This window comes from Natrix helvetica (assembly GCF_964273705.1).
Source record: "Natrix helvetica genome assembly, chromosome: 3".
In the NCBI taxonomy this organism is placed as follows: Eukaryota; Metazoa; Chordata; class Lepidosauria; order Squamata; family Natricidae; genus Natrix; species Natrix helvetica.
Window position 1 is genome coordinate 118,074,135 of NC_138549.1, and position 1,120,016 is coordinate 119,194,150.

General features: G+C 39.7%; 4 protein-coding genes and 2 long non-coding RNA genes across 19 annotated transcripts; 2 read left to right on the top strand and 4 right to left on the bottom strand.

The window, feature by feature from the left end:
* Positions 1 to 2,049: 2,049 nt before the first annotated feature.
* On the bottom strand, positions 2,050 to 5,794 carry ARTN (artemin). Its single transcript, XM_081945973.1, has 3 exons — positions 5,668 to 5,794; positions 4,213 to 4,357; positions 2,050 to 3,977 (listed from the first exon to the last, which is right to left on the bottom strand). The coding sequence occupies exons 1-3, from the start codon at positions 5,755 to 5,757 to the stop codon at positions 3,577 to 3,579; spliced, it is 636 nt and encodes a 211-aa protein (XP_081802099.1). The 5' UTR covers positions 5,758 to 5,794; the 3' UTR covers positions 2,050 to 3,576.
* Positions 5,795 to 37,584: 31,790 nt separating this feature from the next.
* On the bottom strand, positions 37,585 to 272,415 carry ST3GAL3 (ST3 beta-galactoside alpha-2,3-sialyltransferase 3). 4 transcript variants are annotated; one of them, XM_081946124.1, is made up of 12 exons: positions 272,310 to 272,415; positions 263,993 to 264,136; positions 218,895 to 218,942; positions 193,201 to 193,243; positions 183,639 to 183,731; positions 134,489 to 134,583; positions 121,024 to 121,087; positions 109,812 to 109,907; positions 100,748 to 100,934; positions 83,936 to 84,082; positions 68,519 to 68,665; positions 37,585 to 45,986 (listed from the first exon to the last, which is right to left on the bottom strand). In XM_081946124.1, the coding sequence occupies exons 2-12, from the start codon at positions 264,111 to 264,113 to the stop codon at positions 45,897 to 45,899; spliced, it is 1,131 nt and encodes a 376-aa protein (XP_081802250.1). In that variant the 5' UTR covers positions 264,114 to 264,136; positions 272,310 to 272,415; the 3' UTR covers positions 37,585 to 45,896. The 4 variants fall into 4 exon arrangements, with proteins under 4 accessions (XP_081802250.1, XP_081802251.1, XP_081802252.1 ...); XM_081946125.1 differs by lacking the exon at positions 272,310 to 272,415 and adding an exon at positions 271,896 to 272,000; XM_081946126.1 differs by lacking the exon at positions 218,895 to 218,942.
* A 22,185-nt stretch (positions 272,416 to 294,600) lies between these two features.
* On the bottom strand, positions 294,601 to 323,318 carry KDM4A (lysine demethylase 4A). Of its 5 annotated transcripts, none has more exons than XM_081948016.1 (22): positions 323,163 to 323,318; positions 321,315 to 321,505; positions 320,141 to 320,316; positions 319,343 to 319,457; positions 318,856 to 319,049; positions 318,581 to 318,630; positions 317,594 to 317,697; positions 316,771 to 316,908; positions 315,396 to 315,643; positions 313,867 to 314,057; positions 308,960 to 309,339; positions 308,034 to 308,154; positions 306,907 to 307,085; positions 305,721 to 305,919; positions 304,321 to 304,397; positions 303,193 to 303,248; positions 302,551 to 302,659; positions 300,597 to 300,785; positions 300,065 to 300,235; positions 299,378 to 299,497; positions 298,365 to 298,457; positions 294,601 to 297,909 (listed from the first exon to the last, which is right to left on the bottom strand). In XM_081948016.1, exons 2-22 carry the CDS (start codon positions 321,450 to 321,452, stop codon positions 297,769 to 297,771), a joined length of 3,189 nt encoding a protein of 1,062 aa, XP_081804142.1. In that variant the 5' UTR covers positions 321,453 to 321,505; positions 323,163 to 323,318; the 3' UTR covers positions 294,601 to 297,768. The 5 variants fall into 5 exon arrangements, with proteins under 5 accessions (XP_081804142.1, XP_081804139.1, XP_081804140.1 ...); XM_081948013.1 differs by having other exon boundaries at positions 323,142 to 323,290; XM_081948014.1 differs by lacking the exon at positions 323,163 to 323,318 and adding an exon at positions 323,002 to 323,143.
* Positions 323,319 to 352,991: 29,673 nt separating this feature from the next.
* PTPRF (protein tyrosine phosphatase receptor type F) lies at positions 352,992 to 902,541 on the bottom strand. 7 transcript variants are annotated; one of them, XM_081946120.1, is made up of 34 exons: positions 902,524 to 902,541; positions 800,115 to 800,198; positions 675,309 to 675,446; positions 608,437 to 608,582; positions 606,785 to 606,926; positions 477,123 to 477,311; positions 463,159 to 463,269; positions 439,177 to 439,446; positions 437,716 to 438,297; positions 437,019 to 437,152; positions 435,333 to 435,477; positions 426,599 to 426,904; positions 424,352 to 424,545; positions 417,788 to 417,814; positions 412,637 to 412,754; positions 409,336 to 409,914; positions 408,534 to 408,631; positions 404,612 to 404,865; positions 403,791 to 403,881; positions 400,768 to 400,980; positions 396,728 to 396,879; positions 393,712 to 393,827; positions 389,194 to 389,291; positions 376,183 to 376,306; positions 374,604 to 374,779; positions 368,607 to 368,726; positions 367,070 to 367,224; positions 365,568 to 365,853; positions 363,215 to 363,393; positions 361,465 to 361,591; positions 358,380 to 358,505; positions 357,975 to 358,129; positions 357,175 to 357,310; positions 352,992 to 354,575 (listed from the first exon to the last, which is right to left on the bottom strand). In XM_081946120.1, the coding sequence occupies exons 3-34, from the start codon at positions 675,388 to 675,390 to the stop codon at positions 354,507 to 354,509; spliced, it is 5,700 nt and encodes a 1,899-aa protein (XP_081802246.1). In that variant the 5' UTR covers positions 675,391 to 675,446; positions 800,115 to 800,198; positions 902,524 to 902,541; the 3' UTR covers positions 352,992 to 354,506. The 7 variants fall into 7 exon arrangements, with proteins under 7 accessions (XP_081802246.1, XP_081802244.1, XP_081802245.1 ...); XM_081946118.1 differs by lacking the exon at positions 902,524 to 902,541 and adding an exon at positions 902,236 to 902,419; XM_081946119.1 differs by lacking the exon at positions 902,524 to 902,541 and adding an exon at positions 901,544 to 901,574.
* LOC309389447 lies at positions 543,847 to 565,850 on the top strand. The gene is made up of 5 exons (XR_014174946.1): positions 543,847 to 543,885; positions 544,411 to 544,489; positions 555,269 to 555,479; positions 557,642 to 557,773; positions 564,486 to 565,850. It is a non-coding gene; the product is annotated as an uncharacterized lncRNA (long non-coding RNA).
* Positions 902,542 to 902,645: 104 nt separating the features above from the next.
* LOC309388644 lies at positions 902,646 to 924,792 on the top strand. The gene is made up of 3 exons (XR_014174825.1): positions 902,646 to 902,669; positions 923,376 to 923,503; positions 924,644 to 924,792. It is a non-coding gene; the product is annotated as an uncharacterized lncRNA (long non-coding RNA).
* The last annotated feature ends 195,224 nt before the right edge of the window (positions 924,793 to 1,120,016 follow it).

Below are 1,120,016 nucleotides of genomic sequence, written 5' to 3' on the forward strand. Positions count from 1 at the left end.
ATTTAAACTTTCTAAATAGGTTTAGAAAATATCACTTCTAAGGCAGGTGGGTTTCCACTCTGCTGGTACTAAATAATGGTTGAACCAGAACTGAAAACCATTGCTGCTTCCATTGCCAGTCTGGTAAGTGCAGTAGTCAAACTCCAAACCATTGCTAGTGTGTCTGTGCATGTTGCACACCAATATGCCACTGCCAACACTGATTTTATACCAAGCCCCATTTCTACTTGCAGAGGCCTTGACTGCTTCCACATCCGACTTGCAAAAATCCTGATAACTACTTGATGGTATTAACCTTCCTTAACCCAGATCTGGTAGCTCTGAGAAACACATCAAATTTGGCCTTTTGTACATCCATTACCCTGTTCTGCTAAGATAGGCTCTCACCTGAAAAACTTTTGGATGAGGCTGATGGTTGTAATCATCAAACTTCTCCCAAGCAAACCACAATGTTATTCAATCCTCAGATAATGCACTGATTATTCTAGCACAGGTCACAAGGTTGGAGCGACTACTGAATGTTCAGGGCACTAAATAGGCTTGCAAAATTGTCCTTCATGCTTATTCACAATTGCTCTTACCTAGATGCAGTCAGAACATGTTTCTAAAAAAAAGGCAGATGGTGGGCCCAAATAAAAACTGGGGAGAGAATTGCAGAAGATGACATGACCTAGTGAACAGCCTTCTTTCAACTACCTGGAAAAAGATCAGTTGTATTACAAGTATCTCGAGCTAAATGCCACACCCCTATCTCTTGAATAAGGTGTGAGAATTTCCAATGCTTTTTCTTCAGTGGGACAAAAGGCTTGATAGGTAAGAAGATTCACAACACTGTCGACAGACCAATCTTTAAAGGAGAAATGTCCATTCTGGATTCATGCAAAAAAGAAAATACACCCTATATTGTTATTACATATAAGGACATAGTAAAAATCATCTGATCCTTAGAAAGTAGGTAAACACAACCTTAGATGAACAACAATACATGACATATTATATACCATGTCATCATGTATTTTAGAAAATGGAGAATCCATGTGCTCTTACTGCTTCAAGAGGTATGAAGAGGCTAAATAGCAGCCAGGTGCTGCTAATCAAGTGCCCTTGATCAATTGGCCATCAGCAAGTGTGGCTACTTCTATAAAAGGCAAAGGTTTAGGAATTTGCTGGTCTCCAGTACTGAGGTTTGTGTTAATAGAATGCCAAAAAGGAAAGACATCAGCAATGAGCTTAGAGAAGCAACTGTTGCTCTCCATCAACCTGGGAAGAGTTATAAGGCCATTTCTAGACAATTTAAAATCCACCATTCTATAATGAGGGTGATTATTCCCAAGCGGAAAATATTCCAAGACAATTGCCAATCTTCTCAGAAGTGGCTGTCCCAGCAAATTCACCCTAAGGTCAGACTGTGCAATGCCCAGAGAAATTGCAAAAAATCTTAAGAGTTACATCTCAGACTTTACAAGCCTCAGTTAGCATGTTAAAAGTTAAATTCCATGACAATTAGAAAAAGCCTAAGCAAGTATGGTTTGTCTGAAAGGGTTGCCAGGATAAAGACTCTTGTCTCTAAAAAGAACATGGCAGCATGGCTTAGGTTTGCAAAGTTGCATCTGAACAAATCAGTGACGTGCAGTCAGGGGAGGCAGGGGAGGCAGAGCCTCACTGCTCTCATCATGAAAATGAAATAAAAATTACTCCGGGAAGCCGCGAAAGTGGTTGGGAGAGGCGCGCGGCTTGGTTTAGCCTCCCTGGACATTGCAGCAGCAGCCCCAGGTGCTCCGATCTTGCCATTTTTTGCATTGGGTGAGCCCGGGATCGTTGCAAGGGGAATGGAACCACGTGTGCAGGAGGCTCCTCAGCACCAGCCTCAGATCAGCGCAGCCGCGGTCCCCTTCATGTTGGCTCAGGAAGGAGGGGAATGGGACCACGTGTGCAGGGGAAGGGGACCGTGGCTCGCGCTGATCTGAGGCTAGTGCTGAGGAGCCTCCTGCACACATCCCATTCCCCTTGCAAGGATCCCGGGCTCGCCCGATGCAAAAAATGCCTAGGTAACATCATCAGTGCTAAAAGGGAGTGGGTGGGGGAAGGAGGAGAAAGAAGTTTCTCTTCTCAGAAATGTCTTCTCAGTGGAGCTGTGGCAGCCTGCCTGTCCCTTTTTGCTACATTTCTGAGAAGAGAAACGTCTCCGGTGGGGCTGCGCCGTGCGATCAGAGCAACCACGCGGTTTGATGACGTCACCAGCCTCACCAGCCATAAACCTCACTGCACATCACTGGAACAAATCACAAAACATCTGGAACACTATCCTTTGGATATATGAGACCAATCTGGAGATGTTTGGCCGTAATGCACAGTGCCACATTTGGTGAAAACCAAACAGTATATCAGCACAAACCTCTAATACTAACCATCAAGCATGAGGTGATGATTTGGGCTTGTTTTGCAACCACAGGACTGGGTACCTTGTAATTATTGAATCAACTATGAACTCCTCTGTCTACCAAAGTATTCTAGAATCAAATGTGAGGCCATCTGTCCAACAGTTAAAACTTGGCCGACCTTGGGCCACGTAACTGGACAACGATCCCAAACACACCAACAAATCTGCAATAGAATGACTAAAAAAAAGGAATCAAGGTGTTGCAATGGCCCAATCAAAGGACAGACATCAACCCAATTAAATGCTGTGTCAGGATCTCAAGAGAGCTGTGCGTAAAGAAATGCTCACAAACCTCAATGAACTCAAACAATGTTGTAAAGAAGAGCAGGCCAAACTTCCTCCATAACAATATGAGAGGCTGATAAAATCATACAGAAAATGATTAATGAACAAGTTATTGCTGCTAAGATATTGAATCATAAGGTGTGCTTAGTTTTTTACACATGGCTTCTCCATTTTGGCTTTTTGTAAAAAGAAATGATGACATGGTATAATATGTCATGTGTTGTTCATCTGAAGTTGTATTTACCTCTCTTTAAAAATTGCTAAAGACCAGATTATTTTTACTATGTCCCCATACGTAAAATCATAGAACTCAAAGAGGGTGTGCTTTCTTTTTCACATGACTGTATAACTAACATCACTGATGAGAGGTGAATGCTCTTTAAAGAAGGCCAAGATATAGTTAAGCCAACAATACTATGCTTCACTCCTGTTAATTGTCCATTCATTCCTCACATCTGGACTGGAAAGCACTAGTGTGAAGTTTATTTTTCCTCCTGCTGCCACTTACCGGCTGCAGAGCAGGCTTATTTTTATTTTATTTATTTGTATCCCGCCTTTATCATTTTTACAAATAGGCAGTGAACACACTTTCCTTCTATTTTCCCCACAACAACAACCCTGTAAGGTGAGTTGGGCTAAGAGAGAGTGACTGGCCCCAAAGTCACCCAGCTGGCTTTCATGGTTAAGGTGGGATGTGAATTCACCATTCCCCACTTTCTAGCCTGATGCCTTAATCACTAGGCCAAATTGGCTGTCTATGATCTCTTATATCTATCTTTTATGATCTCTCTGTAGCATGAACAAGGATCTGTCAATTCATAAACCCCGGGAGTTCTGAACAGATAGTATATTTAGCCCACACAATCACATTCAGCTGCTGAACCTTCATACACACTTTGCCAGACATTGTACACATCCAAGAAAGAGAAGTTCTCAAACTTGATAGGTCGGCAGCAAACTTGAGAAACAGAATTCTTATACTTGGCCCCAATAACACCTTGCCGCATGATATAATTCATGACTTCGTCATAGTTAGTGCGGTCACATGTCCCACTGCAATACTTGAACAAAACAAACTCATCCGTTTCATAGCCAAGCCCCAGATCCTGCACTTTGATTGGAAGGCTATGTAAGCGACAACGACCATTTGCAGGCATTCTGGAGTTTCTCCTGGCAAATCTTGAACGTGGTCGGGAACGCTCAGACCTGAGAAATCCTGATAAGTTCAGGTCATGAATGCTTATGTTTTTCACTGGAAGAAAAAGGGAGAGGGGTCTTAATTCTTCCTCCCAAGGAGAAAAGAATAATACAGCATGAGTGTTCCTAAGATGAAAAAGGGCATAAATCTTGAAGAAAATACATTCCTCAACCCAAATGACCATCTGGGAGAAAGGAAATCTCAAAAATCCAATTGACTTGGATCAAGAATTCAAATGAAGCACCCTCCTCCCCAAGCCACTTTCCCTGGAAAAATACCAGGTCCCTACCACTCTGCGGGTTCCATGCAGTCAGAGATGGTGGTTCAATGCGGCTTCGTTGTGTAGAGGCAGAGCTGACCAGGCTTCCCGAACTTGCCATGAGTGTCCCAGCAATCAGTGATAGTATAGTTAAGGTACTCCACAAACCCGGCTCCTAAGATAAGACAGGCGGATATATAACAGTAAATATGCTAATTAGGATACAAATAAAGTGGAAGATAAGAAAGCAAGATTTGCTAAATGCAGGGCTATTTTACAAATGATGATCCTGCCACATGACATCACATGGCAGCTGTGGTCAGCACGGCCTTTGCCCAACTCCACTGGTGCATCAGTAATGGCCCTACATGAATTGGGAAGGTCTTGCAACAATAATTCATACTGTGATCACTGCCCAGCTGGACTACTGCAAGTGCACTCTACAAAGGGTTACCTTTAAAGACCACTTTAAATGCAGTTGGTACAAAATGCTGCAGCTTGTTTCTTATTTGGCACTAGTTGTCAGGAAGATATAGTATCTTGGGTGCAAGCCCTTGCATTGGCTCACAAAAGGTTTTCAGGTGCAATCTGAAATCCTGGTTTTGATCAATAAACTATAGATGGCTTGGAACTAAGATACCTTTGAACCATCTCCTCCAGCTAAAATAAAACCATGACATGCACACCCCAGGAGAAATTGCTTGTGATCTCCTACTTAAGTGAAGTTGGGTGATGGCCTTAGTAATCCATCATAGCCCCCATGCTATGGAACAAACTTTCCTTTTAAGTTTGACTTGCTCTAATATTGATGGCATTACAGAATCAAGTTAAGACAAAACTCTTCTGGAGCTTTTTTTTTTTTTAACTTAGTTAAGATAACATATTTTGAATGTGCTTTTTGTGTGTTGTTCCGTTTATAGCCTGCCTTGTTGGTTGTCTTTGAATTTTAATCTTTTGCACCATGAATATTTTATTTCTTACCATGGATGCTTTATGTTTGTTACATTGTTGAGAATCTTATGATTATGGAAGTATAGAACTGAAATGCAGTAAATACAGTCCTTCCATGGTATAACATATGTGTCAAATGATCATAGGTAAATATCAGAATGAAAAGGAATCTTTTTCACTTCAAGCATATCGTGAGAAATCACGCAAATTCATCACACAAATGTAGAGGTCCATCTGAATTCATCACACAAATCAATATGTGACAGACCGTATATTTTGGACTGTATGGAAATGATATTCATATTAAAAACGACCACTTCAAGTGTGAAATTCAGAGCTTTGCCTGCCAGAAATGGACCAAAGAAACCAAAACAGCCAGCCCCATATATTGAAAACAAAAGTAAAAGAAGGTAGAAACTCTTCCCTCTCATAAATTGAATTGACATCTTTCATAAACAAAGCCTCTGTAACTTTCCACTGTTTCTGGAACTAATGCCCTGATGTCAAGAAATTCCTTGGCATTGACTAACTCACCCTGAGTCGTGCTTGTTGGACAGGCAAATTCTTGCGGGATGAAGGAGTTCTGTCTAATCTGTGCCTTGACTGGTCAACTCTCCACTCCATCCTACCTAAAATACAAAGACACAGCTCAGGAACCCAATTCCATTTCTCTGAATGGGAAGACCAGTTTTCATTCTTGCAAGCTTTTGGTCCAGTTATGGCCCCTGCTTGTTGTACCTCTATGAGAAGTCCTTCCTGGACTACAAATTTCTTTCAATAAGTGTCAAATTCAATCAAATAAAAGTGCTGAAGAAGCTCCTAATTAGATACCTTGTTTCTTTGTAACTGGCCTGGCAAAGGTATAGATTGCATTTTTAAAAATTTAATCTTCTTGCAATCAGTCTGCTACATTAATAGAATGTTACATGGATATTTCCATGGTTCTATCCCAATGTATCTGTAACTGCCAGTAAATTTTTAAAAAGCAAATCTAACATTAACTAAGAATAGCAACACCCAAAGAATACAAACATTATCGTTCATTGTATTATGTTATTCCCAACTGCATCCAATAATATTTCATGAAATAATCGTAGAACTTCCCTGTATTGGAGAACAGTAACCTCTTAAGTATCTGTCAGGTTTACACTCACGACAGAATACCCATTAATATTTATATATTTAAAAGTGCTTCACCTAGACTTGGTGCTGAATATGCTCATAGAAAAGTCTTAGATTAAAATTTTCCACATGGGGAACTATTGTGGTGTGGATGATCTCAGCAGTCCACTTTCCTTAAAAAACAATTCTATCTACCTTTCATCTGCAAGAATTTTGGATTGTAAACTAAGGGTGCAAAGAATGGGTTTCTTGGAGCAACATCACCAGTGGTTCCTTTTATCACCCTCAGAATGCCCAAAGTAGGTGACCTTTTTCATTTTGGGATTTTTTTAGGGCAAAATGGGGGGCCCAAGACCTGCAAATATTTAAATAATTCATTTCATTCATTAAAACTCCTGATACTCCACCAAAGTAGGCCTTGGATCACCTATTTTTCAAAAGCCAAGTCTGGTGCGAACCTTGAACTCATAGGAATATCTTTAAGCAATTTAATTGTTTTAAGCTCTTCAGAGCAGAGATCTATTTTTTTATCCCACAATGGGCATACAGAAATGGGATAAATATGATTACATACAAAAATGTGCCAATCAAAGAAATACATCTGATTCATCACCATTCAACACACTTTTGTGTATAACTGTATTGTAATCTAATCTTTTAGTTTTTACTGTCAGCTATTTTTACCCACTCAATACTCATGGATATTTTTCTATGTTTGCACTGTTTCTTTCAGACCCTTTCCAGCTGCCTATTAAAAATGAATCACGCTACTGGCACTGCCATGTTGAATGAAGCACCAGAAACCTAGGTGGAATCCTCCTGCCCTCACACCATCTTCTGACCTGCAATTACAAAGAGCAACTCTTTGGACAACTGAATGGAGAGATGGAGAGTTCACAAAGAGTCTTGAGTAGTAGCTGGAACTAACGAAAAAAATGCTAAACCTTTGTGCCACATCCTGGTTTAATTTTAGACATCTTGGGCAAGCAGAGATGTGCCCCATCTCTGGACAAGATTTCTTTCTTTTCTTTTTACAATGTAGGGCTAGGAAGCCTCCTGAACAATCACTCCCAAGATTCCTCACCAATGGTATTCTGGCTGAGACTTTTGGGAGTATGGGATCAGATATTTGGGATCCTATTTTGAGTTTGTAGAAGGTTTGTATTTTTCTCCCACAAGGTGGCAACACATAACCAGTTTTTCCCCCCTACCGCTTTCTTTGCCCACACAGGAAGAGTTCCTTCTCACTATTTCCCAAGGATTGACAGAGTTCCTGGACCTGACTTTTCAGAAAAGAATATAGAGGATTCCAAATTCCTTCAGAGAGCATCAAGAACCCAACAGTTCAACCCTGAACTACATATATTCTCTTTTATTGCAGAGACACATTAACGGCTTGGAATGTCTTTATATATATATATATATTTTGAGGAGACCTACAGATAAAGCTGGAATATGATCACTGAAGTAAAAACAAGGATAAAGAAAGCTCGAACAACGTTCTTCAAAATGAAAAAGGTCTCCTGCAGTCACGACACAAGCCGAAGGTTGAAAATCAGGCTTGTCAGATGTTATATCTTTTCTATCCTGCTCTACAGAGTAGAGAGTTGGTCTCTGACAGAAAGTCACTTGAAGAGACTAGAGGCATTTGAAATGTGAATTTACAGGCAGCTATAAGTTGGCTTGACAAAATCAGAAATGAGGAGGTGATAAGCCACCTGGGAAAGCCAAGGGAAATAATCAAAACCATAAAAAAGCGGCAGTTAAAATTTTAGACATGTGATGCAACACCCGGAAAAATATGGCATACTTCACTTAATCCTCCAAGGAAAGATTGAAGGCAAATGAAGTCCAGGCAGAAGAAGAATATCATGGCTTCAAAATCTAAGGGACTGATTTGGACAAAACTCAATAGTACTTTTCAGGCTGTTGATAAAAATAGGATCGCCAACATGATCGCCAACATCCGATGACGGATATGGCACAAGAAGAAGACAGATAAGGCCACTTTCTGAAGAACAACACTTCTACCCTTTCTAAATTGTTTTGGTCTTTCTTGGAATCTGCCAGGGACTATGCAAGGAAAGTAACATATTTTCAGAAACACCCAGTAAATAGGGTCCATTTAATTTTTCCTCTTTCAGCTTTCATGTAGGGCCACAATCAGATGTCTTTTATCTGCCATTCAGAAATGATAAAAAAAAGTTTTGTTCTTTTCAATCCCAGCCACACAAAAATGAATACTTTGCTGACATCTGCTTCCACATCTTGCAAATCGATACAGAAGTCATCAGCTTCCAGCAATAAGTTCAGATGTTTTGGATAATGACACTTTTCCTTTTCTTTGAGTGGGAAAGCTGTACCTTCTTCTAGTGTTATGGCAAAGCTGCTAGGCCTTAATTTCACTTATCTGCATTATGGCAAGTATCCAAGATCTGAAACTGAATTGACAAAAAAAAGTTGGAACCAGAGGAGATATGAGAGAAAAGCAACATGCAGAAATAGCTGGGCCTATTCATTGAAGAGTTTGCTGCAAACCTGACTGGAAAAACCTAAATAATCCCTTAGGTTCATTCCTAAAAGTTGACACTTAACATGCTAACACATGCAGAGTCAATGTCAGAGCGCTCCTGTTCCGTCACTGTAATTTGTGTCATTAACTGGTTATTTCACTGTATTCATAAATGAGAAATGTTTAGAGCGGGTTTTGTAAAAATCAAACAGTGCACGCACCCAAAACCTTTTTTCCCCCACAGGCAATTCAACAAACAGGTCAAACAATGGATAATAAAGAACATACTTGTCAACTGCAGTCTGAATGGCTATTTCTGAGTGACTTCAAAGCAGTTTACCAATAGGATGCCTCAAGTTCCACTTGGATTTTGATGTACTAGAGCAAAAGAAAAATATTATCCTGTTGTATGCCTAGAAATACCAGAACAAGTGTTCACATTAAGGCGGCCTGTTGCCAAATTGTTGAAGGAAGCTCATTTGATGTTTACTTTCCAAAACAAAAGGATGTTGGCAACAAATATTTTTTTTAATCTGGTAGATTGCCAATGTATTCACCATCTAGCACAACCTGCTCACCTTTAGAAAGCATCAGTGATATATAATATACCGTATGCAATATCTCTAGTGGCTAGAAACACAAGACAATGTCATAAAATTAGAGACACCAATCTAGAGACAAGTGTAGATGGAGCAGCCCAACCTTTTATAAATCCCGCCACAGTTGCAGCAAACGTGAGTAACTTAGACAGGCAGGAACTGCATCAAAAATTGCAACCTTATGTTGCAATTCCCACATTCCCCTCAACTGCAAATAATCAGCAGAGAGGTGCCTCTAAAATAAGTATTAGGAAAGGAAAAGTGAGCCAGCTTACTCCAGTGATGGTGGGAATTGGATAAAGGGATTGCACAGATACAGTGCAATCCCTGGCACATTTACTCAGAAGTAAACGTTTCAGAAGAAGTATTTATGAATTGCACTCTTGGTTCTTAAAGAACACCAGCATCAATAAAATGTGTGGAACTTCCAGACTCTCTTTTGGATCTTAGTAGAGCCCAAAGGACAAATGAGATATCGTCCAGCTTGATTGATCTGGGCTGAAAGCCTCAACCAAAGAAGTCCTAGTAATAGAGAGGACTGTTGAGCAGATTCCTGGGCATCAGGAAAGGAAAAGGCCAACCATCAGTTGGGATCAAGGAAAACGATCGCGAACCTTTTTTCACACAGATTGCACCTCTTTCCACCCACCCACCAGACCTCCCCACTCCCCACCGTTGATTCCCTGCTTCCCTGCCTGGACAACTAGGACTTTTGGAAGCCACGAGGCAGACCGGATCGGAGCAAGAAGGCTGGGATCGAGGCAACCGGGAGAGTGAGCAGGGGTTCTGAGCCACTCTCTGGAGAATAAATGCGCTTTTAAGCCCAGATCTGTGGGAGGCAACAACGTTGCTCCTCCCTACCCCCTAAGATCTTCCAAAGTAGATTTGCTTACACAAATACATTCGCCCGCCACCCTCATTTGCCCCGATCTCTCCTCCCCCAACACCCCCTCCCTCCCTCCCTCCGGTTTGCAAGGCGCTCACACGCTTTCCCAAGCCCGCCCCACTCACCGTGCGCTCCGTCTCGACAGATCGGGCGCCTTCTGCTGCGCGCGGCTCTCCGGGGACCATGCTCCGAGAATCCGGGCCGTGAAGCGCCTCCTTCTGGGTACCGGCCCTTCCAGGGCATCGAATTCGCTCCCTGTACCGGAGAGATACAGTCGCCGCGGGGCCAGGTTAGAGAGATGCCCTCGCCAGAAAAAGCTACGGAGGGGGGGGGGGGACCCGTAACTCTTTCAAGCGGACAGAGATTTCTCGTCTCCCCGATTTGGGACGGAGCCCAGAATAGGGGCAGACGCGCAGCCCCCCCCCCTCTCCCCGCAACATGTTTTCCCACGAGGGACTCACCGCTGGCCCGCTCTTTCCCTTACCTCCCGGCGACGGCAGCTCCCCGGCAGTTCAGCCGGCCCCGGGGGCCATGGGATCGTTCCACTAAATACCCGACCTTCACGTCGCCAGCATGGCCAGGAGGTGCCCGGCGCGCTCAGCGCCCTCCTGTGGGGAAAGTTCGGGTTATAGAGGCTGAGGTCCCGGACAGAAGCGGCAGGGCAGGCCCCGATCCACAGACTCCCATCCACGCCGGCCCGCGCAGCTCAACCCGCGCAGCCAGGGGGGCGCCCAGCCTGCGGGACTCGGACTCGTGACCGGCAGAACTCCAGTCCAGGCGGCCTCTGGGAGGGAGAAAAGGACCGGCTCCATCTCAGCGCCGAGCTGAGTCCGGTGTCAAATTCCAGGCTCAGCTGTCACCTGATCCCCAGAGCGGGGCGGAGCGGGTTAGTCCCAGCGAAGAGAGAGAGAGAAAGAGATCCACGGAAAGGATGAGGAAGGAGCCCCCCCGCCGCCCGCCATCCCCTTCCTCCTGGGGCCAAGGGAATTTAGAGCAGACGTCGCCGATTGACGCCACCTGTGCACCGAGGGCTTGGGCATCTTGTATCGGCGACCACTTTTACACTGGAAACGAGGGGGAGCCCCCTGAAAGCCGGCAGGAAACAATGAATGCTGAACTAAAGAACTAAAAACCCAGCGCAAATTTGGCTCAAGTAAATTAAGGACTGGCTCCGCGTTAAATGACAGGGATAGTCAATTGCAGACTCGGAGAGATGGGAAAGAAGGACTTTTGTTTTCTCATAGTCTTTCTGGTCCTTATACTCACCTCACTGAGCCCTGCTGCACCAGACGAAGAACACATGTGCAAGTAAGCAGAAGTTGCACACTTGCTGGGTGATCACAGTAGCAGGAAATATGTTTGTCTATTCATTGCCTTGGGCAACCCTAAAGGCACCAGTCTTGACAGTCTTTTTGTCCAAAGAGGAGAGAGTGATTAGGAAGATCTTCACAAGAAGAGAGAGGAAAAAAAACCCAGTAAATGAATACAAACAGTGGTCCTCGTTTCTATTGCAATCACTACTTTTAGGGGAGATATAAAGTAACACAGCCAGGATGAACATGAGACAAATATGGAAAGGCAAGGACATCAACCTGGCAATCAAAAGTTGGTTAGTTCATTGGGTTCCCCATAACTTCCTATGGTTGTGAAATTTGCACCTTAAAAAAAGCAACAGGATGACTATTGATTTGTTTGAGTTATGGTGATGGAGAAGGCTCTTGCGTATTCCTTGGACAGCAAAGGCGATTAACAAGCAAGTACTGCAACACGAGGCATGTCATGTCACACAAAGGCAAAGATCACAAAGCTGTGATTTTGGCTCACTTGTTTTGGCCATGTCATGCGAGGAAATTCACTGGAGAAAGCAATTACACTTGGAAGAATTAGTGGTAAAAGGAAAAAGAACACAGAAAGACCAAAGAAGACAGCTGGACACCATTAAAGCCAGAGCATAGAAAAACTCAAGGAATCGTCAAGATTGGAAGAAGTGGAGAGACCTGGCCCACAGACTCACCAAGAGTCTGACTCAACTGAACAGATAACATCGTTATCAGAGTATCACAGGTTCACTGACAAACTCTTAGCACCAGTTCTCAGACACTAGCTTGGTAGTCTTGAAAAAAAATCACAGTTCTGAGCTTGGTTGAAGGCTCTTGGATATGCAATATGGTCTAGAACATGGGGGACTAACCTTTAGCCCCGTGGGCCAGATCTGGCCCACGAGATACTTAGATCTGGCCTGCGGGACCACCCTGGAAACGGCAAAGGACCGGCCCGCGGTGCTTCTGCCAACGAAAACAGGCTCCCGAGCTCCATTTTCGGCTGCCACAGCCTCCTGCAACCCTCTGCCAGTGAAAACGCCTGCAGCCCTCCCGAGCTCTGTTTTCACTGGCAGAGGGTTGCAGGAAGCTGGCAGCCAAAAATGGAGCTCAGGAGCTTTTTTTCACTGACAGAGTGCTCCGGCCACCACCAGTGCCCTCAACAGGAGTGATGTCAAGCTGGCCACGGCCACCCTGGACATGCCCATCCCGGGCTCCTGGGGTCAAACACAACCCTTATGCAGCCCTCAATGAAATTGAGTTTGACACCCCTAATCTAGCACAGTGTTTTTCAAACTTGGCAACTTTCAGATGTCTGGGTTTCAACTCCTAGAATTCTCCAAGGTACCTGGAGAATTCTGGTAATTGAAACCCACAAATCTTAAAGTTGCCAAGTTTGAGAAACATTGATAGCACAAATAAATTGGAAATTTTATTGCATTCTTGAAGTTACTTAAATACTTTATTGGCTTTTTTCAGTCCATTCTGAAAATGCAGTCCATTCTTAACTCACAGTAGATTACCGTAATCCCATTGGTGTTTTCCCTGCCGCCCTTCCCACAGTTCTACCTTGCACTTTTTGGTCTTGAAACTGAGGTTTTGTTCATTGTTGATATAATTGACATTTCTGGACAGAGACTCTGGCTGCCATGCTGACTCCCAGACTGTTGCTCAGAGTTCACAGCAATTGTTGCTCCTCTGAAAGTTCTGGTAACTTAACAGCTGAAATGGACTAATTTCTTGCAGTGCTCTAGGTCCATATGATTATGGATGTGTTTGTCTCTAACAAGGTGTCATGCGTTGCATTAATGATGCTACTCTTTCATCTTCTACATTTCCTTGGCAGAACCTCTGCAGTTCTTATTTTCAGGTTCTCAGGTGTAGGGTACATAAACATCTAATACAAACTAAATAAAAAATAGGAAATTGTGCATTACCATGCCACAGTGCAATCCTAGCCTTTTGTATTTGCATCCTGGTGTTGGACATGATATATTTCAACATCTTGACACACATTTGGTCATTTATTCCTCCTTGTAAATGCCTATTGTTTAGTACATTCTGTGTTTAGGAAATTCTTACAAATAACTGAGACCAAGTGGAGATCATCCTGGTCCATTTCCATCTATTCCTATCCATTCAAAGTTCCCTCATTTAGCTGACTTTTTTCTAGAGTAAGATGAATATAAAGTAATTATTTCACTTTAATTTTAAAATGACTTAGAAAACTTGTCTTTTACCAGTGACATGTATAAAAAGATATATCCAGGATGTATCTTGTATATATGGAAACATATGACTCTTTCCCCCCACTAACTACTTGTATAAGGATTATTCTTTATATTATTCACGTTGTCTTGTATTCTTGTATGGACTGCACCAGTAGAGGCTAAACCAAGTTCGTTGTATACATGATGTACAATGACAATAAAGGCTTTGATTGATCGATTGATTGATGTCCGTATCATGTTCAATCATACACTTCACATCTCCCTGCTACCACTCCAAGTCTGTACTGTTGGAATTTGACAGCATAATCTCAGAATATTTTTCAGTCTTGGGGGAATTTACAGGTAGGAATGGTAGCAAATTGTGTTCCAGAGGCTACCTACTCCATTCTCACTTTGAACCACATCCATAAATACCCTCTCTCCCCCCAAAGCCCATACAATTCAGCTGTACACCTGCTGGGAATTTACTACATCACTAATGGTCTCCTGCAGCTTTCAGGAGGACAGAAACTGACCAGATCAGAAATATCCATCATGCTCCACTTTAATATTCAAAATTGAGTGGCAATAGCTTTCCATTAATTTGGTCAGATCCTTCTCTGTCCATTTCTGGAAAGAGCAGGAACAGAACGTGAGACTTAATGCCTACAGTGCTTACCATTCCAGCCTTCTTGGCTATAATTCCTGGCTCAGAACTGCAGTGGCAAAGGTGACTCTTTGCTAGACGTCACCAGCGGAATTTCCCAGATGACTCACAACTTCCCTCCCTACACCAGGTACCTGATAGATCAAGTCCCACATAGTGGCAAAGATATTATATCAATCAGCTTATGGACAAGTTGTTACTTCAAAACATCAGTTTTATTTTTCTACTGTAGTTAAATAACTCAGCTGGCACAGCAGAAATTTTCTTGGACTTCAAATAGCTTTTTCCTGGGAAGCCTTGGAAAGGGATTGTGTCCCTTTATTTTTCCAGGTTCCCTGATTTCAGACAGCTTTGGAGCATGAATTGATGTCTCATATCTCCTGCCTCCCCTTCCCTATTTGCTGTCGCATGTAAGCCCCTCCCCCATTGCATTTCTGACTTGCTACATTTGCTCTCAGTTGCTCTCTCTCTTCCCTCTACTTACTTTTTCCAAATGGGGCGCTGTCTTGTCACAGGATCAAAACCAGTATAGCTTGATCAATTGCCAATCCAAATTGGAGGGGCTGGGGGCTTATTTAATAACTTTGCTTTGGAGATCTGTTGGATGCTCATGAGTGCTTTCCGCTGGATGGCAAATGAGTCTATGCTATACTTCTGCATCTAGCCCTCCCCCTTCAGCCTACCCAGCTCTATATATAGGTAAAGCATTATTTACTCTTAGCCACAGAGGAACTTATCCCTGAGCACATTTGCTTAAATCTATTAGGATTATCCTATATGACAGCTCTGTTTTATTAAAGTGTAGCCACTCCTCTTTAGCTCACACTTGTATGAAATGAATTTAGTATTATCGATTCAGGTGGGATGACTTGTTTAGAGAACCAGCATCAGATTGAGTGCTATCAAAAATATCATGCTAAATGGATTTCTGGTCTCATCCAGCGATGAGAAATAAACACTTTGATAGAGTGTGGCATCAGGATAAAACATTTTTTCCTATGATAATGGCAATGTTAAGCACAGGAATTGTGGCATTTTTACTAATGCTATTTTAAGCAACTATAACTTGTACCCGAATTTCCTTATTTGCTTTTTTCCTTCTCCATCCCTTCTTCCTTTTGGGTAATGTTTGCACTGTCTTGCATTTTAATGAACATATTGTTTTTTCAATGGTTTTGGAATTTTACTGATTAATCCTCCCCTAAATAATATAACGAGTAGAATAAAGAAGATTGCCCAGGATGGAGCCCACATGTGAATTAAAATATCTTATTTTTCTAGATTTTAAAGTGAACTTTTACAATATATCATTATCATTTTATATACTTTTGTATTCTTAACAGATTTGAGTACTCTTTTATGTCAAGGGTTTTGATCTTTATAGAGTTGCCACTGTATAATCTGTTTTGAATTAATTGCTGTAAATCATAAATATGAATGGAGAGGAAGTAAATAAACTGTTCTCCCTGTCACACATGTTGTGTGTGTCCTTTTCTTAATTCTCCAAAATTCAGAGGAACTCCATTAACTATGGGAGTCACTTAAAGGGTTTATTTGTCTTTCTGCCATTATCCAACTCTTTTCTTTTTTTTCTTTTTTTTTCTTTTCAAAACAAACACAACAAAGAATCCTCCTTTTTTACATACTGTAGAAAGTGTATCAGTTGGTTATAAAAAGCATTTGTGCATCTCTTCCACAGTCATCAATCATAATTCATATTAACTATGGTTGTGGGCTGCAGAGCGTACAACCATAGAGCATACTCTCAGAGCGGTATCCGTCCTCAGTTGCGGCTTCCAAAGCATGGAGGTAGGATACCATTCTGGGAGTATGATCTATGGTTGTACGCTACCATAGAGCATACTTCCAGAGTGGCATCCGTCCTCTGTGCTTTGAAAGCTGCAAAAAAAAAAAAAAACCCCAAGTGGCGGGCGGCGCCAGCAGCAGAGATGCCCTGGCTCTGCAGGTACTGTAGCCACGCAGAGCCCCATTCACTCACCTAGGGGCATTCCGAAGGTGCTGAGCCACGGGAGACGGAGGGCAGCAAACAGGCGCTCGCATTGCTTGGTGCCTTCTAGGTACCGCTAGGTCAGTCAGCGGCACTGTGCCTGGCTGGAAAGGGGGGTTGCCAGATGACTGCTCATGAGCGTTGTCACCTCATGGCTGCTGTGTTGCTGTTGCGACAGTGCAACACAGCCATTCGATCCTGAGGCTGTGCCCGGCTCTTCGAGAGCCTGGTTGCAAGGGAGCAACTGCCTGGCAACACAAAACAATAAGCCCTCCCCTTTAATAAGCCCCAGGCAATATTTCGTGGGTCAAAAAATATAAGACCCTGTTGTATTTTTGGGGAAACACGGTAGCATTTAAAAAGTAAGATAACCCACTGTCCAAAACCATTCAAAGCTTAATTCCGCTGCTTATTTCTTCTGCTCTCAAATTTAAATTAACTTTTAAGTTTTTTATACGCAGTCTCTTTTAAAATGGCAAAAATTCCTCATCAGCTGGAAACACTTTCTTTTTCCATATCCTTCCGTTTTGGAGCCGCCCCCGACTTCATCAGCCTAATGGCTGGATTTTTTGTCGCCGGCTTGAAGAACTTCTCTTGGATCCATCAGGGACTTTGCAATGTCCCTGAGATCAGCAAGACGTAGTCTTCCTGTTCACCATCTCTGCGGGACAGTTTAAGTCCGATTGGACCACCCAGTGGCAAAAGTATCGGCTGCGGTCTCAGAGCATCGAGACCACACGTCCATATCATCGTGACATTGGCTCCTCCTCCACTATCCAACTCTTTTCTGATTTAAAAATTAGCTTGCGCTTTTCTTTTCTTTATATCTCAAAGGTGACATAATGGCACAGACATTCTTAACATTTAAACCAAGAAGAAAGTTATCTTTGAATAAATAACTTAAAATATATTTAGAAACAGGTTAACTTAATATCAACATGTCTATAGTTGTAAATTGTTGTCTTCCCTAGTACTAATAGCAGGTAGTCCTTGAATTACAACAACTTGGGACTGGAATTTCCATACATAAGCAATGCAATCATAAAATGTGATGTCACATGATCCTTAGCAATAGCAATTCTGCAGTCTTGGTTGCTGTTCTAACCCCAGGGCTGCATAGGTCATAAAGCAAAAAAATCCAGGACAGCATGGGAGTCCTAGTCAAGAAGGCAGGCAGATGCACAGGTAGCATGTGGGGTACTGCAGGTAGGTAATGCAGAGGACAGGTGGGTGTATAGGAGGTTTAAGAATGCTGTGACCAGGTGCTACAGTGTAGTGAATGGGTGTGCAGGTGCTGAAGAAGGTGGGAATGCCATGGGCAGGTGCTACATAGAGCAGGCAAGCAGAAAAACAATGAGAGTGGGAACAACCTCTGACTTCCTGCTGGCTTCCCCATTGACTTTGCTTATGTGAAATTGAGGAACCTCAGAAATCACAATCAAATGACCATGGCTGCTAGAAAATTTAACTGCAAGCCATGTGCTAAGGAGGGATGCTGTGATTGTCACAACTCTGCAGACTGATCATAAGTCTCTCCATAACTTTGAAGTGTCATTGAATTAATAGTCATAACCTGGAATATAAACTGGAGTGCTACCTTGCACTGCCATTCTTTGCAGTACTACACCAAATCATCACACTCTCCAAGTTGAGATTGTAGCCTCAAAGATGCACAGAATTTTTTTCTTCTCTTTCAGAGATGGAGCCTGGCTATGTATACTTTGCATGGCTTGTACTAAAACTTGGATAATCTAATACAGATTGCCTAGAAATATAAATATATATATATATATATATATATATATATATATATATATATATATATATATATATATATATATATATATATATATATATATATATATATATATATATATATATATATATATATATATATATATATATATATATATATATATATATATATATATATATATATATATATATATATATATATATATATATATATATATATATATATATATATATATATATATATATATATATATATGAAACAGTGGTGGGTTCCAGATCCCATTGCAACCGGTAAGGTTGCAACGGGGCCCGGCATCCTCCACATGAATGCACGCAGTGCGTGCATGCGTCTTACCTGCCAGTGACGCCTCCGCAAGACTCTGTGATGCTCCAGCTGCTTGGCGGAGCATCGCGCAAGCACTGTATGAGCCATGCACGTCCGCAGAAGCGCCAAAGCTTTAAACAACAGGTAAGGAGCGAGGGCAGGCGGGCAGGCCCTCCAGAGCACTGTACCGGAACGGTACCCAGTGCTCCGGGCAGGCTCCATTATGCCCGTACCGGGGCGTACTGCCTGCAACCCACCACCGATATGAAAGCAACAGCAACATCCTTCATTATACTTGTAGTGCCAATTTAAATAATTTTTCACATAACAAGAAAAATACCAAAACATGTATATCAGCCTTTCACAATTTGGTACCCATTGTGTGATGTAGGTAATAATAATAATAATAATAATAATAATAATAATAATAATAATAATAATAATAATAATAATAATAATAATAATAATAATAATAATAATACTTTAATTTATAGACCGCGCCCTTTCCTAAACAGGACTCGGGGCAGTGTACAGTCATATTAAAAACAATGTGGATACAAAAATATAGATATACATAGATACATAGATAGACGGAGGAGGTAGGATATGCACTGTACAATAATACATCAAAATTCGAATAAAAATTAAAAATTACCCTTAAAAACTACCCAAAATAAGATGTTTGCCAGGAGGTTGAAAGTGGGACTATAAATCAGCCAGGCCAGCTAATTGGAACAGGTGGGTCTTAAGTTTCTGTCGGAAGGAGTGGAGGTCGGTAGTAGTTCTGATATCGGGGGGGAGGTCATTCCAGAGGGTTGGGCCCATCACAGAGAAGGCTCTACTCCTGGGCGCCGCCCGTTGACACTGCTTAGTGGACGGTACCCGGAGGAGTCCCTCCCTGTGGGAGCGGATTGGTCGCAGGGATGTATGAGGTGAGATGCGATCCCGCAGGTAACTAGGTCCCGTGCCATGGAGCGCTTTGAAGATAGTAACCAACACCTTGAAACGCACCCGAAAAACCACAGGCAGCCAGTGCAGCTCGCGCAGGAGTGGTGTTATATGGGAGTATCTGGTCCTCCCCATGATAGTCCGCGCGGCCGCATTCTGAACTAGCTGTAGTCTTCGGGTGCATCTCAAGGGGAGCCCCATGTAGAGAGCGTTGCAGTAGTCCAGGCGAGACGTCACAAGCGCATGAGTGACTGTGCGTAAGGCATCCCGGTCCAATAGGGGGCGCAATTGGCGCACCAGGCGAACCTGGTGGAACACCCCCCTCGCCACGGCTGCCACATGGTCATCCATCAACAGCCGGGCATCTAGGAGGACGCCCAAATTGCGCGCCCGCTCCATGGGGGGCAGTTGTTCGCCCCCTATGGCCAGCGATGGAGTCCACTGGTTGAACCGGGGCGCCGGTAGCCACAGCCACTCTGTCTTGGAAGGGTTGAGTCTGAGTCTGTTGTCCCCCATTCAGACCCGAACGGCTTCCAAGCACCGGGACATCATTTCGACGGCCTCGTTGGGGTGGTTTGAGGTGGAGATGTACAGCTGTGTGTCATCAGCGTACAGATGGTATCCAACCCCAAAACCATGGATGATCTCACCCAGCGGCTTCACGTATGTGTTGAACAGGAGGGGCGAGAGGACCGACCCCTGCGGCACCCCACAAGTGAGCGGCCTCAGGGTCGACCTCTGCTCCCCTGCCAACACACATTGCCTCCGGTTGGAGAGGTAGGAGCGGAACCACCGCAAAACGGTGCCCCCTACTCCCACCCCCTCCAGCCGGCGCAATAAGATACCATGGTCGATGGTATCGAAGGCCGCTGATAGGTCTAATAGGACCAGGATAGAGGAACAACCCCTATCTCTGGCCCTCCAGAGATCATCCACCAATGCGACCAAGGCCGTCTCCATGCTGTGACCGGGCCGGAAGCCGGACTGGCGCGGGTCTAGATAGTCGGTTTCCTCCAGGTGACGTGGGAGCTGTTGTGCCACCACACTCTCTACAACCTTCGCTAAAAAGGGAAGGTTGGAGACGGGACGATAATTAGCTAGTTCCGCCGGGTCCAGGGAAGGCTTCTTGAGTAGGGGCCTCACTACCGCCTCTTTCAAGGCGGCCGGTAAGGACCCCTCATCCAATGAAGCGTTCACAAGACCCAGGAGCCAGCCTCGTGTAACCTCCCAGGATGCCAGTACAAGCCAGGAGGGACACGGGTCCAATAAACATGTAGTGGCTCGCAGTCGCCCACGTAACCTGTCCAAATCCTCGGGGGCAACAGAGTCAAACCCCTCCCAGCGTGGTGCCTCAAGATTTGCCTCCGACGTCTCCCCTGGTCCACTGAAGGGGGCCCATCCACTCCGGATCTGAGCGATTTTGTCCTGCAGATATTCCCCAAACTCCTCTGCTCTACCCTGCAAGGGGGCTTCCCGCGGCCTCTGTGATAAGAGGGAGCGGGTCACCCGAAACAGGGTCGCAGGGCGGTTATCTGCGGACGCAATAAGAGCGGCACAGTGTCTACGTTTGGCCGCTCTCAGTGCCACAAGGTAGGTCCGTAAATAGGCTCTTACCTGTGTTCGGTCAGATTCGGAGCATGAGGACCTCCACCTGCTCTCTAGGCGTCTCTTGTGGCGTTTCATCACCCTCAGCTCCTCGGTAAACCAAGGAGCCAGGGTGGTTCGTTGCCGCAGGAGAGGCCGCAAAGGCGCTACCCGGTCCAAGGCCCCAGCAGCTGCCCTATTCCATGTGGCTACTAGGTCCTCCGTCCGGGAGCAGGTCAGGGCTACAGGAAGTGGCCCAAGCTCCGTCTGGAACCTATCTGGTTCCATCAGTCACCTGGGGCGGAACCATCTGGGACAGTCTGGTTCCGCCTCCCCGCGGTGGGGGGTAGTGCCGTGGAAGTCGAGCCAGAGAGATGAGTGATCTGACCATGACAGGGGTGTAATAACCAGATCCCCTATTCCCAGATCACTTGTCCACTGTCCAGAGACGAAAACAAGGTCCAGTGTGTGCCCACCTTCGTGTGTGGGGCCCTGAATTAATTGGGTCAGGTCCATGGCTGTCATGGAAGCCATGAACTCCCGAGCCGCCTCAGATGCTTCACCCATCGACGGCAGGTTGAAATCCCCCATAACCATGAGTTTGGGGGTATCAACCGCCGTCTCCGCAATCAGCTCGAGGAGCTCAGGCAGGGCCGCTGATGCATAGCGAGGAGCCAAGTATACAATCAGCAAGCCCAGGTAATTCCCATAGGCCATTCTGGGAGGGGTGTATGAGACCTGAAGTCAATGTACTGGATGACACAAAGCTGGAGGACATATATATGGACTCAAGCGCTGCTGTTTAATTTTCAGGAAAGACAAAAAGAATTCTAAATGTCATAGTTGTCTTTTGGAAGGTTCTTTCCAAGCTCTTCCAGCTTAATGAACAGAACTTTGGTAGTATATCTTTGTGTATGGAAAAATGAAAGCAAACAAATGTAGATAGATGAGATTCAGTCTCTTTTTTTACATCCCTTCATTGTACTAGAACTATTTTTCCCAGCTTAATTCTCTCTGGGAATTCTAGCCAAGAATCTTGGGATTTCTTACACCAAAAAATATCATAGAAGCTGGTACCAGTTAAAATTACTGTTCTTTTCTGCATTCCATTTGTTTCACAGTTGGAAGCCATTTGCATTAATTTCTCAAATCTCATTCAAGGATGAGAAGTATCATTGTATTAGATTCCAGGAAAAAAAAGATTGTTGCCTACCATGAAGTCATTAAATAATTAAATCAAGCAAATTGTTTGCAAATCCACTATTTGGGGCTTCTGTGACAATTCTTTCATAAGTTACTCTTCAGTTGGGTGGATTATTGCAGTCTGGAGGGGAGGGGAGACAATAGAAGTGAAGTATTGAAATTAAAGTGAAAACCATCTAGTTTACTTATTCGTCCTTGTTATGAATCAGTGTCCTCAACCTAACCTAAAAAAAGACAGCTCACATTTCTAGTTAAGATAGGACTCAAGCAAAACCATTTCTTTCTCTACCATTTGCTGCTGCAGAATATATTCCAGGATAGCCTTCTCCAAGACATTTCCCTCTGGATGTATTATGACTGATATCAGGAGTGGGTTCTGGCTGAGATTATTGCCATTTGCTTGTGTGTGCACACTGGATGCATGTTGCGTGCACGTACGCAGTTCAATGGAAATTGTTCTGTGCATGTGCAGAACTCAAAAACCAGATGGAGGCGGCAGTGGCGGCAACCATGGTACTGGTTTGGAGGCGTGTCCAGCCTGGGTCACTACCAGTTCTGTGACCCAGGCTGTCATACCACTACCGGTTTGGCCGAACCGGGCCGAACCAGTAGGAACCCACCTCTGGACTGATTCTTACAATTCTCCGCTTTTGTTAGATATATTAGCTAAAAATAATCAGAACTCTATATTCTGCATAACTGGTTAGCACCAGATTCAATAACGCTGTTCTAGGGCCTTTTTTAGATGACTTTTTCCCTCCTATATCAAGAGTTCACAAAACTTATTCAATTGCTTAAGCTGACATTCTGAACATCACTCAAATTATCACTTACACTGTAGGGAAATTATATTTTCTCAGGAATAAATAGCTTTTTATTTTATTTTATTGCTGCTAAAAATGTTTTCCCCCCCTCCCAGACAGCAAGCATATCAACTGCAGCAGTAGGGAAGGTGTGGAATGCACTTCCCACATGCCAGAGGCACTTTTGGGTGAGTGCTGGTGATTTCATTTGTGACAAGCACCACTCGCCCCTTCCCTTCCCTCTTCTTTTTAAAAAGCATGTTTCTTTTTTTAAATCTTGAAGGGAGTTGAGCAAATTGCAGCCTCATTAAATGTAGTAACCACAAATATGATTAGTTCAGTTAAGACAACTACACTCCTCTTTCTCCTAATAGTAGTAATCCATTCACATTAGATTGCACTGCAGGTATGCTTTTAAATAAGCAAAAGTCAATCAATAAAACCAATCAATATATCTAAGAAAGGACTTTGAAGTTCCTAATTCACCATTCCCTTATGATACAATAACTACATCTTGTATAGAATTAAACTCTAGAAGTAATATCTATAGATTTTAGAGAACAGGCATTTACAGGCATTACTTCTTGTCAGTACATGACATGCAATTTGTACAATAGCCTTGCCTGCTTTTTCATAAAATGTGTTTATACAATACTGGAAAACTCTTACAAGATCATCTGTCAATGGTACCTAACCACCTATTATTTAAGGTGTGTGCATCCAGCAAATGATGGAATTGAATGGCACAATCCAAACCTTTTTTTTTAAATTCTGTGTGATATAATTGGTTAGAATTTTAATTCTCTGAGATAAACATTCATGTGTGAATATTTTTATGTAAACTCCTAACCCTCTATGAATAGTCCTGGTGTGTTTGTTTTAATGAAACAGGCTAGCAAGAGCATTGTTAACTGTAAGTGTACAGTTCTGCTGCTTCTAAACACATTGATTTTGAAAGAGGGTTTCAAATCGACTCTTTGATTAATGAAAATATAATTCGGAGACTAGAAAAATGTTAAAAATTCACAAGAGAATAGATCTGAATGAACCTATTTTGAATTTATGAAAAACATGCTATTGGAAAATAGGCATTTATTTATTTGTATGTGAGAGTCTGTATATATATATATATATATATATATATATATATATATATATATATATATATATATATATATATATATATATATATATATATATATATATATATGCTGGTTTTGTTGTATTCGGGTCTTTTCCCGTGTAAGGTTGAGATTGTCTTTGCAACGTTTCGGCAGGATCACACCTGCCATCTTCAAGCTGTGGGCTTAAAATGGGCCACAGCTTGAAGATGGCAGGTGTGATCCTGCCGAAACGTTGCAAAGACAATCTCAACCTTACACGGGAAAAGACCCGAATACAACAAAACCAGCATACCTACACCCGTGAAAATCTACGAAAACACACACACACACACACACACACACACACACACACACACACATACACACACACACACATATATATATATATATATATATATATATATATATATATATATATATATATATATATATATATATATGTAAGATTCCATTATTATTTAATAGTTTTTGTTCCATATTTTTAATTATATTTTAATAGGCTGGTTAGATTGGCATTACTATCATACACATCATGATTTAAGCTTCCATATAAGCTCATTCTTTGATCTTTCAATATATGACAAATATATTTTATTGTCATAGAGCACATGAATAAAAAATAAAATACATATTAACAATAGTAGATGAACATTGTAAATAAATATAGATTGCTGCTTAATTAAACTATTAAACATCCAGAAAAATAGCAAATCCATCAAGCTGTTTGTGAGCATTATCAAGCCATTTCAATTCTCGGCAAACCAGAAACAATTGTATTGATGGAGTTTGTAGTATTGTTGTAAGGATTATGACTAGCGCGTGGCTATCATTTTAAACCAGTTTAAGAGACAAGAGTTTTTCATACTTTCCCTATTTTATGTTGCTCTGGTTGTTAAAAAAATATTGCCATATTATGTACAGTCAGATAATAATCCATCAGTCACTGTCATTCTGTACCTGTATAGCCCTTTCAATATATCCTTTCTGCTCAACCTGGCACCCCAAATAAATTGTAAGGCACCTGTGCAGAAAGGATACAATAATTCAGATGGATTGCTGCAGTGGTGAAATTCAAAATTTGTTTACTACTGGTTCTGTGGGCGTGGCTTGGTGGGCATGGCAGGGAAAGGATACTGCAAAATCTCCATTCCCACCCCACTCTGGGTCCAACCAGAGGTGGCATTTGCCGGTTCTCTGAACTATTCAAAATTTCTGCTACCAGTTCTCTAGAACCTGTCAGAACCTGCTGGATTTCACCCCTGGATTGCTGGTCAGAACTTGGCACAACAACAACGGCAAGAAGAAACAGGCCTGTTAAAGTGAGATACCAAAGTCATAAAGAGGTAAATGAGTTGTTAAGTAAGGCATAATCTGTCTCACATTGAAAAACATCTACCTGCTTATCCCGTGAGCTAATAATGCATATAAAATAAGAAAAGGGTTGGGTCTATCTAACAGCATGGAATAAATCTCTGGGAAATTAGTCCGCCTTCCAAATTCTTCTTTTTAAAAAAAAAATGAATTTCTGATAGTGAACTAGAACTTTGTTTAGGGTGTTTCATCTTTTTGAAGAGATGGAGATGGTACCAACACTCAAAGTCTTCTGGGATATTATTATTCCTTCTGTCTGGAAAAAGATACCTGGAAAACAGTCTGTAAGGGAGGAAGTCAATCTCAAACTCTGCTTTCGATTTTTGAAACATCGGTCCCAAGGCAAAATTGGAAAAGTCACCCTACATAACAAGGGGATGTGTAGGATCTGGATTAAATTCAGAAGTGGATGCCTCTTTGGTTAGCGTTATAGATGTACCTGTCTGGCAGACCTTCAAAATAATGACTGCCACTGGCCAATAAAGAATATACATTTATATTAAAGACACTTTTTTCTTCCTAGCATTTTCACATAAATACAAGAGGATCCACTTTTCTTTCCAGATCAACTGAGTATTAATCCTGGTCCACCCTCACCCAGATGGCTTTCATGACTAAAACTGACAGTCTCTTGGTTTTTAGCCTGGTGCTCTAACCATGGACCAAATTGAATCTCAATTTCCACTAAGAAGATATGCCCTCACCCCAAACCAGATCCTCCTCTGGTGGAGACTGAAAAAGTGAGTTATTTTAATCCAAAAAATAGACCTCTGGGAAAAGCAATGGACCAAGGCGGGGGTGCAGGGGTATGTGAGGAAAAAGGTTTTTCCAGCTCCACAGCAGCCTCAGGTTAAGGTTTAGAATCTCAAAAAAAAAAAAAAAAAAAAAGAAAGTCTGGAAGATTTTAAAGAGCATGTATTTCAAGGATCAGCTATTAGAGAAAAAATAGATTAAAACATTAGCAATGTGTGCAAATTAATGTTCTCATTTCTATATAAAGAGGGGCACCCCTAGGGCAAGTTGGATAATAAAAAAAATCAAGATGGTACTTGCAATGTGTTTCAAATCCCGTCCCTTTATATATACACATTACTATATATTAATGTAGGTATAATTTTATTTATTTGTCAACAATAAGAGTAGAGCTTCAACTGTACAGTCTTGCATAGTCTTTAGTTTTTTTCAAATTCCCAATGCCCCTGTGCAAATGATTGAATTTGTCCATCTGTTAAGTTATACATAAAAGTATCAAATTTTCTCTTGGATTCTCTTATAATCTATTATATGATTTTGAAGCATCTAACCGGTCCCTTTTTAATGGGGTGTTTGTTCCATATTTTGGTCTGCCAGAAGCACTTCTTAATATTTTCTACAGTATGTTTCTTTTACTCCGTTATTTCAATGAGCTGTACAGCTCTGGAAATTATCATTTTTATCTCTGAATATTTGCATTATAATAAAGTCTTTTATATTTCATACTTCAAAAGAAAAAAGTTTTGATTTCATCTGTGCTGAGATTGTTCTAGCATCCAAGGAGATGAGGAAGGATGAAACATCTAGTCACAAGCCTTTAGAAGAAACTTTGTCCCTTCGGGGAGAGGGGGCGGTCTATAAATCCTGAAAATAAAATAAATAAAATAAATCTTCTAGCATTTGTCCGGCAAGTCTGTTTTTTTTAGATCAATCAAGTATTGATCCATTGGTTGCAGTAGCAATTGACTAATCAGCCTGTCTCCAAAGCCTGACATGGGCTGAGAGCAGTTGTGAAATTCAATTTTTTTTACTACCAGTTCTGTGGGTGTGGCTTGGTGGGTGTGGCAGGGAAAGGATACTGCAAAATCCACTCCAACCCCACTCCATGGGAAGGATACTACAAAAATCTCTTCCAACCCCACTCTGGGGCCAGCCAGAAGTGGTATGTTCTCCAAACTACTCAAAATTTCCGCTACCGGTTCTCCAGAACCTGTCAGAACCTGCTGAATTTCACTCCTGGTAGAGAGAGAGAGACAGAGAGAAAGTACAGTAACTGGCCCACAGTCACCCAGCTGGCTTGCATGCCTAAGGCAGGACTAGAACTCACTGACAATTAGTTCCCAGGCCAGCATCTTCACCACTTTATCAAAGTGGCTCTCATCCAAGCTATGCACTATTGTGTGTGTGGGTGTTGTTGTTGTTGCTCTTTGACCTTTTAATCACTAGCAAGACCTATCTCTGCTTAGGAGGTGGCTACCAGCTGAGGCTCTGCTTATAAGATAGATGGTGAGTGTGGAAACTACTAAACCACTGTCCCAGTAAGAGGCAAACTAAGTTGTATAGACCTAGGGAATTTCTGGGAGAGAAGATCTGAGACTTCCGCTTCTATTATATGAGTTTATCCATTCTGCTATAAGAAAAATAAAAGCTTTTGGGAAGTCATACTTGGATTTAAAGAGAACCATCTTCTTGGTAAGATGAATTAATAGTTAATAGAGCAAAACAAATAGAAGCTACTAAAGGGTTGTTGTTGAAACTTATTTGATATAGACAGGAAGGTCCTCAGAATAAATAAGCAAGTAACCCAAATAACGAGACAAAAATCACCCATAAGGTCATGAAATGGGAGTACAACATGAGAATCATTAAAAAAGCAACTATTTTTCTTCCGATACTTGGTTTAATTAATTCTTACATACATGTAAGATATACCACAGCTTCCTACTTAATTAATGAGACCTGTTTGGGGGGGGGGGGGGGTCAGTGCAGTCATTGATCTTAATTCCATGGGATGTGACTGAATTTGTGCATGTGTCAACATTACAAGAATATGCATAAAGGTGGGCTTTGTCTACCTCTTGCTTATTTGACACGCTCTCCCTCTCACAGATCCCATTGGATGAAATTTTTAATATCCTTTTCATTTTCACCTAATTGTTTATTGCACAGGTACAGAACCCATTATGTTTGAATCAGGAAGACCAACACTGAAGAGTCTGAAGAGCCACCAATAACCCAAAACTATATATTGACATGGTAGCTTTGAAAGTATCATTAGCAAAACATCTAAATGTTCAATACAATACAATACAATACAATAGCAGAGTTGGAAGGGACCTTGGAGGTCTTCTAGTCCAACTCCCTGCCTAGGCAGGAAACCCTATACTGTTTCAGACAAATGGCTATCCAACATCTTAAAGACTTCCAGTGTTGGGGCATTCACAACTTCTGGAAGCAAGCTGTTCCACTGATTAATTGTTCTAACTGTCAGGAAGTTTCTCCTCAGTTCTAAGTTGCTTCTCTCCTTGATTAGTTTCCACCCATTGCTTCTTGTTCTACCCTCAGGTGCTTTGGAGAATAGTTTGACTCCCTCTTCTTTGTGGCAACCCCTGAGATATTGTTATCATGTCTCCCCTAGTCCTTCTTTCTATTAAACTAGACATACCCAGTTCCTGCAACCGTTCTTCATGTTTTAGTCTCCAGTCCCCTAATCATCTTTGTTGCTCTTCTCTGCACTCTTTCTAGAGTCTCCACATCTTTTCTACATCGTGGCGACCAAAACTGAATGCAGTATTCCAAGTGTGGCCTTACCAAGGCATTATAAAGTGGTATTAACACTTCACGTGATCTTGATTCTATCCCTGTTTATGCAGCCTAGAACTGTGTTGGCTTTTTTGGCAGCTGCTGCACACTGCTGGCTCATATTTAAATGGTTGTCCACTAGGACTCCAACATCCCTTTCACAGTTACTACTGTTGAGCAAGGTACCACCTATACTGTACCTGTGCATTTCGTTTTTGTTGCCTAAATGTAGAACCTTACTCTTTTCACCATTGAATTTCATTTTATTAGATAGTGCCCAATGTTCAAGTTTGTCAAGATCCTTCTGTATCTTAAGCCTATCTTCAAATTAATTCTCATTATAATAATTGAAGTCCAACAAGTTTTATATTGCCTTAAAATTAAGCTTCAAGTTCTTCCAATGCTACAGGGTTAATGCAGCTCACAATTAGGAGGAGGCTAGACAATCCATGCCTCATTGAGTCATCATTTCACAGATACTTCCCGACTAGATTTCTCAATGCCTTCAACAATGCCTGAGCTTCTAAAGGAATGGTTTCCTTGGAAAAGTTGAGATGAAAACAGTTCTTGTTGAACAATAGCACTGACAAGCATCAGCACAGAAATGTTTTATGACATTTTGTATTATGTAATAAGCATCTTAGGATAATATTTTTCTCATGTTTTATAAAATTTGCCAAACTTCCATTCCACAAGAGTCATGGATCCTGAATTTTGGACACATTCTTTAAATTCACTCATCTGAAGTACCTTGATTAAAAAAAAAATTCACTGTGGTACACCATATTGTGCAGTGAAAAGTTACAGGAGTAAGAGTTTTAGTAGTGTACTAGAGAACCTGTGACTTTGGGTCATCCTTTCAGAGATATTTCCTTACTAGATTCCTTAATCTCTTCAATGAAAAGCTTATAAAGTAATGCCTTCACTGGAAAAGTTGGGGTAAATTCAGAGATTTATCAGCCTTGAAACTAGCCCATGTTGAACTCCATAGTGCATTCCAACAGCAGCACAGGAAATGTTTTATCACATTTTGTATTATGTCATGAAGTATTTAATAATAATTTTTATGTCATAAAGTATTTTTTTAAATTTGCCAAATTTCAATTTCAGAGGGATCATGGATCCTTGTGGATTTTGGATATAGTCTTTAAATCAGCCTATTTCAGATACCTTTCTTAGATAGATAGATAGATAGATAGATAGATAGATAGATAGATAGATAGATAGATAGAACGAGAATGAATGAACATGATAAGCTTGGAGTTGGTGGCATTGTATAAGCTTTGTTGATCCCATCATATAATTTTTGAAGGTTATATCAGCTTTCACCAACTTAGTGTTCTGGCCAAGCTAGTTAAGAATTATGGGTTTTGAAGTCCAGAACATTCAGAGAGGATTTGGTTGGAGAAGGTAGATAAATGGTATATAGATCATGTAGGAAATGTTTTAGAATATGAGTGGAATTTACTCTTAATCAAGTTAAACAGGAGGCTCCTCCTCATCTGCTATACAGACATTTTCTACAGTAATATGCGTGGGGGGTGGGGATTTAGAATTAATAGTTCATGTATGTCTTAGATGGCCCTCTAAGTGGTTTTTTTTTAAGGCACAGAAAAACGAGATAGTTATGCACAATTCCTTTAAAGTACAGTAACACCACGTACAGCTTTTTAAAAACCATGTATTCAGATCAGCTAGTGGGTAATTTGACAAAGACGTTATGTAACAGAAGACTTCCAATTTTATTAATTTATCTTTACCCTAAGAAAATAACCAAGGAAGAGTTATCCTAATTTCCTGTTCTCACAAGAACATTTCCATATAACTTAAAGTTGCTTATTTACATAAGGTACTAAGAACAACTGTTTGCTGAGATAGCAGTTTACTCCGCCGGTTCGTGGAAGCACAAAAGAATAGAGGAACCAAATTCTTCACTTTTTTTTATTGCTTCCATGGTATCAATATAACACAATGACTTTGAAGATCACAAATGCCACTTTGCCATTGTTTTTTTTTAATAATGGAGAAAGTTCATAAAAAGGTAATAAACATTTGTCTAAACTTTTGTAAGAGTGAGCCTTTTTGTCATCCACTTCAGTCCAATTCAATTTCTTTGCGAAAAATGTCAGCAGAAACTCTGCTCCCTCAAATATGTTCAGTCACTACAGTATATAGAAATCTATGTTGAAACAAAGGGATTGCAGACAATGGTAATGGAGCACAGGGTGAACATAGCAACCAAACATATTATTCTGCAAGTCAGCAAATTTGAAAAGCATCTTCTCAACCTGTTCAAGGGCTCCTCCCCCCACCCCCCAAGCTAAAGAAGAAAGATTTACTACATTCCCCCAACAACCTCAAGGAGTCACCAAACATCATAACAGGGGGAGTGTCCTTTCTCCTTTAAACAAGGAATAGAGATCCTCCACATGTTGCTGAACCAGAAATTCCTAGTATCGTTCATCACTGGTCATGCTAACTAGATTAAATGTAGAACTGTGTTTCAGCAATAACTGGAGGATCACACATTCTCACACTTGCCAAACAGCTCAAAGTAACTCTATGAAAGATGGTTGTTGCTGTGACACATATTCCCACCACTTCAAACAAAAAATATGTTTTTCCTGGAGAGCTGTTTTTATTCGTATGCTAATCTGATTAAAGGTGGCTCAGTGGCTAAGATGCTGAGCTTGTCGATCAGAAAGGTTGGCAGTTTAGAAAAAGGAGGAGCCAATGTCACGATGGAACGGACGTGCGGTCTCAATGCTTCGAGACTGCCGCTGATACTTTTGCCGCTGGGTGGTCCAATCGGACCTAAACTGTCCCGAAGAGACAGTGATCAGGAAGACTACGTCTTGCTGATCTCAGGGGCCTCGCAAAGTCCATGATCGATCCAAGAGAAGGTTTTCAAGCTGGCGACAAAAGGCAGCCTAGGCTGATTAAGTTGGGATGGCTCCGGAACAGAAGGAAAGTGGAAAGAGAAAGTGTGTCCATTTGGTGAGGAATCCTTTCTGTTTTGAAAAAGACTGCCCCCCCAAATTTCTCTTTTTAAGCTAAATTAAATCCTTAAGCAGAAGAAGTATGCGGCGAAATTAACCTGCATTGGATTGTTTTGGATAGTATTTTTTTTCTTTTTCTTTTTGATAATTATACTTTGCGGATTGAAGTGCTCGCAACTTTTTTCTCTCTCCTCTTTTTAAAATGAACGGACAGGTTTTCTTCTTCTATTTTTTGTTGATTTACTTTTTAATTTAAGGATTAAAATCTCCTTCTCTATTTTAACAAAAGTTTCTACTATTTGCTATTAAATTCCATTTAAGAACTTTGTTTCCCTTAAGCCTGAGACAACATTAGAGAGTGAAAGGAAGCAATACTGCTGCTCGGAGGCTAGAAGCTAGAGTTTCTGAAACTGCACACTTTCTCCTGTTTCTCCTTTGATCTTACTGTTTCTGTACTTCAAAGTTCCATAATTAAAAGTAGTAAGAGCCAAGGGCACGAAGTGTTTACACAGGTGTCCTTTGACAGCTTTATCGGCACTGGGAGGGGAAAAAAACGGAACCCCTTTCTTGTGAAGATTACAAATGATCTTGCATTTAAGTTAAATATTAAAAAAAAGTCTGGAAAGCTAGAGTGGCAGCAATTTACAATTTGGAAATATGGATCAATTTTCAGAAGAGGAAACTTTAATTTTTGCAAAATATTTGGGATGGAATTCAAAATTTACTGTAGGTAACTGGAAGAATTGAGAAGAAGATAGAGTTTTTACTAGAAAAAAATGATGGAGATGGAGCACCAAAAATTGAAGAGAAAAATGAATTCAAAGGTAAGAAAACTGACGATTTGATTTGTGGAATGAATGTGGTTGAAAGCAAAAAAATGGGAGTATGGAAAAGGGAATTTGATGGACTGGAGCTCTACCCCAAATTTCAAGGCACAGAAGAAGAAAAAAGGGAAAAATGATGATTTTAAGGAGAGAAACCTTACCAGAAGCATGATTGACAACCAAAGATAAATTAATTAAAGTAGCAAATGGAGGGTGCTGAGACTACCCAAGAGATGGAACAAGTAACAAGGTGCGGAGAGATGTCCACAAAAACTTTACTAAGGAAATAAACAGAAGATTAATTTCACAAGTAGCAAAATAAATAAGACTATATGGCTATTGGAAGGACACAGGTTGATATATGAAAGTTGATAATAAAAAAGTAGCTAAGTCTGGTGATTAGTAAATAGTAATTTAGTAATTTTTAGATTGCTATGTTAAATAAATAATTGATAATGGCAACAAGGTACATTTTTGTGTTGGCTGGATTTGAGGAAGTTGGATGTAAATAGTAAATGATTTTGTTAACAAATATTAATAACAATAATAATGAAATGATAAGAGATATAGTTAATGATATACATATGTACTGGTTTAACATAAGGAATTTGGATATAAATTGCAAACAGTGACTATGAAAAAAAAGGCTTAGAAATTTTGTTAATTAATCCTTATTTTGAATGTGTTATAATGGTGTAATGTTACTGGATATATGAAAGTTGATAATAAAAAATTAACTGTTTTATAATTAGTAAGTAATAATTTAGTAACTTTTAGATTGTTATGTTAAATAAATAATTGATAATGGCAATAAGGTACACATATCCGTTGGCTTGATGAGAAGAAATTGGATATAAACAGTAAAGGATTTTCTTTTTTCTTTTTTTTTCAAAAAGTTTTATTGGTTTTTTTAAAACATTTATAAGGAAAAGGGTAAGTGGAATGGTTACAAATTTTGGCAGTTGCAAGTGTGGCAGACGCCTGCTCCCTCCAAACTCATAGGTTACATCTAAATATCAAACATTAATACATAATGATAAAGAATCAGCATATTAATTCTAGAAAAAATAATTTTCAATCAATTTATATAGTTATGATATATAGTCTAGATATAATTTCATTATTACTTTCAGTCTGTTTATAACATTGTGGTTTTCTTATTCATTTTTGTGATCTGAGCTTTCTTAGTGTTTCCCCTTCACCCCCCGCTGGCAGAGCTCCGGCCCCTCCCGTGTCCTGTGTGACCGTTGTGGTATCTTCTGTTTTTTCTAGGTTCGCTTTATTTTTTTCCATAAAGGCCTGTGCCTCTATGGGTGTGTTGATTCTGATTCTTGTCTCCTCCCAGAATATCAGCATACCTTCAGGCATCAACCATCTAAACCACACCCCCTTCTGGTATAGTTTATTCGCCAATTGCGAATAGCTTTTCCTTTTTTCCCTAATTTTTTTGGGAATCTGCTTCAGAATGGTTATCTCCCTGTCGTGGTATGTCAGTGTTTGCCCCCTTTGTACACCCAGAATTTCATCTCTTGTGGTTTTCCTAAGGAATTTAATATGAACCTCCCTGGGTACATTGTGTGTTCTGGCATATGCTGAATTCACTCTATAGACCAGATCTATTTCCCATTCCATCTGCTGTTTATCTTTGTGTATGTATTCAGCTAGAATATTAGTCATAATGTCCCTTATGTTTTCCCCATCTGCTTCTATTACATTTTGAAATCTAAGATAAAAGGACATTCTCTCAAACTCTGTTTTCATTTGTTGGATATCAAGTTCTTTGTTCCCCTTCTGTAAAGCCTCTACCCCCCCTTTCGCCTCCGCCACCCCACCCTCCACAAGGTCCAGTCTCTCTGAGTTCTTATAAATGTGAACTTGATTCTCTTTAATTTCATCTTTTATTTCCCTTAGCTGTTTCTTAATTTCCTCCTGGCCTTGTAAAATTTGTTGAAGCATTTGTTGAAGGTCTATCTCTGTAGTCTTAGGTTGCATCAGTTCTGTTATCTTTGACTGTGTGGCTGGGCTGGATGTTGCAGATGTTGGAGCAGAAGTGGCAAAGCCAGGTTTTCCAGGTGGTCTTTTTGGAGACATGGTTTATAAAACAAAGAGATCAGTCAGTGTAGGAACTGGGCAGCTGGAGAAGTAGAGCGGGCAGGCGAGTCCAGAAGGCAGAGGATCCAAACAGGTGGGAGTTTCTTTAATCACTCTAGCAATAGATGAAAGTTTTTTCTCCAAAGAGTTCAGAAAATAACAATCCACAAGAGATTCCTCTGGGTGACTCGGAGACAAAGACCGGAAGCCTGAATTTTAAAAGTGGAGTCAGGTTTCACAGTTCATGAAGACAACGGAAGTGTGCCATCTTGCCCTGCCAGCTTTGGGCTCAGAGGCATAGAAAATTTTAAAAGTTCAAAAAGTTCTCAGGTCATCAATAAGTTCTGGATCTAAGTCCCATGAAACGCACTTTTACTGGGGTGAGGCATCGTTAGTTGGCTCTCCCCCCCTCCTCCTTCCCCAGGGGGCGAGAGCAGAATTTTAACAAGCCGCTTGTCCAAGGGGGGGGAATCCCCCTCCCCTCTAGCCGCTCCTCAAAGAGTAACTCCGAAAGGTTAACTTTTAACAGTACTGAAAAGCCTTTCAATTCAAAAGTAAGGGGATGAAGAGAGGAAGCATCTCACCGCACCGCCGTTGCTTCCTTCAGTTTTGCATTCTCCGATCAGCATGGGGCGAGACGCAGGCGCGTCCTCCAAAACTGCTCCCCGGTGCCTGGAGCAAAGCGGAAAAGCCCCCACCAGCCGCCGCCGGTGCCAGAGCCTTCCGCGAGCCGCTCCTTTGGCAGGGCGCCTCTTCGGGGCGTCCTGTGCCCCCCCGAAGACGGGGGAAGCCCACCGAAGAGCGGGAGCGGGCAAAGTCCTTGCCCGTCGCCGTAGCCGCCGGAACCGGAAGTCTAGTAAAGGATTTTCTGTTAACCAACATTAACTATAACAATAAATAGTGGAATGATAATGATAAGGAGTATAGTTAATGATATATATATATATGTGCTACCATAACAAAAGGAATTTGGACATAAATTGTAAACAGTGACTTGAAAAAAAAAAAGGCTTAGAAACTTTGTCAACTAATCTTTATTTAGAATGTGTTATAAAGGCTTAAGGCTATTGGATGATTTTTGTAATAACTAATGAAATGCCATCAGGTGGTTGTGTTTTTAACTATGGATTATTTTAGGCAAAAGGACATTAAAACAACTTTAGTCAAATGAGAATTATGCTATGTTGACAGTAAGATTCATAAAGAATTTTTGATATCTGATATGAATATATAAGCAATGACTGTGGAAGAGATGCACGAAAGTTATTTGTAATCAATTGACACACTTTCTACAAGATGTAATGTAAAATGATTCTTTTTTTGTGTTGTTTGTTCAATGAAAATAAATTTTTTTTGCAAAAAAAAAGAGTTGGCAGTTTGGTGGTTTGAATCCCTAGCGCCACGTAACAAAGTGAGCTCCCGTTACTTGTCCCAGCTTCTGCCAACCTGGCAGTTGGAAAGCATGTAAAAATGCAAGTAGAAAAATAGGAACCACCTTTGGTGGGAAGGTAACAGCATTCCGTATGCCTTTGGCATTTAGTCATGTCGGCTACATGACCATGGAGACATCTTCGGACAGCGCTGGCTCTTCAACTTTGAAACTGAGATGAGCACCACCCCCTAGAGCCAGAAACGACTAGCACATATGTGCGAAAGGAACCTGAACCTTTACCTTTAATCTGATTAATCAGGTAAGATTTCTTAAATTGGCAGCTAGTCCAAAAAATAATTATGTTCAGTTTCATGTAATTATGAAACATAATGAAGAATTATAAAGAACATTATTTCCTTGTTGTGCAGCTGTAGCTAAAATTACATTTACAAAATCGTTTCTCTTCATGGAAGTCACAGTAACTTTAGGCCAGAAGGAAAAGTGGCCTGAGAAGGGCTGAGAACAGCATCCTTCCTTAACCAATGTTGATTTCAGCAATTGCGCTAGGAAGTGTACCTGATGAATGGAATGGAGAGAAAGGCAACTGAATCTCAAAAGACCTAATGGCTTTTCTGGCATTGGTCTGCAAACCTTTGTGGGCTTCATCCTTAGTTATCTATGCTTCCTCTAGAAATAAAAGGCAGGGTTACCCAACTTCTTAAAGTGGAAGAATGTAGATTCTTGAGCTCCTGGTTGGAACATCAAGCGGTAGGCGATACTAGCAAAATTGGATGAAGTCACCTATTATCGGAATAGATGAATACAAAATAGAATTTTAAAAATGCCTGTGATCCCAACTAAGCTTGCTGATCCCACAAAGCAATACGTTGATTCCTATGCCTCAGTGAATTCTAAAGAAAAAAAGATCAGACAAGAAATTTCCACTGAGGGATATTAATTTAATACTGGGAGGAAAGTAAAAGCCATATGAAAGGCCAACTTTGGAATTGTCTTAAAGTATAAAATCTACGTAGAAGGTTGTGCTCAAAGTAAAGAAATCTTGCTGAACAATGGTTGTCCAGAGAAGCCAGTGTGGTGGAGATATAATTTGCTTTAATCCTTTAATGGCGGTCAATTGATGAGCAGCTCAAGATGTCAATTAGCTTGAGAAGTATTCAAATTCTCTTTTATTTATAAAATGTATTCTTATTGAACCAATATAACAGAAAATATGCATACATATAGCAATGGTAAAATAATGTAGCATTAAACATTTATAAAATGTGGCAAGAAAAACATTTGGAAATTATAAGCAAAAGAATTTAATAATTTAACAAGATTGATTCAAAAGTTCTCTTCCTTACCCCTTTGTCATAAAAGACCACAGAGTTAAACTTTTAGAAGAGGCCATTTAGGTCAAGGAGTCCAACTCCCTATCCAGTATAAAAATTTAAATTAATACATCACTTGTCTTACTTCCACTTGTATCTCCTCCAAATATCTGTTTCTACTCTCAAACTGAACCGTTTAGGGTTTCCCCCCTAACATTTCATTAAGAGTCTGTCTTCCTTGAATATTCCATCCAGCGTTCTGTAATGCAACGTGTACACAACATGTCAGAGGAAGCTTTGCTTAGCCTAAATAAAAACATACAATGTCCATAGCATTCTCACAATATGTCAAGGAAGTCAATAAAAATGTAAACTTTGTGTATCAAGACATTATTGATAAAATGACTACACTTTTCAAGTGTTTACGGATGGATCCATTTATAACCTCCTCTAGAATCTTCCCAGATCAGTCTGATTGATCTCTACTTTGCTGGTCTTCCTTTCCCCAATTTCTGAAGTTCATGATATTTATTCTCACCTAATTATATAACATTTTAAAACTCTCTGGATTTTTCAAGACTAAAAGATAAAAATTCAGTCAAACAATTTTCTGATTCTTTCAGAACTCCAGGATGCAATTCATCTGGCCTTTGAGATTTAACCTGGAGGTAAACAGATAGCCCTTTATTATTTTTTATCAATTTCAGGATTCAATCCTGTAATTCCTCCTGTTTTTCAGCACTTCCTGATATAAACATACATTTTTGTTGAGGTACACTGAATAATATAGTGGTATCTCGGTAGTCAGTTCTGGGAGGCATGATGCGTGCCAAAATGATGAGTACTGAACAAATTTTTCTGATAAGGAAAAATGTTGTTGAGTCACAAGGCAGTCAACACTGGGAAGTTCTAGCTTGTGTGTTGATAACCAAATTTGATGAGTTTCAAAACAGTTGAGTATCAAGGTACCATTGTAGTTAGGTTACTCTCTTTTTTTCCCCGTTAAGATTTTGCTGGAATACTTATTCTGAGAAGCTAATCAGCACTGATCAGTTAATTGCTTGCTGGTCATAAAGAAAGATTACAACTTAGACATTCAGACTTTATTTTTTGTATTTGGTCTCCAGAGTTGGGTTTCCAATATCACAATCAATACCAAGGCCTCATTCAAGGTTATGCTAGCTTCCTTCATTTTCCATATAGCATCTTAAGAATATTAGAAAAGTCTTGCTTTTGTTTTTCAGTGTGGCCCATCAGATGCCTCTGAGATGTATTTAATCTCCTTGGAAACCCATCCAGATTTGTAACTATCACAACATATTGTGGTAATGAATTGCACACGTTAATCATGCAGTATTAAGAACATTCCCTTTTCCAGAACCAATGCCAGGTATTTCTTTTGACATGAGTATTAACCACTACTGTCTTGATATTGAAACTGAATGTGCTTTTCCATTGCCATAAAACCTAGACCAGAAACAATGGATATAAGTTGCAGAACTTTAGCTTTCATTTAAATATAAGGAAAAGCTTCCTGATATTAAGAACTGTACAACAGTTGAAAGGTTGTGTTCTCGATCTTTGGAGATTTTTAGGAAGAAACTGGACAGCCAACATTCAAACCTTGGTTAATTGGATTTCTTGTACATTGTGGAGGGTTTAAAAGATGCTTCCTTCCAACTCCACATTTCTATAATTCAATGCATGGCATCCAAATGAAGACTGCTGTCATAAAGCAGTCTTCTTTCATTCATATCTGTAGGAATTAGGGTTGGACTTCTTACCATTACTTCTGCCTTTGAATTAACGTATGGTTTCATAGGATTGCAGAGCTCCAACTGTTTACATAGAGGATTTGGGTAAATCTTTGGGCTAGTTTTGTTATCTTTGGGGATGATCGTTAGCAATGAAATTGGAGATTTTCTTCTATTTTGATTCTGGGAGGAAATAAATCGTTAGCTAACTTATGAAGGGATTTATTGGGATGGGGCTTCCCATTCTGCCATTCTCTTTTCTAGTGTTTTTGAATGGTAAAAGAATTTTGAATTTTGCCCTTTATACAAGTTGTGTTGTTTTTAAATTTAGCTTATCCTACCTGTGGATGAAATATGGATTGTCTTTGCCTAAAGAAAAGAAAATAGGTAGAAAGGGATATGAAGATGTTGGATAGCCATTTGTCTGAAACGGTATATGGTTTCCTGCCTAGGCAGGGGGTTGGACTAGAAGACCTCCAAGGTCCCTTCCAACTCTGCTATTGTATTGTATTGACCAGCTGCCTGCAAGTAATATAAATCCTTCCCTTATCCACCATCCAGTCAGAGTTGAAGAAGCTTCTCAAATGAGAAGTGAAATGCCTTCAAAGAAAAACCAGAAAGTCCAGTGGCCTCCTGAAAAAGCACCTTTGGGACAACCAGGACCTGGATGACTGAGAATCCCCAAAGACCTGTATTTAAGATGAAAAGAGTAAGGTTCTACATTTAGGCAAGAAAAACGAAATGCACAGGTACAGTATAGGTGGTAACTTGCTCAACAGTAGTAACTGTGAGAGGGATCTTGGAGTCCTAGTGGACAACCATTTAAATATGAGCCAGCAGTGTGCAGCAGCTGCCAAAAAAGGCCAACACAGTTCTAGACTATATAAACAGAGGGATAGACTCAAGATCACGTGAAGTGTTAATACCACTTTATAATGCCTTGGTAAGGCCACACTGCTGCATTCAGTTTTGGTCGCCACGATGTAGAAAAGATGTGGAGACTCTAGAAAGAGTGCAGAGAAGAGCAACAAAGAGGATTAGGGGACTGGAGGCTAAAACATATGATGAACGGTTTCAGGAACTGGGTATGTCTAGTTTAGTGAAAAGGACTAGGAGAGACATGATAGCAGTGTTCCAATATCTCAGGGGTTGCCACAAAGAAGAGGGAGTCAAACTATTCTCCAAGGCACCTGTGGGTAGAACAAGAAGCAATGGGTGGAGACTAATCAAGGAGAGAGGCAACTTAAAACTGAGGAGAAATTTCCTGACAGTTAGAACAATTAATCAGTGGAACAGCTTGCCTCCAGAAGTTGTGAATGCCCCAACACTGGAAGTCTTTAAGAAGATGTTGGATAGCCATTTGTCTGAAATGGCATAGGGTTTCCTGCCTAGGCAGGGGGTTGGACTAGAAGACGTCCAAGGTCCCTTCCAACTCTGTTATTGTATTGTATTGTATTTTGGTTAGAAGGCTCTTCAGTTTCTTCCTGTGATAGTTTCCCTTCCTCTTAATCAAAATATTGAGAATTTAGACTTATTTGAAGATGACTTGCATGCTTAAAATTATTCTCCTGTTGACTGCTTGAGCTATGGAGGCAGAGTTTTTCTCTCTTGTTCATCTTACTTCAAGTTGAAAGTCTCTGATAGAGATGAGGAGACTTGGAATTACAAGACTAAGTATACTTTATGGAACGAGTAGCAATATGAATAGAAGCCACATCTTCTACCCCTTTCTTTCTTATGTCTTGTCCTGCTTCCATGATCCATATCCATGTGAGAAGTACCAATTACATACAAGTTTGATGACTACAACTATGTTCAGTGATGTCCCTTTGGATTTATTAACTCACAAACTCCATCTAATATAATGCCTCTTCTGAAAGAAAAAGGCAAATGGTGCATTAATTAGCATTTTCCTCTAATGGGTAGCTCTGCATCTGATGGAAGGTCCTGAGTTTCTCACTGCTAAATGCCATTGGACCTGAATGCTGCAAAGACCTAGCAGATGTGAGAAGTTTCCAGAGAAAAAGTATTTCCATTTTTACCTCCAGAAAATGTCCAAAATGGGCTAAAATTTCTCTACCAACATACCAGATTTCAATGCTGCAATTTAAGGATGCTGGGGCACTACATGTAGTTGCAAACTCGTATAAGAGGCAAATTGCAATGACATGTTATTTTGACATCAAATAAAAACCAAGGAGGAAATCCTACCACATTTATGTTTTTCCCCATTAGCTTTTGTTTTCCTGGGTTATACTTCTAGGAGTTTAGTTGAATCAGCAAGGTTTAGTTAGGAAACAGCCTCACCTTCCTCTACTGCAACTTTTCATTCCTAGTTGAATGCATCTATAGTACAGGAAGAAATTAAGGGATACATTTGAGCAAGATAAGCCTAACTAAGAGTTTGAGTTGAGTTGTTTTCTCTTTAGATCTGCAAGAAGACAAGCACTTTATAGCCACTTTGTCTGCAATAAGAATTAATGTTTTTTTTTTCCAGAAACTTCCATTAAACCTTCTTGGAAATTTGAATGAAATGTGAATGAAATGCTTTGTCATTTCTGCCTACTTTCAATTTTTCTGGAGGACTACAAAGCCAGTTTGAGGAAGTGATTCAAGTAAAATGTCAGATGAGGTCAGAGTATTGGATTGTGAAATACTTCTTGTATTTGGTCTTACTATTTTCACTCTAGTAAACCAACTTCAAAAAATAGAAGTAGCCATATAGGTTAAAAAAATTGCACAGATGTTTTTCATGTTTTGGACAGACCTTGGCAATAACTAGAGTTGGAAATCTTACAATGGGAGTGCATTAAGTGAGATAAATTCAAAATAGTAAAAAGGCTTGGAAGAATCATCCAGAACAGATATGCTTAAAATGTAGTATACTGACCTAGTTGATAAATGAATGCCACAGAGAAACAGAAAACAAACTAAGGTCTAGCCTTAAATTATATATAATGAAATTCATATGTGCTGTTGATTGTCTTAGGAAGAATCTCGCCTGGTTCTGGTTCTTTAAGTTAAAAATTAAAGCCCAAATCTTTAAAAAATTCAAATCAAATAAATAATGGGGATGGCAGTTCTATATACATTTGTTACTGTAGAAATATACTTTTATTAACAACCCAAAAAATCTGACTGCTTTAAAAGTAATAATGTATACAAGCAGCTCCCCACTTCCACCCACCAAAAGCGAGCCATACTATGCATGGGTACTTGATGCAATGGCCAAATGTAAAAGAGAATAGGTTTCTAAATCCTTATGTAAAGACCGAGTTCCAGCAGGTGAAGACTGGATGACAGGTTACCCAATTGGAAGGTGCTCAAGACCTATGTCTTGTTTTTCCATTTAGTGAGGATGATCTGGGATAGCACATTAAATTTGAGACTGAGGTGTATGCTTTTTGTACCATAAACCCCTTGGTGGAGATGGCCCTTGAGCCTTCTTTCAGCAATTGGTTTGTGTTACTTTGCTTCCATCTAGAGGTTAGGCGATCATCTATCTGAGGGGTCCTTTGTGCTCTCTGAGCTTGCTTGTTTTCTTGCAGATGTTTCATTACCCAAACTGGGTAACATCATCAGTGCTAGCATCTGATGAGGTTACCTGGTTTGTGTACTGAAATGTCTGCAAGAAAGCAAGAAAGCTCAGAGAGCACCAAGGACCCCTCATGTCAACCTCAAACTACAAATAATCTTCTTTATTAGTATCATCTATCTATCCATCATCCATCTATCTATCCATCCGTCCATCCATCCATCTATCTAATCATCTTTTTTGGCTTTCCTTGTGTATAAGTATTTCCTTTCTTCTACATTTCTTCAACATATCCTCCCTAACAGTTAACCTTCCAACCAAAATGGAGCTTGCTGTAGGACCATGGTTTTTCTATAGTACAAAAACCATCCTAACCATTTGGAACATGTATGTTTAGCTGCCAACAAGTGTGGAATCCTGGACTCACAACATCCAATGAGAAAAAGACATACAAAAACATGTAACCCAAGAAACAGATGCACTGATATAAGTTCTGCAACTGGCTCCATCCAAACACTCCATGACTCAAGTCAAGTAACTATATTTATACAAAAGAAAAACAGTCCTCAATTTAAGCTGATCCCTTCCCTCCAAAAGGGAGATTGAAAAACAAAATAGGAATGTATCTCCATTGCCATTTAAGTGATTATCCAATTATAAAAGCAATTATTTAGGGAAAAAACTAATCCTTTAGATGTATACTATGTTCTGCAGGCTGTGGAACCATTCCCAGTTTTGCTGGTATGGTCAAACAGTTGACATTTCTATGCTTATCTTCCTTCAGAAGAACATGTGCATGGCACATAAATAGAGAACAGAGAAGTTTAAAGATATTCACCTGCATTCATAAGATTGAGGAGATAAAAAAAGCTCTATCAAATTAGATCAAAAGCACAACTAGACCAGCACGATGTGTCCCTCAATAATCAGCCAGTTGTTCTAAGAGACCTGCATGCATGGCATAACAATAGTAACAAATAATGCCATTGCTTTTCAGCTTTTGATATTTTTAAGTATCTCCTCTCTGAATCAGGAAGTTCCATATAATCAAAATAACTTGCCTTATCCTTCCTGAATTTAATTTTATTTAATTTTAAAGCCATCTAAATCAGTTACTTGGGACAGCAAATTGCATACATTGTTTAGAAAGGCCAATTCCAAGGCAATACCTAGCCAACTAAAATACTCTTGGTTAGGAAGAGCCTGTCAAGATTATGAAGGCCAATAAATAAAGCAGTCATCCATCCTCCACCATTCAAGTGGGCATAGTTCAGTATGTACACAATGAAAACTACACATTTTGGTGAAATATTTGCCAGGCTACTCAGACAGGCTAATATTGTAGTCTTTGGAAAAGACTTATTACTAAAGTGATTGTGCAGGATCTTTTACATCACTCTTTGCATTATTATAGAGTTGCACTTTTTCAGTTTCTGACCATTCCTAAAAATAATTATGGGAATAGTTGAGCTACTGCCTCAACTTTGCTTATTTGGCAAAATACCCAGTGCCCTGTTAAGAACCTCCTATTTTAGGGCACTGAGCAAGCAAAATGCATATTCACACTACTGAATGCAAGCTGTGCCCTTGACCTACACAGGATGAGAATTCTTCATGAGAAGATTTGCCAGATTCTTACATCCTCTCCATATAAGGAAAGGTATGTTAATTAATTTAAATTCACCGCTGGATCTCATACACATATTTTGAATCTTACCAATACAGATTAATACATACTTGTGCAAATACTGCATCTGAAAAGATAGAGCAGAGATGTAACAAAGGGTCCCTGCTATAATTTTAAAAGAATACAGAGGGAAGTAGAAACCATCGGGGGGGGGGGGAATAAAACAAGACAAAACCGGATATATGCAAGCTGAAAAACAAGGGAGATGTCATCTCTTATCACAGCATACAGAAAAATCTACACACAAGCAAGGCATTGGTCTCATAAACTAAGTATAGTAGAATGAATGAAAAATCTCTGGCACCATAAACGCTGATAAATCTTCATATTTTAGGACGGTTTGGCCCTTATCCAAAAATAAATTATTCCTTCTCCAAAGAAACAAGAACAGAAAAAGTGTCACGCTGCTCAGAAGCATGGTATGGATGCTAGTGAAAACAAATACTGGGTTATCTGCCAGCAGAATCTGTGACGAACCTGCAAAGCAGGTTAAGTTCGTCCAACATCAGGAGATGAGCTTCATGGCTAGTCTAAAAATGCAGCCAGATGAACGGTGGTAGCAGTGGAGGCCCCCTGAGGAGCAGGGAGTCTGAAGATCTAACAGAACTTTAATTTGCTCCATCTAGAGCAAAGAGAGATCACAATACTTTGACGTTGTAGCAGCACCAACAATAGACAAACCTTGGATGAACTGAGACCCTGCAGAGGGGCCGTAGCTGGCCCAAGGACAGGCTAAATGCAGTACTAATGAAAGCATCCCACCAGGCTTGTTCAAAGGCTAGGCTCCACTGTGCCCATTGATATATTTATTGTAATTTTCGTTTCTTGATATTAAAAAAAAATAATGCCTTATACATTCAAATACTGTGGCCTCTGGCCTGGCTCCTGTTCCCACTTGGCACACATTTATTTTGTTTCACAAGCCGATTTTTCTTCTCTCCTCTGATGTTTTAGCGCCAGCAAAACATCTTCCGGCAGTTCCAAATGAGGGCCCAGCCCTCTTAAACCAAGAGCTGCTGTTCCCCTGCTGGCCCTGGCTTAGGCAGACAAAGCAAGCCAGGGAGAGGATCCAAGGGCATCTTTTAGAAGCTGGGATTCTTGCTAAGCACCTCTTGCTGCCCTTGTCCTTAGCTGGATAGACCTGGCTATGCTCTCCGGCACAGTTGCTGAGCTTTTTCTTCAGATTCCACTGGTGAGGTCTGTGATTACTCGAGCTTTTACCAGTTTCCGTAGGAATTCCTTCTCTCGCTGGATGTTGTGTGTCCAGGACTACATAAAGGGGAGAAGGGAGAGGGGTAAAGGAAGAGAGAAAAAAACACTCACTCTTCAAGTAGTATACATAACACTGAGAGTATACAGTCCAAGTCAAGAGGTTGCCCTAGACAAGTCTTCCATCAAATAGACAAAAACATGATTATATTTCTGATCACAATACAAATTTCTCCCTCTGTATATACATACATGGTACATATAGTTGCAAGAGGAATTAATTATCTTAATACTGTACATCTAAGACAGCTTTTACCAACCTGATGTGCTAGACCCGTGATGGCAAACCTATGGCACACATACCACAGGTGGCACACGGAGCCCTCTCTGCAGGCATGTGAGCCATTGCCCCAGCTCAGCTCCACTGCACACATGTGCGCCGTCTCCTGCCAGCTAACTGATTTTTGGGGCTCTGCCGTGCATACACTGGGGCGGGACAAATGTGGGACACATGTGTGCATATGCAGGGGGAGTGCAGCATTCTCCCCTGCAACCCATTTCTGGTCCCAGGAGGCTTCAGGGAGGCCCAAAACAGGTTGCGACGGGTGTGCGGCACACCTTCCCCGTGGCCTGCATTTGGTCCCAGGAGCCTGCAGGGAAGGCTGCTAGGGCCAAAACAAGGCGCGGGGGGTCACATGCGCATGCGGTGTGTCATGTGAGGGTGGGGTGTCGTGTGCACATTGCATTATGGGGGTGGGCCTCCCCACGCACGCTGTCTCGCGCACACGCACACTTTCAGCACGCAACGACAAAAAGGTTAGCCATCTCTGTGCTAGACTATAGTTCTCATCATTTTTACTCAAAATATCCGTTCCTTGGTGGCTGGGAGTGATGAGAAGTTAATTTACTATATCTGAAAAGTAAAAGATCGGGGAAGGCAAGTCTAGGAACAGCTTGATAAAATATTTTAGCTAATGAGGTCATATAGAATACACTATATAATATCTGAAATACTAGTTACCTTGTTTCTACAGGAGAGCATTAAAATGAAAAACAATGAAAAATTCCCCTTCAGCAAGTGAGTGGGAAGAAGTGCCGTATTTTGTTCTGTACTTTATATAGTGTAGAAAGGAATGACCTGACCTGAAAGAACTCAAATAATTTAAGTGTAGATATTTAATGTGAGAATAAGAAATTGTGGTTCATTTTCAGAGCTATCAACAGCTACTTTTGTTTATAGAAATTAATTGCAGAACTTGGGCTTTTATAAGAAAATATCCATATAAAGAAAATATCCATCCACATTTTCTTGGATTTTTCCTGTATAAAAACATTGAGGCATTTCATAAAGAACTTTCCAGTGTACACTCTGTTTCCCATCTCATTTACTACAAGGAGTGCTGCACTCCTTTCTTCATCCATTTCTGGTACAGATTCATGTTGTAGGAAAAGAAATCGCATCAAAATCTTCAGCTATGGAACTTCCCCGAACAACTGCTTAGTCAAGACAGGATACAGTGCCTGCCCACTGATATGTCAGGTTTTGTCACTGATGGACAAGCTGAGGAAGATGCAGAGCACAGAAACAGCTCCGGATAGGAGGAGGAGGAGAAGAAGAGGGAATAAATAGCAGGGGAAAGAGAAAGGAGAAAAAAAGCATGTCTGCTGGGTGCACATTAAAAAAGAAATCGGAGAGATGGTGAGTACTGTACATTCAGAGTTGGGGAGAGAAGTTTTAAAATTACATTTGCAGCCTCTAAAAAATTTTAAGCTATTGTAGTGAAGTTTTTCTAGGGCTACTAGATTTGGACTGCAAAAGTTCAGCTGACTACTAAACAGCAGTTGCCATCTGATGCAGTTGTTCTCATTTTTCATTATTTTGTTAGATTTCTCGACAAATCTAATTTTCTCTATGAATTAGGAGCTCCAAAAGCTGCTAATATAAAAATGGGATTCAAAAGAACTCAATTTCAGAGAGTATGGTACCTGTTGGAAGAAATATAAAGATCTTTCCTAGAATTTAATGCTTTAAACTTGCTTTAGTTGGTTATTTATGCAGGGTAGCCTAGACGCTTGTCATTTCCTAGAAGCTTGATCCAGAGATGTTTGGATTGATTAGTGCAACATCTTAGACTTCTCCATAGCTATGTCTTTAAATAGATGAAACAGAAATCTTCATCCATTTTATTTATAAAGTATACAAAATATGTAAATGTGGCTAATAGTCCCTGATCCCGAGACCTTCTTTCCTGATCTTGAGCTTCTTCTCATGCCCTTAATAGTCTTCTTTATTCCACATATGTTTCCAACTACTGTAAATTTTCATTTATAGAAACAATTAATGCATAATTATATATTTCCTTAGATGAAAGACCGAAAGGAAACTATCCCCAAGCTAAGCAAATAATTTCCTTTTCCCCAAATGGCTTGAATTTTTACAATTTTAAAGTCCCTCTGCCCACTTCCAATTTCTGCATTTGCACCCCTGAATCTTGCATTAGCTAATGACTCTATCTCTGTAAGTAATATCATTAACTTCTTTTGGGGTACTAGAAAGCAAACAGAAACTGACCATGAGAATGGTAGAAGCATTGCATCTAATAGGTTTAATCATGCAGAATATTTCAGACATGGTTAATATGGGGCCATAAAGACAAGTTAATCACTATCTCGTGCCAGGGCTGGCAGAGAGTAGCAATAGAGGCAGAGTTTGATCACCAGGTTAAATGCTGAATTCTCTGGAAGATTAAAAAAAATCACCTAAATTCATTGAGGGTGGGGGAAATAAACCTGCCTGAGATACTTATACTAATCATAACACTCTGAAAGTGTTAAAATCTGGGTGAGTTTCTGAGATAAGCTTTTTAGACAGGCTTCAATTTTTTTCAGTCACTATATAGAGTCAAATGTTGTAGAAAGAGATATTTTGCCTTAAATTTGCCTTTTTTTTAAAAAAATACTGTTCTTTCAAATGCAACATGCAGGATTATAGCATCTCATTATATCTTCTGTGCCCCGACAGCTTGGTATCATTATATTTGTATGAATATATAGTTAAAAACTATATATTGAATGCCACTGTGCAATTGTAGCAAAGCTATTAATTTTGAGGCCAAATGCCTGCTGCTCCATATATAATTAAATGGTACTATCGCAAAGGGTGAAGAAATTCCCAAAGGGCAACTAAAGTAGACAGGCATCTTGTTCAATTGATAAGAGACGGACAGCCGGAAAGTGAATGCCGAGCTATTTCTAATAGACACTGGGACCAAGTTTAGAAAAGTTGCATACAACTATTGTTATCCATGAGTCCTTTAGCTTCCACATCACATCCATTTGTGATAGCTGCAGAAATGTTTTCTTTCTGCCATTGTAAACTATAAGCAGCCATCTCTTCTCTACATTATGCATCAGTGGCACATTGCCTAACTAGCTTTTAGGTCCATGTTAAAGACAGAAGACTAGACCGCTGTCACACCTGTATTACCTTGAAGGGCTATGTGGTTTGCCAAGCTATTAAAAGCAAACCAAATCAAGTACATGCCATTCATTAATGAGCATGACTTTGGAGTAAATTCTCACCATTACAAATAAATGCAACTGATACTTTAGTTCCTGAAAATGTTCTCAGCTTTTGTAAAGCCATAGCAATCCAGATGGAAAAGAGCAAGACAGTCTGCAACATAAACTGAAGATTTCCATTCCTAGTAAAAACAATAGTTTATTGAAAACAAAAACGATGCACCAAAGACAAATTCCTTGTGTGTCCAATCAACACTTGGCCAATAAAGAGTTCTATTCTATTCTGTTCTGTTCTGTCCTGTCCTATTCTATTCTATATAGGACTAATGAACCAAATGAAATTGCCCTTTGGAGAAACCAAACATGATGTAGGAAAAATGTACAAAAGAGACATTTTTCAAACATTTCTTGTTTTTTTGTTATCATATGTGCATTTGGTAATCTGTTATTGAATTCAAGAAACTGAATTTACATAATACTCCACCCTCTCCTATTTTCCCCACAAGCACCATCCTTTGAGATGAGTTAAATTAAGAGAGAGTGATTGACCCAGTCACCCAGCCAGCTTTCATGCCTAAGGCAGGACCAGAACTCAGTCTCTTTGTTTCTAGGCCATCACCTTTAACATTACAACAAACTGGCTCATACCCATGAATAATTCCCCCGTGTTCCCTTAACTCAATGTCGTCATGCTCAATATCACTGTTCTCCATTATGCTCTTACTACACCTGATGGACTCTAGACAGGACAAAAGTTATTATGATGACAATGTCCCAACTACCCTTTTCTTTATCCAAAGAACACAAATTCAAAACTCCTGTGGAACAACCAGAGCTATTCTGTTGCAAATATAATATCCTCAGAAAACCCCTGATTATTAGTAGTATTGTCCCTGGGCCTTGAAGCAACACACTTTTAGCCTCTCCTTGTTTTTCTCTCTCTTCCAGTCTCTCATTTTCTGAGGAACTCTGAACAGCTTTCAGTTGCGCAACGAACTTTCTGAGAAATCTGAAGAGAGGGTGGAAAGAACCCTGGTTTCTTCCAGCAAAAATGTTCCATGTGTGGCAAAAGTTTTATTTTTTGTCTCCAGGGATCAAGACATAATTTCCGCAGAATTACAGTGTTGGTTGGGCAGTCTGATATCATGCTCCAACAGGAGTAACAGGAGCAACAGAAAAGGTAGAAAGAAACTCCACAAAACCAAAGTGAAGCATATTCTGCTGAATACTAGGTGAATCTAGAAGAAAGACAAAAGTAGCATATATGTGATGTTAATCACTTTGTTTTAGTATTTTTATTTGTGTATTCAACCTAGGAAAATATGGGAATCAATAAGATTTTCTTGATAACCCTTATATAAGATAGATAGATAGATAGATAGATAGATAGATAGATAGATAGATACTAGATAGATACTAGATAGATAGATAGATAGATAGATAGATAGATAGATAGATAGATAGATAGATAGATAGATAATCTTGATGTATTCTTTGATTAAAAAGAAAACACATACAATATTCAAAGATATCTCCGCTAGCCAACAAAAAAGAAATACAAGGAAATCCCTGTCTTATCTTTATCTAGTTAACTCAGATGTCACAAAAATGTGCAAGCTTTTATATCTTTAAACCTTTTAAGAGATGAGGGAGAGGGAATAAAACAACCTAAATTGATCTTGAAGTCATGAAAATTGTATAACTCTATGATAAGATATGGTGAAAAACTCAGAAATTCAAATGATGCTATATAGGTGCTGAAATAGTTTTATCCAGGACATCCCTAGGGCTGCTGAGAGGAAGGGAAAAAAACAACCCACGATTGATACCCACATTTTGAAAATGTAAAATTCAGACATTATTTTCACTCTTAGACACACTATGCAATTCCTCAACTAGTAGAAAACAACATTACAGAAAAATTAATCATTTCTTAGACAATGTTAAATCAATAAATACTTCTGATAGCTTTATTCATCATTGGGATTCATTGTCGAATCCCATTTTTAAGCAATAGAAATGAAAGGGTAGGGGAATGCCTCGTGATAACAATTTCAGCTATTTTAATGTTGTTGGAAAAAGACAATGTTTTTCCACATTATATCTCACTTCATGCACTTCTTTCTGTCCCATTATTTTCTCTTTTAAAAGATAAAATCCCCAATAATTTCTCTTTATAGAAAAGTTATTCCAGTTGCTAATGTTTTTTTTTTTCAGATTGCCCATTCCCACTGGCTGTTGTATCTGCTTATTTCTCACATCAGTCATATTCCCTTACCCACATTTTTTGGACTCTAATCACCCTGCATGATGAATACTTGAAATGTTTAAATGATTTCTAAAACTTCTGGGTAGCCTAATAAAGGTATCGCCTCTAAGGAATTTTTCTTTCATGAAAAAGACAATGCTGTTATTTTTTAAAGGAGTGTTTGGAAGACACTGAAACTTATTAAGTAACAAGATCCTATTCAGAAGAAGCATGATCCTGCACAAAGTACATTGGCTTTATATTATTTGAAAGACAATTCTCTCCCACAACCAGGTAATCTTACCTAATTTGACCTTGAATGACTTTTGTTATACAGTAGAGTTGAATTGAGCTTGACTCCTAGTGTCTTTATTCATGCAAAGTTTCTTGGGAGTATTAAATAAATGATTTGCTATTGAATTTTCCCAGCAAGCTATTTTGACATCCCAATTTAATCCCAACCCTGGAATTCCCCATTGGTTCTGTATCCAAGGATTAGCCAGGGCTAAACTTGTGCTTCTGAGGTCAGTTAACTATTTGGGCATCTTTGTGCAGCACAATAGTTTAACTTATTACCCTTGATAATATATAGATTGTGTATTTATTTTATTTAAAACATATTAATAGATTCACGCTTTGACTTTTTATTATAGAATTACTAAAGGTAGCTTTCAGCAATAAAACAAATAGATAACGTAATGTTAAAAGCAATGAAGTCAAAACAAAAATTAGTTAATATAGTTCTGTCATTTTTCTACCTACACAGCTATCTGTGCTTTCGCAAATTAAGTAAATAGTGATACTTTCATTTCCCAAATAATCATTTTCTTGCTCTTCCTCCCAGTAAAGCTTTGGGGGATCCCCAGTCCAAATTCAACATCACTTCTCTACTCATCAAGACCCAGGTTTTATACCTGGAGGTTTTTTTTTTTCCTAACTTTGCCTAAGAATATGATGCATACATTGTTTGAATAAGTCATATTTTTCTCTCTTTTTCTGAATGCTAACTAATATGTGTGAAAAAAGAGTTTTTGGAAACAACACCAAAAAAAGCTTACAAGTGATTTTTTTAATGATTCAGTTGGTCAAATACAAACATTTAAGTTTTCTGTGGCTGTTGTATGTTATTACACTGTATACAACTATTGTTTTGTACGCTCAAATTCACTCCAGGTAAAATTCCTGAATTCAATGCATGAGTGACTTGATTGGCAGGGAATGAAAGTTGTTGTTGTTTTCACAAAGCATTTTTCCACTCCTTAAGTGAAACATAGATGTGGCAGCTTTAGCCTATTCATTCATCGTATGATGATCTGAAAGGTATACTTTGCTGTTTTAATATGCATAAACAAGGATGGCAGGTTTGCTCACATTGCTTAATTATCATCCTGCTCTTTCATGCTGCCGAGGAATGAAAGGACAACTATTCTAGCAGCCATGCCCTGTTGTTACTAGGGTGCCACGTCACTCAACAGAAATAATAATGTTAGGATGGTCTGAGGCTTTGAACAAATCTTTAGCTGCAACATCTGCCATCTCAATCCTCCACAACTTTAGTTCCTTGTGTCTTCCTTCTGTTGGCATTGATTAAAAAGGAGGAAGCCGGCAGGGGTCTAAAATTCCGTTTGACATTGTTCTTAGGTTCTTTTTCATTTCATTTTGGCATGAAAATTTAAGCAATTCAAATAATCAAGAGTCTTGTGGTATCTTACAAATAAGACAACAAGTTATTATGGAATAAGCTTTCATTGAGTAGGGTCCACTTCATCTAGGCGTAAGCAGCTTAGAAATCTTTTAATCTCTTAGCTGCTGTTCTGCCTCTTCCTTCCAGGGAATGTTTATCTAATTGCTCAAATTCTTTCATTATCTAGTCTAAATGCTGCAGTATAAATGGATCACAATTCTTTGCATCTTCCACTCCAGTTATAATGAATCCTTTGCTGTTCACTTCTGCTATTTCAGTTACATTCTGGCTATAAAAGTAAATACAATTAAATTTATCCTAATTCTTACAGTCAGTAAAATCAGTATCCTTTCAGAAACCCAAACCTCTGTAGGAAAATATTGTCAACATTAATTTTGAAAACTCTTATCAATTTCAGTTGCTGTTTTAGGGAGTGCTGACCATGCCCATAAACTTTGTATTATTAAAGTGCATAGAAAATGAGGCTGAACTAGTAATGCATAAGGAAATATATTAGAAAGCAATATGTTAGTATTGAGACTCCGGAGAAGGAAATCAAAATTATTTAGTTTTTACAGTTAATAGTTGCAGAGTTGGGATGTAATTTATTTGAATTCTCTAATACTGTGCAAGGCATTATTTATCTTTTTTTTCAGAGACAACAGAATTGTTATCAGATATTGAGAGGCAATTTTAGGAATTAGAAAGACATCATGAAGATAGTAGGTAGAACCAGTACTGAAAAGACTTGACTTTAATTATTAGAATGCCTATGGAGAAAATCCTGGTTTTTTTAAAGATTATCAGATCTTGCTCATGCTTTTTAGTCTATTGCTTTCTCTGAAGGAAACAAAAGCACGTTATTATTTCTTCAAAAAACAGTTCAAGCTCAACAGTTGAGCTACTGTGGGATGTTGATGATGACAATATACATCAAGTTAGTGCTCTTAATAATTACATAGATTTTCTCTAAAATGATTTGTCTATAACTGGTCCTTTAGGCCTTCTAATGTATGCCTGATGATGCTGTAATTGAGTCCATCCACCTAGCTGCTGGTTGTCCTCTTTTTCTCTTTCCTTCCACCTTCCCAGCCTTCTAGACTTCTCAAGAATTGATTTATTTCTTTTTTTTTAACAGAATTTTATTGGTTTTTAAACATTTTTGGGAAAAGGTAAGAGGGTACATAGAAAATGCTGGCAGCTTCCACGCTAGTGGTAGAAATCCCTCCAAATCTCACAATTTTTACAATATTAAAAACAACGTGTAAAAGATAAACAAAAAACAGAATCTTATTCTACATTGCATCAAATCATGTGTTCAATCATCTTTTCCTTTGTCACTTTCTAGTATATCAACAATTACAAATATTTCAAATACATTTATTTTTGTGACCTGAGCCTTTACGATATTGCTCCTTCCTCCCTGTCCCCAGGTGGGGTCACAGCCCCCCCTCCTTTGTATCTTGTACCTTGCTACCCTTTTCACTACCTTCCCTATGTTCGTCCTCTAGGAGAAAAGTGTTTTTTAATGAAGGCTTCAGTCTCCTGCACTATATTAATTCTAATTCTATTTCCCTCCCAAAAAAATCAACATTCCCTCTGGCAATAGCCATCTAAACCAAACTCCTTCATTGTATAATTTCTTTGATAAAAAGGAATACTTCCTCCTTCTTTCTCTTATCTTTTTCAGAATTTGCTTAAGAATGGTGATTTCTTCATCTTTATATTTTAGTGGTCCCTCCCTTTGGGCCCCTAGCACCTCATCCCTTGTGGTCCTCCTGAGAAATTTGACATGTACCTCCCTTGGAACATTATGGCTTCTAGCATATGCTGAATTAATCCTGTAAACCAGATCCATGTCCCACCACAACTGCTCTTTATTTCTCTTAATGTATTCTGCTAAAATTGCACTCATAATATCCTTAAGGTCTTCATTTTCTGTCTCTGGTAGGTTCTGGAATCTGAGAAAAAAGGACATTCTTTCAAATTCTATTTTTGCCATAAAGTTTTCCAGGTCTACATTTCCCTTCCGGATTGCCTTAACCTCCTCTCCCAGCCCAGCCGCTGCATCCTCCAACACCACAATTCTCTGTTTGTTTTCTGAAATATGATATTTAACATCTCTGAGTTCATCTTTGAGATCTGTCACCTCTTTTTTCAACTCATTTTGACCCCTCATTATTTCTTGAAACATTTGGGTAACAGATAGTTCTTTTGAGCTCTCTTCAGACCCTTCTTGTTGTAGCAATGAAGTAATTTTCATTTGCTGCAGGCTTGGAATGGAGGTGGCAAACACAGGAGCCGAAAATGACTTGCCCGTTGATGGTTTCTTAGGCCCCATTTGTCTGAGTTTAGAGATGGTATAAGTCTTTTACAAAGAAAATGGTGTCAGCGGAGTACGCAGCTGCGCCGATCCAAGGAGACAGGCAAATCCAAACAGGAAAGGTTAATTCTCCTTCACAGTTCCAAGGCACCGAGGCACAGCAGAAAGGGGAAAGTCAAATAATCAAAGTCCAGGAAGACCATGTAGTAGGAGAGGTCCAGGTTTCCCTCAGAGAGGGTAATAAAACAGTACCAGAGGGATTTTTTTTCCGAAGGTAGTTCAAAAGGCAGACTTCATTTGTAAGTGCAAAAACAAAGATGGAAGGGAGTCATCTTGGCTCCTCCTTTCACAGGGAGAAAAACAGAGATCTCCATAAAGTTTTTTAAAAAAAGAACAGCTCAGCAATCATCTCTTGCAATTGTGATAGCAATCTTTCTCACATAGTTAGTTGAAGTGACAAGTCAGCCTTTATTCTCTCTCCATTCCAATATAGAGAGAGCTAGTTCAAATGCCGCTTAATCTGAGGGGGGGGTAAAGAGAAGAAACACCCCCCTCTAATCTTCAGTTTCAAATAAGTTGAACACGAACTTACAATAGTCTGCAGTTTATCCTTTAATGAGAGTTAAGGAGATCATGATGGCTCCCCCACCACCAGCATTCAGCTGCTCTTCCTTGTATTAATTCCTTCCTCCCGGAGCCCATTCGGTGAAAGGGCGGACAGCCCGAAGCTGTACCATGCCCCCCCCGCTCCCCTGCTCCTGGGGCGAGGCTGAAAAAACACCTCCGCCGGCTTCCGCTGAGTCCGGGGGGTTTCAGCGAGCCGCCCTGCAGCAGGAGACCCCTCCAAGGCCCCCTGTGCTCCTTACAGAGCCCACCGAAGAGACGAGCAGTGGACAGCGCGTCCGTCGCCTGCAGGAAGAGGAAGTGATCGCCAAGAATTGATTTATTTCTATGACCCATTTGTTTGTTTTCTTGTCTATCCATGGCCTTTTCAGGAGTCTTCACATAGAAGTCAAAAGCAGCAATGTTTTTTCTATCTTTCTTCAAACTCAAATATAACAGGAAAACAGTTCCAAACAAATCTGAAACATTTTTTTCAAGTCCTTCATGGATACTCTACTAAGTGTTTGTTTATGACATATTTCTGAAATTCTGACAATTCATTCAGTGACTGTTCAGAATTACTGCAGTGCTGAATGAACGGTACTTTCACCCAATCCAAAGTCTTAGCTGTATAGTGCCCCAAGAGTCATCTGTTCCAAATTTGGATGCTTGGCATCCCATCTGCATTTACAACTGCCGGGAACTTCATTTTTCCCATCAGGCTTTCTGCCCCCAATTCTGTTTTTATGGCACACTGTGCTCCAAGGCCCTACTTCCTGTGCTATAGTACCCCCAGCTTGAGCTTCACTGTCTTCTTGCTCCAAGTATGCCTGGCCTGGCCCTTCAAGAGGCCATCATTTCAAGTAGCAAGTGGCACTTTCCTCACAAGATTTCAAGAAGAAGGTCTTGTATGGCAACAGCTGCCTCAAGAAGACCCATGTCAGGGAGGCCTCAAGAAGACAGCATAGATCATCTGGGTTGGTGGACTACAGAGTAGCAGAGGCTTCAAAGTGCAGGTCAGCAAGGGTGATTGGGACTGCTGCTTTGCACCGTGGGACTATGTTTGGATCAGTGGTGGGCTTCTAATTTTTTACTACCGGTTTGCTTGTTCATGCACGCACAAACAATGCTTCTATGCATGTGGAATGACCTCCCTCCGGATATTAGGAATACCTCTAACCTCCGCTCCTTTCGTATTAAGCTTAAGACCCACCTATTCCAAGCAGCTGGCCTGGCTCAACTTTGATCTAACCATATCGCTCCTGACGGGTTTTTACTGGGTATTTTAATTATATTTAATTATCTAGGGGTTTTTAAATACTGTATTTTAATTGTTTTATTTATCAGCCGACCTCCTCCTTGTGTATGTCTCGGTATATGTGTCTGCTATATGTTTGTTTTGTCCACATATTTATTTCATATGTTTCATTGTACGCCGCCCCGAGTCCTTCGGGAGAGGGTGCGGCTAAGAAATAAATATTTATTATTATTATTATTATTATTATTATTATTATTATTATTATTATTATTATTATTATTATTATGTGCAGAACGGGCGGTTGGGTGGAGCCTCCCACCGCCGCTACTAGCGTTTCATCTGACCTGGACTGAACTGGGAGCAACCCATCTCTGGTTTGGGTGGCTGCGGCTTCATACTACAGTGCTGGGCTACAGTGGCTGTAGTTTTCTGGGGTGCCCCGAGTTTGTGCCATGGTGCTGGGATAAGGTGGCTGGCTTTGCACTGCAGCTCAGGTGTTTCTTGCAGTCCTACAGCCACAATACATCAGGATCTAGACACTTAGCAACCAGCTTGTACTAATGAGAGTTAGAGCATCCCAAGGTCACCTGGCTCCTCGCTATACATCAGCGGCCCTGCCTGAACTCCTTGAGCTGATCTCATCGGTGGCGATTGAGACCCCCAACCTTATAGTGATGGGGGATTTCAATCTGCCGTCGATGGGAGAAGCGTCTGAGGGGGTTCGGGAGTTCATGGCTTCCATGACAGCCATGGACCTGACCCAGTTAATTCAGGGCCCTACTCACGAGGGAGGCCACACGCTGGACCTTGTTTTTGTCTCAGGCCGGTGGATGAGTGATCAGGGAATAGGGGACCTAGCCATTACTCCCCTGTCATGGTCGGATCACTATCTTCTCCGGCTGGACTTCCCTGGTGCTACCCCACACCGCGAGGAGGCGGAACCGGAAGGTATTAGATGGTTCCGCCCCAAGCGCCTGTTGGAACCAGATAGGTTCCAGACGGAGCTTGGGCCACCTCCTGTGGATTTGACCCGCCCCCGAGTGGAGGACCTGGTAGACGCATGGAATAGTGCGACTACCGGGGCCCTGGACCGGGTGGCGCCTTTGCGGCCTCTCCTGCGGCGACGAACCACCCTGGCTCCCTGGTTTACCGAGGAGCTAAGGGTGATGAAACGCCAAAGGAGACGCCTAGAGAGTCGTTGGAGATCCTCTCGTTCCGAATTTGACCGAGCACAGGCACGAGCCTACTTGAGGACGTACCTTGTGGCATTAAGAGCGGCCAAACGTCAACATTGCGCCGCCCTTATTGCGTCTGCAGATAACCGCCCTGCCGCCTTGTTTCGGGTGACTCGTTCCCTCTTGTTTGAGAGGCCGCGGGAAGCCCCTTTACAGGGTAGAGCAGAGGAGTTTGGGAAATATCTACATGACAAAGTCGCTCAAATCCGGATGGGATGGACCCCCTTCAGTGGTTCAGTAGAGACGCCCGTGGCGAGTCTTGAGGGTCCGCTTTGGGAGGAGTTTGATTCGGTTGCCATCGAGGATTTGGACAGGTTGCGTGGACGTCTGCGACCCACCACATGTTTATTGGACCCGTGTCCCTCCTGGCTTGTACTGGCATCCTGGGAGGTTACACGTGACTGGCTCCTGGTCCTAGTGAACACTTCGTTGGGTGAGGGGTCTCTACCAGCCGCCTTGAAAGAGGCGGTGGTGAGACCCCTGCTCAAGAAGTCTTCCCTGGACCCGACGGACCTAGTCAATTACCGTCCAGTCTCCAACCTTCCTTTTTTAGCGAAGGTTGTAGAGAGTGTGGTGGCACAGCAGTTCCCACGCCACCTGGAGGAAAATGATTATCTAGACCCGCGCCAGTCCGGCTTCCGACCCGGGCACAGCACGGAGACGGCCTTGGTCGCATTGGTGGATGATCTCTGGCGGGCCAGAGATAGGGGTTGTTCCTCTATCCTGGTCCTATTAGACCTCTCGGCGGCTTTCGATACCATCGACCATGGTATCCTGTTGCACCGGCTGGAGGGGTTGGGAGTCAGGGGCACCGTGTTACGGTGGTTTGGCTCCTACCTCACTGACCGGACGCAACGTGTGTTGGCAGGGGAGCAGAGATCGACCCGGAGGCCTCTCACATGTGGAGTGCCACAGGGTTCGGTACTCTCGCCTCTCCTGTTCAACACATATATGAAACCGCTGGGCGAGATCATCCGTGGTTTTGGGGTGGGATATCATCTGTATGCTGATGACACTCAGCTGTACATCTCCACCCCAAACCACCCCAATGAGGCCATCGAAGTGATGTCCCGGTGTTTGGAGGCCGTACGGATCTGGATGGATGGCAACCGACTGAAACTCAACCCTTCCAAGACGGAGTGGCTGTGGCTTCCGGCGCCCCGGTTCAACCAGGTGTTTCCATCTCTGGCCATTGGGGGCGTGCAACTAGCCCCTATGGAACAGGTGCGCAATTTGGGCGTCCTCCTGGATGCCCGGCTGTCCATGGATGACCATGTAACAGCCGTGGCAAGGGGGGCGTTCCATCAGGTTCGCCTGATGCGCCAATTGCGCCCCTTATTGGACCGGGATGCCCTACGCACAGTCACCCATGCGCTGGTGACGTCTCGCCTGGACTACTGCAATGCTCTCTACATGGGGCTTCCTTTGAGATGCACTCGGAGACTACAGTTGGTCCAGAACGCGGCCGCGCGGGTGATCATGGGGAGGACTAGATTCTCCCCTGTAACACCTCTCCTGCGCGAGCTGCACTGGCTTCCTGTGGTCTTCCGAGTGCGTTTCAAGGTCTTGATTATGATCTTTAAAGCGCTCCATGGCACAGGGCCTAGTTACATGCAGGATCGCATCCTGCCCCACACATCCCTACGACCAATCCGCTCTCACAGAGAGGGACTTCTCCGGGTGCCGACCGCCAAACAGTGTCGGGGGGCGACACCCAGGAGCAGAGCCTTCTCTGTGATGGGCCCAGCCCTGTGGAATGACCTCCCCCGGGACATCAGGATTACTTCCGATCTCCGCTCCTTCCGTGTACAACTGAAAACCCACCTCTTCCAACTATCTGGCCTGGCTCAACCGTAATCTTCCCGTACTCCTCCTGACTGTCTGTTTTTTAACATTTTGAATTTGGATTGTACATGGGGTTTTGTAATTAGGGTATTTTAATGGTTTTTAATTGTCTATGTATTGTATCTGTTAACCTCCTCCGAACATGTGTGTCTTTGTACTTATGTATGTCATGGATTTATGTAAATGTTATATGTTTTTTACTCCATTGTACGCCGCCCCGAGTCCTTTTCGGAAAGGGAGCGGCTAATAAATTTAAATTATTATTATTATTATTATTATATGATTGCCATTTGTAACCTTCATGAAGGGCCAATTCAGTGGTGGGACTTGAATAACTAAACAACTGGTTTGCTGGCTGAATAGGTGTGGCTGGCTGGTCATATGACTGGGTGGGAGATGTCACTCATCACACCCAGCCCTGCCTCCCATCCATTCCCCTCAAAGGCAGAAGTAGGATTCAGGCAGTTGGGGCTAATCCCATCACTGGCTGTCCTCATCCCCACCTGTTTTTAGGCCATTATCTGAGGATAATGGGGCATTTTCAGGCTATTTTCTGGGCTCTTCTCCAGCCTCTTTTGGGGCCATTTTCATTTTGGCCTAAAAATGGGCCAAAAAACAGTTAGAAAAATCCCGGAAAACAAATGGGCAGGGCCAGCCAGTGGTGGGATTTTCCAGTTCGCTGAACTGCGCAGAATATTAACTACTGGTTCACCTGAACCAGTGCTAACCAGCAGCAGGCCACTTCTGGGCCAATCTAAACGTGACAGTGACAACTTAATCAATCAAGTGTCAATTACAAGGAAAGGGACACGGGGATACGCTTTTAAAAGCAAAAGGAACTTGTGCATGCAGAAAGTTGTTACAATGTATACATTCAAAAATAATTAAAAAAATTGTATCAGTGAATAAAAAATAACTACTTTCATCACATATATCTTAAAATCTCTTTCTCTAGAAACATTTATGTAATCCAGATGTCTGTTTTCAGAGCTCAGTTGAGAGGAAAAGGTTCTAAGAGAAAGTTTTCAAAGCAGGAAGTCACTGAGTTGAGAAGAATTCTACAATTCTTAGTCACCTCACTAGATACTCAACTCCCTTTTGACATAATAGTGGCAGAACAAGCAAATGCGGACATAAATTTCATTGGGAGGAGATTAAGTCTCTCCATTTAAGCTATTGAAAATGAAAACTTGAAAAGGATATTTTAGCAAACAGTGTAACATGTTTAATGCTCATTGTTCATAAATTATGTGCTAACTTTCTGGAAGCTAGGAAAGGAAATCAGTCACATACCAGATGTTCTTGGACTAGAATTGCTATCGCTCCTCTTAGTTTTGTAGGCTGGAACTGATGAGCTGAAGCTCAACATCTGGATCACATGGTCTCCTTCTCTCCCTCTTCCCCTTCAAACTCAGAAAGCTGAAATTATTAACTCTCAGTTGATTCTGCAATAATGAAATACTGTGAAATGCTATCAAATAAAGCACTGGAGATACTATTCCCATGTTACAGCCATTATTATTTTACAGAAGATTCCTGTGTTCATCTAGTTAGAAGAAAGTCCTTTTGGATATTCTTCAGTATAGTATACATTTATTACTACTGACATTGTTGCTCTTTTTCTTAGTGTTTGTTCTGGGTAGTTGCAGAATCTTCTTGCTTTGTACTACAATATCTAGTTCTTTCATGATGGTATCAGTGACTAATGCAAGAAGGAGTTTCATTTATTGGGCATCTTGTTGAAGAACCTGATACTGAACGTGATACTGTCATTATCATTTCAACTTTTTTTGTATTTTATATAATGATAATCAATATAAATATATTTATGTATCTGTACATCTGTCTTTGTTCATTATGCTTGAAAATGAAAGGACTTACAAATAAATATTTTCCCTTTTTTCATAGAAGAAAATTATTCAGTGACTCTTCTAGATATTCGTAAGAACTGATATAATGTACAATTATTTAGGTCTTTAGAAGATATTACAAAACTACAGTATACTTCTATACTATGTATAGTATACTACTCTATGTAATAAACATAGATTATGTTGAGAGGGATCTTAGAGTCCTAGTGGATAACCACTTAAATATGAGCCAGCAGTGTGCAGCAGCTGCCAAAAAAGCCAACACAGTTCTAGGCTGCATAAACAGAGGGATAGAATCAAGATCATATGAAGAGTTAATACCACTTTATAATGCCTTGGTAAGGCCACACTTGGAATACTGCATTCGGTTTTGGTTGTCACGATGTAGAAAAGATGTGGAGACTCTACAAAGAGTGCAGAGAAGAGCAACAAAGATGATTAGGGGACTGGAGACTAAAACATATAAAGAACGGTTGCAGGAACTGGGTATGTCTAGTTTAATAGAAAGAAGGACTAGGGAAGACATGATAGCAGTGTTCCAATATCTCAGGGGTTGCCAGAAAGAAGAGGGAGTCAAACTATTCTCCAAGGCACCTGAGGGTAGAACAAGAAGCAATGGGTGGAAATTAATCAAGGAGAGAAGCAAATTTCCTGACAGTTAGAACAATTAATCAGTGCAACAGCTTGCCTTCAGAAGTTGTGAATGCCCCAACACTGGAAGTCTTTAAGAAGATGTTGGATAGCCATTTGTCTGGAATGGTATAGGGTTTCCTGCCTAGGCAGGGGGTTGGACTAGAAGACCTCCAAGGTCCCTTCCAACTCTGCTATTGTATTGTATTGTATTGTAAATATTTGAATAAATGATATCAGAAATGCAAGTTAGTCTTCTTTTATGTAAGCAATCTACAATAGCAAATAATGAAGTATAATATAGTCTTTTGTCTATTACTAACTTATTACAAATAAAAGATTTCATGCTGTCCTTCAGCAATATTAACATAATAACAACAATAGTAACAAAGTATCAATAGTAATTAGGTGCTTTGGGTGCAATCCCAAAACAACTGGAGCACCACTTGAACACCATTGGCATTGATAAATTTACCATCAGCAAATTGCAAAAGGTAGTTCACTCAGAACAGCTTACATCCTATGACAATATCTCTAACACCATCAAGCATCAACATTTGCCTATTCCAGGTCCTTGAAAAGGACTTGATAGATGAATAAAAATGCCAAATCCAGTCTGAACATCTGGCTGACTATGTGATGAAACACAGTAATACATCTTGACAATTTTATCCAAAGGTAAAGAATAAAAGCAATAATGTATGTTGCTTTTGAATGTAAAGAATGTGAACTAAGTGAGGAAAATCTACATTAACTGAATCCACCTAAAAACACATTTTTGTTTCTCACCAGATTTTTATAAAGCTAGATTGGATTAAATGATAGTATACAAAATTCATCTAGAATAAAAGACAGTGTATGAATCAGTGTATGGATATAGTAGAAGTAGAGATGGGTGGCAACACAGAAAATTATGAAGGTGTTTAGTGAGTGGTGTTGGTGTAAACTAGACTCAGTGTTTACATTTTGCCTTTCATTTTTTACATACTGTTCTTACTCTTTTTCTGGCTTTATTAAGTGTTACTTATTATGAAACGGAATAGTATGATTGCTAAGTATATCTCTATGTATAAATAAAAACAAATGATTACCTCTGAAGAGAATATTCACAATGTCACTATATTACATTCATGAAAAAGGACTAGGAGGTTGATGGATAAGATAGGATAGGATACTTTTATTTGGCCAAGTGTGATTAGACACACAAGGAATCTGTCTCTGATGCAGATGCTCTCAATATACATGCAAAGCAATAGAGTTATAATAATCATGATAATACCAATAAAGGTGGGTAATAAAGAAAATACGAATAATATTCCTTACAACATGGGTAAATATACACAGACGTTAGACCGTACTGTGAGAGTTAGATGCTCAACGAAGGGAAAAAAACCTGTCCCTGTGACTAGTTGTTTTGGCATGCAATACTCTATAGCAGTGTCCTGAGAAGAGGAGTTGAAACAGTTTATATCCAGGATGTGAGGGGTCTGTAGATATTTTCTTAGCCCTTCTTCTGACCTGCACGATATACAGGAAGGCTGGTTGGTTGCAATTGTTCTTTCCTCAGTCCTAACTGTCTGTTGGAGTCTGTACCTGTTCTGTTTGGTGGCTGTTTGGTACCAAACCAGAGAGTTATAGAAGTAGAAATAACAGACTCTGTATTTCCTCTGTAAAACTGTATCACCAGCTCCTGGGTCAGTCTGAACATCCTGAGTTGATGTAGGAAACACATACTTTGGTGTTTCTTTTTAATGATGGTTCTAATGTTGGGTGTCCATTTCAAATCCTGGAAGATTATAGAATGTAAAAACTTGAAAGGACATTATGTAAATTTATTCATGAGTAATCTTAATAAATTTTCCTTCTCCATCTGCAGTCTGTAAGATACTGTGTCCACATAATACAAACTTCAAATAATAGAACCCAGTAGCAGGAAAAGGCATTTATTTCTATTCTGTACTAAGATTATACAGTATCACCCACATCTTCGTACAGGAGGGGCAATCCCCACCCAGCTGCAAACAAATGCAGTTAATTAGCTTTATGTGTATTCAGAAGAAATTCCCCAGAAATGAGTCATTGGGTTTTTAAAGGGTGTCCAGAGATGTGTCAAGCAGACATTGCGTGTAAATCAATGACACACCTTGTGTTAGGGAACACACGCTGTAGCCTGCAGGTCTGTTCCTTCTAAGACACAGCACAATAGAATGGCTGGTTGATGGACATTCCCAAAGAGTCTCCTATGAATAAATACACATACACTTGGAACAACATCAGGAAGAGAGTTTCTATTTATTTTTTCTGTGTAAAACAAAGAGAATTCAGGGAGGGGCTGTTTCACCTTCTTGAAACAAGGACTTGGGCTTAACAGGGGTTGGGAAGACACTGTTCTACCTGTTCTATGTAGGCAAACTATCCCTTTCTTTGATTTGGTTATTCCATTGATTTATTAAATTACAAAGGCATTTGACCTATTTTTTGCTTTTTTTTGTACCAAAAAAAAAAATCCAAGTAATATGTTTTCTTATATCACTATGTGCAAAACATATCTCAGCTGCCTTTCCTACATAAAGAGGTTCAGTCCTGTTTAGAGGCAGGGGAGACTTTAGCAAAGTTTACTTCTATTTTTAAAACAATTTAGACTTGGTATTATCAGGAATCTCAACTTAAAACACACTCTAGAGTGTAAACCAATGTCTTCACCACTAGTTTAAAGCTGGCTAGTTTCACAGCTAAAGCTAAAAGATTATGCTGATCATAACCTAACAGTTATTTTCTTCTACTTACCTAGGAAGACATGAATAGACTTTTTTTTTGTTGCTTTCGGTGCAATCAGGTCTGTGATACCTGGGCTGCAAAACTCCAGATGACAGCAAAAAGATTTTTAACCCCCTTAATGCTTGGCTGTCATCAAGGAATTCACTGAAGATTGGACACCCAGGTAGCTTTATGTGTGCTGGGCTTTGCTAGACTCCAACCTTCTGACAAAGTAATTCAGAACAGTCAGTTCATCCAACAGTTCTTTTAGGTTTCACACTGTCTTCCTAGTGAATCCCAAAGACTAATTGCTAAAAGTAGAATATTTAACTCCAATTAAATTGCTTAAGGTTTTAATACACATGTAACTATTAACCATGAATAGAAATAATAGAAGAAACCAATACACCTTCCTGAGAATTCCCTCATAATTAGGTGTCCCAAAGCTATGGTTAATTTTCTGCTCTCTGTCTTGATGCCATTATACTTCTAAATTTTGCACATATCTGGTCAAATATTACTATCCAAAAAAATTAGCACAAACAAAAATAGTTGTTTATAACAAATAGTGGAATGAGACATCTTGTCAGTAGGTACTGTGTAACTTACGTATTTTCTTCATGTAAAGAAAAGTAGAATTATGGTTATCAGTTTGTTCATATCAAAGGATTCAAATATTTTCCAAAGTGCAGGGCAATTGGAAAAATGTGCGCCTCTTTTTTGTGGGTCATGAATGATGAAATTTGTTTTACCTCTTTTCTTATCATTTGTGTAAGCTATTGGTTTTGGAGCATCTCATTTTACTTTCCTGGGAGAAGCAGAAAATGATAAAGGCAGGTTACTATCCTTTTTACCTTTCAACTTAGATCTCAGATGACTACCAATTATTAAGAATCATTAATATTAAAAAGAAGCAACAGAAATGCAATTCTCTCATTTAGTTAGTTCAACACGGAAAAGGTTGAAAAATAAATTATGGACATGTGCAAGCAGATGGTTCTCCTAACATTAGAAGTGAAACGTAAGGGAACTTGTGTCTCAGAAGTAAAGATGAATCTTATCCCCAAAGAGCAGGTAACATAAAAAGGAAATCTATGTGGAATGGGTGGTGAAGAATTCATACTTCATGCTAAAATGCTAGCATAATAAAAAAAATTACCTCAGGAGGAGAAAATAAAAGATACATGGAAAAGACTGACCTTAATTTCTTTTCATAATGCTTTTCATATTATAGTGAACTGCTCCTCCATTAATAGACACTGCAGGTTCAGTAAACTTTAGAGTTGAAGCCTCTTGATGTCTTTATCCTTAAGAGTTTTATTTCTCCAAGAACTCTGTCCACTTCCTCAGAATCCAGGTTAAACTTTTCCCAGATATCACCTCATGACTCAGCACCTCTCACTAATGTTATCTATAAAGTGCCCTGCTAATAGCTCACACAATTCTTCTGACTCATTTTTCTCTAAAAGAATAAAAGTAATTGTAAAAAGGATAGCTGGAAGACACTTGCCTCCAGGTGTCGTGAATGCCCCAACACCGGAAGTCTTTAAGAAGATGTTGGATAGCCATTTGTCTGAACTGGTATAGGGTTTCCTGCCTAGGCAGGGGGTTGGACTAGAAGACCTCCAAGGTCCCTTCCAACTTTGCTATTGTATTGTATTACTTTTCAGCTGCAATAAGGCTAAAAATGTAATTCTATTTTGCTGCTATTATCATGAAAGTGTCGATCCAAGCTTGAGGTGGTCCCCATGTCAAGATGGATTTTCTTCTCATCTTTTGCCAGTACTGGCCTAGGCAACTCTTCTTGGACAGCTCCTTAAATAATCAAGGAGGCCCCAACATTGGCACAGAAGGAGAGCTGTTGTAAGTTTTTTTTATCAGATGCAAGACTGGTTATTATTTTATGCAAAACATTGATTTTTCAGATTGTTAAATCATGTACATATATGCATATTGATTAATACATATGTGTAGTCATATCTTTTCCCCAAAGGACTTGAAAAAGTGTAGCTTTGTTTAGGATCTCCAATAAAAATTATTCACATCCCCGCAAAACTATAGTCTTCAGTTTTGTTCTTGGAAAGTCTGTTAAAAATTATTTAAAAGCAATTTGAGTCTATTCAACATATAACTGAATTAGTAATAGTCAAGTGAAGGGAATGCAACATAGCCAACTTCATTAAATATCTTACTTAATTCTTTAAGCTGTTTTTCTTACTTTTTTGTCACAGCTATTCAGGAAACGTAACCTGCAGGCAGTTATGTGAAATAAACTATGTTATTTGCATGAATCCTTAGAAGTACAATGAAGTACAATGAAGTACAATGAATCAGGAACTGCTGAACCTGCTTGTGTACTTTGTAAAGAAAACAATAATTTTATAATATATTTTGTTTCATAATAAGAAGCCTGCAGGATCAAGCCAAGGACAATCCACCAACCTATTTCCAAAAATAAGCAGTTGATGCCTGGTGGGCCCAAATGAAGAATAGGAAGATATGATATCCTTTGGTCTCCTAGAATTCAAAGGGTGTTTAAAATATTTGAATATAGATTAAGCTATGAAGCTTAATGTGGTTATAAAGGCAATAAATTCTAAATCCCAAATTCCTTACCTCTTTGATGGCAGACATCTTGATGTTCTCATAGTAATGTAGTGGTGCATTGGGAGAGTTCATGTCATAACCAAATCCAGCCACAGCTACTTCATCACAATTGTGGAGCACCATGGTAATTGCTACACTTCCCAGAGTAGGAATATTCTGTGGAGGAAAGAGGAATGAAACAAAACACAAACAATTAAGATTTTGTCTTCTTAAGTGCCAATCTGTGAACAGATCCCAAGTGGGAAATGCGGTGAGACTACTACATCTAGAGATAATATTTTGAGGAACCAGTCTAAAGCTCTATTCCAACACAGTGCTAAAGTGAATTACGTACCAGAATATGAAGTTAAGATTTCATGGTGATCGACAATGGGATAGGAATGCAATGCAGAATGCAGAGAAAGAAAGAGGAAAAGGAAAGACATCAACTGCAATGGCTATAGAAAAAAAAGTGATAATACATAATTTATGTATATGTTTGTTTTGTTTTTCCCTTTTATGCACATTTTTGTGTAGTCTTGTATAGTTCTGTTCTGCTTTCGTATTGCTTTTTCTTTTTCTTTTCTTTTTCTTTCTTTTGGAGTTTGTTTTTTAACATTTTGAATAGTATAAAATTTGAAAATGAAGAAACAAAAGTGAGGTATCAGTGAATAGTTCCATAATTATCTAAGTCAAAGTTCAAAAATCACATTTCTGATGAGTGATGACTGGTTTACAACAATTTTGGAGCAACTGAGAACAGTCAGACTAGAAAAGCAGGATTTCTAAATTAGGCATTCTGTAGTAAATGATCATTTTATGTATTTTCAAGAAGAATGAATTATACATATTCAAGGATGTGAACATATGTAATTCAAAGCTTAACTAACTGTGGTACTATAATGTGAAATGACAATTTACTGGTATAGGTAGTCCTTGACTTAGGACCACAATTGAGCCCAAAATTTATGTTGTTAAGTGAGTGAGTTTTGTCCCATTTTACAACCTTTCTAGACACAGTTATTAAGTGAATCATTGCACTTGTTAAGATAGTAACACAGTTGTTAAGTGAATCTGACTTTCCCATTGACTTTGCTTGTCAGAAGGCTGCAAAAGCTATTCATGTGACCCTAGGACATCCCAACCGTCATAAATATGAAGTAGTTGCTAAGTAGCTAAATTTTGATCACATGACCATGGGGATGCTGCAATGGTTGTAAGTGTGAAAACGGTCATAAGTCATTTTTATCAGTTCCGTTGTAACTGTCAGTGGTTACTAAATGAAGTGTTATAAATTGAGGACTACCTGCACTTCTTTCTGACTAGTAACACAACCTTAACCAACCTAGGAATCTGCCAAATCAATGGAGGTCAATTCTAAAATTTCTTGACAATGGACATGGTGGCTGGAACGTTCTGAGACTGGAATTTGTATGTGTGAAAGGCACTATAGGTATTAAGAGCATTATAAGATTTAGGATAATTTTTCTTCTCAACAGAAGTAGAAAAGCTCTATCTTTTGCTTGACTCCTTTCCTACTGCCTAACTGGCTGAGACTGTAGTGCTACCAGCTGCATTAGGGAGTTATTCCTTGCAGGATCACCTTATAATGCTGCTGTTCACAAATCACAAAAAAACTTTAGCAGAGAGGTATACATAAGCTAGCCAAGCTACATGGCAGCATCTAGTTGACTTTAGCTAATCACAAAACCTAAGGAATGCATAACCTGGTTACTACTAGGATGAGGAACTAACAGGAAACATTAGAGATGTAGGTTAATCTGGGAAGTACAAGCAACATAACAGAAGGAGATTATGACATACAATTTTTGCCGTTCAGAAAAATACACAGATGTTTTCATTCCATGAAGTCACATGGAGTCAAGCTTAACTTCAAGAAGATTTTATGCATGCATGCACCCATACTTACTTTTAACCCCCGTTCCTCATGTTACCTATTAGGAGTTAATCTTGTCTAAGATGAAGCAGATAGGGTTCATTAAGGAAAAGATCAGTTGTTTCAGAACAGTGAAAATTCCAGGCACTGGATCCTAACACTGGGTGGACAATTCTAGACTTCAGTTAAACAAATTTATCTTCTTGTGTCTTCAGAAGGCACAGGATTGCTGCTCCTTCATTGCCTTGCCAGTTTTATAAGTTATTGAGTTCATTTCTATGTCATTATCTTTGACTGGCAGGAGATATCAGTATAATTAAAATACATTTCTGAAGAGACATTTCTCATGTATCTACTTTGTTTATAAATTTTAGTTGTTTTTATTTCACATGGGAGATAGGATAATACTAGTTCAAGAAAATATTAATGGCAAGCAATTTCTTCAATGGAGTACTTCTTTTGAGCTTTCAAGTAAACTCATTGCAATTTGCCTTGTTAAAATTAACCAACTAAATCTGGCTAACAGCAAAAGGTTATCATAAACACTTTCCTGAAAATTAATTTCAGTCCCTATCTCATATCTCAAACACTTTATGGTTACTATAAATATAATCATGGAACAGAATGTAAACTATCAGCCTCACCACCCCCACAGACATATACTGGTAGATACACTACTTATATAATAAAACAGGTTTTATAAGTGGCCCTTGTCACTTATGATGTTCAATCTCCTTCCGGAGATATCTTTCTCAGTAATCACCCATTTAAAAATAAATAGCAAATTTATAACACACTATCCAGCAATCATGTTTCTTTTTCAAATAACTTTGCAGATATTAATTCAGGGATCTGATCTGTAACATTTGTCACTAAAATACTTTAAAGACAGTATAGCAAATATTTTCAATGCCGACTTTCTGTTGGTAAAATTTGAAACACTATTAAAGTGCCATTAAAATAAATTAAGGTATTATACCATACTTATACTATTTTTGGCACTGCTATGGAGAGGCAGTACTGTATTTGAATGTTTCCGCTGGGTAGATCTTTCCTGCAAGGACTAGTGTATTAAAATTAGTCTCAGCCCATCAATATACCATTAGCACAGTTCCTTTAATATATTTGAAAGAAAACCAAAGATGTTTCCTCTTATTCCTCAGATGTTTAGCAATCAGTAATTCTAATAGGGTAGCAGAGTTTTTCAACTATCATACTAGGTTAAGGAGGAATTATTTGATTTTTAGTCTGAATAGCTAAGTTGAGTATCACAATCAAATTGTTTCTTTAAGGGTACAGAATAGAGGAAGGATTGCCTAGTACCCTACTTTCTATTTTACCCTATTATGTAAATAAGAGGGCTAAAACTGAAATAGCCAAAGTCCACTTCTCTTCAGGCTAGCCATGCTAATTATTCATAGTATTGTTTCCACTGACTCAGGAAATTATGTCTCTTTGGACATATAACTAATGAAATAGAGTATATAAATTATTGTCTCTTGTTCATACCTGCTTTTGCCCCATTTTGCCAGTTAACTGTTTTTAGTATTTCATAATGTTTAAAAATTTAACTTAAATTGTTTTTTAAATGTATTTTTTGATATCTGAACCTGTGTCTATGCTTGCTTTGATCTCGATGTAGGAAATGACTGGGACTATATTGGATACAAATTAAAATAGAATTATCCATAGTAATTTTCCAATGTGTCCTAGCGCTACCAGAGACTGACAGCTCCTCTGCGTTCCTTGCCCTTCCGTCCAGGGAAGCCCCTTGTAAAAAAACCTCACAAGTTGAACTCATGAGGTATTTTGTACTAGGGGCTTCCCTGGACACAATAGCAAGGAACGCAATGGAGCTGTCAGTCTCTGGTAGCGCTAAGACACCCGTCTCGCTTCTCCCCTCTCTGCTACCCCTTGCTAAAGGGACGTCGTGGAAGGGAGGTGGAGGTGCCCTGGCTCTGCAGGGAGAGCTGGGCCAGGGCATTGTGAGGCTGGGAGGCGCGCGATCGGGGAGCAGAACAGCCGCCCGGCAAACCCCCTCTCCAGCTGGGCACAATGCCGCTCACTGACCTAGCGGTATCCCGAAGGCACCAAGCAACACAAGCGCCTTTGCCCCCCCAGTTCCCGTGGCTTGGCGCCTTCGGGATACCGCTAGGTTGGTGAGCGGCGCTCTTTCTGGCCGGAGGGGGGGGGTTGTCCAGGGGGCTTATTTTCAGGGGGGGTCTTATATTTTTGTCCATCTGAAAAATGTGACATGGCCTTAGTTTCAGGACATGTCGTATTTTTGGGGAAACACATAGTCTGTGCACAGAGAAGGGTTATAAACTCAATTGCTCATGAAAACCAGACCATATAATGATCACAACTTTGTACAAACAGAAGCAAATTGTACATTTGCTATTGTACTTAATGCTAGTTGGATTCAACGGTTAATTGATTTATAGATAAAATTGGATTAGATTAAATATTGAAACCAGATCATCAAACAGCAGTTGTAAAGTTATAACTACTGTGCCATGGAGAGATCATGATTGAAGCAAAATAGTCCATTAATTCTGTGGCAAGCACAATTCCTGCTGATGTTCCAAAGTACTTTGGTCCTTCTTTGGTTATTCTGAAGGTTACTACACAAATTAAAATAGCTTTATAATAATCTTTTCAAATAGTTGGCACATTGTGTAAAAATTGCAGTAATATTTATTAACAAATGTATGGCTTGAAAATCCCATCTTGAATACAACTGGGTGTGGACATCACTTGCTAAACACTTTTAAAATCAGAGTTGTATATATCCCCGGGCCACCTGCACCTTGTAATCTTCTTCCCTCCCCTTTTTTTGGACCTCAAGTGCTCCAGATGTTGTTTTAGCAATGTTTGACAGCAACTGCCAAGAAGCAGCATTGTAATTCTTGCTATTTTTCTATACAATACTAAAAACTCATTAACTCATTGGTTTAATTCAGTCATTAAACCAAAACCAAAGAAAATAATAATATATCCCTCCAGTGGATAATCCCAGAAAGTTTAGTTTGACATTTAGATGGCAATCCCTGTCCATCTAAATGAAAAAAGGTAGTTTCTTGATGCCAAAACATTTCCATCCTGATCTAAATTACTGCATTATACTGTGCATAAAGGAACAAATCATATTTTTATTTTAGAAAAATATTATTTCATCTTTTACTCTCCCAAAGAATTTCAAAAGCAGACGCTTACTTAAAATAATACATTCTCATAATGTAGTATAAATGCATTGAGATAAAGTGGCAATATTTAAATGACAAATGTTTCATTAGCAATGTTATTTATGATCTTATATAGGCATAAATGTAAATGGAGAACTTCCATTCATATATACGAAATCTACAAAAACAAATATATACATGTGTGTGTGTACGCGCACATGCGTGTATGCGCGTGCTCGCACACTGGTCTTGTTGTATTCGGGTCTTTTCCCGTGTAAGATTGAGACAATCTCAATCTTACACGGGAAAAGATACGAATACAATAAGACCAACATACCTACACCCGTGAAAATCTATGAAAACATTATATGTATGTATGTATGTATGTATGTATGTATGTATGTATGTATGTATTTGTGTTACAACCCCTGGTATGCCTAAATATGGGAGGAAGGTCACACAAATACATACCTATTTCCCTGGCTCAACTGATAAGGAAGTGAGCCCGTGGCTTAGTGGCTAAGACTCCTGCCTAAGATATATACAGCCCGGGTTCAAATCCCAGTAAGGGTATGGCTAGCTGATGAGAGCTAATTCACTCGAAATAGATCTATACTAGTCTCCCTTTATTTATTTATCAGTACAAATACAACATATACATATACATATACATATACATATACATATACATATACATATACATATACATATACATATACATATACATATACATATACATATACATATATATATATATATATATATATATATAAAATCAGTCAGTCGTCTGTCTGTCTATCTATCTATCGATCTATCTATCTATCTATCTATCTATCTATCTATCATCTATCTATCTATCTATCATCTATCTATCTATCTATCTATCTATTTATCTATCTATCATGAGACACAGTATTTTCCTATTTCCTAAATGATTCCAGTATTTCTACAGTATTCTTGCCTGTGTGATTGCAAAGATTCCTGCAGTTGGAATTCAATGCCTGTTAATCATTCTGCATAATTAAATGATGGAGAATTTTACTGGCTAGGGATTGGTGGGGTGCCTTTGAAGGATGCTATAACAGAATGGACTCTACATGATGAGTTGCACTGTTCACAAAATTAATAGTTCAGGATAAAGTTAAGTTGAGACGCTCAGGATAAGAACATAAGATTATAAGAAGAATCCTAGATGGAGGAGCTAGGGAAGACTGGTTTTTCCAATCAAAATACAAGCAGGAAGAAGAAGAAACCTTTGGCAGAGATAGCTTTTCCTAACTCTCTTCCCACTATTTATAGTCCGTTAATCTACTCTGGCAAACAAACTAACAAACAAACCAATCCTTCATAACTGAGAACAAGTTCTCTGTGAAAGAATCTAATACAGACTAGTCCAGGGGTAGTCAACCTTTTTATACCTACTGCCCACTTTTGTATCTCTGTTAGTAGTAAAATTTTCTAACCGCCCCCCCCCCCGGTTCCACAGTAATGGTGATTTATAAAGTAGGGAAGTAACTTTACTTTAAAAAATTTATAAAGCAGAGTTACAGCAAACCCCTACCGCCCACCATGAAAGCTGGAACGCCCACTAGTGGGCGGTAGGGACCAAGTTGACTACCACTGGACTAGTCTGCAAGAAACAAGTTTTCCTAACTCATAGCAGAAACATGTTTAATTATTTAAACCAGAAGTTAAAAGATCTACAGTTCTCAGAAAACAGATCAGCCACTGCCCACCGAAAGCACTCTGAGAGACTGAATGTCAAGTCCTTAACATGTGGGCAAAACACCCTTAGGACTAAACTACAAAACAACCAGGAAGGTGACAGTCCTATGAATCACTGAGACTTCCTGATCTCAGGTTAATCCCCAAGGGAATGGAAGCTGCCAGAACATGATAAAAGTATAAATCCATGACTTGAAATGTAATGCTAATGCAATAAATTTGTTAACAAACTTGAAGTAGCTTGAGGGACAGAAAGTCATTAATGCTTTTAAAAGCCCAACCTACAATTCCCAATTATGGACAAAAATACAATGAACCAAACAATTTGAAAGTAATTTTAAAAGCTGAAAGGATCACTCACATCAGGTTTTCTAATTTTATTAAAATAAATGTTTACGTTTACTTTTGGACTTTTAGGTTACTGTTTTAGTCAATTTTATTCTGTGAGACTTATTTTTTATTCTATTTATTGTGTTATTTTATGCTTTGAGACTTATTTTTTTATTCTATTCATTTTGTTTTTATTGTGTAGATTTTCTATGCTGCCCAGACCGATTGGTTTCAGTAAGAAATACATCAGGAAATGTAAATAAAAACAACTACAAACAATGAGAACCCAGATAATTTCAATAGAGTCTCATGAATTTTTGATCAGTCTAGTGAGATATATTATTGGATACCTTAATAATCACCCATTTTAAATTTGATTTAAGCAGCCTGTGAAAACTGTTCATGTCCATGTGAAATTAAATGCTTATCTATATTAGTATTTGTTGATGGGATGATTGAACACTAGGAATAAGAAAAAAAGGGCAATAATATCCATGAATAATTGGTTTAAACAAATAACTTAGGCAACAGGATATTGTTATCTCATAACTCACTAAAACTGGGTCTTAAACCAAATTATGTAAGGAAAAATCATGTTGTTTCCCTCTACAGTAGAGAAAGCATTCCTTCAAGTATCTTTTGATACAAATCTGCAATTTTAAAAGCTACTTTGTTCTGCTTCCTAAATATGTAATATTTGTGTAAATGTTGCATACAATAATTACAAGGTTTGTACAGGCAGTCCTGGAGTTACAATGACAATTGGGACCAATGTGCAATGTAATCATAAAGGGTGATGTCTTTTCTGTATAACTAGCCCCAGTATCAAATTGTTCTTGCTTAATTAGCCAGAATATTATTGGTAGGAAACCACACCACATTTTCTAGTCAAGGCAGTAAAAATATCCTCAGCTGTCCTCCTCACGCCAACAGCAAAGGCAAAGCAGTTGGCCAAATTTTTAAACCAAGAAAAGAAAAATCTTGTTCAAAAACCAGTAAGATTTCCAACAGAGAGAACTTACAAGATGGGTTTGAACATAGCTGAGAATGTTTGTTCCATTTCACAGAATGCCATCCTTCCCTCAAAAAGTCCTTAAATTAACATCTGCTTCCGAACTGTTTAAAAAAAAGTATTGCCTTGCACCATGAGATGAGTGGCCTATAAATTTAACAAATAAACAAATCACCAGTATCTAAGTCAGTTCTACCAAATATAGTTGGTAGCAGTTAATATATATACTTGTTGTAACTGATTACATTTTTATTGGTTTGGGTAAACATATTGAGATCATTTAACTGCTGATTGTCAACAAAATTTCCAAAACTATTTCCAAGTAGATTTTAACAGTTTTGGACAGCTCCGGTTTCTCATGCTGGAAGTGATTGATTTTACCCTAATTCTATGGATAGCATTTCTCACCAGGACAACAAACTTACTAAAATGATAGCACAAGCTTAGCTCATGAATTACCAAGACCACACAATGAGTCTATTATCACTCCTAAAAAATAGATTCCAGACTGTACATCTGACACTGTAGTGCAAAGAACAAAAAAAAAGATAAACTTGGCACATATAAGACAGAAACAAGAAGGATTAATTAGAATAAATTGTGGAAGTTAATCAGCACAAGTGAGATCGTACAGTCACAAAAATAGTCTTACGGTAACCATAAGGATATGCTAGTTGTAAACCATATAAAGCTTTGAAGTTTATAGCTAGCATGTTCCTTTTATTCCCCTAAACAGGTAGGAAACTGGAATTGTTATTTGAACGGAGCAGAAGCATGGCCCCAAACTGCTCATGGATATTACCGAAATCATATAGCCCAAATCTTATTTATGTCCCAATCCTGATAGCATTAGGAAAGAGGAATTTCCAGTTAAGAAGGCAACTTCACTAAATCTTCAGTAAAGCCAAATCTTCAATTAATGTCCTCATTTCCAAATCCAAAGACAGTTCTGCTTCAAAATCAAGTGTCCCAATCTGGAATGGATCTTTCATCCATTGTCATTGCATAAGCACAATTGTACTTTGCAGTATTACTCAGTTTCATCTGGAAAAAATTATAGGTACAAAGTAGATATAAATGTTCCTACACATACTTGTTAATAAATCCTGAATGAAATGCTATGGGATCAGCCTTGAACCATTACACTCTGCCTTCTCAGCCCTGTTGAAAAACCCTAAAATTACAATGCTAATTGGCAGCACATTCTTACCATATGTGGCATGGTTATAGCACCCTGAAGTTTATTTAAGCTTGGAAAGAGGAATGGAATATTTCTATTGTATTCTTTCCTCCCCGACTTACGACCGGGGAATTCCCCCTGTTGTCAGCCAGCAACAGCCATGCTGCGCCTTAGCCAATCAGGCGCGGCATGGCTGAAGGCGGGCTGACTTGCGCTCCTGATTGGTTCCTTGGCCTGACAGCTCTTCGTATAAATAGCTGTCAGGCTAAGGAAAGGGAATTCTCTCCTGTATTACTTGACATTGCTTCTTGTTAATAAAACAGAGTTGGACGTTCCTCTTTGTGTCAAGCCTCGTCTTTCCCCACACTTCTTCAATTTCAATCCTTTATAAGGAATTCAATTTGGCCCCAGTTATTAAGGACATCATCTACTTCAAGCTGTGTGTTCCTATGACACCTCTTGGTATATCTCTGAACGTATTCATGACAGGCACTGTGAGAGAAGTCCGATTACATAAGCTTTAATAATTCTTTAAGACTTTTTGATCTAGTTCTGTATGCAAGAGAAAATTTCATAAATACAAGTTAACAAGGTCCTACTAAGTTGGTGCTAGGAGTGAATCTTCACAGTAAAGGCACTGCCGGGTTTTTTTGGCTCACACAAGCAGCCTTAATTTCACTCCTAGTACCAATTTAGTAGGACTGTGCTGTGTGTGTCACTCTCTCTGGTAGTGAACTTAATTAACAGCTGCCAGCCAGATTGAAACTATGATTGTATAAGCCTTCTGAACATCAAGATAGGAAGTATCAGTGAGCTATTTGGGATTACAAGGTTTGCATAAGTATAAAAAAATAAGTACAAGCGAACAGAAGTGTTCAATGAAGACTGAGTAAGCTCAATAGTCTTTGAATGGGGCTAGCAATCTGAAAGGGAAAACAAACAAACAAATAAACATGGGAGAATGGAATGGATTATCCTAAAGGAAATATTAGCTAGCCAGAGCTGTGATTGGTGCTGTTATGAATAGGATTGCAATACATATCAAACTAGACCTTTGTTCATGATCCTTATGAACGTAGCTCCGAGATAGAAAAAACAGAGCCCAGCAGAATGTCTCTTCAGCCCTCTGAATAAAATTTTGAAAACCCACATAGCTTCATGTCCTGAAGAAAATAACATGGCGGGCTAAAGGATTCTGGGAGTTGAAATCCACACATCTTAAAGTTGTCAAGCTGAGAAATGGTCATCTACACAGAAAGGAGGATGCAGTGGCTCTGCCAGATCTATTATAAAACCTCTGCCAAGTTCCTTCATGCTTTTCCTTACGGTTACATTGCATATTGTCCTTATATAAGAAAGCACAGCCCACGAATGCATGAAGTTCCTCTTGAATGGAAACATAAGGTCTTGGCTAGGATCATTATTGTCACTATACAAGGAACATTGCCCTGATTTTCCAAATCTCTACACCTACATCGTTATTTCATATTGTTTTTATATAAATTCCCAGAACACTTAGTTTATTGTTTGTTTTGTGTGGCAGAGACCTTTGGCAAAATCTGTTTTCTTAAAGTCCCACAAACTGTTTAAAAAAATGTACAGGCTTTTGTGAAATGAAACATCAGGTTTTAATTAAAAACCAACCAATCATATATTTGATTTTTCCAAATATATCTACATCTACATCTAACAATTTATCCAATCCTCACAAAGTTAGATTCACAACACACTCTTCCACAGTATCTCATTTCAACTCCAAACAAAATGTAATTGCTTGAATGTTTAAGAAAATACATTTCGAAATACAAAAAATAAATCAATGAAGAAAAAGTGGTTGGCAAAGATTTATAAGTGTTTTTTTCTCTCCAAAAGACTAAAAACATTCCCCTTAAAAGTGATGCTGTGTAAGGCTGCGTGTGCATGCGCAAATGGCCCAGTTGGGTCAAATACAGCTAAGAAACGTGGGCGGGCGGGCCCTTCGAAACACCGTACCAGAACGGTGCCTGCTGTTCATAGCAGGCACCGGTACGCAGTACCGGGGCGTACTTCCTGGAACCCACCACTGTTTCATAGCAAAAGACCTCTTACCATGAGAGGGAAGGATGGGAGTGAGGAATAGTACAACTTTTATTTATTCCTAATATAGGAGATTACATTCTTATAATGTATAAATATGCTAACAGGAAGAGAACATATAACTTTAGCTCCTTTACTGCATCCTTTTACTAACCATTAGTATGTACATGCTTAGGCTTATGAAGCCACTGAATAAGGAAAAAAGTAAAATAAAAAAATAAAATGAAAATAAATACTTAAAGAACCTAGCTATGTGTTCTGAGATTACTCCTACTTAGCAAGTATTGAAAGTTGACTTACTACTGTATGAGACTAGGCCTGTTGAGACAACCCTGTTGAGACAGCCAAAAAACAAAAACAGTGTAGCTTTTTGATATCTAGTTGTAACTCTTCTCCCCCCCCTCTCTTTCTTTCCATTTTTAGTGAGAAGTATCACCTGCTCATTTTATCTATTAAGAATGTCAGAATGAAACAGTCAGTTATTAACAAATTCATCTCTCTGAAACAAACAAGCAATATATGTTGAATAAGTAGTTAAAATACATCTATAATGAAATACATCTATACAATTTATCCTTGCCATTCCTTCGAATAAAAAAAAATGCTAATGCTGGGAACAAGACCATGGAATCCATCTGATATGACAACTCTTCCCTGTAAAATGCTAAATTCAGGAACTGAATAGGCACAAGAGAACGGTCTTTGAGAATTACTGTTTTTTTTAATGGAACGGAAAAAGAAAAAGACAAATATATAGGTGACAGAGATGCATGAAGTCATGTTCCTATTCTGTCAGTTTCACTATAATGGGTAAACAGCAGTATATGAGATATTTACAAGGCAATCTATACTGGGTCCCTCACTCAGCAACTTTATTCTGTTTTTATTACCGTTATATCCTACTGCAATCTGTTGATTCTTGAAATGTAAACTTTGACACAGTCTATTTAACATACTAGAGAAATTCAGTATTACATTCTCTCAAGTCTAGGGCATTTAAATGTATTTGCAAGTATGATGGGCAAAGAATGAAAAAAGAAGAGCACAGTGAAAATGAATGTATCCTTATTATTTCTTTCTTACTACGATACTAGTTTAGTTTTATTTAGTCATGGATCAGCTGCCAGAGGAAACACAATACAGAGAATAGGGACAAAAAATGGAAGTTTTTTTAAAAAAATGCTATATAATAGTAACATGTAAAATTTATAAAGGATCAAAAAAGCTTATTAATCACAAAGATAGTGTGAAAGTAATTGGACTGTGTAGATTATTAATATTTAAAAACTGCAAGGCCTAAAATTGTTCCCTTTAAACTTCCCAATAGCAATTGATTAATTATTTTCTACCTCTATGGAAAGCCTACTAGAGATATTTTTTCTAGATTGTCTTCTGCAGATAGACATTACCTTTCTAGTCTATTTGCCTCAGTACTATTATACAGGGAGTCCTTTAATTATGTCTTTAATTATAAAACCTGCCCATTATGGTCACAAGGAGTGATGGCTATTAAACAAGACAGCCTCACTTAATGGCCCTTAAAGTCTCCCCTCGCCCCCAACTGAAGCTTTTCTCAGCACTGCTTAGACCATTTCAGAGAACAGAAGAGAGCAGTCCATCCCTGAGCCATGTGGCAGCTTCCTAAAAGAGGCCCCTGCAAGGATGGGTTGAAGGTTGCAGCATCCCTGCAATCAGTCTTAAAAGCAGAGGCCACGATTTAAACATTGGTTTGTATGTAACTTCGAATGGCCGCTAAGTGAGGACTACCTATACATAACTAGTCCATGTGATCATTTGTTTCATATGGCATAACAAAATATAGCATATGGCATAACAAAATATAGCATTAACTGTTGTTTTTATTAGAGGTGGTGTTTTCCTGTGATAGCCTCACTCTATAAAACAGCTTCACCCCTCTGAAGTTGGACTGGTGACAACTATTGGCAACTTTATGAAAAATGGTCAAAATAAAGGTATTTTTCCTTTGAAATCTGATGTTCCCTGATCCTGGATGGTATTGTTGATTGTTTAATGGTGATTACAAGTATTTTATTATCTAGTGTAGCTTTATCTTATTCTTGTTTTGTTTCTATATTATTTCTATTGCTATAAACTTCCAGGAGTTTTTTTATTTTTATTTTGGTAGTTGACAAATGAAATAACTGTTTTGTTGAAAGGTGATGATAGATGATGGGTTTTCTACACATCAGATAGCCTGGACAGTTTAGGTCAGGGGTGTCCAAACTTGGGAACTTTAAGACTTGTGGACTTCAACTCCCAGAATTCCCCAGCCAGCATGGCTGGCTGGGGAATTCTGGGAGTTGAAGTCCACAAGTCTTAAAGTTTCCAAGTTTGGACACCCCTGGTTTAGGTTATTGTATTAACTTTGAGCACTAAGCATTGAACAGGGGGCATTGAAATAAGATAGACAAGACAGATTTTCCACATTCCCATACTAGTAAGGACACAACCTCTCGGTTTAGAACGCTGTTGCATTTTCTTTCTTATGTAACTTATATAAATCAGGGGTGAATTGCTGCTGGCATTGCTGCCAGTTCGTTTCGTGCCTGCGTGCACAGTTGACTATAAATTGTTCTGAGCATGCGCAGAACATAAAAAAAATACTAAAAAACACAGGGGAACCAGTTCGGGGGAGTGGCCAGCTGGGTCGCTCCCGGTTCTGCGACCCAGCCCAAAATATCACTACCGGTTCGCCCGAACCGGTGCGAACCAGAAGCAACTCACCTCTGATATAAATGGTATTGGTAAGGTATTAAATCTTTTCAGGGAATAGGTTTTTGGTACAGCACTCAGAGATGCTAATTAAAAAATTAGCTCAATTAAATACTCTTCCTATCAGACCATACTCATAATAGCAGGAGATTTCTCTTCAATCTTTATGGGGATCAATGTTGAAGACACATTACTTAAATTAAAAGTAGGTTTGCCTAAGCCCTAAATATTAGTTTAAAAGACCATAATATAGAAGATCAAGTTTGATTCATTTTTTTCAGGTTACCCAGAAGTTATCCAAAAAAGTCAAGGAGACTGAAGATCAACTTTATCCTAAATTTAACGCAATGAAATCACATGATAACCTTTACAGAAGCAAGCACTGATTCCTGGCGTAACTAGAAATTGTATATATTATAAGAGACTCATAGCACAGAAATTGAAATTGTTGTTTGGACTGCATTAGTCTTGGTCTTGACTCTTTATAAAAGCAATTCTGGGAATCATGAAAAAAAAACAATCTCTTTAGCATCAAGGAGAACTAAAATGGATCTGTTAGTCAAATTTAGCAAGATGGAATTTATTATTTTCCAGAATATAAAAATCAAAAAAGAATTTAGTCAATGCACAATCTTGTTTAACTTCTTTCTAGATGGGAAATGACAAGCAGGGGCACTTATAATTTCTTTGAAGGTTTTTTGCGGGGGAGGGGGAGGGGGTTCACGGTCAAAATAAACAGCAGAAATTGTCAGCGTCATCCAAAAGTTCCATAAGGTCTGATATCACTAGATTTTATATTGTTGTCCTCTGAGCTACTTGAAAATGAATGTTGATGTGATTAAGCAAATTAATGTAATATTAAATGTAATGTAATATTCCTAGCCTGAAAACAAACAAGATACTTGGCTATTCCCACCTGCTAGGAAAGCTGCAAGTACAGTCATAATTGGTTATACTTAAACATAATGGACACCATGTAGTGTATTCCATATATATTATCTCGATCATTCTATGGATTTTCATACTCTAACATTAAAATTTGCATACATATTTCATTTTGTGATTATTATTTTTTAATTATTTCTTAAGCTTCTTCTTTTTAACCATTATCAACCTAACATTTACTATCAGCATATTGGACACGACACAAGATCAAAAGGTGATACAGTTGTCATCCACTCCCTAATATATGTGGATGAAGATTTAGAGAAGGGAAGAATGTGTTATGAGATTATTAGGCTTGATTTTCCATTTTCCATGCAAAAGAGCACAAGGGTCATATTAGGGATAGGCTCTAGTGTACACTTACCCCTCTGCCCATCAGGCCATTGTTGAAAGGAAGGCCAATAAAGCTGAAGGCTGCCTCCTGTATAAAATATGGATTCAGGATTCGGATCTCATGGGGCTCTCTTGGAACATGGGTTGCCACAGACTTCCAGAAGCCATCAGAAGCACTCTGTAAAAAGGCAAAGGGCCATTGCAAATAGTTAGAGAACCTTAGTCCTGGTTTCCTTTTGAATTCACCAGCACTGTAGAAAGGAAATACAAATTAGGAACTGCATCCAGAATCTAACGGTTAATTGTGAGGAAAAATTGGGAAACAATGTAAGAAATTAAAATAATGGGCCTGTTTCAACTTATTCTTATTTGGATCTTTAAGACAGGTTCTCTCCACAGATTCAATTATCTTTGGAAATTACATCTGATTTATAATCTAGGCCTTGTTAATGAACACAACTGTTTAGAAAAAAAGAGGGGGCAATGCATATTAAGAGGAAAAAATCACTAGTAGTGTACCTTGCCTGATCTCACACAGTAAGCACATTTGGTTAGAGCAGTGTTTCTCAACTTTGGCGACTTTAAGTCCTGTGGACTTCAACTCCCAGAATCCCCCAGCCAGCTAGCTGGGGGATTCTGGGAGTTGAAGTCCACAGGACTTAAAGTCGCCAAGGTTGAGAAACACTGGGTTAGAGGATTCTCTGGGAATTCAAGGACTAGACATGAATTAAGAAAGATTCACTTTCAGAACACTAACAAAGAAACTGCAATAACAAGAAATCAAATTCAGATTAAGGGCATTTTAATTTTGATTGAAATACTGTACACAATAGCTACAATAAATAATTTATACGGGGAGCTTTCATACTTCAAGGATTTTATTTCAAATTCATATTTCAAAAATTTTACACAAGGCATGCTCCTCTAATGGAATACAACTCCTTATGGAGAAGAACAGTGGAAAGAAGAGATGCATTCAAGAATTGCATGGATATGAACATATATCCCTATCCATGCAAACTTTTTTGCTTTTCTGGAATAATGAGAAAGATGAAACTTCACTCAAGTTGTGCTTAGAATAAAAAAATATGACCCCGCTGCGCTGTTCCCTAGACTGACCAACAAGATTGGTGGTATATCTTTTTGTTTTCACAGTGGGCTACATAGACAGTGTGCTCTTTTCACTTGTGGGCTGTAGGGAAAAAAGAATGTCTAGAGAAAAAAAACACCTCATAAATCCAGGCCAGGGAGAACTCTGACATATTAGGAAACTCTCAGCTCATGTCTAAAATGGATAACACATCTTTATTTGCTATAGTTTGGTCTCTGTTTCTTATGGTGCCCATGGGAAAAAGAACTATTTGAAAATCTACAACTGAGGAAAGATTAGTTGAGGCATATTAAGTAGTTACAGAGTATCTACCGCAGCATTGATTTCACCCAAAACAATCCATTAAAAAAAAAGTTAAAAAAACATTAGTCCCAGAACTTAATGAGGCATGTAAGATTGAGATCACACTTCCAATAAACTCCACCAACACAATTCTCAGTGGATCTAGAACATACCAATTTCACAACCCAGTAAAATGAGAAATTGCTCGAGGCTGTATCTGTTTCAAATTAAAACATGCAACTGTACAATTAACAAACTGTTTTTAATAATTCCCATGAGTCATTTATTATCACCTGCTTCCAAAAAGTGTTGCAAAATCTATTGGAATTTAATGATCCAGTGGGCACTGTACTGTTTCCTATTCTCCCTTTCCTTTTTTCTCTCCCCCCCCCCCCAATTATCCACTGAGACTCTTTATGGTTATCTAGCAATGGTTAAAATGTACAATATATGGGAAACATTTTCCTGATAGATGCATTGAACCAGGAGAATACAATATGTAGTCCTTGATTTACAACCACAATTGAATTTCTGTTGCTAAGCAAGAGTGTTGTTTGCGCTGTTGGAGAAGACTGCTATAACTTCCCATATACATTCAAATACTTACATTAAAAACTTCTGCATAAGGCCAATCTCTATTTGGTGACATAGGAGAAGATCATGGGATATAAAGCAAATGATTAATATAAATAGTAATATTTGCATAAGCTATATTGTAATAACACTTGAATATTGTATATGACCTAGGTCAGCAATATTCATATGGCAAATGTGTGTGTGTGTGTGTGTGTGTGTGTGTGTGTGTTCATGAAAAAATGTTATTACTGATGTACACGACTTATTACTTTAAAGATGAAACACTTGCCTCTCCAGCCCAAAAGAAATCATTTTGGGGAATCAAAGTTCAAAGAGATATATCATACAGATCAGCAAGTATTTGAGTATATTGATATGGAAATAAATGTAAATGAAAACTGGATGGGAGAAATGTTGCAGTCTCCTGGCAGGGGGGGACACCCTCATTTGTTTTTACACTTAAAATTTAATTAATGCATTTTATTTAATAAATGTAATCACACTAGCTCTATTCCCCTAACTAGTATGCATTCTCTGATTGGGTAACATAATTTATGTGGCTAGTTGAGAAAGCAGGAAGCAATAGGCTGTGTTCTTAGAAGCGTAGATTCCAGTTGAAGACTACGTTGGGTGAGTTTTGTCTTAATTTGGGCTTTGTCAGGTCAAAAAAATATAGTAAATTTGATTTAAAACTATTGAAGACTGCTTAATAATGAGTTTGCAAAATTGATGGCCATCAGCCACATGAAGTCTCCCAAAGCCTTGAGCATGATTACTCTGTGGTCTCAATGATCAAACATGGAGGTGATAATATCAAGATTTGGTGGTTCTTTGCTCTCTCTCAGATCCGGACAACTTCCCAGCATTGAAGGACACATGAATTCTGCTTTACATCAGAGAATTCTTTATCAGAATATCAGGCTATGTGCCCATCAGGTGAACACTAAAACAATAATCCAAAATACACAAGTAAATTTAAAAGAGAATGAATTAAGAAGAGCAATTACAATGTTTTGGAATGCCAAAGTCAAAGTCCATGTCTAAATGCCACAATCCTCAAATATTACTGAGCTGAAGCAGTTCACCATGGAGAAATGAATCAAAAGTCCTATACAGTGACATAAAAGACTGACTACTAGTTATAGGAACCAAATTGCATTTGGCAACTAGAGATGATCCAGCCAATTACTAAACCTAAGAAGATAATTAGTTTTTCACACTGGCATGTTGGGTGCTTTTGTGTATGAAAATAAATAATTGTTTTTTTTTTAATTCTCTCTCTCTCTTACACACACACACACACAAAAATTCTGTAACATTCAGTAGCAAAGATTGCAAAAATTCAAAAAAATCCAAAAGAAAGCAAATACTTTTCTATGCATGAAATATTTAGAATTATAAATTTCTTTCTTTTTGGGATGAGGACTCTCTTCAGGATAGGGAGCTGTAATCACCCCAACTGTTGTGCAGTTAATCTGACTCCCAAGAAGCAGAACTTAAGAAGACTAAAGAGTAGATCTGCAAGGACTCATAGATTTATCTTTAATTTTATCCTAAAGTCGAAATGATACAGTATTTTTATTCTCAATGCATTTTGAAGATACAATAAATATTTTTTTTAGCCAGGAGGCATATTTTGAATTCTAATAATAAATTGTAGCACTCATGTAAAATAGCCATCAGGACAGAGGCTCATCTTTTCAGTGACATGGAAAATGTGACCAGTCTTAAAATATCCATTTCCTTAAAAGTAAACTGATAAGGGTGCTCCCTGCTCTCTCTGTGTGTGTGTGTGTGTGTGTGTGTGTGTGTGTCTGTCTCTCTCTCTCTCTGTCTCTCTTTCTCTCTCTCTCCAAAATGCTCTTTATTCTTCAACTTAGCTTCACTGCTTTTTTTTCCCAAGAAAGGCTAACATGACCTTGGGCCAGTCGTTCTTTCTCAGCTCAACTCATCTTACAGAGTTGTGGTGGGGAAAATAGGAGGAGAAAGGAGAAAGTTGGTCATGTTCTCTGCCTTGAGTTATTTGTAAAAATAAAAAAGTTGGGAAATCTGTCAAATAAACAATGTTTGGAAAGTAACAGTTTCAATGAACTGAAGAGGAAAGCTTCCGCTCTGCCTAGAACAGTGATGGCAAACCTATGGCATGCGTGCCACAAGTGACTTCTGGGTTGCTCGGAGGGTGGTTTTAGGCGCTCCGAAGGCATCAGGGAAGCCTCCGGACGGTCCCTGAAGCCTTCGGAACGCTTAAAACGACCCTCCGAGCAACCCAGAAGTGACTTCCGGTTTGCTCAGAGGGTGGTTTTAAGCGTTCTGAAGGCTTCAGGGAAGCCTCCGGACGGTCCCTGAAGCCTCCGGAGGGCCTCCGGGGGGGCGGGGAGGCTCGTTTCGCCCTCCCCAGGCTCCTATAAAGCCTCTGGAGCCTGGGGAGGGCGAAAAAAGCATGTAAAATGGGGGGCGCACGTTGTGCGCGCATGTGCACTGGGGGATCGCGCATTGTATTATGGGTGTGGCATGCCCGCATACGATCCCCCCCGCTCCCCCAACTTGTGGCACACGAGCCAAAAAAGGTTCGCCATCGCTGGCCTAGAACTTAGCTAAATTGGGCAAAAGACTGGAATCGGGAAAACACTATGCCTCCTCCCACAAGTGAAGTCATATGTGTATCAGAGTTTTGTTTACAGAAAAATACAAGTCAAACTTCTAAAAAGTACTTGAATCAAGAAAGAGCCAGAGATGTGTTAGTTATGAGCTAAAGCTTGTAAAATAGATTTGGGGAAATGGAATCATTTTATCTAAGGAAGTAGGCATCAAAGCACATACAAACTGAGTTTACTTATGCCTTCTCCAGAATCTCTCTATGTCCAGCCCAGAGTGGAATGTATTCTGTCACTTCAGCAAAGACATGATGCATGGAAGAGTATGTACAATATAAACAGAAGAGCAATTAGAAGATGGAATACCTGGTTAGTATCTTAGCTTGCAAGTGAATGGATGTATTTCCCTCTCCTTTGAACTTGTCAACATTCAGCCTTCTCTTTCTACAGGATACTACAATTGTTTTCATTATCAGATGGGGAGTTGCATTCTTAGAGCTATTTGATTTTCTGGCAAATGCATATGCCAACAGTAGTTGAACAAGATAGGATTAATTTGAGAAATTTTAGGGAACCCTTCTTGATGTTAGCCAAACGCCTGAACCTGACAGAATTAAGGAAAAGCTCTACTGAGGGTGTTTAAAGAAAGAAAGGTATCTTAAGAATTTGTGGAGGATGATATTAGCACTGCTAGTTTTTCTAATCCTTTGTATTAATGTGTTGGATATGCTCGGAAAGAAAATGCTCGTCTATTTTTCATCACAGAAAGCCAAAGAAACAAGCATAAAGAAGTCCTGTTGCTAAACACTTTCCATGCACTTTGTTTACCGATATCCCATTAAGTCACTTCCCAGAAAACTGACTAAGTTTTATATAATTATTTGCAGAAGGAACTATTTCCTTCAGTGAACAGTGAACTCTCACAACAAAGAATATTTGCAATCAAAGAGAGTTACATTATGAAAATAGAACCTGAACAAAACAAAAACGATGGAAATTTCCTTGAACCCTCCCCACCGTTGATTGCAAAAAGATCAGAACACATTGGATAGCACCATTCCAACTAGTTGGTTGTATTAAAAGGTATCAGCAGCAGCTCACTTCATCATAAGAGAAAAATATCCAAAAGAAAGGAAAGAGAGCGATAAAATAATCCCCAAATACATAAAAAAGCCAATGAAAGTCAAAAAGTGAAACAAAATTACAAAAGCCACTTGCTCACAAAGCACATTTGCAATCAGAGCACTCCCTCTTCCTCTGCTGGACAGAACCGAGGGCTGGCTCTTGACAGTCTTCCTAAAGCCCGGGAAGGATGGAACCTTATGATGAGATTGCTAGCTGCCTAGAGCAAGAAACCTAGAGCTTAAAAAAGAAAATTCCCAGAATCTCTGATCAAGAGGCACATCTCAACCCTTTTCCTCTCTTGCACACAAAACTCAATAAGCAGTGTGAAAAACTGCTCTAATTTCCGCCTTCCCCCTATACTAATAGCAGGGGAGTATGGGAGCTGTAGTCTAAAATATCTGGAAAGGTCCAAATTCTAGTTATAAGAAATCAGACCTTTTTATTATAAGGAATGAATATGGAAATAGTAAAGCTAGTGTTGCAATCAGAGGCGTTTTTTCTTTCTCTGGTGGACAGAACACAGAAATCTGGACAGTTTTCTTAAAGCCCAAGAAGGATGGAACCGTTAAAACCATATCTCCCAGCTTGCAACAGGTTGAGAAATGGAAAACAGAGCTAAAAGACTCGCTGCCTTTTATTTTCCTATATTCTATCCATACCAGCTAGTCATTAGAAATAATTTTGTAATACTGGGCACTAATATCTAAATTGTTATTCTTCCCACTTCATCACTATTTCATGTCATGTCTTTTTACCGTGTTTTCCCCAAATAAGACAGGGTCTTATATTAATTTTTGCTCCAAAAGACGCATTATGGCTTATTTTCTGGTTAGGTCTTACTTTGGGGGAAACCCAGTACTAAACGCCTCTGTCTGCTGATGATATTAACTGGGGCTTATTTTGGGGATAGGGCTTATATTACAAGCCCTATCATGAAAAAATCATGATAGGGCTTATTTTCTGGTTGGGTCTATTTTCGGGGAAGAATATTGGCAATGATTATGACAACTGTGGTGATTTTTTTTTTAGCTGAGGAGGCGAGTAAAGATATTTTAGAAATATTTTTGTCAATAAATAAATGAAAGTTGGACCAAAGAATGAAAGAATAGGGCATTGCTCTTGGGTAATGTTTAGCCTAGTGTGCAATAATATCTAGCACGAATCAATTTGTTAACGTGAATACAAATTCACTAGGATTTTGCTTTATTAATAAGTTTTAAGCAGAAAATACTGTATGTGGAAACAGAGAAAAAAGTTCTAAACCAAGTGCCAAGGAGAAAGAAAACGTTATGTAACAAAGTAAAAAAAATGGGCAGAAGATCAACAATGTGTTTCTTTCTGTCACAGATAAGTGCCAAATGAAAATCGTCACCTGTTGTATCTATTGCAGTCACAAAGTGATTATGAGCAAAAGAATCCTGCTAAGGAGGACAAAAATACAAAACGTCTAGGTGAGATTAACAGAGTAAACAATCTTTATAGGATTAGAGTTTGTAGGTGTCATTGTCATGTTAAAACCAAGAAGCAGGTGATTGACAGTATGAAAGAGGGAAACAGCAGAGAACTAGGGTTGCAAATTGATCAGCTAAGCAGTGCAATCTTGTTTCTATATTAATGCCCACCATTTTCATTGGGATGACTACATCCTAGGTATGCACAGGATGCCACCCTGATGAATAAGCAGACCCCTTGGAACATGCGCCTGCATACACACAAATATACTCCACAATTTGAAAGGTCAAGAAGGAGTGAAGGACTCACCACAAGCATTCATGTGTAAAGCAAGTTAGGAATGTCCATCAGAATTTGAGGGTAGCAATTTGACTTTGTACATGAGGTGAAGGGAACACCAACAGTCACCTCCTGTGTGGAACACCTGCAAATACTAATGACAAGCAATATTGGTTGTGCACAGCAGACAAGAACAGCACTGAGGCAGGGGCAGGAGCAGATGACTGTGTGCCTGAGACCAACATGACTGGGGTTCTGTTCCCCACCCAGTTCTTCAGGGAGAAGAGTTTTTTTCTCCTTAGTTCTTCATGGAATCTACTCAAGCCTTCACAGAAACCTAGAGTTCCATGAAACCTAGTTTGAATGATCCTGACCTAGAACTTTTGGGTAGAGAAGCATACAAATGAAATCAATCAATCAATCAATTCTAACCAGTAGTCAGAAAGCCACTAAGGAGTGCAGAGCCTATCCTGTGCATTGTGTTGAGTTTCTTATATATGATTGTCTTTCTGCTGGGCAGAAGATATGAGTGTACAATTGTTTCAATGAGTATCTAGCTTCCAGGGAGCAGGTCTGTTCCTTAAGCCATTATGATAATGGAACTGGATAAACTGGCTGATTATCCATACATATCCCGTCAACAAGAAGAAAACTACAAAAATAGGGGAAATACATCTATACGAGAATATTTGGGGGGGATGTTGTGTCTGTGTAAGTCAAACTCATCTATAACGTCTTGGCTATATTTGTTCTTCAAAAGTTATATTGTCCCCAATTTAGTGCTCCCCAGATGTAGGTGTAGGATGTGGGAATAGATCTGCAAATTAAAGGTCAACATATCAGAAAGACACTAAGTTGAAGAAGGCATGCTTATGATGCTCCTTCAGATATGCTTTATTTATTTGAACTGCATTTTTCCCCTTGAGGTGCATTGATGAAGTTATCAGTTACTTCCCTGGATAAAAATGTATTTAGTGGGAAAAACTCAAAAAAAGGAATTCCTGAAGCTATGCAAAAATGCCATTAACCCACAAGGAAATACGCAAAGAAGGATCTTCTAGGCTTATTCATAATTACAGAAATTAAGGAGATGTCTATGAATATTTTGTTCCTCTGTATATTAAAGGATAATAGTACATTACACACAAATATATATATATATTAAAATCCCATTGGTGTGTTTTTTAATGTTGCATTTTATTATTTATTGTATTTTAAAACAACTTTTCAGATAGTTATTGCTTCTAACACCAACTCAATTTTTCAAGTTTCAAAGCACTTCATAATCTGCACTATAGAATAAGTCAGCTTTGCAGGAGGGAGGATTATGGATGAGACAGTAGCTTGGTTAAGGCCTCCTAGTGAGTGCCTGGACAGAAGCTTCATCCAGACCAGGGGCTTATTTACAGCTCAATCTCTTATCTACAACACTAATCTTATATGGAGAGAGAATTCTCAGGTTACCACTTCGGTGCTCTAAATCACTTCTCTCAACCCCTGCCCCCATATGTTCCAATTATGCCTCTGCAAGGACAAACATGCACACAGAGATTCCCCCCAGGCTATGGAGACCCTAAGCAAAGAAGTGCAAGATAGATAAAGTGTTAAGCATTCTTGCAAACACCTTACTCAAATGGAAAAATTAAGCAGTTGTCAAGTTCTAGAAATAACAATGTAGGGTTTCTATTACAACTGCTTATGTGTAATATTCTGGGTGGTAAAGCACGGAAATTTCTTCAACTAAGTTTTAGAAGTTTTAACTCAGAACTCTATTGTGCATTATGATAAACTGTACTTACAAACTAATTTGTTATGTTTTATTACTTTTTATACCGTAGATCAATACTCGCATACAGTATTATATACCCTGGATGCACAGTCAAAAACCAGAATGGTTAGATCAACAAGAAGAGAACAAACTTTGAATATAAAAGCTGCTGTAAGAGGAGATTTCTGCACTCTATGCTCCAGGAACAAGTATGTGAAAATTACAAAGAACAACAAGAATTTGAATGGAGACCTGCCCAGAAGCTTGGAGTGTATTGGTGCAAGTAATTTGCGTTTTTCTTCTTTGTAAGACCCCCCAACCCTCCAGAAGTACATGTGCTTGTTTTTCCCCACCCAACGAGGAATGCAGTTATTCAATCCATCTCAGCAATGCACAAGGATAGGTAGAATTAACATAATGACAACTGGGATGTTTTCTGCCAAAACGTAGCTTGGTAAAATCTGAGGTAAGTACTTCCACTGGGCAACTTGAGACTCATCAGGTTACATATGTTCCCAAGGAGTACAGACAAGGAAGTATGACAAAAAATAAAATAAAAATAAAATAAAGAGATTCTCAATACACTGGCAAAATGTTGTGACTATGTATTCTGCATAATTTTCAAGTGCATGCAATAAGTGGCTCCCAAACTTTCAATTTCACCTATCTTAAAGTCCCTCAAACAAATGTAAGGTCTGAGAATTAGCGTGCAGAATTTATTTTTGGGCCTGAAAGAAAATAGAAAAGTTTTAAAGGTTAGGAACTTATAGGTAATCTTGAGGTTACAATGTCAGTTGTGACTAGGATTACCTTTTCTAAGTGATGCTGCCATAAAGCGTGACATCACATGACACATCACTTAGTAACAACAATTATGGTAGCTGTCCTAACCCCAGGAGCATGTGCATCATTAAGCAGGAAGCGACGGGAGTCCCAAGCAAGAAGTGTGTTGTGGGGAGTGGGATTTGCTGCCGAAAGACTCAGTGAAATACAGGCTGACTAGCAAAGGCTTCATGCTGGTTGAGGGAGGCCTGGAGGGGAAGTGCTATGAAGTAAGAGAATCCTATGATTTTGTAGGCTCCTTGGGAGAAAAAGTGATAAGAGCACTTACTCTAGTGACTTGCAATCTTCCTTGCCAGCTTCCCCATTGACCTTGTTTGTGAGAAGCTAGCATGGAAGGACATTTCTCCCAAGGAGCCTACAATGGAGTACAAGATCCCAGGATTTTCTTACTTCAGAGCACTTCCCCATCCAGGCCTCCTTCAACCAGCATGAACCCTCTGCTAATCAGCCTGCGTTCCAATGGGTCTTTCTGCAGCAAATTCCACTCCCCACAGCACCTATAAACTTCCCTATTGATTTTGTTTGTGGGAAGCTAGCAGGGAAGGACTCAAATGATGCTCACACAACATCAGCTTGCCTGACGATGTAATCACAAACTGGGCACAGCTGGAACTTTGAGGACTAGTCACAAATCAATTTTTTCAGCACTATTAACTAGTAACTTTGAATGGTTGCTGAACAAATGGATATAATCTGGAGATTGAAAGTACTCCATTAACCAAGTATATTATACGGAATTTCTGTTTGTGAAATCTTATTTACTTTGCTATTTTACAGTACATATATTTCTTGCATGTTTGCCATGACCTAGATTTTTATCTGAAAGGGAACTTTGCATATACCTTCTCCAAAACCAAGATTCACTCCCCATCTGTGCTAGCAGCCAGTAGATTTTATACATCTTTTCCTACAATGTCTTGACAAAGAAAATATTTCAAAAATTATTCTAACCACAATACTGGTTTCAAAAATAGGGAAAACAAAACGAGTTACAAGCAAAAAAAGTATAGTTTCAATAAGCATGAGTTTGAATATTTGTAGGGTACTGTGTCAACATATATCATCCACAACTACTGATAATTCCTATGACTGATATATGAAATATTTTATATTTACATAAATATGATATACACTATATTGCCAAAAGTATTCGCTCATCCATCATAATCAGACTTATTTGTGAGCGAATAATTTTGGCAATATAGTGTAGATTTATGAAATAAAATATGTTTAAAATTGTCAATGATGAGCACGGATATGCAGCATATTTTTATTGTGGTAAACAATAAATAAAATGACATTTCTGCATGAAGCTATTGCACAATTTATGCCCTTGACATTTTTAGATAATATTTACGTATCAATCAAAACAAACCATGAATTTAGCTTTTAAGCATGGTATTTTTTAATGTGCAATAACTAATTCTTTGAGTTTCAGAGAAGTCTCCATAATTCCAGCACAGTAACATAAAAAGCTTTGGATCACTTCTGCACTTGTCATGGCTGCAATCTTGACTTTTTTTGAGCACATACTGCAGACATCCTTGTTTGGAGATTAAGTGCAACACAGACTAGAAACTAAAGCTGCATACATATCTTAAGATAAGAAAACCAGAGGTGGGTTGCTTCCGGTTCGGCCCGGTTCTACTCTCTTAATGACTCAGAAGATTGTTTAATGACCAGAACTGGGAGTGCCAGGATTGTGGTTGTTGTATTGTGATGTATTGCTAACGACCCTTGTTGCTTTCAAAGATTGAGATTCCGATCCCAATTGTAGTCACCTATAACCTGATTCAAGCATTTACCTGTATGGGAAATTCCCCAGAAACATATGTGGATTGCCTGCAGTTTCATTATAGAAGATATAATTTTCAATTACATATATAGTGAAAAGTGGTAGGTGTAATTTGAATTTTTCACAACATCCCCATTTGCTATTCCGGTGTTCTCCAAGGGCTTTCTCCCTCCAGGGAAGAAGACCATTCATCTGTTGCCAGAAGAACCAGTCATCCCTGCCTCTCCAGCATCCCAGTTCATCTTCTTCCACATGCAATAAAGGCTTATGCTGTTTGACTTCCTCTTAAGAGAGCCCTGATAAAGCCTCCTCCTTTTCCTCAGCTGACCTGTGGAACTGCCTGCCACTTTGCTGTAGGGAAGGGGAATCAAGGGAGATACAGACCACAAGGAAAATTGCATCCTCCACCACTCTGCCACATCCCCAAGGGACTCCTCCTTCCAGGGAGGAAGGTGGCTCATCTGATGCCTGTGCTCCCAGCCAGCCCCACTTTGCCAGCAGGATCGAAGTGATTCCTTCATTCTCCCCTCACTAGTCACCATCATTAAAAGACTGCAAGCTTCATCTTTGGTTCCAGAGCAGCCAATGGCTACTCACTTGGTCAAAGCTTTGTTGCCAACTGAGTAGGTGCAGGAGCAGAGGAGGTGGAAAAGAGGACAGGGATATACCCAATCCGCCTACTCTGACATCATATCAACTACATCCAAGGGTAGTTGGATGCTGAAACATCCACAAATTTGCCAAATTTCGATCCTATGTAAGTCACGGGTCCTGAATTTTGGATGCATTCAGTAAGTTACCCATTTGAGATGAATTGACTTCAAAACTGTTGCTCTGTGATGTATTGCCTCACCCAATTGACAATTACAAAATATCAAAGATACATGAAAATTTTAGTAGTATACTTAACAACCCATGAGTTGTTGGCTCATCCTTTCAGAAATAGAGTAATGAATAAGAGTAAATAGAGTAAGACAATGATCATAGGTAGGCAAAAAAAAAAAGCAGTGAGATGGGAACAACTTCTGACTTCCTGGTAGCTTCTCCATTGACGTTGCTTGTGGGAAGCTGGCAGGGGGCATCAGAAATCCTGGGGAACTACTTGTCACTTTTCTGAGGAGAGGAGGAACAAAGGGAGGTGGTGATTATGAAGAAAACTGCACACTTACTTACCATCCCAGTGTGTGTCCAAGGGCCCTTTCCTTCAGGGAAAAAGAGGACTTACCCTCCATTCAGTCCCATTTCACCAGCAGGCATTCAAATTGTTCCCTTCTTTCCATCCCTTATTGCCCACTGCCATTGAGATACAGTTAGTCCTTGATTTACAAATATTCGTTTAGTGACAATTCAAAAAATTGGCACTGGAAAAAGTAACTCATGACCTCTTTTCACACTTATGACTGTTGTAGCATCCCCATGGTCATGTGATAAAAATGTGGATGCTTGGCAACTACTTCATATTTATGACAGTTTCCATGTCCTGAGGTCATGTGATCAACTTTTGCGACCTTCTGACAAGCAAAGTCAATGGGGAAGCCAGATTCACTTAACAGCTGTGTTATTAATTTAACAACTGCAAAGATTCACTTAACAAGTGTGGCAAGAAAGGTCATAAAATGGGGGCAAACTCACTTAACAAATGTCTCACTTAACAACATAGATTTGGGGCTCAATTGTGGTTTAAGTTGAGCACTACCTGTATTTCAAATTTCAGCCTCGATTCCGAAGCAGACAACCCCTGCTCACCTGTTAGATCTTGCTACCAGCGGAGGAGGTACAGGGGCCAGAAGGAGGTGGGTAAGAGGGTAGGGATACACCCCTCCTCTTTTCCCTTGCATCACAGGACCTATGGCAGGGGTGTCCAAACTTGAGAACTTTAAGACTTGTGGACTTCAATTCCCAGAATTCCCCAGTCAGCATGGCTGGCTGGGGAATTCTGGGAGTTGAAGTCCACAAGTCTTAAAGTTCTCAAGTTTGGACACCCCTGACCTATGGGTTTTGGGGAAGTGTAATTGAATGGAGTAATGGAGCTGAAGAAGCCACAACTTCGCCAAATTTCTCTCCTGTAGGAGTCATAGTTGCCAGATTTTGGATGGATTATTTAAGTTAACCATTTGAAGTTTGCTGATTCAAAAACGGTTACCCTATAACACACCATTACACCTAATGGTAGATTACACTTGAAGGTTTCAAAATATCAAACAGATACACAGTTTTAGTAGTATATAAAGAGGCAGATTGCAGCAGGACGAAAAAGCCTTTTTTTTTTTTGATCCTCCAAGAATGTTTCTTGACGTATATTGTAATGCCTCTAGATGTATCTGGCAAAATTAGCTCACAAAAACAAGAAAAGGGAGGTGAAGTAAAGGGAAATTTATGTTCTAGTCCCTGTGTGTATTAATACCTTCTGGAAATAGTCGGCTTGACAGATCTGCTTTCTGCCTCTCCCTCTGCTTTTCCCTCGTGACTGTGACTCATTCTTAAGCATCTAGAAAGCCCATTTCCTCTTGGTGCAAGATGGATTAGTTTTAACCTATTTGGACTGTGCATAAGCTTTCAAGGTGAAAGTGCATGTTTTTGTGTAGCTTTTGTCTAATGGTAGTAGGGAATTCAGATGTGTGATGACAAACAATAGTTAATGAGGAAGTACCAGAGGTCATAGTAAGCTTTTCAACAAGGAAAGATTAGTTACTACTTCACACTGCATTATACTCTAGTCTACCTCTTTACAAAACTTACTGTCACGATACTGAAAGTCTCAATGTCTCTAAAGTGAACTCAGTCAATAATCCCTCTGAAAATTATATAAGTGGAAATAAGAAATATGGAGACAGCAATATTTTCCTCCAATATATATGTGATTTGTGTTCACACAACCACTTCGTATCTCATATTTCAAATACAAATCATGACTACATAATCCTATACTATATAAAATGGGAAATTTCTCTCATATCCTCTTCCATTAAAGGATATCTAGAATAGCGGTCACCAACTGGTGGTCCGTGGACAACTGGTGGTCCATGAGAAAATTTTGGTGGTCTGCAGAAATTTTTTTGCATTTTTTATATTGCACTAAATAAGGGGTCCTGAAACTAAGGCCCCTGGGCCGGATACGTGCAATGAACATTTGCATTGCTGCAGAGAAAAAGACCTTTGGGGTCTTTTTGTGCAGGGCAGAGGGGGGCAGAAATTCCAATTTGGGCTCTGCTTCTGCCTCCTGATGTGGGGCTTTGGCGAAGGCTGGAGAGAACCGCCGCTGGTGGTGAAGAATTGGAGGGTCTTTCTCATGGTGGTTGCTTAACTCCAACAACTGCTTTCTGTTGGGGCCCTAAGGAGCCTGGGTGGGGAGGCGAGGAGTGGCTGTCAGGGGTGGGGTGAATAGAGGCTGGTGAGGCACCCCTCGACATGAGTGATATTGAGTTGGCCATGCCCACCCAGTCACATGACTACCTAGCCACGCTCACCCAGCTAGTCATTAGGCAGGTCATATTAGTGGTCCGTGGGATTTAAAATTATGAATTTAGTGGTCCCTGTGGTCTGAAAGATTGTTGACTCCTGGTGTACAAAGAGTATTTTGACTAACATTAGGTCTTTCCGAAGCTATGCAACTTTGGACAATGATTACTCATATCCCCCAAATACATTGGTCACCAAACTGATTCACATATAGATTGAGATGGCAAGGAAGCACACTTATTCTCATTCCCTTGATGAAATACAACTGAACCCTACTTGATCCTCAATGCCTTCCCTGCACCATGTGACTCACAGATGCCTGTGCAACAAGCAGGTTTTTAACATGGCTGCACTCGGAGACTTCCACTAATGAAGACTATACCTTGATGCCACTGGCACTTCCTCTATAAATTCCTCAATAGTCTGTTTGGGCAGATTACTGGTGAAATTGGGTATATTCAAGTAAGAGGAAAAAACCTGGAAATGACCAATATGCAAACAAACATTTGCCCTTGCTTGACTTCTTGGTCAACATAAAGCAGATGTTGAAGAAGAATCTGCAGATGAAATCTTTTTTCTGAAGCAAGGAATTATATTTGAATCAACCAACTACATAGCTTGTTTGCATAAACCGAGCTAATCTTGGCAGGATCTATATTTCTGAAATATATTTCTGCTGGATACTTCCTAATAAAACAGATGTAAAAAGGACAATAATCCCCAACTAAAAGCACAGTTGTTCCCTGCATTTGCTATTAAGCTAACACAATATGCTCTACTAACGCAGCATAATATATGTTTCAAATAATTGACAAAGAACAGAATGTAACTTGCAAGAACAAAAATAACCTACAAAGGTTGAGAACATAAATAAAAATAGTTTCATCATTTTATATTCAAGTACAAATGAAAAACCTCTATAAAAATCTATTTACATATGGTTTCTAAAAACTATATTTCTTAGGATGGAAGACACAACTTGATGTAGTTAGTCTCCAAAAATATTGTCAGTCTTTGGTCTGAATTTATTACTCATGGCTATTGTATTCATTTATCAATCTTATTATTGACTTTTTTCAGCAGGTAGTTTGCAGAAATATGCTCTTTTCAATTTTCAATTATTTGTTAATGTGTTGCCACCCCAGCTTTCCTATTTTTATAAAGTTTTATAAACTTATAAAGTTGTCTTTATAATCAACTTCAATTGAATTTAATGAACTCTGATGGCCAGGTTCTTTGAGGAAGAACTCAAGACCTATTGTTAAAACAGATGTAATTCCATAGAAATACAAGAAGCATAAATACTGAGCCGATAACTAAGTTCTATTTCAGAAGCTTCTGCGGAAAACTGAGGTTATATCAAAATAACAGCACATGTGAGGTTATATTATAATAAAAATTCTGTCCTTACGTGTAAGCAACTTCTGATGCAAGTTACAGCTTTTGTGGTTACTGTAATCACATATATTTTATCATTTCATTTCTTTGGAACTCAATGTTGTAATTACAAGTGAATAACCTTGAAAAATCTGAGGGGGAAAAAAAACACCTTATCTTACCACTTTTTCCTTATAAACAATGTACTTCAGCCACTTGAAATCCTGCCACTTGAATCCTGCCAGTACAAACAGGGAATCCTTCTCATACTGCTCCGGTTTCTGGATAGCCCCTTCCGGATATGTTATCCGCATTGTTGTCTTGCCACCAACATCTTTTTCAAAGCCTTTCACTGGAGCAGAATTCAGCCTTCCGGGAGATAAGAGAAAAATTATGAACTGTATTTATACTAGAGTCAGTGGTGGGTTTGTACCAGTTTTACTACCGGTTTGCTCTTGCGGGCTCTTGCGCTCTCTCTCTCGCGTGACACATTTGCACATGCACAGAAGCATCTGGGTGGGTGGGCGGAGCCTCCCGCAGCCACCACCACTGGTTCAGCTAAACTGGGCCAAACCAGGCCGAACCGGGAGCAACCCACTTCTGACTAGAGTTCTAATTTCTGTGTAGCAAAAATCAATGTCAGGAACTCCACTACAGTAAAAATTGCAAAGGCATCACATTCAAATTATTGAGAAGTGTTACTGCCAATAAAGCAGTAAGTAAAACAAAAAACAGAACTGCCTGATACTGCCATTAGTTTGCACTATAAATAGTCTATTCTTTGGAGGCAAGATATGTGATATATGTTGTATGGAGAAAGAATTACCGGTAATATTGAAAAAATAAGTTTATTTTATATTTATTTATATTTCACATTTTTGAACTGCCATCTCACTCAAAGAGGGAATCTGGGCAGTGTATAATAAAACCTCAAAAGAATTAAAACGTTAGAATTAAAAATTTAAAGCAGTATAAAAATTTTAAGGAGTCAAGAATAATTAAACCCTGTTAAAATCATGTTATTTCATGAGTTTTCAATTAAATCAGGGAAGAAGCAACAAATTTCTTTAGCAACTTGATACTTCCCATACTTCCCAGCTATTACTATTAACAAAACCTGAGAAAAATACTCGTTTAAAGATATCAGGCACACTATTTTTAATTATGTTATACAAAGGAATTCCTAGAGTTATTCTCATTCCTTCAAACTTTTTTATAACGTAGAAGTTGCTGCTAAGTTGCTGTCTGTACTAAGTTTGCACAGTTACAATTTAATCAAAGTTTTTCACAGAATTGCAAATGTGTTAATTAGAAGTACAGTGTTCAAGTAAATATTGTAACAAATGAGGATTTAAAATGAGAGATAAAGTACTTCAGAGTTATTCTTTCAAAAATACATTTCTTATGATCCAGGGGTGGGCTGCTGGGAGTTTGCAGGGGTTCAGGAGAACTTCCAGCTAAGATTCTATGCAGTTCGGAGAACCCCCAAATCCCACTTCTGGCTGGCCCCGCCCACCTTGCCCCTCTCCACCCAGCAATCCCGTGGCCCATTTTGGATGCAGGTATGTGCAGGGTACACACAGAGGCTCAGAGAGGGCAAAAAAAGGGGATACCGGAAGTTCGGGAAGGCCAGAAATGGACCCATTTCCAGCCTCCAGAGGGCCTGCAGAACATGGGGAGACCATTTTCGCTCTCCCAGAGGCTCAGGGAAAGCCTCTGGAGCCTGGAGAAGGCAGAAATGCCCACCCTACCTTGCCGTAGTGCAAGAGGCCGACTATGGCCATGCCCACACAGCAACTGGGCCGAGAACCCCTTGCTAAAATTTTTGAAGCCCACACCTGTTCTTATCAATATTCCATAATGAGATCAAAATCATGGTTATATCAACTGAAACATTCCTCAGAGAATTCAAAAATCTATCTAATTCATGAAGACTTAAGTCTCCTATAATAAGAGGCAATTTGCGTGTTTTTACTTTAGCATGAAAGCTGGCTTTCATTAGACTAGTGTCTCTCTCTCTTAACCCAACTCATCTCACAGGATTATTGTGGGGGAAATAGGAGGAGGAACGAATATTAAGTATGTTCACCTCCTTGAGTTATTGAAAATAATAAAGGTGGGATAACAATAAATACATACAGTTGAAATAATCTATTTGGGCAGTTCTATAATTGTCATGTCAAATATTATATTCTCAGCACAGTGATTTAAAATGTCTTTTGTGTGAATTTTGAAATTATGAAAACAAAGTTCCTGGAGTTCTCTAAGCCACTACTGAGACCATCTTACAGGAGACCAATAGGCTGCCAAACGGTAGTATACTATACTGGCTGACTGTTGGCTCTGCTTTAAGAACAAATACTTAAATATAACACTTAAACAAACAACTCTTATGGACTTTAAAAAGGAAATCAGTTCTCTTTATGCATTTGATGTAGAATATTTATTAAATTATACAAGAATAAAATGGCAGGAATGACTGTATTATTTGACAGATTATAAATTTCTTACAATGAAACAACTGCAATCAAGTGGTATTATTTCTACTGACAGAGACAACAAACATTCAACTTGTAATAATCCATATTCCATAAATAGGGAAAAGGGCAGTTAATAAATAGGAGAAACACACAAACAAACAAATAAAATGCTTCCCATTTTATTCTAGATTCCAGAGTAAAATGTAATCATGGATCGGTTTTTCCTAAAATAATGAATTATCGGTCTGTCTAATCACTCAACTGCATCTTTCTCTTTCTAAGAAATAAAGGCATATTATTAAATCCATGAAACAGGAAGCATTCTTGGTCCAGATGGCTATTCCATAGACTGGTACAAGAAACATATTGATTTGTATGAGTGAGTGGATATTGTTCCAGTGCTACTGGAAATTTATAATTAAGCTTCTCTAAATAATCTCCTTCTTAGAAGCCTATGCTATTGGGTCCTTTCTTCAAGTTAGCATCCAATTTCTTTGTTACCCTTGAATTAATTATTGCATTAGTTCATAAACTATAAAAAATATTACCACAAATTATTCAACCCATACAATGTAGATTTCTAAAAAGTCATCAAGGATCTGGTAATATTATATTGTTAAATAAAATAATTAAAAGTTTAGTTAAATAGTAAGAAATTCTACCACCAGTAGCAAAGAGATACTGATGTACTACATTGGAAAGTTCTGAAAGAAGTTTGTCTATATACGAATTTGTTAAAGTTTTTATTAACTGCATTAATGTGAGGTATTCTACACCTCCTACTAGGTTACTACAAATTGACATTTTTCTTAATCTATTTTGTGGTGCTTGTTGGGAATATCTCCTCTCTAAATTGACACTAGAATTACTGGCTTGTCTCATTGTATAAACTAATGGCATTTTAAATTTAGCTATGGCTGGAACTGAACATAAACTGCTGTTAACCTATGATATATATATTATGTTTTATTGTTAATTATGCATTTTATATACAAAAACTTACTGAGGCTGTCCAACAGTTCAAGAAAGTGAAGAGGTTATTGGATTTATTGCTGTACATTCATCTGTTCCACACAGGTTCTAATGCTGCAATGAAAATGTGTACTGTAGCTGAGTTTTACCTGTCTGAATAATTTTAAGTATTTGAGAACAGTTATTCCAAATATTATTACCTTCCCTTGTGGCTTTAAATTTGACTTTTTTTTAAAAAAAAACCATAAATTACACGTAAACCGATTATTAAAAATTATATGGAAAGTTATTACTGCCTCAGTATGAATATATTTACTTAAAGGCATTTCTATAAGTATCTCTACATTACTCTAAACAGGTTGGTTAAATATTATTTAAATATTTTTTATGACAAAGACATATTTACTGATGTAAACAATTCAATTAAAATGTCTATTGAACTTGCAACTAGCAAGGAACTCCCGTTCCTTGACCCAGCTCCTGCCTACCTAGCAGTTTGAAGCATGCAAATGTAAGTAGATAAATAGATACCACTTTGGTAGGAAGGTAACAGCATTCCATGCACCTTTGGTGCATAGCCATGCTGGCCATATGACCATGGAAATATCTTCAGACAACACTGGCTCCCTCAGCCAAGAAACAAAGATGAGCACCATGCCCTAGAATTGGACACAACTAGACAGGGAAACCTATACCCTTTTTCCTTAATATTCATATAATTGTTAATCTATTATTAAACAGCTGTTGTAAAGGTGTGAATGTGCTTTTGAAGAATATATTTTAAAAACTGGAATTTATCACCATATGAATTACAGAGTTATCATGCATAAGAGGTAGTAAAAGGCCATAATTATTGAATCCTGACAAGGCACTCCAGAACAATTTTGGATGACTGATACATGTTCACTTTTTGTTTATGTACTGGTGTTCTATTGTGTTAGGGATGTAACCCTAGGCTTGGCTTGGCAATGTATGTAAGCTATGTTTACTTTACTGTTACTTTAAATGTTAGAGAGATGTAATTGGCTTGTTACCTCAAGCAGCTATAAGAGGCAGCCAGATGGCTGTTAGCTCTCTGTTTTGTTAGACGCTGGTTGGTGTATTTTGAGGTGTTGTGGTTTGCTACTTTTTAGCTATACTTTGTGTGTTAAACTGAGAATATTGATAACTGAATTACTGAACTGTGTATGACTTGGACTGTTAACCGGACTCTGAATACTTCTATATTTCTACATAGTAAACTACTATATTTTTATACTATTCGTGTCTCTGAATGCTGGTTTGTGCGTGTTATTCCATATCACTCTCATTACGCTTCTCTGCATACTCGCTCTCCTAACGGGGAGCTTAATTACTTAACACTGGTTATGGGCCCAGTGTACCCAGAGTGTGCCAGATGTAGTTGAAGAGAGAGTTGGTGTTGATACGCAATACCGTATACAGATAGCTGTTTAGTTTATAAGTGTTTACTATTATGGAGAAGATGGCACACGCATCATCAGCAAATTTATTACTGATAACCCGGTTGGACGGAACAAACTATGTTTCCTGGTCAATGAAGTGCAGCTTACTTCTGCGTACTGAAGGATTGTGGGATGCTGTGCAGAATCCACCGGACGTGACTTCTTGGAATCCAGATGACAAGGATGATGCCAAGAAGATAGCAGAGTTTCAAAGATGCAACGAACGAGCATTGTGTATAATTAGTCTAACGTTGACTGACCAACAGTTAGTTCATATTCGTGGGGAGAATTCTGCAGCAAGATGTTGGGAGAATTTGAAGAAGATATATGTACGAGATACTGTAGGTGCACATATACATCTTACCCGCAAACTGTTTAGGGCACGTCTTCTGAACAGTGGAGATATGTTAGCTCATTTAAACTTTATGAAATGAGTTTTCCAAGAGCTACATGAAAAAGAACTTATTTTCTCAGAGTTACATCAAATTTACATCATTCTGTCATCACTGGATGAGAGTTATGATGATTTTGTATCGTCCCTCGAGGTCCTAACCCGAAATGAACTAACATTGACTGACATAACTGCACGCCTGTTGGAAGAGTCCAGAAGAAGGTTGGAAAGAGAGCAACTGAGAGTGCAACCACCACAACATGAAGAGTCACCTTCAACTGCCTATACTGTTAGAAAATGTTTTTCTTGTGGGGCAAAGGGGCATATAGCTAGATTCTAGAAAGGCTAAGAAACATGCTAATGTCAATTTAGGTATGTCTACTTTAACTATCTCTAGAAATGCAATAATAAGCCATGATTCATGGGTTGTTGATAGTGGAGCATCACAGTGCATTAGTAGAAATAAGAATCATTTTATAAAAATGTCTGCCAGCAAGCAACATGTATCTTTGGCAAGTGGTTGGAGGGTGAAAGCATCTGGTGAAGGTATGGCAAGGTGTTCATTCATAAATGAGCATTTATCCATGTTGTATATAACTAAACTGAAATTTAATTTATTATCAGTAACAGCTCTAGTTAAGATTGGCTATATAGTAACCTTTAGGGGAGATAAATGTCTCATAGAGAAAGCAGGTAAAAAGGTTACTGCTAATTTAAAGAATGGTTTGTATGTAATGTCTGATGAAAGTGTAGTTAATTCTGTGTATACAAATGCTAAACAGCATGATGAATGCACACATTTGTTACAAGGCGCCTGGGGCATATTAACTTTAAAACATTACAACAAATGGCTAAACTAGTGGAAGGTATTAAGTTGAAGCCATGTACTAAGTATTTGAACTGTAACATTTGCAGTAAGGAAAAGAGTAAGGCTAATCCTGCAAACAGGCTAGACGGCTTTAAGACTGAGAAACCTCTAGAAGTAGTATTTGCAGGTTTGATAGGTCCCATGAAACCAAGTATCGGGGGTGCACATTATGTGTTGAGTATTGTGGACCACTATTCCAGGTATGGGCTTTGTTACTTAATGAAAGACAAGACAGAAACATTTCAACAATTTTTTAATTGGCTGAGATTTGCGGAAAGAAAGATAAAAGCCAAGGTTATTACTGTAGTTACTGATAATGGGACGGAGTTTACAAATTATAAGTTCCAAACTATGTTAAAAACAGCTGGTATTGAGATAAACGTTCTGCTCCTTATAGATCTCAACATAATTCGTTTGTAGAATGAAGGGGGCAAACGTTACAAGCCATGACTAGAACCATGTTAGCCGATTCAGGATTGCCTGAAACATTATGGGGTGAAGCCATGATGTGTGCTAATCATTTACTGAACAATGTTGTAAATGCTTCTACTGGAGAGGTACCATTTACTCATTGGCATGGTAGGAAACCTGATTTGAGCTATTTGCACACATTTGGAGTTCCTGCATGGGTGCATATTCCAGCACAGATCAGATTAAAAAGACAAACTCGTGCAAGGCAGTTAATATCTGTTGGTTATGACTCAAACCATAGATCTTATAGGTTCTGGAAATGTAGGACAATTAAGATGCATCACAGTGCAAATGCTAAGTTTTTAGAGCATGTTGATTGGGATAAACTGGAAATAAGCAATGATGAGGTAGTAATTGAAGCTCGAGTAGATCAAAAGAATGTATCAGGAATACCAGAAACGTGTGATGAAGGGAAGGAGTCTACTCAGGAGGAGGAAGTGAAAAGTCAGGTGAAGTGTTAAAGCAGGAGGATGTTCAGGATAATCCACCAATAAGACCTGAGTTACCCAGAAGGTCAACCCATGTAACGCGGCCACCTGATAGGTATCAGACATCTGTTGCATGTAAGGTGGATAAGATACCTGCTACATACAATGAACTGACGACGTATCGCAATGAATAGAGAGTGATTTACCTTCAAGTAAATATGCAAGGGGACACAAACGGGTATATAAGCGTAAAACTGGAGTGAATGGGAATTATGTAAACCATTATGGATGGGAATTATGTAAACCATTATGGATGGAAAATATGTAAACCCCGATGAGTTAGATGATGTTGATATAAAAGGTTCTATGTGTGATGCATTATGAATTGTATCTTGAACCTACATTATATACTGTATTGTGTGTTAAAGAAAAAACATAAATCATTACTGTGATGTTTATGGATTGAGAATATGAATTTGTGTGTAAATACATTGACAACCCAAGAGGGGAGTAAACTATAGTAAACCACTATATTTTTATACTATTCAGTGTCTCTGTATCACAGTAATGATTTATCTTTTTTCTTTAACACACAATACAGTATATAATGTAGGTTCAAGATACAATTCATAATGCATCTCTTATCACACATATAACCTTTTATATCAACATCATCTAACTCATCGGGGTTTACATATTTTCCATCCATAATGGTTTGTGCGTGTTATTCCATATCACTCACATTACGCTTCTCTGCATACTCGCTCTCCTAACAGGGAGCTTAATTACTTAACATATTGTCATAAGGAAAAAAACAATACAAGTTTGAGAGCCCAAGATTTAATTTATTTAAAAGTTACATTGAGTATTTCTATAAATGGAACTCTGGAATATAACCTCTGCAAATAATAAGATTCACTTGTATCATTACTACCTGTATTAAAACAAACAAACTGCAGGTCATGTATAAAAACATTAAATGCAAGATCACATCAAATGCAAAGTGTTGTGACATAAGCGCCAGAAGATAGCTATTTCTGTCTTCCTTGCCAAGAATCCCATTTTGAAATAATTTTGCAAGAGTTTCTTTCATTTGAGTGCATTGGAAAAGCCTTGAAGCCTTTCCTTTTATTACCTTCTAAGCTGTTCCTAATCCTCAGCAGTTGTGGTGCAGTAAACAAATTTGGTGTAGGAGGGCTGGGCCTTTTAACCCTTTAATTATCCCTTCTGCCTTGCAGCAACTGCTCCTTAGAATTAACAACTGCATGTATATTACAATATCTTCAAGAGCATGTTGGCTATCAATTATGCCTAATTGATAAAATTGATACATCCTGGTTGGGAATTTGGGAAGCTTCAAATTGATCACATCTGGCAGGGCACCAGAGTAGGAAGAATTACTAATATGAGAATCATGTCATTAGGATTGTTTCAATGAAGATAAAATAATGGTTTCTAATCAAAGGATCATTTCAAATGCTGAAAAAATAACCAAGTATTCAAACGATGAAGAATGGATGGGTGTTATTTTTGTTTATTTCACTCTTTCTGCTATTTATAGCCATATGGATGAAAGCTACACTTTGGTCATCTAGGTGTTGATTTCATATGTATAAAATCTAGATTTTTTAATATATAAACATCTAGATGACCAATGTGCAGCTGTCGTTCGTATTACTATAAATAGCAAAAAGAGTGATATCTATCTATCATCTATCTATCTATCTATCTATCTATCTATCTATCTATCTATCTATCTATCATCTATCTATCTATCTATCATCTATCTATCTATCTATCATCTATCTATCTATCTATCATCTATCTATCTATCTATCTATCTATCATCTATCTATCTATCTATCTATCTATCATCTATCTATCTATCTATCTATCTATCTATCTATCTATCATCTATCTATCTGTTTATCTATCTGTTTATCTATCTATCATCTATCTATCTATCTATCTATCTATCTATCTATCTATCTATCTATCTATCATCTATCTATCATCTGTCTATCTATCTGTCTATCTATCTGTTTATCTATCTATCATCTATCTATCTATCTATCTATCTATCTATCTATCTATCTATCTATCTATCCATCTATCTATCTATCTGAAAATGGCTCCTATAATATTTTCTCTTCGTTCTGCTGAAACAACTCACCTGATAACAATGTCATAGTCATCAATTTTCAAGCCCAGAGATTTGTTTGCTAGAATGCCACCATTTCCCACAATAATACATCGTCTGCAGCTAAGACTGGAAAGGAAACAAAAGAGCAGCTGGTTAAACATCAAAATGCATAGGCACAGATATATTTCTGGTCCAGATCTGAGCCAGTCTAAAAGAATCAGAAAGTAGTTAATTCATAATTAAGAGAAAGACCTTTGATAGTAATACAATGAAAGAACTGGTATTAGAAGATGATAGACATAAGGTTATGTCTATCACAGCGATGGCGAACCTTTTTTGGCTCGCGTGCCATAAGTGGGGGGAGCGCAGGGGGGTCATGTGTGTGGGTGCCGCACCCATAATGCAATGCGTGACCCCCAGTGCACATGCACGGACTACAGGCGCTCCCCCCCATTTTTACATGCTTTTTTCGCCCTCCCCAGGCTCTAGAGGCTTTATAGGAGCCTAAGGAAGGTGAAAACAGCCTCCCCCACCCCCACGGATGCCCTCCGGAGGTGTCAGGGAAGCCTCCGGACAGTCCCTGAAGCCTTCGGAGCGCTCAAAACGATCCTCTGAGCAAACTGGAAGTGACTTACGGTTTGCTCAGAGGGTCGTTTTGAGCACTCTGAAGGCTTCAGGGACCATCCGGAGGCTTCCCTGACACCTTTGGAGCGCTCAAAACGATCCTCCGAGCAAACCGGAAGTCACTTCCGGTTTGCTCAGAGGGTTGTTTTGAGCGCTCCAAAGGCTTCAGGGACTGTCCGGAGGCTTCCCTGATGCCTCCGGAGGGAGTCTGGGGGGGAGGGGGAGGCTGTTTTCACCCTCCCCAGGCTCCTATAAAGCCTCTGGAGCCTGGGGAGGGCGAAAAATGGCTTTAAAAAAGGGTGAACTCAGTTGGCCAGCGCGCACATGCGCGCTGGCCAGCTGACAGAGCAGCGCCTCGCGTGCCCTGACAAATGGCTCCGCGTGCCACCTGTGGCACGCGTGCCATAGGTTCGCCATCACTGGTCTATCATGTAGAAATTGGTTTGCCCCATTTTTCTGTTTTAGTGTAACTCAGAACTTGCAGATGAACAGTTTATGACCTTTTCCACAATTAACCCTTGGCCAATGGCCAGGTCTTGATTTATAACTGAGCCCTTCCATCTCCTTGTGACAATACAAGTAGTCCTTGACTTACAACTGTTCATTTAGTGACCGTTCAATGTTACAATGGGGCTGAAAAAAGTGACATCACCATTTCTCACACTACGACTGTTACAGCAGCCCATAGTCACATGATCAAACGTTGGACACTTGGCAAATGATTTGTATTTATGACAGTTGCAGTATCCCAGGGTCATATGATCACCTTTTGCAACCTTGGTGGCAAGCAAAGTCAATAAGGAAGCCAGATTCACTTAACAACCGTGTTACTAACTTAAGAACTGCAGTGATTCACTTAACAACTCTGGCAAGCAGGATTGTAAAATGGGGCAAACCCACTTAACAAATGTCTCTCTTAGCAACATAAATTTTGGGCTCAATTGTGACTGTAAATTGAGGACTACCTGTAATAGGATCAGTTTGGTTTCTGTGTATTCCATGGATGTCTTTTGGCAACATTTTGCAAAATTTACAGGACTGTCGAAGTTACTTTCAAATGATTGTAGCTTGTCAAGGATACCAATAAAGGAGAATATTTGTAGGTCAGGGTTGAAATGAGGGGTCCTTGGTGTTTTCTGAGCTTGGTTGATTTCTTATGGACATTTTATCACTCAAATTACCGGTAGGTAACACCATCAGTGCTAACGATTATATTACCTACAGTGGATAATGAAACCACTGCAAGAAAATAACCAAGCTCAGTGAGCACCAAGGATCCCTCATTTCAAAGATACATATATCAAAGATCAAATTTAAAAAGATGCTGTAAATCACTGTAAATAATAATCTACATTTGATTTTTAGCAACGGATTGCTGTACATTTGAATTTTTCTTTTTTTACAGGTTTGGACAAATGTTTTGATTTCCCCTCCCTCAATTTGTATATAAATGACAGACTCTCTCAACATAGAGACACATATTTTATCAAAACATAAATAAAGTAAGAAAGGAGGAATTGAAATACTGTAGGAGGATCTAAATTAGACAGTTCATATGCCATATATATACCTTTAGCACAGTGGTGGGTTCTGGATCCCATTGCAACCATACCAGTTGCAATGAGGCCTGGCGTCCTCCACATGAACGTGTGCACCGCATGCATGCGTCTTACCTTCCAGCGACGCCTCCGCGATGCTCCAGCTGCTCAGCAGAGCATCGCGCAAGCGCTGTACGCGCCATGTGTGTGCATGGAAGTGCCGAAGGCTTTTTTTTAATTAAAAATTTTAATAAATTTTATAATTATCACCCCCCTTACCCTTCCCTCTTCCCCCCCCTCTCCCCCCAACCTCCCAGAGCAAAATACAGGGTATAAACATTTAACAACCATATGCTAACATAAGCTAACAAATTTTAACATGTTACTATTCTTGTGCTTTAACTCCCCCTTTATTAAACTTTGAATAAATTGTAACGTTCTTTATGCCTTCATTCATAAGCTAACTGAAATTTTTTAGTCCAGTATTTGTTTTGAATATAGTCAATCCATCTTCTCCAGTCCAGCTTGTACTTCTCATCCAAATGATCCTTCAAATATGCTGAAATTTTGGCCATCTCTGCTAAGTTTACTACTTTTAACATCCATTCTTGGACAGTAGGCAACTCTTCCTTCTTCCAGTATTGCGCCACCAACAATCTTGCTGCCGTCATTAGGTTCAAGATCAGATTAGTCTCTATGACAGTACAGTCTAAAACTATGCCTAACAAAAACAACTAGGGTGTGAACTTTATCCTCTTTTTCAAAATATTTTGAATAACCCACCATATTTTTATCCAAAATGCTTTAACTTTTTTACAAGTCCACCAAATATGGTAGTACGTGGCACCAGCACAATCACATCTCCAACATTTAGATTGTAGGTTCGGATACATACAGGCTAGCCTTTTTGGATCTAAATGCCATCTGTACAACATCTTGTAGAAATTCTCTCTCAAGTTCTGAGCTTGTGTAAATTTTACATTTCTTACCCAAATCTCTTCCCATGTTTCCATCATTATTGGTTCTTCAAACTTTTGGGCCCATTTTATCATACAATCTTTAACTAATTCTGTTTCTAAGTCTATTTCTATCAATACATTATACAACCTTTTTATATGCATTTGACCCTGGTCCCTGATTTGTTTGATCAAGTTGTCCTCATTTTGAATAATACCGGATTTCTGGTCTTTTTTCCATCTAGCCTGTAACTGACCATACTGGAGCCAGGTTTGAATGACCCTTTCATCTCTTAATGTATTCAAAGATTTCAACTGCAGTGCACCTCTATCCATACTAAGGAGTTCTGCATATGTAGTTCGATCTTGTTTTTGTTCTATACTTATATTCTCTATAGCATGTCTAGGCATCCCCCACATAGGTATTTTGTCGTTTAACCTATATTGATATTTTTTCCAAACACGCAGTAAGGCATTCCTTAAAATATGACTTTTAAAGATCTTGTCGGCCTTCTTGTCGTACATTAAATAAGCATGCCAGCCATATACCAAATCATAACCCTCAATATTCAATATTCTATCCTTTGTTAGGTTAATCCAATTGCTAATTGTTGCTAAAACTGCTGCTTCATAGTATAATTTTAAGTTAGGCATTTTTAAGCCTCCTCTTTCACGTATATCTTGCATTAATTTAAGTTTTATTCTCGGCTTCTTTCCTGCCCAAACAAAGTTGTTAATACCTTTCTGCCATTCTTCCAAATTTGCGTCCTTTTTAAGTATTGGTATCATTTGAAAGAGGAATAGAAACTTAGGCAAAACATTCATTTTAACTGCTGCTATCCTTCCCAGCAAAGACAATTGTAGTTTTTTCCAATTATTCATTTCTCTCTGTATTTTATGCCATGATGGTTCATAATTGTGCTTGTATAATTTCCCATTTGAGGTTGGAATATAAATTCCTAAATATTTAATCTTTTTTACTGTCTCACATCCTGTTACTCTTTCTAATTCTTTTTTTTTTTTGTGGTCATATTTTTAGCTATCATCTTTGTCTTCCCTAGATTTACTTTGAACCCAGACACTTGACCATATTGGTTAATTATATTCATTAGACCTATAACTGATTCCCCGGCTGAGTTAAAGTTACAACCAAGTCATCCGCAAATGCCCTCACTCTATATTCATAGTGCCTAATCTTAATTCCTTGTAGTTCGTCAGACCCACGTATTCTGTTCAATAACAATTCCAGGGTTAAGATAAACAATAATGGAGACAAGGGACACCCCTGTCTTGTTCCTTTTTCAATTTTAAAAGATTCTGTTAAGCCTCCATTAACTATAATTTGTGCTGTCTGTTTCTGGTATATTGCTTTGATAGATTGCATGAAATGCTCTCCGAACTGCATCTTTTGTAGTATTTTTATTAAAAATTGCCAATTGACTTGGTCGAATGCTTTCTCCGCATCTAAGAATAGAAGCACTGCCGGGACTTGGTTATACTTTCCTAAGTATTCCATTATATTAATGATTTGTCTTACATTACTTTTCATTTGTCTTCCCTGTATAAAACCAAACTGATCATTGTGAATTGTTTGTTGCACAATTGGCATTAACCTATTTACCAATATTTTAGCAAAAATTTTGTAGTCTATATTAAGTAATGAAATAGGCCTGTAGTTTTTTGGCTGGGTAAGATCCTGTTCCTCTTTTGGAATCAATGAAATAAAAGCTGTTTTCCAAGATGGTGGGGCCCTGCCTTCCATTTGAATTTTATTAAATAGTTCCCTAAGAGGTTCCATCATTTCTAGTTGTAACTTTTTATAATAAACTGCTGTCAGGCCATCTGTACCAGGCGCTTTGCCAATTTTTAGCTGCTTAATTGCCAGGAGGATTTCCTCCGCAGTTACAAGTTGATTCAATCTTCCCCTTTGCTCATCTGTAAGTATAGGAATTTTCTCTTTCTCCAAATATCAGTCTATATCTGACCCTTGTATTTTGTCACCAGCATACAGTCTGGTGTAAAATTCTAAAAAAGTCTTTTTAATCATATCCTGTTGAAAAACTTTCCCTTTATATTCTACTTTCTCTATATTATGGAATATTTGTTTTTTCCTTAACATATATGCTAACAATCTACCTGATTTATTGGCATTGCAAAATGTGCTATGTTTAGCATATAGAAGATTAGTGGCTATCTGGTCCAACATTAACATATTAAACTGCCCTCGCAATAAAGTAATTACCTCTTTTGTCTTCTTATCATCTGGTTTAGACATTAACTCCTGCTCTTTTTTAAAAATCTCTTTCTCTAGTTCCTTTTGTTTCTCCCCTTGTCTGCGCCTATAAACATTATTCAAATTTATTAGAACACCTCTCATGTATGCTTTACTTGCGTCCCAAACCATTTCCATAGATATCCCCTTATGCATATTAAAAGCAAAATATTCTTTCAATAGTTTTTTACATTCCGTAACATTTTTCTCATATCTAAATAGATTTTCATTTAATCTCCAAGACCTCCTAGATCGGTCTCCATATTCAAGTTCCATCCAGACCGGGTTGTGATCTTTTAAAGTTCTAGGGCATATCTTAGTCTTCTTTACCCTTGAAAAAAAATCATTTGTAATTAATATAAAATCAATTCTGGAAAGGGATTGGTGCCTATCAGAAAAAAAGTAAAATCCCGTTCTTTAACATTCCATTCTCTCCAGATATCCCTCAATTCATCCATCATATCAAAAAAAGATTTAGGTAATCTTGTTCGTGTTTGGGTATTCTGCAAAAGCCTCTTCTTGTCTTGAACAGGATCCAGTACTCCATTCCAATTGCCCAGTAAAACGCAGGATCTGTAATCCCATTGTGTTAGTTTGGTGTGAAGCAACTTATAAATTTTTTCTTGTTGTTGATTGGGAGCATATATTCCTGTTAAGAGTACTTTCTTTCCTTCTATTAATAGTTCAATTGCAATATATCTACCTTGAGGATCTGCTTCAATTAATTCAGCCTTTAAGTCTTTTCTTAAATATATAACTATACCGTTTTTCTTCTCCGGAACAGATGCTACAAAATGCGATCCCAGGCTTGCGTTCATCAAATATTTCTGATCCTGTGTTCTAATGTGTGTTTCTTGTAAGCAAATTACATCATTTTTAAATTGTTTCAAGTAGTGAAATATTTTTTTCCTTTTTTGTGGTGAATTTAAGCCATTGACATTCCATGTTAGAAATTTAGTTGTCATCTTTAGCACACTGAAGCTTTTTAAGAGCTGCCTGGAAATCTTGCTGGGATTTCACCTTCGGTCTAGCTCCTCCCACTGCTTCTGTGCTCATGTTTATATTATCTGAATTGCCATCTGGGCTTGTAGAGACATTAATTCTTGTTCTTTACGTTTGGTAGCCGCGCGGGTTTGTCTCTGTTCCATAATTTCTTCTGTTTCCTGCAGCAAACTCACAACCCCAATTTGTGCCTGGTTATCTTGCTGCCTGGGGTCCTCTGTCTCTTTTCTTTCTTTGGGACCTGGAGATGGAGAGCGTCCTGCCTTTAGTACTATGCTATAGAAATCTTTTGCCTTCCAGACAGAGTTGAGGCGATGTCTTTCACCACCAATCCAGCTGGGGTCTCCCATCTGTATTGAATCTGGCGCTTTCTAAGTTCGTCCACTAGAAATGCATAATCCTTTCTAGATCTCAACATTTTGGGGGGGATTTCCTTCAGTACTATCACATCTTGACCTGCCACTTGCAGTTTGTTTTTATAGGTTGTTTGCAATATTTCATTCCTAATTTTCCTGGTGACAAAATAGATTATGATATCTCTTGGCAGTTGTCTTTGTCTGGCAATCCATGAATTAACGCGGTAAATTTTGTCAATTTGCCAGAGGCATTCGGCCTTTGGCTCCCCAGTTAATTGGACAAAAGTGTCTGCAAAAATCTCTCTTAAGTCTTCTTGAGTATGTTCCTTCAACGCTCTTATCCTCAAGGCAAATTCCATTGTTCTATATTGCATCATCGTTAGGTCCGCCTCTGCCTTATCAATTTTAATTTGTGCCTCCGCAAATTTGTTGTCCAACTTTGTATTAGCCTCATTAATTTCTTCCACCTTCTCATCGAGAGATGCCACGTAGCCAAATAATCCTTTAAATGCCTCAACTAAATCCTCCCTTACCTCTTGGTTACGTGTTTGGATTAAATCCTTAATTCCAGATATTTCATCAGAGACATCTTTAAAGGCATTTGTAATTTTCCTCTCCAAGACAACTGCCTGTTCTTTTAATGCACTTCGTAAGTTATTTTGCAGAGCCTCCAGTGTCAGGGTTTGTGGTTGTGTTTCTACCAGAGGTAATAAAGATTGCAATTTTGAAGATTTTGCTGGCGAACTCCCTGCACTTTTCGAAGCATTGAATTTTGCCTGCTTAGAGGCCATTTCAAAATATTCAAATCAAGCTTTTAAACAGCCAATTTATTCAGTCCAAAAAGTCCAGCTATTCTTTGAAGTCTTCCGGCAACACTAACAGGCACTTAACAAGTGCTAATCAGTTTTCCACTTCACTTTCGTTTTCAACACACCCTTTATTACTCCGGCGCCATTTTTTTAAAAAAAGTTCCTTTTAAGTTTACAGAAAGATATATAATCTACGGAGTTAAGGTTTGTACTTGCAATTTGTTGACCTCCTGGTTTGCTCTGCTTGCTTCTTATTCAGATGTAAAATAAACTTGAAATTGCAGATGTGGACGCTGCCTTTTTTTCTGCAAAGGCAGAAGCATCCCATGATGAGGAGATTGTCAGGCTTCCTGGGGAGTTCGCACCTTTCACGCCATAGAATTGCTTCTGGGGCCGCTGGGCAGCTCTACCCTCTGCCAGACTGCTCACCTCCCCATCTTTTCCCAAGGGGGAGGTTTTCAAACTGCTGGACAGCTGATTTATGCTATCCTAACAGCTTGTTACTCAAACACGGGCTGGCGTTCCCGAGGGAGCGTCTTCCAAGGACAGCGGAGCCACCGGAAGTCGAAGTGCCAAAGGCTTTAAAGGACAGGTATGGAGTGCAGGCATGTGAGTAGGCCCTCCAGAGCACCATACCGGAACAGTACCTGGTGCTCCGGGCAGGCTCCGGTATGCCTCTACCTGGGTGTACCGTCTGCAACCCACCACTGCTTTAGCACAAAAGGATTATTCCACATCAAAATTTGGCAGCAAAATGTTTGAAATACAGTGATGATTTTTTGTTCTGTAATGCCAATTCTGCCACAATCCCTGACAAAAGATTGTATATTTTCCAAAATTGAGATTTCAGACTATTTCTTGGGTTTGAAAAGAGCTGGAAATTAAGTGGCTTTCTTTTTTGAAGATCTTCTACTCCCGTTCTCATTCTTAAAATCTGCTTCTCTGCCTACAAAATAACTTGCCTTCTGTAACTTTACTGAAGATTAGATGGCTGGATTGCAGTCCCTGATCTCTCAAATATTGACTGTACCTGCCATAAATAAAACGGTGTGTGGAAAAACTTTGTAATTAGTCTTAAAAGAGCATGACCATAAAGCAAAAAGTACAAAATAAGAGTAGACTGCCAGTTATCAAGATATAGTTACATAAAACCATTAGAAATATTTGCGAACTAACATAGTGCCTAAATTTTCCTCTTGTACTTTACTAAATCTCAATATGTATTGTAATTTCTTTTTATTGATTACATCATTAATTTATTTAAGTGTATGCTGCCTCATGAATGATCCTAACCAACTTAAACTCATGAAAACAATAAGGCATAGAATTAAAATCACCTTTAAAAAAACCATAATCACTACCCTCTCTTTTATTGAAATGGAACCCTCTTCTGAAAAGCACCACCTTAATGGATTTCTTGAATACAACAGAGAGAAAGGCAGTGTGTGACCATGAGGGCACAATCTGTTTCTAGTCTCCTGGCCCCTTAATATGATTTATATCATCCCTATTCTCAGTCAGAAATTTTGGTCAATTTTAGGATAAGAATGTAGCTTTACTTCAATCCCACAACTGGAAAAAGTTGAAAAAAAGCATTTCATTAAAATTATCTGAGCTTAGCAACCTACAGTCCGTGGGCTGGATGTGACCCATTACTCAAAGTCTTCCAACACACAATCCCAATAAAAAATATGAACCATGAAGGAGGAGGAGAGAGCAACTACCTGTTCAACTGCTCATGTGAGCACTCTCCACCTCCTTGGGTATGAAGTCATTTTGGTGATGATTTCACTAGTCACCCTTAGTTCAGATGAAGCCACAACTCCTCTGCCTGGTACCAGTGAGAGTGAATTGTGAAGCGGAGAAGGAAGAGGAAATGGCGAAGATGGCATGGCCTCTGATCCTAACCAAGAGAATATTGCCAATTCCTGTCCTGTAGTAATACCCTCTCAATGTAATGAATTAATGGGAAGAATATTCATATATCTATTACATGTGAATCAGATTTGTTTTGCATGTGTGAAATAACCTAATGCATAAGTGGTGATGGGATTTAACATATCCAAAGAATTGTGGAAGGGGTTTTGTCCAATCAATAAAATGATTGTTTATTGAGCTTGTGAGAAAGCTAGTTTCATAAATTTCACTATTGTTGTTGATAAGTCACTTATTGCTATTTGTACAAACTTCATTCCTCACCTGTATATACACTTCCTGAATCTCTTCTATTCCTTTCTCTCTCAATCTCATTGCAAATATGCCCCAGCTGCAGTAAATTAATCCCAGCGCTTTGTTATGCAGGGGACTGTTCACATTTTTTTCACAAATCAGAATGTTGATTTTTCAGTGTCTTTTGCTATGCAAGATAAGTCATGGACTTTTGCTTTAGAAAATGAGGAACATCTGATGAAGGGAAAATCTGACAGAACAATGATTAATGGAAAATACAGAAAAGTGTAAAAACTTGGCACAAAATTAATTTCAGAGAACACTAGAAGGTAGTGTTCTGTTTAACCATATGGAAGTAGGACTTACTACAACTATGAAATTGCAACATATTTGATATTAAATATAAAACAGCATTCTTCAATTTGTCAGATGTATCACATTGTAACTTCCACAACATCTAACAGCAGGACCATAATGGAGTTGAGATCCCAATGTAATTGAAGGCTGCAAAAAAATCTGGGCATATAGCATTCGGAAAAATATTTAATGCACATAATCTAAATACACATCACCCACTCAGCCCTAGGGGTCTGTAGTAAGAAATCCAACAATTAGCCCTTGTTGCGATCCACAAATTATAAAAACCAGATTGTTAGTTTGTTAGAGGTTTGGTTAATGAGAACGGGATAAACTTTCTATCAAATAAAATATTGTAAAATATTACAAATTCATAGTTGGGGAATTGTGGCAAGTTAATATATTTAAAAGAATACATTGAAAGAAAGTGCTTTAAAGAACATGGGCTTTTATTAATCTCATTGTTTCTACTACCCATCTCCTCCCACTTATGACTGTAACTTTGTTGCTTGTATCCTTATGATTTATATTGATTGTTTCCTAGTATGATTTGATTGCTTATTTGTACCCTATGACTATTATTAAGTGTTGTACCTTATGGTTTGTGATGAATGTATCTTTTATTTTATGTACACTGAGAGCATATGCACCAAAGACAGATTCCTTGTATGTCCAATCACACTTGGCCATGAAGAATTCTATTATATTCTATTTTGAAAGGAATGCAATCAAGCACATTGAATTGCCATTAGAAAAAACAAACTCTAAAGCTGTCAGCCATAGTAGGTCAGGAAATCCATCCAGAATAGTTAATTTTACTTTATTGTAAGGCAACATTTACAAAACCTTGTAATTCTGAAAGTGCAATGCCCCGTCCATCTCCTTTACACCCCAAGAAATTATGAAGGGCCTCTTCTGAGCTTCTTGCCCACCTACTATCCAGCTGTGGACTATGTTGTCTCTTATCTGACCATTCCCTAGACAGTTTCTCTGGGCACATTCTCCCAATGTCATTCCCAAATGCCATTACAACAGCTGTAGAAAAATATCTATTTTATCAAAACCAAGAGCTGTAATAGGAACTCTTCTTTAATCCTTATTAATTCAGAATCAATAAATACTGTATATCTCACAGGCCAGAACTAGCAAATCTACTCACCTGTCAAGAGTTGGAGTAATGTGGTAATTCTTCGTTACTGACAAGATAGCTTTGATTAGATTATCTGTAGAGAAAGAAAGAATACTTTAAAGTGAACCCATTTCAAGGATTTTGCAAAATTCATAAGTGGGGTGGATAAAAACTTCAAGATCAAAGTGAACACTGAATAAATCTGCACCTTGGGTTTAATTTATAATCCATCAACAAGAAATCAGAAAGCGAATAGCCAATATAAAATACAGGTAGTCCTCAACTTACAACTACAATTGAGCCCAAAATTTCTGTTGCTAAATGAGTCATTTGTTAAATGAGGTTTGCCCTATTTCATGACCTTTCTTGCTACAGTTGTTAAGTGAATCACAATAATTGTTAAATTAGTAATATAGTTGTTAAGTGAATTTGGCTGCCCTACTGACTTTGCTTGTTAGAAGGAAACAAAAGGTGATCAAATGACCCCAGGACATTGCAACTGTCATAAAATGAGTCAGTTGCCAAGCATCCGAATTTTGATCACATGACCATGGGGATGCTATTATGGTTGTAAGTGTGGAAAATGATCATAAGTCACTTTTTCCAGTGTTGTTGTAACTTTACATGGTCACTAAATTAACTCTTGTAAGGACTACCTGTATTTTGTGAAGTATTACTTCACATTTTTCTCAGACATGCACCAGCTGGAATTAATTGAACAATAAACTATAGTTCTCTGTGTACTGAGAGCTGAAACACAATACAAAAGGAGATATTTAATCTGTATGCCTATTTAGCTTGGAGAGCAATACAAATGAAATTATTTGTATTATAATCATGGTCAGCCATCATGGTCAGCCATTAGCACACCGTATTCAATGTCACCATAGTATGAATTTCTACTAATCCCACAGGTATATTTAGCCTCTAGTGTGTTGGTGCGGCTTATATCTACCAAGCAAAAGAGCAAGCAACAACATATATCTGGAGATGTATTGATACTACAGGTGGATATTTCTGGACAAAAGCGTTTTTCAAAAAAAGTGTTTTTAAAAGAACTACACAATTTTAGATAATGCATATTATCTCTATAAATGATAAGCATGATCTACCCAAGCTTCATGACAAGGAAGAACAGATGCTATGCTTCCTCCTCAATCACAATACCAACACCGAAGGTAAGCCAAGTTATTACTAGCATCTGAGCAGAAAATCCCATAAATATTCCCCCTCTGTCTTGTCAGCTAAATATACAGAAATAATACATTGAGTAGCCAGTAATTCTGCCTTGTTTTGGACCCAAATTCAGTGGTAAAGCCAGTTCAGTTAAGAACAATCATATATTAACTTCTTTTTTTATATAATAATTTTTTTTATTTTTTATTTTCAAAACAAACACAATGCATCCTTCTTTACATACTGTAGAAAGTTTATCAGTTGGTTACAAAAGGGCTTTCGTGCATCTCTTCCACAGTCAACAAACATAATTCATATTAACTCAAGTATTTTAACTCAAATATTTATACATGTTACCATCATCATACCTCCATTTTCATTTGACCATAATTGTTTAAACGTCCTTCATCATAAAATATACCAAGATTTAATACATAACCACATACTGGCATTTCATTTACTATTTCTAAAATCCTCCAATAACACTGAATCCTTATGTCCTATTCTAGCTAAACATCCATAATATTTAATAACAAAATTTTCTAATCCTCCTTTCCAAATCACTGTTTACAATTTACATCCAGTTTCCTTATGTTGTACCCATACATGTGTATATGTTGTTATCATTATCCCTCCTTTATTTGACTATATCCTGTATCATAACATTTTCCCTCTAATAATCAAGACTTAACTGTATCTAACTTAGTTCTTTTTTATTAACCTTTATATATAATCCAAAAAGATTTCTAATCTTCCTTTCATGGGTACCATTCAATATTCATATCCAATCATTACTCATCATACACTACACATTGTATACATTATTATCATTATCAATTATTTATTTAATATATCTATTGTCACTAGATTTCACTAAGTTTAACTAGTTTTAAATTATACTCTGCCATCTGTCAACCTGTATCTTTCCAGTAGCAAAACAGTCTCATATCTTCTGCCATTTGTGGTGTCAATCCTCTAATCATCTCCTTAATCAACTTTGTATGGACTCCTCTTAGCAACTCCTTGCTTATAAAATCTCTCATGTAATTTCGATGCCCTTCTTCTGTTTCCTTAATCAGCTTATCTTTGATTGTGAGTAGTGTTATCAATGATATTGCTAATAAAATTTCTCTCTTTAAATCCATGAATTCTTTTGTTTTCCTTTTTCTGTATCTTGCCATCTGGGGTAGATTTCCTCTCCATTTAATTCCACTTTCAGTATTCCGCTCTTTCCATTTTCAGAGACAAACTAATCACCACAAATATCAGCAAATGTAATTTCTTTATATTCATTTTCCTCTTCGATTTTTAGGATTTTAACCACCACTTTTTCCACTTGATAAACATCTCCAACTTCTTCATCATATTTTGCTGTTAGATGCTCTAAGTCTTCCACCTTCTTCTCTAGCCTCTCGTATGTGATTGATAATTTCTGCTGTTGAAATTGTGCCATTATCTCCAGCTAACAAACACTGCTGCTCTAGTTTGGAAGGTTAACAAGATTAAGCATAGATTCACAATAACGTTTTATTTTCACTTTTCTCTGGTTAAAGATATACTTCAAAGGGACATTTGTATGCTTTTCTTCTTATCACTCTCTATAAACAAGCAGTGAGACTTTGGAGTGCCAAGCCAGGATAATCAGTGGGAAAAATAAGAGTGTTTCGTTTCCAATACACAAACCTTCATCCTCCAAGTAGCAGTGTTATTGTTGCAATTTTCTTTGTTTCTTTTTGTATCTTTTTTGTATTTCTTGTATACGTCTATATTATATGTATGTTTTGTCCATATTTGTATTTTTATGTGTTTTATTGTACGCCGCCCCGAGTCCTTCGGGAGAGGGTGCGGCTAAGAAATAAATATTATTATTATTATTATTATTATTATTATTATTATTATTATTATTATTATTATTATTATTATTATTATTATTATTATTAAAGTTTTTTAAAAAGTCCAATTCTTGAATGAGTTAGAAGAACACCCACAGTAATGAAAGAGGAGAATTTTAGTCCATAGGTTACAAAGAATAATAAAAGGAAAAAAATAGAAGAAGAAAATTTAATCCATTCGTTTTAAAAGGCTTGCATAAATTCCATCCATGAAGATAACATTTAAAAAGTAAGATAACCCACTGTCCAAAACCATTCCAAACTTAATTCTGCCGCTTATTTCTTCTGTTTTCCAATTTAAATTAATTTTAAGTTTTTTATAGGCAGTCTCTTGTAAAACGGTAAAAATCCCTCACCAGCTGGAAACACTTTCTCTTTCCGTATCCTTCTCTTTTGGAGCTGCCCCGACTTCATCAGCCTAATGGCTGGATTTTTTTGTCGCCGGCTTGAAGAACTTCTCTTGGATCGATCAGGGACTTTGCGATGTCTCTGAGATCAGCAAGACATATTCTTCCTGTTCACCGTCTCTGCGGGACGGTTTAGGTCCGTTTGGACCATCCAGTGGCAAAAGTATCGACAGCGATCTCAGAGCATTGAGATCGCACGTTGTCTCGTCACGACATTGGCTCCTCCTCCAGCCCATATATTAACTTCTTGTGACATTATTTTTTATTTTAAGTCTCAAAATAATTTTAATATAAAATTAAGTCTCCTTAACAGAATAATATTTTAAAGTCATATTTGGAGAACGTCGTCTACAACAATAAGTTCATTGTTCATACAATATCATCTTAAATATTTTGTATTTACTGTAGAGGAATATTGAATAGTTCAATGTAAAATTCAAGAATAGAGACATATTTAAATGTCTACATGAGGTTGTGCATGATGCTCATTTGCAAAGAACATATTTTGTATGTCTAATCCCAATCCTTAGGCCCTTAAGAACCAGAACTTGAAAAGTACCTATGCCTGAGACTAGGGAATTATTGCTGGTCTATCATAAATCAACAGCACATTTTATAGGTACATATTCATACCTATTTCCTTTGCTCTCATTGCAAATACCATGGTCATTTTCACTTATTAACAGCTGTAATTAAGGAACAAAATTGAAGGCGTCAAGTTTCTTAGCAAGTAAAAGAATGCACTGTTTTTTCTAAGTAATTGCCTAGCAGGAGGGAAATATCGTTTTCTCTTAAATGCTAAAACTTCAAAAATTCAAGAGTAGGAATATATTTAGAAAGCTCTATACAAATACAATGGGACCTAGCAAATAGATTTTAGAAGTCTTTATAGAAAATGACATGCCGTATCAGACTTTTAATGGAGAGGTCGGTGCCAAGAAAAAAAGAGGCCACTTAAGTTCATCATCCATTTTGGGACATCAAAAGCAAATAAATAAACCCTAGTACATTTCTAAAATTTAATATTATATACAGCAGCCTAATGTGTGCATATGTGTGAAACGGACAGTCAAGGAGAAAAAGAGAAACAGAGAAAAGACAAGAAAGAAGTACAAGTTCTACTCTTCTCCATATTTAGTTTTGTTTCACTTTAACAATGATGACAAATATATCCAATCCTTGCATCCCAAATGATTTCCTCAAAGCAAATAAAGTCATCATTATAAACATTGCTCCTAATTTGTGACCCAGATATTTTCAATAGCTATATCATCTACTCAAACTTTCTCAAATTTAGTAACCCCAGTTTTTATAATGTATGAATTAGGGTTTATGGGGACATCTTGGCAACAAAAATGTTATAAATAGTTGTGGTATATTTAAGAATACTCACAGTGGTATTCAGGAAGTAAGTAAATAATGCAAAGACAATAATGGAGCATATTTATGTCTCAGATGACCCAACTCACACAGATGCTACTTAGTTTGAATCATTCCTAAGTATGTGATGAATGATAACTCATGGGATCTTAGTTCAGCCTTCAACCTATAAAGACCCATATGAAATTCTGTAGCATATGAAGTAACAGACACTAGGAAGATCCTGGTAAAGCTGTTTTATCATCTTGCTGCAGTAATTTAAGCCAATCATTCCTGAGACAGTACAAAGATTCTTTCAGAAACCCAACTTACTTTCTCTAATATACTGCAGTTGCTCTGCTTTTGTATGAAGATTGGATAAACACCTACTAGGCTTAATGATTCAGCGCTCACTTCTAGGGATCAACAATATGGAGTTCCAAGCCTGGTCTGCAAGAAGAATGAGTCAGCTGCCCCTAAGTTTACAAAGAGTGTCTTTTATATAAAACATTCTACAACAAAATACAATAAAAATAGCAAATTTCAGCCTTGTAACGTCCAACAGGCTCCATTTGAAGAATTAGCTTAGCTTAGTAGGGTAAATAAACTCACTTTTTATCTGCTATGGATTCATTCAAAGAGATCAAATACATATCCTTACATGGAGGGCTTCAGGAATAAGCCTTACGAGATGGTAGGAAAATTAATCACATTTGGAGCAGGAAAAATCAAGAAAAACTATTCCTCCTACACTTAAAATTTTTTAGAATTTTATGTGCTTCTACTTTAGATTTGAAATGCTTATTTATTACATTTGTATACTGCTGTATCTTTCAGAGTCTCCCATTAGTTTACAAGACCACAACAAACAATAAAACATCCATATCCATGGTAATAAATTATGCTATAATACCAAAACATAATAAATGATTCCACAGAGCTGAACAGAATTATCATTCAACTAAAGTAATAATAAACAACAGTAGTAAATAATGAACTTATGGCAAACAAATTAACTACTAACAACCTTATGGAAGACTTCTGTTTTCACTACTTTCTACAATGCAATTAAAGAATATGTTAGTCTGACTTTGTGGGGGGGGGGCATTCTAGGAGATCAAGTACCAAAAAGCAGTGCTTTCTACACACCTGACAAAGTTGCAGAGATTCCTTCCCAATTGGAGTCCACACAGAGTGCAGTACATGTGAGATGTTGGGGGAAAGGTCTTACCTGGTTATCTGGGAACAGTTTAGGTTTAGGTTTAGGTTTATTTGGATTTATATGCCGCCCTTCTCCAAAGGACTCAGGGCGGCGTACAACATTAAAAACACACATCACAAAAGTTAAAAAAAAGATTAAACCCAATTCCAAAAAGTCCAAACCGTTTTTTTTAAAAAAAAGAAACAGTACATTTAAAATAAATTAAAATTAACATTAATATTAACAGGCCAGGGCGGCTTGCTGGAAAAGCCAACTATTTAGGGCGCGTCGGAAGGACCGGAGGTCAGGGATTATGCAGAGTTCCGGGGGCAGCTCATTCCAGAGGGAAGGCGCTCCCACAGAGAAGGCTCTCCCCCTGGGGGTCACCAGCCGACACTGCTTGGCTGATGGCACCCTGAGGAGGCCAACTCTGTGGGATCGTACTGGATGGTGGGAGGCTACTGGTGGCAGTAGGTGGTCTTGCAGGTACCCTGGGCCTAAGCCATGGAGCGCTTTAAAGGTCATAATTAATACCTTGAATCGCACCCGGAAAACAACCGGCAACCAGTGCAGGCCGCCTAAAAGGGGTGTGACATGGGAGCACCTAGGTACCCCCATGACAACCCGCGCGGCCGCATTCTGGACCAGCTGAAGCCTTCGGGTGCTCTTCAAGGGCAGCCCCATGTAGAGAGCATTGCAGTAGTCCAGGCGAGAAAGGACGAGGGCATGAGTGACTGTGCACAGAGCATCCCGATCCAAGAAGGGGCGCAACTGGCGCACCAGGCGAACCTGGTAAAAGCCCCCCCTGGTCACGGCCGTTTGATCCTGTTAGAGTTGATGAAGTGGGCAGGGTCCTCAATGCTGTCAGTGCAACCACCTGTCAATTACATCCCTGTCCCTCCTGGTTGATAAAAGCTTCCAGGATGGTGACAGCCAGGTGGGTTTGGGCAGTGGAAAATAATACCTCACTGCAGGAGAGGACATTTCTGGGACCCTTGAGAAGGCCCTTGTTTGCCCCTTCCTTAAAATAACTATCTCTTGATCCCACCTCTCAGGAGAATCTCCATCCAGTCTCCTACGTTCCCTTTGACTTCCCTTCCCTGTATGACTGCAATTTTGTTGTTTGTATCCTTACGATTTATATCGATTATTTCCTAGTATGATTTGATTGCTTAATTGTACCCTATGACTATCGTTAAGTGTTGAACCTTATGATTCTTGATGAATGTATCTTGTCTTTTTAGGTACGCTGAGAGCATATGCACCAAAGACAAATTCCTTGTGTGCCCAATCACACTTGGCCAATAAAGAATTCTATTCTATTCCATTCCATTCCATTGTAAGGAGGAGAATAGAGTAAGTGGTTGCTTGGCAGCTTCAGAGGGTCCGGGATGAAACGTATTATGTAGGCCCCCTTCCAGTCAGGTTTTAACTCAGTTATGGGACAGAAACAGCATTGGTCATACTTGTGGATAATTTCTGGCAAGATTACATAGATTTCTGGACTTGAGAATTAAGAAACTGAAGAGATAGCCAAGATGAACTACTTGGCTCTAATGATAACAATGGATCTAAACAGGGACGTGCGGTCAGGGGAGGCAGGGGAGGCAGAGCCTCACCTCTCTTCATGAAATAATAGTATACAATATTATATACTATTATATAATATTATATACATCCGTCCGGCCGCACCCGGGAGCTGCGGAGGGCGGAGGCAGAAATGTTGTCGGCGCTGCCGGATGACGAAGGCACAAAAGCGACAGTTGCTTTGTTGCCTTCGTCATCCGGCAGCGCCAACATTTCTGCTTCCGCCCTCTGCAGCTCCTGGGCGCGGCCGGACGGATGTAGCCACAGCGACGCCGAGGCGGTCTGGGCAGATGAAAGAGTGAGCGAGGCAGCCTGATCCTCGGTCGCTCGCCCGCCGGACTGCCTCGGCGCCATTCTGGCTACCTCCGTCCGGGCGTGCCTGGGAGCTGCGGAGGGCGGAGGCAGAAATGTTGTCGGCGCTCCTGGATGACGAAGGCACGAAAGCGACTGGGGAACAACGAGAACCTTCCTGCCTCTGCTGGATTTCGCGTGCTCCTCGTGACTGCAATATGCAGTCGCGAGGAGCGCACAAAGTCCAGCAGAGGCAGGAAGGTTCTCGTCGTTCCCCAGTCACTTTCGAGGACTGCGGAGCGCGAGCCGGCAGAGCACGCTCAGGAAGGCGGGGAATAGGATCACGTGTGCTGGAGGCTGAGGCAGCCTGAGCCTCCAGCACACATGGTCCCATTCCCCGCCTTCCTGATGACGTCACCAGCCTCACCAGCCATAAACCTCACCGCACGTCACTGGATCTAAAATACCCTTTCAATCATTAAATAAGTTTGTAAACTAAATCTTTAGAGGGATTTCAGTGCTATCTAGAACAGAATAAAATCATTTTTCCAAACAGGTAATCAAGCACAATCCCTATATTTCTTTAAGAGAGCCTTATTCTTTTGCCCTAGTTCAGTCCATTATCTTGCCCAAGTTCAAGCTCTAAATGCAATTAATGTACAACTTTTTACAATTTTGAAGCATGGAAGCTGTTTATGAAAATGTCGGCATTAAGAAACTATCAAAAGAATTTCCAAAGAAATATGAAATCCATCTGTGAATATTTATGGCCAATGATGACTTCATCTATTTTTTTTAATTAAATTAAAATAAGATATATTCTTGCATAAGAAGATGTATTTATTTTCCTTCAACTCCTTGACTGACATTGTTGGAACACTCTCTTTTCTCTAGGGAAGTTCCAATCAGTATTCCTGAGATTTCAAGTCACAATAAAACTAATCTTTAATACATCCTAGGTTATTGGGCTACTTGACTTAGTCCAAGAGCTCCTTAACCTTGTACATTAACTGTATGTGAGCTTACTCTCATTATATGATGTGGATGCAAATACCTCACAGAATGATCTTAGCTGCACAATTCTTCCTTGAAAAATAGGAGGGGGGATATCATATAATAAAGGAAATGAGAAATGAACAAAAATCATATTTGTTAGCTCTGTATTCAGGCTGTGAATGCAGCGAAACTTATTGCTTTGGAAAGACTGAAAACAAATGACAATGCCAGTATCATTTCCATCCCCATAGCAGTTTTATTTCTTTTTGCATATATCAACTTATATTACCAACGAGATTCCGGATGGCAAAAAATAATTAAAATGCATGCATATTGAAAATAAATAAAAAAACATCCTTCCAACACTTTAATACAAAGGGATTTCCAAGCATACAATTCACCAATAGTGTAGGCTCAATTACTCAAATCCCCATGCCTGTGTCGACAGCCATATGCTTTTTGGGATTCTGAAAACAGAGCCAGAAAAGGATGGGAAGAAATAATGTGAAAAGCCAAGAAGAATACAAATTTGTCAGAAACATCACAGTGACTTGTGAAGGCTGAAGGGTAAATAAGGATATTTCCTTCAAACATAGAAGAGAATGTTGGAACATAACGAACAGAAACAAATGTTTACATATCATGGAGAAAACTCTCTACACTTACACTTCAGAGACAGAGAAAGACTTAGCTTTCTGTGTGGTCATTGCTTGCTTTTTCTCTAATGTTTACCCCTTTCCCAGAACATCACAAAGTCAAGATCTAAATATAAAAATTCATAGAAAAGAAGCAATGAAAAATGCCTCTTGATTTTCCCAGTTCTGGAACGTGCAAAGCTAAATATATCCCCATAACAAGATACTTAGAATGTACTATAACACAAGCGCAGACCACACTTTTTGTTGGCATATAGGCCAATCTTACTACACCTGGAGACTTGAGAACTCCCACTCCTGAAATTGTTATTGTAACATTTCTGGAGGATACTCAATTGGACAAGTCTGCTTATTAATATTACTACCGTAGCAAAATTACACCACTTCCTTAGTGATCCCTTTTCTTTACACATGTAGTCCTCAACTCACAATCATTCATTTAGTGACCATTTGAAGTTACAATGGCACTGAAAAAAGTGATTTACAACTGGTCCTTATAGTTACAACTTACACAGCATCGAGAGGTGGTATTCAGCAGGTTCTGACCAGTTCTGGAGAACCGGTTGTGGAAATTTTGAGTAATTCAGAGAACCAGTTAATACCACCTCTGACTAGCCCCGCCCCCATCTATTCTCTGCCACCCGAGTCGGGAGGAAATGGGGATTTTGCCATAATCTTCCCCTGGAGTGGGGAAGGAATGGAGATTTTATAGTATCCTTCCCCTGCCACGCCCACCAAACCATACCACGCCCACCAAACCACGCCCACAGAACCGGTAGTAAATTTTTTTGAATCCAACTACTGACAGCATCTTCTTGATCACATGAGTGTTCGGCAACTGGAATATATTTCCGCTGTTGTGTCCAGGATTGTGTAATTTGCCATTGCAATCTTCCCAGCTTTCAACAAGCAAAGTCAATGGGAGAAGCTGAATTCACTTAATGACTGCCTGATTCACTAAACAACTGCAGTGATTCTCTTTTTTTAGAGAAAAAAACCTTTATTGAAAATTTAAAACATTAAAATACAAATACCTTTAAAAATATTTTTGTATAAGTTACAGTCCTTTTTGACAGTACTAACATAACCATTTGTTATTTATACATTCCTAATTATTCCTATATCTATACATCTATGTTTCTAAGCTGTACATTTCATGTTCCTATTATTTATCCCTTGCAACTCAGAATATTATACAGTTTGGGAAAACTGGTATCAATGCAGTGATTCTCTTAACCATGGCAAAAAAGATCATTACATTGGGTTTGACTCACTTAATAACCGCCTTGCTTAGCAACAGAAATTCTGGTCCCAACTGTCGTTATAAGTAGACGACTACCTTTACTTATCTTAAGGAGAAAATTCCTACAGTATCAAAATTATTAAAAGGAAACCTCATGGCTAACATTTGAAGACTGTTTCCTAGGTACTAATTAAGATTCAGGTTTGATATTATTAACATCAAGTTCAGTAATTTCTTATTGGTTGTTGAACTATAGCTGCTGTCCATATTTTTGACCAAGCCATCTTAATGCAAGAAAATCTACACAATAAAGATTTCCAGTATGATATTTTTCATATGTAAGTTTAATAAACACAATTGGCAATGTCTAATTAGCAAACATCCCCATTTTCTGGAACAATCTGGAGCATGGAAAGCAATTAAATACACTTCAATGATGTACATAGCAAAGTACACTGATATATCACAGAGGGCATCATCTCTAGAGAAGGCATCGTGAGTCCATTTTAGAAAATCAGATGAATGGGAGAAACTAAACCAGGAACATAATTTAGGAGAAAACAATAAACACACAATTATCACTAAATAGTCAGAGGTTGAGAAACAACAAATCAAGCATGGGAAATCTCTGTCCTATGAGGGTTTGCATCCAAACCATAAATACTACAGTTGAATGCTCTTCCCATGCCATTCTGGAACACAAGATCAAGGGGCGGAAAAGAAGCTTACACATGAAAAATTACTACATATGTATATGTATTTAAGACTTAGGCTGCTGTATATAATATTAAATTTTAGAAATGTACTAGGGTTTATTTATTTGCTTTTGATGTCCCAAAATGGATGATGAACTTAAGTGGCCTCTTTTTTTCTTGGCACCGACCTCTCCATTAAAAGTCTGATACGGCATGTCATTTTCTATAAAGACTTCTAAAATCTATTTGCAGAAAAAAATATCTAAAATTATTCTGATATAGTAGTTTGAAAATTTTGAAATGTAAAGCTAGCTGACCTACAAGTTGACAGAATTATGCCAATCAATTTTCATCTGAATTTCAAGCAAACACTTGAGGACTCAAAGTCCCAAACATCTGCACAAAATATTTCCCAAGGTATATTCTATATTGTGAATCTCCCTTGATAACAGCCAGATTTTACACTCAGATCACACCTCAGATTTCTGATCTGAATATCTTAACTGAATATCATTCTCTAGAAAGTTGCTCAATCTCCCAGGTGCTCTGATTCTGGCAGCCATCATCACCACCTTTCTCCTGCCCTCCTGTTTCAACCAGTATGAGACTAGTCTTGACTGAAAGCCTTAATGAGGTTTTGATCCCATCAACAAGTCACAATAATTCATCCCCAGTGCCTCCCCTGGGATAAGGAAAAAAGCTGACACAAGAATTTCAAGTGATGTGTGCTCGAGAGTGTGATGCAAGAAGGGTTGCCATTTGCTTCACTCACGCTCTGGTCTGTCAGCACTGTCATTAGACCTACTAGTTTGCTGAGAACAATAATTCTTTCCTCCCACAAGTACAAACTGCTTTAGACTGAATCCTGGCACAAAATTTGGTCCCAAGAGGGCACTATACAAGCCATTCATTTGATTTGCTCCCACTGCTTCAGCTCCCAGCCTTTTCAAGAATAACAGTTTCTGGTTTTCACTGAAGAAAATCCAACATAAAAACCTAGATTAACATAGCTCTACAGTGGTGACACAAACTGACAGCAGCATTTAGAAATACAAAACAAAGACTGCCCAAAGACATCTAGTCATCCTGTACTACAATTCTCCATGCTGGTATTTCTTGGCTAAAATACTCAGCCTGTGAAAATAAAATAACCCACATAGAGATCCATAATCTACACTCTGCAGAAAAGTGATCTTGTAAACCTACTATTAGTGAGTAATCCTGCTTCCATTTGTACTTCCAATCACTTCCACAGTCAATATTTCTTTAAAAAATGTATAGAGGCTATTTGTTAACTTTCTAGGAAGGATGCCTCTCCAATAGAAAGGCAAATGTGCATAAAAAGTGAGGTACCTGCATATCTTGAACACGGTTACAGAATGTGGGCTCATTATATGCAAGGATTTGGGAATAGCAAGCTCATGCCTCAGTGAGTCTCCTTTCAATGCAACAATTAAATATTGTACTATATCAATAATAAAATATTTAACCTCTTATTGAACTTTTACATTTAATAACATTCTACTCTGCTCCCTATTGTGGTATGAAGGCAGATAGAGCTGTGACTGCATTTATCTACTAAACACTGTTTTAAATATCGTGTTTAACAAGGCAGACTTCATGGAGAACCATTCCAGCATTTTTTGTGGAATACTAAAACAAAGGATACTATCACCTGAATTGGTATACTTTGTGTTGAATAATTTCCTATCTTCAAGTTCCTTCCATAAATTACAACTTTTATGGGAGGCAAATTTGTTTCCAATTATGTTATTGTCAACTTCCTTTTTACTCACCTTTCTTAAGTGGCTACAGAACGTTAAAAATATAAAATAGTGCTCTGTTTAGGACAATTTTGTACTACTCTACTCAAAAGAAAGAAATTTAAAATATGCCCAAAAAGGAAAATTCAAATTTGTTTAATATACAAGTCCATACATTCTAAAGGTAATATGTAGAACATAACCATAGTGGATTAACATGTTGTCCTACCTTGTCCTTTAATCCCAAAAGGTGGAAGAAAATCCCGAATCCTTGCCCATTTTCTGAAGGAATCATCCAAAAACATTGGTGCTAGCTTGGAGAATCTATAAATATGAAAAAGAATGCTTTTATAAAAGAAAAGAAAGTGAAAACCAAAGCTTCAAGGAAAAGAAAGAGTTTTACCATCTAAGTGTGGTATCAAGTAAAAAATTCATGCTCTATTCAACATTATCCTGGAAATGAGTACAAGTAAGCATTTTAATATTATTTAGAGCGAATAGGCAATTCAAAGTCTATAATGGTGGTACTCACCTAATCAGGAGCAATACAGAGAATGTATTCACATCATTATATTATAACATAAGTTATTTTAACTGCAATTTGTTGAGCAAGCTATAGTGATCTGGTTCACAGATAATGCTCACAATTGTTCTAAGCTAAGATAAAATTCTATTATCATTTATTATATTTTGTTAGCTGAAATTAAAAGTGCCTAAGAAAGTCTACTGCTTAGAATACAAAGCATTCTTATGTATTAAGCGTATTTACAAGTTTGAATACAAACAAAAGAATGGAGCATATAAAGGTACCCAGCTGTATCAGGACACATTGCAAGGTCAACACCCATCCCTCATCATGCTTCCAAATCTATGTCTATGAGAAGTCCCTGCTTCAACTTTTACTTCTACTATGAAATCCATTGTGTAATCATAAACAAACAACTACCACATTCAACCTCCCATCTGTAGGAATGCTATTTCAAGATTCTGGTTAGGTTTATAACAAGATAATAAATCACATACTTTCAACATAGCAAAATACTATACACATGGAAAATATTAGTATTTTAAAATTTCTGCCAACAGTAGCTGTTTTGGTGTTTACTGAATTTAGAAGGAAAAACACCAACAGTTTCTACTAGAAACTGCACATCAACTGCACTAGCACATCACCACAAAATGACTAAAACAAAACCATACTTTATATAATGTGCCTGGGAAATATTTTCCTCAGGATATAATTGTACAGGGTAAACTTGTTAGCAGTGGTGTGTTCTTCTTCATTCTCTCTTACTCCCACACATGCTCTCTACAGTATCCTGTTGTTGTTGCTCACATCCTTTCATTTCTTCTTTTTATATAAATAAAAATGTGTCAGACTAATTGAAGCTTTTTAAAACAAACTTCAGGGCATGTGCTCCAATCATACTATAGAATACGAATACATGACATTTCCATTGCGCAGACTTTTTAATTTCAGAATTGAGATGTTCTCAACATTTTAGATATTACAGGGATTTCGGTGCTGTGTGACTGCAATGTTTGCTGAAACCCAACAGCTAATATGTAACCGCTCAATTGATGCTCAATGATTGGTCATGGAACCAGTATATTATTCTGCCTACTCACTTACTCCAGTTTCCCTTCCAACCCATGAAAACTAAATGAAGTAACTTAAAAATATTTTACTTGCCACCAAGTTGGTAGAGCATGTCACGATGTTAAAAAGTTTGCTAGGCCTGAACTGCCTAAACTGACACTCAAGAGTTAAACTAAGAAAGCTTTATTGCGCAGGTCATAAAAACAAAAAAAAGGTTCTTATCTGAAAGTGATTTATTGCGCACGCGTTACACATTCCAAAATTCCTCTCTTTCTTTGTTCGGCAGCCAACTTTGGCAAACGTAGTTTTCATTATCAAAATGTAACCAATTAGTTATTTTCTGTTTTATTTTATTATTAAAGTTTGTTTATTAATTAGAATACTTTTAAAGACTTATTTTTCTCAATATCTCAAAAGATATGCAGAAGGGAATCAGCCACGGTCCATCGGTCTCTAACAGGGTGTTTTTTCCCTTGACAACTTGGTAGCAGAGGTTTGGTTGACACCTTGGTAGCAGAGTTTTGGCTTTTTGATGATACCAGCTGAGATGGTTACAATTTATGGCTGTATTTTCCCTTCATGCTATCTAAAGATAACCGACTAAGCCTAATTAGCAATGTCGGAGAAAAAGAAAAAAAAGAAAAAGAAAGATGGGGCGAGCACAGATGAATCAGCTTCCTCTGACAAAGAGGCTCCCTCGGACACAGAGAAGCAAGATCAAAACGTGCTTCAGGAACAGCAAGATTCTTCAGGTGCCGAGCCAGAAATGGGGGAAAGAGTTACAGAAGGCAAGATCTACGGACTGAGGTCAGTAAATGTCCCTCATTATCAAGATACAATTAATGAACGGCAAAAGTCTAAACGGCAACTGCCGGCAGAGTTAAAATCCTCCCACGCAGAAAGCAAATTTTATAACATCTCCCCAGATGAGCAAGAAATGCAAAGCTATCTTGATCAAATAGAACGTTTGGAAAGATATGCTAGGGAGGCGAGAGTGTGTTTTGAAGAGATAAGGCGAAGTAGAAGAAGCTCCCCCACTCCCAAAATGTCTGAGGACGCCATCTTGTCTTCTTCAAAACAACAGCCTAAGACACACCCCACAGAGTTCATTGGTCAATTAGAACAAAGAGACATGTACACGTCACCGAGGTCACGTGGTCCCTTTGAGTCAACCGAGCTTCCGCATACGTATAAAAAGGAGAGGCAGCCAAAAAGTGAAGCTGCACTGCCATCTGCTGGCGGAGAAAAATTATTACAGCAAAAGATTAAGAAATTGGACCAGATTTTCAGAGATATGTCTATGAGTCCTTTAGAAGCCAAAACTTTGTCTCCAAAGGTTAAGTCTTCAACACCCCCTGGCGGCGTTGAATTCTCCCTAGATGGAATAAGGCAAAGCCAGAGGCAAATTCAAGGAAGCCGATTTGATGTTGCCACGCAAAGGCCAATGATGCAACCCCAGCATCCCCTGGTTCAACAACCAGATTTGCAACCAGAGCAACAAATTGTTCCTCAGCAGGTATTCACAGTTACCCCCTTGACTGGTGAGTCCAAATTAAAGGAGTCAGGAGAGAATTATAAAGCCTGGGTCAGTGAAATTGCGCTCTTGCTTCGAAGAGAAGGCACACATTCCATGGTTTTTGATCCTCCCCGTCAACCCTGGACACCTGCAATAAGAAACCTCGAAAACAGAGCTATCACGACTTTACTCATGTCAATGGAAATTGAGATCCAAGGTATCTTTCCACCTGATGCAACTGCCCAAGAAATATGGGCTATTTTGGAAGATTGCTACAGGCCCGTTTCAATTGAATCCTCATGTTTGCTCATGTCTGAGTTCCATGGTTCGAAGTTGAAACCTGGTGAACGAATTGGTGGACATTTGACCAAACTGAAAAGAATGAGAAGTGAATTGAGACAAAATGGCCATGTAATCGATGATATCCAAATGATTAGCATCATCATTAACTCATTGAATTATGAATGGAAAGATGCTGTTGCAAAGATTAACTACGTGCCTATTGCTCAACGCACAGTTAACCACGTTTGCAGATTTTTAGTGGAAGACGAAGCTATCAGGTTAGCTACCCCACATCTGCAACGGCCTCCAGCACCAAAGGCTCCAGCCAGACGTCCCTTCCGAGGAAGAGGCTACGCTCCAAGGATGCCAAAATGCTACACCTGCAACCGTGTGGGACATGACACCCGGGATTGTCCCCAACGAGTTCCAGCTCCCGCCACGTACCAGCCCAGAGGAACAGATTCCAGAGGCAGAGGTAGAGGCGGAAGACAAGGTCGTCGTGGTCCAAGGCGTGATCCACAAGCTCCGCTTGCAACACTGGCCATAACCAACGTTCCACAACCTGATCCAAAGTTCGACAGACGTCTTTTGTGGACTTTAGATAGTGGAGCAGCTGTGCACGTTACCCATAGAAGGGAACTTTTCACAGAGATGGGCGAACCAGAGCCCGAGTATCGAGAACTGTATTCCTTCACCAACCACACTTGCAAGGTTATGGGAAAAGGAACTGTTTACATTGAAGAGCTCGATACACACATCCCTGATGTTTATTACATACCTTCAGCAACCAGTAATTTGCTTAGTCAAAGTCACTTGTCTAGAGAGTTAAAGTTCCAGGTTCACCACCTCGAAAAAGCAAGTTACTTAGTTAAAGATGGTGATATTGTTGCTGAAACCATGCTGATTGGTGGTGTTTATTACTTAAAGCCAAAGCCTAAAGGGCAAGCACAGGCAAGTATGCAAACTCCAAAAAGGCACAACGCAGACCCAGAGAGAGTTGTCCCAGAGAGAGAAAGCGTTACTGTGCCAAAGGCTCCTAAAGCCAACAAACAAAGAAAACAGAAACAGATTGTTCAGGGCAAGCCCGAGGGTCCTCATGAAACTGTTAATGTTGAGAATTCACTAACTGGTAAACCTTTGCATTCCAGGTGTATTCACAAGTGGCACAGAAGATTGGGGCATGCCAGTTTCCGTGTTCTTAGAAAGATGCCGGAGTTCGCAAAAGGTTTGGATCTAAAGGGGTGTAAGGTGTTTTTGGATTGTGCCGTTTGCAAAAAGGCTAAATCCAAGGCGGCTCCAGTTCCAAAACACGCTACACGCCGGTCAACACGCATTTTTGATTTGGTACACACTGACATAGTGGGTCCTTTCCCACCAACCCTTGGTGGCAGAAAGTATTTTTTAACAATTGTAGATAATCATTCTAGATATGGATTTGTATATCCTATGAGAGAGAAATCTGAGACCTTTCAGATCTTTAAAGACTTTGCAGCATTTGTTTCTACACAATACCAAGTTCGCATCGCCAGAATCCAGAGTGACCGTGGTGCAGAATTCATGTCTCAGCGTTTCCAGGACTGGATGCGTAAGAATGGAATTCTTCATCAGACATCTGCTCCATATACACCGGCTCATAACGGAGTCGTAGAAAGAAGACAAGGGGTTCTACAAACCATGATGCGTTGTCTTCTAGAAGATGCCAATCTCAGTATCGCATACTGGGGTGAAGCAATCAAATATGCAAATTACATTGTCAACCGTACTTGGAGCAGTGTAATCAATCAAACTCCTTTCTACATGCTGTATGGCTACAAGCCTAATCTCAAGAACCTCCACATTTTTGGTTCATATGCTATGGTGAACACTCCTATAACTCAAGGACCAAAGAGACTGAGATTTATGGGTATTGATGATAATTCAAAATGGTACAAATTCATTGATACTAAACATGTGATTGTCATTTCACAATCTGCTAATTTTGAGGAAGACATTGACTGGTCCAGGATTCATTCCAATGATCCTGAAGTTTATTTTCCTAGAGATGGTGTTCCAGATGCCACGCAGCCTGATGACAATTCGCAGGCAGATGTTCCTTCTACCAGTTCTTCACAACCTGATGTTCCGTCTTCGCAACCCGCGGATGCTGATGCTAGCGATGAACATGAGGACGAGGATGATGATGAAGAAGAAGAAGAAGACTGGTCTGTTGTTCCTAGACGCTCCAAGAGGGCCACAAAAGGAATCCCTCCACAACGTTATTCATGGCAACTGACAAAATCACCAGTACCTTTGATTTGCAACGTTACTCTTCCTCCAGAGACATTCACACAAATCAAACAGCTTCCTGATTCAGAACAAGACAAATGGTATGATGCAATGCAGGATGAAATGGACAGTTTGAAGAAACTTAATGTATTCACACCTGCAAAACCTCCAGCAAACAAGAAAGTCATTGGCACCCGATGGGTCTACAGAATCAAGAAGAAACCGAATGGTGAGTCCTTATACAAAGCCAGACTGGTAGCTCAGGGTTTCGCTCAACGTTATCCTGAGGACTACACAAACACTTACTCACCAACAGTCAGAACTGAAAGTGTAAAAATTGCCTTAACCACTGCAACTATTCTTGGTTTAGAAGTTTTCCAATTTGATGTGGACACAGCTTATCTACATGCAGACCTAGATGAAGAGATCTACGTGAGAAGCCCTCCAGGATTCCGAAAGCAAGAAGGGGATACCTGGTTCCTGAACAAAAGTCTTTATGGTCTGAAACAGTCAGGTTTAATGTGGTATTTATGTCTTACTGACAAACTAAATTCAATGGGCTTTATTAAGTCCGAAACTGATGAATGCGTGTTCACAAAAAGATCTAACAATGCATATGAGATAATTCTTGTTTATGTTGATGATATTGTTTATATTGGTCCAAATAAGAAAATGAGTGAGATTTTTGCTAAAAGTTTGCAGAGATACTTCACACTAAAATCTTTAGGACACATTAGCACTTATTTAGGTGTTCAAATTGAAAAGACACAGAAGGGGTTTAGTCTTTCACAAGAGGAGAAAATTGACCACATTCTACATCATTGCAACATGAAAGATGCTAGCACAACAAAGACACCCATGCAAACAGATTTTCACAACTTAACACATGAACTAAGTCCTGAGTTCGAGGATCAAACACTTTATCGTTCAGTCATTGGTTCACTATTATACATTAGTAGTTGGACCAGACCTGACATCGCACTTAGTGTTAATCTTTTATCACGACACGTAGGTAAGGCAACACAATTTCATTGGTCATGCATTAAGAAGTTGTTGAAATACCTGAAACACACTAAACATATGAAGTTATTGCTAGAACCAACACACACTGATCAACCAAAGTTGATTTGTTTTGCCGACGCCGACTGGGCGAGCGACAAGAAGTCACGCAAAAGCACTTCTGGTTACATGATGTTCCTAAATGGTTGTCCTGTTTACTGGCAAGTGAGAAAACAGAGTTTTGTTTCATGTTCATCTACTGAAGCTGAATATGCTTGTGTTTCAGATGCTTGTAATTCTCTAACGTGGTTTGATGCTTTGATCACAGATATCTGGACACGTCCGATTCGACCAATCACCGTGATGGAAGATAATGTATCTGTTGTTTATATTTCTGAGTCACATTTCACAGGTTCTAGGTCCAGACACATTGACATTCGTTATCAAAACACAAAGCAATTAGTTAAGCAAGGTTTTGTTAAATTGCAATATGTTTCTACACATGATCAGATTGCAGACATGCTTAACAAACCACTTGCCGCAAATCAACACGAGTATCTGCGAAAGAAGATGTGCCTTAATTGATGATTTGATGACGTCAGCCCAGACTAGCAAAAGAAGGGGTGTCACGATGTTAAAAAGTTTGCTAGGCCTGAACTGCCTAAACTGACACTCAAGAGTTAAACTAAGAAAGCTTTATTGCGCAGGTCATAAAAACAAAAAAAAGGTTCTTATCTGAAAGTGATTTATTGCGCACGCGTTACACATTCCAAAATTCCTCTCTTTCTTTGTTCGGCAGCCAACTTTGGCAAACGTAGTTTTCATTATCAAAATGTAACCAATTAGTTATTTTCTGTTTTATTTTATTATTAAAGTTTGTTTATTAATTAGAATACTTTTAAAGACTTATTTTTCTCAATATCTCAAAAGATATGCAGAAGGGAATCAGCCACGGTCCATCGGTCTCTAACAGGGTGTTTTTTCCCCTGACAGAGCAAACCTGTATTTTGGCCCCATTTACCCAGAAGTGCTGCTCTGTGATTAGATCAGGACTGCAACATGCAAACTTCTAGAGGAAAATACAGCCCATGCAATTATACTGCTTACTGTTAATAATTTGAATTTAATAATTTGAATTTATTAGCCGCTCCCTTTCCAAGTAGGACTCGGGGCGGCGTACAATGGAGCATATAAAACATAGAAGATGTATCAAAACACATAAACGTACATACATACAAAACACACATACACGGAGGAGGTAACAGGTAGTTCAGGAAAAAAAAAACTTTGAAACAACAGAACAAAGAGGGTGTGGCAAAGCCCAATGGCAAGGCTAGGAAGTTCCAGGTCTAGGGATGTCCTAAGAAAGAAACCTGGTCAGAAGTGTCTAATTTTCCACAATGTTAAATACCCATTTCAAAGTAATATGTAATGCTAAATCATTAATAGAACAGCAGGATAACTAACTCTGTGCAAAGTTCAAATTGTTGGAAATCCCAAGCATTCTTCTGGAAAAGTTAGTTCCGATGCAGATGACAACAGCACTGGTGAAGACGATATATCTATTCTTGCTCATATATGTTAATATTTAAAATAGCATTTTCTGATTGACAGAAAATAATAATTAATGATCAGTATGCCTGCATGAGAAAAAGGATTCCCCTCACTATTTGCCTCCCGACAGCTGTCTCAAGCTTTCCCATCTTAAATCTTACATCAATAATATTAAAGAACCTGAATAGAAAGTTATATTATGCCAGTATGCACCTCTCCCCACTCTTTTTTTACACTAGGCATATATTTACAGCATCTTCTCCAAGAGTCACATTTTTCTATTACATTATTTATCTGTATTAATCAAATCTATATGACTGCCCATTTATCCAACAAGAGTGAACATAAATTATAAAACATCAATAACTGTAAAACACACACAATAACCCTTAGAAATGTATAATAATCTTATTGACAAAATATAGTATATCTACAGTAATAAGTAAGTTCTCACTGGAACTACAGCAATGTTTATTATTATGGGAACAAATTTTCCCTATGTTCAAATCAAGAAATAGACCATGAATAGTATGTGAGGACTTCAGGCCACACCTTGAGAAGCATTGATCTAAAAGACAGAATGATCAGAAGGGAAAAAATTATTTTTGAATTCCTAAAATAATATATGGACACAGTAAACGTGCTCCCATTGTTTAAGTTAATCAGCAACAGATAAAACAGTGGGAAATTAGGGAATTTAAAAATATAACATAAAAAGAGCTTTAAAAATCAATAACATTTATTGTATCTGAATGGTTGCCTAAAGCTGTTTTATCTAAAATGTTAAACTGAGTTATAAAAAAGGAAAAACAGAAGGGAGAAGATAAAAATACAATGCGTGAGACTGGCAAACATATGTACAGAACAAATCTGAATCTTTAATATAATCTCCAAAGTTAAGCAACAAAATGAATCCATCTCAAAACATATTCAGGATGAGATTGATTTTTATCAAAACAATCACAACAGCAAGAGAGTTATCAGTAAAATGGCTGTTGAGGAATAGATAAACATAGCGAGCAGTTATTGACAGCACACTCAGGAAATATTATGTGGAATGTGAAAGAAAAAGATTAATTATGAAAGGGGCTAATATTATGTTATACTTTTCAAGGAGAAAAATAGATCCTTAATGTTTTGTTAAATCTATTTATTCAATAGAAATATCTTTCATTTCACTAAAAAGCTTTTTAATCAGTTTTTATTAAACAAATCTCATTATTATTGTTACTAATGCATTTTGTCTGTGAGTCAGGTGAGTTGTTTTTCTTTTTTTCCATGTTCTACTCTAATCCATTTCTTTTTCTATGCTGGTCTATTCCTCAAGGATAATGATGTAGGCTGCCTTAATTCTAAAATTGCTAATATCTAGAAGCAGTTTGTCTAGCAACTCTAATATTAGGCCCACAATCAACAGAGGATGGATTATTATAAGCAAATCTTTAATAGCCCTAATTGCCTACTAGTCCTTTCAAAGTGAAAAGCTATTTACTGTTTTGAACAGAACACTGGATTTTTTTCTTTTGCAATGTAGGTTTGTGGCCTGACATCAGTGATAATATCTGAGCAAACCATCAACGTTTAGCCAAATAATGAGAATCATTCATGTTCTTTATTTCTCTGACGATTAAGAAGGAAAAAATGTTCCACAAATGCCTGGCTTGAAAGACCTGAAAGCATATTGAAATTTTAGAATAATAATAATAATAATAATAATAATAATAATAATAATAATAAGAAGAAGAAGAAGAAGAAGAAGAAGAAGAAGAAGAAGAAGAAGAAGAAGAAGAAGAAGAAGAAGAAGAAGAAGAAGAAGAAGAAGAAGAAGAAGAAGAAGAAGAAGAAACACAGCACAATGTTTTTTTCTTTCTACTACAGAAATGAGCCTCTATTTGCAGGGGCTTTTTCTTTGTAAATGGCTCCTGAAAGCTGCTAAGAAACAACACTTTAAAATTATTTATGAGAAGAAAAAACAGTTGTTTGGTCTGATCAGATCCAAATAACATATTGTACATTTTATCGTGTGAGTGTGAGTAGCACTGGATAATGTCAGCTGGGTTAATTACAACGCTTGTTTTTCAGAGATTTATGGTTACAAAGGAGAAATATCCTTTGGACCTCAGTTTGACCCAAAAGCTATTTCTGTTTAGACTTTAATGTGGGAGTCAGTTCTCTCTGCCAAGTGCCAAAGTAATTGAGTGTTTAACCACATCCTTGCCCTGGATTTATCCACAACAAGGGAGAAGCACACCATTTCACTGTTTAATTTGCAGCCACAAAGTAGCTAAATATCCTTACGTACAAGCATGCATATTCAGCAAGCTACTTCCTTCAGAGGTAAGCAAAGTTAGACAAAACACAAAAAAGGGATAAGAAATAGTAAACCAAAGAAATTAGGGCCTGAAAAAATAAAATGAAAAATAAAGCTAAATCTGCAATATTTCAACTTCATTTACTATATCACTTATTTTTACCATATCCATTCATTGTGATTTTCTTTTTAAGCTTCTCACTCTCTTTTGAGGCTATCATCATCTTCACCCAGCCATGACTTTCTTGATCCTCCCCTTCCCTTCAACCAATTCACATTGCCTTCCTATATTTGTTTTGCAATTCTCTTTATATGAATGAATCATGAATACTTCATTTTCACTCATCATCCACTGTTGTATTCAATCTACATTGATTTCAACACCCATACATTTCTTCTTGTTTTACCACACACAATTAAGCACCCCATTTCCACTGCATCCAATTTAATTTGTTTCTCCTGGATATCCAACCCTCACTATCATAAAGCAAGCAGAAGCATGCTCTTATACACAACCATTTTTGTTTGTTACAACAAATATTCATTTTTCACAATAGACCAAATGCTACATTCTACCTCTTTCCATTGTTCTTGTTGCATCCATAGAATGGATCTAACATACCCTGCAAATCATTTAAATCTTCACCTAACATGGCGCCAACTGTAAACCAATCATATATATATAATCACATCCCCAAACAACATACCTTCAAACATTTCTCAATAAACACTTTATTGAGTGTTTTTTGATACATTGATCAATGAACACTTCAAACTATTAAGGGAATATTATATAACCGTGTCTTCTTCCCTGCTACATTTGAATCTGTGGTGGGTTTCCATTTTTTTTACTATTGGTTCACTCGTGCGTGCACAGAAGCGTCCGGGCAGGTGGGCGGAGCCTCCCACCACCACCACTATCATTTTGCCTGATCCAGGCCAAACTGGCAGAAACCCACCTCTGATTTGAATCATTCTGTTACATACCATTCTTACTGCATTCAACAAACAATTCCATATTTGCACCCAACATTCCATACTTCGAGCTATTCAATTTATCATACAACTTTTTAGCATCAATACATGTATGCTGCTTCTTTCTCTCATTGTTTTGAAAAGTAAAAATCTGATCTGTACATATATATTTGTATAACTGGATCTATGTTTATTTCAAATCAAATCTTGACATCATCATTTCTTTCAGTGTTATCTTTGATGTGTAATATATTTTTTGAAAAGGGGATGAACTGGAAACTGCTGTAAAAGGTTGTACCAAAAGCCACTTGGAGCAAAAGAATGCACAGAAATGCAGGCAATCTTTCCAGTTGTTAACTATCAAAGGAAAGATTTTTTTCTCAAAATATCCTGGTATCAAAAGCCTATCCTTCTGGCAGGCAGGAGAAGTCCTTCACTGGTACTGTTTACACTCTCTTGGAGTTGTGCTTGGCTCTTACTCTTACACTCTTAGAAAATTCAAGGTACCTTCAAGGGGAACCCTATATAGAACATGCTACAACAATATAATATCAAGTTATTAGAATGTGGATCATTATAGGCAGTTCATTCTGGTACTGGAGTCGCTCTATCAGTAAGATGTAAAAAAGATGTGGAGACTCTAGAAAGAGCACAGAGAAGAGCAACAAAGATGATTAGGGGATTGGAGGATAAAACATGACGAATGGTTGCAGGAACTGGGTATGTTTAGATTAATGAAAAGAAGGACTAGGAGAGACATGATAGCAGTGTTCCAATTTCTCAGGGGTTACCAAAGAGAAGAGGGAGTCAAACTATTCTCCAAAGCACCTGAGGGTAGAACAAGAAGCAATGAGTGGAAACTAATCAAGAAGAAAAACAACCTAAAACTGAACAACTTGCCTCTAGAAGTTGTGAATGCTCCAACACTGAAAATTTTTAAGAAGATGTTGGATAACCATTTGTCTGAAATACCTAGGGATTAGAAGACCTCCCAGGTCCCTTCCAACTCTGTTTTTCTATTCTATTCTAAGATGGGTGGCATAAAAAATTAATTTAAACAAAAAAATCTGTTGTTTTATGTGAAGTTGAAATTTGAAAAAGTCTTGAAGGGTAAAACACAACAACAATCAGAGGAAACCTTTCTTTTGCATATCACTCTAATTCCAGATGGCATGAAACAATATTGAGAGTCATAATAGAATTTTACTTCTGGTCAACGGGCTATGTTTGTTCCTTTGTGAACTAGATAAAGTGTAATTAAAGAAGGGGCTCGTTCTGCTCAGCTTTATTATTTCAAATATAGCCATGTAGCCCTTGTTTATAGCTTGTACACTATGTACTTGAATTCTTCCCCAAAACAACAGAAACCAAGTCATTATTGGAAAATAGCTATACTAATGACCCCTGTCGCCATTAGGCAGGAAACTATTGCAGATAACACTCTTCTGTTACACTTAACAGGGATTCCATTTGCATTGCGTGAACCAAAGTCTACTGATGTTAATTTTATGACATGCCTTTTCCACTTTAAACTCAACCTATAAAAATGGACATCAAGCAAAAAAGAAATACTGATTCTTTTCTGAATATACTGAATCCATACCAACAGTTTTCTGCATTTTAGTGATAACTTATGAACAAGGAACCGCACCAGGCTACCCATGTATAGCAGTCCAAAACTCCAAAATTATCAACAAATCAACGTGTTTTATAACCATGCTGATTTACATTAGTAAATTCTGTTGACTGCTGACACAACAGGACCTCATTCACAAGAACCTGCAGTAGAACTCACCCTTCCCAGTACAAAAAAATCTCCATAAATGAACCAAGCACCAAGCTGAATATCTTCTGTACAGGGTGGGCTTCAAAAATTTCAGCAACGGGTTCTCTGTCCAGTTGCTGAGTGGGCATGGCCATGGTGGGCGTGGCCTAGTTAGCCTCCTGCACCATGGCGGGGGGGGCTTTTTGCCTTCCCCAGGCTCCAGAGGCTTTCCTCGACCCTCGGGAAGGGTGAAAACTCCCTCCCCCGGGCTCTGGAGACCCTCCGAAGGCCAGAAACTTCCAGGAGGCCTGTTTTTTCCATTCCCTGAGCCTCCACATGGGTCCTGCACTTACCTCGCATCCGAAACGGGCTGCATGGAGACTCCTGGGAGGAGAGGGGCGAGAAGGGAGGGGAAGGATGGGTGGGGCCAGCCAGGGGTGGGATTTGGATGTTCTCCGAACCGGCCATAATGTTAGCTATGAGTTCTCCCAAACCCGGGCGAACCCATAGTAGCCCACCCTTGCTTCTGTAGTGCTGCAGTAGATTCTATATCTTTTATATATATTTTTCTGAACTGACTCCATTTTAGGGACAGCCAGGAAAGTGATTGTGTATGCTAGCTGAGAAAACAATCCACAATTCCTTGCAATATTGTGGAAGTTGCTAGAACACATGCTAGCTTATGGATTTTGATCATATCATAACAATGTGAATTACTGTATTTTCTGTTAGTGAATAGGAATCAAGTGCGAAAAAAGTCAGAAGCTTAAACAAAAATATGCAAGCACATGCAAGTACACACAGACAGACAAATAGACACACAAACACAGGCAAAAACATTCATATGCATGCTTTTGGAGATATGTGCTTCATTAGAAACTAAAAGATATTCCTTGCAGAAAAATAACTTCAGTTACAAATGTTTTTAATATAACATCAGCCCCTTGCAAGAAGAAAAGTGAGTATGTCAGAAGCACATAATTTTTGTCAGATTCAGAACCAGTATTCAGGAACCAGTATGGAATGGAAGAATTGGAGTACTGCATTCATCTTTGCTGTACCTAACCTTCCTGTGGCTTTTGATACCATCAACCATGATATATTTCTGGCTCAATCCAGAGGTTTGGGGTGAGAAGCACAGAGTTATGCTGTTTCATCTCCTTCTTTCAGGATAGATTCCAGTTGGTGGAAGGGAGTTCTCACCATTGCCTTCTACAGTACAGGGTGCCACAGGATTCAGAGGGGGAAGGCTGCAGTCAAATGTAAATTTCCTTATCATCAGCACTATTTGAAAATTGAGGAAAATTTAAAGAATACTCCAAGAGTAAATATATTTTTCAGGAAAAAAATCTCATTCCAGAACAAGCTATGTTTGTTTGTCTGATTTATTAACACATCTTGCTTAATTTATATTGCAACTTGTTAGTTTTTATCTGGTTTCTTCTTTAATTCAGGCAGCTTTCAGAAACATTGCTACTTACTTGATAAAATATAATAAAAATAATACATCCGATTAACATCTGTGTATTGGTGCCAGATGTTAGGCACAAAGAATCAGGACCATTCATTAGATTGCAGCATAGATTTATTCAAGCCTATAGATAAGAATCTACTCAACTAAGTTCAGTATTAAATTGGCGCTACGTAAGGGCCAATGGAATTCAGGAGGGGTTGGATTTGGACTGTCTGTAATGACTCTAAGCTAATGAAGTGCTTAACTCTGCACCCCAGCTTTACCTGCTCTTCTACACAGATCAAAATTACTAAAATATTCTAAATCAGGTTCATATCTCATTTATACATGTAGTAAAATACCCCATGCTGCCTATGGAAAAGCTTGAAAAAACCAAATCTATCTTCTACATTTCAAAATTCAAAATATTTTTCCTTACTTTGATTGTTCTTCTAACTTTCTCTGTTGAATATAGCCTAATAGTAATCACTATCGCATTAAAACTAGGGCTGCATTAAAAATTCCAATGAACTTGAATGCATTGAAATTAATGAGATTCCAATAGAAAAAAATATTAAACCAGGAGGGAAGAAATACTTACAACCTAAATGTATGTATCAGAGGTGGGTTACTACCGGTTAAGACCAGTTCGACTGAACCGGTAGTAACTTGGCGGCCTGGGTTGCTGGAACCGGCAGTGACCCACACTTGCCACGCCCCCGATTCTCTTGTTTTTTGATTCAGTGCATGCACACAAGCATTTTTAGTACTGAGCAAGTGTGTGCTTGTGCTACGCAACCACGAGCGAACCGGCAGTGGCGGCTGCTGGAACCCACACCTGGTATGTATGTATGTATGTAGGCAGGTAGGTAGTTAGGTAGATAAGTAGGTAGATATCAAATTTATATAGATGCACATCTCATGGAAACTAACTAACTAACAGTAAAAATAGAAAACAGTCATTAAACTTTATATAATAATTATTAAAAATATTTTTAAAACTATGAAAACAAAACTAAAACAAAAAGGAAAATAGGAGAAGGAATATTAATCATAAGGAAGCCACCTCGTTACCCATTTGCTGATGTTCTTTGGCCTACTGGCATAACCAGGTCTTGAGGGAGTTCAGGAATGATGAGGCCGATTGGGAAAAAAGATTCTATAATGCAGGTGCCATGGCAGAAAAAGTCCACTCAGTCTAGGGCATGTCAAATGAAGCTCACTATAGTGAGTTTTTGAACCCTAGAATTTACAACTGAACTGTAGGTTTAACTGATTAGTTCAAAAAGCATTGCAACAAGCAACCCATTTTCTTCTATTATTAGACATGAAAACATACTAATTTATCTTTTCAATGAAATATGGCACAATGATCTGTTTGAAACTTTTCATTTAAATAATTCTTCCGGGGGTGGGGGGAATTGCTCTACAGCATTTTGGAAAAACAAGTGAGATTTCAAGAAGTTTGTTCCTAAGAAATGCCTAATCAACAAATCAAAATTTGATGGCAGAGGGTAATTTTTAAAATAACAATAGCACTTAGACTTATAAATCATTTCATAGTGCTGTACAGCCCTTTCTAAACCATTTACAGTGTCAGCATATTGCCCCCAACAATCTGGGTCCTCATTTTATCAACCTCAGAAGGATAGAAGGCTAAGTCAACCTTGAGCCGGACAGGATCGAATTTCTGGCAGTCAGCAGAATTAGTCTTCAATTCTGCATTCTAGCTACTGCACCACCATGGCCAAATAACCGTATACAGATAGTCCTCAATTTATTATCACAATTCAGACTGGAACATTGGTTGCTAAACAATGCAGTTGTTAAGTGAGTTGTGTGCCTGATTTTATTATGTTTAACATGGTCATTAAATGAATCACTACAGTTAAGTAATGCTTATAGTCGCTAAGTGAATCTGGCTTCCTCCATTGACTCTACTTGTTGTGAGCTGGTGGAGAAGGTTGCAGATGGTGAACACATGATCCTGGGATAATGCAACAATCATAAATCCAAGCCAGTTGTCAAGGACCCAAATTTTGATCATGTGAATGGCAAGGATGCTGCAACAGCTATACATGCAAAGACCAATCATAAGTCACTGTTTTCAGTGGTGTTCTCACTTTGAATGATTGCTAAACAAATGGTTGTAATTTGAGGACTATCTGTAAGAGACTAGATGTGTCCTTCCCACTCAGGGGAAGGTTGAAAAACTGAGTCATGTCCTATTTTAATGATGCATTTGTGCTTTTGAAACAAAGTAGACCTGCTATATTTTATATTTCTATTCTACATGAAGATTCTTAATATGGACAAATTCTGCAGGGAGGCTTATTGTACCGAAAAATGAGCAGGTGAGGGATTAATTACTTAGGTTGTGAGCTTATCTAGATCTTACTAACATGTTTTTCATACTGATCTTTTGTTTGCTTTGCTATTATCTGGATTGGTCTGTGACCATAATAAAGAACATGACTGATTGTTTTAGTTGTTGATAGCAGTGCCATAATGTTTTTAAAAGATCCTTTATTTTGCATTGGAATGGAGGAAAAAGTGGTTCATAGATTTGACTGCACCTAAAGCAAATATTTAAAAGACCTGCATCAAAAGTTGTAATAATTCATTTGCAGTAGATAACTTTTTGAAACATTCCAGAATTCTTATTTGATTAAAAAGGGGGGAAAAAGAAATGGCAAATAGTGGTACTTTAAAGGAATAATTGTAAATCCTCTTCAATAAACAAACATTCTTACATTTTCAAAACAAACCTTGAATAGCGAAAGCGTCGACCATTTCTCTTATTGCAAATAAAAGGTAGTATTTCTCTGGACCTTTCAATGAATTATCAGAAATTTAAAGTACATTCTAAGGCTTTATTATTGATCACTAGTAAACAAATACTTGCCCAATAAATCAAGAAATGCCTTGGTATGTTTATAGTTTTGACTATCATCATAGCAAAGTACTATTAAGCCTTTTTATACCATTCCAAATGTGGCATCTCTTAAACTATGTTAAACTATATTAAATAGTTTAACATGTTTGGTTATTTCCATTGACAATATATATTTCATTAATAACTGCTATGAAATGAATTAAGTAATATGAAAAAATAAGTAAAAAGAGCAATATTCTAGATTTTATGTGTTAAAATTTGTAAAAATTTGAAACCAGATAAAATCAAAATTATTTTAGAATCTAATGTGCATACAAATCTTAACTGGCCACCTGAATTTAATGCCACTTATTCTTAAAGCTTCTGAACATCATAAAATGTTCTTGTGGTCAAGAATTCTTTGGAATACAGGTAGTCCTCATTTAATGATTGTAACCAGAGTCAGAATTTCCATGGCTAAGTGATGCAGTTGTAAAATGCACAAGTGGAAGCCTTCCTTCTCTTCTCACCAATCCATTCCCACCCAAGTTAGATATAGAAAAATGCGTACTGACTGTAACGGCAATCACATGACTTTGCAAAGGCCATAAAGTTGCAAAGTTATTTTTTCAGTATTGTCGGAACTTCAAACAGTGGCTAAACGAGTTGCTAAATAAGTAATTAGTAAGAAAAGACTACCTATCAGAAAGTGGTAAGAGAAACTGCAGTATAAAACATAAAGACTAAACTAGCTTGGTATAATATGATTTGGTATAAAAACTATTATAAGTCCTAAAACTATTGGTAAAAAATCTGCACTACTGATGACAGTGTTGTATCATATACACCAAAGTGTAGAGTTGAGGTCAACATTTGACTTGAGACAGAATCAATAAAGCATTAAGATTTGCTCCCATGTGAATACACACTTAACAAAAAAATAATAAAATAACTAACATTCTACTTGTCACTGGAAATTCCATTTACTATGGTATTCTTTTTCATAATTTCTCAGCTTGATGTGCAAAAGAATTAACTAACCTAACTTTTAAGAAACTACATAAAATAGAAACACAAAAATCAAGAAATCGATAAAGAAAAAATAATATAACAATAAAGAAAAGGAATATTTTAGTTTTGTTGTTAATTTGAGAAAATTATATAACTTTCTTGAGGACAGACCCAATTTGAGCAGATACTTTTCAAGGATATAAAATATATTCTTGGGGATACATTTATACTACAGGTAATCCTTGACATATGACCATTCATTTAGTGACCATTCAAAGTTACAATGACACTGAAAAAAGTTACTTACAACTGGTTCTCACTCTTACAACCGACACAACATCAAAATTCAGGTGCTTGGTAATTGGCATATATTTACGATGGTTGCAGGGTGATCGCCATTTGCGACCTTCCAATCCAGCTTCTGGAATGCAAAGTCAATGGGAGCAGCGGGATTTGTGCATGATTCAATTAACAACTGAAGTTATTCACTTAACAATGATGACATAAAGATCATAAAAGCAGGCAGGACTCACTTAACAACCGCCTTGCTTAACAACAGAAATTCTGGTCTCAATTATGGTCGTATGTCGAGCACTGTCTGTCAGAGGTGGGTTGCTACCACTGGTTCGGGTGAAATCGGGTCACTGAACCGGTAGGGACGGCAGGCTCGCCATGCCCCCAAATTGGTTCTCTGGTCACTGCAACATGTTTTTTTGAATTTGTTAATGTTCTGTGCATGCACAGTCCCATTTAAAGACAACTGCACATGCATACAAATTGTGCGCGCACCAAACTGGCAGTAACATCGGCAGAAACCCGCCCCTGTGGTCTGTATGCATGAACAAAATGTTCTGTGGTCAATGGTTCCATTCAAGGAACTGCCAATTTCAGGTAATCCATATGAGGACAAGAGCAAGCATATTCCAAGCAGATACTTTGGGTGTAGGAAAAAGACAAGAGCACTACAGTGGTGATGGATAAGGAGAGGTAGGAAAGGAAGACACAAGAGGGAGCACACATTAATTGGACAGAACCACACTTGAAGCTTAAGACCCCCAACAACAGCTAATAAGTAGGGAGAAAAAAAGTGCTGGGATAATAGGTGAGTGTGTTAGCCTACAACCTGTGGAAAGAAGGAAAGAGAGGGCCAAAGCAGATTACTCATGTTTCCCTGTCTTTTAACCTCTTCTGGATTTTGTTTCAGCAAGTAAAAGCCAAATATTCTAGGATCCAGAACAAAACGCATGTTGTCTGTCATGCATATTCTCAAATTTTCATTAATTTTTTGAGAAATGTTATCTTGACTTTCAGAATCTGGAAAAGAATCTTAATTAAACAAAGTTTGTTAACAAATAATCCATCTAAGGCAGGGGTGTCAAACTAGCGGCCTGTGGGCCAGATGAGTCACACATAGGTCACGCCCACCCCAGCTCCGCAAAGGAAAAAAGTCACAAAATGTCACGTGACGGCAATGTGACACTGCAAGTTTGACACCCATGATCTAAGACCATTTCCAGTTAAATTTACTGATACACATATTCTAAATTATGATGCATTATGACTCCTATCTTTCTTCTAAAATTTCATATCTACCTAATCATTTATTATCACTTCTAAGTATTTGTTTTCAGCTCCCACTATTTCTTTGTGGTTCACATTTCTATAGCTTACCTCTTTCCAAGTGACTTTCAGAACTATTCATTTTCTACATCTCATTAAAATTGAACTTGTTTATACATATACTTGGTCTACCAAGCTTTTTTCTTAAGACATGCATAGGAATGTAATGTTGTGGCCTGCCAGCGGTCAGCAGAGCTGACAGCAGATTTGGACAGTGAGGAGGCTGGGGAGGAACATGGGCCAGTCCTGGAGACTGGGGAAGGCTCTGATGAAGGCTCTGTGTCGGAGGCAGAGAGGGGGCAGAGCCATATGCCAGTTATCAGCTGCCTTCAGAGTCAGACATCAGTGAGGCAGACGAACAGCTGGAGCCTGTTCACAGGGTGTTCATGCACAGAGTTGCCAGACGAAGGAAACAGCTAAAGAACAGGGGTCGACTTAGGAGCAAAGCCACAGGTGGATGATGAATGGTCCCTCCCAGAGGAAATAAAAGAAGAGCAAAAGGGGAGTGGATTTGCAGGAGACAATTAGTTCGGTTAATTGGTTCGTGACCCTCCAAGACTCCTTGCCAAGTTTTGCAGATATCGACCTGTCAGCTCTCCAAGCCAGATAAGGTCTGTGACTGTAAAGCCGCCCTTGAAAGACTTTGCTGGATGTGAATGAGCAGAATTCACAGTAAATTAATAAAAGCGTTTTTTGTTGGGACAAGGAGTTTGCTTCATGCTGTTGGAAAGCCTAGGCCAGAACACATAATTCCCCCACGCAATTTATTTCCTCTAAGTCTAAACTCTTCAATTTCCAGCCATGTTCCAGACTTCTCTCAATACTTCAGCACCACAACAGCTTTCAGTATTATATTAATACCAACATTCCCCCAACAGACAGGAGTGGCATGCCAGCAGTTCCATCTGCTAACTATGTTGCATTCCAGGAGTTAAAAATAAGCCTAATAGTGGGAATTGCTTAAATCACATTTCCCACTGTGATAACTTTAATATTCTATTTCAGGCATTTGGAGCCAGTTTAAGGCAGTTTGTCAACCAGAAGGAATACTAAAATGGTTATGCCATCATAAGATCTTTTTACTTTCCAAGCCTGGCTATCACTATTACGTCATGGCTGCCGCCAATATAAATATTCAATGATACACCTATAGATCTAAATTTTTCTTTCTTATAACAGAATTACTAGTTTCTCCGTACTTTGATATAAGTAAATCTGGTCTGAATACATCCATTGCGTTCTTGCATAAAAGTGTAGTTTCAGTGCACTGAATAGAAAGAGCTATTTTCCAGGTCCTCGTACAAAGTTGGACAAAGTTTCCTTGGATAAGGAACAAAAATATATCTGGAGCAACATAGGCACTATTTTAATTGGGTTGAAATGAGATGCTACAACTGATGTTCAATGCGGGCAAATAATAGAATAATGCATAATTTGATTTAATCTTGTACTCTAGGTTTTTATGCAACAAGGCAATTGAACTACTACTTGTTGATATACGGCTTCAAATAAATATTTTGATACAGTTCCAAATGGACTGGGTCAAGGGCTACAGAAAAGATAAATAATATGAAAGGGGAAAAAATCTTACTTCTTGATCTGATAGAAGAACACATCCTTTCACAGCTCCAAAGGCCAAAAGATTTCCAAGAAAACATGGAAAACCAAAGGAAAAAAAAACCCAGCCTTTGTTCTTGTTGTTGGGAAGAAGAAATTGGTGCTTTAATACACTCTGAAGTTTGCAGGAATAAATGAAAATTATACTACAACTGCCATAACGAAATACAATGCTTCTTACTTGCTGAGACTAGTTTTTAAAATGAAAAGCAAAGATGTGATGTTTGCAGATCTTAGCAAATTAATAGAGTGATTAAAAAAACAATATTTCACTGGGTTAATTTAAAAAAAAATAACTTCTCCAAATGAGGCGTCTGTGCAACAAAAAGGTAAATGTAATTATAAAATGAAACATACTGGAGCAAAACACATATATGAATCCAAGATAATATTGATTGATTAGTAATTAATTAAAACTGAAATCTTAGTCTCACATGGGTAGTTCAGTGAAAATACTGGTGATAATGATTATTATGATTTATAACGATTATTATGAAAGAGTTTGAAAATAAAATACAAATACAATAAAATGTATCCTATCATTATATTTGAAATATTGTCTAGAATTCTGGTTTGACTGCCTGAAAAGTGATATTAAAGACGAAGTATACAAAAGAAGAACTAAAATAATTAAATGCTGGTGCCAGTACTATACGGGAAGATAATTATATCTGGGAAATATTAGTTTTGATGAAAAGCTTGAAAGGAGAAGTGTACCCATTAAGAAAAGGATCACTTTTTATCATAATTTTGGGATGTATAGTCACCAAATCAAACTGAATGGAGAAAGAGTCATTGTTTCTTTAAAAGATTTTTACTTTTGTGTAGATAGCCTCTTCAGTAATTCTGTTCTAAGGTAATCAATTGCGCTTTCATCATTCTGAGTATATTTTGCCACTTCTCTGAAACTACTAAAAAAACTTCCTCATTTTAAGAAAGGCAACTACTGACCTTCAGGCTTGATTGCCCAGATTGACTAAACAAACAGGTTTCTATTGGTCATATCACAGTTACTAATGTGAATCCATTTTTGAATGTGTTAGGCCTGGCTTTGATTTGATTTGATTTCTATAACAATCCATCTGAATAAGTGACATAATTTTATTTTTACTCTTAACGAGTATTTTAATTTAAAAGTAATATCTTAATAATAATCTCAAGCTTCCTTCCCTCCAGATACATCAGGTTATTTTATCCAACAAAATCAGAATGTCTACAATCACCCTAAGAAATCTACTGGAGTATTTATGTTCTCGCAGGTAGAAATTCTGCCAAGTATTTTATTATCTTGCATACTATGCACCAAAACCTCAGTTCCCAGAATGTTAAATCTGACAAACATTAAACTCTCTCTTTCAATCATTCTGGGAAGACTTCTCCCAACATTTCAGAAGTTTCTAAGAAAGATCCAAGAATTTTTCAAAAGCAAACTAGATTTCATTATGAAGTGGTCATATTTTTAAAGATCAAACATTTCACATGGAAATATGGAATTCATTTCCATGTGAAAAGGACAGTTGGTTATGTGGCTGCATCCTCTTTTTCCTCAGTCAGTGTGGGAACCAACGTTGGTAAGGAAACTGCAGATGATAATGTCCAGCAACTGTCAACAAGCTGGCACACATGCAAATCTTGAACATGGGAAAGAGAATAAAACATGGCAGAACTGGGACTTTGTTACATCTAGTAACAAAGAGATGACTTAATGGAGTAATATGTAAACTTTGTTTAATTGTTTCACTTGGGTCCTGTTGATATATTCTAGTACAGAAAATACTGTAAATTAACTGGGAAGCAGGAGAAAAGCTTACAAAACATATCCCAAAACTCTGATGCTAATTTGATATTAGAATAACTTCCATGTGAATAAATACATTAAAACTGGATGTACAATGTTAAGGACCCGAAGCTCTATCAGCCCTTATCCAGGGTTTTCTTCCAAAAGAGTTTCACCATCATCTCCTCTCCTGAAATGACCTACTCTTGGGTTGAGTCACTATTCAGCAGTACAGGTCTACACAAGCTGGTAGGGGAGTAGAAAGCCTTAGAACAAAATTTAGCCTGTGGCCTTGATACTGTTTATCTTTCACAGATAATAAATGAACAAATGCATACACCCAACAGGCAAACCTGAGATCCATTGGAATAAAAACTTCTTGTTTTAATCTGTCCAAAAATGGCCTTTCTATACAGAAAAATCTAAAACTGTTTCTGCTTAACTGGCCTCCTAACTGCCAGATACTTATTGCCACAGATGCTGAAACTTTTAGTCCATTCAAATCAGTTGAAACAATACTAAATGTGCTTTTGTGATTTCCATTCAAATCAGATGAAACAATAGTAAATGTGCTTTTGTGATTCCATTTATATGTTTTATAACTCCCAGATAGCATCCAAGATTCACCTTTAAATACCTCAATGCTTTTCAATTTTAACAAAAGCTACTTTTGAGGAGTACAAACAAAGTTATACCATAATTTCATTCCACAGTGAGGAACTGTTTTTGCTAAGGAGAAATCAATCTAAATTAATCATATTGAAATTGAACATGTGAAAAAAAAAGAGAGAGGATCTCATATTTAAGATGTTGAAATGAAAACATCTAGCTACTAGAGTGCTCTGGTGTTGTTTTTTTTACTTCTATACTCTTAGATTGATCTTTTTTTAATTATTGGTCTCTGGGTGCACTTGTATATAACTATTTTCCAAGCAAGAAGTGGAAAAGATAACAAAGGAATAAAGAATGTATTCTGGCAGGCAGACATTGTTTGAACAATTCAAGCAACAAAAAAATAGATGATCTCATAGATTTTACAAAGAAGTTGGCTGAAACAGATAATGTAAGTAATGACAGCATCAGCATTATTAACAAACCAAGCTCCAGGTACAGTCCAAATAGACATGATGGTTTGAATTGGGATTCAAAAGTTGAAAGTGTAGCAGACCACCCCACTTACAACAACTGGGAGCCAAATTCTCTGGGGACATTACCGTAAGTATAAGGGTTTCCTTTTTTGAAGCAGCTGCAGCATGCTGGTTTATAGCATTTACTATGAAAGCTGTCAGGAAGAAATTTCTAAAAATGAGATTACTGATTTTGTGCCTAGGCAAAACTTATTGACTGTGTGGACTGGTTTTTGAAATTTATTATTTAACAAAAAATAAAAGTGAAAATGAATTCATTGAAAGAGTCCATTGATATACTCACTCCATTCTTTTATATTAAATTAACTCAGATTGCTGAAGCAGAAAGCTAAATCCCAAAATGACTAAGCTGTTGTAATCCAGAATCTATAGCGGAATCTATTGAGAAAAGGAAATAAACCCACCCAAACCCCTCCCCTTCAACTTTTGTGACACAGAAGAGTTGAAAAATGAAAACAACAGTATTTTGCAAAGTAATAATTTACAAATCACCTAAAGATTACCTAAAATCACCCTTAATAAACTCAAGAGTCAACGATGGAGTTCAGTGAAAAGACTTCCCTAAGTCAGTTATTTTAATGTCATTACTATGCAATTACTACACAATTGACTTACATTCCGTGGAGTGGATTCCTAGTAAGATGGGCAGAAAGTGAATCCTACTGACATTCAAGCAGTCTATAATCCCAAGAATGCTTCTTAAAATGAAGCCTATGCTGGCCCAATTCCCTGACATTTCCAAGACATGTATTTTGAGACCCAGAGCTTCCTGCTTTTTGAGTCAAGATGCTGCCAGAACTGTAAATGGGAACCAAGGAGTGGATGCTGCTGCTTCTGCCACTTGCAAAGATAAAAAAGCAGCCCTGCACTTGAGAGAAGCATATTCAGATAAGCAATTTCAGGCAGAGACACAGACAGATTGCAGCTGAGCGGCTGGAGGCAGAATTAACTGACACCTTTGGAGCCTCGCCAAACTGTGAGCAGGAAGATTTATTGAAGAAGCTAGATTATTTTATGCAAACTTTAACCACAATGCCCACGAAGGCTGCCCCACTAATTGATTTGGTTTCTGCGCCCTATACAGAAGCTGCAAAAGCAGTATTAATATGAGTTTACCCCGGAAACTAGGCAACTAGACAACCAGCTTATATCATCACTAAAGATTCAAATCCACTGCCAGGAGATGCAAATTCAATCCCACAAAATGCAAAGATTGAAGATCAGTACTTACACTGGACTCTAGCTTAATTTTATAAAAAGGCAGTTGGATGCCTGTCATAGGCTGTTTCAGTGCAGCGGCTGGCAGCACAGAAGCCCCACCCTTGCATATAACCCACCCACCCCCGGCCAGGGTTTCCCAGGAAGTGTCTATAACAATAATCTGACATTCAACTAATATTACTTCCCTAGCCTTCATTTCCTTAAGTGATTCTTTTCCCAGGGCTTACCCATCTTCTTTTCTTAAATTATCATATTGCCTTATGAGTAAAATGATCCCGTTATCTTGCTCTTTAAAAAAAAAAAGATAACATCTTGCCAAGTATTTACAATACAATACAATACAATACAATACAATACAATACAATACAATGCAATGCAATGCAATGCAATGCAATACAATACAATACAATACAATAGTAGAGTTGGAAGGGACCTTGGAGGCCTTCTAGCCCAACCCCCTGCCTAGGCAGGAAACCCTATACCATTTCAGACAGATGGCTATCCAACATCTTCTTAAAGTCTTCCAGTGTTGGGGCATTCACAACTTCTGGAGGCAAGCTGTTCCACTGATTAATTGTTCTAACTGTCAGGAAGTTTCTCCTCAGTTCTAAGTTGCTTCTCTCCTTGATTAGTTTCCACCCATTGCTTCTTGTTCTACCCTCAGGTGCCTTGGAGAATAGTTTGACTCCCTCTTCTTTGTGGCAACCCCTGAGATATTGGAACACTGCTATCATGTCTCCCCTAGTCCTTCTTTCTCTTAAGCTAGACATACCTAGTTCCTGCAACCGTTCTTCATATGTTTGCAACCGTTCTTCATATGTTTGCAACCGTTCTTCATATGTTTTTGTTTATTTGTTGAATAAAAATCTGGCTCCTATATATGTTACAGAATAGGTTTATTTCTCTCACGTTTGGTGTTTCACACCTAAATTTGCTATGAAGCTGGGTTTTGTGACTAATAGCTGTAACAGTTTTATTATCATTTACCATGTTTTATCCACTGAACTGCATGTGGTCCTGCAGTAATTTAATAATAATTGACCCACAATTTAATTTTTGCAAGAACCTGCTGTGCTGGAACCTCTTTTTGGATATAACATAATGTAATTGTTTCAAACAACAATCTTCTTATGCTCTTGATCAGCCTGAGGTTTTTAATGCATTTTTGAGTCATAATCAAAATGATCGTTTCCCCAATCTCTTTCAATATCTCTCTGCTATAATAATTATAATGTTTGTCCATATGTTGGAAGATAGATATAGCTGTCAATCTGTTTGACTATAAATATATGAGATTTCTTGAGGAATTGCAGAGTTTGGAATCTGAAATTAGAAGAAGCAAAATAAAAGGCGAGAGCATATAAGACAAAGGCTTGTCAAAATATCTGTCAGAATAAAGCAAAAAATATGAAGAATGGAGCAAATTTAAAGTGCTTGTAAAATTACTGGATGAGAATAGAATCCAAATTCTGGTAAAGAAAGGGCAAAACCTCAAAATAGCTGAGTTTTAAAATGTATTTATTTAAAACATTTATATGACCACCCAACGTATAACAAACTCTGGATAGTTCCCAATCAAATTATTAGGCTTAACTCTATAAAGGGTGTATAAAGAATCTATAATTTCTTGTCCTGTAAATCTTCTGCAGTTTCAAAAACTTTGATGTCGCTGTCTCCTAACATTCCATTACTGACAAAATATAGTCTATTTGCATAAAAGTATGTTACTCCAAAAATCCAAGTGTGGGTAACTGAAAAACTCTTAAGAAGTAAAAATTTTAATTTATAATGTTATTAATTATCATTAGGCCACTGTCATTTAGCCCATTCTCATTTCTGCTGATGAAGAAAAAAAACAATATCTCCCTCCCAACCGGCATGTGAGAAGGCTTACTTATGTGTAACAGGTTAAAAAAAATTAGATCCTTGCAAGTAGATCTCATCAGAATGCAAAAAACCACACAACTTCCAACATCTAATGGGAGTATAAGATACATGTTCAGCAAGAACATATTCTCATAATAATGCTCAATATTATTACTGCTAACTATATTAGTAGATGTAGCAACTGTCCCTTACCATGACAAATTTAATGCAGTATTCATTTTTAATTTAGAAAGAAACATAAAAGGATCTCTCTTCTTTTGATGTGGAGCCCAAGAATATGCAGAAAACAAAGCTCTGATCTTTATAAGATCACTGTTATCCTCTATTATTCTTTTTCTGCACAGAAAGACATAGCATGAGCTGAATGCTGTGTTCCTTCAGGGCAAGATAAACCTTCCTTCAACAAATTGAGATGGTAACCAAGATAGGACTTTAGGCTATGATCAAACATAAGAACATTTTCAGTGTTCCACAATTATTTTTATTTCCTGAAGACACTCTCCAAAATATCTCTTTAATGAGTTTCATTCAAACTTCAAAGCATTGTTCAATATAAATATAGAAAATTAATAAGTGAAATCCAGAAATAAAGTACTTTTCTCCATGGCCATCTTTGCACTGTCAAGAAAAACAATATGTACTGACATGTTTTAAAAGTGAGAAAAATTACATCATAGTATTCAAAAACTCATGGATGAACATTAAAACTTTTAGTCAACATTGGAAATAAACCTCTTCCAAACTCCTCTATTACATCTCCTATTCCACAACTGGAATTATCACTGTCCCAATAGACATATGTAAGAATGAGTACTGTACCATTTTTTATAATATTACTGTATTTTGTTATTTCACAAGTTCTTTGGACAGCAGTGGGAAGTAAGCTTAAATAAGGGTATGGTTGAACAGTGGATTTCAGAAATGGGAAGGTACATCATATAGCTTTAAGGCTAAGGCATTCCAATACTAGAGAAGTCATTACCTCTCATTATTTTCCCTTCCTGCTCACCTTCCAGGTAATCCTCAACTTATGAACACAATTGAGCCAAATTTATGTTAGCTGTGAGACAGTTGCTCCATTTTACGACCTTCTTGACACAATTATTAAGTGAATCACTGCAGTTGTTCAGTTAATAACATAGTTGTTAAATGAACCTGGCTTCCCCATTGATTTTGCTTGTCAGAAGGTCACAAAAGATGATCAGATGAACCTCAGGATTCTGCAACTGTCATAAACATGAGTCAGTTGCCAATCATCTGAATTTTGATCAAATAACCAGGGGGATGCTGCAACAGTCTAAGTGTGAAAAATGGTCATGTCACTTTCTTCAGTGCTGTTGTAACTTCGAATGTAAATGAAATGTTGTTAAGTCGAGGACTTTTCTGAAACAATGATCTGAGCCTATGGTCATCTTTCACTCTACTTTGCTTTATATCAAGATTCTGCTAAGGAAGAGCCTACTTTCGTTAAGAGCCACTGCATGCTTTTATCTTTAGCCTTTCATTTAGTGTCATCTGTTTTAACTCCCTTGGCTAGTTCCCCTGCACTGTGGCCTATCTTTCTCGTTATTAGTTTGATGTTGGTCCACATTCCATGCCATGGATGATATACTGCGATGCTTGTTTGCAGCAAGGCTAATGGCATGTGTAGAAACTCTTCTTGTAGAAAAAAAATGAATTAATTGGAATTAACAAAGAACTATTCATAAATTGCCTTTAACCATTCCAAAAGTTTTAGCTAATGGAAGTGGGCAATTTTCCTCCTCTTAATTGGGCCCATGCAGCCCATTGCAAAAAAAAGTACTTTGTAGAGTATGGGGTGTTCCCACAGGAATTCTCAGTAAAGTAACTACAACTTTTCCTTCAATTGCATAGGTGCCCTCTACAGCTGCAGAGCAATTCTGGGGAAAGATGAATTTGATTTCAGGAGTTGCCAAAAGCTGTTCTATGCATGCCCAGAAGCACCTTTTTCATTTTCAGTCCAAAGAGCTGTATATGCCTATTTTTACTTGTACATATTACTTTTTTCTAAATTCAGATCTTTGAGTGAGCATTTGCTTAGTATTATACACAATTTCAACTTCAGATCTACCAGGTAAATTACAGTATGTGCAAATACACAAGATTTTCTTTCATAGAAGAACACATATGAAAAGCATTAAGCCAGAATGCCAAGCGCATGAATCCTTTGCATTCCAGCATAATTCCCTTCATATGTATTTCTCCATGAATGAGAAAATATCGGAATCAGATCTAAAATACCTGTCTCATTTTAAAGCTGTGCCAACATATCCCCTGCAAAGCAAATCTGAAGAATCAGACTCTTTTTTCATTACTAAATTCCTTTGAAAATTTTGAACACGGGTTCAATTTTCTTCATAACACTTGTTATTTATTGACTGTTTGATTACATGATGCAGGCATAGTGAAGCTAAGGGCTATTTCTGGCATTTCCAAGGGACATGCCTAAGCAATGGAAGGAAGGGGAAAGAAAGATGATGAAATGTTTGTTAACTAGAATAAGTCCAAAGTGTAAAGTAGCAAGTTTGCATGCTTTTCAAGTTGAAGTGATTTCCACCATGTAAATGAATTTCAACCATAATGGGGGATAGTATTAATGATTCACGGGGCTTTCTGATTAAGCTAAAGACAGTAATAGAAAAAAACAACAACAAATCATCATTAGCAGGGACCTTGTTACACAGTGAACCAGTATCATTCCACATGATCTTGGTTACCATCCAAAGCGGGAGGGGTATGGGAGAAAAGAGGAAGAATAATTTGTCCCACCAGACAAAAAGAAAGACATCTGTCAGAAAATTTCTGCTCTAGGCTACCTCTTTTCAATGACATAGTAACTTTTGGACAGCCATTTAAATATGAGTCAGCAGTGTGCAGCAGCTGCCAAAAAAGCCAACACAGTTCTAGGCTGCATCAACAGAGGGATAGAATCAAGATTACGTGAAGTGTTAATACCACTTTATAATGCCTTGATAAGGCCACACTTGGAATACTGCATTCAGTTCTGGTCGCCACGCTGTAAAAAAGATGTGGAGACTCTAGAAAGAGTGCAGAGAAGAGCAACAAAGATGATTAGGGGACTGGAGACTAAAACATATGAAGAACGGTTGCAGGAACTAGGTATGTCTAGCTTAAGAGAAAGAAGGACTAGGGGAGACATGATAGCAGTGTTCCAATATCTCAGGGGTTGCCACAAAGAAGAGGGAGTCAAACTATTCTCCAAGGCACCTGAGGGTAGAACAAGAAGTAATGGGTGGAAACTAATCAAGGACAGAAGCAACTTAGAACTGAGGAGAAACTTCCTGACAGTTAGAACAATTAATCAGTGGAACAGCTTGCCTCCAGAAGTTGTGAATGCCCCAACACTGGAAGTCTTTAAGAAGATGTTGGAAAGCCATTTGTCTGGAACGGTATAGGGTTTCCTGCCTAGGCAGGGAGTTGGACCAGAAGACCTCCAAGGTCCCTTCCAACTCTACTATTGTATTGTATTGTATTTTGCATTGATGACTGGAGTACAAGGCACTGTAGGACGTTTGTATTGATTGTCAATGTGTAAGAAAGCTAATTGGTTGAATTATCATTTATGGATGACCACGAGCAAGTAAGTGAGGGCATCTACCAGTGTAGGGTCATTGTCAGGAGGTCAATGACTGTGAAGGATATGCTGTGCAGGAAGTACCAGTCCCAAATCAAGGTTGAAGAATAAGTTAGATGTCATTACAACATTGGGTGACTTTATAAAACGAATAAAAGAAAAGAAATAAAAAGAATCCCCACCTTCTTTGTTTACATATGTAATAAAATGCTGATCATTAGGTGAACAGCTATGTTGCTAAGCACTGGGTGATGAATAGCTGGGAAGCATTGTCTGAGATGAAGCTTGCTAGTTCTTGTAGTTCCAATAATTAAGTAGAGTGATAATCAGAATTCAATCGTAATATCTTCCAAGAAGAAGCAGTAAGTCTGCTAATAGGGGTATAGTCCGACTTCTTCAGCTATAATTTTAAAGTTTTGAACTCTGCCCACTAGATTATCTGTTTTTGTATATATTAAAGTGGACTTTGCCCTGAAAAGCTAGGTCTTTAATCCTCTTTTGCTTCTTGGTTTAAGCTGGAAGAGCAGACTCGAGTTTCAGAAGGGGCGTAGCAACCACTAGAGTTCCCCCACCCCACCCCACATTCATCATTGTGTCTAGCAGTGCTGATCTGTTGCTTGGCCATCTGGTGGCTTTGCCAAGCAACGTAAGAACAACTTTCTTTTTATGCTCCGCAAGAACAGTGACAACCGGGACTAATGTTTCCCTTATGAATTCCTGATATTTGGCAAGGTCATAAAGGGTAACGGTTTCTATCCATGCTACCTCCCTTCTCTATCAATTAGAACTATATGATGGACCTGGGTGATGAAGTTTCCACTACTGGAGGATTTGAAAGATGACAAACAAATAAATTCCATGTACAGGTGAAACTCGAAAAATTAGAATATCGTGCAAAAGTTCATTTATTTCAGTAATGCAACTTAAAAGGTGAAACTAATATATGAGATAAGACTCATTACATGCAAAGCAAGATAGTTCAAGCTGTGATTTGTCATAATTGTGTTGATTATGGCGTACCGCTCATAAAAAACCCAAATCCACCACTCAGAAAATTAGAATATTACATGCAATCAATAAAACAAGGATTGTACATAGAACAATATCAGACCTCTGAAAAGTATAAGCATGAATATGTACTCAGTACCCCTTTTATTAACACGGTCCATTTGCCCGGAGACTGAGGTAATTTTGAGGTCACTTCCTCTACTTCCTCCTCATGACTCCCCAGATTAACCGACGGTCCAGTCCAAGAAGAGCCTGGGAAGGAAGGGAACAGGAAAGGAACAAACAGCACTCCCTTCCCCAGGCCTGACTGACCTAACACTGATCCCCTCAGGCCCACATGCGCAGGAGCACAACAAACAGGCAGGTTGTGACTGCTCCCATGCCGCTTCTAGACATGCAGTTCAGGTAAGACCAACTGACAGTCTCAGAGGGGACATACCAAAGCTAGATGTCCATGGGAGGGTATCATTGGGCTGAGGCCCCCGAGTGTCTAGCACTCTCTGGAGAACCCTCCTACCAAATGACGCCTCAGCCAAAGCATAGGTATCCAGCCGGTAAGGTTGAATGAAGGGAGAGGGCGATGCCCAAGTGGCTGCCCTGCAGATGTCCTCAATAGGAGCCTGGGTAGCCCAGGCCGCAGAGGTTGCTGCACTCCTGGTGGAGTGAGCAGTAATGCCCTCTGGAATCGGAATCCCCCGTGTTTTATAGGCCTTAGTAATAGCGAGTCTAATCAACCTGCTGATAGTGGCAGGAGATACCTTAGCTCCTCTGGAAGAAGCCTGGAAGGAGACGAAAAGTGCCTCCGACCTCCTGAATACCGCAGTAAGTCTGAGGAAGATACGCAGATCCAGGCAATGCCAGGATCATTCCCTCTCCCTGGAAGATGCCAGATAGAAGACCCTATGGAATGGGGTGTTGACCTTGGGCAGAATGGCTGGGTCTAACCTGAGGACAACTCTGTTGTCGTGGAAGGTGCACAAATCCGCCCTGGCAGATAAGGCATTGATCTCCGACACCCTTCTAGCTGAAGTAATAGCCACCAGGCAGACCACCTTGAGCGTCAGGAGATGTAAAGTTACTTCCCTTAGAGGCTCGAAGGGAACCTCTGTAAAGGCCTGGAGCACTATGGGAAGGTCCCAGGTGGAAAAACGATGGATTGCCAGGGGCCAAAGATTAGCCACCCCTCTGAGGAACCTCTTTATTACTGGGTGGTGAGATAGAGATCCAGAGCCCGCTCCCCAATGACCATGGCCAAGGCTGAGACCTGCCTCCTGACCGAACCTCTGGCAGATCCTCTCGAAGATGCTGGGGTGTAACTGCCATTCCCCATGATCTATTGTCTCCCTGCTGAGCCAATCTGCTTGTCGGTTGTCCACCCGGATTGACAAGAGGTTCCGTTCTGCCCAGTTGCCCAGCCGGACCACCTCGTTGCAAAGTGCCAAGGCATGCGTGTCCCTCTGTTTGTTCACATGAGCCTTGGTCACCACGTTGTCCGCTAGGACCAGGAGATGTTGTCCGACCACTGCCTCCTTGAAGTGCCGGAGAGCCAGGTGAATCGCCCTGAGCTCCAGCCAATTGATGTTGTTCCGAAGATCCATGGGTGTCCACCTGCCCTGCACTATCTGTGATTGCAGGTGTGCCCCCCAGTCGAACAGACTTGCGTCCATAGTCAGAGTCAGCCTGTCTGGCTCCCTGAAGAGGGAAGCCTTGGCAAGAGCCGGGGACATCCACCAATGGAGGGAGAGAAACACCTGGGGCAGTACCAGGACTCTGAAGAGGGTGTCACTCATCCCGTTCCTCTGGTACAGCAGCAGGAACCACTGGAGTTCTCTGGTGAGAAGGCGAGCCCAAGGCACAATCCCGATGCAGGAAATGAACTTGCCCAGGAGCCTGGAGAGAAGGACTATGGGAACAGAAAGCGACTTGTGGATCTCCTGGATCAAATCTAAAATACTGTCCCTACACTCCTGTGACAAAAATACCTCGCCGGCCACCGAATCAATGATGGTCCCCAAATGTTGTAGCATAGTGGCAGGGGTGAGATTACTCTTCTCGAGATTGATCGAGAACCCCAGGGTCTGCAGGGTGTGAATAGTGAGGTCCAAGTCCCTTCCCGCTTTGTCTGATGAAGAGGCCAACACGAGGATGTCATCTAAATAACAATGCAACTGGACTGGGAAGGACCGGAGATGACCTGCGGCTACAGCTAACACCTTGGTGAAGGTTCTAGAGGCGGATGCTAGCCCAAAGGGAAGGGCCCTGTATTGGTAATGCACCCTCCCATATGCAAACCTAAGGAACTGTCGATGGTCCAGGGTAATCATGATGTGAAGATATGCCTCCATGATGTCAATGGACGCTAGGAAATCACCCTGCCTGACATCTTCTAAGGTGGACTTGAGGGAGGTCATCTTAAATTTCCTGTAGACCAATTTGGAATTCAATAACTTGAGGTCCAGAATAGCTCTCCACCCCCTTGAACTTTTAAGAACTACAAACAAATTGGAATAAAAATCTAAATCCCTCTCCTCTTCCGGAATTAACTCCACAGCCCTAATATCTAATAAGTGCCCAATTGCCTTGCGCATAAGGGAACATTTGGCCGGATTTCTAAAGGAAGGGAAAAGATGAAACCTAGTCGGGGGGTAGGAACGAAACTCCAACATCAACCCAAACTCAACTGTCTGAAGAACCCAAGCATCAGTGGTGATACTCTTCCAGCAATCCGCATATAAGGTAAGGCGACCGCCGATCGGAAGATCTGATCCCGCATCACTTGTTCCTGCGGTAGGGATGGCCACCTCCCCCTCGAAAGGGGTGCCTATTGGGCTGTTGGTACCTGTCCCTGTCCCTGGAGTAATGCCTGTCCTCCTGTCTGGGGTATCTGGGAGCAGAATAACTTGGCTGTTGGAAGTCCTGCTCGGGAGTTTGATAGGTGGACCTCCTAGGGTAAGGCGCAGGGCGTTGGTCAGAGCACTTGGTCATGGAAGGGAAGACCTTGCACTTGTTCTTATCTTCTATAAGGGTAGGGTCAAGGGAGGCTCCGAAAAGCTTGTCTCCCATGGATTCTGCCCCCACCAAATGCCACTTTGCCCGGTACTCTGCTTGCCAGTTGCGTAGCCAGAGAAGGCGTCTGGAAGCCACTGACGAGGACAGAGCCCTGGAAGAATACTTGACCACATCCAGCGTAGGATCAGCTGAGAACTGGCTGGCCGTCATCAACTTCTTGATGTATTGCCGAAGACGCTTGTCTGAAGCGGGTGTTCGGTCGCGGAGCTGTTCCATCCACAGCAAGGTGGACCTATTGAACAATGAAGCAGCGGCCGCTGCTCTGATTGCCCACATTACTGCCTGAAAGGTCTTGTGCATAACCAGCTCTGCCTCCTTATCCTCCCCCTTCAAGCAGTTGGAGATATCAGCAGTCACCACTACCGACGCAGAAGCCAGTCCAGCCACCAGCACATCTATAGATGGAACCTGTAGAGCCTGGGCAAAGGTTGCGTTAAGGTTGTAAAATCTGCGATCATTGCTGACTGGAGTGGGAAACGTGCCAGGCTTAGCCCATTGTGACTTAAGCACCTCCATGAATAAATCAGGAGTGGGAATTTCCTCCTTTTCAATCTGCGGCTTATGAAAGGGCCCCTTCTTGGTCCCCCCCACTAGAGGTGGAGGGAGTAGCAGCTGGAGCTGGGGCTGAGGTGCTGTCCAGATCTACAATTGCCTTTGCTTTGCGAAACAGGGAACCAAATAAGGCAGGAGGGAACAGGCCAGTAATGGTGGGAGCCTTTGTAGTCTGGGAATCTTCATCCTCCGAAAAGGCCACATCCTTCTGCCCTTCTTCTTCCAACCCAGACCCTTCACTAGCTGTGGAAAGAGATTCCGATCTGTGCTCTCTAGCTGCAGAGGATTGGGGCTGGTCTGGATGACTTCGTGGGGTATCATGAGACGATCTACGTCTAGAAGCTTGAAATTGATGTTGCATGCCCGATGAGATGCCCTGAGCAATGGAACGGGCAATCACATTCTGAAAACTTTCAGAAAGCTCTGGATCGGCTGGGGAAAGGCTGGGAGGCTCTGCAGATAGAGGAGCTAAGCATGGTCTTGAGGAACCAGCAGCCATGTGACCAAAGGGATCTCCCTGATGTCCAGAAGACTGGGCAGGAGATAACGGAGGGGATAGAGGGCTAGCTTCCCTCGCAGTGGGAACCTGGGCAACCCATATGGGCCTCTGGTACAGGTAAAGGCCCTATAGGAGAACGTGATCTGGATGGGGAAGGGCTTATTTCCTCCCTAATCCTTCTGCCAGTCGCTCTGATAATGCGGGGCTCTCTGCTAGTAGATCTTCTCCTAACTGATTTTGAGGTGGCCTTCTTAGAGGTAGGCCTCCCCCTCGCAATGGAAGTTGCTCCCCGGGAGATCCCCTCATCCGAATCTGCATCCCCTGGCGATCCCCAGCTGCCCCCTGGTCCTCGCAGCTCCGCCATTGCCTCTATGCACGATCACTGCCTTCCCACCTCCACACTCTGCTGGCCGGCCTGGGCTTCTACGCACAGTCTGGAGCTCCTTCGGACAGGCGCTGTTGCAGCTGCACCGCCGATCCGCGGCTCGAAAGGCCGACCCACCACCTGTTCAAAAGGGGCCCTCCCCGGATTAGCGGTGGAGCACAGGCCCTAAAAACGTTGTCCTTCTTGGCGGTTACTGTGGGCGTCTGTGGCAGCTGAAGACGAGACCGCCGATCTCCACACCCTCCACGTGCGTCCAAAATAGCCACCGAACAAAATGGCGACCGCCGACCACGTGGTCCGATGCCGAAGCGGCTCCGACCAAGCCGCTCCTTCGGGAACTTCCTGATTGCTCCGTGACCCCCTCCGATGGATCAGGGGGTCGCTCGGACAGCACCCAACAGCGCACGGCCTGGGATCTCCCTCTCAACCGGCCAGTAGCCTGGAGGCTCTTATAATGGAGCAAGCCAAGCTTGTGAAGAGAAAAAAAATTTAAACTAACACGGAGATGCAAGGAGAGAGGTGGAAGGAACCCAAGTGGGAAAATAACACTAACAGACCAAACTAGAAACCAAGAAATCTTAAACCACTGGAGAGTCAGAATTTCACTCCTTCTGGGCCGAAGACTGAGGTTAATCTGGGGAGTCATGAGGAGGAAGTAGAGGAAGTGACCCCAAAGTACCTCAGTTTCTGGGCAAATGGGCCGTGTTAATACCACATGTGACTCTTCCCACACCTCGCTTCTGAGACTTTTATTATTTTACCTTATTTATAGGTAGTGACAGTTGTTTATGAAATGTGTATATCATGTGAATCGCTGCCAATTTGAAAAAAGAAATAACCTCAATAAATGCATAATGATATACATACATACCTATATACATGTACAGGTGTACATAAATTATCTTAAGTAATAACTGATGATAGAATTGCTGTAAGTTGTTTTGGCTGATCCTTTTTAAAATTATGTACTTTAGTTGCCAAAACCACACTTGGCAACAGTGAATTCAGTGATAAGAAAGCATTGCATGAAGTTATATGTAGACTATTACTTTCTGAATGAATTTTTTAATGCTATGAACAAAGAAACATGAGGATGATTGAAGCAATCCAATTCTGTTTCCAAAGAGAGCCAGGTAAATATTTATAGGAATTTTCTAAGGTGAAGATGAAAGCAACAAGATTTCCACACCTCTTTATCCCCTGGAGCTCACAAGATGCAAGCTAATATACACTTGCATCAAACTTAATTTTTAGAAATGCTATCCACCTCTTGCTTATAACTTTAAAAAATCTTACAACTTATGTAATTTCCTTTGCTGTGAAGACTTCACCTTCACTATGGGTTTATTATACAGTTTTAGCATGATTTTGAAAAAAAATCCATAAAGACATGTATCGCAATCTGGATTAATAAAATAACATTCCAATTAAAGAAGATACTCACGTTAGGGAAATGTGCCAGAAATTACCTATGTACATACTAAAAGTCTGAGTCACTGTGGAATGAAAAATATAGAACTATAGGAATTGGGACAATCTTATGCTATTTTTAAAAATAGCAGATTACCTTATCTCTCTCTTGACCTTTTCTTCCTTCCATGTATACTCAATTTTCAACCTCTCTTATGTTCTGATACCTTGGAATGGGTAAAAAATGATTTACAAAGACATAAGCCTTGTACATGGCTTACATATGGCCCACCACAGAGGACAAAAAAAAATAGCAGGGTGGGAGGCTAAAAAGAAAAAAAATGGGAAATAATGTTTTCTTTAAGAAATAAAAGCAAGATGCTGTAATTATGGATCACAGTTATCCCTTGTTCTCACTGATTCTTTATTGGAGACAGCAAGTAGATAAAAATGATTGTCTGAAATTGTGAAGTTTATCAAAACCTGTGATTTTTATTTATTTATGTGTCAGTTGATCAAGCAAACATGCAGAAATTATCTAAACTATACAAACAGGCAGAAAAATTGAAATAGGAATAGATTTTATTCTCCTCGGCTCAGAAATTGAGAGGGAAGGTAATTGTGGCCATGAAAGAGAGACAGGCCACTAAGGTAAGAGATTGTGATTGATCTAGACAAAATATTACTGTCAAGCCTGACTTTGATTAGGGTGTGGGAGTACACTGCCGTGGCATCATATTGACAGGAAAGATTTATGTCGTTGAACTGTAACATATGGCTGTAAAACGTGGACCATGAATCAAAAAAAATATCTTTGAATTGTGGTGCTTCACAAAATTGTTTGAGAATAACCTGGACTGCAATAAGAATAAATTATTCAATACCAGATCATATAAAACCCAGATTGTTGATTGCAAGTACTAATAATGATTTTTTTTCATTAAAAAGCTTGAGCATAAATATTTTAAAGGCAAGGAACATTGTAGAAGACACTTGACTAAATGACTAAAGGCAATCAAAAAAGGCCAATGAAGACAACATGGAACTAATGACATTATTATGCATTTATAAGAACTCAAAGACACAGTTATTGACAGACAATTCTGGCAAAATAATGTTTATGGGTCATAAAGATTGGAAGTGACTGAACAGCTGAACAACAAGGGAGGTCATCAAAACAACAAAACAACTAATAAAATGTACAGGGTGGAAATCCTGCTTAGGCTTATTAATGTTCGTGAAGATTTAGCAGTTAAGATGTCTACAATGATAAACATGAAAATGTAACAGAGAAACAACGAGTAAAGATGTCAAAAATGACTTCAAAGGGATTGACTGAGTCACCTACCAAGTCAAAAGTTCAGTCAGTGACCTCTGAAAAGAGGCAAAATATTCAGCCCAACCATCTAATGGACTTTGGGGGGATCATTTGGAACTATTTCTAATGTTGGGGCTCTTTAAACATTTCTGAACCATGGTGGCCTTGCAAAATAAAATTTGAAAAAACTGCCAACACATATTAACATATCCTAAAACACCATGTCAGGAACAAACTGTACTCAGAAAAAGGAGGAAAAACTCTAGGTCAAGAAAATAATTATTTTTGCTGATTAAAACTGGCTAATTCAATTTAGAGGATCAAGAGGGTTAACAAGAAAAGGGATAATTTAGTACATGGTGGCAATGACTTAGGAGCATGTATGATCTAGGAATGAAATAAGTTACCAGAACAGAGATTATATGCTCATACTTTTGCTGATAACCGGGTGCTAGCATTTTTCATAAAGATAGATAAATCCACAATCCAAAACACATGTGTTACAATTATGGCAGAACTGAAACATAAATAGTACATATCTATATGCTTACAAGTTTCAAGGAAGATAGAATCTATCCTATTATTCCAAAGAGATTATTATGAATTGCAGAGACACAAGTAGGTAGTTTAATAGAAATCTTTAATAGAATCTTTCCTTAGACCATGCTTTCATACCAACACAATTTTATTTTCCAAAAATATAGCAATGTACCCACTTGAATCATCTGACTATTTATGGCAACCACCGTAAGTGTGCTTCTTAAGTCTTATTTATAGCTTCAATTTTCTTGTAGTTTCTTACAATGGCATAAAGAAAACAAGGCTCTGATTTTTCTAAGCAATATTTATTTTTGTTAAGAAAGATGCAAGTTATTTCTAAAAAAGGCAAAAAAAGGAAGAGGAGAGGTGTCTACCTTTTTCCCTTAGTCCAGTATCTGCCAATGTGTATATTTTCTAGGAGTTTCTGATAACTTGCCTGACAGCTAGAAAAAACAGAGTAAACAAAACATCCATGATAACCAAGAGGCAAAATCAGGTTCTGCTTGGAAAAGGAAACACCCACATATGCCTTCAGTCCTGTTTTCACTCTGTGAGAAAAGACACCCAATTACAAAATCACAATCCAAAGGTAATTTTCTATCTTCCTTTCCCCACCCGACAGTTTTGCGAGACTTTAAGTTGCTGTCCAAAGTACTTGAGCTGCAATGAAGAAAACAGACAGACGAGATCTGCATCGAATCTGGAACAGCTGCAATATTTATACAATGAGAAACATTTTCTTCTCACTCAAAATATATATTTCATGATTTAATAAATATTTGATTAAAGCAAATGCATATATGACACATTATTAACTGATTGTATTTTTATTGACAAACCAGGTGCTCAAATTTGTTTGTTTATTAGATTTTTATCCCTTTTTTATAACTTTATAAGTAACCCAAGGTAACAAGCATGCATAATATTCTTTCCTCCTCCTATTTTGCTCCTAACAACAGTCTGTGAAATTTGTTGGGCTGAGATAAAGAGTAACTGGCCCAAAGTTCCAGCTGGCTTTCAGGCTAAAGTGAGATTGGAACTAATAGTCTGCTGGTTTCTAAGCCATCACCTTAAATCACTACACTGGCTTTCTTAAGAACCAAGCCTACACACATACAATACATTCATGTATAACTTAAAGTCATCACAGAGCAACAGCTTTCCCTAATTCTCCAGGACAAAAATAATAAGAATAGGGGTTTTGGAGCAATTCAGCATGGTAGAAATAAAGTTCCTTTAACTATTAAATATTCCTGCTTCCATTTTTTCATTCATATGAGATCCCTTTTCCTCACTATATAAATCCTCCAGACTCTAAATAATTTTTTGGGGGGGATATAATCATTATTGATTATATAGTTTGTCATATCTATGTTATATTCATCCCGAAATGATTATCTTCCCTATATCTCTGACATAAGAGCATATATCACAGTAACTGATTGTACTGTTAGAACTAGAACATAACAGCTAGAAATTAGGTGGAAAATGTTAGCTAGTGAAATAAAGGTACAAATCTTGAAACTCTGGAGTGTTATGAATTTCCCCTTCCCCTTCTACAACTATGTAGATGCAGACATGGCTGTGGGAGAGGAAAATAAACATGGATTCCCTCTGCCACATCTAACATTTTCCAAGGTCTTGAAATATCAATTTTTAATATTGTGTATAGCTGGAACTGGGTGAAACAAACTCAGGGCCTAAAGGAGATTATCTCCCCTCTAGAGAATCTTTTAAGTGCCCAGTTAGGGACTTACAGCAGGCATTTCACTGATCTAACTAATCTTTTCTCCTGTTGAAACATCAGAGAAAATTATACTTGAAAAATCATCTAGAAAGTAGATGTATGGGCACAAATATCCTTTAAACTTCATTCCCACCCCGCTAGGCTGTAGCTAATGGAATATTTAGTTTGAGTACTGTTCTATTAGATTACTCCATACTGGATGGGATTTGGGGGCTTCTATTCATACTTATTTTGAATATGAATTTCGCAATGCCCAGAAGCTTTGAAACAGATCCTACTTAACTGAAGTTCACCCAAACGAAAAATATGAAGTTTTTTTTTTCTAACACTCAGAAATACATATAAATGGAGACCAAAATCTGCTCTACTGCCCACCGTTTGTATTTCTGATTATGCATCCACAGCTTCCATCCAGAATATACAGGACATACAGGATGACCTGAGCCTGTACAGTGTTATGCATGCAGTGAGCAATGAAATGTTATATTACTGTTCCTTACAAAAAACACATTCATCTGGTTATATCTTTTTAGTTCATTTTAATCTATTGGACTCTTTCCCCAATAAAACACCTTATAAAGAAAAACTTGAGACAAATCAATTCCTTGTAAGTTTTTCCATGAATAAATAAGTCAAAATGATAATTGCATAAAAATCATAATAAGAAATATTCAAATATGAAAAAACAGAAGACGCAATTCGCCACATTTTGAGCTATAGCCACATGTTAACATCCCTGCAGTTTTCTTGGCAAGTTTTTTCAGAAATGGTTTGCCACTGCCTTCTTCTTAGGGCTAGGAGAAAGTGATTGGCCCAAGTTCACCCAGCTGGCTTTATGCCCAAGAATGCACAACTTCCTGATTTCTAGCCTGATGACTTAACCATTACCACTAGTCTCATTTAATCGTTTAGGTAAAGAAATATCTCAGAATCAATGACCCAATGGATCAGGGGTTGTCTAGTCAATACTAAAAGCCATGTGTTTATCATCTTAGCAATAACACAGTATTTCATCTTTTATATATGCACAATTGATGTTGGATGAACATAATTGATGAATGTATTGTACTTTGATTTCATAGTGTTTTAGAAAACAATTCCTGATATACTGAATTGCATACCCAGTCTTGATAGTTTCTTAAAAGGGGAGGAATGCATCTGAATGCAAACACATTACACATTACTTTGGTATTTGGTATTCATTTATTTCTACCTGCAATTAAAAATGCTTTATTTTGAATTTATTTATTTATTAATTTTAAATGTGATGCTGGCTAATAGTTTTGCGGGCTTCAAAACAGTCTTCTCAACTCATAAAAGTCATGTATTGGATTTAATTGTACAGTGACTGCTTCTGAAAGCCATTGGTTCGGAGACTGGTTGACTAGCTTGTGCAGTTGGCTACCACTGTGAGAAAAGACTGCTGGTCTAGGTGGGCCAGGGATCTGATCCAGCAAGGTACTATTTATGTGTTTATGTTGTTATGTACCATGAACATTTTATTATTATGATTATAACCCAATGAGAGTCTGTCTTGTGAAGCAGGCAAAGTATTATTTAGTTACTTTAGATATTATTCTAGGGGGCACTTCAATGTTCCATTTAGAAATTTCAAGTATATTTCAAAGCCTTTTATATCCATAGTCAGGACATCTAAACTTCTCTATTTTTATATGGAGAAGGGAAAACTGAAATCTAAGAGAAATATCTAGATCCTGCAGAGTATACAAGAAAGAACATATGTGTTCTGAGGACAGGGTGCTATAGACCAAATTGTAAATTATTATCAAACTGTCAAAATTGATGAGAGGCCTATTTTTCCATGAAACTACTCAACGTCACGCAAAGCAAGATAAAGTTAGAATTTAGGAGTAGGTGGTAGGTGAGATGAAATGCTTATACACAGTTTATAACATCTCACAGCAACAACGTGGAGTTTTGAGAACATGAACTTCCATTTGTCATAACAAAGCAGAGTGTATTTTAAATACGTCAAACCATGATTGGTATCTTTTGTCTGAGAATGTCATTTAATCAGCTTGACTGGATATATAGAACAATACAGGAAGCTTCTGGCCATAAAAGCCATAAAATGAAGAAAATATGTCTGGATTAAATTTCACTTTTAGGAGATAATGATGAGAATCTCTTCCAAGTTAAAATTTTAGTTCAAGTGAGGCATGTTTTTCTACTTGTTAGGTGTGCATTTCTCATTTACAATCACAACCATCAATGAAAAACACAATAATATCACAGAGTTTCTTTTTATGCCTTCCAGACTAAACAAACCCTGACCGGTATTTCATAGAACATCCACATAGTCTAATATTTGCTGTAGAGAAATACTTCATAAGTCTCTTACAAAAGACCAGTAGGAAACCTCTACATTGCAACTAACACATAACACATAAACACATAAATGTAGGCCTCAAATGCCTGTGTTTGCTTGAATACTATGTAATATATATATTCCAATCTTGAAATATGGCATAGACACACCAATCAATTTATAAACAAGCATTTATTCCTATGTACTTAAAATCACTTAGCAGGTTCTAAATGCTCTGAATATTATGAGGATAAATTATATTTTGTTGCTCTTTTTTTCCTAAACCTATAATATTTTCAATTCCCTTCCTAATGGCTCTAAGTAGGAATTTGCCTACATTATAGCAGTTGAGCACTAAACTTCATTTTCATTTTTTCATAAAGCCGTACACCATGATTCCAATTGCTACCAGCTTATATTCTTTATTGTATAATTGTACCAATGTTCACCAACTTGCTTTTCCTAACACTGAATTGCATTGACTATTTGGAACCCCAGGTTCTCAGTCAAGTTGGATCCTTTTGATGCATTTGGCAATTTCTTTTAAATATTACTACCCTTATATAGATAGTCTTCGTCTTATAACCAACACTGAGCCCAGAATTTCTGTTGCTAAGCGAGACAGTTGTTAAGTGAGTTTTGACCCATTTTACAACTTTTCTTGACATTGTTATTAAATGAATCGCTGTAGTTGTTAAGTGAAACTGGCTGCCCCACTGATTTTGTTCGTCAGAAGTTCACAAAAGGGGATCAGATGACCCTGGGACACTGCAACTGTCATAAAGATGAGTCAGTTGCTAGGATCTGAATTTTAATCATGCGATCATGGGGATGCTGCAATGGTCATAAGTGTGAATAATGGTCATAAGTCACTTTTTGATGCCGTTGCTTCAAACGGTCATTAAATGAACTGTTGTAAGTCAAGGACTGCCTGTATTTGGCATCATATACAAATATGGCCACCTCATTGCTCATTAATAACTTTATTTATAATCATATTAAATGGTTCTTGGGATACTTTACCTTGCATTTCCTCTAATCTTTCATAGTATAAATCTACACTATATTCCAATTAAACTGGGAATGAGGAAGAGTTCCCACAAACATTATAAAATGGATGTACCACACCCGGATTCAGTTAATTAAGTAATGTTCTTTTAATATTAATATGTAACTTTCCGATGATATACCATTGTCTAGATCTTACAATCTTTGCTTTTGAGGATTTTGAGAAAACCATTTAATGTGGGAGATAGAAAGCTTATTTCTATACTCTGCTCTTATATAATTTCTAGATAAGACTGATGTAGCAAGTTTAAATAAACAGAGTTGTAAAACATCACCATCAAAATATTAATTGATTATCCCAAGAGATCTTTTACTAGCATTTAAAAAAGTAGTTAAGATTCTTCAAGTCAACTCTATTTATTCATTTTGTGAATCTGGTAAATCTTCAACTTTGTAATAATTTATCTGCCAGTAAAAGATAATATTTTATACTTCCTACTTTTCCTTCTGCCATAGTCATCAAATAAGAACATAATTCACTTATGGCTAAGGGGTCATCACCATTAATTCAATCTTCCTCCAAATTACTATGTAGGAAATGGGAGAACAGAAAGCAAGAAAAGCTTATGAATGGTTGCACTTCTTTTAAAGATATTTAAGACTTTGACAAGGGTAACAAAATAACAAGCTGGCACTTTCATCTTAACCAAAATAATGAATAGCTGTAACAAATTCTGCTAGTTCAGTGAGGAGGTGTTGAGTTAATCTGTGTGGACAACAAGAGTCTTTGAACTTAAAGAGCGTTTATAGCAACACAGCTGTCATCTCATGCTTATGAAGAATATTTGCTGAAGTTGAACTAAAGAAAAAAAAATCAGATTCATGAAGTTGCAAAAAGCTCATGACAAGGAATATAAGAATAAATAAATATAATTTAGGATAGATTCTGCATATCTTAACATGGTACATCAAATTGCAACTCTAATATAATTGCAACTCTAGTATAATGTTCTATTATGATCTTGTGCATCATTTGTCTTGTCCACTATATATCCCTCTATAAAAGGAACAGCTATTACAGTCAGATCAGAGAAGGCTTGTAGGGCATATAATAGAATCTTTTATGATTGAGAAATTGTAGTCTACAAAGTGGTACTCAGGGTTTTCAGTAACAACTGTTATTGTGGTCCTCAGTAATATTGTTGTTATCAACTTTAATCTCTCCACTTTAGGCCTCTTTATTAAAGTATAGGGATGATGGTCTCGCACACTGTTCGACTTTGGACTGATAGCTAGATGTTTTCAACTTCTCAGTTTAGAGACAAAAGACAGGGACTAATCCTAAATCACCCCGACTGCTTTTGTGTACTGTACAAGGAGAATTACAACCTGGATCTCCCTTATCCTAACCAGCACCTTAATCACTACACCACACTGGCTCTCAATTGTGTTATATGAATGTGCAGACAAAACCAAGCAACAAGGAAGGCACAGTAAAAATCTCTAGATATCACTAAATAGATTTATTTAGATTCCAGAGAACCAAAAGGGCTTTTGTTGACAACAGATCCAAATGTTTCTGTGTTCACTAGGAAAACCAGGAAGCTTGGGGGTGGGAACCAAAACAAATAAAACTATAAAATATAATGTGCTCCTATCATAGATCAGAAATGCTACATCCAAAAATGGTTGTAGTGCAAGTATTACCCTAAGGAAATTGTATGTTGGAAAAACATCACCAGCTGAGAATTGTACACTGGTATGTAATGCTTTCAGGCTCTTTCTTCAAGTTTGGAGAAGGGCAAAAGACCCTTATCATGCTTGGTCCCTTACACTGCAGATTAACCACATAGGCCTGGAGGTTCTCATAAAGCACAGAAAGCCAGACTTATTTTCAGACAAAGCTGTTCAAAAGCTGTTATTTTCACAGCTGTACTCAATCACCAAAAACTACCAATTAAAAAAAAAAGTTCAATTCAACAAATGGAAACATAGCAACTCCATTAAAGCATCACTAATTTCTGACACAACCTATTCAATGAATGAAAAACCTTTTTCTGCCTTATCAGTTCCAATTTCTTTCACATAATACCTGGTATCATACAAAAAAAAATCATTGAAAAAAACATTGAATGTGATTATATAGCAGCGATGGCTAACCTTTTCCAGACCGAGTGTCCAAAGCACGTGTGTGTGAATCTGCGCACGCGCACCCAATCCCCCACCCAAATGCAATTTGTTTGTGCGCACCATGCATGTGTCTGCGAACCTGAAAGATACATTTCCCTATGATATTAAATTTTAGCACTCTTTACCAATCTTTACCAATTCTTGCCTCTTAAACAGACAATGGTAGATAGACAGACCTTGTGCAGAAATTGAATAGAATGTGCTGCCACAAGGTGCAGAAATGGTAGTTAAATTGGCTTACCTTAGCACTGGAATAGTCAAATTAATGAATACTAAACCTGTAATGGTTACCTCCATATCAGAAACAGACCTATCCATATCATTCAGGTGTAGATATGGATGTAGCAATAACAATAGCGCTTAGATTTATATACCGCTTTACAGTGCTTTACAGCCCTCTCTAAGCGTTTACAAAGTCAGTATATCGCTCCCAACGATTTGGGTCCTCATGTTACCCACTTTGGAAGGATGGAAGGCTAAATCAATGATCAGTAGATATGAAATATGATGCATTATGGTGTACACGAGCTGAAGGGTGTCACTACCTCCTGACCGATATTAACTTTTTCAAAGGTATCTTGATGGCAACAATGAAATACAATATTAGACTAGCTAGAACAGGGATGTCAAACTCGTGGCCCATGGGCTGGATGCATCACATGCTCTCCACACCCACTCCATCTTAGCAAAGGGGGGGGGGAATCGCAATACTTCATGTGACGACAACGTGACAATGCGAGTTTGACACCCCTGAGCTAGAAGACCATCCTTTTGATTCCATCCTTTTGTACGAGCCTATCAGTGGCGTAGCGTGGGGGGTGCAGGGGGGGCCGGCCGCACCAGGCGCAACATCTGGGGGGGGCGCGCTTGCACTCGCAGCTCTCTGCTGTTGACTTGCATGTATTTCAAGGCTGAATTTGAATTGAATGAAGCCGAGGAACGCTTCCCACGTTTAATACAAAAGAGACGCGAGCAGGTCTTCCCCGGGGTCGAGAGCACGAAAGAGGGCCAAAGTTTTCTTCTGCAGATCTGGGTCTCTTGAAGACTGCTGGGCAGGGTGAGGGACGTTAATAACGCGATACGTTTAAATTAGAGCAAGTGAAGACCTCGGGGGCTTTCCTTTTCCTATTTTCCCAGAACCGAGGGAAGAAAATGATTCTGCTTCGGGCCTATAGAGGGCGCTGCGAGCTTTGCTAAGGAGGACGGCTGCTTCAGAGCTCCCTTCATGTCCCAGGTCCAGTGGCGTAGCGTGGGTTGCCACGGGTTAGGGGGTGCAAATTACTTGCCTTGCCCCGGGTGCTGACAACCCACGCTACGCCACTGGAGCCTATATAGCATTGTTGAATTAAATGGACACTTTAGAAGCATTTAAAATGGTCCGTGAAAATGTCAATCTTTACTCCTAGTGACCCCACAGATCCAGCCATTTTCTTGCAAAAATATGAAATGTTTTGCCATTGCCTTTTATCATAATTTTTTGTTTAAAATATTCCCAGTCAAGTCCACAAACATGATCCAACTCTAGCTAACATTTTCAAAATCAGCAGAGGATGCTGTAACCTGCTGTGGTTAATCATGGTATCATACAATAAAATCTAAAAACCCCAACTAACATGATAAGAAAATATGGGAATGTAAGTATACAATGAAAAAAATATCTCATTTAGTTGTGGTCATTATGTACATATACTGTTCCCTATTTATTGTTGCATCATTAAAACAGCATTGCATAGGTCTGAAATTCATTTTAATTAAGGTAAATATTTCATCACATATTTAGGACATTATAATAAGAGAACAGAATTAGGTATTACAAAGGAAAAGTCACTTACTTTGGAAAGATGGCAGTCATCAAAGCAGAAGCATACCCAGGTTTGCAAACACCCTCTGAGATATTACCGTATTTTGATACCAGCTCTGGAGGCCTGTGAAAAATAATAAGTGTTATGATCATCCTAAGAAAAAAATAAAAGGGGGATTGATTAAATCCTTTTATCATTAGTATTTCTGAACAGCAGCAACAGGAACAAAAAAAGTCTTATGAAATTAAAATAGGATGTCATCAAATTGTACCATGTGGCTTCAGGTATGTAGCATATTTCTTTGCTATTATATGAGTTTGGACTCCAAAAAGATAAAGAAAAATACTATCTAACTTTTGTTCTGGTATTATATATAATACTATATTACTATGTAATTGTATTACTAGGTAAACCAGTAAAGTATTACTCTGTTACATTTACTACTATATAAATGTTATAATGTAATACTAGTACCGTATAGTAAATCTAACAAAATTACTATAAGTTTCTTCTACCTACTGTGAAAATCGAGAGGTTGTATACCATAACTTCAACAAGATTTCCTTTTATTATTTTCTAAGAGCTCAGGCTCTTGCACAATCAGTGGATATACAGATAGTCCTCAACCTACGACCACAATGGAGTCAAAATGTTTGTTCTTAAATGAGACATTTGTTAAGTGAATTTTGCCCCATTTTCTGACCTTTCTTTCCAGTTGTTAAGTGAACTACTGCAATTGTTAAGTTTGCAATGTAACTGTTAAATGAATCTGACTTCCCCATTGTCAGAAGGTTGCAAAAGGTGATCACATGACACCAGGACACAGCAACCGTTATAAATATGAGTCAATTGCTAACTGTCCAAATTTTGATCACGTGACCATGGGGATGCTGCAATGGTCATAAGTGTGAAAAATTGGTCATAAGTCATTTTTTTTCAGTGTTGTAACTTTGAATGGTCACTAAATGAAGTGTTGCGAGTCAAGGCTACTTGTATAAAAGACTGAATTTATATTCCAAATGAGAACAGTTACTATGGTGAAAATACAGCTATTTCTGTCGGCTTCTTTTTCTACCTGTAGTCTTCACTTAGTCAAAGAGTATGAACAATGAATGCATAACTGTCCCCAAATTTCAGTGCCAAATTTGAGTATATTGTTTCCAAATAAATAAAAATAAAAATAAACAAAATCGTTTAATGAGATAGATTTCTATGTTATTATATCATGGGATTTTAATTTGATTATTTATGAAAGAGTTTTGACAGGAAAAATGCCCACAGTAACATGTGAACTCATTCAGGGGACTCCATCACGAACTATGAATGCTTTTGATGTGCTTCAGAACTCTCATGAGTGCAGCAGCTCCATTCAACTACTTATTGAAACAAATATATCTTTTTTTCAGGTTTTTGCCTGAAAAAAGACATAACTGCTTTAAGAGCTATGCTAACCTGTAACTAATTCTCATTGATCTAACTATTTACTCATAAAACTTTGAATAAATTCTAACCGTACCTTGTTATATAATTGTAGGAAAGTTCATGTTTCCTTATTATTTACAATTGTTATAGTAGGATATTTTTACCACCCAACAAAAATAAAAGCAGTATCTTGTTCCTGACTTTCTGCCCTGCCCTTTGAAAGTTAATCTGCCATGGTGGGAATCTACCATAGCAATTGTATTAACATGTTGTGTAAACAAATCATCTTTTAAACCCAAATAATTTGGCTGACTGGATATAAATATGTTAACTGAACATAGCAATTGCATTCTATTAATTCAGATTTATGATTTAGCGTGTAATATGAACTCAGCCAATATTTACTTGCATCAATGGGAATATCATAGTAGAAGAATGTGCAATTATGTATAAAGGTATCCAAATATTTCTATTGTTCATTAACTTTTCATTCATATAACTTTGGTTCTACTGTCAATTTATGGTCTCTATATATTTTCTTCCTTTTTAAAAACTAGTTATCTACTAGCTCCCTAAAGCAGATAAAACACATGATATGTCACATGCCATTTTGAATATCACTGTATCTCAGACAAGGTATTTCTCCACTGGGATGATATTACCTTTGCGTAATTTAGGAATTCCAAAGAATGTTGCCTAATAGGCCATCTCCAGTTACCCAAGGTTTTATATGTCTAATCTCCATTCTTCGCTGGTTTCCAGAGAACAAACCTATTCTAAGTCTAGATTAGAATTATCACATCCAAACATTTTGGGGAATAGAATTTTGGGCAGTAGCTTCAAAGACATTTCATTATTCCAGCACATTTTTGAATTCTAGCTCATTTAGGTGACACCATATTGAAAGAAATCTGCCCTACCACAACTGTACTTCAACAATGAAACAAGACTTAACAAAGACACAAGCCATCACTGATACTAATTCACATTAATTGTTGTTCTCAATTCAATCGACTTTTAAAATGCCCCATCAGCAATAATCATATTGCCATGCTGGTACAAAAGTCAGCCAACAGTATGTTTTATTAATCTTTTCCACTTTCTGTCAAACATAAGTCTACAATCCATAAACTTCATCTCACAATTAAAATGATGTATATTCAGCCTATTTAAAGTAGTTAAGATTTCCATTGTTATCACAACCTACATTTTTATTACATCTTTATCCTCTATGTCTGTCATGCCATGCTTCCAATTTAAGCCACTGTGAAAATAATATAGCCATATTTATATACAAACCCATAATCTAGAGAGAAGTCAGACACTGATTTAAGCTACTTTGGCATACATAAAAGGATGAAAAGAAGTATTTTGGTTGTTGGGTTTATTTTTTCCAAAAATGTTATTGGTTTTTATACATTTATGGGGAAAGGTAAGGGGATATACAAAAAAATTTCCCACACTAGTGATAGAAATCCATCCAAAATTCACAATTTTACAACCTTAAAAACAAAATATAAAAGATAAGCAGAAAACAAAGTCTTGTTCTATATTGTCAACCATGTGTTCATTCATTTTCCTTTGTCACTTTTTAGAATATCACCAATTGCTATTGTTTCAAATACTTTTATTTTTGTGACCTGAGCCTTTTCGATATTGCTCCTTCCTCCCTGTCTCCAGAGGGAGCCTCAGCCCCCCTCCCTCTTATCTTGCACCTTACTGTCTTTTCCACTACCTTCGCTGTGTTCATCCTCTAGGAGAGAGAGAGAGGTGTTTTTTAATGAAGGCTTCTGCCTCCTGCTCTGTATTAATTTTAATCCTGTTTCTGGTAATAACCATCTAAACCAAATTCCTCTATTGTATAATTTCTTTGATAAGGAGGAATACTTCCTCCTTCTCTCTCTTATCTTTTTTGGAATCTGCTTAAGGATGGTAATTTCTTCATCTTTATATTTCAATGGTCTCTCCCTTTGGGTCCCAAGCACCTCATCTCTTGTGGTCTTCCTGAGGAATTTAACACGCACTTCCCTTGGAACATTATGACTTCTAGCATATGCTGAATTTATCCTATAGACTAGATCCATATCCCACCACAGCTGTTTTTTATCTCTCTTAATATAATCTGCTAAAATTGTACTCATAATATCCTTAAGGTCTTCATTTTCTGTCTCTGGTAGGTTCTGGAATCTAAGAAAAAAGGACATTCTTTCAAATTCTATTTTTGCCAAAAAGTTTTCCAAGTCTACATTTCCCTTCCAGATTGCTTTAATCTCCTCCCCTATCCCAGCAGCACCCTCCTCCAACACCACAATTCTCTGTTTATTTTCTGCAATATTATGTTTAACATCTCTGAGTTCCTCTTTGAGTTAAGAAGTATTTTGGTTGTTTATGTCTACCATGAGTTTACCCTAAATTTAGATACTCATGAAACCCAAAGACATATGGTAGACAAAACAGAAATTAAAATTTTCAGCATTAATTAATAAGTAAATAAGTAAATGCATCCAGAATAGAATAATGAAGCATATTTTAATAGCAGCTTGACCTGTTTAAACCCAAAATTTCTTTTCAAATGAAGAGGAATAAAGTCATGGGATGTGACAAAATTGTTTAACTGCGCATTTGTGAACAATTAAAACAATTGCATATTTGCATATTCTAACTATTAAAAAAACTATTTAAAAAAATCAAAAGATTTAATTCTTCCAACGCAGATTCTTCATCTTTAGTTTGAGATTGTCCCATAAAGAACATGCTGTGCAAATTTGTTAGATCTGCAAATATAAAGATATCTGAAGTGAATCATTCTACATATACTTTGATCTAAAAAGAATATTTGACTCTGGGTGCTCTAGAGTTTCATGGGGATGTCAAGATATCATCTTTCACTGGTAACCTTCTATATTTTTCTACTACTACTTTTTTCTTACCACGATAACATCAGGAATTGCAAAATACCAGTCCCATGAGTGGTCTATCTGAAATACACTTATGCAACTTGGTATTTCCAGTCCAAATGTTCTTTAATGGCAAAGTGTTGTGGGAAGATGTCAGGCTTCACACCAGAGCTTGGCAGTAAATCACAGCTCTCTCAATGTGTAACTCTGATTTCTATTCCCAGACAGATTTGGAAGCTGATTCCAAGCCACGACTCAACTAGATATTTTAGATGGGAAGATAGAATGTCAATCAACAACAAACAAATAAAGAGAACACAATAATCTGTCAGCAACATAAAAGCAGTCATATTCAAAGTTGGCATTGGCTACATGTCAAGTTGTTCATAATGTTCCACTTAATTTCCTATTTCTGTCACAAAAGAATTCAGATGTAAATATATGTACTATTCCAATAATTCTTCTCCTCCCAAGAAAGCTACTCCTCCCTATTCTGAAGTTCTTCCGTATTTTAACCTGAGATACCTTATTTTGGCACCCAAACAATCAATACATTGAGCTGAAATGAACTCTTTAAGTACACACTGTGTGTGTGTGTGTGTATGTATATGTGTGTATGTGTATATACACACACATATACATGCACATATAGTACATATACATAACTCTACTTATATATAACATATGACTAACAACCACAACTGAGCCCAACATTTTTGTTGCTAAGTGAAACATTTGTTAAGTGACTTTTACCCCATTTTACGAACTTGTGTGCCACAGTTATTAAGTGAATCATTGCAATTGTTAAATTAATAACGCAGTTGTTAAGTGAATCTGGCTTCCACATTGATTTTGCTTGTAAGAAAGTCACAAAAGATGTTCACATGACTCTGGGACACTGCAACGTTCAAAAATATGAGCCAATTGTCAACCATCCAAATTTCGATCATGCGACTGTGGGGACACTGCAACCGTTGTCAGTGTGAAAAATGGTCGTAAGTCACTTTTTTTAGTGCTGCTGCAACTTTGAGCGGTCACTAAATGAACTGTTATAAGCCAAGGACTCTGTGTGTGTGTGTGTGTGTGTGTGTGTGTGTCTTCATACATACACACACACATACATATAAAGAAGCCAAATGATTGATAACATATTCTAACCCCAATAGATACTTCTTCATAAGAGACTATATGTACAGGTAGCACCTGAATGCAGATTGCAGTTTAATAATGCAATGGTTTATTTTCTTTCCCCCTCCCCCCCAAAGGAGTGTTTTACTCGCTCCTTCTTAAACATTTTTGTGCTTTAGAGCGCATGCTACAGTAATTCTGCCATCTGCAATTATTTATGGGTTTGATTAATCCCAGACTGCTGATAGGACACTACTCTTCCAGCAACAGCTTGAAGTAAAGGAATTATTGCCAAGTATTTTTATATGGGTCAAGACATAGATCTACAGTCTATAGCTTGCCATAATTTACACACAGTACCTAAAACATCCAGAGAAGTTCAGGGAAGTTGAGTTTACAATCCGCCTGTCAACATGCAAAGTAGCCCCTGAGTTCATTAAAGCTTTATATTCAAGATGCCACCTACATTTTGAAACCCTCCAACTGACCCCTTTTTTCGCATTCTAACTATTTATTTCATGTAGGAATGCAACTTATTTGGCAGCACTTCAGTAATTTCAGAGTGTTCACTTTTAATTTTTTTCTTTTGCACAGTCTTGACCTCCTCTTCTCTTTTCTCATCTCCTTCCAATTTTCATGAATCCTTGAAAATAAGACCAAGCATTCCTTACTAGTTTGACTACATAGCCAGCGTGTGACTGTTATTTCCACAAAACATGGGCATCAACAATGTAGCCAGAAATCACAAGATCATAAGCAGCCAAATGTCAAATTCTTAAAACCAGTAGAGTACTTTTTCAAACATATTCACCTCTCAGCCATGAGCCAAGGAATATGAAGTAGTCAAAGTCTGGTTTAAACAGTATAGTTTATGATTTTATTTTCTCTTTTATTGATAAAATAATAGTTTCCTATCAGTTTATTAAAATATATGGTCATAGGCCAAACACACTATTATATATAAATTCACTTAGGATGCACGTTGTTCTGTCACCAATAAATAGAAAACGAAATAAAATCTGCATCTCATTCCAAGCAAATATAAAATCCTATTATCTATATATTATAGTTCCTTGACCTCTAATTATTCAATTCATTGAATGAATCTGAACAATTTAACTAGAGAACTCTAAGTAAATTAATAATTTAATTAAAGTTCAACTGTATAAGCAATGGTTTTTTGATGGCTAAATGTCCAAGCATTTAGAAATGTGGATATCAAGCTGGAATATTATCAATAACAAGCTTCAAATTAAGAAAAGATAAAATGAAACCAGTCCTCAAGACAAGCTTAAACAGCATCAATATAATTAATATTCCAGCTTGTTTTATTAAGACACTTATATGCAACTTTCCAAACTATCTATTTTTATAAATATTTCTTTTTTGTTGTTAATAATGTTTAAAACAATATAATTTTTTTAATGAGATGATGAAACTTTATACAGATCATGCTGCACAAAATTAACTAGGGTTGGGGTTTACCGCCTCCTTACTAATGTTTAGGAAGGGGTTCAGAACATGTCCTTTTATCTACACTTGTTACAATGTGTTTGTTTGCCAATTTTGCAGAATAAACATGAGTAATATAAGTAGACCAACATAAACTACATCAACATCAACAGAAACTATTGTTTCTGTAAACTACCCAATCCATTTGATAGGATAGTCATTTATAAAATAAGTAAATAAATAAATGATCTACAATCAACACTATCTCCTGAAGTCAAAAATTTAAATTTCAATTCCTGACATCTGTACTATAATTTCAGTTAAATCTTTCATATGTTTCAGATGTTCAGTTGTTACACAGTCAGGCAAGTTACTGGCGGCATCTAGTTTTATTTCAGTATAAAACGTATGTGGAGATAACACTTTGAACCATAGTTAGAAGGATTAATGACTTTAAAAGCGAAGACACTTCTATGACCTCCAGCAAAGTTTCTCTGGAGGCGGCTTTTTAAAGTTTGCACTGCAAATTACAGGAGCACCAAACATGCCAGCAGCCTTCTTACAAGCAGTTGCATACCTAACATATTTGGAACTTGCAGGGAATACTTATTTAACACCCTCTTCTCTATTACCAAGCGCAGGTTTAGGGTAGTGATTAAGGCACCAGATAGAAATGGGGGGGGGGGGGGCTGTGAGTTTTAGTCCTTCACAGGCACAAAATCAGCCAAGTGATTTTGGACCAGCCATTCTCTCTCAGCAGTAGAAAGGATGCATGGGCCAACCACTTCTGAAAAAAATCTTGCCAACAAATCTTCAGAGGGCAGTTACCTCAATTGCTACTGTGCTATGTTGATCAACACAACTGATTCTTGCAGCCATCTTTGGCAGCAATCCCCCTTATTGTTTGCTCTCAGAGTACATTATACTCACCACCCAAGTATGTCATTGCTTAAAAAGGTTACTCAAGGCTCTCCACTTCCGAATCAGAAGACAAAAATGTTTGACTTATGGGATTTACTTTTTCCCTCCTTCAGAGCCTTGAGATGCATTTTCCAGATTGAAGCACAGTAAGCTTCAATAAGCTAATAGGGAGAGAAAAACTGGGAGTTTGGTTGCACGCAGCCTATGCATTTTGCCTTCTATGTCCCATTCTTTTTTGCATATGCCTTCTCAAAACATTTCACAAGCCCAAAAAAGCAAAAAGATTATGTCACAATACCGTGTATGACTACAGAAGGTAGCAAGACATAACTGGCTCTGAGTCATCTTGAAAAAAACTAAACAGAGTTTGGATGAAAAATCTCCAGGTTGCAGTCAAAGTGGAAGCTGAGAAGAAATCCCTCCAAATCCACTTCCAAGTTGTTGCCAACAAACAAGAATGATCCAGAGCCAAGCTCAAGTTGAATCTATATATATAAAAGCCAAATACCACTCACTCATCACGAAATCTCCAGAACTGTAAAGCCTACAAACTTGAAATTTGGCACGTATGTTTCTCTTGGCTTCTAGGTGCTCTCTAAGAAAGGATTTTTCAAAATGACCATCAGATCATTGGTATTTCTTATACAGTAATTAACACTCTCTGATGCTAAGGAGTTAGACGTTCTACTCCCCCTCCCCACATGAAAAGAACTCTGTTCCAACTGCCAGTTGCCTCACATCCTGTTACCTTAGCTCAAACTGGCAGACGTTGCGCTCCTTGACTCAGGAGCGGTCTGCGACCAAGGCCGAATCACCACTATCGGTTCAGCCAAACAGGGAGCAACCCACCTCTGAAGTACAATCACCTTTATTTCAACGTCTCTGAAATGATTCTTCAAATAACTCTATCCTGCATTTTCTATTTTATTAAGATCACTCAAAATGGCTATTAAAGTTACAGCCATTGCAGCATCCCTGCTGTCACATTATCAAAATCCATTGGCAGGCAGCCCACACTTACAAAACTTCAAAAGCTACTGTGATAACTGTAACTTCGGGCATGGGTTATAAGACCCTTCGTTCAGCACCGCAATTATTTCAAATGGTCACTGAACAAAACTGTTGTAAGCCAGGACTACCTGTAAATCAATGCACAGAAAACACCCTGATTGTATCTAACAGTGAAAACCTGTAACCGTGAGGGTCAGGCAAATATCACATAGTAATGGATTGAGCAATATGACAGCAAGAATATTTTGTCTGCAAAATAATTTATTTATAAATGTAAATAAATGTATCACCAGTAAGTTACAATGTAGTTTTGTCTTAGGGTGATGCATGAACATAGTCACAGTAGTTCACAAATCAGGCTAATGCAATATGTGGACAGATTATCTTATTTTTCCTGTACGCTGATGTTAACAAAACCCCTACGTATGCACAGGTTTGAAATTCATATAAGCTCACCCAGTAATGCTCTATTTAATACAATTGATTTTATTTCTTAATTTCATAGTCTGAAATGGACTATGATGAAAATTCTCCTATAATGTTCTGGATGGTTTATTTTGAATCTATTTTGATAAACATTAAAATCATATTAAGAAGCCACTATTTTTATAATACATCTTAGTCATGGCTATTGAATAATACTGCTTATTGGTATAATATTATAGTAATAGGATTTGAAATCCAGGACCAAAATTTATTTTGTCTCCAAAAGAAACTAATAATGCCAGATCAAAATAAAGTCCTTTCATCATTCTACTCACAGTTTGGAATCCAACTTCAGAAGAAATCCCAGTTTGTCATATTCTGAAAGACAAAAGCAGATTTCATGGAATTTAGTAGACCCATCAATTTTCCACCAGAGAAAGAGAGCCTTTCATGAATGATATAAACATTTCTAAACTGGAAATGACAGCATTGTTATTAAAGTGAAAATAATAATAATTAATCAATGAGCTTGTTAAATAGAGTTCTGTAAAATCCATTTTTGAATTCCTAAAATAAAAACATCCTGTTTTTGAAATATACCATCCTCAACTTAATCTAGAACAGTGCTTCTCTGTTCAATTGCTTTGCCACAACTTTGAGATATATGGACTGGAAATTCCAGAATTCTTGAAGTGCACACATCTTAAAGTTCCTGAGGTAACATTCTATGCTGTATATCAAGGGTGTCAAACTGGAGGCCCACAGGCCGGATGCATCACACATAGGCCACACCCACCCCAGCTTCTATAGGGGAAAAAACATCGTGATACATCATGTGACGGCAATGTGACACCCGTGCTGTGTATCTTCATAGTTCTCTTCACTGCATGGTAAGATATTTTGCAATTTGTACTATAATTATAGGCCAAGAGATAATTTTAAAATAATAAAAACTACAAAATACGTTTTCTCAAGAATATGCTGCAAGTCTTCCTAAAAAGGGTTTTTAAGGAATGAATTTATTTATTCAATAATAAAACAGAAGTATGAAGCCATTGTTTTTCAACTCAGAAAAGATACAAGTTTACTGACAATTTTTCACCTTGAACAAATATTTTAAATTGAATTCTGGATACATATAAATAGAAGAGGTCCAGCTGTTTATTTCCAGTTTCTTTAAGTGTTGATGCATATTTGATATACTATATTTATATTTCCTCATCAACTCTCCAAACTCAGCTTTCAAATGAATTCTGGCACCCATCCAAAACAAATGAACTTATGATTTATGGTTTTGATGATTACACAGCATTGATTATAGAAAGAAAAGAGTTGTATTTATTCTTTGTATCTTTTTTCATTTTTTTCCATTTTTTTTATTTCTCATGCTTTTAGCTTTCTTTTATTTATTTCTTTTTCTCTGTTTTAGATACTCACACTAAGATAGATAGATAGATAGATAGATAGATAGATAGATAGATAGATAGATAGATAGGATGGACAGACGGACAGACAGGACAGGACAAGACAGGACAGGAGGGAGAGGAGGGAGAGGAGAAGAGGCAGGGACCTTGGAGGTCTTCAAGTCCAATCCCCTGCTCAGGCAGGAAACTCTATACCATTTCAGACAAATGATTGTCCAATCTCTTCTTAAAAACTTTCAGTGTTAGAGTATTCACAATTTCTGAGGCAGAATATACATACATACATACACATATATATTGGGTGGAGCTGAGTATTTACTGCCTGGATGCCTTTTCTGTCATCTACAAGAAGTTAGCAGCAGATTTTTTTTCTTTGTACCCTGAGAGAGAAACATCTGCTGCTATCTAGGATTGAACTCTTAACTTTCCGAGTGGGAGACGAGCATTTTCACCATTAGGCCACTATGCTGTTCTTCCTTACTTTATATTAATGCATAATAATTTTTATCTTCACTTTTAAAACTTCAATTAAAAAATTAATTTAAACAATGGGAAAATATATGTTGTGATTGTCATCAGTTGAATAATTGTTGCCATACTTGATGCTAAACTTAAGGGAACCCAAAGCTTAAATAGTCTACATTTGTTATTCCAGAACAGTAGCTGACCAAGGAAGAATTTTAGCCAAATAATGTGTGAAAGAGACACGAGATAGAACTACGGTAACCCAAATGAAAGTAAACTAATAGAGCTGATAATTTAAACAGCACAGGCTTTTCCAATTGTAGACTACAATTCCATCATCGCAGCTAGCCTAAACCTTTATAGATAACTGAATCAAGGGGAAACAGTGTGGCAAGATGGCATGTTTCACTGATTTGGTAGTGAATGAAGCAAAACTTCATCTTTTGCAAGAAAAAAAACCCCTTTCATTTTGGAAATTACATCAGCCCTTAAATCAAAAGAGGTAATGTATTCAACATTATTCAGCTTTGTAGGAAAGTAACTCAAAAAAGCTCACGATCACTGATAACAATTTAATAATAAATGTACAATAAAAAGAGAGAGACTAACAGCTAAGCATCATGAGCTCAATAAACTATACATACTTCGTGCCAAATTAAACACTGGCATGATTATGGTGTTTTCCTCTGAGCATCTAGAATCAACCTAACTGCTGGACATCTAAGTGAAAAAATGCTTAGACTTACTGCTGTGTTCCCAACAGACCACCCAAAAAGTCAACAGAGCAGAAAGGGTAGATATATGGGTAATCTGTCCACCTTCACATTTTCCAGCTGCATCCATATATTTACACGGAGAGAAGAAAACTAAATCTTCTCTCGGTGCATTCCTCAAAGGATAAGCCACAAAAACAATGACACTTTTCAAGAATAATTGTGAAGCACTGTGTACATAAGTTAAGCCAACCAATCAGTGTAACAGCTTCAGTGCCAGCCTGACAACATTCTTTCTTGAGAAGTCACTACCCACTGTAAAGGAAGAAAAGATGCTTGCTTTTTGATACTCAGCAACTATCTGTATACAGGTAGTCCTCAACGTACAACAGTTTCATTTAGCGATCGTTTGAAGTTACAAGAGCACTGAAAAGAATGACTTATGACCATTTTTCACACGTACAACCATTGCAGCATCTCCACGGGGATGTGATAAAAATTTAAATGCTTGGCAACTAATGCGTATTTATGATGGTTGCAATGCCTGGGGGGTCATGAGATCACCTTTTGCAAGGAAAGTCGTAAAATGGGTCAAAACTCACTTAACAACTGTTTCGCTTAGCAACAGAAATTTTGAGCTCAATTGTGGTCATAAGCTGTAGCATATACCGTATTTTTCAGAGTATAAGACGCACCAAGATTTTGAAGAGGCAAATAAAAAAAAAAGTTTTTGCACTCTGCAGATCTCTCAAAAACGGCCCATTTTTCACAGAAATGGGCCCGTTTTTTGTCAAAAAAGGCCATGCATAGCCTTTAGGAGGCTTGTAGTGCTCCTAAGGTTTTGGCGGGTGTCAAAAAAGAGCAAAAAACAGCCAATTTTTTGCAAAAACGAGCCCGTTTTTGTCAAAAAAGGGCCTGCACAGCCTTTAGGAGGCTTATAGAGTGCTCCTGGGGGCTGGGGGGGGGCAAAAACAAGCAAAAGGCAGCCAGTTTTTCACTCATTTTTGCCCTCCCCAGCCCTCAGGAGCACTCTGGAAGCTTCCTAAAGGCTACGCACAGCCGTTTTTGCAAAGGGTGCGGGGTTTCAGGAGATCAAAAATGCTGTACTCAGTGTATAAGACACACCCAGATTTTCACCCTCTTTTTTGAGGGAAAAAGTGCATCTTATATACTAAAAATACAGTAAATATAATGTATAGATAAGTCTAGAAATAGTTACAGGTAGTCCTAGTCATGCAACCATTTGTTTAGCAACTGTTCAAAGTTATAAGAACTCTAAAAAAAACGACTTGCAAAATGTACTCTCATTTACAAGTATTGCAGCAGTCCCATGGTCACATGATCAAAATGCGGGTGCTTGGCAACCAGCAGGTATTGATAATAGTTGCAGCATCCCAGGATCTTTTGGATACCATTGCAACCTTTTCAGCCTTGACAAGCAAAGGCAATGAGAGAAGCTGGATTGACCCAATTCACTTAACAACTGAAGTGATTCACTTAACAACCTTGACAAAAAAAATGGGTGAATCTCATTTAACAACCACCTTGCTTAGCAATGGACCATCCATACCCAAATATGGTTGCATGTTGAGAACTAACTGTATTATGGAACATATTTGACCTGTTGCATAACATTGACCTATTTGTTTGATATTTTCATGTTTGCAAAAGCAGTTGTGTACATTTTGACCGTTTGGTTTATTAATAGACATTTTGGCAGGGAAACTACAAAAATTATGGATTTTAGATAAAGATTACAGGAGTTATTCAAGCACAAGATAGCCATAACTGAAAAACATCAAGGTAAATGGAAGATGAGTAGATCTGCAAATAAAGCAACAGTGTGAATCTGGCAGTAAAGTCAGGGGTTCAAAATTGCTTCACTTCCATCCCTTTTTGATACTCTAAATAACATTGATGTTCAGATAGACATTATTTATTACTGAAATAAACTTTTAATTAGGTTGTGCAGTGCTTTGGATTGGATTTTGAAGAGGGGCTTTGGAATATATAGAAATGCAAGCACAAATCCTCTATGCAAATTGTTCAAGCCTCAATCCATTTTTTTCAGAGCTATGTAGCGGCAGGCTCTGGGAACAGATTTGGCTGCTTTAATGAATCACAGAGAGGTGCTGTTTTTTATCTATTTGAAACAGCCCTTTGCAATTGAATCTGAAGCATTGCACATCCCTGTTTGTTATATCACTAATTACTGAAGTCTCCTAGTGGTTTATAATAAAATATGAGCATGGTATCAAACATTACGCGGATCAAACTAAAAATAACCAAAATGTAAAAGCCAATTCACAAAGATATATTTCAATATGGTTTAAGCCAACAAAGAAAACAAATCTGTACAACTAAGCAGGAACTGCCTTCCAAAGGCCTGGGATGGCAACAGAAAAGGTTTATCTCCAAGTCATTAATGACCCAGTGACAATAGAGGCCAGTCTTCCTCAAAACGCTCGGTGAATGGTTCATTGTAGGGAAAACCACATAAAAGCTCCTTTCTCAGTTAAGAACTATATACCAACCCAAATTGTACTTTAAAAGTAACAACCATAACTTTGTATTTGACCCATAAACAAACTGGCAGCCTTGGAATACTTATAAATAAATTCTGGGCCTGGGAGTAAACAGGCAATAAAGAATGCAAAAGGACACTATGAGTTCTTTCTGGAAGGAAATAAACTTTGGATCATTAGATGACAGATTAGTTAAATACACTTGAGTCCGCCTTAAATCCTAATGAGCGGACAAATGCTCACCAACTCAGTGTGCCTCTAGTAATAATTTATAGCACTTCCATAGGCAGCCCTATAATTATTTTGATGCTGTCCATCCATCTTATTTGTTCTTTTCCTTCTTCCTTTAGTCTTGTCAAACTTTTTTCCCCACTTCATGGACTGCTTACATCAAAAATGCAAAGTTGGTACACATTCATCATTGCTTCAGGGGAGCAGTTAGTCTTTGATTCAAGCTTATTGGTTCTTATGATTCATGCTTGAGAACCATCTCCAAATACATAATTCAAATGAATCACCTTTCTCTTGCTTCTTCTTAAAGTCAACTTTTTGTAACTGCACACACCCTGGAAAAAATCATTCCATTAATCAGTGTTGTCCAGAGGTAGATTGCTCTTCAATTTTTTTATTACAGGTTTGGGTGCGTGCGACACTTCTGCGCATGCACAGAAGCGTCCAGGAGGGTGGGCGGAGCCTCCCGCCGCCGCTACTACCGGTTGGGCCGATCCAGCAGCAGCAACCCACCTCTGGTGTTCTCCCACACTTATATCCTTCTTTAACTTATTTGCCATTACCTTCTCCATAGGAGGATTCATTTCTTTATTTCTATACCAGGGGTGTCCAAACTTGGGAACTTTAAGACTTGTGGACTTCAACTCCCATGCTGGCTGGGGAATTCTGGGAGTTGAAGTCCACAAGTCTTAAAGTTCCCAAGTTTGGACACCCCTGTTCTATACACATCACCTATTTTTATCCTTGAGCCTACTCTCGCTTCTTTGCTCAAATCACAAGCATTGTCTTCCTAATTAACTCCGTTTTCCACTTTCATACATTTTCATTAATTTTAGCTAAAAAAAGTGATGCTGTCTACATATCCCAGATTTTTAATGCTTTAACCTCTTACTTTGTTTACACATCTTCCAAGGCTGTCATTCTTAGAATAATATTTATTGGGGGGGGGGGTTAAAAAACTATAGGCAAAATGCATCTTTATTTGAGCTTTGTCCCACTTTTATTATTTTATAAGTAACTCAAGGTGGTGAACATACATAATACTTCATCCTCGTATTTTCCCTATAACCACCACCCTGTAAGATGGGTCGGGCAGAGAGAGAACAATTGGCCCAAGTCACTCAGCCTGCTTTCATGTCTAAGGCAGGATTAGAATTCAGTGTCCTGATATCTGGGTCAGCACCTTAACTATTACATTAAACTAGGTCTCCATAACCTTTTCCCTCTGCCTTTCCTATTATGAACCAATCTGTTTCTCCAAAATCAGTTTTGAGAGTAGCTTCTTGTCCATTTCAAATGATCCTCAGATATTCTGGTTCATACATTGCCTTGATATATTTTCACTAATTGGTTTGTTGTAGAAACTATTGTTGTGATCAGTATGTGAAAGTATTTTTGTACTTTTTTGCCCTTTCCATTATCTTAGTTATCCAATCTTGTGTCTTTGTTCCATTTCATTTTTCTCTGTTTAAGTTCTATAATTAAAACTTTCTTTAAAGAATTAGCTCAATGACTTTAGGTTTTACTCGCACATCTCCTTTATTGGATACAGATACATACACCTATCTTTCTAATCTCTAGGCTACACAATCTTGTTCCATGTTTGTTGACATAGACCTGTTTAACTGCCTTTCCCCCAAGTTTTAAACAGTTCAATCAGTACTTCATCTATGCCTGGTACTTTCATATTTGACAGCTGGTCTACCACAGCCTACAACACTCCAAATCCTAATAGAATCAGTTCCTATTTTTTCTGCAAATGTTTCTGTCATACTATTATCCCATTTGTAAAGAGTTTCACTTTGGTTTTTCTATCTTATTTTAACTGCATTTGCTTATATTAAATCTCTTCCATTAGTAGTCCCACCTTAGATATAAATGTTTGTGTGATTTCAGTGATCCTGAAAACTATTTGTTGACATTTTTGACTGAGATCTGTTTACACATTCCTTTTGTATTTCACACTAGAAGTCTACATTCAATTATCATGCACTCACCCAGGTGTTTCAATTTCCATCTCTTTTTTTTTTGTTACCATGATAGCTTGTTCTAAAGGCCACTTGAATTTCCCCTCTTCTAATTTTATAATGCATTTCTTTATGTTACAGTTTTCACAATGTCTTCTGCCTCTTTCCCCAGCACCAGAATCTTTTTCATGCATGTTAGGTATACTTAATCTGTTTTCTACATTTATGTTATAATCTGACTATACATCCTCTGAGTCAGACCTTGTTGACAGTCCCGTTCTTTTTAATATTCTATGTTAATCCATAAATTTAGCTACCAATATTCACAGAATGATCCATACTCCGCACTTGGAAGTCATCCGAATCCTGCATTCCATGGTTGTTATATGTAGTGTCAACATAAAACAGTCTGTATTTATGTTATTTGACTTAACAAAATTTTATTAGCCTGGCTCCTATGGCAAGAAATGACAATATAGGTTTTCTGATAAGTTGAAAATAAAAAAGTGATTAGGTCTAGATGTTACCCATTTAGCAGAGTCTAAAGAATTCTAATGTGAGATTTTACTTCTAAAAAAAGAACAGTCCCCAGGGATTGAAGCATATTCAGTATAACTCTAGTTTATAAAAAGGATTGGGGAGGATACAGAAAAATATAATTCAGTTACTTTAATCATTCTTCTAACAGAAGAACAAGTTTTATTGAAGAAGAGGCAACCCAAGCAATTAAATAAAAATCTTGTTTATAAAAGAATGCTTAGAAAATCCATGTTATTACATGTAGTCCTCAGCTTAATGATCATTTGAAGTTATGATGGAGCCCCTGAAAAAGTATTTGCAATGCTCCAAAGTTCTAATGGCTGTTCCTCCCACAGGCCACATAACTGCATTTTGGGCACATGTCAACCGGACTCCATAGTCACAGGACTACGATCTATGATTTTGCCAAAAGCCATCATTAACCTTCAGGTTTTGGCAAAAATGTCCCACGGGAAACAATGGGTTCATTTTATGATCACAGTGTTCACTTTATGACCATGCTGTCTACTTAATGACAACAGCAAAAAAAGTCATAAACTTGGGTCAGTCACATGATGATCTAATTTACGACTGTCATAACCTATGACCATAATTACCAGGCTCAATTACGCTTATAAATTGAGGACTACCTGTAATCAGATTAAGTGTTCTACTAAAATGGGCTCTTTCTGTGCTTCCCCAAAACATGTCTCCATGCATGTCAACTGTATAAATAAAATCTCCATATTGAAGCAATAAGATGTTGCAGAGCATGAGGGCCTAACTTGTTGAAATATTTTATGGAACTACTCCCCATTACATCCCTGGCTCTACTACATTAAAGGCTGATGATCCCTGTTCAATAGAACTGATCCAAAAGGTACATTCACTGATGCACACTAAAGCACAGGGTGTTTTCCCAAGAAGGAACAATAAAGACCACATGTTTTCTAGAAAGAATTTAAGAAAGCCAGTAAAATAGCAATTTATCTCAAAGATAAATTGGAGGATGAGGAAGAGTCAGAGATAGTGTGCAACAGCACCTATTCTCTTTGAGCACCTATGCTGAAAGCTAGAAATTCAGGATCAACCAGACTGTGTTTACCCCAGTCTTTTACATTCAACAATTCAGGGTCGAATTGCACTTTATATTAGATACATAGCCCAAAACTGACCCTCATTTTTTTTAAATTCTAAAATAAGCATGGGATGTTAGTCTGTAATGGGTTCACTGTAAAAACTAGAGAAAGATTAAATCACTTCCTGGAATTTACAACTTTATCTCCCCACCCCATCCCACTCCTCTTGCTTGAACAGGGTTAGAAAAAGAAAAAAAGCCTTGGCATTACCTAAGGATTTCCCCCCTGCCGTATCTCCCTCCAAGAGCAAAGAGGAAAAATTTGGAAATACAAACAACCAAGTGTAGAAATTTTCCTCCATTCTTTCATTTGCATTAACAAATCATATTCATTTCTAACATGGTGCACATTTCAGTGATTATGAATTAGCCTCTGGAACGTCCTGAGATGTTCAATGATCTGTCCAACACAAAGTAGGAGATGCTGACTTCTTTGACCTTGGCCAAGTCTCTGGACCAGTGGAGCACTCTGTATGACCATGTTGAAACTTCACCTACAGAACCTAATACAAATACAGTTTTGGGCTTTCTAAACACCACATGTTTTCTCACCACCAGCAGGGAGCTGATGTTTCATATTAACACCCATGTAAATCTGACTCTCTAATAGAAGTCAGCCTGGTATTTAATACTTTGTCACTGCACTTTCTTCCTTGACGCTGGTTCCAATCCAGATCAATCCAATCTCTTGTGCTTCCTTAGAATAAAATAAGTATAGTCAATTACATGCTACATTTTAAACATAATATTATGATAAAGTTTCAAGGTGTCAGTTATTATTTTCTGAAATGTCTGTTGCTTATTTCACAGGATCACATATATCATAAATATTTGGAGCCATTAAGAATTTTAGAAATGAAATATTCTAGGTAGTGTCCCATGGTCACATAAACAAAATTCAAGTCTATCCACACTTACGACCGTGGGAAAGAACGTTGGTCTTACCTGAACGTTTTTTTCTGGAGAGTGGAGGGAGGGGTCACTGAAGGGTTATTACAGCCTGATTGGTCCATTTGACTGAGAGAAAACTTCTTAGCCTTCGGCTTCTCCCGTTGGCTCCCAGTTTCCGCGATGTCACGGTCAGCGTCTGCATGATGTAAGAAGACAAGGGAAAGCCGCCCAGGGCCACCCGATCCTACCCCTCCCGGACCCTGTCTATCTACCTAGGGCGGGAAAGTGACCCCTCCCTCCACTCTCCAGAAAAAAACGTTCAGGTAAGACCAACGTTCTTTTTCCAGTAGAGTGGAGGGAGGGGTCACTGAAGGGACATACCCATGCTACGTCCCAGGGAGGGAAGACTGGGTCCCAGGGGGAGGATCGGCCGCCACCCGCTGGAGAACCCTCCGCCCAAAGGACGCCTCAGCCGAGGCATAAGTGTCCAGGCGGTAGTGTCTTATGAAGGGAGTAGGGGAGGCCCAGGTGGCCGCGCGACAGATGTCCTCGAAGGGCGCCCTTGTGGCCCAGGCCATTGAGGAGGCCGCACTACGAGTGGAGTGAGCTGTAATTCCCGAAGGGGGGGATTTTCCCGAGGCTCCGTAAGCCTCAACAATGGCCAACCTGATCCACCTCCCAATAGTTGAAGACGAGACCTTTTTACCTAGGGAACTCGGATGAAAAGAGACAAACAGCGCCTCGGTCCTACGAATGCCCTCTGTCCGTTTCAGATAAATACGGAGGGCCCTGCGTACATCCAACCGATGCCACGCCTGTTCTCTTTCTTGTTGGATTGGGACAAAAATTTGGTAGGACAATTTCCTGGGCCCTATGAAACAGAGTGTTAACCTTCGGGATGAACGAAGGATCCAAACGCAGGACCACCCTGTCCTGGTGAATCATGCAAAGGTCACTTCGAACAGAAAGGGCCCCCAATTCAGAAATACGCCTGGCCGATGTAATGGCCACTAAAAATACTACCTTCAGTGAGAGGAGGCGCATGTGGACCGACCTGAGAGGCTCAAAGGGAGAACCCGTCAGCGCCTTCAGGACGAGGGTAAGATCCCAGGTAGGGAACCTATGAACGGGGGGCGGACGGATGTTGGCCGCCCCTTTAAGGAACCTCTTCACCAATGGTGAGCGAGAGAGGGTAGAGGAGCCCTCTCCTCCCAATATAGTGGATAGGGCCGCTACCTGACGCCTGAGTGTACTATGGGACAACCCATCCTCTAGTCCTTTTTGGAGAAACTCTAAAACATCTGGAACCGTGGCCCTAGCTGGATCCACCCCCCTGGGGCTACACCACTTCGCGAAAGCCATCCAGGTGGCGTTATAGATTCTAATTGTGGACGGTCTCCTCGCTGCCTCCAAGGTAGCTATGACCCCTGATGACAACCTCCTCCCCTTCAGTAATCCCCTTTCAAGAGCCACACGGTCAGATGCAGCCACTGCGGCTCTGGGTGAACTAAGACTCCCTGACACAGGACTACCTCTTCTGGCGGAATCCTCCAGGGATCTGTGACCGAGAGCTGGACCAGGTCTGCGAACCATGGTCTCCTCGGCCAATATGGGGCTAATAGAATGACGTGAGCCCTCTCTGTGACTACCTTCCGAATGGTTCTGGGAATGAGGGGAAGGGGGGGGAAGGCATAGAGGAGACCCGGAGGCCACCGGGTTCTGAGAGCATCCGCTCCTTCTGCTGCTGGAGTCTTGAATCGGGTGAAAAATCTTGGCAGTTGTGCGTTGCCGGGGGAGGCAAACAGGTCTACAAGGGGGTTGCCGAATCTGAGGCAAATCTTCCAAAACAACTCTGGATCCAGCTGCCACTCGCCGTTGTCCAGAGTCGCCCGGCTCAACCAGGCTGCCTGGTGGTTGGACTCCCCCGAGATATGCTCTGCCGTAATTGAGGCCAAGTGTCTCTCCGCCCATAGGCCTAATGTCTGTGCCTCCCGCCACAGGGCTCGGGAGTGAGTCCCCCCTTGACGGTTGACATGAGCTTTCGTCGCTACATTGTCCGTAAGCAGGAGGATGTGTCGCCCCTGCAGCTGGCGGTGGAAAGTCCGGAGGGCCAGTCTCGCAGCCTTGAGTTCGAGCCAATTTATATTGTGTCTGAGGTCCGAGGCAGTCCAACGTCCCTGGGCCATGTCGGACCCCATCACGGCCCCCCAGCCATAAAGGCTCGCGTCCGTCGTGACTTGTACTCTCTCTGGCTCCCAAATTGGGGCCCCCTGTCGCAATGCCGGGGACATCCACCACCTTAGCGAGCATCTCACTTCCGGCGTTAAGCGAAGCGGTCGCAGAGAGTTGCTCAACATTCTCCTTTGGGCTGGTATCAAGGCCCACTGGAGGGGACGCAGATGTAGACGGGCCCAGGGAACTATCCCTATACAGGATACCATCTTCCCCAGGAGTCGGGATAAGGTCAGGGTGGAAACGGACCTTTTTGTCCTGATGGACGTGATCAATTGTCTCAGACTGGTTAGGCGGTCTGGGGACAGGCGAACCCTCCCTGACTCGGAATCTATTACTGTCCCTAAATGCAGAATCTGTCTGGATGGGGATAGATGACTCTTGGGAAAGTTTACTGAGAAACCTAGTGCCTGGAGCCATTGTATGGTCAGCTGGAGGTCTGCTCTGGCTCTGGGGAGGGACCCTGCCTGCACTAGGACGTCGTCCAGGTAGCACTGGAGCCTCACCGGAATGGATCTCAGGTATGCAGCCAGGGCCGCCAGAACCTTGGTGAACGTCCGAGGGGCCGAGGCCAGGCCGAATGGAAGGGCCCGGTACTGGTAATGCTGGCCCTCGTGGGAGAACCGCAGGAATTGACGGTGAGCCCGGAAGATGGGGATATGAAGATAGGCCTCCGTCAGATCTACCGAGGCCATGTAATCCCCTTTTCGGATGCCCTGCAGGATAGACTTTAGGGAGGCCATCTTGAAGCGCCTGTAAACTAGATACTGATTCAGGCGCTTCAGGTCGAGAATCGCCCTCCAACCCCACGAGGTCTTCGGGACTACAAAGAGGTTTGAATAGTAGCCCCGCCCCCTCTCCGGGTCCGGAACGACCTCCACCGCTCTGATGTCTAGAAGGTGTGAGACGGCGAGGTCCATGAGACGATGGCGTTCCGGATCCCGGGATGGGGAAAACACTCTGAAGCGTTTCGGAGGGTAGGAGAGAAATTCTAGTCTTAGGCTGTGGCGGATGGTCGCTCGGACCCACCCGTCTGATGTGATCTGGTCCCACTTGTCCGCATACAGTGCCAGGCGGCCGCCTATGGGATGACTCGGGTTCGAGTCATTTCCCTCTGCGGAAGGGGCGGCCGCCCCCCCCCCCACGAAAGGGCTGTTTGGATTGGGACTGGTACCTGGAGCGGTCCTGAAAATTCTGCCTGTTGTATTGCCTGTCCTGTCTGTACTGCTGGAAACGGGGCTCCTGGTCCCTGTCATAATTCCTGAAGGAAGGCCTGCGATACGGGTGACTGTGTGTTTCGGCCTTCTTGGTGGAGGTGGGCATCACCTTTTTCTTGTCTTTATTCTCCACCAAGATTGGGTCTAGGGCAGACCCAAACAGATTGGGACCCGCGAAGGGGGCAGCTATTAAATCCCATTTGGCTTTATTATCGATCTGCCAATTCCTAAGCCAAAGGAGTCGGCGAGCGGCCACGGAGGTAGCTAAGGCGCTGGAGCCAAATCGCATAGCATCCAGGGTTGCGTCGGCCGAATACTGGCAGGCCGCCATAATCTTAGTTAAATCCTGATGGGCGCGATCGTCCTGGATCGGGATACGATGCTGGAGTTGGCGGAGCCACATAACGGTTGTGCGATTAAAATACGAGGCGGCGGCCGCCGCCCGCATAGCCCATGCGGAAGCCTTGTAATTTTTCCGCAAGGTGAGCTCCGCCCTTTTATCCTCTGGCTTAAGCTTATCTGCCGCATCCCCCGAGACCACCGGGGAAGATGAGACCAGGGCAGCTATCGGTTGATCTATGGCCGGTAATTGGATGGCCTGTAGGAAGGCCTTCTCCATGTTATAAGCCCGCCTGTCATTGCTGCCAGGGGGAGAAAAATTTGACGGTCTAGCCCACTGACTGGTGGCCACCTCCAAGAACAGAGGAGGGGCAGGGATCTCTTCTTTATTGGTGGCCGTGTTTGAGAACATTACCATATCCGGATCTCTGGGCGGGGGCACTGTGGGGTCCCCTGTGCCCACCTTGGTGGTTCTCCTAGCCTTTTTCAGTAAGGGCTTAAACATGGCCTGGATGAATAGATTGGAAGAGGTGGGCTGATCAGTGGCCGCATCCTCTTCCTCAGAGAAACCCCAGTCGTCTTGACGACTGGCCTCCCCCCTAGAGGAGACCTCGCTCATGAGGGAAGGGGAAGAATTCCTAGACCTGGCCCTGCTGAATGGAGTAATCCTATTATGCCGGACCGTCTCTTTGAGCTATTCCCCTGGAAATGGCTGCAGAGATTAACCTTTTTAGGTTTTCAGGGAGGTGTTCTAGATCCTCCTCGTCATAATCAGAATCATAGTCATGGGGAATCGAATCCTTGTGGGACCTCCTACCCCGGGAGGGGCCTGCAGAGGGGCCCTCTAAAGGATCATTTCTATCCAAGCCCCCTGTCCCAGGGGAAGTTGGAGGTGGGGGTGAAGCCCCCCGTCCTTCACTCCTAACAGATCTGGATGAAGAGGAAGAGGGAGAAGAAGGGCTGAACCCCCTGTTGACAGAAGGGGAATGACTAGGAGCCTCAGGTCTGGGGGATCTAGATCGAGGCCTGGGATCCCTGACCTTCTTCTTTTCTGCCCTCTCAATGGCTTTCTCAATTGCCCTGGAACGCCTAAGCTCGTCCCTTTGTAGGGCTCTGGAGGGGCGATCCTCCACAGAAGGCCTAGAGACACGAGGCCTGGCTGGGGCAGTGGGGCCTGACTTATCTTCTTGGGCCTGTGGAGTTGCAGCTTGAGCTGCCTCGGATCTCGCTGCCATCGCCCCACTCACGTGCTCTGCTGAAGTATGGAAGTAGAGTAGTCGCAGCCAGAAGCCTCTTGCTGGTAGACCCTCTCAACTTGGGCCTTGAATGTTGGTGTGGGCTCGGTAGGCCTGGGAAGCTAGGCCCGACACGTGTCCAAAATGGCCGCCGGCTGAGGATTGTTGTTCTTCTTCTCAAGCGGCCATTTAAAATGGCGTGCGAGCCTGCCGCTTGCCTCCCCAGCAATTTGTTAGGCTTGCCGCTTTAAAAGCAACAGATCGCGGCCCGTGGACGATCTCCGCCGGTCTTCACGCCCGGCAAGAGCCGCTGGCGCTCCGGTCTCGATTGCGCGCCGCCGCCAAGGGCACCGCCGACCCGGTAGAGGCGGCGCGGTCGCGTTTAGTGGCTGCCGGTCTTCACGCGCGGCAAAAAGCCGCCGGCGCTGCGGCTTCAAGGCAAGCAAATCGTCTTGGGGGAGGATTTGTGAGCTGTAAGCCCCCCGGCACGCCCGAGTCACCAGGAATCAGTCGGGGGGGAAAAAAAGGCCCGCAGGGAGTTGGATGGAAAGAGCTTTGCTCCGCGCTGCTTTCCCTGCCTATTTAGGACCGCGATAGTTTGTCCTATTGGGCACAGCTCTATTTTATGCTAGTAATTTGCTTTGATTTAAAGTATCCAATTGATCCAATTAATTTTCGAATTTAGTACTCACAATCACTCTGGGAACCAAAATTTAGTCTTTGGACCTTCTTGACTGAGAGGAAACTGGGAGCCAACGGGAGAAGCCGAAGGCTAAGAAGTTTTCTCTCAGTCAAATGGACCAATCAGGCTGTAATAACCCTTCAGTGACCCCTCCCTCCACTCTACTGGAAAATGCTTTGATTTACCCCACCTGCCTATCCCCCCCTTCCAATCTATGTTCTTTTGGCAGCCCTGGATGATATCTTGCCTGATGGGAAGAAGGTTATCCATCCATCCATCCATGCCCTATTTGACATCTTAGCAGCTTTCATTAGCATCAACCATGGTATTCTTCTGGATTAGCTCAGATAATTGGGAATGTGGAGTAGTGTTTTGCTGGTTTGCCACCTTTCTCCAGGATCGATTCTAGTTGGTAGCGATAGGGAAAAAGAGGATCCGTCCTTTGCCCCTACTGGTGCTGTAGGAGTCAGTGTTTCCACTTTAATGCAACAACTACATGAAGCCACTGGTTGAGCTCATCTGTCACAACAGAGTAAGATATCACCAGTGTACTCAACTATACTTCTCTGTTCCTGGCAAATTAAGCAATATTCTAGACGACGTCTCCCAGTGCTTAGAGGTTATGAGGATCCTTGTGCAGAATAACAAGTTACAGCTGAACCCTGGCAAGACTAAGTGGCTTTGGGTTTGGGTCCACTGGTTCTAGGCTCATACTATCTTTGGTGCTGGATGGGTGGCACTACTCCATACAGGTCTACAATATGGAAGACTTCCTAGGCACACAACTCCTGCTGGAAGAGCAGGTGGCAGGATCTTCACACAGCTTTGTGTTGTATGCCAATTGCACCCATTCGTAGATCAGGAAGCTCTACTGAAAAATTACTCATGTCCTAATCACCTCCAGGTTGGGGAGGACTTGGGAGATTTGGCACAGGCCCAGGCTTGCACTTTTTTTTTCACGTCTAGGCCTGCAGTACTTTCTCAGTTCATTTAGGTCATTCTCAACCTAGCTGGGCAGAAGATGTGCAATGAGTGCCTCAGGCAGTGAAGGAGAGCCTGTGCTGGGCCTCCCAGGATCTCCTTCACTGCCTGAGGCACTCATTGCACATCTTCTGCCCAGCTAGGTTCCCACAGGCCTTGGGTCTGCTTCTCCCTCAGCTCAGTTCCCAGAAATCCTCTGTGGGTTCCCTTCCCCTCCAGACCCAGCAGTGCAGGAAGGGGACATAAATGGGTGGGAAACAGATCCAGGTCCTGTGGGGCACAGCCAGGTGGGAAGGAGACTCAAGAGATCCAGCAGGATGGGATGAGGGAAAGTTTGGGGGGGAGGCAGTTGCAGCATCCCTGAAGTCAATGTTAAGAGAAGGCAATTGCCAAACATCCTATTTTCATCATGAAATCACAGGGGTGCTGCAGCTGTATATCCCTTCATTCAGTACTGCTATAACAGTTGCTGAACAAATGGCCATAAGTTGAAAACCACCTGTAGCTGCTTCAAAATGCAGCAGTGCAATCAATAACAAGTGCTTGTCATTATGCCCATGTGTCATGGTCGCTCTGCAAATTGCACTGGTTACCAATTGGCTTCTGGGTATAATTTAAGGTACAGTCATTATCTACAAAGCTCTTCATGGCATAGGGCCCAGAAACTGATGACTGTCTGTCAACTGTTTTTTCTGCCCATCCAAGGCACTCAGGCAGAGTGGATGCTCTCCAGGTCATATTGATTACATGTTGTCAATTTTTTTTAGTTCAGATTTACAAGTCATCCTTAGTTTACATTGGCAATTCGGACTAGAATTGCCTTTACAATTGGCCATAAAGTGCAATGTGATTTAACCGCACTGCTTAACAATGGCAATTCGAGAAGTCCAGGCTGTCACTGATAAATGAGGAGCACACAGTTCATTAAGCAAGGGCCTCGTGTGATTGTGACTTTTAACTTCGTGGCAGGGAATATTGGAAATCACGAGCACTGTGATGTTGTACTCAGAAGATGGGTACTGACTGTCCAAGTCATGATCATGTGACCATGATACTATGATGGGCAGAATTCTCAGAACCAATCATAACTACATTTGTTCAGCACTGTTATAAGTTTAAACAAGCATTGAATGACTGGTCAAAACCTGAAGACCACCTGTACTGTACACCACCCAGAGTCTTTGTAGAGTTGGGTGGGCTTTAAAAAATCCAAAATAAATAAATAAGCCAAGCCAGGTTCATGGCCCTTGGGAGGCTTTATGGCCCCAACTGTTTGCTCCCTTTTTCTGGGTCTGATTTAAATGTCACTGCTATTCCATTCAGGGATACATATATCATATATGCACACAATTAAACATTCCTAAGTGAAAGCACAAAAGGTACTTTCACTCCATTTCAGAAGTTGTATTATATTTCCTAATAAAAGGCAAAGATAATAAAGTAATATACACAAGTTCTTGGTGACCTCTAGTGTAAGTCAACTTGATCTGCAAAAGATGTCAAAGAATTAAGATAAAGACTAGGGATTATTCTTCTGCAAATACAAACAGATTAAAAGGCCTCTTCTAGAAAGATTCTCGCCCAGAGAGGTTCTCATCCCATAGCTACAGATGGGCCGTAGAAAAAAGGGCTAATATTAAAAATTGCTGCAGTATTTGACAATCAAGGCTTCGTCAATTCAGTTTGCATTCATCAATTATCTCAAGATCTTTTTCACAAGTAGTATTGTTAAACCTCCCTTAAGAAGTCCATAACGCCAGGAAAAAGGAAAAGAGAAGAGGATGACCAGCAGCAAGTAGGACTGACTTAATTATAACAGCAACGAATGTACCCTTGTGAAAACTCAAATATCAGGTTGCGGATAAGCCATATTAGGTATTAACACTAACTTGAGGTCACATCCTTACCACCGCTAATATAGCAACCCTCATCCTACTGCTAGGCATTTATTTCTGATTCCAAAGATAACTTATATGAAAAAAAAACATTTAAAAAAAATATTTGTAGCATTTTCTGTCAACACCAGCTTATTTTTGTCAAGCATTAAAACTGACTCCCCACCCCCCTTTCCAGAATAACTACAGAGAATTCAAAGGCTTTCTTTTTCATTTTAAACTAATTATTCATTGTGTCAAGATTCAAATGAACATTTCTGTGTTAGCTACATCTCAAAGACAGAAAAACATCAAACTGTTGTTTGTCACATGCAGAGTCAGATAGAAGACCTTTATAGCATTTCCAGTGCCATTTAGCCATATATAGGCACAAATGCAGGTTTAGAATTTTTTTTTAACTAAAAGCTTCAATGTCCTTCCCTCCCTCCTTCATGCACACATACACAAAATTCAAAATCCAGTGGATACCTACTTTCAAGACCAAAAAGTATTGAGGAGGAAAATGCACCGTGTAACTTTTTCAATGTGATGGCTTCAAAGTATTAGAGAGCTCATCAAATTTCAATAGGGATTTACAATCCACTCTTGGTACTCTTCTTACACATCCTTTCCCACTTTAGTGTTATTGCTTTGCAGTTCACACAAAAACCTTCCTTTGTTTTGAGAACCATTTATTGTTATCTCAAAGGTGCAACTAGACTTTTGAAAAAGCACCTTTTGGGGACAACCATGATCTGGATGATTGAGACATTTTTTGTTATGCTTTAAGGCAAGAGTGTCAAACTCACAGCCCGCAGGCCAATTTGCATCACATGCTGACCACACCACCGTTTTAGTGAAGGGTGGGAAAGTCGCAATACATCACATGACAACGATATGATGATGGGAGTTTGATACCTCTGCTTTAAGGTCTTTCTTATACTCTTCCATATGCTGCATAAACTGAAATTTTCCAGGACAAACCCTTTTAAATAGTTCTCCTACATTTTACTGCTTACATTGGTTGTACTGGATACCACAGAACATGGCCCAAAATGCCAGGCATAGCTCCATTCACTGATTCAAGGAAATCTCAGTAATATCAGAAAGAACTCAAAATACCCCAAGTTTTGTTGAGAAATTAATTTCGGAAGATTTTCTTTAAGGAAGTCTTTAAGAGATGTCAAAAGCAGAGATTTGTTAATATGCAAGATGGACAGAGGACTTATTTAAAGGAGACGGGGGGGGGGGACAACAATCTTAAGAACTTGGAAGTCTTTCCTTACTGAGACATTAGGGCAGGCGAATAAAGGAACTAACAGAACCACTGTTTCATTTCAGAATTCATGGAAAACTGGTGAAGTCCCAGAAGACTGGGAGGAGGTCTTAAAGAGAGTCTCTGTCTTCAAAAAGAGAAGGATTTCAAAAATTGCTGATTTCTCAGCTTGACATCTATACTATATATACTACTATGCAAATCTCTTAGTAAACACCAGGTTAGTGAATGCAACAATTAAAAATCAGCAAGGCTTTCTTAATTAGCAATCATATTAGACTAATCTAATCTTTTCTGATAGTCAGAATTCCATGGACATTGTGTAATTTGACTCAACAAATCATGACAATTTCTAATATATTTATTAATAATATGCTAGATGATACAGTTTTTAGATGTACTTATAACTAGTTGAGACATTGTACATAGAAAGTACTCTGTATTGGCTTGGAGAATCATTTTTATTAACGAGCTTTTTAAAGTCACTAAGGGGATGATTATTGAATACAATTATTAAATATGCAAATGAAAGAAAACTAACTTTACCACTCTTTTCACCAAGAGAAAAAAATTCAGACAGCATGTAAGGATGAACAGGGCTGCAATCAAAGGTTGAAATGTAACAGGAAGAAAAATTAAGTTATGTGTATAGAGGGGAAAAAAGGAAGGCATAATTATGGGATGAGGGTGATTTAACTTGGCATTAATACGTATGAAAAAGATCTCAATGTTCTCAATTAATACACTGATAAATCAACAGTGCAATGCAATCTATCCAATAAAAGGCAAATTATTTCAAGAGGCATTAACAGATATTTAGTGTCAAAACTACCCATTGATTTCAAATGCTTTAGCATATTCTGCATGAGGCAGGGTTTTGGATTAGATTATTTCTAATATTTCTTCTGACCTTAAGCTTCTACAAAATATATTATGTTGTTCATTTAGAATTGTTTCTCGCTAGACAAGGAATCCATGCTAGGTGATTCTTTTATAGGAAATGTCCCCAATACATTTCTTTGATTGGCTGGATGGTTAACTGACTGATTGTGACAGATTATGTTCCATCAAATTGGAGTAGACAATTAGAAACTATACAGAGACCTCCAGATGATTGGTCAACAACCTTCAAGTCTTCCAACATGGCACCCAACAGCTTTGTATTCCACTTTGCTGTTGGTTATCTTCTTATTCTTTTTTCTTCCATCCTTTCTCACATTATAATTTTTCTAAACTAAATCTTTGCAAAATGTGTCCATCATATAATAATCTCAGTGTGAAAACTCTTGGTTGTTTTGTTCCGTGATCCTTTTGTTCTCTGGGCTATCCATGATGTTCCCAAAAATCTTTCTCAACACCAACATTCAAAAGCACCCCCACACTTTCTATCAGGGTCCAAATTAAGGGTCCAAATTTTGTCTGAATTTTTGCTGAAATAGCATTTCATCAGGAAAAATCAGTATTTGCATGTTTCTTATTTTTATGAGTATAAACACATCTTGGCATCATTGGCTTCATTGTTCTCCTACCAAATGCTAGTTTGCAGAATCTGAGAGCTGATTCCTTTACTAGTTCATAGTTGATCCTGAAAGGCAGAAACTATCCACTACTTCAGTTATCTTCATTGTCCAAATATATCTCTTAAGTGATATTAATATTTTGAAGACCAATTACAATACTCAGGAAGCCAGTCTGTGGCAGAATTATTTTTACTGACTATACTATGTATAATTTTTAATCACACAAGAAAAGGAAATTGCAGATTGATGTATTTGACTGCAGCATAATCAAACAATGGAAACTTTAATGGTGAAGGCAGGGAATGATAAATCAGCTGATTGTAAAATTCTCAATACTGCTGTTGAAAGACGTTAGCATGCAGATCATAAATGTAATTTTACACCAAGACACACTATGAGGGGTGTTGCAGATTGGGATACAATTATTCTTGACACTAAGTGCTCTTAGCTTTATTTTATATTCTATTGCAAGAACAAAATTTAATTGCTTGTAAAAGTCTATGGTAATTTTGTGGAGAGTGCCAGTCCAAAAGAAATCTATTTAAAACTATCCTCTTCTTCATGGCAGATTCTTCTTCTTTAAAGATTATTCCATTCTTGATATCCACTCCTGTCCTCTCTAGACGATCAATTTAACAAATCAAATTGGTGCCTATGTTTCTTAATTGCATATGATTCAAAAATCTGTTAATAAAGTATATTCAGGTTTGATTATATGGTATTTTCTCCTGTGCTTACTCAAAAAGATGAGGTCGTCATAGTTATTACTGGAACCATGGCAATTATGAATGCATAGTAGATAACATCTTGATATCTCAGGTGTTATCACTTACACAACACCCCTTTCATGAATTTGCTCTATTGTCACCTTTTTCTAAACATCTTATATGGCTGTTTTCTTATACTACACACATACATAACACACACAAATCTCCCCTTTAAAAGGTAGCAACTATGTTACCACCTTTTTAAAAAATATTATAAAAGTTATTTGGTATAAATGACATTAGATCTAATTGTATTTAGAGGAAGTTGCAATTTTCTATTGCTATTTCTCCATATAAAGAGAGAGATAATATTATTTAGCTTAAACAATCCATGTTTTCAAATTATTTGCATATTCTCTCTCTACCTTTTTGTCAATTTGGGTGCATTTAAATAAGTCTTGACTCCTGATGACTACATGGACAAGTCCATGCAGTTTTCTTGGCAACATTTTTGGAAATGGTTTGCCACAGCCTTTTTCCTAGGGAAGAAAGTCATCCAGCTGGCTTTATACCTACAGCAGGACTATCCTGATGTCTTCAATCATTAAACAAAATTATCTCTCCCTCTAGTCTATTGCTTTATTCTCATTTCTTGTAATTTCAAATAAAAATAGGCATCACTATGGAAAAAGATTTCTTAATTGCCACTAATTAATTAACATGCCCTTAATTGTCATATAGTATGTGCCATTCTTGCAACTCTTAGGAAGCCTCAGAAGCTTTCCAAAGGGTTTCTGAAGCATTGTGAGAAGTGTGTGTGTGTGTGTGTGTGTTTTGGAGAATGGCAGGCACGGCCTTCTCACCTCAGAAGCTTCAAAGGTCTGGGGTAGCACGTGGCACCACTAGGTCCGAAATAGAGGCCCAGGGATGGGGGGGGGGGAAGCAAGCTGAGACTGCTGAATGCCACAGGTTTCTACTTCAGCCCCAGTGCCATCAATACATTATGCAGGGTGGCCAAAAGACAAGAGATGGGGGTGCGAGAAAGGGGGATGAAGGAGTTGGAGGCAGGGGAGACACTCTCTTGTTTTCCTGAGGTCCTGAGCAGGACCTTGCTTTACTGCTTTGCCTTTACTGAGGTCCTGAGGAGGAGTTGTGTTCTAGCTGGGAGAACACGGGTGGACAAATGGAGGCGAGCCAGGACTTAACAAATGCTAACAGTTTATTGCTAACAGGTTGCCAAACACGGCACTTCACAATTCGCGCGTCTCAGCTAACTGGCAACAGCTGAGTCCTGTTTGACAGCGTTTTTTATATGCTGGCTGTCAAACCGTCAACCAATCAGCGTCGAGCACAGTGCCCCCTAGCGAAACGGACCAGAGGGAAAACTAGGATACATAACAAGTTGGAGACAGGGGAGGTAGTCTCTTGCTATACTGAGGTCCTGAGCAGGACCTTGCTTTACTGCTTTGCCTTTACTGAGGTCCTGAGGAGCAGTTGGAGGCAGGGGAGGTAGTCTCTTGCTTTACTAAAGTCCTGAGCAGTAAAGACCTTGCTTTACTGCTTTGCCTTTACTGAGGTCCTGAGGAGGAGTTGGAGGCAGGGGAGGTAGTCTCTTGCTTTACTGAAGTCCTGAGCAGTAAAGACCTTGCTTTACTGCTTTGCCATTACTGAGGTCCTGAGGAGGAGTTGGAGGAAGGGGAGGTAGTCTCTTGCTTTACTGAAGTCCTGAGCAGTAAAGACCTTGCTTTACTGAGATCCTGAGGAGCAGTTGGAGGCAGGGGAGGTAGTCTCTTGCTTTACTGAGGTCCTGAGCAGGGAGGGTTGGCTTAGATTGGGATGATGGATCCATGCTTAACAACCGATAGGGTTGCCTAACAAAGGCAAAGGGAATTGCCAAGATTGTCATCACTAACATACAAGTGACATCATGCTTTATCATTGTATTGCTTGGCAAAGGAGATTCCAGTCCCAATTATCATCATGACTCAAGGACTACCTGAACTAACAATGGCTGAGTGTGGAAGGTGAAAGGTTCCTTTTTAGTTTGTTCCCAGATTCACAGCAAGTTTTGAAGGGAAGTACTGCAAGAAGCACAAGAGATCTGGACTTCTTCTCAGTCCCCTCTTTCAACAAGAAAAACTATCCCTCAATTTAGCAATGGACCCCCTTGTTACAGAGACTTTTTTTCACTAGCAGAGCTTGAAGCACATTAAAGCCAACAGCAGTCTTAAACCTAAATTGCTTTCAACATGCCGAAATATCATAAACTGCAGCCATTTTCAACCTTCTTCTGGCTACTTGGCCACTGATACAAAGACAACAGTCCCAATCTTTAAAACAAAGGAGATACATTATTTTCTTTTAATCATATTTTAGCACTTCTGAGGCTTTTGGGCTACATGAGAATCTACTGGAGAGGTTTTATACAATGGAGAGACGAACCCACTTGCTTTCTCTCTAAAATTCCAGCATATTTCCCTTCACCAGGCAAGGCTAGGCAATCAGGGAGAAGATCATGCATCATTCAATTACCTTTAGGTTTGAGGACAGAAGAGCAGAAGCAGCCTCTACTTCTAAAAGACTAAAGTTCAAGGTTAGTAACCTAGCAACACCTTTTCAATTAGGCTTCCCTGTTAGGGGTTAGGCAGCAAGATATATTTGATTACTTTCTAGCAGGGCTGTGTCTATTTCAAAAGTTATTTGGAGGAAGTGCTTTGGACCTCATACGAATGAAATGCCTCTGCAATATTCATTAAATATTTGGACCTCTTTCAGGCTTCTGTGCTTTGAGCTGCAGCATCATTTCATTCAGGCTAACAATGCAGCCTTCAGAGTTGATCTACTTTACTGAACAGCAAAAAGAGGAGGTGAACTCATGTGAAGTCCAAAGTTCTTTTTTCAAATAATTTTCAGTGAGTGCACAGCAGGCAAAAAAGCCAGGGGCCATGTTGGAAGGCAGTAAATATTCTTATCACAATATAATCAGTACACTGAAAAGAGATTTTCATAAGACAAGAGCTAACTGACTTTAAAGAAAAGGTGGTTCAGAACTTCTTTTACATGCTTACATAGATTAAAGCTGACCAAGGATAAATCTTCTCCTATTCTTCCAAGCTATATTCCCTTGCTGAAAATTCTTTATTTGGGATCTTAGTATAATCTTTTAAGAACTCTACCTTGTGATTTTTAGCTAAATCATTCATTGATCACAACTTACAGCTATACCTTATGTGCCATAATGGTTCACTGGTATTCTAACACAAAATGGCACACTGCTTTTAAATTCAAGTCAATAACATTCCAAAAATTAAGAAGAAGAAAAAAGTGTCTCCCTGAACTCATTATTTCCAATTGCAGAAAAAGCATTGGAGTTATATGTAAGGAAGAATGTAGTTCCATCTTCTCTCAAGAAGCATCATCTTCATTTTCTTCTGCATTTGGAAAGATAAATTGGTTGATATAATCTCTTTTGGAATATCATTTTTCTCTTAAGTACAGGCATTTCTATGGGCACTTCAATAAAGAGGTATAACATGAACTAAAGCACTCAAGCCTACCTGAATCGTTTTGCTGCTAATTATTAGCAAACTCACAAAACAGACAAGGAAAGTTGCCAGAGATTTACTAACTTAAATTACAAATCCTGTTCTGCTTTGTTGCTACAAACCATTATCAGATATCATGTTAAACTTCTCTACTTGTTTTGTTTATATAATACAGCTTGCTGATATTACAGCTTACATTTTATGCATAAGGGTTTTTTTTTAATTTGCAAATGTGACCTTCTATCTAGAATAGCCTTCTCCAATATAGTGCCTTCCAGATGAGTTGAGACTATAACTTCTAGATTCCCAACCAATAGAATCAAAAGCACAACTTAAGTGATAAAAATGTAGCACCAGGAAAAGAGTATAAAGACTATATTCTCTTTAATTACTTATTTGCAAAGGACTCATCAAATTTCCTTCAAAGACTATCATGAAGGGTTATCTTGAATTGGGATTAAGAGCTGCTTATCTGCCTCCCAACATGGCTGTCACACATAAATTGGCAATCTTATTTATGAGAGAGAAGAGGGGACGGGAAGTTGTACCTGAGCCTATTGAACGTCCAACGGAGTCAAAGGAAAGAACCACTGAATCTGTAACACAAGAGTACAAGTTCATTTTTCCCTTGTCATATAAACTCTTACTCGTTAATAAGAAACTCCTATTTCCTATTCCTCAAAAAATCAATCTACTGGTTAAACATGAAGCAGAGAAATTTTATCCCACTATCAATCTAGCTTTGACTGACTAATCTAGTCAGACAAAGTGGAGTGGCCTAGACTTATATCCTTTCCTGAAAAGAGATAAGCAGTACAATAAGAGATAAACTCCTACAATAACTTGTTGGCTCACAACACAATGTCAGTGGGAACATGTTTACCATTGCCTATGAAGTGCTATAAATATTTAATGTGAGTTCCAGAAGTCCCAAATGTGTTTCTTTTAAGAGGCAACTGGACTTTCTGGTTTTTCTTTGAAGGTGTTTCGCTTTTCATCCAAGAAGTTTCTTCAGCTCTCCAGATGTCTTCCAAAAAACTCAGTAAATCCAGTTGCTTCTTGAAAAAAGCACCCTTGGGACAATCATGAACTGGATGACTGAGAATCTCCATAGAAATGTGGATTCCAGAAGTACTGCAGATATTTCAGTTGAGTATATGTTTATCTTGCAACAGAGAACATTGATTGTATTAAATTACTGTTATAGAATGTATAAATATGTATAATACCTAAACATGAAAATATAAAAGGTAAGATGTCTTTTCATTGCACATCTCTCCGTTCTTATTTTCTAGTACGTAAGTGCTTTGCTTGTCCAATTCTACCAACAACTGTCCAACATAACTGGGACTTTTCCATTTTTCCCTTCATGTTCTAATGCCAGAAACTGGACTTCAAAATGCAGGTATAAGGTCGTATTTCTACATTGGTAAATCTCTTTTAAAAATCACCTATTATGATAGACTCCAAGTACCAATATCCACCAATAAACAAACTTAAACACATGTAAATGAAATTATTATTGTTGCTGTCATTTTAAAATCTTCTTAGCGCAATCATAATTTTAATTTCTCAAATTATATAACAACAAAAGGAAAATATCATTTTTTGTGGTTTCCTTCAGAAAGGTTATATTTGTATTGTGCTTTTCCTCTATACCATCGGTCGTCAACCTGGTCCCTACCGCTCACTAGTGGGCGTTTTGGGATTCCAGGTGGGCGGTGGGGATTTCGGAGGTTAAAACCTCCTTTTGAACTAACGCGCGTGAGAATGCGTGCATTAGAGATTTTGGAGGTTAAACCCTCCTTTTGAACTAATGCGCGTGAGAATGCGTGTATTAGAGATTTTGGAGGTTAAACACTCCTTTTGAACTAACGCGCGCGAGAATGTGTGTGTTAGGGATTTCGGAGGTTAAAACCTCCTTTTGTGTGAGTGGGCAGGCGGGCGCAAGCGCACACATCAATGAACTAACGCGCGCGTGCATGCAAACAAGCAAACACGTGAGAAGAGGAAGGGGAGGAGTAGAAACTGATAGCAGGGATAGGCAGAAGCGGAGCAGAGCAGTTGCAAAATAGGAAAAAGAAAAGGCAGGAGAGAATTGTTGTTGGTTAATAATAATAAGTGGGCTAACTAGCTCAGCCTTACTTTTGTACATAGCCCTAAGGAAGGTAAAAAAGGAGATAAAAAGGAAAAGCACTGTGTGGAGTGCAGATCAGAACGTAAGAGTAAAAGTAGTTGTTAAATTGTGAAACAAATTTAGAACCCATGTCTGAAAAAAAGAAATATGCTCGTGGCTATTTACCAGAGTATCTGAAGATGGGTTTCATTGAATCTGTTACAAATAAACAGCTTCCAATGTGTTTACACAAGACATTATCTAATGAAGCAATGAAGCCAAGTCGATTGCGAGAACATCTTGCTACAAAGCATTCGCAAGATAAAGATAAGCCCATTGAATATTTTCAAGAAATCTATAAAAGATTTCAAAATCGTTCAACAATAGCTGCATCATTTCAAAAACAACATGCAAAAAATGAGGATGGATTAACTGCAGCTTATCGTATATCACACTTAATTGCAAAAAGTGGTAAAAGTCATAATATTGGAGAAACTTTGATAATACCCTCTATTAAAGAATTTATCTCAACAGTAATGCATCAGGATATACCTGAAGTTTTAAAAACATTGCCCCTTAGCGATAACACAGTAAAGAAACGCATTGACGAAATGGCGGCTAATGTTGAAAATAAACTTATAGGTATTCTCCAAAATTCTTCATTTTCCATACAATTGGATGAGTCTGTCATTGCAGATAATAATGCTCTACTGATGACATATGTAAGATACCTTGATGGAAACAATACATTGCAAGAAGAAATGCTTTTCACTGTCAATCTGATTACAGATACAAAAGGATTATCAATATTTAATGCTGTGAAATCATATTTTGAAAAAAAATAATATACCCTTGAACAATACTGTTGCATGTGCTACTGATGGAGCACCATCAATGGTAGGCCGCTATCGTGGGTTTGTTGCTTACCTGAAGGAAGAAGTGCCAAATGTTTTGGGGATTCATTGTGTTGTGCACAGACAACATATTGTAGGAAAATATTTAAGTACAAGTCTCCATTCATCATTAAGTATAATAATTAAAGCTGTAAATAAGATCAAATCTAATGCCAAGTGTGATAGAATGTTTCAACAACTGTGCCAGGACAATAACGAGCAGTTTATTAGGTTACTTTTACACACAGAAGTTCGATGGCTCTCAAAGGGTACATGCTTGTCTCGTTTTGTTGCATTATTTGATAGTGTCGGACAGTTTTTTGAAAGTGATAATGAGGCTGGTCTCTATGAGTTAAAAACCGTAAAGATGGATGCCTTTAATTTGGCAGACATTTTCAAGAGATTTAATGAAATTAATTTGCAGCTTCAAGGAGCCAATATAACTCTTATAAGTTGCAAAACTATTGTGTCATTATTTATCGAAAAGCTTGATCTTCTCCGTCATAATATTCTCAAGAGAGAATTTCATCAGTTTCCTGAATTGTCCTCTATAAATAATGATGTAACTCCGGGGGATATTGAAAGGTTCAGTAGCCACCTCAACGAACTCAAATTGGATATGGCAAGACAATTTCAAGATATTTTGAACTTAAAGGTGCATGACTGGATGATAAATCCTTTTACAGCAAATGTTGCTGAAGTTGATATAACTTGCCAAGAAGAACTATTAGAACTTAAATATGACGAAGAGAGTAAATGCAATTTTGGCAGTGGTGGATACCAAAAACTCCTGCAAAATAAAAAAATGCCTGCGTTCTATCCAAATATGTGGAAAATGATGTTCAATTTATTGATACCTTTCCCTACCACATATCTTGCAGAATCAGGCTTTAGTGCTGTTAATCATATTATGAGAAACTGTCTGAATATCACTGAAAGAGGAGACCTTTGTTCCTTACGACCGTTTGTTCCTTACGAAAATCGAACCAGATATCAAATATTTAGTCTCGCAGCATCAGCCTCAAAGATCTCATTAATCACTAGTAAAGCTAATTTCAATTTACTTTATTGTTTTCTAATTAAACTTTATAAAGTTAAAAAAATTATAAACATGCATAAAGTAGAAATAAAAAGATAAATGTATGTACATTTCTTTTTTTAAAAAACACCCTCCTTTCTAAAAAAAAATATTCCGCATTTGCGCAAAAACTGGTGGGCGGTAAGGAAATATTTCCATCAAGAAAGATCCATTAGAGGGCGGTAGGTAGAAAAAGGTTGACTACCACTGCTCTATACCTTGACGCTCCCAATTCCCCCATTTAAAGTTGTTTGTTTAATCTTTAAAAAGTAGATACTTAAAAATCCACAAGAGATGAAAAATGCTTTGGGATCTATCTATCGAATAATGCTACCTGATGGGGCCTGGGAGGTGTACTTTTTCCATCATGACACCTATCCTTTGTAACAGCATCCCCTTAGAGCCTCAACTTCCCCAGGTGACGGGCTAAGGCTATATAGGCTCACTTGCTCTTATTGTGTTTCTTGTCTCCCTGTCCACACATCTATTCTCTTTTTTTAATGGTGTTTGATTGTTGTTTATATTTTAATCGGTATACCACTCAGAATTGTCCCCATTGGACAGCCTACAAATATAATAGAGAGACAGATAGAATAAGTAGGTCCTAGATAAGCAGAGTTTTCAAAAGGCTGGGAGAAGAGGGAGGGGGATCATTTTCTTTTTATTACCTTCCTTCAGTTAACTTATCTTGGACTCAAAATTATTCTCTTGTAAGAAGTCATTTCCCACTTTCTTTTTCATCATTACATTCAAAAGCAGAAAAATAATTGTCTGTGTCCAGAAAAATATAGTGCTTAGAATTGTATGTACAGACTGTAGGCTATATTTTGAACAGAGAAATCACAAAAGAAACCACAGGTCCCACAGGAATAATATACATTTAATAAGAGTTTGATGCAGTTCTTGCTTTACATACCACAGGAATAGTATTCTTCAGAATCCAAACCAAACATAGAGAGGCCCTGACATTTATCTGGCAGCTTTTCTCCTTTAAAATAGTGCAGACCTTGAAAGTCATTTCAAAGAACTATTCTTTCAAAACTGAAAAAGAAAACCCCATCAAAACAGCTCCAATTTTTAGTGCATATCTAAAATAGGCTATTCCTAACTGGATGCTGGTTTGCAATCAAAATATCATATAAATTGAACTAATCAATAATGAATAAATAATAACAGTAAGTAAAAATTATTGCCAGCTTCTGAATACCGGGGGGGAAAAGTTCAACCGCAGATATTTTCAGTGCTCCTCTGGGGCATGTATAAATAAATAAAGTGTGCTGTTTGAGGACATTCCAATTCTCAGTGGAATTTAAAGGTTTAACACCTACTGTATATATTACTATCTTATTTTTTATCATTCAATACAATAGTAGAGTTGGAAGGGACCTTGGAGGTCTTCTAGTCCAACCCCCTGCCTAGCAGGAAACCCTATACCGTTTCAGACAAATGGCTATCCAACATCTTCTTAAAGACTTCCAGTGTTGGGGCATTCACAACCTCTGGAGGCAAGATGTTTCACTGATTAATTGTTCTAACTGTCAGGAAATTTCTCCTCAGTTCTAAGTTGCTTCTCTCCTTGATTAGTTTCCACCCATGGCTTCTTGTTCTACCTTCAGGTGCCTTGGAGAATAGTTTGACTCCCTCTTCTTTGTGGCAACCCCTGAGATATTGGAACACTGCTATCATGTCTCCCCTAGTCCTTCTTTCTCTTAAGCTAAACATACCCAGTTCCTGCAACCATTCTTCATATGTTTTAGTCTCCAGTCCCCTAATCATCTTTGTTGCTCTTCTCTGCACTCTTTCTAGAATCTCCACATCTTTTTTACATCGTGGCGACCAGAACTGAATGCAGTATTCCAAGTGTGGCCTTACCAAGGCATTATAAAGTGGTATTAACACTTCACGTGATCTTGATTCTATCCCTCTGTTGATGCAGCCTAGGACTGTGTTGGCTTTTTTCTTTCAGTTATCTATGATCACAGCCCCATAACTATTTATTCTAATGTAAGTACTAGTGGAGAGCCAGTTTAGTATAGTGGTTAAGGCATCAGGCTAGGAACGAGAAGTCCATGAGTTTGAAACCTGCCTTAGGGTGACTTTGGGCCAATCACTTTCTCTCAATCTTAGGAAGATGGTAAATTACATCTGAAAAACCTTGTCAAGAAAATAGCAGAGACACCTGCCCAAGCAATCTCCAAAAATCGGACATGATTGAATAATAATAAAAAGTTTCTGTGAGGGAGAGTTAATGTTGTGGGCAGAATGTACCAGTTGAGGTTTCTGCAAAGACCTCTGGATTCAAACTAGATGGCTTTAAAAAACCATGTTTTCATCATATAACAAATCTCATCCCAAAATAGACTCTCAATCTTTCTCTCTCCCCATCCATATAATGTTTTAATCAAAGTTTATTTAACTGGCATCACTAGTTTTTCCTCTGTTTTATTTTGAAAGGGGTCATGAATTCAGTGGCCTCCAATGCTGAGGCTTACACTAAAAAAGAGGAGCATAAGGAAGATATTTGGGGCCTCAACAGGTATTCAGCTTAGTAGTTTTCACATTACCTTTCTTCGGATATTCAGCTAAACTCAAACTGGGCAGAAAAAAAGGGAAACATATGCTACTCCTGACTCCTCCCCCTCTCTAAACTTTCTGCCAGAGTTCTGAAGGACAGCTGCACTGTGCTCACATTTGTATGAACTCAAGTCTCTGCACAATCTTGGAACCAGCTTTATTGCATGGAGGGGAATATTTGCATTCCCTCTTCTAATCTCCAAGCATGTAGGAGAGATTGGAACTGTGTGAGATACTTCCTCCACTGCCAAATGCTTCCATATATTCACAGGTCAAAGCAGGGCTAAACAGCTTCCTAGTGCATTCGGCCTTTGCCTACTGAGCAAATGCTAAACAAAGCCGCTCCTCCAGTAGCCAGTTTTCCTACGGTGGATGAGGCCTCCCCTCCAGTAGCCAGTTTTCCTACAGTGAGTTCCCTGGAGTGGCGCAAGTGGCTCATTCCTGCTGTGCAACACATTCCTTGGGGTTCTCTGTCACACACACACACACACAGCAATTGGCCAAAGAGCCCACAAGGCACTTTAAAGTTTCTCAATCAAAATAAAGCCACCAGTCAAACTTAAATCCACAACACAAGAGTTTCCAAGGCATGATCCAAGACAAGGCACAGTGTCAATCCAAAGCAAGGCAGGAATCACAATGACAAGAAAACACACAGCTAAGAAACAATCACGTTGTTCCCAGCATCGCCTCCATCTGTCTACTGTGCTAAATAGCCAGCTTCTTGTGCAGTCCATCAAGGAGGGTGAGGCTTTCTCCTCATGAATAATCTGGCTGAGCTTCTCTGTTCCTGCCTTTTCTCTGCCCTGTGTGTTTTTGGATCAAGTGCAGAAGGCAGTTCCTCTTCCTCGTCACTGATAGGCTGCACCTGCATGCTTTCCTCACCTATGGCCTCAGGACTGTTCTGCTGCACCTGCACTTTAGCCAAATCCCTCAAAGACAGCTGCTCAGAGCCACCAATCAACTCAGCTTCTGATAAAGCAGAATATTTGTAGCTCAGGGTTGAAAGGAGGGGTCCTTGGGGCTCTCTGAGCTTGCTTGTTTTCTTGCAGACCAACAATCAAGTAAGCCACGCCCCAATCAAGGAACTGCCAAAGATCCATCAGTAAACAGCCAAGCAAAGAATCTCTAAGACCGCTGTTAGATACTTGTTCTAACTACAGTGGTTTCCACCAAGGTCCTCTGTTCCAGCGAGAACAGAGGGTTAATCCTATTGGTCGAAGGGTCTGACAGCTCCCTATAAAAGGGCTGCTGTCAGACTCAATCTTCACTGGATTGTTCTCACTCGTTGTACTTAATAAAGAGCTGTTGTTACCGCTAAGCCTGCATGTGCCTATCCATTACCCAATCTAACACTGGCGACGAAGATGGGATTGGAAGGCAACTAGGCGAATCAAAAAGAGCATAGCAATCCAGCAAGTACATCCAGCCCGGAGCTCAGCACGGCTTTGAGCAGCCATTTTTAAGCGGCAGATTCCAAAATGCCCTCAGAATACAAAATGGCCATGCACGCCCCACCGACTCTGCATGACCCAGTCATCGAGCACTGGGACTCGTACATGCTACGATTTGACTGCTTCCTCGAGGCAAACGACCTCATGAACCTTTCTGAAGGCCGCAAGAAGAACATGTTCCTCGGATACTGTGTCCGGGAAGTGTTTGAAATGGCGAAAGACCTCTCTGAGCCAACACCGCTGCAGTCAGTCGCCTGGTCCGTGCTCCAGCAAACACTGAGGACCCATTATGCCCTCAAGCCATCCAAGCACGTTCTCCAGCATGAGTTTAACATCAGGAACCAGAAAGAGGGCAAGTCAATTAATGAGTACGTTGCAGTGCTTCACAAGGCTGCAGCGTACTGCGAATTCTGAGACCTGGATGAGCTGATTCTGGACTGCATAATTTGCGCCGTGCGGGACATTACCTTACAGATGAGGTTACTCGCTAAATCTAACCTCACCCTGCAGATCGCCGTGGACAAGGCCAGGGTGTCCAAATCAGCCGTCAAATCTACCGAGACTCTGCAGCGCCAAAGCGTTCCACGAGACGAGCGAAAGAGTACACGCGTACATTGCGAGGCTGCAGAGCCCGAGAGCTCAGAAGGTGAGGAAGATGATAGCTGCTGCATGCGCAATAGCTGTGCCCAGCCGGCACGCAAATTCAAATCGTGTCTCCCGCCTTGCGCTAGCTGTGGAGGAGAACATTCCAGATCCGCGATGCAACCTGCCAGCGCTGTGAGCAAAAGAGGCACATCGCCAAGGTGTGCCAGAGCGAATTCCTTGCCACTGCCTGGCAGCCTAGAAGCGCACCAAACCGCCAACAGAGGCCCAACCAAGGGGCCTGGCAGAAGCCACCACGGCACTCAGAGGGCGACAATAGAGTCACCTACCACACGTCAATCGGCCAAGTCCACACCAGGCGGCCAAAAAAGCTGAAGGTCACAGTCCTCATCGAGGACTCTCCATGTGAGATGGGGATCGACACCGGGACATCACTGACCATCATGCCATGGTCTACCCTAAAGCAGACTATCCCTAGCCTAAAGAAGCAGCATCTTCGCACCCCTGACATCCGCCTACATGATTACCAGGGAAACCGGGTCATCATCGTGGGCCAAGGCACCTTCCAGGTGAAGTTCAAGCAGTTCAGCGGGAAACTCCCAGTGACAGTGGTCAGCGGCAACCTGCAGAGCCTCCTAGGGCTAGATTGGTTCCAAGCCCTGGGCCTAGAAGTGACCGGTATCAACACCTTGAAAGAGGACGGCGCTGAAGCCATCTTTAAGGAGTTCGAGGTGAGCAGACATGACGTTTAAGGGATGTACATTTCTCACAAGAGTCTCAAAATTCAGAATATAGGAAACATGAGTAGCATTGGTATATTGCAGGGGTCCCCAGTCCGTGCCATGCCAGAAACGGGGCCGTGCAAACAAGCGAAGCCCCATCTGCAGGATGCAGGCAGCATACAAAATCATGCCTCCTCCGCTCCATGAAAAAACTTCTCTCTGCAGAACCAGTCCTTGGTGTTCAAAAGGTTGAGGTCTGCTGGTATATTGGTATTTTATAGACAGTATAAATAAAATGTATATACATACACACACAATCCCTGCTGTATTACTCACTCCCACAGACTCAGATAGTTTACTGTTTATGAGCTTGAAGCAAGAAAATGTAGAATAAAATGATCAACTCAAAAGACTTAAATGGGGAGAGAAGAAGGGAATTATTTGATGTTGCTACCTTTGATAAGTTGAGGATCAAACCTTGGCAATCTACTTTTAGCCACACAGACATCTACCAGCAGAAACAGCCCTGCTTTTGGTACTATTTATCCTATACCACTACTGTCAATTCCTTAGAAAATTAAGCACTTAGCAACTCCCATTTCCATTTTTCCCCCACTAATAACATGGTAATCACTTTTTCAACATCCTTCCTCCTTCCAGTATCACAAGAACTGAAGGTTGTGTATATGATTTTAATTTGTAAAATGTATGTGGCCTACATAATGGTAGGAGCAGCGATAGCACACAGAAACAAATGCATATCAGGTTTACAACTGAAATGCCAATCAAGAATACAAGATTCACCTTGCTCCAAAACTCAAACAAAGTAACTTTTGCATAAAAAGAAAAGATCAGAAGGACATTTGGTCTTACTTGAACTGTTATTTTCAGGGTTGTTTGCAGGATGGTCTAGAGATGGTATTATCAGAGCCAATTGGCCTTGAGACTGGGTTGAAGCTGAAGCCACACCTCTGAGCTCCTCCCTTCTCACTCCAGTTTCAATGCAGTGTGCGCTCCCGAGATCCTGAAAACACCTCCACCCCCAATACTGTCTATCTACCTAGGGTGGGAACTGGACCATCCTGTAAACAACCCTGAAAATAACAGTACAGGTAAGACCGTCATTTTCCAGAGTGAGTTTGCAGGATGGTCCAGAGATGGGACATACCCAAGTTGCCGTCCCATAGGATGGGCCGTCACTGATCAGACAGGACCTGTTGCAGTACCCTACGGCCGAACGCCGCATCAGAGGATGCGAAGACATCCAGCCTGTAGTGCCGGATGAAGGGTGATGGGGAGGCCCATGTCACTGCTCTGCAGTTACCTTCTATAGGGGCCTGGGAGGCCCATGCCGCTGACATGGCTGCACTCCTTGTGGAGTGTGCCATGATACCGGTCAGTACTGGCAAGTTTTGCACTTCATAGGCAAGGGCGATAGCCAAACGAATCCAGCGACTAATGGTGGAAGGGGACACCCTCTTCCCTAACGATGAGGGTTGAAAAGATACAAACAGGGCCTCACACCTCCGGAACTCGGCCGTCTGCCTCAAATAAATCCGTAACGCCCATCTTACGTCTAAGTGGTGCCACCTGTGCTCCCACTCTCTGACTGGGCCTGGGCAGAAGTCCGGGAGGACCACCTCCTGGGCACAGTGGAAGATCGTGTTTACCTTGGGCAGGAATGCCGGGTCAAGGCGGAGCACTACTCTGTTGTTTTGGAACATGCATAGATCCTCCCTGGAGGAGAGGGCCCCCAGCTCCGAAACACGCCTAGCCAAGGTGATAGCCACCAAGAACACAACCTTACAAGTGAGTAGCTTCTGGCTGACCATCCATAACAGTCCAAGGGGTCGGCCAGGAGGGCCCGTAACACTGTGGGGAAGTGCCATGTAGGAAACCTATGGACTGGCAGAGGGCGTAGGTGGCCCGCCCCCTTGAGAAACCTCTTAACTAAGGGCAAATGAGGCAGCCGAGTGGAGCCTTCCCCAGGAATCACCGTGGCTAGTGCCACCAACTGTCTCCTAACAGTAGCTAGGGACAGGCCCTTATCCAAGCCCTCCTGCAGGAATTTCAATATCTGAGGGACCGTGGCCCTGGAAGGGGTCACGTGGGCAGACTGACACCAGGAAACAACCGTCATCCAGGTGGAATCATAAATCCGGTTGGTTGACTGTCTGCGGGAAGCCTTAATGGTCCTGATCACTCTCTGGGACAGAAGGGTGCCTCTCAGGCACTCCCACTCAATCTCCACACGGCAAGTTGAAGCCACTGTGGATCTGGATAGACCAGCTTCCCCTGCTGCAATTTCATCTCCCCCTGGGGGATCCTGTATGGTCTCCTTGTTATCAAGCTCAACAGGTCCGTGAACCAGGCCCTCCTGGGCCAGTGGGGGGGGCACTAGGATTACTTCCGCCTGCTCTCTGACTACCTTCTAGATGACCCTGGGAAGGAGAGGCAGGGGGGAAGGCATACAGCAGCCCAACGGGCGACCTGGAGAGATGTGCAGGTAGGCCTCAGTGAGGTCGATGGATGGCATATAGTCCCCTTCCCGTATCCCTACCAGGATGGACTTGAGAGAGGCCATCTTAAAATGTCTGCACACCAAAAATTGGTTCAGGAGCTTTAGATCCAAAATGGCTCTCCATCCCCCTGACGATTTTGGCACTAGGAAAACGTTAGAGAAGAAGCCCTTGCCCGCCTGGCCCTTAGGGACCAGCTCTATGGCCGAAATGTCAAGCAGATGCTGGATGGCTTGCTACATCTGCTGGTGCTTATCAACGTTCTTGGCCGGAGGGAACACATGGAAACAATTGGGAGGGAGGGAGAGGAATTCCAAATGAAGACCATAGATTACTGTGCTGAGGACTCAGGCATCAGTGGAAATCTCTGCCCAGCCGTTTGCAAACAGAGCCAGGCGGCTGCCAATGAGTGGGGTCGCAGATGACCTACTTGCCCCGGCGGTAAGGGCGACCACCACCACCACCCTGAAAGGACTGTTTGTTCTGGGGCTGGAAGCGGGATCTGTCCCGATTGAATCCCCTGTTGGACAGCCTATCCGACCTGCCGGGAGGGTACCTGCTCTGGTGAGTTCCCTGCTCCTGTGGTCGCTGTGCAGACCTGGGATAATAGGGTGTGGTTGATGTCGGTAGCACCTTCTTCTTGTTCTTGTCCTCCACCAGGATGGGGTCAAGGGAAGTCCCAAAAAGGGAGCCCCCTGCATAGGCCGCTGAAGCCAGTTGCCACTTTGCTTTGTTGTCCGCCTGCCAGCCCTGGAGCCACAGAAGGCAATGAGACGCGACGGACGATGCCATAGCCCTGGAAAAAAACTTCATAGCATTTAAGGTTGCATCAGCTGAAAACTGAGCAACTGCCACTAACTTGTTTAGGTCCTGATGTAGACAAACATTCTCCAGTGGAGTGCACGCCTGGATCTGCTTCATCCAAAGAATGGCCATGCGATTGAAGAACGACGCAGAGGCCACTGCCCTAATGGCCCAAGCCAACAACTGGAAAGTCTTTCTGTTGATCATCTCCGCCTTCCTGTCCTCTGCCTTCAGGTTGTCTGCCACATCCCTGGGTATTAGCGAGGCTGGAGCAGGCAGGGCCACCACGGGAGGATCCACAGAGTGCACTCCAGGCAGTAGGGAAGGCTCCAGGGATCTCCCACTGCTTCTTAACTACCTCCAGAAATAAATGAGGAGCAGGGATCTCCTCCTTAGCAGTTTTGGCTCGGAAAATACTGGGCCCTGGGGCTTCTTCGTTGGCTCCCCTTCCTTTGCCACCCCTCCCCCAGCTGAGCAGTGGCATGGGCCTTGCGCAGGAGTGATCAGAATAGGTTAGGAGGGAACAACCCCATGAATGTGGGGGGTCCGGCTCCGGACTCTTCTCATCTTCAGAGAGATCTGGATCTCATTGAGCCCTATCCCCCATGACCAATCCCTCATTCGCTAGGGAAGGAGAAACAGGCTGGCTGGCTGGCTGGGCAGTAGCCCATGCCAGGGATGAAATGATCCCTGAGCCATGCTCTCAACCTGAGAGGCAGGATGTGGCACCTGCAGCAATGCCAGAGGCAATGGCCCTTTCAATGAGGTTCTGAAGGCCAACAGGCAGATCCTCCATATCCAGAGATTCCCAGCTGGGGCCCTCAGGAGCCTGACTAAGACTGGACAGGGGTGCCAGGCTAGACCTGGAAGAGTCCCTACCTTCCGGCTAAGCCTCCTGGGAAAGTAATCCAGCCTGAGCCTCTGCCGGGTCCAGGTCCTCCATAGAGAGGGGAGGAGAGTGGGGAGCCTCCCCCAAAAACTCCCTCAAGGAATCTGGAGACCCGGGGGAGAAGCCTGTCTCGGGGTGCCCCCCAGGGGTGACCTGGACCTGGAAAGGGGAGGGACTGATCCTGCCCTGCAGGGCCCACAGCCTATTAGCCCTGGAAAAGGTCCTTAGTAATGCCCTGTGCCTCCTTTGCTCGTCTCTCTGGGTGGCACGGGAAGGGCGAGAGGCATCAGAGGCTTTAAGCCTCCTGGAGGAGGCAGTGGGCTGCTGCCTGGAAGAAGTCCCCTCCCCAGGGGACATGGGGAGGGAAGGAGATTTGTCCGCCATCACGCAGCTACTTACGACCACTCCTCGTGCTTCCTGGCAATCTACCCCTCACTTCCACCTCAGCAATCCGATAATAGGTCTTCACTCCCTTCGCAGCAAGCCCTGATCTCTTAAATGCCGCAATTTGCATGTTCTGGAGCTGCTGTGGCTTCTCAGAGAGTCTGCTGCCGCTGCTCGCCTTCCAAGCCGCTGCTGCAGCTCCTCAGGCACCCACAGCCTTCGCGCTCTTCTCTGCGCTCTTCTAAGCCCACAGCAGCAAGGCACGCTCTGTTTCAGGGCTCCGGGGGCTGCCGGGCTGGAAACCAGAGCCCATTAGCCCCACCCCCAGGGCCTATCTGCCCGATCAAGGCACCACATGGCTGCCAGTTTAAAAATGGCCACCGAGATGATGACTCAATCACCGGAGCCTCCAAGCCTTGAAATTTAACCCCCAGGTGGCTGGAAAACCGCAGCTACCAGCAGGGACTTACAAGGAAGGTGGAGGAAGGGTCTCCTTGTGATTGAGAAAGCAGGTTGGGATGAGGATGGTCCAGAAATGGAAAATCTAGTCAGGAGTCAATAAATGTTAATCTCTTCTGGCCAAAGACTGGAGTGAAACTGGAGTGAGAAGGGAGGAGCTCAGAGGCATAGCTTTAGCTTCAACTCAGTCTCGAGGCCAATTGGCTGTGATAATACCATCTCTGGACCATCCTGCAAACCCACTATGGAAAACTTAAACATTTTGAAATGTTATGGAGTATATGTTATGAAATATTATGGAGTGTAAATTGTAATTTCCATGAAAAACTAAAAACAAAATTCCAGCTAGCAGAGTCTACTATCAAAAGGTAGTTTCCATCAGTTTACATGTACCTCAGGAGCTTCTAACAAGGCATAACAGAAATATATTTAACTTTTTTGCATCATCAATATTTTTGTAGACACAGAACCTACTTGGTTCAGCAACAGATGTTGTCTATGATCGTTCCTGCACCAATACACTACAACGTATATAAATTCTTTAAAAGGCATGGTTAACCCATGATGCAATGTTTTTTTGGAACTGTGCCCTACTATTTAATGCAGTCAAGGCTGAATCAACTGACAGATCGTGTTCTCTGCTCCAAGTTGGAGTCTGTTCAGAGAAACACTAAGGCTAAAATATGCAGGAAACATACGTGCATTCACATATCTTTGAAATGGTGCTATACCAAACCAAACATCGTTAGCAGATGTATACAATAAGACTTTAACTCTTACTTTCCGTGATACAGGTAATCCTTGACTTATGAACACAATTGAGTCCAAAATTTCTATGGCTAAGCAAAACAGTTGTTAAATGAGCTTTGTCCCATTTTACGACCTTCCTTGCCATAGTTGTTAAGTGAATCACTGCAGTTGTTAAGTTAGGAACATGGTTGCTAAGTGAATCTGGCTTCCCCATTGACTTTGCTTCTCAGAAAGTCGCAAAAGGGGATCACGTGATCCCTGGACACTGCAACCATCATAAATATGAACCAGTTGCCAAGTGTCTGAATTTTGATCACATGACCACAGGCATGTTGCAATGGTCATAAGTGTGAAAAATGGTCATAAGTCAATTTTTTAGTACTATACTGTTGTAACTTCAAATGGTCAACTAAAAGAATCGTAAGTCAAGAACTACTTGAATATGATTATAGTTTAGGCTAACACCATTACCGCCAAGAATGAATTGCTATTACATACTAAAGCATCAACAAGAGAATAAGTTACAATCAGAAAATATCAAACATCTTACAAACAGCTTTGGCTGAAAAATCCTTATCTCCAGAGACTGCATTATTGAGCCTAGCAGAAGAAACAAATAGCAATCAGTGTATTGTGTTTAGATTTGGGCTATCAGATCTAGGTTGTAAAACTTCAGATGATCATGAGACAGCAACAAAGAGCTGTAACCCCTTCATTTCCCTAAACAGTCATCTGGAGTTTGTCAGTCAAGACCTAATAGTCCTAGTTTGGATCTAGCTATATCATCTATTAAATCACAGACTGCTGCTGAATTCTTGAAACAATAATCTAGAACATATGTTTATTTTCCCTCCCACCAATACCCTCCTTCTTTTATGCCTTGTCATTTTAGACTGTAATGCTGTGGGCAAGAACAGACTATTCTCTGATCTTCGTAATATGCTTCTCTGAACAGCAGGATAAAAAATCCTTTAAATAATTTAAAAATAAGGCTTCCATTAGCTTACTATTCTAGAAATCACACATCTTTCTACAATAGTGTGGATAAAATTGATTCACACCAAACTAGCTCTGCATGTGTCACGGATTCAACGTCTGCTTTAAATAAAAGTCTGCTTGATGATGCTTCTTTCCAAATGATTTTTTTTTTGCTAGCAGATGATACGGAAATAATGAAAAGCAGGCTTCCAAGTAACAGTTACCAAACATCTTAAAAAGCAGAGAGACTGAAATTGCTGCCACAGTCATTAATAAGTTGCTTTCCCAGTCTGAAATACAATTCTTTATTGGTCCAAATGTGATTTTTATTCATTCACTAACAGTCCTTTAATAAAAGTTGCAGGCCACTCTGATATTAGCATATAATGAAGAAATATAACAAGAAACAGCATTCTAGTAATCACTTCAGCCTTATAAAAATATTTCTGCCCATCTCATCATACCTCACAAGTTGGACACCTGTTCTTCTCCAGATGTTGCTGAATGAAATCTACCAGCTCTCCCCATCGTTGGCATGCTGTGTTGGCTGCACAAGGTTCACCTCTCTCCCCTAGAAATTTAGGTTCAATCATATGTACAAATATAGTCTGATTCCTTAGATGAGATCTAGAGTTATTAGCACATTTCTAAACTTTGATTAAATGTTCTTCATTAAGAAATGAACATTGCCAATTACAATTAAGTGCATTTAGTCATCCAATTCCCAAGGTAATTCAATTGCAAAAAGACTCATGGTAGTGTGAAAAATAAGCTTAAAAGCCCATGATACCAAAAGAATTTAAAGGACTCTATCAAGTGAGTTACTCTTTATTGGTATTACTGTGCATAATGCTCCATTTTAAAAATAATTTTTAAAATGCAACCTAAACATTCCAGAATTTGCCAGGATGCCACAGGCAAGACTTTTCTGCCATACCAATTACCCCAGGAGTTGATTTTAATCCATCACATCTGGAGGGCACCATTCTGGGAAGAGTAACCTAAAATTAATTCAATTGTTTTAGTTTTATATTGCTAGAGAAGCAACTTAGAATTGAGGAGAAATTGCCTGACAGTTAGAACAATTAATCAGTGGAACAGCTTGCCTCCAGAAGTTGTGAACGCCCCAACACTGGAAGTCTTTAAGAAGATGTTGGATAGCCATTTGTCTGAAATGGTATAGGGCAGCGATGGCGAACCTTTTTTGGCTTGTGTGCCACAAGTGGGGGGAGTGCAGGGGGGTCGTGTGCGAGCATGCCGCACCTATAATGCAATGCGTGACCCCCCAGTGCACATGCACGCACAACAGGCGCTCCTCCCCATTTTTACATGCTTTTTTCGTCACTTCCGGTTTGCTCGGAGGGTCGTTTTGAGCGTTCCGATGGCTTCAGGGACCATCTGGAGGCTTCCCTGATGCCTTCGGAGTGCTTAAAACTGAGCTGACTTCCGGTTTGCTCGGAGGGTCATTTTGAGCATTCCGATGGCTTCAGGGACCGTCCGGAGGCTTCCCTCACGCCTTTGGAGCGCTTAAAACGACCCTCCGAGCAAACTTCCGGTTTGCTCGGAGGGTCGTTTTAAGCATTCTGAAGGCTTCAGGGAAGCCTCCGGATGGTTCCTGAAGCCTCTGGAGGGCCTCCGGGAATGGCCGGGGAGCTAAGCCTGCCAGGCGACCTGCTTAGTGACAGACTTACCTGTCCTGCTGCCTCTCTGCCTGCCTGCCCCGTTGCATCCATCCATCGCATCGGAGTGCTGCTGATTCTGCCTACTGGTAAGGGACCTGGTTTTTTTTTCTTTTATTGTTTTAATGTATTTTAAAATAATATTTTATTTATTGTGCATAGAATTTTTAAAAATAATTTTACTTAAAAGTATTGAGTATAGAATATTTTAAAATGGTTTACTTCAATTTATTGTGTGTGGATTCTTTTTTTAAATTGTCTTAGACTATTTTTAAAAAGATTCTATCCAAAATAAATTAAAATAAACCATTTTAAAATATTCTATACTCAATACTTTAAAATGTATTGTGCATAGAATTGTTTTAAATTGTTTTATTGTAATTTATTGTGTATGGAATATTTTTAATGGTTTCATTTTAAATTATTGTGTGTGGAATAGTTTGAAATGGTTACAGTATAAATTATTGCTGGTGGAATAATGGTTACAGTATACTATGGCTGGTACAATACCTTAAAATAGTTACAGTATAAATTATTGCTGGTGGAATACTTAACAATGGTTTTTAAGGATTTTTTTATTTATAGAATATCTTTTTTAAAATTATTTTTTGGGAATTTTTATTTTTTAATTGTTTATGAAATATATTTACTACAAGAAATGTTATTCCTTTTTGCAAATGCTTTCTTTGTGATGCAATATGTTGCTTAAAAGTGTTCAGACCAGGTTTATGTATCTCAAAGTGGCTGCTTTTCTATGGGCAGGCCAGGTTGGTGCAAGGCAGCTTTGCCAGATTTTGTGTGTTTCACCCTCGTTGTTTAGGTAATTCTGAGGTGGTTCTGTGAGCTTCCTGGCACTGTCCTTTATAATTTCCCACAATGCCTTGATGGTTTTTATTCCAGTGGCTTTGTCTTTCCTGTCCTTAGGGTTAGGAAAAAAAACTGGTTTCATTTGCAGTCTTTGGGGGGGATTCTTATTTTTTGGTGTTTTCCTGGCACTGTCATAGTTTGTGTGGTTGTGGGTGTGTAATGTGCCACAGTTATATACGCATTAATAATGATCTAGTAATATTTCCTTATACATTTTAGGGACCTCTCCTTACATAATTGGTGTTTTCTTTCATACTTTTGAATTTCTAATTTCTGTTTCCGTTAATTAGCAATTGCTAAAACAAATCCCACGTGAAAAAGTATTCAAAGCCTTCTTGATTTTAATTGTCAATTTATTTATTCCTGCACATTGTAATATTTATTCATTTTCATATTTCTGTTTTTCCACTGTTGTGCAAACACAATTCCAGCAGCTGCTAGCTAACATGTGTGAAATTATATATGTATTGTACTCCCTTTCAAATAGCCAACAAAATATTTCTGGTTTTAATTCCATATCTTGCTTTACCATTGCTTCTAACCACTAACTTCTGAATAGCTACTTGGACTGACCTAAGTACTGAACCTAATTCATATATTCCTGTTTTTTGGAACTGAGAACTAAATTTCAGAAAAAGGAAGTCTGTATTGCTCTGGGAATATGACATTCATTCTTGCACTATCTTCTTGGATGAAAGACTATATCTTTCCTGTTTGTTGGGGGACATCCTTCCTGAAAAGACTGTACATTGTTGGGTGAAAACAGAGGTCACTTCTGTTACCTGTAGTGTAGTCCTCAGCTTACAACCACAATTGAGTCCAATATTGTTCTAGTTCTTCTGCAGTTAGTATTATTTAACAGGATGAAGAGGCAACAGAGTATGACCGCTAGGACAGTCATCTTTCCTATGTAAGTAGCTGTTTTATTGCTTTGTGTGCTTGTTTCATCCTTAATATAGTAGTGCAAGCAATTAAAGTCTTGCTTTCTGTGTCTGTCCTTTGTGCAGGTTTTTTGACCAAAATAAATCGATACGGCGGTGTGCAGAAGACCGGCAAGCCAGGGATCCTTCCTTTGTAAGTAGCTGCCTTTATTGCTGGGTGTGGTGTGGTCTGTGCTGTGTACATCCTTGAGATAGTAAAGTGCAAGCAATTAAAGTCTTGCTTTCTGTGTCTCTCCTTTGTGCAGGTTGTTGGAGCAAGGTGGTGAGATGGTGGTGCAGAAGACGCAAAAAAGGAGAGTAATTTTCCTTTTCTATTATTTTGTGTGCTGGTTTCATCCCGATGCAGTGCATGCAATGAAAAAGTTCATTTCTGTGTCTCTTCTTTGTGCAGCCCATTCATTGGAGTCCGTGATACTGAAGACTGGCAAGAACAGTCATCTTCCCTCTGTAAGTAGCTCTTTTATTGTTTTTGTACTTATTTTAATCTTATTGTAGTTCATCCATTGGGGCAAAAAATTCAGTGACATTGTCTTGGCCACTCCCACCCAGTCACATGGCCGGCAAACCACTCCCACCCGGTCACATGGTCGGCAAGCCACTCCCATCCAGTCACATGTCTGGCAAGCCACTCCCACCAGGTCACATGGCCGGCAAGCCACTCCCACAAAGGAGGCCACACCCACAGAGTAGGTTCCAAAAATTTTTGAAACCCACCACTGCTCCAGAGGCTTTATAGGAGCCTGGGGAGGGCGAAAAGAGCTCCCCCCCCCCGGAGGTCCTCCGGAGGCTTCATGAGCTTCCCTGATGAAAAAGTGTGGGAAAAGATGAGGCTTGACAACTGAGGAACGTCCAACTCTATTTTATTACGCTTTAACCAACAGCAAGCAATACAGGAGAGAAGCCCCTTTCCTTAGCCTGACAGCTATTTATACGAAGAGCTGTCAGGCCAAGGAACCAATCAGGAGCGCAAGTCAGCCCGCCTTCAGCCATGCCGCGCCTGATTGGCTAAGGCGCAGCATGGCTGTTGCTGGCTGACAACAGGGGGAATTCCCCGGTCGTAAGTCGGGGAGGAAAGAATACAATACTCCTTCCCCCCCAGCGAGTACGCATGCGTAGCAGTGGAGCATGCGTAGTCGCTAAGATAGGCTGGGCGGCGACGGACACGCCCAGAACGCCGCAGAACTGGGCAGACCGTCGGAGAAGGAGGTGGTGTCCGTGGGAGCTCCTCCCTGAAGGGAGTGGAGCTCCGGGCGCCATCTTGAAGGCCTACCCCAGCCGGAGGAGGAGGCGGAGACTCAGGAACAGGTAGGCAGGGCCGGGGAGGCGCGGCCGCTGGCGGGTTTGAGTCAGGGAACTTTGAATTGTTGCGAGGAACAGGCTGGCCTGATTGAGGGAAGGCCAAAGTCGGTTGCAATGGCGGAGCTGGTAGCCCAACGGGGGCTGAAACGATGGAGGGCTGTGGAAGGCGGAAGGCGCCTGGAACAGTCTCTGGCGAAACTTCTTGCGGCTTGGGCAACTGCCACGGCTGGGGAATCGGGTGCGGCGCCAACCCCAGGGCCTCGGGTGGAATTGGCGAGGCCGACCCTGCGGGGTTGTTGTGTGGATCCAAAGGTTCGCGGCGCCTTAATTGATCCACGTGGCGGCGCCAGTCTGCACCGTCGGCGGTCCGGACCCTGTAAGAGCAGGGGCCGGTTACAAAAGTGACGGTGGCAGGCACCCACTTCAAATCCCCGGAGAAAGCCCTTGCCCATACTGGATCGCCCTCACGGAAGGAACGAGGAGGGGGTCCCAGGTTGCTCGGCTGTGCCTCAGAATAGGTTGGGTGCAACCTATCTAAGGTGGTCCGCAGGCGCCGGCCCATCAGCAGCTCAGCTGGGGTTTTTCCGGACAAGGGACACGGGGTGGAATGCTGAACCAGGAGGTAAGCAGCCACCCTCGTGGGCCAGTCGCCCTTGTCCATTCGGCCAAGGGCGTCTTTGGCCGAGCGGACAGCGCGTTCCGCCCGGCCATTGCTGGCCGGATGATAGGGAGCGACGAGGGCATGCCTGATGCCTTGGGTGGCCAGGAAACCCTGGAACACGGTGGACGCAAACTGGGGGCCATTGTCCGACACAACGACGTCCGGCAAGCCGTGGGTGGCAAACAGGCGCGTTAGTGCTCGGACAGTGGCCTCGGCTGTGGTGGAGGTCATGAGGACGAGCTCCACCCAGCGCGAGTAAGCGTCCACCACAACCAGGAAAACCTGACCTCGGAAAGGCCCGGCGAAATCCAGGTGGAGGCGTGACCACGGGCCGCGAGGAATCTCCCACTCCCGCGGCGGGGCCGCCGGAGGCGCTGGACGGGAGACCTGGCAGGCCGAGCACCTGGCAACCCAGGTAGCTATCTCGTCATCCAGCCGGGGCCACCAGACATAGCTGCGCGCCAATGCCTTCATGCGCGCTATGCCAGGGTGGCCCTCATGGAGGCGAGACAGCACCTGGTCACGCAGTGTGGGTGGAATGATCACCCTGTCCCCCCACAGGAGGCACCCACTGTGAAGGGACAGCTCGAACTGCCTGGCCTTGTAGGGGCGGTGGCCGTCGGACACCGGACCCTCAGGCCATCCCCGCAGCACCCAGGTCATCACCTGGGAGAGGGTGGGGTCGGCCAGAGACGCTGCCGCCACATCGCCCGCAGAGAGCGGCAAGGCGAGGTCTGCAATGGCCAAAACAGACATGCAAGGCACTGTCTGAGGGTTGGAGACGGGCAAGGGGCAGCGGCTGAGGGCATCAGCATGCCCCAGCTGCTTGCCAGGGCGGTAGACCAGGGCATACGAGTATGCCGCTAGGAATTCCACCCAACGTGTCATCCGGGGTGACAGAATGGGAGGGGTCGGACGGTCACCGGCCAGAAGCCCAAGGAGCGGCTTGTGGTCAGTGAAGAGCGTAAAATGCCGTCCGTAGAGGTACTCGTGGAACTTTTTAACCCCGGACACGGCAGCCAGAGCCTCCTTGTCTATCTGGCTGTAGTTTCTCTCCGCTGGAGAGAGTGTCCGGGAATAAAAAGCTATGGGGGCTTCCGAGCCGTTGGGGAGTACGTGGCTCAGGACAGCCCCCAAACCCACGGGGGAGGCGTCACACGCTAGAGTCAGGGGCATCCTGTCACTATACTGGACTAGGACTGCCTCTGACGTCAGCATGTCTTTGACAGCCGCGAACGCATGCGCTTCGCGGCTGCCCCAGCGCCAGGCCGTCGATCGGTCGAGCAACCGATGCAGCGGCTCGGCTAGTGACGCCTTGTGCGGCAGAAATGGCGCGTAGAAATTTAAAAGCCCCAAGAACGACTGCAGCTCCGCCTTAGAGGCGGGGGTGGGGGCGTTCTTGATGGCTGTGACTTTCGCAGGGGTGGGGTGGATTCCGTGGGCGTCTATGGAGAACCCAAGGAAGTCCACTTTAGGCACAGCAAATGAGCATTTGCTGCGCTTTAATTTGAGACCCGCGCCCCTAAAACGGTCGAGGACCTTCCCCAGTACTTCGAGGAGACCTGAGCGGCTGGAGGCAGCGATCAGGACGTCGTCGAAATAGGGTACAACGCCAGGGAGCCCATGGAGCAATCGCTCCATGAGGCTCTGGAAGATCCCCGGGGCCACGGAAACGCCGAATTGGAGGCGGCGGCAACGGAAAGCCCCTCGGTGGGTGACGATAGTCTGCGCGGCCGCCGCTTCGTCATCCACCGGGAGCTGCTGGTAGGCCTGCGCCATATCCAGTTTCGCGAAAATACAGCCCTGCCCCAGGGAGTGGAGCAGGTGCTGTACGACAGGGACTGGATAGGGGTTTGCCTGAAGGGCCAAATTGATGGTGGATTTGAAATCGGCGCAGAGGCGTATGGAGCCGTCGGCCTTCACTGGGACCACTATAGGGGTCTCCCAACGTGAGTAGTCAACAGGCTCCAATACGCCCTGCGCCAGCAAGCGGTCAATTTCCTCATCAACTTTGGCCCTTAAGGCAAAAGGCACCCTGCGGGCCTTCAGCCTAATGGGAGCAACCTGGGGATCTAAATTAAGGGAGATGGGGGTGCCCTTGTATAGTCCAAGCTGGCCGTCAAAAACGTCCGCGTAGGCGGAGATGACAGCAGCTACGTCAGGGGGTGTGTCTGAGATGGAATGCACCCCTTGCACGGAAAGACCAAGGGCGGGGAACCAATCTAGCCCTAATAGAGCGGGAAGGGGCTTTTCAACCACTAGGATTGGCAGGCACCCCGAAAACCCCCCGTATTCAACCCTGACTGTGTGGCAGCCCAGGGTTGGGATAAGTGACCCCTGATAGTCCCTTAAGGCCACGGGGCTAGCAGACAGCTGGCGTTTCAGGACGCCGGGGCACAGTTTCTGAAAGTCAGCCCAGGCGATTAAGGAGCGGGACGAGCCGGAGTCCACCTCCATTACACAAGGCGTGCCCTCAATGAGGACTGACGCCTTGATTCTGTCCGCACCTGCGGAGGCCTGGTAGATCGCCTCTGCAGGGGCGGCTGCTGCAGGTTCTGGCTCCACGGTGTAACAGCTGGCCTTCGAGCGCGGCTGGCGGCGGGGCTGCTGCTGCGGTCCGGCTGTCATCTGCTGGCCTGTGGCTCCCTGGGATGGCGGCGGTGGTAGCGTAGCTCGGCAAACTTGGGCCAGGTGCCCTTTTTTCGAGCACCGGCGGCAGATGGATGCCCGGAATGGGCAGGCTGACCGGTCGTGGCTGCCCCCGCAGCCCAGGCAGGCTGTCACAATCTGGCGCGGAGGTCGCGGATTGCGGCGTCTCTGTAGTTCTACCAGGCGAGCCACAAGTTCTTCCTCTTCCTCAGCCGGGCTTGGGATGGGCACCAGCTGATCAATGAGGCAGGTCTGCGCTGGGGAAGGGTGAAACGGGTGGCGGTCCATCTCAGCGACAGATTGCTCCGACAACTCCGCCGCCCGTGCATCAGCGACCGCCTCTGACAGGGTGATTTCTGGCCGGGCCAGGAGACGCCTCCTCAGCCGTCGGTCCCTGATGCCGCTGACGAATTGTTCAACCAGATTGTCCTCCAAGTCAGGGAACTCGCAGGGAATGGCTGTGGTCCGCAAGGACTGGAGGAACTGGCTGATGTCTTCGTGCGGCTTCTGGACGCACTGACGGAAAGCGTATCGCCTGGTGATCTTCGATGGAGTCGGGGCGTAATGTCCCTTCAGCTTAGCCATCAGCGTGTCCCAGTCGAGGTCGTGGACTGGCACAGGGGCTGCCAGCGCCCGGGCGGCGTTGAACATCGGGGTTCCGCAGCTACTGAGGAAGAAGCTGCACTTCTCCTCCATCGGAATACCCCGTTTTCCGTTGGCTCGCAGGAAGCACTCAAAACGCTCCAAAAACCCCGTCCATCCTTCTCCGTCGGTGCCAAAGGGAGCGAACGGGGGCAGTGAGGACATAGCGGCTTGGAGTTGTGCGGCTCGGGGAGCTAAACTCAAGCGGCTGTGTAACAGAGGTCGGGTTCCGTCAGGGTCGTCGCCTCAGTGGAATCCCACCTTCGTCGCCAGTGAAAAAGTGTGGGAAAAGATGAGGCTTGACAACTGAGGAACGTCCAACTCTATTTTATTACGCTTTAACCAACAGCAAGCAATACAGGAGAGAAGCCCCTTTCCTTAGCCTGACAGCTATTTATACGAAGAGCTGTCAGGCCAAGGAACCAATCAGGAGCGCAAGTCAGCCCGCCTTCAGCCATGCCGCGCCTGATTGGCTAAGGCGCAGCATGGCTGTTGCTGGCTGACAACAGGGGGAATTCCCCGGTCGTAAGTCGGGGAGGAAAGAATACAATACCTGAAGCCTATGTAGCACAAAAAACCAGCTCTATGGGCAAACTGGAAGTTCAGGAATGGACTTCCGGTTTGCTCGGAGGTTCATTTTAACTGCTCCGGAGGCTTCAGGGAAGCATCCTGAAGGTCCCTGAAGCCTTCGGAGTGCTCAAAACGACCTTCCGAGGAAACTGGAGGGTCATTTTGACTGCTCCGGAGGCTTCAGGGAAGCCTCCTGAAGGTCCCTGAAGCCTCCAAAGGGCTTCCGGGGGGGGGAGGCTGTTTTCGCCCTGCACAGGCTCCTAAAAAGCCTCAGGAGCCTGGGGAGGGCAAAAAAAGCATGCAAAAATGGGGGGCATGCCTGTAGTGTGTGCATGCGCACTGGGGGGGTCGCGCATTGCATTATGGGTGCTGCATGCCCACACACGACCCCCCTGCGCTCCCACTTATGGCACATGAGCCAAAAAAGGTTCACCATCGCTGGACTAGAGGGGGTTGGACTAGAAGACCTCAAAGATCCCTTCCAACTCTGCTATTGTATTGTATTGCTAGTGTTATGTCTGACTCTGACCAACCCAAAACAATCAGCTAGGTTATAATAAGTTTAAATTATAAACGCAATAAATAGATCAACATGATAAAAACAACACTAATACATAAGAACATAAACAGTACCTTGCTAAATTAGACTCCTGAACCATGAGGGTCAGCAGTCTGTTCTCACAGTGGCCAACCAACTGCTCAAGGAAGAAAATGGCCTTCAGAGGCAGTCACACCCATCACATAGACAAAACAGTCTAACCCTGCTTTGAAGTCAGCTGATCTGACAGCCAGCACCACTTCTTACAGTAGAATAATTAATAATAATTCAAAATAGCAAATAAACTCTCCCTCAGGATGGATTCCAATAAAACCTAGCTAGGGATGAAGATTCAACAAACAAAGGTATATTCAAAGATATTCTAAAATCTATGAGTAAGAGAGCTTTATGTACCTCATGTCATTTGCAGGAACTAAGGCTAACAAAAATGCAACTTTAAAAAGGCTTTAACATTTTTATTGAAGTGTTGTGAGGATGGTCTTGTTCTGGGTTTTCTACTTTAATAAATTTCCTCATTAAATGAGACTGCTTTATGAAGTTTTCGTCTGTGTCTTCTTTCTTTGTTAGATACTAACCTTGATAGAGAAATAAACAAAGAGTTCACTTGTGTGGCCTGATCAAGAAAGATATGCACTTTTATGCCTCTGTTGAAGAATTATTCTATTCTATTCTCTTTCTATCCTATTTAGTTGCAAATACAAAGTCAGTGAATAGCACCTAAGCCATGTACATCGAAATTTTTGGCTTGCCTGGGCCGTGTTGAATGAAGAGTCTTTGGCCACTTATAAAAGATATAATATAGTTTTATAACATAAAATCACATAATAATGTTAAACGTTTACAATCTTGTTGGGTCGAATTGTTCGGGGCCACATGCAATCTTTGGGCCACAGGTTGGAAATGCCTGACCAAAACAATTAAACCCCACAAATGCATATATCTAGGTCCCCAAATATTATAATTTCAGGGGGATACTGGGCAGGAGAACATAAGAAAACATACCTTAAGTGAAGTGATCAAGAAAACTGATATACAAAACTAAATTTAGAATTTGTTCACCTGTTAAACAGACTTTAAGTCAAGGGTATGCAAATACAGATGGTCCAAGGCCTGTTTCAACATTTCTACAAGAGGCTAATGGCCAAATTCCAAAACGATTTGGTGGCACTTTTTTTCTAGAATTCATGTTATTATTATTTTAAAAAAATATTATTATTTTTTAAGTAGCAAAATCATCACCACATAAGCCTACAATCTTTTTTACTGGTACAGATACTCAGATTTTCTGTGATACATTTCAAACCCATACTTGCAGATTCAATGGAGAAACCACAAGAATCACAAGTTGCAGTCACATGATGTCTATGTTATTGACCATGTGTACTTTGCTTAATGACCATGATGAATAAGTCTATTGTGGTCATGTGATATCTTGCTTAGCAATGGAGTTTCTTGTCCCAATTATGGTCATTAAGTAAGGACTATATGTAATTGGTCAAATGAAAAAGGTCTTGGTTTTTTGGGGATCAGAGCCGTTCTTGAAGAGAAAGAGGAATTATATCCATTGATTGGGTTTACAGTAAGTAATTATTAATCAAAGATTTGCTGAGCAAGCCACAATAGCATGGGTCAGATAATATAGTGAGCTGTAAACCATGTTTTATAATATAGCTTGATCCACACAACACATTAAACCAAAACAACAACCACATAATGATTTAACTTGATTTGTGAATTTACACTTTCTCAGATTTCACAGCCAAGTCATTTCCTGCATAATCACTTAAAAAGATACCCATATGAATAGAGTAAATTCACTGAAAAATTACATCCTCAACTGTCTGCCCAAAAAAATCCCAATCACCCTTAATTGGTGCATTTGTACACCTCAGTAAATTAAGGGGCCTAGTGTTTATTATGGCCAATGTTAGACAGAAGCAAAAGGCCAGATTTTGAAGTTAAAACAATATTTTCCATCTCTTTGGATACTTCTGGCAGTGACTCCAAATCAAATTAATGCAGTGTCACTTTAAAAAGACATAATTTCTGAATTAATTAATTAAAATATTACAATTTTAAAAAGAGATAAAATACTCCTAGAAAATATTTTCAAAAGAGTTTTTGTCAAACTAAACATAAATAATAGATGCAAATTAATATACCAATTAGCATTCTACACAAATGTGTTACAAATATTTAATGCATATAAAATAAAGATGGAGAAATCATTAAAAACCTCCATCCAAGCCTCCTTCAAACCATAACATTTATCTCAATTATAACTTTTTTGTAATCAAAGTGGATTTCCTTTAAATCAAGCAATGATCATTATTTCTGAAATAAAATGTTTGTCAGAAGGAAAATGACTATTGGTGACTAAAAAAGAAGTTGCATAATCAAAACCCTTTCATATATATTCAAAATTGCCATTTTAGTGTTATAAGCTTCACACAGATTAAGACTTGGTTGTCTCATTTTTTGCAGTAAAGCAGGAGGAATGACAGAGAGGCTGGAGAGATAAGCTAAACTATCTTGTGATTAAGAGCTCTTCCAGACACCCCTTCTGGATGAAGTGGCACTGCCCCACTTCTCTCTTCATTGCAAAGGTCTGAAGGAAACAGTTATTCAATGGAAACTGACACTGAACAGATACAGCCAATGCTTCTGGTTTTCCACTCCTGTCTTCATGGCTGCAAGTCTTGGCTGGCAGACTCTCGAAAACTGTAATTTTAGACAGTAAGTCCAGAAATGGTTTTGGCCTTCAGCTGCCTTACATGATCATCGACCCCTAGGTGGTAGAGAATATAATATAAAATACTTTAAAAGAAAAACAACATTGTAAAGAAGTCAGATCATGTTTCTCCTTCAGGTAACTCCAGCAATCTCTATAATTTAACTAGGTTAATCAGTATCACTTGCCTTTTAGAAATAAATATAGAAGAAGAAAAAGCCAGGTCAAATGCAACTACTCTTTTCTGTTCAGGAGTTCCACAAAATTCTTGGGGGGGGGGGATTCTAAAAAACAAAGAAACCAAGGAATGTGAAAGAAAGATTCCACAGATGTGAGCACTATGTTTTGTGGAAAAGTTTTTCTGTACGTTACCCCATCAGAAATAAGAAGAAAGCTGTCTAACTGTGAAAGCTATTAAAAAGAGAGCAGTTGACAAGGAAGCAGACTTCTCCAGCCTTGGACAAATAGAGCTGGCACAATTTCAAAAAGAAAAGCATTCCATGCACCATGTGCCAAATTAAAACCAAACCACAATGGGGCTTTTCTAATTAACACTTGGGAAAGAGAAAACCTAAGACAGAAAGATGGCATGACCCCTAGCAGTATAAACGCATAGAAATATTTTATATGGTTAGAGAAGAGGACTAGTCCCACGTGGAATGGTACTACTAATAAGGTATTATACTACAATGAAGAGTTATAATAATATGACATTCTATACAAGGTGAACAGCAAATTGCAACAAAAAAAAACCAACATTTTTTGAAGTTGTTGTTTCCACCACTTATTCTTAACAGTTGGGAAACTTTTGCAATAGCAAGCCACTCGTTTGGAGATATCACAAATGTATTGATAATTATTGAAAAGCTAGAATAGTTGAAAAGCTAGCATAATTATCCAAAAACTAGAATATAATTTACTATTTATGTTTATTTACATCTCGGTGGAAAAGGGATTATAGATGAGGTTAAAAATGCAAATCCATCATCAAAGGCATAATAATAATGCCTTGTACTATAAGGTATAGTAACTTGTTATTAACAAAATCATTTCCAACACTGAATATATCAATGTCCAAACACCTTCTGGAAAAACTAGAGCAGTATTTTTCAACCTTGGCAACTTTAAGATATGTGGCGTTCAACCCAGCCAGGTTGCCAAGAATGAAAAAGACAGCTATAGTTTTATAAGCCTCTCCATGTCATGAGAATTAGTTATTCCACACATAAAGCAGATGTTGACAAAGCTCCTCCCAGGACTTTCAGCAGGAGTTCTTGGCCACTTCAACTGGGCAGGCAGAATTCAACTGAGAAAGACTGTCTCTTATACACCCAGGCCCCAAGCCATATGGGGATTTGACAGGTGATAGTACCCTATATTGAATTTGAAACACAGGAGTAGCCCATGTAACTATGTGATATGAAAGTTACAAAACTGAATATTAAGCACACAAGTCACCACATTTGTCCTCTAATAATCAATGCTTCTGAATCGTCTAAGGTCAGTCCACATAAAGCAAATGACAGTAGCCCAACTATAAATTTAAAACAATTTATAATTCTATTGTTTGACAATTCCTACAGATAGCATCTATTGTTATTTAGCATTAATTTTTACTGTCCTGGACATATCTGCCATTTAACATATGCAGTGTATTCAAGTTTTGCTCAATAGAGAAAAATATGGACTTGTGTAAATCTCTCTCCATTTCTGAAAATATTCTCATTTTTTTAAAAAAAAAATTCTTCTCCCGCTCCAAAACACCTATTAAGTTAGTTAAACAGACCAAACACCGGGCATTTGTAGGACGAGCAAACTTTAAATAGTGATTAAATTTTTTTGAGGTGACAAAGAAAATACATAAATTACAAACTATTGAAGTTTAATCAGATAATCATCTATGGAATTTTGGAATTCATTGCTGTGCATCTCACATGAGAAAGCACATTTTGGGAGATGTATGATTTGTCATGAAGATGAAATACAATATTGAATAAATGTTTTCAAATGTATTATTTCTGACCATTTTGCAAAAATGTGAATAAACAATATTTTCATAAATATTAAGGACAGAAGAAGAATAAAATAAAAGATGGAGGAATGGATTTAGAAGGCTTTCGCCATACTGGATTGATTATTCTGACCTCAGAATACATTTTAAGAAGGGGGTTTTTCCCCCAGTAGTTGTATGGTCTAGGGACTGGCTAAAATTATTTGTTTGATGTCCAATGAAATATTACTGGAATGGTCATCTTTCAACCTGTCATCAAGAAGCAAATCTCTACTCAGTATTAATGTAAATCAGCAGCCTTATGAAAATGGCAGCTTAATTTACAATACATTGATGGTCAAATAGCAGACATTTTAAAATAGAAATTAGGCTGAAACATGTTTGGAGTTTCTAGGACAGGGGTGTCCAAACTTGGGAACTTTAAGACTTGTGGACTTCAACTCCCAGAATTCCCCAGCCAGCATGGGCTGGCTGGGGAATTCTGGGAGTTGAAGTCCACAAGTCTTAAAGTTCCCAAGTTTGGACACCCCTGTTCTAGGAGTATTATCCAGTACGTTTGGTCCAGTTCCTGTGAACTGGTTGTTCGTTTGTTTTCTCCAACAACAGGAGAACAATGATCTACAAGTAGGAATCAAATATCCATACAGTGGCATGCAGTCTATTTTAAAGAATGAAGGGACAATGGAAGAATTATGTTAAAGATCCTGGTAATGTTCCCATAAACATAGAAACTGAGAGGAAGGATCTGAGAGGAAGGGGAAGATCTTTTGAGTATGTTGGTTCGGCTAGTCCTATTTCCCAGTGTTCAGCTTGCCATGTCCTTTATCTACTCAGGACCCAATTGTTCCCTAACGTAGACATCATACTGGGCTGCATCTTTTGATATTACACAATAAATTATTACTTTATTTTATTTTTAAAATTATATGCTACCAATCTCACACAGTGGATCAAAGCAGCCATTGTAAACAGTAAATATGACGATCCAGAGGAGAAAAAGTATGCAAATAATGATTTCTCCAGATGTTAAATTTTCTGGCAGATATCTAATTGCATATCTTGGCTATGCAGCTTTGGTACATGTGAAGTTCACTACTCTTAAGTTCAATTCCCTTCTCTAAAGGAAACCTAAATTTTATCCTGAACAACAACAAGAAGAGCAAACTACTACCGACTTCCGCTCCTTCCGACAAAAACTTAAGACTCACCTGTTCCGACTAGCCGGCCTGGCCCACTTATAGTTCTACTCTTACCTCCTGGCGGATATTTTATTTGGGATAGCTTTTAAGGTTAATGTTTTTAACTTTTTTAAATTTTCTAAAACTTTTAATTTAACTTAACTAAATTGTACAGGGAATTTCTACTACCTCCTCCAGTCCTGTGTTTAATTTATTTATTGTATACTTATAATATGTATATTTATTGTCTAACTATTTTAATATGACTGTACGCCGCCCCGAGTCTCTTTTGAGAGAGGGGCGGTCTAGAAATCCAATAAAGTTAAGTTAAGTTAAGTTAAATACTTTTTTTTTGTCTCAGTAACTGCGGTCTAAAACAGAAATATAAACTTCAACTTTTTTTAGGCTCTGATAACTGATCAGTAGACAGGGATGAAAAGAACTCCATGTTTATGGTATTCCTTGAACTCAGCATAGGCTGCAAAAATGCTTTTAAACTTGACTGAGCAGATCCAAAAACATAAATCCTGACAAAAACACTGCATGTACCATTGGAGATATGATAAAACATTGGTACTGTTGGGCTCCGTGTAGATGCAAGAATGACACATCATAAAGTTTATCTTAAGTTTTACAACTAAACTGAGTTAACTCCTCCAAATTTCAGAGTGGGGCAGAACATTCATAATAAAACTAATTAAAAACGGCTCTGGTTTCACTGCTTTGTAATCAGCATCAGTGAGATGTAAATACACTTATTTGAAGGAAAGCTTGACTATCCCAAAATAGACTCTGGGAAACATCTGAGGCAATGGAAGCTAACTCCATAACAGAATCCAGTAATATACAAACAGTACAAAAAAAGGACCTCAACACAGTTAGAAAGTGTAAAAGTAGACATGGGTAAAATACTGTTCTAACCAGCAAAAAGCAAACAAAACACATATATTTGGTCTCACAGGTCTCACATATGGTCCTGTATGGCCTTGTAAGGTTGCTTTATGGATCTGTAGAGATCCACTTCCGCTTAGTTAGGAATGGGGAGGCTCTAGCAACTATGGAAATTCTTTCAACTTATCTTTATAGATTTCATATTCATAATAACTTATAGTAACAGTGACACCTACTGGCAAATAGAATAAACAGATGAATTTTTGCTGACTTAATGAAATATCCATTTCTCCTAGGTCCCAGGACCATCACCATAAAGAACAAGAATTTTAAAAAAACCATCTGGCTTAAAGTTTTGTTTTAATGTAAAATAAATCTTGACTTAATTTTTAAAAAAGCAACACCATTTAATTAAAATGCCAAGTAATCTATTTTCCTACCCAAAAAGCCATTTCTACTCAAATGAAAAGGTATGTTCACATTATTACAATATCTGGATTCACTGTAAAATCAATAAATACATATTACGCGTAGACCTTAATTTACAACCACAACGGAGTCCAAAATTTATGCTACTAAGCAAGACAGTGGTTAAATGAATTTTGCCCCATTTTACAAACATTCTTGCCAGCTATTAAGTAAAGCACCATAATTAAATCAGTAATGTAGTTGTTAAGTAAAATCTGGCTTCCCCACTGACTTTGCTTGTCAAAAGGTTGCAAAAGGTGATCGCATGACCCTGCTATTGTCTTAAATATGTGCCAGCTGCCAAGCATTCCAATTTAGATCACATGAGCATGAGGATACCGCAACAGTTACATGTATGAAAAATGGTCATAGGTCATTTTTTCAGTGCCATTGTAACTTTGAATAGTCACTAATTGAATGGTTGTAAGTTGAGGACTACTTGCATATTATGACATTGTGCAGAAAGGCTGAGTTGCTTAAACAACAGTTTTAGTCTGGCTACTGAATTTATTCATTTTACCATAGATGGTTATATAATAGGAGCCTGGTGGTGCAATAGTTAAAGTGCAATATTGCAGGCTAAGTCTGCCACAGTCTGGAATTCGATACTGATGGGCTCAGGACAGACTCAGCCTTCCATCCTGCCAAGGTCAGTAAAATGAGGACCCAGGTTGTTGGGGGTAATGTGCTGACTTTGTAAACCACTCGGAGGGTGCTATAAAGCACTACAGAGCGGGATATAAATGTAAGTGCTACTGATATATTTAGTGAATCATAAATCAACCAAAGAAATCAATCAGAGAGAAAAAAAAGTGATAAAACTAACTAAACTGAGCATGTGCTAAGCAGAAAATGTATTCCTAAATTACATATACATATACATATATATATGCTGGTCTTGTTGTATTTGGGTCTTTTCCCATGTAAGATTGAGATTGTCTTGGCAATGTTTCAGTGAGGTCTCACTCATCTTCCAGTGGGATTTCCTTGGAAGCAACCTAGAAATGTTGTTTCCACAATTAAGCAAGGAATTTCAGAATATAGTCACACAAAGCTTTAGCAAATGCATTTATTGTTTTAAGTATTAGTATTTGGATATTAAATACAATCTACTGGAAAAGGAAATAGCAATTTCCTCCACTGCCAAGTAAAACTATGCAAGCTATCTAATGATACTTTGAACTTATCTGTAATAATTAGTCCCCACCGTTCCATGCATGCCTACATTCATACCTCAAGTTCGGCTTGTGATCCACTCAGCCCTCCATATCCTGCCTGGGTAAACTGTTCCCCAGGATTGCCACCCATTCTATGCTCATGCCTTGGATTCTCCCTAACCAAATACAGAACTTGAATTTTTCCCCTCTTGATGAGCTTTGTCCAATGATCCAGTATGTCAGGTCTCTCTTGAATCTTGATCCTGTCCTCTAAGGTCTTTGCTATTCCTTTTTTTTTTTTTTTTTGCTCATATCTCATATGATATTCCATTCAATACCTCATTTTAGGTTGCTCCCCTAGCCATTTCTTTACTTACCACTCTCCCTTTGGTCAATTGAACAGTACTGGGTCCAAGTATTTTGCTATCAACAATATTAAGAACAATACATGTAAATATATCATCCAAAAACTTTACGAAGGGCCTAAGGCAGTTTCAAACCAAAACTGTACTGTACCAGCTAACAACATGGGCAAGAACCATCCTAAATTAAGACCAAAATGAAACACCTTTGGTTTTGTAAATTCAAATATACAGAAAAAAGTTGAAATCATTAAACATGACATTCTCAAACACGTTTCCAGCAAATAAGAACACTGCTTAATTCCCAAGCAATGAACTGACCATTTAATATGCTGCTTTCTACATTCTTCTCTGAAAATTTTCCATAATAAAAACATTTTAATTACTATTCTTTGAAATAACATTTCCAAAAATAGAAAGGCTGACACTTTCCTCCTCACCCCCTCAAACTGCTTAGAGAGAGAGAGAGAATATTTTCTCTATGTTCCCAAAGAAAGAAGCCTACTGCCCTCAAGTGGCTAACAAATTACCGTATGTACTTCACATTACAACATTGATTTCTCCCGTGTCCTGGACACGGGAGGGGCCGGAGCTCTGCCAGCGGGGGGTGAAGGGGCAACACCAAGAAAGCTCAGATCACAAAAATAAATAAGAAAACCACAATGTTATAAACAGACCGAAAGTAATAATGAATTTATAACTAGACTATATATTATAACTATATAAACTGATTGAAAATTATTTTTTCTAGAATTAATATGCTGATTTTTTATGATTATGTATTAAGGTTTGATATTTTGATGTAACCTAGGAGTCTGGAGGGAGGGGGCGTCTGCCACACTTGCAACTGCCAAAATTTGTAACCATTCCACTTACCCTTTTCCGCATAAATGTTTTTTTAAAAAACCACATTACAACATTGATTTCAAAGATTGCTTGTCACTAGGTAATCTACAAAGAACTGCCTCTGCATAGTTGTGCCACAATATTGCCACAATATTCTGAAAGCAAACAGAAAAAGCTTTCAATCTATATGTAATTACAGAAATTGCAAAAAAAAAAAAAAATCTCACATATCAAGTAAGAAAGAAATACACACACACGTAAAACTACTAACCTTTCTGGCTAACTTAACATGCTTTAAAGTATATAGAAAATTGTTTAATTTCAGACGTCCCAGATACAGCTAAACAATGTTTTCACTACTAGAAAGGATCCTTCGGGGCTACCTTCTCCAAACAATTTTGACCCCTCCAAAGTGGCGCTCTCACAACACACTCTTTGTGGTAGCCCAATTTTATGGATTGAGTACTGTTTTTTTTTTTTAAATCATAGTACTTTTGTTCTGGAACAGCCTCCCTTTGGAAGCTTCAATGGGAATTAGACATGAGAGAAATCTGCATTTTCTCTGGAGAGAAGAGGGGAGGATCCAGCACCACAATCCTCCAATCAAATACTCGCGCCAAGCTGTGGCAGATGAGTCAACCCCAATTCAGTAAGTAGATTTATTGAGAAAAGTCATTACAAAAGAATACTATCTCAAATGCAAGCTCTATTTACAATGGAATCAAGGTTTGAATCATGTCGGCACAGTGTAAGTGGCTAATCTCTTCTGAAAGGGTGGGATAGTTTCTATCAACCTATCAAAAATTAGCAAGACTGTTTCAAGCTTGCTAACTCCTATAGAAGTTTGGATATGATAGTGCTGTTTTTTAAAGCACATGGAGTTGCAATTAGGGATTCTTTGGAATAATTATTTCATCTAGGAAAAATTAGTTCAGCAATATTCATCCTCACAGGAGCTGAAATGCAATTCAAACAAAGCTAGTATAAACAGCGTTTATGAGAATACTGTAATTTCCAAAATGGTGTGTTATTAATAGGAAGTTAATATATTTTTTAAAAATAAATGAACATGAAAGAGGCATGATGTTTCTACCAAGACACATAAGAAATTATTAAAGAGGCTGCTCTGGGAATTCAGTATTTACAAGTTTTCTTTAAAATACTGCATTTTGTCCATGCAGTATTTTAAAAATGTAATGATAGCTAGGATCCAAATAATTTCCTGCATAGGCAAAAGGGAATTATGATGGTATAAAAGAGTCAGAGGGCACCTGAATTTCTTACAATTCATTTTCCTTTGAATTTAGTCCTTTACGTATACGGTATATCCATTCTGGGGGGCGAGGTGCATGTGCAGGGGGCACTTACATTGCATTTTGGGAGCTCGTGCAGCCCCTCCGCACCCCATTTTGGCTTCCAGGTTGGTGCAGGAGGCCTTCCAGGGCCAAAAAGGGATGGGAGGGGTCACGCCCCCTCTGCACTCTGTTTGGGGCCTGGGAAACATCCTGCCCCAACCTGGAAGCCAGAAATGCGCAAGGGGTGGGTAGGGTGCATTGCAGGGGGCGAGGGAGCATGGGGGGGTCATGTGCACATGCATGGGAGGTCGTGCACGCATGTGCAGGAGGCAGGGCCTTCAGCAATCACCATTCTCGGTTGGCAGTCACCACTGTATGATTTCATATGATATTGGTGATACAAACTGAAGTTCAAAACAATACTAGCATAAATAACATGAGAATATGAAGAATCTGAATATTGGGCATTTAAAATTTATTAAAAGAAATTTCTGGAACTCAAAATCTTGAATCATTAGATTTTTAAAATATATTTTTGATGTTTTAGTCCCAGAATCCTATCTGCAACACTAGTATATTATATACTGAATTGGAGTATATAAAGCATTCTAACAAGGTCTTAGATTGTTGCAAACTGTTAGATCTCTGGAGCCCATCATATGTTTTGACAGGAACCAATCAAAATAATCAAAGAACTATACTTTTTACAATAATTCCAACCGACTGTGCATTTCTGATATTTACAGATTGATATTTTAAGCTTCTTTAAGATTACTTTCTTTTTCTTTTTTTAGTTTTCCAACATTTATGATACAGGTTGCAAAAATGGCTCATTTGTGGTTAAACAGCCAAATTTCTATCCTTTGTTTGTTTAGCATTCTTTCTAAACCAGCATCCCTGGTTTATTTCTCAATTAACAAGTCAGACTAAAACCAGATAAATTAAAAAGTTTCTCTTATCATGACTAAAAGGTTCCATCACTTTTTCAAGAATTTAAATTCAGGTTATTTCTCCATAAGACTTGCTGCCACAGATACAGAGACAAAATTAGGAACAACCACCAGCAGCAAACCATTTTCTTATACATCTACTTTCTGTTTCCATGGAAACGAAAAGACACAGGGAAAAATGACAAGAATGATATCCCGTTTTTTCTTTTCTCAAACTGCCTTGCTATACAATCACTGGAGGGGCAGGGGGAAGCAGCCACTGAAAAGAACAAGAAGGAATGACTGAGAATATGGTGTCATATTTCAGCAGAAAACTGACCTGGGCTACAAAAACCAGCTATTAAACAATTTCCACCATCACTCAAGAAGGGATTCTCAAACTGCGGATTGCAACCCTTCAACAAATGTGTGGCAGGTTACACTCACTCCACTGGTGGGATTCAATTTTTTTTACTACTGGTTCTGTGGGCATGGCTTTGTTGGCGTGGCGTAGCTTTGCGGGTGTGGTAGGGGAAGGCTACTGCAAAATCCACATTTCCTCCCCACTCCTGGGGGAAGGTTACTGAAAAATTCTGATTCCCTCCCCACCCCACTAACCTTCTTTCCAGCTTCCTTCTCCTGTTCAGGGCAACAAAAGAAGATCAGCTGGGAGGCTGCAGGGGCAGGGGGCAGCCTATTTGCAGTTCTCCGAACTACTCAAAATTTCCGCTACCGATTCTCCAGAATCTGTCAGAACTGGCTGACACACTCCCAATCTGCTGGTACTAGGCTAGGCCAAGTGAATTATTCACATATTGGGCTTCTTATCCGACAGCTTTTTATGACAGAAAAGGAGCTGTTACCATGAGTATAAAGGTCACTGAAGATAGGCCCAGCACTGGGAGCAAATTCTGACAGAAATCCAATTCTACTTGGAAAGCTTGGCTTGCACAGGCACGCTAAATCACTGCCACAAATTCACCAGGACCAACCAACATCTGTCTTGTCCAGGCAAAACAGAAGTTTTGTCAGAGAGCATGTTCTAAGAGTTTTTGTTATGGGAGAGGATGGGTCACACAAATTCATTTCTTATTTTAGGAAATTGTGGCACCACAAGGTTTGAGGATCTTTGACTTAGTAATTTGTAGATTTCAGAGCTGCAGGGTTTAGGAAGCCTGATCTGTATTTGCCAACAAGAAAGTATGAAGAATTTTGCAAGAACTTCTGTAACAGATGCTAACAGAGAGCAGATATTACAATTTGATTATACAAATAATCTATTGCTACTGACAAAACTCACTGATCAGGTGTGAAGAGTCCCAAATCCAGTCCCCAGTTTTTTATTTATAGGCGCTCAGATGAGGGACTGAGAAAGTCTACTGTCTTAGGCCATGGAGACTTGTTATCAAATTAATTCAGAAACATACTAATGATGTGGTTCCAAATATGCCACTCTTATAGGTTAATAATAAGTATTCAAATATTTCTTTTTTATTTCTTTAGAACAAAATGTTCTCTTTTCAATTATGCTTTACATTCAATCTTTAGGAGACATATTTAAAATAACCAATTAAATCTTCTCCATTTAATACCCAGGCTGCCCCTGCTGTTTATTCTTCATTAGCTGCTTATTGTAAAAGTTGCAAAGAGGAAGTTAACCAAACAATAATCTGAAAAAATAGGGCACATTTCTTCCCTTCAATTTGACCTGTTCCCCAATGATAAGAAGCATCTGTATTATACAGGTTAAGATATATTTGTTGCTTGGAAAAAGAAATGGTAGGTGGAAAGAAAAAACATAAAACCTTTTAATTTCTGCTGTCTAACTTTCCTGAAAGTTGACTGACAAAGGAGAAGATTAACAGAGAACGATGGAGAAAGGTGTCAAGAATTGCTTCTGGTATTTATAGTAGCTGCCTACATTCCCTTCTGAATTACTTTGTATATAGAAGCAACTCCTAGATCACGGGTGTCAAACTCAATTTCATTGAGGGCCACATCACGGTTGTGTTTGACCTTGGGGGGCCAGGGTAGCCGTGGCCAGCTCGACGTCACTTGTATAGGGGGTGCCTGTGGTGGCCTGAGCACTTTGCCAACGAAAATAGGCTCCCAAGCTCCATTTTTGCTGGCAAAGTTACTGCAGGCTGATCCTTCGCTGTTTCCAGGGCGGCCCCACGAGCCAGATTTAAAGACTCTGCGGGCTGGATCCAGTCCACAGGCCTTGAGTTTGACACCCTTGTTCTAAATGGAGTTCTGTAGGTGAAAGTCCATGACTCTAGAATACATGATATAGTAAATTAGCTTTTAACCTTCTTAAGGTCAGTTTAAGGGACAGTTTATTATACAACTGTGGCAAATATCTATATCTAAAAAAAGAATATTTCACTGAAATCATGTTTCCCAAAGGAATATCAGAATAAGAATGGATTTAATGCTGTATCAAATTGGAAAAATATGAGTCAAACGGAATTCAACGAAGAATCATCTCTTTTTCATCAGGTTTATGATGGAAACTCTGTGTAATAATGCCCATCAGACTCACAAAGAATTTCACAAGTTGAGAAAGATACTAGATATGTCTATTTTCTGTTTTTTGTAATATCTCACCCTAGCAGAAGTTCTGGTTACTTCAGATAATGATATTATCCAGTAATAGATGTTGGATAACAAGAAAATGATCAAACACAAAGAAAATGCATAGTATATGTTTATCAAAATGACAGAAAATTTAAGCAGACATTCCAGTCTCTTTCAGTAACATTAGAAGAACTAGAAAAAATTTAAAAGAATGCTATTTAATTTATATATGTCATAAATTCAGATGTTAACAAATTGAACATAACATCATATGACCTTCCAATCATTAAGATAACATACAAAATATACCATTCAAATACTATTAGTTATACTGATTGTAGTACATCTTTTTATGTCCTGTCAGGCTACATTGGAAGATGTCAGCTTAGGCTGTGCCCAAGCATTCATAATCTTATTCTACCTCCTGGCAGATATTTTAATTGGGTATTTTTAGGGGTCACTTAAATTATTGTTTTTAGCTGCTTTGCTTTATGTACAGTTTCTTATTGCCTCCTCTTTTAGGTACTGAGTATGTAATTATGTTTGTACTTTCTATTTATTTATGTGTTTTATCTGACTGTACACCGCCCCGAGTCCCTTTGGGGAGAGGGGGCGGTATAAAAGTCCAAATAAAGTAAAGTAAAGTAAAGTACCTGGGAATACATCTCACCAAGTCACATGAGACTAACTTCTTAAAAAGTACACATTAGATCAGGGTTGTTATAGTCCACTATAGTTCTATTTTCATACGTTCACCCTTGTTATTTTTAACTCCCTTGAAATAATTTGGCATGCTATTATTTAGATACTTCATATCACAATAATGAGATTATAGTAATAATTAAATTGGGGTGCTATAGACAGTTTAATAAGTGAGCAAGATGCTCAGAATCTGCACCTTTAAAAAATAGACTATTTCAACATTAACTCCTGATAAAAGATTCTGATGCTGCCACAAAAGTGATAGTAGATGAAAGCCATCTCAATTTATTATTCCCCCTGATCAAATCATTACCTTTAAGTTCAGCTTAAAAAAAATTAACATCACTTCAACAATATCCAACTTGTGAAAACTATTTATATAATATTCATATATCAGGAATGTTTATGTGACTAATACAGACATGGAATTTATTAGCTCATCATCATGCAATAAAATTGTATTAAACCCAGAAAATATAGAAAGATGATACGTTCAAATAAAGCAAAAAAGAAGTAAAGCTAATGCTGAAAGAGATTGGCCTCAAATTAATTCTGAATGAACTGTATTCACTGTCATCAGTCATATTCAGGATTTAACGAATTATTTAATATTCAAACACTATCTCCAAACTTAATGAAATACTGGAAAAGCAAAAACAAATTCTCCATTTGTGACAAGACTAGTCAAATCTTCCAGGTGTTCTGACTTAGGCTTCCTGATACAGTAAAAAGCAGGCACTTAGTCCCAAAAATTCTCTTTTTATTTCAAAGGCTGTGAATTATGTTCATTCACAGCCTGTAATGAGTCCCAAATAGTTTGTAAAGAGTCCGATAGTAGGCTGCCAAAGTCTTTCGGGATAAGGCTGATAAGTACCCACCTTTATCTTCTTTGAAATGCTGCCAAAGAACTAATTGGCAATTAGCTTGGCAACGCCACATGGAGCAAAGAGTCAAAATGGAGCTTCAGAATGTAAAGCGACCAGCATGAACAAAGTTGCTTCCTGCAAAAGCTCACATGCCTTTGCTCCTCCTTTTTTTATATATAAAAAAGTTTTTTTTTAAAACAAACATAGACAGACAAAAACATATAACATAAAAACAGCTTCCATTACGTACAGTGTGTCGGTTGGTTACAAGGTTTTTGTGCATCCTTTCCATAGTTATCTCTTAAACTTTATATAAAGTCACATATTGTCAATCAAATATGTTTATATACATTGTTATTATAGTACTTCATTTATTTGACTTTCACTATTATTTCCTCATTTTAAACAAAATATTCTAAATATGGGTTCATTTATATTGTTGTAGTTCATTAAATCATCTTCAATATATCCAATAATAAAATATTTTTATATCCTATTCTGATTCATTTTTGGTAACATTCTCTAATAATTTTCAATTCCATGTGTATTTTTTTTATCTAACCACAGATAAGGTAAATCCCATATCCTATGAAATTATTTATCTTCTTGTTCTCTAATTTCATATGTCAACTTACTCATTTCAGCACATTCCATTGTTCATATAATCATCAAATATATAGATATGCAGTTATTATGATTATAAAACATCATGAGTATGATTATAAAACATTATGAGTATAACTATTATTACCTCCTTTTTATGTGAAGAATGCTAAATTTAAAGTAAATTATATATTATGGCATTTCATTACATCATCCTGGAATCATCCAATGGTATTACATCTTTATATTCTTACTTACAGTTTATATAAAATTCCATATTATCCCTCTAGTATATATAGATACATTATTATCATTGTTAATCATTTATTCAACTAAACTATTATTACTTTGTCTTATACATAATACTCAAAATTTAACTTAATTTTCGTTGTAACATTTCATTTCGTCATTCTGTATCCTTCCAGAAATAGTGCCATCCAATATCTCTTGCCATTTGTAAAATCTGTATTCTAGTTGTTTTCCTAGTAATTCTTATGTGGACTTCTCTTAGCAACTTGTTGTTCATTGCATATCTTTTAAAGACTCAAAACCCTTCATCTGTTCTTTCCATCAGCTTGCCTTTGATTATCACTGGTGCTTCTGCCAAATGTATTCTCCTTATCTCTGCCAAATTTTCTCCCCTTTCTTCTTCCATGTTTTGAGGTCTAAGATAGAGTTCCAGTTCATCACCCTCTCCAATGTCAACAGTTTTCTTATCACTTTGTTCATGTTTTTCTGCAATTTTTGAATTCTATCCTCAAATTTCATCATCATTTTATGGGTATTCATGGTTCTTCCTCCCATTCTTTCTACTCTTTGCTCTATAATCCCAAGATTCTTTTCAATGTTCTCTGTACTTATTAGCATTTTTTGGATTCCTAGCATAATTTTTTGCAAAATTACTTCTTTTTCTTCTTCCTGTTGCACCCTTTTTCCAAGTTGTAAACACTGCCACTAAAACATCCAAGGCTTGTTGCTAAATGTCAAACGAATTTACTATAGTCTTTCAAGTCCAAGCTTTCTCTTTACTCCAGTCCAGCTACTGATAATACTCCAAAAAGAACACCTGTATAAACAACTTGTGTTCTTCCCACTGTTCCTTTCAATAAACAAAATCAAGGACTTTAACATATAACATATAAGTCAAATGATCAAAGGAATTAGTGTTTCTAAGCCTCCAGCCTCTAGACGGTAGTGTTACTTCATTTTCTTCTGCTTTTACCCTTCTCTTTGTTATGAGGTTTAAGAAAAAAAATGCTTAAAAGGTAAAATCCACCCGAACGTGGTTGCTCCATAGATACAAAAAGTGAGGAAAAATAGAGGAAGAAGTAAAAGAGAAAGCAGTCCAATTTAAAAAGTAAGAGGCATTTGTAAGAATTCCATCCCCCAAAAAACGGAGTTAAAAAAAGAAAGATAACACTCTAATTTTAATAGAGGCTTAATCTGCCACTTGCTCTCTTCTGCCTTCAATTTTAATTTACTTTAGGTCTTTTGGGTATTCTCTTTTCTCATAGTAAATAGTAAAGTTTATCTTACCAATTCAAACACACACTCTCCTGCACAGCTTCCATTCAGGGGTCTGTCCCAACCTTATGCAGCTTAAAATGGCTGTTTCTCTTGTAGCTGGCAAAAAGAGCTTTCTCCTGGATCAATCAGGGACTTTGCGATGTCCCTGAGATCAGCAGGACATGCCCTTCTCTATCACCGTCTCTTCGGGATGGTTTAGGTCCAAAAAGAACTGTCCAGCAACAGAGATTCACAGCAATCCTGTAGCCCCAAGATTGCATGTCGTGTTGTAGCGACATCAGGCCCCGCCTCTCCCCTTTGCTCCTCCTTTATGTCCTATGAGAGGGGCCAATCACCTCCAAGCCTTACTCCCAAGTCGTCCCTTCTGTCTTAACTGTTCTTGCCTTCTGGCAGCTCTGCGCATGGGCGCACTGGGAACAGGAGGAGCCTGTTCCTCTGCCTCACTGATGTCCGACACTGGAGGCTCCAGAGGCAGCACATAACTCCCAGATGGCCCTGGCCCCCTCTCTGCCTCCGATGCAAAGCCCTCATCCGAGCCTTCCCCAGACTCCAGCACTGGCCCATGTTCCTCCCCAACCTCCTGGCTGTCTGACTATGCTGCCAGCTCCACAGGCCGCCGGTGAACCACAATACCCGGATGTGGTAGCCTCTTCAGGTGCTGGGATACTGTTCTCTGAATTGTGTCTAAGTCCATGTAAAAATTGATGCATTCATTGTATCTAAGTAATTATGAATTATACATTATAATGTATGCAAGTTAGTCATAAATATCAAATAATTCATCTATACAACAAATTCAAAACAATCTGACAAGTTACATAGATATGTAAGAAGTTTGTGTAATGGTTCAGTTTTTAAAGCAAAAAGGCTACTTTGGAGCATGTATGTAGCAACTCCTCTTTAAAGCAGCCACTGTATTTCTGATTACAAGGTAATCAGAAGGCCCTCTGCAGCTCCATCCTAGGAAAAAGACACACTTAAGAATTTGCAGACAAGTGTGTGCCTGCATAGCCTTTGACCACAAAGTGCTGCACAGGTTCAACACATAAGCTAAAGAAAAGAAGAAATGACAACCACGTACCACATAGAATGAAAGTCCACCTGAAACAAAGGCGGAGGACATATAGAACTCTCAAATACCTATGCACAATTTTTAATAGCATGAATTATAGCCATAACCATGAAAGTGCCTTTATATATCAAAAGTAGGAAATGTAAAATTTATTTAAATGTTCAAATAATTAGTCTTATAACAAAAGTACTGAAAAACGAGCTGTAATTTAATATTGCAGCTCAAATGCTTGTTTGAGTTTTCCTTGGGTTATTCTAAAGAGATAAAACTTAAAAAATATGAAAATTAGTTAGTTATAAATCAACAGATTCTTGGGTGGCTTACGCAATCACTATACTTACTTGAATCCTCCCATCGGAGCAGGTGCAGTTTCCAAGCTGAGTAATACAGAAACCCCAAGACGAGAAAGAGGCAGAGAGCAAGTAGCACGTTACGCATAAACACCAGAAGTCCCATCTTCATATGGAATAGCTCTTCTATAAAATCTGGGTGGAAAAAAAGGGGGGTATTCTCAATTGCCTTGTATAGCATAAGATTTAGATCTTTGACTAGGACTGGAGAGACCAAGATTCTGGTCTCACCTGGCGACTTTGAGCAAATTACTTTCATTCAATCCAGCCAACTTTGCATGGATGTTGTTATGGGGATCAATTGAAGGAAAGAACCCTATGTAGATCAACTTGAGTTCCTAGAGAAAAGTTGGGATATACAGTAATTCTAACAAAGAAATAAATTTAAAAAAGCAACAACTATGTTTAAGTTACCTAAGCATGCTCCCTTCCCAACATATACAGTATAATATCCAGACATGCTTATTCATAACACCCGAGTGGAAGTAAGTTTTGTGAAATGAACAGAATGCATTTCTTAGCAATTTACTGCTTTTCCAAGCGTGATTCAGAAATGCTGCTGCTAGGTGTTATTAGAAAGCTTGATCTGAAGAACCTGCTCGCTATTGAATTGCTTCTCAGGGACATACTATTTTGGTTATTTAAAACAATACCCAAAGTAAATTGTCATGCCAAAAAAATATTTCACAGAACTAAGAAATGACACTGGAAAATACAGTATAATCAATACCTCTTAATTATATAAGTAACTACTTAAACATAATTAAACATAATTACTTTAGTATAAAGTTGTAACAATCCATTTTCCCTCTACTGTAAATATACTGTACCACAGTATGTATTAAGGTGATCCCCATTTTTTGGAATAGTAACAGGATAGGTACTATAAACTAATATTAAGCTACACTGACTTGTATGATGATTGCAAAGTGTTTCTCATTAGGAATACTAGTATCTAGTGTTTCTAACTAGTATATGAAAAGTTAGTATCATATTGCTCATGTCATGATGTAGCAAGAATAATTGCTTGCTGAGATATGGAAGATGCAAATCTGCTATTCTAGAATGGACTACTAACTTAATGCATGAGTCACTGTGGTTAAATTGGTAAATTAAATAAGAATCACAAGAACGAATCTTTTGGAGGAATTGTTCATTTGTATTATTTTGAATCAGCAACATACAAACCTAGATCAAGAGACACTGGATTGAACCACAAGTTTAGTCACATGCCTGACCTTCCTCTCTCGTCCCTTTATCAAGAGCAGTTTCAGTAATCAATCAGAATAGAGCTGGAAGGGACCTTGGAGGTCTTCTAGTCCAACCCCCTGCTCAGGCAGGAAACCCTATACCAGGTACAATTTCAGATAGGTGGTTGTTCAGCCTTTTCTTTAAAAACCCCAGTGATGGAGCACCCACAACTTCTGAAGGCAAGCTATTCCACTGATTAATTGTCCTCAGTGTTAGGCAGTTTCTCCTTAATTCCAGGTTGTTTTTCTCCTTGATTAATTTTCATCCATTGTTTCTTGTCTTGCCTTCTGGTGCAGCCCCTCAAATACTGGAATACTGCTACCATGTCACCCGCTAATCCTTCTTTTCTTTAGACTGGCTATACCCAATTTCTGCAACTGTTCTTCAAATGTTTTTGTCTCCATGCCCTTAATCATATTAGTTGCTCTTCATTGCACTTTTTCCAAAGTCTCAACATTTTTTTTGTAATATGGTGACAAAAACTGGCAAGACCACGTGTGGTCTTGCTAAGGATTTATAAAGTGGCACTTAGCTAACTATTTCCTATTTTGAGCCAACATCATTCTAGAAAACTAGCTTAGGCAGGAAACCAAAGAAAACCTCAAAGAACTCAGGGTCAAATGCACACACATAAATGAAAATGAGAAGAGGAAGCACTAAATCCTGTTTTCACTATCCCCTGCAGCGAAACTCCATCAGAGATTATATCTTGTTAAATTACATATTGAAACCACCTGGGTGGGTACTGTATGATCCATTCTTGTGTCCAATTTAGTTTTGCTGTTTTATTAAAACACTTTAACAGAGAACTGGCAAAATTGTTCTAGAGTTTGAATTCCACAATAGTCCCAGGCAAGATGAAGCAATTATAGTGATATTCATAATTTTTTCAACCAGATGTGAAATTTAGATAGACAATATGAATTGATTTGAGGGTAATTTGAGGCATGCATTGGCTAGATATAGACACACAGTAATGCTAACCAGAATGACGTTGTTTGGATTCGGTTTAACATGTTCTTTCATCAATTTTGATTTATGACTTAGTATGTTCTCAAGCCCAAGGACAACAGTCAAGCAAACCATGAGAACAAAATGCATGGCTAAAGTCATGAGACTAAGGCAATTGTTGCTCTTTGCCCTATTTCACTTAATCTTTGTTTATGGACTACCTGTTGTAGGAGAATACAAGTAGGAATGAGAGCACTTTAGGAATTAAAAGATAGGCTCCTTTTGATCTTTCAGCAACAAAATAAAAGTGCCACTACCATTTCATCCACGACTGCACACAAGAACCCTGAAAAAGACAACTTCATGTCAGCTGAATTCCAGCCGGTTGCCAAATCATGGCTTCAACTTTCCATAGTCTACTTTCTCCAAACATGTGGCAAGTGAAAATGCCATGGGCTGGCTTTGAGAAGAGCACTCTGGTAGCAAAAAAGAACATGTTCCATAAATAAATAAGCAATGCTGAGAGTTTTCTCCAACATCAAAGAACAGGACTGATGGTACCCCTCAACAAGATGCTATGAATGAGCAATTATAATCCCCCCCCCCAAGGTCTGTTCCCTGCTATGTATTTCCTCTGAACTTCAATATTCCATTTGACCAAATAACTAGGAAAAGCCATACCTTGAATGTCTCTATGCATTGTGCATATCCTGCTGTTGCACTATTTGTTGCTTCTTTCTCACCTATTTGCTGTGAAGATATTGCAGATATTTCACCTGACAGCCAGATGAAGCCCCCAAGTTGCAACTAGACAAATTAGACAGCTACATTTTTCATGGATCAGCATTCAGAAGGATACAGGTAGTCCTCAACTTACAACCCTTCTTTTAGTGGCCATTCAAAGTTACAATGGCACTGAAAAAGTGACACACCTGTGACCACTGCAGCATCTCCATAGCCATGTGATGGCCATAGCCATGTATTTATGACAGCTGCACTGTCCCAGAGTCATATGGTCACCATTTGTAACCTCCCAGTTGGCTTCTGACAAGCAAAGTCAATGCGGGAAGCCGGGTTCACTTAACAACTGCATGATTCACTCAACTACTTCAATGATTTGCTTAACAACTGTGGCAAAAAAGGGCGTAATGTAAGGCAAAACAACCGCCTTGCTTAACAATGGAAATTTTCAGCTCAGTTGTGCTCATAAGTCAAGGACTACCTGTGTAGCCAATGCCATTACTGCAATAGTGTGCCACTGCTGAAATAAAACAGAAACCTTCTAATCATAAGTTTGGTAAGAGGCAGAGTTGCTAAAAAAGAGCACCTACAAGACTCACTGTTAGTGTTGTAACCTTTTCATAAAAGTCTAGGAAGCATATATCTTTCTCGTCGGCCATTTATATCAATGATTCCCAAACTCTGATCTGACAATCACAAGGTGATTCCCCCATAGCCTTTCCATTTTCACCAATCAAAACTGGTATGCTACCTGAGCCCCCTGCCTCCCCATGTCCGCCAAAAGTCAACTGGCCAGACCAGGGCCATTTACTGCCTCAATCTGCCATCTCCCTGAGTTCACTGCCAGTCAGTTGGCCAAACAAGAGCCAATTCACCAACTCAGCCCCACCTTCCTACATTTACCACCAATCAACTATTCATCCCTTCAGTACCCATCACTCAATATTCCCCACCACCTTAACCCTAACTCCACCAGTTAATAATGGATTAGTTCTGAAAACGCTGATTTACTGAAACATACAAAGGTGAATTCCCAAGCTCTTGAAGTCAAAAACAAGAAGGGATTATTGTTTATTTAATTGTGTGATTTTGGCACTTTCAAGAATCTACAAAGTTCACAAAGTTGAAGAAATGCTAGTTTAAATGAATAGGAGTAGCTGACAAAGGCCTTCTGTTAAGATTTTTAAACAGCAGAACTGGCAGAACCAATTGTTCTTATTTACCATTGCAAATTTACAAGGGCTGACATGTTGGAACTATTACACCCAGGTTCTTCTGCTGTGTGCTGCTCTTGAATCCCTTCTTCCACATCCTGTATGTGTTTCTTTTGTTTTCCTTAGCTAGATGTATGACGTCACATTTCCTCCTATTAAATTTTATTCTTTTGTTTTCGCCCACATTTCCAGCCAAAAACTTGCGGAATTCCCCCCCCCCTTCTCTTTCTGAATACAGAGTATATACAGTCCTTGACATACAGCCACAATTAGGACCGGAATTTCTGCTGCTAAGCAAGATGGTTAAGTGAGTCATGCCCAACTTTACCACCTTTTTGTTATAGTTGTTAAGTGAAACTGGTTTCTCCCATTGATTTTGCTTGTTGGAAGAAGGTTGCAAATGATAATCATATGGTGTGGATACTGAAACTATCATAAATACATGCTGGTTGCCGATTGCCAGATTTTGATCATATGATTGTGATGGTCATAACCGTGACAGTTGTAACTCTGAGGATTTGTTTAAGTTATTTTTTTCAGTGCTGTTGTAACTATGAACGAACGGTAAAACCATTCTATAAAAGAATGGTTTTAAGTCAAGGGCTACTTGTATTAGAAACCTCATCTTGTCCATGACTTAATTAAAGAGACTCATCTTAATTTGTCTTCCACTTTGTCTTGCTTGAGCCATTATGCTGTTTGTATGTGGCTTGAGCCTGACAAAGTTGTAACTGCATTTTGGCCCAAAAAGTCGGTGGCCAGTAATCCTTGATCATTACAATAAGAGAAAATAGCCAATTATGGTTGGAGAGTATTTCTGTAGCTTCACTCAAGGGTCGAAGAGAACACTCTACTCAATATGTTCAATTTTGCTCTTCAAAAGATCCATAAAAAGTATAAGGTCCCTTAGAATTTATCAAGGATAGGGCATATGGATCTATTTGTAGTTATATGAACACATAAGCATGTGCCCAGCTATACATTTATTGGTAAATATATAATAGCACAGAAATACTTACATCCAGTGGTCTTCCAGATTAGCATTCTTTGGCATAGTATCTTTCCTTTCAAAATCCTACCCAACCACCACCATGCTGAGATTTGTTCAGCCCCAATCCTACTGGCATTTCATAACTGTTTGAAAACCAATAAATTCTCCCAACCACATAGGTTGTGAAGGAATGAGAGGTAAGGCTACGTAAAGACATGTGTAGGAAGCTACCATGATCTCAGTAGCTGGTTATCTTGGATACCTACAAGCTCACCTAATTAGCATAACCAGATGTGGGAATAAAGGAAAGGTTATGCACAGACATACGCATTTCAGCTATGGTCTCGAGTAGTCTGTTATCTTTTAGCCCACTATCTCACCGAGCAAAGGCAGGAGTCAACCTTGGCATTCTGGATTCACTAGGGAAGAAATGGGGGAGTAAACTAAAACAATATGTTGTTGCTCTGTGCTTTGCTTGTAAAAACTATATAAAAGCCAAATAAACTCTGCGAAGGCAGACAGATATTTTGGACACAAACTGCCGTGATTGATTTCTGAAACCTACAGGTTGGATGAGCTCTTCACTGAAGTTTTTCTTGACATGATTATGATTGTGTTTGAGTTTGATTGTCCTTGAGTGCAATTGTACTATTCTTGTGTTACTCTTGGGTACTGTTAATTGTTTGTATTCCATTGATTTTAATTCTAAATTCACCACCCAGAGTCACAACTGCAAGATAGACTATTTTATAAATCGAAGTGCAGGTAACCCACAATTTACAACAGTTTATTTATTGACCATTCAAAGTTACAATGACAGTCAAGAAAGTGACTTATGACTGGTTTTCATACCTACGACCATCGCAGTATGTCCATTGTCATGTGACCAAGATTCAGACACTTGGCAACTGACTCATATTTATGATGGTTTACAGTGTCCTGGGATCATGGATCACCTTTTGCAACCTCCTGGCAAACAAAGTCAATGTGGAAGCCAGATTCACTTCAGAACTCTGTTACTAAGTTAACAGCTGCAGTGATTCACTTAACAGCTGTGGCAAGAAAGTTTGTAAAATGAGGCAAAACTCACTTAATAAATGACTCACCTAGCAACATAAATGTTGGGCTCAATTGTGGTTGTAAATATAGGACTATTTGTAATAAATAACTAAATAAGCCAGTTCTCTGTGTGTCATGGCATCTCTGAAACTTCTCATAGCTTAGATATGGAATCTATACACATGACAGCATCCAAAGCAAAATCAAACTTCCAAAATCAGTAACAAAATCAGTTTTCAATGGAAACTTGTTTCTCTTTATAAAATGCTAAGTAATTATTATCCAAGCCTCTCTGTATTCCTTTTGTGTGGCTACATCACTTTGTAGATTCAATCCCTAACTTAGACCATTTATGAGACTTTATCATGAGGAAGTGCAACTGATTGTAAATAGGCCCCAAGAAATATAATAGCTTGTTACTGAATTGCGTTGTAAAAAAAGCCTCACCTCACTTGTAAAAATGGATATTTGAAAGCATTATGCCAAAGCTTTTCTTGACATCATACTCTAGTGCAGGGGTAGTCAACCTTTTTATGCCTACCACCCTCTTTTGTTAGTAGTAAAATTTGTTACTGTTAGTAGTAAAATTTTCTAGCTCCCCACCTGTTCCACAGTAATAGTGATTTATAAAGTAGGAAAGTAACTTTACTTTATAAAAGTAACCCCTACCACCCGCCATGAAAGCTGGAACGCCCACTAGTGGGCAATAGGGACCAGGTTGACTACCACTGCTCTAGTGTATGTGTCCATGTACATTCTATATTGTGTTTAACAAAGATGTAAGTAAGATTACACAGATCTTCATAAAATTAGAACATGTTGATGAAACCCATAAGAAAACTCTCTACTGGAAGAAGAAAAGGATCAGATCCTTCTAGATACTTTCTGACCAAAATTATTCTAAACTCTGTTAGCAATGGGTTTCCTGTCAAATTATCTTCATCTGAACAAATGTCACTTTGAGTAGAAATAATGACAATAAATGTTTGAACTGTTTGAACTGTTTCTACTTTTTAATATCACATAATCGATTGTATGTGTTGTGATGCATATTCTCAAGTTACTTTTACTTTGGGTCCTATTCCTCACTCTTTAAACAAAGCAGCTTGCTTTACAATTTGAATTGGCATTCGTTCACTTTGGGATCATTCAATAATGCAGCTGGAGTGTTTCTTTGGCTACTCAGTTATAGAGGCAAATCATTCACCCAAGCAGTGGAAACAGAAATGGAGAAAACATTAGGCATCAACAAAATACATCAGTGGTTCTGACACTCATTTTCCTTCCTGCTTCCTGCTCCTTCATTTCAACATACCCCATACTAGCTTAGAATACAGGCAAATAATGTGCACAGCCCCAGATATTGTAATCCAACAGTTCCAGCAAACATTGTACAATATTGAGTGATGCAGGCAATTAGAGTCAAATAATTGGATGGTCATGAGTGGGTGACCCCTATCAAAGTGGAACCACCTCTGGCTATTTAGGAAGAAACGACCATCTTTTCAAAACATAAAAACTGGTCTCAGGCAAACCACCATCCCTCCTACTTAATATGGACTACCTTACCCATTTCTTTCAGTCCCGTTTTTATTCCTTCCAAGCTGTCAATTTCAACCAATTCCACCCAGCAATTAATTCCAGGACCTCTGGGGGTTAAACACACATACACACACACAAATCCTACCACAAATAAATAAGAATTGATGGAGCAGGAACTATCAGCCTGATGAAATCGAGACCACCTCCTGGATGGAAAGACGAAACGAAGCGCCACGCAACTAGAATGACAAGGGCACCCATCTCGCCAAATGGGAACGACTTGAACTACAGATCATCTGAATAGCCGGGGCGGGGGGGCGGAAAGGGTTATTATATTCGGAAGGAAGGCATGGATATTCAGGGCCTTGGCAGGACAGCAAGTTTTAGGAAGGAGAAATAGGCCAGGAAGCGCAACGCGAAAACATCTCAGCGAGACGGGCATCTGACCAGGGCATAAAAGGGGGGGAGGCAGAAGGACGCAGAAGCGGAGCGTTCTCTCATTTCTTCCTTCTTCACCGATTTTGAGGATCGCATCCCTCCTCCGCGCTCTCTCGCTTACCAGAGTAGCGGGCCGATTCCGGCCACCTTTCCTGCGGGCTCGAGTTCTGTATGCCTTGCAACCCGCCATGCCGGGCCGAGCAGCGGCGGCAGTGGCCCTCACCGGCCTCTAGGGCAGGGGTCGATCGCCAATCACACAGTAAGGCGGATCTTCTAACGGCCAATGGGGGGAAGGCGAGGGGCGCTCTTCGCTGCAAGCCCCACGATTGCGGGAGAGCGGTGGGATTCACGCTGCCCAATCAGACGCAAGAAGGGTTCTCTCTCCCCCCCCCCAAACTCAAGCGTACCAAGAAGGCGCGCGGCTGTCCAATCAATGGAGACAAGGAGCGGAGGGGGCTACCGGACGTCCAATCAGTTGGGCCACATTGCCTCCCCCACCCCGCCGATCACCAGTCCTAGACGGGGCATTAAATGGCTTTTTTAGCCAATTGCGACATAGTGTAAGAAAACGGCTGTTCCCGGCAGAGTTTGGAACGGCCGGGAGGGCAATAAGTAAGGATTGGAATCTCAGGTCTCAACCCATCTGTTCTAATGGAAATTGCTACCGCTGCTACCCTCCAAAGGCAAAGCGTATCACTTAAATGCGATAGCTAATGTAGATGTAGCGAGGCGCCGTTGGCATGCCTCCATCTTCAAGGTCAAATTATGCTTTGCAAAGAGTGCTCTGGTGCCAGCCAGAATAACTTGGGTGGCCATGGTATTTTTTGAGCTTGGTTGTTGTTAGATCTGGGCAACGAGAGACAGACTGCGGACACGAAGTAACTCAACAGCTCATTTTATTAGTAGTAGTAGTGATCCAGCTTAACCTGTGGTCGGAGGGTTCCCCTTTTATAGGGATGAGGCACGCCCATTGACCAATCAGATGAATACCTGTTTCCCGCTGTAGGAGCGGACCTGAGGGAAGACTTATCTCGATATATGCTAATATCTAACACCCCTCCCCTCCTAGATGGGACGTTGCGGTAGGTGACATAGTCCTTTAGGTAGGTGGGTGTTTGTCTTGCTCGGGAGGAACGTCGGAGTTCAGGTTGCGTTGAAGTACTTGCAGGACTGGTTTCCTGTTGGTTTGAAGTGGTTGCAGGATCGGGTGCTTTTTCTGTTTCTGGAGGTCTTGCGTTTTCGATGCTCTTTTCCCTGGTATCTTGTTCGGCTGCGATGACGGGGGGTTGCTCAGCGGCTGTGATGACGGGGGGTTGCTCAGCTGCGTGCGTGATGTCCTGTCCCCCGCTTAGCTCGCCGGTGTCGTCGTTTCCTGGGATGAAGTTTCCCTGCGGTTGTCTTTCTGTGGACAGGAAACTTTCGCCCTCATCCCGTAAGTTGGATTGTGCTAGGCGACCTCGAAGCTGATCGATGTGCCTTCTCCAATTCCGCCCATCTTCAAGCTCTAACAAATACGATCGAGGGCCCATGATGCCAATGACCCTCGCCGGTATCCACAATGTCCCCCCTGTGTAATTTTGAGCATAAACAGTGTCTCCTTCTCTAAAAGATCTGACCTTACTTGTAGAGTCTGGGGGAGCCGAGGTAGAATAATTCGGGTGGAGCCTGTCCAGGTGAGACCGTAGGCGGCGACCCATTAGTAGTTCAGCGGGGCTTCTACCCGTCGTTGCGCTCGGGGTAATGTGTTGAATGAGGAGGTAATGGTCAATGCGTGTTTGCCAATCCCCCGGGCCCATCCTGGCGAGGGCCTCTTTCGCGAACCGCACCATTCTTTCTGCCTGACCATTGGACGCTGGATGGAATGGCGCGATGAGGGCGTGTCTGATTCCCAACCCTGCTAAAAATGTTTCGAACTGCATGGCCGTGAATTGGGGCCCGTTGTCCGATACTAACAGATCTGGTAGACCATGGGTGGCGAAAAGCCGCCTAAGAACCTTTATAACTGCCTCTGCCGTGGTTGATGTCATTAGGACTACATCTAACCATTTAGAATAAGCATCTACAACTATGAGGAAGGTTTGACCCTGGAATGGTCCTGCAAAATCAATATGAATGCGTGACCAGGGTGCCTTGGGTTTCTCCCATTCTGTGGCGGGCGCTTCCGGGGGTGCTGGTCTCGACTCCTGGCATGGGTCGCAAGTGGCCACCCACTCCTCTATTTCTTTGTCCATATTGGGCCACCACACATAACTTCTCGCTAACGCTTTCATTCTCACGATCCCCGGATGACCCATATGTAAAGCATTCAATACCTTTTTTCGTAGAGCAAAAGGAATAACAACTCGATCCCCCCACAACAAACATCCCTGTAACACGGAGAGTTCGTCCCGTTTAGACCAAAACATTTTGAATTCCGGGCCCACATTTCCCTTCGGCCACCCCCTCCATACCCAAGTTTGCACTTGTTTTATTAAATTGTCCTTCGAGGAGAACCTTGCGACATCGTAAGAAGAAACCGGTCCCGAATCCAAACAGTCAATGAGCAATACCGGTACTTCTGGAGTGGGGTCTGGCAAAATGTCTGGTAATGGGCAACGGCTGAGCGCATCTGCGTGCCCTAGAGTGGAGCCCGGTCGATGAATTAACTTGTAAGAGTACGCAGCCAGGAAAACAGTCCACCTGGTCATACGTGGAGAAAGGGAGACCGGAGTGGGGCGATTTCCCGCCAAAAGTCCTAACAGCGGTTTGTGATCAGTAATGAGTTCAAAATCGCGGCCGTAGAGGTATTCATGGAAACGTTTCACACCTGCAACGGCAGCCAATGCTTCTCTGTCCATTTGGCTGTAGTTCCTTTCGGCCGATGAAAGAGTTCTGGAGTAGAAAGCAATGGGTGCTTCTTTCCCGTCGGGCATCCTGTGGCTGAGGACTGCTCCAACCCCGAAAGGCGATGCGTCGCAGGTCAATACCAGCGGGAGGGTTTGACTGTATTGCACAAGTAGTGAGTCAGTGGTGAGCAGGCGCTTTACCCCGGCGAATGCTGCAGCTTCGGCTCGTCCCCATCTCCATGGTGCGTTCCTCTGGAGTAGACGGTGTAGTGGCTCAGCAACGGTCGCCTTCTGTCTCAGAAAAACGCTGTAGAAATTAAGTAGTCCGAGGAAGGCCTGCAACTCGGTTTGATTTCGTGGTGTGGGGGCGTCCTGGATTGCCTTAATTTTCTTTTCAGTGGGGTGAATTCCCTGACCATCAATTCTATAACCCAGGAATTCTACACTAGGCACGTTAATTTGGCATTTTTCTTTTTTAAGGCGGAGGCCCTTCTCTCTGATTCTGGCCAAAACAGATCTGACTCTTTTGTTTAGTTGCTCCTCGTTTGCAGCGGACACCAAGATATCGTCAAAATATGGGACGACTCCCGGTATCCCTTGCAACAGTCGTTCCATGACGCTCTGGAACAATCCTGGAGCAATACTTACGCCGAATTGTAGCCGGTTGCATTTAAACGCTCCTCTGTGCGTCACTATAGTCTGGGCCTCCGCTGTGGCGCTATCTACTGGCAGTTGCTGGTAAGCTTGTGCCATATCTAACTTAGCGAAAACCTTTCCTGGCCCCAATGAGTGCAATAGGTGCTGTACTACGGGCACCGGATATGCGCTCTGTTGTAGCGCGACATTAATTGTGCATTTATAGTCTGCGCACAAGCGGACTGATCCGTCTGACTTAACTGGGGTCACGATAGGTGTCTCCCAACGCGCGTGATCTACCGGCTCAAGGATTCCTTGTTCCACTAACTTATCTATCTCTTTATCTATTTTTGGGCGGAGTGCAAAAGGCACTCGTCTCGGTTTAAGTCGGATTGGCGCCACATTTGGATCTAAATTGAACGATATTGGTTTGCCCACATACTTACCAAGACCGGAGCTGAACACATCCTCGAACTCCTTAAAGATCTTTTCAGCGCTGCTGTTTCTCACGGCGTTGATTCCGGTGACTTCTAATCCCAGGGCTTCAAACCAATCAAGCCCCAGGAGGTTCTGCAATGGCGCGCTGGAGATGGTCACGGGCAGCTGGGCTTCGATGTCCTTAAACTGGATGTGGAATGTGCCTTGGCCCACGATGGGGACTTGGTTCCCCTGGTAGTCTCGTAGCAGGACGTCAGGAGCGCGCAGTTGGCTCTTTCTGAGGCCGGGAATGGCCTGTTTCATGGATGCCCATGAAATGATCGTCAGGGTTGATCCTGTGTCAACCTCCAGCTCGCAGGGTGAGCCCTCCAAGAGGACTGTGACTTTCAGCCTTTTGGGCCGCTTAGGGCGGACCTGATGTATCGTGGTGAGATACGTTCGCAACTCCTCTCTCTGGGTCAACTCTATCTCATCGTCTATATCCTGAAAGTACTCTCGTTGAGCGTCTTGGTAGAACGCTCTTTCGGCTCTCTGTGTGAATTCTCTCTGGGGATACGCTCGCTCACTTTCTTGTGAGTAATCTCTCTGGGAATACGCTCGTTCAGCTCTTTGGGGAGTTTCTCTCTGGGTAAACACTTGTGGATTTCTCTCTGGGCGCCCTTTTTGATTTCGCCAAGCCCCTGGGTTGGGCTTCTGTTGGCGGTACATGGGTGGCTGCCGTGAGGCAGGGACTCCGCTCCGGCACACTCGTGCGATGTGCCCAAGTTTGTTGCAGTGCGAACAAACAACGTTCCTGAACCTGCAAGTAGACCTGGGGTGATTCCCTCCGCAGCTTGCGCAGGGCGGCAAGCGGGATCCGGGTTTCCCCCCAGGCCTCCAGTGACTGCTCTGCATTAGGTGACTGTCCTCGAACTCGGGATCCACGTAGTCGGGGCTTGCGTCTTCGTAGTGGACTCTGGTTTGTCTCGGTGCCGGCTGGGTTTCGTTGACCCTTCTTTGTATGGTCACTGCTGATTTCTCCGCTGATTCCGACGCTCTTGCTTTGTTCAATGCTGACTGTAGGGTTAGATTCGGGTTGGCTAACAGTTTCTTTTGCAACGAAATGTCTCTTACCCCACAGATGAATTGCTCTAAGATATGCTCTTCCAAATCCCTGTATTCACAGTGGGCTGCTATTCTTCGTAGAGCTGCAACAAATTGGTTAATGGATTCTCCCGCCATTTGAGTCCTCGTGTTGAATTCTTTGCGGCTGACATGGCGGGACGGTTTTGGCGCGTAATGTGTTTCCAAGGCTTGTTTCAGCGTCGCCCACGGTACTGCTTGTATTGGAGTAGGCGCGGTGAGGTCTCTGGCCGTATTGAAGACTTCCTTTCCGCAGTAGCCGAGGAAGATATTTTTCTTTCTTGCATCGGTGATCCCCGTGTACTCATTTGCTTCGAGGAAACACTCGAAGCGAATCATGAAGGCTTCCCATTCGTCGGTTGCTGGGTCGAAAGGAGCGGGGGGAGCATGCATCGCCATTTTCTCAGTTTGAATTTGCCGCGCTGCGGTGATCTGAGATGGCTGCCGGAATTTCTGCCGAATTCCTGGGCTGGATCAAATCCGGAGATTCTTGAAGTGCGCTCTTCGTCCTATCTGTCTCTCAATCCCACCTTCGTCGCCAATGTTAGATCTGGGCAACGAGAGACAGACTGCGGACACGAAGTAACTCAACAGCTCATTTTATTAGTAGTAGTAGTGATCCAGCTTAACCTGTGGTCGGAGGGTTCCCCTTTTATAGGGATGAGGCACGCCCATTGACCAATCAGATGAATACCTGTTTCCCGCTGTAGGAGCGGACCTGAGGGAAGACTTATCTCGATATATGCTAATATCTAACAGTTGTTTTCTTCCAGACGTTTCATTACCCAATTAGGTAAGAGTGTATGGTGTTACATCTTCAAGTAATATCGATAGGTAACTTTATTAAAACAATGAGCTTATCCATGCTTAACAGCCATGGTTTAATCGGTTAAACACGCCGTCTGGATTTGGCTACTGAAATCGTAGTTTTGACTTTATAATTTAAGTGTTTCCTGCGAACTCAGCCAGTACATTATGAGGACCCAGAAGGCTTAGTTACTCGTCGTGCAAATACTGCCAATACTGTCATCCAACAGGGTTTCCCCCAGGGATAGGAGCCCCTGTAGAAAACTTCATTGCAGACCTGCAAAACAATCCAGAAGCACTTTTAAGCAAGTCATCCTAGCAGGAAGAGCCAGAATAACCTTCCAGTGTAGAAAACCAAACCAAGGACTGACTGTAAGCTCAGTGAAACTGGGCTAATACACTCCTACAATAGGTGGCTGGTCCCAGGGATAATAACAGCCCTCCCAGTGGAATGACTGGATGGATGAGAGAATGGTGTCTCTGACAAAGAGAGCCAGGAGTGAAAGGGCAACTATAGGTGACTAACATGTGGTCAACACCAGGAATGCTCTACCTGACTCCGTTGTTACATCTTCAAACCCCCACAGCTTCAACGTTAAACTGTCTACCTACCGTGGACCTCACCCCATTCCTAAGAGATTCATAAAGTGCACTGGCGTTTATATATTCTGAATTAAATTTTCACCATCCTTTGGTCCTTGTCCTACTGTCCCCACTTATTTGTATTCATTTCCTTTGTTCCTGTCCATGTTTATACTTATACCTATTATCTCGTACATGTTTGACAAACTAAATAAATGAAAACTAAATAAAACATGGGGCTGGAAACAGCAGCTCTCCGGATCCCTGATGTCACATACCACACATAAATCAATTTAAAGAAATATCAGCCCTGTAGTTTTTAACATCCTCCACCTTCTTGGTTTAGCAGATTAATCTATACGATCGTCACATCTTTGAAAAGGCATTGTCAGGGTCTCACAGATTTACTACTTAATAGTAAGCATATATATAGTCTTCCATTCTTTAATATGCTTTCCATTGAGATATTCTGAATCTTTTTTCCTCCTCTGACTTGGTTCATACTACTTCAAAGAAAATGTACCTACTGTATATCTATGATAGAATACACATAGTAATGATAGAGCAATGGTTTAAAATAACATAATCAAAAAAATAGCGTGATTGACGTCCCTATATTTTACCATCCATTTCATCCACTTTATCTCTGGTTTGCACTGATTTCCTCGATCCGGGTCCTATCACCCAGCTTTCCATGTGCCGTGATTTTTTTTTGACACCTTCTCATTTTTTCCATCCTGCTTAAGTTTTGCAGATCCCGCTGCAAACGAGTCATAGAGATGCCGGGAAGTCAGGCGCGTCGTTTCTCGTCTCGTATAAAATAGCTGCATTCTCTCCGATTCTTCCCAAATCCGCCGGCGCTCTCGCAACGCTTCCCTGGCTTTGCTACGCGAAGTCTTTATTGATTCACCTGATCTGGAAAAGCAAAAATTGGCTCCCGGAAGAAAGCGATACGGCTGAGTTAACGGCGGCGCCGAGACATGATCACGGAACTTCGATTGAGGGGAGCTCACAAGCCGTTCGTCCTCTCGGAGTAAAACCGGCTCCCCTATCGTAGACGGAATGTACCAACAATTTTTTTTTAAAGAATAAATAAAGAGAAAATGCAAGGAGAACTTTGCAGAGGCAAATCTTTTTCGTTCCCTTTGAGCGCGTAGCAACGTTTCTCCTTTCCAAAGCAAAAGATTGCCAGCTGCAGGTGTCAGCAACGCAATTGTGTAGGAATTCGACAATTGGGACCGCCTCAAAAATTTGGATTAGGGCTATGAATCTATCTGGATTGAAACCAGAGATGGGTGTTGTGTATCTCGTGTTGGCAGCTTCTTGGGGGGGGGGGAAGCTGCATCTTAGAAAAGACACCTCTGGATTATAGTTTCTGAGCCCAACCACTGTGTTGATTCAGCAAACCAAGATTAAACCCTGACAAAATGCATGTGTAAACCAAATCCTTTATGAGATCGGAGTACGGTGTAAAGGCACCTTTATGGATTCATGTCTCTTTTGCCCCACAGCTCAAAAGGTCTCTTCTTGTCCATGAAGCTGTGTCAGAAGAACTAGGACACTCCAAAAGCAACAGTGTGAGTCACACATTTGGAAGTAATCATGGGAATATATATTACCACTGAGGAGGAAGACCTATGATGTAAGGTGGTTCCATTCAGGTTCTAAAACAGCTTCCTAAGGTATTCTGCTAATATATTTGACCACACTCAGTAGGAATCCTGAGAGCTGTAACTGCCACATACAGATAGTCCTTGACTTACAACAGTACATGTACCGGTCGTTCAAAGTTACAACAGCACTGAAAAAAGTAACTGATGACCAGTTTTTCACAGACAACTTTTGTAGCATCCCCATGATCACGTGATCAAAATTCAGACGCTTGCCAACTGGTTCATACTTATGACTTACTATGTCCCAAGATCATGTGGTCCCTTTTTGCAAACTTTTGACAAGCAAAGTCAATGGGGAAGCCAAATTCATTTATCGACTGGATTATTAATTTATCAACTGTGTGATTCACTTAACAACTGTGGCAAGAAAGGTTGTATATTTGGACAAAACTCACTTAACAAATGTCTCACTTAACAAAAATTTTGGGCTCAATTGTGGTTCTTAACTGAAGGACTGCCTGTATCTGGAAGACACTGGGGGGATAGAAAAGCTAGATGTGGTTAGTTCAACCTTCTGGCTACAACATTGATTATCTTGTTTCTGGAAGAATTTCCAGCATATCCTCTTTTGCCCTATTCAGTTGCCTGCAAAAGTGCACTGCTTGGCCCAACCACGTTACAATGTTTCCTTGTGAAATGGACTACTACTAATTGTGCAGTGGCTGTTTTGAATTTCTACTTTGAGTAACACCAAATAGAAGTAGAGGCAAGAAAGGTACCGTGTTTTGTTGTTTATAGCAAAACCAAGTAATTTTTTTAGAGTTCCCTATCAATATTACCAGCTGTGTATAAACAGGTATCAGAAGATAAGTACCACAAAGGTAGGCAGAATTTGAGCAAAACAGTTAATGTACTGAAAATGGTGTTCTCCCCAAGAAGATAAAAGCACAAAGACAATAGAGAAAATGATTCAGTGGAAGCAATAGAATGGAGACTGGTGAACAAAGTTTAAAGTGAGTACATGAAGAAAATAAGCAAGGATGTCCACAGGTGATGGTCAAAAAAATCAAGATGACAGCTTGGCTTTTGTATGTGTCAAAAATAACCTACCAGCTAAACTAAAATAACACCATTGTGGTCACCATCTTGACTTTTCTTTAACTACATCCTGTGGAAACCCCTGATAACATGAGTTATACATTTCAAAAAGTTCAAAATGAGCTATAATACATTTAACTTTAGCCCGAAGAATATGGATCAGAAGGAGAAGTTGCAAAAGATTCTTGTCAAAAGATAAAGAAGGGGAATAATATAATTACAAAGAATAAGTATTATATCAGTTACAAAGTTGAAAAAGTACACATCCCCTTTCATCTTGTGCAAATAACACAGAATATGCAAACCTCTTCCTCAGCTTACAAAAAACATACAGTTCTGCAAGGCTGACGTCTGAAAATAGCTATCAGCCAGAACTTTTATTTTGTTCTGATTTTGCCTGATATCTTCATATATTTGTAGTAGTGGCAAACCCTCATCCTTACATATTCTCTGAAAACTTCCTGGGATTGAAAAAACCCAGAAAGGCTGCAGCAGAAAACAAATCTTAACAGGACCTCTCCCAAAGGTGCTTTTTCAAGAAGCAATGGGACTTCCTTGTTTTTCTATGAAGACATTTCGCTTCTCATCCAAGAAAATCCAGTTGCCTCTTGAAAAAGCACCTTTGGGACAACCATGACCTGGTACGTCAGTTGCGCCCCTTCCTGGATCGGGATGCTCTATGCACAGTCACTCATGCCCTCGTCCTTTCTCGCCTGGATTACTGCAACACTCTCTACATGGGGCTGCCCTTGAAGAGCACCCGGAGGTTTCAGCTGGTCCAGAATGCGGCCGCGTGGGTTATCATAGGGGTACCTAGGTGCTCCCATGTTACACCCCTTTTAGGCAGCCTGCACTGGTTGCCGGTTGTTTTCCGGGTGTGATTCAAGGTACTAATTATGACCTTTAAAATGCTCCATGGCTTAGGCCCAGGGTACCTGCAAGACCACCTACTGCCACCAGTAGCCTCCCACTCTCCAGTGCGATCCCACAGAGTTGGCCTCTTCAGGGTGCCGTCGGCCAGACAGTGTTGGCTAGTGACCCCCAGAGGGAGAGCCTTCTCCCCGGAGCTTCGCATAATCCCCGACCTCTGGTCCTTCCGACGCGCCATAAAAAGTTGGCTTTTCCAGCAAGCCGGCCTGGTCTGTTAATTTTATCTAATTTTTAAAATGTTACTGTTATATTAATTGGATTTGTTTTTTGGATTGTTTCTAATTTCCTTTTAACTTTTGTAATATGTGTTTTTTAATGCTGTACGCTGCCCTAAGTCCTTTGGGAGAAGGTCGGCATATAAATCCAATAAAACAAACAAACAAACATGACCTGGTCTTGAATAATTGAGAAGCCATCCATAGACATATAACTGGACTTGCTTCATAATAGATACGGATAAGATCACAGAATAAATGTCAACATAATAGTTTTATGTTAAAAGAAATGATAAAAAGAAATATAGAATCCAAGTTAATTAAAATATTAAATGGCAATATTAAATCATAGTGAGAATATCTGTTTCAAAAATAGATTTAAAAGCAGTAAATAATAGCAAAGACATAGATAAATGAAACAGATGTTTTAAAAAGCCAAAAGTTGGGATATAGCCAAGCTCATAAAAGGCATTTTTGCTTGACATTAATTTGGGCATTTAGAAAATAAAAAGATACATGCAAACTGAATTTCAATTGGGAGAGAAGACAATTATATTCAGTACTACTAGAACTTCAATACAGTGCTTTAGGCACTCTATTTAGTTTTATACTGTGGAGTTTTTGTCTCCCTTCAGTATCAACACTATCTTTTTCTATTTTAAGTTCAGAAAGAAAGTCAGCCCGTCATCAAGTACTGCCTTGCTGCAAGCAGCTGACCTAAACATGGAGTTGATCAGATCCGGTGGTAAGTTGAGGCTTTTTGCCCCAACTGTTGAGTTCAACAAATTACTTGTGCTTAATCAAATGATTTCAACTGGGATGTCTTGCTAATAATTGGACTTTAGATCTGCAGCCCCCTTGCAAAAAGAAAAAAAAGTGCTGGGTTTTGCTGAACGTGGTAATGTAACTTTTCTACTGCTCTGCTTTAAGATTGTTTTTATTTTCTTATTTTCTGTCATTTTAACAGCTGCTGTCGCTTTGAGTAGCTGTAATTTGTACATAATTTAACAAAGCACAATCCAACCAAAATGAATATTTCCGCCAGAAATACACTGCCTTAAGAGGATGGGGGAAGCTATTGATTTGCATAGAATATTTTTGTCTTTGTTGAAGGTGTACAAAGTTCAATGAGGGGATTGAATGGGGGATCCTTGGTGTTCTCTGTGCTTGGTTGTTTCCTTGCAGACGTTTCATTATCCAAACTAGGTAACATCTTCAGTGCACTGATGATGTGACCTAGTTTGGGTAATGAAACATCTAAAAGAAAACAGCCAAGTTCAGAGAGCACCAAGGACTCCTTATTTCAAGCCTGAGCTACAAATATTCTCCTTTATTGGTTAGTTGAATAATATCATCTTGTAGAGGTAATAATAGCCTTTTCCTTTTTCTCTTGACAAGTTCTGTCGACCCTAAGCTAAGACATCTATGTGAGCCAAAGGAAAAAATGGCACCAAGTCCCATCCCATTTCCAAAAGAATAAATGAAATTTAAAAAATAGCCATTGAATGCAAAACTAGTGCTGGTGATGAGAAATAATTAACTATCCTACGTGAAGGTAACAGGTTAGTTTAGGAGGCACCGGATAGGCCCATGATGGCTAACCTATGGCACACATGCCACAGGTAGCACACGAAGCCATATTTGCTGGCACAGCAGGCCTCAGCTCCAGCGCATATGCGTGCACTGCAGTGGTAGGTTTCAAATAATTTTAGAACCTCTTTTGTAGGTGTGGCCTGCTTTGTGGGAGTGGCTTGCTGGCCATGTGACTGGGTGGGAGTGTCTTGCTGACCATGTGATGAGGTGGGAGTGGCTTGCCAGCCATGTGACTGGGTGGGAGTGGCTTGCCGGCCATGTGATGAGGTGGGAGTGGCTTGCCAGCCATGTGACTGGGTGGCCGTGGCCAACTTCTAAAATGTGGTGAAACTCACTTAAAACGCTCTTGCTTAGCAACCAAAATGTTGGCTCAGAAACTCTGGCCTTTGAGGCACGCAAGTCTTAAAGCTGTCAAGTTACAAAACCCTTGCACCCCTAACCCTTTAGAAAAAAAAACCCAGGGGTGTTCAAACTTGACAGCTTTAAGACTTGTGGACCAATTCCCATAATTCCTCCCCTCGCTCTTCATCTTGATGATATGCGGACCGGAGGAGGGAGGGAGCTGGAACCGGTTCTAAATGGCACTGTAGATTTGTGGAACCTCTTCTATAGAAGAGGTTAGAACTGGCAGGAACCCACCCCTGGTACACTGGCTAGCTGATTTTTGGCCTTCCGGAGGGCCGGGGAAGGCCGTTTTCACCCTCCCTAGGCTTCAAAAAAGTCTCCGGAGCCTGGGGAGTGCGAAAACTCCCCCTGCATGGGGGACCAAGGACATGTGCGGGGGGGGTTGTGCACACATGCGCAGGTGGGGGCACATGTGTGATAGTGCATGCACACACAATTTTGGCACACACCTTTAGAAAAAGGTTAGCCATCACTGGAGTAGACCATTCAGCACACAGTTCTGTCCTCAGAGATCCCCTGATGTGACTTCCTCTCTGCCTAATAGATCTGAAAACCCATGGAGCTGCTCAGTTGCTCAAGTCATCCTGCTACTCATATCTTTTCCTGTTGGATAAGTGTGTGTGTGTTCACAGAGATTGGAAATAAAAAGGCCATTGATGCAGGCATGACCTGCTTCCATCAAAAGGTGAGGGAAACTGTTATCTGGCTAGTTAAGTCAGAGAGCAGCAAGATTGTAATTTGTTAGCTTGTGTTTGGTGCCTCTAGAAACACTGTAACATGCTCTCAGATGTCTTTGTGCTGGAAAGACTTCACATAAAACCAGCTTGTGTAATGCAGTAAATCCTGAAATAGGATCCCTGCAAACCTAATCCACTGGGACACAGAGTTCCTGCTCAGTGAAAAGATGGCAGCTAGGGAGGCCTTTGCACAGCTTCGTTTAATATTTTAGTTGCACCCTCTCCTAAATTGAGAGGCTCTTCCATCAGAATAGAATTCTTTCATTTTAGAATAGAATAGCATTCTTAATTGGCCAAGTGTGATTGGACACACAAGGAATTTGTCTTTGGTGCATATGCTCTCAGTGTACATAAGAGAAAAGATACATTCGTTACGAATCATAAGGTACAACACTTAATGATAGTCATAGGAAACAAATAAGCAATTAAATCATACTAGGAAACAATCAATATCAATCGTAAGGATACAAGCAACAAAGTTACAGCCATACAGTTATAAGAGGGAGGAGATGGGTGATAGGAACAATGATCTGAGATGGGTGATAGGAATGATGAATCAGGAATGATCTGGTCAGTTGCATGGCTTGACTAAAAATGCCCTGGAAGCTTCAACTGATCCAGAATGCAGTAACATAAGCAGTGATGGCATAACCAGGTATGCTCAATAATTGCCCACGGAACACCTCTGCTCTGCTAGCTGTACTGGTTGTCAGTATGCTTCTGGGGGCAATCCAAGGTGCTAGTCATTAGCTATGAATGGCACGGGGCCTCTTTACCTGTCTCTAATATTATCTGTCTGGACCATTCAATCCAGTAGGGTTACTGCATCTCAGGTTCCTTTGATTAAAGAATTTATTCTATCAGGATCCTGGAAGTACATCTTCTCTGTCGTAATGCTGCCACAGGGAATGAGGTTTCTCCCGAGATCCAGGTGGCCTGCAACCTATTGGTATTTCAAAGAGATTTGAAGACCTGGCTCTTGGACCATTGGCGAGGGGGACCGAAGAAGCCCCCTACTGGGTAATATGGGTTGGCTTTTGCTATTATCCAGTTTGTGCCATCATTTGTTCCTTTTTAAAAAATCGTTGCATTATTTTATTGTTTGGAGTGTTTTTATTCTGTGAACTACCCAGAATTATTGTGAAATGGATGGTGTGAAATGTAATAAAAACGAAGAAGCAAAAAAAGATTAATGACATGATTCCTAGACCATGTAATGATGTTTCTGTTCCACTTAAAAGTAAAGACTTGAATAGCCATCGTCAGATGTTAAGAGAATATAATACTAAAGCTCTGAATTGACTTAGATATATTTGATTATATGTGTGTGTGTGTGACATTTGTGGTCTGTTTTGTGGTCAGACAACACTAGAAATCGATAATTGTCTATTACCTCATAAATGTATAGGACTGTATATAGAGTCGGAAGGGACACAGTGGCTCGGTGGCTAAGACGCTGAGCTTGTCGATCAGAAAGGTCGGCAGTTTGGCGGTTCGAATCCATAGCGCCACATAATGGAGTGAGCTCCCGTTACTTGTCCCAGCTTCTGCCAACCGAGCAGTTCAAAAGCATGTAAAAATGCAAGTAGAAAAATAGGAACCACCTTTGGTGGGAAGGTTAACAGCGTTCCATGCGCCTTCAGCGTTTAGTCATGCCGGCCACATGACCACAGAGACATCTGTGGACAGCGCTGGCTCTTTGGCTTTGAAACAGAGATAAACACCACCCCCTAGAGGTGGGAATGGCTAGCACGTATGTGCGAGGGAACCTTTACTTTTACCTATATAGAGTCGGATTTGCAATCGGAGCCAGTCTAGGAGAATTTGACTAATGAAAATTAGCCATCTCCATCTGGTTTCCTCATAGTCGACTATGTTGTTTTCCCAGGTGAAGAAAAATACTTATAGTGAAAGATATGCCTGGGTGCTAGAATCTGTAACTAGCATCCATACGATAACTGGTGAAGCAGTCACTGGGGTTTTTCTCCCCTCAGCAATTAATGGTACTTAGAAATAATGCTGTCTGAATCTGAAAATTTAATTCGGAATATATGAATAATATATGAATAATTTGACTTCTTGGCAAAGAGAGCAGAAGCCAGATCAAGCCTTACATATTTGAACAAAAGGTATGTAAGAAAGAAGGAACCCTATTCTCTCTGTATTAGACAAAAGACAACCTAGGAAAGAAATTAGCATTAGGAGGTCTAATCTACTGCCAGGTCTGGGTTAGGAAAGCTGAGAATTGAATGGCTACTGAGTCAGCCTTCCAGAACTATTATTAACCTTCAAGAATTAATGTATGCCAAGCATATTATTAAGGGTGAATAATTTTCTCTTCTTATTCCAGATTACTCCAGTATGTACTATGTTCTGTGATATATCATCTCAACTATTAGTTGTTCTAAAGCATACCACAGAAGAAAAGATTGAATATGACAACCCTATTCTTTCAAATAAGCTGTCTAAACCTCTGGCAGTTCTGGCTTTGATAATCTAAATGATGATAAGCCTGTGATGGCGAACCTATGCCATGTGTGCCAGAGGTGGCATGTAGAGCCCTCTGTGGGCACTTGTGCTATTGCCAGCTGCTCTTCTGGTTTCCTGCGCGCTGGCCAGCTAGTCTTCACGAGCACTGGAAAATGGCCTGAAAACCCAAGAATGCCCCCCAAAATAGGCTGTTTTGGGGGGCATTTTCAGGCTGGTTTTTGGGGTCATTTTCAGTCCATTTTCTGGGCTATTTTAGGCCATTTTTCAGCTGTTTCTTTGGATAAATGGCCTAAAAACAGCCCCCCAAAATGGCCAAAACACAGGCATGGGTGCAACAGCCACCTGGCCTTTGGATTTCTGGTGCTCCAGATGGCCAGTGGGCATACATGTGACAGAAACCCAAAGGTCAACTGGCCAGCATGCATATGCACACTGGCCAGCTGGTCTTTGGGTTTCCAGCGCTCCGGTATGCACACATGCAAGAGCATGTACGCACATTCCAGTTTGGGCACTTGGTGCCGAAAAGTTTCGCCATCACTGTGATAAGCAAAAGCAAGAGTCTGAAGAAGACATTGATAGAAGGAAAGTGAAATTGCTCAAGTTTATTTTAAGGCAGAAGAGCTAAAACAGTATTGTGTGTTATATTGTTCAAACTTTGGTGGCAAAGATGACCCAAGGCCTTTGAAGAATGTGTTAAGTTTTAACTTAATTAACACATCAAGTAATGTACTGAAGATGAATACAGCAATAGTTGATTATTCCAAAATGCAAAAATGGATATATGTGCGTAGTAGAACTCCACTGAACACATCTTGTCCTGTTAAGGAGAGATACAGTACAGCATTAAGCAATTACAAAAGTATCAGAGGCTATGAAATATATTGGTATCTGTTACTTACCTTTTCTTTTCAGAAAAGGAAATGGGAGCAGCTTATCTGGACTCCTTAAGACAATTTAAAATGTAAAAGAAAAATTAGGGAAATAAGTTTTCCTTAGTTATCAATCTTCAACATTTATAACCATTTTTTATCAGAACTTAGAGCTTTAGAACTCATGCTTGCCTCAAAGTTCCTGCTTTTGTGGGGGGAGGGAGTGTCTAGAAAATTGCAGAGAAGCCCCTAGAGCAGGGGTGTCCAAACTTGGGAACTTTAAGACTTGTGGACTTCAACTCCCAGAATTGCCCAGCCAGCTATGTCTTAATAGTCTTAAAGTTCCCAAGTTTGGACACCCCTGCCCTAGAGGCATAATCATTTTCCACTTGGCTAGTCAGGGCAGCGTGTGGGAACGGGGGGGGGGGGGGGCTGAAATAAAAATTGAGCACCAATTTCTACCAATTGTCAGAGCTAGAACTAAACCAACTTCAAAGTTTTTTCTTGAGCTATTTGCTTATCTTTATATCATTCAAACAATTCTGTAGTTAATCTGGTATATTTTTCTAGTTTTAGACCATAGGTTATATTTGTACTGTTGGTAACCCCCTTTGACCAAATACAAGTGATCAGCAATGCGTAGCAACTAGTAAGGTTCAGTAAACCACTTTATATATTACATTCGTATCCATAAATAAGAACTGCCAGATATTTGAGATTGTATACACAGCAAGTGGACTGGTGCATTCCATTTGATAGATCATAAGTTGTGCAATCAATAGAAATGTTGTTTCCCAGTTTCACATTAATCTCCAGGCAGTGCTATGATATATTGAATGATGGGTGGGGCATTTTTGCTTTTTATTCAAGCAACAGAATATTATGGACTTACTCTACTACTTTCTAGTACTATAATGCACACATTATGATTCAGTAGGATACATTCTTCCTAAGTATCTTCCCATCATCTGCCAGGACAATACTTTAAAATTTAATTGGGCTCTTATAGCTAGTATTCACACTTACATATGACTTTGTTTCATCCATTGGCTCTTTCTATCTTTACATTGGTATTTTTAGGAGTACTTTCTAAATAAGATGACACATTCTGCTTAGCAAATCTCCAAATGACAATAAAGGGGGTAATTAAAGTAAATTTAACTGAATAGAAGAAGGCAAGAAGATGAATCAAAGAGCAAAGAGATTAGTTACATTTTCAACCAATCTTAGCAAGTTCACAGTGATAAGGAGGAAAAAAATATTTGCCCATTTTAGTTGTTGTTTATTAGCTGCAAAGCCATTTATGGTGCAGCTCTGATCTTTATGAGGATATGTGTCCTCCAAAATAATTTTGCCTTCTTAGCAGGTGATGTAAACAGGATCTGCTCAAGATCTTGGTCCTCAAGAAATAAAGGAGATATTAATAATGAGGAAGATCTTATGCTACTTCTAATGCTTTGGAACACCTTGGCTTCCACACCTCAAAAATGTACCTGGCCTTCTCAGTATTGACATTTTGCAAAACTAAGAAAACTTTATCCAGATAGCTTTTGAAACTTAACAGTGGCTTAGGTAATGTTCTTTCATATTCTATATGCTTCATAAGTTTGAGGAATTTTTTTGTTTTTATTCAATGAATACTGATTATGATATTTTATTACAGACATGACTTAGGAGTACTTTCTAGAGAAGACTGTACATTCTGCTCAGCAAATCCCCAAATGACAATAAAATGGATAATTATAGTACACTAAATTCAACTGAATAGATGAAGGCAAGAAGATGAATCAATAACGCACCCCCACACACACACAATGGCAACGGAAAATATTCAAGCTGCCAAGTGTTTCTCCAAGAATAACTAGACAGGCTTAAACCAGACTTACCAACAATGCATAAACCTGAACATCTGAACTACAACTTTCATTGTCTCAAACCAGTATAGCCAATTAGATTGAGAAAATGTGTTGTAAGAGAACACACTTAGAGAATAATTACCCTCTATTTTGCCTGCTTCTGCTTCACTATAAGCAGGCATTTTAACAGAGCCAAATCATACTAGGGGCTCTTTGAGTGGCTGGCTGACTACATTGTAATGATCAACAATGTCCTGCTCTTGGTACTGCGGGCTCTGGGCAATCCAGAATTATTTATCACTAGTGTCTCTACAAAAACAAATGCATAGGTATAGAAGTGACACCTGGCTCAATAGCAGTAACTGGGAGAGAGATCTAGGAATTCTAGTGGATAACCACTTAAGTGTGAGCCAGCAGCATGCTGCAACTGCCAAAAAAGCCAACACAATCCTGAGCTGCCTTAACAGAGATCACATGAAGTGTTAGTGCTTTATAATGCCTTGTTAAGGGCACACCTGGAATATTGCACCCAGTTTTGGTCGCCACAATACCAAAATATGTGGAGACTCTAAAAAGATTACAGGAAAGAGCAACAAAAATGATTAAGGGACTGGAGGGTAAAACATATGAAGAATGGTTTCAGTGACTGGACATGTCTAATCTAATGAAGAGAAGGACCAGGAATGACAGGATACAGAAGATCTAATATCTATGGGGCTGCCATAAAGAAAAGGGGGGTCAAACTGTTCTCCAAAACACGGGAAGGTAGGACAAGAAGCAACAGATAGAAACTTATAAAGGAGAGATGAGATCCAACCCAGAAATAAAGAGAAATTTTCCAGCACTGAGAACAATAAACCAGTGGAATGGTTTGCCTCCAAAATTTGTAGGTGCTCTTATCACTGGAGGTTTTTACAAAAAGGTTGTCTTAAATGGTATAAGGTCATCTGCTTGAGCAGGTGTTTGACTAGAAGACCTCCAAAGTCCCTTCCAAATATTCTGTTTTGTTCTGTTCATATAATCCAGTACTTTCTTCAAAACTGGAGAAAGTTGTTAAATGTTGTAACTATAAATATTGCCATTGAGTTATATCCGGTAGAAGATATTTGTCTCAACGCAAAGTATGTTAAAAATTTATCTTCATGCTTTATCAGATGGTTCAAAGTCAATATCCTCACTTCCATCCAATTATTTCCACATCATCCTCTCCCCACCCTATATTTAAAGTTGACTTTCTTCATAGTCAATTTAGCATAGAAAAAACTGTTGACATTCTATTCCATAGTTTTCTAATTGATGTAAATGTTTCCAGAGCTTCTAGAGTTTTAGTACATTTAGATCCTGTGCTATCCATTCAACCAAATAAAAAAGTAATATAAATTGTTGCTTTCCAGTATTTGATACTTGACAATAGGCAAGCATGAAAATATAGCTCAGTTCAGAAAACCAAATCCTCCCTCGTTATTTAGTAAACTGCATTTTCTGTACAAGAAATGTAAGAAATTCTGCACAAGAATTTAAGAAGCCCATAAATTTTTTCTAAACAAAGAATTTATTTTCTGAAAGTATTTTCCAGATCTGTTTTTTAAAAAGCACTTTTTATGTGGGTTTTTCTTTTCTTCGACAATGTTAAATATTTTTATCTTTTTTGTCAGTACTGAAAAAGTAATAAAAAATGGAACTAGGAAGACTTGCGTCTAAATCCCTATCCATGAAGCTCCTTAGGTAATCTGTTGACCCTGTATTCACAATATTACCTCTGAGATAAAGGAGAGAGGTGTGAACATTTTGAAAGGGAAGAATCTAAATATTAGAAGTGGAAACATTCTTTATGCTTATATCCAAGCAAGGAGAAAATCATGCTAAGTTATATAAATGAGAACAGAAACAGAAACATATACTAGGACTTAACGGAAAAAAAGATGCATGAGCTTCATATAACAAGAGTATTCTCCCTGATGGAAAACAAAATAAAACCACACAAGATAATGCTGAAACTCAGAAGCAGTTCAAATTTCTAACATAGGAGAAATTATCTTCAGTCTGCTACATTCCAGAAATGTTGGGAATTGAAGTTCTACTGCTGTTATTTATTTATTATTTATTTATTATTCATGCTTCTAGACCGCCCCCTCTCCCAAAAGGGACTCGGGGCGGTGTACAGTCCATGCAAAATATATCAAAATACAATAAAAATTGAATGTTGGAGGCCACCCAATTTGCTGGCTTTCTATTATAAAAATGATAAATGGCTAACATTCCAATCTCAGTTCTGCTACAGTTGCATTCTTATTTTCTGAGAATTTTCTCTTTCCCTGCTGTCAATCTTGACTAAAACAGGTTAAACCATATACCGCATAAAAACTGAAAAAGATAGTTTGGCTCGCTTTATAAATAAATAACATACAGTACTCTGCAAATGTAATAGGGCTTGTATGGATGAATGGGATGCACTGTATCAGGGGTCTCCAACCTTGGCAACTTTTAAGCCTGGAGCAAAGCTGGCTGGGGAATTCTGGGAGTTGAAGTCCTCCAGGCTTAAAGTTGGCAAGGTTGGAGGCTCCTGCACTGTGTTGTTTTGCATGCTCCTGACTCTTGATGATGTCTGGTAAAATAGTTACAAGAATTGGGGCTTTAAGAAACTAAGTCACTTTCCACTTCCTGCTATGTGTCCAAATGTCTGGAAACAAGATCCTGTTATAAAAGTTAACAAACAAAAAAATGGAAGGTCAGCTGAGCTGCAGTGAACATGATCTCCTGTCCAGCCCAAAAATCCTCTTCATCTCTATAACAGTTTCTGCTGACTTTCCTCCCTTTTCTCTAGCACAAGTCAAGTACAAAAGCATTACTGTGCTAATCTCTCTTCAGCCCAGCCTGGGCCCCTCACAGGATGGCTGATTTTAGCTAGTTCCTAGGCAAGGTATTAAAAGTTTCTAGCCTTGGCCTCAGTCCTCCTGTTTTTAGTAAGGTCTAGTCACTGTCCACACAATCCCTGTAGCAAAATAAATGGTTCCGTCTGCAATGCATATTTGTCAAACTTTTGATTTCTTTTAAATAAAGTTTGGAAAACATGCAGACTAGGCCACTGCATAAAGAACAGTATTGAGAAGAAATGTTATTCTAATGACTAACATGCAATTTTAATAGGAGTCTGGACCTCAGCAAAGGATATTGTTGTAGATATTAGATAAAAAGTCACATCTTCCTTTTCCCATAAACACTTCATTTCCTGATTTTTTTAAAAAAAGTACACTCTTTTGTAGGACTGACCAGTAATCTTGAAGAGGGAAAGGGGATTTGTAAAAAACAGCTCACCTTACTACGGTAGATATGTCATATGCTGTGTTGTCAGAATTTCTTGGGATTTAAATACATAAAATAATAAATATATTACAATCAGACTGACTATACAATCCAAATGACTATAATTTTGTTCATAAACAATTGCTATGTATTTTGTATTTGTTTAAATGAAGGTAAACTGTGATAACTACTCTGTAGAGATACATCATGCTATATCTAAAAGTCAGTTTGGTGTAGTGGTTAAGGTGCTGGCCTAGAGACCAGAAGACTATGAGTTCTAAACCTGGCTGGAGGACTTTGGGCTAGTCACTCTCAGTCCAGTTCGCATCACAGAGGTTTTGTTGTGAGAAAATAGGAGGCAGAAGAATTATGTAAATTTGAATGCTAAAACAAGATATATCTTTTTTACATATAAACTTAGATAATTTTAAATAAGGAGACTATACAACTGTAATAATAAAATAGTAATAATAATGTACAAATTAGATATTTTAAAAAAATATAGACCTATGAATTCTTGCATTTTGTATTTTTCTACTAATTTATGTTGCCATATTACATTCCAGAAGAAGAAAGGGAAAGGTTTGTTTCTCTCATTTTGCTTATCTTTATTCCACATACTCTCTCCTTAGGAGTTCCACTTTCCATTTTTATTCCCCTGATTAGGAGCTGTGAACCTAAATCTAATGAACTTCCAAATACACACCCAAATACGAACACTTATTCTAACTAAATAAAAGCTAGAAATATTAATAACTAAAGAAAACATAGAATAATTCCTGACACGGGGTAGGTAGGTGGTCATGTACCAGTTACTGAGACTGAATAGATGTAACTTGTTAAAAAAAAGAAAGAACCTAGGAGAGATGTTGTACAACTGAAGACGCACAGGCTTTCATGTTAAAGTGTTTCAGATTTAATCAGTTGAGTCTAGTCCAAAATTATATTACTAGATCAGAAAAACAATACATAAAGCTGCCTGACTTGTTTACATCTCATACTGGCATCCTAAAACCAGCACAACTTCCAATAGGTCAGAAATTATGGGAGTCCGTCTTCAAGGAATCACAATAGAGCATGTCTAGATCACATATTTCATCTTGTTCTTTTCTGTACATATAAAGCGTGCTGAAACCTTATACAGAGGTGTGTGCATATATTTAATTCCAGGGGCAAACTAAGAAAATTGAGATTATCTTTTCAAAAGCTTGTTAAACCATCAACAGGAAGAAGTTTATCCCAATTATGTGTCAAAAACTTATAAAAATTAATCAACAATTTCATTACAATGATTTCAGATAAAACAATTGCAGTTTGACTGGATGAGAGCAAGACACATTTGCAAGAATAAAATAGGATATAATGATTAAAGGGGCTCTTAGAATTCTTACTGCCTGCTCAATTATAAGCAGACATATTAAAATCCTGTAAAAATCTTGCAAAATCATCTTCTAGATTTTGAAATGAGTTAAACCAATTTGTAGATATACTCAGAAATATTTGATAATGATGTGAATTCATTTTTAAAAATTCAGGAAGATTTTCAACAGTTCAAGCTCCAGTTCAAAAATATTTTTAAAATCCATTGATACATATCATCTGTAGTTTATTTTCAATCTAAAAGCAGAAAAAAACTTAAGGAAAAGTCCCTATGCCTGTTGAACGAACCTTTGGCATCATGATTCAGTTTTAATATTGACACAGAAAAGCCTATTATATCTGGGACAGCAGTAACCTCCAGGTTAACAGGCAAGAAAAGAGAGGGGGATGTCTGCTTTATACTAAAAACATTCCTGGGGAATCAAAAGAATACTGACATAGAGAATATATTGCCAAGAATGATTTTTGCTTAATACACAAGGGGCAAAAAGAAAAGGCTGCCCATCTTGTTAGATAGCACAAACCATTTAAATAAATACTTGCGTAACATCTATTCAAGACCCAAAAGAAGACTGGAGACATGATACTTTTTAAAAGGCAGCAACTGAGAGCAGTAAGATATTTCATGTACTATATAATTGCCAATCTTACTTCCAAATTGAGAGGCAGTGTCCAATTGCAAATATTTCAAAAGTTGCTCCTTTGTACATATTTATATTTATATATTTATATATTGTGCTTATGAGGAGAGCCAATCTTTATAATAATACAGATTTAAATTCTAAAGTAATACAGAAAGGAGATCAACATCTCTCCACTTATTCTAGATTTCCTCCAAAATGCATTTAGGATCCTAATTAATAAAGGAAGGAGAGTCAGACAAGGCTTTGAGATTTTGTTCACCTGAACTTTGAAGAAGTTTGCTTCTATAGGTAGTCCTCTACTTACAATCACAATTAGGACTGGAATTTCTGTTGAAAGTTGGTGCAGTCATAAAACGAATCGTGTGACTGGACCTATTTTACAACCATTTTTACCATGGTCATAAAGTGAAATATGTGGTCATTAAATGAATCACAGTTAACCTGGTTCCATTTGACTTGGCTTGTTGGAAAATCACAAATCACAACCCTCATGTGACTGCAAAATGCTGCAACTGCATCCCACATGTGAGTCGAGTGTCAAGCGCCTGAATTGTGATCACCTGACTGAGGGGGGTATGCATCAGTTGTAACTTTGAGGAGAGTTTGCAAGTCACTTTTTCTGAGGCTGTCATAACTCTGAACCACTTTTAAATGAATGAATGTAAATATAGGACTACCTATATGTTGTGTGAACTTTATGCAGCAAGATTAAACAGATAAATAAAGGGAAGGAATACTACACTGTATTAATACAGTACAGTCTTCCCTGGAACCTCTACCGTAGTAAACATGAGCACCTTTATCTTCCAAGATTAGATGATGTGGACATGTTCCAGGTACTATAGACATAGATTACAAGGGCATGTTTATAACCGGACAAGTAGCTTTTCTTTTCTTGCAATATATCTGGATGAAAACTTCTCCCAATGACTGCACAGCAAAGAAATGAGACACCTCTTGAAAACGAACCTTTAGCTTCCTTTTCTCTGTCGCACAAAAGATACATCTAAATGTACATGAGCCCTTCCATTAGTCTTACCTGTATAGGTTTGGGCAAAAACAGTGCAAAGCTTCCAAACAGAAATACCAATAATGCTGACCTCTGACATAATTTAATGAATATTCAAGCTGGATTCAAATACCCCACAATTTGGGGTCACTGCCAGTGAGATGAAAGAATGCTAATTTCCCCAGGCAATCTTGTTGCAAACCTGGGCCCAATTGGTGGCGATTCCAAGCCAAACAGGAATGGGAATCCTTGTAGTCCTTATTGCCTTAATCGAGGATAAATTGAGGATTTCCTAGGATTCTCTTGCCTGAGGAATGCACAGCGCTGAATGGCTCAAAACCTTTTCCTATTACATAGGCACAAACTATAACAATTAAACATATGAGTAAATAAGTCTCTGAATATAAAATAGGGACAAAAGCTTCAAAGATTCAAGAAGTTGGGAATAAAGAGAGTTAATCAATTTCACTTTCCATTCTTCAGCTCACTTAGCTCTGTTCTCAGAGAGGTGATGCTTAAAAAAAAAAGAAGCGTGCTCATGACAAAAAACAGGGTTATAAATATAAAAAGGAATTCATTGTCAAGCACCAGTAACATCACCAGCTTTGTGCAGGCAGGATGAGCTCAGAATTTCCCCCAGAAATAGACATTTAATCCAGGAAAAAAAGGGAAAAGTCATTTTTAGCACTGCGACTGTCTGGGCTACTCCTTGGATGGTAATGGAAAGTTATCCTTCTGGCAAAGAACAGTTTGTATTGAATGAAGAAACTCACAGCTAACGGCGAAGACATCGAAGCTGGTATGAATCAAATGCTTCACAAATTCAAAGATGTGCTCCCGAATGATAGCCTTGGAGTTTGCCAGTAAAGCCAAATCCATACCTTCAAGGTGCTACAGAGAGTCAGATAAGCTTATCTCATTTCTTTTTTTAAAAAAAAGTGGGATATGAAGACTGTCTGTTTGGCTTCTGCTGTGCTGGAGTGCTAGGATCCATTGTGGGGTGGTCACTGCAATCCTGCTGCAAGCTATTACTCCATAATGGCCCGGTACAGTGCAGGCTCGATGTAATCCTCACGATAACGCGAGTTGATCACCCTCTGTCTTTTTCTCTCTTGTTTGACTTCTTTCTCTGTGAAGATCTCTGTGAAGCGCATGTCAGAGGCAACAGACTGCAAATCAAGTAAAGACAAGAAATGTTAAAAGGATAATGGAGAAAACTGGACTATAAGTGATAATGATTCTTCGCAATTTTCGTCTTGCATAATAAAAATCATATTATTTTACTGGAAAACAACAGAGAGTAGATTTTGGGAATCTAACCATCCAGTTTAGAGTAAACTATTTACTGTAGATCCACCTCAACTCTTGAGATTCCAAGTGGTTGTTTACCTTTAGTCTACAAATTTGCAGAATTCAATAATGGGCTCAACAAACAGTATTCTGAAAATCTATTTTTTCTTTCCTTTGAAATGGCTTTTGGAACCTTTAGCTTAATACTTTTATTATATCCTTGAAGCATCTGGAAGTGTCTCAGTGACAGAAGAAATGTTCCTTATGTGGGAACTGATGCTCTCTTGGGTGAGAAGAATTTCACATTATCAAAATCTATCACTGTTTGACTTACCAGCCTTGACTTGACTCTTTTAGGAAGTTCTTCATCAAGTGTATACACATCATCCCTTTTTGCCATCAGTTGGGATCCGTCTTCAAACTCCACCTAGAATCAGAACAATCGGGTGGCTGTCAGATGAACATACTGCATTTTTCGGAGTATAAGATGCACCTTTTCCCCTAAAAAAAAGAGGCTGAAAATCTGGGTGCGTCTTATACACTGAATACAGCATTTTTGGCCTCCCGAAGCCCCGCCCTTCACCAAAATGGCTGTGCAGAGCCTGTAGAAGGCTTTCAGAGAGCTCCTGGGGGCTGAGGAAGGCAGAAATGAGTGAAAAATTGGGTCGTTTTTTGCTCAATTTTGCCCCCTCCCCCCAGCAACCCAGGAATACTCTATCAGCCTCCTAAAGGCTATGCATGCAATCTTTTAACAAAAAAGGGCCTGTTTCCACAAAAAACTGGTCATTTTTTGCTCATTTTTGAAGCCCCCCCCCCCCTCCGGAGCACTCTGCAAGCCCCCTAAAGGCTATTCATGCCTTTTGGGGGGGGGGAACGGGGCCATTTTTGGGAGATTTGCAGATTGCAAAAACCTTTTTAAAAAATTTGCCTCTTCAAAATCTTGGTGCGTCTTATACTCCAAAAAATACGGTAAGCATCAATTGCTATTTCTGCATCATGCAATTCAGTACAGAATGTTCTTATGGAGCAAGATCCCAGCCAACTGGCATGCAATTTCATGTACTCATCATGAAGGAGTTGGCAGACCGGCTGCTAATAACAAAAGAGAATGTCGAGAAACTAGTTTACAGTATATAGCCACAATTACAATGCATGAGAATTAACACCCCTTTACACAAATGTTAATATATCAATCAATGTATATTTTGGAACAATCAATTACATGTTATCTTGCTCATGGCAGGCCAGAATACAACCTTCAGAGATTTCAGAACTTCCAAATTAACAATAGCAGAGAATTAAAAAAAGAGAAAAAATGAGAAGATCGGTCCCATTCCTCTCACTCACCTGGTACATCTGGATGACATGAGAAGCCACAAACGTAGCTCCATAAACCTGTCCATCAGTCCATCTGACTTGAACAACTTCTCCTGGAGGTGGAGGACCAAGCTGGAGGCAATCTCGACTCTGTCCATGTTGGAGAAAGTTTGAGAAATATAATCATCTACTGAATAGCAAACAGAAGTAACATTGCCTAAAATAATGGACCCTGGAGAAGCTTGACAATTGAGTTGATAGATGCCAATTAGGAGAGCAGGAAAGTGTCTAAGTACAACACTGTTAACATTAGGAGGTAGTTGCAATGTGCTTAATCTTATAATCAGAATATTCCTGCCATGAACAGATTGCAAGATGTATAAAACTAACCTTGTTCTACAACTACTCATTTGTTATACAGATATCTATATGAACATAAAACAAGTAAAAATCTGATAATAGAATAGAATCTTCATCTGGAATTATTTTTTTCTCTAGCAAAAGATTTTAAAAGGTACTAAAGAGAGGGAAGGAGAAAAGGAAGAGATTTCTAATTTAGGAGTCAAATAATGTAGGCTATATTTAGCTTTACATTAAGTAGCTCAAAGGTATTGTCCGGATGCTTTAGAGATTTGACCCACTTCAGTCATTTGAGACTTTATGTTTCTTAGGACTGTAGATTTTCTGATGTAATAATTTTTTTACTGCAAAGCATACCACAATATCTTCTGGATATAGATTATCACTGAAGGAGCCATCATCAAAGTTGACCTCATAAAATGTTTCCTTTGTCAGATTGACCACTTCACATTGATAGAAACGTCCATTCTTGTGCTTGCTTATCACAGGCTGCCCCACAACAAGATCCTGTAGACCGGCTTTAGCTCGCTGAAGGAATGAAGTAGCTATAATCAATATTATAGTCAAAAGATAAAACTCGATGGTTTAACTACATGAAATACTTTGAAGACAGTGGAAAGTTGCACAAAATACAAGTGTTTCCTATGCATTATCTGGAAAGCACAGAAATTATTATGTCTTATTTTATTATTGTTATTGCTGATGCAAACTATTTCTACCATCAACTTTTAATGAAGGTATAAATAGAAGGTTCAGTAATATTAACAATAGCAACAAAACTGAACACTTTTATTACTGCCTTTCCAAATTGATTAAGATGTTCAAAAGTAATGTGTCAAGTACAAAGGTTAAGTTAGGCTGAATCAAATATTAAGTCTCTATAACTTACCTCTGCTTGAGATGGAATTTTATGTCGAAAGCAGGTAATGAAGACCACAAACGGCCAGTCATCTGGCTGCATCATGACTCCAGCTGCTTGAGCGCAGCTGACGTGGAAAGATGTAGGACAGCGGCCATGAGAGCACTGCACGCAACAACCAGCTATTCTCTTTCGCCTCTTCTTGCAGAAGACACATTTCTGTGAAGGGACAAATTCAGCACTTCAATCAAGGTGAAGTTCCAAAAGTACCTGATGCTTAGACACCAAAAAACACACATGAGCCTATCCAATTCAGATTGGCAATGCCCCATAGCTTCTCTATGGGGTTCAGGTCAGGTGAGTTTGCTGGCCAATCAAGCACAGTAATCCCACGGTCATTGAACCAGGTTTTGGTACTTTTGGCAGTGTGGGCAGGGGCCAATAGAAAATAAAGTCAGCATCTCCATAAAGCTCGTCTGCGGAAGGAAGCATGAAGTGCTCCAAAATCTCCTGGTAGACGGCTACGTTGACCCTGGACTTAATGAAGCACAGTGGACCAACACCAGTAGATGACATGGCTCCCCAAATCAACACAGACTGTGGAAACTTCACACTGGACTTCAAGCATCTTGCAGTGTGTGCCTCTCCATTCTTCCTCCATACTCTGGGTCCTTGGTTTTCAAATGAGATGCAAAAGTTGCTCTCATCAGAAAAGAGGACTTTGGACCACTGAGCAACAGGACTTTGGTCCACTGTGTTTCATTAAGTCCAGGGTCCACGCAGCCGTCTACCAGGAGATTTTGGAGCACTTCATGCTTCCTTCAGCAGATGAGCTTTATGGAGATGCTGACTTCATTTTCCAGCAGGACTTGGCCCCTGCCCACACTGCCAAAAGCACCTAAAACCTGGTTCAATGACCATGGGATTACTGTGCTTGATTGGCCAGCAAACTCACCTGACCTGAACCCCATAGAGAAGCTATGGGGCATTGCCAAGAGAAAGATGAGAGACATGAGACCGAACAATGCAGAAGAGCTGAAGGCAGCTATTGAAGCATTCTGGTCTTCCATAACACCTCAGCAGTGCCACAGGCTGATAGCTTCCATGCCACGCCACATTGAGGCAGTAATTGCTGCAAAAGGGCCCCAAACCAAGTACTGAGTACATATGCATGGTTATACTTTTCAGAGGTCTGATTTTGTTCTATGTACAATCCTTGTTTTATTGATTGCATGTAATATTCTAATTTTCTGAGATTGTGGATTTGGGGTTTTCATGAGCTATACACCATAATCATCACAATTATGACAAATCACGGCTTGAACTATCTTGCTTTGCATGTAAGGAGTCTTATCTCAGTTATTAGTTTCACCTTTTAAGTTGCATTACTGAAATAAATGAACTTTTGCACGATATTCTAATTTTTCGAGTTTCACCTGTAATAGGATACTTTGTCCTATCCTTTGTGTTATTTAACATCTATATGAAAGAAGTTATTTAGGGTGAAGTCTCACTCTATGACTATTTTCCCCATGCATAATAGAATCATGCATTGTGATAACACTGGCCTTTTGTGCAAACAGCACACATGTAAGCTATGTGACCTACATTATTAATATACAACTCAATTCTACAAATAATTGCTATGTTACACTCTTTATTATACTGCATACAACGACGTTCCGGAATCTGTCAGCTTCCAAAAATGCTGGGCTCCAACTTCCATAATTTTGGGCACCGTAATCTTTGCTCCCATCCCCGGGCCAGTCTTAAAATAATAATAGTTTTGTTCAATATTTTTGAATGGGAGCAAGTTGATAAACATTATGTACAATCATCCAAAGTTCCACCACTTGCATTATCACAAATTATGTGTTCTGAAAACCTTTTTTTCCCTACGTTTTCAGGGTTCTGATTTAAGAATCTCATAAAAGCATAGAACAAGCATGTATTAATCAATTCAAACTACTGTTTATTTTCTTACCAGTCGAAAGCGTTGCAGTGGAATTTTGCTGACATCAACTGGACTACGCTGAGCAATGTTTATAAATTTTGCCTCCAAAACTGCCACAGCACACATAACATGAACCCACCTGAGAAAAATCAGAGGTTTACTTAAGTATTTAGTAAATGTTTGTTTAAAATTGGCTGCAGGATATGATAATCAAAACAGTTCAAAAAAAACCTCCATATATGCCCATAGTGTAAAAATAGTAATCTTATGAACAATATGATTTTCTCCACTGCCAAGAGAGCTGTGTAATGTATTTGAAAAAAGTGCTTTGCAAAAACATTCAGTACAAAAACAGCCATATACTCTGGAAGGCTCACGCCTGCTTCCAAGGTTCTCTCTACTGTATGCATGAAGAGATAACAGACTATTGGCAATGTGGCTGTCTTTGCATGATACATATGTATGCATCGACAATCTTTGCAGCAATTTATGAAAACTTCATAGAATGTGGTTGCTTTAAGTATCTGAGAAGGGGATTTTTACTTGCAACAATAGGTTTTGCAAAACACAAATGAATGATGAATACAGTACTTTGTACAACCATAGCTTCAACTAGCATTACACCAGACCAGGGAAACAGGTTTTCCATACTTAATTATCACAAAAACTCACTTGTTATCATTGGCTTTTTGAAGTGCACCTCCCCGAAGTGAGCATAAGCAGCAATCCTGACGGACAAAAGAAACACACATTTATTTATTTTTGTATTTATTTATATCCTGCTTTTATTATTTTTACATATTTTTACTCAAGGCAGCAGATATATCCAACACACTGCCTTCTCTTATTTTCCCAACAAGAACTACCTAGTGAGACGAGTTGGGCTGAGGGAAAGTGACTGGCCCAAAGTGATCCAAATGGTTTTCATGGCTATGCTGGGATTAGAATTCTTGGTCTCCCCTTTCTAGCTTGGTGCCTTAATCACTAGACCAAACTGGCTTTCATGTTGTTGAAATCACACCAATTAGCACTGTACTATTATAGCACTACATTTTATACAATTTTTCTGAAATACATATTCTGCAATGAGAACCATACAAATTAAATAATTATTTTGGGCATTAGTTGTTTTTGTCTTTTAGAAGATCTCACAGAAGAAACTAAGCTAGCTCTATAGGAAATGGAAGGCTAGTGCTAGGTAGAATGCATTTTATTAAGTCCTGTTAGGGACACACATGGCAGAAAGCTATCCACACCTATGTGGAAGTGATGCTTAGGTAATTGTTGAAAAGCCTATTCTATCCTATCTGGCAAGGTGATACTTCACCAGACATGCATGACATCGGAGTTGCACAACAATAGGTCTGCAACGTATGAGCCAAATAAACCTGGAAAACATCATCTCCTAGCAGTATTCCACTCCCTAAAGTAAGTTTCTAAAACAATGATAAACATTTTAAAAATTAAAAAAGTAATCTCAATATCTGTATTTGATTCAGAAGAGATTCAGGGAAGCTGCCTCTAGTAGGGATTGCTAATGAAGCTAGCTTGTTTTGGTACTCAGGACTAGATTCTGGAATACTGATGAATACATTTAATAATGGATGGTACTGAATCAACCAAGCTATTCATTTAAAATATTCCATGAAGTAAAGTCCTATCAGAAACTAATCTTATTTACATGTTAATGAATCTTTTTTTATACAAATAAATCTATTTCAATAACTATCTCACAACTACAAACTTTCTAATGTCACCAAACTAAGGCTCATTCATGAACAGAAAATAATTTTGGCAGACCTCTTCTAAAGCATTGGCTTTGCATCGAGAGCATTTCCAGTCTTCAGTTGCCTTCTCAGGGGCTACACCATAACAACCTACATTAAAAAAGAAGGAGGTTTGTAGGCTAAGCAATAAAAACCAGCAATGTTTCATATCCCTTTTTATTTTAACAAATATTAATAATGAATTTATATCAAGTTTGACCTATCTTGGAAGACCTACTTGAAACACATTAACAAAAAATCCATAATCTGATCTCTCATTTAAAAATATAAATTTCAAACGTATGTTTCTTTACTATTTACTGAAGTCATAAAATGGTCATGATGGGTCAAATCTATGTCTGGGCCTTGTCATTTCAATGAATTTTGAATGAACGCCAGACATTAACTATCACAGCGCCTTATGAGGGTTTTTTTTTTTACTCCTTTAAAGTATTAGTGATATCCAAAGCATTAGGAAAGGAACACATCCAATCTGCTTAGTAATTGGGATTTCCCCTCTGAATTCTTATATTGTGGGCTAGTTTTCCAGAGACAGTATCTTAATCTTCACGAATGAAGCATGAAAGTACAGTGGTACCTTGATATTCAATTGCTTTGAAACTCATCGAATTTGGTACTCAACAAAATCTTCTCCCGATACTTATCATTTGTACTCAACACACAAGCTAGAACTTGTCGCTGTCGCCTTGTAACTCACTACATTATTCCTTATGGGAAAAATTTGATACTCATCATTTTTGGTACTCTATGGTGATGGAGAAGACTCCTGCAAGTTCCTTGGACTGCAAGGTGATCAAACCGGTCAGTTCTAGAGGAGATCAATGCTGACTGCTCTTTAAAAGGCCAGATCCTGAAGATGAAACTCAAATACTTTGGCCACCTAATGAGAAGGAAGGACTCACTGGAGAAGAGCCTAATGCTGGGAAAGACTGAGGGCAAAAGAAGAAAGGGATGACAGAGAATGAGGTGGCTGGATGGAATCACCGAAACAGTAGATGTGAGCTTAAATGGACTCTGGAGGATGGTAGAGACAGGAAGGCCTGGAGGAACGTTGTCCTTGGGGTTGCGATGGTTCAGACATGACTTTGCAACTAACAACAACATGCCTCCCGAAATCAATTGACATTGAGTACCGAGGCACTACTGTATCTGAAAGGATATATTTTGTGTTTATTACACTTTAATTGTAGTCTTCACCCGTGGTATTTTCAGATCATTTTGTTCATATGAATCTGGTGGGCATTAAAGTGCAATTCCTTGTCTTTTTTCTGTGCTCTTACAGGTAAAAATAAGCAGGAATAAGCTGCTCATAATTACATTGCTTCTTTATAAACTGGGAAAATGGAGGGGTAAATAATATTATTTTATTTTGGATATCAATGGACAATCAAACCTAAGATATACAGTACTCACTGGCATGGACCCGGACCTGACAGTGCTTGCATGTGATTAGAATACTGGTGCCATCTTCCTCCAGATATGGGGTAGAGAGGCTGACATCTGTGCTACAACCAGTGGTAGTAAAGCACATCTCAGGGATGAGGGGCTTAGTTCTGATCTTTCCATTAGCAGCATTTGGGACTGCCTGTAAGCTCTGACTTCCACAATCTGCCTGCCAATGAGAAATTACACATTTTAGAAAAGAACAACACTGATGAAATAAAAATAAATATATGATCAGAAAAGCATTCCATTTTTGTGTGCATACTGAAACAATTGAAATAAATATTATTTCACTATGTTATGCTTTAGGTACAATGATTCCGAATTACTTTTGATATTTTTCTTTCCAAAGAGATAAATATTTCCGCCAATAGATCCTTTTTCCATGTCAGAATAATCAATAGATCCTTTTTCCATGTCAGAATAAAGGAAAAATATATTTGACAAAATTGATGTAAAATAGTCCAAATCTTCGATGATAAATTACATACTATGTTTATCTCAGGCACATTTCTGTAAATATGACTCCAGCTCTAAGATTTTATTTTTAAATATGTTATTCCTAAAAGAAAAATTCATCAAACATATTTTGGGTTTTGTTTTAAGACTTCCTTGTTCTACTGAAGAACCAAAAAATAAATTATAAATACCTTAAATGTTTTAAACAAGGGGTTAAAATACCACACAAAACAGTTTCTGTGTTGTATTATTTAGTGAGGAAAAAATGGAACAGTAAATCTGTTTGAAAAATTATTCACACCTTAACCACCATGCTATACAGACTCTCAAAAGACCTTTCCCATCCTGAGATGAATGTGAAAACTACTATGGCATACAGCATCCATTATTACCAGGCAGCTTCCCATGTATGTATTGACCAGGCTTAATTTTGCTTAGCTTCCGTAATCAGGCACGAGAATATGTATGACTTATTTTTTTAACAAAGCAGGGTAATATGTTAGGGTAATATGAAAGATGCTGTAGAAAATCAGTCCTACTTACTATGGAAACATTGGAAGCAGGATCATTCTAACAATAATCAGTCTTAAAACTGAAATCACATTATTGTTGTATAAGTGCTTTCAACACTTCCACAAATCACATTCTATTTTTGCTTCTGGACTATACAGGCCAGGAAAAAAAATAACCTGCTTACCTGGTAGGTTTGGAAGAGCATGCACACTGCACAATAGGGAGCCTGCTGAGCCATGGCAATATTATAGTCCTTTTCCGCTTCAAAGTTTGGAGGACGATTCTGCCACAGTTGGCTGAGAGGCTTGGCCCATGCTTCCATCTCTTCAGTTTCTTCTTCAGGTGTCAATTGCTCTGACATTTCTGCAGTAAGAATCACACCATCAATCAAAATTTAGATAAACCATTTCCCCTTTTCTGAAGGCTGTCAAAAGAATAACAGATTTAAACTATTGGAAAGGTAATGATGTTACATTTTTCAGCCATGCCTGCCAATGCTCTCTATGTCTCTATTAGCAACTTTTAAAAAATGCTGCCTTTTACAGTGCACAAATGTTCAGCTCCACGCATGGCTGCTAAGCCCATACAATTTGTGAGAACATTAATTTGGAAATAATACACAACCTCACAATTATAAAATTATGTTTGAAATATGTAATCTCTTTCTTTTGCCTTAGAGATCCAAGTGCTCTATTGGATCTTAACTTGGTAGCTGAAAATTTAACATCAAAGTATATCAAGTTCAAACTGCCAAGGATAAAGCCTTCAAAAATTGTGAATCAGACTGTGATTAATGTATTGAGGTATATGTTGTGCAAGAGATTGCTTTAAAGATGTAAAGGATGGGTTTAGACCATCCAAAGATGCTTATTGCTACAGGCAGTCCTTGACTTACAACCATTCATTTAGTGACCATTGAAAGCTACAACAGCACTGAAAAAAGGGACTTGTGACCAGTTTTCATACTTACAACCATTGCAGCATTCCCCATAGTCACATGATCAAAATTCAATTGCTTAGCAAGGGGCATATATTTATGATGGTTGCTGTGTCACAGAGTCATGTGATCACCATTTGCAACCTTCTGACAACTAAAGTCTGATTCACTTAATAACTGTGTTACTAACTTAATACCTGCAGTGATTTACTTAACAGGTATGGCAAGGGAGGCCATAAAAGGGGGCAAAACTTACAATTGTGTTGCTTAGCAACAGAAGTTTACAGCGGTAAGTCAAGGACTAGCTGTAATTCAGTATCACCACTGGGCAAACACCTCTATTACAAAAAAAGAGGAAGAAATTTAGAACTTACCATCATCACTAAGCCCGTCTTTAACCAAGAGTGGGTGATGACGTGGGAGTTTGGTCAAGGGCTGACGACGGCCTTTTGATTGCTTACGATCCTTTACAGATCTGATGTAATCCTTTGCCATCTACAGAAATCAAGACAGGGTCAGAGAGACAGCTTGGTCTAGTGGTTAAGGCAACAGGAGACCATGAGTTCAAGCCCCACCTTAGCCATGAAAGCCAGCGAGATGTTGTTGTGCTAGTCAATCTTTCTCAGCCCAACACACCTCATAGGGTTGTTGTTGTGTGATAAATAGGAGGAGGATGGTATGCTAGGTATGTTTGCTGCTTTGAGTGGTTTTTTTTATTTGTACAAATAATAAAAACAGGATACGAATAAATATATAAATCAAAACAGTAACCACAACTTTATAGTAGTACTGTATAGTACTACTGGATGAATTCAAAAACTGAAAAATTACTTGCACTTTCTGCACTGCTTAAGCTCCAGGGTATGCAAGACGTGTATTATGGATAAAATAATGTATTTCAGAATGCAGAACTACATCGACAATAGATTTACTTGGCATCTAAATGCAGCAAATACAGTCCTAGAAATATTCTTTGCAAATTGCACATCAGCTGATAAGGTTGTCAGAAAGTGGAAATCAGATAGAGCAGTGTTTCTCAACCTTGGCAACTTGAAGATGTCCGGACTTCAACTCTCAGAATTCCCCAGCCAATGCTGGCTGGGGAATTCTGGGAGTTGAAGTCTGGACATCTTCAAGTTGCCAAGGTTGAGAATCACTGAGATAGAGGATTAGAAATTACAATATTCCATGATAAGTGTCTATTGAGAACCCATCCTACCTATTGCTTTATCATTCAAATGTGTTCCAAGCACGCTATACAAGATATATATGTTAAGTATACTCTCAGATGTAATCTTACTTTTGCAAGCTCCTGTTCATCCACACAAGCTGTGGAACTGGTTTTCTTCCTGGAAGGATGCTCAGGGTCCATGACATTCACCTCTTCCTTAGCATAACTATGAACTGTGAGCACCTCAGTTTGCTCAACCAACTGCCTGGAAAGATCAGGGGGTTCAGAATCTGAAGAGCCAGAACAAAAAGAGGAGCTAGACTGAAAGCTGGAGACTGGGCTTGGTTTCATGGTAGACTGGGTCAAAACTGAAGACACAGAATGTGAAATGGAAAGATCTAGAACAGCTGCTTCTGGTTCCTCTTCTTCCTCCTCCTCCTCCTCCTCCTCTTCATCTAGTTTAACATTTTTCAGTTCTTCAAATTTTACTTCAGAGGAATCTGCATATTCTGCATCAAAAACAATATTTGAAATACTATTTAGTAATTGTCACCCAATAAAATGCTCTATTTTATTAAAGCCTAACAATGAATTTGAAACTACCGTATTTTTCGCCCTATAAGACGCACTTTTTTACTCCAAAAAAGAGGGTGAAAATCTGGGTGCGTCTTATAGGCCGAATGTAGCCACCTGGGCAGTGGTGGGTTTCTGCTGGTTGGTCAATGAACCCGGAAACCCCGCCCCTGTCACTCACTCGCAAGTCCTTGGCGTTTTTTTGCATCGGGGCGGGCCCGTACTCACTAAAGCAAGTCCAGGGAAGTCCTTTGCGCCAGCTGGAAAAGGTCTTCACTACCCCCCCCCCTTGCAGCATGCCCCGATGCAAAAAATGGCAAGATCTCTTCTGAGAAATGTCTTCTCGGGCTGGCCGGATCTCTCTCCAGATCTTGTGGCTTTTTCAGGGTTTTCTTTTTAAAAAAACACCTGTCCGAACTATCTTGAAAACCTGCGATGTTGCTTTGGGAGGGGGCAGGCGGCAGCATTTGCCCCTGCCGCCCTCCCTGGGCACCTGCAGCCTGCAGCCTTGGAGCCTGCAGCTTTAAAACAAGCCTTTGCACAGCTGCCCGTCTTTCCCCTCTGAAAGCAACCTCGCAGGTTTTCACGATCGTCTGCAGAGGCGTTTTTTAAAAAGAAAACAGTCTTTTTTTTGGGGGGGAAACGGGCTGTGCATGGAGGAGCTGGCGGTCAGGGCGCCCTGAAGCAACGCGCTCCGAAGCAGCGGAGCCTCGTCCTTCTTTTTAAGCAGGCAGCTTTCAGAGAGAAGAAGGTGCGCTGCTTAAAGATCGCCTGCTTAAAGATCGCCTGCGAGGGGGATCCCTCCCCCCCCAGCGGAGCCTCGTCCTTCTTTTTAAGCAGGCAGCTATCAGAGAGAAGAAGGCGCGCTGCTTAAAGATCGCCTGCTTAAAGATCGCCTGCTTAAAGATCGCCTGCGAGGGGGATCCCTCCCCCCCCAGCGGAGCCTCGTCCTTCTTTTTAAGCAGGCAGCTATCAGAGAGAAGAAGGCGCGCTGCTTAAAGATTGCCTGCTTAAAGATCACCTGCGAGGGGGATCCCTCCCCCCCTAGCGGAGCCTCGTCCTTCTTTTTAAGCAGGCAGCTATCAGAGAGAAGGCGGCGTGCTGCTTAAAGATCGCCTGCTTAAAGATCGCCTGCGAGGGGGATCTCTCCCCCCCAGCGGAGCCTCGTCCTTCTTTTTAAGCAGGCAGCTATCAGAGAGAAGAAGGCGCGCTGCTTAAAGATCGCCTCCTTAAAGATCGCCTGCGAGGGGGATCCCTCCCCCCCCCAGCGGAGCCTCATCCTTCTTTTTAAGCAGGCAGCTATCAGAGAGAAGAAGGTGCGCTGCTTAAAGATCGCCTGCTTAAAGATCGCCTGCGAGGGGGATCCCTCTCCCCCCCCCAGCGGAGCCTGATAGCTGCCTGCTTAAAAAGAAGGACGAGGCTCCGCTGGGGGGGGAGGGATTCCCCTCGCAGGCGATCTTTAAGCAGGCGATCTTCGGCTGCTGCGCTGCCTTCTTCTCTCTGATAGCTGCCTGCTTAAAAAGAAGGACGAGGCTCCGCTGGGGGGGGAGGGATTCCCCTCGCAGGCGATCTTTAAGCAGGCGATCTTTAAGCAGCGCGCCTTCTTCTCTCTGATAGCTGCCTGCTTAAAAAGAAGGACGAGGCTCCGCTGGGGGGGAGAGGGATCCCCCTCGCGTTCCTCATCTTCCCGGATGGGCTGGTAAGGGGACAGAAAAGGTTGTTCTCCAGTTGGGACGGAGAGAGGGACAGACAGACAGAGACACACACAGAGAGACACACACACACAGAGTGAGTGATTGAGTGAGTGACAGACAGACACACACACACATATACACACAGAGTGACAGACAGAGAGGAAGGGCAGAGAGAGAAACACAGAGAGATAGAGAGAGAGGGAGGGAGGGAGAGAGAGTGAGAGACAGACAGACACACACATACAGAGTGACAGATGGAGGAGGGAGGAGAGAGAGAGACAGAGATACAGAGACAGACAGACAGACACACAGAAAGAATGACAGAGAGAGACAGGGGGGGGAGGGAGAGAGAGACAAAGAGCTAGACAGAGAGAGAGAGAGAGACAGACAGACAGACACACAGAAACAGAAAGAGAGAGAAAGAGAAAGGCAGAAAAAATGAAAAAAGAAAAGAAAAAAAAGAAAGTGGGAGCGAGAGATGAAAGAAACAAACAAAGAAAGAAAACTTATGACCACAATTGAGCCCAAAATTTTGGTTGCTAAGCAAGAGCGTCGTTAAGTGAGTTTCACCACAATCTCCTTTTTACAATCTCCTTTCCAGCAGCATTCACTCAAACCAGATGCATATGAGGGGGTTATGAGACCACTAGATGAAATATGGCTGGATAAGAGAGCACCAGATGAAATATAAGGGGGGGAAGGAAAATGAAGAACATATTGGTAATATGGGGTTCAAATAAAAACATTACAGCCTTATTTTTGTTACTTTCACTGTTTACTGACTTTACTGACTGTTAATGAAAGTAAAGATAGTTCTTAATATGTTACATGGTTGACATAAAATTGTTCTTAAACTGCTGTTAACTTTATATAGTTGATATAAAATATTTTACTACAGTATTTGGTTCAGAATCTTTTTTTTCTAGCTTTTCCTCCTTTAAAATTGGGTGCGTCTTATATTCCGGAGCGTCTTATAGGGCAAAAAATACGGTAGGTCTTCAAGATGTGAAATATTAAATGATCCAGTCTAGCTAGAAGTTTAATGTATTTTTTAAAAAATACTCCTGTAATTTGAATTTCCTCTAGAACTTCATTAACACATAGCACATTTCATACCTTTAATTTCTCACTAACCAGGCATTTACTCAATTTCTAGAATTTGTGTTAACTTATTTGCTCCAATCCTGCTCTTTGGTGTTGTTTTCCTTTTCTGAGACACATTTCCAAATCTTTTCAAGTTTTTAAAAAATACAAATTAAAATATTCTAATGATTTCATATTTTATTTCATAACTGAAAGTCTTGTGGCTTCCATAACAGTCCTTGAGCAATTTTTGGATAAATGTCTCCAATACTGGAAGCTACTTCTCAATTTTTAAATTTCTTCTGTTTTACTGACACAATTCTGTTAGTGTCTTATTTTATGTTGCTAAAGTCAAAAGAACTTAATTAAGAAATTCATCTGAGATCTTTGCAGATGCCCCAATTTCTTGAGCATATCATTCATATTCCTAATGAGGCATTATATCAATTTTCAACCTGATGTTATGCTTCCAATATTTTTATGTCTGTTGAAAGCAGAAGTTGGTTTCATGCATAGATTACACACAGATTAGCAGCATTCAAACAACAAACTAGGCCAAAACTAAACAAATTTCATAATGGCTAGGCCAGTGGTGGGCAACCTTTTTTTTCAACTGAGCCAAATCTTGCCAAAACCACGATTGAAATTTATTTTGAGAGCCACATTTTTAAAACCGAAAATACATAGGATGGTACACTGTTTTTAGTTTCAATAAACTCTGGCATTTGAAGCATGCAAGTCTTAAAGCTGTCAAGTTACAAGATCCTTGCATCCCTAACCCTTTAGGGAAAAAAACCCGAGGGGTCTTCAAACCTGACAGCTTTAAGACTTGTGGACTTCAACTCCCAGAATTCCTCCTCCAGTCATGTTGGCTCAGAAACTCTGGCATTGAAGCATGCAAGTCTTAAAGCTGTCAAGTTGCAAGACCCTTGCACCCCTAACCCTTTAGAAAAAAAAACCCAGGGTCTTCAAACCTGACAGCTTGAAGACTTGTGGACTTCAACTCCCAGAATTCTGAGAATTGAAGTCCACCAAGGGCATCAATCATATTAGCCCAGGCAGGGATCTGCAAAATTGACTCTTAAGACTGGTGGACTTCAACTCCCAAAATTCTGAGAATTGAAGTCCACCAGTCTTAAAACAGCCAACTTTGCAGACCTCTGTGTTAGCCCAAAGCCTGGCGCTGGGCGGGCCTTGCTCCCCCATTGGTGGAGCCCCAGGAAGCGAGGAGGGAGAAAAAGAGACGGAGGCCAAGGAGCTCCTCCCCCCCCCCGCAAAAATCTTATCAGGGAGCCGGCGGGCAGTAGCAAATTAGCTGATCACGTAGCGTGATCAGCTAATTTGCTACTGCCCGCCCGGCTCCCCGGTTAGATTTTTGCTGGGAGGAGGCGGGGGGGGGGGAAGCTCCTTAGCCTCCGTTTCTTTTTCTGCCTCCTCGCTTCTCGTCCCTGCCCGACTTCAGGATCCTCCCTAATCATTGTGGGTCGAAAAAAGGGAAAGAGGCGCTTGTTTTGAAGTGCCCGAGAGGAGGGAGGGGAGCGGGTGCCCGGCACACAGAAGAGCCACATTAAAGTGTGTAAAGAGCCGCATGTGGCTCGTGAGCTGCGGCTTGCCAACCACTGGGCTAGGCCATAATAAAGTTCCAATGAGACAGGCCACCATGAACAGTAGCATCCATGAAGTTACCTGGCGGTGCAAGGCCTTCATCCCCTTGCTGTACAGGCTCTCTAGCAGGTCCAACTGGAGGGGCTGCTTCCTCCATCTCAAACTGTATTGGGACCACCTCCTCCTTGGGAAAGGACTCGCTTTGGCTCACCTCATGAGGAACTTCTAAGCAGACTCGGTGTCGCTTGCTTCCAATGCGATGCTTTGGGACACTGCAAAAAGAAGTAACATGTCATCTTTTAAATCAGAAGCGTCCAACCCACATGCAACCCTAGATAGCTAGCAAAGCAGCCCTACAAGATTGTAAATTCAGTGTAGCCCAGCCAAGCCAAAAGGTTGGAGACTCATGTTTTAAACAGAACACAACACAACTTTAATATCAGATTGCTCTCTCTCTCTGAAATATCAATTGGCTTTATGACTTTTCTGAAGTACCCGAGAAAGCATTAAAAAGAGATACATTTACCACAAGGAAGGAAAATTAAAAAAAATGTTGGAAAAAATATTTTACATCAATTAGTCAAAAGATGTCAGAATACACAAGCTTTCTATTCACATTAATATGTGAAAATGGTTTCTTATGAGTTGTAAAAAAAACCATTTAGCCCAAGGAGCCAAATAAAACATACTTGTTATTAGATAATAAATATTTTGAACATATGTAATATAAAATATAAAATTACAACAGGTCAGAAGACAGTTATAAGAGAATCTAAGAAGATATTGTTAGGGATGTAACCCTACTCTTGGCTTGGCAATGTATATAAGCCATGATTGTAACAAATGTATCTGTTACTTTAAATGTTAGAGAGATGTAATTGGATGCTAATTGCTTTAAACAGCCATAAAAGGAGGAAGGAACTATTATTGTCCCCTCACCCCCACCCCATGGCTACTGATTGTTCCTGACTGTTACTGTATGAGCTTTGTATTGGAGAGAAGACCGTGTATTGGATGGTGGCTAGTCTGTAACTAAGTTACCTGTCTACATGGTGAATTGTGAGTTGAGCAACTGTAATATCAACAAGGTGTAAATAGATTGTATATACTTCAGGACTGCTTATAGTCTGTTTGGAGACTATCCTATTTTTGTTACGCAAGTAAAAGCTATTCTTTGTTTTACCTTCGGTGGCTGTGAGTGACTATTCAACGGCTTATTCGTTACTACATTCTGCTGCTGAACTCTAGTCTCCTAACGGGGATAGACTTAACAGATATATTATTTAATTTAAGGCAAGTCAGAAAAACTATTTGAAATCCTTTCTCCAATTCTTTAGTGCACAGACTGGTTCCAACCATTAATTTAATTTCTGTTCATATTCCACAGCCTACAGACAACTAAAAATCATATATTCATTTTCTAAAACTTACTGAATTTGGTTATTAAACAAAACAAGGAGAAAGGGAGAAGAAACAAGTCCCAATATAATTTGCAGCCACTTAACATGGACAACCGAAGAAGCTCCATAGATGCAGCTGATTAATAAGTGAGTTATTAATAAGTGAGTGACACTGGCTAAGTAATGATTTATGAAAAAAAGCAAACATACTTTTTTTTCTCCATATCTTCATCTTCTTTACATTCTTCCTCTGTTTCAGTTTCTTCAGGGCACTGCTTCTCATTCTTAACTTTTTGAAGAAGTTCACCCTTAAAGAATTCAGATGCTTCTGGTGTAGGAAGAGTATGATCAATGGCTGTCACATCTTTCCCAGCTTTCCAGAGCTTGTAACGATCAGGCTGGTATTTCCTCACAAAGACATCCATGGAGATTTTGACCATGTCCTTGCGGCAGGAGCACTGCATGGAATAACAAAACAGCTTAGGCCACTTATGCTTTCATTTCAATTCAATTCAATTCAGTATTAACTTCACTCTGCAACTATTCCTCCTTATGAGAGCACCATACCATTTCCTAGTAAGAATGAATGGTGACCTCAAACATTGGAGGCTAAAAGTAATTACCTAGAAAAAGGGAGAGGAGAACAAAACAGGTATTTAATATGTTTGATATCTATCTATCTATCTATCTATCTATCTATCTATCTATCTATCATCTATCTATCTATCTATCTATCATCTATCTATCAATCATCTATCTATCTATCTATCATCTATCATCTATCTATCTATCTATCTATCTATCTATCTATCTATCTATCATCTATCAATCATCTATCTATCATCTATCTATCTATCTATCTATCATCTATCTATCTATCTATCTATCTATCTATCTATCTATCTATCTATCTATCTATCTATCTATCTACACACACACACACACCTTGTGAGCTTTCTTTCCGACAAAGCATTTCTTGTTGAATACTTTGAAATATTATTAATAAATAAAACAACAGTGCACAGTGTGGTCTCTAGAAAACTGAGGTTGCAGCTATATGTCTGAAGCAGACATGAACCTCATGAGTTAACAGAAAAAACATTAGGGAGTCATTAAAAATAGGGTATAGGAAAGCTAACATATCTGAAAAATATGACAACTAAACAAGTATTATCCTATTTCCATTTCATATGCCTTACTGTTTAAATATCTAAGGGGGGGGGAAGTATCTTGAGAACTGTGCAAACGGGCATACTTTATCTTTCACTAAATATTTATGGATGTCCACCGTGACATCTATATCAAAAACAGTAGTCCTACATAACTAATCAGAGAGTTCTACATTTCTCCATCTGAAATCCCTTTTCCTTAAACTGTCTTAGAGGCTTTATTTGTACGAATTAAATTAATACATTTTTATGGATGTCCAAAGTTAAAATGGCGAGATCTACTTCATAGCGCATGTTTAGTAGCAAAAAGTTGTTAAGAAATAGGATGCATTCCATCAACCAAAAGATATTAAATTGATACATGTTAATCTATAATTCTATTTGATAAACATTTAGGAATAAGCAACAATTCTTACTAAAATAGACTGCTTTCCATACTCAATCCAACGAAGTGTGGCAAAATTAGTAGATTCAGCGCAGTTGAAGCCATGATTAAAACCAGCATGATATCCATAAGGAAAAGTTATCATGAATTCACCTGCTTCCTGAGTCACCTGAAAGAGAAGCAATCAGTATGGATTTCTATAGTTTATATAAACTCTAAAATTTATTTGATAGTTATTTTATAATTTTCAGTACTACCAAGCTGGAAAGAGCCCATATTTCTAGCTTTTCTAAGAATTACTTAATGAAAATATATCCCAGCAGAATAAAAAAATTGAATCCTTGGAATTTACAGATTATCTATAAATTATGTGAAAAAAGAATACACAGAGACTATTCTCAGTGTGAATGACACAATTCCTGTTTTTCTCTTTCCCACATTCTCAGTTCTCATTGCTGTTTCAGAGTGCTCCCCACACTCAAGATTCTTTCTCTAAAGATGTTTTGAGCATCTGTAAAAATAGGTGGGGGTGTTCTAACTGATACCACCCTACTGTGTGCACCTATTTAACAGATTAACAGAATTGGGGGACCTTGCAGGTCATCTAGTCCAACCCCCTGCCCAAGCAGGAAACCTTACATCTGCCTCTACCTAGGATCAAACTCACAACCTCCTGATTGTGAAGCGAGAGTTCCACCTATAGGCCACCGTTCGGGACCTTATTGAAAAGTTAGAGAGTTGAAAACAAAATATAGGATGTTTTCCAATCTGGCCTTTTTATTTTCAGTTCCTATAATCTTATAAGAATATCTGCCTTCCTAGATTTCAGTAAAATGCCATCAATTTTTCCTTACTTTGTCAAATGGGATGCCATATTTCTTCAATATTGATGGTGAGATCAAGGTCATTTTGTGACGGAGAAAAGCTTCACAACTCTGAGCACTTCCAGGAAAGAACCCTATTTAAGGAACAGATATTCAGCAAGTATTGTTGAAAATGACTGCTTGTACAACATTCATTGGATGCAGAATTGAATACTTTGCTATGCCTTTTTCCACGGTTGACAACATATGAATGATAGATAAAGTAACCACAAAACTTAGAGGCAACTTTCAGACAAAAGTTCTAAATGGAAAAAAGAGAAGTACACTTTTCTTATTCCCTCTTAACACATAATGAAGCATTGGAGACATTTTTTAAAAAGAAAGTCTTCATTATTATTTTTTTCACATGTATAGAGAGCTTTAAGAAAGCTTACATCCTGAAATTCAGGTAAGTATTATATTTGTTGGATATAAAAGTCCAACAACTTTCCAAAATTGTTCTATAATTCCACAATTTTTCAAAATTATTGGTGTTATTTTACAAGTAGTCCTTGACCTACGACCACAATTGAGACCAGAATTTCAGTTGCTGTGCAAGGCAGCTGTTAAATGAGCCATGCCCAATTTTATGATTGTTTTGGCACAGTTGTTAAGTGAATCACACAATTATTAAGAGAATCTGGCTTTTCCCATTGACTTTGCTTGTCCAAAGACTCCTGGAAAAAATTCAAAGGGCAATCATGTGATGCTGCAACTTTGTAAATATATTCTGGTGCCAAGTGTCCAAATTTTGATTATACAACCCCGGGTATGCAGTAACAATCGTTAAGAGCAAGAACTGGTCTTAAGTTTCTTTTTTTCAGTACCGTTGTAACTTCAGTCACTAAATGAATGGTTATAAATGCAGGACTACTTGTAGTAAAGTCAGATTAGGGTTACAATTAAATTTAAAAAAAAACAGCTGTCACTGTTCTTTAGAAACTATACAGACTGATTTAGAGACAGGGGGATGTTTACCTTTAGCAAGACGTTCCAACCGCTTCCCATGCTCTGGAGGAATAGAGTACCTGTGATTGCACATAAACAAATTACAAATATAATCATAAAAAATAAGCTGTTTTAAGCTTATGTTAACAACGCTGATATATAATAAGCAAGTTTAATCATTTCCCATCTTCACATCATTCCTATACTGAGGAAATCAGATTCTTGTTAAATATGATCAATTAAAAATGGATGCACATCTTGATACAGACAGACAGACAGACAGACACACACAGAGGATATCTCACCAAGACTTGGGTTCCCCAAAATGCAGATAATTTATACTGTACAGGTCCATGTCTTCCGTGTGCCAGGCAAAGGACGTTTTCCACATGCCAAAGTAGAGATAAGGTGTATTCACTCCCTCAATGGTAATACCACTTTCATTTTCTACTATATCCAGAATTGTATTCAGATGACCAATATTCCACTCAGCTACATGCTAAAAATAGATTAAACACATTTTTTAAAAAAGCAAAACGTTAGTAACGTATATTCCAATATCTGTATAAAACTGAGGGTACTCAGAATAATTTTATTTTATGAATTTTGCCTCAGATATTCCATCCATATACACATTACATATACCTATTTCAATTTTCAGGGATCAACCTAGGAAATTCAATAACACTGATGCTGAAAACTTAGATGAATCTTGAATCAATGCAAAAAGCAAGTTAACACCAATTAACAGAAAGGGAAACTATTAATTATGTCTGATTACTCCTCGTTTACCTTGTCATACAGTGTGCCATTAACATCTGCCCCATAGATGGGAGCATTGAAAGTGAGATTCTTCCAGTACTTGCGTTCAAGATCTTCAAAATCTGTATACCGAGGAGTACAGTACCTAAGGGAGCACAGGTTCACTGTCTTAATAGAAGCTGTCCATTCATCACTTTCTTTATTCACTAACAAATGTTATGAATTATCACCAATTTTAAATAACATATTACTGTAGAAAAGTATCCTGGCAATCAGAATTTAAGATGATACTCATGTACAAACATCCGAGACGAAAGACTCAGAGTCAACTTCTCTATCATTTAAAATTTGTAATAGAATTAACTAAGATTTCAACTAAATCATGCTCAAAGGCTGAAATTGTTCACATATAAAGATGCTGTAACTTTTACCAATATCATTTTTAAATAATTCCATTCTCTTGGTAAAGGCAGACAGCAAAAATAAATATCAGGTTATCAATATCTTACAGAAATCCATTTTAAAAACTAGGTTTTGATCTAGAAGCTATCACACACATATGGAGCTTCTCAGAGATGACCCATTCAAATACCTGCTATTGAAATAGTGCAGTCCATTCATAAGAAATTTCTTTGGAGCTGTAAGCTTAAGATACAGAAATAACTATTCTCAAGAAATTATATTCCAATTTGGAATACACTTATGCCAGATACTGGACTTTGTTAAATTAAGATGCTTTTAGATTCAAACCATTACAAACTTATATTCCCTATACAAATACATATACATACATATATAATATTTCATGTTTAGATCATCTTTTCTTACTTGTCGCTATTTGCTATCCTCCTGAATTCTCGGACTGTCATAGCTTTCTTCTGGATGTTATACTGAGTGAAGAGGCCTGACTGGCCAGTAACAACTTGCTGAATGGGAGCAGGGATGACCACTTCATCAATATCATCATACCATGTGCGTGGTTTCCATTCCTTAGGAGGAACAATCTAGAAATTGTAATTTTATATGTGTAATTAATTGGAAAACTCAACACAAGAATAGAACATTCAAAGACTATATAATGATATAATACTTCAAATAGACAGACTCTTCAGCTATACACACTAACAGAATTATGCCTCAGCATCATATAGTAATAATCCACAAACAACGCTATTAATGCTTTTGACTAGAAGTTGGCATTTTATAAAATTAAGCACAGGGTAAATTAATATTCATAATCAAGAAATCAGTTTCAAATCATTATCATGTATTTGGCTCAGTGATTAGTTTAGAAGTATATATGCCAAAATGACTCCTGGTTTACTGAAAATCCAAAATTATCCAAAGGAAAATGCCTACTTAAATGGTACATGATCTTTTTATTGCAAACAATAAGTATGTGCAAATCCTTTGAAAGCAATGTCCCACAATGTGTTAATGTATTTTCTTATATCTTTGAAACAATAAAGCACCCAAGGCAGGCTTTGGTTACTGGCTACACATATATATGCTTACTGAAAAAGATGCAGCTGCTTTACGGATTCAACAGAGATGCCTGGCATATGCTACTTTGTGTTGTGAAGCACAACTTTCAACAGATTGGTACAGACCTAATGAACAATTATTATTGCTGCAGCATATCCAAAGTAATAAATCGGTTTGTTTAGAAATTAATCCTCATGATACTGCCTACCATAAAAATAAAACTTTTAATGGGTCTTCCAGAAACATGTAGGCTTCATTTCAAATCCTATGTCAATCAATCAGTTAAAATAATGTGCAACAAAAGAAAAATCTAGAACTTCAGAATTTTCATTAAATGTTTGGTTTTTCCCAGCAAAAATGAGCACTATTTCCTCATCAATGAGATCTAATAAAATCTCACAATACAACTTGCTCATTTGTTATCAACTATGTTACATTTTTCTGAATCAAATTTAATTATACTAAATATGAATGAATAAATTGCAACATTATTATCACTGTTCCCAGCCCTTCTTACCTTTGCCAATCCAGCTCTATGGGCTCCTTGAGACTCTATATAGGCAATATAACGACTGAAATTTTTAAATTCTTCCACAGTTGGATGGAATGTCATTATTCTGGCACTTGGATTTAGGTTCTCCAATTCGGACCCCATGTTTTTTTCTTCGCAATCTTTCTTCTCATATGTGAACCAGGAGAACTAGTGCACTAATACAAATAATTATAAGGATTGCAAATTAATAAGTATAATGCAGAGTTATTGACCACACAATAATGAATGAGGAATAGCATCAAAATATGTCCACTTCCTTAATTAAAACTATATCAAATCCAACCCTTCTCAATTTTTATTGTGACTATTTTACACCTTTATACTCTTAAATATTAATTTCACACTCAGGTTTACAGAAGAAACCCGGTAAAGTACATGCAACAATTCTATTGTTTGTTTTTCTTTTTTTTAAAAAAAAGCCTCAATCATAAATAATTACAGAAATAATTTGATACTAGTTACAGAATAAGTCTCAATAGCCATTGATAAATCAAAACCCACCAATGTGAACTTCTCTTGATAAAAAGTTCTGTATTACTATCACTTTCTATTTCTTACTATTACTAACCAATTCCATTGTATTTATTTTGTACAATGACAATAAAGGCTATACCACTTTTCATCTTCTTGGAGGCTAGCTTCATATTAAAGAGAACAGCTTTGTTTTTCATAGACTCTGAAATCTATTTAACTCTGAAATCTATTTAACTATCCTGTTAAATGACTATCACTATCTCAGACCTATCCAAGTCCTGAATCTTCTCCCACAGCCAACTGAAGCCACAGGTATTTACTTCTCAAAATAATTTTTTTCCAAAATGTCTATAATATTCTTGCCTTGCTTACTAGGCCATCAGGAAAAATGGAGAAAGGAAAGGTGACAGATAAAACGTAAATTAATGTATGTGGGTTTGTTTATTGAAATAGAGGAGCTAAGGGGGGAATGGAATTTATAGTTACTTTTTAAATATGGAAACTCTTTTCAAAGCTTTTTTTTTTAAAAAAAACCTGGAAATAAGGGGAAAAAATTATCAGGGTTTCCCCAAAATTCTTTGTAATCTTTTTCTTCCCATTTTTTTAAACTTTCAATTTATCTGATTCTAAATACCTCAAGTCATCTGCAGTTGCATTTGTTTATCTAGTGGTCTAAGGGCCCCAACATTTAAAGGTTCCCCCCATCGCCCCCCAAATCTTCATTTTATTTCCCTAACCTTCTCTCTTCTGTACCGGCCCTCATTTAATTCCTTTCTTCCGTTGGTCGTTTTTTCTTTGCCACGCGTTGCTGTTGCTGGACCAGAAAAAGGTGTTATCTAAGAAGGGTCTTTGTGCTAAATGGAGAGGGGAGCCTGTTTCGTCTCAAAATTTCGAAACCGTTCCTTGAAGTTCTTCCGCCCATTGTGATCCTAGCCCGCTTTTATACACGGGTCGCCGGGAGCCAGCTCCGGCGGGCAGCAGCTGATCCTGGCATCTCTTGCTCCCTTTTTGGCTGGGAGGAAGCGATCCAGATCGACCTCCTTTCGGAAAAAAGGCCCGGCGTTGACATAGCAACTTTCGAGCCCCCAATGTTTCACTGGATGGAAGGGCGCTGAAATACGAAAAGCATCCACCCCCCACCTCCATCCCTTCCCCGGTTTCAAGGAAGTCCACCCACCCTTCGGTTCTCGGTTCTCCACAGCGCGATCCAGGTCAACCGAGGAGCCCCGCCCGGATGAGGCTTTCCTTCCTCCCTGTTCGTAACATCCCTGGACTTAACTCTTCTCCGCGGTCCCCCTTTATCGCATTTTCACTCACCGAAGGCCTCACAGGACCCACCTGCACTTCTGACAGGGCCCGAAATAGAGTTCTATATTAGCTTGGGGCCAACCCCGTCTTGTGTCCCGCCCTCCTACGGTCACGTTCTTCACGTTTCCAGGCCACGATCCAATCCCCAAGAGTTTCCGCATCCGTTTTACCGTCTCATGGGTTAGGGGAAGTGCCAATCACGCCCCTTGCGTTCGTTTCGTAAGCGTCGCGACGGCGGATCGAATGGGGACTCCCCGCTGCGAAAGTAGTTCCGTAGCGATGCACGGATTGAGCGCGACGCGGTTACGCCACTATGCGTTTTAAACGATGATAGACGGATCCCTCCGCTGGAGTCGCTTACTCGTCTCTGTGTCTCGGCGTTTTGCCCTTTTATTTTAATTCGTCGTTTCCCCCTTTCCCTCCGTTTCCCAAGTTTCGCATAATTATTGCTCAGGTCCAGTCAGTAAGAAGTGCCTGAACTGGCCAACCAATCAGTGTGAAAGGATCGGTGTTACTAGGCAGATATTGTTTTGATTAGACTTAGAAGGGACGGGTAGAAAAAGCGAGAGAGGAGAAGCTGCTGAGGCTGTTATCTAACCATTGTGAAAGCATTGCCAGTATTCACGTAGGATGGGAGAGAACGGTTACGTTGGTTCTTGTTGCCCCCGTCCCCCCCAGCTTTTATTTTGAATGCTAAACAAATGTGACACTAGATTCCGTGTCTCCTGCAGAGGAAAATGGCTGATAACTAAGCCCCCTATAAATATTCAGTTGAAGCACTTCCAAATTTTTCAGGACTAAGTTTGAAGCTGAAGTCGGATCAGATACAGGCGAAAATAAGATGGTTGGAAATCTTTGATCAAAGAAGAAGATTGAGAGTGGTAACGCTGAATCGAGAGAGGAGGTTTGTCTGAGGTTCGCCAACTCTGGATATCTGGTCCTTGAGGCAAAATACCCAGTACTTTTTTGCCATTCTCTAAAGCGCAGAATAACTTTTATTGGCCTTGTCATTCTAAGCTTCCCCCCCTGTCTTTTATTGGCATTCTGATAAATTGGCATTCTGATAAATTTATTATGGAGTATGTTGAAAATATGGATCATATATACCTGAAAAATAAAATAAATCATAAAACTGATTAATAGGAAATCCTGAGAGGACCCTCTGTACTTTTAAATTTTGAATGGCATTAGGTTGTTGAAACAACATGCTTCTGTAAACTCAACAAGGCTGCATCTAGCAGTCCTAAAATAATACACCATATTTGCTCATACCTACAAACATTTTCATAGATTGTTTATTTTTACCTTATCCATAAGCAGCTGCCTCTGTGGGATATGATATAAGATATTGCTTTGAAATATAGCACACTGCAGTATAAATCCTGGTTTACAAATAATGAGAGAGGATTTGTCAGATACTGTATATTTCTCCCACCCTGAGAGTGCTTATGATTCAGTCATGGCGACATTAGTGTATGTTGACTTAGAAGGAAGGCTCAAATATATATTCTCAATCATAAATTAACATGGCATCTGATACTTTGGCAGCGCAAATTTGTTCTGAATTTCTGACCTGATTGTAGTGTTCAGTTTGTTTGGTCAGCCTGGAAAAATACAGTTTGGTGTAGAACTAGAAACAACTGAATGCCAGTTGTGAATCTGACTAAGACACTACATTTATTACTACAAAAAACTAATATGCTTTTTGCCTGTGCCTTAGTATGTGGTATGGAAAAAAATCCAAAATTGATAGTTTTCAATTGTTATATTTAATTACTTCAATATTTAAGTTTATAATTTAGAAGCTGATAGACGATGTATAGTCAAGGCTATGGTTTTTCCAGTTGTAATGTATGGCTGTGAAAGTTGGACCATAAGAAAGACTGCTGAGAAGACTCCTGTGAGTCCCTTAGATTGCAAGGGGATCAAACCGATCAGCCCTAGAGGAGATCAACCTTGATTGCTCTTTAGAAGGCCAGATCCTAAAGATGAAACTCAAATACTTTGGCCATCGACTGAGAAGGAAGGACTCACTGGAGAAGAGCCTAATGCTGGGGAAGATTGAGGGCAAAAGAAGAAGAGGACGGCAGAGAATGAGGTGGCTGGAGGGAGCCACTGAAGCAGTAGGCGTGAGCTTAAATGGATTCCCGAGGATGGTAGAGGACAGAAAGGCCTGGAGGAACATTGTCCATGGGGTTGTGATGGGTCGGACACAACTTTACAACTAACAACAACAACAAGGCAGTATCAAAGTAACCATTATCAGAATCTTCAACATTGTGATAATTGTAAAACCAATTCATGTAATTAAGTTTTTTTCTGGTGGAAGTCTTACATTCTCATTGTACTCAAAATAATTGGATATTTGGTTCAATATGGTAGATGTATTTCAACTCCTACAATAATTTGACTTTAGAATGATGCTTGGAAGGAGATGAGCACGTGGCTCACACTGAACTTGAGCTCCTCCAGTTGTAAGAAAAAAACCAAGTAATGCTTCCTACCTTGTCATATTTATTTATTGTATTTGTAGTTCATCAAATCAAGAAAGGACTTGAAGCAGTATTTACAACAGTAATAACAGTAGCTGTGTCTTTCTTTAATTGAGTTCCACTCTTGTAAAATCATGGAGCCAACCATGTTTTCATTTCAATAATATGAAAATGGTTTACAGCAGTGGTGTCAAAATCATGGCAGCATGTTGTCACGTGATGTATCACAACTTTTCCCCCTTCACTAAATCAGGTGTGGGTGTGGCCAGTGCAGGAAGCATCCAGCCCACGGACTGCAAGCTTCACACCCCTGGTTTACAGCATACAAACTTGGTATTCCCCAGAGGTTTCCCATCCAGCTATTAATCCCAAATCAATTAAGCTCAGATGTGGAAACTAAGTGCTTCCATCTGTTGATGCATATTTATTTACAGAAGGTGTTAGGTCATAGTTCATTACCCCAATATGTGAATTGCTGAAATTAGACTATCCTGAACAGGCTGCCAGCAGGAATATTCACATACAGGTAGTCCTTATTTATCAACCACAGTTGAGACCAGCAACTTGATCATTAAGCAAAACAATTGCTAAACAAAACTCATTGTTCTTATGATCTTCAGAGCTTTACAGACCTGTAAAGTTCATAAATATAAGGACTGATCACAAATTTATTTTTTCATCACCATTCTGACTGCAAACAGTTGCTAAACAAGTAATTTACTAAATAGAGACTACTTGTATGTTACAAGCTCTTTAAAATGGGGATTCATGTACACACATGAACATTTTTATCCTGACCCACTGGTGTCATTTGGTACAGAAATCAAATGCATGTTTGTAACTATATATTCTAATAAGCAGATATATACCTAGTATCCCAGGCCAAAGGTGCAGGATCTTCTGAGCAAATTTTTTTTCCCAGTCATATGCAAAAGATGGTCTTACTGAATCTATCTAGAAAAAATCTAGAAGAAAATGCATTTTTTCCCTTCAACAACTGATGAGAATGTAAGTTATTTTCTTTTTTTTATTATTAAAGAATTTTATTGGTTTTTAAACATTTATAGAGAAGAGTAGGTGGATATTCAAAATTTTTTGCCAGCTACATCGTGCTGAAAGTAGAAATCTCTCCAAATCTCACAACTTTTACAGAGAGAAAAACAAAAGATAAAAGATAAGCAGAAGCAGCATCTTATTATTCATTGTATCAACCATATGTTCAATCATCTCTTTTGCCACTTTCTAATATATCAACAATTACAATAATATTTCAAATACATTTATTTTTGTGACCTGAGTCTTTTCAATATTGCTCCCTCCCTCTCTCATATCTTGTGTATTGTCACCTTTTTCACTACCTCTTATGATTTCGTCCTCTAGGAGGGCACTGTTTTTTCATGAAGGCCTCTGCCTCCACAACTGTATTGATTCTAATTCTGTTTCCCTCCCAGAAGATCAACATTCCTTCTGGCAATAACCATCTAAACCAAACTCCTTTGTTATATAATTTCTTTGATAAGGAGGAATACTTCCTCCTTTTATCTCTTATTTTTTTCAGAATTTGTTTAAGAATGGCAATTTCTTTATCTTTATATTTTAGTGGTCCCCCCCTTTGGCCCCCCAAAACCTCATCCCTCGTGGTCTTCCTAAGAAATTTAACATGTACTTCCCTTGGAACATTATGTGTTCTGGCATATTCTGAATTGATTCTATAAACCAGGTCCATATCCCACCGCAACTGTTCTTTATCTCTCTTAATATATTCTGCTAAGATTGTACACATAGTATCCTTAAGATCTTCATCTTCTGTCTTGGGTAAATTCTGGAATCAGAGAAAAAGGGACATTCTTTCAAGTTCCATCTTTACCATGAAATTTTCCAATTCTCTATTCCCCTTCTGAGTTGCCTTCACCTCCTCCCTCAGCCCAACCACACCCTCCTCCAGCACACCAACTCTGTTTATTTTCTGTTGTTTGCTGCTGTACATCTCTGAGCTGTTCTTTTAAGTCTGCCACCTCTTTTTTCAATTCATCTTGTCCCTTCATAAGAGCCTGGAACATTTGGGTAACAGATAAGTCCTTTGAACTCTCTCCAGTCCCTTCTTGTAAGAATGATGAAATTTTTGTCTGTTGGGTCGTTGGGCTGGATGTGGAGGAGGTGGGCGCCGAGGCTGCCTTGCCAGGAGGTGGTTTTCTGGGCCCCATTTGTTAAGTTCAGAGATAAGTGTAAGTCTTATACAAAAGAAATGGCATCTGTGGAATGCGCAGCTGGGTGATGCCATGGAAGCAGACAAGCCCAGAAGTGAAAGTTAATCCTTAATCACAGTTCCAAGCCAAAAGAAGAAAATCAAATAATCCAAATCCAGAAAGGCCACAAAGCAGGAGGGGCTCCAGGAGACCTTTGGGGGGTAATAATAATATAAAGCCAAAACTTTCTTCAAAGGTAGTTTCAAAAGGCTAGTTTCATTTATAAGAGCGAAGAAGAAGACGGAAGTGGGCCATCTTGGCTCCCCCTTTCACAGGGAACCAGGGAGCAAAGCATCCAAAGTTTCCATAAAGCTTTTTAAACAGCTCAGGAATCACCTCTTGCAATTGTGATGTAAATCTTTCTCACATAGTTAGTACAAGTGGGTAATTCAACGTTTTACTCTCTCACTCCATTCCGAGATCGAGAGATAGTCCAACTGCAACTTCTAATTGATTATTTCCTTCCGGAATCCATTCGGCGAAGGCACACCGCTGTGCTATGCACCCCCCAGGTCCCCCAGGTCCTGAGGAGAAGCTGGAAACCTCCCTGCGGCTGCCGCCGATTCTGGGGGTTCCAGTAAGCTGCCCTATGGCAGGTGGTCCTTCCAAGACCGCCTGTGCTCCTAAAAGGAGCCCACCGGGGAGACGAGCAGCGGACGGCAACGTCCGTCGCCTTCGGGGACCGGAAGTTCTCTCCAGAAAGTTATTTTCAAGTTTCCCTAATGCTCAGGAAAGTGGCACCAGTGGTGGGTTGCCGATTTTTTTACTACTGGTTTGGGTGTGCTTGCTTGCGCATGCAACACTTTGCACATGCTCAGAAATAAGATGGCAAGAAAATATTGTGAGTTGGTCTCCAAGGACTTCTAGAGATATGGTCTAAAAAGCTTTGTGATATTGAAAGCAAGCTGATGACTGAGGATTAACTGGGAGGGAAATGCTGTTTCCAACTTCATAGGTTACCAGGCATATTGTTTCATTTCCAAAGTCCTGGAGCAAATTTTAATATTGTGCAAGATGACATGAACCATTTTTTAGCATGATAAATAGTATAGAATCCACAAAGGAAGTATGTGGTGTTGATGACACATATTGTTACCATGGCTATATAGAGTCTGCTTATTTAAAAAAAAAACAGAATACAGCAGTAGACAGTTGTTGAAAGGAATCAAAATCATTCCTGTACTCAAAACGTATTACAACGGGGCTGAGTAAAATAAACTCTGCCTTTAGGGAACTCATAAATGAAAATAAGTGAAAGAAAAAAATATGACCCCCCCTTTGATTTGGTTTCCTCTATAAACCTTCCCATGTGGATCAGACTTAATAGATTGCAGCTTAAATTTATAATAATGCTTTCTTGATTGAAATAATCGCACACTTCAGCAATACCAAATAAATTTAAAATGTTTATATTTGGAGTATGTTTTTTTTCTTAAGGCAATATTATATGGGCCGTAGCACTCTTATTTCTCTCTTTATGTGATACATTTTTCAGTTTTGCCTCATCTGAATTTTAACTCTGAACAAACTAGTTTGTAACTGCTGGGAGGTTCAGTGGTGATTTTGATAGTTAGAAGAAAATCTTTAGTTCCTATTGGTTGAGCTGACGGGCCTTATCATGGCTTTGAATATGCCATCTGCTGAAGGAAATGATCAGCCATGCCTTTGGTTTCACCAGATGAGGTAAATGTTTTTCACAAGAAAAAAGTGATGAGTGAAAAGCTTGATGGAAGGAGGACCCAGGAGGTAGAAAAGCTGAAAGGCAAATTCTGAAATACAGGGAAGCTGAAGAAAAGTGATATAGAAGCTGATGAAAAAGGAGATAGTGACAAATGAGAAAATTTATTATCCGTTCCTTGCCTCTCTTTCAAGAAGGGAGGGGGGAGGCAAGATTAAGGAAAGGAATGGCATTGCAAAAAGATAATAATCATGCAAGTGTTTTATATGAGAAAAGAGTCAAAGGCTCCAAGTGGTGAGTGGGGCCTCAGAAAATGCATGATAAAGAAGGCTTGAGAAAGGTAACAGCCAAACATATGTTTTCTGATTTAGCTATAAAGTAGGATTAATCTTTACTCTTAAAGGGGTGCAGAGGATGCATATCCATCTATTTCTGTCCATTCCACTCCTTAGAATGGCTGTAAAGTAATGCAATACTACAAAGATATTAGTTACTTTGCAATAAAAAATCAGAAGAAATATTAAAAACAAGAACTTGATATGGTATTATATGGTCTGAAAGAAGTGATCAAACATGTGGGAGAGAGTAGCCTTTCTAAAACTAGGACCAAATGTATTGATCTTTTTGCATAATTCATATAAGTTGCACCCAAAAGGTTGGGAGACTTCCAGGATAGAACATACAATAGACTTCTCCAGTCAGACACCTCCTGATGAGTTTTATTTGAAATTCTGTGAAGCTTAGCCAGCAGTGCTAATCTAGGGTGTTGTACTTCTCCTTAGAGTGAAGCAAAATCTGTAGTATTATTTTTCCCCAGCCTCTTAGGGAATTTTTCATAGTACCATCATTTTGACTTCCAGATTTCAAAAACCATTTTAAAATGACCCCACTAACATCTTCACTTTGGTAGACTCCAAAATATTGAGATTCAGACAGAAGTACTTCCATTTACTACCATTGAAAGACAGAACCAGGAACCACAACATTCAAAGTGATTTCAGGAAATAAATTGCACTCCTTTGAATTTACATTTTTTCTATTCCAATAATCTATTCCACACAGCCAGTATACCGCAGCCAGTATTAAACCTTCCATGTCAAGTTGTCATCACATTTTCTTTCAATGTTTTTCAAGTGCTGTCCATGCAAAACTTTGGTTTTCCATCTATTTAATCTGTTGTCCAGCTATTTTTCCTTATATTCTGTCTTTGTTTCTGTTGTTTTTATGCTGTTCTCAATTTTCACAGCCTGCAACATTTTTTCCTGTGCTTTAGTTCACATTATTGTTGTTGTTGTTATTGTTTTCTTACATTACCATGAAAAATTCAAATTTCTAGAAATATCTATTTCAGAGTTATTTTTGCTCTTCCCTTTCCACAAAGTAGATTGAGGAGAACAAAGGGGAATAAAGATGGTGTCTGCAAGTCAAAGGGTGTGATCAAAGCGAAACTTAAAAGGAAAGTATTTGTTAAGTGTTTGTTAATGTCGTTAAAAGACGCAAGAGCTCAAGATTAAAGAAAACAGTTTTGGTTTATTAATGAGCTATAAGATTTAACAAGTTTGGGGATTAAGTGAACTTTTTGAACTCAATAATTTGGTTGTTGGAAAGTGTGATTTGAATATTCGGAAATGCCTTCAAAACAAATCAAAATAAGTGCCTGTAAGAGTGCTGGAAGTCACCCGGCCCAGCCACCTAAATTGCAGTCTTTATTATCTTTAGCGGATACACAAACAGTGACATTTGAAACTCTCCAAGGTGCTTTAAAAGCAAAAGCCTCGTTTTTGCAAGAAAAAATTACATCTGCCCTTAAAGATGTGTCTGATGAAATGTCTGAAATTAAGGACTTAATTCAAACCCGCAATCAACAAATAAGAGGATATAGTGGATGCGTTTAAGGGTTTGTTTGCTTTTGTAACATCATTGGACGACAAGGTGGAAGAAATTACTCAGTCTAATGTGAATTTGGAGAATAAAGTTGATGAGATTAAAATCAAGATTGAAAATCAGAGGCAGAAGTTACAATGATACAATACAGAGCGATGGAATTTGCTTTGAGAATAAGAGGCCTGAAAGAAGATAACCAAGAAAATTTGAAAGAAATCTTTGCAGAAGCTTTTGCTTAGTTAATTGGTGAACCAAAAGCAGAATGTGATTGGCAGATTGAAAAAAATTATCGTGTTAATTCATGGATTGCCAGACAGAGACAACTACCAAGAGATATTGTAATCTACTTTGTTACCAGGAAAACAAGGAATGGAATATTACAAGTGACTTATGAAAGCAAACTACAAGTGGCAGGACAGGAGGTGGCAGTAATGAAGGAAATTCCTTTTAAAATATTGAGATCCAGAAAGGATTATGCATTCCTAGTTGATGAACTTAGAAATCGTCAGCTACAGTATAGATGGGAGGCCCCAGCCAGATTGATGGTGAATTATTTAGAAGAAAGATATCGTCTTAATTCAGCTTGAAAGGCAAAAGATTTTTACAGTAATGTACTAAAGGCTGGATATCCACCATCCCCAGGATAAATCCAAAAGAAGAATCAGAAAAATAACAGGATATGAGATAGTAAAAAAGGTTATCCACTTAGGACTCTATGTTACAATTTTAAATGGGAGATTACATAAGTATAATTATGACCATTATGGCACAAAATATAGATAGAGATGGATAAAAGGGAGAACTTACAATAGTTTTTGCTGGGAAGGATAATAGTAGTAAAATGAAAGTCTTAAGTTTTTATTTTTTCTTTAAATGATACCAAGATTTTTTAAAAAAAGGAAAAAAAAGGATGCAAATATGGAAGAATGGTAGAAAGGTACTGATAATTTTGTCTAATAATCATGGGAATATGGGAAAAGATTGGGGTAAGAAATGAAAAACTTATGCAAGATTAAAACTTGATAGAGAGTTTTTATAAGATGTTTTATAGACGGTCTTTAGATCTTAAAAAGTTAGCTTGTGTGTATCCCAATTTATAATTTAAATGTTGGAAATGTGATTATGTTGATGCTATGTATGTGTGGTGGATTTTTAAAGAAGCTAAAGCATTTTGGATAAAAATATGGTGGATTATTTAAAATATTCTCAAAAAGAGGATAAAGTTCACTCTTCAGTTGTTTTTGCTAGGTATAATTACAGACTGTACAATTATAGAGACTAATTTGATTCTGAATTTGATAATGGCGACAAGATTGCTCGAAGAAGGAAAAATTGCTTAGTATTCAAGATTGGACGTTAAAAGTAGTTAATTTAGCAGAGACAGCTAAAATTTCAGCATATTGGAAAGACTATTCAGAGGAGAAACACAAGTTGGAATGGAGAAGATGGATTGACTATATTCAAATAAACATTGGACTAAGGAACTTCAATTAGCTTATGAATGAATAAGGAATGTTATAGTTTATCCAAACTTAGCTTAATAAAAGGGGAGTTAAAGTGTAAGAGGGAGGTAAGATGTTATAGTTAGTTAGCTTATGTTAGTGTATGATTGTTAAATGTTTATACCCTGTATTTTGCTCTGGGAAGTTGGGGGGAGGGAGGGTTGGAGGGGTGGCAGGGTTGGGGTGGAGGGAGGGAAGGGGAAATATCTGTAAATTCTACTAAAACTTTTCAATTAAAAAAAGAGAACCAAGAAGTGAGATAAAGCTCATACAAAAAGGAATAAACCCTACATACATTAGAGCTAATGGTTGTCTGGGGAAAACAAAAACTAAAAGGACTTGTGAAAAGGTTTCACTAAAACTTGTTGGAAGAGGTGACACCCTAGAAAAGAAGAGAAGGTGACATTTTAGCGGAAGGTGAATAATGAGGAATGTGCAGCTTAATAACTATGCAATAAGGTTAAATTAATAGGATTAACTATGTAATGGTATTTTTTCTTGCTTAAATAAGAATGAAATGTTAAAAATTATTCAGTACAAAAAGAATGTCTGAGACTTGGGCATATCCAGGTTTGATATTTCCCCCTCTTATCCCCTATAGCTCGTGCAATGAAGTCTCTATGCTACATGACAGATTTTCATTGTTTGGTTTGTCACTGTCTGACCACACAATGATCCACAATAAAGAGCCACAACGCAATCTTCCTTTCCCTACAGTTACTCTTCCCCAAGTCCCTTTATCTGTCTTCCTTTGTGCCGAAAGAGAACTTGAATGGTGCCACAATAGGAGTTGGAGATGTATTTGGGATAGATTAGTAGCTTCTCCTCTTTTGGTGCCTCAGGAAGTGTTTCTCTCCCTCTTGACCTCTCTCCTTAAAAATCACATTTTCTCTCTTATGTCTTTACCAAAGAACAAATTCACAAAGGCTTTGCTTTGGTCTTGTCCAGTGTAGATCAAGAGAATGTAGAGGAATATATATTTAGTGTTAGAAAAGGACTGTAAGTGAAGAGTGCATGGATATATTCTTTTTAATGATGGTGATTGCTCTAAGTAAAGCTCTAAGATGAATTCTGAATATGGTCCTTCTGTTAGATCTTTCTTTATTTTAAATGACAGTAATGAGCTTGAAAATTCACATCTTCATTAGATGTGTTCGTAGTTCATGCTACCAATGTTAAAGCAATATATATATTTTCTCCCTTTAGACTGAGCTATGAGCATGGTTATGAGCTGTGTAATGATAAGAAGAAAAATTGGTATGAAACATGCTTCTCAAGCAAGCTTCTTCCTTAATGAATTGTGTTTAATAGTACTGAAACTCCACTTCCAGCCGGCTTCTTCGGCATCTTGTTATTTTCTTCTACCAAATACCTTTATCTTTTGGAGCAAAATTACTGTCTGACTAAAAAAACAATTCTTTCTATTCATACATAAGGATAGCCCAAGTGGAATAGCTTGGATTGTAGTTTTGTGATGTTGTAATGGTTTTTCTTTGGCCACAAGTAGTTTTTTGATCTGCCTGAACAGGGATGAGAAGTATGTAGATTATGGATTTTGCTGAATTGCAGCATATAGAAGCTGAAAGCTAGAGTTAGATGTTCAGTGGCATCTGGAAAACCACAAGTTGATCAACGGTACTCCAGAAAGAGGTAGACTACTGGGCTAGATCAATCAAGAAACCACTGAAAGAAATGCAATCATACAATTTACTCAACTTTAAAAAGAAGAAATTGTTGGAGTTGCATATTAGACACAGAAAACACTCTACTTTCAGGATCCAAAAGGATCCAAAATAAAACTTTATTTTAGCTTTAGTTCGTTATTTATAAGTATCTTAAGCCACAAGGCAATGAACTTCATGATTTCCCCTATAATTATTACATTATTTATTTGTGTTATTTGTGAGAATATGCTAAATGTAAAACTAAAGGACCTGGAAAGTAATGGAGTTAATGTTTCTCCTATATCTTGATGGAATCAGAAGGTGTCACAAAACCAATCTGTAGGTGGCAAAATGCTGCCTTACCTGAATGGGGAGTAAATGTGGATGACTTTAATACGAACAATTTATTTCCTTTGAAACAGAAAGTTAGTATCAGAAACGAAAATTTGAAGAGATTACACTTCAGTTACCTTATGCTTAATTCTTGGTTGTAAAGCAATTATTTTCTATTAGGAAGCTTTTTTCAATGTTCTAAAGTTCACAGGAGGTCCCAAAAATCCTCTTTGGAAAGTGAAACTTAGAAGGTGGATAGCCTATTTACAAGGAGAGCTGGAAATGTAAGAAAGCTATGCTGCCTTATTTATTAATTAAATCGATTGCCACCCATCTCACCACAAGGTGATTCTTGATCACTTAAGAGACTGGGAGAAAGAATTAAATGATGTGCATAAGTGTAATTATATCAAAACTACTACAGAGGTGGGTTTCCGGACGCATTACTGCCGGTTCGGTGCACGCACGATTTGACAAAACATTCTTTTTCACTCTAAAGTTTTATTTAGCATGAAAGGAAAAGATTAAAAAGCTGCACAGAACACAGAAATACAGCAGCTTGGAAATTAAAAAAGAAAGAAGCAATATCTTGGAATAACACAAATTTTAAAAAATGTTGTCCAAATCTCTAAGGAGACTGGAGAGAGTTAAAAATATTATAGATCCCTGTCAGATTTAAGAAAAAAATACATCTTCATGTAATTACACAGCGTAAACTTAAGCACTCATTATTATAAGTTGTGCAGACTTATGAAGAAAATAAGACTTATTACAATGTTAAAATATAAATTAGAAACCTAGCAAACAGGTTCCTTCCTCTAGGTATTCTGTATTTCTGTAGGAATTTACGCATTCCTAGAGAAATAGAAGGCTTCCTGAAGAATATTGCCATCTGCTTCAACTTCCTGGACCTTTCCAGCTCCTTGGGAGATTCTCAATGATGATCAAAGGCTGCTGGGAATCACTGAAACCTGTAGTATATCCAGCCTCTCATCACTCCATTTTTTTCTCAGTCCCTCTTTTTTTAAACAAAGACCATTTTTTCTTATATCCAGCAGAGGGTGGGGTTGAGGTAATTCAAATCTGAACCCATGAATGTGGCAGAGAATTATAGCTCACTTGCAGGAAAATGGCATTAAAAATAATCTCTGGTGGTAGATATTTTGTCACTTTTTAGACAGATGAAGTTTTGAGCTCCGTTTTGGACAGATGGTATTCTGCTGATTTGCCCCAGTTCTGGTGAACTGGTAGTGGCGACGATGGGAGGCTCCACCTACCTTCATACATGTCATCATGGACACACTGCGCATGTGCAGAAGTGCCACAGGTGCGCTCCCGGTTCCGAACTGGTAGTAAAAGTAAGCATTTCATGCCAGGTTTTGGGCATATGGAGGGTTTTTTCTTACCTTGGTTATATCCACAAATATTCCCTCAACAGATTGTGGTTTCTGGATGATAAGGTTGGTAATTAATGTATATATATAATAAAAAGCATCTTTTCAGGATTTCCAGCCTATTGGCTTCTTAAACATAAAGTATACTATAACTTGAGTTTTCAGAGTTTAGAATTGTGTGCATTTTCTCATTTAGTCTGGGTTACTAAAACTCTTTTAATTATTAGGGGAAGTACATTAGGGGTGATACCAAATATGTTGATACTGAATATGTTAATTTCTTAATTTGGAACACTTAGAATGGCTCAAACTCCTTCAGCATCCTTATTTGGCTTCTACAAGTTAACTGTGTAATTTAATAATATTTAGGTATAGACATATACATATAAATACTGTATTATATACAGCAGCAGTCCCCAACCTTTCTAGCTCTGAGAAGCTGTGGCGACGGCCGTCGGGGGAAGAGATAGTTTCACGTGCATGCACTTGCACAAATGCAGCTTCACACGTTTGACTGCTGTTTCTGCGACCCGGTTCCAAATAGGTGGTGGATCAGAGGTTAGAGACCTCTGATATACAGTTTATGTAATACTAATACTACTATACACATATTTATGTCTCTGTCTTTATCAATTTCATCCCTTATCTATCTGTTTATCATTTACTACCGACCGACCGACCGACCGACCGACCGACCTGCCTGCCTACCTATCTATCTATCTTATGTCTATCATCACCAGCCATTTGTCTGGAACGGTATAGGGTTTCCTGCCTAGGCAGGGGGTTGGACTAGAAGACCTCCAAGGTCCCTTCCAACTCTACTATTGTATTGTATTGTATATGTCTATCATCTACACACACACACACACAAGACACAGTATATGGTGTTTTTGCTGCTCTCTGTGGTTGTTTGGTTGCATATATTACTGTCAGGCCTGCAGTTAGATTCCTTTTTAGGATCTTTGGCCTGCCACACACTCTATTATTTCATTATGCTGTTTCATTAGTGTAGTAATTGGTAGGGGGAATAGAAAGGAGTAGAATTGTGAGAGATTTCATTAGGGTTTTTTTGCTGTTTAAAGCCAAGATTTGTTCTCTTCAAGATCACTTAAAGTGAATTCATAGTAATGACAATTAATAAGGAAAATAATGAGTTACCCAGATATGCTGATAAGCCTGTATTTTTCATTTCCAATCACCAATTCTGTTTTCAACTACTTCTCAATATTTTTTTCTATAAACATTTTAATGTTTTACTGATACCAGTTTCTTCCAAACATTTGATGATCCAACTATGCCTTTTTATAATGAACCAGACATATATAAATAGGTTTTTCATCTTTCATAATACTCCAAAATTATTTTGTCAATTGGAAGTTGATCTTGTTTTCATATGTAAGGTATGGTTGATTAGAAAGCTTAGTTTGTAGAAGGCAAACACGAGATTGTTTCTTGTCTCTCTGTAGCCCCCTCTAAATGTTCTTAGCATTCTAGTCTTCTTCCTGAATAGGTAGGCAATATTTGCTAGAACTTTCCACAGGGAATATGTGAGGCCCAGAAACATTTGTATAAATAAAGATTATGATACAATGCCAGCTTTCCATTTATTTTCAATTTTTTAAAAAGGAAGGAAGTGAACTTGGCAGATATCTAAGGAAGTCTCTGCAGGGACCTTGTTACCCTTGGGCATAACATTACTTGTCCCTGAGGAAGGGAATGGCAGAATATAGAGATTCCCAAGGTATAAAACTATATAACTGTACACCAGGGAGATTTAAGATTGCTTCAAGAAGTTTAATGTTTCCTGTTGCTTTTATAAATCTAACTTAATTAATGCAAACAAGGTTTGTATGTTACACTATTGTTTCATTATACAGTAAATGGTTTGCTATGTCATAGCTGGCTGGACTTACATAATATGCTAAACCAATTGCCATGGTTTACAATAAGTATGTTTACATGTTGTATTAAATCATAATGTAATTGAATTATTTGTGACTTAATGTGATATCTGAACTCAGCCATTATTTAAAAATAAGTATGATTTAAAGCTTAAGAGTTCTTTTTAGATTGAATAAGCAAATCATAGTTTACATTATCATAGCTTACGGTAATGTATGATTCATATTCTGACAACATTGCTTTTAAGATTTTAATGAATATATGTAAGTTGTTGAAATAAGTTGTCAGCTTTCCTGAATTAGCAATTAAGAGGTTTCTACTGTTGACAGCCATTGTGCTATACTAGTAAAAATGTTGGCCAGTGCCAGGGAGACCATTCTTAACTATAGCAGCTCACATTGTTGTTTCTTTTTAGCCTCACAGGCTGGTTGATTGGGAAGAACTGAAGAAGGGAACACTCTGCACACTGTCTTGATAAAACTCTGACACAAATAGAATTGTTAAACAGTGACTCATATCTGGAGTTGTGGCAATTTCCCACTTTTATTAACCAGCAGATTTTCTTAGAAAGTACAGTTGGAATCAGAACCTAGAATTTTAACAGATAGCACATTTAGTTTTGAATTGTGGACTAAGAGTGTGGAGACCTAGATCCAAGTCTAGATTCAGCTGTTAAATTTCTTCAGGTACTTCTTCTCCTTTATAGTATGTAAAGTTGCACCATGCAGATAATTCTTGAATTAGAAACATAATGGACCCTGCCCATTACAGTTGTAAGTTGTAATGGTCATAAAACAGATTGGTCCCATGACAGAGCCAATTTTACAATGTTTTTTGCAGGGGTTATCAAGCAAATATGGTGATCAGAAGTGCAAATGTTCTAGATGTTGAGAAAATGTCACAGCCGTTAAGCAAACCCATTTTTCACTATGATGCATTTTTGCCAAAACTGACGTATCTGCTTTTCAGCAGAATTGTTACTAGGCAACCAGTTGTGAATTGAGGACTACCTGTAAATGTATATGTTACTGTTAAAGTGCAATAAATTTTGATGGCCAGGAATATCAGATTGTTTAAAATATGAATGAAATTTTAAATAAAATATTAACTATTAAAGTTGCTATTGCTCATATAAGAATGACAGTGTCGGTTTCACTTAACATCATATTATAGACAAAGTGAAATAAATTGACATTAATTGATTAATGCTTTCAGATTGTGATCAGATTATTCTTTTCGCTAAAAAAACTGTCAATTTTCTAAAATTTGATGGTTTTATATTCATTATGTCAAAATGGTGTAATTGTCAGATTTTGATGAGGAAGCCAACACTAAGTTCCACTCAGTCATAACATTCAGAATTACCATAAAATAAATTGAACTAAGAGATAGTAACTTGTCCAATGTATTTTACGATAATGCTTTGAGGAGAAAATGAGATTCTAATGCTAGTCTCATGGATTTTTTTTAAAGAGAAGCCAAGATATAAATTATGTCTTTGTTACTGCAAAAAAAAATGCAGCATGGATTATCCATGTATTTTAAGAATATTTAATTAAAAGCATTGTAGCAATTTTTCTGTGGGTGATAGGGAAATAAAACATCCTTCTATTTATTCCTTTAATTTTATAGCTATTGCTTTAAGCCAGTGATGGCTAACCTTTTTGTCATTACGTTCCGAAAGCGCATGCATTCCCATAATGCAATGCACGTGCCCCCTGCGTGCCCCACCCACCACACATGAGCAGTCCCAGTTCCTTATGTTATGATGAGATTTATTATTTTTACTTATTTTTATTCCTCCTTTATTATTTGTATAAATAACTTAAGGCAGCAAACATACCTAATACTCCTTCTTCCTCCTATTTCCCCCCCAACAAACTTGCCAGGTGGTTTGGGTTGAGGGAGAGCGGCTGGCCCAAAGTCACCCTGCCAGTTTTCATGTCTAAGGTGGGACGAGTTCACAGTAGCCTGCTTTCTAGCCTGGTGTCACTAGACCAAACTGGCTTTCCAGAGATTACCAAAATTGGGGATTATAGCTACAGATATTAACATGAATCAGTTCAATCACTTGAATAAAAGAATGTAGGATGTTTTCCCCAAGTATCTCTCATTTAGCAAGATATTAAAATAGAAGAAGGATAGGATTTAGCACTGCTTTGCTTGAACTGGAGGTTGGTTTGGGATCCTTCCTGTGCAGCCTTCTGGCTTTATGATGAACCTGCCTGGGAGATTTTCTGGAGTAGCAACGAGAAAGGGGTACAGGAGAAGGAGTTAGCAATGGTTGGGTTTTCTTCTTGTTTCTCCAAAATGGGAGCCTTAGCTGGATTTGGTGCCTTCCTTCAACAGGAGGAATATCCATTTCAGACCCCAAAGCCATTCTTTCTCACAAAGGACAGGAATTACTTCCCAGGAATCATCATAGCACTGGTTAAGTGCTTTTACTCATATGGGAATATAATTAAGTTATTGCAAATAGTTCAGAAACTTAATCTGTTAATGAGATCCTTCAGGCTGCAATTGTATGCTCAAAACCACCAGTCAGCATTCTTGACTATATTTACCTATTTATTAATTATATTTGTAATATAGAATAGAATAACAGAGTTGGAAGGGACCTTGGAGGTCTTCTAGTCCAACCCCCTGCCTAGGCAAGAAGCCCTACACCACTTCAGACAAATAGTTATCCAACATCATCTTTAAAACGTCCAGTGTTGGAGCATTCGCAACTTCTGGAGGCAAGTTGTTCCACTCATTAATTGTTCTGTCAGAAAATTGCTCCTTAATTCTAAGTTGCTTCTCTCCTTGATTAGTTTCCACCCATTGCTTCTTGTTCTACCCTCAAGTGCTTTGGAGAATAGTTTGACTTTCTCTTCTTTGTGACAACTCCTGAGATATTGGAACACTATCATGTCCTTCTTTTCATTAAACTAGACATACCCAGTTTCTGCAACCGTTCTTCATGCTTTAACCTCCAGTCCCTTAATCATCTTTGTTGCCCTTCTTTGCACTCTTTCTAGAGTTTCCACATCTTTTTTACATTGTGGCGATCAAAACTGAATGCAGTATTCCAAGAGTGGCCTTACCAAGGTATTATAAAGTGGTATTAACACTTCACGTGATTTTGATACGACTTTATGCCTTGGTAAGGCCACACTTGGAATACTGCATTCAGTTTTGGTTGCCACGATGTAAAAAATATGCTGAATGGTCTTGTACTGTATGTGAATGCTATCATTTAGATTTTCTTCTTGAAATCATTAGGAACTTACTGCAATAACGCAGAGAACAGCAAAATGAAGAATATTGCATTCATGGGAGGAAGAGCCAACGTTGCGACGATACGGACATGTGGTCTCGATGCTCCGAGACCGCAGCTGATACTTTTGCCTCTGGGTGGTCCAATCGGACCTAAACCGTCCCGCAGAGATGGTGAACAGGAAGAATACGTCTTGCTGATCTCAGGGACATGGCAAAGTCCCTGATTGATCCAAGAGAAATTCTTCAAGCCAGCGACAAATAATCCAACCATTAGGCTGATGAAGTCGGGGCGGCTCCAAAACAGAAGGATACGGAACGAGAAAGTGTTTCCAGATGGTGAGGAATTTTTACCGTTTTAAAAGAGACTGCCTATAAAAAACTTAAAATTTATTTAAATTGGAGAACAGAAGAAATAAGTGGTGGAATTAAGTTTGGAATAGTTTTGGACAGTGGGTTATCTTACTTTTTAAATGTTATCTTCATGGATGGAATTTATGCAAGCCTTTTATTTATTTATTTATTTATTTATTTATTTATTTATTTATTTATTTATTATTAGCGTTTATATACCGCCCCCTCTCCCGAAAGGGACTCGGGGCGGTGTACAGTCCGTACCAAAATGCAACAGATTAAAACGTAGAAATAACTATATAAATACATGTATAAGAGGAGGGTAAAATATGCCAAACTGTACAGCTAATAAATAAATCAATACAAAAGTTTAAAATATCAAGTTAAATTTAAAACAATATCCCTCTAAAAACCAGTAAGAATGTGTATGCCAGGAGGTAGACGTTAAAGTTATGCCAAACCAGCCAGTCGGAACAGGTGTGTTTTCAGTTTCTGTCGGAAGGAGCGGAGGTCAGTAGTGGTTCTAATATCGGGGGGGGAGGTCATTCCAGAGGGTTGGGCCCATCACAGAGAAGGCCCTACTCCTTGGAGTCGCCCGTTGGCATTGCCTCGTGGACGGCACCAGGAGAAGGCCCTCCCTGTGAGAGCGGATTGGCCGCAGGGATGTATGTGGGAGGATGCGATCCCGCAGGTAACTAGGCCCTATGCCATGGAGCGCTTTAAAGATGGTGATCAAAACCTTGAAGCGCACCCGAAAGACCACAGGTAGCCAGTGCAGCTCGCGCAGGAGAGGTGTTACGTGGGAGTACCTAGTACTCCCCATGACTACCCGCGCGGCTGCGTTCTGGACTAGCTGCAGTCTTCGGGCGCGTCCCAAGGGAAGCCCCATGTAGAGAGCGTTACAGTAGTCCAGGCGAGACGTCACCAGTGCATGAGTGACTGTGCGTAGGGCATCACGGTCCAGAAGGGGGCGCAATTGGCGCACCAGGCGAACCTGGTGGAACGCCCCCCTTGCCACGGCTGCCACATGATCATCCATTGACAGCCGGGCGTCTAGGAGGACGCCCAAATTACGCGCCCGTTCCACAGGGGGCAATTGTTCACCCCCTATGGCCAGTGATGGAATCAACTGGCTGAACCGAGGCGCCGGTAGCCACAGCCACTCAGTCTTGGAGGGGTTGAGTTTGAGTCTGTTGTCCCCCATCCAGACCCCGACGGCTTCCAAACACCGGGACATCACTTCGACAGCCTCGTTGGGGTGGCTTGGGGTTGAGATGTACAACTGAGTATCATCAGCGTACAGATGGTACTCAACCCCAAAACCACGGATGATCTCACCCAGCGGCTTCACATATGCGTTGAACAGAAGGGGCGAGAGGACCGACCCCTGCGGCACCCCACAAGAGAGTGGCCTCGGGGTTGACCTCTGCCCCCCAGTCAACACATATTGCATCCGGCCGGAGAGGTAGGAGCCGAACCACCGTAAAACGGTGCCTCCAACTCCCATCCCCTCCAGCCGGCGCAGTAGGATACCATGGTCGATGGTATCAAAAGCCGCTGAGAGGTCTAATAGGACCAGGATAGAGGAGCAACCTCTATCTCTGGCCCTCCAGAGATCATCCACCAACGCGACCAAGGCTGTCTCGGTGCTGTGCCCGGGTCGGAAGCCGGACTGGCGTGGGTCTAGATATACGGATTCGTCGAGGCGACGTGGAAATTGCTGCGCCACCACATTCTCAACAACCTTCGCTAAAAAGGGGAGGTTGGAGACTGGACGATAATTAGCTAGCTCCGTTGGGTCAAGTGAAGGCCTCTTGAGCAGGGGCCTCACCACCGCCTCTTTCAAGGCAGTCGGTAAGGAACCCTCGCTCAATGAGGCGTTCACCAGGCCCAGAAGCCAGCCTCGCGTCACCTCCCAGGATGCCAGTACCAACCAGGAGGGGCACGGGTCCATTGAACATGTGGTGGGTCGCAGCCGTCCACGCAACCTGTCTAAGTCCTCGGGGGCAACAGAGTCAAACTCCTCCCAGAGTGGGCTCACAAGACTCACTGATGTCGGCTCGTCCGGTCCACTGAGGGGGGCCCATCCGCTCCGGATCTGAGCGACTTTGTCTTGCAGATATTCCCCAAACTCCTCTGCTCTTCCCTGCAAGGGTGCCTCCCGCGTCTCCTGCGACAGGAGAGAGCGGGTCACCCTAAACAGGGCGGCAGGGCGGTTATCCGCAGACGCAATGAGAGCGGCACAATGTCTACGTTTGGCCGCTCTCAGTGCCACAAGGTAGGTCCGTAAATAGGCTCTTACCTGTGTTCGGTCAGATTCGGAGCGTGAGGACCTCCACCTGCTCTCTAGACGTCTCCTATGGCGCTTCATCACCCTAAGCTCCTCGGTATACCAGGGAGCCCGGGTGGGTCATTGCCGTAGGAGAGGTCGCAGAGGCGCAACCCGGTCCAAGGCCCCCGCCGTCGCCCTATTCCAGGCGTCGACTAGGTCCTCCGACCGAGCGCGGGTCAGGGCTACAGGTAAAGGCCCAAGCTCCGTCTGGAACCTGTCCGGTTCCATCAAGTGCTTGGGGCGGTACCAGCTTGAACAAACTGGCTCTGCCTCCTCGCGGTGGAGGGTAGCGCCAGGGAAGTCCAGCCGGAGACATGAGTGATCTGACCATGACAGGGGCGTAATCTCTAAATCCCCTATTCCCAGATCACTCGTCCACTGCTCAGATACAAAGATAAGGTCCAGTGTGTGGCCGCCTTCGTGTGTGGGGCCCTGAATTAGTTGGGTCAGGCCCATGGCTGTCATGGAAGCCATGAACTCCCGAGCCACCTCGGACGCTGCTCCCGTCGACGGCAGGTTGAAATCCCCCATAACCAGAAGTTTGGGTATCTCAACCGCCGTCTCCGAGACCAGCTCGAGGAGCTCGGGCAGGGCCGCTGACGTATAGCGAGGAGCCAAGTATACAATCAGCAGACCCCACTGCCTCCCTGGGCCCCATTTCATACCCAGCGACTCACACCCGGGTATCTGAGGAACAGTGAACTCCCTCGGCTCCAGACAATCCCGTATAACTACCGCCACCCCACCACCCTTACCCAGGGCCCGAGGCTGATGGAATGCACGGAAACCCGGTGGGCACATTTCCACGAGGGGTAAACCCCCCTCGTGACCCAACCAGGTCTCCGTTATCCCTGCAAGGTCCAGCTCCCCCTCCGAGATCAGCTCGTTAATGAGGGGGGCCTTGTTGGTCACGGACCTTGCATTGCAGAGCATCAGCCTCAGGCCCTGGCTCTGTAGTTCCCGACCACCTAGGCTGCGGGGGTTGGTACAAACGACCGGGCGTAGCCAGCAGCCACGGTCTCCCAACCGACCTTGCGATCTTTTCTTGTCCTCGCATCCCCCCCTCCCCGCGACCGTTGTAATAAAACAACCCTCTACTGGAATAACTTGTTCCCTCTCCCCCCTCACCCCGCTCACTTCCTTCATAGACTCACCTGTTCGTCTGGCGTTGGCTTCCCTCCTGGCCTGGTTATCCCCCCTCCCTTTCCTAGAACCCCCTAAAAACATAATAAAACATTTTGATAAAAAGCCCCTCAGCTTCCTTTTCTTCCACCTCTCGGGGTTCACAAACCCGTCATCAAGGCTGGCCCTTGAAAGGGCCAAGGGCCATACCTGCGAGAGAGGGGCTTCTCGCAGGTGGAGCAAGTCTGACCTCGAGTAAATTGATTGAATAATAAAAGTCCCAATAGGGTAAGGTACTGATAAAACAAAGTTGATAGGTCATAGCCGGCAGGGCTAGGGTCTCAATGAAGGACCAGAGTCTTAAAGTCTAGATGATAAATAATAGTAAGTAATGTCTGGATGGTAACTTCAGAGGAAGATGGTAAGTAATAGGTGGTAAATAGATGGTAAATAATGTCTAGATGGTAACTAGATGGTAACTTCAGAGGGAGGGGGGGGAAATGGGAGGTAGTCAAATGGTAGTCAAATGTCGCAAATGGTGGGGAGAGGCAAAGATGGTAAATGGGAGAAAGATGGTTCAAATGGCCCCAGGTGAATAAAAATTCCTTAATGGGTGGGGGGGGCCTTCTTGTCCTGATTGTTTTAGGCTGGGCAGCTGCTCAAACCTGTCCATGGCTCCAAGTGCCTGCTCAGGCTGCTCAAGCCTGTCCATATCCCCAAGCCATGATCTCCAGTGGCCTCCAGGCTCCAAATCATCCCCAGCCATAATTCCAGAGCCTCACCGATGTCTTTGGTGCCTCTCCGGCGCTCTCCGGCACTCCGTTGCTCCTTCCTTGTTCCTCCCTGTGCCCCCGATGCTGGTAATGACCCTCCGGTGCCTCCGGTGGCTTTCTGGGGGCTCTCCGGGGTTCCTTCCCTTTGTTCCTTTCTCTTTTTGCTTTTCGGCTTTTCGGCTTTTTTAAATTTGCCGGCGTCAGCGCTGCCCGCGCAGCCGCACTGCGCCATCGCCATGTTCACAGGCTTCTTCCCAGCCGATTGCCGCTTACGACCTTCAACTCCTTCCTGCTCTCCGATCTTCACCGACCACCCTGGAAGGTCAAAACTGGCCCAAAACAAGCCAGGGTGGTCGGGCTATCAACTCTCAGCCCCCTCTGACGTCATAGGGCCGGTTACAGTCCTTACCCGGTCGGGCGCTCCATAGTTCCCTCCGGAGCTCAGGAGGCGACCGCCATCGTTGGAAGCTCCTCCTCCTCCTTTAAAATGAATGGATTAAGTTTTCGTCTTCTATTTTTTTCTTTTATTATTCTTTGTAACCTATGGACTAAAATTCTCCTCTTTCATTACTGTGGGTGCTCATCTAACTCATTCAAGACTTGGACTTTGTTAAAACTTGAAATACAAAAAACATACAAAAAGAAACAGAAAATTGCAACAATAACACTGCTACTCGGAGGCTGGAGGTTTGTGTATTGGAAATGAAACACTTTTATTTTTCTCACTGATTATCCTGGCTTGGCACTCCAAGGTCTCATTACTTGTTTATAGAGAGTGATAAGAAGAAAAGCACACAGATGTCCCTTGAAGTATATCTTTAACCAGAGAAAAGTGAAAATAAAACTTTATTGTGAATCTATGCTTAATCTTGTTAAAACCTTCCAAGCTAGAGCAGCAGTGTTTGTTAGCTGGAGATAATGGCACGATTTCAACAGCAAAAATAAACTTTAAGTCTGCAAAAGATATTCTTAGAAATTCAGAAATTATCAAACACATTGGAGAGGATAGAGAAGAAGTTGGAAGACTTAGAGCATCTAACAGTAAAATATGATGAAGAAGTTGGAGATGTTTATCAAGTGGAAAAAGTGGTGATTAGAATCCTAAAAATCGAAGAGGAAAATGACTATAAAGAAATTAAAGTTGCTGATATTTGTGGTGATTGGTTTGTTTCTAAAAATGGAAAGAGTGGAATACTGAAAGAGGAATTAAATGGAGGGGAACTCTACTTCAGATGGCAAGACACAGAAGAAGAAAAAACAAAAGAATTTATGGATTTAAAGAGAGAAACTTTATTAGCAACATCATTGATAACACTACTGACAATCAAAGATAAGCTGATTAAGGAAACAGAAGAAGGGCATCGAAATTACATGAGAGATCTTATAAGCAAGGAGCTGCTAAGAGGAGTCCATACAAATTTGATTAAGGAGATGATTAGAGGACTGACACCACAAATGGCAGAAACACGAGACTGTTTTGCTACTGGAAAGATAAAGGTTGATAGATGGAAGAGTATAATTTAAAACTAGTTAAACTTAGTGAAATTTAATGACAATAGATATAGTTAAATAAATAATTGATAATGATAATAATGTATACAACATGTAGTGTTATGATAAGTAATAATTGGATATGAATATTGAATGGTACCCATGAAAGGAAGATTAGAAATCTTTTTGGATTATATATAAAGGTTAATAAAAAAGAACTAAGTTAGATTCAGTTAAGTCTTGATTATTAGGGGGGGAAATGTTATGATACAGGATATAGTCAAATAAAGGAGGGATAATGATAACAACATAAGGAAACTGGATGTAAATTGTAAACAGTGATTTGGAAAGGAGGATTAGAAAATTTTCGTTATTAAATATTATGGATGTTTAGCTAGAATAGGACATAAGGATTCAGTGTTATTGGAGGATTTTAGAAATAGTAAATGAAATGCCAGTATGTGGTTATGTATTAAATCTTGGTATATTTTATGATGAAGGACGTTTAAACAATTATAGTCAAATGAAAATGGAGGTACGATGATGGTAACGTATAAATATCTGAGTTAAAATACTTGAGTTAATATGAATTGCACTTGATGACTGTGGAAGAGATGCACGAAAGCCTTTTGTAACCAACTGATACACTTTCTACAGTATGTAAAGAAGGAAGATTTTATGTGTTTGTTTTGAAAATAAAAAATAAATAAAATATTAAAAAAAAGAATATTGCATTCGTTTTCTTTTTTGTATACCCAGGGTCAGCTTTTGCTTTGGCAAGTCTTCAGAATGGCACCCTTCTTTGCTGAAAAATACAAGGTCATTGGATTATGCTTGTGCCAAACGTGCGGAGAGAACAAGTAATTTTTAAATATAATGAAATGTATTCAGTTGCATAACATGTATCATCTCCTCCTCTTTGGTCCTTTATGAGACTAGTGCTTGTTCCACTGCTGTCCCCAACAGGTACCCTACATTTAATGGGTGCATGTATATTAGCACAGTAGGCATTCAGAGATGTTTATTTGGCTCTTGGTTGCTTCAGTATTCAACCAGGAAATCATGTGTGACTGGCATATTAGCTATCACTGTTTGGCCTCATTTTTATTTGTCCACTGAGTGTTTAATTAGCATGTTAGAATGATCTTTCTTTTATTTTATGTTTTTCTAAAAAAAGAAGGGGGAGAGTTGATTGGATTCACAAGCTAGTTGATTGTTTTGGACGCCACTCTGTGCGCAAGCCTTTAATGGATGCAGCATTTCTACAGGCTAAATAACAATAATGCTCTATCCTAATGGTGTACAAAAATTACCTCATTCTGTTTGAGGTCATTTCCCCAAAACCCCATACTACTGAAATTACTGCAAATATTTCACAGAACAAAGGGCATGTTTCTTATATGCTGTGCAGAAAATAAAGTGGCCCAGTGAACTAAAAGTCTACAGTGAAAGGGAAAAGGAGAGGTCAAAAGACCCACCATTGATTGTAGAACTATGTAGTAGAAAATTTAACAGCAATAGATGAGGCTGCAGTAGTTCTAAATTAAAAGGGCTGCCTTTACAAAGGAAGCAGTGATGGCTTTGGCTGTTACTGAAATAATCACATGGAAATGGGAAATTTTCTTCCAGTTACAAAGGCTGTGGAAATTCTGGTGCAGATTAGCACAAAAGATGGGCAGGAACAAAAGGATAAAATCCTTTCCTTCCCTGAGCAGTTTAGTGAGCCACAACTGCTTATCTCCACTTCCTGTTTAGATTTCATCTACGATACAGTATATGAAACGTCACGCATTCACATGTACTTGGTTGTGTGACTATTGCTTTAGTTTGGCTGTCAAATGATTTTTGAGTGTTATTTTACATGTGAACTGTATGTATCGTCTCAATTCATTTGGATTCTAGATAATTTATAGTCTATAAAATAAATAACAACAATAATAAAAGAAAACAATATCTATACATAAATCTAAGTATCAGATTGATGGCAAAGGCCTTCTGGAAAAACCAGATTCTAACTGCTATGCAGAACGCTGTAACAATGGGAAACTGCTCTCCTTGGAGGGTGCTATAAAGCACTATGAAGTGGTAAAGTGCCATTTCTATAAGCTATTTATTTATTTATTATTTGTTGTATTTATAGAGCTGCCTATCTCACAGTCAAATAACCTTTGAGCAGCATACAACAAAATTCAAAATAATATATTACACTGATATTAATATTAAAAACTTTAGAATTATAAAAAAACCACAAATACTGAATATGTAAAATTCACGGGACTATGACCTGATAGACAACGAGTAACATTTTGCTATTCGCTTTTTACCTTTTGAGGATCCTTCCCCCCCCCCCCCGAAAATAACTTCTGTATCTAGATGAAGACAAATATTTTATCAACAGACCTACAAGCTATAAGAATCATGTCAGGACCCCGATGCCATTATTGTTGACAGTTCTGCCACTGCCAGTTCTATAAATAAAACAGCAGGCATAACAAATACAATGCTGCTGGCTACTAGTGAAATCATTGTTCACTGCTTATATTGCTTGGCATTCGATAACGCCATGCAACATTTCCTGGTCTACCCCAAAGTGGTGACTTGGTTTATCCAAATCAGTGTGGCTTCAGACTCTTTAACAGAGCCGCCTCTTCTTTTGCATTGGTGCAAAGGGGAGATAATCAGAAAAAAGATGTGGCTGCTTCAAAGAGGTCTAAACTAGAGGCTGAGATATTGAAACATTTTTTTTTGAAATCAAGCCTAAAGTGCTGCATAATTATGGGATTTTATTTTACATTGTACACAATGGAAAACTGATCTGTAAAGTGTTTTGTTTCTTCAGCATAATTCTATTATTATGTATGCAATGTGATTGTGTATTGACCTCTGTAAAAATTATGCTAGATAAGTCCTTCATCTTTAAAAAAATTACTTAAGGCTTAAACACGCACTCTGCTTGCTCTGAAATATTCTGCTTACTAATAATTGAGGATAGGTCCTCAAAACGTAGCCTCCATCTTGGTGGCAGTCTTTGATCCAACAGAAAAGTGGTGTTTTCCATTGAAAAATGCAATAAAACCTCCTATGCAAACATTGTGTTTCAAGTGAAGAAGCTCCAATGCAAATTATAGGAAAAGAATAAAGAACAATATGGTTGTAATTAGTTTTCAGAAAAATAGCTTATGTATGTATTCCTGCATAACCAAATGTGTTGTGACACTTCAAAAATTAACCAATTTGTTTTTGCATAAACTTTGTGGCATGGTCTATTTAATCAGATGCAAGCAGTATAGTCCTGTGAGAGATTACACACTTGCACAGTTGTTGCTAGATATTCCTTTTTTATGTATAAGAAAGCAAAGTAGTCTTTGCTTCCAAACAGCTATTAGCAAATGAAAATATCTCATGCTATATGTATACAGGCATGACACCCAAACCTTGTGGCTAAACCAAATGCCAGTCCTTCATTTGGGTCTATACTGTCAATATGTAGGACTAAATAATGCTACTTTCAGAGACATAAATACTTGCTCATTCTGCAACATAGGATCATTGCCTCTTCTTACACTACTTAATATTTATGCAAAAGGAAGGGACACAAATCAGGAAAGGTAATAGCCCAAAGCTATTGGGAGAACATTGCAAAAGTTCCTAGCCCACTTTATCTCAAATTTTGATAGCAATTCTTGAGAAATTACAGGGATTAATTTTGCCATAATACAAGTGAGCCGGAATTAATAGTTTTGATGCAATTTCTCCACAGATCAAAGAAAAAGATATATTAAATAGGAGTTTATCTGATGCTTATTTTGTGAATAGAAAGCTTTCTCATCTTTCTCTCATCATTCTCCATTTCTCTTTCACTCTGCTCTGTCACCTTAGCTCTATGTTTATGCAGTGCCCAACTTTGTCTGATGAAGGGGATTATGATTCACAAATAGTTTTGTGAAAATGTTGCTAGCCTTTAAGATGCTAGAAGATTGGTTGTCATTATAACTGATTCAAGCCAGTTGAAATAATATTTTTAGTTTTAATCACTTTACTCAGAACCCTGGGAAAATATAAAAGCGGGATACAACTGAATAAAAATATAAACTGAACAAGAAAAACAATGGTGAAAGAAATATGGCTATTTTTTGCAAAAAGTCTGATCACAGTGAGCTGGATCTGTTAAGCTACTTTACTAGAAAGGAAGTTAAGAAATATTGCTGAAATACTTTTAGGACACAAAGCTGTTTGAAAAATCAAATTCTGAAAAGAATTAAGTTTCCTCCCTTTGGTTTAAGGAAACCAAACATTTATATGCTGTTTTAAAGGATACAGCTTCTCAGAATCATTTACAAAACAGCAAATCAAAACAAAACTTCAAACGTCAGATCAAAATCATTTAGACCAGGCATCCTTTTTGTCCTTCTGAGTGGGTGGAGGCAACAATTTCAGCCCCACGCACTTTTGGTAGGTAACATTTGACAAGCTGTGTAAAGTCTTGTGTGGTCTTTGAACCAAGATAAATGATAGATTCTAGTATATTAAAGATAGAGGCCTTGAAAAGAGATCAAAAGCAGTGTCAGTAGTGCTTCCCTGGGAAGCAAATTCTAAAGGAGGAATGCAGCTCACCCTTTATAGTGCAGGTGGTATTTCAGGTGGTAATTTGATTCCCAGGTGTTTTGTAATTTTGAAAGTTAAACCTAACCCTGGGATTCAGGAGCCTCTAATCTTTATAACTTTATTCTAGATTTGGGGAGTGGGGGGAGAGGGTTAATCATGGATATACCGGGATCAGAAAAATACATTCTGTAAATGCTTAGAATCTAAACAATATAGATTTATTTCATAAATTTCAGGATTATGAGTTCTGATTGAAGTTGGCACTAGTAATTATGAATGCTAATGGAGAAGAAAATGTATTTAAAGTACATCTGCCTGCTAAAGCAAATCTAGGGCAACTACATAAATATAACAATAAGGAAATTAAGTACTTAACTACTCAAGTCTCAAAATCATTAAGTAGCTTTTTTTAGAAATCTTGCAAGCATAACAAATCTGTTTCAAATCAGTATTTTGCAACGTCGGTGGATTCTTTTGGTATTTGAATGTCCCAACTCTTCTTTATTCAGCTCACTTTCTTAGATTGGGTTTTATTGAAAAAGTCCCTCAATTGTGCATAGATTCTGTGCATTTAAGTGATATGTACTGATTAACAACGTAGTGGTAGGTTAATAGATATGTAAAGGATTTTGCCTAGGAGAGACAAAGGATTTTTTTTCCTGGGAACAGCCCAATCAATAAGAGTGCTTCCCTTCTTTTTTATTCCAATTCCTCTTTGTACTGTAAGAACAGGTCCAATTAATTCTTCCACAACTACAGTTTTGGAGAGTTTCTTCCTGAGTGTTTTATCTTTTTACTTATTTCCAAATAAAAGACAGCATAACAAATATGTAGGAAACCTGATTATTCAAATTTATTAACATCAAGAATTATGCAATGATGCTGTAGAACTTTATTAACAAATAGAAAACAGACTGTATACAACAGTGACCCCTACAGCACTATGCTATCACAAGGTAAAAATGAATGTTCTCTCCAACATCACCACCCAGGATTGTTGATTTCAATGCAGCTTGGATACATTGGATAATACAGTTAGAGACCTTTCCACCACCTTTATTTTTAGAGCTATGCACCTGGGAGAAGGCTGTAATCTTCCTGCCTTTAGTGCAAGTGTAAGTTAATAAAGAGGAATAATATATAGTACCATTAAATTAATTCCAGTAGTCTTGCCACATTGGTTAATTAAACCATCTTTACATAGTTGAAAATAACAGCATTCTAATGACTTTTAAATGTTTACAGGATAGCAAGATTTAGACCCAAACCCAGCCTGTAAGAAGTGATTTCCTTACTTGAAAACCCCCAATTCTTCTCCCCCTCCTATAGCCAAGGCACCCCCATTCGGGAGCTGTTTGTGCAGGAAGGCTGGCCTTCCAGAGTTGTGCTCTTTTACCTTGGAAAAATACTCTGATACACTCGGTTGGCCACATTTTCTATGTAACCACACTTTAGGATGCTATTGGCACAAAAAGGACTAAATAAAGGAATGTTATGGTGAGGTCCCTTTTTTAGAACTTGACTGTGTGGCAACAATGCCACATTTCCTCCCTTTTCAACAAGACAAGCTCTGAGGGCAGTGGGTCTCTCTTTCCCTTAGAAAGTTTATATGGAATCTGTTGAAATATATGAGGTCACTGGACACATGTCAATAGGATCAAGCATCTGATCTAGCTGCTAGAGCCCCCATCTGACAGACAAGCCTATGGGAAAAAAAAGACTTTAGAAGTAATCATTAGGTTGGCTCCAACTCTGTGGAAATGAATATTCTACAAAGGACTGAAGAGGGAGTTGGAGGATCCCAGAGCTATGAGCCAGGTGCTAATATTAACCTGGGAGTGCCCGAAAATGGGCAGCGCCACTATGGTTGAGACAACATAAAGGGGGGGGGGAGAGGGGGAAAGCAAAGGAAAATTCAAACCCCACCACCTCTATTCTCCTGTTTTGCCTGAGCAAAACATTAAGACTTGCAAAATAATTTTTTAAAAAAGAAAAGATATAAAAGGCTAGTTAACTATTTTACATATATAAAAAATTCTGTCCCTTCCACCTAGTGACCCTCACCATGAAATGTTATCGGGGTGGTGGAGGGAGGGAGAAGGAGGAGGATAAGGAGTGTAGGTATTAACGTAAATCCATCTGGTGCTTGGAAATGTGAGAAGATGGTCCCATTTTTAGCATGGTGGCAATGTACCTAAATACTGTGGTCAAAACTGGTTGGTCATGGGGAGGCTGTTGCCGCAACAGCAGCATCTGCACAGAAGGATTAACAAATGGGCGGCTGGCTGGGAAGAACCCGTCTCTGCACTTAGACATTCCTGCTGCAACTTGTTGAAAGCATTAGTTACGTTGCATAGTGATCAAAGCTGCCAAGATACTCCAGAGCAGCCCGATAACACAGCTGATACTGGTCCTGGAAAAGGGAGAAAAATAAAAATCAGTGCCAAGTTGTAAAGGTAGCTGTCAACTGTTCTATTACATCATAGTTCATAAATTAAGAAGAGGAGGTCTTGCTCTGCACTTCAACCTGATACAATTGTGTCCATTTCTGGACTGGGGGATCTTGCTTACAGTCACCTACGCCTTGATCACCTTCCATTTGGATTACTGCAATGCGCTTACATGGGGCTGGTCTTGAAGACCACCCCAAAGCTGCAACTAGTTCAGAATGAAGTGCAATTTTGGGTATTCTGTAGTTCATTCAAGTAACATCATTGTTGTGTGAGCTGCACAGATTTCCAGTTGCTTTCTGGGTAGAAGTCAAGATGCTGTTTATCATCTTTAAAGTCATACATGGCACAGGTGGAATTGTTTCTACCTAAGTGTACCTGCCCATCATACTACATTAGGATGGGTGGGTGTGCTCCATGTCTCATCCCTTAAATGTTGCTATTTGATGGACCTTGGAGGCATACCTCTTTGGGGGCCACCATAATCCTTTGGAACAACCTCCCACTGGAGATTGAGAAAGACCCCCTAATCTTTTAGCCTTCAGAAGATGGTGAAGACCTGCCTCTTCCCCCTTGGTTATGTTTTAACCAAGTTCTGTGGATTTCTATAAGTCACCTAGTCATTGGATGAGACATGTGGCCTTATAAGCCCTGTAACTAACTAACTAACTAACTAACTAACTAACTAACTAACTAACTAGCAAACAAACAAACAAACAAACAAACACACACAGAAGATAACTAATACCAAGCTGATGCTAGATCCTATACCAAATGAAATGAAATATCAGATTCATCTTTTTATATATCACACCTCAAAGTGCCAAGCAATAAGACGAATTCCCAGTAGAATCTGTAGGTTTAATGGCAAACAACTGGTTGCTTTGATTATACAGAAAACTCAATTATGCAGAATTTGTGGCTGCGTTTACACTTAACCACCTCACATTAAAATTTGTTTACTACTAAATTATAGTACCTTTTTTGGTATGCATTTGTTATAGGTATAAATACAGACTGGAAGATCTATTCTCTCCCATCCAACCCACTGAAAAGGAAAGATTGTCTTGACAGACAATATCAAGAGTAGCAGTTGGGAATAAGGTGTGTAGATCAGAAGCAAATTGTCTTACAAAAAGAGTTTAGTCTTTCTGGACTAAATACTGGATTGCTGTTGTCATGTAAAGAGGCAAAACACTTGAGTGGTTTCTGGGGCTTCAGCTGTCCTTTAGGTCTGGCAGGCTGATTGGATATCATTAAATTATTCACAACGCAATGCTATTCACGTTGCCTTTCTAGATGAACTTACAGAGGGCTGGTTGATCCCTTGTAAATATCTGCTGGAGTGGTTTTTTGAAAAATTCTGTTTGTATCTCTTGTTCCAGCTTTTGCAGATTATGAAGTCAGTTTGGGATTTGTGAATGCTTCAAAAAGGACTTGGAAAGAATGGTGATTCTTTAAAGAACGAATTCATTGTTGATTAGCCTCTTGTAACAGCAACATCTTTTCCCAGTCTTGTGCAGAATATGAAGAAACTTACTTTGAAGCATGCACTGTCTGATAACACTCCTGCATCATGCGATCCCTGAACACCTTGAGTATTTTATTTATTTATTTAAATTTAAATACAACTCTGGTGGACTTTGGGTGGCATATTGCCCTCTAACTATTACGTAATTGTAGTTTTAGAACTTACCTGACTGAAAAATAACTGCATTGTTAATTGCAATTACATTTGAAATTACTAAAATCAAATTATATATTTGTCCTGTTTTTCCAGTGCATTATTCAAACACCAGTTGGCAGGTCTTCAGCCAGAAAATGGTGGGGACTATTTCTGTTTTTTTGTAACAGTTCACACAGGGTTCCAGTAACTTTCCTCTATCCAGCACCTGAAGAACTGGCCAAAACAGCTGCTTTCTCTCATTGTGCCTCTTATATGCTTAAAAATAGGCTACAAAAGTTTGGTTGAAACATTTTTTAAACTAACCTTACTAACCTTCTAAATCTCATGGTTCATATAACGCTATATATATCATCCTGGAAACAAGACCAAGACCAATAGTTGTCAATTAGAAGACAAGTTAAGCTAGAGCTGTCAAACTCCTGGCCCACGGGATGGATGCGTCACGTGTTGGCCACGCCCTTGCCCATATTAATGAAGGGGGGGGAAAAGTCCCGATATGTTATGTGACACTGCTGTGACATGAGTTTGACACCCCTGAGTTAGACTATTCTATTTTCAGAATTAGCTTTCTCATATTGGGAGGCAGAGCTTCACTCCACTTTCATCTAATGCAGTGGTTCTCAATCTGTCGGTTGGGACCCCTTTGGGGATCGAATGACCCTTTCACAGGGGTCGCCTAAGACCATCGGAAAACACATATTTTCGATGGTCTTAGGGACCGAGACACCAATTTTATGGTTGGGGATCACCACAACATGAGGAACTGTATTAAAGGATCGCGGCATTGGGAAGGTTGAGAACCACTGATCTAATGAATGTTCAAGTTTCACTCTCCTCCATTATAAGGCAGGAAATAGCATGGCAAGTAGCTTTACCTCTGTCTGCACCATGGCTGGTCGCTGTGTTCTCAGGGTCTTCACCGTCTGGAACATATCAACTACACCTTCATAGCGCATACGCTCCAGTACAATACTCAATGTGATGAACACCCCTGTACGTCCGACCCCAGCACTATGTACAAGGAAAAGAGTAAATGAGTAACGATCCCAGCTCGGATTGCATGCAAGCGATTGACACCCCAGAAGCTCACAACTTCACATAGAAACCTGCTGCATTCTAACAGCTTCAGTTCAAATGCCATGCTACACTTTTATGCTTAAAACACACCATTTGCTTGGCTTCATTCTTAAAATGCTTCCGTGTACAGAACAGTGAAGGGATGCGGTGGCTCAGTGGCTAAGATGCTGAGCTTGTTGATCAGAAAAGCCAGCAGTTTGGCGGTTTGAATCCCCAGTGCCGTGTAACGGAGTGAGCTCCCATTACTTGTCCCAGCTTCTGCCAACCTAGCAGTTCGAAAGCACGTAAAAATGCAAGTAGAAAAATAGGAACCACTTCTGGTGGGAAAGTAACAGCATTCCATGTGCCTTCGGCATTTAGTTATGCCAGCCACATGACCATGGAAATGTCTTTGGATAGCATTGGCTCTTCGGCTTTGAAACGGAGGTGAGCACCGCCCCTTGGAGTCGGGAACGACTACCAGATATGTGGGAGGGGAACATTTACCTTTCAGAACAGTGACATCAGAAGCTCTCCAGCTTTCCTGGCAACCTAATTCACCCCACCATTAGCCTATCCCTAAATGAGCTTTCAGAAATAGCTTAATGCCCAAACTCACCTGCAGTGCACTGTGATGGGCCCATCCTGGCCAAACTGCTCCTTAGTTTTATGTACTTGGCCAATGAAGTCAATAAAGCCTTCACCTGTTTTTGGTACTCCCTGCTCCGGCCAGTCAGTGAACTGGAATTGCCGGATAGTTCTTGATTGCCCATCCTAGTTGTGGAAAAGAGAGTAAAGTCATTGTACTTGCTTTCATCTTAAAGTGTTGCTTGTTAGTTCCTGGGAAGACTGAGGGGAGTAAGTTAAATCTGAGCATATTAGCTACAGTATTTTATCCCAAAATGTCACTGGCTGTTAGGACAATAAAGCAATGCCTGATGATAAATGCCCTTCTGTACCAGGGAATTGCAGTTACTGATGGAAACAACATTGAAGAATTCAGAATATGCTGTGTAATACTCACTCTAGCATCAGTGACTTTAAACTCACGAAGGATATATTGAGGCATGTTATATTCAGCCATGGGATCCACTACAAAATACTGGTACCGAGCAGAGCGTTCTGCTGGCCAGTACTGGTGGCATTTTTCCTGAAAAGAAAAAAAGAAAAAAAAAGCTAAAATTCACTAGTGGCAAACAATATAGTAGTACTTGCACAAAAGCTTTCATATTCAAAAGTGACAGTATAAGACTTTTCTTCATAAATGACGCCTCCCTTCTGGCTGGAAATGACTGATGAGCTTCACCTTGAATAGCTCTTTCCTTCTCCACCCCTCCAACACTTTCCAATAAGCAATCAGGTTGTACTCTCATTTATTTTCCCAGTTCAACGTTTCCTAGGCTTTATTGCTTCAACGGAACCTTCTCATTGTGTGGTCATCAGTAGTGTCAGAAAGGGTATTTTTAGGCTTTAAAACTTGCCATAATTGATGCAGAGAAAAATCGCATGAAATTTTTACATTTAAAAATTCAGATGTCTCATATGCCTCGGGTATTAATGGATCATCCCTGACCACAAAATTCTATGAATGAGACCTACAGTGAACAAAATAGCTTGAGGTTTAACTCTCAAATCTGTATCTCCCTCCTGTTATTTCTATTCACGTCGACACCAGTATTGTTGCCTTAAATTTTCACATTCTCTATTGCAATACTTTTATTTTTCTATATTTTCAAGAAACATGGCTATCATACCCACTTGCTCAAATAAATTCTAAAAAAATGCCACACTGATAGTCATTAGTTGCGGGGAAATGTTCATGAGTTTCTGTTGTTGTTACAAAATGTACTACTGAAGTCATTTCTTCCATATGGCTGGTGTCAATGTGCTGACTGGCATACCAGCAATATTTTCTTGACTTTAATCTGCCACAATCTTCCGTTTGACTTTTCCTGCCAGTAACTCTATGACCTCATTTAGAATTGTTTTCCAAGAGAGTGCTATGTATATATTTCTTTGGTTGTGACTTTTCTTAGATACTCCTAATCCACGATAGCAAATTCAACCGTCATATCTACAGTTTTAAGGAAGTTTCCAGTTTTTGGCACATAAAGCTGTACTGAAGAACCACCCAAAAGCTAGGGTTGGCCAACATTCTTACAATAATGGTAAGCCTTTTCAGAATGTTTTGGCAGGAATGAGACGGATTCAATCTTCTCTTGATGCTGTTCATCTGTGGTGGCCTTTAATCTTGGTCAATCTCTTCCTACTTATGGGACATTAATGATTTTCTGCCTTCCTAAGTGGCAGATTTTTGCAGCCCTTTATTTCTCTAGGACTCAGTGTAGCTTGAATTTTAGAAGAGTTTACCATAAAAGCAACCATACAAGCCATGGTTTTTCCACTTTGTAACCCATGCGGGATTTCATGCCAATGATGTGTTAGGTGAAAAACTTCTGAATTCATTGTGGTTGGGAGCTTATTGTGATCCATATAGTACAAGGAAGTTCTCCAAACCACTGAATCAACCGTCCTGGATCATACAGACTTAAGTGTACTGAAGAGCAACTTAAAAAGCAGTGTTTGCAACTTAACATTTTTCTCTGATCAATACTTTTTTTCAGTAATGTGCATGGCTATATCCATTTGAGATGGAGATACTGACAGAGTAGTAGCTGCTAAATCAAGAGTATCCTGATTAACTAGAAGATCAGGCATCGCCTCACTTCTCTGTATGTCTGAGAAGAACTCCTTCCTGCTTAAATGTAAAAGTCTCCTCTACTTGTTTGCTTTTTCTGAAGGCTGCCCCAAAGGGTTATTGTCTTTCACTTATGCTATAGGATATAGCCACTTTTCTCTGCCAGCTTTGGAGGCTCTCAATGCTCAATTTAATGAGACAAATACACAGAATGGTAGCAGAGGCTGACAAGAGAAGATACCATCATCCTAAGGGCCTAAGTGGCTCCTAGTATTATTTTGTCTTTTGTTTGTGATCAAGTTGACTGTCTGTTTTCTTCAAGTGGATTTGGAGAAGTAGATGTTCCAGGCTCTTGGAGAAAGTGTTCGATAAGTAGTAGAGGCTTTCCCCTACCTCCTCTTTCCTCAGCAGCTCCTAATGCTTACTACTATTTCCTCTCATCTCCTCCGCCTATCTACCAGTTTATGCTCCTTTAGTAACCATGTATCAACAATAGGCACAATTTTATTTACTTGGTTGGTTTTATTTACTTTACAAGGTTTCCCTTCTCCAAGATCTAGTACTTGAGGCAAGTCTCATAAGGAGAGGCCAACCCTGACAAATGCAGGCTGAGAGCTTGCTCGGATGATTTCAGGGGACAGAACTTTTGGCCACTCAAGACATGGGTAGGAATCCAGAAGAAAGTATCAGCTACAAAGGCTTTGTGTTACATTCTCTACCTTTTATTGATTCACCTGTTCTAATGAGGGAAAGCATGGCTGAATTATCTGTTCATGAGTCCACCAGGACTGGAAGGCAGGGTATGTTGTGGGTCCCATTTATTAGAGATGTATATCTGGTGGGACTATGAAAAAGGGCCTTCTCAGTGGTGGTTCCTTTCCTATGAAACATAATTCCGATTGGCCCTCATCTTGTTGCTTTTTCAAAAGGCCTCTGAAGATGTGGTTTTATCACTAGGCCCCTGAATAGCGATGGAGCCAATCAAGTGGTTTGTTTGTGTTCCTGCTGCCATGGAGGATGAGTTGGATTTTATATTGAGGATTTTTAATGTTACAAACCACCCAGAGTCCCCTGTGTGTAAGTTGGGAAGCCATAAACATTTGTTAAATAAATAATAAGACAATAAATCTCTTCATGGAAGATCAGGTTTTGCAATACAAATCTCTTGTTAGAACGTAAAAATGCAAGTAGAAAAATAGGAACCACTTCTGGTGGGAAAGTAACAGCATTCCATGTGCCTTCGGCATTTAGTTATGCCAGCCACAAGGCCAGCTGATTATCGCACACACATGCATGCCAGAAACCCAGAAGAGGAACGGGCGGTGCCACGCATGCCAGGCAACATGGCTCCATGTGCCACTTTGGGCATGTGTACCATAGGTTCGCCATCACGGGCCTAGAACATACTAACCCGCCCCATTTCTCGCAGTTTTGTCAACATCACTACAATGGTGGAGTTGTGTTCCCACAGCATTCTCCAGAAATCCTCTGTAGTCTCAGCCAAAGGTCCCTGTGTGGCGATGTAAGCTTTCTGTTGTCTGTAAGATATCAAAGGGTTCAGATTAGTGACTAACTCTGGCACTTCTGGCATGGGAAGGAGACCGTAACGTACATCTGGGTCAGGTTTGGGCAGTCTTTGACAGTTTCTTAAATATTTTAGGGCACATGTTGCAATTATTTTCATTTATCGCTTCAAAACGGCAGGAAACCTGTACTACTAATTTGGTGAAATCTTGCTGCCAAAATTTTAGTCACACAGTTGGAGATTTAACACCCCAAAATCTAGGTTCAGAAAAACTAGAAATCACTGAACATCTGCATGCATAGGGAATCTAAGTCTTGTGAAGTCAGGGATAGAGATCTAAATTCCATGGTGACATTAAGATGCAAATCCAGCCAAATCTATAACTGAGGTTGTGATACCTTTATTTTACCACTATGGGGCACTACAGTTCCTTGTATATATAACCTTAGGCGCCTCACTCATTTAATCTCTCCAGTGGTGCTAAAATTAATGAATCTGGTATAGGATAGCTGTAATGATGGACGACAGAGATGCAAGCTGCTCCACGGTGGATTTATAAGACATCATAAAAGGTGAGAGCACAGTGCGGGTGAGGGGAGGAGGAACAAATAAAAATGCAGCTTCAGTAGCACCTTGGGCCAGTTGATCCCTTTTGATAAGGTGGAGAATGATTGCTCACTTCAAATAGAAGGATGAGAAGAGATAAATGGGAGCCCTCAGGGACAGTTTAGGTAAGACATGAAATGCTATCTCCTCCAGTTTGGCAGGCACTCAATAGTCCTCTCTCAATAGTAACATTCCTGTTTTAGCACTACATACGTGAAAGTGTATCACACTACCTACAGCTGCTTTATTGGTGAGAGGGGGGTATATAAACTTAATAAATAAATAAAAAATAAAGTGGCATCTCATAGGGTTAATGGCAGGATATGAAGCTGAGTCATCATCAGTAACTCTTCTGCTTTTCTAGCTTTAGCACAGCTCAGAAATCTGCTGAAGTTCTTCACTCTTGTGGGATGAAAACTTATTTCATGTTCCTAGCTCTCTGCCCATTATGTCCTTTTTAAAGTCATCCTTCATATTGCCAATTCATTTCTGCTTTTGCAGCCCGTAAGATATCGGGGGGAGGGGGGAGAGATAATAAAATAAAGGTCAACGCTTCCCCTCACGCAGAAATGATTATCTCATGAAATATCTCTGAGTCCTCTACTGTAGGTAAACTGCTCTGCAGCCTGGTTTTTTCCCCCTTGGGCCACATGTTTTGCATCAAACCTTTCAAGTGATAGGAAAGGGCTTATCTGCTTGTATTGCAGTGCTGGAAGGAGATCTGACAAATAAGATGTGCATGTGTTGGCGAATGAATTATACAGCAAGGTGCCTACAGTGGGTTGGCTGCAGGGAAACTAAGAACGCTGAAACCAGTATCTCTCAGTTAACTAGATAATAAAGCTTGAAATGAAAAGGTAGGAAGAAGAAAACCACTAAGAAAAAGTAGCTTAATACAGGTGCCGTGAACCTGATTGATTACGCCTGCTCTTCCCGTCTCAGCATTGCTTGACTAAAGCGTCCAAATTAAAGAAGCAGGAATGAACATCACAAAAGAGAGTCAGACGTTGAATAAGATGGCATACTTTACCTGTAACCATCTACAAAGCTAGCATTGATATAATCTGAGCCTTCAACACCCCGGATTGGCTGCAGGCAAACCCGTGTCAATTCATAGGGCATGATATTCACTAGGCGGTTTTTGAATTTGTTGCATGGAAGATTGGCACTGATGAATCGTGAGGTATGTGCTTTGGAATTGGCAAGGAGCTGTAAAGAGAAGTGACAAATTGGCAGGAGAGATCGGGCGCAACACTCCAGGAGCAACAGGTCCCTCAACATCAGGTACAATTTTTCACACTTAATACAGAAAAAAAAGATTACCTGAAGAGATGATAGAACTTGTTTAGGTAAGAAGTCACTATCATGCATTCCAGCAGGGAGAATATTCTTGCTCATATTGGAAAGAATCTAAGAATTTCTTGCTGAGCCGCTGTATCATTAAGACTGGAAAGCACAACCGTTGCATTCCCACTTTATATTTTTTAGATGAGCATCTCAACACATCTTGCTCATCTAAAAATTCATGAAAACAGGCCCCAATTTGATCTACACACTTATCAGCACTGCACAATATTGTTATTCGGCAATACGGTCTGATACTGATTGCGCAATGCCCTCCAAACAGCCGAAAGCCACCTCCTTATTTTCACAGGGTTCCCAATCCTTACATTAAACGGATACAGGAAGATCTATGAATATCCACATGCCTGGCTGCTCCTGCTCTGAGTTCTGTGGAAGTTTATTTGCCAGAAAACTACCCATGTGCTCCATCACAAAGGAAATGCCCGGAAAGCAGGCAGGAGAAATTCTATTGCTTTTCATCTAGGGCAAAGTCAAACTGAGATTCTGGATTAGATTTTAGAAGCATTTTCCTCCACCCGTCTGTGATTTTTGAGCCTAAGACCAAGTCACTTTTAGAGGCAGGGGTGGTATTTGTATTGTATCTCTGGCAGTTGTTGAAATCTACTGTCAAGTCCCTGGCTTTATGTTCCTGCTCTTATCACTGCTAACTGTTAATAGCAGGAGTCACTTAGAAATGGTAGACTGACATTAAGATCAATTCTTATCATAACAGAAAATGGTATAAAAATGAGTATTGGTGGCTCTCTTGCCTTAGCAGCAGTGTTTGTACTCTCTCTCTCTCCTTTTCTGCTCTCTGGGAATGGTAATAATGGAAGGAAGAAGAAACTTTGCTGAATCTTGCACCCGTCTCCTAACTCTCATTAAAGCAGAATTAGGCACCCAGCAGTGCTGATGGCGCTTGCTCCTGCTACTCTTTCATAGGAATAGTATTTATAGGAAAAAAGAACAGCTACTCATTCACTCCTTCCTCTGGCTATAGAGAGGATTAAGCCCAGAAACAGAGGGGTGAGTAAATGGAGGTACAGTGAGGAGTTCATACTTTGGCATTGGTTTTGCCTTCTGTTGCTTGCACAATAAATAATTCGGTTGACTTTAAAACTATGTCTAAATCTGAAACTTTATCCGCCACCTCGTCTTTTCTGGGCAAATAAACATATTAAGAGAATTAACAGAGCTATTAACCAGTATCAAAGCCGTAGGAAATACTGGCATGAAACTACTACAGATGCAATAAATGCTAACAAGCACTGACATTTGTGACCATGAAGGCAAGAGGCACTGGAAGTTCTTAATTTCTCAAGGGCTTAAAGTAAAAAGTATGTCCAGGTAAGCTTTTTTTAGTGATATCATGAACACCTCAATTTCCACTGGGTTCTGGATACACTGTAGCTCCAGCTGTTAGTGATGCTGAGAACTTCATTTTAATCTGCCTTCCTATATACCAGGGGTGTCAAATGTGATGTATCGCAACTTTTTTCCCCTTCGCCAAACCGGGCCTGGGCATGGTCAATGCGTGACACATCTGGCCCACGGGCCACAAGTTTAACAGCCCTGATATATACTTTTCTAGAAGCTTATCAGTACAGGACAGATACTGAATGTTGAAGACACACAAGTCTGCATCCAAATGTATTTTAATACTCTCTATAGCAGTGGTTCTCAACCTTCCGAATGCCGCGACCCTTTAATACAGTTCCTCATGTGGTGGTGACCCCCCAACCATCAAATTGGTGTCTCGGTCCCTAAGATCATCGGAAATAAGTGTTTTCCGATGGTCTTAGGCGGCCCCTGTGAAAGGGTCGTTCAACCCCCCAAAGGGGTCCTGACCCACAGGTTGAGAACCACTGCTCTACAGTGTAGAAATCCACCAAAGGACCATTATACTTAGAAAACTATCTTCCTTCAATCCAGGAATACATTGTCAGTGAGAAATGACAACCAAGCATCTTATCTAATCCTATAATTGCGCTCTAGATTTTGCATGCACAGGTACAAATTGAAAACAATCTTTTACTCACCTTAAACTCCAGTTCCATTGCTGTGACACTCTCACCTGGAGGTACCTGACTTAGTTTCTGGATGTGGGCAAAGAGATTGCGGGCAGGCACCTCGGTGTTTCCACAAGTGGCTGCTTCTAGCAAGGCTTCGTGGATGAAGATATATTGATCCTCAGTCTGCACCATATAGTTTCTTTGTGAGCGCATGCATGTCACATGCCCATAGATGTCCACTGTCTTTTCATGCTTCATCCTCTCCAGCATGGCATCAATTACAATGAAGCAGCCTGTTCTGCCTACACCAGCACTGTAAAAACAAGGCATAAAGCACGAAATTGGGCTTCTGCACAGTGGCAAAGCTCTAGATATTCTGATTATTTTCCTAGTATGACGCAAGAATAGCTTATTTTCAAGGTCATCTTTATATTTAAGGTACCAGTATTATTAGAAGTTCCAATAGGAAAGAGATTGACCTTGGAAATAAAGTATAACCTGCTAGGATGCTGAACTGCTGAGCAACTCTATGCCCTATCTTATGTAAGCATCTCTTACCGTGGGACGGCCAATGTAACCCAATCTTACTTAGTGATGGCAGTCCTTATGGGACAAACAACTGACAACCCTTCAACAAGGAACAGATATGGTATCTGACAGGAAAGAATTCCGCAGCAAGACATTTCCTTGCAGCTGCCTATATGCAATTCTTTACAGGATTTTAATAGGGAGAGAGTATCTGTTAATTATACATGACTCCCATCTGAACCAGAGCATGAAGAGAGAACATTAAATACCGTTTCTAAGGAGTTTGTGGAAGCTGCAATGATGAAGAGGTTTGTTCAGTAATAGTTCCCACTCAGCTGCAAGAGATAAATCACTGGCTGGATAAGATGCCAATTCCTAGTGAACTAAAGTTTATGGCTGAAGCACTTTTTTAGCTCCAGACTGCAGCATAAGAATTTATCACTATGCATGCAAATAGTGTGTATCTGTATACTTAGATAATACCTGCAGTTTTGTGCTTTTATGTATGTGCAAAGTGATGCCAATATGTTTTTCTGTTGTCACAAACATTTAACCACCATGTACCTGTCCGCTTTTGGGATATTTCACATTATTGTTTTAGTAAGATTTTTATTTGTTGTCATGTTTCAATTTTAAATGAGAAATATGCTAATAACGGCATGTTTTGTGAAGATTCACATGTGCACACGTTCAGTGAGAAGGTGTACAGTAGCTGTGCTATTGGATGCATATGTAGAATTTCATTCTAAAGTTCCAATATTAATGTTTCTAATGTGGTTGTTTCTTAAAGAAAACAGTGGGTTAAGAACTTTTGACTATAAAATGCTGTATATATTAGCAGAGGAATTGGAATGCCAATACTATTGTTCCTGCAGCAGTAGGTTGCCTATAAATCCCCAAATATACAACAATCCCCAAAGACAGAGATTTATAGTTTTTCTCTATCGTGTTATCCTGATAGTTCATCATCACCGATTTACATGTGTAAGAATCAGCCTTACCTGCAATGTACAACCACTGGGCCAGCATCTGGAGGATTGCATGTTTTCACTCGTCTTAAGAATGCTAAAATAGGAGTAGGATATTCTGGCACACCATGGTCAGGCCAAGCCATAAACTGAAACTGTCGCAGTTCCCGTTTTTCGCTGGAGCCATTCTGCAGATAAAGCCGAAATACTTTAGCTGGAATTAATGGGCAGTAGATGAATTCCTTGATTTGGAACTCATGTACCTTAGAGTACTAAGGTCTTTTCAACATGCAAGATTATTGTACATCTTCTCTTACCACATGCTTATTTATTGTATCATTTAGTTCTATTTTTAAGCAATATTCTTATGGATCCTTGCTGTGATTTGTTGTTCAATGAATTTTCTTGTGTCTATAATATGAATCCTTATGCAATTCTGAATACCATATGTACAGAGAGTAAGGAAGGTGACCTTAACGGAGATGTGCAGCAATTGTTACTAAGGCAAAAGGGGCTGAAACATTTTTGAAGTCAAGACCAAAGGCATAACATTCAGAAGTAGCTCAGGCACATGACTCCCTAATTCACTGAAGCATAAACAGGATGAAGTATAGTACTGTCAGAGTTATAAGATTCTGTTATTATAGTCGATCTAATTAAAAATAGTTTCAGTCTTCCAGTGGAATTGATTTCCTGGTCTACCTAGTAGGATTGACAATATCTGAAGAACTGCTTTTAAATATTTAAATGCAATATTCCTCAGGCTATTTACATATTGAATTACAGATAGTCCTCATTTACTGATTGAGGTTTTAGTGACCATTTGTAAGTTACCTCTATGCTGAAAGAAGAAACACATGACCAGTTTTTACACTTTTGGCTGTGGAAGCATATCCACAATCTCTTGATTGTGAGTCAGATGTTTGGCAACTGGCATATTTATCATTGTCATAGCAAACCGTGGTCACATGATCACCATTTGAGACTTTTCAAACCAGTTTCCAACAAGCAAAATCAATGGGGGAGCTGGCAGGAAGCTTAACCACAACGGGCAGCTGGAACTGACATAAGTTAAGCATGGTCATGTGATGTCTCACTTTATGGCTGTGCCATTTAGTGATGTAGTTGCTGGTCTCAATTTCAGTGGGTAAGAGATCTGTACAATATATGTTAACATGCTTGGCCTGCACTGCAGACTTGAAATGCATGAAGCGCCACTAAAGCATGTGATGCACATATTTATAAGACACACAGTATGTACAAGACATTGGCCTTCCAATTCCATTCTTTTCAAACTGATGCTGAAAAAAATGCTGAATATGTTTTTGGGAAGTAAGGAAGATTACACTGTCTGTGAGGCTCGAATTTCTACTTCATTTATCAGCCTTTTTGTTAATGAGTTCTTATTATATGTCATGGGCCATTTTATTTATATTATTTTATGATGCTATAATTGATTGTAGCATGTTGTTTTAAATCTATGCTGCACTTAGTTATTAAACATGTAATTCCTTCTCCTCTTTCTTAAAAATCCATCCATTATAACTCATTTCCTCCCTTTTTCCAGTACCTTGTACAGGGCAAATGTTCGGACTGTATAAGTTGCAAGTTCAACCGTATCCAGCAAAGTCACTTGGATCAATCCATAGGTCTCGGTACCACGTCCAGGCCAGTACTGATCACATTTCACCTGAAATAAAACCTCCACATTAATGGATAATCCCTGGAATGTAGCCTTCATTGGGTTCCACAACATAGATTGATACTTTTCTCTTGTTGCAATTCTCAAATTTTACCTGTATCTACTAGAATTTAATGGTTGTCAGAAGAGGACCTATCTGGGAATAAAATACAGAAACACAAAACACCCAGATTGCATTTGGCCAAGACGTACAGAGAAATTGAATACTTTTTGTTGTATATTACACCTCCTTTTATGAGACCAATATGGCTAAATGACCAGGCAGGGAGCAAAGAAAGATACTTGATGTTCAGAGGCAGGGCTAAGAAGCAAGGATGCTAATAGCTATAAAAGAAAGAAACTGAGAGAAATGGTCAATTCAAAAGCAATTTCTTTCCATATAATTTTCTGTCCTTTCCCTGCTCTTTGGAAAGATTGGTATCTGTAGACAAGCATACTCATTTATCCTCTTCTCAGGGTGAATACGGGAAGCCTGCCTCCAACCTGTAATCCTCTGCTTGGGATTCTGCTCAGGTTCCTGGCATAAGGTCGCCAGCCTTATTTTTCCTAGGTATCAGTTGTGAGAGGAAGGGCAGTGCTTTACATGTGCAGGATACTGCAGCTGCGTAACAGAGACTGACAGCAAGAGAGCTTGACCGAGGGAAACTTAAGAAGCTGAGTAAGAGCAACAAGCTCAGGAGTGGAATGGGTTTCATCCCTTTGCTACAAGCCCAGTGCATGTCTGGTCTGTGTGCACACAGCAGTGATGTGCAGTCAGGTGAGGCAGGGGAGGCACAGCCTCACCACTGTCATCATGAAAAGAAAAAAAATGTAAAAGGAAAAAGGCAAGAGCTGAGGTCAGGCTGAGCTAGTTGCTGCCTCATCGTGGATGACTCTGCTTAACTGTTTTAAAAAGCCTCTAAAAAAGCACCCTCTACTATGAGGCAGAAGAACTGCATGCCTCATCTAGTCTGACTTTAGGCATTTTATGATCACTCGAGCAGAGTTAAGCAAGGTTTAAAAGCCTAAAAATTCCTGACATAGGTGAAGCACGCAGTTCTCCTGCCTCATAGTAGAGGGCGCTCGTTTGGGCGGGGCTTCTTCAGAGGACCCAAGGCAAGAGCAGACTTGAAATCCTCTCTGAAACAGCTGGAAAAGGTACATGTGGGTCAGAGGGAGGGGGGGGAATTCAAACTTCAAAGTGTAGTTTGATTGCAGGCAGAGCCATGTTGCATTTTCAAACCTGTAATCAGTGAAGCTGGGCTGGATCCTTCCAGGGCTGGGGGAAAGTGTGTTTAGTCCAATCCAACTTCTGTGTGTGTGTGTGTGTGTGTGTGTGTTTGAGAGAGGGGGGAGGGAGGGAGAGAGGGAGGAAGGAGGGGAAGGGAGAAGAAAAAAAAAAGAAGGAATCTTCTTTCGCAAAGGAGAAAAACAAATGCTGTCGCTTTAAATTGGAACTGAGCATGCCTGGCTGTGGAATTCTGGGAGTTGAAGTCCACAAGTCTAAAAAAATTTGAAACCCACCACTGGGTCAGTGCCTCACCAGCCATAAACCTCACCGCACGTCACTGGCACACAGGGAGAAGTTCCTTCAAGGGATAGCTGAAAAGGCTACTCTTGCCTGAGGTCATTAGTCTCCTTAGTTGGGAAGGGCCAAAAATATGAAATTAATCAGGCTGTAGTGCCCATTTTATTCTGTTTTTCATTCTTACCTCCACGGCTGCAATTACTGATACTCAAGGCCAAAGACTAAGCTGGAACTAGCAGCATGTTTTTTGCTCATAACACAATTATGGATTTGCCCTTCTAAATCCCTGTCTTTTCTAATGAGAAGAACTAGCAGTAGTAGGATTTTGTATGCACAACCCATTCCAGGTCAGGTAGAAGTTGCGAAACATGGACTATATTTCTCCGTATTCAGCCGCCATATTTCAAAACATTCATGCATGCTAAAAATTTTCCCAAACGTATCTTGCCCTCTGGGTTCTTTATTCTTCTACATCTCTCTTTGTCTTGTACATTTACATAATGAATCAATATTTGATTAAAACAGGATAAAATACTCTGCCCAAGAAACAATAAATGTAATTATATAGAACGTGTGGAGAAAGGTAACAACAGACTAATTGGAAATCAATGATGTTCTGCTTTTTAATTGTCAACATTTTTAATGGGTGAGCCTTGTAATCATTCCTGGATGAAAAATGAAAGGGTGTCCTAGAATCGAGAACACTACTGGAGTGCATCTTGTTTTCTGTGGTTATCTGGAATTCTGGGTTCAACCTGGATGGTGAAGAGCTTTTTACATATGTAACGATATAACACAGGAAGGCAAAAGTTGGGCTAGCAATAATTTGAGCAACGGCCTTCTTTTCCACTCTTTCTCCAGGGAAATTGTATTACTCTGTATATACAAGCATAAAACAAACTTTGAAGTAATCTATCCCAGGGTTTAATAGAGAGCCCTAGCTGGTAATTGAAAATTATTTATTCATGACCAGATAAGAGTCACTCACATTTTCTGCCAAATTTACCCATAATGTTTATGCCCCATTTCCAAGCTCTGCAAATTTTATGCTGAAGCTGATGCAGGATGGCACTAAACCAGATAAGGGAGCCTTTCTTCTGGCACTGCTCACTTCTCATTAATGTCAGGAACGCTCACAACCTGGAAATTCATTTATTGCTGGCAGCCCAGTGGTCTCCCAGTTGCTGGGAGAATAAGGAGGCTTCCATACAGAGTTTTAACAATGGGAGAAGAGCTAGTTTGATACACAACTCTACCTAGACTCAATCTAAAGCTTGCAGTCTGCAAATCAGGGGGAAATCTCTAATTTATTTGGACTTGTGTATTTATTAAATGGTATAGAAACTGGAAGAGAGGCAGGAATGAAAGATAGCCTGGATTAATTTTGCATTTAAGAGAGCCTTAGAGATCGCATGTACTGCTGATTTGGTTGCCAACTGCAAAGGCATTGGATGTAGAAAGTGATCTGCTCTTTGCAGCTCTTATGTAGTATACATGATAACTAAAAACGATGCACCTACCATCGTGCTAGGATTTTCAAGTCATGAATACCAAGCAGCTCACAGATCCTTTTCCAAGGCTGTTGTTATTTTACAAGGTTTGGAAAGTATTTGAAGCACTGAACTCCAGAAATCCCAGATGTCAAATGTTTAAGGCAACAATTCAAGGACAAAGCATTACTAGGACTGAGAAAATGGCTGCACCTGTTAGCATTTGTCCGAAGCAGCTTTCAAAACTCCTGGACTGGGAAGAAGCCCTCATGTTTGGAGATAAGAAAAGGGTCAAGCTTGAATGAGCACTGAAAAGATGCTCAAAGGGTGTTTAAATGCGCCTCCTCTCATTAGAAAACTCCCAGGGGCAGGGATGAGGCTTTTAGTTCATGCTTTACTTCTAGCTCTTCAATGCCTCTTTGACCGATTCCATTCTAAGGCTATTATGATTCCTCAGAGACAGGGTCCCCTAGGTGGGAGTTTCTGTTCTATAGGAACAGTATTATATCTGTAACTGCTAGCAAAGGAAAGCAGGGCTCTAATGAGTACTAGTGTGAACTCTGTTAAGTGCAGAGGAACAAATGGGTAAGCACTCTCCCCCCACTATACTTGGCTGAGTGGGTGGGCAGGCTAACTTGGTGGAGTACGTCACTTCAAGGGTGCTACGGCATCCTCCATCTCCTAGGAAGTAATTAGGAGAGCGAAGGATGGGAAATGTGCTACCAGAAGATAATATGCATTTCAACAGCAGCAAGGCAGGAAGCAGAGACAGGTGCCCAAAGGGCCTTACAAAACGTGTTATCTTGGAGAAACACCCTCTGTGGGGCATCTTCTAATAGCTGGGCAGCCCCCAAACAAAACTAGCTGGACTTTGGATATTTACATATTCTGACACACACCAAAAGTGGGGAGGCGACTATTTCTCTTTTAACTCATCTGCAAACATTATTCTAAACACAAAGCCCTAGACTAATAAAGCCTAATTAATAAAGTGCAAGGAAATAATATGGCTACTGCTTAAATGCAATTATCAGCAGCAACAACTGAAGTGCTTAAATTACTGGAGCTTGTGGGGCATTTACTTCGTACTTCAAACTGTTTAAGGCACAAAGCTATAAGCGTTTTGAAATGATTAAAGCAGAACTAGATGTCACATCAAGAAACGGGGTCTTATTTTTTATGTTTGTAATCTATAAAGAAATAGATTTCTTGATGTGACAATCTATTTCTTGCCACTGTTTTGCTAGAATAGCTTATTACAATGCCTTCTCTCTTCCCACCCCTTTCATCTTCACCATACACATGGTAGTGTTCTGGATGACCGCATATCAATCTGCTTGCCCCACCTTAAAAAAGCAAAGGGTACCCACTGCAGGACATGCATAAAAGATGAGAAGAAAAACAACAGCATCTATGGACTATCTTTAGTTGAATAAAGCTTAAAAAATAGGGGGTATTTATCTTGGAACAAAAGATTACTAATGTGGGAGAGATTTATAAGGTTGTGAGTAAAAGAGAAGGAACAATTAGGAAAAAAAGTCATACAAAACTTGAAGTTACCTATTAAAGATGAAAATTATGGATTTATATACTTAAGTAAATTTAAAACATTTTTTTCAAAAATGAATAGCTAATTTATTAGAATACCCACATTAGAATGTTGTGATGCAACATGCACAAATTCTTTTTAAAATTAGGGTATATAACACATGAAAGAACTGAACAATAAATGGGCACTAATCATGACACCCCAAAGTATATTCTTTTGAGTAGTGTTTACTATTCATCAGGATAAACACTTTTTCAACCCGAGATTGAAATAAAGGCTCTTTCCAATGTACTCTTTGCAGTTCTGTAGTATTTTTGTGACACAAAGTGGCATTCTCCTTTCAGTATTAATTCAGTAAAGGTTAGGATATATGGTTGCATGCATTGCTCTCCCTCCACATATATCCCCCGCCTTTATTTAGCTGTTCCCTGAATATTCCTTATCTCTATTGCCTTACTCAAATGTATTTGACTAAAGAAATGAGTGCACCACAATCCTGTGGTTGGCATGGAAACGTAATGTATTCTGTGCTCATTACAAGAGATGCTATCTTCTGAAGAACTCTCTGCCCAGGATCTCCAATTGAGCTCCATGTTTTGCAAGAATATTCTGAAACACAGGGGTCTTCCATTCAGAGGCCTTAAGGCAAATAAATCCTTTTTACACATTCAAACTGTGCACGGGAGTCAGAATTTAATATGGCTATAATTTTTGGGTGCCAGACACCGCAGAAGACATCAGCAGAATGGTTTATACATGGAGATTGCTTCTCTCTACCACAAATTTCAATCTATAGATTGTATATAACTGATATACACAACCCTATTCTGATGATATGCTTCTCGGTGTATGGGGTCAGTTATGCCAAAAGTGTGTGATTTGCTACTGTACTCGCCTTTGAATGCTTTTGAATTGCACAAGGAGTGAGATGAACTCGAGCCATCAATTCCTCCAATTAGTCATATTGTAATTTTATCACTTATATGATATTTCATAAATAAGAATCTTACCCGGGCCCTTCAGATTACGAATGAGACAGAGCATAGGTGACAATTTAATCTCATAAAACGATTTATAAATAATCCACTTAAGAACTAGATGGAAAAGGAAATTCTATGATGGACATATTGGTACCATAAATTATTCCCCCCTTTTTCCTGCAATGTTGTAAAATTGTGGTTTTCCCCAAAGATTTGCCATTGGAGTCCTAATATATAAAGCTGCTAATATTCTTGGAAGCACTGCATTCCCAGTATCAACTTGGACTACAACTCCCTGAAGCTCTTATGGTCAGTGGGAGAGACTACGTTTGTCCATACCCGAGACTTTTCCTCCAGTCGTGTCATCATGACGATTGTTGCTGTACGTTGCTCCCATACCATTCTCCAGAAGTCACTGAGTGTCTCAGGCAATGGCCCCTGTGTAGCAATGTAAGCGTTCTGTTTGCGGTAGCCATCAATGTAATTGGCGTTGATGTAGTCACTTCCAGGGACTCCTGCATGAAAGGAAAAGGGCAGGAATGTGTAAGAAAAGGGACAGCCAGAATCCTGAGCCATTCAGAGAGAGGATAGAGATTGTAAGGACGCTGGTGCTAACATTTGATTTTAATCTTTTTTGTGGTGTTTGATTGATTTTAACATATATTATCTTACAGGACTCCTATAGGAGTGCAGCTATTTATAAATGCAGTAAATAAGTAAGTAAGAATCTGTTGATAGAATGCAAATTGATGAGGAATACATTTTAATGGACACTTAAACATTATACAAGAAGGAAATAGCATGGACACAAATCCTCAATCATTCTAGGGGCAATCATGGCCAAAGAAAGATTTATGCCATTATTTTTGTGACTTGTTAATGCAACAACATAAAATCAAATGTTAGTTATTAAATGTTAGGACAACTGTACAACCTAAGACTCTTAAACAACAATATTTTTAGAAATCCATCCGGAAGAAATGAATAAATATCTCTTTCAAATAAAGGCAGAATTGACTTTAGAATACATATTCCATGAAGATCATAACTTTGCAACTTGACATTCGTTTTGGAATTAATGGCTTTAAATATAAAATTGTAAGGACACTTACTAGGTTACTGTCTACTTCTAATGAGTCACATCTCTTTCCTTTCCCCAACCCAGTTATTGTTTTGTCCAAATACAATATTACAACAGATTGAATGAATCGAATGATTTGGGACTTGAGTGGTATAAATTTAAGAAATAAATTTGGTAGAAGAATGTACATTGGAAGACTTTAATACCTGTCCTTACATAAATTCATGATAGTGTAAATATGACAACAGGAAGTTACGGTATTTGGGAAATCATCATGCAAAAACAAAAGTATAAATAAAACCTATAATGTTAGTCAGACATCTGGATCTAAAACTTCTAGTTAGGGCAATAGGAATTGCTGTCAACTTATTCTCTCATATACTAGATGTGGTTAAGAAAGCAATGCACACTCTGAAAAATGAACTTTTTAGATTGTCCATTGAAACCACATATATACACTGATAAATTCAGTAGTGAAAAATATTTGGAACAAAGACCTATACATTAACACACTGTGCTATAAAACAACACAAGTGTTAGAGAATATATGAGAAAAGCACTCTTTCTACAGTATATATGCACTTTGTTTCAGCCTCATGTAAGTTTTTCAGGTATGATGTTGAGAAATGTGATTAGTAATCTTCAAAAAGTATGAGTTATGTCCATTCATTCAGCCGCATCAGTTGATCAACCTAGATTCTTGACAGTGTTGCAGCCTTATATTTTGTAGTCAAAGTTGGGCAGATTATAATTGATTCCACACTACACTGCAGAAACTTCAAAACCTCATGTCTGATGCTGCAGTTTATTAGTGAAAGTAGCTGTTAATAATCTTACCATCAATGGAGGTCAAGATGACCCGAGAATGATCATAGGCAATCACATTTGCATAGCGATTCTTTGGTTTATTCACTTCCAAGTTGGAGTTCTCCCAGGTGAACTGCTGCCCAGGATCAATGGACTACAAGATAAGTGATAAAAAATGGAAGAATAAGTGTCCTTTCTCCTCTCTCTCTCTCTCCTTCCCTCCTCCCCCTCTGTCTCACACACGCACACACTCATATACATGCAGCATATTTATTACGTTTCCAACTCTTACACATTTTCTCAATGTTGAAACAGTATAGAATAATATACTGAGTAAACAGTTTCATATGAGTTATCTGATGGATGATTAGAAAATTTACTTGCTGGGTGGGGCATTCAATCTTGTTACCACTTCCATTTATGCTACAGACAATACCCAACAATAATTTTAAAAACAGGCCCTTTGCCAGTTAAATACCACATTTAATGTTTCTGTCCCATGAATTCTCTTATCATCTGAACCCTGAAACACAGATGTGGTATGAATTGCTGAATACTGACTCATATCAGTAAATTTTCATATGCAATATACCTGAAAATATAGTACAATTAGCACTTTTTGATGCCTAAAGGCTAATTTTCCAAATATCTTTTTTTAATTAAAAAGAGAGAGAGAGTTAAGAGTAGAAGCGTGTATGCACACAAGCCAAACACACACACACACACACACACACACACACACAGATATACACACCAAGAATCTCTGAGGATTGAAATGAGGATGTGATGATTGAATTTAGGAATACAGATCAGTGGACACAAAAATGGATTGTTTGTATTTATGCATACATGGAAAATGGACTGCTCCCTTCAAGCTCTCCCATAGCTATACCTAACTTGGCCTTTGCAAACATTCAATATTCATCCTGGAATAAACATCTTGGAATGTACTATTGAGTCGGTAAATCATCTCTCCCAACTGCTATTCTTTCCCCACAAATCATTTCTCACAATACTTGCCAGCAAAGAAACAGCAATCCAGGTCCTTAGATCAATATTTGCTGTTCAACATTTATACCAGAACCAAATCCCTCATTTGCTTACCTCAACTACTATAAAAGAGAAGTATCAGTCATTTTTCCAGTAAGCCAGAAGATTATATACCAGGAAACGAAACAGCAAAGAAATGACAGCAGAAATGCTAAGGTAGAACCCCAAGTAACAAAATCAACTACCATAGCCTACATTTAGGTTATTTCCAGTATACTAGGGAGATCTGTGGGTTGTGTACAATTCCCCAGCACCATCTGTAGTCCTCCAACACTGCACGGCCAAATTTGATGGCAGAGTGTCTACTTTGTGGCAGTGCAATTCTTTGGGTTCCCTTGCTTAAAGAAAGAAAGGGAGGTTTCTGTGAGATTTCTGCTCCCATTTCCATTTTACAAAGCCTAAGCCTCTGACCAATTCTGAAGACTTTAAAGATAGAAATAGGGGTAAATCTCTTCTTCTTTAAAGGCTTGATGTTCCCTTAACATACACACATGAAGGCATATAAGTCCCTCTAAAGCCAAGCTTCATTAACAAACAGCGCACGTATTGGTATCAACAGAAGGAATGATGGCCAAGTTCAAGATATTAAAGATGCCTTTCTGGAAAAACTGAACATCTCCACATCAATTGTAAAGGATTTCCATTTCAAGGAACAGCAATTGAACATATAAAAAGGATTTTCACAACTTCAACAGGAAGGATAGGACATCATAATGTGGCTAATAAACGGTTTGGAAAATGCAAGAGGAAAATAAAATATTATCAGCATAATAATCAGGCAGTGCAAAGTGACAGACTAATTGTTATAGCTGACTGTAGTCATATTAAGCACACCTCCTAACTGATAGAGGCAGGTCCAAGGATGGTTCTAGATAAAACTTTTATAGAAAAAGCTGTATTTCATCCATAGAATTTTATGAAGGATCAACCAGGTCATCCTTCTACACTCAGCCAATATTTCCCTGTTGTCTCTTTCTAACTCTTCTAATCCTCAAGGGGTGGGGAGTAGAGTAACAATGCATTTTCTTCAGCCAACATGATGAGAAAATAAACAGCCATGATATGGTTAGATCAACTGTGGCAAAAATAGATTTATTGGAGAAATCTCTCCTAGCCCTAATATAGTGAGATTGTGAATCTGACCACGAAAAATCATAGTTATTAGTTGCACACTTATCATGCTATTCCTTTTTATGATAATCAACATTATGTAAAGTACAGACTTCTTGAATGCACATATTTTTTGCCCATGCCACTTTTCCATTATAACAAAACGGCAGTGCTTGACAGCACTACAGAAAGCATCAAACCTCTTAGTCCAAAGTTACTTGGGGATGTTCATCTTATGCTTAGGTACATTTGCTTTGTCCCAGGAAAATGGAATTCATCTGGGTTCCTCATAAAAGGAAGTTCCCAATTTGTAATAAATCTATGATGGAAAGCTTTTGCTCTTGGACAGGTATTTCACATCTCTAAATAAGCACAAAAACTGGAGGCCATCTGAAATCTGACATTATAAAGAATGATGGACAGTTTAAAATAAACTAATAAACACACTTACATCTCAAACTACATTTTAGTAGTTTTGATATACTATATCATATGCTCAAATTCAGAACTTTTGTCATTTCATCTCATTTCCTAGACGTCAAAAAACGTCTGCAGACACTTAAGAAAAGTAACTGTCTCATAGACATTCTTATATTCAAAATACCTGGTATAACTAAATTCTCATTATTTTCAACTATATAAGAAGTGAAAACACCCTTCAGAGCCGTTTCACAGGTCTTTTTCAAACCCAGAAAGATAGAAGTACAAAACTCACCTCTGTACCAAGTCACACTAAAATTGCTGCAATGTGTTGAAACAGAAAGGGAAAGGTGGCACAAATCAACCATCCATTCCCAATTCCCAGCAATGCCATTACAACAATTGTCTTGCTGTAGAGAAAGTGTAAAATCCTTGACTATGCTGTCATTAACAAGCCCATAAGAAGGCAAACAGGTGAGAAAGGCAGGAGAAGGAATCCACCTGGCTGCGAAGAGGTGCTAATTAAATACGCCTGCAAATGAGTGACTCATTTAGTAGTGAAATGATTTAAACTCTGATGAATTAATGTACACCTGTTTTCCCCTTAACACAAACAAATGAGTAAATAAGCCAGAGAAGGAGGGGTGCTTAGAATGCACCTGTAGACCATTATATGTTTCTTTTACAGATGGGCCACACCAAGTAACTCCCCACCCACCAAACTACCTTTTGTTTGGTGGAATATTCAATTTTTTTGAAATTTGAACACACAATTCCTTAAGCTCTCATCCCTATGATTTTAACAAGTCCAACATGTCTCTGAATGATAGCAGCTCTTTGTCAGCTCAACCACCGAACAATATCCAACCACGAAGCCACTCAAATGAGGAGTCAATCACAGGACATCATTCCTACAACCACAAGGAAACAGCTTCTACTAAAGCAGTCATGTTTTTGGCAATTTGTATATAATTGAATAAATGCACACATACTGGAGGGATGAATCCAGACACCTGGGGATTTCACAACCCCAAATGCTCCTTGTCATAAAACTTGTTGCTACTGGTGTATTTTCCCATCAACTTTCCCAAATGAGATCTGCCTGTCTGCTGTGGACTGAAGAGCATGTCTGTATGCAAAGCAGAAAGAAAAGAGGGGTGGAATAACAAGACTTGTACTCTGGTAATACAGAACTGCTCTCCGATGTGCTGAATTCTTAAAGTGACAAGCAGCATCAGAGGGAGCTCTAAAAAATGCCAGAGACCTTGTTCTGCTGTCAAATGGGGTCTAAGGAAAGTCTGGAAGGGGAAGTCGGAGGCTGCTTGGGCAGAAGGTAAGAGAGCTGTAGTGAGGCACAGACCACATTTCTCTTTCTTGTCTACAGCTGTCACCACAAAACCATGTATTTTCACCTTGCCTGAGCTCTGAAGGGCTCCTAATGCTGTTGGCAGATGGTTGCAAGGGAAGGGTTAGAAAATAATACAGGGCAGATTCACAGGAGCATTTGATGGTGTTATATGAACATTCAAGGGGTAATTATAAACATATTGTCTCAGCAGGTGGTTGGGAAGTGGAACAGGTAGGGCTTCCTATTGCCTTCAAAGTGTTCTCTCAGAAAGAATGAACCATCTCGTGGCATAACTGGGAGTTACAATTAGAGCTCCCACTCTAATGGTATAGAAAAAGGGAAGAGTTATTTTTCCCTCCTGTTCCAATGGTGACAGGGAATTAGAACTAGCAACAGAAGCAGCGATTTTCAGGAATTCATCCCGTGAAAGCAGTGCTCTCTGATAGACAAAGGACTGCTGGGATTTGGTTTAAAAATTCTTATGACAATGTATGCACATTCCATTACATAGGAATATATAATACTACAGAGATTACTCGTGTCTGTGTATATTTATAAGCAGATTGTACCTGCATTTAATGAATATCATTTGGTGTCTCAGAGTAAGGGCATATAAAGAAAACATTCAAATCTAAGCCCAGGGCACTTTCTCTATTTCCATAGGGAGGAAGCACAGCTATTTGGAATTTTGAGATCATATCAGTATTCTCATGAAAGGGCTACTGTTGTGGGCACTATAAAAACACCCAATTGCTAGGCATTAACCTGGGAAAGGTGCTTTCTGCTACAGCCTCTATTGTATTCTTCTTACACCCAGGATCCATTTCCTTCTCTAAACCAGCCGTAGCTGCCCACCATTCTCACTTCCTAAGATTTTCTACAGCATGTGGAACACAGAGGTGTGCTTTTAGATGTATTTAGTTAATTTATACCCTACATGTCTGCTCTGACAAGTGCTTTTTGGCTAACAAAAATGAAAACTACAAGACAATAGAAATGGTTTAAAACAATTTCAATTAGAATAAATTGAATAATTGCAATAAATAAATAAATCATCAAACAGTTGAAAGCCTAGCCACAAAGATCATCTTTACAGATTTCCTACATAACTAAGGGACGGGCAATGTAATTCCATTGCTGCATTTGGTAGCTTTAGATCAACACAGATTGTCTTTTCTCTCATTCAAGAAAAAAGTGTTTATGATAATCAGGGCGGGCTGGAAAGGCTTCTTCTGCTGTTCTTACCGGGACAAGCTTCGTGGTTCCTAGACAGTCAGATTTTAAGTTGTTTAGGGCTTTAAAGGTCAACATCAACGTTTTCATTGTATGTGGTAAGCAAAAGCGCTGATCTTTTCTATTTTTTTCTTTCAGTCTTGTCACATTGTTCCACATTTACTGACCTATAGTGGCCAATATAGTACTTTTCCCCCCCTTTTCTGCAACTCACTGTTCAATGTCTGCATTCTGTACTTTCTATTGCATAGCTGTCCTATTCCTTGTGGTATCTTACTTTCTAGCAAGTGACTTTTTACTATATACTCTGTTCAGTCTTTCAATCACATTTCTAAAGGGTTTCAATACAGATTTCCATTGGCCTTTGACTTACTTGCCTCTATTGGAGCTCTTCTATTATTTATTCTTAAAATCTGCTTACTTATACATTTTCTTGTTATTTTTCTGATCTTAAAAAATATTATCCTTTTGTTAAAAAATTCTTTTTGCTGACATTCTTGATTGATGTGCTTCTTCTTATTCTTTTTGGTTTGACCCTGAAAGTCTGCTTTCAGTTGTTGAAACATCTTTTTTGCTGCTTCAAGCTTTCTTTTTTAAATTTCTGTTGGGCTATCATGACAGTTTGTGCCGAAAGCCACTAAGATTTATCTTAGATTTTAATCCTCTGCTTCAGTTCTCTACACTTTCTTCCCATAGCACTCAAGGGTCTCCTTTAAATGTACAGAATCTTTCTTTATATGGATAACATATATGTTTTCCAGGTGAACGTTTGTGGACTAACAATTGTAAAAATTTAACTTGTGTATTAATTTTTAATTATGGAATTTTATTTATTGTTTAAGATATTTTTACTTATTTGAATTACCCAGAGTTTCTATAAATTAAGTAGGATACATGTAAGATTTAAAAAGTTTGAAGTTTTTGCCTGTCCAGACAATGCTTCTCTTTTGATTCTTAGCGGAAGGAGCTTGCATTGTCTGAGATATGTTTCTGACATCTTTTCTGTGGCCAGCATGAAAATACAGAATGTGGTAACCTTTCCCGTCAAAGTAGAACCTATTTATCTATTTGCATTTGCATGCTTTCAAACTGCTAGGTTGGCAGGAGCCAGGGTGAGTAACAGGAACTCATCTCATCACATGGAGCCCGGGTCTCGAACCTGGGCTGTCACCTTTCGAGCTGACAATCTCAACAACTTTAACTAATGAGCTATCATGTCTCCTTAATGCAAATATTTTTATATCAGTATTTCATATGGCAAATCTAGACAGCATACTAAAAAGCAGAGACATCACCCTGCCAACAAAAGTGTGAATAGTCAAGGCTATGTTTTTTTTCCAGTTGCAGTGTATGGCTGTGAAAGCTGGACCATAAGAAAGGCTGAGTGCCAAAGAATTGAGGCCTTTGAACTATGGTGCTGGAGAAGACTCCTGCGAATCCCTTGGATTGCAAGGCGATCAAACCGGTAAGACTTAGAGGAGATCAACCGTGATTGCTCTTTAGACGGCCAGATCCTGAAGATGAAATTCAAATACTTTGGCCACCTAATGAGAAGGAAAGTCTCACCGGAGAAGGGCCTAATGCTGGGAAAGATTGAGGGCAAAAGAAGAAGGGGATGACAGAGAATGAGGTGGCTGGAGTAGACATCAGCTTAAATAGACTCCTTCCTGTCCCTGGTAGAGGAAAGGAAGGCCTGGAGCAGTGCTTCTCAAATAGTGGGGCGGGCCCCCCAGGGGGGGCGCGAGGCTCCGTAAAGGGGGGCTCAGCTCAAATTATTTTATATATTTTTGTTTTGCAGGTTAAAGGTTTTTTTTAATATTGTGTTCCTTTAAATCCTGTGCTCCTTTAAATCTTTTCTGCTACAGTTAATAAAGCTATTCTTTGTTGTAAATTGATCCACATTTCTTTCTTTTTTTATTCTCTTATACGTTAATAAGGATACAGTGTTATGCAGAGGTGTACTTATAACAATTTTATAGACAAATGATACTATTTACAGTCGCGCGGGGGGGGGCGCGAAATGTTTTCTTCTTCCTAGGGGGGGCATGACAGAAAATAATTGAGAAGCACTGGCCTGGAGGAACATTGTCCATGGGGTCATGATGGGTCAAACACGAATTCGCAACTAACAACATTTCATGTTTTTACCCCACAATCTGCACTGGGGGAACATTCTGACTGATTATACTGCATTTTGCTATAGGAAACAGAATCCTGAAGCAAATAATAAAAGTACATTACTCTACTAACTAAATAAATAAATAAATAACCACAATACAAGTATAAGGCAGAGAAACGGCATTTGTTTTCCTACCTGTTTCCATTTAATTCTCTCTGCATTCATGTGGTTAATTAGAAGATGGTCACTGGATGCAGACAAATGTCACATATTTCACTGAATAATCATCTCTCTACTGTCTACAGTTTCCCTGGCTTTCCATATTTTGCTTAATTCTTGTGGCAAGATATCATGAGATAATTCTCCATGGACTTTTTGGGCAGTGAATCCTACTATTACTGCTAATAAAGAGACCTGTCCTTAGAAATTGTTGGAGATGTCAGAGAAATAGTCTATTCATTTTCTTTAGACATAAATTTGCTGGACATTTTAAAAGGTCATTTATTTCCAGTTCTAATAAATATAGCCAATATTTGCTTGAGCTCAAATTAGAAAGACTGGAGCTAGAAAGCTGCAGAACAGAAATATATGAAATGCTAATTTTGAGAGATATTGTATTATTTTACGCTATCATTAATGTCTCTTGTAAAAGTTCAGGAAACTAAAACTCCAAATGCTGCTTGCTGCTAACCTGACTTATAATCTTTTCAAGTCATACTCCTCCCCACTCCCCGTACATATTCCTGTCACAGTATCACTCTGCCCATGTAAAATAGGCTTAGCGTCCAATTATAATGGGTTAGTATGCAGGCACGTAAGAAGATAATCCCAGATTGTTTTTCATTCAGCCCTTTGAAGTGACACCCCTTTTCTTAATAAAGATGGATCAGCAATGTAAGCATCACAATTCTCCCAGAATTCCTAGATTTTGCTCCCGCTTTTGATCATTAACTTATAAATAGCTAGTGCTTCTCTAGAACTTTTGGTCCCTAAACTTTTGCCTTTTGAATTCAGCATGTAAAGTGTCTTCTGAATCAAGGGAGATATACTATAGCAGGGGGAGATGAGAAGCACAGGAAAACATTTATCTTGCAATGGAATTTCTTTTTTTTCAAATTAATCATTTTCCCAGTAAATGCTTAATTATAGACAAACCAGCTAGCAAACAAGACTCATGACAATTCCTGGGCTCCTAGTATCATTATTTTGGACTCCATCACAGCAATAAGAGCACTGCTGTGACTACTGCCAAGTTTCACCTTCAAAATATAGTTATTCAGAACTGCAGGAGATACAGAAAATGTAATGTGAGAATGATCAGATTAGTATGTGTATTGGTTTCAGAGAACACCATCAGAAAGCTGCTGTATATAGTTTTTATGTTATGGGATTTTATAGAATTTCTTAGCATGACAGATGTTTTGATCTTTATGATTGTTGTGATTTGTTGTAAACCACGTGGAATCTCTGGTATAAATTGTAGCAAAGGGAGAAAAGTTGTATTCAAAAGGGTTCAACTATGAAAAAGTTAAAGAGAGATCTAAATCTGATGTGTTAATCTAAGTTGTGGGCAGAGACAAAGCCTAGGGAAATGAAAACCAAGCAGCCAATCAGGGACAGGAAGATTTCTCTGTCAGATGAACTAATGAAAAGAGGAAAGGAGGCAGCTCAATTTTGTCTTTCTCATTGCTTTTTCTCTCACAGGAGGAACTGAAGCATGTCTTTCCAGGATTTCTCCGATTAGAGTAATACTTCGCAATGTCACCTGGGATTCATTTATGTTTTCAGAAAATAAGAGAGTGAATCAGGTTCTTTGTACTGTTATGTGTAATTTGGACCCTTGTCCCATTTGACTCCTTCAGGCAGCAAGGAAGTGACTGGATGGTTAAATGCTACTTTGAGAGAAGCAATAATGCTGCTCACCTTGAAAGAGGCAGTGATGTGCCCTGTTTCAAAAAAGCCATCTGTTGAACCATCCTTATTTGGAAACTCTTATCTTGTGTTTAACTTCTCCTCTTGGAGAAAGCTTATTAAATATGAAGCAACTCAACTGCATGGATTACTGCCTTGTCGTGGCGTAGTAGAACTCGATAAAGCTATGAGCTATGCCATGCAGGGCCATCCAAGACGGACAGGTCATAGTAGAGAGCTCTGATAAAACGTGATCCACTGGAGAAGGAAATGGCAACCCACTCCAGTATCTTTGCCATGAAAACCCTATGGACAGTGTTGTCCATGGGATTGTGATAGGTTGGACACAACTTCGCAATTAACAATAACAACTCAATTGCAGTCAACCCTAGAGGTTTAGGGTTATATGGGATGGAAATAACATTGGTCACTCAGTTGGATGATCTATGCCACGTTCTGGAGGACAATATGTACCTGTCTTGATCCTGTTATAATTTTTAATGCCATAAACCAGGGTGTCTTTCCGGACAATGGGAACTGAAGTTGGAAGCACTGATTTCCAGTTGTTCTGCCCCTATCTCAGTGGCTGGTTTAAATCAGAAGTGGTGACATCATTCAAATTGTTGGGTACCACAAGCTTTGATTCTCTCCCTTCATCTCTTTAACATTTATGTAGTGCTGCTGAAAAAGGTCATCTGTCAGACTGGTATGCGTTATCAGCAATTACAGAATAAAAAGGAGGACTAACAGATACAGGCAAGATCCAATACCAAAGTAACAAGGTGAAAAATATGGCTTAAGATATACAAAAGATATCAAAAACGTTTCAGATGCCTTTATTTACAGGAATATAAGATGGGGAAGAGGCAAAACAGTTAGATTTGCAAGATTGATATTAGTTCCAGACCAGAAAGCAAATCCACCGGAAGTCTAAACCACCTTTATTAAGATTGTTTATAGTAACAGAGTCTTGAATTTAATCCATGTTTTTTGCCTCATTGCTTAGGTAAAGGATCTTACTTATCTCTGTCAAGGTCACCCTTTGTATTCTGTATAGCAACACTCTGATGATTATCAGCTTTACACTGCCACTCTAGGCTGAATCAGAGACATTGTGGAAATCTTTTCATATCTAAACGCTGTGATGTTCCGGCTGGGCAAAAGCTCAAACTAGATCGTAGCAAGATAAAATTGCTGCTTCTCCAGAATTTTTCTTGTCCCAGCTGTATTCTGGATGAGATTACCCATTCCCTAAAGATAGTTTACAATCTGAGATTCCACAGGAATCTTCTCTAACACCAAAGTTCACACTCTTTCTGTTCTGCTTTTTCAGAATAAATCTTCTGCTTCTACTGAATGTACCAGGAAAAACAATGTCTGTATCATTCTGATCCTTGTAGGTATAGACCAGGGGTGTCCAAACTTGGGAACTTTAAGACTTGTGGACTTCAACTCCCAGAATTCCCATGCTGGCTGGGGAATTCTGGGAGTTGAAGTCCACAAGTCTTAAAGTTCCCAAGTTTGGACACCCCTGGTATAGACACATTTCAGCACTGGAATACTTTTCCAAGGCCTTCATTGCTATTCAACCACTTGCTAATGTGTAGTGTATTTCTTGACTGATGATTCCTTTGCTGTTAATTCAGTAGTCAATCCTAAAAGGAAAAAAACCATCTGCTAGGTCAATATCATTGTCAATTGTAAGGCTGGTTGCTATACCTGTGGTCATCAATCTGGTCTGTATACTTAAGTTACATGTTTTCACTGTGCTCCTTGAATTTCATTACTAGAGCTTGCAGATTATTTCAGTGTTCAGCCATCAGGGTAGTGTCATCAGCACAATACATGCTATTGGTTTTTCTTTCTCTAGTTTTAAAACTACATGCAACTTCTTCTAAGCTACCTTCAATATACATTTTGCAAAGAAGCTGAATGAGCATATTGCTTTGCTCACTCCACTGCCAACCTAAAGCTAGAATATTTTGCCCTGTTCCTTCCATACCAAAGTTTTCTATGTACAGGATTTCTCTCCATACTGTGGTTTCCTAACCGGTTTATAGAAAACTGAGATGCTCTAGAATTGCCATTTTTAAATATTCTTCTGGTCTTTCAAAAAGCCAGCTTGGATATATGGCATCTACTTTTTCATATTGGGCTCTAATCTGCACTGGATGAGCCTAAGCTTTATTTTGCTAACTTGTGGAATTAAGGATATTGCACAAATAGTTGGCAGATTGATTTCTGTGGGCTACAATTTGGTTCTTAAGGTTTGCTGGTAAAACATAATTAGGACTTTTCCTGAATCTTTTGTTACTTGCCATAATCCTGTAGATATTCCATCAATTCCTGTAGATTTCCAATGTGGTAACAACTGAAATGCTGATCTAGCTTAATTTTTCAGAAGCTGACCTCCTTGCAAGTACAGAACATCTTCTAGTATAACTTGGATGTTAACATCTACAGTGAACAGAATTTTAGTATGTTCCTTCCATCTTTGTTCAGTCACCTTTTATTCAAGTATTATCTGTCTGTTAGTGTCCTTTAGCGTACCAATTCAAGGTTGCAACTTCCTTCTGATTTTTTGTTTGGAAGATGTTCCTTGTTTTTCCATCTTTTATGTCTTTACAGGTGTTGTTGTAATACTGCATCTTATCTCTTCTAAAGGGTCTCTGAAATTCCTTCCTGAGAGCTTTGTCTTTTTTGGCTTTGGCTTCTCTTTTCTTCATGACAATTTCCGCTGTTTCTTGCAACTTCCATTTCGCTGTCTTCTCTTTCTTGATCTTTGGCAGTTTCTTTTCAGATTCATCCTTAATAAATTCTTTCACTTTGTTTTACAGTTCCCCTGATTTCCAACAAAGAGGTTCAGGACTTCAAAGCAATTCCTGTTTTTTAATACTGTACGTACCTGTTCTTTAATTACAGCACTGATTGCTAATAGATTCCCAGCTCCAATTCAATTAGCTGTTCTTCACCTTTAAGACTTTACATATCTTTGCTCCAGGATAGATTACTGATGGCCTCCTCCAAGTGAAATCTGCCTAGTCACTGCATGCCTGTGGGAATGTATTCCGACAACAATTCAGAAGGACAAAAACTTGAAGACAGCTCTTCTCTGTGGAGGCTCTCATGCGTTGGAACACAATGACCCCAGAGTTTTACCTGGAACCCCACTTTGGCAGGATGTTGAAAACTCTTTTGTGGTTTAGTAAAATAGTTACGATGGGAGATAAAAAATAGTAATTTTCAATTCAGCTTTTGTTTTGTATCATTGTGCCATTTTTATTCTTTTATTTTATGTAAACCACCAGGAGTCATGAGTGAGCTAAGAGTAAGTAAGTAGATGTTAGAAGACTTGAGAGTGGAGTACTTGGTAGTCAAACAGTAGAATTTCATAAACTGTGAATATGGATATGATTATGTTATTACACAGTCAACTACAGTCAACTGTTACTCTTTTTAAGGATAAAGGATAGCCAGTTTTTTCTGGAGAACCGGTCTGTTCTAGTGGTTACAATACAATACAATACAATACAATACAATACAATACAATACAATACAATACAATACAATACAATAGCAGAGTTGGAAGGGTTAAAGCACCAAACTTAAAAGCAAGAGACCATAAATTCAAGTCTTGCCCTAACCATGAAAGTCAGATGGGTGATCTTGGGCGGGTCACTCTCTCTCAGCCCAACCCAACGCACAGACTTGTTGTGAGGAAAATAGGAGGGTGGAGGAGTCTTGGATATGGTCGCTGCCTTGAGTTATTTGTAAAAAGAGTGATATAAATAAAATAAAATAAAAACATTGAACTATCCCCTCTCGGTAACCCTGCCCCCAGTCTTCTCACCTCATATTCCTGGGAGAATTTCAGTCCATCGTTGGCTTTCAGTCTGTCAATATTGTCAGCAAGGTCGGTTACTGGAATGGGAGGATGGTCACGCATGCCTGTCAGATGAAACAAAACAGAGGGGGACCTGGTATCAGGAAGAATAATTCTTTAGCTAAAGGGAGGGGTCTTCTTTCATATGTGCATAGTGGAGCTGATGGCAATGAATAGCAGTAGCACAGAGAACGGGACATGAAGAAGTTAATGTGGCATGCGGTGCCTGTAAAAAGGCAGAAAGTATCTGTTCATGCTTAGATGAGACAACAATCAGCCAGGTGGTTTCCAAATATAACAACATCCTAGAAAAGGTGAAAAGCCTTGAAGAGATGTTCCTACATGTCCTTAGGCTAAAATAAGGTTTCAGGAACAGCAATAAAGCTCCTGAAGAATGGGACTGTGTATCCATTTCGTATCAGCAATATGCGGTACAGTGCAGAGGCAGAAATTGTGAACAGTTGCTTGAGGAACAATTTCTCTCAACAGCTTATTTATCATAAAGTGACTGGGGCAGACAAGTCATACGCTGTACGTCCACTGCAGATGCATCAATAAACCTTATCATTTAGAAAGATTGTGTATTAGCTTTCCTGAGTACGCGTTCTGGATGAGAATATACAGCGCAACAAAACAAACTTACAGAATTCAGTAATACCCTATTCAATCATTTGAAGAGAGATGGTATCCTATCTATTTATAATATGAAAGTATCTCACTAGGACAGTTTGCACCATGTTTTGTCATTTGCTGAATGATGTTGTTTAGGTAATGATGTCACCCTGCAAATAATCGAAATGGACATAAATGATAAAAATTGATATAAAGGCTATCATTTGTGTCATTTTCATACAGTCTAGATCAGTGGTTCTCAACCTTCCCAATGCCGCGACCCTTTAATACAGTTCCTCATGTTGTGGTGACCCCCAACCATTAAATTGGGGTCTCGGTTCCTAAGACCATCGAAAATATGTGTTTTCCGATAGTCTTAGGCGACCCCTGTGAAAGGGTTGTTCGACTCCCAAAGGGGTCCCGACCCACAGGTTGAGAACCATTGGTCTAGATCAGTGTTTCTCAAACTTGGCGACTTTAAGTCCTGTGGACTTCAACTCCCAGAATCCCCCAGCCAGCATAGCTGGCTGGGGAATTCTGGGAGTTGAAGTCCACAGGACTTAAAGTCGCCAAGTTTGAGAAACACTGGTCTAGATGATAAAAGATATAAAATCAAGATGGAATCAACACAAATTTAGCTGCTCCATTGGACTACTTTGGTGCAATGCACTTGTCATTTTTTTACACAGGATGGGGGGGGGGGGGGAAGGAAGAGAATTCCTGGGTAGAAATTTGATCCACTGTATCTGAAATGTACAAAATAGGAGTCTGTTAAGCTATGGTCTCACTAGCACAATAGGTTTTGTTTCCGCCTCCGACATCTAATTTTGCCTTTGTTTTTTGGTAATTCTTCAAGCATCAACATTCATTTCCTCTTCCTTCTTAGAGCATGAACACCAACTTCTATAACCCTGTGGGGCCAATCAATTCATAAATGTTTCTTTGCTTGCAAAACATCATAATGTCACTAAAATAATGCTTGTCTTACTTGAAGTTCTGTAAGGTGGAAGGAAGGAAGGAAAGAAAGAAAAAGAGAGCAAGGAAACCTGGACTGAAAATGTTTCAGAAAGGTACAGGTAGTCCTCGACTTACAACAGTTCATTTAGGGACCGCTCAAAGTTACAACGGCACTGAAAATAGTGACTTATGACCATTTTTCACACTTATGATCCTTGCAGCATTCCCATGGTCCCATGATTTACACTCGGATACTTGACAACTGACTCATATTTATGACAGTTGCAGTGTTCAGAAGTCATGGGATCCCTTTTGTGACCTTCTGACAAGCAAAGTTAATGGAGAAACCAGATTCATTTAACAATCATGTTACTAATTTAACAACTGCAGTGATTCATTTAACAAATGTGGCAAAAGAGTCATAAAATGGGGCAAAACTCACTTAACAACATAAATATTGGGCTCAAATGTGGTTGTAAGTTGAGGACTACCTGTATTGCCAAGAGAATAAAAGTTGAATTCAGAAGATGATTAAGTCTAAGCCTACTGGACCAATTTTGGGTGGTGAGCATTTCCGCAAAATATTACAAATTAGCTCCTCATAGCCTTATCCAAGGACTACAGTTTCATGTTTCAGCCCAGCTGGGAACTTCAAGATTTCTGATTGGAACTGCTTAGAAAATTGTGAACCTTTAGACTCTTTTTCTTTCTTCCTGTGCAAGCCGGAGCATCTTACACGAGAAGTACCAAAAGCTTGTACTGATGAAACTTCCTGGCTTACTAGAAAGTGATCATGATCTACACACTAAATCTGTGGTGAGTGAGGTCGACCTTCATGACGCTGAACAAAAGGAGATGGGAAAGAAGGAGTTGCGTGGAGTGAGAAAAAAAAGCAAAGCAGGTGGAAAGAAAACTAACTTGATATATTCAGGCAACTGGGGCCACTGGCACCTGTAAGAACAGAAATCCCATTACTGTTGCTGAAGGCAAAGTTAAGGAGCAAGAGAAGGTCAAAAGGTAACACAAATGTCCTCATCACCACCTTCAAAACCAAGTTTGAGGATAACAATTTTAGCTTGACACTACTTACACATATGGAAGCATAGCAGGGGTGGGTTGCTCCCGGTATTACTGCCGGTTTGATATGGGTGTGCATTTGCACAAAAACAGGTCTGTGCATGCACAAAATGTTTCAAAAAAGAAAAAAAAAGAAATAAATGTGTGAAATTACAATTGTTCTGTGCATGCGCAGAACTGAAAATCAAGATGGCGGCCCCGTAGGAGAACCAGTTTGGGGGCGTGGCGGGCCTGGGTTGCTGCCAGTTCCAGCGACCCAGGCTGCCAAACCACTATTGGTTCAGCATAACCGGTCCGAACCGGTAGGAACCCACCTCTGAAGTATAGTAGGTACAGTATTAAAACAATTATCAGTTAAAACAAGGATTATTTTACAGGTAATTTTATCACCACTGTTATCTTATCTCAGGTAACAATAGTTAGGATTGTCTCAAATCTTATGATAAATGATCTGGCCTTTTCTCAAGACCATGCATTCTTTGTTACAGGAATCTTATGACCAAAGTGCAGTCAGAATGTAATCAATCAAACCTGCCTCAGCTGAAAATGAATAAGAATATAAAGCAACTGACAACTCATGTAAGAACTGTTTGTGAAGTAGAAATTATTAAGGCAGAAAGCTTTATTCTGAATTAGAGCAGTTTAATTAATTATATACTAAGCAGGACCTTTCATATTTAAGTTGCTACCAAAGGTAACAAATTACCAGTCTTCTGGTGTTTTAGTGGTTGTCTGGTTCCAGAGATTATCTATTCAACTCAGCCTAAAGTGAGATTAGATGGAGGAAACTGATAGTAACAAAAGTATTCAGATGGTAACAAAAGTATTCATCTTGAAAATCAACTGATAAAAATAAAATGGTGCAAAGAATAGGAGCTAGTTCCAGACTGAAAGTAAAAACTAAACTGCCTTCCTCAAGCTGTTATCTTTTAACACAGACATGGACATTTTATGGTGTCCGGGACAAATTTGGCCCTTTGGCTGTCCCTATCCTGAGGTCGATCAGAGATCAGAAATCAAATGTAGGTAAGTGTACTTCATGCATGCAATACAACTGCATTACTTCTATTTTGAAGGCGACGGCTATGATTTTCAATTTATGTATGTATGTGAGTGTAGGCCTATGCTTTGGACCAACCCTCCACTACAGTCCCAGTTTTCATGTGGCCTCTTAGAAAAATTAATTGCCCATCTCCCACCATATATACGTATATACACGCAATCTGAATAGCCCTAACCTTTAGTCTGTTTCTAAGATGACCTGAGAAAAGTAATCATTGTCCAGTTGTAGAGTAAGAAAAGGCTTCATGCGGCCATAAACAAACTTGCAGATCTCACCTTGAAATGCTTCCCCGCCCCCATATCATTTAGGGGGGAAAAAATGCCCCAACTTGATGTATAGAGCTCAGAAGCCAAGTATGTTCTTTTTTAATTACTAAAATGGCTTACATGCTTTATAAAGTCCACCACCTAAGGAAGGCAGGATGGGAAGTTATTTCACATGAACGAGTGAGAAAACAAATCAAATCTTTCTCAGATGAGAGTGAAATAACCTCCAAAAAGCAATAAATCTAAAAAATGCTGCCTTATGAAGAGACTCCGCTGAGGGTCAGCAGCAACTAATAATTTAACATGTCATAAGGACCAGAAGATAGGGAGCTCTTCAGGAACCCAATCGGGAGCCAGCCTACTGAACCTGACAACCTGATATCTGATCTATCAGCAGAGTGGACTTTCATTTGGCTGATTCATTTGAACCTGGTATGATAGGTACACCCAGTGAAGAGATACACGTAATATGAGGGATAAGTATCCCTGGACAATATAACTATAACCCACCTGGGGTTTGGTAGTTAAGTCGCCTCATTTCAACAGGGTCAGAGGAGTGGGCCAGCAAGGAGTCCTTCAGGCCAATGGAATGTTCATCCTTGGATGAGGGTGAATTGGCCCTTTTCCTAAGGAAAAGAAAGAGAAGGTTATACAAGATAAACAATAACAAGATCCCGGCAACAGTCTCAGAAACATATATAGCAGCAAGCAAAAGGACAGGAATGCAATGACAAAAAGTTGACGTTCCTCTTACGCTTCATATTTATTTGTAAGGGACTATTTCCTATGGTGGAAGAGCACAGAAGATTCTCTGTATTAAAAATTATTTTAAAATGTGAAGGGTTGTAATGTACAAGGATAGAGGGTGTTTTGGGTAAAAGGTATTGGTCCATTAATACTTGACTTGAATGGTTGAAGCCCCCCCCCCCCCCCCCGGCTTTGTTAATAGCATAATAAAATACATTGTTGTCTCTTTGTGTTATATTTATGTCCATAGTTCTGCAACCCTATCCTGGTAGATTTCACTAACTAAGCAGAGAAGAACCTGTCCAGAAATTAAATGGGATAGATTTGCAAGAAATTTGCAGATGGCAAGAAATATTATTGGTGGGGTCACTGATTACCATTAAACCACATGACTCCATACGGTTCTGCTGCTTCTTAGCATTCACCTAATGCATGTTACAAAACGTTTCTTTTCACCTAACCCAATGGTTATATACAATATGTGCGTATGTTTGCATGCATAGGCGTGCATGCATGCAAGCAAGTGCACACAACTGGCTGTTCAAATCTCTTGAATATAGGTAAAGGCATTCTGATGCACTCCTAGACAAGACAAAGGACATTTTGGTGAGTGAATGTCTTCCTGTGACAAAAACCCATTTTTAAAAGGAAAAAAAGTACCACAAAATTGCAGGACAGGAAACTACTTGCAACTTATAGGAATTTGTGAGAGTCAGGTTGCTCCAGCAGATGCACTGCTGTCAATATTTTGTTCATATGGTTTTCTATGACCTTACAGGAGTAAAATCTGTTCAACATACTGTATTTATTATATATCTTCATATATTTGTAGCATAAATTGGGAGGAGATCATTTATAAAGGAGCTGCATGTCAGAAAAAAAGTATGTCATCAATCTGAATTCATTACTCAAACAAAAGTACATAGAAAAATGCGAAGCTACTTTGTTTTGGTCTCTAATTTCTGTTAAAAGTCAATTCTGCTCTACTATAATAGAATTACTTTGTTTTACCAATGATCAGTTATGTATCGAAGTTATAAGAAATCTGGTTGATAATAGGAAAAAGGAATCATTCAGAACAAGGCTTATGGAACTGATTAATAGAATATGCCACATTCTTAGTCAAACTTTCTCATTGTAGACATGTATATATGTAAATAGGTAAAGGTAAAGGTTCCCCTTGCACATATGTACTAGTCGTTCCTGACTCTAGGGGGCAGTGCTCATCTCTGCTTCAAAGCTGAAGAGCCAGCACTGTCCTAAGACATCTCCATGGTCATGTGGCCAGCATGACTAAATGCCAAAGGTGGTCCCTATTTTTCTACTTGCACTTTTTATGTACTTTCGAATTGCTAGGTTGGCAGAAGCAGGGACAAGTAATGGGAACTTACTCCATTATGCGTTGCTAGGAATTCGAACTGCCGACCTTTCTGATCAACAAGCTCAGCATCTTAGCCACTGAGCCACCAAGTCCCTTAGATTTAAACAGACAAACCCTAAAACATGGTCATCTTATTTGTGAAGTTGTTTATTTACTCTAAGAATGACATGGGTAGGTAAAGATGAAGAAGTATGGCACCGTAGCAAGAAAGACAGAGCAATATCAAAAACCAACACATTTTGGTTTTAGCAAGATGAAATTTTGGATCTCAACATATACAACAAAAAGAGAAAGATGCTAATTACCTTTCCTGTTTGCTAGATCCACGGAAGCAGAAATAAAAGAGGAAACCAGGATTATTCAAAGATACTAACCATATACGCAATAACCTAAAGTCACCTTCTTTCCCTCCACCTTGGAACCATGCATTTATTTATAGCAAAGGTATGGTAGATTGTTTGGGTAAGAGATGGAAGACATTTGCTGTAAATAAATAAGCTGTTGCTACTTTAACATCACAGGCAGATGACACTGGACATTCTTGCCAAAAACATGGTCACAACTAACATGACAGGACCTCCTTCTGCCCAAACACAGAATTCTATATTTTCATGGATTAAAGCACCAAGCCTTTCACTAAAGTAATGGGGTGGGGATGGGGGGAGAGACTTCTTGGGCATAAATAGATATATAATTTAAGCAATAGTCATCTATGAAATTTAACCAAGCACTTATATGAAGTTGCTCAGTCTTATTAGAGATAGGAACCATGTATAACCATTTGTTTAGCTACTGTTCAAAGTTACAACATTGAAAAAAAGCATTGAAAAAAGTGACTTAGGACTGGACCTTGCACTTATAAATTCTGCAGCATCCCCATGATCATGAAATCAAAGTCTGAGTGCTTGGCAACCAGTATATATTTACAGGGGTTGTAGCGCAACAGGGTCATGTGATCGCAAGTTTCGACAAAGCATAGTCAATGGGGGAAGCTGAATTTACTTAAGAATTGCCTGATTCACTCAACTGCAGTGATTCACTTAACAACTTTGTAAAATTGGGCATGACTCATTTAACAACCACCTTGCCTAACAACAAAAATCTGGTCCTAATTGTGGTCATAACTAAAGGACTACTTGTATACACAAAAAGTTTATCAAATGTTGACAGGTTCATTCATTCCATTCCAAAATGAAATGCATGGACTGTTATCTCCCATCCACCATTGCCCTACAAGTGAGCAAAGCTTTGGGTAGAATCAAACTATCTTAGAGATGGCTGACTTTTATCTTAGATTTAACATAATATTAGTCTCTGTGAAGAACTTAAGCCCCTTTAAGCTGCCATAATATGGGACCATAGTCACCATATCTTCTGTAAGCATAGGCTGCTGCTTACCTTTTGAAGAGTAGGATAGCAATAACAATAATGATAATCAAGATGACCGCAAGGACAGGCCCCATCACCCACAGCATCTCTGGTTCATCTTGCTGCTTTGGTGATACCTCCATCACAATCTCATCTGAGTAGGGACTGGCTGCATACTTCTTCTAGAGAATGGAAGAGAAGAGTAGACATAGACAATGAAAGTAAAGAACTTCTTCCATTATTCTTTTGTGATCTTCTGCCCAATAACCCCATGAGGTCCACCTGCAATTTTCTTGAGGAACAACCCTGGAACCATCAGATACTAAGACCAAAATCAATTGTCTCCCCTTTAGTAAACAAACATTCTGATTAAACAACAGCCAGGAAGTATTTCAATTGCAGAATGAAATGGTCCAGCTTAGACCAAGCTGCCAGTTTCAAATGCACAGAGTCAAATTACAGTCTTTGGTATTGCAACCAAGTGAACACTGTTGCTGATAGGTAACAACTAAGCAGTTTAGTTTATTAGCCATTTGAAAGCATGAAAATGTGAGTAGATAAACGGGTACCACTTTGGTGGCAAGACATTATGTGTGCCTTGTCGTATAGTCATGCTGACTACATGACCATGTACATGTCTTCGGACAATGCTGGATCCCTTGGCTAAGAAATGGAGATGAGCACCACCTCCTAGAGTTGGACATGAGTGGACAAGTGAAACCTTTACCTTTATAAACAGACCACCAAGCTTGATAAGTTAGGGAACACCCACTGGGCAAACTACTGCATGTTAAAAGTCATTGGCAACAATCTAAGCCTTGAAAAGAACATGTTCACCTAGGGTTTCCCAATATACGTCTGCATTCAAATGGTAATCTATAAAACCCTTGCCTGGTGCATTCACAGGTCAGCACTTAGGTATGCTATTCTCAAGTCAAAATAGAAACCATCTGTACATTGCCTTTTCAGATTGACCTTACAAGTCAGGGAGAGACACAAGAACAAACACAATTCCCCTTTTTATAGATAGTACTAATTGCTATGACCAAGGAAGCAGCATACGTTGACCTCTTTTTAGCCAGGGAAGACTCCTGCTAATCTAAAGTTGGGCAGCTGGAGAATGAAACTTTAAACAGTCTCTTTGATATTTTTTTTTGCAAGAGAAGCAGAAAACACTCATATCAGTCTCTTTCTGTGAGTTCTCAGCAGGATGCGTATATAGGGCTTAATCTGAGCCATATTTCAACTCTGGCTCTTGACCTTAATGCAAGAACTTGAGAAATAGTAATCAATACTTAAGAGTCCATTTTAATACTATTGAGAATAAATTCCAAATGTTCAGGGATTGAAGAAAGAAGCTCCAGAGATTTGGAACACCTGACCATTCTCATTTTAGAAAGAACATATGCTAAATGATAATATCACCTATAATGTTTGCACGGTTCTTCAGCCCACGTTACTTAATATAATGAGAATCAAAAGGGAAGCTTTAGTTTATAGCAAGTAGGATTAACCAAGCTCAATATTAGAAGGAGCAAGCAAGGTGCCAGATCTTATAGTAGCCAAGAAGAAACTGTAAGAGCACTGGAGCTTATAGCTATAGAATAGTTGTAGCTAGATCAGTTCCAGGGAAGAATGGAGGACAGAAAATATGGAGCTGATAATGTACTAAGACTAGGGAGTTGACAAACAGATCGGTTTCTTTGACCCTCTCTGGGCAAGGAGAGGATACAAGATTGGCTAAGTTGCACCACATATGGTTTCCCCTCACAAGGAGGGGGGGGGACTTGGAGCCAAAAAAACTTGTCATACTTACTCCAGCCACAGTCAGAATCTTGTAAGACACTAATTTTACACTTTTGGGGGGCTAATCGCTGTTTTAGAAATGGCCTATTAACTACTTTAAAGAGATTAGATACCTTCAAAATGACAAGGCAGTGCCTTCAATCCTTAATATAAGAAATTGAAACTTTCTTTAAAAAGCTTTAGGAATTCAAAAGAAACAGCAAAAAGGAACATAGGGTTTTGAGCATAGAAAGTTTTAAATGAATTAAAGGGTCTGAAAACATTAGAATATTTGATCTCGAATATTAGGACTTTGAAATTAATTCTAGAGAATGTATTTTTGTGGGAAAATATTTTAGATATTGGAGACAAAATTAGATATGACAAGCTAAGCAATTTATAAAGGCTTTCAAGACATTTTTAAGGCATTGCATTTGGGATACTGATTCACTGTATCAGCAGTGTTGTCTATTCTTAGGAGCAGTATGTTCCCAGATGAAACTGTTATAGAAAAAAAAAACTGCAACAAAATCTGAGAATGTGAACAAGAATTTGTCATTAGACATGCAAAAAATAAAATCACCTAAGGTTTTAAAAATTAAGATGACAATAAGAATGCCAATTTCAGAAATTGGAATAATTTTGTCTTGCTGGACTTTCAAAAGAGGCTTTTCGAAGTTTTTTAAAAATTAAGAGATGAGGATCAGCAATAATATAAATGGATTAAAGAGCAAGATTGTTTTACCATTGAAGGAACACAAAGTTGCTTTATTGAATCATTTATTGAGTGGTTCTTTTTGGACTTGCTGACACTGACTGGAAAAATGTTGTATATTGGATTTAGTGGCTCAGTGGCTAATATGCTGAGCTTGTCGATCAGAAAGATCGGCAGTTCGGTGGTTCAAATCCCTAGCGCCGCGTAATGGAGTGAGCTCCCGTTACTTGTCCAGCTTCTGCCAATCTAGCAGTTCGAAAGCATGTAAAAATGCAAGTAGAAAAATAGGAACCACCTTTGGTGGGAAGGTAACAGCGTTACATGCGCCTTAGGCGTTTAGTCATGCTAGGCACATGACCACAGAGACGTTTTTGGACAGTGCTGGCTCTTCAGCTTCGAAACGGAGATGAGCACTGCCCCCTAGAGTCAGGAACGACTAGCACATATGTGCGATGGAAACCTTTACCGTACCTAACATTATGTTTAAGACTTTTTATCTCTGTACACGTATTTTGTATCCTAATTGGATAGCATTTAAATTGGGTTTGTGTCTAATTGGTAAAATAAAATATTTTATTTAAAATATTTGTGAGCTTGTTCTCTTTCAAGGACATAATGTCATTTTTTGTCATGTTAAATTTCAGCCTTTTGTTTATATCCAGATACTAGGACCACTTTATGCCTTCTAAATGTGGACTTGCTTACAGTTGAGATATGGAATAATGAACTTTATATTGGTTAATCAATATATTTATTTTAGGGATCTGTTTGACCTTTTTGGTGATATCTGGATTGGAGAAGACATCACTTATTATGATTTGCTTACAGTTTAAGAGTTGAGTTACGGGATTAAGAATTTTATTATCTGTTAATTAAGGGAGTAACAATAGTGAAATTGTTTATACTTATTAAGATGAGGCGAGAAACCGCAATCTTAGGTTGTTTTTTAAATTTCTTGTATGTTTTCTTGCACCTTTTATTCTCTTATTTTTTTCTTTCTTTTTTTTAGTATGCATCATATTTACTATGTAATTAAATTTTTTAATAAGATTATTAATAAGAAATAGATGTAGCTGTATCTCAAAATATAACAAATACCTGGAAAGTGCGCTCGGCTAGCCATGAGTGCCTTAATACATTCACTCTTGTATACGGTAATACACAACTTGTCCTCCGCTGGCTGCTCAGAGTCCTCACCCTTCCAACTTGGTTGCACATTTGCTATGTCCATCACTGAAGTGTTCAGACTGGGTGACTAATGGACCATTTGACCAGCTCTAATGAGCCATTACAAGTAAATGAGGCTGAAAGTAAGAGCCACAGCATGGGACAGAACAGAAAGACCCAAATATCTTCATTATGTTGGACATTACTTACACATTTCACGCAGCAGCAGCACTCTATTACTCTTCCTTTCCTCTCGTTCATCCACACCAGTGTGCAACAAAAGATAATGCAAATGCTTATATGGACAGGCAAGTGGAAGGGAAAACTTCCACAATCTCCACTTTGCCAATAATCCAACAATGCTAACTTTGTAACTGTCCTTTTTTCTTTCAAGTGTTCTTACCGTATCACCATCCTCCAGTGAAGCCAGCACAAAACAACGGTAGCTCAAATCTTCTGAAAGTGGCTTATTAAAAAAGCCTTTATAATTCTTTTCATCTCCCAAAACAAATGTTTCTGGCAGTTCTTCCACTTGGGCTGCGATATAAGGCTTGAGGCGTTCTGCTTGTCGACGCTGGCGCCTTTCTGTGGCCCCTTGGTTTATGGCCTCAAGTAGCTGGGGAGTCAAAGAAAGCTTACGTAAGAAAAAGTTCTGCCAAATATCTTTATGAACTGTACTTCACAAAAACATGCTTTTAATAATATTTGTTAATCGAAAAAGGTGCTCCTGACTTTGTGTGACCATAGACCAACACGGTTCCCCTCCTATAGAAGACAAGGTAACCTTTTATTGTATGAAGACAAAGGAAAAAGAATAGGTGAAAAGAGCTTAGGACAATAAGCAATTGACAATACCCAATGCAAATATTTATTTATTGTATTTCAAGGCCATTCATCTCCAAAAAAGATTCTGGACGGCTTTTAACATTTCAAAGAACTATTTAGAGAAACACACTGCACCGCATAACTACATAAATATTTTCCAGAAACAATGGCCTGGAAACAGACTTGTGGAAGACTTGTAGAGACTTAAAGAACGGGAGCTGTTATGTATGTCAAGGGCAGCCTCACCCAGAAGACATTGTAGTAGTCCAAATGCACAGTGTGTAGGATATGAGTGACCATCTGAATTTCTTCCTGATTGAGTAAAAGGTGCAAGTGCAACACAAGGTGTACAAAGGCTCTGATGGACACAACTACTATTTACTGTTTGAGCATTACTTATGAATCCTAGAGGATTTCCAGATTGCACACTAGTCTCAAGTGGGGAAATACAACCCCACCCAAGGCCAAAGATGAAAATATCTGAGATGGGGAAGTGTTGGGGTGCTATCCACTTTGTTTTTTCAGTCTTGATAGGGTGCCTCACTCAGCAATTTGATATAAATATTTAACAGGAGGGAGGAGAGCATTGTGCTTTGAGGGAACCTCCTTTCAACACCAAATGGTACTGACCACTGAGGAAGGAGGTGAACTACTGTAGCACAGTACCCCCACTTCTCATCTGCTTAACTAGTCCACAAGGATACTGGTAAACAGTATTGAAAGTTGCCAAGAAATTAAGGCGCATGAGGATGGATGCAGCCCCTCCACCCCAAATCTGCCAAAGGCCAACAAGCATAGCCAGTGCTACCACGATACTATATCCTGGCCTAAAACCCCAATGAAATTGGTCCAGAACCCTTTATAACTCCTGTCCAATCACTTTAACCACAAAGGGGAGGTTGGAAACTAGATGATAGCTTCCAAAATATCTATTGTGGAAGCCGATGAATTTGAACTTTCAGAGAAAAATAATAGTTTGGCAGGCTTTGAGATGGATTTATCTTACCCAGCAAGCATACTTTGCAGTCTGGAGTACTGTCAGACACATTATATTTTTCCATATTGTATGTCTGCATTATAGCAAAGGTGTTTTTTTAAAATAAAAACCCATATGGTACTAACAGATTTCAAAGGGGATCCAGATTTTAAAAAATGAGGATCATAGTCACCCATAAATTCGTAAGAATGATATAAACATATGAAGAATTTAATTATATTGCTTGGAGAGGCTCTCAGATATTTAAGTGTGCTTTTTTAATGAATACAAACAACTGCCAGGGTTTGAAACGGAAATTCTAATTTAAAGTGAAGGAAGGCATAATATATATTTCACACAAAATGGTAAAAACAAACATACAGCAGCAGAGCAAATATGATGCCCTAAAAGTCAGACGTTATATAAAATCATGCTCTTATACAGTATTAAGGACAGAGGCTGGTGACTTTTGGTCTCTAGAATGATATTGTTCCTTTGCATCCATAAACTGGGTCTTCAAGTCCTATCTGTTGAGGTCGAATACACACACACACACACACACACATCCAGACCACAACCTTTTTGCTTGGAAGAGGGATTGTGAAATAGAATGCAGAAGGAAATGAAGTGTGATCCATAAATGCAGTAACACCTCTGGGATTTCTAGCATAATGACTTCTTTCAAGTTAAAATTGCAGGCAATTTTTAGATTTAGTTGGAGTTAATGGGCATTTGAGGAAGTTAGTGCTTCTAAGAACATTAAGAGATGGTGATAAACACTGCTGTCCTAGGGGAATAATCTCAGACATGCAAACATAAGGATATCCAGCTTCAGAAAATGCCAAATTCTCTATCAATACTACTATCCCCAGCACACAGGGTGAATATAACTGCTGGTGACTGCTATAATCTTCTCAGTTTAGTATTTAGTACCCAAAGGCCCTTTGGAAAAGATGGGTCTTTACAAGTTTGTAGAAGACCACTGGAATAGGGAGTACTCTCACCATGAAGGGTAGGCCCCCATCTTTGATGTCCTGAGCAGATATTGTCTGTGTTGTATGGGTAGATTCTACCAGGCAAAAGTGGCCTTTTTAGGCACTCTTTAAAGGTATTAACAGCATTTTGAATTGTACTCGGAAACCTACTCCTAACTAATGCAGTTATTCAATCATTGTGTTGTTTTATTCATGAGGGGACTCGCATATTTATCATTTAGGCCAGGGGTGTAAAATGTACAGCATCATGGCAGCATCACATGATGTATCACGATTTCCCCCCTTCACTAAACTGGGCACGGGTGTGGGCAGCGCATGACGCATCCGAGTTTGACAGCCCCGATTTAGGTGCACAGTTCTCCAATCCTTTGGCTTGCCTGAGCCATACTGAATGAAAAGGAATAGTCTTGGGCCACATATAAATATATAATATAGTTAATGTATCTAAATAACAAACTTCCTTTTAAAAAATATTTTTATTATCTTGTGGGACTGCATTATCAGCTATCCAGGGCTGCATGTGGTCAGCGTGCCATGGGTTGGACACACCTGACTTAGGGGATCACCGATTCACCACTCAACTAAGAAGTCTGAGAACCCCTGCAATAGCACATTTCTTTCTTCTCATACCTGGTCCAGTTCCATCTCATCTGTACTCTTCAGTCTGGAGGTAAGCATACTGCTTGTGTGCTCTATTGGTACCACCACAATGTAGTACGACCTGTGAAGGAAGAAGAAGAGAGAAACAGTGACTTCTAGAGATAATGGAATGCCCTTCATAAACTCCCTGTAACGGTCCCTCACTGCTTCACTTTCTTTTCACTCTTCAGACTGTCATGAAGTAAAGAAATAATGTTGTAAAGCCTAGTTTTTTTAATTAATTAATTTAATTTATTAAACTTCTAGACCGCCCCCTCTCCCCAAAGGGGAGCTGAGTACCAATTTCAGTGGTATGTTATGGAACTATAAACACGAATGAGACTTGAACAAGCTTTGCAAGGGATTTACATTCATTACTCAAGATTTGGGCGGATAAGATCATCCTGCATCCTTTAAGAGGAAAGAAAGGGAGATTATAGCTTTATGGCCTTAATTAACATAAAGAATATATAACTCAAAGAAGCAATATGCAATACAGAAAAATAATTGTCCAAAATCAGAATCCTAATAGGTTGCTGCTTCAATTCTTATAAACTAATCTCTTACATTTTGTCCTCAGTATTGTGATATATTTTAGAGCATTTTGTAGTTGAACAATTAATCAGAGTCTATGAAATCCGACATGATTCCCAGTGATACCATCTTACTACCCATACAAAAATACATTCACTCTTCAAGGATTTCCTAATCTGAATAGGAAAATACAGTACTAATTCTACTGTATTGTGTTTTTGGAGAACATAGTGGCAGATCAGTATCAGAATGGAATCAGAGATGTGGAGAGATTATACCTGACTGGCACAGAAGTCTTCACTTTGGGGAGGGTGAGGGTGAACTGTCCATTATGGATATATTTGTATGTGGAACCAGGCTTTGTCTGGAAAACATCAGGTGATGTCCGGATGAAGACCCGATGTTGCAATGCGCCTGCACTACTTCCCCGGTTTGTAAGTGCAAAGGAATAATTTGTGTCTGGCTGCAAATCATTAATCAGCTTCTTCATAGAATGTCCATCTACCTCTACTGTCTGCCCATTGTATAAAATCTGAAAGCAAAATAAATAAAGCGTTGGATTTCAAACTTAGAAATTTTGTCCTAGAAAAGAAATGAATTTTGTCACCAAATTTCTATCTCCAAGTTGGGTCTTTGCTTTGATCTTCTGATAATACGTGAACACTGATTTTAACTGTAATCACTACTAAAATGAGGTATTTATCTTGGGAGTTTCTCAATATTCAGATAGCACTCATTTTCTAATTCCACTTCAACTGGATTCTAGATCTAGTTCTTAAACTGAAATTATCTTGATTCTGTGGGAACGTTGTTGTCCAAAATGATCCCTTGTGTATTATTTTGGAACTTAAAGTACATTTTGTTTCCATAGACTGCAATATACTCTGACGATTCTTATTTGAATGGATGATTTCAGAAGGTGGCACTCAGAATCTTCATTGTGCTAGTCTTGAAACAGAAATTTATGGTGCCTCACTAGTTTTTTTAAACTGATTTTTAAGTATAATTTTTATAGCAGAAAATCTTAAGATTAGAAACAATAGAAATATTAGAAAAGAAACAAAAAATAAGGACTAAATAAGAAAGGAAATAGAAAAAGGAAGAAAAGAAGAAGAAAATTAAATATAAAGGTTTTGTTACTGATTTTCTTATGTTTTAATTTTATGTTGCTAAGAGAAAGACAAATATAGAGAGACAATAAAAATTCATTTCCTCTCATGGCTAATGCAGACTTACTCAGATAATTCCAGACATCTGGAATATAGTGAGCTGTCTCTGCTTTAACAGCCAAACTTTGATTCCATCTTTAACTACAGTCTAGCTGTGGCAAAGCAACAAAAACAACCAAAAACGTCTCCTCTGTTTCTTAAATAAGTACCTAATACTTGCTAAAAACTAAGATTGTGGATGGTAAGCCAATACTCTATACCCCAACCCCCTGATCTGCGGACCAGCGTCGATCCGCGGCACGCCAATAACTGGGCCATGAAAGCAAGCAAAGCCCCATCAATGGGATGCAGGCAGCATGGAAAACTGTGCCCCCTTCAATCCGCAAAAAACCCTTTCTTCACAAAACCGGTCCCTGGTGTCCAAAAGATTGGGGGGGCCGCTGCTCTATATATCCAGGAATATTCTACTTACAATCTCATGAAAATGGGTACAATGAGGAAAACATACATCTAACACTCCTTTAAGAAATAGGGAATAAGCACTCTTATATCATGGGCATCAGGTTCTGACTGCAACAGACATCTTATCATAATGCCACTACTCACTTACTCCACCAGACCAGGTTTATTTATTTTTTTGGAAGGGAATTTATCTCCTGATCCAGATGAAATAATGATTGTTGCTGGAAGAAACTGAAAACCTCACTATTGATTTTCAGTAAAGAATTTCCAGAGGTCCCAGTTCTCCCACCCCCCACATTAAAAAAAAGAAAAAAATTGTGAGATTTATCGAACACCTCCATGTTATAATCTGAACAATATAGGCTTTAATTAAATCTGTTAAAGAGAAAGAGGACACTTTTTGGGCTGTAGATTTAGTGTGCAACTGTTTATCAAGTGAAGATAATGCTAATTGTTCCCGTGGAGATTTATCAGCAGTGCTTATTAGATTATTAGGCTTTGGCATGGCATTCTACATGTGTGAATTAAACAGTTGGGCACATGGGGAGGCTTGTTTGGAACATTTCTGCTTCACAGATCATATCCAGGGCAGTTATTCCTTCGGTACCTAACCCTGCACATAACCTGCACATCTAGAATCAGCAATACGTATAAGGAAGCTCATTTACACTTCTTATAATTGCATAGCTACTCCACAGTTAGCAACCCAATAGCATCACCTGTTCCCAAATCTCTATGTGGCCAGCTTGCAGGGGAAATTGCTGTCAACTCTAACTTAACCCTCATCAGCAGCCTAAGCTATATTAACCTAGCCAGATGGACCTCCTGAACTTTACATACTGTAGTATCTTGGATAATTCATTAATTCTATTGAGAGCACGTTGGATTTGTTGAACTGGAAATGAGGAAATCCCAGCCCAGAATCCACCATTAATAAATGTGTCAGGCTTCCCTGTCAAGGACTCAGCAGTAAATCTTTAAATCCTGATTTTAACAGGCTTGGCTAGGCAACAGAAGTCTCTGTCAAGGTCATCTTCCTTACTCCCTGCAGGAAGCTTAATCTACAGCAGCGGTTCTCTGTACATTCAACATAGTGTGACTAATACAAATCTTTATTGCAACCTAGAAGGCTTATTAAACAGCTGATTCTCGTCTGTCACGGTGAAGGTACAGTTCCTTTCTTATACTCCTGGGACTTTATACCCCGTTGATGCTTCTTTGTGTCTTTTCCATGCTTCCATGGATTCTTTGCTCTGTACTTCATGGCCCTGAACCTCAATATATCTGACTGTTGACATAATTTGTACCTCTGTTCTGAGAACCTTTTGGCTTAACTGTCACAGTATATCCACCCACTGCTAGCAAGGTGAGCAGGCACAACTTCGTACCAAGATGCCTTTAGTTTGCTCTAAGGCATTGTTTAGAGTGGTCAGATGTCCAGAATTATGCCAAGACAGTCGGGATTTTTTAAATATTTTCCCTGTCTTCTCTCTGGTGGCTCCCCTTTTGCCTGCCATTTTCATTGGCTCATGTCTGCCTTCCTGTAAGTTTAGCATATTTAGGTTGTAAAACTCCAGGCATCCATAAAGATGGCATCTCTTTGTTGCCATCCAATGAAAGTCCAGATTTTTGTAGCCCAGATATGATATTTCTGCTCTGATTTCTTGCAGGAAATTTGGAGGCAGTGAAAGTACATCCAGACATGAGATTGACTTGGCTGTCCTCCAAGGAGTCTGCATGATGATGGCAAAATGATCTGGGTGGAAAGGAAGTGGGAGACATAAATGCAACATCTGATGCAAGATTCTGACTCTTCATCTTTTCTGTGGAGGCTTTCAATACAAAATTAAATAGTTTGCTATGGGCAGCTGATGCTGCTAGGGTCTGCTAGTTATAAAGGCAACTCCCATCCCAGGTCTCCTTGTGTGTATCAGTAAGAGACAGAAAGCATGGAAGTACACATGAACATGTGGGAAAGTAGGGTTACCTGTATCAGCCTTGTAAGTACATTTTTATTAGGTGGAGGTACAGTTTGTTCTCTCATCGTGATCTTTCTTTTGCTTATAATATTATAGGGTTACTATCTTCCTTTTTAAAAAGTATTTTAATAGGCATATTATGTTTAAATATTACCTTAGCTAAATGAGTTACTCTGAATAAACTCCCATGGTACAAAGTTTATGTTTCTGTGCCCTTTACTAATACAGTCTAATAATTCAGCAGCATTTAGGATATGCAGGGAATTTGGAGGGTCTGCCTAGAGGCCGATTGCTACACTTTAGTGACTGAGTCTTAAAAGAGATAGGAATGAGAAAGTGCAGGTAACTCTGCATCAGCTAAGACAAAGCGTTCTGCTGCCAAAATCCTGATGTGTCTGTCTAGGTTTACATGCTTAGGTGGTTTCAACAAACAAAGACCTGGTGGCAGCAAAACAACTGTTTTCAGATAAATAGTCTGTTCCCTTATCACTTTTATCAAATCAAAGTCAGATTTAGGACTGCGTGGAAGACTCTACAGTAATTACTACACTTAGATAAGGTTTCTAACTTGGATGCTGATAGATCCTTACCTTGAATGGTACTGCCGATTTATAAGAATCAGGCACTTCCCAACTAAGTAGCACTGAGGTTTTCATCACTGCACTGACACGGAAATTCTTTGCGAACACTGCAATTAAAAAGACTTCTCTTGAGCATCGTCAGGGGAACAACTAAAGGCAACTGTTATCCAATCTTGCCCTTTCACATCTTACATTCAAGCTAACACAGATTTTTCACTTCCTCCTTTGGCTCTTCATCACCAAAAGTCAAAAGAGTTACTGGGTACTGGTTCCTTAAAGAAATTCTTTTTTGAAGTTTACATGACATTGGTCGTGGCCAGAGGTGGTATTCGGCCAGTTCTGACCACTTCTAGTGAACCGTTAGCAGAAATTTTGAGTAGTTTGGAGAACCGGCAAACACCACCTCTGGCTGGCTCAGCCCCCATGTATTTGCTGCCTCCTGAGTCCCAGCTGATTGTGTTGGGTCTTCTTGTGTTGCCCTGCACAGGAGAATGGAGCTGGAAAGCAGGTTAGTGGGGTAGGGAGGAAATGGAGATTTTACAGTATCCCCTGCTATGCCCACCAAGCCACACCACGGCCACAGAACCGGCAGTAGAAACTTTTGAATCCCACTACTGGCTGTAAGTATAAGTATAATCTTTATTGTCATTGTACTTAAATACAATGACTTTGGTTACATTGTGATACAATGTTCATGCCTATTCTTTCCCTCCCCTATTATAAGGTATAGGAAGATTGAATAAGATAAGGTAAGACCAAACGTTTTTCACCCGTTTTCATAGGGATTCTGACCACAGCAAGAGGCGCCTACCTTGTTCCATTGGCATCGTCCTTGACTGAATGCTTGGGCTCAGGGGTCCTGCTCCCTTGCTAGTGTGGGCTCTAACTTTGATGTCGTAAGTTGTATCAGATTTGAGATTGGTCAGAGTGATACTTTGTTCCTTAGTAACATTGGTCAGGTTTTGCTGGCTGTTTATGTCTCTGTATACAACTGTATAGTTGGTAATTTTTCCATTCCTCTCAGCCAGCAGTGGTGGATTCCAGGTCACTTTAGTGGTGGAGGTGGTAAGCCCTACCACCTCCAGGTTCTGAGGGAAGCCACTTGGTGGCTCCTCTGGAGTACTTATTTCCTTCTCAAACTCCTCCCCGGGACCTGCCCTATTCTTTGCAGACAATTTGAAGATGTAAGTGGCACCCTTGTAAAGTTTGGTCACGGTGTAGTGATCGTCATCTTTTCCAAACTGAATTACTATCATCTTCTCTTCATCGGCACATTTGTATCGCAGCATGTAGCCCAAGAGCTCTCCAACCATCTCTTTGGGTGGGAGCCAATTGATTAGGGCAGTGTTCATAGATGTTGTACTGATCATCATAGTAGGTTTCCCTGGGACTGTGGAACAAAAACAGGGTATTAGGCTATGAATGGAAGCGAAATTTAGATCTTGGAGCATTCAAATAGCTACAAACTGAATCCCGCATCTACACAGATTTTTCGGAGATTACGCTGCATCAGATTGCAGATAAACGATCCCATATCTAAATGAATTAGAATGTTAAAAGCATTTTACACACCCAGGATGGCACATGTGAACTTCCAAAGTGCCTGGAAGTGGTTTGGCCTAGGAAGAGCTGTTCTTCATTGTAATTCTGAATGGGTAGTTCAGTTTTTACTACTCTCTGTATCCCATACTTAAATAAAAATAAATAATTTGTCCAAGGCTTTATTTTATGGGATGGAGGACTCTTTAACTCAAGAAAAAAAGAATAACGATTAATCTAGCATGTTATTAAGTGATGTAGCAACACGCAGAAGAAACCAAATTGTAAGACAAATCATTTAAAATGCAGAAAATACAAGTTTGGTTTTTAGCTTTATAAATATATGCAAATTTAACAATTATCCACATTACAATCAAAATCAATATCTATGGATTCCTTATCCAGCTCTGTCTTAAATCTCAGTGCATCTATCTAAGCATTCCTTGAACTCCAACATTTTTCAGAATGTCAGATAATGCAATCTTGGGATAGTTTGAACAAAGTAAAAAGTATAATTATAATGTAGCTATTTGGTTACTTGAATAAGTTATCGAGGACATGCCCAGACTCAGCTTTGGAGTCCCTGCTAGTTTGATGCAGAGAAATTTCATAGTAGCAGTTATAATTTCACCACCTGTGTGAGCTCCTGAGAGAGTGTAGCATGCTGCTTGCAATCAAAATACACTGCGTTTAAGCTGATGAACTGGTTCCTGCTAGGAATGCTGATGTGATGGCTGTGCAACAACCTGATTCCAAATTTTGTATGTGCAGTACAAATTAAGGGATGCTCCCATCAAAGCTTAACACCTGCTGTATAAAATGGATGGTTTCATATCTCAGTTACACCCACAACAGATATATCTCTTTCCCCCACATCAGGTGAAATTGATGTGTAAATCCAACCGCAGCAGAACCATTCAGAGCCTGTTTACTGCCAAAAGAAGCATTAGCCTGTGTTGGATTGTGGCACCCAGAGACAAATCACAACAGCACAGTAATATCCCACATATGGTTTGAGTAGGTTTAGCTAAGTTATGATGATGATGATGCTCCTCTATGAAAGCCATTTAGATTATGGAAAATGTTTCAGCCAACTTTTCTTGTTTCATTGGATACTTTGGTGGTAGGGTGAACAGAACTGATTCGAGAGAGAAACTAAGAGATGGCAGCACTAAGAATGGCACAAGGAGGAATTTAAAGAAGTTTTTATGGAATGATTTTGTAGAACTTGGATCTAATCTAAAATTTTGTCAAGACTACCTGGCATATATTAGATCAGAAGATGCACACTTTTTATATGACAACAATGTTCCAAAGGTATTCCCGATCTCATTTGTTCTCCAGATACTTGGCTTCTCTTTCTACCATTGCATTAAAATTTCTGGAACGAGTATATTCTTCAATGAAAAAGCATTTTAAGAATGTCTGTTGAAATTTGGCAAATACCAAGACAGGAGTGGATAATCGTTTCATTCATTGCTTTAAAAAAATAGTTTAAAGTTTAAAAAAATGAGCAAAATCTGAAGCCAACAGAAATTAGCATACTGCAAACAACCAGGCATCATTCCAAAACAAGAGACTACGACAGCAAGTCCTTTAAAAAGCTCTGCATTGTCTCATTTGATATACTTGGATAAGACTGTAACTACAAATCCGGAATATAGCAGGCAGTTCCAATTGAATCTTAGTGTGCTTTCTATTGAGGAGTTCTATGTGTCCCCAAGTCCATTTCCATCATCTGTTTGTTTGTCCTTATATAGGCACGAAGAAGAAACAGGCATAAGAAATGCAGCATTTCCTTAATCAAGGGTAATAATTTCTGTACTGCAACAAATTTCAATGCTCTTCTGTTTTTGTAGTTTTATCTTCGTTTCAAATATCATTTCCAAACAGGTCGACAGAGTTAAGTACGTATTCAGAAACACAGCTCAGAAGATATGATTGTGTCCTACATAACATTTAACTCATTACAATTGTATACTTCGGTAGTTTCCAATCTAAGGCATCACTGGTGGATTGAGAGTCTAATATGGGTAGTTACTGATACAGGTACCAAAAGATTTTTTTAAAAAATTAAAAGTCTCAAGAAGTCACTAAATCTGATAAAATTTTATTATTCATGTTTGATGTGGGAATTTCAATATTTTTAAAAAGTTGGTATTTTTTATTTTATTTTGGGTATTTGAAGTATGGCATCAGGCAAAAAAATATATGTGCTGAATGGTGTATATAAACACAATGTTGTCAATTCTTGGTCATATTATGTGGATTAAAAACTGTTGTCCTGATCCAGATAAAGGAAAGATTAAGAAGGACAGACACAAATAAAGGCACCTAAATGAAAATATATGTTTCCCACCATGTACCTTGTAAGGACATATAATTTCTTCTCTTTGTTTTGTATACTAAAGTCAAGATAATTCAATGAATTATAGATACGTTCAAATATTCCTAATTCATTTGAAGATTTACATTTATGCCATGACTCCAACTACATCAATGATTCAGCAGCTCAAAAAAAGATAGTAAAGTAGGCCTGTCCATCAAGACATACTGTAGAACAAATGGCTGACCTGCTCCAGTTGTAGCAATCACTTTGGCTTTGCTGCGGGCCCCATCCCCTTTAGTGGTATAGGCTGCGATGCTGACAGAATAGGTAGTTTCTGCTAAAAGGCCCCCTATGATAGTTTCCTGTAGGGAGAAAAAAATAGCATATATATCAAGCAAATTGAAAAGGAAATGAGTAGCAGAGCATGTCTGACTCTCAGATATACTCTGGAGTTTTCCTCTAACCAATTTAAAAGTGTGTTTGTTTTCAAGCTCTTTCAGTTCTCACAGCTAATATATATCTTCACTGAAACTGCAGAGTTAAAATTACAAATTGGAAAGGCAAGTTTTTTTAAAGATTATAACTACAGGTCAAGAAACTTCTCTTTTCTCAGATCGGGTACACAGATATTCAACTTTTTCCCTCTAATTTGAGCAGAAAGCAGAAAACATCTGGAGACGTTTGTGGAACTTTACAATTATAATGCAATATGATAGAAGTTACTTGTGGTCTGGTAAGTGAATAGTGTAATTTAGTCAATAAACAACAAAATAATATCGCTTAATTGAATGTCTCCACTGAAGAATCAAATGCTGTTGAGCAGCTAATAAAAATAATCAATCATCCCTTAGTGAGGCACTGCCTTGTTGTAGTTGTGCTGCTAGCATGATCTGAGAAATGTGAGAGCTATGCTACACCTTCAACCATCCTGGACAGATGTCATCAGAAGAAGCAGATGAAGAGTGTCTCTCCCATAAACAATATGGTGAGAAAACCTATACAGAAACCTATATTGGACCAGTTGTTACTTGGGTCAATAAGATCATACTAGGTGTTGGAGTTCCTGGACATCTGGTGACAAGTGGACTACAGGATTCAGGATTGTTGACTGAGCAACCAGGGCCAGCAGCTGCAGAACTACTGGAATAAAAGTTTCTTACCCATTTCAAATGTAAAAAGACTGAAAACAAAGAAATAATAATTTGCTATTACAAATCCAATAAAAAGAGGACATCTGAAAAAGGATCCATCAGCTCTGGAAAGAACTACATCAGAATCAGAAATAACAGAATAGCAGCTAGCAGATAAGCATCAATTTATAATATGAAATAAAATACTCAGAAAAGTAGAATTAGGAGAGGTCCTGCAAAGGTCTGTCCAGGCCAAAGAAACCTAAGCCTTGCCAGAGGTAGCTAAGACAATAGAGACAATAGATGGTAGAGGAAGCCAGCCTAACTATTAAACTGTTCTCATTTTCAAACCAGGCACTCTCTCCTCTAACTTCTCAGAAATAAAGAAACCTCTAACTGGAAAAAAAAACCCAGGAGGAACTGAAATGAAGAATAACTGAGCATCTAGAATAGCACAAAAGCATCAGAATAAGTTTGCCTGATTGAAGCTTGTTAAAAAAGGAGCTTGCACAGGCATTAAAAGATGCCAATACTGTAATATCAAACATAAGAACCAGTTCATTGCAAGAAATAAACCAGCTGATGTACAGCATGGTTGCAATTATAACTGAACACCTGAGATGCAAAAATGAACAAAGAAAAAAAGTCAAATGCTGTATGTCTTGGTGATTAGACTGGGAAACAAGTTCAGCAAGATAGAATAGATGAAAGAAAAGAAGCTGAAGAACAAAAAGACCTAATCAAGAAACAACTCCTAGAAACAAGGGAAATTAAGGAAGCACTGCAAATAATAAAGCAGCAAATAACAGCTATAGCTAAGATGATCAGCAGATACGCTCAAATTGCACACTGCAGAATCTTTAATTTCAATTGAATCTGAAAGGTTTCTACCAATCCATCAATGGAGACTGCAGTAAACCAATCAACATCTGACAAAGAAAAAAACCACCTCAATTCCAGGAGCAGCTATGGAATAATCCAAAGAAATATAATTTGTATGCACCTTAGACAAAGGAGGTGGATAAGAATAATACAATAATAATACAATAGCAGAGTTGGAAAGGACCTTGGAGGTCTTCTAGTCCAACCCCCTGCCTAGGCAGGAAACCCTATACCGTTCCAGACAAATGGCTATCCAACATCTTCTTAAAGACTTCCAGTGTTGGGGCATTCACAACTTCTGGAGGCAAGCTGTTCCACTGATTAATTGTTCTAACTGTCAGGAAGTTTCTTCTCAGTTCTGAGTTGCTTCTCTCCTTGATTAATTTCCACCCATTGCTTCTTGTTCTACCCTCAGGTGCCTTGGAGAATAGTTTGACTCCGTCTTCTTTGTGGCAACCCCTGAGATATTGGAACACTGCAATCATGTCTCCCCTAGTCCTACTTTCTATTAAACTAGACATACCCAGTTCCTGCAACCGTTCTTCATATGTTTTAGTCTCCAGTCCCCTAATCATCTTTGTTGCTCTTCTCTGCACTCTTTCTAGAGTCTCCACATCTTTTCTACATCGTGGCGACCAGAACTGAATGCAGTATTCCAAGTGTGGCCTCACCAAGGCATTATAAAGTGATATTAACACTTCACGTGATCTTGATTCTATCCCTCTGTTTATGCAGCCTAGAACTGTGTTGGCTTTTTTGGCAGCTGCTGCACACTGCTGGCTCATATTTATAAATAAATAAAAAGAAGCTGCAGTGAAACAACTTGTACTAATAGCAGAAATAGTACAAGAGAAAATAGCAAAAAAGAACAAGAAATGGTCAGCATCAGGTAAAGATAAATTGCCTGGTTTTTGATTGAAACATCTGATTGGTCTATAATGACTCATTGCCAAGCAGTTAACAACATACTGCAAGGATATGAAATGGAAGATTGGTTAACATCCCTGATAATGAAAGATCCAACAAAAAGGATTGCATCAATCAACTAAAGGCCAATCTCCTGCTTAACAACAACTTTCAAATTGCTAACCACTGTGTGATAGCTGATGCAGCCCAACGGCATCTAGTTGAAAATAAAGCTCTTTCCACCTTAGTAGAAAGGAAACTGCCCAAACAGCTAAGGAACAAAAGATCAGTTCCTAATTGACAAGATGGTACTGGAAAGCTGTAAGAGAATGAAGACCAACTTAACTGTAGTTTAGATTGATTTTTGCTATCTCTTACTTTCATTTATATATAAAATGCTTTCCAGCATCACTGTTTATTGAATTTTAAACCACTTATGGGAGACAAATTTTATTTTTAGAAACTGAGTCAAAATTTAACAGAAAGGTTCCTCGAATCAACAGGTCATGCTATGTTATATGCATGTGGTGTTAGGAAAAAAAAATCTGTGTTGCAATGTATCACTTGGATACATGGCAAAAAACAAAAAACAACTCCACCATCAAACCCCAGGGCAGGGCAGGAAGCTAATACGACTGTGATTGCAAACAGAGCAGTAGTTCTAATTGGCAAGAAAGTTTTCTTACAGAACTCTGCAATACATAACAAGCTTACCAAAAAAAGAAAGCATTGGGATGGGCAATAAGATAAGTGGGTGAGGCTGCCAAGTTAAATCATTTGCCGTTATATGCCCAGGTGTTCAATAAAGTACCCATCCCATAAATTGAGAAAATAGGTTGAAACAACAACCAAAGGAAGATGTAAATTCCATAGAAAAGAAAGGCATGGAATGCTAGTTTTCCTTATTCATTGATGTACTCACAGTTTTAAAGAAGTGTCTAATCGTATTTGAATGGATGGAATTGGTTTTGTAAACTGTGGCTAGGGAAAACTATTTCGGAGGCAGTTCATGTGCTTTTTTTAAACAGAAGCCTTGTTTTGGCCTTGAATAAATGAGTTAATGAGCACTCTGCAGCTTTATTAATCAAAGTCAGTTGATGTGCAAGACCCTTATTTAATTCATCCCAAGAATGAAGACATTCAAAAACCAGAGCAAATTTTCCTATTTTTTTCCCTGCATGGAGAAAGCCAGAGTTTTGTGTTCATATAGCAGGCATCAGATACCCTGTTAGTTGCACCTGTGTGCAGGTAAAGCCCTGTGTGAAATAGAGTTCATTTGCAAATCAACAGGTTGTATGATTTAGTATGCTATGCAAAACCATTCTGACATATTTATTTATTCTGTGACCAAACTGAGTTCTGTCACATAATTCTATTGGGAGCAACCTGTTTAAAAGGGATCAAAAGGTTTTCAAGCAGAATATAAAAATATTAATTCTGTACATGAGAACTCCGTAAAATTGAGTATCCAGGCACGGCATTTTACCAAATCTTTACTACAATGGATAGAGCAGGACACTTTCTTGATTTCTCAAAATCATTAGCATTTCTTCATTGTTTTCATTTGGAAACCCAAATTAAGAAACACCAATCAAAATGACACAGGAATTAGAATAGGAAAAGATTCCCCCTTCCCTGGAAGTTTGCATGAGTGACCTGAATCAATCAACACACATTAATCACGTCAATTAAAATAACATGGAAAGAGAAACTAAAATATACAGCACTACAGGCTATAAACATCGCCCAAAGAAATAGTGAATACCACAGTGCACACAAAAGAGATATTCTTACATGCTAATGGAGAAAGTGAAGCAGAAAGAGGGAGAGGAAAGAAAGAAAAAAACATGGACTGTGAGCAAAGAAAGGTACCATTCCAATGATTGTAGGCATAAGGCTGTCACCGCAAACCCATTCCAACATATCCCTTCTCTTTAAGAAGGAATGGAAGTCACACCAGCTAGTTTAAGCATTCTCTTTCTCTCTTGGTTCCACTGTCCATAAGGGCAATGTTCAAACTTCTTCCTTCAAATTTATATTTCAAAATTACTCCCAAAAATTGAATTTGACTGAATGTGATTGTTTTCGTATTGTAGCCCCTGTTTCTACCAAAGGTCATAGTTGAGAGAGCAAAGTATATTTCACATTTGGGAACAATGAAGTTTGAAGATTATACAGAACTGATTTTGCCAGTTGGGCAAGGACAGTAAAGAGGGACTGCTCTCCCTTCATCTGTCTTAAATCGCATTGCAACAAGCAGGAAATAAAGATGACAGAAATGTCAATTGCCTTTCTGCATTATTTGCAATCTAAATACCAATTTGTTCAGGATTTGTAGCTGGTTGAAGCTCCAGAGCAGCTCCTCAAAATATCTGAGGATTGATGGGGATGTTTTGACAGCACTATGTAGAAAGATTTCACAAGATGATCCTCAGAACCTTTTGATCCAAGCAAACACACTAATAAATGGTACTTACGTGGTCAGCAGAGTCCTTAAGCCTCAACTGACGGAGACGAGGAGGAGGAAAGAAAATGGAGATAGAATAAGGGAATGGTGATGCGGATTAACACATTCATACGTGAGATTTGGCACTAGTAAGATCCCAATAATATATACCATTCTTCACAAACGTATCTTTAAAAACGTAAAATGCATTAGAACCTGATATTTAACTTAACTTGCTTTCAATTGTCTTAATTCCCACCACAAAGCTAAGCAGGAGAGCTTGTCTTTTCAACTTGTGCAAAATGACAACTGCAAACCTAAGTATACCTAGGCATCCTCCATCGAAACGAACTGGAACTTAGGACAAACGAGCCACATATCTGGTGGCTTAAGGAAATTATTATATCTAGTGCAGGGGTAGCTATGTGTTGTGGCCCACCAGCGGCTAGCAGAGCCGGCAGCAGATTCGGACAGTGAGAAGGTTGGGGAGGAACATGGACCAGTCCTGGAGTCTGGGGAAGGCTCTGATGAGGGCTCTGTGTCGGAGGCAGAGAGGGGGACAGAGCCATATGCCAGCTGCCTTCAGAGGCAGACATCAGTGAGGCAGACCAACAGCTGGAGCCTGTTCACAGGGTGTGTATGCGTAGAGTTGCCAGACGAAGGAAACAGCTAAAGAACAGGGGTCGACTTAGGAGTAAAGCCACAGTTGGACGATGAATGGCCCCTCCCAGAGGAAATAAAAGAGGAGCGAAAGGGGAGTGGAGTTTGCAGGAGACAATTAGTTCACTTAATTGGCTCGTGACTCTCCGAGACTCCTTGCCACGTTTTGCAGATATCGGCCTGGCAGCTCTCCAAGCCAGATAAGATCTGTGACTGTAAATCCTCCCTTGAAGGACTTTGCTGGATGAGCAGAATTCACAGTAAATTAGTAAAAGGGGTTTTTGTTGGGACCAGGAGTTTGCTTCATGCTCTTGGAAAGCCTCGGTCAGAACACTACCTTGGTATACCTTTGATGCTTCAAACAAATCTCAGAATCTTTCACTATTTACCGAGGAATTGGGGGAGACAAAATGGGTGAAGAGATACAAAATCATTCTGACATAAGTACTGCTGGAGGGCACTCATGAGAAAGTCATGAGAGTAAGGGTGGTGAAATATCACTATTTATGTGGTTCTTCCACGCCCATGTGTTCAGAGGCCTTGCTTAGGATGACCCAGGTCCCTTTCAATAGAGCAGGCTCAGAGGTTGTTAGGCATTTATCTGACAAAATCCCTCAGATCTGCTCCAGTTAGACACCAGCCTTGGGCCAGGGTACAGTATTGCTTTGTTTTCTGGAAGGGGTCTGATCCTGTTGGGGCTGAGGAAGTGGACAAGTCCTCATGATTGAACCTGACCACATGTATATTAAATCCATCTCTTTATGCAAAGTTCTTATTTTGTCCTATTTCTTTCTTGCTAGCAAAATGTATTCAACTTTATTTGTTTCCATTCCTAAATCAAAGAGGTAAGGACTGCTGGTTTTCAGCTGCTGCATTATATAATGATGGTTATTTTCAGTTATAGACAGATATTCTTTAGTTTATTACATGCTTTGGATTATTTCCAAAAAGTGGATAATGATATTGCTAATAATAACAATCCTCCCCCAAAGAACGTTATCTTATAAATGTATTAAAATATGACATATACATCACCACTGTTAAAGATAATGTGTGTGTGTGTGTATGTATATATGTATGTGTATGTACGTGTAATCTACGAGTATGTATGTATGTATGTATGTATGTATGTATGTATGTATGTATGTATGTAAAATATTCACCTCACAATTATACAATTACTGTATTTCTTAAAAGAACAGGATAGACATTTGTACTATGGGCCAGAAAAATGGTGGTGCATATTCAATTTTAAGTTTGCTTTTTAAAAATAGTTATACTGTCAACTTCAACATACTATAATATTTTCCTTTCATCAGAGGAACCTCTGATTTAGGAGCATCTCTGTGATGAAATCAGCTACAGCTAAATGTTTGAATTTATAAAACTGCTACCTACCAGATAAAACAGTTGTCTGCTAAAACAGCCCAATTGCTTCTTAAGTATTTAGTGTCACTGAGTAAGATAAATGGCTTTAAGGGAACCAAAGGCCTTGATAAAACATATCAGCTGCTGTTACTGCTTAGAGAGAGGTAACCAATGCAAGCAGAGCTAATGTTGGCAGTTGATATCACCAAATCTACAGTTCTAGTAAGAGCACCCAATAGATTTAGTTTGACCAGGACTAGTCTGAGATTTATTTTCTGCCTTATTTACAAACTGTTGCAAAGAAGGCCTGCCCTAGCACTACACACACAATTGCTGAATGCACATTCTTTACTTTAGCTGTCTGATTAAAGAATTACTGCGTGTGAGTTGGGCAGCCATATAAATCTACTTAATAAATAAAATAAAAATCTTTTTTTAAGAGCCGTGAATCTCACGTGGATCTTGTTAATGAAGCCAAACTGAATAACAACTCTCTTTCTAGAAGAATAGTTGCTACCCAGGACCTACTTCTCAAGAGAGCAACAGCTATTTTAAAGTTTTATTTCTGAGTTTATCTTATAAGTTGTCAATCAGCGTGTAGACACAAGGTAGGCAATTAAATATCCTCCAGATTTTTTGGGACAATTCTCATAAATTTCAGTCAATCTGACTAATCGCAAGAGTTGTGGAACTTATATTCAGAATCGGGAAGATGCATCATATCGCCAACTGTATATTCCTATTTTATCCTAAGTAAAATGCTTTTCTAACTTGACAACTAAAATGAATACAGTACGGTCAAGTATCAAAATATTATGTATCTTGGAATCTTGAATACAAATCAAAATATCCGAATATGACTGAAAATCACAAAACATATTGGCACACAAAGCCCAGAGTAGAATTTAAATGTGCACATACAGGGACACAGCAGTGTGATTTTCTCTGATACTGGGAATCCAAAGTTACTGTCATATTAGTACCTTTAATTATTGTATTAGAAAAGGGCTGCAGCAGCTTTATACTTAGAAAAGCAGAATATGTTTATGTGGTAAACTATACAGTGGAGACAGTGGTGGGTTTCAAAAAATTTTGGAACATACTCTGTGGGTGTGGCCTGCTTTGTGGGAGTGGCTTGCCGGCCATGTGACCGGGTGGGAGTGGTTTGCCGGCCATGTGACCGGGTGGGAGTGGCTTGCCAGCAATGTGACAGGGTGGGAGTGGCTTGCTGGCCATGTGACCGGGTGGGAGTGGGATGTTAGAAGATCCCAAATGAAGTTAGAAAGGCTGGGTCCCAAACCCAGCTGGCTTAACTGGGATAGGGGGAATAGGGGGTAGAGGTTCACCAAGGACCCTCCTCTCCTTTCCCCCCAAAAGCAGAGGGCATCAGTATTTAGAGGGAGGTCTCCCAACTTCCCCCCTTTGTATGTCACTCTTTCTCTCTCTCTCTTCCTCCCCCCCCCCCGTTTCTCTCCCCCCTTTCCTTCCTCCTCCTTTTCCTCTGCACGGTTCCCCCCAGTTTTTCATGCTGAGCCATTGGGGGAGGTCAAAGGGAGAGAGACACGGATTGAAGGGTGCAAAGACATGGGGGCGTCCCATTTTGAGAAGCCTCCCTTAGCAAAAGATCGCTGAGAGGAGGAATGGGAGGATTCCCCACCCCACTCAGCGCTGTTTTCAATGGGAGGCTTTTCCCCCTCTCAGCTCTTTCCCTTCCCAAAAGATCGCTGAGAGGGGGAAAGGGAGGATTCCCCACTCAGCGCTGTTTTCAATGGGAGGCTTTCCCCCTCTCAGCTCTTTCCCTTCTCAAAAGATCGCTGAGAGGAGGAAAGGGGGGTGAGCGAGTAATGGAGTGGCTTCTGGACGGGCAGGGGCGAGCGAGTGAGTGATAGGGCGGGGCAGGAACTTACTTCCGGGTTCATTGACCAACAGGTTCACCCAAACTGGTGCGAACCGGCAGGAACCCACCACTGAGTGGAGAGTACTGTCTCCTGAACTCTGCTAAAGTAATACATATAGGCAAATTCTTGAGATAAAGTAATGTTTGTCTGTCCATGTAGGACACAATGATTGATGCTGTCCTGCTAGCTACTTTTCAGCTGGAGGCAGAGACATAGCACAGAAATTTAGTTAAGCGTCTCTTATGGAGCAATCAGTTACTAAATTTGAATGAAAGAAGGAATATGTAGTACTTTTTAAAATTTCCCTTCTATTAGTTTTAAATACAGAACGAAGAACATTATTTTATATATGACAAAATGTTCCTCTAAATATTCTTGACCAGATGAAGGGAAAAGAGGACTTAAATGACAGAACAGTGTTATTTATCAACGCAACGTGAAAAGCTCAGTGAATTTCTGATAATCTTCTAACATTTTAGAAGGCAATATTATCTGAATGGTCAATATGAAAGCCGACTGCATTTCTGATGATAAAGTTCCCAACATTTTAGAGGGTAGTATTATCTGAATGGTTTTCTGCTTTATGACAGTTCTCAGGCAGCTGGATCAAGTATATGATACATTGCTGCACCTTTAGCCTTCAAGCCTTTCACCTGATTCTGCTTGCAGATTTTCCATCTGTCTGGTTATCATCCAAAAACACCCACCCATATTAAAAAAAAAACGGCAAGTGCCTTCAGGAAGGACAGATTATTGTAATTCCCATCCACACTGACTGATTCCTTGGATGAGATCTAGGATTAGCCTGCACACGTAGTTGACTTATTACTTTGCTAGGAATCTCTTGCTGTTTAAATGTATCCTCAGTTTAGCGCCTATGTTTCTACAAGAAACAGTGACTGGAGACCAACTGAAAAATATCCCAACAAATATGTGTGAACGGTCAGAATGAAGCCTCTTTCTAGCAGAGAATTAATACAAATCTCATCTGGCAAATAAGACAAATAGAAAGCTTTGCAAGGCATGGTCTTAGACTATTATACTGCACCTCCATTTTTGAAGGATAGGTATATACAGATTCCATTTTCTTTCAAGAAATAAAAGGCAAGACATATCCATGAAGGATAATCAGATCTATATCTGTATAAATTTGTTATACTGTGGCTGTTTCTGCATAGACTCTTTTACCTTCTTATACAAAATGTGGTGGTTCAATGGATTTAATTAAATTATTTAATCTATAGGAGATTGACCATATAGTTTATTGAAGAGCAAATCTTTAGCTCTATAGAAAGATAGCAAACTGATGAATTTTACCAGCTAAAGGGACAAGGTTCTCAAAATCATTGTGTAGCTTCCCAGATATGAAAATTTTGAAAAGATTCATAGTAATTCTGATGATCTAATCCAAGAAATATAATCCTGTGCTAATAGGTTCTTATTTTATTTCTCCTTCATTCTTAAGCTGGGCTTTATTTTCTAGTGTATGAAAGGTGTGTGAGATTTATTTTATATTCTTATTGTTTGCTGTGCTTTGCTCCCTGTTGAGAGAGAGATAAATAATTCAACTATACTCAGGAAGAAAATCAATTAGTCTGTGCACTTGTCTTGTAATTCTACTGGGTGCCATTAAAAAATCTAGCTCACAACTGATCATCCCCAGCTTGCAACTGTAGAAACGTCAGGAACTACAGATTTTTTTTCAGCATGAATCCCCCCCCCCAAAAAAATCCCTCCTGAATCCAAAAGGTATTCTGTTTTAGTAAGCAGAAAAACTACAACAAATAGTTCAAACCTAAGACTTAGTTTCTTCTTTATTTCAGTGACATTATGAGTATACTACTTAGTTACACAAAGCAACTCCTCACAAGATACTCAGCTCCAAAGAGATGATAGGCAATGCTTATGTTATCTTGCCCCCTGGATTACATTAAGAAAGACCTTAGATTTCTCAAAAAAACTATTTTATTCTAGTCAACCCTTTCATTACTGCTTTCATTTCAGAAAGTTCTTTGATTTGACAAATCATGTTAATCCAATATAATAAACTTTATTAACACTTGTAGTAAAATACAGAGCCATCAATAAAGCATAAATGTATTTCCAGCATACTACTGAAGAATCCCAGACTTTCCATTTAGGATGTCTTAATTAACGTTAGAAGGCAATTCTGAAACTCATTTAATCCATTTTTAGTGAAATTAGCAACATTTAATAACACTTAGCCTTTTGAATGTGTTATTCAAAAAGCCCATTGAGTTGTATTTTCCTTAAACCTATTCCACAAATTGATTTCTTTAGATTAATCCTATCTTTTCATTCATTATTTGAATTTCATTATGTGAGTTTATACTTGCAATCTCTAGTTACATGGTGTGGTATACCACATACTGTGCAGTTGGCCTTAAATTCTAAATTTATTTATTTATTTATTTAGAGTAAACATAATGAATCTGTGGCCCTCTAGATGTATTTGGACTGTAGCTTCCATTATCCATGACCAATGACTCTGTGGATTAATTCAAAGGGTATCAGTTCAATACCATTTGGGATAATAGATTTCCCATCTGTGTTCATAGAAGTCCTAGGAACCAAAATAATAATAATAATCACTGACATGCAGGTAATGCTGCAAATAAGTATGCGTATTTATCAACCGCAGGGTTTACCTGGGATTCTGCTACCATGACATCTTTGATGACGTGTGGCCCAACTGGTTCATTGTTCTCCATTTTTACATAGGTGACTTGGTAACCTCGAATTTGGCCATGCTGTTTGTTGGAGATGGGTGATTTCCAGGAAACACGAATTGCTGTTGAGTTCACTGACTCTACCTCCACTTTCCGTGGGGGAGCACTGGGCACTGCAATGTACATAGGAAAACTTAGTTAGAGAGAAATCAGGGTACCTTAATTGTGATTGCTTTCTCTAATCCTCACTCTTCAAATAGTTTTCTCAGGAACAAGTATTTCTGTATACACGTGTCTGTATATATAGACATGTCAGATTTCAAAGATTAATAGTGTATGGCATACATGTACAGCATCTTCGTTGGTCTAAGATATCCTGTTATTATAAGAAGATGCAAAGCGTTTATCAGAAAACTAAGGATCCCCCCCCTTCTCTTTACATTAAAGAGAGAGCAGAGAACGGAAGCAGATTTATTAAAGAGGAAAGAAGCATTTAGAACAATGGCTTACGGTCAGTGCCCCACTGCTACAGCAAAAGGCTGTTCTGAAGATTGAGATGCCTGCTTATGCTTCCAGGTTATAGAGTGCTTTTTAATAAAAAGTGAAAAATGGCATGGCCTGAAAAATTTCTATTTTCTTACAAGGAGGTACTTTCTCATAAAGCAGTGTACAACCTATTTACTATTTGGCAAAATCGCATTCTTATTATTCTGGGTTCTTACACCGAGAGACAAAAGTATCAATGCAAATTAAAAAAAGAGCACAGAGGGAAGGGATGGAGGAATGCTCTCTCAAAGAAGCTTCTCCTTCTGCATATGAATGGGGTAATGTATTCATTTTAGAGTCCCCCCACCATACTTCTATTCAGCCTTAGCTTGGAAAACCAAAACAGCATTCAACTTTTGCAAAAGAAATCCAGGGCATCCAAAAGCACACAGTGCCTCAATTGTCAGTACAAGAGAAGGTTAATTGGAGACTGGGAAGTGGGTGAAATCTGCAAAAATGATTCCAGAAAAAAGATATGGCTGGCTGACAGTTGCTCAGCTTTAGGCAACACATTATTTTCCATAGATCTCACTCCTAATTGTAAATAGTTACTTGAAGAGGAGCATCAGGGGAAATCATGATTTAGCAAAGGAAAGGAGGAGGACAGAATGGGGAATGATGTATGTTCTTCAGGCTTTCCAAAAAGCAAGTGAAAAGTAAATGTAGCAGTGTCTTAACAAATTGACCCCTTTTCTTATTAGAGTTGGTTATGCCTTGAATATTACTTGTGACAGCTCTGCAGGGCCCAGCTTCCATAAATCTTACCTACAGAGCCTTATGCTAATGGCAACTACTCAGGGATTGACTTATGTTGTGTTAGTACATGTCACTCCAATTATAAAGAGTGTATTAACCAACAAATACATTTTAAGATACGAAAAAAGAGAGATTTCATTCACCTTACCTGCTATTTATGAAACTTCAGTGTTATTGGAAGCTTTCAAAATCACGCCTGACAAAGCCTACCTGGGAGAGCCAACTATGCAGCCCTCAGACTAATGTTTCAAGTTTGCTAAGACATTTCTAGGGTAGTAGCTCCCCTCTAGCTAAGGCTTTCCTAAGTGAGAACTAAAGCAAACAAATCAAGCAGCAGAACCCGCAGACATGTTTTTTTTCCTGGGAAACAGTCCCTGAACATAGCTATGCATCACTTCCTAGCATTTCAGCAATGCAAGGAGTAATACAGCAGAGGCAGTAAAACCAAAGGATGCCTGCTCTCATTTTAAGGGTGGCTCTCTTCTCCTATGTTTACTTATGGCCTCTCCAGTGTTTTGAGGCCAGAATGTAGCATAACAAGTGCCAGTCACTCTGAGTACTGTCAATCTGCCAACAGGAGACTTAAGTTGAGACCCTACAGACTTGTCTACCTAATGCTATGCAATGTTTTGCTTCAATGTTTCCCTGATAGAGAGTTAAGAAGCAGATCTAAATAGGCAGCAGCATTCTACACAACAGAACTTATCTCTAAACCTCACATGGACAAGACTCTTATTACTTATTGATTGACTCTGACTCACATTCTAACTGACTGTAATTATAAAGAAGCTGCTCTATTTCTAAAATAATTGAGGACATTGTTGTTTATATATTGTAGAGTAAGATCCATGGTGCATTCCTAAGAAACAAACTTGTATTAATCAATAGAGTCCCTGTTACCTTTGACCATGTGTCAAAACCTACCGTCTTCATCAGTGCGAACAGAGACAGGGATGCTCTCTGGTCCAGGACCAACATCTGTGTGAGCCCTCACCCACACTTTGTACTCTGTCCACTTCTCCAAGTTGCTGATCTCCCAGCTGGAGTGCTCATGTCCAATGCCCTCAACCACATGCTTGGTGTTGTCCTCTCCTTCCACTGCCTGGTATGCGATGGAATATTGCGTGATGACTCCATTGCGGCTCTGAGCCGGTGGTGGTACCCAACTTACCCGGATGGTGGTAGAGCTGATGCTTACACATGTGACCTCTTGGGGTGGGGCAGAAGGGGCTAGGTATAAATAAATGAAGTGGGAAAATGTAGGGATATGGTTGGGCAAAACATACCAAGCACAGTGAGATCTTACCCAACCAACAGAGATTCTCCTAATACAGAACAAAGTTTGTATTTCTTTTTATTTAAAAATATATATGCACATGAATTAGGTCTATTTGTGCCATTCACAGGATCACCAGTTGTGGAAATCATAGAAAATACTTAGAAAAGAATAGAAAAGCAGAAGTCCCAAGAAAGAATGTGAGATCTAAAAAAGATAACAAACCAAGTAAGAATAATGTGTCACCTTTAAATAATTCAGTGATATTCTTTCTGAGTAGTAGTATTTGAGCAATAATTTCATGGATACTTGTTGCTTAAACTGCTTAGAACATAATCCTAGAATACAAGGTCTACTGAATCTGATATATAGCGCCATAGCTTTTAAATTCCTGAGTAGGAGTTGAAACAAGAATTATTAAGGCCACGAAGAAAGTTTTTAAAGAGATAAAAACATGATTTGCAGGATAGAAATATCACTAAGTAGTGAAGGAATCTTAAAATATCATTTTTTATTTGGTAAGCAGAACAAAAATAAACTAGCAAACATCAGAACAAGAATGTTTCATATAGTAAACTGGAGGAAAGATCAAGACAGTTATTAGGAAAAGCATAAGAATTATGTGAAAATTAAACTTAAAGCTACACTTTAATTACCTGAGGATGCTAAAGGTATATGAATGGCATCTAAGCAAAAGTAGTGAAAGGAGAGATAGAAACCAGCAAGGCAATATTGAAACAAATGCCAGAAGAATCTAAACAATTCTTCGAAGAACTGACAACACAATACTTTCAAACAATAAAATCACTTGAGTGTAAAATTTCTCATCTAGTCACATTAACAAACAATATTGAACAATACACGAACTCTTAACATATCCTGAGCCTGCAATGATGATGTGAGGAAAGCTAAGGTTCATAACAAACAAGGGCTTGCAACAAAAGTAAAAAATAACAAAGAAAAAAGCTTCTTCCAACATGTTAAAAACAAGAAAGAAGTCAAGGAAACAATCTGTCTATTGCTGGGAGAAAGTGGCAAGAAGGTGACAAGCAACAGGGAGAAAGCAGAACTACTTAACTCATTTTTTGCATCTGTCTTTTACACATATGGAAAAAACAGTCCAACCTAATAAAAACAGCACCACAAAAAACAGATTAGGAATACACGTTAAAATAGGGAAGAAAATGATAAGTGAGCACTTGTCTACCCTAGACGAGTTCAAATCACCAGGTCCAAATGGATTACACCCCAAGGTTCTGAAGGAACTGGCAGACGAGATCTCAGAACCACTGAACTATATCTTTCAAAGATCCTGGAGCACTGAGGAACTGCCAGAGGACTGGAAAAGAGCTGATATAGTTCCCATCTTCAAAAAAGTGAAAAAAAAAATAGATCCAGGAAACTACAGACCTATCAGCCTGACCTCAATACCAGGAAAAATTCTGAAAAAGATAATGAAGCAACAAATCAGCAAACACCTAGAAGCAAACAAAGTAATAACCAAAAGCCAACATGGGTTTGTCAAAAACAGATCATGCCACACTAATCTTACTGCTTTTTCTGACAAAGTGACTAAAGGAATGCTGTCAATATAATTTACTTGGACTTCAGTAAGGCATTTGACAAAGTAGACCATAACCTACTACTAGATAAAGTAGAAGAATGTGGGTTAGACAGCATCACCACCAGATGGATTCGTAACTGGCTGACCAACTGCACGCAATGTGTAGTCCTCAATGGAACTGCATCTACATGGAGGGAGGTAAACAGTGGGGTACCCCAGGGCTCTGTTTTAGGCCCAGTACTCTTCAACATATTCATCAATGATTTGGACGAGATAGATGGGGAACTCATTAAATTTGCAGACGACACCAATCTAGCAGGAACAACACTCCCAAAGATAGGCTTAAGATACAAAAGGATCTTGACAGACTTGAATATTGGGCGCTATCCAACAAAATGAAATTCAATAGTGAAAAAAGTAAGGTTCTACATTTAGGCAAGAAAAACGAAATGCACAGGTACAGTATAGGTGGTACCTTGCTCAATAGTGGTGACTGTGAGAGGGATCTTGGGAGTCCTAGTGGACAATCACTTAAATATGAGCCAGCAGTGTGCTGCAGCTGCCAAAAAAGCCAACACAGTTGTAGGCTGCATAAACAGAGGGATAGAATCAAGATCACATAAAGTGTTAATACCATTTTATAATGCGTTGGTAAGGCCACACTTGGAATACTGCCAAGTATTTTGGTTGCCATGATGTAAAAAAGATATGAGACTCTAGAACGAGTGCAGAGACAGCAACAAAGATGATTAGGGGACTCGAGTATAAAACATATAAAGAATGGTTGCTATAACTGGATATGTCTAGTCTTATGAAAAGAAGAACTAAGGGTGACATGATGGCAGTGTTCTGATATCTCTTGTCACAAAGAAGAGGGAGTCAAACTATTCTCCAAAGCACCTGAGGAAGCAATGGATGGAAGCCAATCAAGGAGAGAAGCAACTTAGAACTGAGGAGAAATTTCCTGACAGTTAGAACAATTAATCAGTGGAACAACTTGTCTCCAGAAGTTGTAAATGCTCCAACACTGGGAGTTTTAAAGAAGAGATTAAATAACAATTTGTCTGAAGTGGTGTAGAGTTTCCTGCCTAAGCAGAGGGTTGGACTAGAAGACCTCTAAGGTCCCTTTCAATTCTGTTATTCTATTCTATTCTATGGGGAAAGAAGCTCAGACGACTGGAAAAAAAGAAAATACTGGATCTCATGAAAGAATGGCTAAGCTACATCAGATAGTCAAACTAAGAAAACAATGAAGACATTTTAAAACTTTTACTACAAGTACTGTTGCCTATTTAAATGTCAACTATCTGAAATAATTTCTCAGTTGCCAAATTGCAAATTATGTGAAATAGGAGTTAGATGTAAAACAGTTGCTATCCAATCATTCTCTTCTCAACCAGATCAGATTATGGGAAACCTTTTATGATTGATTGTTTCTGTTTATTAACTGATGTTAGGTCCACTATTGTTATTGTCACTGTAAAAAAGTAATTAAAATAACATAGTAAATGATCACAAAATTCTCTTAGGAATCTCACAAAAAGGTCCAAAGTATTCATATTAAAAGATTAAGGAGTGTGTGGGTATCAGACACGACACAGTAGACAAATAGCAAATGATTTAGATGCCATTTTATAGTGTGGCTATTGCCCAAATCATGGAAGGTTATGCTAATTTTGATGCTCAAAAGATAATGAAACTCACCTCCTTTGAACCTCTAGTATTAATTATAAACAAAAGCTGATTAACATCATAGCTTTTTTGAAAACATACTACTACTATATTTGAGAGTTAAGAAGTATGTAAGAAAACTGTAGAACTATAGGAAGCAATATGAGATGAAATGTCTTAAATCAATGTTTGAAACATCAAAGTGCAACTCCATCAAAAATGATTTATTTCTGATACCCCAGTCCTCTCAAAATGGCTGCTATCTACAATATATCTTCACCAGTCTACCAGTGAGGTATAATACTAGCACACATATGTGGATATGCTAGGAATATCCAGCAGTAGAAGCTTTCTGGAAACAAGAACACTGAGGTTTTTTTTTTCTTTTAAGAAAACCGCTGAACATCAATACAAGCTGAATTTATAGCTCGGCCTGTGCACTGATTCCAATAAAAGTGCATTGTTCCTAATTATTTACTTGTTGTGGATGCCAGAATTTTTTTTAAACAAATCTTGCAAAAAAATATGGGATCCTGTCACCAGACTTATGCTACTATGATAATCCTGTTTCATTAGATGGAAAATAATTGAGGATATTAATCAATGGAACAACATGCCTCCAGAAGTTGTGAATGCTCCAACACTGGATGTTTTTAAGATGATGTTGGATATCCATTTGTCTGAAGTGGTGTAGGGTTTCCTGCCTAAGCAAGGTGTTGGACTAGAAGACCTTCAAGTCGTTTCCAACTCTGTTATTCTATTATATTCTAATATGCTTTCTGGAATGCATTTATTGCTATTAGAGCTGTACATAAATGCTTCAAAAACAATTGGGGAGGTTATACATAGCATTTTTCTGCTCTCCATTAAAATGGATTGGATTTTTAAGGATGCTGTTTAAACTAAAAAAGGGTGCCACTTCTTTAAGAATTATATTAACTTTAAAGAGTGGGCTCCTGAAAGGAATATCATCTTTTATTCAGACTCACATGGAATCCTAAATAAAGTTGTGCACCTATTATTTATTGAAAATATACATACATATATACATACACATAAATAAGGAATACCCAAGAGCTGTGAAATTTGGAAGCCCTTTCTCCTAATCATTTTGAAACATTCCACTACTTACTGTTTACACAAAAAGAAGAAGAAAAGAAGAATCCTCCATAATCATGAATGCGATCAAATGATACTCTCTGCTCTATGTATTTTCCACTGTAAGATGGAGAAACATTCGTTTCATGTCCACAGTAGACTGCTTTGTATGATGTTTGATGTCCTGGTATTCCAAGTTATGATATTTCCCTTTTGATGTTTCTTTTGTTATGCGTGTTAAATAACATTTTTTTAAAAAATGATAAAGCGGGCTTGCAAGCTCAATTTGCCTAGAAATTTGGCTAGTAAAGGAAGAAAATCAAGACCGCAAAAGTCAAAGCTAAAGAGAAAGAAACACGAGGTACCAAGAAACAGGTAGTAAACATGCAGGTTCCCTGGGTACAAGCAGTTCCTTCCACACCTGACTCATAAATGTTTTGGAAATTGAGATTCATTGAGACAATTTTTTTTGATGCTACTTGACAAAACTCATGGCAATTAGAAAAAGGAGACATGAAAGAAGTTTAAGTAAGTTTACAGTAAGTGAACCCGTGTGAGGCACAAAATTACTTTTGACTGCTGATAGCTAATGGCTGGGTAAGAATCTCATCTGTGAGAGTGCCAATAAACAAACAGCAAATTAACATTAAAGAGGTTAAAATAAAATTAAACAATGGAAGCATAAAGAAACCTGAATGAGATAAAAATATATATACCAACATGTATCTAGAAATTATGCAGTCAATGTCACAACATTCACCATGTTCATACAGACAACACATCACATTTGCAATGCCTTGATTAAATGTTCCCTGTACAAAGGCCAGCAGTTCATGCTGATATGATGAATACCAGGCCCTTGATAATGTAATTCCAATGTCTTTTTGAAGGATTGAACGAATAGATCATTCTCATAATGCTGGAAGCAATATCACTTTGTACAAGGGCAACATAACTACATCCAGAATTAAGAGAACATTTGGCAAGTAGTTTTCTTTGTAATATTTACATGTATCTAAGTTCTAGTTTTAGCTTTCCTTTTGATCCAGGCTAGGTCTGAAGTTGGCATGCAGGCTTGTAATGCCAGTTGCTCAAAGTGACCACCTAGTTTTAAGTGTATAATCTTTGATAGTTTAATTATTCAAATCTTTACTTATAACCTTGAATCCAATGGATCAGCTACTGGAAGAAGAATAAAACATCTATTTCCTCTGCCAGTTCTCTATTCCAAAGGACCCTCTATAGTGAGTGCTTTACAGTGGTTGATGGGCCAGTGGCTTAAACATGTGTGTAAAATAATGTGCACCATTATGCAAAAAATGCAATTTAAGTTCTTGTACCAGATGTTGGGATACAAGTGCAAATAACAGCACTCCTCATGACATGATTGCGTGTTGTCATTTTAATATAATCCCAGTTTGCTGTAGATGACTATGGACACCGAAGTAATATTAAACGTGATTAAAGTGAATGTGTAGACTGACTAGAATATCCTTATAATTTAATTTCCTTATAATATAATCATTACAGAAATCTTACACACTTGTACTTGCAATATAGAGGACTGGAAAATCCTTAATGGCTAGAAATAAGGGAGAACAAGAAGTGCTGTGGATGAATTAATGATGCAGAATGTCATATAATGGGTGTGGATGGGGTAAATATATTTTTCATTGTTTTACTTTTTAAGCTGTTTTAAGTCTATTTAATGACTGAAAAGTCCTGTAACTTTTCTTGCCTCAAAATGATGAAATACCTTATTTCTGGTTTTCAGCAGTTTGTCCAGCCTACATCCTGTTCTGGCACAGAGATATAAGCATCATCCAGAAAAATTAATATCAGGGACCTATCAACTAAGTTCAGGGACCTCTTCCCTATTTCTATCTTCAGTGCCAACTTAACATACAATCTTTCGCTGCAGACTGGGATCTGCAACTGCTTATAACACACTATCAGGATTATCCTCCCTTATTACAGGGTAGGCAAAATAGCTCCTCTGGGAGTCACACACATTTCTTTCTGCTGCTAATTCTGGATGTATTTTAATTTGCAAGTGGATGAAAGTGTTTTTAAATGAAAGAGTCTTGAGACGCCTAATCACTTTTTATTCCCCAGAATGTTTCTATGCCCAACATCAACTCAGAAACAGTATTAGGGAGGTAATATAACACAAAATAACAGGCAGTGCTTCATTCTGCTATCGACTCTAGTGGACCTGAGGAAAGAGATGAACCTCTCTGCCCCATCTAGCAGGGCAGCCAAAAGAGAACTTTGAAGTTACTAGGGAAGAGTTCATGAAATCTCCAGGACTAGGATAAGAATGGTGTTTTGATAGGTTTGAAAAAGTCAGGAGTCTACAGACAATGGGAGGCAATACTGTGCAGATAGAGTATGGAAGGTCTGTTTATAAATATGCATGTGAGTTTTTAAATACATATGTTATGTAACAGAGAGTATAAATTATCTGGAGATATTCTATGAGGGAGGGAATCACACAAATGGTTCAAGAGTAGTATGTGTGATAGAAGCGTGGGTTAACAGAAAGAGTGGGGGGGAAGTAGATCCTAAATTGGGGAAGCTGTAGGTTCAAAGGAGTGGCTGCATATTTTGATTTAAATTATGTGATAAAGCTGGAGCAATCACAGCAGCTATTTAAAGAATGGGCTACCCCCATTACATATGTTTGTGATAGAACCTATCATACTCTACTCTCTCAAAATGCAAATGTGCTTAACAAGCCAAAATATTGCACTCTAACTGCACAGGCATCTATATTGCTCAGTTACACACAGCCTTGCATCACAATTCACATCTATCATATTTCACATCTGTATTACTCTGTTTCTGAGATCTGTCCTTTTTGTTTAAGTACACTGAATGGGAAAGTACCCATTTCCTCTCTATTGATTCATGTATTTCTTCAGTAGCTGCTACCAGTTCTATAAATATCCCCATCCAATATATTCTCAAATATTTAATATTTATAATATCTACATGTGGGTATCCTTTGATCTAATTTATTGGTTTTGGCACTTCCTTGGTTTGACAGTACAATTCCACAAACAGGGCTGCTGGAGTCCTTATAAGTGATATGCTGCTAATAAAAAAAATGAAAGGTAATTTCAATCACAAGTGGAGCAATTCCACCCTGAGCTGATTCTATTTGGGAAAGCATTGGCTGACCAGAAAGCTCTGCTGTTATTGCCTTCATTTGTTGCCCCATGGAGTCACCAAAGTCTTGACAGATGGCACAAACAGAAATGTCTCACTTCCACCCTGAATGTTTTCATAAAAGCAAGTCTCAAATCACCAGTGAAAACAAGCTTATCTCAGAGCTTTTTGATAGCCTTAATCTGCTTACGTGCTACATTCTGAGCTGCCAATAAGTGAACTGAGCTTATACTTCACCAGCACATGGGCTGAGAAGAGAATAAAAAGCAATCCAGTGTCAGTTATCTTTTCATCTGATTAATTTTACTGTTGCATGGTATAGTATATAGTGTGCAACATGGCATACCACACTACTTAATTCAGCATTCATTCTCTGCAGAATGTGTTAATGATTTTCTCTTCTTATAGAGATTGGAACTGCTCTTTTCCAAGTGAATTCATAGAAATGTGCAACGGCAATAACATAATGTGTATAGCACATAGACAGCTGGATGTCCTGGGATGTAGGGATATGAGCAAGGGTGTTTCTCAGAGGGATATGAGCACATGCAGAGCAGGGATATGCATGCACAAGGTTCAGAGATTGAGTGGAACTGAATGGAGGGTGGGAGAGGATGCAGTAAAACTCACAGAGACAGAGAATGCATCCTGTCTATTTGCTTTCCCCTGTAAGTCTGTGAGTCTACCTGTTGAAAGAGCATGATCTGAAAGAGAAACAACACTTACCCTGGCCAAATGGGCTCTTGCTTCAGAACCATAGCTGGCTTGTCATTCCTCATTTCTCAAGGCAACAGTTCTAACCCTCTATTAACACACACAGTGGCAACAGAATTTCCCCTCACTTGCTTACATTCCCATAGCCATACAGAGACACTTACTGGACTGTGCTGTCCGAGCTTCCAAAACTGGAGTAAGGACTCCTAGTCCCTGCTCAGACCGGGCTCCTAGTTGAAATTTGTAGAGTGTGTCTGGCTTGAGCCCTTCAACTGCATAAAATGAAGTCTGGTCAAATTCCATCTTATGCTGGAAAAGATAAAAGAGTCATTTTCTTTTTATTTGGAGGGGAAATAAAGAAAGCCAACCTTTAATGCTTCTTTTGTTCCTAAACCATTTGCCCATCAATACTTGCAGATTAATCAAGTCAACGATACAACCCAAGTGACCGAATCCAAGTTACTGAATTTGCATAATAGTAGGAAAATCATTATCTTCAAATTGAGGACACTAGCAAAGCACACTCTTGTGCTCTTAGGAAACAAAATACCTATCAGAACTGCAACCACAGCATTCTGCAACATGTCAGTGTAAAAATGTCAGGAAAGCAAAAATGAATTTTCCCTCCCAGCATTTTGTTATGTTAAGTAGCATTTAAATCACAGTTTGAGCAATCGTAATATAGAAACTTTATATACAAACACATACACAGAGACACTACTCTCTTGGGTGTAGTGTCCAGAAGGGGTCTTGGATAGTACTGTGCATTCTACAATTTGTACAGGTAGTTCTCAAACTTACAACAGTACATTTAGTGAGGGTTCAAAATTACAATGGCACTGAAGAAAGTGACTTATGACCATTTTCACACTTATGACCATTGTAGCATCCTCATGGTGACCTGATGAAAATTTAGATGCTTGGCATCTGATTTATATTTATATTTGCAGTGCCCTGCAAATGTCATAAATATGATCCGCTTTTATGTCCTTCTGACAAGCAAAGTCAATGAGGAAGCTAGATATACATAACAACTGTGTTGTTAACACTACAGTGATTCATTTAACAGCTGTGGCAAGGAAAGTCGTAAAATGGGGCAAAACTCACTTAACAAATGCTTCATTTAGCAGCAGAAATTTGGGACTCAATTGTGGTCTTAAGTTGAGGACTGCCTGTATAATCATTGAAAAGTCACAGAAGTTAATGTTGATCACAAACAAATCAGCAACCAGAATATTTCATTGCCTCTAAGTGTTAATGTATAAAATTGCAAAGAAAAGATATAAAAGATAAGAGTTATGCCTACCGAAAATTCAGTCAGAAAGGTACTTAATAGAATTTCTAGTGAATGTATCAGCTGGGCTTCAGAACTTTATCCCATCAGCAGCAGAAACTAACAGGCACATGCAGGTTTGTTTTCATTTGTAGAATTCATACCACAAAATCCAGTATTACAGAATTCCAGTAATTTTAAGGCACAGAGAACAGAGAGCCTTAGTCTAATATCATACTAATATTATTCACTTCCAAATCATGGCTAAACATCATAAGGACTAGTTGGGCAACCTTTGAAGCTTCATCTATGCATTCATGACAAAGGAAATGCTTTCAGTAACTATGCCAGGAATCCAAGTGATGGCAGGAATTCTTGATGCTCCCACTCACACAGAAATACATACCAAGGCTTATAACTACATGACAACTTGTTTTGTAGAAGCTGTTTTCAACAACATTCTTCTGTATCTACCTATATTTCAACAAGAATCTAACTGGCAGTAGAGAAAAACCTGCCTCACTTCCATAGGAAGCTACTGTATACTGTATAATAATCAATTATTATTACTTCTTACCTGGATCCCATTTGTTCCCTCCCAGTATATCAGCTCATACTTGGTGATGCGCTCTTGAGAGGCTGGTAGCCAAGACAACATGATCCGTGTGTCTGACTCAGCCTCAGCTTGGAAGTCTGCTGGTTGGGCTGGAACTAGGGACCAATAAAGTATGAGTCAGTGAAGGTAGATCTGAGGAGCTTTAGGAAGTGTCCAAGACACTAGTCTTATCACTAATGTAAAACTTTACAGCATTTTCATAACTCTGTTCACTACCTTCCCTTTCTTTTAGATTCCAAGTGCAACAGTTTTCTTTTTAACCTTGTTAGCTAAGCAGATGTCCATTTTTGACAAACATAAAATGGTGATAAAAGAACATGGTATTTATAATCTGAAAAAGATCATATTTTCCTCAACCTTAATTAAGAAGCACAAGCTTGCTGCTCTGTGAATAAACCCCATGTGCATACCATGATCATGATCTTTGCCTCAGATGTCTGAAAGAGTTAGAGCAGACTAAGACATGGAGGGGACAATTTTAATCATTTCTTTCTTTCTTTCTTTTCCTTTCTTCTTTCCTTCCTTCCTTCTTCCTTCCCTCCCTCCCTGAAAGTGTTGAAACTGCAACTCCCAGAATTCTGTATCATGCAATCTCAACACACCTGAGGGGTTATCAGATTGGGGGAAAGCTAACTTATACCCAACACATGGTACTTACCACCCTGCTGGGTCTTGACTTGAATAACATCAGAAGGGGGGCCATCGCCTACTGAGGTGAAAGCCAAGACACGGATACTATATGTAGTCTCAGTTATCAAACTGCCCACAGTGGTGAGATGACTGTCATCAGTGTTGTGCTTCTGCCACATGCTGAGTGGTAGATGGGGATCAGTGGTGTAGTATACCCGGTAGCCTCGAATCAGTCCATTAGGCTCTTCAGGTTGTTCCCACTGGACCAGCATAGTGCTAGCACTCAGCATCCGCGCCTGCACTTTAAGAGGTGGGCTTGATGGAGCTTGTTCTCCTGTCCGTGCCTCAACCAGTTCACTAGGAAGGCTCCTTCCAATGTTGTTTACAGCAATAATGCGAAACTCATATTCTGAGAAGGGGCTTAGGCCACCAATACTATAGCGGGTGGTGGCCACACCATCCACTTCTTGGAACGTTCCCTCCAAAGATTTAGACTTATACTGGATGACATAGTAGGAGATGGGGTCTGCATTCCCAGAGTCCCAGGTGAGAGTAACACTGGTGGCTGTTGTCTCAGTCACTAATGGCTCTGTGGGGGGCTTTGGCAGAGCTAAAAATATGGAAAAAAATTATACTATTAATAGAATGCATAAAAATATAAATGAGGTTCAAAATTTCCTTAACCACCTTCTTTAAAGGCAGAAATAATTTTACCGAAACATACATTTTACATTACAAACTACCACATATTACTTGGAGTGCTTTTAATGAAAGGGTAAACATAGCAATCATGTTATTAGATGTGTTCACAGAACTTGTTGGTGGCTGGTTAAATAACCATAATTTAGACCAGAATCCAAGTCAGCTTTCAAATGGAAAAAAGGGTCTTCAGCTGGAGTACCCTTCAGGGCCAATTCACCAAGATAATAATGCTTGCATTGTACTACTATTACAAGAACAACATTCTTATAGGATGCAAAAATCGGTGGGAGGTGCATTTGCGTGATAGGATAGGATAGCATCCTGGCCATGATAACCCCAAGCATTTGGAGAAAAGATCACAATCTTTTTGCACTACTAGATAAGATAATCTAAGGCCAGTATTGTGATCTGGGATTTTTTAATATATTGATTTTATGGCAGGACTATATATAAATCAATCAATATGTAAGTACAAATAAAGGAAGAGTTACATCAGAGAAATTAATACCAAAAACATCTGTAGGTTTGTTTGAGATTTGTACTTCATTCTGATGTTTGGATATCCATTTCATGAAGTAAAAAATAATTAGATAACCAAATAAGAAGAGACATGTTACATGTCTGGGACAGAATCTGCTCTAATTTCACATGTTTATATAAAACATTATTTGGCCAGTCTCCCTAAGGAAAAAATAAGAATGTAAAATCTGAATAAAATCTAGGAAAAGATAGCTGCAACTGTATATATCGGTCATAATTTCTTTGGAAATAATCTGGAATTTCTTACCTTTGACAGTAATCTGTGCTGTTGCATGGATTACTCCCAGTGAGGACATGGCTTCACATGTATAGTTGGCTGATTGTGTAATATTGATCAGTTCTAGAACATTCCTGCCCATTGGCATGTCATCTTCTTTTGTTAATTCCACATCTCCAACAATCCACTTCACATACGGCATTGGAGACCCCACTGCTACACATGTGAGGTTCACACTCCCTCCAGGCATCACCTCATGGTTGCTTGGAGGGATTGAAAATCGAGGAGATACTCGCCGCACTGAAATAAGGAACAGAGAACTAGTAGGGTCACAGCCTCAACTTGTGTGTTCATTTTTGCTTTCAAAGTTGATGGGTAGTGGCGACATCAACACCCATCCTTTTAAACAGTAGTGGAAAAAGAAAATTCTGTGCAAGATGTGTTTACTGAATTTCATGTCTACATGCCTCCTTTTTAAGTCACATTGGCATTATTTTCATCAAGAGGTCTGGCATGTTACACCATGTCACTAATCTTCATTTCAACTGCATCCCGTTAATTAGAAAATAAGTTCATTTTCCAATCCATAAGGTATAGTAAAATTCTGCCAGATGGGTTCATTTTAAGTAGTATCATTGCAAAGTGGTCTGCAGGCCAAATCTATGTTATAATGGCAGGTACAAATTTTCTTTCAAAATTATTCCATGCATTATAAGTAGCTAAAACAGCATTCCCAGAAAAACTGTAAAGAGGCCTAGGCCATATGCAAGCCTACTTAGCATTTCTTTTTTTGGAAAGGAGTTCAGATCCAACTTGACACAAGAGCACTTGGGAAATGGATCCTCCCCACCTTTGGAAAGCATTCCAAGGATGAATCATACCCTGTATTCACTCATGCAGTATTCTTCACTTGGTTTGGTGGCAAGCCTTCAGATGTACTAAAGCTTGCTGGCTATTAGCTGAACCACTTCATCTAGAGAAATGGTACATAAATGATGCTCTTCTCTAAGGCCAGTGTTACAGGCCAATTTAAACAAGGACAAAAAACATAACTGAGCAGAGTAAATCTTTGTTTCCTCTGGGCAAATTAATTCCAGGTTTCACTAAAAAAGGCTTGTGTTGTATCTCCTCTGGGAAACCTATATCTCCAAAATGAAGTCAGTGCTTATATATGTGGAATCCTCTCTTCCTTAATAATAAAGCCACTCCAATTCATACCTCCTGATTGTCAAGCAAATAGCTAAAGGGCAAAGAATCTATAGAAAAGACCCACTGGGAGATTGCTGAGCAAAGCTTGCTCAAAGGGCTATGGACAACTGCAGGGGTGTCCAACTTGATTTCATTAGGGTTGTGTTTGACCTCAGAGGGCCAGGTGTGTGTGTGTGTCATGGGTGGGTGTGGTGGGCGTTTGACATAGGCTTAAGATGCGCTCCCCTCCCTTCTGTTCTTTCTTTCCACAGTACTTTACTATAGTCATTTTCCTATCTCTTCTACCAGATATTAGTGGGAAACATTTATTACTTATTCTTCATATTCCATTAAACTTTTTATTTCTAAATGTATACCCCATTGTTTAATAGTAAATTACTTTTCCAGGCAGAAAAGCTATTTAATTATTGTATTTTTATTATTCTGCAGCACTCTACCGGCCAAAAACAGGATGTGCAGGGCCTCCGCATGACCCGTTTTTGGCTGGCAGAGTACTGCTGGAGGCCATTGAGGCCAAAAAAGGGATGCGGGGGGGGATGCATGCACCCCCCTGTGGCCCATTTCGGCTGGCAGAGGCACTGCGGGCTGGTCCTTTGATATTTCCAGGCCGGCCCCGCAGGTCAGATTTAAGCACCCTGCAGGCAGAATTTGGCCCGCAGGCCTTGCGTTTGACACCCCTGGTCTACTGGGTGTGTTTTATGCTGGACTTCTTCCTGTGCTGGTTCTAGCATCACAAAATCATGTTAGAAAGCTGCAGCTACTACCATAGGGGTAGAATGGAAGTACTGACAAGACTTGGGTTCAGGTTGACAGACTAACAGTATCCCTAATAAAGTTTTGCTTGAGTTCTTTTTGATGGTTCATTGGTCACGTGGATTCACAGAAAGAAAACTGGCACTGTAGGCCTCACAGTACGATGAACAACAGAACGAAGATTTGAGGATAATGAAACAAAACTCTCAGCAATATGCATATTACACACCATCTTGGGACAAAAAGGGGACACATTAGCTTCATAACAGCTGGAGGAATAATAATGTACATGTTTTCAAATGTGTAAAAACAGATTGGTTTTTTTTTTATCAATCTCAAATCAACATATTACATGCATGGTTGGCAGTGAGAGACTTGTTACCCAACTGAAAGGAAGCACTTTATAAACACAAATTAAAGCAAATGAAAAGGGGTCACATTAGCTCTAACACAATTATCCAGATATTTGATGGACATGGCAATGGGTCAACATGATGGGGTGGTTGTCCAACATAGCCTGGATCTGATCGGCAAGAAGCAGGACTCTTCTCTTCCCCATCCCCCACCCAATGAACATGAGGCTGAGCCAATAGAGGACAAGTTGGCTTGTATATTAGGATTTCAGTACAGTGGACCAACCAATTTCCCACCCCCCTTACCAACTAAACTGGTCTCAAACAAAAACAAGCTTTAGGAATAATGCTACAAACTCGTGCATGGCAATTATTCACTGACTTGACATGCACCAGACAGACAAAAGACCAAAAAGGGAAAGGAACTAATATATAAAATCTGAACAAAAAATCCTCTCAGAGGGAGTGGTGGAAATGCACAAAAATGCAGTTACTGAAGTCAGAAAGGAAACTGGGAGAAAGTCATGCAGAAGGATCAAACACAATCAGTAGCATGCCTTTGACGCCTCTACTTCTGTGAAAACCAAGCAAGATAACTCCTACCTCTCCCGTTCAGGTTATTTAAACCACATTCAAACATATGCATGCATGCTCAGTAGTTAAAATTAAGTTAGTTTTGACAGAACAGAATTTCGTGACTTATCCCTCAAATATCAGTTCTTGGTTATCTCTTTTGTTGCCATAAAAGAACCTGTCAGGACTACGCTAGGAAGAAAGAACACCGCTTGTGAATCTGCAGATAAGAGCTTAAGTTCATTCAGCAAAGTGCTATCGAGAAAACCTCTTGCCCTTTTTGAAAGCTGCTGTTTACTATTCTAGTGGAAGGATGAGAAAAGGTTATTTGACAATATATCAGACATGGGGTTCTTCTAGCCTAGTCCCAGGATGAATGGCAATGAAAATCACTCCCCCTTCAATTTCTGCAAACAAAACAAAACAAAACAAAACAACAAGAAGAAAAAAAGATTTTTTAAAAAAAGCCTATAGGCAAGCCTTTACTTCATAGTTTCATTACCAAAAGATAGGATCTAGGGACAGAAAAAACACATTTCCCCAAAGAACTCAGACAAATGCCAATCTCGTGACTGAAACTCATCTCCTTAAGGCCAATACTGACACTAAGCAGATGATCTCTTTCTTGTGGTGACCTGATTCTGTGGTAGCCACCTCACATTTGGGACAGGGATTTAAGGTGTGGGAATAAGGTTGTCCTAGGTTTTTTTGTTTTTTTTTGGTAGTCTATTCTGTTCTGAGCCTTTGGCTAAAGGAATATATTATTTTTTCCATTATGACATTAATAATCCATATGCTGGCCTCCATCTATCCTAACAGAGAAGCGAATGGTTCTTCTGTTGCCCAAAAGGAGAAAATGAGAGAGAGAGAGGAACTGCTAAGTAAAAAAATCAGGATGTCAGATGTCAAGCTCTGTTGCCTTCCTTAGCATCTCCTCAGTAGTTTTGTTCCTCCCAGTCTGATTATAAATAACCATTAAAAGTGCAGCAAATCAAACTTTAGTTCTCATCACGCACAAGGGAAGAACAGGGGCAAGACAATCAATAGAAGCTCAGATTCTTCCTTATTAAATAAGGATCAGGGGAAAGCTACCTTTCTTTCCCTTCTTTTCCATTTTTAAGATTTATCTTAAACCTAACACTGAGGTCTTCAAGTCTATAAAAGAGCAAAAAAAATGGGCCCAGTGATGCTATGGATTGTATCAGAGATGCTATAGTCAATTCAAGTTGAAATTCTCAAACTCGGAATATAACTCTAGCACAACCGGCAACTTTACTTCCTTGAGTTCAATAGGACATGAAGTAGGACTGTCGATTAGCTCTGTAATTCTCTGGCAGCGCATAGTAGAGCTGTGGAATGTCACTTAAGCAACATTCATCCACATGTGCTGATGTTCTTCCAGGCTCTAATCTCTTGTTCTTCCCTGCTATTAGTGTGGGAAGTGAAGCAGAGCCGTCAATCAGTTTTACAGCATTTTGACAGAGAACAGTGCAGCTCATGAAAGTCACTTACACAATGTCCATATATGTGTATCATTCCTGCCGGGATCTAGTTCTTGGTCCTTCATGCCAATAAGGTCAGTTACTTAAGGAAATTCCAATCTGCCAATTACAGAAATCTTCATCCAATTTATAAATAAGTATCAAATTGGTGTTAAACATATTTTAAGAATACCTTTCCCTGACCTATTGGGATTTGCAACAGGTTGGGAATTTTAAAAAAAAGAAAAGAAAAAAAAAGCAAACAACAATTTCACATTTTGCAAGAAGCCCATTTGTGAAATGCTACTGTAGGATAATAATATTCAGGATTTCTTTTAGCATATTTTCAGAGAATAAATGCACTGCCAACTCTCCCAGGGTATGGAACAACATATAACATGCAAAAAAGGTGGACATTCCCTACTTAGTTGAACATGTAGTGAGGGCAATAATTTATCAAATTATTAAGAGTAAGTGACATGGTCTATCCCAACCTACCACAAAGCAATGTAGGTAGGAAAAATACCTCAGCAGAGACCAGATTTCCAATCTGAGAGGTTGGGATGAAGCAAAATACAGAGTATTAATAATTCAGCATGCAATAATGTGCACTTTTCCTGCATCCAGGGCCAATGAGCATGATCACATCACAGTAGTGGCTTCTCAAATTTAATCAAACACTGAGGTCATTCTATTAAAAGTCCTCTTCCCAGCAGTTTCCGGCTTCCTTTTGAGAATTTCCAGGTACAAAGCAACTGCTTAATACTGGGATGCTGTAACAATAATTAAATGGTTACAACAAAACTAAAATAAGTGGACTCCCTAGAAAAGAACAGCCAGGATGGCCGGTTTAAACAGAATGCAAAGGCCATTAGCCAGGCTACTTATATATGCTAAGGTTAAATTCCGACAATTTTCCTGCAATGTGTATTTACTAATGCTATGAGAAAAGCCAAAGTCTCTGCTGTATTATTTGCAAGATCATTTAAAAGCAGTTGATATCAGTGCAGCAGAGACACAAATTTCCTTATATCATGGGCTTTAAATTTTGATTCATACAGATTGGTTCTGCAGGAAATATATTTACTGGTACTATGTCTCCTAGTCCATAACTTACTGGGTCAGAAATAAGGGTTGCAAATTAAAACTCAAGTCATCTTAGGCGTCCTAGTTGTGGTAAATAAAAAGTCAGGATTAGTCTAGATAGTCCGGAAAGAATGGCAAAATTGTTATCACCAGGACTTCAAATGCAAATTTTAAACAAATCTTTGACTTTCACAAAGCTATCATTTAGTGAATTATAACTACAACCAAATTTTGAGGGGGGAAAATATGCAAAGTAATCCTCCATTCATTATCTAGGGTTAAAAATGGTACAGCAGCTTTCAAGTCAAGCTTGATTTTCAGGTGACTACGGTATTTTGGTTGTCTCATACATTTGCTATTAGCTTTGATGGTTTTTTAAAAAATAGATTCCAGGTCTAGCCAAGAGTCATGGATTTCTCAGGAGGCTTTATCTCCTATTACAGTAATCAAATTTGACCATATTTAGTGTCCAAGGTCAATTAAGGCTGGTTAGCTCACTGACCGAGGCTCACTTAGGAGGAATGGTTATGTAAATCATCCACTGAAAATGTTATATGGGTATAACATTCCTGATTTTTGTACAAACCCTCCCTCCCTCTTTTACTTGTTTCAGCTCGTACATCGGGAATTTGCTTTATAAGAAGCTGGGCTAGATCAAGAGAACTGAGATATTTGCTATTTCCTTTTATTGTCTAATGCCCATTGAATTTACTTATTTTGTTCAATTACTTTGCTTTTGGAAGTTGGAGAAAGTACAAACTGAAAATATTATTTGGGTAATTCTTTTACTCCTTTTCTCCTCCTTACCACAATGATTTTAAAACAAAATGTTGCGGTATGGTGGTACCTGGGGCCTTTCCAACTATTGACAGAATTATCAGCAGGAGAGAAAAATGGAAGCAGAAAAAGTGCATTTAGAGGTATATCTTCTGCTCAAACAATGCTGTACTATTTATATTTTTAATGCATCCCTGAGTGCTGACATTTTATATTCCAATTTCCAAACCAGGGCTGAAACATTGTTGGATTATATTTCAGCTATAACTTTTAAGGCTAATTATTTGCAGTGACAACCCCATATAACAGAGCATCTATCATTATAGCAGTACAATGCCAAGGACCCATCACAGTTCAGTTTGGTGACATGGTAATAGCAAAGAAAGAGAAAATCAGACTGCTGTTTTGAAATTTGCATTCATTTACTTTGAAAGTAACACAGCATTAAAGATGGAGAGAGAGGGGAAAAAATGAAGTGCTTTTATCAACATTTAACTTTTTAATATATAACCTGGTAGCAATTGCAGAACAATAATTAAATGCATGGATGAATCCTTCATAATTGAAAATAAGGGGCAGAAACAAGTCTAAGATGTATTTATTTAAATAAATAAATTTAGAAAGCTGCTTTAATCTTAAATTATTTTAGGTAGCTTACAAATGTAAACATTCAGTGCCAAACAAATTATAAAGCCAGGAAACATTCCAAAGGGTTATTTAACACCTTATCTATTTCACCCTATTATTGAGCTGTAAAACATTTATGGGTGATGGACCTTAATGAGATCCATTTGTTTGTTGAAGGGCTGTTACAAATTCAACGTTTTTTCTTCAAGGGTAGTAAAATATATGCATTTTTGAATAACTTTACATTTGAAATCATGGGATTTATTCTGTCAAATGGTTTCAAAGGAATGCACTTAAAAATTGATTACTGCTAGGTAAACATTGTTCCTGCCACTGAAACTGGAACATGGAAGTACTTTCAAACATGAAATAGTTCTTAAGTGTCCATCCTGTAGCCAAGGCTGTTGGCACTGATATATATTTCGAAGAACTCATGGAAGAAATACTGCTATTTGATCTTGCACAACAGAGCACCAGGTATGACGAATCTATGCAGCTTTATGGTCTTCCTCCTATTTCTCAATTTTCATCTCTGCCAAGATGTCATGGAATACCGCCTTCAATAAATTTCAGTTTGAGATTGGAAATAAGAAAACTTTTTTATTCCATTGTTGGTTAAGGGAGCGTGTTAAAAAAAGAATATTGAGAACAAAAGCTACTGCCTCAGGACAACTGCAACAGCAGCTCATTAAACATACTCTAATTATAATCTTAATGAAGTATGGCTTGAGGGGCCTCAGTTTAAAGCAAGTACAAACAGCAGCTTTACACAATTTAGGGCTATTATGCTGTACGTGGAGCGCAAGAAACCGAAGAAAGCAGGAACCTTTTAGTGCAAACTGCAAACATGAGATCATTTTTAACTATATGGAACAAGTCAGGGGACAATATAAGAAAAAAGCTGGGATGGACGAAGTGTAGGACGTACATGCCTTTGCCCACAAAACTGATGTGTAAACATGCTGAGATGCCTAGTATGATTTCTTCCATTATAACCGAGGCACAAAAAGTAACAAGAATTTGCTTATTCACAAAAAAAGAAATACCCTGAGTAAGAAAAAAATTCCTGTTATATTAGCAATACAGCTGGCTGAGGCTGTAGCAACTCAAAAACAATTTCTCTCTCATCCCAATGCATAGTACCATTTTGGAACTATCTGGCTTGACATTGTACTACAGCAAAAATACTGGACTTGTTTATTTCTGTCATCCACATTACTCCTGTCCTCTCTAAAATACATGGATGGCCCAAAGCACCACCAGCAATAGATAAAAAGTAAAATGGGCACATTTTTCTTTCTCTAGCACACAGCAGAGTGGGAAAGACTAACAGCCCTGGTTTTCAGAGATACTGTACAAAATGAAAACATGAGAGCGTTCATAATTATCTACAGCTTTATAGTAATACTGTACATAAATTCAGCATTTGAAAGAGATAGGGGAATATTAAATGAAGCTGGAAGCCATGGTATTCTTTGGGGTGGGACAAATGTGTTTTAGCTATGCTGCCAAAATTAAGTTACTTTTATCATTCTATCCAATGCTTATACTGCATTATTTGGCCCCTCACACCACAAGACAGTCTAATGAAGTCAATACCCTCTCTGCTGCCTAATGGTATCATTGCATGCAATTCATTCCTTCCTCCCCCATCCCAAAACAAGGGGAAAATTGCAACGGGATTGCATGCAGACAAGAGTCAGTGCATATAAAACATCAAGCAACAAAAGACATGCAACCATGGATCAATGCTATCAGCAAGGTCATAGCAAGTTGGAAGCAGATTCCATCAGGGCTGCAGGGCAGGGCCTGGCTTGGAGCCAGTGGCCATCAGATCCCCTTTCTGCAGGGATGACTCTCAATCCCCTACTGGAAAAATCCCATCTGAGGTGGCATACTGTAGGTGGATAATAAGTGAAAAGGACCAACCTTCTCGCTGATCTGAGAGATGAAAGTTTGTTTTGTTTGATGACATTGTGCGATGAAGATGAGAAGGGAATAAAAAAAGACAAGGAAAAACACAGAGAGTAAAAACAGGCCAAAGCTGCATGTGTCTGCACAGCACTGAAACAAAACATGATGATTGAGACCGGCCAGGACTACCAATGCTGCAAATTCATATACAAACATCCTCCCACCCACATCCACTCACAGGTAAACAAATTGGCCATTTTTGTTTCAAAACAGTAGATCCAGCTTTTCTTCGTTTTCCAGATCCACATAACCCTCAACATGCAGTAAACTGCTTCATCCCTGGTCAAGTATAGATAACGGTGTGCACAGATTCAATCCAAAGGTATGTACAGACCAAATTTCATTCAACTCAGGATCTCAAAGTCAACCACTGCTCTAATATTAGCAGAGCTACTTTAATCCCATCTATCCCATTCACAGTTTTAATATGAGCACCCCCACTCTCTCCCACCCCAATCGTCGCAGTAAGAGTCTTGGTGAACAGTGGCAATTCTTCTAGCACGAAGAACCTCTTGCTCTCTCTTCCCAATCTCAGCTAGAAACAGCAGAGAAACATTAGTGCAATACGAACCAAGAGCTTTATATATAAAAGAACAATAAAAAAAGGAGGGCAAGAAGTGAAAATAACAGCCAACCCAAATTGGCAGGGCAATCCAGTACATTTCCTGCTTTTGTTCCTGCAGGAGAGACAGTAAGAGGTTAGTTTTGTTTTCCGGAAGGGCATGAAATATCTCATTTCATCTGCAGGAATGACCTTACAGAAACTAGATATTTGTTGTGCTCTGAAACCGAACCTTTGCTGAAAGAATGTAGAGGCTGCCCTGGCGATTAAAAACTGCTTGTGAGTCACATTTTAAAACTGGAGAGAAGAGGGAAAAACATGCTTATCAGCAGGCCATCAATTAAAAAAAAACTTCATGGGACAAGAGATATTGTAGAGGGAACCATAAATAAATAATTTCCAAGGATAAAATAGAATCAGGCTTCTACTACTTACAACAATCCATGGAATTTATCTTCAGTGTTGACAGTGCGAGCTGAGATACAGGCATTATAAAGAAAGGGCCTTTTCTTTATAGAGAACAGAGACTTAATTACCCAATGAAATTCAACAAAAATATAATAGTCATTAATGATAGATATTAGGAATGTGCTATGCTTTGGATCTGAGCTCAAAAAGATTTTCCAGAATGTGTCCCTGGGCATGTATAACTCACTTGCTTCTGCCACCTTAAATAAGTCAAGTGATTCGAGGAAAATGTATGTTTAAATGGCAACAGGGTGTGATTGGATACTTTGGATTGGACTTGGATAGACAGAGGTACCTTCTTAATTCAAATGTTTACTTTCCTGGAATTGATGTGAAATTTGGTCTGTGCAAGCCTAGGAAAAGACACAGCTTGTTTAATGAGGCACTGACCATGCCTGTTCTTAAGTACCTTTTGGGCTTCAGATCTGAAATGCGGCATATCAATAAAGTACAGTAGAAATAATACCACTGTTCACTTTAGGAATGAACGGAGTTGCCTGATTTGTTTTCTGATGTGAATGTATGTCTGAGCATGTAAGAAGTAGGGGTGCATATGTTAAGATAAGACCTTTTCATTTTGATAGGATTACATCACTTTAAAATCTCAGTTGTTTCCAAGGCACTGTGTGAAAGGACTAAATGTTGAGCCTCTGAATATATAGCCAAAGAAACCATTGTTGAAATGAGGTTTTGGTCTCATTGAACTTCGGTTTTCATACAATTTGGGAGATATTTTATATTAAGATACATTTAATAACAAGAGAATAATATAAATTGATGCTATTGGGTATTTTAAACAAAAAAATGGAATTATAAAATACCAGCTCACCTTTCTTTCTGTAGTGACGATTTTACCACTGGGAGTCATGGCTGGAGGACTATTGAGGAATTAGGGCTGCATATACAAGTTTACATGCTTAACTCTATTTTTTTTATTGTTAAGTAAACTGACTTCTATATTAATAATGTTAGCTATATAACATGACATGGACATATATTTAAAACTAGTGCTTTTGTGATGGTTTTGTGCATGCTTCTGTGCTCTCTGATGCCATTATTGTTATTCAAGAAATAAAATAAACCATTTTATTTTGTGCCACCCACAGACAAATTTACTATCAGAACTGGGCTTAAGGGTCTGCTTTGTTCAGAATTATTCACTTTCTATGAAAAGGACCTCTAGGACCTGAGGTGAGCAATATAAAAAGAAAACTGTGATGCTCAAAACATTATAGTGGGATAATACTGTTCAATAGTGAACTGCTTGGCTTCACCCTGGAGGCCAAAGTGCTTTGGATTACAATAAGGAAGAGGTACTTATGAAACACACTAATATAAATAGTTAGCTTGCTGGGCTGTCAGTCAAGAATAAGCTCCGGGCCTGTAATTTCCTACTGATGGATTATCTCTTAATCTCTGCTGATACTAATGAACTATAGGGAATAAACATTAGAGCTAATTCCACTCTGGAAGGACTGAAGAATGAGAGAAACTATAGCTTTTCGTGTCTAATATTGAAATTGCCTCTGTTTTATCAGTAAATATTCCACGACCTACTACATTGGAATGCTTATTTTCTCTCTTCTGAGCCTTCCATTTCACCCCTTATCTCTGGCAGTTTCCCCTCTTTTTAGAATCCTGGCATACTAAGAATTGCAGTACATTACATTGGACGTAGGAAGAGCAACATTAAGATGCAATAACTATATAAATAAATAAAAGCAACCATAAGCTTTTGTCCTACTAACAGCTACAAGACTCAAAATCGGCTTTTATGGACACTATTTGCTAAAAATAGTCATTAAGTCTGCCTCACTTGATGAGGGCCAATAGCATCAGTATTATAAAGGAGAAGCAATAACAGGACACTCTTCTCAGTGTAGAAATAAACAACAAAATAGAAGATGAATCAGAACAATAGATGGTTATTGTAAAATCCAACAAGAATATTAAACTCATAATTTAGGAACTATGCAAACAAATGTCAACCTTTCCATTTTAAAAATTCTCTTCCTCAAACATGGCCTTAGATGTTTATTACAATTATTTGAAAGGATGTTTCTTTCTTTCACATAATCATCTTCTGAGTTACATTTCTCTGATTTATTTAGAAGAAAGGTAGGCAATCATTTTGCCCTGAGGGATGCATCTGGTGCTGGGTTCAATTTGTGGAGCGGTACCCTTTCCCATATTAAAAGTAAACAACTGACTGGCTATTACCAAAACTAGAAAGTGATGGAAATAATAACTCCTGCCCTAAAGGGAATCTGCATTGGTGGATTCCAAAGCCAAACCATCTCTATTTAGAACATTCATGTTCTACATTTCTTCTTTTCAATAAATAGTTGTTTGACTACAAAGAGAACTGAAGCTTTTAAAAATTACATTTATAGATTGCTGTAGTTCTGAAACATTTCAGAGTTTACAAAGACAAAATACACAATCAATCAATATGCAGTTTAAAAAATGCGCCAATAAAAGATTCAGAAATCAGTGAGACTGGGAGCCAATTGGTAATCCATTGGTAATTGTCACCACCAAAGCCCCCTGCACCCCTCTAATATGGGGAATTATTAGCTATTGTTAGTTTTGAAGTGCATATGTATTCAAAGATAAGCCAATAGCATTTATGCCCCAAATAAATAAGGCTAGGTTTCTAGTCTGTGCTAAAGTATTCCACTGATTATGTACCTACTGTGTATAAAGTTCTCTTTATTCATTATAAATCTGTAACACTATACAAAATGTATTTTATGCTATTCAACTGTACATTTAGTAATGTTTGTTTATAAGTTGTATAAACATGTTCCATTCAACATTATTGTATTTTTTATTTCTATCATTTTTATCTTTAATTCATTAACTATCCAATAATAAATTTGGCATTAAAGGGAAAACAGAAGCCATAATTATTATGGGAAAACATAATTTATTTGAATAAAGTACAATTATTTCCCCAAATTTGTTTTTGAAGATAACTAACTATTCTTCTAAGATCTCATTGCTACTGCCCCAAAATGTTAAATTTCACTGAGATTTAAACTTATATAGTCTCTAAGACATTGGTGTGTTGAGGAAGGATGTTACTGTTCTATTTACTCAGAGGACCAGGTCATCATTAAAACTTTGCTACTTAACAATAACAGCTCAGCAGAATATGATATAAATTGTTTCCTTTTGGAAGACTGACCAATAAATCTATTCCTCCATGTTTAATTACTCTCTGACTTGTCATAAATTATTATAGTTTCTTTTTCCCCTTTTCTTTCCCCTCTTTATTTTGTGCAATTGTCAACTCTCATTTATCTTACAGTTTCTTCCTCAAGGTTATCTTAGCTTTCTGATTGCCTTCATTATAAATCAATTTATCCTGTACTTGCATTCTATAGAGTAACCAGTTACTTTTTAATCACATGTGCTATTTTAGGGAGTTAGCCAATAATATGAAATGGAAAGGAAGTGATTTAATTTCATATCATCTCATATTATCAATAATGGACATCTAATGTAACTTTAAGTTTCTAATTCTAAATATATGTTGGCTATGTGCTTTAAAATGTTTGTACAGACTATTCAAAGTTATACCAGATCTCTCCAGAGTTATTTTTGACCCATTTTTGGAGCTATGATGGCCGCACACACACCATACAGTTACAATATTGCATTTTGGGTTCTTGGTCATTAGCTCTCCTTTATGACTATTTGCAGCTTTCTGAGATGGTATGACTACATTTCTGAATTTTTTTACTAGTTTCCGGCACTTACTTCCACTTTCCAGCAAAAAATGTCCATTGGGGAAAATTGATGACTGTGGTGCTAACAACCATCTTTCTCCCCCCCCCCCCAAAAGGTCACAAAAATTGCTTCGATTTACAACAAATTACAACTGTAATTCTAGGGTCAACTACGGTCATAACTCAAGGACTACCTGTACTGTTCTTTGTAAAGTTAAGTCATATCATTAGATCCTACAGTTAGCCCTTGAGTTACAACCATAATTGATCCCAAAATTTATGCTGCTAAGTGATACATTTATTAAGTGACTTTGTCCCATTTTATGACTTTTCTTGCCACAGTTAACTGAATCATTGCATTTGTTCAGTTAGTAATATGATTTTTAAGTGAATCTGGATTTCTAGTTTTTGGAGGGCCTCCGGGGGAGAATGTTTTCGCCCTCCCCAGGCTTCAGGAAAGCCTCCGTACCTGGGGAGGGCGAAAACTCTTCCCCCAGCATGGCGGGGTGGTGGTGGTCACACACACACATGAGCAGGTGGGAGGGGCACATTGCATTGTGGGTGTGACCACACAATTTTGGCACGCGTTTACACAGATAAAGGCAAGAAATAAAGATAAAGGTTCACCATCACTGCAATAAACTGATTCTGTAAACCGTTTAGAGCTCTACGTAGCAATATATAAGTCTAAGTGCCATTGCTGTCTTTAAATACATTTTTCTTATCAAAGTTCTGTTTGATAAAGAAATTTGATACTCATCATTCAGACCATAGGCTTACATGTGTATTTCAATACCCAAGGGACCAGTCCTCTGCCCACCCCACAAGATTATGGCTCCTTGCAGGGGATGCCTTTCCTGCCTTTATCTGTGGCAGCTCATACGGGGCCTTTTCATGAGCCCAGGGTTTCTTCAGCAACTGACTGCACTATGCCATGGTGAACCGTTATTCTGAGTGTCACTGCGTTAATTGTTTGTTAGCCGAACTGATGAATTACTGCGCAGGTCATAGGCCTTATCAGCAAGTGATGTACTGCGCCTGCTCACACACATTCCAGAGACTTCTTTACTTTTTGATCTTCTGTTCGTCTGCCAAGAAGGTGGGCCACAAACTGCTCTTGCCAAAATGTAACAATTAGATAGATTTGTTTATTTTCTTATTTTCATATTAAAAGTTTTTGTTTTAATTAGAACTTGTTACTGGATTTTACTTTTGCTTTCTTGAAGATATGCTGTTTGGAAAAGCTGTAGGTCTAAGACCTCATTAGCTCAGGGTGAAATTTCCCCTGACACTGAGATCACAGCATGGCACAGTAAGAGGAGGGACTGTTCACCAGTCCTTGTGTGTTGAGATCCACATGTGACTGAATCATCGGAACAGAGCACTTATTTTAGTCTTCTTTGACACCTTATTAGACTTAATCTTAATTATGTATCCTTGCAGGAATGTTCTGACAAGTACTTAAAATAATTTAGCGATATTTCTGCATATCAAGCAATTCTGAGAAGAGGTATATTTGCACCGAATGATTTTTTTTATCTCGGGCCAGTTTTTTCCAAACAGTTTCAGCTATTAGCATGAGTGGATCATACTCAAGCTTGACCTGTCTAGTAAAATTAGCTTAACTAGTTTTACACAGAGAATCTCTGCAGCAAAACTCTGACAAAGTGCCAGTTCTTCATGTGAACAATCAAGTAGCAAGTGACATGAAAGATGCCAAGAGGCCAAGATGCTGCCTGGCAGAGCAGACACCTTAGTGCTAGGAAACAGGTTCATATCAAGCAGCTTCTTATATCTTTTCAAAAAGGAAGGATGGCATTTCTTTCTTTCTGCAGACTTGTACTCGTCCCTCGTGCTATGACAATCGCATCCACAGTAATCCAAGGATTTCTCCTTGTATTGATTATGGTGTCAGAAACAAGCTGACTGGTTTGAATCAATCCTTTCCAAATACAGGTATTCTCAACTAACAACTCTTAGTTTAGCAACTGCTCCAAGTTACACAAGCACTGAAAAAAGTGACTTCAGACTGGTCCTCACACTTTAAAGAGTGTTGCAGCATTCCCAAAGTCATGCAATCAAAATTTGGATGCTTGGCAACTGGCATGTATTACAACAGTTGCAGTATCCCATGGTCATGTGATCGCCATTTGTGATCTTCCCAGCAGGCTTTTGACAAGGAAAGATAATGGGGAAAGCCAAATTTGTGTGATTCACCTTACAACTGCAGTGATTCAACCATAGCAAAAAAGGTTGTAAAATTAGGCATGATTCACTTAACAATTGTCTTGGTTAAAGGTGGGAATTGTGGTCCCAACGGTGGTTGTAAGTCAAGGAATACCTACACAGTTTTCACCAGCATTGAAAATTACACATTGCTTAAAGTTCTCCTTAAATCCATGGAACTCAGGCATAACTGGATTTTAGAAAGATGATATGCATTTTTAGAATTACTGTTTGCCCATAGTTAAGAATTAACAGGCTGAAGTAAGAACTAACAGTTATTGACCTTTATTTGATTCTACTGCAACCTCTATTTGATTCTACTGAACGTAATATTTGCAGGTCTTAACTCAAATGTGTATCTTCCAATAAAGTCTATACCACTGATGGCGAACCTATGGCACGTGTGCCACAGGTGGCACATGGAGCCATTTGTCAGGGCACGCAAGGCGCTGCCCTGTCAGCTGGCCAGCGTGCATGTGCACACTGGCCAGCTGAGTTCACCATTTTTAAAAGCCATTTTTCATCCTCCCCAGGCTCCAGAGGCTTTATAGGAGCCTGAGAAGGGCAAAAAGAGCCTCCCCCACCCCCCTGGAGGCCCTCCGTAGGCTTCAGGGACCATCCGTAGGCTTCCCTGAAGCCTTCAGAATGCTTAAAATGACCCTCCGAGCAAACCAGAAGTCACTTCCGGTTTGCTCGGAGGGTGGTTTTAAGCGCTCCGAAGGCTTCAGGGAAGCCTCTGGATGGTCCCTGAAGCCTCCGGAGGGCCTCCAGGGGGGTGGGGGAGGCTCTTTTCGCCCTTCCCATGCTCCTATAAAGCCTCTGGAGCCTGGGGAGGATGAAAAAAGCATGTAAAAATGGGGGGGAGTGCCTGTTGTGTGCGCATGCGCATTGGGGGTTGCTCATTGCATTATGGGTGCGGCACGCCCGCACATGACCCCCAGCGCTCCCCCCACTTGTGGCACACAAGCCAAAAAAGGTTCGCCAACGCTGGTCTATACCCAAAGAACCTGTTACATTATGAGGCCAGGTAGTGGGCAGTTTGGATAGTCCAATGCTTCACTATCACTGGTTGTCTCTGGAAATTCTCAAGTTATCCAGATCATGGAGGTGATTTTTTCCAAAAGGCAACTGGACTTCTTCAGTTTGACTGAATGGTGGAAGGATTTATACAGATAGTTCTCGATTTACAACCATTCATTTAGTGACCGTTTGAAGTTACAACAGCACTGAAAAAGTGACTTATAACCATTTTTCACACTTATGACCATGCAGCATCCCCACGGTCATGTGATTTACATTTGGATGCTTGACAACTGGTTCATGTGTATGATGGTTGCTGTAAACTGGGGTCATGTGAACCCCTTTTAAAATCTTCCGACAAGCAGACAGTGCGGAAGCCAGATTCACTCAACAACTGTGTTAGTAACTTAACAACTGCAGTGATTTGCTTAACAAATGTGGCAGGAAAAGTCATAAAATGGGGCAAAACTCACTTAACAAATTTATCACTTAACGACATAATTTTGGGGCTCAATTGTGATCGTAAGTTGAGGATTACCTGTATTCCTTGCAGTCATCTGGTCGTTAACTTTTAACTTTAACTTTTATTTAATTTCTATACCGCACCCTCTCCCAGAAGGGACTCAGGGCGGTGTACAGTCATATTAAAAGGAATAAACATACATAATATAAATATGAAATAAATATAGGTGTGGCTGGAGGAGGTAACATATAATTTTCTGTACAATAAAAGTTAAAGTTAGATTTAAAATTTAAAAATTTAAAAATACATTTAAAAACTACCCCTAAAAACTATCCCGGGATAAAAAATTTGCCAGGAGGTATAAATGGGACTATAAGTGGGCCAGGCTGGCTAATTGGAACAGGTGGGTCTTGAGTTTCTGTCGGAAGGAGCGGAGGTCGGTAGTAGTTCTGATATCGGGGGGGGGGTAGCACTCTTGAGAGTTGTGGAAGCCCCTTGGAGGTATATCTATGCCCTCAGGGTCACCTGAATAGTGCAAATAGGTGTGCAACCTTCTTGGAACTGCTGAAAGGACTGTGCGTTGTAAACAGGAGATAGGTGGTGTCATATCCCTCCCCTGTTGAGAGAGGGCTGTTCAATCATAATGTAGAAGGCCTCTTTGATCTTTCTTTCAAACCTGCGGTCCTCTCTGTCCAGAATGTGGACTTTGCTGTCTTCAGAAGTGTGGCCTTTGTCTTTCAAATGCAGATGGACTGCTGAATCTGGTCCTGATGGGTTTGTTCTCCTAAGTTGTGCCATGTGTTGGTGAAGTAGTTGTTTTTTTTCTTCAATGTACAGATTTGTACAGGTCTCATTGCATTGTACTGCATATATCATATCAGTTTGTGTCTGAGTGTTTTACCTTTGGGGTGGATAAACTTCTGCCTTAGTGTATTTTTAGGTTTCAAGTGTGTATGTATATTGTGTTGGTTAAAAATCCTCCTGAGCTTTTCAGATATTTCTACAATGTATGGAATGACAACATTGTTTCATTTGTTGTTCATTTCAGGTGACCCTGAGGGCACAGATAAACCCCCAAGTGGCCTCCACAACTCTATTATTATTATTATTATTATTATTATTATTATTATTATTATTATTATTATTATTATTATTATTATTTCTTAGCGCTTATAGACCGCCCCCTCTCCCGAAAGGGACTCGGGGCGGTGTACAGTCCATATCAAAATACATCATAAATGACTATAAAATTTAAACAATTAAAATTATTAAGTGGATAGATACATAAATAAGAGGAGGATAAAAAGATATACAGAACTGTACTGCTAAGTAAATAATTTAAAATATACAGAATTTAAAACCCCAATATCCTATAAAATTAAGTTTAAAAGAACAATCCCCCTAAAAAACCAGTAAGAAATATGTATGCCAGGAGGTAGACGTTAAAATTATGCCAGGCCAGCCAGTCGGAACAGGTGTGTCTTCAATTTCTGTCGGAAGGAGCGGAAGTCGGTGGTGGTTCTAATGTCGGGGGGGAGGTCATTCCAGAGGGTTGGGCCCATCACAGAGAAGGCCCTACTCCTTGGTGTCGCCCGTTGGCATTGCCTAGTGGACGGCACCAGGAGAAGCCCCTCCCTGTGAGAGCGAATTGGCCGCAGGGATGTGTGTGGGAGGATGCGATCCCGCAGGTAGCTAGGCCCTATGCCATGGAGCGCTTTAAAGATGGTGGTCAGAACCTTGAAACGCACCCGAAAGACCAGGAGGTAGCCAGTGCAGCTCGCGCAGGAGCGGTGTTACGTGGGAGTACCTGGTACTCCCCATGACTGCCCGCGCGGCTGCGTTCTGGACTAGTTGCAGTCTTCGGGCGCGTCCCAAGGGAAGCCCCATGTAGAGAGCATTACAGTAGTCCAGGCGAGACGTCACCAGTGCATGAGTGACCGTGCGTAGGGCATCCCGGTCCAGAAGGGGGCGCAATTGGCGCACCAGGCGAACCTGGTGGAACGCCCCCCTTGCCACGGCTGCCACATGGTCATCCATTGACAGCCGGGCATCTAGGAGGACGCCCAAATTGCGCGCCCGTTCCACAGGGGGCAGTTGTTCGCCCCCTATGGCCAACATTGGAGTCAGCTGACTGAACTGAGGTGCTGGTAGCCACAGCCACTCAGTCTTGGAGGGGTTGAGTTTGAGTCTATTGTCCCCCATCCAGACCCCGACGGCTTCCAAACACCGGAACATCACTTCGACAGCCTCGCTGGGGTGGTTTGGGGTCGAAACGTACAGCTGAGTGTCATCAGCGTACAGATGGTATTCAACCCCAAAACCACGGATGATCTCCCCCAGTGGCTTCACATATGCGTTGAACAGGAGGGGCGACAGGACCGACTCCTGCGGCACCCCGCAAGTGAGTGGCCTCAGGGTCGACCTCTGCCCCCCTGTCAACACACATTGCGACCGGTCGGAGAGGTAGGAGCCGAACCACCGTAAAACGGTGCCTCCGACTCCCATCCCCTCCAGCCGGCGCAATAGGATACCATGGTCGATGGTATCAAAAGCCGCTGAGAGGTCTAATAGGACCAGGATAGAGGAACAACCTCTATCTCTGGCCCTCCAGAGATCATCAACCAGCGCGACCAAGGCTGTCTCTGTGCTGTGCCCGGGTCGGAAGCCGGACTGGCGTGGGTCTAGATATTCGGATTCGTCAAGGTGTCGTGGAAATTGCTGTGCCACCACATTCTGAACAACCTTCGCTAAAAAGGGAAGGTTGGAGACTGGACGATAATTAGCCAGCTCCATTGGGTCCAGTGAAGGCCTCTTGAGTAAGGGCCTCACCACCGCCTCTTTCAAGGCAGTTGGTAAGGATCCCTCACCCAATGAGGCGTTCACCAGGCCCAGAAGCCAGCCTCGTGTCACCTCCCAGGATGCCAGTACCAGCCAGGAGGGACACGGGTCCATTGAACATGTGGTGGGTCGCAGCCGTCCACGCAACCTATCCAAATCCTCGGGGGCAACAGAGTCAAACTCCTCCCAGAATGGTCTCACAAGACTCACTGCTGACGGCTCGTCCGGCCCACTGGAGGGGGCCCATCCGCTCCGGATCTGAGCGACTTTGTCCTGCAGATATTCAGAAAGAGTACTAATGACCAGATGACTGCAAGGAATATAAGTCCTTCCATCCTTCATCATTTAATCAGAACTGAAGAAGCTTCTTGGATAACAAGCAAAACGACTTCCAGGAAAATAATAATAATAATAATAATAATAATAATAATAATAATAATAATAATAATAATAATAATAATAATAATAATAATAATAATAATAATATTAAGCTTTTATTTCTAGACCGTACCCTTTCCTAAGCAGGACTCGGGGCGGTGTAAAAAGTTTCCAATTGTATTTTGAAAAAAAGCATATTTGGGACTACCACTTGTTATTGTGTTTTTGTTTTCTTGGAGGGGCTTTGAGTCAGTTTTGCCTACTGGCAAGTCCCTAGGCAAGTCTGCAGTTTCCTTGTCAGGATACTCAGTAAGCCATATCTTGACAAGTTTCCTTGTCAAGATATGGCTTACTACTGCCTCTTTCCTAGGACTGAGAAAGTGGTTGGCTCAAGATCACCCAGTTGGCTTTGTGCCTAATGGTCTCTTGGTTCTAGTCTGCTGCATTAAACTACTATATCAAACTGGCCTCTTTATCACTAATATGCTACAGCACTATTCCCATTGCACATTATTAAAGACCAGGCAATCTAATTACCAGAAATTAAATTTACCCATATTGTAAATTTATTTTACAAAAATATAAAAATCCCTCTTTGGATTGCAGTCTAAAAGAAGGGCTGAAAATGTTGGGCAATTTAGCAAAATTAATTTTTAAAGGCGACAGATATTTTCTATATTACATTCCAATGCTAAAAAAATTCCTATGGCAACATTAAAGAATTATATGCCACAAAAAACAAATAATATCAGAATTAAGATGCAATACTAGACCTTTCAGTCAGAATAACAGTGGTTTTGCTCCCCACCAAAATCTCATCTAGACGCCCTTGGAGAAGAATTCCTTTAAATCAGTTTCTTCTGCAGAAAAAGTTTGATCTTGCATTCTGACCAGCCTTTTTTATTGATAAGAAATATAGCAGGACCTTAGAAGAGGATTACACTGTACAAACAATTTCATGTAAGAGAAAGAAGTGATTATTGTTTAGACATCTTTACTTTTTGGGAAAGATCTATTTTTTTTGCGACCAAGAGGTGCAAAAACAAATATATGTACAGTATATATGTGTAGCAATCACAGGGGGAAAAAGCAATTCCTCCCTTCCCCTCCCTTAACCCCTACTGATGCCAAGGAGAAAACCACCATCATGACAGACTATCATGAGCTCCCAAACAATTAAATTATAAAATAATTTAATATACACAATGATCTTACACATCCCTTATTTTGCTTACTCAGATGTAAGAAGCCAAGGAAAACAACTTCCTAATTGTATATAAAACAGGTATAAAAATGGTAGAGAATTGCAAAAAAATAAAATATTGGTCAACTGGTTAGGATATCTATTTTGTTTTGCCCCCCCCCCCCCCCAAAAAAAAAAAGCACCTGCGTAAATATTGTCTGGCTAACCGTACCGGTGGCAAACTTCCACAGGAGACAATTTACGTAGTAACCTGGCTTTTATATACTATGGGTTTTATCACAATTCTGCAGGTTGGAATCCAACCTTGTAGAGATTATGTGCAGTAAAATGGAGTTTTATTCCAAAATTTATGCTTCAGAAGCACAATGGTTAAATAGAAAATGAGCCATACATGCAGGGCTGAAAAATCTTCCTAGCAGAAGCTGGGCTCATGTCATCTTATCTGCAGAAGCAGCCAACCAGTCAGCTAGATGAAACAACCTGTTTTTCACATCAAGACTTGAGGCCACACTTTACTGCACTACTTAAAATCCAAAGGGAGTTTCTCTATCTAAATAAAGACTCAGCAAACAGGGAATCAGGCCAGTTTTGAGAAGTTCCTTTGGCTTGGCAAGCTGGGCATTCAGGTGAAACATTAGCTTTCCTAAGTCTGTTTGCAAGCCTAGACAAAGGGAAAAGCACTTAAAAGAGAATGTGGCTGAAAACGTGCAATTGCTTATCCAACAGTGTTAAGAGTGACATACATTCAAATAAACATTTCTGCCCCTCTTGCTCTCTAGAGGCAGAGTATTCGTTTTACTAGATTTGGTCTGATTTTTTTTTTTATAATACAAAAAGTATGAGGTCAAGCATGATCACATTACAGTTGTGAAACGGGTGTTTATATATTGAGCTCCAAGCATATTTTAAACTTCAGCCTTTTGTAAGTTTGTCAAAATTGTTTTGTAAAATGGAAAGGCAGCTGTAGAAAATGAGGCCTAAACACTATGAGAGCAACTGAGAAAGTGACAAGCGATCTTCCAGCATGTCATTTTGGTCTTTCTTTAGAATAACCATTCCTGGGCTTGGTTAAGGCAACTTTCTTTATAAATGGTCTATGTATCTATGTTCAAGGGACGCAGTGGCTCAGTGGCTGAGCTTATTGATCAGAAAGGTCGGCAGTTTGGCGGGTCGAATCCCTAGCAACAGGTAATGGAGTGAGTTCCCGTTACTTGTCCCAGCTTCTGCCAACCACTAGCAGTTTGAAAGCATGTAAAAATGCAAGTAGAAAAATAGGGACCATCTTGGTGGGAAGGTAACAATGCTCTGTGCGCCTTTGATGTTTAGTCATGCTGGCCACATGGCCACAGAGACGTCTTTGGACAGCGCTGGCTCTTCGGCTTTGAAACGGAGATGAGCACCACCCCCCTAGAGTTGGGAACGACTAGCACATATGTGTGAGGGGAACCCTTACCTTTACCTGTGTATGTTCAGAAGTGGCTGGAAGGGAGGAAATGTTCTATTTAAACAAGCAGTTGTTAGAATCTAGACTCTGGGTAAAAATAAAATATCACTTTAACTGCCCATCAAAGGCTACTACACTCAGAGCACCCCCCCACCCCCTTAGACAAGTGTCAGACCTTTAACCATGAAGAGTCTCTCACATCACTTTTTCTTGGCTGATGCAAAATTTTATCTCCTTGTAAAACACTCCAGAAAAAAGCCTGTTCTTAATGAAGTATTGGATTCTTTGACCTACAAACAGAAATCAAGGCTCTTCCTATTTTGAGCACAGGAATGAAACAGAGATTTGAAAATAGTCTGGCAAAATGGCTTTATGAAACAAACTGCAGCTGGATCACAGCAGGAATCGCAACTATTCCAATAGGTTCAGCAATTATCCCTGTTGTAGAGGAGTTGATCAATAGAACACATGAAAGCTACATCTATTCCTGGGCCAATGTAGTATAGTGCTCACCTGCCAGAGAACAGATCAAACCTAGGAAGAGAAACCCACTAATTTTACGGAGCCCCACATGTCTGTCTTTCTTTCTTTTTCTCCCCCCTTCCCCCACGAAAGACAGATTCTCATATTGACTGTTTCCACCTGATCATCACTCATATTACCCCCAAAGGAAAGGAAGGGTCTTCCAGGGCTTGAATTCATAGGTTAGGGATTTTAGTTTCATCACTCACAAAGCATCAATGAAGTATTCTCTTGCTGCAATGTTGAATGGGTGATTTGAGAGGCAATGACCATGGAAGAGAAGGGGGAAAGGGATGAAAGCTTGCCTTCTCAAACTTTACCTCGCACATAAAGGTTTGCTGGAGCAGAGTAACGGGTTCCTGCACTGTTTGTAGCGACACATTCATATTTGCCTTGATCCGACTCCTCGCTGTTTTCAATTTGGAGAGCCCCTATGTAGAAACAAAACACAAACAACACCGGTTATAACAAGATGTATGTCACTGCTCTGTGTCCTTAGTCCAAACATGAACACAAGAGGACAGATGATGCCTGCTGCTGCTTGTAGGGTATCCATGCTTGTTACTATAGAGCATCTGTTGTGCCCAGTCTTCATAGCTTCATAGTCAAACAAATTATTGATACCTTTTCAGTTGCTTTTTATGTTCCAAATAAATTTCTCCCATATGGAGAAACTATCAAGAATCCAGACGTAAGATAACTATGCTGAATATTTTTTCCATAGCCAAGATATTATACAATATTTTAAATTGTTGTAAATAGTTCTATGTGTTATATGAACCCAAAAACAAAATACAACCCCATTAAACGCACAGTAAATAAATAAATCCGAAGGAATCTAATCTTAGTTCATTACCTTTTCTTTAACTATCTCAATCTATTAAATACACTTCATTCCACAACGAAGTATCATTAATTTACTCTTAAGCCTAGCAATAGAAAGAACCACAACTTTTTCAACTTGAAAAATCCCTTGTTTCTATTGTATTTTACATATAATTATACTGTTCTGTCTACTAACAACATCAACAAGTAACAACATCAGTAGTTAGGACAACCAGAACCTTTGAAAGGCCTAGATCAGGGGTGTCCAAACTTGGGAACTTTAAGACTTGTGGACTTCAACTCCCAGAATTCAGGGAGTTGAAGTCCACAAGTCTTAAAGTTCCCAAGTTTGGACACCCCTGGCCTAGATACAGAAAGTTTATCTGAAGATTTTGCAGGCCATACATTTTCTATCCACTCTATCCTGTGCCGTTGTTTTTTTGTTCAACGTACTTAATACTAACATAACTCTTGATATTTCATTGGTTTTGCTGCTTTGAATTTTAAACTACTTCAAATTTTAAAATACATCTTGGGCGAGACCCCTTCCATGCTACCATTCCCTTTCTTTAAAAAGGCCCAAACAGCAATCATATCACTCCAAGCAACCAGGCTGAATACTAAACTCTGTCAAATTCACATTAAATATAAATATATTGAAACAGTATCACTCTTCCTTCTTATATTGCCACTGTGAATGAACTAAATCCTATTCTGTTGCCTTCCAGATTATGGGAGATGTAGGTTTAGAATGATAAAGGCAATAAATAAATAAACAACGACTATTTTAAGCAGCGATTCCAAGAATGGGACCTGGTACTTCTTGGGGAATAAATACTTCATTTATGATTCCAGAAGTTGAGATTCCATAGATCGTAGAAGGCAGCTTTCACTCACAAAAATTATGTACACTCTTGAACCAAGAGAAAAGGCATTAACCTGTCTGCTTGTCAGAGTCTGAATCCATTTCTGTTTGCCAAAGAAAACAGCCCCATGAACAGAAATTGCTGTTTCTGGCCTCCCACACCAAGGCAATGGAGGTTAAATTCAGTTTTCATATTATTGGAATAGAAGGAAAAATAATGTGAATCAACTACTGTCACCTAAATCATTTACAACAATAAATTGAAGCAGTATAAAGTCTGCATCTGAGGAGAACTAATGAAGTTCATTTTGTTCTGCTATTTCATAAAAATGATATAGAGAGCCCTCTCTATTGTTGTATCAGGTCTGGAAAATAGAAATAAACTGATCAGAGAAGAATGGCTCCTGCTACCTTCTAGGGGGCATTTCATGCTTTGTACTTTTAAACAGTTTGAAAGTTTATACCTTGCTGTTTAGGTATTCGGATGAAGTGTGGCAGAAACAATTTTGTAACTCAAAAGATCTGGCCCAGAGAACTGTTTTGGCATGTTGGAACAGTGAAGACTTAATGAGACTCATGTTTAGCTTCCACTTTCTCTAAATTTAGAAAATCTGTACATTTATGCCCCCTCCACAAAACGTATATAATAGTTAATTTTAATATTAATTATATTTTATACTTTTTGTATTTTAATTATTATTATACATTCTGAGCATAAAACAAATATATTATTTGAACAGTGTGCCAATAACAATTGCAGGGAAGCACCAGAAAAAGGACTCCTGATTATTTGTTCCTTGGCTGGGGATAGATCCATATATCCAAGCTGTGGGTAGCTGAGTGCATGTATGGATTTATTATAATACTTAGTCCTCTGTCTACTGTAGGTACATGTGCTCTACCCTAGAGTGTAAATGGCAGATGAAAATCATTTGAGTTGCAATGAAGAAGGCTTTATAAAAAAGGGTTAGAGGATTTTCCTTTACTCTGTATTTTTCTAGGTAGGGCTAGGCTATAAATTAGAAATATCCTGGCTTTTACGGAATCTGCTTCCATTTTAACACAATGTTTGGAAAGTAAGACGTCTGAATAGCAGGAACTGGAAAAACTTTTGCACAACTTCATTTCACATAAGAGTGCAGGATTACAAGAAGCATGTATTAATTCTGGGCAAATGCTATTTTTATTTTTATTTCAAAGTGGATCAAAGTAGCAATTCTGTAGAGAGTTATAGAAGGATAAAATTAGCTACATACAAATGAGAGCCATGCCTGCGTTGCTCTGTAAATATGCATTTCTAATAATCACATGGACCTCACAGAATGACAGCCAAACATCTCCAAGCCCAATTTATTGGCAATTAGGCAAGAAAGGGAATCAACTCAGCAATTTTCTTATTGAAGCTCATTATGATCCCGCTTAATTGTTTCCTCCCTGAGGTTGATGATTGGCATGTCAGATCTGGACTGAAACTGAGTTTCTGTGATTTATGCAAGGACTGCAGTCACTGCAGGATCTTTGAACTGAGAAGTTCACAAGGCAAATAAAGGAATACAATTCAGCCATCAATTTACTTTTTTAGTTATATCATACATCTAGACTCCAAACACCCTTTCTTTTTTATTTCACTTTAGAAAGGAGGGAGGAAGGGAGATTTGCAAGCTTTGCAGGAAGCAAAATTGCAAAACTGCCAAAGGGTGGCAGTCTCTTAGCAGGGTTAAGCAGTATTAAATTTGTATAACATCAGAAGAATTAGATGAAAGATTAATCAGCTTTTCTCTGTCAGTTTTTAGGTATTTGTATTTTAAATTCCAGCTCCTTTTGCTTTGAACATATAAGATTCATATTAGGGCAGAGAAAAGTCTTAAGTACCTACTTTAACTGTTTCCCATGTATCTGTTTTCCACAGCATCATAGAAACGTTATCATTGAGTCGCAATACAACTATAGTGGCATTTGGCTGTATCACCAATTTTGGAAGCTAACCGTACTATCAAATATTGAATGAGTGAGTAGCCTGGTGACTTCAAAGAAGCTTTTGGTGAGGAGGATGGGTAGCCTGCACCAAGTCTGACACGACAGCACTAACTGCTCCAAGAGAATCGAAGATCAGAATTCTAATTTTCCATTGTGCTTATTTTGTTGTCACTTTATGGCAATAGAGGAAACGGCATTTGATAAAAGAGAAACAAATCACCTCTTCTAAAGGTTCATTTGTTGCAATCTGGTGATCATCCCTGAAACCCATGTCCATTCCTCTATCCTCTTCTCTAATCTGCCAATCAGCAACTAGACCCATATATCTCTGAACAATCTATCAAAACTCACCCTGACCTTTCAGCCTGGGTCTCACCTGAAAGGCAAAGGGGGAATGTTAAAAGTGACAACATGCCTCACAAATACAGAGCTCTTAGAAAAATGACAGCATCTCTGCAGAGGAAAAGTAGGGCTCATGGCTGCAAGGCCAACGGAAAGCTTAGTTTTCAAAACAGAACACCCTGCTTCTCTGGCTACTTTATCTGATTTCCTTCACACCTTTGCACAAGAGAGATTGCCTGGCTTTCCTATCCAATGTACCGAGGAACTATGCATAACTGAAAATAAACATCCAACTAATTGCAGGCACGATAATCCATTAGTCTAGTCTCATTTTGATCAAATTAATACATCATGCAAATGCAGCAACTTACCTTTAGGAAAACCTGAGAACATTATCATTATGTGAGCATAACCTCCCTTCATAAAAATGCTTTCCTCTACCCCTGCTAGAGATTCAGTGGCCTGTATGTTTAACAAAAGGTGTCAGTCTGACAGAAATCCCATATGAGATGCCAAGAGGTGGCTCTTGGCACTTAGAAAAATGTCGGCTTTGACATTCAAACAGGACACATGCGTTTTAAATAATGTCAGGCAAACTCTTAAAATACCTCATTAGAACTCAGATAGAGAGATTTATGTTTTATGAGATGGATGATTCTCATTATAGCAGTAAGTCAATTCTCTCAAAAAGGATATGCTGAACATATGGCGGTTCTGGTGCCAAGTTGTTAATATTCTCACTTGTTGGTAAGAAACACATGAGAGTTAAATGCAGGAAAAGCCTCACTCTGGTATGAGTAAAAATGGGGCTAGAAACAGGCATAGCTTGGCTACTTTAACATGTCGTTTATTGTTTTGCTTTAAGATTTTTTTTGTAGTTTTAGATAAATAGCTTAAGAACTTATAACATTACAATTGAAAGATTGGATGACCATTAGGCCTATACCATTTGGCCACATGACTCAGATTTTCCACTAAATAGAATTCAAACATTTTTGAAATAACAATCCACTTTTGTTCTACAAATATTAACACAACTGAAAACATTAACACCCAGAAACTGAACCAGAACCAAAGACTGCTTTATTAATTTGAAGCAATGATTTAATGAAGAAAGACAGGGAAGAAGAAAAAAAAGAGTAGCATTGGACAATTGGGTGAATACAATTTAGCAGAGGTATAGATTTCAGAGAATTCAGGGATCAGTCAACAGCAGCAGTTACTGAAATCACAAGATGTCAGGATCAGTGTACATAGTACTGATTACAATCTTAGGATTACTTCCAGAAACCACTTTGCGCGTTCAAATTACAAAACTTACTCTAGCAGGCTTGGGATTATATAGCTGCTACTATGGAGGTATGAACAACGTAATATTTAAGATGACCAGATATATGTCAGATTCCTTTACTCTCAACAAATCTTTGAGCCATAGCCATAAGGCTGTATTAAGTTTCAGAGAGAATGGGGCTGGGTGATTGTATCTCTTCCCTCTGCCTTCATATTGAAAGGTCTGGCAAGCTGGACAGATGCACTTGTAACCCTCAAAGAAAGTCCATGCTTCCTCCAAGAATTATTTTATTTTTAGTTGTTCAGCTTCTGTCAGCAGTAGTAAGGAAGAAAGAACATTACTGTTCTCTTGTGAAAATACTGCACCCTTCAGACAGAAACCACAGCGGCTATTTCAAAGCTCCCTTAACTCAGTACTCCGGACAGTAACTGAATTGGAAAGCTCAAAGAACCCTCTGCGGCATGAGCCAGAATTGCACCTTCCAATTCACAAATGTTCCATTAAATAACCCCCTTTGACCTATGTAGGCCTGCAATGGATGATTCTACAAGGTGCCAGACACTAAAAATAAACAAAAGCAAACACGTGTAGGAAGGAATGGCAGATGAGCTTGTGTACTGACAGAGTTTGGAATGAAAGAATAACTGGAGATGGCATACTGCTGAAACGTGTCATGGCAAAAAGGAATGTAGTGATACAAACATTTGAGGCACAGTTTAGCATTCTTACCTCTAATTGGTGTACCACCTGGTGAGGTAATTTGAATGCAAATAAGATTAAAGAGAAGCGTTAGTACAACGAGAAAAGGGAGAAAATCGAAACTAAAAAGTTTTTCAAAGCTAGATTCCATATTAGAGAAACAGGTATAATAATATATAAAAAAGGAAAGTGCAATAACATTGCCCTAGATTGGTTAGTAAAGCTCCACCAAGAACACAAAGCCTGATATCAATTTACATATCCCTGGTTCTCTCCCCCACTCAAAAAAAAAAAGGATGTTGGCAAACCACCATCATTCATTGTCACAACTGAAATGGAGCAGCAACTGAGAAATGGGAGCCATGCCCTTTTATTCTTCCAGAAGATGGGGCTTGGGAGCATCAGTGTCAGTAAAGTACAATAATAATATGTGTATGCACACATGTGTTTGTGAATAAAGAGAAAAAAATATGGTAGTAGTTGGCAGATCATTTCTTGGTTTAAGATTACCTGGACCACTGGGGACAAAAATCTGATTACATCACTGAAACTGGAAAACTAATCAATGAATGTAGGTTAACTCCTGTAGCAGGTTCCTCCTGAGCATACACTGTTGCCTTGCACCATTCAGTTTTAAAATATAAATGCAGAGGACATTCTTTTAGCTTTCACTTGGACTAATGGCTGAGGCATGTTTTTGCATAGTTATGCAGCAGGCCAAGGAGAGATATGGTACCCTCTTTACATGGGAGTTGAAAATAGTTTCACATGCTATGAACACATCTTTCAAAGAGGGGTTTTTATAGAAACGTTTGCTCAGTCTTGACCCTCATCAATAGCATTGTTTAGCAGAGCAGAAAGAGAACTGCATATGTAAACTGACAGCAACTCCCCTTTGATCCCCGAATTTGTCTCCTTGGTTTTATTTTGTGCAAATAAAGTTTGTTAGTAAGGGTGGGCAAATTCATGCAGATCTAATTTCTAGGTAGTTTATGGTATGTGTTGGTTTAATGCAGATTTTGCACATCTGAAGACCAAGCACTTCCCAAGAAAACCAAAACAAAACCAAAAAACTGGAGAGTTTAAACAGACAGAGAGGGTTAAACAGGACACAAAGCCTCAAATCATGTTCCATGTATTGATCAATAAATACCAGTAACCATAGAAATGCTGTGCATCTGAGATTAACTGCTCCCCACATTCCATTATCCACAGCACTGAATGGGTGACAAAGAAAGATACTCAAAGAGTTTCTGTAAATACAAAGAAGGCAGATTTAACTTGCTTCTTAAAGAATGGTTAAATTATTTACACCTATTATTTTCTTCCCTTGCTCTTTTCTAGAGCCTTTTCCTCTGGGCAGTATAACTGCCGCTTTTAATCAGTGAAAACAGTTCCAGCTGCTTTGTCTGGCGTTCTCCACAGCCAAGATGATGTTATTCTGACTCTACTTCACAGTGAGATTGTTTTTGCCAGTGCTTTGGTTCACGGATAGGTGGGGGGGAAAAAGAAAGCCCATATTGCCCGCTGTAAAGGTGAATATTCTGTTACATAATAAATCTGCCTATTGATCTGTTTCTCTAACTACTATCCCATTCACCTCAAAGGAGCAGATCACATCACAAAAGCCTGCATGGTTTCCAAGTCATATCAACAGGAAAAAAGATGATTATTGCTTCATTCTTGCACAACAGAAAAACTGCTGAGTGCTCACTTTTCTCCCCAGCCTGCCAATTATTACTGTAATTAAAACACTTGAAACCCGATCTTCTTCCTACCTGCAGTTAACTGGCATTGAGACTTTCCACAACAGAGTGCAGCAATCAGTCTCTCAGTCAGTGAAACAGCACCTGTTTTAAGTCGCCCTCACTTGGATGTGATGCTGATCTTGGAATGCATTCACATAGCCACCGAAAAACCTGGGATTAACTGTATACACAAACTGAAGAATCCTATGCACACTCAAAAGGGATTCCCTAAAGGGCAGTTGGTTCCTCTTTCTTCAGGTCTGAAGAATTTCTAGATTTTTCTTGCCAGTTCCTACATTACAACTGTTAAGCAATTTAAAAATATGTTCTTATTTCCACAGAAGTCTCCAGATTTTTTTTAATGCTCAGGATTGCCAAATAGCTATCTCAACCACAAGCCGCCAAAGCAAAAACCCGGGCATTTTCTTAGAAACCATAGAGCCATGGAGTTGAAAGATATTTTAGAAGTTGTCTAGTCTAATCCAGCGGTCCCCAACCTTTGCGGCCTGGTGTGCATGTTTGAGGGGATGGTTCTATGTGAGTGGCAGGTGTGCGCGCGAATGCGTCTGCTTACTACTCGCACAAATGGAGCTTTGCATGTGAGTGTTGAGCACAAATGGAGCTTTGCATGTGAGTGCCTGCCACTTGCATTAATGGAGCTGCATGCGTGCTTGCCCACCACTTGGGTTGCCCGGTTCCAAATGAGCCATGGCCCAGTAATAGGCAATGGCCCTGGTCTACCCTTTGCTCAATACAGGATCTACTAAAAACTCTCTGAAAAATGGTCTCTGTTTCAGGTGAAGGAGAACTCACAACTTTTATAGCATCCTGCTTGGTAGCTTGTCAGTCAGAGAATTCCTCCTGACTTCTAGCCTGGACGTACTCATAATTTATCCATTGGATTTGACCCTTCCTGCTGGAGTAATGAAGAATATCTCCATTCCTTCTGTGAGAAATTTTTTCAGATATCTGAAGATTACTATCGTATTTTCCTTCAATCATTTTTTTTTGTAGGCTAGTCATATCCAGGTTCTTTAAGTATTACACTTCATTGTCTTGAAGCCTTTTTCGGAACTTGTGCCAATTTGTCACTGTCCCGTTTGAACTGTGATATGGGTTATGGTAGGGAACCCTGAACTAAATGGATCTCACACAATAAACATACTTTCCTGGATCCTATTAAAATAACATTCCACTTCTGCCCTGATTTTCATAAGTGCTTAGTATTTATTGTATTTCCCTAATACATTAACAATATTTATTTGTTTAACCAATATATTAGTCACCTCCAAAGCAACTCCAGGAATTATAATTCACATTTATAGTGGAACTAAAGCTAAACATCTTGTACAGCATAGAGTACAATGGTGCTGCCCACAATAATAATCATACCAGTTTTGACGTATTATTATCGGGCAGACAAGAAAGCATTCATATTCAAATCTTGTCCAATTTGCTGCCTAGTAAAATGAATGCAACTCACAGATACACATTATGTACTCACTGCTCTATTAAAAATATTACCCAGAACAAGTAATAATCCAGGATTTCCTTTCCATGCTGTTATGGAATGAAGCCATGTAAATACATAGCCTTCAAACTTTGTACAGTCCATGGATTAACTCAACAATACTTTATTCCAAAGAATCTACCAAGCCAGTATCAAGTTATTTCTAATGGGATACTGACCAAAAAAAGATTTTGAGGCAAGATATTATATGAGCTCACTTTTTAATTTACACTTTTAAAACTATTTTTGGGATGGGTTTTCTTTTGCCCCTGCATTAATGACCAATTTTTCTCAAACAGCATTTAATCTACTATTTTGAGATAAAAGCTGGTTTGCACTTTTTCTCCTCTGAGATGTATGCAATGTTTGTTCTAGAACAGGGACTGTCAATCTCTCACAAAGCTTCAATATGGCTTGCTGGCCATGATGGCTTTGTCTATAAAATTAAGTGAGACCAAAATAAAATTCTAAAGTAAGGTAACTGTTTTACCCACTAAAAACTGAGTATAGTATAGTGAATACCAGACTGTGTTATTATTTGATATGCTGTTATTTATAATTTTTTGATTATTAGCATTTGCTGTTACAGTTGTAGTTACTTTCAGACTGATGATGTGTGACTCTTAATGAAAGCCAGTTGGGCGACCTTGGGCTAGTCACTCTTCCTCAGTGGAACCCACCTCATGGGATTGCTGTTGTGGGGAAAATAGGAGGAAAAGGGAATATTATATATGATGGGATAAAAATCTAAAACTAAATTTATAAATATAAATAAGCAAGATATGCCATTTTTAATTTATTAATCAATTGTCTTCCTCTACTAGTGGCTACTGGCTGATCCACACAATATATTAAGTCCTATTAATTTAGTTTTAGTTTAGTACAAGGTACAACTAAAACACTATGATTTATAAAACATGTTTATGGCTTAATATATTAATACAAACATTCTGCTTATTCTTATTTATTGTTGATGTACAGATGTTGTTCATATCTCAGTTTATTAAATTCTAATTTAGCTATAAGGTTATGATGTATATGGTTTTGATCTGCAGCATTACCCCATATATTGTCTCTGGATCAGCACCTATTCTTATTTTGACATGGCAGGGAATTAGCATGGACTCACTATGTAAACACAAGTTCTAAGCCCCAGTGAATGAACTTCACCTAGTCTTTTCCAAGTGAAAGTTGCCAAGCTGGGAAGATTCCTGTACTATAGGCAGAGAACAATGAAGTAGCTAGTTTGAACTCTACATGTATGGGTCTGATTGTTCGTAGCTGACACATTCATTTTTTAGCCAAGTTCACTATGTTTTCTGTATCATGGTGGTTCATTAATATTATTACTGTGATATGGTTATTGCCACAATTTTCTATTTGGTATTAAAATGTTTAATATGATTTTATGGTGCTTCAAAACATTATTTTATGAACAATAGTGCCAACACTGAATGATAGAAATGTGTGATAAAAATACAACTATAATCATTGAAGTTTTATAACCAATTTGTTAACCAATTTCATTGTATACATGATGTACAATGACAATAAAGGCTGTATTGTACTTTATACCACCAATCAATTTGAAGAAGAGGGTTACTATTGCTAGTCTTTTAAAATCCCTTTTCCTATTTTATTTTCCTTTCCTTGCAGATCAAGAAATAAAATGGGAAACTGCATATACAGCAATCCTTCCACAATTGGCCTACGTTTTGAAACCAACATCCCAAATAGCTATTTAATCACATATCTATAATCAAATGTAAACTAAATGTCCAAGTTATAGCAATCTGCCATTCCTACCATTTCTGAAAATATATCGTCATTGTATTTTGGAAAGTAGCATTCTTTTTAAGTATTGTCCTGTTTGGATCTCTGTAATCCATACAAAACTGCAGGGGAGTTTTAGTCCAAACCAGTAGTAGTTTGAATAAATGCAGTAAATGCATGAAAGAAAACAGAAAGCTTATTGATATGATATTTAAAATATAAACTTACTTTTAAGTACTGTGATACCATGTTCCCAATTAAATCACATTTGTAAAATATGGATAGCCCTTGATTTACAATCAGTCATTTAGCAAACATTCGAAGTTACAATTAATCTCCTAAGGCTATTTATTACCTATTCTTGAAGTTAGAACAGCTGCATCCTCTCCTGGTTATGTAACCATATTTTGGTTGCTTGCAACTCTTTGACCTTTATGGCTGTTTGCAGCATCCTGTGGTCACATGACCAGATTGTGACTTTTTTTTACTGGTTTCTGGCATTTACTTCTCTTTCTGGCAAAAAACAGCCATCAGGGGGAAATTGGTTTAGGGCACATGGTGTTTGTTAAACAACTACCACATTTACTTAATGTGAATTGACACAAAAAAGTCAAAAACTCAGATATGATCATGTGATGCCTTAACTTACAATAGCAATGACTTACAACTGTTAATTCTAGGCTCAATTATGTATGTAAGTTGAGAACTACCTGTATGTTATTTTTGTATATCATTATGGGAAGCCGAACAGTTCTGTTAAAGTGGAACATTATTGCTATTAACTAAAATTGTATTTATTACCTCATTTTAGACTAAATAATTCAATGCACAGCAGAATGATAGTCTATAACAGCGATGGCGAACCTTTTTCGGCTCGCATGCCATAAGCGAGGGGAGCGCAGGGGAGTCGTGTGTGGGCATGCTGCACCCATAATGCAATGCGCCCCCCCAGCGCATATGGTGCATGACAGGCATTCTCACCCCCACCCCAGAGGCCACCCCAGAGGCTTCAGCAGCTTCCCTGAAGCCTCCGGAGTGCAAAAAAACAGCCCTACGAGCAAAACAGAAGTTCGTTCCCGAACTTCCAGTTTGCCCATAGGGCCGGGTTTTTTGCGCTCCGGAGGCTTCAGGGAAGCTCCTGAAGCCTCCAGAGGGCCTCTGGTGCGGGGGAGGCTGTTTTCGCCCTCCTCCGGCTCCTATAAAGCCTCTGGAGCCTGGGAAGGGCGAAAAATGGCTTAAAAAAAGATTGAACTCAGCTGGCTAGCGCGTGCATGCACGCCGGCCAGCTGACAGGGCAACACCTCGCGTGCCCTGACAAATGGCTCCTCATGCCTCCTGTGGCACGCATGCCATAGGTTCACCATCCCAGGTCTCTAACTTGCAGAATCCCAGAGAGCTGTGCCCACTTTACCCCGTAGATGAGTCATTTAACCATTCATTTAATGGTGAGAAAATTATTATTAAGAGTACTGGACAGCAGCATTGGAATTATTATATGATTCATTGCACAGTCAGCCAGAATTTCCGACTGGATTTAACATTTTTATCCACCTATCAGGTCTATCCCAAGACCTGGGATAGGCAGATGTTTATATTTGACGGTGTTGGAAGTATCATCCCAGGAAGTCAACTGTTGGGTGTAAAGTTGCCTTTTGCAAATTTCACTGGTGGTGAATTTGTCAATGCTGATGTGATGCTCTAGTTGTTTTGGGATTGCATCCAAGGCACCTATCACTGTTGGTATAATCTTGGCTTACTTTTGCCAGAAGAAACATATTTTTCCATTGTTTCTGAAGAAACCAAAGTCTTCAGTAGCTAAGCAGGTACAATATTGCTGCCTATGTTACAAGTTTCAGGCTTAGAACTCTTTTTCTTCTTGATGGACTTTACACACATTTGTCTGAAAATAAAAAATTAAAAATCTTAAATTTCATTTAGCATCTACTTATGGTCCCTATGAATATACTATTTGGGCTTATCTGAACTCCTCTCTGTCCTTACAAACAATGACCACAAACTCTCTTTTGTAGTAGTTATTAGGCTATATGTAAATATTGATTTAGCTTATAGTTGAATACATTATCTTAAATCTGCTAATGTCTCCTTCAGAAATTAAATAACTAGAGAAAATTAGAATAGTGTGTGAATACCAAACGAAATTCTCTGGAAATATGCTTGCAATATAGAAGGAAAAGAGACCAGTCCAAATTTAGGACATGATGGCAATGTTAGACGTGCTTTGCTTTTAAACTCAGGTTTTCCTCTTAAGCTTGCTTACCAGCAATGGAATTACGTGAAATGAATGTTACTGAGAGCCTACCATGTGCTCAAGTGCTGCCCTACTCATTTGTAATTCCAGATACAGAAATATATTTAAAAGCATGGAAAATAAGTATCCAATGGCATGCTTTCAGAATGCTGCCTGTGTAGCACCTTTCAAATTAAATTAATGACGGTGTTATTTCCTTTCACCACACACATCTTGAGAAGAAGGTAAAGGTCACTGCGAAATTACATAAAATGTAAATATATCAGCGTAATTATTGCCCACTGTTTTATATGGAAAGATCTCATAGTCTTAACAGTTGTCAGCAAGGAGCTAAGTATAAACTTGTAACTGCGGAATATACTTTAGGATATGGGTATTGATCACACTGTTATGGGTATGCATGATTTCTTGATTGAAGCAGAAACTCCACTTACAGCTGCAGCAACCTTCCCTTTGCTTCGCTCCCTCCCCGGCATCACTGATATAGCTTTTCATTACCAGTGGACAGAGCTTTAGGAGGAGATAATAGCATCCTTGAAATGTTTAATTCCTTTTACTACAGACTAAAATACTTAAATTATTAATAATATACATAGTATGATTTTAAGGTGCTGTGTGATTTACAACTCATTTTTGCAGAATCTCATAACGTCTTTCAGCTGAAAAAGATTTTCAGTGCTGATGATAAGATTTTATAGCCAGTGGACATAGTTGTTCAGAATTTAAAACTGCAAATTTCAATGTCAAAGCTTAGTCTCTGAATCCAAAATACATTTCAAAATTACAATAAATATTTGAAAACGGACTATATGGTCTTAATTGCCTCCGTCCATGGATGAACTGAGCAACCTTTTTTTTTCAACCTGTAATTTTTAAGTAGTGCTGCTAGTAATGTGCGTTCTTCTTTCCTGAAAGCAGAATCCAATAATGGAGTCAGAGAGAGACATAACATAACAGGGGTTTCAGGATAGGAAAAACTTTTTACCTGAACGAAGCTGTTTGATTCTGCCATTGCTAGCAGCTGTGTCCACCGGAAGGAAATCTTTGTACCAGGAGATTTCGGGGTCAGGATTGCCGCTGGCAGCACAGAGCATTGTAGCTGTGCGGGCCTTCTCTACTACCTTGAGTTGGGGGCCCATATCTATAGTTGGAAAGCCGGGAGGAAGTTGATTCTCTGAAAGAAAAACAAACAAAGAAATCCGATTAAAAGTCAGTGATGGGAAAGCTGGAGGCGAGTTTCCCCTATTCCAAGCATTGGACAATCAAGACTTCGACACAACCATGTCTGGTTAATTGGCAGAAGACATTTCTTCTACTTTGGATTCTGAACAGTAAATTGGTTGTTAATACAGAATAAAGCAATTTAAATGTTCTATGCATGTTTCTGGGTGAACCCTTATGCAACATGCATGGATAAAACAAGCAAGTATCTTGTACTGAACTCTTCTGATTGATCTTCTATGTTCCAGTAAAGGTTGATTCTTTAAAAACCCAAAGAACAAATGAATATTAACAAACCAAAGTAACTGCAAGACTGGATAGCCAAATGAATACTGCGTTAACAAACCAAAATAACTTTAAGGCTGGATAGCGATCTCTCTTGGATGGCGTAGTGAATTTGGAAGTGTGCATGGAGTTAGATTTCTCTTAGTTCCCTTCTAAACCTATGTTTCTAGGATGCACACTAGGAAATTGCCAAAAACTCTTCCTGATAGTTGAGGACACCTGAGGTATGCTGAAAATGTGCAATATATCTCCTTGCCTTGTATCACATTGGTGAACATTTAAAAAAATCAAGAATAGAAAGAAATAACTATGTTAATAATGGCTGCAGAATATAATGGCTGCATTATATTCTCACAGATAAACATAAATTATGAGGATTCTCTTAGAAAAAATCCCTAAGCACTCTAGAGCAGCTTTTGATAACAACTGCCAAAATCAGCTCATACTTCCAAGATAAAAAAACTATTCTCTTCTAAACATGAATTACAATCAAGATAGGCAAAATATATGGGAAAAGAGCCAGAACTTAAGGGCTTTTTAAAACACTAAAACCTCAAAATCTTTCTTTGAAAATGCTTAAGCAAAATAAGACAGTTTTCCTTTTTACCTTTAGCAGATATGCTAATTTGAATAAAGACAAATATTTGCTTCTATGGCAAAAGTCTTGGATTATTACAACTTTTGAATACAGTGCTCTTTTCTAGGTTTTCTAAAATTACAAAATATTCATTTATGTAATTGATTAATTAAATAAAGGAAAAATTGTGCTTATAAATAGGTATGCCAAATGCTCAGCCACTACTTTTAGGTAACTTTGACTTCTGTAGTACCATCTGCAATTGAAAATGATGGATTATTTACTTCTTTATGAGTCCCAACACCATACCTTAAACAAGGATCTTAGCATCCTAAATTTAAAGATTCTACATTACAGAGATCAAGACTGACTGAGTATACTTCATTTGCATCGAACTTCCACGTCTAATGTGCATATACATAATCTTCATATTTTCAGTTAATCAAAGTTTTGGTCCTGGCTTGTATTTTCTAAATCTCTAAATGAACTTGCAGTATCAAATTGAGCTATTCAAATATTAACACTAAATACCTTCCTATCACATCTATCAAAAATCCCGACACAGCCTTCCCATTTCAGTGTTAGATTGCATAGCATAAAACAACATAAATGGGCTGCAATCTGGCTTTGGTGTTCAGAAGGTAAAGGGTTTGGGTTTTAAAAAAATACAAAAAAGAGACTGAAATTTAGTAAGAGCTTGAGACATTTTGAATCTCCCACTCCACCCTCCAGAGAAATCTCTTCTTTACCACCAAACAAAAAAGTCTCTTTGTATAAAAGGTACCACTGAAAATGAAAGGTTTTTTCTTCTTCTTTAAATTGCTTTCTCTTTATTTTCAAAGACAAAAGGTACACACAGCTTAACTGGAAAGACACCAGAGCTAGCATTCATTGACAAGAAGCAGCAGCAACACTGATTTAACCACAACACACATGCCTCAAATTTTAACAAAAGCAGGGATGCACAAAAGTATCACAAGACACAGCTTAGCTTGCAAGGCAAGACACAAAGAGGAACAAACAAAAACTCTCTTCGAACTAGCCAACTGTGCCTGATTTACCTTGCTGCTGGCAATATAAAGTAGGTGGTTAAGCCAGGGAGGACAAACACTCCAAGTGATCCAATGTAATCCCTAAACCTTCTATATTATTTCTCAGTTTTTGTGAGATAATATTCTAAGCAAGGAACCAATCAATTCATGTTTCTCCACGTAGCTAGACAATTGTTAATTTAAAAAAAAGCAGTTTAAGTATTCATTATTTATATATAGTTATTTATTTGAAATATTTGCATATCGTGCCTCAGTGAAAAACCCACAAGGTAGCTTACAAATTCAATAAAAACATTATAAAAACAGTCCAGTATATGAACTGGTGGAATTAATGGCAGGAAAAGCCAAATTAAGTATAGGGCCTAGAATAAACAGAAGAAAAGCCTTTCCCGAGGACAGATGCTAGTGCCCGTCAAACTGAAGTCTCTAAGACAGAGCAGACACCTTCTGAAAATCACAGATCCCTGGTAGGATGATATAAGTGGAGTCATTCTACGAGGCTACCTTATCCTGCGTTATTTAGGGCATGGGTCTCCAACTCTATGGGTCACAGCCCACTACTGGGCTGTGAGCCTTTCAGAACTAGGCCGCGGAAGCGGCAGGCAATTTAGTGCATGTGTGCTCCATTTGTGCGAGTGGCGTGCTTGTGTGGCCGCCACTCATGTAAATGGAACTGATGGCGCACTTGCCTGCCACTCGCATGGAACCATCCCCACTCCCCCCTGCCAGTCTGCAAAGTTGGAAAGGTTGGGGAACTCTGATTTAGGACTTTCGCATTAAAACCAACATTTAATCTTGTTAATGGCAGCCAGTCAACCACTGCACACCTTCCAGCACAAATTGAATCTATGTGGTGTAGTATCACAGTCAGTACTCTAGCTGTCTGCATTCAAGCAACTGGTGCTTTAGCAGTAACATCTGGCAAAGCATAACATCAGCCTAAGAGAAAACTCACATGGAGTTCAATACATTGCACCATTACTACTGGAGCTACGGTGGTGCACTAGTTAGAATGCAGTATTGTAGCTGCCAACTGCGAGCAGTTCGATTCTCACTGGCTCAAGATTGTCTTAGCCTTCTATCCTTACTACTGTATATTTGACAGCACAGTATCAGCAGTAGCGTCCTTCAAAGTTTTTGGTTCTATAATCTCCCAAGACATGAAATGAACGCTTAACATTAGACCTATCATTAAAAACGGACAACAAAAATGTTTTTTTCCTGCATCAAATCAGGAAGTTCAGACTGCCCTAGGAGCTGTTGATACATTTTTACAGAGGAATTATAGAGTCTGTTATTTGTATTTCTATAACTCTCTGGTTTGGAATAGCAAGCAAACAGGACCGGTACAGACTGCAATGAATAGTGTTGACTGCAGAAAGAACACTTGCAAACCACCTGCCTTCCACAAAAGATCTGTATGTTGCGCAGGTCTGAAGGAGCTCTGAGAAGATAGCCTCACATCTTAGACATAAACTGTTTCAACTCCTTTCCTCAGTACGGTACTGTAGGGCATTATATGCCAAAAAAATTAGATACAGGACGGTTTTTCTCCTTGTGCACTCACTCTGCTGAACATCTAATTCTCACAGCACTGCCTAATGTCTATATATACTTACCGATGTAGTATGGCCGTAGTATTATTATTACTCCTTATTATCTTCTTTACTTCCCTCTTTTACTGGTATTATTATTATTATTATTATTATTATTATTATTATTATTATTATTATTATTATTATTACTATTACTACTACTACTACTACTACTACTACTACTACTACTCTGTGACTTTTCATGTATACTGAGTGCTTCCATACTGGAGACAAATTCCTCGCGTAGTCTAACCACATTCGGTCAAATAAAGTATTCAATTTAATCCAAGTACAATGCAAAATAAATCTTTTAAATGTTTATTGATTAATTTTAGAATATTTTTGTTCATGAAAATATTTCACACTAGTACGTTAGTAAGAAAGTAGGGATGCAGTGAGACCCATCACACTGAGCTCTTCCTTATCAGCTATTGTATCAAAATGTAATAATAATGATTATCTTATTGTGATAATAGCACAGATATAATGGAAGCATTTCTATTTGCTGAAACTGTAAACAATTTAGCACTACTCCGATATAAAAGGGGAGACAGTATTTCACTCTGTCTTCTGAGATTCTTTACAATTGATCATAAGTAGTCCTGTTGCAGGTTCCTGAAATAAATAACTTCTAAAATACTTTTTTAGGTTTCCCGAAATGAGAAATGAAAGGTAAAAGTTGGGTCTCTGACATGGCTCCAGAGGCATATATTTGCCAAAAGACATCTCCCTTGGTATAGTATAGGCTTTGTCCTGTGACTTTTAAAGAAATATTGCAATTTTTAAAAAGCAAGAACCTGGCCTGCTCAAAGTAAGGTGTCAGCCTCCAGCATCATATTTCTTTCCAAGAACATTTCTGAATCCACATGGGCCTCGAATATTGTTAAAGATAATAAACATTATGGTGGCTAAAGCCCAGTTGCTTACTTGGAAAGGTACCTATTTGTTGTAAAACAAAACAAAAGGACAAAGGTAAGCAGGGTTAATACTCAGCATTGTTCAGGAGGAGACAGTGGCATAATGTAATGTATGCCAAATCAATTTTTTATAATTGGGTTTGTTCCCATAGAAGACGTTTTAGATATATTAAGCACCCCAAGCAGGATTTTTGGAAATCTGTCTACATTTCTCATAATTTCAAGTACATCCATCAGCTGGGGGAATCCTAAACCTAGAGGGATCTGATTCATTTTTATCATTCACAACTAATAACATTGAAAACAAGCTTATTCTTACCTAAATATTAACCTTTTATTTTATTTTTATTAACCAATTTCATTGTATACATGATGTACAATGACAATAAAGGCTTTACTGTTGTTTTTACTTTCCCAAATAAAATGTTTTACAGTATTTTTAAACCTATACATAGATATTACAAAATGAAAAAGCATTAAATATTTGATGGATGGCAATTCTATACCATTATTCTGGTATTACGGAATCTGAGATTAGAAAAGTGAAGAGATCTTCACAGATGAGAATGTGATCAGGAAAATATTAGAATGCGCAGAAATGAATAGATTAATACTTGCAATTAAGGAGAAAGAACAAATTGAATATTATTTGATATGGGACTTATTTTATCAATGGTTAGATAATAAACAGGGAAGTTAAAAACAGGGAAATAAAAGAAAATGATTTGTGAAATAAATAAGATATGTTAAGAGAGAGAAGCAAATATGATTATTATGTTTGATATTATCATTTAAATATTATAGAATTAATGCTAATGTAGTAAACATTGTTATAAATATTATTATTTTACAAAGATATTTGTAATCAGACGACACACTGTTTAATTGAAGATAAAATTATTATATTAAAAAAAATCTGAGAGAAAATTTAAAGTATATTTTAAGGGAAATACAAAGGAAATGAATACGGTAACCAACAGACCCAAAAGTAGAAGGATTGTTGCTTAAAAGAATAAATATAAACAATTAAGAATATTCAAGGTAATAAAAAAATCCAAAGATAAAGGTAATTGTTTCCTCTGTCCAGTCATATCTGACTCTAGAGCAGTGGTTCCCAACCTTTTTTTTTTTGCCATGCCTCATCTAAGCATCTTTAAAATCCTGGTGCCCCCCCTGTGATATATAATTCTTACTTTAGTCAAAAAGTGAACTTTACTCATGCGGAGGAAGCCTAAAAGGCCATTAACTTGGTTTAAACAAGGTTCAAATTGCCTCCATTAAAAATCAAATTGCTCCCCTGTGGGGCTTGGGCTCCATATTGGGAACCACTGCTCTAGAGGGTTAGGGACCACTTATTCATTATGTTACATCCATGCTGTAGCTCTCACAACCAATCGCAAACATGGACCATAAAGATTGCAACTGTAAATTCTAGTAGTTTTCATTATCAGTGATTCCTAAAGGGCAAGGAAGGTCTTAAGGACCCAATAAAGATAAATATGGAAAGAGAGGATAGCTAGCAAATGAAAGTGCCATTGTGAAACGGCAGATGTAGGAAAAAAGAATATGGATCTTGAGAAACAGAATGGTGAAGGCCACAGATAGGATTGCTATCTTTTTTTTTTCCTGTCACACACTCCAGCCTTTTAACAACAGAACAACAGGCGTTTGACAGTTGCACTTCTTCCCTTTTCATTCCATGCGGAGGAGGTGGGGAAAACTGCCCTGTTTCTTTTTGCCTGGCGCACAGCTGTCAAGATATTCCCTCAGGCACTGCCTGTATGCTTCAAAGTTCTTGACTAATTCAATACTGTATTATATATTGTATTGATCCCATAAGAATAAGAAAACATAAGAAGAACCAGGCTGAATCATAGCAAAGAACCATCTTGTCTGGCAATGGCACAGACATGCTGTCTCAAGATTTTCTGAATTAACATTCATATAATATACACTATCATGGATATTATTCTAACAAAATGTGTACGATATAAACTATATATTATTATATTAATGTGCTTAATCTTGATTTTTTTTATCATACTGTAAGTTTAGAGGCTTTTAAAAACCCCTTTGATGATAGATCAAAACCAGAAAATAGCTACAGCAGGGGTGTCCAAACTTGGGAACTTTAAGACTTGTGGACTTCAACTCCCATGGCTGGCTGGGGAATTCTGGGAGTTGAAGTCCACAAATCTTAAAGTTCCCAAGTTTGGACACCCCTGAGCTACAGCCACCGTCACAGACTTGTAGTCACACACTGACAGAACTACGGGCTATACAAAACAGGAAACTTTTCTGGGGAAATAATTTCTGGCAAATACAGGTAGTCCTTGCCTTACGACCACAATTGAGCCCATTTCTGTTGCTAAGTGAGATATTTGTTAAGCAGGTTTTGCCCCATTTTACGACCTTTCTTGCCTCCATTGCTAAGTGAATCACTGTAGTTCAGGGGTGTCCAAACTTGGCAACTTTAAGACTTGTGGATTTCAACTTCCAGAATTCCCCAGCCAGCTGGCTGGGGAATTCTGGAAGTTGAAGTCCACAAGTCTTAAAGTTGCCAAGTTTGGACACCCCTGCTGTAGTTGATAAATTGGCCACCCACTTATTAAGTGAATCTGGCTTTCCCATTGCTTGTCAGAAGATCTCAAAAGTGAATCACATGACCTTGGGACACAGCAATGGTCCTAAGTATGAATTAGGTGACAAGTATCTGAATTTTGAGCACATGACCATGGGGGTGCTTCAAAGATCATAACTGTGAAAAATGATCATAGGTCACTTTTTAAAGTGCTGTTTTAACTTTGAATGGCCACTAAATGAATTGTTGTAAGTTGAGGACTACCTGTAATGCCCATGGTCTGGTTCCTAATAGGCCACGGACTGGGACCAGTCTGTGGCTGGGAGGTTGACAACCCCTGCTTTGCAAGTTTCAAATTTACCTCCTATAAATACATATTTATTTACTGTATGGCAACCTAAACCGTACAATATAAACACACAGACACACTCAATACTGTATCACTGCAATAACATTAGCTCAAGCTGCCTGACATAGAGCATATATTTGGAGAGAGAAAATCTTATCACCTGTAGGCTCGAGGAAAGCATGTTGAGAATTTGCACTGCTAATGAGGGGCTGGATAGCATTTTCCTCAAGAGAGAGAACCATCCCTCCAGGTTTAGAAGCTATAATTAGAACACTCCTGAGGCACAATTAATCACTAAAATTAAACAACAAATTTGTTCTTTTTCACTAAATAAATATTGATTGCTCAGTTCCAAGGATTTTCCAGATCAATCCCAGTCAGGATTTATATTTCAGTTCAGAACAGAAATGACTTCAGTTGTTCTGGTGCATGAATCTATGACTGGAAACAGACACAGTAAAGTATGGTTCTACTGATTTTTCTGGATGTCTCAGCAGCTTTTGTTATTGCTGCATACTTTATCATCAAATTACCTCTTCAGTTACAGTTGACACCAAGGCTTGAGAGCTTTTTATATTAACACTGCATATTTGTCAGATGTTAGGCATTAAATCTATAATGTCCTTTCAGTTCCATTCCCCTGTTAATGTCCTGTATTACTGTATTTTTAGCTAAGTTCAAGAAATGTGGTTCAATTTTGTTTTTATCATTATTGTCACCACCAACTTATTGAAATATTCTTTTCGTTGTCTTTGGCCCCTTTCAAGAATACTGCACTCTAGAAAGAGTACAGGTAAGAACAACGAAGATGCTTAGGGGGCTGGAAGCTAAAACATACGATGAACAGCTGCAGTAATTGGGTATGTCTAGTTTAATGAAAAAAAGGATGGGGGTGATATGACAGCATTGTTCCAATATCTGAGTTGCTTCCACAAAGAAGAGGAAGTCAACCTATTTTCCAAAGCCCCTGAAAACAGGACAAGAAGCGATGGGTGGAAACTAATCAAGGAGAGAAGCAACCTAGAACTAAGGAGAAATTTCCTGATAGTTAGGACAATTAATTGGGTCTATAACAATTTACCATGGTCCACTCGCCACAGTCAATTCACCATCGTCAACTTGCTGCGGCCAATTCACTGTGGGACAACTTGCCACAGCCAACTCATTGAGGGACAAGAGTTACACTAATATCAAAGAAATAATAGTCCAATAGAATCATTAAAGAAAGGATGCAAAAGGAGTGTCAGAATAAAATGTGAATCACAAAAAATATATTTTTTAAAAAAAATTAAATAATTAGATAGAATTGTTAAATTGTCTCATGGTGAGTTAGCTGTAGCAAGTTGTCCCATTCCGCAATTAATCAGTGGAACGAATTGCCTCCAGAAGTTGTAGGTACTCCAACATTGGAGGTTTTTAAGAGATTGGACAACCATTTGTTTGAAACGGTATAGGGTTTCCTGCTTGATTAGAGGGTTGGACTAGAAGACCTCCCAACTCTGTTATTCTGATTGCCATTTAGCTTTTAAATTCAGCACATCTTCATAGGAAAAAATCACTCACAATATATTTTGTCATCTTTTTCATTCATTTCATGTCACTTTCAACATTTCAACACATTGCATTTTAAAAGTAAACTGTCAGATTTTGGGTAAGAAGAAACATTTTTAATGAAACATTTACATTTCTGGAGATTGCAACACATAACAAAAGTCAGTGATGGTGCTTTCTGAATATATGTTTGTAACTGTTTTTGTGTTTTTATGGTTTTAATTACTGTGATATTGTTTGTTGCCCAGAGTAAATTGGATTGAGATGGGCAGCTATAGAAACTGAATAAATCTTTTATCTAGTAACATGATGCTGGAGTTCAATTAAGGCCATATGATCAAAAGTGGAACAGCAATTCAAGAGCCAGAAAAAAAGTCTGTTGTTTATGTTAAACCATTTAGGTGTAACTACAACTCCAATGTAAGTTATACATAGGCAACTGTCTCTGTGTATATGTGCATTTACAAAGCACATTCTTAAAAATATATTTCCAAAAAAGGAAACAAATTGAACAATTTGTGGAGAGTGATCTAATAACTATAGAACAAGTGATGACCTGCATATCCCAATAGAAACTATGTGCCGGTACACAAAGGAAGGGTTTTAAAAGCCATTTGGCATGTATGATAAAGAAAGCAAAAGATTCAGGTTAGTGTTAGCAATAGAAAACAACACAAATAGGTAGTAGTTTATAACAGCGCTGCCAGCAGACTGTGGTGTGGCACTTTGAAGAGACATACTGAAAGTGCACTTTCAAAATGCTCCATTCCGAGTGGAATGCTTTTAAGAGGCTATCCTCTAGAGATATGAAACAACAGACAATAGCAGAACATAAACAAATAGCAAACTACAAACAACAGACAATAGCAGAATATAAGCAAAGTGTTCAGAGACATACATGATCCTTACCTCAAATATCTGTGCCTATCTGAATTTTGTCTTTAAAAAAAGAGGGAAAAGGTACCAAGACTAGCAACCTTATTCTTTGGAGCACCCAAGAACTAATTTGTTAGATGAATTATTCCAAGATGATTCACATTATAATACTTCTGTGTGCTCTCTTTCTGCTGTGTGCTGTCCTATCCATATTATAGGAACAATTTAATTGAAAAGTTAGAATGTTGGTGGCTCTGATGCAGAACTCATTTACGTATTATATACATATCCAAATGAAGTGGTTTGACAGAGAAGACAAAATGAATAAATCTAAGTTCTACATAAAGAGCAAAAATAGAGTAAATAGATGAATTTATGGTAGAGTATATAAAACTAGGAAAACTAATGGAATAATGGTAAGACAATGTCACACTACACGATCAATCAAACAAATTACTGGCAATTTCTGAAAGGAATTCTTTTTCTTTCAAGATTTCAAGTGGAAAGACCTGAACATGTGGTATTTGGCGTGATTTTGAATATTTTAATTTATTTTTTAAAATTCATTTTGTGGTTTCGTGAGAAATGGTTGAATATGCCATGCTGCATAAAAGTGACATATTACCATCATTGGCTCATATAGAAATCTTTAAAGTACTCAAAAAACCAACCAACCAATCAATCATATAATAGTCTGCATAGAGTAAGAAACTGAGAACTGGTAAGAACATTTATTGACATATCCAATATTTCAGCTGGCTATTTGAGCAAAGAAAAAAAAATAGATCCAAATTTTGTTTTAGTCCTTGGAAATAGTTTCATAAAGTAACATTTAGCATTCTACAGAACCACCCCTCAACTCCACAACTGGCAATCTGAAGAAACCGGTGGCAGACCAAGTGTAGCCGGTAATCCTGTCTTAAGTCTTGCCGTGATCCTTGATTTTCTACTTTTCTTTCTTGGCTGTTAAAAGCCAAGAGAACAAATTCAGAGAACAGGAATAGCTTCTGTTGAAGTATCTGTCAGATATATTCGCTAGAGGTTTATTCATGAGAAAAGTTCTATTTGTGAAACAAGAAAATATTCAGCTACAAGTAATGAACAGTAAAGGATTAGAAAGAGGAGGACCTAACAGGATACATATACTATCCTAAAACACATCTGACTCTCTATGGGTTAACAAATCCTTTTCTGAATCCACTAAGTTTCAAATCCTTGTTTGGACTTAGGCTTTCTTAAATAAATTAGGATTCAGTTTACTTACCATGAATGAGCTGTAAAATTTTGAATAAATTGCAATCGAGTTTCTGGAAAAATAATAAGCCTGACAGAGTTTTATAAAAAACCCTTAATTAAAAAAAAATCAGATAAAAGCACACTAGCAAGAAATCACACCACAGCCTTGGGATCAGAATATTTATATTCCTTTTTCTGTGTTTGCATCAATATAAACTAAATACAGTAGATTAGCCAGGTACCTGTTGCTGAGACTGAGGTGATGAATGTGTTAAGATTCAGCCGTTTCCTGGCTTCATTGCTAACTGGCTGAGTTTCTCGGCTGCTATGGATATTAAGTTTGAATGTTTTTATTGTGTGAAAAGGTTTTTAGTGTTTTAATTGTAATATTTTTTGAATTGTATGGTGCCCAGAGTAATTGACTTACATGGGCAGCCATAGAATTGAAAACAAACAAACACACAAAATAAATAAATCCCTATGTAAATCTGCAGATATTTCATTTTTGTATATATGTAAAATTTGCAAATGTTGCACATGCTTATTATTCATGGAAGAAAAGAAAAATATTGATATAATTCTTACACATATATATTCAGCAAATGACAATATTATTTCTATCAGCAAAAGCATTGGACCCTCCTTATAATAATGCCCATATAGCTTTCTTTGTTGTTGGAGAGACTTCTGAGGCATTATTCATTAATAAAATGGCCCCTAAGTTTTAAATTTTAGAATGTATACTTGGAAAAGATCTGCAAGCTCCAGTAACAAAAGTTAAAGAATGCACTGAAAAACTAGGACTAAAATTAAACATAAAAACTATCAAATTAATCACAACAGATGAAAGAATCAGCTGTAGAACTGACAATGAAAATGAAGACAGATAGTCTTTGGGTTATGGCTATTTGTCAACAACCATTCAAAGTTCTGACAGCACTGAACAAATACTATTTATAATGGATCCTCATATTTCTGGCCATTGCAGTTTCTCTGCAGTCACGTGACTGAGATTTCTGATGTTCCCTGCTGGCTTCTCATAAGCAAAGTCAATAATGAAGCTGGCAGGAAGTCAGAAGTCACGGTTAAAAGAGGTCCTTGCTTAATGACCTGTGTGATCTTTGCTTAATGATGGTAACTAGGGCTGCTGGAAATGCTGTTGCTAAGTTATGAGATCTTGCTTTACAATGGAGTCATTTAGCTACAGAGATTGCTCATTAGCCAAGGACTACCTCTAGTACCATTGGCATATCTGAAGGATCAGTTAGGGACAGATTTATCATAGAAAAAAAAATCTACCTATGTGGTTGCTAAGAGACAACAGCAATTTGATGGTACATAATCAAATGTATCTTCAGCTCCGCAAAGGGGAAAGAAATATGATCCCTTAACCCTACAATACAACAGTTTAATATGTAATTTCCAGAAATAAATCTAGTAGTAAATCCTGGACATGAATGTAACTTATTAGGGCGTTTGGAATATAGGTAATCCTTGACTTACGACCACAATTGAGACCAGAACTTCCATTGTTAAGCAAGGTGGTTGTTAAGTGAGTTACACCCAATTTTAACTTTTTTTGCCATAGTTGTTAAATGAATAATTGCAGTTGTTAAGTGAATCATTAGGTCATTAAGTGAATCAAGCTTCCACCATGGATTTTGCTGGTCAGAAGCCAGCAGATGGCGATCACATGATCCCAGAATGCTGTAACTGTCCTAAATACATGTCGCTTGCCAAGTGCCCAAACTTTGATCATGTGATCATGGGGTCACTGCAACGGTTTAAGTGCAGGGATCAGTCTTAAGTCACTTTTTTCCAGCGTTGTTATAACTTTGACGGTCACTAAATGAATGATTTTAAGTTGACAAGGACTACCTGTAACAAGGTTTCATAGACATGCATATTGTTTCCATAATTTGTTTGCGAAATAGATGAAGGTTGGGAAGAAGAATATTATTTCTGATATTATTTCTTTTAACGTACTATATCATGCTAATCATATTAATCTATTTCTCAGACAACTATTTCACTGCACACGCGCTGAAGATTTTTCTGATGTGGCCAAATGCTTCAGCAACAGATGAAATTATTCAAAGTAAGCAAAATTTAATAATGTTTACAAGTGAAAATAAACATACTAGGTCTGTTAATTTTGCCCAATAGTTTCCCATATGGTCTTAATAAATGAAAATAAAGCATATTAGGCTATCTATAGATATTTTCTTGTTTTCTGCCTCAGGATCAAAGACTTATGGCCATCTTATTAACATTGTAATATTAATATCATCCCTATTTCTTTTTAAAAAAATGTTCCAGTAACAATAAATACTCAATTTAATAAACCATCAAGAATAGGCATCTGTTCCGCATAGGTAAAATGGAAATAGGATTACATATATGAATTTTTGCAATTTTATGCCTTTTATGTATGTGTAAAACAGGATGGAATTTTATACATGTGTAGAAATATATAGTATAAAGGCAATTTTTGCATTCAAAGTCTGCTAAATTGAAGTTATTAAATTTGGATTCATTGTAGCAGTTTCTCCTGTTTCATCTTAATATTTCTTAGAAAATAGCCCAAAGTGTTGTTATGCAGAATTCACTGTCCATCATTTTATGACAAATAAATATGCTAATACATTTTCTTACAATGCTGAGGCGGAATCTTCTGCCTACTACAGATGTTTCCTTTCCTGATAGTTGAAATTCAACTCTTAACATGGATTAGTATTATCTTGTATTGCCATATCTAGAGTAACTAGATTTTGGTTAAGCAATTCACTCAGTTACTCTGTTTACATTCAGCACAGCTAAAATAGCAAACTGGAAAACTAATTCTACCATCAAATACTAGCAATACTGAATCTATAGACAAGTCACAGTTATCATCATGTCCAAAGTGATTGACCATTTTGGACTTCAATCTCTTAAAACAACTAACCCCAATTACATACTGTGCAGAAGTGATACTTATCAATTCACTGTAATCAATATATTGGTCCCAAAGCACACAACCCAGTTAAGATTTTTGGTTGGTAAAATGTGGTTTTATATTTGGCAACATCATTCAAACAAGAAACACAGAAATTCTCTGGAAACCAGTATATTCTAAGGCCCGGCTAATTATAAATAGGTGCATCATTCCTAATTACCAAAGCAGTAGGGATTTATGTCAAATTAAGGATAATTAATTTTCCCTTTCAATTATTTCATAGTTTAATTGCTCTGTCTGTGACTTAAGTTCATCCTTCGTGCGTATAGCCATTTATGGTATATTCCAAACCTAATTATTACATACCTTAATACTTCTTTCCTTTATTCAGCTTAATCTGTGATGTACATAACAATTTTAGTTGAAATGTAAACTTTGATGTGCATGAAGAACAGTGAGTAAGAAAGTTCCAAATCAAAACCAAACTGCCTGTAGAGTAAGCAATCAGATCCTCAGCTGGTTCCAGATCTCAGATTAGAGGGGAGACTATCTCACATCCTTTTTCCTCCTAGTATTTAAAGGCATGAATCACTATCAATCTTCCATTTCAGATACTTATTTGATGTAGAGCACGGCAGAATGCAGATAATCATGGTGGCTTTCATTAGCACACTGAGTGAAGTTTGTACTGATATACAAAAGACTATTTGAACTGCTACTGAACTAGTGCAGTGACATGTGTAAGAGCCACAAATTCAAAAGATTTTCCCAGTGATAACACAGCAAGAGGGAATAGTGTTCTCTGTCATAAAAGGTATATCATAATGTATGATAAAATTACTTTAGAATGTCTATACTTCTATTTAAAAGGAACAGCTTTGTGGAGATGATTAGCCAACAGCTATTCCTGAAAAAAATGACTAAATTAAGCACTAATAAAATAAAATTTATAAATAGCAACAACAGATAGGGTAGAATACCTGGAAAAACATTGCAAACTACAATCATTGGGATGGTGTAACACATTGAACATAGTCAATGTCAAGCGAGCACAGTTCATAGAAGGGAAAGGGCCATACGGATACTTTGAAAAGAATTGTGTGTTGCAAATGAATAGCTGGTGTGTTGAATCGCCATTTGGCGGCTAGCAATGCAGCAGCAGTGCTGGAGCTGACAGTATTGGTGAGACTTGAAGGTATTGGAAATACTTGACAGTGTTTCTTTCAGGGAGAGTGGCTATGAAAAAAATTAGGTGGTGTTGAATTCTTCCTGGATATAGCAATGTTTGGTGACAGGATTTAAGTTTAACACAAACAAACAAACACTGGTGGGCTGCTTGGTGGATCACATGCAACTTGGTGGGCCATATGCTGTGCAAGTCTCATTTATATTATATTATAAAGTAGGTCAGGTGGTTGCCCTACTCCAGGGGTATCAAACTAAAGGCCCACAGGCCAAATCCAACACGCAGGATGCTTAGATCTGCCTCACGGGGCCACCCTGGAAACAGCAAAGTAACAGCCTGTGGTGCTTCGGTCAGCAAAAATGGAGCACGTGCACTGCCTTCTCGAGCTCCATTTTTGCTGGCAGAGGGCTGCAGGAGGCCGTTGCAGTCGAAAACACTGCAGCCCTCTCAAATTCCATTTTCACTGGCAGAGGGTTGTAGAAGGCCATCACAGCCGTTATTTTTAAAAAAACCACCCACCAAATACCTAGATTAAAACAAATCCTGATGTTATACCTATATGTACTGCTTGAGACCAAGATAAAAATCTCCAGCTATCACATCTTTTTAAACTATGCCCGGAACAGCTCAGGAAGACTAGGTAGTATTTGTTACTCTTGGTTCTATGACAGCACTTTTCTACCTGATCTGATTGGCTGCAGTAGTAGAAGCACTGCTGTATGAGAATCATAACTTCAATAATGATAGAAGACAATATTTGTAACTCAAGACTGAATTGTGGGATCCTTGGTGCTCTCTGAGCTTGGCTGTTTTCTTGCAGAATTTTTTTTTGTCAAACTGCACTATGCACTGAAGGCAACCAAGCTCTGAGAGCACCAAGGACCCCACATAACTTCGGTTCTTGACAGATAGCTATAATTTAAAAACTTTGTTTCTATTTAAGAAAGGGAGAAGAATTTTTTAAAAAGGAAAAGACTGAATAGAGGAAAAAGTAGGAGACTAAGGAAAATGGAAAGGACAGGACCAAGGGAGAGATAAAGAGATATAGAGGAAGGATCCAGTTCTCAAGCACTCATTGGAATCTACAATCAGTTATGGCCTTGATCTGGCTTTGGAATTCCTTTCATTCATTGAAACAGTATTTGATAAACTCCAGAGATGAATAACAAAACTGAGATTGACCATAGCCCCCTTTAAAAAAAAGCACTATAGAAAAGTATTAGATGTTAATCAGAAATGTATCCATCCAGAAAATAGAAGCATAGCCCAAAGGCGCATGGATCAGTGACTTGGTGAGGAATGAGCACATCTCTATTAACTTCACTCCCTAAGCTGACTTTCTACTTTGGAAGAGAGGAACATACATTCCAACTTAAAAGATAGTATCACAGAGCCCAGCTGATTGCCTTAGAACATGTGTTGCTTTTTAAATTCATATCAGCAGAGCTACAAAAGAAGAAAAATTATCAGCAAAAGCCAAAGAAAACACAAAGTCATCAATATTGAGACAAGTATATTAAGCAAAGGTGCTATAATCTTCCTTGCAAAAGACCTGGCTAAAGAATCAGGTTTTTAAGGTTCTTGTAAATAATACCAGGGTAAAAGCCATTCAGAGCTTTGGGGGAATGGGACAACACCTCTATCCAGAGGGCAGGCATTGGTACTTAAAAGACATGCTTCCAGGGTCTTGATAAATGGCACTGTATAATCAAGGGAACTAGAGCAAACCAATGCTCTAAGATTGGTTGGGAAAATACTAAGGGAGTGAGGTAGCCTTCCCTCAGGTACCAAGCCCTATGCCAGTGTTGGCAAACCTTTTTGGCACCGAGTGCCCAAACTGGAATATGTGTGCATGCCTGTGCAGCTGGAGCACCGGAAATCTGAAAACCAGTTGGCTGGTGTGCATGCCTGTTTTTCAGATCGTTTTTTGGGGCCGTTTTTAGCCCCATAATAGCTGGAAAATGGCCTGAAAGACAGCCTGTTTTGGCTTTTTTCAGGCTGTTTTTGAGGCCATTTTTGGATTCAAAAATGGCTTGAAATCATGCCAAAAAGCAGTCTAAAAATGGCCCAGAAAACAGCCCCAAAATGCCCCAAAAAACAAATGTGTGTGCTGGAAACCAGAAGAGCAGCTGATGACTGTGCGCCTGCCCACAGAGAGGACTCTGCGTGCCACCTCTGGCACATGTGCCATAGGTTCACCATCACGTCCCTATGCCTTGCAGGACTTACGGTAATAGGTAACGATCCAAACTTGAATTGCATTCAGAAACAAACTGGTAACCAGTACAGGTTGAGAAGCAAATGTGTTACATGAGCATACTTAGGCTTGCCCATAACTCTTCCAGATGCTGGTTTCTGGATCAACCGATGTTCCAGCTGGTTTTCAAGGGGAGCACATACAGAATGCATTGCAGTAGTTAAGTTGTTAGATGAGCAACTATCTGAAGGGCCCCAATCTAGAAATGAGTGAAAACTGGTAGCCGCAATGAAATTCTGCAAAAAGCTTCCTAGCCACTGCTGTCGCCAGTTGTTTGAGCGTAAATTGTAAGTCCAGGAAGACCCTCGGATTGTGCACCACCCTAGAATGGAAAAGTGCAACTCCATCCAAAGTCAAATATGGAATATTCCCAGATCTGAAGGAAAATGACCAAGAAAGTAACTCTTTGGAAATTTATCAAAATGTTTGCACTATTACACATGCAAATTGAACATACATTCAGAATAAAATCATTTGGCCAAGGGAAAAGAATGCAAAATGATGGATGGAGAAATAGAGCTGTAAATTAAATGAAGGAATGGGTTTTGATCAATAAGATTTAAAGAAAAAAGACCTGGTCAGTTTTACTTCTCCTTAAAATTAGCCACATGTGCATAATTTTATTTATTTTCAAGATAGGTTTCAACATTTATGCTGATGGATATGTACTTTCGTTTCCTGAGGTAAGCCTTATTTTTTCTTTGTAAATTGGCAAATTGAGATACATACTGAGGCTGGATTAAAAAGGACTGGGCAATTTTATGATATTTAATAACATTTGTAGCTGTAAAAGTTAAGAACAATAAGGATAATGAAATCATATGCTGTAGGGCATAAGCAATTCTCCTATTCCCATCCCACATAAAGAAATATTTGCTAGCCACCAACAGCTAACGAAAGTAAACGTTTCTCCAAGTCATAAAAAAAGACTGTTTCGCTTCTTGTATATACAGCCCCCATCTCTCATGTAAATAAATGCACTTATTTCACAAGCAATTCTTCTTAACATTACAGTTGAGAGACTCAGCTTTCACTGTATCTCTTAGCCACATTGCAATTGCCAGATTCAGTGCTTCCTACACATATCCACTAGCTTGCTTCTGCTTTTCTACTGTTGGATCAACCAGGATATCAAATAGGCCCACACTGAATTCGAGTTTAATGTTACAACTCTTGAAATAGAAGTAGGATATGTAGAACTCAATGTTTTCCAGTTTGGGCCTTTGTACAACGTATGAAGAAATGACATGTCCATATCATATCCCCCCCAAAAGAACCTGCAGCTTTAAATCCAATATGGAGAAAACTGTTGACTCCAGAAGCTGACTGATCAATGTACTTTTATGGCAGTTATCACTTTGAAATACTGAACCGTATTTCCCTGTTCAGTAGGAACAGAGAAAGCTCCCTGTAGCTTGGCAGAAAAATAACTCATGGTTACAACTTTACACACACTCGCTTTCTGCAATGAAAAAAAAATCTGTAGCAGTAATTTTGCCCTGTGCAAGTCCTAGCTAATTGCTTCACATAAACTACACTTCAAAAGGTGGGGTGAAAGAGGAAATCAGAGGAATGGCTTTCTTGAAGCAAAAAAAAGGTGGGGGGAAGGCTAGGTAACCCTCAATTTATGACCATTCATTTAATGATGGCGTGGAATTTTGATTGCTACAGAATTGGTGCTTTGCCAGCTGTAAAGTACTTCTGATAACCACAAAACATTGCATACAACCCCCACAGTTACAGGATCATGATCTGAGCGCTTGGCAACCTATTTGCACTTACAATTGATTAGCAATTGCCCCATGACCATGCGACTGCCCTTTGCTATTTTCTTTTGTTACTTTCCCAGAAAGTCAATGGGGAAGCCGGTAGGGAAGGTGGCAAGCCGCTGCAGCCATCTACCATAGAGCTGAGATTCCCTCCTGGAAGACAGCTCTATGAGCTCAAAAGGGCTACTAGCTGAAGGGAAGAGGAATCCTCTGGCATGCTGCAGAAACTCAGCTGAGAGCTTGAAGATCTGAGCTCTGCTCCTGTAGCTTTCCAGAAAAGTTCTCTGCCATGCATGGAGGGGAATGGAACTTAGCAGGCAGCCCTTTCACTCTGTCTGCTTAACGACCTGGAATATTGCTTAATAACTGCAACCAGGAATGCCAGGATTGCAATCATTAAACAAAACAATGACATGGTCAAGTTGCTTAACAATTGATCCACTCAACAACTGAGATTCAGATCCCATTTGTGGTCGAGGACTATCTGAATCCTGGAAAACCATTTCTGATCTTTCAGGTCCATTCATTCACTTTTTATGTAGTTTTTTATCCGTAACTCAATAGCTGGATTGCATTAACTTTGTGCATTCTGAAGGCTTCCCAGAAACCCTCTGCAACATGCTCTAATAAGCAGAATATTTTCTTCTACTACAAAACATGCTGATCCCTTCTCCGGATCCTTTTGATGAATGAAGGACAGTTATGTTAAAGTGCTTTTATAAGTTTTGTAGAATCTGGGTAAAATACAAGTATAAAGTATAAAGGCAGAGTTTCTGAAATTGTAGGCTGACTCTCCCTGAGGCTTGCAAGCAAACTTGAGAGGGACTGATATCCCCCCTCCCCGTTCCCCCTTCTCGATATGCACACTCAAATGCTTATTCAGGCAGAGTGGGAAAGTGATCTGACAGGACTGTAACTATACTCAATCCGCTTGCTACACTTGATCAACTTGGGCCTTCAACAGCTGACACATGCTTGATTACATACCCACGGTGCTTCATTCGCAACCTTCACTTCCATGAACAGTTTTCAGTGGGAGGGGAGGTCTACAGGTAAGGCAGGGATCAGTGCAAGAAGGGGAGGCAGTCTGAATGAAAGGGACCCTGACATAGCTTGGAAGGTTTCCACGAGAGGCAAAGGTTAGATCAGAAAGCTATTCTTGCAAGAGAAGTGATGGAACCATCAGTGGGACTAAGGAGCAAAAGGAATAAATTGCAACAATCGCACTGTTGTTTTTGTCAAAAACCAGGTGAGAGGCAGAATCCTACATTTAGTCTTCCTTTGCTTCCAGTAGCAAATAGCTTGGAAACTGACCAGAGGCACTTGTGCTAGTGGAATTATATCTGTCTTCCATGGGAATTTAAGGTAGTCAGCACTACACAGCCCAGCAACCTCATAACTCATTTACCAGACTTGTTAAGAGTTGCTGAGAGTTGTAATTCAGTGATATTTGGAGGCTGCACGATACAATTAAAAGTTGATTATCAGTTGTATTTTAATTTCTTGCCTATCCTAATACCAATGAAGTAATTAAGTTTTGTTCATGAGGGGTGGGAATCACACACACGGATTTATAATTTTAAGAGTTCATAGTATTATAAAATTTGAGAATTAAGATCTTCAGTTCTGCCTCCTAAGGGTGATTTATGGAAGAACAGAAGAATCTGACCAAGAGAAACCAATCTTAAAAAGTCCCATAAAAGAGTTCTCAGCTTGCTCTTCGTTCTAATGTGGCCACCGGCTTCCGATGCTCTTTGCTTCTTGCCATTATTTCTGAAGTTGTTATTTTATGAAGAACATGTTTGATATATGAGATATTGCCCTACCCAAATAAATCACTTCTTTTAATATTAAACAATTATTCAAAAAAAATTACTAAAATTTGATAAGCAGCATTACATACTTGCTGAAGATTTTCTCTCTCCCACTTGGTGTTAAAAGGAAAATGTGAGAATAATTACTTACACAATAATAAATTATGCAAGCAACACAACATTAATATGATGCAAGCAAAACCCAGAATAAACATAAATAAGATACTTCTAAGGGGCTCAGTGGCTAAGCAGCTGAGCTTGTTGATCAGAAAAGTCAGCAGTTTGGTGGTTCGAATTCCTAGTACCGCGTAAAGGAGTGAGCTCCTGTTACTTGTCCAACTTCTGCCAACCTAGCAGTTTGAAAGCACGTAAAATGCAAGTAGAGAAATAGGGAACACCTTTGGTGGGAAGGTAACACCATTCTGTGCGCCTTCGGCATTTAGTCATGCCGGCCACATGACTACGGAGACGTCTTCGGACAGCTCTGGCTCTTCGGCTTTGAAACGGAGATGAGCACCGTCCCCTAGAATTGGGAACGACTAGCACATATGTGCGAGGGGAACCTTTAGCTTTACCTTAAGATACTCATAAGCTAGGAAAGAGAGGCACAATGCAGCACCCGAGGGAGAAGATGGGCAGGTGAATTTGTTCCCTGAGCAGTACACCTTAGAAACTCAGACTCGTCTATCAGGGGCAAGTAAGTATGGAAAGACAACGTGTAGCTACCTGTACTGTGAAAAGCCAATATCAGGTAACCTTGGCAACCAAAAGGTCTAGTAATGATGGAAGAGAATGTTTCCTGAAATATTCATAGAACAATGACAAAACATACTTTAGTGCGCTAATATCAGAAAGAATCAGTGGCCTGGACTGCAATCTGCATTTCTCCAGCTCTCTTCTTGTTTATGAGATATATACATCCTTGATTGTTATGAGGCCATGAAAGTGAAGCAAGCACAGTTCAAAGCACACAGACAAAAATGACTGAGTAAGAAAAGAAAACAAAAGCAATTTTTTCCTGCTTTTCCAAGGCGTGAAATGCACATGGCTCAGCATGGGAAGTGAACAAACTGAGCAGGTGTTCCATTAACTCAAGTTCACAGTGCGTGCATGTACATATAAACACACCTAGCCAACAATACCAATATTCAAGATCCTTCTGAAGAAGGATCCAATTACTTCAGTGTTCAAACTGCATCAAGCCTTTACCATTAGGCTATCCTTAAAGTGTATTTGTGTTACTGCTTTATTGCTTGAAAACTGCCAGATAGATCCCATACCACTTGACCACTTGCACTTCCTCAGTGCAATGCCACTAAATTTAGTATAAAACATCAGTTTAGCTAACACTTAGCCAAAACATTAACACTTTTAACCAGATGAAGGAGCAAACATTTAAAGACCAGGTCAAAATGGTTTGGAAGTTTTACAACCATTCGTATGGTATTGCAGATTTGAGCAGCAACCTATATCCAAAGACAAGAGGAAAGAGAAATCATAATGTCTATAAATCCCAGCAAGAGTAATACAGGGAAAACCAAAAACAACACTGTGGAGTTCTTGGTGTTCTTTGAGCTTGGTTGTTTGCAGATGTTTCATTATCCAACCAGGTAACATAATCGGAACACTGTAATGAAACATCTGTAAGCAAACAACCAAACTCAGAGAATATCAAAACTCCCTAGATCAACTCTAAGTTACATACATTTTCTTCTATTGGGGAAGAAACACTGTCATACTGTATTTCAAGTTTAAAAAAATCAATTCATACAAACGCTTCAAAATATTACATAACTTTGTCCTATATTTATTCAGCAGCCAGAAAGGGAGTGAGTATATGAAAGGAATCCCTCTTTTCCTATGCTAACCTCAATTTGAAACAGTTATTTATTATTTAAATTTCATTTCTAGTTTGGCCATCAGCCGGCACTGTCTGGAAGGGGCAGTCAGTGTATTCAGTCATTTATTATCGTACATTCACTTCCGTACATTCAAAGGATAGTGATCCCTGTTATACCAAATTGAGGGCACCAATCCAAGAGAGGCAGAAAGTTAAGGAAAGAAAAGAAAACTAGGGAAAGCTCCAAAATGAATCTGTGCTTGTGCATATATGTGCATACGGTCTATTTACCTATCTATCAGTGGACTGATGGAAGAAAAATGTACAGTACAGGTAGTCCTTGACTTATGATTGTTTGCTTAATGACAGTTTGAATTAATGACGATCTTAAAAAAGGTGCTACCCCGTCAAGGACAGCTTCTTTCAGTTGTTGAATATTCATGTTTGTACCAGTTTTGACTGGTGCTTTACAGACCACTGCAAATTGTCACACGTACACACACCACCTCTGTGGTCATGGGATTAGGACCTGGGTGCTTGGCATTCTGTTTGCACTTACGACCTTCTGTCTTGCAATCATGTGATTGCCATTTTCAATCTTGTCTGTTGGCTTCCCTAGAAAGTCAGTGGGGAAGCTGGGAGGGAAGGTTGCAAGCGATTGCCACCTTCTGAGAAACTCTTCCTTGTCTCTAGATGTTGGCTGAAAGAGCTCCTGCCAAAGGATTTCAGCTCCATGCAAGCCGGCATGGAGCTGAAACCCTTCAGCAGTGAGCTCTTTCAGCCAGTTCCCAGAGATGAAAGGGCACCAAAATCCAAGGAGGATTTTCACCTCTAAGAGGAGAGGCCGTGTAGTAAGATAAGGAGTATGGGGCACCTCGTGGGGTTTGAGGCCCTGTGAGGTTCAGGGAAGGTAGCACACAAGTGTTTTCCTACAAAGGCACTGAAATTTTTGTTTCAATTTTGGCAGGAAGGATTTTCAGCTTTTGAGCATTTAGGCAACACAGTTAAGATAAGAAAGACAGATTGCTTGGGGTGGGGGGGGCTGTCTCTCCACTCAGGAGCTAAAAATCCTGTGTGTCTTCCCCAACTATTTGAGGCACCCCACATGTCTTATCTAGGATTCAATTGCTTAACAACCCACAAGATCATTTAACAACTACAATCAGGATTACTGAGATTGCAGTAGTTGAGCAAAGCAGTCATGTGACGACATCTCATTTAGTGATTGCCTTGCCGAATGACAAAGATTCTGGTCCCAATTATGGTCCTAAATTGAGGACTACCTTTAAACCATCTTGGCAAAAAAATGAAAAAGTACGCAGAAGATACAATAAAATAAAATGTTTATTTGGATAGGTGATTTCCTGGCTTTCATTTGAAAAATAAATTTTAAAATTTTTGGGAGAACAGGTCTGAGAACTGCTCTAAAAATCTAAAAAAATCAGTGGAGAAAACCAATTACTTTAAAGCTAAGTCCTCATTTAACAACTGTTTCAGGCAGTGACCATTCAATGAAGACAGGGCTCCCTCCTCTAGCTAGACTATCATCAGATCTTTGCTCAGATCAAATCAAGCCATAAATACTCCAATGAACTGCATACTGACTGAATATGTATATTAGTTAATTAATTAATGCAGGCATGCATTCAATTTGAATGGCCACACATCTCAGCAAGTGACACTAGGTGGTATGGAAAAGAACATGCGCCTAAAACATTCAAAAATGAATATATTTGGACATTAAACTAGATCCAATTTGAATAAGGGGCTATAATCTTTGACGCTAACCTTTTTCTTCTTCTTCATCATCGTCACATTTAAGTACCACCCAACTCCCAATAGTTTACAAGTAAAAACATTAAAAACAAGAAAAATATACATTATAACAAAAATGAAGAATGGAAGATGGTAAGAATGACAAAAATCCAGACAGGAATGAAAAAGAAATGAACCAACACAACAAAGGGAACTCCAATCACTCTTGTCAAAATCTGGTTGAAGAACAAAATGGGAAGTTGGGGGCCATTCACAACTCAGGGGGAACCTCATTGCAGAAGACAGGCATTGCTACAGAGAAGGTGTACTTCCAGGTTCCCAATAAATGGCATTATTTAATCAAAGGATTTCAGAAAGCACCCTGCCAGACGGAATAAGCTGTGCTGATAACTATAGGAGACATGGTTTTTTACTAATTTTCTCAAATGCATGCTCAGTTAATATAGCCATATTGTATAAGCTGCACTGTGTTTTCTTTTGTTGCACGTACACGAAGATACCCAAATATCTCGAGAGTGATTTCTGTAGCCATCTTTTTTGTTTAATAAATAATAATTGTATCTGTTGCCGCCACAAGGGCGATGGAGTGGGATTATATGGGTTTAATGCTTTAAATATTCTAATATTGTAATGTGCCCAGTCACCATGTATGAGTTGGACAGCCGTATAATTTAGGTGATCAAAAAAGCAGATCTTAAAGAGAAGGTACGGTAAGTAACACAATTCATCCAATAACATGATCTTCCTAACAAGTACCATAAGAAATGGTACTTAACAGTGATAATCTGAAGTTGAGATTGAACGGAGGAAAGAAACATAGTTTTTCCATACACCCAGAGTTTCTCACAGTAAAGAGAAGTTACAATGAGGTAAGAAGCTGGCAGGTAGTCAGTAGTGTTAGAGTTTGACTCAGGCCTGAAGAAAAAAATAAAAGTGGTTAGCAAGAAGGTTCAGATTGTTAAGAAAGGCAGGATCCAGGATGATTTAAAATCACCAAACAGGAGGGTGTCACAGAGAATTATCTGTTGACCCAGAACATACATTTTGAGGAAGAGGAACTAAAGATAGCAGAAAGAATTCTAAGTTTTGCTAGTTGTAAAAGGTTGCCAGCTAAGCTTCACAAAAAGCCTGTGATTAACTCTTTGGGGAATTTAAGAACAACTATGTTGTCATTTTAGCAGAAGCCATACTATTGCTAGCAAAGAGATAATTAATCTCAGTATGGTAGGTAGATCAATTAGACCATAAAGTAATTTAGTAGTTTCCTTTGAAAGCATAAAGGAGGGGGAACTGAAGCTCTCTATGCATTATTTGAATGTCAGTTGCATAATTAACCAACTGAAATTCAATCTTGTAGAGAAACTAATGTCTTTCTATTCTTTTTATTCTAAGACTAAAGCAAAAACAATCTAAACAGTTCACAAGAAAGATTTTGCAAGCTGGATCATGTCTGAACAAAAGGCAATGTCTCTATATACTTTACATAATAAATGTATCTCAGCCTGACATGCTGCATTAATGTCTTTTATATAGTTTTGTAAGGAGCATGAAGACATTATTGAAAATATATATTTTTAAATGTAGGGTTGCATCTAACAAACTTGAATAGAAGGATTAAGTTAACAAGAATTCACAAAGCTCTACAATGCACAAGGTATGAATTGTGAATATCTGAATGAAACCTGGCTGCTCCCTTTACAGTCTTCTTTTCCTTCTAGAATTTGCATCAGCTGAGCAATTAAAGGCAAATGTAAGTCTTATGCACGATACATTGCAAATATTAACAAACTGCTTTGTTATCAATTTTGAAAGTAATTCTGTCCAGATAAGAAAATCTTTATGTTGATGCTACAGCTGGCAGAAATTTTTCAACTTTCCAAAAGTATAAACCCAGTTAATAAAAATATAAAACATAAGCTGGCGAATGAGCCAATTCAACTCCATGTAAAAAAACCAAATGGAACTTTGGCAGCTCCAAAATGATACATTTAGTTGGCATGTATTCAAGAAGCAATGAAAATGTGCAATCAGATTTGCAATTAGATTATCATAAAAGTGATGCAATTATGGTGGTACCTGTGCATAGAAATACAAAAATTTCCTTATCAATTCCACCTGAAAATTTACCCAATACAATCATGTCACATGAAAGAGTAACTTTTTTCAGCTTTTGTTACTTGAGGTTCAAGCCACAGAAGTTTAATGCACTCAATATTTTAAATAGCAATGGGCAAACAGATAGTGTGATTTTCTGAAAGCAATGTTGCAGGAGGGAATTAAAAGCACCATATCCTCACCCCCATCTGACAAAGCTGACAGAAAATGCTAATGGTATTTTCAGAAAATGATATAAGCCAGGGGTGTCAAACTCACGTTATCTGGCATCATCACGTGACGTATTGTGACTTTTCCCACCTTTGCTAAACTGGGCGGGACCAACCTGTGACGCATCTGGCCTGCGAGTTTGACAGTCCTGACATAAACTATCCACCAAGGTGTAACCAAGACAGATACAAACCAAACTTTGCGTGAAATCAGAATTGAAGGGATATCATAGCAAAAGAAATCCTAGTACTAGTACCTCTTATAGCACATAGAACTAAAAGTTTCCAAATGAATTTAATTACAGACACCAATTTCCTTCCTTCCCTCCTTGCCACCCTAACCAAAAAGGGTATGTCGCAGAGGAAAAAGCATGATTTTTGTGTGTGATATTTCTTTACAGAACTTATCTTATTTCCTGCTTCCTTCTCCATTTTCATGTCTCCCTCACCACAGCAGAGAGCATAAGGAAAGCCTATTGTCCCCATCTGTTGTGTAAAGTGCAGTTTCTTCTGCTATATTTAAGCAAGCATTAAATGATAGCAATTACTACAATTATGCCAATGTAGCTGTTTTACATGGCACCTGGTGAAAACTGCAGACATTGCAGAAATGTATCAGTGGAATAGAATATTTGTGGCAGTAGCAATTCAGAACATATATATCGGGAGCGTCCCTAGGCTATAGTTGGCATTTGCTTTTCATTACAAGCACTCGCACCATTGTGCAGCCAAGATATATAAACTGGACTCTAGTGAAAATAGTGGGGGGAAAAGAAGTGACAGTCACTATAACAGATGCTCTTGTTTGATCACCCAAGTGGTTTTTACTTTAAAGTAACCTTGGAATCATGGACATTCACTATAGAAAGCTGGACTCTAAATACGGTGCTCTCTCATCTAATTATGACTGTTCTTTGGAATGACATCTGATTGCAAGCAATGATCTCTACTAGGGCAATTATCCGGCTTTCCTATACCTAAAATCTAGCAAGAGAAATCATTTGGGATTGGAAAATACATAATGTAGAGGGAGGCATACCAAGTCTTTATATGAAACCATAACCTTCAGACTTTACAATTCCATTTATTTCACCTTGGAGGACACTTCTCTTGCTAGTTCCTGCGCAATTTGCTTCTAATCACCAGAAGAGTCTTTAAAATCTGTTGTTCACAGTTGCTCCGTTGTATATATTGCACTACATTTTGGCAATTTTGCCTTCAGAGTTATGTTGAAACATTTAAAATAGATTACTCCAGTATCTCTTTTGATAATAAATCTTTTCTAATTTGAAAGGCTGCTTTGCCATTGACATGCATTTGATTGATTAGAACCATATTTACATGGGGATGACAAATTTTAAGCATCTTTGGTTATATGTTTTAATGAATTTTCAAGCGAACAGAAGATCACATAATCTCTACATGGTACAAAGTTAATATGATAGCTTTCTGAAAATGTGATTGCCTGCTTGCTATTTATGCGCAACTGTTTATAGATTCAACATTAAAAAAGAAAATGGCAGGTGCAAGAAATGTGGACACTTTTTCAGTTAGTACATTTGTAACATATCCCTTGGAAAAATACACAGCTTCCAAAAGCTTACTGTATTCAGCTATGAATCTCTTGCTTTTGGTTTCGGAATATTTTCTGAGCTCAGAACTTTCTAAGCTCAGAAACATTCTTATTTGCATGCATTTCATGTTTATAATTCCTCTACAGACGGCAAGGGCAAGGTGTTTTCCTTCAAATGCTTCACATATTCTTTCTCAAACTGTATCTAGTATGGTTCTGGTTGAACAGTTTAATCTTTATTTGATCACTCCAAAGCACTTCATTCCGAAACATTTAAGGATTATCAAGATTTTTTTCTGCATACTTTAGATGATGAGTTGTATAATGAGGAAAGAAAAAAGGATCTCCTTCAACTCTCACATTTGGAACATTTGTGGTATAAGCTATATTGGATTTGCATTTGTGAACAACTATTCTAGTGTCAACAACATTTTCCAACAAGAGTATTTTGCAGTGATCTGGGGATTCTGTTTTGCAAATCTGACCAGTGTTCAGATAATTCTAGCAGATTCTTTTTAGATTTCTGGATCTGAAACCAGCCTGAGCAAAGGATCAATCAGGATTGGGCACAAAGAACCAATCAGAGACCAGCCTGAACCAACTTGCCTGAAATGGAAACCTGCTCAATAAAGGTTAAGGGCCAATCAGGATTCAAGACACCTAGTTTTAAAGACAGGAGCCCAGTCAGTCCCTGCTCAGTTACCTTGCCTCAGAGGATGCCAGCCACAGCTGCTAGCAAAAAAATCAGGAGATCTGTTATCTACTCTAGACCACTGTCATTAAACCCAAAAGCCCAACACTGCCCAATGTTTCTCACTGCTAGTTCATAAAAATAGCCTTTCAGCTATTTTTAGAAATCCTTTTAGCTTTGTAAGAGTGAATAGTCTTCATTTTCAAATGCTGGGGCAGCTGCTTAGAGAAACCTATGGTTTTTGAAATTAAGACAGAACAACAATTTCATAACTGTGAAATTGGCTTTGCCTGACTAACAGTAGACCTAAAAATATCTAGGCTTCTACATGGGTTTCTTACTTTTAATCCTTAAACAACTACACATAAAACGTAGGCATTCAAATATGCAGAAATATGCTATCTTTAACAGCTAGAGGCTGTGTTTGGTTCTGTTCAGTTAGGGGCTCACCAAAACATAAAATTTGACAATGGTAAACTTTTATCCTCAATTGTATGTATGCTTTTTGTAGGCCTGTACAATTGTGTCTAATTCTCAGAGATTTCCTGGACAAATCCTTGCAGTTTTCTGCAGTTATCTGGCCAACTGATTGTGTTTATCCTTGAATGTATGCTCATTAATTAAACAATATTCCAAAACTGATTAACAGAAATACTACTAAATTGCTCCTCGAGTAGGGGTGAGGGTCAAGCTTTAAGCTGTGCTAAAGACAAGTCTCTTCTTTGGTTAGCATGATTGAGATTAAACAGATAAATAGCTGGCTGGTAATAAACCTCTCGGATCAACATAGTTACAGTGAAATAAAGTACTGAGAAGACAATTTGGAGTTGTGGATATTCACTTCAATTATTTCTAGCAGGATTAATTAAAACCATGTTGAAAAGTTAGAAGTGCCAGAGATCCATGGGAAAAGATTAATGTTTGTTCTGGCCTTAGTAGATAAAATAACATGTATTATGGGAGGCATCTGAAACATAACACGACACCCTACATATTGTAGGAGGAGAACATATAGTATTAGAGCTTGGTACCCAAAAATCTGAAGGAATCTGATAGTACTTTTTAACTAACGAAGTTTATTAAAAACCATATGTTTTTTTTTGTAAATTGCAACTCACTTCATTAGATGCACAGCATTTTAAACTGACATAGGACTTAAAATAGGATGAGGTAGGGGAACACAGGGGAGACAGATTAGTTATATTAAGAATTAAAATGTAATGGAACCCACAAAAATGAGCATCTCATGAAATTACATAATGACTTAACAATGTTTTATCACCCTATCAGCCTCAGCCTTGACCTATTTACTGCACAAGTCTCCTAACCTTAGTTAACAATTAAAAACTACATACAACCAGGAACCATATAAATACAAGGCATAGAACAGCCCAGTGCATATATTATGGAGAAAGATAAGTTCCCTGATGATGGGCTCCAACCAAAGCCGAAAGCTTGGAAGAATAATTCTTTGATCCCAGTGACTGACTCAGATTGGATCCCGCAACATTATCCTGAGACATGTATGTTTATCTTTATTTACAAATCTCCTAACTTAATATGATGGTAAAACTATACAATCGATCTAGAACACCATGTTGTGCAGAAAAACGTACAGATTGACTCATAAACCTATTTATTTCTTAGCGTCTTTTATCATAAGTTTAGTACAGACATGCTTCCAGCTTCCATCCAGAACACACCATTAAACCTATATCACTAGGCTTTATGTTACAAATGTGTTTATTCTAACCCCATTGAAAGAAATTCTGAATTAAACCGGGGATTCAGGTCACTTAGTAAGATTAGTGAACATATTGATAGTTCCTGATCTATTCCCAGGGAGAAAGGCAGACTACAAAACAGACCACTACTGGTTGTCCCCTTCATCTCAAACCACTCAAATAATAAGCTACAGTCCATACTTGAATATATATTCAAGATTAGAGACATGCTTTTCCTCCAACATGATATGTGCCATCATCAGCCAGCAATGCTCCTTTTGTTTTTACATACAGTAGGATAAATCATACAAACTTTATGAAAGAGAATTCATGACACTAAGACTCAAAACAAGAACCAAGTAGTATCGAAGCATTTCAGCCTCCCAGTGTACAGTACCGCAGATCTCAAAATGTCTATTTTAGAAAAAAAACAAGACTTCGACAACATAACTGAATGTGAGAGTGCTGAACACACATACATGAAATGTTTTTAATGTATTACAGCTGTTAATTGATAAGATACTTGTAATCTGTTTTCATGTAGCCTACACTTTTATAACTCACTTGTCTTCTCCTCACTTCCCTCCATCAGCCCAAGCTAAAATTACATTTGTTTAGCTGCTCTATACATCTTTTACTCACCAAAACTTATGTCTTTTAATCAAATTTGGTAGTCAGAAAAGATGCTACCAGATTTCTTCTGATTTTTAATATTGCACCCCAAACATTGTTCGTACGCATTTGTAATGGACAATTTGCATGGACCTATACTTCTTAGAAACACAAATTTATTATTCACTGCCAACTTCTTAAAGTAGGACCATCTGTAGAGCTATGCAAACAAGTGTGCATTCATATTTTTCTCCTAAACATAGTCAATAAATATGTGTAAAATAATGCAGAAGAGAAGGGTAGCATAACATATGCAAAAAATACAACTGTCAATGGACACCTGTTCTTATATTATTTTGATATGTTTACCCTGCAGTTATTGAGTTTCTGCTGAATGTGTGATAGACAGTGAACTGATTTTAGATTAGATGAATCACAGATCAGTTCTGCCTTATCCACAGGCAAATCTAATTTTGGTCAATCTGGTGTGAATACTGAACCAACTGCACTGTCACTACAGGAAGTACTTGGAGACATAAACATATTACACAAAATAAACCTCAGCCAGCTTCTTATAATTGAGGATATAGTGATTCACTAAAGGATATTTGACTGACAATGACATCAGTGTAACTAAGTTATGGACTCTTTCATAGCATCTGGCATGTGTCTATTTCTAAAAATCTGTTCTTTCCTAAGATGTAGCTAGACAGTTGGAGGACAGATGTTTATCTTTAGTTTCTGCCAGATGTGCTGAGAGTTTAGTGCTATAGTTTCTTCTCCATTACTACTGAAAACTTTCCACCATTGAAAAGTGACAACTATTTTTTGTCACCAGTTACATCAATCACTGTCATTTCTGTTTTTAGGACTGTCAATTTCTTTCTATTTTTTAAAAAAATAAATTTAATGTTTAAGGCTGCTCACCTGCCAACAATATTGCACACATAATGGTCACTGGAAAGCTGTCACCTTATCCAGATATGGTGAATTAGGACAGCTTGGCATACAGGTGGAACACATGGTCCCATGTCTTCTAGATTTTTATGATAGGAGGAACAGAAGGAATGTAAATGTTACAGAAAGCTTCAGCCAAAATTGTTTCTCTATGCTTGTCTGACAGATAATTCTCCACCCCACAAAATTATTGTTTAAACAAGGAAATTTTCATTGACCTGTGCACATCTCAGCCTGACACATGATACCTACATGGTGAAAATATTTAGTAAATGCAATGGTACGTGGTTCCCATATGCAGTATTCTGTCAATGTAGCATTACAGGGAAGTCAAGTTAGATTATCTAGGCAAGAATCCTATTTGGTTTACACCAAAAAGCCAGCTTAATCTTGCAAGTCTCAAAAGTACAATTCTTCACCACCCTGTCTCCTTTAAGGGGTTCAAGGAATTAGGGAGAGTCTCTTCTGAGCCTCTTTGCCTAAGGTGACCAGATTTTAACATTGGTAAAGCGGGACACCATTGACCGGGAGGGAGGACGCTTGGAGGGGGCACAGCCAAGAGCAAAACTTGGTCTCCACCGTGGCTGCTGCCCACCCAGTGCTTTCTCTCCCCGCGGCGCTTGGCGAGCAGAGAGGCAGCTGCCTCGCCTGCCGCTCCGCTCTCCCTCCCTCCCTCCGCAGACCCAGAGACAAAACAAACAGAAAGGAGGCGCGGAGCCGGGGGAGCCACCTGGCAGAGCACTCACAGCCAGCGGGCGGAGGCGGCGGGGGACAAAAGGCAGGCCAGCGCCGGGCTCCTGCCTCTCCGGGCCGCCGAGCGAGCGGAGCAATGTCGCGGACAGCCCGCAGCCAGGGCGGGGAGGCGGGGTGCGCATCGCCGGCTTGCCCGTTCTGCAGCGCACTAGGTAAGGCGAGCCAGTCCAGCCCAGCCGGCCGAGGTTCTTTCTGCCTGTCTCTGCGCACGCGCCGATCCTGGCCGGAGCCACAGGGGAAGTGCCGCTTGAGCACCCGGCTGGATCGGGGTCCCCGGGGAAGCCCTGCTCCCCGGCCTGCCAGGGTGGGGGGACCGACGGATGGGGGCCGCCAGCGCCGCTTCCCCGCGGGCTCTGCACACCGCCACCTCTGCCTCATCCGCACCACGGCTCCGCTTGGGAGGCGCGCGCGCGCCGCTTCCCCCAGAGCCAGTTCCTCAGAAGAGGCAAAAGCTGCCACCGCATGAAGACCGCGATGTCCGGCTCAGCCTCAGCTCCACCGCCGCCCGGGGGGACGTGGCTCACACCGTTCCCTAGCTTGTCGTGCATTCTTTCAAAAAATCGGGACTTTTTAAAAACACCGCGGGACGTGGGACAAATTGTTAAAAATCGGGACTGTCCCGCCAAAAGCGGGACGTCTGGTCACCTTATCTTTGCCCCACCCTCTATCCAGTTATGGACTACCTCTTATCTGACTATTCTCTTAATAGGGTCTCTGCAAAGTCTACCAAGGTCCTCCCTAGTAAGGAACCAGTGCCTGGACAAGTACGTTAGCAGGTAACTTGAGGGGAGACTGGAGCACAGGGAAAGTGTTGGAAAGATCGGAGGGCAGGATGGCTGGTAGTAAATGCTGCACTGGGATATCAATGGCTGAGCTGAGGCATGGGGGTTGGAGAGGGAAAAGAAGGTGGATCTATTAATGTACAGACCATAAATGTAGAGTCTTCATGTAAATGTTGGAGGACACCTGGAGATTATCCAGTCAGACCCCTTGTTGAATGCACATATCCTTTAGTATAGCATCACTAACACATCAATCCAGCCTTTGTTTTTTTTTAAAAGAGGGCTTGCCACTTCTCAAGACAGTTTGTTTAATTGATGAATATCATTCACTCACATATGTTTAAAGACCATCCAGCTACAGATGACTCTGGGTAGTTTATACTTTGAGAGCAAGAAACAACAAAATGCAGAAACAGATGATTAAGTCCAAAGGGGGTGGGTTGAGAAACGAAAGACAATAATCTACAGGTGCTCACCACTACCTTACCCCCAAGGCATGGGAACATGTAACCCTGTTTTTGATGACTTCCAGAACATCATCAGAGTGGAACCATAAGGACCTCAGGGTGTATTTGTGTATGATGTTCCAGAGGGCAGGTGCTATGCCAGGCCAACACAATTAACATCAGGAAAATTTATTGATGTTCAAATGAAATCTATTTTCTTGTAGCTTCAATCTGTTCTTATTCTGTTTTTCTGCCCCGACTTCTACATTGCAGCCCTTCACATATTTGAAGACAGCTATCATGTCTTCCAGCAGTCTTCCCTTCCCAAAGCAAAATAAAATGGTTCTGGTAAGTTTTCTTCTTCTTCTAGGTCCTTTAAAAGAACAGACAGAGGGAAAATATGTACAGCCTTTGTCTTACTTTTTATAGATCCTTTCAGGTTTTGTCCTACATTTTGTTTCTGCTGACCTGAAACAGCCTACCATAAGTTTTGGAGCCTGATGCTTTTTTGTTCCCAGTTTACAACAAAAAATATTGGTCATTTTATTTGCGTTTTCTGGCCTATTGTGATAAATCACATATACGTCAGATGCACTGAGTCTTAAATTTTATGGTTCTTGACATGTGGCTTAGGGAAGCATACTTAACATGTAAGTCAACCTGAAAGTCAGCTAGCAACCTGACAATTTTCTCACAATGAAGGCTCAACTAATTTAAAGATAACTGCTTATTTCTATGTCAAAATTTTAAAAGAGAAAAAGTAAATTAAAGCATTTATTTATGAAAGCCATATTTGCTATGCTTTCTGTTACAGAAAGTGGGAAAGTCCCCTCTTCAGTTCTTAAAATTTGTTATAAAAATTGCTTTTTAAATTTTTTTTATGATTAAATCTTAAGTTGCGATTTGTAGAAGCAGGGAAAGAAGTAATCATGTTTATCATTAATTATCATTAGTGGCCATCAAACATTCTTCATGTAGGAAGAAGTTCTCCCAGGGCACAGATCAGTAATCTGGGAAAGACCGTCTGGTTGAATCCATAGGTAATAATACAGTGGAGAAAAGAAGCAACAAGTCTTCAGTGGAATCCTGAGAGGTGTACTTCTCCAAATGTCATTCTCTCAGGACAGCATGAAGACTGACAAGCAGTTGTGCTCAGGTATGTGCAAACTCCTCTGCACTGCGAGAAGGAATAAGCACAGAGAAGCACAGAGCTCTCTTGGTTGCAGAATATGTATTTACTGTTGAAAGCCTCCCTCTTCTTTCATCCATTCTCGAGGATTACAAATGGCTTGTATTCTCCAAAGAGGATGTGATTATTAAATGCTGAAATGCTCACATTGCCATACATGGCACAAATAAAAGAGAAGGCTCAGCTCTTAGCAGCTTGCCAATTAAACAGGCAGGCAACACAATCCTCTGGTAGCCCAAGAGGATATCACTAACTTACTCTGGCTTTTACTGACACATGCCAGCATTTGTGGGCTTCATAAAGACAGCTGTGTATAAAGAGCAACTCCATGTCTAGGGACAAGGATATAGGACTGCCTGATAAATAATATGATCAGAACAATGGGACAATCCTAATGGCAACACTATAAATCAGTATTTTGCAAGCAAGAAGCATTGAAAAGATAGAATGCAGCATGACTGCTTCAAGAATACTGCTACAATAACAGTGAACAGACCTGAATCTTAGGGAAGCTATTTTAGTTAACTTTTTAAAATTAATCCAGAGATTCAAACAAAGAAACAAATAATTTAAAATGATTGTTAAAATACTGAAGACAGTATTGACAAAATATTGAGCACAAAGGGTTCAGCCAGAAGAGTTGGTATTCACACCCTTCAAAGTGCATTTACACTCTTTGCTGATAGAATCCTTTGCTGATAGAATCCTGATTGATGACTAAATATTTTTTTAAAAAATGGTCATTAACAATTAGGCTGGCACAGTATCACTTGAATAATATTGCATTTCATATAGGGCCTTATTAGCTGTGTACTGTAATATGTCTGAACTTTTAAAGAGAGTCCTTTAAAATAATGATAATCAACATATTTTAGTGGTAATTTATGGAAATTTGAGCTATCTGCTCAAATGATTTACATTTCATGCTTAGCACTTCTTTAAGAAGAAGCTCCAACATCAGTCTGTCAAATATCTACCACTCATAACCTATACTTGTATTGATTTTCAGCAGGGATAACAAATAAGACGGTGATTAAAAAAATATAGTTTACTGATCAGTGCTCTGAAATATTGGAAGGCACTTTCCCTGTTACTGATAGCAATGATTTTATACTGTTGCCTGAAGGATCTTTTTTTTAGACATGGAGACTAAGTGAAAATTAAATCAGCAATCATTACAGGATATGTTCACCTAGTATATATATATATATTCATGGCAAAGTCTATCAAGTGTATAATATAAATCAATACAATGTTATGAGAAAATTGGGATTCGAAAACAGAGTTCAAAATTAATTACTTTAAAAAATGAACTAAAAACTTAAAATATAGTTAACGGTTGAGAATTAGCACATTTCCTGCTTATCATGGTTCTCTTGACAGGGTGACATGTCAATAACCGGAATGCTATAATCTTCTGGATTTTTTTTTTCTTGAATAGTTTTTATTTCTGTAGAGAAAAAAAAAGCATTTGGTTCTTAAACAAAGAAGATTTAAGCATATAATTCAAAGAAAAATCTAATTATAACAATGTGGAAATTTATGCAATTTCCGCATTGTTATAATTAGCTACTTTTATGTAATTGGATATTTCAGTATATTACTGAACTCTGCCTATTCCCCAGAAAGCATATACAGGTTCTCCTATTGTTTGCCAAAAGACATAAACAACTGAAGCAGCTTCAATGTCCTATTAGTGAGCTTGCTACATATGACAAGCTAAATAGTACTGAAAATAAATGCTGCATTAGACGTATCTGAATCTCAATCCCTCATAGTTCTTCTGAATTATTTAATTTGAACATCAGTGAAAACAAGTATAAGATCAATGTAGAGTACAGCCGGCTAAATGCATTTTTGATTGACTATCACAGGAGACAAAAGTAAAATTGTTTTTGAGTGGAGCTCAAGGATACCAACACACACGAGGCAAATCAGATTCGTTTGTTTATTTTTAATTCCTACTCTAGTTTCTGGCCCTGGAATCCTCCAGCAGTCTTCACCAAAACACTATATTAACCAGGGATCATCCCTGTTTAGATTTCTAGATCAGCATAACTGAGTTAGGAGATGCTATCTGTTGAAGTTCCTTAAGATATACAAATAACTACCGGTATGTAAATAACATTTATCATATAGAACATTCAGTATAAAAGTACAATTCACAAATATTTGTGGCTAAAAGTGGCATTGAATAATAACCTTAAAATAGAAAGCAACAAGGAGCAGCACCAATTTCTCGTGGATTATATTTTCCTCCCAAAATTGCCCCTTTGAAGAGAGTCAATTTGGTGTAGTGGTTAAGCAAAAGGCTAGAAACTGATAGGCCGAGTGCTAGCTTCACCTTAGGCTCTTGGATGACCTTGGACCAGTCACTCTCTCTCTGCCCTAGAAAGCAGACAATGGCAAATTCTGAAACCTTGCTAAGAAAACTGAAGGGACTTGTCTAGGCAGTAGCCAAAAGTAAACATTGATTTGAAGGCACACACAGAAGCCCTTTTATAAGGTAATTAGAAAACTGTCAAAAAAGCCCTTTTATAAGGCAATTAGAAAGCTGTCAAAAAACCAGGGGCATTCTGACCCTACTTAGCCATTATGGACTCTTTTTTTAAAAAAAATAGTAAACAACTAATTAGATTGACTTCAATTGTATCATTTATGAGCTATACCAATCTAATTATATACTGTTGGGATGGGCACTTTTTATTGCTAATCAGCTTTTAAAAAAATCTGTTTGCAGGGCATTAAGCTTGACATTCTTTAAATAACTGAGGGAGACTGCATGGCATAGATAATGTCTTAATTGTCCTAAGCAAAGGTTTGCTAACTGTGGCTTGTAGAAGGAATTATAAGTTGGTCTCAGTCCTTTTGTACATCGATAGCAGAGATTTGTCTGCCCCAGCGACTGGTGGACCTGGGAATTTTCAGAGGGGGGTGTTTGTGTGTTCTTTCATTCTTTTCAATCAGGATTCAGACCAGAGTATGAAATGGAAATGGCATTAGACACATTTTTGGACACTTACTGGTGTGGGTGGGATGCAGGTTCTGTGTCTATCTTTGACCTCTTGGCAGATTTCAATGCCATTAACTTCCTGTTTGCTCGGAGGGTCATTTTGAGTGCTCCGAAGGCTTCAGGGACTGTTCGGAGGCTTCCCTGATGCCATCGGAGCGCTCAAAATGACCCTCCGAACAAACCGGAAGTGACTCCCGGTTTGCTCGGAGGGTCGTTTTAAGCGCTCCGAAGGCTTCAGGGACTGTCCAGAGGCTTCCCTGATGCCTCCTGAGGGCATCCGGGGGGGGGCAGGGGAGGCTGTTTTCACCTTCCCCAGGCTCTATAGGAGCCTGGGGAGGGCGAAAAATGGCTTTAAAAAAGGGTGAACTCAGCTGGCCAGTGCGCGCATGCGCGCTGGCCAGCTGACAGGGCAGCACCTTGCGTGCCCTGACAAATGGCTCCGCGTGCCACCTGTGGCACCCGTGCCATAGGTTCGCCATCACTGCTCTAAGGGATAATTGCTCCCTGATTATATTTTCCGATCTTACCAGATCCAGCAGAGAAGACATACTACGGGTTCTGTCATCTAGTGAACTACATTTGGCCAAGACATTGCAATTGAACTGGGACGGGGGAAATGTGCCCTCATCACCATCAACAGGGGGATATCAGTGAACCCTGAAGGAATGAAAATGCCCAATTTAGTGGGCCACTAGTTAGTTGCTACGAGAATATTGTACACAGTGACTACAAGCAGCAGCATGACCAAGTTGCAACAAAGGTGCTGTGGAATATCTGCAAGAAATACCATTTGCCTGCAAACAAGAACTGGTGGGATTATAAAATAGATAAGGTAATAGAAAATGAAGCAGTTAACGTGATCTGGGATTTCAGAATTCAAACAGACCTGCCACACAACATCCCAGACTTAACTATTGTTGATAAGAAAGACAAGAGAGTCTTAACAGTGGATATTGCAGTACCAGGCAAAGCAGAATATAAGAGAAAGCACTGGAGAAAATCAGAAAATCAAAGACCTGTAAAATAGAAGTAGAATGACTATGGTATAAGAAAGGAAAGATAATACCAACAATAATAGGGATCTTGGGTGCTATCCCAAAACATACCGAATACCACATGAATATCATCAGGATTGACAAATATCATCACCAGTCAGTCGCAAAAGGCAGCTTTACTTGGAATATCTTACATCAGGGGTCCCCAATCCCCAGGCTGTGTCCCAATACTGGGCTGTAGCCTGTTCAGAATTGGGCCATGTTAGCAGGTGACTGGGACGTGAGCTGTGCATGTATGCTGGCCTGCCACTTGTGCAAAGGCTGTATGTGCATGCACACTAGCCTGCCATTCATGCATCCCAGTTCCCTTCTCCCCTCCTAGCTGGGCCGCTAAACTATAAAGGTTGGGGACCACTTGCTTACATCTTGTGACAACATCAGATCTACCTATCCCACATCCTTGGGAAGGACTCAATAGTGGATAAAAATACCAAATTCAGTCTAAACACCTAGCTGACTGTGTGACAAACCATAATAATAATGTTAATAATAAATAAGTTAATAATAAGAACAACAACAATAGTTGCTTTATAATACAATAGTAGAGTTGGAAGGGACCTTGGAGGTCTTCTAGTCCAACCCCCTGCCTAGGCAGGAAACCCTATAACGTTCCAGACAAATGGCTATCCAACATCTTCTTAAAGACTTCCAGTGTTGGGGCATTCACAACTTCTGGAGGCAAGCTGTTCCACTGATTAATTGTTCTAACTGTCAGGAAGTTTCTCCTCAGTTCTAAGTTGCTTCTCTCCTTGATTAGTTTCCACCCATTGCTTCTTGTTCTGTCCACAGGTGCCTTGGAGAATAGCTTGACTCCCTCTTCTTTGTGGCAACCCCTGAGATATTGGAACACTGCTATCATGTCTCCCCTAGTCCTTCTTTCTCTTAAGCTAGACATACCTAGTTCCTGCAACCGTTCTTCATATGTTTTAGTCTCCAGTCCCCTAATCATCTTTGTTGCTCTTCTCTGCACTCTTTCTAGAGTCTCCACATCTTTTTTACATCGTGGCGACCAGAACTGAATGCAGTATTCCAAGTGTGGCCTTACCAAGGCATTATAAAGTGGTACTAACACTTCACGTGATCTTGATTCTATCCCTCTGTTGATGCAGCCTAGAACTGTGTTGGCTTTTTTGGCAGCTGCTGCACACTGCTGGCTCATATTTAAATGGTTGTCCACTAGAACTCCAAGATCCCTCTCATAGTTACTACTATTAAGCACGGTACCACCTATACTGTACCTGTGTATTCCGTTTTTGTTGCCTAAATGAGTTTGGGTATCTGTTGACTCTTTTTAAGTTTTCTTGCATGCTACCTAGTCTCACTAGTTTTTGTGAGATGGGCAGCCATATAAATTTGATAAACAAGTAAACTGACTGGGCTTACATAGTGCAGGAAAATGTAAAAAAACTGCTTACAAACTACAATGGCTGAATTCATATGATTTGCTAACCCAAAATTGAATAAACCCAAATTTTGGTTCTGTACAATGGGTAAATCCAGTCAGTCATTGTCTAAACACAGTAACTGAATGATGCAACTTATTCCAATGACAACAGCAGGAATTGGCAATGAAGCAGCTGATAAGAGTTTAATACTGTTTAAGAGTTTAATTACTTTAGAAATTAAGTAATTAAAGTAATGGCGTTAACAGTGAATTTGTTAAGCTACAGTCAGTACAATCTGCAATTTATTCCTGCTGTACTGCTTTTCTGCCAAAGGCTGGCAAGAATTAAAATTCTGCTGTCAACAGCTATGTTTTACATGATTACACACTTTAAAGTTGGTCAGAAAAAAATAAATATATTCAGTTGTGCATTTGTCAGAAACAGTAAAGATCTGCCATAAATCTGGAACTCTAATAATGGGTCACTTTGAGTGCTTATCTTGTGTTATCCCCCCCCCCCACTTGTTCTAATAAATATTAGGGAACAATATTTAAACTTTGTATTCTAAACAGAACTTCCTTTCCCCTTATCAGGGTGATCTAGAGCAGTGGTTCCCAAACGTTTTCAGTCCACCGCCCCTTTGGTGCTACAAAGTGATCCTCAGTGCCCTCCACCCAGTGGTAGAATTCAATTTTTTTACTACCGGTTCTGTGGGCGTGGCTTGATGGGCATGGCTGGGGGGGGGCATGTGACTGGGCAGTTTGCACGACAGAAGGAAGATAGTAACAGTAAAATTCAAAACTGTAACAATTAATTGCACATTTATTCAAAATCCAATTTAAAAACCTTTTTAGTTAATGTTAATTCAATAAAATTGTTGAATATGATCCAGTGATACCAGGTTTTAAAAGTCTGATAGTCATTTATCAAGAACCTTAGTAACTAGTAACTTAGTAAACTCAGTAAAATTTAGTAACAACTTCACTGTTCTTAGTAGATGATAATTCCTGTGTAGATATTGAAAGAAGTAATCTCAGTAAGGTATTATCACAAAGCACAAAACTGCAACAGATATCATTAAGATATCACAAACTTACACAAAAAGATGTTCTTGTAAGAAACCCAAAATGGATAATAAACAGTTTTGTCTTTTATCTAAAGTTTTTCATCTTTAGATCAATGACCTTAATTATTCTTTCTCTCCCTCACAAACATACACATATACCAGTGGTGGGTTTCAATTTTTTTTAGAACCTATTCTGTAGGTGTGGCCTATTTTGTGGGCATGGCTTGGCAGTCATGTGATCGGGTGGGAGTGGCCAACTTGTAAAATGTGGTGAAATTTATTTAACAATGCTCTTGCTTAGCAACCAAAATTTTGGGCTCAATTGTGATCATAAGTTCTCTTTCTTTTTCTTTCTTTTTCTTCCTTCCTTCTTTCTTTCTTATATCTCTCTTTCCTTCTTTCCTTCTTTCTTTCCTTTCTTTTTCTTCCTTCCGTCCATTCTTTCTTTCTTGTGTGTCTCTCTTTCTTTCTTTTTTTCCTTTCTCTTCCTTCCTTCCTTTATTCCTTATTTCTTTCTTGTCTCGGTCTCCCCCACTTACTTTCTCTTTCTTTCTTTCTTTCTTTCTTTCTTTCTTTCTTTCTTTCTTTCTTTCTTTCTTTCTTTCTTTCTTTCTTTCTTTCTTTCTCTCTTTGTCTCTCTCTTTTTTCTCCCTCTCTCCCTCTTCCTTCCTTTTATTCTCTCTTACTCTCTCTCTCTTTCTCTCTCTCTCTCTCTCACCCCCACTCTCTCTCTCTCTCTCACCCCCACACACATACCTTCCAGTTGGTGAAAATTTCTGTTTTGCCAACTGGGAAGCTGGCAAAGAAGCCTTGCTTTCCCTGCCACCTGCAGCTCTTGGAGGAAGGAGAGCGAGCCCCGGGCCTTATCTCTGCCTCCTTCCTCGAGAGCTGGCTTCAGGGACGGCCAGCCTCTCCCATCACTGCACCCTTCACTCGCCTTTCACCCGGAGGCTCTGCTAGCGGGGTGCCTGCCATTTCACCTCCTGAGAGAAGCTCGGGAGAGACATGCAAATGGCCGCAACTCGAGGTTCCTGAGGAGGCTGCTAGACACCAGGGGTGGCAGTGGTGCCCGCTGCTGCTCTTCTGCTACTCCCGGTAATGCAGGCTTCTTGGAGAGCATTAAGTTGCAGGCGTACCGATTCCAGCAGCTGCGTTTTCCCTTGAAATTTGCTGTCCCAGCAACCCGAAGGGGACATTCTCCCAGCGGCATCTCAGACACTCCCACCCTTCGCCACAAGGGAGTGAGGATGGCTGGGTGCAGTTTGGCAGCTCCCGGCTCCCCTCAGATCATCAAGGGGCCTCGCGCGCCTGCTTGCTCATATGGCCTGCGTGCTTCCAGCAGAAATGAGAAGCGTGGGGATCTTAATATAGGAGGGTGGGGGAGGCTGGAGCAGGAAGTTAAATAAACAAATTTGGCTTCGCTTCCTTGCACGGCAAGAGAGAAAGGTGCCTGAGACGCCGCTGGGAGAATGTCCCCTTCGGGTTGTCCTCTTAGCGCCCCCCTGCTGCCCCCCTTGCCTCTTAGTGCCCCCCTAAGTGATCCCACCGCTCCCAGGTGACGGTACCGCCCACTTTGGGAACCACTGATCTAGAGTCTCTCTCTCTTCCCTATCTGATTCTATTGTACTTTCTTTCCAGTGGTGGGTTTCAAATTTTTTTAGAACCTCTTCTGTAGGTGTGGCCTGCTTTGTGGGATGGCTTGCTGGCCATGTGACCGAGTGGGAGTGGCTTGGCAGTCATGTAAAATGTGGTGAAACTCAGTTAACAACACTCTTGCTTAGCAACCAAAATGTTGGCTCAGAAACTCTGGCATTTGAAGCAAGCAAGTCTTAAAGCTGTCAAGTTACAAGACCCTTGCACCCCTAACCCTTTAGGGAAAAAAACCCAGGGGTGTTCAAACTTGATAGCTTTAAGACTTTAAGGTTTATATAGGACTCTTAGAGGTGGGCAGGGCGATTGGTGAGCCAGCCAATCAGTGAGCGGCGGGCAGGGCAAGCGTGGTGTGGACAGGCAGGCGGAGGGAGCTGGAACCAGTTCTAAACGGCACGGTAAATTTGTGGCAGGAACCCACACGTTTCTTTCCCTCCTTTTGCTGTTTTATATCGCAAAATATTTACAAATTCTCTCACTTTTATTCCTTAAAATTGACATTCTCTTCATTAACGTTCTAGGCAGTTTTCCTTTTTTCTTTTGGGTCTTCAATGCAAAGAGAATTCTTGATACACTTTCCTTTCTCCTGTCTCCACTAACTCATCTTTGCTCCCTATTGTATAAGGGCTTGGTTCTCTTCTTCTCCAAATCTGCAGCACTCTTTCAAGTGTTTATGTCTGATATTCTGATGTGAAACAGAAGCTACAAAAGAACTATTACAGTGGCATCTTTTGTTTTCCCACCTCTACCTAACAGAATATTCAGTAAACACATTTAATTTTTCATAAAGATTTGTAAATAATCCTTCTACAGAACAGCAAAGGGAAGAAAAGTTACTACACGATAAATGTGGTTTATTTAACAATTTTATTCTCTGTGTGCATTCAGCCACATCTATGAACTTTATTGAAACAATTACAGCTTACATTTCCAATTACTCATTAGCTCTGCATAGAGGATATTGAACTGGCTGTGAGAGCAGGAAAAGAAATCCATTCTGATTTTGCGTATATTAGCTGAATACTTTGAAAATTTCTCAAAGGAGAACCTGTGAACAAGAATGTTGGTTTTCATTCTTCCATCAAAGATACCTATTAAAATAACGCAAAAAGTCTTCCTAGGTCTATACAGGCCTTTCCCCAACTAGGCCTTTGCCAGATATATTGGACTGTAATTCTGATTTCCAGTCAGAATGACTAACCGTGGTTAGATAATCGTAAGCAAATGTACTTTGAAAGCCAACTAGAAAGCCTTTATCCTTTGGGGAGGGGAAGAAGATTTGGATGGTATTAGCTAAACAACATGATGATCAAAACTAGTTATCACATGGTTAATACAGGACATGACCACAAAATAACCAAAGAAAACTTGTTGACCTGGATGATGACAGAGAGCAGAGAACAGACCTTAAGACCCCAAACAGACCATTATGATGCCTTAATTATTACTTGTAGCCCAATAATTATCCTTCAAATAGTATGAAGCCTAAAATGATAGTATATGTTCCAGGCTGCTTTCCCAGCTGTTGAGGAATTCAGTCTGCTTCTGAAGTATGTTGAATCTCTTTTATATTAGAATGAAATATTTGCACTATACTAGAAATTTAGAATGTCCACTAAAATTGGACCTTCTCTTATATCAGACTTCATCTAAAGCTGTATTCATTCATTTGTTCATTCATCCACTCACTAACGTCCTGTGTTTGAATAAGAAGTTAAAAGAAAGTTACTGCTTCATGTAAAATGCCTGAACAAAGTTGATGTGATTTATCGGTAGTGACCTCAGAGGAATACCTGAAGAAGTAAATTGCAGCTTAACATACTCTAAAAAGGTAAAAAGTCCTTATAATATAGACAAATAGACTCCTATTGTTGGATAGATTTTTAAAAGGAGTTTAAAGAACTGTGTCTATCCTAAGAAAGGTGCTAGTTTTGAATGCATTGCCTCTGGATTTAAAAGAATTAACCTGTTTTTTTTAAATAAAATGATTATCTTTGATTTCTTCAGCTGAAAACTAGCACCACTTATTCCCCACCATGGTTACATCAAACTTGGCATTTTAAAAGCTTATTTTGTTTTTTTTAATCTCAGTGCTATTTCAAATTGGCTTTTAGACGAATGTTTTTTTTCATTCCCATCATGGGTTTCAAAATGTACATTTTGCTGTCTCTGCTGCATTTTCCCTACATGTAGCACTTACTAAGGTATTATAAACTGCATCTTATCGCTGCATTTTTACAACTTAACCTTTTAGAGAACTCCTTTTTAAATTCCATATAGTACAGACAGGAATGCCACTAGCTGTCCACCAACTTCTACACTCTGACTACTCTGTTGTCACACATGTCATTGTCAGAAAACATTTTTGATCACTGTTGCTAAATTGGCAATAAAGCTTATTTTATTCTGTTATCAACTAATTATGCTTTGCCTATTTAGAATATTAACAAGCAGGTATTGAATATATGGTGTAACTGATTGATTACAAGCTATCAAATTGTTGTTAACTCCTGGTCACCACAAAGATAGATTTTCTCCATATTTATCTATCCTTAACCTGATAATTCAAGTCTTCCAATGGTGTACTCATTACCATTGTGTGGTATCATTGTAGCTATCTACCTTGCTATTGGACATTCTTGTCTTTTTTCCAGCATTAGAATGCTTCTCCAAGAGAAATGATTTAAACTCACCTTCAAATTAAACTTGCTTCCTGATAATTTTATGGATAGGTCCATTAGGCTTTATTTGCAGTCCTAAATTTATGATTGCAATTGTCTTCTTTTAGAATATTCCTTTCCACCTCTCAATTCTGGTATTCCTGGACTTCTCCCATGCAAACAATAACTAGGTCTGATATTGCTTAGTTTCCTAAGCAAGTGGAGGATGCATTCAGAGGAGGATTTATATGCAACCATTTTATTTTCACTAAGTGAGATACTTGAAATAGAGGTACGGTAGAAGAGATGGAAAAAACCTTTAGCATCTTAAACATTAATTAGTTTCCAAGTCTTCCCCATTGGCCACTGCAGCTGATGTGATAGAAACTGGAACAGGTATACTAATTTATTGAGAAATGAAAACCAAATCCAACTATTTACGTATAACAATCATCCTTCTAGCTGAGCTATCATTCGGTATATTTACAGCATGATGAATCTGGTTAAACTTTTCCTATGAAAGATCAACAATGGACAACAGGCCTTTTCTTTTTTGCAAAAGACTAGTGGTTTTTATGAAAATATTTCTTAATACTTTTGAAAATATGTATCCACAATGCCTTCTAATGCTTTTTGAGATTAGTCCAAATGCTTGTGTGGGTTTCTTTGGGAATATGCTAAAGTTTTTAAATAAATTTCTTTCTGAATCTAAATGCAGATCCTAACAAATTCAGGCTACTTTAATGCTCCTCTTGCATGACCCCATTACATTAGTGTCACTGAATAAGAAATAGAGGTATATAAAAAGGAATTTCAAAGCTTGGATTTGGTGCTATAATGTGAACTGATGATGGGAAATTATTTTAAAAGAGATCTATTATTACCCATTAGGATGCCTAAATAAAAGAGCAAATACTACTGGCATTACTGTGCTGAAAAGGGAAATTAGAGAGGGCCAGATTCTAACACCGGTACCTATCAGGGCTTTATGGAATTGTTTTTTGCATCTTTCTTGTTTAGTACCATTTATCTTTCTCCCATTTTAGACTAAATGGGTCCCTGCTATGTTTGGCAGCCATTTTGTGGAGCAAAGAGAGGGAAGAGTATGGACATCAAAAGCTACTCTATATCAATTCTGACCATTGCTTCATTAATTGAAGATAGCAATAGCACTTATATACCGCTTCATAGTGCTTCACAGCCCTTTCTAAACCAGGGGTCTCCAACCTGTGGATTGTGGCCCACTAATGGGCCGCAGTCTGTTTGTAACTGGGCCGCATGAGTGGTGGGCAAGTGGTGGTGGTCGCAGCCCCACTCACATGAGCAATAAGTGGTGCATGCCTACCGCTTACACAAATGAAGCTGTACACGTGCACGCACACCTGCCCCTCACACCAAAACATTCCCCCTTCTCTCCCCCCCTCCCCAGGCTACCAATCCAGAAAGGTTGAGGAAAGCTGCTCTTAACAGCTTTCTAAGTTTACAGAGTCAGCATATAGCCCCCAACAATCTGGGTCCTCAATTTTACTGACCTCAGAAGAATGGAAGGCTGAGTCAATCTTGAACCGGTGAGAATCAAATTGCTGACAGTTGGCAGAATTAGCCTGAAATACTGCATTCTAACATCTGTCACAATAGCACAGGTGGGGTGCATCAATTTTCCATAGTTTCAGGAGGTATTAAGAATCACATCCGGAATCTTTATATGTAAGAAATTGCTCTATCATTGAGCCAAGTTATACCTTTTTCATCATTAAATCTGAATAGTCTTTATAACATTGTCTTTATAATAGTAGTACTTTACCAGGCTGTTTCCTCATAATTTCCTTTTTCCTTAAATTCTGAAGACAAATAATAAACGTTTTCCCTTTGAGATCAGGAGAGTTCAATTTGTAATTGACAGATCAGCATATATAGAAAGAGATTTACAGTATGCTGTATAAGGATAAGACTAGAACTGACAATTGTATAATCTCAAATTAATCTTTTGGATATTTTTCTGAGCCTGATTAGAATTCTAAATCAATAAACTTTAAAGAGTTTTTAGGTATGTATTAATGAACATTCTGATATTCTCAACTGTTAAGGATACATTTTTTTATCACAGACTACGGACAATTTTGTGTGGAACTTTTAAAGTATAATAAATCCTTGGTGAAAAAAAGAAAAAGGCTTATAATGTGACAAAATATTCAAACTCAGAAAGGACAAGTTTACAAACATTCACCAGAAGCAGACTGATTACCGACAACATCTGTGATGAAGGAATAACATTATCAGAGACGCATAATGAACACTAAAGGGTTAAAGTATGTAAAATGTTTGGTAATAAGGACAGAAGTGAACCATGCTGTACAAAAAATTCTTATCGCCACTGTGAAGATACAAATAACTCTCTCTTGTGGTACATGGACATAGAGCTTGAGGGCATGCCAGAGTAGCTCCTTAAAGTTTTAAAGAAAAACAAAAATAGCTGTTCTTCAACTGAAGAAGGTAGGGACAGTAAAGAGAATCAAGAACAAGAAAGAACATACAAAGAGAATTGCTGCAGGAAAAAGATACATTTAATTATAAAGAAGAGGTGAATTAACATATCAAATAAGAGCTTCAACATGGAATCTATCACTCTATTATAAACGAAAAGTCAGTTACTAAGCAAAACTGAAGAGTACTAGTGTTTTCAAGAAACCTAAAATAAATTTTAAGAAAAAAATGTTTATATCTGTTTATATTTGTTCTGCACAGTTCTGGATGGTGTAAGGAAGGCAGGACAGTAATAGCTATTACGATCACATTGAACTTGTCTGAACTGAGAAATAAAGTACAATTTGAACCAAATAAAGCATGGCAATATAGTTCTTTGGAAAATGTTCTATGAAAGGGAAGATGAAAGGGAAGAGAAGCAAAGGACAATCAACAGAAAGGCAGATGGACTATGTTTCAGTGGCCATTGGAGACTTAAAGATCAGCTAGGGATAGATCATCATGGAGAAAATGTAACTGTGTGGTCTAGGAGTTGAAACATCTTAATGGCACATAATCAATCAACCAACCAACCAACTGTACTCTATATAAATCTAACCAAAGTGCAATGAAAAACCAATAAAAAAGACTTCTTTTGTGGAGGAGCCATGCTGATTTTTCTCTCAGCAAGAATTATATTTCTATATGTGTATAATCATTTTGACTTAATAGACATTCTAGAAATTTGCATAAGGTAACATTTTAACTGCCTCTATTCCCATAAAATATTAATTAAAATTGCCAATGATTGGCTATTATTCTGTTCTCTGGAACAGAATACAATTTTAGTGACATGCTTTGCTGGAGAATCAGCAAATTCCAATTTGATTTAGGAACTCTTGTATGTAATCTCACCCATATTTAATGACACTGAGCTTTAATTAGACTTGATGCATCACCTTTATGTTGACCCTCCTTCAAATTGCTAGTTCAGACTGAGTGTAGAGTATAAGGTCCAGGATTTTTCACTATGAAGATTGATGCAAATTATTAAAATAGCTTCTCTACAATTCCCCCATCCACATTCAATAATTTTTTTTCACACCTTTTTGTCTTAACAGTCTTGTTTAAACAGGAAAAATATCTAACAAAATACTTATTACACATCTGTAGTTAGCACATTCCCGTCTCTGAGAAACAGTTACCAACCAAACAGAAAAACAGATGTTTGACATCTGAGGCCCAGAAAATGGCTTGAGCTCTGCAATTAAATCTCCAGTAAGCCCCAAGCCACTTATTACAAATTATACAATAAATGGATACAAGGCTAATCCAAATTGTGGAATAGATTTCAACACTACAATTCACAAAACTCTTTATTGCTTTGAGAATTAGCTATTACTTGTTGCTCTTTTCCCTATTTCTGTCTATAACATTCTAAAAGAACAGCCCTGGGGACTAAAACGTGTTATTTTTTATTTTATTTCATTTCATATCTACGCAACTGCAGAGTATGAATTACATCTTGACCTCACAGCAATATTCCCTTTTTTTTTTAACCTTGGAAGCCCACAAATCCATGGAATTGTATTGGGAAAAGAGGACATGCAGGAATGATTTATATATTCTCTACTCTAAATCAGGATGAATAAAGCCTCACCTTTTCTCCTAGTGATCCTTAAAGGAAACATGGTAGTTGAAAAGTCAGAGATAGAATATGTGTTTGTATATGTATGAAACAAGAGTGAACAGTGAATGTGAAAATGTGAATAGTGTAAAATATGTATGAATACTGAACAACATGAGCATGTATAGGTCAATGAAATTGGATTTGACTATATGTGAGATTCTATAATAGGACATGTGGAAGTGAGTTAAAGTGGGGATGTATGTTCATACATTTATCAGAGACAATATGTATGAAAGTTAAAGCAGGTGTGTAACTGTACATGTGCAAATAACATGGGCATACTGCGGCTTCATCCACAAACTCTATGCACTTATATAGTTCTCTGTTCTGACCCCCCTCTTCATACACCAAAGCACGCCGAGACAAAGACACTGCAATGGATTTATTAACACACAGACTAGACCTTGGCAGCAATCCAGCACAGACTAGACCTTGGCAGCAATCCAACACAGACTAGACCTTGGCAGCAATCCAGCACAGACTAGATCTTGGCAGCAATCCAGCCTGCCAAGATAGGACAAGACCCGATAGCTTCTCCAGCTCTGGTAAATATGTTGATTCCTGCAAACAGCTTGCGGAAAGTCCTTCCTTAAATACAGTCTTGAGAGGAGCCTAATTACAACCACCTGAGTTCAATTATCTCCTGTAACTGCGTAGCTGTTCTTTACGTCTATTAGCCCTCCATTGCCAGGCATCCAGAATCACCTCCCTTGTCTCCTCCCCACTGCTCCAATGCATGACGTCAGGAGCACACTCCCTTTGGCTTTCACCACTGCTCCATGCCCCAGGCGCCTCCTGGTGGCCAACCAGCCTTTCTGATCCCTGCTCGGAGTTGGAACCCTGGACAGGGTCCTCCACATCTTCCAGAGCCGGCTCATCAGACTCCTCCTCGTCAGAGTCTGGTTGCAGCTCCAACAGCTCCTGCTGGGTCACAACAGTTCTCAATCCCTGCTATACTGAAAGGATAAAAAAACATTTGGACACAAGTCTTTTACTTTCTCCCTTCCTAAACAATCACTTGCACTCATTTTAGCACTTTCCCCCAATGTACAGGAAAGTCTCCTCACCTCTTTCTAAATTACTGTTTCTGTTTGCTAATCATAGTCTGATCTTGATCTATTGGTCAGGCTCTTATTAATCATGATTTCAAAATGAGAACTAGACCACCAGCAGGGAGAACCAGATAAACATACATTGAGATGAAAGCCACAACTTTATTTCATCAAACCTTTGGAACACATTAAACTAATCAGACATAATCAACAAATTAAAAATGGCTACTTGAAAAGGCAGCAAGGTAGTAAACAGATCACCTCTTTGCAAAGAATACTAAGAAGCAAGAAGTTCTTTAAAATCATAGGCCATATAGCATGAGAAATAATTCAGTCTGAATAATCATGGATATCTCAACAACCTGATATTTTATAGTTTCAGGTGGGATGAGAAAAAGCTTTCATCTTATGTTTTAAAAAGTGCTCCAAGATCCATAAAACAAAAGCTACAATGAATGTACAGAACTGATAAGCAGGAATAAAATATTTAGGGTGAGGTGTTGCTACAGTACAACAGCAGAATCTTTTTACAGAAGTACAATCTTATTAATTTGTTGCACCAAAGTAATGGTCTTGCAGATCTTTAAAGATGAATAGATAACTACATAAAATTTCATGAAATAAGAATTTAATTCACTGCATGCCTAAAATATTTTGAGAAGAGTATTTGCATATACACAGACTACAGAAGAAAGTAAATGAGGTTAGGAAGAAATTAAATACAAAAAATACAAGCAGTAATAAGTGCATTAAAGCTTAAATACATTTAAACTCCCAATTAGCTGACTAATGAGGGAAGGGGCGTTTGTTAAAGCAGAATGCCCATTAAATCTAAATAAAATTTTGTGTATTTTACAAGCTTAATGCATTATGTATATATAGAATGGTTGAACAGGATTTTATATATGTGCCACAATGTACAGTGTATGCATGCACCTCATGTACCCTAAATCAAGATCCATTAAATTATTGGATTCACACACACACACACCACAGAATATTGATGACAATGGCTCTGACAAGATCATTTCATAAACTGATGCAGGTTGAGATAAATATGGGAAAAATGTTAATGATCTTAGATTTTTAAAACACTAGTTGAAGTGTGCAGATTTAACAGATTTTTAAGAAGTACTTTTATATACGTTCTCCAGTAGATTCCATTGCTATCTCATAAGATCCAAGGCAATTCTTAATTTGACTTCACTTCATAGACTATGAAAACTCTGTAATTCTACATAAAACATAGAATCTGCCAGGATGACCAATTTCCACACCCAACCCATCAATTTCCTTTAATATTCTCTGAGAAGAACAGAAAACATCTGGAAACAATCAAATGAGTGGAAGTGCAAATCAACCAGACATCCTGATCTCAATATTACATATGTTTGACGATAAGATTGGAAGATTAGCTGTCTGCTTAGTGAATTTAAGTCCTTTTTGTAATGCCTAAACAGTTCTTTCCTAACCTCCATTTCTTTTCCACTCCAAAGCAGGTAGGTTTCCATCTCCATTATGCCATCTCAATCCTGTTTTTTTTTTTTTCAGCCATTACTATTAGAAAGAATAGCCTCTCTCCGTAGATATAATCTTGGAATTTTCATGAAATCATGACAAAGCTGAGGGTTTCTCTCTCTCTTTTCTATGTTTGCAAAGTCATTTTTCTTTATTCCAGAACACAAATTTGTCTACTCATAAGTTGAGGTTCACATCCAGTTCTTCTTAGGACACAGTATAAAATAATTTTGTGTTCATGTGTAGATGTATATTTATTTAGAAATCCTTTTTATTCAATAGCTAAGAAATCACACAAGCACAGTGCCTCTTTTCTTTTAATCTAAAGAGTGGCTCCAAAGACAGAGCTGATCAAGGAAACCATCATGACTGAGGAAGGAGAAATAAATATAGAACATTGAGCAGACAACTTAACCTCACCTTTCCCAAACTATGTCAATCAAAATCTTTATTACATAAACCAGTATATCCCAAACTGTGTGCTGCAATGCCATGGGCACCACAACAAACTCACAGAAGCACCATGGGATATGTCAATGTCTGTGACATCCATTTGTAAAGCTGTAATTTCAGCAGTCTTTTGGCCTGAAGGTGACATGAAAAAATTACTGAGATATAAAGGGATGCTGTGAACTGAGAAAATTTGGCAACCTCTTACCTAGTTGTTAAAAAATATTACTTTACATATGGGTAGATGGAGTAGATTACATCATGAGTACACATGAGGTAGAGGTTACAAAAAAATAAGATCCCGAGTGTCCATCAACAAAAATGTTTAGATATTTACAAAAGTCTACCTAAGGTCTGGTATGTATGTCATGACACTTCTATGTTATTCTGAGTGAAAATAAACTTTTAGGTAAAAAGATATAGGGGTGATGGTTCGTTCTCCAAGCTTGTGGATTGGTTTTTGAACATTTCATTACTAGACTAGGTAACATCTTCAGCACAGTTTAGGGGATGTCAGCGTTTTTCTGTTTATAAGGGCTTTGTGTGGTCAGTAGGTCTTGCATGGTCAGGTGTGGGTGTGTCAAGAGAGGGTCCTGTGATGGGTCAGGTGTGAGTCATCAATGAAAGTCTTGTGATGGGTTGGTTACATCAGGTGAGGGTCATTGGGAAGTGAAGGGTGGGTTGGTTGAGGATTGGTACTATCTCTGCTTGGCTGTGTGGTTGATTTGGATTCTGAGGGGTTTGTAGATTGGCTGTAGCTCAATCTCTGTCTGTTGATGGAATTGTTTGTGGAGTGCCAGGCTTTGATGAATTCATGAGCGTGGTGGGTGGTAATGTGGCTGATGATTTTTGTGCTGCTCCAATCAAACTGGTGTTGTTTGGTGTTGGTGTGGGTAGAGATTAAGAATGTGGGATTGTAGTGTTTGACTGCAAGCGGGTGTTCATGGATCCTGGTTATTAATTGACATTATGTTTGTCCCTCATAGAATTGGTCGCAATTGTTACAGTTGATTTTGGAGATTACATTTTTTTTTCATCCTTCTGTCTTTCTGTCTTTGGTTCTGGATAATTCCTGGCAGAGTGTGGTTGTGGGTTTGTGGGCTATTGCTATTCCTAGGAGTTGGACAATTCCAGCGGTCATTTCCGACACAACTTTTGTGTACGGTAGGGTTAGTTTTTGCGTGGTGGTTGGCTATGTGGTGTGGTGTGGTTTGGGTGCTGTGTGTTGGAATATGAAATGTTTTTTTTTAAAAGAAATATATATTTTTAAATAAAGATGTGCAAGAATGAGTGAGCATTCTATGCTGCTTCCAAATTAAACTGGAGAAACTTTGCCTAGCATTATTTGAAAAACCGTAATAGGATACATCTTAATTAGCCTAAAAGGTCACAATATAGCGACAGATTTCTTGAATACACATGGATTTTATTTTTTATTTTTTAATAGGTAGTAATGTTATCCAAATTTCTTCTGTATCATTAACAACCTGTAAGAAATAAGCCAGAATTAGAGCTGAATTACCATGATTATTTTCTACTTTACCAAAATGTACAATCTACTGTTAGCTATTAAGATCATCTCCCTTAAATTGTTATAAAATATTTTGCTAGCCAGGAAGATTTAAAAATCCAAAACTGAGAAAACAATGATCAATTATTGTTTCAAATGAAATAAGGTGTATGATGTGATTTTCCAAAATGTACATTTTGTATATACTAGGGCAGGAATTTCTCCAAATATTAATCAGTAACACCTATTTATGGACAGTATAAAATAAATTATGCAGTGGCAAAACAACCTCAAATTCATACCATGTTTCTCCCAAAATAAGAAAGGGTCTTATTTTCTTTTGATCCCTGAAATAAGCACTTGGCCTTATTTTTGGGGAGGTCTTATTTTTGGGGTGCAGGAGGCTGCGAACATGGTCACCTCATGGCTTCTGGTGTGTTGTGATATTTTGGGGGAGGGCTTATTTTTTGGGGAGGGCTTATTTTAGCGCATGCACTCAAAAGCCCGATTGTGCTTATTATCCAAGGAGGTCTTATTTTCAGGGAAACATAATACTATGCCTGCTTTAGAGAGAATAGAACAGCAACCTATTGCCCCAGCTGACAAATACATTATTTCTCTGTCTTTCCTACAGTATATAATTGACTAGCTCTCCCTGGCCTTGCTGTCTGCAGTACTGCATTTCTACATCCCATACAAAAGACCTGCTTCATTCTCAAAACTAAATTCTCTGGAATAGCTGTAAGTCTAAAAATTCTTATCTTTGGAGACCTTTTCTGTTCAAGTGCTATGAATAATTCCCTTTGCTTTCTGGCAATGTCTGTTACGGACCTCCTCCCTCAAGCACAAAACATTTTTCTTTTTTGAATTTTCACATCATTTCTGTTAGGTTCACAGCAAAACAGACCCATGATGGGCTGGGCAAAGTTACAAGCTGATTATGCTTTTTCTTGGGGAAAAGGGCTATGGTTTCACCACAAGGGCAAAACCTCAGGTAGTCTATTCACTTCCCAATGGAGAAAAATAACTCAAAGAATCATTCAGAGCACTTCTAAAAGGAAAGCTTTCACTGATTAACTCAGACTTGAGGCTTTAACAAGCAGCTGCAATTTTAAGAGATCCAAATCCTCAACCTTTCCTAACAAATCCATTTTGAAGAGCTATTACCAGAGCTTAGTTTGGGAAAAAATAACTTCCTCTGCTTCAGATGACAACAGCTAATGGATGTGGGTTCCTACAGCTTGTCTATCCAATTATGATGAGGAAGGAGCAAAATGAGGAAATTAGTAAAAATCCAGGACCTCAACTCCCTTGCCAAAGCTCAGTGGAAATTCACACCTGCCTTCATTTTTGGCTTGATTCACTCCATTACAAGAAAGGGCCTTCCTGTCTTCTTTCCAAGGAATTGCAAAACTACCCTGTCAGAAACTTTTTGTACTATATGAGAGAAATTAGAAGATCTGTTCTATGGTGAAAAGAGTAAGGTTCTACATTTAGGAAACAAAAATGGAATGCACAGGTACAGTATAGGTGATACCTTGCTCAGTAGTAGTAACTGTGAAAGGGATCTTGGAGTCCTAGTGGACAACCATTTAAATATGAGCCAGCAGTGTGCAGCAGCTGCCAAAAAAGCCAACACAGTCCTAGGCTGCATCAACAGAGGGATAGAATCAAGAGCACGTGAAGTCTTAATACCACTTTATAATGCCTTGGTAAGGCCACACTTGGAATACTGCATTCAGTTCTGGTCGCCACGATGGAGAAAAGATGTGGAGACTCTAGAAAGAGTGCAGAGAAGAGCAACAAAGATGATTAGGGGACTGGAGACTAAAACATATGAAGAACGGTTGCAGGAACTGGGTATGTTTAGCTTAAGAGAAAGTAGGACTAGGGGAGACACGATAGCAGTGTTCCAATATCTCAGAGGTTGCCACAAAGAAGAGGGAGTCAAACTATTCTCCAAGGCCTCTGAGGGTAGAACAAGAAGCAATGGGTGGAAACTAATCAAGGAGAGAAGCAACTTAGAACTGAGGGGAAATTTCCTGACAGTTAGAACAATTAATCAGTGGAACAGCTTGCCTCCAGAAGTTGTGAATGCCCCAACACTGGAAGTCTTTAAGAAGATGTTGGATAGCCATTTGTCTGAAATGGTATAGGGTTTCCTGCCTAGGCAGGGGGTTGGACTAGAAGACCTCCAAGGTCCCTTCCAACTCTACTATTGTATTGTATTGTATTGTATTGTATTGTATTGTATTGTATTGTTGCCACGCAGCTGAAGTAGACTAAGAACTGCACTTTATAAACAAACATCATTGTGGCCACAATTAATGGATAGGTGAGATGAAAGGTAAATGATGTACATAGGTGAGGTGAAGAGTAAATGATGCACAGCATTAGACAAACAAGCAAACAATGTGATTTTCACTTGTATTCTTTGTGAAGATAGTAATGACTAAGAAGATGTCACTTGCATATTCCACATTTCTCTTCAATTAAACCATGAACAGATTTATGACTTTTAGATTAAATATACAAATAATGGTATGTTTTATAAATAAATATTAATTTTAATTAATTTTAATATACAAGGCTTAATCTTCACTTCAATTAGAACCCATCTCCGTGCATAACAGGGTGGTGGTATACTATCAACAACCTTCAACTGTAGTATTTCACCTATTTCCAATGACTTGCCAATCAAACTATTCCTATGTTTAACATTAAAGGCTGTTCTAAAATACTTTTATATATTTACGTGCCCGAGCAATTTTTTTTTGCTTGCTTGCTTATTTTTAAAATTTATTTAATTTATGTAACCATCCATCTTTACGTACCATAACCCTGGGCTCTTCACAGAACAATAAGGTAAAGGTTCCCCTTGCACATATGTATTAGTCCTTCCGACTCTAGGGGGCGGTGTTCATCTCCGTTTCAAAGCCGAAGAATCAACGTTGTCTGAAGACGTCTCCGTGGTCATGTGGCCAACATGACTAAATGCCGAAGGCGCACGGAATGCTGTTACCTTCCCACCAAAGGTGGTCCCCATTTTTCTACTTGCATTTTTAACTTGCTTTTGAACTGCTAGGTTGGCAGAATCTGGGACAAATAATGGGAGCTCACTCCATTACGCGGTACTAGGGATTTGAACCACCGAACTGCCTACCTTTCTGACCAACAAGCTCAGTGTCTTAACCACTGAACTACCGCGACCCTTCACAGAAAAATAGTGAAAGTATAAAAACTATAAAAAGCCCAACAAAAATTCCTACTGCCACAAAACCAATTCACCCCCACACTTCCACATTCAACTCTACTGGATTCCAGCCTTACGTTATCCCAACCCTTATGAGAAGAAACAGCTTTTCAGAGTATTTTAGAAGCTAGGAGGGTTGGATCCTGCTGGATCTCATGGGGAAGAATGTCCGATAGGTTAGGGGCTACCATAGAGGAGGGTCACTTGCCTATGCCCTGTGCCATAACAACACTTATGGAAGGGATCTGGAATATACATGTTCTATCAAACCTGGTGGATTAATATAGCTGATAAATTAAACAGGATGGATTCCTCTCTGCTTGGATTTGTAAGTTGCCCTTCTGAAGATATGAGGAAGTTTCCTAAAGTTAATGTGGAATAAGAATATGTGTTATTTCCAAACAGAGAGCTTTATGATCACACTTGAGATCTTCAGAAGTTGATTTTTTCCCCTGAATTGAGATTGTAGAAAATCCATGGAATTTATCAACTGCATTTAATAAAGTTTAACTTGATCTTACATTCTACTGTCTGTTTGGCCAGTTCTTAGTTACTATGGTTTTATTTTCCTTTATAAACTATGGTTAAGTATCTGAATATGCACTATAAATCTCTTGGTAAATATTCAGACTATGCCTTGAGATTTATTCCATCCTGCCATTGTATCTTCTGCTTCTTTATTATAACCTGCGTATTATAAATATATATTTTTATTGGATGAGGAAGATTTAAAGTGTGGCTTATGTGTATATGAGAAATAGACTTTATGTCAGTGCAAGAAACATAGGCATTATTATTTGCTTAATTGTAAAGAATATGGGTGGCGGCTATTTATGATTAAGTGTAAACTGATTTGAGTTTGACAGAATTATCCTTGGCGCTGCAATTATTCTAATTCAACTTGCCCTCCTATGTTAAAAATGTCCAAATAAGGAACTGGTACTCCAGATGACTAATCACAGATTTATTTCATTGTTAATATTCCTATCAGTATCATTCATGCTATCTATTCCTTTATAAAAAATCCCTCTTGCAGAGTCTAAGCATGTAGACTCTGTGTATATGGCTGGATATTTCTATCTTCCTTCTATAGGCAATACCTACTTTACATAACTGATAGGCAGACTCAACATTAAATCCATGTCAATTTCAGATCAATTATGATAAAACAGATTTGGGGAAGAATTTTGGTAAGGAGCTCTGAAGAAAATAAAACTACATTCTCTTTTCCAAAGTCTAGGTTGAATGGAATTTCTAGAATTCTGCAGTAATAGCCAAATCCAATTAGGAGGGCACCAAGAGAATCAATGATATAACACTGCTGTGAATATATTTAACAAACAGCTGTGGGATTTTGCTGTTTCAATCTGATTACTCTGGCATTTCCTAATAAGTTGATTGGCTCAATAGATTTTCTGAACGTAGCCTCTTTGAAAATGTGGCTTTCAAAAATCTGCATGATTTCTAATTTAAATTGTTTTGAATATTTCAGAAAGTTAATTTTATATGTTACAGTCAATCACATTAATTGCATGTAGGATGGATAATAATTATATTGCATACACACACATAAACAGTTTTTAGCAGTTCAACTCACAGCTATGTCAAAATATTTTAGTTACTAAATACTGTAATTAATGTGGGCAACAATGCTTCAAGCCATAATTTATAATGAGATATTTTGCAGATATGGTTATCTCATATAATAGCACTGGATTAGGCCCTTATCACCTTGATAACACATCCTAGCTATTTAGTTGAACATTTGACCTGTTCAAATCTGGACTGTTGGATAAAATGCTTATTTTATTCAACAAATGCTTATGATATTCACAGCATTGGTCCTACTTTTGGAGGGGAGGGGGGGGAGTTCATCCAATATTATGCTGGATTTCTTCCTTCCTCCAAGGTCAGTTCCAGTTGGTGTTGACTGTGGGTGAGAGATCCCACCACAGGGCTCAGTACACTTCTATTTAACATCTACATTAAGCCACTGCTGAAGTCATCAATCATCATGGGGTGAGGTATTAGCAGTGCTGATAATACCCAGTTGTACATCTCTGCCCCAGCCAAACTTGGTGACACTACTGATATCCTGTCTTGGTTTCTGGAGGCTGTAGAGATTTGGATGGGCAACAACAGATTCTTGCTCAACCCTGAAAAGACTAAATAGCTTTATGTTTTGGGGTCTTGGATCTACCATCTATGGATGGCACTGCCTCAGACAGACCTGGTCCTGCTGGACTCACCACTTCTACTCAAGGAGCAAGTAGCAATCATGACCAAGAGAGCTTTTCTACAATTTCATGTTGTGTACCCATTTCCCCATCAGGAGGCTCTACTCTCAGCCAGTCATGCCCATCACCTCCCAATTATATCATTATAATATGTTCTACACACGGCTGCCCCTGAAGAGTATCTGGAAGCTTCAGCAGATGAAAAATGTAGCAGTACGGTCAGTTATGTGTGTTCCTAGAACTAAATGTAACATTTCTGCTTCAATGGTTGCCAGTTTCCTTTCAGGTCCAATTTGTTATCACCCAGAACTCAGATTCTGATGATGCTACTCCAACTGGAAGTGGAATATTAGCCTCAGGAATCATCTGATTAAGCTAGGAATCACCTGTGAACCATCAAACACATGACACCATTAGAATAGCTGGAACCTGTAGAGCAAACAGCACCACAAAGATGCTCAATGAAGCACCATGGGAATACCTCTTAATTAAAGATAGCTGGCTGCAGCCTGATTTAAGAGGTAGCACCGATCTCCGGTTCTCCATTGGAAACAACCATATGATCTGCTTTGCCATGTTGTTCCTGTTATTCTGTCTGTGATTTTTGAAACACCGAACTTGGCCTGACTGACAAATCTGACTTGGCTGTCTGAACCGTGGACTGGATTTATCTTTTCTTCTGCATGTTCTTACTAGAAAGAAAACGTGCCTTCAGTAGTTTTCTTTTCAGTAAGAACGTGAAGAAGAGAAGGTTAAATCCAGTCCAAGGTTCAGACAGCCAAATCAGATTTGTCAGTGAAAAGAAAACTGAAGGCACGTTTTCTTTTTTAGAGATTCTGGATTTACATTCCTTTCCTTGTCTGCCATTATCCACACAGCCTTGACTAATTTGCTACTGGTTGAGTGTTGTCAAGCCCAATCCAATAACAACATAGGACAATCCAGCTAAAGTTCAACTCTTTATTTGCTCATACCAAATAGATAGAATCTTGCCAGACGATATATATACCTTTACTACTTTTATCCTAACAGATATATCCTTGGAGCTTCTGGGGAATGGCTACTCTAAATGTCTTTCTCTGCCTTCTATCCAATGTTGAATTTCAAAACTATGATTTTTTTCCAACAGCATATTCTATACACACATAAAAAATAATCACTGGAAATTATTTGTTGCTTCTAAGCTCTTAATCACAATTTTATTTGCTGACAACTTTTCAGAACAAAATGAGAAGCTTTTTTAAATGAATCACAGCACAGCATAAAAACCATAACATATTCTTTATGATATAGCAATGCTGAACAAAATGGTACTTTCAGCATGAACAGCACATCAATAATACTCAGGAAGTTCTTATTTTATATTTTATTTTAATATTAATTTAAGTAATTACAGATAATATGTATGACAAGAAAGGATACAGAGAGACAGTGTTGCTGACAGTGTCAATGATGCCATAATTGTCAAATTAGAAACGGAATTATCATGACTAAAAGTACCAGGCCCCCAAAGTAATTTAGTGCTGAGAACTTCTTATTGCCCTTCTAGCCAAAATGCTCAGGATAATCTTGAGACTGAATATAACAATAGGGGTGCAACAAAAGAGAAAAAGTTGTGGGGTTGCCACAAAGAAGAGGGAGTCAAACTATTCTCCAAAGCACCTGAGGGCAGAACAAGAAGCAATGGGTGGAAACTAATCGAGAGAAGCAACTTAGAACTGAGGAGAAATTTCCTGACAGAACAATTAATCAGTGGAACAGCTTGCCTCCAGAAGTTGTGAATGCCTCAACACTGGAAGTCTTTAAGAAGATGTTGGATAGCCATTTGTCTGAAATGGTATAGGGTTTCCTGCCTAGGCAGGGGGTTGGACTAGAAGACCTCCAAGGTCCCTTCCAACTCTGCTATTGTACTGTATTGTAATGAATGGTTCACCTTGGACCAGACTACTGCATATCTCAATTGTTAACAATTTTACATACTCTAAAATATAATTTGTTGTTAATTTTTTACTTTGTTCTTAAAACATATCCAGACCTAATGGACAAAGTGGTATTAAATTGGTTGCAAATGGTAACAAACACTATCTATTGTGATTTATTTATAAATAAATAAATAAATAAATTTATTTATTTGTTATGCTTCTAGACCGCCCCCTCTCCCAAAAGGGACTCGGGGCGGTGTACAGTCCATGCAAAATATATCAAAATACAATAAAAATTGAATATGTACAGTTGGAATGGAGGAGGTTAAAAATGGAATTAAAAGAACTGTACAAAGCAGTATATATAAATATAGGTTTTTAAACCCCTAAAACACACACAATAAATTAAAAACAATACCCCTAAAATAACCAGTTAATAGTACATTTGCCAGGAGGGAGACATAAATAACAATGAAACTAAGTCATGATCAAATTTTTCCAGTAAATTTCAAGTTTACCACAATTTATAAAGATGAAATGTATCTTAAAGATCAGAAAACGTATTTCCAGATTTAAGAGGTAACCAAAGTAGTTAACTAGAAATATCACTGCAAAGTTTGTTTTTTAGGCTTCCTTCAGAAGATGGAAGCCTTGCCTAAAATGTGAAAAAGCACCAGAGATTTGCAACAAAATGAATGCAAGTGGATAACAAAAGATGCTCAAAAAGAAAACTGAGGAGCCTACTATTAAAAGCATTACGATAAATAGTAAACATTTTTTATTATGCAATAGTAGTTAAAGACATTATACAAAAACTACCATATTTTTCCGAGTATAAGATGCACCTCCTCCCCCCCCAAAGACTGTGGAAATGTTGGTGCGTTTTATACACCGAATACTGCCATTTTTGTCCTCCCGAAGCCCTGCCCCCATATCCCATTTTTGTAAAAAATGGGCTGTTTTTTGCAAAAATGGAGGCGTTTTTGCCTTCCCCTAGCCCCCAAGCAGTACTCTGCAGGCTTCAGCAGGGCTGGGGGAAGGCAAAAACACCTTCATTTTTGTGAAAAACGACCCATTTTCCAAAAAAGGGGGGCATTTTTACCTTCCCCCAGCCCTGCTGAAGCCTGCAGACTGTTCCTGGGGGCCGGGATATTTTTTTTCCTTACTTACTTCTTTGTAATCTTGGTGCATCTTATACACTGGTGCGTTTTATAGTCTGAAAAATATGGTAAGTTAATTATGGTATGACCCTTTCTTCTAATTTCAGGAATACATTCCACTGCCCAATTTGTACTTTTATGTGGTACAACAGTGCATGATTGTCAATCACCCTTCTGTGATTAGTATGAAAGAAGGAATTTAAGGAAATGTTCATTACAAGATTCACTTCTTCATGAGCGAGTGGGGGGGAGGCACCCTATTTTAAGGAATCTGTTCATTAAAGTTAAGATAATTTAACAGACACTGATGGGGTTCTATCATCCTGTGACCAGAAGAATACTTTCCATTAAATCCAACTGAGAACTCTTTTTGTACAGCCAAAGACCATGTCTGCAAAGTGAATTTGTCTACCTTGTAGTGTCCGATAATATGGCTATGTAACATGCATAGTTTTCTGCCATTGTCTTTCAGAAACAGCAGCCCTGTTCCTTCACTTACATCAGTCCTTTAGGGATTTGCTTCTTGCTTACATGTCAGTGCAATCCTTCTTTCAGCAGCTTTTCCTGATTTACTGGAAATAGATAGGACCACTGATGACATTATAGTATGTATTATAAGCTTCCCGCATAAATCTTGATTATATCACATACACCTGAGTGGGATGAGTTTAAATAAGTCCTATTTACTATGAAAGTCAAAATGTACTTTAGGTGTGAAGTAGGGAAGCATTTATTAGGCCATTTTATCACGATGATACATATTTCTTTCCTCCACAACTTTACCTTATTGTAGTCATTTGATTTAATAATACTCATCTTTCAGGTCAAAATCCAGGTAAGAATATGATGCTGCAAAAACTAAATTAATTAGCTTCTCCACTTTTAATATTGTCCTAAAAATGGGGAATGTTGCCAAGAAAATGGAAAATCTAATATTGATGAGGATGATAAAGCAACAATTAAAAGTTAACCTACATCATTTGTGACAGCAGAAAATACTACAAACTATAACTCAAAAGCTTCTGGTTCAACAATGGCTGATACACAATTAGCTGATGATGGTATATCAGGATTGTTATGCTATAAATACTTCAGATATCTGCCAAATAGGCCTCCATTCATGGATTTTTGCCCAATCCTATTATTTAAATTGTGTGGAATTTTGTTTGCAACTGATGCTTGTAAATTACTGTACTCTGTTGAGTTTACACTTGTTAGTAAACTGAAAGATTGCCTGGAAATCTCTTGGGAGCAGCTTTGAAATTCTCTTTCAAATTCTGTATTGGGAAACATGTAGCAAGGCAACTCTTTATTAAGACTCAAAGCATAACTTTGATATAAATCAACGGTCAAATACAATAGCACACAGGGAATGTGCCACACACTGCAAAGCTCTGTAATAAATACATTCTGAAAGCTAATGCCAGATTTGATCCATGCTATCCCTGTGGCTGTTTATCATCATTATCATCATATAATAATGTGCCTTGTTTTAAAGGAAACTACCTAAAGATGGCTGTTTAAACTATTTCCAATAATGGATTATACGTCCTGTACTTGCACAGTCATTTCAACTTCAACTCTGACCAGTTTTTGTTTATTTATAATGTCGTTGCTCACTTTAAGCAGCACTAGTCATTTTCAATAAACAGTATTTAATGAACAGTTTCAACACCTCCTGATCAAAAGTAAATTATGCTACAAAATTACACTATGAAATACCGTTAAACAAGGAGAGGATTCTGGATGAACTTTTCTATGTACTCCATACTCCGATGGAATCTTTCATTTTAAACATAAAAAGCCTTCATACACAGAATAATCTTATTGTCCTGCCTAGTTCTGAACTGTCAAATCTGAGTAGTAGCTCTCAACAATTTCAGGTAGGAGTTTTTTGAGCTTAAATGTAGATGTCAGGGATTGAAGCTAGGACCTTCTGTATGTGTAATATATGTCACTGATCATTCACCATGCAGCCAAAGTAGGATTTGTGTTTTCTCCAGACAGAACATAGCAGGTATCTTCAGAATTTTACAAAGTGTTATTAACTATGATGACAATACACTTGTCAAATGAATAATTGAAGTACCAGAAAGTTTCTGCCTTTTAGTCAATCATTAATAGCCAAAGAACAAGCAGTTAAGAAACATGCTGCAGATTAGAACTTTGTAGAGCAACTTTGAAGGCTTTGCTAAAGATGTGTCTATAGGTAGACTTGGCTTACAATCATTCATTTAATGTCAGATCAAAATTATAATGGCACTGAAAAAAGTGACTTATGACCAAGTTTTACATTCATGACCATTTCAGCATCCCCATAGTCACAAGATCAAACTTTGGGTGCTTGGCAACTGGCATGGATTTACAATGGTTGAAGTTCTGGAATCCTTGGATTGATATTTGCAATCTTCTCAGAGACCTTCTGACAAGCAAAGTCAATGGAAGGAGCCAGATTCACTCAATGGCATGATTCACTTCACACTTTCAGTGATTTGCTTAACAACCATGGCAAAAAGGTTGTATGACTCATTTATCAACTGTCTTTTTCAAGGTACTGAGGATTTAATAGTTGCCAGCTGATGAAAGGCTGTAAGCTGTAATCAGTAAGGTGATGCACTGTAAGGCAAGGCTAATGCAATGAGGCTGATTCATTGCAGTTATGGTATAACCCTTTTAAGACTCTGATGGGAGGTCCACACAAGTATATATATATATATATAGGTGGCTATAAGAGGGTGGTTTCTCTCTCTCATCGTGTATTTCATTTTCTCTCCTTGTGTTGGTAGCTGAATGGTAAGGGATTTATCTCCATGTGTTTGTCTGTATATATTTCTGTATATATAAACCACTATTAATTATATTAAGGCTCTGTGTACTGTGTTATGCTCCTGGGGTTTATCTCATAATACTAGTCACGGTGCCAAAACTTGACAGTCTTGCTTAGTAATGGAAATTTGGGGCTTAATTGTGTCATACGTTGAGGACCACATGCATATTAAAAGATCAAAATAGGTAATGCAATGGTACACTTCTGACACTCTATGGAAGTGAAAGTTGAATTTTAAAGAAGCAGGACAGAAGTGTATTGATGCCTTTGAACTCTGGTGTTGGATTGAAAATACCACCATGGATCATCAAGCAAATTACTGTGGAATTCCAATTCAGGAACAAATGATCAGGCTCAAATTATCCTAGTGTAGAAATATGAAGATCTAGCTCTCTGGAGATGGATATAATTTTGGAAAATGTGCTAGAAAGGAGAAGAGCAGCAAATATGTTGTGTCTACTTAATAAAGTTATTTATATTATCACTTGAAGGTCACCAAATATGGACTACCTAGAATGGATATTAAGGACTACTATGTACAATGGATGACTATGTATTGATAAATTACTGGTGAGAGAGTAAGACTACAATAAGTTCATAAAGTAATTTTATGGTATTGAAAATCTCTTTTTGACAAGAATGGAATTTACTTTAAAAATGCATCAGGCAAACTTCTTTCTAGTTATAGACTTCTAATTGTCAATGAGATCAAGAAAGAGACCAGCAAGCTATTTAATAGAGACTTATTACCTCAACTATAATCTTATTTTTTATCCAATAGGCAAAAGGTTTATTCCAGATGAGTCTGCATCCACAAAAAACATACAAATCTTATACTTAGTCAAAGCTTCATACAATTGCAATCACAAGCAGCTTGCATACTTGAACAACTCCCATTCTACTAATTTCTTCAGAATTTTTAAAAATTAATTCTAAAGTGCCCGTTTTTCTCCTTAGGCTGTCTTCCTATTGCTTCTCATTGCTGTTTTGCACCCATTAGTGACCTTAGAACATATCTATAATAATAGTTAAGAATATAAGTAAGAATTAATATTCCATCTATACTGATTGTGTACTGTAATAGTTAATGGCAGATACGACTGCTTAGCGTTCTATCACTAGTAGACATCACATATGTAATTACTACCGTGTTTCCCCCAAAATAAGACAGGGTCTTATTTTCTTTTGACCCCCTAAATAAGCGCTTGACCTTGTTTTCAGGAAAAACTTATTATTTTTGAGGTGCAGGAGGCAGCGAGCGTGGTCACCTCACAGCTGCTGCTGTGTTGCAATATTTTCAGGGAGGGCTTATTTTCTGGGGAGGGCTTATTTTAGTGATGCGATCCCAAGCCCGATTGGGCTTATTATCCGGGGAGGTCTTATTTTTGGGGAAAGAGGGTCCAATAGATAAAAATTGTGCCATTATGTCTGAAACTCTAGAATTGTAGAATCTCAGCTAAAAATGTCATAACAGGACAAACTAATGTAGAATAAAAGGATATTAAGTCACTTGTGGAACTGTAGTTTCTATGAAAAAGTTTACTGGAAAGTCACTTAGCCAGCAGTATGCATTTAATTTACTCACAGATGTAGTAGTCTATAGTTTTGTGAATCTAATGGGACTACAAACTATTAGAAGAGTTATTGTTGTTTACTAACGACAGTGCAGCAATTCATGCTGTTTGTGAGCAAATCTTTGAAGACTAAAATTATTGACATGAAAAGAGTTTTTCTGTATTGTACTCTGACCAAAGAAGAGAGAAAGTATCTGTGTATTTTATACTTTCAAGTAGATGGGAAGGCTAGATAGATAACAGAGTTGGCCCTTGAACAGGTCAGGTTATATCATTTATCAAAAGTGTCCCAAGGAAGAACACTATTTTCAGTAAGTGGAATGAATCTCCATCACTACCAAAGGCTGGGCCCTTAAATAAATGTTGAATCAGGTATGCTTGTTTATGGTTTAGAATACCACAGATATGTGTGGGAAAAGTTCTGGAAAGTATTTCCCAAACATCCTTCAACATTTACTGAACTGTTAAATTTTAATCACATTGTGCTTTTTAATACATATTTTATGGTGCCACATACCAATGCTCAATTCAGTTTATAAATTTCAGAAATTATTTCTAAGAAATTCCAACATGACTCAACTAAATGCAACAGAAATAGCCACATAGCAACAACATGATCCCCAGCTTCCACAGATAGCATCGGAATAGAAAAATAGAAAAATTACAGTCTAGTTTTGACGTAAAACCAAAAGGCCATTGGGAAAAGCCATTAGAGAAGGTACCAGAAAAGTTCAAGACAATTTAAGTTGTGGTCCTCATAAAAAAGGACTGTCCCTGAGCCCATTTTCCTTTAATTTTTCTCACTTTCCTGGAACAGGCCAGGCAGGGGAAAATCACTTTGGAGGAGATAGTCCCTAAGGTGCATTGGGACATGGCCAAAAAAGGCTTTATAGGTCAAAACCAGCAGTCTGAATTGGGTTCAAATTCATATTAATAATCATCAACTTACTACAGAAAATGTATTATATTATAATAGCCTCTGCATTTTATTTTTTCATTTATTAAATTTATATGCTACCAATCTCACTGTCCAAGTGACTCTGGGTGACTTATAATATAATAAGAGCAGGGATAAAATCATTTAGAGCAATTTTGTAATGACTCTGTTTCTAAGTCTTCAAAGTCAGCCCCATCTAGAATGCATTACCATACTATAACTTCCAGGATATGAAGGTCAATCCAGAAAAGCTACAACTTCTGTACCAGCTTAAGCAGAGCAAAGGTTCAGCCATGGCCTCCAGTTACTGCTTTTGCAGCAGCCATTAATTCATGACAATCCCAATGGATGATAAGGAATGCCCCTGCCCCATCAGTGCAATTATGATTAAAACTTAAGCCCTGATATTTTGGGATAATCAACAATTCCATCTTACTTGAATTCAGTCCACGCTTATTTTTTCTCTCTCCGATTCCTGAAAGCCTCCAGGTGCTGGATGAAGATTATATATTGTCTAGTCTGGGAAAGCGACACAAAACTTGGTATAGGTAGTCCTTGCTTAATGACCACTTGGTCAGCAACCATTTGAAGCTATAACAGCATTGAACAAGACTTATGACTGTCCCTTGAAGTTGTGTTTGTTGCAGCATCTCAACAGTCAATCGTAATTCAGACATTTGGCAACTGGCTTTAATTATGGCATCCTATTGTCATTTGCAGTTTTCACTTCCAACTTCCAACAAGCAAGGGCAACAGGGAAAGCAGCAGGTAGATGCAAATGGCAATCGTGACATTACACTTAATGACTGCATGGGATTCATTTAACAATGGCAACTGGAACTACTGCAACTGTAAATTGGCACAATCATTTTGCTTAATGTTGGAGTTGCCAATCCCAATTACTGTTGTTAAATCAGGAGTACTCCATCATCAGCATACTGATGAAAATACCTCAGCCCACAGAGGGACGGATAGCTTGCTTCAGCAATTTTATATAAATATTAAAAGGCATGAAGATTGCTATAAAAATAGGTTTAATAGGAGAAAAAGGGGTATATGTTCCAAAACCAAGCCCTAATGAAGGTAATCAATCAAGATAACCAATGCAGGTTTGGTTTTATGCAGAGATCTGAATTCTGGATGAAAGATAGTTAGATAATTTAGTTCATCTATAATTTCATTTGTACCCAAAACCCTTCTCCAATACCTTTCACCATTGAGATGGGTGGACAGATATTGATGACTTCTTTACCACTTTCCTTAAAGACAGGGGTGTCAAACTCAAGGCCTGTGGGCCAGATCTGGCCCACAGGGTGCTTAAATCTGCCCCTTGGAGCTAGCCCGGAAATAGCAAAGGACTGGCCCCCAGTGCCTCTGGCAGCCAAAATGGGGCAACTGATGAATAGTGATACTTCTACAGTTGAACCAGGAAATGAACCAACCCTGCTAAAGGACCAATAGTAACATCCTTTACATCCAGATCATTCACTTGCTCCAATGTAAACTCCAGGTTCAACATATGGCTAGTTACATGACTGAAATTTGGATTAGGCATATAGTTATTAAATCATGAATTACTGGCTATGTTTGGACCTCATTATGGAAGATCAGCCTGCTTGGAAAAAAATTTCAAGCACCTGTTTCTCTCTTTCCCTTCCATTTGAGTCTTCTTTCCAGTGTCAGTACAGCAGTAATAGCAAACAGGTAATAGTATTGAATATAGTAATATTAGCAATATAATAGTATCTAGAGATGGCAATAGAGTAGGTTATAGGAAGCATTCACATATCATTTTTATATGTCTGTTTTTACAAAATAAAAGATCTTCCCAACCCTTTATGAAAAGATAAGGAAATCACCCATTCAGTGTCTGTCCTTGTATTTGTGGTGAGTGTGGCATGGTTTAAAAAAGAACCCAAAGCACAGAGGTTGATAATTAAAATCCTGGGAAACTCTATCCATAACCCTTAAAATCTAGGACTCCCGGAAAGGCTGTTGTCTGCCAATATATTAACAAATGGACATTATACCACCAATAACCCTAGTATGCCCCAACAGCCAGTAGAGATACACTCATATCATAAAACTCTAAAATCAGCTTATTTGGTTATTGCTGAAGTCTGTCTAATAATCACTCCCACCCATCCCCCGTCACGGTAGCTGACGGAAGACCTGAGATCCAGGAGGCAAACCTCAAGAGTATATCTTCATCCAATAAATTTCAGGTAGCTTTAGTGCCACAATTAAGTGATGCTAAATTTTGTAGCAAAATTGATTCAAATGTCCTTCACCATATTTTTATTTTGAGGTTCTGTAACACCTGTCTGACAATTAACTGCCCCAAATGTCATCACTATGGATATACTATATAATACCTGAATCTGTTATCCAGTTACAATATAGCATCTGGCATTGGAATTAGACAGCGTGGGAAGGGGGGAATCTTTAAATGACAGTCAGTGAAGTCTGAAGGCCTGGCAAATCTCTCATTTTCTCCCAATTGTAAAATCAATCTCCAAAGCTTTAGCGACATCCATTCATTTTGAAAATGTGTTCTTTCCTCAAAGTACCATATTATTTTAAAATAGAACATTTATAAACAGAAACTGTGTGTCAATATATAAATATCTTTAGCATGCATGGTTACAAAGGGCATAGCTATTTCATATACAATCTAAAATTCAAAGGCTTACTATCAAACCTATGCTCAACAGTAAGCAATCTTAGTTTTGTGACAAATCTATTTATATGATGCTTACACTTTTCAATTCTAAATATAACCTATAATGCAATATGTGAAGGGGTCACTGAATTCTTCTTTCTAGATGCATAATCGGAGCAGATGCTGATGGCATTGAATATATATCTCTGCTTCTTTTTCTGGATCTGATGGTTTGTATTAGATGAAAATAAACATGTGCATGTACAATACAATACAATACAATACAATACAATACAATAGTACAGTTGGAAGGGACCTTGGAGGTCTTCTAGTCCAACCCCCTGCCTAGGCAGGAAACCCTATACCGTTTCAGACAAATAGCTATCCAACATCTTCTTAAAGACTCCCAGTGTTGGGGCATTCACAACTTCTGGAGGCAAGCTGTTCTACTGATTGTTCTAACTGTCAGGAAATTTCTCCTCAGTTCTAAGTTGCTTCTCTCCTTGATTAGTTTCCACCCATTGCTTCTTGTTCTACCCTCAGGTGCCTTGGAGAATAGTTTGACTCCCTCTTCTTTGTGGCAACCCCTGAGATATTGGAACAATGCTATCATATCTCCCCTAGTCCTTCTTTCTCTTAAGCTAAACATACCCAGTTCCTGCAACCGTTCTTCATATGTTTTAGTCTCCAGTCCCCTAATCATCTTTGTTGCTCTTCTCTGCACTCTTTCTAGAATCTCCACATCTTTTTTACATCGTGGCGACCAGAACTGAATGCAGTATTCCAAGTGTGGCCTTACCAAGGCATTATAAAGTGGTACTAACACTTCACGTGATCTTGATTCTATCCCTCTGTTGATGCAGCCTAGGAACTGTGTTGGCTTTTTTGGCAGCTGCTGCACACTGCTGGCTCATATTTAAATGGTTGTCCACTAGGACTCCAAGATCCCTTTCACAGTTACTACTACTGAGCAAGGTACCACCTATACTGTACCTGTGCATACGTATCCTTCTTTAGCAATTCCGATTTAAAAGGTATCAGATAAGATTAAAAACAGAAATAGCAAAGCAAGATAAGTCAAACAATTAGATGCTGGGAGAATCATAGACACCAATAGTGTTTAAATCCAGATTCTACACCTGACAAGAACTGAATTTTGTAGTAGAAAGATTTTGTGAGACTATTTTCTATTATTTATTTATTGTATGGTGATGTTATATTAGCCAGGAGACTACAGAGCTATTGCAAAGTAGTTGTTTGCCTGCCAATGATTGCTAGTTCAAAGTGTTCACACTTGTGTTATACAGAGAACACCACAGAAGGAAGATTAGCTCCACCCTCATAAGGCTTGATGGTATTCTGCAGCATTATCTGGGGCATTTCCCACCATCATCTCTCATTCAAGTGTTGCATTCAAGTAGGTCTGAAACCGACTGAATTTGTACTGCTGAAAGTACTATTATGTAGTGCTTTGTCGAAGCACAGTCTTTTCCCACCGAAGTGGTACCTATTTATCTACTTGACTGTTACATGGTTTCGAACTGCTAGGAGGATAAAAACAGAGGCAAGTGATAAGAGCTCACTCCGCTTTTTTCCATATAGTGGGAGAACACAACTATTTATATTTTGTGCATTATTTTACAAGCACTGTTTCTCTTCTGTTTATTCAGGACTTCTCCCTGCTGTGCTGTAGCTTTCCACATCCTTCATTTATTTTCTTCTTTCCATTGAGTGATAGGAAGATGCCAAGCCAATGAACTAAGCACATATCTATAGCTGAATTATCATCTGTCGCTTTGATGACGAATTCTTTTGAGAGTTAAAATTGCTCTAAGGCACTTTGTCTTAATTCTGGGCCCCTGAGAATTTTAAATAGGGAATATTACTTTGCTATGTGTTTTTAGTGTAAAATTAGAAAGCTCTGAACAGCTCTGAAGTGTTGCCTTAATCATCAGATCCAGATGATGCGTCTGTAGTATAAAGAAACATTCACATCAGATACGTGTAAGTTAGTCTTATTTTTACACAAATCCTGAGCAGAGCTACAGGGGCAAGCTATTCTCTAAGGAGAAGCCTTATTGGAAGTAGGCAAGAGCAGCTCCACTGGAGTTTGAAACGCAGAACTCACAGATCTTATGCATAGGATTTAAGGAATAACATTATTAGCTTCAACATTCAGGACCAGCATCCAGAAATAAATTTTAAGGTAAAAATTTGTAAATAATAATAATAATTTACAATATATTATATTTATCGGATTTATTTCTTGTTTCTATGTTATTTTCTTGCACTCTTCCAAACACCATCACCCTATGACTGTAAATTTACAGTTTTGAACTTACAAAAATTATTTGCAGAAGAGGTAAGGATTTTATGAATATTAGTTCCTAATGTTCTGCCCGACAGGAAATAAGGCACTTGCTGCCTCCTTCCCTAACATTAGTCACATTGCTGATGGTTTGGAGTCATTAGTTAGATTAAATATATTTAGTTGGTCAGTCCTTCAAATGAATCTTGGCTGGACTTCAAAAGCAATATGTACCATGGCAAGCTTTCTCTGGTATCAGTTTATTCTTGTAACGTAAGCTTCAGCTAGGGGAACCAGGCCAGATGCACTTTCTCTTCATTTCTGATTGATCTTGGGGTGAAAAGAGCTCCCAGAAAACAGATGACATGTAAATGACATGGTCCTTTGAGGCCTACCTTTATTTTCTTTGTTTTATAATTTGCTAGGTACAGCTGTATTATTCATAATAGAGCTCAGATGTTCCTTGAAATGAAACCTCAAACTAAAAATGTACCAGATCCTTGAGTTACCATAATTTTCCAATATCTTCCTTCTGTCAAATATTTGCCAGAGACAATCTTGCTTTTAAATTATTTTTATAAAAAAGTTACATACTTATGAATATGTTACATATAAAAACATAAATGGTGTGCAAAATAAACTTTGCTAGGCTCTACGCATTTGAAGTGAGATTATGACTTCCAAAGAAAGAGGGCCATTTGAGAAGATAATGAGCAGTTGTTAGCCTTTTACTATATGACATTAAGTGTTAGGGTCAAAGAAAAGAAAAGAGCACCATCTCTCCACTTGACATGAAATAGGTTAGGCGAGGGGAAGATAAGGTTGCAGTCATCTCCACAATTTGTTGAAATTAAGTGTAACAGTAGTGATGTAGAGACAAGTTTTCTTTGGAGATAATAACAAGTAATACAATTCATTATGTGAGCAATGTTGATCAGTCAATTCTAACCCCAGAAGTCTCAATAGAGATGTCACTCAAAGGTGAATGTTTCCTTGCATAGTGCGAATGCATGTTCCATGGACGTTTTTGAACATATAATTGTACACATATAGGCCTTCATGCAATTTTGAATGCTGAATAATCTAAATTTATATGGAAACCAACTTGATTCAATTACACGAGAAGACCTTTGCATTTCAGATTGCTTATTGTACACACAAATTGGATACCTGGTGCACTTTGGATCTGAAGCTGAAGAGGTGCTCGACATCTATCAATACCTCCTTAGAGAAACCATATATTTTTTACCCTGGGTTTCTCCAGTAGCCACAAAAAAACCAGAAAATAAATATTAAGTGAGTTAAGCATGTGCTAATAGGGTTCTTTGTTCATTCATACATGTTATTTTGCTGGGACTGCATAGCTACTATGTGAACCCAGGAAAATATCCACCTTTTAAAAAAAAAACACAAAAAATGTGGGATGTGCATCCATATCCACTCTAAAGCTCCATTTCCACTTCAGACCAGAAGCACAGCACATGCTAAATGCAGACATATACCTTCAATGAAAGTTGCATGTACAATGTTGTAAGAATCGGGGTTGTTTGTATGATGAACATGACTAGTAAGAATGAGGCATTTACTTTTCCTAGATACAAAATTTTTATTGCAAAATCGTAACAGCTAAAATTACTCTCTGGGGAAGAAAAGGGAGAAGGCATTGCTGATCTGCTCCTCTAGTAATTGTGCGGTTTATGTAGGAACATTATGAATACTGAATTTGGGAAGGCAGGTTGTAATCATGCTTCAGGTAGTCTTTTGTTACCTGTCAGCTCCTAAAGCAATATTTTTGTTAAGTCCTAACACATGCATTTACAGTAATTTTCAGTTTTTCATGAGGCATTTTTAAACCCCCTTACAGTGAGAATCCTACAGAGAAACTTGCACACTAGAAATTCAGTGAAGTTTTGTCTAACATTACCAATGCACTGAAATGTCCTAGGCAGTTTTGGAACATTTTGTATTTCTGCTCACTATAAACATAAAACTTCGAATATATATAACTTCTAACCTCATCGATATTACCTTAGAATCCATTTGGGGTGGGTACTTGCCGGTGTTACTGCCGGTTCGCTCGTGTGCGCGCTTTGCATGCATAGTTTAATGGAAATTGTTCTGTGCATGCGCAGAACTCCCAAAAAAGATGGCGATGGTGGCAACCGGGGAACCAGTTTGAGGGTGTGGCCAGCTTGGGTTGCTGCCGGTTCTGTGACCCAGGCCAGCATATCACTACCGGTTTGGCCAAACCAGGCCGAACTTGTAGGAACCCACCTCTGATTTGCACCACGAAGCAATTGTCCCTATCTTCATCAAGTCAACCAACTTAAAACTAGCCTATAAGTACTGTATATATTGCATCTGGGGAATAATTATGTGGCAAACATTTCACTATGGTGAACTCTGTATCTTCCATATTCTCATTTATTTTACAAACATCTGCATTTATATTCATGTTGTACAATAAAAGGAGGCCAATGTGCTGTGCAACCAGCTTCCATTTTCCTATCTACTGAGTGTTCCTTTGAACACGGTCCACCTGGGAACAAAAGGCGAAGAAATAAAATCTTACTATAGTCTATTCAGTAACAACCTTGATAAATTGGCAACATGGTATGAAATTGTATATATCTTAACTGTTTCTCCTTTTCTAAGTTAACTTCAAGTGCTGCTTAAGACTTATTGTGACGTAAATATAGAAAGTAGATGCTATTATTATTTGTTCTTTATTTCTTTAAATGTATTACATGGCTGTCCATTTCAATAATGTGACTCTGGATGGCTAACAAAAGTTTATAAATTCAGTACAAAAATGGTATCAATGGCATAAAATGGTTCCTGAAGAAAACTTATGCAAGCAATTGCTCTCATAACCTTCATGCCTGGGAAAATAGTCTTCAAGATTTTGCAGAGGTGAGTGAGATGAGGACCAATCTAAGGCCAAGTATTATGTAGGTGCAGGTGTAGCCACAGAAAAGACACACTTCCTAGTTTTTGCTACATTTCATCCCTAATCAGTGGGACCCAAAGCATGTCCCTCTTGCCCAATCTATTGGGATAGGGAGATACAATGGGAAAATCTCAAAAGTGATTGAATGACCCCAGCACATTATAACCATCATAAATATGCATCAGTTACCAAGAATTTTGATCACATGGGAATGCTGTAATGGTTGTTAAGGGTGAAAAATGGTCACAACTCACTTTTTTCAGTGCCATTGTCATTTGAACGGTCACTAAACAAACTGTTGTAAGTCAACGACTATCTGTATTAGGAGAAGCAACATTATTGCTGGCAGAAAGATGGTTAATCTTGAAGTAGTATGCCAATAAGGCCATAAAAACAACTATATCCTCTGAAGATAGAACCAAAAAAGGAAGAGGGACCTGAAGCTCTGTTTGTGTAGCTGAATAGTGCTTGCAGAGTTATTTGAAAGTTTCCATTTCTCGTCCAAACTAATATAATACTTCTCTATCCTAGATATGTTATGAAGAAAAAGAAACAAGAATTCACAACATTAGAAAAAAACAAACTAGCCCCTTGAGAAATATTATCAGATCAACACGTGTAACAAACCAGTATATACTACAGGGAAGCTTCTTGCTACAAAATATTTTCTTGCATAAAAGCCGCCACTCATTTCAGTCATCTCTCAAGGGTATGAGCAGGGGATAGAAATGTTTACCTACTTCATATTTTTAAAGAAGGCATTTTCCTGAAGCAGAATTCATTGTTAATATGGTGAAAGGCCACTTTTCTGGAAGAAAGTATCATGGACCCCGAAATAACACATTTTTCCATAGAATAATGAACCCCACGTTGTTTCTCAAAGTAACAAACAATATTCTCCTGGGTATTGGCATTTAGGTGGCAAAATCTCCCTCCTACTACCTGGCATATTTTATAAAGAAATTCAGCCTTATCTGAATATCACCAGAAATTGAAGACTGGAAACCTCTTTAAAAAATCACTGGCAAGCCCCTTCCATACAGATACCAAGTGAAGTTCAATAAAACAATGTTTAAGTTTCTACTCAAGTACCACTGTCATCCTGGCATGGGTTGCAACTAATTCAAAGGTAGAGTATACTATTATATAACCATGTTTTACATTAAACAAGATTTTTCTGGGGCATTCAATTATATACATCATATCCAAAGAAAAAAAGCCTTTCTAGATTCTTCTTCAACAATAACTGTCTACTCTGGCCTCATCTAGAAGAATTAAAAACAAACACACCAACCTATATATTTTTCCTTGACTGATTTCTAGAAACAACCATAAGCTAACAACCACCCCAACGAGGCCGTCGAAATGATGTCCCGGTGTTTGGAAGCCGTACAGGTCTGGATGGGAGACAACAGACTTAAGCTCAACCCCTCCAAGACGGAGTGGCTGTGACTACCGGCCCCCCGGTTCAACCAGTTGATTCCATCGCTGGCCATTGGGGGCGAGCAACTGGCCCCCGTGGACCGGACGCGCAATTTGGGTGTCCTCCTAGATGCCCGGCTGTCTATGGATGACCATGTGGCAGCCGTGGCAAGGGGGGCGTTCCACCAGGTTCGCCTGGTGGGCCAATTGCGCCCCCTATTGGACCGGGATGCCCTTCGCGCAGTCACTCATGCGCTGGTGACGTCCCGTCTGGACTACTGCAATGCTCTCTACATGGGGCTCCCCTTGAGATGCACCCGGGAACTACAGTTGGTCCAGAATGCGGCCGCGCGGGCAATTATGGGGGGTACGAGGTACTCCCATGTAACACCTCTCCTGCGCGAGCTGCATTGGCTCCCTGTGGTCTACCGGGTGCGTTTCAAGGTGTTGATTACCATCTTTAAAGCGCTCCATGGCACAGGACCTAGCTACCTGCGGGATCGCATCCTGCCCCATACATCCCTGCGACCGATTCGCTCTCACAGAGAGGGACTCCTCCGGGTGCCGTCCACTAAGCAATGCCAGAGGGCGGCGCCCAGGAGTAGGGCCTTCTCTGTGATGGGCCCAGCCCTCTAGAATGACCTCCCCCCCCGATATTAGGACAACTACCGATCTCCGCTCCTTCCGCAAGAAACTCAAGACCCACCTGTTCCAACTAGCCGGCCTGGCTTAATTAGAACTTTACTCTCTAATCCCCCTGGCAATTGTAAACTATAAATTTTTAAATTTTAGGGTATTTTAATTGGTGTTAATTTTATTGTTACTGCTTTTTTAACTTTGTGGCTACTATTATTATTTATGAATTGTAAAATGTTTTTATGTATACCTCCTCCGTGCCATATGCTTGTATATTTGATTGTACACCGCCCCGAGTCCCTTTGTGGAGAGGGAGCGACTTATAAATTGAATAAAATAAATAAATAAATAATTAACCACAAATCATTCACTATTGCTTATTGGTCTTTTGAACTACCCTGTTTCCCTAATAATAAGACCTCCCCAGATAATGAGCCCAATGGAGCTTTTGAGCACATGTGCTAAAATAAGCCCCCCTGAAAATATTGCAACACAGCAGCAGGCATGAGGTGACCACACTTGCTGCCTCCTGCACCTCAAAAATAATAAGACCTCCCCAAAAATAAGGCCAAGCACTTATTTTGGGAAGACCCTGTCTTATTTTCAGGGAAACATGGTATTATGTGTGAAGTTCCTTAAATATCAGTACTGCTTATATCAGCCTGAGGGGTAAAATGCTCCTGAAATCAAGAATACCTCAATAAGTTCAGACCTAGCCATGTAAAGAAACGCTGCGAGGATCCAACATACCAGTACGTTAGCTTCTAAGTACGAATAAGAAAAACACAGCTGGTTAGCATTTTTGCTGTTACCACTGCTAATGTTGTAAGAACATTTATAGTTTCAAGAAAAAAAAACACTTTTACATTATTTATTGTAAATTATGATTAAGACTGCATTATGCTTCTGTAGGAGTGTACAGAACCAAATTCAACTCACCATCTATAAACACAGATGTGTTTCTATGTGTTCTGAATGTTCAGGGACTCACACTCTTAAGTACAAATCCTTCCCATTAGTAGGTTCTTATTAATTTTGTTTAAAATGTGGGTATCGCCTCAGAAGAGTATCATAATATTAATAAATTCCATATTAATTTATGGAGATGTTGAACTAAATGTAGTATTTACTTTAAATATATGTATTTCAATCATTCTATTTACAGGAGTAAAGGATACATTTACTCTGCATAGCCCATTAAATCTATTTCCACCTTTCCATCCCCCTCACTAGGAACTCTGAACTCCATAAATATAGACTTGAAAATAAAGTACCATTTTCTGGTGAACTGCTGAGAAAAGGTTTCAACATGACTGGTATTAACTGTGCAGATCTGCAACCTTCTATTTATATATAAGATAATTGGTAAGTAGAAATATTTGCATTGCTAATTTTCCTCTATTAAGAACAAATCCAAGGTCTCCATAATAAAGCTTAATGGTTGCACTTAAGTTGTTGTCACCTCCCATCTCTTTCTTCTGACAGGTGGTTTCATCCCAACAGCTTACTAAATTCTCAAAAAGCTTATTGTGTCATTGCTTCATTATTACAGAGGTTGGTGCAACAACAACAGGATGCTGACATCCTGTGGACGGAGTCCACAAAGAATAATATCCCTTTCAAAAAATACCAAACCTTACTTTTGTGGATTGCTATCTTTTCATTAGGAATTAGTGTGTCTAATTAATACAGTTAAGTACAGAAATTCTAGTGTTTGATATCTCCGTTGAGTAAGAGTTGTAGCCATATATTTTAAGATCTTGAATTGGTCGGATAAATTGTATTTTTTGTTCTATTAAATATGATATAATAATCCTTAATGCTTATTCCAAGGGTGTCAAACTTGATTTCATTGAGGGCAGCATCAGGGTTGTGTTTGTTCTCAGGGGCAAAGGAGTATGACTGGGAGCATGGCCATGGTAGCCGTGGTTAGCTCAACGTCACTCATGTCAGGGGCACCTGTGATGGCCAAACGCTAAGGCAGGACTTCCCTCAGACCCTCCCTCCCTCTCATTATAATTTCCTTCCTTCCTTCCTTCCTTCCTTCCTTCCTTCCTTCCTTCCTTCCTTCCTTCCTTCCTTCCTTCCCCTCTTTCCTTATTTTTCTTTCCTTGCTCTCTTCCCATCTTTCCTTCTTTTTCTTTTTCTTTCCTTCTTTCCCTTTCTCCTTTCCTGTCCACTCTTGGATGTTCAAATGCAAAAGGAGAAACATTTCTCCATTTGGTTTGGTTTGATTTTAGTTTGTTTTGCTAGCCCTCTGCCAGCAAAAACAGAGCTTTTTTGGGGGGGGGGGGTTAACACTCCTGGGTTATTCTCTAGGACAGCTTTTCCTATTAGCTGCCACTCAGGCATATGTCAGGGATGGTAATAAATCTTAACTTTCTTATAGAAGAAGCTTAAAGATCCATTTGGATTAGCTTCCTTTATTGCAAATAAGAAGTCATGTGCATGCAGAAGAGATGCCTACCACAATATACAAAACTGAAGGCTAATATATGTCTGCTTCCGAATTTAAATTATAGGACTCCCTTTTGTCTTTTTGAATCAACTGAAATCTTCAGGGCCTTGAAACATAAAGACACCTGCTCAGAGTTTATTTATTGCTTCTGTCTTGCCATGAGTTTTTGCCTGCCGATCTCAATCCCTACAATATGTTGGAACCAGTGACGTGCGGTGAGGGTTATGGCTGGGGAGGCTGGTGACGTCATCAGGAAGGCGGGGAATGGGACCACGTGTGCAGGAGGCTGAGGCAGCCTCAGCCTCCAGCACACGTGGTCCCATTCTCCACCTTCCTGAGTGAACATTAAGGGGACCGCGGAGTGCACTGATCCCCGTAGCATTGCTTCCTCCACCAGCGCCAGTCCCTTCTCCCCCCCCACTCCTTCAAGGTCTCCCACCAACCCAAAGCCCGATCCCCAGCTTCCTCGGGCAAGGCTTGAGCGGGGTGAATGGGAAATCAACGAAAGGGGCTGCGCTTTCACCCCACTCAAGCCTACCTCGCTTGATCAGGCTGCCCCGCTCAAGGTTACCCCGCTTGATCAGGCTACCGTGATCAGGCTACCCCGCTCAAGCCTGCCTCGCTTGATCAGGCTGCCTCGCTCGCTCTTTCAGCCGGCCGGCCGGATGTAGCCACAGCGACGCCGACCTAAACGCCAGACGCACAGAAAAGGATTGTGGAGCGCTTCGCCGGCGGAGCGCGCTCAGAAAGGCGGCGAATGGGATCGTGATCCCATTCCCTGCCTTCCTGAAATGCCAGACGCACAGAAAAGGATTGCAGAGCGCTTCGCCGGCGGAGCGCGCTCAGAAAGGCAGCGAATGGGATCGTGATCCCATTCCCTGCCTTCCTGAAATGCCAGACGCACAGAAAAGGATTGCGGAGCGCTTCGCCGGCGGAGCGCGCTCAGAAAGACGGCGAATGGGATCGTGATCCCATTCCCTGCCTTCCTGAAATGCCAGACGCACAGAAAAGGATTGCGGAGCGCGCTCAGAAAGGCGGCGAATGGGATTGTGATCCCATTCCCCGCCTTCCTGAAACGCCAGACGCACAGAAAAGGATTGCAGAGCGCTTCGCCGGCGGAGCGCGCTCAGAAAGGCGGCGAATGGGATCGTGATCCCATTCCCTGCCTTCCTGAAATGCCAGACGCACAGAAAAGGATTGCGGAGCGCTTCGCCGGCGGAGCGCGCTCAGAAAGACGGCGAATGGGATCGTGATCCCATTCCCTGCCTTCCTGAAATGCCAGACGCACAGAAAAGGATTGCGGAGCGCGCTCAGAAAGGCGGCGAATGGGATTGTGATCCCATTCCCCGCCTTCCTGAAACGCCAGACGCACAGAAAAGGATTGCAGAGCGCTTCGCCGGCGGAGCGCGCTCAGAAAGGCGGCGAATGGGATCGTGATCCCATTCCCTGCCTTCCTGAAATGCCAGATGCACAGAAAAGGATTGCGGAGCGCTTCGCCGGCGGAGCGCGCTCAGAAAGGCGGCGAATGGGATCGTGATCCCATTCCCTGCCTTCCTGAAATGCCAGACGCACAGAAAAGGATTGCGGAGTGCTTCACCGGCGGAGCGCGCTCAGAAAGGCGGCGAATGGGATAGTGATCCCATTCCCCGCCTTCCTGAGCGTGCTTCACCGGCTCGCGTTCCGTGATCCCCAACAGCAGCTGCTTTTCTGTGCGTCTGGCGTTTAGAACATCCGGCTATCTACCTAAACGCCAGACGCACAGAAAAGGATTGCGGAGCGCTTTGCCTCCAAGCCACTTCATCTTGATGACGTCGCCGACGTCGCTGCTGGGCGCGGCTGGACGGAGGTAACCAGAGTGGCGCTGAGGTGTCCGTGCGGAAGAGAGTGAGCGAGCGAGCGATGGAAGATCGGCGCCACTCGCTACCTCCGTCCGTCCGTGCATGGCAGCTGCGGCGACGTCATCAAGCCCCTGCCACTTCTGGACGTCTATTGCAGTCACGAGGAGCGCACAAAGTACAGCAGAGGCAGGAAGGTTATTGGCGCTTCCGAGAACCCTCCTGCCTCCGCCGGTTGCCCAGCTGGCACCGCCCCCCGCATGCTCCTCCTCCTCCCTCCTCTTCCTCTTATATATATGAAACTCCCTTGTGGATATTATTATTATTATATTATTATTTCATGATGAGAGGTGAGGCTCTGCCTCCCCTGCCTCCAATGACCGCCCGTCACTGGTTGGAACTATGTGTCGCTTCTTTACATTGGCTGCAGATTCTTTAAGTTACAGTTCAAGAATATCCAGTAGTATTGGAGAGTTCACTAAGTCATGAATTCCAATCTCCACTTGTGTTATGAATGCCACAGGCAAAACATTATCGCCGTCTATCACCTTACTGTATAAAGTTAACATGTATTTTATAAATCCCAAGGAAGCCAATGGTAAATAGTGACCAATACATATACTGCATACTAATTGATTTGAAGACTTTATCAAAGAAAGCAATTCTTCAGTGCAATTCTTCTGCTCTGCTAATCCACTTCTGACAATGTCCTTATCATTAGCAGCTTCCTATCATAACATCCTTTCTCTTCAGGATGTGACCATTGCACTTGCCATGAAAGCATGGCATGCTCTTTCTCTGACAAGAAGTGACTTTTCAACTCCTAAACTATAAAAATACAAGAAACATTTTAACAGTGTGGTTTAGTTAATTGCCATGAGAAATATTTAATTGTCATCTGCATCCTAAAAAGGGTCCTTCTCATCTTGCTTGCCCCAAGTCATATTGCTTTTCAAAAGCAAGTAAATTTCATCTTTTGCATCTCACAATGTTGTATTTGTGCATATGACAACCAATCTCTGAATCTCTCATATGAAGTTAGCCTTTTCATTTAAAATCCACATTAAAGCTGAGCTCACTTTCTGGTGACTTGATGAATATGTTTGTGTAATTTTTGTGGCAACAACATGCAAATAATTTGCCTCTTCCTTAGTTTGGGATGGTTTTTCAATTTCCCAGTCTAAAGTATCTAGAAGACCACACAGCAATGATATCAATATAATACATGTTGCTTTTCTAGCTATTTTTCATGGAAGTTTAAAACCAAAATGAAAAATACATGGTGTCTAAAATAACACCAGCTGCAATAATAATAAAACAGTAATGTCTCCGTTGAGTTGATTGTATGTGTTTTTGGCAACTACATGGAAGAGATTTGCCATAGCACGTTTTCTATATATTTCCTGCCCCCCAACTTTTCAGTTTAGTCTACAGCTGTGGTTTCCTTGTTGTCTCTTATACAACAGAATGCAGGTTCAGACGTATTTAAAATTTTCTGAGATCATCTTTAATGTACTTAGGTGCTTCCAAGTGAGCTGGGTGTTGATGTGGAATGAAATGCAATATAGGTTTTCATTATGAAAACCTAACAATATGAAAATATTTATAAGAAGATATGTTTGTCACTTTGTTAGTATCTTAATACAAATGTCAAGTTTACAACAATTGTATAGAAACAATGTCATATAACCTGGAGAATATGAAACAAGGCAAAACAGTATATATTTACAACAGAACTTTAACCAAATTTAAGCAAGAATGGTTCCCATATATACAATAAATTATGCAGCATGGCAATGTTGCCACTTGCCTATAAACATTGTAAATCAGCCGATCAGCTGCAGGCTTTATGAGGAAAACAGAACAAAAAATGGAAAGCAATCCATAAGATACAAATAGTCATATTATGAAGACACAAAATGATTATCTGTACACAAAGATGGCAAGAGGAAGTATAATAGATATATGCTAGACGCCAAACATATTTAAGATGTTACTCTACTTAAAGCCAAAATAACTGGCCTCAGAATTACCTCTCGCAGTGTTTTTGTACAATAATGCAGTCCATAAACCATTGCTATCCCTTCATTCCAAGCCTTCTATTGCAAACACCCAGGATTTTCAGCAGCAGCATCATAAGCTCCCCACTAAGCCCCTTGTGATCACAACTGTTGCCTCCTCAGTGATTGTTCAAGGTGAGGAGGAGTTTGAGGTGGAGGCGGGTGGCACAACATTTTATGATGGCTGAAAGTGCTTCTTGGCCTGTGAAATTCCCATTTTGAGGCTAGTGTGATTGTCAAATGGTTGTTAAACAACCAGCTGTTAAGTCAAAGGCCACCTGTAAACCAAGTTATACATATTTTGCTGTACCTTCTTAAAATAGCAGAGTGAAACTGAATCATTAAAAGGTGGTATAAAATGAATATTGGATATATTTTAATTTTTACAAAATGCCTTTTCCCTAAAACCCCTCCGATTAGTTTTCTTTGTACTTTAACACCTCACAAATTTTAAAGTGTGGACATAATCAAAACGCCATGCCATTCAAAAAAATACGGATAATCCTCACATTACAACAGCAATTGGACTGGGACTGCTATCACTAAGCAACAACTTCATAAAATGTGAAGTTATGTGACCTCATTGCTTAGCAAAAAATACTCCAGCAGTCCTGGTTGCCATTGTAATCTCAGTGTGGGTCATTGCATGGCAATAGGTGGAAGTCCCAGGTGTTTGGGGAAGGTGGCAGAAGCCACACACAGGCCAGGATATGTATACCATGGAGAAAAAACAGCAAAAGCGACCTATCAAAGCAACTTGCAACCTTCCTTGTCGGCTTCCACGTTGCTTTTATTTGCAGGAAGAAAATGGAGATTACATGATGCAGGGATGCTGCGATGCCTGGAACTTTGAGGACTGGTTGCATGTCCATTTCTTTTCAGCATTGCTGTGACTTTCAACAATTACTGAATGAGCTAGGACTATCTGCATTATTTGAGTCCTAAGTATTTTTCTCCCCCTTTCATTCTACTAGTTATGAAAACAGGAATTTACTTAATTTCTGAAAGTTGTTCTTTATTGATTTGGAAACTTATATATGGCGTAAATTCATCCTACTCTCTTCTATTAGCTTTGGAAAGGACAGGGCAGTAGGGCAAGAGATACATTAAGCCATAGGTTAATCCACTTTTCTCAGATGCCCTGAAATTACATATGTTTTAGTTGTTTCTTGTACCTGTGACATGTTCTACAAAACTTTCCTGGTTCAATTAGGACATGCAAAAATGTACTTTTACAAATAATAGCTGTTACAGACAATTGTATAGTTAAAGTATGGGCTTTTATTATTTTGGTAACAGCAAAATGGAACAAAGAAAAGACAATTAACGAGAAAATTTGCTGGAGAAAAAAACATTCTTCCCTCAAAGCACTAACCAAAATGCTTTATTTTTAATATACAATATAAAATATCCGAAGCATTGTATAACTTTATATTGGTTCACAAAAAAATAATACAGCTTTTTTCCACTACTAAGAATGAAATAAGATAGACTTTTCAATTATAGCACAGTACTTGAGAATAGTGTCTCTCTCTAGGGAGATTTGCCTTACTCCAATATTACTGGGGCAATTATCTTCCTAGGCTTTTAAGTTCTAATGAATTTTTCCTGGTATTTTTCCTGCATTGAGTTTACCTAAATTAATGTAAGATATATTTGGTTTTTACAAACATTTTTCATTGATTAAAAACCCCCTTCTAAAGATTTTTTTTCATTCCTCTCAGAGAGAACATCCACAGAAGACAAGGAAGAATCAAGAGATGCCTTGGTTCTCTTCTGCTAGAGGACATATGGAGGCCCTACCAGAGAAGAATGGGGCCAAGTTATGAGAATTGCTGCCCCAGATATTAAGCCTCATCCCACTGAAGCTCTCATCATATTGTAGAATATAAAATTCACCTAGAAGAGTGACACAGTTGCACCCAAGTACCCTCTTCTCCTTAACTATTTTTTTTCAAACTCAAAGGCAATTAAACAAATGAGACAATAGCTAGAGCACCATGGAGGAAGAATTTCCTCCATGAATTTCAACGAATACAAGTGAGAATTCACTGTGAATTCTACATGGCAGTGAGAGTAATAAAGAAAGTTATTTCCTATCTCTTGTGCATCTTCATAAACAATTTTAGGGAGATAAGGACTTGTTATACTCTGATCCTAAAATGGAATTCATAGAACCACAGAACTGTAGATTCAGAAATGATACTAGACGTTATCTGGTATCTTCACAATGCAGGATCCAATGCAGTTCACCTCTGACAGATGGCTATCCACACTCAGTTTCAAGACCTACAGTGGTGGAGAATTCTCCATTTCATATGGCAGTCTGTTCTCTTGTTATTTAAATTATTTATCAAATATTTTAAACCACCCATCTTGCTCACAGACGGTAGTAGCTAGTATATAGGAAATTCTAGGAGAATTCAATTTTATCCTACCACGTTATTTAACATCTAAACAAAAATGAGTGTGGTGTTATATTCATCTTTTAATCTAAGCCAAAGTGGTAGTGGATATTCTGAATGAGAACTGGAATATCATAAAAGACTAGGTCGTATCTGAAAAATTGAATCTCAATCCATACAGGACAATACTTTTTTTTGACTAAGCCTCTTGCCCATATCAGAGATGTCTCCCCCTAAAAGGTCAGATGTATTGCTTTGTGGAACCATATGATTTGCTTATGGATCCATCAGTGTCACTGGAAGCAAAGGTGGTTTCACTAGAATAACTTTTTATTACACCACATGCAAGCTTCTTTAGAGAGATAGTCTAGCATCTTATATATGAGATAATAACTTCTAGATTACATTGGTGCAGTACATTGCATGTTCAATACCTCTAAAGACAATTTAGAAACCTTAGTTACTCTCAAACACAGCTTTATGATATCAACTTAAACTGATCAATACAAGCAACACTGGCCTCCAGTCAGTTTTTAGGGGCAGTTTAAAGTATTGATGTCAAATTGTAAAGCTCTGAATGGCTTGGGGCCAAAGTATATAAAAACATCACCTCTTATACTACCTGTCTGAACACGTTTGTAATCTTTGGAGGCTTTCCCCCCAAAACATCATGTCCTCATTCTAGACAGGTGGCTGCAAAAATGTTCACAATTGTAGGTTTCCATTTATGAAATACTGACTAAAATGATCAGTCTGTTGCTTACATTGTTGCCCTTTTGTCATAAGCTTACTAGGATATTTCCTTCTAGGTATTTCTGATAGTTTAATATTATTTTAATTGTGCCTAAATTATACTTGGATAGAACTTTAATCTTTATGGGTGTATAAGCGAGTGTGATTATATTTCCTGCAATATGAATTGATACAGTTATTTTATTGTTTTTACTTAGGGTATGTGTTATTATCTATATCAAAGAATATTTGTTGCTGCATTGGAAAGTATAACAAATAACAAACAAACTGTCATAAAGAATGCAAAACATCGAACAGAAATGAACACTTATATGCTATTAACCTGGTGGAAAAATAGATATATCTGCAAGAAGATTCTCCTACCCAAGAGAAGTGAAACAAAAAGCCTTTCTAGGGAATAGATTGGCAGGTGAGGCCCCCAGGCAAATGCTTATCTGAGCAGGTTTTAAAACATTACCAGATAAGCCTATTATCTTTTGTGGCTGCCAAGAGAGAGTCCAAGGGCCAGAAGTGGAAATCCAGGGAGGATATTTTATTTCAAGAACATTTATGCAGACTATCAATATGTCTTGTGATTACTTAAAGGTCATCTGACAAGTGCTGGTGAGCTTTTAGAATTAAATGGAGCCCAGTCTTTGATTTAGTAGAACTTGCTATATGCAATTACTTAAAACATTAATTTCTTACATTGACACTATCCAACACTGGCCTGCCTTTCTTCAGCAATGTCTGCAAATGTGTTGAACTCATTATGTCAAATGTTTTAGTGCTAATATCCTCTAAAGTTGTAATGAAAAATTGCATTTAATTCTGGGGTCTTACAGATGGAGAATAAATTGAACAGAGAGGAATTGATTGCGGTTGGTCAAAGAAAGCCAGGTGTTATGAGATAAAGTTTAGTTTATTTGATTCAACTCAAGATGGACTTTTAAGGGATTGTGATAGTCCACCAACATAGGGAAACATTGTTGAACATTTAAAATTCATCTGTGTACACAGTTGCATCTTCTGACTGTGATTGAGGCCATAATACCTGGTGTGCCTACTTTTTTTGCTGCCTACCCACTGATTGATATGCAAAGAAAATCATATTTTACTGAAACTCCTAAGCACAGTTGCTGCCTTTTCTCCTTCTTGTTCTTCTTCTAAGTAAATTGCAGCCAATTATGCACTGAGTGGAAAATCCTCCCTCTCTTTGGGTTATAAGTTCACAATACATATGTAATTGCTCTAATTTTCCCCACCTCCTTTAGGGAGAAAGGCTATTTCTCTTTTTAAAAGGATATTACTAACCCTCTGGCAATTCCATTTATCTCTCTGGCACAATGATTCTGAATATATCAGCTCTCTTTCACATACACACAGACAGAAGAAGAAGAAGAGGGAAAAAAGGCCAAGGAATACCTTCTGAGACAATAGGAAGAACTACTGTACATTGCACGCATGCACAAAGACAATATTTCCCCTCTCTCTGTTACAGAAACTGTGACAAGGCTAACACAAAACAACAGATGACACTTTCATAAAAACTGAAGTGCAGATGCCCTGTAATAATGCAGAGTTAACAACGTGCATATTTTATTTATGCAATAGACAGCAGGGATCTGCTGATTTATTTGCTAGAGCTAAAAGCTTTGGAGGCATTATTGGTGCAACTAAGCAGGAGGGGTTAAAACTAATTTTTAAAATAAAATCCAACAGGAATCAGCATTGCTCCCTTGTCCCATTTTCATAAATCCTGCCTGTTGCCTTCTCCCAAATATAGACATTTCAAGACTTTAACCCCCCTTATATTTTACTCTTATGCATAATTAGTAACCATGTCAGCAGATTCCTAGGAATTAAAAAGACGTTCTGAAAAGCCATGAGTCTGCCACTCTGCATGTTTAGCTTCCTTTCTTGGAGCCCTGAATGAAATAATCCTCAGGAACAGCCAGGAATTATGCTACTCTTGATGTATTATTATCTTCAGGTTCTTCCAAGATAGCAGCATTTCTCTCATTTAGGCCAAAGGATTCTGCTTCCAATATTCATTCACATTCTGGAACTTGGAATTCAGCATAATAAAATCGCACTTATTTGCACACACAAGATTATTTTTTAATGTCACACAATAACATTTTGTTTTATTTCTTGTTATTTCAAGGAATCAAAGTCAGCTGGCAACCTAAAATGCTATATAGAAGAATGCTGACATGTTTTTAAGCTTTATGTCACTGGGATATTTTCTTTTCATGTTTTACCTCCACCCCTTTTATTCAGAAAACACATGGAACTATCCTGCTGGGTTTATATCACACACCCAATGGCTACAGGGCGCTTGTCTATTTCTCTTTGCTACCTAATCACTAGGAGAGGAAAGATGCAGTACGGCATTCAGGGTATGCCCTAAACGTCTAAGGCCAAGACCACTACAAATTCTGATTTTCTAGTATAAACTATTCTGACAAACTGTCTTAAGACAACCTAGAAGGTATAATATGGACAAAAATTGAATATATGCACTACCTGGATGTGGAAATTCTGAAGCAAGCTTGACTGTCTTCTCTATTCCCCACTGAATTAGTAGAGAAGTTAATCTATAATAGCATAATATGTTGCAGCATTTCCACAGTTCAGGAAAGTGTTGTCAGCACTTCTCAGTTTCATTCTTTATTTCCAATATCTCTCTTCAATCTGGCTCTTTTTTCCATTTGCAATATACAAAAAATCTGCAGGAGCAGGGAGCATCCCTTATGCCTCACTGTCGACTGGGATATGACTCATTAGAATTTGGACTGGGTCTAAAGTTTTAGACAGATGGAATATCTAGTGGGCACAATGATTTGGTTGCTAATTTTTTTGTGGAGTTCATCAAACACTAGAAGTACGACTGGCTAGCATCAAGAGGCAACTAGGCCAAATGTTTGTCTAATAATCTCTAAATGAAGCTGCAGATACATTGCTACGCAGGATATTACAGAAATATTATATTATCTCTCTCTCTCTCTGACAAATATCTATGCTTGCTCCTCTACCACAGGAACTCTGGACAATGAACAAGAATAAAAGAGTAGCTGAATCCAAACCTAATTTTGTTTTTTTAAATTTGGAAGGCTGCCTGACTCTAAAGTGACTGTGAATAGCTTTAAATAATCAAAAATTAAAAATAATATAAAGGGAAAGGGATGTGTACATAACTCATTGAACAGATAACAAAAGAAAATCTGCCAACCTAATGAGGTTTGGGAGCAAAGAGAAGTTTTTAAAGACTTGCAGAACCCTTGTAGGGTCAGAGCTATGCCAATATTCAGGGAGGTGCTGTTCTAGACGGCAGATGCGGCAACACAGAAGTTGAGGTTCCAGACCATACATTACACTGATTAATTTAAGGAACTTGGAATGCCCCATACTATCTAATCTTACTGGCAGGCAAAAACCACTAAAGACAAACAGCCTCTCAAATAACAAGGCCCAATGTCATAAAGGGCTTCCTAGGTGACAATCACTATTTTGAATTGGAACTACTAGCCAACCAGCTAGGGAGAGGGAGATCCCATGTGGGGAATCTATTTTGTCGGCTGCATCCCCTGACATTACGGAGGAGAAAGAGACAAGGGCAACTATGAGTGTGTCTATCGCTGGCAGTTGGAGGGCTAGAGCAAAGGCCTGCTCTATGTTGTAGAAGTTGCGATCGCTGCTCCCCGGATTGGGAAAAGTGGATGGCTGGGCCCACTGGTTTTTTTATCACCTCTAGAAACAATGGAGGCGCAGGCACTTCCTCTTTGTTCGTAGCGGTGTTAGAAAACATTGCCAGTTTCGGGTCCCTAGGCTGACCCTATCTTAGTGGTCTTCCTGGCCTTGTGCAAAAGGGTCTCGAACATGGCTGGAGGAAACAGTCCTGGAAAGGCTGCGGGATCAAGAGGAATTGACTCCTCATCTTCTGAGAACCCCATGTCCTCGCCCAGGATGGAACCCTCACTGACCATGGAAGGGGAAGGAGGCCTAGTGTGGTCCTGTCTAAGAGGAGCATATGAGGCATCTCGACATTGGGAGTCCATTCGGGCCCTCCCACCTTGGGAGGTCTTCTCTCTCTGGGACAGACCCGTGGGAATGCCCCTTGTAATGGCTGTAGAAATGAGCCTCCTTATGCTTTCAGGGAGGAGATCCAAGTCCTCCAGGTCTTCCTGTGATGGGCCTGGGGCAGGAGGTCCTTGGGGAGCAAACCCAGGTAACTGATGGTAATCTCTAGAGGAACCTTCCAAGGGATCCCCCCATCACTCTCGATAACCCACGGGGGGGGGGGCGGGAGGAGAAGGGAAAATCTCCTGTCTCAATTGCCTGCAAGGCCTAGCAGGAGAAACTGAAGGTGAAGAAGGGCTAAAACCCCTGGGTGGAGAGCCAGATTGGATAGAGGCAGGCCTGATGGGAGACCTGGATCTGGTATCAGACTCGGATCTAGAGTTCTGGGCCTGTCTCTCAGCTCTAGCAATTATCTTCTCCAGGGCTCGCTGTCGTCTCTGTTCATCCCTAATTGTGGCTCTGGAAGGGCGTTGGGTGGCCGAAGGCTTGGAAGCTGTGGCCCTGGGTCTGAACCTGCCACCATCCCCTTCCCTATTCTCACTTTGGGTCTCAAAGGAGGCCTGTGGGTTCTCAGATCCAGTTGCTGCCATTGCAGCTACTCACGTGCCCTGGAGTGGAGATGGCCACTAGTGGCTCCCTTGGGAGCTGAGGCGAGGATATTTCAGTTAGTGACCTGCTGGCCTCAATTAACGGCCATGATGCAGGTCCCAGGTGTAGGCCACGAGGCGTTCTAAAATGGCTGCCTCCATATGGCCAGTTAAAATGGCGGCTGAGGCTTCCGAATGCGCTGCTGAACAGTCCTTCAAGTTCGCCGCTTGCCTTTGAAGCCGCAACTCGCGCCAACTGTCTGTAGCTCTCTGGCGAATTCCCAGGCTCCAACCTGACCAGGAGTGCTGCAGCGAGCCATGGCTGAGTTCTTTAAAGCTTGCAGCTCAAAGAGAAGCTCCAATGCTCTGCTGGCGCCGCAAAGCCGCAATCTGCCTTTTTAAAGGCGCAGCTCGCTTTTCTCCTCTCAGCACGCTCTCACTCAGCTCGAAAAACTCCTCTTTGCTCCCGTATGGCTGCTGAGTGGAGCCCGTCACTCCCGCTAGCCCGAGGACTGGACGGGGCTCCTTGCCTCACGAGGTAGGAGGGAAATGCCAGGCAGGCTCACCTACTTCGCCCGGAACAGAAACTATGGTCCCTGGGAGCAGCAGCCAATTAATTTAGAATTTTGAGTAGTCAATCAGTCAAATCCAATATTAAAGGAATTTTAAAGAATTTTGATCAATATAATATTTTCTACCTAGGAGCCAAAGCAGTGCTTGGACAAAAAGACTGAGAGGAAATTGGGAGCCAATAGGGAATGGTGGAATATTTAAGAAAATTCCCTCAGTCTATGGACCAATCACACTGTGACTATACCCATGTGTAACCCCTCCCTCGACTCTACAGGAAAATGCTAATGTTTAAGGTTCTGCAATAAGTAGACTTCAACATTTTAAAAACAGAAGATATCTGCAGTTTGTTTGAAAAAGTTATCATATTGCATATATTTACCTTAATTCATGCCTTTAAACGTTTTGGAAATCCAATGTGTCCTTTTTTCTGTCTGCCACCCATTCACACATTCAGTGGTGAAACAGCTACAACCACCATCACTATTATTGTCTATGCATTTAGCATTTACACATATTCTCTGTGGTACACTGTATATAAGAGAATTGGATGTGCATGGGTATCGTGTGTATGAAAAAGACAGAAGTTGTAGAATAGGAAATAACTAAAGGGAATCTCTTTATATCGCATATATTCAGAAGGAGCTGTATACCTCATCAAACGTTATCAAATTCTTCCAGGGGCATTAACATATGATATATATTAATAATCTTCTTAGATACAATGTAGAAATTAAAAAATGGAACATCAACTCCTCCCATTCTTGGATGAAACTGGCATCTCAACTGATGCTCTAAATCAAGACAGATCATGCGCACACACTATTTCAGTAGGTGAGCCTCTTCTGTGTATAATATCTAAATTAATATCTTAGGAATACTATTATCCCTAAAGTATTCTTCTGCCAAATGGCATATTATAAAGAATCAAGTGCCAACTGAATCCTTGTGGGGCTATTTAACCTAATATGAAAATTATTCTTCGATATTTCAGATTATTCATCAAGGGAGGGAGCTAAATTATAGTTGCCTCTAATAGCAAGGGTGTCTTCATACACACAAAAGAAAGATACCCACATACGTAGTAAATTTGCAGTGTAACATAAAATGGTATTTCATTATTTCTTTGTTGGTATTCCAAAGTCCATGTAATTCACACAAATCCCTCTGGGGAGTCAGTAAAACAAGAACTGAACACATATTAAGCAAACACTTAATTGTGTTTGTTTGCTCAAATGTGACTTTTTTGAAATGCAGATCAGCAGAAAAACTGACCTAATTTTGTCAGTATGAATTCTGTATGAAAACATGGCATACATTAAAACAAATGACCAAACAAATATAGTATGTTGAAGTAATAGCAGTTTTTGTGCATCATTTTTTCTCTTCCTGGATACTCCCAAATCAAATTAACATAAACCAACCTAGTGTGAGAATTCTCTGGTATAAAGCTTACTGATGTCTTAATAATTGTTTCCATACAGTAGACTACTCGAAGTGTATGCATTTTGATAACCACATATCAGCCTGTAACCATTTCTCAGAAAATGAATTTTAAATCAAAACACCATGTACAATAAGAAAAAAAGCTTAAGACCTCTGTGCTTTTTGCAACACTTCAAATTATTTCCATATGACAAATAACTGGCTCAGACCATTTTATATGTCACGTTTCTGGCTTAAATTGCTTCAATAACTTCTGAATTTTACCGGATAAAAAAAGCTAGATTTCCTGAGTTCTACACTGTGCAAAACAACTAACTCAGGCAGGCTATTATTTTTCAGCAACACAGAAAAGTGTGCAATCCAAAAGAAAAGAATGCATAATTTTATCCCATGCCTTGATATCTATTACATTTGTCATTACAAAATAAAATCCACTACCACTTTAAAATTCTGTTTCCTACATATTAGGAGGATTTTAATTCACTTCATCATTCCTGATTTTGTATTCATATCAGCGATATGAGGAACATTGGATAGATTTCGTATAGAACTTGGATTTGGTCTGAAAAGCAACCACATATGCTTCTACTATAAAGAAAGAGTAAAAATGTAATAGTGAGCCAAAGGATTAATTTTTAAATATGCAATCTGAATTATCTTCCCTATCTCAAACATATACATGCAATTATTATTATACAAATATATATGAAAGAAGGATTCATTAACTTTTAGCATATAGAGGGAAGTTTGGAAAATATGCTATAGGCTCTGTCTCACCTAGGCAAGAAAGTAATATGAATAAAATAATATTCTCTTATTATTTATTTCAGCAGCAAGTCATTCATGGAAGCAATTACTTAACAAGTAATCACCACTGGTTAAAGTGAACTCTGAAGTATTGTACATATTGTCTACTATGGACAATACTGGTAATCCTTGGTTTATGACTGGTTGCTTAATGACTTAAGCAATGATGAACTTGAAAAAAGTTACTTATGACCTGTCCTCAAAGTTACGACTACCACACCACCCTCGCAGTCATGTGATGGCATTTTAGGCTCTTGGCAGTGGCAGCATCACTTGATCATGTTTTACTACTTTTTTGCCATTTTCTGACCCAAAACTAACCTTTGGACAAGCTGGATTTGGACAACAATCATGTGATTATGTCATAAAATTGAGACCAGTCATTTGGTTACTCAATTTATGACTGAAATGATTTACAACCCAAATTCTGGGCTCAATTGTGATTGTAAGTCAAGGACCATTTACAAGGTCCAACAATTTTGGTTATATTTCCATTTTTCTGATTCAAACAGTATTATTAAGTGCAATTATCTACAAAATTACTTTGAATGAACAAATATATAATATAACATATATTATAACATCATTTGTATTGTTCCAGTTTGGAATGTGAGAGTCTCATCCAGCAAAATCAATGACATGCTAGAAGTTAAAGCTCAGCATTACAACTGAGAGACAACAATAAAGAAGTCCAACTATGTGTGTGTGTGTGTGTGTGTGTGTGTGTGTGTGTGTCTGATATACATTATGATATTTGAATAAGATTAATAAAGTTTTTGCTCTACTAGAAATTTTCATTTAGATTGGTATAGATGGTGTGATTCTTGAAGAATTAAATAAAACCTCTTACCAGTCTCTTAAAAAAAAAATTCAATGTAATTGATTAGGCCCTGGGCCATATCAAAGTACAGAGTTCCAGACACAAATTATTACTAAAATTTGATAAAAACAATTTAAATTTAAAATTCAATAAACTTTTTAATAAATCTTCATCAAATTTACAAATTATATAAACAAATCAGAAACCAGAGATCATCAGAGAACATGGCTGGAATCTGAAATAACCAATGAGACAGAATGTGAGTTTTTTGGATCATTTCTTCACTCAGGAAGATGCAGAATATACATCCCCCCCCACAAATCTCCCCCACACACTATGATAGCTCCTGAAAACTGAAACAAATAAGGGGATTAGAAATTAAGGCATATTGTTTTCCAGTAAATGAAAACTTGAAACAGTTACATCTGAAAAGTAATAATTTAAGGACAATCTCAAGTGTGAAAGTGAAGATTTTTAGGGAAATATGTAACGAGCCAATGGTATTTTTTTTTAATCTGGAAGATGTATACATATGAGTTAGAGAAAAAGATCACTAGCTGGTATTGCATTTTTCAGATAATTTGGTAGAAAGCAAGATTAAAGGTAGAATTATTAAGCACAGATGAGATAGAAAATACCTTAAAGACTTAAAAAAATCCCAACACAAAAAGAGAAAAACCCAATGTACAATTTTGATGTTTTAGTCCATCATTTAATGGTAATATAAATAAAGACAAGGAAGGCACCTAACAATTTATGCCATACTAGTTGTCAAGGCAACAAGGTAAACGTATAATAAAAAGCAGAAATGGTCAGCTGAAACGAGTCGACATCAGAGAAGGGATCTAAGAAGCGGGGCTTAAAAAAGACTTTAAAGATACACTCTTAAGACGGAAAACACATACTATGTTATCAGTGAATGAAACAGGAAAAAATAAATTCACAGATCCTTATCTTCTTCTGGCTCATTTTATAAACATTCTAACTATCTCATCACATTCATTATAAATCTCAGTTAGCAACCAAACCAAAAATATGCAGTAGTATAAATGGCAAACATTGTAATGTAATGTAATGTAATGTAATGTAATGTAATGTAATGTAATGTAATGTAAGGTAAGGTAAGGTAATGCAAGGTAGTGCAGTGCAGTGCAGTGCAGTGCAGTGCAATAATATAATATAATATAATATAATATAATATAATATAATATAATATAATAATATAATATAATATAATATAATATAATATAATATAATATAATAATTAATATAATATTTATTATATTATTGTATGTATATAGTTAAATCACCATATTGCTCCCAAATTGGAATCAGCGATTTACTAATTAATAGAATTTAATGGCAGATTACACACACACATCCTGTTTCCCTGAAAATAAGTCCTCCCTGGATAATAAGCCCAATTAGGCTTTTGAGCACATGTGATAAAATAAACCCTCCCCGAAAATATTGCAACACAGCAGCAGCCATGAGGTGACCATACTCGCCACCTCTTGCACCTCAAAAATAATAAGACTTCCCCAAAAATAAGGCCCTAAGACCCTATCTTATTTTGGGGAAAATGTGTGTGTGTGTGTGTGTGTGTGTGTGTGTGTGTGTGTGTGTAACATTATATAAAGATTGAAATTCAAAACTATAGATCACTAGCTTGTATTTATAACATAGTTATCAACATTTTAGCAGAACATAATGTAATAAGGTTTTAATTTAAAAAAACATATGTCTGCCTACAGACTTAAAATCTAATGATTATCGAAATATTTTCAAAGATTTTCCCTTAGAATAGTAAATGAATCTACCATTAAATTCTATCAATTAGTAAACCACTGATTCCAATTTGGAAACATTTCAGCATGCAAGAATATGGCGAAGCAACAATGTGCACATAAAATGTTTCCTCAAGAATCTCATATACCCTCACCATAATGGATTATTCCACACTGAGTGTAATTATCTGTAGAGGAATTCATTGTAAACACTTTCACTTTAATGAACTTAAAACCTCCTACTGATTAAAAAACATGAAAGGCAGAATGCCTGAAATCCAGGGATGTTATGAGAATGCATTTATCCTCATCATCTTTTTAATACTCATGTGTGTACTCTAACACTGCATAGGATTTATGTATTTTTGGTTTTCTGACAGCCAGCAGTAACAGAAGCAGCATGTTAATTTTCTTTTGAAGTAAGAATGCTGCAGACTTAGATTTTGTTGTGTATCTAAGAAATTGTACACCAGATTATGAATCTTACATCAGATTTGCAAGACCCATCTCTACAACTTCACTCCTATCCCCACATACGGATTGTATGCAGCTGTGGGAGGGGGGGGGCTCTCCTGTATCTGGAGGCTTACTACCGTGGATGATATTACACTGTCCTAGACAACCCCTGGATAATCTTGGGATCCTCCTAGGCAGATGGCTAAGAGGCTCTTTGCTCAATTTCATATTGTGTGCCAGTTACACCTTTAACTGGATGGGAAGCCCTTCTCTCAATTACTCATGCTCTGATCATTTCCTGTATGTATTTCTGCAATACATTGCTTAATGTGCTACCCTTGAAAAGCATCTGGAAACTTCAGCTGGTGCAAAACAAGGTGGTGTGAGCAGTTTTGGGAGCACCTATGAGGGTATTAACACTGCTGCTATGTGAGTTGCATTGGGTACCAGTTTGTTTCCAGGTCCAACTCAAGTGTTGGTTTGTCCTTTAAAGTCCTTCATGACATGGGCCCTGAGGAACTTTCTTATCCCAGTCACATCAACGTGTTCCATCCAGTTAGGTTGGAAGGGCATGTAACTGATTCCATCAGTTAAAGAATTTTAATAGGCGGGGTCTAGGAAGAGAGTCTTCTCAGTCACTGACCCTGTCCTATGGAACATCTTTTCTCCTGAGGTTTGATTGGCTCCCACTATGCTGGCTCTGTCAACTAACACCTTGATTATAACCCTGGGGGTGGCTTAAGGGAATTCTCCCTGTTTTTAAAACTTGTTTATTTTTGTGTATTTTATATTTTTGTGGGATGTGGGGGCTCAGTGGCTAAGACGCTGAGCTTGTCGATCAGAAAGGTCAGCAGTTCGGTGGTTCGAATCCCTAGCACCACGTAATGGAGTGAACTCCCGTTACTTGTTCTAGCTTCTGCCAATTTAGCAGTTCGAAAGCATGTCTTCAGCATCTGGTCAGGCTGGCCACATGTCCATGGAAACCTTTTCAGACAGCGCTGGCTCTTCGGCTTTGAAATGAGCACCGCCCCCTAAAGTCGGGAACGACTAGCACATATGTGCAAGAGGAACCTTTACCTTTATTATTTTTGTGTGGAATTTTATGTGGATTGTATCATTTTTTTTACTTGCAAACTGTCCAGAGTTACTTAGTGTGACGGCAGTGTATAAGTTTATTGATACATTAATTAAATTAATTTTTAACAAGTAATTTTCAGATTCTACCAATTTTAAAGAGAAATCTATGCATCCAAAATTTTGAACAGCAAGTTTATGCAAAACTATTTCTCTGTTCATTCATTTGAAGGCTGACAACTCTCTACACCACTACCTCCATTAAAGGATTATGTTGAAAACTGGCAGTTCCTGCTCAATGATCATGGTAGTCAAACTCAAAAATTTAGACATTCTCGGAGAAAAGTGCTGAGAAATGGCAAAAGAATATGAATAATGTTAGATGCTGCCAAAACCAATCTATAAATCAGAATCTATACATAAGCCTTGGGATATGGGTTGGGGAACATTTTAACCCCCTTCAGCATGCTGTTCCCATGTGCCTTGCTTCGTCCTCAGAGTTTAGGGCACTGGGTTTCTTCCTTTCTGAGATCCTCCCACTCCATCCCAAACATTTCTGCTATAGCTCTCACTATATCCCCAGTTTTCTGCTTTGTGTGTTTATATGATCTTACTAAACTTAATCAGAGAAATGTGGCTTAAATGTAATTGTTATGATATACAATCTGCTTTAATTCTTGTATTTGAAGTTTTTAAGAAAGTTTGCTTGAATTTTTGCAGGTAATAGTTATTGAGGGGCTCTATTGGTGTGTATGAGAACCAGGAGAAATCTAGTTAAGGGAAACAGTAGCTTGGGAAAAATACTCCTCTTATAAAAGAGAAAGGATATTAATGAAAATTTGAAAAAAGTTGTGTAGGTGTATTTAAAAAATATTAGAAGAAGAATGCAAGAAGAATGATTAGTAAGAAAGAATGAAAATATATGACTGAGTAGGTGTGGAAAAATAGTAATGTGTTGGTTAACTGAAGGCTCAGAAGAAAGGTAGGATAGGAAGTAGGAAGGACTGCACTGCAAAGAGATCACTGCATACATGATCTGTCAGCTGCCAGCTTAAATCCTTGCCATTTTATCAAGAGGAAGAAAAAAAGCTTACCAACTTAAAAAGGGACTTCAGATAAGCCGAATCAAAATTGATTATTTTCAGAGTCACCATTACAAACTAAGGAAGTGCAAAAATGGCTGTTTAAAAACCAACACACGTCAAGGTCAAAGGTATAAACTACATATGCACAGAAGGAACATGAGGCAGGATGAATTGGGAGGAAGGCACGTGAAGCAATAATGCCAAATAACTAAGCCTGGAAGCAAATTCCACATGAGAATGCAGCCCAGAGGAGGTAAAAAGAAGGAGAAAGAATAAGCATTACAGTGCTGAGTTATTTTTATCTAGAAATCCCATCTCAGCCGTACACACCTTCCTTGTACTGTAATTGATTGACATTTTGATAAGTGGTTCTCTTTTGTTTTCCTATTTGCAAAGTGAATGGGAAATCTGCAATGCTCTCAACAAAAGATAAATGTCCTGCAAAGTAAACATTCTAGCATTACAAAGTTAAAGCAACTAGCCTATTCAAAATGAGGTTACATTTTTTTTCAGGGAATTATTTAGGATAAACACAATTAGAGTAAATAAAAAGAATGATAAAAGAATTTATAGAAGCATTGCTAATCACTAGGCACTGGCAACCATATTCATACCCCTCTATTATTCTGGAATTTCTTAGAAATATGCGCCAGAAGGCTGTTCGTTTCTGCATCAAAAATCTGTTTTGAAAATAACTGGCTTTGTTCAATCATCTTCAGGTTGGTTTGTTGCTTTGAAACCAACACCTGCCCCTCTAATACTTTCGCATTGTGTTGCAAAGCATATGTAATGTGTTTATGATAGCAAACAGAAGGAGTGTGGATTAGCTTTCCTAGCTCTAATTAAAGCAAGCTGCATCCTACAATTTTATCCATGTAGAACAGAGCTAACTTACTTGTTTAAATGCACAAGCTTCATTTGTTATTGCTAAATACAATAGTTATGCTAAGATGGGAGGTTTTTTTGATAATTTTAAAAAGATGGATGACACACAATATAGACATGTGTCAAACTCGCCACGTCACATTGCCATTATGTGATGTTTCACAATGTTTTCCCCTTTGCGGAGCTGGGGTGGGCGTGGGCTGTGCGTGATGTATCTGGCCCTCAGGCTGCCAGTTTGACACCCCTGATATACTGTAGACTTTCCTATCCATACATTGAAGGAGGGAAAACAGCTATGATTATTTCTACAATAAATCTCTTTATCAGAGCTTGTTTGAACACAGTTTGGTTCAATTTAGGTTCAGGCCAGAATTTAGCATTGAAAGAGCTTCTGTTGTGCCTGACCAATGATTCAATCCACAAATTGAGGGAGTATGTATTGTTTGGACCTTGTAACCAGTTCAATCAAAAGGAAATTGGAGATACAGGTAAACATCTTACCAAAATCAATAATGGAAGATGACTCTGGGAGATTTCAGTTTGGCCCCAAAGCTGTCAAGTTGAAGTAAGCTAGAAGCTTCCATTCCCCACCCCACTTCCCGGTTGTTTAATATGTAACTCTTCTATATCTGAAGCTGCACTAGCTGTAGAAATCACACCATCTAGCCTGTATTTTTGCTTTGTTTTATTTTTGCTATTACGTTAGTCTTTTATATTCCAAACTTAAAATGTAACGACAACATTCCTTAGGCTATAGGATCTCTCTTTTAAATAAGCTTTGGGAAGAAAAATAATCTGTTGTACAATTTTAAATATAATACAGATTTAGGAAGGAAGGAAGGAAGGAAATGTATTAAATGGGATCACACTGTTGCTGCAGGCCTGATGACAATGGAACGTTGGCTATAGGGCACTTAGTGAATTCATAAGAAAAGGAGATTTGAATCAAAGCCTTTTCCTTCACTATCACACTGGTCAACCTACTAAGCCTTCGGAAAGCTTTTCTTGACCAATTAAAATGTATTGGATGAGTTACTCCATGATTTGATATCTGAGTCTGTAAATATCTGTAGGAGAACCTTATAGCCAAAGACCTAGCTTTATGAATAATGAACAGTTTCAAGGACAGTATACCAATTCCTCATAGCTGAAATCCCAATTAAAAGCTATACTCTATAGATGTCTTAGGAGTTTGGACAAGTCTACTACTTGTTTTATAGACACCAGGCTAGCTAGTATTGTGTTTCCCTGAAAATAAGACATGGTCTTATTTTCTTTTGACCCCTGAAATAAGCACTTGGCCTTATTTTCAGGGAGGTCTTGTTATTTTTGAGGTGTAGGAGATGGCGAGCGTGTCAACTCATGGCTGTTGCTGTGTTGCAATATTTTCGGGGAGAGCTTATTTTTTGGGGAGGGCTTATTTTAGCACATGCGCTCAAAAGCCTGATTGAGCTTATTATTCAGGGTGGTCTTATTTTCGGGGAAACAGGGTAGGACAGTTGGAAGTAAAAAAAAAAAGAAACAGTGTTTAATGTTCTTTATTGTCTTAGAGAGATTCTAAAGCAGGTGGAAATCAGTCAGCAATTCATTCTCAATTTTATATTTTATCTTGACAACACTGGCATCCCAAACACAACAGGACCAGAATAGACATATGTATTCCTACATAAATCCCCTAAACTCTTAAATCTGACAACATACTACCAACATCACAGCCCAACTAATTATAGATACACACCCAGCTTCAAATTTTAAAGAACTATTAGGAAATGTTTCCTTTCAATCATTCGGGATACTGAATGTTTTCATACAGAACAATGTTATTGCATTTTCCAAGGACAGACATATTCACAGTGTCTTAAGGGCATTAATGCTTTTTAGCGGTATTATTCTCCAGATTAACTAAGAGGATCAGTATAGATGAGGCTTGTGACAAGTTCCATTTATCATACCATACAGTATCACTACTAACAAACTTTTAAGTACAGTAACCAAAGCGATTGTTCTCTTTAGAATAGATTACAAGTAATATTACCAATTGTGTCCTAATCACTCTCAATATCAGGGAAGTCCTGATTTTTTAAAGAATGAAGATGGATATTGCTACTGTTTTGGTTGGAGACATTTCAGGCCCTTGAGACTCACAGAATCAGAGTCTCACAAACACTACTGTACTATCAAATATAAGGAATTTGTTACAGATGTTAAAACACTCGTCCCCTGAATTTCACATTGATGGACCTCCCCTTCAGCTTGATCTTCTTAAGCCTGGAAGTTGTATCTTTATCTGCTGTGAAAATATTTTATCAGAGTAATCTGGTTACGAATATTTACACAATTTGCCCCAAATTCCCTCATTACAGCTGTCATTCTCAATTATTCACAGGTAAATGGTACATGCAGTTTCCCTGGAAACCAGCTGTTCACAGTTAACAGATGCACTATCTATTGCAAGCATTGGGCACTCAAGCAAAACTGGTGGACTTTATAATTATGTTGATGCTTGACTATCTTAAATCTACTGATAACAAAAAAGCTGCTTTTCATTTCTACCTTTTATTAGCAGATCTTGAGGGAGATTCTTAACAATAACTGTAAAGAAATGCTATTTCATTTGCTAGCTATCTCAGAAACATGCAATGCATTTAATGACAGAATTGAAATATTTATGATGTATCACATTTCGCAACCATTTCCACGATTTAGAACAGCAAATATTACACCAACTCTAAATCAGTTGTAAGTGATACATTAAATTTTACAAGTTGGGAGGCAATTAATTAGTTAAAGTACCCAAACCAGTGGCTTGAACTGCTATGAAAGAGCGTCTTCAGAGACACCAAAATCACACAGTTCATTCTACAGGGTTTATTATTTTACCCGTGCAGGAAGGGACAAAGCACATATTTTAAGTTTCAGTCAATGATAGAAACTCAAAACCAGCAAAGTTAGTAGCTTAATTAAAAGAAGCCATCTAGTCTTAGCAAACTAGTTTTCAATCTTAAGTATTTTTCCTTTGGGAGAAATGCACTTCTTTTTTATATTGTCAATGTTACAGTCCCAGTAGGCTATATATTTATTTAATCTGTAACATTTATAAGACTGCCTGAAATCCTTGACAACTTTGGGTGGCTTACAGCAATAAATAACAATGCAAAAAATTATACTACAGTACAGATCATATTTAAATTGAACAAGGAAGGTTAATTGTACACTAACTTTATTTATTCCTTCATTTAATTTTACTGTTTTTCCAGATGTCCCTAAAAACTGAATTAGTCTGGGTATAATAGGGTAATCATGCCACTGAATTCAAAATAACTGCTGACTTTTGCATCCTATAAAGAAATTTGTTTGCTTAAATCTTCCAAGGAAGTGCATAAATCTCCAGGAAAATATCTTTATTTTGTCAAGAATCTATACAATTGATAATGAGCCCTATGACAGAGAGTCTTCTGGACAGAGAGTCTTCCAGCAGCCAGCCCACAACCATAGAGAGCACTCCTAGAGTGGCCGCTGGTGGAAGACTCGGCAACCGAGTTTTGGAGTTTGGAAACCGGAGAAGAAGTTATGCTTGGAGAGCGGCGGCGGCGCCCTGGCCCTGCAGGGTGAGGCTGGGAGGCATGCTTGCTGGGAACAGGCGCTCATGCAATCCCCACTCTCCAGCCAGGCAGAGCGCCATGCACTGACCTAGGGGATATCATTAATGTGCCAAGCCACGGGAACTGAGGGGCGGGCAGAGCGCCATGTGGATTGGCGCTTTAGGGATACCCCCTAGGTCAGTGAATGGCGCTCTGCCCGGCTGGAGAGGGGGTTTGCCAGGCGGCTGGTCGTGAGTGTGGTCACCTCATGTCTGCTTGCCTCTGACAAGGCTGTGCCCGGCTCTTCAGGAGCCCGCTCGCAAGGGAGCAGCTGCCCGGCAACTCCCCCCTCCGGCCAGGCAAAATGCCACTCCCTAACCTAGCGGTATCCCGAAGGCAGCAAGCAACGTGAGCGCCTTCCCCCTGGCTCCCGTGGGTTGGCACCTTCGGGATACCGCTAGGTCGGTGAGCGGTGGTCTGCCTGGCCAGAGGGGGGGTTGTCCAGGGGGCTTATTTTTGGGGGTGGGCTTATATTTTTGCCCACACGAAAAATGTGGCAAGGCGTTAAGTTTCAGGACAGGTCGTATTTTCGGGGAAACACAGTAGCAAAAAGAAGCTCCAATGATGTAAGAAGTGACTGCCATTTGCCTCAGACCACAGTTATGACAAAAATACGCACAAATAAAATTATGTTACATCTCAACCTACATACCCTCTTTCTGTCTCTATCTGTGAGTTTGTCATATACCTGTTTTAAATTATATGTAGATTGCTTGGTTTGAATTGTAGTAAGCAGAAAACAGCAATGCTTGCTACCCGTAAACAAATATCGCTGTATCATTCCTCATCCAACTGCAGGTTAAAACAAATGCAGAGTTCCAAGCCTTGAGATCATTATCTTCAATGTAGCCACAATACAATCATGACATGAATTACCCATACAGCCTCTCACTAGAAGTCAGAAACTTTTGCACTCATCTATCATTCCGTTATCATTCATATGAAATGACTGGCTGCCAAAAATAATCACCTTTATAAGATTGAACCTGTCAAGAGATTTGGATACCATAATGGAAGTATTCCATACTATCTTTATCATTATGATTTTTGGCAATCAAATGGGAATATTACAAGATTAGGCAAATAAAAAATGAGTCTATTTATACATACAGCGGAGTTGGTACTGAAAATGTTTTAATTTTGAAATATCAAGTTTCCAGAGTGGTGATGCCATTACTGTTTTTTTAAAAAAAGGGAAATATGTTGAACAAACTGACTTTTAAAAATGTTATATAATGTACACTTTTGCTATTCTTTGTACTTGATTTACCTTTTAATTTACCTTAATAACCCTTTAAGCTTATTAAGCTTATTTTAGTCTTTAAAAAGTGACAAACTTTTTCTGCCAGCTTCCAGAGAAGAGATATTAAACTATTTGCAGAAGAAATTTTTTGAAAAGTATATGACAAAATAAAAATTATAGACTGACACAATGTAGGGAGGCAGATCTATGCTCTACTTGTTCCTTCATGCATTATGATAACAAGACTTAAATATTAAACTAAAAATCACAAAAGTAAAATCCTTTCAGGTTATTACTTTTCAAGAAGAATTGAAATTAAGTAATCACAAAAATTTTAAATATTTTATTTAGATTAGAGTGGAATAAAAATAAGTGCTTGGAGCAAATTTTATTTGCCAATAAGCTTTATGTTCAATACACAATAACCACACTTCCTTCACAAATATATATCTGTGCTAGATAAAATTGTACTCCAGGTTGGTTCTTATTACAAAATGTGATGATTGAAATTACCACAAGCTACACATTTTTTTCAGTGAGTGTAATTTCTATACACAAATATAAATATTATGTAAATCTGACTTACGTTAGCTGATACTGCAAAAGAGATAGTACATACTATATAACATTACATACTACTAACACATAAGATACACATTAAGGCAGGGTGGCCTCTCATATGGATCAAGAGGTTTAGCCATTAGGGTGTATAGTATATCTAATATAAAATATACAGGATAATTTAAATACTTTTTAGAAAACATACGTAAAGAAAATTTAGCTTAAATTATCATGTTTTCATTTTCAATAGTAATCAAAATTTTGTATCATTTAATTTAATAAACCCAACATTATAAAACCCCTCAGCCATTCATTAGATAAATGTGGGTATACTGAATGTATTATTTAAATGTCTGTGGTACATATCTGATTCCAGGTGATTGGCTAAATGTCACGTCTTGATAAGACAGAAAAATGATCAATGGATTGATCTCAAGTGCAATGATATTACTGTTTGCATGCATTTAACTTTGCCATCATTTTTACGAGTAAATGAAACAAGACAAGAGGAATTCTAAACAATCTGGAATCTGATGCTCCATCACTAAAGTCTGTGATCATAAAGTGTGACTGTAAACTTCAGACAAATTGTATACTTGAGATTAATTAGTTCCAAGGCAGATTGTGAGGAAGAAAAGAGACATCAGTGGAGCAGAAACTGCTATGCAGAATATGATGTTACCTAAGTTAACTATTTGTACAGCTTTTCAAATAAAATGTGGTAAATTGTTCACATGTCTAGCAACATTTTGCAGTGTAAAGCAATAGATTCCTTCCAGGCACCTTTTATGCCAACCCCCTGTACATATCCATCGTCTTTTGTGTCCAAGTGCCTATAGTCAGATACTTTGCAATTTTTAGATAAGTTTCATAATAAATATCTGAAATATTTATAATCTAAATAACTTATTGAAGTTGCTCAAATATATAAAATCTAGGTGTGTCCATTTTTATTGCTTGATCTGAACAATTAATTTCAGACTTTGAGCATCTAGAATTTGCTAGTTTGAAGAGCAGTTCAAATTTAAGGCAACTTGTTGATAAGGATTTTTGTTATAAATCAATTTTAAAAAGGAAAATATTTGAGAAAAATCTAACTTCCATGTTACAATGACAAAGAAGGAGGTTAGGTATAAAGTTATGTAACAGATTATACTATAAACAGGTATGTTAATCACTTGGAATAGTCCTCTTCAATTCCAATCTTCGTATCTGATACTTTTTTTTTTTACAAAATGGCCAAATGAAAATGTTTCAATTAGGAATAGATGGTAGAAATTAACAACTTCTTCAACCACCTCCTGTGTTATTAAAATTAACTTCCTCTTTCATAAACTCTAAAGCAGGGTTATCAAACTTGATTTCATTGAGGGCCGCATCAGGGGTGTGTTTGCCCTCAGAGGGCCGAAATGGACATGGCCAGGGTGGATGTTGCCAGCTCAATGTCACTCGTGTTACGGTTGCCTTTGGTGAACTGAGCATACTGCCAGTGAAAGTGGCCTCCCAAGCTCCATTTCCAGCTGTGATGGCTTCCTGCAACCCTCTGCCAGGGAAAACGGAGCCTGGGAGGGTCGCATGTGGCCCACCCGAATTCCATTTTTCCTGGCAGAGACATTGTGGGCCGGATTTAAGCACCCCGTGAGCCCGATCTAGCCCCCGGGTCTTGAGTTTGACACCCCTACTCTAAAGCCTTCTATTTTACTTAATGAAATAATTGTCTGGGTAGCCATCAGGGCATGAGGTAAGGATGTATTTATGTATTTAATCAAGAAAAAAACCTCTTGGGTACATCTACTATTGGTACACGTTTGTCACTTTTTTCAAGTATGTGTGAGGAATATTTTACTTCCCCATATAAAAATTCCTAGCATTTGTCCCAAAAAGTGGTTTAGTTTAAAATCTAAATGAAAAAAATGAAATCATAAAAAGATATATAGACCCATAAAGCCTTCCTAATTGAAAAAGAAATACCACAATGAAAGAAGTTATAAGAGCAGCCAAATACTTCGCTCTTTGGGAAGAAAAAAACCCTCTAACAATAATTGAAGATATATTTTAGAAGCAACCAGTCCTTAAATGCTTCATTATTACCACCCACGGTCCATAAACTGAGAATTTAGAGTTACAATTGGCACTTGGTGTGCAGCACATGCCTGCTACCAAGAGCCTTTCCTAAATAATTAACACTTGGAGAGTGCTCAGATATGTCCTTCTGATTCATCTGCACATTGTAATTTCTACACAGATCACAACTTAATGAATCATCAATTGTGACAAGATCAATGAACCAAACCTAACAACAAACTAAAGTTAGTAAATTCATGCCTCAGGCAGGAGGCTGGTTTAACAAAGCTTCCATCATATTTAGAGTCTAATTAGCAAAGACAGGACTTCTCCTGCTGCTTTCTCCTCTTGCTTCCTCTTGAGAGAGGAGGGTGAAGGTGGAGAGGGGCAGTTGTTCAGTTTTACTGCATGCAAATCTTGACATGGCTTCTTTGATCAATAACAACATCTACAGCAGTAAGACAAGCAGGAGTTTGCAACATGCGAAACAGATTCCCTACTCACCAAATGAATTCAAGTCATGTAGTGGACACAATAATAGATCAGTGGACCCTTGTGGAAGGGAAGAAAGCTATCTTTTCAAATATAGCTGTATTATTCCAGATAGGATAGTAGAAGATCAAAGAATAGTTGGATAATATTTTTAGACTGCAGGATACATATTAAGTTATTCAGTTGGAATATTCAAAGAATTTGCACACAGAGTGATCATCTATTTTATAAATGAGAATTCAATAGAGGATGGAAGAATCCTCTCTGGATTTGATAGTAATAAAAACAATACAGTCCCTTTTTAACAAGGCTTTACATTTCATAAAATTGCGCCTCTCATGAAACATAGAATTAATTAGAGTTAAATCAGCTAAATGCTTAATGGAGTAGATTATATAGGCTGGGCTATATAGCAATTACAGGTATCAGTATTTGTAGGGCTAGTCCTGTGCCCTGACATAATGAGGTCCACACTTTCTCACCCACCAAAATTATAGTACGGTAAGTATAGCACTTTTCTGGGAATACTCTTAACACGGAGGAGGAACAAGCCTACAATGTAAGAATGCCCAGAATGTACTGATAATCTCAGTTTATGCAATATTAACACTGTGAAGTAACCAAATTCCTGCTAGCTAAATGAAACCAAAGTTAAGGCCTGACCATACCACAGAAATACCAAAATCTAAAACTAGAGAGCAAAGGAAGACTAAATTAAAGTGCAAAAAAGAATGGCCTCTGATTTTGTATCCTCCAAGATCAGTGATGGCAAACCTATGAGATACACGTCAAAGGTAACTCACCACAATGTTCTAGGTGGCATACCATTGTTCATCTGACATCTTGAAAGCATGCCCTTTTCTCGTGTGATTTTTAGAGGCTACAGAGGCTGCACAAAATGGGGTGTGCTCTTGTATGACCTCCGGATCTTTTGAAATCACACAAGAGGACTGTGCTCTTGCATGACTTCTGGAGCTTCTAAAGAGCTTCCAGAGGCTGCGGAATAGCATTCTTCAAAGCCACTTCAAGAACAAAGGCCTCATACAATCTGGAGCAGCCTCAGGTAAGATGCAGAAGCCTGTCAAAAGAAAAAGAGAGCTGCCTCTGGCTGCACAGATCCTGGGAAGCAATGCTATAGGGGCAATTGCGCCTTGGAGAACAGCACAAGGTGGCCTTTTTGAGTGGCAGCAGTGGCAGTAGAGTGGAAGTTAAGACCCAGGCCTCTATTCAGGATGGCTAGATATGGGGAGGCAGGGGAGATAAGATAATTGCTTCTCTTTTGTTTGGGGGATGTATATGTGACATGTTAGCAGGGTCAAGTTAGGTATTTTCCTAATTTTTGACATGCTGAAGACGAAAGGTTTGCCATCACTGTCCTGAAAATACCTCCTTGTGAAATCTGCTGTGAAAGTTCTCCTTAACATTTCCTTGCCTAACTTTATTTGTGTTGTGTATATGCTACATTGCTATTTCTTGTTTAGTTTTTTCTTTTAATTACTGTACTGTTTTGTGTTCTATTGTCAGAGACCTTTAAAGATGGGCCTCATATAAATTTAATTAAGTAAATAAATAAAGTATACTTAATAATAAATACACAAACTTTACCTCAAAAAATTGGAACTGCCTCTCCTTAGACCGTGGCAAAATGTTATCACATTTTCTAGTAGTTTTAAGGCTGAAAACACAAATGACTATTCCTGAATTTGGTATGGTTTCTATATAAAGGAATGGCTCCCTTTAAAATTTGATGCGCTTTGGGGGTTGTAAAGATTTTCCTGTACATTTTATCAAATTTACACAGCTTAGTTAGTTACTTACAAATATTCTTAGTATTAGTGATGATTTATTTTCTAATCGTTTTTATATATGTTATAGTTTTTTAAAAGGAAAAGTTAAGCTTATAGTTTGAATTTCAGACACATCTATTTTGAATCCTCCACTGCATTTGTAATATTGGGGAGGTGGACATTTATGAATTATATATTGAGGTTTTATGCTATTACCTTATTCTACTGTGCCAAAGGAGTTGGAAGTCAACGCCTTTTCTTTTTTCCCCTTCTGGGCCAGATTTCCCCCTCCTCCCTTTCCCCTTCCTTATTTTCTTATTATTTTGTTTTCTATTTTTGTATTTTATATTATACTTTGATAAACTACTAAAATTTTGGAAACAAATTATATGCTTAGTCAGTCTATGAATCCACAACCTTTTGACTAGCTTCATGTGGATGTAAGAACTGGGTAACTGAAAATATGTAAGAAAATTTCCCGAAGAGTCTTTTGCTGCTCTCACAACACTCCCTGAAATTCTTTCCCAATTGATGGCTTGGTAGAAAGGAATTAGGAAATTAAGTATCAAGTTTTTGAGGTTGTATAAAAAGCCACTATAACAGGTTGTGAACACATTTCTTGTGCAGAAAGCACTTGCATGTGTACTTTTTATTATTGCAATAAAAACGTGATTGTCCTGCATGTATTTTGGAGCCTCGAACCTTCCCTAGATAGTTTTTTCCAATTAACATATAGTGTTTCTTTGCAATTGTAGCTAAATTTGAAAAGCTAATCAAGTTCTGGCTTGGATAATGAATACTTGGATGGAATATCAGAAAATCCCGAGTCTCCACACCAGAAGTGGTGTTCAACAGGTTCTGACCAGTTCTGGATAACTGGTAGCAGAAATTCTGAGTAGTTCAGAGAACCGGTAAATACCACCTCTGACTTGCCCCACCTCCTGAGTCCCAGCTGATCAGGAGGAAATTGAGATTTTACAGTATCCTTCTCCTGGAGTGGGGTGGGAATGTTCTTAATTCAGAGATCTTACAATACCACTTTTCCCTAATGATATTTCCACATTCTGTAAATAAAAAGAAGTGTAGCTAAGTCTGTAAGCTATTACTTTTTCCTCTGCAGAAAATATAATTACAAAAAAGCTCCCTTTTTCCTGTTATCTATTTTTCTAATCATCAAAATCAGTTGTAAGTGCATTTCTTCCATCTCATGCAAAAAGTCTATAAGGAGTTTCCAGTCAGCCATAAATGTAGATATCGTTTTTTCTCTGATCAAGGAAGTTAATTTAGACATCACCAGACTATCATCTGGATAGAAAGTTTATTTTTCTGCACTATTTACTTTGTACGCAATTATTTAATTACCTTGTTCATTTAAAATAAATGTGTAATAATTTATGTCTTGAGAGTCAAGGGAATTTGATCATCTGTTCTGAGACTTCCACCATCACTGAAGCAGTTTAAAGTTGATTCTCAAACTCTAATAGCCTCAGCTGATGGGAGAAAAAAAATGTTTGCTTGAGGCTTGTAAGTTTGCCCAGTGGACATTCTTTAACATTCAACCAGACCAAACAATGGAAGCTGTCAAGCATTGCTTATTTTTAGAATTTATGACGTTAGTTTTCTTGCTGCAAATAAAAAGATGCTAAAATTCTCCTGGCCATGTGAAACTGGATATAGATTACAGACGTTTTGACCTTTTACAATGAAATGCAGTGACTTATCCTTATGGTTCAGGAACTTTTCACAGAACAGAAACCATTTCAACCATTATACCTGCAAGTACTTACTTAATTACTTATTTATTTTTGCAAACTGCACTCATAGGCTGATGCATAGGGTTACACCACAGCTAAAACATGCTATAGTTAGAGAAAATATGGTTATTACTTGACATATAAACTGGTGTTTTTCTTTACTTAAACTTGGTAAGTAAGAGAAGTTGGAGAGATTTTAGTCCAGCTGGGCTAAAATGATAAATGGATTGAAGCTAGAGGAAAGGATTAGCATGACAAATAAAACAGTGCAGTTTTCCATGCTTAAAATTAACATAACTCAATAAAAAGGGCATAGAGATCTTGAAGAATGGAAGGAAGATCCTACACTGCTCCCGATGTTTCTTAATATAGACCTTATTTACTGAGACAAAGGACTATTAAATTCTAGCTCTCTAATAAAAGAAACTGAATTGGTAAGAAACATCCAGAATCATTACCAGGCAGTCGTGTATATAAATGTTTATCATTAGTTTTAGTGTTTTGCTAGAAAACTACCTGTAGTTTGTATTCACTGATGCACTTAATACATTCAAAAAACAGAGTGCTGGGTTTTCAGCTTTTTACACAGAGCATATGCTTAATGTTGAAAAAGCACACTTAATGTAAAACCAGATTTGAACTTTGATTATACACTCTTCCTAATTATCCAAATTACGTGCACATTCACCCCCTGGCAATGCATATAAATAGTATCCCTATGAAACCAGCAGTCTAATCAAATAAATGAAGTAATAGAATTATTCTTTGTATCTCTGTTACCTCTGACTTGCCACATGCGTAAGGGAGTCTAGGCTCTATTATTAATACTTTAATTTCTGGGAGAAATTCCAGAGTTTATTGCATTAAATGCTAAGATATTAAAAAATTGGTCTTCTCATACTGAACTACTTCTATTTGTATAAGGATATTTTATCAACACTTTATCAGAGTAGTAATATACTATACGACATTGTGGACTGGTAAAGAGAGAACTGATTAATGGTTATAGGATCTTTCATGTGTTTTCTTATATTACTTGAAGCTAGTTTCTAATCTGAAACTTTATGGCACATTATTCTTTTCATCTTTTTATTTTTAGAAACATATAGGTAAGATTTACTTATCTATCATCTATCTATCTATCTATCTATCTATCTATCTATCTATCTATCTATCTATCATCTATCTATCTATCTATCTATCTATCTATCTATCTATCTATCTATCTTTGGGGTGAAATTTTACTCTTGGCACAAATCAACTGTTGCACAGAACTATTAATGAGTTCCTACATTTGTTACTAAACCAGAATTGATTAAACACAAGAAGACAAGAGGGAAAATTATTTGTTTTACTTCTACAATTCTGGAAATTCTATGTTTAATATTTAACACATTTGATGAGTATCGTTCATAGAGCTAGAGCCTCTGTAGACTCTTTTTAGCATGCAAATACCATCCTATTATATGTAGATATACAATCTATATTTAAAAGAAAAAAAGAAAAAGTTGATTAGGTGCATAAAAATCAAAGAAAAAGCAAGTGACATTATTAAAGAGAAAGAATCATAAAAAAGATATAGGAAAGAAAAACAAGGGGAAGTTTATAACTTTACAAGATGGTGGTTTCAGCTCTCTTTTTATACTGAAAATTACAAACAGTTCCAAACATTACTACCTGAAGGAAAAGTAATGTGTATTAAAAATAAACAGTAGACTTGGCAATATGCCCAGACTGTCTATCTTGAAAATAACCAAAACATAAACAAAAAAGAATATATAAAAATTCAAGGGTAGAAACCTTTAGACTGAGACTTTTATGACTGAACTACAGGCAAACTCTTCCGTAGCAGATTTTATGGAATAGAATGAAAAACAATCAGACTTGTCTATCAACAGATTTTAAAGATAAGATAAAGGCCCCTACATTCGGAGGGTTATCAAATCTGTGAATATTATCTTGATGATTAATGCAGAATATAGCTAGAAAATATATGAAATATTGAAATTGTACTGATTTTTTGAAACTTTAATAAAATGAAGATAAATTGATATCTTGTCCTGACACCTTAAACACCAATTTAAGAGAGACTTTACTGATTCCTGGAAAAATATACATAATATCTCATATTTTGTGATAACGTGGAGGAACTGCACAATAATAATATTGGAACCAATTCAGCTTTTCTCAATAAATCCCATGATCCCATTTAATCCCATGATCAATGTCAGCTGGAAAATCTGTTCCCAAAGAAAGAAGCTTTCTGAAAAAAAAAATCTTCCATAAATTCAGCCAAGACTTGGAAGATACTCAATGCTAATGTCATATAGATTTTTCTTATGAAATTTTGATTCCAAATAAGTAATTTGTTTTTCAAAAATATTAGAAGTGGCTTGAATAATGGTCTCATGAGCATGTAAATGATCTTGATATCAAGCTCCTTTTTAATAAGTTTTAAATCACATTTAAGCTCTTGTTGGATCGGTTTCAAGATTTGTGTCTGAGCCAGTTCTTTTAACAAAGTAGTAAAGGAATCCTCCTTTGCATTTTACCTGGCTCTGCAAATCAGACACAGTGAAACTTAAATCACTGTTGCATGCTTAGATTTATGCCATTATGCCATAAATTGTTAAAAACAAGATAATAAATAACAAAAAGTTATATTTACCCAATAATGAAAGTCCTTATCCACACAACCCAAATTAGAAGTTTGAATTCGGCTTCTGAAAATCAACTTTTTTTTAATCATGAGAGAAGTGAAAGATGGGCACTCACAGAAGCATCCCAAACAGAAAATACTACTATTGTGGAAATCCAGGCATTTTTATTTTTTTATTTTTTGTATTTGTCTGCTACAAACCAAACACACACACTAACAAAATGATTTTCTGCTTGGAAATATGCCTGCCATCAAGTTTGGCAAATTTATGTTTTCATTAAAGTTTTTAATCTTTTAAATTAATATTTTCCCTTTCTACTTCCTTCATTTTTGACATGAGATGAGTCCAGCAAAAAACAAGTTCAGATGGGAGGGAAAGGATGGTTTTCTCAACCAAAATGCAGCCATTAATTTAAACCAGTCTCTATATGGATCACACCTGAAGTCAAACTGTATTCAAAGTCGTAAAACATTTCTCCTTAAAAAAAGATTAAGGAAATGAGACTAAGAGTGTCATATTTTCTGACTACACAATGATTTCTTCTACAAGAACAATTACTGTTAGATACAGGGTTTATTGCATTGATACCAACAAAGTACTGTAATCACCTCCCACTTAAACACTGCCACAAATCTTTCATTTTTATAGTTTATGCCACAGGCAGGAATCAAGAAGTGGCTGATCAATAATAAAGATATGGCTTTGTTTTTAGCTTGAAGAAAGGAGAGAAAGAAATGCTTGGGTAAAATTCCATCTTCCATCAAAATTGCAGATAAGACCAAAGTGAAAATACTTTTTTCTTCTGAACTGGTTGCCAAATAGTAGTTGGATTTCTTTCAGAGGAAGGACTTCTCTCATTTCTAACAAGTAGAGAGACTGCTAGAACGTTTGTGTGAACTTTAGTTATAAAGCTGGCCTGCTCTCTTTTGAGAATGGTGAAATTCCAACCTTATCTCCAGATGGTCTATCACCATTATAGCTGATTTAGGACCAACACATTTGCCTTTGGAGGATTAAAACATTTGTTTTCTCCATCCACAAATAAAAGAAAATGCACACTTATGGCCAATATGCATCATTGAAGCGTGAACCAGCTATATTTTTCACTTTTGCTTGATATTTGCTGGTTTGCTTGATATTTGCTGGTTTGGTACACCAACCAAACAGGGCAGGTACAGACTTCAATGAATAGTTAAAACTGCAGAAAAAATAACTGCAACCAGCCTGCCTTCCATAGAAGACCTATATATTGTATGGGTTCAGAAGGAGGGCTGGGAAAAGTGCATGTCCGGGGTGTGAAGGGTCTATAGATATTTCTACAGACCCTTCACACCCTGGACATAAACTGTTTCAACTCCTCCCCCCAGGATAGCAATGGTACTTAGACTTATATACCACTCCATAGTGCTTTACAGCCTCCTCTAAGCCGTTTAGTCAGCATATTGCCCCCAACAATCTGGGTCCTTATTTTATCGACCTTGGAAGGATAGAAGCCTGAATCCACCTTGAGCAGGTGAGAACTGAACTGCTGACAACCGGCAGTCAGCAGAGATAGCCTACAGTACTACATTCTAACCACTGCGCCAGGATCCCACTGTAGAGCATTGCATCAGGCCAAAACAACTAGACATAGTTTTTTCCCTCGTGCCATCATGATGCTGAATCCCTAATTAGCACAGTACTGTCTTATGCCTAAAGATATTTACCCATGTAGTATGGCTAAATTATTATTATTATCCTCATCTTTTCATCTACCATCTCCTTTTGGTATCTTATGATTATATTGTTATTTGTATGTACATTTGGTGTTTGTATGTACATATTGCTTGTATGTACACTGCAGTGGTGGGTTGCAAATCCCGTTCCAACTGGCATGGTTGGAACGGGGCCGGCAGCGTCCTCATGGACGCATGCAGCGCACAGTGCACGTGGAGATGCATGCAGTGCGCACATGTGTTCAAGCACCTCCGCGATGCTCCAGTTGCTCTGCGGAGCGTCGCGCAGGTGCTGTACGGACATGTGCCTGCGAGGAAGCGTAAAAGCCTTTAAACTCCGGTAAGGAGTTCGGGCAGGCGGGTGGGCCCTCCAGAGAACCATACCGGAACGGTATCCGGTGCTCCGGGTTGGCTCCGGTATGCGCGTACCGGGGCATACCGCCTGCAACCCACCACTGGTACACTGATTATATTACCTTGTCTCTATGTACACTGAGAGCTTATGCATTGGAGACAAATTCCTTGTGTGCCAATCACTCTTGGCCAATATTCTGTTCTGCTCTGCTCTGCTTCCACATTTCTTTTTAAAGGCATTATTTATGCAGGGTTGTGCAGAAAATGTGCAGCATGGACCTATCTCTTGCTATTACTCATTCTTCCTAGTTATAAAGAGTCACTGTTTCTGTATATCCTTTACATTCCAGCAGTATTTAGGTGTTAACACAGGTTGAAAACATGGCTGCAAAAACAAGCAAACATAAATGGAATTAATTAATTGAATTAATGGAAAGGATAAATGGATCCTATCAAGGTATAAAGTGAGATTAATAGCTCAAGAAGGAAGCTACCAACTGCAGCCATTAGCCTTATTGCAGAAGTATAGAGATGTTGATTTTATGTTATTCACTTATTTATTTATTTTTCAATTTAGCTGCTAACTGTATCAGGAAATGACTAAGCATCTTACAGAATAAGATTAAAACATCCTTATTAAAACATCCTTACTGTACTGATTGTTGTATTTTTTTATTATTTCAAATCTATTTGTTCAGCACCAAATAAAAGGAAGATTTTGATTTATGTAATTTTTAAATTCATAATAAATATATAAACAGCCTTGACCTCTCTCTTGCTCTTGAATAATATCTCAAAAGGTACCAGTAGTTATTATCTGTAGTGACAGAGGATACTTCTTACCCAAAATATTGATTCAAAATTGTCATAAATGAACATTTCTACTTTCCTGAAATAAATGCATTGCTTTATTTATAAACTCATGCTAAATTTGAAGATTAACCCATATCCTGAATTCATATATAGTAAGTTTTTTCCTAAGATTACTTTAAGTTCAAAGACTATATCTGAAATGAAGGAACTATTATTGGGTGAAAAGTAATATCAACATTTAGAGAGCAATTATTACATCCTCTTCCATCTCTAGTTCAGGATTTTCACATAAGGGCTTCTCTTTAATTTTTTAAAGATTAATTTTAAAACTTTCCAGAAGTGACATTTCCTGCTTCAAATATCTTGCAAAATGAACTTCAGTTGATAACACTATGTATAAAAATCTTCTTGGTGGAACTAGTCATTGTGGAAATGTTACATTTTCATATGTCACTGGTCACTTATTTAAACTGTGATAAGACACAGAAACTGATAAATTATACACATTCACTGACACTATCCTTTTCAGGAGAGACCGATAACTCAAAATGACCATTGGCTTACCTGAAGGGTCCTTTTCTGTGCACCGCGGGAGAGTCCAAGCAATGGGTTAATTCACTCTGGTTGCCCTGGATACTGAGGAACTTTTTTTCTCCCTTTAACCACACCTCCTCGTGTGATCACAGCCAGAATAATTTCCGAAAAGTCAATCCGTCGAGAGGATGGAGCGAAGGCGTCCAAGGAGTTTCCAGTTGAAAAAAGAGGGAAGAATCCCCGGGCCGAAGACCAGGGTGGGTTGGACTCTCCCGCGGTGCACAGAAAAGGACCCTTCAGGTAAGCCAATGGTCATTTTCCTGTGCACCGCTTGGAGAGTCCAAGCAATGGGACATACCCAAGTTATTGTCCGATTGGGAGGGCAGAGTCAGAGTCCCGGGATTCGGTCGAAGACACGACCCCTTGAAGTACCCTCCTGCCGAAGGACGCCTCAGCCGAGGCGTAAACGTCCAGTTTGTAATGACGGATGAAGGGCGACGGGGAGGACCACGTAGCCGCCTTACAAATGTCTAGTATCGATGCCTGGGTGGCCCAGGCCGCCGTGGTAGCCGCGCTGCGAGTGGAATGCGCAGTGATGCCTCGGGGCACCGATCTGGACTGACTTTCGTAGGCCAGGGCGATGCAGGCGCGCAGCCACCTGCCAACAGTAGAAGAGGAGACTTTCTTGCCCAGGGAACCTGGATGAAATGACACGAATAAGGACTCCGACTTCCGGAATTCGGAGGTGCGGGCGATGTATGTTTTCAGCGCCCTTCTCACGTCCAACATGTGCCACTGTCGTTCCCTGGGATGTGACGGTCTCGGACAGAAATCAGGAATCACAATTTCTTGCGTTCTATGAAACCAAGTATTGACCTTTGGAATAAAGGTAGGGTCCAGTCTCAACACCACCCTATCTGGGTGGACGGTACATAGGTCCTGGCGAACTGACAGGGCTGCCAGTTCTGAAATACGACGAGCTGACGTCACGGCGATGAGGAATGCCGTTTTTAGTGTAAGAAGACGCAGCGGCGTAGTGCTGAGAGGCTCGAAGGGTGGAGCGGTGAGCGCCTGCAGAACCACGGACAGCTGCCAGGTGGGGTAGCGGTGGACCGTGGGAGGTCGTAAGTTACAAGCTCCCTTGAGGAATGAACGGACCCTGGGCACCTTGCTAAGGGGCAAGACCGGGTCACCGGCCCAAACGGTGGAGAGGGCCGCCACCTGTCGTCGAAGGGTATTTGGAGCGAGGCCCTTGGCAAGGCCCTCTTGTAGGAAGTCCAGGACGCGGGAGACCGGAGCCGTCACCGGGTCCAAAGGTAAGGCGTCGCACCATTTGGCGAAGGAGGCCCACGAGGCATCGTAGATTCGAGTGGTCGATGGTCGCCTAGCTGCCTGAATGGTGTGTATTACCTCCCCTGAGAAGCCCTCGCGCCTCAGCTGGTCCCCCTCAAGTGCCAGACGGCCAATTGTAGCCATTGGGGCTCTGGATGAGTTACGGCCCCCTGGCTGAGGGAGACTTGGTCTGGAGGAATCTTCCACGGAGGTGACAGGGAGAGGCTGACCAGGTCGGCGAACCACGAACGACGGGGCCAGTGCGGGGCCACGAGGAGTACCTCCGCCTCCTCCGCGATGATCCTGTGGATGACTTGTGGAATCAGGGGCAGCGGAGGAAAGGCATAAAGTAGGCCCCGGGGCCAAGGAGAGCGAAGGGCATCCGTCCCTTCCGCCCCCGGGGACTGGAAGCGGGAGAAATAGCGGCGAAGTTGAGCATTTTTTCTGGATGCGAATAGGTCGACCACGGGAGTGCCGAACCTGCGGGACAGCTGGTGAAACAGAGCCGGATCCAGTTTCCACTCTGCCGGGTCTATGGTGGTCCTGCTCAGCCAGTCCGCCTGGGTGTTGTCGACTCCCGAAATGTGGTCGGAGCGAAGAGATGCCAAATGCCTCTCCGCCCAGCGCCCCAGGGATTCCGCTTCCTTCATCAACGTCTTGGATCTGGTGCCCCCCTGGCGGTTTATGTGGGCCTTGGTGGCCACATTGTCCGTCATCAATAGGACATGTTGATGGAGAATGTCTTGGCGAAAATGTCGGAGTGCCAGGCGGGCCGCACGCAGCTCCAGAAGATTGATGCTGCAGGAGCTCTCTGCGGGTGACCATTTGCCTTGCACCACTAGATGACCCATGTGTGCCCCCCAGCCGGCGAGGCTTGCGTCTGTGGTGACCACTAACCGGTTGGGCTCCTTGAACAGGTGGCCCTTGAGGAGTGCAGGGGACGTCCACCATCGGAGCGATCTCTTCACTGCTGGGGGAACGCTCACCAGTCGATTCGAGTTGCTCCTTGAGGCCCTCTGGTGAGGAAGGAGGAGCCATTGGAGAGCTCTGGAGTGAAGGCGAGCCCATGGGACGATCGAGATGGCAGAGATCATTTTTCCCAACAGCTGTGACAGAAGGACGATCGGTACCTGTCTCGCGAGCATCACCTTGCGGGTCATGGCCACTAAGCTGTCTAGCCTGTCCTGGGATAGGAAGACCCTGCATAGGGAAGTGTCTATGACCGCCCCCAGGTGGATAAGTCTGGTGGTGGGAACCAGATGGCTTTTCTTCAGATTTAGGGAAAAACCGTGGCTCCTCAGGGTTCTCATTGTGATGCGGAGGTCCCGCAAGGCCTGCTGCCTGGACGACGACTGGATCAGGATGTCGTCCAGGTAGCACTGGAGCCTTATGGGTCTGCGCCTCAGTTGGGCTGCTACAACTGCCAGGACCTTGGTGAAGGTCCTGGGGGCCGACGACAGGCCGAAGGGAAGGGCCCGGTATTGAAAATGCCTGCCGGCATAAAAAAAGCGCAGGAACCTCCTGTGCTGGGGACGGATGGGGATGTGTAGGTAAGCCTCCTTGAGGTCGATAGAGGTAAGGAGGTCTCCCTGACGGATCCCCGACAGGATGGACTGGAGGGACTGCATCTTGAACCTCCGGTAGGCAATGTGCCTGTTGAGGTTCTTTAGGTCCAAGATGGCCCTCCAGCCCCCCGAGTTCTTTGGTACCAGGAAGAGGATGGAGTAGAACCCCCTCCTTTCCTGGTCGGGGGGGACCTGCTCTATCGCGTCTATCTCCAGGAGATGGCGAATCTCCTGGTTCATAAGATCCCTCTTCAGAGGGCAGGAAGGAGTGGGACACCGGATGAAGTTCCGGGGAGGGGGGGATAGGAATTCTAGGGATAGGCCCTCCCTCACGATCTGGAGGACCCAGGCGTCCTCCGTGGTCTGGACCCAATGGTGGGCGAATAGCTGGAGGCGCCCCCCTATGGGTGACGGGCCCGGGCAGTCACTTAGATTTGCGGAAGGGCCTGTTAGAGGCACCTCCGCGGTTGGATTTACGGAAACCGAATTGTTGTCTACCTCTGTCCTTAAAGGAGGACCTGTCCTGGAACCTGTCCCCTGACTGACCGGCCGGTCGGTAGGGCGGGGAGAAGGAAGTAGAGGTAGAGGGTTCAGGGGCACGAAAAGGCTGCCTCCTGGGGTATGGAGCGGACTTGCGGTCCTGCTTTTTTGTGGTGGAAGGCAAAATCTTCCTTTTATCTTTGGATTCAATGAGGAGAGGCTCAAGCGCCTCCCCAAATAATTTGGCGCCCTTAAAGGGGGCTGAGGCCAGCTTCCACTTGTGCTTCTGGTCCGCCTGCCAGTGGCGGAGCCAGATCAGGCGGCGTGAGGTGACGTTGGCCGCCAAGGCTCTAGAAGCAAATTTAGAAGCGTTAAGGGATGCGTCCGCCGCATATTGGGAGGCCGCAATAATTTTTGAAATATCCTGGCGGAGGCGCAAGTCTCCTGCCGGGATTTTGGTCAACAGTTCCCTTAGCCATATAACGGAGGCCCTGTTAAAAAAGGAGGCGGAAGAGGAGGCTTTGATGGCCCAGGCAGCCGCCAGGTGGGCCTTATGGCACACCCTCTCCGCCTTCTTATCCTCCGCCTTGAGTCCATCCAGCAGTTCTGCTGGGAGGGAAGAGTTGGAGGTTAGGGCAGTGATAGGTGGTTCCACGGCTGGGAGAACCAAAAGGTCTTCCAAGGTGGGGTCCATAGAGTAAAGTTTCTTGTCTGCCCCGCTGGGGGAAGACAAGGTGGCTGGCTGGGCCCACTGGCGTTGGATCACGTCCAGGAACAAGCCCGGAACCGGGACCAGTTCCTGTTGGGGGGCCGGGACGTCGAACATGGCCGCATTGGGATTGTCGGGAACAGCATCGGCCGAAGGTTGGGCCGGCTTAGGTTTAATCCCTACCCTGGTAGCTAGTTTGGCCTTACGGAGAATGGACTTGAAAAGAGTGGGTTTGAAAAGTCCGGAAAAGGCAGGGGCTTCCGGGGGGAGGCCCTCGTCTTCAGATAGCTCCAGGCCGTCCTGGTCAGCGTCCTCGATGACGGAGGTTTCGCTGACCACGGATGACTCAAGAGACGGATGGCGGGCACGCTTGGCTGGAGGAGGGGCCGCCGGGCCCCGGGAAGAGGTCCCTGGCCCCGAAGGGGGAGGGGAGCGCTTTTGGAGGCCCTCAGCAATGCCTCTGGCGATAGCACGATCGACCAAAGCCTGCACGCGCGGTGACAGCTCGGGCTCCTGATCAGAATCTGATCCCGGGTCCCTGGTTTCTTGGGGATGGTAGTGAGAACCCCCAGCCGGGGGAGCCCTGGTGTGACCCTCTGGAACTGGGTCCTGCTCATATGACCAGGACGGGGCAGGAGAAGTTGGTTCCGCCAGTGATCTGTCCGGGGACAGATCCTGAGACTCTACCTCCTCATTCAGCAATGCCAAGATATCACTTCTGGATGGGGGAACGGGGGCCACTTCTGGGGGGGACCCTGTCTCAGCCTGGCGCCGGGCCTTCTCAAATTGTTTATCAAGGGCCCGCTGGCGTCTCTCAGCGTCCTTGGTTTCGGCTGCAGTCGGGGCTTTGACAGGGTGCCTATGGGTGTCCCCTAAGGTACCCTTGCCCACATTCCCACCTCTACTGGAAGGGGAATCCTTGCTAGGGGCCTGAGAGGGGCCGGATCTAGCCTCAACGGAACCTGATGGAGGGAGCTCCATGCCAATGACCGCACAAGGATGATGCAGAACACAGGCAAACGGGTGGGCTGCAGCGGAATTTGACTGGCTACACTGAAAGGCATAAAGAAAAAAGACAATTATGATTAATAATACAGGTATAGAAAAAATTAAATAAATCCATTTCAGCCTAACACCAGTAGCCTAATGGGAGGAGGACACCCAGGAGGCTGAGCTATGAGGTGGGCCTGCAGCTCAAGCTGCAGTAACCCTTGCAGGAGAGGCAGGGAAGTCAGTAGGCCAGGAGACTAGAGCTTTAAAAAAGGCGAAGGCCTGGCCAGACCTTAAGGGTAAAGAAAAACTTCCCTGTGCCGGTGCAAAGGACACGTGGTGGCCAAATTACCAGCGCCGCTGATGTCCAGTGAATGGTGGCCGAGGGTCCGTTGGGCGGGCCCGGCGAGGCCCTGTAGCCACCAAGCGGCCTCCTGCAGGAGCGTGGCTGAGCGGCAGAGGCCTAAAATTAAAGGCGCGAACTTTTCGCGCCTAAAAATGGCCGCCGCAACAGCGAGGAGCTGGGCGGAGAGGAGAGCGGCAGCCAGGATCAATCCGGGCCGCTCGTAGCTCCGCGGTGGCTGAGGGGTGGAAAAAAACGCAGGGGAGTCAAAAAAACGAAAAAACTAGGCCGGAAAATAACAACCGGGGAGGGAACCGACCAAAAAACAAAGAGAAAAAACCCCCTCGCCGCTGTTGCCGCGCTCTGGGAGCAAGCGGCAAGTTTCCAAGCCTGCAAAAGTGCGAGGCTGTGGAGAAAAAACCTCCCCCACACACGCTTACCTCCTGGCCTCCTAGATAGCTGTGTTGATTGAAGAAGAATAAAGACAGGGAGAAAAGTTGGTTTTGAAAGAGGAAAAAGGTTTTCCAAATTTTTAGGAGAGTCCAAGCCAAGGATTAATAGCCTGAACTCAAAAATACATCCGATCTGGGCATGAGGAAAATTATTCTGGCTGTGATCACACGAGGAGGTGTGGTTAAAGGGAGAAAAAAAGTTCCTCAGTATCCAGGGCAACCAGAGTGAATTAACCCATTGCTTGGACTCTCCAAGCGGTGCACAGGAAAACCTTCTATGTTGAGAAAGTTGCTTAAATTATCTGTTTCCTATAGAAACCAGTATAAGTAAGTATAAGTATAATCTTTATTGTCATTGTACTTAAATACAATAATGCATAAAAAGACACATCAAAATTAAGTTATATATGAGAGCTTGGCATAAGTAAGAGAATTAAAGAATAGAGATGCCAAGATCATAGATTCTGTATAAATACTTAAAGATGAAAACCTGAAAGCAAAATGTTAAGCTTCTTTGGAAGCTCTTAAGGACTGGAAAGCAGAATACGACATGCCTAACAATTATTTCATGCATTGTATTTCCTGTGAGTCGGACTGTTTTTATGCTGAAAAGATAAAATAAAAATTTCAGAATCAAAAGAAAAGTAAAATGGGAGCATTGCTTACAATAGCTAGTTTTTGGGGCTGACCTGATAATATGAATGATTCAAAAGTTTTAACCTAAACCTTTTAGATATTTTACTTTAGAGAGAACGTTTTCACATAGAAATGTATCACTTCATTTTAAAATGATCTCTAATGTTCATTTATATGCTTGGGCTAAGAGGCAATATTCAAATGTAATCTCATTCTCTTCAATTTTTCTGATTTTCTAATGACGAGCCATTTCTTGGCAGGAACATATAATAGAGAGTGAGACAAATATGTACAAACTTCCTTGTTTTCAAACTGATTCTTGTGTAATTAATGAGATGTGTGTATGTGGGCAAAACAAAGCTATCAACTGTTTGCTGTAGAAACAGAGAAGTTGATGTTAGATGCATTTTACAAAAACACATTGTTTCAAGTCTTGGGAGATGCAGCTTTCTGCACAAATAATTTGTAACTGTCAAATATTTATCATTTACTGCATTTCATATTGGGTAACTCCAGGAACTGGGATGAAGCCAGCAGATGGTGATAGAAATTAAACTTATAATACAGTTCAGTAATCAATAAGCCTTTGAAACACAGATATGCTCTTTCATCCTTATACAATCTCCTCTCTAAATTCCAAGCTAAACATGATAAATACATTCTACGCTCTGCTCCATTTTCCCTCTGTCTTCCTAAGCAAAGACAACTAGCAAAGTTGGATTGACTTAAAATCTAATGCATCTGAAGAGCCACCTTAGATATCATTAAAGAGCAGAATCAGAAATCATGAACAAATCACAGAGGAGCCATTGTTCAGCTAATACATAATTGTGGAGCCATATTTCAAGGAAGCCTTACAAAAATAACTTAGATGGGGGGGGGGGAGGATAAAAATTTAACTCTCATTAAAACAGCTTAACACAAAAGAATTAAGTCATATATATTTATTGCCTCCAGACTGCCTTGATGTGATATAAATTGCTTAAGGCTACTGTGGGAATAAAATCTATCCACATTGAATTGTAGTTCCAGTCATGAAATCCATTGTTTGTCACCACTAATATATTACAAAAAATTAAATGTATAAACATATAAATCCAAAAGCCTAAGAAAAAAGCAGCTTAATTCCCCTTTCTTTCTAGTGTTCCTTCTGGGTCCCATTTTGTCAGGAGAGGAGCACAGAAAGAATACAGATTACGTATACAGAAGTGGCTGCCAATCTGATCTTGCCTCTATCATGCCCAGAAGAGCTGCTAAAAAGGAAGATAAGACATGCCACTCATTTCAATGCAGTACAGGAAATACTGCAACATTCTTCCCGCTCTACGTTCTGTGTGATGGCGCTGTTTAAAATGCTCTGTAATGCAAGCTGTAATCCCCAGCCTTACAACTCAATCACATATTTATTAATTTGTGACATAATGCCCAGCAACTGTCCCTAAAGCTTCTATTGTGTGTGTATATGAGGGGGTAGTGGGGGAGGGAGAGAGATATTATTGATTCTACTCCTTTCCTACTTGCTTTGCTCAAACCTTTCTTCTGCTGGGCATGCAAGAGTATTTCACTGTTGAAAGTTGTAATTGAAAAAGATAGAAATGCTCAATATGACTCATACATTATTCAACTTATCATCTGCCAAAGGGAAAAAGAAAAGAAAAGGTTTGCATATCTACCTCTTCTCCTATCAACAGGAAAAAATAATTTTCAATTACATTATATGTATGCAATTCTGTTCATCAAGAGAATCTGGAGCCAGAGAGACAGAAACGCAGACAAAAAGATAGACCAGGGAAGCAACTGCCACAAATTCACTTATGTGTGGATTCTTGGCTCCAGTTTGCCTCTTTATGATGTATCAAATTGAGGATGTTACCAAATAAAACAAATGTCAAAATCCAGGGCAAAAATATAAATCAAATCCTGTATTAGCTATCTGAAATGACACCAATGAAGCTAAATAAATCCTGACTGAATATGAAGTTCTGCTTTAATGTAAAGTCTTAGAGGACCTCTGTTAATACTTTTGTAGCATATATTTATGATAAAACATACAAGATTTTCTTGACAATTATTTTAAAAAATACAGAGCATTTCTACATTCCATTATTACTTAGAGAAGCAAGAACAATCTGAAGACTCTTGAGGTCATTTTTGTAGGGATGCCACCAGCATCCACAATCAGAAAGAATTTTAAAACATCAACAAACCTAATAGCATTGGCTAGGATGGTCAAAATTTTCACAGCAATCCTTTAAGAAGCTGTCCCAAGCCAATTGTTCTTCATTAATAAAGTGGACTTGAAATATCATTTTCTTGAACTTCAGTCTCATTTTATAATCTCAACGCAATTGCTTAAATTTATAAAGGTTCTAATGACAAGAAAATCTGAGGAATCAAAATATCCTCTGCTATCATTTTATTCATATTAAAAAATTCCTCAGACATGAACTTAGTTACTTGGGAAATAATCATATAGGACCAACCAAAATCCTTCATCAAAGAGTAAATGTTCATGAATTTGCTCTTGGAAGGATCCAAATAGCATTCATGAGTGGTCCTGCAGTCCTAATCAGGGCTCAAACCAGGATAGAGTCACCCCTTTCAAGTTCCTGAAAATATATTTATTTGTATAAAGCGGTGGCAAGAGTAATACATTCACAAAACAATTGATACATAACCAGTCAGTTACAACCAAAATCCTGTCACCCCACTCCTCTCTTTCTTCTTTTGCTTTCCAATTGCCATTTTTTTTGTTTCTAATATATATTTCAGAGGAAAAAGACACCAGAGAATTCTGGATAGGATAGTGTAATATTCCTGGTCAGACTGTATCTGATCCATATCACTGACTCTCTACCAGAAGAAATAAAAACAGAAATGTGTACAGATATCTACCTGATTCTGTACTATATTGTACATTTATAAATATAAAACAAGCTGAACAATATTTATACATTGAAGAATATCCATTAAAACCACAGGAAAAATAAACAGAAATTACTAGTCTCACACACATATATGACATAGCCCATTTAAAGTATTAAACTCTGTTCTCACCAAAATATTAAACAAAAGTTGTTGTTGCCAAGCAGTAATTGCCCGCTTTTGCTATCACATGTAGTATTTAAATGCAACACATGAATTAAGCAAGTTCTACCTACCTTCTAATACTGTAAGTTTGGCACTAGTGTTTATGTCGCCAACACTGCTGGTGGCCATGCACTCATAAATTGCTTCATCCCGAAGGACACGTAGTGGTTGAATCCGCAGAACTGATCCAGATCCATCATCAAATTCAATAACCTTTTTCAAGAGAGGGAGAAGTTATTATCAATTTATTAGTACAACTGATCCATAGAAGACCACTACCTCTGCACACCTTAATATATTAAATTTTCAGCTATAATTGTGAAATTATGAAGTGCTAGGAAAATCATGCATTCCTCTATGCACATCTCCTTGATTGTCACTGTGGTTAAAACTTACATCAACAGACATAACCAGATGGCTATGACTTCAGGTAATATAAAATCCTACTCTTATAACAGATCATGTTTGCAGATGTATGGATAGATTTGATATTATCCAAGACAAACAAAAATCTAAATTACTATGTTAGATACAGAAAAAATTCCAAATATGACAGGCAGGCAGGGGTGGTTGCAACTAATGTTCAACTCAATATTTCTTCATATTAAAGATTTAAGATAAAATATGCTCATAGATTTCCGGAAGTATTTAAGGTACTCCAAAGATAACTGGAATAAAGTTTGCCATACTACTTAACTTCAAATGTAATTAAATCAACATTTTTAATCTTATCTTCAGTGAATGAATTATGACACTGAAATTTGGCTAGTGTAACAAACCACCATTTGTTCAAATTAAAATAGGAATGGGTACTTGGAGGAGGGGTGAGTAAAGGAAAAGGCAGCATAAACACTCTAAGTATGATATAGAGACCCATTTGTGATTTTTCTGAGAGAGGCAGAAATAGTTAAATAGGGTTTTTATATGTCTGTGCCATAGAAATTAAAATAGTGTTTACCAATCCTAAAACGTAAGTTTTTGTTTTACTCTAAAACCATCTATAAATTGATCTTTAATAGCAAAAAGTGGAATATTTTATTTTATTTTAATTTACTGAAGAAAGTGTTTCTGTAAACGAAACTGGGTGGGATCAATAGCATCAATCTCTTGCAGTCACCAGGTACTCCATACATTCTGCTCTGTAGTGCTGGGATTTCTTTAGAACCATCTGGGAGAGCAAGAAGAAACCATGGAAAGCAATGCAGAAAATCATGCTTTTTTCCACTCCTTTGGTACTGAATTCCACCCAAAGGCTCCATATTAGTAGACATAGGGATTAAATGACTTTACAGTAATCTAATTTCAAATCATAAGCAGAAAGAAATGATCACGTCACTGGAATGATACAATGATTATACATGGAAGTTATTCCAAAATGAAATTTGCTTCCCCTAAATAAGAATAATTGTCTTGTTAACTGAGAACTTGACAAGCAGGACATAACTGTAATAGCATTCTCTTATCCTTCTCCAACAATTAATACCCAGAAGCATAGTGCAACAGTTATATACCCAACTTAACCAACAGTAGTAAATGGCTTTATTTTCATCTTCTTTTAGATTTGCATATCTTACCACAGAAAAACGCCACAGTTAACTATGCAGCGTAAAAAGTAAAACTTAGTCCTACTCCTTCCAGTCCTCAGGTTTCATCCTACTTAATTTCATTCAATATATATGAGCATTCTTCCAAAATTACAAGCAAATGTTCATTCTCTACATACCTCAAATCGCTGGGAGCTGACCTTTTTTCCTTTCTTCATCCAAGTGATGCGTGGCTTTGGTTCGCCTGTTGCTTGACATACAAAGGAGGCCACACCACCAGAAATCCCAATCTGATCTTCAGGGGTTTTCATAAAGTTTGGTTTGCCTATAAGAAAAAAATATACTAACTGGTGAGATATAGCACCTAAAATATATAGCACTTCAAATTAGGAGTTTTAAGTACAACCAAGTTAACTCCAACAGCACAAAGCTGCCTTACACAACTTTCTCATGACAAGCTTGTGCACTTCTAAAAACATGTTATTTTTCCTAGGAAACGTATTGGAAGTAAGAACTTGGGAAGGAATTTGAGAATGTTTTAGGGTTATTTCTAACTCAAATAATCTATTAACATTACACACAAACTTGCATACATATTACACGCACACATACACTTAGAATCAGTGTTGACTCCTGGGTCCCTACAGTTATCTTGGCAAAGTTTTCAGAAGTAGTTTGCCACTGCCTATTTGTTAGGGCTGAGAGAGTGTGACTGGTTCATGGTCACACAGCAGCTTCAGGCCGAAAGACACTAGAACTCACATTCTCCTAGTTTCTACCCAGATGCCTTAACAATTATATCAAACTTGCTCTCATGTCTGTCTATATCAATCCACCCACGGCTTATTTTGCTTTGTGTCAGGGTTTCAAATACCATCCTCCATCAAATAAGAATTCAAGGCTTGAAATTCCTTAATGCTCAATTTTATTAGAGAAGCCATGTTGGCACATCTGAGAAAACCCGAATCTGAAAACTTCCAGGTTTTCCCCACCCAGTTGAAAGTTCAAGACCCTGCTCCAACACCCACAAGTCTATCACATGGCCCAATCAGCCATTGCTATGAAGGAAGATTCCTCCCATCCACATCTGTCCAGGTACAGGGACAAGGCGACCTTGACTTTCCAAGAAGGAATGTTATTGTGGCTACATATGTCCCATGCACCATACAATCCCCCCTCCCAGTTTCCCACAATAGAATATGTTTGAATATGTGGCAGACTTGAGGCCCTATACAAAGATGGCTTCCAAGCCTGACATGCTGCCCCCCCTCAACAGAAGAGCGTGTCCTGTAAAGAAAATAAACGGGGGGGGGGGGGGTTAATCAGATATCTAACCACCTCTCCCCCATTTGGATTATTAGGGTATTTGTCATGGAATTGCTTAATTAGTCTATCTGTCTTCATATTCCAGCTTTTTACCCATGTAGCTTCTGACAAAGGGTACCCTTTCCAGTGAACTAAGTATTGTAATTGTCATAAAACACAAAAACCGTTTCATACAGACTTGCTACTTTAAAAAAAAAAAATCAAACTCCTGGTGATGCCAATCCCCAATAATTGTATACTATTAAAAAAGAGACAGGGAGTGTGTGTATGTGAGAGTGGGAGAGGAGAGGGAGAGAAAGAGAGAGAGAGATTGCTCTTTTCTGTAAAGAGTTGAGCAGAGATTACTTGCTGACTCTGCAAACTATTCTCAGACTGAGAAGGGAGGAAATGTCAATCTAGCCAGTCTTTTTATTCAGTATAAATGCATTTCTTTAAAAAATGTTTTCACGTGATGCAGTGTATTAAAATGACAGGATCATAATCCCAAGTTTAGCTGAGCATTGAAAAAAATGGATCAGAAAAATACAACTAAAAAGTTCATGGAATAATACAGTTGCTTTATTTACCAGCAGGTAATTTGAATGCTAAAATTAAAAAGGGATATTGAATATTAATATTAAGAACTGAGACCATCACACTGCAAGGTCTTTGGAGAAATATTTAGGAATCAACAGATTACAAACAATTAATTCCTTTTCTATCTTTCTGTGTGCTCAATACCTCAGAATGAAGAGCTAATGCAGCCCGACTATTTCATTCCAACGCTACCATTCATTCCATACCTCCAATTTACCAGGAATTTATGCATGCAATTTGTTTTTTGAAAATGGTTCTCTTGAATCTTTCAGTTTCAGTACCACTGACTATTACATTATTTGGATAGTCTGAGTTACAATATGCATTATTTCTGTGCCAATTCCAGAAGATGATGCAAAGAAATCATAGCATTTGTACCGTAACAGTTTTCCTCTAGACTTCCTCAGAGGTCTATTTCAAAAACAGTGGGGTGTATTATAATTCATATACCAGGTTTATGTACTTCACATTGTTTCAGCTATATTGTTTTGTTGAAATTATTTCTATCAACAGTATAATTTTAATTAAAAAGTCGCTAAAGCTTTTACCTCATACATAGTTTTTAGCATGGCTTTTCTGAAGTATCAATTACCGTAGATTAAAACAACCAATTTTCCTGTTGTGAAACATTTAAGGATTTGTATACTGTAAAATAAATTATATTAAATGATTTTTGTAGGAAGTCTACAACTACAGATCTAGAAACACATTTGATGTAGTTTACGCTATCTGAAAAGCTATGCAAATACAGCAGCAACCAATATCTATTATCACAAAAAATACATAAGCCTTTGTTGCCCCTGCAAACCACACTCAAAAGCAATCATATTGTGGGACTTCTTTTAATTTTCTAGGATATATAATTTTTTTTAAATTACATGACAAGCAGCTTGAATTGAGTGAATGTATGAATCCATTACACGTCAAATTTAAAGTATATACAGGCAAACCTTTACTATTTTAAAATGCTAATCTGTTAACTTAAATAAATTCACCTGATGCAAAGTAAATATAGTAACTATTGAGCGAGGGATAAATTTATAGAGTCCCACAAATTATGCTAGGGCAATGACATGATTTTATTTTATAATAGGCTTTAGCCAGCGTAAGTGATAAAACGAAACAACGATAAAAATGAATAAAGAGAGCACAACTTAAAATCAGGAAGCTATTCACCAAATATCAATTGATATACAGCACAAAGTAATTATCAAGCTGATTGGATTGATTTGATCCATGAGAAGCAATGAAACGAAACAGTCGCTTTTCCAGGAATTGCTAGAAACTCGTCTGATAGAAAAAGATACATAGAATTTGTGAGACCTGCCTGATATATTTACTAGATTAAAAAAAAGATTAGAACACAGTGGATATCTCTGTAATATAAATTCAGCAAAAGAAAATGTCTCTCTGCTTCTTTGTACAATTCACAAGGGCATAAATGCTCATTGAACTTATTTCAATACCCACTCCACATGCACAGTTGGGGGCAAAAATTAAAGCCAGCCCATATGGAAGTTCTTTGCTAATTCAAAAATAAACTATTTAGCAGTATGGTTGATGCACTCACATCACCTAAGACAAAACATTAAATAAATTAATCCAAGTACAAGCCTGAAACCCAGACTCCAAACACAATTCTATGATAGATGCACAGAGAAAATCCGCAAATAAGGTTCTGAAGAATCATTAATAAATAACCCAAAGGCCTAATTCCTTTAGGGCACAAACTTGATAACTGTACAGCAATTCTATCACTACTTTTGCTTTGAAATTCTTAAATGTAGAAGGAATATACTGAACACTTCTAGAAAAGTTAATGTTAAATCAATCTTCTTCAGTGTCCCTTTAAAAATGTGTTGGGATTATTGTGTGTTGTCACACTGGCTGGGATTCCTGAAGTTCATCATCATGGTATCTGGAAAATATCAGGTTCAGAATAGTTGTGCTAAGCTAAGAGATTGTAATGAGCTCTGTTTTGTCATGGGCTTTGAAATAAATGCTGATTACACATAACATAAAATATTACAAGATGTGGTTAATGCCTCAGGCAACTACTTCCCCTCCTGCCACCTGACTCTTATTCAAAATGATGCAGTTGCTAAATATTGCCCTCTCTTCCTCTAGAATGATTCTGTCAATTAAGTTAATTGATAGCAGCACAGAATCACAACCCTAACTCCATATCAACCCTTTAAAATATAGAAACCTCCCAGACCTTATTTTAAGATAAAGATTTCAGTTTTTAACTACTGAAGGAGGACTGGTGCGTTAGTCAATGTTGACAAAAATAATAACAATCAAGAAACCAGAAAGCTGGTTAGAGGGATAATTTAAATATAAACAATCAACAAAAATGCAAAGCAGAAGAGCTTTGGCTCATGAACACAATTTCCCCCCCCCCCTTTAAATTTCCTGCAAAAAATGTTTTTTCCAGATACTTGCCATTCTTTGTGATAAAAGTGACATTTGCATATTAAACAATAAATATAGAGATGACTGAACAAGGGTGTCCTTTTCACTTCATTGAATGGTTAAAGATCTAGAAAGCAAAAACTTTTGCCTCATCCGTAACCTTTAACAGCAGAAAATGCTTATTCATTGTTTAAGATTCTGTAGCAAAATGAAATCATTTAGAAATCTGGCAGTAAACCACTTAAAATTAAGTTATCTTAGAGAGTGATTTACTAGATCAACTATTTACACTGAAATTGTTCTTATGTTGTATCCAACTTTGTCAGTATACTAATCCTTTACTTACAACCACAATTGACACCAGGATTTCCATTGTTAAACAAGAAGGTTGTTAAGTGAATCACGCCCAATTTTATGACCTTTTATGCCACAATTATTAAATGAATCACTGCAGTGGTTAAGTGAAACATGTGGTCATTAAACAAATCCAGCTTGCCCCATTGACTTTTTGTTGGAAGCTGGCTGGGAAGGTTGCAAACGGTGATCACATGACCCTGGGACACTGCATCCATTGTTAAATGCATGCTGGTTGCCAAGTACCTAAATTCTGATCTATGATGTGGAGAAGCTGGAACAGTTGTAAGTGCGAAGACTAGTTTTAAGTTACTTTTTTTCAGTGTCACTGTAACTTTGAACGATCACTAAATGAAAGGTTGCAGGTGAAGGACTATTTTGTACATTTGACCATAATTAATACTGATAGCATGAAAGCATAGGATGCAGACACACTAACCGTACTCAAAATTCATTTTCTTAAAGTGAATTTAAAAGCTTGTTTAAGTATACAGGAAAAAAGAGAACAGGGAAGAAAAGAGTGTGCAATTGTACTATTGAACTACTGTATCTAAACTTGCAAGCCACCTAGGACCTGCAACTTCCTGCTGGCTTCTCCCATTGACTTTCTTTGTTAGGAGGTGACAGGAAGTCACAATTCATGATCACATGCTGTTTAGACTAACAATCTGTTATCTACACAAAGCAATGGTAACAGGGACTTCCAGCATTGTTGTTGCTAAGCAATGTGGTCACATGACATCACCTGTTACAACATCATTTCGGGACCAAAACCCCGGTCCCAATTATCATTGTTAAGTGAGGACTATCTCTAATCAGATTGTATATTATTCTAAACAATGATTTAATATTCAGTGGAGAGATCTGAAAAACATGAGCAAGACTTATATTCATAAATTTTCTCTCCACCATGGCTGCCTGAATTTAATGTGACTGAAAAAAATTATTTCCCCTTTATGGAAGCAAGAATCCTCCAGAATCCACTGGAGTTAGGCAGCTAATTAATTTAAATAAATATTGTTTGCAAAAATTCATGGAAAGTGTTAAGTAAGTGCCTGGGTTCCCAGGCTTCTTCTGTAATCCAACATGATTTTACTTTATTTTATTATTTTATTACTTATTTTTCACATTTCTGTACTGCCCATTTCTCTCAAAGAATAACCTTTAGGTTACTAATTATGTCCATTTAGAACAGCAAAACTCTTTTTAAAAATGTTGTTTTGAAGGCAAGTAATTGTATTCCAGAATTTCTGCCGTAGAGTTCTAGATCAATCAAGGTTCAAAAAAAAAAGCCAAAATCTGATATCAAATCTCTTTGCTGCAGAAAATAATCAACAAAATGAATTTGACACAAACTTTAAGTAAATTTAAATGTCAAGGACTAGAATGTAGAGTACAGAATTTTAAGAATTATAATGGGAACCATGGATTAGTGAATTAATAATGATGATGAGGAAAATAATGATCTCTCTGAAACTTTTCCATTTCTTTTACTCAGGTAGTTTTCATTTCAGCCAAAGAAACCAATAACTCACTAATCAATGCTTCTATCTATTATGTGTCTCTGTGTGACTGCATTCTCTTTCATTTTTAGCACAAATGCTACAACTGCCTTTTGAATTAAGCAAAATAATATATTTGTTTAATTGGAAAATATTTCATATAATATATAATTTTGGATGTTTAGATCTGGGGAATGTGGCATCCTTATTAAAGGACAGCAATGTGTTACGTCATTTTTTGTTAAAATTTATACACTTTAAAGTTTCAAGTGGCCAAAGAAAACATCTAAACTTTTCCCCTGTAGATTCTTCTTTATAATTCCAGAACAAATGAGTGGAAGAGCAATTGTTTTCCATAATATACACAATTAGTCAAGATTTTTTCTCAAAATGTGTTCTCAATTTATAGCGTGCACTGTCAGTATGCTATTAAAATGTTTTGCAGGCTACTAACTTTGAGTTTATTTGCAAAATGAGGCTATTATTGCATTAACTGGATTTTAATGGATTCTTGCAGGGCATTTACATTTCAACCTAGAGTTCTAATTTACAATTGTCTTTAAACAATCAAAATAATCAAATTGCAGAGAAAATATATGAAAAACTGAAAACATACCAGGTCAAGAGAAAATCTACTGCCTGGAAGGAAAATGGAGATGAATATTTATGCTTCCAAAATACAAACATAAAGAAACATGTTTGACACATACAGGTGAAACTTGAAAAATTAGAATATCACGCAAAAGTTCATTTATTTCAGTAATGCAACTTAAAAGGTGAAACCAATATATGAGATAAGACTCATTACATGCAAAGCAAGATAGTTCAAGCCGTGATTTGTCATAATTGTGATGATTATGGCATACAGCTCATGAAAACCCCAAATCCACCATCTCAGAAAATTAGAATATTACATGCAATCAATAAAACAAGGATTGTACATAGAACAATATCGGACCTCTGAAAAGTATAAGCATGGATATGTACTCAGCACTTGGTTTGGCCCCCTTTTGCAGCAATTACTGCCTCAATGTGGCATGGCATGGAAGCTATCAGCCTGTGGTACTGCTGAGGTGTTATGGAAGACCAGGATGCTTCAATAGCGGCCTTCAGCTCTTCTGCATTGTTCGGTCTCATGTTTCTCATCTTTCCCTTGGCAATGCCCCATAGATTCTCTATGGGGTTCAGGTCAGGTGAGTTTTCTGGCCAATCAAGCACAGTAATCCCACGGTCATTGAACCAGTTTTTGGTGCTTTTGGCAGTGTGGGCAGCTGGAAAATGAAGTCAGCATCCCCATAAAGCTCGTCTGTGGAAGGACGCATGAAGTGCTCCAAAATCTCCTGGTAGACGGCTGCGTTGACCCTGGTCTTAATGCAGCACAGTGATCCAAAGTCTTGTTGCTCAGTGGTCCAAAGTCCTCTTTTCTGATGAGAGCAACTTTTGCATCTCATTTGGAAACCAAGGACCCAGAGTATGGAGGAAGAATGGAGAGGCCAAACAAGCACAGTAATCCCACGGTCATTGAACCAGTTTTTGGTGCTTTTAGCAAAAGTTGCTCTCATCAGAAAAGAGGACTTTGGACCACTGAATTTGGGGTTTTCATGACCTGTACGCCATAATCATCACAATGATGACAAATCACGGCTTGAACTATCTTGCTTTGCATGTAAGGAGTCTTATGTCATATATTAGTTTCACCTTTTAAGTTGCATTATGGAAATAAATGAACTTTTGCACGACATTCTAAGTTTCGAGTTTCACCTGTAGGATTACAAAAAAAAAAAAAGACTACATTTTTCAGATCCCTTTGCAAGCAGTTGGTACAGCATACTAGTACAGCAACTTTATATGCCTCATCAGTCTAATCCCATTCCTCTATTTCAAGGAATTAAGATGAGCTCATCTTTCTTTTATAGATAAATGTAAGGCACATACTTGGGTTTGTCTTCCAAGCTCAGCAAACAATTTCAATTGGTTTCTGAATTGGCAATACAGATAAAAGCAGAGCTCATTTAGTGATTATATGTATTATTCATTGAACTGGATTCTTGACCTAGTGAAGACAGCATCCACATTGGTAATGAGCACACTCTGCAATTCACATTATATCAACCATTTTTTTAAAAAAAAAACTTCCTTTGGATTGTTATAGACAGAGAATTCAGAACACAGCATCAGCAAAAGAAAAATAGGATTATGCATAGGTACCTAAAATATTGAATTTCATTGCTTGGGAAGGAATTAAAAATATTGTAACACACATTCGTAGAATAATTATTGCTCAGCTTTCAAGAAAAATGAAAATAGCAAGTTAGTTTATAACCTGTTCATGTGCACAATGTTAACCTCATTCCCAAACCCTGATTTTAATAGATTCAAAGATATTCTTCTTTTTATGTGGATCAAACAGAACATCACCTAGTTTCAAGAGCACCTAAGTGGTTTAATTAGAATCTTCTCTTTGGAAGGCTCATAGATCGAACTTAATAATGTTATTTCCTACAAGCTGTTGGAAAAGCTAATTATCTTTACTATTATTGTTCTAATTTGTCATATTCTTTCACCCACTTTGTATGGATGCTGCGTGCAATCACCAGAAGTCAAGCTCAACTTGAAGGAGTCTACTTTTCTGAGAATAGTTTTGTATTTCAAATTTCAATTAACTCTCATTTAAGTTCAGATCCAAAGCCTGAATTTTTTCCTTTCTTTGGGAGAAGGATGTCACTAACTGCTGTGAATAAAACAGGAGAAGATGAAACTGCGTGCTTTTTCAGTTATCTTCTCCCAGACATTCCTCATTTTTTGTATTAGTAAGTTTAATGCATGAACCAGCTACTTGGCCTGTGGGAGACGTTATTGAGTTGCAATTCACCAGTCATAACAGATTTTCAAATCAAGGACCTAACTTAATACAGACAGAAATAAAGAGAAAATTTAAGTCGCATAAAAAAACCATATATTTTAAACTTTTGATTGAATTTATTTATTTAAGCTGTACTACACATCGAAGTTCTCAATTGCTTACAATAAAAAACATAAAAGGAGACTTAAAACCAGGGATATTGAAATCAAAGTTAAAATAATCAATTTTTGCAGTCCTATTTAAAAAAAAAGTTTTTCTAATATCTTTTAAAAGTCAACCAAGAATATCCCTACTCCTGAACACCTTTCCAGGTCACGAGACAGCATATTCCACAGACCTAGGGCAATTACCCCTATTCGACCCAAGTCAAGCTGCTGGCGACTCAGGTAACCTCTTTAGATGATCTCAGTGAAGAAAGGGGAAAGAGGTTATCAAAAATTGCCTGGATCTAAACTATATAGAGCTTTAAAGGCCATAGTGAACACTCTGTGTTTTGCACAGAAATAATGCTTTTCTCTCTGGGAGCTGATTCTCAAAAATAAATAGGTTGCCATCATATGTGGCTATTACCAAAAAAGGAACTGATGGAAACTGCCCCCTCCCCCATGAAAGTTTCTTCTAGATGTTAACATGGAGTGAGTAGGAGAAAGAAGAACAATAATTTGAACAATGATCAAGGCACTCACATTTAATATACTGCAGTTCCACAAAGTGCACAAAATTGTCTGCTACAATGTCCTATCTGTCAACGACTGCGTCAGCTTCAACCTCAATAATGCATGGGCAAACAATAGATACAAACTCAAGGTTAACCGCTCCCAACTCGATTGCAGAAAATACAACTTTAGCAACAGAATGGTCAACGCCTGGAATGCTCTACCTGACTCTGTTGTTACATCCTCTAACCCCCACAGTAGTTTCAACCTTAAACTGTCTACCGTGGACCTCACCCCATTCCTAAGAGGTCCGTAAAGGGGGCCTGCATAAGCGCACCAGCGTGCTTTCCGTCCCTGTGCTACTGTCCCCATGTATTTGTATTCATTTCCTTTGTTCATGTCCATGTTTATACTTAGACCTGTTACCTTGTACATGTTTGACAAAACTAAATGCATAAAAATAAATAAATAAATAAATAAATAAATAAAGTGTATGCTTTTTAAATTTTCTACATTAAACCAAAAGTTCATGTATTTTTGTGTCCTATTTGTGTGCTAGATTATTCCAGTCTAGCTCGCTAGGGAAAAATCTGACAGGTAAAGTCCTCCTACATAGGAGGCAAGCTTATTTGGTCAGGCTACTGATCTCTGAAGAGGTCACTAACATATTGCTCCAATACATGACCCAAGGAGACTAGTCAACACTGTACACAGTTGAACCAAGTAATGAACCTAATGACAGAAAAGATTGTCCAAATGCAGCAACCACAAGCACTGCCCTGATTCCTAATGCCAAGTTCCTTCAGTCTCAGAGTTAATGACAGATAAATACAAGAAACTCCAGAGAGGTTTAAGACATATTTTATTCAACGTGAATTTTAAATCTCCTTGAGATATGGAGAAGAATTTAAAACTATTAAATTGATCTTATAGTGAATACAGTTTATACTTCTTTGGTAGATTTATGTGACAGTATTTCCCCAAGTCAGCATTGTTGAGATTTTTTTTTTAAATGCACAATTATACTTTAGCCTATATAAAGAGACCATGAGGGAATCCCAATTATATTGGGAAATCAACTTCAAGTAGCCAGAATATGGAGTCACATCTTAATATCTTTTCTTAGGAAACTTTGTATAACTAAAAATATACATAGCACTATAAAATTGGGCAATTTAAATGTTTGTTACTAGTCCTGTAAATTACATACAAAGAGCACTAGAGACAGCTAAGGATTGTCAAATCTGATTTTTTAAAAATTGTATAAAATGTTATCTATAAAACAGCATCTAAACAGACTTTATGTATATCTATGATAGGACTGTTTAGCATGTAAATTGATTTTAACAAAGATAACTAATGTTAAGCCTATTATAGAGTACAAAAGTGCTTTATAAATGAACATTTTTGCTTGATATGTATGTTATCATTTGTAATTTTTTGAAGTACTAATAGAACAGGCTCCTATACTAGATCTTTTACATGTGTTTTACTACATAGTGACTGTAATAAAACTATAGGAAAGAAAGTGGCATCTATTTAGAATAGAGGAAAATATATTGAAATAAGTGAAATTGTTTTAATTTGAGGATAAGGGAGCCTTGAACTCCTGATAATACCAAACCACAGCTAGCTGCTAGTTCTACAATTCTGAGAAAAATAGTTCTGTTAAAACCATTACGCCATCCTTAAAAAGCAGATTTCTAAATAAATCTTTGAGATGCTTTTATAGGATGAAATTCAATGAAATTCCTCTTTTATTTCCTTCTGATGAGAAATACAATTTTGTCATCTTGTTAAAAATATGGTCAATGCAAAGAGAAGTATTATAGGTAGTCCGAGAGCATTTCTTCTGTCTCTAAATGACCAGAAAGAAAATCCCACCAATATAAAGATGAAATTAAAACCAGTATCACCTCTAGCTTCCTGACTTCCTTTACATACAAATTAAAACCATGGTGGCGCAGTGGTTAGACTGCAGTACTGCAGTCTACTTCTGCTGATCGCCGACTGCCTGCAATTTGGCAGATCGAATCTTATCAGGCTCAGAGTTGACTCAGCTTTCCATCCTTCTGAGGTGGGTAAAATGAGGACCCAGATTGTTGGGGGCAATATGCTGACTCTGTAAACAGTTAGGAGAGGACTGTAAAGCACTGTGAAGCGGTATATTAGTCTAAGTGCTATTGCTAAAGTGTTGTCTCTTAAAAAAAATCTTTTCCAGAATTTGTCCATTGAACAATGCACTGCTCTGGATCTTGATTTGCCGTCACCAATGGAACATTTTTACATTATTTATTCTTGTCTTGCAGGTTACAAAAAAAAGAAAAAGAAAGAAAGAGACAGAAAACAAACACGACAAGACACTGTTAATTCTATATTATTTTCACCTTTAAAACAGTTATGCATTTGATTTGGAAACTGAACTGCTGGGTAGCAACAAAGATGGTAGGCTGTCCTTTACTACAAGCAGGAAACTGAGTTAAGAGCTGTTTATATTTGCACATTGTGAATAACATTTGGAAGACACTAGAATTCTGCTGTGTAAACTCTTCCATTGCAATGCACTCTGAATTCAACAGCATCACAGCAGCCAGAGTCTGGAATCTATCTTGCAGATTTCTGTAATGATTATTAACAATGTCACCAGGCACTTTTGTTTTGCTAATTTGGTACTTTACCTACGAATAAGTGAACTTCATGAAATAAATTACATACACAAGGTAAGTGCTGTTCTTATGTATGTAATCCATCCACTATGATTTCCGAGTATATCCGCATTGTACTTAAGTACATTACACAATGGGTTGGCATTTACGCAAGCACATTTAACAGACTTCTTTGAGAAGTTAGATGAACTGAATTCATCAAGATAGAGGTGTGTGTTTGTGTGTGTTTGTGTGTGTGTGTGTGTGTGTGAGAGAGAGAGAGAGAGAGAGAGAAAGAGATAGACAGACAGAGAGACAGAAAGCAAGAGAAACTCTACAAAGAAAAAATATATCAGCATTTAATTAATAAATTGTACAAGTTTACATTGAACATAAGAATACAATTTTGGAAATAATTTCTGTTGTCTAATCCAGAGGTTCCCAACCCCTGGGCTGTGGCCCATTACTGGCTATGGCCTACTTCACCCAAGCAGCAGGCCGGTGCACACGTAGATTGACTTGTGCAAGTGGCAGGCTGGTGCACACACACACGCAACTCAACTTGCAGTTGAGCTGTGTGTGCCTGAGCATGTGTGTCAGCCTGCCGCTCGTGTGAGTTGAGCTGTGTGCACATATCTGCAATGTCCCACCACTCAGGCTGCTTGGTTCCCCTCTCCGCAACACCCCCCCCCCCGGCCCCGCCAGGCTGCCAAGCACAAAGGTTGGGGATTGCTGATTTAACTCATTTTTTTACATCTTAAATTCATCTTAATTTTGTCTTGAGTTCAACCATGAGAATTCTGGATAAAACACAATCATTTTAATTAACATTTGACTACAAAAAAAAAGCCTTTCAAAATTTGCTTTTAAAAAAATTAAAGTTATTGCACTGTAAAAAAAGATTGCAATTATTTATTGGACAGGAAGTATTTGACAAAGTAAATATTCAAACTGTAAGATGAAGAACGAATTTAAGCCCACTCATATTCTTTCTTATTTATATAAAAGGTTTTTTAAAAAAAAGAATAGGAGAGGGATTTCTAACTTAGGTACAATATGAACAATACTGGAGACCGATGTCAGCTGAAAACTAAAAGGAGGGGAACAAAATTGTTTAATATTTGTACAAAATGAGTGTTGTTGCTACAGCAACACTTCTCTAAGCAGAACATAAGCAGTCTATAACCTTATGAGCCAGAAAAATAACTTTAGCAGTTGAGGATAGAGTAGGTTTTAACTGGGAGTCCTTCATCATGCAAACATTCAGTTCAAGACTATACTATTTAAAAAATCTCAATTTGTTTTGCTGCTCATTTAATAACTGAAATATAGACTCGCTATCCCTTGGGCCAACTGGACAGCATTTGACAGTATGAGCAACCTTGCTCCTACTGTCTTGTACCAGAGCTGTTGGGGACAAACAGTTGAAACCAAGTATTGGGTGTATTCAAAAGGTTATTGTCTTTAGGAAATGCTAGTAAGGTAAAAATTGACTTATCCCCCTCCCTCTCATATTCTGGTTTTCCATCTTATTAACCTGAAATAGAATCCCTAAGAAATAGTGTCTTTTGTCAGTTACCATTACTCCAGAGGTAAAGATTTTGTCTGCTTTTCTGGAAGAACAGTAATAAAATAGATAGTGAATTAGCTCTACATAACCTTTAACCCTCAAATCTCCTGAAGAAAATGAAAAAGAAAATGATTTGTTACCAATTCACGACATCTCCTTTAGATATCAAAGACACTCATTAATGGCTGAGGAAGGCTATGCAAGATACCTGTTCCCTAAAGACCTTATTATATTAAGAGCCTATTAAAATTATGAATTAGAATGGTAATACATCTACTTGGGTTGTTAGAACTGAATGCCCAGTAAAATGGTCAATTCTATTCCTTCTGTTCTAACCTTTTTATGTATTTCCTGATAGAGTTGTAAGTTGGAATGCATATTTTTATGTATTTGTTTGTCAGGTTTATAGCCTGACCTTTTTTCAGGTAGTCAAATTAATGTTTCGAGCTCTCCCTTCTTCCTCTTATCCTTGTGTGTTAAATTCAACAAAGAAGGAATGTGTAGTCAAAAGTAATTTGGTGAACTTCTATGATTGAGGGTAGATTTGAATATTCTATCCACTCTCCTCATTTTTGCACTATATCTGACAAGGAAACATGTTAATAAAATAACTATAATTTGTAATTCAACTGTATAAAGGTAGAACTTCATAATTGCTTCCTGACCTCCAAGTAGAAAGGTAACATGTTAATATGATAAAAGAATTGACTTCCTATTTATGCCCTGCAATAAACTGAGCATTATAAAAAATATTCTGCAAATTTATTTGCTTTCACACATAATTATTGCTTTATTACATGTTCGGAGTCAACATTATATTTCCCTCTCTCTATAATCTATTTCTGATGCACTTGGAGCTTTAATTGGGAATGCTTGCTATTTATACAACTCATTTTCAATCCAATTTAGTTTGTAGGATGTACCTGCAGTATTATTTATTTATAATAATGTACATAAGGTTTGGTTTCCAATATTGTTTTCATGTATTTATTTATACACTTTTTACACAATTTACATATATTTATTTATACACATTTATGCTCTCAATCTCAATAATGTTACTACTCTGTATACCATGAAGCTTTATAGTCTATAATCCCAAGTACATTATACTCAATTAAAAACTTTCAAGCAAGCTAGGAAAAATCAAGCTGGTTTGATTTTAAAAGTTATAGATCAAGAGATTGAGTTATGTCTAAATAGGTGCTCAATGCTCAAGAAATAGCTACACTTAGGAAATATCCCTATCTGTGCGGAAATACACAGATAAGATTTCACTGCTCAATAGCTATGCTCTTTCCCCTCAGGAACAGAAAGCATGATTTTAGACATCACAAAATCTTTTAATGAGACAGAGAAAAATAATGAAGAGACTGCAGAAGAAAATGTGCATTTGAAACAGGCAAACATCAAATACATGGCAGTACTATTTATATATTCATACTGCAGTATATGGGCATACCTCACCATGTGAGTCTAAACCAAGTAATGCTAAATAAAAAGGCTTCATATTAGAAAGTCATGTTTTTCAAACATTATTTGTTCTGAAGGATGATGAAATGCATCATAATTTAGCCAAGGGCCAACTGTACATAGAGAAGCAATTCTGCATGCAGAGGGGAAAACCTGGTCAGTAGGAAAGCACAGTGTGCTGCCAATTACTTTTGACTCAGCTGCTTCACATGAAGAGGTCTTGCCATGCACAAATTCAAGAGAATATGTTTTCCCCACTTCCTAAGTTATGCTCTTTGGACAATAAAAGTTGTAAGAATGGCTGTAGGATAGAAAAGATCCTTAGAGAGGATGTTAAACACTCTTTCAGATAAAGTTCAGAAATGCAGTTTGTTACTAACATTTAAAAGAAAGGTAGAACTTTCCTTCACGATAGGAGGTAGGGTTTTTCTAACCTTCAACATTACTTTAATCTGCTTTTAATAGTTATAGTGACAGGTTTGAGATTTTATTGTAGGAGATTTTCGAATATGAAAGCCATTCTAAACATTGTAGAACAGGAAAGTTATAAATTTTTAAATGAATAAAAGTATGCAAAAAATGAAAGAATGCAAAACAAACAAACTGAAAAAAACTGTATGTACTACTAGTGTGGCAAGGAAATTCAGATTTATATAATGCAGGTGCCTATTGAATACATCTATAACCATGGTCATTTAAAAATTTCTATGTAAAGCTATTTACTCAAAAGAAAACAAAATTAATCTTTATTGGAGAAAGTCAAATATTCGCTGCTTGGGAGTTAACAATAAAATGCTAAACTTTCATTTAACAATTTATCCAGAACCTAACTTATGACGCATTTACATTAATTTTCAAAACAAAATTAACAACCTCTTTATAAGTGGAATATTATATAGTGTGATATATGGCTTTTCCTTCATAGATCATTACTATATCAAACCTGAATTTGATGATCATGTTAAATTAGGATTTGTTTAATAATTTATTATACAAACAACTATTGTCAAATTTCATATAACACGTTAAATTAAAAGTACTGTGGGTGTCAAACTCGTAATGTCACGTTTCTGTCACATGTTTTGTGAAATTTCCCCCCTTCGCGGATCAGGGGTAGGTCTGGCCTGCACGTGACACATCCAGCCCACGGGCCACCAGTTTGACACCTCTGGCTTATACCATTAACCCAGTTGTAAATCTAATTTCCCAAGTTCATAAGAACCTGAGAACCCTTACCTATTGATTTTATCACAGGGAGAGCAAGTTGTTGTCCTCTATCATATTGCTCCATTTCATTGATCTTCAGGTTCTTCAGCTTTCAATTGACTCTTAAAAAACCCTCAGCCAGTTTGGCCTACCGGTTAAGGCACTGAATAAGAGAACATGAGTTCTAGTGATGCCTGATTTTGAGTCAAGCAATTACTCTTATTTCACAGAGGAAAATGAGAAAGAGCATTATATACACTATCTTAAGTAAAGGCAACAGGGACTAAAGCATGTTTAAAGTCCAGGTTATCCAGATAGCATTCTGAAGCAGCTTAGATAGCACCTCTCTAATTCACTTAACTACAGGTAGACTTGTTATGACTGGTCATTTAATGACTGGTCAAAGTTATGACAGACTTTTGACTAATGACTTGACAAGCTAATGACTTGTCTTCAAAGTTAGTTTTTCTATTACATTAGTGTTAAAATCTTATTTTCAAAATTATACAAAGCACAAGAATATCAGGGTGTGTTTTTTAAACAAAAGACATTAGATAGTTCACATCCTAAGGGAAAGTTTCTATACCACTTTTTCCAATTTATTGGGCAGGAGATAGGACAAATTACTTCCTAACCTGCAATAATCAAGCATCTAAATAATGCCCCTGTAGACCTACTTCATGGAGTCTGACGAAATCTATACTAATTCATTTAAATATTGGAAGATGTGCGCTTTGCTCATGTTCAATGCATTTTTGGCCGCATCAGTGATAAGCTAGTAACTGGGAATGAATGGATGAAGAAAAGAAGTGGGATGGAGGTAATTCATCCATCTTTGCTCTACTTGACCTATTGGTGGTGTTTGATACAATTCAACATGATATCCTTCTGGAGAAGCTTTGGGGGATGGGAGTGGGGAGGATGACTCTGTGTTGTCCTGGTTCACTTCCTTCCTCTGTGGTTGCTTTGACTTGCTGTTGATAGAAAGCTAGAGGTCTGCCCCTCGTCCTTAGCTTTCAAGGATTCCACAGAGCTTAGTATTTTCTCCACTTCTTTTTCACATCTACGTGAAGCCACTGGATGAAATCATCTGCCACCATGAATTGAGATATTAATAATATGCTGATGACATTCAGTTATATGTTTTGGCCCATGGTGAGTTAAATTATTACATGACCTTCCTCTCCCAATATTTGGAGGTTGTTAAGGTCTGGATGGGAAACAACAGGCTGAAACTGAACCTTGACAAGATTAAAATAGTTCTGGTTCTTTGGTCCATAGAGAATTGCCACTTCTGGTCTTGCTTGCCTCAAACATACCCAGTGCATAATCTGGGGGTACTGCTGGATTCACAACTGCTGCTTGAGATGCAAGTGGCAATTTTGGCCAGGAGGGCCTTTGAACAACTGTGGGTTGTTCAGCAGTTACACTCTTTCCTGGACCAACAATCCCTGCTTACAGTCACTCATGTCCTAGTCACTTCTGTCTTGACTATTGCAACAAGTTCTATATGAGGCTGCCCTTGAAAAGTATCTGGAAACTAACTTCAACTGGTTCAAATGCAGTGGCCCACATGTTTTTTTGCAGACCTATATGTGCACCTGTGTCATCTCTCCTGTGGGATCTGCATTGGCTGCCAATTTGCTTCCAGATACAATTCAAGGTGTTGGTTGTCACCTTTATAGCTCTACATGGCTTGGGACCAAGTTATTTGAAGGACCGTCTTTTCCTGATCCACCAAAGCAGGGATGTAGCTAATGCTATGAGTCACCTCTCCTAAGGTCATATAGCGGGGTTTCTCCCTTCCTGTGGGACAGTATCTCCACAAAGATAAGAGCTGTCGTCCCCCCGGCTCCAAAACTTTTTTGCAAGGCCTTGATGTCCTGGTTTTGCCAATGGTGCAGGGGAACTCAGAATGGAATGGATCCCATGAAATGGGTTATTTCAGTGGTTCTCAACGAGTGGTCTGTGGACTTCTGGGGGAACCGTGATGTCATCACAGAAGTTTTGCAAAGGCTTGAAGAAATGTTATGATTTAAATCTTGAGTTAAATCTTGGAGGTCCATGGCCAGAGTCCATGGCAACAAAAGGTATTTAAAAGGGACCAGAGTGAAGAAAAGAGACCCACTGGCTTATATGAATGACTGCTGTTGTCACCATGGGAGTGGGAGACTATTGTTTTTCATTGTTTTTATATTGGGTTTTTAGCTGTGTAAGCCACAGAGGGTGAGTTGGGTAGCTATATACATTTTCTTAAACAAACAAAATAAATAAACAAACTGGGAATGAAGGGGAAATTTCTCTTTTTCGTTTTCTGCACTCTGCTTTAAAAAAAAGTAAAAATATAAATTGTATTTGTTATATTCTGCAGCTATAAGAGTTTTATTTGTATAATAAAATTATTGGAAAAAACAACCCTTAGAGGAATATAAAAATCAGATATGTAGCTTATGCATGCTCTCACTTTCTGTACAGAAGTAAATATTTTTATGAATTCTGTAAGCATGTGTATCTGCAGTGATGGTAATTTTTCAATGTTTCAGTATAATTATTCACAGCAAAAATCATTTCTCATCCTATAATAACATACTTACATGTATCCCAAAGTCAATTTGGTTTATATAAACACACATGCACACATTCATTTTGTTATAGCAATAATAAAGATTTAGAATCCCACTTCACATAAAATCACTTACGCTCATAGTCTTGATTTATATTCAAGGAAGAAACGAACTATCTCTTTATTTGCAGTCATGCTTAAACATAAGCTTACTAACTCCAGTAAGTCCCTCTGCAGCAATAACGTCTATAAGCAAGAATTCGCTTTAGAAAGAAAACAAGAAACATTGCATGCATTTATGTACTTTCCTACTAATAATTACTTTATATGAAGACCAAATCTGATCCCCAAAGAGACAAATATCTAAACCACAATTTTCCATAAAATTTAATTCAACAACAACACAAAAAACAGTATTTTATTCCTCTCACTTTAAAGAATATCATACTGATGAAAAACAAGCAACGTCTTTTTTTATCTGATGATTTATGGGAAGTACTGGCATGTACCTTTAGGGTCTTAAAAAGAGCAGGAGACTACGCAGCATGTAACTATCTCCAGGGAAATCTAACACATCTGAGAGATAGTAATAAAGAACCACCATAGTAACATTTCCATATGTCATGCAGCATTGAGCTACCACTTCTCAGTGTTTAATGTTGGGTACTAGCAATGGAGCCACTGACAGATAAATGTCAACAGGAAAATAGCTGGATACTTAAATTTTTAACCTGCATCTAGCACTACCATATAGATTTAGGAGTCCAATAGCTACATACACACACAGTTACAACAGAAGGTATTTTCAGAAAAGCAACTCAACCAAAGGATATTTTAACCAAAAGTTAAAACTGAAAAAATCCCTTTGAATGTGCCAAGGTCTGCATGCATGAATGACAATTTCCACCTTCTTCTCCATTGCAAAAGCAAATCCTCATGCTGAATGAGAATCTAAGATATCTAAGACCTTTCTCTTACGTTTCAAGGACAGTGCAGGGCAGTGCAAATAGCTGATTCTAGGAAATCAGTAATGTCTGCTTTATGCAAAGCACAAACCACTCAGTATATTTGGAACATGAGAGAAAACATGCTTAAAACAGGGGAAGAGAGACAATTTTAATCTATTCTTCTTTATTCCTTGTAAATTGTTCCAGCGTAGGAACTGCATACAAAGTGACACAGAATGCTGCAAAAAAGTTAAACAAGGATTATCAACCTACACTATGCAGCCTCTAAAAATAATCTTTATCTTCTCATCTCATTGGTAGAAGACGGTGCTTCTGAACTCCACTGAAGAGGAACTGCACAGGACATATGGCAGCTGCCATGGCCATCTTCCTAAATTCTCTGGTAATTTTATCAATCAAATTGGGAGCTTCCACCTGATTGGAGAAAAGACGGCTACACAAAGACAGGGATGAAGCAGTCAGCCTTCCCAGGTATGAGCTAATTCTGTTTTATTGTAAGGCTACAGCAAAAGAATCTTACAGATCTGAAAGTACAAATCTCCCACCATCTCTTTTTACATCCTGGCAAGTTAGGACCCTTTCTGAGTTTCTTTCTCTCTTTATACAGCTGCGGGATCCCCCCTCTTGTCTGATCATTCCCTAAGTAAAATTTCTCCTCCCCTCAGCTCATTTCCACATACCATTACAGGAGTACAGAGAGAAGATGTAACTTCCTCTTCACAAAGCTTTATTCCTAACGTATTAATCAATTAATTAACCTAGCCGTTGGGTTATCCCAGGGAGGAGTGGGGAATTAATGTAGCTCTTGAGCCAAATTCATTTCCCCACACCTGCTTTAACTTGCATTTCTCTAATGCACCCCATGGAGCATTTGAAAGAATTAAAAATAAACACATTAAAGGAAATACATTTAGGAAAATAAACTGAAAGTATTCCCAATCCAAAGCAGAAGAACAACATTTTTTCTTGGCATATTATTACTTTTTCATGTTAAAATCTTATGCAATTATTCTATTAGAATTAGCTCCTTTTTGAAGAGCTATGATTTCCTTCCTTCACAAGTTTATAAATCAGTTCTGTCATACAGGATTGTTACACATATATAAAATTGAATTAAAATTGATCACAAATGCTAGAATATTTGAAATAATATTATTTACAATTCACCCTATTTAATTGTGTAAGTCTGCATTTGCCATTATACTTAATAATGGTAAGAAAGAAATATTCCCTCATGCATCCATGAGTAGACTTATAGCAATGCAACACACACTCTGGAGAACAGTGCCTAATTTTTTAAGAAATCAGCAGAACATCTGGAAGGTAGTTGGAAAATAAATCTTGGTAAGTTGGATGTGAATGAACATTCTTGTTCCTTAGTTTGACTTTTCTAAATTGCTTCATATATTTTCACTGCACATAAATGACACATGTGAATACGTAGCTTGTAGGCAGTCTTTCACTCCTGCATGATTTCCTCTTACCTATTCTGGTACTTCAGGAATTAATTTCTGAGCATTGAACTAGGGAATGGCTTTCTTATTACTTTTGGTTCCAAGTATGTCTGGCATTAAGGCAGAGCTAACTGCATTGGCACACACCGGCTTGGAAAGTTTCCAGAAGAGTTAAGAGCTCATTTCTTTTGAATCTCAGGGATGATACTATATGAACCCAGAGATATTTCTGTTTAAAAAGCATTAACTTCAAAGAGTTAACCTCTCTTTGTTTCCAGGTACAGAATCATTTCAACACAATTGCCAAAGGAAATATTGCTAATATTAAATATATTTCAGTCCAGATAAGAAGTCAAAGTTGGTGAGGAAAAATTAATTAAGATCCTTGACCCTGTTCATACCCTAATGAATAGAACTACAGAGCAGCTATTTGCAAGTGGCATTATCAAGTAGCAGTTCCAGAGAATCAACATCCTAGACAGAAGCTTTTCTTCTAGAAGAATAGATTTTATTCCAAAGAAAAAAGTAGGACCAATTATTTTCTGCCCTTGACTTTAGTTTTGTATAACCTGCATACAATAGCAATGTTCCAGATTAATTTGCCTCCCCTCCCACCGCCTTTCAGGGCATAATTCAACCTGTGCACATATAACGTTAATAGTATCATTCATGCCCCATTTCTTACAATGTATACTGTACCACCTTTCAATGCTAGCTTATTATTAACAGAAAGATCAGCATGCAAAATATTGGGAAAAAGAGTTAAACACAGAAAACAGAACAGTTGTTATATAATCTAGAAGTTTAAACTAAGAGCCAGTTTGGTGCTATGTTTAAGGCACCGGGCTAGAAACCAGGAAATTGAATTTAATTCCGCCTCAGGCATGAAAGCTAGCATGATGATTTTGGGCCAGTCACTCTCTTTCAGCCCAGGCTCACCTCACAGGAAGAAGGAAGAAGGTTTATATCAGATATGCTTACTGCCTTGAGTTATTTCTGAAAATAATAATGGCAGGATAAAAAATATTTTAAAAAATTTTGTACATGGAAATATTATTGGAACAACATATAAATAAATAAATAAAATGGAAATGGAACATTCACCTTTTCCAAAATGTGCTACAAATCTTCAGAAGAGACTAGGCAGAAAGTGAAATAAATATAGCTATTGATTTGATGCCTGCCAATTCCACTCAATGGTCTAATGCTGTGAAGACGAACCTATGGCACACATGCCAGAGGTGGCACGCAAAGGCCTCTCTGTGGACATGCGTGCTGTCACCAGCTGCTCTTTCAGGCTGTCACACACATGGATACCGGCCAGCTGGTCTTGTGTGCATGTGTGTGGTGGCCAGTTGCTCTTCCGTGTTCCAGCGCGCAGGCTGGTTACATGAAGACCAGCTGGCTGGCGCCCATGTGCATGCCAGAAACCGGAAGAGAGCAGCTGGCCGACATGCATGCACGCGACAGAACCCAGAAGGGTTCCGGCACTCCAACCCAGAATCTCTTCCGGGTTCCGGCACTCCAGCACGTGTATGCGTTCCAGTTTCAGCACTCAGTGCTGAAAAGGTTAGCCATCACTGGCCTAATGCAAGGAACCTATAACTATGGGATTATTATTTACTGGTCTTATTTGCAAATAAAGAATCTAACACTGAATACATGCAGTCAAGCATGATGCAACATAAAACAGAATAGAAACATATGTCATGATAGCCATCGAGCAGGTCACTGTCATGAGTGACCCAATTTTGCAGCAGTCGTTAAGCAAATGCTACAGTCATGCAACAAACCCATTGCTTGCCGTGGGGTGCTTTGGATGAAAGTAAAAGGCCAGTTCTTGACAAAAACATCATAAAACATGGTCACATAACTGCAGGTTGCTGCAAAGAGCCATAAATGTGGGCTGGTTGCCAAGCATCTGACATCCAATCATATGACCATTGGAACCGAGTTGCAGGTAATCCTGGGGAAGTCTGTTATAACTTTGAATGTTCGATAAGCAAACCATTCATAAGCTAATTGCTATCTATCAGAACACTTTAATCCATTTCAATCAATGTATTAATAGAATGGCTACAATCCATAAAGTAATACAGGGTGGGAATACTATTTACTGTACAAAGCTAGTAGATGGAGTTGGCTAAAATATATTTTGACTAAAGAGTATTTTTAAAAAGTACAACTGGAAAAGAAATGAATCTATAAATTGCATAATGTTCACAGAAATCCAGCTTACTAAAGAAGAAAGATCGTTGAGTAGTGTTAAAATTCCTATTAAATTTTAAATTTCAATTTAATATTTTATTATCATCATTAAAAATAGATGGAAATCTCCAAATGTAGGATCCATTCTTATTGACACAATCCAGTTGACTCAGCTGTAGTGTTCAGGAATACCCCACATTTATGTATTGTGTTAAAATGGAGAATAGATGCCTCTCTTAAAATGTTACTTACTAATTTGATCTCTATCTGAAGTCTCAATCAAGTTCCACTCTGTTTTCATAGACTTCAGCTGTACCATTATGGTGCTGTTTGCAATAGGTGCTCACTATTCACCTTGTGTAAAAGTGCCTCAACAGTTTACCTGTTCTACATTCTGTTTGCTCTACAAACACTTTTCTTAAATTGGGAAAAACAATTTACAAATCAGGGCTAATATTGGCTTGTCAATGCAAGGCAAAAAAAAGTTGCCAGTGTGGAGAATGTCGAGAGTTTTGTTAGTTTTGTGCAATTCTGAAAACAGTATTCTAACAATATTCTGTCTTGGAACTTGAGGATAGCAATCAATTATAACCTTAGAATTACCATATCCTTTAGACTAGTCTCGTCTAGAGCAATAGGAAAAAGTTAAGAATTGTTCTATGATTATTTTCTGTGTCTGCTAATAAATCTGTCGTGGCCTCTGATTCTTAGTTCTCTGTACACACTCGGCATACTGCATATTTCCATTTAATTTGGATTTTCCCTGGACACATAGCTCTTCTAAATTAGGATAGGCCAATGCCATCTTGTTTTGTCCAGAACCCTGGGTAGTCCATATTTTTATTTCCTTTGCTTCAACATTCTGGAGTCAGGAGATGGCGCTCAATAATTTTTATCATTCCCCCTTTTATTACTCAATAAAAGCATGGGCTGTGTGTGTGAGGGTGTCTCCTCTCTCACACATGATGATTGATGGATATGATAGATAAAAGCATTGCTCTGTAAAATACATGGTAGAGTGGTAACTTCCAAACAGTTATATCAACTGAGCCAGGAGATCCATATCATCTAGCTTCTGGGACACAGAGGGTTTGAGATCTCTACTCTTTCACTGTTTGGCCCAGATCTGCCATGATAATGCTAAATTATGAAGGAAAATTGTCATGTCTAATGAAGAAACAAAGGAAGGAGTCATATGATATGTCCAAGGCCTATTGAGAGAAAGAATAGTTTTCACATAAAGACTTCTTATAGCTCGTGCTCTGACATCAGAGATTGTTTAATGGTGACATCTTTCAATGATCAGTCACCAAAGACAGTATAGATACAGCTTGTCTTCAGCAACATTATAGTCATGGCGTCTAAGCAGTTCTATGCCAAGCTGTTACCGGGACAAATGGCATCCTACAAATCCCAGTTCTAATATGAGACAGAGGGGAGATGCTAAATTTTGCCCTTTCCAGTTTCTTTACCTTATTTATAATGAAAAACATTATAAATAAGAAAATAGAGAAAACATTTTCCTCTATTGCAGAGGCTGGTTGGATAGATCTTCTTGTTACATATGTGCCCAAACACATGAGCTTCTGCTAGAGCCTGAAAAAAAAGTATTAATTCAAATGTTTGACCTTGTGGCTTGCCATCTGGAATATTGTGAAGGCAGGCAGGCTGGCTTCACAACTTGAATTTTGAAATGTCCTGCTCTTCTCCCTGTCTCTAATGGTACTGCAACAGGTAACCATCTCCTCTTTGCATGTCTGCTATTTGTGTTTCTTTAGGTATGTCATTCTCTTTTCTTCTTCTTCTTCTTTTGCATGAGCATGAAGAAAATTGCAAATAGGCAGAGGATAAGAAACACAGAATCCATTTCATGAGCTGGGAAACTAAAGTGACGGGTTCCCTGCTGTTCCTCCTTGCTTTGGTTCACTACTCTCAAGACAGAGCCAAGAGAAAGTCTATTGCTTCTCTTTATGAGGCAGAGGAAGGACTGAAAGACTGCTCCTTAGCACAGGAAGGTATACAAGTCCTGCCTTATAGCCAAAACTAAAGGTATTGACTCTTCCCTATACTTTTCAATAATTTATAAAATGCTCTTCAAACGTCCTTCATTTCAGTATTACATCCTTTTTTTTTTGTTAAAATGAGTACAATATATTAAATATACAGGCAGCCCTTGACTTACAGTCACAACTGGATTTCTATGGTTAAGCGAATTTTGCCCCATTTTATGACCTTTCTTGCCACAGTTGTTAAGTGAATAACTGCATTGTTAATTGAGTAACATGATTGTTAAGTGAATCTGGCTTTCCCATTGAATCTGCCATTTGTCAGGAACAAGCGTTGAATCTGTGGAGCCTCGGGTGTACTTGCCAAAGCCTGGAGATTGCTGTACTCTGTCTTGTGGGGCTTGCCAGTTTGTCTGTTTCACTGAACTTCTAGCTCTGGTTACTGTTTAGCTAACCTGGCTTATTGGACTGTTGGCCTTGTTTGCTGTTTGATTAACATGGCTTATTGGACTGCTGGCCCTGGTTGTTGTTTGGTTAACCTGGCTTACTGGACTACTTGCGTGTAAGAGCGTTGCTCCAGGACTTGTAGTGAATGTGGGAATGTTTGGGGGCAGAGTTGGAGCAATAAAGGGGAGTTAGATGTGTTCTCTGATTGTGTTGCTTTCGTGCCACACCCTGGGTCATCACAGGAATGGTTGTAAATTGAGGATTGCCTGTATTTGGTAATACAAACAGAAATCTCTCAGGTTGCTATCTCATAGCACTGCGGTAGATACTCATGAATTACTGCCTAAGCTAAGAACTCTGCACTTCAGTTTCTTGTTATGAAATTGAAGGATTTCCTATTCCATATGGGTATGGTTTCCCAGCCAACCATTTTCTGCAATTCAATTCCCTACTCAGGATTGGTGAGACATTTGGGGTGAAGTTTAGAGTTTATTTTCTGTAAGCCACAAAACTTACAGACACAACTGTAAACATGTTAATATCAGCTCACATTTACTTCACACATTCTTTGTCAAGATACATGACAAAATGATTGGGGAAGGTAAGGTAAGATTATAAAATTAATGTACGATTAACAGAATGGTATTGGGGGGGGATGTCTAAAAAGACTGATGAAAGATCAACATCTGGAAGATATCAATATGAACAAGCACATTATAACAGTGTTCAGAGGAGAAATCAGTTGAACTTTAATACTGACAATTACTCTTCAATTACCTACTTAAGCTTTATTCATGTAAACTTTATACTATAAGAGATGCTGTGTGGCCTTATACTAGAATCAACTAACAGTAGCTCATTATATTTAAAAAAGCCTGAGGTGATAACTAATCTTTCTCTTTGAGTGCAGCACAGAGGGCAAGGAGAGACAGCTACCATCTTTTGCAGATCACACAAAAGTCCCACTTCAGAAACCATAAAATGCTGTAAAGACCCCATACCCTAAGCTCAGGAGAAATTGGATAGTCAATAAGATAATGCTATCACCTAATCTGATTAGCCCCAGAGACAGGAGATAAACATAACAAAGAACAGTCGGACACCAGCTGTAAATCCAATTCAGTCAAGTAAATCAGGCAGCTGTCCTAAGAAGCTCAGCATCTGGGGCCTGTCACATACAATGCTTTTAGGGAAATGACAACCGCTCAGTTCTCATGTTAGACATGGAAAAATGTGTTAATCTGTTTACCTTAAATAGATTTACCTCAGCTCGAGTTAGAAGGGATTGATGTTGGAAACAATGCCAAAGCAATGGCTGAACAGGGAAAGAAGAGTTATGTTAAGGATCTTGGATTTATTACCCCAAAGAATCACACACGACACCTAAATTATAATACAATTTAATTCAACAGTAAATTGTAATAAAAGGTATAAAGGCTGATTCTTATAACTACGGCTGTGTTTTTACTAATCTGTAGTTTTGCATGCTCCCATCTGGAATGTTTACAAGTGGAAAAGCATGAAAGCATTCTTCCCTGAACAGGAACAATACTGCAGAATTCCTGCTAAGGTAGCTACTATGTTCATTATTCTAATATCATAATTGCAACAATCTGCCAAGCACAAAATTGGGCGCAACTCAATTCAGGATAATACAAAATTCAATATGGGATTGGACAGCATTCATAGACCATTCAATGCATTAGGCAACATACACTTCCATCCCCACCCCACTTAGAGGCAGGTGGGGCTTGGGAACTAATCTCACAATTTTTCATTACAAGAGTTTAACATTATGTTCCAGTGGTACTGTATTATCTTTCATTTTCTAAAGCCAGAATCAGCTTGGAAACTGAGCTCATTGGGATAAATAGAAGAGAAGTTCCTAACACGTGAGAGCTTTCTTTAGCTTAAGAGAAAGTAGGACTAGGAGAGACATGATAGCAGTGTTCCAATATCTCAGGGGTTGCCACAAAGAAGAGGGAGTCAAACTATTCTCCAAGGCACCTGAGGGTAGAACAAGAAGCCATGGGTGGAAACTAATCAAGGAGAGAAGCAACTTAGAACTAAGGAGAAATTTCCTGACAGTTAGAACTATTAATCAGTGGAACAGCTTGCCTCCAGAAGTTGTGAATGCCCCAACAATGGAAGTCTTTAAGAAGATGTTGGATAGCCATTTGCCTGAAACGGTATAGGGTTTCCTGCCTAGGCAGGGGGTTGGACTAGAAGACCTCCAAGGTCCCTTCCAACTCTACTATTGTATTGTATTGTATTATCTTTTCCCAACTAGGTGCCCACTAAATGTGTTAGGTCTACATGTGTTGGTTAAGAATTCTAAAAGTTGTCAGCTGATATAGTGTAAGATTTGAGACCAGCAAACCCAAAAATATTCCTTTATGCCTAGATGGTTAGCTTCAAACCCTATATTTAGAGGGATTTTGCACTGTATACTTAAGATTATTTCAGTACTCCACAGCTGTAAAGTAAAAATAGCATTCATGATACTTAAGAGGGTTAGAACGAAGAAAACTTTCATTATGTATTCATTTAGCTAACAGAATCTTTACTACATTTGTAAAAATGCATGCTGAGGTCTCTGTTTTACATCTGGTATTTGTTTAAAGTGCCTGAAAACTAATTATATGACCCAGCAAATTCAACTCCACTTTTTTCAATTTAATCTATTATTTTATGTTGGTAAAAATTCCCTGAGATCAGGGAAGCCGTAGAGAAAATAACTGATCAAAACCGGAGACCTGAAACAATAATTGATGTTTGTGCAAAATTGGGGGTGAGGGAGAAAGGACTGGGGGGGGGGGGGGTTACAAGTTTCTTACTGATCTTTGATTGGTGTCTAGGCAGTCATACATCTGTACAGAGATAATCTAGCAATTGAAGGTTTTTAGTGGATATCTTCCTCCACCTTTAGACCCTGAGATTCCAAGGGGTTATGACTTTAAAAAATAGTATATAAGAGTCTGACCGCTGATAAGGCCTCAGCAGTTTTGTCTTACTCCCATCTGCTTTGATAGAAGTTGCACTGTTTGTTGGAGCATGTGGTAAAGGCAGCTCCAGGGGATTCTCCAATGACAGAACAGATGGAAGTAATATTTTTTCTGTTCAGAAGGTCAGTCAACAGAAAGCTACCCTTGCAATGTAAATCTCAACTGGAATCACCCTGTGTACCACTACCTATATTATTAGTTGTTCAAGAAGAATAGGCCCTTTCTATCCAATATACTGCAGCCTATAAATGTTTTGTTACAATCTTCTAGATGATTCTATCATCAATCTGTTGTAAAAGGTATAACAAGACCACAGCTCCCAAAAAATTCAAGTTTTTATTTGAAGTCTTTTCTCTACAGGGAGCATTGATGTCAAGCTTCACAATACGTTCTTCATAGCTGTTCCATCAATAATGTAATAGAAATGGTAAAGTATAGAAATATAAAGTATAAACTGAAGAAAGCTTAAAACAATGCATTGAGTTCTTTATTTCAGGAGAATCACAGCCTAAAGACTTTTCCAACATTGTCTTATAAGCACTTGACTCTCACAGAGTTCTTGCTCAAATACATAAGATAATGGCTCTTATAGCTATTTGATTGTGTTCTCTTTGTTGCAACTCTATCAGGCTTTTGGAGTGCCCGGTCACATTTTGTTTAACTCCAAGATACAAAACACTTTATTTTTATTAAACCCAGAATACTCATAGGACAACTACAAGCCCCTACATATCAAACACAACTTACCCAACCACTCTTCTCAGTCTAATTCCCCATTGTATGGTCAGAATATTACCTTCAAACTATATCCTATTCTTCAGATGATATGAGTAATATGAGAACCAAGAACCAACTCAGTTTAGGCTGTTTTGTCTGTTTACATGATTAAAAGCATTTACAAAGTTACAAAGGGGAAGAGAGAAGAAAAGGAAGAAATGGGAAGAACAGGAAACATGGATAAGGGAAAATTCTGATGCCCTCCTCCTTATAGCACTGTCATTCTTTTAACATTCAAAATTTCTTAAGAGTACAACATTATCTTCACTTATCAGTTTCTCCCTCTCATTGGCTCTTTCAACCCAATTCATCATATTTGGCCAAGACTGTTTAATGTCCCATTTTTCTGACTTCCTCTTTGTTGCAATCCAAGCCAAATTATGAGGTTATCCAACAGGCTATGTGGCAGTGTTTCTCCAACAACTTTCCACTTAACTTTTGTGGTTAGCTAAAATCAACTATAAATTGGAATTCAAGCAACATTAATTACCTGCACATGCTGATAATACATAGAAGAGAAAGGATAAGAGAGAAAGTGGAGACTGTTTTAAAATGTCAGCATTTTATGATACAACCTTCTGGCTTAGTTCTTCAAGTTTTAATGGAGTCACTTAGGTCAAGCCAGGAAAGCAGAAGATTGAATTTGTTGCACATTAATTTTTCCGTTTCTCGTAAGAACAAATGCCTTTGCATATAACTATCTTTTGGAATATAGAACTTTGAGAATGATTAAAAATGCCAAATACACCAAAGATATAAAGGAAAAAGAAACTAATTCATCAAAACAATTCATTATAAATTAGAGGGAAATGACAAACAGAACAAACTAATAAAGAAAAAGCACATGGAAAAATCCATTGCTCTTTCTTGCTTTATTTGAGAACAGTTTCTGATGCTTCCCCTGCTGCTATAAAAAAACTGAGTGGATATGCTGAAAACATGTAGCTTTGTGTGATTGGGAAAGGTGCTTAGAATGCCAAAACTCTTTTTCAGCTTTAGAAGCTTCCTGAATTACATTATTTGCAGGCACGGAATTCAGAGCTGGACAGACCACAAAGAAAGACTGGGAGCTCTAATATTACAAGAGGAGAGACATACAAAAGATGTCTGGGTGAATGTGGGCACGGAATAATGAGGTGATATGTCTGGGATATATGAATCTGGAATATTGATCTGGCTCAAACATTTAGATGTACAGTATACCTTGTTAGGAATTATTCATGGGCTTCCAAAGACATTATACTAAGTGTAATAACAAAAGCAGAATAAAACATAACAGGGGGGGGGGGGGAGACAGGCAGGCAGGCAGGCATCTAAGACCAAGAGTTCAAGATGATCTGGTATTCATGAAAGATGTATTAAAAAACAAAATCGGCAAGAATTAGAAAAAAAACAGCACAAATCACTTTGTTAAGAGTTTACGTGTCTTGCTACAGGGCAATTGTATAATTATTCTCAATAGAACTCATTCTGGAGATGGATGGGATTTACAGAACTGATGTTTAAAATCTGCACTTTTCCTGTTACATTAGTTACTTTTGTACATACAAATCCACTTTGTTTCCTAGAAATTTGTACACGTGCAATGAATCAGTGCTTAAAGATCATGCTGTTCAAGTACAACTTTAGGTTTACATATATAAAGTTATTTACAACTTACAACAATTCATTTAGTGACTGTTCAAAGTTACAAAGGCACTGGAAAAATGATTTATAACTATTTTTCACACTTACGACTGTTACAGCATCCCCATGGGCACATAATCAAAATTCAGACACTTGGCTCATATTTATGACAGTTGCCATGTCCTGGGGTCATGTGATCATCTTTTGCAATCTCCTGACAAGCAAAGTCAATATTTGTTTGTTTATTTGTGTGAGAAACATCATTGCATAGCAAAGTCAATGGGAAAGCCAGATTCACTTTACAATCGTGTTACTAAATTAACAACAGCAGTGCTTCACTTAACAACTACAATTGCAGAAAGATTGTAAAATGGGACAAAACTCACTTAACTGTCTCACTTAGCAATAGAAATTTTGGGCTCAATTATGGTTGTAAGTCGAGGACTACCTGTAATGTGTAAGGATTTAGAAACAGAATATTTGATATAAGATTTAAAACATCAATATTTAACCTAAAGCTTTTGAATGCATGTATGTATTTGTGTACACACAATATTTTGAAGTTCTATGTGGAGCTCACACTGTCACAGAGAATGCAATGTCATAACTTTTGATGAAAAGCATTTGAGAGAAAGTTCTGAAGTTGCACAAAATCTCATTTAAGCAGAAATGGCACTTCTTAAATTATTGAAGTTATATAGCCCCAAAATTTATATAAAATGATATTATTGTCATTTTCCCCCTCAAAGTTTGGTTTCAAAATTTGGTATTTTATTTGTTTTGATCGGATTAACTTAATAACAAAATTATAATTACAACGAAAAAAAACAAAATGTAAGATACTAATAACAGTAATAAACTTAAAGTAGTATTAAGACAGAATTACAGGTTACATTTACCCTAATATATCTTTAGAATTAAATTTATAAAGTATGTGAAGATAAGAGTAAGAAAAAATAAAAAAGATACATTAATCTGTAATTGGAGTACAAGTGAAAAAATTGGTATCACTAAGAAGCTATTCTTAGTGCACTCACAGTACTAAATTCTGTAAAACACAAAATAATATTAGGCTAAATTAGCTTCTTAGTTTAAGGAAAAGGTCTCGTAGTAGTTTTCCTACTTCCTAAAAATTGTTTAAAACATCCAACCAATAAAAAAAGAGAAGCATTAAGATAGTAAAGTAGATCAGAATTAAATAAATGTATGCTAAAAATTTAGTATGTTAAAATGAAAGGAAGATTTATACTAACCTAAGACAAGCTTGAGGTCACCTTACTTCTAGCAGTTGTTTACATTCAATCTCAGCTAGTCTGCAAAATTTAATCACAATACCCAAAACCTCCACTTTCTGATCATCTAAAAGGAGATTAAGATAATCAGTTTCCATCCTACCAGGGAATCATTTTATGAATGGGAAGATGTATAAAGCCCGGAGATCTCTTTAAAAGAGGTAGCAAAGCATCACTTTTCCTAATGTCTCAATTTCCCCTATACCATAAGCCCAGCTGTAATAAGCCAATGTAAAAGCTCTTTTGATGTTTTAGGACACTGTCATGAACATGTATGGAGCAGGCCCAACGCTTTTTGTTGTCTTCCTGGAATTATGTCGGATGGAGCGTGACTGAGGCCTCTTTACAAATCAATATTCCTGGCACTTTGCTTGAACAATTTTCTAATCTGTTCATAGTCCATTGGGATTAGTGCATTAGAGGACAAATTTAAGGTGGCACAAAGTGATTCCCACCAAGAATGGAATTTGTCTTGATGTGTCAAAACAATCATATTGTCTGAGTTACAAATAAGTTTGAGTAACAAACAACTGCTACCCGTATGTGTATTATAATTGATAAACAAAACAAAACTTTATTTTTAAAAAAGAGAAAACTATAATAACTTCATAATTTCAAATATTAAAATGCCAACATTTTCTGTTAAAGGAGATAAATATAGAACTCTTAAATTACCAAAAAATGTCAGTTTTAAAAGAGGAATTTCATGAGTAAATACACTGCTCCAGGCAGATCACAAGATGGTGCTAATCTGCTATGAACAATTGCCACAACTACAATAATCAGTCAGCCTCAATCCAGAAGTTCTTCCTTGATTTCAAAAAGAGAGAAAGAGAAAACTGGTTTTTAATCCCTGCAATGGAAAGTAAGACTATAGTATCTAAGACCTGCATAACTCTCTAAGTACCTGACCAAACAGCACCTTGCCCTGACAAAGATGTGAATTCTCCTGGCTGGCATGTAGGATGGTGGATGGTCAATTTTAGGCTTTCAGATTGTCCATTCATAAAACTCCCAAAATTTTATCTTGGACAAAGGATTTGCTGGCAATATATTATTGTAATCCATATTTAGCTATCCACTTTTTTTTAAACTAGAGAACACCTATCTGACTGGGATGCCTAAGAATTTGATTGCAAAAACAAGTTTTGCCAATATTACACAAACATTTATTAAACTCAACCTGAAGTTTCAACCTGCATTTCTTTTTGAAAAAAGGCTTCTTGATATTACTTCTCTTAAAACCATCTGTCAGTTGCTGAACTTGTGTAGAAAAGAACAGGGGGAGTGTCAGAACACTGTCAGTTACAACATAGAGGCTGCCTTACAAAGTTTGTTTTGCTTGCATCACTTTAAATTGGCTTTTGTTTTTGCTTTGAGAACTCAATGTCATTGTAAGCTTAGACAGTAAACCAAGTATTTTTAATAGCACTAAGATTTGTACATTTTTATCTCCAGATAAAAAACTTAATTCTTCCAAACTGATTAATGTACTTTAAAAAAAATGTATTAGGTAAATTACCAGGCTCTTAAATGGTTCTGTATAAATCACATATTTTTTGCATATAATCATGAGAAATAAACTAACTCCTGGTATATATTGTTGTAAAATGCAAAATTCTAGAACCAATGGATGTTTATTTTGAGTAAAAGAAATTGTCTGAGTAAAAAAAACACTATTATCTAAGAATAAAAACAAAACCAGAAGTAGACAAATTAAAGAAAAAAATGTATATGTTCCTTCTGCTTGAAAACAGCCGCACACACACAAATATGAATTATATTTGCCCCAGGAAATCTGCCAGCATAACATCTTCAGCAATGCTGAGCAACATTTTTTTCTTGCTCCTCAGTCTCTAAAAATGTCTTTTATAGGTAACTCCTACTTCAAAATTTATTTTTATATTTGTATCTTTAGTCATTCATCCCAGAACTTATTCTTCAAAGTAAATGAAATTTTGTTGAAATATTAAACTCAGTCCACTAGGGGAAGGAGACAGAAGGGAAACAAAATGCCAAGGATTGCAATTTAAGGGAAATTTGGAAATGTAAATGGTGACAAGAAAAACAACACCACCATGATAAAATATCTTCTGTAGCTGCCATGCTTTCTCTTTGTTCCTAGGGTGAAGAAACGGTAATAGTGATATGGTTCTCTACTGGCCAGAACAGATTCAAGGTTAAACAGATGTGTGTAAGTATTTATCCCCAAAGAGAGAAGGAGAACAGAGAAATATTGGGTCACTATAATGAGATCATTGTTCCCCTCAACCTTACTGAGTCATCTATTGCCAAAAAATATATGTCTTTCAACATGGACTTACAATTACAGTATATGTTTTCTAACATTATTAGGACACACATACAAATATTCTAGAAGATAGTCTTTAGGTTCTGTTTAAAAGAATCATTTCTATTGTGTCATGATTCCTGAGATTAAGGAGCTGAGGTATTTAGGCATTTTCTGAAGCTCTTCATGTCAAACAGACTCTAAGCTTTTCTAAAGCATCGCACGTATACAGGGCATTTATGCAAGAGCTTCACAAAATATTTTACCAGCGTAATCCACCTTAACAGTATAGCCTTTGGGTTTGTGAGAAGCTTACAGTTATACCTTTATGCAATTGCTATAGATGAGAATAGTCGCATTTTATAGTGTTTCAAAAACCAGTACCTATGACAAGTTGAATCCCTTTACAGGGATATATAAAGCTTTCATTAGCAATTGAATTAATCATGGTGAATTAAAAAATAGAAACTGAAAACAAAGCAATAGCTGTAGCGGCAAGGAGAAATGGCCAAATCTAAAGACTGCTAGGTTTGTATTAGCAGAGAAAAAAGCTGGGTCTTTTCCCTCATTATTTTCTTTTCCAGCTGTGTTTATTCTCCATACTTTTCCTCCCCAGTAGGAGTATATATCCAGCGGTACACATACATCTCTAGGTGCACATCAGCATAATTAGAAGAATTTTGATCTCAAGTCTTTTCTGATCTATCTCTTCTTTTTGTTTCTGCTATCATAATATTAACAGTGGAATCATGGAACAACAGAAGTTTCACTGCCTGTATTATGAAGAATTATGACCAGAAAGAATGTTCTTTTTGGGTATTCCTCAGTGGGTTGATCTTAAAGCAACTGTCTCATAGAATCTTTAAAATGTTCAGGAAACCCAGCTCTACTACTTTATTTATAAAAAATTGTTACTTTCGTTTCACTATCAGCATATTAATCCCAAAGCAGGGATGGATTTCCCTCTATAAGGAGTGCACAGCATTGTAACACACTCCATATCACCTGGAACATGTGTTCAATGGAAATGGAAATCTTCATTAAGAAAACCTTGATTAAATGTTGATAGTCTCCTTAGGGTTTCTGAATTACAGGTTTCTGAATCCTCAGTTAACAATCACAACGATCGATGTGCAACGATCACTCGAAATTATGATTTCACTGAATAAGTAGTACTTATGATGGGCCTTCAAAGTTCCAGCCATCACATGATTGCAATTTGGGTGCTTGGCATCTGTCTGTCTGTCTGTCTGTCTGTCTGTCTGTCTGTCTGTCTGTCTGTCTGTCTCTCTCTCTCTCAAAGCATCCCAATTAAAAGGGATATACAAATAACAAACCAAGAAAGTGACCTGGATAATGTTCCTCTATTGGGTTTACATAGAAGAGACTTGTTAAAGCTTTGAAGAATTTTATGAGACGGCACAAAGTAAAAATGAAAAGAAATCAAATTCTAAGACATTATTTGAAGGGACTAAAGATCAAGATCGCTAAAAGTGAAACGAAGAAATATAAAGTAAGTATATTTGTAAGTATACTAGTTACTTGCGGGATCGCATCCTCCCACATACATCCCTGCGGCCAATTCGCTCACACAGGGAGGGGCTTCTCCTGGTGCCGTCCACTAGGCAATGCCAACGGGCGACACCAAGGAGTAGGGCCTTCTCTGTGATGGGCCCAACCCTCTGGAATGACCTCCCCCCGACATCAGAACCACCACTGACCTCCGCTCCTTCCGGCAAAAATTGAAGACTCACCTGTTCCGATTAGCAGGCCTGGCATAATTACAACTGTTCCTCCTGGTAAACATACTATTAACTGGTTATTTTAGGGGTATTGTTTTTAATTTAATTTGTGTGTGTCTTAGGGGTTTTAAAATTATATTTATATATACTGGCTCTGTACAGTTCTTTTTAATTCTATTTTTAACCTCCTCCATATTTAACTGTGCATATTTAATTCTTCTATCTATTGTATTTTGATATATTCTTTACATGGACTGTACACCGCCCCGAGACCCTTTCGGGAGAGGGGGCGGTCTAGAAGCACGGTAAAATAAATAATAATAAATAAATATTTGATAAAGGTTAAAATAGAAGTTGTCATCTAATCTTAAATGGACTTCTGCTTATCAGGACTAAACATGGAGGCTTTTATGATCTGTTTATAGATAAAAGATGGAATGTGGAAATAAGAGGTCACCTGTTGTATTTTAAGAGGCTATGTTACTAAAATTGTTTATACTTGTTGGGATTAAGGGAGAAGTTATCCATGTATATATTTCTTTTCTTTTTGTTTACTATATTCTTTTTTTTCTTTCTTTTTTATTTTTCTTTCATTTCTGCACTTTTTTCTTTTTTTTTGCAATGTTTTTCTTTTACCTTTTCAACTGTAACTTTTCATAAAATTACTATTTAACAACTATAAATTTCTGAATTCTTTTTAATGGAGCTACAATCAATTCTACTAGCACTTTTTAGAATGTTCTTTCTCTAGAGTGTCTATAAATCAATAATTGTTTAGAATGTTGAGTTACTGGCTAACAATTTAGAAATGAAAAAATCTGCCTTGTTTCTAGCAAGGGCTAGTGATCAGTAGTCACTGTGGTTTAAATAAGTAACAGCCAGGAACCTGACATCACTTCTTAATAGGACCGAGGGAAATGATTTCCTGTCATTAATACCCATGAAAACTATCTACCCAATGAAACTGCATCTGGATTAAAAATAACATGGGCATCAATGCTTCCCCATATAGGGTCACACTAGATAGTGATACATATATTCAGCTCCATCAGCTGGTAATCCTCAACTTACAACTATTCATTTCATGACCATTCAAAATTACAATGGCACTGAAAAAAGTAACATGGCCAATCCTCATCCCTACTACAGTCGAAGAATCCCCAAAGTCATATGATCAAAATTTGGGTATTTGCAATTGGCATGTATTTATGACAATTGCAACATACCAGGGTCATATGATCACCATTTTCAACTTTCCCAATTGACTTCCAATGAGCAAAATCTATGGGAAAAGCTGGATTCACATAATGGCAGTGTGATTCACTTAACCACCATGGCAAAAAAAGATTATGACTTTAAGGTGTTAAGAATTTATACTTTGAACCCGGAAGTGTCAGGGTGAGAACGGCTATGGAAATAGCAAGCTCTGTAGAGCTACGCGAAAACCAGCTGGCAAACCGCTGTCAAGAGGTCCTTTGGACCAGAACCGTCCTGAAGGGATGGGATACAAGAGGAGGCACTTTGGAAGACTGTGAGGAGTGAGGCAAGCTCCTCAACAGATTGGAAGCAAGTTCTTCAAAGATCGGGGTGTGTGTGTGGCTATATTCAAATGACCGCTCTGAAGCCGGGGAATCCAGAATAAGTTTGGGCAGGAGTGATGTTATGAACGAAGCAAAGGTAAAAGAACTTCATTTTGGCGCTTTAAAACTTTTCCCGGAGCTTAAAATAACGGCTAAGTGTCACCCAGAACATGGAGGGAGGGGGAAAAAGGGGGGGGGAGGAAACCATCGGTGATTAAATATCAAGCCCAAGAGGATTTTGATTAATAAAATTGGATTTGGAGGAACTGAAAACAAAAAAAGGGAAAAAATGGTTAAATTTGTGCATGGACTTAGAGATTTTGGCGTGGTTCGTGGTAATTATTGACAAATTATTGATGAGAACGCAGAGGGACTCCAAAGCCACCTATTGGAGAGAAGTACAATAACATTTTGAAACAAAGCCTTGCAGATAAAACCTGACCACAGAAGAGATATACTGAGAACGCTGAAGGAGGGTGCAGTCCCTGCCTAGTCTCTGATTTTGTTTTGTCTATGGCTGAGGAAGAAAGCAAAAAGCTTTTGAAGTGGATTGGTCTATTTTGGGACCTGATGTTGAAAGGTAGAAACAAGAAGGACTTAACTAACTGTGGAAAAATTATAAAGATATTAAAAGTGTGTTAAATTTGAACTTGGAGGGTGGGATGTTTGAGGAACTACTTGAAATGCTAAAAGATACGTGAGCAACATTAAAAGGCAATAAAGAGCCAAAAAAATAAAAAAAGAGCCAGAAAGATTGTTGAAGCAGAAAAAACAGGAGTTAGGAGAGGAACTGGAAAGGAACACAAATGAGAAACAAGAAGTTAACAGTGTAGAGAAGGAAACAAAAAATAAAAATCAGTTAAACAATACGATTAAGACTTACAGAGGCATAGAAAGAGTAGAGAGGAAAAAAGGAAAATGGTATCCGAAAAAGAAATTAGCCAAAAATAAAGAGGGAAATAGTGGGAAGCGAAAAAGAAAAATCCTGGAGAGAGTTATCCCAAAAAATCTATCGAAAAGTAAGAGAAAAGATCCAGAAGGAAAAAAAAATACATATAAAAAGAAGAAAAATGGAGGAGGGGGACTAGGAACAGGGGATTAGTAAAATGAAATGAAATATGGTAATCATGGTAATGGTATGTAGCTAATTAAGATGTGATTGAACTTTACTAATATTATTAATTGTGCAAATTATTAAGTAAAATGTTGATTATACACAATACTGAACTTGAAGATATATGTTATCTACAAAAAATATATTGAAATGAAATAATAAATTTGGTTTATTTCTAAAAGGAAAAAAATGACATGCTGTATGTACCGTGTTTCCACAAAAATAAGACAGGATCTTATTTTCTTTTTACCCACAAAATATGGCTTGGGCCCTATTATGAAGGGAGGGTATATTGTTTTGGGGTTGCTGGGCGGCTGCTCTCTTGTGAGTGGGCTCCCAAAGAGCCGGGCACAGCCTCATGGGCGAATGGCTGTGTTGCACAGTTGCAGCAGCGTAACACAGCAGCCATGAAGCGACCACACTCACGAGCAGCCACCCGGCAAACCCTCTTTCCAGCCGGGCACAGCATCATTCACTGACCTAGGGGTATTGCCAAGCCGCGTGAGCGCCGAAATGCCAGTGAATGGCGCTCTGCACGGCTGGAGAGGGGGTTTGTGCGAGCGGCTGTTCCGCTCTCGCTCATGCATCTCCCAGCCTCACGATGCCCTGCCCCAGCTCTCTCTGCAGAGGAAGAGCACCTCCGCTGCAACCGCCACATGGCTTTTACGCAACCCTCCCTCTCCAGCCATGCAGAGCACCATTCACTGGCATTTCAAAGGCGCCAAGCCGCGGGAGCCAGGCGGCGGCAAACAGGCGCTCACGCGGCTTGGCAATATCCCTAGGTCAGTGAATGGCACTGTGCCCGGTTGGAAAGGAGGTTTGCTGGGTGGCTGCTCGCGAGCGTGGTCGCTTCATGGCTGCTGTGTTGCGCTGCTGCGACAGCGCAACACAGCCATTCGCCCATGAGGCTGTGCCTGGCTCTTTGGGAGCCCGCTCAGAAGAGAGCAGCCGCCCGGCAACCCCCCTCTTCAGCTGGGCAGAGTGCTGCTCACCAACCTAGCGGTATCCCGAAGGAACCAAGCAACGCAATCACCTTTGCCTTCCCCCTGGTTCCCGCGGCTTGGCACCTTCGGGATACCGCTAGGTTGGTGAGCAGCACTCTGCCTGGCCGGAGGTGGAGGTGTTGTGCAGGGGGCTTATTTGTGGGGGAGGGTTTATATTTTTGCCCACCAGAAAAATGTGGCATGGCATTATCAGGACATGTCGTATTTTCGGGGAAACACGGTATGTATGTATATATGTATATGTATGTGTATGTGTATGAGTATGTGTATGTATGTATGTATGTATGTATGTATGTATGTATAGATAGATAGATGATAGATAGATAGATAGATAGATAGATAGATAGATAGATAGATAGATAGATAGATAGATAGATGATAGATTGATTTAAAATTGGAAAATATAGGAAGAAAATAATACAACTAAAATGAGAAATGGAAATACAATTTAATATGAATTATGTATATGTGAAAATGTTAAAGGGGGGAAACCGGACAGCACTCTGTTTACAAAATAATTTTAAATATGTAACAAAAAATAAAAAACTTCGTTAAAAAATAATTTATACTTAACAGAATTTCTGGTCCTAATCATGATTGTAGGTCAAGGACTGGGCTGGTCACCAGGATCTTCAGGGCAGGACCTGTTGCTCATTTTGATAGCAATAGATTCTCTAAGGTGATGCTTACTCTCTAGAATAGGGGTCTTCAGCTTGTGTGGCCTGTGTCCACTACCTGGCTACCAGGTTGGCCGATGTGTCCACACACACCCCACTCACACTAGCAATGTTGTGAGCGCACATACTCCTACTTGCTCTAATGTCGCAGCACTGCATGGGTGTTGGTGGCTCTTTTGCTAATGCGCGCAATTGAGTCCCAGTTTGTGCACATTCTCGTGGCCCTGTTCATGTGCATGTGCATAAAGGCGCCTCCACCTGGGCCACAAACCCAGAAACATTGAGGACCCCTGCTCTAGAAGGCTACCCATCTGAAATTCAGGAGATTCCCATAATTACACTTTTTATGTCCCTACTGAAACCTGACTTTGTCAACCAGGCCTTCCCAACATGAATGTTGGAAGTATGTTCATTTTCTCCACCTGTTTTTAATAAATATATTTTGGTTTTTTAATAGTACATTGTTTTATAATACTTTAATGAATTATTATGCATTTTACTGCTGTTTTTATTGCAAATGGCTTTGAGATGTTTCAGCACAAGAAAACAGTCTAGAAATACATAATAAAACAGTTTGCATACTTGTGATAAATTTGATTGATTGGAAATCATCACTGTTTATCAGGCTTGTTTATAGATCCAGAAAATTAGAGAAATCCTGAAGACAGAAAGTTGAATCCAATTTTACAGTATATGAGCATCTAGTCATAAATCTTAGTAACTTGATTTCCTATTCTGTCTAAATGTGGACAAAAATGCTAATGTTTGCTACATGCACAGGCCACCTTATTCAAATGCTACATTTAAAGAAAATGACATATGCAGAAAGCTATAAAGCACTATAATGTTAAATTAAATTTGGGGTTGTCTGCCTGCCTGCCTGCCTATATATCTGTCTATCGATCTATCTACCGTGTTTCCCCCAAAATACGACTTGTCCTGAAACTAAAGCCTTGCCGCATTTTTCGTGTGGGCAAAAATATAAGCCCATCCCCGAAAATAAACCCCCTGGACAACCCCCCCCCCTCCAGCCAGGAAGAGCACCACTCACCGACATAGCGGTACCCTGAAGGTGCCAAGCCTCGGGGGGGGGGGGGGGGAGGAGGAGAAAGGTGCTCACATTGCTTGCCGTCTTCGGGATACCACTAGATTGAGGAGTGGCGTTCTGCCTGGCCGGAGGGGGGAGTTGCCCGGCAGCTGCTCCCTTGCGAACTGGCTCTCGAAGAGCCGGGCACAGCCTGAGGGGCAAAGCAGCCATGAGGTGACCAAGCTCATGAGCAACCACCCAGCAAACCCCCTCTCCAGCCGGGCAGAGCACCATTCACTGACCTAGGAGGTATCCCTAAGACGGCAAGCCACGTGGCGCTCACCCCGCCGCATTCCGAGCATAACGTCTGCCTGCTGGGGACGGACTGCCGCTCGCGCAACCCCCTTCTCCAGCCATGCGAAGCTCCATGCACTGACCTAGGGGGTATCCCTAATGTGCCAAGCCGCGGGAGCTGGGGAGCGGGCAGAGCGCCACGTGGCTTTGCGCCTTAGGGATACCCCCTAGGTCAGTGAATGGTGCTCTGCCCGGCTGGAGAGGGGGTTTGCCGGGCAGCAAACCCCCTCTCCAGCCGGGCAGAGCGCCCTCTTGTGAGCTTGGTCCCCTCATAGCTGCTTCGCTCCTGAGGCTGTGTCCGGCTCTTCGGGAGCCAGTTTGCAAGGGAGCAGCCGCCCGGCAACCCCAAAACAATAAGTCCTCCCCTATAATAATCTATCTATCTATCTTACTTACATTTATAAGGCTTCCCACCTCACAAAAACATGACTATAGTATACAATAAAAACGATTAAACAGCAATATAAAAACAATTATTATTTTATATATGAAAATATTACCAATGTATTTCAGTTACAAACATAACTATTTCCATTAAACCTAATTAAATGGTTCTTAACATCACTGACTATGCACTTTATCAGCCTTCTCATTGCAATTATATTTTCTCTTGTGTAAAATACTGCTTTGCTCTCCTTTAGAGGGGGTGAGTTACAGCAGTTTGGTGTGATCCTCAATGAATTGTCCTCATGTGTTCTGTATTCTTTGTATTTTGTTCCTTTTGCCTTCTGGGATTACAGATATTTGATATGGATGGCATATCATGAAAAACAAAAGATATTGCTTGCTTCAAACATGTAGAATTTTTTCCAAAGGGAAGCAAGTCTATTTCAATGCAAAACCACATGCAGGGTGGTATTATGAGAAAGGCAACATATATTCCAAGATTGTAAACTGCAGTATCAGAAAATAAGACTAAAATACAAATCTTTCTTAAAGCACTGTGCAATCCAATTATTTCAAATAGGCTTTGCTATTAGGAACAGTCGGAAATTCCTATAACTGATTATTTTTCTCCCCTTGATTAAGAGCTCAATAGTGGCAGATGGAAAGGTAAATCCTCCTTACCTCCTTTAAAACGATATAAGTATCTCCTGGTGGGAATTTACCAACCAAATTCAACATTTCCAAAATAATCAGGGATGTTAATAATGAAGGAAGAAAATGGTAAGTGAGCACCTGTCTACCCTAGATGAGTTCAAATCACCAGGACCGGATGGATTACACCCCAGAGTTCTGAAGGAACTAGCAGACGAGATCTCAGAACCACTGAATTATATCTTTCAGAGATCCTGGAACACCGGGGAACTACCAGAGGACTGGAAAAGAGCTGATGTGGTTCCCATCTTCAAAAAAGGGAAAAAATTAGATCCAGGAAACTACAGACCTATCAGCCTAACCTCAATACCAGGAAAGATTCTGGAAAAAATAATCAAGCAACGAATTTGCGAACACCTAGAAGCAAACAAAGTAATAGCCAAAAGCCAACATGGATTTGTCAAAAACAGATCATGCCAGACTAATCTTATTGCATTCTTTGATAATGTGACAAAATTAGTGGACCAGAGGAATGCCGTTGATATAGTTTACTTGGACTTCAGTAAGGCTTTTGATAAGGTAGACCATAACCTACTACTAGATAAAGTAGAAGAATGTGGGTTAGACAGCATCACCACCAGATGGATTGGTAACTGGCTGACCAACCGCACTCAACGTGTAATTCTCAATGGAACTGCATCTACATGGAGGGAAGTATGCAGTGGAGTACCCCAAGGCTCTGTTTTAGGCCCAGTACTCTTCAACATCTTCATCAATGATTTGGATGAGGGAATAAATGGGGAACTCATCAAATTTGCAGATGATACCAAGCTGGCAGGAATAGCCAACACTCCAGAAGATAGGCTTAAGATACAGAAGGATCTTGACAAACTTGAACATTGGGCACTATCTAATAAAATGAAATTCAATGGTGAAAAGAGTAAGGTTCTACATTTAGGCAACAAAAACGGAATGCACAGGTACAGTATAGGTGATACCTTACTCAGTAGTAGTAACTGTGAAAGGGATCTTGGAGTCCTAGTGGACAACCATTTAAATATGAGCCAGCAGTGTGCAGCAGCTGCCAAAAAAGCCAACACAGTTCTAGGCTGCATCAACAGAGGGATAGAATCAAGATCACGTGAAGTGTTAATACCACTTTATAATGCCTTGGTAAGGCCACACTTGGAATACTGCATTCAGTTCTGGTCGCCACGATGTAAAAAAGATGTGGAGACTCTAGAAAGAGTGCAGAGAAGAGCAACAAAGATGATTAGGGGACTGGAGACTAAAACATATGAAGAACGGTTGCAGGAACTGGGTATGTTTAGCTTAAGAGAAAGAAGGACTAGGGGAGACATGATAGCATTATTCCAATATCTCAGAGGTTGCCACAAAGAAGAGGGAGTCAAACTATTCTCCAAAGCACCTGAGGGTAGAACAAGAAGCAATGGGTGGAAACTAATCAAGGAGAGAAGCAACTTAGAACTGAGGAGAAATTTCCTGACAGTGAGAACAATTAATCAGTGGAACAGCTTGCCTCCAGAAGTTGTGAATGCCCCAACACTGGAAGTCTTTAAGAAGATGTTGGATAGCTATTTGTCTGAAACGGTATAGGGTTTCCTGCCTAGGCAGGGGGTTGGACTAGAAGACCTCCAAGGTCCCTTCCAACTCTACTATTGTATTGTATTATTGTATTAAGTGTGAGTTTGCCACCTTCAATTTAGAAACTCACTGAAGATAAACAATGGAGGGAGACTTCTCACATTTTTCCAATGTGATAATTTAAGTAACAAATTAAATCTAACTTACAAGCTAATACAACAGTATTCATAATATGTGATGAGTGAGAAGCTTAAAGGGTTGAACGACTTAACCAATTATTTTCAGAATGTGTTAAATATATTCTCGAGGAAGAGTCCCTGATATTTCGGAAACACCACTCTGACTCCTTCCATTTACTTTTGTTTATCACTTCCTTCAGTAACAATTTACTTGTTTCTTTACGTCTTAATTTCCTGCAACAATACATCTGCAATGAATAATTAAGCAATGCATTTTCTGTTTACTTGAAAGCCAAATAAATGCTATACTTCAGATGTGGGATCCCTGGCCAAGTATGGGGACACAATCAGAGGAACAGCTTCTGTACAGATTATTTATGCCGACAGGAAATCAAGAATCAGCAAGGAAGATCCTCGGCCTCTTGTCAACAAAAAATAGTACCCAAACTCCAGTTGTGACATTTCTACTTAGCTCTTTCAACATTCTAGAATTGTATTCTAGACATTTAAAAAAGTATAGCCCATCAAGGTATCTGATACGAACCTTTTGTATTTTACAATTATTTTTATCTGCAAGTTTTCTTTGTTTGCTATGATATCTTTGCTACAATTAGGGTGTTCTACTCCGAAAACAAGTTGATATGCATGAAAACAATAATTGTTTTACCTGTGGGACAATGCTATCTTTAATAGTTCTGTCCTATTTTGGAAGCAAAACATTTCTGGCTGTCATAAATTTGTCAGTAATGCATTGGATGCTTTGCTCATCAGTGTTTTCTGTCACTCAAGTCATCTCAACACATAAGAGATTACTTTCATTTTTTTAAGATTAATATTTGCTATAGAAAATAAAAAGCTGTAAACATGCAAATTATATCACTTTCTTAAAGACTTACTATTTCCATGGATGTCAAGGGATGGGAGCAATAAAACAACTTTCCATTACCTGAATACCATCACCTTTTAATTGGAAAGAGGTTTGCAGTACAATCACTTTACTTCACAGAAAACTAAACTACAACGATCACTGATGTCTCGGGCTCAGCAAAGCGAACCCATTAGAAAACTAATCAAGTTCAGGTACTCAACCAGCAAGGTTTAGCAGAATGTCAGTTTGGCCATTAAGATTCTGCATGTCTTAATTTGAGAATCTCACCAAATGAGAAGATGCAAAACTTGGAATATTTACAAAAGGTCAAAATGCAGAACAGTTTTTCATTACGTTTCTGCAGAAAATTCTCTCATGCAGAAATAATCCATGAAAAAATTTTTTTCCCTTAACTCTGATGGCATATTTTAAAATCCTAACTCTTTAACTGCTGTGCTGTTAAGTCTGCTGAGCTGTTTTATGCTGCAGTATCATCATATTCTGTCATTCATAGCAGGACTGTGGTATTTCATTCCTACTTTTGTAAATATATATTCTTCCACATTCCACAGAAAAATATCAAGTAAAACTTGATTGCTAACTGCACCTATTATATTTTTAATGTACAGTATCTTCAACTGGCATCACTTATTTCTGCTCAATCTGGTTGCAAGAAATACATACTTCTGGAAAGTAAAGTATTTCAAAGTGATATAGATCAACACTATTCTGGCAACAACAACTTCATTATTATGCTTTCCTGTTGCAATATTTGACAAAACTGATTTTTTTGTGTGTGCTATTCAAAAAAGCACACCACAAAAGTGAGCAGTCAGCAATAGAATAGAAGCAAGTTCCACCTTGTAAAATGAAAGCATAAAATAAGGGCCAGCCTTCAATACATTCATACCTGAAATAAAGAAACAAAATGTACTTAGTTATTTTTAAATTAGAATGCTTAAATTGGAAAAAGAAAAACTGAACACATCTATACTTGATTGTACTCCCTATAGCAATCCATAATAAAACTTAACATGGGGAACTCCCATTCATCAGAACCATAAAGAAAATCTTTGACTTGCAATCACAAATGAGACCACAGCCTCTGTTGCTAAGTGATGGGTCATTAAATGAACCACACCTCATTTTACAATCTTTTTTGCTCAGACCCATAAGCCAATCACTGCTGACATTAAGCAAATCACACGGTTCAGCAAATCTGGATTCTTCTGTTGACTTTGCTTGTTGGGAGTCCCCTGGAAAGGTTGCAATAATGTTACACTGGGGTACTGCAACCACTGTAAATACACACAAGGTGACAAGCACTCAAATTTTGATTATAAGACCATGGGGAAGCTGCAACAGTCGTAAGACACTTTTTTTCAGCTTTGGCATAACTCCAAGCAGTGGTTAAACAAATGGTCATAGATTGATAAATCATAAAAGAACTCTGAAATAAAAAAAAATTCAATAGATAATTTTTACAAACTCAAGAAGACCGTTATCTTCCCAGACAAAAATATTGTTGAATATATTAGAGCAGAAAGATATTCTATATTTATGACCATAATTAAATACATCTTGTTTTAAATCTGTAGAAATTATTTAAAACTAGGGCAGCACAGGAAAATTCTGATAATTTTATTTCCTTTTTTAAAAAAAATCTGCCTTTATTATTTTAACAAATAACTCAAGGCTGCAAACATATCCAACACACCTTCCTCTCCTATTTTCCTTGCAGCAATCTTGTGAGGTGAGTTGGGCACACTGATTTTTTCTCTAAAAGAAAAATGAATAGTCATGAGGTGTGTATAAATATGGTTTGCATATGTTCTTCATACTACTAAAGTTAGTAGTGCCCAGAATGACTGTGTAACATTAACTTTTCTTGGAATTCATTTCCTTCTTAGAAGATATGTTTCTTTAACTTTCTGAGATAGGATGCATCTACTTATAGATTGTCTTACAAAGTCACAAATATATGAGTCCACCTGTACCTTATGTGGCATAGTTGTTGACAATAATTATACTTTCACCTTTCTCAAGCCTGAACCAACTCAGGTAACAATTACAAAACAAATGTTTGTGAATCTTTGCTTCTATTCTAGAAATCAGTATCTCTTTAATGCGATAAAGAAAAAAGACACCTCTATAAATAAATTTGATTAGAAATCCAAAACAAGTAAATTAACAAAAATACCAACACACAAGTAGAATGGTTTAAATCATATTTATTTCTTTAACTATTAATTATTTATTAAATGACTTAATTTTTAAATTAATAATACTAATTTCAGTAAATTTAATAAAATTGTGTTAAAAATGATTGATAATGAGGAAAAAAGCAGTCAACACTATTTGGGGAAGGAAGAGGGTTATATCACCAAGAGGAAAACTATTGTTGGAAACATTTTTTTCAGATGAGGTGGATAACAACTATTTTCTGAATTGGACTGTGTCAAGATGAAATTTAACACTTTTTGCCCCTCCCACTCAGAATAGCTGGGAAGAAGACCCAATTTAATCTCTTTAATGTTTAAAAAGATTGCTTTTTCACCATAGCTATCGTGTTTCCCTGAAAAAATGACAGGGTCTTATTTTCTTTTGCCCCACGAAATATGGCCTTGGGCTTATTATCAGGGAGGGCTTATTGTTTTGGGGTTACTGGGCGGCTGCTCCCTTGAGAGCGGGCTCCCGAAGAGCCGGGCACAGCCTCAGGGGTGAAGCAGCCATGAGATGACCATGCTCATGAGTAGCCGCCCAGCAAATCCCCTCTCCAGCTGGGCAGAGCGCCATTCACTGACCTAGGGGGTATCACTAAGGTGCCAAGCCACTTGGCGCTCTGCGCGCCCCACAGCTCCCGCGGCTTGGAACATTCGGGATACCCCCTAGGTCAGTGCATGGAGCTCTGCCCGGCTGGAAAGGGGGGTTGCACGAGCGCCTGTTCCACCCCCAGCAAGCATGCCTCCCAGCCTCACCAAGCCCTTGCGCAGCTCTCCCAGGGCACCGCTACCAGCCGCCACGTTCCGAGCATAACTACCAAACTCCAAAACTCAGCTGCCGAGTCTTCCAGCATCAGCCGCTCCAGGAGTGCTCTCTATGGTGGGCCGGCTGCCAGACAGAGAGTCTTCCGGACAGAGAGTGTTCCAGCAGCCGGTCCACCATAGAGAGCACTCCTAGAGCGGCCGATGTTGGAAGACTCAGCAGCCGAGCTTTGGAGTTTGGAAGTTATGCTCGGAGCACGGCAGCAGGCAGCGGCGGTGCCCCGGGAGCTGCGCAAGGGCTTGGTGAGGCTGGGGGCTGAACAGGTGCTCGCACAACCCCTTCTCCAGCCAGGCAAAGCTCCATGCAATGACCTAGGGGATATCCCGAATGTGCCAAGCCACGGGAGCTGGGGGCGGGCAGAGCGCCAAGTGGCTTGGCGCCTTAGTGATACCCCCTAGGTCAGTGAATGGCGCTCTGCCCAGCTGGAAAGGGGATTTGCCGGGTGGCTACTCGTGAGCGTGGTCACCTCATGGCTGCTTCACCCCTGAGGCTGTGCCCGGCTCTTTGGGAGCCCACTCGCAAGGGAGCAGCCGCCCGGCAACTTCCCCCTCCGGCCAGGCAGAACGCCACTCCCCAACCTAGCGGTATCCTTAAGGTGGCAAGCAACGTGAGTGCCTTTCCCTCCCTGGCTCCCGCGGCTTGGCGCCTTCGGGATACCCCTAGGTCGGTGAGCGGTGCTCTGCCTGGCCGGAGGGGGGGTTGTCCAGGGGGTTCATTTTCGGGGGTGGGCTTATATTTTTGCCCACGTGAAAAATGTGGCAAGGCGTTAGTTTCGGGACAGGTTGTATTTTCGGAGAAACATGGTGTTAGCAGCATGGAAACAATTATCTTGATTATCTTACAATCATGAGGGGAAAGACAAAATTAAAGCCTTTTCTCAATATTAGGGGCATAATATTATTTGGAAGAAAGACATTAACCTCACACTTTCAAGATAACCATGATTGCAGAAAAAAACTGCCTTTAATCCAGCCCTTCACTTGCAATCCCAATAATTATTACTTGATCTGTTCACTGTAGTCCTTCAAACAATGTAATTTATTTGAAATAAAGGAAGTCCACACTTAGTTAATAATATATTTGAACTGCTGGATTATGTCTCTCCCTACACTGTACAACAGGGGTGTTTAACTCACAGCCTTTAAACTAATGCCATATTAACCCTCTTAGAGCAAGGCTGACTTTAATACAGATATCAGAGGCAAATGGACTTTGAAGAAGAAAGATAGAACAATATTGACTCTTTGGAATTTTGGTAATGTTGAAGTACCTGAGAATATCTAGAAAACGTCTCTAGAAAAGTCAATCAAATAAATAGATGCATCATCAAACAATTCAGTCAAGACACAAATGATCAGCTCTGCGGAGAACTCTATAATGCTGGCAAAGGTGAAGGAAAGAGAAGACCAACCAAGCAGCAGGGTAAATGGATTCCATTACCCTGTGGTGATGGGTACACCACAGGAAGACCTAAAGAACAAGGCTGGCTGCAGATAACCATGAAGACAATCAATCTATATGGTTGCTAAGAGTTAATCAATTGTTTTTCAATATCTCTGGGCCAAGGGCTCTTTTAACATCTTCATAAATGACAGATGAAGGGACTGAAGGGGCACTCTGATGATCTAGATATTTATATCATCTAGTGTTTCTTAAAGATATGGATGAATGGATGGATAGATGGACGGATAGAAACAGATAGATAGACAGATAGATATAGTACAATATGTATTTTGAATTAGTTGATAATTTTTCAATTCTGGCCTTGATTGCATTGGTTTGAATAATTTGTGCTTGAACAGCAAAAATCAAGTCTTCAAGGTTTATACGTCCCAGGTGTAAGCCATTGACGAATGTTATCTTTATCCAATTTTCCTTGATCTTCTATGAAAATTGACCATGTAATGCTTTTCCTTGCCAGCACATTGTTTGTATTCTTATTATATTATTTTGACATTCATGTTTTCTTTGTTATACTTACAATATGTTGCTTTCTGTACATTTGATGAGCTGGTTCCTGTATGTTTAGTAAGTTATTGTTGTTATTTCTACTATTACAACAAATTATCTAATTTATACCATGGTAATTAGGTTTGGTACCAAGAGTTTTTCCTATATAGCAGGCTATGAAGTACATTGTGAGATCTCATCCTTATACATCTCAGTGATAGGAAGTAGGCTATGCACCTCTCTAGAAGGTGCCAGTTTGCCAAACTATGATAAATAGAAATTATATGATGCCAAACAAAAGTGGATCAGGGTATCTTGTCTTTCAGCAATGGAGAACATTCCTGGAAATATTCAGGTGAATTCTGGTTTCTGCTTCCAAGGAATCGGCTGACTTCCAAATTTTAGGTATGATTTTTATAAGTATGGGAGAGAGAGAGCTATCCAGATATAAGAACTGAAAATTGTCAGCTTTATAAAGGTCTGTCACTACCTGCTTTGCATCTTTTCTGAACTATGCTTCCTGATTTTTTAAAAAAATCAACATTCTGGTTTAAAACAACAACAACTAGACAGCACTCCATTTTCTAAGTTGAATGATTTCAAATATGTGCAGTATATGTTTGATCCTCAAGACTAAATGACACTTCTTAAGGTACCATTCTTTCTTTGAAATACCTACTAAATATTCCTTGACAGTTGAAAGTGTTTTCAAATTCTGAGCTTAGACGACGAAGGAAATTATTTTTTAAGACCATGTATTTCTACATTCTTCCTTCTCAGCAAACCCCATAGTTTTATTCAAAACATTTCACAGGAAAGAGGTGGAAATAACAACTGAAGTCTAAAGACTACTATCGAAGTGCGCGTGAAGCGAACCAGTGGGAATGCTAGTAGGAACCCACCACTGATGCATTCATCTACCTATGAATGTATGCATAATGTTGTATGGAAAACCTATATTGTGATACAAAATCTGAAAACAAAAAACCCCAACATTATTTGTTTTCAATTTTAGGAAAAGTAAGGATAGGAGAATATTAACTATAGACAACTGATTTTTAAAAAGCAAGTATGATATTAAAGACTTTGAAGGGTCAGTGTGTGAAATTATATTACATATTCAGTGGTATTAGTCAGCATATTAGCAATAATTTATCACATACATATACTTTCCAAAGAACCAGCAACAGATAGTCATAAGACAGCAATTAGGAATGGAATTTTCATCATTAAGCAATGTTATCATCTAAAGCATGATAGCAATGCTTAGTGAAAGCAATCCCTGCAGTCCCTGTTGCTGTCATTAACTAAATATCATGGTTCTTGGGCCAATTTCTGCCAGCTTCCTACAACCAAAGTCATCAAGGAAGCTAGTAGAAAGTTGCAAGTCCTAGGCCTGCAGGTAGGTAAGTGGTTTCTGGTGAGTGGAGAAGGATGAAAGGGTGTTTTCAAGAGATACTACACAGGGTGGGGAGCGTGCGAAAGGATATATGAGGGGCACAGCATGGGTTGGGTGTTTGAGAGGCACCACATGGGTCCAAGAAGATCTGTGAGGATACAAAGGATGCCCAAGAGGCATTGTGTGCATATGCACCATATGGGTTGGTGAGAATGTGCAAGGGAGTGCATGAGAGGCAGTACATGGGTTGATGAAGATGTTGGAGGTGTGCAAGAGGTGTGAGGATTGGGGAGGGTCTGTGTGTGGTCAGTGTAGGTGCAGAGGGCTGGATAGAGGGTGTGCAGGTAGGCAAGACTTATTTCAGCAACATGTGACTTTCCCCCAGTGACTTTCTCAAATCTTCTAAATACTCACATTTTGGTCTGAGGCTATCACGGTATTGATAAATAAATAAGAGCCTCAATAGAAAACAAGTGTCTAAAAGTACAACCAAGATCTACAGAAGACATTTTCAATTCCTACCTCAACTCCAACCCTTTTTGAAGCTTGAAGTTTACACAAGATTGGTTTTCTTTTTCCTTAAGATTCCTGTTTAAAATGATTAACCACGAATAAATATACAAATGTTAATTACAATATGAAGGATTTTAGGATAGGAAGCTTAATTATGTAATTACATGTGATGCTCAAGCACATCAGTGATTAACACATGCAAATTCCTAATACAAGCTTATCCATGAAAACAGAAATTTCACAATGTAAACAAGAACAAAAACTACCTTAAGCAATGCAAGAATTATTTGTCAGAAATGCAATCAATAACTCAATCAGTCATGTGGCTCCAGCTAACATAATGAATGAATCACCCAAAATATAAATCCCAAGGGATACTAAATAAAATGACATGATGATCCCTCTTCCCTCTGGATAATAAAGCAGCAGAGCAAGAATTCTTACATTGCAATATTTCATTTGCATGCATTGTAATGGCATTGCTACTAGATTCCATTATATTAATCCTCCCTTTGAGCTATGCATACACTGAAGACAGGCTAATAGTTGTGACTAAAAGCCCCCTGTTTACAGGGGATAACAATAAGATTAAAAGAATGCACAGCTACATGTTAAATTTTATTTATTCATTTTTATATTCAATTAACTTACGTGTTGAATGTTCTTTATATTTAAATTTTAAGGCCTCAGGTTTTGCTCACCGAATGAAATATATCAGAAAATACTATAGGAAAGTAGTAACAGAAAAAAATAAACTATCAGTCAAGATTGATGAATTGTCATATGCAAGGTCTGTTAATGCTTTGGCAGCAGTAAAGAGCATCTCTAGTAAACATTCTTGTAAAGTTTGCAGCGTTTTAAGGATCTCAGTAATATATTAACATGAATGGATAAAAAGAATGTATGGATACAGGAAATTCCTGAGTTACGACAGTTCATTTAGTGACTATTAGAAGTTTGGACATAACCCCAAGTATTTATACGACACAGTAAGAAATTATGAAAGTTGCAGCACCACAGCAGTTGTTCATACTTACGAACGACTGCAGAGGCTTTGCAACATTTGCCCTGCCTATCCCCCCCTCAAGCACTAGGTCTGTGGCAGTGACGTGCGGTGAGGTTTATGGCTGGTGAGGCACTGGCACAATGGTGGGTTTCCAATATTTTTAGACTTGTGGACTTCAACTCCCAAAATTCCACAGCCAGGCATGCTCAGTTCCGATTTAAAACGATAGCATTTGTTTTTCTCCTTTGCGAAATGTTTCTTTTTTTTTCATTTTCTTTTTCTTCTCCCTTCCCCTCCTTCCTCCCTCTCTCCCTTCCTCCCCCTCTGTCAAACACACACACACGTTGGATTGGACTATCTCTCCTACCCCCTTCCCTCTCTCACTCACTCTCAAACAAACACACACACACAAAAAGTTGGATTGGATATCTTTTCCAGTGGCTTGAAAGCAGCTCCTCTGCCATCCCCCCCCCCTGCCTTCCCCAAACACCTCCACCATTGCAAATGCAGCCTGCTGTCTGGGTGGGAAATGCCTGGAACGCAATAAAGCCCACCCACTCACCTCCTGCTGGCAGGCTGGGGTGAGAGGAGAGGCAGAGGATCCGGAGGGGAGCCGATCTGAGCCTTCCAAAAGAAAGAGGCTGGGGGAAAGTGTGTGTGCTACAGCATGGCTCTTTGCCTGGCTTCCGTGGATGACTCTGCTTAACTGTTAAAAAAAGCCTTTAAAAAGTGCCCTCTACTATGAGGCAGGAGAACTGCGTGCCTCACCTACGTCAGGAATTTTTAGGCTTTTAACCCTTGCTTAACTCTGCTCGATTGATCATAAAACGCCTAAAGTCAGACTAGATGAGGCATGCAGTTCTCCTGCCTCATAGTAGAGGGCGCTTTTTAGAAGCTTTTTTTTAACAGTTAAGCAGTCATCCACGGTGAGACAGCAACTAGCTCAGCTTTTTCCTTTTACATTTTTTTCCTTTTCACGATGAGAGCGGTGAGGCTGTGCCTCACTTGCCTCACCTGACTGCACGTCACTGGTCTGTGGCTACTCTCCGTGCAAAGATCTAGCGAGCCTTTGGTTTTCTGGTCTACTGTGCTGCTTCAGCACATCCCTCCAGGCTCCGTTCTCATCAGCAATGGCTTTTTGCAAAAATGATTGGAGCCTATAGGGATGCGGTATGTCTTCCCTATAGGCTTTAGTAAGCCTTTGCTTAAGGCACAAATGTGGCAGAGAGGCTGGAAAGGAGACAGCAGCATTGATCATCAAGATCTACGTAAGATAAGTGACCCAGTCAGTAGGATGGTGGTAGTAAGCATGAGATATCTCAGTAGGTCAGGGAAAATACTATGGCCTTGGCCCCCCATGGCCTTCCCCACCCTGAGATATCTTGTGCATTTAACAACTTGCACATTCAATTAGCGAATGAATGGGCAAAAGCAGGGAGTGATCACGTTCAAGTTAATGATTCACTCCTACAAATGTAATTGGCAGACTCCATTATATTCGTAACTCAAGGACTACCTGTACTAATTATTACTTTTTATCCCTCTGTGGCTATACTTGATGAACAAGAACCGACATCTTATGGCATCATCATACTTACATAAAACTTAAAAAAAACCCTTTTCTTGATTTTTTAAAAAAATGCAAACCTTTTAAATAACCTGAAATTCAGCAGCAAATGCTTGATGGTATGCATACTACCCACTAGTGGACATGCTAAGGATCTGTAACTGGAATGCCAAATCAAAATGGGAGTAGACACTTCTCTTCAAGACCCAACAGCCAAGGAGGAGGCAGCAAAGGAGATATTCTTGTGGCCAGAAGTTCTCATTTGTTCCTAGCTACTTGGCAATTTTCAAGACTGACATGGTTGGTCTAGGACAGGGATGGCGAACCTGTGGCACGCGTGCCACAGGTGGCACACGGAGCCATTTGTCAGGGCACGCGAGGCGCTGCTTCCGGTTGTGACTTCCGGTTTGTTCGGAGGGTCGTTTTGAGCGCTCCAAAGGCGTCAGGGAAGCCTCCGGACGGTCCCTGAAGCCTTCGTACGCTTAAAACGACCCTCCGAGCAAACCGGAAGTCAGGGTCGTTTTGAGCGCTCCGAAGGCATCAGGGAAGCCAGGGACCATCTGAAGGCTTTCCTGACACCTCCAGAGGGCATCCGGGGGGGCAGGGGAGGCTGTTTTCGCCCTCCCCAGGCTCCTATAATGCCTCTGGAGCCTGGGGAGGGCGAAAAAAGCATGTAAAAATAGGGGGGTCGCGCCTGTAGTGCGCGCATGCACACTGGGGGGTCATACATTTCATTATGGGTGTGGCATGCCCACACACGACCCCCCTGCGCTCCCCCCACTTATGGCACGCGAGCCAAAAAAGGTTTGCCATCGCTGGTCTAGGATTCTATTCCATTATTTTTCAACATTAGTGTAACTCTTGTCCTGCAGCAAGTTGTCTTGTGGTAAGTAGGCCATGGTAAGTTGTCCCACAGCAAAGTGGCTGCACAAGTTGCCTATGGCGAGTTGGTTGTGGTGAGTTGGCCATGGTGAGTTGGTTGACCCTAATGTTTTAGGATAGTAAATTATGATTTGCTATGGGTTTCCTAAATGCAGTAACGTTTTCTTTTTGTATTCAACAGTAGCTTAACATGATGTGCAAATGAAAGTCCTGATCGGTTTGTGGCCTCCTAGTTTATTTGTTTGTGTTTCTGCCTTAAGCCTCTAAGCAATCCATGAAGCAGGAAACTGCTGGTAAACTGTGGGTAAAAAAAGAAAAACAACAACCAGAAATGCAGACTATAAAGTAACTTGGGCAGTTTCCAAGACATTAACTATTTAAACAACATGGGTTAAAACAGCCAGATAAAGTAGCCAAGAATAAATTAGGACCACAGATCATGATTAAGGCTAAAAAATGTAAACCACTCTGTAGCTATCTGACCAAACCCAAGTGACACCTTAAAGCTAACTACAATATTTATTTAAACAACATGCCTTATATATTGTACAAATGTGCTCTGATGTATTTTCTGGCTTCTTCAGCAAGCTATTGTTGAAACAAATCTTGATTTAATCTGGGATTAACTCATCAACAAACTGCAGAGACTTTCTTTTGAAAGGAAAGAAATGTAATTGTGTTTGAATATAAAGGAAAAGGGAAAACCTTTACTTAAACTTCAATAACTACAGAGCAGAAATGTTGAACTCTAAAAACAATCTTTGTGTGGAAGAAATTACATCTCTTATATAGAATACATAAACAGGGGTACATCAACTTTAGTAGCATTTAATGGAATTGTAGAGTGTTTAACCGTGTATTGCTTGATTTGCATATATGAATTCTATGTATTCAACTTTAACAATACAAGGTACTTTTAACTTTAAATCACTGTGCGCTCTTGGAAAATGGACTTCGTGATATTCAATGAATCAGGAAGTCAGATAAAAGCATTAACAGGTTATTTATTAAGAATTAAAAGGGGAGAAATGAACAGCTTATTTTAAAATTATTAAAATTAGAATGGGTTTAAAAGAAACCATATATACATGAGATATCCTAGTATAATCAAAACAATAAATAAGGAAATAGAACATACACAGTATAATAGTCCAATGAATTTATGAGTTTAACCTAAAATAAAAAGGGGGAAGCAAAGAAATAAAGTCCACTTGTCAGTGTTTAAATTTATCCTGCCATGCTTGATCATTTTAATTAGGACTGGGAGATGTTTAGATGACTAATGTAAAGATGAAAGAAAAAATAGGAAAAGAGGACAAGAAGAGAGGATTTCCTATTAATTCAGCAAGCATCTCAAAACTTAAAAGACAAATAAGAAAATACATCCAGCTTATGGATGAGCCAGAGCACTCTGAGAGATGAAGATTTTGAACAGTATATAATGGTTAGAGATTATAGTAGATGAGAAAGTTCAGGGGAAAGAGAAAACAGGAAAAGGGATAATGGCAGAAAGTGAACACTCTCAGGGGAGAAAAATACTTACAGCTTAGGGACTTTTTATAACAAGTCAGGTGTGATACACTATAGGATGACTCAGCAGTGGTATGGACCTTATCATGGTCCATAAATGTCAATGATTTAAGCATGCTTTCTTCGCAAAAATGTGATCAAGAAGAACAGACAGCAGTAACCGAATGATTGACTATTTCTGATGGCAGGATTCAGCCTTCCATACCAAGAGAAAAGGTGCAATGAACTTGCTTTGTACGCATCCAGGTGTACACTGATGTTATCTAGTCAGGTAATGAAACATCTGCAAGCAAATAATCAAACTCAAGAAGCAGCGAGGATTCCACAATTCAGCTCTGAGTTACATATATTTATGCTGTTCTGTTGGAACTTCCAAGTTTCCAAAAGTGGAAGAGAATGTAGGAGTCGGACCATACACATTCATCAACATGTTTCCATGCTACAGCAGCTAATCCAAGAGAGAAAAGGCTGAAAAGTGATTTTAATAAGTAGTTATAATATGCAAATCTTGTCCAGAAATATAAGGGTGGATGCTAAATAAAGTAGTCTGCAGACATACATCTTTATTACCTAATCAAGCCATAAAGACTTCAGCCATCCTGTTTTTGCAAGTTAGTGTTCTTCTGCATGGTTGCCTCAGTTCTTTATCTTAAAAAAGCTTTAGCTACTTAAATATATTGTTGCTAGCTACACTTGATCACTTGCAATTCAGAAATGTTAGTAAGCAAACCTCATCCATCTTAATAAAACTGTTAGCATGCCTGAACACAGTTTAGGAAGATAAAGTATAAGGAAATAGAATGGGATAATGGAGTTCTTTTTTTATATAAAAAAAGCTACCCTGTGTTGGTCACTTCTGAGCCTTTTCAAATAAACTATCACTGTTAGTGAAGTACTGGAAAAACCAAGGAGTGAAAGAAATGCAATGAGTAATTTGTTTCAGGACAGAAAGCTAGAGCTGCAGTTAAAAATGTGTTATGTTTTTCCTCCAGATGCAGATTATGAACACAGCTGCTTGCAACATCCTAGAAGTGACTAGTTACAAGGGTCATTTTATTCTGCCAGTTAAAACTCTGGCTGGCTTCCAGCAACATTGGATGGCAGAAACCTTGAGACTCTCAAAACATTTCACATGGCTATCAGGAAGACCCCAGATGTGAAGCTCAGAGGAAAAGGGAATCCAGCAATGACAAAGTATTAAGAAAAAACAAACCAGCTTATTTATTGGCAGCTGGGAGTAGAAAATCACAAAACTGAAACTCACCTGCCATGGAAACAGAGCCTTGGCAGGTCATTCAGACCCAGCCTTGGCTAATGAAAGCCTTGCTCAAACACAAAGCCTAATAAAGGGACTAAAATCATGCAACAGTCTCCCCGGGAAGAACGAATTTTCAGTACCCCATTTTCAGAATTTTATTGTTTGCAGTGTTGGGGATTTTAGTAAGAAATAGATTTCAGGAACCTGGTAAAAGCATTTTATTCTTTGACAACTGAAATTAACATTAAATGAAATCTGAAAGCTGTTTTCCATTGTACAGTCAAAAGCTGATAGAAGGGGGGGAGGGACGACAGAGGTCACATAAAAGAGAAACAAGAAGAAGCAGACAGAGAAAATGTACAGCAATCATTCTGATTCACTTCTAAAAATAGAAGCTATAATATTAAGGTGACCAACCGTCCTCCTTTAGGGAGGACAGTCCTTCTTTTGTAAGTTCTGTCCTCCCTCGAAAAGTGTCCTCCTACATGTCCTCCTTTTCGATATTTGAAGACTAATCTGTTGCGCATTATGTGACGTATTTGTATTTGACATGACAATTCGTTAAGACTCGGTATAGTGCGGTATAAGATGCGATTATGAGACGCATGCGCTCCGCATGGGAGACCTTGAGAGAGCGCAAGTGGCTTTGTTTACTTCTTACCGAAACACAACACGGCACATACGCACGCAGTAGACTCACGGCACGTCGGCAATTGAATGACTCACGGTAATTATTTCTTTCTCAGTGAATATTCAATTATACAGAGGTAAGTACAATTCACGTTTTATTAAACAGTTTTTAATGGTGTTTTTTTTACTTCATCGCAAGTATATTGAACAGATATTGAATCTTGTGTTGAATTTTTATCTAAAGAAATGCTAGACATTAAAATAGACGACAATTGTCTCTTTGAAGAAATTAGAAGATTGAATGTATATTTAAATTCTGAAAAATTAATACAATGGGAAAATCAACATGTTGAAATTGATAAAAGATGGGTGGATACTTTCAGCCATTTCAAAAATGAACATATTCCATGTGAACATTTATTTATACTTGTTCAATTTACGTTGTGCTGCCCTGGAACTAATGCAGCAGTTGAAAGAGTTTTTTTCAATTGCCAATGATTTTTCGACAAGTGAGAAATCGAGATTGAATGTTGATACTCTAGCTGCAGCACTTGCCGTAAAATTCAATATGAAGGATATTTCTTGTTCAGATATTTCCAATATATTGTTAGAAGATGATACATTGACAAAAAATATTAATTCAATGGAAAAGTACTCATTTAAATAATAATTAACAGGCATGTAAGCATAATTACAATATAAAATGTTGCAAATGTTTTTATTATGCATATATCATATTTTAGTGTATTATTGTTGCAATGAATAAAATATTTCTTTTATTTACGATATATTTTTTCCAATTTATTTGTCCTCCTTTTCATTGTAAAAAAGTTGGTCACCTTAATAATATACCATTACGGTTATCTTTACAAAACCAATGAGAAGAAATTCAGCAAATAAATAAATGGAAAATTAGTCAAATTAACATATGTGCCTTAAAAAGGGCCAGACATCACTCCTATTTTTGTTATCACCAGCAAGTCTATGCCATCTTCACAGAAATGTTTGACTTAAATGTTTTTACAGCAGGGAAATCTGGACACTCCCTGCATTCAAATACTGTATAATCTAACTGGAGGAAAACCTTTTATTTTTCTCATTTTTAGTATAAACACCTAAATGGCATTTCATTCATCTAAAAAGCTCCACTCTAGGCTCAGCTGACCACTTATCCAGAAGCTGGAGCATCAGCAGCTGCAGAAAAATTGCCACAATAAACAGATTTTGAAGTGAGAAACCCAAGGCTCTGTGCTTTCGGATACATACAGCACAAATGTTCCATACATATTGTAGGAAGTTATCACCCAGCCCTCTCCCAGAAAAATGAAATATCCTAGAAAATATTGAAAAGGCAGGATATTTCTCTGAATGTGAAAAGGAAGAAACATGTTTTATAAAGACAGAATAGCTCCCTGCAGCTTCCTGCCCCATCCACTTTGTCAATGGGCCATTAAGAAACCCAAGCCATAATAAAAAAGAACTAAGTTAGATTAAGTTAAGTCTTGATTATTAGGGGGAAAATGTTATGATACAGGATATAGTCAAATAAAGGAGGGATAATGGGTACAACATAAGGAAACTGGAAATTTTAAACAGTGATTTGGAAAGGAGGATTAGAAAATGTTGTTACTAAATATTATGGATGTTTAGCTAGAATAGGACATAAGGATTCAGTGTTATTGGAGGATTTTAGAAATAGTAAATGAAATGCCAGTATGTGGTTATGTATTAAATCTTGGTATATTTTATGATGAAGGATGTTTAAAGAATTATAGCCAAATGAAAATGGAGGTATGATGATAGTAACATGTACAAATATCTGAGTTAAAATACTTGAGTTAATATGAATTATGGTTGATGACTATGGAAGAGATGCACGAAAGCCTTTTGTAACCAACTGATACACTTTCTACAGTATGTAAAGAAGGAAAATTCTTTGTGTTGTGTTTGTTTTGAAAATAAAAAAAAATATATTAAAAAAAAAACCCAAGCCAGTCCCTTTACATAATAAAGAGTTCTCCCCTTCAGCTCCAGGGGGATGGGATTAATGCATGATAATATTGGCCCTTTACCCAACTCCCCACATGGCATCTGAGAACTCAACCAAACCTGGATTCAAAACGCAGCCTAGAGAGTTGCCCCTGCACGGCCCCGTGGGAGTCTGACAACCAATCAGAATACAAGCTCAAGATCAAAGGCCAGAGAGGGTATAAAACCAAGGACTCAGCTTCTCTTCTCTCCTTCTCTTTTTCTCCACCAACATTGAAGCATGTGATCACCTTTTCTGTTTAGGACTCAAGCCATGTGGTCCTGTCCACCATTAAAACTATCTTTTTCAAGCAGCCTCCATGTCTCCAGTATCTTTTTTCCTACTTGGAGCCGAACCCAGAAGGACATTTCTTTCAACAATATTCTGCTGCATTATTAATTATGCTCCATTTCTACATATAATTATCTTACAAAACCCAGGTCAATTATAGCTCTAATCTGTACCATCGCCTTAGAACAGAGGCATACAAAATATTTAGCAGATCTTAATTGGGCCTGACATTCCTATGGTACTTTTCTGTGACTTCAGAGCAGTAGGGGAAATGGCTGTGTATAAACTGAGGAGACGGGTTATGTTCATAATTATACCTTCTCGGCTACAAGGAAATTACCTGAACGCAGTTTAAAAATATAAATGAAAGAAGTCATCAATAAGTCTTTCTCCTGACTCCACATTTTTCAGTAACCATTTTAATGCTATTCATCAGCATTCAGTCTCTCCACAAAATCAATAGGGACAACTACATACATGATGTTCACATGCGCATACAGGATCAGCATTTTACATTCCACCACTTTGATTTCTACCTGTTGCACTGACTTCAGGGAAAAATGAAATTGCCAGTATTCAGGACTGCTATCAGTTGTAGCTGATCTATTTGGCCAATTTGCGCTGAACAGTATCACTTTGTTATCATGAGTCCCAGTAAGAAGGTATAAGAAGAAAAAAAAAACCACTAAATTTAGAGTCACTGTTCAAGTCCAAATCCATCCGCCACGTGCAACAAAGCCATTCATTAATTTGTATGAAATTAGAAGCAAGTATGCAAGATATTCAGGGTTCCAGCATTCAAAAGATTTGTGCATTTCTATGACCTCTGTACATGTCAAAACCACTTATTAGATACTAGTGTTTTCCTACATGGAAACATTTCTGGAAAAAGAAGCAGTCAGTCATTCAGTCTTCAATTATCAATCTTCTATTTAGAAAAGCATAAAGGATAAAACACCAGATTTTAAAAACACAAAATGTTATAAAATAAAATTTGATAAAACATAAACAATAAGAGTTATATAAATAACCATGACTATATATTAAGGGAATCAATAGAAACAAATTATGCAGGCAATAAAACAAAATCCGGTCACATTGAAATAAAATGAATCATGCTGTCAGCTAACAATAAGTGTACATAAAATAAGTATGTACGACCTGGAATTAATAAAGGGATTATAAAATGTAACTGTGTATCTTTATACAATGAACAATGAAGTTATATGTGCGTCATATTTTCTACCACCCCTTCATCACAAGGACAAAATCTGAAAGACTTAGAGACATTCTTAACCGTTTCATCAAGTAATGCTTTTGGGAGTGAATTAAAATGTGCTAACTATTACCATTAGATTTGGGATTAGTTATCCGATTTAGATAATTTACTGGTCTAAAACAAAGATATAGACTACTGAAGAAAATATCTCTGGGAAGAGAACAAGATGAATTGTTTCTATAGCCAACACCTATTTTAAAGATATAAATCTACCAAATTTTGTAATGCAATACCTATAATTCATCTTACAATAGACCATAACTGTATAAATTGTGGAACTGATCGTCTCCAAGCTGATTCAAAATTATCCACAAGAATTAAGGTCCCAGACCCACATTTTTAGATTAACCATTCTAAAAATATACACAGGTAAATGTAAATATAAAATCCACCCGAATCATGCTTGCCTCACAATGAAGGACTACACTAGGGACATTTTGCACTAAAAACAATCCTTAAAAATTTAGCTTGTATCCCTCAGATGGGCAGCAGAGTTATAGGGTCCCAGATGGGCCCAAATAAAACACGTATATGAAAGTCTGCTGAAAAATAGCAGGTGATCTAAATAGTGGCCCTACAAAATGATCACAGGGCAGTAGCCAATTTGGGGGCATTTTGAAGAGTATAATCCTAAAAGACTCCAAAATTACTATTCCCAAATATTTAAAGATTTTAATTTGCTCAATCTTATATCCATTCAGCTAAGTAGGCAGTTTAGTACATTTAGCAAACCCCAGGATCTTAATTTCAGAATAATTTATCTCTAATGTTTCATCTTGACAATAGTCAGATAAAGTGCACAGAGCTCATTTGAAACCAATTGGTATATCAAGTAGAAATGCTGCATCATTCACACACAAAATATCACAATGTGTTATTGGTTAGATTTAGAGGATGATTTGCAAGGTTCTTTAACTTAATCACTACAGAGTTAATGTACAAATTATATCATAAGGGTGAAGGATGCAATCCTGCTTAACCCCTCTGTGAATAGTGATTTCTCTGTTGTAATCTCCCTGGATACGGCAATGAACATTTAATCTCGATTTTTTATAAATTTACTCAGCAGCAGGAACAAGCATCTATCTACAATGGAATTTTAAAATTTGCACCAATCCTTGATCTAGGATTTGAAATCAATGAACACAGCAAATATTATGAATCCAACTTTTGGCATATTTTTTTCACCAAATGCAGTAAATGCAGGCTCGAAAGCAGGAGACTATAAATTGTAGACCTGCCTTAGCTATAAAAATGACTTTGGGTCAGTCACTCTTATCCCAACTGATCTCACAAGGTTATTGTTGGAAAAATAGAAGGAGGAAGAGGTGTTGGATATGTTGTCCATCTTGAGATAGATAATAGATCAATGGTTTGATGGATCAATAGATAAGGACGGACATAGAGATTCATTCACTACTAAACAATTCTCATCATGAGGATATACCTCTTTATATTAAGCCTGCATATCAATTCTTTTCATTACATCCCATCAGTCCTTATCCTGATCTTAGTTTCAGCAAAGAACTCTGCTTCCTCTTGTACCCGGTAGCTTGGCAAGCTGAATTTCATTTCAAGTTCCATTAACTGTTCTTCATAAGATTTGGTTTCCAAATCCTTTTTAGCTTGGTAATGTTTATCTGAATCTTCTACAGTTCCTTTATGTCTGTTTAAACTGCAATGCACAGAACTGAAGATTGTATTCCAAATACAAACTATCTAGCACAGAGTACAAAGTATTATTTTTCATGATCGAGATGCAGTTATTTTGTTATACAAGTAAAGACTGCATTAGTCTTTCTAGCTGCTCCATGACATTGCCTGTCCATGTTCATCTAGTCATCAGTCAGTCCTCCTCAATCCATGTCACATGCATTGTCACTAAGCAGAACTCTCCAATCCTGTATCTTTTTATTTTTCCTAATCAGATGCATGTCATTATATTTGTTGCAGATGAATATTATTATCTGATTCATATTAGTGGAGCAATTAAACCACTACAATGAATAGGTTCTTAGTGATTGACATGGCCAATCTAATAAAATGGAACTTTGAGGAACTTCAAGCCTCGGAGTCTTCTTTGGTTGGGGGTGTTACTTGGAACCCTGACATCTAGGCTAAAATTCCATAACATCTTCTGAGACTGTGTTATCACATGAAATTCTGCCATTATAAACATCTATAAATTAGTGCAATCTCCATCCTCTCTCAGATCCTGTCAATAATCTCAAAGTCTTCCCTATTCTTAGGAGGCAAATGCAGATTCTCCGTAGTTAGTCAAACACTGAATGGTAATTTAACTGTATATATAAATTGTATGTGTAGATACATATATGTAAATATACAGTTAGTATGTATATGTATTCATATGCCATTCAGTGCTGAAAGTAAAAGGCTTTAAGAACACATGTACTACTATATAAACCCAATTACTTCCATGATTGGTGATCCAAATGTGCTTATAACCAATTTCCTAAACAGGTAATACAATATTGCAGGCTTAATATAAAGAGCTCTGGAATGAGCTGCCCCCGGAGCTTCACATAATCCCTGACCTCCGGTCCTTCCGACGTGCCCTAAAAAGTTGGCTTTTCCAGCAAGCCGGCCTGGCCTGTTAATTTTATTTAATTTTTAAAATGTGAGTATTATATAAATTGGGTTTGTTTTTTGGACTGTTTCTAATTTCCTTTTAACTTTTGTACTATGTGTTTTTTAATGCTGTACGCCGCCCTGAGTCCTTGGGAGAAGGGTGGCATATAAATCTAATAAATCCAATCCAATCCAATCCAATATATAATTATCATTCAAAAGAAAAAGGGTTACTAAAATGTGTAAAGATTTCTATATTGTAGCTAACTATGAAAAAAAAATTCCTTTCTTTTCTTTCTCAAAGTCAGTGAATCCTAAGTGGGAGCACAAAAACTATATAAAAGATATATATAGAATCCTTTGCATGAGAAAAATTTATAACATTACAAGAAAAGAAACAACATTAATATTAAAGGAATGAAAACATGATATTGGACAAAATATATAATCAAGAATTGTCCTGGTATTTATGCACACTGAGCTGAAATTTAGTAATGAAAGACAATGAATGAATTCAATATACTTATGGTAAGTTTATGATTTGTTTGCTAGCACCATACGAACTAAAAATTGATGATTTACCTTTACATTCTATCATTTGAAAGCTAACTTTTTATGAAACAATCTTACAACCATCCTAATCATAACATATTTCCATCAGGAAATTACTTACTATCTGCCTCTGTTGATGACATCAAGCAGCACAAAATTGCTGCTACCACAACAAATGTTGAGATGCTGAAGTTAGGCTTCATATTCCAAAGTAGAGAAAGTGGTCAATACATCCAGTGTCACACATGCAAATGTATTCCTGTAACCAAAGAAAAAACAAATTAATCACACCCCAAAAAGCTCCAATTTTTGAAAAAGCATTTCCCATTTCAATGAGAAGATGCCTTGTTCCACAGAACTTATGTTAACTGTAAATGTTGTCTATTTACTAGGCTTTATATAGATCTTTTATAGTTCTTTATTTCTTGGTAAGAACTACAGTTCACAACCACTGATTTTTGTAATCATTACAGATATTTTCAGATGATATGTTTTCTCGTATAGGTAGCAGGAATGGTATCCATGCTACAAAGTGCAGATATGGCCAATTAACTATCTATTAGCAATATTTATCTTCCGATAATAATAACAAAATTTTGCACAAATGACAATTGAATCTTCAGCAGTAACTATTCAGTACATTTGAAATATACTTTCATATTTTATGATACCCTCAGAAAATAAATTCAATTCTGATCTTCAGTCAAACAGATTTATGATTTTCTTTCAGCATCAAGATGGCTATAACATCTACTAAAAAACAACTAATGAACTGCATGTTACCTAAATGTCATTTCCTAATTCTGCTCTCTCAAACACCATTTATTGCTTTATATGTAAGCTCTAGAAGTATGTGTTTTATTCAATTTAATTTAGATTTATCAACTGCAGCTTTAATAGCAGATTAAAATTTACTCTCCACAAATTAGTCAGTGGAGCTAAGATTGAAGATTATCATACACGCCTCATAAATATTCTGGCACTTTCTTCCTTGTGCTAAATTTAATTTAATATAACTTTTAAATGATCCTGCCTTAATCAAGCAAAGTTTTTTTTTAACACATGGTAAGTTCTGAACATTAGACCAACTATATATATTTCCTCCACTGTTGGCTAAAGACTTCCATTTTGTTAACATATTTTTAAAATTGAAACTGCATTCCCAAAGGTAGAATGGATCCCTTGCCATTCAGCATCAACAATATTGGGCTAAATCAGGAGTTGGCAACCTTAAACACTCAAAGAGCCATTTGGACTTGTTTCCCACAGAAAAAAAAAAAAACACCAGGACCCACAAAATCTGGATGGCGATGAACAACTTGACGTCACTCACTACCAACCAGTCACATGACCCCCAGCCCTCCTAGCCCCACCTCATCCCTCCTAGCCCCTTGTCACACCTGGCCTCGCCTTGCTTCCCGCCTCAAAGGCCTCAACGTATCTATAGTTCTGTAAAAATGTTGTCTCTCTCTCTCCCCTCCCCACTCTATCTCATTCTGATTCTCCAGCGTCTCATCTCTAGCTGGGTCTCGCTGCCCAACAGACTGCAGCAGGAAATGGCGGGTGGCTACTTTATTAATATGGATTTTTATGCTTTGCATTTATAGTTTTTATATAGTTTTAATCTCATTGTTGTGTGCCACCCAGAGTCACCTTTGGTGAGCTGAGTGGCTATTTAGATTTGATAAATAAATACTTTCTAAAATCTAAGGCTACCTCTGGGAGTAAACTGCTTTCTGCAGCCAGTCTTATCAGGATCTAAGGCAAAAATATTCAGAAGGACCCAAAAGCCAATAAAGCTTCTATAAAAGCATTTGCAGGACTGAACTATTCATATAAAACCTGGATAAGATTGCATCATCTTACAAGATTTTCAAATATCTGGGAGTGGATATAAACCCTCCAACAGCAAAGCCCATAAAAATCCTGATCTTAAGTGAGGCATAGAGCAACTTGTGAAAATGATAAACTGCACCTCATTTCTTGCTGCGTCTTGTGGGTGCTTCTTCCAGCCCTTGTTGGTGCTGGACACACCTTGGTCACTCAGGGAGACATGCGAGCTGGTCTCTACCCCAAGACACTGGCTCGACCCACATTGCAGCTGACACTGCTGCTGTTGCCAGGAGCAAGTGGGGAGGGTCGCATTGCAGCCCTGCATTGTAATGGGCTGCAGGAGGAGGGGACCCCATCTCCCCCATTGTGAAGCACGCTAAATCTCACTGTGCTGTGCAAGTCACTGCAAAAGCAACAGGCAGGCCATGGAGGTGGCAACAGTTCTGAGCCCAAAGTGGCTTACAGCTCCGAGCCCAAAGTGGGGAGAGGTGAGGGCTGCCTTGAGCACAAATGTACTGCGACAAAGGCGGAATGCTGTTGCCGTGCAAAGGTATGTACAGAGGCGCTTCATGCCAGCTCTGAAATATGGAGCAAGTTTCCATCCCCTGCTGTTGCCCTTACCTTCTCAAACTAGGTGAGGAGTGACTAGGAGGGGAGGGATGTGGCCATCCAGTAGTGGGATCAGCCGACAGGGAGCCACAGCAGAAGGCTGAAAGAGCCACATGCGGCTCCAGAGCCGTGGGCTGCTGGACTAGATAGATTGCTCACTAAAGCAGTCTATTAAGTAATATATCTTCTAAAAGCACAGTATAACAGATTCCAATGATAATTGATAGTTTTCATTCTGCTTTCAATTCTTCTGGATTACCAATTATGCAAAAGATATAAAAATTAAAAATATAGTAATCAATCAATATTAATTCTCTTAATATATTAAGGGAGCTATCATAGTTTAAAAAGTATTTAGTAACAAACAAAAAATATGCACAGGTTTGTTTGAAATTCTACCAACGTTTTGCTAAACAAAAAAAATGAATAGATTGGAGAACGTTGCAATCATTTTAAAAACCTCACAAAGATGAAAATGGAAAAAAATATGTCGAAACTGTTTATTTAAACAAAGTAGAAGAAATAGAATTTACTATTTACACCTTGAGTTACATAAATGTGACAGCATATACAATGTTGAATGAATTATTGTAATCAACCTTATGAGAATCTCTTAAAACAGTCTTCCATAACCTAGTGTCGTGATAGCGAACTTATGGCACATGTATCACAGATAGCACGCGGAGCCATATTTGGTGGCACGCCAGAGATTAGCTCTAGTGCGCGTGCACATGCCGGTCAGCTGATTTTTCACCCTTCTGGAGGGCCAGGGGAGGCCGTTTTTGCCCTCCCCAGGCTTCAGGAAAGCCTGCAAAGGCTGGAGAAGGCAAAAAACAGCCCCAATGGGCCAACCAGACATTAGTTCCCAAACTTCCAGTTGGACCATTGGGGCTGTTTTTCATCCTCTCCAGGCTTCAGGATATCCTGGGGAGCCATTTTTTGCTCTTCCCAGGAAAGCCTCTGGAGGCTACGGAGGGTGAAAAATAGCCCAACAAGCCAGCTGGAAGTTCAGAAATGATCCATTTCCGGCTTCTGGAGGGCATCCGGGGGGGGGGGGGGGGCAGGGGAGGTTGTTTTCACCTTCTCCAGGCTTCAAAAAAGCCTCTGGAGCCTGCGGACAGGTCGTGCGTGCATGCGCAGGTGGGCGGGGGAGGAGGATTGAGTGGGCACGCACACACGATAGCGGGTACATACGCAATTTTGATATGCTGTAAGAAAAACGTTCGCCACCACTGACCTAGTGTCATTCAATTTTTCTATAAAATAATAATCCATCCAATTTGAGGATGATAGAAGTTATATTTCAAAATTATGAGAAACAGCAGGTTGAAAATTATTTCTAATATGAAGACTTGAAGTATCTCCTTAAATAGTCCAGCAAATAGGTTACGCAACTGAGTAACAGGTAGAAAAGCTAAATGAAATATCAGGAAAAAATGGAAGGAACGGAGTATTTGCAGAAAGGTTGAAATACATAGCTCTTATCTTGTACATACTGATGAATGGAATAGTTCAGCATAGCAATATGGGAGGAAAGAAAGCATAAGGATTGTTTTAGATGGTAAAATCAAAGGAAGATAGTGAATTATTGTGGCAGTAGTGACACAGTAGTATCAACTACTTAAACCATTGCAGAGTGTATTACCTATATTAAAACTGTATTTAATACTCAAATCCAGCCTGGGTATCTTTATGTCCATTCCATTGTTACCAGACAATTTCTCTTCACCAAATATCAAATACACATTATTAATCTTTTCTTCCTTTTTCTTGTTTTATTTGAAAGCATAATAAATAATAGAATAAGTAATTTCCCCCAAAAATGATAGAATCAAAATTGCAAATCTCAGGAACTAGTCCAGAACTTTACACAAGATATTCTCAATGAACTTATCACATATTCAGTGGCCAAAGTTGCTGGAAAACAAATACAACAGCAACATCTTAAGTGGGAATACAGCAATCCTGGCATGACATTACTAGAGACCAGAAACATTGACATCAACATTAAATATATCAGAACATTCCTTAAGAGCTTCTCAAAAAGTAATTCCAAGTAAGTCTCCAAGCTATATCTGTAGATATTCTACTCAACAACTTAGGATAGAAGGCATAATTTATATATTTGTAAAATATATCACAAATAATGTAGAGATATTATTATAAGGAAGATGTGGCATATGTGATACTAAGGCTTTCTCAAGACTATTTATGAAAGAGAAAGAGTCTTATTAAAAATACTTTTGTTCAGCAGGCATATTTGTTCATTAGAAAGAGTCCAACTGAAACTTTGGGCTAAAAAGTACTGTATGCCTCTTTTTTGTATATCCAAATCTTCTCATCATCAACAATGGACAATGGATATACGCACATACAAAACCCACAGGTTTCTCTTTGTCATCCACTGTTCTGCATATCACGCCCCCTTAATTGAAATGCACAAAGTGTTTATAGGAGTAATCTGAAATCCCAAAAGGGCTTGTTGATTGATTGGTACAAAATCATAGTTCTAGCAGAGAGAAGAAGCTTTGTTATGAAACAATCCTTTAAAATGTCATAGAGCCGCCTCTCATCATGATCTTACATGATGAATAAAAAATTCGCATGTAAGAAATGAATGATGCTTCCTATTATAACTTTATTAAGCTTAATTCCTATTTTTCCTCTCATTCCATAGCAGAATACTTTTTCCTGATATTGATACACTTAGAATTGTTACACTGATAAGAATGACCGTTGGCTTACCTGAATGGTTGTTCTCTAGGCACTGCAGGAGTGTCCAAGCATAGGTTAACTTCAGCTTGCTGCCCAAGGACTGAGTTCAAAGATTGTGTAGCCACGCCTCCTGCTCTCCTCAGAGGCTCAGTTTAAAAAACTCAGTCGCCCTAAAAGGACGCAGTTGGGGAGCTCCAGTTCTTGGACAGCAAGTTGGATCTAGTGTCTCCGGCAGGGAGGTTGGACAGCAGCTTGCAGAGCCAAAATAGGGCTGCCCTGCTGAAGTAGGAAGAGGAGGAGGCGGCCTTCATGGCTCACGCAGTAGCCATGTGTGTCTTATGACAGGCCTTCTCCGCATTCTTGTCTTCTGCTTTGAGTCCCTCCAGTAGGTCAGCTGGAAGGACCAAGTTGACGGTTAGTGCCACTATGGGGTCATCTACTTCAGGAAGCTTCAGGAGATCCTCCATGCCGCTCTCCATAGAGTAGAGCTTTTTATCCACCCCACTGGGATTAGCCATCGACCCAGGCTGGCCCATTGTCGCTAGATAACATCCAGGGACAGCTGTGGTGTCGGAACCAGCTCCTGAGGGGTGGTGGTCTCCTTAAAGAGACCTGTGCCTGGATCCCCTGATCCGACCTTTTCCTTGCTACCTTGTTCAGTGGCAGTCTTGTTGTTTGGGCTGGGACTCCCATTTGAATGGACGAAGCCCTAGCCTTGGTCAGAATGGCCTTAAACATTGAAGGCTTGAATAAGCCACAGAAGGTGGGGGCGTCGAGGACCGGATTCTCGTCCTCTGACAGATCAGGGGCGTCCTGTCCACTCTCCTCATCTTCAGACACCTCGCTGACAGCTGAGGAAGCAGGAGGGGAGGCCCCGGTGGATTGCATGGGAGCTCTTGTCGCCTGCACCCTAGCTTTAGCCTTGTTCTGGAGGGGCAAGATGAGACCCAGCTGTTGGATGCCATCTGCAATCCCCTGTGATATCGCCCGTGCAACCACCTCCTGCATCGCTTGGGATAACTCAGGAGTGGTCCCAGAAATAGGGCCAGAAGGGGGAGACCCCTTCCCCATTAGAGAGCAGGCCTCCTCCATGTCCACCTCTTCCAGGGAGGAATCAGGAGACCTGGGGGATGCCCTGGAAGGGTTGGGAGAAAAACCAAAGTCCCCTTCGTCCGCCAGAGATGGAGAGCCCTCCCATGGACTATCCACTATGAGGATGTCTGCAGGAACCTGAGCTGGTGGTGATTCCCTAACTTTAACAGTTTGCGCCTGGGCACTAACTGCCTTTTGAAACTGTCTCTCCAGGACCTTCTGTGTCCTCTCAGCCAACCTTTCTGCAGCCTTTGAGAGCTTCTTGGCTTTGGGCTGTTTCCCCTTTGAAGGGCATCCTGCACTGTCCCATTTAGCAGCAGGGTTGGGCCTGCTGTGCTTTTAGAGATAGGTTCAGTTTGATCCCTGACTTCAGCCACACTCTTGCTGGCCATGGTACACTTCCAGCCATATCACAGCTTGGTTGTAATTAGTCCCTGTATGTGATATAGCTTTGGATAATAGGCCCTTTAATCCTGAGTAAATGGGGCTCGGCAGGGATCAATAACAGCAAGCAATTTTTTGGGTGCCAAAATTGGAATTACCAAGGCGCTGCAGATCTGCGCTGGAATAAGGCAGGGAATGGCCAGAGAAAAGCCAAACTCTCTGTAGCCACTCTTAATAGTGTTCCTGGGGAGGGAGGGTCCTGCCTGGAGCCCCAGAGCAAGATCCCAATATTAAGAAGTCCTCCCAGCGGCGATCTGCTGTAGAACCAGGTTGCGGCAATTCAAACGGCTTGAAAAATAAAGCGCGCCACTTTTTTTCTTTCAAATTGGCCGCCACAAGCTTTGGAGCGCACCGGGGAGCTGTCCGCAATCTGGAGGGCTCAGTAGAGCCTCCGGGGCTAAAACCAGTCCTCCGACAGCTTTTGGGGAATCCCTAACCTACCTACCTGCCCCCAGAGCTTGCCAGTGGCTGCTGATGAGCCTCCCGGTGGTGCCTGGACCGCGGTGGTTGCGGAAGGCACCCGCGCTCCAAGCTGCTTGTTCCGTGCTTCAGAAGACTATAGGAAGGAAGCTTTCAATTGAAGGGAGAAAATAAGAAAACCTAACGCTTCCTAATCTAACCTCTAAACACAAAAATAAGAAAAGAGGCTACACTAAGCTGTTTGGAGAGTCCAACTTGCTGTCCAAGAACTGGAGCTCCCCAACTGCGTCCTTTTAGGGCAACTGAGTTTTTTAAACTGAGCCTCTGAGGGGAGCAGGAGGCGTGGCTACACAACCTTTGAACTCAGTCCTTGGGCAGCAAGCTGAAGTTAACCCATACTTGGACACTCCAAGCAGCGCCTAGGAGAATAGTAGCAATACACTATGAGGTAGAAAGTGCAATCTTTATAGCACGTTTATATTCAGGAACATTTAGGCAACAATAAATCTTTGTCACTCTTTGTTATGTCTTTGATGGGTAAAGAATATTTCTGTATCTTTGAAAATGCTAAAGTTTAGGAACAATGGAGAGCCATGAACTGTGTTTCATGTCAGACTATGGTGAAAAAAAGAAAGAAAGAAAGAAAGAAAGAAAGAAAGAAAGAAAGAAAGAAAGAAAGAAAGAAAGAAAGAAAGAAAGAATCATTATGGTTATTACCTTATCTCTGAAGGCTAATGCAGTTAGGAACATTTAATGGAAGTCCCCTAGAATGAGGTGGTGCCTCACTGACAGAGTTTAGAACCTTGTAAATTGACTCTATAAAAATTGAACTATTCAAACATTCTATATAGTAAGGCACAGAAGGCCAAGGGGATATAAAATTTGATATAAGAAGTCTGAACTATATGAAATAAACACCGTGACCACTTAATATGTGTGTGTGTGTGTGTATGTGTGTGTGTGTTGTATTTGTGTTGACAAATAAGTAGGGAGGGAGATAAATAAATAGGAAAGAGGGAGTAGTGAGCTCCCTCCCATATTTGGCCATACCAGGGGTTGTAACACAAATACATATGTGTGTGTGTGTGTGTGTGTATAGGATATGCTTTACAATATGTTTACTGATTTCTTAATGTACAAACAATTGCTTGAAAAAAGTTTAACAGGTATTGTACAATGTACAAAATTCTCCTACATCAGTCACAGCATATACTCAATTAACATCAATTATATAATACAGACCAATTTCAGGAAGCAATAAATCAGGCTTTAGAAATAATTAAACCAGATTTTTATTATCTAATATCTTTTTATGTTCACAAGAGTCTATTCACACCAAGAAAAACAAACTGCTGAAAATTCAAGATTGCTGTGTTTGCCTTTGCATGCTGGACGATATTATAAGAAAGAAATTATGGTTTATTAATCACAGTGGGCAAATGTGCACCTCACGAAGAATAAAAAGTAAATAAGCCACATTATGGCTTTATTAGTTGGTGCTCCATCCTTTGTCCCTTGCAAGATACACATATGAATGAATAAAATAATTTAGTAAGTAAGTGGTTTAGCTATGACAATGCAAATTTTTATTACAACTGCTAATACTTATCCCACCTTCCTGGAGGGATGCAAAATCATTTAAGAAATGGTTCAGGAAATAATTTTAACTGAGAATTAAGGTCTTGAATCATTCATCTTGATGGTTTTCTGAATATTATAGGATAGCAGAAAGAAGCAAACTTTTCATGTAATGACTTATATTTAAAGTTTCTACAGTTTTCTGGCATATATGCATGATCAATATCTATTTGAGCAGAATTTTTAAAACATTTCCAACTCAGAAGAGAGAATGGGCAGCTTGAAAGATCCTCTTTCATAACTATGCTGCAGTTTTCCAACAAGTCCTCAGTTCATTCTAACAATACAAAAGATTTATACAAACAGGTAATTTAATAACAGTGACAAGCATAAAATTGAAGTTCATTCATTTTCATTGACCTGCAACTCTTCAGTCTATTATTATTCTTGGTTATTGATTATAAATCTGGTTGAACAAAAGAACAAAAACCTTGGGAGGGAGAAAACTGGGCTGATAGTTATATGATATACCAGTTTCTCTTGAACCTTATCAGCTGTTGTCTCTTTGAAATTATTATTTCTTCTGCATCTTTCTTCTATATTGTCATAGAAACAAATAAAGATCAGCATATGCCCCAACTGAAAATTGAATCTTTTAAGAGAGAAAAATCAAGAAGGAACCATAATTATTTTCAACAATATCAGAGAAATTCTGAGAGATGGTACTTCGTTTAAAAGTTGGGAAATGAAAACAAAAAAATCTCCATAGATTTTAAGAAATGTCAGATAATGAAATTTTAGAATGAATACACAAGACTCCTAAAGGATGAAGCAAGTTCATAATTTCGTATTTTCCTTAAAGTTTTTGTGTTTAAATAATTTGAGTGTGTTATTATAGAAGACCTCCTGTAACAAATGATCCTGTTTCATCTGTGACATTTGGAGATCCAGGACCAGCATATTTTGATTCGTCAATAGTCAAGCTATTACTTGTGGCCATTACCTCTCCTTTCCCAGTTTGGTGGCCTGAGCAGAGAGTGGAGGGAAGAGAGGGCTATTTGTCCTTGTACTGGACGTTTGCAGCAGACCCATAGCAAGGCAGAAGAATCATACCATTTCAGGAAGATTAGTTTCTTCCTGTTCTCTCTGTTCTTCTGGGAAACAAAAGCAGCACAAAACAAATACTAACATTTTCTGCAAAATGCATGCTTGTACGAGAAAAAATGGGCATTTTTCACTCCTGAACTTTTGGATTCTGCCAGAAATAAAGTAGAAAAATAACTTCTCACCCTTCCTATATTATTCATGGAAGTACTTCTACCACTTGTCACCAATCATGGTGTGTGTGCGTGCGCGTGTGTGTGCGTGTGTGCGCGCGTGCGTGTAATATCCTCTTTCTGATGGGCCTTTTGTAGAAGGCAGCAACAAAAGGCAGCAACAAATAAGGATTTTCTCCCACAAGGAAGTTTTATAGAATTTTAATTAACCCATGAGAACCGAATTATAAAAGTTTAAAAAATCAGCAACAAGAATACAGAAAATATACAAAAAAGCACATTTTGAAAGCAGTTACGTTTTATTTGTCCTATAATGTGTATCCTGCCCCAATTCAGTACATAATAGATGGCTCACATTCTTATAGCAGCATATGTACTACAAGTGAAATAAGATGTACTTAAAAAATAATCTGTTCCTTTTTCCGCCCAAGTCATCTGTGCTGAGATGAAAGAGAAGCTATCTACAAAACACAAAACCTGAGTATAGCTTTATAAAAGTATGTTATTGAAGGTCCTGCTGCCACAAATTACAAGTGGTTTCCTTCATATCTCAATTATAGCTCACAATTTTTATATCGACTTCAGCAAGGGAATTGTTCGCTATTAAAGGAATGACTAGAGATAAGCCCAGATTATAAGAGAAGATCAACCTCAACGAGTTATGTACCTTACCAAAGAAAGTAGCCTTTTATAATGAAGATTTTTTGCTGACGGTAAATGGAAAGACCTCTCATAAGGGGCGCTTTCCATCTGCTCTCCAGGAATGTCAGTGATTTGCTATTGATGTTATTCATTTTCTTTCTAGACTGCTGTCTTTAACTGACCTTGCAAGATATCCAAAGGGAATGCAGAATGTTCAGTCCCTTGAGAAGGCCTTCAGTAAAATAAAATATTTACTGAATCTGCTACCTGAATCCATTCAGGCGTTAATGTGTGAAATGTACACACCAAGTTATTATGACCAGAGTCAACACACACACACACACACACACACACACACACACACACAGCACACCACTTAGCAAAAAAGCCATAATAATTCTATTTGTTGCCAAAACTTAAAACTTCTGAAGGCAAAAGCTTTATGGAAGGAGGGAAAGGCCAACTTTCCTCCTAATGCTGCAAAGGACACCTAGCAAATGTTACATTTCATCCTGTTTATGACTCAAAGCAATTTAAAAAATAATAATCAGCATATCACAAATGCATTTCTTCCAGCAGTAGAAAATAATCAATTCCCCAACACACACACACACACACACACACACACACATGCTGGTCTTGTTGTATTCGGGTCTTTTCCCATGTAAGATTGAGATTATCTTGGCAACGTTTCAGCGAGGTCCCACTCGCCATCTTCAGGCTGATGTTTTTGGCATCATGCTTGTGCGAGTAAAGCGTGGTTGGAGCTGCCATCTCTCTATAAGCCCCACCCATCATCCAGGTTGTTACAACACAAAAGAACAACGGACACACAGCCAGCACCTCAGCCACACAGAATGATACGAAACAGCCAACCAATCTACAAACATCAACTCCATCTACCAATCAGGATGCAACTACACAGCCAATCAACTCACTTACAGCAACAAAGCCAGCACTCCACACACCGGCACCAAGATTTATAGAGAGACGGCAGCTCCGACCATGCTTTACTTGCACAAGCAAGAAGTCGAAAACACCAGCCAGAAGATGGCAAATGGGACCTCGCTGAAACGTTACCAAGACAATCTCAATCTTATATGGGAAAAGACCAGAATATAACAAGACCAGCATGTGTGTGTGTGTGTGTGTGTGTGTGTGTGTGTGTGTGTGTATGCGCACACACTCCCACTCTGTCCAATTTGTGCATATAGTACTACCTTTACATATATGTTACTTTGCACTTGTCAACGTTTAAGGTCAATTAAACATAAAGCAATTTTCTGCCATTTCAACCATTTCCTCATAGTTTGGAACCAGAGTGCTATCTATAAATTTGGATTTAGCAACAGTATCACTGACAGTGCTTTCAATTCAACCTTCAAATGACACTTTTGTTCATACAATGGGTGCTAAAGGCGATGCTTTGCCTAGGTTCAATGTGCTTATACAGTGTCACAGGAAATTTATTTTTTCCAAATTGCCTTTTATAGAGGACTATGTGTGTGAGAGAGAGGGGGGGAGGGAGGGAGATGAAGAAGAGATGGAAAAAGATTTTTAGGAAGCTAAAAGAACTAAAATTCCAATCTTACTGTTTCTTTAAACTCCCCCATTCACAATTAAACTCACCAAAGGCAACTATGCATATGTGAAGAGAAATAAAAAAGAAACAGAGGCTTAATATCGGTGTTTGTTTAGAGTAATATGCATAATCTGGAACAGAAAGTATATTAAGATTCCAGAAGGGAAAAGGTAATAATTATCACGAAGCTTCTTCTATTGTCAAGCTATTCATTAGATCTCTTTCATTTCAGTCTCTGTGGCTTTTAATAGTGCACGTTAATCAGAAGCTACTATAGGCATATTTTAACAATGTTGCGAATTAACATTTCAAACCGCAAAGCTTTTTTTTTTTACATTTTAATTATTGCTTATTAGCTACAACTAATCAACTTATTACTACTCCCTTGTAATAATTCAGCATAACCCCTGCAATAGTCTTTGTCTTAGAGTGGATTAACTACTACTTCATTCATTTAAAAAAATGAGTAGGAATTACAAAGTAATAAATCCAAAATTCATACAAGCTTTCACTAGACTAACTCAAAAGTTTCTAATATGGTATGCAAGCGTTCAATTTCCAACATGAAAAAAATCCAAACCTAGAAAATTGATAAATGCCTGTGTATGTATACATGCTTATAAATGGATTTTGTTTTTTTATAACTTTATTAATGAATGGAATGTTTTTGTTACAATGTGTCACTGGTCAGACTTGTAAACAAATGCATTAAAAATAAAATAGAAAATAAAAAGAGAAAATATAACAATTGGTGGTGCCTAATTTTATAGGCAGAGGGACACGGTGGCTCAGGGGCTAAGACGATCAGAAAGGTCAGCAATTCAGAGGTTCGAATCCCTAGCACAGCGTAATGGAGTAAGCTCCTGTTACTTGTCCAGCTTCTGCCCAACTAGCAGTTCGAAAGCATGTAAGAATGCAAGTAGAAAAATAGGTACCACATTTGGTGGGAAGGTAGTAGCGTTCTGTGTGCCTTCGGCATTTAGTCTTGCTGGCAACATGAGCATGGAGACATCTTTGGACAGCGCTGGTTCTAGCCACTGTGGCTAGGATCTTAGTGAAGGCCAAACGGTAGGGCCCTAAGCTGGTAGTGGCTACCTAAATAGGAGAACCTGAGATACGTACGATGGCCAGGGAAGATGGGGATATGGAGGTAAGCCTCCGCCAGGTCGATGGAGGCCATGAAGTGATGGAGGCCATGAAGACCTCCGCCAAGATGGATTTAAGTGATGCCATCTGGAATCTTCTATAGACTAAGTGAAAATTTAGCAGTTTAAGATCCAGAATCATCCTCCATCCCCCCGAACTCTTCGGAACGACAAAGAGGTTGGAATAGAAACCTGACCTCACTTGGTCCGGTGGAACCGGTTCCACCGCCCTAATCTCTAGGAGGTGTCGAATCGCCTCCCTAATGAGAGAGCGTTTATCTTTACTCTTGGCGACCAAAAATGTCCAAAAGTGGTTCAGCGGAATGGTGAGAAACTCTAGGCGCAGGCCATATCTGATGGTATTAGGAACCCAGGTGTCAGTGGTAATCTCAGCCCAAGCGTCAGCAAACAGAAGCAGTCTGCTGCCTATGGGTAGGATCGCTATTGACCTACCTGCCCCGGGGGTAGGGACGGCCACCTCTCCCGAAAGGGCCTCTTCCCCTGGGGATGGAACCTAGGCCTATCCTTGGTGTACTGCCTATCCGACTGCCTATCTGATCTCGGAAAATACCTGCTGTGCTGCACCTCCTGATCTCACTGACGATAGGACTGCTTCTGAAAGTAAAGTGCAGATTTTTGCTAGACTTTTTCGCGGGCGTAGGCATGACCTTCTTTTTATTCTTGTCCTCAATGAGGATTGGGTCCAACGGGGTACCAAAAAGGGATCCCCCGGAATAAGGCGATGATGCCAGGTGCCACTTTGCCTTGTTCTCTGCTTGCCACTCCCTGGAGCCACAGGAGATGTCGGGAGGTCACTGAGGCCGCCATTTCATTCAAGAATGAAAAAAGTGTCTTAAATCTTTGTATGTAAAATGTGCACACACACACACACACAAATTCACAACTCATTGATGTCTTGAGAATTTGCATTTATCATAAATTTAAGTCTTAGACAAGATTATTTTGGTTCAATATAATTATTATTTATTTCATTATTTATTTCAATATAAAAAAAGCAACAATAAGTATTAAATATACCTTTTGCTGCAATGGTGCTCATTTTATGGAACATTCTCCCATTCAATCCAAATGAGGGCAACACCATCCCTCGTTTTCCAGAATTCCCTCAAGATCTAGCTTTATCATCAGGCTTGGGGATCCCAGGGGATAGGTCAGATTTTGAGGGGGCTCCCTTGCTAATCTAGTTGGTATGCCTTGTGCTTTTTTCAATAATGGTTTCAAACCCATTTATTTTTCTATCCTTGTTGTACACTGCCCAGTCACTTCTTGTGAGATAGGTGGCCATATAAATTTGAAATAAACAATTATTATGTTTGCAAGGCATAGTCATAAACAGCAGTCTATGGAAAGCTGGGACAGATAAAATTTTGAGTGGCTAACTTTAAATCAGTCAGTCAGTCAGCCAGGGACGTGCGGTCATTGGAGGCAGGGGAGGCAGAGCCTCACCTCTCATCATGAAATAATAATATATATTAATAATATCCACAAGGGAGTTTCATATATATAAGAGGAAGAGGAGGGAGGAGGAGGAGTGCGCGCGCGGGGCGGTGCCAGCTGGGCAACCGGCGAAGGCAGGAGGGTTCTCGGAAGTGCCAATAACCTTCCTGCCTCTGCTGTACTTTGCACGCTCCTCGCGACTGCAATAGACGTCCAGAAGTGGCAGGGGCTTGATGACATCGCCGCAGCTGCCATGCGCGGACGGACAGAGGTAGCGAGAGTGGCGCCGAGGCAGTCCGGCGGAGGAGCGACTGAGGATCAGGCTGCCTGATCCTCCATCGCTCGCTCGCTCGCTTTTTCGTCCGCCCGGACCCCTCGGCGCCACTCTGGTTACCTCCGGCCGGCCGCGCCCAGCAGCGACGTCGGCGACGTCATCAAGACAAAGTGGCTTGAAGGCAAAGTGCTTTTCAGTGCTTTTCTGTGCGTCTGGCATTTAGGTAGATAGCCGGATGTCCTAAACGCCAGACGCAAAGAAAAGCAGCTGCTGTTGGGGATCGCGGAACGCGAGCCGGCGAAGCACGCTCAGGAAGGCGGGGAATGGGATCACGTGTGCTTGAGGCTGAGGCAGCCTTAGGCTGCAGCACACGTGGTCCCATTCCTTGCCTTCCTGATGACATCACCAGCCTCACCAGCTGTAAACCTCACCGCACGTCACTGCAGTCAGCTAATACAATGCTAAGGAAGTGGTATCTATGTAGCAAATTATGCAGGCCATTAAAAAAAAAACTTAGGAATTTAAGGCAACAAATTGGTCTCACAATTCACTTAATGCTGAAGGAAACAGAGTCTTCCTTGCAAGTAATTCCACTCAGCATGAAACAAGTAGCTCAGGTAATTGATTTCATGGAATCTTCACTGAATATAGCAGCCCAACACAGAGAAAGGGGTGGCAGAGAAATACTGAATGAATCCGTGGTATTTCATTACTAAATGACTGCTGACAGCTGGGCAGCCCCATTCGTTGCTCATGACATTCTGCCAGAAGGCTCCAAAAGCATTTTATAGTAGGGACAACTGGGACATTTTTTACTGCATTATTTTATTGCTTTTCCCCCCAGGAACTCTTAATAGATGAAATAGGTACTGAATACCATTATAGTACTTCATATCTGAATGCGCCTCTGCAAATAGATACAAGACACAGATCTGATGCTAATATCTGCTATACTGATAATTAAACTAGAATACACACTGCAGTCTTCCTTAAATTACCTGTGGGATTGAGCAGGTTATTCATTTGCAAGTGCTGATGTAAGGTTCACTGGTGTCATGATATGGAATAAATGCATTTTAGTCAAATGAATATAATGTGGTAATAATATATAGATCAGAATTAGGTCCAGGGTTAGACAATTGTTCTGCAGGATTTACTTCAATTTGAATGTCATCATAAAAGCTTTTTCTGCTCACATAATAGGAGAAAAGTGATAAGCAAAGTCTTCCTGTAATTGAGATCATGTTTAATTAAATCCATTCTCTGGCCAACTCATTGGTGCTATATAACAATTTGATATTTTATAGAGCTTTAAAGATCAATAAAATATTACATGCCAAAAGCACAAGTATCTTGCTTATAAAATGCATTGGGTGAATGGCCAGGCATCAGTTTCAAAGCACTTTTATGAAAATTAAATGTTTTTTAAAGCTACAATAAATACTTGTATTATGGGTTTATCACTCTTTAGATATCATATTTTTCTATTCTTCCATTCCACATAAAATATAAATGTTACAAGTATGGAATATAGAAAAGGAGATTTTAAGCAAGATAGAAGAATCTCTTATGAAGAAAGCATTCTATCTTTTGGGAGAAAGTCTTCTTAAGGAAACAATATAGCAACTGAATGGCTAAACCTACTGAATAGAAGGATGGAGTTTTCAAATTGCCTCCCACAAAAGCTCTCTGAATTTTCACATCTTCGTGTTATTTGCTTCTTTACATTAATGGCTTAATAGTCCCTTCTGCTACTATTTATCTGCCAGTTCAATAAATTTTAAAAGGTGGAATACGATTTACAAGGCTACTTCTTGACCATGTGGGACATAAGGGTGTCACTTAAGGTTTCAATGCTTATTTTCCTTCTTGGAAGATAAATCAATTCCAACACACATAAACAAAATCCAACTTTAATTACAATCAAGAAAATTTAATATAGTACTCCTTAAAAAGATGTGGTGGCTCAGTGGCTAAGACGTTGAGCTTGTCAATCAGAAAGGTCAGCAGGTCGGTGGTTCGAATCCTTAGTGTCGTGTAACAGAGTGAGCTCCCATAAACTTTCCCGCTTCTGCCAACCTAGCAGTTTGAAAGCACATAAAAATGCAAGTAGAAAAATAGGGACCACCTTTGGTGGGAAGGTAACCGCGTTCTGTGCACCTTCGGCGTTTAGTCATGTCAGCCACATGACTACAGAGACATCTTTGGACAGCGCTGGCTCTTTGGCTTTGAAATGGGGATTAGCACTGCCCCCTAGAGTCAGAAATGACTAGTACATATGTGAGAGGAGAACCTTTACCTTTACCTTTACCTTTAAAACTATTAAATCAAATATAATGTTCCAAGCAAACTACACAATGGAATTTGTCTGCTACAAATAACCACCTTCTCCTATACAGAAACATGGGAGATCATGCAATTTAGTTTGCAGACAGTCAAACATTTATAAATAAAATTAATACTTTCCAGCCTAGCCAGTAGAATGGCATACAAAGCTGGAGAACATACTCAATCCTCTTAAATTGTAGAGAAATAAGAATTTTTAACTCCATGTAGAATAAAGAAAAATAACATCTAACGTAATTTCCTGTTAGATGTTCTTTGCTGGGTTACCTATCATTTCTGGGGACTCCAAAGAGTTAATTCTAAGGCTGCTGGGGATATGGTAAAGTGATTCTTCTAGCTTCAACATAGCCACTGCTCTGGTTTCTTCTGTTGTTCCTGCTTCAATGTTTGAAGGACTGGGGTGTCTATCTGAAAGAGGTTGCTTTGACTCTTGTACAGTTAGTATACAAACCAATGAAGATTCAAGGACACAGTTTCATAAACAGCCACCTGTAACTTCCCTTCTTATCAGTGAAAAAAGAGCTCCCCTCTCATCAGTTCACAAGCAAGTTGTAAGAAGGAACCTAAGAAAGTTTCTGCCTAGAGTTTGAGGAATAAATTGGTTCTAAATTGGAAATAATTCAATTGCTGAAATTTTTATAACCCTATCACTTTAATCTCAATAGGTCCGTTGAAGATTTTTGAAAGAGGTCTGCATAGAAAAATATCTGGCAAGAGGAGCTATATTCACAACCATCTATTCCAGCATAAGTTGCAATTCTAAACAATTTTAAACAACATTACTGCAATATGACAATCATAGGTCTAGCCCAGTTTTTTACTTGTCCAACACATGCAGCGTGACACTCTCCAGATCTGTACCTTTTTTCCTACTGGGGAGGAGGAAAGAGATCTAAAAGCTATTATTCTTATCATGGTTTAACTGCTTTCCACTGAATTGTACACTTGCATCAACTATTCTTCAGGGTAGGTCAGGGATTAACCCCAGAGGTTAATGGATTTCAAATGACATTCCAGCTAATATGGTGGGACTTTCTGTTGCCTTCGATGCCACAGGTGGCTATGGAAAACAGCAATGGTTCAAGCAACTGTCACAATTGCTTCTGAATACTGAGCAGACTCATTAGTAACTCATGGGGGCAAAGAAGTAAATGTTGTTCTCCATTACTGAATACATTCAATGTCATCCAACAACACTTTTCTGACTAGTTGAGTAGCTTTTGGATTTAGCTTGGCATAGAACCATGTTCAACCTCTGAGAACTTGCTATGGCACACTGATTAGACTGAAAACAATAGTGTTCATATTTGCTATGACACAGGTTGCAGTTTGGGCAGTTCAATCTGATAACAGCATCAGGATAGGTTCTTGGGGGTAAGTGTCAGTTTTTGAAGACTTGAGCAAGTAGATAAGGAACACTGCTACTTAATTTCCAGTGAAAGAGTAAGTGCCAAATTCATATACAAGAAAGGACTTGTCCAATTTAAGAATGTACATAATGTAAGAAGAGCAGGGGGCAGCAGTTCATCAAAATAGACAGCTGCTTCTATTACCTGAACATTAATGTACATACCATTGCACTCAATAATAAATAAGTCTGAACTACAGCCAACTGCTTCTAAACTGATCCATTACTATCTGGTCAATGAAAAATATAGTGTTTCTTCACAGAGTCTTCTATTACAACTTTGCAAGAAAGAGTAATTAATCAAAGCCCCATCGTAACATATAAAATGAAAATGGTTTTAAAATGTGCCTGTACACATCAATTAATTATTTAAAAGACATTAGCTAAAGCTTTACACCCATCATTTACAAAATTAGAAGTTGGATGACATACCATTCATTCAGCTAATGCACTAATATTCATCAATCCAAACCATCCCTTTTGAAATACACAGCTGCACTTCTGTAGTGAAGCCAGTTCCAGCTACAAACAGCTCGCCAAACATATCCACAGGAATAAATTCCAATAATTAACACTCAAAGGCAATGTGACAACTGAACAGCTAGAGTGAGAGGAGAAAAATCCTAGACATAACTCAGTAAACTGAGAATCATACCTTTTAATGTTTTAATAAATGATAGGATATCATGAAAATCTAACCTGGAGTCACTGTAAGGTAGACTCCGATCGACACCCAGAGTTAGATTAAATCTTTCACAAGAAATGAATTATGCATCAGTGGATCCTAAGCTTTACTCTAATTGCTAAAACGTAAGATTTAAAAAATAAAAATACAGACTATTTTCCTTATGTGACAATGCCCGTAGCAATATAAACTCAGTATAAGGTTTTAATATTATAACACAGATAATTATTGCCTTACAATCATAATGGAGCCTGCCCATTATGATCACAAGTGGTGACACAGCCATTAAATAGGATGGCCTCACTTAATGACCCCTCCTGCTCTCCTAGATGCAGTAATTAAATGATGGGGTGCCTCAGGGTGGAGTAGACCTCAGGAAGCTTAATACAAAGTCAATATGACCTGGACCTCCCAAGGCCTCCCGCACCTCCTGAGACACTCCATGCTTCACTTCATGCCCCTGGGTCACAAGTAGCTTTGGGGGGATTTGCCATAAGTTTGAAAAATTGCTTGGCTAAGTACTACCTGTTTTGAGAAATATTAAACTTGAAAGACTATCATAAAAATATAATTCTAAGTGAACAAACAAGAAGATAATGAATTATAAGTACTTACTTTATATCTGCAATATTCTAGATTGGATCTCCTCCCAATGAGCTTTCACATTGTTTCATCTTATTGTACCCTCAGGTGTTATGGACAATAAATAAAAGCCCTCTTCCTTGTTGCAGCCCTTTAACTATTGGAAGACTGCTATCATGTCTCCCATCAGCCTTCTCTTTGTTAAGCCAAACATTCTTAGTTCCTTCAGCTAATAACTAAATATACTTAGTTCCTTCATAGGATTTAATTTCCAGGCTCCTTAGCATCTTTATTTCTCTTCTCTGCAGCAGTGCAGGTACTATAGTAATGGGCACACCTTAGTATACCCATATGACACCACTATTTTGCAAGCTGCAGTGGTTCCCAGTAGGCTTTTATGCATAATTGAAGATGCTGGCTATCATCTATAAAATACTACATATTACATGCCAAGTTATCTGTGGTGCTGTCCATCTCTGGTTGCTGTGGGAGGGCATGCTCCAATCCCTACCTTAAGCAGCATCAGCTAAAGGGAGAAGTGCCCTTTCTGTTGCCCCACCTTCCCTTTATAACAAACTTTGGAATTAAAGTTCAATTGGCTCAAATCATATCAGGTTTCCATAGAGCTGTGGAAATGTACAGCTGAGCATCACCAGCATATAATCCAAAATCCTGCTGAAATCTAGTAAGAGTCATCAGACACTTGGGAGGGCAATTGAAACTGATTCTTTCTCCCTAAAACACAGCTAGACACATTTCTGAACTAGGAAATCCCCAAACAAAAAGTTGTCCATCCTTCATTTTCCCTAAAGACCCCTGTCTTCAAGGAAACTAGCCCAAACCCTAGCTTTAATTTCCCCTGGGATTATGATTTTGCAATGCAGTTACTGTGGTCCAAACTAAATTCAAAGAGAAATCTATAACCTATTTCATTAGAGAGCTTCTCCAAATCTAACACAGATGTTCATTTTCAGCCCTGGCTTCAAGGAATCCTAAACCTAACCCTAGTTTTAATTTTCACTGGGAATAGATTTTCCTAATGCCCAGCCATGTCTCACTCTCAGTAACATGTTAGAGTTAATTATTACCATAGTGTTACTATAGTTATCTATAAATTCATTTTTATAATATTTCCAGCTAACTCCCAAAGACTCAAAAATCACACAGTTGAATTAGCTTTCTTACATTCACTCTAGAATTTAGAATTCAAAACAGGGAAGCAGTATACAGGATTTAAATCACAATATTATAACGGAAATGCCACGGAATTATCAGCAATATGAGTAATAGATTAATAGTTTTCAATATTTTCTATTGCAGTCACCTCATCATTAGGCTGCACAACTGTTGTCTGCAAAGCATTCCTACTCAATTGTGTACAGACACATGAACTAAATTCTCTGAGGGCCGAGTATTTCACCTGTTAATGGAAACACATTGGAAAAAAACTAAAATGAGACATGGCAGATGGAGCCATATATTCTGCCCATCTCCCGAGACCAGATTTGTAATGCAAAATACTAGATTCAAGATGCAACCCATGGATACTAGGAAGCAATCAAGAACCAAAATGATTAAACAAGGCCCAGTTCTCAGTATGGCACACAGAATGCTAAACAGAAAGAAGGATGCCCTGGAGGGGAATAAATCACACAGTAAAGTGAAGGCCAGAAAAGGTTTCATTTTCAAGATTACGGTCCTCTTCTAAAGATTGCAGCACTTCAAATAATTCACTGCATGCAAATAGATCCATATCTAAAAAAAACACAGCTTTAGATGAAATAAACTCTTGCAATCTTTACTAATTTCAAATAGAACAATTTACATAGGGGCAGTTTAATGGCTAAGCGAGCTGGGCTTGTACTCAGGACCCCCAGCGGAACACTGTGCTTTACTGATTTGTTGAATATATTACTTCAGTAAGTTAGGAAACCAAAAGAAATAAACAGTTCACAATCCTACCACCACCTGATCAACTCTGTAGCCAAGACCCTCATCTCCAGAACCAAACGTCTAGCCGACAATGACCACCTGAAAACTGAATTACACACTCTCACAAACATATTAATCTCCAACGGATTCCAAAGAAAAACAATTACCAACCTAATCCAAAGGGAGACTCCCCCCAAAAACCGAGACACAGAACAGGACAACGGCATCACCCTCCTCCCTTGCATCAAAGGCACCACAGATAAAATCACCCAAATTCCCCACAAACACAGTATCAAGACAGCCTTCAACACTGACCAAAAAATAGCCAACATCTTAAGAAACCCTAAAGACAAAATCCAGCTAAAAAACCAAGGAGTCTATGAAATATCATGCAAAATCTGCCCTGCAACATACATAGGACAAACGAACAAGAGAATAAATGCACGCATCGCAGAACACAAGAACGCAGTAAGAAAAAAAGAAAAAAACTTCCTCCCTTTTCCAGCACCTTAAAGCTACAGGACATGAAATTAATTTTGAAGGAACCAGGTTAATCTCCAAAACTGAACACTTCACCAAGAGAATGATTATGGAAGCTATCGAAATAGAGAAACTCCCCCACAACATGAATAAACGTGACGATACCTCCCGCCTCCCAAACATCTGGAAACCAGCCCTAGTCAACAAACGAGCCCCACCCATCACTCAGGCCATTACAACACAACAACAACGGACACACAGCCAGCACCAATCAGCACCAATCTACCAATCATGATACAACCACACAACCAATCATTCCACTTACTGAAACAAAGCCAGTACTCTACCCCCCCACCAAGATTTATAGAAAGACGGCAGCTCCGACCACGCTTTAAGCCCAAAAATGTCTTTAAATTTCCCTAACTCAAAAGCATATCAGATTAAATTTTGAAGCTTATTTCTTTAATCTCCTCCCACCTACCACCTAAGATCTACAGATTCTTTCAGTACAAACTGAATTTTTAAATTAGCGCCTTAAGACTTGCTTATTTTCCCATTTCAAGTTTGATACAATTTATTCTGCATCATAAAACTCACTAGAAATGGCCTTTAAAGCAAAAGTCCTACAACTACTGCCCATAGTTCATGTTAGCGTTAAGCTACAAGAATATTTGCAAACCTGTAAAAGACTTGTTTTGTTCGCAAGCAGCAATGACCCAAGACGATATACACTGCTCAAGACAGCTAACAAATCTCAATTACCTCCCTTTCTCATCTTCCTCACCCATTGTCTGCCTCTGAGAGATCCTCAGCACAAGGCATTTTGTGTGCAGAGGTTCTACAGACACCCTATGACAGGGCAACATTGCTACCTACCAACAGTGCCCTCCCAGAAGGCCATTCACAGCAAAATATTAGAACCTGCTTTGTGTTTTAAATAGCTCTGTTGATGGAAGTGTTTCATTTTTAGGATTTCTTACAGAAAGAAATTGAATTAAACAACTATGCTAAAGCTTTATACTCATCTGCAGAGAAGGGTATGTCAAGAAAGTATGGTCCCAATCAATCATCTGTAGTAGAATATTCACTCTGCTTTACCAGGGAACTTTTATTAACTAACAATAAAAAGCTGGATAAACTGCATTTCCTAAACAACTGTGGTGATTTGATGAATGAACTTTATGAAAAATATTTATAAAATTGTGTCTTACTTAGGGCCACAATGACTTACATAGCAAATTCTAGCTCCAATTGTAATCGTAAGTAGAGGAGGACTACCTGTACTCCAACACAACACAATAGGGATTTTAAATACACATAAATGTCAGATTTAAAACATGTTTTGATGAATTCTCTTAACACTAAATAAAATGATGGGTCTAGAACGCTGGCGTAGAGAGAGCTGGAAAGGATTGATCAAATAATATTTGGTCTATTTTTCTCAATCTGTTTCCTTACTAGGGAAGAATTAAAGTGATAGAAGGGAAAGACCTGAGAAACTTCAGATATTGAAATCCTACTGAAGTATAATTCAGTATCAACTTAACAGTTCTGGACTTTTTCAGAAAAAACAGCATCTGTTACATGGATAGATTTCACAATTCTGTATAAGGATTATGTACAGAAGCTATGCTGCAGAACTGACCTACCAAACAAGGCCAATGTAAGTATTGTTAGACCAGAACTTATTCCAATGTTAAGATTTTCCATTTTAGTGATATAATAACTTTGGATCTGAATCTTTTATTCTGGATTTATTTTTTGATCAATTTTTTCTTTCAGCTTTTATTTTGAAAGAATGTTGACTCAACTGACAGTACTGTAATGCAATATTCTTTCTACCTACATCCCTTACCAAATGTCCAGCCACTTGTCAGACTTAATCAATTTCTAACCTTTCAGTTCAAGACCTCTCTCCATTTACATCTAGGGATGATCTGTGATGAAAATTCTTCTTTTCCATATCAATATTGAACAGATCCCATGCCCAGTGATTCACCAATAGAGCAATCTTAGTTGTGACAATTACTTTCCCATTTTTGCTACCCAATGTAGCTGTCTTTTTTGCAACAGCCACCAGAAAAAAGATAATAATTTATATTTCCAATACCATCTTGGAGAAAAATAAAAACACGATATCACAAAATTGTATTATTCAGCTCCTACTCAGCAGAAAACCGGAATCCAGACTACAGAAATTAGCTCATTATTTAATCTGAAAAATCTCACAATTATCTGCAGAAAAGATACAATCACAATTCAATCCTATAACAGAAGAATCTTATATGCATCTTATCTTATATTAATGAAGAATCTTAATTAATCAAACTCTGCTAAACCCTAAACTAGACAGGTTTTTTATTACTCCCATGATACTCTGGTAGGTATTCTTCAGGCTATACATGAATCATCTCTCTAATTCAGCATTTGTAATTCAGCCTGCCAATAAAATAACTAACCTTTTAAAACAAAAGAATCTGACTAGCTGTCTCACAAAATATAGGAAAGAGACATAGAAACATTTTACCCATCTAATTTACTTAATTTACATTGGTATAGATAAAGCCTTTTTTTCCTCAAAAAAAGTTTATTCTTTATATTTGGCAAACACAACAGTTCTAGTGTCTTTGGTTTTAAATAAAAAAATCATTACAATGTTTTAGATTCTTGAGAGTTCATGAAAATTCTATGTATAAAAATTTGCAAAGTCATGTCAAGAAAGAACCATCCAGTAAAAGTTGTCCTTTATTTACTAACGTTTGTTTAAAAGCCATTCAAAGTTACAACCCTACTGAAAAAATGACTTATGACTTGTCCTCATGGTTATGACCATTAGAGCATCATTGGGGTCATGTGATCAAAATTCAAGCAATTGATAACTGGCATGTATTTACGATAGTTGCTGGGATCGTGTGGCTTCCATTTGCAATCTTTTGGGGAGAAGGCTTCTGATAAGTAAAGTCAATGGAGGAAGCTGGATCCACTTATTGGCTATGTGGTTCACTTAACAACTGTGGCAAAAGAAAAGTAAAATCAAGTGAGGCTCACTTAACGAATTTATTGCTTAATGAAGGAAGTCCCTGTCCCAATTATGGTCATAAATTGAGAACTATATGTAGTCTAAAATATAGTCCAAATGGAATTTAAATTTCATATTTAAAAAATGAAAACTGGTTCAAACATGGCATTGTTTATATTGACTGCCAACAGTTACTGTATAAGAAGGCATATACTGGTCCTGCATCTGATTTGTTTTAATATAAACAATAATGCGCTTCAATGGTTACATGTTCTAGACATTGATATAGAACAGTGATGGCGAATCTTTTTTGGCTCACGTGCCATAAGTGGGGGGAGCACAGGGGGGTAGTGTGCAGGTGTGCCGCACCCATAATGTAATGCGCGACCCTCCCAGTGTACATGCGCGCATTACAAGCGCGACCCCCCATTTTTGCATGTTTTTTTCGCCCTCCCCAGGCTCCAGAGGCTTTATAGCAGCCTGGGGAGGGCAAAAACAGCCTCCCCAACTCCCCCGGAAGCCCTCCGGAGGCTTGAGGGACCTTCAGGACGCTTCCCTGAAGCCTCCGGAGCAGTCAAAATGACCCTCCGAGCAAACCGGAAGTCTGTTCCCGAACTTCTGTTTTGCCCGTAGGGCTGTTTTTTTGTGCTCCGGAGGGTTCAGGGAAGCTCATGAAGCCTCCGGAGGGCCTTCGGGGGGTGAGGGTGAGGGAGGCTCTTTTCGCCCTCCCCAGGCTCCTATAAAGGCTCTGGAGCCTGGGGAGAGCGAAAAATGGCTTTTAAAAAGGGTGAACTCAGCTGGCCAGCACGCACAGGTGCGCTGGCCAGCTGACAGTGCAGTGCCTCAAGTGCCCTGACAAATGGCTCCATGTGCCACCTGTGGCACGCGTGCCATAGGTTCGCCATCACTGATATAGAAGAACATAGATCTTATCAGTTAAATTTTATTCAGTTCTACTAATCTAGTGGAAATGTTAATATACTGTATATTGCTAGTATGAGATGCCATAAACTAAATAAGAAAATAAATATTATTTACAATGTACATTTTGTAGAAATATAGTGGAATCTAAGAATATAAGGCAAGTAATTGAAATACATTATATCCAGTAGAAAGTTTACAGCACTATACAGCACTATACAACATTCAGACGGTCATTTAATTCCTGCTTTTCTAAGCAAGTACAAAACATTCTACAGTATGGTCAGACAATACATTTTAAATCAACATTATACATTCTAATATAAAACATATCAGCATTCAGAAATCTCAATGTAAACTATAAAAATTACAGTACTAACCAATTACAATTTTAAAGCTCCTGACTCCAACCAGCAATTTGAAGCTGATCTGAATACTAAAGTCATTACAATCTGTTGAGAAGCAACGTAAGGGACCTAGACCCACATTTTATAGCAGAAAGAGCTCATGACTGAATCACAATTGAGAAGGTCCTATTTTTTTTTTGCATTCTTAAGAAACACTACCACGGCAACATATACAAGATGACTAAAATTAAAATTTAATAGTATATGCATCTGCAGACCTCTGAATATTTTTATGTTAAAAAATAATAATAATTTATTCAAGTCCAGACTCACTGGAAAATCTACTTCTCAAAGGTCACCTTGAGCATGACTATTGCATATATTTGCTAATTGAAACTTCAACTGCAAATTGGGACCTATATGAATGAATGTGCAAAATCAAGCTCAACTTAAAAATACAGAAAGGTTAACTGCAGCATGTCAAGTAGAGCAATGTTACATGAAACAATATACTGTTTCTTGTGGGGAAAAAACTGACCAATAAACAGTTGTTCCTAACTATGTTGATCAAAATGACCAATGTATGCCAAGATGTCACATTCCAAGCTCTGGTTTTTTTTAATTAAATTAATCAAGATGTCCAATGGAAATAACATCAAGAAACTAGATGAAGGTGATTGCTACAATTGTCAGGGCAAGTTTCAGGATGACAGCATCAAGCGGGCTAAAGTCACAAAGAAAGTTTGAAATGAACATACCATGAAAGCTAAGATGATCTTAAAAGTCCAAACTCAGTGGAGGAAATGCCATCAAAGCAATTAATACCTGGGCCATTCCAGTCATTAGTTACATAGTTGGAATAGTGGACTGGGTTCAAGCAGAACTAAAAGCCCTGGATAGTAACGTCAGAAATATAATGACAATGAATTATGCCCTTCAGCCATACAGGGATGCTGACAGACTATTTTTACCAAGAAAAATAGGTAGGTGTGGAAGGTACACTAGACAGCTGAAGAAGAAAAACAGTCATTGGATGAATATATGAAGCACAGTGAAGAAGATGTACTAAAGCTATTATACCATGAAAGCTTACTGAGGCAAAGCAGATAACAAGGAGACCTGGAAATGGCTAAAAGCAGGAAAGTTGAAGAAAGAGACAGAGAAGCTGCTCTCTGGCTGCACAAGACCAGTCCTTAAGATCCAAAGTCAGAATTTAAAAGATAGCAATAGAAAGGCTTTGCAAAGAAGCTGAAGAAATTGTGGACTGCTAGTTAGCTGCTGCGAGAAGACTACACTGACACAAACTACAAACAATGGCATGGTCAAGCAGCAAAAATGGTGCATTGTCTGTAAGAAATATGATTTGTTTGTGAGAAAGAACTAGTGGGATAACAAAAGAGACAAATTAATACAAACTGAAAAAGCTTCTGCATTTTCCGGAGTGAATTGCAGGATGGTCCAGTGCTGGTATTCTCATGTCCAATTAGCCTTGAGACTGGATTGAAGTTGAAGCCATGCCTCTGTGCTCTTCCTTCTGCCTCCAGTTTCAATCCAGTCTGGCCTGAGACGAGACACATTTCTTTGAGCTCCTAAATATTTTATTCTTTTCTTGGACCCTCCTCACCTCACCCTGCCTTTCCCTTCCTTGCTACCATACCTCCATTTGCTTGTGAGTATCCCTGGGGGTGGCTGTGGTTCCCAACCACCTGGGGTTTGCTTTTGGGAGCCTGGGGACTCCGGAGGCTCGGATGCCATTCCGGCGGCCATTTTGAGCCGGCAGCCACGTGGTGGCCTTTCGAGTTCAATCGTGCGGTTTTGGGGCTTCTAGGCTTGGGATTTCCAGCCCGACAGCCTCACGCCGCTTCCCTGCAGCGCCGCGGGAGTGTCGATGAGCGGGGAGAGTGCAGTGTCCCGGAGTGCTCCGGCATGCTGCGGGGGTGGTGCAGAATGAGAGCGGATCGTCAAGGGAGCAGGCACAAAGAGGGTCATGAGTATAAGACGCACCATGTGGGCAAGATGGCGGATGGTGGTGGGAGGTCTCCTTCTCCTCCAATGTCCCCTGGGGAGGGTACTTCTTCGTGGCAGTGGCCTACAGCTTCCTCCAGGAGGAAGAAGGCATCGGCTGCCAATCGCCCTTCGCGTGCTACTGAGAGGGATGAGCTAAGGAAGCATAAGGCCTTGACCAAGACTTTCTTCAGGGCTGAGACGCTTAGGGCCTGGCAGGGCAGATTGAGCTCTTCCCCAAGGTCCAGATCTCCATTGGGGGGTGCATCTAGAGACCTTTCACCACCGGGCTTCCCCGATTCGTTGGGTGAGATGTTTGGGGAGGCTTCCCCTTCTCCACCCCTCTCAGTGGAGGATCAGTGCTCTGATCATGAAGATCCCAGCCTGCACAGGGCCCAGTCTGGGAGGAATACCGTGTCTAGGCCTGTTTTGGCCCCACAAGCCAGCTTGGACCAGGGTAGGCCTAGCTGGGATGATTTGGATGTGGAGGACCTACCTGTGAGTCTCCAAAATCTCATTGAGAGGGCCATCTCGAATGGCATCGATGCATGCCTGCAATGACATGCCCCTAGGCCTTCCTCGCAGGAGGGGGCTAAGAATCCAAGGGCCAGTTCTTCTCAGGGGCATCCACCTAGCCAACCAGTGGTCCAACCTATTTCTCTCTTCCTGGCCAGTGTGGGATCAGTTCTGGGCCCAGAGAGACCCAGATCTGTCTGATAATGAAGACACCCCTGTCCCAGATCCCCCTGCTTTTATGGTTTTATTCCCTTTAGCCATAGGTTGCTCACATTTAAGGTGGCGTTCCTGGTGGCAGTACATCTGCTAGGCGCATGTACGAACTGGGGGCTCTCTCCTCCAGGGAGGATCTATGCATCTCTCACAGAAACAGGGTGGTGCTCACCTGGATCCGGTTTTCTTGCCCAAGGTGAATTCCATTTTTCACCGGTTGCAGGAAGTTGTACGTCTGGATTTCTGCCTGGACCCAGTTAGGGAGAAGGAGGTCAAGTGGCACCGTTTAGACATACGGCGCGCTTTGAAAATCTACCTGAAGCGAACAGCAGTTTTCAGGAGATCTGAGGTCTTGTTTGTCTCTTTCCAACCTTCATCTCTGGAAAAGAGGATTTATTCTTCCACCATTAGCCGCTGGATTAGGTCAGCCATAGCTCTCACTTATGAGTCTCAGAAATTGCCGGTGCTGGAGGGCATCATGGCTCACGCCAGGAGCGTGGCCACTTCAGCGGCCTAGGTGACTCAAGCACCAATAGGTGATATGTGTAGGGCAGCGACTTGGGCGTCCCTGTCGTTATTTGTTTGTCTGCTTGGACAAAGGGTCTTACAACAGGTCCTGTAGGATAGGTAGGGGCCCACCCTATGGGACGTAGCTTGGGTATGTCCCCGCACTGGACCATCCTGCAACTCATTCTGGAAAATGACAGTTGGTCCTTACCTGAACTGTTATTTTAGGAGTTGTTGCAGGATGGGCCAGTTCCCACCCTAGGTTAGCTAGTTAGTAGCTGTGGGTGGAGGGGTCTCCTTTGTGACTTGTTTTCAGGGTCTCGGGAGGCTTACGTCATTGAAACTGGAGGCAGAAGGAGGAGCACAGAGACATGGCTTCAGCTTCAATCAAGTCTCGAGGCCAATTGGACGTGAGAATACCAACACTGGCCCATCCTGCAACAACTCCTAAAATAACAGTTCAAGTAATGACCAACTGTCATTCCCAATGGTCTGGGACTTTAGAATACAAATAGACAAGCACCTGCCACTCAACACTCCAGACTTAACAATTGTTGATATGAAAGAAAAACCTGTCTGGATAGTGGACATTGTAGTGTCCACCTATCCAGACATGTTTTTCTGTACCCGGAGACAGAAGAATAGATGAGAAAGAACTGGAGAAAATAACCAAATATAAACACCTGCAAATGAAAGTAGTCCTCAACTTACAACCATTCATTGGATGACAGTTAAAAGTTACAACAGCATTGAAAAAGGTGACTTATTACCAGTCTTTGCACTCATAATTGAGCAGCATCTACACATAGTCATAATTTTAGTACTTGGCAACCAGCACGCATTTACAGTGGCTGCAGCAAGGGATAGCCATTTGTGACCTTCCCAGCAAAGCTAAGTCAATGGGGAAAGCCAAATTTGCTTAACAATCTCATGATTCACTTAACAACTGCAGTGATTCGCTTAACAACCATGGCAAAAAGGTTGTACAATTGCATGCAACTCACTTAATAACCACCTTGCTTTACAACAGACATTCTGGTCTTAATTGTGATTGTAAACAACTGTGGCAAAAAAAAGCAAAGATGGTACTAATGTTAATAGGTGCCTTGGGTGCAATTCTAAAAAACTTGGAGAAGCACATGAACATCATCGGTATTGACCAAATCACCACCAGTTAATTGCAAAAGGCAGCTTTACTTGGAATAGCATTTTGTGACAACATCTTTAACACATCAAACAACATCTTCCTTTCCCAAATCCTTCGGAAGGATTTGATAAGTGGGTAAAAATGTCAAACCCAGTCTAAAGATGTAGCTGATTAGTGTGAGGAAGGAAGGGAGGAAGGAAGGAAGGGAGGGAGGAGCCATGAATGCTTTGAAAGGACATGGCTGTTTTCAGTGACGTGCGGTGAGGTTTATGGCTGGTGAGGCTGGTGACGTCATCAGGAAGGCGGGGAATGGGACCACATGAGCTGGAGGCTGAGGCTGCCTCATCCTCCAGCACACGTGATCCCATTCCCCACCTTCCTGAGCACGCTCCGCCGGCTCGCGCTCCACGATCCCCAACAGCAGCTGCTTTTCAGTGCTTTTCTGTGCGTCTGGCATTTAGGACATCCAGCTATCTACCTAAACGCCAGACGCACAGAAAAGCACTGAAAAGCACTTTGCCTCCAAGCCACTTCGTCTTGATGACGTCGCCGACGTTGCTGCTGGGCGCGGCCGGACAGAGGTAACCAGAGTGGCGCCAAGGGGTCCGGGCGAGCGAGCGAGCGATGGAGGATCAGGCAGCCTGATTCTCGGTCGCTCGTCCGCCGGACTGCCTCGGCGCCACTCTGGCTACCTCCGTCCGTCCGTGCATAGCAGCTGTGGCGACGTCATCAAGCCCCTGCCACTTCTGGACGTCTATTGCAGTCGCGAGGAGCGCTCAAAGTACAGCGGAGGCAGGAAGGTTATTGGCGCTTCCAAGAACCCTCCTGCCTCCGCCGGTTGCCCAGCTGGCACTGCCCCCCGTGCGCTCCTCCTCCTCCCACCTCTTCCTCTTATATATATGAAACTCCCTCGTGGATATTATTATTATATATTATTATTTCATGATGAGAGGTGAGGCTCTGCCTCCCCTGCCTCCCCTGACCGCACGTCCCTGGCTGTTTTAATACTAGATACTAGAGATGTTTTGCTTATGCTAACGTTGCAAAGCATCCCTTTCAAATCATTTAACCAAAACTATAATACAAATAGATTTAAAAACCCAAAAAATGACATTCTATACAGAGAAGACCACTGGTTTGAAAGATGGGTCAAAGAGACCATCTATGTTAAAATTGAACAGCCCCCTCTCAAGGGATCAAGAATGAGTTTCCCACCAAGATCCAGAAGGCCTCCACTCTGCTGTTGTTTGCAAGAACGAGAAGATCTTCATTCAGGCCTTTGATGAGGGAGATTGAGACCCCTCCCTTCATCACACTTCCCATCTTTTATCTTTATCTCTTTTGTTTTATTATTATTTTTTTTATAATAAAATTTTTATTGGTTTTTCAAGATTTATAGGGAAAAGGGTAAATGGACAGGTATACAAATTTTGGCAGTTGCAAAGTGTGTGTGGTCCCCCTCCCTCCATACCCATAGTATAAATTTATATATAATGCATTAGTATATAATTGATTACAATCAGCATATTAGTTCTATTATTAAATTCAATCAAATTAAACATTACAGTATAAAATCCAAATATAATTCCGTTTTCACTTTCGGTCAGTTTATAATAATATGATTTTCTTGTTTATTTTTGTGATCTGAGTCTTCTTGCTATTGCCCCATCTCCCTCCACTGGCAGAGCTCTGGCCCCTCCCGTGTCCTGCGTGTCCGTTGTGGTATCTGGTGGTTTCTCTAGGAGTGTTTTATTTTTTTCCATAAAGGCCTGCGCCTCTATGGGTGAATTAATTCTAATTCTTGTCTCCTCCCAGAATATCAGCATACCTTCAGGCATCAACCATCTAAACCACACCCCTTTCTGGTATAATTTATTCGCTAATTGCGAATAATTTTTTCTTTTTTCTCTAATCTTCTTAGGGATCTGCTTCAGAATGGTTATCTCCATATCATGATATGTCAATGCTTGCCCCCTTTGTACACCCAGAATTTCATCTCTTGTGCTTTTTCTAAGGAATTTAATGTGAACCTCCCTGGGTACATTGTGTGTTCTAGCGTAAGCTGAGTTCACTCTATAAACCAGGTCTATATCCCACCCCATCAGTTGTTTTTCTTTGTGTGTGTAGTCAGCCAGGATGTTTGTCATGATGTCCCTTATGTTTTCCCCATCTTCTTCTATAACATTTTGAAATCTAAGATAATAGGACATTCTCTCAAATTCTAATTTCATCTGTTGGATGTCAAGATCTTTGTTCCCTTTCTGCACAGCTTCTACCACCCCCCTCACCTCCTCCACCCCCCCTTCCACAAGGTTCAGTCTTTGTGAGTTCTTATAAATTTGGGCTTGATTTTCTTTAATTTCATCTTTCATTTCCCTTAGCTGTTTCTTGATTTCCTCCTGGCCCTGTAAAATTTGTTGAAGCATTTGTTGAAAGTCCATCTCTGTAGTCTTGGGTTGCATCAGTTCTGTTATCTTTGACTGTGTGGCTGGACTGGATGTTGCAGATGTTGGAGCAGACGTGGCAAAGCCAGGTTTTCCAGGAGGTGGTCTTTTGGATGCCATCCTTTATAACGTTAAAAGTTCAGTCCATATATAAGATAAACAGTTAGAAAAGAAGGGTAGGCAGGTGAGGTCCGGGAGCAGAAGAACCAGGCAGAAGAGAATCTCTCTAATAAGTCTGGCAATAGATGAAAGGTTTCCCCTAGAAAGTTCAAAAAGTACCAATCCACAAGAGATTTCTCTGGGAGACACGGAGACAAAGACCGGAAGCCTGAATTTTAAAGGTGGAGTCAGGTTTCACAATTCATAAAGACAACGGAAGTGTGCCATCTTGCCCTGCCAGTTTTGGGCACAGAGGCATAACAAAGTTTTAAAAAGTTCCAAAAGTCCTCAAATCACAGTAGAAAGTGAAATTAAGTTGAAAAGAAAATCATCAACCTGGGTGAGGCTTCATTCGTTGGCTCTCCCCCCTCCTCCTTCCCCAGGGGCTGAGAGCAAAATTATTCCTCGCCGCTTGTCCAAGGGGGGGGAAACCCCCCTCCCTCCAGCCGCACCTCCAGAATACTCCGAAAGTTGTTTTTTTTTAAAAAAAGCTGAGTAATTCTTCATATAGAATAGGGAATGAAGAGAGAAGCAACCTCACCGCACCGCAGCTGCTTCATTCTATTGTTGCATTCTCCGGTCGGCTTTAGCGAGGCGCGAGGCGCAGAAACGCGAAGCGCCCTCCGATCTTGCTCCCCGGTGCCTTGGGCGCGCGAGAGACCTCCCGCCGCCCGCCGCCGCTGCAGGAGCTCCCCGCGATGCCGCCCCTCCGGCAGGACCCCTCTGAGGGGTGTCCTGTGCCCCCCAAGGAGTGGGGAAGCCCACCGGAGAGCCGAAGCGGGCAAAGAGCTGCCCGTCGCCGCTGCCGCCGGAACCGGAACTCCTCTTTTGTTTTATTGATTTGATTGTAATGTTTTATTTTGAGCTTCCCAGAGTCAACTGGAAATCAGAGGCACCATATAAACTTAATAAATTATTTCATTTTATTTAATTTGATATAGTTCCAAAATTTTATTTTAGTATTTGGGGATCCAAACCTATAGTGCATTTATAGTGTTTGGAAACTGAGAATCTTTCTTGTTAATGCTTTTTTTTTTACTCTTTTATTTAATTTCTTATTTTCTTAATATAATACCTAAACAACTATGTTTAATTCTTCAATCTTAGATTGAAAGGCAGTAAAAATGACAAGCAAATGCAGATTTTCTAGTTTAAAAGCAGTTTCAGATCTGAAAAATATGCAATTATTCAAATGATTATTACTTAGCACTGCAGAAAGAGGTCATTACATTGTTTCCAGCACAGTACAGTATGATATTAAACCTTAATTAAATCCCCTCTGTGAACATACCAGGTAGTGTGATGACTGCATACAATAATTAATGTTTAATTAATGTCAAGATTGTCATGAATTCCTAGAAATAGGTCTAGATATTCTACATATCTGTGCATTATAAGGGCTAGATTGAGAAAGATCCAAAATAAAGGATCTGAGACTCATTTACTACAATCTTCCCACAAAAAGGCTGGGTTTGGGGCTTAAAATGTGATCGGAGCTGCCGTCTTTCTATAAATCTTGGTGTGTGTGTGTTTGTGTGTGTGGAGTGCTGGCTTTTGTATCTCCACAAACACAATATCAAGACAGCCTTCAACACTGACCAAAAAATAGCCAACATCTTAAGAAACCCCAAAGACAAAACCCAGCTAGAAAACCAAGGAGTCTATGAAATACCAGGAAAAATCTGCCCTGCAACATACATAGGACAAACGAACAGGAGAATAAATGCACGCATCGCAGAACACAAGAATGCAGTAAAAAAAAGGGGGGAAAAACTTCCTCCCTTTTCCAGCACCTTAAAGCTACAGGACATGAAATTAATTTTGAAGGAACCAGGTTAATTTCCAAAACTGAACACTTCAACAAGAGAATGATTATGGTAGCTATCGAAATAGAGAACCCCCACAACATGAATAAATGTGACGATACCTCCTGCCTACCAGACATCTGGAAACCAGCCCTAATCAACAAACGAGCCCCACCCACCACCCAGGCCGTTACAACACGAAACAACAACGGACACACAGCCAGCAACAATCAGCACCAATCTACCAATCATGATACAACCACACAACTAATCATTCCACTTACAGAAACAAAGCTAGCACTCCACACACACAAACACCAAGATTTATAGAAAGACGGCAACTCCAACCACACTTTAAGCCCAAAACCCAGCCTGAAGATGGCAAGTGAGACCTCGCCGAAACGTTGCAAAGACAATCTCAATCTTACACGGTAAAAGACCCGAATACAACAAGACCAGCATACCTACACCCATGAAAATCTACGAAAATACACACACACATATATGATTGTAAGTAAAGATGCTGGTTTTCTTTATACTAGCAGGGTTTTTTTTTACCACCTATTACAAACTACTTTATCAAGAGCTATGTACTTGAATTCCAGTCTATGAGCTTTCTAGTTCAAATACCATTATTGGAAAACTCTGATAGAAGCTGTTGTGTTTACCAACAAACAAGGAAAATCGATTTACATGTGGCAAAGTGTATTTGCATGTCTCAAATATGAGGCTTAGAAATAAAATTTCAGATTTCTTTAACCTTACGAAAATTTAAAAGCTACAAAAAAGAAAAATGTATCCTTAATAGCAAGTTTTTTTTAAACCAGTATCAACCACACAAAATTTGCTAAGCTACCTGCTTTTGTAACTAACTACATACATACACACACACACATCTACCTTTAAGTTTGAAAGATGGCATATCATATAAATTTAGAATTCAAATTGAATCTCAATAAGGTGCTCTTTGTGAAAAGAAAAAGATTCTTACCATTTTTTGATTATTCCCACATTTTCTAAATTGCTTTAATAGCTACTATAAAGAAGACAACACTGATGCTGTGCTTATAAACAAATGAGTTTATATGCTTATTCTCCATTTATTCTGCAGGCAGTCCTCACTGAATGACCATTCACTCAGTCATTTGAAATTATGATGGCACTGAAAAAATGAAATTTTTAACCTGTTCTTGCCGTTATGGCTGTTGCAGGGGCCCCACAATCAACTTTTCTGCACTAATGGTTGGCTGCCAAGTGCCCCTCATTCATTTGCAATATTCCCTGTTGCCTTCCTCAGAAAGTCAACGGGGAAGCCAGTAGGGAGGGTCACAAACTGCTGCCACCCAATAAAAGTGGAGAGACAGTGAGGTACTGTAAATTAAGGAGTGAAGGTGCCTCAGGAAGGGTGGAGGCGGCCCGTGGAGGCCCAAAATAACTACACATGAGTGTCTCCCTAATCAGGGCTAAGAAATCTTGGATTGAGTGGAGAGTCACACATAGCCTATGCCAAGCCTCCCACGTAGCCTGTGCCAAGCCTCCCACGTAGCCTGTGCCAAGCCTCCCAAGTCTTCCCCATCCCCCTGAGGCACTCTGCACTCCTTACACGAGGCAGTATCTGCTTAACGACTCATAAGATTGCTTAACCCCTGCAGTGCTAAGATTGCTGTTATTGAGGAAAGCAATCAAGTGACTTTCGTTTAATAACGGCTTCATTCAACAATTAAGATTCTGGTCCCAACTGTGGTCATTAGGCAAAGATTCAAAAAATTTTTACACTGATGTTACTGTAAAGTTAAAAGAGTAAGCTATGTATCAACAAGTCCCTAGTTGAAATATCTACATTGTCATAAGTAACTTACAAGCAGCCTTGTGAAAGCCAAACCAAAAATGACTCTTGTAAACATATAAATGTTTAATTTTTTAATCCCAAACCCACCATATCACAATTTTCTTTGGAATTATAATATGACAGCTGGTTTAATCTTCCCTTCCTATCCTTGTTCCCAATTAAAATTGTACCTATGCTACCAATATCTTTTGGAAAAGAAATTCTAAAGAGTTGCAAAGTTAGAAACAGCTGTTCAGAGCACAGCTTGGGAGAGAAAGTTTGAATATATCTGTCTGTGCTTTATTTTATTTTTCCAACAGTATGCCACTCTTCAAAATCAGACTTCAAGCTAAGATAAAATATCTCTCCACCTTATGCCTATATTTTTTTTAAAAAATGAAATCCTTCCAAATATTATGTTTAGTGTCATATGCTCCACTTAAAAGCACTCTCTCCACTCATCAAATAAGAGATGTATATTTTTGTAATTGAGTAATATGCAACAAATGACTAGTCAGCATTTATTTAATACATGCATTCCACTATACAAACAGTGCAACACATTCTTGTTAGCAATGGAGACAACTTTACTATATATTTACTAATTAACGTTTAACTAGGAATAAATGCCAGACATATACTATTATCAAAGAAAAGCCATAAGGTATGATCCGTAAACAAATCCAATAACCTAGCTGATTATTACAGACCTTTAGAGTTTAGATTTACATATCTTGTTGACAGTTGCATGCAGAAAGATAGCATTAAACTTGATTAAAACTGCTATTTAGATAAATTGCTTACCTAATGGCTGAGGAAAGCAAGTATGATACAATTTCTTCTTTAAAACAAACTATGAATTGGACTTTGCCCACTCTAAACTTCAATTGCAAAAGATCACATTGCTAATCCAAGTCTTCAAAATTAGTTTTTTTTTTAAAAAAAAATGCAATTGGATGATCACAATGCTAAATTTAAATGGACATCATAAAAATGAATGAATAAAAATCAGAAAAAATATGGACTGAAGTAAGAACCCGTTCTATGTATTCCTAGGACAATACAAAATATTAATATCCTTCTATCCTAATCCTAATTACTATCATAAGCGAAACTGATTCTGCTTAAAGCAGACAGTTCCCAGACTCCTTCCCTTCCTTTCCCTCAAAACTACTGCAAAAGTAACATAAAACAGCAGTGCCAGATGCCTCTCCCTTCCTCCTGAAAAGGACTTTATCCTGGCACTAACCTTGCCCACAAATTAAACTGTAGAGAATTATCAGACACTTTGAACTTCAATCTTTGAACAATAAAAAAAATTGTTTCAGAGAAAATGGTGGGGACTGGTAAATGTTTCCCAGAAAAGAAAAACTTACTTAGTAAGGTATGGTTCCAATGACTTTTGTATCCACACTGATGAACCAGCAGGATTATAAGGTAAAGATTCCCCTTGCACATATGTGTTTGCTGTTCCTGACTCTAGGGGGCGGTGCTCATCTCTGTTTCAAAACCAAAGAGCCAGCGCTGCCTGAAGACATCTCTGTGGTCATGTGGCCAGCACGACTAAACGCCAAAGGCGCACAGAATGCTGTTACTTTCCCACCAAAAATGGTCCCTATTTTTTTACTTGCATTTTTACATGCTTGCGAATTGCTAGGTTGGCAGAAGCTGGGACGTAACGGGAGCTCACTCCGTTATACAGAGTTAGGGATTCGAACCGTCAACCTCTCTGATCGACAAACTCAGTGTCTTACCCACTGAGCCACTGCCTCCCTAGGATTATAGGATGAGTAAAATTAGGCTTTTCAGATATTCTGAATTGCCTCATTCCCTCAGTACAGAAGCTAATATAAACACTAGGCTAAAATATCAATTTTCATGCCAGTGCTGACCATTCCAGTACTGTGTATGAGCTCTCAAAATGCACTGCATATTATTTTTCATGCAAATCTGAATTGCAAGATTGAAGGCTAGACATTCTACTTGTACCTATTAGATTAACTGGTTTTATCAGAAGCGAAAACTATGTTGACCTGTCTGTTCTATTCTTTTAGCAGATTTTTCAGTCAGTGGTTATAGCTAGATTTATCACACTACATTTATAGGAATAGTTTGAGACAAAGTGACTGATGGAGGCACAGGAAGGAACCCTTTCCACAGCCTCAAGTGTTTGAAGGATATAGACAGAATCACACTATGTGATAAATCTATAGAACAGTAATCTTTTTATCATTATATAATGGTAAGTTATACAATGCTTGATTGCAATTTTCAAAATGACTCTTAACAGAACATTTAAAATCTTTGCTGCAGAACAAATGACTTGCCTATAGAAAATCCCAGGATTGATTCCTGACATCTCCTGCCAATGTACTCAAAAAGCATATCACATTTAACGCTCACTGAGATTAAGTGTTCGGCCTTGGCAAGAGAAAAGAACAGAGCAAAAGACAAGATCACACATTGCTCTGAGACATGGATCTGCCCTGCAGGCATGCTCTCCTTTTGCAGTGGTCTCAACAACCTCCAACAGAAGTCTACTATTTTCCCCCTACACCTTGACTCACCTTCCTGCTTTGGTGTTATGCTTAGTTGTTTTGGCTGTCATCACCTATTTTCTTGGGGTGATTACTTTACCGGGCATCTTTCCCCTTAATAGTAGCCCATGAGAAAAATAGTAACCCATACACCTATGGTCTTACAAAGAAGGGAGGGAGAAGGAATGTGACATCACCTCTTGGCCCTTGAAGTTTTGAGGTGTGTGGATAGGGAAAAGAGTGCCCCTCTGGTGAGAATTGGATCAAAAAGCCTAATCTATTATTTTAAAATAGAGGAAAATGAAATACTTTTTTTACAATAATGTAGTTCACAAAGGTTATGCCTCTTTAAGAAATGTGTTAGCTGGAAAAAGTGCTACCGGACTCCTAATACATCAATACAAACATCCTTGCAAGAAGTGCATTCAGCTCAGATATTGTCTGCCTTCTATAAATGTGTGAGGTTTGCCCATTCATTTCACTCTATTTAAAGGCAACCAACTGCCTAGAATACGGTATTGACAGTAGACAGGAATCTAGCAAACCTTGACTGATCTGTAAAAAATACATATGCAGAATTGGAACTGGTTAATCCTGGGAAAAAAGATCAACAGGAAAGCCCAATACTGTAGACTTATATAGAAAAAACTCCTCAGAAGACAGCAATGGCAAACTATTTTTGCATTATTATCAAAGGAAATGATGTGAATTTGTCCTATGACTGCTATGACGTGAGCCTAATAAGAAAATGTCCCTACTATCTCAATATAATGCAGCTTCATACATCCAACTAAAATATTAGCATATATTATATATCAGCCCTTAATTGCCATTAAAATGACAACAAAATAGATGGTGATAGACCAACAAATAGGGGATCTATTTCGGCACAAACCAGAGGATGGCATGGTGACAATATGATATAAATGACACTATACTGCACAAGGAAGGAAACAAAAATAAACTCTTACCCTGGAAAGGGTATGACAGGCAGTTACATTGGAAGCAGGGTTCCTGCCAGTTCTAACATCTTCTGTAGAAGAGATTCCACAAATCTACAGTGCCGTTTAGTACCGGTTCCAGCTCCCTGCCTCCGTCCGTCCGCACATCATCAAGATGAAGCGCGAGAGGAGGAATTCTGGGAGTTGAAGTCCACAAGTCTTAAAGCTGTCAAGTTTGAACATCCCTGGGTTTTTTTTCCAGAGGTTTAGGGGTGCAAGAGTCTTGTAACTTGACAGCTTTAAGACTTGCGTGATTCAAATGCCAGACTTTCTGAGCCAACCTTTTGGTTGCTAAGCAAGAGCGTTGTTAAGTGAGTTTCACCACATTTTACAAGTTGGCCACACCCACCCAGTCACATGACTTCCAAAGCACTCCCACTTGGTCACATGGCTGGCAAGCCAATCCCACTCGGTCACATGGCTGGCAAGCCACTCCAACAAAGCAGGCCACACCTACAGAAGAGATTCTAAAAAAAATTGAAACCCACCACTGATTGGAAAGGTTCTACCACGAAACTCTGCTAATACTGAATGGTATTTGGTTTCACTAGAGTGAACTAGAATTAAGATATTAACAACTGAGTTGAATAAATAGCGGAAGGAAAAAGAGGAAAAAGACTGCCAGCAGCAAGATGGATGGATCTGATTACAGCACAATGAATGCTATTCTGCGAGACCTAAGAGTTGACACCAGCTTGATGGATCTTAATCAATCTATCTATCTATCATTCAATCAATCATTCTTTTCCATCTTCTATCTGTATAAGAACAAAGAGTCCTGTAGCAGTCTTATCTATCATGAGACCGGCTTAAGGACTATATTTCTTTTAAGGAAATTATCATCTTATACTTCTCTGGCCCACGCTCCACATGGTCTGCTTTCCACATTCAAGAATGAGTGTCAGTGCACCTTGCCCAAAATTTGCAACAGATATTCCTCAGTGTGTGATCCATATACAGTGGAAATCTTACTACATTCTTAGAAAAATATAACTGTTTTATGTCATCTGAATTTAAAGCAGTGTAGGTTGATATCCTCTACACGGGTTTTCCTGAAACGGCAATAACAATAGCACTTTACAGCCCTCTCTAAGCATTTTACAGTGTGAATATATTGTCCCCAACAATCTTGAGTCTTCTCAGATTTTACCAGCCTCGGACGGATGGAAGTCTGACTCAACCTTGAGCTGGATCGAACTCCTGGCACTGGGCAGTTAGCCCTGCAATCCTGCATTCTAACCACTGCACCACTGTGCTTTTTTCTCAATAAGAATCCTGTATTATTGTAAATTTAATCTAGTTCTGATGAACAGCAACAGATTATGGGCCTAAGAAGATTACAAAAACAAATATTAAATTTATGGTTTATATAAAATTTATATTTTATGTAAAATTATCTGAAAATTGTATAAAAGCACACATTAATTGTACTATCCTATTTCTATGAAATCTGGTTTATTTTTTCTGCTTACAATGTTCTATTCTTTCTATAATGTCAATCCATTGTAGTAATATACAAACCAGAACTAAGAAATATAGTATTATCCTTGACATTTAAATAGGAAATAGGTGGGAATTTGACTAATCACCATCAAGTACTGCACTAGCATTACATATACACATACAAAAAAGAAGGCAAAAGAAGTCACCAATCAACATATTTTATATACAATACTGATTCAGGATAGATATGACATTCAGGATTAAACAGTTCTTGGATTGGGAGACCATCAAAGTGAGAACTGAGTTCTGAAATCATATAAAGAAGAACTTGAAACAAGGCAACATACAAGAGGGTTTCTTAATACCCTGTGTGTTTTGCATAGTCACCTTTGGGTGCTATTAAATAAAAGCAAGAAAATAGGCATTGATACTAAATCATAGATGTATAAAAGAACAAACCTGAAGATGCAGAGATTAACTCTGATGTTCTATTTTTTAACATTTGTTTTTAAGTACTATTTTTCTGGAATCATGTGCCATGCACACTATCATTTAGTAAATATCAATCAACACATAACAGTCTTCCCACCTACTGAAATGACAAGCCATCCCAATTTACAACCGGTTGCTTACCCCCCACAAACAGAAAAATAAAATCCCAGGCTGAATGTATCATTCGTTTTGTTTGTTACATTTAGTCATTTTGGTCTTTTTCCTCAATTCTCCTTTTCTTCCTCGGCATTCATATCCCTGTTTAATCCATGGGTAACTATGGTACCCAAAACAGAAAATGACCATTGGCTTACCTGAAGGGTCCTTTTCTGTGCACTGTGGGAGAGTCCAAGCAATGGGTTAAAATAGTCTGGTTGCCCTAGGACTGAGGAATCTTTTTTCTTGGCCACGCCTCCTGGTGCTCCTCAATGCCAGATTTTTGAAGAGTTCTGGAACCAGTGAAGGCCGAAGATATAATGATGCAGTAGAAGGAAGTCCGAGATGACTTGAAAGTTTCGAATCTCTGGACACGAAGGCACAGGGCGGGTTGGACTCTTCCACAGTGCACAAAAAAGGACCCTTCAGCTAAGCCAATGGTCATTTTCCTGTGCACTGCTTGGAGAGTCCAAGCAATAGGACATACCCAAATTACATGTCACTAGGGCGGGAAGGATGTCTGTCCTGGGATTTGGTCATGGAAACAACCCCCTGGAGCACCTGCCTGCCGAATGATGCCCCGGCCATGGCAAACATGTCTAATTTATAGTTTCTGACAAAGGGCGATGACCACGTAGCTGCCCTGCAGATCTTGTCTATGGTAGTCTGGGTAGCCCAGGCCGCAGTGCTGGTGGCACTGCTAGTAGAGTGAGCGGTGATATGTCGAGGTACTGCCCTGGCCTGGTGTTCATATGGGGCAGCAATGCACGCTCTCAGCCACCTTCCCATAGTAGAAAGTGTTACTATCTTTTCCATAGACCCCAGCTGGAACGACACAAAGAGGGCCTCTGCTCTGCGGAAATCAGCTGTTCATTTGATGTATCTCCGCATAGCTCGTCTGACATCCAGAGTGTACCAGATGCGTTCCCTCGGGTGTCTTAGGCATGGGCAAAAGTATGGTAAAATGACTTCTTGCGCCCTATGGAACCAAGCATTAACTTTTGGGATGAAGGCAGGGTCCAGACGCAGTACAACTCTGTCCAGATGAATGATACAAAGGTCATCTCCGACAGATAAGGCCACCAGTTCTGATATGCACCTTGCAGATGTTATTGCGACAAGAAAGACGGTCTTAAGAGTGAGGTGTCGAAGAGAAGTCATGCGAAGTGGCTCGAAGGGAGCCAAAGGGAGCGCCTGTAAGACCACCGATAACTGCCAGGTTGGGTATCGATGGGGGGCTCAGATTGGAGGCGCCCTTAAGGAAACACCGAACCCTTGGAATCCTGCTGAGAGGCTGGGCCGGAGTCCCTGACCAAACGATGGATAATGCAGCTACCTGGCGTTGGAGGATGTTGGGAACGAGGCCCCTGTTGAGGCCCTCCTGAAGAAAGTCCAATATACAGGAAACAGGTGCTGTGACCGGATCAAGCTGCAGGTTGTCGCACCACCTGGCGAAGGTGGACCACGTGGAGTCATAAATTCTAGTTGTTGAAGGTTGCCTGGACACCTGGATGGTACATATCACCTCTTCCGACAGGCCGTCCCTCCTCAGGAGGTCCCCCTCAAGTGCCAGACAGCCAACTGGAGCCATTGGGGATCCAGATGGACTATGGTCCACTGGCTGAGGGAGACCTGACCCTGAGAGATTCATCACATGCTGGACACCAACAAGCTGACAAGGTCGGCGTACCAGGACCGCCGAGGCCAATGAGGTTCGACCAGCAGTACCTCCGCCCCCTCCACGATGATTTTGTGCATTACCTGAGGTAGAAGCGGTAGTGGCGGTTAAGCGTATGATAGTTCCTGAGGCCACCTGCAGCAGATGGCATCTGTCCCATCCGCCTCCGGTGAGTGGAAGCAAGAGAACCGTCGGAGTTCCGTGTTCTTGCGGGTGGCAAAATGGTTGATCACGGGAGTGCCGAATCTGTGGGACAATTGGCGAACAGGACTGGGCTCAACCGCCACTCTGTATTGCCTATGATGTCCTGCTCAAACAGTCCGCCTGAGTGTTATCCACTCCCAAGATATGGTCGGAGCGGAAGGATCTGACATGATGCTCCACCCACCTGCCCAGGGTGTCTGTCTCTGCTATGAGTTTCCAGGATCTCATGCCGCCCTGGTGATTTATGTGCACCTTGGTGGCCACATTGTCCGTCATCAGGAGCATGTGCTGATGTAGAATGTCCTGTTGAAAATGACATAGGGCGAGTCTCGCTGCCTGAAGCTCCAGGAAATTGATGTTGCAAGCCGCCTCGGCTGGAGACCACTTGTCCTGAGTCACGCAATTTCCCATGTGGGTGCCCCAGCCCGCTAGGCTGGCATCCATTGTGATGACTACTCTCGGAGGTTCCTTGAATAGATGTCCCTTCCACAGCACTGCTGATTGTCACCACCTGAGGGATCTCTTCACAGTCAGAGAAAGATGAACCTTCATGGGAGAGTTGCTTCTGTTGGCTCTCTGATGGGGTAGGAGAAGCCACTGAAGCTCCCGGGAATGGAGCCCATTGGGATGTGTAGATATGCCTCCTTAAGGTCGATGGACGTTAGGAGATCCCTTTGGCGAATCCCTGCGAGGATGGTCTGCAGGGATTGCATCTTGAACCTCCTGTAAGCGATGTGATGATTGAGGTTTTTGAGGTCCAAGATTGCCCTCCACCCCCCTGAGCTCTTGGATACCAGGAAGAGGATGGAATAGAATCCCTTCCACTCTTGGTGGGGTGGTACCTGCTCTATTGCATTGATCTCGAGGTGATGGTGAATCTCCTGGGTCATTAGCTCTCTCTTAAGGGAGCAAGAGGGGGTAGGGCATCTGATGAAGTTCCTTTGGGGTCATGAGAGGAACTCCAGAGAGAGTCCCTCCTGACCCTCTCCAGGACCCAGACATCCTCCATGGTCTGTTCCCATTGGGAGGCGAACAACTGAAGTTGTACCCCTATGGGAGATGGTGATTGGTGGTCACTTGGATTTGCGGAAGGGCCTGTGGGAGGCCCCGTCGCGGTTCGATCTATGGAAATTGAACTGCTGCCTGCCCCTGTCCCGAAAGGACTGTCTGTCCTGGGGCCTATCGGATGAGGAGGGGTTGAGGAGTCATTCGAGTGAAAGGACTGCCTCCTGAAATAGGGAGTGGACTTACGATCCTGTTTTTTGGTCAGAATGGGGAGGATTTTTCACTTGTCTTTGGAGTCGATTAAAAGGGGTCTAAGACTTCTCCGAATAATTTAGTCCCCTTAAAAGGAGGAGAAGCAAGTTTCCACTTGACCTTCTGGTCAGCCTACCAGTGGCGAAGTCAAACTAGGCAATGAGAGGTCACATTGGAGGCCAGGGCCTTCGAGGCAAACTTTGCCGCATTAAGGGAAGCATCAACTGAATAATGTGCCACTGCTATAATTTTGGTTAGGTCCTGGCGAAGACAGGTGTCTCCCGCTGGAAGTTTAGATTGTAGTTCCCGTAATCATATGATAGAGGCTCTATTGAAAAAAGATGCGGAGGAAGATGCCTTAATGGCCCAGGCCGCCGCCAGGTGGGTCTTATGGCAGGCCTTCTCCGCTTTCTTGTCCTCCGGCTTGAGGCCTTCCATTAAGTCCACGGGGAGGACAGAATTTGAGGTGAGGGCCCCTATCAGGGGATCCACCGAAGGAAGGACCAAGATGTCCTCCAGGGCAGATTCTACTGACTACAGCTTTTTGTCCCCACCACTGGGTGCGGCGAGGGAGCCAGGTTGGACCCATTGCTGCAGAACGACATCCATGAAGAGACTAGGAACCGGAACAAGGTCCTGTGGGGGAGCCTGCACCTTAAACATGCTGTCGTTAGGGTTGGGAGCGGGTGAGTCCGCAGATCCCTGACCTGTTTGGGGCTTGACGCCCAACTGGATAGTGTTCTTGGCCTTATGTAAGATGGAGTCCTCATCCTCCAAGAGTTCCTGGTCCTCCTGTTCTGGGTCTTCCAGTACAAAGACCTCACTAATAATTGAAGACTCCAATGAAGGATGGCGGGTCTGGCTGCTGGTGCCGGGCGCCTCCTTCCTGGGTGCTGGAGGGGCTGGCGTTTCCAGTATTTGATCCCTCCGCTGCAGACCCTCGGCTATGCCCTGTGAAATAGCTCGAATGACGACCGCCTGCATGTGAGCAGACAGGTCAGGCTCCTGAGCCTCACTAGGTCTATTCCCCCTGGAAGAGGAAGGGCCCTGGGAAACAGGATGATACTGGAGCCTGCCCCGAAGGAAACCCTGATTCTGGCTCAGAGGCCGAAGATGGCTCAGGGGAACCTGGGTCCAGCAAGGATCTGTCTGGAGACAAATCCTGTGACTCCACTTCCTCCTCAATAATCCTCATAAAATCCTCCCTTGGGACTGGAGGAAGGACATGCTTGGCCCCAGAGGAAGACTGCTGTGCCACCCCTGCCGCTAGGCGCTGGGCCTTCTCAAACTGTTTTTCAAGAGCCTTCTGCCTTCGTGCTGCATCCCTATCCGCTGCCGCGGATGACGGTTGGTACGGATGGCTGCCCTAACTGGCTACCCTGCCCTTTCTCACCCTCTTGCCCTTTGCCCAGGAACAATCCTGGCTAGGGGTCTAGAGAGTCCTGGTCTACCGTCAATATGTGAGGGAGGTGCAGGCTGCTCCATAACTGCAGGACTAAGAACCTCCACTGACTGGAACCAGGAACTGCTGCATGGCAGGGAACGATGGAGACTCAGGTGGCTGGATCAGTGCTATTGGTGGTAATGTGCAGGTAAGATAATGAGGCTCAGGAAAAAAGAGTCAATCAATAACCACCAAGGAAAAGGCAAGGCTATGGACTTGCTGCAAGGAGTCAATCATAGAAGAAGCCACAGAGGTGCTGAGGAGGTCTGAAGAAGGGAAAAGCAACCAGACTGGCTGCAAGTCCCGGCAGATAGGACAGAGAGGACACTCTGATGTAAAAAACAGTTCTCTCTGTGCCGGTGTATGACAGTCAGGCTGCCAAGACACCAGCGGCACCTCAATCCAACTGTTCAGAGTGGCAGTGACCCTGCTGGAGCCCTGAGAGAGTCAGCTGGCCACTTGGTGGCTATCTGCTGAAGTGCAGCTGCCGGCAGTTCGTCCATTGAGAAAAGGGCATGAAAATGCTGTCCAAAATGGCCACTGCCTTGTGTGGGGGTGTAGAGGAGCTCAGAAAATGGCAGCCATAGTTTAAAAGCGACTGCGCAGTTCCTGCGGCTGGCGGTGCATCGGAAAGTCTTTAAAAATCCATCGCCTGGCTTCGGCAACCGCCAATAGCCCTGCCGCCCAGCTGCGAGCCCCCCGAGCCTCCGATGGTCCTCCGCTGCCGTCCTTAAATGGGGTGGATAGCGGAACACCCCCCACGTTCGCTCCTACCTCAGAGTCTCAGTTGAAGAGAAGAGCCAATAGAATGGAGAAGAAGGAAAATACAGCTAATTCAATGAAAAAAACCCAGCAAGGAAAAAGAGAAAAATTGAAACAAAGGAGAGTCCAAGCCTGGATTAAACAATTTTAACTGGAGCTCACAAATTAGTCCCTTAACGGGCCAGACTGAGGAAAAAATCTGGCGTTGAGGAGCACCAGGAAGCGTGGCCAAGGAAAAAGATTCCTCAGTCCTAGAGCAACCAGACTATTTTAACCCATTGCTTGGACTCTCCAAGCAGTGCACAGGAAAAGAGAGATTTAAACCCCTTTAAGTTACCGCATCCTTCCCCAGCAACATGTGGCTACCATCTGTAGCTGCTGCCTCATGATCCTTGTTTGGTTTAAAGAGTGGCCAAGAAGTGATATGCCTGTGCCTAAGCATACTCTAAGATACATTTATCCTATCAAATTCAAAGTGCCTTAATAACTAGACTGTGGACTTACATGAACAGATAAAAAGAGAATATTCAGTTCTGTTGTGCTTATTCCTGGCTGTTCAAATATCACTTAACAAGTCAGGTATGGGGCCTCTGAATTAGATCAAACATGTCATACTTAACAAGTCTTCTACTATAGTAACAATGTAGAACTGCAGTGGTAAATTGCAAGCGACTACAAAACACAGCATGAAGGGTCAGTTCAAATACAACAGAATTTCTTGGAAATGGAATAGATTTAATTGTAGGTAAGGAATAAAGTAAGTAGGAAAAATGAAAAATGTTTCAGAAGGATTAGCTGAAATGTTTTGGCAACATTCCGAACACCTAAGACCTGGGGAGATAAGAGAAGGCAGCAAGTCAAACTAAGAAGGAATTCAAGTGCTAGGTTTCGATCAATTCAATTTAAGATTGCATTTATTACCTGGATTGTCCATTATTAATAATAATATAGCAGTGGAACATTAAGAATGCGAGCATCTCTCAGCTTCCTGTACATTTATATAACAACGTGTGAACTACTTGCCTTCTACAGAAACAGATTTCAACATCTTTCCATTTCCACTTTGTATATATACCAGGAGGATTGAACATACTACAACAATCAAATGCAATATTCCTCCTCTTCTGTTTTCTATAAAACTGTATCAGAGGACACAATCTTTGTTGGAGTGAAGACTATCTAGTCTTTGAATAAAAAGTCTAAAGCCATACCGTAAATGGAAGCAAGGTCATAGTAAAATATTTAACAGCAAAGAAGAAGAAATGAACACTGAATGTAATTATATTATAAACATTTAAACTTTAATGCCAACACATGAAAATAGTGAACTTCATCTCACATGATGTTTACCAGTTATCAAATGAATGGAAAACTACATGAGCAAAAGACAAAAGACTAAAAATAACCATATACAAATATTTTCTCACAATTTTGTATACACCAAATTGTAATGGAGTGGATGGGGTAAGGCAAGAAAAATCAGAGTGGCGCTTCTGTGATAAGGGTAACAGAACGCTTCCATAGAAGGGTTTAACATTATTTTGAAACATTATTTCATCATGGCTTCTTAAAAAGGGCGAAGACAATGTGGGCAGAATAATTAAAGTTTGGAGGCAAGATGGGATAGAAGTCCCAAATAAGCCATGCTGAGATAAGTTCAGGCACAGAACAATGTTAACCTGAAAACATAAAGCTTGGAAGCAAACTGCAGTTCCCTTTTCTGGGCATAATTCCAAACCTATCATTTTCAGCCCCTTCTCCTCTTGGAGGAAATATCTGTAAGTCATTAAAATACATGAAGTACAGGGTGTGAATTTAAAAATGCTCAAATTATGTTCTCTATGGTTCCATTCCTTGAAAAAGTCAGAGATGTATGGTAGGAAAGGCAGATTGTTGCTATTTAAAAGTCTATTTCCAACTTCTTCAAAATCTGATTATATATTGTATTAAGAAGTGCTTCCTTTTTGTTAATCCTAAATCTTTCCACATTTAGTTTTAAAGGATGGAGAAAAACATTCTGACCATATTTTCTACACCATCATATAAACATGATTTTATACTACTTTCATAGTTTGCTAACCTCCCCACTTCCTGCTGATACTGCCACCTTTCCTTCTGCAGAAATTAACTCCCTCCTTTTATTTTTGTTTGTCTACACACATTCTTGTCTCTCTACAAATTTCGCAAATAATATAAGAGCATGGTTCTCCCCCCCCCTTTTAAAGAAAAGTAACCCTCAGATTACACATCACTTATCTATTCTGGAGAGCAATATTTTTTCAACATATTCAACATAAGCTTCTATTGTTTCCTGTTATCTCTTCTTGAATTAGGCAACATAATCAGGGGTTCTCACAAATGTAAGGCAGTATCAAGTGTGCATGATATATCAGAATATATCAGAAATATAGACAAAGAGGCATCACTGCTATATATTTCACCATTGTCTTTCTCCAAGGAAATACTGCTTCAAACATCTCAAAACATAACAATTGCTATTCATATTTTTCCATTAAATATATACATGTGTCAACACTTCCATATACTCTCAAAAGAAACAATAATTTTTTAAACATACAAATGATTTATTTGTTCTTTGTAAGGTTACAAATATTTAGATGTCTATCCTGAGGCTCATGAAACAAATTTTCTAAGGAGAATGATTGCTGTAGCAAACATACTGAGAATTATGCTGCTACTGTTTGTTTCCTATAGTATTTTTTTTCACAGCTGTCCAATCTCCTTTGTCTGATCCTATTAAATATATACGTACAGGCTATGGGAATAGGAATTAGGAATGCTATCTTGTTATCTCTCTTACAGACCCTCAAGTGGCAATATATTGCTTCTGATTATCTCAGAATCATTCTTGAATAAAGGAACCTAGTTTTGATTTCTAAAACCATCATTTAATTTAAATCAGTGTTTTTCAAACTTGTTGCCTTTAAGATGGGTGGACTTCAACTCCCAGAATTCCACAGCTAACCATTGCTTACAAAATAGCAGTAATCTATTTGACCCTTATCTCCTACCCAGAATCAGTCATTAAATACAGAATCTACTCCAGACAATATTAGAAAACTGAAATAAAGGCAGACTATAGTACCTGATTGGTAAAATAAAATGTAACTGCTGGCATTAAAGGGGCCTGGTTTTCCCATGTACCATTTTCTTAATGCAGCATTTGAATAGTGCATCATCATACTAGGTTATTTCTTTCAAACTCATTTTTGCTCCCCCCCCCCCCATTTAGCACTCTTGCTTGCTTTTAGGCCCTCAAACTGTTATGTAGCAGAGCAGTGATTTTCCTAAGGCACCTGCTCATTTGTTGCAAGCAAAAGTGAAAATACTGCTGATAAACAATTGCTACAATTGAGATAAAAACCTTCAGAAGGTTTCAACATATTGGAACCGCAATACATATTCTTCCTCACTTAGTTACATTGCCAAGCTTCACAAACTAATTGCTGACTTCCATTCTTATAATCCATTTGACCGTTCCACAAGTGCAAACTCTGCATGGATTTCCAAGCCTCTATAATCTTCCCTGGACAACTAGATGAAATGTATTTCAAGATCCGCAACTTTCTATGCATGCTCATTAAGGGATAGGTAATTTTAATCAACTCTTTCTTGTTTCGCTAATGTGCTCTGGTTTCAGTGGTGGGATTCAAATTTTTTTACTACTGGTTCTGTGGGCGTGGTGTGGCTTGGTGGGCATGGCTTGGTGGGCGTGGCAGGGGAAGGATACTGTAAAATCTCCATTCCCTCCCGATCAGCTGGGACTCGGGAGGCAGAGAATAAATGTGGCGGGGCCAGTCAGAGGTTATATTTACTGGTTCTCCGAAATACTCAAAACTTCCGCTACCGGTTCTCCAGAATTGGCCAGAACCTGCTGAATACCACCTCTGCCTGGTTTGCAAGGGAAGATGTTCTCCTCTTCTCTGCCATACCTGCTGGACTGAAAAGCTTTTCATAAATAGAAAAACTTAACTCTTTTCAGAAGGCTCAGCCAATATCAACGCCACAATCTGGAGGCGACAAATCTGTGAAGTAAAGCAGGACAGAGCCTGTATAGTCAGTAGAAACAGTTACCACCGTAGCCCCATTTCTAGCCATTTATTCTATGCACATGTTGTTAAGATGCCCCTAAGAAATATGTTATTAATAGCTACTGCAGGTAGTCCTTGACTTACAACAGTTCATTTAGTGATTGTTTGAAGTTACAATGGCACTGAAAAAAATGACTTATAAACATGTTTCACAACTGACGACCACTGCAGCTCACCATGTTCACTTGATCAAAATTTGGACACTTGGCAACTGACTCATATTTATGATGGTTGCCATGTCCCAAGCTCATGTGATCACCTTTTGTGACCTACAATGGGGTCACAATGGGGAAGCCAGATTCATTTAACAACTGTGTACCTAACTTAACAATTGCAGTGATTCACTTAATAAACTGTGCAAGAAAGGTCATGAAATGGTACAAAATCCACTTAACAAATGTCTCACTTAACAACAGAAATGTTGGGCTCAATTATGGTTGTAAGTTGAGGAGTACCTGCATTCATCTTATTTCTGACAATCCATACATTGCTTTTCAATCGGTCCAGAATTCTGTCCAGTCTCATGTGACTAACGCATTGCGCTTTGAATTTTTGAGGCAGATATAAGAGTTTAGGGCAGCTCTTCCCTGATATTAGCACCAAACGTGCGCGACTCTAAATTCATGAGTAAAGATTTACTGCCCTAGACAGAGAAAAATGGACAAAAAAGTTTCAGAGGTGTTGGGTTCCCTGGTTGGTGGACAGCATTTATTATTGTGCCCAGCAGCTTTTCATTAATTGACCAATTTACACCTGCTGGGGGGAAGCTAGTAATGTATTTCACAGAGTAGCAAGAACCCCACTCCTGCATCATTGATGAATAGTATATTTTACCCTTGGGTCTGAATTTAAAATAAGTGCTAATATAATGGGGCTTTCTATTTCAGGCAGTCAGTGTCACCTATCCATGGCGGAAATCAGTGCAGCTGCCATTACCAGATTATTTAATTACTATTGTTGCCACATTGTGCAATCAATCCCAGCATTTTAAACAGTACATTAAATGTGTAAATATGTCCACATTTCCTTAAAGACAAAAACTGTTTTATGTACTCAGCAAATGTTTCATGGTTTATACTATTTGTATCTTGTCTTATGCACAAGAGGGGGAAAAACTGAAAACAAGAAGACAAAAATCAAGACTACAATTTCCCTCAAATTCTCACTACAATTAAAAAGCATATTTTTATTAATGAGTCTGTATGCTGAGTTAGTCACCAAAAGGCATAAAAGTTGATAAATAGCAGACAGCCACTCTCTCACATGGATATATTTCATTTTAGGATTGAGGGACAGATGAGTTTAGGTGACAGGCCAGATCCAATCCATTAGGTTTACCCACTTGATAGGTGGATAAAAATGACAAATCTAGTTAAACATCTGGCCTGCTTTGAGCAATAATAATAATAATAATAATAATAATAATAATAATAATAATAATAATAATAATAATAATAATAATAATAATAATAATAATAATAATAATAATAATAATAATAATATCCAATCATTGACAAACACAGTCCGAGTATTCAGCACCGATATTTCAACGCAGTTTGGCATGGAAAAATGTGCCACTGTATCCATAAAAAGGGGCAAAATCACTACATGTGAGGGAATTCAAATGCCCAATGGCCAACTAATTAAATGCAACGAAAATGAAGCCTACAAATACTTAGGCATTTTGCAGTTGGATAACATCAAACATGGAGAAGTAAAAACTATTGTCAGGAGAGAGTACACCAACAGAGTTAGGAAAATTTTGAAATCTAAATTAAATGGTGGAAATACAATCAAGGCCATAAATACCTGGGCAATACCAGTTATAAGATACACAGCTGGTATAGTTAACTGGACACAAGCTGATTTGGACATTTTGGACCGAAAAACCAGGAAACTAATGACAATGCACTACAGTTTACATCCACGCGGTGACACTGATAGACTATACCTGCCCCGAAAATCAGGTGGCAGAGGATTATTACAAGTGAAGCAAATAGTTGAAGAAGAAAAACATGCACTGGCTGATTATTTAAAAGAAAATCAAGAACATCTATTAATCGAAGTAAAGAACAAAAATCTACTGAAGGCCCAACAGACGAAACAAGAATACAGAAAAGATGTGATAAAATCAAGAATGGAGAGTTGGCAGAACAAAGCAGTACATGGTCAATTTCTGGAAAAAATAAAAGATAAAATGGACTGAAAAAACTTGGTTATGGTTAACAACAGGTACATTAAAGAAAGAAACAGAGTCATTAATCCTGGCTGCGCAAGAACAAGCTATCCGCACAAATGCCATTGAGGCCAAAATTGAAAAATCCTCTGATGATGCCAAATGCAGACTCTGCAAAGAAGTTGATGAAACTGTTGACCACATACTCAGCTGTTGCAAAAAAATCGCGCAGACTGATTATAAATTGCGGCACAATTCAGTAGCACAAATGATCCACTGGAATTTGTGCAAAAATTATAATATTAAAACAACAACAAACTGATGGGAACATAAGCCTGAAAAAGTCACCGAAAATCAGATGGTCAAGATCCTGTGGGATTTTCGTATACAAACAGACAAAATACTAGCGCATAACACACCAGACATCACACTGATTGAGAAAAGTAAGGTTACAATCATAGACATCGCAATACCAGGTGATAGCAGGGTTGAGGAGAAGGAACATGAAAAAGTCGTGAAATACCAGGACTTAAAAATTGAAATTCAACGATTATGGCACAAACCAGCAGTGGTAATTCCAGTGGTAATCAGCACACTGGGTGCTATTCCAAAAGCACTGGAATTACATTTAAAACAGTTAAAACTTGACAAAATCACCATCAGTCAAATGCAAAAAGCTGCACTGCTTGGATCTGCACGTATATTACGAAAATATGTTACGACGTCCTAGGCCCCTGGGTGGGGCTCGACTAGTAATCAATGCCAAATCCGGCGAAACAACTGGCTGCTGTGATACAATCGTATAATAATAATAACAACAACAACAACAACAGCAGCAGCAGCAGCAGCAGCTTTACTTGGAACAGCTTACATTCTGATACCTTTAACACCATCAAAAATCCATATCTGTGTATCCCAGGTTCTTGGAACGGACTTGATAGGTGGATAAAAATGCTAAATTCAGTCTAAATATCTAGCTGACACTGTGATTTACCATAATAATAATAATCTCTTTTTTTCTTAAAACTGTTCCAAATTAGGTCAACAAAAATGTTGATTAGTTTTATGGTTATATTAATATTAGTTGTCCCTAAGGGTAACACAAGACATTTTGTTGCTTGAAGCAAAGGAAACAATGACTTTCACCACTTATGTTACAAGGAGAATCCTAAAGTTAGGCAGTTAATCCTTAATTCAACACAAGAACCAGGGGAGGGGGGGATTATATACCTGAGAACTACAGGTTTGCTTAAAATGGTTTGAAAAAATTGTAAGGAAATAGACATTTGCCGAAGCAAACTTCCTCTTTGTCTAGGGATATGACTGGTCCTTGACTTAATTATGATGACCTTGTCATTAGTATGTTAGAACAAACATACATACATACATACATACATACATACATACATACATAAAACATGCTGATATTTTAAGGGGGCTGAAGTAGAGGCTTTGCAAGAAATGGCTTTTTTCCCCAAAAGGTAAATTATCATACTTACAGAGAAGGCTGAGCCATTTTGAAGGGACCCAGAAAATGGAAGCATTATATTAATGCTACCACACTTTCTGGATAGGCTGCATTGCCTTTAATATACATAGCATTATATTTAGTTATTTTCAAAGAAGTTCCCAGTGTACAAACTATCATGGATTATTATCAAAATAATTCTTAGGATCATCCACCACAGGAGAGCACCACATGGAAAGGAAGACGCCAGATGTTCAAGTTGGCTTTAGAAAAGCCCAATAAACAAAGGATATTGATAGAGAGTGGACAACTGAGCATATGGGAAACCTTTGATTGTGTTCACCATGTCAGATTGTGCAATGAGCATAGGAAAATGAAAACTCCAGAACATTTCATTGACCTCATGCAAAATATTACACAGCAAAGGAGGACACAGTCCTAGTGGAACATAGCTCCAGGTTAGTTAATAATTTAGACAAGACTATATACCGTATTTTTCAGAGTATAAGACGCACCTTTTTTCCTCAAAAAAGAGGCTGAAAATCTGGGTGCGTCTTATACATCGAATACAGCATTTTTTGCCTCCCGAAGCCACGCCCCTTCACCAAAATGGCCGTGCATAGCCTTATGAAGACTTCCAGAGAGTTCCTGGGGGCTGGGGAGGGCAGAAATGAGCAAAGAATGGGCCATTTTTTGCCCCCCCCCAGTCCCCAGCATGCAAATTTTCTGACAAAAAACAGGCCAGTTTTTGTGAAAAATGGGAAGTTTTTTGCTCTTTTTTGGCCCCCCACCCCCCGAGGAGCACTCTGCAAGCCCCCCCAAGGCTATTCATGCCTTTTATTTGAAAAAAAACGGGCCCATTTTCACAAAAAACGGGCCATTTTTCGGAGGTTTGCAGAGTGCAAAAATTTTTTTTCCCCTTTTGGAAAGCTGTTTAACTGATGACAATTACATTGATCAAGTGCTGTGCCAGCAGAAACAAAGTTTTAAGGTTTGTCCTTAAAATCCTTCTCCACCACATGGATAAATACACCTGGAAACATCTACCTACTTACCTACTCTCTCTCTCCCTACCTACCTACTGTATTACTCTCTCTCTCTCTCTTTCTATTTTTCTCCTTCTCTATCCCTCTCCCTACCTACCTACACACTCTCTCTCCCTACCTACCTATTGTATTTCTCTCTCTCTCTCTCTATTTCTCTCTCTCTCTATCCCTTTACCTACCTACTTACCTACCTACCTACCTACCTACCTACTGTATTTCTCTTTCTTTCTCTCCTCTCTATCCCTCTATCTATCTACCTACCTACCTACTTTTTTTAAAAAAATTGCCTCTTCAAAACCTTGGTGCGCCTTATACTCCGGTGCATATTATACTCCCAAAATACGGTAGCTAATGCTATGAGTTACCTCTCCTAAGGTCATATTGTGGGGCATCTCCCTTCCTGTGGGACATTATCTCTACAAAGATAAGAGCCCCCCCCCCCCGGGCTTCGACACTTTTTCGCATGGCCTTGATGTCCTGGTTTTGCCAATGGTCCAGGGGAACTCAGAATGGAATGGATCCCAGGAAATTGGTTATTTCAGTGGTTCTCAATGATACGGTACTTTCTCCAGTTTTATTCAACTAATATACTGAATATATAAACTGAAAGGGGTTGGATTGGAAGATGAATACCGTTTTAAAAACTGGAAAAGGAAACATTGATATCCCATTAATAACACTAATCTGATAGCTGCAAATGCAAACGAACTGGAAATCTGGTAATAAAAATCATGGAACACAGTGAAAAAATGGAACGAAGTGTAAAAAAAGAACATACTAATGATAGCACATATAGCAACCAACCTTGGAATGGATAATGAGATATTGATTCAGATTCTGCCTTTTATGACAGTAACAGTAAATTGGACGCGGTGGCTCAGTGGTTAAGACGCTGAGCTTGTCAATCAGAAAGGTTGACAGTTCAATTATTCTAATCCCTAGTGCCTTGTAACGGAGTGAGCTCCCGTTACTTGTCCAAGATTCTGCCAACTTAGCAGTTCAAAAGCACATAAAAAATAAATGTAGAAAAATAGGGACCACCTTTGGTGGGAAGGTAACAACATTCTGTGCACCTTCGGTGTTTAGTCATGCCGGCCACATGACCACGGAGATGTCTTCAGACAGTGTTGACTCTTCGGCTTTGTAATGGAGATGAGCACTGCCTCCTAGAGTTGGAAACTGTTAGGGATGTAACCCTAGGCTTGGCTTGCCAATGTATATTAAGCTATGATTATGTTACTGTTACTTTAAATGTTAGAGAAATGTAATTGGCTTGTTACCTCAAGCAGCTATAAGAGGGAGCCAGAATGGTTGTTAGATCTCTCTCTCTGTTTTGTTAGAAGCTGGTTGGTGTATACTGAGGTATTGTGGTTTGGAACTGTTATCTACTTTGTGTGTTAAACTGAGACTACTTGATAACTGAATTACTGAACTGTGTATGACTTGGACTGTTAACTGGCCTCTGAATACTTCTATATTTCTACATAGTAAACTACTATATTTTAATACTATTCAGTGTCTCTGTATGCTGGTTTGTGCATGTTATTCCATATCACTCTCATTACGCTTCTCTGCATACTCGCTCTCCTAACGGGGAGCTTAATTACTTAACAGGAACGATTAGCACATATATGTGAGGGGAACCTTTACCTTTACTTTACTAATAGTAAAGGAACAAGCAGTCAAGAAATACCTGCAAACTAGTACTTAGCGGAGTAGCAAGGAAGGCCTTGGAATAGATATTCAGATTTTATGACACATCTATACCTATAAAATTCAAAATAGGGTAGGCAATGGTTTTCCCTGTGGCACTTTACAGAAGTGGAGTTCTCTGTGAAGAAGCAGAATGAAAAGAACACTGACACTATTGAACTCTGTTCTTGGAGATGACTCCGGAAAATACTGTGGACTGCTAAGAAAACTAACAAATCGATCAGAGAACAAATCAATTCACAGTTTTTATTCAAGGCTTAAACGACCAGGCTCAAATACATTTTGGAAGTTATGTGAAAACCCGCCTCCCTTGAGAAGTTTACAATGCTGGAAAAGGTTAAAGGAAAGAGTGACCAGTAGCCGCTCTGGGCGCACGCTCTATGGTTTGGGGCCAGCTGCCTGCAGAGCGTACAACCATAGAGTGTCCGCCCAGAGCAGCCACTGCGAAAGACTCGGGTTGGAAGCCCCGGAAAAAGCCAGGCTGGGATGGCGGCGGCAGCGGAGGTGCCCTGGCTCCGTAATGAGAGCTGGGCCATGCATTGGGAGATGGGTGAGCGAGAGCGGAACAGCTGCTCACGCAACCCCTCTCTCCAGCCATGCAGAGTGCCATTCACTGTCATTTGGAAGGCGCCAAGCCGCGGGAGCTGGGCAGCGGCAAACAGGAGCTCACGTGGCTTGGCGATACCCCTAGGTCAGTGAAGGGCGATGTGCCTGGCTGCAAAGGGGGTTTGCCAGGTGGCTGCTCATGAGCGTGGTCCCTTCATGGCTGCTGTGTTGCGCTGCTGCGACAGCGCAACACAGCCGTTCGCCCATGAGGCTGTGCCTGGCTCTTTGGGAGCCCCCTTGCAAGAGAGCAGCCTCCCGGCACCCCCCTCTTCAGCTGGGCACAGCACTGCTCACCAACCTAGCGGTATCCCGAAGGCACCAAGCAATGCGATCACCTTTGCCTCCCCCCAGGTTCCTGCGGCTTGGCACCTTCAGGATACTGCTAGGTTGGTGAGCGGCGCTCTGCCTGGCCCCGGGGGGTTGTCCAGGGGGCTTATATGCGGGGGGAGGGGGCCTTATATTTTTGCCCACCAGAAAAATGTGGCTGTATTATGAGGACATGCCGTATTTTCAGGGAAACATGGTATTTGGGGCAAGGGAATTTTACAAACTACGGTTAAGCAAGACTATATAGATAGTTGTAAGTCTTTTAAGTCACTTTTCAATTATTAGCTTTAGAAATTGGTTCCTACAATGTTTGTAACTATAAAAGTAGGCTATCTTAAAAATAAGCACTCTTCTCAGTCAGACACCCTCATTAGTTTAATGGAACTGACTGAAAAAAGGGCAGCTATGTGATTTAATTCATGCACCAGACAAATGAGTGAAGCACACAATTGCTCTTTCACAGTGGCCAAATTGGTCCCCTGGTAAGTAGCAGAGTTAATATTTTTAGGAAATTAAAAAATTTGCAAGAAGACCCTTTACACTAAATTCTTCAATATTGTGAATTTTAAAAAAAACCTTTCAAGAAACACATTTTCATTTAATTGTTTATACAGTTCATGAAAGAGTGACTGCCTTTGAAAATAAGAACTGACTGCATCAAGAATCCTCATTATGAAACTTTCAAAAGAGCTTTGAAATTTCATCATCTGTAAGATTCATTCTTGAGCTTTAAACATTCCCTATGCATATTAATATTTAACCACCACACATAATGTATTGTATTTCACTGCATCCATTACAAGCCATTACTTTGGCTAGATACTCTCTCTTGCAACTGATATGTTCAACTGAAAGATTTATTGAGCTCCATTTATACAGAACCTTATGTTTACTGCATGGCCCATTGTAGACTATGCACAAAAACAAATTGCAGAAGATTCTAGCACTTCAGTACTTATAGCATACGCAGATCACATAAGAACAAAAAAAGGCACAATACAGTATTGCCCAAAGATCCCGAATTACTAAAAGGAGATATAGTCAATATTTCCATAACTCTAAATAACTTTTTAAAGTATGGGGTGGTATATTGGGTAATGCACTAAAGGACTTTGCGGTTGTGATTATTGCTTTTTTCAGTTATTGCCATTGATTGCAAACTAAAATAGTTCAAAAAAGGAATTCCATAATTATAGCAAATTATTCTGATCAATATTTATTCCAAATTACAAATGATCTCCATTAGTAATCAGCATTTTGTTTCATCCTAGAAAGAGGACAAAACAGATTCTTGAAAAAGCACTGGAAAACTAATGCCCCATATGGTGTTTTTTTTTTAACTGCTTAATTTTTAAGGAAAAATACTTAAAATATTTGTTAGCCAGTTGTATGAGAAATTATCAGTTTTAATTCTTTTAAAAAATTGTCGCCTGTGTTAAAGTGTGTCCTCATTGCCCTCCATCTTACCAATTATGTTTCGATTAATGTTTTCTAAATGAATCGTTGTAAGTCGAAGACTACCTATATTTTATTTATTTAGGTAATTTACTCAACTAATTTTACCAAAGGCTATCAGGCCTGCCTTGGATGAATTCTTGGGTGAGGAGAGGAGAACGTTTCACTGGAATAGGACCCGGAGGAAATTGTTTAGGAATCCTTGATTAAGGTGAAGTAATGTTCGTGGATGTATCCTCCTGCTCCCTAAAATGTGGTGTTACCTTAGACTAGGGATGACAAACTTGTGCCAATGGCCCGATGCATAACACACTGGCCATGCCCATGCCCAGTTTAGCAAAGGGGGGGAAAGTTGTGATATGTCACATGATGCCACCATGACGACGTGCATTTGACAATGTAGACTAATGAATGGGGAGGAAGAAGGCAGCTGATTATCTTACATTTCTAGGAGTACTGTTTGGCCTTTATCTGGCTAAAGACTTTATTATAAACTCAGGTAGCAAAGGAGATCAAAATTGTTCATAGGACTGTTTAGGAATTAAATACACAAACATAGAATTTAGTGTAAGTATAAAATAATACAGTATAGACCTAGTGTTAAGTGTTAAAATAGAGGTTAGTAAAATAAGCTTGTTAAATATCTACAGCTGTGTGAAAAATTCCTGCACGTCTTCAGTTTTAAGCTGCATTTACAGGTTTAATCAACTTTTCACTCATAGAAACCATGCAAAATTAGTACTTTGATGAAAATTTCTGTAATTCGGGTGGAGATGCATAATTTTTATTAATACAACCAAAGTCTTTTTAAGGTTTTGAGTGAGTTTATGTACTAAAACAAACATGACTTGAATTTTCAAGAGTGTTAGGATCGAAAGTAGCCAATCAGCAGCAAGCTTTGGCTGACCAATCAAAATGCACAGAGGCCAAATGTATGAGCCAATCAATGTTGTCCTTCTGACTATAAATAGGCATGAAAAGCATCGAGAAATTTAGTTCAGCTCAGGCTGCGGGCAAGGATGAAGGCCTTTGTTTTCATCAGTACTGAGCAGCAGCATAGCATCATTGTGCTTCATGAAGAGGGTTATTACTTCTGTACAGAAATAGCCAAGAGAGTGAAATTCCATCGCACCACAGTGAGCAGAGTGGTTGAAAAATACCAAATAACTGGTTCAGTTGATGTCAGGCTCCACACTGGAAGACCAAGGAAGTCGACAAAACGGAAAGATCGGGCTCTGCAACGCATTTCGATGGCTGATAGGAAGCTCACCTCACCTCAGATTACAAGAATTTGGGGTGAAACATGTGATGCAAAAGTGTGCACAAGCACAGTGCATCGCAGACTGCTTGCCAGAGGGCTCAATAGCTGCAAGTCTCAAAGTAAACCTTTGCTCACAGATGCTCACCGCTCTCGTCGACATGTGTGGGCCAAGAAGTATGCCAAGTGGACCAACGAACAGTGGGCCAAGGTCATCTTCAGTGACGAGAGCAATTTCTACTTGACTGGGAATCAGTGCAATAAGTATGTCAGAAGATTTCCAGCTGAAGAATTTAGGCCGTACTACCTCAATCTATCTGTGAAGCATCCATTGCACGTGATGATCTGGGGCTGTATCGCTGCTTCTGGTATTGGCCGGATACAAATCGTGCAGGGAATCATGAATTCCAAGCAGTATGTTTCCAGCATCCTGGAAACGACCATGCTTCCTTCAGCTCAGCAACTTGTAGGGAGGGACTTTTACTTCCAGGATGACAACGCTCCTTGTCATCAAGCCAAGTCCGTCCAGCAGTGGATGAAGAAGCATGGTGTCGGACTCCTGTATTGGCCAGCTCAGAGCCCGGATTTGAACCCAATTGAGAACTTGTGGGCCAAGATTGGTTATGAAATAAGCAAGAAGTATCTGAAGACCAAGCAGGAGCTGATTGAATTCATTATTGCAGCCTGGAGCCATTTGTCAGGGCACGCGGAGCCATTTGTCAGGGCATGCGCGCGCTGGCCAGCTGAGTTCACCTTTTTAAAAGCTATTTTTCGTCTTCCCCAGGCTCCAGAGGCTTTATAGGAGCCTGGGGGAGGCGAAAAGAGCCTCCCCCGCCCCCCCCGGAGGCTTCAGGGACCGTCCCTGAAGCCTTCGGAGCGCTTAAAACCACCCTCCGAGCAAACCAGAAGTGACTTCCGGGTTGCTGGGAGGGTTGTTTTAAGCGTTCCGAAGGCTTCAGGGACCGTCCGAGGCTTCCCTGATGCCTTCAGAGCACTTAAAACGACCCTCCGAGTAACCCGGAAGTCACTTCCTGTTTGCTCGGAGGGTGGTTTTAAGCGCTCCAAAGGCTTCAGGGAAGCCTCCGGACAGTCCCTGAAGCCTCTGGAGGGCCTCCGGGGGGTCGGGGGAGGCTCTTTTCACCCTCCCCAGGCTCCTATAAAGCCGCTGGAGCCTGGGGAGGGCAAAAAAATGTAAAAATGGGGGGGTCGCGCGTTGTGCGCGCATGCGCGTTGCATTATGGGTGCGGCACGCCCGCACTCAACCCCCCTGCGCTCCCCCCACTTGTGGCACGCAAGCCAAAAAAGGTTCGCCATCACTGGTCTAGTATATTACAAAAGCCTCCTTGGAAACACAAGGAAATTAACAACAGTTCCTTTGTTGAAAGTTTATACATTTTAAAAAACCCTCACAGATATAAATATGACAAATACTTAATTTTACCAGAAGCTGATTAAGACCCACCTCACCTGCACTTTTTGTGGGGCCTGAAAATTAAGGCATAAATATTTTTATCCACCAATTAGACAGCCAATGATGTCTTGAAAGATTCATGAACAAAAGTCTCAAACATACTCTACGCGTAAAATAAAGGCGGGATAAAAATCTAATAATTATGATTAATTTTAAAACAAAGATTACAAATAAAGCAGCAGTATTTATTTCCAAATACAATACCCATGGAAATCTGGAGCATCCAGCCTGCTCTAATAAACAGATAGTATAGAAGAAAGAAGAAGAAAGAAATCAAAACAAAGCAGAGAACTTTATACACGATATTTCAATCCAACAAATTATACAAACTGTAGAAAAGCTACAAAACTTGTTGAGGACCAAGTCATTACTGATTAGTATTAAGAAGCTTGCAATATTTTTATGCTACAAGCCAGACATTCTAAACGAATTTTGAGAAAACACAGGGAGGGGATATGAGCAGAGTGATCTGTGTACATCTAAATGCCAAAACAACACACCCCAATGATCAAAGCACTTGACATACTGAGATTTTACTTCTTCCCCACTGTGAGCATTTCTAGTCAGCAGCTGGCAGAGAAAAAAGATCAACCCAGTGGCCACTCCTGGGTGCAGTACCATAGGATCTGGCCTTCCCACATATACTGTTTAATATTTACATGAAGCTGCTGGAAGAAGTAAGCCCGAAGTTGGGACTGAGTTGATCATTACTATATTAATAATACTAAATGATATATTTACAAGCTAAACCTAGATGAAGATATAATGGAAATATTGTCCTAGTGTCTAAAGGCTGTGAGCAGTCTAGATGGGGGAAAACGTATTAAACTTGAACCCTAGCAAGATAAAGATATTGTTTAAAACTCTATCAGTTTTGGGGGAACCTCAAGAGTAACACGGCTCAAGAGATATTTCCTTACCTAATCAGAGAAAAAGAATGACCACAGGCAGACAAAAAATCAGTAGGAGTCAGAGTGACTTTCAACTTGCTGTCAGCTTTCCCATTGGATTTTCTTGTGGGAAGATGGCAGTGAATGTCAGAAATCTCCCTCCCTCCCTTTTCCTCTCTGCTTCCTTGTTCCCCCTCTCTTCTTTCCTTCCTTTCTCCCTACCTTGTTCCCTCCCTCCTCATTTCCTTACTTCTTTCCCTCCCTCCTTTCTTCCTTCTCCTTTCCTTATCTCTCTTCCTTCCTCCCTGTTCCTTCCTCTCCTTTTTTTCTCCTTCCAAAAAACAGGCAAGTAGCACAAGGAATTGCTATGAAATGGCTGGGCAGCTACCTGGGAACACTGAAAATAAGGACCACATGATTCAGCAGATCTGAAGCAGCCAAAAGTTTCCATGGGATATTCTCACAGCCTGATTGGTCCAAAGAGTGAGAAAAATCTTTTTAACATCCTCCTTTCCCTGTTTGCTCCCAGTTCCTCAAAGTTGCATAGCCATAAACGCTGCCGAAACACAAACAGACACAACAAGGGCAAATCCACCCCCCTGCACCTCACCCCGATTGACTAACTCTACCTATAACGGGGCGGGATGTAGCCCCTCCCTCTCGTCTACTGAAAAGAAACGTTCAGGTAAGGACCAACGTTCTTTTTCCGGTAGACTCGAGGGAGGGGCAACTCATGGGACGTACCCAAGCTCCAGTCCCTGGGAGGAAACCCACTAGGATTTGGGGGAGGGGCGGCCGCTACCTGCTGTAGAACCCTACACCCAAAGGAGGCCTCGGCCGATGCAAAGGCATCCAGTCGGTAGTGGCAGATAAACGGTGTCGGGGAAGACCAAGCAGCCGCCTGACAGATGTCTTCGAACAGGGCCCTCGAGGCACATGCCGCCATAGTGGCCACACTCCTAGTGGAGTGGGCTGTGATCCCTGAAGGGGGGGCGGCCCAAGGCTTCGTAGGCCGAGGAAATGGCTTGTTGCAACCACCTGCCAATGGTGGCAGAGGAAACTCGGGCCCCTAGGGAGCCCGGTTGGAAGGAAATGAACAGAGCCTCAGATCTACGAAAGGCAGACGTGCGCCTTAGATAGATGTGTAAGGCGTGACGCACGTCCACGTCTGTGTCATAGGTGCCCCCTCTCATGGGATGGATCCGGACAAAAATTGGGAAGGATAATCTCCTGCGCCCGGTGGAAGGGCGAATTGACCTTCGGGAGAAATGTGGGGTCTAATCGTAGAACCACCCTATCCTGGTGGAACTGGCAGAGGTCGTCGTTGGAGGACAGAGCACCCAGCTCGGAAATGCGCCTGGCCGAAGTTACGGCAACCAGGAACACCACCTTCAGGGACAAGAACCTAAGGTGGACAGTGCACAAAGGTTCAAACGGAGCTCCCGTCAAGGCCCTAAGAACTAGGGGGAAGTCCCACGTTGGAAACCTATGGACCAGAGGGGGCCTTAAATTAGTGCCCCCCCTCAAAAACCTTTTGATCAGGGGGTGGTGAGTGAGGGATGAATTACCCTCCCCTGGGAGAACCGAAGCTACGGTGGCCACCTGACGCCGCAGGGTGTTATGGGAGAGATCCCCCTGGAGAAAGTCCAAACCCCTCTGGAGAAATTCCAGAACTTGGGCCACCAAAGCCTCGGTGGGACCTATCTGAAGTGGGCTGCACCATGTGACAAACGCCACCCACGTGGAATTGTAAATCCATGTGGTAGAGGGGCATCTGGAAGCCTCAATGGTTGTTATGACTCTGGCGGACAGGTTAGTGCTCCTCAGGAGGCTCCGCTCAAATGCCAGGCGGTCAGGTGGAGCCACTGGGGCTCCGGGTGGACTAAGACCCCCTAGCGCAGAGAGAGCTCCTCCCGGGGAATCCTCCATGGGGGACAAATGGAGAGCTGAACGAGGTCTCTCAGGGATCAGTTCGAGCTGCTAACTTACTCGGGAAAAAAGGTGAGAAGCCAATTAGCCTTTCCCCGGCTTGCTGCGGGACAAAGGACCCCTGTCCCTGCAAGAAGCAGCTCAGAAAGGTTAGAATTTAGAATTGCCAATGGTCGAATTAAACTCAACTTTAATATTTTACTCACTCTCTCTGGGAACCAAAAACACTGTGCTTGGACCAATAGACTGAGAGGAACTGGGAGCCAACAGGGAAAGGAGGATTTTAAAAGGATTTCCCTCAGTCTTTGGACCAATCAGGCTGTGAGAATATCCCATGAGCTGCCCCTCCCTCGAGTCTACCGGAAAATGACTGCTGCTCATCTATTGAGCAGCCCTCCATAAACTTCTAGATCTTTTCTCAGTGCTACTTTTGGAGATCATAAGCTTTTTATCTTAGCCTACTTGAATTCTCAAGCTCTGGGAAAGAAGGTTAGTGAGTCCACGGCAACCCACAAATTTGCTCCAGATGCACTTTGAGAGATACATGCTAGATTTGGTCCAGATGAAGTGTGATCTGAAAATGGAGCACATTGATGTATTTCACTACCATTGTCAGATCACTTTCTTCCTTGTTAAACCATGGGGCACAGAAGCTTGGGTCAATATTGGTTGATTTGCCCAAGGTGCTTAATAGATCTAGACCAGTGATGGTGAATCTTTTTTGGTTCGCATGCCAAAAGCAGGGGGAGCGCAGGGGGGGTCATGCGCAGGCATGCCACACCCATAATGCTTTGTGCACAACCCCAGCGCGCATGCACGCACAACCAATGCTCTCCCCATTTTTGGCGTGCTTTTTTTCGCCCTCCCAGAGACTCCAGAGCTTTATAGGAGCCTGGGGGGGTGTAGGCAGCCTTCCCCCACCCCGAGGCTTCAGGAGCATCCCTGAAGCTCCGGAGTGTGAAAAACCGGCCCTACGGGCAAAACGGAAGTTCAGGAATGGACTTCCGGTTTGCCAGTAGGGCCAGTTTTAGCCCTCCGGAGCCTTCAAGAGGCCTCCCTGAAGGCTCCGTAGGGCAAAAAACAACCCTACAAGCAAACCGGAAGTGATTTCTGGGTTGTTCATAGGCCGGTTTTAGCCCTCTGGAGCATTCAGGGTCCTTCAGGAGCTTCCCTGAAGCCTCCGGAGCGTGAAGCACCGGCCCTGCAAGCAAACCGGAAGTTCAGGAATGGACTTCCAGTTTGTTCGTAGGGTAGTTTTTTGCCCTCCAGAGGCTTTAGGGAAGCCTCCTAAAGCTCAGGAGGGCTACAACCGGCCCTATGACCAAACTAGAAGTACAATCCTGAACTTCCGGTTTGCCCGTAGGGCTGGTTTTTTGTGCTCCGGAAGCGTCAGGGAAGCCTCCGGAGGGTGAAAAATGGGCTCAAAGGGCCGAAATCAGCTGGCCAGCATGCACATGTGCACTGGCCAGCTGACAGGGCAACACCCTGCATGCCATAGGTTTGCCATCACAGATCTAGACGATTTCCAGAGAACTGGAAGAATCCTGGGAGAATGCTGACAATTTGGCAAGCACTTTTCTTATATCTTATCAATCTGTAGAAATCAGAGATGACCAGACCACTGAATGAGACTGTTCCAGCGTGGTTCTGCAGCCACTGATACTGAGAGGCTTCACAGTTTACTGAGGACTGAGGGAAATGAAATGACTGGAAAAATAGTGGCATAAAACTAAAACTGGATGCAATTGAAAATTGGAAGAAGTTCAGGTGGAACGTTGGCGACAGGAATGGTGAAGCATTAATATTTCCTCTATGCTTCCTGCATCTAAAGATTGTTTTGTGACTCTACTGAGAATAAACCAATTTTTTTAAAGAAAAGAATGGGTGAGATAAAATGTCTGCCGACACAGTAGATGAAACTGCAAGCTTCTTAGTGGGTAAAGACAAATCATATTCACTGAGATCTGGAAGCCAATAGGACAAGAGCCATTGAATCTAAGACTCTGTCAATGTTAGTGCCATTTGCTTTCCAAAAGAGAAAAGTGTGCCTTCTTCCACAAATATCCTTCCTAGATCCAGCTATGTTTGATAGTTTCTGATCATATTCCAGCCTGAGCAGTCAGCATTCAATGGTGGGTGGGAAGATTGAAAGTTTTGAACCTCTGGGAACTTCAAGATAGAGCTTTCCAGGGCTTTGTCCTTTCTCCTGTGTTATTTAACATTTACATGGATTTAACATTACATGATAGGTTGATTTGGAATGAGACGTTATCAAAATGCTGATAGCACACACTCATTCCAGTGTCTGGAATTATAAGGTACTACACTGGGAAAGCTCACTCAGATTAGATCTTTCATAGATGGATATGCTAGTAAATAATGGGCAATCCAATAGCATCAATCCCAACAGACAGATTTGTTCATTAACAGGGGGGCTTCCTGAAGTTTCAGCTTCTGCTGAAAGAGCAGGTGGAAACTATGGCCAGATTTGCTGAGCTTCAACAGGTGCCTTTACTAGGATTCCAAGCTGTAGTAAAATATTAGAAGAGGATATGCTATGTTTAGGAGCTCTTGGATGAAAGGCAGAATATTAATCTAATAATTAAATGAAATAAGTAGCATTCAATTGCTTTCAACTTCTCAAAAAATGCAGAATATAAACCTAGTAAGTAATAAATAAATAAAGTCCCCCACCAAAAAAATTAATCAAAGTATTTAGCTTTCCTGTTGCTTTTTATGTAAAATTTAATGTGTTCTGAAATTATTTTTAACCTAATCAGATTAATATAATTTAGTACACTTCTCTGAACTATTTTTTAACAAAATACTAGTATTTTGAAACTAGAATATAGTAGATTGAAGCAGCATTTATGTTTATGTCTTGCATTTCTGCTTAAATGAACACTAGAGGGGAAACAGAGAGAGCACCGTACCTGTAGATATCATTATTCACATTTATATTTGCATCAAAAGAGAATTCCTTTCACATAAGTATGTTTTACTATGATGCTGGGCACTGAAGCCTATTTATTTGCTTTCTTATTTATTTGCCTACATCTAAGGATAAAAAGCTACTTCTGCTATGTAGCAGAAACAGAATTCCCAAGCCATCCAACAGAATTACCCCATTGTTTACATAAGCATTTAGGAAAGGACACAGTCTTAAATAAAGAAAAATCTCTTCTCTCAGCAACACTATTTTTCTTCTATTATTAGAATTAAAGAATGGAAATTTATGAAGTTAATGCAGATAAACATATTTTTCATCTTCCTAGTATTTTAATTAAACCCTTTGTCGTGTGTGCTGAGCCAGTTTGAAATGTTGCAATGCAGTAACAAAGAAAACACAAGAGCCTCATTATGTTTGAAGAAAGAAATGTTTTCAACTTACACCAAATCAACTACGATAATTACAATAAAAATAAATCAAATTTATAACAGGCAAACACAGAGTATAATCCTTTTTCTGTAGCAGTAATTGAGTTTATTTTTGTTGAATGCAATAAAAATGTAGTGTTTTTTGCACGTCAGACAGAAAATTCTGATAATATTCCTTGCATTTCCTTATTAATGGAATGAGAAATTTATTATTCAGACATTCAAGTTACCACAATCTGTCTTCTTAATGGATAAGCTTCAAGAAGATTTAAAAATATTTTCCAGAAGTGCTAATATAATACAGCCACAAAATTGCCATAAATGTTATACAATATTCTTTCAAACATATCAATAGCTGAAATTTAGTAGCATGGTAATTTAGTTAGGTTGCTTTTGTTTCAGAATACTGCACAGAAGACAAGGAAGTTCTAATTTTCATTATTTTCATGCTGGTATTTTTTAACATGATCATTTTAACAGAATGTGTACACAACCTTGCTTTTTACCATGCTGCAGACTACAGATGTTTTTTAAAAGCACATTCAGCCTCTGCCCTCCCATCATTTCCTTCCACTAAGCTGTTGAAGAAGATGAACAATTTCTGATTTCCAAGCAATTTATCATTTGCCTGCTCTATCCACCATAATGAAGTGCAAGGTGGCAGGCTCTGGAAATTATCATATAGTTTGAATAGTATGCATTCATACAACTGATTATTCCTTTACAGAAACTAAACATAATGTCAAAATGTGATCACTTGTGTATACAATGGTAAAGCTCACCGCAGAGTAGCGGTAAAAACATGGATAAGTGAAAGTATTCCCTTCAACAAAGCAGCATTGCATGCATTAAAAAAACTGTGCCTGGTTAGGAAACCACTTTTAATGGGTATATTCATCCACTTATACCTGAAACACAATATGATTTTATACCTTAAAATGTTTCTATTTGTTTTTGTACTTACAAATGAAGTCCGCCTTTTGAAACTACCTTTGAAAAAATCTCTGGCATTGTATTATTATCCCGCCCCCCCTTGAAGGACCCCTGGACTCTCCTGTTATATGGTCTTCCTGGATTTTGATTATTTGATTTTCCCCTTTCTGGTGTGCCTCCATGTCTTGGAACTGTGATGGAGAACTAACTTTTCACTTTCGGGTTTGCCTGCCTCCTTGGATCGGCACAGCTGCGCACTCCGCTGACGCCATTTCTTTTGTAAAAGATTTATTCCATCGCTGAACTCAGATAAATGGGGCCCCAAAACCCACCAACGAGCAAGTCATTCTCGGCTCCCACATCTGCCACCTCCAGTATGCATCAGACGAAAATTACTTCATTGTTACAACAAGAAGGGTCTGGAGAGAGCTCAAAAGACTTATCTGTTACCCAAATGTTTTAGGAAATTATGAGGGGTCAAAATGAGCTGGAAAAGGAGGTGACAGATCTCAAAAAAGAACTCAGAGGTGTACAACACCATATAACAGAAAACAAACAAAAAACTAAGGTGTTGGAGGAGGGGGCGACTGGGCTGGGGGAGGAGGTTAAGGCAATCCGGAAGGGGAATTTAGAATTGGAAGATTTTATGGCAAATTTTATGGCATTTTATGGCAAAATTTTAATTTTGGAGGGGGAGCCGGACCTCGCAGGAATAACTGAGACCTGGTTGGGCCACGAGGGAGGCTTACCCCTCGTGGAAATGTGCCCGCCGGGTTATCGAGCATTTCACCAGCCTCGGGCCCAGGGAAGGGGCGGTGGGGTAGCAGTGATTATCCGGGAAGACTTGGAGCCGAGAGAGTTCACGGTGCCGCAGACATCCGGGTGTGAGTCCCTTGTCGTGAGATGGGGCCCTGGGAGGCAGTTGGGCCTGCTGATAGTATACCTGGCTCCTCGCTATACATCAGCGGCCCTGCCTGAACTCCTCGAGCTGATCTCATCGGTGGCGGTTGAGACCCCCAAACTTTTAGTGATGGGGGACTTTAACCTGCCGTCGATGGGAGAAGCGTCTGAGGGTATTGGGAGTTCATGGCTTCCATGACAGCCATGGACCTGACCCAATTAATTCAGGGCCCTACTCACGAGGGAGGCCACACGCTGGACCTTGTCTTTGTCTCTGGCCAGTGGACGAGTGATCTGGGAATAGGGGATCCAACTATTATTCCCCTGTCATGGTCAGATCACTCACTTCTCCGGCTTGACTTCCCTGGTGCTACCCCCCGCTGCGGGGAGGCGGAACCGGAAGGTATTAGATGGTTCCGCCCCAAGCGCCTGATGGAACCAGATAGCTTCCAGACGGAGCTTGGGCCACCTCCTGTGGACTTGACCCGCCCCCGAGTGGAGGACCTGGTAGACGCATGGAATAGTGCGACTACCGGGGCCCTAGACCGGGTGGCGCCTTTGCGGCCTCTCCTGCGGCGACGAACCACCCTGGCCCCTTGGTTCACCGAGGAGCTAAGGGTGATGAAACGCCACAAGAGACGCCTAGAGAGTTGTTGGAGATCCTCCCGTTCCGAATTTGACCGAGCACAGGCACGAGCCTATTTGAGGACGTACCTTGTGGCACTAAGAGCGGCCAAACGTCAACATTGCGCCGCTCTTATTGCGTCCGCAGATAACCGCCCTGCCGCCCTGTTTCGGGTGACTCGCTCCCTCTTGTCTGAGAGACCGCGGGAAGCCCCTTTACAGGGCAGAGCAGAGGAGTTTGGGAAATATCTACAGGACAAAGTCGCTCAAATCCGGATGGGATGGGCCCCTTTCAGTGGTCCAGTAGAGACGCCCGTGGCGAGTCTTGAGGGACCGCTTTGGGAGGAGTTTGACTCGGTTGCCATCGAGGATTTGGACAGGTTGCATGGACGTCTGCGACCCACCACATGTTTATTGGACCCGTGTCCCTCCTGGCTTGTACTGGCATCCTGGGAGGTTACGCGCGACTGGCTCCTGGGCCTAGTGAACGCCTCGTTGGGTGAGGGGTCTCTACCGGCCGCCTTGAAAGAGGCGGTGGTGAGGCCCCTGCTCAAGAAGCCTTCCCTGGACCCAACGGACCTAGTCAATTATCGTCCTGTCTCCAACCTTCCTTTTTTAGCGAAGGTTGTAGAGAGTGTGGTGGTACAGCAGTTCCCACGTCACCTGGAGGAAAATGATTATCTAGACCCGCGCCAGTCCGGCTTCCGACCCGGGCACAGCACGGAGACGGCCTTGGTCGCATTGGTTGATGATCTCTGGAGGGCCAGAGATAGGGGTTGTTCCTCTATCCTGGTCCTATTAGATCTCTCGGCGGCGTTCGATACCATCGACCATGGTATCTTGTTGCACCGGCTAGAGGGGCTGGGAGTCAGGGGCACCGTTTTACGGTGGTTTGGCTCCTACCTCTCTGACCGGACGCAACGTGTGTTGGCAGGGGAGCAGAGTTCGACCCGGAGGTCACTCACATGTGGAGTGCCACAGGGATCGGTGCTCTCGCCTCTCCTGTTCAACACATACATGAAACCGCTGGGCGAGATCATCCGTGGTTTTGGGGTGGGATATCATCTGTATGCTGATGATACTCAGCTATACATTTCCACCCCGAACCACCCCAATGAGGCCGTCGAAATGATGTCCCGGTGTTTGGAGGCCGTACGGGTCTGGATGGATGGCAACCGACTAAAACTCAACCCTTCCAAGACGGAGTGGCTGTGGCTTCCGGCCCCCCGGTTCAACCAGGTGCTTCCATCTCTGGCCATTGGGGGCGTACAACTAGCCCCCATGGAACAGGTGCGCAATTTGGGCGTCCTCCTAGATGCCCGGCTGTCCATGGATGACCATGTAACAGCCGTGGCAAGGGGGGCGTTCCATCAGGTCCGCCTGATGCGCCAATTGCGCCCCTTATTGGACCGGGATGCCCTACGCACAGTCACCCATGCACTAGTGACGTCTCGCCTGGACTACTGCAATGCTCTCTACATGGGGCTTCCCTTGAGATGCACTCGGAGACTACAGTTGGTCCAGAACGCGGCCGCGCGGGTGATTATGGGGAGGACTAGATACTCCCCTGTAACACCTCTCCTGCGCGAGCTGCACTGGCTTCCTGTGGTCTACCGAGTGCGTTTCAAGGTTTTGATTATGATCTTTAAAGCGCTTCATGGCACAGGACCTAGTTACATGCAGGATCGCATCCTGCCCCACACATCCCTACGACCAATTCGCTCACACAGAGAGGAACTTCTCCGGGTGCCGTCCGCCAAACAGTGTCGGGGGGCGACACCCAGGAGCAGAGCCTTCTCTGTGATGGGCCCAGCCCTGTGGAATGACCTCCCCCGTGACATCAGGATTATTTCCGATCTCCGCTCCTTCCGTGTACAGTTGAAGACCCACCTCTTTCAATTATCTGGCCTGGCTCAACCATAATTTTTTCGTATTCCCCGACTGTCTTTTAAATTTTAAATTTTTATTGTATATTGGGTTTTATTATTGGGGTATGTTAATGGTTTTAATTGTCTAAATGTTGTAATTTATTACCTCCTCCGTGCATGTATGTCTTTGTATATATGTATGTTTATGTGTTTGTACACACGTGTTATGTTTTATATGTTCTAGTGTACGCCGCCCCGAGTCCTGCCTGGAAAGGGAGCGGCTAATAAATTCAATATTATTATTATTATTATTATAAAGATAGAACTTGAAAGAATGTCCTTTTTTCTCAGATTCCAGAACCTACCCGAGACAGAAAATGAAGATCTTAAGGATATTATGAGTACAATTTTAGCAGAATATATAAAGAGAGACAAAGAACAGTTGTGATGGGATATGGATCTGGTTTACAGGATTAATTCAGCATACGCTAGAACACATAATGTTCCAAGGGAGGTACATGTTAAGTTTTTTAGGAGGACCACGAGGGATGAGGTGCTAGGGGCTCAAAGGGGGGGACCACTAAAATATAAAGACAAAGAAATTACCATTCTTAAGCAAATTCCCCCAAAAAAATAAGAGAGAAAAGGAGGAAGTACTCCTCCTTATCAAAGAAATTATATAATAAAGGAGTTTGGTTTGGATAGTTATTGCCAGAGGGAATGTTGATCTTTTGGGAGGGAAACAGAATTAGAATTAATACAGTGGGGGAGGCAGAAGCCTTCATTATAAAACACGGCTCTCTCCTAGAGGACGAAAATATGGGAGGTAGTGAAAAAGGTAGTAATGTACAAGATATGAAGGAGGGAGGGGCTGTGGCTCCATCTGGGGACAGGGAGGAGGGAGCAATATCAAAAAGGCTCAGGTCACAAAAATAAATGCATTTGAAATATTGTAATTGTTGATATACGAGAAAGTGACAAAAAAAGAGATGATTGAACACATGGTTGATATAATGTAGAACAAGATTCTGTTTTTGCTTATCTTTTATACGTTGTCTTTAACATTGTAAAAATTGTGAGACTTGGGGGGATTTCTACCACTAGCACGGGAGTTGTCAAAATTTTCTATGTACCCTTTTACCTTTCCTCATAAATGTTTAAAAACCAATAGAATTCTTTTAAAAATAAAATAAAAAATAAAAAAATGTATTTATTCCTAGGAGCCAACAGACACACATCCAGAAGCTCACTCCAAAGCCATAATATAGAACTGTTGGCAAATTCTGAACACCCAACCATTAGGGAAGCCTGTCTCAATTGTGTGCTATTCAGATAGCTAGGAGTGATGGGCTTTGGTCAAATGCATCTTGCAGGGTTAAGTTTATGGTAATATAACTGCTCCTTAGATTCCTCATTTAGTAACACCTATCAGCAGATTCAACAGAGTAGTTCAAACAAAAATTCTAATACCTTCAGCAAACCAATCTTTCTTAATGCAAATTTTATTCCAGAGCCAAGGTGCCGCAATTATTGAAAATAAACAAAAGAGATATCTTTTCTTAACTAGTTTAAAATATATATATTGAATCAAGAGTTATTGATATTGATTGCAGATCAAATATGACAATATAAAACAGTACTTTTTAATGGAATAATTATACACATTAAGTTGTAAAAAATTAAGTGTTATATATTTTCACTGTTCAAAAATTTATTGGTTTTAACAAAGCATAAAATACGCAATTATAAAGAAAGGCAAAGGTAAAATAATGGCGGAAAAGGGGAAGAGGGAAGTGTGGGGTAGACGGAAAAAGAAAGAAAAAAAGTATTAACTTCCTACTCTTTTTGGTGTAATATAAGATAATAACATGAAACTGCAAGTTTTTACTTTTATGTAATAGTATATACTAGTCATTTCTATAATACTAAACCTATTTAATCAGCAAAACCCAAAATCAAAGTTTTATTTTTCTTCCACCTTAAGCACAAAGTCCAAAAGCGGTTTCCAAGCAGAAACAAAATTAATTGTGTTTTCTTTAATCAAAGCAGTTAATTTAGCCATCTCTGTTTTTGCAGCCACAAAAATGTTATATATTTGTGAATGGTTCTTGAGACTTCCAAGTTAATATTTCAATCACTTCCCAATAAATAAAAGCCACTATCTCTCCTTAGCTCTCAACTGGTAAGTCACTACAGGAAAGCAGAACAGAAAAATGTTTCATATAGACAGAAACCTTCTGCTAAACAATTACCCACTTAAAAGAAATGCTGATTATGAAAACATTTCTGGAAAACCTCTGCCTTTATCAGGTAGTGATATAAATCTATTTTCTACCAAGGAGCCTTCAGGTATAATATATCAAAAGACATGTAAAAAGCAATTCATCAGTACAAATAGAAATGGTAATCTGAAAGTAACACCGGATGAAAACAATGAGAACATTGTTGAATTATATAGATTGGTCACCTAGGCACTGTGATCAGATACTATCATTGTAGGTTTCATATTGATAATCTTTGTGGCTGAATATGAGCCGAAACATGCTACTCAGCCTAAATCAGAAAGCCTAGTATTTGGAAGACTGCAACTTTAAAATAACTTAAGAGTGTCCATATAAAACTTCATGGAATAAAGCTCAGTAATTACTTGAGAAAAAGGATTGCACTTAAGCTTACAGCATAATACAAATTGTACTATATAGATGAAGTATATATCAAATTCAAGAAATATTTGCAATATTCCACTTTACATCTTTAACTAGTATCAATAAAAAATTTTACCTACAGAAGTTAAGGAACAGGGATATTTCCATTTGTTTTTTCTTCAGCACCACATTTATCTCTCAAATTCTGGCTTTGACTTTAAATCCTTCTAAGTTTTCTAAACATTTAGATTACAAGAAAAATCATAGGGCATGTGCAATGTAAAATTTTAGAATATTTCCTACTCAAAATAAATCCATAAACACAAACTATTTTTACATGCTTTTTTCGCCCTCCCCGGGCTCCAGAAGCTTTATAGGAGCCTGGGGAGGGCGAAAAGAGCCTCCCCCCCGGAGGCCCTCCGGAGGCTTCAGGGACCGTCCGGAGGCTTCCCTGAAGTCTTCGGAGCACTCAAAAGGATCCTTTGAGCAAACCGGAAGTGACTTCTGGGTTGCTCGGAGGGTGGTTTTAAGCGCTCCGAAGGCGTCAGGGAAGCCTCCGGACGGTCCCTGAAGCCTTCGGAACGTTTAAAACCACCCTCCGAGCAAACCGGAAGTGACTTCCGATTTGCTCGAAGAGTGGTTTTAAGCGCTCCGAAGGCGTCAGGGAAGCCTCCGGACAGTCCCTGAAGCCTTCGGAACGCTTAAAACGACCCTCCTAGCAAACCGGAAGTGACTTCCGATTTGCTCGAAGGGTGGTTTTAAGCGCTCCGAAGGCGTCAGGGAAGCCTCCGGACAGTCCCTGAAGCCTTCGGAACGCTTAAAACGACCCTCCTAGCAAACAGGAAGTCACTTCCGGTTTGCTAGGAGGGTCGTTTTAAGCATTCCGAAGGCTTCAGGGAAGTCTCCGGATGGTCCCTGAAGCCTCCGGAGGCCCTCTGGGAGGGCGGGGGAGGCTCTTTTCGCCCTCCCCAGGCTCCTATAAAGCCTCTGGAGCCTGGGGAGGGTGAAAAATGGCTTTTAAAAAGGTGAACTCAGCTGGCCAGCGTGCCCATGCATGCTGGCCAGCTGACAGGGCAGCGCCTCGCGTGCCCTGACAAATGGCTCCGTGTGCCACCTGTGGCACGCGTGCCATAGGTTCGCCATCACTGGCCTAGAAGTTGACCCACAAATTACTGGTAGAAGAAAACTACTCTCTGGAATACCTTTAAGAGGCAACATAATTCTGGTCCTAAAGAAAATACAATAATGGCATATATAGTACCAGCTCAGAGGTGGGTTCCGTCTGGCACTACTGCTGGTTCGCTCGTGCATGCACTTCGCATACTGGATGCACGCTGTGCGGGCATGCACAGTACAATAGAAATTGTTCTGTGCATGCTTCTGGGCCTGGTGAACGCCTCATTGGGTGAGGGATACTTACCAACCGCCTTGAAAGAGGCGGTGGTGAGACCCTTGCTCAAGAGACCTTCGCTCGACCCAATGGAGCTAGCTAATTACCGTCCAGTCTCCAACCTCCCCTTTTTGGCGAAGGTTGTTGAGAATGTGGTGGCGCAGCAGTTCCCACGACACCTGGACGAATCCGACTATCTAGACCCATGCCAGTCCGGCTTCCGACCCGGGCACAGCACAGAGACAGCCTTGGTCGCGTTGGTCGATGATCTCTGGAGGGCCAGAGATAGGGGTTGTTCCTCTATCCTGGTCCTATTAGACCTCTCGGCGGCTTTTGATACCATCGACCATGGTATCCTATTGCGCCGGTTGGAGGGGATGGGAGTCGGAGGCACCGTTTTGCGGTGGTTCGCCTCCTACCTCTCCGACCGGAAGCAATGTGTGTTGACAGGGGGGCAGAGGTCGTCCCTGAGGCCACTCACTTGTGGGGTGCCAAAGGGGTCGGTCCTCTCGCCTCTCCTGTTCAACACATATGTGAAGCCGCTGGGTGAGATCATCCGTGGTTTTGGGGTTGAGTACCACCTGTACGCTGATGACACTCAGCTGTACATTTCAACCCCAAACCACCCCAACGAGGCTGTCGAAGTGATGTCCCGGTGTTTGGAAGCCGTCGGGGTCTGGATGGGGGACAACAGACTCAAACTCAACCCCTCCAAGACCGAGTGGCTTTGGATACCGGCACCTCGGTTCAGCCAGCTGACACCATCGCTGGCCATAGGGGGCGAACAACTGTCCCCTGTGGAACGGGCGCGCAATTTGGGCATCCTCCTTGATGCCCGGCTATCAATGGAGGACCATGTGGCAGCCGTGGCAAGGGGGGCGTTCCACCAGGTTCGCCTGGTGCGCCAATTGCGCCCCCTACTGGACCTGAGTGCCCTGTGCACGGTCACTCATGCGCTGGTGACGTCTCGCCTGGACTACTGCAATGCCCTCTACATGGGGCTTCCCTTGGGACGCATCCGGAGACTGCAGCTAGTTCAGAACGCAGCCGCGCGGGTTATCATGGGGAGTACACGATACTCCCACGTAACACCCCTCCTGCGCGAGCTGCACTGGCTACCTGTGGCCTTTCGGGTGCGTTTCAAGGTATTGATTACCATCTTTAAAGCGCTCCATGGCATAGGACCTAGTTATCTGCAGGATTGCATCCTACCACACACGTCCCTACGACCAATCCGCTCACACAGGGAGGGACTCCTCCTGGTGCCGTCCGCTAGGCAATGCCAGCGGGCGACACCTAGGAGTAGGTCCTTCTCTGTGATGGGCCCAACTCTCTGGAATGACCTCCCCCCCCGACATCCGAACTACCACCAACCTCCGCTCCTTCCGTCAAAAATTAAAGACTCACCTGTTTCAATCAGCTGGCCTGGCACTCTCTTAGTTTTGTCTCCCGGGGATATTTCAATTGGGTTTGGGTATTTTAATTGGGGATGTTTTTTAGGGTTTCTATAGTATATTTCTTGTACAGTCTTATCTCCTCCATCCAAATGTTTAGTATTTAATTGTTTTATATTATTGTATTTTATCTGCATTTTATTTGACTGTACACCGCCCCGAGTCCCTTTTTGGGAGAGGGGGTGGTTTAGAAATCCAAGAAATAAATAAAATAAATAAATGCGCAGAAGTGAAAAACAAGATGGAGGGGTCGTTGCCGGTTCCAGCAACCCAGGCAGCCATACCACTACCGAACCAGTCCTAACCAGTAGGAACCCACCACTGTACCAGCTGGACTTTAATGATTTAATATTGTTTAAGATACAAAAAGTATTTGAGGACCCCCAAAACATGAGAAAGCACATCCTTGATGTTGTATCTCCCAACATTCAGATCTGGAAAGCAGTTTGATACCAAATAAAGGCCAGATTTAGCTTAACTACAAAGTCTGGCCTTGTCTTGCCCCTTTTTCTTGTCTCTACTGTTTGTATTATGATAATTATTGTTTTAATCTTTTGAACATTTTTTCTGTTTTACTGTTTAGTATTCTATGGATTGTAACATATTTTGGGAGAGAATTGATGGGCCAAAAATAAATACATACATTTTCTTCTTTATATTCCCTAGAAGATCTCTTCCCTATAACACCATAACAAAGACTACCTCACACCTCATATATTTCTTTTTATCCATATGTATTATAATTCAATTTTTGCATTGTGCAGAGGCTGGATAAAGTAAATATATAATAGAGATGCAATGTACAGATTTTAGGAGATGCAATGTCTTATGTCTGATGAACAATTACTTACATAACTTGCTGAGGAAGTTGTTCAGCTGGAAGTATTACTTGAGCTTGGGTGGAAATATTGTTTGAGCTTGGAGCTGGGCACAGTTTTTACTTTTACTTTTTTATTGACTTTCATTTTGTTCCTTTCTCACTAGTTCCCCCATTTATGAAGAATATTTCATAAGTTTTTATTTTAAATTTAAAATAAATATACATTTTATTTTCAATATTTTGTTTAGTTCTTTCCCCAAATAATTAGGGGGGGGGGATAGCAGTACTACATCCAATACTGATCGCTGCTGATCATCACTTAATAGTCTCCCACCCAAATATCAACAATAATCCATTCAGTTTCTCTCTGTGTGTGTGTTAGGGGCGGGGAAGTTGAAACAATTTCTCATATACTGTATAGCAGGTTTTTCCTTCATTTCACAGTGTTTTAAGCTTATGTTTGAATTACAAAATTTACAAAACAATCATCTGATTATGGAAATACCTGCAATTCAATAAACAGAACCGTATGCCATCTGAAATGTTCAATGAAATGATGCAAAGAAAAAATATATACCTACCACAAACAAAGATCAGAACCAAATGCAATATAACACTAAATGTTTCGGATATTTGAAAGCTACAAATGATCTACCAAGCTCCAGCCATTCTATTCCTCTCTGCCTTCTCTAATTTTCTTGCTCCAAGTTTTTTAAAAAACAACTACCATATTTTTTGGAGTATAAGACGCACTGGAATATAAGGCACACCAAGGTTTTGAAGAGGGAAATTTTTTAAAAAGTAGGTAAATAGGTAGAGGGATAGAGAGGGAGAGAAAGAAAGAGAAATACAGTAGGTAGGTAGGGAGAGAGTGTGTAGGTAGGTAGGTAGAGGGATAGAGTGAGAGAAATAGAAAGAGAGAGCGAAATAAAGTAGATAGGTAGGGAGAGAGAGTAGGTAGGTAGGTAGGTAAGTAGGTAGGTAGGTAGGTAAATAGAGGGATAGAGAAATACAGTAGATAGGTAGGGAGAGAGAGAGTAGGTAAGTAGGTAGATGTTTCCAGGTGTATTTATCAACATACTGGAGAAGGAAATTGCTGACAAACCTTAAGACTTTGTTTCTGCTGGCACAGCACTTGATCAATATAATTCTCATCAGTTAAAGAGCTTTCCAAAAGGAAAAAAAGGTTTTTGCCCTCTGTAAACCTCCGAAAAACTGCCCGTTTTTCATGAAAATGGGCCCGTTTTTTCAAATAAAAGGCATGAACAGCCTTGGGGGAGATTGCAGAGTGTTCCTGGGGTCCCCCACAAAAGAGCAAAAAAAGCAGCCTGTTTTTCACGAAAACGGGCCTGTTTTTTGTGAAAAAAATTGCATGCATTGCCTTATGGAGGCTTAATAGAGTGCTGCTGGGGGGGCAAAAAAGCCCCCTTTTTTGCTCATTTCTGCCCCCAGGAGCTCTCTGAAAGCCTCCATAAGGCTCTGCACGGCGATTTTGGTGAAGCGGCGGAGCTTTGGGAGGCAAAAATGCTGTATTCGATGTATAAGACTCACCCAGAATTTCAGCCTTTTTTTTTTTGAGGAAAAAAAGGTGCATCTTATACTCCGAAAAATATGGTACTTCATAAAGAGTTTCTTAAGCATTTTCTCAGTGATTAGTAAGCAATCTCACAGTGCATCCAATTGATGTTTGGAATTCTAGAGCTAAAGCTAGCTAAGACTTCATCAAGAGCTAGAGAAGATTGTTCCCAAAGTAACTGGGTCCTGAGCTGCAGGTCCAAGAGGGTCATTGGCTTTATGTGACTTCATTGTATGGACTATCTGAGAAGACTGGGTTACAGGGTACTGTTCTTGTGGGGGGGGGGGTCTCATTGTACCTGAATATATTTATGAAACCACTGAGATTATTAGTTAGTTTGGGATGAAGTATTGTCAATACACTGATGACTGATTATAATATGCTGATGATCCTCAATTATAATTGCCACCTCAGCACATGTTGCAGGGGGCTCACATGGCGAATTTGAGGTTTTTTCTGGGGATCTGTTGGGCAGTTAATAGGCTTTCGGATGCAAATCAAGCTGCTGCTGGTCACTATAAAGTCCCTTATAGCATATATTCATATATTTGAGGGACCTCTCTTTCTCTAATTGTTTATCTATCCCCTAAAATCTGTCAGGGTTGGTATACTTGAGGCCCTTTTTGTTAAGCAGTGCCATCTTGTGGACTCCCAGAGGCATGCCTTCTGGGAAGGTGTCTGCAGTCCTTCAAGAAAGCCTTTAAGACCTGTCTCCCCCCCCCACCCCCCAGACTCTAGACAACGATTGGGCTGCACCTGTTGTGCCGACATGCTATGGTTCAATGGTTGGGGTGTTTCCTCTGGTAGAACTGTACTTTATCATATGAATGAAGGAGCATGTCCCAAGATAATGTTGCAGGATCCAATTTGGGTCAGTCATTGGGTCAGTAGGACCAGCGGTTTTGTCTTCCAAGTTTTTGGAATCGTACTGGAGCCCATCTTCAGGGAACTTTTCTCTGCTAGGAAGACAAAACCAGTGACCGACCCAGATTGGATCCTGTATTTTATCTTGTTTTTAATATATTGGTTATTTGTTTTAATTGAAATGCTTTTGAACGTTAGTAGCTCGGTTTGGTAGTTGTGTTGTTGGTTTGAGCTCCAAGCCACGTCACACACAGCCGATCAAATAAACCCAAAACTAGACCATGACATCATTAGAAGACATCCAAGCAACAACAACAACGCCAATTTACATCACACAGAAAGTACTTAAAACCAAGGACTACAACTACAGCCAGCCAATCACATAACCCGAAATCAGACCAGGACTCAGAAAGCGCACTGAATATGTCTCCTCGAACGGGGATGAAACGTTTGCAACTAGCTCGGAGCTCAAGCCAACATTTGTTTTAATCCCTGTATGTCATCCAGAGTTGATGAGAGGGTCTCATAAATTTAACTTATAAATAAATAAATAAAATATGAAATGCCAATAGAACCAAATTAGGAATTCAAGCAGAACATTATTCCTCCCACATTTTCCCAATTGCAACCTGCCCATTCTTATTTGAATGCCAGATCAAGGACTACATATTAGTAAATCTTGATTGACAGCAGATCCTGCCCAATGGAAAACAGGCACAAAAAGATTAGAATGATGAATTCTCTATTTCGTTCATGAGATACTACTGTCTATGCAACCTTTGGTTATTCTGTCTTATTACTCTCATTACTCTGTGCTTTAAAATATCATATCAGAAATTAAATTAACTTAGTACAGTATTGACATGACATTTGAAATGAACTCTGCATCAAATTTAATCAGCTAACTAGTTGTGAACTTGCAAACGAAATAAATTAAATCATTATATATTCACAATTATGAATTATTCCAAGTTTAAAGTGTGTTATTTAAAATTTAAAGTATGTTATAAAATTGCTTGTTTAAAAATAAGCAAGAGAAATAAAGAAAAGCAAGTTTTATTAGGGGTTCAAAACATTTTCTACTCATCACAACTGACACAAAAATTTATGGAATATGGAATAACAGCCCCAGTTTTATTTCTTCCCCAACTCTTTGTCCATCCATCTATATGATGCAATTATTTTATAAAAGACTCGCTTTATACATGAAGGGGCTGATGTCATTTACCTTTCAGCATGTTAATATAGATACATCATGCAAATATATCTGTGTTTGAATGACAAGTTACCTTAATTCTTCTTATAGACTTTCTAATTTGTTGAAATCAATAAGGGATTTTCTCTTTTTGAACACTAAGTATGGGTTTTATTCAAATATACATTTTGAAATATACATTTCAACATTACAAAGCCCCTCCTCTCCTTATCACAAATTTTCCACACATTGCTTCTACCCTTGCATTCCTCTTGTTCTCTTTACCAGCTGCAGTCTTTTCCTTATCCTCCCTGCTTTTGAAATCCAAAATTAACTTTTTACCATCTTTATCTGCTTTCCCATTGGGAAATTTGAGTGCTCATAAATGCCCTGTTTTCCCGAAAATAAGACCTCCCCGGATAATAAGCCCAATTGGGCTTTTGAGCCATGAGCTAAAATAATCCCTCCCCTGAAAATAATCCCTCCCCCAAAATATTGCAACACAGCAGCAGCCATGAGGTGACCACACTCACTGCCTCCTGCACCTCAAAAATAATAAGACCTCCCCAAAAATAAGGCCAAGTGCTTATTTTGGGGGTCAAAAGAAAATAAGACCCTCTCTTATTTTCGGGGGAACATGGTAACATTTTATTTTGTTCAACTTCCACAATATTTTTATCCAGTGTTTAAGTGTAGTAATGTATTTTTTGTATATTACTTTTTCCTAATTATTAACACATACATTTTATTTAAAAGGGGGGAAATAGTTGCTAGATCTCTATTTCTGTTTTTAGTTTATATTCTTATTTACTTTGCTTTGTTTGCAATGTTAATGACTACCATTAAAAAAGTACTCTAACTAGTTTTTAATTGTATTATACATACTTTCAGATGATACTTTTGTATAAACAAGAAATGATGCGTACACATTTATTGCTTTATTATATAATTAATCACAAGTATAGCTTTTTCTTCTTGAAATGTGACTGACCCAGATTGAGAAGGACATAAAAACGCTGCTGCTGCTTTAAAAAAAATGATTTTACATAGAATTGAAAACAAATGTGAGAACACCACATGTGGAACATCAAAATCAATATACACTAAAAGTCAGTGAGACGTATATTTCAGGACTTACATATTGAATCACTACACAAAGAATATTTGACCACCAAGTAATTAGTATTGTATACTGCTCTCGGAAAAAGTTATTAATGTATCATGTTTTGTATTATCCACATATTAAAAATCAATGAATTTATCTCAAACCAACTGTTTTTGTTCAGAAGGTAGACTAGGTTTAGAGAAATAAATTCCATTAGTGCAGCAGCATCTGTTTTATACAAAGGGTACTAACAGACCATAGAATTAATTTTTAATGAACAGAAAATTCACTTCTTCATTGCAAAAATATTCAAGTTTTCATAGGTCAAAATTAAAAGTCTGAACTGTACTTAAAAGAATAAGTGAATTCCATGAAATCCTGAAGTAACTACATAATGTGTTCTCAATGGCTCATTCAGCTTGTAAAACATCACTATCTGTACCAGTTGCATTTTTCAAATGTTTTAAAAACTAATCCATGTAGATGGCATTGCAATATTTAAGATGTGATAGTAGTAATTTATGCATTAAAAATGCATCCATGTATGAGATTCCATGGAAAGAATTCCTGGTTGCCATTGCAATCTGAATTTAGATAATTTCTATGAACCATCTCAAGGTCAGGAAATTATTCCAATTAGTTCAAAACAAAGACAGAAATGGTCTCACCAACATTGTTCAATACATTTACATTAACAAGTAAGAGAAATGTCTATATTTAAACAAGAATCCTCAGAGTTTTAATGCAGGAAACTGTAAATTGATATATGACATGAACAATTTTAAAAACAAAGAACTCACCAACAGTTTCAATACTTTACTGGTCTAATCATTCTCCATTCTCCAAAGCACAGATAAAATGTATTGTCCAGTGATGTGAAACAGTATGTCGTAATACGGTCCAAAGCCAATCAGTTCCAATAACTTTTATTTCTTACTATAAAACTACATAGTGTAAATGCTTCAGCAATCAAACACTGGCTTCCTTCACTGCAGATTCTCAAGGATGAAGCAATCCATTACAGAACTAATTTAACTGCATACACATGCAGGCAGCAATCTTTCTTAACAACAGTTCAGGGAATGATGCAGTTATCGCAAAGCTAAGTTAGCTACAAATTTACACCAGCTATATATGCCTATAAAATGTTGTATTTACAGCAGTTTATTATCTTAAACAAAAACAATGTGTTAGTATGCTTCTTGGAGTATATCATAGCTTCGGCTTGAATCATCCTTGCATACAAAGTAAGATTGCATGAAAAGAACAAGAACTATCAATACAAAACAGTGTGTAGTATAGGTAGTCTTCAACTCACGACCACAATTGACCCAAAATTTCTGTTGTTAAGTGAAACATTTGTTAAGTGAATTTTGCCCCATTTTACAACCTTTCGTGCCACAATTGTTAGGTGAATCACTGCAGTTGGTAAGTTGGTAACCTGATTGTTAAGTGAATTTGCTTCCTCATTGATTGCTTGTTAGGTGGTCGCAAAACGGAATCATGATACTGCCTGATACTAGAGATACTGCAACTATCATAAATATGAATCAGCTGCTATGCATCTCAATTTTGATCACATCACCATGGAGATGCTGCAAAGGTCATAACTGTGAAAAATGGTTGTAAGTCACTTTTTTCATTGCCATTGTAATTTTGAACGGTCACTAAATGAACTGTTGTAAGTCGAGGACTACCTTTACTTCATATTGCAATACTGATTAATAATTGGAAATATTAAAGATATTGTCAAGCTTACAATAAGAAGTTAAAACATCTACATATCTGCCAAAGCCCAGGAAAAAAATGATAGGTAATTTTTATACATAAAAGATACACATCTTTCCAAATAAATAAAGGTTTTTATTTCATCCTGAGAGGCGGTCTGGATTATTGTGAACAAAATTAATGGAGGGAAGCTCTAGTTTTTCTTTTTGGTAATTATAATTAAAAAAATTAGTGATCCAAACAGGATTTTTTAAACAATCATTTCCTAGCAGGAGAAGCATCTCGTTATTTCAGAGTTGTTTTCTGAGGCTCTCACATGATACAATGCCATTGATGCAGAGATACTAAGAGGAGATATAGCAAATCAATGTGTAAATCTAGCTATATGCTTTTAGTCAACTAGTGACTGATGACACTAGAAAGAGTATAAAAGCAGCTTATTTTTAGAATATTTCTAGGCCATAAACTTGCCCAGTGTTTCAAGAAAATTATATGGATGTGTTCATGAAACTAACAGGAGTCAAGGTGACTCAAAGCAAACTTTCCACCTAATCAGAGACACCAAATTTAAAGACCAAGTCTCATCATCATGTATTCCAAAAGTGTCTTCTTTTTCTAGGCCAAATATATGTGCGGGTATTATGTATCTTAGCACAATTATTCAGTTGATTTCTTGCCATGTTTTCATGTAATGTTCAATAAAATGAGAGACTAATCTCTTGAAAAGATTGCAATGCATGATAATGTACATTATCTGTTCATGACATTGTATCTTTCAGTTATTGGCTCTGCTCACATTTCTTACTTCTTTTTTGAGTTTTTGGCATGCTATCCTAAATGAATTTACTTTTTCAGATTACAAAGATTCTATACAATATGTAGAAACCTATCTGAAGCATTTCCAATCATAAATTAATACATCCATTATTTTGCTGGCATAACTTTACACTAGTATTACTGAAAAGATGAATTTGTGGATAAACATGGGATCCAAATCAACCCAATTGTCTCCTGTAACACATTTTAGTCTGTTTATTTTTGGCACTTAAAAGTGCATTCTGATGAGTGGATTATTAGTATAATAGGGATATCAATGTAATATGATGCAGTACCTAAGTCAGATGCTAAGTATTAAATCAATAGTAAACCATCGTAATTGGCTCTGAGAATTGAAGGAATTCAATTGAAATGAATTTAAACTGTAATTTAAAAAATGAGTTCTGAAGTCAATAGAGATGAGTATAAGAGGAAGGGTTAACTGCAAAAGAAAAGATGAGAAATGGAGCGAGAAAATTGAATGCAGATAAGGCAAGGGGAAGAGGTTATCAGATAAAGAACAAAATAAAAGCCATTTCTTGGGTGTAACAAAAGGGTTTTAGAATATTTCAAAACTGTACATGAAGATGGTAGGTCTCCATATTTACTTCATTGAAGAAAAAAGTATATAGATAGCACAATTCTTCAAAATAGGCCTTTACCTGTTTTTCCTGGTATTATCACAGATGACAGGTTGTTGAAGACACAATAAAGCAGCTTTAACCAAGTATGCATCCCAAGTCCAATCAACTTGCATTTTACAGTATAATCCTAAAGGATACTATGTTGAGGCAACAGTTTACTGCAGTCACTAAAGCAAGAGTGTCAAACTCAATTTCATTGAGGGATGCATCAGTTTTGACTTCCGGGGGGGGGGATGGGGACTGGGATGGGAGTGGCCAGGGTGGGCATGGCCAGCTTGACATCACTTTTGTCGGGAGCACCTATGGTGACCCGTGTGCTCTGTCAGCAAAAACGGGCTACCAAGCCCCGTTTTTGGCATGATGGCCTGCTGCAGCCCTCTGCCAGCCAAAGCAGAGTTCAGAGGAGAGGCACTCACCACAGGGCAACTCATCATGGCCAATTTACCATGCAACAACTCACCACAGGATAATTTAACAATTCACTTTAACTGTTAAAATAAATTAAAAAATTATTTTAATTTTTGTCATTCACATTTCATTCTGCCCCTCTTTTTGTATCCTGTCTTTAATGATTCTATTCCGTCACATCTATGATATTCGTTTAACTCTTGTCCCACAGGGAGTTGTCCCACAGAGAGTTAGCCATGGCAAATGGTCTCGTGGCAAGTTGTCTGTGGTGAATTGGCTGTGACAAGGTGGCTGCAGGGAATTTTCATAGAATTGAAAAATAGCACCTAAAAAGCTGGAAGCTGAACAGGGACAAGTAATTCTACATCCAGAAAATAATATTGGTAATCATTCTACCCTCATTTTTTTATTTTATTTTTCACTCCTTTTTTCTCTTATTTTTTGCCAAGTCAACTGGTTTATTGTTTATGTCAGGAAACAACTTCTATAGCTTTTAGAAAAGCACTTTTCTCTAAAAGATACATTCTCTTAATTCAAACTTGACTGCTCATGTTCTACTGCCTGACCCAAATATTAAAAAGTGAATGGTGTACACAAGCCAAGACTAACAATAAAGAAGGAAAGCTACTATTTGCATTTAAATAATAAATCCACTGGTGAACAGAAAACCCAAATTACATTATGAAGGTATTTAATTATAATAATTTCTCAGCTGAAGATTTCAAATTGGGCAAGTCATAACAATACAGGTAGTCCTCAACTTACAACCACAAAATGTATGTTGTTAAGTGAGAAATTTTCTTAAGTGAGTTTTGCCCCATTTTACGACTTTTCTTACCCATTTATTGTGAATCATTGCCGTTGTTAAATTAGTGACATTTTTGTTAAGTGTATCTGGTTTCCCACTTGACTTTGCTTGTCAGAAGGTTGCAAAAAGTGATCACATGATACCAGGACACTGCAAGCATCATAAATGTAAGACAATTGTCCAGCATCCAAATGCAAATCACATGACCACAGGGTGCTGCAATCGTCGTAAGTGTGAAAAATCATCATAAGTCACTTTTTTCAGTGCCATTGTAACTTCAAACAGTTATTAAGCAAATTGTTGTAAATTGAGGACCACCTGTATACTGCCTCAATGAAGAGATGCATATAATATCTGATGATATGTGATACAAATGTGGGCAAAGGATAGTACTAAATCATGTCAGTAAAATACATGTTAAAATTGCTGTTTATAACTCAATGTTTATGAAAGCTACGTTTTGGTTTGACTTATTTACCTTTCTTACAAAGGAGATATTTTATCTAAAGTCTCATGGTATCATTTATCATATACGTCTCCCATAAATACTTTCAAACAGCCTGGTCAAGGCTCACTTTTGGAATTTAAAACACTTCTGAACAGTATACTTAAAATGATCACCAAACAAAAGTGACTAATGGTGACAGCGACATGCAGCCTTGGAACCAAGAATGGAAGTAGGAAATTATTTTTTCTTCTTCTTAGTCAAACTGCTTAATATCAGAGATCAAATAATAACAATTGCATTTAACCCAACTGAAAAAATTACATCCTTTACAGGATCATAAATCAAAATATTCACAAGTAATATTTAACTATGTTTGGGATGTGAGTATACAACTGATTCATTTCCAGAAGCATAAATCTGCCTGTTGTTGAAAGAGACATTTTAAATAGAATTACAAGCAATCTAATACATATTATTGTAATTGTTTACCCAAGTTAAAAAGGCTGATAATATACACACTGGAATATTCAAAGTGATCTTGAAAATAAGTTCTGGGTGCTTAGCAATCTGTTTGCATGTACAACCAGTTGCCAGAGCCCCATGATCATGTGATTTCCATTTGCAGAGACAGGACCCCCACTTGACTATGGGGCTGGCTGAAGGAGCTCTGTTCTTGCACCTTGCAGTTCTCTTCTGCGGAGAGGAAGATGAATTCCTCCATCAGGATGCAGAAACAGAGCTCAGATCCTGAAGATCTCTGCAGGCCAATGGAGCAGAGCTGAAGTTTTCTGGTGGAGAGTAGAAACAGAGTTCAGATCCGAAGATCCAAGCTCCATTCGTGCAGCCCACCAAAGCAGTTCCCTTCTGCACATGGATGAGAGCTGAACTTGACAGGCAGCTCTTTCATTCCATCCACTAGCAACCTAGGAGATTGCTTAATGACTCCAATTGAGAGTGCTGAGATTGAGCAAAGCAGTCATGTGGGTGTCTTGCTTAACAATCACTTTGTTCAATGACCAAGATTCCAGTCCCAATGTTGCTCTTAAATTGAGAACTATTATATTCACTCAAGAAGCAGAAGTGAAAAGGAACCAATACCCCATTCATGAAGATCCCAAATCCTCAGGGATCCAAGAAGATGCAATATATCAGCAACTTTTCTCTATTCCAATTGTCCTGTGACATTGTGAAGAATTTACAAACAAAACTAAACCACACTTAGCTCATCAAAACCTGAGACTTGGAAAGGGGCAATGATCTATTAAGGAAACATTGGCTGACCATCTCTCTCTTATGTATGTATGTTACATACATAAGCTGAATGCCCCCCCCCCCGCAAATCTTTTGCAGTACCTCTTTTGAACAAAGAGGTCCATGGTGGGTTTTTTTAAGGCATCTGATAGAGATTGATGCTTTGATGCTAACATCCCAAGGTTTTCATGGTTAGGTGGATCAGGACTTCTGACTGGCATCAAAGAAAGTATCCACAGGAATCTACCTACTGTACATGTCCTCTATGACCGCCACCAACTATTAGGGATATCAGGTTCGCTCCCACGAGCAAGTGGGCCCACAGGCCCGCCCCTGCGCTTTACCTACCTTTATCTTCTCAGCTGAGTCGCTAGAGTTATGATGGATTAATTTCCACCATTTTTAAAGCAGACTATTCAGACTGTAGGAGCAGAAATCCTATAGAAAACAGAATTCAACTACCATATTTTTCAGCGTATAATACGCACCTTTTTTCCTCAAAAAAGAGGGTGAAAATCTGGGTGCATCTTATAGATCAAATACAGCATTTTTTGCCTCCTGAAGCCCCGTCCCTTCACCAAAATGGCTGTGCATAGCCTTATGAAGGCTTCCAGAGAGCTCCTGGGGGCTGGGGAGGGCAGAAATGAGCAAAAAATGGGCCGTTTTTTGCCCTCCCAGCCCCCAGCAACACTCTATAAGCCTCCATAAGGCTATGCATGCAATTTTTTTTGACAAAAAATAGACCCGTTTTCCAGTGGTGTGCCAGCAGAAACAAGTGTTAGATGCTACAGGTTGTCAGCGATTTTCTTCTCCAGCACATGGATAAATACACCTAGAAACATCTACCTACCTACCTACTCTCTCTCTCTCCCTACCTCCCTACCTCCCTACTCTATTTCTCTCTCTCCCTATCCCTCTATCTACCTACCTACCTACTCCCTCTCTCCCTACCTACTACTCTATTTCTCTCTATCCCTCTACCTCCCTCCCTACCTACCTACTCTCTCTCTCTCCCTACCTCCCTACTCTATTTCTCTCTCTCTCTATCCCTCTATCTACCTACCTACCTACTCTCTTTCTCCCTCCCTACCTACTGTATTTCTCTCTCTTTATCCATCTACCTACCTACTCTCTCTCTCCCTACCTACTTACTGTATTTCTCTCTATATATATATCCCTTATCTACCTACCTACCTACCTACCTACTCTCTCTCTCTCTTTCTCTTTCTCTTTCTCTCCCTCTCTCTCCTTACCTACCAACTACTCTCTCTCCCTACCTACTGTATTTCTCTCTCTCCCCCTCTCTCTCCCTCTATCTACCTACCTACTTTTTTAAAAAAAGTGCCTCTTCAAAACCTTGGTGCGTCTTATACGCTGAAAAATACGGTAATTTTGCATCAAAACTTTTTAGGTATGTCTCTTGCATATCTTACGTTGTATTACTGCTTTAAAACATATTTTAAGCAGTAATACAATTTAAGGTCTGCAAGAGACGCTTCTTAGTCTAACCTGAACATCAGTGTAGAAGCTGATTAAAAGAAGGTAATTTGAGAACTAATAGCTAAAATTACATCTGCTTGTTCAGATTGCTAATGATTCCTAATTAACAACAAAGCTGTATATTTTGCTTACTGCATGAAAACCAGAAGGGAATTGTTCTTGGCAGATGAGTCAATGCATCTTTCAGGTTGATACGCCTGATCATTTGAGTGCTTTTTATTTTAGTGTGACTTGTGAACTTATTAGCCAATTGTAACAACAGAGATAACTATTTTACTGTCTCACAAAGGTTTAGAAACAATCTATAAAAGGGCAATTTTCCAAGGGTTAGCCAAAATGTAGCCATGGTTGCACAGAGAATAATAATTTGATGTATATGCCATGTATTAATCTAAATATAGCCTGTGTCTCACTACAATTAATAGCTGTTGCTAGTTGCTATGTTAAATTTGCAGAAGGAGCACCCATAGCAGTGGCAAAGTCTGTGTCTGCTAAATGAACCTCTGCTGTTCATTTAATGCTTCTAAGTTTTGACACATTTCTCATGAAACACAGAAGATTTATATTGTCTGTTGAACACCTACAGCCACTCCCAATTGCATACCCAAGAAAAATAGCTCAGGTTAGATATATACTGTATATTCTCCCTTCAAAATTAATCTAAATATAGATTGATTTTGGGAAAGGGTGGAAGAACATCAGACAAGAGTAGATAAGCATCTGGGGAGGGAGAGATAAGAAAAAGGTAGAAGTCTCAAAGCTATTAAAAGCAAACAATAAGCCTCAGTTGAGCAATTTTACTGGGATAATTTAGGAAGAAAGTTTCTTTGATCAATTGCAGTACCTCCTTTGAACAAGGGGGCATAAAAACAATCTCTCACTAAAATTCTTCAAACTGCCATTTCAAGACTTACGGTAACAAGATTTCAATCTTGACCTCACCTGGTAGAAAACTACCATACCGTCTTTATACTGGAATGATTTTAAACATCAGTATATTGCTTACTTTTAAGTCATGACCACCTGTAATGTGCTGATACAAAACTAAATGCAGAAGCGGATTGTATTATTTTTTTCTTCATGTGAAGTAATAAGCACTGCTAAAGTATATATTCCTTTGTTTTTTTCCTCTTTGGATTTTCTATCCAAAGCATGGCAAGCATGATGAAGATACTATATATATTACATTTCAACATGACATCGTATATATCCCCTGAACACCTATAAATCTCTTAAGTAAAAATTTCTTGCTGAATATAAAGGGATAGCATCTGGATGCTCATTAACTATAGCTTCTTTTAACATTTATTTCCATGATAGGCATCTGATTCTCAAAATTCCATTAATTCCATTGTTAAGGAAGCTAATGAAATGAATGTTAAAGAACTTTTTTCTTTTTAAAAAAAGAATCAATTACTGTCCATGACAACAAGAAAATTCACTTTCCAATTATCCTGTCCTTGTAAATGAAATACACCAAGTGCATGTTACCAAAGCTTTGCATATTATATATCACCAGGAAAAAACCCTGCATTAATTAGTTGTGTCATTTTTGTACTATAGCTTCTAGTTAAAATAAAAATGACACCACCATTTAAACAGAGGGACAATTTGTGTGGCTTGTTTTTTTATTATTCCAGTGGTCATTTGGGAACTAAAAGTGTTCCATTTTCAAGAAACAGCAAGGAAACACACCGGAGGTAGGAAATGGGAATGAGAACGCTTGGATCAGGCTGTTCACGGAGACTCTGCTTCATACTTGCATGAATTAATTTCCCCAAAGCTTCCACAAACTGCAGGTAACAGAATAAAAGCATTTCATTTTCTAAACGTTTACTGCTTTTTCAAGGATTTATTTATTGTAACAAAATTAAACACAGGCCAGTAAAACCATTAAGCGAGAGATCCCAGATGTAGTGACTGAGCACTTCCAAATTAAGTCATAGTCTTTCGAATTAAGAAAAGGATTGCCTCACCCCACCCCCAGAAAAAGGCAGGAAAAAAGCTCAGATATTTAGCTATACTGGATGTAGTTTTTAGCATGACTTCTGAAAAAAAAATCATTGTCACCAGCACATTCGTTCTTTTAGAGTTGTCACCATTTCTGTACAAAGGAGGGATATTTAGCATTTTGCACTGTGCTTGGAAAGTAATCCTAAATACTACTACCAACTCTGCTGTAAGGCAGACATGTTGTAGGCACGAGTCGGCCACCGACAGCCATTCTTTCTCCTCTTCATGTGGCTCAAGCAATGTAAAATGGAGACAATAACACTACTTTTTTAAAAAAAGAGAAGAAAAGCAGGACACTGCTATATCTTTCTCAAATTTTTAATTTTGTGATTAATGCACGTGCATATTTTTTAATATGTGTTTCTCCAGCAAAACTGGCTTTAAACTTTTAAAAATATAAACATTACTTTGCTTCTTTCTTTCACAAGAGGAAGCTTCAGGACAAAATGCTCAACTATTCTGTTAGGTACTTCTCTAAATTATTCTAAACATTGCCCTGAATTTGTTCGAAATTCAGGTAATGGATTAGGCATGGTTCCTTTTCCTCCTTTATTTTATTACAGCCATGTAATTACTACCTCGTAGATTAACATATCAGGGTTTCTGATTATTGGTGAGGAGATTTAAAAATGTCTGTGCTTTTCAAAGATTTCTTTTGTTGAATAGAATACAGTACTGAATGTAGAATGAAAAAAGAAAACAGAAATGGGCAGGTGATAGAAGTTTGTGTTTCTGTGTGTCAGTTTATGTGCTTGGTTAATAGCAGGATTGAAACGTATCAATGGTTTTAACTACAATGCTTCTACAACAAAGATACTTTATTTCAGAGATATGATGTACATATTGTACTGATACCATGTTAGTTTGAATAGTTTGAGGAAGAACCTATGGCTATCTTAAGGAAAAGAGAATTCTTTATGAAGCAACTAGACCTGAAAGGCATTCTTTGGGCAGCATGTTATTTTGCTAGCTGTTTTCTATATGTCAAAGGCAACAGGATGGAGAGAGAGAAGAAAAGACATGAGTGACCAACATACCTTCCTTCTAATCAGAAAACTTTCTGATCAGAGAACAGATAAAGTTGGTGTCAAGAGATCAGTAGGCTCTTGACTAGGAGCAAGTGTTTTCCCTGAATTAAATATCTTAATTCAGAGAAAGACTTTAGCATCGCCTGCTATGATTTCCTGGATTTAGGATGCAGCCTTTAGGATACAAGACCTAAAATACAAATTCTTTCTATAATTTTTTTAAACACAAAAATCTTCAGCTCCAAAAACATTAAAGGGCTCTAAACCCAGATTTAAGAGTCAAGAGCAATCAGGAATGATGCTAAGGAATCACTTGGTTCTTCATCTTTCTTATGGCCTAAAATGAGCAAAAGGAGGTGTTTGAGTATCGGTCCTTACAAGTAGTTTTTGCTTAAAATAGTAATTGGGACTGCATTGCTTAGTTATGGAATTCCCAGCAGCGCTTGTTATCTTATTAAGTGAGGATTGCAGGTCATTAAGTGACTCTCAGGTGGATAGTAAGCTGTCAGGCAGGCAGCAAGTGGCTGCTACCAGGCCGAACAGGCGGTGTGGGTGGTGGAGAGTCATAAGAACAAAAGCTCGGAAGTGGCTGCTACCGGGAGGGGGTAGGTGGGTGGATGGGAGGCTGGGCAGGTGGCCTGCAAGGTGCAAAGCGACCATGGCAAAGGTAAATGCTGCTAGGTGGGGGTGAGTGCAGGCAACTTATCAGAGCAATTTGCAACCTTGGCCATTGACTTTGTTTAAGGATGCAAATGGAAATCACATGGCTGCAGGACACTACAACCATTGTGAGTGCAAGCCAGTTGTCAAGTGTCCAGGATTGTGATCACACAAACAGAGGGATGCTGGGGCAGCTGAAACTTCCTGGACTGGTCATAAGTAGCACACATTCAGTGCTCTTGCAACTTCAGTTGCCAAACAAGTCATTATTGAACAAGTACTATCTGTATACTGAACATCAGTTCATACTGCCTTTCTTTCAGCTGGAGAGCACACCTACTTTATCTATTCACTTTAAGTACCTTGAGTCATAGGAGATTGAAGAGCCATTTAGACTACTGAATTCAACCTTCTGCTCAGTGCAGTAATGAAAAGTGAAGTATCCTTAGCTATGTAACTATATGCATCTCTGCTTGAACACATCAGTATGAGAACCATCACTAATTAGTTACACTGTCAAAAGCTTGCTGTTAGGAAGCTTCTCTTAAGAAGAAATCTAACAAGACCTTAGCGGATCTTGCAAAAAAGATGAGCAGAGTTGGTCATGATTAGTCTTTCAACCAGAAACCACTAAAGAGTCCCAATTTTTTAAGCCAGGATTGGGATTTCTTTTTAAAAAACTGAGCTTTCAGACTCGTGCTGAAGCTTATCTTCAGGGAACTTTTCTCTAGCTTCTGGCTTCCCTGAAGATGGGCTCCAGCACGAGTCCAAAAGCTTGGAAGACAAAATTTCTGCTCCTGGGGACTGACACGTGGTTTTAATTTTCCTTATAATCATGTCTAGTATTTCATGGTCATTTCCCCTCAATGCTCTGTTACTTCACTTTCTTGACTAATGTCCTCTTTGTTAGATATTGATAATTGTTGGTCTCTTTTTCCATCAACTGAAGGAGAAAAATATCAGCAACAAATGTCAGGAATTTCTTGCTGACCCCCGAAGGAGCAGGAGAGGCTTCTCTAGCCGGTGGATCACGGGTCCTGCTAGGGTTTGCAGTTTGGATGGGTAATTTTAAGCCTAACCGCTGGATGCCATCCGCAATCCCCTGGGAAATCGCACGTGCAGGGGTCGGTCCTCTCGCCTCTCCTGTTCAACACATATGTGAAGCCGCTGGGTGAGATCATCCGTGGTTTTGGGGTTGAGTATCACCTCTACGCTGATGATACTCAGCTGTATATTTCAACTCCAAACCACCCCAACGAGGCTGTCGAAGTGATGTCCCGGTGTTTGGAGGCCGTCGGGGTCTGGATGGGGGACAACAGACTTAAACTCAACCCCTCCAAGACTGAGTGGCTGTGGCTACCGGCACCTCGGTTCAGCCAGCTAATCCCATCGCTGGCCATAGGGGGCGAACAATTGCCCCCTGTGGAACGGGCGCGCAATTTGGGCGTCCTCCTTGATGCCCGGCTGTCAATGGATGACCATGTGGCAGCCGTGGCAAGGGGGGCGTTCCACCAGGTTTACCTGGTGCGCCAATTGCGCCCCCTACTGGACCGGGATGCCCTACGCACGGTCACTCATGCGCTGGTGACGTCCCGCCTGGATTACTGCAATGCTCTCTACATGGGGCTGCCCTTGGGACGCGCCCGGAGACTGCAGTTAGTTCAGAACGCAGCCGCGCGGGCTGTGATGGGAAGTACGAGGTACTCCCACGTAACACCTCTCCTGCGCGAGCTGCACTGGCTGCCTGTGGTTTTCCGGGTGCGTTTCAAGGTGCTGACTACCATCTTTAAAGCGCTCCATGGCACGGGACCTAGTTACTTGCGGGATCGCATCCTCCCACATACATCCCTGCGGCCAATACGCTCACACAGGGAGGGACTTCTCCTGGTGCCGTCCACTAGGCAATGCCAGCGGGCGACACCGAGGAGTAGGGCCTTCTCTGTGATGGGCCCAACCCTCTGGAATGACCTCCCCCCCGACATTAGAACCACTTCTGACCTCCGCTCCTTCCGGCAAAAACTGAAGACCCACCTGTTCCGATTAGCAGGCCTGGCATAATTCAACTGTCCCTCCTGGCAAATGTATTATATCTGGTTATTTTAGGGGCTTTTTAATTTACTGTATTTGTTTTTAGGGGTTTGAATTTATTTTATATCTGCTTTGTACAGTTCTTTTAACTACATTTTAACCTCCTCCATGTCAATTGTCAACTGTACATATTTAATTTAATTTTATTGTATCCTGTTATATTTTGTATGAACTGTACACCGCCCCGAGTCCCTTGCGGGAGAGGGGGCGGTCTAGAAGCATTAAATATTATTATTATTATTATTATTATTACGTGCAACTACATCCTGCCTTTTCTTGGACAGCTGAGGTTCCTGATCCTTAGGCGGGCTTGAGCCAGCCCCAGATGGAGGCAGGGATTCCTCCATGATGGAGCATATGTCATTCAGGGATTCCTCAGCCAGGGAAGGACAGGGAAGGACAGGGGGACCCAAGAGATGCCCTAGAGGGATTGGGCGAAAAGCCAAAATCCTCATCACCTGCCAGGGAAGGGGACCCCTCTTGCTGTGGAGTGGGAAGGGAAGGACCTGCCCCCGCGTCCCTGGATGGAGAGAGAGCCACTGCCTGTTTTGGGGCTGATTGAGCCTTTTGAAATTGTTTTTCAAGGGCCTTTTGACACCTCTCAGCCATCTTCTCAGCAGCTTTGGACACCTTTTTTGGCTTGGGATGCTTCCCCTTGGACAGGCATCTAGCACCTTCACCCTTAGCAACAGGATTGATCCTGCTGTGCTTACTATCGTTGGGCCTGTCTGGGGAGTCACTTCAGCCTCCACGATGCTGGCCATGATGTGAGGAACAGATGCACGGCTGGCTGGAAGAGCTGGCACAAAGAACAAAGCTTCAGGGCCAAAGATGGTATTGCCGCGATGAGAAGGACCTCTAGACATTGCTAATGTCCCAGCGAGAGGCAGAGGCATGGCACCGGTCAGATTTGTCCAAGGCGTTTGCAGATCCGCGCTATGTATAAATACCAGGGAATGGCCAGGCAATAGCCAAAATCCCTGTAGCCGCTTGATGAGAGTGCAGGGGAGGGGGAGGCCAGTCTGGAGACCCGGAACGAGGCCAGCTGATTAAGACCCCTCCCAGCGGCGATCTGCAGATGAAACAGGCTGCAGCGGCTTGAAACGCCTCAAAAATAAAGCCCGCCAATTCAGCATCACTAAGGAATACCAGTAAAACAATATCTAAATTTTGTACAATATATATTCTGAATAGAGAGTAGGAATTGGTTTTATAGTAGAAATATATTACAATTCACCCATCATTTTCCTATTCTAGAATTTTAAGGATTGTTAATAGCAGAGCACCCGTTTAAGTAAATCATTCCTCTGATAATTTTCCACCAAACACACTGAAAATAAATGTACTAAACCATTATTTTAAGTCTGATGCATCAAATTTAATCTAGCACCTGTATAAAACTTGGCAGTCCTATTGAATATCCAGTTTTAACCATGATGTGCTAGTAACTTGAATATTCCAGCATGGAGTTTTTCTATCTCATTACAGTGTTCCACTAGTCAATATATACTATTTGCTGGCAAAATACTGAGCAAAATACACTCATTACAAGATTAGTTTAATTGCAAAATCACTCTCTGGAACCACTAAGCCATTTTACTTGCATGCAAAACAGTTTAAAAGTAGGCATTCTTCCATTATTAGGAACATTTTTTTATTGAAGTGATTTCAATATATTACATCTTCTAAAGAAATCAAAGGGGAAAATATGCTGGAGAACTACCTCATTTATTTGTTTAATATCCCCCCTTTATTATTTTTATAAATAACTCAAGTAGTGAACAGACATAATACTCCTTCCTCCTATTTTCCCCACAACAACAATCCTATGGCCCAAAGTCACCCTCTGGCTTTGATGTTTAAGGTGGGACTAAAACTCAGAGTCTCCTGGTTTCTAGCCTGGTACCTTAATCACTAGACCAAACTGACTCTCATATGTTTGTATGTTGGTTAAAGCTTTATTTTCCAGCAAAACACACACACACACACACACACCCCTGCAGTGGGGGGTTAACTGGTTTACTTCCGGTTCGCACGTGCTCACGCACGCATTCACATGCACAGAAGCGTTCAGGCGGGTGGGTGGAGCCTCCAGCTGCCGCCACTACAGGTTCGGCCAAACCGGGAGCAACCCACCTCTGACACACACAAACCCTATAAATCATGGAACCTCACACTGATGCATCAGTTATAGGAATAATTACAAGAAGATTATCAACACTTGAAAAAGTGATTTTATTGAAAATCTGAAAGCCACAGGAGAGAACATGTGCTTCTCAATTTACTCTCTACTGGAATTCTGCAAACAACAGCTCTAAGTTACAGAAGTGCATCTTATCTGGCAACTCATCTGTACTTCATCTCTAGTGTACTACACTGAAAAACATTGGATATAATCTTTTAAAGGCATGTAAATAATACTACTTTCAGTATCACCTAGTAAATCAAGTGCTACCTTCTTCTTTATCTTGTTAGCAGAACTCATTACTGCACACCTCTTTTCATAAGACAAAATAAACTTAACACAAAATCATGTTAGGACCTAGAATCAAATAGTAGATAAAATACAGTTTTTTTTTTCAGTTTTTCAACTGTATGAAACAATGTTATATTTAGTGTTCAGCATGTCCGGTTTACTTTTCTGATGCTAGAATTAATGCTTTCTCCAGCATATCGTCTGCATTTTCATAACTGTGTACTACTATTAATTTGTCTTGTTTCTCAACTGTAACTTTTGTTAAACTTGGGGGTAGGTGGGGAGACTGGAGTCATGTTTTAGGTTATTTGTTAACCTAACAAGTTTAACTCATGCATTGAATGTCTCTATATTTGTTTTCTTGGCTTTAAGAACCAAATCATCAAATAAGCCAACAGAAAATGATGTCTTTTTTCATTCAGTACATTTCTTTAAAGTAGTCCACAATATATAGACTGCTGATTGATTTTTAAAACAGAGAAGGCCTTTTTCAAAATGTAAAGGTCAAATCAGAGGAAAGAATTCTTTATTACTCCATCATAAAACCTTCATGCTTCAGACCAGCTGGCAAATCTTGTATTTATCTATACATGCCTTACAATTACAATTAAGATGTGCACAGATGCAACATGGTTTGGATGCTTTAGCATCTGAAATATTTACATGTATAAGATATTCTGCATTTCTTTTTTTTTAATTTCCCCAAAAATATTTCATCAAAAATACTGTTTGATTTGATCCTCAAGAAAACAAAATACAACTCAGTAATAGAACTGTTATACAAAACTTTTCTATGCACATTTAAATTTTGTTTCAAAGTTTTGCATTATGATTTATGTCTTATGTAAATAATGTTATCTTATAGAAAGTTATTGTTTCATTTTATCCATAGGGAATCAAATGCAGTACAGCAGAAGAGCCAATTATCCAAGATAGCTTTAATTAAACAACCTTTAATGTAGATTTTAGAGGGCTTTTATTGATTATTATTCTCATTTTAATATCATTTCAGGGAGTTTTACTGTTATTTTCCCTTATATCTGGTTTTATTTTGCTTTTTCTCCACTGGAAAAATGTCATACTGAAATGTGAGCTATGATATATTTTAAAAAAGAGAACAACATAATTTCTGCAGATGAATATACAATATTATACAATAGTTAATTTTATGCATAAAATGATTTGAAGTTCTCATTTTAAGCACTAAAGTGCCTTATAGGCTTTAGATACATAATATTTAAAGAAATTACAGCTTTACTACAATAGCATGCTTTCTGTTCATTTCCCATAGTCATGCTTTTTTGTGATCCATTTTTTCAAACAGCTGTTGCCAAAGGCACCTAATTACAAGGAGATAGTGGAGGGCCTTGTTTTAGACTCTGAATACTACATAATTTGTGAATGCATGGAAATTACACATTTCAGATACTCGTTGTTTAAAGCAACTACAATTCTTTTTAATAAGATTAGCTAGGCAACTAAACAGTTAGGAAATAAATCCCTCATCCTGAATATTAGAGACATAGAACATGTTTTAATCGTATTGCTCTTTAATAACGTACCTCACTATGATCAATAGTGTTGAAAAATCACATTATATTTTACAACTTTGTATATACATATACTTAAATTGATGTTCTGCATTTTAAGAAAATATATTCTGGACCAAGAGGAAATATATAAATTTTTCCCTGCATCTCAGCACTATTTCTGTTACAATTTGATTTTCTCAAATACAAATAGGCAAATTTGCAAAGTACAAATATGATGGAGTCTCTCTTGAGTCACAATGAAGTAACTTTATAAACCATATCCATATTGTGTTTCACAATCATATGAAATGTGAAATTTCTCAGTCATATGAAACTAATCAAGGAGAAAAGCAACCTGGAATTAATGAGTAACTTCCGACAGTGAAAACAATTAACAGTGGAAGAGCTTGCCTACAGAAGTTGTGGGTGCTTCATCATTGGAGATTTTTAAGAAGATAATGGAAAGTCATTTGTCTGAAATGGTATACGGCACAGGTGTCAAACCCGTGCCATCATGTTGCTGTCACATGACATATCACATCATTTTCCCCCTTTGTGGAGCTGGGGTGGGCACAGCCTGCGCATGACACATCCAGCCCACGAGCCACCAGTTGGCATCCCTGGTATATGGTCTCCTGATTGAGCAGGGGGTTGGACTAGGAGACCTCCAAAACATTGATGTTTTGCCACTGCCTTCTTCCAAGCAAAGTTTCAGGTGGCAGTTAATTCTAGCATAGAATGAATCACCCTTGTCTACATTTCCGTATTTTTTCTCAGACCGATTGGCAATTATAATAAATCTGATCACATATTTCTCTAATTACTCTTTACTCACTCCCAGATAAGTGAAAAAGTGCCTAAACATACCTTTCTATTTATTTTCTCTCAATTTCAACTGAATTTCAATAAATATGTCTTAAACAGATAAGTTTCAAGTAGAACCTTCATCTCCATCATCTGCTTTTTGTGGGAATTGGGATAATTATACCACAACATCCTGCAGTTGTGCCATGACAGCCTTTGGGCAGGAGATTTTGGAATATGTAAAACCTAACAACTTTGTGTTACAGCATACTTTTTCACACCTTTTGCCAATTCAGCTGGACTGTTGCATACACACCCCTACAAAAACTATTGGAGGCAAATTCTTTTAAGTATTACAACCTGGTTTTGGTTGCATTTGACCTTTTCTCTAAAATAACTCATTTTGTCAAACCATTCAAGAAAGCTCATTTATCTACTGCACGTGTTTTCCAAATCTGAGACAATCATCTTTTTTCAGAATGAGGCCCATGGCTCATGGGATTTTTTTTGAATAGCCCTTTTCAATTATTGAATGTTAAAACTTCACTTCTCCTTTGCAAATTAATCCAGTAATGAAAGGAGAGAGGCTAAACCATACCTTGAAGCAGTACCTCTCTATGATCAAGCCTGAGCTTATTCCTATGTATGGTCAGGTTTATTTCTAATAATTTTATTATATATTATATTATTTATAATAATTCATTTTTTCTACTCAAATGTCACTCTTCCAGGTTACATTAAGGCTACAAACATTTCCCGACACTTCCCAAATTCCTGAGGGCTCCACTTTCTCCAAGAATCACAATCACACCCAACCTCTCCTCAAGGAGCAATTGGATTATGCCAAGATCTCCTACAAGTGCAGTACTGACAATTATTGCTAGGAAGGCTTCCCCACTGCTGTGTGAAATCACATCTGGCTTTCAGCCAGGCTTCCCTCCTCAATATGACTCTCAAAGAAGCTGGATGCCAAGTTTATTAGCCTCTTTTCCATTGACCTGAATAGGTCAATCACACTGTTTTTCATCTGTAACTCCCAGTCACACTAAAAATGTGACCAGTTTTTTCCCATTGCCTCTTGGCCCTCCTTTTTTATGCTGGTAGTACTGACTGCCAGCCAACAAGCTAGCAGGCTGGATGCCGGCCACAGACCAGCAACATAGGAATTCATGCAGAGCATAGGAATTCATGCAGAAGAGTACTTTAGAAGCAAAAAATACCCTCTTTATTACCAGTATCATAGGACTGTACGTGCATCACAACCAGGAATCTGATAATCAAGCAATGAAATCACCTGCTTAAGGACTATTGTGACTAGATATTCCTGCCTCCACTTCCTCCCCCTTTTTCTTTTGTGAAAACATATCTAGCAGGACAGACTATAAAGCTCCTGCCCACTTGTCCATATTGGTCTCCCTATCATTTCAGTGGAGTGGGTAGTATTTCAGATACTTGTTCTGTAGGCTAATTTATTGTTCTTAAATTCCAAGTCACACTCCTCTATATGCCATGGATGGTTACCAGACAGACCCACAACTATTGATCTTCACTTGGTCTATCAAGTCTCATAACACTTTTTATATTTTCTGTATTAATCAGTTTTGGCATGTTTGGTCCAGTATATTACAATCATAGTCAAAGCCAAATTTTATTCCAATCATACTCACTCTATTCCAGAGATTCTTTTAGTCCCATCTCAAGTATTGTCATTGTGGGGGGAAAGGCGCAAGAAGGAATTTGCCATCTTGAGTAATTTATAAAACTAATAAAGGCTGGATAAAAAAATATTTTAAAAATGGACTTTGCAAATGGAGTTTGCAAAATTTAATATTCTGCAATATCCTTATACATACATCCATACATCCATACATACATACATACATACACCCTTATACATTTGCTGTGATGCCCCTGTGAGTCTGTCTTCAGGACATATTTAACGTATTTAACTCTATTCTATAGTAACCAGCATAGCTACTGTTGTCTACTTCCCACAAGCTTGGAGGTATATATGTAGGTAATCCTCGACTTACAACCATCTATTTAGTGACCATTTGAAGTTACAACGGCAATGAAAAAAGTGACTTATAACCATTTTAATCACCTACAACCATTGCAGTATCTACATGATCACATAATTAAAATTCTGTTGTGGCCCACTAGTGGCCAGCAGAGCTGGCAGTCGATTTGGACAGTGGGGAGGTTGGGGAGCAACATGGGCCAATCCTGGATTCTGGGGAAGGCTCTGATGAGGGTTTTGTGTTGGAGGCAGAGTCGTATACCAGTTATCAGCTACCTTCAGAGTCAGACATCAGTGAGGCAGATGAACAGTTGGTGCCTGTTCCCACTGTGCGCACGGGCAGAGTTGCCAAACAAAGGGAACAGCCAAAGAACAGGGGTCGACTTGGGAGTAAGACCACAGGTGGACAATGAATGGCCGCTCCCAGAGGAAATAAAAGAGGAGTGAAAGGGGAGGGGAGTTTGCAGGAGACAATTAGTTTCCTTAATTAGTTTGTGACTCTCCGAGACTACTTGCCAAGTTTTGCAGATATTGGCCTGGCAGCTTTCTAAGCCAGATAAGGTGTGTGACTGTAAATCCTCCCTTGAAAGACTTTGCTGGATGTGAATGAGCAGAATTCACAGTAAATTAATAAAAGGGTTTTTTGCCGGGACCAGGAGTTTACTTCATGCTCTTGTGAAGCCTAGGCCAGAACTAATTCAAACATGTGGTTCACATTTGTGACAGTTGCAGTGTCCTGGGGACAAGTGATCACCTTTTGCAACCTTCTGACAAGTAAAGTCAATGGGAAAACCAGATTCACTTAACAACCGTTTTACTAACTGACAAATAGCAGTGATTCATTTAACAACTGTGGCAAGAAAGGCTGTAAAATGTGACAAAACTCACTTAACAACTGTCTCACTTAGCAACAGAAATATTGGGCTCAACTGTGCCCAAGTAGAGTAGAAGACTACCTGTAGTACCTATATTGACTAACATTTAGGATAAAGGATGATAACTGTTATAAGCCAGCAATATCGGGAGGCTGCAGACTTCCTTTTGAGATGTGTTATGCAGAATTAGCACCAATAAATACATTAGCTGTTGAGAATGGGAATTGCTTTTAACTCCTTTTTCATGATTTGCTGTAGTATTTTAGTCTTAGCAGAGGTCTAATTCTAATCAAATTTGTAAAAGAGGGACGTGAGTACTTTGCAATTATTAAGTATGAATTATATAACAAATGTTACAAGTAATTCAACTGTAATACTATTTTATGTCATACAGTGGTCTAAGACCATATTAAAGTCATTTGCTTGCTATTTTATGTCTTCAGGAGTTAATTGATATCAGTTTTTTGTTTCCTCTACAAATAATTGGCCTGTATATACAATGTTTATAGTAGAACAATGAACACAAGAACATTTACAAGTCATTTGCTTTGTTAGTTGTGTCATTTAGTTGCTTCTCATACAAAATATATATTTACTAACTCCAGCCTAAATGTTTGAACGGAGAACTCAATAATATAGTCTCCAATTTTAAGCTGAGCATTATAAATATGATTGCTATTAGACTGAATGCATAAATTAGCAAATTATTATTAAATACATAATGTAGGCAAGACCACAATCAACTGTCTCCTTCCTAAATTTAATTAAATGAGATCCATTATGCTAAGTTTAAAATATCTCCACAGCATCAGCATACTTTTGTCATTTCAGATACAAGAAAGAAATGAAGCAGCAAGGATATTGTATAAACAAGAGGCACTACTTTAAAAAAAAGCAATACTGTAGTACATGTCTAAGAACAATAATGGATCTTCTAGCCTTTTATTTTACTGCTGAGTATACAGCTTGCCTTCTACATCTTTATGAAACATTAGCAATCTAGTTAAAAATATTACACTGGGATGAAACCTTAATTTTGAACCCTATACATATGATAAATTTGCAATGTGAGGTTGCAGTGGCAGAATAAGCCCACAATGTAAAAGAGATTCTTGTCTACACCCTATCTCTGCCACTTGGCTTAGTGTAGTAATGTGCCAATTAGTGCTAATACCATCTATGGACAGAAGGTAACTTCTTCTGATGTCGTCCTCTCCAGAGGTGGCATTCACTTACCTTCCCTACCAGTTCACAAATGAGAGCATGCACGCATGCCCTCAGCCTTCCGCACATGCACTTTTGACTAGAAAAAAGGGCCTAAATGGTATGCCATAGAGACAGGGCGGGTGGGCAGGGTCATCCGCTATTTCCGCTACCGGTTCAGGCGAACCGGTCTGAACCAGTAGAATACCACCTCTGTCCTCTCCGAATGCTGGCATGTGAGAGAGATAAGCCCCACACCCTATTTTCCTGACTGACAAGTAAAAGGATAAAATAAATTAATAACAGAGAAGAAGTTCTACAGCACTACCTTCTGGTCCTTCTTAGGCATGTAACTAGGGAAATCAGGTCCCCCTTTAAAAGGCTGATTAATCTCATAAAGTATCATTAAAATCAAATGTTTATAAAAAAATAAATAAAAAGCATTCAAGTATCAAAAGAGATTTTAAAAACAGGAATGATATTTATTTACTTATTTAACACTATGTCATTCAAAATCATTAATCTTTCTGTGTCAATCTTATTATATAATGTGATATTTAAATTTCTTAATCCATTTTGGGAGGGCTGTGGTTCAGCACCTATCTAATAATGTTTGCAAATTTGCTGTGGAATACTTAAGAGTGAAATTTTCATTTGATTTGCCTAAAATAAGCTATCTGAAATAGGCAGTATGAAAAGTTAAAATAGTAAAACTTTTTCATATAGCGAAGGTTGTAGAAATTAGTACCTTAAGTTCATTTGACGCACAATTTTGTGTTTGTTCGTGTTTTTTTGCTTGTTCCATACAATCAGACCTTACTGTAGATTAGGGAAATACAAAGGACAAAGTTATATTAAATCCTAATCATAACACTTCCCTTCTCCTTCCACGGCTTGATGAAAACCGGAATAGCAAATTCAATAAGTGTACTGGAGTCTGGTCTGCTTTAGAATGAAGCTAAAATATTTGTTTGTCATTCTATAGAGACTAAAAATGAACTAATAAATATAATACAGAATCTGATCATAATAATCAATGATTCCAAATTAATTATTTATCTTTTACTGGAAACTGTTAACATATGCCCAAAACAGAGAAAGGCATTTATTTGCACACTATATTCTTGTATTAACACATTTTGTTTCAAATAATAAATAATGAGCAACCTAGGAAAACAGTGACAAATTTATAGTGGCAGAAGCAGGAAAAGAGAAAGATAAAAATTATATATAAACACCATCTGTAACACAGTGCTGTGGGGGAAATTCTCCTGACAGAGAAATCCCACTTTGGATTTTGAATAATTCCGAATTATTTTACTGCATCTCATACAAAGATTATGTTTTGGGAACCAGCCAAATCTACCTGAATATTCTGTAGCCAACCATACATTTCTAGAAGATCTATATATAGGCAGTCATTGACTTACAACAGTTCATTTAGTGACAGTTCAAAGTTACAACGGCTCTGAAAAAAGTGACTTATGACTGTTTTTCACACTTATGACAGTTGCAGCATCCCTATGGTCACATGTTCAAAATTCAGATGCTTGGCAACTGGTTCATATTTATGACAATTGCCATGTCCTGGGGTCATGTGATCAGCTCTTGCAACCTTCTGAAAGCAAAGTCAATGGGGAATTCAGATTTTACGTTTTAAAAAACACATACACACAGGACATCTTGTAGCAATGAATTAAGGAAAACACATGTATCAAGCACAGAAATCAATGGAGAAGAAAGGCAATTAATCTTTTGGATCACAGCCCTTCTGCACATTCATACTGACAAAAGTTAGCATATACAGTATGAAGATGAGGAAAACCTGTTATTCTCCTGTGTCCATTACTGATCCTGGATATCACATATTCTTGATAAAGAATTTCAGTTCTTTGAATTATTCATTTCGATGTTTGCGCAGATAGCAATTTTGAAGCCTTGCATGCAATTTCCAAAACTTTTAGGGATTAAGGAAAATGGATTGGGCCGAAAGACAAAGTTAAGTACAATATAATGTTTCAAAATTGTTACCCTTGTACTTATATTTAAAATCTTGTACAAATCTCCTCAAAAGCCAAAGGATGTGCCCCAACAGGTTTAAATATCTATACGCCAACATTTTCTTTTCTCACATGCTTCCTTTCTTAGAGTCATGTTTGTACCAGCTTATTTTAATGATGACTGCAAATCTACTTTAACTAAAGTTGCAAAATATAATCTGAAATTCAACTAAAATTGGGAAATAAACATTAGGGGTAAAAATAACAAAGATGTTGAGAATTGCATATCTGAAAAAAATTATTTTTTTCTGTAAAATTGTTGCTTTATGCATTTTATATGAATTAGTTTTTTTATGCAGATGGTTCTAATTATTATTTCAATCTCAACAATTCATACAAATATTTTAGTTATTTAAGATGAATGAAAAGAGTCATATGAATCCCTATATTTCAGTTTTTCAAAAGTATAACCTGAAAGGAGTAAGCTCAGCTAAAATGGAAAAAAATCTGTGTCATATCTCTGATTTTGTGTCAATTTTTTTTATTTCATCATGTCAGGGTCAGAGTCAGTCTCTGCCTTGTATTCAGTTTATTGAAGAAGCGAATTTGCCTTTACTTATGCATGTGAAAAAGGAAGTTTTATAGCCCTTATGACAGCCAAATATTTTTGGTATTTGAGATTTAAGATTATAATTTAACAAATGAATATTTTCTACAGGGTACAGTAACTCACAAATATATACATCATCTTTTTGCATTATCACCACTAATATGTAATGTGCCTTTTATTTTTCAATGCATTTATCTTCTGAAAATTATCAGAGCAATTATCATTCCTATTTTGGCAGGTAATGAGAGTAAAATTTAATTTTGCATATCTTAAAATCATGCCCAACAGATAGTAGCTACTCAACTCAAAAGCCAAACCCGTTCACATAATGAAAATCTGCCTGAACATACAAAACATGTATCTGTTACTAGAAGAATTAGTTGGTCTTTGCAGGGAGTTCCAAAGCTCAAAAGCACCCATAAAAATATCCTTTCTCATTTCTGTCTAAGTATGGATGGTGGAACTGCCAAAAAAAAGAAAAAAAGAACCACAGTTACTGAAATCTAAGCAGATTTTGGAATAACATCTTTACCTGGATTAACATTACTGCCCAGAGTCCCACTCCGAGAGAGATGGGCAGATAAGAAATATGAAATATAATTAAATAAAAATAAGACATGGTTCAATGTAGCTTCTGGTTTATGCATTGTATCATAATGAATTGTGCCTGGAAACAGACAGTCGCCAATAGCACAATTTTAATAAAGCACTCACATATACTCCACAACCGTAAGAATTTCACTGGAGAGAATTAAGCTTGTCATTTCCAGCATATTGGGCAGGAGAAAGAGAAAGAAATCTATTTAATAATATAAGGGAGACCATTTAACCACAAAAGCTTCCACGCTGCATTATGAACTGATAAAGCAAGACACAGAAATATAAGCCTATCACTGTCCCTTTAAAATTCGAAACAATGGCATATTGTTCAGATCAACACAAATTAACTCTTAACCCTGTCTACAAATTGAACTCTAATCTGAACTAATTAAAAACTCTAAACCAAATAACAAAACGAAAAAGAAAAAAAATCAGCAGAGGATTCTCATTAACTTGTCCCTAATATTTGCAATCAACTTTGTTCAGTGAAGAATTAATCCTGCATAGCCAGGGAAAACTTTAACAGTTATTTATGATGCTGCATCTTGTTCTTAAGATGAAAGTCATTTCCTAATTGCTGAAAATTAGCTATGTCTTATTTCTAGGCCACAAATATTCTCATAACTTGTGGGCTATGCATTACATCATTATCCACTTTCAGAGCAGACATTTAATTGGAATTTCTGACAATCCATCTCCAGCTGTGCTCTCAACCCCTAATGATTTATGTCTTCTGATGAAATATATATAATGACTTTATGTGCCCTGTGAAAACATTAGCATTAAACTCTGTAGCTGTGGCTATTTGAATAGGCTTTTATCCTTTGCCAGTAACTACTCCAGATGCAGACAGATTTAAATATGTGCTATACTTTTGCTTGGTTGTACCACACAAAAATACAGATAGCTGAGGAATTATATCACAGAATGTAAACATCAGCAAGTACATATCACCAATTGTCCAAACTCACAGGGATCCGTATAGGTTAGCATAGTTGTTCAAGGTACTTTGCAAGCATGCAAGGATGTTTTTATTCTTCCTTGCCCAACAGTTTCATTGATTAATTAATTAATGATTAATTGATTAATGAACTTTCTGCTGACCTAAACTGAAAAATGCTACCAACTAAACACCTGAATTAGTTTAAAATCCACAAATACCTAATTTCACTTAATTAAGTCAGAACATACTAGAAGTTTCAATATTTCTTTTGTTTAAAAAAAAAACAACCATGGTTTTCTTCAAATAGTTCTAAAAGTGTTTTCTTCCCATTTTATTTAAGCAACGTAATATTTAAACTGGAAATACCTGAGGTGATTACAACTCTAAACATTACTGTTGCTAATAGAAAGAGAAACTGTACATTTTTCTTCATTGAAGTAATAATGATAAAAGTTCTGCTAAATGTTAGTATTTGCTTATTTGAAGTCAATGATTCACCCATGGTTACTTGCAGTTAGCCTTAAAGAAATTTCTGATCCAAGGGTTTGGTCTGCCAATAAATAGAGCTTGGGATGAATAATTACTTTCCCATTAATCAGAAATTCAGTAAAAGACTTATATAATACCGTAGCTATTTTGTTTCCTATAATATTGACATACATTTCCATAACATTTTTACTTTACCTCATTTTCTGCTATATACATTATTTGGAGAATAGGAAGAAATTCAATATTTCCTACTTAGAATCTAGCTCATAAATATGTAAGTGGAATCTAAGTAGAATATATTTATGATGAAAGGGTTTTATTGTTCAGCAAGACTCAAGAATTCAAGATTTTCCCATCCAATTTTTTAAATGATTTTTAATGGTTTTTCAAGGAGCACTATCCTGGAATCATTCTTCTAATTTTTTTCCTTACAATGTTTCTAAGGCCGAAACAATTCAATTAATTGTTGTATAATATGGGCACTTTCAGAGATGACTGGAGCTACTTCTTAATTACAAATTCAGAAGCAAATATCAAACTAACCCAATGCACAAAATGTAAAACACCTACAACTGAAAATGGAAAAATTAAGAGAAAAAATCCATTTTCATTTCAATTCACTACCTAAAAAGCAAAATAATTATATTCAAGCTATACATTTTTAAAGGCATTAGTTGCTACACTTCTAATGGTTGGATTTCTATTTCTTCTAACTCCCTAAACTATCATTTTTATCAATATAAGTAAATGTACTTTCATGTGTTTTATTTGCTCTAAATTATCTTTTTGAATACTTTCAAGACAAAATCACTGTTAAAATTAATATGCACCAAATATTTCCCTGTAACTGGTAAAAATACTTGTATTATCTTTGCAAATGATTACTGACACTGATTTTAATAATTCATAACTATCTTCTTACTACAAGATGCTTCAGAGACTATTCCCTTCTTTTTGAATAAAGTAGAAAATCCACAAATTACTAAACAAAAGGGGAAGAAAAGGAATTGTAAAAGGATTTTTCCCCTGAAGAATCTCCAATGCACTTCAGCTGTTTCGTGCTTTAAAGAACACAGGACAATTTTTATTTTGAGGTCTTATTTCTCTTTTCTGAGGCTATGATAATATAAACATAAGCAAACTGTGTAATTTACTTCTCCCACAGCTATTCAGAAACAGTTTCTTACTGATGCTTTTTTCATATATATTTGAAATACAAATATTTTAAACTGCAACAAAATTTTCTAGCATAACCAAATACCCCTGCCTACCCCAAGATATTCCATTACATTCCCCTACCTGCACAATTAATTCAATAACCCTTATCAGTTCTGACTATTAAAATTTTACAAGATTCTCATTGGACTTGATTTTTCTTGGTTCTAAAAAGTCTTAGTTTTATATTTCAACAAACTTTAAGCTGTGGAGGTTTATAAGCAGTAGTTCTCAAGCCTGAAAATTTGAATTAGGGTATTATTATTTTCTCCCAGTATTAATACATGAATATCATTGGTTTTCCCATGGCTAAAATAAACATATACAACAGAGAAGAAAAGGACTAAAGACAGTAAAACAGCCCAATAAATGAAACCTTCATTTCAAGGAACCATAATAAATAAACAAGGGCAAGGATCCATAGCATCTTGTGTTAATAATCACTGCATAACCTCCAAACATAGTGATTTTGAAATATTTAACTTCATTTAGACTGCATACCACTTTAGAAATAGTCTGCCAAGTTGGTGAATTTTTCTTATCAAAATAAAAATTCTTAGTGTACTCTTCTGCTATGTAGATTTTTTAATAGTATTAAGAATTAACTTAAACATTGCTTTGCGTATTTGTTAAGTGAATTCCAACATTTCTCGTGTGATTGTCAGAACATTGTTTGAAAACTGAATATTGTTAACAGTATTCAAAATTTCAAATCTCTCTTTCTTGGCAGACTTTTGTTATATAAATTGGCTATCAATGCCCAATAAAAGGCTGTTTAAAATTTGCTCTTTTGGTGGATGTATGTTCTAAAATATACACTTCTTTAAAAAGGTACATAAAGAGGCTGTGATCTAGACAAGATAAATGAAAATATTTTACTATTTCTTGTTTTATCTTTCAATCTTTATAATGCACACATACAAATATATTATTTTATCAAAAGTTCAAGAATGTTGTATACGGTAAGCTCCAAATTTAAATGTCCAAACATTGTATAGATCTAAGAAAGGTGGGTTTGTTGGCTGTTAAAGTTATATTTCATCTTTCTTTCAGGAGCTCAAGGTAGCATAAATAATTGTTATTTTTCTACAAAATAACAATTGGCCACTGTGGGGTAGGCTGAGGTGGGAGAGAAATGACCCCAAGTAATCTAGCAAGCTGAAGGTTAAGAAGAGTACTATGTACAGTGAAAAACAACTAATGAATGTTTATCTTTAGTCTCCCATCTACCTGTAAGAATTACTAGACTAAATCTGGTATGTTAATCCCACCTCTTCTAGTAAAAAGGCAGGCTTACACACATATCATTTAGCAGAAGAAACCACTCTTCCTTTTTGCATGCATTGATTTCATCTGAGAATAATTTACCAGTATTTATCAACCAGTTTCTGTAAATAGGCACTGACATATGGAAAAATGAAACACAACAGAATGATCAAAAAAGAGTTATAGAAACAAGCCACATTCATGAGTTGGTGTTTTAATTATTAAGTCTTTTATACAGTCAGAAATAATAAACCCTATTGTTGGGTATGACTGTTGGTGACCAGAATGGTACTTCATGATAAGTTCAAGTATTATTTTCTGTCACCATCAATGGTGCCAACAGAAAAGAGATATAGTACAGCAGTATCCCAGGAAGGTTGAAAAGAGGGCTTACCCCACATCCCTGAGATATCCAAGAAAGTACCTGTCCACATTTACCACGCATGGGGGTCCTTCTAAAAGTGCTTAAGCCTCATTCTATGCTGGATGCAGGCTTCTATTGTAACTTTGTCTATTTACCTCATACATGAGAATAAGGCTAATGGGGCTCACTCCTTCCTCATGTAACGGGAGCCCTGAAGAACATGTTGCCAAATAATTCTACCACAGCCAATATCACTTGGCGAACACTTTGGGTGTTGAGACCAATCCAAAGAGGAGTGATTTGAATTGGAATTGCTCCTTTTCATACATGACTCTGAGGAACCTCTGATGTTCTGGTCTACTAGGAATTTGCAGACTAGCTTCCAACAAGCCTACCAAGATTGTTTAGTATAATAGTTTTTCCCATGCATTTCTTTATACCCAATCTTAAGGTTGAATTTTTGATGAACTTGTTCAATGGTTTGAGGTTTAGGATAGTTCTAAAAATTCAATAGTAACTAAATAAATAATGGCACAGTGAACAAACCACTAAAGAAATTATCCTGTGCACAAACCCTTTCCATTTTGTCAAAGCCCAATAGCACTCCCTTCAATCTTTGATACTAAATCTTATTCCTGCAGATGGAGAACAGCAAGATCTCTTGGCTTTCATTTCAATTTTAGTGCATAGTTCCATGAGACAGTCTCTAGCATATTTGTCTTTGCGTACTTATGCAAAAGTGTGCCAAAAGCTGTGCGGTCCAATCATAGGAATATGATGCTATCAGTTTGAGGAGCATTGTCCTTGAATCATGATTCTTCAAATATCCATTTTCCTTAACTACTTCCAATGTCATGATCAGTTCACACTTTGAGGAGGAAACTTAACAGTAAACAGCTATTTTTCAGCGTTGCCACGTGAATCGCTTCTTGAGGGGATGCAGGCAGAGGAGGCTGTGCTGCCTGGTAAACAAGAAACACAGGTCTCTTGAGAATGAGGACTCTGAGCTGCCATTGTCTCCCAGTGCTTGAGTGTTCCATGTGGAGAGGAAAGCAAAGCAAAGATGCTCCTTGCAAGAAAAGAATTATTCTAATTGTGACACTGGACTTGAACTGGTTGATGGCCCTTTTATGATGTTCGGGCTTGGACTTCACTTGACCACTCTTGTGCTTGCTATTTTGGGTCTGGAATTTCTCAAGGCAATTTTGCTGGACTTTGGGGGACTTGATTTATTTTCTATATGTGCATGTGCATTTTACTCACATTTCCTTTACCACTTATTGGTTTCATAAATTTCCCAAATAAAGACTGAGACAGGACATCCTGTTCAAAAGAACAGGGTATCTTAAGAAATCAAGGCTACCATTACATCTTGAAAACAAGAAAGCACTAACCCCTGCATAGTCTCATTAAAATTGTTTATTTCATGGAGTTTTCCCACTTATTCTTCCCTTTGCTCAAATAACACTGGGCTCAAATTATTCAGAACTAGATATGTGTTGTTCAAATGAGGTAGAGGCATATTCTACCAAGATTATTTTTCAAAAGGAAGAGTGAGCAATTTTATACACACATTTATTTTCCTGAGGGAAAGAAAATCAATGTTGCAACTCTTCCAAGGAAACCTTTTTTCTTTTTTTCTTTTGCAACAGACCCACTGAATTTGCTCTCTTCAACTTGATTTCTCTTAAACATTTTAGATGGTCTCACCATTGAACTGTTAAGACAGTACAAATACAGAGGAAACAGCCTTGTCAGTAAAGATGTAATAAAACGGGCTGAAAATCCTTTGCACAAAAATGCTAGAAATAAGAGTACAACATGCCCTACTATTACAAAACTGCTAGGGAAAGAGAATGATAGGTCACAAAGTAAGTGACCTGAAAACTCAGCATTATGCAAAATACATACATGTATTAAGAAGTCATCCAAATTACTTGAAGTTTTACACTGTGTGACCTCACTGAAGTGAAATTACCTTGTTTGAATTATACAGGTAACTGAGGATATTGCAATGCATTTTAGGTATTCTACAAAATGAATAAAGTGCTTTCATTTAATATATAACACAGATGTCTGTCACAGATGATGCACCTTTGGTTTGGTTAGGGTAAATTCTGTAGGGCAAAACATCAGTACTCTTATTGTCAACTTATCTAGAAATGTAGAAGACGTATAGACATAATCTTATTTTTATTTACTTATATTATTATTGATTACATTTATTTGCTGCCTATTTCTCTGCAAGGCTACTATAGGCAGCTATCAACAATAAAAAGGAAGAAAAACTAAAGGTGTGTAAGCAAAACAGAAGCAAAATAATAGAACAATAAAATAGACAATAACAAAGGAACACAAGGAGAATAAATACATCAATTTGATAAAACAAAAAAGATGGAGGGGGAGTGGAGTCTACCGTCAATCTAGCAGCCACCTCTATTGTGGGACTCCCCCATCTTGATCCCCAGGCCAACCTTTTTATTATCTTTATCTTATATTACTCTGCTCTGTTCAATAAAGCAAACAATAAAAACAATTCAATAAAATGTTCTAGAGGAGGCCTGCAAAGACTGTAGAGGGAAAAGGGATATATTGATAAATTAAAAATCAGTGCAGCCTGCAAAATAATACCTCCTACACTGATTAGCTGTTCCAGAACTAGCAGACTGGTGGCAGCAAAGCTTGAAGGTGCTTGGCAGCACATCTTTCTACAAAGTGGCAGTGAATTTATTGCCTTTAAAAAAATACTCGTGGGGTGCACGAGTCCTAGACTGTACCTGCAACTTGCCAAATAAAATATGAAGTCTGTATAAATAAATAAAACATGGTATAAATCTGCTTCAGCCATTTTTTACAATTACTCATTAAAACACCTGCCCTTGACCTAGAAACCATTTTATGAAAGTTGTTATTTCTACAGATTTCACCAGGCAATTCACTACATCTCCCCCCCCCCAAAAAAATAGCATCTTAATCCAGCATGCAAACAAACTCAAGAGCATGCAAATTCAATAACAATATAGTGTTATGCATTTGACAGGTTTATTTCTGTAACAGTTTATGTTTTCATTATGTTCTGTCATCTGCTACATGGATTTTGTATTTAAGAGGATCTTATTGCGTCTACCATGTTTACTATGAATTTAAAATAATGAACCTACAAAAGATACCGTGTTTAGAGTGTTCAAAATTACTTTTGTATTTGTAGCAATAGGTAAAACATCAACGACTTGATGTTCAAATCTAGACAAATAAATAATACATTATTGCCTAGATAAAATTGAAAAGATCTCCCTCCCCCCAAATGATAAAGCTATTTATATTCTCCATAGTGAGGGGAGGAGTATCTAGGATGGGTTGACATTGTCCTCTCTTGATTGGGCTGAGTCAGATAAGCTCTTTGGGCCACGCCCTGGTCACCAGGTGCTACCCCAGTTATCGACTCAGCCCTCAACTGGGCGGTTGTGCCATCCAGGAACTCCTGAGAATTCTAAGGAAAAAACTAGAGACCTTTTAAAAGAAGCACAAAACTGCCTGAATGAGTATCTGGAGACTCACAGAAAGCCTGGTGGGGCTAGGAACGGTTGCCATTAGCCCCCAGGGGCGGCACACAGCCTAGGTCACTAAGGGTGACCTGGGTCACTCAGCAAGGTCCGCTAGCCGCTCTGAAATGCTGAGCCCCCGCAAGCCTTACCAGAGCACAGCAGGAGCCTGGAGCAGAGCTCATTTATGAGACAACACTTCCAGAAGGCTAATTCCACCCGCAGCAAGGGGCGCGGCGGCTCTTTGAGCATAAGCCCACTTTTCAAGCCCCGGATTGAAGCACCCTTTGAATTTCGGTGCGAATCGCCTTGGGGACCATACGCTCCAAGATGGCGGCCCCCTGCTCCTCCGAGGACACAAGCCGGAATCTGGACCCTACAGCTATGACCAGCAGCCCTGCCAGAGAATCTCCAAACCCCTCCGGGGGCCTCTTCTGGAGGGGGGGGCGGCAGCAAGGCAAAAGCAAAGCCAAGCACATTCCCCCCCAGGGCCCACCAGAGTACTAAACGTGCGGCAGAGTTCTGAGCAGCCCAAGCCACGTGCGTTTGTTTGGTCCTCATGGGGAGAGGCAGAGCCAGCTCCTTTCTGGCGCGAATCGCCCTCCTGAGGAGATTTCAAGCCATGGGGGAGGGGCACTAGCAGCAGCAGACATGGGAAGAAGCCAGTTCCTCTCACCTCTGAGGGGGCGGAATGTCACCAGCCAAAGGAGGCTAAAGATGCCCCCCCCCCAGCTGCAGCTGGCCCTTTGCCAGACGCTTCCCCTAAGGAAAGGGTGGTGGATCCCCCACAGCAAAACCAAAGGAAACCCTAGGAGCCCAGAAATAGATTCAAACAGCAATTTTGCAATAAGGCAGCAAAAAGCCCTGCTCCAGTTTCTGATAAAAGGCTTCCCTGGGGCAATGTTCAGGGCTTCCCTCCCCTGGGGGAGGAGCAGAGGGGGTTTCCTTGCAGCTATCAAAGGATTTGGGAGGTTGGCTCTTGGCTAGCTGACCCCTTTCTCATTCAAATTTCGCTTCCATGGAGACCTTTCCACAAAGCTTTTACAACCACTCTCCTTGTTAGGCTGCAGCTTGATTCTAAATCACATGTGTTTGGCCTTAACAACAGCAAATTGGACTGAATAAGTGGAGAAGGGGGAACATGCTTTCTAACTTTCCAGAGTCTGGTTCCTAGTATATCAGAGCTTGTGAGCACTTTTCCACAGATAAAAACAGGACTTAACCCACCCCCCAAGAAAAACTAATTCTAAATATGAAAAGCAGAGGCACAGAGCACTAGAACTCATATGCCAGAAGGCAAACAGCGGGGGGGGGGGGGGGCTCCCTGGACTAGGACAAGAGGATATAAGTCCAGGGATCTCACCCAGCAAAGCTGCAGAGGAAGACCCCTCACTGCAAGGGAGGGTGCCCATTGACACCCCGGGTCTCTGGGGCCCTGTCCAGGGATGGCAATCACACCCTTGCACAATGCCACCCCGGTTGCCTCCCCCCCTCAGGGCCCTCCCCCCAGGCCAGCTCATCGGGATGGGCAGGCAGAAATGCTAACCAGATGCCAATCTTCAAAAATATTTGGAATTCATATCTATATACTTCTTTAATTGACTGAAAGTTGGATTGTGAGTAGTATTGAACTGGATTGTTAATTCCCACTTGCACATGCGAAACACACTCTCATAGAACCAGTAGGAAAAGATTTGGAATCCCACCGCTGGTTTTGTAATACATTTATCAGTAAGTTCATTACAACTAAAATTCTATGATCCGCTTGCTGATTTCCTTTTGAAGCAATGGGGAAGTTGCTGTATATAGTTCCCTGGTACAGAAAGAATGTACAGATGTTCCAAGCCCTATAATATTTTAAAAACCACACCTTCCCTTCCTAGCCCCTGAGATGTTCAGTACAACTTATGTGTTAGCCTCACTGTCACTTACAACAAAACAAATTCCTAGGCATTCTTTTTCAAATGTTCTTTTCCTGTCAGAGTCAAGATTTCTAGGTGTGCAGATCCACAGATTACATGATGTGACTATCCATTATGTTCATAAGTTCTCCTTGATCCTCTCATTCACAGAGTGAAGTGTTCTTTTTTAAATTGTTTAAAAATGGAATTTATAATTATCAATGTGATGATGGCATTTAAATCCAGCAGTACAATAAAAACAGATTAACAAAATTTCTTTCAATGCTTCCACTGACATAATTGCAAGCTCCCAAATTGGGAGAATATAAAATAGAATAAAGCTAACTAAAGAAGTAAATGGATTTAAGATTAAGACAAATAACTTTTCTAACTTGCAATTAAGCACTATCTAAGGAAATCAGGCTTGAAGATAAGTATCAGAGATTAAAGGTGACACAGTATAATTCATACAGCTAGTATAAACCAGGTCAGAGATAATAGAAGAAAAAATTTAAATGAATCATAGCCTAATTCATTCAAACATTTCAAACAGACCCAATGGTTTAAAAAATTCACATGCACCTATATTTAGTTTTTTAAAAGACAGCATGTTAATAAATATGCGGTAATTTTAATTCTCTCTAACAATTCAATAGATTGAATTATCTATTTTCCTCAGCTGATTTTTCTTCAAGTTCATGCTTTATAAAATGAAGCAGACACTCTGAATCAAGATTTCTTTCCTCACAGAAAAATGTTTGTGACCTGGAACACCACAAATGTAGCTTTTCTCCAGCGTGACCCCATCCTGGGCAATAGACGCTGAAATAGCCTTCTCTAGAGTGCATGATTCCTCAACACTAGGTAATCCTATCTGTTTTGGTTTCTATTGACTCTAAATCTTATACATTGTAAATTGCCTCCAGCTTTTTTAAAATAAATGCTACTTATTTTTTATGTATTTATTAGATTTAGAAAAGTTGTTCCATTCTGTACTGATTCTGGGTGGAGGTACAGTTAAAACTGATATAATTTTATTTTACACTTTTAATATTCTGTAAGGCAAGAAAGAAACAAGAATAGAGACCACCACAATATTTCAACATTCAATCTATTACATTTATCGAAAGAAGCTATTACTGTTAACATAACTTTCCAGATCTGATAAAATTGTGAATCATCGCTCTGAGATCTGACTATGACAAAAGACTAATGGTAATCTGAACCAAGACAAAAGCCAGATGAAACATACTGGATCCTAAATAACGTGGATCAAGTTTACCATCCTGAGCCACACTACACTCTACACGCATGGGGATAGGTTAAATTCTCCAAAAGCTATGAAACTCAGACGCTCCGCTTCCTACTTAGAGAATGAATCAAGCAGCTCAGTCAGGGAGATAGCCTATACCAGGGGTCGGCAAACTTAAACATTCAAAGAGCCATTTGGACCCGTTTCTCACAGAAAAGAAAACACCGGGAGCCACAAAGGTCCTAACTGGAAGCCCCCTGTTCAATTCTGGAGCTGACCGGAAGTTCAGTTCCCCCACCACAGAGTCTCCTCCTAGCATGGTGTACTTTTTCCTCTACCTGTCATAACTGAAAGCCCTATCAATTGTGGAGACAACTGGAAAACCCTCCCCTTGCCATAGAGTCTTCTCCTGGCGCACTGTGCTTCTCTCCCCCACCCCCCCGAAGCTCCTTTCAAAATTGTGCCACCGACCGGTGACGGAGCTGCAGCAGAGTGAGGAAAGAGCCACATGCAGCTCCAGAGTCACAGTTTGCTGACCCCTGGCCTATACAGCAGGGAAATCAATACAGTAAAAACAAACACAACTTCTCCCTAGTGCCTACAGATCTCACATCTGGTTATTTTGTAGTGCCATGGGAATTGGCCATGCATGGGGAAGGTGTGGTCGATATTAGATTCTGATTTTCCATTCCAGTCCCTCAATTTTCAATTCTAGCTTCGGAATGGGACAACTCACAGCAGCCAATTAACCACAGGACATTTTGGTGGGCCACTGAAGGTTGCCAGTGGCAAGTTCGGTGGATGCAGAGAAATTAAGTTCTGTTGCAGGCTGCCTACGTAACACCTCCCACCCAACTCATTCATACCTATAGTACTCCAAAGCCAATGGTGTCAGCTGCTGATATAATACTAAAACCTCATACTCAGATCTCCAATACAAAAGTAATTCAAGATTTTAAATCTTCAGTAATCAATCACATGACTAATCCCAGAAGTCATTCTGCAAGTAAAGCACCACAAACAGTCAAATGAAAAATATCCTTGGAATGATGGTAGAAGCAGAGATCATAATCGACATTTAGAAAATCAACGCACAGGCAGCTGCAAGTTTCAGGTGAATTCAATATTCGCAGCCTTCCCACTCTGGTTCCCGCTGCCCATTTCTCACCTTGACCTCAAAGAGCCTCTGCTCATTAAAGAAGCAACTTCCCAGCTGCCACATCACTTCCCAATTGGTTATGCAACCCAAAGCAGCATGATTTTTAGCTGGTTACCAACACTGGAATAAATGAGAGCTTTTCTCCCTAACATGGAGAGAAACATACTATGGGTCAGGACACCTACACAAATATTAGTAGTTTGCATCACTGAGACACTATAGACCGGTGATGGCGAACCTATGGCACGGGTGCCAGAGGTGGAAAGCAGAGCCCTCTCTGTGGACACGCATACCATCACCAGCTGCTCTTCTGGTTTCTGGGACATGCATGCGCACCAGCCAGTTGGTCTTTGTGCATGCTGGAAACTCAAAGGCCATCTGGGCGGTGCGCATGTGCATGCTGGAAACCCGAAGACCAGCTGACCGGTGCCAGATGGTCCTGGGGTTTCCAGTGCTCTGGCACGCACATGCGCACGCATTCGAGTTTGGGCCCTCAGTGCCAAAAAGGTTCGCCATCACTGCTATAGACACATTTCTCAATTTTTCCACATTGTCACTCTGCAGTGTTCCAAACCACTACAATCAGAGCAGTCAAGTATCACAGGAAACAAAATCTTCAAAAATCCATCCAAGTTCTCCCAAAATAGAGACATTCAACATTTAATTTCTCCCTGATTACCACCTTAGGAGAGACCAAAGAGACAAAGATTGATTTTAATTATTTAATTTATATTTTCAGAAATAGATGGCCAATAATTATTGGCTTGTTTATTCTATCCAACAATCTTTGGAAGATTCCTTACCTCTGATATTACTTTGATTTAAAAATATTCAGAATAGATTTCAAAAGTCTATTCTCAAGCTTGCAGTATACATATGACTAAAATATCAGCTACTTATTCTTATCACTCTTCATTTTTCTTGGATTATTTTTACCATCTTGCCTGATTAAATATCTAATTTCTAATTTCTTTTTTTCTCCTTGTTAATACTCTGCGTGCTTCTGCATTTTAACATCTTATGTACTTATTTAAAATCCTTTCTTCTTTATTTTGAATAATACTTTAAACTATCCTAAGTAATCCAGTTAAAAACAAATACATACATTCCCCAACTGGCCTGCTCACAAATTACATTCATTGAGAAATTAGCAAGAGATACCTGGCAAGCAAAATTACCCACTCTTAAAACTGGAATCCAACTATATAGAATAAACCTCCCAAGTATTCTCTTCTACCAGTATAGAGATTTTTTTCCTCAATAGAAACCTTCTTATAAAACAATAGGAAAATCATTAATATAAATCAGAACATAAAGGTTCTTTCACTGTGTTTTTATTTTATATTAACTAGAAAACATTCTTAGAACAATTCAAAACCATAAATTCTGTGTTTCCTTAATATGTATTTTATACTGTCAAGTGTGCCCTCTTCTAGCTATTATAAGTTATAAACCACAGTTTACAATTTTCAATGATTAAATTGAAGATTAAAACAAAATGGAAGAAGTTAATTTGTTTTTTGTTGCAATTTTTTCATACTTGCTCTATTTTTCTGCCATGATTTTTCCTTCTTGAGAACTGTACATCATTTACTTAAAAAATTAAGAGTACTTGAAAATAGTTTATATACAAAGACATCTTTAATTAGCAACCCCAAAAACATGATTGTCTGCCTATCATAAGTTAATACTCACCTCTGTGCAGCAAAACTCCTTGCACCTTTTATAAGCAAATGTTCTAGGTCCCTTTCACACTGATCAGCCCATTCAAGTGGTACCCTATAAAATAAAAAAGAGAAAAAGATTTCAGTATGTATGTAAAACCATCATAAAATTATATATTCAACCCATCTGCAGGAGAGTATTACTTAAGTCGGTTACAGCTCCACATGCACAATTAGCACATATCTGCCAAAGGAATACTAAACATAGATTTGCTTTTATGGCTAAAAGATGCTACAAGCTTTCTTGGAGGTTTTCAGAATGATAGGATGTAGGTGGGAAGAGAAATAAGTGAAGCACAAATTAGAAACTAGTCTAATTGTAGTATACCAATGGGGATCTCACTTGAACAAACACTACTAGAAACAAAAAACAATTTCATAGCAATAAACCTTACTTTTGGGGCCCACTGAAAAACGATGATCTGTGCAACAACAGAAAATACCGTATTTTTCAGAGTATAAGATGCACCAACCTTCTCTCTCTCTCTCTCTCTCTCTCTCTCTCTCTCTCTCTCTCTCTCTCTCTCTCCCCTCCCTCCCTCCCTCCCTAACTACTCTCTCTCCCCCCCTACCTACTGTATTTCTCTCTCTCCCTCTCCCTCTCTATCCCTCTATCTACCTACCTACTTTTTTTAAAAAAATGCCTCTTCAAAACCTTGGTGCATCTTATACTCCGGTGCGTCTTATACTCTGAAAACTACGATACTTATATTCTCGAATGTGAAAAAAATACTGCCTAAATTGACCAATTGATCCACTGGCATTTCTTGGAAGTATATTCAGAAACCCATCATTGCTCTTTTTTATTGCTGATTCTTAAATTTACAAGATTCCCACCATGCCAGTAATATAGCAATAGCTGAAAGGAGATGCAGCTGTATGTTTTCCGTTATGTTTAGTATCAGCTCATAATTATTTAGAACCAATAATTAAAAGACTCCAGAAAAGAAAAACTGAAACTTAATCAACTCATATATTGTATCTCATATGCTACCCATCTCACTGTATTTAAAGAAAAAATCCAAGGAACATTAATACATAACATCAAATTTGGACTAGAATTAGCATATAACTGTTTTATTCAACACTTGATTATTTAACAAGCTGTATGTCACAGATTTCATTCAGATTCATTATATTTACAATTAAAGCATTATTTTTTAAAAAATAGCTTGAATACCTACAAAACCTACATTAAAATAGTAAACAACAATAATACAATTGCCACATAGCAATAATTTCCATTTCTTCCAACAAATTAAGATACTTAATACAGCAGTCTTATAACAGTTGCACAGGGACTCACAGCCTTCAATTGCCATAAGCAGCCAAGAAGGGGACTAGAACTAAAGTTTCAAAATATAATTTGTTAGAATTTGGGGTTCAGAATGAATAAGATTCTCTTCACCACAGTATTTTAGTGTTTATAACATTATTTTAGTCATATTTTATTTATAATATGTACTTTTCTCATTTGTTGAGAATTCAAAACACTATTTCCTTTGGAAATCTTTGCAAGAACTATGGTAGAATTTCATAACGTAGTACATTAATTTCAGCAAAAGGAACTGTTACCTAGATTTGTAGTCCTGAATCTGCATCAAAGGGACTCTAATCAATTACTTCCTATATTTATTGTCTCTGAAGAAAATGAGATCCAGAATTAATAGCAAGAATCACTTAAGATCTTGTCTAGATTTATTCAATTCTTCTCCATGATTCATGTTCAAAGATGTTATATTTTCAGGGCTAAAGCATATATTTTGTTGCTGATTAAAGTATTTAAGAAACATCAAAACTGTTTTTCTACAAACTGTCTAGAACAAGACTGAAATTTCAGTAACCATATACTTTATATGATACTTGAGAACCATTTATTTTGTTATTTGATAAAATGGTGGTTTTGGAATTGATAGTAACACTTCCTTTAGAAGGAACTGGTATAAAACCAATACGTTTCATGCTTCCATATTTTTCAGGTTCACTCTAAAAGTTGTTAAAATGCATGAGCATTAACTTTTACATACTGCATAATAAATATTCATTAAAATTATATTTAAACATCACATTAAAATGTTCTTTTTCTGTGTCTAACTCAATGTGTTACCACCTTCTCCAAAAATATTCTAATATTTTATTAATTTAAACCAAAATAAAATTCTCAGAAATCATGATTTATGAGCTACATACATCTATGGTTCCCAAGTCAGCTATAAAGCATAATTGAAACAAATACTTCTAATATCCTCCTTGTAATTAAGACGAAAGCATGGAAAGAGGAGGTTCATCCATGCTCTGCTAAAACCATGTTTAAAATTAACATCTCAAATCTCTTATTATGTCTGATATAATATTTTTGGATCAGTACAGGAAACTCAATCTTCTCCTGATTTTACTGCAACTTTTTAGCACAAGAGAGATATTCACTATTAATATGGCTATCATCAATAATATAGTTAAAACAGATACCATCTATTGATTAATTTGAAGGAAGTCTAGTGTTTTTTGAAGGGAGAATATTTCAGCACATTCTTCAGCCAAATAAGTGACCAATGACTTTTTGAAACTAAGGTTTCTATATGAAAGAACAAGATTATGTTGCTTTATGAAATCATAGCTGAACTTTAGTGTTATTAATAAAAATAATGCAGACCAAAATAATGCAAGTTAAGAGCACTGCCAAAGAGACATGTTATCACAATTCATCCTGAAAAGCGGGACCAAAGAAAGAAAGGAAAAGGGTGAAAGATGCTTGGAATCTATGACCAATTCTCAATTCTTATAGTCAAGTTGAATGATCACAAAAATAATGTATCCTTCAGTTTTATGGGTAATTAATTTTTTTTATCTGGAAAAAAATAGTCTTGATAAACTTAGTTCAAAATATTATTTATGTCATATAAGTAAATATGCATTTTCTGGGCTGCTACAACAAAAGATGAAAGCAATCATGTAAGAAATATTGTAACTAAAATGCAGGCCATTTTAAATATGCCTTCATATTGGTTTATTCAGTTATTCTACTTAAGTGGTGTATCAAATGTAATGTGGCTATGTGAGCAAGATTAAAAACAATAACGCAAACAACCATACACATGTATCTGTGATTACAAGGAAGCTACACATGATACTAAAATTAAATGCAAGTGAATAAATCTCAGAAAACATGATTTCATCCTTGAAATCAATTATTTTAGGCTACCCTACTCTTTTCCCCAAATCTACAAACAACCTGTGAAATGTTATTATGCTTTAAGTTACCCGTTTTAGGCACTATTTAATTATAACTCTAGGTTAGAAAAATATCTGTTTAAAATGAAGTGTAGATCATGACCTGCAGAGATAATGTATTTGTTGTACTCCCTCCCCCCCTTTCAAGACATCTATTCCTAATTGGCAATTCTAGCACAAGTAAAATAACAAGAGAATCCCTTGAAAAATGTGAAGATGCAAAGAACTGTGTGAAGCTAACCAACAGTTTGAAATCAATAACAACTTCATAATTTGACAAAGGAGATTAAATGATGCTGTGCAAATTCTATCAACATTCCTCTAGCAAATTCAATGAGGTGATAAAGGCAGAATATTATGCTGATAGATGCCAAATGCTTTACATTAAAATATTGACACACTAAATATAGCCTTCAATTCTCATTATAATAATATATTTTAATAGATGACTAAAATCAGTTCTTAATTGGACTGATAAATGGAAATGCTAAGATTATGCATCAAGCTACAATCTTAAATATTTCATAGTTAGCATCCATTGTCTCCTTTTATTTTTAGCCTTTTAGATTTTTTTAAAGTCAAAACACCAAAAAAGAAACAACATTTTCGATTCCTGCCTCTAATATCTCTACCCAAAACAAATTATAAAAACAATAAAAATCACTGGCACACTGAGGACTGAGATTTTAAAAAAATAGTTACAAAACTGTTGGTACAAACCCAACTCAAAAATTGAATAGCAATTTCAGGTAATTAAACTGTGCAATAAATGTAACTGTGTTGTCATATGAAAATAGAGTTTAGTAGAATATTTTACTTGCTTCCATAAATTATCCTTGCTATACTCTTTTAAAGTAGTATGTCATAAAATTTCACACTGAAAAACAAGAATACAGAATCAATGGCAATGTAATGGAAAAGAGTATCAGCGCCATAAATTCTGTAATATATAGATGCTACCTAAGTAATTTATGGTAATGATATAATATTATGAAAGTGACTATATAAAATGCAGTAACAAATAAACACTCAAAATGTTAAAGATCAACATAGACCATTTATCTCTGCATTCACAATTCTACATTGTAGATCTTCCAGACTGTAGTGCTCGTGACTCATCATAATTAAATTAACTTCTCTATATAGTTTTTATGTGTCTTCATTTTTAGAATTTACTAAAGCAAAATGATTTTCAGAAGAACAGAAATGGCATTTATCATGAATGGATCATTTCAGTAAATGTTCAAAAATTTGTGATAACCATTAGGAGATTTTTGGGGAGAGGGAATGTTTCACACATTTGAAATTTTCACATATTTGAAGGATTTCTAAACCATTTATGCAAAAATAAATACAGTCTGACAGAAGTCTCTCCCATCCACTGACAGAAGTCTCTCCCATCCACTTATAAACATAAGTCTAAATAAATGGATTAAATTTAAGACTTCTCCACAACTTTGATGATGATGATCATGATGACGACGATGACGACACTAAGATGCAATTATAAAATCCATCCATCCATCCAAAGTCACAACTTCCATTAAGCACTATATCAAACCATCATCACTTTCAATCTCATGCCCATGCTCCTTTAGGAAGGAAATCAACTGGATGCAGAATTGACAATCTACTTTTCACTGGAGTGTTATAAAATAGTATCCTCTTTGTTATATTGGAGGGTCATCAGGATACATTAAATACTGCATTGCTATAACTCTGCTGCTTTAGATCTTGAAATCCTTCCCTTCCAAAAATGAGTAAATGGCTTTCGTAATCCATTCCAATATTTATTAGAACTACAGTAAGTGGTTTCATCCCACTCTATGCCAAAACCCTTTGGAGTGCAAGATGGGGGGAAAAGCAGAACCATCTATTTTTGATCAGTCTTATGCATGATTATTCAGCAGAGTTCATCTCAGTGGGAGGACATAAAGGAAATAGTTTTCTGAATTGGCTTTTGTTCTCCTAGTGAATTCATTATCACAGCTAAAATTCAGACTCTTAGTTTCTGACTGAGCCCATTCCAACCCCAAACTGTTGAGAGCTCCTTTATGTACCTTTACCAAAAGGTGATAAACATTTCATACTAAAAGTTTAAGGATGCCAAATTTACCAACTATTTAATTTCAATGAAGAACAACACAAAAATCTGCCCCCTATTAATCAAGCACAAGAAATAGCAAAATTGCTGTAAATATATAAGAATAAGGTTACAGTAGTTTCAGTGGAATATTTGCTATACTGGAACACCAAGTAATACCGCATGTTAGTGGCAATGTTTCAAAGGCATACCAGATCACATGCTGTATTTTTCCTAGGAATAATCACTTAATATCTTATTTAATTATAACTAAAAATATTTCTCTTTGGCTATGAGTTATTTACCATAATAAATCAGAGGTCCTATTCAAATAAACAAGGGTTTTTGGAAATTAAAGATGAAATTTATGATGGCAAAAATATTCCTTTATTATTCAGTTGGACTGAAGTAATTATTACAATGGTATAAATTTGACCAATAAACCTAAACCACCATTCTCTTTTTTTCCCAGTTTTGAAGTCAAAGTCGAGACGTTCAATGAAGCATATTTAGCAATAAAACTGCCTCTTTACTTGTGATCTTTGTTAATGTCTTTCACTGACTCTGTTTTCCTTTCTTTTATTGATAGTATTTCCTTTAAATATCAGAACTTATATAAGAACTTGCAGAAGCATTCCTTAACATAGCATATCAGCATGAACAAAGCATCTTTTCGAAGGTATTAAAGAATCCATGTTCTTTGGATGGCTTGCATGGCTACTAAAAAGGTTATCCAATTGTCTACCCTTTATATACCGTGTGCCCAGCCATGGTATCAGCGGAAGGTCCTGTTGTTTGTGCATACAAGTGCAGAAGTTATTGAAACCTTTGAATAATGAACAAATAAACATCTACTCAGTTTTTGGGATGTTAGAAGGATACAAAAAGAATTTTTTTTTTTCCTAAAGTATAAAATATTTTCCTTTCATTAATATTTTTCCACAAGCCCTAGAACCGTATTTATTCTAAATACATTTCTGATGTGGTCAAATTAGTCAAAGCCTTATTCAGATATATTGATATAAGAATAATGTAAGTCGAAGGGGGGAGGAACAAAAACTCAGACAAAAATTATCATGGAAATTTTATGCTGAAGGTCAAGCAGCAACATTCTTTCTTCCATCCTACTCATCGGGTGTCAAATAAATTATTGTATTCTAGGAATTTTTAAAATTATAATTCATATGCGGGGAGGAAGGGACGGAAATGCATTCTATTCAAATCTGTCAGGTGATCCAAATTGTTGTGAATGTAGAATTTCACTTAAGTTTTTCTAATTCTCAGAGTCCTCTAGCTAATCATATTAATTTATCAAGTTGGTCAACTCTGAGAGGAAAGCATTTTCCCTCACAAAAGTTGACCTGCTCTCTCAAGGACAGATATTATATTCCTTTCACAGCCATTTGCAAAATATTAACTAGATGGTAATAGCTTTTTGTTTAATTTAAAAGCCCATCAACATTTCATTAAAACTACTGATTTAGCATCAATTAACAAACCGCAATTTTATCTCACCCCTGCCTCTTACTCATAGTATTTCTTAACTCTGTCCTATAATCTTTCAATCAGAGCTATCTGTCATTTGGCAATTGCTGCTTTAAACTAATTTTCTTTTAGTTATTCATACCAACCCAGCCAGAAACAAGAGCAGAATGGAGGTCTAGACATCTGCTCTCATAGGATGTGATGCAGAGGTATACAAATAGCATGAGAGCTTTTTAAAAGTTGCTTTTGAGAAACCTTGTCTCTGATACAGTAAAAATACAAAAGGTTCCAAGGGCAATTAGAAGCCTAGAGAAGCTTATATATGGGAAAACATTTTGAAAGATCTACACCCTTCATCTTGCGGAAGGAGATGAAAGAGTTACCAAAGATAATCAAAACAATGAAGGATAGAGGAAGGTCATCTCCCTTTTTTAATACATATTTTTCTGCTAGAGAAACAAGATATTATTTTAGATACCCTTTTTTTGTTCTCAGAGCAGTATGTTTTAGAAAACAGTGGTTTTGACATAATAGCAATCTTTAAAGTCTTGACTGCTACCAGTAATTACCCATGACAAACAATTCAGGCTGGTCATTTGGAGGGAGGGGGGGGGATGCTAGCTATTACGCTTTTCTGTGATCTTGAATTGGTCTAATAAAAACATTCTGACAATGTGGATTGTATTCATCATAGCCCCACATATTCATAAAATACTGTTACATCAGAGGTAGATTGCTGCTGGTTCGGCCTGGATCAGCCGAACCGGTAGTAGCGGCGGCAGGAGGTTCCACCCATCTGCCCAGATGCTTCTGCACATGCGCAGAAGTGTTGCATGCGAGCGCAGGAGCTTGCCCAAACCAATAGTAAAGAAATTGGCAACCTACCTCTGTGTTACATCACTAATGGGAAAATTCACTGGAGGAAGTCAACTGGACAATTCATCTGCCCTAGTAAGGCAGGAGCTAGTACTACAATAGTTATATTTCCAAAATGAAGTTAGTGCAATTTTGCAGAAATGACAGAACATATGGAAGAAACCTCTTTTTAAGAACAGTAACAGGGAAATCTGCTTCCTTTTTTCTCCCCTGACAAACCATGAAAGAAAATGTAGGTTTATTACAACACCATAAAACTATACCAAATCATAGATTAACATTAAATATATTTTCATAAAACATGTTTAACAAACACTACACAATAATTCTGAGTATCTACTTGAAACACTTTACAGGTGGTCCTCGCTTACCGACTGCATCATTCAACAGTGGCTCAAAATTTAAGATACTGTTTCATCATGTCTGTCGCTGTTACTACTACTAATGAAACATCAGCCTATATTCCTTGTTTCATACAGTGCTGTCCAGAAGTTATTCCAGCAATACATACCGGCCTTGAAACCCCACACCAATGAATGTCTATCACTCTATCTAACCAAACCTGATTATTATCACTTCTAATAGGTTTATTGGTTTTCATCTTGTACTAGTCTTGATAATCTAATAAATTACTATCAAGTCAAGCTAAGCTTAAGAGCTTGACATGTCCACAATAAGATCCATAACATTTTATTATGATTTCCTTTCAATTTCTTCTACAATAAATTTTATATTGTGTTTATGGCTAGAAAACAATGGTTTTAATATTATTTTCATTTATAATTCTCAATAAAATTATTTGTAAAAAAAAGAGAAACAATTATTTTAAGGGGAAAAATGATAGTTCATTTACAATAGCCATTGGATGCCCCAGCATTACTGTTGTTCTTGCTAACTAAATCAGTAGCAAAGATGTTAACATGTAGAATTGACAATTCACCAGCAACTATAGCCAAAAGACTTATAACCAGGTTCTAAATTAATGAGTATAAATCTCTTCGTTATGAACATTAACTGACCTAGAAAAGGCCAATCAATGATGGATGAATCCCAATCTGATAATGAAGAGAATCATCTTCTGGCAATCAAGTGGGCACCGTGTTGTGAAGATCAGGCTTTGATCATCTATACCCAGAAATTTGATTTTTTAGGCAATCCTCCCACATTCACACTTGATTATCATTCCATTTATTGAAACACCTGTCCCTAATTTCCCGCTTATATGAATTCATGCTCCTAAAGATTCATATGCTTCTTTAGCTTTCAATCATTTTTCCCAATAAATAAATGAACAGTTGCAATGTTTTGATTTATTTGTTTAATTGGGCTCTCTTTATCTAAATTAAGATCTTGTGTGCATATAAGATCACATTTTAGGTAATATTTATGCAAAAATGTCCAAAACTTAACAAATTTCTAAGAATCTCCATATGCTTAAACAAAATCTAATACAATTTCCACATATACCAAATAAATGTAAATGCATGGTCATTATTTATTTATAATTGTTTACAAATTCAAAATATGAAAACGATACAATTTGTAGATAGCTTTATAGCTTTATATCACACCTAATTTGTATCTACTTGTTTTGTAAAGCTACAGATTTAATGAAAGATACAGCTTGACAGATTTTCCTGCAGATATTTCTTTATCGGAACTAGATAACACAGAAGACCGTCAAAACCAGTTCTTTCTTTTCAGAGTGCTGAACACAGCATAATAGATTTAAATTACAAAAAAGGATATTGCAATTGAATATTAGAGGGGAGGAATCAATTATCCAAGAGATGCTGGCCTGGCTCCCCTAGATGGGATATGTTCAAGTGGAGACTAGATAGTTTTCTGTCTCATATTCTATAATTGGCTTCCTGCATTGAGCAGGAGGTTAAACATGATGGCTTAAATGATGTTGTCCAATTCTAAGATTCAGTAGCACTACTTAGCTCTTCGCAATTCTCTCTCCCCCTCTCTCTCTCTCTCTCTCTCTCTCTCTCTCCATCTAATTCAAACTAAATTTAAAGAAAAAAAAGAAATTAGAAAGGAGTAAACAGTGCAGCGAAAAAGAAATAAAAAGAAAAGGAGAAGAAAGTAAGAATATAATAAAGAAAAAAGATACTTCCAACCTTCATCAGAAATATAAACAAATTTAGTAACTCTTCACCCCTTCTTAATGTTATAAACATTTATCTTTTCATCCCATATCTCATCTCTAAACAAATCCATAAAACATCATCTTTTCAGTCCTGGTGTCAGCTGAAAGTCCAGAAATGGGGGGACACTTATTTTAACCTTGACCAAATAAACCAACCTTATATTTCATTTTATCTGTTACTTCTAACAATCTTAATCTTTAGTTTGTTCAAATATTATTGTAGGATTTTATTTCTCTTCACTTCTTCTTTGTCCCTTGGTATGCATTTCTATTTCTTTCTTACATTTCAAAACCTTAGCCAATTTCTTTTGTCATCCAATGAAATAACCTTTTCTAAATCATTCTTTTGACCTGCCAGTTGTAAACCCAATTTCGATGCCATCTTTATCTTGTCAGATAAAATTTGTTACACATCTGACAATTCTTCAATAACATCTTTGGAGATAGACTATCCATAGAAACAAACATCATTACTTTGTTGATATTGTGGCTACTATTTTCTGATTTCATTCTTCAAATGAAATCTCCTTCAGTATTTTTGTCATAAATACAGCAGACCTATATATCATCTCTCTACCTAAAATCTTTAGTTCTTTCTAGTGTCCAGTTTTTGAAATCATGAAATTATTTCTCTGTATTGTGTCTTGTAAAAAACTAAACCAGGATCTATTTCCCACATGAAGCTCTTTGTACTTTATAATTAATTTCAAATTTTTATTGTGAAAGTTTTCATTTATAACTTTCTAAGATCAAAATCTTATTTAACTTTTTTGCTGTTTACTTCAAATTCTTTAAATTCTTAAGCTTATAATTAGAGTTTTCTTTTGTTCAGGATTAAAGACAGACTCAGCCGACATTTTCAAACTTGTCATTCCAAAGGTCTCTAATATTCAGAAGTAACTAATGAGCAATTTCCAAAAGGGATTAGAAGGTAAGCTTTGAAAACTTAGTGTCCTTTAAAAGTCTCCCCAGTGGTTGTTAAGATGGCTAATTTTGTCATCTCCTGTCACTCACACCCATAGAAAACTGCTGCTATGCAGTCTCCTCACAGAGAGCACATTCAGAGCATATGTATGTGATGTTCTGTCCTCTCCTCTCCTTATCCATAGAGGTTCCAAGGAATCAGTGTATTCCCCAATTATTTGGTTCTTTGCCACAGTTCTCAGTTCAGTCTTCAATTCGCGATACCTCTCCAATAGCAATTTCCAGAGGTACAATCGGAAGTAGAAAAATGGAGCAATGCATCTAAATATGAGGATTGAGAGATGAGTCAATTCATTAAAATAGCCTTTTTTCAGGTTTGTTAAGTAGTTCTGAACTTGTATTCCTATGTCTTCTGAAGCACCTTTTTTGAATCACTTTTGAAACATGCACATGCCTATTATGTATTAATGGTACTTGATTTTGCATATTCTGAATTATATAATACCTTGGACTGCTTTTGGAGAAGAAACAATATAAACCATCTGGAATTGTTTAGAAAACTGAAGAAAAATAATATTAAAATACCAGAAGCCTAATATAGCAGCTATTCATTTATGGTACCTTGCACATTACACTTCACATCTTAACAGATCTCTTTCCATATAACAAATCTGCCTACTGGCTTATAAATCATCCCACTCTTCTTGTACACACACAGCTGTTAAATTTTGAGTGCCAGCTTCAGCAAAAATTACAAGAATTCTTTGTTAACACTGCACTCCACTAATACTTGTTCCTTGATCCCAAGCACATTCTTAATAAAAAGAAAGAATGAGAAATAATAAACATTTATTGTTTTCAATTGACTAATCACTGAATTTATTTAACAGGTATGGAAATGTTTAAAAACTGGTTAGCAACAAAAAATAGAATCATTAAGAATATTTAATGAAGAGAGCTCAAATTCTTCAACATTTTGATCCTACTTCTAAGAGTTCTCTATTTCTACTTTAGGGGGGAAATCTTAAAGGAGCACTAATACGGTCTGTAGAAGTAACTGTTTGCAAACTGTAATTTCATAATGTGAGAATCAAGCTTATGTCTGGCAAGTTTCCCTTCTCTCTTTTGAACTTTTGCATTTTACATACTGCAAATAGAAAGCCTATTTGGAACATACACATTTTGAAAAATACATTACATTTTTTGGATTTATCCTTCTTGACAACAAGGGGCAACACATGTTTAATATAGCATTTTGGAAACTATTACTACATCATACATAATCATGCTATTGGGAATCTCTTACTCAACCCTCAGAGAACAGCAAGAAAGCTTTCTTTTTCCTTACACTGCCAGAGCAAAAAGAGCTGGTGATAATCCCCTTCCAATGCAGTATTTAACACCTATCAGGCAGGTGACAAGTACTGCAGTGTAAGGAGGATTAGCACAGTGAAGCCTTTACAGTGAAGTGAAATTCTCAGCAAGCACCAGAGTGAAGATACTATGCCCTGATCAATACTTCACACAGTCTTTAAAAAAAGCTGTGTCCCACAAGACTCTGAAATCAGATAAAGAATGACACAGCAAAGCACACTATATAATTTCTGCATCAAATTTATTTCTAGATAATGAAAACAGTGCAGAAAACTATTATTAATACAAATTTAAACAGAAATATTTTTCAGATATGTTTTCACATGTGTTGATGATGATACCAACCCTAAGATTTAGCTACTACGGAATATCTATAACCTCAATTAATATACTCCAATTCAGCAGCACAGATTTTTCTAGCAGTACAATGCAACTGACAGTGAACTTTGACATTTCCTTGAGGGTAGACTGCTGAAGCTCTATAATGTGAAAAGGCATATCAACAATCCCTATGGCTGTAATGGTACAAATTTCTAGGAAACAAAGTCTATTATTATAATACAGGTGGTATCACCAATGTCGAGGCACAAAATAAAACCCATTGGCCATAAATAACTAACATGAATCAGGAAGATGCCACTGTTCTCCCGTCAAATTTCCTGGTGTTTAGCTATTTCTAGAACTTATATTTCTGAAACTACATTTCTAGAATCGATAATTCTGAAACTAAGTCAGTAGCTGTAATCGGTTATCAATGTCACACCAAGACTGAGACTATAAACAGCAGATAGCTTTTCATCATCTTGCTAACCGTTGCTGCTGCTCTTTGTAAATTAATCTCTGCTAAATGCTAGAAGAAATGGTCAAAAGTCAGCATAGATTCTTGGTGTCGCTCTAAACTGCAACTGACAATACTGGCACTTTATTTTGTCATTTTTTTCACATTTGAATTCTCTGTTAGTGCAGGAAGAGCCAAAAAACAAACAGATTTGGATGGAGAAACAGAAGACAATGCTTCATGCACTGTGGGTTAACTGTACCATCAAGATAGCCAGTTTGGTTTAGTGCTGTGATGGTGAACTTATGGCACATGTGTGCATGTGGAGCCATTTTTGAAGGCATGCGAGGCATTGCCCTATCAGCTCCAGCACGTACGTGTGTGGTGGCCAGCTGATTTTCGGCCTTGATTTTCTGCCGTTTTTCACCCTCCGAAGGTTTCCCTGAAGCCTCCAGAAACATCCAGAGGGTGAAAAACCGCACAACACGCAAACCGGAAGTTCGGGAACAGACTTCCAGTTTGCGTATTGGGCCATTTTTCGTCCTCTGGAGGCTTCAGGGAAGCCTCCTGAGGGAGAAAAACGTCCCAACAGACAATCCAGAAGTCGGTTCCCGAACTTCTGGTTTGCATGTTGGGCTGTTTTTCGCCCTCCCCAGGCTCCTAGAAAGCCTCTGAAGCCTGGCGAATGTGAAAAATGGATCTACCGGGGCCCACCGGAAGTCAGAAAATGGGCTGTTTTCGGCCTCTGGAGAGGATCCGGGCAGTGGGGAGGCTGTTTTCACTCTCCCCAGGCTCCAAGAAAGCCATGTGTGTGTGCATGGAGCAGCAGAGGGGTTACGCACACATGAGCAGGGGACACAGCATGGGAGGGTATTAAATTATGGGGTGGGCACACCTTTTGGCACCCAAGGCGAAAAAGGTTCACTTTCACTGGTTTAGTGCAAGAGTGTCAAACTGGCAGTCCTGAGGGCCGGATGCGTCACACACAGGCCACACCCACCACAGCTCCGCAAAGGGGAAAAACATCGTGATAAATCACATGATGGCAACATGATACCACAAGTTTGACACCCATGGCCTAGTGGTTAAGTACCTGGCTAAAAAAGTGGGAGACTGGGTGACTTTGGGCCAATCACTCTCCCTCAAGACCTACTCACCTTGTAGGATTGTTATTGAAAGAAAATAGGAGCAAGGTGTATTGGGTATGTTAGTCTTGATTTATTTGTAAAAATAATAAAGGAGGCATATAGATAATAAATAATAAAAGTCTGAACAAAAGGAAGTTCCGGTTTTTCCCATCTCAGTGAATTAGCCTGATTTTACAGTTATACAATACAATACAATAGCAGAGTTGGAAGGGACCTTGGAGGTCTTCTAGTCCAACCCCCTGCCTAGGCAGGAAACCCTATACCATTTCAGACAAATGGCTATCCAACATCTTCTTAAAGACTTCCAGTGTTGGGGCATTCACAACTTCTGGAGGCAAGCTGTTCCACTGATTGCTATGTATGCTGCTGAGTTATTTCTCCCTATTCCTCCTATATAGACACGTACAGTTCTTTACATTGGCATAAAGCATAGATTCAGATAAAGTTCAAACGTTAAGGCAACCATAGCCTAAACCAAGACAGCCTATTTTTGAATAATTTGAATCACTTCGAAACTGAGACCACATTAATCCAGCATTCCAAAATCAAATTGACTCATTATAAAGCTCTGGACTTTGAAGGTTTATATAATAATATTTTGTTTTCCTTGTTAAATATATTTGATGCCCTTCCTCCAAACTGTACTTAAAAGTATAATGCAAAATCGGGTTAACACATAGAGAAAAGTGGATGTGCTGACAATTCTATCTCCATTTTGTAACCAAACTGAAGGACCTGAACAAAAACACAGCTCTGATTAATCTGAAATAGCAATCACAGATTAAAACTATATCTATGACTGTACCTTTAAAATAGCTGTCAAAGTTGCAGAGTAATAAAGATGTAAGATACAAATGCAGAAGGAAATGAGAACTTGATAGCACATTTCTTTAAGATGATTTGTGGATGTCAAAATACCACCTTTTCAAAACTCTGGGGGGCACTCTTCACATAGCCAAGGCAGTGGGGTAAGTCACAAAAGCCTAACTTGGAGGATTTGTTTGATTTATCAATAAGGGTTTACAATTATGATTTATGTTATCTAAACAGATTCTCTAGAGCAAAATGACAGGTGAGTGCTTGGACGCTCCTACTTAATATAGATTATTGTATCAAGTTTCACAATCATTTTTTCTCTACTCAAGGAGCAATTTGCAGTGCTTAAATATCTGGGTATATTTGTTGATTCTGCTCTGCTCTTTTGCATCCTCACTAGATCTGGAACGAAAAGCAATTTAACTACTTTATTCAGAACTGTAGATTCAGAATAAGGAATACCATTTGTCATGTGTAGGGAGCAAGTTTAAAGTTAGAAAAGAAGAACTCTGCACTTACCATAATAGGATTTCAGGATGATCACCCATCTGATGTCATTAGCATTCACCTAACAATGCACTTAATTTTGCCCAAGTAAGATTCATAAATATTTGTTTATCAATATTTTGTTACTTGAAAATTAATGCTTCATTGCATTTTTAAAATATTATTCAAACAAGCATAAGTGATCAATTCTTATACTTTCATTCTAATTATAATTTGAGGCACCTGGGATTACCATTTCTATGTCACCATTGCTATTAATATCCCTTCAATAGCTCGTATTTGCAAAAGCATGAACTGAAAAGACAATATTGTTTTACTGCTTTTACAGAAGATTTTAAAAATATGTACTTTAAAAATCTTGCTGGTTTTCTAATGATCTTTAAGCATAGTATCATCATCAATATTCTCCTGCTATATTGTATTACATATTAATTAGAGGATGGTTAATAATAATTCCAACTTTAAGAGCCTACAAATTTTTGTGGAGTTCACTCTACACAATTTAACTATTGCTCTAACCAAAATTATTATCAATAGTTAATTAGAGATGAAAGAATATCAGTAGCTATCATTATTATTGACTGAAGCCTTATTACAATTTTCCTTAGTCTGTTGAGATCAATTTAGAATAAATTGAAATAGAACCAGCAACAGCAAATCATCGTTTACATACATACCTTATAATTGACATTTTAAAAGTAATTAAACAAGTGGCATATCATCCCTACTGTTCTGAATAGATGTTATTAGAATTAATCAAAGTTGCATCATAGCTCACAATTAGACTGAGTCGAAACTGGGATACAGCCAAGAGAGGCGTGGTTACAAAATTTAAAAGGACTCAGTCTCTAGAGCAGAAGCTGAGTGTTGGATTTGGAGTCTTTGCTTTGGATTCTCTGCTCAGCACATTGGAGAAGTGTGCTGAGCACACACCCCAAATGTCTTTGCTTTTATATATTTCAATTATATATATATTTTGGGCATAATGTATGCAACAATACCAATAAACCTTAGTGGTTGTCCAATTGTGTTTTCACAAAGTGGAAAAAAGAGCAAAGTTCACACAGTTCCAACTTTCTTTTACATAAAACTAGAGACCTTCTGGAAATATCACAATGCAGAAGCACAATTTTATCCTGACAATTGGTTCTGTATGTAATATATTGAAAACTATTTACTGTTCACTAATGTCCACCTCCTTAATTTTCTTGACTTAGTAGAGAAGGTATAAGGGCATTTATAGTATGAGTGGATTCATTATTTTTAAGCAAAATTTGGTAAAACTAACCATATCAGTGTGATGGTGCTTTCTAATTTATATTGGTTTTATTGCAGTTTAATTATCATAGCACCCTCTCAAATAATTGACAAGACACCTTGGTCCTACCTGAACGTTTTTCTCAGGATACTGCAGGAAGGTTCAGGAATGGTTATTATCGTGCCTTGATTGATCCAGAGACTGAGTCATAATTATTAAGCCACACCTCTGACTCTCTTCCTCCTTGGCCCAGTTTCAATGAGGTCACAACTTTATGAGAGTTCTGGAAAGGAAGAAGACAACCAGGCCACCTTCCACTTAGGTCTGGGAACTACGGACTCTTTAATCAGGAGGGACCTGAACCCTCCTGCAGCCTCCTGAGAAACAATGTTCAGGTAGGACTAACATGTCTTCTCCAGGGACACTGCATAAGGGTTCAGGAATGGGATGTACCAAAGCTACCGTCCTAAGGGGGGGGGGCACTGCCTGGTCCAGAGTTCCTGATGGATCGGCCGAAGGATGCCTCTGCGGACACGTCCAGGCAGTAATGCCTTATGAATGGAGAGGGTGACACCCAAGTGACCGCCCTGCAGCTATTGTCTATGGGAGCTCTAGTGCTCCAGGCTGCCTAGTGGAGTGATACCTGATGGCATCTGAAGTCCTCGGGCTTCATAAGCCCACGTAATCACTGCCCTAACCATATCCCAATCATGTCAGGGGAAACCCTAGCCCCCAGAGGAGCAGGCTGGAAGGAGACAAAAAGCACCTTCGTCCTTCTGATGAAGGCCGTACGTTTCAGGTACACCTTAAGACCCTACAGACATCCAGCCTGTGTTACTGGTGTTCCCTGTCATAGGACGGCCCCAGACAAAAATCCAGAACTACCTCCTGTGACCTATGGAACAGATAATTTACCTTTGGCAGGAATGTTGGGTCCAGCCGAAGAACTACCCTATTGTCGTGAAATGTGCATAGGTCCATCTAGAAGACAGGGCCCCTAGTTCCAAAATACGTCTGGCTGAGGTGACGGCCACCAAGAAGCCACCTTGAGCGTTAGGAACTATAATATAAACATTCTGAGCGGTTCGAAGGGTTTTCCGACCAGCGCCTGGAGAACTGTAGGGAGGTTCCAGCTGAGGAACCTGTGGACTACTGGAGGACGGAAATTGGACGCCCCCTTCAAAAACCGTTTAATAATCAGATGGTGGGCTAGGGACAGAAGTCCCTCGCCCCCCACAACCTTGGCTAGAGCTGCCACCTGTCGACGGATTATATTGTGGAATAAGCCCTTATCCAGACTGTCCTGTAAAAATTCAAGGACTTGAGGCAGGGACACTCCTGTTGGATCAATGGTAGCCTCACCGCACCACCAGATAAATATAGACCACATTGCGCTATATATTCGCATGGTCGAAGGCCTCTTAGAGGCTTCAATGGTCAAAATCACTCTATTGGAGAAGTTGGCAACCCTCAAGAGACTCCTCTCAAGTGCCAGGCGATCAGCCGGAGCCACTGGGGCTACAGATGGACAAGGCCCCCCCTGGCACAGTGAGATCTTCTCCAAGGGATTCTCTACAGAGGAGAAACTGAGAGATGAACCAGATCCGCGAACCAGGCACTCCTAGGCCAGTGCAGAACTCCTAAGACGATTTCTGCCCCTTCCATCTCTAACTTTCTCAAGACCCTGGGAATCAGAGGGAGTAGAGGGACGGTGTAGAGAAGCCCTGGAGGCCAGCAGCTACAGAGTCAGTGCCTTCTGCCCCTCCAGTCGGGAATTGTGAGAAGAACCGTAGTAGCTGGGCATTCATCGGCGTCACGAAGAGTTCCATCTCCATCATCCCAAACTGTTGACAGATCTGTTTGAATAGCCCGGGATGTAACTACCACTCGCCGTGGTCCACTGTGGCCCTGCTGAGCCAATTGGTCTGGTGGTTTGCCAACCCCGAGATGTGCTCCGTCACAATTGATGTCAGATGACATTCTGCCCACATGCCCAGCTTCTGTGCCTCGATCCACAAAGCTCTTGAGTGGGTTCCACCCTGACAGTTGATGTGAGCTTTGTAGCTACGTTGTCCGTCAAGAGGAGCACCTGCTTCCCCAGGAGACGATCTTTGAAGTGTCTGAGGGCCAGCCGGGCCACCTTGAGCTCCAGCCAGTTGATGTTGTGATGGAGGTCTGACTCCGTCCACCGACCCTCCACCAGCTGTGCTTCTAGCAAGGACCCCCAGCTGTAGAGACTTGCATCCATCATGAGAGTGAAACATGCTGGATTCCAAATCTTGGATCCCTTGTTCAGAGCCGGGGACAGCCACCAACATAGCGAGAGAAGCAACTGAGGTGATATATGAACAGTGGCCTTGAACGTGCTGTTTCCCTGTCGCTGGTGAGGAATCAGAGTCCACTGCAATGTCCTTGTTCTCTACTAGAATAGGTTCCAGAGAATCTTCAATTAAGAACCCCCCTGTGTAAGGAGAGGCCACCAACCTCCATTTGGATTTTGTATCAGCCTGCCAGTTATGCAGCCATAACAGTCTCCTCAAAGCGACAGAAGACAACAAGGCCCTGGACGCAAACTTCACCACATTAAGGGTGGTGTCTGCGGAGAATTGTGTCGCTGCCAGCAATTTATTCACATCTTGCTGTAACCAGGCATCCTGAGGGGAAAGCCAATCCTGCAATTGGCACAGCCACAATAAAGTAGTTCTATTGAAAAATGATGACGCTGACACTACCTTAATGGGCCAAAATGCTGACTGAAAGATTTTATATAAGTCAGTTCGGCCTCTTTATCGTCAGGTTTAAGGTTATCTGCTATATCCCCCATCACCAAGGACAAGGAAGTTGCCAAAGCCGTGACCAGAGCATTGACAGATAGAACCTGAAGTATCTGAGAGAATGCCTGCTCCATATTATAGAACTTGCAGTCATTGCCCCCTGGATTGGGAAAAGCCCCGGGCCAAACCCACTGCTTCTTCACCACATCCATGAATAACTGGGGTACAGGTACTTCCTCCTTTTCTGGCAATGGTTCAGAAAACAAACCCACCCACCCCACTGAAGGCTGGCTGGGGACCATAGCCGGGGGTTGAACTCCTGTTCCCAACTTGGTAGTAGAATGGGTCTTACGCAGAAAAGACTTTAAAAGGGAGGGGGGGAAACAGATCCATGAATGTTGGAGGGTCTGGGGTAAATGTTTCCTAGTCATCAGATAAGTCAAGGTCCCTATGGGGCTCATCCCCAAGAAGACAGCTCTCACTGGCTACAGAAGGGGAACCTGGTCTATTTCCCTGCGAGGCAGGAGGCTCCCAGTGGGTATACCTAGAACTTTGGCCCCTTCTGCTTTCCTGAGGAACATGAGCACCTTCCCTCTGGCCTAAGCCCGAGGCAATGCCTTGGGAGATAGCCCAGATAATAATCCTCTGCGTATGTTCTGGCATGTCTCCCATATAATCCTGATCTCTAGATGATCCTGCACCACCCGAAGGCAAGGTCTCCTGAGGGGCCAAGGGTGCGTGCTGAATAATCCCTGCAAGGGCAGAGGTGCCACAATCAAAGGGATCCTCAGGCACCTCCTGCATATCCCTGCCAGACAGGGGAGGGGACAGAGAAACATCCCTTCCCTGATAAGCCTTGGGATGTGGTGGTGAAGGAGCGGGAGAGAGAGAAACTATGGACCCCCTGGCCAATGACCTGGACCTTGTAGGGGGCAGGCTGGTTCTGAAACCCTCAGTTTCCTTCTGTTTCTCAGCTCTAGCCACCCTTTTTTGCAAGGCCTTTTGTCTTCGCTGCTCATCCTTCTCAGCCGCTCTGGACGGGCACTGAGCAGCTAGGGTCTTGCCTTTCTTGCCCCAGGTCTTGGGCCTGGAGGGGATATTGCATGAGCCGCGGGGCTTTGATGTAGAAGGGCCTGCAGCATCTTCAGGCCTGGTGTCCACCATTTTGAGCCCCTCATGATCGCCACTTACTCACAGCCCTTCGCATGCCTCTCCAGGCTTCCGAGCGATCTCCTGCTCAAAGCAGCACCTGCTGGTTCCTCTTGCTCATAAATTGTCTCTCCGGGCGGTTCGTCAATCAGGCTAATGCCAGTGCCGGCAAGGCCAACAGTTGCCTGGGCAAAACAAGTGTCTCCCAACCTCTCCTATATGGAGGCTTCCATGACTCCTAATTGAGAGAGGAGCCTGAAATCGCCACCAATGTGGTGCAGGAGGTGCCCCAGACCAGGTGGCAGTGTTAAACGGCCCTATCTGCATCCAAAAAAATGTAGAGCCCAATTTAGGAGTAACAATTTCGATCCAATAACAATCAATTTAGAATAATCAATTATTAATCAATTAAACAAGAAGGATTCAGGAATGGGATTGAAGAGCCAAGGAAATCAAACCTCTCTTGGACCAGACTGAGTTGAAATTGGGCCAAGGAGGAACAGAGTCAGAGGCATGGCTTAATAATTATGACTCAAGTCTCTGGACCAATCAAGACGTGATAATATCCATTCCTGAGCCCTCCTGCAGTATCCCTGGAGAATATAGTTGACAAGGGACGTGGCAGCTCAGTGGCTAAGTTGCTGAGCTTGTTGAACAGAAAGGTCGGCAGTTTGGTGGTTCGAATCCCTAGCACCGCGTAAACAGTGAGAGCTCCCATTACTTGTCCCAGCTTCTGCCAACCTAGCAGTTCGAAAGCATGTAAAAATGCAAGTAGAAAAAATAAGAACCACCTTTGGTGGGAAGGTAACAGTGTTCCATGAGCCTTTGGCATTTAGGCATGCTGGCCACATGACCATGAAGACATTTTCAGACAGCTCTGGCTCTTCGGCTTTGAAGAGATGACCACCGCCCCCTAGAGTCAGGAACGACTAGACATATGTGCGAGGGGAACCTTTACATTTACCTATAGTTGACAAGCAAATGCACCCTCCTAGAAAATACAACACCTCTGATCTGAAGGCAAACTGTACTTCAGAGAACCTGGGGTGTAAATTTGGTAAATTCTTAAATTAAATTTTCAACTTGTTCCTGGGATGCAGCAGCAACTAGAGAAGGCAGACATATGATTCAAAAGAACAATTCAGTTAATTTAAGCAATTGGAGTTAGCTATGCTTCAAAACATCTTTTTGCCTTCAATCTGAATGCCACTAACTATACCCTTTAATTCCGTTTTAAGTAGCAGTAGTTTGAAAGCAAGCAAATGTGAGTGGATAAATAGGTACCACTTCAGTAGGAAAGTAACAGCATTCTGTGTGCCTCTGACATACAGTAGTGATGGGTACATGGTCATGGTCATGTCTTTGGACAATGCTGGATTCCTCAGCCAAGAAATGGAGATGAGCACCACACCCTAGAGTCGGACATCACAGGGAAACTTTTACCTTTAGTATACTTTGCTACCACTAATTTCATCTTTAGAAACGGTTCATTCGGTTTAGTTCCTTTAAGAAGTTGATGTTAAGAACCTTTCCAAGAGCATATTTTGCCTTCAAATCTAAATACCACCTGAATACCACCAATTATGCTCTCTATTTGTTTCCTCCTCCTCCTCCTCCTCCTCCTCCTCCTCCTCCTCCTCCTCCTCCTCCTCCTCCTCCTCTTTCTCTTCCTCCTCCTCCTCAACTGGAACCTACAAGTTTTCCCAGGAAGAATTATTGCTAAAGCAATCCTTGGAATCCAAACATAGTTCAAATCTTTCAATTCAATCTTAACTGCTACCAGAATAAAAAAACATAAATGCATTAAAAATGAACAAAGTCCTCAAAAGACTTTGGAACATGAGGGAGCATGTATAATCCACCTCTTTTCAAATATGTAAAGCAGCTGCAATTTCTTCCAGACTCCTGAGGGTGCTTTGTACACCCTTTGCTCCCAGCTGTCTCAGCATGAGTGCTTAGGTGCAGCTTCTGAAGCAGTCACAAGTTCATGGAAAATGACCCAGATACTGAAACAATTTATGGAGTTTTTGCTGAAAACCAAAAAATGAACTTGTGATTTATAGGTTTGACTATCAGAAAGGGTAGAATATAAAGGTGTTACAATATAACTTTAGAAAAGGGAGATAAAATACAATGCATTTATAACTGCTGTAAAGAATACTGAAAGTCGCTTCTTTATATCTTTTTCTTTTTTCTATTTATTTATCACTTTTATTTTTTTCTTTAAGTTTTTATTTTTACTTTATAAATTTTTAATAAAAATTAAGAAAGAAAATGACAACAGATGCTTTAAAGATTACAAAAAGTACTTCCAGATGCTTTCATACATTCCGAAGCATACCTTTCAAAGGATTTGAAGCCGTAGTAGATGCTACTTTTGATATGTTATTATTTCAAAAGTTAACATAAGAAAGTTCTATATCCTACAGTAAAGAATTATTACAAAGAGAGATATGCAATTTTCTATATGTTGTCATATGTTGGCTCATCTCAGCCTTCGATTTGTACATTATTGTGCATGCATTTTTACTGCACTTCCCAAATGTGAAAAGGCCATTCCAGTGTCCTGTTTTATTTTTGTAATATTCCCATATGGCCACCTTGATCATCGATTTCTATATAATTTTTTAAATATATTTTGCTCAAGCCTTCTGAATGGTCTAAAGAATTCTGACTACAGAATAACTCTTCTTGTTTAATATATAGTACAAACAAACATGTCAGTGTAGCTGAGTAAAAATATACAGGTGAAACTCGAAAAATTAGAATATCGTGCAAAAGTTCATTTATTTCAGTAATGCAACTTAAAAGGTGAAACTAATATATGAGAAGCAAGATAGTTCAAGCTGTGATTTGTCAGAATTGTGATGGTTATGACTTACAGCTCATGAAAACCCCAAATCCACAATCTCAGAAAATTAGAATATTACATGCAATCAATAAAACAAGGATTGCAAATAGAACAATATCGGACCTCTGAAAAGTATAAGCATGCATATGTACTCAGTACTTGGTTTGGACCCCTTTTGCAGCAATTACTGCCTCAATGCGGCGTGGCATATAAGCTATCAGCCTGTGGCACTGCTGAGGTGTTATGGAAGACCAGGATGCTTCAATAGCGGTCTTCAGCTCTTCTGCATTGTTCGGTCTCATGTCTCTCATCTTTCTCTTGGCAATGCCCCATAGATTCTCTATGGGGTTCAGGTCAGGCGAGTTTTCTGGCCAATCAAGCACAGTAATCCCACGGTCATTGAACCAGGTTTTAGGTGCTTTTGGCAGTGTGGGCAGGGGCCAAGTCCTGCTGGAAAATAAAGTCAGCATCTCCATAAAGCTTGTCTGTGGAAGGAAGCATTAAGTGCTCCAAAATCTCCTGGTAGACGGCTGCATTGACCCTGGACTTAATGAAGCAGTGGACCAACACCAGCAGATGACATGGCTCCCCAAATCAACACAGACTGTGGAAACTTCACACTGAACTTCAAGCATCTTGCAGTGTGTGCCTCTCCATTCTTCCTCCATACTCTGGGTCCTTGGTTTCCAAATGAGATGCAAAAGTTGCTCTCATCAGAAAAGAGGACTTTGGACCAGGTCTATTTTTCTTTAGCCCAGGTAAGACGCTTCTGATGTTGTTTGTTGTTCAGGAGTGGCTTGACAAGAGGAATATGATATTTAAAGCCCATGTCCAGGATCCGTCTGTGTGTGGTGGCTCTTGATGCACTGACTCCAGCCTCAGTCCACTCCTTGTGAAAGTCCCCAACACTTTTCAATGGCCTTTTCCTGACAATCCTCTCCAGGCTGCGGTCATCCCTGCGGCTTGTGCACCTTTTTCTTCCACACTTTTCCCTTCCACATAACTTTCTATTAATGTGCTTCGATACTGCACTTTGGGAACATCCAACTTCTTTTGCAATTACCTTTTGAGGCTTTCCCTGCTTATGGAGGGTGTCAATGATGGTTTTCTGCACAACTATCAGGTCAGCAGTCTTTCCCATGATTGTGATTCCTACTGAACCAGACTGAGAGGCCATTTAAAGGCTCAGGAATCCTTTGCAGGTGTTACGGCTTAATTAGCTGATTAGAGTGGGAGACTTTGAGCCTAGAATATTGCACCTTTTCACAATATTCTAATTTCCTGAGATTGTGGATTTGGGGTTTTCATGAGCTGCAAGCCATAATCATCACAATTATGACAAATCACGGCTTGAACTATCTTGTTTTGCATGTAATGAGTCTATCTCATATATTAGTTTCACCTTTTAAGTTGCATTACTGAAATAAATGAACTTTTGCACGATATTCTAATTTTTTGAGTTTCACCTGTATGTACATAAAAATCCTGGACAGAGCTTACATGATAAATCAAATGAGAAAATCAACTGAATCTTTTATATTAAAATTGTTTTATACCAGGGATAAAATAAGTAAAGAATTTTGTTATAAAATTTGGTGGAAAGCAAATAATCTAGTTTTCCATCATAAAAAATCCTCTTACTTATAAAACAGATTCATAATTACAAAATATTCATATATACCTTACGATTCTCATCAGTAAACCATTCTATCACAAATCATTTTCAACAGAGGATTGTACTTAATCATGCATCTCTATGTCTGTAATACAATAAGTTGTTTAAATATTAAATTAGCATAGATTTATTTATTGCTCTATGGGGAATAAATTCAATAATATACAGAGCTTTGTACAGGAAAGAGGTTTTTAGTAATAGGTTCATTTGCTGCCATTGTAAAGTATTTCAAAGGAGATACCATTTATGGTATTTGCATCTATATTTAAAATGCATCAAGTTTTGATGACATCTCTTCCTGCAAAGTTGAGAGTATAAAGCTTAAGTAGAGGGTGACTATGGCAACAGCAGTGGGAATAAAGAAAATGATGTTCAGCAGCTTATGCAGATAGTCAGGATTTTCTTTGTTTTCATTCATAAGGGGACAGATAGCAATATCCACAAAGATGTCAGGAGGTGTATAAAAAGAAACTATTGTGCTAAGAAAATATTTTAAACAGTCAACACTTTTTTAATATTATACTGTTTAAATAAATACACAGTATGTCTCATTGTATAATATACAACTAAAAACTTTACTGAAAAACATTGTACAATACCCATATGTCCTTCCACATCTATGCACAATGGAATTATTAGTTTCATATTTTATCTGTCTTAATCTGTAGTGTGTTTTAGTTAAGCAAAGACTACACCATTATTTCACTTTCCTCAAAGATGCTTTGGATCTCCGCCCCATGCAAATTATCATAAAACCATTATGACCTGGGGGGGCACAGTAGTTAGAATGCAGTATTTCAGGCTAATTCAGTTCACTGCTAGGAGTTTGATCCTCACTGGTTCAAGATTGACTCAGCCTTCCATCCTTCTGAGATCGGTAAAACAAGGACCCAGATTGTTGGGGGCAATTTGCTGATACTGTAAACTGCTTAGAGAGGGCTATGAAGTGGTATATACTGTATTTTTCGGAGTATAATACGCACCGGAGTATAAGATGCACCAAAGTTTTGAAGCGGCAATTTTTTTAAAAAAAGTTTTTGCACTCTGCAGATCTCCCAAAAACGGCCCATTTTTTTAAAAGGCATGAATAGCTTTTAGGAGGCTTGTAGAGTGCTCCTGTTGCCGGGGGGGGGGGGACGAGCAAAAAACAGCACATTTTTCATGAAAATGGGCCCGTTTTTGGTCAAAAGATTTGCATACAAAGCCTTTAGGAGGCTTATAGAATGCTCCTGGGAGCGGGAGCCCCAAAATTGAGCAAAAAACGGCCCGTTTTTCATTCATTTCTGCCCTCCCCCCCCCCTCCGGGACACTCTGGAAGCCTCCTACAGGCTCTGCATGGCCATTTTGGTGAAGGGGCGGGGTTTCAGGATACAAAAAATACTGCATTCAGTGTATAAGATGCACCCAGATTTTCAGCCTTTTTTTTTTTGATGGAAAAAGATGTGTCTTATACTCCAAAAAATACTGTAAGTCTAAGTGATATTGTTATTATCAGTAGTTATTTTATAAACTCATCTACAAAGGCAAATCCAGAAAGATAATGTTGGAAGTTTGACACTTTACTTCCAAACTTTCAACTGCAATGCATACATATATTACGAGCCCAAAACTTATGCTGCTAAGTGAGACATTTGTAAAGTGAGTTTTGTCCTATTTTATGACCCTCCTTGCCACAGTTATTAATTAAATCATCACAGTTGTTAAGTTAGTGACGCGGTTGTTAAATGAATCTGGCTTCCCCATTGACTTAGCTTTTCCGAAGGTCACAAAAGCTAATCACATCACCCAGGACACTGTTAATTGTCATAAATATAAATCAGTTGTCAAGCAGCTGAATTTTGATCATGTGACCGTGGGGATGCTACAATGGTCATAAGCGTGAAAAATGGACATGTCATTTTTTTCCAGTGCCAGTGTAACGTTGAACGTTCACTAAATGAAAGAGGACTACCTGTATATAATAGCATTTCTCAACCTTCAGAATTTTAATGCCACCCAGTCCATACATCTTAAAATTGCATAACAATGCAAACCTATCCAAGAATAAAGACTGAAGTTTACACTGTGTATATCCTTACTGTATCACTTAAAACCAAATAAAATCCCTTGATCAGATTTAGAGATAACCCCTCCTCCTCCTGGCCTTCAAAAAATAACTACCATAGCTCTATGTTAATCAAACTGTATGCTATCAGTTCTATTTTAAATTTCTGAAAACACACTACAGAGTTTTCAAACCCAGAGAAATTTGATGTGCCTCCTAATTAATTGCCATGAGTAAATAACTTCCAAGCTACCGCTTAATAAACTGTTAACAGAAATTGGAATTTGTGCTCACTTATGACAAATGACACAATTACTGTATATTTAATAAAATATGTTTATAAGTAAAAAAAGAATTATTTTTCAAATGCAAATAATTCGATAAATATACAGTGCTAACAAAAGGATAAAAATAATGACTCAAAAAATTCATTCAAAATAAACTATGCTGGGGTCATACTGTGCAATCAATAAATGAAACTGCAGCCTATGTCACTGGCAAAGTGCCATAATAATCTAAAAGTTTATTTAAGAACTTCATTAACAGAATAAGGAGAAAATAATGAAATTTTTAGAATTAAACTACCAGGGCTTCTTAATATGGGATATGAGTTCTATCCTAATTTTTTATATTACATTATTGATGGAAGAATTTAAATGTGATATAATCTGTTAAAACGTTTCTAATAATCCTGTGCATGTTTACTCAGATATTGTAAAAAATGGGACTTTCTTCAGTATAATCTAATATAATACATTTGTACCTGCAGATATGCTAGGAATTTCCAAACTATGTTGGAATAAGATGTTCATTTGATACACAGATTTACCATATTTTTCGCTCCATAAGACACACTCCCGCCCCCCAAAAAATGGTGGACGGTTCCAGTCCTTCGATGAATAGCAGCTGGGCTGCGACCCACGGGGTCCTTTTACAGTGCTCTTCTGTCTTTGTCATTGCCCGCCTCTTCTGTCTCTTTTCTGCAGTGCAGGAATCAATAGGCAGAGCTGGCACATGTGGTCCTCTCAGTCTCCGCCTGATATTTTTTTGGTCTAGTTTTCCTCCTCTAAACCTAGGTGTGTCTTATGGTCCGGTGCACCTTATGGAGCGAAAAATATGGTATATCCAGAGTCATTTATGAGATGGGTGACAAATACATTTAATAATACATACATACACATACATGCATGGTGACAATACAGCACACATTCCTCCAATTTTATTTTCACAAGAATCACCATGTAAAGTAGGCTGTGCTGAGGGTTATCACCTGGGTCAAAGTTAGGTGGTGAACTTCTATGGGTGAGGCAAATTTCTTCCTGATTATAACCCTGCACATTAATTATTGTAACAAGGCTTTCACAAACAAAAAATGATTATTAGCTTCATAATAAACTGTAGAGTTTTTAATGCATTGTCTCAAGATTTCTCTGAAAATGACCATGGAGTTCTGGTTAAGTGATTCTCTTGATAAGCAGTTTTATCAAACTGGATTTACAAATAGAAATGAAGAATCACTTTCTCAAGACATGAAGTGGACTTAATACAAGCTTCATCTTGCTTTACTTGCAACCAGTCCCTTCATCTGGGCTAACTACGTCCAACTCTTCAAAAGTAAGCTTTCACAGTATTTGAAAAGTATCTGCATTTGGACACATCTCCCCATTTTGATGCCATTTTGATTTCCTGTCATTCAAGAAGATGTCTCTTATGTTTCTCATTTCCAAAGTTTTTCATTCTGTATTGTTGTATCATTTGTAACATTAAATTATAAAGAGTTTTTAAGAATAGGCAAATATGGTCTATCCTAAAACTAATAGGAACAGAAATGTTTTTTTACATATCTCCCATATTTTTCCAAAAGCTAAATAGTTCTTACAGAAAGCTTTGTTAGTGGGAGATGCAGGGGTGAAATCCATCAGGTTCTGACATGTTCTGGAGAACCGGTAGCGGAAATTTTGAGTATTTCGGAGAACCGGTAGAAGAAATTTTGAGTAGTTCAGAGAACCGGCAAATGCAATGTCTGGCTGGCTCCAGAGTAGGATGGGAATGGAGATTTTGCAGTATCATTCCCCTGCCAAGCCCACCAAGTCACGCCACCAAGCCATGCCCACAGAACTGGTTAGTTAAAAAATTGAATTTCACCACTGGGGAGATAAATGGAAATGTTAATCCTAAATTTACAAAGAATGTTGCTGTTTTAATTATCTTAATTGATTGTCAAAGAAGAAATATCAGCTAAGGAAGTTAGAGGAGCTGTTAGAGGAGCAACACTTAATAATAATAATAATAATAATAATAATATTTAATACTTCTAGACCGCCCCCTCTCCCGCAAGGGACTCGGGGCGGTGTACAGTCCATACAAAACATAACAGGATACAATAAAATTAAATTAAATATGTACAGTTGACAATTGACATGGAGGAGGTTAAAATGTAGTTAAAAGAACTGTACAAAGCAGATATAAAATAAATTCAAACCCCTAAAAACAAATACAGTAAATTAAAAAGCCCCTAAAATAACCAGATATAATACATTTGTCAGGAGGGACAGTTGAATTATGCCAGGCCTGCTAATCGGAACAGGTGGGTCTTCAGTTTTTGCCGGAAGGAGCGGAGGTCAGAAGTGGTTCTAATGTCGGGGGGGAGGTCATTCCAGAGGGTTGGGCCCATCACAGAGAAGGCCCTACTCCTCGGTGTCGCCCGCTGGCATTGCCTAGTGGACGGCACCAGGAGAAGTCCCTCCCTGTGTGAGCGTATTGGCCGCAGGGATGTATGTGGGAGGATGCGATCCCGCAAGTAACTAGGTCCCGTGCCATGGAGCGCTTTAAAGATGGTAATCAGCACCTTGAAACGCACCCGGAAAACCACAGGCAGCCAGTGCAGCTCGCGCAGGAGAGGTGTTACGTGGGAGTACCTCGTACTCCCCATCACAGCCCGCGCGGCTGTGTTCTGAACTAACTGCAGTCTCCGGGCGCAAATTTGGTCCAACCAGAGTGAACATGTAATTTCTTTCAGCAATTATATACCATATGGACTATATACTAATTGAGATTTTTACCTAAAATATTTTCTAATTTGTTATTATTTAGCATTTAAAGTTAATGCATGCATTGTAGATGCCATTATTATTACCAATCATGCTTCCCATAAAGCTTAAAGCCTTCTCTGGTAATACATTTAGTCATCAAATCGAAATGGACTCTGAATTTAACTCAGCTGAATGATTCTTTCTTTCACTTCTGCGACTTTTCTTCACTCTGCAGTTGTAACTAGCTTGCCATTCACGGGTGTCTACAGGTGGTCAAATTATGCCAAAACATGATGTTCATCACATAATGACGTTCAGATGCAACCATTTCTGTGATGACATCATAACATGTTACTCGTTGCTTGTTGCAACACCATTATCATTTCCACATCAGCAAGAAGTGACAAATTGGAGGCCAATTTCCTTTGTTTTCTCCTCTGAAAGCTGATTAAAAGATTATGCATGGAGAAAATTACAAGAGAAGAAAAAATGTCAAGAGAGGCTTATTTTAAAGAGAAATAACTATGCTATCTCTTATGCATTTTAAGGCTGGTTTTATAGAAAGATGCTTTCTGAACTATATTGGAGTGTGACAGGGAAACAGGGCAATGTTTAATTTTCTGAGATAAATCTGCAGTATAGCCAGCTTAGAGGGAGCAATGTGATTTTGGTAATTCCTCTAACTCATGTTAGAAAGGTAAAAATGCCCTGCATGTAATCAGAAGCACTTTTGCCATGGTCCCATGGGTTGGTAAAATAGGTTGCTGTTCAGTCTGGGCATAATTTATGGATGCTTGCTAGGATACAATTTATGGAAATGTAAAGATTAAGAAAGGCAAACAACATTATATCGCCTTATAGTCCCAACCACTGTGGCTGTAATTGCTCCCAGGCAGGCTGCATGCTGCTTCAGTTTAATTTTTAAAATGGGAAGTCAGAATACACTATAAAGTAAACTTGTAACCTTAAACATAATCCTTTTTTTCCAAAAAAATGTTTCTGCATCCACGTTAAGTATTTTCAGAAAACAAGCACAAATTGTCAAGTTGGCTCAATGTACTAGTTTGAAAAATGTACTAGAGAGGATGATAGACAAGACCTCACTCCCCTGCTCTAGAGAATGAGTATTTTATTACCGATCATGCAGCCATTTTGTGATAGAAGGAAAGAACAGTGACACTCCAACAATGGTACGTTTCCCCCCTAATGAACAGCTGAATTACAGTTAAGGGAGACAGATCCAAATGGAACTGGCCTCAAAATAAAACAGATGAAGTAGCAATAGCCTCTTAAACTCATCTTCCATTCCAGCAACAGCCCAATAGATGGCCTCATTAGAATTACATCCAAAATTTATTCCGAGAATATTGTTTAAAGCACCTATTAACAGATAATGGGAACTATTTTAAAATAAGGCAGTTATAGCTAGAATCAGCCTTTGGTGCAATATAAAAATGCCCCTTTTCCATCACGTTATCCACACAATAAAGTAAATTAGGATGGGAAGGTCAAAGGTTACCGAGTTTGGAGTTAGTTTACTTTTTTTTTTTGCTCTAAAGAGCAAAATTATATTAAACTCTTTTTTATTGGACAGAAAGACAAAGTCTATTAGTACACAAAACTGAATCAGGAAAAAAAGGTAGATCAATAACAAACATCACACTGGGTTCCAGAGTTTTCCAGTGTCACCTGGCAAATCATAAAGTGAATCTTTATAAGCCTTCCAGTATTATTTGGTATTTTTATTTATCCAAAGACTCAAGACATGTAGGAACCAATGCTTGTTTACAGCATTAATTTGCTACCTGAACAAAAAAATGTCAAATCACACTCCATGCATAGTTAGTCAGCTCAAGGCTATTTGAGAATGTATCTACCATGCATTGTACCTCATTCTATATAATGGTTCTAAAATGTCATATCCCCTCCAACAAGGCTTGGCTAGACCAAAATAGGTAACTGTTGTCATATATCTTGGAACTTTTATATTTGAGAAGCATCACCTTATCCACTGCATTTGGAGATTATGTTGTTGTTGTTGCTCTTGTTGTTGTTGTGAGATCACGCTCTTTTTTGATCTACTCAGAAATTTCAGTTAGATACCGAGTTTAGAATAATGGCACTCTAGCCTAGAAACTAGGAAACTGAAAATGACCGTTGGCTTACCTGAACGGTTGTTCTCGGGGCGCTGCGGGAGGTTTAGGTTTAGGTTTATTTGGATTTATATGCCGCCCTTCTCCAAAAGGACTCAGGGCGGCGTACAACATTAAAAACACACATCACAAAAGTTAAAAAAAGATTAAACCCAGAGTCCAAGGAAGGGTTAACACAGCCTATCTGCCCAAGGACTGAGTTGATTTTTTTTCCCCTGGTCACGCCTCCTTTGCCTCCTCAGGATCAGTTTTAAAAAGGAGGTCTTGTCCGTTGAGAGACGCCCCTAGATCATCTAAGCTCTCGGAACGATCCTGGTCAATCATCCACCCTGGGCAGGTCTTGGACTCTCCCTCAGCGCCCCGAGAACGACTGTTCAGGTAAGCCAACGGTCATTCTCCAGTGCGCTGCTTGGAGAGTCCAAGGAAGGGACATACCCAAGCTATTGTGTCCCAGGGCGGGAAGAGCTACTACAGTCCGGAGCCTCTATAACTTTTTGCAAAACTGTTCTTCCAAAGGAGGCTTTGGAGGAGGCAAAGGTATCAATCTTGTAGTTTCTGATGAAAGCTGTGGGAGAAGCCCACGTAGCAGCTCTGCAAATGTCAATGATAGATGCCTGAGTCACCCAGGCAGCCGTAGTGGCCGCGCTTCTTGTGTAGTGGGCAGTCACCCGAGCCAGAACTGCCTTGCCCTGTTGCTCGTAGGCCATCTTAATGCAGGCCCTCAGCCAGCGCCCAATGGTCGATGAAGAGACCTTGCGACCCAACGATCCTGGTTGAAACGACACAAAGGACTCAGAATGTCTTAGGTCTTTAGTCCGTTTCATGTAGAGACGAAAAGCTCGCCGCACATCCAACTTGTGCCAAATGCGCTCCTTAGGGTGCTGAGGCTTGGGACAGAAGTTTGGGAGTATCACTTCCTGGGACCTGTAGAAATGAGAGTTCACCTTCGGCAAGAAGGTAGGGTCAAGGCGCAAGATGACCCGGTCTGGATGGATGATGCACAGCTCCTCCCTGACCGAAAAGGCTGCAATCTCTGACACCCTTCTAGCAGAAGTGATCGCTATTAGAATGGCGGTCTTAAGAGTCAAGTGGCGCAGAAAGACCGTTTTCAGCGGCTCGAACGGTGAAGTGGTCAATGCTTGCAGGACAAAGGGTAAGTTCCAGGACGGGTACCTATGCACCGTCTGAGGTCGTAGATTGGAAGCCCCCTTCAAGAAACTCTTGACCTGGGGGTGATGACTCAAGGGCTGAAGATGGCTTCTAGCCAGAATGGTGGACAAGGCAGCAACTTGATGCTTGAGTGTGGCGGGCGCCGGCCCCTTGTCCAAACCCTCCTGGAGGAAGTCCAGCAACTGTGGTATAGACTCCTCAACATCAACAATGTCACGTTGCATGCACCAAGAAGAAAATGCAGACCAGGTCGCCTCATATATGCGAGTCGTGGCCGGTCGTCTGGAAGCCTGGATGGTCTGGATGACTTTGACCGAGAGGCATTGATCCCTTAGGAGCTGCCCCTCAAGCGCCAGACGGCTAGCTGGAGCCACTGGGGCACTGAATGACTGATGGCCCCTTGGCTAAGGGCCACCCTCTCCTGGGGGATTCTCCACGGCCTTTCCACGGACAGGTCGACCAGATCCGCGAACCATGACCTTCTGAGCCAGTGTGGAGCTACCAGGACGAGCTCTGACCCCTCTGCCAGGAGCTTGTTGATCACCTGCGGAATGAGTGGGAGGGGCGGGAACACGTACAGGAGCCCCGGGGGCCACTTGGTCCTTAGAGCGTCCGTCCCCTCTGCCTGCGCCGATTGGTAACGCGAGAAGAAGTGCGGGACCCAGAACACTTTTTCTCATTCTTCTTGAAGGTAGACGGAAGGATTTTCCGTTTATCCTTCGTCTCAATCAAGAATTTCTCTAAGGAATCCCCAAAGAGAAAACCCCCCCTTGAACGGAGCTGAAGCCAACTTTCATTTGGCCTTCATGTCCGCTTGCCAGTGCCGAAGCCACAGCAAGCAGTGTCAGGTCACGTTGGAAGCAAGCGCCCTGGATGCGAATTTTGCAGCATTCAGGGAAGCATCAGCTGAGTATTCTACAGCTGTAATGATCTTGTTAAGATCGTGGCGCCAACGAGATGCCTCAGAGGGAGGCTTAGATCTCAGCTGGCGTAGCCAGAGCAAGGAGGCCCTCGTAAAAAAAGAGGCGGAGGTGGATGCCTTGATTGCCCAGGCGGCCGTCTGGTGCGTCTTGTGACAGGCCTTTTCAGACCTCTTATCCTCTGCTTTTAAACCCTCTAACAGGTCAGCCGGAAGAGAAGAACTGGAGGTCAGCGAGACCACCGGGGCATCCACCTCGGGCATCTTTAAGACATCCTCTAACTTCGGCTCCAGAGGGTACAAGGTTTTGTCTGCACCACTGGGGTTAGCCAGAGTACCCGGCTGCACCCACTGGCGTTGTACCACGTCCATGAACAAGTCAGGAACCGGAATAAGTTCCGGGTCCAGGGTGGTTTCACTAAAGAGGCCCACCTTAAGGTCCTGCGAAGTGGAGGAGGTGGCCTTATCCTTAGGTTTGGTCCCTAGCTCCATAGAGGCCCTGGCCTTGTGTAAGATAGCTTTAAACAAGGAAGGTTTGAACAGACCAGTGAAAGCTGGCTTATCGGGAGGCATGTCTTCATCCTCCGAAAGTTCAAACTCATCCACAGCTTCCTCCTCCCACACAGATACTTCTGTGGTAACAGATGTGCCTGGGGAATCAGGGTCGCGGCTCCTACCTGCCGCGTGGGAAGGGGTAGCCCTGAGGGCTTTGCCCCTTTTACTTTCCTTTTGGCGCATGGCCTCAACCACCCCTTGAGATATAGCCTGACTAATGATCTCCCTCATCTCCGCTGAGAGAGCCGGACCTTTGTCCTCAACAGGCCTGGGCCTAGAAGAGACTTGACCCCTTTCAGAATGAGCAGGAGCCAAGGGTTCCTCCATGTGGAGGCAACCATGGAAAGACTCCAAATCATCCCTCATAGAGGAACTAGGGGAGTCTGGATAACCTAGTGATGCAGCAGGAGAGCCAGACAGGGAATCCCTACCACTGATAGAAGGAGACTGATTCCCTTGATTAGAGAGAGACTCTTCTCTCTCTTGTCTGGGTAAAGCAGGCCCCAGTCCAGCCTCACAAGTTTGAGGAGGATGAGGGGTCTGGGCCTTACAAGGCCTCTCCTTGGGGCCTTCCTGCTTTTTGTCCCCCTGGTGTTTAGGGCCCTTGTTCCCAAAGGAGTTGTGGGAAGACTTGCTCCCCGCTCCCCTACCACCCTTTCTCCCCTGGCCTGAGGGATCTGGCCTACTACGCTTAGCAGATGGCCCTGCCAGTTCCTCCCTCTGCTCCAAACCTTCATCTGCCATGCTTGCACAGGTGGAGAATGAGTCAGCCGTAGGAGAAGGGCACTGGACGCTGGCCAGCCGGCTCCTGAGCGTCTGCAGATCCAAAATGGTTCCGGAGGCTGGAATGGGACACCAGGACATTCCACAGCCGTCCCTTCAGGCCGAAGGAGGAAGGTTCAGGTACTGCCAGTGTCCCGGACAGGCCACCGCAACCCCTGGCGGCGATCTGCGCAGAGGCAGAGAGGCACGGAGAGCTGAAGAATCTTTGCCTTGCTGCTGCCTAAATGACAACCAAAATGGCTGCCGCAACTTTCGCACGCTTTAAAACGACCAGGAATGCAGCCTGCGCCTAAATTTGGCTGTTGGAAAGCGCGCCAACGCGTCATGTCCAAAATGGCCGCCGCGACCTCCGGAGCCAGCAGACGCCGCTGGGGGGAAATTCAGATGAAAAGCTCCCTGAAAGGCCCCTGGGGGTGCGTCAAAGCCTCAACCGTTCCTGCACTCGCCGGCAGCCGACCAGTGGCCTCAGCTGATTTCCCCCACCTTGGAACATAGCAGGTGGGGCTCCTCCAATGCCTCTGGAAACAGTCACAAACACCAAATCTTCACTTAAAACTAAACACAGTAATAAAAAGAAAAAAGAAAAGGGGGAAAAATCCTAAGAAATCTAAGCTAACACTAATCTAACAGCTTTCTCTTGGAGAGCCCAGCCTATCTGTCCAAAGACCGGGAGCTCCCCAAACAAGTCCTATCGGGCGGACTGAGTTTTTAAAACTGATCCTGAGGAGGCAAAGGAGGCGTGACCAGGGGGGGAAAAAATCAACTCAGTCCTTAGGCAGATAGGCTGTGTTAACCCTTCCTTGGACTCTCCAAGCAGCGCACTGGAGAATTCAAGGCTTCCTTTAGGCATGAAAGCCAGTTGGATAACTTTGAACCAGTCTTTCCCTCTCTCTCAACCTACCCCACCCCAGGGTTGTTGCTGCAGAGGAAATAAGAAGCAGGCATATTAGGTACATTTACCACCTTACATTTATATTTTAAAACAGTGGGGCAAAAATTGAATAATTATATTTATTATGTTATTTTTTCCATTTGCTGCAGAAAGTAACATCTACTAAAATAATCCTTCTGCTTTAGGGCCTATTTATGTACTATTCTTTATGTAAGTATACAACCAAGTTACAGATCAAAACATATCACAACTTTAGAATAACACCAGTAAAACTATGATAGCATCAGAAGCAAGTTTCTATAAGACCTGCACAGAGACTTCCATCTCTTAAATCAGAAGACCAAAGAAATGTAGAATTCTTACAGCCACAAATTATTTATAAAGATAGCAATAATTTATTGCCCTTTGAACAGTAATTAGAATTGAAAATTATGCAAAAACTTTCAATTTCTCTAACAAAAGTATCTGCTCCTTGGAGTTGTGATTACAATATTGTATAAAAATAATGGATCAGGATTAGCATACATGATCTCATTAATGCATCTTGCTCCACATTGCTGAACAATTAATGCTAAATTGCTTCAACTATAATTGAATATGTTAAAAAACAAAAGTAGTGTATTGTAAAGCAGCACTTAAAAACTACATATATATTGCCACATTTTTGTATCTATGACCACTATTTATAGGAAGATTTTTTAAAGTCACAGGGTACATCTTGATGTCTGTGTTTGTATGTATTTGTAAATAATATTTTTGCAAACAGCTCAGCAACAAACAGGAGCTGAGTAAGACAAACTCATATTAGATTGAGGTTGGAGATGAATGTATATAATGTGATTAGCCGAAAACTTGTTCAAATGGCTTCAAGTACAAAAGCTGTAGTATTCCGTTGAACCCTTATAATCTGAGGATGGATTTTAGGTAACAGATAACGTGTGGCATATATGGCAGCACGGAAAAGCAAATAAAGATTCAGAATTTCAAAAGTGTTAGTGATATATAAGCAAAAGTTCTGTCCTTTGCACCCGATTATTTTTCTGCACTGCCTCCAACTCCCATATTCCCCAATTCTGATAGAAATACCATTTGCCTGCCAAGAGCCCATTAATCCTAGCCCATCTTCAGGGATGGAACGCTGCAGTACCCTGGTCACCAGTAGCAACCAGCTAATTAGGTCCGGTGCCTGGGAAGAGAAAAGTATGCAATATTTTCCTTCTCTGACACAGAATGAAGGAGCAGGAAAAGCTAAAGTAGCTAAGTTGCTCAGGGCAGTCTTGCCAATACACAACAGCCTGTAAGCATGACAAGCTCATAAGGTTACAGTCACCCTGGTGCTTTAATAGGAGGATGGATCGGTTTGGCAATTTATTTTCTTAAGGGTCAAGTTAAAAGTGGGAGGTTGATATATGTGCCAAAATAATAAATCAAAATAAAAAGTAGCTTAGTTCAACTTATAATCACAAAAAGTTATTAAATTGTGCGCATTAGTTGATTATATGTCATAATGTAAGTGTTATATAATAACATGGATCAGCACTTCTGCTTACTTTTACATACATGATGCAAATCTATTGTGAGACTCTTTAGACATTGGATGGTGTTGTAAGGCTCATTAAATATTGAACGACAGTTGTATCCTTCCTGTAAATAAGGCTAACTTTCATAAATGTTAATGTACTAAAAAGAGTGTAACAATACTGAAATCTCATAAGTTTTGGCAGTATTATATAACCTGGGTGTGAAGGTTCTTTGCTTTCCAAGGACTGAACACATCATAGTATACAAAATGTGTACATAGGGTTTTATTGAAAACACACCTTCCCCAACAATAGGCTAGTGTTCTGGGACAAGGCCACCCTTCTAGACTTTGCACGGTGATGTATCCATGTACAAGTGTCTTTAATAACTCAAATGTTTATACTCAATTCAAACAAAAGTATCAAAGTCTGTAAGGTAGCACAGAGTACAATCTTTACCTTTTTCCAAAAATTCTTACACTGGTTGGGATGAAGTGCTATTCAGCTGCGTTTCCTTTCCTGGTTGCTCCTGGCAAAGTTCTAAGTACTCCAGACACTACTCCCACACTGATATACTGCTCACCATAGCTTGTGGTCCTGGCAATTGAATGACAGTCTTCTTGCCTGTTTGGAATAGCTGCCAATCCTACGTGTCACCCATTTGTATGCCATTTGTTTATCATCTTTCCTCCTATACACACCTATTTTCCACTCTGTCTTAATGTTTGCTTTTCTAAGCTAAAAGCCTGGGTGGGATGAGGCTGCTTCTGGATGTCAGCACGCAGGGTGTGGCTCAATTATCAGAGGCAGCTGCAATGGTGACTTAGATGCTGAGTAAAGTTGTGCATGAATGTGTGAACTGTACAAGGGAAGCAGGGATGGGGAGGATTTCTACATGACTGTAGCTACTTTAAAAAAAGCAGACAAAAACTACAACTTCGCTTCCTCTAATATTTTTAATTTTAATTTTAATTTGGTGGAGGCCTGGCGGCATTCCAGACACTACTTTACAAATACAAATAGATTACATGATACAAACCTGCTTAATATAATATATGGATGCATGATTCTCAATATAAAATGATTTAATATTTTTGCAAGCAAAAATAAATAAAATTTGAAACAATAGAACCGTATTGATACATGCGTTCGGTGACTACTGCATTGTCAATATACAATTCAGGATTCAGAATACTCTGCTCAGATTTCCTGTTTTTAATCATGCCAAACTTGCAAAGACTGTCTAATCTCAAACTCTACAGCATGGATGCTCTTTTGGCTATCCTGTGCAGGGCACCCCCTGCCCTCACCACCAGCTTCCTCTCAGGCCACCTCGACTAAGTAATTGTCAAGAATTACTGATAGGCATCCTAGCTACCCATGAGAAGACATCATGGAAATGAGAGGATCTGCCTGGATGGCAATGTCTCGCAGTACATGGAACTCATGGCCCCAGCAAGGCAGCAGCAAAGCACCCCCATCCACAGAAGCGCCCATCTGCGCTCCCTAGTAACCTCCCATGGCACCTCATCTGTCCTGGCACCTGAGGGGTTAATAACATGGTTGTTCAGTGAATCTGGCTTCCTCATTGACTTTGCTTGTCAGAAGGTTGCAAAAGGTGAGTACATGACCCTGGGACACTGCAACTGTCATAAATATATGCCAGTTGCCAAGCATCCGAATTTTGATCACATGACCATGGGTATACTGCAACAGTCTAAGTGTGAAAAATGATCATAAATCAATATTTTCAGTGCCTTGTAACTTCAAACAATCACTAAATGAATGGTTGTAAATCAAGGACTACTTGTATTCCAGTTTGTTACAAAATGCATTTCTTTATCTTCTCAAATTACTACAAATTACTACTACATCAATACATCATACTCCCTATATTTGCTTTTCTGTAGCAGTTAAAAGTCACAACATTTATTTTAAAAAGCCATGAAAATAAAAATTTAAGTTACATTAGTAATACAATTTAATTTTGGTTTACAGCTATGAATAAAAAAAGATCAAGGCAGTTATTAATTTATACATAAATATTAATAAATCAAAATAAGTCATTCAAATGATTAATAAAGAAAGAGCAAGATATTGTCTATCCTAAGAAATGGTCAAAACAGTACAATGAACTATATTAAAGAGTTGCAAAAAGCAGCAGGGCCAGTTTCTAGTTACTGATGTTGTAGGAACAAGATGAAAGTGTTTCTAGTCTAGACTCTAAATAGCAAAAGTCTTTGTCTCTCTAGTATACTAGTTAGGGCATGTTATTCATAGCTTGTTTTCCCACCTCAGCTTGTCATTCAGGCTACAATGAATTCAAGACATGGACTTCCACAACTTTTCTCCAATGGCTCTTGCCATATAAAATACTGTTTGTCCTATGGGATGCATAAGAAATTAATGATCTATGTGCCAAAATGGGCAAGGCCGATGATTCCTCTTGAGAAAAAATATTGAAGTTGTTAACAAGAATGTAGGGGGGGAGGGAAATTATTGTAATTGTTTGGCAAGATTTTGCTAAAAGGTTAAAGAATTATATTTGAATGCAATTCCCAGTAGGTCAAATTTGCCAAAAATAGTGTTAGTTCAACTTACAACAGTTTGTTTAGTGACTATTCGAAATTACAATAGCACTGAAAAAGTGACTTGACTGTTTTTCACACTTAGGCCCATTGCAGCATCTCCATGGTCATGTGATCAAAATTCAGACACTTGGTAACTGAATCATATTTATGATGGGTTGCAGTATCCCATGATCATGCAATCCACCTTTTGCAACCTTCTGTTAAGCAAAGTCAAAAAGGAAGCCAAATTTCACAACCGAGTTACTAATTTAACAACTGCAGAGATTCACTTGGTAGGAAAGGTCGTAAAATGAGGCTAGGCTCACTTAACAATTGTCTCACTTAGCATCAGAAATTTTGGGCTCAACTGTCATCTCAGCTCTAACTGTGCACAGGTACAGTATAGATGATATCTTGCTCAGTAGTAGTAACTGGGAGAGGGATTTTGGAGTCCTAGTGGACAACCATTTAAATATGAGCCAGCACTGTGCAGCAGCTGCCAAAAAAGCCAACACAGTTCCAGGCTGCATCAACAGAGGGATAGAATCAAGATCACGTGAAGTGTTAATACCACTTTATAATGCCTTGGTAAGGCCACACTTGGAATACTGCATTCAGTTCTGGTCACCATGATGTGAAAAAGATGTGGAGACTCTAGAAAGAGTGCAGAGAAGAGCAACAAAGATGATTAGGGGACTGGAGACTAAAACATATGAAGAACGGTTGCAGGAACTGGGTATGTTTAGCTTAAGAGAAAGAAGGACTAGGGGAGACATGATAGCAGTGTTCCAATATCTCAGGGGTTGCCACAAAGAAGAGGGAGTCAAACTATTCTCCAAGGCACCTGAGGGTAGAACAAGAAGCAATGGGTGGAAACTAATCAAGGAGAGAAGCAACTTAGAACTGAGGAGAAATTTCCTGACAGTTAGAACAATTAATCAGTGGAACAGCTTGCCTCCAGAAGTTGTGAATGCCCCAACACTGGAAGTCTTTAAGAAGATGTTGGATAGCCATCTGTCTGAAACGGTATAGGGTTTCCTGCCTAGACAGGGGGTTGGACTAGAAGACCTCCAAGGTCCCTTCCAACTCTACTATTGTATTGTATTGTATTGTCATAAATCGAGGACTAACCTGTACTGTTAGCAATACAAAGTATTAGAAGACTTTGGGGAACACATAGATGGGTAATTTTTCCAAGATTAAAAAGGATAAAGATTTCTTGTTTAGAAATCAATTACTTTTTTAACAGTATTTATTTGCCAAACAGAGATAAGACCACTTTCAGAGGTTTCTTCTACAGCCTATTAACCATCAACATAACCTTTGAATTCCTTCTACAATCCCATATCTAGCACAAAAATGCATAAAGAAACTTGAGCACGAGGCAGCTACAATTATGATATATCATAAAGTTCCAGGTCACAGAGAAAAACTTATAGCTATCTGTGTAAAACAACTGTGTCACATTAATTTTTCTCAGCACAGGTACATGAACCAAGAGAACTTACATCTATTATAAAGTATACCTTTTTGACTCTAATGGATTTTATATCAAGGGTGAAATCAACTACTTATCTAAGTGTTATTTCACTAAGGTAGGAGTAGTCTCCAGGAGACTAGAAGGGTGGTAATAAGTTGGACAAATCAATGGAAAATGAAAAATCGAAGTACTGCTAGGGAGGTGTCACAAAATACAGAACTACCAACATTATCCAAAATGCCTTTAGGACAAAAAAAAAGATTTAAGATCAACTACTGTCTACATAGTTAAGTATGCATCTACTACATTCTAACTCTGCTTGCGTGCAAAAAGGAAGATTATGCTCAAGAGAGCCACAAGTTTTCTTGTGCCTAATTAGCAACTTTCATTAATCTCTTTCACAGACAAATTCCTCTATGCTTTCATGTAATAAGACTAAAGAAATCTCTTTTCTTCAACAATATAGCAAAAGCCGGTTTTCAGGAACAGTAGCCTTGGCTCAGTGTAAGACATCTTCTAACTTGATAGCAGGGAAAAGAGATTTCATGTCATAGCAATTAAGATCTGTAGAGACTTGCCCATTCTTTTTTCCTTCTATGGTAATTGAATCCCGAACAATTTTTTTAAAAAAAAACCTTGATTTATTAAATGAGGCAGATGAAGTTGAAAGATTTTCAAAATCTTAAAGTCTGAAATTTACAGAACATAATGTGAGTATTTTAGAGTATGATAACAGAAGCATTCCTATTATCAATTATGAAGTTAGTTATTTTCAATTCACTGGTATAGTATTAAAAGAATAAATGCAGACTTCGAATAGCTCAAAACTTAACGTATCAATCAATAATTGAAAGAAAAAAATATTTCTATACTTAGTTGCAACATGGAGCTTTCAGAAATATGAAAAACCTGGACAATATTTGCACCATGCGGTTCAGGAACAGTTGAAGACAAGTAGAAGTGAAAAAGTACTTGTGAGCTGAAAAAATATTGTTACAGATAGTAGCATCTTTCAATTTAAAGTAATGGGCTCCTAAATTTGGGTAGAGCAGCAAAGGAACCAATGATTACCAGTATACTGCAGAAATCCTATCACAAATGTAAAATGAAATAATGTGTTTCATTTCCAGACCTATTTATTACATTTTTATCCATTTCTTTCTTCCATGCAGCTGAAGACAGAGTAATTGTTTATCCTTCACAAAAAGCCTGCTCATTAGAATGCAAAAGAGAGACTAGCTCAGAGTCACTCAATGAACCTCATTACTCAATTAGGATTTGAAATCAGGTCTGGTAGGTCCTTGCCCTGTATTTAACTGCAAGGTTAGGTTCTGACTTTGTATATAGAACAAAATCAGTCAGACCAAATTATTTTACACATCAGGTTCTAGAACACTGTTGGCTTACCAAGGTCCTATATTACATCTGAACTCTGAATGATTACAGAAAAAAAATAACCGTGCATGTAATCATATATTATATTTTAAAATACCAATTTCTGCACTTCTTCAGAAAAATGAAACAAAAGGGGATGCCAAAAGTACTGTGAAACTCACATAGCACATACAATTTCCAAACAGTTGGACAATGGAGAAAAAATAAGGTTGATTAGATCTAAGACTGGTATATAGTGCAGCAGCTGCAAGCTGCTTATAAATTACAATGAGCAGTATTGTGCAATGCTGAACAATGATTTCACAAAAGGGAACATAACTTTCCATTTTCTCGCTGCCCCAAAAAGTAGGCCGATTTTGACTGGACTATTTTCCAAGTATTATTGCTCTTTCTTCTTAAGAAAGTTGTGGAATAGGAAGTAAAGATCAAGCAAAGAGCAATGAATGAAGACGATTCATAAGCAGGTCTAATTGTCCTCTAAAATGTTTTAGTATTTGGTCACTTGGTTTCAAATAGTAAAGCTTCTTAAAACCCATTTTAACTAAAAAGATATATATTTTTGAATAACATATTACATACACTTGGGAAAAGGCAATAAAGTTGAATTTTTGGGGGAAAACTAAAGGAGGCTACTTTTATATACAGGTAGTCTTTGGTTAACCATTTGTTCAGCAACCATTCAAGATTAGAATTTATTTCATTTCATTTAATTTTAATTGGTTTATATCCCGCCTTTACTATTTTTACAAATAACTCAAGGTGGCAAACATATCCAGCATACCTTCTTCCTCCTATTTTTCCCACAACAATAACTCCGTGAGGTGTGTTTGGTCGAGAGAGAGTGACTGGTTCAAGGTCACCTAGCTAGTTTTCATGGCTAAGGTCTGAAGACAACTCAGTCTCCCAGTTTCTAATCTGGTGCCTTAACCATTAGACCAAATTGGTTCTCGTTCCATCTGTATTAGAACATAAAATAATTGGAGGAAAAGTGAAAAATCTTAAGTTATGGGATCATGGTTCACTGTTGCAGGGTCTCTGAGTCATGTGATTGCCTTTTGTGACCTTCACTGCAGGAATCAGAAAGCTATTGAGGTGCAAAATGTGATCATGTGACATCACACCTAACAACTGTGCAGGATTCACCTAATGACCACAACTGAACTGCTGAAACCGCTCTTGTAAATTAGCATGTGTACATGAAGCTATGTTTTACAACCATGTCACTTAGTGAGAGAGTTCCCAGTCCCAATTAAATTTGTTCACCAAAAACAACCTGCATAAGATAATATTTTATTATTTTTGCATAGGCGTCTTCACAATCCTTGCACAGATACATTCAACATGGTTGATCTGAATGGAATATTTCTCTAAAAGCAGCATTACTTTCCCATAACAACAAAAAAGTGGCTAAACAACTGTAGTTATAACTTCCTTGAGATTTTTCCCCTCAGATTTTCATACCAATAGACAGAAAAAAGGAGGTTGTGATGTAATTACTTGCTAGTTGCTATTACTAAAATAAAATGGAATTTATTTAATCTGAGTTTATTTAAACAAGACTGCATATGTAAGATTATCTCTTAATTATTAAATGTACATTTTATTTTATAAATATAAAAACATAGATTGGCCTAGAAGAGGGCTTTTGTTTTGTTTTTAAATCGCAGTTCATGTAAAACAGCACCCAATCACCCTCTTGTTTACATAGCTCTATCTAAATCCAAACGTTTTGTTATTTGATATTTCCTACTTGCCCCTTGCAGGAATAACAACATGTCATCAATTCCAATTGTCTTGTATGAAGTTTTAGATGTGACATGATTGAAATATTATCAATCAAGACGGAAGGGTTCACATTAGCTGCTCTCAATCATACTAATAATAATGATGGACCAAAAGTGGATTATGCAAGTCCCTAAGTATAGAATTATGTTTCTAATTATGTATTGCATGTAATAAAGAATTGTCTCTCATTCATCTCAAAAGAGTTGGAATTAAAGAAGAGTTAAACAAAAGAGAGGGAAAGAAACAGATTTACCACATCCATTTATTATCTTTCTAGAGGTTTTTAATATGAAAGGGCCGTCAAGAGAAAAACATAAACTAAAGCAATTCCACTCAGTTCTTTTCAGGCATTTCCAATGCTTGTTTTCAGATCATATGATCAATTCTGACCTTTACATTTCTTTGTCTCTACCTCCCCACAGTGTCTTATTCAGACTATCAGATTCAATTAATGAAACTATACTATTCTTTCACACTTGACTTCTTTCACAAATGAACAGTTCATCATCATGCAGTTCCACTTTCAACTTCAAAAGATTTCTTTCCATCTTAGCTTCTTGTTTAAAACACTTTCAGATACAGAATTTAAGCAGTGGAGAGAGGATATAGATGCTAGAAACTACTAGACAAATAATGAAATTCCCTAATAACCACAGCAAGGCAGCAGACATTCAAAAACTCTCAACACTGTGCATAGTTGATCTACACACAATCAAGGTCAGAGGGCAGATGCTTTGAAATCTAAATCTGCTGCTAGAAAGCTGTGCAATTGCTCAGCTTCACTTTCATGAAGATGCCTGTCTGTACAATATTCACTTTAGTTAGTTCACTTACACCCAGAAAATACACAGTCATCCTTCTCACAAATCATTACTTATTACAGAACAAAGAGGAAGAAAATCTCCTGGGCACATTCCACTAATCAAAAAGGCGACTTATGACAATTACATGTATTGTGACAAATATGAAATAATTTTCAATTTCCAAAAGTGAGAGAAACTGTTTCCTCTCTTCTTTAAACTGCCAAGACAGAGATAGTGGCTGGGATTATTACTGCCAATTAACACTAACAGAGCAGTGAACAAGGGAGAGCTTAAAAGACACTATTTCTGCCCTGCAGCCATATAGCAGATGTGGAGGATAAGGGTGAAAGGAAAGGTTGATAAGATGACTAAATGAAATCTTTCCAACCAGCCATTTTTTCCTGCTTTCTATGGCTTCTAGAATATACTACTACAGTAACTGGAAGTGCAAAAAATATTTCAGGTCAGGCTATATGTAATCGCACTGTGAAAACCTCAAAGAGGCATTTTGTTTTTATTTCCGCAAAGTGTCTCCCTAATGTATGTCTAAAGAGCCAAGTCTTGTTTCTAGGCACTGCAGAGAGGCCAACCAAACTGCTTTACTGGCTTTTAAGGGTCTTCTGTGCATTTATAGAAACATTTCTGTCAGAGTGAAACTGTCCACTTCAACACTTGGAGTGGAGAAGCTGAGACGGAGTGCCTCATTTTCCTGTGTTTTAGCATTACTTCACACTAGTAACTGAAATTAAAGTAGCTCCATAAAGAAAAGCGGTGGCCCTTTGCACATTTGAAAAATGTATTATAGTATCATCTGTTTCTAAGAACCCCAAACCCATTTTGATGATTAGACAGGCTGGATTATAAAAAGAAGAGATATAGTTGTACTAATAACTTATGTGAAAAATATTGGTAGCTGTGCATTTTTTTTAATTTCCTTTCTATTTTTCCATAACTTTTTTCTTTTTCTTACATCTTTTGCTTTTTCTGAGATTTCTTTTTCCTTTCTTACTTTCTATTAGGTTGTGTTAGTTTTTATCTTCTTGCTTAAACTTTTAATAAAATTACATATAAAAATAATCTCAAACAATAATTATTAATTATTAAACATACATAAATGCTCAGCTCCATCCAGTCATCCTGACTCTATTTCAAATTAAAGTATTATAGGATTGTAAAAGGAGAGCTTTTAAACATGCAGCAAAGTTTATATCTTACTTTCTTATGGGTAAGTGCTAAATCTATCGGTCAAGAAAGCTATTCGTTCTTCCTTTCAAATTCTCAAGCAGAGTTTCTTTCCCAGCTAAAAATGGATGATTGTTAAAGAAGTTCCATTATAGAACATTTTCTAATAAAAAGCCATACCAAACTATGGGGGAAAAAACAGATTCAGTACAGTCTTAGTATCCCTGCCAAAACTGTTGTAAGGATAAAATGAAACCACCTAAGCCACAGAAAGTCTGCTTTCATTGCAGTGGCCCAGAAATATGTTTAATAAATAAATAAATAACAGGCAAGCCTTTCTTACCAACATTCATGTTTCTCAATGATTTTTGTAAATTGTCTCCACGCCCTCTGTCCAACATAAAATAAACACTGCATTTCCCAAATGTTGATCACTAAAAGGGTATGAGAAGTGGTAATCAGGTTTCTGCCAAACATCTTCTCAGGAATGATCAAGAAATTAATCACACTCTATTATTTTCATTCATTCACTCATTTCCCTCTTTGGGAGGGAGGGGGGAATATCTTTGAATTAGTCTTGATTCATAATGAATGGACAATCCATGCAATTTTCTTGCCAACATTTTTGGAAGCCCCTTGCTACTGCCTTCTTCCTAAGAGTAGAAGAGAATGACTGGCCCAAAAAGGAAATAGCTTTGAAGGACAGGAGGAAGAACCGCTGCCAAGGCAACAGTCAGATAAAAGGGGCCAGAGCAAGGTCAGAGAGTAACATGAGAAAATATCTGTGACAAGTCCCCTCCCTAGTTCACAAAGATAAAGGGAGGGAAAAGAAATCACATTCAGACTTGTAAGATTCTATTACTACAGCTATTACAATAAAAGTAATGCTGATTTCAAGGCATTGGTTTCTTAATCTCATCTGCCTTCTAGGACTGACATCAATCTTGCAAGTCTGAATATGCAATGCTATTTATTAGAGAAGAATACTATTTTGTTACTATTTGAATGCATATTTCCCTTTCTACTCAGAGGTGGCAGGTAGTAGTAATAGCAAAACTTCAGTTTTGTTCCTCCACTAAACATTATAAGGATAATATGTGATGGTTAAACAGCTTCAAAAAACACAAAGAAATGTTTTGCAAAAGTTTTTTGCTTGTTTACCCAATAGGAGTCAAGAAGTCTGTCTCGAAACCTTGTCTTGATGAAGTGTCAGAATGAACTCTATGAACTCCGTAGTTAATATTACTTTTTTGTCCAAGGGCTGTAAAATCAGGTTTGACTAAGAACTTCAATGTTTCACCTCAAGCTCCTTCTCACCATTTAAAATTTGTTTTACTGGGGGAGGGGGGGAGAAGAGCACATTCCTGCACAGCTTGTGCCTAACCCTATCATTAAATACCTTTTCTGCTCTAATTAATACTCAGCGAAGTTGTGATTTCTACACAGTAAAATACTGTTTATCGTCTTAAATTAAATTATCTAACACCTCTGATCTACCATAGTTGCTCAGTTTCAATTTTTCCATAACAGGGCTGAATGTACATGTAAACTGCTCCCTGAAAATGTGTTTTACATTTGCAACTAGATTATCATTTTACTTAATATTATGAGGGGAAAGGGGAGAACAAATTCTCCAAAAGTTTCCAGGAACTAGAATTCCCCTACTGATAGGGACACAAGGATAGTTGCTGTTGTTGTTGTTGTTTTCCATTTAAGGGATTTTTCAGATTTTGAATAATGCAGCAAGTACACAACTATGTCAGCCTTTTTGCATTCTTTAAAGAAATGTTTCTCAACCTTGACAATTGTAGGATGTGGGGACTTCAACTCTCAGAATTCCCCAGACAGCATAGCTAGCTGGGAGTTGAAGTCACACATCTTACAGTTGCCAAGGTTGGGAAACTCTGCTCTAAAACAGCAAGATCTAGAATCAATTCCAATTGGTCAGAATAGACATAGACACAGGGTTGTTGGAATTTGATGCAGAACCGTATCCGTTTCATATTTCTATTTTATTCACCCATTCATTCACAAAATGTATATAGCTATCTCTCTTAAGCAAATAACTCTGGGCAGTTCAGAATACAAAACAATAAACGTGTGCGCGCACACACACACACACACTACCAAATCAAAATCCAAAGCTGAGGAATCTGTATTACAATTTTCAATTGCAAATTTACCAATATCTGGCTCCACTAACATTCCAGCCCTTTTTTTGGTGGTGGTGGTGGTGGGGTTATAGGTTTTTATAGTCTTTTGGAAGATGAGCAGGATCAGGGCATTTCAAATCTCCAGCCAAAGGCTGTTCAACAAGGCTGTTCCTCTATTTCAGAATATGGTCAGAATTGTGGCACTTAGCTCTATCATAGTTCCAATGCTGTATCTTGGCTCCCAAAATTAAGTCTGGCCAATGAATCCTCTACGCCTAAACTTTTTCTCTTTCTTAGATGAAGATCGTTCACTGACCCTTTTAATATGCTAGGATTATAACTTGTTCCTTCTAATTGTACTGGCAAGATTTATTCCAATATTTAACAATAATGTCTTCTGCATTTTCCATCAGGCAGATAGTCTAATCCATATGCAAAACAACAGACAAAAATCTGATGACAAAAATTACAACATTCAAAGACCAGTGGAGAACACTTAGCTTTTTAGAACACCATCCCTGATTTTAAAGGGATTATTCCTGAAAAAATAAAACCAAAACTAATGAGAGCAAATATTCAAATAGTAATTCTATCGCTTTAGATAATTTTGTTTTTTATTTACTTAACATACTTATGTCTTTTGATTGTCTTATACTAAGTTGGATATCAATAACTGTTTTATGATTTGTGACTTACATGTTGCTTCTTGCTATCTGTACTAATGTTACTGTTTATAAACACCTGCGCCACAATTATGCATACAATTTTAATTCAGCAAAGCAACCCCTGCATCTGATTTATTCATCTGCAACGCACTAAACCTTAAGCCATAATAAACTACTTGCTTTTGCTGAAACACATTAACACTGCTATCCATCTAAAAATCATTACAACAGAATTCAATAGTGGGTAAGATAACAGTTATTAAAGTGTGGTAATATAGAAAGCAGAAGATAAATACATTTTCAGAGTAAGATGAAAGGTAAAATAACTATGTTATGAGCTTTACTTTTTGAAATAACAATAACCACAACATTTTAGCTGAGAAAGTTATATGAACTCTAGCCCCTAGAATGTTATTAGTTGGAAGATAGGTTATAATCTGTTTTCTTGTACACTTGACACTTCATTAATTGATAACGTATTAGGTAATATGAGGTGGATTGGCAGATTTTAGAATAATTGCTATGCTTAGAGAAGAAAAGATGTCTATGAAGGCTATATTCCAGATAAGTAGAAAGAAGATTAGGAAATTGCTATCTATTCTTCCTGATTTTTCCTCCAATCCAAAATTCAGGGTGATTGCAGAGAACAGCCAAGGCAGTTGACAAATGGATGAGTGCTCTGAAATTCCTCTCTTGATAAAGGGGAGGATCTGAGAATATGGGTACTCAACACAGATGCTCCCCATAACAAGACCATAAAAAGTAGTGGGAATTTTAGAACACTGGGAGCCAGAAAAGTCAGTTTTTGCCAAATTGAGATTCACGGTCTTCAGAGGGACACTGGGTTTTTCTTTTTTTCTTTTTTATTAAATAATTTAATAATTTTACAAATATTTCCCCTTCCCCTTCCACCCCTCCACCCCACCCCTACTCTTCCTCCAACCCTCCCTCCCCCCAACCTCCCAGAGCAAAATACAGGGTATAAACATTTAACAATCATACACTAACATAAGCTAACTAACTATAGCATCCTACCTCCTCTTGTACTTTAACTCTCCTTTTATTAAACTAACTTTAGATAAATTGTAACATTTCTTGTTCATTCACAAGCTAATTGGAATTTCTTAGTCCGATATTTATTTTGAATGTAGTCAATCCATCTTTTCCATTCCAGCTTGTATTTCTCATTTGAATAATCCTTCAAATATGCTGAGATTTTGGCCATCTCTGCTAAGTTTACTACTTTTAATGTCTATTCTTGAATAGTAGGCAGTTTTCCTTCTTCCAGTACTGCGCCACCAACAACCTTGCTTCCATTATAAAGTTCAAAATCAAATTAGTCTCTATAGCTGTACAATCTGTAATTATACCTAACAAGAACAGCTGGGGAGAGAACTTTATCCTCTTTTTAAGAATATTTTGAATAATCCACCATATTTGTATCCAAAATGCTTTATCTTTTTTACAAGTCCACCATACATGATAATATGTAGCATCAACACAATCACATCTCCAACATTTAGATTGTAAATTCGGATACATACACGCTAACTTTTTGAAATCTAAATGCCATCTATAGAACATCTTATAAAAATTCTCTCTCAAGTTTTGAGCTTCCATAAATTTTACATTTTTTAGCCAAATCTCTTCCCATGTTTCCATCAATATTGGTTCTTCAAAGTTTTGTGCCCATTTTATCATGCAATCTTTAACTAACTCTGTTTCCAAGTCTATTTCTATCAGTGTATTATGCAATCTTTTTATATGCATTTGACTCTGGTCCGTAATTTGTTTTACCAAATTATCCTCATTTTGTATGATACCAATTTTCTGGTCTTTTTTCCATCTAGCCTGTAACTGTCCATACTGAAACCAGGTTTGAATTACCCTTTCCTCTCTTAATACATTCAAGGGTTTTAGCTGTGGTGCACCTCTTTCTATGTTAAGAAGCTCTTTATATATAATTACGTCCTGTTTTTGTTCTATACTTATATTCTCTATTTTGGTGGTGATGTTGTCTGTGAGGACTAAGCTATGACTGCCCCTGACAAGGTGATGGAATTGAAGGAGGGCCCAGCGGACTGCCCTGAGCTTCAACCAGTTTATGTTGTGAGTCAGTTCCGCCTGGTTCCATTGTTCTTGTGCCATCTGAGCCCGCAGATGGGCGGCCCATCTGAACAGGATTGCGTCCGTTGTTACCGTCACCCTGTCTGGCATTCTGAAGATCTCGCCCTTGGAGATTGCTGGGGATGTCCACCAAGTCAGTAGCGGGATACTTCTATGGGCAGAAGAACCTTGGTCTGGGAGCAGCTCATGCGCCTTCGCTGGAAAGGCAAAAGGAACCATTGGAGGTCTCTGGTTGTGGAACCGAGCCCAAGGGACAATGCCAATGGCAGACACCATGGTGCCAACTTGGACAGTGTGGCTAAGGATACCCTACGCCCCCTGGCTACCTGAGCAGCTAGATGCCTGAGAGAGAGCTGTCTTTTTGATGACAGAGACCATGCCTGCCTCTGTATCTATCAGGGCTCCTAGGTGGACCAGACTAGTGGAGGGGTGAAGGTGGCTTTTGGCCAGGTTTACCGAAAACCCATGGTCTCTCAGAACTGCCATAGTAGTGTCTAGATCCCTTGAAGGAGGACAACTGCAAAAGCAGGTCATCTAAATAACATTGAATTCAAACAGGAACCTGCCTCAGGTGAGCTGCCTGTGCCGCCATTACCTTCATGAAAACTCGAGGGGCGGATGACAACCCGAAAGGGCTCGATACTTGAAGTGGTGCCCTAGGTAGCAGAACCGGTGTTCCAGGGCTATGGGTATATGCAGGTAGGCCTCTGTGAGGTCTATGGAGGTGAGAAAATCTCCCTGCCTAATCCCTTCCAGGATGGAATGCAGTGAATGCATCTTAAACCCCAGATAGCGGATGAAACGGTTCAGGCGTTTCAAGTCAAGAATTGCTCTCCAGCCGCCCGAGGCCTTAGGAATTACAAAGAGAATAGAGTAATACCCCTGGCTTTGCTGCTCTAGAGGCACTGGCTGGTTGGCCCTGATGTCCAACAGGTGTTGGATGGCCTCCTGCATTAGCAACCTCGGAGGGTCATTTTAAGCATTCCGAAGGCTTCAGGGAAACCTCCAGATGGCCCCTGAAGCCTCCAGAGGGCCTCCGGGGGGGCGGGGGAGGCTCTTTTCGCCCTCCCCAGGCTCCTATAAAGCCTCTGGAGCCTGGGGAGCGCGAAAAATGGCTTTAAAAAAGGGTGAACTCAGCTGGGCAGCGCGTGCATGCGCACTGGCCAGCTGACAGGACAGCGCCTTGCGTGCCCTGACAAATGGCTCCATGTGCCACCTGTGGCACGCGTGCCATAGGTTCGCCATCACTGTCCTAGAAAAAGGCAATAGCAAATCTATGTAGCTGCCAAAAGTCAAGCTCAACTTGAAGATGATTTGACTTTTTTTCTGTAACTCAAAACAATATGTCTCTGTGAATTTTTAAAGACAGTCATAAAATTGTAGAACTTTGTAAAGGACACATTATTTTTTATCTAAAAATGTTCTTTCAATTATATTGGTCTTTTTATATAATAAATGGACCTGTCAATGCAGAACAGAAATATTGGAAATAAAATATTGCACATTTTACAATTATTTAATTTGTTCTTACACCATACTGTGCAATCAATCTCACATTTTACAATGAGAGTGTAGAAGTCAAGAGATCGCACATAAAATCTCAGTTACACATACAACCAAACACTCAGTCCAATTCTTAAAAAAAAAAAAACCTCTTAGCATTAAAAACCAAAAAGTTTATTAGTTTTTTAAACCACACTCCATTTAATCTTGCAGTGCTAGCATCAAATTGCATATCAATATGCCCAAATAGACAAATGGCTTCTGGTAGCATTTAATATTTTTCATTTCCATTCAAGCCCAAATATATACATGTTTCCCAGTCTTGAAACCCACTATCTGAACACATCTGGGAGATGATGAACTGGGGAAACCGTGAAATATATATATGACAGGAACAGTCTCTCATTTACAACAAAATTCTGTTGACTCAATATGGATAAACTTATTTAATCCCCTGTCCTGAAGTATTAGCTATAATATGCCCATTAAAATTCCTACAATTATCTGTCTGTTCTAATGTGGCAATCCTACTGAAACTGTTCTCTCCGTTAATTCATTAGGATTATACCAAATAATGTTAATATAACATTGTTTAAACAGCATTTAATTCATATATTTAGCTACATTATGGGCAGTAAAAGGCTTACATAAATATTTTGAGGTAAGTGGCCAAGGATCAAATAAGATCATGGTACAAGGCTTCTACCAATTTACCCACAAAGAATGGGAACCTGAATTTAATACAGAATTATCCAAAGTGTTTCCTTTTTCTTGACTGGAATTCAAAACAGTTTATCTGAAATATGGATGCAACAGTAAAATGTCCATTTTTAGCTGGTCTTTTGGTTATAAAGCAGCAGCAGATATTTGAATCGTCTGCTTTTTTATAGAAATTTAGGGAAAGCATTGGGGAAGTTATGAGAGACTACAGATAGCCTAAACTTACGACCACAATTGAGCACAAAATTTCTGTTGCTAAGTGAGACATTTGTGAAGTTTTCTTGCCACAGTTGTCAAGTGAATCACCACAGGTGTTAATTTAGTAGCAAGGTTGTTAAGTGAATTTAGTTTCCCCATTGACTTTGCTTGTCAGAAGATCGCGTAAGGCACAGGTATCATATGTTTGCCTTTGTGGAGCCGGGGTGGCCCATGGCCTGTGTGTGATGCATCCAGCCTGCAGGATGCCAGTTTGACACCCCTGATATAAGGTGAGCACAGGACCCCTAGGACACAGCAACCATCATAAATGTGAGTCAGTTGCCAAGCGCCTGAATTTTCATCACACGATGTTGGGGGTGCTGCAACAGTCTTAAGTGTGAAAAACAATCATAAGTCAGTTTTTTTCCAGTGCTGTTGTAACTTTCAACAGTCACTAAATGAACTGTTATAAGTCGAGGACTACTTAGAGTTAAGAAGTAACTTGCAGAAAAAAATTATGCGGACCAGAAACTGAAATAGATGTTAAGAGAAAAACAGTCTATTTCTAATTCTAGTTGCTTTACAAAATAACCTGTCCATAGTAGTCTTTCTTCAAATAACCACATGGGTCTTCCATCACAATGACACCAGCTTTACTATTACGACATGTAGTATAGGTGCTCCAACACATCCTCCTCATTCTATTTTTCTCTCAAAATTCGGTTTCTTTCCAAAATTTGTATTTGGCTGATCACCACTTTTGTGCATTGAACAGTATGAAGCAGATTTCGCCGTATCTCCTTTGCAGGCCATAGAGAAGCAGGACACAGATGTAAAGGAAAGGGAAGAAATAGCGAAGTGAAACAATTTATCCACTCAGCATGATCTAGACCAGCAAAATATTGTTTTCTAGGAGAATTATGCTGTAAGCAATCCTTGGAAAATAGAATTTGCAGGCAGAAAACTTTTACTGCTTTTGTTTACTTTTTTTCCAGTAATCAGCCTTTTTCCGGCTGCTGGGGCCACAATGCTGCAAAGATTAATAAAATATTAATATATTAAGATAATTGGTAGAGATATGTGCACAATAAATGGATGTGGGTAAATTTCTATACATTGCTACTTCTGCCTGGATTTAAAAATACTTTTACTGTATACATTTATTACAGGCAATTCTATAGGTGTTCTTGTAATTTATAACAATCTCAGAACCAATGTAATATATCTTTCAAACATCATGGAACAATGGGGAATTGCTTAAGGTAATGTGGTTCCCATCTTCAAAAAAGGGGGGTAAATAGACCCAGGAAACTACAGACCCATCAGTCTAACATCAATACATGGGAAGATATTGGAAAAGATCATCAAAAAACAGATCTGCGAACATTTAGAAACAAATACAATTATAACTAAAAGCCAGCACGGGTTTGTTAACAACAGATCATGCCAATCCAATCTTATTTCATTCTTTGACAAAGTGATTAAATTAGTAGATCAGAGAAATGCTGTGGACATAGTATACTTAGACGTCAGCAAGGCATTTGACAAAGTAGACCACAATGTACTTCTTGGTAAGCTAGAAAAATGTGAGATAGACAGCATCACCACCAGACAGATTTGAAAGTGGCTGACAAACTATACTGAAAGAGTTGGCCTTAATGATACTACATCTACATGGAGGGAAGTAAGCAGTGGGGTGCCATGGGGTTCAGTCTTAGGCCCAGTACTCTTCAGTATCTTCACAAGTGACTGATGGGGCAATAGAAGGGGAACTCATCAAATTGACCATTTTCTTTTTTTCTTTTAAAATATTCTACATGATTGTAAGTAGCAAATATTATATTAGTGAAGAAGAAAACAAGACATTACGTATCTTCAAATTACTCACTTGTACAGGGCTATTATCAATCTGAAAAAATCTAATTTTCAAAAATTATTTTATTACTGTCTGGCAGAATCTATACTCTGACAAGGCGCAGGGTTCAAAAGTTGCATCAGTGTGCTCTGTTTTAAAGAGAAAAGTAGAAAGTTACTTGCTTAGTTCCTTCAACAATATTTTTGATAAATATATAAACTATATTTCCTTTATTCTCAGATAAAATAAATCTTCCTTCCAAACACAAAATTAAAATTTAGCAAAGTTGTTCTAACAGATGGAAATATCAATAGCACTTTACTTTATTTATTTAATTTGTTAGTTATCATGTTTATATGGTATGATTCATAGTCTAGTAACTCCTTCTATGTTTTATTTATAAAACATTCTAAAGTTGAGTCTGTTTTTATTTTTATTAAAATAGGCAACATAAGATACAGGATTCAAATTTTCAGTCATGATTAAGACCTCCCAAGAACAACTGAAATTGGAGGAAATTCAGAATTGAGCTGTTTTATCAAGCACAGCATGGTTATAATTCACTTCCCCCTGTTCAAATACAAGTCCTCAATTTACGACCACAATTGAGCCCAAAATTTATGTTGCTAAGCAAGACACTTGTTGTGAGCTTTGCCCCATTTATGAGCGTTCTTGTCATAGCTAAGTGAATCACTGCAGTTGTTAAGTTAGTAACACAGTTGTTAAATCAATCTGCCTTTTCCACTGACTTTGCTTGTCAGAAGGTAGCAAAAGGTGATCACATGACCCCGGGATACTCTGAATTTTGATCATGTGACCATGAGGATGCTGCAATAGTTACATGTGAAAAATGATCACAAGTCACTTTTTCAGTGCTGTCCAACAGTCACTAAACAAACTCATGTAAATTTAGGACCTGTACTACATTCATCTATTTTAGGTATACAGTACAAGCAAATTAGGGAACAAAGTATCAAATTACACAGTTATTAATTGATACTACTATATATTCACTGATATCTCAAATGAGTTGACAGATTGTCTTAACTATAGTGTGGCCTGTTTGCCTTGGCCTAAATGGCTACTGTATACCCAGTCATACCATGATTTGTGACTTATCACAGTACAAGTTAATCCAGTGAATCTTTTTTTTCAAAAAATAAATAAATTTTATTTTGGTACAAATAATCCATCTTCCATTAATATATATATTAAATGCCAACGCATTTGGGAAAAAATGGAACTCAAGGTAGACCTAGACATGTTTTAGGAAGAAAGTGGAACAGGTATTTTAAAAGGCTCCCTGGTACTCTTAATACCCTGGATGGGAACAAAGGAATATAGCTTTTTGCTATTGCTTTGCAATGGAAAAATTTGGAATTGGAAGTGGACTGGAGATGATCTAGAGCAGTAGTTCTCAACCTGTGGGTCAGAACCCCTTTGGGCGTCGAACGACCCTTTCACAGGGGTCGCCTAAGACCAAAGGAAAACACATACTTTTGAAAAAATACGGAAAACATACAATAATTTTATGGTTGGGAGTCACCACAACATGAGGAACTGTATTAAAGGGTCGCAACATTAGGAAAGTTGAGAACCACTGATCTAGAGAATGCTAAAAATGATCCAGTGCTGCAGGAAAAATCAAGAAGAGTAGACAATGAAAAGACAAAATAAAAAACAATAATTCTATGTTATGAATTCTGGTTAGCAGAAAGAAAAAGGTTAAAAACAGATGCAAAAAAACTAATTCCAAGATGCAGGTGTATGCTTTGGGCCTTCTTTGCTTGGTATTCATGTTTTTGAGCAATTCTCTTGTTTTATAGTACTATTTATTGTGCCTTACTTTATTATGAAGAAAATATATTATTACTAACTGCATTGTCATTTAATGATAGGACTCATTAACATTCCAGGTGTGCTTTCCAATTGAAAAAGAGTGGAGACTTGACCTGATTTGAAAGGTATGCAAATCTGTATGATAGCAGAAATTATCATGAGTTACAAAACCGTAGATTTGGAAGACGCTATCTAGGTCATTGAGTCTAACCTCTGCTCAGTGCAGGAATCAAAATTACAGCATCTCAGACAAACAACTATCCAGCCACTGCTTAGACATCCCAAACCTTTAATTTAAACAGAGATGAGTTTATCCAGCTGCACAAACTGATTTAATAAAATGTGTATGAAGCAGAGAATTATAAGCAAATCAATAAACAACATCTATGACTTCATAAGTATTCTGATAACTAGATTCATAACAACCGAAGTCAAGCAATAAAATGGATTATTAAAAATAAGAGAGTGAGAGCAACATCCATATTCCCTTATTCTTGGGGGGGAAAAACTTTTCAGAATGATTAATAGTCAGTGGGATGGTGGAGAGAAGCTTCAACACAGCATTGAAAGTATCTTTGAAGCAACATTGCTAGCAAATTGTTCCATTTGATCCATATGAATTCTGCACAATTTCCTTATAAAAATAAAAACGTAATAATTTCTGATATCCATCTGTCCAATGTAATTGAAGCTTCCAAAAACATATTTCTAAATAAATAATATCCAAGAAAGGACTTACATTGAGTTTTAATTGAATGAGATGTTTTAACTAATTCCTAATCACTTGTTTTCCGGAGCGAGGGACAGGAGGCTCCAGTAGATTGTATTAACACGCCAAATTGGCCACGAGACTGGGATGAAGCCAAAGCCACGCCTCTGGCCCATGTGTGACCGTGCTGAGCAACCAAGTATCTGAGGAAATCTTCACCCAGGCCTCGGAGAAGAGAGCCAGGCGGCCACCAATAGGTGGGGTCGAAGATTACCTATTTGCCCCGCCGGTAAGGGCGACCACCTCCCCCTCGAAAGGGGAGCTTATTCTGTTGTTGGAAATGGGGCCTGTCGCTGTTGTAACTTCTCTCGGGCTGCCTCTCCGACCTGGGGAAGTGTACCTGCTTTGTTGAGCCAACTGCTCCTGAGGGCTTCAGCTAGAGTTCCTCTCCATTCCCCCGAATTACTTCCGCACATTTCCCCCAGCTCAAAACATAGACAAGTGCAGGCGGATGCGGCAGGCTATTAAGCATCTGCTTGACATTGCCGCAGTAGAACCGGTCCCTTTGGATCAGGTGGGTAGGGGTTTTTATTCAAACCTGTTTCTTGTGACGAAAGCTTCGGGGGGTTGGAGGGCTATTCTCGACTTGAAGCTCTTGAACCAATATCTAGATTACCGCAAGTTCAAGATGGCCTCTCTTAAGTCGATATTGGCGGGCAGAGAACTACATGGCATCTATAGACCTCACGGAGGCTTATCTCCATATTCCCATTCTCCCACTGCATAGGCACTTCCTCCGGTTCTCCTATCTGGGGTGCCATTACCAATACAGGGCCTTGCCTTTTGGGTTGTCATCCGCACCCAGGTCATTCACCAAGGTGCTGGTGGTAGTGGCAGCGTACTTGAGGGGTCTCCCCATTAGATTGAATTGCTACCTTGATGACATTTTTGTCCAGGAGGCATCCCCGAGTCAGACGAGGGCAGACTTTCTGCAGGTCATACAACGGTTAGGTTTTTCTGTTAACTTTGAAAAGAGTTCTCTCACCCCATCCACTAGGATCCTCCATTTGGGGGCTGTTATAGATTCCTGTTCAGGGAAGGTTTTCCTCTTTCCGGACCATAGGTCCAGTTTGGTTAAAATGGTTAAGCAGGTCCACAGGGACCATTTTGTTCCCATAGCCCTTCTCTCCAGCTTGTTGGGAAAGCTCATATCCTGCATCAAGGTAGTACCGTGGGCACGGTTGCATGCCAGGATTCTGCAGTGGCGACTCCTGCTGTTCCAGAGGGCCAACACCAGCAGCTCACCAGCCAAGGTCAAGGCCACCCTTCAGGTACTGATCTCCTTCAGATGGTGGCTGCCCCCAGTCTTGCTCAAGGGGTGTGAGTTCAGGGAGCAGGAGCGCCTCGTACTCACCACGGACGCCAGTCCATTTGGCTGGGGAGGCAACCCTGGGATCTCAGTTGGCGCAGGGTCGGTGGTCCTGGCAGGAGCTCTGACACAATATCAATTGGTTAGAGCTCTGGGCAATCCATCTGGTGCTTTGACACTTTCAGACCTCCGTTGAGGGTCATCACATCTTGGTCCTCACCGACAACGTGGTGGCCAAGGTCTGCAGTCGATCCGGGCAGAGCACATCAAGGGGATCGACAACCTGGTTGAGCTGAGAGACGGCGGACAACGAAGAGTGGAGCCTCTCCCTGAAGCTGTTTCAGAGCATCTGCCAGAGGTTCGGACGACTGGTGGTGGACTTCTTTGCCACTCCGGCCAACGCCCAGCTTCCCCGGTTCTTTTCTCGGTTCCCAACTCGGGGAATGGAGGAGGACGACGCCCTTCACACAAGGTGGCCAGGCGGGCTACTGTACACCTTTCCTCCCCTTCCCCCCATTCCAGGGGTAGTTCAGAAGCTAGCCAGGGAGCAGGCAGAGCTGATCCTGGTGGCACCTCACTGGCCGAGGAGGGCCTGGTTTGTGGATCTCATGACTTTGTCGATCCGGCCTCCATGTCAGATTCCGGAGGGATAGAGTTGCACCAGGGGAAGTTAGTGTACCCGGAGGCACATTGGCTGCAACTAGCCGTGTGGAGATTGAGCGGGAGCGCCTGAGGGAGGATCACTTGTCGCTGTGAGTGATTAGAACCAGAGTGATTAGAGGCCTCGCGCAGACAATCTACTACAAGAATCTATGACTCCACCCTGGGTTTCCTTTGTGGCCTGGTGTCAGGCGAACCAGGTGATGCCTACCAGGGCCTCAGTTTCACAAGTCCTGGACTTCATCCAAGATGGGTTGGCTAAGGGGCTCTCCCGGGGCACCGTGCGTAGGCTACAGTTCTGCCAGGCGAGGGCTCGGTTTCCCTCACCCAATTAAGAGGTTTCTTCAGGGGGTCTCCAACCTGCGCCCTCCAGTGGTCCATAGGTTCCCCACATGGAATCTCCCTACTGTGTTCTGGGCTCTCATGGCTGAACCCTTTGAGCCGTTAAGGACAGTTAGCCTAAAACTCCTAACCCTTAAGGTGGTGTTTTTAGTGGCTATCACGTCGGCTAGACTAGTATCAGAGTTGGGAGCACTTTCCTCCAGGGAGAATTTGTGCGTGTTCCACAGCAACAGGGTTGTGTTGAGGTTAGATCCGGTCTTTATGCCAAAGGTGAATTCCATTTTCCATCGTTCCCAGGAGGTTGTGCTTCCGGATTTTTGTCCGGATCTGGTTAGGAAACATGGAACAGCAGTGGCACCGGTTGGATGTCCGACGGGCCCTGCATATTTATTTGAAGCGGACGGCCTCCTTCCGGAGGTTGGAGGTGCTATTCTTATCTTTCCAACCTTCGTCACTGGGTAAGAGGGTTACATCTTCCACCATTAGCCGGTGGATCCGCTTAGCTGTTGCCCTGGCAAACGAGTCCCAGAAGTTGCCTGTGCCGGCCGGTATCATGGCACATTCAATGAGGAGTGCTGCCACCTTGGCGGCTTGGGCTTCCCGGGCTCCGATAGGTAACATTTGCAGAGCGGCTACGTGGGCTTCACCATCGCCGTTTGTTCGGCATTACAGGTTGGACGTGTTCGCATCAGCTGATGTGACATTCGGGTGCAGGGTGCTACAACAGGTCATTGCAAATCATTAGTTTCCCGCCCATGGGACTTAGCTTTGGTAGGTCCCATCTACTGGAGCCTCCTGTCACTCACTCCGGAAAATGGCAGTTTGTCTTACCTGAACTGCTATTTTCGGGGCTGGGACAGGAGGCTCCAGTTCCCGCCCTAGGTAGTTAGTGTAGCTGGGGTGGAGGGAGTTCTCCTCTGTGCCTTGTTTTCAGGTCTCGGGGGAGCTCACTTCGATTAAACTGGAAGTCAAGGGTGGAGCACAAGGCATGGCTTCAGTTTCATCCCAGTCTTGTGGCTAATTGGGCATGTTAATACCATCTAGTGGAGCCTCCTGTCCCAGCCCCGAAAATAGCAGTTCAGGTAAGACAAACTGCCATTTTATGTTTCTTATGCTTAGAATCCTGAAAAACATCAAGCCGTGCTTTACACTTTCTTCACTCTCTTTTTGTTACTATGCCGTTTATATCTAGTAATTACTTCCTTTTAAATAACTGTTTTAATTTATCCGAACATTTTGTTCACACTAAGCAAGCCAAAAGACATGTTTAAACCTGAGGTTATAAGAGACAATTTCAACAGTTAAGACTGTGTCTTTACATTCACAGATTCTGCTCAAATCCATTTAAAAATGCCAAATTGAACTAAAACAATAATAAAATGAATCAACTGATAACAGTTCTACTGTTTTAATAAAAGTGGAAGAAATGTTTGTGGAGAACTTCACGTAGAGTATGTGTTAGAACAAATCCATGACTTTTTCAGAAATTCAAAATGATCTACCAATAAGGATATCAAGATATCTACTTTTATTGGGGGGGGGGACAGGGACGGGGACGACGACACGACATTTTTTCATGGATTTAAGTCATGTGGATAGATCTTTAAAGCAGGAGAGAAATAAAAGATTTGTTGTATTTTGTGTCACAGGTTTCTTCCACAGGCATCAACAAGAAACTGAGTTAGCTGAGGAATTAAACAGATTAGCCTGTAAAATTCAAACCTGCCCAAAGCTTGTCACTGAGATTCAAAGCTAGGCATGTAGCTGGGATATTCCACATTTTCCAAATTCAAATCTGGAGTGGCTAAGTGGTAGGTAAAACTGATTCTGCTTCATTATATTTCATTTGTAGGATTGTTATCAGTACTTTTTTTGCTGTATGCAGCTGTTCTGTCATCTTGAATTCACATTAAGATAGCAAAACAAAAACAAAACTTTGGAGGCAAATTCAAGAAGTATAACTTTGACAATTTTTGAGTGTTGTTCCAATTGTTCATGAAAGCAATTTAAACAAGTTGCAGGTGGAAAGTCCATTCAAAAAAGAGGAAAAAAGCAATAATCCTAGGAAAAGTTTTATCTCTTAATGTCCTTCCTTCCTTCCCTCCCTTCCCTTTCTCCTCCCTCCCACCCTTCCTCCTTCCCTTCCCTCCCTTCTCTTCCTTTCCTCCTTCCTTCAGGAATAGCTAACAAAAGACAAATAATAAAATGTTTTTTTTAACAGAAAATGTTTTTCCTTGAATTTTTCTGTAAGCACAAAAAATTAAAAAAAACAACAGAAAAACAAAACCTCTGCAGAGTCATCATTAAGAAGAACATGTGGTAATGGTGCTATGGTTTTCAATTATAGACACTGAACAGAAATGAAACACTGCTGCCCACATTCTCCTAAACTTAATACTTGAGTATTCATATCTAAACATAACTTGTCATTTATTTCCTTTATCAGCAGTTGCCTGAATCTGATATTATTGAGCATTCAAGTCAAGCAGATTTTGTTAAAAGCAATGATTACATTATTACTAGAATATACAATTAAATAATGAAAGAAGTAGTATGACACTGTGCAGTAATACTTTGTGCACTTTCAAAAATATCACTGGACTGAAAAACTACAGAATAATAGAAATAATAATGAAAACTTTTCAACTGTACTATGACAATGCTGAATTTAAAACTTCAGACACAGGGAAAATATAAAAATTATTAGCATTATGTTATTTTAATTACACTCAATAACAACACATCCAACAAGGCTGTCAAATCTTTTAGGATACTGAGAAAATCATTAATTTCAAAATACTGAGCTTTACTTAGAAAACTCATACATTGTTTGCTACCATTATATTAAGTCTATCAACTTTAAGCCAAAAAAACTGTCAAACTAGAAATTGCTTCTTACTCTAATCTAGTCGTAATGCATGAATTTTTAGTGGCACATGATAATAATGAAAGAAAGTTCATAGTAATGTAGTTTTAACACTGCCCTGCTGTAACTTAGAAATGCATAGCAATCTTCAAAGTAGAATTCACAGAATATTCAATTAGAATTCATATGCATTTCACAACCACAACACAAAGTTCTTACATTACATTATGTAATGGATACACAACAGTTATGTATTTAGCTGAGTAAATGGAAAGCTCAGAAGACAACAGTCGACAATGAATTAAACTCCTTATCACCCCACTTTTCATCTCAGAAAACTGGGCTACCACACTAGTATGGTTAAAAAAGCCTATCTCCCAGTAGCTCAAAGAGATATGCTACTGTAACTCCAAAAGCAATGATGAAACTAGTCTAATATAGAGCTTTCTAGGCAAAGCTATTACACTGCAATATATGTTAACAACAGAAGATGATCATTCATACAATTATGAATACTAAGCATGCTGAAAGTGTGTTATTACATTGAATGGACCTCCTGGCTCCTGTGAGCAAAAGTAGACTGGCTTGCAAGGAACACACTACCCTCAAACCAGAGGTGGGTTCATACATCAGAAGAGGTAGTGAAAATCTGGCATACTGGAACGGTAGCGATGGCAGCCTGGCCACGCCCCTGTACCAGCAAAAGAAAGAATATCCCGCCATCCGTTTGTGCCGCCATGGTTGATTTGGCTGGGGAAACGGCCCACAAAGGTAGGATGTGCTCTGTCGGCTCTGCTGCAGCTGTCAGGTGCGTCCACACAGGGAACTCCCCAGCGCGGCACAGTTCTGGGATGGCAGAGAGCCAAGGCAAGCTCTCCCACCACCACCGCTGCTGCCGGGCGCATCCACATGGAGGGAGTCATGTGAGCGTGGAATCGCCCAATGGAAATTCCAGCCACCCACAGGAAGAGGTGGCCTACCGCAAAGTCCTTTCCATCACCCAGCATGGCTCCTGTGCGCTACTGTGTTCCTGGTGACCAGGAGAGGGCGGGATGGAAGCCACTTTCATGAGTTGAGTGCCAATTTCCTGGGCTCAACTCCAAATAGCCTTGTGGGTAAAATGAGCTACCTCTGCTGTCACTGACAGAGGTGAGATTAGGATCTTCCCTAACCTCCCCACGCGACTGGCACAATAAAACTGGCTGGTGGCTGGGAAGCAGCCATTGCCAGCGCTTGGACAGACAGGTCGGTCCGTGACCCAGAGCTGCCACTGAGGCTGAGAACAGCGGCATCTGCTCCCACAAGGCGACAAAGTCTGTGAGTCTGGAAGAAAATGCGGCAACTCGTGAGCGCCGCCCATCTATTGCTAGAGCCTCTCCTCAGAGGCATCGGACTGAAGAGCCTCACTCACTGGCTGCAACACTAGGAACAGCCACACCTGCTCACGTGTGCCTTCCGTGGCGTGCCCAACACCTTTGGACACCCACAGGTCACCCGCTGAGCAGCAGAGAAATCGGGCTTCAGCAAAAGGAAAAAAAGCCATTTTAAAATATCCCTTTCTGCCATTCTGCTAAAAAAGCGGGAACCACGGTGAGAAGATAACAGGACACTAACCATATTCGGTTAACTTCTAGAGCAGGAAGAGGCTGAATTGGGGGTTCTGTGAGTTGGTTTGTAGGACACGGATGGCCATGATCATAAGATTTGTTGGGCGTCAGTTTTAGTTCATACAATATATCTACGAATATGTGAGAGAAGGAGGGGGAAAGAAAGAGAGAAAAAGAAAGAGAGTAAGAAAGAAAAAAAGGGAGAAAAGAGACAGAGAGAGAGAAAGAGAAAGAAAGAAAGAGAAAGAAAGAAAGAAAGAAAGAAAGAAAGAAAGAAAGAGAAAGAAAGTGGGGGGGTAGAGATGAAAGAAGGAAAAGAAGGAAGGAAGGAAGGAAGGAAGGAAGGAAGGGAAAGGAAAGGAAAGGAAGAAAAAGAGAACTTATGACAATTGAGCCCAAAATTTTGGTTGCTAAGCAAGAGCACTGTTAAGTGGGTTTCACCACATTTTACAAGTTGGCCATGCCCACCCAAGTCACATGACTGCCAGGCCACACCCACAAAATAGGCCACGCCCACAGAATAGGTAGTAAAAAAATTGAAACCCATCCCTGCTTCAAACCCTTTTCTTCCTCTTTCCCTGGAGTATGACAAAATGTAACTACTTTAGTTTTGAATTAAACAAAGATACGTGGTTTGCAAGAGTGTCCATAGCAGGACTTAAAAACGTCGAAATGTAGAATTAACTGGGCAAAGACTATCCCGTTTGTTCATGTGTGCTACACACATATAAAAAAAAAGCAGAGGCTTCTATCAATCCAGTCATACCCACCATTTTAATTTGACATCATCACCCGGCAGACACCCCTGGATAGGACTGTAAGTTATTACAAAGATATGGTAAATTACACAGCTGTCTATTGGTACAAGTACAAAGTATATTATCACAGAATTGTACAGTAGTCTGGAATTGGATTTCAAAAACCAGAACTATAAATGATTTCCCCAAATTCCAGCTCAGAAATATATTAAGTAATAAATAACTTTGGAAAATGTTTAAGAGGTTCTGGAAAATTTTCCATGGCCTTCCAGTTTATGCTATTTATCAAGAAATTTGATAAATTAGCATAACCAGGTCTGAAGCCTATCTGAAATAGATCTAAATAATTTCATGGAGATCATTTAACAAAACAATTCCTTTCTTGCGCCTAAGGAGGAAATATAATAAACAAATATGAAAGAACCATTTTTTCAGGATTATTATATACCCTCGCAGCTCTGTGCTAAGATTCTCTATATGTACACACTAAAGGAAATGTGACATATATAATATGGATTAGAAGGGTTAACATTTAAGAAATATGAGAAACACTGCCCTGAGGGCTTATATAAGCAAAAGAGTAATCATTTATTAATTTTGTAAACTATAGCTTTAACTATATTCACTGCATTTCTTCTACCCAAGAGAATTGTTAGTTCGTCTGAAGAAACATACTAAAATAATTCTTTAGTTCTGGCAATTTACACATTGTGCCAGAAAAACTATAAAGCAAATCTTCTAAATATTAAGAAAGGAAGTCAGAAAAAGACAGCCAATTATTAGTCTCCTTTCCTGAATTTCAATATACCAGGCATACACATGATCTTATGATCTAGGGAGGGAAGCCAATTACTGTAAATAAGAGATGTAAAACTTGACAAAGGTATTTTGAAAGCTGCATAGCTATACTTTGAAAAAATTTAGATTACAGTAGTCACATTACCTAGAAACATAATGTCAGATATGTTTAATGTCAGATTCGCGAGTTGACATTCTTCCTCCATATACACCTCACAGCCCCAAAAACAGGGACCCAGAGCACCTTTTAAGCCTTAACAGACTCAGGCTGCACTAGATATCTGTTTAAACTAGCCACGGTCCTGAAACTGGGAATTAGAGTGAAGAGACTGGCTCACCCAATCAGATTCGAACAGGTCAATGGGTCTCTATTGGGGGGACCCTACACCGCCCATATGAATGAATCAGTGAAACTAGAGCTAGCAGATCACTGGGAAGCAATTTGATTCATAATAGCCCCCCCGTTCTGACCGATGCCCTAATTAAATCATGAGACTCAAGCCAAACTCCAGAAGAAATCCAGTTATTTATTAGGAACTTCATGTCACCATGATCCAAGTGAAAGCCAACTCTGACCTCACAATTTGCGCCTTGGCTCTGACCCTGATTCCCCCTCCCCCCAAGGTGTGTCATCAGTCACATTCCCCAATGAATCAATTTTGCAGGTTGTCGAAGTCACTCCCTCCAGTCACTGTGAGACCCCCTGGAGGTGACTTTGACATTGCCACTGGAATGTGCTTTTATCTTGACTGAAATGCAAGTTCCTCGATGCAGCTGCAAGATTCAGTTTTCCCATCCCCCTGCCTATGGCAACTCGAGAGCAGTCAGGAATGCTTCGTGAGTTGACACACAACTTGACTAAAAAACAAACCAGTTAATGTTAGTAAAGATGGATAAATTGAAGTATGGATGGTTGACATGGTTTCCCCTGCCTTTAAGGAAGTAGCTATAGAGTCTTGTAAAGCCATAAATAAAAAGTCATCATAAATTATAAAATCTGGTTTTAATTCTTGAGGTAACCGTGCTCTTTCATAAATTTATGATTTTCATTTTAACAAAATTGATAAACTGAATGAAAAGCTTTTCCAGTTGCTGAAATTCTTGTTTCTATTGGCTTAATTCGTCTTTATACCTAACACTACAAAACTCCCTGGAACAATATCTGGAAAAAAAACCTAATTCAGCAACTAAATGATACTAAGGAAAAAAATGATTACAGATGATTCATATGATTGAAGTTAACCACCAACTTAAAAATAAAAACAGCTGCTCTAAAAATATTGGTTTTAATAAGTTATTTTATAAATTTTAATAACTAACAATACATAGAGGAAAAACATAAAATCGGGAAAAGAATGTTTCACACAGTAGTATGAACAAATGTATAAGTTATATTCTCATGTAAAATAACCCCCAAAATTATAAAAAGTTAAACTCATAAGTTGAAGTATTTTAAAAGTTGCTACAACTCGGCCCTTGACAATCCAACTACCTTTATATGAACTTACTTTGATGTCTATATGATTGGAGTACTAGGGCTAAACGTTATTTATTGATGATACTGTTCAAATCACTTCATCACAAAACATGTTCAGATATTTTATATAATTTAGGTTGATTTCGGTAGATCAACTCAGGTTTGCAAAGTAATATAAATCACTGAAGGAAAAGAATTATATTACATGTGTGCATCTCTCATAAGTTGCATTTATGTCAGAAAACAGCACAGGTTTACTGACTGTAACTTAATTTACAGGCAGGTTTAAGATATCAGTATGCCTCTGGGATTCAACTGAAACTGCTAGACTTGGCCTGCTATCTAGATGACCTAGTTCCTGATATCTCAAGGACCTCCTCCTCCAATACAAGTCAGTCCATGCCTTCGAGGTCACTCTCAGGGATCACCAGCAGCACTCTGCACTGATGCCCTTTCTCTGGGAGGTAGGGAGGCCAGGTTATTTTCTTTTTTCCCCAATCCTTTGAAACCAGCAAGTACTGTTTCTCTAAACTGATATTTCAAAGTTTCACAGAATTCGTGGTTGGTTTTAATTTAACTTTGGGTTATACTTAAATGGGAGGTGCCTTAGGAACTCTACATAGTGCTCCTATAAGTGAAATCCTTATTTAAGTTCACTATCCAAGCATCAAATCAAGACTGCAAGGTATATGGAATAGTTGAATAGTTCCCAAGATTAGTTCAGGTTACTATATTATCAAATTTAATTTTATGTACCTTGCGGACACACAGGACTAAACAATAATTGGGTTGGTTTTTGGTTTTACTTTTGACGGGGTAATGATTTAAAAGCTGTATCTCTGTTAACACACACCAAAAGCCTTTAAATAGATGGGCTATAAAATTAAGAAAATGTCATTATTCCTATTATTTGTCCCACAATAATTCTTTTGACTCTCAAAGAGGCTTATCTGCTTTTCAAGTACTGTTAAACTTGTACCAACATTAACAACAAAAAAGACAACAAAGGATGTAGATTACCAAGGGGGGAAAGACAGCATCCTTATTGGCTCAGGGATAATTTGGCCCAGTGGAATGAAAATCTTTGGAAAGGGAACAGATGGCCTACAGCTATCAAAAAGCAGCTTTTTCTCACTGTATTGACCTGTTTACACTACACTTCTTGTCTCACAGAAAATACTTCTGCCTTTTAAAGAAATATGCTTTTTAGTCCGTATCCTGTGAGAAGTCTTCCTAGTTTCCAATATGGAAAACTGTTCTTACACTATCAGATGACTCAACAGGATGTGAGGCTTTGACCAGGGTTTTCTTTAAAATCTTCTTTATTTAGACTTTGTTCCTTATTAATATTTCTTTATGTTAGTTTTTTTTTAACAAAAGCTTTTCATGAGTAGGCAAAAAAAATATTGCCTACTCATGAGATTAATTCTACTCCTCACTCTTTTCCAAGAGCACAGAATCAAGAAATATGCCTCATCATGAAGCAGAAAAGTTCTCCATAGTGAGGGGGAGGAGTATCCAGGCTGGGTTAACCTTGTCCTCTCACTGATTGGACTGAGTCAGATAAGCTCTTTGGGAACGCCCACTGGTCACTGGGTACAACCCTGTTATCGGCTCAGTCCACTCGCTGGATGGTTGACCATTCTGGATCTCCAGCAACTTTCTACAATTTAGAGGGAAAAAAGACTTGGACCCGCGAATTTTGCCTCCCATCACCACGCTTTAGCCTCCTATCTGCAAGATGAACTGCCACAAGCCCTCTGGGGCGGCACGCTGCCCTGGCCACTGAGTGAGACCGGAGTCACTCAGTGAGGACCTTTGCCGGGCAAGCAAGGAAGAGAGCACAAGCCACCTGGAGGCAAGCCCTGCCGCGGAGGTTCTTCAAGCGCAGAAGCGCTCCGCCGCTCCCCCCAGGCATGGGCACAGAGGAGCAAGCTCCAGAGACTCCCTCTCCCATGGGAGCCACAGAGGAGAACCCAGAAATGGAGGCTAGGATCCCTATAGACACCTCTGGCCTTTGGGGCCCTGCTCAGGGGGGGGAGGTACTGGATGCTCTGACAGGCGCTCCGTTTGAGCCTTTAAGCACTGTTTCCCTTAAGTTCCTGACCCTTAAGGTGGCCTTCCTGGTGGCTATCACCTCCGCCAGGAGGATATCCGAACTGCAAGCGCTGTCCACCAGAGAGGATCTCTGCGTGTTTCACCACGACAGAGTGGTGTTGCGGTTGGATCCATCCTTCATCCCCAAGGTGTACACCTGCTTCCATCGAGCACAGGAACTGATCTTGCCCAATTTCTGTCCAGACCCTTCTCACCCATTGGAGAAGAAGTGGAACACTCTGGACGTAAGGAGGGCTCTGAGGATCTACCTCAGGAGAACCAGGCCAAGCAGGAAATCCGAAGCCCTGTTCGTTTCCTTCCAGCCGGGGACTCTGGGGAAAAAGGTGACCTCCACAACCATAGGCAGGTGGTTGCGATCCTGTATTGCCACAGCCTATCAATCACAGGGCCTGTCCACGCCAGGCCGCATCACCACTCATTCCATGTGGAGCGCAGCCACTTCTACGGCCTGGACCACGCAGGCTTCCTTGGCCGAAATCTGCAGGGCAGCCACGTGGGCTTCCCCTTCGCCTTTCGTAAGGAACTATAAACTGGACTCCTTTGCTTTGGCAGAGGCCTCTTTTGGCCGCAGGGTGTTGCAAGCGGTCCATAGGGCGGGGGCCATGCCTCACCAGGCATGAGTTGGGTGGGCCATGGACCTCAGGGGTCTCCCTCCCTAGGGACGTGTAGGCTTTGGTACGTGCCAGTCTGGATACTCCTCCCCCTCACTATGGAGAAAGGGCGTTGGTACTTACCTGATACACCTCTTCTCATAGTGGGGGAGGAGTATCCAGCTCCTCCCTGATAATGTTAGGTTGATAAAGTGTTATGCTGACGAATTTTAAGTTATGTTGCTGTTTGATACAATAAAAAATTAATATATGTTTTAAGAAGTCTGGAGTGAATGGTTCAACGAGTTGGATAGAGTTCTTCGCCGATAACTGGGTTGTACCCGGTGACCAGTGGGCGTTCCCAAAGAGCTTATCTGACTCAGTCCAATCAGTGAGAGGACAAGGTTAACCCAGTCTGGATACTCCTCCCCCACTATGAGAAGAGGCGTATCAGGTAAGTATCAACACCCTTTTTTGGTTTGTGGTGCAATATAATGGTTGGGAACAGAGGCCACACCTCATGTATAGTATACAGTATAAATGTCTGTCTGTGTACAACTGCTTGAGTAGTTTTTAATCTTATTCATCATCACATTCCCAAGCAACCCAAAACAGGGAAGCCACTGGGATAATAGTAGTAGGGACTCAATTTCAGGGCATAGTATAATTCAGGTATTTGTAGGTAAGATATAGAGATGACAGTATAGCTATCTACAACAGCACTAATAATTGTTAATAGAGATTTAATCAAATCACCTGAGATACAAAAAACGACAACACAAGGCTGCCCACTGTTCCCTCTTTTATTTATTTTAGTTCTTGAAATACAGAATAGAGACATAAGATCACATGAGAGGATCATGGATGCAAAGATTACTCGAGTCATATAAGAACTTTTGCGGATGATTGGTTCTGGTTTTGGCACACCCTTTAAAGGAATTGAACAATGAGTAATTAGAAGAATTTATGCATTAACAAGTTTCAAGGTTAATAAACAGAAAACAAAGATGTTAACAAAAATGAGAAGGTACAATATCAAACAAAATTGATGAATAAAATGGATTTTAAGATTGAGAAGATGGTAAACACTTGGGTATAACTGTTAAATATGAATTGTATGTTATTTCAAAATAATTATGTTAAATATGTGATGAATTTAAAGAAATGTCAAGGTTGGATAAAGTACAATCGGCACTGTTGGCTAGAATTTCTGTGATTAAGATTAATATTTTACCTAAAACATTATTTTTGTTTTAGACAATACCTCTTTTGACAACTGAGCAACTATTTAAACAATAGCAGAAGGATACATATAAATTTATATGACATAATAAAAATATTATGAGTTAAATATTAGGAAAGGAGACAATTGAGTCTACCAAACAGAAATTATATTTTGCTGCTTGTTGTTTAGCATGGATAAAAGAAAGGATATTGTTAAGAAATGGAAGGCTTTTGGAGTTAGAAGGACTTGATTTGAGAGTTGAGTGGCATAGGTATCTATGGAATGACAAAGGTAAAGTTAATGTAGATTTTGAAAACCATTATATCAGATGAGCTATTCTTAAAGAGTATAGAATAAATATAAATATAGGTTGTGCACAAAAACATTTCTGTGGCCTTCAGAAAAAGCACTTTATAGATGAGAAATGATAAGTAAGCATACATCATTAATATACCATGATGTACTAGAATTTCACAACAGGATTGTAAAATGGGTGGGTTAGTCAGCATTACCACCAGATGAATTAGTAACTGGCTGACCAACTGCACTCAACATGTACCTTTACCTTTACCTTTATTTCGATTTTTATACCGGCCCCTCTCCCCAAAGGGACTCGGGGCGGTGTACAGTCAAATAAAACAGATAAAATGGAATACAAACATACAAACATAAAAACATAGAAGAGGAGGCAATACGACACTGTACAAAGTAAAGTAGATAAAAACAATATTTCAACAATCCTAAAAAATACCCAATTAAAATTACCCAGTTAAAATATATCTGCCAGGAGGTATAATAAGGTTATGAATGGTCCAGGCCGGCTAAACGGAACAGGTGAGTCTTCAGTTTTCGTCGAAAGGAGGGGAAGTCGGTGGTGGTTCTGATATCGGGGGGGAGGTCATTCCAGAGGGTTGGGCCCATCACAGAGAAGGCTCTACTCCTAGGTGCCGCCCGTTGGCATTGCTTAGTGGACGGCACCCGGAGGAGTCCTTCCCTGTGAGAGCGAATCGGTCGCAGGGAAGTGTGTGGTAGGATGCGATCCCGCAAGTACCTAGGTCCTGAGCCATGGAGCGCTTTAAAGATGGTAATTAACACCTTGAAACGCACTCGAAAGACCACAGGCAGCCAGTGCAGCTCGCGCAGGAGCGGTGTTACGTGGGAGTACCTAGTACTCCCCAAAATAGCCCGCGCAGCTGCGTTCTGGACTAGCTGCAGTCTTCGAGCGCATCCCAAGGGAAGCCCCATGTAGAGGGCATTGCAGTAGTCCAGCCGAGACGTCACCAGTGCATGAGTGACCGTGCGTAGGGCATCCCGGTCCAGTAGGGGGCGCAATTGGCGCACCAGGCGAACCTGGTGGAACGCCCCCCTTGCCACGGCTGCCACATGGTCATCCATTGACAGCCGGGCATCTAGGAGGACGCCCAAATTGCGCGCCCGTTCCACAGGGGGCAATTGCTCGCCCCCTATGGTCAGCGATAGAATCAACTGACTGAACCGGGGTGCCGGTAGCCACAGCCACTCAGTCTTGGAGGGGTTGAGCTTGAGTCTGTTGTCCCCCATCCAGACCCCGACGGCTTCCAAACACCGGGTCATCACCTCGACAGCCTCGTTGGGGTGGTCTGGGGTGGAAATGTACAGCTGCGTATCATCAGCGTACAGATGATACTCCACCCCAAAACCACGGATGATCTCCCCCAGCGGCTTCACATATGCATTGAACAGAAGGGGCGAGAGGACCGACCCCTGAGGCACCCCACAAGTGAGTGGCCTCAGAGTCGACCTCTGCCCCCCTGCCAACACACATTGCGTCCGGTCGGAGAGGTAGGAGCCGAACCACCGCAGAACGGTGCCTCCAACTCCCATCCCCCCCAGCCGGCGCAATAGGATACCATGGTCGATGGTATCAAAAGCCGCCGAGAGATCTAATAGGACCAGGATAGAGGAACAACCCCTATCTCTGGCCCTCCAGAGATCATCGACCAAGGCGACCAAGGCCGTCTCCGTGCTGTGTCCGGGCCGGAAGCCGGACTGGCGTGGGTCTAGATATTTGGATTCCTCAAGGTGTCGTGGAAACTGCTGTGCCACCACATTCTCTACAACCTTCGCTAAAAAGGGAAGGTTGGAGACTGGACGATAATTAGCTAGCTCCATCGGGTCAAGGGAAGGCCTCTTGAGTAAGGGCCTCACCACCGCCTCTTTCAAGGCGGCAGGTAAGGACCCCTCGCTCAAAGAGGCGTTCACCAGGCCCAGTAGCCAGCCTCGTGTCACTTCCCAGGATGCCAGTACCAACCAGGAGGGACACAGGTCCATTAAACATGTGGTCGGTCGCAGCCGTCCACGCAACCTATCCAAATCCTCGGGGGCAACAGACGCAAACTCCTCCCAGAGTGGTCTCACAAGACTCACTGTTGGCGGCTCCTCTGGTCCACTGAAGGGGGCCCATCCGCTCCGGATCTGAGCGATTTTGTCCTGCAGATATTCCCCAAACTCCTCTGCTCTGCCCTGTAAAGGGGCTTCCCGCGTCCTGTGATAAGAGAGAGCGGGTCACCCGAAACAGGGCGGCAGGGCGGTTATCGGCGGACGCAATAAGAGTGGCACAATGTCTGCGTTTGGCCACTCTTAATGCCACAAGGTAAGTCTGTAAATAGGCTCTTACTTGTGTTCGGTCAGATTCGGAGCGTGAGGACCTCCACCTGCCCTCTAGGCGTCTCCTATGGCGCTTCATCACCCTCAGGTCCTCGGTAAACCAAGGAGCCCGGGTGGGTCGTCGCCGCAGGAGAGGCCGCAAAGGCGCAACTCGGTCCAGGGCCCCAGCGGCCGCCCTATTCCAGGCGGCCACTAGGTTCTCGGAGCGAGAGCGGGTCAGGGCTACAGGGAATGGGCCAAGCTCCGTCTGGAACCTATCCGGTTCCATCAGGCGCCTGGGGCGGTACCAACTTGGACAGTTTGGTTCCGCCTCCTCGCGGTGGGGGGTAGCGCCAGGGAAGTCCAGCCAGAGACATGAGTGATCTGACCATGACAGGGGAGTAATGGTTACATGTAGGACCAAAATGGAGTAAAAGCCTGTTCCTTCCTGACCTGGTGGAACCAGTTCTATGGCCCTGATGTCCCTGAGATGACGGATCTCTTGTTCCTTTTGACAGGACATGAGGGAGTGGGACAACGAATGAAGTGTCGGGGGGAGGGGAGAGAAACTCTAAGGTCAGACCCAAGCTGATTGTCTATAGGACCCACTGGTCCAATGTGATCTGTTCCCATTGGGCGTGGAACAACTGGAGATGCCCTCCTATGGGAGCTATCCTGTGGTGGTCACTTATATCTTTTGAAAGGTCAGGAACCAGACCCCCCTCAAAAGAGACACCTGGAGAAATTCTGCTGGCGACCTCTGTCGCGAAATGGGATTTGTCAGCCTGCTGTGAGTATGGCCGGTGGAAGGGGGCGGAGCTGGTGGAGGGCTCCATGTTCCGAAATGGCTGCCTCCTGTAGGAGTTGGAGCCCTTCCAGTCAGGCTTCTTAGTGACCCATGGCATTACTTTCTTTTTGTCCTTGTTTTCCACAAGGACCGGGTCCAGGACCTCCTCGAAAAGCTTGTCCCCTTTTAAGGGGGCAGAAACAAGCTTCCACTTGAAACACATATCGACGTTCCAGTGCCTAAGCCACAAGAGGCGATGGGTAGTGACATTGGACCCCAAGGCCCTGGATGCAAACTTGGCGGCACTCAGGGTGGCGTCGTCGGTATATTCAGTAGCCGCCATGATTTTATTGACATCCTGCCTTAATTTGGTATCTCTGGCCAGAAGTTAGGTGAGCAATTATCTCAACCAGAGGAGGGCAGCCCTAGAAAGGAATGATGCAGAGGCAGACGTTTTGATTGCCCAAGCAGCCGCCGAATGAGTTTTATGGCAGGCATTTTCTGTTTTCTTGTCCTGTGCCTTGAGTCCCTCCAGAAGATCAGGGGGCAGCACAGAGGATGAGGTACGTGCTGCCACAGGAGGATCAATGGGAGGTAATTTAAGCAAGTCTTCCAGACTGGCATCTACTGTGTACAACTTTTTATCATTACCACTGGGAGTATCAAGGGTGGCTGGTTGCGCCCATTACTTTTGCACCACATTCAGAAAAAGTTGGGGGACTGGCACTATCTCTTGGGCCGACACAGGCTCCTCAAAGAGATCCCCAGACAGGTCATCCGGTTCATTAGTCACTGATCTGGAGGGGTAGACCCTAAGCGGGTCGAGACTTTTGCCTTATTCAAAATGGTTTTGAAGTTGGCAAGCTTAAAGAAACCCGAAAAGACAGGCTTTTCGGAGGCAACACCTTCGTCCTCTGAAAACTCAGGTTCCAGCCTAGGTAGGATGTCCTCCTCCTCCCAGTCGGAATCCTCGCTGGCCAGAGAGGAATGTGGAGACTAGGAAGTCTGGGTCAAGGACACCTCCCTAGGGGTATCTTGGGGCTGGAGATGTCGGGTCTTGGGTGGGTGTTTGCCCCGCTGTAGCAAGCCCACCTCTATGCCCTGGGATATAGCCCTAGTAATGACACCTTGCATCTCTGCTGAAAGGTGAGGACCCCGGTCCTCGACAGGTCGAACCCCTAGAGTGGGTCAGACGGACGGTTGCTGGGGCGCTAAGAGGCCCACGGGAACCGGCCCTTCTTCCAGGTCTGAAGGACAGGCGAAGAGATCGGCCTGGTCAGCCAATGAGGGGCCTGGAGAAGCTGCCATGGCAAGGGAAGCAGTGGGAGAGAACTCCTGATTTTCCTCATCACTATCGGAAACAGGTTGCCCCTGATCTGGTTGAACCCCCATGGAGGGCTCCGCTGGAGACACTGACTGAGAGCCTTGGTGCTTCTCTAAGGCCTTCTGGCGATGGATGGCATCCCTATCTGGGCTTGATCCCTACTTGGGTCCTGGGCTAGAATAGGGTTTGCTGCCCCTGATGGCCTCCCGAGCAGCCTTGCCAGCTTGCCTGGAGAATGCTCTGGAAGAGGGCCCAAGGTGCTCTGAATTCTCAGGGATCTGATCTACTATGGCTGAAAGGTTGGGATCTAACTGAAACAGGCAGGGACTATCTCCACTCACCACCTTCACAGCTGCAGAGCGTGGACCCAAGCGCTCAGAAGAGAGACACAGAAGGCCACCGAGATCAGATCCAGCCAAGCAGGATTTTGGTGCGAGAGTTAACAGCTCCCAGCACCTGGCAGGTCAGGTAATGGAAGGTGACCTAGGTAAGCCACAATCCCTTGCCGCACCAAGCTGATAGTTTTACAAGTCTAGGAGTCAAATCGCCAGCGAAAACTGGACAAAGAGCCTCCACGCGGTGACCTGCAGTGAGTCAGGCAACCAGGCAGCTGCGGCAATGTGCTCAGAAACTGAAACTGGGTAAACAAAATGGCGGCTGGAACTTCTGCTCCCTCAAAATGATCACCGCACTAGTCATGCAGCCCAAAATGGCCACCAGAAACTAAATAGAAACCCTGAAGAGCCGCGCCAAATGCCGGCTTCTTCAAAGCACGGTCGGCAGCAACCAAAACCTTCAGCGGGGATCCCTACCGCAGCGGGGGTGCTGCGATGGCACTAGCGTCAGCACTCTGACCCACGCACCTCCGACAGCTGCCTGTAGCCCTATGGCGCCCAAGCAAGCCCAGGACACCAGGAGGACCAATTAAGGGGAAAGGGAATTTTTCTCTCACCAAGCCTGCTCGTAATGGACACAATTGAAGGAATGTTTCCTACTTTTAAATCTAGGAGAGTCCAAGCAATCTGTAGAACTGAAGAGAAACTCGAAGCGCGTCCACTGGGCTAACTGAATTGAAAAAAACTGAAGATAGTCAGCACCAGAGGCATGGCTTAAAGTTTCAATTCATTCTGGGCAGATTGGCTTTATTTAACCCTTGCTTAGACTCTCCAGAGCAGCGCCCTGGAAAATTGGATTTTATAAATTAAAACTATATAAACGTCCTCATCCTCTGTAATTTGATTATTGGACAACTGATTACATTAGACAACTTTTTTTTTTCAAAAGTTCCTTCCTGAAAAACTTTTGGTAATTATGATAGAGCAATTCAAACTGTACACAAGTATACTCTCATAACTGATTGTATCACATTGGAATCTTGAAATATGAAATTAACTTTTAACTACTATAATGTATTTGATTGTATAATATTTCCAACATGCTGCATGAATTCAATAGGGCTAAGTGTTTTGCTGCTGATTTTCATTTGCACTTAGTGTCTGATGCATCTCACTGCAGTGTCCAACAATAGTCAGCCAGCACTGATGGATTCCAGTTCCCCTGATGATGTTTTTCCATTGTGGCAATGTCCTGGTGAAACCTTCAATATATTTGCCAAGAGCTGCACCTAGATTTTCAGGAAAGAAATCCAAGTGTCAATGCAGGAAATGAATCTTCAGTGACATGTTGCACATCATAGTCTTTATGCTATAAGAGAAGTTTGGTCAACCATCTGAATGTAGTTTGGTGCTCTGCAGTTGCCAAGAAAATTCTCTATGACATCCTTGAATGCTTTCCGCACAATTTTCTCCAGTAACAGATCTTTGAATTGCTTGTCATTGATGACATATCTGATATGTGAACCAACAAAAGTGCCTTCTTTAATCTTGGCATCAGTTATTCTTGGAAACATCTGTTTCAAATAACAAAAATATTTGCTTACCACTTTCACAAAATAGTTCATCAGTCTGAGTTTTATGTAAAGTGGAAGCAAAAATATATTTGTCAAGTCAAGTAGATCATGTGCCAGGTATTTCTTTCGGAGTGGCTACTTCTCTTTAAAGCAGGGCTGTGAAACTCGCGGCCCACAGGCCGGATGCATCACGCGCTGGCCATGCCCATGCCCGGTTTAGCGAAGGGGGGGAAAAGTCCCAATACGTCATATGATGTGATGCGGGTTTGACACCCCTGCTTTAAGGTAATGTGACTCTCTTACACAACTGTCCCATTGCCAACAGTATTTAATATATCTGAGGTGCATTACAAGCAGTAGAATCACTACTTTGAGATCTCCAGTACTCCAGTTGGACTTGGTATACTGGATGTGCTTCAACAACAGTTCCATAATTTTGTATGTTGTTTTTTCATTTGTGAAGAATAGCTAATCGGTACTGAAGGGTATACATTGTTATTGTGTAAAATCAGTAGATTTCTACAATATGTGATAGGTCAAATTACAGGCTATTTTTATGATTAGCAGCCAAATATCTGTAAGATACATCTGACTGTTCAAGAAGCAAAATCTTTGCTGCCCAGTGTTATGTGGCACCAAGATTTTTTCATCCTCTAGTGACCATATAGATTTTCTCCATGATCTGTAGTTAGAATGAGGTGAATCTTTCCTCCTGGCTACCCTAGCTACTTTTTTTTTAACGGTACTACCTTTACATTTGTCTCAGTATTCGATCTGCTTGTTTATGGGAATATATGTCCCACTTTTTCTTGAACTCCTTTTCTTTCTTCTCTCAAGGCCAAAGGAAAACCAAAAGAGGATAATGTTTTAATGTAGTGGCAATATAGCCACTACAATATGTTACCGCAATGGATATATGATCAGTAGCAGCAGTGGCATAAAAATATCGGAACTTATCTGAACTGCAATTTAAGGAGAGCCTCATAAATAATATTGCTTCAATGGAAAGACCAAAGAAATGTGAATGTTGTTCATCAACATCAACAAAAAATAAATTATTAAATAAACAGGGTCTACACGAAGTATTGCCATACTCTGGTAAGCTTCATATGCAGCCAAATAGGGGAACCCTTTGCGGCATGGCCCTTTTTTTTCACTTCACTGCAGAACGTGGGATAGTGGTGATGGAAAATAATCTAGTTCATGCAGGAAAATAAAAGTAATGGCTTTAGTTGCATTGATGCAGGCTCAATTTCCCACTAAGCAATTGCAATTATAAGAAAAATAACCTCTGTGGGGTTGAATTACACCAGTGTTATTTCATCATGCATATACCTAAAATGCCTATGTCACATAGAATTTTTTAAAAATCCTATAATGTATAAAACCACATAAGCAATTTCAATAAAACAATTCACTATCGCCATTCTATTGGATTCAATGTTCAATGTTCCCCAATCAGTTTCTCTCCAGATTTGTTGAAACAAGGATTCCAGAATTCTCAGCCTATGTGACCAGAAGTTGCAACATATCTGGGGACATCAGACTGGCAACCTTCGTGAGAAATAACACCAAGAAATAGTGCTCCATGAGACCAATTAGTCACAAATATCATTTTTTCAAGGAGCTAGCTGTCATCTTTAAAGCCCTTTATGGCTTGGGATTGAATAATCTGAGGGATCATCTCTTCCCAGTTACATCCACCCGACGCACTAGAGAGGGGAGGCAAGGAATGTTGCAGATCCTGTCTCCTAAGGCGATACATCTAGCAGCATGCAGAACGTGGTGCCTTGTTCATGGTGGCTCCCTCCCTTTGTAATATCTTTTCCACAGAGATTACCCTGGCCCCATTTTGATACTCTTGCATAAGGACCTAAAGATCTGGTTTTGCTGATGGGACTGGGGAACCCAGAGTTGATGGAGCTCCATCAAATGGCTCATTTGATTGTGAATTGCCGCCAGGAAAGTGGGGGTTTACTGTTTTTCTTATTCTTTTATATTGGGTTTTTATTCTTTGTAAGTTACTCAGAGTCACTGAGAGTAAGCGGGCAGCCATATAAACAGACAAAGCACCAAATGTATACATTTGGACCACAAAAATCCAAACAACCACAGCATAGCAGCAAACAAATGGCATTTTTGCATTGCTCTGCTGCCATTTAGCTATACTCTTGAATGTTTCAGTCTATAAAGTAACTTCTGAACCAGGCTTCATAATCCACACATAGCTAACTACTGAAGTTTCTGAAATCATCATTAATAGTAACAATCTTGAGGGAACTTCACAATTTTGAAATTTTGGGGGAGGGGAGGACTATTATGGAAAATGTTTACAACAGCCCTACCAGGACTGACTGCCTTCAGGGTCTCCAAAATGCTGACTGGAACTTGGGGTGGGAGGAATCAGTTTTATCCTAGAAGTTGCCAGGTGTACTTTGGTAGGAAAGCTGAAAATGCATATTAAATACTGCAACATTTTACTGCTAGTTCCAAGTGTTAGATATAATCATATAATTCAGATATTTAAAACATTGATTTAAAATGTAGTTATGCAACCATGCTTTCTTTAAAATACAATTATATCCCCTTTTCCCTCTGAGATGCAGTCAGTGATTCAAGTAATATAAAGCAGGTTCTTGTCCAAAAGAGTCTTTAGAATATTCTAAGTAGCAATACCCATGACATCTTAGCTAATTTTTAAACCATTTTATAAATGCTTTATTGATGCTAATCAGAAAAACAAACCAGCCACAACCATTGAAGGCATTTTATTTTAAAATATGTTATAAAAATGTACATTGTTTTGGGGACAAGGTAGAGGTAACCAGTATTATCAATCAAACGTGTATTTATTTAACCTTAAAGCATTTCCTATTCAATTTCTTTCTCTATTGCATTTCTTCTCTATCCACTATTTCAAATCATCTAATCCAGTATTTCTTAAAATGTGGTCTTACCACACATGGGGGGGGGGGGAGGCATCCTCCAATATCCTCTGCGGTCCACAAAATCAAAATTATTTGCCAATCTATGTTGATAAACAGTCAATTAAACAATCATGGTAAAGGCAGTGAACTAGTCAATTTTAATTTTTAACATGCTAAATATTGGTAAATATAATCCATAAAACAAAAGCTATTTGGGGATTCCCAATTTTTAAAAATGGAAAGCAGTCCTGACAGAAAAAAGTTTAAGAAACATTGATCTAATTCATAAATCCCTCATACCTTTGGAGTAGATTCTAAGAACACCTCAAAATTGTAAAAGGAAGAGAGAAATCATATCCTAGTCCCGTGATAGCGAACCTATGGCACACGTGCCCAAAGTGGATTGCGGAGCAATGTCGCCTGGCACACGCGGCATCGCCCATTCCTCTTATGGGTTATGAGCAAGCAACAATCAGCTGGCCTTCATGTATGCAGCAGTGCCAAAAACTAGAAGAGCTGGTCTTTCATTTTCTGGCGTGAGCATGTGCACTGGCCAGCTGATCGGTGCATGCTCATGCGCAGCAGTAATCAGAAGACTTTTCCGGTACACGCATGCACCCTGGGCAGCTCCTCTTCCTGGTTGTGCCCCAGATGCGCGAAGCATTCCCTTTTTGGCACTCGGTGCCAAAAAGATTCACCATCATTGTCCAAATCCAGTGATGGCGAACCTATGGCACGCGTGCCACAAGTGGCACACGGAGCCATTTGTCAGGGCACGCGAGGCGCTGCCCTGTCAGCTGTCCAGCGCGCGCATGCAGCTGAGTTCACCTTTTTAAAAGCTATTTTTTACCTTTCCCAGGCTCCAGAGGCTTTATAGGAGTCTGGGGAGGGTGAAAAGAGCCTCCCCCCCCGGAGGCTTCAGGGACCGTCCGGAGGCTTCCCTGAAGGCTTCAGAACGCTTAAAACCACCCTCCAAGCAAACCGGAAGTGACTTCTGGGTTGCTCAGAGGGTCGTTTTAAGTGCTCCGAAGGCTTCAGGGACCGTCCGGAGGCTTCCCTGAAGCCTTTGGAACGCTTAAAACGACCCTCCGAGCAAACCGGAAGTCACTTCCGGTTTGCTCGGAGGGTGGTTTTAAGCGCTCCAAAGGCTTCAGGGAAGCCTCCGGACGGTCCCTGAAGCCTCCGGAGGGCCTCCGGGGGGGTGGGGGAGGCTCTTTTCGCCCTCCCCAGGCTCCTATAAAGCCTCTGGAGCCTGGGGAGGGCAAAAAAAGCCTCCCCCACCCCCCCGGAGGCCCTCCAGAGGCTTCAGGGACCGTCCGGAGGCTTCCCTGAAGCCTTCGGAGTGCTTAAAACCACCCTCCGAGCAAACCAGAAGTGCGCAACATAAATTGTGTAGGCTGGATATGAATTCTATAATTTCATTTATACAGGATCTAAACCTTTTACAGGTAGGAAGAATCAAGAGATGTACTTAATATTGAGCATATTGTAAAAACTGTTTAAAATAATTAGCAGCATGTATTAATTTCAACCTATGAAATAATTTTCTAATCCTATGACTCATATGAGTACATATTGCAAAGTTATAAACAATGGAGGTACTATATATTACTATTATTATGGAAGAAGACTCACCCCACCCTCATCCCTACAAAAAAACATTTTTCTTTATTTTGATTACAAACCAGATTAGCATGCTAAATTATACAATATAATAGCTTGATTCCTTAACACTTGCAAATTTTATAATATTTTTGGAACAATTTAAAATTATATTACAGTCTGCGTTAACTTTTCATCTTCTGAATATGTTTTTAAAAATCTCACATCCATGTAAAAGAAAAAGAAAAAAATAACCTCAAGATGATAGCAGAATCATCATGCCATTAAATTTTTGGTTCAGAATTTAGGCTTGAGAATCCTTGCACAAATATACAGGCTTCTAAGAACTTGTGCATAAATTATTCAATATGCAATTTTAAATACATGCAATTTCAAGTTAAATTGTCAAACTATTTTGTTTTTCAATGTAATTGTCTCATTCTGCATTGTTCGAGAAACACTTTATTTTTCTGTTGAATTAGTATTATATAGCAGCATTTTGCCCTAACTATCTTAGATTTAAGTTTTTTATTGCTACTTTAGGTGCGTAATGGAATCGAGTAGTTTTAACTCAGCCTGTTCTAAAAAGCACTTTAGAAACCACTGTAAAACTGGAATGGAAGAAGTTACTCTTATAATGTTTTGACAAGCACAAAACAGCACTGCACAATGATATTTAGCAGTCCAAGACAACCTTGATGTGTCTATAAGTTTACAATCCAATTAACGATATGAAATGTTAGTACACACGTAGTTTTTTCTTAATCATGCAAACTAAATAAAAAGTTCAATCACAAACTATAAAACTACAATCACATTAATTTCACTGCATTGGAGCAGTTTTCTACTTTTTATATTTTTCAAGAGCAATAGAGGAATCAATTTCAATGAGGAAGCACTGCATTTGTTAACCTCACTAAAAGGCTAACGCCATACATTAATGCAGAACACAGAACATTTAAATATATTTAAGACTCAAATAAGGTTTTTGATCAACAATAATATATTCCTTAGAGAAGCTCTATTAAATCTTTTAGAAATATTTCCTACAAACATAACGCTAAAATTAAAATGTATACCAGGATATATCTTGGTGTGTGTGTGTGTGTGTGTGTGTGAGAGAGAGAGAGAGAGAGAGAGACAGAGAGACAGAGAGAGAGACAGAGAGAAGAGAGAAACAAAGACAGAGACAGACACTGACTAATAATTGTTGGATTGCCAAATACAAACTGGTAGGGCCTTGGTGTACTAGATGTAACTGTGACAGAAAAGAAGACAGTGTGAATAATTTATGTGGCAATACTAGGGGATAGAAGAATAGAAAACAAAGAATTAGAGAAGATCACACAGTGTCAAGATTTTATGGCATGCACAACACTTCGAAATTCTGGGCATTGACAAAATTTCCATCTGTCAATTGCAAAAAGTCAGACTGCTTTGATTTGCACATAAACTATGTCTATATATTTTGACACCCAGGGTTTTTGTGAAGAACCTGATACAAATGAAGGCCAATATTAGCTAAAGAATCGGCAGCTGTGATTTCATATTGTTGTGAAGTTGATGTAATAAAGGGAAATACTAAATTTATCAAATTGAAACACTCTAATTTTACCACCCAAAAAACCCCTACCGTACTTGGAACTGTCTCTATTCTTAGATGCTACTTTAATACAGGAAAAAAGGAGGAGGAGCTTCCGGAGGAATGGCGGTCGGCCGCTAGAGCTCCGTGTTCTGCGGGGCGCTTTCCGGGGAACTAGGAGTACTGCCGGTCCCCTTTTCCAGCATGGGGGCCGGGTCCCCAGTAAACAGCTACCCTGGTTTCTTTTATGACCCGAATGGGTCCTCCAGGGTAGCTGGGTACCTGGAAAAAGCATGAGGAACGTGAGGAACGAACTGAAAATGCAGCCGATGGGAGGAGGCGCCCGGAGAAGCCGCAGAGAGGCCGTCTGCGTTTGGAGCCGATTGAAGGAGAGGCAGACGGCCTCGAAATGGCGGACGGAGTGTAGGAGGCGCGCTGATACCAGCGATGCCGAATTTGGACTTCAGGTTGGAGGCTGGTGACCTAGGACCATCTGGGACCGTGGATTGAGGTGGCGAAGGCTGGAAGCGCCAGACGCCAAATCCCTCGGCTTGCAGCTTGCTGTGAGAGGTAGCTGTGGGAGCTATGGGAGGTTTGAAAAGGTTTAAAAACCATGTTGGCCGAATTTGCGAGGATCGGAGACCGGCCGGGACTTTTGAGGCCGGCAAAGACTGGATGGATAGGCCGAGAAGGAAGCTGGAGGCCGATGGGAGGCCGGTGGGAGCGGCGTTGGGGCCTGGAATGGTGGTTTGGGGGCCAAATTCGCAGTTGCAGGCTAAGGCAGGATTAAAAGCCTAGGACCTGGTAGGAATAGGACTACGACTATGATTCAGGAGGCTGCATAGAGACTGGGGAGGAGCTTTGTTGGTGGATTGCCAGGAGGCCCTTGTCATCGTGCACTTGACTGCACCCCACCTACCCCCCCTGCTGACTATTTATTAACAACTGCCCCGGATTCCATCTGCGTGAGCCCTAGAGGACTTCTTCCTACCCTATATGATTCACTGCTGATTGACCATCTGCCCCCTGCCTATTCCAACTACAGTCCAACTACCCCTTGCCATTTGCCACCTACCACCCACCGCCCCCACCTCTTGATTGTCATCTAACCAACCTATTACCATCACCCCCCCATCTAAGTCTAATGACTGGACTATTCTGTTTTCCTGCAATCATGCTCTTCAAATTTTTACTGGATTATGACATCTTCAGCACAGACCCTAAGCCCCGACGACGAACTCTTTTAACACTTTATGTATTTAAGGTCAGACCTGATCCTACTGCGAGAGTCCCCCCTCTCGTAGGTGGGGCCCTCCGCCCTTTCGAGGGCCCACCTTGATGACGGATTTATTAATCCCGAGAGGTGGAGGAAGCGGAGACTCAGGGGGTTTTTAGTCAGTTGTTTTTTAAAAATTTGTAGGGGTGGGGTCTCAGGGGTTGTGGGGCGGGTGGGTCAGATCAGGAGCGATGTGAGAGCCGGGCCCCCAGGTGTGGTCACGAGCAGAAGGGGCAGAAGGGAGGAGGAGGGGGAAGACACCATTCCTATACAGGGCTCTTTAATTCCAACGGTCGCAGGGAGGGGCAGATACAAGGACAGTTTAAGAACTTACAGTCGGTTGGGAGACCGTGGTTGCTGGTTACACCCGGTCGCTTGTACCAACCCCCGCGTTCTAGGTGGTCAAGAGTTACAGACCCAAGGCCTGAGGCTGTTGTTATGCAATGCGAGGTCCGTTGTTAACAAGGCCCCCCTCATTCACGAGCTAATTTTAGAGGGGGAGCCGGACCTCGCGGGAATAACGGAGACCTGGTTGGGCCACGAGGGAGGTCTTCCCCTCGTGGAAATGTGCCCACCAGGCTACCGAGCATTTCACCAGCCCCGGGCCCAGGGAAGGGGCGGCGGGGTGGCAGCAATTATTCGGGAGGACTTAGAGCCGAGGGAGTCTACTGTGCCACAGACGTCCGGATGTGAATCCCTTGTTGTGAAATGGGGGCCTGGGAGACAGTTGGGCCTGCTGATAGTATACCTGGCTCCTCGCTATACATCAGCGGCCCTGCCCGAACTCCTCGAGCTGATCGCATCGGTGGCGGTTGAGACCCCCAAACTTTTAGTGATGGGGGATTTTAACCTGCCATCGATGGGAGAAGCATCAGAGGGGGTTCGGGAGTTCATGGCTTCCATGACAGCCATGGACCTGACTCAAATGATTCAGGGCCCAACACACGAGGGAGGACACACTCTGGACCTTGTTTTTGTCTCTGGCCAGTGGCTGAGTGATCTGGGAGGAGGGGACTTAACCATCACTCCCCTGTCATGGTCAGATCACTCACTCCTTTGCCTTGACTTCCCTGGTGCTACCTCCCGCTGCGGGGAGGCGGAACCGGAAAGTTCCAGATGGTTCCGCCCCAGGCGCCTGATGGAACCTGATAGGTTCCAGACGGAGCTTGGGCCACCTCCTGTAACCTTGACCCGCCCCCGGGTAGAGGACCTGGTGGTTGCGTGGAATAATGCAACTACCGGGGCCTTGAACCGGGTGGCGCCTTTGCGGCCTCTCCGGCGGCAACGATCCACCCTAGCCCCTTGGTTTACCGAGGAGCTGAGGGTGATGAAATGCCGCAAGAGACGTCTAGAGAGTCGTTGGAGATCCTCTCGCTCCGAATTTGATCGAACACAGGCACGAGCCCATTTAAGGACGTACCTTGTGGCATTGAGAGCGGCCAAACGCCAATATTGTGCCACTCTCATTGCATCCGCGGAGAACCGCCCTGCCGCCCTGTTTCGGGTGTCCCGCTCCCTCTTGTTTCAGAGGCCGCGGGAGGCCCCCCTACAGGGCAGGGCAGAGGAATTTGGTAAATATCTGCAGGATAAAATCGCTCAAATCCGGAGAGATTGGGTTCCTGTCAGTGATCCAATGGAGACGCCCATGGCGAGTCTTGAGGAATCGATCTGGGAGGAGTTTGACTTGGTTGCCATCGAGGATTTGGACAGATTGCGTGGACGACTGCGACCCACCACATGTTTATTGGACCCGTGCCCCTCCTGGCTTGTACTGGCATCCTGGGAGGTTACACGAGACTGGCTCCTGGGCCTAGTGAATGCTTCGCTGAGCGAGGGGTCTCTCTCGGCCGCCTTTAAAGAGGCGGTGGTGAGACCCTTGCTCAAGAAGCCTTCCCTGGACCCTCTGGAGCTGGCCAATTATCGTCCTGTCTCCAACCTTCCCTTTCTGGCGAAGGTTGTAGAGAGTGTGGTGGCCTACCAGTTTCCACGACATCTGGAGGAAAATGATTATCTAGACCCGCGCCAGTCCGGCTTCCGCCCCGGTCACAGCACGGAGACGGCCTTGGTCGCGTTGGTGGATGATCTCTGGAGGGCCAGAGATAGAGGTTGTTCCTCTATCCTGGTCCTATTAGACCTCTCGGCGGCTTTTGATACCATCGACCATGGTATCCTGCTGCGCCGGCTGGAGGGGTTGGGGGTCCGGGGCACCGTTTTGCGGTGGTTCGGCTCCTACCTTTCTGACCGGACGCAGCGTGTGTTGGCAGGAGAAGAGAGGTCGACCCTACGCCCCCTTACTTGTGGGGTGCCACAGGGGTCGGTCCTCTCGCCACTCCTGTTCAACACATATATGAAGCCGCTGGGTGAGATCATCCGTGGTTTCGGGGTGGGATACCATCTGTACGCTGATGATACTCAGCTGTACTTTTCCACCCCGAACCACCCCAACGAGGCCATCGAAGTGATGTCCCGGTGTGTGGAAGCCGTACGGATCTGGATGGATGACAACCGACTCAAGCTCAACCCCTCCAAGACGGAGTGGCTGTGGGTACCAGCTCCCCGGTTCAGCCAATTAATTCCATCATTGGCCATTGGGGGCATTCAACTTGCCCCCGTGGAGCGGGCGTGCAATTTGGGCGTCCTCCTGGATGCCCGGCTGTCCATGGATGACCATGTGACAGCCGTGGCAAGGGGGGCGTTCCACCAGGTTCGCCTGGTGCGCCAATTGCGCCCCCTACTGGACCGGGACGCCTTACGCACAGTCACTCATGCGCTGGTGACGTCTCGCTTGGACTACTGTAACGCTCTCTACATGGGGCTTCCCTTGAAATGCACCCGGAGGCTACAGTTGGTCCAGAACGCAGCCGCGCGGGTAATTATGGGGAGTACTAGGTACTCCCATGTGACACCGTTCCTGCGCGAGCTGCACTGGCTTCCTGTGGTCTATCGGGTGCGTTTCAAGGTTTTGATAACTATCTTTAAAGCGCTCCATGGCTCAGGACCTAGTTACTTGCGGGATCGTATTCTGCCCCATACATCCCTGCGACCAATTCGCTCGCACAGAGAGGGCCTCCTCCAGATGCCGTCCACTAGACAGTGTCGCGGGGCGGCGCCTAGGAGTAGAGCCTTCTCTGTGGCGGGCCCAGCCCTGTGGAATGACCTCCCTCTGGATATTAGGAATACCTCTGACCTCCGCTCCTTTCGTATTAAGCTTAAGACCCACCTATTCCAAGCAGCTGGCCTGGCTCAACTTTGATCTAACCACATCGCTCCTGACGGGTTTTTAACTGGGTATTTTAATTATATTTAATTATCTAGGGGTTTTTAAATACTGTATTTTAATTGTTTTTATTTATCAGCCGTCCTCCTCCTTGTGTGTGTCTCGGTATATGTCTCTGTTATATGTTTGTTTTGTCCACATATTTATTTCATATGTTTCATTGTACGCCGCCCCGAGTCCTTCGGGAGAGGGTGCGGCTAAGAAATAAATATATTAATATTAATTCATTAATTAATCCTCAATTTATGACCACAATTGAGTCCAACATTTGTTGCTAAGTGAAACATTTAAGTGATTTTTCTCCATTTTCCAACCTTGCTTGCCCCATTTGTTAAGTGAATCATTGAGTTGTTAAGTTAGTAAGTTGTTAAGTGAATCTGGTTTCCCTATTGACTTTGCTTGTCAGAAGATCACAAAAGGGGATCATATGACCCCAGGATCTGCAACTGTCATAGATATGAATCAGTTGCCAAGTGTCCAAATTTTGATCACATGCCCATGAGGATGGTTAGAAGTGTGAAAAAACGGTCATAAGTTACTTTTTTCAATGCCACTGTAACTTTAAAGAGACACTAAATGGACTGTTGTAATTCGAAGACTACCTATAATTCTTAAGTCTTTGGTTAGGACTTAATTTATTAATTTTCCATCAGTGTTAGACTATGATTCTAACAGGTGTTTTTTTTTTAAGCATATGGCATGTGTTAGCCAGGGATCACTGAGGTGGCTGACTGCCTCTGTGAAAGGATTTTTTTTCAGGTGGTGTTATCTTACTCATTGGATGCCTGAATGCCAGTAGGCAATCAGGGAGGCTCCTACGCAATTATTCGTTCACGAGAATCGAGCCGAGCTGCCGACCTTAGCAAAGTGCAGGGTTAGTATCTTACCAAGTGAGCCGCCGCAGCCTCATTCTAACAGTAGATAACTCATACATAACCATAATAATAGTATCCTAAGAACAGTAGTTTTTTTTTTATTAATTCGCAACCTCCATCTTTGCTATATTTAGGTATATATATTCCAAAGACAATGGAAAACTTGGTCTTTAAGGCATTAATAACTTAAAGCTATATTGTATGTGGATTTGTAAAGGCCAAGAATTTAATCTTTTTATATAAGCAATTATGTTTATATAAAATGAACCAGTATTATGCAAACACAGAAAACATAATGGTTTAGTTGCTCTAAACCATGATTTGTTTAACAGTGATTCATTCAATAAATAGCTAGGCTACAAAAAGTCAAAACCAAACAAACTGACCTCAGCCTGACCTCAATACCAGGAAAGATTCTGGAAAAAATAATCAAGCAACGAATTTGCGAACACCTAGAAGCAAACAAAGTAATAGCCAAAAGTCAACATGGATTTGTCAAAAACAGATCATGCCAGACTAATCTTATTGCATTCTTTGATAATGTGACAAAATTAGTGGACCAGAGGAATGTCGTTGATATAGTTTACTTGGACTTCAGTAAGGCTTTTGATAAGGTAGACCATAACCTACTACCAGATAAAGTAGAAGAATGTGGGTTAGACAGCATCACCACCAGATGGATTCGTAACTGGCTGACCAACCGCACTCAACGTGCAGTCCTCAATGGAACTGCATCTACATGGAAGGAAGTATGCAGTGGAGTACCCCAAGGCTCTGTTTTAGGCCCAGTACTCTTCAACATCTTCATCAATGATTTGGATGAGGGAATAAATGGGGAACTCATCAAATTTGCAGATGACACCAAGCTGGCAGGAATAGCCAACACTCCAGAAGATAGGCTTAAGATACAGAAGGATCTTGACAAACTTGAACATTGGGCACTATCTAATAAAATGAAATTCAATGGTGAAAAGAATAAGATTCTACATTTAGGCAACAAAAACGGAATGCACAGATACAGTATAGATGATATCTTGCTCAGTAGTAGTAACTGTGAAAGGGATCTTGGAGTCCTAGTGGACAACCATTTAAATATGAGCCAGCACTGTGCAGCAGCTGCCAAAAAAGCCAACACAGTTCTAAGCTGCATCAACAGAGGGATAGAATCAAGATCACGTGAAGTGTTTAATACCACTTTATAATGCCTTGGTAAGGCCACACGTGGAATACTGCATTCAGTTCTGGTCGCCACGATGTAAAAAAGATGTGGAGACTCTAGAAAGAGTGCAGAGAAGAGCAACAAAGATGATTAGGGGACTGGAGACTAAAACATATGAAGAACGGTTGCAGGAACTAGGTATGTCTAGCTTAAGAGAAAGAAGGACTAGGGGAGACATGATAGCAGTGTTCCAATATCTCAGGGGTTGCCACAAAGAAGAGGGAGTCAAACTATTCTCCAAGGCACCTGAGGGTAGAACAAGAAGCAATGGGTGGAAACTAATCAAGGAGAGAAGCAACTTAGAACTGAGGAGAAACTTCCTGACAGTTAGAACAATTAATCAGTGGAACAGCTTGCCTCCAGAAGTTGTGAATGCCCCAACACTGGAAGTCTTTAAGAACATGTTGGATAGCCATCTGTCTGAAACGGTATAGGGTTTCCTGCCTAGGCAGGGGTTTGGACTAGAAGACCTCCAAGGTCCCTTCCAACTCTACTATTGTATTGTATTGTATTGTATTGTATTGTATTGTATTGTATTGTATTGTATTGTATTGTATTGTATTGTATTGTATTGCATTGCATTGCATTGCATTGCATTGCATTGCATTGCATTGCATTGCATTGCATTGCATTGCATTGCATTGTATAAATTATATTATTATTAGACGGGATGTATTGAACTGATATGCATTGCTGTAATTTTATATGAATTTTGCTAAAATCTATGGTTACAATTAAATATGTTATAAATGAAATAAAACAAACAATATTAATGGCTTAAAATACAAGTATTTCTTCTGTTACTACTTTTCTTCTTTGGAGGTGAAAATTCAACAACTTTCATTCTAAAAAGCTACAACAAGTACATAAGGATTAAAATAACCCAAGTCTCCTCTCAGTAAGAATCAAGGGCATCAATCCAGAACTGTTCTTTTTTTTAAATCAAAACATTTGGAAAATAATTTGCTTTTATTTTTTTTACTGTTTCTGCCAAGTGTCACAGTGAAATCAGAGATAAGCAACACATAAACAGCAGAAAAGTGTAAAGTATTATTTTTAACCAAGCTTTACTATAAAAATCATTAAATAAAATAGGCCCAAATTAATATGTAATGAACTTTTGCCTCCCAAAACCCCTTTTGGATCATACAAGTTGTATAAATGTATCATATTTTTAAGAGTATAAGACGCACAGGAGTATAAGACGCACCAAGGTTTTGAAGAGGGAAATAAAAAAAAGGGTTTGGGTTCTGCAAACCTCCCAAAAATGGCCCGTTTTCATGAATAGCCTTTAGTGGGTTTGCAGACTGTTCCTGCGGGGGTGGGCCCCCCAAAAATGGGCAAAAATGGGGCCAATTTTTGTTTAAAAAAGGAAGCTTATAGAGTGCTTCTGGGGGCTGGGGGGGGGCAATAAAATTGAGCAAAAAAATGGGCTGTTTTTTGCTCATTTCTGCCCTCCCTAGCCCCCAGGAGCTCTCTAAAAGCTTCCTAGAGGCTATGCACAGCCATTTTGGTGAACCTTTACCTTTACCTTTATTTCGATTTTCATACCGCTCCCTCTCCCCAAAGGGACTCGGGGCGGTGTACAGTCAAATGAAATAGATAAAATGGACTACAAACATGCAAACATAAAAACATAGAAGAGGAGGCAATACAACACTGTACAAGGTAAAGTAGATAAAAACAGTATATCAACAATCCTAAAAAATACCCAATTAAAATTACCCAGTTAAAATATATCTGCCAAGAGGTATAATGAGGTTATGAATGGTCCAGGCCGGCTAAACGGAACAGGTGAGTCTTCAGTTTTCGTCAAAAGGAGAGAAAGTCGGTGGTGGTTCTGATATCGGGGGGGAGGTCATTCCAGAGGGTTGGGCCCATCACAGAGAAGGCTCTACTCCTAGGTGTCGCCCGTTGGCACTGCCTAGTGGACAGCACCCGGAGGAGCCGTGAAGGGGGCAGGGTTTCAGAAGGTAAAAATGCTGTATTCAGTGTATAAGATGCGCCCAGATTTTCAGCCTCTTTTTTGAGGGAAAAAAGTTCATCTTATACTTCAAAAAATATGGTATATCCACGAGAGAAGTCTGGATGAGGTGGGATTTGACATTGCATGGTTATTTTTTGACTATTACTGTAAGTTGTTTTAATGTTTTGCTTTGAAAGAGTTTTCGAGGAAAGGAATTGGCTTCCCAAATACTCTAAGTTAGGTTGAAGCACTTATTTTCTTTATTCATATGAAAATCCAAAAGGTAATTCAGTCAATAAAATATAAATATAAATCTTATATAATATTACACCTAAAATTAAGCAATGACCTAACACACATTGTATTTGTGTAATCCGGACATTCTGCCCTTCGAGATAAACATCAACAGTATTCCATATAATAACTGCTTTTGCACAAGAAAAGGTAATGCAAATTTATTCTATAATTAAAATTACAGATCTAAAAAGTTCTATCCCAATTAGCTTTGCATCATAAAAATCATATGTGTCCAGCATTACCGAATATATTGTTGGGAATCTAATTATTCTATCCAAGTATAGCACTGCTGCTTCTGGCATAACATGGGCTACCTTGTGTGAAAATTCAAAGCATAGTATAACAAAAAAAAAAGATATCAATCCTCACTAATATGTTGAAAGCTAAAGTTATAGAACTAAAACATATCATACACATTATATACAGTGGGGCAAAAAAGTATTTAGTCAACCACCAATTGTGCAAGTTCTCCCACTTAAAAAGATGAGAGAGGCCTGTAATTGGCATCATAGGTAGACCTCAACTGTGAGAGACAAAATGTAAAAAAAAAAAAACCCCAAACAATCACATTGGCTGATTTGGAAAGAATTTATTTGCAAATTATGCTGGAAAATAAGTATTTGGTCACCTACAAACAAGCAAGATTTCTGGCTCTCACAGACCTGTACCTTCTTCTTTAGGAGGCTCCTCTGTCCTGCACTCATTACCTGTATCAATGGCACCCATTCGAACTTGTCATCAGTATAAAAGACACCTGTCCACAACCTCAAACAGTCACACTCCAAACTCCACTATGGTGAAGACCAAAGAGCTGTCAAAGGACACCAGAAACAAAATTGTAGACCTGCACCAGGCTGGGAAGACTGAACCTGCAATAGGCAAGCAGCTTGGTGTGAACAAATCAATTGTGGGAGCAATAATTAGAAAATGGAAGACATACAAGACCACTGATAATCTCCCTCGATCTGGGGCTCCACGCAAGATCTCACCCCGTGGGCTCAAAATGATCCCAAGAACGGTGAGCAAAAATCCCAGGATCACACGGGGGGACCTAGTGAATGACCTGCAGAGAGCTGGGACCAACGTAACAAAGGCTACCATCAGTAACACACTACGCCGCCAGGGACTCAGATCCTGCAGTGCCAGACGTGTCCCCCTGCTTAAGTCAGTCCATGTCCGGGCCCAACTGAAGTTTGCTAGAGAGCATTTGAATGATCCAGAAGAGGATTGGGAGAATGTCATATGGTCAGATGAAACCAAAATAGAACTGTTTGGTAGAAACACAACTCGTCGTGTTTGGAGGAGAGAAAATGCTGCATCCAAAAAGTTGCATCCAAAGAACACCATACCTACTGTGAAGCACGGGGGTGGCAACATCATGCTTTGGGGCTGTTTTTCTGCAAAGGGACTAGGACGACTGATCCGTGTACAGGACAGAATGAATGGGGCCATGTATTGTGAGATTTTGAGTGCAAACCTCCTTCCATCAGCAAGGGCATTGAAGATGAAACGTGGCTGGGTCTTTTAACATGACAATGATTCCAAACATACTGCCCGGGCAATGAAGGAGTGGCTTCGTAAGAAGGTCCTGGAGTGGCCTAGCCAGTCTCCAGATCTCAACCCCATAGAAAACCTTTGGAGGGAGTTGAAAGTCCGTGTTGCCCAGCGACAGCCCCAAAACATCACTGCTTTAGAGGAGATCTGCATGGAGGAATGGGCCAACATACCAGCAACAGTGTGTGCCAACCTTGTGAAGACTTACAGAAAACGTTTGACCTCTGTCATTGCCAACAAAGGATATATAACGAAATATTGAGATGAACTTTTGATAATGACCAAATACTTATTTTCCAGCATAATTTGCAAATAAATTATTTCCAAATCAGCCAATGTGATTGTTTGGTCTTTTTTTTTACATTTTGTCTCTCACAGTTGAGGTCTACCTATGATGCCAATTACAGGCCTCTCTCATCTTTTTAAGTGGGAGAACTTGCACAATTGGTGGTTGACTAAATACTTTTTTGCCCCACTGTATTTTAAAACAAAAACAACCTTTTATTTTCTTGATATTATTCTTCAGCAGCTGCTGGAGACAGCCATTGATCCCTAGAAAAGTGATTGCTTTAAGAAGTTACTAGTAAATGCTACATGGGATACTCATGCAACATTACCCCTTTGAATCAAAAATGCTATATAGTATTACTCATACTTCCCTAAGTGGAAAACTCTACCCTTCATGGTAAACAGTAAATTTATATAATAAAAACAACTATATTTGTAACAAGTACATGACAAGCCCTATATAAACATTAAATTGAAAGACCAAAAGTAGTGTATCGTGCAATTAATTTGGTATAACTCAAATCATTCACACTGACATAGTTCTTAATAAAAAGGGGTTGCAGCTTGCCCAGCCCAGATTTCTACATACACAGTGTATACACTGTGTATACACTGTGTATGATGTCATAGGGAATTTGGCATAATTATTCCATCTAATTCAGAATAGGTAGAAATAAATAGGCCTTTGCATCTCAAAGCAACAGACAACTGGCATCCAAGCCCATATGTCCAAAAGACAATCCTGAATGTGACAGGAATGTAGATTAGCAGGCCTGCATGACGAGCCCAAAACACAGTTTTTATATTGGGTTAGCATGCATTACCTTACATGCTCTTCAAATAATATTATTGTATCAAATTAGAGGTTATCCTGAAGGGCACAGTGTCCTGATTACAACGATTTAGGATATTAGTTCTATAATTAATTTCAGGCCCAATGTTATATATAAGGTTTAAATTCATTTTACTGATTAAGCTGTCTTGAATTTTCATGCAAATGTGGAATTGGAAATTAGTAAAAAGTCTTAGTGTCCTCAAAATTTATGAATTAAAAACAAGCAAGAATTTAAATGTAACTATACTATTTTAGAACTTACTTTAAGTACAGGTATGGCTGTAGTGATGATATATTATATTTATTTCTTACTTAATGAGTTTGTTAATAGCTTTTTTGAACATAAGAACTACGTATATGACAACTTGGCAAAGTAATAAGCCAAAGATTAAAGTACACTGACAGCAAAATAAACCAGCTATTGTGATGTAAGTATTGAGATAGTAAGTTATTTGTAGATTTTCATATGATTTTTATAATGAAGTCACACTCCAAGATTCCAGTGATAAGGGGAAGTAAGGAGAGCTACTCAACAACACTGACAATCCAGTAAACATCTCCTTTGGGGTGATGGCATATATAGTGATATTGACATAAATAAAAGGTTATCGTCAATCTTTGTAGAAGCTCCACATAAAAAGTAACAGTTTCTTATTCCTTTGAATAAGACTTCAGTGGAAAATATTCCTGTTGAATAAGACATTATTTGTTCATTTCTTTACCAAGATGAACTTAACTCAGATGTTATTAGGTAGGCACTCGTAATTTCACCTAAAATAAGCAAAAAATTGCATCCAAGAAATCAGGCAACTTTTAAAAAGTTATTGACATCCTTCTGGGCAAAGCCATTATTCATTTAGACATGCTAACTGAGGGCTATATTAGAGAAGCAAAGTCTTTATTTCTCTTCCAGATATAGGAAGGCAGACACAGCCCAACATATGGAAACTATAATATCATTTTCTTTTGTCTTCTGAAAGTCTATTTGGTAAGGGGGCAGCAGAGCAATGGAAAAATACAAAAAGAATGAGCATCGATTAACAATCCACCTCTTCAACTTTTTATCTATAAGCATGAGTTAGTTAGCCATATTCAAAATCTTGCAAATACTAAAGCAGCTAATTTCTCAACCCTAATCATTTCATATTGAACAAGTGCAAATTAGGAATAATTTCTGGTTATTAGCATGAAAGAAAGGCCCATAATTTGAAGCTAACAATAATAACACTGAGGGAAAGGAGAACAGTAGTGAAAAGTCCTACAAATCTGATTATCGTCACATAGTCCTGGACTGAATGCAAACTTAGAGGCAACAGAGTCCTCAATTCTTTGTGTGTCCATCCATCTGACCTGATTTTCATTTAGCTATAGTAGTGGATATCTATACTCCAAAAGAAACTACATAGATCCTACAAACTGATTCAAATGACAAATGGATAGTTTGATAGACAACATACAAATTTAAGATGTACTGTCAATGTTTCAGTACAGTAATAAATGATATAAATTACTGGAAATTGCAGTATTAAAGTTCCATGCACAAATGCTTTAAGAATTCAAAAATCAATATTCAGACTGCATTTTCAAGGTGATAAATTATTTTATGGAAATGGTAAAAATAAGAATGCATCTCTGTATTAATAAAGTCAAACAATATTATAATTATATTACCTTGCATAATAGTGAAGTAAAAAATCATGACAATAATTCTGTAATCCAAGTTTTATACACCTATGTAAAGCTAGTATTGGAAATTTTTTAAAATTAACAAGTGAACACTGAAAATATTATAGTTCTCTCATTCCTGATATTCAGAAGTCCTCTTGGGATTTCATACAATCTACTAGTCATTCTTCAGTTAAAAAGAAACCAACAAGTTGAGTGGGAGCTGGTTGACAAAGTGCCTACACCATTTGCATTTTAAAAGGATTCTTTCCTTCTAAAGTACTTCTGCCAGTCCAACAGGGGGCAAAAGTTTAAATCTTGCATACAAACATAACCCTCTCCCAGGACAAATGACAAAATAGAATTTAAGGTGGCAGAATGCTCTATCACCTAAGTCCAGGAAGAAACCTTCCACTGTTTAATTCTATATTGAAATTCTGTGAAATGCAAAAGCCGTTTTGTCCACAACACCCTGGAATGCAGACAAACTTCAGTTCCTATTTAACATTCACTACAAAAAGCTATTTAAATGCTGTTGAAGAACAGAAATCTATTTTTTGTCTAAAAAGATATTTAAAAAAGCCAGCATTCCAAAACCAAAATATGCAATGCTAAGAGCACCCTAAGCTCTCCACGATTTTTATACACCCTTTATTTTGAAAAAAATAAATGATGACTGCTAACAGCTAAATGTCAAAACAGAAACATTTATGAGTTAGTTTGCCAATCATTCATTTTACTTAAAAGCACAAAGTGCAAACTCCGAAGCAAGAAGGCACTACTCTAAAGCTGTCTGGAAGTGCAAAACCACAAATCTGTCTGCCGAAAGCCCCCAAAACTCATTGTTTCTCTCAATCCTTTCCAATGCGCATACATGCATAAATAAATAAAGCACACATGCATAAATAAATATGTAAGTATTTAACTCAGCTCCTGGGTTGCGGATTGAAAAAAAGAAGGTATTAGGAAAGCATTTGGTCTGCGGGCTGCTGTTGCAGGGGTATTACTATATCTCTTTTCCAGACTATATTGTAAACCTGGGAGAAATCCAAAGATTTTGTTTCTGAACGTTTGTCTCGGGGTGGAGAAGCAGGCAAGGCTGCATTCCTGGCGGTGAGAGTCTTAAGCACCGCAGGTGAAGTCAGCAGATCTCTTCAAACCACCGTGGGCTTGGGCTGGGGCTGGGGGTGGGCTGGATATATACCCGGAGAACGATTTTCTTACAGACTTCGTTGACAATTCGTATATTACCTCGTGTGGAGGGAAAGGTCACCAGGCCATTTTCATTAATAAGGAAAGCGTATTTCCAGGCAACATTCGGACACTTGATGCATCTCCTTTGATTCCTTTCAGGTTTTAGGGAAATCCTTCTTTATTTAAAACACACATACACACACACACCGTGGACGCGCAATCGGGAAGAATCTCCTCAACCTTTAAACTGGATTTAAAAAAAAAAATTTATCCGCAACCGTCTGACAAAACAGGAGGCGGCGGATTGTGCCCTACCGTACATATCCTAAAACATACATCCCGAGCACACAAATCACGGAAAAGGAGGGAAGTGGAGAAAATGCAAATATCCTCTTGTGCAACAGTTCCCAAACAGTCACGCCAACACAAATACACAGCGCAGCGCATAAAAAGCAACCCAGAGGTGGTGCAGGTGGAAAAAGAGGAAGACGAGAAACGGCCCACAATTGGATTCCGGAATAAAAAAGAAAGAATTGACCGGAATGCCGGCAGCAGGTGAGAAGAGGAGGGCGGGTCGCGAGGAACATTCCACCCCCACCCACCCAGATCTCCACATTCCGCGAGTAATTCGGATGTAAAAGCCCCCCCCCCCCTCCACACGCACAAACACCCGAGCGAGGGCGAGTTCCCGCCGCTGAGAAGAGATTCCCCGGAGGGCGGGAGGGGGGGGGGACGGCTGCATTCTGCGGAAAGCGGAGGAATGACCAGAAGAACTCTCCAGTGGGAAACCCCTACAGGACGCGATGGGACAAGTTGAACGTGGCAAGCGGGTCTTTTTTTAAAGCCACGGGAGAAGCCAACCTTTCGTACTATGCTCAACAGGCAGCGAGCGAGCGAGAGAACGAGCGAGCGGGGAGAAAGAGGCAAGACATTACTCACCATGCGCGCCCAGAGCGCCGCCACCCGCATGCTGCTTTTGCTCCGACCCGCTAACCGAGTCGCGAGCAGGCGTCTCGAGCTCCCGCCACCGTCTCTCCGCACGTAAGATAAGACGCCGGCCCGTCCGCGGAGCCCTACGATCGGTTCGCACAACGCTACTCTCTCTCTCTCCCTCTCTCCGTGCGCGCGCGGCAACACGCACCTCGCGCGCCACCGCCCGCCCGGGGAGTTGCCAGCGCAGCTAAGCCGCCTCAACTAGGCCCGCGCTGCGCGCGCCCGACGCCAACTAGCCCGCCTGCCCGCCGAGCGTTACCTTGAGCACCAGCCTGCCGACCCCTCCTACTCTCGCGCGCCGCTCCTCCCGCTTTCTTCTTCTGTGGGCTGCCGCCCCGCTTGCTCTTCGTGCTCTCCCCACCACCACCACCCCCGGCGTCACATTCTGCGTGCCTCGCGCACCCCAGAAAGCCCTCTCCGTTCGTTCGTGCCACTCCTCCTCCCTCTCCCGTTCCGCATCCAGGCTTTCTTCGATCCCGTTCCTGGCCGAGGAGTGCTTGTGTGCCCGTCCGTGTGCGGCTCTCACCTGCCCCTCCCCCTTCCCTCTGGAGCGAGACGATTCCCCAGGTAGCCGCCGAGCGCTCACCTCTCGGGGACGGCGCCCGAGGAAGTTCCCCTGGCGCTACTCGGGAGTAAGACCAGTTTAAAGGAGTGGGAAAGGTTTCCCGGAAAAGCGTCTTAAAATGCCATCGGAATCCGGGCTTCCGTGAATTGAACTGAGGCACAGACACCCCAGGATACACTTTTCTCTCTCCTGCTCCTCCCCGTTTCTCGGTTCCTCCCTCAAAACCTGCTTCACCCTTTCCCGCCGGTCTTTTCATGGAATTCGCCACCATTAAAATCCATATTCCTTCCAAGTTCTGGCTGCCTCTCATCCTCTTTTCCGCCTTTCCTAACCTTTGCAGCTTTCTGTTGCGATCCCCGCAGTACTTCCCCCCCCCCCCCACCTACCCGCTTCAACCTTTCTGCTTATTACGCACGGCGCCCCTTGAAAAAACCCCTCCTTGGTCCTTTCGTTCGCCCGTGGCTGTTTCAGGGAAGATATTTACACGCCAAGGGACGGGGTTCTCACAACAGCCAGATTGTTTGCACTCTTTTGTGTGACTAGCAACGTGCGGGGCTTCGTTTCTCCACCCTCGAAATGGTTCCCTCCCCTTTCCATTGAAGCATGTCGTTTTCAGCAACAATAGGTACCAACTTGCTTTGAGGCCGGAGGGCTAAAGGTTAGCGCCCAGCTACCTCCTGCAGGTTTTCTTTAGGAGGAGTTGATAGCTCCTCCTCCGCCTTCAAACCACAGATGGAGGTGGGGCTGTGTTTTTATTGGTGCCCGAACGCCCCGCCTGCAGAGTGTCGTCCAGCTAGGACAGGTAACCAGGTAGGGTAAGGTAGGCACTCTTTGTTGAGGATCCTGAAGAGAAGGTTCTCTCCAAACATATGATCCGTTTTGATTAGCTTGCTCTTAGTACATTTTACCTTGCCCAAGAATGTGAAGTTCTTAACACTATGCAAATAAATACTTTTAATTATCTATCGTTGTCTAAAATTGTGCATGTTAACCAAGACTTTACAATTCTGACTTCTTTCAGTTAATGTGCTTGTCGGAGCATGTTGCCTAGCCTTAGGGCCAAGAGATGCTGCAGGCAATCACTTAGCTGCTACTTAACTTCTTTGAAATGAAGAAACTAATGCAACAAGAAAGGGGAGGTAGACAGAAACAAGGAGTAACAATCTCTAAATTAAATGAAGCAGTTCCATTTCATTCCAATATACTGGTAAGCCCTTCATTCATCCACAATGTCAGGATAACTGAGCTGGTCTTCTGTATTTGTCCACTGCTGAAGTTAGGAGAGCAGAATGCTTTTGAAGCATCCACTCAGAACAAAACAACAATGGCAACTATGTCTCGGCACCCATAGCAACCTTACTGATTCACTACAGATTGTAAAAATACCTAAGACTTAAAGAGTTGTAACAGATTCACATCCATTGAAGCTCTGACAAGAGTAAAAAATGATAACATTAATTGTTTTATGTATAGATCCTTGTGGAATGTATGCATACTTTATACCAGGTCAGAAAAATATAGTCCATATTGGACATTGTCTACTGTGACATATTCTACTGTTTGTCATAGTGTGATTAGTATAATGTTTGTACTGATGAAATGATGTTCCAACACAGTATATAATAGGTAGAAAAAATATGCAGTCTTTCAGTCCTTGTTTTGGATGGGTTGTTGAAAAGATCAGTGTATTGTGGAATTGCTAGGAAAGAACTTGAATTCAGCATTACTAGCAAGAAAAAGAAATAAAGTTGCTAATATCTAAAAACCTGTATACGGAACTACAATATGATATTTAAAATACACTATACCATTTGAATTGCTACATGTCAAAGTGAATATTGTAGAGCAGGAGAAGTTAAAAGAAAATGATCAAGCATAACTTGTTATGAGAGAAAATTACATTTGTGGCTCTTTAACTAGAAAAATGTGTAAGAATGGAAGCTATGAATGCTACAGAGAAAAATGGAGGAGGAGAACTTTATTTCCTCTCTCATACTAGAATTAGAGTGGTCCGAGGATTAGGATAGTCGTAAAGAAGTAATTCTTAACAGTACAGTGATAGTTGGTAACTTAAATAGCTTTAAAACAGAATTAGACAAATCAGTGGGAAGAACTTCTAATGTCTGTCCAGTATTTAAGGCAATAAATGAACATAGTTTGTTGGAAAACGAGCTAAAGGCAGCAAAGAAAAACCATTGCCACTTGTGTCTTCAGTTAAGTGTTTTCAGCTAAGATAAAATGTGTGTGTGTCTGTGTGTAAAAAATAAATCAATCATCTGGACTATATTTTGAAGATATGTAATGTAACCTATAATCTTGCTTCATAGATCTGATCATTGCATAAATGGAAAATAAAAATATTGCTTTCAACTTCAAGATAGTAGATACAAAGCTTGTCAGAGTTGTTATTTATGTATGAAACTAAATGTCAAATTCAATTGTCTGGAATATTTGTATAGTTACAAAGGTGTGTGTGTGTACATACACACGCACAGGCATACATACACACACATACACATACATATACCTACACACACATACATTTTATTTGCTATTTTTAATACTTATTCATTGTAACATGTTTTAAAACAGCAAAATGCTGTTTTGTTTTAACTTTACATTTTCATTTTTGTTTGGTTTATTGTGTATAGCATTTATACTCTGTCTTGCTACACAAAACCTTGTATGAAGTAGCTAACAAAACTAAATTATCTTTCCAGGCTTTTCTTCTGTATAACTGATACTTGTATTTAATATATGAATATTAACCCAATATATTTATTGTTTATTTGCTTTAATAGGTAAGCTAAATTACCACAAAGTATTACAGTTTTGGTTAGAACTTTGATTATTACAGTGGATTATGACAGTTAATATTTTTATTAACATTAATTGCAAAAAGTATTCGAATTTGATTTGTAGTTTGTTTTCTCCTTCCATATTGGTTGTGAATAGAGGAAGCTGGGCATAATATGAGTGAAATTACACTTCTTTGCAAACAGGTCAACCTTTTGCTTAGTGAATTGCAAAACACAAATTAGTAATTCATGAGGCCACTGTAATAATACAGTCTTTAAGCAATTAAAGACAGTATACTTCTGTAAAATTGCTCATATTTGCAATCTCTGAAAATCTGGAAAAATAGTATATAACAATTAAGTCCTTATGATCTCTTAAGCTCACAAATAAGATTTCCAGTCTTTTTCCATGCTGTTTTAATACTGATATAACATCTTTACTGAGAAGATTGATTCTTCTGACAAGGCCAACTATAAATATTTTTAAGACTTTGAATGGGCTGTGAATAGTAGACATTCTTGCACATTCTGCATCTAATGGCCTAAAGTGGCCTTCATGAAGTTTTTCTTGAAGCTTTCTTATCACATCTTAGCTGGAAAAACAATGCTGTTAACTTTAGATAATTAGGTCTTAAGATGCTGTAAGTCTTCCCCTCTCTGCAACTATTTTACTGAAGCAAATATTTGGAAATACTTTACCTCAGAAAGCCATTCTCTTGAAAAATGTCTTTTTCCATAATCAATTTCAGTGTATTATCTGTTCAGTATCATTGTTTAATCTGTACGTTTTCATGAAAAAATAGCCTGTAAATTGTTTTAAACTTATGAAAATGCGGATTTTGTAATCTCTGAAGTCAGTCACAAAAATATTGTAAATTATATGTGGGCTTCTTCCATACGTGGAATTGTTAAAAATCAAGACGTTGAGAAGAATAAATAATGGATAATTCTTAACTAGGAAACTAGCATAAATTTGGGACTTTACAGTTCAGGGTTGAGTGAACAACCAGGTTTGTGGAAGACATAAAAAAACAAAGTACTAAGTGATGGCCAGTCACTTTGTAGAAAGTTGAATATATTTGTAGCTCTGGATAAAAAGTAGTAACATTATGTATATGCTGGAGAAACTAATTAGAAATAGATTTTGAAGTGCACAACACTACTTTGTAAATCATCATTTCTAAAAGTTTAACTGAGTTTAGATCAGATAATTTTGGTGAATATGAACATAAAGTATCTGCTTTTACAAGTGCTCTGTATTCATTATGAAGGTAATCATCACCATAATTTATTATACTTATATGCTTCCTGATTCTCAACAACTCTGGGCAGCTCACAATAATAGAATTTATTATCTGGAGAAAAAGACAAGGATGGATCATTAGTAACCAGTTTAAATCTTTGCAATTTATCTGGAGGATTGGAATTTATTTATTCATTATATTTATATAGCTACTGCTTTCCCAAACAGGACTCTGGGCAATGTGCAATAAAAACAGACCATAAGAAACAAAATTATGCTACAATAAAAATATTATAAAACAATAAAAACATTAATTACAAAGACTACAAGGGACCATCTTGATATTATGTACAGTTATGTATCTTATCAGTTCCCCATTTCTCTGAGATCCCCAAGCCACCTTTATTTTTATTTTTATTTATTAAATTTTTATGTCACCCATCGTGTTAAGCAACTTCCAGAAGATGGCAGAAATGGGGCTAATCTTATTCCATACCATCAAGGTACTTTAAAAACTATGTATATATTTATTGAATTTGATATACTATTCAGTATTCACAAATATATATTCAACTGACATTGCGTGTACAAGAATACTCTTCAATTCCTTTTAGAAAGGTTTTCTTATTTCTGCAGAAATATTAAGTTGTGGGAAATTGTTTCAATGTGAAAAATAATTTTATATTTCAAAAATCTGAGAATTTAATTCAACTTGGAAGTAATTTCTAGACAACTAAACAATTTCTAGACAATTCTATATATATTATATACGTAGATATTGTTATCTATTGTTATTGTCATTTTTTACTGTGAGCACTGGCACACTTTAAAAATGAATTTTTGTTGTCTGCTGTCAAAAGAAATTATATAGCTACGCATACATAACACACATAACACATATATACATATACTATATAGAAGGGGGAGGGAGGGAGAGAGAATTCACAAGGTTGATGCCATATGGAACAAAACTGTGACTAAATCTAGATGTTCTGCTTTGGATATTACAAAGTCTCCTCCTAGAAGGTAATGTTGGAAGAAATGTCCTTCTGGGTTCGGCTCCAAGTGGGGAAAAAGACACTGGAGACATGGAGGCTGCTTGGAAAGATGGTTTTAATGGTGGACAGGACCACATGGCTTGAGACAGAGTCCTGAACAGAAAAGGTGATCACATGCTTCAATGTTGGTGGAGAAGAAGAGAAGGGAAGAGCAGTGAAAAAAGGAGTGAAGAAGGGCTTGCAGGGCTTTTCATAATCTGTTCTGCCCCACCTATCTGTTTCCTGTTCCTGTGTAAGAAATGTATCCTGATTGGTTGCCAGACTCCCATGGGCCTGTGCAAGGGCAACCCTCTAGGCTGTTTTGAATCCAGGTTTGATTGAGTTCAGATGCCATGTGGTCAGTTGAATAAAGGCTTATATTATCCTGCCTTATCCCATCACTCTGGAGTTGAAGGGGAGAACTCTTTATTATGTAAAGTGGACTAGCTTGGTCTTCTTAATGGCCCATTGACAAAGTGGGGATGGGCTGGAAGCTGTAGGAATTTACTTTGTGTTTAAAATGTGTTTCTCCCTTTTTTCACATCCAGGAAAATATAATATTCTGCCTTTTCAATATTTCCTAGGATATTTCATTTTTCTGGGAGAGGGCTAGGTGATAACTTCCTACAGTAACAAGGAAAACAGTTCATATGGATTTGTATCATATCCTATATTGCCACTTTATATGATAAAGTGCACTGCAGTGCTTGTCTTTAATAACAATTATGTGTTGAAAAAGATGCTATCAGACTACTACTCATGAAATATGTTTCTTTTAACAAAAAAAACTGAATGTCCTAGTTTTATAAAATCTGTTAAACCAGAGTAAATCTTCAGTAGCTTGGATATAATTTACTGTAACTTCTAATCTTATAACCAAACAATGAAATATTGAAAAACTTAAAACCTAATTCAATGATATTTCTAAATTCCTTGTTTACTCACTTTGTTTTATTTTTATTTCTTTTTTTCTCTTTGATGACTTTATTTTTTCCTCTTTTAAAAATATGATAGAAAATTTTGGAACAACTATTTGCATGTTGACGGTGCGGTTTACTTCTGACCTTGCTGGAAGTGGCAAAATTGATAAAGAACAGAAGAGAGATTTAATGTAATCACTATTTAATCTAAAATTTCAAAATAATTTCATCTCAAATTTAAGAAATAAATCTTAAATAAGGATATTCCATGAAATCTTAAGTGTTTGAGCAGAAAGGTCATTGATGCAACACACACACACACACACACACACAATTTTTGTAATAATTGCCTTTCTAGAAAAAGATCCCATTGTATTTTTGGTGGTGCTAGCCAAGCAGGTAAAAATCCATCTTCACTACAAGCTTCATTATATAGAACATTCCCCACAAATCAGTTTTTACATAGCTGTACATACAATGTGGTCTGTTAAGTGTTGCCTTACTGGCCAATTGCCTTCCTTAACAGGTATGTCTCCAGATAAAACCCAGGATGTTTGCAAGTTGTGTGTCAAGATTCTTAACTGCAGAACACAATCAGGGAAAAAAAAGATTCACACAGAATTTCCTTAATGCATTTTAATGCCAGGAATTAGATGTTACACCACAGATTATGGAGAACTGTGGAGAATCCTCCAGCCCTCCCTTATTACTGAGTTCATTTAGTCAGAGTCTCCTTGGAGCATTTGACCTTCTTTTTCTCCAGGCTATTTGCATGACAGGCTACAAATCCATTTCTTTGATAAGTCAGTAGCAACCTCTCCCATCTGCTGATTGATTGTGTCTAAAGATTCTCCTCTTTCTCTCAGACTCGGGACAACATCTCACACTCTTTTTGCTGCTGTGATATCCAAAGAACCCTGTCTTAGGGTCACTTAGCAAGGATCTCTTATCATATTGATCTCTATCAGAAGAGGCATTGTGATCTTTCTATTTACAGTTATTTTGTTTATCAACTGAATGTGAAGGATCTGGTATATGTTTGATCATAATGAAAGAGGCATTGTGCCATTATTGCTCATTAATTGGTGCCTTCGCTGCAAAGATAGTGTAACAGCAATCTAACTTGTTATTTCTTAAAAGTATCAGAACTATCAAGAGTGCGGTATGAAAGTTTGCTAATATGTTAGTCTTTATTAGCTGTTAGTTGAGTTACAGTGACATTAGCTCTGAAAAACCAACATAGTATGGCCATACAATTCTCTTGCATGGTAAATAAATTTCACATTTCCCCCCTAAATAGTGATCATGTTTACACAGAAAAATAGTGTGTGTGAAGTGGCCCTTCACTAACAGCTGTTCATCTTCCTATTTCCACTAATTAGTTTAGTCCCTACATTTGCACAGCAGCAAATAGAAAACAAGAAAATGCCATCTGGATTCTGTCTTCTCATTAAAAATGAAGAAAAATAGTGTATCTAAGAATCTGGCATTTTAATGGTGATGGAAGTATTATATCTTAATGTCACTGACACAATAAAATGTAAAAGATAAATAGTCTAATGAAGTGGACCCCTTTCATTTAGAACAAATAGTAAAAGAATCCTGTCAAGCTGAATTAAAATGAAATTGTTATGACATACACAACATCACTACATGCATTGCATAAGAATGAAAATGAAGAGGATGGCTACAGGGATCTGCATAAATAAATCGAACATAATGTGGAATTCTTAAATTCTTTCTCTGCACTTCTCAGTAGATGGAAAGTCTCACAAAAGTTCATACTATATTTAGAAGAGAAGACAAATGCCAACACTGGCTTCAATTGTCCTAAAGTTGCAGCTGAACCATGATATGTAACGGCTATTGTGAATATACATATGTATCAGCATAAATACATTTATCCATGCTTATGTAATAAGTCAAAAGTGAGCACTGGACTACACTGTAGTTGACCTTTTCACAATTGGGGAATAAGTCTTCTAACCTGTTTGAGGCTTCAATCTGTTTAGAAGGTGAAAAAGTATCTTCATGGAAGTTGCATCCTTTGTAAGGAGGTCCTTTCTCTGCTGGATAGTTTTAGAATTTTAGTATTTTATTTCATATTTAGTTATATCTAAGTGTGGTGTAGGAAGTTAAAACCCACCCCTTTCCTAGAAAAATGAAATATTATGGGAAATATTGAAAAAGCAGAATATTATATTTCCTTGGATAAGAAATGGAGAAACACATTTTTAGGCAGGAAACAGACTCACTCTTAATAGCCCCCACCTTTATCAATGGGCCATTAAAAAGCTTGAGCTAGTCTACATAACAAAAGTAGGATGAGCCATCTACAAAAGCTCACCACAGGCACCTGGGAAAATTACATCAGCCAGCAAGGCAACCAAACTTGGATGCAAAGCACAGCCTAAAGAGTTGCCCCTGCATGGCCCCATGGGAGTCTAACAACCAATCAGAATACAAGATCAAGATCAAAGGCCAGAGAGGGGATAAACCAGGAACTCTCACCATCTGGGCCTCTTTTCTTCTTCACCCAACATCTGGAAGCATGTGGTTCCTCTTTTCTGTTCAGGAGCTCAAGCCAAGTGATCCTGTCCACCATTAAAACATCTTTCCAAGCAGCCTCCATGTTTCCAGTGTCTTTTTCCCCACTTGGAACTGAAACCAGAAGGACATTTCTTCTAATAGTGATATAGGAGCCGTTTTTCTCCACAAAAACAAACTTGTGAGCAAGGTTGAACTGAGAGCATGACTATCCAAAGTAATCCACTGGATTTGCATGGTTTAGCAAGAAGCACGACTTGGTTTCCCTTGTCCACAACCACACCACCACATTGGCTCTTATTGTTTATTTAATGGCACAGGGAAACTGATGTCCAGATATTTAGAAGTATTTTAGAAGGAGTTGAAATTTATTGCTTAAGTATTAGTGGAAAAAATATTCCATGTCAAGATGTACTTATTTATTTAGATATCTATCACACGTATTGGGGGGGGGGGGCAGAATTCTACAGATCTTTCATTTATTAGAGTCCATCATTTTGATGTACAATATGTTGTTTTTTTCTTGAACTGCTGAAATGTTCTTTCTGCAATCTTTGCTTCACCAGTTCTAATCACTTTTGTGTACTGAATTTGTTGCATACTTTCAGCGAAGTATTATTTTAGCTTAGTTATGTTTCTTTATTCTGAATGTACAAGTTCCAGAGAAACTAGAAATGAGTTTATTTTAAGTAGGTTACATAAATAAGGCTTATAATAATATCACTATACAGAAGATCTAAAATTTCATGTGTTATGCTGGTCAGGAAAATTAACTATAATACTAAAACTATCACTCAAAACAATATCATGTATATTTAGTGCCAGGAAGGCAAGGGTTTGTGCTCTAAAAGATACACCCATGAAATTTTTTTGCAACATTTTTGGAAGCAATTTGCTGTTGCCAGATGCTTCTTCCTATGACTGAGAAGGAGTAATTGTTCAAAGGTCTCCAATGGATTTTGTGCCCAAATCAGGACTGGAAGTCGCAGTCTCTCTGTTTTTAATCCAGAAACTTGAACCAGTACAGGTAGTCCTTGTTTAACTACTGCCTCATTTAACAATCATTTGCAATTACAACAGTGATGAATAAGTAACTTTGGGACCAATTCTCCCATGTATGACCTTTGCTGGAAATAAAATCATAAACACAATTGCAGTTTCAATTAGTGACCACTTTGCTTAATGGTCAAGTTTCCAGTCTCAACTCTGGTTGCTAAATGAGGACTGCCTGTATACCTAACTGACTGCAAATGCTAAAAAAAAGGATAGAAATTACTATGAAGTCATCTTGTAATACCAGTTAACAGAATACTCTAACAAAGTTAATCTTAATCATGATATTAAGGAAGACTGTTAAGGCATTTTAAATTAGTTTATAAAAGTTAATTTGATATCTTATTTAGAATTTTTAAGTCTCTGGGCTGTTGTGTTTTTCCTCCATATTCCACCAAGCCACGTTACCTCAAAGAAAGAGAAATTGATTTCCAATTGAGAAAAGGATTTGATAGTGGCAGCAAACTCCAGGTATTCTTTACAATTTAATTTTCAAAAAAAGAAAAATAAGAAATGAACCCCCATGAGAGTACCCAACAGATAGAACACAACACCGCTTGGCATACAAAGTCAATGGAAGTACTCATTTGGCTAACTGTAGTGCTTCAAAATAACGAGGACCTTTTTTGAAGTATATCTTCCTGGAGAATTGGGAAAGTGATTACTATGAAGTACTTAAGAGAGAAATTTTCACTTTATAAAACAAGTAAATTGTTTTCTTAAAGCAAGAGCCAGTTTGGTATAATGGTGAGAGTGCTTGTATAGAAACTAGGTGACTGTGAGTTGTAGCCCACTTTCGGCATAAAAACTGGCTGGGTGAAATTGGGACAGTCCCTTTTTCTCAGTCCGACCACCTCACAAGGTGGTTGTTGTGGGTAAAATGAGAGGAGGAAGAATATTGGCTATGTTTGCTGCCTTGAGTTACTTAAGCAAGTAATAAAGACCGGATAAAAATCCAATAAATAAATCTTAGTATTCATTTTTTCCCTCTCAATCATTTCTTATATTTACAAATAGAATAATGGGTTATACTGCCAACACTGCTTTAAAGGCACCTGGTTAATCCAATAAATGTTCCTCATGTTGGAAATAAATCCTTACAAAAACTTGGATCGGTAAGAAAAGAATTTTATTAACAAAAAGAAAAGAAAAGAAAAAGCAGTTTGCAAAGTGCGGTTAGCTTGAGCAAGACTTCAACTGTAAGTTCTAGGCCCAAGAACACACTCCTGAATTCAAAAGTAACAGTTTTTATACCCGATGCCGAATGCGCCGCCCCTTTCCTTCCCCTTTAGTCCCATTGGATAGGTCCTCAGGGGTTACAACTAATCCGAGGCGCCTATTAAGAATACATTAACCCATCCCCCGCCCCTTCCTGCCCACATACAGTTGCAGTTTTAATCCCCAGCTAATCCCCAACGGTCAGAGGCTTTTATTTTTAAATTTTAGCATTCCCTACACTCATATGGGTGTTCCATAAAATGGTATTTTTCATTTAAAAATGATGCAGTTCTAGAATTTCTATATATAACTGCCAATGTGCAAACTGGTTTTGCATACAGAACCCAACAGTGGTTTTTGTAATATTTATTGTCGTCATAAATATCAACATTAAAAGAAATTACCATTTTTGCATTTTGACATAAAAGAAGTGACTAAAAAAAAGAAATCCACCATGGAACTACATAGAAGAACTAGAGTTTTCTGTTGTCATCCTCTTAATTTTCAATTGGTATGTGCATATTCAGTAATGTTGGTCATATTTCATTAATCATTTGACTTTCTTAGAAATATAAAAATTGCTCTCTTTGTAACGTGGAAATAACCAATTACTTTCTCATGAATTTGGTAATCTTTGAATTCTTTATTCACCTAACAGTTTCTTGTGTAATTATTCCACATGGAAAAGGGGTTCCTATACTTTTTCCTCATCATACTCCCCTTTAGTCTAATCTTAATGTACACAGTCCCCTAAAATTTCAAGCATCAAAATAAACACAAATAAACAATGAAAACAATATAGTGAAACTTTGGAAACATGGATTTATTGTAACAATGTAACTAAAAGGTTATTCACACTTCTTAGGAAACATGCACAGGAGATAAACCTCAACATTGCGGAAACCCTGATATAGATATTTTCCTTAAATGCTTCATTTTTGAAAGGATATTATGTAATTAATTATAACCCTGTAGTCATTGCTTTGAACCAAATGTTAGATATTTAACGTAAGCATTGATCCTATGATCTTGCTGCCTCTCTCCCATATCTACTTTTGTCTATTATATAATTCCATTTCAATTGGCTATCAATGAATAGAGGAAGGACATAGTCTTCAAACTTTATTTCAAGTAGTCTAGGTAATGTAATATGTTCCATTTGTTTATTTACATGGAAGGAGTGTTTATTTCCTAGGAAAGGCCAAGCTTTAACAATAACATTGCAATGCATTTATTAAGATTCCCTCAACAGTCATAAGGACCGTTCATGCTTAATGAGTCCTTGTGAAAGCTTGGTAGCTCAGCAATATACACAGTAGGAGATACACTGGCATGTTTCCTCATAGTCATTTCATTAAGATAATTCCAATGAATATAGTAATAAAGTAATTACTTACTTTATTAATTAGTGATAGACATTGCCAGTCCATCTGAACTAGTAGGATTATTAGGAGGCAATGGCTTGTTCAACCATATGTATTTAATAAATCAGAATTGCCTGAGTTTGTGCAATCTAAATGAGGAGTTACAAGCCACAGTGCTTAGGTTTGCTTAGACTACAGAGTGAATCTAATTTGTCCCAATCATTGTGAGAACGCAAGTAGGTGATTGATTTAGGCCAGGGGTGTCCAAACTTGGGAACTTTAAGACTTGTGGACTTCAACTCCCAGAATTCCCAGCCAGCCACAAGTCTTAAAGTTCCCAAGTTTGGACACCCCTGATTTAGGCAATCCAGACCAGAAAGAGGTAAATATTGCTGACACATATATAGGATTTACTGAGAATCTTAGGATGAATAGCAAGTGGGACCTGGGAAGAGTAGACAAGTATTATGACCTCTTACTTCAATACCTGCCATTAAGAAGATGCCTCATGCCTTAAAACTGTTAGAGTCCAACTTCTTCCTTTGTTTTTTCAAGCCACTCCATGTGCTAAAACAGCAGCAGTGCTTTGTGTTCTACATTTTTGGAATAATTTCCCCTTTCCTTCCAGTGCTGGCAGGAGCAACAGTTTTTAAAAGGCTAAAGATGTGTAATTTCTGCAGCACCTACTGAATTAGTTCTCTGTCACGCTCCCTATCCAAATTATATTTTCAGCATTGTTTTTTGTGAATGAAGGTGAATATAAACCAGAGGTTTTGTCTTCGGAGTTTTCAGACTCATGCTGGAGCTCATCTTCAGGGAACTTCTCTCCCGCAAATGTGTTTTTTGTGTGTGGAAATGAGATTATTTACTTTTGTTTCATGTCTTTTCTGCTATTATTATTGAAAGAAATGCTCACAAAGAAGTAATTAACTTCAGTGGCCAGGAAAAACAGAAAGCACAAGGTTGTGTTTGTCTTGCAAGTTAACACTACAGCAGAAGTGTCAGTGCCATTTGAATCTGAGATTGTGTGGGGTGGTTGCAAAATACACATGGTTCACATGCAAGTGAATTTGATTAATAGAGTGAAAGTTGTGGTTTAATGAAAGAGAAATATATACCTAGCAATAATTACCAGGTATATAGATGGGGAAAAAAGTTAGAGCAGCCAACACTATGAACCTATAAGTAGATTAGCAAGATACAAGAGGGAGATAACAATAGCACAATAGGCAGCTCAGCTGCAGCTGATAAAAGTTTATAGTGTGAGACATGACTCACTATATATTTTTCACTTTGTTAAAGTGTCTTCTCATGAAATATTTATTAACATACAATCTGGGGAAAAATATGACCAAATCAAAAGTTTACAAAGGAAGAGACACACTTGTCTTGGTCCATCACACTAATTCATGAAAAAGAAGAAAAAGCCCTTCATGAGCTAAACTTTGATGGAGGGGGAGGAGGTATTTTATTTCAGAATCAGAGGGTATGCATGCCGGTTTGCTCATGTGTGTGCCACGCGCTCATGCGCAGTGCAATGAAAATTGTTCTGCGCATGCACAGAAGCAGAAAACAAGATGGCGTTGCCTATGGCTCTGCCTGTAGAACTGGTTTGGGGGATCTGGCAGGCTTCGGTTGCTGCCGGTTCCAATGACCCAGGCCGCCAAACCACTACTGGTTTCGCCGAACAGGTTCGAATAGGTAAGAACCCACCACTGGTATGCATCTACAGCAGTTTGGGTTCCGGATCCCGTTCCAACTGGTACGGTTGGAACGGGCCTGGCAGCATCCACATGGATGCGTGTATGTGTGTCTTAGTGCCTCAGAGAGCCTCTGCGATGCTCCAGCTGCTCAATGGAACATCACGCAGGCGCTGTACGTGCTGTGCGCGTGCACAGAAGCGCCAAAGACTTAAAAGACCAGTAAGGAGCTCGGGCGGGCGGGTGGGCCCTCTGGAACACCCTACACGAACGGTATCCGGTGCTCCGGGCAGGCTCCGGTACGCCCATACCAGGGCATACCGCCTGCAACCCAAAACTGATCTACAGTATAATGTATAAATTTGAATGAGTAACAGCTACTTAAATAACAATGATCTTATGATCCTTCAATATTATTCTAATGGATTGTTATTGTATGAATAACAATGTTATTCTATGGTTTCTGAGATGGCGGAAGACTCTCGGGTGGTTTTGCTACATGAAGTAAATATTTCTTTACATTGGCTGTATGTATGCATTGCAATGCAAAAGCCTACACTGGATGGTTAAACAAAGATATATTGGTTTCATCAATTTTATCTTGCAAAATTTTTATGACAAAGCAATTTGTCATAAATTGTTTATGCAAGATAATTGTTGAGAAAGTGTGAAAAATAATGCTGAAATTAGAAACACCAAGCTTTTAAAATCAGTGACTATCAGGAATGAAAGGCTAGGTCCATATGTGAAGGTTCAATTAACCTGCTTTATTGCTAAAAGCCTATGCACAGGAATCTTCTCATCTAGCATTTGGCACCTACTCAGAGTAGGTGGATAAGGGTCAGAGTAGGTGGATAAGGGTCAACGACACTCAAAGGTGGTTGGGCTTAAGTTTTTTTGAACCTACATAGGGATTCTAACCTGATCCCCCTTTTCACTTTACCCCCAATTTTCCTCCTCCCTTACTTCTGCCATGAAGGCCAGAAATGGACGGTTGAGCATCATCAATCACTTAGGCTCCCCCTGGATGTGTACACAGAGGTGGGTTAAGCCCACCGGTGGGATTCAGCCAGTTCAGACCAGTTCGGGCAAACCGGTAGCTCTGACGATCAGTTGAGGAGCCAACTGGCTCACTCCAATGATAAGGTTGGCCCACCCACTGCCCCTGCACTTTACTTACCTATATCCTCTCAGCTGATTCACGAGCAGAGGGGATTGCTGCGCCTCAGCTGTGTTACTCCCCAGAAGTAACGTGGAAGGTAAGTTTTGTGAAAACTGCTGATGTGTGCGGAGCGTGGTTAAACCCTTCAGCTACAGATTCCTCAGGCAGCACGGGGTGGGGTACTAGGACTTGGTTGGTCATGGCTTTTCAAGGAAACATTGGTGAAACTGCCAAATCATTTCAGGGTCATGGACATATTTGACATTCTCCTAAGAGCATTTAGATTCTGGATAGCTATTCCCAAAGGATAAGATGCTCTATCTTTGCACCTTTGCCTAGAGTATTTTTTCCACTTCATATTCAGTTTATCCTTCTACAATTACTGGTAGTGGGTGCAGGTACTGGGGCTACCAGCTCTAGGGTTTTTTTTCTTTAATTAGCAATGAATGGTGAAAGACCTGATACACTTGTTTTACTTGCATCAGAGTGCTCAAACTGACTGTAAGGATATGTAATGCCTTAACCATTGTGAAGTCTTTAAAGTTGGTCATTGCCCCCAAATCCACTAACATTTTCTTCCCACTTGTGGGGTAGGACAAGGCAACATAAAACTTTGATGGAGATAGTGTTGAGCCTTGTTAAATGCTTGAATAGCCCCTCTTGCAAGAAGGGCTGTTGCCATTTCCCTTGCTTTGGCCTCGGCATTCAGGGTAGTGCTCTCTGGCACCATGTTTTTCTCCTCTCCTGGGGTTTTTGGGAGGGCAGTTTCTCACCATGTGTCCAGGTTCTCCACAGTAAATCAGAGGCTAAATCTCTGCATCTCTGTCTTTCTGCTGTGAATAACTTGTCCTTCCTGTTTGTATGGGATTTCTTTCCTCTCTGCTCAGTCCCTATTGGCATCAGAGGAAACAAGGCTGAATGTTGGCTGCCTCTGATGACCAAACTGGGTTTGAATCTTTTCCAAACGTGAGTCAGTGATAATGCAGATCTGGTAGGCTTAGTTTAGAATCTCTGGACTCCTTGCCTGATGAGCTCAGCAGCGATCTGGTCATTCAGACTTTGTCTAAAATGAGCCATCTGGGCTGCCTCATTCTAATATGTCTGCTGAATACTGATACTGTGTTTCCCCGAAAATAGGACCTACCCTGAAAAGAAGTCCTAGTCTGTTGTTTTTGGGGTGGGCCTAATATATGCCCTACCCCCACAAAAGAAGCCCTAGTGTAGGGGGTAGCCCTTCCCTTCCCTGATCACCTGATTCCCTGGATATGTGCCACCTGATTCTATTACTCTGTTTAAGTTGGTGAATTTGGCCGGTCTCTATAATTTCTCTTATTGGATCTCCAAAGTAGCCTCAGAAGTGAAGTTTTGATAGTTATCCATAATCACATTTGTTGATTGAGAATGAAAAAATTGTGTTATTATTTATTCACTTTTTACTCTGCAAATTTAAATCTGTATTTTTTTTTAAAAAAAACACACTTTCCAATAGACACAATTCTAAGCATTTCAAGACTACTTAAAAATAGAATTATGGATGTTACTAAAATTTATACAGAAGGTTCAAAACTCATCCAACTATATTTAAAACATTTTGAACGCCCTAGAACTGTATTAAATTCTAACCTGCTGTCTTTAAAAGGACTTTAATAGGACAATATTATTTGACAGAATTCAATATATGATTTATGCATGTGAGTTTTCTCCCAATGGTAGATAAAGTATATGCGCGCGCACACACAAAGAGAGGGAGGGGGGAGAGGGAGAAACAGACAGCACCAATTAGAATTTTTCACATGCTGCTTGGATGATTAGCACAGTTTTCTGGACCATATCACAGATTTCTGATCCAATGTTTGAATTCATTCATGCTGATGCAAGGGAATCTTTCCATCTGTAGCTTTGCTTTGCCATACATGTTGAAGACCATATGGTTGTGTTTGGCATTTCCCAGCACCTTGTCAATGTTTTCCTGCAACTATCCCACCTCCTGCTGAATCTAAGTCTTCAAGAAATATCTTTGCTTCTCCTGAGTATAATGGAATAGCCTCACACAATTAATGCTTTGTCCTTGAATTAGAGATGCTGTAGGTTTGCAAAATTAGCTCTAAATATGAAAATCCAACCTCTATTGACCAGCATCAGAGATATATCTTTGATTCTTTCCCCTAGATTAACCTTAAAAAGAAAATCTATACTTCAATTCGTGTTATCCTGTTTCTTTTTAATGAATGAGCTGGATAAAGAATTAAACAGATATATAATTGGCTGATGAAACAAAACAGTTTGAAGTGCATACAATTTGAAGAAAACTATATAATTAAATCATATTAAAATATGAGCTGAAAAGAGAAGCAAAATATAATTCAGTAAAATAATGACATTATTACACATGACTAAATGTACAAAATGGGGCACGGTGGCTCAATGGCTAAGATGCTGAGCTTGTTGATTAGAAAGGTTGGCAGCTCAGTGGTTCAAATCCCTAGTGGCCACGTAATGAGCTCCCGTTACTTGTCCCAGCTTCTGCCAACCTAGCAGTTCGAAAGCATGTAAAAATGCAAGTAGAAAAATAGGAACCACCTTTGGTGGGAAGATAACAGCATTCCATGTGCCTTGGTCATGGCGGCCACATGACCCTGGATGGTCATGCCGGCCACATGACCCTGGATGGTCATGCCGGCCACATGACCCCGGAGATGTCTTCAGACAGCGCTGGCTCTTTGGCTTTGAAACGGAGATGAGCACTGCCCCCTAGAGTTGGAAATGACTAGCACATATGTGCGAGAGGAATCTTTACCTTTAAATGTACAAAATTGAACTGAGGAGATGAAACCTAGTAGATGAAAAGGACACAAGGCCAAATTCTAGTGAATCACGCTAATGTTTGCAGTACATTACAGGAATAAAAACTAAAGATATAAATTAGTAATGAATTAGCATACATACTGAAATAAAGACAAACGACTTTTTTAAAAGCATCTTTTAGGTATTGGGAACACCAGGTTCTGAAAAAAATAATCCATGAAGTGTCTTCCAGTCTTGTGATTCTACTATTACTAGAAAGGAGGTTCACTGCTTCTGGAAGAGATATTGCTCCATGACTCTCCTCCGGCAGTGGCAGCTAGAATTAGATTTGGTTTGAAATATGATTTCTGTGAAAGAGTTAGGGGGATCTGTCTGACTTGCACCGATCAGCATGGGAACTTGGAGTATGGAACGTGACTTGCCAGAGGGTACTATTCGAAGGACACACCAGACATTAGGTATGTGCTACATTGAAGAAGTAGTTTGTAGACCAACAAATCTGTAAAACAGTTCTCAGTTCAACAGTTCAGTAAATTGACTATACAACAGAAGATAAGAGCGCAAGTGATTGGCAAATCGCATCTTTACTGCAGTGAATTAGAATGATAAACTGCAGGGTCATTTCAGTGCCAAACTGAATATTTTCAGATCATAAAGCTATTAAAATTATTTAATCAAGGTACATAATTTGGCATAGGTAGTGCAGTTATTCGTAGATTTCACAGATTCTCTATATGATTAAAAGCACTATAAATTATGAACTATGTTGACCATAATGATAGTAAATATAGGATTAAGAGGTTCTTTCCTGAACTAATTGCTTTAGATATTGTCCTCAGGCAATCAACTTCCCTTGAGAAGTTTCTTGAATTCATCAACACCAGACAGATACTTGCCTTCCAACCAACCTTACCATGAACTCTATTGCTTAAGGCAACAGAGTTTTGCAAATTGGGAATTATGTGAGTTTTTAGTTCAGAATATCTGGAAGGGGTCCAGGTATAAAAGGCTGTCATTTAAAAGCTAAATTGCATTATTTTCAGTGCGAATGTAATTAGATTGTGACAATTGCGCCTGAAACACAGTGGTAATAGCAGAGTTGTGCTTCCTGATTTCTCTTGCCAAATTCTTCTTTTCACAACATTTATTAGTTATGTAAAACTCTGTGTTTCACAGATTCAATTGGCTTTAGAAGCCTATTTTTCAGACTTGAAAGTTAAAACTTTCAAAAGAGCTCTATAAAACATAAAAATCCAAAATGTATCTATGGCATTATTTTCATTTGTTTTCTGGCTCTCAAAATATAGCTTGACTTCTCAACCTCATCTCCCTGTAGTAGTAACAAATAAATGCCCTTCTCCATTAAATATAGTTCATTTATATAGTATAAAAAGAAAACAACAACCCCAAAAAACAGCAATTGCACATTAGGATATTCTAAGACGGGGAAATGACCAGTCACTGCTTAAAAGACCATAAGGGGTATAGCAGCTTTGCCCACCCCCTCTCTCTCTCCCTGCCATATAAGGCAAAAATGAATATTAAACCCATAAGACATGTACACATTGGATTATTCATGTTTACTGTAACCATCCCTATGCTGGTATGTCCTGCTGTGGGACAAATCCAATTATTATTGAATAAACTTTTCACTTACTGGCCTCTTCTACTTATTATTTAAGTACAGTATTATGGAATTGTTACTCTATGATACTACATCAGGAAACAAAAGTTAATTGTTTTATTTGTAATAATACTGTGAAGGTCCATGAAATTATTTGGAGAGCTGAAATTCCCCGTTTTCTGTGGTAAACCAGGTTATTTTGATAAGAAAAAGGATATAAATAAATGTGTGATAATACCAAAACTAAGTTTGCATAGAGTATCCCATATTAAAAACAATATTCACTGCTGGAACAATGCGACAAAAGTGTTTAGGTAAACACCAGACTATCTGCATGCATGCTCTTTTCCTAATAGCAACTAAATTATTTTGACATCAAGAAAGATCATTATCCTAGATAATAAATAGAAATAGAATAAAATAATTAATTTGTTTTCACAACATTCAAAATGAAGCTACTTGAGGTGACTGCTTTATTCTTCCTGGTAGCACAATAGAAGACCTTATGTTTGTGTAGTCTAAGAACTATACAAACATAATGTTGCAGCAACCTGGTCAGAACAGAAAGGCTGCGTTGCAGTTGAGGGAAAATTTGGAGGACACGCCAGCTGAGAACATACGTGCGCTGTGTGGGAAACAGGCTAAAACGGAATAGCTCTGTAAATAGTTGTTCCCCAAGAAGTAGTTAATTGTTAAGCGAGAGTTAAAGATGTATAATTATTAATCAACACATACTGCATGAAACATTCCTGCCACTAGAATTTCCACCCCAGTTATATTTTGAGAAAGCAAGACTGAGATTAATAATTACTTCATTTCTAGATGCCCATGAACTCTCTTGTCTGTAGGCATGCAACATAACAACAACAACAACAACAACAACAACAACAATTGAAGATAAACAGCAAGGAAAAAATCACAAAGTACCAATTGTAACTGGAGCCCTTGGAGCAATACCTAAAGGGCTACCTTGCTATTTAGAAATTCTAAATTTATCAGACTTGAACATTCTGATTCTACAAAAAAACCATCCTACTTGGAACACTTATATCCTCCGACGTTACCTTAACAATTCCTAGGTCCTTGGTTAGGACTCGAGCTGTTGAGCTACCAACCAGCCCCAAAGGCTGTGAATCTCACCAAAGATTAACCACATAATAATAATAACAACCCACCACCATCAAACTATCAATGTTCATCAATCCCAAACTCACTAGAAAAATAATCCAGGAAAACTAAGATTAAATCTACAAATTATGGATTTTTAAAACAAATTTATTAGAGCAATAATTTGCATAACTAGTTCAAATTATCAGTTAAGCTAACAAAGAGTCATATTCTAGTCTCTGTGCAACTTTTACAGAATTAAACCAAGCAGCTGTAATGAAAGAAACTGAGAATGTATTGCAAGCACCGCAGCAGATGCAAAAGCCTGAAAGGCTCAAAGAATCTTACATATTGAATAGAAAATACTAGTATCTGCCATGTAATAGCATTGATATGACAAATACCTTCCTGTTAAAATGGTGCAGGATTAGAATTGACATGTTTATCCTGGATGGATTCTTAAAACTCCACTTTCCTCTTACAGTAAACATTGGCAAAGTTTCCTTTTATGTGCAAGAAACCTATAATATAACAATGGAACATTCATTACTGTAGTTAAAGAAAAGTTATGGTACTATGAAATGCAGTTAATCTGACAAAATGGCATTTGTCACTCATTCAATCTTTTTCGTGACTTATGCTGCTCCCATTTTGCTGTCTTCTTTAGCAAAACCGGAATGTGTATGTTTTTCACTCACTAATAGGAGTCTACCCTTTCCCCCCACCTTTCCACACCAGTAAAGAGATTTAAATTTCAGGCCTGCTTGTGTGATTATTGTGTCTTTTTGAGCAACAGGGGCAACTTTTGGACAAATGTAGAAGCAAATAGATCTTTTTGAGAAAGAATAGTGCTGTGGCGCTTTATTTATTGCCCTAGCTTTTCTTTCAGATCCTGGAGCTAGTTTACAGAACTGTCAATTAATAATACTGCTTCTTTTTGTATTTAAGATGAATGGAAAGATGTGACTCTGAAATTCAAAAACTCAATACATTTAGAATACACAAAGTAACATATTTACAAAGCCCTGCTCCCGGTAGAAACGCGCCCTGAATTTTTCTGCTGATACTACACAAAGGTAAGACAACCTAAGTTACCGTTCCCACAGCAACCGCCTCCCCAATCTCTTATATGCAGATAGCTCCCTGAATCCCACAATGGCTCCTGCTTTTAATTCTGAAGTTAGAAAGGTCACAGGAGTCTAAACTCATACCCATCGTCCAAAGTAGCTCTAAGGAAGATGCAAGGGAACTAAACATATTACGTTGTAGTGTTTTGTGAAAAGTCCTCTGACCTATGAAGGCCTGAGGAATGTTCTCTATCACATGATAAAATTAATATTGATGTGTTAGAACTGCTGTAAAAAAAAACCCTACTATTCCACCCTCTGCCCCATTTAGAATGTAGGAAGTATCTGATATTCAGTGATACTGGAATGATGATTCATAGTGTTTTAAGTAAGCCTCGAAGAGGTTTCAAACACATACAGAGCAATCATTCCTAAGTAATCTGCCTGCTGTCTAGGTTCCCTTAGAGAGAATTTCTCTGTGTCCCACACATAATGAAGCACATTTATTTAATTCAGATGGCTCCATGGCTTCCGGCTTCCAAAGGATTCTGGGTAGCTTGCATAATTAAAAAGGGGGAATGAGAGGGAGAGGAAGAGAGAGAAAAAGGCTATGTATGCGTGGGCACAAAAATTCCCTGGATCTCGACAAAAAAAACCCACCCAGACTTGGGAGCAAAGCCAAGATTTCAAAAACTTGTGGAACCCTTATTGAATTGTGTAGATTTCTGGGGTGGGGTGGGGAGGTGAATGCAGTTCTTCAGAGTCAAATCAAGAGAAAGGATATTTTGTGTAGTTATATTCACATCATGGAATACTATATTTGATGAGGTCTATAGTACCTGCTCCTTTACTTCAATATCAATATTTGCTGGAAAAAAGAATTTCCCTTGGCATTTGATACCTAACGGTGCTCTTCCGGTATTCATAGCCTCTAGTTTTGCATGTTATATATTTTAATATTTAAAATTATATATCTGTTAATTAAATTTTAAAATATATCAAAAGTATTGCAATACAACACACAGCCAGAGATGCTTAGCTAACAGTTACTTAGTGCCTTTTGAGAACTGACTGGGATATAAATCTCAGAAATAAATAACAGGAAATCCATTATTACTGTAAATAAATATTTTCCCTTTTCTCCCCAAGAGAACCTTGGGTCAGGACTGCAGGTGAACGAAATAGAGGACAACCTATCCTCCAGAATGAAATGGTTTCATATCAGCCTAACAATTTCATGGTGATCATGCATTCTTTCCAAAAACAAAAATATGTATGAAAGAAATCCGAATGGCTGAAAAAAACAAACAAGTCTTCTTGCACTAGAGGGCTAAAGATATCAGCAGCAGCCTGATCCAGCAGAAAACTGTCTCTGAGCCAAAAAAGCTTGACTGTTACCGCCAAGTTTGTAATTTGTTTCCTATAATTGAAAATAAAAATGTGCTAATTACCAATAAGCAAATGACATAAACAAACAACTGTAAATATATGGGGCAGAATAAGGGGGTCAAAGGAAAAAAAATACTTCCTGATATTAGCAACTGTCATCATGGTTTCCACCAAGGTCCTCTGTTCTGGCGGGAACAGAGTTTCAATCTCATTGGTCGAAGGGTCTGACAGCTCCCTATAAAAGGCTGCTGTTATCTTTAGCCCTCAATCTCAACAAATACCTCCCCAAAATGTTGGAAATGCGAATCGATACAAGGAACATATTACCATTTATGGTGGACCTGTGAGGAGGCTAAACATTTTTGGAAAAAGATCAAAAATTGGCTGGAGGCAATAACGGGTTAAAATAGAATGGAAACCTGATTTTTTTTTATTAGGAATAATGTCTGCGAAATGCAAAAAAGAAATCCAGTATTTAATACTACATATAATTACGGCGGCAAGGATTGCTTTTGCTCAGAAATGGAAAAACAAACTAACTCCAAGCAAAGATGAAATAATAAGAAAGGTTATGGACTGTGCTGAAATGGACAAATTAACTAAAGAAATTCAGGGAAAAGAAGAATCAGAATTCTATCAGATATGGGATAAATGGTATAGGTGGATGGAGGAAAGAAACAAGAATCAATGAAGGAATATAACAAAACTCAAAAATAATAGTTATGAGTAAAATAAGAGAGTTATATCCAAATGAAATACAATAGAAGGGGAAATAATATAAGGTGAGCGGTATTGATTGATAATTGCTATTAGAAAGAAGAGGAAGCTCCTGTTTGTATTGCATTGTGTAAATGTGTTGTACGTCTAAGTTTTGTGTGTGTGTATTTTACATGTTTGTTAATAAAATTGAAAAATTGAAAAAAAAAAGGCTGCTGTCAGACTGAACCTTCACTGGATTGTACATAGTTGTTCTGTTACAATAAAGAGCTGTTGTTGCCTTTAGCCTGAGTGTGCCTTTCCTGTACCCAATCTAACACAGAACATCTGACATATTGATCCAAATTAATTGGTTTTTGGGATGGAGCTGGTGGAAGCTATTCCAAAAATTTCCTTCCTCTCAAAAGTAGCAAATTCTCTATTTTCCAGTGATTAGCACACTCTTAACTAGATCGGGAAGCAGGAGAAGCAGTGGATCATCCTCAACCCTCTTGGCTTTTGTCAACCAACGTAGAAGGGGCAGGTGACAATTTCACTGGGCTTTGCAACCTGTTAGATTCTTCCACTATTATTTATAATTTTAAAAAACCCCATAATTAAAGCAAAATATCAATACATTACCAAACAATGTGAAAGCTCTAAGACTGACGCAGCTAATCAAGGGGACCGGCCTGGTTTTGAAATAACAGAATGTGAATATGGGTATTCTGCTTACAATCACCAAGTGAACTATTGGCAGCATCTTTTCCCCTACCAAGGATATATCTAGGCATCTCTGTTTCTTATCCTATAGGATTCATTTCAGGCATTTCTCTCTCTCTACCTGTGTTGTATGCACTTTATGCGAGGCAAATTTTGACAAAATCCTAGTGTGAGAGACCGCAAGTTTGGTGTAGTGGTTGAGGCATTAGGGTAGAGACTGTGAGTTCTAGTTGCACTTTGGTCACAAAGCCAGCTGTGGGACCTTGGGTCAGTCACTTTATCTCAGCTCTAAGAAGGAGGCAATGGCAACTTGGCCCTGAAAAAAAATTGCCAGAAAGCTGAAGGGGCTCATCGAGGCAGTCTCTGAGAATTGCACATGACTGAACAGAGGGAGAAAAAAAAAATCCTAAGTATTCAAATATCACAGTGTTTTTCTATTATAGCACTTCCAGATTTTGCAGAAGCAATTGATGTGTTTTATTGCATGTATTAGAATGCATGCAATGTTCTAACAATTAAGGATTTAGGGGTAATATTTAAGAACTCACAAATATAAATCTTTAAAATTTTATTGATTCCCACCAACATTACACTCTGCTTTTTTCTGAGGTTAAAAGTAGAGCTCTTGAAAGGTTTAAATTCCTCATAGGATTTGTTTCTAGGGTCTTCTTTCCCCCCCTGTAGTGTAGGAAGTTATCACCTAGCCCTCTCCCAGAAAAATGAAATATCCTAGGAAATATTGATAAGGCAGAATATTATATTTTCCTGGATGTGAAAAAGGGAGAAACACATTTTAAAAACTAAGTAAATTCCTGCAGTTTCCTGCCATCCTCACTTTATCAATGGGCCATTAAGAAGGCCAAGCTAGTCCACTTTACATAATAAAGAGTTCTCCCCTTCAGCTCCAGGGGGATGGGAATGAAGGCATGATAATATAAGCCTTTACTCAACTGACCACATGGCATCTGAACTCAATCAAACCTGGATTCAAAACTCAGCCTAGAGCAGTGATGGCGAACCTTTTTTGGCTCGCGTGCCACAAGTGGGGGGAGCGCGGGGGGGTCGAGTGCGGGCGTGCCGCACCCATAATGCAACGCGCGACCCCCCCAGTGCGCATGCATGCACAATGCGTGACCCCCCCCATTTTTACATGTTTTTTTTGCCCTCCCCAGGCTCCAGGGGCTTTATAGGAGCCTGGGGAGGGCGAAAAGAGCCTCCCCCGACCCCCCGGAGGCCCTCCGGAGGCTTCAGGGACTGTCCGGAGGCTTCCCTGAAGCCTTCGGAGCGCTTAAAACCACCCTCCGAGAAAACCAGAAGTCCGGGTTGCTCGGAGGGTGGTTTTAAGTGCTCCGAAGGCATCAGGGAAGCCTCGGACGGTCCCTGAAGCCTTCGGAACGCTTAAAACGACCCTCCGAGCAACCCGGAAGTCACTTCCGGTTTACTCGGAGGGTGGTTTTAAGCGTTCCGAAGGCTTCAGGAACGGTCCCTGAAGCCTCCGGGGGGAGCGGGGGAGGCTCTTTTCGGCCTCCCCAGGCTCCTATAAAGCCTCTGGAGCCTGGGGAAGGCGAAAAATAGCTTTTAAAAAGGTGAACTCAGCTGGCCAGCGTGCGCCCTGACAAATGGCTCTGCGTGCCACTTGTGGCACGCGTGCCATAGGTTCGCCATCACGGGCCTAGAGGGTTGCCCCTGCATGGGCCCATGTGAGTCTGACAACCAATCAGAATACATTTCTTACACAGGAACAGGAAACAGAGATGTGGGACTGAACAGGTTATAAAAAGCCTAGCAAGCCCCTCCATCCGCCCTTCTCTTCTTCTCCACCAACATTGAAGCATGTGATCACCTTTTCTGTTCAGGGCTCAAGCCATGTGGTCCTGTCCACCATTAAAACCATATTTCCAAGCAGCCTCCATGTCTCCAGTGTCTTTTTCCCCACTTGGAGCCGAACCCAGAAGGACATTTCTTTCATCAGTAGTATGAACAAGATAATAAGGGTGTGATTTAAGTCAAAGGTTACTGGTGACTGTTTGCTCACTACTGCCCCAAACCATTTGATATGCTGCACAAGCCTCATTTGCAGGCTGATCAACAGTACACAATCTTGAGTTTTCTCCCATATATTTCTTTGTTTCTTCCATGTGGTTTTGCTGAGTATAGTATTTCCTTGGAACTTTTGGGGAACAACCCCAGTGAAGTGGAAAAGACTGATTTCTGCTATTTTGTGAGATGGATACAAGGACTCATTAAATCAGTTCCAGCTAAACTTTTAGTGGCCCTTACATGAATGTTTCATTCACAACTGGTTCACTTTAATGCCATTGCCACAAATCTGCCTTTCTAAAGGAATGAACTACTTTACATATTATCACTTCAAGGTGATAACTGAATAAATGAGAACTGAAAATACAGTAACCATAGCATGAGTTCACACTTCTAATGCTGTATGTCAAGGGCCTTATCAGCAATGCATAACGGACAATGTGATACCTTATATAGTGACACATAAAGCACATCTCTGTCATGCAATGGGAAGTAAAGCCAACAATACTAGAAAGGAAGGTGATAATATGAAGTAGGGAGTTGTCAAGATGCATCGTGGACAGGTTAGAGCATGATTGGCAAACTGTACCAATAGGAGTGGTTTTTCTGCAAACACTGCCAAGTATGGCATTTTTTTTCTTGTTGATATCAAGGTATCTAAGGTGGCTTTTCTTCAAAATAAAAATGCATGGCATGTTCATTAAAGGCCATGACGGGATAATCAAAGACTATTTGTTTATTAAGCCACACACTTTCCTCAAACAGAGTTTCTACTTAAGTACCCTTCCCTCGACTCTATTTCTCTGAATTGAGATCTTTGTGGCCATGTAGTTCCCAGTTTCTGAATTCTTAAACACTGAGGTCATAATTTGAACTTTCAGTCCTAGATCTCTAATTAGTTCTGAAAGATCAGTATTCCTGAAAGCACAGATATGAATTCTGTGAGTCTCTTTATTTCTTTTTTTACAACTTCCCATTTTTGAGAGCCAGTTTCTGTAATAGAAAGCAGCTCTTATTTTTGAAGGCTGTTATAACTTATTATGAGCTGGAAATCCTATTTTTGATTTTGAATGTGGATATTTCACACTGGTCTTGGGATCAAAGTACAGGCTGTGTGGAAAAGTTATTGATGGATCTCATATTTCATTTTCATGTTAGAGCACCTGTAGTTCAAGATTTGGTTTATTAATGTAGGAAGAGTTTGGTTTTTTTTTTCTGCTCTACAATTTTGCTTATCTAAATCTCTCTTCCTTGAAATCTTGGTAATGAAAGCTATTTATATTTCAATGGGACAGAATACATGGAGCTCAGGGTTGAACTGAGGAGTCCTTGGTGTTAAACGTGATTGTTTGCTTGCAGATGTTTCATTACCAGACTAGATAATATCACCAGTGCTAGTGAGTGTGGGGTTTTGCTCTTTATTTAAATATAGTAGTTTGCCCTGCCAATTTGTGGCTGTGCTTTTCTCTTTATTAATTCCTTGATTAGGGTATTTGTTTTCTGCTTTTCTGGTATTTTGGTGTTAATCCCTTTTTAACTGGATGTTGGTTGCTGCAGAGGATATGTTCTGGTCTTTTTGTTTTGTTTTCTTCTTAGCTTTTTATCTTTAGCTTTTTTGGGTGGTGTATAAATATGGTTTTTCTCTTTGTTTCTACTGATGATTGATACCTATATTTTCCTCTATATTCATGGTTGATACTTATATTTCCACTATACCTCTTATAATTTCTCTAGGGAAACAGAATTTGATTAGGTAAAGGAAATAGTAAGGTCTGTTTGAACTGAGCTCAACTTGGCAATTTCATGGACAATGTCCATTGGACATACAGTATTCATACCATTTAATCGGCAAATGTTTTGCTATTGCTTTTTCAAGAATATATTTGACTTCTTAGTCTAACCTAAAGTCCTGATAGTTTCTGTTGTTTCCTATCCAATATTAACTAGCTATGTATCTGCTTAACTTCTTTCAACTACATCTTTCCAAAGTGCTATATCTTTGATCAATTTTGCATTGTCCACAGCTGTGGCTAGGTAAGTTTTAAAAAAAAGTGAAATCAAATCACAGATATCCCACACAAGCTAAAACTGGGTTTCAAACAAACTACTATCAAACTCAACTATTCCATTTATATTATGGAGATAATCCTGCCTTATGGGCTTGTTCCAAGGATTTATGGGGTAATGTATGTGATAATGCAGCTGGAGCCAATATTATTATGCTGAAACTCTCAATTTATACAAAATTGTAGGGCATATAATCACTAAAATAGTACAGGTAGTCCTTGACTTATGACCACAATTGAACACAAAATTTCAGTTGCTAAGTAAGCAATTTGTTAAGTGAGTTTTGCCCCATTTGCCTCAGTTGTTAAATGAATCACTGTGGTTAAGTTAGTAACATGGTTGTTAAGTGAGTTTGGCTTTTGGCAGAAGATTGGAAAAAGGTGATCACGTGACCCCAGCACAAGTCAGCAGTCACCTGACTTTTGATCACTTGACGATAGGGATGCTGTAATGTGAAAATGGTTGTAAGTCACTATTTTTCAGTGCCACTGTAACTTTGAGCAATCACTAAATGAACTGATGCAAGTCGAAGACTACTTTCATATGTCCTTAGTTTCGTTAGTATTTTTAGTCATGGCTTTGGATGCTTATGATAAATCATGCCCTTTGCTTCACCAGGACATAGCTGTGAACACACCGAAGCATTTTTTAAAAATCTGCACCTCATATAAAATAAGCTACTCTTAGGAAACATGATTATTTTCCTCTTTAAGGTGGGCAGATATGTAATTGCATTTGAGAATTTACTACTAAGAGTAGATATTTTTCTCTTTTCTCATAGACAACTGTCATAATATTTTGTCTAGGAAATTTCAAAAGAGAAGGCCCATACAAAAAAGCAAGAAAATAAAAATCTCAACAGTTGGGAGTTTCCAAATAATTATCCTCTCCTCCGTACAGCCTTGGCTAAGAACCTATTTATATGTAATTTCATTTCATGGTTTATATAACTCTATTATTGCTACCTCTTTTGCACAGATGAATGCATTGTAGATGAATATACCTGTGCAGAAATTAATATTCAGGATGAAATTGGTCTGTTCTACACTTTTTGTTTGTCCTTCCATTTTTAATTACCTGAGGACAGTATCAGGGCTTTTTTTTTTTTACTGTATGCATTAATCACAATAGTTGAATGATAAAACCATTATTGAAAAGAAACAATGCAATTATCAGATGCAAAACCATTTTAGAACAGCATCAGACTTCTTTCCAAAGCAGGACAATAAACCTTAGCTCTCCAGAAATTCTACTTCATATTCTGTAACTAGCAAAGAGCAGACATGTTAATGGATAAATAAATGGCTTTTTGCCAAGAAATAAGTTATATTGTATATTACAGAACATAAGATTTAAGTTTTACATATAGGACAGACACAAGGCTTAAATCCTAGGCCTTTTCCTTCTGCCTTCTTCAGGCATCGTATTTTTGGACATTTTTTGGTCTTCCTTGAAATTTGTGAATATTCCGTATTTACATTGTCTTGCCTGGGCTGAAAATTATAGCTTTCTGCCTTGCCACTTTTAGCTCTTACAGATATCTAAACACTGCCTTTTCCATCAGTCTTTGGATGGAAAAGAAAAATGTCTCCACAAGACTAATAGATAAACATGGAGTAAGAACCCCAATTGTTTCAAGTGCTCACAGATTATTAATAATCACATGGAATCTAATAAACAGGTCAGTGTTCAAATAGACAAAGCTGTTAGGATCTTGCACAGAATACAATAAGTGATACTGCTTAGAATATCCTATCATGAAATGACACTACAGGCAGCTGGGGTTTTAAGAAATTTAGGAGGCCTAGTTTTCTACTGCTTTCAGTTTCAAAGCTACTGGGAAATCATCTTCAGAATTCAAGGTTGGGGAAAGGACTGTTTTCAGTCTAGAAATTATTGAAGTGCCCAGATTTACCTCTAAATTGAACCTCTGAGTTAGAAGACACAATACTGAGTTAATACCACCTCTAAAAACTAAATACCATATAAGACCTGGCCTGTATAGAGGTGAGAATATGTTTGCCTGGGAAAGCTCATATGCTGCCCAGGTTTTCATAATTGTAGAATAAATAAAACTAAAATAAATAAACACTTGCATTCCATAAGAAAGAGCCTTTTAATATAGAGTTTGACTGTTTAAATAAATATTGCTATGGCACAGGAAAATATGATAAGTGTGTAGCTACAGGTAGTCCTCCAGTTACGATCACAACTTAGCCCAAATCCAGTAAAATTGGCAATTTTACATTTGGATAGGCTAAATGAATTAACAGGTATAGAAATGCATTTTGGTCAGTGCGTTGTTTCTTGTCGGAGAAAGATAACCTGGTACCAGTATTATTTATTCTGCCTTTCTTCATACAGTCCAAGACAGAAATCAAAAGCACTAAAAACTATAATACATAAAATAAATGCTACTTAAAACCAACCAATATAGTGTTTAAAAACAGCTGCAGTAACAGACATAATATAATAAAAAGGCAGAAAGAATTAAGAAAACAAGGTTTGTACATAGTTACAATGGGCAAGCAATACGAAAATCCACTTTTTAAAAAGTTCATGAAGCCTCTCTGCAAAATTAGCTCCAAGGCAAAAAGTATAGGAAACTTTTTTCAAAAAAAAAAAAAAACCTTCAGCCCCTGAATCAGCCCCTGATGCAACTTTTTGGGGGCAGACTGCTTATAGAGTTTAACTGATCTGATGATTCACGATGTTCTCTGTTCCTTCTAGATCTCTAGATAAGTTCCAGAGAAGATTTATATGATGCTTGGTCCAAAAGAGACTGCGGTAGATTACAGACTTCTCCATCCTCTTTCCATAATTCCATAGGTATTTGAAAAAATAGCAAGGGCCAGTCTCCCTCCCTATCCTTCGGCAAATTATCCTGATCAGTCTTTTGATCATGTATACTCAGAATGTCTCAGCCTTGTATATAACTTCTATAAGTGTTATGCTAATGCACACCTATTCCTTATACAGGGAGCTGGATTGAACACAAGTAGGGAAGAGACCACATATGCCTATCTATGATTGGTTCTTTGCAAATGACTGGGCAGCAAGTAATAAGAAAATATGCTGATTCTATTGCCTGGGCATTTGAATGGTAAATAAGGGGGAGGTATTTTTCCTTGACAGCTGTTTCCTAATTACCCCAGGAAACTCTCCCTCTAATGCAGATCCTTCTATGCATATTGGCAGGTGTCCCTTGAAAGAGGTACATGACGTGTGAGGTGAAAATGAAATTGTGCAGAATGTGTATTGATATAAAAGAAACTGAAAGAACTGGAGCAGGACAAAATAACATACCTCACTTAAAAAGTGCCACAGCAACACCATTCCCCAAACACTGAAGAAAGGTTGAAGAAAGTGTGCATATTGAAATGGTAATATTATAGTAATGTTGCAAGTTCCTTGATATTTGAAAATCACAACTTAAGAGCAAACAAATATTGGCTTATTTATTTATTTATTTATTTTATTTATTTGACTTATCAGTCGCCCCCTCTCTGCAAAGGGACTCGGGGCGACGTACAATCAAAACAGATATACAGATGTGGCATGGAGGAGGTGACATCAATGTTTAACAAATAAGATTCAAATAAAAAGCCACTAGGTTAAAATAAATAGCAATAAATTAAAACAGTTTAAATAGTTTAAAACCCCAAAATTTACATTTACCATAATTAAAATTGCCAGGGAGGTTAGAAAGTTCTAGTTAAGCCAGGCCGGCTAGTTGGAACAGGTGGGTCTTGAGTTTCGTGCTTGAATTTGTGTGTACAAAATATACTCATGAAGTACAATAAAATATCTGAAAAGGTATGTGCTAACAGATAACCCTTTCTTGTCTCATATAAATCCGTATAAGATGACGTTTGTAAAATAAAAGCTTGTATACCACATGCCTTCATCACTGTCTTTCATGGCAATGCTTCTAGTGACACAGCAAATTGCATGCAACTTACTTAAGAGACAAAGGGTTGATGGAAGATACTTTTTTTTTTCATGAATTGGATAAATTTAGGCTCGAAGTTGGTTTCTAAACTTCTGACCCCAAAAGTCGTGACTTGATGGTACTACTAATGACTTCTGCAGTGCATACATATGACCTCAAGAAATAATCAAAGTTCAGCCAGCCTGTAAAGAATGGAATTTCAGCAAAATTGTTGTGCCTTATGCTATCAAAAATAATAATTTAAAAAACCCTTTTGCAAAAAGCAAGCTTCCCACTCAGAGTAATTTTGAATCATATTGGTTAGCCTGGGAAAGAAGATAAAATAGCATTTTTCAATCATTTTTGTTTCCAGCTTTATGGACAACTCGGTAACAGCTGTTCTTAAATACCATCGCGGTGGCTTGAATTTGTTAGCTGATTGTAAGACAAGAGAGGCGGATTGCTTTGACTAGACTGGCAACAGCAAATCTCACTGTAGCTTTAAGAGTCTTTGAGACATGGGGTGCAATCTGTGTTTCCCCAATTATAAGGCATTGGGGAGCTTTTTCACTTCACAGGATGCCAAGTGTGGTATTCAGAGTACTATTGTGTTTATAATGGTACTGCTAATAAAAGTCTTTGGCTTTTGTTAACTCATAAGCTTTTTATTTGTTTGGAATGTTGTTGCAGTTCTGGCTGAGCAAGGAAGCCAAATGCAAGAGAAGCTGGCATTTCCTTTATGTAATCAGTTCAGTTTCTGCTAGTAAGAGTATATGCAAACTCTTAAATTCTCCTTTAGGCAGCCTATACTCTCTTGTATCAATATGTAAACCTGTTTACAATGCAACCTAATTTATTCAACTATAATTAAGCAGCTATCAAGAAATTGGAATGTTCTACACTCTAAAATTTCACATCTGAGACAGGACATCTCATGATAAAAGACTCTTCAAGAAGTAGCCTGTAAAAGCAAATAGCCTATAATCGAGACATACAGAGACAGAAAGCCAGAGAGTTTAGTTTAACTGAAAATGTGAAATATTTGGGAGAATTTGTTGGGTTGTTTAGTTGTATACCTCCATCTATGCTCATGTTTATATCTGTAAATAAAAATAAGCATCAAAGCACTGAGCTCCCCCCCCCCCCCCCCGGATACATGGAGAATTTGGATGTGCAAACCAGTACTTATGCAGGTCTGAAGGTCTGGGGTCAGCATGAGACATTGTAGAAGATGCCAACCTATGACATGTGATTTTCCACTGTCCCCTCAATAGAGACAATAAATAAGAACATCCACAGCCTGTCTATTCACAGTATTCATTTGGGATCTAAATTCCCTTATCATCAACCTAGAAGACAGAAGCTCCCAAGAAAGATCTCTGCAATACACTGTTCTATGTCTTGATTTTTAGTACCCTTCCTAAAGTGATGCTTGACGGTAGTGTGCTTGCCTTTGCTATTGGAAAAGCCACAGTGAGGTATGCTTCCTTAGAAAGATGCCTGAGGAGCACCTAATCTTTTCAAAAGAGGAGGATCCTTCTGTCTAATGTTAGTCATCTAATCTGTCAACCGTATGTGTATATACCAAAATATACCACCAATTTAAAAAAATAGAAGTTGACTTATGTAATGTTAGGTTTCATATCAAACCATGTTTATTAACTTTTGAAAATGCAGGACTGCCTAAGAGCTAACTCTGCAATAAAAACATCGGAAATAATTCTAAACCATGTAAATTACTGAACGAATGAAACCATTCCAATATTGGGTGCCAACTAAAAGTTGGTGCCCTTCACAAATTTTGCTAAGAAAGCTCCAATGTTTTTTAAATTGGTCATTCTTGCCTGTGCTGATGGGAACTGATGTCCAAAATTTCTGGAGGACAGCAAATTGCCTAACTCATGGATTCTGAGAACTTCCCCTTATTGCATTGCTAACTCTTGTTCTGGAAATGGAACAGTGCCAATTCATTTCTGACTAATATATCTTGCATAGCACTTGGTACTTACAAAAAAATAGATTCCAGCAAATCAGTGATTGCAGAAGACAATTACAATCTTCTTTTCCTGTTACCGTGCAGATATAATGAACTTGGACTATAAGACATTATCCCATACACAGTGGCGGATTAAGGGTCACTAGTGCCCTAAGCACTGACAAATCTTCTTCTTTTTTTCTTTCTCAATTTTGTGGTACCCCCTTGGGCCTGGTGCCCTAAGCATGTGCTTAGTCTGCTTAATGGTTAATACACCACTGCCCATACAACACAACCAAGAGCTACATTGGCTGAGAATGATAGAAGTTGTAATACAGCAAAGCCAGCATCAAGCTAGAAAATTCAAGGCTATGCAGCTGGTGCCACTTCTCTGGTCCCAGAACTCAAAGCATTTAGATTTTTCTTCAGCCTCTTACTCTAAAAAAGAACAAAGAAAGGCTTTTCTTTGTCTGCTTTGCAGATCTGTTTGGCATGTTAATCTTTTCAAGCTGCTCCATCTTTCAAAATGTGTCCCTCAAACTTTAATTGTCTTTCCCTTCTGATCCCTGATTTATTCTATCTATTGTACTTTGAGATAGTCCATATGAAGGATGCTTTGTAGTGCAACACATATTACATCACATGATTTCTCAGATCATATTAAGTATAACCATTTATGACTATAGATATCTCCTAATCACAAAGGAACGACCTACCACACTTATATTATTTCCTGCTGCATGAACTTACTGCAAACGTGGTTTGTATTGGATAAATGCAAGCATTGTTTGTTGAATAAGTCTTGCAGTTTGATTCAGCTATGATAACTCTGAACCTGCTGAAATAAATGATCTTTAGTTTAACCATGTATTTAACAACCAAAGCTTCTTCTACAGATTGAATTAACTCCTGATTGCCATAGGTTTTACCTATACAATTTCTTGGATATTATAAAAGGAACTATGATTTAGAAAAAGACATTGGGGAGGGGGGGTTGGGTCAGTGCTAATGTTGGTTTCTTTGCCACTACTGTGACTGATTTAGTTATACACATGCTATCAGTTCAATGCAGTTCAGAATCTCTGATTTCCACATAGTTCTTCCCCAATATGGTGCCTTTGTAAGATAGCAAACTGCAACCTTTTACTAAGCGGAATTATAGTACCTGATGTACCTTTCATTTGCAGAAGACTAAGTTAGCAAAAAGGGATGCAGTGGCTCAGTGGCTAAGATGCTGAGCTTGTCGATCAGAAGGTCGGCAGTTCAGCGGTTTGAATCCCTAGTGCCGCATAACAAAGTGAGCTCCCGTTACTTGTCCCAGCTTCTGCCAACCTAGCGGTTTGAAAGCACGTAAAAAATGCAAATAGAAAAATAGGGACCATCTTTGGTGAGAAGGTAACAGTGCTCTGTGTGCCTTCGGTGTTTAGTCATGCCAGCCACATGACCACAGAGAAGTCTTCAGACAGCATTAGAGCCAGAAATGACTAGCATGCATGTGTGGGGGAATCTTTACCTTTAAGTTAGAAAAGGCAGTGCTACAAATGCAAAGGAGAGCAGGTTAAAGACTTATATGTCTTTAATTTTTTTTTAACATTTTGTGTAAGTTTAGTTTTTGGTAATCCATTGACAAACTCCCACACACACATATGCACATCAACAACAACCCAACCTACCACAACAAAAAACAATGACGGGCTGCATCGTAACAGTAGTTAGTTCATAATAAAATTTGAATTGATCCTCAAGACAGTACACGCTATTTTTACAGTAAAACAAAATAAGAGAAATTTGTAGTGAAATATTTTAATACATAAACACAAACAAAGTATATATTTGTATTTATTTTAGGATTCAGAGAGTTTAAAAAAACATTACATGGAAGAAGCAAACAAAGCAAAGGAACAGATGAAATGGGCTTGGTTTGCAACAATAAAAGAAACCGTTTTTTGCAGATAAATGTTGAATGTGAATTTGTCATGTATATATATTGCAGCCAGTCCAGGAAAGTTTCCTGTATTTATTTATTTATTTATTTTATTTGATTTCTAGATCGCCCCCTCTCCCCGAAGGGACTTGGGGCGGTGTACAGGTACCAAATTAAAAAACCTTACAAATAATCATAAATATAGTTAAAAACGAATTAAACTTTAAACCCCTGTACAAATTTATAAAAATTAAAAACTTAGCCTAAGACCAAAATTTAAAAATACAGACTGAGGTGGGAGAGCTGGAATTAGGCCAAGCCGGCTAGATTAAACAGGTGGGTTTTGAGCTTCTTACGGAAGGAGCGGAGGTCCGTGGTTGTTCTAATAGCATATGATAGTGGCAATTCAAAAGCAGAAATCTAACAGACAAAAGGCCTAATGGCTAAATAACTTGTTATGCAGCTTTTAAAAATGCATATTTATATAGCAGCTTCAATCATGCACAATCAATTTATTTGCAAACATGCTAATTAAAAATGTTTTCTATCAGGTAAACGCATAGAGTCACATTGGCATGCAAACCTGTTTTGTAAATGTAAACAAAATGTTGCTTGCTCTTGTGTTTACCCAAGGGACCAAAACCAACAGCAAATTCCATGACCAATTTTTAAAAAAAATCCTAAAAGATACAGAACAAAAGCATCTAGAAATATTATCTCAGGAGCTGGATACCTACCTCTCAGCTTTTCTGCTATACTATATAATGAATATATAAATTTAGCCTTTGTATTGGCTTACCAATTTGTTTAATTGTATGCCTGTGAGAAGTTCCATTTAGCGCAATTAGATTGCTTACCATACATAATCAACAACTAATCTTTTGCAGGCTTATATTTGAATATGTTGACATTTTTTGAGTTATTGTGATAGCTGCACTTTTGTGAACGCAGAGCTAGAAATTCATTATACTGCACAGATCAGCAACCTTTTAAAGGCCAGGTAATTATACACAGTTGGGAGAATTTTCCCCTAGGTGCCTTTTTAAACGCTTTCTTAAGCCTATTTCAGACTTATCCTTGTGTTTGTATGTTTTTTGCCTCAGAATGGTAGGAAATTAGCTATAGTAGATAGGAAAAGTTAAGGTCCACAGATTATCCATTCTTATATCATAGATTAAGATGAATGCCTGAAATAAAATATCAGACAGCTCTCCCTGTTCTCACACATTCAGGTATTTCAGCATTGATCACACAACTGAGATCCATTTCTTGTTAAAGTATTTGTTTTAATCATAATTTACTTAATAAGCTAGCATTGGTTCCATCATTGTTTTCTAGCCCTATGGTTTAACATGATAAGGAAACTCAACTATCTACCACTCCAGATTTAGGAAATTCAGGTCAGATCAGATCTTATTACTTTTCCCTTCATCCCATTACCTTCACCTTTTATCTAAAATGCCCCCTCAGAGTAAGAAGCATCAAAACAGTTGTGCTTTTTTTAAAAAAACCTGAAAAAAATTACAGTATTCCAAATTTTTTCAGTGCTTTTCAAATCTTTCATAAGGTTTAAATATTGAACCTATCCCAATGCTTTTCACTATCAGATGGGCTTAAAGCCTGATCTGTTTTCAAAGTAAAGTTTCTAATGTCCAGGTTAACTTGCAGCTTGTAGTTTGGATATTTTTAATGCAAAGAGTCATTGGTTGAACTTGCATATTGCTTGTAAGACTATGTATGGTTGTTTGGTTAGTTTGTAGCTTATTGTGTTCTGTGATTTAATGCCACTGTGGTTTATGAATCATGATATATAACTTAGTTGGACACGAATGAAGGTAAAACTAGTTCTGGTTTATTTAATTAATTAGTAGTAAAGAAACAATAGCTTAGCATAATGTATGAAGTGGTATAGCATAAAATATAAAGTGAGATTAAAATGTAAATTCCAGTTCAGTCATGAAATTCTCAGGCTAATCAGCCTAATGGTGCCATGCATGATTTTCTACATTTCAGTTGTTTTTTTCCTCCAAGTTAAAAAGTCCCAAATATACAACCTTTATTGAAAGGGAAGATAAATGTGCTTCTAGTTGTCTTGTTCTGTACTTTTTCAGCTCTATTTTCTTCTTCAAGTATAATAATCAGAATTGTACACAATACTCTGCTATAGAGGTACTATAGATTTTTAGAAAATTAGAATATTAGCATTTTATTTTCTAGCAATGGAATTTGTCTTTTTTGCAAGTGCCACACACACTGGATCAATATCTCCAGTGTCTGATTCCAATATCTTTATCCCGATTACAGTCAGTTTAGACTGCATTGTGTGCACACGTAAAGGTTTGAGGGCTACTTTTCCTTGACAATCGATCAGTTTACAATTGAGCTGAGTTATATTTGGCCATTCACTTAGTTTAAAGGGATCCTTCAGAAGTTCTTCGTTGTCACTTGGCTTTTACCAAAAGTGGAGAGATGCTTGGATAGAAGAATGTAGTAATGTTATCCACAAATGTGTATAGCTCACTGATTAACTCAACTTAGTTTATAACAGGGGTGTCAAACTCGTGTCGTCACGGCATTGTCATGTGACATATCATGGCTTTCTCCCCTTTGCTAAACTGGGGATGGGCGTAGCCAGCGCATGATGCATCTGGCCCACGGACCGCGAGGTTGATACCCCTGGTTTATAAGGTTCACTGCATCCAAAGCCAGCTCAGTAGAGGCCTGTTAAATTAAGGTCCCACTATATTTCATGTAGCATTATATTGAAGAGAGATGTAATATTCTTCCCAATCCCTTATAAAAAATCTGGTAGCAAAGGGGAAGTTCCATGGGGGATAAGGGGAGGGGCAGCTATATCCTGGGGATTAGGTTTCTAGCTTTTTTATTGACTAGGTACTGTTGCCAAACAAAACATCAGTTTAGATTTATTTTCTGTTGTAGAGCTATCCAGGATGTACCAACTTCTGTGCTATTGGTAGCAGAACAAAACCAAGAAAGATACCAAAACATGGCATTAAATAACAGAAAAATTGCTTTCAATCTATTAATCAGCAGTTTAGGGAAATGCTGCAAAGTCTGCAACCTTGACATTATCTCTTTAAACCGTATCAATTATGTAATGTGCTAGAAGAAATAAGGTGAATGAGAATTGGCCGACTCCAGCCTTAACTCACAGGGTACTTTCTTCATCTGCTGTACACATGCTCTCAAAATTTCAAGATGATAGCTTGATTTGACTGACAATTTGTTCTCTATGTTGTTCAAAACAGAAGGGATGTGTCATTGCTTTTCTTCTGCCTATAACGTAGGTGTTGATATGTCCTCCAGATGGTTCTTTTTTTTAACGTTTATATCAGTCAATACAAAAATATTATAAGAGTTGCAGACCAAAATAGGAGTGGTAGGTATTAGGTTGCTAAAATGCAAAAATGGGCAACATTGGATGATTAAGATTCAAGACTTAGTTATTGGTAAGGCAACAGATTACAGTGGACTGATGGTCATGCAAAGCGGGTAGGGGCTGAGATGTCTTCTATAAAACTCAGGGCCTTGATTTTCAGAGGGATTTTCTTGATGGTTTGGGGCATTTTGGTGGGCTTATGCTAAAATGTCCATTCTGTATCTCGTAACCGAAGCGCATGAACAGAAATTCAATAGTGCTGTTGGACTCCAAAGACGAAAAGCACGCCACCAAACAAAAAACCATCAGTTCAAGTATTTCATATGGTTCTGAAACCGATTCTGGTTGTTATCCATCACAACAGTGGTGGATATAGAGCCTGGAGAAATTCAACAGGTATATTTACATAAGGCTAAACTACTTGAATGTTAATCTGTCATGCTGTAGTTAAAGGAACAAAGCCTCTGTCAGGAGAAAAGGTGACCTGTCTAAAGCAGAAATCTGAGTCCTTTGTTTTTAAAGGGATCTCCTTACATTGACATTTAAAATGATGGCTTTGTTCCTTTATCTGGATTTTGCCATTAATAACTATAATGGAAGATGTCCATTAAACTGGGTATCTCATGTTAAACAATGATAGGTGGCTTATGGACACGAAGCGTTTTTTCCTTAGGTTATATGCAGTTTTCTAGCTTGCCCATTCTTTTTATCACTCCATAGTTAAATCTGCAAACACAAGCGTAAAACTTCAAAGAACCTATATGCATTCTATAATGACTGCTAATTGCACATCTAGAGAAGTATAGATATTAATACATTATTTGATAACCAATTATCAATGCCATTAATGCAACAATTAGGCTGACAGACCATGTGCAATAGTATCAAAGTTATGTAAAATACTTTAAAAATATTGTATTTCTATTGCTCGGGACATAGAGTCAAGTGGTTGTTCTAAAAATATATCAGATATTTGATGAACAATACAAAAACAGTCCCAATTTACTAATTATCAGCACTTAATAAGTATGTTAGTTAAATTTCATGTTGTAGCACTTACAAAAAATCTTAGTATTCTCTTAACATTCTCTTCTAAGCTATGAAATTAAGCTAGCTAATTTAGAAGTAACAATACTGCCTTCATGAAAGGAATGTAAATTGTTGGACTAGGTACCAACTAGAAAAGCCTGGTTTTAATTCACTCTCAGCCATATTTCATTGGTTCTCACAACCAAAACTCATTGGGTGATTTTGGGGGCTGGCTGCTCTCTTTTAGCCCAACCTAAATTTCATGTTGTTGTTGGGAGTAAAAATAGGAAGACGTTTTATATATGGCACTTGGAAGTCCTACATGAAAAGTGGAATATAAATCCAATGGTAATCTAATTTGCAACCTCCGATTTACAAACTGTCAGAACAGACTTATCCTAATCGTGAATATTTTTTAAAAGCCATACTGTAGTTGGACAGATGCCAAAGAGATGTGATGTGACAAGCATTACTGCATGCAAACGCTGCTTCTGGTAAAGATGAAAGGACTTCAGCATTAAAAGAGTGGGAGATTCAGCTTCAGAAAGCAGCCACCTAGTAGCTTCTGCTCTAAATTGGTTGAGCCCGGCAGATGGAAGATTTTGTACAAACATGCAAAGATATGCTCAAAAACAGAACCTATTATGAGACAACAATGTACACGCACATAATTAGGATTGTATCTTCTCCTGATTCAATGTGCAAATGGGTTTGATTTCTAATTTAAGGCACTTCTGAATCTGCATATATCCCTCAGAAAGACTACACTATCTTTCCAAGAGTAAAGACCATAATAATCACCACCTTTTCCTTCATTGCTAATTTTCTGCAGACTTATTACTGTATATGTAAATCAAGGCAGCAAACATAAATATTCCTTCTTCCTCCTATTCCTCCACCTCCCTAACAAGAACACTGTGAGGGCAATGGGTTTGTGTTGAGAGAGACTGGCCTGAATTCATCCAGCCAGCTTTCATGGCTAAAATGGGACTAGAACTCACAGTCTCCTAGTTTCTAATCTGTTGTTTTAATCACTAGACCAAATTAGCTCTCTAGATTGCTTAATTACATTCCTCAAGAACCTTATGTTATTAGAAATTAACCTGAAACATTGCCTCTTCATAAAGAATGTGGGCAATATTCAGAGGTGATATTCAGCAGGTTCTGACCAGTTCTGGGAGAACCAATAGCGGAAATTTTGAGTAGTTCGAAGAACCGGTAAATACCACCTCTGACTGGCCCTGCCCTCATCTATTCTCTGCCTCCTGGGTCCCAGCTGATCGGGTAGAAATGGGGATTTTGCAGTAACCTTCCCCTGGAATGGGGAGGGAATGGAGATTTTACAGTATTTCCCCCTGCCAAATCAACTAAGCCACGCCCACCAAGCCATGCCATGCCTATCAAGCCACGCCCACAAATCGGTAGTAAATTTTTTTGAACCCCACCACTGGCAATTTTCCTCATAAAATAGTAAAATGTACATCTCTTAGCAGGTATGTCTATATGCAACCACTGCAGAACCAAATAATAATTCAGACATCCTGAACTTGTTGCCCTCCAGACATGCTTAGAACTATATTTCTCTCAGAACTATTATTTTAGTGTTCTATCATATTCCATAACCAGTTCTGATTTCTACAACTATACTCTCTGCTATAGTCTGAGCTCTGAGGGAAGGCACGGAGACTGATTGCTGGAACAACTGCTTTATTTAATAACTAACAGTGAATGAACAACACTTTAACCTGATAGCTCTTATATAGTCGAGCTGTCAAAACAGTTAACCAATGGGAAGCCTGGAAACTTCCCGCCAGACTGCAGTTGCGTATGGACCAATCAGAGCTTGCCAATTACTTGACTGACGTTCCCGCCATAGTCATGGTGATGTAGCACTCCCCAAACTGCCAATTCCAAAAATAACATCTTCAATAAAACAAGATGTTATACAGACCAATAAGCTATCTTGCTCTCTCCAGACTTTTGTACTGAGTTTCATTTTGTAACAGGAAAGAAGGAAGGAAGGAAAGTTTCCACAAGAATACAAAGGTTTGAAAGAAAAAAAAAGCCTACAATTATCCTATCCTAAATAATATCCGTCTCCAACAGCTGCAGAAAATAGGCTTTAAAACAGGCCAAGCAGCAAATGGAATCAGCACACTCATCTCTTCAAGCCTCCCCCGCCTCCATTTCCCATCAGATAACTCTGTCTCTTAGAGCTAAGGAAGATTGATCTGATTTTTCAGACTCTCATATGAACGTTGGCGATCGCCAATGCCCTAGCATTACCCACAGCACAGGAATATTTCTCAAAAACAAAGAGCGTTTTCGTCAGACTCCAGCGATTCTCCTAGTGAAATCATTCTCATATATTTATTATCTTCTTACTGAGTAGGCAGGATTTGACCACAGGCAAAAATTATACCTCCCTTTTATTGCAGATCCACTATCAGGTTTGCATCCATCCATCCACCCACCACCACAGCCACTGCCTATTCAGCTTCTCTTCTGCCAAAGAGGGCTTGGGGTCTGCCAAGAGAGCATCTTTCACAAGCAATAAATAAAACAAATAAAGCTGCGATGAGATGTAAAAGCTGACTGTACCTACATTATGAAATCTTAGCTCACAACAGAGCCCTCCTTCGCCTGCCCTTATTTCCCAGAAACCCATGCTTTTTTTCAAAGCCAACAGCTGCATTAGATAAGCCTTTGTTTTACCCTTGGGGATGTGATTGAAACTAACCCTGGAGGAGGATCTCTCCCCTTTGCTTAAGAAGACAGGTCTCCCACATCTTCAAAAGCTACCTCTGATGAAATTCCTGTTACACTAGTATAAAAAGCACCAGGACACTCTCTCCTTCTTTGCTCATCAGGCACAGCTGGAACATGTGAAATAATAAAAGAAGAAAGTTCCTCTGTATGTCCACCACACACTGTACTGAGTAACTATACGGCCTCTCTGTTTGTGGGTGGAGATTATGGGCCAAATCTCTGAGGGAGATTAAAATTTGAGGAACGAATTTGTAATTTTCACTCTATACTTTTTGGTGATTTTCTGACCTGTAATTAGAGCCTTACGTCTGTGCAGCATTCGTCCATGCCTCCGGAGCATTCACGGGGGCTTCTCGTGTGCGCTTTTTGAAACAGACTTAGTTTCTAATACTTTAGCCTGAGACTCTCCGCTCAACTCAAGGTGATTACTCATTGTCCAGATACCCCCCTAAGCCTGAGAATTAATTCCCTTCACTCATTTATACAATTACCTTGAAGGTATTTTTAGACAGAGAGTTTTCCCCTGTGATTTTTCTTTAGATAAATTATAAAACCAGATCCTTCAGCAATCTTCTTGCTTACCCCTCTGCTTTGCTCCCTGAATGGTCCCTGACTCCCTTGACCACTTTTCTTTGATTGTTTTAAATTCTGTTAGATAGAGGTTCTCTCTTCTTAAGAGGTTCATCCAAATATTCTGACATAGATAATTTTAGTTAAATATATAGTTACGTTCTATGCCTCTAAAATGCCAAGGTGTGTTGGGAAGATCTAAACTGCTATTTTCTTTTGGCTTCACTCTCTTTTGGAGAGTTGGAGGGTACTGTAGCCACTTCTCCCATTTATGTATATATTTCCAACCAACTTTTCTGATCTCTGTGAGTGCATTTCATGAATATCCCTTTATAGACTAATCTGATTAATGATTAATCACCAGCTTTTGGGTACATAGGCTAATCTCATGAGTCGTTTGACTCACTGAAGTGATGTGCATCCTAAATCCAGATTCATTTCAAGATTCAATTGTAATACAAATTGCTACATTTAGATTTGGTAGCGGCTGATTTTTACTTTATGCTTGATCTCATAAAAATAATAATGCAGTAATTTCAGATTACCTGGAAGAAACAGAGGCCCTCATATAAGTGACCTGCTTTGTACACTGCACTAAGCCAGAATATCTTTGCGACTAAGCATAATAGGTAGTTCCTGCTATTATGATTTGTAAACCATGGTCAATAACTTAATGTGCTCTGTTACTTGAGCCAATTAGAGTTTAGTTAGCAACCACTGAATGTCATGCGTGAACCCAACTAGTCTCCTAATTATTTATACATACATACATACATACATACATACATACATACATACATATCTTTGTTCTTCATGAACTCTTTTTCCTTATTTGCTAAGAGATGACACTGTCACAGTGTGATGGGATTCATTTTGAACTGGAGGTATATTCTGCTATGCAAGACTGGCAATTGTTATAGAAAAATCAAGACAGTGGAGGCTTTAATGCTCTTTACTATATATAGCCATGTTATTTACAATGAGTATTTACAACAGGTATATACAAACAGTACCAGTGTCAGGTTTTCTCCAAGGTCCCCCTCTCAGAAACTACTCCCCCTCTATCTATCCTGCTTCCTTTTCTTTTTTGCCTGTCTCTCTTCTCTATTTCTGAGCTTGGCAACAGAAAACAAAGGAATGGGCTGGAAATTTACTGTGCTCAGCACAGTTTGACTTTCTCAGCCTAACCTCTATTGCTTGTCAACTTGGGGGGTGGGGGAGAACCTCTCTCAGGGTCTTCTCTCTAGACCTTCTTCGGAAACCACTTGGCAACTGGTACCCTCTCTGTCCTTTCTTGTGTCTTATATGAACCTCTGCCTGCAACCAGGTGGGTTCTTTGTCCCACTCTTGGGCCTTGGATGGAGATCTTGTCTCTCTGTGTCTTCACTTCCTTTCTTCCATAGAAGCAATCTTCTCACCTATCCCTCTGCTTTGCTCCCTGAATAGTCCCTTTTCTTTGGTTGTTTTAAATTCTGTTAGATAGAGGCTCTATTAGATAGAGGTTCATCCAAATATTCTGATAGATAATTTAGTTAAAATTCTTTAACTAAGAAGAAATGGATCTTTCTTCTCCCTTCCCAACATGGAGTCAACAACTGCTCTTCCCCCTTTACTTCAACTGTTCTCTCCGTCTACTCTGCTCACTTAACCCACAGACCTTTTCTCTCCTCTCCTCATCTTTCTCTCTAATTTTTTATTAGACTGGTAGGATGTCCCCCTCCAGGGTTCTAGTCCCCAGCACCTATTATGCTAAGCTGAATCAATGGGACTGCTGTCTCAACATCTCCCAACAACATCTTTGGCTGACATCTAGGTATGCTCATAAGCCTTTGGAAAGCACAGTTGCCATTCAGGGTCAAAACTGACCTGCTTTTCCTCTTTTACTCATTCCAGTAGCTGGCTTAAACCAAAACCAAACCATATTAGCAAAACTAATATGTTAAACCCAAGATGTGTAACAGCACTACTAATATAAAGATGAAGAATATATAATTATCAAGGAAATCACATAAAGAAGAAAAGGATAATTTCACTGGCATTTGATTATTATTATTTTTTTGAGTTTATAAAACATTCTGCTTTTGACTTATGGCAAATTTTAAATGCTATGAAAAGGAAAAAGATAACCTAAAATACATGTTTAACAAGTCATCATATCTGTGGTATACTGGTAAAAAGGATATGCAATGTCACAAGTACGATTATATTTCTTCAGGATATTCTCAGAAGCTTGTTTATTCAATGATAGTTAGTTCTGGTAAGTATGTGAAGTGTTTTAATCTTTTCTTGCCATCACATTCTCTGTCACAACTATATAGAATCAATGCCATATTATGGCTGTAGACAATATGCCCACTACAGAAGCACCTTCTAAATTGAATGGAAGGGGGAGATCTAAATTTGTATTTACTGAATAACAAGCCCATTTCTTTCCTTAAAAATTGAAGAAGCATTAGAAGAAAATCTTAATATGTAGACTTCAAAGGTAGTACTTTGAGGAGTGGGGGAAGGGTTTCAATAATTTTGAGAACATTAATCAGAACTTTGTGAAAGAAATCTAATGCTGTGTGCTTCGGCTATCACTAACTGATATTGTTATGCAAAGTGCATCCTTTCAGAGTTCCTGTATAATTTTGGTGAAGGTACAGCTATCATCAAGATGCATTTGTATATCAATTCCATGGTGCTATATATTATGGATCTGGCATTGTGACATATTTAATTCTAAAACAGCTTTGAAAATGTTGAACACATTACTTTTTCTCCCAGATTAGCCCATCTTCCTATTCATCTCAAAACAGGAAGGGTGTGTTGGTAAATCATACAGCTAGCATGAGGGCTGGCACTTCTCGCCTTCAGTAATACTGTACTATGTCCTTCACTCTTCCACAGTCTGGTGCTCTCTTGATGTACTGGAAATTCTGGGCAAAACATGTAGAAGGCACCAGTTTGAAGAAAGCTGCAAGTGCATTGCAAATTGGGATAAATTATTTGCACGTTCTGTTTCCTTGGTTTTGAAAGACTGCAGAGGAAATCTTGGGGAGGAATCACTGCTCATTATATCATTTCTTGTCTGTATAATTCTTGCTTCCTATACTATATCAACATAAGCAGAGAGGAATGGTGCAAAGACAACTCTGCTTTTCAGATAGAACTATGGTATTTATTTCTTTTCATTTAGTGTATGGATCTTCCAGTTATCAGCACAGGATACACTTTTCCACCTTGGATGTCTTGCTGCTGTCTCACTCTAATATCACCTCCATGCCTATATAGAAATGGCTAGATAGTGCATCTTCTATTATCTTATGAAAATTTAAATTGCTTTCAGTATCTGCTTTCCCAGTGAGCACATTGGAATGCTTCCCTCTTTCAGGAGCTTTATTGCTAATGGGTTGACTTACTATTCACCTTCCTGAATTATCAATCCAGCTAAGACAATCTGAGATGAGGGTGAAGTTTCTTTCTCTGAGCTTGTGGGTTGGTTTATGAACGTTTAGTTAGCAGACTAGGTGACATCTTCAGTGGAGTTTAGTCAGTGTTCTTCTGTTTATAAGGGCTTCGTGTGTGGGTGTGTCAAGTGAGGGTCTTGTGATGGGTCTAGTGTGAGTCTTGTGATGGATCTTGTGATGGGGAGGTTACATCAGGTCAGGGTCATTGGGAGGTGAACTGCTGGTGGTGTTGGTGGGGGCTTGTGTGGGTTGGTTGAGGGTTGGTACTGTTTCTGGTTGGCTATGTGGTTGATTTGGATTCTGAGGGGTTCATAGGCTGGTGTGTTGGTTGATGGAATTGTTTGTGAAATGCCAGGCTTTGATGAACACATGAACATGGTGGGTGTAGCGTGACCAATGATTTTTGTGTTGCTCCTTGGTGCTGTTTGTGGGTGGTATGGGTAGAGATTAAGGATTTGGGATTGTGACATTGGACTGCCAACCAGTCAAAACCAGCTGTTCGTGAATCCTGGTTTTTAATGGATATGATGTTTGTCTCACATAGAATTGGTTGCAATGGTTGCAGTTGATTTTGTAGATTATATTGTTTCTTTCATCCTTCTATATCTTGTCTTTAGTTCTGGATAATTCCTGATGGAGTGTAGCTATGGGTCTGTGGCAGTGCGGATTCTGTTCCAACCGGTTCAGTTGGAATGGCCCTGGCGTCACCCACATGCACGCGTGTGCGGTGTGCCCATGCATTGTAGCATCAAATGATGCTTCCGCATGCCTCCGCGATGCTCCAGCTGCTCAGCGGAGCATCACGCAGGCGCTGTACGCACCATGCATGTGCGCGGAAGCACCGACAGCTTTAAAACACGGTAAGTAGTCTGGGCGGGCGGGCTGGCCCTCTGGAGCACCGTACCGGAACGGTACCTGGTGCTCCGGGCAGGATCTGGTATGCCCGTACTGGGGCGTATCGCCTGCAACCCACCACTGGTCTGTGGGCTATTCCTATTCCTAGGAGTTGGAGAATTCTGACTGTCATTTCCAACACCCCTTTTGTGTATGGCAGGGTTAGTTTTTGAGTGGTGGTTGGCTGTGTGGTGTGTTGTGGCTTGGATGCTGGGTGCCAGAATTTGACGTTTTTTTGATAGCCATTACAGAGAAAGATGTCAAGCAGCTGTTTCTCTTCTGCTTTTCTTAATGCTGTGGTGCTGCAATGTGCCCTGGCCCTTCTGAATAGATCTGAGAATATGGCGATATTAAAACCTGCCTTCATTCAGCTTCCCACACAAAACTGACTGCAGGAAATTCCCTTGAACATACTGCCATTTAGTCCATGTCCCCATAACATGGGTAGTAGCAGTAGTACGTAATAATACACTTCTTTCATTATGGCAAAACATGTTGATTAAAATCCATTTAATCAATTACATGAAGCATAATAAGTTAGGGTTTTCCCCCCCTGAAAATAACAACCAATGTTACCCTTCTGATAATATATGTATAAAGGTAACAGATTCTAAGGATAGGCTGTAGGAATGGATTGGTATATGAATATTAGCAAATAAATGAACAGCTGTCCTTTTTGCAACTCTGAACACAGTACAGAGAATACAGTAAGTAGTCCTTTAGAAGGTACTGATTTGAAACTCCCAACCTCCTATGGCCTTTTGTCAGGGATTATGGGATTGATATTCAACAGTGTTTAGACGGTCAGAGGTTTCTACTCTTTTTGTAAGATAAATGAAGACCGTCATTATCATTGTTTACTTGATGATACCTCCCTATCATTGGGAACCATCCTCCTAAAACTGCAGATTCAAAGACAGGAGATAAAGGGGTTTGTTTTAGGGCTTATGTTTATGAAGGCCAGTTTTAATAAAGGGGGTTCCTGATTTGTTGTACAGTTTTAATTATTTGTTATAGTATCACTCAACAAAAGAGAAAACATCTTTATAGTGTTATTAAGGCAGCTGATTTCATTAAACGAATGTCCATTATCATTTGAGAAAATTGGGACATTCACACATTGCTATTAAAATTAATTCATAAGTAATCAATACAGAGCACACATAATTCTCCATGTTCTGGTAGTTTACCATTCTGATACAATGATACACTTGGTTACAATTTTTAGGGATTCCCCTGCCCACAAAACTCTGAACACTTGGCTATAATTCCTAGGAATTCCTCTGTCTTCTACTGTGTAATTTGGATGCAGAACCATTGCCAGATAAACAGCAGGCAAAAGTATTTACCACAGAGCTGATTAATGTTAACTTTGAAAAAAATCATATTGTTATATTCATGGGAAAAAATCCTATGCATTTTTTAAAGCTTGAAATTTATATTGTAGAAACACTACTTACAATACTATACTTAACAATGATAACTATGTGTAGATTCATACATGGCTCCTTCCATGTGCTAAACCATGTTTTGTTTAATCATGATTGTGGACTAAACACAATGGTCAGAGCTAATTTAACACACTAATCAATGTACTTTGGTATATAAATCTTGATAGTAGGGATCACATATCACATTAAGCTAAAAAAAACTGACATCAAAGTTTAGCAGCTATGATATGTATCAGCTTTCCCCAACCTGACATTCAGACATTTCAGACATTCAACCATTATTCCAGAATTGGGCACACTGAGTAGGAATTCTAGCCATTGTGATCCAACATGTTTAGAAATTACCATGTTTTGGAAGTCTGGCATGCAGAGTTTTAAATAGAATTTGCCAAGGAAGAAAGTTTGCAATTTCACATCAAATAAGGGAGAGAACAATCACAGTTGAAAAAAGACGTAGAATGACAGAAATCAACAACACATTTTATTCTAAGGATGTAATGGCGATGGAATAGCATTCTCAGAGCTAAATTTTATTCTTATGTTTCATGTTTAAAAACTTTAATGAATACTAAATTTGGTTGCCTTTTTCTGGGGCAAAACAACAGAACTTTAAATACTGCTAGTGGGAAAAATATGAGCAATGCTCAAAATGCACAACTGACAGATTTAAGCCCAGCAGCCATATCTATGGAGAGTTCAGGGAAGAGATATTTTTAGAAAAAGTGAGAACCACGCTGAATAGTTTGGCCAACTACTTTGCTGTTTATCAGTCCTGCTTTCCCATTCTTTTTTTAACAGAGAGGGTAAAGAGATCGGTTTTCAAAGTTCTTTCTAAAACTTGTTAGCCTCTCCTGCCTTGGGGACTCTTCCTTAATAAGAGATTGTGTTGGTTCAAGCAAAAATCCAAATGACCAGAAAGTAGCAGTAAAGAGTTAGATTTTTCTGCATATCTTTGCTGCCCTATAGTGGTCATCTAGTTTTTTTGCAGTTCAGTCCTAAAGTTGAATTAGTTTGGATTGCGGTTGTTTAAAAAATTGCAACCATTGCTTTTGGTTTTTTTTAAGATGCTGTCATACATATTCAACTTCCAATACTAGTTTACCTATTGTTCTATTTAGCAGTGAACAGTGATAAATAGTGGTTCACTCAAGTCTTATTTCACATAGTCCTTTCTTCACATACACCCCTTTATAATTTGTTCCTCTTGTTTGTGTTGTTCTTTCTGAAAAGTTACTTTAGTTTTTAAAATATATTTTTATTAATATATTTTCTTAATATAAAATACAAATAGAAATAAGGAGAATGGGAAAAAAGAGAAAGAAAGGGGATAGGGATGATAAAGTGAAGGAAAGGGGAAAAAGAAATAAAACAAAAACCAAAAAATAAATAAATAGTAGGTTTCAACTTTTTCTGGTTCAGTAAGATACCTAATTAAGTTATAGTATAAACTTTTTACTTATACTAAATCTTAGTATAAGTAAAATGGTTAATAACCATTAACCATTTCTTTAGCAATTACCCACTTAATCATAAAAACCCAAGTCAACATTTCTTTTGGTCATTCCCGGTCGTTTGTACCAACCCCTACATACTAGGTGGTCAGGATCTACAGACCCAAGGCCTGAGACTGCTGTTATGCAACGCGAGGTCCGTTGTTAATAAGGCCCCCCTCATCCACGATCTAATTTTGGAGGGGGAGCCGGACCTCGCCGGAATAACCGAGACCTGGTTGGGCCACGAGGGAGGTCTACCCCTTGTGGAAATGTGCCCGCCAGGTTATCGAGCATTTCACCAGCCTCGGGCCCAGGGAAGGGGCGGCGGGGTAGCAGTGATTATCCGGGAAGACTTAGAGCCGAGAGAGTTCACCGTGCCGCAGACATCCGGGTGTGAGTCCCTCGTCGTGAGATGGGGCCCAGGGAGGCAGTTGGGCCTGCTGATAGTATACCTGGCTCCTCGCTATACTTCAGCGGCCCTGCCCGAACTCCTTGAGCTGATCTCATCGGTGGCGGTTGAGACCCCCAAACTTTTAGTGATGGGGGATTTTAATCTGCCGTCGATGGGAGAAGCGTCTGAGGGGGTTCGGGAGTTCATGGCTTCCATGACAGCCATGGACCTGACCCAGTTAATTCAGGGCCCTACTCACGAGGGAGGCCACACCCTGGACCTTGTTTTCGTCTCTGGCCAGTGGACGAGTGATCTGGGAATAGGGGATCTAGACATTATTCCCCTGTCATGGTCGGATCACTCACTTCTCCGGCTGGACTTCCCTGGTGCTACCCCCCGCCGCGAGGAGGCGGAACTGGAAGGTATTAGATGGTTCCGCCCCAAGCGCCTGATGGAACCGGATAGGTTCCAGACGGAACTTGGGCCACCTCCTGTGGACCTGACCCGCCCCCGAGTGGAGGACCTGGTAGACGCATGGAACAGTGCGACTACCGGGGCCCTAGACCGGGTGGCGCCTTTGCGGCCTCTCCTGCGGCGACGAACCACCCTGGCACCTTGGTTTACCGAGGAGCTAAGGGTGATGAAACGCCACAAGAGACGCCTAGAGAGTCGTTGGAGATCCTCCCGTTCCGAATTTGACCGAGCACAGGCACGAGCCTATTTGAAGACGTACCTTGTGGCATTAAGAGCGGCCAAACGTCAACATTGTGCCGCTCTTATTGCGTCTGCAGATAACCGCCCTGCCGCCCTGTTTCGGGTGACCCGCTCTCTCTTGTTTGAGAGACCACGGGAAGCCCCACTACAGGGCAGAGCAGAGGAGTTTGGGAAATATCTACAGGACAAAGTCGCTCAAATCCGGATGGGATGGGCCCCTTTCAGTGGTTCAGTAGAGACGCCCGTGGCGAGTCTTGAGGGACCGCTTTGGGAGGAGTTTGACTCGGTTGCCATCGAGGATTTGGACAGGTTGCGTGGACGTCTGCGACCCACCACATGTTTATTGGACCCGTGTCCCTCCTGGCTTGTACTGGCATCCTGGGAGGTTACGCGCGACTGGCTCCTTGGCCTGGTGAACGCCTCGCTGGGTGAGGGGTCTCTACCGGCCGCCTTGAAAGAGGCGGTGGTGAGGCCCCTGCTCAAGAAGCCTTCCCTGGACCCAACGGACCTAGTCAATTATCGTCCAGTCTCCAACCTTCCTTTTTTAGCGAAGGTTGTAGAGAGTGTGGTGGTACAGCAGTTCCCACGTCACCTGGAGGAAAATGATTATCTAGACCCGCGCCAGTCCGGCTTCCGACCCGGGCACAGCACGGAGACGGCCTTGGTCGCATTGGTTGATGATCTCTGGAGGGCCAGAGATAGGGGTTGTTCCTCTATCCTGGTCCTATTAGATCTCTCGGCGGCGTTCGATACCATCGACCATGGTATCCTGTTGCACCGGCTAGAGGGGCTAGGAGTCGGGGGCACCGTTTTACGGTGGTTTGGCTCCTACCTCTCTGATCGGACGCAACGTGTGTTGGCAGGGGAGCAGAGTTCGACCCGGAGGCCACTCACATGTGGAGTGCCACAGGGATCGGTGCTCTCGCCTCTCCTGTTCAACACATATATGAAACCGCTGGGCGAGATCATCCGTGGTTTTGGGGTGGGATATCATCTGTATGCTGATGATACTCAGCTATACATTTCCACCCCGAACCACCCCAATGAGGCCGTCGAAATGATGTCCCGGTGTCTGGAGGCCGTACGGGTCTGGATGGATGGCAACCGACTAAAACTCAACCCTTCCAAGACGGAGTGGCTGTGGCTTCCGGCCTCCCGGTTCAACCAGGTGCTTCCATCTCTGGCCATCGGGGGCGTCCAACTAGCCCCCATGGAACAGGTGCGCAATTTGGGCGTCCTCCTGGATGCCCGGCTGTCCATGGATGATCATGTAACAGCCGTGGCAAGGGGGGCGTTCCATCAGGTTCGCCTGATGCGCCAATTGCGCCCCTTATTGGACCGGGATGCCCTACGCACAGTCACCCATGCGCTAGTGACGTCTCGCCTGGATTACTGCAATGCTCTCTACATGGGGCTTCCCTTGAGATGCACTCGGAGACTACAGTTGGTCCAGAACGCGGCCGCGCGGGTGATTATGGGGAGGACTAGATACTCCCCTGTAACACCTCTCCTGCGCGAGCTGCACTGGCTTCCTGTGGTCTACCGAGTGCGTTTCAAGGTTTTGATTATGATCTTTAAAGCGCTTCATGGCACAGGGCCTAGTTATATGCAGGATCGCATCCTGCCCCACACATCCCTACGACCAATTCGCTCACACAGAGAGGGACTTCTCCGGGTGCCGTCCGCCAAACAGTGCAACAATAAATCTAAATTATTATTATTATTATTATTTTCTCCCCTCTCTTTCATGCAAAAAGCCCAGAAACGGTTTCCAATTAACCACAAAATTATTTACATTCGCCTTCCTAATTAGTGCAGTCAACTTCACTGTCTCTGCTAGTTCTATCATCTTTTCAATCCATTCCTCCATTGTGAGAATTAATACTTCTTTCAATTTCTGGGCATACATTTGATGAATTTTGCATAGGGCTGGTGCATCTAAGCATATGGATGAAATGTTATCATACTCAAGTAAGTTGGAAACTAATCAAGGAGAGAAGCAACTTAGAACTGAGGAGAAATTTCCAGACAGTTAGAACAATTAATCAGTGGAACAGCTTGCCTCCAGAAGTTGTGAATGCCCCAACACTGGAAGTCTTTGAGAAGATGTTGGATAGCCATTTGCCTGAAATGGTATAGGGTTTCCTGCCTAGGCAGGGGGTTGGACTAGAAGACTTCCAAGGTCCCTTCCAACTCTGCTATTGCATTGTATTGTATTGTATTGTATTGTATTGTATTGTATTGTATTGTATTGTATTGTATTGCATTGTATTGTATGTTAACAGGACATCTTCCTCACAGCCTTTTAACACTGATCTTCTCTGAAGGAACAGTCATTCCAACCTTTCTAGTCATCAACCTATGAAACTAGCAACTCTAGCTAAAGCTAATTAGAAATGGCACGATACAAACATAGTATGTTCTGACCCTTGTCTAAATTAGAGAAAGACAGGCAAGAAGTGACTATATTATTTTGTTTTCCTTATATGTCTTCCACCACCCAAGTCGTCAGGTGCCCTACAATGTCAAAATATAAAACAATGGCTCCAAAAAAATCCAAAATAAATATAAAACAATTTGAAAAGAAAAAAGTCCCAAGGAACAACTGCTTGTGGGGCTGCAACCCTATCTTCAGATTGCAACACAGCTTCCTCTCATGGAAAATGGAAGGAAGGCATTTAGTGCTTTCCTGGAACCCAAAGAAGTCAGAACAGAGTTGGGGAGTGGGAGGCTGCTCAAAATATCTACTTCCAATGACTCATAAGGAGATAATCCCATAGGGATGGAATCTGGTAGGAGTTAACTCTATTTAATCTGACTGGAAAATGTCTTTTTTTTTTTGCCAAAACCTTTTTATTTTTAATTTTCAAAACAAACATAAAAATCCTCCTTCTTTACATCCTGTAGAAAGTGTATCAGTTGGTTACAAAAGGTTTTTAGGCATCTCTTCTACCGTCATCAAGTATAGTTCATATTAACTCTAGTATCTTAACTCAAATGTTTATACATATTACCATCATCATACCTCCACTTTTATTTGACTCTAATTGTTTAAACGTCCTTCATCATGAAATATAGCAAAAATTTAATACATAACCACATACTGGCATTTCATTTACTTATTTATAAAATCCTCCATTAACATTAAATCCTTATATCATATTCTAGCTAAACATCCATAATATTTAATAACAACGTTTTCTAATCCTCCTTTCCAAATCACTGTTTACAATTTACATCCAATTTCCTTATATTATACCCATACATATATAGAGAGTATTATTATTATCCTTTCTTTATTTGGCTATATTCTATGTCACAACATTTCCCCCCTAATAATCAAAACTTAACTGTGTCTAATTTAGTTCTCTTTTTTATTGTTATTATTATTATTAACCTTTATATATAATCTCAGGTATCATTCAATATTTATATCCAATTATTGCTTATCATAACACTACACATTGTATACAGTATTATCATTATCAATTTTTTATTTGACTATACCTATTATCACTAAGTTTCACTATGTTTAGCTAGTAGTTTTAAATTATACTCTTCCATCTATCAACCTGTATCTTTCCAATAACAAAACAATCTTATGTCCTCTGCCATTTGTGGTATCAATCTTCTAAGCTTCTTCTTAATCAGCTTTGTATGGACTAGTCCTAGCAACTCCTTGCTTGTAAGATCTCTCATATAATCCTGATGCCCTCTTTCTGCTTCTTTATTCCACTTGTCTTTAGTTGTCAGCAGTGTTGTCCATATTTTCGTTAATAAAGTTTCATAGATTCTTTCTTCTTCTTCTTCTTCTTCTTCTTCTTCTCCTCCTCCTCCTCCTCCTCCTCCTCCTCCTCCTCCTCCTCCTCCTCCTCCTTCTTCTTCTTCTTCTATGTCTTGCCCTTTGAAATAGGTTTCCTCTCCCTTTATTTCCTCTTTCAGTATTGACTGGAAAATTTCTAAAGGCTGGAATTGTTAGAACCACCAAACCAAAACCACTCTGTCTTGAAATAATTCAGTTGGAGTTCATTCATTCTTATTCAGATCCTGACAACTTCCAGAAACTGGGTCAGCATTACCACTGCATTACCTCTTTGGCCTAGAGCCTAGATATATAATTATTAAGTAAAGGTTCTCTTCACACATATGTGCTAGTCATTCCCGACTCTAGGGTGGTGGTGCTCATCTCCATTTCAAAACCAAAGAGCCAGCACTATCCGAAGGCATCTCCGTGATCATGTGGCCGACATGACTAAATGTTGAAGGATCACAGAATGTTGTTACCTTCCCACAAAAGGTGGCTCCTATTTTTCTGCTTGGATTTCTTACGTGCTTTCAAACGTCTAGGTTGGCCAAAGCTGGGACAAGTAAGGGGAGCTCATTCTGTTACGTGGTGCTAGGGATTCGAACCGCCAAACTGTGGACCTTTCTGATCGACAAGCTCAGCATCTTAGCCAATATTGTCAGCATATTAATTATACTGAACCTCATTATAATGGAATATCTTCCTCCTGTGGTTTCATGTAGATGTTTAAAAGAAGTAGAGAGGAGAGATCCCTGGGACATTCCACAGAGGTCTCTAAGTTGACCTTTCTCATCGTCACCAACAAGATTCCCTCTTGGAGAAGGAGAGAACCAGTATAGTCCCTTAAATATGATTCAGGAGGATACCATATCTGATGGTAAAAACCAGCAAGAAATTAAAGAGGACCAGGATGATTGCATTTCTCCGTGGTATAATCTAAATGTTACCCACAAGTGTGAGCAAAGCAGTTGCCTGCTGAACCTTGATTGTCATGAGTCTAAACAATCCACTTCCTCTAGGGCTGTTTGCAGTTATAGGGCCACCAATTTCTCTACAAAATTTCCAAGTAAAGGGAGTTTGGAGGCATGTCTAAAATTGTCCAAAAATTGTTGGATTGAGTAAAGACTTCTTGACAAGGGGCCATTTTAAAGCCTCCTTTGGGGGCAAGGGAAACACCCCCTCATTCAAAGAGGCATTGATTACTGCTCAGATCCAACTTCCTACAATCTCATGGGAGGCTTTAACCAGTAATGAAGAGCAGGATGAAGCTGAGAAGTCTAGAGTTAACGCTGCAGAAGCTTTATCCATTTCATCAGGGCTCACAGCTTGTTGCAAGCTAATTGCAGAAGTAGGAACACCCCTTTGACTAAGTCAGCTTCTTATGCTTTCCAACACCTTTCAAAGCTATCCTTTAGCACGAATTATGTTGTAATACTTGCCTTGTAAATATAAGTCTGTTGGGCTGAAAACTGGCAGAAGCATTCTTTTTTTATTATTTTCTTTCTTTGAATTTCCTACCTTTTCTTTGCACTTAAAAATAACCCTTATCCTTTATTTTTCTAGTCAACTGAGGTAGAAGGTTTCCAAACATTTGGAACAACCAGTGGATTATTGGTGAACTGGGAAACCCTTTTATCTTTGGCAATTGGAAAATCCACAGAATAGAGCATCGCTGTGCATTTTATTCTTTTAAAGCACGTTAAGGGAAAAACTAAGAAGCTCAGGAGAAGGCCTGTTTATATATACATTTCAAGGCTTTGAAGATGTAATTCTAAAACCAGTTCAACCATGTACTCAGAAAAAAACTGTCAGGTTTTGCAACAAACTGGTTGAAGAAGAAACTCCTTGCTGCATCATGCACTGATGGAATTGTGCAAGGAAAATAGAGAGAAAGAGGTACATTAGGAAGTCCTATGCATAGGAAGGAAAATGATTGGCAGCTGTTCTTCTCGAAGAGAAAGATAGAAGGACAAAGCAGCAGGAGGCTTTTCTGATTAAAGGACATGGTTGCCTGGTGTTTGGACTGAATACCTTGCACGCTATTAAGTACCTCAATCTGGACAGATTTTTTTTCTTAAAGCTGGTTTAGAGTCAAGCCAGCATGAGAACAGGGCAGGACAGTAAGTGCAAATATGACCAGAGGCATTGCCTTCCTGCAAAACTTCTAAGAGGCATATTGCATATGCAAATATGCATGCCACTTGAGCTCCCTGGAGCAGGCAAGCCAACTCAACACTGGGATGCAATATGGCAGGCCCTAGAAAAGCCTTGAACCATAACTTGTTTGCGTGAACTTGAATCAAGCTACTTAGATAAAGTGCCTGGGCTAGTTAGATAAAGACCTTGCAGAAATCATCTCAAAATTTGCTAAGCTTAATTGTTAACCCTGGTTAGATAGTGTACTAACTAAACCTAGCTTTTTTTATTTACTCCCAAAATACGTTACCTCAAGAACCAAGTTAAGGGTCTTATGGAAATGCAATTACTCTGATGTGGGCTTTTTTTTTGACTGTTTATACATGGATAGATCTGGCTCACATACTGGACAAAATCATTAAGTAATGATTAGAGTTTATTTAGTATGTTGTGTGAACCTGGGAGGTCTGGTTTGTAAATAATTGTCCATGGGGTTAGCATAATGTATAAGTCAAGGCAGCTATGGCTTATTCAACAAACATAGCTCAAGATGATGTGCAAGTCTAATGTCAGTCTTAATTGCCTACTTGAGAGTCATTTAAACTTGCATACAACCTTATGAAAGTTATTGCTTTACTAATAGTACTGCCTGACTTTTATCTTTCATGATGCTTGAAGGAAGAAGGAGGAAGCATTTCTTTTTACAGTTTTAATTCCAGGCAACAGTTCATTTCCTGACTGCATAAATTTGCATTAATACAAATTTATATTGGAAAAATACCCATAGAAAAAAGTTAAATGTGAAATGTTGAGGCATTTGAATAATCTCAAATATATGTTGTCCAAAAGGGGATATTTTACCCCTTAACCTACTGGCAGAACAAAGGAAAATATTGCAGTGCAAGTGTCATATGAACTTCTATCCCCATGGAGTCTGGAAACAAGGTCCCTAAGATAGCACAAATAGCTTGCTTGTTAGTTCTTCACTTTTGTATGGATGTAGGATGGCCTCAGCCTGGCTGCCCAACCAGCCATGGTTTTACTACTTGCAAATGCACAGCTCAGGCTATTTAGTACTGTCTAAGGGCCACAAGGGTCCTTTAGCCATGCCAGCTCATTAGTGCCTTGTTGGGCTTGTTAGCACATTGGCCCTTTCACCCTGCTGAGCTTCTGATCTGCAGACCACTGTGACAAAGTAATTGTACAGGCAGTTGATGGGCAGCAGGTGTGGAGGTATTTACTCAGATGCAATGGTTAAATTGCTTGGTGGCAACAGCAGCAGCAGCAGCAACAACAGTCAACTGTTTCCCTTTTCTGAAGCAATTGAAGAAGAGTGAGGGAATGAATGAAGAACTTTTCCCAGGGCAGGTGAATAATAGGAGAGAAGGGGATAATAGAAAAAAAAAAGATGCTTTTCTTAAGCTTTGTTATTTGATTGCCCTCACACAGGTAGTGACTTATAATCATTATGATTGCCTGCCCTTATTAACCAAAGAGAGAGAAGGGAAGAAAACACGGGAGAAAGCTTCCTAAAAGTTTGACCTCAATCACATCGATATGGTGAGCAGCAGGGGTGAAATTCAGCAGGTTCTGGAGAACCGGTAGCGGAAAGTTTGAGTAGTTCGGACAACCGGCAAATACCACCTCCGGCTGGCCCCAGGAGTGGGGAGGGAATGGGGATTTTGCAGTATTCTTCCCCTGGAGTCAGAAGGGAATGGGGATTTTGCAGTATGCCCACCAAGCCATGCCCCCAGAACCGGTAGTTAAAAAAATTGAATTTCACTACTGGTTAGCAGCCATATTTACCTGGTATATTTTTTGTGTGCTTTGTTTTTCATCAGTAGGTTCAATGAGTTATAGAAACTTCAAAATTGAAGTTCAAAATTGAATTGATCATGAAAAAGAACTGCCTGTTTCTAGGACATGCTTATCCATGTTCTTCTTAAACTGAAGTTCTGAATAGTGCATCTCACTGGAATCTTAGCTACTGTACTAGGGCTGACTTCTACAACATACTTTGCTAAAATATGATACACTATTTCACATGAACAAATTGATAGCATCAAATAGACTTCCAATTTTTCTTTTCCGTGGCCAGCACAGTTTCTTATTTTACTTTATTATGCATACTTTTCTTTAGTTGTTTCACCTCTAAACTCTAAGTGCCTTTTGCTTTTCACATTACTTGGAAAAATGCAGTAACAACTCAACTCCTGATGACTATACGGAAGCTTCCATGTAATATTGGTGCAATAATATGAGAAAAGTTTGCCATTAGGTTTTCAAGTTTTTGTTTGTTTCATTGTCTTTTGCAGCCTTGGGATTTCTTGGTGGGCCTTCCTCCAAGAACTAATGAGATCTAACCTTTTAAAGATTTTTTCCCAATCGCAGTGCCAAGTTAAAAACCATGGTTTTGCAACTATAGTATCTGAGCTTAAATGATATTCTTAACAGAAACCAAATCATATTAAGGTGTAACATATCAGGCTAAAATACTTAAGGAGCTTATTAGAAAAATGATAAAATATCTGAAAGTAAATTAAGCATTTTTAAAACACATTACACAGGTTTCTCCTTAAACAACCATGGCAAAAGTATAAGCGAAGAAGTGCATTTAGCTACCTTTTTTCTGGACTCTGCCTTTCCTTTGGCAACCTGATTTCTGAGTCTTTTTCTCTCCTACCGTTAGAAATCTGTTTCCTGTGGCAGCAATGCCCATGCTTCTTCCCCATCAATTATCACATTCCCTGCTTCTAAAAGTGTGACTTCCTGAAGAATATAACTGGGCTCATAGTCACTCTTTATTGCTTTCTGCCTGTCTACCTTTAAAACAAAATTAAAATTAAAGCTCACCTTTCTGGATGGATATTTTGTTTTATTGCTTTGTACCTCTGTTTTGCATGCATGTGTTAATATGCCTAATTCCTTGGTTTGGCTCCATGCCATTGCTACACCTATTGCAGTTGTGCGTTTCAACAGCTGCTGGCAGATTCTTTCACAACTTCAAATCTCCCTTGTCCCTTAAGTACCTGCAGGCACATTGCAGCTTTTGCATTCTCGGATGCTATTTAAGAAATTATTTTTCACTCTGGTCTGGTGAGACTGAAACAACGGAGAAGAAAAGACTAGAAGATTACAGTGACAGGGAAGGGGCACAAGCAAGGTAACATGACATTGTTGCTTGGATGTGAGGGGAGGACAAATGGGATCCTTGACAAAGAAAAGCATCTGTTAGCCCCCTTGAGGGTCACAATAAAAGTGACTGCAGGGCTTTGTCTGAATACTGATGCCTTCGCCTAGTCTAATTCTGCCTGTATAACAATAGAAAGAAGTTGTTGGGAACTTATTCAAATATTTACCAGAGGCAAATACTAAAGTCTTCCAGAGAAACTGCAAGTATGACTGCATCCCGCTTTTCTGCTCTTGCCTTAAACTCTTCCTGCATAACTGCAGATAGCAGACTGGAGGGGAAGGCTTATTGTCTAGCTAAGTGCAAGAAACATTTGGACTAAAGCAGGGTTTTTTTTAAAATTTCAATCTTGGCAACTTTTAAGTTATGTAGAATTGAATTATGTGGAGTAGAATTCTGGGAGTTGAAGTCTACACATGTTAAAGTTGCCAAGTTTGAAAAACATTGGATTAAGGGTGCCTTTTCAGATATAGTAAACTATGAACCACCCATGTAGATATTGAAACAGTAGGCCTCTTCTGGAATGAACTGAATTGTTGAGTCATATTTTGTGTTCATCTTGCTTAAAATACCTCCTGGTACTGCAGCATAGTTAGCAAACTTTGATGGAACTCTAGCCGGATCAGGCACAAACTTTCTTATAGGCCTATTCTCACTCAGGGGGGGGGGGGTCAAAGTCACGGCCCAAGGGCCAGATGCATCATGCACTGGCCATGCCCACCCCTATTTTAGTGAAGGAAAAAGTTGCAATACGTCACATGATGACTAGGTGACACCATGAGTTTGACACCCCATCCTAACTCATTTTAAGGCATACAACTCTAGCTCGACTTGTTAGTCACCAGCTGGATTCACATATCATAATGTCAGTTGCATGTCCTAATTTTGTACATTGTATGAACCCAGAAATTGTAAACCATGGTTTATGAGTTAACAATGTGTGAATCCAGCCTAACTGTGCTGACTTTTTGATATATTAAGCTTGTATTATATACAGGTCACTTTGTGCTTGTTAACTTGGATGGTCCCAAAAGTAAGCTGAGAATAGCACATAAAAAGCCAATCTGTGCCAGACTGGCATGTCTTGTCTGCATTCACATAAACAGCATAGTTCATGGTAGCATAGCTAAGGCTAGCTCAGATTTACAAAAAAACCATGCAGGCAGGGGGTCATGAGAACGGACCTGGAATAATGCAAATAGTGACTTGATCCTGTGGCCATGGTACAGTTGCTAGCAGGACAAATCAATTACCATATAAATAGCTCTGGGGCTCTGCCAAATAGGCAATGGGGGGGGGAGGGGAAAGCAAAAAAAAATCCTGTTCACTGAAATTGAAAATGAGGAAAATAAGTGAAGAAAATCAACAAATATTAGTGAAGCAGCAGACTGAAGACAAATGTAGTTTTGTGTCTAGGAAGAGTCTTCATTGCTAAAGTATGTCTCTCTCTTCGCCTAGACTCCCTGCCACTCATGCTTTCTTGTTTCACAGTTTGATTAATAAAGCTGTAGTTGTTTTGCTACGCTGCTCTAAGCCACCTACTTCATCCCCATAAATTTTGTACGTTTACCTTAAAGTCATCCTTCTTGACTTGGCAGGCCCTGGCTTTAATCCCAGATCTATTAGGAGTTGTGGGTTTTTTTTTTTAAAAAAAAAAGATTGTGCCCTATTTTTCTCTCATGGCTAAATGTAGTTTACAAGATATTAAAACAATAAACAATGATGGTTCAATAAAATGTAAAAAGAAAAATGACATAATCCCAGTGTAAACTAAGTCCACTGGATTTGTGTGCAGTTTGGTGTAGTTATTTATTGATAAAAGAAAGGCACTACTGTTATTTCCCATAGTTTCATAATACTGAAAGGCTAGGGGCCTTTTCAGCATCCAGAGCAAGGAGAGGATATGGTTGCTAGAATTGTCTAACAGGAGTTGACCTCACTTTCCATCATGCAAGAGGACAGAAGGGAACACTTGAACAGAAGATGAAGATATGACAGATATGGTTGATTTTTCTGTCTTCAACCATAATTATGTGATTATAACATCCATTTTATACATAATACCATATAGGTGTCTTAGTTATAACAGTTCTTTAAGTTAGCAAGACTTCTCCATGATTGCCTATTGCAGTGATGGTGAACCTTTTTTGGCACCAAGTGCCCAACCGGAACGTTCATGCATTTATGTGCATGCACACGCACCAGAGCGCCGGAAATCCAAAGATCAGCTGGTTGACTCACACATGCCTGTTTTTGGGCAGTTTTCAGGCTGGTTTGGGGGGAATTTTCAGACCATTTCAGGATGTTTTTTGGGCTGTTTTCAGGCCATTTTTAGGTGTTTTTCAGGTGTTTTTTGGGTCGAAAATGGCCCCGAAAATGGCCTGAAAAATGGCCCAGAAACCGCCTGAAAACCGCCTGAAGAACCGCCTGAAAATGGCTCCAAAGGTAGGGCACGCTGGGGGGGGGAACTGCATAGATCGGGGATGGTCCCACCCCCAAGCATGCGCGGCAGAGACCAGAAGACCACTTGGCCGGCGGGAGGCACACACACATGCATGGTAGCCTGGGCTGGGGCGACGGATGGCGTGCCCACAAAGAGGGCTCTGCATGCCACCTGTGGCAGGCGTAACATAGGTTCGCCATCACGGAGATGCACCAATAAAACAGCCTTTTTGGGGGGGCATTTTTCGGGCCGTTTTCCAGTGCTCTGGTGACTGTGAGGATCAGCTGATCACGTCTGGCATGATTGCCATAGGTTCACCATCATGGGCCTATTGCATTTTAGAAGTGAACAGGAAATGTTAAAATTCTCAGCCCAACTGTAGATATGAGATTATTCGTATTTTAGCCTAATATTGTTTTTTAACAAACCTGGCAGCAGTGGCAGATGCTTCAGGTGAGGTTTGTAGCATGAGTGGAAGGAGGTTCAATTTTTTGTAATTGCTATATCAAACCTTTGCATCAAGTTCCCCGCTTCAGGAAGTAGATCCCATTCGAATCAAGAGTAACATAATTATCCCATTGCAAATAATAAATGTGAGAGGGATAAAACCTAAAAAAACCCCTTTGCTCCAGGCATGATTCTGAATTGATCAATTGCTTCCTGACTTTTTAAAACTTAAAATAGCCACTCCAGTTCTAAGCATTTATTGTTTATGCTTTAAAAAATGAGCCGTCTCCCTTATAAAAGCTAGTATATTGGCTTAACTGGTGCCTAAATATATTTTTAAGTTCACATATTAGCAGGCAAGTTGAAGAGTAGGAACAGTTCTAAGAGGAAGAGCAGTTCAAATAAGGGTTGGACATCTGCCTGTCAGGAATAATTTCATTCTGATTCCTGCATTGAGCCGGCAGTTCGCCCTAATAGTCTAAATGGCGCCTTCCAACTCTGATTCCCACTCACTCACCAAGATGCTGCAATGTGCAATAGTGGCGATATTTAAAGTACTCCAATCAATATGGTTTATTACCACTACCTGACAGTTCTAATAGCAAAGAAAACCCAAAGCATTAGTAACTATTTCCTGGGCATCTTTCCTACTGCTTGATTATATTGTTTCATAGGTTTCTCTAATATTTATCTATAATGGAGTGTACTTGTTGTGGCAGAAAATGAAATCCTATTAGTGAGGGGGACGAAAAACACGGCCTTGCTAAATTTTATGGGCCTTGCTGGTTATTCCTGCTCATGTTCCTTTCAACAGTGAGATGGACAGGCCAACAACGGTAATTGCTTGGCCATTACTGCTAATCCAGGTAGCAGTTTCTCATGCTCCCAGGTGGACAATGTATCATAGAAATAGATATTGGGGAGTGGGGAGCTATCTCTGTCTTTTGAGCAGTGCTGAACTTGGTTGTTCTGCTGCAGGGACTCTTCTTACTTGATCTGCTCTTCCATTTCCTTTCTTTAGCAGCAATTGTCTATGAAGGCATGAATACAGTTCTAAGACAGTGCCAGAAACCTGGGAAGAGATGCACCAGTGATGGTTAGTCTTTTTGGTGTCAAGTATCCAAAGTGCTCAAATGCGTACGTGAATACACGCACACATGCCCAAATCTCCAAAATGTAATGTACCCCGCCCCCAGCCCCTGTTTTGGCTTCCAGGTTAGTGCAGGAGGCTTTTCAGGCCCAAAACAGGGCATGGGGTGCCCTTGCGATCTCCCCCCCCCTCCAGTGCATCCTAGCTTTCTCCTACTGTGCCTTCCCCAATCTTTGCAGTTTCTCTCCCGGGTACATTCTAGCTTCCTCCTGCAATTCTGCCGAAGAGAGCACCTGCAGAGGGTGGAACCTGTGGAAATCGGGGAAGGCACAGGCAGCAGAAATGCAGGAGAAAGGTAGGGCGCACTGGGGGGAGAAAGGTAGGGCGCGCTGGGGGGGGGAGAACTGCAGAGATCGGGGATGGTCCCACCCCCAAGCATGCACGGCAGAGACCAGAAGACCACTTGGCCGGCGGGAGGCACACACACATGCATGGTAGCCTTGGCTGGGGTGACGGATGGCGTGCCCACAAAGAGGGCTCTGCATGCCACCTGTGGCAGGTGTACCATAGGTTCGCCATCACGGAGATGCACCAATAAAACCAAAACCCAAAACAAGCAGATATGTCTTTTGTTATCTTCTGAAGTACAAATATATACATGTTCTGTATATGCAGAGTTTTATAAGCAAATGTAATAATTTTAATAATAAAAACCAAGAATGAGATGCCTAAACGCACAGTCCCCTGATTTAAATAAAAACAGCTGTCTGTCTGAATAATAAAGCATTCACATTTCTTATGAAGTCAGAAAGAAAGAGAGAGAAAAAGAGGGGCTGAAACCGAAAGTCTCTTCATGATACTGCATCAAATATTCTTTAGAAGTTGGTGGGAAATAGTGAAGAATATCTCTATTTCCAAACTCAGGCAGTCCATGTGGGATACGGCATTTGTGACTGCAGAGCAAAATGCTTTGTACTAACAGACTAAAAACAAACAAAAAAGAGATTTAATAAAACGAATTACAATAAGCTGTCACTATAGGTTGAAATTAGCTGGAAAAAGAAGAAGCACGGTAGGGAAACAGTAAAAAAGAAAGACAATACAATAAGACATAATGTTTTATATTTTAAAAAACATTGATCTAATTTTACATAGCTTTATTTTAGTGGTTAAGGCACCAGGCTAGAAAGGAGGAGACCATGAGTTCAAGTTCTGCCTTCTCCATGAAAGCCAGCTGGATGACTTTGGATCAGTCATTCACTCTCAACCCAAACCACCTCACTGGGTTGCTGTTGTGAGGAAATGTTCGCCATTATTAGTTATTTGTAAAAATAATAAAGGCAGGATACAAATAAAGAAATAAATAAGAAAAGATGGCCTGAACAAGTGAAATCTGTGATGTACTTGGTCAATTCATTAATGTGATGTCAAAGAAGATACAGTACTAGGCTGATATCTCACATATTTATGAGAATTTGAGTCTGTTGGAAGCTGGATTTAATTTTGAAACAAATTATTCTTCAGGCCAATAGTAAAATAAGATAATAAAAAAAGTTTCTTCCAACATAGAAATAACAAAAAAAATAAACCTCAAGGAAACACTCCATAAAGAGAGAAGATGGCATGGAAGTAACAGGCAACACAGAGAGAGCAGAGCTGCTTAACTCATTCTTTGCATCGGTTTTCATGTAAAAAAGAAACTATAGCCCAACCTATCAAAACTGTAACTGTAAAAGACAGACTAGGAATAAAAGTTAAAACAAGCAAAAAAAAAATAGTAAGAGAACACCTGTCTGATCTTGACTAATACAAATCCCTGGGACCTGACGGATTACATCCCAGAGTTCTAAAGGAACTGGCAGATGTCATTTCAGAACCATATCTTTCAAAACTCCTGGAGCACCAGAGAACTACCAGAGGACTGGGAAAGAGCTGATGTGATTCCCATCTTCAAAAAAGGGGGGGGGAAATTGACCTCAGTCAACAGTCTGGCTGCATATCCAATGAGAAATTTTGAAGAGTTTTCAAGGGTAGATCCAAGTATAATACAATTGAGAAGTAAAAATATGTGCGGCATGAAGACGAGACCAGGTGTTCTTGGACTGAGGTTAGATAGCATGCCAACATCAGTTCTAAAATAGCACTCTTGGCTGCCACTTCTCTCCCTCCACTCAGATAGCATTAAAAAAAAGAGTCTGGAATGTACTCAGACTATGAATCTGTGTTCAAAGAAAGTGGAACACATTCAAGGCAGGTTGAAGTATTATATCTCAATCTGCCCTTCTACTTATATGGAACAAAGCTGTTTGAATCAAGTATCAAAGTACAGTATCTCAGAAATGCTACCCCTCTGTTATTACAGGAAGATTATGGAACTGATAAGATTAGGATCCAATAATGGCATATTCTAAAAGTGTTTTAAGATTTACCTCCACTAAATTGTTCCTCAAGTTTGTTTCCTTATATGGAGCCATCACCTCTTATATTCAGGTTTATTATTGTGTCCTTGCCTTATGTAAAATGGCAAAAAAGTAGCATGATCTGACTTAATGCTTAGAAGGTATGGCCTGATTGCACTGCAACAAAACTTGTTTTCATACCATAAAACTCTTTGAATAAGTCCTAAAAGGGGAAGTTGTATCTCTGGTTAAACCTACAGTACTCTCTTCTAAGATTGCCTTGATAGCTTGCTAATAATGATAGCTAATGATAGCATTAGAACATCTTGCTGTCTTTCTCTAGGTAACACCCACACACACTAGATATCAAGAAAGTCTTTTATTATCACTCAGTACAGGCAACATCTAATGACAAATGACAAACACTAAACTCCCTACACTTTTGAACATAACCCGTTTTGAGTTGCTCTTAAAGCAACAGCCACATGTTGATAGTTATAGCCACCGAACATGTATTATTCTGTCCTACAGTATGTGTCCTCTGCACTCATGCATTACGACTGACTTGCTAACTTCAATTCCTCAATTGTCTTAGAAATATTGGCAGTTGTAGGATGTATGAGCTGCAACATTCCCCTCCTCAGCATCAGGATGTTATCAATTCCCAACAGTTACTGTCTGATGGAATTACAGTGAGACTTGGGGGGGGGGGAGAGATAGAGATTTTTTTTGTCTCAGTAGTTTTTATATTATAACCCGTGGCTCTCTGCTTCTTACTTACATTATGAACTAGTGCCTGTCTGAGGCAGAATCCACTTGTTAGCTGCATGAACATTTCTGTCAATCATAAACTTTCTGTCAATCATAAAAAAATAAGAAATGAGGCAATTCGGCATTTACAACTGGGTGGACAATTGCAGTTGGTTATACCTAATTCAGAATGCAAAGACATCTGTTGATCTGTCTGCATTTTTGACAGTCACATCTGGTCAATTTACACATTTTAGAAGGATGTTTAACACTGAAAAGTATTTTCCAATATATAAGCTGATAAACCTATAATGATTTTTATGGGCAATTACCATTTTGAGTGGGCATATGCTGCACAGAATTACTGTTATGCAGATAGAATATCACATGGTTGGCCTACCAAACTAACATCTGATGTCAGGGGGAAAAACTGAGTTAAATATAAGGTATTACAAGATGCAAAAGAAAGAGAATTGGGTCTACCAGATTTGAAATTTTATTTTGCTGCCTGCTGTTTAGCTTGGATGAAAGAGTGGGTGTTACTAGCAAATATAAGGCTATTAGAAATAGAAGGATGATTTGAGATTTGATGGCAATGGATATTTATGGTGTGACAAAGCTAAGGTTAATGTAGATTTCAAAAACCATCATGTCATTCAGGCCAATCTTAGCCTATGGAATAAATCTCAATCTAGGTTGTGCCCGAAAACACCTGTATAGATTTCAGCACAATAAGCATTCTGTAGATGAGAAATAATAAGCAACCAAAAATGGTTAACTTAATGTGATGTACTAGAATGTTCTCAAGGAGATTGTAAAATAAAATCAGGAGAACATTTGACAATAGAAGAATAATTGAGAGCCAGTTTTTGCACCAGGCCAGAGAGCAGGAGGCTGAATTCATGTCTGATCTTAGCTATGAAAGCCAACTGGCCAGTCACTTTCTCTCAGTCCAACTTACCTCACAATAGGTGAAAATAGGTGGAGGAAGGTATGTTGGATGTTTGCCACCTTGAGTTATTTAAAATAATAAATAAATTGAAAATGTATGCGGAAGGATATTCTTGCCAGGGTTTTTCTTATCTATAATTTATCAGAAAAAATTAAACTGGATGAAAGATTTTATGGTTTTGCACAATGTAAGACTGAGTTTGAAATAGAACCAAGTATCACTGATGAACAAGTCATTGCTAAAATGTGTAAACATATGTTGAAATATATATGACACAGGAGGAGAACAAGTGACTCAATTTTGGCTACAATATACAAATGGATATATTGAGAAAATATGTCTTTGAAAAGATTGGAATTGACATTGTTCTAATCTTAAAGAGAATTTTTACAAAATGATTTGTTGTAAAAAAAAAAATCTAAAACACTTTGGATACAACTAGAATGCATTAATTCAGAAGATTTTAAAAACTAGAATACAATTGAAACCAGAGGCTTTCTTTCTTTCTAATGGACAGGCAATTGGAAAAGTCATAGAAGTTTGCTTTTAAATATGACAACCACAACAAGATGACTATCTGCTCAAAAGTGGAGATCCACAATGGAGGAGTGGTTGGTAAAGATGAGTGGAATTGCAGAAATGGCTAAATTAACTGCTTTGATTAGAGAAATGAGAGTATCTACATTTATGGATGACTGGAAACTCCTTATAGACATTTTGCATAAAACAGAAAAATGCATTTATGATTTGCGATTTTGATGATTAGAAAAAAACCTGATAATAGAAAAATGTGAGATTTTTTGTAGCCATAGAGTAAGAGATACATAACTTGGTAATTATATAGCAATAGCACTTAGACTCATATACCACTTCATAGTGCTTTTACAGTCCTTTGTAAGCGGTTTACAAAGTCAGCATATTGCCCCCAACAATCTGGGTCCTCATTTTACCTACCTCGGAAGGATGGAAGGCTTAGTCAACCTTCAGCCAGTGAGATTTGAACTGCTGAACTGCAGCTAGCACTCAGCTGAAGTAGCCTGCAGTACACACTCTAACCACTGTGCCACCTTGCAATTTTCCTTGCATTTACTGCAAAGAAAATCTGAAGCTGGTTCTTTTTTTCTGTACATTCTCCCCCCGCTTCTCTCTCTCCCTACCTCTCCCTTTCCCTCTCTCCTCTTTATTCTGTATTAGTTTCGGTTAGTTTTTAATGTTTCTTTTTAAATTTTTTAATGAAATTTGTATAAGACTCACAATTAAGTGCAGACACTGTCCTTGGAATAAAAAATAGTATATCTCATTTGAGATGCTTGCATGATCATTACATAAAGCCAGGTATTTGGACTGCAAAGTTCAGAGTCAGCCCAAGACATTTTATTGCTGGAGGCAAAGAACACAATGACATGTTTTCCCATTCCATATTGAAAAGCCCAGTGGACTGGTACTGAATCTTTCTGCACGTAGGTAAAGGAGCATCACCTTCCACATTTGAAGGTGGCAAAATAGCTCTGGGAAACCCAGAATGGGTTATATAATAACATGCATCTCTCTTCCCTGAATCCAGGGATGAAATCAATTTACCTTTGCTATCGATTCGGTAGCAATGTGAGCATGCAAGTACCACCTCCATGCCTGTGCAGGACATTCCGTGCATGCACAGAGCATCAAAATGGGACGAGCCTGCTACCGAGCGTGCCTGCAAAGGTAAATATAACAGCGGGGGGGGGGGAGAGGATCTGCTATGCCAGGCGATTTAGATTAGCTAGAAAGCAGGGAATCTGACGATTCTAGCTAATATAAATCATGCATCACAGTTGATCATCAGAAATACTGGTTTACCTGAACCCGTAGCATTTTTTTACTCCTGGATCGGGTGAACTGGTCCGAACCAGTAGCATTTCACTCTTGACTGAATCCTTATTGTCACTCCCCCAGAATTTGCCACGAGAGTTACCTGTGTGGATTGAGAGGGCACTTGCAACTGCTAAAATATATCTACATTGTTGAGATGGACATAAACCAAAAACACTAGAAACCTTTCTTTCATCAGAGATGTTGATAGGACATAGCAAAATATTTTGGACCCTTAATTAGGCAGCACCAACAAATTAGTCCACACCCAGTTTGTCATCCTCCAGCTGTGGTTTATCCGTAACTCTCAGAATTCATCTGGCTAGAAATTTTCAGAGTTCTCACATCTGAAGAGTACCGTACATGGGAAGGTTGGATGACAAAATGGTGATGTGCGGAGAAAGGGGCAAAGAAAGAGCAAGCTGCTAGTTAGGGAATGAGAAATCATAAAATGTTTGAAGCTCATTAGAACAATTGATTTACTGTGTTGCGGAGATGGTATTCAGCCTGTTCTGACAGGTTCTTGAGAACCTGTAGCGGAACCTTTGAGTAGTTTGGAGAACCGGCAAATAGGCTGGCCCTGCCCACATTGCCTCCCTGCCTCCCAGCTGATTTTTGGTGCCCTGAACAGGAGAATGGAGCTAGAAAGCAGGTTAATGGGGTAGGGAGGGAATGGGGATTTTGCAGCATCCTTCCCCTGCCACACCCACAAAGCCACACCCACAGAACTGGTAGTAATTTCTTTTGAATCCCACCACTGCTGTGTTGGGTTTAAAGTTGCACTCAGTAAACAAAAGTAAAGGTAACCAAAATTATGGGGAAAGAAATTAGTTTTAAATTTCAAAGGATATGGGAGAGATCTTACCCTTTGTATGAATGATGATGTTATTGTTAGCTTGCTAAGGTAGGCATCTTTTTAGCTACTCTAGGGGAAATGCTGGAATCATTGCTGACTGAAAGCTAATTCAAGCATAACTTAAATATAATGTGATATTGTTCAGGATGGTTACATGGAACTTCCATACTCGCCAACAGCATGATACTAAATATTAGTTACTGAGGACTATTCCTTCCTTCAAGCTCACCATTTGGTTTCCTAAATAAATCTACTTAAATGTTGCAGGAAACAGGATCCTGGGCTAGAGAGACTTCTGCTCTAATACAGTAGGAGTCCTCTTATGTTTTGAATCAGATTCCTTTTAAGGAAAAATGCCAATTGATTTTGTCTGGTGGAGATGACAATTATAAGCAAGCTAGTTGAGCAAGAATGCTTGGAGCAAGAAGCAACAGAAAAAGAATATCTAATGACTCAGAATTGTTTATTTTTGTACATGATTCACTGCAGACCAGTTGTCCAAACTGATGTATGGAAAAATGGTAAGGAATTCTCAACTGGAGTAAAAAAAATATTCTGGATTTATTTTAGACTGTCTAAATTAGACTGCTAGATTCGGCACGGAATAATTTTGTGCCTCTTAAGGGATGACAGGGTAAAGAAAAGGATTACTCCATTAATTATCTTTGACAGCTTGATGGCTTTCAAGCCACCAAATACAACATGATACTTGGTGGATTATCTAGATGGGAATCATAGGGACATTGTTTCAGTAGTTCTGTTATGAATTTCTAGAAGATGGTTCTGCATAACTATTGCTCTTCCCAGTGGAATTTGTTATATGATATATTTTAGCTTTAGCTCATCTCCTATGTTGGTTAACACTTGCATAAATCTTCCGAGTGATATCAACCAGAAGATTTAGGCAGTTGTCATTATAATTACAGGTAGTCCTCAACTTAGGATCACAATTGAGCCCAAAATTTCTATTGCTAAGCGAGACAATTGTTAAGTGAGTTTTGCCCCATTTTATTACTTTTCTTGCCACTTGTGCTAAGTGACTCACTGTGGTTGTTAAATTAGTAACACGGTTGTTACATGAATCTGGTCTCCCCATTGACTTTGCTTGTCAGAAAATCACAAAAAGGGACTGTATGACCCCGGTACACTACAACCGTCATAAATATGAGTCACTTGTCAAATATCCAAATGCAAATCACGTGACCATGGCGATGCTGCAACGGTCATAGGTGTGAAGAATGGTCATAAGTCACTTTTTTCAGTGCCATGGTAACTTTGAACAGTCACTAAGCGAACAGTTGTAAATTGAGGACTACCTGTGTACCCCACTAGTCTTTGTTTTGATTCAATACATGAAGAGGTAGAATCAATCACAGGGCTAAATGACAGATTGGATTAAAAAATGAATAAACTATAACTTGGTACCAACTCTTTAAAATATTTGATTTCCCCCCCTTCACAATTTTTAGTAAATTTGATAGAATTTGATAGAAATTGCTTTCCATTTTCCCCATGGGTGAGGTGTGCATGATTCTGGTACAAATCTTAATTACTAAGCAAATGAAGGGTGTGTTTCTCATCTTTTAGTATGTAATCATTTAATTAATGGTTTACAACAGTGGAAGGGAAACTCCTTCCACTGAGCTTTCACTCAAGATTTGTGGGCAGCCAGGGAAGCTGCAATGAAGAAATTTATAATGCAGCAAAACAGCAAACTCTGTCACAAGGCAATTTTTAAAAACTAATCTGAAAAAGTCACCAAAAGATATTCTAAAGAAATCCTTTTGAGTAAACGGGAGGACAGATTTCGACATGATATTAGCTAATATTGTTTGGTGGCTGAATTGGGATTGTACTTCCTTGAAAAATTCACTTTTCTGATTAAGAATGACAATAGATGTAATTTTATTTAAGTAGCTACACACAAAGCATTATCTATCATTTGAGGCAAAGAACATTATAGCTCCTCTTTGATAGCTGGCTACAGTATTCACATCTGGTAACATCCCATTTGGGCTGTTCAAAATTACATTTCTTAAACTACTTGTTAAAATTAGAGAGGAACAAATTTATACAGCTGCATGGATCTTCAATATCTGTTCACAGTAAGCTATGTTTCTTAAATGAAGTAGAAGCATGATAAGGACATTCCTTTTATACAGGTAGTCCTTGACGTACGACCACAACTGAGCCCAAAATTTATGTTGCTAAGTGAAATGTTCATTATGTTTTGCCCCATTTTATGACTTTTCTTGCTACAGTTGTTAAGTGAACCATTACAGTTGTGATGTTAGTAACACGATTGCTAAGTGAATCTGGCTTTCCCATTGACTTTACTCGTCAGAAGCTCATGAAAATTGATCACATGACCCCAGGAGAATGCAACTATCATAAATATGAACCAGTTGCCAAGTATCCAAATTTTGATCATGTGACCAAGGGGATTCTGCAAGGGGAAAGCATAAAAATGGTCAAAAGTCATCTTTTTCAGTATTGTTGTAACTTTGAATGGTCACTAATGAACTGTTGTAAGTCAAGGACTACTTGTATTATCCTGGCTAATCAGGAAGATCATGCTTCTTTAGATCTATTAACTATTATTATTGGAAGTAAAGTAAGTAGTAACTACAAAGAGCATCATTCCTATAGTAGTACCAAGACTTTGGAATTGCCTTCCCCAAGAGAGTTGTAAGCTCTAGTTTGATTTTTAATTGTAGATCTTTTAATTTCACTCATATTTTATCAGTAGAACATTGCCTTGCTCTCCTGCTGGATGCCTCTGCTTTGTTCTGTAACTTTCCCCATTTTTATCATTGTTTTTTTTTAAATTATAAGCTGCATTGAGGCACTTTCTAACCTGAAAACTGGGTTATCTAATACAATATAACAAAGGCTTTGGAGCAGGGGTATCAAACTGGATTTCATTGAGGGCCACATCAGGGTTGTGTTTGACTGCAGGGGACTGGGGTGGGTGTGGCTAGGGTGGGCATGGCCAGTTTGACATCACTCGTGTTAAGGGCACCTGTGATGGCCCAAGCACTCTGCCAGTGAATATGGGCTCTAGAGCTCTGTTTTTGGCTGCAATGGCTTCCTACAACCCTCTGCCGGAGAAAATGGAGCTTGAGAGTGCTGTACACAGGCCTCCTGAGCTCTGTTTTCACTGGCAGAGACCCTGAAGGCCTTTGCTGTTTCTGGGACAGCCATGAGGGCCAGATCTAAGCACTCTATGGTCCTTAAGTTTGATACTCCTGTTTTGGAGCAATTGATGGTTCTTCCAACAATTCTAGGAATAGGGATATAAGTTGAGCTGGGACCATATTCTCTTACATGACAATGTGGTTTAAGGATAAATTTTTGATGAAACTTGTGCTTCCAGTTTTAATAAATGATATAACTAACTCTGTTTTATCACTTAGTTATGAGAGTGGGAAAATCTAGCAAGTGTATTTTCAATTAGCCTTTCTCTGAGAGTCCATATTCTTTTATTTTTGACTTAGACTATGATTGCTGGCAGATCATGACTTCTTTACATCTGTATCATGGGTGTCAAACTCAATCACGTTGCGTGACGTATAATGACATTTTTTCCCTTTGCGGAGCCAGGGTGGGTGTGGCCTCTGCGTGATGCATCCAGCTCATGGGCCGCCAGTTTGACAGGCCCGATCTACATAAAAGTTATTACAGCAGTAAAATTCATCTGTGTACTTAGATTAACCAGACTGCAGAATATAATGGTGAATGCCTGAACATTGTTCTTATTATTGCCAAGGCATGATGTGGCACTTGGGGATATATTTGGGCCGTTTGTCTCAAAACACTGACATCTAGAGCGATGCGCCTAAGTGACAAAGATAATGTAGCATAGAAAAGTTGCTGAGCACCAGGATGTTTGCCTGAAACTGAATACAAGTGGATGGGTTTTCAGCTAATGCCTAGATTTGAATAGAGCTAGTCAGAAACTGCAGTCTTGGTTAGGTCTTAAATTTTTCTGAGTAGGAAAAGATTAGATGTGTGCTTTTGTGAAGCAGTTTAGTTATTAAGAAAATGAGAGGGGTATCCTGTAGGACTACCTAGCCCCTTCCTCTCAGAAAATATGGACTATTTAGGGTGGCCTTCATAGTAAACAGTTGAAGATGCATTATGTGGCTTGAGAAACGCATTTAGCAAACCAGACATGGACATATTGCTGTTCTTCCCTGTGGCAGAGATCCTTGTAGACAGGTGGAGAGTGGAGTAATAAGTAACAAAGAGCAAACACTGGTGTCTCCAAAAATGTGAAAAACCTGCTGAAGTGTATTGTCCCCAGACTCTTTGGCACTCAAAGACAGAGAGTGACAACAAAAATAGACTTTTTGGAGTCTCAGCAATCCAAGCCAAAAACTCAAAAGTTGATACCTAGAAATATGAAGCTGTTCACCACTGCCATAATTGTTCAGAGGCCTTTTTTTAAATCTTGGAGGTCTGCTGCCGGAAGAACTTAAAATTAATTCTCAGAAAAAGTATCAAACCAAGGAAGTAAATGAGTCTGGCAGCAGACGTTTGCGGCTTGTTCTCCTACTCTTACACCAGCAATCTCAACAAGCCTTCTAGCCTTGACTGTGAGCAAATAGGCAGCGCCTTACTAATCTCTGACCCTTCCCTCCCCCTGAATAAGATTTCCCAATATGAGAAACCAGCTCTCATCTCTACCAAAATAATGCTAGCTTTCCTGGATCCAGTGGAGGAGCAATGGAAAGTCTCTTCCTTCAAGACCAGGAGTTAGGGAAGCAACATTCTCTAGATGTTCTTGAACTCTAACTCCAAGCAATTTCATCCAGTGTAGCCAATGGTAAAGGCTGCAGTTATAACACTATAACTCTGTTCCAACTTTCTTGGGAAAGGGCCCCCAGTCTAGCCTTGTCTAACTTAGACCCTGTGTAGTGGCAAACCTGGATGTTCTACTAGCAGCTTTGGTTGTTGTGTGGGACTTTTAGCAATGCAGTGTAGAAAGACTGAATTATTTTTGTGAAGCTTTTCTTGTTGGCTTTATGATAAGATTGGGCACCCAGGTACTTGCATGAAGGATCTAGATACTAGTGCTAACCCGTGTTAGTCTACTTTTCCATTGGATTTCTCTTTTGCTTCCTTTTCACCTTGGCTAATCAACCTTATTTCCATTCTCTTAATTATGCCTTACCCTTGTGCCCTGAGTTCTCATTGAAGCATTAGAAATTGTGTTCATTCCTCCTTCGCAGCCAATCTCACTATGCTAGCTTCCTATGTGTGGGAGATCCATGAGGAAATTTTGCCCAGTGATCTATTATTTCAAACAATCCCATTACATCAGATTCATAGCAAAACCTTGTGGTGAATATTGTCAAACTAGGAAGATCAATTCCCACCTTGGCAATGTCACAAAAAATTGCAAAAGATGCTCATTTTATAGCAATATAAACAAGTACAATATATGCAAAGGAAAAGTAGTAGATTAAGGACTCTAGAAAAAAGTCCAAATCTACACAAATGGTTTCACTGCAACTCATATAGCAGTGATGGGGTGGAAGTGGGATGACTAGTATTGTCTCCTGCATAATTTTGGTAGTAAAAATCCTTGAAGAGGGGAACGAGGATAACAGCAGTTCTCCAAGATTAAAGAAAGGAGCTCTGAACAATTATGGCAATGGTGAACAGGTTCATATTTCTAGGTATCTACTTGGTTTTTTTTTACTAAAACCCTTAAGTTTGCCATTTATAACCAGCTGCTCAAGATCATATATTTCCTCATCAGAAAAGTTATTTAGAAAGAAAACAACTCACCTGAATTTTGTTATTTCTACTGGAAAACCAATTTCCACGGGAAGAAAATTGGAAAGGCTTAGATATCCAGCAACAGTGTTTCTCAAACCCAGCAACTTTAAGAGATTCTCCAAGAATTCTTGAGAGCTGAATTCTCAGAGTCAAGCTTTATACATCCTAAAGTTGCTGAGCTTGAGAAACATTGTCCTATAGCAATAAGACTCCTGGAAACCTTACAATGTGTGTTTCTTGTCCTGGCTTACCTGAAAGGGCCGGCATTAGTCTTGGAAGCCTATACAAGTTTCTCTTGTAGTATCTTATATTAAACAAAATCAAGGGAGATTTATTTTGAATGTCTTTTTCACACTCCCTTCTGTCTCAGGACTGCAATCTCTTCCCCAAATCCCTCCCTAATGGCTCAGTTGCTTTTCCTTTCAAGGACTTTCATACACCTTCTCCAAGGTCAGCTCTAAACTCCTTTGCAGTGTATCATGATGCTGTAGATACTCTAATACATCTGCTGCATTGCAACCATAACTAATTAGTTTCCAGGTACAATTGAAGGTGTTGATTATTGCAATTGAAGGTGTTGGAAGAGAAGCTCACTCTGGCTCTTAAGAATATGTGGGAATATTATAACGAGAATGGCCTAAAACCTAATCCACCAAAATCTAACGTCTATTTTGAAAATTGGCAGGCCAGATGCAGGCTTAATATTACTTGGGATGGAGTGGTACATTGTGAGATGCCACATTATCTTGGTGTTACACTGGATCAAACATTAACCTGAAAAGACATCTGCAATTTAACTGCACTCTCAATAATCTCCTTAGAAAGTAGCCTGCAACCACTTGGAGTGCCCACCACCCTACTACCCTGCGAATGGCTGCCCTTGCATTATGTTTATTCAGCAGGAAAATATGCTGTGCACTCAGTGGTGGGTTTCAAATTTTTTTAGAACTGCTTCTGTAGGTGTGGGCTGCTTTATGGGAGTGGCTTGCTGGCCATGTGACTGGGTGGGAGTGGCTTGCCAGCCATGTGATCAGGTGGGAGTGGCTTGCCAGCCATGTGACTGGGTGGGTGTGGCCAACTTGTGGTAAAATGTGGTGAAACTCACTTAACAACGCTCTTGCTTAGCAACCAAAACGTTGGCTCAGAAACTTTGGCATTTGAAGCACGTAATTCTTAAAGCTGTCAAGTTACAAGACCCTTGCACCCTTAACCCTTTAGAAAAAACACCCCCAGGGGTGTTCAAACTTGACAGCTTTAAGACTTGTGGATGTCAACTCCCAGAATTCCTCCTCTCACTCTTCATCTTGATGATGTGCGGACGGGCAGGGGGAGGGCACTGGAACCGGTTCTAAACGGCACTGTAGATTTGTGGAACCTCTTCTATAGAAGAGGTTGGAACTGGCAGGAACCCACCTCTGTGTGCACTCTATACAGGTGAACAGGGTGCTTAGTGCTACGTTATTGGATGTTTGTGTCCCATCCCACATGCTAAACTATATATATGGCAGAAATAGTCCTACCAGGCATCAGAAGGAATGTGGCACAAGATGTGGAATATGGAAAAGTGTTAGATGATCCAGCATTCCATTATTTGGCCAAATGCCCCCTGCAAAAAGATTGAAATCAAGAAGGAGTTTTTTAGATTGCATGAAGGAGATTGTTACTACCCCTCAAACACAGCGATTAAGGAGATGGAAATCTTAAGTAAAACATCTTCATAATTAGAACCACTTGAGGAGCTGCCTGGAGGTGCAAAGGAGAAATGGACAGTCTGAAGATGTTTAAACAGACTGTGCACTGGTCTGGCTAGAACTAAAGATTACATGGGAAAATGGGGCTTTCTCCCTGAGGATAAGGATATTTACTGTGAATGTGGCACTATTCAAACAATTATCCATCTTTGCCCTCTGGGATTGACTTTCACACAGAATGACTTGCGGTCAGAAATATCTCTGCCATTAACGTGGCCCAGTACTAGAACTATATAAATCTATATTTTATTAAAGCTTTAAAAAAATTTAAATATTGAATTAATAATTTCCCCTTTTCTAGGTGCCTGCATTTCTGACACTAGATGAGAGTGCCACAATGCTGTAGGGGTTCAGTGAAACCTTTGCTGATTTACAACAGTAATTAATTAGCTTCCAGGTGCAATTTAAGGTGTTGGTTCTTACTAATGAAGCCTTTGTGGCTTTGGAGCTTGGCTGTCTAATGGACTATTTGTTTCCTCTAGATTCTGCCTATCCTGAAGATTGGACAGAGTTGGCATGTTTTGGGTCCCATTGATTAAATAGTATAATCTGATGAGACCCTGGAATTGGGTCTTCTCTGTCACAGGGAAGGTAGTGTAGGAAGAAAAACCAGTCCGGTTCCAAGCTGGGAGAAAGACGTTGGAAATGAAATGGAGGCTGATTGGAAAGAAGGACTCTGTTTATTGATGAGCAGAACCAATAACAGCATATAATTCTGGGAAAGCGGAAAAATTGGTTTGATGCATACATGGATTTTTATAGGGTTCTGAGATGCTGCAGTGGGTTGTACAATGTAGTGAGCCTGGTGTCTTTTGCTATTCTAATGGTGGTGGTTAATCCTATTATGTCCTAAATGTCATATCCTGTTCTTAGAATTTGGGTGGAGGATGTAAATTTTAATCCCATTGCTGGAGGTGAAAGTGTTTTGTTTGTGAATAGGCTGACCTGGATTTCTTAATGGGTATATCTCTAAAGACTTCAGGCATCTGCTGGAGGCTGTTTTACTATGCAGCAGGGGTGTCCAAACTTGGGAACTTTAAGACTTGTGGACTTCAACTCCCAGAATTCCCCAGCCAGCCGGCTGGGGAATTCTGGGAGTTGAAGTCCACAAGTCTTAAAGTTCCCAAGTTTGGACACCCCTGCTAAGCAGGAAGACTGGGGTTGTCTTTAAGAACATGTTTTCTCCAATTTTTTTACTATTACAATTACAATAGCAGAGTTGGAAGGGACCTTGGAGGTCTTCTAGTCCAACCCCCCCCCCCCCCTGCCTAGGCAGGAAACGCTACACCATCTCAGACAAATGGCTATCCAGCATCTTCTTAAAGACTTCCAGTGTTGGAGCATTCACAACTTCTGGAGGCAAGCTGTTCCACTGATTAATTGTTCTGTCAGGAAATTTCTCCTCAGTTCTAAGTTGTTTCTCTCCTTGATTAGTTTCCACCCATTGCTTCTTGTTCTACCCTTAGGTGCTTTGGAGAATAGTTTGACTCCCTCTTCTTTGTGGCAACTCCTGAGATATCGGAACACTGCTATCATGTCTCCCCTAGTCCTTCTTTCTCTTAAGCTAAACATACCCATTTCCTGCAACCGTTCTTCATAAGTTTTAGTCTCCAGTCCCCTAATCATCTTTGTTGCTCTTCTCTGCAGTCTTTCTAGAGTCTCCACATCTTTTTTACATCGTGGCAACCAAAACTGAATGCAGTATTCCAAGTGTGGCCTTACCAAGGCATTATAAAGTGGCATTAACACTTCACGTGACCTTGATTCTATCCCTCTGTTTATGCAGCCTAGATCTGTGTTGGCTTTTTTGGCAGCTGCTGCACACTGCTGGCTCATATTTAAATGGTTGTCCACTAGGACTCCAAGATCTCTTTCAGAGTTACTACTGTTGAGCAAGGTATCACCTATACTTTACCTGTGCATTTTGCTTTTTTTGCCTAAATGTAGAACCTTACTCTTTTCACCATTGAATTTCATTTTGTTAGATAGTGCCCAATGTTCAAATTTGTCAAGATCTTTCAGTATCTTAAGCCTATCTTCTGGAGTGTTGGCTATTCCTGCCATCTTGGTGTCATCTGCAAATTTGATGACTTCCCCATTTATCCCCTCATCCAAATCATTGATGAAGATATTGAAGAGTACTGGGCCTAAAACAGAGCCTTGGGGTACTCCACTGCATACTTCCCTCTATGTAGATGCAGTTCCATTGAGGACTACATGTTGAGAGCAGTTGGTCAGCCAGTTATGAATCCATCTGGTGGTGATGCTGTCTAATCCATGTTTTTCAACTTTATCTAGTAGTAAGTTATGGTCTACTTTACCAAATGCCTTACTGAAGTCCAAATAAATTATATCGACGGCATTCCTCTGGTCCACTAATTTTGTCACTTTGTCGAAGAATGCAATAAGATTAGTCTGGCAAAATCTGTTTTTGGCAAACCCATGTTGGCTTTTGGCTATTACTTTGTTTACTTTTAGGTGTTTGCTAATTTGTTGCTTGATTATCTTTTCCAGAATTTCTCCTTTGGGGAAATATAATATTCTACCTCTTTTAATATTGTCCCAAATATTTCATTCTCTAGAAGATGGATTGGGGGGCTTCCCACAGTAGAGAATTGGATATTCTCTACCCTCTGGAGTAGCATTCCTCCTGCCCTAATAACGCTTCAATGGTCCCTCAAAATCTGGAGTCACCCCCCCCCCCCAAGCCTTGGGCTAAGCTGTATGGTGGACCTCAGTGTCAGAGGTGGGTTGCAAATTCCGGTGCTACCGGTTCACTCATGTTTGCGCACGTGCTTGTGACACTTTTGTGCAAGTGCAGAAGCATCCGAGCAGGTAGGCGGAGCCTCCTGCCACCACTACTGGTTTGGCTCGAAGCTGTCTGAACCGGGAGCAACCCACCTCTGCTCAGTGTGTCAAGTTGTGTGTTGTGTATCTCTTCCTAGGTGCTGATTATTATTTTTAATCTATGATATTATTTTGATTCTGCTGTTTCAGATTGTATGTCTCCCAGAGTTGTTATGGAATTGGATGGCTTAGAGAATGATTAAGTGAATATTTAAGACCACCCTATGAAAAGCTCAATCCCAGTCTGTCAAGCTCGTGGTTAGAAACAATAGGAGCCCACATATTCTTGCAACTTGTTTATTTATTGACATCTTCCCCATCAAAGAATAATGCTCCGATTTGCTGAAAGGCACACATCGCTGGAGAATATTACACGGGCTTTTAGGTGTGAGCATAGCAACTAAGGGAGCCACAGGGTGTGGAAAATCAGGCCAGTGCCTCGGCTGCGAAGAATAGGAAAGGCTTCCTTCACTTCAGTGCACTTTTTGCCATCTGCCCCACTTCATGCTGTGGCTTGTAATAAAAGTTGCATCAAGAGTTCAGTCCCTATTGTTATCTGCCTTATTGCCATTAAAGTCACTGCTGCTAGCATATTGATGATTAATTGGGGATCAGAAATCATTGCCTATCATTTTCAAATCATTTAAGATAATTTTAGGTATTCAGCTTTTTCAGCTTATCGTGATTCGAAGAGAAGCATTTTACTTCTGAATGTTTTATTCTTACCTTCATTAGCTATTAATAGAAGCCCATTTCCCTATACACTTGAGATTCCAACCTGCAACTTGGCTCCCCTTCCCTTGGACGTTTCCTTATCTGGTTTCCCCCATGTCATCGCATGTTCCCCTGAAGACTATGAATGACAGGGTCGCAGAGCAAGACTGCAGCAAACATTGCAGGCAAGGCCATTGGCAACTTTTATTTTAGAGAAGCTGAAAGATATTATTCATCAATCAGAATTCTTTCATCAGTTAACAGAATTAATTTTAAGCACCATTTGATTTTAAAGGGCTGGAGCCTGCTGCCACGAGAGATTCCAAATAGAGTGCAAATGCAGCTTTTAAGAAGCAGTTGATTGAGAGCTGAGAGCCTGCTAATAGGCTTCCACCTTCTTCTCTCTTCACCCCTCCCTGTTGTAAAGTACTTCCAAAATAGCAGCAGTGTTTTGCTCAGGGTCCAGCTTTCTGGCAACTGCTGGCATAGAAGACTTTTGGGCTTTCCCTGTGCAAGGGGCCATAACACTGGGGGCAGGAGGGGGACTGTTTTCCTCAACCCCTAGTTGCCAGGCAAATAGCTCACCTGATGCCTTGAGGCCATAGCAGTTGCAAAGAAGATGTCAGGTGAAACGTTGGGCATGTTTGTTCCAGACACGCAGCAAAACTCCCATGGGGGAGGGAGGATGCTGCAGACAGGAGCTGTGTGCTTGACAGGCTTTCTATAAGCCCAGGCCCAAATGCAGCTGGTTATCGTGATCTGTGACCATTAATGAGCAACCCTCTTCTCCTGAGCAATGCATCCTTGCAATCCCTTCCTTCACATCTTTTTAATTGAAAATTATTACTGTTATTATTGCTTCAATGTTTTATTGGCTTTTAATGTTTGCAAGCCGCCCAGAGTTGCCTCTAGGCGAGATGAGTGGCAAACAAAGTCTAAATAAATAAATAAATAACTCTAAACTCTGCTGTTTCCCAGAGGCAAGTCAAGCTGCATTTAGCTACTTACTTTTTAAATAAGTCCTGAATATTTCAGGATAACTCTGCAGGCAATTCCATGCAGATTCCTAAACTATTGTTTAAAGTGCTGACTTTCACTCTGTCTTGGGGACTAGAGTTTGTCCCCACAAATCTCACTGGCACGAAAGGAACAGAAGAATGCCAAAATTTCGGGGCAAATTGAAGGCTTAGATTAGACTTTTTTGTTTTGTTTTGCTGTGCTTACAAACCAAAAGTTTTAGTTTACCAAAGAATAGAGACTTATGTTCTGTTATCAGTTGGATCTCAAGCTGCATGCAGCCCTCAGCCTAATTTCATAAGGCTTTCTACCCAACTACTCAGTATTTTCATAAGTGACCATTTCGTACCTCTAGACAAAGCATCTAATCTTTCCGTAACATCTCTCCAAAAAGAAAAGATGAAAGAAACATTTTGAAGAAAGAAGGATTAGATAACCTCATCAACTTTTGACACATCTTCAGCTTTTCACACCATTGATGTGTGATACTACCCACTATAGGAATATAGTCCTCAACAGAAAACAGTGTTGGCCAGCTTTGATCCAATATTGTGTGTCTTCCTTTCAGGTGGTTTCTTGAAAGAGGGGCGATTGGTCTAGGTTAATTTAACAAATCCTGAATTAAGATGCAGCATTTATAAAAGGAGTTACAGGCATAACTCCTGAACTGACCGGTTCAAGGACTGTGTGTGTGTGGTTCATTAGCATCCCTCTTGCAGTTCCAGGAAGCATGGGATTAAAGTGTTGTTGTTGATGATAATAATTTGAAGAGGCAAAACGCAAAGGCTTAAGTTTCAAGACCTTTTACCAAAAACTTAACAATGGTCTTGTCAAGACCTTTTACCCTTCGAGGCCCCCAGCCCCACCTACATTTGGAGTACAGACCTTGACATTCCAATAAAACTGGGCATAGCCCTCAGGTTGCTGAAAGTTACACTCTGCATACTGAGATAAATTCTTACCCTTCCTTGAAGTGTATAACGAGAATCAGAAGAGTTGAGAATCCTCCAGCATTGATATAGATTGTTAGCTTCTAGATAAGGTCACAGCCTGGTCAACTGAGTGAACAATTCAACTCTGCCCAGGTCAGCAGACCTATTGGAAGTTTCTGGGTAATGTCTTATTGCTTTTTTTATATGGTCATTACTCAGTGGCATGCAACTTTTGATGTCTTTATTCAAGCTACTGTTGTATCACACTGTAAATATGTTTTTTTGGTAAATGTTACTCTCGGTGGAAGAATCTGCTACTTGAAATAGCTCCTTCGGATTTTGAGAGTTGCAGAATTGACCATAGTTAAATTCTGTGAGATTTTAACACAGATTGTGCACTCACAGCATTTAGTAATATTCCCAAGAGATAAATTCCAAACCTGGACAAACCTGATTATTGAAAAGAAATTGGTAGGAGTAGCTAATTAAACTCGGGTGATTTTGTCTTATTTTTACACATAAGTAGTGCTATTTTGACCATGGTGCTTGACTTTTAATGAACTCTCACTCTGTACATCAGAAGCAAAATCCATTCATGCAATTGGACACAAATTGCCTGCATGGCTTTTTCTGCTGCAGTGCTGATGGTGGGCCTGGCTTCTGCTCCTGGATTGTAAATCATTCAGTATTTTATGTAATAGTTTTTGCAAACGGCAAAACCTAAGAAAGTTGCTTGGCAGGTGCTTAGAAATAAAGTGCTTCTAATAGTAAGAAAAAACCAATTATCTTGCATCAGTTGCAGAAGTGGGACTCCACAGAGACAGTGACTGGAATGTGGGGGAGGAAAGCAAACGTCGCCTCCTCTATTTGCTTCCTTTTGCTGCTCAACCTGTCCCCAGCTTCTCCTCTAAATATGCCATTTTGGCAGCCCTTCCCTCCAACTACATGTTGGCCATGTTAGGTAGCAGCACTGGAAATGATAGAAGTTCTGTAGCATTGGACTGGGGAAGGCTTTGCTAAACCCTTGTTAAAGGTGAAAATGTTGAACTAGGACCAGGGAGACATCAGATCCAGACCCTGTGGAGATATGGAGTTTATAGATTAATTTCATCCAGTAATTGTCTATTCATTGAATCTGCCCTGCAAACTTGATGGGGGGATAAAATGGGAGGGTGGGAAAACTCACTGCTGGGAGACTCAGATAAAAACAAAATTAAAAAAAGCTTTGGGCTATTTCTCTTAGTCCTAAAATCATGTTTGGCTTAAATTCCAGACAATCAGACAATAGAACTGTCAGATTCCAGGATTCAGGTTTAGATTAGGACACAGCAAAGGGCAAAATATTAAATACCTCTATGCTCCTCCCCTTCCTTCCCCTCTAATTATTACTCCCCTGCAAAGCTTTGGTTGATGGACTCTCCACTATCAACATAATGCTGAGGTGTAGCATGGGTAAATTCCATCTGCTAGTTTGGGTTTCACCAGTTCAGCGCTATTAAAAATTCTATGGATGTATTTTAGGGATATAGTTACTTTGCTCATTATTTTCTTAATCCCTTTATTGAAATGGATTGGGAAAATGTTCTGTGTCTTTTAAACTGTAATCATTTTAACATCCTGTTCAGCTTAATGAGACTTACACTGGTACGTATTTGCTTTGTCAAATGCTTGACTGTTCTAATTTTTAATAAATTATATTTTATAAATTAATAATACATACCAGGTCATTTCAGCATACTGGGAAGCAGGTTCTTTTGCTCAGCTAGCTCCCGGTACTTTATTAAATTCTCCCTGGGTACAGCTGCTGTACAAAAGTTATGCATATTTGTTTGTGCACATGTTGTGCAGAGAAGATGGTTGTAGTTTAATGATGGCTGCAGAGGCTACGCAGCACAATGCAGATATGTGCAATAGTGTGTGGTAACAAGCAGGCTATTAGAAGTTGACATAGCCTATAAGTTAGGAATGCAGTTTCTGAGTGCAGCAAGATGTAAATATCCTGAGATATTTGGTATCTGTCCTCCCCCTTTCTGGCAGAATTACGATGCTTTCTTTGCCTTTGTTTGTGCTGAGGTGTAATGATACTATCAAGAAGATAGCTCCCTCTTGGGCTGCTCACTGATTGAGTGCTCTTGATGGGTAGAGCAAACATTCCTCCAGAGAAGGCACTGCAGGAATTTACTCAGATCTGAAGATGCTGGTCCTTTTGTCAGCAAGACTACATTCCACTGCCTTTATCTCTGCCCCTCCCTCCTCCTCCTCCTCCTCCTCCTTCCTCCTCCACATGCCATTCCTAGGCAGAGTCCAAGTGAGCTGTGCTTGCTGGTATGAGGGCTTGAGCAGGGGCTACCCTGGGGATGTTTCTCCAGCTCCAAATCCCATTAGAAAAGACAGTGACTGATGGGAGAAGCAACCCAGCACCAGGATAGAAAGATTGCTATAGTTTGTACATCTGCACCGATGAAAGGTGTCTCAGTTACACATCTCCCTCTTGTGTGCTAGTTAGAAAGAGGCCCGTTTGGAAGAGTGGAAGGAACAAAGAAAGAACTAAATGTAGAACACTGGTAGCTATTTGGAGTTTATTTTTCAATTTATATCCTGCCTTTCTTCTTATTATTTTTCAAATAACTCAAGGTGGTGAACGTATCCAATAGACCTTCCTCCTCCTATTTTCTCTACAACAACCATGCTGTGAGCTGAGTTGGGCTGAGAGGAAGTGCCTGGCCCAAGGTTAACCAGCTCGCTTTCGTGGCTAAAGCAGAACTAGAACTCATCATCTTCTTTCTAACCTAGTACCTTAACCACTAGACCCATGATGTTGAACCTATGGCACGTGTGCTACAGGTGGCAGGTGGAGCTATATCTGCCAGCACATGAGCCATCAGCTCCAGTGTGCATGCGTGCACCATCTAGCTAATTTTCGGCCTTCCAGATGGGTGGGAGAGACCATTTTTGCCTTCCCCAGGCTTCAGGAAAGCCTCTGGATCCTGCGGAGGATGAAAACTCCCCCCCCCAATGTGGGGTGTGTGTGTCATACCCACATGCACGGGGGGGGGGAGTCATGCATGCACACGCAGGTGGGCGGGGCACATTGCATTAGGGGTAAGGGCATGTGCGCAGATGAGCACACTCATTTTTGGCACACATTTAGAAGACGATTCGCCATCACTGTACTAGACCAAACTTGTTCACTTAATGCCTTTAATGAAAGGAATTAATATTAATATTTATTTAATGAGTTCATAAAATGCTGTTTGTAGGCAGGCCTTGCAACAGCCTCTAGACTAGACTTAAAGAGGTTTGATAGTTTGTGATTCAGCATATTATGGGGGAATCCAGCCAGTACTTTAGTATGTTGTCTGAACGAAACTAACATGCTGAGTCCTAAGATACCTCCAGGTATTGGAGAATACGTATCATGTCATGTGTGTGAGTTCCTGCCACAGGCTATCTCATTACAATTGTCTCCCACTTGAAACAGACGGCAGAACTTGGAAGTCAAGGAAATAATATAGTAGTTTGTTTAAGATTGTTTGGTAAGTTAATGGCCAAGATGGGATTTTAAGTGAGAACTCCCTATCTTGCATGGTCCATCAATTATTGTTCAGCAACAGCTATTGAATAGAGTTGCACATTGCTAGGAAAATATGAGGCATCCATATTTTGTATTTGCCTTATAACTTTATACAGGGGCCAGGCATATTTGCAGGAGAGAAGCTGGCTTCTTTCGTGTTACAAATTGGGATAACTTAAAACCTCACTGGTTTTAAGGCCCTTTCTTCCAAAGGTTTCTCAGGAAAATATAATCAGGACAGGCTGCTATCACTCAGACCAAACTATCTGAGGTATCCGTGTCTATATCACTAGGAACTAGTTTTATTTTCCTTTGTTAAGCACTACTTTTATACTTTTAAAAGACATGGAAGATACACGAGACTGGCCCTTTTGGAAGGGACTGATTGTTGCTTTGCCCAATCAAGCAAAATGCCCCATCTGTGATATCATAGGTCTACCCAGCAAATCAGAAAATTACCCAGCAGTTAGATTTTTCTTCCTAATGATCCTGTGGTTGAATAATAAAAACCGATGCTAGTTTTTCCGGCATAAAAAGGATTATAATGGTGGAGGCTTTTAGCATTTTTGTTTTTGAAACACAAAAGATGAATTTTGTCTATTCAGACCTCTCAGCTTGGAACTGTTAATCAGATGCTTTAGATAGTACTGTTGTGTCATTCCAAAACTAGGGATTTGTCATACTTCCATTAAATGTTCTCCTCTGTAAATAACTTTTAGCTTTTAAAATGTTGGGTTTTAGATTTGTTTTTTTGATTGAAGCACTTGCAATAAAATTGAGTCATAAAAGCATTTGCAATAAAATAAAAAATAAATCTTATTTTCCCTTGACATGAAATTATACGTTTTTCCCCCCAGCTTCAATAGTAACCAGGTACAGAGGTTTACAATTGAGGGTTTTTGCTGAGGATTTAGTTTTGATTTTACAAGAGGCTCAGTATGGGATCAAACACTTAATGAAGTGTTTGAAGGACTTTGGTGATGCATTAGCTGGCTTTAAAATAAACAAACATCCCCCGAAATACATTGGGGGGGGGGGAATGTTCATTATCTAATATATGATTATGCAAGATCAAGACACCTTGATGAAAAAGTCTGGCTTTAAAATTAAGAAGAAGGTTGAATATCTAAGGTCTAATATGAATCGTATTCTATTTTAGAATAATTGTACTAAGATATACTGTAGAAAGATAATTCTCAACTTACAACAATTGAGCCCAAACTTTCCATTGCTAAACAAGACAGTTGTTAAGTGAATTTTGCCCCATTTTATGACCTTTCTTGCCACAGTTGTTAAGTGAATCTGGCTTCCCTATTGACAGTGCTAATTAGAAAGCTGCAAAAGATGATTGCATGACCCTGGGACATCATAAATATATGTCAGTTGTCAAATGTCCAAATTTTGATTACGTGACCGTGGGGAGGCTGTAATGGTCATAAGTATGAAAAACAGTCACGTCACTTTTTTCAGCGTCATTGGTTGTAAGTTGAGGACTACCTGTATTTTTTAAAAAAAGACTTATGGAAGTGGGACAAATTACAACTGTCACTGTTGGTTGGAATTTCAGTAATTAAGATGAATGTTTTGCTTAGTATGTTCTTATTTCAGACAATATCACTGTGCCATTTAATCAGTTGCAAAAAAGATATTTCCAAGTTTCTAAGGCAAGGTAATAAAACCAAAAATGTAATATAAATTTTAATAAAGATATTAAAGAAAGCCATGGGCTAGGACCACCTGACTTTAAAAACTGTATTTTTCTGCTTGTTTTCTGGTATGGATGAAAGATTAGCTGACTTTGAGAAACAGGAAGTTGCTGGAGTTGGTAGGACACTATTTGAGATGTGGGTGGCACAGTTATTTATACTATGATAAAGTTAATACAGATTTTAATAAGAATTTTGTTAGGTGTGTCATACTGAGGGTTTGGAAAAGGTATAAAGTAATATTGACTCCCAAAGTTTTTTTATGGTTGTCATCCCAGGAAGCTTTTTTTTAAAGAAGAGAAATGATAATTACACAAACTTCATTGATGTATGATAATTTATTGACTTTTTTTAAAAAAGGAAAACCTAAATTGAAATAAAGAGAACATTAGAAATGGGAGCTCATTCTTGCTCATGTTCATTTGTTAGAAGAGTTTTAACTGGATAAGAACAATTATATTTTTTGAAATAAGAAAACTGACTTTGAATGAGACTTCTGTACTAATGTGATACAATTATTGCCAAGATGTATACATTTTATTGAAAATGAATATGGAAGATGAACATGTTAAAGATTATATCATTAAATGGGCAGAAATCAGATATAATACAATGCTCAATCAATAAAAAATGTGCAAAACAAAGGATTGGAAATTACTTTGAATTGTACAGTGGTACTTTGGCACTCCACTGCTTCAAAACATGTTGAATTTGGTACTCAATGCATTTTGATGCACAAATGCTGTCCCACTACTCGTCATTTGTTTGGTATGGAATGTGCTGTGATAGAAAGAGAGGGGCAGTTGCAGAGAACGGACAGGAAACCAGCCATGCTGGGAAGGTCGCTGCAAAAGGAAGTGGGGGACCCACAGAGGGGGGACAGGGAATTTGATGTGCTGGGAAAGTTGCTGACATAGGAAGAGCAACAGACAGGAAGTCCTTCCTGGCCAAAACAAAGGCTCACATGGTAAGTCCCATGGTTTGTTTGGTACTTGTCATTTTTAATACTTCTTGTGCCTCTAGAACCAATTAATGACAAGTATCGAGGCATCACCATAACTTGAAAGAGAATTTTTTGTAAGATGATGTACCATTGATATTTAATACCTGATACATTGTCAAAGGTGCATAAGAGAGTGTCAAATATATGTTAGAAATGCAACCAATGTGAAAAGTTGTTTCAATGTGGGACTTGTTAGAAAGTGAAAAAGAAATTAAGTAACAGCTTCTTGAGCAGTGATCATATCACCAATTCTTGCATAGCAGGCTATCTATCCTTCTCTCAAGGAAGCATTTAACACTGTCATGCCCCTGCCACCCATGACTTCTCTGGAAGCTTTCAAATATATATGTGGAAATGCAACCAATGTGAAAAGCTATTTCAAGGTGGAACTTCTTGTTAGAAAGTGGGGGGGGGATTAATTTTGCGATTTGAAGATTACAAGTATTTATGATTGTAGAAATACTGTGCATTATTGGTAGTTTTAGAGTAAGAGGTTAATGTATTTTTGGTATTTCCACCAAAGAAAATGGGAAGTAATTTTCTCCTTTTCCCTTTGCTGAGTTTGCTTTTTATTTCACCTTTTTTTCCCCCTAAACCCTCCCATTTTGCCTTTTGTAGTTTACCCTTTACTGATACTTAATAATTAAAAAAAATAGCCAGGTACCACAGGGAAAATGGCATGGGCTATAATATTAGCCTTTTAGAAGGAAGTCTACGGATGACTGTCCTTCTCTGTCTCAAATGTCTCAATATTTTTGGTCTAAGATTATATAAATATATGTACATATCCTCATAGAAGAGGTTCAGTGTCTTACAGCACTTTATAAAGGAATATATCTATTATGACTTGAATTCTATGAAAACTAGTCTCCATTTCATATTTCCTTTAGGTAACTATTTATTGCTTTTTAGCGTCCACTTCTTTTGCTAACTGGGTTGTCTATAAGCATGGACAGGCTTCCCAATTTTAATTAGACAATCTCCAGCAGGTATGGGCCAACTAAGGCCTCAAGGAATAAAAGAAACCCAGATGCCAACCTGGTCCTCATTTCCATTCAGGCAGACTTCTTCAACCAAAACATTAAGGATTAACTATTTATCTTATGATGATACAGTCTTTATACCCAGTATTCTCTAACTGAATTCCTTCCCACTTGTATTGGACTAAGAATTCCATGTTTGGAAAGTTCCTATCCCATGGTACACTGCTTTCAGATATGTTTTACGTCGTCTGTCATCAGATGTTGTGCAAAATGGTCACAAATCTGATTTTTTTAAATAATGGCAGTGATCCAAAATATATTTAAATATTTATGGGAGAGTTAAATACTACTAGATTTGGAATTTTTCAGAAAATTCTTTATTTCCCCCTCACTTTTGCATCTTTTCCATTAATGAATTCCTTCCCCTCATGTTGGTGTTCTTTCCCTTAGCACCATTGAAGGTTTCATGTCATGGATCAGTGTTTAAAGGGGTATTGTTACTTTTGAAAACCCCAGGCTGCCATCTCATCTGCTGTTTGAATATGGAATAAAAATACAATAATAAGTAAGCTACAGAGTTCATATTTTAAGCTGCTGAAACAATCCCAACTCTGAACTCCATAATAAGAGCAATTCAACCATAAATCATTCAAACGCACTGCTGTATGACAGTTTCCAAAAACAAGATTTCTGCTAACCATCTAATTATTTTTTTTCATGTATTGGCATGCAAGGTTTATGGTTTTTTAAGCCAGCTGAGTCATGGTTGGTTCTTGATTACTTATGTCAGTTTGACATTTTCTCATGAAAAATTCTCATGTAAGCCATAGGGGTCAAATGTCTGTTGAATAGTACATTGGAATAGCATTCATTTTTTAAAGAAAAACAGGCAATGGAAGTTGCTGATTTAGAATAGAATAGAATAGAATAGAATTCTTTATTGGCCAAGTGTGATTGGACACACAATGAATTTGTCTTTGGTGCATATACTCTCAGTGTACATAAGAGAAAAGATACATTTGTTACGAATCATAAGGTACAACAATTAATGATAGTCATAGGGTACAAATAAGCAATCAAATCATACTAGGAAACAATCAATATAAATCGTAAGGATACAAGCAACAAAATTACAGTCATACAGTCATAAGTGGGAGGGAATGGGTGATAGGAAGGATGAGAAGATTAATAGTAATAGTAATTCAGACTTAGTCAATAGTTTGACAGTGTTGAGGGGATTATTTGTTTAGCAGAATGATGGTGTTCAGGGAAAAACTGTTCTTGTATCTAGTTGTTCTGGTGTGCATGCTCTATAGCGTCATTTTGAGGGTAGGATTTGAAACAATTTATGTCCAGGTTGTGAGGGGTCTATAAATACAACAGCCATCTTTATTTATGAGCTTCAGAAATTACAGGCTTTTTACAAAAATCTGGAAAAAGTAAGATATGTTATCCTGAAACAGTGATACAACATGAGGGTAGCAGCATGGGTAAAAATCCAAACCAGAATTATGTTTCCATTGCTACTGATATTGCAGTATGCTACAAAGGACAGAATTTTATAGGTTTGATTTGCAACCAAAAGTGGGACCAGAATTTTGGTTGCTAAGCAATGTGGTACTTAAGCTAGTCATTTATTTATTTATAAAATTTATTTGCCGCCCATCTCGTATCCAATGACTCTGGGCATCTTAAAGCATTATAAAATTCACAGTTGCCATCAGACCGGGCCTGATTTTATGTCTGTTTTTATTGCAGGTGATAAGCAAATCAAATGGTTATTAAGTCAATCACTTTGTCATTAAGCAAATCCAGATTTCCCAACTGAGTTTGCTTGTTGGAAGTCAGCTGGGAAAGTTGCAAATCGCAATCACGTGATTGCCAGATGCCGCCACCATCGTATTTGCGAGCAAGTTGCCAAACGCCCACATTGCAATCATGTGACCAGAGGACTGGTGCAACATTTGTAACTTTGAGAATAGGTTTTAACCCACTTTTTCTGAGGCCATCATAACTTCAAACTGTTGTTAAATGAACAGATTTAGTTGCGGACTGCATGTAATTCATCATTGTTCAGGGGAAAAATATTGTATTTTTATTTTACAATTTATTGTAAGTACCATACAATATTGGTACTTACAATGAATTTTTTAAAAAATCTGGAAACCTGCAAGGAAGGGAAGCTTGCCAAAGGCTTTTGTATATCCGGAAACACCTTATAATTCCCAGAATAAAATCCACCCATACCAGGATGTTGGCAGAACAAAAAATATTGTGGTACAACCCCTAATATGTTTCCCTAAGGGTTTAAATAATAAAAGTGAAAGCGAACAAGTAAGAGTATCTACAGAAATATTTCACCAGATTAGACATGTATCTCTGCCCCTTTCATATATGCTGTAGAATGAATGAGAATCTATAATACACCCATTTCTTTGAGTTCTTCTTCCTCAATCCAGCCTTGATATTGGAATAAATTAGGCTGGGGTGGAAATAATGAAGGATCTTCTCCAACTTTTCACTCTTACAATTCTCAGTTACACAATTCTCTGTGTAACATAATTGTTACACAGCAGGGAGATTCTGAAACTTGTAGTCCAATATTGTGGGATTTCTCCAAGCAGACTAGTTTGGAGACAATGAATAGAAGCATATTTTATCAAGATGAACTTCTAATAAAGTAGTTTGGTTATTTTTTTTTAAACAGCTAAGAAATCATTATAAAAGAATTCCAGTGATAATGATGTGTCAAATGCAAATGAAATCAGTGTCCAATTCCTTGCATCTCTTTCTCCCACCGAAGTTATGAAACATAATGAATGTCCCTCTCTGCCATTTGGATTTAATAATGGATGATTCTGATATTAGGTTGTTTACTTCTGATTGTATAAGAATCAACTCAGAGAGCTATATTGGAGAGCTCCAGTTGGGAAAGTCTGATGCAGATCATAAATGCGCTTCTGTTTATATGCAATCGGGAGATACGTCCTTAAATATATATCTTTCCCAATCACATCTAATTTGGCCTGAGCTAAAGTACTAATATAATATTATGGGAATTCAGAGACACTGTTCATGCCTGAAGTATAATTCAGTTTCATTAGTAGCTGGTTTATTCCTCATCTGGCACTAACTGAGAATCTGTTCCATGCCATAATATTCTTACTTCTTCCACAAGCATCCTCTGTGCAGCTGAGCATCAAAACAGATGAATATGCACATAATAACGGATGCATTTTTTTGGTACTCCTCCTGAAACATGTTTTGCATGGCAGATCACCTATTTTCATACAAGTCATCTGTTGTCTTCAGTCAAACCTGATCAGAAGGCATCTCTTCCATGAACATAGCAGCAACAGAGCACCCTGCTGGGATCAAAGCAGTCTTACCTAAGATGTCTGCGAGAGAGAGCAAGTACTTCCTCTGCCACCTGGACCCATTGCATGGTGTACTTGTGTTCTCTGCTAGCACATGGGAAAGGCACACACTCTATAGCATGGGTGTCCAGCTGGCGGCCTGCAGGCAGGATGCGTCACACGCAGGCCATGCCCAACCCAGCTCCGCGAAGGGAAAAAATATCGCAATATGTCATGTGACAGCAAAGTGACACGGCGGGTTTGACACTCAGGCTCTATATCCTAGGATCATATTAATTGTGCCTACTATATTTTTGCAAAATTATACTATATTTTTCTGGGTGAGGCACTGCTCTCCACAACAAAACAATAACTTGAACTAGTAGCTTCATCCATTAGCATTCATTTAAGAGCTTTTTGTATTTAAATAGAACCTGTGAGTCAAGAAGACCTCCCAGATTATGAGCCGGGTCCAAATGAAAGAATGCGACCTTATCCAGAATCCACAGAAATTTTAGGCCTTTCTGGGAGCAAACTGGGAGCATACTTGATGGGATTAACTCCAAGTCTGTTGCTCCCTATCTAGACCCTAATAGGCTTGAGACACTAGAACTGTGCCTGTGCATAGAAATGGAGCATTGAGTCTTATGGCAATCTGCAAAGAAGGAACCCTGGACTTGATCTCTTCTAGCCCAATGTCCATTCAGGAAAGACAATCATTGCAAACCATTGGTCGTCACTCTTAACACAGAGTTAATATATAAATGCTATACCCAGGAATGAAACAGGACTGAAATGGATACAGATCATCCATTTTCTCTGTAAGTCTTTTAGATGTAGTCACATCATATATGCAGCTGTCTTTGTTAAAAAGAGAAGATTACAAACAGGTCAACAATTATCCAGAAATTCTGGACTGAGTGAGGGCTTCTTGAGCAGTGATCATATCGCCACTTCTTGCATAGCAGGGTATGTATCCTTCTCTCAAGGAAGCATTTAACCTTGTCATGACCCTGCCACCAATGACTTCTCTGGAAGTTTTCAGGAAGATCAGAGATCTAAACTACAGGTGTTAAAGCTGATGTCAGAGAGAACTCTTTCCAATTCCTTGGTACTCACAGGAATAAATTCATGCCAGATGGTCTTGTAAGCATAGCTTTGGTCATTTCAGCAAGACCTACCCAGCTGGAAGCCAGGTGTGAGCAACTGGCTTAGGTCACTTTAAAAAGGGCTCTTGGCTTTGTTTTATGGATAGAATAAGAGTGGGAAAATGATGTTTTGCTACTCTTACCGACATAATGTAGGATTGAATGTAATCTTACTTGGATTAGCTTTTCATCTCTTTCTAGTGGTGTCCTAGAATTCTCCTTAATTGCTTCAACTACTCAATAAACCAAAGATTTTTTTCTGACTTGGTGAACAGGGAGAGCCCATAAATCAACCCAGCTATGAGGTTGAACAACCAGGAGCAATCCAAATTTGTCCCCAGAGCCCATCTTCACATTCGCGATACAGCCTCATTTGTGTCAACAATGAATGCTATCAGAATTTCCTGTATGATAGTAACAATGCCTCTTCCTTGCCTTGGCTTGTGGTCGATGCCAAGCTTTAAACCGAGATTAGGCACTTCTCAATGATGCAGGAACTTCCTCTTCATCTATCTAGTTTTCATTAAAGAATACCAGGATAGCTCTCATTCAAGACTGAATCATGTATTTACGATCTTCAACAATAATATCCAGGGAGAAGTCATTATGAAATATCTTAAAATCAGAAGATTTTAAAGGTTCAAGTACAACTGAAACCAGAAACTTTGCTCTTGAAACGAATGGACAGACAGCTAGAAAAAAAAAATCATGGGACTTTGTTTTTATATATGATGCTGCAGCGAGAGTATTATATACTCAAAAATGGAAAAGTCCAACTTTACTTGCAATGAAGGGATGGCTGGTGAAGATGATGGAACTTGCAGAGTTGGCTAAATTTACCACTGAATACAGAAAAAACAATATTTGTATTTATAGCTGACTGAAAATCCTTTATAGACTTTTTTTGCATGAAACAGAAGAAAATGCATTCATGATTTATGTTTTTGATCATTAGAAAAAAATTGGATAATAGAAAAAAGTTAGCTTTTTGTCTATAATCTTAAGAGTATGAGCCAATATTGTAATTCTACTTGTATTTGCATTTTCTAGTCGATCTATCAAGTTTTTTTGGCAAAGTAAACTGGAATATGTTGCCAGGTTTTTCTCTAGAGCTGTGTTGGTCAGTAAGATAGACTTATATTGTTCAAACCTCCACCCCCATCATGATAAGGTACAGTTGTACTTAGGGGTGTGTGTGGATATGACTTGTATTTGCTGCAGAAGAATCAAAAGCTTATTCTTTTTCTATTTCTTTTGGTTGTCTTTTTCAGTACCCTTCCTTCCTTCCTTCCTTTGCTTCCTTTACTAGTTTTTACATTCTTTGTAAAACTTTTAATAAAATTTAAACATTAAAAAAGCAATAATATCCAAGCATTCTGAAGAATTGGTTAACTGGCTCCTCCATTGAGGAGAGGAAGCCAGAAGTAGGAATATATGGTAATACCTCTGCCTCCTATTTTCCCCAGAAAAATACTCCTTTATGGTGGGTTGGGCTGATAGAATGATTGACTTAAACTCACCCAGCCAGAGTTTATGCCTAAGGCAAGCCTACGACTTGCAGTTTGCTGGTTTCTAGGCCAGTACCTTAACCATGACACCAAACTGGCTGTCACCATCCCTTTCCTCCCATCATAATTTTCTCAACGTATCATCACCCCTCCAACTTATCACAGTGTCTACCGGGGTTCCCATTTACCATCTGATATAGTATATATGGATATCCCCATCCAGAGCCAACTTATCCATTCTAATTCACTGTCCATCGCCCCCTGGTCCATATACTACAGTATATTTCTAAAGGGCTGCCCTTTAGAAATAATCCCCCAACAAGAACTACAGATAGTCCTCAACTTACTACCATTCATTAAACAACCAAATGAAGTCATACTGGTACTGGGGAAAAAAGGGACTTAACAGTTGCCAACATGAATGCATTTATGATGATTACAGCATACACGATCATTTGCGACCTTCCCAGAGGGCTTCCAAAAAGCAAAGTTAATGGGGAATACTGGATTTGCTTAAAGACCACATTTGCTGCTTAATGACTGTAGCAAAAAAGGTCATAAAATTGTGCACAACTCAATGACAATATTGCTTAGCTACAGAAGCTCTGTCCTGTCCCTATAGTAGTCATAAGGACTTTGTTGTTAGCTGCAAAGTTGTGTCCGACCCATTGCAATCCCATGGACAACGTTCCTCCAGGCCTTCCTGTCCTCTACCATCCTCTGCAGTCCATTTAAGCTCATGCCTACTGGTGACTCCATCCAGCCACCTCATTCTCTGTTGTTCCCTTCTTCTTTTGTCCTCAATTTTCCCCAGCATTAGGCTCTTCTCCAGTGAGTCCTTCCTTCTCATTAGGTGGCTAAAGCATTTGAGTTTCATCTTCAGGATCTGGCCTTCTAAAGAGCAGTCAAGGTTGATCTCCTCTAGGACTGACTGGTTTGATCACCTTGCGATCCAAGGGACTCACAGGAGTCTTCTCCAGCACCAAGTCAAGGACTACCTGTACTATAAAAACCATGCTCATGATAAACCAGCCAACCAACACAATGCTTTTTAGCCACCTATGTGGCTGTCTCCTGATTTTTTTGCAAGAATTATTATCTAGTGTATGATCCAGCTACATTTGTCCAATCCTTTCCACTTCTCACATAAATCTGACATTATTTTCTATCCTACTCTACTAGCTTCCAGAAAGTTAACTCTTGAAATCCACTTCCTTGCTTTCTCTTTTCTTTCCTCTTTTTCCTCCTCTTTCCAAGACCCAATCCTTATTTTGTTGTGCATTATGAAATCCTCTTCATAAAAAAAAAACCTTTGCTTTTGAAATCAAGTAAAATCAAAGGGCAGCTAGATGACAGCTATTGTGGCATCGGAGGTTGCCACAATAAAATAATGGGTACAATAGCCATTGGGTTCAGGCAAACAAACCAAAATATCTGAGAAGCCCATCTACAGTTCTGCAGCTTGTATCCTCACGCAAAAGCTCAGAACTGCCCAACATTGCCAAAACCAAATTAACTAATTTTGCCTGGATTCTTCTTTCTCCTGCTTAGTCTGCTCTTGATCACACTCTCTACTACTGGCTTCAGTCATGTGATCTCAGGCGGTTCCACCCTCCAGGGTCTGATTTTGGAGGCGGGATTGTCCCCTTCTTTTATCACTCTGCTTCAATTTCTTCTCCATCCTTCTCCATTATTTCCCACCAGTTCCTTCATTCTCTCACTGATCACTTCTCAAAACCAAATTCATTACATTCAGTCTATTCACTTCCCCTAACATTCCACTCACTTTTTCTCACTAGCTTTTACTGAAAGCTTTTGTATGAGTGCAAGTTCCAAAGCACCATCACAAAAAAATAGCTAATTTGATTATTTCCATCATATGAAGTTCTTATCAAGGTAGAATGGCAACATGACCTGTGTCACACATTAAATAATGTTCCCTAATCTGGAACTTTGCAGATATCTTGAAGTACAACACTTACAATTCTCATCCAGCAAGCTTTCTGCTGTGGTCCAATTGGAGAAGACTATTTTAAAGTAGGAGCTACACTACCTGCTCAACTGTAAAGCATGATGGAGGGAATAATCTATTGAAGCAAAACACTCTTTCAAGGTTTCAGGCAAGCCTATTATTTCTAGCCTATATTTAAAGCCTCCTAAAACAAATTATCTAAAGTTGTACAACAGAAAAAGAAAACACTAAAAATCACATTAAAAAGCAGCACAGCATAAGCATCCAATACAAAGTTTACAAAAATAAACTATCAGGTACATGAGCTTAAAAACAGGTTGCAAAGTTTAACACCATATAATTAAAAATAGTTGTATTCCTGTGTCTGTTTACAGAATCGTGTTTCTCTCCATTTTTTGTACTTATTCAAATGCTTATGAGTGGATCTCAGCAACATCCAGCAGTGAGTAATAACATGCTCCTAACAAAGGGAAAAAAGGGTTGAATAGATAGCTCCTGCTGATGGTTGCATGTCTACCATGAAGTGTACTCATTTGAACATGGTGACTCTTGAGTCTTCCCTTTGCACAAATATGATTTTCCAGTGATATTTTCTGCCCCTGATCCAACAGAGATCTGTTCCTTTACATTGTCTCCAATTCAAATTTTCTCCGAGAATGCCTTTTTCCTCTTTCTTTTTCTTTCTTCCCAGTTCTTTTTTTAATCAGCCCATCTGTATTTCTCCTCCTGTTCAGTTGGTATTTAGCTAGAAGGGATGGTTGATACTGTATAACCATTTGACATGATTATTATATCCATAACATATCTTGTTTGGTATCCACTTGAAGGCTTTAACCAGTTTTATAGATTTGTGATTTGGTCTGATATCTTTTTGTGTTGTTTCAAACTGAACCCTGAAACTTTGCTAGTTAGCTTTGTTTTTAATTGAACCAGTGTCAGAAATACATTTTCTTTTGAGGGAAATATTAGATGAATTTGAACAACAAAAGACAATGATGGAACTATGAGCATAAGACCATCTTACTGGTTAGTGATGTAGTATTTGTGCTGACAAAAATCAAATATGGATTACAGTCTCACTTTTTTCTAGAAGAGAAAAGAATTAGAAAATCATGGATCAGATTTTATTTGTTTACTTTTGCCTGGATTTTTGAGCTTGAAATGTAACACTCATACATTTTTGATCCTGTGCCAAAAATAACGTGGATATTAAATGAACTTTCTGAGGGAGAATTTTCATTAGTTCAGCAACTCTCCATCATTTGCCATGTTTAAGTCACAAACCTATTGTTCACAATACCTTGTTTCAATTTTTGGACTTGGAATTTCTTCCCACTTCCCCTTTTTTGTATTAGTTCATCCAATGAAGATTTTTAAAGAACTCAAATGTGCATTTTTGGAGAAAGGTCCTACTCAGCTAAAGATTTGATATTCTTTTTTTCCTTTCATGGATCAACATGGCAACTCTTGTTTTATTTTTAAGCTTCAGTGTGCAGAACAACTACATTTCAACACACAGACTTACCGTACTCGTCATATCTGGGTAACCCTATAGTAGCTAATTTCAATTCTGTATGTCATTGCTGTGAAAGGAGGAGCTCTTTATCCTTACTCTTTTTTTTTTACTTACTCTATTTTTTTAGGGAAGAATGAGAAATTGTAGTGAAGAGGCAGCATTGTTTTTTTTTTTTAATCTTCTCCAAAGAGGTGTAGGCAGACCCTGAGGCACTTCATTCATCACAGACTGTCCCTGTTAATTTCTGGTTTGGCCTTTTTGTGTGAAAGAAGATGAATTGAAGTTATTTCTGCACTAACATTGCTGTGTAAACAACAATAGGGACACTTTCTGTTAAATCAACTAATGCATTCCAGACCCATTGACTCCTTGTTTTGTTTTGTGGTTGTGACAGATTAACAATACATTTTCCCATTCCCAAAACATAATACAATACAATACAGAGTTGGAAGGGGCCTTGGAGGTCTTCTAGTCCAACCCCCTGCCTAGGCAGGAAACCCTATACCGTTTCAGACAGATGGCTATCCAACATCTTCTTAAAGACTTCCAGTATTGGGGCATTCACAACTTCTGGAGGCAAGCTGTTCCACTGATTAATTGTTCTAACTGTCAGGAAGTTTCTTCTCAGTTCTAAGTTCAGTGGTTCTGAGATCTCCTCTGCCAGTTCCTTCAGAACCCTGGGGTGTAATCCATCCGGTCCTGGTGATCTGAACTCGTCTAGGGTAGACAGGTGCTCACTTACCATTTTCTTTCCTATTTCAACTTGTGTTCCTAATCTGATTTTTGTGGTGCTGTTTTTGATAGGTTGGACTGTTTTATCCCTTTGTGTAAAGACAGATGCAAAACATGAGTTAAAGATGTTAGGATAGGGATCAGGAAATTTCAAACCTCAAAAGTGTGCCTTTATTTATTTAAATTTATAAGACCACCCAACTTCACAACAGCTCTTGCAGTGTACAATAATGTGTTTGCTAAAAGAAAATGCAAGTAAAAACCTATAACGTCCAAAAATAAGAAAGTAACCAGGACCCTCTTCTCAGTCTATGCCAAGAGCCAAATTTTCCAGACTCCATTAAAGATGGAAAGGAATTGCCAGATAGATCCCAGAATGAATTTTGTTCTAAGAGGCAAATGCTGTGACAGAAAAGGCGCACTTTCGGGGTCCCATCAGTGCATTGATTAATGGAGTAAACCTGGAACATGCCAATTGTTCAGGACAGGAATTATAGAAGATGGTCCTTTATATAGCCAGGCTCTGGAGAATGAAGGGCTTTCTAGGTAATAACATCTACCTTGTACGTCACCATAAAGCCTATTGGTAACCAACAGTAGGTCTAGCACATAGATTAAAGATTTTGCAAGGCATGATGTGGCATACCCATAATTATATGTACAGCTGAATTCTGAATCAAATGTAGCTTCCAAATAGTTTTCAAGGACATCCCCAGGAATGCATTGCAATACTTTTGTCATGTGAGGTGAACAAATTATGAGTGACTGAAGCCTCGTTCCTGTCCCCAGACTGGGTAACACAAGGTGGATTTGTACAAAAGCTTTCTGGTCCTTAAGCAGGAGCCCTAAGTCCAGGAAAAGCTCCAAATTGCACCCCTATTCCCAAAGGGTCAAAAGATTCACATCCATTTGTTTGGACAAGACTGAATTTGAACTTCATCCATGCCCCCAAAGATTGGAGTCAAAGCCTTAATAGCATCTTGGATTTGGTCTGTACCATCCTATAAGCACCAATAGAACATGATCACAGAAAAAGGAGGAGAATCGCCGGAGTCCCACAAGCTCACTTTTAGCCCTTGCAAAATGGGCCGGAAGAAAAGCATAGTCAATAGTACTGAAAGCTGCTAATAGAATAGAATCAGGAGGATTGCACTACTCCTATCCCAGCTCATCCACAGGTTATCAACAAGCACTACCTATGCTGTCTCAGTGCTATGTTATGGCTGAAAGGGATCTAGATAATCAGTTATCTTCACAGTCCTCTGAAGCCATAGCACAACCACCTTCTTAACAATCTTCCCTTACAGAAATAATAATTTTAAAACCCTAAATAAACAAAGTAGGTAAATCTTTCCTTAAAAGTGGAGGTTGGAGACTAGTGAAGCCTCTTGAGAAGGGGATGCACCAGTGCCTCTCTCAAGGTAGTGGGGATACCCCTTCCTCAATGAAGTGCATATTACATAAAATCATAGGGCCAGGAGGAACCTCAGAGATCTTCTAGTCCAACCCCCTGATCAAGGCAGGGGCCTTATATCATTCCAGTCAAATGGTTGTCCAGTCTATTTTGAAAACCTCCATAGATTCAATCACACCTAATCTCCTGGACATCCTTCACCCACCATGAGGGACACAGATATAATAAATAGGCAAATCAAAGATGCTACCCGCCACCCCAAAAAGTATAGCTCAATTTCTTCCCAGCTAACCACACAGGAACATACTTCTGCTTTATTGATAGGGTTTACCCAGGTGGAATCCAACTTTGAGTGCATTCAAGTGACCTTATCTACTAGATGCCCAGAATATTCCTCACAGGAGTCCTGCAGATAATCCTGTGATTGCAACTTTCCCAGCATCCTTTTGAGGTTGGTAAAATGAGGACCAAAATGATTGGGGGCAATATGCTGACTCTGTAAACCACTTAGAGAGGGGCTGTAAAGCACTGTGAAGCGGTATATAAGTCTACATGCTATTGCTAATATGACTCAGTGCTCTTGTGAACCTCAACCCAACTATCTATTGGAGCCTCAAGAAAATCCCTAAGACTCAACATGGTCCAGGTAGTCTTGAGCAGACTGACTGACTAATACGTTGACCTCCCCCTGGGACCAGCACTAATAAGCTGAAAAGTAATCAGGCAGGGATCTAGCCAGGGCAATGGATTTGATGGTAATGTTCTCCACACCCATATCATGTCTCAACAGGCCCAAAGTAAAAATCAGATGTATATGAGACCTCCAGGTTCTCAATTCAAGCCATGGTGAAGACGAACTCCTGAGCTGTCCCAGCCTCAATACCACTCAAGGGATGGTTAAAGGATTGCAAGCCTTGGGAAGCCCACTACTGATCCAGAGCAGAATCAAGCAATTGAGGTAGGGATGTCGCTCCACAGCAGGTAGGCTGGTATAGCAGCATTGGTGCATAAAATGTGTCCTTTCTGTTATTTTAATTACAACATACTGAAGGAGAGAAGATGCCACTTCCCTAGCCAATCAACACCCAAGAGAACCTTGTTAAGGCTTTAGCTATTTCTGCTACTTAGTGCTTACAAATCCTGCTGTCCTTTTAATGCCAATATCCATCTATTGCTATGACAAATCTGTATAGTTATGTTAAGGCATCTATCTTATTGTTCAGCTCATTGGATCCTTGAAGATGAATTCAAGCTGCGGTAAGTCTCAGGGATACAACATCACCCTAATCTCCTTGCCTTTGCTTTGCATGTTTGAAGAGATCAAAAACTTTTTATCTTAATTTCCAATAGAAGAGAGTTTAATGTTTCATTAAAAGCTAACAAAAAATACTTGGCCCTTTTCAGACCAGGTTCCATAGCTACAGGTAGCCTTCAACTTACGACAGTTCATTTATAGTGATCATTCAAAGTTACAATGGTACTGAAAAAAGTGACTTATGACCACATGGTCATATGATCAAAATTCAGATGCTTGGCCACTGGTTCATATTTATGACGGTTGCTGTGTCCCAGGGTCATGTGATTTGCCACCTTCCAACAAGCAAAGCCAATGGGGAAGCCAGATTCACTTAACAATCGTGTGACTAACTTAACAACTGCAGTGATTCACTTAACAAAGGTGGCAAGGAATGTTGTAAAATGGGGCAAAGCTCGCTTAACAAATGTCTCACTTAGAAACAGAAATTTTGCGCTCAATTGTGGTCGTAAGTCAAGGACTACCTGTATTTTATTAGTCACTATTTTATAGCATGGGGCTGAAATCAGATGCTATAGAGGGAAGTGGCCATCAAGCTGCCCTGAAAAATGCTCCCAAATAAGAGTTGCATTGATATACCATATTTTTCAGAGTATAAGATGCACCGGAATATAAGATGCACCAAGGTTTTGAAGAGGCTTTTTTTTAAAAAAGTAGGTAGGTAGGTAGAGGGATAGAGAGGGAGAGAAAGAGAGAGAAATACAGTAGGTAGGTAGGGAGAGAGAGAGTAGTTAGGTAGGTAGGTAGATGAAGGGAGAGAGAGAGAGAGAGAAAAATAGAGATAGAGAAATACAGTAGGTAGGTAGAGAGAGAGTGAGAGAGAGAGTAGGTTGGTTGGTAGGTAGAGGGATAGAGAGAGAGAAATAGAGAGAGAGAGAAATACAGTAGATAGGTAGGGAGAGAGAAAGTAGGTAGGTAGGTAGATGGAGAGAGAGAGAGAGAAAGAGAGAGAGAGAGAAATACAGTAGGTAGGTAGGGAGAGAGAGTAGGTAGGTAGGTGGGTAGATAGAGGGATAGAGAGAGAGAGAAATACAGTAGATAGGTAGGGAGAGAGAAAGTAGGTAGGTAGGTAGATGGAGAGAGAGAGAGAGAAAGAGAGAGAGAAATACAGTAGGTACAGTAGGTAGAGAGTGAGAGAGTGAGAGAGTGAGAGAGAGAGAGTAGGTAGGTAGGTAGGTAGGTAGAGGGGGAGAGAGAGAGAGAGAGAGAGAGAGAGAGAGAGAGAGAGAGAAATACAGTAGGTAGGTAGGGAGAGAGTGAGTAGGTAAGTAGGTAGGTAGATAGAGGGATAGAGAGAGAGAGAAATACAGTAGGTAGGTAGGGAGAGAGAGAGTATGTAGGTAGGTAGATGTTTCCAGGTGTATTTATCCATGTGCTGGAGAAGGAAATCGCTGACAATCTACAGCACCTAAGACTTTGTTTCTGCTGGCACAGCACTTGATCAATGTAATTCCCATCAATCAGTTAAAGAGCTTTCCGAAAGGGGGGAAAAAGTTTTTACACTCTGCAAACCTCCCCAAAACAGCCCGTTTTTTTGCAAAAAACACCCCCCCTTTTTAAAAGGCATGAATAGCCTTGGGAGGCCTTGCAAAATGCTCCTGAGAGGGGGCAAAAACAGCCCATTTTTTCGCGAAAATGGGCCCGTTTTTTGTTTTTTTTTAAATTGCATGCATAGCCTTATGGAGGCTTATAGAGTGTGCTGGGGGCTAGGGGGGCAAAAATGGTCCATTTTTTGCTCATTTCTGGGGCCCCCAGCCCCCAGGAGCTCTCTGAAAGCCTTCATAAGGGTATGCACGCCCATTCTGGTGAAGGGGGCGGGACTTCGGGAGGCAAAAATGCTGTATTCAGTGTATAAGACGCATCCAGATTTTCAGGCTCTTTTTTGAGGAAAAAAGGTGCATCTTATACTCAGAAAAATATGGTAGGTATTTTAGTCATGCTATAGAGCAGGAGTGAAAACTCGATTTCATTGAGGGCTGAATCAGGATTGTGTTTGACCGGGGGGGGGGAGGGGGGTTGGGCATAGCCAGGGTGGGCATGTCCAGCACAATGTCACTCATGTCAGGGGCGAAAATTGGCTCCTGAGCTCTGTTTTTGGCTGCAGTGACCTTCTGCCACCTTCTGCCAGCAAAAACAGAGCTTGGGAGGGCTGTGTGTGACCCTCCCGAGTTCCATTTTCTCTGGTAGACGCCCTATGGGCCAGTCCTTCGCTATTTCTAGGTCAGTTCCACGGGCCAGATCTAAGCACCCCATGGGCCCGATCCAGCCCGTGGGCCTTGAGCTTGACACCCATGCCATAGAGCATTTAGATCCCAAGTTGCATGACTGTGTGTTATTTTTTCTTTTGAAAAAATAATATTTCATAGATTTCATAGACTGGCTTCGTATAGTATCTCTACAGAAATAAACACAAGATGTACTGTCCCTTAGCTGCTGCATGCCAACATCCTCATCAACTGATGATGGCATTGCTCATGTTTTTGTCCTTAGTCTTCTTGCAGGATGCATATGGAAACCCAGAGATCTCCTTCGGGGAAAGCAGCTGGATCCAAAGCTGATACAGAACAGCTGCCTTGTTTTTCTTCTCCTGCAGTGGCTTAGCTAGTCATGTCAGGGAAGAATTGCTTTATTTGGTATCTGTTAGATAAATCTGTAGGCTGAAGGAGCTCCAGGGGAGATTCTTCCTGCTGTCCCTAAGATCCCATCTGGCCCAGGCATTGGAATAAGAGCAACCAAGTGATTTTGTCCAAGGTTATCCCTCTTATTAATGCCATGTATTTCCTCCTAATAATTTCAAGTCTGGGTGAATCCATTTCAGTCACATTAAGATGAAGAAGCTCTTAACCCTTGCTTGTTTTTCCATGTTCTGCTGGCTAAACCAGTTAGGTATACACACCTCTGACACATTCAGTTCCTGCCATCTAACTTCTGGGTGTCTTGGCAAGAACCCATCACTGTTCCACAGCTTGGCAATTTGATGTAATGAGGGTCTCACCACACATTCCAGCATCTTGCTTGATTCACAGCAATAAAATATGAGAGGATGATTGGCCTTTTTATATAGCAGCAGCATCCATAACCAAGTCTGCAGATTAATTACTTAGAGACGCTATCAACAAACTGGAAAAGATACAGAGGAAACGCTGTGGGTGATACAAGGTTCACTCTAGGAGGTTGTCATGTGAGAAAAGATTGAAGTAACCAGGATACATTCAACCCAAACAAAAAAAGAGAGGGGCAGCAATTTTCAGCTATTTAAAAATATCTCAGAAAGAAGATATGTAATTCACTATATTCACTAAGGGCGAAGAATCTAAGTTACAATCCATTTAAAAGGCAGGACATAAAATTTAACATAGATTGCAGATTTAATATAGACATTGGAGGCAAAATCTTCTAAAAGAACAGACTCTTCAGAATCTCCTTGGAGAATTTCAAGATAAAGTTGGTCAAATATCCAGCAGGGACATTTTGCATGTAAGTTGAGACTCTTTATTACAGGAAATTGCTCCCAATGGCCTTTGAAATGCTTTCCAATACTATGGTTTTCCAATGCTGAATTGACAGGCTGTTACATTTAACATAGAAAAAAGCTGGAGACATGAAAATCATATGAGAATCATATCCATTAAACAGCCTACCACAGCCTACAACACACTGCATTTGCCAAATTTTAGAGTCACACGGTGAGAAGACAAATGCAAATATAATACATTTAGGACATTTATGGAAGGTTTTGTCTCTAACTCATAAAGAAAATGACTTAAGAGAAACTGAACCTGTAAGGATTGATATACATTTTCTCGAAAAAATGTGCATTTTAATTTGTTTTTAAAAATATTTCCTTCTTGGGTAAAACTTTTCTTACTGGTAGAAAATTAATATGTCAGGGAAAAGAAATTTAATTCTGTCACCAGTGTGACAAGTTAGTTTTCTTTTAACATGGAAGTGTTGTTTTGAACTTGCAATCTCGGTTTTTCATTCTATATTGCTTACATTCATGAAGGCCATGTTATTGCTATTGTTGTTATGGTCCTATGAGTCAATCCCGATTCCTCGCGGTTACGTAGACAGGTCCAAGCAGTTTTCTTGCTATTATTATAGAAGGAGTTTGCTCCTGCTTCCCCCTTGCTAGGGCTCAGAGAGAGTCCCTGGCCCAGTCACACATCTGGCTTCATGCTTAAGACAATTTAAAGTCCCCTGGTTTATAATCCAGCTTCTTTAACAGGCTGTTTTGGAAACCATATAAGAGGGTAGATGTTTCTGTGTGTGAGTAAAACACAATGAGGCTTAGCTTTCAGTGAGCTGTGCTGGAGAACCTGGGACTATCCCACTATAGGTTAGAAACAGAATTTTAACCCTGTCAATTATGAGTAGCCTTGAAACGCAAGTTAATGCCACAAGAGGTGATGGTATCTTTTGGTGTTTCAAATAGTATACAATTAATGAGTGGAGAGGGATTAGGACCAGGGATGCTATCTCTAGATAAAACTTGTTCTCATCCATTATTTCTTTGTGAACTGAGTCTATGAGCTTACAAGTTGCACAAGCTCTGTACATGCACTCAGGGATTCTGCAAAATGGCTAGGCTTTGTTTGCAAAGGAATAATGAATGCATGAGGTCAGAGGCAAAGATAGTAGATGGGTTTTTGCTGCCCCCCCCACTCTTCATTGCATGCTGTTTCCTAATGTTGAAAGCTACTAATGTTCAGAGCTGCTGAGATGTCTTGTAAGCAGGAGCAGGACACCACTGGGAGCTGAAAAGAGAGCAACATGATTAATTGTGTTGGCTTGTTAAAATGTTTTAATTAAGGTAAGGAAATTTCCTGTCTGCAAATAAGCCAGATATATGAAATCCAACTAAAACTTTCATGACTGGCAATTTGATACTGCTAGCAAAGTTCCCAGATGCTGCTGTGGTAATTGATGGCCTTGTATAAATTTAAATTAGGGCTTCTGTTATTAATTTTATCCCTGGAAAATTTATTGGTTTTGGAATAAATTCTTGCCAAATCTTGTATAGCGCATAGTACTTCCGCCGGGGAGCACTTGCTGTCCTTTCTCTAATAATGGAATAAGTAATGCTCTTGTGGTATGAGGTGGTCTCCTTGCTAAGTGGATCTTCCTTTTTTAAAGCAGAGAAACACCCTTTTCCTTCTGTTTATTTCGGAATTTGAAAACTGGTGGTTGGCACAGCAATTAGCAGAGGATCAGCTGTGAATGGGCATGTATATTACAGTGGAAGGGAGGGAGAATATTGCTACACAAGGAAGGCAGTTTCACACTTCTATTTTTCCACAATCTCCAAGGATACAGCCCCAGAAAGCTGCTGCCATATTCTCTTTAATGTGACTACAAGGAAAATTACAGGCAGCCCTCAACGTACCACAGTTCATTTAGTGACCGTTCAAAATGACACCATCACTGACCAAAAAGTGACTTATGACCATTTTTCATGCTTATGACTCTTGCAGCATCCCGTCACGTGATCAAAACTCAAACAGTTGGCAACTGATTCACATTTACGATGGTTGAAGAGTCATATGATCACCTTTTGCGATTTTCTGACAAGCAAAGTCCAATGTGAAAGCCAGATTTACTGAACAAGTGTGTAACTAAACACTGCCACAATTCACTTAAAAACTGTGGCAAGAAAGGTTGTAAAATGGGGGCAAAACTTACTTAACAACTGTCTTACTTAGCAACGTAATAGAATAGAATAGAATTCTTTATTGGCCGAGTGTGATTGGACACACAAGGAATTTGTCTTTGGTGCATATGCTCTCAGTGTTCATAAAAGAAAAGATACATTCGTTACGAATCATAAGGTACAACAATTAATGATAGTCATAGGGTACAAATAAGCAATCAAATCATACTAGGAAACAATCAATATAAATCGTAAGGATGCAAGCAACAAAATTACAGTCATACAGTCATAAGTGGGAGGGAATGGGTGATAGGAAGGATGAGAAGATTAATAGTAATAGTAATTCAGACTTAGTCAATAGTTTGACAGTGTTGAGGGGATTATTTGTTTAGCAGAATGATGGTGTTCAGGGGAAAAATGCTCTTGTGTCTAGCTGTTCTGGTGTGCAGTGCTCTATAGCATCATTTTTTTAAAATAAAAGTTTTATTTTTAAACAAACATAAACAAACAAGACATAACATAAAAACATCTTCAATTATGTACAGTGTGTCGGTTGGTTACAAAGTTTTTGTGCATCCTTTCCATAGTCATCATTTAAACTTTATCTAAAGTCACATATTATCAATCAAATATATTTATATACATTATTATTATTATAGTACTTCATTTGTTTGATTATCATTATTGTTTCTTCATTTTAAACCAGGTATTCTAAATATAAATTCATTTATATTATAATAATTCATTGTATCATCTTCAATATATCCAATAATAAAGTATTTTTTATATCCTATTCTAAGTCATTCTATTATTTTAGTATTGGTAACATTCTCTAATAATTTCCAATTCCATGTTTTTTCCATTATTAATATCATCAATCTAATACATATGTATACAATTATTATGATTATTAAACATTCATTGACTATAGCTTTTATTACATTCTTTTTATGTGCAGCATAACTAAATTTAAAGTAAATTTATATTATGGCATTTCATTACATCGTCCTAAAATCATCCAATGATATTACATCTTTATATTCTATTCTAAATAAAATTGTTTATCTTTTATAAAAAAGCTTTTCAACCTCATCTCCATAGTCCCACTTGCAATTTTATATAAAATTTCATCTTATCAATCTGGTATATATAAATGCATTATTATCATTGTTAATCATTTATTTGACTATAACTATTATTACTTTGTCTTATATCAGCGGTTCTCAAATAGTGGGGCTCCGTAAAGGGGGGCGCGAAGGCTCCCTTTCCATCTGGGTGCAACGGCGGCGGCGTGGGCGAGGCATAATATATCCCGCCTGGAAGTGGCAGCACTTCGGACTGTGGATTTTCATTGGAGCCGCGGGCTGGAGCTGTGCAAGAAGCCTGCTCGGGCGGGGGTGGGAGGGAGGGAAGCATGGCTGTCCCAGGCTTCCCTCCCTTCCCCCCCCCAGCCCAAGCAGACTTTTTGCACAGCTCCAGCCCGCGGCTCTGATGAATCTCTGAGCAGTCCCCAGCGCTGCCACTTCAAGCCGGGATATATTCTGCCATGCCCTCGGCGGCGTCTTTATGCAGGTAGCTCGCCTCCCCGCCAGCAGCTCACCCGCAAGCATTCCGTCTGGAAGCGGAAGTGCAACAGCCGCTGTTGGGGAAGGGACAAAGGGGCGGCGGTCGCCTGATCTTGCCACCGCCACCCCTTTGCCCCTGGTAACGGCGACTGTTGTGCTGCTGCTTCCAGCTGGGATGCTGGAGGAGCTGCTGGCAGGGAGGGAGGGAAGAAAGGGAGGAGGGAGTAAGGATAGACAAGCAAGAGGGAAAGAGGAAAGAAGGCAAGCAGGCAGGAAGGAGGCAGAAGGAAGGAGGGAAGAATGGAACTGGAAGGGAGGCAGGGAAGGAGGGAGGGAGAAAGGAAGGATAGGAGGATAGGGAAAGAGGAAAGAAGGCAGGCAGGCAGGGGGAAAGAGGAAGGAGGGAACTGGAAGGGAGGCAGGAAGGAAGGGAAGGAGGAAGGGAGGGTGGAAGGAAGGATAGACAAGCAAGAGGGAAAGAGGAAAGAAAGCATGTGACTACGGTGGGAGACGAGGAAAGACCGGTGTGCTATGTTATGCAGAGGTGTACTTATAACAATTTTATAGACAAATTATACTATTTACAGTCGCGCGCGGGGGGGGGGGGCGCGAAATGTTTTCTTCTTCCTAGGGGGGGGCATGACAGAAAATAATTGAGAAGCACTGTCTTATACATAATACTCAAAGTTTAACTAAGTTTAACTTGATTTTACTGTAACATTTCATTTCATCATCCTGTATCCTTCCAGTAGTAGTGCAGTCCAATATCTCTTGCCATTTATAGAATCTGTATTTTAAGTGTTTTCTTGATAAGTCTTATGTGGACTTCTCTTTAGCAACTTGTTGTTCATTCCATATCATTCCATATAGGTCCAAAAAGGACCGTCCAGCAACAGAAATATCGACAGCAATCCTGGAGCACCAAGATTGCATGTCGTGTTGTAGCGACGTCAGCCCAGCCTTCCTCTATAGCGTCGTTTTGAGGGTAGGAGTTCAAACAATTTATGTCTAGGATGTGAAGGCTCATGTTTTGGACTCAGTTGTGGTCGTAAGTCAAGGACTACTTATATTAAACTTCTGACCAAAAATAATCATATCAGCCTTATTTTATTCTAATTCATTTTAAACAAAATCAAGTTTAGATTTTGTTATGGCTCCACCTTTTGGAATGAAGCTTCAGCAGGCAATTCCATGGTCAAGTGCTGATCCCCATCCTGTCCTAATTTAGTCCTTTTGAACCTAAATTAATTTTTTTTCTCTTTTAAGCTCCTTGGTGCTGTGATTTCCAAAGAATGAATCCTTCCCATCCTCATCCTGAAATAAATGAAATCTAAATGCAGATCCCCTCTATATTTGCTCACATCTCTTCTTGTTCTTGTCATTTTTTCCCTTCCCTTCCTCCACTGTTTATTCAACCATGCAGCTCTTTCCTTTTCATTCATCTGTTCTCAGAGGCACCAAAACTTTGTACTGTCTTTTACATGAAACCATTGTTCAGCGTGCATATTTCCCTGCAGCTTCAGCTGCCAGGAAACGATGTCCTTTCCCTGTAATAGGGCATAGGGGCATCTGGCCTGATTTGGGCATTGTCATGATTGATTGAGTACACTACAGCAATGACTGTATCATTTGTTCGGGGTGCCTGGGAGTGTTGGAGAGACAGTGATTCTCCTCAAAGCAGAGCAGTGACCGTGTGCACATTGGGATAAAGCTGGGGCTCGTTGCAGGGGGTTCAAGTGAGGATCCCAATCTGTTCAATGGTTTGGTCCTGGATTCTCCTGCTGTTGCTGCTACTTCAGAGGCAGTGACTTTATCAGCATCTGGGCAGGAAGCAGGAGAAATTTGGGAATGGAAAGCAGTGAATACATGTAGGTACCGCAATTTTACTATACATGTAAAAAGATTGGGTCTCCAAATCTGCAGTTAACGGATGTAATGGCAACCAACTATGATTTGATAAGAGGTTATTCCTCATTGCTATTACATGTCCTGTAAAAGTGGCACAAGAGCAGTGGTGAAATTCATTTTTTTTACTACTGGTTCTGTGAGCATGGCTTGGTGGGCGTGGCAGGGGAAGGATATTGCAAAATCTCCATTCCTACCCTACCCTGGGGCCAGCCAGAGGTAATATTTGCCGGTTCTCCGAACTACTCAAAATTTCCGCTATCAGTTCTCCAGAATCTGTCAGAACCTGCTGAATTTCAACCCTGCATGAGAGGCATTGGAGAGAAGACATCAGCCCTGCCAAAGAAGAAGGGCTCCACCTTGCAGTTGACCAGGTTGCCAAGGGCAACAGCTTCTCTGTTTTAAGTGTTTCTCCATTCTCCATGTACTGCAAATTCAAGAGAGGGTCTCTCTCACACTTGTTATCCAGGAGGCACAAAGCTGTCCCAAGGCACTGGGGCAAAGGAATAAGCTGAGCGGAGTTGTACAGTACTTCTTCTCTCCTTCTTCAAAGCCTGATGGGGAGGTAAATAAAACATCCCATCCTTTCTCCCTTCTACAAGTCCTCTCTAAGTGTCAGAAAAACTGGGGATAGAGCAGCAAAGGCTTATTTTACTCCCTTTAGTTTTCTGCATCTCAAGCTTCCTTTTTGACTAGACAGGATAGGCGTTGTAAATAATCTCAAGCCATAGGATTGTATAAAGCTTAGAGCCGTCTTTGCTTTCACAAGGCTTAAAGCAAAGCACCCCTTTGTAACTGTTTTGTAAAATAACATCGCCCCCTGAGTCTCAAAAATGAAACATAGCTGCTAGGTCAACTCCTATCCTCCCCAGTCATCAAGGTCAGATCTGGGAATTGAGAGCTGGTGTCCTACCAGGTCAGCCATATATCAAGTTGGAAAAGACTTTGACATGATTTCTTTATTGCAGCAAGAAAGCGCTTCATTAAGTAAATCTGTGCTGCTCAAGTTGTATCAATTGTGTTGTTTCCCAGGGTGCTTAAAGGTCCAGTTCAAGCAGCCTGTGCCCTGTCTATCTCAGAACTTGCCTTTCCCTACAACAGCCCCCATGACAACAGTGACAATCTTTGTATTTGTAACTATCTGGGAGTGAGAGTGGCAATGGGGCGGAGGGGCAGAAGAAGACACTCTTTTGGATAAAAGGAGGCCTTGGCAGCAGTTGCCTTCAGGCTCTGAAATCATCTCCCACCGAGAATATCACAGTTCTTCTTGCTGGCTCGCAAGGGGTGTGTATGAGATGTGTCTTTTTTTTCCTTGGCCTTTGGTCTTGCCAACTGATCTTTTAAAGGAAGACTCTCTAATAGATGTGCTTTAATTTACACACGCATACGGACACGCACTTTGGAAAGGCCGTGTGCAGAGATGATTTTAAGAAAATATCAAAGAAATGGTGCTATCTTCCTGCCCCAGGCTGAATTTAGATCAGGACTCAATCCCATTCACAGAGTCTTTCATTGACAGGTCACAGCTTTGAAGTATATGAAATAATAAGAATGTCAGAATCTCACAAGGGCCTTAGGAATTGTCAGAACCAGTGTAGAGGCCTGGAAGAGGGGAAGAAAATTCCTCAGAACTAACATTTCCAGCCTACCAACATACTGGATGCTCAGACATGTTCGCTCAAGATTTTCATTGTAAAAGTTGAACCAGCTCACAAGTCCTCTCTTCCATGGAAATTGTATGCTCCCCTCTTTCTCCCTCTTTCTCTCATTGCTGTCAGTTTCTCAGTCGTTTTACTTCTTCATCGCCCACTCAGGAAGTACCGTATATACTTGAGTATAAGCCGACTCGAGTATAAGCCGAGACCCCTAATTTTACCCCAAAAAACTGGAAAAAGTTATTGACTCGAGTATAAGCCGAGGCTGGGAAATGCAGCAGCTCACGGTAAATTTCAAAAATAAAAATACAGGTAGATAACAATAAAATTGCTAAAAGTGTGTGTGTGTGTGAGTGAGACAGACAGACAGAGGAACAGAGAGAGGGAGAGAGAGAGGGAATCAGAGAGAGACTGACAGAGACGAATCAGAGACGTACTTTTAACTACCTGGCAGCGGCGTTTTGCCTTGGGGGGCTCCTCAGAACATCCCAAGACTTCGGAGGGAAGTTTACAGCCCTCCCTCGGAACGCTTCGGAGGGAAGTTTCTGCAAAGGCGAGTGACAACAAGTCTCCCAGGCTTTAATTTGCCGAGCTGTGCACATGCGCCTGTTTTCCACGGCGTGGAGCAGCGGCGAGATTCTGCGCGGCGAGCGATGATTCCAGGGGCCATCCGGGAAGATGAGGAACGTGATGGGGGACCCTGCCCCCCCCACTGATGGCCCCCGGAATCATCGCTCGCCGCCCAGAATCTCGCCGCTGCTCCACGCCGTGGAAAACAGGCGCGCGCGTACAGCTCGGCAAATTACAGCCTGGGAGACTTGTCACTCACCGGGGTTATGCAGAAGCTTCCCTCCGAAGCCCGAGAGGAGGGAGGGAAGCGGGCGCCCGGCACACAGAAGAGCCGCATTAAAATGTTTAAAGAGCCACATTTTTTTTTTTTTGTTCACTGGAGTATAAGCCGAAGTGGATTTTTCAGCCCAAAAAGTGGGCTGAAAAATTCGGCTTATACTCAAGTATATACGGTACTTTTTTTGTTTTCTAATATTTGACATTAAGGTTTATCAATATGCTTTATCATACTACTTCCATGTCCCTTTTTTATTTACTAACTTGGTTGCTGGGAAAAGAAATATGCTAGTTAATAAGTAATAGCATAAGGATGGTCAGCTACCAGGCATCTTCTGGATATTTTGGACTATGGTCTCCACAATGCTTGGCTAATTACGGTGTTCACATGGGCTATTAATGGTGGAATTCAAGCATCTGGAGGCTATTGGATTGTATAAGAACAGAGCCTTTTCTAAAGAAAATTCAGAAGTTAATTTATTACATTCGTTATAGCCGCTCACTCCATTAGATTCTGAGTGTCTTACAAAAATCCAGAAAACAATAAAAAACAAACATACATGAATGGGCAGCTTGGATTAAAACAATTCTAACAATAAACTGTACAACAGGGTCCCTCACAAATGCATCAAAAACACATTGACCCCAGGATGCCTGGATACAGATATTTTAATATTATTTTTTCCTTACCTCAGATCACATAAGTTATAATGGCGGTATCTATGTTTATTAAAGATATATTTGTCCCATTATAATCAGGGAATTGTCAAAACTATAGGGCTGTACTCCCCATTTCCATAAGTTTTGTTATGGAAAATGCCTCAGTGGAACATTTGGGGTGGGGAGGGGGGGCAACTTCAATTCTAATTGTCATTGCCATACCTAGCATATAGTAGTCCTCTACAAATGTATAAAGCACCTTGTGATGTGCTGGATATCAATCTTCATAAAAAACACATTTAAAAATATTATTTTCATGAGGAAAAGAACATGAGAAATATGGTAGCTCTGGTTAAAAAGGGGCAGTTGAAAGGCAAGCAATAGGAAGAGAAAAAATAAGGGTGTGACTCACCATTCTCCAGACAGACCGATTCCTTATACCAGCGTAACTGAGTCCACATTTTCAGCGGTATGTTGTGATGGTTGTAAACTGGGTTACTATTGTGGCCACACCTGCTTTTAGGATGTTTTTTGTGGCAATCGTTAAGGGAACCCATTGTTTTGCTATGGGATTTTTTTGCCAGAAACTGGAAGCAAATCTGACTTCTGGTAAAAACATCGTAAATCATAGTTATGTGATCCTGAGATGTTACAAATGGCCATACATGCAGGCTGGTTGCCAAGTGGCCAAATGCAGTCATGTGACCACGGAGGGGCAAGGGCACCATTAGAAGGTTGAATCTGGGTCAGAAGTAGTTTTTTCAGGGTCTCTTCAGAATGTTGTTAAATTGAGGATTAGCTGTATCCAAGCTGGGAGTGAGGAGAGAACGTGTATCACAATACTTGCAGACCCATATGCTCATTATCTTATGTAGACCAAGAACCCGGTCATCAGGCTTTGCCTGTGGAAAAAAACCCAATATATCCAGCTTTGAATTAATAGAGTTTTAATCCCTGTTTTCAGGGAGGGTAGCTGAGCCACCATATGGTACACTGATCTTCTCTCCATCATCTGATAGTCACATTTCACCTAAATGTTTGTTTGTTTGTTTGGATTTATATGCCGCCCTTCTCCAAAAGGACTCAGGGCGGCGTACAACATTAAAAAACACACATCCCAAAAGTTAAAAAAAAAATTACATCCATATCCAAAAAAACAAACCGAATTTAAAGACAATACATTTAAAATAAGTTAAAATTAAAATTAACAGGCCAGGCCAGCTTGCTGGAAAAGCCAACTTTTTAGGGCGCGTCGGAAGGTCAGGGATTATACGAAGCTCCGGGGGCAGCTCATTCCAGAGGGAAGGCGCTCCCACAGAGAAGGCTCTCCCCCTGGGGGTCACCAGCCGACACTGTCTGGCCAACGGCACCCTGAGGAGGCCAACTCTGTGGGATCTTACTGGACGGTGGGAGGCTACTGGTGGCAGTAGGCGGTCTCCCTGGGCCTAAGCCATGGAGTGCTTTAAAGGTCATAATTAATACCTTGAATCGCACCCAGAAAACAACCGGCAACCAGTGCAGGCTGCCTAAAAGGGGTGTAATATGGGAGCACCTAGGTACCCCCATGACAACCCGCGCGGCCGCATTCTGGACCAGCTGAAGCCTCCGGGTGCTCTTCAAGGGCAGCCCCATGTAGAGAGCATTGCAGTAGTCCAGTCGAGAAAGGACAAGGGTGACTGTGCACAGAGCATCCCGATCCAGGAAGGGGTGCAACTGACGTACCAGGCGAACCTGGTCAAAGGCCCCCCTGGTCACGGCTGTCAGGTGTTCTTCTAAACTAAACTAATAGGAAGGTTGGCCCAGGTTTCAGGTATACATACTTGAACCTATATATCCATTGCTTCCAAAGAGTATATTATATGACCTGCAAGAAAGAAAATAAGAAATAAAAGTGGGAGAGAGGAGAGCAAAAAAAGTTCTCCCTGCTTTTCTGTTTCACAGTTTCAATAATTTCTTACATGAAAAGAAGCTGTTACTATTTTTGTAATCCTCCAGAAAGAAACACAATAAAGGTTTTCCTACCTCGCCACTGGATTGTGCCTGAGAATCCCTGAGAAACTGAGGGAACAATCCTTTTCTTCTTTTTCTAGCCCATATTGAGACTAGAAGCTCATTTCTTCAGTTGAAGATATTGACTTTGAGTTGCTTATGTACTATCCATTGCTGTGGTCAAGATGTTCTTTCAAGACCATTAAGAAAATCTGTACCAACAGCTTTCTCTCTGTCATTCATGGCTAACAAAATCACTCCTTCCTCCTGTACTGAGCTGGATGAATGCAAGTGACAGTGACTCATCCTTGCATATGCTGCAGGCTCAAGACGTATTGTGTTTTGATTGTTCCAATTATTAGTGAATATTTTATTGTAGGGATCAGGAAACTGTCACATTTCTATTATCACTCTCTATTCATTTCTTTGGCATGCTTGGCAAGCTTCAGAAGCCATCAAACAATGACAATGACATTAAGTATAGGGATTGGTTTGTTGTACCCACTGTTGAAAGTAAATCTCTTTGGGTGTGGGATGCAGCAGCCTCAAAACAGCTCCAAATGTTCAGAATGAAAACCGTGTTTTATATGGTTTATCATGTGAGGTTTTGCAATTTGTAGTAAAATGTCAAATCTATAATTGGGGTGTGTGCTGTGGCCACTTGAATTTTGATCTAAATTCTAGTAGCCCAAACTAAAAACTAGAATTCAAACCCCAGCAAATCTAAGCAGGCCAAGGCTGATGACCAGGTCTTAGCATACACTTGATCATTATTTTATTTTATTTATTTATTTCTTGGATTTCTAAACCGCCCCCTCTCCCAAAAAGGGACTCGGGGCGGTGTACAGTCAGATAAAATGCAGATAAAATACATGAATAACAATATAAATAGTATAAAAACAATTAAATACTAAACATTTAGATGGAGGAGAAGAGACTGTACAAGAAATAAATATGCTATGGAAACCCTAAAAAACATCCCCAATTAAAATACCCAAACCCAGTTAAAATATATCCCCGGGAGACAAAACTAAGAGAGTGCCAGGCCAGCTGATTGAAACAGGTGAGTTTTTAATTTTTGACGGAAGGAGCGGAGGTTAGATAATCAAGAAGTTTTATAACAGGAGATAGTAAGCCTAGAGACCAGGGGTGGGCTTCAAAATTTTTAGCAAGGGGTTCTCTGCCAGGTTACTGCATGGGTGTGGTGATGGCCTAGTCAATCTCCTGCACCACAGCAGGGGGGGGTGCCCTCCCCGGGCTCCGGAGGCATTCCTTAAGCTTCCGGAAGAGCGAAAATGGCCTCCCCAGGTTCCAGAGGCCATCTGGAGGCCGGAAATGGTCCCATTTCTGGCCTTCCCAAACGTACGCCCGTTTTTCACTCTCTCCGTGCCTCTGCGTGCACCCTACACTTACCTGCATCCAAAATGGGCCGCGTGGGGACTCCTGGGAGGGGTGGCCTAGGTCAGCCAGGAGTGGGATTTGGGGGTTCTCCAAACTGCACAGAATCTTAGCTAGAGGTTCTCCCGAACCCCTGCGAACCCCCAGCAGCCAACCCCTGCTAGAGACCTCCATGGAGATTCTCAGTCATCCAGGTCGTGGTTGTCCCAAAGGTGCTTATTTCAAAAGGTAACTGGAGTGAAAGAAAGCACCTAGAGACCTCCACATATCATTGTATACCATTTCTCATCAGTCCCAGCCAAGGTATTAGGAATTTCAATCTGTCTAAACAACTATGGCTTTCATCTTTATTTTTCCTTTTCCCATTGTTTTCCCTCAATGTCAGGTCACTGCCAGAGTTCAAAACATAATTTATACCAATCCTGGAAGATTACATGGGGAGTTGGTGTAGGAAAAAATGATTCACTCACCCTATTTCCTCAGTACATCTTGATTTGATTTTACTGCATGCTGAAAGATCTTTATCCCGTATCTCATGTAACATGTCTGGTTATATCTCTACTGCTGGCAAAGGATGAAACACTTCATTAAGGTTTGTTTAGCATCCATTTCCAACAGGAGGTCAGGAACCCTTATTTTAAATTTAATTCTCTGAAGTCCTTAATAGTCTCCATTAGAGTGTTGAATGTGTCTATTGCAGTACATAGTTGTCCCTAGGGTTGTCTAGGTAAAGTTGTCTAGGTAAAAATTTCCAACCAGGATAGCTTCAGACTAGGATTAAAAACCAAAAATGGTTCTTGTTGCATTGTGACAATCTGACTACAAAGTAAACATGAGCCTTCATGAGCCTTCTGGGAAACCATCAACTTCACACAGATGGCAAGGGTTGTTATGATATTAAAAGCCCCCCTAAAGAAGACATTAGTGATGTTGCTGAATTTCACATTTCCAAGTGAGGAAATGCAAATCTCAGCAGCTCTTAATACACACCTGAGATAGAAACCTCGGAGCCTTAATAATCTTTCTCTGTATCCATTTTAATTTGAGTTGGAGGATATTTTAAGTCTTCTCTCTGTCACTTATTCGCTTACTGAGTCTACAGGACGCAAAGAGATGATCAATGACTGCAGTAAAATAATAAAGTTTTCTCATTTTATTATTTTTAAATGCTTTTAGTATTTTAACTGTATTTTTTTTTAAATTGTATGCTGTCCAGAGTCATTCAGCTTTAGAAATTGAATAAACAAATGAATACTATTACAAAACACAAAGAAGGGACTGCAGAACAGAATTTGCAGAAAAAATGTTTGACAGGTTTCAGGCTTTGGAGAAAATGGATGGAAAGAATTTTGTCATAGAATTTTGCTGCAATTTTTGAGAGCATGACCAAATGCTCAGAATTTATCTTAAATTAACCAAACTTCAAACTTCTTGATGCTTGGAGAAAATCACTATCAAATTCTGCTTCATAATATGAAGCCAAGTTGCATACCTAACTTTGCATGGTAGACATAGGAGGCATTACGATACATCACCTCAAAGGCAACTACAACAGTGAATCTGTCCTGCTTCAGGTTTCAGCCAGGCATGGACAGATGGTTTCTTGGGAGATTATCAGTTTTACTTCAAGGCTGGAGAGTTAACAATGAAGCAAAGGAATGTAAATGAAGCAATGGCTTCCCTGCAAAGTTTGTTTGAAATAGGAGCACGTCACAGAAGAATTGTCTAAAGTCAGACCAAGCCCTCAGAGAGCCAGATCAAGGTTGTCAGTTAGTCCAAAGGTCAGAAGTTGAAGACTAGAATCCATATCTAAGTGTCACACACAAGCAGGTCAAACATTGTAGTGGAACAGTGGTTAGAATGCAGTATTGCAGGCTAATTCTGCCCACAGTCTGGAATTTGATCAAGGTTGATTCCTCTCTCTGTCCTTCTGAGGTCAGTAAAATAAGGAGCAGATTGTTGAGGGAAATATGCTGAGGCTGCAAACTGCCCAGAGAGTGCTGTAAAGCATTATGGGGTAGTACGTGAATCTAAGTGCTATTGCTGTTGTTTCCCACAAAGAAGAGCCGGATTCAGAGCTGTTTCTTAAAATAAGGCTATGATTGATTGCCAACAATCACAAGATTTGCTCCTTTGAATAGTGAGAAGCTTAATAGATCTTCACTGTTCTCTATTTGTCTTGTATGAGCACTGGGAGGCCTTAAGTCACCCTCAGCTTACTTTTCCAGCAACTCAGGTGGTCTCTGTGTTTAATCAACCTCATGTGATCCCTATCTCTGTCCTTCCTGAGGCTGACATTCCACAGGCTCAGCTAAAGCATCTTTTTCAGGGTCAGATTCAGGCTCATAATCTGAGTCCTAAACCCGGGCCATGATGTAATCCTTGTCTCCATACATTGATACTTTGGGTCAGTCATTCTCTCTGAGCCCAACATACCTCATGGGCAAGATGGTATTCTATTTTCTTCACTACTGGCTCGGGACCGGGAGTGCACACATCCGCACCCTTGCTGCGTTCGTATGCAGCACGTCTGGGCATGCCCAGAAGTCAGGGTGGGTGGGTGGAGCCTCGTGCTGCCGTCACTACCGGTTTGCCTGAACCGGTGTAAACCGGCAGCATACCACCTCTGCTCATGGGATTGCTGTTGTGGGAATAACACCACTTTGAATCTGTGGAGGGAAACCAGGTTGTACATTTAATAAATGAATACACTAATTAAATGATTGACACCCTGCACTGAGGTAAAAAACGGTGACAGATAGACACAGGTGACAACGAACTCAGCAGTAAGAGTTCCTGACTGTGATCAAAGCAGCATGTCTAGTGCTGCATCTTCTGGCTTTGTAATGGCAAGAATTTTATTAGGACTGTGAGAGCACTGACCTTTGTTATTGTGTATATTTGCATAGCCAATGTATGCGTCAAACAACCTGGCAACAGTTCGCATTTCACTTTCTTCCTAGACTGGTATCCTAGCTAACTGGTGGCTAATTGGCATTCCTTTGTTTACACTGTTGTAAGCAAAAGCTCAATAATCAGGCTTAGAGAATGATATGGAAGAGCTAATCCATCTCTTAGCCTTTATCAAAACCCACTTTACTAACGGTCCAATTTGAAGGGGATGAGAAAGAACTGTGTAAATTAATGTTTACATGTGACTTCCACACATCTTATAGTCGCCAAGTTTGAAGAAAACTGGTGTAAATGCTATGGCCAATGGTGTTTTGATTTAAAACTGTTCCTATTGCCTAGTTCTAGATTTGTAAATTGGAAAGGGGAAACCATCATTTGTTAAGTGTCTGGTCCAGATTCAGCTACTGTGGAGCACCTGTACCAGAGGGGGTAATTCAGCAGGTTCTGACCAGCTCTGGAGAACCGGTAGCGGAAATTTTGAGTAGTTCAGAGAATGGGTAAATACCACCTCTGACTGGCCCTGCCCCCATCTATTCTCTGCATCCCAAGACGCAGCTGATTGGGACGGAATGGGGATTTTGCAGTATCTTTCCCCTGGAGTGGGGAGAGAATGAGGATTTTAAGTATCTTTCCCCTGCCATGCCCACCAAGTCGCACCCACCAAGCCGCGCCACGCCCACCAAGTGATGGCCACAGAACCAGTAGTAAAAATCTTTGAATCCCACCACTGACCTCTGCTAAATAGTTAATCCAAAACAGATCCAGACTTTCAAGATTCTCTGTGTTTAGTCAATGCATCTGTAATGTGTATTGCATATTTTATCTTAGGTTAGCAGATTATGAAGAAAAAGAAGGAATAGTAGTTAAGTATTAGGAGAAGAGAGACTATGATGACTCTGATTACTTTGGAAATCACTTGGGTTGGGAGATCACAGTCTGCTTCTTAATGTGAAGTGTATCCTCATATTCTCCGTCCTGGAAGTGGGGGAGGACACACAGCTACAACTGGTTGACTGAACAAATGGTAAACTATTACATTTTTTCCCATCTTCTAGAAACTGAGAAGATTTCTATAATAGTGTGATAATTGAGGATAGCTGGAAAATGTTAAAATAAAAAATTAAGAAAGTAATTCTCCCTCTCATAAGAACCTTCTTACTCACATTTTTCAATCCTTATAAAATCCTTCTATGTGTTGTTACATATTGTTTTGTTGAGGTTGGTGTATATTTGTGAATCCCTAAGAAGAGTATGTGCAGGAGATCCTCAAAGAAATAAGTGCTATATTTTGTCTGTCTTTTTAGCTGTACTAGTCCTTTCAACTAACGTTTTCCATTCCCAAGTAACCCTCCTGATGGTCATTGCTCTATAAAGATAAAATAATCTCTTGCCTTATGTTCTATGAGATAAGACTTATTTCCTTGTGGGAATGTTTATTGTCCTGTTGTATTCTGACTAAGTAAGAAAAGTTAAAATTGGTAAGGACTTTATCCTACAGTATAGCATGTTCCACATGGAATGGCCATTAGGATTTTCCTATGATTTTCCAGGATGGACAGAGTAATAAGAAGATATTTTTTTGTTTTTGTTAATTTCACACTGCCTTCCTTAACCAGTTCCTAATATACTGGTTTGGTAATGATAGGCACCATGTTCCAATATGCTTATTGAAGGAGGCCACATGATTTCAGAAGGCAATGAAAACTTAGCTAGCTTACCAAATTTCATTCCTTCCCCACATCATAGTGCTCATTTCCCCCTTGTGTTCATAGTGTTTTTCAGGTCTCAAAGGCTCAGCAGCTCAATTTACCGCCAGCACAGTTATATTGTTTCATTGAAAATAATTCAAGATGCCAGTACACTTTCTGTTCTCCTTGGTTTATAGGACATTTGGTCATTAAGCTCTGAACTGATCAGTGAGCATAATGTTAAGAATGTTAGGTGGTCTCTGTTTTAGACACAATTGTAGTGTAAACATATTTAGATTAATATTCTACTCCGCGCTTTTTTTCTTTTGCTTCAGAGATTCCTTCTAAGGATTCTATGATGTGAGACATGATTATGTGTCTTTGAGATATGGAAATTCCATTTCAATTTTCTATATTAATTTCATACATCAGATCATACCAATCATCTCTTGATGCTGACAGTATTTGCTGTGCACCAGTAATTATTTCTGTAACCTGGCCTGTTTGCAACAAGTGTTGTGCATGTTTCCCAGGTCCCAAACCAACCTGGGTAATTAGAAGTGTGATCTGACAATTCTAGAGCCCTCCAATCCTTTGGCTTGCAGAGCTGGGGACTCTACTCTCCTATTCCTTTTCCATGCAGATTAATCAGTGGCATGCTCCAACTGCTGAAGCCTTCACTTAGGAGACCGTTGGGGCATATCTATATGATAGTGTCTAATTGAGTTGGGGAATGATTAGCTTGATAAAGATTTGGACTTAAGTCCCATAATGCAATTTGCAATTGGTCTCAGACAGATGAGTTTCTATTTCCTTTATCCAGTAAGGCTCACTATCTACATGCTGACATGTTTATAAAGCTGGAATGAGCAGCTGAGGGATTCCTCCCAATTACACCTGTTGTTGAAGAAGAAGAACTTTTGGTTTTAATTTATGTGGTTTTCATATACCCCATTGTGCTGTAGTACACCCTAAATAGTTGAGCATTTCTGTTATATTTAAGAGAATGTTCTTGTCGTGCAACAGAAAATCTAAAGTCTCTTGTAACATTTGGAGGCTGTTGTGACACTTACCTGCATTATTGCTTCTGGCAAATGTTCAAACTTTATTTTACTAAGGATCTCTGGTACTGTTGGTGCTATAGAGCATTATGGTCAGATTCACACATTGAGCTCATCCAGAATGTGGCATGTTGGGTTTGATCTAACAATAAGAGAAAATAATCCAGAATTGAGCAAAGAGCCATGAATACTGTACTTTGCTCTTTAGTAACTGGTTCTGGATTCTTCAATAAACCCAGATTAAAACTAACCACAATTTCATGAGATATGTGACCACAATCCATATACAACAATTAGTAATAAGAAAAGAGATTTTTTTTGTTTCACTTATACCACAGCTCTTTATTTGCTCAATCTTGTCACAGGACACTATTTCATTTTATATTAGATGGTGACATCAAATATGAAGTGCCCACTTACCTAGTTTATTGTGTGCCTGATTTATGATAACATGAAATGGGGCTCAGCTAACTGCTAGGAAGTTCCCATGGCATTGGTTTCAGTGAATAGAAAAGGTTTTGGTTGGCAAATATACTCCAGGAAAAGAAACCATGGCCAACTAGTGATTGATTATTTGGTATTGCTTAATCTATTGCTTGTTGTTGATATGCCTTATTATTATTCTTGTGTCTACAGCTTGTATTGATTAAATCAGCATCAGAAAATAAGCCCTGAAGCCTCTTAATTAGGGAAATGAGGAAGAGATGGAGCATTCAGCCCAGAAGCTATGATTGTACCAGCACAAAACTCTGTACCGATGTGCTGGGACAAGACAATCTAGAGAATAGACATTCATATCCTTCCTTCTTGCCCAGCCAGAGGATAGCAGGTCACCCAACCTAGTTTAAAATGGAGCTGCTAAACAATCTATTTGCTAACAATTCTGACACACCCAGAGTCCACACATAATTCTAAACTATAATGGGTGCATTTGCACATCATGCTAAACTAAAACAAACAAAGCAGATTATAGTCTAGCCGTACTCTGTTGCTACACTTGGCAGAAACTTGAATATGTTCTAGTTTTCAATTTGAAGTCATCTTCAAATTGATTTCATTCTTGCTGCACTCCTTCTGATACAATAGAACTGCAGCTTTCAAAGGCATAGGAATCCTGCCAAAATACAAAGGCTTACAACCCAGTGCTTTGCAAAGCTGCCAGAATGGATGCTGTTCCATTAAAAAAAAAATTCCACCTCTGTTCTTAAGACAGTCGACCGATAAGTTGCTCTGCTAGTTATTCACTTCTTTTTTTCCCTCTGTCTCATAATAGGACATAAAATTGGAGAGGAGGCAAGCATTCTCTGCTACAATACTCATCCAAAGCTAAGAATCTGCCATTTGGTTATTGTTTTGCCAGGTCCCAACAGCTCATTGCCTTTCTTGATTCTGGATACTGCTGCTGGGCTTAAAGGCAGAGAGAAAATCATGCTATCATCTTCTGGGAAATAACTGGTACCTCCAGATAAGCAGGCAAATGCACATTGGATGAGAATAGCTGCTTGAAAGGAATGGAAGGGCAAAATGACTTAACAATTTTGGGCTGACTGGAGCTTGTCAAGAGGAAGCCACTGGCCCTTAGATTATTTATGCCAACTGGTACCATACTGTACTTTATTCAAATAGGAATGTGTACCCTATTCTCTCTCCTTTCTTTTTAATAGACTAACAAAGTTGGGATGAACCTTGGAGTCCAACCCCCTGCTCAAGCAGGAGACCCTATACCAGGGGTGTCCAAACTTGGCAACTTTAAGACTTGTGGACTTCAACTTCCAGAATTCCCCAGCCAGCTGGCTGGGGAATTCTGGGAGTTGAAGTCCACAAGTCTTAAAGTTGCCAAGTTTGGACACCCCTGCCCTATACCGTTCCAGACCAATGGCAGTCCAATCTCCCCTTGAAATCCTCCAGTGATGAAGTTCCCACAACTTCCAAAGGCAAAGCTGTTCTACTGGTTAATAGTTCTCACAGTCAGGAAATTTCTCCTTAGTCCTAGGTTGCTTCTCTCCTTGATTAGTTTCCGTCTGTTGTTTCTTGTCTTACCTTCTGGTGCTTTGGAAAATAGGTTGACCTTCTTTTCTTTGTGGCAGCCCCTCAAATATTGGAACACTACTTTCATGTCTCCCCTAGTCCTTCTTTTCACTAGAAACACTCAATTCCTGCAACAGTTCTTCATATGTTTTAGCCTCCAGCCCTCTAATAATCTTTGTTGCTCTTTTCTGCACTCTTTCCAGAGACTCAACGTCTTTTTGTTATAACTTCTTATATGCAAAGCACAGAGCTCCAGCTCTGCATGAAGCCTTATTAATTCTAGTCTGTGTAGAATCCATAGTCTGATCTCACGGGCCTCGGGGTCAAAACCAGAGTTTCGCATTCTTGGTGGCCCAAAACCACCCAGAAATTGGTTCTGAGTTATTATAATAGAAGAATGTGAAATTATCTGTGAAATATAAGACGGGGGGGGGGGGGGGTTGAAGAGAAATATTTGTAATGTAATTGAGGTATTGGCACACATGGCTGTGTAAAGGGAACATCTGCAAGCTTATTGCCCAGAGCATAAATGAATTGGAAAAATGGAACAAATATAAAAATATGTGCTATATGTATATCTTGCCTTTCATAGAGGTGCTCAAGATGGCACTTCTAGTGCTCCCTCCTTTCTCCTATTTTTCCCTACAACATACCTGTGAGGTCATTGAGAAAGAAGACCTAGGATCAGGGGTGAAATCCAGCAGGTTCTGGAGAACCAGTAGCAGAAATTTTGAGTAGTTTGGAGAACCGGCAAATGCCACCTCTGGCTGGCCCCAGAGTGGGGAGAGAATGGAGATTTTGCAGTATCCTTTCCCTGCCACACCCACCAAGCCACACATGCCCACCAAGCCACGCCCACAGAACCGGTAGTAAAAAAAAATGAATTTCACCACTGCCTAGGATGCATCTAAGGTTAGGAGCAATCTATATCTCCCTAGTGGCAGTCCAGCGCATTAACCACTATCCCATCCATTCTCTAAGATCACACTAAGAAGAAGAGATTTCTTAGGGTTTTTTTTACAGGGGCTTTTAAACCAAATTTTAAGAGGGGGAGGGGTGGGTTGATTCGGATGGCTCAGACAGGCTTGGGGGGGAGTCTGCCAGGGCACAGGCCAGAGCTAACTAATGGACGTGGGTTGGGAGGGCTGGGAAGGGTTGGGATTCCGGGGGAGACATTAAGCCATTCCATTGGGGGGTTCAGCATCTCTACTGTTTGTGGGAGAGGCAGATATGGTGGGGGCCGAGGGCCAAATGATGTTCGGAGGATGCGGGTTTGCTGTTTAAGAGCGATCGCGCGTTCCGACCCTCATCGCCCTTCTCGCACCCCCGGGTGCTTGGGATTACAGGACCCTGGTCTCCGGCTGGTGTCGCTTAATGCCAGGTCTGTGGTACATAAGGCTCCCCTCATTTAAGACCTCATACAAGAGGATAGAGCGGACCTGGCATGCATTATGGAGACCTGGTTGGGCCATGAGGGGGGTGTTTCCCTTAGCGAACTATGCCCACCAGGCGTCCGGGCGTTTCACCAGCCAAGAGCCCAGGGCACGGGCAGAGGGGTGGCAGTGGTTATTAGGGAAAGTCTCAGACCTCAGGAGGTCACTGTGCCTCAGATAGGTGGGTGTGAGTCCCTTTTTGTGAAGTGGGGCCTTGGAGCTCAGGTGGGCTTTTTGTTACGTACCTGTCTCCCTGCTACGTTTCATTGGCCCTGCCGGAGCTGCTGAATGTGTTAGCTGGACCTCTCGGCGGCTTTCAATACCATCGACCATGGTATCCTACTGCAACGACTCGGGGGGTTGGGAGTGGGGGCACCGTTTTACGGTGGTTCTCCTCCTACCTGTCAGATCGGTCACAGTTCGTGTTGACTGGAGGGCAGGGATCGACCCCCAGGCGTGTCACTTGTGGGGTGCCCCAGGGGTCGGTTCTCTCACCCCTCCTGTTCAACATATGTATGAAACCACTGGGCGAGATCATCCGTGGTTTTGGGGTACGGTATCATCAATATGCTGATGATACCCAACTTTTCATCTCTACCCCAAACCACCCAAACGATGCCCTCGACGTGATGTCCCGATGCCTGGAGGCTTTGCAGATCTGGATGGGGAGGAACAGGCTCAAGCTCAATCCCTCCAAGACTGAGTGGCTGTGGTTTCCGTCATCCCGATTTGTGCATCTTGTTCCATCTTTGATGATAGGGGGAGAAATTTTTGCCCCTTCAGAGAAGGCCCGCAATCTGGGAGTCCTCCTGGATATGTGGCTTAGTTTAGAAGAACACCTGACGGCAGTGACCAGGGGGGCCTTTTACCAGGTTCGCCTGGTATGTCAGTTGCGCCCCTTCCTGGATTGGGATGCTCTGTGCAAAGTCACTCATGCCCTCGTCCTTTCTCGCCTGGACTACTGCAACGCTCTCTACATGGGGCTGCCCTTGAAGAGCACCCGGAGGCTTCAGCTGGTCCAGAATGCAGCCACGCAGGTTATCATGGGGGTACCTAGGTGCTCCCATGTTACACCCCTTTTAGGCGGCTTGCACTGGTTGCCGGTTGTTTTCCGGGTGCGATTCAAGCAGTGGTGGGTTTCAAAAATTTTTGGAACCTACTCTGTGGGTGTGGCCTCCTTTGTGGGAGTGGCTTGCCAGCCATGTGACCGGGTGGGAGTGACTTGCCGGCCATGTGACCGGGTGGGAGTGGCTTGCCGGCCATGTGACCGGGTGGGAGTGGCTTGGCAGTCATGTGACCGGGTGGGAGTGGCCAAGACAATGTCACTGAATTTTTTGCCCCAATGGATGATCTACAAAAAGAAGATATAAAAAAGGAAATTTATTATTTTGTGCACTTACTGCTTAAATAAGATTAAAATAAGTACACAAAACAATAAAAGAGCTACTTACAGAAGGTAAGTAGCTTACTACTTACTACTTGTATTTCAAAGGGAATAAATACATATTTAATTTTACACATGTTAACAGCTGTTGGAATTGTGTTTGCACAACAGTGGAAAAAACAAAGATATGAAAATGAATAAATATTAGAATGTGCAAGAATGAATAAATTGACAGTTAAAACCAAGAAGGCTTTGAATACCTTTTCACGTGGAATTTGTTTTATCAATTGCTAACTAACAGAAACAACAATTAGAAATCTAAAAGTATGAAAGAAAACACCAATTATGAAAGGAAAGGTCACTAAAATGTATAAGGAAATATTATTAGTACTTAATCATTATTAATGTGTAGATAACTGCGGGACATTACATACCCACACACACAAACTTTGACAGTGCCAGGAAAACACACACACACACACAAAAAACAATTTCCCCCCAAAAGACTGCAGATGAAACCAGTTTTTTTCCCTAACCCTAAGAACAGGAAAGACAAAGCCACTGGAATAAAAACCATCAAGGCATTGTGGGAAATTATAAAGGACAGTGCCAGGAAGCTCACAGAACCAGTAACCACCTCACAATTACCTAAACAACCAGGTATCACACAGAAACACACAAAATCTGGCAAAGCTGCCTTGCACCAACCTGGCCTGCCCATAGAAAAGAAGCCACCTTGAGACACATACCATACACCAACCTGTACACTTAAAAGCAACATATTGCATCACAAATAAAACATTTGCAAAAAGGAATAACATTTCTTGTAGTAAATATATTTTATAAACAATTAAAAAATAAAATTTCCCAAACAATAATTTTAAAAAGATATTCTATAAATAAAAAAAAATCCTTAAAAACCATTGTTAAGTATTCCACCAGCAATAATTTATACTATAACTATTTTAAGGTATTGTACGAGCCATAGTGTAGATAACTGCGGGACTGTAGCATAGTATACTGTAACCATTATTCCACCAGCAATAATTTATACTGTAACCATTTCAAACTATTCTACACACAATAATTTAAAATTAAACCATTAAAAATATTCAATACACAATAAATTACAAAAAAAATTTTTAAACAATTCTATGCAAAATACATTTTAAAGTATTGAGTATAGAATATTTTAAAATGGTTTTTTAAAATTTATTTTGGACAGAATCTTTTTTAAAATAGTCTAAGACAATTTAAAAAAAGAATCCACACACAATAAATTGAAGTAAACCATTTTAAAATATTCTATACTCAATACTTTTAAGTAAAATTATTTTTAAAAATTCTATGCACAATAAATAAAATATTATTTTAAAATACATTAAAAAAATAAAAGAAAAAAAGTCACTTACCAGCAGGCATAATCAGCAGCACTCCGATGCGATGGATGAATGCAACAGGCAGCAGACAGACAGAGAGAGGCAGCAGGACAGGTAAGACTGTCACTAAGCAGGTCACCTGGCAGGCTTAGCCAGCCAGGCAAGGCTGGAGAGGGGGGCAGGGGGCTTTTGGCCCTCCATCGAGGAACCTTGCCGCCCGCCGCCCGCGGCTTCAGCGAGAGAAGGCCTGAAGGCCTTCCCTCGCGGAGCCTTGCCTCCCGCCGCCCGTGACGTCCCCGCAAGCCCGCGGCTTCAGCGAGAGAAGGCCTGAAGGCCTTCCCTCGCGGAGCCTTGCCTCCCGCCTCCCACCGCCTGCGACATCCCCGCCAGCCTGCGGCTTCAGCGAGAACCTTGCCTCCCGCCGCCCGTGACAAGCCCGCAGCTTCAGCAAGGGAAGGCCTGAAGGCCTTCCCTCGCGGAGCCTTGCCTCCCGCCGCCCGCAACATCCCCGCGAGCCCGTGGCTTCAGCGAGGGAAGGCCTGAAGGCCATCCCTCACGGAGGATCGCCAGCCGCCGGCCGCGCGGCTTACGCCAGCCCGGCACTTCAGCAAGGAAAGGCCCGGAGGCCTTTCCTCGGCGAAGCTAGCCTCCAGCCGGCCGTGCGGCCTACACCATCCCGGCGCTTCAGCGAGGAAAGGCCCGGAGGCCTTTCCTCGGCAAAGCTAGTCTCCCGCCGCCCCCCTCGCGCTTAGTTGCTTACCTGAGGGAAGCAGCAAGCTCCTGGAAGGCGAAGGGAAGAGAGTTTTGAAATGGAGGACCCGCTTTTAAACAGGTCGCCTCCAGACCGCTCACTGATTGGCTGGACTCCAGCCAATCAGTGAGCAGTGGGCTGGGCTATTTAGTTTAGTGCAGACAGGCGGGGGAGCGAGCGAGCGAGCTGCATTGGGACAGCAAGGTTGATCGAGTGACAGGGCCGGTGCCGGTTCCCAGAAGTTACTTCCGGGTCCGGTTACTTCCGGGTTCGGTCTGGAACCGGATCGCACGATCCGGTGCGAACCGTTAGGAACCCACCACTGGATTCAAGGTATTAATTATGACCTTTAAAGCACTCCATGGCTTAGGCCCAGGATACCTGCGAGACCACCTACTGCCACCAGTAGCCTCCCACCGTCCAGTACGATCCCACAGAGTTGGCCTCCTTAGAGTGCCGTCGGCCAGACAGTGTCGGCTGGTGATCTCCAGGGGGAGAGCCTTCTCTGTGGGAGCACCTTCCCTCTGGAATGAGCTGCCCCCGGAGCTTCTCATAATCCCTGACCTCCAGTCCTTCCGACGCGCCCTAAAAAGTTGGCTTTTCCAGCAAGCCGGCCTGGGCTGTTAATTTTATCTCATTTTTAAAATGTTATTGTCCTATTAATTGGGTTTGTTTTTTGGATATGTATCTAATTTTTTTTAACTTTCGTGATATGTGTTTTTTAATGTTGTACGCCGCCCTGAGTCCTTTGGGAGAAGGGCGGCATATAAATCCAATAAAACAAAACAAAACAAACAAATAAACACTAAGAACATTTTATCTGAGTGTGAAGGTAAGGCCAATTTCTATTCTTGTGCTTTTTGTTTTCCATTTTCAACTTATCATAACTATTTGGACTACAGCTTTGTTCCTGTAGGTAACTTCCTTTGCCCTAGAAAGGGAGATGAAGACTTTTACTTGATTATTGGCAATGGCAGAATCTGTGTTATAACTCTATTAGATCTGATGTACTAACTGCTAACATAACAAGGTTGGAGCATCAATCCATGCATTGATCTGGCATAAAAAGTTCAAGCAGAGCTTGAAGTTGTTTGTTGGGCTGTGAACTCTTTTGCATGCCAGCTCAATCACTATGGAATAATATTCTTATTGCTTCTGGAGTTTTTCTTTCCAAGCGTCTAGTCTCCTGATATAGGTCAGAAAATACCTCTCTGCACAATCTATCTGCTCTTACGTGTCATCAATAGTAGGCAAACGTAACTCCTGAGCTCATTTTCAGTATTACAGTTACTTAAAACTGAATCCTCTGGAATTGGAGGATTCTCCCCCCCCCCAACTTTGCTCTATAAAAGGCTGGGAATATGATGTTTATATATATTTGCATTTGAAAAAAATTACACAGCTAAGTATATACTCAGCACAGTGAAAATCATTTGCATTGTACTTGCATAAATTCACATCTCAATACATTACTGTCTAAAATCTAGTACAGGCATATGTGCCACATACATTTAACAGTCATGAAATTCATAGAAGGCAAGAAGAGCAGTTCTATACAATGGGGTGTTACATCTTCCATTAAATGCTCTCTCCCAGAATATATGCACACAGTGCTGGAAATATCAATTCTGATGTAGCAAGAAGTGGGATCAAGGATTAAGATACACATACAGAGTGCAGCTTATCAATAAAAGCACACTGACATCGCAGCTTTATATAAACTGGATTTCTTAATCACAGCTTCTCATACTTGCAACCTACACAGAAAGTTTTAATGGCTACTAGTAAGCCATTATTTCACTCTCATCTGTCAGTATTTTAGGCAAGGTTGATTTCAGAGCTGCAAAACATTCAGCAGCAGTTATATAGGAATGCCAGCACTGATAGCTTGGAAGAAAACTGTGTTGATAGATACAGAGAAATTAAAGCGTTTCTTAAAGTGTTAGTTTAACTGAGCTGCAATTACAGGAAAATTCTGGGCATCTGCATTTTGGGGATCAGTTCTAACTGATGTAGCCTCTGATATCTTGTCAGTCTTCCCAATATGTATTCTAGATGTGGTGAACTTTAGCTCCTATAATCCTCGATTAGCATTGCCTATGCTGACTGTGGATGTAATGAACAATTCTGCTGGATCAAGCCAAGGTCCATCATAATCCATCATTTCTTTTCTTACAGTGATCCAAAAAATGTCTCTGGAATGCTTGCAGAATAAGAGGGAAGCATGTCTTTCTCCCTTATTGTTCCCCTGTAATTAGTATTGGAAGACAACCCAATCAAAGGTAACACTAAGCTTTGATAGGCATGCCAGTTTCGTCCTAGTGGTTAAGGCACAAGGCTAGAAGCCAGAACATTGGGAGTTCTAGTCCCTCCTCAGCCAATTGGGTGACTCTGAGTCTGTCTCAGACCAACTCACCTCACAGGGTTGTTGTTGTAGGAAAAAATAAGAGGAGGAAGGAATATCATGTGTGGTTGCCACCTTGAGTTATTGATAAATAATAAATTAATATTTAAAAATCAATAAAGAGACAGGTTATAAATAAATAAATAAATAAATGCCCTCCATGAATTTACCACCTATTCTTTTAGAGCCTTCCACATGAGTGACCCTAGTTTCTTCTGATGAATTCTACAAGTTTATTATGCATTATGTAAAATAAATACCTTATATGTTTAAATTGTCCCATCAAGTTTATTAGATGGTTCCTACTCCCACTATTTGAAAGGGAAGCCTTCTTGTTGTCCACTTTTTCCATTCCATGCATGCATAATTTTCTACATTCCTGCCAATAGCTAAATTTACTCTGATTCCTAGTGTTTGGGTGTGTTCCTTCCCCAGCTAGATAATCTTGCAAAATCCCTATGCATTTTTGGAGGGTACCATTTGCTCACTTTGGTTGTGAATTTCCAACTGCCTTCCCTTTTTCTGAAGCTTGCTGGTTAAGACTGATGTGAATTATAGATATTAATATCTAAATGTGCCTGAAGGACATTAGGTGATACCCTGAGTTGTGTGATGGTAGTAAAAAACTTTTAAAAAAGAAACTGTTACTTGGGCTGTCCTGCAGGATAAAGCATTGCACTAAGTTGTAATAGTTTCCATCTACTGTGCAATCAACAGTTCAGCACAATCCAGTGTTTGAGTAAGTTGCAGTCCAGACAGAGCCTCTCAATACAGTCACAGTATATATGGTAACGAAAAGTTATGTTCCAACCGAAGTAGTATCCAAAGCTGAAACCTAATCTAGGCAAATATAGACAAGCCCACTAGCTTGTTTTTCTTGACTGAGTAATGTCATAAACCTGATTTTCCAGCTTCTCTGTTTATTTAGGTAAGGTATTAATGTCAGCATATTTTCTTGTAGAACAACCAAAACTATTTCAGCTCTTTGCAACCTGGTGCCCTCTAGCTGTTTCTGATTAAAACTCCATCATTCTAACCAAGATGGTTAGCTGGGGAGTGACGGGATTGTAATTCACCAAATCTGGAAGATGCCATCCTGTGGAATGTTGATCTGTCCATGAATAGTACTCATCTGTCCTACTCTTGACCAGAGCTTCTATCCATAGATCTTTTCCCATCTTTATTTGGCCAATAGCATGTGTCTGATCATATCTTCTCTGTATGGGAATGTTATAAGTGGAAAAAATTTAAGAGCATTGCTAATTTTAATTTTGCATACAAGCTTCATAAATAAGTTGCTGTTTTTATTTTGGGTTCTTTCTTTCATATGTGCTACCCACTTTCCCCCTCCCCCTTTTCTGGCAAAGACTTCTTTTCCTGATATTCTTTTATTTAATACTTTTGCTGAATAGAATTTACATAAGACAAGTCATTAAACCTTCAAGAACAGCAATGCTCGGACTTTGCCAAGAGTGCATTGGTCCTACTTATTAGTATAGTATTGGTACTGGAATAGTACAATGGACATAACGAAGATTGCAGAGGTTTAAGCTTAGGCAACATTTTCAGAACAACAGGAATTCCTCCATTTGTCTTGTGATCTGTTCTCTGTCTGTCTCAAGCCATTCACATGGAATCTGACCTGTTGGGCTTTTTATCCTACTCTCCAGTCCAAAGATGGGTCAGATTGTCCTGTTTTCCTGCATTCAACAACTTTCTAAATTTCTGGACATGTTTCCACTGCTTGTGTACCTCCATAGCACCCTCTAATGCAGTGTTTCTCTATCTTGACAACTTAAAGATGTGTGGACGTCAGCTCCCAGAAATCCCCTCCACATTGCCTACAGAATTATGGGAGTTGAAGTCCACACATCTTCAAGTTGTCAAGATAGAAAAACACTGTTCTCGTGAGGCAGCCTGGCTTGAGTAAGAGGTAATAGTATCGTGGTCTGTAGTTCTGCCATATTTACTGCACCATCTTCTGGAAGTAAGGGATGAGTGGGAAGTCTGAGCTTTTCCTGTATCCGTGTGGATGAGATATGGCATCTGGTAGTTCCAGATGGGGTCAGCAATCCCTGGCCTATATCTAAACCCCTGGGTGAGTATTTTTTCCCCCCACTTAATACCAGAGTGTAACAATATTGCAGAAATTATGCCCTGGGGAGATAGGTGGACTGGCTGAGGTTTAAATAGCTGAGATCTAGTTAGCAAAGTAACTGATATATAAGGTAAATTAATGTGCTCCCTATGGCATGGGAATCACTGTCAGGAAAAGCCTTTATCTGAAGCTCCATTACCAAGTTCTTTGTAGAGCCCGATCAGGAGCAATGCTGGTGTGAGAACATATAATGCACAATACAGCCCGGGTTTTCAGCAGTCAATGCTGTTCACAGTGGCACTAGCTAGGATGGAGTCTCTAGTGGAGATATATGATACAGGCTGCATAATGCTGGCAGACTGTCTGCTGGATTCCTCTTCCTTTTGATGTCTGTCTCAAGGTGGATTTCTTACTTTCCAAGAGTGATTGATATCAAATTTTCCCACGTTCCCTCCAATTTTTCTTACAGGAGAGGACTGGGGTAAAATTGCAAGGAAAGTAGATCTTTCTGGAATTATATCAAGGTTGATCCTTGAAATCAATGCTTCTTCTCCTTGGAGGCTGCCTGGGCCTTGTGAAGTTTCTGACTGTATTTCTAATATGTTACTTCAAAAATATTTCCCCCTTTCTTCCTCCTCTTCTTTTTGTGTGTGGGATTGTGTGTGTATGAACATGTGTGCATGCATGGTTTACTACTGTTCCAAATCTTGGTTTCAGAATTGTTCGTCTGGTATATATTACTGAAATGTTGATCTGCTCGTTGTAAGATCACTATCATTCATATACTTTTTCTTGCACTGTGGGGCAAGTTCATTTTCATCCCAGCCTGGCCAAGCCTTTTAGTAAAGCTTTTAGTTGTAAGTGGTCTTTGACTCCCTTTAACATTGATATTTGGATACAGAGATTGATGGCATTGTGAATTATTCATGGCAAGGTGGGATCCATTCCCATAGACAGATGGTAGGGGAAAAAAAAGGGGGGGGTAGTCCTTTGCATTAAAACCAGTTCTGAGACTGGATCCCTGTATTGCCAAGATGAATAGTTTCATTTCCTTTTTTTTTCCTGAAAAAAAAAAGCTCCAATATTTTGGCTGCAATTTCTGCCCTACAGTCTTTGGCCTCAGCTGAACACAATTTTACATAGCCAGCTGCTATCATATTTAATTCTCAAAAAAGACAACAAAGAAAATCAAGGGCTTTGGTAAAGAAGAAGAAGAAAATGATGGTATTTGGCCATTGTTTCTTTTTGGCTTTGATAATAAGTCCATACTTTCAAAGAGCTCAGGGCTCAGAAATCCTACTTTCTGTCAAAATGCTTGTTGGGTTTAGTGATGGGGAGCAATTGGAGTGTTCATTTTAATTAAACATTACAGCCGGTGGGAAGGCCCCGCATCTACCACAAAACACAGTGTTAAAGGAAGCAGAAAGGAGAATCTTCTATAAACCTAATTTGGTGCTTGGAACAGATGCAGAATTATTGCTTTCTCATTCAATATATTCAATTTCAGATTCCACTCTTCTCCTTGGCTAGAATTGCCTTTCTGCTGGTCAATCTTCTTCCTGAGTTTCTGGGATTACTTGTCTGCCTTATTTTTTTCCTATGTATTTTGGAAACGATTCTTTGATAGGTTAAATATTGCTAGTTAACCTCCTGCCAAGAGACATTTTTCTGTTCATCCTTTTGTTAATTCTCTAACCTAGTGCCAATAAGTCAGTTCCTGTAGGATATTAGTTTTGGCTCAAATCATGCACTTAAAAATTAAACATTTGCCACATAATCCTACAACCTCAGCAAAACTGATCTTTCTTATCCATTTAATGTTGGCACAGAGTAGGCATGTCTAGCAATACTAAGTCAGCAGAACTACACAGCCACCAAAACTAATTGATAGTGTGACACTCCATGAATGAAAACCATGTAATTTGATGCCCTACTTTGGACACATTATAGAAAGAATTAGCTCTCTGGTGAAAACTCTAATGCTGGGAAAGGTGGAAGGAAGGAGAAGAGGACAAGGGAAATGGACTCAGTTAAAGTAGCAATGAGTATACTGTTGGAAGACCTAAAAAACTAGGCTAGGGGGAAATCTAATTTTGCAGTCCCTAGGTATTGAGAATCACTTGATGGCATGTAATCAATCAATCAATTTGGTGCCTGTCAGCACATTTGCAGGAAGCAAATTCCATAGTTCAAATCTCCATTGGATAAGGACTACAGTTATAGAAAGTGCATGGGAATGGAACTAGGGTCTAAAATAAATAAAAATTGAGGAGATATGTTGCAGAGGAAAGAAAGCTCCCAAACTTCTGGAAGTGGTTGTTCACTGTGAATTCCGAAGGGAGTCAATCGACCACTCCCTTAACCCTGGGTGGACTTAATTTGACTCCAAAAAAGACTGATCTTAAACTAACTCCACACAGTTACATGATCGGCTAACTTGTACATGACACATAAACTCCTTACTTTAGCCTGCTTCTACGACTGAGGCTCAATCTTAAACAGACCTTGACAAAGTAGGACCACTGCAGCCACTTCTTCAACACAGATGTTTAGATGTTCATCCCTGTTGCTGCAAGAGGGGATTGAAAACTGCTAGATGGGTGGGAGCAGAAATGGCACTGAAAACTGTAGCCTCTTGCTTCATAAATGGTTTTATAGAGATGGGGGGGCTGAATCATTTGTCTGGGGTATACAAAACTTACACAAAGACTTGATTCAGGACTTACACATTACAGACGTTATGATTTCAGTGTAATCACCCTCCTTTCCCCCATTCTTTCTGCAACACTTTTCCGATGAGGGAATTGTAAAAGTTTCCATATTTTTTCAGCTTTTGAGTTGACTTAATAAAAACGTTCGTCCGATAGGGCTTGGGATTTTTTCCTATGACCAACGGACTTCCCTTCACTTGTTTTATTCTTAATTACCAAGAATTTGGAAAATGAAAGAGAAGCAATAGATGGAAAATAAAGGGACAGAGGAGCAAAGAGGAATTAAAAGGACAAGAAATTACACAGTTGCATTTTACAAGAATGTGTTTCCAGAACGTACCCAAGGTTAACAAGTATGGCTTGCTCAATAAATCCAATTGCTGAGCTTGCAGGATGCACCGAACCATAAATTAGCCACACACGGTAGATTGGCAGGGCATACTGGGCTAAATGTACGCCGCTACTTTCTGTTTTCGTGTGTTGTACGAACATAGGGAAGTTGGAGCTGAACTTCTCATGAAGCCATCTGTGGTTGTATAAGCCAGGGGAACGCTGTAATATTTAGAAAAAAATAAAGGCCTATTTTAATTTAGAAACTGTAGGCTGCCAATTCTTTTTTCCCTGGCAGACTTGCTTTTGCTTTAACATGTATAGGACTAAAGGAAATCCAACAGGCTTTCTCCCCCCCCCCCCTATTGTATCTCTTGAAATGCTGCTTTTCACACTTCAGTTAACAGTACAGGAATCCTCACCCTATTTCAACCCCCCACAATAAAAAGGCAGTAACATTAATAATTCAAACTCCCATTTCCAGGTGCCTTCCCTTTTTTTGAAAGAAAGGTGGGAGAGAAGAGGAAACCTTTGATGAAACTAGAAATGCTACAACTCTCCTAGGACTTCGGTTTCTTTAAGGGTGGCATGCTAACACAAATTAAGCAGAGGAAGTTTGACTTCTGCATCGCAGTTATTTGCAGGGGGAGAGCGCGGCTTGCCTGCAGTTGCCTCCCTTGGGTGCATTTGGAACCCCATCTTGAAGAACAGAGTGCTGTTCTTCAAGGGTTACTTGAATAGGGTATCCAGGGGAGCAAGAAAGCAAGGTTATTGCACCTTTAAGAAGTATGCCAAAACAGAAATATTAGAAGTTATGCAGAAACCGTGTCTTTGCCATCTTACAGGAAGAAAGTGGCACTGAAAATGTTGCCAAACAGCTAATAGAGAGAAAGTGGTTTGACCCATATGAGAAAGGTGGTGGGGGGAGGGGCTGTGTTTCTGTCGGCTGATGTGAGAGATTCCAGGAGGCAATATTTCCCTATGCCCCTCCCTCCTGCCCCAATACAGCACTTTGCTCAAGTATACTTGCTCCTAAGGGACAGAATAAGTTGGAAGAACACGAGGCTGCCCTTTCCTTTGAAATGTTCCTTTCATTGTGCTTCTCATTACGGAGAATTCTATGGGATAAAGGACACCTAGTGCTGGTAACTATGGCAACAGTTAAGAGGATGTGTCGACAAGAAAGGGAGACTTGTCACCCCTGGGAAACAGGTACAGCTACTTCAGTCAAGGGGACCATCCAGGTTGTGGGTAATGGTGTACACGGCTGATCCTTCAACCTGGTGAAACCTCTGAACGACACACCCTCTGATGGAGGCCCTTGAGCAATGGCCACTGGGAAGATGTAATGGCACAGAGAGAACTCCACATGACATTTGGATTCTATCCAGCTGTGATCTATATGTACAAGTATGCCAATGCTGCAATGCCAGTGTATTTGTATTACCTGCCCTGCTCTTTCTTTTGAAAAGATTGCCAGGTCATACCTATAACAGTATCCTCATCTCGAAAAATTAAGCAAATAAATGCTTTCCTTTGGAAAAGAGGGCTAAAAAAAAGCATTTGGGATCAAACCAAAGGTCTGTCTAGTCTATCATTCTATAATGACCAGCAGCCCTGGGAAGATGACAAGGAGGAAGCCATAAGATTGCTCCTTTTCACCCAATATCTGATCCTGAGTGCTCCTACTGTAATACATGCTGATTAAGATAATCACTAAAAAAATTTTTCCTTCATTACTTTGTCTATCTGCCCCAGAAGCATTCGTGATCATTGTCAGTAGAAAATTACACTGTTTAATTATATAAACTATATTAAAGGGTATTTCGTAAGATCATATAATGTAGGAATTTAAAGTTATCCTTCAGATCGCCTAGGCCACTGTTTCTTGACATTAGCAACTTTAAGATGTCTGGATTTTAATTCCCAGAATATACTTATGAGCATGTCTAATTTCCTGCCCAGTGCAAAAATTCTGAATCTAATATTATTCAGTTTCCTTGGATGAATCTTGAGTTCTGCACATCATACATAAAGATACACACACTGGAATAGCATTAAATTCTGTATAATTTTTGCATGTCAGGTTGCTGTATAACAAATAATAGCAAGAAAAGCTTGCAACAATGGAATGGAAGCATAGATTCAGTTTATGGTTTTCTAATGAAAAGGGACAGGGTGGCTCAGTGACTAAGATGCTGAGCTTGTCGATCGGAAAGGTCAGCAGTTCAGCGGTTCGAATCCCTAGCGCTGCGAAATGGAGTGAGCTCCCGTTACTTGTCCCAGCTTCTGCCAACCTAGCAATTCAAAAGCATGTAAAATGCAAGTAGAAAAATAGGGAACACCTTTGATGGGAAGGTAACAGCGTTCCATGCACCTTCAGCATTTAGTCATGCTGGCCACATGACCACAGAGATGTCTTCGGACAGCGCTGGCTCTTCAGCTTTGAAATGGAGATGAGCACTGCCCCTAGAGTCGGGAACAACTAGCACATATGTGTGAGGGAAATCTTAACCTTTACCAATGAAAAGAGGAAGAGGCACCACTATCTTGTAACATTTGGGAAATGTTACATTTCTTCTGATCCCAGAAATTGGTAATATTATTGATAGTAATATTAGAGTAACCTTCTCTGGATTTGGAAGCTTTCAAGATGAATGTTAACCTTGTGAGGCTGGGAAAGTCAGGAAACAAGAGCCGCTTAGATTTCTGGAAAGACCTTTATTCTTAATAGGGTAATGTAACAGAATCTTGAAAACTTACCAAAATGATTCTCCTACACATCTCCCTAGCGTAATTACTGTAAGGCAGAGTTACTCAGAGTTCTCTTCTCATGCTTCAGCCCTTCCCTGAACTCAAGAATTTCTTGTGTAATAGTCCTGTTTCTTCCTGTCCTTTAACTGTCTTGCTACCCCTTCTGTGTTCACAAGGTCTGTGATCACAGCTTGGCAAATTGAAAAGATAACCCAGAAGAATCTGTGTGGAATTGAGGGTGTATAGTGTGTACTTTTATATTCATGTTGATCAGTTTTACATTACACCATGGTTTCAGTGGTGGGTTCCAGATCCCATTGCAACCGTACCGGTCCAGCATCCTCCACATGAACGTGCGCAGCCCCCGCATACGTCTTACCATCCAGCGACGCCTCCGCAAGCCTCCGCGATGCTCCAGCTGCTCGGCGGAGCTTCATGCAGGCGCTGTGCGTGCCATGCATGTGCGTGGAAGCACTGAAGGGTTTAAAGACAGGTAAAGAGCACAGGCAGGTGGGTGGGCCCTCTGGAGCACCCTACCAGAACGGTACCTGGTCCTCCGAGCAGGATCCAGTATGCCCGTACCGGGGCATACCACCTGCAACCCACCACTGCATGGTTTGTATAACTACAGTTAGCTGAATAAATTGTAAATGGCTGGATTCCAATTAGATGCAAAAAATGTACACATACTTTTTTCCCGTATTCATGCAACACATTATCGTTTAATGCAATGTGTGAACTCAGACTGTAAAACACTTATAATTGGAAGTAGATTTGAAGCCAAGAGACTGGCAAGTCCACATCCTGGTCTTTAAATGCATTAGATAGCTGCTATAAAGGTTGAGGCTGCCAGCTGGTGCAAAAGCAGCCTGGCCTGATTCTTCAGGATTAGCAGCAACTTGATTTGCAGAGAGCGATAGCTAAAGCTTTTCATGGCATGAAGATAAGTATCATCGTTGGCAGATGCCATTAGAGCAACGAGCAGGGCCAAAAACATGGAAGTCCTGCTAACTTTGCTTCAGTATCAAGCCAGTGATCTTCAGAAGCATAGCTCATTGGCATGAAATGCATATTTTATGCAAATAATACTGGATACTATTCTTGAAACATCTGGTTAAATGTATTAGATGATGTAAAGGCATGTATATCTATCTGGTAAGACATATTGAGCTGTCAGTATGTTTGTTATGACCTACCTACCTACACATGATATGATTGATAGATGATAGTTAGACAGACAGATAGAGGGATATATATAGCATACTATAAAATATCATGGAATAGGTTAGCTTATGTTGAACTGTCAAACAATACCCAATCCAATTGCCAGTATATTCACCGTGAGTTAACAATAAACCTGGTTCAAGATATACTTTGTTCTGTAGGTGGCAGCACAAAATGTTGCCATGTTGAGAGTCCTTGATGCTGCAGTTCTATCAAAAGAAAATATGTATGGATTTTATGAAGTCTCTCCCTGATCTATTCATTAAAAGAGGGGCACAGAGTGGGTTAGAACAGAATGAACATTGCAAGAGGACGTGACTCACTGCTTCAACTTCCCCCATTCTATTTGGACAAAACTGGTCCCAAGGGAAATGCTATGTTACCATCTTTGTAGAAATGCTGAGAGAAGAGCATTGAAATGAGCCAATGTGAATATACTACTTTATTTCAAGGTCAAAAGGTTACTGGACAAATGGTAAGCTTGAAAAGTATTGGAAAGCCTCCCAGAAAGTTGGTATGTGACAATGAACTCAAATTCAATTGCCATTAATTATTGAAGATTTTGCTGCCTGATAATTTGTTTGGTATTTTCTGATCCCTGGAAGATGAGAAAATTAGGAGGAAAAACATACAAACCTAATTTCTTATCTAAATAGCTATGCCAGTTTAATTGAATGTTGTCAAACAAGAAAAGTGAGATGAGGACCGTCCTGCCCCTCAAAGCAGTTAACCAAGATAAGGTCAAGGGTGTCAGATCCAAAGAACTGTGGAATTATTTCTGAGCAGTTTCCTTTGTTGTTCCTCACTTATAGACAGAAACCCTACCAAACTAAAGCAAGTAGTCGCGTCACCATAGATACATTCTGAGAATTGCTAGGGAGGGTCCTACTTAACTCTCTTTGCAGGATCTGATCTGAGTCAGCCACTGGAACCAGAGGTTTATTCTTCCAAACATTTGGACTCGTGCTGGAGCCCATCTACAGGGAATTGCTCTCTTTCCAGAATGTGTGCACTGGGGTGTTCTATGTGTAGTATTTATATTGTATCTGGCTATGCGTGGCTTTTAGTTGTTGTAAGTGTCTTTCTCATGGCCAAACTATCTAAGCTTCACTGCCTCTTTGCCTTCTGAAGTGCAGACCCTCCCTCTAGATGTCTAGGGAAATTATCAGCCACCCAGGTCATGGTTGTCCCAAAGTTGCTTTTTCAAGAGGCAACTGGGCTTTATTTTTCCTTGGAGACTTTTCACTTCTCATCTAAAAAGCTTCTTCGGTTCCCACAGTTTCTTGGATGAGAAGTGAAACGTCTTCAAGGAAAAACAAAGGAGGTCCAGTTGCCTCTTGAAAAAGCACTTTGGGCCAGCCCCTCCCTTGTGCATTCCCAATGTGGAATGCAGACAACCCCACCGGACAGCTCCGGGTTCAGCTTTCTTAAGCCTGATTCCATCTGTAGAGGGCACCCATACACAGAAATAGCACTTCAAAGAAATGTACGGTAAGTTATATCCTTTCCAACTGTACAAAATTATGGTATAGACAGATGTGAAAGCCATTCACTGGTTGGGTCAAAGCCTTAGTTCAAATAATATATAATGGGTATATGTAAGTCATATCCCTTTTCAGAATGAAAGTCTTGGAGGATTACTATCATATTTTTTCTGGCTACAGCAAACTCATCTAAGACTTTCAGAGGCCAGTACCCTAAAAAGCAACCTCTTAGACATTTACAGCTCTTCATTTACTCAGTTTCTTTTGCAAAAATTTACCATTTGCTATTTGGTTTACTAAAGTCCAAATATAGATTAAAGTTCAAATGGTTCTTTTCATTCCTCTAAAAGTCCCCGAAACAGCATAACAGTCTTAGCAATATATGGCAATATTGCTCTTGGTTTTCTGGCCAACATACATTGATAGAAGTCAACATCATTGACAATTTTTTTATCACTGAGTTTACATAGCAATCCAACAAGTCAAAGGCAGGCAAAAATGAAATATTGCTTGGTACCTATCTAGGTTAGTATCACATTGGACATCTGTAACAGTGGATTGCCACTTGCCCTCCAGGCAGCATTCTCATGTGGTTTTCAAAAGAACAGGAGTATGTACTGATGGAGAGAAGAAGAATCTACCTTAATGCAAAACGTGTCTTGGAAAATGGAGAGGTCATTTGGTTGAGGCAGTCAACATATGGATGAAAGAAGACTATTACCAATCTTCTTCTCTTATTTAAGACCTCCTACTGCCGTTTCTTCTCTCCAATATACTGTAGCTACAATTCTTTCTGCCTCTTTTCCATAATACCACCATAGAAGTCAACTGCAAACTTGTTTTTTGTGCTGCATGGCTTCATTCCATCTAAGTATGTTGTCTTTGAGTAGACTCCTCCCAAAAGTGAGTTTGTTGCCCAAGCTTTGTGACACAGCTGGGCGGTCATGGGACCAATGGAAAAAAGTGACAAGAACTATCAAGGCAGTAAATGCTATGCATGAGTTCCCAGTGTGGCTGGAACAAACATGGAGTTTCACACTTCCAAATGCAGTTTTTCCTGCAGTCTAGCAAAAAAAAAATCAGTGGTGGAAGAAAATTGTTTCCTGTCCAGGCAGCTGAGGCTTAAACTAAATAAAATAGGAAAAGGAACCATATCCAGTATATGAGTTGGTTAGCTCATTTACAACGTTGAAATAGCCAGAAATAAGTTACTAACGCTTTTCCATATGGGTAAATGATTTATTTCCCTCATTGGTTTTTCTTCTTCTTTTATTATGAAACTATTCTTGCTTTGCTTTGCCTCTTTGTGAGTTAATTATATGCTTGGGTGGGGCAAATAAACCAGGAAGCTATAAACTGTACATCATACAAATCCTACCTGCAACCAACAAGTTAGCAGCAAACTATAATTCCAGTTGTTTATTACCTAAAACATGTTTTATTCACCAACTCCTTTCCTCCATCACATTCTTCCAAAAATAACCTATGCTATGGTTTAGAATGATTTACAGACACAGCCAATGAGACATCCATTACATTATCTGTTGAGGTGGATTTTTTTTTTTAAAAAAAAGCAAAATAACAACAATTGTGATGACTTGTGCCTAAAGAATCACCTCCTTTGGCTAGGAAGGTTGTAGCTGAATCCATCTTCTCTTCCATCTCTATTGTGAAATCTCTATTATAATATATCTTGGGCTGAGTGAAGATAGCATAATTCTTATTCTGTGCACTCTAGGAAGAATGTCAGCATTTCACTGTTAGATTTTACTGCAATGCAGCCAGATAGCTGACCCAAGAGAAATGGTGATGCACTAGGCAGGTGAAGATTTTATTTTAAGTGACTGCAAAATTCAAGTCTTCATTTGACACAGTGACACCTGAGGGTTTCACCACAGACCCACCCTCTTGTTTAACAAGGGAGATAAGCCTTACTTGCTCTTCATTTCCAAGATGATCAACGTTGTACCTATCAGTAAACCCATGCCTCCAAAAGCTCTCCCCACATAAGCTCAAATGATGCAGACAATACCAGGCTAGAAAGCAGGAGACTGTGAGTTCTAGTTCCACCTTAGCCATGAAAGCCAATGGGGTGACTTTGGACCAGTTACTTTCTCTCAGCCAAGCCTACCACACAGGGTGATTGTTGTGGGGAAAATAGGAGGAAGGCGTGTTGGATATGTTCACCACTTTGAGTTACTTGTAAAAATAATGAGGGTGAGACACAAATAAAGTGTCTTAAAAACAATGCCTGATTCACATTACAATAAGAAATAGCTTCACCCGCCTCTTGAATTGTATTAATTCTAATCCTATTTCCCTCCCAGAAGACCATCATCCCCTCTGGTAACAACCATTTAAACCAGACCCCCATGTTATATAATTTTTTTGATAAGGGGGAGAATTTCCTCCTTCTCTCTCTTATTTTTTTGGGGATCTGTTTAAGAATGGTGACCTGTTCCTCTTTGTATTTCAATGGTCTCTCCCTTTGGGTCGCGAGCACCTCATCCCTTGTGGATCTCCTGACAAATTTTACATGTACCTCTCTGGGAACGTTATGACTTCTGGCATATGCTGAGTTTATCCTATATGCCAGATCCATATCGCACCCTAATTGTTTCTTGTCTCCCTTAATATAATCTGCTAAAATTGTACTCATAATCTCTTTAAGATCTTCATTTTCTTCCCCTGACAAGCCTTTATTAAAAAGAATCTTTCCCCCCCAGAGGAGGAACTTAGTGGGAGTAGGGAAAAGGACAGCAAGATGCAAGACAAGGAGGGGGTGGGGGGCGCTGAGGCCCTCCCAAGAGGCAGGGAAGAAGAAGCAATATCGAAAAGGCTTAGATCACAAAAATGAATGTATTTGGAATAATTGCAATTGTTGATACTACAAAAGTAACAGAGAAAAAATAGTAGAGCACATGTTTGATAATAATGGTTAAATTTGTTCTGATGCTTTCTTTTATATTTTAGTTCTAAGATTGTTAAATTTGTGAGTTTCTAGGGGAGACTCTCGCCACCAGTATGGAAGCTGCAAAAATTTTTCTTGTACACCCTTTTACCCTTCCCTATATATTTCAAAACCAATAAAATTTTTGCAACAAAAAAAGAAAAGAAAGAAATAGCTTCATCCAACAGATTAAAACTGAGATTTCCTCAAGAGCATCCTACATTTTTCCTTCCTGGTTTTATCTTAAAAACAACCTTGTATGATAGATTAAACTGAGATGTGATGACAGGCTTAGGAAAGTCATACATTGAGTTTCATGTCCAGTTCAGTACATTAATCTTGCGCCATAAGGGAAAAGTGAGTTTGAATTCTCATTTCCAAAGTATCTGAGACGAGAAAAAAAGGGTGGATTCAGGATGATGCTGATATTCGACTTAACTAGTTTTATTAATGTTCAGAAACACCTACTAGGTCTTGTTGGATATGGATGCAACCAGAGAATGATCCTGCCCAGTGAAATAGGAAATAGGGACAAATCCCACCAAAGATTAAAATTGGGAATAAGATCTTCTGAGAACCAAACCATCTAATGTGCAGACTTTTTGGATTTTCAAGGGTCAGAAGCAATACTCCGCTAACCATATTTATTTTTTCTCTGGCACAGTAGTTTCACTTTTTATAATTTCATAACGAGCAAAAACTTAGCAGATGATTTGTTTCTCAGCAGCTAAGCCTAGAAATAAATTGCACTACATTGCTACCTTATTTCTTGCTGTCCGGCAGATGTTTAAAGCCCAGGAGCCCTTCCTGAAAAGTTTGTCAACATCTCTTCTCCTGGTACCAGGCCTCAGAGCAAATGGGAGCAGAATGATTTGTTGTCCCGGTTGTGTGCTAAAGAAACAGCTTCGCTCTGGCCGGAGAAATTAGGGTACTTTTCATCGCAGTAGTTTAGCCTTTCTCAACTTGCTTCCTGGGAGCTTTGTGGTACTCCACACTTCCATGATAGTCCCCAGCCAGCATGATTTAGTTGAAGATTATGGGAGTTGTAATCCAGACATGAAGAAAATACCCAGTCGGGAGGGATGGAGATATTTTTTTACTGGAACATAATAATTAGCTTGAAGGCAGAAGCAGGAGAAAGATACTCACAGCAGGCTTTAAAATGAGGAATATCTCCAGTATGCAATGGACTTTAATACTAGAAGATAAAACAGCCAGGGATATGTTGGCCAGATGCCAAAAGAACAGGGCTCCTGTAGCTTTAATAGTCGTGAGATATATCTATCTATCTATTATCTATCTATCTATCTATCTATCTATCTATCTATCTATCTATCTATCTATCTATCTATCTATCTATCTATATGTGTGTGTGGATGGATGGATGGATGGATGGATATAAAACAGTTATGGTTTTCTTACCTGTCTTCTTGACCAAAAAATGTGAACCTCAAAGGAGGGGATGGTGACTTGTGCACTTAGACTGGTCCATTTTTGTTTCAGTATATTGCAAATATCCATTTCAATTGGTGGAACATGTTATTTCACCCTAGTCACGTAGCTGAAGTTACATTTCCATACATTCTAATCTGGACATAAAGCAACCAGGATTTATTTTCTGAATAAAGGTACATAGCAATCTGGTAAAACAGATTTACAGTTCAAATCCTTGGTAGGAAAGTAACTGAATTAATCTAGCTATGTTCTTCCATAGACAGTGGTAGGGGTGCATTTTTAGCAGCTGCTTAGGCTGATTCATATAGAACAATGATACAATTATCAATCCATCTGGGTAATTTGAAGAAAGCTAATTGTAGTGGTTCTTTTGTGTCTGTAATCACAAGTCAGAGTCTTAAGGTGCATTTGCTGAATCTTTTATTTACAGCCGGAGTATTTTCTAATCACTTTCCTCTGCCTTGTGGAAATAGACCCACAAAATGCTCTTGACATTCTTTTGTGTGTGCTTACAGGGTGAAATAAATGTGTGTGAAAAAGTGAGAAGAAATGAATGTAAACTGCTTTGACACAGGGAAGTAAGATGTTTTCTGGTTGCCAGTTCAGTTACCATGGAGTGTTCCTGTAGAAGTCAGTTTATGAAATCCTTTCTTCCAGCCTAAGAAATGATCTCTCCGTAAACCTCTTCAAGGGTGGGATGCATTGCTTAATGTTGGCAGCCTTTGCTTCACCTGGGACCTCCAAGTGACCTGGCAGGGGAGGTGATCCTTATATGCAAACCTAGAAGAGGGGAGAGAGAGGAGGGGGAGATTATGCCTGGCATCTAGTTTTTGTCTGCATGGTGTTGTGTTTATTCTCTCATCCTGCCCCCTGAAGGGAGACGAGCAAGCAATAATTAGCACAAATTGGAGTTGAATGAAAACAGGTGGTAAGTTAGCCCATTGCTGCTAGAGAAAGGCCTGGAAAGTAGCAGGATCATATGAATGGTGCTACCTCCCTGTGGGACTGATAGTAATTTTTGTTAAGCACTGGGAAACCCTTAATTTGCATATCAACACGTAAGTGAGCATATACAATACAATACAATAGCAGAGTTGGAAGGGACCTTGGAGGTGTTCTAGTCCAACCCCCTGCCTAGGCAGGAAACCCTATACATTTCAGACAAATGGCTATCCAACATCTTCTTAAAGACTTCCAGTGTTGGGGCATTCACAACTTCTGGAGGCAAGTTGTTCCACTGATTAATTGTTCTAACTGTCAGGAAATTTCTCCTTAGTTCTAAGTTGCTTCTCTCCTTGATTAGTTTCCACCCATTGCTTCTTGTTCTACCCTCAGGTGCCTTGGAGAATAGTTTGACTCCCTCTTCTTTGTGGCAACCCCTGAGATATTGGAACAATGCTATCATGTCTCCCCTAGTCCTTCTTTCTCTTAAGCTAAACATGAAACCTCTCTGAATTTGATCTCACAAGAGAAGGCAAATTTACGTGTCCCGAGATAATGTTGTAGGATCCAGTCTGGGTCAGTTATCAGGACCAGAGGTGAGCTTTGAGACTTGTGCTGGAGCCCTTCCTCAGGGAATTTTTCTTTATTGGAATGATCTTTTGATCATTTAATTTTGATCTTTTTTTTTAATCTGGATGAAGTGGTGAGCCTAGCTGGTAGACAATCATAGCTCACTAAGATGCAGTAGTAATAAGACTAGCTAACCGCATTTTACCCTAGGAAGTTGTACAAATCTGGTTTATGTGGCTAGTTGATGACTCAAAATGCCGAATAACTCAGAAAGCTAGGCCATGTATTGAAAAAGAGGAAATTGTGCTCTGAAAACACAACCATTGAGGATTGAGCAGATGGTTCTTCTTACCCTTGCCCTGTTATTGCATCTTGAATTGCAGTCGTCGATTTCAAAGCTATTAGTTCCAGAACGTTACCATCTAAGGTTGCAGCTCTCATAATTCCTACCGGAATGACCAAAAATTGTGCTGACTATGAATTCTGAAAGTTGTAATAGAAATGAATCTGATCAGCAGTAGATTGAGCAGGAACCTGAGTCAGGAAGCTGGCCCATGGGTTACGAGGAAGCACAGCAAAGCTACAGATTTAAATGGGAGGCATCCGGTATTTTCTCCTTTGTGTGTGTCTGACCAAGCTAGTCTCTTGTCAATTCAATGAGGTTTCAAAGGAACGATAGTGAGCTACTGAAGCATGAGGACAAAAAAAAAGAAAAGAAAAAGAAAAACCACTGATGTACAGGGTTGTAGCGTTATCTGCTACAAGAATAGGCTCCTCCCTTTTTCCTCGGTAGGATTTCTGAGCTGTTAATAGCCACAGGGGGACCCGCTTTCCATTCAAGGCAAAAGATTTTGCTTCTTTTACAGCTTTGAATGCAAAAAGAAAAAGAAAAAAAGACAGGGAAGGCTTTCATTACACAGCTATTTTATTTATTTATTTTGCTCTACCAAACACCTCCCCAAGTCCTCTGCATCTTATTTATTTATTTCTTAGATTTTTAGACCGCCCCTCTCCCAGAAAGGGACTCATATTTTTATTATTATCTGATGTGTTCCAAATCTAGATTTTTGGCATCTAAAAAAGTAGAACTTATGACTAACCTGGGGGAAGAGGTATCTGCAGCAAGAGGTTATTGAATGTATGTTAGAGCAAGATGATTTAGCGGTTCCCAGCAGCTCCAGCTCCAGGTCCAGTTTTATCTGTTTATCTAGGCTGGTATACATTGGACACATGGAGGGGTCAGGTTATTGGGCTTCAGAGTGGCTTGTGCTGCTGAGTTTGACTCCATGTCACAGCGGTGCTGCATCTTCCTCTGTTGCCTGGTTACCTAATTCCCCAGCTCTGCAGAGCTGCTACAGCAGAGATGCTGTTGCTGATAGGAACCTCTTGTGTGATTCCCCTGTAGTGTTTAATTGGAATGGAGATGGATGTTTTGCATTAAAGCAGAGACAGCTTGGACCAGGCAGGATTGAAATGGAGCTGCCGCTTGGCCGAGATTAGGTAGCTTTATAAGCCAAAAAGGCAAAATGAAAGCAAATCCAGGGCCATGAAAGGAATTGAGAAGAGAGGATTTTTAAGTGCAACTGTGGGATGGCCCTTCATGCAATGCCAAGCCTAGAGCAAGCCACCTTTAATCCACCTTTGCTTCTTTAAAAAGGGTTAGCTGAAGTCAGTGAAAATACCAGCATGTGTGGTAAGAGAAGGGGCCAAGGGGCAATTGTCTGTTTGCAAGCTTCACTGAGTCCATAGAGAAGGTGGTGTAGGAGAGGTTTTGTTTCTAGATATATCTTACTCCGTTTTACCCTTGTTCTTGCTACAGTAAAACAGAATGCAAATAGATTTCTGACTAAATCTGAGAGCATATGTATGAAACATCTATAAGTGGCATATTAGCTCAACAATCCAATTTCTCACACGGTAGGGCTGCTGCAAATGGGCCGCAAAAAGCCTGATGATCATTAGATGGCACAAAGGAGGCAGAAATTCAAACTCATTGTTACCATCTAGTAGTTACATAGATTTTTCAGTCCCCTCTCCCAATTTTTCCACCTCAGTTATTGAACCCTACATCTAGGTACACTGCCAAAGAAAAGGGATGAAAAATCTCCATTCAGCTTTTGCATAGAGTTCAGCTTATCTTTAGGAGTAGAATAAAGCTTTCACTTTGTGCATTGTTGCAAGGGAAAATTTCCTGTTTTCATCTAAAACCATTCACTTACCTCCTCCATGCAGTATGTGGCTGTAGCTGGGGAGGGGATCCCTACATCCTACAAATATGGTGCTTTTATGTGGGGCAGCAATGGAGCTCAGAGTTCCCTGTGTGAACAAAAAGAATACCTTGGAACACGTACACAATTCAATCCCCCAATCTTCCGTATTGCTTGTGTGGATGAGGATCCGCCTTCAGATAGGTATGGGTGGATCATATTGGACTTGCACTTTATACAAATTATTTTATGTAAATGAGCCAGGGAATTCTGTTTTCCCCTCCAAGGAAGGAACAAGATCCAGAGGGTTCCTTCCAACACACACACCCCGCTAACTATAGTAGGAGCATCACCTACTGATTTGTCAGAATAAGAGCATCTCAGGATATCTGGATGGCTTTTTGGACTACCTTGCAGCTCTTCTGACTTAACTCATTGACTTATTGATTGGCCACTTGAGCAAACGTTATCATCATGACTATTGATTGGCTACTTCAGCTGGCAAGAAATAACCAGCTATAAATACAGTATGTATTTTCATGAACAAGATGACAGGAGTGGGTGATGCTCATTTTGGCCTCTGAAAGGAGAAGCAGCACAGCCTTTCTTCAATCTTATTTCAATCTTGATGAGAAACGATAGCATTCCAAGATGAAATTTGAATCCAGATTAAAAGATTTATTCAGTCAGTGTAATTACAGGTAAGTTGTTCAAGGTAAGTATGTGTACCGAATCTGTAAATTCTGTAACTATAAGCCTGCATTTAAAATACTTGCATTTTCCTTATTTGTCTTACTTCCATTTATTTGTAAAATCTGGAGTGTTGTTGATTTTGGAATTTTACAGTGGTGTTTTGAATTGCTCAAAACACCGCTGAATGAATGAATATTCTCAAGGCAATGCTTGATGCATGGGAAAGGAGATTAATACAGCAGCCAATCTTATAAATGAGCATGAGTAATGGGGAAATTAGCTAACAAACTTTGTAAAAAATTCAGGTAGGTATGCAAGAGAAGAAATCTTATTTTGCTGGACACTACACCTAAATTCTTTCAGACATTCCCCTGATTTTCCGATTATGAAAAAAGCACTTCCCGTAGCGTTCATTCACAACCTGGAAAATTAGAAACTAGGAAACCTCACCTGCCTATCAGGCCCACTTTTTGACAAAAGCCAGGACCCATGTCTCCCAGAGAGTGCTCTCTCTTCCATCACCACCTATATTCTACTTTTCGAAAATGATGGGTCAAGAGGAAACGTGGATGGTGCCTCCCGTGTGCCTTAGGGTTAGGGCTTATGTTCCCATATCCAGGAGCATGGGTAGGCTGATACACCAAGCAGCAGAAGGACACCAACATCAAGTCATTTTGGCCTTTAATACCAAGTGAATATACAACCAGTGAGTGAGGGGTTTCATGATGCCAAACAACTGGTAGTCTTGCCTATGTTTTGCTTGACATCCTGGTTTAAACATAAAAGCAAACTGGGGATTCCAGTACAGCAAACTTACGTGTTACATAAATAGATTCTGCAGCACATTGTAAGTGACTGCATCTCCCTGCTGTGTTTATATTTGGTAGCAAACATCAGCCAGCCTACATCACATAATGGGTGAGTTGGCCTAAGATAGTGCTGTGGATAAGGGGACAGATAGATCTCTGCCGAGCAGCCCTTTCTCCTTATCAGCACAACTGCAGCATCCAGTCTATTAGTTATGAGGAAGGACCCATTGCTCAGGTTGCAGACATTCTTCCCATGCTTTAGATGCCCTCACTACCTTGGCTTTCCTGCTCCTCTGGGAACTGCTCTCTGATTGGTCCCAAACCACTCAGCCAGCGTGGAGCATCACTTGCCTGTGCCAGGTTTAGCCCTTGTAATGAGCAATGTTTAGCTTCTGCCTCTCCCGGGGAAAACACTAATTATGCATCTATAAATAAAATATGGGCTGTAGCTGCATGTGGCTGGCATGCCAGGCAATTCTGCAGAGGCCAAGGATTGTGTTTCTCCACCCTGCCCACGAGCAGTTCCAGAAGGCTGGAAAGTGGCTTTCAGGAAGAAGACTTCTGTGGAACGAGCAGAGAAAGGGTAGAACATCTTCTTACCTCACCAGAATGGCTGGTGTATTGAGCTGACCATAGGTCATAGCTGACTATCTTTTTGCCAGCCCCACTTGGCTCTTGTTAGATACTTGGTCTAACTACAGTGGTTTCCACCAAGGTCCTCTGTTCCAGCGGGAACAGAGGTTTAATCCTATTGGTCGAAGGGTCTGACAGCTCCCTATAAAAGGGCTGCTGTCAGACTCAACCTTCACTGGATTGTTCTCACTTGTTGTACTTAATAAAGAGCTGTTGATACCATTAAGCCTGTGTGTGCCTATCCATTACCCAATCTAACAGCTCTGATATTACCCCTCCTCTTCCCCAGAAATACTATAGCCCACTAATTCAGGGGCCAGGAAATAGTTGCCTAGACAGGGCCGATTTCCCAAGGTTAAGAGGGAATTGTTCTGCAGAGCAGCTCTTGCTACTTTAGAGAGGCTGAACTCTCTCAGACCTCTTCTTTAGGATCTTTTCAGGGCTGAGCATTTCCTTCCAATTATGGAAATAATGGTTCTTTCCTTTTTAGGGAAAAAGGTCTATGGTACTATTAGTTTGGTTGGATAACTTGAGTTCTTGGTTCTTAATGGGGATGTGGTTGGTAAGGCTTTCCCCGGCATGGAGAGAAAAACTTGATTCTTGTATAGCAGAGCAATGCTAGTGGGAAGATTAAGGCAAAATGACAATGCTATTTGCAGGAGTGGGCTTCAAAAATCTCAGCAACGGGTTCTCTGCCTGGTTACCGGGTGGGCATGGCCATGGTGGGCATAGCCTAGTCAGCCTCCTGCACCATGGCGGGGGGGGGCAGCGTTTTCATCTTCCCCCAGGCTCCGTAGAGTTTCCTGAAGCCTCCGGGAGGGCAAAAACTGCCTCTTCTGGGTTTCTGAGGCCCTCTGGAGGCCGGAAACTTCCAGAACGCCTGTTTTTCCTCCTCCCCAAGCCTCCGTGCGGGCCCTGCACGTGCCTCGCATCCAAAATGGGCTGCGTGGAGACTCCTGGGAGGGGCAGGGTGGGCAGGGCCAGCCAGGGATGGAATTTGGAGGTTCTCTGAAGTGGCCATAACGTAAGCTATGGATTCTCTCGAACCCAGGCGACCCCATAACAGCCCACTCCTGGCTATTTCCCATAGCTTTGTGTGCAGCTAGAGATGACAGAAAAGGGCATTAAAAATAGAGCTACCATATCTGAGCTATAAAAATATAGATGACCACTAGAGGGCAGCAGAGAAACCCAGAAGATGCAAAAACTTTGCTACCATCTAGCAGTCATCTTGGTTTTTACAATCTTGATTCTGAAACGCCTAACAAAGAGGCCCTAAAAGGCTGAGGAACACATGCCGGTACTTTCCTCCCTGTGATGTATGTCTTAATCATTCATCCCTCCTACCTGCTTAGCTATTCTGTTTCTTTTGTTTTTCTCTACCAGCTATCAAATGCCCTTTGACCCTCACACCCCAATGTCCATCTGCCATTGCTGGATTGCTTTGGCTGAATTTTTTTTTTTTATCATTTGCCCATTTCCCATCATAAGTGCTGGTAATTAGATAATAATTGTAATATTTGCATATTCATAACAGCTGAAAATAATCACATTTGCATAACAGTAATGAAAGGGGCTTCATTAATTCCTGGAGTTTTCCTGGAATCTGTGCAGATAAATGGCAGCCCTGAATTCTTCATCACTAGTGGCAGGTGACAGGTTTGGTGTGCAGATGGGGAACGATAGGTTTCTACCGGGTTAAGCTTGTGGAGATGCCCCCTTAATCCGTCATGAAGACGGAAGGGGTACAAATAACATACGCATTTTTGGAGGACCGCAATTCTGAATCTGTTAAGTTTTGTAAACGTATGCAAATATATACAGATAACATTGACTTATTTGAGATTTGTTCAGGGCAAACACAGATTTATTTATTTATTTATTATTCGTATTTATAGACCGCCCCTTCTCCCAAAAGGGATTGCTGAACAGTACTCTTAAATATGAGGTCATAATAATAACATTCAACCCTGCTAGCCAGTCTCTCTAAATAAAAGCAACCTTTTGCAATTTTCTTATTAGGATAACCTTCCCCAGCCATGTCTCTTCAGATATCTTAGCCTCCCTGGGATAGTTTGTTTTAGGATTTTCCAGATGCAGCAGAGACGTGGGACATAGATCACAGTGCATTTGCTTTTGTTAAGGGAGAGCTATTGTCCTCCAGTAGCTAAACTGTTAAGTTTGAATTGCTGGACAAAAAAAAATGCTTCTTGAGCCTCAAACAAAATTATTAGGATCCATATGTTGCAGCAGTGGGCATTAATCTTGTGACATGATGTAGTGTCAGTGGCATTTCTGCACAATTCCATACCTGTCTTCCTGTATCATTTTATGTTTGTGCCTCCCTTCTATACAATGTTCACATACATATACTATATTTATGTGCTATATATGGATTCTGTATAGGAGAGGTGAGAAACATGAGGCCCAAAGCTGCGTGGGGCACCTGCTCTTTTTATGGAGTCTTAGAACTCACATCCCCTGACTACAATAGCTAAAAATCAGCAGTCACTATCCACCATTTTGAGGGCAGAAACACAAAAGACGTAGTGAAAGCTTAAGAATAGGCTTAGCAATTAAACTAACAACAGTCCACCTCTAACCACAGGGGGAAAACCCAGAAAATTCTGACTTACATCGTTAGGATTTCTGGGCCCTGAGGAATCCAGGTGTTTCAGAGTAAATGGTTTACCTTAACCCAGCACACCAGGACGCCCGCAGCATTTAAAAGCTCAATTATTGGAATTTTCTACACAATCGCTTTATTTTATGAGTCACAACCATTTGTATTTGTGTAGGATACAATCATCCTTTCTTTAAATAGCAGTTTTGCTAAAGAGGTAGGGGAGCAATTTTTTTTTTTTTTTTTTTTTAGCATTCAAGATGCAGGATCAAGTCGTTCTAAGAAAAACGCAGTTGTTCTTTCAAAGAATGCAATTGTTGCATTTCGGCACAAAATAAATACGTAATGTCTGTAGCATGCTTGGAGATCGGCATCTCTATTTCTTATTCTGTTTTAGTTAGTTGTTTGTTAGCTTTTTATTCTGCCTTTCTCCAAGGAAGTCAGTGAGACTTACCTCACTTCATTTTATCCCACAACAAACTTGTGGGGCAGATTGGGGTAAGAAATAGTGATTGGCCCAAAGTCAGCCAGGGACTTTGCTTCATCAATGTTTTGCACATGGCAATGGTCCTTTGTCCTTTTTGTTCCTAAAAGTTAGTGTGGTATCCTATGTCAGTATGGACACCTTTGTTGTTTCAGGTACAGTAATAAGTTTCATCCTCTATACTTCTTCAGCACCTGTCACATGATTATAGAAGTAGTTCTCAATTTAAAAACCATTCATTTAATAACCTTTCAAAGTTGGGTGGGATATTGACCTGATATATAGAATTAATTCAGCATATGCCAGAATACACAATGTCCCAAGGGAGGTTCATGTTAAATTTTTCAGAAAAACTACAAGAGATGAGATTCTAGGAGTTCAAAGAGGGGAACCTCTAAGATATAAGGACAAAGAAATAACCATTTTGAAACAGATACCAAAAAGAATAAGAGATAAGAGGAAGAAATTCCTCTTTATAACTAAAAAGTTATATGAAAAAAATATCTGGTTCCGGTGGTTAATTCCAGAAGGCCTGTTGATCTTTTGGGAGGGGGCCAGAGTGAGAATTAATACAGTGGTGGAGGCAGAAGCCTTCATGGAAAAACACAAGGACCTCCTAGGTGAAACAAGACACGAAAGGGGGGGGAGCCTTGGCTCAGCCAACAGACAGGGGAGAGGAGACAGTAATGAAAATTAGGTCACAGAAATGAATTAAAAACATATTGCAATTGCTAATATAATGAAATGTAGAAGTGATATAAAATATGGTTGAAGATGCTAAAGAATTGAGTAAAATAACTGCTAATGTAAATGTAACAATGATATTTTGATATATATAAAACATGAAAGAGATGTAAGATTCCGGGGAAGTACCACCTTCCGTATGATGTAGCTGTCAAAAAATTTTCTCCCACATTTATGTACCCTTTTCCCCAAAATATTTGAAAAAAAACCAATAAAACTTTTGTTTGAAATAACCTTTCAAAGTTGTAATGGCATTGAAAAAAATGACATGACTGTTTTTCACACTTATAATGTTGGCACATCTCCATGGTCATGTAATCAGAATTCAGATGCTTGGCAACTGACTCATATTTACGACGCTTGCAGTGTCCTGAGGTCATGTGATCACCTTTTGTGACCTCCTGACAAGTGAAGTCAATGGGGAAACCAGATCGTGTCTAACAACTGGGTTTCTAACTTAACAAATGCAGTGGTTCACTTAACAAGTGTGGGAAAGAAAGGTTGTAAAATGGGACAAAACTCACTTAACTGTCTAGTCTAGCAACAGAAATTTGGGGCTCAATTGTAGTCGTAAATTAATCCAATACTACCTGTATCGGATTTCCAGAATACTGTATTCTTTGGGTAGGTCATATTATTTAAAGAAAACATTCCAAACATGGAAAGTGTACATACTTTTGGTAGTATGGCTTGATTATCTGGGGTTTACTAAATAAATGTTTATAAAATCAATGTTTGTTAGGGTTGAACACAAGGCTAAATTTTTGAACGATAGGGTTGCATGAGATCCAAATATAGTACATTATAATTTAATGTGCTGTGTGAACCAAACTATTGTATGATTAAGGAAGATAAGTTTGAAGTACATAGATTTGTATTTTAGTCCTAAGAGAATCCGTCCAGGCCTCTGTCACCTCCTCATAGATAAGTTAGCTTCAAATGGACAGCAGTGCCTGGAATTATTTCATCCACAAGAGTAGCTGGAGCAGGTAATATTTGTTTCTACTGCTGTTTGCACCATGAATCTTCCATTCTTCTTTTTTCATAGTTCATTTCTACATCCAGAGATGAGTGCCCGCTCCCTCCCGTTGATGGAAGCCTCCCTAGTGTTTTCTAAAGTCTGTTTCTAAACCTGACTGGATAATCCAAAATGGCTTTCTTCACAGAATGCTTTTTCTTGATGTAGACTAATGAACTGATAGATTAATGAACAGATTAATTGATTCGTGAATTGATTCTTGAATTGATTGGTATACACTAATGAACTGGCAAAACAACTCGTGATATTCAGACATGTTTCCTGAAAGAGATTCAAGTGTTTGGTTTTCTGTGCCAGTTCTGATTCTCAGGCACGATCACGGTCACATAAAACGGACTATGTAATAACTCTTGTATAGGATAGACCTTAAACACCTTTGCTAGTGAAATGCTAGACTGGAAGCAGTGTATTCCTATAGGTCAGTCAGCCCAATTACATTGCTTCCTTAGTGATAGGAAAATAAAATGCAATGGAGAATAGAAAGCCCGTGTTCCTTACTCTTTCGTGTGGTTGTAGATGGCTGCCTTCCTAATAGGAGCTACTGGTTGTGCTCCCTAGGACAAAGCTAAAAGTAGCACTGCCTAAGAACAAGTGGCAGCAGTTTGGCCGCTGCGGGCTGTTATGGGAAACAGATGGTCTCCTACTGCCTGCATGCTTGTTCCTACAGCATCTGCTGGCGCCATTGTTCTGATGCTTCCTCTCTTCTCCATAAACGGCAGAAGACCTCACTCCAAGGACAATTAAGATAAATATTTCAATACGTGCTGTGCTATCTGATCCCAACGTTTGTTTGTAACAGTGCCCTTAAAATAAAAAAGAATAAGAAACGAATGAAGGCAAATATACATGTCCTAGGATTATGTTGCAGGATCCAGTCTGGATTGATTACCGAGACCAGAGGTTTAGTCTTCCAAGCTTCCGGACTCATACTGGAGCTCATCTTTAGGAACTTCTCTCTGAAGTTGAGAACTTCTCTCTAGCAGAGTGTGACACTGAAGATGAGTTCCCTGAAGTTCCCTGAAGATAGGCTCCTACACGAGATCAAAAGCCCAGAAGACTAATAAATGAATTGCTGCAAAGACATGAAAGATTTGAATCCTATTCTCTCCAAACTTGTGAGGTTCTCACCATCCAGGGGAAATGGATTCCAGATAGTTCAGATTTGAACTTTGCTGAAAGTGGACTCTTAGGATTTCTAGAGATTGAAGCATCTGTAGTTTCTGCATATCTCTAGCTCTAGTCTAAGTTATTGAGAGGCTTCCAGCTAATGGTTCCTTTTTATTCCCTGATGTCATCACTAATTTACTGTTGTTTAGCTGACTGTAGGTAATGTCTTTCTCTTAAAAAAATATTTTACCTGTTTTTTTTTTTAAAAAAAAAATCCCCAAACACCTGTTTTAAGTAAATCAATGAGAGGCAATTAAAGATTCTAAACTAGAGGCCAATTGTTCCAGTGGTGACAGCAAAAGCTCTGATGCTGGTAAGGTAAGTTAGAGCTTCAGTTCCTGCTATTCCACGGGTCAAACTCGCTGTGTCACGTTGCTGTCATGTGACGTTTCGCGATGTTTTTTCCATTTGTGGAGATGGAGTGGGTGTGGCCTATGTCTGACAGATCCAGCCCACAGGCTGCCAGTTTGACACCCCTTGATGGTCTTGGCTTGTTCTCTAAAGCAACTGTCACCCCCACAGAACACTGGGTTGGAGAGCAGGTAACTTATTATCCAGTTTTGGAAGCCCTGAAAAAAAAGAAGAGGGAAATGTCCTGAGAGCTCAGATAGATAGATAACCTTTACTGTCATTTTTTACCGTGGGCACAATGGCTTATATTAAGAATGAAATTCTGTTGCCTGCTCTCAAAAGTGTACACACACATATACACATACTATATACATACATACATACACACACATACCAGCGACGTGCAGTCAGGGGAGGCAGAGCCTCACCGCTCTCATCATGAAAAGAAAAAAAGGGAAAAAGGAAAAGGGAAAAGGCACATGTGGTCCAATCCCCTGCCTTCCTGAGTGAACATGAAGGGGATCGCGGAACGCGCTCTGCCAGCTCGCGTTCCGCGGTCCCCTTCATGTTAACTCAGGAAGGCGGAGAATTGGACCACGTGTGCAGGAGGCTGAGGCAGCCTCAGCCTCCTGCACACGTGGTCTCATTCCCCGCCTTCCTGATGACGTCACCAGCCTCACCAACCATAAACCTCACCGCACGTCACTGACACATACATACATACATACATACATATTATACATATATATTTTTCAGACTATAAGACGCACCAAGATTTCGAAGAGGTAAGTAAGAAAAAAACATTTTTGTCGTCCACAGCCCACAGGAGCACTTTGCAAGCTTCAGCAGGGCTGGGGGAAGGCAAAAATGTCCTTGTTTTTCACCAAAACGGGGGCATTTTTCTCTTCCCCCAGCCCTGCTGAAGCCTGCAGAGTGCTGCTGGGGGTCGGGGAAAGGCAAAAACACCCCCTTTTTGGTGGAAAATGGCCAGTTTTTCACCAAAATGGGGGCATTTTTTCCTTCCCTCAGCCCTGCTGAAGCTAGCAGAGTACTTCTGGGGAGTGGGGGAAGGCAAAAGTGCCTTCATTTTTGCGAACAATGGCCCATTGTGGGGGCATTTTTCACAAAAATGGGTTGCGGGGCTGTATTCCGTGTATAAGACGCACCAACATTTCCACACTCTATTAGGGTTGGGGGAAAGGTGTATCTTATACTCTGAAAAATACGGTATATATCCATCCATATAAATACCTAGATATATCAATCACTGCCCTTCTTGAATACATATTGAAAGAGGAAGCTTGAGAGTTCACAAGGTTCATACCCTCAGGAACAAAACTGTGACTGACTCTGAATGTTCTGCTTCGGATACCAAGAAGCCTCCTCCCAGATGGTAACAAGAAAAACTAGTCACGGAGAGGATGTGTAGCATCCTGGGCAATACTGTGGACCCTGGTTAAGCATCGCTTATATGCTGTGTCCTGGATAGGAAGTGAATTGCCAGTAATCTTCTCTGCCATCCTCACCACTCTCAGCACTGCCTTCCCATCCAAAGCAGGAATACTTCCAAACCAGACTGTAATGCAATATGACAGGATGCTCTCAATCATCCATCTTCAGAAAGTGGTAAGGAAGGAAGGGGAAGGAAGATATACTGTTCTCATGCAACACAGAAAATGCAGGCGCTGCTGTGCCCACTTCACCAGTATCCAGTGACGTGCAGTCAGGTGAGGCAAGTGAGGCACAGCCTAACCTCTCATCATCAGGGCAGCGAGTCATTCGATGGGAAACTTGCCTTTTGGGAGGAATGACCCAGCTTGGCTCCCGCTTTCAATCTGCCGCCCAACGACCGAACTGAGAAGCGAAGAGGCAGGAGAGACAAAGCAGGAGCCAAGCCGAGTCATTCCTTCCAAGAGGCAAGTTTCCTATCGAATGACTCGCTGCCCTAGACTCGAGGCTCCAGTCCAGCCTGCAGTGCTTGCAGCCCCCGCCAGCTCCTCCAGGGACTCCCAAGCTCGGCACCAGAGAGCCGCCACGAGAGAGGCCGGCCAGGTTGCCCAGGCGGCGACAGAGGTTCCCTTTGTTCTTTCAGGTGCGGGAAGCGGGGGGGAGAGGCTTCCTCCGCTCCGTCCACTCCCCATCTGCGCTGCCCTTGTCCGACAAGTGCGCCCCGGATTCCGCGCAACTCTGTCAGGCGGTGCCGTGGCCGAATCCCAGGGCGGAGGGCGGCAGGTCGCAACTGAGCATGCCTGACTGTGGAATTCTGGGAGTTGAAGTCCACAAGTCTAAAAAAATTGCTGCCTCACCAGCTGTAAACCTCACCGCACGTCACTGCCAGTATCTCACTGTTGATGGAAAGTGTAATAACTTCTGAGGATTTTTTTCTAAGAATTCTGGACCATGTGGTTGGGAAATCATGATGTATTTTATTTATTAGTTTGCAAGTCCAATGGGAGATAAGGTGCAAGTTTTGGGGGGAAACTGGGCCTAAAGGACAAGTCTTGCCAAATATTTTTAATGGGTCTGGTCTTCTTTTGCTATGGCTAGCTGTAGTTCCAAATAATCATCAATCTTTTTAAATGTCTTTGAACCTATCAAAACAAAATGGTAGGGGCAATGCCTTTCAAAGGAGCTGACCGAAGTTTAGCATATTTTAATACATTCGAAGGTACCAGGCTTATCTGCGTTCCTATCACCTTTCAGACGTTGCTCAACCACAAGTTCAAGTAATCCTGATCAGCAAAACTATTTGAAAGAAATGCTGGAAGTTGTGATTCTACATCACGTGGGGAATCACTGCTACAGAGAAACAATTATATAGGTACTGTATGAGATACAGGGACGCGGTGGCTCAGTGATTAAGACACTGAGCTTGTCGATCAGAAAGGTCGGCAGTTCGGCGGTTCGAATCCCTAGCGACACATAACGGAGTGACCTCCCATTATTTGTCCCAGTTTCTGCCAACCTAGCAGTTCGAAAGCATGTAAAAATGCAAGTAGAAAAATAGGGACCACCTTTGGTGGGAAGGTAACAACGTTCCGTGCACCTTCGGCATTTAGTCATGTTGGCCACATGACCATAGAGACATATTCGGACAGCGCTGGCTCTTTGGCTTTGAAATGGAGATGAGCACCACCGCCTAGAGTCGGGAATGACTAGCACATATGTGTGAGGGGAACCTTTACCTATGAGATACACTATCTCAGTCTCCTCTCGATCACAAAAGACACCCAGACTTTGCAAACCGATACCTGGTGTTTAACTTTAACTTTTATTTAATTTCTATACCGCACCCTCTCCCAGAAGGGACTCGGGGCGGTGTACAGTCATATTAAAAGCAATAAACATACATAATATAAATATGAAATAAATATAGGTGTGGCTGGAGGAGGTAACAAATAATTTGCTGTACAATCATAGTTAAAGTTAGATTTAAAATTTAAAAATTTAAAAATACATTAAAAAACTACCCCTAAAAAACTATCCCAGGATAAAATATTTGCCAGGAGGTATAAATGGGACTATAAGTGGGCCAGGCCGGCTAATTGGAACAGGTGGGTCTTGAGTTTCTGTCGGAAGGAGTTTATAGCTGCACTTCAGCAGTAGCTTATTCAGGCCAGAGCTTTGGAGTTAGAAGGCCACGGCCCTTCTTAGTAGTATGGCCCCTAAACGTAGCAAGGCTGGCTTATCACATTTTGCAGTAAGTGGAGCAATTCGCATTGCCATGTAAAGAATCCCCAATTCAGTAAGAGTATTATGCTCAGGTAGGCCCCAGAAGACTATTAAAATCAGAATCTAAAATTACCTAAATGCTCCACTGTACTCAGGCTGAGCTTCCAAGGTCGGGCAGGGAATAATAGACGACCTTCTAGAGCCAAAAGATTATTTCAAGATCTTAATGACTCAGCACAAACGCAGAGCAAAGTGAGAATACCTAATAGTCATATCCTATTTTTTTTCCACTCACTGGGGGATGTGAGTGTGTGTGAAACTGTATTCAGCAATTGGACTTATGACAACTGGCCAGACTAGAATTCATTCAGGTTGGATCTTTGGGAGAGTGACAGAGGTCACTTGGGGAAGGCATCCAAATGCATTTATCACCCACCAGTGTTGGGTAGTAAATTCTATGGTGGGGGGGGGAGCATGATGCAAAGTAAATATCATCGCTATATCTCCAAATAGTAATTTAATGTACCCGTTTTATTATTATTATTATTATTATTATTATTATTATTATTATTATTATTATTATTATTATTATTATTATTATTATTATTATTATTATTATTATTATTATTATTATTATTATTATTATATACTTTATTCATTAAACATGAAACTCAGCCAACTGAACATTCAAAAATGCATTACAAATACCATTGACTGGTGCTAATGGTTGATACGGTTTGCTGCCAGCGTCCTAGGTATCAACCAAGTACCTTCTTAATATATAAGATGTTCCGAGTAGCCCAGTTTTTTGCAGTTCCGCTGGTATTATTGCAGGAAGCTGCACTTTGTTGATGTATCCTTTAAAATTCTTGGACATGGTGCCAAGTGCCCCGATGACAATGGGTATCACTGTTACATGCTTCATCCATAGTTGTGTAGTTTCGTTGGCCAGGTCGTGATATTTCATTATTTTTTATTATACTTTATTCATTAAACATGAAACTCAGACAACTGAACATTCAAAAAATGCATCGCAAATACCATTATTTATTATTATATTATGTTATGTTATGTTATGTTATGTTATGTTATGTTATGTTATGTTAGATATTATATTATATTATATTATATTATATTATATTATATTATATTATATTATATTATATTATATTATATTATATTATATTATATTATATTATATTATATTATATTATATTATATTATATTATATTATATTATATTATATTATATTATATTATATTATATTATATTATATTATATTATATTATATTATATTATATTATATTATATTATATTATATTATATTATATTATATTATATTATATTATATTATATTATATTATATTATATTATATTATATTATATTATATTATATTATATTATATTACCGTGTTTCCCCGAAAATGCGCCAGGGGCTTATTTTCTTTTGCCCCACGAAATATGCCCTTGGGTTTATTATCAGGGAGGGCTTATTGTTTTGGGGCTGCCGGGCGGCTGCTCCCTTGTGAACTGGCTCAGAGAGTCTTCCAGCAGCCGGCCCACCATAGAGAGCACTCCTAGAGCGGCCGATGCTGAAAGACTCGGCCCCGAGTTTTGAAGTTGCGCGGAGCGGAGCGGGGCAGCGGCGGGCGGCGGCGGGCGGCGGCGGGCAGCAGCAGCCAGCGGCGGTGGCCTGGGAGAGCTGCGCAAGGGCTTGGTGAGGCTGTGGGCGGAACAGGCACTCGCGCAACCCACTTCTCCAGCCGGGCAGAGCTCCATGCACTGACCTAGGGGGTATCCCGAATGTGCCAAGCCGCAGGAGCTGGGGGGCGGGCAGAGCGCCACATGGCTTGGCACCTTAGGGATTACCCCCTAGGTCAGTGAATGGCGCTCTTCCCGGCTGGAGAGGGGATTTGCCGGGTGGCTGCTCGTGGGCATGATTACCTCATGGCTGCTTCGCCCCTGAGGCTGTGCCCGGCTCTTCGGGAGCCAGTTCACAAGGGAGCAGCCGCCCGGCAACTCTCCCCTTCAGCCAGGCAGAACGCCACTCCCCAACCTAGCGGTATCCCGAAGGCAGCAAGCAACGTGAGCGCTTCCCCCCCCCCGGCTCCTGGACTTGGTGCTTTCGGAATAACGCTAGGTCAGTGAGCGGTGCTCTGCCTGGCCGGAAGGGGGGTTATTTTCGGGGGTGGGCTTATATTTTTGCCCACGCGAAAAATGTGGCATGGGTTTAGTTTCGGGACAGGTTGTATTTTCGGGGAAACACGGTATATTATATTATTGTGTTTTGTTGTGTTGTATTATATTGTATTGTATTAATTATACTATATTATATTATATTATATTATTGTGTTTTGTTGTATTGTATTGTATTAATTATATTATATTAATTATATTATAATTATTATCAATTACCGTCCAGTCTCCAACCTTCCTTTTTTAGCGAAGGTTGTAGAGAGTGTGGTGGTACAGCAGTTCCCACGCCACCTGGAGGAAAATGATTATCTAGACCCGCGCCAGTCCGGCTTCCGACCCGGGCACAGCACGGAGACGGCCTTGGTCGCATTGGTGGATGATCTCTGGCGGGCCAGAGATAGGGGTTGTTCCTCTATCCTGGTCCTATTAGACCTCTCGGCGGCTTTCGATACCATCGACCATGGTATCCTGTTGCACCGGCTGGAGGGGCTGGGAGTCAGGGGCACCGTTTTACGGTGGTTTGGCTCCTACCTCACTGACCGGACGCAACGTGTGTTGGCAGGGGAGCAGAGATCGACCCGGAGGCCTCTCACATGTGGAGTGCCACAGGGTTCGGTACTCTCGCCTCTCCTGTTCAACACATACATGAAACCGCTGGGCGAGATCATCCGTGGTTTTGGGGTGGGATATCATCTGTATGCTGATGACACTCAGCTATACATCTCCACCCCAAACCACCCCAATGAGGCCATCGAAGTGATGTCCCGGTGTTTGGAGGCCGTACGGATCTGGATGGATGGCAACCGACTGAAACTCAACCCTTCCAAGACGGAGTGGCTGTGGCTTCCGGCGCCCCGGTTCAACCAGGTGTTTCCATCTCTGGCCATTGGGGGCGTGCAATTAGCCCCTATGGAACAGGTGCGCAATTTGGGCGTCCTCCTGGATGCCCGGCTGTCCATGGATGACCATGTAACAGCCGTGGCAAGGGGGGCGTTCCATCAGGTTCGCCTGATGCGCCAATTGCGCCCCTTATTGGACCGGGATGCCCTACGCACAGTCACCCATGCGCTGGTGACGTCTCGCCTGGACTACTGCAATGCTCTCTACATGGGGCTTCCTTTGAGATGCACTCGGAGACTACAGTTGGTCCAGAACGCGGCCGCGCGGGTGATCATGGGGAGGACTAGATTCTCCCCTGTAACACCTCTCCTGCGCGAGCTGCACTGGCTTCCTGTGGTCTACCGAGTGCGTTTCAAGGTCTTGATTATGATCTTTAAAGCGCTTCATGGCACAGGGCCTAGTTACATGCAGGATCGCATCCTGCCCCACACATCCCTACGACCAATCCGCTCTCACAGAGAGGGACTTCTCCGGGTGCCGACCGCCAAACAGTGTCGGGGGGCGACACCCAGGAGCAGAGCTTTCTCTGTGATGGGCCCAGCCCTGTGGAATGACCTCCCCCGGGACATCAGGATTACTTCCGATCTCCGCTCCTTCCGTGTACAACTGAAGACCCACCTCTTCCAACTATCTGGCCTGGCTCAACCGTAATTTTCTCGTACCCCTCCTGACTGTCTGTTTTTAACATTTTGAATTTGGATTGTACATGGGGTTTTATAATTAGGGTATTTTAATGGTTTTTAATTGTCTATGTATTGTATCTGTTAACCTCCTCCGAACATGTGTGTCTATGTACTTATGTATGTCATGGATTTATGTAAATGTTATATGTTTTTACTCCATTGTACGCCGCCCCGAGTCCTATTCGGAAAGGGAGCGGCTAATAAATTTAAATTATTATTATTATTATTATTATTATTATTATTATTATTATTATTATTATTATTATTATTATTATTATTATTATTATTATTATTATTATTATTATTATTATTATTATTATTATTATTATTATATTATATTATATTATATTATATTATATTATATTATATTATATTATATTATATTATTATATTATATTATATTATATTATATTATATTATATTATATTATATTATATTATATTATATTATATTATTATATTATATTATATTATATTATATTATATATTATACTATACTATACTATACTATACTATACTATACTATACTATACTATACTATACTATACTATACTATACTATACTATACTATACTATACTATACTATAATTTCTAAAAGAGCTATGATTTGTGCTGAACTAATAAATCAGAGTACCTGGCATTTAGGAGAGATCAAATCTGGAAATTACTTGGGAATTTGGCAGCAGAGTCTGGCCATAACTGGGATGACAGGCCAAGAAATGGTGGCAAATATATCAGCTGCCTGTGCTTTATTGGTGCTATCTTTATTAACCTGTAGATTCCTTAATGCTGCTGACTTGGGTAAGTAAGTGACTGTCCTTTTTCTTTCCCTCTCCCCCTCAGCATTTCAGAGCACAGTGTCATAATAATGAGGAGAAAACGTTCCATAGCGCATGCATTCCCTATGCAGATCTAACCCAAGGACATGGACTGCCACAGGACTGAGAAAGGATTAGCAACTCAGTACCATCCAGAGTGTCTCCCTTCCTTTAGTGATTTTCAACAATGATGGCAGAAGAAGCACCACCTGCCGTGTTGTTTGTTGCTAACAATCTTGGTTGATTGTTCAAATGACTTCCAGGACTTGCTAATGATTATGTTTGTTTCAGGAATTGACTACTAGCCAGGGTTGTCAGACTCTTTACAGATCTTGGCATAGCCTGGATGAAAATTCAGAAACCAGGAAATTCCTGAAATAGTTGCAGCAGGGGAACTATTTTGAAGGAAACAAAGTGTTATCCCCCAACTGCCCATACTGATGGGCTAAACTCCCTGCTTCCATCTCTCCTGCAGACTATCAATTGAATCAGTGTGTGCTAAGCCTGCCCTCTTCGGTTTAGTAAAGGAAGTGCAGGCCATCTTCTCTCAGACATCTCAGTCTAAAATAACTAGAGGAAAGAGACCTTGTCTCTCTAGCTGTGCTTCTCAACTTTGGTGAGATGTGTAGACTTCAGTTCCCAGAACTCCCCAGCCAGCATGTTGGCTGAGGAATTCTGAGTGTTGAAGTCCACACATTTTTAAAGTTGCCAAGTTGAGAAACACTGCTCTATCGATATTGGGACTAGGTCTGGTTAGCCATTATGCAGGTGATAGCTGCATGGGATAAAAACTTTTGTCTAGATTCTGAGCCATTGAAAGATCATTGACCATCATGTTAGCTTGGAAGTGTGTGTGTCAAGGATCCCAACATGAGTTTTATTGATTGAGAAATATGCTTTAAATATGTTCTCAACTTACAAAATATTTCTCTCTCATAGCATGGAGGGTTATAGTAAAATAAACTCCATAAGGCATTCAAAAATGAAGTTCTGTTGCAGTAATTAATTTTTTTTTAAACAAAGTTTTATTGATTTTTTAGTGTTTTACAAAAGGAAAAGGTATGGGGAAAGTTACAAATTGTGGCAGCCGCAAACTGCGGTAGGTATACCCCCCCTCCAGACTCATGGTATACATTTGCATAGCATTCAAATATTACATAATAGCATATAGTCAGTGTGATAAATTCATTAATAATTTCAATCAATTTATATCATGTGGATTTTCTTACTTATTTGTGTGATCTGAGCTTTCTTGATGTCGCCCCGTCTCTCCCCGTTGGCAGTGCTCCGGCCCCTCCCGTGTCATGTGCATCTACTGGGATATCTTCTGGTTTTTCTAGGAGTAGTTTATTTTTTTCCATAAAGGCCTGCGCCTCTATGGGTGTATTAATTCTGACTCTTGTCTCCTCCCAGAATATTAACATACCTTCAGGCAGCAACCAACGAAACCACACCCCCTTCTGGTATAATTTATTCGCCAATTGCGAATAGAATTTTCTTTTCTCCCTCACTTTCTTGGGGATCTGTTTCAGTATGGTTATCTCCTTATCTTTGTATATCAGGGCTTGTCCCCTTTGTGTATTCAGAATTTCATCTCTTGTGCTTTTCCTAAGAAATTTAATATGCACCTCCCTGGGGACATTGTGTGTTCTGGCATATGCAGAGTTCACTCTATAAGCCAGGTCTATTTCCCACCCCATCTGTTGTTTTTCTTTCTGGATATACTCAGCCAAAGTATTTGTCATGATGTCCCTTATGTTTTCATCATCTGTCTCCATCACATTTTGAAACCTAAGATAAAAAGACATTCTCTCAAACTCTATTTTCATTTGTTGGGTGTCAAGCTCTTTGTTTCCCTTTTGCACGCCCTCCACCACCCCCCTCATCTCAGCCGCCCCCTGCTCCAAAAGATCCAGTCTCTGTGAGTTCTTATTAATTTTTTCGTGGTTCCCTCTAATTTCTTCTTTCATCTCTTTCAGTTGTTTCTTAATTTCCTCTTGTCCCTGTAGAAGTTGCTGGAACATTTGATGAAACTCCAAGTCCATAGTTTTAACTTGTTTAAGAGCTGTCAATATTGATTGTGTGCTCAGACTTGAGGTTGCAGATGTCGGGGCAGAGGCAGCAAAGCCAGACTTTCCAGGAGGTGGTCTTTTAGATGTCATTGTTGGTAATAAAAGGATCCAGTCAGTATAGGGAGGAATCAGTCAGAGTGGTAGAGCAGCCAAGAGAGTCCGGGGGTAGAGAGACCAGGCACCAGGGAACTCTCTAATCACCCTGGCAGGGAACAGACGTTTTTCACTCCAGAAAGTTCAAAAACAAACAATCCACAAGAGAATTATCCAAATAACACGGAGACAAAGACCGGAAGCCTGAAGCTAAGAGGTGGAGTCAAGTTCAGCTTTCATGAAGACAACAGAAGTGTGCCATCTTGCCCTGCCAACTTCGGGCACTGAGGCAACAAATAAAGTTTTCAAAATTCAAAGTTCCCAAAGCTTCCAGATCGCATTGTCTTAAAACCTGAAGGTTTAAATCTGAAGATCCATTTAGTTGGAGTGTGACCTCCTTGGTTTGGCTCTCCCCCTCCTCCTTCCCTTGGGACTACGAGCACATTTGTTTCTAGCCGCTTGTCCAGGGGGGGGGGGGGAAATCCCCCTCCCCCCCAGCCACACTCTCCAAATTAACAAAAGTTCCAATTAACACAACTGATGATTTTTAGAGTTGGTGAAGGGTATCAAGAGAGTCTACACCTCACCGCACCGCCGCTGCAGCCTTCAGCATTCTTTTTTTCTTCCGGACAGCCTCACAGCGAAGACGCTACGCGCCTCCCCTTCGCGCTCCTCGGTGCCTGGAGCAAAGCGAGAGCCCCCCGACGGCAGGGGTCCTCCCGCCGCACCGCTCCTCCAGCAGAACGCCTCCGGGGTGTCCTGTGCCCCCCAAGGGGTGGGGAGCCCACCGGGGATGCGCGGGGCGAGCAGTCTCTGCCCGTCGCCGTCAGCCGCCGGAACCGGAAGCCGCAGTAATTAATTTCTGAGGAGGAATCAGCCATAAAAATTGAGTCTAGGCTTCTCTTCAGTTTGAAGGTACTGTTATTTGTCCAGGACCTGACAACTTTGGCTACATTTTTTAAATTCCATTTTCTGCATTCCACTGAGATGGGAGCCGTTCCAAGCAATATATGGCATGCCTTGTGATTTTCTTTCCCTTTCAGAGAATTGTTTTAGAGCACTGGGTGAGGAAATGAAGATCAAAACTCCCATCGCCTACCTGCAACTCCACTTTGTTTTTCCATTCTTTATTTTTCTTACATTGCAAAAAATGCTTAAGAGTGAAAAGATATGATTGGTAGCACTCGGAGCCATTGGTCTAGAACAGGGGTGCCCAAACTTGGGAACTTTAAGACTTGTGGACTTCAACTCCCAGAATTCCCCAGCCAGCCATGCTGGCTGGGGAATTCTGGGAGTTGAAGTCCACAAGTCTTAAAGTTCCCAAGTTTGGACACCCCTGGTCTAGAAGAATGTTATTGCCAGACAGATCCTTGTTTGGTGGCCTGCGATGAAGATGCTATTTTAAGGCTTTATCTCTTTTTGTGCTGAATTCACACGCAGTGTCCATAAACATTACATGTAGCCTCATCATACCCACTCTGCCATAAAAAGGTTTAAATAAAGAACGTCTTTAAGATTAAAAAAAAAAGACCTTGGATAACAACATTTATTGGGAATAGATTGCAGAGGCCAAACTTTGCACCGATGGGGAAATATTCTATTTTCCTCCCTGAATTTTCTATTCCTCAAGATATAGTGTATATCAACGTTCAGAAGCATGGCTTTGGGTTATGATCTGCAGGAAAGATATCTATATTAATACACACACACACACACACGTGTGTGTGTGTGTGTGTATGTATGTATATATATATGTGGGTGTGGGTGTGTTGTATTTGTGCTGATAAATAAATAAAGTAAAAAAAAAATAAAAAAAATGAACAATAAATTATTTATTTATCAGCACAAATACAACACAAATATAAAAAGGCAACATTAAAAATATGGTTTTCTGCCTGGATGGTCTCCTGCAGTGAGCCGATAGACAGAAAGGGGGAGTAGTGAGTTCCCTCCCATATTTGGCATATCAGGGGTTGTAACACAAATACATACATACGAACGTACGTTACATACACACACACACACACACACACATAGTGTGTTATGTACCTGGGGAATATAAAAGAAAAAAATTCTAAGGAAGAATCTACAACAAAGCATTTCCTTCCACACACAATCTTCCTGAACCTGGCATATTCCTCAGTCACAGCGAATTGAAATTACCACCATACTAACCATTGTGGCCATACTGTATTGGTTGAAGATGATGAGAAAGGTAGTTTATTTGGAGGGGGAAATCCAGCTGGTGGAACAAGATTTTGAATCACAGTTTCTCTCACCTCTGTGCTACAGACCTTTGGTCTCCTATCAGATAAAGCAGCTGAAGAGCGCTATTTCCATTTTCATCAAAAAGTGTTGAGACTTCCAAGCTAATCTACACCAGAGAACCATCCTCTAAAGGGTCCTGATACTGAATAAAAAGTTAAATCATATCTGTGCAGCTCCAAGATCTTGGAAGTCAGCTTCGAATTTCCCTTTTAAGTGGTATTGTTGCAGATTAAGGCTGATAAGTTATTTCATGACACTAATGCAGTTAAATCGGTGGCAACTGTTGTGAGATGAAAAAGAGTGAGAGGTCAGGATGACACTACAATTGATGGGGTCCTAACTTACTCCCATCACTTTATCAATCATTTTATGGCTGTCTCTCTCTCTCTTTTTAGCATTTTTAAAGAAATTAGGTTTAGTGATGGATGTTTCCACCACATTCCTTTGACACATGACTTATGTATTGCACTGAGCTACAGTTGCTTTACTTATGTTTTGCTGAATAATTCTCAATTGACAGGGTTTAACATATTTGACAGAACATTATGCCAAAATCAGACAAGCCAATCTATATGAATCTGTATAATACAAATTAAAAAGGGCCTGTGGTCATGATGCCATTTTGACTTTTTTGACCCATTCAGATGATCCTGTTGTTATATCTCAATTTCCATGTATTTGAAATGCACTGAATAATGGTGATTTAATGTTATAATGTACTCGATCAGCAAGTCTAGCTACTCTGGGGATGATTATACACTGATGAAATACCATCTGAAGTCTGGACTGAAGGAGACATGATAGCAGTGTTCCAATATCTTAGGGGCTGCCACAAAGAAGAGGGAGTCAAGCTATTCTCCAAAGCACCTGAGGGCAGGACAAGAAGGAAGGATGGAAACTAATCAAGGAGAGAAGCAACTTGGAACTAATTTCCTGACAGTTAGAACAATCAATCAATGGAACAACTTGCCTCCAGAAGTTGTGAATGCTACAAAACTGGAAGTTTTTTTAAAAAATAAGTTGGATAACCATTTGTTTGAAGTGGTGTAGAATTTCCTGCCTAAGTAGGGGGTTGGAGTAGAAGACCTCCAAGATCCCTTCCAACTCTGTTTTCTATTCTATTCCATTCCATTCTATTTATTGTAGCCCATTTCAGCAGCAAAGCCTTTAGGACGGGAAGAGGAAAATCACTCAAAAGATTGTTATTAGATATCTCCTGGAGATCCCATGGATTTTTTTCCCTTCTCTTAGAAGAGAAAAAACCCAAAGCCCAAGATCATTTCTCTGAACTCTTAGATATAAATATTTGCAGTTAATAGATACAAGCATGCAGGATTGTATAGTTAGACCTCTATGTAAGTCTAAGGAGGAAGAGAAAGAGTTCAGAGTTTTCCCTCGGGATTCCCACTACTTTCAGGAGCAAGCCATGTGTTGTTGATTGTGAGTTTTCTATAAATTTATCACTTTGCTCATCCTCTGGAGACATCCACAACTGATTTCATAAAGCTGCTACATCCTGTGATCAATCTCTATTCCTACTTTTGAGTGATAGTTTGACTTTTCTTGCCTTCTATTACACTACATATACTTTCTGAATCACTTGTAAATCCCACGAGAAGTTGCTGAATGAAGATGTTGATCTGTGTCATTTCCTAAGTGACTGTGTGATACAGAGTGTTCTGCTACTGACAATCTCATTCATTATTTGTTGTTAACTAATAATAGTTAATATGACTGTGCCCATTTAAATATGATTAAGAAAAACTGACCTCATGTGAGCACATCACTTCTCTGCTATTCAATAGAGCATGTGCGTCTTTTTTCAGGCTTCCATCGCAGCCTGAATAAAGATGCTGCTGCTTTAAGTATCAATTAAATAGTTTTTAATGACTTGATTCATTAAAGCCTGAAAAAGTTCAATATGCATTGAAGAACAGCCAAGAGGTGCAGTGCTTGCATGACGTCCAAAACACTCCTGAATAAATTATGAAGGGTGCTCAGCCCTAACAATTAACAAAGCCAAAATTTCAAGTTGCATTTAAACAGTGAAGTAATGCATGCAGAATTCAAGGTGATTCATGTAGATTATGCCAAAAGGCATAAATCAATGGTTCTCAATGGTCAGGTATACAAACATAGCATACAGATGGCATTCAAATCTGAAACTGGAAAAGTTTCTGTCATGGTGGAATTCAGGTCTTTAACAAAATGAGGAATCACACGAGAGATAACCATTTGCAGACCACTTATATAGAGGGTATGCCAGAGGTGGCATTCAGCAGGTTCTGACCAGTTCTGGAGAACCAGTAGCGGAAATTTTGAGTAGTTCATAGAACTGGTAAATACCACCTCTTACTGGCCCTGCCCCCATCTATTCTCTGCTTCCCGACTCCCAGCGGATCGGGAGGGAATGGGGATTTTGCAGTAACCTTCTCCTGGAATGGGGAGGGAATGGAGATTTTAGAGTATCCTTCCTCTGCCATGCCCACCAAGCCACACCCACCAAGCCATGCAACACCCATCAAGCCACACCCACAGAACCGGTAGTAAAAAAAATTGAATCCCATCACTGGGGTATGCCACAATATATATGCAGCATTTAAGAACCGTGGTAGCATAGGGGTTAGAATGCAATACTGCAGGCTAATTCTGCTGACTGCCAACCGTTTCATTCTCCCTGGCTCAAGGTTGACTCAGCCTGACATCCTTCTAAGGTCAGTAAAAAGAGAATCCTGATGGGGGCGATATGCTGACTCTATAAACTACTTAGAGAGGGCTGTAAAGCATTCTGAAGTGATATATAAGTCTAAGTGCTATTGCTATTTAGATTGACCTGACTGACAAAAAAAAGGCTAAATTTGGTTAATAGTTGGATAAAATATGACCAAGAAGAAATTCCAGGTCGGAAAGCTAACCTGAATGTTTAAAAATATATAATAGAAATGGTTGCAATAGCAAATCTGTTTTCTGATATTGTCAACACAACTATATGGATTTGTCTATTTGGTTAGAAGTAGTCAAGACTCCCTGAGGAAGTCTTTATCTTTATTGGTAAACCCCAGGACTCATCAGATTAGTTGGTACAATCCATCAGAGGTGGCATTCAGCAGGTTCTGACCAGTCCTGGAGAACCAGTAGCGGAAATTTTGAGTAGTTCATAGAACTGGTAAATACCACCTCTTACTGGCCCTGCCCCCATCTATTTTCTGCCTCCCGAGTCCCAGCTGATCGGGAGGAAATGGGAATTTTGCAGTCTCCTTCCCCTGGAGTAGGGAGGGAATGGAGATTTTACAGTATCCTTCCCTTGCCACGCCCACCAAGCCATGCCACAGAACCGGTAGTAAAAAAAAAAGAATCCCACCACTGCACTGCACCCTATTAGTCATAGTGAGTATCTGGCTTTAAGGAGAATACGCTTCACTATTGATGTTTCTACTGAGTTCAGAGAATCCAATACTATGTTCTTTCTACACACTGAGTAGAACACAATCAGATGAGTTCTGTTCCATGCTTAGTCTTCAGGTTTGCCTTATCCACGTTTTACAACATATTGTAGAAACATGTTTTTTAAAACCTTGTTGTCGCTATTTTTAATGTACAATATTTTTTGTAATAAGTTTAACATCCTGACAGAAAGACTGCAGAATTTCCTTAAATCCTCACACCTTCTCCCACACTGGCATTTATACTGCATGTTACAGGAGGGAGGGGAGTTTCCCTTTGAATCGTTGTTTTCAAGTGTTACTTCTTTAGAGAACAAAAGGAACCTTGCATTAAAACAGATAAAAATGGCTGGATTGATACAATATATTGAACTCTAAACCTGAAATAACAAAATGCAATTGCTACGTCTGCAGAATAGATTAGGCACAAACAAATATAGCTTCCCCCCCACCCGACTCCATAATGGCAATGAGATGGATGCCTATTGATGAGATCACTTTGTTGGAAATTTTGAGGAGGATTTGGATAGTTTGTGGAGGTGTTTGGTGGCCCTGGTTGGTTCATTGGGTGACCAATCAGATAACAGTACCCGTTATCTGGGCCAGCAGGAGAAAAGGGGAAAGTAAGCAGCAGTGAAGGTAGATAGCATGACAGCAGCAGAAAAAGCAGTTGGAAGGGGCCGAGGGAGCCCTGTCAACATTTCCCTGGGTAGTAGCTGAATGGGACTGTGTCAAGTGGTGGCTCCTCCATTGCAAAGGTTCATTGGTGAGGCAGCAGGCAGCAGAGCTCAACAGTGCTGTGTATCAAACTGCCTTTGCCCAAGCTGAAAGGCAGTGCAGAACTGACTCTAGAGGATGCAACGGCATGGCAGAGCAAGCGGTGACAGACTAGGGGCTTAGCTCCTGTCCTCCATCTTGGAATCCCCATGGAATGGAGGGATCAGGTGGCCATCAGCTTTGCGGCAATGGCAGAAGTACCAAAGTGCCTTGTGTCTTGAAGCTTCAGCCACCCGAGAAAGCAGACATTTCAGTGCATTCCTCTGCCTGTTTGGAGACCTGGGCCTAGAGTTACTGGCACCTGGATTAAGAACCTTTGTATGGACCAGGAACTTTTATATAGTTTAGTACTTGAAGTGGGGCCTGTATGTGGCTGGGGAATTCTTGCTTCCCTCATGTGAGAAAGAGGAGAGGGCTGGGAGGGAGGGTCTTGCTACCAAGTCCTTGTGGAACTGAGTGATTCTGGTGCCCATCCCCAAGGGACATAGGAGGCAGGAGACTGAAAGAGGAAGGCTTGGTTCTAAGTGCTGTAGAGTGGTGTGAATAAACGGTTGGATGAAGTATTTGGATGGAGGACCTGCTCTGTGTCTCAGCTAGCAGTGGAGTTACTCAGGCTTATAGTTCTGATGAATTTGAAATGCCATCTCTGTCTTTAGGAGAACATTTTGGTCACCACAATGCAATAAGATGTTGAGACTCTAGAAAGAGTGCAGAGAAGACCAACACAGATGGTTAGGGGGCTGGAGGTTAAAATATATGACGAATGGTTGCAGGAATGAAGTATATCTAAGTCTAAAAAAGAGAAGGACTAGGAGTCTTCCAATATTTGAGGGGCTGTCACACAGAAGAGGGGTTAATCTATCTCCAAAGCACCTGAGGGTAGACAGGAAGTGACAGTTGGAAACAGATAGAAAGTTATAAGGAAAAATCCAATCTAGAATTAAGGAGAAATTTCCGGACAGAACAATTAATCAGTGGAAAGGCTTGCCTCCAGAAGTTGTTAATGCTCCTATCACTGGAGGCTTTTGAGAAGAGATTGGACAACTACTTATCCAAAATGGTATAGGGTCTTCTGCTTGAGCAGATGGTTCGACTAGAAGACCTCCAAAGTCCCTTCCAACTCTGTTATTCTGTATTCTGCTGCTTGGAATGAGAAGGTGAACCAAATTGTGTCTGTATGAATTGTCTGTGCACACAGATATTTTAAAGCGCCTTGGTTTTATCTGTGAGACACAATAGGAATTTGAGCTGGTTGATCCATGGGAAATGCACAGGATCTTCACAATCGTGAGCTTGGCCACCTGTGTTCTGGGCCCAGGATTGATGCCTGACTGCCACTGGTATCTCCACAGTATACACTCAGCCACTATCACCGGATGAGTCACAAATAAGTGAAGTTCTGCTTCAGTACATTTTTGTGGCCAATCTTTTATGATGTAATGCAATATCCTGAAAATTATAAAAATTTAGTCCACATTCTTATCTTGGATATGGTCACAAGTACATTATCTACCAGCTAATAAGAGTCGTCCTTCCTGGTGGTGCTTTGGAGGTGGGGTTGAATGAGAAATGGACATCTACTTACAACATCTGCCCTTCCTTGCTGACTGTCTGCCTTGTAAACATATGAAGAACGGTTGCAGGAACTGGGTATGTTTAGCTTAAGAGAAAGAAGGACTAGGGGAGACATGATAGCAGTGTTCCAATATCTCAGGGGTTGCCACAAAGAAGAGGGAGTCAAGCTATTCTCCAAGGCACCTGTGGACAGAACAAGAAGCAATGGGTGGAAACTAATCAAGGAGAGAAGCAACTTAGAACTGAGGAGAAATTTCCTGACAGTTAGAACAATTAATTAGTGGAACAGCTTGCCTCCAGAAGTTGTGAATGCCCCAACACTGGAAGTCTTTAAGAGGATGTTGGATAGCCATCTGTCTGAAACGGTATAGGGTTTCCTGCCTAGGCAGGGGGTTGGACTAGAAGACCTCCAAGGTCCCTTCCAACTCTACTAAAACATGACCCCTGAACTTTCTTTTAAGAGGCTTTCTATGGCCTTTGTAATATGCCTGGAGCTCCTGAAAGTTCAAAGAACAATCTCCTATACTGATTCAACCCTTTCTCGGTGATGGTAAACTTCTAACAGCCCTCCTCAAGCTCCATCTGTTGGTAAGCCTGAGACATGTCAATTCTTGACAAATTTTCCATCTATTGAATGAAACTGTTGTCTAACTGAAGTGCTTAATTGGGGGTTATGATGTAGTCTCCATAGAAATAAATGGTTCCTTGTGGTTTAAGAAAATTTGTGATGAGTGTTCTGATTCAGAAAACTGCACCAGAGAGATGGTATCTTTTTTCCCCAATCTTCTTCCTAACCCTTTTCAATTTTCTCTTAAAGAGCAGATGAAATTGTTAGATATTAACATATATCGGAGGAAGTCTCCTCTCTGGTCCGCTGCTACAGCGGGAAACAGGTATTACTCTGATTGGTCGAGAGGCGTACCCGAGTACTATAAAAGGGGAACCCTCCGACCACAGAACAAGCTGGATCACTATTACTACTAATAAAGAGCTGTTAAGTCACTTCGTGTCCGCAGTCTGTTCTCTCGTTGCCCAGATCCAACATTGGCGACAAAGGTGGGATCGAGAGACAGATAGGACAAAGAACGCTACCTCCAGAATCTCCGGATTTGATCCAGCCCAGGAATTCGGCAGAAATTCCGGCAGCCATCTCAAGCCACCGCAGCGCGGCAAATTCAAACGAGAGAAGATGGCGATGCATGCTCCCCCCGCTCCATTCGACCCAGAGAATGACGAATGGGAAGCCTTCATGATTCGTTTCGAGTATTTTCTCGAAGCGAATGAATATACGGGAATCACCGACGCCCGGAAGAAAAACATTTTCCTCGGCTACTGCGGAAAAGAAGTATTCAACACGGCCAGAGACCTCACCGCGCCTACTCCAATACAGGCAGTATCATGGGCGGCGTTGCAACAGGCTCTACAGACTCATTACGCGCCAAAACCTTCCCGCCACGTTTGCCGCCAAGCGTTCAACACGAGGAACCAGAAGGCGGGAGAATCTATCAACCAGTACGTTGCAGCACTACGAAAAGCAGCCACACATTGTGGATTCAGAGACCTGGATGAGCAGATTATGGATCGACTCGTTAGCGGGCTGAGAGACATTTCCCTACAAAAGCGGCTGTTAGCCAAAACCAATTTAAGCCTACAGATTGTACTCGAGGAGGCAAGAGCTTCAGAAGCAGCAGACAGATCAGCGGAGACAATTCAACGCGGGTTTAACACTGGCCAGCCAGCGTCAAGACACACCAAAGTTCACTACGAGGACACAAGCCCCGACTACGAGGATCCCAAGTTCGAGGACAGTCACCTGATGCGGAGCAGTCACGTGAGGCCTGGGGGGAGACCCGGATTCCGTTTGCCGCCCTGCGCAAGCTGCGGAGGGAATCACCCCAGGTCTACTTGTAGGTTCAGGAACGTTGTTTGTTCGCACTGCAACAAACTTGGGCACATCGCACGAGTGTGCCGGAGCGACGTCCCTGCCTCACGGCAGCCACCCATGTACCGCCAACAGAAGCCCAACCCAGGGGCTTGGCGAAACCAAAAAGGGCGCCCAGAGAGAAATCCACAAGTGTTTACCCAGAGAGAAAATTCCCAAAGAGCTGAGCGAGCGTATCCCCAGAGAGATTACACACAAGGAGCTGAGCGAGCGTATCCCCAGAGAGATTACTCACAAAGAGCTGAAAGAGCTTTCTATCAAGACGCTCAACGAGAGTATTTTCAGGATACAGATACTGAGATAGAGTTGACCCAGAGAGAGGAGTTGCGAACGTATCTCACCACGATAAGTCAGGTCCGCCCCAAGCGGCCAAAAAGGCTGAGAGTCACAGTCCTCTTGGAGGGCTCACCTTGCAAGCTAGAAGTTGACACAGGATCGACCCTGACGATCATTTCTTGGGCATCCATGAAACAGGCTATCCCTAGCCTCAGAAAGAGCCAACTACGCGTTCCAGACGTCCTGCTACGAGACTACCAGGGGAACCAAGTCCCCATCGTGGGCCAAGGCACATTCCAAATCCGTTTCAAGGACATCGTAGCCCAGCTGCCCGTGACCATCGCCAGCGCGCCATTACAGAACCTTCTGGGGCTTGATTGGTTTGAAGCCCTGGGGTTAGAAGTCACCGGAATCAACGCCGTAGAAAACAGCAGCGCTGAACAGATTTTTAAGGAGTTCGAGGATGTGTTCAGCCCCGGTCTTGGTAAGTATGTGGGCAAACCAATATCATTTAATTTAGACCCCAAAGTGGCGCCAATCCGACTTAAGCCGAGACGAGTGCCTTTTGCACTCCGCCCAAAAATAGACAAGGAAATAGATAAATTAGTAGAGCAAGGAGTCCTTGAGCCGGTAGATCACGTGCGTTGGGAAACTCCCATTGTGACCCCAGTCAAACCAGACGGATCAGTCCGCATCTGCGCGGACTATAAATGCACAATTAATGTCGCGCTACAACAAAGCGCGTATCCTGTGCCTGTAGTACAGCACTTATTGCACTCGTTGGGGCCAGGAAAGGTATTTGCTAAATTAGACATGGCACAAGCTTACCAGCAGCTGCCCGTAGATAGCGCCACAGCGGAGGCCCAAACTATAGTGACGCATAGAGGGGCATTCAAATGCAACTGGCTGCAATTCGGTGTGAGCGTTGCTCCAGGTTTGTTCCAGAGCGTCATGGAACGGCTTTTGCAAGGGATACCGGGAGTCGTCCCCTATTTCGACGACATCTTGGTGTCCGCTGCAAACAAGGAGCAATTAAATAAAAGAGTCAGAACTGTTTTGGCCAGAATCAGAGAGAAGGGTCTCCGCCTTAAAAAGGAAAAATGCCAAATTAACGTGCCTAGCGTAGAATTCCTGGGGTATAGAATCGATGGTCAGGGAATACACCCCACTTCAAAGAAAATTAAGGCGATCCAGGACGCCCCCACACCACGTAACCAGACCGAGCTGCAGGCCTTCCTCGGACTACTTAACTTCTACAGCGTTTTTCTGAGACAGAAGGCGACCGTTGCTGAGCCGCTACATCGACTACTCCAGCGAAACGCGCCATGGAGATGGGGACGATCCGAAACAGCATCTTTTGCCGGGGTAAAGCGCCTGCTCACCACTGACTCGCTGTTAGTCCAATACAGCCAGACACTACCGCTAGTATTGACCTGCGACGCATCACCTTTTGGAGTCGGCGCAGTCCTTAGCCACAGGATGCCAGACGGAAAAGAAGCACCCATCGCGTTCTACTCTAGAACTCTTTCATCGGCCGAGAGGAACTACAGCCAGATGGACAGGGAAGCGTTAGCTGCGGTAGCTGGAGTAAAACGTTTCCATGAATACCTCTACGGCCGCGATTTTGAACTAATTACTGATCACAAACCGCTGTTGGGACTTTTGGCGGGAAACCGCCCCACCCCGGTCTCCCTTTCTCCACGCATGACCAGGTGGACTGTTTTCCTGGCTGCGTACTCCTACAAGTTAATTCATCGACCGGGTTCCACTCTAGGACACGCAGACGCACTCAGCCGTTGCCCACTACCGGACCTGTTGCCAGACCCCACTCCCGAAGTACCGGTGTTGCTCATTGACTGTTTGGACTCAGGACCGGTTTCTTCCTGCGATGTTGCAAGGTTCTCCTCTAAAGACAGTTTAATAAAACAAGTTCAAACTTGGGTTTGGAGGGGGTGGCCGAAGGGAAACGTGGGCCCAGAATTCAAAGTGTTTTGGTCAAAACGGGACGAACACTCAGTGTTACAAGGTTGTTTATTGTGGGGGGATCGAGTTGTTATTCCTTATGCTTTACGAAAAAAAGTGTTAGATGCATTACATGTCGGGCATCCGGGGATCGTTAGAATGAAGGCTTTGGCGAGAAGTTATGTTTGGTGGCCAAACATGGACAAAGAGATAGAGGAGTGGGTGGCCACTTGCGATCCATGCCAAGAATCGAGACCAGCACCCCCGGAAGCACCCGCCACGGAATGGGAAAAGCCGAAAGCACCCTGGTCGAGAATACACATCGACTTCGCAGGGCCAGTTCAAGGTCAGACTTTCCTTATAGTTGTGGATGCATATTCCAAATGGCTAGAGGTAGTCCTAATGACTTCAACCACGGCAGAGGCAGTCATCAAGGTTCTACGGCGACTTTTCGCCACTCATGGCCTGCCCGACCTCCTAGTCTCCGACAACGGGCCCCAATTCACGGCCATGCATTTCGAAACGTTTTTAGCAGGTCAGGGAGTTCGGCATGCCCTCATCGCGCCATTCCATCCGGCATCAAACGGACAGGCGGAGAGAATGGTGCGATTCGCAAAAGAGGCCCTCGCTAGGATGGGTCCAGGTGATTGGCAAACACGCATTGACCATTACCTCTTAATTCAGCATATTACCCCATGCGCAACGACGGGTAGGAGCCCCGCTGAACTATTAATGGGCCGCCGCCTACAGTCTCACCTGGACCGTCTTCACCCAAATTACTCTGCCACAGCTCCCCCAGACTCCACAAGCAAAATTCGGTCTTTCAGCATAGGGGATTCAGTATACGCCCACAACTATGCAGGGGGAACCTTGTGGATGCCGGCCAAGGTCATTGGCATCACGGGTCCACGATCGTATCTGCTGGAGCTGGAAGATGGGCGGAATTGGAAAAGGCACATCAATCAACTTCGGGGTCGCCTAGCACATTCAGACCTTCGAACTGAAGACGAGAGTTTCCAGCCAGCGGAAAGTCAGCCACTCGAGAGCCCCATCATAGGAAAAGCACCCGATCCTGCAACCACTTCTAACCAACCCGAACTGCGACGCTCATCCCGAGCAAGACAAACACCAACGTATCTAAAGGACTATGTTACTAACCGCAACCTTCCGTCTAGGAGGGGAGGGGTGTTAGATATTAACATATATCGGAGGAAGTCTCCTCTCTGGTCCGCTGCTACAGCGGGAAACAGGTATTACTCTGATTGGTCGAGAGGCGTACCCGAGTACTATAAAAGGGGAACCCTCCGACCACAGAACAAGCTGGATCACTATTACTACTAATAAAGAGCTGTTAAGTCACTTTGTGTCCGCAGTCTGTTCTCTCGTTGCCCAGATCCAACAGAAATTGTTCTGGCTTTTGTTTATTCTGTCTGAAAGTAAATTGTGGCCCTTATTTCTCCCAAGATACATAGCCCCCCTCTTGGGTATGGTAGCCTTCCAAAGTTTCTGTAGGGTTTATTCTTAATGTACTCTTAATTTATAGATTTCATGTCGGTCTAATCTGAGTTCTTCAGCCGCACCAGTTTGGCTGATTTTTCCTCCTTTATCACAATTTATTCTGATTCTGAATCCCCAAACTACCATCTGTAATTTTGGAATTTAAAGTGTTCCACATCATATCTGTTGTTGTTGTTGTTTTGCATAGAATGACCACACAAGACCATTTACAACCCCACCATACTTTTGCCTGATAGCTTTTGTGGTTGCTACAAACTCACAAGAAGCTATGTCAACTGCCATATAAGAAATCTATTTCTTGTATACTTCCATCAGTAATTTTAGGCCAAAAAGAATAGTCCAATCATACCTGCCTTCAAGATTTGGTTGGTACCCATATGGATGCATTTTTTAAGAAAGCAAAACAAAAAAAAATATGTTATTCTACTGAACGTTTGAATTTTAAATATTATTAGCATTGAGTGCCTCTGAATATTATTATTTAACTTGTTTTATTCCTTGTTGGTTGTGTTTGATAGTTTATTTGTGAAAAAACCTGGAATATGGTATTATATGGTGTTATAAAAACATTATAAATTTAAAAAATGCTAGCTCCAAATGATCACGCAATGCTATCAAACGACAGCCTTATCTAGTATGGCACTTTGTCCCTATTTTCTTTTTAAGGGTAGGCACTGTTTGCCAAAATGTTGCCCATCTGTGCTATTATTATCTGTATGCATTCCTGGTTGCAGAGCCAATTTGCACAGTAACCATCTTGTGTGCCAATTCCTGGACTGGGAGATCTTACTCCTAGTCCCTCACATCTTGGTCACTTACATTTGAATTACTGCAACATGCTTTACATGGGGCTGCCATTGATAACCACTTGGCAATTAAAACTGGTCCAGAATGCAGTGATACACACACACAGAGAGAGAGAGAGAGAGAGAGGGAGGGAGGGAGGGAGGGAGGGAGGGAGGGAGGGAGGGAGAGGGAGGGAGGGAGGGAGAGAGAGAGAGAGAGAGAGAGAGAGAGAGAGAGAGAGAGAGAGAGAGAGAGAGAGAGAGAGTATACCTCAACTTACAAAGCTTATGGAAAAATCCCACAGAACAGCGGTGGGTTGCCAATTTTTTTACTACTGGTTCGGGCATGCTCCCATGCACGCATCTCTACACAGAAGCATCTGGGCCAGTGGGTGGAGCCTCCCACAGCCACTACTACCGGTTCACCCGATCCGGGCCGAACCGGGAGCAACCCACCTCTGCCACAGAACAAAGCAATATTGCATGTAAATAGATGCGTGGAAGCACGCATAATGTTTGAAATCCTCTTGCTAGTGTTCAGACGGGTTTTATTTGAAATGCAAGCACAGCGGCATTCTAAAATTGTTCTAGAAATGGCCTGTTTTTACTTTTCTTTAGAAGGGGAGGGGGCAGGGGAGGAAACCTGCCACACATTGACTGGATTTACACAACACACTACATTTGGGGGCCGAGTAATTTATGGCTGAGCATGTTGTGAGAATCCTATCCAGCCTCTCTGAGCAAGTTGAATGAGTCGGTTTGATGCATTATTTATTTATTTGTTTGAAAGATTTATATGTCCACCCATCTTAAACAACCCTGGGTGGCTCACAACAACAGTAAAACCAGTAACTATAAAACAACCATAAAACAATAAAATAGTAAAACGATCAAACAACAACAACAAAAAAAACCCTGTGCTTTAATCATCCCCTTAGGATGCCATGCAGCAAGCTGCAATTACCCTTATTCTATTCTTTTTGCTCTGCTCTATCCTATCCCAGCACCTCTGTAAAAAGCCAGGTTCTTGATCGCCTTCCAAAAGGCTAATTGGTGGTGGGGCATCTCTGGCTACAGAATCGCTGGGGGGGGGTTGTGTTCCATAGGGTAAGGGCCAGAGGTGGGTTCCTACCAGTTGGGACCGGTTTGGGCGACTCGGTAGTGGTTTGACAGCCTGGATCACTGGAACCGGCAGTGACCCAGGCCCGCCACACCCCCGAACCGGTTCTCCTACGGGGCCGCCATCTTGATAGTCGGTTTTGCGCATGTGCAGAACAATTGTACTTGCGAAATGTAATTGTTTTCTTTTTTTTTAACATTTTGCGCATGCGCAGACCTATTTTGGTGCAAATGCGCACACGCGCACCGAACAGCAGTAATGCCGGGAGCAAACCACCCTTGGTAAGGGCACAACAGAAAATGCACTACTTCCAAGGTCCCACTAGGTGGCAGGATATTAAGGAAGGGCTCTTGAGCAAATAACCAGGTCCCGTTCCATCTAGGGCTTTAAAGATGCTAGCCAGCATTTCGAATTACACCCAGAAGGAAACGGAGAACCGGTGCACCACAATAGAGATAAAACACAGGCGAATCTATGAACATCTAATACTGTCTGCGTGTCACTGCATTCTGCATCGTTTTTCATTTCCAAGTGGTCATCAATGGCAGCCCCATGGAAAGCATATTGCAGTAATTCAAACATGACTATGATGTGAGTGACCATGAACAAGAGGCCAAGCCTGAATTTTAACTGGGTGTGGGATTGCTTGTATCCTGGAGTGTTCTAACGTTGATTCGTTTTGACATAGCTTTGAGCTGGAGGAGGATGGAGCCTTCAATAACCACCACATAACTAGCTGATGAGTCATGCACATTCCAATGGCTCACTGATTGGAGGAGGAGGAGGAGGAGGAGGAGGAGGAGGAGGAGGAGGAGGAGGAGGAGGAGGAGGAGGAGGAGTGGCCAAGCAACCAACTCTCATCTTGGTTGGACAATGTGACTGATTGTTTTGGAAACTTGAGAAAACTGAAACTTATATTGGGGTGAAAAGCCCAGGAACTTTAGTACTGGCTTTTCACCAGTAGCGTCAAGAAGATATATCTAAATAAATTTGTTCTTTGAGGAAACACAATGCCTTGGAGTTCAATTTGTGATGGGTGCATTACTTGGACCCTGACACAAGACCTGTCAGGCCTGCAAGTCATCTTTTATTTGGGACCTTAGGTCTGCCACACTTTCTATTATTCTACTATGCATTTTCTATGGTGGGAAAATGCGAGGGAGGATTGTATGGAGTTAGATGACATGTAGCCATAATAAAATTCTTTCTAGAAAGCCAAGGTCATCCTTTGTCTCTGCACTCTGCACCTGACTGGAACTGGATGGGTGGAAGCTGCCAGCATGGCAGTGGAAGATTGGACCATGTGATGGATTTGTGGGTGGGGGACAAGATCTTAAACTTTCAACTGGGTGGGAAAACTTGGAAACTTTCAAATTTGGGTTTTCCCAGATGTGCCAACATGGCTCTCTTAATAAGTTGGAACTTTGAGGAATCTTTTGCCTCGGACTCTGATTTACTTTTGGATGCTATTTGGAATCCTGACAAGACTTTTCAGTCCAGGAAAAGGTGTTATTGACACATGAGATGGATCTATACAAATGAACCCCTTGCCACAGCTGCCACCTGCTCATCAAGCAGGAGCTGTGAGTTCCCCAAAAGGTTTCCTGTGAGACCCCCAACATTTGTACCAGCTCAGTCAGGAGAAACACAATCCCATCCAGAGTGAAAGATGGCAATGCACCAGACCTTGGGGACAACGCCATCTTGTCAGGTTTGGGATTAGATTGCTTCATCCCCATCTAGGTTTTCAGACACTTAGCACTACAACAGCATCACCTGCCTGCCCAGGGGTAGAGATGTATAGCTGGGTATCATCAGCATACTGATGCCATTGGTTGACCTCACCCAGAGGTTTCGTGTAGATATTAAAGTGGAGAAAGGAAAAGCTTGAGCTCTTCAATACCCCACCATGGAGGGGCTCAGGGCTCGACTGCCCACATCACTGAATAGAACCAGCCATGGAGAAAGGAGGAGAAAGGAGGAGAACTACTACAAATTGGCACCTCCCATTCTCAACCCCCAAAGCTGGTCTAGAAGAATACCATAGTTGATGGTACTATACCATCATACCTCCCAATGCAAAGTTCTGCCCTATCATCTCCCCACTCTCCCTATCTGGCTTCCTGCTCCCCAGCTTTCAATTCCTAAGGCTTTGGGAACTATCCATATCCAACATAAATAATCTAGACATATAGGTTCCAGTGCTTCTGTAATATATTAACATCATCACCTGATCAGGCCCTCCACCCAAGCACCTGATCCAAACCTTTCTTCACATAACTCTCCAACACTCAGACACAAATCTTATTTTAACCTCCTGCCCCATGCCTCCCTCACTTATTCCCAGAGGGACTGGACAGCAGCACCCCCTTTCTCTCACACGAGAGTTGCAAGGACACCCCAGCCATACTATGGCTCCAATTATTAAACATAAAATCTCCTGGTTCATAATCCTGTTGCCAGTAACTCCAGGCCCAGGCCCCCCCAAACAGGTGAGGGAACAACTGAAATGTCTGCTTTATTATGTGTGTTTTACTATGAGCAACAGCTGAAAGACACAAGGCAGCTCTCCCAAATCCTGATGAAGTTACATGAAGCATATTGATATGAGTGGTTGCCATGACTGAAAAAAATGGACAATGTCCATAGTATCCCCAGTGTGTCCAGCACAGCCTTCTTGTGATCCAGGATCATTTGCATTGTGATCAGGCCAGTGGTGGATTAAGGTTCACTGGTGCCCTAAGCACTGACAAATCTTGGTGCCTCCCTGCTTTGCACATACTGTGTACAAATCTTCGTTTGGGTTTTTTCTTTCTTTCTCAACTTTGTGGTGCCCCCTTGGGCCTGGTGCCCTAAGCACGTGCTTAGTCCGCTTAATGGTCAATACACCATTGGATCAGGCAGACCCCTATGTAGAAAGAATGATTGTAGGTCTAACAAATGCTCATTCAAAATTATTGGAACTTTGCAGCTTAAGAGGCAATCTGCAACAAACTTGGACAATGGATGGAAATCAAGAAGAGAAGCAACCTAGAACTAAGGAGAAATTTCCAGACAATTAGGACAATTAATCAGTGGAACAACTTGCCTCCAGAAGTTGTAAATGCTCCAACACTGGAGATTTTTAAGAAGAGATTGGGCAACAATTTGCTTGAAATGGTAAAGGGTTTCCTGCCTGAGCAGGAGGTTGGATTAGAAGACCTCCAAGGTCCCTTTCCGCTCTGGTATTCTGTTTCTGTTATTCTGTTTTTGTTATCTGTTTCTGTTTTATGAGAGTTTTTATTTGCCATAGTTAAACTGCCTGGTACAGTAATCAAAGATATTTATCTATCTTCCCTGGTAGACAAGACAGTACACACATCAGATGAGCTGCAATCTAAAAGAATTGCAAGATTACATTAACAGAATGTTACAAGTCTGATAGTACAAATCTCCCATCTTTTTTGCTAACCTGATAAACCAGAGAGGATCCTTTTTTTTTTTTTTTTTTTTTTTATAATAAAATTTTATTGGTTTTTCAAGATTTATAGGGAAAAGGGTAAATGGACAGGTATACAAATTTTGGCAGTTGCAAAGTGTGTGAGGCCCCCCTCCCTCCATACCCATAGTATACATTTAATATAATGCATTAGTATATAATTGATTACAGTCAGCATATTAGTTCTATTATTAAATTCAATCAAATTAAACATTACAGTATAAAATCCAAATATAATTCCATTTTCACTTTCGGTCAGTTTATAATAATATGATTTTCTTGTTTATTTTTGTGATCTGAGTCTTCTTGCTATTGCCCCATCTCCCTCCACTGGCAGAGCTCTGGCCCCTCCCGTGTCCTGCGTGTCCGTTGTGGTATCTGGTGGTTTCTCTAGGATTGTTTTATTTTTTTCCATAAAGGCCTGCGCCTCTATGGGTGAATTAATTCTAATTCTTGTCTCCTCCCAGAATATCAGCATACCTTCAGGCATCAACCATCTAAACCACACCCCTTTCTGGTATAATTTATTCGCTAATTGCGAATAATTTTTTCTTTTTTCTCTAATCTTCTTAGGGATCTGCTTCAGAATGGTTATCTCCATATCATGATATATCAATGCTTGCCCCCTTTGTACACCCAGAATTTCATCTCTTGTGCTTTTTCTAAGGAATTTAATGTGAACCTCCCTGGGTACATTGTGTGTTCTAGCGTAAGCTGAATTCACTCTATAAACCAGATCTATATCCCACCCCATCTGTTGTTTTTCTTTGTGTGTGTAGTCAGCCAGAATGTTTGTCATAATGTCCCTTATATTTTCCCCATCTTCTTCTATAACATTTTGAAATCTAAGATAATAGGACATTCTCTCAAATTCTAATTTCATCTGTTGGATGTCAAGATCTTTGTTCCCTTTCTGCACAGCTTCCACCCCCCCCCCCTCACCTCCTCCACCCCCCCTTCCACAAGATCCAGTCTCTGTGAGTTCTTATAAATTTGGGCTTGATTTTCTTTAATTTCATCTTTCATTTCCCTTAGCTGTTTCTTGATTTCCTCCTGGCCCTGTAAAATTTGTTGAAGCATTTGTTGAAAGTCCATCTCTATAGTCTTAGGTTGCATCAGTTCTGTTATCTTGGACTGTGTGGCTGGACTGGATGTTACAGATGTTGGAGCAGATGTGGCAAAGCCAGATTTCCCAGGAGGTGGTCTTTTGGATGCCATCCTTTATAACATTAGAAGTTCAGTCCATATATAAGATAAACAGTTAGAAAAGAAGGGTAGCCAGGTGAGGTCCGGGAGCAGAAGAACCAGGCAGAAGAGAATCTCTCTAATAAGTCTGGCAATAGATGAAAGGTTTCCCCTAGAAAGTTCAAAAAGACCAATCCACAAGAGATTCCTCTGGGAGACACGGAGACAAAGACCGGAAGCCTGAATTTTAAAGGTGGAGTCAGGTTTCACAGTTCATAGTGACAACGGAAGTGTGCCATCTTGCCCTGCCAGTTTTGGGCACAGAGGCATATCAAAGTTTTAAAAAGTTCCAAAGGTCCTCAAATCACAGTAAATAGTGAAATTAGATTGCAAAGAAAATCATCCAACCTGGGTGAGGCTTCATTCGTTGGCTCTCCCCCCTCCTCCTTCCCCGGGGGCTGAGAGCAAAATTATTCCTCGCCGCTTATCCAAGGGGGGGGGAACCCCCCTCCCTCCAGCCGCGCCTCCAGAATACTCCGAAAGTTATTTAAAAAAAGCTAACTAGTTCTTTGTGCAAAATAGGGCATGAAGAGAGAAGCAGCCTCACCGCACCGCAGCTGCTTCCTTCAATTGCTTCATTCTCCCGACGGCTTTAGCGAGGCGCGAAGCGCAGAAACGCGAGGCGCCCTCCGATCTAGCTCCCCGGTGCCTTGGGCGCGCGAGAGACCTCCCGCCGGCCGCCGCCGATGCAGGAGCTCCCCGCGATGCCGCCCCTCCGGCAGGACCCCTCTGAGGGGTGTCCTGTGCCCCCCAAGGAGTGGGGAAGCCCACCGGAGAGCCGGAGCGGGCAAAGAGCTGCCCGTCGCCGCTGCCGCCGGAACCGGAACTCGAGAGGATCCTTTCTGAATATCATTATGGAACTGTGGGCTTCCCACTGTCCCCAATACAATGGTTCACTAAGCAGCATATCTTCCCCCAAGACCATTTCCACATGCCAAGTGTCACAAGCCATGAACCAAAAATGGAATCAAATACTTTGAAATGCCTCAACTCAGTGTCAAAAAGGTTGCTATAGAGAACAATGAGATCCTTTAGAGAACATATAAAGAAAATGAGTGCAGAGAGTTTGCCAAATAGCCCCTGTCCTGCAAAACTTTTGATAGGGAGGGGATCTTATCTTTTAAAGTGAGGCTTGATAGTTGTTGAATGGTAAGGTGACATCAGGATGATATCTCACTTTGTACTCACATCCTCTTGCAACAATTCAAGAGCAATGACATCTCATCAGAACAGGACTATAAATCTAGAGACTAGGGACTTAGAAGCCAGTAATTTGGGTCCTTCACCCATTACGTCTAGTCAAGGTCTCAGAGATGCTGCTAACGTTATGCCAGAAAGGGAAATGCTACTGAAGAGAGTGTAATGGGGGAGGATCCCTAGTCATTTGAGGAATGATAACAGAGTTATTAAGAAGTTAACAAGGGTCACTCAGTGGCTAAGACACTGAGCTTGTTGATCAGAAAGGTCGGCAGTTCAGCAGTTCGAATCCCTAGCAACACGTAACAGAGTGAGCTCCTGCTACTTGTCCCAGCTTCTGCCAACCTAGCAGTTCGAAAGCACATAAAAATGCAAGTAGATAGGAGCTGACATCGCAACGACATGACAGTCGATACTTTTGGTGCTGGATGGTCCTTTTGGTTCTAAACCGTCCCAAAGAGACGGTGACAGGGAAGAGTACGTCTTGCTTATCTCAGGGACACCGCAAAGTCCCTGATTGATCTAAGACAGTGGTGGGCAACCTTTTTATTTTTATTTTTTGCAAAAAAATTTATTGGTTTTTTTAAACATTTATAGGGAAAAGGGTAGGTGGAATGGTGTACAAATTTTGGCAGTTGCAGGTGTGGCAGACGCCCCCTCCCTCCAAACTCATTAAATACATCTAAGTATAAAACATTAATACATGATCATATAAAATCAGCATATTAATTCTAGAAAAGTTTTCAATCAATTTATATATTATAATATAAAATAAAATCTATGTATAATTTCATTATTACTTTCGGTCGTTTATAACAATGTGTTTTTCTTATTCATTTTTGTGATCTGAGCTTTCTTGGTATTGCCCCTTCTCCCCCCGCTGGCAGAGCTCCGGCCCCTCCTGTGTCCTGTACAACCGTTGTAGAGTCTTCTGTTTTTTCTAGGTTCGCTTTGTTTTTTTCCATAAAGGCCTGTGCCTCTATGGGTGTATTGATTCTAATTCTTGTCTCCTCCCAGAATATCAGCATACCTTCAGGCATCAACCATCTAAACCACACCCCCTTCTGGTATAATTTATTCGCTAATTGCGAATAATTTTTCCTTTTTTCCCTAATTTTTTTTGGGATCTGTTTCAAGATGGTTATCTCCCTGTCGTGATATGTCAATGCTTGGTGGGCAACCTTTTTTTTCAACTGAGCCAAATCTCGCCAAAACCACGATTGAAATTTATTTTGAGAGCCACATTTTTAAAACCGAAAATACATAGGATGGTACACTGTTTTTAGTTTCAATAAATTCTGGCATTTGAAGCACGCAAGTCTTAAAGCTGTCAAGTTGCAAGACCCTTGCACCCCTAACCCTTTAGAAAAAAAAACCCCAGGGTCTTCAAACCTGACAGCTTGAAGACTTGTGGACTTCAACTCCCAGAATTCTGAGAATTGAAGTCCACCAAGGGCATCAATCATATTAGCCCAGGGATCTGCAAAATTGGCTCTTAAGACTGGTGGACTTCAACTCCCAGAATTCTGAGAATTGAAGTCCACCAGTCTTAAAACAGCCAACTTTGCAGACCTCTGTGTTAGCCCAAAGCCTGGCGCTGGGCGGGCCTTGCTCCCCCATTGGTGGAGCCCCAAGAAGCGAGGAGGGAGATCCTCGCAGCGTGATCGGCTAATTTGCTACTGCCCGCCCGGCTCCCCGGTTAGATTTTTGCTGGGAGGGGGTGGGGGGAAGCTCCTTAGCCTCCATTTCTTTTTCTGCCTCCTCGCTTCTCGTCCCCGCCCGACTTCAGGATCCTCCCTAATCATTGTGGGTCGAAAAGAAAAAAGAGAAAGGGGCGCTTGTTTTGAAGTGCCCGAGAGGAGGGAGGGGAGCGGGCACCCGGCACACAGAAGAGCCGCATTAAAATGTGTAAAGAGCCACATGTGGCTCGCGAGCCGCGGCTTGCCGACCACTGATCTAAGAGAATCTCTTCTTGCCGGTGACAGAAGCGCAGCCAAAAGCTGCTGAAGTTGGGACAGCTCCGAAACAGGAGGAAAGTGGAAAGAGAAAGTGTGTCCATCTGGTGAGGAAATCTTATTGTTATAAAAGAGACTGCCCCCCAAAATATTAAAGCTAAATTAGATTTGAAAACAGAAAAAAATAAGCAGAGAAATTAAACTACATTGGCCAGTGTGTTATCTTTTTTAAAATTTTCTTTTATGGATGAAATTTTTGCAAATATTTCCTATTTTTTAAAGTGAACAGATTAGTTTTTCTTCTACTACTTCTTTTTTTTAACCTATGGATTAAAATCTTTTTCTTTATTTTTATAATGCAGGTTTGGATGGGGTTGTTTTTCTATTTTGCTTCACTTAAGAATTTTGTTTCTTTTAAGCCTGGAATATAAAGAAGATATAAAAGGAATACAAAGAGAGTTGTAATATCAGAGGGAAAGGAAGTAACACTGCCACTTGGAGGCTGGAGATTTGAGTCCTGGAAACATTGCCCTTTCTTTTTTTCGCTTTGATCATTTTGACTTTGCACTTCAAGGTTCTTCAGCTTGTTTATAGAGAGTGATAAGGAGAAGAGCATGGGTTGTTTATACAGGTGCTCTTTGGGAGCTTCATTGGCAGCTGGAGAGAAGTGAAAACAAAGCCTTGTTTTGAAAGATTTTGAAAGATTATAAATGAACTTGCGTCAAATCTAATAAAATGTTTTGGATGCTAGAGTGGCAGTGTTTACCAGTTGGAAGAATGGCACATCATCAAAAAGAAACCTTAACATTGCAAAAGATTATGTTGAAATTTAAAAATTATTAGAAGTAACAGAGAAAATTGAGAAGAGATCGGAAAACATAGATTGTAAAACAGTAAAATTTGATGGAAAAATTGAAGATGTTCATCAAATGGAAAAAGTGGAGGTTAGAGTTCTAAAAACTGAAGGGAAAAATGAATAAAGAGACAAGATAATTGTTGATACCAACAGTGAACTGAGCATGGTTGGAAATGGAAAGAGTGGAATATGGAAAGGGGAGATAGATGGACAGGAGCTCTACCCTAGATTTCAAGGTATAGCAGGAGAGAAATTTTGTCAGAAGCACTATTGATAACCAAAGATAAGCTGATTAAAGAAGCAGATGGAGGGTTTCAAGATTATATAAGATATGCAACAAGCAACAAGTTGTGAAGAGAAGTCCATACAAATCTTATTAAGGAAACAACCAGAAGACTAATCCTACAAATGGCAAAAGACATAAGACTGCACTATGGAAACAGTTAACAGAATGCCATTATGTGGTTTTTCTTTAAATTTTGGAATACTTTATATAAAAGGACGTAAAAACAATTATAGTCAAATGAAGGTTGAGGTATGATGATAGTAATATATATATTACACATATATATTACTATCATCATACCTCAACCTTCATTGATTTAAAATATATAACTTGATATGAATTGTAAGTGATGACTGTGGAAGGGATGCATGAAAGTTTTTTGTAACCAATTGACACATTTTACACAATTTGTAATGGAAGATGGTTAAAAAATTCTTTTAAAAAACAGAGTTATTAAGGAGTTAACAAGGGTCACTCAGTGGCTAAGACACTGCGCTTGTTGATCGGAAAGGTTGGCAGTTCAGCAGTTCGAATCCCCAACAACACATAATAGAGTGAGCTCCCGTTACTTGTCCCAGCTTCTGCCAACCTAGCAGTTCAAAAACACGTAAAAATGCAAGTAGAAAAATAGGGACCATCTTTGGTGGGAAAAAAATAGGGACCATCTTTGGTGGGAAGGTAACGGTGTTCCGTGTGCCTTCGGCGTTTAGTCATGCCATAGGAGACATCTTCAGACAGCGCTAGGTCTTCAGCTTTGAAACGGAGATGAGCACTGCCCCCTAGAGTCAGGAACAACTAGGACATATGTGCAAGGGGAACCTTTACCTTTACCTTAACAGAGTTGAAAATTAATAGGAAACAATGGAAGGGAAATAAAGGGCTACAATTAAAGTTTCTCTAATATGAGCTGAAGCTTTAAATTGTCCCTCTCACAAATTCTATGTATGTGTTGGTTTTCTAGTTTGATCTCCAGGAAACAGTTAGGAGGTTTGGGTTACTAATGTGGGTAAATTTTGCTCTTGTTAGAAGCAGAGATCTTAACAAAGAGTTGTGTTTAGTTCCCTGTTGATCAATTATTGTTTTTAATGAAGCCCTGGTTTACATGGCAAGCCCTTTTGGGACCGTTTAAAGATATCTAATGAGGTTCTATCTTTGCACTGTTGTGTGCATCAGTTTCCTTGACTTCTGGGAGTTTCCTGAATCCATTAGGGCAGTGTTTCTCAACCTCGGCAATTTGATGTGCAGATTCCAACGCCCGGAATATGCCAGCCAACTTGATGGCTGGGAATTTTCTGGGAGTTGAAATCTACACATCTTCAAGCTGCCAAGACTGAGAAATACTGCATGTGGGACATGTCTCCAGAGCGTAATACAGGAAAGTAAGCAAGTATAGAAGCTCTTGGTTAGATATAGATCAGGTTGCTGTCTCAAGCAACAATATTAAGACTTCATCCAGCCTTTACCCGCCCTATCGCCCTTCTGTTAGGTTGGGATTATAACTCATAGAAAATCCAGGCAGCATAACTAATACAAGCTGTAGATTTCAAAAGTCAGTTTTTGGAAGTTATAATCCCAGACATCTGAAGGGGATGAAGTAGGGAAAGGAGAGTTAATCTCATTCCTGAGCTTTTTCTTCTTTCAATATGTTTAAAACTACTGGAGATCCTCTTTCCAATCTGTAAACAGCACATGTCATGTTAATATTTAGATTCTGAAGCTTGTTCTGCATTATTATATCTAATAGTATAATTAATATGATTCATATTCCCTCCCAGAGACCAAACTCTCCAGTTAAGCATAAGAACGATGGAAAACAGGTATAATTTTTCATGGGCCTGTTGCTTTAATGTTTGCAGCATCTCTAAGGCACAGCCTTTCCAATTCAGAGTAAACTCCCCCCTTGCCATTGCTGATACAGAGGTTTCTAGCTGTTAGGCCTTTTGCAACAGCATGTCCAAAAATGTTTTTGCAAGTTGCCAAACTAATGAGACTCCTTTGCCATTTTCACACATTACTTGTGTTTCAGTTTTAATATAATGAATGACAACATAATTGTAATAAGATTCTGTATTTGATAACTGCCATGGGATTTGATAATAAGCAGCCTCTGCTGAAATGAGATAGATTAATGGGTATCCTCTCAGTCTGCTCAGCAGTAAGCTGGATCATATTGGGATGTGTGTCTGTGTGTGTGTGTAGATTTAGAAAGGGAAATCCTTTAATCTAAGCCATGGATGGGCAACTGTGGGCCCTTTTACAACACGTGGACTTCAACACCCAGAATTCCTGAGCCAGTTATGCTGAGCCATGCTGAGCATTCTCTGAGCCATGATGGCTGGGGAATTCTGGGAGCTGAAGTCCACAGGTCATAAAGGGGCCATGGTTGCCTATCGCTGATCTAAGCCTAGCTCCTAGAACTGATCCTATTCCCTATCATTTATCTCTCTGCATTGAGGAAGCCAATCTTTTACTCTATAGAACTCGGAGTGGGAAAACGCCTTGGGCACTTGGCAGTAGGGCAATTTTGAGAGCTAAGAAACCAAAAAGCAGCATATTTCATAGTGTAGAACTTCTTATATCTAGCCAACTGTTCTCTGGGCACATTTGGAGAGATGGATCTAGCCAAGGTAAAAAGGAAGATGCTGGCAGGCAGAGATTTCCCAAAGTCCGCCTTACCCCTTTAATCCCTGATCATGCAATCAGGGACTCAACTTTAGCTCCGTTTCAGATTTGATACAAAGAGCAGCTGTCTTACTGACTTGAATGGAGAGGGGGAGAAATGAGAAACTGCTGTAACCTCCTTAAAAATTGTGCCTTGAATGCACAATGACTGAATATGCAGTGCAACTCAGTTTATTATTATTAAAAAGTATTGTATCAATTCTATATATTATAATAATAATGTATACAATAACCAGGATATATAACAGACAGCATTGTCTTTAGATGAAGGTTGCTCAACCTTAGCAATTTTAAAACTGGCTATATCTAGTTTAATGAAAAGAAGGACTAGGGGAGACATGATAGCAGTGTTCCAATATCTCAGGGGTTGCCACAAAGAAGAGGGAGTCAAACTATTCTCCAAGGCACCTGAGGGTAGAACAAGAAGCGATGAAAGGAAACTGATCAAGGAGAGAAGCAACTTAGAACTAAGGAGAAATTTTTTGACAGAACAATTAATCAATGGAACAACTTGCCTCCAGAAGTTGTGAAAGTTCCAACATTGGAAGATTTTAAGAAGATGTTGGATAACCATTTGTCTGAAATGGTATAGGGTTTCCTGCCTAAGCAGGAGGTTGGACTAGAACACCTTCAAGGTCCCTTCCAACTCTGTTATTCTATATTATAAAATGTGAACTTCAACTCCCAGAATTCCCCAGCCAGCATGTCTTCTGAGATGTCTGGTTTTCATTGTATCTGAGGAATGACTTGGTATCTAATTATATTTGCATATCAGGCTAAGCCCTTAAAAATTATTAGGACAAATTTGTTTATTCTGTTTGTATATTGCTGAATCAACAATTAAAACATCCATAATAATCTAATAATCTAATGCAAACATAATACACATAATAAAATCATAAAAAACATTGATGGAATAGTTAATAAACCAATCATAATAAACAATGGTAATAAGTTACTGCATCAGCTATTCAATATTCATGAGAGGAACTCAGTTCTTACATCTGGAAAAAGTAAGAACGACTCTCATTTCTAAGAGAAGACTGCAATCATTGTATTTTTCCTTGGCTAGCAAGTTATGCATTTATGGTTTGTAGAAGTAAGTGGGACAACTATAGAGTGCTTGCTTCTTCTGTTCTACATTAGCCACAGAATTTAACCTAAAACAAAACATGATTAGCATGGAAGAGAAGTAGCCTCTCTTTTGCAGTAAGAGAGGATATACTTAGTCTTAAGAAACCCTAGAGAGTTGATTTGCTAGTCATGGAGTGTAGAAGAGGAGGTACCATCTGTGAGCAAGCATACTCAATGGAGCGATTTTCAACAGCTTGGTGTGATGTGTAAACACCACCGTTGAGAAGCTAAGCTGGTGGAATTCAGAAGTTTAAAAACAAGATGAGGGAAGACCTCCAAGGAAAAGGGGTATGTGCGTCTTAGTCCAGTCCCTCCATTGTATCACTTTGCTGAGTTCTGCAACTTTACAAGTGATATAGGTAAAAAATTCTCCAGAGAAAAGATTACTGTCATCTAGGAAATTCCCTGTGTGATTTACAGCAGATTGGGATAGGGCAAGTTCTCCACTGCTCAAATTTGCTGGCAATGTGTGCAGAGCTCTGGAGCCAAGGATGGCAGTGTGACAGGAGAGCAGGATTAACAACCATGTCCTTGCTTTTCATGCATTTTCTTTCCCTAATTTTAAAAAACCTTAACAAGCCTGATCTTTTGTACAATGCTTCATTCACTTACAACCAATCAACCCTTTTGACATGTAATTTCAGAGTCATTAAACAAGTGGACCTAGTCTCTATATAATTTTTTGATTGCCTGACTAGATCATTGACATCCTAGATGGAACAAGCTGCCCATCTGACAAGCAGTGGCCCTTCTTCTCTAAGTTACTATTTTAATAGGAATTTTTAAGCAGATCATAGAGTACCAGAAACACAAATTTTGCTCTGTCTGGATCTACCTAGAAACATCTGTCTAAAACCAATAGTCTACTTAGACATACAGCTAGTTAATAGAATTTATTGATTTCCATCAATGGTGTCTTCTCTAGTTCTTCATTTCCATATAAACTTTTCTATATGCAAAATTGCAACCTTCTGAAATATCTCAGGAAATTTCATAGGGTTTCATAATTTCCCTGTTGACTTTGGGGAAGAACATCCAAACACCTTTCAGCATTGTCCCCTTGATGCTATGTTGAAAGGAATCTTGGAAATGGGGCTTAGAAGCTCGCCAAATAGTTGGACAGACTGTTCACATAAGAACCAAGCTGGGCTGATCTTTCTTTTGGGTAGGTAAAAGTAATATGAGTTGAGTCCAATTCCCAGTGATCATCAAATCCATGCATTTTCTTGGCATTGAAGTAGTTTGTCATGGCCTATTACTGGCATTTTTTTTAACTTCTCAGTTTATACTACAACCAGAGGTGGTATTCAGCAGGTTCTGACCATTCCTGGAGAATTGGTAGCAGAAATTTTGAGTAGTTTGGAGAACCGGTAAATATGACCTCTGACTGCCCTTGCTCCCATCTGTTCTCTGCCTCCTGAGTCCCAGCTGATTGGGAGGGAATGGGGATTTTGCAGTTACTTTCCCTGGAGTGGGGAGGGAATGGAGATTTTACAGTATCCTTTCCTTATCACGCCCACCAAGCTACGCCCACCAAGCCACACCACACCATGCCCACTAAGCTACGCCCACGGAACAGGTAGTAAAAAAATTGAATCCCACCACTGGCTACAACCCAGGAATGTTCTGAAGTCTTCCAGGGCCTGCTTAGTTTTTGTGCTGAGACAAGATGAACCAACTGCTACCCTTAACATGGCAATTCCTTGGGTGACACCTTCAACCCTCCTCCAGCTCCACTAATCAGAAAGGCATCCCTCCTTTGGATTAGAATTTATTAATAATTTTTCTTGAACTAGAATGCTAACTGGTACCTCCTTGAGGGACTTCAGATACAACACCCAATAGTCAAATTCAACCATTCCATGAAATGATGATGTTAGAAGAAATAAGAAACAGAGAGACTCTTTCATGCCAGAAAATAGAACTGCTACCATAAACCCCTGCATATTTGCATGTTTCCCCCTGCATGTTTTCCTTGTGGGATAACAATCAGGAGGCAGGAAGTCAAACAAACAGCTGTTCCACCCTCATTGACAGTTTCATGCATACATTAAACCATGCTGTGTTGATAATGGTCCCCTTCCTCACAACAGAATTCAAAGATGGTTTGGGACACACAAATTCTTGGCAATAACTTGAAGAAGCTTCGTTTCCCCCCCAAGGAGGTGCCAATTGGTGTTATAAGTGTACTTGTATGCTGTCCAAATTGACTTTTCCCTTTCAAATCTAGATTGCTGCAGCTCCCTACTGAAGGATAATCCACTGTGACTAAGCTGAAGCAATACCAAATACGTTTCTAATAAGGAGTACTTTGTGAACTTGGCCAATATTTCACACAACCTTAAGTGGGGAGAAGGAAGTAAGAGTGCTGCTCTGTGGGTCTATGACAATTTGCTGCAACCAACTTGCTAGGGCCAATTTGCCGTGGCCAACTCAGTACAGCTAACTCACCATGGCCAACTCTCTGCAGGACCACATACTGCAAGACAAATGTTACACTAATATCAAAGAAATGGAATAGAATCATTAAAGAAAGGATGCAAAAGGAGGGGCAGAAGGAAATACGAATGAGAAAAAATAAAATAATTTTTATTTATTTTAAATAATTAAATTGAATTATTATTGTCCCATGGCGGGTTGGCCGTGGTGAATTGTCCTGCATCAAGTTGGCCCATGGATGAATTGGCCACAGCAAGTTGGCTATAGCAAATTATCCCATTCTGCTGTCCTGCTGTCTCTCTGTATGTTGGCTAAGCAGCCTTAGGAGACAAAAGTGGCTTTCCTCCCTCATGAATACTACTCTGTATTTTAGCCTGTTCAAGAGCTTTTTCTCTCATAAATTCTGGATCTACCTCACTTCCCTTTCTTGGGGATCACAGGGAGACTCCCCTTACAACTGGCAATAGCAACTGGATTGTGAGGCAAAGGCAGGTTGGAGGCTGTTTTCCCTCCTGTTCTGAGCCACTTTGCAGCGGCAGAGGCTCGTGAGTATCTTGTGATCTTCTCCACATCCCTGCAGCCCTCTTAACTGTGCCTGCTGCTTATTTATGTAAATGACTTACATAGCCACTTGTCTTGCTTCCGGGACTCTAGGTGACTGACAGGAGATTAAAGCATCTATATGTTCCATAGAGCAAGCCCTGGAACAGAAAAGGTGAGCATAGTGATTGCCCTATTCACATTAATAGTCGTAACTTCTCACTCTAGTCACTTACAGCCTAAAATCATCTGAAATTGGTAAAAATGGTAGATGTTTGTTGCTTTGCAATATTTCATTTTGTCACACTCTGTTAACACATCAAAATAAACATATGAAGAAGAGATTCAGGTTGGGAATTTTCATATTGGCTTATTTCATAAAGAAATAGAACAAGATTTAGTAGCCCAGACCTATCAGAACAAGCATTAGCCAGGCATTAGCCAGGCATTAGCCAAGCTAATCCCAAGATCTCCTAGAGTGCTTTGCATGGACTGGCATCCTATGATCTCCATTATGTAAAAGTGGTAACCAATTATCAGTAACTAGCTATACCAACTAAGCTACAACTTCTTTTTAATTTATCATTTCTTGCCATTTTATCACCTCTGTCTGCCTTCACATCTGAAACAACTAACAACTTTTATTGTGATGCACATAAAAATAGGTAGTGCTTCAATCACACCACCATGGCGGCCATTCTATTATTTTTTTTACCACATCCCTTGAACACCCATGATGGGGAATACGCATTTGTCTTGATGCTACTGCATATGTGAGTCAGAGTCCCTCCTGTTCACAATAACATCTCTGTAATACAACAAAACATCCTTGACTTAAGAAAACCCTGAAATAATGATATGAATGTAATGATGTCAGATCAGTTGGATTTCTGAATGAGATCAGAAATAATCTTTCCTTTCTAGGTATGTGGTTGTCTCCCATAGAACCTGTGCTGCAGGTATAGCAGCAGCAGCAGCAGCAACTTGCTCCGTGACTAGAGAACAAGGGTGTCCATTTTAAAAGTCAGACAATGCTTAATAATGTTGCCAGTTTTGCTAACTCAGGGCTATTTATGCATTCACATCATGGTACTGGCACCTGTTGAATTGGAGTGAATTGCAAACATTAGCTCTTTTAGCCAAATCATCTCTCTTCCTCTGCCAGACAATATTGTCTGCAGATTCCACCAAAAGCCAATAACTGAGCATTTTTCAAAATGGAACTTATTGCAATGGAGAGTTATGTATTTTGAGGAGACAATCTACTTGAGCAAATAATCTACTCCATTATTACTGCTTTCTATTACTGAGCTGTGGTGGCATGGTGGTTAGGCTGACTCTGCTCAGAGCCAGCAGTTTGATCTTGACTGGCTCAAGGTCGCCTCAGGCTTCCGTCCTTGGTAAAATGAGGATCCAGAGTGTTGGGAGCAATATGCTGACTCTGTAAATTACAGTACTTAGATTGGGCTGTAAAGCACCATGAAGTGGCATATAAGCCTAAGTGCTATTGCTATTCTACTCTGGGTTGTCCCAGTGCAACCAATGCCAATCAATTCCATCTTCAATAGGTGGAAAAACTTTGGGTGATACCAATGTAAGACAAGAACAATAATTTGCATATCACTGACGCATGAGGACTAAGAACATTTTTGGATAAAGGACAATATTCTATTGTGTTTTTGAAGATATTAAGGCATGGGTTTTTTAAAGCCACTTGAGACAGTAATCAAATAAGAGTTAATTGGATCTTCCAGAAGTGAGGTTGGCATAGCTAAAGCATAAAATATAGGTAACATTCATTTTAAATTTGCAAATGTGCTTAAGATATTCCTTTCCTGTCTAATTAAAAAAAGCAGGCAACTTGAAAGTGGAGCTGAAAGCATTATTCCATTAATTGGCACAATGATTAATCAAATGTATTAACCACAGTTTAAATGTGTGAATTTTTAAAATCACACATTAATTGGAACAATCTCCTTTGAAAACGATTCATGGCTGGCAGCATTATTTCAAACAACCTTCACTTATTTCTTGAGTCTGGTGGCTTAGGCAAATGGAAACCCATAAGTAAGTAAGGTTTTGCAATGAATTATTGAAATCTACCATTAAACGCAATATTTATCTTCAAGCATAAACACACAAGTACTTTGATTATAACTAATTGATCAAACATGTCATGTCTATATACATGTGTTTTACATATCTACTTGAGACATATATGATTGCAATAGTTTTTTCTTTGGTGCACACTGTTATATACTTCAAATTAGGAATGTTTTTGGAACAAATCCTAGAGAAATAGCGTTTCATGGATTATCCTGTTTGTAAAAGGCATTCTCTGCAAAGGAAAGGAAAACATTCATTCTTTTATTTATTCAGATTCCCTTTAATTAATGTGAATCTTAATGGGAAATCTCTCTCCAACCCCAGTTTGAAACAATAGAGCTCACGCAGAGAATTATTCTCCTATTTGTTATGTTAGCTTTTGCAACAGATGGGTATTGTTCTACAATAGTCGTCTTATGAGTTCCCTCTGGATATATTGGATTAACCTCCTGAATTTGCAGCCCAAATTCAAGTTAGGAAAGACTGACCTGCTTAAAATATGACAATGACAATATATTTTGCATGTTTTTGACATTTTCTTATGGTACAAGGTCATGTGGTCTCAGGGCTTCTCTGAGAACAAGTGAGTCTTGGTATTGAAGAGAGATAGTGACCACTTGAACTGTGCTTCCCACTTATCCTTCTCTTTTTTGAACACAGCAATTCAAAATACACCAAGAAAAATCCCAAGCAGGAAAGAGATTAAAAATTGTTGTTATTCCATAGTCATTTGAGATAGACTAAGCCAGCCATTCCCATTTTGCTGACTTCCAATTATGTTGAATACATGTCCTATTACCCAACTGTAGGAAACTTCGTGAGATCCTTTGCTTATTCCGCCCCCCTCCCCTAGTTTTTACATTTCCAACCTACAGTCCTCCTCCATCTGAAAATTATAATCCTTTAAACTGAATGGAGAGCTGGAAGCTATTACCACACCTAGGAAATCCTGTAGCCACATCTCTGCTTTCTGGAGGCAGAAATGCAGAAATGGCTTTGCCAAGATTGCATCCATGATCACTACAAATCAGATTAGAGGAATTTTGCTCTTTGCCTTTAGCTCCTGCCCATCTGCCTTGTTTCTGTCAGCTAAAGGGCTTGGGGCCATCCTGACTGTTCGGTAAAGAGAAATAGAGGAAAAAAGAGGGGACAAAATTTATATAAGAAAAACATATTTTCCAATCTCAAAGAATGCTGTAGAGGTCCTCTTCAACCTGATGCCTTCAACCTTGGCTTGAGAATGATGGTCTCACAACAGGGTTGCATAACATATGGCAACCATCCCTCTCTCTTTTTTTGCACATCTTGAACAGAGATGATGACCACCTGGATTGTGTTGCCCACATATCCGTCTCTTTTTTGAACACAGCAGTTCAAAGTCCTCTAAGAAAAATCCCAAGTAGAAAAGATGAGAGAAAAAAACTGTTTTTCATAGTCATTTGAGATAGGCTTCTACCTCAAAGTTTTTTGGCAGACTACCAAATAACAGTAATATATCACTGCATTTTTATAATAAGAAAAGATGCACAACAGCATCCTACTTGAAACAGAAAAAAATCCATGCAGAGAAAAAATTAAATGGGGATTGAAAATGAGGGTATGACACCTTGGATTAAGGACCAAATTTAAAAATATGTTGACCTGAGGGTACAACAAGAAGCAGTGGGTGGAAACTAATCAAGGAGAGAAGCAACTGAGAACTGAGAAGAAATTTCCTGGCAGTTAGAACAATTAATCAGTGGAACAAATTGCCTCCAGAAGTTGTGAATGCTCCAACACTGGAAGTTTTTAAGAAGATGTGAGATAACCATTTGTCTGAAATGGTATAGGGTTTCCTGCCTAGGCAGGGGTTTGGACTAGAAGACCTCCAAGGTCCCTTCCAACTCTATTATTCTATTCTATTCTATTCTATTCTATTCTAGTCTAGTCTAGTCTAGTCTATTGTCTTATCATATAAAGACCACCAGTGTATTAATTTCTAACAAAATAATAAAGAAGAACCTCTAGCAATTTGCTTTTCAAAGTTACTGTTTCAATGTGAGTGTTTTTCAGCAAAGGAGCAATAGAAATGTTACATGGTGAAAGTGAGTAGGAGGTACAGATCTCCCTTCTATATACTGAGAATGGCTCCATTTTCAGCCAAACAGCAGACAGGTGAGGATGCTTTCTTATGTCTTGGTTCCTCAACCATGCAAGGTTTTTTTCCTGGCCTCTTCCATCAGTATATTGGAATCAGTTCTTTACCAAATCTATTATTTGCATAATAGCAAAATGGGGTGGGGGAGAAGAGACCCAAGTTATGTTGCATAAACAGAGATCCCCAAACTAGGATTCACTACCACTGTCTAACTGGGAGCTCACGGCAACCTGACAATTCCTTTTTAATCTTCTTAAAGAGAGAAGAGCTAAGTTGAACAACAACTTATTCATTCATTCAGCTAATAAAAGGGGGGAAATACTTTGCTGAGAGCTGAAAAGAATATAGTCAAAAGAAACCAAAGTCTGGAGCAATATCTTTTGCTTTTCGCCCTTCTACAACCTGGTAAACTCCAGATGTCTTGGGCTTCAGCTCCCATAATTCCCTGCCAGCATGACCAAAGGGTTAGTGGACTTTTTATCTTTAGCTAAAGCTGTCACTTATTTCTGCTTCCAGAATTTTGTAGCCTAGTTCTATGCAAAGTTAGAAAGCCCATTGATGTCAGCTGGCTTAGATACGTCTATCTGTATGTTGGATTAGGCTCTTGGATCAGCCTTCTGCTGAGCATCACCTTGGGTTCGTGGCCATAACTCATGGTTTACTGAGTCCCACAGTTTCAGAAGCTATTTAAAATCAAGATCTCAAGACACATTCTGGAAGAGTAAGAATTCCTGGAAAGCTTTAACGTAACAGGTGGCTGCAGCATCAGCAGGGGAAGTAAAGCACATAAACTCTCAGGTCTAGGTAGCAGATGGCAACGAAACAGAGCCCCAAATTGCCTACTTTGAGCCAAACTCATGCTATGCTAGAAATACACATATAATTTGTGCTAGGGTGAGAAGCCCTTATGTGTATGCCATTTCATTGCTATTCTGTATGAATCTGGGAGTCTGACTTTGTACTTGTCAATGTGCATTATAAAAGTTACTTGAATACAAAAGTTACCTTGTAGGGATCTACCTCTAAAATGCAGGTCTGAAATCCGTAAGAATAAATATGAGGAAAAAGAGGACCATCAACAGGAGGGCTAACAGGAGTTCCAGAACAGGGCAGAAAGCACACATTGTTGTCTTGCATCTTTGAGCATTGTTACATTTCTAAATTATCATTCAGATTAGGGCTGCAATCCTAAATACAAATAAAGCTAACCAGAAGTACTGCTTTGCTGAAATGAATGAGCCTGATTTTTGAACAAACGTGGCTAGGATAATTGCTTGTTTGTAATTTCTAAATTGAGAATTTTTCCATGAAGGCAAACAAAAGAAGGGCACCCTTATGGCTTGGGCTACTGATGAGGTCAGTTGAAGCCTTTCTTTGATGTTTCTATCTGTCTTTTGCTGGCACTTGTCACTGTCAGCCAGTTTAACCAAATAATCAGCACTAAGGATAAAAAGCTTCCTCTGTTTCCACAGAGAAATTCTAGACCATTGTAGATGGTAAATGGCAAAAATAACCAGAATCAATTAATACATTTCTTGTCCTGGGATCTGCTTAATCATTATTTTTTTCCGATGCAGCCCTCAATATCTAAGAGATAACAGGAAAATCACATTTTTCACATTGATGCATTTTAATGTTGAAGAGCCAGCCTGAGAATCCCTAAACAATTACAAGAATATTCATTGCATGTCACAATTTGCAAGCTCTTGCAAGCCAGAAAGTGACATTTCTGGGCAACAATTCCTTTCCAATCTGATAGTATGACTGGCAAGAGTCTGTCATGCTAACTATACCCTTGGTGATCTTCAATGGATCCTTTTTACCACCATTCATGTTTTGCCTGAAATACAGCTTCTCTTTCTGTAATTTGCAAATGTCCGTCACTAGCCAAGATTTTTATTATTGCTGAGGAATGGAGTCATGCTTAGTCTCATTGATTAATCAATAGCCTTAATTGAGTTGCAGCTCTTTAATGGATAGCCCACTGGCTCTTGTTTTTTAATCTCCTTGCACACATTGACCCAAGCCACTCACCTGCCGAAAACTGCTTATGCAGTAGAAAGAGCTGCCGAGATCATGAAGGTCAGGCATTGGCCTGAGCCCAAGTTCAAGATAAAAAAACAAGAAAATATTTCTCAAAAGTCAGGCATTTTTCCAGACCCTCACAAATAGAGGGCTATAACCAGGTTTTAAAAGAGCAATAGTAAGGGTCAAGGTTCATTCTAGTCATTTATAAATCACTGCTCAAACTGTCTCAGTTCATTTTCTGGTCAAATTTTTTTTTAAAGGCTACAGTTCTATTTACTTGGGATAAGATCCTACTGAACTCAGTGGATTTACTTGGAGTAGAATAAGACGACTTCATTAGAGAAGAGAAATTCCTTGACTTGGCCCTGATAAACAGCCAGGCTAGAAGAAAATAATATTTCAGAGCAGGTTTACTAAATAGCTAAGGATGCAATTGGATAAGAATTAGGACAGCAGTGAAAAGCTTTTATTGTGGTGTTCTGGTACCATCCAATGTGAACTTTTATAGCCCTAGTCATCTGTGGACATCAGTCCACTCAATTGGGCTTCCAATCCCCAACTGCTTACTCTGATATTAACAAAGATAAGATTACATCAAAGGGAGCCCTAGAATACTCTTCCACCACTTATTGACTTCAAGATGTGTAGGGCTGCAGATAGTTGTGTCCCCAGAGGGTAGTAAATTATGAGAAATGTGGAGGGGGCCTGGGTACAGAGATTTCTTTCTGATAAGTGAAAACCCCAAGGAACTCATATGTGTGTATTCCTGAGAACTGTGATCTCACAAGAAAATTTGTGTCCTTCATTCCTAAGACACGGTGGTGCAGTGGTTAGAGTGCAGTACTGCAGGCTACTTCAGCTGACTTCCAGCTGCCAGCATTTTGGCAAATCAAATGTCACCAGGCTCAAGGTTGACTCAGCCTTCCATCCTTCCGAGGTGGGTAAAATGAGGACCCAAAATTGTTGGGGGCCATATGCTGACTCTGTAAAACCGCTTAGAGAGGGCTGTAAAGCACTGTGAAGCGGTATATAAGTCTAAGTGCTATTGCTAAAGTTCTTCCTTTGCTAAGATAGGCACTCCCCCCCCCCTTATAGGACACTTACATCCAGACACCTCTTTTATCCCCAGCCATCAGAAATACTGTTGCATTGTTCCCCAAGTGCCTTCAAGACTGCTGTACTTGGTGATCACAGAGCTTTCTGTCAGCTGATGGGTACTCTCCCAGTGGACCAACCAGGGAATGCAAAACCGAAATCTAGCCATCAGTGTGGAAGAAAAAGCTGCCTTCTGTTCAGTTTAAGCCCAGTGTAAATGTGTCAAGGTGTTATGGTATCTTGGTTTCAGCAGGGAGAGGAAGGATCTGAGAAGCCTGTAGGCAGGATAAAGTCATAATTCCTGCCAATGGGATCAGCTGCCCTGTGACTCAGGAATCAATTGGTCTTTTTTTGCAGTATTTACTCCCGCACTAAAGATTTGCAAGAAATTGGTCAGCTGAGCTACAGACACCCCAAAACCTCATGGAAACCTCTGAATAATCCCAATAATTCCAAATAAGTGCAAATTTAGGAAAGGGTCTGTACTTTGGTCATTGCAAAGCAAACCCAATCTTTCCATTGGGAAAGCACCAACATGTGCTGTAACATGTGCTGCTTTTGACTGGGACCAGAAGGAAGCTAAAGGGTTAAAGATATGGCTACCCTTCACACCAGAGTACTGACTAGATTAAATACACCAATAGCGACTTTTTAATTGAACTCTAAATTACTTGACACATGGTGACAAATGTCACATATATTGTGGACCTTGGTTTCTGGCTTATGCCGCCTGACATAAAAAAGGTTTTCTCTCTCCCCCCCCCCCCTGTTCATCACTACAATTTATAATGCTCCTGCTGAATGTGCTATGTCATGTCTTTCAAATTATTTATGATCAGACATTATTCAGGGTAATGAAACATACATTATTATATATAGCTTTGTTCAGCACAAAGGAAATTTGGGCTGGCCTCATTTTACATGTTTCAATAATGGATAATAAGTGTAGCAAGGCATTAGGCAAAATGTGTAGGCTTCTTTTGTCACTTGTTGAACTTTCTTACTTAAAAAAAAACCAGGGGTGTTGTGGCTGGGGACTCTGATAACTTTACAAGCTAGTGGAGCTTGTACGAGAGTTCACCTCCTCTTCTCAGGGTTGAATACAGTCAATGATGATTATGGAAAAGAGATTCTGCCCCAGCCCCTACTGTGTGAGGGGTTCAGTGTTCTCCCCCCTTCTATTCAACATCTACATGAGGCTGCTGAGTGAACTCATCTGTCACCATGGCTGAGGTTCCTCAGTACGCTAATGATACCCAATTATGTATCTCTACCCTGTGTGAATTAAATGATGGCATGACTTATCCCGGTGCTATAAGCTGTGGGGTCTGGAGGAAGAACAACAGGTTTCAATTGAAGCCTAGCAAGACTGAGTGGCTTTGGAGCCTACTGGTTCTAGGATTATGACATCTTTGGTGCTTGATGGGGTTACACTGGCCCAGAAATAAACGATGTGCAGAACCCTCCTAGACTCACAATTCTTGCTTGAAGATCATGTGGCAGTTGTGGTTGGGATCCTTCGCACAACTTTTTGTTTTGCACCCTACCAAGGGTAGCTGGGGATTACTTTAATGTGGTCTACTTGGACCTGCTCTTGAAGATTATCCAACTGTTGCAGAAGTTGTTTAACCGTGGCAGTCGTTGTCACAGTTTTTGTGAGATACAGTACTTGGCCACATAAGTTTGATAAAACCAAATACATTTGTTTCATTAGAATTAAAGGGTCTAACACCAATAGGGGGGAAAAGTAGAACGGAATCTGACATGCAACTATTCTTCTGTGTTGGCCTAACAAGGAAGGCGCTCTGCATTACTGAAAGGTTTGCATACTTGCAAAGAAACAACTTTCATGCACACATTCATTTTATGTTGTTCGAGGCATTTCGTTTCATGCTAAAATATGCAGTGCTAAAACAAAAAGAGCATTTTTTCCATTAATGAGAATGTTGCTTTGAACTTGCTCCCTAGGAAACTAATTAATATCTCTCTCTTTGGAGACAACTGCCTAACACCTGGCTGAAAATGCCTCTTGTAGAAATACGGTTCTTTCTAATATGCTATGCTCCTCTTTTATTCCTTAATGGGACAAACTCTTGCGAGAAAATGTAGGCATCGGTAAGAACCATAAAAGTTTAATAGATAAATAAAATCTTGTCCTGCCTGTTTGTTCTAGATCACGTTACTGTATAATCTTTTCACAGAGATGCTTCTACCAATGGTAATGTAGACCTCTACTGAAGGTAACTGCCAAATGGTCAGTGTTTATTATCTTACATGGATTCCAGATAAGTCAGAAGCAGCAATGCATTCTCAGTCTTCCTAGGGACTGGCATAATGAAAGATGCTCTCACCTACAACCTCTTCTGCAATGCATTGAATATTTGAAAAAAGAAGTCACAATGTCCTCCCAATGTACCAACATTTCACAAGCAGATTTTCTATCCCCTTTTCTATTTTTCGTCTTCCTAGATAGCTTTGATGCTGACATCACGCTCCTCAAAATCAGGTGGAAAGGTAATGTGAGAACCTAGTAAAATATGATGAGTGGAATTAAGGACAGAAACATCAGATTAGGGGATGGAGGTGGTGGAGACGGAGATAATAGGACTGAGATAATGGAGAAGGAGAAGAAGGAGATGAACTGAAAGCAGAACCTGAAATGACATCTCAGGAGACATTACCAAAGTACTATTAATAAAAATGGAAATATTGGGAGAAACTATATATAAGGAAGACAGGAAGGGTTTGTGATGCTAGCGCTGATGGGGAAATGAAGTTTTCCCTGAAAGTGCTGTGAAGAGTCACGTGAATTTCTCCCATCTTGATGCTCTTCAGATAAAATAATTCTCAACCTGGGCTTTGCGGAAACTGGTCCAGCCCAAGTGAAGAACTCTTAAATGTGGGAGGCTGTTAGTTATCTCCTATATAGACTGAGGCATATAAGAAAAAGGCGGGTCTCAGATCCACCTTTATGTTAGTCTCTAAGGAACCGTCCCCTGACTGGAGTTTTTTGCCATCTCCTTGGTAAGATTTTTTTTCAGGTGCCTGTGTGTGCCAAGTGATCTCTTGTTTCATACAGTTTTGAAAGAAGTCTTCCTTAGTGATGGAGCCAAAAGTCAGACTAATTGGAATGCTGGCATTTATGGGCTACTGCCTATTTCTGGAGATAAACTAGATGGCATGGATCAGCCAGATGCCCTGCTCAGACCTCTGATGAGTCTTTTGCTGTCTCCACCTTTCTTTGCTTGGCTGTCATGGTGTTGCTGTAATGAGCTAACAAAGGCCAAAATGGGTTATTTCAGTCTTCTTCATCTTTGATGGACAGGGTTAAGCTACAGAATCTCATAGCAGGCAGTAGCATAATTAGTGCTATGAGTGGCAGAGCTTGTCTAACCCTAATAATGTTTGGAGTCACAGGTTCTTTCATTTATTTCTAGAACCTGGAATCTAGGAATACAAAGATGACCTGTTTGGACAGGAGGCGGGAAAGGAATAGCACCATTAGATATTTTAAAGGAAAGATCGACTTGTTGAAGGGGTTGTGATTAGGTTTGGAGAATTTTAATGCAGCCTATTCTAACATCCTCAATATGATTGTGTATCTTGCATGCTCAAAATTAATACTGTAGACTCGTATACACTTACACACACGCACACACACCGAGCCTGAGATGGCAGGTAGGCAGTGCAACAAACAATGCAAAAATAATAATAATAATATCACAAATGGAATTTTGGAGCAAATAAGTATCCTTGTTTTCAGTTATGAAGCTTTCCTATCTTGTTACATTCTGTAAAATCATGTGATTAATACATTTTTTCCCTTTTCCTAGCTTCTTTCCAAGTCTCTATATTTTTCCACTCTGCATTCTCGCCAGTTACTGTCATTCCCACCATATCACACCCAATGGCCTTTAATTTCTTTTAAGAGCATGCTTGCATTTAGTACCCCAAAACTTATTTTAGCCTTCTCTTTTACAATGCAATACAATAGTAGAGTTGGAAGGGACCTTGGAGGTCTTCTAGTCCAACCCCCTGCCTAGGCAGGAAACCCTATACCGTTTCAGACAGATGGCTATCCAACATCTTCTTAAAGACTTCCAGTGTTGGGGCATTCACAACTTATGGAGGCAAGCTGTCCCACTGATTAATTGTTCTCACTGTCAGGAAATTTCTCCTCAGTTCTAAGTTGCTTCTCTCCTTGATTAGTTTCCACCCATTGCTTCTTGTTCTACCCTCAGGTGCCTTGGAGAATAGTTTGACTCCCTCTTCTTTGTGGCAACCCCTGAGATATTGGAACACTGCTATCATGTCTCCCCTAGTCCTTCTTTTTCTTAAACTAAACATACCCAGTTCCTGCAACCGTTCTTCATAAGTTTTAGTCTCCAGTCCCCTAATCATCTTTGTTGCTCTTCTCTGCAGTCTTTCTAGAGTCTCCACATCTTTTTTACATTGTGGCAACCAGAACTGAATGCAGTATTCCAAGTGTGGCCTTACCAAGGCATTATAAAGTGGTATTAACACTTCACGTGATCTTGATTCTATCCCTCTGTTTATGCAGCCTAGGACTGTGTTGGCTTTTTTGGCAGCTGCTGCACACTGCTGGCTCATATTTAAATGGTTGTCCACTAGGACTCCAAGATCCCTTTCACAGTTACTACTACTGAGCAAGGTATCATCTATACTGTACCTGTGCATTCCGTTTTTGTTGCCTAAATGTAGAACCTTACTCTTTTCACCATTGAATTTCATTTTATTAGATAGTGCCCAATGTTCAAGTTTGTCAAGATCCTTCTGTATCTTAAGCCTATCTTCTGGAGTGTTGGCCATTCCTGCCAGCTTGGTGTCATCTGCAAATTTGATGAGTTCCCCATTTATTCCCTCATCCAAATCATTGATGAAGATGTTGAAGAGTACTGGGCCTAAAACAGAGCCTTGGGGTACTCCACTGCATACTTCCTTCCATGTAGATACAGTTCCATTGAGGACAGTGGTGGGTTCCTGCCGGATCGCACCGGATCGCGCGCGCTCCCTTTCAGCGCTCCACCTGGCTCGCGTGCTCCCTTTCAGCGCTCCACCTGGCTCGCGCGCTCCCTTTCAGCGCTCCACCTGGCTCACGCGCTCCCTTCCGGCACTAAAACCGGAAGTACAGTTTTGGCCGGCCCT

Excerpts from the sequence above, each read along its gene's own strand:
- KDM4A (XM_081948016.1), bottom strand. The coding sequence starts at position 321,452 with ATGGGGTCCGAATTGGAGAACCTAAATCCAAGTGCCAGAATAATGACA. Across the intron at positions 317,698-318,580 it reads GTTGGAACGTCTTGCTAAAG|GGTTCTTTCCTGGAAGTGCT; the intron begins GTAAACATCCCC and ends TTCCTTAAATAG. Across the intron at positions 304,398-305,720 it reads TCAGGTCCGGGTCCATGCCA|GTTGTTATGGTGTAGCCCCT; the intron begins GTGAGTACTGTA and ends TTTTTAATGTAG.
- PTPRF (XM_081946120.1), bottom strand. The coding sequence starts at position 675,390 with ATGAAGCCTAACTTCAGCATCTCAACATTTGTTGTGGTAGCAGCAATT. Across the intron at positions 412,755-417,787 it reads TTAAGGACTCTGCTGACCAC|GAAACTATCATAGGGGGCCT; the intron begins GTAAGTACCATT and ends TTCTCCCTACAG. Across the intron at positions 409,915-412,636 it reads GATTGCTACAACTGGAGCAG|TCCCAGGGAAACCTACTATG; the intron begins GTCAGCCATTTG and ends TTTGTTCCACAG.
- ST3GAL3 (XM_081946124.1), bottom strand. The coding sequence starts at position 264,113 with ATGAAGATGGGACTTCTGGTGTTTATGCGTAACGTGCTACTTGCTCTC. Across the intron at positions 218,943-263,992 it reads GCTCCGATGGGAGGATTCAA|ATTCAGTGGTTCTTTCCTTT; the intron begins GTAAGTATAGTG and ends CTTGTGTTACAG. Across the intron at positions 121,088-134,488 it reads TTTTGGGATTAAAGGACAAG|ATAATCTAATCAAAGCTATC; the intron begins GTAGGACAACAT and ends CTTTCTCTACAG.
- ARTN (XM_081945973.1), bottom strand. The coding sequence starts at position 5,757 with ATGGAGTGGAGAGTTGACCAGTCAAGGCACAGATTAGACAGAACTCCT. Across the intron at positions 4,358-5,667 it reads TCCAACAAGCACGACTCAGG|GAGCCGGGTTTGTGGAGTAC; the intron begins GTGAGTTAGTCA and ends GTCTTATCTTAG. Across the intron at positions 3,978-4,212 it reads TGCATGGAACCCGCAGAGTG|TGAAAAACATAAGCATTCAT; the intron begins GTAGGGACCTGG and ends TTTTTCTTCCAG.